Source organism: Stegodyphus dumicola, chromosome 2, assembly GCF_044657685.1.
Source record: "Stegodyphus dumicola isolate Sdum_Otavi_A_Nest chromosome 2, ASM4465768v1".
Lineage (NCBI taxonomy): Eukaryota > Metazoa > Arthropoda > Arachnida > Araneae > Eresidae > Stegodyphus > Stegodyphus dumicola.
The window spans coordinates 114,807,830-115,874,428 of record NC_140769.1 but is presented as its reverse complement, the minus strand read 5'-3'; the positions used below and the strand labels follow the sequence as shown (position 1 = coordinate 115,874,428).

Sequence of the window (1,066,599 nt, the reverse complement as noted above, 5' to 3'; positions counted from 1 at the left end):
GGCCAATGTAAATTATACCACACTGGCAAGGAATCCTATAGATACCCCAGGAATTCATATCCGGAATGGGGTCCTTGAGTATGGAACTCGGAATTTTATTGATGGGAGAATAAACAACCCGAAAGTTAAATTTCTGCAAAATATGTGCAACTTTATAGCTAATTGATGGAAAGAAGGGAATGACAACAGAAATTTTATAATCTCCTAAAACAAGAGTGTGCCTTTTAGTGTGTTGAGATGAGAATTTTTTAACTGCTTGATTAATAATGTTGGTGGAAAGCCCCTGTCAATAGCTATTGCTTTTAAATAATTTAGTTCTTCATCAAGGGCTAGTTTGGAGGAGAAAACTTGAAGAGCACGGAAAACATAGGAATAAAATGAAGCTAACTTTTGTTTAGTCGGATGACATGATTTAAAGTGTGGTGGAAGGCAAACCGATGAAGGTTTACGCTAAACCGTAGTACTGAAGTTGGATGTGTTACGTGTGACCAGAATGTCGAGAAACGGAAGAGAATTGCAAGTCTCAAGTTCAAAACTGAACTGAATAGCAGGATCAATAGAATTCATTGTTGAAAGAACTTTATTTAAATCATCTTTATTACCTTCAAACAGAGTAAAAGTATCGTCTACGTAGCGGAACCATGCCGGGAAGTTTAAAGTTTCAAACAATTTTGATTCATAATAATGCATGTAGATATCAGCCAGGATGGGACTGAGGGGGCTTCCCATGGCTAATCCCTCAGTTTGCTTGTAATATTTATTTTGGAAAACAAAATGGGTTTGTTTCAAACAGAGTTGAGTGAGAGAAATTAGCTCATCAATTTCGATGCAAGAGAAATGAAATTCGCGAAGTCTGGTTTCTAGACATCTTAATGCACCCTCCACTGGGACATTGGGGAATAATGATTTTACATCAAAAGAAACCATGAGTAAATTACTAGGAGAAATGTTTTTAACTTTTTTTACAAACTCTATTGAATTTTTTATGGTGTAAATGTTATTGTCTAATAGAGTTGAAAATCTAGAAACTAAATATTTAGCTAATGGATACGAGGCAGTACCTAAATTTGATACAATAGGATGGAAAGGAATACCACTTTTATGAATTTTGGGAAGAGCATATAATCTGGCACAATTCACAACAGATGGGATAAGTGAATGTTTTAAGTTGCCTGAAATGATTTGCGAAGATTTGATCGCAGTTTTTATTTTTGACAAGTCCCAAGGTGAAGGATCTTTAGGGATCAGATTATATGGTCCTTCATTTAAGAGTTTAGTGACACCATCGATGTAAGTGTTCCTATCCATGACGACTATCTGGCCACCTTTGTCAGCCTATGAAATAATAATATCCGGGTTAGAATGAATTTCACGCAATGTAGCTCTTTCTCTCGCAGTTAGATTTGGTTTCAAAGGTTTATTATTGAATTTCACATTATGAGCGATAAGATGCCTAATCGTTTCTTTCTGTGAATCTGAAACTCAAGTTCAGTAAAGTATCCATTAGCTAAATATTTAGTTTCTAGATTTTCAACTCTATTAGACAATAACATTTACACCATAAAAAATTCAATAGAGTTTGTAAAAAAAGTTAAAAACATTTCTCCTAGTAATTTACTCATGGTTTCTTTTGATGTAAAATCATTATTCCCCAATGTCCCAGTGGAGGGTGCATTAAGATGTCTAGAAACCAGACTTCGCGAATTTCATTTCTCTTGCATCGAAATTGATGAGCTAATTTCTCTCACTCAACTCTGTTTGAAACAAACCCATTTTGTTTTCCAAAATAAATATTACAAGCAAACTGAGGGATTAGCCATGGGAAGCCCCCTCAGTCCCATCCTGGCTGATATCTACATGCATTATTATGAATCAAAATTGTTTGAAACTTTAAACTTCCCGGCATGGTTCCGCTACGTAGACGATACTTTTACTCTGTTTGAAGGTAATAAAGATGATTTAAATAAAGTTCTTTCAACAATGAATTCTATTGATCCTGCTATTCAGTTCAGTTTTGAACTTGAGACTTGCAATTCTCTTCCGTTTCTCGACATTCTGGTCACACGTAACACATCCAACTTCAGTACTACGGTTTACCGTAAACCTTCATCGGTTTGCCTTCCACCACACTTTAAATCATGTCATCCGACTAAACAAAAGTTAGCTTCATTTTATTCCTATGTTTTCCGTGCTCTTCAAGTTTTCTCCTCCAAACTAGCCCTTGATGAAGAACTAAATTATTTAAAAGCAATAGCTATTGACAGGGGCTTTCCACCCAACATTATTAATCAAGCAGTTAAAAAATTCTCATATCAACACACTAAAAGGCAAACTCTTGTTTTAGGAGATTATAAAAATTCTGTTGTCATTCCCTTCTTTCCATCAATTAGCTATAAAGTTGCACATATTTTGCAGAAATTTAAATTTCCGGTTGTTTATTCTCCCATCAATAAAATTCCGAGTTCCATACTCAAGGACCCCATTCCGGATATGAATTCCTGGGGTATTTATAGGATTCCTTGCCAGTGTGGTTTAATTTACATTGGCCAAACTAAGAGAGCCTTAAAATTTTGCGTCAAGGAACATGAGGCATATGTTAGAAAAAAGGAAACACAGAAGTCTTCTGTTGCTCAACATTGTTGGTCCGAAAACCACACTTTCAGTTTTTCTGCTGCCAAAATTATTCAAAAAACATCTTCCATTGGAGAACTGGATTTTCTAGAGGCATTTCACATTCATAAAAATCTTTCTGTTCTAGTTAATGATCCTAATTTCAATCCAAATTTGCCTTCGGCCTTTAAAGAAATTATGTTTTAGTTCTGGTTTCACCAACAGATGGCGCCACTTGCTTATTCTTGTCCAGGCTTTCTTATCTTATCTAATCATTATTTCCTATCTGGTTCATTTGCAGTTTTGCAGCTGAAGATGGTGGTTCGGTAAAACCAGCGAAACTAGTCCTGTGAAAATTTTGTAAATATAACGCTGATTTTTGTTGTTTGACTTCTGAATTAGTATGTCATGTGATATTAATGGACGAATTACGGTTCTTTAATCGGAAAAGGGGGGAAATCGGGAAAAAATCTGGAAATTTTGTATTTAGCTTTATTCTGTGTTGTGTGAAACAGTGTTCATTAATTTTTGGATCCCATGGCCCTAACTAAAGTGAATTCGAAATGGGTATTTAGTGGGATTGAAAGGGGTAGTAATAAGTGTTTTTTTAAGGTTGTGCGAGATAGAAGTAAAGATGTTTTATTAAGTTATTTATTTTACCTGGTACCTTGCTGTGAACAATAAGTATGATTTTAAAGATCCTGAAACAGGCACACATACGCTTTTTATTTAGCAGAGGAAATAAGAAAGTTTATCGGACACGTAATCAAGATTCTGAAGAAGATTAGGTAAGTTAGTATTTTTAATTATTTGAGGATATTATTTTTATGCATTGTTCTAAATGTAAGAAGTAAATAAAATACTATGGTATTATTGGAAAATTGTTATTAGCAATGATTTTTATATTTTAAGTAGACTTTTTGAATTTAATTATATTTTAATTAAATGATAGTTATTTTTGTGAATTGTATGTTTTTAGTAATTTTGTATATGTTAGAGTGAAAGTAAACGTGATGGAAATAATTTAAATATTTGACACTAAGTATTTGTGACCATTTGTAATGTTTGCGGTATGAATTAGTTGGTGACGTTTGTAATATAATAGATAATGTAGAGGTAAAAGTTTTTGGATATTTTATTTATTTTATACGGGGAAATGTTCATATTTGGAAAGGGTATATACTTTTTCGCGATCAGGTAATTTCATATATGTTCTTTTTACCGGGTTTAAAGATTCAGAAAATTGTTATGCATTTTCGGGAAATTTTTCTAATTTATGAGAAAAAAGCAGTGTACATGGATATAGTGAAGCGTGTGTGCAATGCCATTTTTGTGCAATTCTGGGATGTTTTTTTAAGTAAAAATAAGTCGACGTGTACATGGTTTAGTGATATTTTAATTAAATAATAGTTATTTTGTGTTTGTAGGAATTTGGTATACGTTTAAGTTGAAGTAAACGTGCATGGAAATAATTTAAATATTTGACACTAAGTATTTGTAATGTTTGCGGTATGAATTCGTTGGTGACGTTTATAATATAATAGATAATTTAGAGGTAAAAGTTTTTGGATATTTTATTTATTTTATAGGTGGAAATGTTCATATTTGGAAAGGGTATATACGTTTTCGCAATCAGGTAATTTCATATATGTTCTTTTTACCGGGTTTAAAGATTCAGAAAATTGTCATGCATTTTCGTGAAATTTTTCTAATTTATGAGAAAAAAGCAGTGTACATATAGTGCATATAGTGTACATATAGTGTGCACAATGCCATTTTGTGCAATTCTGGGATGTTTTTTTAATTAAAAATAAGTCAACGTGTACATGGTTTAGTGATATTTTAATTAAATGATAGTTATTTTGTAAATTTTATGTTTGTAGGAATTTGGTATACGTTTTAGTTGAAGTAAACATGGATGGAAATAATTTAAATATTTGACACTAAGTATTTGAAATGTTTGCGGTATGAATTCGTTTTCGACGTTATAATATAATAGATAATTTAGAGGTAAAAGTTTTGGGATATTTTATTTATTTTATACGTGGAATATTTGGAAAGGGTATATACTTTTTCGGGATCAGGTAATTTCATATATGTTCTTTTTACCGGGTTTAAAGATTTAAAAAATTGTATTTTCGTGAAATTTTTCTAATTTATGAGAAAAAAAGCAGTGTACATGGATATAGTGAAGAGTGTGCGCAATGCCATTTTTGTGCAATTCTGGGATGTTTTTTTAAGTAAAAATAAGTCGACGTGTACATGGTTTATGTGTATGTGTTATTCTTAAAAACGCGCAAGGAGTTTGCTATTCTGCACTTTTTCCCAATTTTGCAGTTAATATTTGTCATGATTAAGCAGTTTTGTTCCATAAAATTTCTAGCATAAGTGTAATTCGGCTAGTAGATTGTTGGAAAAAGTGTTCAGTAAATAAAAAGAAAAGAAACATGTCTTTACTTCGTGAAGACAAAATGGCGGCAGGGAAAAAAAAATAGAGGGTTGCTGTAGCAGAGTTGGTCGCCAAATTTTCACCAAAAAATCGCCAAGTTACCATAATCTAAAGATCAACCTGTTTTTTTAAGTGAAAATAGGTTGACGTGTACATGGATACCGTGTATGTGCAGTTCTTAAAAACGCGGCAAGCAGTTTGCGATTCTGCACTTTCTCCCAATTTTGCACCTAATCTTAGTCTTGATTAAGCACTTTTGTTCCATAAAAGGGAAGCACTTCCGCAAAGGATCCGTTAAATGTAAACATCGCCAAAAATGGCGATAAAAGTTCAAAGCTGGTAACCTGGTGAATGGTTTGTCGGATGTAGCAACCTGTTTTGCTCTTAGAGAATATTTCTCGTCTGTTCGGGGCTCCGTTTTGCCGCTGGCTAGCAGTGGTGCGTCACTACTGGTTGAGGTGGTGAAAATCGGCGGGTGGTTTGAATATAACACGGCTTTTTAGAATAGTATGCCTGTGTTCTTACGTAATTTTTAAGTCTTTAAACACGCAGAACCACAGAGCTCCTAAAATATTATGATTAACGTGGGCCGCAATAATGTATGTTTTAAATAATTAAGTTTTTATTTTTATTACTGTTATTTTTACTTAAAATAATAAGAATTAAATCAGTTTTCATGCTTAAAAATTTGATATATTTTTAATGCATTTTTAAAAATTACTTTTCAGAGGATGCTAGGCGTTTATATACAATAGATGATTAGAATGAAAAAAAAAAAATTATTGGTTCTCTGAGATGACAAAATACTTTTATGTATTCCCAGGGTCATCAAAGTTGGTAAACCACTGCTTTGAGTAATTAATCAAAGTTTGAATGGATCTTGAAAGATAACAAGATGCATAATGTTTATTCTAGTTTTATTTACAATGCAACTTTAAAGGATTTGAATATTATTGAAGATACTTGGCATTGTCAAATTTATAATGAAAAAGACAGTTGTTTCAAAATAAAATATTTTAAGCTATCAGCAAGTAAATTCAAAAAACAACTTTGAAAAATTGCTTGTGTAAAGTGAATGTTTTAAATGCATTATTTAGTAATGAATCCATTAATCTATTAAATGTACAGTAGCACTAATTATTAAACATAATTTTGAGAATATCGACAAGCAAAGCACTTAATGAAAAAAACCCTTTTTACTAAAAATATTAGTATTCTGTATGAATGACAGAGAATATATATAATGAATACCATGGCCAAATACCTATATAAAGAAAAAGAAACAAACAAACAAAACAAAAAAAAAAAAAAAAAAGTAGTATTCTCTACCTTGAAACTTGCAAAAGTAATCCTGCTATGCAACACATAGTTAATTTCTGATTACATGATATTGCAAGCATTTTCTTCAGATTTTTCCTAAAATTGATATTGAATACTGGTAGTTTGATTTGGTTTCATATCATGGTTAAAGGGCTGGTTGCATGGTTGATTTTTCTAGTTTTACTCATATGTAATGCAAATACAAGCCAGTTTCCCTTAGAAAGTTGTTTAAAACGGCATCTTTCTTCAAGTCCATAGCCGGTATTCTTTGCCATATTCGAATAAACTGAACTTTCCTTTAGATTCTACATTGACATGATATATCTGTTGTAAGCAGGACATTGATCTTTCCGCCTCTATCCGTGTAGCAGGAGTGTATTTAAAACATGTCAGAATCATGGAATTCACAACAAAATCGACCATGTTTTAATCTTGAAAACTTTATAAATTTTCTTACGTCATGGGTTTCACTAACAAGATATTCATACTTTTGTTCAAGTTCACAAGCAGTTGAGCAATACAATTGCTGAATACTGGTAGTTTGATCCACGTTTGAGTCTTCAGTATTCAGTATCTTGGGCCATCACACTGTCATGCCTCCTAAAGTTATTACTGCTTGGCATAATAACAGTGTCACTTGACCATGCTACCCACTTTGTCAAAACTAATATATCAGCTGCAGTCTCTCCAAAGACTCGCACTATAACAGAGATTTAAAAATATCTTTCTTAGAATAAAAATAGGTTTGTCAACGTCTGGCAACAATTCATGAATTTTTCACACAAAGCATTTACGACTCATTTCAGATACAACATTTTGAGAAGTGTTTCATCTGCCTTTTTCATACATATGGCTGCATCATTCAGAAGAAAATGATATTGTCATGTTTAATTTTATCAGGGTTTTTCCCACATCTGTTAGAAGGAGAAATAATTTCAATGATATCTTGGAACTGGAATTATCCTAGGGTACGTATTAATTTGTCAACAGCATTGGTTATTTCATAAATTGTAATGAGAATATTGCTTTTTCCATTCTCACTTTGGATAATCTAAATTGCTCTAATGTATATAGCATTGAATTAGGTCCATTTTAAGTAAATTTGCGGAACATCATTTCTTATAAGTTTCCAAACATCTTTTCAGAGGACTTTCTTACAAGATTCAGATAATGAAGATATTGTAATATTTTGTTATTTAACAAATAAATATATATTTATTATTGAAGTGGCAATGCCATAGTTGTATGATGTAACCATTGATCAGCAACATAAGAAATTGTTTAAAATGAGAATTCTGAAGTTTTACCAGCTAGTAGTTGTATGAAAATTTTGCCACTAAAGAATTTTATTCAAATTATCTATCTCCCTAAACTAAAACTAAAATTTATGTTTTATTAAGAAGATCATCTGTTATTTTGTCAATTACTGCAAAATACTTTACAATATATTTAGTAATCATCAGTCTGAATCACAAAAAGAGTGCGACTTTACAGAAGACATTTCTTGTGATCAGACTGACTATTTTGTAGGAAAAGATAAAACAACAAAATGGAAGAAAGAACACTTTCGAATTCAAAGATTCCCATAATATCATAACAAAATTGCCTGGCAATACACATATATCTAAAGATGTGGCTTCACCCATTGATGCATGGAAGCTAATATTGATGATACAATGATTGAAATGATTGTGAGATGCTCTAATATTTATGTAAAAAATAGTATTTCGGGAAATTTTAAAAGAGACACAAACCCTATGAAGAAAGAAGAGTTTCTTGCTTTTTTAGGACTCATACATAGGTGGATTGCACGAATCCTCCCTTGTAAATGTTAGAGAATTATGGGCGACTGATGGAACAAGATTGGATATTTTTTATAAAACAAATGTATATTTTCTTTTCATTCTTCGTGCCTTATGATTCGATAATGTTGGAACATGGGATGACAGAAGAGTGATAAATTAGCTCCAATAAGAGATTTGTTTTTTGTCGAGAATTGTCAGAAATTATATCATGTAGGGGAATACATGACTTGGGATGAAAAGCTAGAACCTTTTCGAGGATGATGCTCTTTCGGCAGTATATGTCTAAGAAACCTGCAAGATATGGTATAAAGATATTTACTGTGGTTGATTTTAGAACCTTCTATACTTTGAACATGGGAAAAATATGCAAGGATAAGATTATCCCACCTGAATTTGTGTCGAATAAGAATAGAGAACAGCATTCAACTCTGTTGGGGTTTCAAAAGGATATAATGCTACTTTCTTATATGGCTGAAAAGAACAAATGTGTTAACCTTTTGTCAACTATGCACAATGATGACCATATTGATGAAATCATGGGAGATTTGAGGAAGTAATTACGTTTTATAACATGACAAAAGGAGCAGTTGATATAGTCGACGAAATGGGTGGCACTTATTCTGTGGCCAGAATATCAAACTGATGGGCATATTATTTTCGCTATTAAATATTGCCGGCATGAGATCAAGGATGTTGCTTTTATCTACTAAAACTCCACCTGAGAAGTTCAGGAATAGAAGGCACTTCTGATTTGGCCTTTGCACTTTTAGATCCTCATTTGAAATCATAACAGAAACAGTAGGAATACAACGGAAGATTCTAAGATTCACAAAGAAAGAAAAGAAAATTATGTTAACAGGAGATGTTACATGTGTACAAGAAAAAAAGACAGGAAATCAAAAACTGTGTGTGAAGTGTAAAAAAAAATATGTCACGAACACTATGAAATAGAAGCTTCATGTATAAACTACAAAATATCTAATTCTTTTTGAGCCTAATTGATTTGAAAATTAATTATATAACTAATTATCCATGTAATAATTCTGCATAATTTGCATTATGCTTGCATTCAAAAATTAAAAAAAAACACAAATTTCTCTTAGAAATCAATGATTCCTAGTCATCTGAAGAAAATGTAAGTACTTTTATTTGTTATTAATTTTAAAATTAACATTATTTTTAAGTTGTTTTATATAATAAATGTTGCAATTAATACAGAATGCATTATTTTACCGAATTGTAATAATATGTTTCATTTGTACGTCATTTAATTACGACGCGTGTTCTCGTGTTAAATAAAACATCGTGCTTCCTCCCGGGTTAACTATACACTGCTAAATGTCATTATCAACCTATTTATTTTACTTCTACATGCTAAATATCTTATAACTTGACTTGTACACCGCTAAAATCATGTCTTCCGTATGATAAATATCTTGCAACTTAACTATACCAAAGAATGTGTAACAATACATATTCTTTGACTATACACCGTTAAAATCATGGCCGATTAGCCGTTCGTGAGCTTGGCGGATAAATACGCATCGGCGGCAACAGATCCGCTGCGGAAGCGCCAACGGATCCTTTGCGGAAGAAAACCCCATAAAAGTTCTAGCATGAGCGTAATTCGGCTAGCAGATTGTTGGAAAAAATTGTTGAGTAAAAAAAAAAAAAAAAAAAAAAAAAAAAAAAAAAAAAAAAAACATGCCTTTACTTTGTGAAAATAAAATGGTGTTCAAACAAAAACTAGCAGGGTTGGTTGCAAATTTTCACCAAAAAATCGCCAAGTTACCATAATCCAAAGATTAACCAAAAAATTCAATTTAATTAAAAAAAATTATTGATAAGAAATGTGTAAGTGATAGGAAATTTTAATATTATCACATTTCTATTTTAAAATAAAAGTAAAAATATATTTACGGCTGCTCCTTGGTGATTTTTCGCTTTACGTGGATACCGAGTTTGTGCGGCTTTTTGTCAAAGAATTGCACAAATTTGGTATTTATGTACACATCGATTTAGTTTCACTTAAAAAAACATCAGAGAATTGCACACTCCCTTGGCTTTGTCCATGTACACATCGATTTATTTTCCCTTAAAAAGTCAAAGGCGGAGTCAACAAAAAATATAAAATCTCAATAAACTACATTTTAAATCATATAATGAAATAACATAAAAAAGGATATTCATCTTAGCACTAAACAAAAGAAATATCCACTTACCTTATTTAGAAATTTCCATGTCTTCAGTCAAATAAAATTCCTTAACAGCATCGAAAAACTTCTTAAAATTATCTGAACTAGAATCTGTATACTGGCGTTGTCGCGTATTTCCAAACCCTACCCCACTTTTCGAATTTTTGACGTCACGGAAATATCGACTAGTTTCACCTGGCAAGATGCCTACCCCACTTTTGACTACTACGGCGCGCTTTCGAAAGAATTGTGCTGCTGAATAGTGTGTTTAGGTGCTAATTGTGAGATTTTCGCAATTTAAATTATTATGAGTGGGAATTTACGCAAAATCTTTAGTGAATAGTTATTGTTTATCGCCGTAGTGTATTTGAGGAAAGAGGAGAATAATTCACTGCTGATGTATACGTTAACAGTATGAAAAATTTGGAAGGTGATACTCGGCAATAAATGTGCTGCATTTCATGGCAAAATTCAGCGACGCCAGTAAAACAAACGAAAGTTTTCGAAAAACTTATCCACATCTGAAGCCACTATACAAAAATTGTATGTGTGCCAATACAGCAATTTAAATTAAAAAAAAAAAAAATGCAGAAAACAGATCAAGGAATAAGAATTGCAGTGACTCTATGTGCTTAAAAACTGCGAAGCATACTGCAGACTTTCGTGCCAAAATCAAGGTTGACAAATAGATTAATACATTTTATTATTTCTTTTAGTGTATATATTTCAAAATTATTAAAATAACTTGAACAGTTGTTTAATTGCTTAATACAGCAATAAAGTTCATTTATAAAGATATACAAGGAACTTCATAATTCATTGCTTTGGTGAACAATTGAAATTTACTAAATTACCTAACTTTATAACATTAAATATCTTCGTAACTGTGGTATTATGCTCTGTTTTATAAAAGTTTAACTACTTTATTCATTTGTTATACATTAAAATATTTTCTCATTTATTTACTAAATGTGTAATCAATCATCAGGATTATTAAATGTATTAAGAATTTCCATACATGCTTGTGCAGTGTGAATGCATGTTTGTGTAATGAACTTTGATTTTCATGAACGAAAAAGAAATACAATCTCCGAATAAGTACTTTTTTGTTTTCCAGTTCCTGTGTTTAGCTGTAAAAGTAAATTCACTTCAAGTATGTGTCTGTGTAATTTTGACGATGTAAATGCTGAAATGTATGTATAGTAAAAACTCAACAAAAAAATATCCAGAAAGCTCTTGAAATTTTGGATAGCTGAGCATATAAAAAGTGAAATATTGTAATAAGTGAATGGAAGAATAAACTACTAGTCTAAAATCATAAAAACAGTTCATCTTATTTGTATCAACTTGATTATCAAAAGCCAGTATTTAATATTATGCACGATTTTGAAAAAAATGTATGCTGCTGATCTTTGGAATATGATAACGGGTGATTTTTACAATGGTTGTTATGTGGATTAAGACTGCAAGTTGAGACTTTAAATATGAACAATAGTAATCTGAAAATTTGAAGTAGTAATTTTATATCCAACAATCTCTGCCAAATAACTTCCATGTTTTAAGTAATTAAAAAATATATTTTTAACCACTTTTATTAATTTTATAAAGTACATTTTATAATTTAAATTTTATTTACTGTCATCTGTTTTTAATGTTTGCCATTATAAATTTCATACTATGTACTTTTTTAAGATTTCATAGTTGCTAATTAAACTTCCTTTACAATTTATTTAGTTATTCTATACATACATTTATATTTTATGTAAGAAAGGGATTTATGTGCAACAGATATACAGTGAAAATCATTTAGCATAAAACTGAGGGGACTGAAATATTTTTTCGTGTTAAAGAATATTGAAAAGAAAGGGGAAAAAAAAAAAAAAAAAAAAGCATATTTTCAACAAAATTAAGCTTATTAGAGTACATTTTATTTACATAGATATGTATATATGCGTGTATTTAATAAAAACCAATGAAACTAAAACATCCACAAGAACTTAATGGAATTTAATACAAAATTTTCAAGTTTTTGAAAAACAAAACATTTATTGAGTTTTGGGAAAATAATGTGATATTTTTCTTTGCATTGTCTTTTTTAGCATCAAATTGTTCAATGTCAAACATTTTGTTATTCATTTCACCATTGGAATGTGCGTCTGAATAACTGTCCATACTTTTTATGATGTTCCTCATTTCGGATGAGGTGGGAACAGGAACTGCATTATTCATTTTATTTTCGTCATCAAAATCTGCATCAATGATAATTTTTTAGCTTTGAACAAACTCCAAAATAACTTTGTCTGCCATAATTGAGGCTGTACACACATTATCATAAATTACTGCAACGAATTCTTCCGATAGTACAGTAGACAGTTCATTAATAAACTTTCTCAAACATTTCATTAAGTGTCAGCTCAGTTTCAATATCCTACTTTTCCATTTCTTTCGGCACCGAAGAATCTGATACTTTTGAGAATTGTGTGTAATGAAAATAATTTTCATTCATCCTTAGGGTCGCTGAATTCTATGCAGTGCAACATATGAGCCAAACTCACTAATTTTTACTCACACTGCCATGTATTCATCACTGAATTCCAAAGCTAACTGATGAGAGATGAGATGTTTGTGTGGCGTTTGTAGACGTGGAAGGCGAAAGTACCGTAGATAAACAAAACTGGCTCGTGTCACAGGCTATTCCGAGGGTATTTCAAAACCAAATTAGCCTCTTTTCTACGAAACATGTGAAACCACCTCTCTTTCATTTCACACGCCGCTTAAATCTCGCCAGTGATGCCAGTGTTTTCTGTATTTTGTTCATTTCCAGAAAGAATATCTTTTCATGTTAAGCGATTTTTGTTTCGTGTTAAGAGAAAGAAATTGCATGAAAATACATAATAGTTTGTTGGGACCGTTGCATTATTTCGTGTTAACCGATATTTCGCCTTAAGCGTATTCCACTGTATACAGATGTGTTTGGACTATGTATATACATTGGACTATGCATATACAAATAATTTTTTAAAAGGAAAATTTATAATCCTTCCAACAATTTTTTTGCATTATGCTGCTAAAAATTGATCAGTAAATATATAAAGAAAGAAATTTAGAACCAATTTTTCAGGAATAAAAATTAAAATTCAAATTAACTTGATAAAATCCTGTTTAGACTAGTAAAATCTTTTTAAATTGGAAGATATTTTTAATGATTTTACTCCCCCCCCCCCCATTTTCCTTTCCTACTGCTGTTTGATAAGAGGTTCTAGTGAAGTTTTGTGTTAAAATTATTTTGAACTTTCAAAGATTTTCCACTGCAGGATTTTAAATTTTTTTCTACATTTTTAAGGGCATGTTTTCTTTCTTTCTTTCTTTTTCGATTCTTTTTAGACTAGAAAAATATTTTTAAATCGGAAGATATTTTCAATGATTTTCCTTCGCTTTGAGGAGGACTAGAATTTTTTGGTGAACTATTAAGATAAAAAATATATTGAGATGGTTCATCAGCTGATTCTGGATACAGAAAAGCAAGGATTTTGTTTTAGAAGGGGAAATGTAATTAAATTCGACATACCTCCTCTTGACGATATTATGTTAAAGTTGGTTGGATTCCTCACCTTTCTTGTTCTTTTATACTACTTTTTGGTTTTTCTTGTGATGGTTTATTTTAACATGTTGACTGCCGTGGAGGTCACCAGTAACCTGCACTCGGCTACAGCACCGTGGGTGCCACTGGCAACGCGACCAATAGTAAAATACATAATTAAAATAAATATTGATACTGATAAATTTTTAAATAGTACCATTGTTACTATAATGGTTTGAAGAATACTAAATCGTAAAAATTTAAATTATAAATCACAAAAATGGTTTACAGATGTTTGGAGGTCCCTGGTGACCCCCAGCATGAAGCACAATTGTATAACATTATTTTCTGTAGATAATATTTCGACATAATATATATCGCATAATAAAAATTTCAAGTTGGCGTCATGCGAATCACGTAAAATGCACGCGGCAGTCAACGTGTTAATTTTTACATTTTAAAGTATTCTTGTTCTAAATTTATAGGATTTTATGAAGATCATTTGAACTTTAATTTTTTAGTCTTTGTGAAAAGTTGTTTCTAAATTTCTTTATATACTATATATAAGAACTACTCTCCTAGAAAAAACTAATTTATATATTTATTTATCCCAAATTTTCATTTTGAAACATTTTAGTACATGCTTTTCCTCAATATTTTAAAGTTGATTTTTTGTTGATCTGAAATATGTAATATGGAAAAATTCTATCAAAAAACATAACTCAGAAACAAAACAGGAGATAAATAGAGATAATAATAATGTGGGATATTTGATTCTCTTCCCCTAATAGTCATTTGAAACATTTTAGCATGCTTTTCCATTCAGCTGAAACAGTAAAAATATAGAAAAATTCCCACAGAAACATTATTCGGCTGAGAAACAAAACAGGCAAAAAAATGGGTTGGCGTCAGGAAACTGATTGGTCTAAAATGGGCCTTCTTTTCAGTCATGACCCTTTTTTATCATAGATTTTTTCCACGACCCCAAAATATTTCTGAAAATTTTGTGAGACCCCATAAGCATTGCAAAAATCTGACACGCGCGAGTGAAACTGTCAATTTTCCCACTTGTATTGTGAGATAGTATTGCAGTTTTAGGTCATTATCTTTAATTTCTCATTTTAAGACATAGAACAATGTGAAAATTTTAATCAAGTAACAGACAAAATGACAGCGTCACGTGCAAAGCAAATAAAATGAACATTTATATTATAAACAGAATGCGTTGAAAGATTTTTGTTTTTCTCTTTGTCTGTATTGTCTTATCTTTATCTATTTTCAGATACATTGTGTAAAAGTATTGGGTAATTGTAAAATTATTATATTAAATTTAAGAAATACCAAAACTACTAAAATTTTTTGCGACCCCCCTGCTGTAGATGGGGGTTGCGATCTACAGTTTAAGAAAGTCTGGTCTAAAATAACGTTACAATATTTGATTTTGTTGGAACATTGGATAACTGAGGCTAGAGCCAGTGCAGTTATGGCAGGTGTGCAAATTTTGGAATTTACAGAAATATCAAGTAGCAAAATTTTTGGAATTTAGGAGTGGAAAAGTTTTTAGAATTTAGGACCCACAGAGATTGAATAGCATAACAAAATGTACCTGCTGAAGCTAGGACTCCAGTGCATGGTTATATTCTTATAAGGAGTGTATGCCTGAATGCAAAGATGCATTTTGAGTGATCATCGCTAGGTCACCAGCCTACACAGCATTGTGTGATACATCCTTCATGTAAATAAGAAATAAAATTGACTGCACTTTAGTTAAATAACCAATTTTATTCCTTGTAAGTATTATGCAAGAGTATTGTAATTGTTGAATAAGAATACAACACTTGCTTTCTGTTCATCTGAAATGGGATATATATTCTAGCAATTATTCCAGCAGAAGTTTGCAAGAACGGATCATTCTGTATTTAGTTAGATAATCAAAATACACAAACTATGAACATAACGTATTTAACCGTAATTCACTTTTCATATTAGACAGCCAATGTTTATAAATTTTCACATAAGTCGTACTTTCCTGTAAATTTGAAAATACTCTATTGTATGCTGTTCTGTTGAAGACAAGCCTGAAATAATTTTTTTTTTTTTTTTTTTTTTTTCAAAATGCAATTGATAACTTGTTTTTTTACAAAATTTTAACCTGGGAGTCATGAACAAATTTGTGGGGTGTCACCAAATTCAAAGAAATTTATTTGACAATAAAAGATATACGGAATTTGAAGAGAATTTTGGATATTTTTTAACATTTGCCAGGAATTTTAAATTAAACATTTCCATATTTTAATTCTGATTTTATTGCTTTCACTTGATTTATGTGTTATGTTTGATGATTTCCAAACAACTCGAATCAAATTTCAAAGCAACTGCATATGCGCAGCTAAGATTTAGTTTTTTCGGCTATCTTAGTAGTGTCTTGCATGCAATTTGTAATTGTAATACGCATCATTTATAAACTATGTTTCTTATTTCTAATCAAATTTGTTGTCAAGTAAGCACATAACGTTTCCTAAGCATTGGAAAATTCAGTAGTGTCTCAAAGGATAATAAACACAATTTTGTTTTCATTGCAATTTTGTTCATGATGGTTAAATGGCCCAAAATCTCTTGTAAGAGAAATGGGATGGATGCACCAACATCAAATTAACTTCGAGAAAAACTATTAATGAAAATGCAAACAAAAATTTAACCATTGGCTCTCTTTCTACTTCTAAAAAAAAATTGAGTAAACATCAAGAGTTTATTTTTTACTGTTTTACATGTTGCATTATCAATGGAAAAAGAATATCATTGTGTGTTAAATGCAGTGAAAACTTGGCAAATGGAAAGCATGAAACCTGCGAAATTAAAAATACATTTAGAAACGGTACTTTTCCCATTTTGCCGCCGCAAAAAATAAAGTCGCCAACAACGGTACTACTGATGCCAAACGGAATATCTTCACTGCCAACGTTTTCCGCCTCATTTTCGAAACAAGTCGCAGCCATTTCTTATCAGATTGTTTCTTTCAATACTGGCATACAACTACATAGAATTTTTACAAGATAATTAAAATTTATGCCCCAAGAACATTCACGGTAATTAAGACAATTAGACTGCAATCACACCACTCACCCGAAGGCAAAATGAAGGGTTAAATTCATCAATTCTAATGAGAATGCAGTAGTGAAGTAAAGCACTGCGGTTTTACATAATTTCTGAAGTATAGTTTTTAAACGATCAAAAAATTTTCAGCGGAGATAATTATTTGCCAAATATGAATATGTTTCCAAAGAGGAAATAAATAATAAGTGATAGAGGCGTGTTTTTGAAATCCAAGATGGCGGCCAAAATTGTTTTCCCTGTCCGAGGGAAATCGGAAAGGGAAAACAACTTTGACCTACCAAACATGGAAAAAACAAGAAAAAACGAACTTACCGAATTTATGGTGCCATCCTGAAGGCTACTGAAGTTATTTGTACGAATTGAAATATTTCTTGCATTTAAACTTGTATTCCAAATTAAGATTTAACTTGAAATTAATGTAGTTAATTACTGAGAGAATTAGATTTTTGTAGCGTAGTTTACGTGAGATGAGATCACGTGGTGTTACATGATTCGAACCGGGAAATCAGGATGTTGAACCATGGAAACATAGTAAATTCTTAATGTCTTTTTACAAATTTATTATCTTTATTTATTGGCTTTTTACAAAATTTTAAAAGATATTAAAATGTTTGTGCCTTCAAAATAAAAAATTCTTAGAACTAACAGTTATTAAAATTTTTTATGTGTATATTGTATGTTGTTGTCAACAAAGTCTGCTTGGCGAGATTTGCGCCAATGAAACTGAAAAGTACCTCAGAAACTAAACATAAAGATTAAATAAATAAATCTGAAGAATTTTTTTAAGGAATGAGCTGAGAGCATGAAAAATTAAAATGTGTTTTTGAAAAAATATACAACAGTTCCTGAGAAGGATTTACAATCTTCGCATAACCTTTCACATTGGATTTTGCCTTATCATTTTAAAATATATTAAAGATTAAATCAAAGCAAATTACTTTGTTAGAGATGTGAATGTTCTGACTGAATTTTCTTTTTATCACTTATTATTTAATTGCAGTATTTAAGTTTCGTATTTAATTGCAAAAAAATTTAACACCTCATACAATTGGAGAATCGCTCATTCTTCCTTCAGCAATTAAAATGACATCATTTATGCATGCAGAAAAATATAGTAACGATTTAAAAACAATAGCATTAAAAAAGATACCATTTCTCACCAAATTTTTGTCATATCAGACACTATAGAATACAAAATCCAGTCTTTACTATAAAACTTGAAACTACCGACATTACTAAAATGTTTCAATTTATCGTTTAGGTGAGATATGTTTTTGAAAACGATACAGTAGAATATATTTTATGTTGTAATATTTGGGAAGGAAAATCAACTGGAGAGAAAATATTTGAAATTATTAACAGACATTTTGAAACAATGTTACCTAGACACACTGTGTCGCAGTTTGTATTAATGTAAGCTTTTAAAACTAAGCCAATTCTTTGGCAAGGAGAATTAAACCCAAAAAAAAACAGAAACATGCTTTTTACAATTTACTAAAGAAAATAATACAGATTTCTTGTTTAAAACAACATATGATAAAATTGACAGAAAGTTTTTTGAAAAATTTCCAAATAAGGAATTAGGTTGGATCTGTGACCCATTTTGCCTTTGGTATTTTCAATTCCAATGTATCTCTAAATGAAAAAGAACAATTAATGAGATACATTCCGGTGACGTCGGAGGTCACGTGATGTAAGGACTGCTAATGTAAACAAACAAGCTTGTGCTGTTGTATCTGTGTTGAAAAATCGGAAACTTTGTTTATTTTTAATTAGTTATGAAATTTGCATTTTAGTTTTAAGTATTATTTCAAACGTTAATTAACTGTTCATTCATTTGGTTAGTATAATTTTTGCCACTCTTATATGTTATTGTTATCTTCATGATACTCTCTTGTTCGCTGCTTTACCATGTTCTGATTGTTAATATTTATTTATGAATTCTTTCCTTGATATGATAATTCATTTATCATTTTCCCATTATAGTTTTAATCTTTTGTTTGATTTCTAAATTCCTGTTTACATTTCCAGTTTTTGAGGGTTGACAATGCCTACTACATGTTGTGCATACGGTTGTTCAAATAACAATATGAGACAGATGTAAAGAAAATAAGATTTCCTTCCATCTGTTTCCTAAGGATAAAAATCTGCGTAAAGAGTGGATAGTAAGAATAAAAAGGGAAAACTTCAATCCAACCCCCCCTACCAGAATTTGCTCTGAACATTTTGAAGAAGAATGTTTCACATACCAGCCATTCACGAACAGGAGGTCATTAAAGGCAGATGCTATGCCAACGAAATTTATTTTTATTTCGACTAAAGGAATTACTCGTAAGCGAACTAGTTATGTATTTGGTGAACCATCACAGGAAAGTTCAAGAGAAAAGAGGTATTTATCTACTAGTTTTATCAGAAATACATAGAGCATTTGTATATAAAAACTAAAGATTGTATTTTTTTTTTTTTTTTTAATTTTCTACACTTTTGGTTTTAGAAAAAGATAAAATCATAATTGGTGTGCTATGAAATTTAATTACTTTCTTCCTGTTTCAATGTTTTTTGCAGCTGATAGTTTTCGAAATGAAAATTGCCTTGATCGCAACTTAATTGCTGTCTATGGCATGATACATATTATTTTGTATTCGACAGGGTTTTTATTGCTTATATGTTAAGGACTTGTTGTTTTATTCTTTTATCATGTTTCTTACTTCAATTCTTACAACTTTGGTAGACACTTCACTGATGAAGCAGTTAGTGAGGTTTCCACCTAATTTTAATACTTATTTCTATAATATGACACTTTCTATGCTTATTTCTTTGGTGTTTCTTACTTCATTTTTTACCACTGCTGATAATACTTATTAATAAATTCATTGAATTTGATTTCTGGGTTGTTATTATTTACTTCACCAGATTCTGATTACTAGCATCACATTGTAAGGTATTATATTAGACGCTAGCCTTAAGTTTATCCTTCCAAATAGCTTACTACATAGAAATTTTAAGCTTCTAAATGCTTCAGTATTGCTGATTTAAAAATAATTTTTATTGTTAGTTCGTCCTCTATTTTGTATGCCTTATGTTTATTTGCATGTAAAAGTTTCACAAAAAAATTGAAAATTTAGTAAAATGTCCCCCAAATTTAATTACTAATCAACCAAGATGTAACATGTAATGAGGTAGGAGAAATATGTGGAAAGATTTCAATGAGATGTTTCAGTTGATTAGTGATTCAGTCTTGGGAACCGCTTTAATAAAGAATTCTATATATTACAAAAGTATTTAAATAGTTCAACAAAAGAATGCCAAATAAATGAGAGAACTTTTCCTTTATATATCTGCCATGCAAATTTTGGTATGTGTGTGTGCGAAATGGTATATGTGTACACACATACCTCATTTTTCTGTTATTCACACATACACATCAAAATGCATGGCAAGTGCATAATGGAAAAGTACCTAAATCAGTTACATTGATACCTTTCTAGCTAAGAGAATGCATTTTTTTTATTAAGTTGTTGTACTGTAATCAGAATAGATATTTTAGATATGTCTTTTCATAATAAAATGTTATTTATACTTGTAGTCAGATATTTTAAATTTATCAGTTATTTTGGTACTTTAGCTAGATGCAAGTGATAAATTAGATGTTTGCAACGTGTAGCATGGTGTAGTGTCACCAAAATGGGGGAAGGGGATTGTTATTCATAACATATATACTTTATACCCAGTTGAGTACCTGTATTTTATACATATATTTATTCCCAAATTATTAAAAGCACTGTTTGCTTTTATTATTTCTTTTTTTCATTATTATCTTTATTTTTCAAATTATTAAAAGGACACTTATGCATTTATTTTGGTCTTGGAGCTTGTCGTCTACAATATATTTTTTTATAATATTGAATATAACCCATCCTTAGTTACATATATACCGTCTTGAAATTTTCATGTATAATATCTAGAAATTGTAAATATATTAAAAAAATAGCAATAATATGACTATGGATGTTGTTTGCCTGTCTATCACAACATTAAAAAAAGAAAATGAAAAAAAAAAAAAAAAAAAAGCATATTGCTTGACTAATTGCTGATTAGGAAAATTCCTATTCACCAATTCCATAACCACAGAATAGTTATGGTGGAAATCAACCATAACTATTCTGTGGTGTAGGAGCTGCAATTCATGCTTTAAATTTTGGACATTACTATTGAAGAAAAGTATTTATTTTAATATTAGAACTTTTGTTTTATTTATACTGTCAAACTATTTATTACAGTACATATTTTCTTTTCTTTTCAGAGCAAATATTCCTGTTTGCATAAGGAAGACAGTATCATCACAAACTGACGAGTCTTTTTTGTTAATTTTAAACGAATTTTGTCAAATGAGAGACCAATTGGATGCTGCACAAAATGATGTTTTATTGAATGTGTTTTCTTCAGCTAATGAGAGGATAAAAGTAAACATGAAATGCGTAACAGGTTTCTCTCATGAGACGTTTATGACAATATTCAACTTTTTTAATTTATCGGAAGATTTGTTAAAGAAAGACAGAATGCCACCTATTGATCAATTTTTCATGTTTCTAGTGAAAATTCGAACTGGAACCACAAATGAATTCCTAGGAATAATTTTTAAGATAGCTTCTTCTACAGTTTCAAAGATTTTCAATTGTGTAATGAGAATTGTTTCTAACTAAGCTTAAATGTGTGAATATATACCAAAAAAGGCCCAAGTTAAAGAGTTCCATGCCTCTGCAATTCTTACATCAATATCCAAATTGCCGAGTAATCATTGATTGCACAGAGCTCGAAATACAGAGGCCATGCAATCCTACAGAACAGCAACTAACTTTCAGCTACTACAAAAATGCCAATACGCTGAAAGCACTAGTTGGCATCTCTCCTTCTGGAGCAGTCACCTTTATTTCAGATTTGTGGTGTGGTGCAATATCAGATAAAGCTCTCTTTTTAAAAAGTCAGTTACTTGATTTGCTCGAGGAAGGAGATTTAGTATTAGCTGATAAAGGATTTACAATTAATTCAGAATTATCTAAGAAAGGGTGTCATTTAAAAATACCGCACTTTTTGAAAGGAAACATTCAGTTCACTCTTGAACAAAGAAGTGAAAATAAAGCTATTTCCAATAAAAGAGTGCATATTGAACGGGCAATAGGAAGAATAAAAATATTCCGCTATTTTGAGGGAGCTATTCCATATAATAGCCTACATAATTTAAATGAGGTGTTTTTTATTGTTGCATTTTTAACGAATTTTAATAAACCTCTGATAAATGTTTTACCATTAAATTCTGAAAAAAAAAATAGTTAGATGGTTAATGTATTCCCAAATATGTGTACATATATTTTACTTCATACCATTTGTTAATGGAAATTTTTTTTTTTTTTATAAATCTGTGTACTTTTTAAAATCTTATATAAAATGATTAATTTTAAAAAGTAGTTTCATATTCTTTTGTTATACAGTCAAAAGTCGTTAATCTGGACTCGTCGGGACTTCGGCGATTCCGGATTATCGATTTTTCCGGATTATAGATCATCAGTTTAAATCTCGTTAGATGGCATGCAGAAATTCTAAAATTAAAAATATGAAACCGTAATTTATGAAATAAAGAACAATTATGATCTAAAGGGTATTAAAATTTGCAAAAAGAAAAAGCTTAATATTTATTTGTTTACTTTATTAAACATTTCTTTCAATGTAAGTTGTTTAAGTTTTGCTTCGTTTCATGTGATAATACTTTCTCTTTAATTCTATTAAACAGACATAATTTCTTGTTCAGTTACAAAGTTCCGCTGTTCAAGTCCTATAATTGCTGTGTCCAGAACACCGACTAATTTGTCAATCGAAATTTTTTCATTTTCAATAATCTCTGTCACTTTTCTTCGCTATCGGAAGCGAATTATAATGACGAGGAACTTGTTTTAAATCATATCAAAGACGGAGCAGACTGCACCAGGCGGTATCTAGCGCCGCCCCTAGATAAAGCCTTAATAGAGTAAACAAATAAATATTAATCTTTTTTTTTTTTTTTGTAAATTTTGATACCCTTTTGTTTAACTACGAGGGCTATCCAGAAAGTAGATTACGTTTTGGAATAAAAAAATAAACAAAGTATAGGAAACAAATTTTATTATATACAGATGAAAGCCACACTCAAATACTACTTTTCTACATAGTCACCATACAAATTAAGGCATTTATCGTAGCGATGTACGAGCTTGGAAATTCCTTCGTCGAAAAATTCGGCCGCCTGCGCCTTCAACCACTTCGTTACCTCTTCTTGCAGCTGTGCGTCGTCATCAAAACGCTGCATAGCCAGCCACTTCTTCATTGCTGGGAATAGGTGGAAGTCGCTCGGTGCCAGGTCGGGACTGTACGGCGGATGAGGAAACAACTCCCACTTAAAAGATTCAAGAACTTTACGAGTGACATTTGCCGTGTGGGGCCGGGCGTTGTCGTGAATCAACAAGATCTTAGAGCTCAACATTCCTCTGCGCTTGTTTTGAATTGCTCTTCTGAGTTTTTGGAGAGTTTGGCAATACCTTTGAGAGTTTATTGTAGTGCCTCTTTCCAGGAAGTCCACCAAAATTACACCTTTTCTGTCCCAAAAAACAGTCGCCATCATCTTCCTTGCCGACATTGTTTGCATGCATTTCTTGGGTTTTTAGGGAGAACTTGTGTGCCCCCACTGCATTGATTGCAATTTCGTTTCACAATTCACATGTTTCGTCACCAGTAACGATGCGATCGAGTAAAGAGTCACCATCCTTATGGTAAGCGTCCAAAAAGTTCAATGCTGCAGCCATTCGCTGATTTTTGTGGTCCTCTGTCAAGAGTTTTGGAATCCATCTTGCACAAAACTTGTGGTAACCAAGCTTTTCGCTGATGATTTCGTGCAACAAACTTCGCGAAATTTGTGGAAAACTCAAAGAAAGTTCCGTTATTGTGAAATTTCGATTTTCACGGACTTTAGCATCGACTTTTTCGAGAAGTTCGGCGGTCACTATGCTGGGTCTCCCACTTCGATCTTCGTCGTGAACATTGTTTCGGCCATTTTGAAATCTTATGACCCACTGACGCACTCCACCTTCAGTGATAATGTTGTCCCCATACACTTCACGAAGCTGCCGATAGATTTCTATCGGTTTACAGTTTTTTGCAGTCAGAAACCTTATTACTGAGCGCACCTCGCAGCTCGCGGGATTTTCAATTAACGCAGACATTTCAAACCGTCACAGTATCTGAACGGAGCACAGCACGAACCTCTCACTAGCACGGCTAGATGCAGACTGAGCTGCGCAACGCTCTGACCCCAAGATGGCCGCGCTAGCCCCGCCCCTAGCGGACACAGACGGAAACGTAATCTACTTCCTGGATGGCCCTCGTATAATTGTTCTTTATTTCATAAATTACGAATTCATATTTTTAATTGTATAATTTCTGCATGCCATCTCGCCAGATTTAAATTGATGATCTGATATCCGGAAAAATCCCAAATCCAGAATCGCCAAGGTCCCGACGAGTCCAGATTTCGGACTTTGTACTGTATTGGCCATTGTGTTACAGCTTGTAATTTGATTTATTTTAAACTCTTTCATATAGAAAACAATATCAGTCTGTGCACCTTATAGATCCATTTTAACTGAATTATTTTATTAGTAAGATTTGTTAAGTATCACATCAGATTTTAAGAAATGGTCGAATTCCTTTTTCCAATGATTTAAATCAAAGAGCTAAAGTTGTAAGAAATTTAGCTAGTTTTCAGTCACATCAAACATGCTAAGGAAATATTGATTTCATACTGATCCCAATACATAATTATACCTTAAATGAGTTAAGTCCACCAAAGGCTTGATGAAAGAATGATCAATTATCGATGATTATTTAAAGCAATTACAGCCTTAACGTAAAATGGTATGCAGGTCCCCGAGAACAAATTCTCTATTATCCACTATACTGTGGGGGTATCACTGTTACCAACAGCTCATTGTTGCCTGCTTTTATACATAAAGGCAAGTTACATATTTATATAATTCTTTTTACAGCTAGAACATGTCAATAATAGTATATTGCTCACAATGTATATATGAGATTTCAGATATACTGCCAAGATAAAATTTAACATCTTAAACAGAATTTAATGTAATGATTAAAATAAAAATTTTTAAGTTGTTGTTTCAAATTATTCCAAAATACAGGATCAAAATGTATAATCTGTGTATGAATATAATTTGGATATTTGTAATAAAAAGTAAACTGGCATTCTGTTAAATTACTTATCGCTAATTGCCCTTGAATCTGATAAAAGTATGCATGAATTGTTTTAAGCTTCCAAATTCCATCTACATTGTATAAACAAAAATTTGGTCTTTTGGCAAGCTGATTCAGCTCAACATTTTCAGGATTGTAACAGCATTTTATTTCGACAAGCCGAACATTTTCTTTGTTGAAAAGTAAGCCATCAGGTGATGCACACAAAAATGGAATACGTGGGTTGGTAACAACCCCAACTTTTCTCAAAATATAAGATTCATTTTGGCTCCTGATAAAATTTCTAATAACACTTTCATGTCTGGAACCAAATGAGACTGCTGGCAATTTGCTGAGGTCTTTTTCATGATTTCTGTATATATTTGCTGCCAGTGTATCAAAGTCCGCCATCCTGTGAGCAATACTATGAAAGGCAGAAGCTGTTAGTCTTATCTGACGGTGGTTCTTCCACAAATTGCTCTCACTCTGTTCTGTAGTTTTAAGCTCTATCTCCCATGCTTCTTCTAGGCTACATTTTATGTTTTGATGAAAGTAAAGCACCTCTTCTATATTTAAGAAGTTGGGCATTTCAATATTTATCCTGGTACATACCAATGCAGGTAGGGGAATTGTTCCGACTTGAAATAGATGGTCTGTACATTCCAGTACAGAGAATATTGGGAAATTACAGTTTTCTCCAAAAAGTGCTGAAAAGTTAACAGAATTCGTGGTTGAATAATTGGAAGTATGTGGCTTAAATATATCTGAACTCTTTTTTGGTGATAAGAGTTTTGGCCTTGGTTGATGCCATTTTTGTAGCTGTTCAGTTGGGGCTTCATATAATTTTTTTGACTATAATCAACCAATGCATAAAGCAATGCAAAAACATGCTTGCAACTTGCAGGATTAGATCCACCAGGGCACTCACAAATAGCAGTCTGAATCTATAATAAAAAATATGAACATTAATGAAATTCTGGGACCAACTATGCAAGGTTGTTACAATTTATTCAGTGGGTTTCAAAGTCCAATAATTTTTAAGTTATAAATCACACACATTCATATATGTAAACTTAAATATGTTAAATATTTAAGTTTACATATAGAGGCATTCTTGTGTTCATCTCATGCAGCCAATAAGTGACCATTTATGAAAATGTTGAAGTATTTTGTGTTTTGGAAATATACAACATTTATATTTTTGTTACTATGCAAAATTATTTCAAAGCACCACAATGCAACTGTATATTCCAAAAAGCCACCAGAATATTAGATGGTATTTAAGAATAATACTTGCCTATGTAAAGGCAACAATTTTAGATGGCCAAGCATTTATAAAGAAACAGTATCGAAAAGTTACAATACATGTTGGAAAGATTGGGATACTCATTTCTATGTACATCATAAAACCAGAACAACACACATCGAACATTTATAGTTTTATCAGTAAAATATGAAATATTTCTACTTGATTTCAAATAGTATTAATTAAATTAATAGTTTTTTTTAATAATTATAATTTTTAAAATTATTTTCAGTACTTTTTTGCAATCTTATGAATCATTTGCAATAATAATTCTGTATACTGCAAGAGGAAATACATAAAATAATGCTCATGTATGTTGTTCTACAATAATAATGTAATTACTATTATAATTTTAAGTCACAATTTTATCAGCCTGACAAGCACAAGATGGTTTTCAAAAATGTTAGACTAAAATGTCTGGAACATTATAAATACAGTTGCCCTGAAATTACGTCACGGTAGTGATACTAATATGATACACAGTTCAAAATTAATACTTAATTCTGTACCCCTTGAAATTTAATTGTTCATAACTGATTCTAAATCTATAGATAGCATGAACTTCAGATTAACATTTATTTTTTATATTACAGTAAAAATGTCAAAAAGAAAATTGTATTGATTTGCACAACTGAGTTCGCTGTAATTCTAGCTGTGAAATTAATAATTTTTTTATCATAGATATTTCTTTATTTTATAGTAGAAAGCGATAAAAAATACTACATTTATGCGTATTGATTAAAACTAGATTCTAACAGCCACATTATTAAAACACAACGTAACGAAATTAATAAAAATTCAGTGGTATAATATGTTCTCTATGGCACTCAATTAATAAGAGAAAATTAGCTTGGTGTTTATGTTTTTGCAAATAAGCAGATCTTGCGTGAATTCAACTATTTCAATAATTTAGAACAACTATGCATAAACTATTAACAAATATTTACATGATTATGTTTGCATTTTAAAGTTTGGAAAACATTATTCAAGGTCTCGAGAATATTTTTCAACTATTGATATACACTTAATATTCCTAGGAAAGTAAAACATGAATATTGGTAGGTATTATGCATAAAAGAAAATTTATGAATCTTACCTCATTTTCTGCAGAAATTTGCACAGACGTTTTATAATTAACTGTTTTCTTCATTTCTGCCTGAACACAGCTTACTATAAATACCCTACTATCGGACATTACTTGAAAACAAATGTTATTCACATGCTTTTCCTTGAAAAAGAGAAGGCCCTTTTTATTGACATTAAGAAAAGAGAAATCACTTCCAAGAGTACTTTTTAATTTTTCACAATAGCTGTAAATTTCTAAATTAGAAAAATCAATTAATTTTAGTGGTACATCTGCTATAGACTCCATCGTAAACAGCGCACGTGCGGAGATTGTTGTCACTAGATCACGGGACCACTTTTTTCCTCTTCTTCTCTTGCGGAATGTATCTCATTGATATTTTAAGTGACGCAATACTGTGTGTTAAGTCTCTAAATTGCCAAAAATTTTAGTTGATTGGAAATTAATATGCCGATTTAAAAGGAATGAAAGTAAATTATTACGTTTCTTACATAAAATTGTACAGTAAACCTTTAGCTTATATTTAAAACTTCTAAAATGCTTATTTTACATTTATCTGTTATTTAAGCATCGAAAGTGGATTTCTCACTGAAATAGAAATAATTTTGCTATTGAATTAAAATGGAAAACTTTTTTATTGAAATATTTTTTCTCCGTGACATTAGTTGCATCTACTACAAAATAAAGATTACAGAATGGTTTTTAAAACATATTGAATTCGTTGTCATATTGATCTATGAAGCACTACATTAGTGAGTTTTTATTACATTATTGACAAGTATAGTTTTTAAACGATCAAAAAATTTTCAGCGGAGATAATTATTTGCCAAATATGAATATGTTTCCAAAGAGGAAATAAATAATAAGTGATAGAGGCGCGTTTTTGAAATCCAAGATGGCGGCCAAAATTGTTTTCCCTGTCCGAGGGAAATCGGAAAGGGAAAACAACTCTGACCTACCAAACATGGAAAAAACAAGAAAAAACGAACTTACCGAATTTATGATGCCATCCTGAAGGGTACTCATCGCTGTTCCTTCAGATATCTATCAGGATACCTGCAAATAATAAGAAAAACAAAATATATTTTTTTGCTGAGCACAAGTTTAAGAAATATTAAATGAAATTGTTTAAATTACATCAAATACAACTGCTTAGCAGAACTGCAAATTATAAAGTATATATATATAATATTTTTTTGCTGGGCAAAAGTTTAAGAAATAATAAACGAAATTGCTTAAATTACATTAAATACAACTGCTTAATATTTTCAAATATGCGATTATAAAAAAAATATATAATATTTTTTTGCTGGGCAAAAGTTTAAGAAATAATAAACGAAATTGCTTAAATTACATTAAATACAACTACTTAATGTTTTCAAATATACGATTTGCAGAAATCAGCTTTACAAAATAGTTTCATGCTTTAAAACTAAAAGAAATATCTATCATAAAATCACATGCTTTAAAACTAAAAGAAATATCTATCATAAAATCAATCAAGAAACCTACTCTTTTATAAATACATAAACTATTTTTATAAATCTAGAAATACTTAAAAACGCTTAAAACATACAGTAAAAGCAAAAAAAAATTCTCAGTATCGTAAGTAAGGGATAAGTTAAGTAATCGTTTTAAACTGAGGTTTGCAGATATATGCGACGACAAACGCTGAGAGTTTACGGAAGTTAGCGGGTCTCACGTGACCGATGGCAACACTAAGAGGTTACCGTAATTTGCGCCAAAATTGAAAAATGAAGCCAAATGTAATTTTTCGAAGTAAGCAATACACGTTTTCGCCATTTTGCTTGCACGTGCTGTTGTGGGGGAAGCAAGGTACGTAGTATTAGCGCTGATATTTTGTGTTTTAATTATCTTATTTTAGTTATGTGTTTGTCTAAGCAATCTGAAAAGATGAAAATACTCATAATCGGGGATTCTATGATTAAACATTTACAAGAATATTTGTCTGCGAATTTACCTGATTACGAAGTTGATTTTCGTTGCTTTTCAGGAGCTAGGATTGAAAGGTTGACACGTGAGATTGCCTTTATGAACAACCATTTTCATTTAGTTTTTGTCCACGTTGGTACCAATAATTCAAATGACGATTTAGATGAAATTCATCGTAAATATGGTTGTCTATATAAGGGAATTGAACGATTAAACCCGAAGGTCATTCTGTTTTCAGGTGTTCTCCCACGATGCCCGGATTTATATCGAGATTGTAACACGTATCACCTACAAGAACTTAATAGGAAGATACTAAACATAAATTCAAGATTTCTCGCAACATACGAAGGTAAAGATGGGTTTTTCTTTTGCAGCTCTTTTGACTATTCTTGGAGTACTTGTTTATCCAGAGACGGTTTACACCTAAATCGGAGAGGTAATCAGCAGCTGGGGAAAATTTTTGTAAAAGATATCAGGATAAGTTTGACTGTTGCAGAGGTAAGCGCACCATTTTGTTCTACATCCCTTAGCAGTTTCCCAGCATTAACCAGTATTCCTTCTGTTCTGAGTACTCATTTGGGTAGTAATGTTGGTGCTTCTGTTTCCAAACCACTCTTTTCAGATGTTGTGAAACGTTCTTTAGTTTCCAGTGTTCGGGTTTGTAATTCTAGAAATTTTTTGTCCCCTGTTTCTTCTTCTAAACCGCTTTATTCAGATGTTTTAAAGCATGATTGTTTTACTAACTCTGTTTTGAATACTAATCCCAGTATTCCGAGTTTATCAGATTTTCCACTTCTTGAATATTCACTTGGCACTAGTGTAAATTTTTTGGATCCACCTCCTAAGCCACTTTACTCAGATGTTTTAAAACATGGATTTTCTAGTATGATTTTGGATAGCAGTTCCAGTGTTTTGGATGTATTGGATTTTCCAACTCTCGAATGTACTGTCCACACTACATCAGGTGTTTTAAATTCTACTGGATCTCAACGTCCTGATACTGCAGCTATTTCTGAACTTCCTGGAAATTCAGTGTCTAATTCTCAACCTGCAGGCTCTTCGGATTCCAATTCATCATCATCTCATCTTGGTATCAGTTTCAATTCTTGTACTTCCATGGCGAATTTTCCAGTTTTTAAGGGTTCATTTGTTTGCTCTGATTCAGATTTGCAGAAGGCTACTATATCTGTATCTAAATTTTCTTTTATGTCGTTAGTCACTTCTCAGCCTACTGGCTTTTGAGGCTCTGTTTCATCTACTCAGCTTGTCACCAATTCCAATACTTGCCCATCAGTTGTTGGTTCTTGTGCAAATTTTAATTCTTACCATCCATATTTTCATTTTAACAAGTTTTCTATTCTTAAAAATTATTCAGAATGTTCTAACATTAAGTTTGGGGATGCAAATGATTCTAATCAGGGTGAAAGTAATGTACAGAAATCTGAAAATGGGTATGTTGAAGAAAACTGCAAAGTTATTACTTCTGTTAACCCAAATATAAAGACTGTAATTTGTCCATGTTATAAGAAAGATTTGTAAAGAAACTTTATCAAGACACAAACGTAACTGTAAAATTTTAAATAAGGATAATTTATGTACTACCATAAAGAATGATGAAATAGAAAATAAATATCCAAGAACGTGCGAGGTATGCATGAAGTCATATGCTTCAAGACAGTCATTTTTTAATCATAAAAAAAAGGTGTAAATCTGTGTCTTCTGAAATTGATTCAAAATCATATATTTGTGACAACTGTGAAATAGACTGTATAACCCACAGTAACCTTTTTCATCATAAGAAATTTTGCTGTTCTAAAAATAATTTAAATATTCGTAAACCGTGTGTTTTTCCTGATTGCAAGGCATCCTTCCAGTTTATTAGTGATCATAATAAACATTTGGCTGAATTTCACAATTCTGAGATGGATGTGAAGGAGCTTACATTTTCATCAATGGTGGAGTTTCAGCTGTGGTTAGAATGTCATTCTAAGGAAACATTCAGTTCTTTTAAGAAGTGTTCTGGAAGTAAACATAAAGTTAATAAAGCATACCATTATTATTGTTGTCACTTCACTGTAACACAAAAAAAAAAAAAAAAAAAACCAGTGTCAATTTCAAGTAGAAAAAATCTTAGTTTCTTTACCATTAGGCTTCAGATGTCCATCCAGAATTTTAGTTTCTGAGGAACAAGATCTTGCGACAGCTATTTTTTATTCAGGTCACAATCATGAGCTGTCGTTTGAAAATACCAAATTTCAACAGCTTAGTCAGAATTGTTGTGATCAAATCAAAACTTATGCTCAGTTAGGTGTTTCTACCGATCAAATTCAAGAATTTATCCGAGATGGAAGTGGATCACATGATAATAGAGAGAGCTTAAGTATTAAAGATAATTTTGTAACATGTAGGACTATAAATTACTATGTAAAGCGTGTAATGATTTCTTCTCTTAGTGATGATTCACTTTCTGTTGCTGCCATAGTTGAGAAACTTAGGAATCGTATGACCCTATTCTTATTTACAAACCTCAAGGAAAACCAACATTGTATGGTCCGAAAGGCCTTCACACACTGTCTTTTGCACTAGGATTGCAGACAAAGGAGCAAAAAGAAATGATGATTGAAGGTTGTAGCAGGATTTTATGTATAGATTCTACTCACAAAACAAATCAGTATGGTTTTTATTTGCTGAATTTAATTGTCCCAGATGAATTTGGTAGTGGTTACCCCGTAGCACATTTTATTTCAAATCAGTTGGATCAGGATACGATGTACAATTTATTTCTTTGTATCAAATGTGTAATACCTGAGCTTAATATTAATTGTTAATGACAGATGATGATAAAACTACACATCCTGCATTTGAAAAACCATTTGGTCCAGGTATTAAACATATACTATGTAAATGGCATGTACATCGTGCATGGCAACGTAGTTTATTTCGAATGGTTTCAAGTCAAAAACTTAGGGATGAAATTTATTTTAATTTAGTTATATTGCTTGAAGAAACTAATTCTTTATTTATTTCTATGATGGATAATTTCCTTCAAAAGTTTCGAGCTGTTGCACCATTGTTCGTAAATTATTTTGAGGAGTATTATTATCTGTGGTCAATGGCATGCAGAAACTTCCCTCATGCATTCATAGATACTAACATGTATTGCGAGTCATTTCACAATAAATTGAAAACTATACTTAAAACGTAAATTTAACAGACGCCTCGATAATTTAATTAATGTGCTTTTAAAAATTGAAGAAGATATTTACATGACTTATAAGTATAAAGTTGAAATTAACTGTAAAGAGAGCATCTACCCGCCAACTTATAATAAATGACATGAATCTGGAATGAAAATACCTGATAGTGATGTAACAGAAACACATCCTTGTTTGTGGTCTATAAAATTACAGACACGTAAAAATATTCAATATACAGTTAAGCGGTTGCATGAACTATGTTCAGAAACAGATCATTGTTATTCAAAGTGTATTAACCTCTCCTGTCTAAATCTGTGTCATCATTTATATAATTGTAATTGTCCAGACTTCAGCACACTATGTAAACACGTACATAAAATACACTCAATTACATGCAGGCAACCAAGTCCTTCTGTAATTGCAACAGATATCTTTAAAGAAGAAAACTCCTCCCCTCTAGAATTGATTAAAAAATCTAATGCTATTTCAGATACTGTTGTGTGTAACACTGAACCTAAAATTAACACTTGTAAGACTTTAATGTCTGAATTATTAGTTATGTTGCTGCATCCGACAATCCAAAAGATATTAATACCTAGTATAACAAAGAATTTAAAAGATATAGTTTCTAATTGTAGAGGTACAATAAAATCAAACCATTTGAAAGATTTTTTTGATAAAATGCCATTTACTCAGGTTGCTCCAAATTTAAAATTATCACGTCAAAAGGTATAAAACGTAAAATTCTATATTATCCCGATACTTATAATAAAAAAAAAATGTCAAGGAAGGTTTGTTAGGGTTATCAAATAATATTAATTTGAATGATCATAAATTATCACAGGATACCACAATTAAGGTTAAGGGTAGCAATTTACTTAAATATAATTCTGTTACCTCTGAGCTTGTATCTGATATTTCAAAATGTGTTCTGTGAGCTGTGGAAACACTTCTAACATTTCTCGATATAAAATCTCTTGATCCTTATATTTCAAATGAAGAAATTTTAGCCCTGAAGACTGTAAATAATAATTTTTAGCTTGGCTGGCTTAGTGACAATATTATTGATGCTTTTTTTTTTTTTTTTTTTTTTTTTTTTTTTTTTTTTTTTTTTTTTTTTTTTACTATTCTTCATAATACTTCTTCCATAGCTGCCAAATGTTACCATACACCATTTTTTCAGTCAGGTAATAAAACTCAAAATGTATGGAAAAAAGCTGATTTTGCATCTGTTGATTTCTTTTTTATTCCAGCTCTTATCAATAATAATCATTGGGTTTTACTTGTTGCAAAGATTAGAGATAGAATGTTTCAGTTTTATGATCCACTTGGTTTTAATGCTGTTCAAAATTCTGTGTATTCATTAATTCATTTGTGGCAAAGTATCCTTAATAATGTTTTAGATATATGTGATAATTGGTATTGTTCGTTTCCCAATCACGCTATTCAGAATGATGGCATGAGTTGTGGAGTATTCATTTGTTATTATGCCTATCAGATTAGCAGAAATTTAGATGTTAAACAGGCTTTCAATTCATATAAATTTAGGAAGTTTATTTTTACACAATTAGGTGGAGAGATTGTGAAAATATAGATGTTAAATATATAATTCATTTGTTTTAAATATTATTTAATTTTTGTTTTCTGACCTATTGATATAGCATTAAACTCACGTAGATAGTATTTTATCTTGTGTTTCCTGTGCCCTAAGCTTTTTTATATATTTTACTGTCGTAACTTGTAAATTCAAAGACTGCATTTAGTATGAATTTTCTTTTTTCTTGCTTTAAACCTTGAATTGAGTGTTTGTAAAATTTAATTCCGAAATGTATTTCCCATATTAAATTGGTCTTGTCTTGTTATTTTTAGTAACACTTGATGGTACTTAGCTTCAAAATTGGCTGTTTAAAGCCTTGTAACATAGTTTTTATATAGGCCTTAAATTATCATTTTTCTTTCAACTAGCTGATATAATTTTTTTGAATGTTCAGAATTGACGTTACCAAAAGAGCAGCTATGTAAAAATGTTAGTTTAGGGGAACCAGCATGGTAACGAGCTTGCACAGTACCTCTTGGGTGGCATGAAAACCTGTGTATTTTTATATTGTCTCAATGGATTTGAAAAAAAAAAAAAAAAATTTAAGTATTCTTTATAGTTAATGCTTAAGTTAGATTTTCACAAAGTGTTATGTGTTAAAATACTGTTTTTATGCTTTTCTAGTACTATAACCTTTTAACAGTGACAGGAGGATAAAAGCACCAAAAATTAACCCACTGTGGTTATTGCCTATGCGCAAAAGTAAATTCTTCTAGCTGTTGCCTATGATCTAAAGTGATACTTCGGTTCCTTTGCAAAGTAGTATAAATACAAAGTAAAATCCAATTGTAATTCAAAAAGTAAAAACTCAAAATATATGAAATACTAATTAAGAAAATTAGAAAATGGTGAAAGCTTAACTTGATTCAAAGTTAAAAGTTTATATGTATGTAGAATAAAGTTTAAGCTATCTCAAAACATATTAGAAAAAATACTACAAAAAATGTTAAAAAACAAAAACTACTACTAAGCAGCGGTAAATGGGAAAATGCAAGGCGACGCTGCTTAGCTGTAGTTTTTTTGGGAGGGTAGTATTTTTTCTAATGTGTTTTGAGATAGCTTAAACTTTATTCTACATATTAACTTTTAAGTTTAAATCAAGTTAAGCTTTCTAATTTTCTTAACTATTATTTCATATATTTTATGTTTTTACTTTTTGAATTACAATTGAATCTTTACTTTGTGTTTATACTACTTAGCAAAGGAACCAAAGTATCACTTTAGCTCATAGGCAATAGCTAGAAGAATTTACTTTTTTAATTTTATTTATATAAATATATTTAATGTACATGTAAAAATTCTTTTTCATACATTCTTAATGTTAAATTTTCATTTTTGTCTTATGAGAATATGTTTTTGTACACTTGTTTTTACAAAGTTTGCATTGTTTTTAAATAATCAAAGGCAGAAGTGTCATAAAGCAATTTTTTCAGGTAAGAAAATAAAACTTGCTCTTATAAGAATTATATATTCCGATTTGAAGATTGCATTTCAAGTTTGATAGAATGACCAGTTTCTGTTTTTTTATGAGCAATTTGAATAATTTTACTAAACAGCTTTTTAAATCTTGATTTTTACTGGAGAAAAAGACGAAACTCTTTCGCATCTATTAATTATAAAAGTCAACTAATTTCTGGTCAGGACAATAATTACTTGGTTTGTTGATTGCACTTCACTTTTAATTCCATTTTAAATATGTTAATGAGTAAATTCATTCCTTTTAATAGAATTCTATTTTTATTTTTCAAAGAAGAAAATGTATTCAATAATCCCCCTGAGAAAATTCGTAATATCTCAATTTAATTTTTATTATTACTAATATTGGGAGAGTCAGCGGTGGTCCTAAACTGACTGAGTAGTCTTAATTTTTCACTTGTCAGATATACTTTCTTTACTCATTAGCAGATGTTATTTCGTTGACATTTTTAAATTAAGACAAGTTGTTAATCAAATCTATTATTTATAGCTATATATCAGAAGTGCATATACTAGTTTCAATTTTTTTTTTTTTTTTTTTTTTTTTTTTTTTTTTTTTAATGAACCATTTAAACTCAACAGGTAATCGAATATATGTTTATCAGTAGCTATCTGTAGAGTGAAACAGTAACTGCCAGCAGTGTGAAGCTAAAACACAACTTTTAAATGTTTTAATTTTAATAAAATACAATAAGGTATTCGTATTTGCATAGAGTTGGGGATTATCATCAAGATAAAAAATTTGGCAATTAGGGCATTAATGTTTTAGAGCTTAGGATAAAAATGCAGATTTAAAATAGTTAATTTTCATGGTGTTCCAAATGGAGGAAATGTAGATTGTATTTATAAAACTACCTTTTAATACATTTTTTAATTGCCACAAGAAGGCATGCAGCTTCTCTTAAAAGATCACAAGATAAACTATTTCGTATTTCAAAATTTCACAAAGGACATTATATGACCTCTAATGCAAAAGGATATTGTCTGATTTTGACTTAGCAAGAAAGGAAGGTAAGAAAACAGTTATAAAGCAATTCAAGAAAGGGCCAGCTTACCAAAAATTTTAGTTCAAGGAATTCGACTTTCAAAAAGGATGACTCTTAGTTTGTAATAAGTACTATTTTCACAATAAAAACTTCTTAATATTCAGTTAATTGATTAAAAAAAAGCATACGACTGCTGTCACAAACATCCTGAGGGTAGTTGACCCTATCAGTTTTACCTGTGGCTAAGTGAATAAAACAGCTCTAAACTTTTATCACTTAACAAAGGTTTGAATGCTGGCAAAGAGGCTAGTTTCACACTGCTTTTATAGCTTTGCTCATACTGTGTATGTAAATATGAGCCAGTCTTTATGAAGTCCTCCATGCTGTGACGAATTCAGAAGGCAAGAGGTAGTGTAAATAAATTTATTGGGGTTCTTTCTAGGCTATATGCAAAAATAAATAAACTCACTGTAGGGTGAGGGGGGGAGAACTATAACAACCAGTATTGTGAATAAAGTTTCCATTTAGCACTGATTGTAGATAAAAGCTCCTGTTTCAAAATAATTCAAGACGAGGCTGTTTAGAATTAATCGTCTCTCCAAGTCAGTGGTTCCCGGACTGAGTTGGATGCTGTCTGGTAAGGTAACGTGAGCCCGGCTACCTCACTGTAAACTCTTGGCAGAGATACTAATGTCACTCTACGCAGAGCGAAATAAAATTTGCGCATGGCCAAGCTGGAAAAACCAAGATAATGTTTCTCTCTTCACTTATTGTAACTCACTCTCACTCCTTCTCTAAAACTGTATTCCGTGATTTTGTTCCATTTGTCCTGGGCATGTTGAAAAAATATTGAGGATCCTCATTTGTTCGTAATTTTAAAAGTGCCTCTTGACTGGCAAGAGAACCTTGATTAAAAACCGGATATAATGAAGACAGCCTGGGGACTCAAACCAGGTGGTCTGAGACAACGCACCTATAAACTGATGAAAGGGAACAGAACAATGTCTCCCTTCGGACAACTATAAGAGGAACAAAAACTTGAGTTTGTTTTGTGGCTGCTGGTCACTTTCTTTCTGAGAATTCGTTAAGAAATGCTTTGTCCATGGGAACTTTCAAAGCCGCCATTCTTTTTCTCAGAATGTTGTGGTGGTCGATACAATAGCTTAAGCCGTTACAATGCCCTGTTCTGTTAATCAGTTAAACATTAACTTTTGCAAAGTTCGAACATAGATAGAATTTTTTTTAACAGATCAGTGCATATTTTGCTGATTGGAGATTTTCCTCTCTGGGAGCTATAGAAAAAGTTATTTTTTTAATCAAAATCCTCAATGTCTTGGAGTCAGTCTTCATCTTATTTTGAAAAATTCCATAAGTGGACGAATGTATATTGGATCAGTTTTTAAGCTAATAAATCAGTTCATGTATACATAGGGTATGAAGAAATATGCTCTGTGTAAGTAAACTGAAAGCATTTTCCCAAATAACTTTAAAATAAGAATCACAAACGCTTCTTGAAGTGTTACATAGCAATAGGTAATAAAGAAGAAATATTAAGAATTATTTCCTTCAAGATTGAGCCAACTTGAATAAAATGTAAAATTATTTACTTCCAGGCATTCTTCCTTTCAAAATAAATCTGAGCATGTAACTTAAGTGAAGATTGAAATATAAAAAAATTCAGTACATGAATGAAATAAAATTTGTATATTCAGTAAGCATCAGGGATGTAATTTTTAAGCTTTCTCTTTTATATAGGCAACAAAAAAAAATCTATCCCTAACTAAAGAAATATGTGAAAATAATTAAATTTCAATGAAATGGTAAAATTTGGTTTAACTGCAGTAATTAAGTTTGTATGATTTTATTGCTATTTTATTTGCACATTTACTAAAAATTTGTATATTCAGTAAGCGTCAGGGATGCAATTTTTAAGATTTCTCTTTTATCTATCCCTAACTAAAGGAATATGTGAAAATGATGATAAAATTTCAATGAAATGGTAAAAATCGGTTTAACTGCAGTAATTAAGTTTATGATTTTATTGCTATTTCATTAGCACATTTACTACTATAATAATACATATTTTGACTCTCGTATATATTACACAGTAAGAGATGGACTATGAAATGCTTGGGATATGCAAATTCTTGATAAATAAAATTTCCAGATAATAATATATAAAATGCAATTGGCAAAAAGTCCTGTTAATGGAGAAAGAAATTTCAGGTCTAATACTATAAAAACTGTCTTCTTATTTGTTATCAGCTTCTAATCAAAAGCCTACAATTAATTATGTAACATTTAAAAAAAACTTCACACATAAATTTGTATGTATTTGCTATGCTTTTGGCATATGAAATTAAAATATCTTCTTATTAAATGTCATCGTGAAAATTAAAGGAGATGTTGCCAAATTTGCACCATTCATTCCAGTGGGAGCTTAAAGAAAATGGCCAATTTTTATTTAATATCATGATTCAAGTTAAGGATATAGCATATCAAAAACTTAAATTTTGTATGATAATTTTGCACTTTATATCACCATTGTTCATTCATTTTTTCCCAGTTTAATGTCATAAATTATAATTAATCCGATGCTAAAGTCTTTCATTAAATTTTGCTTGTTTTCACCTTTTTCAAAACTTAATTATTTTGTTTTTTATATGTTGAAGAATCTTCCATTTTTGTAGTCAAGTTCTGGCAGATTTTCAGTCAGTAGATGGATAATTAATCAAAATAGATACAATATTATTCCTGTCACACTAAAAGATGTTTAAAATTGTTACCTATAGCCTATTCAACTTGAGGACCAATTTAATGAAAAATCTGTTAGTAAAACAGGTGAAAACAATTTCTGATAGAACACCTGTGTTCAAGTGCACTTCCAAATTCCACTCTATGCAGTGACCTTGGTCCTTTTTGCTCACCACAAGAAATCTATGTTCCCCTCTAGTACAGTCAAAAGTCGTTAATCCGGACTCGTCGGGACTTCGGCGATTCCGGATTATAGATCATCAGTTTAAATCTCGTAAGATGGCATGAAGAAATTCTAAAATTAAAAATATGAAATCATAATTTATGAAATAAAGAACAATTATGATCTAAAGGATATCAAAATTTACAAAAAAAAAAAAAAAAAAAGCTTAATATTTATTTGTTTACTTTATTAAACATTTCTTTCAATGTAAGTTGTTTAAGTTGCTTCGTTTTATGTGATAATACTTTCCCTTTAATTCTATAAACAGACATAATTTCTTGTTCAGTTACAAAGTTCCGCTGTTCAAGTCCTGTTAATTGCTGTGCCGAGAATACCGACTAACTTGTCAATCGAAATTTTTTCGTTTTCACTAACCTCTCTGTCACGTTCTTCATGTCTTTATCCATTTTTTGCAGCAATTCCACTTTTTGTCTGTTGGACATCAAAACATACTTTCGTTTTGTAGATCCTTTGGAAGTTCCAGCATCGGAAATTCTATTTGACATAATTGAAAGTTCAAGTTTACTTTTATAAAATTGATCTTACAGTCTGCAAAAAATAATAAGCGGGATCCAATTCGAAGATTAAGGAACAACACAATCATTAACATTAACTGAAATAGATAATTAGATAATTTTAGCTTACACCATCCGTTATACATTAAACGCGCAGGCGAAAACATATTCTGCACTAGCGCACGAGCATATGCGCAGTAGTCAAGGTCTTACGCGCACGCGTGAAATGCCTGTGCACATGTGCCAACGCGGCGCGTGCGCAGAAAGTTTTTAGCTTTGAGGTCCGGATTATGGGTGTCCGAATTAACGACTTTTGACTGTAGTAACAAAGGACTTCTAATGGGAACTGAACTATGTAACTTCCCACAACTGGTGAGAAGAATCAGAGCTAACAATAAGGACTATTATAGTTACTGTTAGCCTTGGGTGAGGCCTATTCTCTGGAGGAATTCTTAGAACAGTATGATGGATATAACAGTGGGGAAGAGGGAATGTAAGAAAGGTGTGTAAATGTAAATCTGTTCACAATTTAGAAGTTATCAGCAGGGTTTCTGGAGGCCTGTCCGTGCTTTATATGTCACTTAAATTTTCTGAAATTAAAAATTTTCCAGTTGATAGTCCAGCTTTTACTGTATTTTAACATTTAAATGTTATGGATATATAATACTGCTGTATTTAATAATTATTTAAGTAAATTATATTCATAAGTGTGTCACTGGCTGCTATCCACATAGGTATTTGTTGCACGGGCAAGTATCACAATGGGATTTGTCCAGTGGTCTTTTATCCGGGAACCTATTTTAACTTGTTCTGGAATTTTCAAATATATTTTAGGAAATGACTGAAAAGAATTAAGCATAATTTCCTGCTTTTTATATGAAAACCAGATTTCTATTTTTCGGTAACTTATTGGGAATTTCTTCTTGTATGACTGGTTTCATAAAGGCTGATTACATACAAAATATACAGATGATTGATGAATTAGATATTAATGAAATTTTTAATGTAACAGGATATTTAATCTTGATTGTGCTGTTATTAAGGATTTAAATTTTGTGTAACATTAAAAGTGAAATTATAAATTTAAGTTTTATTGTCTTTATGTAACATATTTTTTTATGCTTTAAAACACTTTTTTGTTGAAATAATTTTTTTTCTAGTTGCTTGGTAGCTGAATGATCTCTTATATGGATGGATGCCATGCCAGTATAAGAAGAGATTAAGTCCCAATGGCAATTGTTTTTGTGATTGACTGTGCAATATGTTTGTAAAGCTTTCAGAAAATAATTGCTTTTAGGACATATAAAAATATGTTCCCCATATAGAATTTAAAGAACATCTGGTAACATTTGAATTCTTGTTTATTGTTAAAAAAGCAGATGGTATATTTCACAGAAGATGGATGATATGTTTCACTTGTTTTTATTCCAGATTTCTGTTATTTTCAAATATTGCAACTATAAATATTCCTCAGATTTAAGAAATGTGGCCAGCACATCTCTAACCATTTTGAGACGTGGAAGTGACAGAATAATAACGAGCTTTAAGTGAACTATCAGTATCTAGTTGATCATTTATAAATGAAATCTAATTAATTTGTTAACTTTATGGCTCAGTCTTAATTATAAACACTAGTTATTTTTTAGTATTCATTCCTCCCATCAAATATAAAAAAAAAATAATAATAATAATGATACATGAAGTCATCCTGTGGTCATATATGGTTTCGGATTCACAAATCAATCATATATTTCATAATCATATATTTTTTTAAATCTTTAGAATTCTCAATATAGTGTCAACTATGTCAGTCCATTTCTTTGTGTAGTTGCTAAATTGTATCCTTAAAAATAACACATAACAGTAACATTTGGTGGAAGCATTTTTATTGGAAAAATGAAATAAATATGAAATTATGGACTAAGGCTAATACATTTAATTGCTTCATAATAAATTTATTCTCATAGCTTTTAGCACAATTCCAAAATACATTTAATGCTTATAAATATAATATGTTGTTCTCAATCACGTACCTATTTTAAATACCAAATTTCAGAAGTTTCTCTTGTCTTTTTACAAAAGTTTGTTCCAAGTGTTAAAAGTATCACTTCCAGTGTATTAATATTAAGAAAAATCTAGTTGTTCCCATTGATATAAAAGTCTTAAATGCCAAAACTGGAAAGTAAGAAGATGCAGATTTGATATAGTATGGAGAAAAACTGTAAAATTAAAAAAGATATGAATGGGTGCATTAAATACAAAGTAGTGGTTTTTGCTTATTATTAAAGCAAAAAGCATTACTTTGTATTTAATGCACCCATTCATATCTTTTTTTTTTAATTTATATCTTTTTTTATACTAAGTTCCAATACAGCTTGCAAAAGAATTTTTTTCCATTAAAAGAAAAAAAAGATAAGACCGGATTTTAACCATATTTAGGCATAAAACTCTTGAAGCAGTTCTAATTGAAAAGTTAACCCTTTAACTGTCAAGTTATTTTGATGATTTGGGTACACAAATTGTCAAATTTTTTTATTGGAAAAACCAAATGCATCCGAAATAAACATCTCCCGATATATATTCGGGTATGACAATACGATGCACTCAAAAAAAAAAAAAAAAAAATTACCCTGAGAAATACTCGGGCATGACATTTTCGAACACCAGTGAATCTCGGGCATGAAAGTTAAAAGGTTAAATATAATGGGAAAAGAAACTTTATTTAAAAAATTCCATAATTTAGAGCTTAATCTTACTAAGCATGCTACCTATAAATATTTATATTCATTATTTGTAAAGAAATTATAAGTAATTTTATGATCATTATATGTACTATTCTTCTGTATCTAAAATTCAATTTTTTTTTTAATTTTATTTTTCTGTAGAAATCAGAATTCAGAAACCTAAATATATATGATTTATGGATTCTAATTTTCTCTATGATTATTTTTGATTTAAAATATTTGCATCAATAATGTTTTAGTAAATTTTGATATTTCTGCTTTAATAAAAGGAAAATTTCTAATAAAATATGCATATAATTTATAAGACTTTTATTTATTCAATTTTATATAGAGAGATATTTTAAGCTAATCTAATTAAATGGATTACAATTAATGATTTAATTAAAAATTAATAAATGGGTAATAAAAATATGCTTTATTGGAAGTTCCAGCAAGCGTTATTGTTGATGAAAAAGTTTTCACACACAAACAGACATCATTCTAAAAACAGCTGAAACATGTTGTTGAGTTCCCTAATTCGCGCTTTTTCGTGGAAAACATCCTTTAGAACAGCGAAAAAAAGGTTGTAAAGCCCTTTAGAAAGGCACGATCTAAATCACTTTTCTGCCCTCCTTTATTACTGTTCCCTAATGAGAAGAGTCATTATAGGGGCCCACCAGCGGCCGAGCGCTAACGCCGCTGAACACTAGTAGTTCGGTCCGAGGTTCTAATCCCGCGAACGGGCTGGCTGCATGGGCGTTTTCGTGGTTTTCCCCATGTATACGAGCTAGTTTCCCATAAAAAGTCCTCCATGAAGGCATCCCTCCCTTAAGGCAGATAGCCCTCGAGTGCTTTGCCGTAATCTAATAAACCAAACCATTATAGTGGTTATTTGTGCCCTCCCCATGAAAGTAGTAAAATTTACAGAATGAAAAACATTCTAAAATTTCGTAACATCAGTTTGACATCTGAAGAGATATGTAGCTAGCCACTGCTCAGAAAAATGAAATGTAAGTGAAATATAAACGCATAAGCATAGGGCCCGTACGCACTTGGGGCTATAGGGCGTATGCACTTGAGGTTACGCATGTGTTCCTCAGCGGACACATGCGTTAGAACACATGCGTTAAGACGGCCTTGGCATAACTACACTGAAGTGCAAAATTAAGAAAATTTGCAAATTATGTCTATTTTTACAAAAAGTATTGAACCAAAGATACTAATTATGGCTCTGAATTATGATGAAACATGTCGAATATAAAGCGTACGCATATCTGCGGAGGGTATCTAGGCCGCACGAAGGGTTTTCGGCGATTTGTGTACTTGTACTTCTTCACAACATTTGCTGTGTTTCTCGCAAGAGTGGGGGTAAATTTTATGACGCATCAGGTAAAATTAGTAGCCAAAAATGTATAGATGATGGAATAAGGGGGGGGATTATCAGTAGATTGGAGATAGGACAGTCAAAAGCGCAGATGGCTGCAATGTAAAGTCCAGTGTCATTTGCAATTTCCGGAAGTAGTTTCAGTACAATGGATCTATATCGTTCCTATTTTATATGCACTTCCGAGAAGTACACAATGGATCTATATCAAGAAGACCTGGACAAGGTCCACAAACATTTAAAACGATGAAAGAATCATAATTTAGCACATTCAGGGTGGCGACACAGGACCGCTACAGCTGTTACGTGAGATGTGTGCCGTCAATGTAACTCGAGGTTTACGGTCTACAGTTGCCTCAAAGCTTCGTGAGATAGGGCTGTATGCCAGGAAAATCTCTGGTTGCGTTCTGCTCACTGCAGCACGGAAGAGAGCATGTTTAGCATAGTATAGATGACACGTGCCTTGAGCCAGATTTCAGCGGAGCAGCGTGCTTTTTCACAGGTGAGCCGCGATTCATCCTGGGGCACTGATTCTTAGCGTATCTTTATCTGGAGAGAGTATGCAACAAAATACCACCCCCTCTTCATCAGAAAAAAGATCATTATGGTTGTGGAAGTGTAATGGTTTGAACAGGCATTATGTTGAATAGCCACACACCCTGCATGTGTTTGACAAATGCTTCCAGACTATTACAAGGTACAGAGAGACCTTAGAGCTCTCTTTTCGACTTTCCAGGAGCGCAGTTGGTGGTGGGTTCCTGTTAATAAACGATAACGGTCGTCTATAAAGGGCTCAGCTAGTCAACCATTACTTGTAAAGTAAAGTAAGTATATTTGTCAACATAGACTGGCCAGCTAGATGTCCTCACCTTAATCCTATAAAACATGTCTTCGACGACGCTTTTGGTAGTCCAGTTTAATCTCGCCATTTCCCCCTCCAAGAACTAAAGCGAAGTTGAAAACTGCCTTGCTGTAGAAGTGGGATCGCCTGACACAAGGATTCCTTAACTGCCTCATGTCCAGTATGGCGTCACCTTGCGCGACCTGTCTGGCTGTGAGAGGGACACATAGCCCATATTACACTTATTTTTAGTTCGATATCACAACGTGGATTTTCGACATCCTTGCATCGTGAACTTTATTGACAATCGCGCGTATATGATATGATTTTTGAATAGTACATCTCTTTCTCTGTTATAAATGTATATTCATAGCAAATTTCGTTAAAATCTGCTCATTAGTTTTCAGAAGTTCATTGCTAGTTGCCTAAAATATGGATACTTTTGTGGAGGAACCCACCAGCGAAAGAGTGGTAAGATCGCTGAACACTGGTAGGTCAACCGGGGTTAAAATTCAGGCGAACATGAAAGGTTTCATGGCTTTCCTCATATAAAACGTGAATGTGTGCCTGCTTTCCTTAGGAAGTCTTCTACGATGGCATCTCTTCCCACACAGATAGTTCTCGAATTTCTTTAATTAATTAATTTAACTTTTAAGTTCGTCGAAGACTTCGAGAGAAAGCGGCTTATAAATCACGTTAGACACGAGGGAAAAGCAACAAGCTGCAATTTCGAGTTTTGACTTCCCAGCAGCTACACTGACTACCAATAAGTATTTGGACACCTGTGATAGAAAAGAAAAAATAATTTTATTCAAAATCAATAATTGGTAGAGCCTCCACGAGAGGTAATTACAGCGTGGACCCTCCAGGGCATACTTTTCACAAGTCATTGTATGACAGCTAGTGGTATATTCTTCCACTCGGCTTGGAGAAGACATAGAAGTTTCTTCGCCAATTTTGCACGGGTATTGCACCCCTGAATTCGGCGATGCAACTCGTCCCAGAGGTTTTCGATAGGGTTCAGGTCTGGACTCTTGGCAGGCCAGTCCATTCGATGAACTCCATTGGCACTATACCAAGCCTTGGTTAACGTCGAAACATGACAACTGGCATTGTCGTCCTGAAAGTAACAGGGGTCCAACCCGTAAAACTGCCACAACGTAGGAAGCACATTATCATCCAAAATAGTGCAGTAGGCATCGGAGTTGAGCTTACCATGAATGGGGACCAAGGGTCCCAGCCCATACCAGGAGAAACACCCCCAGACCATAATTCCACCTCCGCCGAACTTGACTGTTGGCACAATGCATTCTGGCAGGAGACGTTCTCCAGGTATACGCCAGACCCTGCCATCCGAACGGTAAAGGGTGAACCTTGATTCGTCACTCCAAAGAACCCGTTTCCACTGATCTACGGTCCAATTTCGATGTGCTTTGCACCACATTAACCGAACAGCGCAGTTGGACTTTGTGATCAAAGGCTCACGGGCAGCATCACGACCATTAAAACCAAGCAAATGTGCTTCCTTACGGATGGTATTCATTGAAACAATACTCCCGGATGCCTGTAGAAACTCCTCGCGGATGAGGGACATTGGTTGGGTGTGGTTCTTCCGAATTTCTCTGGACAGCACTCGTCGGTCTCTATCTTCCAGTTTCGTTGGTCTGCCGACTCGGGGCACATTCCGACAATCATTGCACACCTTGCACTTCTTAATCACATAGGCCACTGTCGATGTACTTCAGATCATTAGATATGTCCCTTAAGGATCGGCCACATTTGTGATACCCGATAATTATACCTTTCTCGAAATCAGAGAGCTCCGAACTGCGAGGCATCTTGCACGCGACTAAAGCCGATGCTGTTTCCTACACGATATATACCTGCGGAGTCCGTGACGTACCTTAGGACCGCAGATATCATCATTTGCATAGGTGTCCAAATACTTATTGGTAGTCAGTGTATAACCACTAGATTATGCATATGAATCAACATGAAAATGTCAAGCTTATTTTTCCAGCGTAGAGTTGTCATCCCATTTGTGAAACGCACTGTTCGTTTCTTCTCTATTCAGATATTTTTTCCCTTATATTATTTTGGATATGCTTCCTATACAGAATAATAGTTCAATATGCATTTGTTTTATTTTCATTTAATAAATTTTAAAAAAAGTTTGGGGGATGAAAAGAAATTACCCATCAATAATTTATGGCCTTTGTTTTTAAGTGCCACTCCTTTCTTTCACGACATTATAAGATACCAACAAAATGCTTCGTAACTTGCCCAGAAATATTATCAGTAAATTTGCCAGCATACCTAACGCCTGTTTCACACTAAATTACTTTCCTGATCTCTGTTATCAAGCAAAGACCTTTCTTCTCCCCAAACCTGACGGATATCGACCTATCAGTCTGTTATCCAGCCTAGGAAAAATTTAGGAACGAATTATATTTACAAGAATCGAGCCATATTTTCATCTTTTACCTAACGATCAATAAGGCTTCAGAAAAAATCTTAGCATGACTTGCCAACTCGTGAGAATTGTTGAATTCGCCGGATCTGCATTTCACAATAAGTGTTGCGCTCCTTATGCTGGACGTGGCAAAAGCATTTGACCGCCTCTGCCATGAGAGGCTCATCTTCAAGCTTATCAAACTAGGACTTCCTAGAGAACTTATTCTTCTGATCTTCTCCTTTTTGCAAAACTGAACATTCTTCGTTGCACAAGGAAATGAAAAATCAACTCCAAGACCTATAAGATCCAGTATCCCGCAAGGCAGTATCCTTAGTTCTGAGCTTTACCGCCGAATTTCGTGTTTTTTTAGGGATGCATGCCGCTCCAAATCTCCAAGAGTAACGATGATTTTCGCCAGCTAAACGCTTTTACTTACTGCTCAACAACGGCCTGTATCCCCTCAAAGCACACATATTCCATTACAAAATCTCTTTATTTCATCCCCTCTATCTGCCTTTCATTTTTGGCTGATATTTTTTAATCACTTTGTATATGTGTATGTTTGTATAAGATAAAAATTCTATTTTTATTTCAGGCTCTTTAATTTTTAATATGGAAATTCTTCCTTTTTGAATTGCGTTATATACCAGGCTCTGTTTTATTTGAAATAAAATTTAAGAAGTAAACATTATTTGCCGATAGCTTTGAGGGAACGCTTTGATGATTCAAAATGTCTTATTGCAACATAATCTCTCTCCAAAAATTCAAAATATTTTAAAACGCGGCAAACTCTTCCAAGCCCGCATCTGTTAACATAATTAGTACCTAATTTACCTGCTGAAATCTACATGTGTGTGCAAATTAAATGCCCATCACTTGAAACTGTACGTTGCTAAAAACGAAGGATCAAATATTTCGAATCATAAATTCGTCACAATCAAGAATAACGCCATAATAAAAAAATAAAAAAACTGAATGATTTTTTTTTAAAAAGTACAAATTTGGTAAATTACTTTAGAAGTTCCAAAAACTCTTGATTTGGAATATTATTTTTCGTCCTATCTAACGGTACAAAAATCGAAATTCTGCACTGTTTAAAACATGGATATGAGAGAAAATACATTACCCAACATTGGAAAATGCAGCACCAAGCAGGACAGGCCTAAAAATTACGCAAATTTCAGGGTAGACGCACCTCACCGAATTATGCGAATGATGTGAGATGTGCAGCTCTCCAACGCACGTTGAAAAAGATTTAAAGGAAGGAACCTGCAGAATGTTCAACTTTAGTGCCGTTATTTCTGCTAGGGAAATCATCGTACAAAATCTGTTCTTATCTTAGAGGACGCGTCTAATAGCAGAGAATGCCAGGCCGTCAACGGTGGCAGTTACAGCAGAATTTAAGAGGGGCATGGTGATCGGACTGAGAAAGGCAGGTTGGTCCATACGGCAAATCTCAGCTGACACACACCTTGATGCGTCCACAGTACCAGCTGTGGCAACGATGGTTGGAACAAGGAAATGTGCCAAGTTCGACGGGTGCCGGTGCAGCCAGAATGACGTCAGCACGTATGGACCGACGCATTCGACGACAGGAGGTGGTGCACTCGCAAGTCACTTCTACCTCCATTCTGCAGCATGTTCAAGACAACCTGCATGCTCCAATATCGACCAGAGCTATTTGCCGTCGATTGGTGGCTAGTGGCCTGCATTCGTGTCGTCCGCTAAGAAACTGCAATTGACCCCACATCATACACTCCAACGTCTGCAATGGTGCCGTGCTCGAGCGATGTGGACGACGGAATGGCACAAAGGTCGTGTTCTCAGGATGAGACAAGCTTCTGTTTCTCCAATGATAGTCTCCGCGTACGAGTGTGGCGTCGATGTGGAGACAGGTTCAATCCCGGCAGCAATTGTAGAACGCTCCACTGCGCGACATCATGGTTTGGTGGCCAACTGCTTACGATTCCAGGTCACCTCTAGTTCGTATTCAAAGCACTATGACGGCCCAATGATACGTGGATTATGTGCTGCGGCTGCTGACACTTCTGTACCTTCAGGGAGTGGCCAATGCCCTCTATCAGCAGTACAACGCCCGACCACACACTGCTCGCATGAGCCAACGTATTCTGGAAGGTATCTTTTTGTTAGTCAAATTGCGCTTTGCGACGCTGCCAACGGGCTCACAGGCCACAGAACAACCCTCTTTTCGGCCTGTGTTATTGAAGTAAATCCACTTTTCATCACAAGTGACGATCCGGTCCAGAATTTTGTCCTTGCGTTGATATTCGAGCAGATTAGTTCAGGCCCGAACACGTATATCCTTATCTTTTTTAGACAGTTCATGTGGCACCCAGCGATTGAACTTATACGGCAAGTTTATGCGACGTATAGCGCGGCTAATGGATATGGGACTAACGTCTAACTCCTTAGCAAGCTCTCGATGAGTTCTATACTGATTTTCTTCTACAAGTTCTCGCAAGCGGGCCTCATCAACGTCAGTAGGCCTGCCAGAGCGCTCTGCTTTTGAGTTTAGTGGTCAGCACGCTGGGCGCGTATTCCATAGGTCCGTGGTTCGATTACCGGCGAAGGTGTTGCTCATTTTTAACTTCTCCTGCTCCCAAAACATACCTAATATCTCTACAGTGGCGCCCGAACTAAAAGGGTGGTTGATGATGATTCTCCACACCCAGGATTAAGCGATTGGGTCCCCTAAAACCCCAGACGCCCTTTAAAAGAGAGAGTATATAAAGAATTTCTCCTGCCTTCGTAGTGTAGTGGTCAGCACACTCGGCGAGTATTCTAGAGGTCTGTGGTTCGATTCCCGGCCAAGGTGTTTGCTAATTTTTCCCTTGTTCTGCTTCCAAAAAATACCTAATATCTCTACGAGTGTTCTAAAACAAATCTCTTTTTTTCAAATGCCAAAAATCATTTGACAAAATATGATTAAACACGCCAGCGTATTGTGTTTGCGAAGACGTTATTTGCGGTGGCGGGAAAGTTTCGTTAAAACCCAATATTGATGTATGTTATTGATTCCCCTTAAAAAGTCGGGATCTGTCCATGGAATCAGCAATAATTCTTCTGCTTTACTCTACTATTTAGTTTTTATTTACACTGCTGTACCTTTATTTATAATCTGGTAGCTTATATTCAAATCTAAAAATGCTTTCTTAATTGTCAATTATTACCACAATGGTCCACTTTTGCATTCTAAATTTCATTTCGAATTTCCCAGGAGAAAATTTCCTTTATTTTGCTTTGTTATTCTCCCTCCTTTCAGCATGCCTTCGTGATGTAACGGTTAGCACACTCGTTTCGTATTCGAAAGGATGAGGTTCGAGTCCTGACGACGAGGGTATTTCTCATTTTCCATATCCTCTTGCTCGAAAATAAATTAATGACTCTACAGTGGCCCCGACCTAAAAGATGGTGGATGATGATTCTTCGATCAGGATTTGGCGATTGGGTTCCCTAAGGTATTTTCCCCCCTCCTTTCTGCATGCTTTCGAGGTGTAATGGTAGTACACTCGGTGCGTATTCGAGAGGTCTAGGTTCGAGTCCCGGCGAATGCATTGCTAATTTTTCACATCTCCCATATCAAAGAAATCCTGACAATCTACAACTGAATTGAATTATTTATATAAATATAAAAAAGAGGGATTGTCATTGATTAGAATGAACACATAAAATTATTTCTGAAAACATTTTTTAGAAATTTGATATTTAGCTTTAAATATAAGTAACCTAATCTGAAGAGAAGGTGAAAATGTAATAAATTGATAAAAGAACTAATTTTGTAGGGGGGGGGAATTCTCGTAGTAGAAATGAAAGAAGTAATATACGTTTTAATTTTACAACAACAACAAACAAACAAAAAAAAAAAAAAAACTGAGATATGTAAATTTAACGAGTTATCTTTTGACTTTTTTGATTTGATTTTCTAATCAGTGAAAAATTAACATTAATAAAATTTAAGCTATCCAAATGAAGGAGCTTATAATTTAGCATTTAAATACCTAAATGATATACAAATAAAAATTTCATCACAACTTTCTAGCTTTAAAAAACAGTTATTTGAACAGTAAGACTGCTTTAAATCTTTTGAAGATAATTCTCTAAATACAGCCTAGTTCAATCATAATGAAATTTGAAGCTGAAATAAGGCTAATATTCCCAGTTACTGTTGCTGATGGTAAGAGAAGCTTCTATAATCTTAAAATAAGAAAAAATTATAAAAACATCTTCATCTATCCTCTGTATAGAATATGAATTAAGCTATCAAATTCCTTCTGGAAAAAATATTGATGATTTTGTTTTATAAAGGTAAGGAGAATTAAATTATATACAGTCAAAAGTCTTTAATCCGGACTCGTCGGGACTTCGGCGATTCCGAATTATCGATTTTTCCAGATTATAGATCATCAGTTTAAATCTGGTAAGATGGCATGCAGAAGTTATAAAATTAAAAATATGAAACCGTAATTTATGAAATAAAGAACAATTATGATCTAAAGGATATCAAAATTGACAAAAAAAAAAAAAAAAAAAAGAAAAGAAAAGAAAAGAAAAGAAAAGAAAAGAAAAAAAAAGCTTAATATTTATTTTTTTTTTTTTTTTATTAAACATTTCTTTCAATGTAAGTTGTTTAAGTTGCTTTGTTTTATGTGATAATACTTTCTCTTTAATTCTATAAACAGACATAATTTCTTCTTCAGTTACAAAGTTCCGCTGTTCAAGTCCTATAATTGCTGTGTCGAGAATACCGACTAATTTGTCAATCGAAATTTTTCCGTTTTCAATAACCTCTGTGTCACTTTCTTCACTATCGGAAGCGAATTATAATGAGGAGGAATTTGATTTAAATCATATCAAAGACGGAGTACATGGAGATAAAATACTGCATTTAGTAAGGAATTATAAGACAAATAAAATAAAAACATCTGCCCTGAAGATAAGGATAGTGCTGACAGATCAACTTCCAATTCATTGCGCGCCGTGTCGTTTCCCTTCCCCCGCAGAGCAGCGTGAAATTGATAAACATATTTCGGAATGATTAGATAATCAAAGGATATGCCTTTATCCATTTTTTGCAGCAATTCCACTTTTGGTTTAATGGACTTCGAAACATACTTTCGCTTTGTAGATCCTTTACATATTAGTAAATATATATCGGAAATTCTATTTGACATAATCGAAAGTTCAAGCTTACTTTTATAAAATTGCTGTAACAGTCTGCAAAAAATAATAAGCCGGATCCAATTCGAAGATTAAGGAACAACGCAATCTGCAACATTACCTGAATTAGATAATTTCAGCTTAGCTTATACCGTCCGTTATACATTAAACGCGCTTGCGTAAACGTATTATGCGCATGCGCACACGCATATTCGCAGCCGTAAAGGTCTTACGCGCATGCGTCAAAGCGACGCATGCGCAGAAATTTTGTAGATTTGAGGTCCGGATTATAGATCATTCCGGATTATGGGTCTCCGAATTAACGACTTTTGACTGTATATAAAATTACATAATTAGTACAGCATTTTTTACATTGCTAACTATTCTGTTTCTTTGATATTTGCTATTTTTTAAACATTTCTCAGTTTATAAATATAGATCATTAATTGTAACGTAATTTTTCTGAATATATAAAGCTATGATTGAACATATTATAAGTGTTAGAATGTTGTGATTTGAAATATTTATCTTCAATGAATATGAAAGCGTATAAATATCATTAATTTCAATAAACATAGGGGTATGCCTCTGCTTAAGGCAAAAAAATATCTATGTAATGCTCTACTTAGTTAGAGTCAGCATTGCAATATATGTTTTAAAAATTCCTCAGTGTAACCTCAAAAATATGTATTGATATTTATAATTATAAAAACACATAATTTCTAGACCTTTCACCAGAAAACGTTGAGGCATTATTTCCAATTCAATCAGTTCTTATGATTCAGAGAACGTAAAGAGATAATATAAAAATCAGCTCTGTGCTTCAAATCCTTAATGCATTATTTATGGAACTCCTAAATGTATTCTTTTCATGTGGTATCTATTGTCATGACTTTGAGCACACATGTTTGGGACAAGAATATTTGCATCTGATAAATGTTTGTTAATATAAATATTCAGTTTAAATTGAATTTTCAGAATATATTTTCATATGTGAAATTTTCAGAAATTTTTATACATGGAACCTACCTTCATCCACATTAAGAAACCTTATAATGTATTTTGCTTACATCATTTAATGACTATTATCTAAAAATATGTCGCATTACTTAGCATTCTTGACTGCATAACTTTTCTTCTGTTTTATCTTCTCAGAAATAAAATAAATCATTATATTTTAATGCTTTTCTGCATAAATTATTTTCGTTTATTTAGTCCCAGAAATAAAATAAACCAACTTACTTTAATGTTTTTTTCTGAAATAATTTAAAGTAGTCTTTTAGATATTTTCAGTAACAATTTGGATATAAAAGTTCAGCTGAACTTTGGGAAGTGGCCATTACATGTTTTGCTATGCTTTTGTACACTAAAGCCTACATTTAATAATTTTATTGCATCGAATCTACTGTCTCTTATTTTAGATTACAAGTGAATCATTTCTTATGGGATTCACGATTAGGCCTTTTCAACACTAGATTTTTTTTCCACTTGTTGTAATCTCAACTATTTCTAAATGTTAGGTTAGGTTATTTAACTATGGCAAAGCCTTGAGGGCTATCTGCCTAAGGGGAGGGATGCCTTTGTGGAGGACTTTCTAAGGGAAACTGGCTCGTATACACGTTACACATGGGTAAAACCACGAAAACGGCCATGCAGCCAACCCATTTGCGGGATTCGAACCTTGGACCGAACTACCAGTGTTCAGCGACTTTACCGCTCGGCCGCTGGTGGGCCCCTATTTCTAAATAATGTCATCTGGTGTGACCGCACAGATTCTAGTGCCAGCTCTCATGAGGTTTCAGGTGGTTTATAGACGTCTTTTATTTCCTTTCAGAGGCAGATGTAAATGCTCCAAGTCCTTATATGCATCATAAGAGAGTGATTTTTTATTATTGCTAAAACAGAAGCAAAATGCATGGTCTTTTTCTTCACTATGATTAATTAATTATGATCTCAATTGTTCAAGTTCCTGATGCAATGATTTGGTGAATATTTTCTAAAATAAAATAATTATCCCCTTTCTCTAGCAGATCTTTCAGTTCTTTGGCATCACTTACAGAAGGATTCTATCTTATCACATCAATTTTGAAGTACATTACTCAGTTTCTTTTATGAAGAGAAAAATGCTAAAGTAATGCAATTATTGCTCTCATTATTACTAATGTCAAAATTACTAGGATAACACATCCTGATTTTGGTGGGACAGTCCTGCTTTTTGGAGGACTATCCCGTGCCCCACAGATTTTTAAAAATGTCCCGCTTTTTTAGAAAACATCTGCATTTCTTATTTTAAATGTACTGTTAAAATATATTACCTATTATTTATTAATTAATATAGTAAATATAAAGAAATAAAAAATACGTAAATAAAAAAACACATAAAATGTATGCAGAGTACACTAAAATAGGCGATGTAACGAGTTAGATTTACTCGGTGGTGTTCGATCATTGTCGTTACGTCTCGTCAAGGAATATCTATTGTTAATGGAGGAACAGCTAGCATTAGCTCAAGGGCTATTTGCTTTCCACACTATAAACCACAATCAAAGTTTCAGATCAATTGATTGTACATCGTAAATGATCAAAACACTGTACGACAAAAAATTTGCAGAAGCAACGACAAAAACTGAAGCAATTATTTGTAATGTTTTTTCACTATATTCGTTTTCACAATTGCAGAAACAATTAGATTTTAAATGCACATTTATATCCATATATTATGATGCTTCCAACCACAAAAATTTTAAATTATTTTCCACAATTGTTAAACTTTTTGATCTAGAAACAGAAATTAAAATTAGAATATTAGATTTTATTTCACTGCCGGGTGAAACTTCAGAAATAATTTTTGATTCAATAAGTACTATTTTAAAAAATAATAATTTGAACTATAAAATCATTGCCTATTGTGAGGATAACACTAATGCAAATTTTGGTGGAAAAGCTAGAAGAAGCATCAATAACGTTTTTACGAACTTAACGAACATTTGAACCACAAAATTATTAGAGTAGCTTGTTGGAAAGAAGGAACGGAAGACCCTCAGATGTATCCCCAGGGGTGTTCTCTATCAAAATTTGGATGGCTGCAGCATTAACGCAGTGGAATTATACCTGTATTACCAACAGTTTAATTTGCATATTCCACCATGAAATGATGCTTGGTACTGAATTTGGAAAGAAATGAAGGACAGAAGATATGCTTCTAGTTCCATATAATTTGATATTAGTCTAACACTGACATACAGTGTGTTCATTTTAAAGCAGGTAAGAAACAAAATCATTATTTCAGTCTTGTATCTCTATTATTACAGTTGTTTTAAAGGGAGAATCAAGTAATAGAAAATAAAATAAAAAATAGAAATGCAAAACTCAAATAATGATTTTTTTAAATGATCTGTCTTATAATAAATGCACTGTGTTATGAATAACACAACATATTGCATTACACTTTACTCATATCTCATCACAAGCAACTTCAGTCCTGTCTTCCCTAGGATACTATGTTCAGCTGTTTCTTTGTAATATACATGTCAACAACCTTATATTTATGTTAGAAGATAGGGATGTAAATGTATTGATGTATGCTGAAAATTTGGTGACATGGTCTTCCATCCTCAAAAAAGGTACACAGAAATAGTTAATTAAATGATGTCATGAAGACTTGAGTACTTGGTGCCAATTAAATAACATGCATAGAAACAGAAAAGCCTGCCTGTATAACTTTTGTATTGTGTCACAAGCCTTTTTACTTGGAGTTTTATATAATAATATCCATGTGCCTCAATACTAAACTTTTAACTAAATGGGAATTGTCTTAAATAGAAATTTGTCTTGGAATTAATGGATTGGAGGAATTATCATTGAAATAATTCTTTCTAAACTTTTAATTACATGGTAATTGTCTTAAATAGGAATTGGTCTTGGAATTAATGGGTGGAGGAACTAATGTTAAAGATTAATAATTTTTTCAATGTAATTAAACAACAGGAGTAAGGTGGGGATATGCGACTTCCACTTTATTTACAACTTACAAACCTACTTACTGTTATGAAATATTCCAGCACTCAATTAATAACTGCCTTTGAGGATTTGAAGAACAAATTGGAACAAATGCAAAATCAGATTCTTCACCTTGACTGGCATTGAAAAAAACAACCCTAAGAGTTACTTTTATACTGAACTGGACAACTGTGCATGTCTCATGAGATACAAATTTCCAACTCAAGTTTCAACAACATTCTTAGACTTTCATAGATGTCTCAGATAAACTTTGAGCCACAAAGCTTAAAATTCAGCAGGGTTTTGTTTAATTTACATTGAGGGAAAAACTCAAGGATTTTGATGATTTACTAAACTGGTGCCCTAGTGAAGATACAATAGTTGTGTTTTGATTAGCAGTGGAATATCATTGCTGGGCTGTTCACATGAGTTCACAAGACTGGAATTTTTAATAGTCTTGATTATCTCTGCCATTCTGGCTTTATGGATAGTGATCACTTCCTTCTTTGTCCTGCTCTAACAAAGAATTCTCTACTTAAACATAATTGGGAAGCTCGAAATAACATGAGACTTTTTTCACACTATTTTAAACTTTAGTAATTTAAATTTAGCATTTTAAACTTTAGTAATTTAAATTCTGGCTTGGCTATTGAATTCTAATTTTATGCTTATATGCTATATTTTAATATTGTTTTATCACCTAAGGACAAATTTTCAAAGGTTTTTCTTTTTAAGTATATAGTTTACGAAATTTAACTCATAATATCCTAAAATATGATTTCAACTAACAAGGAATAAATAACATTTTTATGACTTGAGTATCAAGTATAATAACTGAAATTCAAATATTTCTTATTCGTAACATATTTTACTTGTATTCACTATCAAACATGCCAAACTTGAATAACACTGAATCTTGAAGGATCTTAATATCCAGTACTGTAAGCCTGAATACAGTTGATACTGTAAGCAGCTTCTGTTTTATTACTTGATAAATACAAAGTTCTAAGATTGAAAACGAGGAAAAAAAAAAAAAAAAAAGATTAAAAACCTAGGAATTGAAATACCACAACATATAAGGGAGAGTTAAATAAGCACGTAACTAAAAAAATAAGAAAACTGTAGCATGTTTTTCTTTAGTACTACTACTTTAATACATTTTATTACCTGTTACAAGTTTGATTGTTATGGCATTTGGATTTACAAAGTAGATCAGCTGATTTGCACAAACAGATGTTCGTAGTGCACTTTTTTTAACAGCTGCATTTTCTAAGTCCTTGTACCCCAACTAAAGAATTTTTTTTTTTTTTTTTTTTTTTTTTTTTTTTTTTTTACTATTTCACATACACTTACTTCTTCTATACCAACTTCTTCAATGTTCAAAAAATTTTTCTTTACAAAAAATAAACTGATTTCCTGTTTACAACGATTTTAATTTACAGAACTTACTATCAAAAACATAAAAACTCATCATCTTAAATATCTCTAATAACGGCTATTATTGATTTTGGATCCATTTTTGATCTATCAATATCAGGTACTTTTATTTTAACATTTTTCCAAAAGTAGGTTTTGGAAAGTTTTTAGTAGACACAGTCTTCATCTTCTTTGCCTGCTTCTGAAGTCCTTCCTTAACTGTCTCTCGAAACACTTTAACATTTTGAGTTTTCTTGATAATTGCACCCGTTGTGTCAGAGCATATATCTGGTTCTTTCATTTCAATTCAAACTTTAGTATCTGCTTCCATTGTTATGTCTGATTATTTTTCATATGCATTATTATTATCTTGCAATTCTAAATCAACTGTTGATTCGAGATTAGTTTTCCCATTTTCTGTATTAATCACACATTCATTAGTAATACATACTTATAACTTTTTTCTAAATCCTGTTCAGTGGTCATGTTACTAATCAAATTATGTGGCAAAACTGAGTTAGCAAGTCCTAGCTTCATAAGACAACTTTGCAGGACATCAGGATAGCTTCATTAAGATGAACATTTGAATCCTTCCTGATATGCTTTGTTTTTTATTTTTGAACAAATTTTAATCCTTCTGACCAATTTCCTATCTTATTTCTTTCCAACATGTTCTCAACATCTTGGTTCACCCGTTCGACAGAACTTTGTGACTGACTGTGTCTCGGTTTTCAGTGAGCTATTTTTATATCACTCCACATTTCACATAAACTGTTTATGATTTGATTTGGTTGCAAAATTTCCTCCTATTATCAGAGTGAAGAATGCTCAGGGATCCAAAAGCTATGAAAATATCCAGAAAGTGATATGCTACTTCAACAATTCTTTTACTGTGTAAACATCGGAGTAGGACAAATTGTGTAAGATGATCTTGATGCACTCAAATGAATTTCATATCATGATCAGTATTGGACTGCATATCTATTAGGTTGACTTGGCATCGAGAATTCATTTCACTATGCACAACTGATTTAATTACAATCCCATCTTTCACAGTTTTTTTTTTCTTCTGACATGGTTTGCATAGTCTTAAATATGTGAAAATAGGTTCTACTGTTACATTCTTGTACTTACGATTCAGTTCTTTAATCATGCAAGTTCTTTCACCATGGCCAATTGCAATATGAGTGCTGTGTTGAAGACTTCATCAGTTGTAACATAATATAGGATTTTTGCAAATAGTGATATTATAAGTTTGTCCTTTCCTCCAATTAGAATACGACAGCATTTCAACCTTCTGTAATGAACTGTTTGTTTCTCCATCACATATTTCTCACTTGCTAAATAAAAGCAGTTATCAGGCTTATTTTTTACAAATTCAGACAAAATGTCATAATCTTTTTCCGCATATCATCACTCATTTCCCATCAGCAAAATAAAAAAAGCAAAGTATGTAAAAATGGAAAGAAACTTCAGGGAAAGTGCAGAATCACCCCTGTTTAGCGCATTTCTCAAAATCGCCAACTTGAAAATAACAAGTCTAAGAATTGCACAAACTCAGTGTCCATGTACACAACAACCTATTTTTGCTTAAAATAACATCAGAGAATTACACAAACTCGGCACTAAGCACTCCCTTGACTTTGTCCATGTGAACATCAATAAGTGGGCGATTCTGCACTTGCGCCCAAACTTTTTCTTTTTTAGATCGTAGTTGCTTACACTTGTTTAAATTATGTCCAAGTTAGACTGCGAATGGTGCAAATAAGGAGAGGCAGGAACAGAAAAGTGTCATGACGGAATTTGTGTGTGGAGGCTTATTCAAGGTTGATTTAAATCCCTCGTTTCAGGATTTTACCAGAAGGCATTGGTAACTCCTCGGTTTTACCTCAAAGGCTGAAGTGGAATCATATTAAAGCATACTTCGAGCTTTTAACAAGCTACTTTGGTAAAAGCTAGGTTTTACTGGTAAAACCTAGGATTTACCAGACTTTAGGATCTTACAGTAACATATCTCCATTCATACTGCGTATAATATTTTACTCATAAAATGTATACGATTCTCTTATATTCTTATATATATTGATTCAAATAATGAATAAAACTTAAATGCAATAATGAAAAACATGTGCAAATGATTTTTTAAAAAGTACGTAGCTTTTTCATAATATTTATTAAATTATAAAATGAACAAATATAATTTTTTCACAATTTTTATTTATTAAATTATAAAATGAACAAATATCATTATTTCACAATTCACAAAATTACACATATATACAATAGTTAATATATATTATTAGTAATCTTCCTTTTACTTACTGTTTATTCCTAACCTACTTTGTTTTTTTCTTTATTACAGATACTTTAATAATCCCATTAAAATATTCTCGTGCTTTCATGAAAAGCAGTATTCAGCAGAATTACTAGATTTTATTTTAAATTAGATTTTATTTTAAATGATGTTATGATCATGTTATCAAAAACAGCAGTAATATTAAAGAATATGAAGATTTAAAAATTATTAGAACACTGCTCGTATTTTGTTATACTTTTAACTCGGAAAAAAAAATCTTCCGGATTCTACAATTCTGAGGTTTCAGTTACATGCTCCATTACATAACGCATTTGTAATCTAAGTTTGTTTTATTTGGTTATTAATGCAGTTATATGTAATCATGTCGAAACATTTATCAATACGTAATGGATGTAGTTACCAAATAATTTTTTGCCATCGGTGTTTGTTTACATCATGATATTAAGGATTTTCTATAAACTAAACTTCTCGAAATTCACATAAAAAAGTGCAAAACAGCCAATTATAGTAACCCAGACAAATAGTTTGTGACGTATTGTTGCCACCAGTCACGTGAGACCCGCTAACTTCCGTAAACCGTCAGCATTTGTAGTCGCATAATTGTAACGGACTTTTTTAAACTACGAATTTACTTTATTCTCGTTAGCATCCTCTGACAATATATGAAATTTAAGTTAATTTATATCATAATATATATAAATAATAATATTAAATTGTATTAATAACAAATTAGCACTTTGTACACGAGACATTTCCGCGCGCGATCGATTTGGCGCCCAAAGTTACGGTTACTAGTTACGGTTGCAGTGAACGATGAACTCGGATCGTTAAGTTAATAATTTTGGCAAAATTTATTAAGAAGTTCTGCAAGTTCTTGTAAATAGAATTATTGAAATTAGAACTGCTATTTATTGCCAATAAACAAATATAAAATTGTTATATAGTATAATTTTTCTTATATTTCTACTCTTATATTTATTCACAATCTACATTTGATTATATTTAAGGTCTTGTTTTTACAGTTCAGAATGTATAATTAATAATACTGCTTTCTAATTTGATTAAAATAAAATACAGTAAATAATTTCAAACAGAATGGTATAGATTATTTCGCTGCAAACAATTATACTAAATATTTATGTACATTTGAGAATTTAGCGCCGAGCAGTTATTAATCATCCATGATGCTCTTCTGTCTGCCTATTTACAATTCTAAATTACATTTTTGGAAAGAAAAATTAAATTCGAGATTAAAAAAAAATTTTTTTTAATAAAAATGTAACTTTTTTAAAAGCTTCATTTATTAGCTAGAATGGTTCCAGTTCACTTATCTGTATTATCACAATGAATCAAATATTATTACTGGCTTATCAAACATTAATAACAGTATAAATAGAGTTTTGGCCCGATTGAATAAACGTAAGAAGACCAGCTAAGAAAACTTGTAGCCGCATAATAGGGTTTTAAAAACGATGTTTGAAATTTCAGCTAATTTTCTGTAATGCATCCCCGTCATTAACTCCACATGGATTGCCAAATATTTACAAAGGCACCTTCAATTTCGCAGCTTAATAGTAGCTACTTTTGCAGTTATTCCAGCAAGCCCTACATCAGAAACAACAGCCATTTAATGCACATTGGTCTCAAGTATCTTTCCAGTGCAGGATTTACGTATAAGCTACACATATAAGCTACTATTATATATAGCTTAGGGCACCCACTTTCTTCGCCCCCCTAAAATTAAAATATAGTATAACAGACTTATAAAGGGCCCCATATTTCAAACAGCCTAGAGCCTTATCAAGTCTAAATCTAGCTCTGTGTCTTCCTCAGAAAGAAATTCGTGCTAAATAATTCATGTGAATATGGGAGCTTCGACAGAGGTTCATCATGCCCCAACCCATTGCTTTACAAAATTTCACTTAATACTCACATGCATGAATGACGTAATGGGCTGGAGCCACTCGGGTTGGAATCATAAACAGTGGCTCAGAGTCATGGGATTATCTTCAGAAATCATGTGAAATCTCGCCTACAAAAATCTTACTCTCCCATCTTGGGTAGTAGTAGGTATAGGCTCAGTAAACAGTCATCCACTTACATATTAATAATGGCGAAGCGATGTCAAGCAACATGGGACTGAGTAGCAGTGAGATCATCTGAATCCACAGTCTGCGCTGAGATCTAGAAGACCTCTTTATAAGAAAGGAGGAAAATTGAACTTACATAAGTGCATCCTTATGTAAGTTCAATTTTTGTTTTCATTACTGACTAATTAATTAAGCAAAGGATCAAATAAATCTTCGGCACCTTTATGCAAATTCACTTTACTGGACTTTATCATCTATAAATACAGCTTCGAAATTCTAGATCACAAGGGCTCTGTTAAAAGAATCAAGCAAGCCAACTAGATATCTAGTTTGCCTTGAATCAAAATGGTTTGATAAGGAGTACATCATAACAGGGCCGTTCCTAGGCCATTAGATACCCGAGTACATTCGAGATTGCCGCCCCCAAATTTAAAACAAAATGCTCAATGATTAATAAAATTTATATTTCATACTCACTAAGTACTTACATATGACACATTGTATAACAAGTACTGACATATGACAAGTATTTACAATGAATTTGAAATATTTAGGTATCGCGGAAGTCCGGCCGCCCCTGATTTTCGAAGCCCGCTTACTTTTACGCTCTCCACCCTCACTAGGAACGGCCCTGCATCATAAAGATACTTGCACACCTGTGCAAATCGTTGTTGTTTGATAATCCTTTTACCTAAAGAAATCTTGTTAGAAATGCGCCTACTTGAAGACGAGCGTCCCTGATGAGTATCATTTTCTAACTTCAGAAAAGCACTCTTCATAAAAGTGCATACTTATGTAAGTTCAATTTTTGTTTTCATTACTGACTAGCAGTGGAGTAGCTAGGGTGGGGCAAGGGAGGACATCTATCCCCGGGCGCAGAATTCAGGGGGCGCGAAATTGATGTTACGAAATTTTAGAATGAAATTTTTTCCGTTCTTGACACAGAGAAAGGGGCGCAAAATCTTCAGTTGTCCCCGGGCGCCGAAAACCCTAGCTACGCCTCTGCTGACTAATTAATTAAGCGAAGGATCAAATAAATCTTCGGCACCTTTATGCAAATTCACTTCACTGGACTTTGTATAAATGTATCCTTTGAGAAATGTGTGACGAGTGTTTCCGTAGAAAAATCTTGTTTTTCACAAAAGTGCCGAAAATTAATTCCATTCCCTGCATCATTAATTAATTAATCTGCAATGCAAATGAAAACCCCATTCGCATAAAGAGACCTGCCTTAAATTGTCCGTATCCTTACAGAGGTTGCATTTTTCAAAATTACAGATTGATTTTTGTAAGGTTCACATGCCTTTATGCCAAGGCACCCTTACAAAGAATTTTATTTTTCGAACAGCGATCGATCTTTATAAAGGTGTATTCACCATTATATCTGGGTGCCATTATGAAGGTGTCTCTAAGAACCACCGCAAAAAAATACAATACATCGCAGATTATCATCGCAATAACTGGGCACATTGCAGATAAAATTAAAGAAAGGCAAGGTGAGCTGCATAATATCCATTGATTCTAGATACTCCTGTTGGAGCCACAATTGCATATATGTCTATGCATTTTAATTTTGGTATAAGCATATATACAGCTTCCATAACATGCGACCCATCCTCCTATATAACAGTTGTTTCGGTTGATCTTTGCCATTTGACATTCTATATTCTTACCCTGAAGAGACCATGTTCATTGAAATAGGTTCTGATGCAAATGTGCAAACATTAATATTATGATACACACGTGGTTGGGCACCTTTTGCCATATATTCTTACAGTGGCTCCTCCATTGCCGTCAGCTGTTTGATACACGAAGTGAATGTCTGCAAACTCTGAATTCGTAAAACGGTATATACTCTGTGGTTGGAATCAGAAAGCTCTCCAAGTGCCTACCAGGAGCACTGGTACAAAATACAGATTTATCTGTTTTTCCATTTCTGGCCTTGTTGCCCCATATAAATACGGTTTATTTCGTTTGATTTTTATTAAAGATGAGTCAGCCTGTATATATAACAGAAAGATGAATTGTATTTTGCCGATGCATATGAGAGGTTACCTTTAAAGTGGGGGAACTTAACAAAGCAAGGTTATTCGTAATTATGTCATAACGAAAAAAAATTGTTTTTAATATTATATAATCCTAACTAATATTATAAATGCGAATGCGAGTTTGTTTGTGCGTTTGTTTATTACCCTTTTACTTTTTAATTACTTAACCGATCGCCATGAAATTTTCAAGAAAGATTAGAAAAGGTTTTAGGCTATATAATGTAACTTATCAGTTGAAACTTAAACTATACAATAAGTTTTATAGTTAAAATGATTGCCGTTGTATAAACATTAAATGTTAAACGATATAAAAGTTTGTCTGCGCGCACAGGTGCTTGGCTTAAACCACGCAAACATTTTATAGACAATAAATATTTAATAAACATTTTATTTATAACCTTTTCTAATATACAGGGGCATAGCTAGAGTTTCCAGCGCCTGGGGACAACTGAAGCATTTGCGCCCCATTCTATGTGCCAAAAATGGAAAACACTTCATTCAAAAATTTCGTAGCATCAATAAGGCGCCCCTTGGATGCTGGGCCCAAAAACAGATAGCCTCACCCAATCTACGCCACTGCTAATATATCAAAAATATTTCTTGAAAATTTCATGATGATCCGTTAAGTAATTAAGGCGTGAAAGCGTAACATTTATTAATTTTTACTTGTTTAATTTTATTATTTGAAATCCTTCAGTATTTACGGGTTTCGGCTCATCTTTCACAAAAATTTTTCAGTCATTAAGAAAATATACGTAGCAGTTTTACTAGATTTCATGGCGATACACTCCACGTAAATACAAAATATCCGCGGTCTATAGGTATAGAAGAAGGGCAATATTTACTGAAATTTTACGCAGAGTGTATTTTTAAAATTCACGCGAAGTTGAAACTTATTTAAGGACATTAACGCGAGTGAAGCCGTGGGTGAAAGCTAGTAAAACTATAAAACATGACGCCACATTAAATTAATTTACTGGAAAACAAGGGCCCACCAGCGGCCGAGCGGTAACGTCGCTGAACACTGGTAGTTCGGTCCGAGGTTCGAATCCCGCGAACGGGCTGGCTGCATGGGTGTTTTCGTGGTTTTCCCCATGTGTAACGTGTATACGAGCCAGTTTCCCTTAAAAAGTCCTCCACGAAGGCATTCCTCCCTTAATGCAGATAGCCCTCGAGTGCTTTGCCGTAATTTAATAAGCCAAACCAAGTCTGAGAAAAACTAATCATTATTAATAGGAAGAGTTATAGGTATTTTTTCCTCTTTAAAGCGGTCTGTAATGGTATAATCGGAAGCCCGCCCGCCTAGAAATCATGAGGTTAGGAGTTCGAAACTCGGCGAGGGCAACGTATATTTTTCCTGCCTATTGGCGGCTGAAGTATAATATGTCACTATCAGGATTTAGCAACTGATCCTTACCTTCCTTGTCGCCCTTGAAGTGGGGGAGAATGCAAGGAATTTTCTCCTTTATTACCGCAATGGAAAATTTGGCTAGGGTATTGCACCTTTTTCATATTCTGGCTAGGCAGAAGAGTACCAGGTGGAGCAGAACAGCCAGGCCACTGATTAAGAGGAGAGGCCTCCGAAGAACCTTAAGTTTTTAAGTATATATTAAAAAAAACGAAGCTAATATGTGATCTGTATTGGGAGAATCAATCCCTAACTCATAATTGGCACTAAAGATATTTTTCGGACGGTGTATGTTTCAGTTGCTCCATGCTAGAGAAGCTTTTCGAAGTTGAAGTGGATTAAAAGCTATCTTCGATCAACAATGTGCCAAGATTTAATGGCTTGTCAGTCTTTTTGCATTGAAAATATGGTAGCTAAACATGTTAATTAATTTTTGACAAAACTATAAACAAACTTTCGTAAGTCAAAATTCACTAAAAACAAAATTTTAGCTTTTTTATTTTTAGAAAAGTTAACAATATTTTTTAAATCATCAAAAATAGCTGATTAATAAGCATTTTTAAATATAAATTTGTTTTCTAAATGTAATTTTCCCCCTTAATCTTAAGACTTGCTTTTCAAATCAATTCAAATATTTAATTTTAATTAAATAAATGTTAATTTTATATTTGTGTTGACATTTTGTATGGTGATCATTCCAATATAGAGTGACCAAGTGAGATTTCCATCCTGAGCATCGATAATTAAGTCTGGCACTGCAGATAGAATTTTGCATATTTGCCCTATTTCTTACTTTGACAAATGTAATGATTTTACAAAATTACATGTTTTATTTGTACAACTTTTCCATCCTTAGATCAGTCAATATACTAAGCATAAAACCTATTTCAAACATTCTGCGTGTGTGTATTTATGTTTTACTTAAGCTAATAGAAAATATTTAATAATGGAAATTTCCTTCATCCAGAGTCAGTTTACAATCCATAAAAGATAATAAGATTAATACCAGTAATAATGTATAAATAATGTAAATAATGAGTAAAATGCATAATATATTTTAATAAATGAAGCTGGAAATTGCAGATGTGTGAATCTTGAAATAAATACTGATAACCAAAAAAACAGAATAGAAATTTGTGCTTATTTTAAAAGTGAATGATACAAGCAAAGTTAAAATAAAAATAAACATTATCAATGAAGAGTAACATTACTTATACTACATTAAGGGGCATCAAATGTGTATATGTAAATGTGTGCATTAGTGGTATTTATGACTTTACACTCATGGGGGGAGGGAATCAGAATTTTTTTAATAGGTAAAGAAGCTAATGGGATAAATGAAACTAAGGGAATTATTGATATGTTGTCCTCTATTAAAGACATATGTGTTATTTTGTTCCATTGGCTAATTCATTTTCACATTGGACTTGTAATTGAATTTTAAATTAAGAATGAATCTGTGTGCTTTTTCAGGGAAGGGAAGTTATGCTTTATAAAATTATAAGTATGCAATATTTACAATTAAACAGAAAATGAGAGGTGTATGAAAAAATTACAAGAAAAAAAGGGAATTTTAAATTTTTTGACAGGATGAAATTTAAAATGCTTATCAGTCATGGTTAATAAAACTTAGCTGAATATTAAATATATGTATCAAATTTATTGAGAATAAAAATTGAAGCTAACAGAATGATAATAATAAATTAAAAAATTTATTTACATGCATACAATTTTATGCTAAATATACAGAAAATTTTCATACGAGAATACAAGAATAAAGAATTGTTTTATTAAAGAGTCTTGAAATAACTGTAGCTTTTTCTTTCACTTTTAAATTCAATAACTCTTAAAATTATAGTGATTAGTGCTGTAGAAGTAACGAGAAATTGTGTACCCGTATGTATTCGTTACTCGGTGAACCAGTACTCGTTACTTTCGGTAAAATCGATCGGTATCCGTATACTGAGCCTATTTTATCGGTCTACGGCCCTAAAAAGGGCTTTGAAACGTCGCATTGCATTGAATCACGTGAGCTATTCTAGTTTTCCGTCGCCTTTTTTTGGGTAGAAATAATTCACTTTATTTTGGCTATTATTTTTTGGTGCACTGGATATGATTCATTATTAAATTTTCTATTGCTGTCAGGGCTTAGTTTCTAAAGTCAGAAGGGCCTACGGAAGGCCGTCAGGAAAACAGAAAAAAATAAAATAAAAAATAAATAAAGAAAGGAAATAAATATTACAATAATAACATTAATTAGTAATTAAAATAACAAAAAAATTACTTATTAAAAAACTTAATAATTAAAATAACAAAAAATAGTGATTAAAATAATGAATAATTAAAGTAACATAATAATTAGCAACTGAAATATAAAATACTTATAAGTACAATTTAATAAAAATGTAAAAACAAATAAAAATTAAAATAATTTTTAAATTTATGATGACTAATTAAATAATAAAGTAAAATACCAGATCTTGTCTTATTGGCTTACTATCGTTTCGTCCTTTCTCATCTAATCCCCAGCTAGAAAAAGTGTTATTTCGCTCGCTGCCTTCCCCCACCAATTCCCTCTTTCCCGTTTCATCCGCTGTTTGAAAAATAGGTGTTTACTTTACGATAAGGCGAGCGTCTGTTTACTTCAATTAAAATGTTTTAGAAGAGATGACTGTTTCTACTTCGACTTAGCTTTTGATTTTTTAATATTATTTAATATTTTATGCAGACAAATTATGTTGAGCAGAATAATGAATTTCAGACGTGTTCAAAAGGTGTGTATCTGAATATAATAACATTTTTGTTGTATAGTATCCATTTTTTTAATTTCGCACATTTCTAAAGCAACAGAAGTACGTTATCACTATTTTGGCACACACATCAAAAACATGTATAATTAAGATTAATGTTACATTCCTTATTAAAAGTAATGGGTCCTTATTAAATGCAACCATTCATGCTTTTAGAGGATTTTACATGTGGTGGTCTTAAAAAGATGATGTTCACTACCAATGTTTGTTTATGTTCCCAAAAATAGAGATCTCTTAAAAGGTGACCTCTTAGAGATGTCGTAAATAGATGATTTGCTATAATTATTTTCCGATAGATAATGGAATTAATGTAATTTAATGTCAATAACTCGAGGAAGCAAGTTTAAATACGGTGCAACAAAAATACAGAAGTATTTTAAATGACGAAAATATTCATATTTTGTCAATGTCAAATTTAAAAAAGAATTAGTTTTGGGCAAATTATGAAATTTAACTTTTAATGTCGTCTTCTGGTTTCTATATTTATATTTGGAAAACCTTTATACTCGTTATGAAAAAGAAAAATACAAGAAGTTTGAGTCCCGTAGGACAAAGATTGACCAGGAAATTTAGTTTCAAAATTTGCAATGTTTGATGCCATTTGTAACTTGCCTTTGGGTATCGCTTAATTGAGTTAGAATAATTCGAGGAAATAAGTTTAAATGAAGTGCAGAAAAAATAAGCATAATTTAAATAGTCGTAGAAGGAAGTCATGCGGAATCCATATCAAATTTTCACTTTTTCATAATGACCATAAAACTTTCCCAAATACAAATACTGAAAGTATTGGTTCGATCTCATTTATTTTCATTGGTTCTCATCTATTTGGGATTTGTATTGAGTTCGATCTCAGGCAAACGGGTTGGCTTCATAAGCGTTTCGTGGTTTTTTTTTTTTTCCCCGTACCAGCTTACAAGCCAGCTTACCACGTACCATACGAGCCAGCTTTCCTAAGAAAGTGCTCTACGAAGGCATTTTTCTTTTTAGGCACATAGCCCCAGTGTGTTTTGTCATAATCAACTAAACCAAATCATTTAAAAAATATATCAGTTGATCACTGCTCAGTGTACATCTGTTGTTTGCTTATATAAACACTTTGTAAAGACGTTTCCACTATTTTGCTAATAATTCTGGAAGGCTCATAGAGTCCGAAATTATGTTACACTAACATCCGAAATTATGTTACACTAGCTAACAGAGAACTTAAGTCTGCTTAATACAACAAAAATCTGCTTGACTTGCTTTCGTGTCTTTGGGAAACGTAAGTATATGCAGAAATAAATATTAAAATCTATCATGTATATTTGTAAGGATGTAAAGCATACTGTTTTGGTTCACGATAATGATAAATATGCATCATGTTACGACAGTTTTAAAAGATCACAAATAACTATACATATGCTAGACTTCTAACAAAATTTCTGTTACAATATGAATATGCATTTATTATTATATGAGTCGTAAAACGGCCCACCAGCGGCCGAGCGGTAAAGTCGCTGAACACTGTTAGTTCGGTCAATATTAGAAATCAAAAGCTAAGTGAGATTAAAGTAGGAAGAGTCACATCGTCTAACCCATTTTAATTCAAGTAAACAGGTGCTTACTTTATCGTGAACACCCGTTTTTCAAACAGCGAATGAAAAGAAAAAAAGAGCCCACCAAAGCTCGAGCGGTAAAGTCGCTGAGCACTAATAGCTCGGTCCGGGGTTCAATTCCCGGCTAACGGCTAGCTGCACGGGCGTTTTCATTGTTATTCCCGTGTGTAACTTGCATATGAGTCAGTTCCCTTTAAAAAGTCCTACACGAAGGCCTCCCTCCCCGTAGGCAATAGCCGTAGTGTGCTTTGCTGTAACCGAATAAACCGAAACCGGAAAAAAAAAAAAAAAAAAAAAAAAGGAATTGGTGATGGAAGGCAGCTACGAAACGTCGTTTTAGAAGAATGGGCTACATAACCAAATTTCTATCTGTACTCTGGTAAACAGTATATTATTTGCTCATCAAAAGCCTAAATTTAGCTTATGTTCGGCTTAGTTCTTAAATTGCAATTTTAGCCACAGCCCCCAAACAAGACGATGTTTGGTATTTTATTTCATTACTCAGTTATTCATTAATTAAATTTTCATTTGTCTTTAAATTTTTATTGAATTATAATAATAATCATTTAATATTCTAGTTGCTAATTATTTTATTATTGTAATAGTTATTTTATTTTTATTTATTTATTTATTTATTTATTTATTCATCTTGGTAGTATTACCGATTGCAATAAAAAGGGAGATGCACATCTAGATGTTATCACGGACCCATATACAAAATTTCAACGTTCTATAACTAACCGTTTTTGAGTTATGCAAAATGCATATATACGTACTTACACATCACGAAAAAAATCCCTTTCAAGTATCAACTTAAAGTCATAATCATTAGTCATAAGTATCAGCTTAGAGTAAATGGGATTACATTTAACAATAAGTTTTTTTGAAAAAAAAAAAAAAGAGAGAGAGAGAGAGAGAGAGAGTCTTTCATTGTGTTCGTACGTACAGGCGTCAGCCCAAAAAATAATTCACATGGATTCCGTAATCGTCAAAAACGGATATTTCCGTTAAAATATCATACCCAAAAGTTTTCTCGATTACAATAATTACTACCATTTTATTTGATACAAGGAAGTAAAGAACCTATATTAACCTACATATTCTTATATAAACAATACCTAAGTGCAGTATATAAATATTTCAAATCAATAAAATCTGACTATGGCATGCTCAAGGGAAAAAAAAAAAAAAAAAAAAAAAAAAAAAAAGATGAATGATCTAAATTTTCAAATTACAAACATAAATAGCAATAGTAAAAAGCAAATACAAAGTAACGCTTCACGCTATCAAAATTGCTCTTTTTCTTAAATATCAACAACTAAATAGTATTTCAACTAAAACACATAATGTAAACAAGAGTTTGCCCGATGCCCAAAAAAATTCAAAATTATCTATGAAAAATATGAGCGCATTGTGACGCAACCGTATCATTCGTATTCGAACAGCAACCGCATCATTCGTATTCGCATAGAAACCGCATCATTCGTACTCGAACAAACCGCATCGTACGACAGATGCGAGTAACGAAATGAATTTGTGAGTACCGAATCGGTACTTCGAGTCAACCGATGTACCCGTTACTCAGTAACGAATACATGCGGTTTGCTCCAGCTCTAATAGTGATATTTATAAAAGCATAATAAAAATAATTTGATTAAACATTCCTTTTACATATTAGGCCAACTAATATTACATATTACAGCTCATGAAATGTTTCTGGTATGGAAAAAAGGATCCTTCTAAAAAATTTTCTTTACATATATATAACTATAAATGTATCAGTTCATTTTTTCTATAATTATGTTTTATGAAAATATTCTTAAACTATTGAAAAGAATGAAATTTCCTTCATTTTCAAATGATTATGAGATATATTTTAATGTAATGCTGATAAAGAAGATATTTTTAACATTAAAACAGAAAAATCTAAAATAGCTAAAACATAGACACCTTGGATAAAAATTTGCGAGGAAAAATTATAAATATTAATGAAAATAAAATTTTCATAGCACATAATTTTAGCATTTTAGTAAAAAATTATAAAAATTTCACCATTATACTTTACATACAGCCACTTTACTGAGATATTTATTTCAATATTAAATATATAAATTTCATGTTTCATTTCCTATTTATCTATTTCACTATCTTCTAATTTGACAAATTTTGTCTCAAATCTGAGATAATGCATTAATTCTAGATTCAGCAGCAATTACTTTCACAAAACATATATGAAATTAACAAGATGCTATTAATTTTGCACGAAGGCTTTCCATATAAAATTAACTTCTCAGATTTTCTACATTTATATAGTTCTATATAAAAAGAGCATCTATTTTGGAACATAATGACCAATATGAAGTAATAATACATAAGTTATAATTTTAATAGTCACAGCATACTGAGATATTACATTTGGCTCATTGTAGAACCATAGCCTGCATACCCAGCAATGCAATCATTACCATAGTCTTCATATCCAATGATACAATCATTTTGCTTATCATATGATAAGCTTGCTTTAAATTGATTTCATTAAAGGGTACAATAGAATACCTGCCATAGCTTTTCAGTTTATTGCCATATAACTTTATCGCACTAAGCACAGCAACTGAAAAATTGGTCACAAGATTTGTGGCTTAATTGTCTGATTTTCCGAGATTTAGGTATTAAGTTTTTATTTTGACTGACATTCCTCTTTGGAATGTCACTGGGTTTGCTTGATGCAGCCACTTTCCCTGAAGATGGTTAGCTTGGCTGTTCACAGCTTTAACGAAGCTTGCCGCAGGGTGGTGAATTCTACTGCATAACTAAGCAAATAGCTCCTTCACATTTACAAGTCTGCTGCTTCTGCACACCTAATCAGCTGGAAGGGATAAAAATTATAAACATAAATAATTACAAAATCGATTCACAATAAATTTTATATTTTAGTTAATTTATTTATTGAATAAAATAAATGTGAAAGTAAATAAAAAGCAGCACTGAATTAAAATATTAGTAATACTCATAGTGTAACAACGCTGATACTGCAAATGCTAAATTAAACGAGTATTGGGACTTTAAAGCATTAGAAATGAGTGAGTGTTGCATACAAAGGTTAGCATTTTGGATGCATAAATTCATGTCACACATAGAGAAAATTATGAAAACTTCCATGCAGCCAGTCTATTTGGCAGGATACACAAGTAATAAACATGTTTAATAATGAAACATAATAAAAATATTAATAATTAATGAGGGAAAATTTATAGTTTTGTTCTTTTTATTTAAGTTAATATTTCTATTGTGAAAACTATCTGACTTAATACACTATTCACTTTCTCTTTGCCAGTACTAAACATTAATTCTGAATTATAATAAATTTTCTAACTGCTCTGTTATTCATTAACAATAGTAATGGCTTGAGTTAATTTCTTCTGCATTTATTTCATTTATAACCTCCCAAAGTTTTCAACTACATTTTATCCTATAGTTCTAATCTGAGGTAATGTGCTGCAAATATCAAGTGTTAAACTGTCATAATAATAATACTATAGACAACTGAAGTTAACAAGCACATATTGTAAAGCTTCAATCATATGCAGAAGTGATTTATATGCAAGTATATCTTTATCATTTGGCCAATTTGAATTCAACAAAATAATCTAATTTTCATAACTTTCTCAATTTTTATTGTCTGCAGATAATCAAAACCATTTTTAAAGAGGGACTACTGCACATTATTGTTAAGAAATATATCACATTGACATTCTTCAGCCTTATTACTTTTTAACTTTAACAAATTAATATTTAAGTACTAAAAATTAAATATAACACAGTTATAGCTCTGAAGCTATGTGACAGATGCAACGAGCAAAAGCTCTGAAGTCAGATTCCAATCAGTCTGGGTCGTATTTATTTTGCATATAAAACAATGCATGTGAATTCGAGTTAAATAGAACCAATGACTAAAAAGCACTTGTTTTAAAAAATACATAATAAAAATGTATTTTTCATATTACATATCAATACAAAATAGCATATTAAAATAAAGTTGTAGCTGCCCGGATGGGATAGTGATTAGGGAAGCCTGAGTACAATACTGAGGGACCCGGGTTCGAATAATGAACAAGGCATGGATGTAAATTATCTGTCCCTTCATAGGAGGCAAAGGTGGCCTGCCTATTAGGTGCCTCCATAATAGATCACCATATCTGATTTTAGGAGTGGCCAATGCCGGCATAGGCAAGCATCCACCATTGGAAACAAAAAGTACATGTGCAAGAAATGAAGTTATTCTGATGCTAATGGTTTCATAAAATTAATTATTCTTTTCTGATAACTCGATTCATAATTATAATGTGGGGAAAAAAGAAGAAATATAGAATATCAAATCCCATTTACTTTCCTGAACCAAAGTATGAAAGTAACAGCACAGTGTATAAAAATGTTGAACAACTGCATCGTTTGTTAACACAGTTATAACTGAAGTACTGTTTTGAAGAAGGGTATGGAGTTTTAGGGCAATTAGCATATACTTTGATGCTTCTTATTTCATTAAAGCTAATTCTTATATATAGGCATAGTAATGTTTTGCTCATCAGCATTTTATGAATTATTGACAATTTCAAAACAACAAGTATAAATATGCAAAATAAAATAAGGAGCTGTACGACTTAAAGCTCATATAAATTGGAATACCTTATGTTGGAGCATTGCTGAACTCATACTTAAAACAGAATAAAATGATAAATGAAAATCAAAACACTACTATATATGCACTGTATGTTACTTCCTTATTAAAGCAGACAGTCTGGATATATTTAAAAGTTACAAGTTACAAATTTGGTGATTCAATCAGCTTATTTTGTTATGGTGTCTTTATTAAACAATAATCAAATGTCACCTATGGATATTCTAATATATTTTAAGAACATTAGGCTTAAATAAAAAGTTAAACTTTACCTTTCTGGATTTTGGAAAGCCTAACAGATTTCAGTTCACAAAAGTCCCATTTATTGCTATTACAGGCCACACATCGAGCAAAAGCTTACATTGAAGGGCAGTTCAACCTGAAAAAAGAAATTAAATCACCATTTAAAATTTCATGATCAGGGTAACAATACAAAGGTTTAGCACTTGGCTTATAAATAATCCTGCTCTTTCAGAAAAATTTAATTGCCATGGCAATAGATTTAGGTTGGTAACTTATTTCTGTAAAAAAATGTTATGCCCTTTCCAGGAAAAACATGAGCACACATATTTACCATATAACATACTCCTCGAAGTATAACACAATGGCTTCAAATCACATTAATTAGTTTGATTTCATTTCTACTTTAACCAGGTTGCCTTCATGGCCATATGACATACAATATATTCTTTAAAATAAAGACTAATGTAACAGATTCAAATAACAAATTTAAAAGTTTTGCCCCATAAGTGAAAACATAACTTTGTGAAATAAATCTTGCATCCAATTTAAGGCCATGAGAACTGATGTTTGACAAATACTAAAGAAGGTTTATTTATATTTTTGATGCATTAGACATGAACCTGATTTAATCAAAAAAACTTTAATATGGGGGATAGGTTGGAATAGCTTTAACTTCTTTGATAAGCTGAAGCATGTTTAGAACAAAATGCTTTAATGACAGGTAAATTTCCATCATTTGCAAATCATTATATTATTAGAAAATATATTTTAATGAAATACTAACAACTATGACATTTTATGCATAAAAAGAGTAAAAATTAAGCCAGTTATCATTTGGCTTTGTGGTGTCATCGAAGCTTTGCTTCTTCTCCCAGCATAAATTCTTTGGTGGTACACTACTATACTGTCAACAATATTATTTTCATATTAGTTCCACAACAGTAAATTAGCATGTTCCAGTTCAGAGTTTGAATGCATCTGAAATGTTTTGTGCACAGTTTGAATTTAAGAAAAATCTCTTTCCTTCAGACTTATATTTTCAGCTTAATATTCTAATGATTTACTTTTTTTGAAATCATATACTACAGCTATATCCTTTGACTTTGAAGGGAAGATTAATAATTTTTATCTTCTTATATCCTACCCATATATCTTTCTTTCTGAGTAGCTATGTGCAGAGTTAAAAAATGTATAGATATATAAAAATAATAAGGATAGCTTAATTATTTTTATTGAGAAAAATTAAATGGGCATAGCTATATATGTAAGAATACATAATTAAATTAGTCCAAATCATATTTAATGCATCTCCATATTTATTTTAATATTTTCATTTAATATGTATTTAAATGCACTAATCATTTTATCATTAGAATTCTAGTAAAAGTAAGAAAAAAGCTATAATAAATTAAATGCTGTTGTTGTTGGTTTCATTTTAACTTTGCCCAGTTTGTCTTCATGGCAATAGCAATATTTATAACATATATAATACTTAAAAAAGGAACTTTTTGTTATGTTAATAATAATAATTTGCTTCAAAAAACTTTATTTTCTTTTACCGTAATGTTCGAAAAATAAACCCCATAAACGTTTTGCGAAAATATGAAATAATAATGATACTCCCAAAACCCCATAAACGTTTTGCGAAAATATAAAAAACTTTATTTTCTCTTACCGTAATGTTCGAAAAGTAAACAGAAAATTTCCCTTTTCCTCCTTCAGGAAAATTCCCTGTGTGGGTTGCAACAATTACCAGGGTTACCATATTCTGGCGCACGTACGCTCACTTCCGATGTAAACAAATCCGCAATTTCGCCAAGTGCCGGTTATGGAAACATCCCCTAGCAATTGTGCATGTAATGACAGTAAAAAATAGTGAAAATTTATATATGTCTGTATTGTTACCTAAGTAGTAATAATGCATGATTATAAAATAAATATTAGAATCTACTGAAGTAATAATTACATATGTTAGAACACAAGAAAAGAATCTGAATTTTTATTTATTTTAGTGACCCGTATTATTATTATTTTTTAAATTATGTTCACAGAGTTCTTTTTTAAGTTTCCCCCAAACAGCAGAGATGCGTGACCTAAATTCTGTACTGAACAACACAAAATTATGTTCAAAGAAAAATTAATAAATTCTGCATTGCCTACGATTGCTAGTTAAAAAAAAATCATGTTTTCCATTTCTCCACATCGAAAAATTATACTGGGGGGGGAGACACCACTTCATTTGGCATTTGATGTTTTATATCAATAAAAATCCCATGGTTTTAACCATTGATTCTAATTTTAATCCTTCTTCATTGTTAGCTTTTAAGGAAATTTGCTTCTTATTTGCATTTTAGTCTCTTTCTGTCAATAGTGGTATTAAGGATTTGGTTTTTATCATTTAACCATACTCTCCAGTTTCTTTCTGTTGCTTCTCTTTCCTTACACCCAGTGTGCATGCTGTGCTGAATGCATTATTTCAGATTCAAAATGTGTAGACAGAAAACTGTACCAGGATGACAAAAGTGGTAATTTAACAACATTGGCATCAGTTATCTCCTCCCTAAGACAACCACTTCCGTAGAAATATTTTTATAGCAGCTGTGTCTGGCTGTCTTGGTTGGTGGTTCACTGTATTTCGTGATTTAAAATTTATTAGCTCGTTATAATACTGATGCAATTTAAAGTTTTTTCTTAGTTAGTTCAAACATCCCATGTTATGGATCAAAAAGTAGTATCTTATGATTATTAGTCATATTATTAAAAATTTCAAAATGGCTTTTGGAAATTTTCTTCCTTACGCAATGATTTGCAGTTTGGCAAAAAATCTTTCACAAGTTGGTCTTACTATGGGCAAGTATTGAATTTTGTTTCCGAAACGATAACCAGTAATTTTGTTTAGAGTTAAACATCATTTCTATGGTATATGTAAATCTTTTTAGTTTTTAATATATTTCAAAAGTTCCTTTTCTTATGCCATAAGGCATGTGTAAAATAAGCTTATTTCCTTGTATTATTATTATTAAACCATTCAGAAGAAGCCTTTCTGATAATTAATCACTGAAACTTACGCCGTACCTTTCTGTTAATTAGAAAATAATTTTGGATAATAAAATAAATGTATTAGAAAAGTATTATATTATTAAAATATTTTTAAAAATATATTAAATTAATGTATTAGAAATCTCTGTAATTTAAAGCAAGCTTTCGTTTTTCAACTACATGTCCATTTCCGATACCCAAAGGCTAATTCCATCATAATAACTTATCTTTTACGCGGTCATTATTCAGTGAAACCTTTCTATTTGAAAATTCTGTGATTCAGATATTCAAATTAAATACATTAGGCAATTTGTGTTTATTATCTACATTTGTTTCAATAATAATGTTTTTGTTGGCATTAATTTCTCCAAGTAATTTAAACATGAGGTTGTTTAAGGCCATTTTTTATCTATTCATTTATTGAAATATTTACATTTATAACTTCTTATATATTAATATTTACATTTATTACTTCCCCCATTAGATAATCTAAGAATTTTATATACTTATAATTTATGGTATAGGCTTGTATATATGCAATATGAATTTTTTTTTTTTAATTTTCCAGAAGAAAAAAATTCTTATCTTCTACTTGTTATCTCGTTATCGGATTGTTTTATAAGGTATTTCTCCTGCCTTCGTAGCATGCCTCGGCACATATTCGGGAGGTCCATGGTTCTAGTCGCGGAGAGGGCATTGCTCGTTTTTCACGTCTCTCAGCTTCCAAAAAAATCCTAATGTCTCTACAATGTCTTCTTCAAAATAAACAAATAATCTGATGGAATGAAAATATTTTGGTCATTAAAACTTTTTAATCACTGCTGTTTACATCTACATTTCTTTTTTCACATAATTTGAAGTTTTCAAGTAGTTTGAAGGTTTTCAAACTAAGTTTCAGAGAAATTTTAGATATCATGCAACTCCTCTGGGGCATCTTCAAGTTAAAATCAAAATTTAAAACTATTTTTAATATCACTGGACATGCAATAGAATAAAAATATTTCTTTAAGTTTTTGTTACAAAAAATATTAAGCAGATCTGTTTTTATGATTAACATTATAATGAAATAATGATTTTCTTTTCACTTTCTGCATAAAATGCACAAATTTTGTATTTCAATTCTTTTTTAACATTTATTTTTTTGAGGATGGAAATGCTTCTCTCTAAAAAATTACAATTTTAGAGTTTTTTCTGAATTTACAGATTTGAAGACAGTTGGATAGAAAAGCCACAATTTTTTAAATGGAGGAATAAATACAGCCCTGGCTTTTGTTATGTTTTATGCATTTAATAAATTTCCGCCCGACTGTTTATTAATTCTACGTAACACAATTAATCGATACTTGTTTCTAATATAGAATTTTAGCATCAATTCTACATAATAACATGAGTAATCTTTTTTTAATTGAATTTTATCAATATAACAAAATACTTTGGCACTATGAACTGAGAATTTTTTCCTTGACTTTTATCTTTCAATACTTTAGGAACTGGTCATTGATTTACATCTATAATAAAAGAAATAAATGCTTGTATGAGTTTCAACATATTGTTAAAAATGCAATAAACTTCAGCTCCTTTGTTGCATAAATAATGTTAAACTCCCTGTTAAGTATTTTTTTAGCATCTTCTATGTAACAGTATAGACTCCGTGATTATTCCTTAAAATTGGAAGTATCAGAAATAGATGTAAATTTGTATTGTCTTCTGCATTAACTTACAAAAATAAAAGTGTGAATATCTGAATGGAATTATATAGAAAGAGCTACAGGATGCTATGTTGTCATGATGGTCATTCCACTATACAGGAAATATCAAATCAAACAATAAGTGCAGGAAAAGATTCAGTAAGAGTATATACTCTCTTCTGAAACAATACATTTGGCTGTAGTTGTTCCATATGATATTCCTATACAACATCCCAAAATCTTGGTAAATAACTTTCTAAACCAAGATTACAGTGTAAAAAAAGTAGTGGAAAAATGTTATAGTCATGTAACTGGGCTACCATACATAAAAATTAAGCAGTGTTACAAGTGTTTTTATCTTAACTGCCTGTTACAACCAAATAACAAGCTATGAAAAAGAACATGTAGTGTCAGTACAGCTGGATGATCCCTTTTACAGAGTTGCTAATTTGAAAAGAAGTTAACCTGTAAAACTACCCTTCATACTGGTTTGCTTTAGATTCATTTGGTAACAAATATGCCATTAAAGTCTGCACCAATCAATCAATAAACCTTGTTACAAGCAAGTTTTTGTTTGCAGGATGCTGTTCACAATTGGCTTTCTTTTGGTGGTATAGCAACAGCGAAGGGAGAAAGATTCTGGGTAATTTAAATTCAACTAACATAGCAAATTCCATTTTTCTGTAACTTTATAATTTGATACAGCTTTATTTTTCAGAATTTTATTCACACCACTATTTCATCCATTGCAGACAAATTCCACAAGTGCATATTTTAAAATTAATTTCACATTTAAAAAAGTATGATTTGTTACAAAAATAAAAATGAGTTATAAAAATCATTGTAACTTGGATAAATACACACACACACACACACACACACAAAAAAAAAAAAAAAAAAAAAAAAAAAAAACATACAAAAATGGTGATGCTGCTTATTAAAAACTGAAGAATTGTTATATGCACATACACATGGTTGACACAGTTTGGTGCATCCTGTGAAATTTGTTATGGTAATATGGTAGCAAAAAAATTTTTTTGTTATTTTGTATTAAAAATTAAGGTTTTGACGGCTATGCTACGTTACACAAAACAAGGTAACTACAGTAAGAGCTATGTACCTTAGGTAAAGGATGCCTTTGAGAAGGTATTTCTATGAGAAATTGACTTGTATTCACATAATACATACGGAAAAACAGGAAAATCAGCTATCCCATTCACCAGTATTTGTACCTGGATCAAACATCCAATGTTCAGCTATCTTATCTGCTAGCCTACTGGTACCAGTCAAAATAGACAGTAATGTAATATTATACAAGCTAAGTAGCATTGACTTATACATCACTAAAGAAATAAATACACTTCAGAAAACCTGTTTTAATTATAAGATTATTTTGAAAAACGTTGCTCATTATAAAACTAAAGAATGGATTTTCTTTACACACTGACTGTTAAATTATTATATTTCAAATCAACAGACTGCATTTATACAATAAGACAGGATGAAAAATACAGTAGTCATTGAGGCAATTGTTGAGTTTCTGAAGAAACAATAAAAATTTTCAAATCTATCATAGTATACCCTGTTTAATGTTTAATATAGTATGGAAGGTCTTGTAAAGCATCAGCTATTTAAAAAAAAAAAAAAAAAAAAAAAGCATGCGATAGCTGTCAATGAAACCAAATAAAAATCAAACAAGAGTTCTATTACACGTTATGCAACAAAATTAATGAATATGAACGTCTATAAACATTTTTTCCTTTTTTTAACTTGGACCAGATCTGGAAACATCAACCAGATCTTAGGCAATAAAATTAATAAAAATTTATGTTGATAAATACTTAAGAACAAAATGGCCAAACTTTCAACTAGATACCAAATAAAGTGTTTGCGTTCTAGAGGATTTTATTTACTTCACATACATACATTATCTTTACATTTACTTTCATAACTCATATGATATATAACATACTTCGTAACATACTCTTATCATCGAATGGTTATGATTTTCTATAATAATAAGCAAATTTTTTTAACAGTTTCTACTTCGTGTCTGCAAAGTATTCCTTTAAATTGCAAGGTTTCGCGATATTAATTTTTCTTCTGACAAAGTTTATACACGAATCCAAACATTAAAACCTTCGTAATCGATAAACAACGGCCATTTCATTATCGGTGGCAAAAAGCTGCCTATCGATAGTAAAAGGACAGTTTGGGCCATCCGAAAAAGCGGCGACCTATTTCCAAACCCTACCCCACCACGGAGTATAATGAAGGAGGTGAAACTGCCTAGTAGAAAAACGGTCCTAAAATGTCGCGTTCACTAGATGGCGCTGTTGTTCCATCTTAGTAGTTCCAAATGTAAACATTCATCGAGTAGCCACGCGGCAAAGCTTACTACCGAATGAAAAATGTTTATGTTTTTAATGTCATGGATTGCGTTATAATATTCTTCTCACTAATGATTGTATTTTATTCCTCAAATTATAAAATTAATTTACAGCTTTCATGCTGTAAGGCTTGTAGTACTTTTTATGAATGATTAATTTAATGATTATTTTTCAGTCCCTCCCCCTCAAAAAAAATAATCATATTACTAGTAATAATACTTGTTGTATATATGTTAAATTTAATTAGAATAGTTTCTTCGCGTCTCTCGTTTTGTAAAATGCTTAGATACACAGCTTGATATAAACTGTGGCGAAATTTTAATGAAGTTTATAGAATTTTTTGCTTCAGTCAGTAAGTTTTCTGTACTATCATAATAAGTTATTCTTTTTTATGAATCAGTTAATTTTTTATGTCAGTTTTGATTTTGATATTTTTATCGTTTTCTGTTAAAAATTTCCATATCTTTGTTATTTGAGAAGTATGTTTCAAATTGATTTCAAAAGATTTTAAAATAGAATTCGGATTTGAATTCAGTTAAGTATTCTGAACGCTTGGTTATGCTGAACTATATTATTCATAATTAAATATAAAGAGTAAAAAATATTGACTAATTCAATCTATCTTTAATTTTGTCCTGCTTGAACTAACTTCTAACCAATAAATGCAGTATTTTAACTAAAAATATAATGCTGATCTTTTTTATTTTAAAAGTACATGTCACTTTTCTTTCCAAAGGAGGAAAATTCCATCCCATTCAATAGCCTAAAAGATGAATTTCTTATGTTCAGAAAAATTTTATCACAGTTATAATGTTATGATATTTTCTCGCTGTTAAGTTTCAGATTGATACATGTAGCTTTTTTGAAAAAAATGCTTTGCATGTGTTATGTTTTACTGCCCCTATTTTTTATTTTCATTTTTTGAACTGATCATTTACTAATAGAGTCTAATTACATTTGTTGCAAAACTACCAGTTTAATATCAGAATACCTAATGCATGCTTGCTGCGGTATTTAAAAAATATCATTAACTGTATAAAACTAAAGTCTGTTTTCTCTTGCAGTAATTATTTACTTTTTTTATTCTCAATTTAATATCTCTTTTTCAATGATTAATGACTCGCAGTGAAAGAAACAAGTTCAATTAAATAACAAAAATTTAATAAAAATGTAACAGTAATTATATAAATAATCCCGAAACAATCTTAGCAGTATTGTTTTATATTGTTACACACAAGGGTGAGCTATAGGAAGTGTGTGTAGTGTTAAGAGAATACTTCAGTAGTACAGTGGCTTACACAAAGTAGGATCATGGTATTTGCCATGTCATGGTGAGCTGTCCAATAAAAGGAAAAGAAGAGTCCTGGATACATTTTCAAAGATCGTTTATTTATCGATTCTCGTCAGACTTTGCTCCATATTGATTGCATGAAGTCCGCCACAGTGGAATGCCTCCTGGCACGTAAAAAATTTGTATTTCTCTGCACTGAGTGTAGTTTCACAGCCTTCGTTAACAACATTCAACATTTCTCATATGGTAAGTGGAGACAAAAAGTCAAACATACTTCAGAAAGAAAAGTATAAGGGCTGTCTCTCAAATTCGGAAAATAACGGCAGCTGTCATCTCCAGTACTAATACCATAATGTAGTAGGGCTTATTCCGCTAACTGCAAAAGAGGGCGAAGAAATGCCAACTACAACATATTTGAAACAAGAAGAGTACACGCAGCAGAAATCCAGAGGGAAGCGAAAAAACAATGAATAGACTAAGAGATTCACTAATTCCCACTATTTATAAGCTAGCACAGTTACACATTTCAACCAATGAAAATATCAAGGATCAAGAAATTTTAATTTATGGAGCACTTAGCACGAAGCCTTTATCTCCACATCATCAAAGATAAAAACTTGGAAAGCCAAAACAAAAAGCTTTAAACGAATAAAGTCTTCACATGAGAAAAAAGGTAAAAACACTTAAGAAGGACTTTTTAATTAAATTTTGCATCAATACATTAAGGACCAGAATGAATTTAGAAAGGGCACTCGTATCATAATTTAGAATATTGAAATAAAAAAAAAGGAATTCTTGATAAAATTAAAAGTACAGACATTGCAGAAGATAAGAAACAAAATGAAAATATTCCACAGCGAGAACAACCAATCATAATATTTCTTTCACTTTGCAAACAAACTGAACTGAAATTAGTTGTCTGATGACATAGCTTGGTCATGTTATAACAAACCTGTTGGCAAAAATATTGTCACCACATGAAATCCCTTATCTGGTTCTAGATGGCTGTAATAATTCCAAGGACATAAATTTAATGTGACCTCATCAGATATTCACCCCTTTTTGAGGGAAGGAGAAAAAATTAATTACGTGCATAATAAAAATTTCGGTATCATGGTGCCAGCCTCATATAAAATCATGACAATCACTATGGAGCTAACAGTCTGAAATACATATTACATAGATTACATTTTAAATAAAAAGATTTTTTCATTTAGGTATCACCAAAACCATGCCATCTACACAAAAACAAAATTTTTAACATTAAAACATAGAACCACTTATTTAAATATTCCATAATTCAATACAAGCAACTTTTTATGCAAAATACATATAAGTGCATGATATAAATATGGTACATAAAATTTTCGAATATACCATATTGCAAGTACACAGTACAGAATTGTAAATGAAGTATTTCTATGATAAAGCAAAATGCAATTTTTGTACATCCCCAGTTACACTTAATTAGATAAATCACATACAGGATGAAAAAACAATACAAACCATTATAATCACATCATACCAGAAAATTTTGAAATCAAACACTTATGCACTTATATATTAGGCACAATGTCATTGAATCTCGAAATGATTTTAAGGGTGATCAAGCCTTAAACTCTAATGATTATGCTCACACAATCAAGAAATCAACAAAAGACACATAAAATTAAATTTCGAACAATTTAACATATTGCATAACTTGTAATAATGTTCTATGATAGTAAAAGAAATGAGTGGAAAAAAAAAAGAATTAAGTGTACTGAAGTGTGGGAGAATCTTTTAGGAGCCAAACGAAGGCAACTGATGTGAATTCTATAAATGGCTGAGAAAAAATCATTGTCAAGTGCACAAATAACATAATTTACATCATTTACTTTAGAAGAAAAAGTTTTCGAAAACCTATGCTGGAATGTAACCTTAGATTTCACATACACTCTATCATTAACATTGAATGATCTTAATATGGCATTTTTCAAGTATTCAGTTCTATTTGCTTTATTCCAACATCTCATAGGCATGCTCATAACTTAGTTTTAGTTGTGTTAAAAGATCACACAAATAATATGATTTTTCCACCTGAATGGCCTTGGATCAGGATTAAACATATTAAAAAGTAATGATAATTTTCTTCTAAAATGCAGAATATTAGGAGAATAACCAGTTGAAAGATGAACAGTACCATTATAAATATTTTGATGTATAAGTAATGCATTTTCAAATGGAATACCTTTTTCATGAAGTATAAGCAAAGAGCTCTTGATGCAGGTATTAACATGTTCATTATACTCAGGTCTCTGAGGAATACAGTGAGATAATTTAATATCCAAGCATTTGGTAATCGATTCAAAGACCAGTGAAGGATATTGTGTGTAAATCAAGATCATTTCTGGTCTTCCAGGTACATATATTGTAATAAATGTGCTGTAATAGTTTCAGCAGTGAGATTTTTGAGAGGTCATAAAACAAGATGTTTAGAAAAATGATCTAGAATAATGAGATCATGTCCACAATTTCGTACAGGACAACCAATATACACGGAAAAAAGTCATTTGGATATTTAGGTATTCTGATAGCTTTAAATGGAGCCTGTTTAGGAGTGAAAGATTTGTATTTGTTACGTAAATGATACGGGAGAACAAAATTCTTTGTGTCATTATACATACCCTTCTAAAAGAATCTTTCAATAAGATTTCATACGTTTTCTGAACTCCAACATGGGATATATGAGAAATTTCTCATTTTCACAGGATTTCAGTGCTAGTGGGACAACAACTAATTCAGCATTAGGCTCTAGTGTAGAATTGGGTGCCCCTCCGATTGGCGATATTTTTTTAAAAAGTTTGGTGATGTAACCTCACTTCTGGTTACCACGATAGTTTTAACTTTGTTTTAGCTCCCCGATTTTATTTAAATGAAAATAGATTGATGTGTACATGGACATATTTAAAGCAGTGTGCCTTGCCTAGGTTGTGCAATTCTAGGATTTTTTTTAAGTAAAAACAGATGGGATTTTTAAGTAAAACATGGACACAGATCTTGTGCAATTCTTTGACTTCTTATTTTGATTTTGTGTAGCGGCCATCGTGAAATTGTGCCTTCCTGGCGCCGATCTTGGCGTCAAAAAAGAATCGCCAATAAACAAGGGGCACACAATTGTACACTTTTACCCAGCATTATTTCATTTATTCAAAACAAACATAAGAAGCTTATTGAATCATTTATGAAGAAATTATGTACTTTTGCTGAATTAAGCAAGGCAGGATTTTTCAAAATGTTGGTAATTTCTGAAGTACATGGATCAGAAATTTGCTGAGCAAGATTGCTGATTCACCTGGATCTAAAGTGAATTTGTGTTTCAAACAAGCATTGCAATCTAATGATATAGTATAACAATTAGCATTTGCATAACATTAGCCATACTAATTAAAGGTACATAAAAATTATTAAATTCAGGTATTGCATCTTTAGTACATATTAACACATCATGTTTGGATAAAAACAAACAAAACAGCAAGACAAACAATATACACTGGCTGAAAAATTAAAATTGGACCAGTTAGGACCCAATTATTTAGACATGGGAATAAAATACCATTATTAAATCAAAACAATGAGAAAGCAAGAAATATTATCTATAAAATAATATACAATTAATATCATTGCTTATAAGGTATTACACACACTGACCAATGAATTAGAAATGCAAGATCAATATTTTATTGGATCACAGTGCATATTACCCTAGGAAGAAATTGACAGATGCATATTACCCTACGAGGAGAAAATTTTTGATTGAGAACATGTTTTTGATTGAAAAATAATCCTTCTAAGATACTACAGACTAGTATCATCTCTGACAATTTCCTTAATTTAAAAAAAAAAAAAAAAAAAAATCCATCTATTCATAGCTCAAAAATTCAGAAAAGATAACGTAGAAATCTGAAAAAAATAACAATAAATAAGTGAAGAATAAATTACACATGAAAAAAAAAAGCAATGAATGTGTAGCACAATAGTACCAAGTGCAGTTTGACGTACAATACTGAAATTATAAAAATGTCAAAACAAAACTAACCTTTACAGTCATATCTTTATCAATTATAACCCTTTTTTCATACATGTAATTAGTTGCCCATCGAGCACATACAATGAATTCAACTACAGAATTTACAGTCCACAAACAATGCGGTTTGGAACTTCTGCAGACTTTCAGTCAACAGTGGAAATGTAAAATTCTTTTTAGTAGCGGCAACATTATCTGCAACCAATGGAGCATTCTTTTCATAGGCACATTTCTTGCAGCAGGTGTTTTACTTTTACGTAACGGTTTGGATAAATATAAAGGCAGATTTGGAAAGATTGAGGGTATTGCTCCTTCTTGGAGTCTAGGGCGGCCCATTTCCAACTTGAATATTGTCCCATCGAACAATTTCATCTCGTAAAATTGTTTTATATCACTTTCTGCAAAATGATGCTCGCATACAACATACTTCTCTGAAAGTATTTGGTCGGCCCGAGGAATTGCATGTGTCCATTTGTCTAGCAGCACAGGATCCTGTAAAATATATTTCAACAAGTATGTATAAATATCAGAATTCAGTTACATACAAAATTAAAATACTCATGTTGTATGCAATTTTTTTAACGTGACTTTGATGCAAATTTAATATTTAATGATTAAAATTTAATTTGAAAATAGTAATGGCAAATTAAAATTTAATTGCATCACTAACGCTTGAATAGTTTTACACATTCAAATTTAAAATCCTTGTGCATAATGGTTCTCACTGTGCAGTGTATCAAGATTTAAATCTTAATTTTTAACAGCCATTTAATTATGTGGCATGATTTTATAATATTCATAACTTATTTAATATGCTGAATTTATCTCATGGAAAATCAATTTTTCATTACACTTATCTGCTGTTATGTTTTCACTCAACCATGCAAGTGAAGTTAATTTTAAGCAGCATAGTGTTAATTTCCATTTATTATAAAAACCTACTTCAAACGGAAAAGAAGGGGAAATGAGTTAATCTTCTTTTCTGTAAATGAAATAAAGAGGCAAATATTCCATCATTCTTGCATAATTCCAGAAATTTATTTAACTTTAAAAATCTCAGGATTGCCTGCTTTCATGCACGAAATGCAAATGCACATAAGTTATGTGAAATATTTAACTAATTTCCAATTTAAAGTTCTGTGAAATATTTAACTAATTTCCAGTCTATTACTTTTTAAATACCCTCTTATTTACTAGCAATCCAGACGTTCTGTAAAGTTATATAAATTCGTCTGACTGTGATATAAATGTTGCTCACCTTTGGAGCTCTAAATATACTTGGATTCTTGATTTCCAAGCTTTTATTCTTCTGCCTAACAGATGTATAACCACTGTTGTATCCGGGGACGAAGCAGGTTGCATTACAAGAATTACTCATACTGGAAATTAATATCAAATCAATATTTTCTGTATTGCTGCCTATGGCAAATCCTACGAAAAGTAGAACAGCTAACGATTGCAGCGCCCTCTATAAATAATGCGACAAAAGTGGACCATTTTTGGAAAAAGTTGTCCCTCTTTGTTTATACTCCGTGACCCCACTTTTCGAGTTTTTGACGTCATGGACAAATCGACTAGTTTCGCCTGGATGGTAATTCTTGAGCATGCTCTGAAGGGCGAGATGTAACATAAACAGAACTTTGGCTTGCGCTTGTAAACGATATTAAGTATATTGTCTGAAAGTGTATTCGTTAATGTAATTGCATAATTTTACTGTTTCTGTAATAAGAAAACTTCATTCAGATAAAATTTATTTTAATATTATTATTATCTGGTTGTAGGATTATACGAAATGCTGAATACTCTAGGTACTATCGTAATCTTCGCATAACCTTTCACGTTGGATTTTGCCTTATCATTTTAAAATATATTGTATTATAAAGATTAAATCAAAGCAAATTACTTTGTTAGAGATGGGGAATGACTGAATTTTCTTATTATTATTTATTTCCTCTTTGAAAACACATTCATATTTGACAAATAATTATCTCCGCTTTAAATTTTTTGATTGTTTAAAAACTATATTTGTCAATAATGTAATAAAAACTCACTAATCTAGTGCTTCATAGATCAATATGACAACGAATTCAAAATGTTTTAAAAACAATTCTTTAATCTTTATTTTGTAGTAGATGCAACTAATGTCACAGAGAAAAAAATATTTCAATAAAAAGGTTCTCCATGTTAATTCAATAGCAAAATTATTTCTATTTCAGTGAGAAATCCACTTTCAATGCTTATATAACAGAAAAATGTAACATAAGTATTTTAGAAGTTTTAAATAGAAGCTAAAGGTTTACTGTACAATTTTATGTAAGAAGTGTAATAATTTACTTTCATTAATTTTAAATCGGCATATTAGTTTCCAATCAACTAAAATTTTTGGCAAGTTAAAGACTTAACACACAGTATTCCATCACTTAAAATATCAATTAATTGTTCTTTTTCATTTAGAGATACATTGGAATTGAAAACACCAAAGGCAAAATGGGTCACAGATCCAACCTAATTCCTTATTTGGAAATTTTTCAAAAAACTTTCTGTCAATTTTATCATATGTGGTTTTAAAAACAAGAAATCTGTATTATTTTCTTTAGTAAATTGTAAAAAGCATGTTTCTGTTTTTTTTTTTTTTTTTTTTGTTCAATTCTCCTTGCCAAAGTATTGTCTTAGTTTTAAAAGCTTACATTAGTACAAACTGCGACACAGTGTGTCTAGGTAACATTGTTTCAAAATGTCTGTTAATAATTTCAAATATTTTCTCTCCAGTTGATTTTCCTTCCCAAATATTACAACATAAAATATATTCTACTGTATCGTTTTCAAAAACATATCTCACCTAAACGATAAATTGAAACATTTTAGTAATGTCGGTAGTTTCAAGTTTTATAGTAAAGACTGGATTTTGTATTCTATAGTGTCTGATATGACAAAAATTTGGTGAGAAATGGTATCTTTTTTAATGCTATTGTTTTTAAATCGTTACTATATTTTTCTGCATGCATAAATGATGTCATTTTAATTGCTGAAGGAAGAATGAGCGATTCTCCAATTGTATGAGGTGTTAAATTTTTTTGCAATTAAATACGAAACTTAAATACTGCAATTAAATAATAAGTGATAAAAAGAAAATTCAGTCAGAACATTCACATCTCTAACAAAGTAATTTGCTTTGATTTAATCTTTAATATATTTTAAAATGATAAGGCAAAATCCAATGTGAAAGGTTATGCGAAGATTGTAAATCCTTCTCAGGAACTGTTGTATATTTTTTCAAAAACACATTTTAATTTTTCATGCTCTCAGCTCATTCCTTAAAAAAATTCTTCAGATTTATTTATTTAATCTTTATGTTTAGTTTCTGAGGTACTTTTCAGTTTCATTGGCGCAAATCTCGCCAAGCAGACTTTGTTGACAACAACATACAATATACACATAAAAAATTTTAATAACTGTTAGTTCTAAGAATTTTTTATTTTGAAGGCACAAACATTTTAATATCTTTTAAAATTTTGTAAAAAGCCAATAAATAAAGATAATAAATTTGTAAAAAGACATTAAGAATTTACTATGTTTCCATGGTTCAACATCCTGATTTCCCGGTTCGAATCATGTAACACCACGTGATCTCATCTCACGTAAACTAAGCTACAAAAATCTAATTCTCTCAGTAATTATCTACATTAATTTCAAGTTAAATCTTAATTTGGAATACAAGTTTATATGCAAGAATTATTTCAATTCGTACAAATAGCTTACTCAGAAATTATGTAAAACTGCAGTGCTTTACTTTGCTACTGCATTCTCATTATAATTGATGAATTTAACCCTTGATTTTGCCTTTTCTATATTTTTGCCTTCGGGTGAGTGGTGTGATTGCAGTCTAATTGTCTTAATTACCATGAATGGTCTTGGGGCATAAATTTTAATTATCTTGTAAAAATTCTATGTAGTTGTATGCCAGTATTGAAAGAAACAATAAATAAGAAATGGCTGCGACTTCTTTCGAAAATGAGGCGTAAAACGTTGGCAGCGAAGATATTCCGTTTGGCATCAGTAGTACCGTTGTTGGCGACTTTACTGTTTGTGGCGGCAAAACGGGAAAAGTACCGTTTCTAAATGTATTTTTAATTTCGCGGGTTTCATGCTTTCCATGTGCCAAGTTTTCACTGCATTTAACACACAATGGATATTCTTTTTCCATTGATAATGCAACATGTAAAACAGTATAAAATAAACTCTTCTTGATATTTACTCAATTTTTTTTTTTTTTTTAGAAGTAGAAATAGAGCCAATGGTTACATTTTTGTTTGCATTTTCATTAATAGTTTTTCTCTAAGTTTATTTGATGTTGGTGCATCCATCCCATTTCTCTTACAAGAGATTTTGGGCCATTTAACCATCATGAACAAAATTGCAACGAAAACAATTGTGTTTATTATCCTTTAAGACACTACTGAATTTTCCAATGCTTAGGAAATATTATGCGCTTACTTGACAAAAAATTTGATTAGAAATAAGAAACATAGTTTATAAATGAAGTGTATTACAATTACAAATTGCATGCAAGACATTACTAAGATAGACAAAAAAACTAAATCTTAGCTGCGCGTATGCAGTTGCTTTGAAATTTGATTCGAACTGTTTGAAATCATCAAACATAACACATAAATCAAGTGAAAAGCAATAAAATCAGAATTAAAATATGGAAATGTTTAATTTAAAATTCCTGGCAAATGTTAAAAAACATCCAAAGTTCTCTTCAAATTCCGTATATCTTTTATTGTCAAATAAATTTCTTTGAATTTGGTGACCCCCCACAAATTTGTTCATAACTCCCAGGTTAAAATTTTGTAAAAAAACAAATTATCAATTGCATTTTGAAAAAAAAAAAAAAAAAAAAAAAAAAAAAAGATTTCTTGAACAGAACAGCATACAATAGAGTATTTTCAAATTTACGGGAAAGTACGACTTATGTGAAAATTGATAAACATTGGCTGTCTAATGTGAAAAGTGAATTACGGTTTAATATGTTATGTTCATAGCTTGTGTATTTGGATTATCTAACTAAATAAGAATGATTTGTTCTTGCAAACTTCTGCTGGAATAACTGCTAGAATATCTATCCATTTCAGATGAACAGAAAGCAAGTGTTGTATTCTTATTCAACAATTACAATACTCTTGCATAATACTTACAAGGAATGAGTTAGGTTATTTAACTAAAGTGCTGTCAATTTTATTTCTTATTTACATGAAGGATGTATCACACAATGCTGTGTAGGCTGGTGATCTAGCGATGATGACTCAAAATGCATCTTTGCATTCAGGCATACACTCTTTATAAGAATATAACCACGCACTGGAGTCCTAGCTTCAGCAGATACATTTTGTTGTGCTATGCAATCTCTGTGGGTCCTAAATTCTAAAAACTTTTCCACTCCTAAATTCCAAAAATTTTGCTACTTGATATTTCTGTAAATTCCAAAATTTGCACACCTGCCATAACTGCACTGGGTGTGGCCTCAGTTATCCAATGTTCCAACAAAATCAAATATTGTAACGTTATTTTAGACCAGACTTTCTTAAACTGTAGATCGCAACCCCCATCTACAGTAGGGGGTCGCAAAAAATTTCAGTAGTTTTGGTATTTCTTAAACTTAATAGAATCATTTTACAATTATCCAATATTTTTACACAATGTATCTGAAAATAGATAAAGATAAGACCATACAGACAAAGAGAAAAACAAAAATGTTTCAACGCATTCTGTTTATAATATAAACGTTCACTTTACTTGCTTTGCACGTGACACTGTCATTTCGTCTGTTAATAAATTAAAATTTTCACATTGTTCTACGTCTTAAAATGAGAAATTAAAGATGTGACCTAAAACTGCAATACTGTCTTACAATACAGGTGAAAAAATTGACAGTTTCACTCGCACGTGTGTCAGATTTTCGCAATGCTTATGGGGTCCCACAAAATTTTCATAAATATTTTGGAGTTGTGAAAAAAAAAATCTATGATAAAAAAGGCTCAAGACTGAAAAAATGTTTAAGAAGCTCTGTTTTAGACCAATCAGTTTCGTGACGCCAACCCAATTTTTTGCCTGTTTTGTTTCTCAGCCGAATTATGTTTCTATGGGAATTTTTCTATATTTTTACTGTTTCAGCTGAATGGAAAAACACGCTAAAATGTTTCAAATGACTAGGGGGAGAAGAAGGGGAAGAGACCCAAATACCCCACATTATTATTATCTCTATTTATCTCCTGTTTTGATTCTGAGTTATGTTTTTTGATAGAATTTTTCCATTACATATTTCAGTTCAACAAAAAATCAACTTTTAAAACATTGAGGAAAAGCATGTACTAAAATGTTTCAAAATGAAAATGTGGGATAAATAAATTTATAAATTAGTTTTTTCTAGGAGTGTAGGAGTTCTTATATATAGTATATAAAGAAATTTGGAACCAACTTTTCACCAAGACTTAAAAATTGAAGTTCAAATGATCTTCATAAAATCTTATAAATGTAGAACAAGAATACTTTAAAATGTAAAAATTAACATGCTGACAGCCGCGCGCATTTTACGTGATTTGCCCATGACGGCAACTTGAAATTTTTATTATGCGATATATATTATGTCGAAATATTATCTACAGAAAATAATGTTATATAATTGTGCTTCATGCTGGGGGTCACCAGGGACCTCCAGACATCTGTAGACAATTTTTGTGATTTATAATTTAAATTTTTACGATTTATTATTCTTCAAACCATTATAGTAACAATGGTACTATTTAAAAATTTATCAGTATCAATATTTATTCTAGTTATGTATTTTACTATTGGTCGCGTTGCCAGTGGCACCCACGGCGCTGTAGCCAAGTCAAGTGCAGGTCCCCGGTGACCCCCATGGCAGTCAACATGTTAAAATAAACCATCACAAGAAAAACCAAAAAATTAGTATAAAAGAACAAGAAAGGTGGGGAATCCAACCAACTTTAACATAATATCATCAAGAGGAGGTATGTCGAATTTAATTACATTTGACCTTCTAAAACAAAATCCTTGCTTCTCTGTATTCAGAATCAGCTGATGAACCATTTCAATATATTTTTTTTATCTTAATAGTTCACAAAAAAAAGAAAAAAAAAAAAAAAAAAAAAGAAAACATGCCCTTAAAAATGTTAAAAAATTAAAATCCTGCAGTGGAAAATCTTTGGAAGTTCAAAATAATTTTAACACAAAACTTCACTAGAACCTCTTATCAAACAGCAGTAGCAAAGGAAAATGGGGGGGGGGAGTAAAATCATTAAAAATATCTTCCAATTTAAAAAGATTTTACTAGTCTAAACAGGATTTTATCAAGTTAATTTGAATTTCAATTTTTATTCCTGAAAAATTGGTTCTAAATTTCTTTCTTTATATATTTACTGATCAATTTTTAGCAGCATAATGCAGAAAAATTTTTGGAAGGATTATAAATTTTCCTTTTAAAACATTATTTGTATATACATAGTCCAAACACATCTGTATATAGTGGAATACGTTTAACGCGAAATATCGGTGAACACCAAATAATGCAACGGTCCCGACAAACTACTATGTATTTTCATGCATTTTGTTTCTCTTAACACGAAACAAAAATCGCTTACCACGAAAAGATATCTTTTTTGGAAATGAACAAAATACAGAAAACACTGGTATCGCTGGCGAGATTTAAACGGGATGTGAAATGAAAGGGAGGTGGTTTCACATGTTTCGTAGAAAAGAGGCTAATTTGGTTTAGAAATACCCTCAGAAAAGCCTGTGATACGAGCCAGTTTTGTTTATCTACGGTACTTTCGCCTTCCACGCCACACAAACATCTCATCAGTTAGCTTTGGAATTCAGTGATGAGTATATGGCAGTGTCAGTAAAAATTAGTGAGTTTGGCTCATATGTTGCACTGTATAGAATTCAGCGACTCCAAGCATGAATGAAAATTATTTTCATTACACACGATTCTCAAAAGTATCAGATTCTTCGGCGCCAAAAGAAATGGAGAAGTAGGATATTGAAACTGAGCTGACACTTAATGAGTGAGTGAGTGAGTGAGTGAGAGATTATGGCGCAAAAACCAAAGATGATTATAGTGCGCCAAACACGTGATGGGGTGAGTACAATTGATGAAATTAAAATACAATAAATAAAAACAAGTAGATAAATGTATCAAATCCAGAGGATGAAGTCATATAAGAACAAGTTAAAACCACACATTTAAAATTCAAGATACAATCTTTAAAACAAATTACATTAGGTGATAAAAGCCAGTTTCTTTCAAATAATAAAATAAATTACAATTGACCTCTCTTCCGATTAAACGGTCGAGAGGTAAGTCACAGCTATTAAAATATTTCTGGCGAAGACTATTAAAACATGGACACTCAATTAAAATATGACGAACAGATAAACAAACATTACAATTAAAACACACAGGCTCATTTTCAGCTTTGAGAAGATAGTTATGTGTGACTCTAGTGTGACCAATTCTGAGGCGAGTCAAAAGAACTTCCTCCTTACGATTTTTGGTTGATTCCCAATGCTCAATTCTAGGTTTTACATGTCTTAACTTGTTTTGAAGCTGAACATCCCAAATTTGCTGCCATTTTTTCCGGACCTTTCCCTTGATGACATTGCAGATATCTCTAAAAGGGATAAGGCGACTGGACAGTTCAACAGCAGATTTGGCTGCGATATCTGCAAGCTCATTTCCCTTTATTCCAGCATGTCCAGGAACCCAGCAGTACAGGACTTCATATCCGCGAATCGTTAAATTTATATGAATTTTCAGGACATCCACTACCACAGGATTCTCAGTGTTGGGAAAAGCTTCCAAACATTTAAGAGCACTATACGAGTCTGTATAAACAATGAACTTCTTGTGGCAGAGCTTCGAGATGTACAAAAGAGCATAATATATTGCAGTTAGTTCAGATGTTAGGACTGAGCAAGCATGGTGTAGGCATCTGCCCTCAATGTAATCTTCAAATACAAAAGCCATCCCGACATGATCATTTGACTTTGATCCATCTGTGTATATCGGATAATAACTGCTATATTTGTGCCTGTGCTCAGCAAAGAGTTGTCTATAAACGATCTCGTTAGTGCTCGCCTTCACGTGATGTTTGAAAACATCAAGGAGCTGAATCCGTGAAGTTTCCCAAGGTGGAATTTTAAAATCCTGTACTGCTTGGGGGTGCATATCAGAGAGGGAAAGTTTCTCAATGACAGGGCGAACTCTTAAAGGAAAAGTAGGAACAGAGGATGGACGTGTTTCAAATAGTGAGTTACACTCATTATCAAGTAAGCACAGCTTATTGGGATGTTCAGGTTGGGATAAAATATTAAAATATTGTAAAAGGGACAATTGCTCACGCAGATAAAGTGATGGTTCGTTAGAGTCAACATATAGGCTCTGTACAGGAGAAGTCCTGAAAGCTCCTGAACAAATCCGCAAACCTTGATGGTGAACAGGATCCAGTTTTAACAAAACAGATGAGCGAGCGGATCCATAAACAACTGAGCCATAGTCCAGTCTAGAGCGGATAAGCGCTCTGTAAATGCGGATAAGCATGGAGCGGATAAGCATGGATAAGCATGCTAGAGCGGATAAGCATGGAGCAACGCTCTGCACCCCAGGAGGTGTTCGCCAACACTTTTAAAATATTTAGTGTTTTTAGACACTTCTTTCTCAGGTTTAAAACATGAGAAAGGAAAGTCAATTTCTGGTCGAACGTCACTCCTAAAAATTTTACTTCGGGCGCAACTGGAATAATTGCACCATTCAAATATAACTCAGGTTCAGGATGGAGACCTCGCTTCCTACAAAAGTGCACGCACACAGTTTTCTGTTTCGAAAATGTAAATCCCTGTTTGTTTGACCATTCTTGGATCTTATTCAGAGCCATCTGCAATTGCCTCTCTATGTATCTCATGTCTGCTCCTCGACAGCTAATCTGTAAATCATCTACATATAGTGATCCCAAGATGGTAGGAGGAAGTTCTTTTAATACAGAATTTATTTTCAAATTGAACAGCGTTACACTAAGCACACAGCCTTGGGGTACACCCTCTTCCTGTTGAAAAACATCCGAAAAAACAGAGCCAATCCTTACTTGAAAAGTTCTACTCTTCAAGAAATTCTGAATGAAAATTGGTAGGTTGCCGCGCAAGCCACTCTCGTGAAGATCCCGAAGTATACCGTATCTCCATGCCTTATCATAAGCTTTCTCAATGTCGAAGAATACCGAGACAAGGTGGCTTCTTCTTACAAATGCTTTCCGAATGGAAGTCTCTAGGAGGAGCATGTTATCCACGGTTGTTCTCCCCTTTCGAAAACCACTTTGATAAGGCGATATAATATTATTCTTTTCCAAGAAGTAGACTAGGCGGCTGTTTACCATCTTTTCAAACAGTTTACAAACACAGCTGGTAAGGGCAATTGGCTGATAGTTCGAGGGATTCCTCGGGTCTTTCCCTGGCTTTGCAATAGGAATGACAACAGCTCTCCTCCATGCACTGGGAAATGTACGCTCCTTCCACACTCTATTGTAAAGTGTGAGAAGGGCACTCAGTGACTTACAGGACAGATGTTTTAGCATTTCATAATACACGCCATCCATACCCGGACAAGACCTATGTGTCTGCAACAAAGCTCTCTTTAATTCAACCATAGTAAAGTCTCTATTGTACGGCTCAAAGTTGGAAGAGTTGAAAGCGATGGGATTTTTCTCAGAGTGTTGCTTGATAGAAAGAAATACAGGTGAGTAATTTCGGCTGGAAGAAACGGCAGCAAATGTCTCACCAATTGTATTTGCAATTTCTTCTATGGAGCTAATCACTCGGCCATCTTTTTCCAGAAAGGAAAGTGAGTGGTCTTTATACATTCCGCATGCTTTTCGAACTCTTTCCCAAACCCGCTTACTAGGCGTAGAGGATGTTATTGAGGACACATATGAAATCCAGGAATCCCTCTGGCTCTGCCTTCTTACTTTCCGTGAATTTGCTTTGGCTCTTTTAAAAGCTATGAGGTTTCGCAGAGTAGGATATCTACGAAAAATACCCCATGCTTTTTTCTGTTTTTTCAGTGCTTCATGACAGTCGCGATTCCACCACGGTTTCGAATATTTTAGTGTTTTTCCTGATGTTCTAGGAATCGAAAGCATAGCTGCCTGAATAATAGTATTAGTAACAGCTTCAACAGTGTCATCGATACGCACACCTTCTACCATTTCCTCCGTCAGCTCTGCAACGGAAGAGAAGAGTTCCCAGTCTGCCCTGTCCAGGATAAAACGAGGGACTCTCGACACGGGGTTTGCTCCTCTTCGTGCAAGAGACACAAAAATAGGATAATGATCGCTGTTGTACAGGTCATTTCCGACACTAAAAGTGCAAAATGGCAACAGAGATGGTGAACAGATGGCAAGATCGAGAGCGTGGAATGTCCTTGAAGGCTCATGGAAGTACGTATCTTGCCCATTATTTAGGAGACAAAGGCTGTGATCTTCGATCATCTGCTCAATTTGTCTTCCTCGGCAATTTGTATCTTTACTTCCCCAGAGTGGACTATGGCCGTTAAAATCTCCTATTATGATAAAAGGTTCAGGCAGCTGCTCTATTAGATTATTTAAATCTTGCTGATAAATGTGCTCATTTGGAGGCAAATACAAAGAAACAAATGAAACAACAATATCAAAATTTATTTGAGTAGCGACAACTTGGAGGGATGTCGTCAAAGGAAGTACATTTGAGGGATAGTCCAGTGAGGTGAGGAGACCTACACCTCCGCTGGCACGCTCACCTGTAAGGTTATCCTTCCTGACGAGAGAAAACCTCCGAAGTTTTGCATGTTGATCTGGTTTCAGATTTGTCTCTTGTATTGCGAAGCACACAGGATGATAAGCATTTATAATAGATTTGATGTCAAGCAAGTTTCGGTGGAAACCGCGACAGTTCCATGAGACGAGGGGGGCATTATGATTGGTGTTTGTTTTTCCTGTGTTCCTTTTTACTTTTGCGCGGAAGTAGATGCTCGGGAACTTCCATTCCCTCCTCCACCTCCATACCGTCTGAATCTAGAGATTCAGAATTCATGTCATCTACAGATCGGCTTCTATTTTTGGATACTATTTTTGGAGGCACAGTTTTTGGTTTGCTCAAGATTGTTATTTCTTTATTTTGTATTGTATGTGTTGGATTTTCTTTTTTCTTGCTTTCAGGCTGCTGGGTTTTATTTGTCGGAGTCTGTGTAGTTATGGAAGTTTGGGTGGCTATAGTGCGGGTTGATTTCACGGCATTTGCATATGATTTGTTTGATTGAGGCCGTGTGCTTTGAACTTGTCTCCTGGCTTCGGCATATGAAATATTCCTAGAAACTTTTATGGTCTGAACTTCCTTTTCAGATTTCCATTTTGGACAAGAGCGAGAAAATGCTGGGTGATCACCCTTACAGTTAACACACAATGGCGCAGCGGTGCACTTATCACTATCGTGGCCAACCAACGAGCATCTGGCGCACGTAAGGGTGCCACGACAGGATGTCTTAGAGTGACCAAATCGCTGGCATTGGAAGCATCGCATTGGGTTGGGAATATATGGTCTTACGGGACAGTTAAGATACCCAGCCTTTATATTCTTCGGCAGATCAGGCGATTTGAAGGTCAGGATCACGTGTTTCGTGTCAATCAACTGACCTTCCTTTCGCATCTTGATCCGCCTAGCACCACAGACATTTTGGTCAGCTAACTCGGAGACGAACTCTTCTTCTGAAACACACAGAAGGTCGATCTCCGAGATCACGCCTCTACAGGTATTAAGTGTTTTGTGTGCTGACACTGTTATAGCTACTTGTCCAAGTTTGGTTTGACATAAAAGTGAAGCAGACTGGGTGGCCGAAATGGTATCAATGAGCAAGTCTCCAGAACGGAGACGCTTTATGTTCCTTGGCTCACCTACACAGGAATGAATGTATTTGCTGACCAGGAAAGGAGACATCTTTTGCAATTCTCCAGAGGCACTGGAAACAACAACAAAGCGCGGACAATCAGCAGATTCTTTGGCATTTACAACGGTACGGATCTTCTTTGTACTGGATTTGTCAATAACTTCAATATCTTTGGTATTTTCATCGGTCCGGATCTTTTTGTTAATGGATTTGTCAACGATTTCTATATTTTGGTTGGTATCATTTGAGTCAGGTTTTTTAAGAATGAAAAGTGAAGCCATGTTTGTAAGAGAAAAGATTCGGGTCCGACGGCCCCGCCCACCACGGAGCCCAACAAGGGAACACAGATTCCTGTGTTAGGGCTAGCCGGACCTATACGCAAACTGAAGCCCCACAGTCGGCTTTCCCGAAAGCAGGTACTCCCGAGAGCTTGACCCCAAGCCACTGACACAAGGACTAGTGACCAGCCGATTGACACCCGTGAGGACGACTAAGGTGCCTCCCGTTTAGCTGAAGCAGAGGCCAAAGCAGTGTGTTGGGGACAGTACCTCGCCCCTCAACTACCAGGACCCTCCTTTCCAGCGACACGGGTCTCCACGCACGGCAAACACGTGGGCAGTTTTCTCGCCACTCAACTAGAAACAAGGTCTGTTCCAGCCTCTCGTGACGAGCCCCAAACTCCGCAGAGAGAAACCACAAGGGAGAAGGGAAGGGAAAAAGTTCCAGCCAAGAGGAGAGGAGACGGAAAAGAGGATAGATCACTGGGGCTCCAGGATCGTGACACCCGTCTCACCAAGAAGATGATCCCCTGAAGGGCTAGGGTACCTCGGGATTGCCACACCCGTACTCACAAAAGTGAGCCCCCTGAGGGGCTGACACTTAATGAAATGTTTGAGAAAGTTTCTGTATTAATGAACTGTCTTACTGTACTATCGGAAGAATTCGTTACAGTAGTTGGGAAGACTCAGATAACCAGCACTTGGCGCAATTTTTTCCGCCATCTTGAATCGGCGAAAATCGCCAAATCCTCGGAAGGATTTTTTTGACGCCAAGAGGGAAATGACGTGAAAAGAGGCTTTACAAAATTTCTCTCTTGAGCCCGATATAGGGGAGAAATCCGTGCTAGGCGAAAATGCTAAAAAAGATAATGCAAAGAAAAATATCAGATTATTTTCCCAAAACTCAAAAAATGTTTTGTTTTTCAAAAACTTGAAAATTTTGTATTGAATTCCATTAAGTTCTTGTGGATGTTTTTGTTTCATTGGTTTTTATTAAATACATGCATATATACATATCTATGTAAATAAAATGTACTATAATAAGCTTATATTTGTTGAATATATATATATATATATATATATAATTTTTTTTTTCTTTTCAATATTCAATAACACGAAAAAATATTTCAGTCCCCTCAGTTTTGTGTTAAATGATTTTCACTGAATATCTGTTGCACATAAATCCCTTTCTTACATAAAATAACTATGAAATCTTAAAAAAAGTACATAGTATGAAATTTATAATGGCAAACATTAAAAATAGATTAAAGTAAATAAAATTTAAATTATAAAATGTACTTTATAAAATTAATAAAAGTGGTTAAAAATATATTTTTTAATTACTTAAAACATGGAAGTTATTTGGCAGAGATTGTTGGATATAAAATTACTACTTCAAATTTTCAGATTACTATTGTTCATATTTAAAGTCTCAACTTGCAGTCTTAATCCACATAACAACCATTGTAAAAATCACCCGTTATCATATTCCAAAGATCAGCAGCATACATTTTTTTCAAAATCGTGCATAATATTAAATACTGGCTTTTGATAATCAAGTTGATACAAATAAGATGAACTGTTTTTATGATTTTAGACTAGTAGTTTATTCTTCCATTCACTTATTACAATATTTCACTTTTTATATGCTCAGCTATCCAAAATTTCAAGAGCTTTCTGGATATTTTTTTGTTGAGTTTTTACTATACATACATTTCAGCATTTACATCGTCAAAATTACACAGACACATACTTGAAGTGAATTTACTTTTACAGCTAAACACAGGAACTGGAAAACAAAAAAGTACTTATTCGGAGATTGTATTTCTTTTTCGTTCATGAAAATCAAAGTTCATTACACAAACATGCATTCACACTGCACAAGCATGTATGGAAATTCTTAATACATTTAATAATCCTGATGATTGATTACACATTTAGTAAATAAATGAGAAAATATTTTAATGTATAACAAATGAATAAAGTAGTTAAACTTTTATAAAACAGAGCATAATACCACAGTTACGAAGATATTTAATGTTATAAAGTTAGGTAATTTAGTAAATTTCAGTTGTTCACCAAAGCAATGAATTATGAAGTTCCTTGTATATCTTTATAAATGAACTTTATTGCTGTATTAAGCAATTAAACAACTGTTCAAGTTATTTTAATAATTTTGAAATATATACACTAAAAGAAATAATAAAATGTATTAATCTATTTGTCAACCTTGATTTTGGCACGAAAGTCTGCAGTATGCTTCGCAGTTTTTAAGCACATAGAGTCACTGCAATTCTTATTCCTTGATCTGTTTTCTGCATTTTTTTTTTTTTTTTAAAATTTAAATTGCTGTATTGGCACACATACAATTTTTGTATAGTGGCTTCAGATGTGGATAAGTTTTTCGAAAACTTTCGTTTGTTTTACTGGCGTCGCTGAATTTTGCCATGAAATGCAGCACATTTATTGCCGAGTATCACCTTCCAAATTTTTCATACTGTTAACGTATACATCAGCAGTGAATTATTCTCCTCTTTCCTCAAATACACTACGGCGATAAACAATAACTATTCACTAAAGATTTTGCGTAAATTCCCACTCATAATAATTTAAATTGCGAAAATCTCACAATTAGCACACAAACACACTATTCAGCACCACAATTCTTTCGAAAGCGCGCCGTAGATCACGATCCCAAAAGTTGCCTTCTCTCCGTAGACGCTAGTGTAAAAAGTGGGGTACGCCGTCTTGCTAGGTGAAAATAGTCGATATTTCCGTGACGTCAAAAATTCGAAAAGTGGGGTAGGGTTTCGAAATACGCTATCGGGAAGCAGTTTAAAAAACCATGACCATCTTTTAACCATAGCGACAAGCACCAAGAGTGAGCTAAATAACGGCTTATAAAATAATAATAATAATTAAAAGCATATATTTTTCAGGAACCATTACGAAATTTCAGGTACCAGTTGCGAAAGTACAGATTACAAAATTAACAACAGTAAGCAGCGTTAAAAATGTGTAAACAGTATTAGAAATCTGCCAATTCGGAGACGTCATTGTTCACAGAGGCTTAGGTGTAAAGGGGAAGGAAGACGGTGGTCTTCTAAACGGGTCCTAAAGACGAAACTCTTTCATGTCTCCTTTTTCTCCCCTTGCTAACCGCAGCTGTGCGAAGGAGCGTTGCATGTGAACGGGGCTCCGGCTTGACGTGATACTCACCACTCGGCTTGACGTGACATGGCTCACCACTCGGCTTGACGTGACATGGCTCACCACTCGGCTTGACGTGACATGGCTCACCACTCGGCTTGACGTGGATGCTTACCTCTCGTTCCTAAACCCCAACCGCCCCCGCGTTAACAATGCGTAAGGGCATTGACCGGAAGAACCCTGTTCTTTAAGTCTTTAAGAAGAGTCTTCTAACGTTTCTTTAACAAGGGACAACTTATCTCCGCAGCCGCACGCGACTGCACTTAATTTCTCAATAGCTTCTTAAAAGCTTCTTTTCCACCCGCTAAACGGGTTGCTTTCGACCCCTCTAAGGGGGCCTTTTAACGTCGCACTAAATAGTAACCAAAAATTTTCTTCTCCTCCATCAGCTGTATCACACTGAACTGCTACTAGAACCCGCCCAAAGGGTTTCGCCCCCAGCCCTTTTTGCCTAACTCTCCGGATTGCTTTGTCCTAATGATTTTATTTTGCTGTTGATATCAAGAATTAAGGAAATGTATTGCACCTTTTTATTCTTTTCAAAACGTTTTGAATGTTGACTCCTCTCTCAAAATTTATTCCTGGTCCTTTATAAACACGAAATTTAATTTAAAGACTTTCTAAGAGTTTTCCTCTTTTTTTTTTTCCCCTCATGCGGAAGGCATTATCTGAAAAGCTTTTATTTTTATAATTAGGCTTCAAAATTTTCCCTTATTAGATGAACCCCTCTTTTGATGTAATTATTTTATCTCCGATGATGTGGAGTTAAAGGCTTAGCCTAGCGCACTCCGTAAATTAACTTCCTTGATCCTTGATCGGAAGCCTGCCGCTTAAAGCCGTGCTACTAGAATCTCGTTTCTCGGAATTGTCCCGGGTAAGCGCGCGCTTCCATAGAAGTGATAGGGCCATTAAGACACAGGACAAATTAACTTGATTACGTAATACCGTAAATGTTTTATAAAAATCCCCAGGTTTTTAAAACATTGTTTGGAAGAAAGATCAGAAGATATGGGAACCTATTCAAATAAAGGCATTGGAAGGGGCACCCTCACTGGAAAAAACGCTAGACAGAAATTTATGATGTAGGCGGTCTCTGTTGCTCGGTACAACAGCTGCATTGAAATGCGGAATGGTCCCTGCACCGTTATTTCTGAAGCACATTCAATTGGCTGAAAAGCAGTAGAGTAAACTATATTCGTTGACAACCTCTTTCATTTGTTTTACTTGCACTTATTTCAGCACATTTCTCTCGAGATATATAACCAGTGGCGGACTGGCCAGAGAAATCGGCCCTGGCAAGAAAAAATATGCGGACCCTAAGGCCCCATATGAAATGTCATTATACATATAAGTTATCATTGTCATCATCATCATCATAAATTATAATTTTATAAAGTAAAAATATACCTTTGCTATAAAATTCTGTCGGTCTTGAGCTGCTGTCGGTCGTGCAAAATAGAAAAGCCGACAAATATGAAAAGAACGATGATGATGATGCGCTTGGTTGTTGCTGCGGTAATGGTTGTATATTGGTTGCTATATTGGTTGTGTACATTGTCAACAGAGTTGTGGAGTCGGTGTTGGATTCCAAATGAAATGTAATTTGTATTTTATACTTACTTTCCTTTAATTTTTTTATTTAATGTCGTTTGGTCACTAATAATTATTGTTAGCTGAGTTTCTTAGAAGTGGCAACAAAGCAATTTATAGAATTTGCAAAATATATGTTTATGTAATTAGGTTCCATTTCTAACTTCAATTCTTGGTAAACGGCGTTCGCCAAAGTCCTCAACTCCTTCCTCCAAGATTGCTAAAGATTGCTAAACACGTAGTTAGGTTAGGCTTATTAAAGAAGAATGACATGTTATTTACATGAGTGATGTTTTACTTAATAAATGAATACTTTAGAATATTTTTTGTAGTCCGTGATACGCTGGTAGCGTAATAGTTTATTTTTACGCGAAAGCGAACATTTTATTGTTACCCTCGGCGGGGCACAAGGAGACGCTAGTTTAGAATTCTAAGGTATAAAATGGAAGGTAAAGAAGCTATTAAACTTGAGAGGACGATTAATAGAGCTGCTTTTACAAAATCCTTCAACGTTTTAGAAGAAATTTTAAAGAAACGTAAGATAGATTCTTCTGAATTACAGTCGGAGCTTAATGTTTTTGTTTCAAAAGTTCAAAGTATGGAAGATACGGACGTACGTTTTCTTAGCACACTGTTCGAAAACGAAATTGAAGCAGAATTAGATGCTATTGAAGATTATCGTGACAAGGCCGTCAGGAATCGAAACTAAAGTGAGAGGTATTCTGCAGAATCTACAAAATGTAAGTGCTTCAAGTTTAAAAACGTTCATTGAAACTTCCAAAGCTTAAATTACGAAAATTTGATGGTAGAATTAAAGAATGGTTTTTTTTTAGTCAATTTGAAAAAATTGACAAAGATATTACGATTTCTGATAGTGATAAATTTCAATATTTATTACAAGCGACTGTTGAGGGTTCGCGTGCAAGGGAGGTTATTGAAAGTTTCCCCCCTACATCTGCTAATTATCCCAAGGCCATAGAATGTTTGTAGGCTCGACTTGGTCGAAATGACTTACAAGTGGAAGTTGATGTGAGAGGTTTGTTAAAATTGGTCCTGAGAAACGCAAATTCTAGTCATTTCTGTAATGACATGTACATTATATGATAATTTAACCCTTGGCGTCACTACAGATAAAAGTGCTGCACTTCTTCATCTTTTAGTTGAATCTTGCTTGCCTGAGGATTTTTTAAGAGCCTATCAAAGAAGAGCAAATGATGACCGTTGTCCAGACCCAAAATGTAGATTGGACAGTTTATTATTTTTTTTTTTTAATTCAGAAGTAGAATCCGAAGAACGCATAAGTTTAGCTATGGCTGGTTTTGGTTTGAAGAATGAAGTGACCCGTGGAATTAAATCTAATATCAAAACTGTTTACGAACGAACGACCGTCAACTGCAGCAAGTTTGTTGGGTGCTGATTCTTCTACTAAGAAGTGCGTGTTTAGCAGCAGAAAGCATGATTCATTTAATTATTGAAATTGGTCCTGAGAAATGCAAATTCTAGTCATTTCTCTAATGACTTATGTGCATTATATGATAATTTATATATTATAATTTATAAATTAATTTATTTTTATCTATAGGCGTCACTATAAATAAAAGTGCTGCACTTCTTTACCTTTTAGTTGAATCTTGCTTGCCTGAGGATTTTTAAGAGCCGATCAAAGAAGAGCAAATGCTGACCGTGGTACAGACCCAAAATGTAGATTGGACAGTTTATTAAAACTTTAAGGCTAAAAAAATGCCATTTTCAGAAAAGCAAAAACTTTTAAAAGGGTATTGCTTTTGCTATTTAAAGGCTGGTCACTGTGCAAATAAATGCAGGAGTTCTATTAAATGTGCAATTTGCCATAAAAATCATAGCGTAATTATGTATTTAGAATTGCTTAAAAATAAAACAAACGTTAAGAAGCCTATGTTAAATAGTAATGAAAAATAAACTAGCAAGGAAGAAAGTTCTGTGAATCTTTCTAGTGTTAGCAACACACCACAAGTATTTTGCAAATCCTGAAAGTAAAATTAATTGGAAATAATTGTACACTTGATCTTAAAAATCGTATTTAAGGAAGGATTTAATTTAAGTAGCTAGTTATCTGATATATATGTAGATCATATGAGCAGGAATGTGATATATTAAATATATGAAGTCGGATCGAAAAGTAATTGCCCTGCGTTTTCGCAATAAACGCACATTACTCGACTTTTAATGCTAATTTAGCAATCAATATAACGGAACCAAATTAGCAATCAGATTCCATACAAATATTAACACATCTTAATCCCGCTTTTTCCCATATATTTTCCTTTTCTCCCTAGCGCCTATCCCTCACATGATATTTACTTCCGTTGGCATAATGAAATGTCGTCCATATCCTTAAAGGAGCTATGGCGAAATGGCCCTGATAAAATAAAAATCCACTTCGCCGGGTTTAAAATACTAAGGTGTTTATTTTTACGCAATGAATACGAACAGACACATCTTTATTACCATTTTTAAACTTTTCTTTGATAGGTGTATATTGAACCTTTTGACCGTTTTGTTTTATTTTATAAATTTGCTTGTCTCCTACATTATTCCCCATGAAAGGGAGTTTATCTGAACTCTTGTTTAGTTCGAAAGGAAAGAGGCGTTGAACTGGCCTAAGTACAACTGCAGAGGATATTTTTAGTTTCACAAGACGTGTGATATTTTCTTTCCCTGGGAACAATTCAAGTACTCGACCCAACATCCAGTCGATTCGTTTCTTGTTATTATTTCCGATGAGAACAATGTTATTTACTTTAATTATTCCTCTTTTGCCCTTTGCAATATTTCGGAGAAAGGCCTAGATATTCCTTCTTTAAACGATTTTTAAGTCCTTCTCTAACTCGTAAATATTTCCATCTTTCTATAATGCTCATAGAATTAATTTCATCTAAATCATACATATTACTGCCAATTAAGTTTTGTAGGAACACAGAAGGTTTTAACGGTGACAAGTCATCACCTTCCTCCGAAAGTCAAAGGTCTGTTGTTCATTAGGCTTTCACATTCGCACAGGAGGGTTAGAAATTCTTCATATCCTAAACAAGCGTGTCTCAAATTTTTTCGGAGGAGATCCTTTAAAATCCTTAATAACCGCTCGCAAAATCCTCCCACCATGACGCTGTGGGAGGACTGAATTTCCATTTTATTGTCATTAATTCACACTTCCTTTCGATATCAGCCTAATCCAATTGATTCATAGCTTTATCTAAACCTACAAAATTTGAACTATTGTCCGAGTATATGACTTCAACTCGACCTCTTCGTGAAATAAAACGTCTAAATGCATCTATAAAGACGTTTGTGCTCAAAGAAGTGATTAATTCAAGATGACAGCTCTAAAAACTACGCACGTGAAAATTACTATCCAAGCCTTTAAATTCCCTTTTAAGAAAACTGGGCCGGCGAGATCGATTCCTGTCACTTGAAAAGTTTTGAGCATTTTTGTCCTGTCTTCAGGTAAAGGAGGAAGAGGTACTTCTAAGGCCTTAACAGCATATCTCTGGCATGAGACCCGTCTTTTTACCACAGAACGTACAGTTTTCCTACCTCTGATAATCCAAACTCTTTCTCTCAAAATCATTAGAAGTGTTTGAATTCTAACATGTTTATGCTCTAAGTTTAATTGCTCGATCATTCTTTCTACAATTACACTTTTGGAAGGTATGTTATTGATTTCTTTCATATCAAAATCAGGATCATTTGAAGGCCAAGTTTCTGGAGGTTTCTTCAGAAATTCAGGTCCTGTCCACCATTGGGATTTTAGGAGTTGCAATGGATAGCATCCTCTTGACAATAAATCAGCAGGGTTTAAGATCCCTGGTATGTTTCCAACATTTTTCTTTGCCGTATTCTTGAATCTCTTTAACTCGGTTTTCTACAAAAACAGACCAATCATTTCGATTCTTTAGCCATGCTAAAACCACTGAAGAGTCTGTCCAAGACGATTGGGCTTTTACTTTCACTTTCAACTCTTTTCCATAAAAGTATTCCACGTTTTCTATTCAGAACCGTGCGGGCTGTCCAAGGTGCAACATGCTTTTTTTCTTTCTACCTCATCTGGACCCAGGACCACCCTTCTAGAAAGAGCTTCTGTGAACACAAGCTTTTTTCCCTTTTTTTAACGTCTCACAAAATAGAAATCATTCCTCCGTTTAGGGGAAAATGCTTCCCATTTGAAAAGCTAGGGCCCCTCGTTTGGATTTCATCAGCAACAGTTTATCAGGTTCTATCGAAATTGGATTATCCATCCATGGATCAGAATTTCCCATCCGTGTTTTGGATGGATTAAGATTTCAACATAGTTTAAGAAAAATCCTTCAATCCTTTTTGAAAGGAGATATCATGATATTGAAAAACATTTTCCCATGACGGAATCTATCTATCCCACACCTTCTTCTAAAGTGAAGTTAGAGATTTTTCAAACCGGGTTTTCAATTTTCACCTCAAACCATATCGTTGACGACGTGTGAGACACAAACCGTGACATAAATTTCAGTTTCCATGACAGCTAACACTCTTGAGGTTTAAACACATGTATGAAAGAATTTATTTTTGATTCATTTCAGCAATTGAGTGGGCTGGGAAAAAAAGGCTCTTTCCATGACAGCTAACACGCTTGAGCTTTAAAAATGTATGAAAGAATTTATTTTTAATCCATTTCAGCGATTGAGTGGGCTGGGGAGAAAAAGGCTCTTTCCATGACAGCTAACACGCTTGAGCTTTAAAAATGTAGGAACGAATTTATTTTTAATCCATTTCAGCGATTGAGTGGGCTAGGAAAAATTTTCTTAGAGCTCAGGAAAAAAAAGGCTCTTTCCATGACACCTAACACTCTTGAGGTTTAAAAATGTATGAAAGAATTTATTTTTAATCCATTTCAGCGATTGAGTGGGCTGGGGGAAAAAAGGCTCTTTCTATGACAGCTAACACGCTTGAGCTTTAAAAATGTATGAACGAATTTATTTTTAATCCATTTCAGCGATTGAGTGGGCTGGGGAAATTTTCTTAGAGCTCAGGGAATGTGTCTCCAGGTTGAATGCACAGCACACACAGATGCGAAGTCGAAACTCGAGTGGCTTAAGTAAATATACGAAATTTCGGTCATCGAGTTGACTAGGAAAATTCTCAGAGCTCTGAAAATAATTCTGAGTTCAAGCATGGGACATTAGAATAGAAACATATCACAATCATCACGCCATCCTTGTTTTCGAAACCCAAAAGAATTCCTCATGAAAGAACATCTTTTCTTCCTGGTTGTGGGATGGGGTAGAGATGTTGCATCTTGAACAACCCACACTGATCTGAACAGAAACGTGAAATGTTTTTATAGATATATAAGAAATGAACTGAAAGTGAAAGTAAAAATGAAATTGTATTGGCTGGAAATATTTCTTGGCTGTTGAATGGGAAAAATATTTCCAGAGCTGAAAAAAAAAACCTCTTTTTCTTTTTTTTTCTATTAAAATTGATGTCTTCACTTTGTTTACTTTGGAATGGAGAAACCCAAACACCATGACTCATCCTTTCCAAAACATGGAATTCCAAGAATGAGTCATGGTCTATTTTTAGAAACGGTGAGACATTTCCAGACAAAAGGGGGGTAGAGTTAATTTTTATCATGTCTAGAAGACATGATAAAAATTAACAAAAAGTTTTTTTTTTTTTTTTTTTTTACATCTTATAATTTTTTCTGAGCTTCGAAAATTTTTTCCCAGTCGACAGCTAAGAGAAAATTTTCCAGCCAAGACGATTTGGTTTTTACTTTCACTTTCAACTCTTTTCTATAAAAGCATTCCACGTTTTCTGTTCAGAACCGTGCGGGCTCTCCATGGTGCAACATGCTTTTTCTCTCTCTACCTGTTTTGCACAGGCACTACACTATAATTCAATAAACTCAGGAACAATGGACTGTATTATATCTCACTTTAATTCTCATTAATTTACATAGTTCATGGCCACTCGAAGCCACGAATTCTCTCACACGCTCTTAGCTCACAATCTCATGTCACAAACTCCAAGAGCTCAAGACGCATGCGCCGACGCTAGTAATGAAATGCGCGCGCTGGCGCAACATACCGCCCGCCTTGACATGATGTAATCATTCAAAATTAAATCTTACAGTAAAAAATTACACAGAGTGACAATACGAAATACAGGTAAATAATTGTAAACATCAAATAACATCAACAAAATCAAACTACTATAATAAGAAAATACAATAATTAATTACTAACATACTTTTTGTTTAACTCGCCATAGGTAAAAGACAAATTTTATTAATTGATCGCTTAAAAATACCTCCTTTCGTTTTCACTGAAACTACTCTAACCTTATTGTCTTTACCTAAGAATATCTCTACGATTCTGCCAAGAGGCCAGTTACATACAGGAACATTATCAGTCTTTAAAATTACCATAGTTCCAACCTTGACATTGTCTTTTTCAAAGAACCATTTAGTTCTTCCTTGCATTGCACTCAAATAGTTATTTCTCCAATACTTCCAAATTGTTTGTACTATTTTAGTCAATTTTTGCCAGCTCTTTAATCTATTATCGTTAACGTTTAAAATATTAGGTTCTGCAATAGCCGTGATAGGTCTGCCTATCAGGAAGTGGCCTGGTGTCAAGATATCAAAATCCTCTGGTTCGGATGATAAAGGTTGCAAGGGCCTAGAATTCAAAATGCCTTCAATTTGAGCAATTACTGTAAGAAACTCCTCATAGGTTAGTTTCAAATTGCCTACTACGCGTTTCAAATGAAACTTAACAGATTTGACACCTGCCTCCCAAAGACCTCCATGATTGGGAGCTCTAGGGGGAATGAACGACCAATCAATACTCTCACTCGATAAATAATTACCTAATTCATCATCTGGTTTGCTGACTAGCCTATTCAATTTCTTTAATTCTGCGTTACTACCAACAAAATTGGTTGCGTTATCTGAAAATATGCGTGCACACTTGCCTCTCCTGCCGAAAAAACGCTTTAAAGTTGCAATAAATGCTTGACTAGACAGGTCTGTTACGAACTCAAGATGACAAGCTTTGGTAACAAAACAAACGAAAATGTACACATACACTTTGTTAAGGCGACCTTTTCTCTGATGTGGGTATTTTATAAAATAAGGACCAAAAAAATCAACTCCAACACAATTGAATGGAAAATTCGGGCTGACTCTTTCTTGAGGGAGTTGACCCATAAGTTGTTGACAGGGCACTGGTTTTGCTTTGAAACATACGACACACTCATGTACTATTTTTCTACAAGTGTTACGCCCGTTTAAGGGCCAAAACCTTTGTCTAACAATAGAGAGTAAGCCTTGTGGACCAATATGCATGTATTTCTTATGAAACATCACAATAATTAGATTAGTCAACTTATGATTCTTTGGTAAGATTATAGGAAATTTTCTATCAAAATTCAACTTACAATTAGCTAATCTGCCTCCAACTCTTAAAATTCCATATTGATCTAAAAATGGAAAAACACTTCTTACCTTGCTATCTGGAGGTACCTTACCCTCCTTTTCAAGGCTTGAGATTTCTTTTTTAAATTCACTATCTTGAATTAGCTTAATCAGTTTAAGTTCAGCTAATTTTAATTCTGAGCTCTGAAGAGGACCTGAAACCTTGTCCTTTCCCTTGCAGTTGTTTACAAACCTAAAAATAAAACTTAAAACACGAATAATTTTAGTGTAATTGTTACTTAAATTTAAGAAATCCTCAATGAAAGGGTTAGTTTTCACATTAAGAAAAATATTAGAGTCACTAAGGATTTTAAGTTCGTCTGGAAAGTCCTTCACAATGACTTCCACCGGAATCTCTCTATTTGGGTAGCCGTCGTATCTCAGGAACAGAGGGCCTTTCCACCACATATCATTTTGTAGAAGTTTACTGGGATCCAAGCCTCGGGATATAAGGTCACTCGCATTCTCCTTTGATGACACATGACGCCCTTGATGACCATTAGTCAACTCTTGAATTGTTGCCACTCGATTTGCAACAAATGTCTTCAACTGGTAAGGTTCCTTTTGTATCCATGAAAGCACTATCATGGAGTCATTCCACAGATACACTTTGTTCACAGGAATCTCTAATGCAGATATTACTCTAACCATCAACCTTGCAAGTAGGACTGCCGCACAAAGCTCCAGTCTCGGAATAGTAACTCGTTTAATAGGCGAGACTCTGGATTTACTCGTCACTAGCCTTGTCTTCACTTTTCCATCTCTCGAACGGCACTTGCAATATATGGTTGCTCCGTATGCTACCTCAGAGGCATCTGCAAATCCATGAAGTTCCACATAGTTTACTTCTGCAATAAGAATAAACCTTTCAATTTCTATTTTACTTAAAACTTCCAGTTCAGTAGATAACTTCTTCCATTCATCAGCTTCCTTTTTTGGTAGTGGTTCATCCCAATTCAGCTTTAACAACCACAACCGTTGGAGGAATATTTTGGCTTTACTTATGATTGGCCCTAGTAAACCAATCGGGTCAAACAATCTTGCAATTGTGGACAATATTTGTAGTTTGGTAACAACTATGTCATTATCGAGTTTCACTCTAAAACAGAAACAGTCTCTTCTAGACCTCCAAGACACTCCAAGTGTTGTAGATTCTGCTTCATTAGGAAAGGAATAGGAGTGATCTTCTTCCGCAAGTTCAGCATGATTACTGCACCACTTGTGCAGTGTCATTCCTGCACTCTTCAGTATTGCAGTTAACTGAGATTTAAGTTCCTTAGCTGTACTCAAAGATTCCGCTCCACTAAGCACATCATCCATATAAAAGTTTTTAAGTAAGACTGGCGCAGCTAATGGAAATTTTGGACCTTCATCAATCGACAATTGTTTAAGAGTTCTCATAGCTAAGTATGGCGCACTAACTGTACCGTAAGTCCCAGTATTAAGCTCGTAGATTTTCACAGGTGCATCATTTTCTTTTTTCCACAGGATTCGCTGCAAGCATCTCTGTTCAGGGTTAATTTTAATCATTCTATACATTCTTCTAATATCCGCCGTAAATGCGAATGGGTACTTTCTAAATCTAAGCATGATTGAAAAGAGATCATCTTGAATAACCCCTCCATTACGTTGTAAAGAATTTAGCGAAATTCCATTTGATGTTAAACACGATGCATTAAACACTGTTCTCAATTTAGTTGTTGTTTTTTGAGGTCGGTATATCCCATGATGTGGCATATAGTACACTACGTTAGGCTCATTTTTCTCTTTAACCTCAGTCATATGCCCAAGCTCTTCATACTCCTTTAAACAATCCTGATACAGACTCAAATATTCAGGGTCTTTAACTAATCTTTTCCATAGGGAATTTAATCTCTCAAGGGCAAAATCTTTTGAATTCCCTAAGCAAATAGGATCTTCCTTTAGTGGCATTGTTACAATGTATCTCCCTTCTTCATCCCGCTTATGAGTTTGCACATAATGTTCTTCACATATTGCTGTTTCTTTATTTTTTGGAATGGCTGTTTCCACATTCTCTATTTCCCAAAATTTTCTCATTGTTTGTTCTAGGTCATTAGATGTTTTCATTAACCCACAATGTACGCGGCTCTGTTCTTCTGATGTAACGCTTCCGGACACTATAAACCCGAACACGCTGTTTTGTAAAATAAGACTCGAGTTTTCATATCGAATTTGTTCAGATTTTAATATCTCAAAGAAAACCTCAGCTCCTAAAAGCATCTCTATACGTTCTGGAACATTAAAATTCTCATCAGCTAATTTTATGTTACAAAAATCCTGCATTTTAATATCAATTTTCCTTGAAGGAATCAAATCTTGCGTGATTTTTGGTACTACTAATAAGTCTAAATGTCTCATGTAACTTTTATCTTTATTGCTAATGCATGCCGAAACTCTTTTCCGAATTGTAAACAAGGAATCATTTAATCCGGAAATCGCAATGTTTACCTTCTCATAATCAAAGTTGAATTTATTCGCACAGTCTCTGCTTATAAACGATGAAGTACTGCCGCCATCAAGTAATGTTTTGACTGGATGTAGCTTATTCATACTATCACTAATAAAGCAAATAGCCGTGCTCAGAAGAACACTTTTTTTGCATCTGTTTACACTAGTCGCTGTAAGTAGAGTATTACGGCTGTTAGGCAGAAAGTCTGGCGCTAGGGGGGAAAAGCACACTGGAACTACTCGCTGTTTCGTTTTTATTTTTTTCCTTCTCTTTCGATGATTTATTTTCTACTGGAAAATGCAATGTCATGTGGTGTCTTTTCCCACAAACGGAACACGAAAACTTTGATCTGCAGTTTTTGACGGAATGGTTCAATGCTAGGCAATTAAAGCATAATTTATGACTTTTGATGATTTCAACCCGATCATTCACCGGTTGTTTCAAGAAATTTGGGCATTTTGCCAAAAAATGATTTTCCTCACAAAGAACACACTTTAATCCTTTTACATCGGCAAGGAATACCTTTGAAACATTTTTCGACGTTTTGTAATTGCTGCGAGATTTTTTAAAACTGTCCACACTTGCGGCAAGGGACTTTCCGCGAGATGTGAAAAATAAATCTGCTTCCTTAGCCATTAGTTGAGGCGAAAACCAACTTTCAGCTTGCCTTACAGAAATATGGGCTGACGTTTCTCGATCTAATGTCTCAAACAATTTGTCTGATATTACTAACTGCTTCAGAGTTTCAAAATCAGACACTTTCCTCAATTTTAAGTAATATTCGAAATTTGTGGTTAATCGCGATACGAACTGCACATGGGACTCATTTAGGCGTTGAGCCTTTTTAAAATTTTCCAAAACAATTTGGGTGTAGGTTCGAATTCTTTTAGAATAATAGCTTTTACTTTTTCATAGTCACTTAGCTCCTCATCTCTAATATACACGATAATGTTCGAAGCCCGTTCCCCTAACAAGTTTAACAATATTTCCGCTTTAGGCACATTTTTTGTCGCGAAAGCTCTTTCTAAAGACGAGAAAAAATAACTCCAGTTTTCAGGTTTACTCGGAACCTTCAATGTTAGTGTTCTTATACTTTTAATAAGAGAATCTAAGGAATCGGAACTTTCTCCTTTAGTTTCATTTTGATCGTTATTAACACTTTTGGTTTCAGCTCGCAATCGAGCAATTTCCAGTTTTGTTTTACATCTCTCTAATTTAATTTGTTCTAACTGTAATACTTTAGCTTCTTCAGATTTACGATGCTCTACTATGGAATTACCCAACTCTATTACCGAATTTGGATCGGATTTAAAAGCTTCACTACTTTTAATCGCTAAATTTAAATCTGTAACAGTTATCTTTTCACTTAATTCTATATTCAGTTCTAAAGCCAATAGCTTTAAATCCTCTTTAAGTGCACCTTTTATCAACATTGTACTCTTAATGAAATAACACAAGATAATAAGTAATTCTTCTCAATTACTTAAACACAGTATATAAATTTTCTCAAAACTCTTACACAGGATCTCAAAATAACAAAAATGGCACTTTATTCTTAAATCGAAACTGCTGACTTACTTGTTACTTCTAAATAACTCATAATCCATAGATCTCTGGCCCATGACGGACCACGATGTTTTGCACAGGCACTACACTATAATTCAATAAACTCAGGAACAATGGACTGTATTATATCTCACTTTAATTCTCATTAATTTACATAGTTCATGGCCACTCGAAGCCACGAATTCTCTCACACGCTCTTAGCTCACAATCTCATGTCACAAACTCCAAGAGCTCAAGACGCATGCGCCGACGCTAGTAATGAAATGCGCGCGCAGGCGCAACACTACCTCATCTGCACCTAGGATGTTTTTCCTTTCTCAAGAAGTGGAATTCTTTGGGAATACCTTACAATTTCACGAGCTAGCTGTTTCTTATATTTCGAGGAGATTTCAGCTATTGAGTGCGCTGGGGAAAAAAAGGCCCTTTCCATGACAGCTAACACGCTTGAGCTTTGAAAATGTAGGAACGAATTTATTTTTAATCCATTTCAGCGGTTGAGTGGGCTGGGAAACATTTTCTTAGAGCTCAGGGAATGTGTCTCCAGGTTGAATGCACAGCACACACGGATGAAAAGTCGAAACTCGAGTGGCTTAAATAAATATACGAAATTTCCAAGGTGCAGCATGCTTTTTCTTTCCCTCTACCTCCTCTAGACCTAGGATGTTTTTTCTTTCTCAAGAAGTGGAATTCTTTGGGAATACCTTACAATTTCACGAGCTAGCTGTTTCTTATATTTCGAGGAGATTTGAATGGAATTGTTTATAGATGTCACCTATTGCAGATGGGGAAAAAGTCCATACTGGATCGCTGGAGACATCTCACCCAGATAGGTCACGTTATATATTTTCCTACACCTAAATAAATTGGATGTGAGCCATCCTTTTGTTTTCTCATCCAACAAAGATAGACACTGGAGACCCTTTTGGGTTTTCACTCTTCGCGAACCGAGACTGGCCGCAGTGACCCTTTGCGGTTTCTCTGAGCGCAAACCTGGATCGCGTGAGCAGCCATTTTGTTTCCCATCCCACCCAGATAGGTCATGTTGTATTTTGTTTCATGCACCTAGCCAATTTTGGACATGAGCCATCCTTTTGTTTTTTTTTCCATCGAACCAAGATGGACTCTGGAGACCCTTTTGTTTCTCAACATAAAAGTATCAAGTTGTATTTTTTTCCCCTACACCTAGCCAAATTTGACATGAGCCTTCCTTTTTTTTTTTTTTTTTTTGAGACAATTTTGCTTCTCAATGGAAAAGTAAATTCTCTTAATGGGTGCCGGTGTTCGAATACTTTTGTGACCGACTGTAGATTTACCAAGAGCAACTAAAGTTTCTTTTCCAGCAGCCTTGATGCTACAGGGACTATCAAACTTCATAAAGTCAATAAAGTATGTGAAACAATTCATGATATGTCTTGTAGCTCCACTATCAATCCAAAAAGATGTTTGATAAGTCTTAACCTCTTCGTCAATGGTCATTAGTATTACACTGCCTGTATTTCCTTCATTGGTTTTCGTTAACCTATTCTTGGGTGGTCTTCCATCAGCAATCCACTGTTTACAATCTTTTACCCAGTGTTCTTTCTTTTTGCAATAATTGAAAATATCTTCTTTTCTTGGTTTTCTTCTGAATTTGTCTTTTTTATATTGCTTTTGTTTTTCAGATTTTGACGTTACTAAAGCCACTTGTTCATTTGTATTGCCTTTCTCATGACTTTTAAATTCTCTTTCATGAGAGAAAAGCTGTGCTGTTAACTCATCAACTGTTCTTTTATCTTCACCCAAGAGTAACCAACTTGACTTAAACAAACGGTATTGTCCTGGTAAGACATCTAAAATCTTGCAATTGAGTAGCATGTCAGGTAACTTATTTTCAATTTTCTTTTCTTGAATTCAACTCATTCCATAAGTTTTTTAATTTGGAAAGATGAGCTGCCATCACCTCATTGGTGCTACTTTGGTAGACGGTTGCACGGATTTTGGCGACTTGCCTTTTGGCGAGTAATACAATTTATGGTAAACCCATTGCTGGATAAGTTATTTATGGTAACCGATACTTTGTTGTCATTTTATTTAAAAAATAATGCGTTTTATTATGCATAACTTCCGTATTTTAAATATTATTTATGGCTTCTAAATATTAAAAATCAAGTTGCTACTTTGGTAGACGGTTGCACGGATTTTTGGCGATTTACGTTGGCCGAATTGTTGACGCGATTTTTACAAACGTCAGCCATCTTGAAAAACGCTGTTTTTACGCATAGTAAAGTATTCGAAACTTAAAAAATAAATAAATAAATATCGTTAAAAGTAATGGATTAATTTTTTGTTGAAAATGTCGTTTTTTAAGATGGCAAGCAAGTGTAAATAAATACATTTACTATGAGTATAAAATACTAAAGTAAGGTTATTATTACTTTCATATAGCAAAGAAGAGAATAAAAACACCGCTATAAAAACATTGTGCCAACGTTTAATTAGATTAAAATATTATTAAAATTGAATATCGAATTAAAAACCATCATACCAACATTTAAAAGAATTAGAATATTATTAAATTCAGATACTTTAAAATACGCTATATAGAATATAATTAACACTAAAACATATGGACAATAATTATCTCAGAAATTTCTGAAAATAGTGTATTAATTTTTTAACAAAAATTGAAGTATACAATTATAAAATAAAAGAAAAATATGTACTTACATTTTTTTGAGTATTTAACCTGTTGTTTATTGATAAGTACCACAATAAAAAATCAGAATCATAATTTAGATAACATCTTTGAAGGAATTCGAATATATAAATTAAATTTTAAAACGGTGCGGAAATGCACAAATTGTCAGTAACCAATCAGGGAGCTGATTACAGCTCGTTAATGCACAAATAGTCTATAACCAATCAGAGAGCTTATTACATCACGGCTAGAATTAAAATTATTTAAAAATTCATACATAATAAAATTATTTTTAAAAAAATGCAAAATTAAATTGTATTTTAATATTTAAGAGCCATAAATAATGTTTAAAACACTAGATTAAATTTATACATATTAAAATGAATTATTTTTAAAGTAAGGTGACGTCATTGATTACATTATCCACAACATAAAATTTCATAAAATATGATAAACAATAAAATTTTTATTTCAAATAAAAATGCCAAATTAAATTGATTTTTAATATTTAAAAGCCATAAATAATATTTTAAACACGGAATTTATGCACAATAAAACGCACTATTTTTTAAATAAAATGACAAAAAAGTATCGGTTACCATAAATAACTTATCCAGCAATGGGTTTAGCATAAGTTGTATTACTCGCCAAAATCCGTGCAACCGTCTACCAAAGTAGCACCAAGATCAATTTAATTTTACATTTTTATTTGAAATAAAAATTTTGTTGTTTATAATATTTTATATAATTTTATGTTGTGGATGATGTAATCAATGACGTCACCTTACTTAAAAAGTAATTGGTTTTATTAATATCTATAAATTTAATCTAATGTTTTAAACATTATTTATGGCTGTTAAATATTAAAATAAAATTTAATTTTGCATTTGTTTTAAAAATGATTTTATTATTAATGATTATTTAAATAATTTTAATTCTATGCGTGATGTAATCAGCTCGCTGATTGGTTACTGAATATTTGTGCATTACCGCGCCATTTTAAAATTTTATTATTCATCTTTTCGAATTCCTCGGATTTCAAATGGAATGGATATCTCCGTTTCGAAGACGAATGTTGTTATTGGTAATTACCAAGAATTGTTGGTATTGGAATAAAAAAATTGCCCTTTGAGACTTTATTTTGGCCAACCTGTCTTTCCTAATCAAAGATTTATTTATAAATTGTTAATAGCGTCAGAGGAAATTTTGGAGGAAACCTCGCTAATTGCTTCTTCAATGAAGTGCGAGGTATTTGGATAACAGATGAAAATGGTTAAAAGATCCGATTCAATTATGATTTCGATTTTTTTCGTGGTACTTATCAATAAACAAGAGGTTAAATTACTCAAAAAAATGTAAGTATATATTTTTCTTTTCTTTTATAATTGTATATTTCAATTTTTGTTAAAAAAATTAATACACTATTTTCAAAAATTGCTGAGATAATTATTGTCACATATGTTTTAATGTTAATTATATTTTATATAACGTATTTTAAAGCATTTGAATTTAATAATATTCTAATTCTTTTAAATGTTGGTAGGATGGTTTTTAATTCGATATTCAATTTCAGTAATATTTTAATATAATTAAACGTTGGCACAATGTTTTTATAGCGGTGTTTTTATTCTCTTTTTTGCTATATGAAAGTAATAATAGCCTTACTTTAGTACTTTATACTCACAGTAAATGTATTTATTTACTTTTGCCTGCCATCTTAAAAAACGACATTTTCAACAAAAAATTAATCCATTACTTTTAACGATATTTATTTTTTTTTTTAAGTTTCAAATATTTTACTATGCGTAAAAACAGCGGTTTTCAAGATGGCTGACGATTGTAAAAATTGCGCCAACGTAAATCGCCAAAAATCCGTGCAACCGTCTACCAAAGTAGCACCTTATCATTTTCATTCCACTTGAATTGAAAAAATTGCATGCATATATTATACAATTGATTTTCTGATGATGCTTTAAATAACTTATGTAATTCCAACCACACTTCTCTAGCAGTCTGAAATCTCATAACTTTTTGCAGAGTTTCTTCCGTTATGGAATTCGTTAATACCATCATAGTACTAGTGTTTGCATTTTGAAACTTCTTAACAGCTTCATTATATATCTCTTGTTGAGCAATCGGAGCATCTACAGGAAGAATTTCTGGTTTCACTATAGCTCCTTCTACAATTTCTAAAGCACCAGGATGATAATTTAAAACAAATTTTATCCTGTATTTCCATATAAGCCAATGGCTTTTACCTGATAAAGGCTTTACTTGGATCTTAGATAATTGCATACTTTGATTTCTAAACAACTTTCGATTGCTATAACGAAAACAAAACACTTACTTGATTGGGCTTAACGCGTTCCGTTTCTTCGAGAAAACATCAATTCAAAACATTTAACGCAATATGGGAGCTTGCTTGACCCAATTGACCTTTTTTAGGTGACAATGTTCACCTAAAAAAGGATTTCTTAAAAAATACATAACCTAAAAAGATATTTCTAAAAATAGAGAGAAAACAAATAGCAGAGCAAAAATACGATGCTTTTTATTGGAATTACAAACTAGATCTATTTTTTTGAACGACAGTATCGCGAAGCACGATCTCCTGATGACGACAACACTCACTGTTGCCAGAACTTATCTAAACTATATATTATATTATTATTATTTTTATTAATATACTTTAATAATTACCATACAGGAATTTTGCATCTACTCCTGACCAAAGAACGTCTATGTTCATTCTACAATATATTTTTTTGATCAAACACCGTTCCACATAGTAAATGAAAAGAAGTGAAATGAGAGAACACTTCTCTTTAAATGTGTGTTTATGTTGATTTATTTATGGATAAACCTAATACACAGTTAATTACATAGAAATTTTTCAGAAAAATTATTCCTTTTAGTATACGATTTTTGAGGAAAACATGAGTATTTTTACGCTTAAGGAGCTTAAGAGGCTGATTCATCCTCATCATTTGCTGAATTTTGTGTTAGCAGTTTCATATTTATTTGCAAAATTAGTCCGACCGTTTTGTTCGTATTTATTTCCGAAATCTGGCTGTGAATTAGAATTTGTAAGTATGTGTATTAGTTTAAAGACGTAATTTTCTGTAATTAATTTCATTATCCATTTAAATTTTATATTTCATAATTATTGTATCATTTTAAACCTGCTTTTTAAAATTACAGTTAATAATCCTTACAGTGCTGTTTTGGCAATTTTTTTTTTTTTGTAGTTTAAAGCGTAAAGAATGCAGCATCAATATTTTTAGATATTAATTTGCTTGATTCGTGCGTTAAATAGCATTGATAAACCTTGACCTCTTTATACTGTTATTCCTTCTGCTGTTAACAGACATATTAAATACTGCTGGTTTCATTCGTAAAGGTTACATATCGAGTACAAGTTGGCGATTTTTGCAATATTTTTTTTTTATAAATCGCCAGTCTAACCGTGCTTATTATAAGTTGGCAAACATTATCAACTGTTCAATTCGATTTATAAAACATACATAAGTTGACCTTTTAGCATAATTAAGATTACCAGAATAAAGTCATGTAACAATGAAAGCGCAAAATTTTCAGTGGCGCACATTAATTTTTGGACACTTGTATTTTTGAAATTTATTTGCATAGACCTTGTACTAAATATTGAAATATATACCTCAGATTTATTTTTTTATCACATTAAAGGATTGCTTTTAGTGAAATGAATATCATTAAAATATTCCTTATATTAAAATAAATTGTTCAAAAAGTAGGGGAAAGTCCAGAATCACCCACTGCTTGGCACATTTTTAAGAATTGCACTAAGTCTGTATCCATGTGCACATCAACCAATGTTCACTTAAAAAAAATCCCAGATTTGCACAAAAATATCATTGCGAACTCCCTTGACTTTATCCATGTACACATTGACTTATTTTCACTTAAAAAGGTCAAAGAAAATTGACAGAACTCTAATTCTTCTTACTCTTGTAAAAAGCACCAAACAAATAAGTGGGCGATTCTGCACTTCACCTCAAAAAGTATAATCAGTAACTTCATTGCATAATAGCTTGGACACTTCATTTTTTGAATGTTATAACCAGGGCTGTGGATTCAGTAGGGAAAATGACTGACTCCTGGAATTTTAATGACTCTGACTCCCTCATATATATAGATGTAAACTTATACACATGTGTTACAGCTTATTTTTTTAATATAAAAGAAGTAATGGATACTACAGAAAAAAAAAAAAAAAAAAAAAAATTTGATTGCATAGCACATTATTTATATAAATTAGCATGGTTAATCTTTGGATTATGGTAACTTGGCAATTTTTTGGCGAAAATTTGCGACCAACCCTGCAACAGCAACCTGCTAGTTTTTGTTTGGACGCCATTTTGTTTTCACGAAGTAAAAGGCATTTTTTTTTTTTTTACTCAACATTTTTTCCCAACAATCTGATAGCCAAATTACGCGGTTGATCTTTACATTATGGTAACTTGGCGATTTTTTGTCGAAAATTTGGCAACCAACTCTCCTACAGCAACCCTCTATTTTTTTTCCCCGCCGGCATTTTGTCTTCATGAAGTAAAGACATGTTTCTTTTCTTTTTATCTACTGAACACTTCTTCCAACAATCTACTAGCCGAATTACACTTATGCTAGAAATTTTATCAAACAAAACTGCTTAATCATGACAAATATTCAGTGCAAAATTGGGAAAAAGTGCACAATACCATACTCCTTACGCGTTTTTCAAAATAACACATACACATAAACCATGTACACGCCGACTTATTTTTACTTAAAAAAACGGTTGATCTTTACATTATGGTAACTTGGCATTTTTTTGGCGAAAATTTGGCGACCAACTCTCCTACAGCAAACCTCTATTTTTTTTTCCTGCCGCCATTTTGTCTTCACGAAGTAAAGACATGTTTCTCTTCTTTTTATCTACTGAACACTTCTTCTAACAATCTACTAGCCGAATTACACTTATGCTAGAAATTTTATCTAACAAAACTGCTTAATCATGACAAATATTCACTGCAAAATTGGGAAAAAGTGCATAATACCATACTCCTTAGGCGTTTTTCAAAATAACACATACACATAAACTGACTTATTTTTACTTAAAAAAAATCCCAGAATTGCACAAAAATGGCATTGCGCACACTCTTCACTATATCCATGTACACTGCTTTTTTCTCATAAATTAGAAAAATTTCACGAAAATACATGACAATTTTCTCAATCTTTAAACCCGGTAAAAAGAACATATATGAAATTACCTGATCGCGAAAAAGTATTTACCCTTTCCAAATATGAGCATTTCCACATATAAAATAAATAAAATATCCTAAAACTTTTACCTCTAAATCATCTATTACGTTATACACGTCACCAACGAATTCATACCGCAAACATTACAAATACTTAGTGTCAAATATTTAAATTATTTCCATGCACGTTTATTTCAACTTAAACGTATACCAAATTCCTACAAGCATAAAATTCACAAAATAACTAGCATTTAATTAAAATATCACTAAACCATGTACACGTCGACTTATTTTTACTTAAAAAAACATCCCAGAATTGCACAAAAATGGCATTGCGCACACTCTTCACTATATCCATGTACACTGCTTTTTTCTCATAAATTAGAAAAATTTCATGAAAATACATGACAATTTTCTCAATCTTTAAACCCGGTAAAAAGAACATATATGAAATTCCCTGATCACGAAAAAGTATTTACCCTTTACAAATATGAACATTTCCACATATAAAATAAATAAAATATCCAAAAACTTTTACCTCTAAATCATCTATTACATTATACACGTCACCAACGAATTCATACCGCAAGCATTACAAATACTTAGTATCAAATATTTAAATTATTTCCATGCACGTTTATTTCAACTAAAACGTATACCAAATTCCTACAAACATAAAATTCACAAACTAACTATCATTTCATTAAAATATAATTAAATTCAAAAACACTACTTAAAATATAAATGAGCACATACATTAAATTAATAAAAATTACCTTACAATCCTAATTACTTTAAACTAAATCATTGCTAATAACAATTTTCCCAATAATACCAAATTCCTTTCCACCTTACATTTAGAACAGTGCATAAAAATAATATCCTCAAATAATTAAAAATACTAACTTACCTAATCTTCTTCAGAATCTTGATTACGTGGCGGATACACTTTTCTAATTCATTCAATAAAATTATTGAAAGATTTTTTCTGCGAATTTTTCCTCCATACTTCCGCCGCTAAATAAAAAGCAAACTTCTCTTTATCACAATGCCTAAATACCCATTTCAAATTCACTTTAGTTAGGGCCATGGGATCCAAAAATTAAACAACACTGTTTCACACAACACAGAATAAAGCTAAATACAAAATTTCCAGATTTTTTCCCAATTTCCGCCCTTTTCCGATTAAAGAACCGTAATTTGTCCATTAATATCACATGACATATCCCATGATCTCTCATTTCCCTCACGCAAAATAATGCGTAATCGGAACTGAGTACTGCTCACATTATTACCAAAGTCCCAGGTAGTAACCTTTATCGCCTCCAAAATGTCGCCAAACTAACAGTTACCATATTGTAGAGATCAACCAATTACGCTTATGCTAGAACTTTTATGGAACAAAAGTACTCAATCATGATGAAGATTAGGTGCGAAATTGGGACAAAGTGCAGAATCGCCCACTGCTTGCCGCGTTTTTACGAATTGCACATACACGGTATCATCCATGTACATGTCGACCTATTTTCACTTAAAAAAACATCCCAGAATTGCACAAAAATGGCATTGCGCACACTTTTGACTATATCCATGTACACTACTAAAGTCCTAGCTAGTAATCTTTATCGCCTTACCAAAATGTTGCCAAACTACCTGTTACCATATTCCAAAGATTAGCCATTAGCATTTATTATGAAATGGAAAAACTGGCATTAGTTATTTAAGTAAACAATATAGCTTAATAAGTTATACTGTTTACTTAAATAACTAATGCCAGTTATTAATTTACTAAGAAACGGTATAGTTTCAGCAAGATTTTCTTTGTTGGAGGGCCATAGATCAGTTTGATAAACTTTAGAGCTGAGAAGAGTCTTTCCACATTAACTTGAGTAAGAGGAAGATCTGTTACTGTTAGGGCTACTTCTTTTAATTTTTCAGGATAGATTTTTATAAGTTCTAAAAGAGGTGTATTGCAAGCACAATCATACTTCTCTATTTCTTCAAAGGCCGTGTAGAAATCTTGTTTGTATTTTTTTCATTTTTATACCTAAAGACTCTTTTTTTTTTTCATTCGCTTTGCATTAGCTTTTTCAATATTATCTAAAAATATTTCTCAAAATCTAATTCATCAATGGAAAAAGATGATAGAGACTCAGTTGCAATGTCTGCAGTTTGACTGCCCTGATTCGAATTCTCCAATCATTCTGAGAATAATTTCATTCTTAATGAAAGTTCATAGCTGGCTTTCTTTGCCTTTTTAATTTGTTCCCCATCCAAGAAAATTTGGTGTTTCGTGTCTACATATATTGAACCCAGCAAGATCTCATTGTCTAGCAAACTAGTTTCTCTTTTCTTCATTGAAGAAATGATTCCTTCTGCAATAAACCCTCCATTTCAGAAAGAACAAACTTCACATTCTTCCATTCTCGCCTCCTGTCAATTCTTCAGATTGCAGCTTTTTTGTGGCTATATACGGTGTAGAGTTTCCAATTCTGCAAGATCATTCCAGAGTTTTTCTGTTAGTGAAACATTAGGGTTATTTACATTTCCTAAAAAAGTTCTTAATTCTAAAAACCTCTTTATCATCAAATATGTACTTCCTTATCGCATTGCTTGATCAGTAATTTCTCCTTTTCCTGCTGGCTTCCTAAGAATGGCATCAATTTTGGGAGTTCTTGCTGCTATTGATGCTTACCAGTGAGATTCGTAACTAAATGAATAAGTTTAATCACTAATGGCAAATATCACATCCATCCTCCTTCCTTATATTTATTTATTAATAGGTCAATAAAATAGAAAATAACTATTTATTAATGTATATAGTCCATAAATAAAAATAATAACTCAGCTTGTCATTAATTTTTTCAATTCATTTTAATTTCATTTCAAATTCAAACTGTCCAACGAAAATTGGAGTCGGAGTTGATCTGTTAGACTCCAGCTTCGACTCCTTTTACCCCCAAATCTGCTCGACTCCACAAAACTGGTGATAACGAACAGTCGTAATTTTTTGTTTTAAGTGAAAATACATCATAAGAATTATCATCTACATTTTGACAAGTTTACTTATTTGGCTATATATATTAATAGTTCAGTATATAAAGTAAGCATTCCAAGGTGCTGCAAATTAATAGCAGTCCTATTAGAAATTTGATAGCTCATCTTAATAATGGTAAAAGTATTTGAAATATCAAATAAATAAATAAATAAAATAAACAAGACACAAAAATGTATATTTAAAAGTGTTCATTAAATATAGAGGAACTATTTGTGGGTGCCCCTTGGCGATTTTTGGTGGTGCATGGACACTGAGTTTGTGCAATTCTTGGACTTGTTATTTTGGCTTTGTGTAGCAGCAATTTTTGCGCCGAAAATTTCTGCTACTGAAATCCAAATCAACAAATCCAAGAATTGCACAAACTTGGTATCCATGTATACATCGACCTATTTTCACTTAATAAAACATCAGAGAGTTGCACAAACTAGGCATTGCGCACTCCTTTGACTTTGCACATGTAAATCAAACAATAAAATAACATAAAAAAGGGAAATTCGTCTTAGTCATATATTTATATGACACTATCCACAAAATTGATACTATGATTCACAAATAAATGTTCACACCTTCTTTTCCTAAATCCTTGTAGAATTTCCAGCCATCTGAAAAAATAGTTGTACCAGGCATGCAACTGAAATTTTGCCACTATGTCTTTCATTGCAACATAAACCATTTTGAAATGTCCACCTAACGAACCAACTAGCAAATAAAACCACTACAGAAAAATCAAGTTTCAGTGTCAAAAGGGTTGCCATACAAACAACATCACCCCCAAAACCATTGCAGAATGCGCAATCGCGCCAAAAACCAGCACAGAACACATATCGTTACATTTGGCGAACTGAGGGCATATATAAGAGTAGTACCTATCATTTATATATTTATACAATGCATATATTTTTAAAACAACATGACTTTCACAACAATTTAATGGACGCTATACATTTCACGCCATTCAGAACAAATAGAGTGAAATGCTTAGTGCCGGCCCAGTGTAAACAGTAGTTGAATTGTAATATCTAACAATCAAATCATGGCTATTAACATGGCGGACAGAACTTGCTTACATATTGGAGGTTTTATCCAGATCGAGTAGCTAAAGAGATTAGCCATATGGTTAACTTGAGATTAGTCATATGGTTAACTTAAACTCTGAACGAGTCCATTTTCGAGTCAAAAATGAAATCACCCTCTTGTGGGACATGTGCCCCACCTTGGGAAACATTGGATAGAGGCATAATGGTTTGGGGATGCTTTGTGCCTTTGGAATAAGAAATCTAGTGTTTATCAAAAATGGTATGGATTATGTATAAATATTCTTAATGAAAACCAAAAACCATCATCAAGAAAACCTGGAATGTAAAATACCTTTAAGTTCTGTCAGGATATTGATCCTAGACGTACAGTCCTAATTGTTTGCATGTAACTATCCTAAGTTATCAAAACTTCTCCATGCTCTCCAGTCTTATACCCTATGAAATATGTATAAAGTGAGCTGGAGAATCAAACTTACTTCTCCGAAAGCTCTATTTATTATTACTAAAAGCAACTCTTACATAGGAATGAAACATTCTTAAACAAAAAAATTATTTAAATTCATGCTGAAGCACATGAAAAATGTAATTTTGGTAAAAATATATGTACTGGTGCCCCTTGGTGATAATTTGTGATTTTTGGCAGTACATGGACACCGAGTTTGTGCAATTCTTTGACTGGCTGTTTTGGCTTTGAGTAGCGGCAATTTTTTAAAAAATCTCCGCTACACAAATCCAAAATAACAAGTCAAAGAATTGCACAAACTTGGTATCTATGTACACATACACCTATTTTCACTTTAAAAAAAATCAGAGAATTGCAAAAACCAAGCATTACCTACTCCCTTTGTCCGTGTACACATTGATCTATATTCACTTAAAAAGTCAAAGGAGCAGCCAACGAAAAATATATAATCTCAATAAACTTCATTTTAAATCAAACAATGAAATAACATAAAAAGGAAATTCATCTTAGCACTACATAAGGGAAATATCCACTTACCTGATTTTTCAATTTACGTATCTTCAGTTATACAAAATTCCTTACCAGCATCCAAAAACTTCCTAAAATTCTCTGAACTAGAATCTGTATACTGGCATTTCCACATAAATTCACAAAAATAAGAGCAAAAAATATCCTCCAACGTTTGACCATATGTATTTCCTTTTTACAAACAGGACGGTTATGCTTTTTTCCCTTTCGTTCCAAATCGTACAGAAACTTCAAATTAATCTTACAACATCCAGCCATTTTACCATGTAAACCACAAAATAATATACTTCTTATCCAAAATCTAACACACACTTTCCAAATCTTTTCCCATCATTCAAATTGAGCGGAATCACGCAACCAATTACGTCATAATAGGGTTTCCATAACATTCAGCTACTCAGGTTACCATAAATGAAACAACAACTCGGCGATAATCCAAGGTATAATCCAAGGGACATCCTTAAATCTACTCTAACCATAATTTTAGATAAAGGATATCAAATGAAACATTGAATGTCGCATTATTTTCACATTTATTAAATATAAATTTATTCAAAGTATTTGAATACTTATGCAAACTCATTTTTGAACCATTTTTAATGTGTTTTTTTTTTTTATTTCACTAAAATCCATATAAAGTTTTTTTTTTTTTTTTTATTATAATGTTTTAAAATAGATAATATATGCAGATGGAAAATAAAGTAATTTTGGTAATATTTAGCAACTGATATTCGGAAGTAAAATTGAAAACAAATGTGAGCCTGCACCTGATACTTCATTTTACCATTTCATTGATTATTAATTTCAGGAGTGCCGACAAACCATCATTGGTGTATTGTGTTTTTATAACTCACTTTCCTATGTCTTTCTTTTATCGTATAAACAATTTCACTGAAGGAGATGTAAAAATTTGCATAATTTTCAATTATTACACTTATTTATTATTATTATTATTTTAAAGTTTTTACATTCAGATTTGTTTCATTTGATATATTTTTACCTGTTTGGGACATAATTAATTTTTCTTTAAATTAACTCTTTCAATAATAATCTTTGTAAAATGCTTGTGAAAGTAAATGAAGATACAGTCAAAAGTCGTTAATTCGGAGACCCATAATCTGGAATGATCTATAATCTGGACCTAAAAGCTTCAAACTTTCTGCGCATACGTCGCTTTGACGCTGAGAACATGCTTGTGCGCGTGCGCGAAATACGTTTACGAGTGCGCGTTTAATGTATAACGAACGGTAAAAGCTAAGCTAAAATTATTTAATTATCTATTTCAGTTAATGTTGCAGATTGCGTTGTTCCTTAATCTTCGAATTGGATCCGGCTTATTATTTTTTGCAGACTGTTAGAGCAATTTTATAAAAGTAAGCTTGAACTTTCGATTATGTCAAATAGAATTTCTGATATATATTTATTAATATGTAAATGATCTACAAAGCGAAAGTATGTTTTGAAGTTCATTAAACAGAAAGTGGAATTGCTACAAAAAATGGATAAAGGCATATCCTTTGTTTATCTAAACTTTGTTTATCTTTAACGCCACGGCGCCGCGCAATGAATTGGAAGTTGATCTGTCAGCACTATCCTTATCTTCAGGGCAGATGTTTTTATTTTATTTGGCTTATAATTCCTTATTAAATGTAGTATTTCATCTCGATGTACCCCATCTTTGATATGATTTAAATCAAATTCCTCATCATTATAATTCGCTTCCGATAGCGAAGAAAGTGACAGAGGTTATTGAAAACGAAAAAATTTCAGTTGACAAATTATTCGGTATTCTCGGCACAGCAATTATAGGACTTGAACAGCGGAACTTTGTAACTGAACAAGAAATTATGTCTGTTTAAAGAATTAAAGAGAATGTATTATCACATAAAAAACGAAGCAACTTAAACAACTTACATTGAAAGAAATGTTTAATAAAGTAAACAAATAAATATTAAGCTTTTTTTTTTTGTAAATTTTGATACCCTTTAGATCATTATTGTTCTTTATTTCATAAATTACGGTTTCATATTTTTAATTTTATAATTTCTGCATGCCATCTTACCAGATTTAAACTGATGATCTATAATCCGGAATTGCCGAAGTCCCGACGAGTCCGGATTAACGACTTTTGACTGTATTAAATATGCGCATTAGAAAGGGCAGCTCTTTTCAGTGCATATACTCATGTATTTTTCTGTTGAAAATTTATTTAAATGTTTTAAAAATAAATAATGTGATAAGCCTTTTTAATGTATTTCTAGTTTTCTGATGTATAGATATCATAGAATATTATATGTTGTGATTTTAAATAAATCAGAAACAAATTTTAATTTAAATTCTAAAGGAAAATATTTGGAGAATATATATACGAGGGTTGGGGCAAAAGTCATGGCAACTATTTTTTTCTTGTAGATGTGTGAACAGATCACAAAACGTATATGTGTCGTTTGGAAGTTCTGCAGGCATAGTGTGTATGTAGAACAACAGATGGCTCTGTGGTAGCGAGGGCTCTGAAATTAATCAGTTGGTGAGTGCCGTGCGAGATGGAAGTAACCCGTGTTGAGCAGGGTGCTTATATCAAAATAGCCGTTCTCCGAGGGAGAAATGTCGTGGAAGGTCACAGGGAATTTGTAGAAGCCCTTGGGAAGAATGCCCTACCATATCGTACAGTAGCACGGTGGGTAGGAAAGTTCCAGCAAGGACATGTGTCAACCAGTAATGAGCAAGCAATGTTTGGGACGACCAGTGGGTGTGCGGACCAACTTGGAACTTGCCATCATTGAGCACCTCATGGTTGAAGACAGACGATGGACATTACTGAAGTTAGAAAGGGCAAGGGGCATCAAGAAACGCACCATTCACAGGATATTGCATAATGAGCTAGTGTCAGAATCCTTCCCCGGTCAAATTGATGGTGATTGTCGCGTATGACGTCAGGGATGTCATTGTTTGCTAGTTTCTTCCTCATGGCAGAACAGTGACCGCACAGTACTACAGGGATTTTCTGGTGCGACAGATACGACATGGTGTTTGGGATTATGGTGATTTCCTGTTGAGTTTTTACCACCAATCCTTGAATTCCATATCACAGATTATGTTCTTACTGCATTAATATAAATATTAACAAGACATAGTGCACAATAAAAATTAAGCTTTATTTAGGAACTTCGCGCACACTGCCCGACAGCCTGCCTGTTTCGCTCTGCTCGCTACTCGTAAGAAGCTTCTCCTCTAGGGTTGCCACACTTATCGGAGGGCGCAAGGCGCGCTCCTTATCGCCATCACCACACAGTTTCCCCCCAGTTCCTTTAATGGCTATTCAAAGGAACGACATAGGTTATGAAATTATCTCAGAGGATCCGTACTGTCGGGTATTTTTAACATGATTACAAAATTAGAATATAAAATTAGAAAAGATCAAAATGCAATTCAATATATAACAAGGTATTGACACATATAATAAACATGAAATAACAAGAAATATGTTAAGATATGAATTTTAAAAAAATGTTTTAAATTGTTATGTAAGAAGCAAGTTTCTTAGGGAAGTGAACATGTCTTCCCGATCTGGTGACAGTTTGTGTCTTAGAGGGTTCGTTTGCAGATTTATTCTGCTGAACTGTCTTTAAGTCTTTATTTGTTTTCAGTTCAGGCAAATTAGAGTCCGAAAGCAAATAGGCTGGTTTCACACGGTCTATAGACACAGTAGATTTCAGACCGTTAATATCAATTGTGAAAGTTTTGTCCGTTCTAGAAAGGACTATGCGGACCCGTATATGGTTGGCACAGAGGTGGCTTTACTCGATCGACACGTAAGTATACATGCGTACACGACTTTAAGGTAGCACTTACGTAACATTTTTCTTGGCAATGTGCAGATGTTGCTATTGGATTCAATTTTTGCATTCTATGCCGAAGATTCGTGATAAATTGTGTGTCATACGGAGATATCATAGATGACGTTATCATATCACTAGGCAGCTTGAGAGTTGTGCCATACACCAGTTCAGCACAAGATGACTGTAGATCTTCCTTTACGGCTGTACGAATACCAAGCATAACAACTGGTAGTATTTCAGTCCAGTTATTGGTTTCGTGAGCCTTGAGAGAAGATTTTAAATGTCGATGAAATCGTTCAACAATGCCGTTGGACATTGGATGATAAGCTGTTGTTGTGATTCTGTTCGTACCCAAAATGCGCGTGAATTCTGCAAAAAGTGCGGATCTCATTTGAGAACCTTGGTCTGTTGTTATGGTCGATGGGCAGCCAAAACGAGATATCCAACAGTGGAAGATGGCTCTGCAAATGGTTTCCGTTTTCATATCCGGGATGGGAATGGCTTCAGGCCATCTGGAGAATCTATCTATTAGAGTCAAAAGGTACACGTTGCCTTCTGATGGAGGTAACGGTCCGACGATATCCATATGGATTTCTGAAAAACGTGCATCAGGAAGAGAGAATGTGCCCAGTGGTGCTTTAGTATGCCTAATAATTTTCGATTTTTGGCAAGATTCACAGGATTTCACCCAATTTTTTATATGACGTTTCATATCGGGCCATACGTAACAAGAACAAATAAGCTTCGTAGTAGCTGCAATTACTGGATGTGACAGATTATGCAGATGATTAAAGGAATAAAAGGAAATTAAAATTAAAGGAAGGTCTGCGAAAGGAATTCGGAACAAATGGACGAGGAATGTCTGTTGATATGTCACAAAGAATATTACCATCAGAATATTGGCACGGTTTAAATTCCAGTTTCAAAGATGATGTGTTGTTTTTGAGAATGTCTTGTACCTCCGGATCATGCTGTTGAGCTTCCGGAAATTTTTTAAAATCCAAAAATGGAGATTTTGTTATGGAATCAATTTCGATTCTTGAAAGAGCGTCAGCAACGACGTTTTTTGAACCTTGCACATGCCTAATATCAGTAGAGTACTGAGAAATAAAATCTAAATGGCGCAATTGTCGAGGTGAACATTTATGAGGGTTCTGTTTAAAAGCGTATATTAACGGTTTTTGATCCGTATAAATTATAAAATTTCTGCCCTCTAACATGTGTCGGAATTTCTTAATTGCAGAATAAATTGAAAATAATTCCCTATCGTACGCGGACCATTTCTGTTGACTTTTATTGAGTTTCATAGAGAAAAATGCTATAGGTTCCCATGTTTGTTGAGACAACTGCATAAGTGTGCCGCCTATTGCGACGTCTGAGGCATCTACCCAGATGCTTAGCTGGGCTCCGGGAATAGGGTGTCTCAAAAGGGTAGCCTGAGCAATGGCATTTTTGGCAGCAATAAAGGCTTGTTCAGCATTCTCGTTCCAATTTAATTGTGGGGATGAATCCTGAACACGAGAACGAGGTTTCTTTTTATTAATATAGCCTTCTAACAATTTTATTAAAGGAGAAAGAATATGTGCTGCTTTAGGTATGAAACATCTATAAAAGTTAAACATGCCTAAAAATCGGCGAAGCTGAGTGAGAGTGGTAGGTTGAGGAAATTCTAAAATACATTTGACTTTGTCAGGAAGAGGTTCAATTCCGTTTTCACTAAGGTGAAAACCTAAGAAATCAATAGACGTTTGACCAAAGGTGCATTTTGAAACATTTATGCAAAGTCCATATTCCTGAAGTTTGGAAAATAAAGCTTTCAAATGCCTGCAATGTTCCTCAGAATCTTTAGAGGCTATGAGCAAGTCATCGACAAAAGCGTAAACACCTTCTAAATCCCGCGTGACTTCATCTATAAAACGTTGAAAAGTCGCGGATGCATTGTATAAGCCGAATTGCATACGGGTACTTTCGAATAAACTGAATGGTGTGCATATGGCGGTTTTGTGGATGTCGGCTGGGTTAATTGGTATTTGATGGTATGCCTTAATCAGGTCGACATGACTAAAAATTTTAGTACCGTGCAATGCAGCAGTAAAATCAGCTAAGCATGGAATAGGATATTTGTCTTTTATTGTTTGAGCATTCAGTGCTCGATAATCTCCTACAGGTCTCCATTCCAGACTTCCCTTTTTTGGAACCATGGGAAGTGGGGATGCATAATTGCTGCTCGAAGGTCTCAAATGCCCCAATTGCATGATAGTTTGAAATTCTTGTTTTGCTATTTTTAAGCGATCTGGAGCTAACCGACGAGGTTTTGCAACCACAGGTGGACCTTTAGTTATGATATAATGAACGGTGTTATGTTTAACAGGTTGGTTAGGATCTGGTAATCTAGTAACTGAAGGAAATTCTTTTAAAATTTTGTGATATGGTGTTTCACTAAATACAGTTTTTACTGAATAAATGCTTGCATTTTTCACGCAACCGACGGTTTTAAAATGCGTTTTTAAATCTTTGAGACATTTGTTTCTGAGATCAGGCACCAATTCAAAGAAATGGAGAAAATCTGCTCCAAGAATGGGTGTACTAACATTTGCTATAAGAAAAGTCCATGTAAACTGTCGTCTTAATTTGAAATCCAAAGAAAGTGTTTTTTGACCATAAACATGAATAGTAGAAGAATTAGCAGCGAAAAGTGTTTGTTGGGACGAATTCCGTTTTTAAGAATTATTTGCTGGAAGTAAGGACACGTCAGAGCCGGTATCGACCAAGAATGAAAGGTTTGTTCTACGGTCACAAACGAACAGGCGACGTGAAACTTGAGGCAAAGAATAAGTCGCCTCTATTCTTTGCTGGTTTCGTTTCCCTGCCATGAACAAGGTTTTGTACATTTGTCATCTCTATACTTTTTCCCAAAACGTCTATGATACCAGCAAACAGAATAATCTCTCCTTTTGGAATTGCTTCTTTCCTTATTGCGATCTCCGCGATTTGGCGAGCGACCACGAGAAAGAGAAATGCGATCAATACGTTTGTTTAATTTTTCTATTTGTTTAAATAATTTATGCTCAAGAGATTGATCGACTGTGCGAGAAACGGCACAAGTCCCTGGGGTTGGATTTACTTCTAAAATTCTGTCGGCAATTTCTGCAGCTTTATCTACAGTTAAATTGGAAACCGGTGCCAAAATAGACTGAACAGTCGAAGGCAAACGTTGAAGGAATAATTCTAACATTAAGTTATCAGGAACATTTAAAGATTCTGCTCGATGTTTCATATTTATAAGCAAATCGGAAGGTTTTTGAGAGCCTAATTCTTCTCCAGATAATAATTGGCGAATTTCTTGCTGAGAAGATTCTCCCGAATGATTTATTAACTCAGTTTTAAGCTTTGCATATGGATCAGTAGGGTCTGGTTTCATAAGTAAATCCCATACTATTGATGCAATATCTGGAGGAAGATGAGCAACTGCATAATTATATTTAGTAATGGATTCTGTGATAGGTTTGGGGGTGGCAAGAGCAAAGGTACTTTCACACATAATAAACCATAAAGATGGGTCTGATCGGTTATAAACCGGAATTTGGACGGCATGAACATCAGACATTGTGCAAGGTTTTTAAGCCGAAATAAAAGCAAAAATTTAACTAAAGAAAATGAAATTAAATGATAAGTAGAAAACAGAATTATAAAATGATCTATAATTATTACTCATCTGTGATTCGGAGGATGAAAACCGATGTAATCCATTACTTCTGGTTTGGAGATCTTGAGTGATGGCTTGTAGTCAAAACCGAAAGTGCTTGAGAACTGTTCATACGATTTAACACAGTCCGGGTTACCATTATGGCGATTTCCTGTTATGTTTTTACCACCAATCCTCGAATTCCATATCACAGATTATGTTCTTACTGCATTAATATAAATATTAACAAGACATAGTGCACAATAAAAATTAAGCTTTATTTAGGAACTTCGCGCACACTGCCCGACAGCCTGCCTGTTTCGCTCTGCTCGCTACTCGTAAGAAGCTTCTCCTCTAGGGTTGCCACACTTATCGGAGGGCGCAAGGCGCGCTCCTTATCGCCATCACCACAGGATAAACCTCCGGATCTTGTGGACAGTGCAATAATTCTGCACGACAATGCAAGACCACATACAGCAGAGTGTGTACAGCAGCTACTCTGACGTTGGGGATGGGAAGAATTGGAGCCCCCACCATACTGTCCTGACCTTTCACCCTGTGACTTTGATCTCATTCCGAAGATTAAGGAACCAATACTTGGTAGGCAGTTTACAACACGAGAGGACATTGCTAATGCTGTGCACCAACAGATGACCCGATTCACACATGGTGCGGCAATGCTAATGTTGTGCGCCAACAGATGACCCGATTCACACATGGTGCGGCAATGCTAATGTTGTGCGCCAACAGATGACCCGATTCACACATGGTGCGGCAAGTGCTGAGGCTGATGGTATTCAGCGCCTCCCACATCCTTGGCAGCATGTGGTGACAGTAGCAGGGAACTACATTGAAGTTCTTTAGGCCCAGGTTTGTCATGTCAACTTTATGTGTATTGTGTTATCATTCTTTTGCACGGTGAAGGCTATATTGCCCTGTATACTACCGTAATAAATTCGTGTGTTACGATATTTCAGTGCTATTCATTGTCCACACATGTAGTTAAGACCTTGTCCTTTCGTCTGTATATGTCACATTTTTCAACCGGACTGGTATCTTCAAGAAAAAAAATAGTTGCCATGACTTTTGCCCCAACCTACATATATACATATTCATGGAGATTAATCTTAAATTAATTGGCTGATACAGTTTAAATGCCAAAATAAAGAAATAAAATAATAATATAGAAATAAATAAGAAACAGTTTATCCATGAAAGCTCCAGGTTTGCTAAGTTCTTAATACAGTTTTAGTCTGAATTACTGCATTTATTTGTATAGTCTGATAAAGCTTTTTTCACTTGGTAAAATAAATTTTTCTTGGCAAACTACCACAAGATCTTAATTTTGATGTTACATAACTTTGATTCTTAATAAGTCAGTTTAGGTTTTTTGTAAAGAAGGGTGTAAGTTAACAGCTATTTTCATGTTTTTCTCTTGCACTTTGAAAATATAATCAGAATTTGGGACCTTTCTTCTCTAGTAAGCTGGTAGAGTATTTTCAAATGACTGATTATACTGGTGTGCTTACTCAAAACATGGAAGGATAGTGGCTTTTAACAAAATCGCACAATGAAAAACACCATGAAGCAGTGTGGTACCTCTTAGGCTTATATATTAAAATAAATTTATATGTGGCCAAGTTCACCAAGAAAGTGACTATTTTGTCTCTATTGTAAACTTCATTAGGGGTTTTTGCTTACAGACTGATTGGTAGTACTTTTAAGAAATTTGTCAAATAATCTCAAAGCTTGAGCACATATTTATTGGAATTCCTTATAAGCTGCATCCGTAACATGTATCTTTTACTTATCTATTTAAATAAAGAATGTCCTGTTATTATCTGACTGAATAAAGAATTATCTGTTTCTACAAAACTTCTACCATATGGTTGGCACAATTATGCCATGATCTTCACAAACTTTATGGCTTATGGGAAAATACATAAATACCAGCTTGTTCTTTAAGCCAAAATTTTATAAAACATTCAAAATGTTGAAGATAATTCAAAATACTTCTCTGAGCTAATGTTTTACTGGCAATAGAAGACAAAAGAGTAAAGATGAATTATCAAATTAGAGTATGGCAACATTAAATGTGACAAACAAAGACATGGCAAATTGATACTTTTTTTGTTGACATAACTTTTAATAATTTTCCTTTTCATTTTTAGAAAGAAACAGAAATATTAATATTTTTAGCTGTCATTGTTTTATTGCGAACAAAAAAGCGAGGTAAGTTGATTTCACATGAAATAAAATATTTTTTATATATTTTTTAAACATTTGAAAACTGTGATATTTAGAATGTTATAAAATAACTTCATTGTTTTTAATATAATAGCACAATTTTTTTCCCTTAAAATACCTTCAAAGATTACTTCCTTCTCCAATTAATTTTGTTTTTAGGAATTTATAGTTAGGATTGTATTTGAATTATAAAATTGAAATGTAAAATAGCAGTATATATTTTATTTCTTTTTATTCTATCTGCAAAATTTTGTATAATTTATATGCGCACACCTTTGCATATATATTTAAGATATAACAAAATATGATAGCTTTTTCAAAAAAATAATTGGAGACCTCAAAATTAACATTCTAAATTTGGCGATCTGCCCCTAAATTCATCTCTCTTCATAGGTTCCAGATTTTTCTGTCTTACGTAACATTTTAATGCAGATGGCTCTTGTCCAATCAAATTAATCGTAAACCAAAACTCTGAACTGAAACTTTTCCGACTCCCATCCTTCTTCCTCTGAAGTTCTATCATACTCTCCCCTTTTCCGCGTAAGCTCTCGTGCCGGCAAGATGCTTTTTATGTATGCTGCTGCCGCTTACTTGCTTAAAACGATGTCGTACTTCAAAATGCAACTTACTGTATTCAAATATAATTAGGAAACATCTTGTATGAAAAAGGATGATTTGATATGCATAAAAAAATAAAAATTGTGATTTTTCAAGATACGTTGTGCTAAATTGCATCATAATGCTGTCCACTCTGCCACCTTCAAGCCACTGCGGTCTTCTCGGCCATCTATGCAGTATCGTAAGCTATTAAATTTCCAGTGCCTTTCATCTACGCATTTTTTAAATCATTACATATATATGTAAAATATAAAAAATATGATAGCTTTGCTTTGTGCAAACAGGCAACCTCTAATTAACTTTGCACAATTTCAGGATCTTATCCCTAGACCAGTACTTTCGAGAACATTCTGGCATGTTACATAAACGCTGCTATAAATGAAGAGTTCGCACCATTTTTCGTCAGATTGCTTTTCTCTGCTGTGCCGCTGTAAAACCGTTTTGCTGCCGCTCTTCCCGTCTGTCTTTGTTTGAATAGTATGATGCAGTAAATTTAAAGTTAATCGCATTTAGTCTAAATTACTATTGCATATGAATCTTGGAAAATCTAAAAGAATAATGATCTGCCATTTTAAGTGAATAAAGCTATGGAGTTTTAAAATCTAATTCTTCTGTGTCTTCAATTTGGATGTCTTCCCATCATGCAATGACCACACATGGAATCTGATGTGACCAGATTACTAAGCTTAATCATTTTTCAATACCGATCTTCTGCAAATATTACATATACAGTCAAAAGTCGTTAATCCGGACTCGTCGGGACTTCGGCGATTCCATATTATCGATTTTTCCGGATTATAGATCATCAGTTAAAATCTCGTAAGATGGCATGCGGAAATTCTAAAATTAAAAATATGAAACCATAATTTATGAAATAAAGAACAATTATGATCTAAAGGGTATCAAAATTTACAAAAAAAAAGCTTAATATTTATTTGTTTACTTTATTAAACATTTCTTTCAATGTAAGTTGTTTAAGTTGCTTCGTTTTATGTGATAATACTTTCTCTTTAATTCTATAAACAGACATAATTTCTTGTTCAGTTATAAAGTTCTGCTGTTCAAGTCCCGTAATTGCTGTACCGAGAATGCTGACTAACTTGTTAATCGAAATTTTTTCGTTTTCACTAACCTCTCTGTCACCTTCTTCATGTCTTTATCCATTTTTTGCAGCAATTCCACTTTTTGTTTGATGGACATCGAAGCATACTTTCGCTTTGTAGATCCTTTGGGAGCTCCAGCATCGGAAATTCTATTTGACATAATCAAAAGTTCAAGTTTACTTTTATAAAATTGCTCTTACAGTCTGAAAAAAAATAATAAACCGGATCCAGTTCGAAGATTAAGGAACAACGCAATCATCAACATTAACTGAAATTGATAATTAGATAATTTTAGCATATACCGTTCATTATACATTAAACGTGCACGCGAAAATGTATTCTGCACTTGCGCACACGCATATGCGCAGTCGTAAAGGTCTTACATGCATGCGTAAACGCCTATGCGCATGTGTCAACGCGGTGCATGCGCAGAAAGTTTTTAGCTTTGAGGTCCGGATTATAGATCTTTCCGGATTATGGGTGTCCGAATTAACAACTTTTGACTGTATATAATTATAAAATTTACAAAGAAATACAAGGAGAAAAACCTTAAAGTCAAGGAATTTATTTAAAAAGAACTTAAAATAAAGTCGTTACTTACCCCGATGATAGTTGAAAACCGTCGCCAAATCATTGATTTTGAACTCTGGCGGTTTCATTGAGCCACGTGTTATTTATCGTGAATTCTGAATTGCTGTGGTTTTATTGAGTCAAGTGTTATTTAAAGTGAATTTAAAATTGTGGTTGTTTCGTTGAGCCAGGTGTTATTTATCGTGAATTTTGAATTGCTTATCTTATTATGTTAATTAATATTTTCTGTTCCATGTTTGTTATTTTCAATTTAACAAGGAGTTTTTGTTTCAAGAAAGAGGTATTTTGCCTCGTAATTGAACCTGAAAAATGGTCACAAAATGAAACTCTACATCAGAGGTTCTCAAACTTTTTGTCCCTAAGAGCACAGTCTAGAATATCAGTTGGATGGCAGACACATGTTACTTTTTCAAGGTGAATTTATAGTTGGGTAGAGTTAATAACACATGCACATAAAAAAAGAGATTGGTCGCATTTCGCTTTGTGCTGGTATCTGTTTTGGACACTATTTCTATTTCATTAAAAATGAGAAAACTTCCACAAAATATTTTTTGAAAACTTATGAGAGAATAGTTGAAATCTATGAAAACTTGTTCATTCTGCTTAAAAACAATGAAGGGAGGATTTTACCCCAGCAGTGGATATTTGGCAGGATATGCTGTGAAGCTTGTAAATGTTTATAGTTCATGTAGTGAATAGAGAAGCAATCACACTGATGGCAAAAACAGTCGAATATGTAGAGGAAGGATCCATAATTTATTGAGACTGTTGGTGTGCTGAACTGAGGATCTTGAAAAAGCAGGTTATTATCATATGAAATGGATCCGACTTCAGGTGTACACACATCAAATATTGAGAGATTTTGGGGTTCTGTGAAGTGGCAAAACCAAAAAACAAAGATTCATTGCTCACCATTATCTTCAATCCTAGCAGAATTTATGTGGATAAAGATATTAGGATGGCTAAATACATTTGATAACATATTAAAAGCAATCTCTGAAATATGGCCACCCCGAACTTAACTTCTTCACCAAGAGGGACCTAAACTTCCATAAGTAGTAGACTTCCATAAAATCTTGTGCAAATGCTGCCAAGATTAAAAATTTCATTTTAATAAAGAATATATAAAATATTAGATTATCTCCTTGAAAATGTGAAGAAAAATTTAGATAGTAAAGGTGTACTATTGGGGAAATCAGAAACTGTAATTTGTAATTAATTAGAATAGAATTTGGAATTTAATAAATGCTAAATAAAGAGGCCTGGTGGCGCAGTGGCTAGCGCAAGGTCGACTCAGCCTTTCATCCCTTGGGTCGATAAAATGAGTACCAAGTGTGCTTGGGGACTAAACACTGGGGGTCCTGCGACAATCTGACCACTTGTTTAGGGCATATGCTTACGCACTCCAGGGCCCACGGTCAAGAAAGCAGATTTCGGGGCACTGCAGGCCTTGGCCCATGAGGGCTGTTTGTGCCACTGAGTTTAGTTTTTTTGTTTAAATGCTAAATAAATTAAAAATATATATGATCCAGATTTCTGAATAATTAATTCTATTCAGAAATGCAAAAAAGATGAAACACGATTATTATGAATTGGTGACTTGTATAGAGGGATTAAAATAAAATACATTTTGAGTGTACTGTAACATCATTGCTGGATTAATGAAAAGTTATAAAAGTTTTATGAAAAATTATAAAAGCTTATAAAAAGTTTTGTATTTTTTGCAACAAAAGAATTGATATTCAAAGAGCATGTATAATGTAACTTCATATGCGATATAAAATTTTGTAACCAAGCAAGTTGTTCCAAAAAATCTTCAAGGATTAAAGATATCTGCCAAGGTATTGGTATGTTTATTTTATCTAACAATGTTACAGTACTAATTATGCAAATCCTGATGATTTAAATATAACAGTTAGCAAAAAAATCTTTGCTGCTTCCAATCCCGTAAGCCCCCTCTAGCCAGATCTGTTAAGTCATCAAGTACATGTCAAACTATGCATGATAAGAGATAATAATTAAATGCACACAGAACAAAATTTCTTGTGACAAATTTAAATGTAGGATAATTCTCAATTTCACGCAATAAGTGAAAAAAGACATAATATGCCGATACAGGTGAAAATGACATGATATGCTAAATTTATGAAATTAAATTTGGTAGCGAATATAGCTGTCTAGTGTTTTAATATTTGCGTGATGTTAAAATCATTATGTGCATTTTAAAGCATAACGTGTTCTTTGAGATAATATTTTTGTTTACTTTATAATTTAATGAATAAATGTGGGAAATAGTTAAATAATAAAAAAAAAATATGAGTGCATATTTAGAATTCTAAATTACACATCAGATATTCATGTGAACTGTTTATTTTTACTTTTATATCTTTATAATGTCTATATTATCTCTTCCTTTATCTATGATATGAAGGTTTTTTTAGCCAGCCTTTAAGTTTTTTTTATATTCAGAAACATGTCATTTTTAAACATTGAAATTTCATGTTCTGAATTATTACTTTCTGATTTCTCCACACCCCTATGAAAAAGCCACAAATTCATTGGCAACTTTGGAGAGCATTTGTGAACTCTGCCAACTAATTTTGTTGCTGAGCTAATGTCCGAAAGGCCAAATCCATTTTCAAAATGGCAGTGCACTAAGAATTGTCTAAAAGAGCAGTCGTTTAGTAAAATTTAAAAAGCAAGAAACATTGGTAATAAAACCCTCCCCCTCCCTTTTTTAAAAAACTCCATCTGTAATTTTTTTGTGTTGTTCTGCACATATACATAGCAGTCTGTTCTCATAAGAGGGGATCGAGAGTGCACAAATTCAGCACCATGCATAAGCTTGCTATTGCGCATTGGCTAATAATAAATAAAGTGAACAACTGTTGTAAACAACTCATAGCTATTTTCAGACCAGCTTTTTACCTGCATTTTAAAACTTTGTTTGCAATTTTACATGTTGCATTTTTCATTTTTCAGTCATTTAAGAAGTAGAACTACAGAGAATGCAAATTTCCGCTTTCTTCATTATTGGGCAAACCATATTTCTGTAAATATACATTGCTTTCTTTACATCAGCCAGAAGCTTCACAGTCCCATTATGATTTGTTATAAGAAAAACTGATGTATTGAATGAAAAAAAAAAAAAAAAAAACTGCCGGAAGGGGGGGGGTACTTCTGAATTTCAAAACTGCAGGTCCTTGAATAGATGTGTGCTACACACTTAGCTGGGTTACCACACGAACACTTTTTGGCAACATTGTTGGTTGCCACATAACTAATTGGGGACATAATGCATTACTTCAAAAATAATTATTTGCAACTTTTTGATAGGACCTTAGTATTTTCCCCATTTTTTACCCTACTCTTATATTGTGAAGGATTTATATTTTGCATAAAACTGTCATATTGAGAAGTTATGAAATTAATTTTTATATCATTTCAGGAGCAGTCCAAATGATTCCTTACCTATCAGCCTTTTGCATGTATGCAAAACTGGCAAACATAGCTCTCTTTTTCTATGCTGATCCTCGTCTCGGAGTTATTTATTTAGTTTTATGCCTCAGTAAGATTATTCTCAAATTAAAATGAGTTTTAAAGATTAATATATTTTGATAAAATATGATTTGTTTCTCTTACAAATGTATGTTTACTATAAATATATTTCAAACTTTCACATCAGTAGAAGAATATCATAATTTTTTACTTGATCTCACAAAGACCTTCTAATGGTGTGTCAATGTTGCAATTGTTATTTTCTTTTGCAAAATAATGCTAAAATTTATTTACCATTTGTATACATGTAAAAAATAAACAAAGTAAATATTTTATATATTTTTATTTTCATATTCTATGTGTATATATATATGAATATATAAAACTATGCAACCTTTACATCTCGATGAATGTTATATTTATTAAACTTCATATTCTAATGTATATATGTTATGCTATTATAATTTTACATGTAAAATAAAAATAAGAGCGTGTATAGATGTATATGTAAGATACAAAATAAGTAAATCAATTTTAACTTATTTCATATTATTTATTATTAACGTATTTGCCATATTCCTTAGAATATCAGATTCTTACATTTTAAATTTGGGTATTTTCCCTTTCCATCCTAAAAATAGTAACAGCATGTAATAAATTATTCTAAACTGCATTATTTTTAAATTAATCTCTATTACATGATTCTTGCATGATGGCAGTGATACTGGTACTTGCATAAATGCTTCAACAAATAAGATTTCAATTTGGGAACCATAATTTTTGTTAACCAGTCAAAATTAAATGTGAACCAAAACCAAACCTTTCTGAACAGTGTTTCATCTTAGACATATCACATTCTCTTTTTCACTTTGCTGCTGCCAAATTGCTACCAACAGCTTCTATCTCAAATATATATCAAACTTCTATGGGATACCAATGTAATAGGGGGACCGTAAAGTAATATTGTTTTCTTACATTAAATTCAAACGAATAAATTTGTAACAAGTTTTTATTTTTAATCAATAGTATAATCATCCTCGTTATCAGCAACCTTTTGCCATCTAGTATGCTGATTTCAATCCCAGACCGATAAAAATCAATTGGTTTTTTGAGTAAAATATCTTGAGATGACATTTTAGACATCATCCAAATTTTCAAATTTTTTGTCGCTAATAAAATGTTGTAGGGATCAGAATAAATGGAAATCCAAGGGTGCAATATCGGGCGAATATGGTGGGTGAGGCAGTACCTCCCACCCCCAATTCATTATATTTTTGCAGTGTTCATCTTGCATAGTGCGGTCTTACATTGTTGTGTTGCAGAATGACACCTTTTCTGTTGACAATCGCCAGATATTTTTCAATTAAAAATTGGTTCACTAGATCCAATTGTTCATGATAAAGGTCTACATTAACAGTTTTTCCAAGTTTCAGCAATTCAAAATGAACAATTCCGCGAATACTCCGTCAAACACCCAGAAGCGCCTTTTCGGGATGTAACCCTTTGTAACCCCTATTAAAACTGCCTTTTGAGTTTTGGATTATCTGGCTTTGGATTATATAGGACTTATTTTTTTGTCTCCACTTAGCAAACGATCAAAAAACGGTTCTGTATGCTGCCATTGAAGCAATACGTTGCATAAGATGGATAGGTTGGCTTTGTTCTTTTCGGACAGATTATGGGGGACTGAAACACCTGCTTTGCTTATTTTTCCATTCTACTTTAAATGTTCTTGGATGGTCAACCAAGGTTGGTTAAGAGTGTTTGACATGGATTTGCTTTCACTTCTGCCCTTAGCATGTTGTTGTCGACATGTGCAGAAACAACATTACATTCCAGTCCCCCTATTAGTTGTGCCACCATATCTGCATTGGCTAAAAAGTGTCTGCCAGTGAAAACGAAGAAATGTTAATGTCAGTCATGACTTCAACTGCTTCTTTATATTGTCAATATATGCATTCAATGTCTGAACTATTATAATTTGGAGATTGAAAAACCACACATATGTGTGTACTTAGAAGTTGATGTTGCAATGGAGAACATGATTTGAGGAGTGACAGAATTTGGTGCATTAAGCCTCCAGCTGGCAAGGCAGTCTTATATATATATGTATGTGTGTGTATGTTTGTAAGATAAAAAAAATATGTTAAATCAGCTTTATAATATTATTTGGAATGGCCTTTTAACTCTTCTTTCTTAATTAGGTTATTTTCTCTTTATTCTAAAAAAATAATAACATTTCTGGACTGCATCATTTCTAGATAAATCTATGTTACATGGCTTGCGTAACACTGATGACGTAGCTAATTTGGAACTTAAAATTTTCCGAGAACTGAAACCTTTCTGACCTAAAGCAAAACCTTCCTCTTGGTGATCTTCCATATTGGATAAATGCACACTTTTAGCTTCACCCTTAGTGCTGCTTGGATGCTATTTGATTATGCTCTCTTCCTATCGCAACAGTCAGTATAAAAAATGTAAATGTTATGGAAATAGGCACGTTTAGAGTCCCTCTTCCTCTTCAATATGCCATTTACGTGCTTCGGCATCAGTATTTCATTTTCCACGTTTCAGTATTCCTACATCAGTACTTCTAAATTTATTTTTATTGCATATAAGACTTAGAATATATTTTATAATAGCTTAAATATGTGGATCTTGAAATATGTCCAAGAAATTAAAGCATAATTTTAAAAGATAAAGATACCAAGTATAAAACACAAGGGGTGGGCATTTTTGTATTTTAATAATAACAAAAAAAAGTTCTTCATTCTTATGATAATTTAGAGTATTGGAATCAAGCTCCTTGCCACTTGGAGAGTATATGTGGATCTTCAAATATGTCCAAGAAATTAAATCAGAATTAAAGAATTTAAAAGATAAAGATGCATTTTTGTATTTTAATCAAAATATACCTTATTCTTATGGTTATTTGGGAGAATTTTGGATTATCGGAGTCAAACCCATTCCCAACTGGAGGGTTAAAGCTGTTGTCAGTCATGCCAATTTAAAATTTTTTTTTATTCTTGAGGAGCACATTCTGAACTGAAATTACATTGTGCAGTGGTCACAATCTATGTGTCTAATTTTGATCATATATGTGCCTCTTTTACATCTTTATAACAGTGTCGATGGATTAAAGGGAATGAAGCAGTAAAGAGTAAGCAGGTTGACAAGAGGGAAGTGAGAGAGAAAATGTGACGTGTCCAAGATGAAAGCTTAGTTCTGAGTGATTTAATATTGGTTAAGCTTCACCCATGTTGGTTAATCTTAATTCTTGATTTGCAAGTTTGAAATTATTTTTCTGAAGTGTAGTGGAAGTGCCTGTAACATTAGCATTATGCAAGAGTCATATGAGATGTACCAATTTTGAAATAATACAGTTTGGTGTGATTTATTATAAGCAGTCACTTTTTCATAAGAGAGAAAGTAAACAGTAACTTAAAATAGAGAGTTAAGGTAATATTGGAAATTAAATTCAGAGTTTTGATTTATGTAGTTTTTATTGTACATATTCTTCTCCTTGAAAGAGAAAGTCATAATGACAGAAAAGTATTTCCAGAGAAGAAATATTTGAGCAGTAAGAAAAATATTAATCATGAAATTTTAAATTTATGAATAATTAATATATTAAATTTATGAATGACAATAATGATTTTAAATAATGTAGAAAATAAATTGTTAATATTACATATTTCTAACTAAATGCGATTTTTTTTTTGTCCTGTTAAAATTTCAGTATTTCAGCACACTTAAAAAAGTTTTTGATTTTGCGAAGTAAAATAATTAGTAAGATTCTTCAGGGAAGGCCTCTTAAACTTTTGTCGCAGAATGCCGAATATAAACTTTTGCATGTCAACTTATTTCAGTACATTATAACAAATTATAAAAATGTAAAGCATTCTAAGCTTTGTATTTATAGTTTACCTTTTTAGCATTATAAATGCAATACCAAGTCTGAATTTTGCGTGTCCAATATCTGGAATGGTATAATTTCTGAACTTGTGGAACAGAAAAAAAAAAAAAAAAAAAAAAAAAAAAAAAAATCTGAAAGGTTTAAGATTTTAAATTACGTCCAAAGGGGCATTTTTTAAATATTTTGTGAATTACCTTTATTTATTAAATATCATGCTCTTCACACTTAAACCATAAATTCAATTCAAGAGCAATATTGTAAAGTAATTTTAAAATGAGCATATCATTAGAATTTCTGATACACAGTCTCGCACGCTGGAGTTAAAAATCTTTTTTCTGTACAACATTGCCATTGCTCCCTTCGAAATCCTTGAGTTTGTTAATCAGAAATATATTTACTAAATATGAAATCGATAATAAAACAAATTCCAAATTTTAAATTTGGCCTTCCAGGTACCCATATTTGCAGGAAGATTACGTTATTCAAAATTTGATGACACCAGGTACCGTCGTTTTATCACAATGTGAGAAACATACATACATTTATGCAGATTCTTTATTATTTAATTTCTTTAAATATAATACAATTTGATAATATTTGGTGGCAACAATTTGAAAAGTGAAACAGCACTTGTAGTGAATCAACGCAAAATGCTGAAACGAAATTAATAGCCTTTCTGGGCAAATTGTCCCTTTGGACTAAAAAAAATTTTTTTTTCTTCAAAAAGTTTAGAAATAGAGACTATAATATTCAAGGAAAAGCAGTTATGCTGTAAAGACCATTCAAGAGTTCTAGATATATTGTAATATAAAATTTAATATGTGCAGCATTGCAATATCATGAAAAAATGTATCTGTAGGTATTTTTTAAAATACTTGGCATTATGTATAACAAGCTACCAGATTTCATGATGATAAGAACTACGAATCTGAAGATTTTCAGTGCAGTTTTTATGATGCTTGTCTAAATAAAAACCACAGTTTCAAAAGCAGTTTTTTATTGTGTTTTGAAAGACATATCCCCGTGCAATAATTATAACATGCATAATCTCCTGTGCATATTATATTATGCCCACTAGCAGCAGAGCGGTAAAGTCACTGAACACTGGTAGTTTCAACCTGACTTTGATTTCATGTGAACGGGCAGGCTGCATGGGTATTTTCATGGTTTTCTCCATGTGTAACATCTATACGAGCCAGTTTCTCTTAGAATGTACTCCATGGAGGCAACCCTCTCCTTAGGCAGATAGCCCTTGCATGCTTTGCCATAATTAAACAAACCAAACTAATCTATGCATATTATATTTATTAACTATAATATGTTATATCTATAAACTATAATGTGTTACTAACTGTAAACCATAATATGTTAATAACTATAGCTATAATATGTTATTTCATCAGTTAATAACTATAATATGCATAGCTTTTACCAAAGATTTCGAATTAGTTATCCCCTTTGAAGTGCTTGTATTTTCATAAGAATCATTTTTTGAGTATCATCTTTTCTGTAATGATATTTGAAAGATGTTATATTACCCTGGCATAAAGGCCAAATGATAGAAATTGTTATTTTCATGAAGAAACACAAATTTAATATTTTTCAGAAGAAAATCAGAAGGGTGTACACAATTATTTAATACAATGGAACCTTAAAATACAAGTAATTCATTCCAGCATTGGGCTCATATAGTGAATTTCTCGTATCTAGAAACAAACTTCTCCATTGAAAATAATGGAAATCCAATTAATCCGTTCCGCACTCCCAAAAATATCAACATAAAAATCATTTAAAAAAAAAAAAAAAAAAAAAAATAAATAAATAAAAATAACACTGGTAAATAATATAACCATAGTTTACATATATGATAGCTTCCAACACGACCTTTTAACTGCTTCTCGTTAATCCACACCAACAACAGCTTCTCAAGATCTTCTAGGAGTTTTGGATGGTGCTTGGAATAAACAGTAACTCCTTTGGCTACATCGTTTCTTAATTTCTTCCTGCTTCTTCAGAATAGTGCAAATCGTTGATGTCGAAAGGTCATAAGGCTTCCCCAATTTCGTCACACTTACGCCACTCTTGTTTATCTATGACTTCCTTCTTAATTTCAACAGACATGCCTTTCTTCTCTTTTTTTTTTTTTTTTTTCCAGCACTGAGGCAACAATCTTCTTGGGAGAGACATCACAAAATAATTATTTTCATGTTAAATGTAAAAAAAAAATTGACTCACAAGCGTACAAACACGTAGATCAAAGAACATTGAGTGATCTGGTGAGGGGATTCCCCGAGTTGAGCAGAATCGGAAATAGCTCCATGCATACCAACAGCTTTTCTCATTGCTCATTACTCAAGTCAATGCTCGCATTTAGAGAAAATTTTTTTTGCTCATACTTTCATCGTATATAGAGGTGCTTATATCTCGAGGTTCCAATGTAATTAAGCTTTCTTTTTCGTTTTTTCCCCTTTTCCTTTCTTTCGCATTTTTTGTTGTTGTTGTCATTTCATTTTAAAGAAAAATCAGCAAAAATACTGCTTGCTATCCACATGTTCTTGTTAAGATAAGTTAGAGGTACATCCTTGATTCTTGTTCAACATTAAAGTTTTCTGCTTTTTCCATAAACAGTGGTGTCTTTTTAATAGTCACATTCATATGTTAGTACCAAAGTAAATTGTTCCATCAGTTTCTTAAAAACCTTAACTGCTGTTTCACTTTTAAACATTAATGTATGTTCTGGCATTGGTCTGTAAAACAGGTCACTTTTGCCTGTATTTTACATTCCAGAAGCTTTTATTTCTTTAACAGCCCAGGAAAAATATCTTTTATCCGGTTATCAGCGACATGGTGAAAATGTTGCTTAATAACTATGAGTTTATTGATATCTCTGTTGTGTGCAATAAATAACTGCAAATAGCACAAAGAGAATGTAGATATTAACAAATTCCTCCTTAGATCATGAGAAATATCATCACTTCTCAAAATCACTCAAAATCATCACAGTAAACCCTGAATCACAATTCACCTAAACACCCTTTGAACTGTTAAATCTCACAGTTGATTAGCAACTACTCGTCATGGCATTTGAAGCCATGCTGTCTCTTTTTTCCTCAACATACAGTTTCCAAAGAGCAGTGTTATTTCTCTAGTTCTGCTGTATCAACCATCCATTAGTTGGTAGAAATTTCTTCCATTTTACTGAATTCCAAAACTTTTGTGGTCAAAAGAGCTGTAGAAATAAGAACATATTTTAATCTCATAGCTTGAAACTATTCTAGAAGAGCACTTTCAACATCTCTCCATTTTGCACCCCTTTTGCACTTCCTTGATACATTTGCATATTTTTACTAACTCTTTTTCAGTTATAGGTCTTGATTTAAAGAAAGTGCAGTGCTGTTTGGTAAATTCTTGCTTTAAATGCAGCTTCTTGTTGGTTGGACTTACCCAGAATATCATAGCCTTTTAACAATTTATCCTTTTCTTGCAGGCTTAAATATTTTTGTTTAAGTATTTTCAACATATTGCAAGTTATGCACACAGCAAATTAAAGAATGGTTCTTCTAGTGATATGTTAAAATTCAAAATTCATATATTTGACCAGAAAGATTGTACCTTTAAGTTGATCTCTCACTTTATGGTTACAGGCATAAGCAATGCTTTCTTTACTTCTAGTTCAGCTTACAGCAAATACTTGTTTTTCCATTCCAAGGGAAGCAATGTACATTAATGTAAGGAAACATTTCATGAAGTGTTCTGAGAACTTCCTACAATCTTTATATGTGTATCCCAACAAGAAGATTTTTGAGTGTGGTTGGATGCAGAAGTTGAACCTTAACACTTTGTCAGCTGGCATTCAAGAAGGAAAACTGGATTTCCTTTAATACTGAGGAATGTTGGCTCATTTACAATGCCTTTGTTAACCTTAAGGTAAGGAAATTCTGTCACTCTCAGCTTCAGTTTGGACACAGAACTTTCCAAACATTGTTTTACAAGGACCACAAAGCATAAAACTAACACCTTTTGAGAGACAGAATCAGTTGATCTACATGAACTTAATTTTAGTTAAACCCATTTTAATTATTTGCTTTACGACTAAGCAGGCCATGGCCCTCATTAAGCTGAAAGGGGGTCCCCTTTCAGCTTAATGAATTCTAGTCCCGAAGAATTCGTCTTTTGCCAGTTTTAGTTTTATAAGCAAAATGAGTTTAATAAACAATGTTTTTCTTTTAGCGTACATTTATTTTAGTTCCTGAAAACTTGAATGTAATAAGCATCTGATTTGTTAACAAGTGAGCTTAATAAGTGGTGCGTACTGTAGCTATATATCAATCATGTGTCACCTTACTTATGCTTTGTCTCAGAATCGTTGTTCTTGTACAGTTGTACATATAACTGAAAATTATGTTACATAAGGAGAATGAACATAAATACATCTAAATCCTGTATAAAAGTTTTTTACTCCTATACAGGATGACAAATGAAGTACAAACAATTTGACTGTCATAAGAAATTCTGCTGTTGATTACATTTGAACAAGAGCTAATTTGTTTTTCTTTCATTAAAATTTGTATTACAGGGAAAACCATTTATATCATTCATCTAATTATTTTTATATTGCATATGTTTTGCAGTTCATCTTCTTTTATTTCCGGAACCTACTTATGAAGGACCAGAAAATGTTGTTTATTTCACTGGACCTAGCCTAGAAGTAATCAAAAAGTTTATTTCTTACTCGTTAAGTTATAATTTTTTTTTTTTTAAATATGTTGCGTTTCTGTAGAGCTAAAAAGTATGTATCCCATATTTTCTTTTGGAGACGCACATAATTGTTTTATAATTCGTATGGTTTTTCATATGCACTGTGTTTTTAAAATAGTAAGGGCTCAGCACTGCTGAATAATTAAAATCAGAGTGAGCAACTCAGCATCTTTTAAACAAACTGGGAAATTGATCTGAAAACTGTATGCACATGATATGGTATTAAGAATATTCTGAATTTGCAATAGGCAGTTAAGCCTAGATATGACTCAAAGAACAAAATAAGCTATATCTAGACAGCAGCATATGCCTTCAGCATAGTAGTATAGAATCTATAATATAGAACGAAGTATAATACAAGAAGATAATTTTCATGTCATTGGTTTATGATTTATAACTGAAGAAATGCATTTTAAGAGAGTGTATGTTTAAAGACAGTGTATTTACCCTTTAATTGGCAAATGCTGAGAAGTTTTAGAATGGAAAGACTTGAGTGAACTTATTAAGTAAACCTTTTAAGCAAGTAGTAGATACTGTGTTTTACCAAAAATAAGACTCAGTCCTATATTAATTTTTGTTGCAAAAGGCATGCTAGGGCTTATTTTTAGGGGCTGTCTAGTTTGCATACACAATAATTAAATTTGCTCATGTTCAAGAAACACTTTTACTCAGGTTCAAGAAATACATTTATTGAAATTCAAGAAACATTCAAAAATACACAAAATTTTTTATTCTAATATAGCCATATCATCTTCTGAAACATTGACATAAAGCTCCAAATCATAAATTCTAGCCTGAATTTTTTTACAAGAGCATTGGCCCTAGCCTTTCATGTTGAGCAGTAGAACACTCCTGAAATTGGCTCTTCTTGTCTATGTAATCCTGCTTATAGGACACTGACAACTCAGCTGTACATTATTTTATCCCATGCATTCTTCACCAAAGTAATGACTACTTATATAGCTTAGGCTTCACTAAGTTTCCTTGTTGATTTCTCTCTATTCTGTTTTCAATGTAGTCATTGATTTCCATGTGAAAATAGTCTTCAAATGGCTTGTTTATCGCAATATCAAGAGTTCAGAGACATTCAGTCATTCCTGTGGGAATCATTATTTAATCAATTTTTCTTTCTGCAAAAAAGTTCTTCATGCTTTTTAGCGCAGTGAGTGCTGGCAGAATCCCACACTAGCATACCTTATTGGCCATCTCGCAAAAACAAATGGTCAAGATAGATTGATGCACTTCGTTATTGCTCCTTGTATGCACCATGTTTTTTTCAGTCTCAAGAGCATAAATGCTTTGTAAGGTCTTGTTTTATGTTTTTAAAAGTTATTTTTATTTTAGAAACAGCTTTCCTTTACTTCCTTAGTTTCCTAACTACCGTATTTGACGGCATATAAGATGCACCCTTATTTAGAAGACCACACACAAGGAAAAAAAGTTTCAATAGTCTGCGCGAGAGCACGGTACCCCAATAACTTAAAATGTGGTTTCTTTTAGTTCTCACGTTTCGTAAAAGCCAAATAAACAATCATTGAATGCAATTACCTATCATATTTTTATTAAGGAAAATTAACAAACGGCAAGCTATTTTGAACATGATATGTAAATTTAAATAATGAATAAATGAATGAATGGCAAGCAATCAAACATAATACAAAATAAAGCAGAAACAATAAAAAACACAGATTCAAGGAAAACCTTGCCTATCATGAAATTAGACTTAAATCACTTTCAAAACCATAAAAATTCTTTTCACTATCATCATCATCGAAAACGAGAATATCGTCATCACTACTGTTTCCGTCATCGCTAGTATCACCTTCTTTGAATAATGTGTCATCTTCTGTCATAAAAACCTGTGGTTTTTATGGTTATTGATTTAGATCCTTTAATACTCACAGTCTTGTTGGATGGTACATCAAATGTGAGTGGAATTTCATCCATATTTCCTATTTGAAAGAGCTTAAAAGAAGTTTTCTTGTGTGCATTTATAACAAACCTGTGGAATGCTAGTTTTTTCCTTCATAATCTGCTGGCATTTTCTGTGCAATAGTTGTTTTTGTGTGCATTGATAAGCCTTGCCTTTTCATGAACCTGTAGCACCAGCCCTCAGACCCTGAAAAGTTCTGATTCCCATGTTTTTCTGCAAATTCTTTGGCCTCATTGATTATCATTTTAGTTGAAACACTTATCCCAGATTTCCTCTTATCTATCACCTACATTTTTATGGCATTTTCAAGTTCAGGCCAAGATGGAGCTGGACATGGAAGTTTGTTTTTTAGCAGTCTTCAGTTGATCTTTCTGCAGTCGCCAAGTACGTATCGTTTTTTCGGTAGGTGGTGGGTCGAAATGCCTTGCTGCTGCTCTGTTTCCATGCGCTTTGGCATAGTTTAACACTCCTAGTTTATACTGAATTGTATAGCTTAATCTCTTGTTTCCTGTAGTCATATTTTGCAGGGTATTTTTTTAAAACAAATAGTTTTAAGCACCGATACCGACACGTTTATACAGAGTAGCACCGATACCGACACGTGTGTCGGCTGAGTCAAAGAAAGTCTATGTAAAGAAGGAAAGGTTCCATAGACATAATGTGACCGTCGAACCTGTTCAAACTTCGACATCAGCTTCAAGCTTTGGCGCTTTTTGGCGACAGATATTTCACGCATGCGCAAAATAATTATGGCAGATGTAGAAAAAGTTATGTGTGTCTAGACCTTTATCCTGGGTAAAAATAGCATTCAGTATTGAAAGTTAACCTGTGTCCTTCATGTATAAGACGCAGGTAGCTAACTTTTTTTAGACCAAATTTAGGAAAAAAAGTGTGTCTTATATGCCATCAAATACGGTATGCTTTCCTGCCAGAATGAGTTTTTAGTTTTCCGCTGTATGCAGCAGTGTAGGGTAAGAAACTACTATTTAAGCTGAGATCTGAGCTACTTTAGTTAAAGTGTGTTCTGCTTTTTTGACCACGTTGTTGTTATGAGTTAAAGCTTGCTGGTGTATGGTCATGTTTATTACATGCCAGTTAGTCTATGCTGGTGATTGTAGCTAAGTGTCAACTATGCATTTAAACAACTCTGTGCAGTTTAGGCTGATTATTCTGCTTAGCTTTAGTTTTACATTTTATATTAAGTTCAAGCCATAAGTGTTGACTTCCTGTATGCCCTAGTGAGGCCATCTATTTGAGTTAAAATAAAAAGATATTGTAACCCTTCTTCTGAGTTATTACTTACACAGCAAGAACTTAGTGAATTGTTGCTTCATCTTCTACCAGGCTCTAGAGTTCAAATAACTTTAATTTAGCTAAATCACTACAACTTGAAGCACAACTGATTTCCTCTTTCTTGTCCATAGAGATGATTAGAGGGGCTTTCTTTCCATTGAGGCAAACTGTAATGTCCATAGAGATGATTAGAGGGGCTTTCTTTCCATTGAGGCAAACTGCAAAAATATATGTAATGTATGCACATTTGTAACCAGTGGAGGGAATGTATATCACAGAGGCACTCCTCTAGTTCATATCACTGAGGGAGGCCATCTTCCCAGTGGTGGGATGCTTTGAATTCTTCTGGCAAGATATCTACCTGTGATGCCATTGCTAGGGTAAATGCTTGAATATCAGCCCTTCGAATGGCCAAACACTTTACTCTTATGTCAGCAATTTATTCACAGATGATGTGTTCCAAATCAGGAAGTAATGGTTGCCCACATGATCCACACTTATGCGTCTTGACATTTCTCACATCAACATGTTGACTGAAGTTATTGTATGATCGCTATTTTTGGACCATTCGTAGATCCAACATATTCTCTTTGCAGAAAGCTATAGGATTTTTATACCTGGAGTCTTCCACAGATCCCTTCTTATAGTCCAGGGAATAGCTTTCTTTTTGAGCTCATTTTATCTAAGCATAAAAATTTATTATCCTTTAAATCAGGGTTTCTTAAACTTTTTCCAATCACAACCCCCTTTTATCATTGAGAAATTTTTGCTACCCCCAGGACCCCATAATATTTACAAAAATTTTGTGGGACCCCTTAAGCACAAATCTGACACATGTGTGAGTGAAACTGTCAATTTTTTCACTTGTACTGTAATATACTATCACAGTTTTAGGTCATTAACTTTAATTTCTAATTTTAAAACATAGAACAATGTGAAAATTTTAAATAAGTAACAGACGAAATGACAGCGTAACGTGCAAAGCAAGGAAAATGAACATTTATATTATAAAAGGAATGCGTCGAAACATTTTCGTTTTTTTCTTTCTCTGTATTGTCTTATCTTTATCTATTTTCAGATACATTGTGTAAAAAAATTTGGTAATTGTAAAATTCTTATAATAAAATTTTTTGGCTGTGAGTCGCTTAACTGTGGGTCGCAACCCACAGTTTAAGAAACCCTGCTTTAAATTAATTATTAAATTAAGTACTAGACATCTGTTTCTAACATGACGTATTCAATACTGAATCTTCCAGTTTAGCACAATAATGTCTGCTTGTTTGAAATGTTGTACCTATGCTTAACCATTTGGCAATAAGGGGCTCATCTGGCTGATGATCTTAACTAAGGCTTATATTAGGAAAGTATTTATTTTATATTATAGGCCTGACAAATCATGATAGGGCTTATTTTTTCATTAGGTCTTATTTTCATGGAAGCATATATAATGCATTTGCATGTTCTTAGAAACTTATTTTAATTTGTTTACAGAAGTAGAGAACTTGTAAGTAATTTTACTCATAATATGAAATGTCTTAAATATGCAATTTTATATATATATTGCATTTTTAGTATCTGATACTCAAGAAATGTATTGGACAATATCATCACTGTGTTTAGCTCCATGGTCAAGAAAGAACCTATCACAGAACTGTACATGCGTGTGATCTTTTGATAACCAGTGAAATTAAAATGGCAGCTGCTGGTTGCTTTATGTAACTTGGTGTTGAGAGAGAGAGAGCTATATCAGAAAAAAATTTTCGCTATAGTTTTTGTTTAAAATTTATACAACTTTGTCAAGTTTAAAATTCTTGAATTAACTGGAAAACAATATAATACAATGCAAATTGTGCAAGTCAGTGTTTCTTAAACCATTTGACTTTAAGACCTGCAGGCATTCTTTAAAGATGCAGGTCTTCTTTAACCCTTTGATGCAGTGTCTTGGACTTTGAAACTTACTGAGGTGGTAGGGGGGGGAGAAACTTACCTTTTTCCGTGTTTATTTCCAATAAATGATGAAATTTGCGAATTAAAAAAAAATGTATGTAAGAATTGCATTATATGTAAATTTTTTACATTATTTCACAAAGTAAATTATCAGAAAAAATTAAAAAATTAACATTTATGTAACTTTTCTATAGCAGTGAAAATATAAGTACCTACATAATAAGGACATTCGGATAAATGGATTAAAAAAAAAACTCAGTAAAGTAAGGAAAAAAAACAAAACCACAGTTTTTTTTTTTTTTTTTTTTTTTTTTTTTTTTTTTATTTCAAAGAACAACTTTTTTTTGTGACACTGTTTAAAGCATGTTTTGTCTTTTTGGTACATGCTATTGCTATTTTTTTATTGTTTATGATAGAAATCATGATGTGCGATGAATAACTTTTGAAATATAAAGTTGTTTATATTAATAAAAGGAAGTTATTTTGTCTCATTGAAAACGAATTTTAAAAGGTATCCGATTTGAAATACTAAGACCTAAAACATGTATGACTATGCAGTCATTTTGTGTTATTTAGAGGTAAAAGATCAGTAATCAATTGGTTTTCACTCAAAAATTTCGTAAAGAAGAGGAGAAAAAAATTCAAAAATTGGCGGTTTCAAGATGTGACCACCGCGCATCAAAGGGTTAAGAATCTTGGATAACCCATGTTCTTTGAGGAGTAATACCAGATTAGAGATTAAATCATCAGCCTTCCATTTCAAATTATATTCTGCTCTCAGGGATTCACTCTCTGTGAATATGAGTATGTAAACTGGCTTAGCTATCTTTTCTTCCATCTCTTTCTTTCTTAGATTTTTTTTCCTTCTTCTTTCCTTCCAATATGATCTCTTTTTAGAGATGATGAGTTTCTAAAAAATACTGTTCATGTTGTCTTTCATATATATTCAGGGTTCGTACGGTCCTTAAGAGTCCTTAATTTTTTTGGAATCGATTTTTGGTCCTTAAAAGTCCTTAATTTTGGCCAAAATCTGTAGAAGGTCCTTAAATTTAATCATCTGAAATTTCTGTCTGTTTTTACGGCTGCCATTTTGAATGTGAATTAGCATTTTAGAGGAATATTTTTGGCGATTCACTGACGTATATGGTTATCTTTTGAATGGGATCATGGGTATTAATTTGTTTCTATTTCTAATATAAATGATGGGATACTCGAGTTTCTAAGCAAGAAGTGAAACATAAGCATTTTGAAATTCATTGTTTGTAATAAAGAGCTCTTAAACAATTTTTGCTTTTGGGGATGTGAATTCTTTTATTAAATGGTTCTAAATTTGGCGACTTATCAACATTTTGGCAATTTTAAGATCATTTTCTGTAGAAAATTTTTAATTCCGAAATCTGAGAATTTTTCGACGATTTTTTTAAAACATCATAACTTTGATAAATTTTATGTGTAATATATTGAAATTATATTTAAAAAATAACATTAAAATAAAACATTTTTATTTTCGCTGTAATATTATAAAGTTTCATTTTGGCAACTTATTATACAATATTTTGTATCTGAAAAATAAACAAGGTATAATGCTATAAAGCATAATTTACGAAACAAATCTTAGCAAAAACAAAATTAACTATGTAATTAATTAAAAATATTTTGTTTTTAATTTTTTCATAGTAAGCATATTTCCCATGTAATTGTCTCAGAATATTCAAAATTCTCAGAATATGCATCAGTTTTCTCTATAAAATTAATTTTGCACTTTTCCCTCTTTTTTTTTTTTTTTTTTTTTTCCAAAATATATCTGGCTTTTTGCTGTTACAGAATTGGTTGGGATAATTTTTCTGTAGTATTTTTGACATTGCAGCTTGGAAAATTTAGAAAGATTTGAAGGCAAGATTTATAGACCTACGATTCTAGAAGATTCGATAAATATGTGACAAAATGAAAAATGTCTCCATGGTATCAACGCGTAATGGATGTATTTTACAGAAAGTTTCCAATGAATTTCTTACTTTTTGGAGAACGTCTGAAAGAACAATGAAGACATAATATTTGAATGTTTTACTCCTGATACTAGAATCTTTTTCTTAACATGTTTATCTTCCCTTTATTTTCTCTACTTTTCACTAGACACAAGCATGGAAAATATCAAAAATGCTTCTAATCTTATTAATTGGGCAGGCTTTATAGAAAGGGTTTTTTTTTATTAATAAAGAAATTGAAAACTTACAATTTAAAAGATCCATCTAATATGTCTTAATGCATAATACACAGAGCTGGCACTAAGCATTTTCCCATCTGATGCAATCTCTGTGGATGATTCTGCTTCCAATGCCTGTCTAAATTCTAAAAGTTTTGCCATTTCTAGATTTTGTTGTTTGGTGTGTCACTAAATTCTAAAAATTCTGCCACACCAGCTCTGTAACTGGCCTTTACAATATATATTTCATATTTCTTCTGAAATCCACATTACTAAAAAAATTAAATTAGTCACTTTTTCTATACATTCTAAATGCATTTAGTGTTTTTTAGAAAAACAGAATCAGAAATCCTCAATTAAATCCAAAAATTCTGAAATGAAAAGGAAATATGCTGAAGAAAGAAACTGAATACATAAAGAAAATTATTCTTCAAAGATATGTGTAGTTATTATTATGTAAATTACACAATTGTTTATGTTTTCAGCCTTTAGTATAATTTCCCATTTCTGTTTCCTCATATGATAGAATTACTGAGCCAGATTAAATGAAAATTAAGTTTTATAATCTTTGACCACTAGTCCACATTTTTAGTTTGAATTTGACTGTTCTTGTTTAATTACATCACCGTGAGATGTAATTGAAGCATCAGAACATGCCTTTATGTTTGTTCTTTTTAAATAAGAGGCTTATTTAAACCTTTGTCTGATATTGTAGTTACTTTCAGACATAGTGATAATTTGCTTCACGTCTATCGGGGGTTTTGGACTATTTAACTTTTACCAGATCAAATAAACCCTCATAAGTACATTGTGGAGAGGTTGACAAGTTAGGAGATAAAGCACGCAGAAACTAGCGAGAGCATTGGTTTGCATATTCAGACAAATCTCTAATTGTTAGAAAAGATGCTTAAATAGAGAAGTAAATCGATATGAACTAGACAAAATGTCTGGGAAGGCTTCAAATTAAAATGATGGATAAATATTTTGTTGGGTGTTTTTGTTACAAAACATAAATGTTTTGTAGCTTTCAATGCGTAATTATTCTAATATCCTTTAAGAATCAGTGTCGTAAATTACATGCATTTTATTAGATTTTGATTTTAATAGGCCTTTTTTAACAAATACTGTTAAAAAAACTTAATAGTGGCCATGTAAATCCATAATGACTAAGGTTAACTATTTACCTAATTTAATTATTTATAACTAACTGCTTACATCTGTGCATATTAAAGCGAGTTATTGCCTTTCATTAATACTCACTGTGATCACAAGATAAAACACAAAAATGTAGAAATTCAAGTATAACTTATTCTTTGCATCTAGTGAAACTTAAAATAATGCAAAACAACTTAAGACCCCTGGTGCTCTAATGGCTTATTGGAACCTGAAAGTATATTAACTGGGTTACAACCCCTGGAACTCTGCACAAAGCTATGACACTATCTGCATCAAACAGAGCCTGACTAACTTTCAACACTTGCCAACCGTACCTACATCAGGCCTTTCAGGTTTGTTCTAATCAGCAGGTCTCTCTCTAGACAAGCAGCAGCGGTGATAACATTCAATCTTTTGTTATGAATGATGCTGATTATGATCTTGCTTCTCATTTTAACCTATGCCATTTGACATAAAATCTACTTGCTATTTACTAAACCTCTAGACCAGCGGTTCTCAACCTTTTGACTAACGTGTACCATCTAAACAAAAAATGAAAACCTTTAGTACCACTATTACAAAGTACTGCTACCACTTACTGTTTTGAAATAAATAGCTCAAAATACTTTGCTTGTTTGTGTACCACCTATTTTTTTCTTTCGTACCACCGGTTGAGAACCTCTCCTCTGGACTGACCAAGTATGTGACAAAATGAGACATAAAAAAATCAACATAAAGCTAACTATTAGTAAAACGTAAATGTCACACATCTTCTTTCAAATATGTCAAACCCATTATAAATGTAAAATATTTAATGCTACTTGGTAAACTGCATGGAGTTTTATTTTATTCTTAAACTTATTAATAATTATGTTCATTAATACTACTTAGGGATCTATTTTATTTTTAGGATGATATTACAAAAGTGAAATTCAGGCATAGAATAATATTTTTAATTAAATTTATTCAGTTCCCATTTGCTCATAGGTCCTTAATTTTTTTCATTCAAAGTCCTTAATTTCCGTGTGCAGAAATCTGTACAAACCCTGATATTCTCTAGTCACATGTTTCCTATGCATAGAGATGAGTATCCTAGGTATAAAACGTCCTAGGATATGGGCAGTTGATAGGTGAGGTACTCTTTCCAATGTGCTGTGCAAAAGTGAAGTTTTTCCAGTTCCTGAAAGTATCGACAGTTAGTTTTTTGTTCTTTTCATCAAAGGCTTGGAGATAAGTAACTGAAATTTCTGCAAACAGGAATACCACAGTTTAAAGGCTCATAAATATTCTGGTATAGGAATCTGAGTCCACTTGCTGGAATCCATGGTAGATAGGATTGATGGGGCCTGAATTTTTGCCTTTTGAAATATTGGATGCTTTTATCTCTTCTACAAAAGTAAAAATTTTTGTACGTTGGTGAACATCACTAAATGTGAAATCACATTTGGTCTTGCAGATCTAATTAAATTGCTAAATATTAAAAGTTTTGTTTAATATTACATGGTTATAATTTCTTGCACATGTAATATATATGCTATCAAAGTATATGCAAAGCCAACTTAAAAAAGAAATTTCAATATGCCTTTGATTTTAATGTTATAATAAAGAAATTTACCTCCCTCCCAAAAGGAATAAACAGCCATATCTTATTTTTTTAAGAACCTTATTTTATGGATGTGCAGTTTCATAATTCATAATCATAAAGCAGACTTTTTCTGCATGTGTTCTGTCATTCTGATTTTTGTGAGCAATTAATAAATGTAGAATCGGTACTTACTGTCTAGGAATATGATGTTTGTAAACTTACTTCTTAGGTGGCTGTCTAGGGCTAATAAACTAGTCCGATTTATGTAAAACTTGAATATTTAATGAAACATGAATAGTTGCTACAAACTACAAAGTAACTACTTACGTAGAAGGAAATAGGTGAGATTATTTACAAATGAAGAGAAGGAATCGTCTTATATATTCAAACATCTTTCAGTCACGTCATCGTCTTAATGGTGGAATCGTCTGACTTCCATCATCGGGAAAGTAAAAGTTTTATTCTCACAGCTTGTCGCGTCATCCGATTATAATGAACGATGCCATCCCACAACTGCTCGTCCATCCTGATGGAATGCGGCCTCGCATTCTCGTAGCACCACCATCTACATCTAACGATCTGAAAAAAAAAAGAAAAAAAAAAAGATTTTTTTAGTTACTATTGAGGGAAAAGTCGTCTTAAATGGTTTATTTCAGCCATCTTCCCTTATCATCTTAACATCCTCAGAAATATCGGCGTTAGCTCTTCTTAAATGCTCTAAATGCTTAAATGCTCATGCTTAAATGCTATGAGAAGTTAGACCGCTTCAGAAGGAGAAAGACACGTTTCATTAAGCTCCTGTACTTGGATTATTTTAACGCGTTTTTTTTATCATCGGCGAATAAATTTGATATCAAAAGTTTCGTCTTTAAGAGATCTTTTAAATGATATAGTCTTCTCGGATGTAGGTCCATCAATTGGCGAGATATGGATTAATTAGTGATTTTCATATCACGATTTTGTATGTCCTTTGTGCTCAAGCATTTCGACCTCCCAACATGAAGCCCTGCATCGTTTCGCTTCAACTTGCACTGTCGAACACTTAATTTACGACTTGACCGTAAGCAGTATTCCCCCTGCAAACCCCAGTAAAGCACTATTCTATTTCTCCTCAAATCGTCTCTTTCATTCAAAGCACAGTTCAAAGGGAACTGTGCTTTTGTTTTACCAAGCATCTGTCAGAAGGAACTCATCCCAGAATAACAGGACCAAGTCTAATCACCTAGACGGTGTGAGGGGATCACAAGTTTAAAAATTTGAAAGGAATCGGACGAGTGGTTCATTTTCTACACCATTTGTCGGATTTTTTTTTTTTTTTTTTTTTTTAACTTAGTCGTCGAGGCGATTACAGCATTAGTGATCTGCAAATTTGCATACCTCAACACTGTGTGTGAATAATCCAGCAGTGACAAACAGGTCATTTAGTTACTTAGTGTGTGCTATTTAATCACTAGTAGCAGAGTGTGCGATAGTTATTCAGGTACCAATTAATCATCAGCAGTGTGAATGGTAATTTTTAATAGTGTCAAGTTTCCTTTTTCAGTTAATGAAAGTGTTCAATTTGTGCATAGTGTCTCTGCATTTTGCTTTTGCAAAGTGTGCATTACGTGTTTTTGTGCTTGTGGATCTCAACCTAATTGGATTACTAAAGGCACAGATGAAACACATATAAAAACTGGCTGCCAAGGTAGGATACTTCCGAATTAACTTAATTGGTTTAACTCCTGAAATATTTATTGTTTTATAAGTACGCATTAACAATACAGTGCTCAGTAATAATTCTCTGTTAATCTCACTGGAATATAGTGAACTAATTAAGCGTATTGCACTCATGTGTCAGCACTATCTTGGCACTAAAACTTGTTAGTGTAGTTTTACTTGCATTCGTAACTGCAACTAACTTTTATTTTATTTACCATAATTGTGTAAATTCCTTATTATAGCGCACTAAAATTTGATTGCAATTGTAGTATATAGTGCTTTTGCTTGTGTAACGCAGTATTTTCTGTCAGCATATAATTTATAACTAGTAGTAACTTTATTATGTCAACTTTATTAAGTAACTTTATTAAGTTAGTAACTTTATTATGTCAAAATTAATTTCTTATGTAGTTAAGTATTATGTAGCTAGTAATTTTATTATGTTATAAATTATGTTAGTAATTTTATTATGTTATAAATTATGTTAGTAATTTTATTTTGTCAAAAGTGATTTATTTTATCTGCAATACGTGCTATTTCAGAAATAGCCTTGTTTTCTTGTGTTAATTCAGTAACAGCATTGTGTTAATTCAGTAAAAGGATTGTATTCCTGTGTTAATTACAATTCAAGCAATATTTTATTCCACCAGTTTTTCTTCTACCTGCTAAGTGTTTTCATTATTTCAGCAAAAGTTTTATGTCTTTTTGCTAATTGCACTTCAAGCAATGTACTAATTAGGCGTATTGCACTCATGTGTCAGCACTCTCTTGGCACTAAAACTTGTTAGTGTAGCTTTACTTGCATTCGTAATTGCAATTGACTTTTATTTTATTTACCATAATTGTGTAATTTCCTTATTATAGCGCACTAGTATTTGATTGTAATTGTAGTTTTACTCTTCTATTGCGACTTTTACACCATATGCTCAGTTTTTTATAGTTTTTTTTTTGACTGTATTACATTCACTTGTTTTAGTATTGTTTTTGTAATACGAGTACTAGGCATATAGCAGTGTTAATGTACTTATTGGTGCGTATCTTTAGTGTTTCTGCGTATTCTACTTGTGCTTATCATTAGCATTGAATTTATGTTTTTAACTTACACTTCTTAAAGACTTTACACTGCATTATACTTTATTCTCTTTGTAAGCACAACATTGTTTATCTTCTGCATACGAATCTTTTGGCATTTAGTACTAGTCTCTGATGGCAACCAGAGATGATTCACTCAATTTGGTGTATAAATTAGATCAGCCAGCAGTCATTAGCCAAGAGGCACAGACTTCAGAGGATTCTGTACAGACGCCAACTGTGAAGGTAAATTCCTTAATAGACAATTTTTTAAGACACCTAGAAAAGCACCGAGGTAGATGTAAACTTACCTCAGCAGTAATTTCTGTCCTGGCAGATTACTTAGCTGATATAAGGATTGTTTTGAACGATCAAGAGGTAAGAATTGCAGAACTTTATGGTGAATTAAAGGCATTTAAGGATAAATTTCCAACTTGTGTTCCGTACTGCTCAGCTTCTGACACTGTTCAGCCCATCTCCTCTGTTCAACAAGACACTGTTCTCAGAACAGAGGAAGAAGTGAACCACGAACAGATAGTGGAAGAAGCTTTCCAAACGGTTGTTAACAAACGCGCCCGCAAAAAGCAACAAGCTCCCGTTCAGATTCCTCTCTCGGAACACGTACTACTAATTAAAGACAAAGACGATAAGAGGACTCCAGACAGCATTAAAGAGCTTTTAAAACCTGTTATCAATCCAATTAAGCTAGGTGTCCACGTAGTACAGGTAAGATCCACACAATCTCGTGAACTCTTGGTAAGGTGCAGGGAGAAGGCACATCTAGCAAGACTAAGAGGCGCCATCACTGCGAATTCTCAAGTAAGCAATCTGCAAGTTTGAGAGCCAAGAGTTCCAAGACGCTCCGTTATTGTGTTCGCTACTCCAGAAGACACAACTAAAGAAGATCTTACGACAGCGTTTCGTGAAGCACTCGGGCGCTACTCAAACGAAGGTATACACCCAGCACGCTCCTTCAAGAGTAAACTGGGTCTCACGAATTGGATCGTAGAGTTTGATGTTCACATTATAGATAAAGTCCTTTCACTCAGAAGTGTCTATCTTGGCCTAAGTTCCTGTGCTGTAAAGGAATATCATCGCATTACGCATTGTTTCAAGTGTCAAGGCTTTGGACACCTAGCCAGGTATTGTAGTGAAGAAATAGTGTGCAGCACTTGTGGGGGCGCCCACCGCCACACAGATTGCAGTGGTGATTTAACAATCTGTGTCAACTGTCAAAGGGCAAACGCTACTCAGCAATTGAATTTAGATACAAAACACACAGCAAGTGACACGCAATGTCCCATCTACAAGCAGCATATGGAGCGTCTGATACGTCGCGCTCAGGCGAACAATTAACTTCTCTATTTGCTAATGACTTGCAAGGTATGATATTCGCCCAATGCAATCTGCAAAGGGTGCGAGCAGCTACATTAAATTTTGCTGATCTATTGGTAAGATTTAAGGCCACAGTCTCATTTATACAGGAGTTTTATACTAGTGGTGAATACATACCTGGTCTGCCAAGCACAGCTAAAATCTACTTGTCAACTTTAAAACTTGCAGGTTTGATTTATCATGGTCCATTGTCACCAGTTCTAATCCGACAAACCGGACATACAGTTACAATCCTTTTAGAACTACACACTTCCTCGCTAGCCCTCACGAGCGTCTATATGCCTCCCAGTGGTTCTATGGATGATCTTCTGCAGGAACTGAATCCTGATTTTCTTGCCAGATATCCGTTTCACATTATAGCAGGGGATTTTAATGCCTCGAGTTCTCTTTGGGGAGCACGGGGAGAAAATGAGAGAGGCCGGAAGGTTCTAGACTTTATCTCGGAAAATCGGCTAGTTGTGATCAACTCTGAGGAGACCCCTCCCACTTTCTTTACCACTAGGGTGGAGGGTTGGCCTGATCTGACTTTAGCTTCATCCCCACTAGCACATCTTATCAGCAATTGGAGAGTCAGTGATACGCCGACGTTCAGTGATCACAGGCTGATTCTCTTTGAACTGCAATTGCCGAGCATATATTACACACAGTATCGCTTAAAGATGAAATATGGCAGACATTCCAAGTTCATGCAACAGTGCAAGCTGATTTTGCCCCAGTACCTCAAAGGACTAGACAACTGTACATCTGGTAACGATTTGGACAGGATCTACGATAAATTAATACATGATCTAATGGCAGTTGCTCGGATGTCATACAAAAGGAAGAGATTGAAAATATCTTGACTCTTTATCCTGGTGGAATGGCAAACTTACGGAGCAGAGGAGTAGAGTTAGGGCTTTACGCAGCAGAGCGCAGGCAGAAATAGACCCTGCTGCCAGGCAAAGTAGAATGCAACTTTACAGAATGGAACACGCCAGTTACAAAAAACTAATCATTAATAGCAAACTGGAAGCATGGCAAAACCATTGAAGCAGAGTCATAGAGCATTATGGCAAGGTACAGAAAGTAGCCTGTGCGAAAGTATTTCGTCCACTACAGTTAGCAGCTTCGCAACTTCGCACTACTAGCGAAGAAATTTTGGGCAAAATACTTGAAGCTATCTTTCGCAATGACACACAGGAGACAGACTCAGCATGACAGGCGGACATCAGAGAACACTATGATAACTGTAATTGGACTACCACTGAAAGTGACTCGAAGCTGCCAGCGCCAACAGAATTGCACAGAATAGTCAAGGCTCTAGTCAATAACAAGGCACCGGGCCCAGACGGCCTTGACAACATCTTAATCAAGGTTGTGCATCAAGCATGCCCAAAGCTCTTGGTTAAATTATGCGGCACATGTTGGAGACTGGGTCATTTCCCAACAACTATGAAAATAGCCGACATAGTTCTCTTTCTGAAGGTCGGGAGGGGCCCCGATGATCCAAGATCCTACAGGCCTGTCAGTCTGCTACCAGCCATTAGTAAAGTAGTTGAACGAGTAATACTGAGCAGACTCAATCATTTCTTAAGCAAAAGAAATATAATACACCAAGCTCAGTTTGGTTTTAAACAGGGTACTTCAACAGAGCATGCTCTGACCAGTCTGTTGGACACAATCAAGGATAACCGAAATAACGATCTGCACACAGCAGTCGTGTCAGTCGACATCCAAGGGGCATTCGATTCACTCTGGTGGCCAGATGTGATCGAATGTCTAGACCAAATTCAGTGCCCGATTGAAATCCTCAGGATTATTCTCAGCTATTTGTCTGATCGGCAAATACAGATAACAATGCCAAATGGCCAACTTCAATGACGACTGGTGCGTAGCTGTCCCCAGGGTTCATGCCTGGGCCCAGTCTTATGGAACCTGGTTGCCAACACGATATTTGATCTTTACAGTGGTGATGAGACTGTCAAAGTCCAGGCATTTGCTGACGACTTTCTGCTTTTGGTCACTGAAAGACACAGACTGCAGGAGAATGTACAGCGAGCACTGAACCTCTTTGCACAATGGGCAGCCGATCACAAACTGGAAATTTCAGCGTCCAAAACTAACATTTTACTCATAGGGCGTAAAAGTCCACTGAGGTGGAATCCAACTATAAGATTATTAGGTCATCCAGTTAGGACAGTTTCCCAGTTGAAATATCTAGGTGTCATCATAGACAACTGCCTCAACTGGATTCCACATTTGCATCATATACACCAGAAAGTAGTATCTCTTACCAATAACATGAGACGAACTACTGGCATGTATTGGGGCATTAGACCAGACATGTTGAAGATCTGGTATCGTACAATAACAGCGAGGGTGATTTTCTACGGGTCTTCAGCATGGGGTATTCATCTCAATGGAAACCTGAGAAGGAAACTCAATTCTATTCAGCGTCTCCAACTCCTCATGATTACTAAAGCTTATAGGACCACTTCGACAGATTCATTGCAGGTGCTCGCTGGGTTACCACCATTGGATCTTGTCGTGGAGAGGGAGGCTGGACAAGCACGGATCCTACGCATAAAGATTTTATTTTGTGGGATACCAATTACCGCGCTCGTGATTACGAGGATCATTCCCCTCGTTCTCTAGGACATCCGGCGGACATAAATTATGATGACAAAGTCACCATAGAGCCCTTAATTCCGGTTAGGCACGAAATTTGTCTTTATACGGATGGTTCCAAAACGGAGCTTGGCACAGGTAGCGGCTTCTGCGTCATGCGAGGCAATACTATCTGCTACACTTGGTCACAGAGGCTGTCAGATTACAATAGTGTATTTCAGGTGGAACTTGTAGCAATAAAGGCAGCACTAGATTATATTAAGCAAAATCTAACAGGACCAGTCAGAATACTGAGTGATTCAGCATCGAGCCTACTGGCCATTAAAGAACTCAACAGCAAAGCGGATTCTGTACACATTATTAGGGATGCTCTACTTCAGATTCCCGAGTCCCAACGACCGTACTTGAGCTGGGTTCCAGCGCATGTAGGCATTGTTGGAAACGAAGAGGCCGATAGGCTTGCTAAGCTAGCAGCTAACGACTTGAATATGCCTGTAACACCCCTAAAAGCACCAGTTTCCTATTTAAAAAAGATTACCGAACTTAAAATGTTAGAAATTTGGCAACAGAGATGGAACAACTCCACCACAGGCCGCAGAACCTTTCGTTTCTTCCCCAAAGTTGGTTTGAATCTGGTCACTAGTAGTGCTCATCTTACACATTTCTTTACTGGACACGGACCATTTCCAAGCTATTTACGGCGCTTCAGATTAGCTACTTCAGACAGTTGTAGATGTGGAACACTAGGTGATCCGGATCACTTTGCTTTCGAATGCTCTCTCACGATACTATTTCATTTAAAAAAACCCTCTGAAGCACACTGGTCCGGGTGGTAAGACACCCTCAAGAGAAGTAAGCTCGCATTTAATCAGATTCATCGAGTAATGGACATTTGTGCTCGTGAATTCTGTTGAACAGAAGCGGTGTCAACAGCAGCTACAGCAGGCAATTCTATACCAACAACTTTCATAATTCTTACCTTACAAATTTGGTATCTTATTATATACGATAATATTCAACTACTGAAATTAGGACAATTTCAGAGACTAATGACATGCCATTGTACCTATATTACGTATATGCATGACAGCCATGTTTAGTGCAGTACATGAATAACTTTGCTGGAACATGTTGTTATCCATTATTAATCTTTAAATTTTATTGTGTTTACTTAATTTTTGTATTGTATTCTGTGTATTTCAATTTACATATTGTCTTAGTGTATTGACCTGTTAAGTAGTAAGTGCGTTGTGTTATGTTTTCAAATTAAGTTTGCGGTATAATAGTAAATACATATATAGAGCTCTCGGCTAGTACCATGAAACATTGTGTGCATATGTTTTGTAACAGTTTCTAGTATTGTGCAAAATGCAACAGTTTATAATAAATATTCGTGGCCGCAGAACCAACTTTCTGATAAGCACATTGTATATTGATTGTTATTTTGTAGTATTCGCCATTTTATTTCAGTGTATGTACAGTATTCCGTTAAGTTTCTTGTATAATTTTTTCTATTAATGTGGAGTATAATAGTTTAGGGTCGTATAATGATAAGTAAGTGTGATGTATAATAGTAGTATTGAACCAGACTTTCTTGGTTGTAGAACTTTGTAAATATGTATTGAAATATTTTGCTGGATTTAATGTTTTGAAATGACTCGTATTCTAACTCTGCTACAATATATTATATTCCTAATTTCACTGTGTGTTTCCAAAGGTTATTGTCTAGTGTTCTTTAGTTTTAGCATTACAGTACAGCATCATGTACAGAATTGTCTACTTTTCTGATACGAGCAGTGTATATGTTGTGTTTTATTTGTAGTATCAGCTTTACTATGTCAGTGTGTACTTTTCTGATACGAGCAGTGTATATAGTGTGTTTTATTTGTAGTATCAGTTTTACTATGTTAGTGTGTTTTTCAGTATTATAGTAATATATTGCATAATATGTTGTAATGTGCTGTATTATAGTAAGTGTATAATAGTAAGTCGGTGTGATGTATAACTGCAGGCTTGAAATTCCAATGTTAGTCTTAAATTTTACTGTTTTTGTTTTATCTTTACCAGTTTTGTATCAATGCAGCTTTGTACTTCTAAGTATTTTATTTATTTATTTTTGTAATCTATACTATCAGGAATGTCATATGTATTCAAGGTAGTCCTTTGTATTCTTTATCTAGATGTGACTCTGTACTCTTTCTTTTTTTTTTTTTTTTAATTTAGACTTAATAAATGTCTGCAGAGCGGACATCATACTGCAAGGGCTTGTTCCCGGTTAGTAGTCCTCCTTAGCAGTGTAAAAAAAAAAAATAATAATAATAAAAAGTCTATCTGAATGCATACATTTCACAAACACATCTTCCTTTCATGTTGTCTGGAATAATTCGTCTGGATTCGTCTTCGTATTTATGTCTTCTTAAACATCATCTGGATACGTCTTCTGAATGCGTCTTCTTAGATACCGTCTGGATATGTCTTCTGAATGCATCTTAGATATCTTCAAGATCAGTCATTCGTATGCGTCTTCTAAAAATCATCTTCTTTAAGCCGTCTTTCTTCATACATTTTATCCTTAGATATCATCTTCAGTCTTCTTAAATTAGTTCACGTCTTTAAAATAATAGTCCGTTAGTCAAATCGGGAGAAATTTGTCACCTTGGGAAAAAGTCTATAATCAGGAATCATCAAAATTGGTATTTCATTATCAAAGATTTTCTATTTTTTGCCTGGGTCGTCTGAATCTGCATTTCCACTTCTTTTTTCTCACCTTCTTTAGTTTCTTTTGTTCCGTCTTTGCTTTCTGTATTAGTGTTGTTTTCATCAGACTTTTTAACTGACTTCTGCTTTTCAATCTTCTTTTCTTCTTCGGTGGTCTCTGTAGTTTCCTTGTCTCCAGTGGTTTCTTTTGCTTGTCTGTTATCAGGTATGTTACTGAAGTTTTTTTTAGTAGAATTAACAATTAATTCATCATAAACTCTAACATGAGACTCTTCTTTAGGAACATGCTTCTTTTGAGAATCTCATTCTTCAGTGGCGTTTCTCCTCATTGGCTTCGAAGCTAATTGTATTGTGCTTGAGTTTCCTTTTTGCACTAATTCAAATTTATCTTTAATAGCATCATTTTAACTTATATCAGAATCTGTATTACTCGGAACGTTGTCAGAATTCACAATCAGGAAATCATTGCCACTTGCTTTGATTGTGGATGAGGTATCCAGTTTGATCACATTCTGTACTGTAACAGGAACTATACTAACGGGATCCGTTTCTGGTTTTGGAAGTAAAACACCATAATTAACAACTTTTCCGAATCCTTCTTCAGAACCATTTCCATTGCAATAAGCATTTTTTTTGCTCTTCAGAATCATTCTCAGATTTCTTGTTTTCTGCGATAAAACAAATATTTGATCTAAATGAAGAACCATCAATTTCGAATTCACCTTCAAATCTCTCTATAGGTTTGTTGCCAAATTCCGTTAACTGTAGCTCTGCTGACTCAAGTTCAGGAGAACCTATCTTCTTATGTATATCTTCTCGGATTAACGTTACCTGACTACCAGTATCTATTAAAGCATCAATCTGCAAATTACCCAAATTAACAGTTTTATGCATTTCTTTCTGACAAGTCTGAGTTATTGGAGTAACAGCTTTGGCATCTTGGATATTTTTAGATGATGTTTTCGAACAATCTACGGCTTTGTGTCCAAACAAATTGCATATAAAACACTTAAATCCTTTACTCTTATTATTACAGAAATTCGATTTATGGCCTAAACTTCCACAATTATAACACCTTGGCTCTTTAATCTTACTAGGTACAATGCGTGTTTTATTTTGTGTGTTAGTACTTGAATAACTCTTATTTTTCGTATCTGGAATGCAAATTTTCTCATAAATTTTTAATTTCTCTTTGAATTCAGAAATAGTTTTACACCCGTACAAAACAATTTTGTTACTACTCTGATCTGGTATCCCATTGATTACGTAATCAAGAATTGATGAATCATCAACAGAACCGCGACTGGCTATTTCACGCATGGCAATTAAATATTCGGAAAGTGATTCACCAGGTTTTAAGTGTCGTTTCTGTAACAAATTATGAAGTTGTGCACTGTTTATTTTAGAACCAAATTCAGATAAAAGATTTTCTTTTAATTATACCCTTCAAAGACCTAATAAATACTTTAGCAGAACCAGTAAGCAATTTTTTGGGAAACACGATTTTCTGTAATTCTGATAACTTAAATAATTTAAAAGATTCTTCTAAATCACCAATGAAGGATTCAACTGGATATGTATCAGTGCCATTAAATTCAGAAACAGTTTCTAAGATATCACGAAAATGTAGGGAAATATTGCTAGGCATTATAATGTTTTCATCCACTGATTTATTTATGGGAGGTGATTCTGATCGAAAGGAATTACCATCATCATTTTTATCAAAATCATAAACACTTTCGTTTTCAGATAACTGATCATTGTCATCACTTTCGGATTTTAAAAGCTTAAAATCACAAAGACTATTCAATATTAAATCACAGTTTTTATCAGGATTTGAATCATAATTAAGATGTAACAAATTATACACAGAAATAAAATCATTTGCAGTAAGAGTTTTAAGTAATTTTTGTTTTGTTTCTTCAATATTAAAATCAGATGGAAAACCACAAAAGTTACACAATCTAGCTCTATTTTTTCGATCACCTAAACTTCCAAACACAATTTGATGTAAAAGTTTAATTGACTTAGTAGGCCCAGTCTTTAAAGAATTGGAAATTCTAGGAATAGAATTTAAGGTAGTCATCTTAATTCACAATATCATAGAACACTATTCTTAGAAGTAACAATGTGGAAATAATCAAAACAAAACTTACTTCTCTTCTTTTGTAATATTCATCATGCTTCTTCCTAGGCTCATCGTGGCCTGAGCACCCAAATCTGTAGAATCGGTACTTACTGTCTAGGAATATGATGTTTGTAAACTTACTTCTTAGGTGGCTGTCTAGGGGCTAATAAACTAGTCCGATTAATGTAAAACTTGAATATTTAATGAAACATGAATAGTTGCTACAAACTACAAAGTAATTACATACGTAGAAGGAAATAGGTGAGATTATTTACAAATGAAGAGAAGGAATCGTCTTATATATTCAAACATCTTTCAGTCGCATCATCGTCTTAATGGCGGAATCATCTGACTTCCATCATCGGGAAAGTAAAAGTTTTATTCTCACAGCTTGTTGCGTCATCCGATTATAATGAACGATGCCATCCCACATAAATAGTATCTTTTTGTGCATGTTTGGCAATGGTGATTGCAGCTCAAAATTGTGAAATATTTTGTCTTTATTGTATGCAATTTTCTGAAATATTACAAAAATGTTTTAATTCAAGCAAAAATGTATCTATAGATGAAAATTCTTGAGCTGACTTTTCCATTAACTGAGATTATTTTCTTCTTTCAAGGAGGAATTAAAGAGAGATACAAGGGTTACTTGGCTTATAACATTTTATACAGTGTGGAATTCTAATTGTGTGAATTTCGCACCAGTCTTTGCTGAAATGTCTGTTAAGTAAGTATTTTGTTTAATTTTTCTTCTTTTTAAAGTGTTTTGACATATTTACTGTATAATTAATCATATTATTCAAATTGTCATTTTAGATATGGACTTGATAATCTTAAATTTGGGAAACTAGATGTTACTAGGTATCCCGAAGCAGCTGAAAAGTAAGTACTTTCAATTTAATCATTATGTAGTTTAAATATACATTTTTACGTAAGACAATGGCTCTCAACCTTGACGTGTTCCATCTAAACAAAAATTGAAAAACTTTAGTACCACCACTACACTTTACAATAATTATTTTTCAATTTCTCAATAGAAATATTTAAAAATATATATTTTGCCATTTGCACAATCTATTGACTATTTGTATTAAATATGCACACATAAGAAATATTTGATTAAAAATTAGTTATCATTTTAATTATAAAAATTTAAATTATAGTACTTTAATTCTAAAATATAATGCAAAATTTCGGCATGTTTAAGAAAGATCAGTTTCTTTATGGCTGATCTTATTTCACTTTGTTTTAGCCATAAATTAGGATCCGCTTTTAATTTTGTTTTGTACTTATTTTTCAAATATAAAAGCCAAAAGTTAAGAAATGTGTTGTTTTTGAAATATTCAGTTAGAGTTTGATCACTGAAAATTTCTGTCAATTTCTCTTTTTCTTTACGAGATAAAATTTCGGGTATATTTGAACAAAATGGATTTCTAATCCAATTTTCTTTTTTCATAGTCCTTGGGAAAATACATGTTATCAATGAAAAAAAAAAAGATTTTTATTTTATTTTATTTTCCAAATTATTTTCATTTAGAAAGCTTTCAAAAAATGATAAAAAGCTTAAAATATTATTATCCAATTCTTTGATTATTAGATCGAGTCTTTTTATCATTGCATTTATTTTACCGCTGATGGTAAACAAATTAAGATTTTGTCCTTTTAATCCTAAATTTAATTCATTTAACTTTCCATAAATATCAGCTGACTATGCTAAACATACAAACCATAATTCACTAAATAAATGTTTTAAAATTCAAATTTTGAATCACAGAGCAAAATTTGAATTTCTGTTTGAAGTTCAAAAAGACTATTTATAACTTTTCCTGTGGATAAGCACCTTACTTCGGAATGTAACAAAAGCTCTGTTCACTGCCCATCTCATGGCTTAAAATCTTAAATGTTCAGGAATTTAAATCTCGGCTTTTAATAAAATTGATGATTTTTCAGGTTTTCATGAATTGTTTTGGCTACTTAAACCTCAAGATGAATGGCGCAGTGAGTAAATTTAGTTTCAAGTATGAATTTCTGTATTTGAGAATTAACACTGCAGTATTTTCCTGTTAAAGCCCGAGATGTGCCACAGCATATGGCAATGCACTTATTCCAGGAATATCATTCTCAGACATAAAATTGTCAATTACCTTGAAAATTTTGCAGTCTTTTATCATGAAGATTCACTAAATAAATACTCTTGGGCAGTTTGTTTATCTTCTTCAAAGTGTACATAAACCCTGACAATTGAACAAAGCTCGTTATATTATTAGTATTTTTCACCCAATTACAATGCGAAATACTTCCTGTGTTTTATTTGTGTCTTTTATGGAATTTGTTGACTTACTGCATCATTTGATAATGGAATATTATTATGTTCATTAGCTCTTTTTTTTTTTTTTTTTTTTTTTTTTTTTTTTGTCGAATAATGTTAAAGCTATATCTTTAGCTGCTGGTAATATAAGGTTTTGTCCAATTGTGTGAGACTGCCCACTTGGCAATTCTTAGGCTTACTAGGCAACTAGCTTTCAATCAAAGCTTTTTCACTTGAAGCTTTGATTGGAAAACTAGTTGTTTACTAATTTTGTTACTTTAAGCTTTTTTCACCTGAAGTAACAAAATTTTTCATTACTTGTTTACTATTTTTGAACTTCAATAATTTTCACTTAAAATATTCTCCAGATTTATTCTTTAAACTGGCATGCTTAAATTTTAAATGTCTTTTAAGGAACGATGGTTTCATATTTTGATTAAATAACAATTCACTGCAAACAATACGTTGAGGTTGGGAGTCATTTCATCTCCATTCCACGTAAACCCAAATGATAAATAACTTTCATTATATTTTCTGTAAACAATTTTTCATTTCTTTTCAATAATTTTAGTGTTAGTAGATTGTCCTGGATCCATCACCTGTGAATCATTTTTCTGCTTGGTCAGTCCTAGCCATTTTTCCAATTTCAAAATCTAGGTTAGTTTTAATATTTTGTTACTAATATTTAAATGCACAATATATTAAGAGTTCTTCAAAAAAAAAAATTCTTAAATTGTGTAGAAAAGTAAGGCATGCAAGGCAACAAGAAGACAAAATACCTGCTGTTAGAGATAGCAAACAAATGTAAAAAAGTGATTCTAATTGAAAATAGAGCAATATGAGCTCGAAAATGATGGCGACCTAAAGTTGTAGACATGCTAATAAATTGATCAACTCTAAAAGAATTATTGAGATAGTATTATCTTTTTATAGGAACTTATTTTTATTTACTATTAAATACAACAACCATTTCTATTACTATTTTTAAAAACATCATTTATGACAAATTTTATTATGTGTTTGGGTAAAAGAATATTGTAAAAATACAAACAGATTATTTTGCTAAATTCTGTGAATGGTTTTTGACCTTGAACAAAGCTCAGATCACATATAAATATACGAGTGTTAGAGGGAAAACTTAAACAGGACGTTGAGGTATTTCATATTTGAATTTAATAGTTAAAAATATTTTGTTTCTTTCCATACTTCTGTACTTCCTCTCCAGGAAGCCAGGAACATGCAATCCTTGTTAAGAGGGCAACGTTACAAATTTTGTACGTAGGTAATTTTAGTTGAATCATACGTAAAATTTTATTTTCCTGTGTAATGCAATCGGAGACAATTTTTAAGAGAAAGCTATGCCAGAAAATTAAGAATTACAGGGACAAGTGCATTTAAAATAGAGAAAATGTGTATCTCGGTAATTTGTGAGATACCGCCAAGCTGACAACAGTTTTGCTGACTTGGCAATCACTGTGTTGACATTTTGGTGTAATTCCTGTATCACCATAATAAGTACTGTAACTGAAAAAAATATAATTGACCACTATGTAAGCTGTAACTGTAATTCGACCCCTGTATTGCTTTCCAGTAATTTTGAGAAGCAGAAAGAATTAGAAATACATTCAGCGGCTGGTTGAAAGCTATTTAAGGTCAGAGAGAAAGTATCTACTTTCAATTGCTTAGTTATTGTTGTTGCGAGTTGTAATTTTGTGTGAATTGAGATAAATCGGAATTTGCTTTCTCTTTAGATGTGCTTTGCATTGCATTGTGTTTAATGTTCTTAGTAGTTTGAAGTGTAACTGCTGATTATACTGTGTGATATTGTGAACATTTGTACAAATATTTCTGTGGGTTCTGAAATATTATGTTTGATAAAAATAAATTTTTATTAACCTATTTTCGGACTTTTGCTTTTGGTTTATTACGAATCCATATGCTTGCAACAATATAAACACTAATAAAAATGTAACAAATGACTGAAAGTTTTTATTCTGGTGATTAATAAAATACAAGGAAATAATACAGTATAAAGTCCGTAATCTGGATGTCCATTATCCAGAATGATCTATAATCCGGACCTCAAAGCCACAAACTTACACATGCGCGTAAAGCGCTTACACATGCACGCTTCCACTACGTATGCGTGTAAAGCCAGTAAAGCATTTACACATGCGTGCTTCCAATAGTGAAGAAAGTGACAGAGAGGTTATTGAAAACGAAAAAATTTCGATTGACAAGTTAGTCGGTATTCTCGACACAGCAATTACAGGACTTGAACAGTGGAACTTTGTAACTGAACAAGAAATTATGTCTGTTTATAGAATTAAAGAGAAAGTATTAGCACAAAATGAAGCAAATTAACCAACTTACATTGAAAGAAATTAAGACACAATAACACGCCGAATAAATAGTAATTCAGAAGTCAAACAACAAAACTCAGTGTTATGTCTACAAAATTTTCACAGGACTAGTTTCGATGGTTTTACCAAACCAACATCCTCAGCTACAAAACCGCAAATGAACAAGATAGGAAATAATGATTAGATAAGATAAGAAAGCCTGGACAAGAATAAGCAAGTGGCGCCATCTGTTGGTGAAACCAGAACTAAGGCTGAATTATAATTTCTTTAAAGGCTGAAGGCAAATTTGGATTGGAATTAGGATCGTTAACTAGAACAGAAAGATTTTTATGAATGTGAAATGCCTCTAGAAAATCCAGTTCTGCAATGGAAGATGTTTTTTGAATTATTTTGGCAGCAGAAAAATTGAAAAAGTGATTTTCGGACCAACAATGTTGAGCAACAGAAGACTTCAGTGTTTCCTTTTTTCTCCTTGACGTATGTTCCTTGACGCAAAATTTTAAGGCTCTCTTACTTTGGCCAATGTAAATTAAACCACACTGGCAAGGAATCCTATAAATACCCCAGGAATTCATATCCAGAATGGGGTCCTTGAGTATGGAACTCGGAATTTTATTGATGGGAGAATAAACAAACCCGAAAGTTAAATTTCTGCAAAATATGTGCAACTTTATAGCTTACTGATGGAAAGAAGGGAATGACAACAGAATTTTTATAATCTCCTAAAACAAGAGTGTGCCTTTTAGTGTGTTGAGATGAGAATTTTTTAACTGCTTGATTAATAATGTTGTTTGAAAAGCCCCTGTCAATAGCTATTGCTTTTAAATAATTTAGTTCTTCATCAAGGGCTAGTTTGGAGGAGCAAACTTGAAGAGCACGGAAAACATAGGAATAAAATGAAGCTAACTTTTGTTTAGTCAGATGACATGATTTAAAGTGTGGTGGAAGGCAAACCGATGAAGGTTTACAGTAAACCGTAGTACTGAAGTTGGATGTGTTACGTGTGACCAGAATGTCGAGAAACGGAAGATAATTGCAAGTCTCAAGCTCAAAAGTGAACTGAATAGCAGGATCAATAAAATTCATTGTTGAAAGAACTTTATTTAAATCATCTTTATTACCTTCAAACAGGGTAAAAGTATCGTCTACGTAGCGGAACCATGCTGGGAAGTTTAAAGCTTCAAACATTTTTGATTCATAATAATGCATGTAGATATCAGCCAGGATAGGACTGAGGGGGCTTCCCATAACTAATCCCTCAGTTTGCTTGTAATATTTATTTTGGAAAACAAAATGTGTTTGTTTCAAACAGAGTTGAGTGAGAGAAATCAGCTCATCAATTTCAATGCAAGAGAAATGAAATTCGCGAAGTCTGGTTTCTAGACATCTTAATGCACTCTCCACTGGGACATTGGTGAATAATGATTTTACATCAAAAGAAACCATAAGTAAATTACTAGGAGAAATGTTTTTAACCTTTTTTATAAACTCTATTGAATTTTTTATGGTGTAAATGTTATTGTCTAATAGAGTTGAAAATCTAGAAACTTAATATTTAGCTAATGGATATAAGGCAGTACCTAAATTTGAAACAATAGTGCGGAAAGGAATACCACTTTTATGAATTTTGGGAAGAGCACAATCCGCAACAGACGGGATAAGCGAATGTTTTAAGTTGCTTGAAATGATTTGCGAAGATTTGATCGCAGTTTTATTTTTGGCAAGTCCGAAGGTGAAGGATCTTTAGGGATCGGATTATATGGTCCTTCGTTTAAGAGTTTAATGAGACCATCGATGTAAGTGTTCTTATCCATGACGACTATCTGGCCACCTTTGTCGGCCTTTGAAATGATAATATCCGGGTTAGAATGAATTTCGATCATTGTAGCTCTTTCTCTCGCAGTTAAATTTGGTTTCAAAGGTTCATTATTGAATTTCACATTATGAGCGATAAGATGCCTAATCATTTCTTTCTGTGAATCTGAAACTTTACTGAACTTAAAAGCTTTTTCGATAGGAGCCAAAATCTTTGGAATTGAGGTTTGACAGGTTTGTGAGAAGTTAAAATTATATTTTAGAATTCTCTCTTGTTCTTCTGAAAGACTAACATTAGAAATATTAACTATTGGCTTGATGTTTACAATGGGAAGATTTTTTGAACTACTTGAACTGGAAGACTGTAAAAGAAGTTTTTCGAATCTAACTGCAAGGGTGTTTTTATGACGGTTAACTGCATTCTCCATTCTAGACCAAGACTTTTGTTCAAGGGCAGTGAATTTTGGATATGATTTAGCGAGCTCCAAATGAAGCATATAGAGTTCATGTTCAATTTTGGACAATTGTTGACGTGTATCTCTTATGACAGACCGAAGTAAGGCAAGCTTGCAATTTAACAGAATTCTTGAAACGCGACTCGAAGTCTCCATTGGAGAACTGGATTTTCTCGAGACATTTCACATTCAAGAAAATCTTTCTGTTCTAGTTACTGATCCTAATTCCAATCCATGTTTGCCTTTAAAGAAATTATGTTTTAGTTCTGGTTTCACCAACAGATGGTGCCACTTGCTTATTCTTGTCCAGGCTTTCTTATCTTATCTAATCATTATTTCCTATCTTGTTCATTTGCGGTTTTGCAGCTGAGGATGGTGGTTCTGTAAAACCATCGAAACTAGTCCTGTGAAAATTTTGTAGACATAACGCTGATTTTTGTTGTTTGACTTCTGAATTAGTATTTATTCGGCGTATAATTGTGTCTTAATTATAGAAGCCCCAAACAGGCTTATTTTTTACACGTGGTGTGGCCGCCATTTTGTGATTGCATGAGTTTCGGTAAGTACTATTTTTCAATTTTCAAGTTATGTTTATGTTTTGTATATTTGTATATTGTGCTTTGCTTGTCTGATTTCATGCATTTTGCTTACAAACGTTTTGTTTTCTATTCATTTCAGTGAGGGACTTTTCTGCTGTTTTGTGTGTGCTTTATTATTACTTAGTTAATTTAGTTTGATTTTCTGCATTGTTTATCATGCCTTCATCCGTTAATCGTTTCACTAAATTAAGCCTGAAATGGCAAAAATTCCTGAATCATCTTGACTTTTTACTTAAATGTAAATGTAAAAAATTGATCCCAATAATATTCAAATCAAATCTAATCAAAAACCTTCAAGTCGCGTTTCAAGAATTCTGTTAAATTGCAAGTTCCAAAATTGAACATGAACTCTATAAGCCTCATTTGGAACTCACTAAATCATATCCAAAATTCACTGCCCTTGAACAAAAGTCTTGGTCTAGAATGGAGAATGCAGTTAACTGTCATAAAAACACCCTTGCAGTTAAATTCGAAAAACTTCTTTTACAGTCTTCCAGTTCAAGTAGTTCAAAAAATCTTCCCATTGTAAACATCAAGCCAATAGTTAATATTTCTAATGTTAGTCTTTTAAAAGAACAAGAGAGAATTCTAAAATATAATTTTAACTTCTCACAAACCTGTCAAACCTCAATTCCAAAGATTTTGGCTCCTATCGAAAAAGCTTTCAAGTTCAGTAAAGTTTCAGATTCACAGAAAGAAATGATTAGGCATCTTATCGCTCATAATGTGAAATTCAATAATGAACATTTGAAACCAAATTTAACTGCGAGAGAAAGAGCTACAATGATCGAAATTCATTCTAACCCGGATATTATCATTTCAAAGGCCGACAAAGGTGGCCAGATAGTCGTCATGGATAAGAACACTTACATCGATGGTGTCACTAAACTCTTAAACGAAGGACCATATAATCCGATCCCTAAAGATCCTTCACCTTCGGACTTGTCAAAAATAAAAACTGCGATCAAATCTTCGCAAATCATTTCAAGCAACTTAAAACATTCGCTTATCCCGTCTGTTGCGGATTGTGCTCTTCCCAAAATTCATAAAAGTGGTATTCCTTTCCGCACTATTGTTTCAAATTTAGGTACTGCCTTATATCCATTAGCTAAATATTAAGTTTCTAGATTTTCAACTCTATTAGACAATAACATTTACACCATAAAAAATTCAATAGAGTTTATAAAAAAGGTTAAAAACATTTTTCCTAGTAATTTACTTATGGTTTCTTTTGATGTAAAATCATTATTCACCAATGTCCCAGTGGAGAGTGCATTAAGATGTCTAGAAACCAGACTTCGCGAATTTCATTTCTCTTGCATTGAAATTGATGAGCTGATTTCTCTCACTCAACTCTGTTTGAAACAAACACATTTTGTTTTCCAAAATAAATATTACAAGCAAACTGAGGGATTAGTTATGGGAAGCCCCCTCAGTCCTATCCTGGCTGATATCTACATGCATTATTATGAATCAAAAATGTTTGAAGCTTTAAACTTCCCAGCATGGTTCCGCTACGTAGACGATACTTTTACCCTGTTTGAAGGTAATAAAGATGATTTAAATAAAGTTCTTTCAACAATGAATTTTATTGATCCTGCTATTCAGTTCACTTTTGAGCTTGAGACTTGCAATTATCTTCCGTTTCTCGACATTCTGGTCACACGTAACACATCCAACTTCAGTACTACGGTTTACTGTAAACCTTCATCGGTTTGCCTTCCACCACACTTTAAATCATGTCATCCGACTAAACAAAAGTTAGCTTCATTTTATTCCTATGTTTTCCGTGCTCTTCAAGTTTGCTCCTCCAAACTAGCCCTTGATGAAGAACTAAATTATTTAAAAGCAATAGCTATTGACAGGGGCTTTTCAAACAACATTATTAATCAAGCAGTTAAAAAATTCTCATCTCAACACACTAAAAGGCACACTCTTGTTTTAGGAGATTATAAAAATTCTGTTGTCATTCCCTTCTTTCCATCAGTAAGCTATAAAGTTGCACATATTTTGCAGAAATTTAACTTTCGGGTTTGTTTATTCTCCCATCAATAAAATTCCGAGTTCCATACTCAAGGACCCCATTCTGGATATGAATTCCTGGGGTATTTATAGGATTCCTTGCCAGTGTGGTTTAATTTACATTGGCCAAAGTAAGAGAGCCTTAAAATTTTGCGTCAAGGAACATACGTCAAGGAGAAAAAAGGAAACACTGAAGTCTTCTGTTGCTCAACATTGTTGGTCCGAAAATCACTTTTTCAATTTTTCTGCTGCCAAAATAATTCAAAAAACATCTTCCATTGCAGAACTGGATTTTCTAGAGGCATTTCACATTCATAAAAATCTTTCTGTTCTAGTTAACGATCCTAATTCCAATCCAAATTTGCCTTCAGCCTTTAAAGAAATTATAATTCAGCCTTAGTTCTGGTTTCACCAACAGATGGCGCCACTTGCTTATTCTTGTCCAGGCTTTCTTATCTTATCTAATCATTATTTCCTATCTTGTTCATTTGCGGTTTTGTAGCTGAGGATGTTGGTTGGTAAAACCATCGAAACTAGTCCTGTGAAAATTTTGTAAACATAATGCAGATTTTTGTTGTTTGACTTGTTTGAATTAGTATTGAAAGAAATGTTTAGTAACGTAAACAAATAAATATTAAGCTTTTTTTTTTTTTTTTTTTTTTTTTTTTTTTTTTTTTTTTTTTTTTTTGGTTAATTTTGATACTCTTTAGATCATAATTGCTTTTTATTTCATAAATTACAGTTTCCTAATTTTAATTTTATAATTTCTGCATGCCATCTCACCAGATTTAAATTGATGATCTGTAATCCGGAAAAACTCCTAATCCAGAATCCGCGAAGTGCCGACGAGTCCGGATTAAAGACTTTGTATTGTATTATGTCAACTTTTCGTCTTAAGACTGTAAAGAGAAGAACCTTGATATTTAACAATATTAAACTGAATCATCTTATTTATTGCACTCAGGAATAAAGGGTAATATGAAATTATATTGTCCTCCACGGGACACTTGTTGTGTAGTGCCTAATGTCAAAGCACATAATAAATTAAAACAAAATAATAAATTGTTTCAAAAATAATTTTTTGCTATGGATTTTGTTTGAAATCTGTGTAACTTTACTAAGTTTAAAATAACATTCTCGAATTAATTAGAATACATTAAAATATAATCCAAATTGTATTTTCTAAACTTTTAAACTTTGCGACTACAGTGCATCTGAATACAACTTGCGACCCACGTGCATATAATTATGTTGAGAAAAAAGATGATTCCCAGAAGAGGACAGCGTAGTTAAAAGAATAATAGATAAACATATAACTATTAATTAAAAATTTAATTTTTTCAATTTATTCATATTAAATTAAGTGTTAAATATATACAACTGTATGATGAGAAAAAGAATACTTAAAAGGTTTTTGTGATTCACACCTTGGAAACTATTAGTTTAGGCTGTTTAAAAGTTACTTATGTTGAAAAACTAAATGAAATTAAAATATGTTAATGCAATATTTTCTTTTTAGCTCTTGGAATATATTATACATAATGCTGAAAATGAAAATGCAACATATATATTTGAGTTTATATTTAGGTTCCATGTCAGTACTTCTGCATTTACTAAACAACTGCCTACTGTAATCTTGTTCAGAAATGGAAAAGAAGTAAATCGTAGGCCTACTGTTGATGCAAAATATCAACTTATAAAATTTTTCTTCTCTGAGGTAATTTTTTAAAAATTTTATTTGTGATTATACTCATATTTATATATAAATTGCTGAGTGCAATCCTTATGTCAAACTCACAGAGCTTTGCCACTTCAGTTATCATCATAACAATAACTACAACACATCTTTGTTTTTCCTACCTGAGTCATGATTGAAATATCCTCTACTTCACTAACGAGAAGCAACCAGCATATTTATCAGTTTGAGTTGCTTTTTATATTTTAATTCTTCTTACCTAATGCATTTTATCTTCTTACCTAATGCATATTTTATTAGAAATATACTAAAAAAAATTGCTTTATACTTCGATACTATGATTCACAGTATGATATTAGCACAACTTACTTTTTAAAACTGCAATTATTAGATATATTTTATTTTATCTGAAAAGAAAAGTAATTCTTTTCAGAAAATGACTTAAAATATCTTAAGTTTGTTTGTAAGTTTGATTCCAACTACAGATGGAGTATAAAATTTACTGAATACAGTTTGTGTTTCCTAAAATTATCATGGTGTGCTGATAAAATAGCAGTTAAAGATGGTATATTGGTATATTTTAATTGTTTACATGACTTTGCCAAGACAGATTTTTCAGAGCAAATTGTTTTTAAAATAAGTTAGTCAAAATTTCAGATTACTTTCAAATTCTTTGAAACATTAGTTTTTAGTTGCTTAAGATGGCAATATATTTTTCTTGACAGTTTTGCCATTGTATGTTTTGAATTTAAATTACAGCTTTTAGCATGAAAAACACAGAGTTTTAAAAATCAGTTGTGCATTTATTTCATTTTAAAATACAAATGTAGATATTTATAATAGATTTGTAAACAGTCATCATCACTGTACTTGCAGCTATGGGGAAGGGCGGGAAAAACTTTTATTTATTTATTTGAAAATTTAAGAATGTGTGTTTAACTTCTTAAATTTGTGGTTTTAACATGCATTGTTTGGACTTTGGTGATATAATTTATTGTTTCTGTAAGTCTTATCACTGATATTGGGTTACTTTATGTTTAGTGCTTTTCTTTGAACTGTCCCTAAATGCACTTAAAAAAATAACACCTGGTTATTACCTTTATTTTTCATACCTTTATTTTATACCTTTATTTTTCATAAACATTTTAAGTCCTTTATTTAGTTGCAAAACCTTAGTTTTAAAATGCCGCATTTATTCTGTTTTGCATGCACTTGGCTAATTTTTGACGTTTTTCAACAGGAATAAACTGCCATATATCTTGCACAATTCTCCATAGTTTCTTAAGATTTCAGATAAATAGATTCATATATATATTGATAAAAGTTGGAAGTTTAAAATTGGAAGACCTTCTTCATTGGGCAAAATGGGCTCAATGCAGATGTTGCAAATATAAATAACATTATTGTTTTGATCATGCTTTGTGACTTTTTAAACTTTATGTATTATTTTTTTAATTATTGTTGAATAATAAAACACATAATTTTGAAGACCCTATCTAAATTTTTGAAACTGTTGAAAACAATTTTAGTGACTGCTTTTGTTCATTATAATTATATTCTGAGAATTTCTAGTTAAACAGTGTTCAAGTGGCTAAAGCTGATAAACAGTAATTTATATTGTTTGATTTCTACATTAATTTATCGTGAATTCTATTCTTCACAGCTCAAACCCCCATTTGCAGTGTAAATAATAGCTAATTTAATATTAGAATGTTCTCCATAAAAGCATATCTTTTCTTAGCAACACATCGTAAAATACTTCCCTTAGTTAAAAACAAACCTGACCTTATTCATTATTATGCAAAACAGCATGGATTTAAAAAAAAAAAAATAAAAAAAGAATGAAATTGCTATTAGAACATGTCTAGTCATATTTGGCATATATAAATAAATTTTGCATAAATTCTTAAACATTCTCTACTATATTTTTCGAGTAATTTCAGTGGAAATCATCATGGCTGTGGCATTTGCACAAATTGGAAGGGAAAGGGAATAACTATTTGCATTCATTTCTGAAATTAAATTGTTGTATGATTTGCAAGCACACATACATATGCTTATATTAACTCCACAAATTTAACAGCATTTTAATTTTAATTTCAAGGAAAATGTTACGGCTGCTTTTAACCTGAACAATCTATATGAAGAATGCAAGGCCAATCCTATTAAGAAGCAGAAAAAAGAAGTGGAAACACATGTAAAAGAGGATTAGACATCTGTGGCATTACAGAATTGCACAATTATAGTTATTTGTTACCAAAGATATGCAATTCTTGTATGCATTCTTTTTCATGGATGTTATTTTATGTTTTAGAATTGTTCAGCTAGAAATTTTTTACTGCTATAAGAGTTCTTAGAATTATTCTCCTCTTTTTAAAATTTAAAATATACATAAGAAAATTATGTACATTCTGATTGTAAGTTGAAATCTCTTACATGAACTCTTATTTTCTTTCTTCATGTGCTAAATTCTAAAAATATATTAATAGTATTGTCAAAATGTACAATAAAAAAGAAAAGTAATTTGCAAGAAATTATTGTCTGTAAACATGTTTTGCTGATGCAGAATGTTACTGAAAGTATATTTCAATGCTTTAGCAGTGAATTAAATAATTTCTCCTTATGTTCATTATTAAAACTTTTCTGGAAATACTGTGGCATTTTTTAAAAGGATTCTTAATATTTATTTTGATATATATTTATTTATAATAAAAATATTTTTCCTGATAATTTAAAAGAAATTCTAAGCATGTCGCATTGCTGTAATATGTGTATATTATTTGATTGATGAAATCAAAAAAGTGGAAAACTATAGCATTTCAAGTGGTAAAAATATTTAATTAATTTCAGAGCATATTGAATTTTGTATAATTTTTATTGTGCATAAAATGGATAATAAATAGTTAAAAAATTATCTTATTAAGGGGGAAGTATTGTTTCTAGTGAGAATACTAATTGGTAATTAAAACTGTAATCATAAATACTGTGTTATTGGCTGTTTTAACGTATCAAATATATATATTTTGATAAATGTGATATATTTTCCATTTATTAGAATGATATTATTTTATATTTATTCAGAAATACATAAATTATTGAGAGGTAAAATCTTGGTTTTCTACATTGACCCTTCCTCCCCCTTAAATATCGTGTGTGTTATTTATTTCATTTAAGAAATAGCATTTAGCAACATTCTAACAATAGCTGTTTTTAAAATCTGATAGCTGTTTGTACTGTAAGAATATTAATTTCATTTGATTGCATAACTTACATTTTTTAAAAATTTCTAACTTAAAAAATTCTGAAATTCTGTAATTTGTAAGTTGATTACAAAAAAAAGGAGATACTAGCAGCATTTAGAAAATTTTTAAGCTAAAGAAATTTTAGAAATGCCATTTACAGAGGCTGTTCATACATTTTTTAGACGATGTATATTGTATTCACAAAACTAAATTACATAAAATTCTTGTGTTTTAAATATTCTATTTGACATCCCTTATTCTGATGTATCTTTCGACACTGCAATTTCCAGGATAATAATGCCTTTTTCTTTCCAGAGAGTCCTGTTAGGGTTTTGGGACAACGTTTCAATAATGCAGTTTTTAAAAGTCCGAATGCACAAAAATCCATAGGTAACACATCGGCAGATTTAGTAGGGATATCAGTGAAGGGTATGGCCATGATACCAGTTTTTTGTTCCATTTCTTTTAGGAAATTTACTGTGGATTTTGATGTGCAACTGTTAGCTTTGTCCTGATGGAGTCTCACAGATTGATGGCACTGTGGGTAAAGCGATGGTATTTCATTCAGAAACATCGGCGATAAAATATGTTCCTGATAGTATTTGGAGTTAATCTTGACATTTTTTTGCGCTCTCTTTATTTTTAACTTACCATTATATCAAAAACCAGCAACAATCATGAATCCCTTAGAAAAACTTTCTTTCGATTCTTTGAACCATGTACTTAAATTTTTTTCTCCCCTTTTATGATAATAAATGGCTTTTTTTTTTTTTTTTTTTTGTTACAATCATTAACTACACCCATGCTTCATCTATTGTGACAATTGTTTTCCATTTTTCTTTGGATAAGTGTTTCTCATATAGAATTCTGCAGCGTGTCCTGCATTGAGCGATATGCTTTGGAAGAAGATGCACATTGCATTTTTTCACTTTCTTAAGATTTAAATCAACGTTTATCATTTTGTTTACAGTGGACACCAAGCATTTTAATGATTTTGCAACTGTCCGTTGACTAGGGGGATTTTCTTTTAACATTAAACAACGTACCTTTGCAATAGTCGAAGATGTCCGTTTTTTCCTTGGATACTTATTTGGAATTATTTTCTCACTTGAGGCTCCAATTTGACGTTTTTTCTTTTCTTGTTGATGATATTACCTATCGACGCTTTAGATATCACAAAACCATGACTCTCACATCGTTTTTGGATAACAAAGTATGCATATTTCTCTTTGGAAAGAGCATAAATGTAGCCTTCGAGCCACTGCTTTGTTAAATTCGCCATTTTGAATAATAAAAACAAAACTTTCAAGCCACAAACAATAATTTTGACTTTTAAAAACATAGTACAATTGCAGTTACTTCTTTTGAAGCAAATGATTTTTTATTACCGCTTACCAAAATCGTCTAAAAAATGTGCGAATAGCCTCTGTAAAAAACTGAAAAGTTTCTGTTATCTCTGTTGCCTTATGGCATATTATTTAGAATATTCTAGAACAGTAGTCGGCAAACTCACTAGTCAGAAGAGCTAAAGATCTTGTATAAGATTAAGATTTCCCTTATGAATTTTCCATAGACGAAATAAATCATGCAAAAAAGTGACACAGGCACTTTCATTTATGCCATAAGATTTGTCAGCCATTATTGATAAAGCTTAAACAAATCCATTTAAGATCTTCAGTTTGCTGAATGGTTATACTTGAAGACATTTTGACTGTTTTGTCTTTTGCTTGTTTAAAGGACAGTGGTAACTATATTTGTTTTTTCAAGAATTTCTGCATTGTTCTTAAAATCCCAGAATAGCTCTTCAGAAGCATTTATAAAACAACTTTTAATATTTCACCATCTATATATGATTTGCCTCACTCAGCAGTCTCTTGACTAACAATAAAGCTTGCAGTATTATCATTGTTGGAAGATTGCACCTAATAATTAAATACAGAACTTGATTTTTCTTAACTGTTTTGAAGTTCCTCAACTGCTTTCTTCTTTAAGTCACCTGTGGGTCATATACTGCTGAATGATGCATGTTTAAAGCGTCTTTCCAAATTTGATTTCTCTCCAATTTTTCTTGACATATAAGACAGGTTAGAATGACATTTGAGTTTTGTATAAACACGAACAAATCAGTCCATTCACGGTTTCCATCATCCATCATAAATTCATGATTTTCATCTTCCCCCCCCCTTTTGGCTTTTTCTTTGCAGCCATATCAAATTGGTGAGACCTAAAAACATGCTTCATTTTATAACAATAAAGGCAGCAACATATAGTTATATCAAATGATAAATTTATGCATAAAATACCTGTGAGGTCTGCACAGGGATATAGCTAGAGTTTCCAGCACCCGGCGACAGCTGAAGAATTTGCGACCCTTTCTGTGTGCCAAGAATAGGAAACACTTCATTAAAAAATTTCGTAGCATCAATTTGGTGCCCCTTGGAAGCTGTGCCTGGGGATAGATGTCTGCCCTTTGCCCCACCCTAGCTACGCCACTGGATCTGCAGCTGGTTGAAATCTATAAGCAACTTAATATGTGGAGTAGGTACTGTCATTACTCTTGAAACATTTCAGAAACCCTTTTAACCTGTGAGACTTTTCAGCATATCAAGCACTACAGAGAAGCTGTGACTGATGACTGAAAATTAGCATGCACCTTTTTTACCCAAATGGGAAATTCTATCATTTTGATAGAACAATAGGTGTAGAGCTCTATTGACATTTATTATTATTAAATATATCAGATTAAGTTTGGATAAGTTTGGTTCTTTTCCTTCCCCCCCCTTATACACACATGCAAGAAATTAAAAATTATGTAAAAAATGGTAATTTTTAAAATACTGTATTTTTTAATTATAGAAAAGGTATAATTTAGAGGAAGAAATCTGTGCCAAAAAAATTCAGTAATTTAAACAGTTTCTTATAAAGAGCTGTAGTGAACAAAATTTCTTGTAAAAATTGCATCATAAATGTAAATGCATTAAATGTAAAATTTCTGGGTTTCTGAAATGTTTCAAGAGTTGTACATGCATATGCTTAAGAAATAAAAGTAATAGCTATATTAATTATGATTAATCATTAAAGCAGCTCTCATAAAAATACAGAGTTAGTCTAAAAGAAATAGATTACCTATTTAAAATGAAAAGTCTTTATTTTAAGCAGGTAGCATTTAGTATAATTAAAAAAAAAGTTTATAACTTCCTTCTTTTGGGGGGGTGTTATGTTAGCATCATGTGAATGCTGCTGTAGCTGTTATTTGAATAATGTGGCTGCTAATCTGATCAAAACATTTTATGTGCTTCAGTATGCAAAAACAAATGTAATGTTATAGCATTGTTTTAGTACATGATATGAATGAAAATCTGCCTTGTTGGATTGGTCATTTAACAGACTAATACATGGCTGTGGCATGTTGACCATCAACAAGTTCAGACTTAAGACCATGTGATTACTTGTTATGGAGATGCATCAAAGCCTGCATTTCTTGTTCCATCCTTTCATACGAGTTTGGGCAATTTTAAGCCATGCATCAGAACATCTGCTATGTTTTTAACATGTACTAGGTCATATTTGAGAAGAACATGACTGTTGCATTGATATCTACCATGTTGCAAAAGAATCACACATAGAACATTTGTTACCTAGCCTTATAAACTGTAAGTTATGTTCTTCTAACTGTATAAGTATTTCAGCCATGCCATTAATATTCTTATTTCTGTAAAATTTTGAAAGTATTTATTTCTTTTAGGTTAACCTTGTATTTTCAAATTAATTGTAATTTAATAATTTCAGCAGACTTTAAAATATATCATAAAGACTTTTATATATGTTTTCTATTTCAAGAAAAGTGAACTACTCCCTTCTTAGACATAATTTCTACCATGTTGCGAAAGGATCACACATAGAACATTTGTTACCTAAGAACATTAAACTAAAACAAAGATTCTTATAAATATTAAAAACTTACAAGAAATCTAATTCACCTATTTAATACATTTTTTGAACTCCATTGATAAACTATCAAGTCTTTATGTTTTATACCTCACTGGAAACGTTGCCACCAATGGGCTGCTATCAATAGTTGCATCATTCAAGATGGCAGGCGAATAGGCCACCTTTAATGAAGTTATCTTTCAGTAAACTGAAACACCTGCCGTCTGGTTCTCATATGCAATTAAGCAATGTTGCCTGCTGTCTGGTTTCAATCTCTTTTCACCTGCAGGGAGATATATTGGTAATCAATCACCTTTGTTTTCTTTGGCTGACCAGTATCAACCTTTCTTACAGCTCTACATGTCGTTTGGAAGGCTTTCCAAGGCTTTTATCAACTCCGAACCCTTGGGCGACAGACATCAAACGACACACTTCCCTGAAACTTGCTAGTCATTCTGCAATCTGTTATCATACTGATGTTTTCTTGTAGCCATACTGCACATACAATCTTACTCTAATTTTCAGAAGAATGCCTGAAATATGTCTTCCTTCTTCTTTTTAAGTTGTTTTGCACTACACATGCTGACTGGTTGCTTTTTGTGTGCCTTCTGATGTCATGGTGCTGATATTTGCATATGCATCGTTCTACTGAGTTGGCTTTTCATTATATTGATTAAAAATAAAACCCTTTTTGACAATATCATGGTTGAAAAATGAATTTGTTGCTTAAGTTCAGTTCACTAATGTAGTTTCAGCTTATTGCTATAGTGTCCATTCATGACTTGATGTGACTCATGAATTATAAGAATTTATTTTATAACCAATGATTTGTTATACTGGTTTTTAATATTAGAATGAGAGGAAAATATTTTTACATGTGCTACCAAAAATGCTACTAATAATTCAGGATTGAAAATTCGAAGACCATCGATCTAGATATTGTGTAATATAACCTGAACAGACAAAGCTTTTTACTAAACAAATTTCAGGGATAAAGAAATAATGATTGAAAAGATGAATGTGGATTTAATTTGATACTTGATTTAAAACTGAACTGTAATTAAAGTATTGCATTTTTGATTAGGTTGTGTAGAGGAAGATCGAAGGATATTGGAAGGAGAAGGAGGAAGATTGAATTTTAATTAATTGCAGGGACACAAAAATTATCAGCTTAGCAGAAGACTTCATGAAATGCATTCTACTAAAAACTCATTTGTCTTCATTTTATATATAAGGAAAATACCAAGTAGCAAATTACTGTGAATGAAATATGCAAATTTTTCCAAAGTGAGGATTTTAATTATATTTTTGCTTTAAATTCAGACAGATAAAAATTCTTAGCGTCCTTATTCATTGCTAAGAGTTGTAAACAAAATCATTTCATTCATCTAGTAAAAGGAATTTTTTTCAACAAATGACAGAATTGCAATATTAAAAAAAGTTACACTGTACTAATCAAATGGTTAATTTCTTCGCTCAAGAAGTATCTAAAATACCCATTCCCAAAATGTTACTCTTCACTAATCATGACTGACATTAAAAAGAGAGAAGATGTGAATAAAAAATATCTTGTTATTACATAAAATAAGGCATTATTTTATGTATGTGGAAGTTAAATTTATGAAACTAGTGATGCAATTACACTTATTTAAATGTCATAAGGAGTTAATCAGCTTTTTTCTTATAGTTGCTTATGATCTAAATGTGTATAATATGTAAATAAATGTCTAATTATGATTAATTAAGATTTAAACTGTTATATTAAAATATTTAAAGATATGAAACTAAAACTAAATGAGTAACTTTAATTGTTTATATATTGTCATCATTACATTTCAACATTTACACTTCTAAATGAATGTTATAGCTAACATCAAAATAATTTTGTAGCAAAATTTTGTAGCTTAATAATTTCAATTTTGATCTCCGTGGTTTATGACCAAGAATTAGAATCAATATCATTGATTCATTTTTGGATCGCTCTTGCTTTAGAAGTTTATTTTTATTGGATTTCTTTAGGTGTCCAAAATATAATACACATTAAGAAAGAAAAGAAACTGTACAAGATGCTTTAAAATTTATGAATTGAAATTCATTTAAAATAATTTACTAATAATTGTACATAAATTAGTGATTTGAAAATAGAGGTAAAGATTAGAAATTAAAGAGACAAGGATAGAGAAAAGCTCCCTTTTTCCCCCTTCAATGTGGCATGCATTTGGGTGAGTGGTTGAACTGGGGAAAAGATATTCCTCTGCAGGTGACAAGGGGTAAAAATTGGATGAAAAGACTACCAGTGCATCAGTTTCTTTGATCTCCATGATCTTGAATTATTTCACTGTTGAGGCATGTGTTGCTGATTATTGTTATGCCGATTTAAAACATCAGAATGTGTGCTTTGTGTCCTTTCTGCTACTTAAGCATCTTTTATTGTTCATATTCCTTTAAATTTATTGGTGGATATAAGCATGAATCATTTTTCATTTGCTACCTTCAAAGCAATTTTGACAATAGATATTTTCTGATGTGTTGTGGTGGTGAGTTGTGGCAGCAATAAAGGAGCATGGCTTGGCCCTGCATTGTTGCTGATAAATATGGCAACCCTGAAGAGAAGTTTGTAAGAAGTACAGAGAACAAACAGAATCCAGCTTATCAAGTAGTAAGCATTTTGAAGTCTTGAAATAAATATATTTTTTTAACTGTGCATTATGCCTAATTGAAGTTCTTGATGAATGCTGTATATTCAGTGTACTGTGACAACAATCATGTATGGATTTCTTCTGGCACAAATTACGAGCATAATCTAAAGAAGTTTCATCGAGTCCGATCAAGATCTTGTGCCCAGACTGACAGATGCTACGGAAAATGTGCATAAAATGGTTGGGATATTTTCTGATGTATGCCAGTGCATCCACTGCTACTGTGAATTTTGTACTACTCTTGGTGACCACACTTTTGACTACCTATTGTAAAATGCTGAATCATTAAAATGTTTGTTTCTTTTGACTTCTGTTTTTCTTATCTGTTGTTCATACTTTCCTTAAACGTGACAACAGTTATATGTGATATTTCCATTATACACACATTCTGTTATAAAATCTGCTTACATCAGTTCCCTCTATTTGCCTTTATGTTTTTACTATTTTTTTTCACAGCTACGAACTGAATAATGTTATGTTTCTTTTTTCCTTTACAAAGACCCACTAGTGGTTCTTTAACTGCTAAAACCTTAGCAATACATTTCGTAAAATTTGAGTTCATCTTATTAAACCCATAAACTTAGATTTTGTTTAACATACGATAAATAATTTTCTTCTCAAAAAGATTAACAGGGTATTTTCGCTTAAACTCTGCATAATTATAGAGGATCTTGCAGAAAATATCATTCCAAATACCTAATTAGAATTATTTAGAAATAAGTGAGAAAATAATCAAGCTTAAAATTTTGAGTAGCATTTATATTAAATTCCTTCACTTGTTCAAAATATGATAGCCTTGATAGCAATGCATAACACATCAAATGAAAAATCTAGTTTGAATGCAGCTGATGATAGCACTGCTTTTCGTGGGTATAATTAATTAATTCTTTGAATGCCATTCCTATTTTGGAGGGGGGAGGAAATATGTACATCTATTTTGAAAATTTTACGAGCGTAATAGAAAGATGTATTTTTCAAAATTTTTATTAAAAAATATTTTGTTGTAACATAGCATTTTTCCAAAAATTTATTTATAAGTAATAAATGATATTTGCATAAAAGTTCTGGACAAATTATTTAAAAAAAAAAGGACACATTATTAATATTCATAATAATCTCTACCTACTGGGAAGTCAGATGGATCGACATTTCCACTGCATTTTTATGTTTCCCAAGCATACGTTAAAAGTTTAAAATACATTAAATTTTCATTCACTGTCCCCATATTTTAGATTTGAACATTAATGTAAAATTTAATCTATCAAACAAATGCGTGAAAAAGTGCAATAAGTTAACAACAAATAAATTATGCCTCTCCCTTCGTTTTTAATGCAATTTTTGCATAAAATAAATATTTGTGTTGTTCCCTTACAAATATTTCTCATGAATAAATTTTCATTTTTTCAAAATAACAATAAAAAGATTAATGTCGTGCATAAAAAACGAGATAACTGCCTGTTGGATTTGAAGGTAGGAATTTTTGTCAAAGGTTATGCATGTTCAGCAACAATAATATAACTACAGCAAATGCAGAAAATTAAATATGAATGTTACTTAAAAATTTTGCTTCCCCTAAATTCTGCTGCCGTTGCGGCCGCACCAGCTCTGGAAGCACAGGTTTAAATAACAATTTATTTTCAATTCAAACAGCACTAAATGTAATCTTTTGATCAATCAGTATCATTTACAAAATCTATTTTGTTGCACGTGGAAACAAATTTCTATCAAATTTCTCCTCCTCAGCACTTTGCAGCAGAGTTAGCCGAAGTCTGCAATAATGGCCCAGCGCTATGTCAGCATAAAAGGTCGCCATGATTTCTGGTACTCAATTACTAATATTGTGAAAAGAAAGTGTTCCCGAGTAATTTCTCAAGCTGCAGTGTGTCGATAGTCATTCAGTAACGAAAGCAAAATATTAAATAATGATTCGTCAGATCAGCAGCAGTGCCAAAGTGAAAATAAGAATTGGGACTCTGGAAGTTTTATTATGAGAAAGAAAGAAAAAAAATTGAAAAAAAAAAGGAGGTTGCCGGTGACCTGGATTTTATATCATTCCGGATTTTGGACTTTATACTATACACAATTTTGATTAAATAAATTAAAACTGCAGAAAATAGAAACTTTTTGTAGCTTTGATAAGTCAATAGGAATTAAAAGTTCACATTTTAAATTAAGCTTTAAATAATAATGCTTACCACGATTAGAAAAGTTTTATATTGTAACATTTGGAAATAAAAGATTATAAACATATTAAAAAAGAAACAAATTTGATTTATTACTTCTTTACTAAATAAACTATATTTATTACTTATTTGTATGATTTGGAATAAAAAGTGTTCATATGTTTTTTAATTGATACTTGATGATAGTATGAAAATTAACAAATTAGTTATATAGAAGACTTATCCAAAAATATGTACTTTATTTAACAAATGATATAATATTTTATACAAAATCTACAGTTTTATATGATCTGATATCAGGATACAATTACTGGTTTCAAAGTTCTTACCCATGCATGATACAAAATCACAATACTATTTAAACACAAGACGTTAAATATTATTGGCAGAAGAAAAAGGAAACATACCTAAATGTTGATAATTATTTAAAATATATAAACAATAGTATGCAACAATATAAATTGTAAACATTTCAATAACCTTGATGTTATTTACATAATCTTGCACCGGGATCATTAATAAATAAATTGTAAACATTTCAATAACCTTGATATTATTTACATAATAAACTGGGATCATTAATAAATATATATGGATTGTACACCAGGACTACTTGTTAAGATTAATTTAATAAAATAATAGATAAAGATTCCATTATCAATAATTGGAAACACTGAAAATATGACAATTTTTACATATTCAAAATAAGTAAACTACTATTTACATTATGTAGAAAAATAATGAATAAAAAGCAGTTCAAGACCTAACTGCATGCTAAAAGCAGCAACAAGTAGTGATAATGCTGAAAAATGAATTTTTAAATAATACGTTTAAACTTCATACCATATTCAGTTTGAAACAATCATGCGCAAAACCCAAACACCAGAAACATAGTGGCAAACCACAAGAAAAGGGAGCAAAACATTCCAATAACAAAACAAATAAAAAATTGACATCCTTTGCTATATCATCATCAGGGAATTGGTGCACTGAATGAAATAAATAAATCAAGGTAATTGTAACATTCATTGAAAGGAAATGAAGTCATGTTTCAATAGATTTTAATTATTGGGCAGATACATTTTTGGCTTAATTACTACACACTTTGAATATATTTTTTTCTAAACATTAGAACAAATACAGATTTTTAAGAACTAATTTTTCTTTTTCTTTTATATTTTTTAATTTATTATTTTTCATATGTTGGATTGCTTCTGTTTTACATGTTTTTGAACTTGGCCAGCTTAAACTGAAAATTATTATTATTACTATTAGGTTTTTAACCTTTCTACTTGTTTATAATTTTGATGCTATTATTTCTAAAATGCGTTTAACCTGGACTGAGGGGTTTCAAAATTTAAATATGTTTTTGCATATGTTGAATTGCTTATACTTGCAGGATTTTTATTTTATTTATTTGGAGGGGAAGGGTAACTTGGTCGGCTCAAAATAAAAATCGAGTACTACTATTCGGTTTTGAGGGCCGTAAAAAATCGCCAAACTATTGTTGATGCCACTTCTGCCAAAAATAATTGCAGCAACCCTAATGCAAGAAAGGAAGTATAATAGTAAATAACTATCTAAGATTGATGTTTTATTTTAGATGAAAAGTTAATTTCATATAATACTTTTTATTATTATAATTTATATAAAAAAGGCTAAACATGACTGAATGGAAGCATAAGAGTAAATAACTATTTCAAATCATTATTATAATTTATATAAAAATTGCTAAACTAAAATTGCCAACTGAATGTATGTCTGCATCGCTATTTCGCTACCGAGTTATCGCTAAAGCATAATTTCATCTTGTTGGTTGTTCAAACATCATTTTCTATAATGAATGATGCTTTTTCTTTGAAAAAATTCTTGGTAAAGTGCAGAATCGCCCACTTATTTGTTTGCCGCTTTTTACAAGGGTAAAAACAATTGGATGTTTGTCAATTTTCTTTTTAAGAGAAAATAGGTCAATGTGTACATAGATAAAGTCAAGGGTGTACGCAGTGCCATTTTTGTGCAATTCTGGGATTGTTTTTTTGAAGTGAAAATAGGTCTATGTGTACATGGATACCGAGTATGTGCAGTTCTTAAAAACGCGTCAAGCAGTGTGTGATTCTGCACTTTACCCAAAATTCTATTGCAGACTTTTCGTCTTGGGCAATTCCCAAATTGTTAAATCCATAGGATTTCAAAAAAGGACTTAAAATTGAAATACTAGTTAAAAATTAAACTAGTATTTCAATGGCATCTTAAGAAATATAGAACTATATAAACTTATGCAATCTGAAATCAGCGTGTATGCTAGATTTGGCGTGCTGTTAAATGGGCGCATTTGCTAGATTTGCCACTTTTGCGCATATATTTTCGTTGCAATTATTTACGGTCCTCAAAATGGAATAGTACCAAAAATCGTAATTTTAAACATTAAAAAAACTTGTGATGTTTCTGATCCTAGAATTTCATAATTGTTTGCACTGTTTACTTCAGCCTGTAAAAGTTGGAATGATAAAGACACAGATTACCTTGATTGTGCTTGTGCTTCTGGGGTTATTTTGGTTTTAAATTTTAATGTATGTCTTAATTGGTTCAGAAACAGGCTGATTTATTTACTTTTTTCATTGCATCAACCCCCTGATGATGCGCCAAAGGGTGTAAATTTCTTATTTCACTTTTGGTTTTTGGTATGTTTTGCCCCTTTTTCTTACGATTTGCCACTGTGCTTCTGATGTTTGGATTTTGCATGTGACTGTTCCGAATTAAACGTGGGATGAATTTTAAAATTTATTTTGCATGTAGAAAATTTATATACCTAATACAGAAATACAATACTTGCCAGCATTTCATAATAACAATCATAATAAGAAGAAAGGGGGGACCACCTAAAAAAGGCTTTTTACATGCAGCATGGACCATTTATGAGGACTGATGGAATCGTTAATAACAACAGATTAAAACTCTTAATTTTTTAACAGTTTGACTGCTACACGGCGCAAAAGCGCTGCATTCATTTGTCTTGAAAACCACGACGCAGTTAGTTATTTTAGAATGCACTCGTGTTACAAAGTACGCATGAAGTCAGACTATATTCACACCCATGGGGAGTAACAAAGACACACTGAAACTTGCAGCGCACTAGCGCTGCATCTCGGTTTTTGAGACAAATGAACGCAGCGTCGCGTAGCAGTCAAACGGTTAATACATGTTTATTGGACCTCAACCAAAGTTAATTTAACAATTTTCAGTAATTAGCATTTCTAATAATGAAGATACTTCTGTACAGCTTTTGAAGTATTTATTTCATAGACAAGAAAAATTCCTTTGCATCAAATATATATCAGAAACAAATGTTATGATATTCACTAATAACATACATAAATATTGAAAACAAAAAAGAAACATGCCAAGTGAAATATAAAATTAGTAACACAACAACCTTGAGTTTGGCGTAGATTTATGTCGAGATCTCAATCAATTTTGAGGGTAAACAGGTACAGGTCTGTCAGGTTCCTGTTGAAGAAGGGCCTGTACCTGTTTGCTCTCAAAATCAATTGAGATCTTGACATAAATCTGCACCATACTCAAGGTTGTTGCATTACTAATTTTATATTTAAACATTATTTAAAGAAGAATTAAGTTGATTAGACAGTACTAAAATACATAGCTTAAATATTCAAAACGTTATAATTGACAGTTTAACAAACTTTTAATTTTTGTACAGTACACAGCTGATCAATTCTTCACATGAATAATTAACTATTAATGTACATATAATAACTAAAAAATTTAAGTCATTTATATAATGAAATGTATTATATTAAATATTATTATCTTTAACATTATAAGTAGAGTACATAAAGAAAACTAATGAGCTTCCTGTTATAGGATTACTTAAAACAACTGAATCTGCAGGGACAAAAATTCATGAAAGCATAAAAAAGACTAGCAACCATCTCTAAAAATTACCAATATATCTGAGAACATAAACAAACATTAGTATTCCTACAGTATTACTTTAAATTAAGCAGCACTTCTTATTCAAATTTTTATTATGTAAAATTAAGCTGTGGCTTAAATTTCAAAGCTATTTTCCTACAGCAGCTTAAATTTGAAGTAATACGATAATTATAATATTCCTATCTCTAAAGACCACTCCCTAAATGACTGAGATCATCAAATATATCTATCTATTTAGAACCACTAAAGAATATCTTAGTTATGTTATGAGCTTAAAATATTTGCAAATTAAGAAATACATCTTCACAATACAAATTAAGAAATACATAAAAAATAATTTTTCTGTAGTTTTGAAACATGAATTTTATCCTTGTGTATGATGTAGCCTTTTGCAAAATAGCATGGATATTTTTTTTTTTTTTAAATCGCGATCTGCACAGTTTACCAAAGTTTTCTCAACTGCATTTTGTTTCAGCAAATGATAACCTCTTTTATTAAACAGAAATAGCAACATGTTTATAATTGCTTGAACTGAAATATATATTTTTTTAATAGTAAGGTTAAATTTATTTCAACGGGTAACAATATGTCATTAGTTCACTTAAATATGAAATTTAGTACATGGATTTAATTATTTTTATTCATTAAGTTTGTTGTTGTTTTTGTAAGTTTTTTATATTTGTTTCAATCTTTAAATTACTTATTTTGGCATTGCTATTTTACTAAATTTATGTAATTATTTTAAATGAGTAAAAAGAAAGAATCCTATGAGAAGTTAAGAGGATTTATTGAGATACTACTAAAAAATACTCACCTGAAACAAACCTAAGACATTGCCATAAACTAAACATTTAACTTCAAGTAGTAATTGTTATTTAAAAAGAGAGAGAAATGAAACTGCAGTGGCGTAACTAGGGGGGGGGGCAAGGGGGTGTATGATGCCCCGGGCGCCACTCGAGAGGCACCAAATGGTCTCCAAACAAGATTTTCATCATATCACTGTGTTTTTTTTGGGGGGGGGGAAGGTATTTTGTGCCGAGCGCCAGTTATGTTCGCTACTCAACTGTGAAACTATGTCACTAAAATGAATGTTTAAGCAAATGTGGATCTAAAAATTGTAACATTTATGACTCTAAAAAATCGTAAATTATCATCCACATAATTAAAATGGATTTGAAAAGATCAAATACCACTAACAGAAGCCAGATTAAAAGCTCGTAGACACACAGAAAACCATAGCTGGCACTTTCTGTAATAAAAAATTTTCTTCGGTTCAAACTTATACCAGATGAATTTCTTGGGATTCAAGTAATGTATTTATTCAGAATTTAATTATTTTTCATACTGAAACTAACTTTACTCAATTTTAATCTGTTTGAGCTTTATCTAAATATTTTATGACAGAGTTCAAAATGCTCTAATAACAGGCAAGGAGAAGCAAACAAAGAAGGTTGTATCTTAACAAAGGGTGAGCAATTGCATACTTGTTTATGTATTGAAATGATTAAAGGAAATGTAAATTCTCAAAAATGCGAGAAGATCTTGGAAAAACATTTCTTTCTATAGTTTAACATATCGTTTACTCAAGCAGAAGCAATTTTTTAATAAGACAATACTGAAGATCCTGAAAAATTATTTCACTTCTAAACAGCTTCAAGCAGAAACAGTCCTGATATCAGCCCATCAAAAGAATATATAATATTTTCGAAAATGAAATCCATGAAAATTTAATAACAAAGATGGATAAACTAATTCAAAGAACCCACAGAACATGAAATTATGATAAAAATCTACAGCACCACTGCAAAACCTTGTGGATGTCACTGCATACCCGAATGCATTTTACAATTAAGCTTAGTATGCAAAAACAACATAATTCCTATAAAATCTGCTTTTGGGGCGGGGGGGGAGGTTGATATTTGGATTCTTGCATGTACTATTACTTAAGCGTAATTTTTTATAATATAAACAGAAAATCAACACATTTAAAATTAAAATACAAATTTAAAAAAGTCCAATGTTAGTAGTAATGATTATATTGATAATTTAAAAGTATTTCTACAAAATTGTGAAGAAGTAAACTATGTAAGTTAAATATGATGAGAGAGGCTATTATATCTCATTGCCATTCTTTTATATAAAATTTTAAGTTGATTGCATGGTGTTCATTTCTATGAATGTGACCCATTTCTTTGAATGTGTGTTATAACTACTGTGTTTTATATATGCAGAATAAAATTTCATTACGACAAAATTAACACTCGAGATACTCTATTCAATTAAGTTTCATGCCCTTCTGACATTATTTCTGTGCATTTAAAATTCAATAAGATGTTCCCCTTTACCATATCAAACAAGATATGGTGAGATACCATAACATTTTGCGGTACTTTTCCGTTTCGCTGGTGCAAATCTCGGCAAGCAGACTTTATTGCCAACGACATACAGTATGCACATAACAAATGTTAGTTCTACGAATTTTTTATTTTGAAGGCATAAACACTTTAATATCATTTAAAATTTTGTAAAAAGACAATAAATTTTTAAAAAAGACATTAATTTAAGAATTTACGATGCTTTCATGCTTCAACATCCTGATTCACTGGTTCACATCACGTGACCCAAATGATCTCATCTCCTGATTCACTGGTTCACATCACGTGACCCAAATGATCTCATCTCGCATAAACAACGCTACAAAAATCTAATTCTTTCAGTAATTATATACATTAATTAAAAGTTAACTCTTAATTTGGAACACAAGTTTAAATCCAAGGATTATTTCAATTCGTACGAATAACTTACTCAGAAATTATGTAAAATGGCAGTGCTTTACTTTGCTAGCGCATTCTCATTAGAATTCATGAATTTAACCCTTGACTTTGCCTTTTCTATATTTTTGCCTTCGAGTAATTGCATCCTAATTGACTTAATTTCCACGAATTGCCTTAGGGCATAAAATTGAACTATCTGGTAAAACTCCTATGTAATTATATGGCTGTGTTGAAAGAAACAATCAGTCTGATAAGAAATGGCTGCAACCTGCTTTGAAAATGAGGCATAAAAAATTATTCCGTTTGGTTTTGGTTGTACCATTATTGGCAACTTTATCGCCTGCGCCGGCAAAGCGGAAAAGTACCCATTTTGCTTCCATGTCACGTCTGATATGGCAGACCCATGGTGGGAAACTGCATATCATACATGATACATTGGAAATGAATAGGTTAAAAGCCAAAGAATGTCACACCAAATATTGAAATATATTAATACTGCTTAAAATATAATTCAATATATGCTTTTTATATGTTATTCCGATTAAGAGTAATATATACTTTAGCAAACAAATCTTTCAGAAATCCATAATAATATGCACAAAGACTATATAATAAATTTGTTTGTAACATAAATTTTAAATTATTCATTACATTCCTGAAAAGTTTATTTTAATTTTTACATTTTCTGTTTCTGCAGAGTTATTACAATAGACTAGATTTAATAACAAAGATGGATAGTTGCAGCAATAATAAAAGATTACAATTTCAATTATAATGATAACAAAACTGATGAGAGAGACTTTTGTTAATGCTCAACAACCACTAAATTGTTGACCTTAAAATGTACATGATACTAAAAAGAAAAACAAATGATAATAATGATGCTATGTGTCAATGTTTAGTGGGAAAAGATGATTGCTTGATTAACATTTCATTATCACAGACTATTTAAAACATATTAACACGTCTAAGCTGAAAGTAGTATGGTACATTAAAAATCCTGAATGACAGGAGTAATTTTTTATAAGCTCTAAATTCTCTTAATCATGTTAAAACAATTAGGTCATAATTTAAGAACTATTAGGACAATTGATTTACTAATGAAATTAGAACCGTTTTAGGAACTAAATGATGCATTATTTTTAAAAAAAGAATAATGTATTCTCTTTATGCATAAGATCTATTTTCTTTATTTTAAAATTGCTGTCATTTACTATATTTGAAATTATATAATATTTCACTTCCTGAGACTTTTTGGCTCTATTATTCTTTATTATCAATTTAAAATTTTATTAATCTAACATAATTAATAAATTGATATATCACATTTCTATATTATTATTTTTCTTTAGCAGACTCAAGAGTTTTCAACAGAATAAACTCATTATGCAACTGCTACCACTAACAGATATCTTTTCAAAGATGGTTAATTTCCACGGAGGACTGATATTGTCAGCAATCACAGGTGGTTGTCTTATAGAAGTTTAATTGTACATGTATATATGCACATCAACAAAAATATATTTTATATATTCTAAAAATCTTTTACTTTTTGATTATCCAAACATTTAAAGAAACTTACTTTTCCTTTTGATTAGAAGCTAAAGTGGCCAATGTTTTTTGCGACTTCGTTTTGTAAATACAGGGGAAAAAAAAGAGAGGAAAAGGGGGGGAAGGTATGTCACGGGACAAGAGGGTTATGAATATTTTGATATAGTTTTGAATATTTCAAATTAGAAAAACCATCATATTTAAATAAAAAAATACCAGAAAAAATAAAAATAAAGAAAACACACAAAATCAAATAATTTCTTTTCAAGTTTTTCATTAAAACAAGAAGCATATAAGAATTTATAAGGTACTTTCTCCTTCCTTTCCACACGCCTAAATGGTGTAACTGGAAGCACAGTCTTTGCATATTCGGGAGGTCTGGAATCCCATTGAGGGCATTGCACATTTTTCATGTTTCCTCCTTCAAAATAACCTAATGGTGGTGCCCAAACGTGGTGGACAATAATTGGACACTACCAGAATTTGGTGATTGGGTCCCCTCATGCCCAGTCGGCCTTTAAAAAGGGAAGTATCTACGTTAATTTCTCCTTCCTTTTCGCATGCGTTCGTGGTGCAATTGAAAGCACACGTGACACATATTTGGAAGGTTTGGAGTTCGAAACCCAGCAAGGGCACTGCATATTTTTCATTTCTCCAGCATAAAAAAAACCTAATGGCTCTAAAAGTTTCATTGTTTAAAACTTGAGAATGTTTATGTCTGTCCCTCCCCCCCAAAAAAATTATACATAATCTTGATCAAATTATATATTTTCTGCACAGTTAGACAATTTTGTTATTTTAAAAATGTCAAATAATTTCCTCCTAATACTAAACAGAAAATACGTTTTCAATGTTCATGATCAGAATCTTCATAGGCAGGGTTTAAAGTACCGTCAATGATTTCATCATAAGTCATTTACTAATGTTCTTTGAATTCATCCAAATTCGTCACTGAATCCATAATGTTAACAAACTTTTATCACATAATATGTTTCAATGTTCATCATGGCAGAGGCTGGATTGAAAACGATGTCAATAATTTCATCAGAAATAATTTGATAGTGGTTTTTTAGTTTAAATTTCCCATCCAATCCATAATGTTGGCTTCTTGAAATACTAGTCCAATTTTTGTTTTTCCTCCCTTTGTCAGAAAGAAGCTACTTTAGCTCTTATTAGACTTATCCAAATTCAGAAAATTCACTTCTATCCTATTTGTCTTAGTAGAAAGTAAATATGCCTATGAGTTGTGCCACCCATTTATCAATGTGGACATGAAAACAAAATTCTAGGTTTCTGAAAGCAAATAAATGCAGTTTCTAGTCTCTTCACATACAGTCAGAAAGCTTAAGGGGTAAATTAGCATACTTTCCCATCAAAAGTTTAGATTTATACTTCCATTTAAAGTTTTGTTTTACCACAGTCTGAATAAAAATTGTTACATTAGAAGGATAAGATGGTTAAATAAGGCAAATAAATAATAGGAAATAAGACCCCTTAAAACATAGCTGGGAATTCATTTTGTTGAATCACCTGCACATAAAGCTTGCAGCATTTATTTCTCTCAGGTATAAAAAAAAAATATATATATATTTTACGTTCGCTGATTAAAAATAGTAAACACTCCCCCCCTTTTCCTTAAAAAAAAAAAAAAAAAAAAAAAAAAAAACTAATTCACTTAATTGCAAATTTCAGTTTACATTTGAAAGGATCAGAAAATTACAAATTGGCCAAATTTTGACCTTCTAATGTACAATTTTTAAACAACAGACCTTTATCAAGACTTAAAAATTCCTCTGTAAGTATAAGTAAACTTTCTTCAACAAAATCTTTGTCCCTTAATTCTTTCAAAGTTAGTTTGTTATGAAAAAATAGCCAGTTATACAACTTTTTAATAATAAACCATGAGAGTGATAAGAAGATAAAAATTATCAACAATACCTGTGGTCTTCTCGCCGCTTCAATTTCGAGGAAATACCACAAAATAATTTATTATATCAATTAACAGCTTAGAAAACTGTTTATAATTACAAATATATTTAATGTTTTCTTTAAACAAAAACTGTAAAATATTAAACTAAATCTGTTACAACTGATTTATTTGTATAGATTCAGCTACATTTACAAAGCATGAAATAATACTGCAAACACTCAATTTTTTAAATACAGTATCACTTTTTAACATCAAAAAGTAAAATTTTGTTTAATAGCATACTGACCTCTTTACATCACTTTTCTCTCAAACGAAAATGCCACATAAATTTCATTAATTCTTTTGAGATTTAACATCGAACAAATACTCTATCTCATTAGAAAAATAGCTTATTTAAGAAAAATAGTTATACAGTCAAAAGTCGTTAATTCGGACACCCATAATCCAGAATGATCTATAATCCGGACCTCAAAGCTACAAACTTTCTGCGCATGCGTCGCGTTTACGCATGCGCACAGGCGTTTACGAGAGCGCATAAGACCCTTACAGCTGCGAATATTTTGTGCGCATGCGCGTTTAATGTGTAATGGAGTTATACGCTAAGCTAAAGTTATCTAATTCAGTTAATGTTGCAGATTGCATTGTTCCTTAATCTTCGAATTGGATCCGGCTTATTATTTTTTGCAGAGTGTTAGAGCAATTTTATAAAAGTAAGCTAGAACTTTCGATTATGTCAAATAGAATTTCCGATATATATTTACTACAAAGCGAAAGTATGTTTTGAAATCCGAAATCTGTTTATCAATTTCACGCTGCTCTGCGGCAGAGGGGGGGGCAGAAACGTCATTATTAGATTATGATAGATTAGAAAGATTATGTCAAATAGAATTTCCGATATATATTTACTAATATGTAATTTGTATCTACAAAGCGAAAGTATGTTTTGAAATCCGAAATCTGTTTATCAATTTCATGCTGGGGATTGGAAGTTGATCTGTCAGCACTATCCTTATCTTCAGAGCAGATGTTTTTATTTTATTTGGTTTATAATTCCGTACTGAGTGTAGTATTTCATCTCGATATACTCTGTCTTTGATATGATTTAAATCAAGTTCCTCGTCATTATAATTCGCTTCTGATAGTGAAGAAAGTGACCCAGAGGTTATTGAAAACGAAAACATTTCGATTGACAAATTAGTCGGTATTCTCAACACAGCAATTATAGGACTTGAACAGCGGAACTTTGTAACTAAACAAGAAATTATGTCTGTTTAATAGAATTAAAGAGAAAGTATTATCACATGAAACGAAGCAACTTACATTGAAGGAAATGTTTAATAAAGTAAACAAATAAATAGTAAGCTTTTTCTTTTTGTAAATTTTGATACCCTTTAGATCATAATTGGGTTTCATATTTTTAATTTTGTAATTTCTGCGTGCCATCTTACCAGATTTAAACTGATGATCTATAATCCGGAAAAATCGATAATCCGGAATCGCCGAAGTCCTGACGAGTCCGGATTAACGACTTAATCCGGACTCGTCAGGACTATTAAATTGACTGTATTACAAAATTTTTTCTCTGAAGAAAATGTAGTTAGCAATTCTTAAAAGAGATATTTTTATAGTAATTAAACCTTATATCATTACTAAAAAAGCTATAAATTTATTCTAAAATGCTTTTCTAGTCTTCGGAGAGCTTTTTTGCTCAAGTTGCTTAATGTATCCAACTTGCTTGAATTATTTTCACTTTGCAGGTAAAATGCAGAATGTGAATCTGCATGTGTAGCAAAAAGGCTATAATTGGGTGACCTACATTGGAAAAAAAAAAGAGGAAAATTGCACAATCTCTTATTGAAAATACTTGTAACAAATATTAAAACTTAAATAATACTTAAAACTAATATTGAAACAAAGACTCAATTATTTCTTCTTTAATGTTTAATTTTTTTAGTGTTATACCACTTCCTTGAATCTTTCAACTAAATTACTAATAAGGAGGATTTCAAAATAATCGTTCAATGTTTTTCCTGCTAATTAGTTTTTAGTTACTATATGAAAATAACAAGTGTATGTGGCAGATTTTTTACTAATTGCATATGGTTTATAGAATTATGTTAATGTTTGAAATTCATGTGATATCATGAATTTTGAGAATAAATGAATTAAAGGAAAAACACAAAACTTAATTATGTACATGTAAATACTGGAAATACATTAGATGCATTAGATGTACAGTGAGTAGCTCCCAATCTAGATGACCGACTGAGAAAATGAACTTGCGTTTTTCATATATTGAAAACATGAATTGGAGTACATACTATAAAAGCCTGACTATCAGGCATTCAACTAGGGTCAATAATATAGAAGCGTAATGTCACAACAGAACCAAAAGATCTTTGTCTTAAGTTTTATGTAAACCAGATTCATTCTTGATACGCCAGTTTAGTTTTTGTAAAGAAAATATACTTTGACTGTTATTTATTTGCTTCTCCCCGCAGTCTGGAAAATGGTTATAATTTAGGATCTTCCTTCTATGGAACAACATAAAGTATTTTCGAAGTTACAGGATTCTGGCATCAAGAAAAATGTGTTTAAATGGAAATACTATACAACTTTATTTGAAAATGAATAAACAACAGCAATACAACGTGAAAAATGACTATATGTGATGCAAGTTTCTTATATGCTATATCTGTGACTTGAATTTTATGATTCTAATTAAATAGAGAAGGATATTTTTTCTTTAAGCTTCTACTGAAATGTAATGATGGAACAGAACTCTAGAGTGAAAACAAAGAAAATCACATACTTACAGAAGACAAATTGATTGAAGATAGGAGTCTGATAGAAAATCTTTTTGAATAACCTGAATGGATTCATTGGAATGTTTTCCTAAAAGTCCTCCATATGGGTAAGATGGATATTCTATAAACAAGAAAACAATAATTATAACAAAAACGGTAAATTAGTAAATTGAGATTTAAACAACATATAGATGTGAAAATTCAAGCTTATTAAAGCTAGAAATGTTAGAGGGGGGAAGCAACATATATATGTGTGTGATAAAAATTTTAGTGTATGATGCAGAAAATCATGATAGAGCTTGATGGCTTTACACAGTGAAACATTTCTGATGCAGTTATACCCAGTTGATATATCCTTATTTTGGGCTCAGCTTTATGGATATAAACATGAACATTCAGTGGTTCCCAAACTGTGCATCCTAGTGCCCTGGAGAGCCGCGTCCTCTTCACCGGGGCCTTGCAAAATACTGTAAAAGCTTCATAATGAATTGAGCCAAGATACGTGGCCTAACTAAACAGAAAACAAAGTAAGAAGCAAAAATATCTATATTTTTTATGAGGTTTGTTTTTACTTAACCTTGTATAAAAGTAAGGTCAACGGTGCAGAATATCCTTTTCATGTGGGCAGTAGAGGCTAATTTTTTGTGTATTCTGGAAATTTCTGGAAGTTTTGGGAAAACTCATTTTTAAAGCCCTAGGAGGATTTTTCCTGAAACTTCCAGAAGCTATGCAGCACCATATAAATATCATATCAACAGCCAGTAGTTAGTTGTTAATCAGCTCTAAAAATTTGCAGTTCAAAGAGAGTTAGCTGAATTGCATCACAGAGTTTACTTTGTTAGTGATTTGGGGAATTTTTGACATTTCTTCAAGAGAAATTGTTAAATATCCATATTATCCTTGAAGTATTTGCAGATATTCTTTTACAATAACTTGCCAATTTTTCTAATTAATCAGAGTGACAATAGAAAATGTGTGCTAGCTTTAAATTTTGAGATGATACAGTTCAGAAAAAATATTATTAACTATTTTCTGGATAGAAAGGAAAATAATGAAAGACTGGGGGCTATTAAAACTAGAGTTTGAATTATTTCTTCTCTCATACACAAGCATGCATACACACAGTTAAACAAGTTTAATAAATTACACACAATTGATGTTTTGCAACCAAATACACCAGAAACAAAGCAACACTCTTGTAAAAGTATGCGGGTAATTTTAATCTGACTTTTTTCATCTTTCCTAATTTTTATTTTTCTCAATATATATATGCAATTTTTGCAATTTTTTTATCATTTACAGTTTATTAATCACATCGTAATTCACTTGATGCATTAAACTTGCAGTTTTTTTTTTTTTTTTTTTTTAAATCATCAAGTTATAAATATTGTGCTTGATCCAAAAGCTTTTTTGTCACACCATTCCCATTTGCAAACTTAAGATTTTAAAATATTTTTTGTGATTTGTAAAGTTTTATAAAATCAAAAAATCTAGTGCAATATTTATTTCTAAGGACTAAATGTGATTCCCACTTGGATTTGGATCCTTCTATCCTGTGGAGGAAGGGGGACACATTTTTGAATGGTAATCTGAATGTAATAATTATCATTAATTCTGGCCTACCCATTAACAATTGTACTACAGATTGAATTCCTGGTGATGCAATATATTCATTATAGGCACATTTTTGTGATTTTTACCATATGTATTAATCCGCTTCTTTCACAAAATCCTTCATAGCTAAATATAGTGAAATATCGAACTCCTAAATGTCTACATTAGGTAAAGTTTACAATTGGGTGCCCCTTGATATTTTTGGCATTTTTTTGACACCAAGAAGTAATGTTCCCAAGATGGCTATCGCCCAAAACAACATGAAAAACATAAGTTGCAAAACTAACAAAAGTACTCATTGCATTTGTTCTTCGCGACATCTCATTGTCAGTATTGGATGACTGCAGCACATACCATTTCTTTATGCAATTAATATAATCCCAGAACGGATCCTTCTCTTCCTGATCACAGTACTGGTGATGATCCTTACACTTGAACAAATGCATGTCTTTCGTAAAATTGGAACATTCCTACTGAGAACCAATTAAAACTTCAATCATACACAATCAATAATACCTTTCTCACCCTTTTGCTCTAAATCATAGAGGGAAAAAAAAACAAATATTTATACTGCCAGACACATTTTTTTGCTGTGATGATCAAACAATGATTAATTAGAAACAGCCAGCTAATGAAAACCAACAGTCAATAAATGGCAGTTACAATTCCAACAATTCAAAATACATGAAAATTCAAAATATGTGATTTGTAGAACATGATACATGCACTACAAATCACGTAATCCTCGATCACTAAACTAAGAGTCCAATCAGATAAAACTTAAAAAAAAAAAAAAAAAAAAAAAAAAAAAACGCCACATAACAAATAAATGGTTGCCATAACATTGAGGAAATAGACTTGATTGTAGGTTACCAGAACACCGGTATCAGCATTGATAATTGGCACTCATTTATGGGGCACCCTTTTCTACACTAGAGTCCTACATTATTTAATTACAATGACATATTACATAAGCCAGTTTTAGATCAAGAGAGTTACAGGCTTGATATTAAAAAAAATAGTTTACCTTTTAGAACCTTCAGTGAATGATTGTAGAGCAACGTAAGAAACAGAGGCTCTGTTTCATAAAAATTTTCACCAATATTTTTCTCTGCACTGGTTTCTAAATCTCGAAGTATCGTGAAACCACAATTCCACTAAAATAAAGGATCAAAAATCAATTTCAATTCTTGATATGGATAATAATCAAAATTACAGGAGCTGGGTAATGAAACTGAAATATTTGCAACTGCAGTATAATACTTTATTGCAGGCCTTGTTATGGAAGTCAATATTATTGCTATTTATTTTAGAAAAGATAAATATAACTGTTATCCAATTGTTAAAGATATTTTCAACTGTTACTCTTGCAAAGCTGTTCACTTTAAAATGGACAAAGAGGAAAACATTTCATGACTTCTCAAATAATATACACAGGCTAAATAGTGTTGAAATCAGGGGATTGTTCAGAGAGTGGGAAAAGTTTAAGCTCATTTCATATTCTTCAAATCATTCTGTCACCAATTTTGCAATGCAGGCTGGTGCATTGTCATCTTGATACAGAGCATGTTCCTTGGGATACAAACAAATGGACAGACTTTGCTCAAAAATCGTCCAAACATGTAACCATTACGAACAATAATTTCTAATCACAAAAACTTCCATGCCACTGCATTCCAAACCATAATTAGTTTACCAATGGCATCAGAGAGTCTCATCATGTGCATCTAAAGACATTCACATATACACCCTTTAAAAACTCGAAAAGATGGTGATCATGGATTAATTGCTGAAGAATGTAAATTTTTCATTATAAACTGTCCACGTATCACATTTCTGACTGGCACTTCTTTATAGCCAATATATAATATGAGTGCTGGCTATCAGTTACTTTGCTATGGCTCTCTGACCATGAATATTAGCTCTATGAGGATCCTGATAAGCAACTTTATTAGTAATAGGTAAATTTGAAAGTATGTTAAGTTCTGCTATCCTTTGAGTAATCTTTTATCTTTTTGAGTAATTTTTACACACTAACATTCTTTTGGGGTAACTTCTTATCATACCTGTTGTCTTGGCAACAGATAAACCAACCAAAAAATACTAACAGTTTGTTCATTTTTTAACTCCTGCTATCTCCCATTTATTTTTAATAATTATCATTGTTTGAAGTTAGTTTGTCTGATATGACGAAGAATTCAAATATAAAATTTGCTGTTGTTGACAAAATTTGAAATCATTCAGAGTTCCCAACTAGAAGTACACACATTCACTTTGGGGGTATTATTTTGCAGACTCACTTTGGAGCCAAGCGTTTCAGTTTCATTGTCCAACTCCTGAACATCTGCTCATATGATTGACATGCTGTGAAAGTGAAGAAAAGAAGAATTTATGTTATTTTTACAATTTATATACATAAAATCTAATCACTTAATTATTAAGAGAAAATGTTATTAAGGAAGTAAAAATTTTCAGAAAAGTTCTGAAACTATTTACACTACTGTAAAGTGATTAAAAAATCCTTAAAACAACATATCTGACATAAAACAATCTGACATAAAAAAAAAAAAAGAAAGAAAGAAAGAAAGAAAGAAAGAAAGAAAAAAGAAAAGAAAAAAGAGGGGAATTTTTACAATAGAAAAAGGGGTCGTAAACGGCAACTCCTAGATGGAACTTTTTACAAGTGAGTCAGTTGAACTTGTATTGCATGCAGGATCATTCGAGGTGTGAACATTTCCGATATAGGATAAAAAACTACAATGATACAGAGATAGCAGAGATGCACTTCATTTATGGGGAAGCAAAAGGAAACAGCAGCATAGCACAGCTTTTATATTGACTATGCCTTTCAAACCTACAGCTGCTCCCTCATCACAAGTCTGGGTGTTTGCTCCAATTATGCACAACAAGGACATCTGAAATAAATAGATGTTGCAGTTGAGACTGAAAAACATGTACACTTGTTACAGAAGAAGTGATCATACGTAACCCAAGTACATGAATAATTTTTTGTAATCTGGGCATGTTGCAATTCTGAATGCTTCACATATGCACAATTTGTCTTTAAACCTTTACCGTGTTCAACATGTCCCATTACTTGGAGCAAGAGTCTTGCCCTGCAATTTGCAGTTTGATTTTTGCATAAAGCTGCAATTCAGGCTGATTTTCCACCCTGGGTTTGTTTGATGAATGAAGCCATATTTTCAAAGGATGATGTTGTGAATGTACACACAAATGGCACATGTGAATATATGAAAACCCATGTGCAACAGGGCTATATGGTGTTTAATAAAGATTTACTATAACTGTTTGGGCAGAAATTATAGACTGTTTGCTAAGCCCATATCTTCTCTCAGGACTCTAGGGAAGAACATATCAGATACGTTTTGGGGATATTCCACAGAGTTAATCCATGACATCCTGGCAGGCATTCACCATAGTATGTGGTTTTAGCACAGCAAGAAGTATGCCAATTCCAGTCAAATTGAGCAGTATTATCACAATGCGACCTATTCAGCGAAGTGAATAGAGGTGGTCCGGACATGGGACCTCCACAATTCCCTTGACATGGGACTTGCTCCTTTTCTGATTATTTCATGTCGCGTTATATGAAGAATCTCATACACATAACCCGTTACATCTGAAAGAAACATCACTGCAAAAGTCACTGAAGCAACTGCATGGATCAGGTAAGATAACTGGCATCTTCAAAAATGTAAATGTCCATGCATCAATGTTGGAAAGCATTTATTGATACAGATGGCAAATTCTTTAAATATAGATTTTAAGTACTAAAAAGGTTTGTTTTTGATATTGTAAGTGTGACACCGCACACTACTTGTCACTGTGTTTGAACATACATACTTGTATTATATGTATGTAGTTACGCTAATGTAAACTTATATTCCATTAAATCTATGTTGCACACTTTATCTAATATCTTTTTCTTTTAATTAATTCACTAGAAAACAGCACCTTCTTGATAAATCTTGACACCTTTATGGCTCCATCTTTTCTTGTAAAAGTGAGTTATTTTTGTATGCCTGATCTATCCTTAAAGTTTGTTTAATGAATATTGAATAATCCAGAAATATGCCAAAAATCAGAGCTATTTAAATATTTTCTTTTTCTTTAAAAAATTATTGACACTAAATATACTTTGGATTCATCAAGATCTTGAAAATAGCAAAGTACTAATAATTACAATATATGACAAGCAGCAAAGTTAGTTTTATAAAACTTATTTTTAAAAAAATTGACGTAAGCCATTTTTGCTGAGCACTTTTATACCACTAAAGTTATATTAAAATTTTTTTCATATATATATATTCCTACACATAATTCTAAAGATGAGTATGATCTTACTGATTTCAAATTTTTAACGACATTATGTTAGTGACAGCAATATTCATACAAAATCCATCACATATACATTAATTATTGTTGCATGAAACAAGGCATATCACCCTAGGTATCTCAAATTTTGCACAACCTCCTAAGTGTAAACATAAAAATATCTTAGTTGAAATTTGTAAACTTTTGATTAACATACTTGCCAACTTCATAAGAATAAAAATCAAAAGATTTTTGAAAAACTAAATTAAACAATTACATAAAGAAGGAAATTACGTACCATAAAAAACAGAAAATTAGACAAATGAAACTAATTGTTACACATTCACTGTATCATTTTTTTCTTTAATATTTTGCTAAAATATAGTTAGGAAACTCCACTTTATATCATTTACTATGTTATTCAAATTTCAGAATCACTTTATTTAATAGTCCCCAAAATCAAAGGTAAACAAAAAGAAATAAAAAATGTTATATCTAAAGTTTAAAAATTAATTCAAATAGCAACTTGAATGTGCGCTAAGAACTCTTGCAACAAGTATAATTTTTGGTACTTTAACAATTATTTCAAATTTGTGGATAAGGTTATGAGATTAGCTGTGTTTTCATAAAAATTATGAAAAATTCTTGTATTGTATTAAAGGTCAAAACCTTCCATTCTCAAGCAAAACAAAAATATAATTTCATGAAACAGCTCAAATAAAAAACATGTGTAAATTCCAAGTAATATAACTTTGGTATAAAAGACATGTATTTTATAATCTTACCAAATAATTCAAAACTTTTTCATCATAACTCTTGTTTAGAAGTAAAAGAAGAGTGCTGCCACCACATCTTTGGACATAAAGAACAGTTTTTTGCAATTCATTGTTTTCTATATCATCACATTTTTTTTCATTGTCTGGTGAAGCAAAAGATAAATATTTTTTTGCTTTATGTGATACTGCATCTAATAGATCATAATTTTCACAAGAATATTTTCTTTCTTCATGAGCTCCATTACTGTGCTTTGTTCTATAACGAGGAAAATTTTCACTTTTGGATCTACATCTTAAAACTTGTAATCTACAATTTTTAGTTTTATTTTCTTTTTGTGAAGCATCACATGTGGTATTTGAATGTTTCAAAAACAACTTCATTGTCTGCTGAAATGTAGGTACCTGACTCACCAGAGGTGATAAATGCAATTCTGAATCCCATTGCTTTAAAGTGAAAGAATTAGCTGTGAGAGATGTATAATAGCCAAGGCACAAAGGACAGCTAAATTCCAAATCACAATAACTAATTATATTCAAATGTTTCACTTTAGATTTAGACACAAAGCTCTTTGCACAAATAGATGCATGACGGTAACAAAGTACGCTGGCAGGAGAAGCTGAAAAAAAGTTATAAAATGAGAAATATTTTTATAAATTCATTAATCAAATGCATAAAATGTATATTTTGTTTAAAATGAATATTTGCCCAATAAGGGGAAAAAGTGTACTATAATATAATATATAATTTATTTTTATAATTTAATGTCTTAAAGCATCTCAGAACGAAAAAATAGCTAGTACATATGAGGTTTTACCAATTAGAATTGATAATTCTATTATCAACTAATTTATTTCTATAAAATATTGATATTTTTAATCATTAGCTTCTTGAATATTTTTAAATCATATAAATGGATGATAATGCTTTTATTCCTCATAAAAGGATTCATTTGGAGAGACTCATCAATGACAGAAATATTTAAGAAATTTGTCATTAGACATCGTACACAAACTAAAATTTAAAACACATTTTTATTTTTAGATTTTTCTGGGTACCTGTTGGTTATCAACAACCAGACCTTCAGTCAAAAACCACCAAAATGGTGATAAAATGCCATATTTGGCTACCTTTATCTCCAAAGCATGCATTTGATAACAGCCAACTCATGCATTCTATGCATATGGAAATTCGCTAAGAATTAACAGAACAGTACCTATGATTTGTAAAGTTAGCTAACAAACATTTCAGTAATTTGCGAAGTCATTAATGTATGGGTAACTTTTCCTGGGAGTGTGGATGATAAAAAAATATCGAAATTTTTTCCCATTACATTCTCATATGAATAATTTACACGAGTTTTAAGTTAAATTTGAGATTCTTTCCCCCCCACGCTCACTAATTTTCATGCTTAAAAATTAACCCTTGCTTTAAGCATACTCATTTTCATGCTTAAAGCAAGGATGCATCCTCACAAGTTACAAATTGTATGTTTTTTCTCCTATTGAATGAAACAAATGAGAATGATTTCTGAATAAACATTTCCCCTTCCCCAAGATTCTGCAGCCATGATAAGCAGTGGAAATATATATAACATAAAAGTGGAAATTCTCTGGAACCTTTTCCTTAAACGAAAAAGGATCAAAGTATAAACTTTTTTTAATAGTGAAGTCTTCCTCTTTATCCTCACATTCAGATTAGCTTTTGGAATTTCAATATGACTGGTGTTTTCAGTCATCTGAAAAATTAAGTTATCAGAATTACCTTTGAATAGTATAGGGATAAAGGAATAATTGCTTCAAAATACAAATGATCGATTTACAAGTGTGATAGAAAATTTGCAGAGCATAAAGAATTATCATCATAGAGTTTCAGATTTGTTTAGCTCCTACTTAGGTGAATTTGAACTGCACAGGAAATACAGAAACAATATGGGATCCTTTACTACTGTGTTTTCACAGTGCATTAGAATTACACACAAACCACAATCTGAAAATTAGGAAGCAAACTACATGCAAGTCTTAATTTATATTTATTTCATTTTTTTAATTTCACTGAACTGTTGCTCCATGATGCTATTAACCACTCGCGCTAAAATGTTGAGATGCTTTTGTCTCAAACCGCGCACAAAAATGAAAATAACGTGGTGCACACGTCGCCTAACAACGAGATTGTTTATTTCTCGAGTTACAGCTCTGGATTGCACTCGCAGACCCGGAGCGGCATAAATGGGACACTTTACCACTTGTTATATTGTTATATTGTACAAACAGCACCACAACCGTGAAATTTAGTCGTAGCACAAGTGGTTAACACTCAGCACATACAGCAGTTTATTACCTGGGCATTACACCCTTTACATGAAACAATCTCTGAGAGATAGTCAACACAGGCACAGCTCTCACAGTTTAGCATTCGAGAAGCTCAATGCATCCTCCATGCTTGACAAAATTGACAATAAGACATCCCGCAATGTGGGCCACCACTCCGGTTGCATGGATCAGCTGTAACAAAGAAATACCTTGCGACTCGTGCACCACTCTAGTCACAAAAAAAAAAAAAAAAAAAAAAAAAAAAGGATAGAAAACAGTATTTGTATTTTTGTATTATAAATACAGTTGGCATAAGGTGGCGAACCAACCGAGAACTGGGCAAAACCAAACCCACGAAGACTGCCACAACCATCCATGGTGTTATTAATGAGCAACCATTTTAAAAATTATCTTGATTAAAATTCATATTAATTATTTTTAATAATTTTAAAAGTTATTAAAAATAATTTTTATTTTACGCTTGGCACAACAGTTGTTGTGTACATACTGGTGACCATCTGTTTCTTGTTCAAGCTAAAAGTGCTAATTCCTATTTCATGCAAAGAACAATTATGATAGACAAGTACTTTTTTTGTTTTCAAAATTTAAATATAATAACAGTAAATCTCTCATTTCAATCAATAAAAGTGAATTTTCAATGAAGTAGAATAAATCATTTCAGTCAATATTAGGAATGATATAGTCCCTCTGCTAATATGAATACATGAATTTATGCAATTTGCAACGCTTCTTTGTTAAAGAGGTCTCTGAATAAGCCTTTGGTGATATTTGAAATATTCATGTTACACACTGGGCAATTAAGTTTGTTAGTTTCTGCATTTAAGCTAATTATTAAAATTAATGACTGCAATCATAAAAAATCATAAAATTAAAATAGTCATAAAATTCAATCAAAAAATGCAAATCATAAAAAATTTAAAAGAATATTTTCTTTACATTTCAGTGTTTTAAAATACACAAAGGATAAGTAATAAATCTCGAAATTTTTATTAAAATTTAGAAAGAGAAAAAAAAAATAACTTTCAACTAATTTTTGCTATGCATTGAAAATTTAAACAAATTATTAACATTATTTAAAATTTGGTTAAAAAAAAAAAACTAAATAACACAATTTGAATGCTATTTGGGGGGGTGAAGTAACTTGTAAATTCATTGCCATTTTTATACTCAAATTAAAAAAACAACAAAAGAATAATAATATCAAAATTAATATATATGTATATAATTGTTCTTAGTCTACTAAAAAAGTTTTAAACTAACTATACATAAAAAATAAACAATCCATTCATCTTTTTCATTAGTAATTAATGCAAAATATATATACAGTACAAAGCTTGAGATCTGGAATTGTCAGGACTACGATTCTAGATTTCGGAAATTTCCTGATTTCAAATCATCAGTTTAAACTTAGCAATATGAAAAGTAGATATGGCAACATTGGGGCTTCATCTGTTGCTTAGGTTGAACAGAAGAATGCTATCCACACACACAGAGCAGGCACCAGAGCAGGTCCAAACAGTGTGACTCCATCAGATGGATAGCAAACATTTTAGAATTTAGAGGAGCACCAAGCAGCAAAAATTAGGGATGAGAAAAGTTTTAGAATTTAGGAGAGATACTAGGAAGTAGAATTTAGGGAGGTACAGAGCACCAGAATTTTGGAATACAAAGATTGCACCAGGCAGCAAAGAGTGTAGTGTTGGCTCTGCCTGTCTTCCCCACCACACACAACCACTTAAATGCTGAAAGTGTGATCTTGGGTAATGTCAATACTATGCCAATTAACACGTTATTGTCCAGGGTGTGACAATCTAGTCAGCAGGTGTTTGAAAGTGAAATGCAGGAATTGTAATTAGTCTGGAGAAAAATTGTATTTACAGCACTCACTTATTTTTTTGGCTGGTGGTTTGGAAGTGATCATTCTGGATCATGGACATCCAGATTTCGAACTTTGTACTGTAATATAAACTACACTAGAAATATAATCATAATAATAAAGACTAGAAAAATATTACACCTCCTTAAGAATTGCATATACAAAGGAGAACTACTAGTAGAATACACATGGGAGATTAAAAATATAACTTTGTATTAAATTTTATGAAAGTATGCAATATTGCACAACACTTTTTAAATGATTAGATAAAAATTATTTTTTAACTTATGTTATGATTTTTAAGAAAATATGAACTTATATATCACAATATCATGAGATAAAGACAAAATCATGGTATAAACTTCTTACACTTGTATTATGACTTCTCAACAAATATGAATTTAAACTTATTTTTTACATTTTTTTATTAATTTTAATTTCTGTTATCTGTGCATACTTACAGCAATATTACTTAAAATATAACTTTTTATCAAGCCTAAAATTTTTGTTAACAATTAAATTTATATTAACATGCAAATATTTATGCAAATACACTTTTAGCACAAAGGGGCAATTTGCCCAGAAGGGCTATTAATTTCATTTTGGCATTTTGCATTGTCCACTATAAAACAGTATTTCACTTTTCAAATTGCTACCCTCAAATATTAGAGCCCTGCATTATAGTTAAAGAAATTAAATAATGAAGAATCTGCAGGAACGTATGTATGCTTCTCGCATTGTGAAAAAATAACAGTACCTAGTTACATCAAATTTTGAATAACACAGTCCTCCACTCAAATATGGGTATCTGGAAACCCAAATCTGGAATTTATTTTATTATCTATTTCGTATTTTGTAAAACTTTAATAAATTTTTAATTAAAAAACTTAACAATTTCAAAGCAAGCAATGGCAACATTGTGCGGAGGGAGGGATTTTGTTTTATCTACATTACGCGAGTCTGTGTATCGGAAATTCTAAAGATATATTCATTTTAAAATTATTTTGTGATATTGTTATTGAACTGAACTTCATGGTTTAAGTGCGAAGAACATATTTAATAAATAAAGATAACACACAAAATGTTTATAAAAAAAAAAAAAAAAAACCACCTCTCCTTTGTGTGCAATATAAAATCAAAAAGCAGATTTTTTTTAATTATTATTTTACTAAACATTTATTTAGAAAATACCTAAATATTACTCACCTATAATGACACAGTTAGTTTTATTTTTCACTGCAGATCTACTAATTATTTCTAATTTAGTTTGGAAATTATTTTTTTCATTAAAGTGTTTGATAGCACAATGATTTGATAGCAATTTAAAGCAGCTGTGATTTTTGCTGACAATTAAATCTCTTTTAAATAATCCTGAGTGTAATGCACAGCATGAAAAACTTGATGATTTTCTTCTACTAGATAATTTTTCATATGGTTTTGATCCACTGCTCAACTTTCTAAAGTGTGAAATTTCATATTTATTTCCTCGGGTATTTTGACTGCAGTTACCAGAATCTACATCACCTTCAGAACCAGAGCTAATACTGTTATCATGTGAAGCTGTAGATGGCGATGACTTCAAACTGGTTTTATTAGCACTTTTCACTCGTACAGGACTTCCTGCATATAGATGATTATATTTCAAAATACTTCCAACTGCCTTTTTTGTCAAATATATATATTTCAATTCAACATCTGGAGGGAGACTGCATAATTTATTTCCAACATTGCTAACTGGTGACTGGAAAAGATAAAAATTATACATGTGTTTTATAAAAATCATAATTAATCAGTAGTTTGAAAATAAACATCAGTTCTACCTTATGTTTCTCAACTATTTTAACATCAATGAGCAATTTTTAATCACTTCTTTGATAGCTAACTTTTAACAACTATATCCTAAAATGGAATTCATCACATTTACATATTTACAAATGCTTGATTTTTTAGACTTAAGCAGTCTTTTCTCCCAGTTACTGGGTTACAGAATTAAAACGATAAAATGCAGATGATGTGTTTAAATGCTCTATGTCAATGAATTGTCCACTGTCACAAAGGAAATGGACGATTCCTAAGTCAAATGTAGATTTATTATTAGCTTTTTTTAATCTGTTACAGTTATATTTAATGGTTCTTAACAAAAAAAAAAAAAAAAAAAATGAAAAACTATATATTCTACCATTAATGCATGCTTTAGTCCAAAGCCCTGTTTGTTCAGTACAATCCCTCTAGCCATTTGTGGTGAATCCTGAGACATGAAATATAGCTACTGGGATACAGGGCACTTTCATTTTAATTAGTTTTGAATCTACAAAATAGACAAATGTTCCTTTTACACAAAACTCTTTTATTTTTACATCTTTTAGATGCTTTCAACACATCACTTTCTGTCTGTTGTTTTCTGTTATTCACAACAACACTTATTTCTAAAGAGGATTTAAATTTCGGTGCCTGAATATACAAGAAAGGCATTGAACTGCTTTTTGTTCTTCAACATTGACATATGGATGACTTACCTGATACTTTCTTAACTTTATATATCTTATACCAAAGAATTACAATCCAGTCAAGTTCGCTAGGATAATGGAAAGCTAAAACAAGTGAGGTCAATAAAGAGATTCATAATTGCTGAAACCAATACAGTCACACTATGTGAAAAAAATCTTTTTAAACTTATAAACGAAATTTTTAAAAAATACAGGTAATACATTAATGTATCTATCTATCTACAGATATAAAATATGAAAGAGAACTACTAACTTGAATTTAGAAATAGTCCTTTTAATTCTTCATTTTAATTTGGCTGCATCTCCTCCCCCCCTTTTTTTTAATTACTAGTTATACAAATCTAGAGTGTGTTCATCTGAAAACTAATCTGCATTGCATCATTATGTTAGAGTAGCAATGCAAATATTTTTTATTCAATCACAGTCCAAAATTTAAACAAGGGAAACCAACTCTATAGATACCCGTGTGCACACTCCCTTTTCCTGGCTTCCTCTCACTGTGCAAGCACGTGCTGCTCATTTTGCCACTTTTAGACTATGTATGTCAAAGAAAAAGAACAGCTAGACTATGTATTAATTACAGGAAGCTTAACCATATTACGAAAACAGACTTCGACATGTACCTAGAACAGATGCAGTACTAAACCAATTAATAAATGCAAAAGTTTTCTCTACATTAAATCTAGTATTAGCACTTACACCAAGTTTTGGTCTTTATGAAATCAATAGATTACATTTTGGTTGGAAAAATTCCAAAATTCCCCTGCTGTTTTTCAAAAGCTCTTAGACAAGTTTCAACAGTAGTAGCAGTAGTATATAGTAAATTTACTGGCATATACAAAACAGGAAGGTTATGATGCACCATATATATGGTAAAGCTGCATCATCTTGCATAATAATGCTAGAAATTCTAAAACTAAAATAAAGTAACGCAGAATAGATGTATGTTATGAAATGATGAAAATACAAGAATGTTAAGCAAAAATGGAACCAAAGTAAAAACACAAGATCAACCAAGATGGTATGCAAATGAAAAGTGGTGCAAGACATGATGGGGGAATACATGAAATTAACAAGATAAAAAATTGTAAAAACAGGTAAAATCAGCACACAGGGAAAAATTTAATAGGTATAAAGGAACTTATAAAAACATTTCAAACTGAGTAATGTAATAAAGTCCAATTTCTTTTAAATATTGAAATATGTTGAAGTCTTGCCCGATTATAACGTCAAGACTTACCCAAAAACCATTAAAATACTTCATGTAAAACTCATTAAAACAAGAACATTCAATTAAATATGCTATACTAACAGAACAACATTGCAGTTTGAGCAGATAGGTTCACTTTCAGCTTTCAAAATATAATTGTGAGCAAGATGAGAGTGACTACTTTTTAAGCGAGTTAAAAGAAGTCCTCCCTTCGGTTTCTAGTTCCCTTTCACTATTCCCTCCATTCATCTCATTCACTCACTCATTTGACACCTATTAATTTTTTATAAACCTGAACATCCCATAACAGATCATTTGTTTACAGTTTTGCTTGATATGAACATTATTGTTTACAGTTTTGCTTGATGAACATGCTGATATCTTTAAGAGGAATGAGCTGACTGGAAAATTCCACTGCAGACTTTGCTTGATACCCGCTAACTCATTTCCCTTCATTCCAACGTGTCCGGGAACCCAGCAATGAAGAACTTGACAACCTCGGGTGATTGCATTTTAGAATGTCAACAAATACAGGATTCTGAATATAGGAGAAAGCCTCTAGAATTTTAAGTGCACTCTTTTGTAATTTTTTTTATCAAATAGATTAAAAACATCAAGAAGCTGGATTTGTGTCTTTTTCCAAGATAGAATTTCAAAATGTTCTAGAGTTTGGAGATTTATGTCATGTAAGTCATCCTTATCAATTAGTAAGTAGAATCTTCTGGGAAAGGAAGCCACAAACGATGGTCATGCTTCAAATAAACAATCAAACATGTCATGACACAAAGCGATCTTATTCGGATAATCCAGTTCTGCTAATATATTGAAATAATAATGGATCAACAACTACTGCAGAAATGGTTCAAGACAGTCCACATAGGGAAAGGTAGCCTAATTTGGACCGTAGCGTTATTTGAACCGCTATGATACAGAAAGACTGATGATATTTGCGAGATTTGAGATAGGCATTTTGTTATACGTAGATGTAGAAGAGGTTAATGCAGTTATGTTTACAAAGAAACGCCTCATGGTTACATTGAGATAAGTGTTATTCGTTTGGCTAAGAAGAAAATCTGTTATTTCGACATAAGTGTGAAAGCAGTTAATTTGTCTAAACGTAAGTAATTATGTCTTATTATACCATCACAAAACTTGCTTATTTATCTACAATTTGCAATTATAATTTTGCAAGGTTATGTTAGTTTGATGTTTCGGTACAATATCAAGCATTAAATATTCAAGTTTCCCAAGTTGGACCAAAAACAGTTGCTGAAATTGAACCGGTCCAATTTCGGCAACGATATTTCTTTCATGGATAAATTATAATTAACCCTAGAATGCTACCCTTCGAAAAACTTACAGGAATGCCAACCATTCGTCTCTGAGACGAAGTATGCGTAGCATGCTTAAAACTTATTTTAAAAGCTAATTGCAGAAATATTGCAGGACCCTTGTTTCACCTTCTAGTAGTGATCATAATGAAGATAGAAGTGATAATGAAAAAAAAAAACGATTTAGGACAGTTCTTGAAAAAATATCACCGCGAGCAAAGAAAAATCCAAATCCAACTGGCCCTTCATCTTCTTGCAGTACACCAAAAGCTTAGAAAGCAGTGGAAATAACAAGCAGCCCTTACAAATCGCGGTTATACCAAAACTAAAAAAAATCAGTTCACCAAAGTTTAACAAAATGCAGAAACATAACAAAGAAACTGGTGATTCATGGTTTTGTATATTATGTGAAGAAACCAAGGAAGAAGAAATGATACTATGCATGAAATACAAGTATCATATAAGCTTGGATACATACTCAGTGTGCTGGAGTTAGTGCTGCAATTAAAAGGTTCTTCTGTTATAATTGCCGTTAAGAAAACTCATGGTCCAATTTAGGAAACTAGCGGTCCAAATAAGGAAACCGGTTTCCTAAATTGAACCGATGACATGATTTTTTTAAATTCATTTTTCACTGTTATAAATAATTTTTAAAATTTAATAAATGGTTCTATTTTGAAGGTACACTTAGTGAGTATATTTTCTAATACTTAATTTTTATTGGCACTTCTTCCGTCCTTCTATATAGTGAAAAATACAAAATGGTCCAAATTAGGCTACTCTTCCCTACAGAGGTTCAACAGATGTTCTAAATGTTCCAAAACATATTTGCAGAGCCTGATGGTGAATATGATAAAGTTTGAATGGCACAGAAGACCTTATCAAGCCATAAACCATAGAACCATATTCCAATTAACAGCTGATCAGAGCCCTACTGCAATGATCCACCCCCCAGAATGTATTGGACAGGATTTTTAGCTCTATTTAATCCAAAATATCCCTGTCATGTATTTGTAGGTGCATGTAAAGAAGCTGTTCGTGCAGTTTCAAAATAAGAGCACTCAGATGGTAATCTAAACTCTATAGCTTTCCATTCTTGAAAATTAAGATCTTACGAACAAAATTATGCAATTACTGAATTGGAATTGTTAGCAATTATAGATGCAAAGATAAATTTTATAATTATTTGCATAGAAATCCTTTTACTGTGATCATGCTATTTTATTTTGTCTAAAGAATATAAAATATCTTACAGGTAATTATTTTGATGGTCTTTAAAATTATCCATGTATGATTTTGATATAAAATATAAAAAACGGTTCTACTAATGTTGAAGCTGATATGTTAACTATGAATCCTATTTGTCAGCATTTGTGTGTTCAAACTAATTTATTATCAGTAAAAGAATTTGAAGATCCTCAAAATTTTGATAATGTTTGTAATCCCATGTTTAAGAAAATTAATTGTGTGTTAACTAAAGAAATAAGGGCTGTATAAAATTGTAATACAAACACTACTTCATACTAAATTATCGTATATATCTAAATATAAGATGATTCCTGAATACGCCAAAAAGTGTTTTTTTCTTTAAAAATTTACCCAATATAAGCTGAAATGGAAGGAAAAAAAAAAAAAAAAACCATGTTACGTTCAAATATGAAGCCATGAGGGCAAAAATGTTGTAAAGCAGGCAAAAATAAGTGGAATATTTTGCAATCAAATTGTGCAGTGTAAAACACCAGATGCCAATGATGATAGTTTTTAACTCTGATAACCCTATTCTGGCAAATTTTTTCCATTCATTTGTTGTCTTGTATACAATCTGTGGTATCTATGCCAGAGCCACAGCTAGGGTTTCCAGTGCACAGGGACAACTGAAGATTCTGTGCCCCCATGTACCAAGAATTGAAAACATTCTATTTGAAAACTTCGTAACATCAATTTGGCACTCCCTGGATGCTGTGCCCAGGGACAGATGCCCCCTTTGCCCCACTCTAGCTATGCCACTCATCTATACTAATCTTATTTCCTGTACCATTTTATTTTGTCTGAAAGATAAGCGGAAAGAGAAACCCTCATATGCCAAATTTCAATCTATAAGTGATAGAAAAGCAAAAGAGAAACACATCAAAGTATATATACAATTAGCAAAGCAACAACTGCATATTTGGTGAAGATTTAGTCAAAAACTCTTATTGATCAAGTTCTTAACTAAATCTATACCAAACACAAGGCTGTTGATTTGCCAATTTTATGTAGGTGATAGAGTTTGCTGAAAATTCTAACAACAGTATGAAATCAAGTTCAAGTGTGGAAAAACCATTGGCCCACATTAGATTTTTTGTTTTAGTGACAATGCAATAAACCAGCATTATAAACAATTTTGAAAATAAAACAACTCATTTTCATAAAACGAAAAACTCATGCCATTTAAAATTAATTTTGTTCATAAAGTTAGGAAATAAAAAGTACAATATTTGGTAATTTATCGCTTGCTCTCAGCTAATGGAAAAGTGCCTAAAAGTTTTTGCAAGATTAACAGATTCATATGTAAGCCAAGCCATGTAATTTAGCTTTGGGAAAAGTTTAAAAATTCTTGGCTTATACATGGAAATACATGGTACTTGAAAAAGCTCATACTGAATTTAGACATACTGGTATATGTTCAATGCTAAAGTTGTTATCTTCTATTATCAGGCAGGTATAGTACAAGATATCAGAAATTATTGTAAATATTGTAAAATATGTCAATTTAATAAGAAAACTAGACAAACGAAATTTGGTTTAATGCAAGCACTACCATCTGCAAGTGAACCTTTTGAATTGTTATCTATTGATACAGTTGGTGGTTTAAATTATTATAATGTTATTAAAAAGTATATTCACATTATCATACTTGCCAAACTATGACACTCAATAACCAGCAGATTTTTTAAATAATAAAAATATGTAAAAAGAAAAAATATTTTTAATAATGAATTAAACTTAAATGGTAACTTATTAATATCTGAAAGTTCAGTTATTATTTCTTAAATGCAACTAGTGCAAAATTTTTACATGTAAAAAAAAGGGGGCAATTTTATTACTTGTACCTTCTAATAATAGAAAAATCAGTTTCCCTAATAATTAAATACTTTAACCAGATCACTAATCGTTGGTTGCAAAACATGAATTAATGTAACTCCACACTGTGGAATTATGTTAAAAAATCAAATGATGGCAAAATGGAATGCACAAAAAAGCAAAAAGCTTAAGGTCTAAACACAAAAACATAAATATATCCTCTTCACAAGATAAAGTTGCAATAATTAGAAAATGCATACCTTGTCAAGTTTTTTTCTTTTTTTTAATTTTTATTTTGAGAGAGCTTTATGCTTATAGTTTGTGGTATTATTTTCAGAATTGCAAATTAAATTGCTTGCAGGTGCAGAAACTAATGAATTTTTCTCATGCCTATATTTAACAATGGAAGCAATAACTACATCTCCATTTACTTAATGTATTAAATAACTTTCAACAGAGGCTTTTACCTTAGTTCCAGAAGTATTTACTTGTTCCTTAAGAAATGTGTGAAGTGGTCAACGATTCCACCTAAACATTTCTCTAAAGATAACCAGCATATACAGGGTTCGTACGCATTTCTGCACATGGAAATTAAGTACTTTTTAGGACTTTTAAGGACCATTAGTATAAAAAATTAAGGACCTATGAGCAAATCGGAACTGAATAAATTCAATTAAAAATATTATTCTATGCCTAAATTTCACTTTTGTAACACCATCCTAAAAATAAAATAGTCTCACTAGATGCAAAGAATAAGTTATACTTGAATTTCTACATTTTTGTGTTTTATCTTGTGACCACAGTGAGTATTAATGAAAGGCAATAACTCGCTTTAATATGTAGAGATAATTTTTAAGGTTAAGTAGTTAGTTATAGATAATTAAATTAGGTAATTAAATAACCTTAGTCATTATAGATTTACATGGCCACTATTAAATTTTATTTTTTAAGAATATTTGTTAAAAAAAAGCATTATTAAAATTCAAAATCTAATAAAATTTCGCAGCTTAAAATACACGTAATTTATGACATTGATTCTTAAACAATATTAGGATAATTACACATTAAAAGCTACAAAACATTTATGTTTTGTAACAACAACACTCAACAAAATATTTATCCATCATTTTAATTTGAAGCCTATAAGGTTTTTCTCCCACCTTCTTGGCGAACCTTTGTAGTGTAGTGGTTTGCACACTGGGCCGGTATTCCAGAGGTCCGCTGTTCGATTCTCGGCGAAGGCATTTTTAATAATTTATCTTTCCTGCTTTCAAAAATACCTAATGTCTCTACACACCTTTGCAAACATTTTGACTAGTTTATATCGATTTCCTTCTCTTTAAGCATCTTTTCTAACAATTACAGATTTGTCTCAATATGCAAACCAATGCTCTTGCTAGTTTCTGTGTCCTTTATCTTCTAACTTGTGACTTGTGACTTCTAACTTGTGAAGCATATTATCGCTATGTCTGAAATTAACTACAATATCAGACAAAGGTTTAAATAACAAGAACAATCAAATTCAAAACTAATAATGTGGATTAGTGGTTCAAAGATTATAAATTTAATTTTAATTTAATCTGACTCAATAACTATATCATATGAGGAAATAGAAATGGGAAACTATAGTAAAGGCTGAAATCATAAACAACTGCGTAATTTACATAATAATAACTGCACATATCTTTGAAAAATAATTTTCTTTATGTATTCAGTTATTCTTATTCAGTTTCCTTTTTCAAAACGTTTCCTTTTCATTTTAGAAATTTTAGATTTAATTAAGGATTTCTGTTATTCTAAAAAACACTAAATGCATTTAGAATGTACAGAAAAAAGCGGCTAATTTTATATTTTTTTAGTAATATGAACATTCAGAATAAATATGAAATATATATACCAAAGGCGGGTTACAGAGCTGATGTGTCAGAATTTCTAGAATGTAGTGACAGACCGAACAAAAGCTAAAAATGTCAAAACTTTTAGAATTTAGAGCAGACATTGAAAGTAGGATTTAGGATCCAGAAAGATTGCATCAGGTAGAAAAATGACTAGTAATTTACTATGTGTATAATGCATTAAGAAATATTAGATGAAACTCTTAAAATTGTAAGTTTTCAATTTCTTTATTAATAAAAAAACCCTTTCTATAATGCCTGCCCATGTGATAAGATTAGAAGCATTTTTGATATTTTTAATGCTTGTGTAGTGAGCAAAAATAAAGGTAATGTAAAAGTAGAGAAAATAAAGGGAAGATAAACATGTTAAGATTCTAGTATCAGAAGTAAAATATTATGTTTTCATTGTTCTTCCAGACGTTCTCCAAAAAGTAAGAAATTCATTGAAAACTTTCTGTAAAATACATCCATTACGTGTGTATAGGGTGTTGATACTATGGAGACATTTTTCATTTTGTCACATATTTCTCGAATCTTCTAGAATCGTGGGTCTATAAATCTTGCCTCTTTCTAATCTAATCTTTCTAAATCTTTCTAAGCTTTCCAAGCTGCAATGTCTAAAATCCAAAAGAAAAATTATCCCTACCATTCCTGTAACAGCAAAAAGAAGAAAAATTTTGGAAAAAAAAAAAGGAGGGAAAAAGTATAAAATTAATTTTATATTGAAAACTGATGCCCATTTTGATAATTTTGAATAATCTGAGACAATTACATGGGAAAAATTCTTACTATGAAAAAAATTAAAAACAAGACATTTTTAATTAATTACATAGCTAATTTTGCTTTTGCTAAGAGCTGTTTCGTAAATTGTGCTTTATAGCATTATACCTTGTTTGTTTTTCAGATTCAAAATGAAACTTTATAATATGACAGCAAAAAATTAAAATGTTTTATTTGAATGTTCTTTTTTAAATATAATTTCAATATATTACCCGCTATTTAAATGAAATTAATCAATGTTACGATGTTTCAAAAGAAGTCGTCGAAAAATTCTCAGATCTCAGAATTGAAAATTTCTATAGAAACTAATCTTAAAATCGCCAAAATGTTGAAAAGTCACCAAATTTAGAACCATTTGATAAAAGAATTCACATCCTCAAAAGCGAAAAGTTGTTTAAAAGCTCTTTATTAGAAAAAAATGAATTTTGAAATGTTTATGTTTCACTTCTTAGAGACTCGAGTAACCCATCATTTATATTAGAAATAGAAACAAATTATAACTCATAAACCCATTCAAAAGATTTACCATATATACGGCAGTGAATCGCCAAAAATATTCCTTCAAAATGCTAATTTACACTCAAAATGGCAGTCGTAAAAACACACAGAAATTTCAGATGATTAAAATTAAGGACCTTCTGCTGACTTTGGCCAAAATTAAGGACTTTTAAGGACCAAAAATAGATTCCAAAAAAATTTAAGGACTTTTAAAGACTCTTAAATACCGTACGAACCCTGATATACATACATTTATGATTTTTCCTTATTTTATGCAGCTGTTATAATTGTTTGAATTTTCCCTTCTTTTTAGCAATCTTTCCATGATAATAATGAATATCAACAACGTGTTCAACCACACTTATTGGCAAAAAAGCTGACCCCTTTTCACTGCTAAATGCAAGAGGTGACAGGTGCATTTCATAATTTGCAAATAAGAATTTTCTTTTTTTCAATCTTCAAGCCTAAAATTTCTGGTATGACACTAAGTCTCAAGCAATTACCCTTAAAAATTGCCCTTTCTTTTAAAGTTTCAATAATTAGCTCTGCTATTATTAATACCAAAGAATGTCTATGTTCTATACATATTCTTTGATTAAAGCCTCTCAAATCTGTTTTAAAGTGAGGACATAAACTACACTCAATTTCTGAAGACTTTGAATTTAAAAAAAAAGAAACAACAATTGGATACAGTTTTCCATCGCTATTATTGCTTCTATCTGTACAGAGGTAAAATGGAACTGTTTTAATGCAATCAATAACCACAGATTTATTTTTCATACCAATTTCTTAAACCCATTTCTTCTACAATTGCAGCTGTTTCTGTCCTTGCACATGAGTATTTCTTAGAAAATTTACTGCCGGGAATCATGCTACGAAAAAAGCTGCAGCATGATCCGATGCTTTCAGTGGCAGGTTGTGCTGTGGTAAAAAGGCAAAAAACAGGAGTTATACGTTAATAACTTTTCAGTCCTTTGTTTCCCCAGAAAACAATTTCCCCCCCAATACAACTCATACTTGTGTACGCACATGTTTAAGAACATCAGTTCTTCCACCGTGCGAAATTGAAAAACAACACACATTGCAATATTACGTTTCTTTGATGAAATAGTAGCAGGAAAGTCATCCGTGTACGATTTTTGCAAAGTACATGAATATTTTACACTTTTTGTAGACGTAACTAAAAGACAAAAGATCGCAGTTTCTTAACCTGCTTCTGGGAAGCACGTGAAACTTTCGCTGCTCAATGGTGAGACAAATGAATATCCCAGATGATCCGTTGCAGTGCTTGATTCTCATTAAAGAACTAGAACACGGCATTTTCGCATGCATGTTTCGGATTCTCATACACAAAGCAGAAACGTGTCATATCTCAGTGATAAAACAGCTTCCTGTTTTTTTTTTTTTTTTTTTTTAATGCATCTAAAGAAAAACAAGTGCTTTCAGATGCTTAAAATCACGTTTTTGGAGGCAAATAACAAAGTATTAGGCCAAACTACATAAAAATCATGAGAAATTTTAAGAATAAGAGAAAGTTGGGAGAAATATATTAAAAATCAGGTTGGTGGTAATATGGTCAGAAATCAGGAGAGTTGGCAACTCTGCATTATTATAGTGCTATTCACATTATTACATGCTACTCATTATATATAGGCATTTGCTTCTAAAAGTGTACCTAATGATACTTACATACATTGTTTAAGACAAATTTTGCAGATTAAGATCCCAAGGAAAATTTTAAGTTATAGAAATGCTGCCTTTATTTCCTCAAAATTTAAGCATTTCTTGAAAAACCATAAGGTTATACAATTATTAACTGTGCCAATTAAAAAAGCAAAAATCTGTTAATATAATTTATGACAGCACACAATAAAATGCAATATGAATAATGAACATGATTTAAAAAACACATTATTCCATAATAGTAATTGCTTAATGAATCAAATACTTCCTAAAATTAATATAAATCATAAGTGAAATAATAATTAAAAAATAAAATTATTAAATTGTTATTTCAAAATTGAGAGAAAAGACATGCATGCAAAATATGGAATAAAAAATCTTTGAGAATTTAATATTGAACACCAGTAAATTATAAAGAAATGAACTTCTAACTAGATTTCCATGAATCTTTTAAGCATCTGAAATATTTATATATCCAGAAAAGTTTGCTTGTATTATTTAAAAAAGACAGAGAGAGACTTAAATCTGAAAACATTACAGTTTTCAACTAGATAATGTTTTTGAATATAAGCCTGTTCTTATAAAATGTCTAATTAATATAACATGACATCTAATTAATAACAGGAAACAAAAACATTAAACACTATCAAAAAATTAGCTGGAACTCCATACATAATTTAATTATAAAAAACTCAAATTTTATATCTATTTCAGATGATTTAAAAAAATATTTAAAAATTATTGCTCTAAAATATTTTATATATATACTTACTGATGCATTAAAATTAGACATCAAAGACAAGAAACTTGTGTGTTGAGGAGTTAGTTGAGAAGCTAAGACTCTAAAATTATAGACATTTGTTAAATACAAACATTATCAATAAAATTATATAATTCAAATACACTCATCAGAAAAGGTTTTGTATTACTCAGATGTAGAAGACAATGATGCACACCAATTAAAACTTAATGAAGACCCATAATAAAGAACTGAACTACTAATCTACATATTAGTAGCAATTCTCTGCACAACAGTACATATTTAAATTTAGTTTAAAACATCAGAAAGCTTATGTTAGCATTAGCTGATAAACAACATAGCTTGATTTTATAATGGTAAATATACAGACACACGGAATTATTTCATTTTTTCTATGATAAATGCAATTTCATCTTCTGGTTGGATCAATTAAATTGCATCAGTAAAGCCTTTACCACTGTGCATAAATGACTGGATGAAGACATGGTGATATCTTACAGGCATGAAACTAACCTCTGAGAAATGGAAATATGATTACCTAGTCCCATGGAAGTCATTCCCAAACAAAAATATACCCAGATAACATTACTTTCGGCTTGATGGCCCATATAAATCTAAAGAAGCATACATTGGAAATAAAAAATTATTTGAGAATACTGAAACTATTCTGATAACTCAGACCATTAAAACTGACTTCATGAACACAGACTGGAACTTATAAGGACCATGGCCTGTGTTTGAGACTGTAATCTATGCTGTGGAGATTTTAATAAATCAGCACTTGAACCCACAATGACTTTGGTGTAAAACCATTATGGAATGAAATCTCATAAACAGGGTTTGTACACATTTCTGCACATGGAAATTAAGTACTTTTAAGGACTTTTAAGGACCATTAATGAAAAAAATTAAGGACCTATGAGCAAATGCTAACTGAATAAATTCAATTAAAAATATTATCTATGATTGAATTTTACTTTTGTAATACCATCCTAAAAATAAAATAGATCCATTATGACTAAACATGAATTAATTAACATAATAATTAAAAAGATTGAGAATGAAATATACTTTAATTAATTTATAAAGTAGCATTAAATATTTTACACTTATAATATTTGGACATATTTGAAAGAAGATAAGTGGCATTTACGTTTTACTAACATTTAGCATTATGTTGATTTTTTTTTTTTTTTTTTTTTATGTCTCATTTTGTCACATACTTGGTCATTCTAGAGAGGTTTAGTAAATAGCAGGTAGATTTTATGTCAAACGGCATAGGTTAAAATGAGAAGATCATAATCAGCATGATTCATAACAAAAGACAATGTTGTCACCGCTGCTGCTTGTTTGGAGAAAGACCTGCTCATTATAACAAACCTGAAAGGCCTGATGCAGGCATGTTTGGCAAGTATTGAAAGTTAGTCAGGCTCTGTTTGATGCAGTTAGTGTCGTAGGTTCGTGTAGAGTTTCAGAGGTTGTAACCCAGTTAATATACCATAAGGTTCCAATAATCCATTAAAGCACCAGAAGGGATAAGTTATTTTGTATTATTTTAAGTCTCACTAGATGCAAAGAATAAGTTTTACTTGAATTTTTACATTTTTGTATTCTATCTTGTGACCACAGTGAGTATTAATGAAAGGCAATAACTCGCTTTAATATGTAGAGATAATTTTTAAGGGTAAGCAGTTAGTTATAAATAATTAGGTAGTTTGATAACCTTAGCCATTATGGATTTACATGGCTGCTATTAAATTTTATTTTTTGACAAGTTTTGTTAAAAAAGCCCTATTAAAATCAAAATCTAATGAAATTTCACAGTTTAAAATACATGAAATTTATGGCATTGATTCTTAAACAATATTAGGATAATTACACATTAAGAGCTACAAAACATTACAAAACATTTATGTTTTGTAACAACAACACTCAACAAAATATTTATCCATCATTTTAATTTGAAGCCTTCCCAAACATTTTGACTAGTTTATATCGATTTCTTTGTCGTTAAGCATTTTTTCTAACAATTAGGTTATCTCCTAACTTGTCAACCTCTCCATAATGTACCTATGAGGGTTTACTTTATCTGGTAAAAGTTAAATAGTCCAAAACCTCTGATAGACATGAAACAAATTATCGCTATGTCTAAAAGTAACTACAAAGTCACATAAAGGTTTACATAAACCTCTTATTTAAAAAGAACTTAGAACATAAAGGCATGTTCTGATGCTTCAATTACTTCTCACAGTGATGTAATTAAACAAGAACAGTCAAATTCAAACTAAAAATGTGGATTAGTGGTCAAAGATTGTACAATTTAATTTAAATTTAATCTGACTCAGTAACTCTATCATATGAGGAAATAGACATGGGAAATTAGAGTAAATGCTGAAATCATAAACAATTGGGTGATTTACATAATACATAATAATATCTTTGAAGAATAATTTTCTTTATGTATTCAGTTTCTTTCTTCAACACGTTTCCTTTTCATTTTAGAATTTTTGGATTTAATTAAGGATTTCTGTTATTCTAAAAAAACACTAAATGCATTTAGAATGTATAGAAAAAGCAGCTAATCTTATTTCTTTAGTAATATGAACATTTATAAGAAATATGAAATATATATGTAAAGGCCGGTTACAGATCTGATGTGGAAGAATTTTTAGAATTTAGTGACACACCGAACAACAAAATATAGGAATGGCAAAACTTTTAGAATTTAGAGCAGGCATTGGAAGCAAAATTTAGAAAGGCACTAGGTAGCAGAACTTAGGACCCACAGAGATTGCATCAGGTGGGAAAATGCTTAGTGCCAACTATGTGTATGATGCATTAAGACAGATTATGATTAAATTAGATGAATATTTAATTTGTAAGTTTTCAATTTCTTTATTAATAAAAAAATTCCTTTCTATAATGCCTGACCATGTGATAAGATTAGAAGCATTTTTGATATTTTCCATACTTGAGTGTAGTGAAAAGTAGAGAAAATAAAGGGAAGATAAACATGTTAAAAGATTCTAGTATCAGAAGTAAAACATTCAAATGTTATGTTTTCATTGTTCTTCCAGATGTTCTCCAAAAAGTTAGAAATTCATTGCAAACTTTCTGTAAAATACATCCATTACATGTTGATACCATGGAGATATTTTTCATTTTGTCGAATCTTCTAAAATCGCGGGCCTATAAAACTTGCCTTCAAATCCTTCTAAACCTTCCAAGCTGCAATGTCTAAAATCCTAAAGAAAAATTATCCCTACCAATTCTGTAACAGCAAAAAAACAAAAATATTTTTTTGGGAAAAAAAAAAAAAAAAAAAAAATGGGGGAAGGGGGAAAAATGTAAAATTAATTTTATAGAGAAAACTGATGCATATTCTGAGACAATTACACGAGAAAAACTCTTATGAAAAAATAAAAAGAAGACATTTTTAATTATTTACATAGCTAATTTTGCTTTTACTAAGAGCTGTTTTGTAAACTGTGCTTTAGAGCATTATACCTTGTTTACTTTTCAAATTTAAAATATTGTATAATAAGTTGCCCAAATGAAACTTTATTATATGACAGCAAAAAATAAAAATGTTTTATTTTAATGTTATTTTTGAAATATAATTTCAATATATTACCATTATTTTAATGAAATTTATCAATGTTACGATGTTTTAAAAAAAATCGTCGAAAAATTCTCAGATCTCAGAATTAATTTTCTATAGAAACTGATCTTAAAATCGCCAAAATGTTGATAAGTCCCCAAATTTAGAACCGTTTCATAAAACAATTCAAATTCCCAAAAGCGAAAAGTTGTTTAAGAGCTCTTTATTAGAAAAAATGAATTTTGAAATGCTTATGTTTCACTTCTTGCTTAGAAACTGGAGTATCCATCATTTATATTAGAAATAGAAACAAATTATAATCCATGAACCCATTCAAAAGATAACCTTATATGTCAGTGAATCTCCAAAAATATTCCTCCAAAATGCTAATTCACACTCAAAATGGCAGTCGTAAAAACAGACAGAAATTTCAAATGATTAAAATTAAGGACCTTCTGCTGAGTTTGGCCAAAATTAAGGACTTTTAAGGACCACAAATCGATTCAAAAAAATCTAAGGACTTTTAAGGACTCTTAAGGACCATACAAACCCTGATAAAGCATGGGCAATAAATGATTAGTAAAATGTTTTATTCTAATGTAAAAACATTTCTTCCTGAGGCATGATCATCGTCAACATGTTAAAGTACAGTCAATGTTAATCAAATGCAGGAATATTCAGTCTTAGCCACAGAGGAAAGAATAAAAGATGATGCCTTTTCCTTCCATGGCTGTAGCAGTACTTTTGAACTTTTGATAGTTGAAGAGGTTGTGGTACTTTTCTTTACATCCAGTGCTCATTACTTAGATGGCTTCTTCGGAATTTAAAAATTGGACAATATACAGATATAAAAACCTTTCTATCTACATGTGAAATAGATGAATAATTATTTTATATGACTGTTAACCTTTAACTGAAAAATGCAGGAGCACACTGGAAGAAAGTTGAACAAAAAATGAATACAAGAAAACCAAAAATGAAACATAATGGAGTGAAAAATGATATTACTAATGCAAACTGACTTTTGTTATAGGAATCATTTGCTAAATTTAAGCAATTTTCAAAGATAATGAAGGGAAAAAAGCACAAAATGCATTCACATAATTGAATAAATTTTAAAACCGTTTTTGAAATATACACATGTAATGAAAATAGGAAAATGAAATGGAAATTACTGAACACTAACTAAATGACCAGATGGAAGCATTTTAAAAAGAATTCAAACCTGCTCCACAGCAAGGGGCAATTTAAAGCTACCAAATAAACCAAGTATAGTAGCACAAATATGATCCTTATTTATTCATTCTAAATTTTACTTTCATCATTTTTTTAAATCATTGGAATTTTTAATAAATGAATACTTGTCAGTCTTACCAGTGAACAAAGCACCAAAGAAAAAAATGTCACCAGATTTTGGCACCATACACACAAATAAATAAATAAGTGCAAAAGAATTTAGTTCAATTTATTTTTAAAAATACAAATTCTTATTTAAAAAAACAGTTATAATTTATATTTGAGATAGTCATAATTAGAAATAGCAGCTTACTGATGTCAGGAATGTGATTTCTGAAGCAAAGCCTTTTTTTTTTTTTTTTTTTTTTTTTTTTTTTTTTTTTTTGGCAGTTTTTCACATTACATCTCCATATTGCTTCTGTGATGATATATAACTTTAATCATGCTTATTTCCAAAAATTCAGATAGAGGGTAAAATATTCCTTTCTTAGAAATATGCAGTAGCTTCATTTTCACTTGATGGTAAATTGAAAATTGTCATCATTTTCAATCCAAAAGAAAAAGATTTTTGCAAATGAAAGGAAATGTTTCAGTTCTTATTATTTGGTTTTGGGCTTTCTATATTGCTTGGGGCAAATGCAGCTAACCTTAATGATTAATTACTGGTTGCCAGTAAAATCAAGAAGTACAGTACAAAGCCCAAAATTTAGATGTGTGATGCCTGGAATGATTTAATATCCAAACCCCTGGATCACCAGGAAAATGTTTTTCTCCCCACAAATTCAAATCATGAAAAATATAATAGTCAAGAAAAATCAGATATACCATAAAAGCAATTTTCTCTAGATTGAGATTTCTATATCAACTGCTGGTTAGGGAATCACACCATGGCTAACATTAACCACATTGACCGACATTAGCCACAACCATACTTTTGACCCTTGAGTGGTTGTCGGGGGAGGGGAGGAGAAGTTAGCATTTTTCTGTGACCTAAACAGCCAGTCAGTAAAGTGGTTAGTGATGTTGATTGCTGTACCAATAGATCCTGTTTCAAATCCTGATAGTAGGTAAAGAGGGGTGGAAGACCTTGAGACTGCCTCCAGGGTGTCAAAACTGGAGAAGAAACTAGACACTTAACTAGGTTCAGCAATATCTCAATAAGCTGTGGTACTACAGAGATGCTTACCTAGCTTCTACCTGTATCTGTGAACAATAAATGAAGCCCCAAGACAAATTTATCTGAAGTGGGATATTGCTTATACTGGTTTCCTTTTGTTAGCAGTGGGGGAGAGAGAAATTAGATGCCAAGGAATATAAGTTACGCTAAGACACCAAATTGCATTATTCTCTAACTTTCTAATTTGATTCAGCTTATTTTTTACATGTTATTACTACAACTATCTTATCAAAATTTTTGATTACACTAAAAAGAGTTTTTACATCTGGAGCTATAGTATGAACTGCAAAACAAAATCATGTTTTGATGTCAATCAATTAGAGATTGGAATTGCAGCAAAGAATGGATATATGCACATCTATCTAAAAATAAAAGTGTAAAAGGAAACATGGAAGGCCAACATTATATGTACTAAAATCAGAAAACAGGAAACACTGGAAGGTCAACATTATACATACTAAAATCAAAAAACAAACTTTTTGATTTTTTCGTATTTTGACATCCTATTCACAATAAATAACAGAAAAATCATTCACTACACTAAAAGTCATTATCATAGCAAAGTGATGATTAAATGGGTGACACAGACAGTGCCATAGCGAGGGTATGGCATTGACAGGTCCAATGTTAATGGCTCAAGGCAAAATATTTATTAAGGAAATGGACTTTAAAAAACAGAGTGAACATATTTGACAGGTTGGTAATCAAATTTTAAAATTGCCATGGTGTAAAGCATTTAAAAATGTCTGGCAAAAAAAGCAACAGCTGATATTGTAGTAGTTAACAATTTACAGATGAATTCATTGAACTCATTAATAATGAAAAGTTACTTGACAAAAACATTTATTATGCTAATGAAACTGGTGTTTTCTGGCAATATGTGCCCTGAAATATCTTGGTAGTCTTTGCAGAAAAGGTGCAAACTGGTGTCAAAAATTCCAAAATGAGACAGATGATTTTGACAAAATGTAAAAATGTTTGGAAAATGTAAAAATGTAAACTTTCCATTATTGGCATGGAATGCAACCCACTCGCTTCACAGAACTGTTTACTCCTGCAAGCATTACCCCGCACAGATATTGTTCCCCTTATTACTTGTTAATTCAGTATACCACTGTTCGAAAACCTGGTGAAAATCTTCGAAAGAATGATTTCAGAAACTAACAGCATCACACACGCATCTTTCAGGTTTCTTCATACAGGTGCGCATTATATCCCGGAAAAAAAAAAAAATTAAAATGTAGTTTGAAATTTCAGGTGTGCATTATACAGAGGCTGTTCACACATTTTTTTGACGATTTTGGTAAGCAGTAATAAAAAATCATTTGCTACAAAAGAAGTAATTGCAATTGTACTATGTTTTTAAAAGTCAAAATTATCATCTGTGGCTTGAAAGTTTTGTTTTTATTCAAAATAGCGAATTTAACAAAGCAGTGGCTCGAAGGCTACATTTACGCTCTTTCCGAAGAGAAATATGCATAGTTCGTTATCCAAACCCCTGGATGGAAACAAAACGATGGGAGAGTCATGGTTTTGTGATATCTATAGCATCGATAGGTAATATCATCAACAAGAAAAGAAAAAAACGTCAAATTGGAGCCTCAAGTGGGACAAAAATTCCAAATAAGTATCCAAGGAAAAAATTGACATCTTCGACTATTGCAAAGGTACGTTGTTTAATATTAAAAGAAAATCCCCCTAGTCAACGGACAGTTGCAAAATCATTAAAATGCTCGGTGTCCACTGTAAATAAAATGATAAACGTTGATTTAAATCTTAAGAAAGCGAAAAAATGCAATGTGCATCGTCTTCTTCCAAAGCATATCGCTCAACGCAGGACACGCTGCAGGATTCTATATGAGAAACACTTATCCGGGAAAAAAAAAAATGGAAAACAATTGTCACAATAGATGAAGCACGGGTGTATTTAAATGATTGTAACAAAAAAAGAGCCATTTATTATCATAAAAGGGGAGAAAAAAATTTAAGTACATGGTTCAAAGAATCGAAAGAAAGTTTTTCTAAGGGATTCATGATTGTTGCTGGTTTTTGATATAATGGTAAGTTAAAAATAAAGAGAGTGCAAAAAAATGTCAAGATTAACTCCAAATACTATCAGGAACATATTTTATTGCCAACTTTTCTGAATGAAATACCATCGCTTTACCCACAGTGCCATCAATCTGTGAGACTCCATCAGGACAAAACTAGCAGTCACACATCAAAATCCACTGTAAATTTCCTAAAAGAAATGGAACAAAAAACTGGTATCATGGCCATACCCTTCACTGATATCCCTACTAAATCTGCCGATGTGTCACCTATGGATTTTTGTGCTTTCGGACTTTTAAAAACTGCATTATCCAAAAGTTGTCCCAAAACCCTAACAGGACTCCGGAAAGTTGTTCGGGAGGAATGGGATAGAATACCTCTTCTGCCATTTAAAAAGGCATTATTATCCTGGAAATTGCGGTGTTGAAAGATAGTTTCAGAATAAGGGATGTTAAATAGAACATTTAAAACACAAGAATTTTATGTAATTTAGTTTTGTGAATACAATATACATCGTCTAAAAAAATGTGTGAACAGCCTCTGCACACTGTTTTGCCTCATACGACAGAATATAAATCTTCCAATTTCAATTACTTCTAATAAAACCAATGATAAATGAAGGATAATAAAAGAAACTAGAAGAAGCTTGGTTATTTATTGTATTTGCTACATGAAAAGAAGATAATTTTATATTATAGCAACTTTTGCCACTGCTAAACATTTCTATTGCAGAAGACAGCATGTTTTATTTATTATATTTTTGGAATACCCATTGAAATGGTGTGAAGTGTTGCATACATATATGATGCCCAATTTTGAAATCTACAAATAATAATATGAAGTTAAGTAAAACAGCAGCATATAAAATCAAGTCAAGTAAAACAGCATATAAAATGAAGCTAAGTAAAACAGCAGATGATAAAATGGAAAAGATAAAAATTTACTCTTGTGAGAGGAAAAAAAGAATTTTTAAACTTTTGATTACTATAATTTATATATTTAAGAAATAGTTTTTTATATATTATTAATAAATATTTATTAGGCATTATTGATAAAAATGGAGAAAAAGAAATTTCATATGAATAATCCTCAGTAAAAGTTCATATGAAACTTTAAAGTTCAAAATAGGCATTGCAATTTATTGAAGATTGTGACTAAGTGTGCAAACTACATTTGGCATTATTATTGCTTATAACAAGTATGCCAAATTTCAAAATGCTCCAATACATAAACTCATGTATGTCATGAAGAATTCTGAATAAAAATTTGATGAAAATTTGAATTTGAAAAAATTTGAATAAAAATGAATTTTTTCACAAGTATGCCTAGAAATATGCCTACTTTAAGATGATGGTAAAAATTTTACAGGTTATAATTCAAAACGTCTTTCAAAAAATTTATAAAAATTATTTAAAAATACAATTTTAAAATAAATCAGAGAAAATACAAGAATTTTATTCGAATTAAACCTAAATTTTGAATAATGAAAGGAAAAATTAAGTAAATTTATTTAAAAGTCGATATCATTAAATATACATAAAATTCAGTTAACATTGCAGGGGTAAAATTTTGACTGCTAATTAAAAAAAAAAAAAAAAAAAAAAAAAAATGCTGCTGTGATTTTTACAAATTTTGGCACAATTTGAGGCATAAAATCAAAATATGAAAAAAATTGGCATATCATTTCAGAAAAGTCCAATTTAGTGTCAAAATATGTTAGACTAATGCTTTACATAAATTTAACATAGTATATATAACCAAAGTCGTGCTTTCAAGACATGAAAATTCCAAGTTTAATTCTATCAATCTGCTGAATGAAATGGGAGATACAGAACTGTCCTCCCCCCTTTTTTTATTTGGTCTGCATCCATCATTCAGCCAATGGATATCAGAGTACAGCATTAATTAAAAATACAGTAACCTTTATAAAATTTTGCAAAATTTTCTGAACAGAGGCAAGACCTTGAAGAAATTATATTTTAACATAAAATTTATTATGTGGAGCATTACAAGGTAATGGAGGAAAATGGATGCAAGTATTTTTAAAAAATGCTAGACATAACTTATGATATGGCTTTCATGGTGATGATGATGATGATGACAGCCATGAATTTGAAAATTTTGGGATATCACAAGCAAAAGGTGAAATTTTCAAAAAAACAGGCAGCCCTCCACTTTTGCACAATGTTGGTTCCTGAAAACATGTGCAAATGTTGAATATTCGAAAGTAGAGGGGTGTAAAAAAAATTAAACATTAAGAAATTATATTTTAAAATATTTATTTATCAATATACATAACTCAGTTAACAAGGCGTGTTCAAGCATTTTCAGCTGTTTTCCTTAAAACTTGTCAAGAGTTAGCTGAATATCACCTTCTTTTTTCTTTTCTTGATAACATGCTGTGTCTTCCTCAGTCACCCTACATACTTAAGATATACGTTCTCCAGTGGAATCACATTCTTCCTTAATCATCAAATTTTTTCAAAGATGCATGATGGCTTCATTCATAATTTTGAATGTCAAAGTATATAGGATTTCATCAGTTTCTTCTTCTTCACTTTCACTACATAGTTCATTTAACTCTTGTTGCTCAATTATGTATTTATTTGACAGAGATACTGAGTAAGATTCAATCAACTCATTAACATCTTCGCTGTTGACGTCCAAGTTTAGTTCAATCATTAGACTAACTATTTCATCTGGGATAGTTTTCAAGTTTCTTCAGATTTCATAAAATCACTCAGCATTTTTAAAATTTTATTTTAAAATAACTGGAAGAAATTATTTATCTTTCCCTTTCAATGCTCTGGGAGCTCTGCTTGATAAACTAACATTGGCTGCAGTTTTAAATTATAATTTTTATAATATATACAAAAGTCCTTAAAAATTTCAATTTTTAAAAATGTGCAATATAGCAGAATGTGTAAAAGTCAAAAGCGACCTGTAATATAATTTGTGAAGAAACATGGAGATGAGAATGATAAAACAAAAATTTTCCATTGCGATAACAATCCCCAATCAGTTAATGAATATAAAAATCCCTAATATGATAGCAAATCCAAAAAATATCACTACTGATAGTGAAGAAAGTGAAAAAGAGGTTGTTGGGAATGGAAAGATTTTAACTGACAATTAGTGGAAATTCTCAATATGGGAATTACAGAACCCGAACAATGAAACTTTGTAACTGAACAACAAATTATATCTGCATATAAAATTAACGTACTAGCACAAAAAGTGAAATAGTTTAAATAATTTACATTGAAAGAATGTTAATAAAATGAAAAAAATATTTTATTTTTATTTAATTATTTTGTAAATTTTGATTTCCTTAAGGTCATAAATGCTTTATTACTTTACAAACAACTATTTTATATATTTTTTAATTTTAAAATTGCTACATGCCATTTTATTAAATTCAAACAGATCAACCAGAAATTTCTGAAATTTAGAATCATCAAAAGTCCCAACAATTCTGGATCCAGACTTAAAACCATATCCCCAGATGTGTCTACAGGTATAGAGATAAATGTGTGTCCTTGCATATGCAGTAAAATGAATTACATGTGTGCAATTTATGCCTATCAAAGGTAATGACTTTAAATCATGATAGACTAGCTCTTATAATACTTTTAATCACAATTTTATATATTCAGAAAATGACACTAATTTTAAAATGAAGTTGAAAAATTACTTTTTTGTAAATAGCAAACGATACTCAAATAGTATAAATATTAATATTATTAATGTAAAAAGAATTGCATTAATATTCAAACATTTTCTTATGATTTACTTTTTACTGCTTTTGTAATCTTGTTTATTATTTTCAAAAATGATTTGATTCCTAGCATTTTGTTTGAGAGATCTGACAAATTTTTCATACTAGCATTTGTTCAGAACATCTATTATAACTTTCATTTCTATTAGGAAATAATATCTTTCTGGAAAATTAATTCTTTATCACTTAAATTTCGGCAATCTGATTTATTAATGCCCCCCAATTTTTCTTTAAATTATACTGATTTAATCATACCTAAAGCTAAATTTTCACATTTTTTTAACATTTTTAGAAATACTTCTCTCCTAAAGAAAGGGATATCTTCATGAAAAATTTCTGATAGGGACTGGCTCATATTTATATTACTCGTGTGAAAAATATGAAAACAGTCAAGTAGCTGGCCTATTCACTGAAATTCCAAACACTGGTGCTAATCACTCTAATAAGGGTATAACTTTGGTAACAATAACAGAACTTGATTGCTTCATTTTCATTTACCTTTTCTGCTTTTTAGAGCTATATTAAATAGAGATAACATACATAAAAATTTTTAATTGATTTGCTTCAAAGTGCTACTATTTGAAGCTGCAACAATTATTCATTGCATGCTTTATATACATTATACTAAATGTTTAGTAATAATAACAAAATGAAAATTATAAAAAATGCAAGATGCTGATTTATGTGTCTCACATTAAATACAGTACAAAGTCTGTAATCTGGACTCGTCGGGACTTCGGCGATTGCGGATTATAGATCATCAATTTAAATCTGGTAAGATGGCATGCAGAAATTATACAATTAAAAATATGAAACCACAATTTATGAAATAAAGAGCAATTATGATGTAAAGGGTATCAAAATTTACAAACTTACTTAATATTTATTTGTTTACTTTATTAAACATTTCTTTCAATGTAAGTTGTTTAAGTTGCTTCGTTTTTTGTGCTAAACGAGCATGTGTAAAGCAAAAAAAAAAAAAAAAGTTTGTGGCTTAGAGGTTCGGATTATAGATCATTCCGGATAATGGATGTCTGGATTACAGACTTTGTACTGTAATAATAAATTATTATAACTAATAATTAAATGAGTTTTCAATTTAATTTGGTAGACTGATTAAGAGAAAATAGGTGAAGGGATTCTGTTTAAAGAGAACCTTCATAGGGATAGCTTCTTTAAAGGAAACTTTGTGTTCATGTTATATATAGGGAAAAATGTGAAAGAACCCTTAACCCCACCTAGCAGCATTCACTGAGTTTATCTATTTGGCCATTAATAGTCAAATAAATCTTTGATTACAATTATTTTAAGACCCTTAGTTATTACCAGCATTTTTTAAACCCTAGTGAAAGTTTTAATAAAAATGCTAATTAAAAACATTTTTATTACAATTACTTTAATAAAATAAGGTCTATTATTACAAATTTTAGGAACACTTTTTTCCAATTATACAGAGACAAAAAGTGTTCTATATTGGTTCTATGGTATTCTCTAAGAAAGCTTTGTAAACGAAAATTAATTTCAGCACTCTAGTTTTAACAATAAATTTTAATGTTAGAAAATAATGAAACTGCATTCCTTTTAAGAAGCAATTAATATTATTAATATTTTTTTTAATTTAGCTGGATTGTTTACAATACAAAATTCATTTTAAACTCTTTCAGAGAATTAATTGAAACCATTAATAAACAAGTATATATTAAAGAAATCTGAGTACATTCATGTTTAAGTAATTTTGCTACTTGTTATGCTGTGCCAACTGTAAACTGAAAAGTGTCATCTTATCCAAAAAGATGGTTAATGGAAATCAGATTATCAACCATGATTGCCTGATTTCTATTAACTGCCTTTCATACAGATAAAGAATGAAAGAACTATCAAGAATATAATGCTTTGAAATTATCATAAGTAGTTTTAACAAAATTTTGTTGCTTTAAATATGATGCATTTTGCATACATGCATCTTATGTTTCAAAATTGACAATTAACAGACACAATTTCTTTTCTAAAATGAATTTCTAAGTTTTTGTAAGTAACATGGTGCTCCTTCTAGTTATTCACTTGAAAGAAGCATCTCATTTGAATCCCTCTTGTCCTGGCTTTGACTGAACCAATAAATCTTTTATAGATGATGTGGTCTCTTTTTTTCATAATGTTATCAGCACTTTAATGTTTCACAACATGTATTTCTGAGAACATAACTTTTTCTGATGACTGTATTTCAACATTAATATACAGAATAAGATTTTACAAAAAGAATCGAGAATAAACATCAACAAACTACAAAAAGTACAATACATATTGAAATTTCTATTAAAAATTATGATTAGAGTTTACTTCAAGGTACCCCTTGTATTATCGCGAAGTTGTTGTTTCATTATGGTAGCCTGAGTAATTGAATGCTATGGAAAACCTACTATGACATAATCAGCTACATGATTTTGGGAAATTTTGAATCATGGGATGTTTTGTAAGTGCTTTACTGGTGTGTGTTGGTTTTGTTTTATTGTTTAGATGGTAGAATGGCGGAATGTACTAAGATTAATTTGAAGTTTCTGTACGATTCGGAACAAAAGGGGAAAAGAGCATTAATTGACTGGTGTGTAAATGAAGGTTTACTTAGTAGCCATTATAAGTGCCCTGTATGTCGGAAGAAAATGCGTCTGGTTTAATGTAAAGACTGTTCAGATGGATTTCAATGGGTTTGTAGGAAGAAAGGTTCAGATGGTCACTATGTGAAGTGTAATTTATGTGGCAACACTGATATATGGATTCGAGTTCAGATAATTTTAGGAAGTTTTTGGATGCTGTTAAGGAATTTTGTGTGCCACAGACTGAAGACGAAAAAATTTCTAAAAAACGTTAAGTCAATATTTGCTTTGTGTAGCGTTTAAATGTATAGGAGGTTTTTCCTTTTTTATGCTATTTTATTGTTTGGTTAAAATGTAATTTGTTGAGATTATGTATTTTTTGTTTGCCTCTAATGTAGAATTGCGAGCTCCTTTGACTTTTTAAGTGAAAATATATCGATGTGTACATGGACAAAGTCAAGGGAGTGTGGAATGCTATTTTTGTGCAATTCTGGGATTTTTTTTAAGTGAAAATGGGTCGATGTGTACATGGATACCGAGTTTGTGCAATTGTTTGTCTTGTTATTTTGGCTTTGTGTAACGGCGACTTTTGGCTCAAAAATCGCCGCTCCATAAGCCAAAATAACAAGTCAAAGAATTGCACAAACTCGGTATCCATGCACCACCAAAAATCGCCAAGTTTTGCCAAGGGGTACCCTAAAATATACTTTTACAAAAATTATCTACTGTATACTAAACTAAATATTTATTTCCTTAGATGACAGATAAATTTTCTATTTTGCATTTTATCAATATACATAACTAACTAATCAATTTTCAGAAAATTTTAAATGAAAATTTAATTAAGTGTGATGTATATCATAAGTTAACAAGGGAATTTTAATGTAAGAAAAAGGGTTTGCTAAAATTTGCCTCAACATATAAACAGAAAGGTAGATATCACTTTTGCTGTAGATACAAAAGTCCTTTATATGATTTAGCTTTATGCATGCACTTTTAACAGAGTTTAAAAATTAACTCCAGTCTAAAAGAAGGAAAAGAAAGGTTATTTCTTACCTACTGTTCAAGAAAACAGCTCCTGCAATTACTGAAGAACTCATCTGGCACATGTGCAACAACTGGTTGGCTTTTCCAGCAACTGGAGTACTCTGTCACAAAAATAATACATGCAAAATCAGAAAAATTAAGAAATTAATATTTCATTAAAATGAATACAGCATAATAGAATGCTGCATGGAAACTGAAAACTCATAAAAGAACACAGGGTAGTCACTCAAACAGGAGAATGAAATTCCCCGACTTTTCCAGGTGTGTGTTAAAAAAATTCCAGTCAATCCGCATAATGCTTGTTGGCTGTGCTGGAAGGTAAATTATTTGTGGTACCACTTGAATACACAAAAATTTGTCAATTACATATGACAAAATTGCTTTCCCTAAGCATTACTATTATAACTATAATAGCAGTTGTTTTCGCCACTGAAGATTGAGATTAGAATCTGCCCAATCTGGATTAAAAAATATCTTTCTTGGAGATATTTTGCAGCTAAATGAAACAAAGAAATATAATGATATTTTATGATAAATTCAGGTATTTTACATTTATTTAGCAGCCTGCATAAGCAAAAAATATGTGCATTAAATTTCGTGATGGTATGTCATCATACTTCTATAATTAGTTGCAGAAGTATGCCAGAGAAAATTGCCTGGAATTTGAAAATATTATTAACTAAAAATAATAATAATAATAATAAACTGAAATTTTTCAGATTTTAAATTACGTCCAAAGGGGCGTTTTTTTAACGTTTTGAGTGTTACCTTTATTTATTAAATATCATGTTCTTTGCACTTAAACCATAAAATTCAGTTCAAGAGCAATATCGCAAAATAATGTTAAATTAAGCATATCTTTAGAATTTCCGATATACACAGTCTCGCGAGCTGGAGATAAAAGTATTTTTTTTCTATATAACGTTGCCATTTCTCGCTTTTAAAGCATTGAGTTTGTAAATCAAAAATTCGTTAAAGTTTTACAAAATATAAAATCTATAATAAAACAAATTCCAAATTTGGGATTTCAGATGCCCATATTCGCAGTAGGATTTCGTCATTCAAAATTCGATGGCTCTATGTACCATTGTTTTATCACAATGCGAGAAATAGACAATCATTTATGCAGATTTTTCATTATTTAATTTCTTCAAATATAATGCAGGACTCTAACATTTTGTGGCAACAGTTTGAAAAGTGAACCGACGTTTATGAGTCCGACGCAAAATGCCAAAACGAAAGCAATAGTCCTTCGGGACTGAAATCCCTTTGGACTAATAATAAATAAATCTATAGGAGAGAAGCAACATTAAATAATACGAATAACATTAAAACAAAGTTAATTACTTAAAAATTTAATTACAATAACCAACGATATTTTTGCGAATATAGTTAGGTTATATTAAATGGTTAGCCTAGATGATCGATTACTATTTTTTTATTTTACTGCAAAATGATAAATAAGGCATTTGTTAAAAAGAAAAAAGTTTTAACAGATTTTGTGGTAAAATTCTAGTATGTGGCACATCCTTGGCACAATTTTGAAAATTATCTCCAACACCAAAATCGCCTATTTACAGCTCATCATAAATGTTCGGTTTACTGCTCATTATAATGTTGTCAAATTCTGTGCATACTGTACACTGGCAATGAACCGACTTTGTTTTATACGAGAATGGAAAGGTAGTTTCTTTTGTTCAACATGCACTATATATACACATGCGAATCTCTCAATTCTCGAGGTTACCAAAGTTGTTGAAAACTTGCTTTGCCTTTCTATAAGACAATCTGACAGGAGTTACGAAAACTGGCTCTACACCAGCTGTCTGAATGACGCTCATGCGATACATAATTCATCAAGAAAAGTGATTGCTTCCAACATTGGTGTAAAAATCGCTTTTTGGGGAGAATAACGTATGAATTTCCCTGATTTTTCCAGATTTTAACTAAAATATTTAAATTCCCTGATGTTTTCTGGCTTTTCAGGTTTTCCAGGTAGTGTAGCAACCCTGACATCATGTAAAAACTATGAAAATTTATTATATACAAAATTTCACATAAAAAATAAAGATTAATTTATGTATTTTAGGCAAAACAAAGAGAAAGCTATTCAGCCTAAACCTCATCTAAATTTGACAGTCACCATTCCAGGATATAAAATCTGAGAGTCTTGTATCCCTCTTTCCTTACCATCAGTCAATCCACAGACAAATATAAATTTACAAAATTTTTTAACATAAAACAGTTTACTTTTGTAGTAAAACAGAAGTGAATCAAACATGAAGTAAATGAAGATCATAAAATGTAATCAATTTTTAATAGTACATTAATAGTTTTAATATTTATCTTTAAATAATTCTCCAGAAATATCACTGCATAAGAAAGAAATGTTTCAAAGTTAAACCATAAATAATGGAATTTGTGAAACATTTATATAGATTGAATAAGAAGTAAAGGAAATTACAGTAGTACTTCCTGTAAGGAACACATCTATTTAATTCTCTGAGCAATGCATGTTTTTGGATCTGTCATGAAGACCTGTGTTTAAACAACATTGATAAACTAAATTTGTACAATGACTTATTTTAGTCTCTATTTTCATAAACTTATATTCATTAAGATGACGTTTACATTATCAAAGAAAATACGAAAGGAAAATATCTTAAATTATAAGCTAATATATATCGAGTGACAAAAACTCATATGATTGAATCAAGCCAGTCATGCCGCTCAGAGGGTTAAGGACAATTCTGTTAATAGTTGTCCCTTTGAATAGGGAACTTAATATATTTAGCTCTTATTAAGGGCACTCTATTTAAAGGGCACTGAAAAAGGTTTCAAAAATAAGATAGAGGTAGAGAAATAAATATAAATAGAAATGTTAGTAATCTTTTCTGAAGGTTTGTACTCAGTGAAAGGCATAAAATGTATATTTAATCCCTCTCTTTTGAAAACAGCTTTTCAGTACAGAAAAGGAGAACAACATATTGCGAAAAAGCAAGTTATAATGCAATCAAAAAGATATTTCACATTCCCAGAATTTAAAATCCAGTTATTCTTGATACAGTTCTCAGCAGTGGGCAGAAAACTATGCTAACAAGTTAAGGCAATCCAAGACAGGGACTAATGGCAAAGAAAAGTAGTGAGATGACTGGACCATCTGCCGAGGAACAATGCGGCTAAAGGACAAATGCCAAGGGACAAATCTTACAATGCGGCTAGAACGAAAACTTCTATTATTCTTAGTTCTTGCTAGAACTGAGAAGGAAAAGAAGTGTAATTTTCTACTTGTGTGTTATTTAGATAAATATAAGCAAAGGCATAACATTACTGTCAAGACTATTTGTGATGAAGGAAAATTAATAGATTTATAATATGCAACAGATTGGATAAAACAGCTAAATGAAATTTGTGAAAGATATGAGGCTATAAATATCTGCAATACAGATGAAAACTGATTATTTTATCGAATTTTGCCTAATAAAACTCTATGTTTCACAGGAAAAAGTGCTTTGGTGATAAAAGCTCCAAGGACCATGTCACTGTGCTGCTTTGTTGTGACATGAATGAAAAGTTTGAGCAATTATTTGTAAATTGAAAGGCGAAAAAAACCAAGATGCTTCAAACAAAGAAACCCCAAAACTTTTATCTAATTCCATTGGCAGTCCATTAGCATAATAATACAAAGTCACGGAAGACACAAAGCATATTATCAGAAAGGTTGATTGCTATTGACGAACTTCTAGAAAAAATAAATAGGTTCTGCTGTTTCTTGACAATTCACCTACCCACCCACCAAACACAAAACTGAAATCAGTGAAATTAGCATTTTTTCCCCAGCAAATGCAACATCTGTATTACAGTCTTTGGACCAAGGCATAATTTTAGAAGCTTACATTACAGATCACTGTTTGTATGGCATGTTCTTTGACAAGCTGGTTGCTCAGCTAGTAAAATATGTCAATATATTGGCTGCCATTCAATGGATAACAAAGGCTGTTAAATCTACATCACAAAGTTGTGTTCAGCATTATTTTAAGCAAGCAGGCTTAGAAATTCCAGTTTCAAGTACTAAATGGAAATACTAGCGATGAAAATGAATTGTTTGAACTTTTCAAAATTAGCAGCAGTGCTCAAATGCAAGAATATTTAGAAATCAATAAAAGCTTGTTGACTGAAAACACCAATAATGACAGAAATCTTTTATTTCAACTTTAGTTCATGACGTAAGCATTAACAAAGAAAGCTTTAAAAGCAGTGCAAGACAAAGAAAATTCAGAAAAAAGTGTGACATAAAAAATTATACAGATGCCTTAAAATACATCTTCCAATTAAAAAAAATTCATAACTGTTGATGACAGTGAATAACTCAAGATTATCAGCCATTAATTATCAATGATTAATAATTTTAATTTTAAAAAATGCTTGCAATGAATGTACAGACTTTCAAAACAAACCTATGTAATGCATTATTTGCAAAACATTTCTGTAAGTCCATTGTTCATCTCATTCATTTTTGCTATAATTAAACTTTTTTAACTAAGATTTTTCATTAACTTCAAATTCAAATAAATACCCGTGACTATGTTATTTATTTATATATCATTTATATAAAGCTTGGCACATTTATTTAAAGATAAGGAATTCAAAGATTATTCCAATAAAGATAATTTATTTAAAGCTGAATTTCTAATCAAATTATATAATTACATTAATTTAGTATGTACCCTCTGAAGACGGAACACCTCTATTTAAGGAACAAAACTGTCTGGTCCAATGTCCCTTTTAGGGAGGTACTACTGTGCATGAAATTTTGGTCACCCATCATAATAATTAACAGTATTCTAAATCTTTGAAGGCAAAGAAATAAATTTTCTAGTTGACATTAACACTTTTTTTTCAGTTTAAAAACTCAAAAAAAGATATCTTGACTTTTTGTATCTAAGCTTTTTTTGTTCATTATTATATTTGAGAATAAAAACACAATTTTATTCTTAATTTTAATCGAAGTTTAGAATTAGAAGAACTGTATTCAACTACAAAAATCCTGTTAGACACTGAAAAGTTATTTCTTTTTTAAGTTTAAAAATATTATGAGTATGGTTTATATGGATTAAAAAAAAGTTATAACTTGGTAGAATTGCACAAGAATTGATAGTACTTGGTAGAATTGCACAAGAAGATGCAAGCACAAACTGGTGTTCATGTCCATGCCTTTCTAAATAGACAATTTCAATGTAATAGTGATAAGAGGGAAAAATAGCATGAATGGCAAAATGGTACATAATGTATTGGAACTCAAAATTATCTAAAGTACAAGTAGTAGTATAACTTTTATTGGTGAAATAAGTCAATTTTACAAAGATTCATTGCAAAATTGTGGTATTATGTACAATATAGCACAGGCAAATTCAGGACGGGGCTATGGGACTGTAGCTCCCTTAGTTAACCAAAATTCTTGATTATTTAAAATTACTACACCTGCTTGTTCTTAATTTTCTTTTAAAAATAAATAAATAACATTTTTTTAAACTTTGACTTTTTTTAAGTGGTAACATTACTTTTTGGCTTGACAGGCTGAAAATTTTTCCTGCTTTTGTAGGCATTCTACTTGTAGCATTGGCACAGTCAAAAATATTTTATTGCCAGTTATTTCAACGTGTTAAATTAATTATAAAAAAATATTGCAGTGTCCTTTATGATTCACTCCAGTAACATTTAGAGACTTTTTCTATATAATGTAACAGTAACATTTAGAGACTTTTTCTATATTCTTCTTTTATATTTTCATGATAATATAAAATTTTTAGGACCTCAGCTTCTCCCCCAGACCAAAATGCTGGATTTATCACTGCAATGCAGCAAACATAGTGTCACAAAAATGATGGCAGTGGTTCAAATATTCAAAAATGTCTGCACAAGATTTGCCTGAGCTGATCAACAAAGGTTATTAATACAAATCACAGTAGACATTTCCATGCAGATTGATGAAATGATTTTTAGTAATTGCATTTACATTATTCAGTGGGAATGTAAGCCATAGCAATAGATATACTTTAATTCAACAGCTTCATTTTTATCTGGAATATAAAAACTTCAGATAGAACAAACTTAAAATTGCACTATCAGCAGAGAAATCCATACTTCTGTCTTTTTCTAGTGTAAATACAGTGCAAAACTAGAAACTAGAAAAAGTTTCTTGTTATTTGCAAGATTTATGCAAAAGGATATAATAATTAATGTCTACTCTTATTGCTAAAGAGAAAGGTTTTTCTACAAAGACATAACAATCAAGAGAAACATGAAAAAGGCAAAGCCATTGTTCTCATTTGCAACAATGAAGCAGCACACTTAATAAAAGCTTAGCTTAAAGTTTTAGAGTTTGTCAATAATTAATAGGTTTAAACAGCAAGTAGATTTCTATCATTGAGGAATCAAACATTAAAAAAAAAAAAAAAAAAAAAAAAAAAAAAGCATTTAGACTGCCATTAACACAGACTGGACTGTGTGTTATATTGAAAAACAGCACATGATGTTTCAACCTAAAACAATCAAAAGCAACTTTCTTTTTATTATTAAACTATCATTTAGAATATTTTTCATAAATTAATTGTATTCCGTATATCAATAATAGGTTGTATAAAAAGTTCAAAATTACTTAAATAGACAGATATTTAAAACCAGATAAAATGGATTACGTTGGATTAGGTTTTATAAAATTGCTTTACACATTTTAAGGAATCTTACAAGAATCCTTGTCTTCAGTGAGCAAAAGCAAACTAGACTGTTTTTCCAAAAATACATCACTTAAGCTAATAAAGAATGTAGACGGAAAGGCATGTAAAGGGGAGAGGAGATAAAAGAAAGAAGCGGGAAGGAGTATTGAGCGTTTTAGTTTTGAAAAAGAATGATAATTCTTCAAAAATTATAAAAAGAACATAGAAGTCATAAACTTGCTTTTTCCTCAAAATTATGCTCATCAAGTTTGCATAACATATGAAATTAATTAGAAACAATAAAATTATTAAAATACAACTAATAAAATTACAACTTGATGAAACTTATTTTGAAAATGGTTTGAAATCAATGGGCACGAGGTTTGAAAAATAACATTTATATAGGAAAGATGAAATGAAATCCAACTTACTTTTTGGACAGTTGCCAATGGCAGAGCATTCATTGATAGCTTCAGTGCATTGTCAAAGCACTGAGAGAAGGTGATATAGCGAGACCAAGCTAATTCTAATCTTGCCAGGAATTCATTTCTGTTGTTTCTACATTCCTAAACAATTCATATGGCTACAATGTCAGTTATATATTAAAAATGAGGCATATTTCAATTTTATATTAGCATTAATTTTACAGAAATGATCTATAAACCTTTTGAAAGAATCAGACACAGATTGCTCTTTCTAAAGCGACAAAATTATTCTAGAAAATACATTAATTTTACTAATTTAGCAAAAATTAATACCAATTCAAGTTGAAATTTACCTACATTTAAAGTACAAGTTCACAGGCCACTCTTCAGTAACACATTACAAAGTCCAAAATCTGGACTCGTGGATTTTTCCGGATATTAGATCATCAGTTTAAATCCAGTAAGAAATGTAGAAATTATAAAATTAAAATCTAATTTTTGTAAATTTTAATCTAATAGTATCAAAATTTACGAAAAAAAAAACCTTATATTTATTACAATGTAAGTTGTTTAAGTTGCTTCGTTTTTTGTGCTAATACTTTTTCTTTAATTATGTAGACAGGCATAATCTCTTGTTCAGTTATATTGTTCAAGTCCTGTAACTAACGTTTCGAGAATTCTGACTAACTTGTCAATTGAAATTTTCTCATCTTCAGTAACTTCTCTGTCACTTTTTTCCCTATCGGTAGCGGTATTTTCTGGATCTAGAACCATACTACAGATTTTGCCATTCATTAATTGACTGATGAATGAAAAACTATACTTTATATCATCTTCATTTATTACTGCTTCTCCACATTTCTTTACAAAATCCGTTAATTGGAAAATTTCACCTTTGTTTTGCGATATTCGAAAACCTTTAAAATTAGCGGCTATCATCATCAAATTTAGCTATCCTTCACTATACATATTTGGCTATGCATCATGAGCTTGGTGACTAACGAGAAGTTGTTCCTATAAATTTTCTCTTGCTTCTATCGCACACTGAGACAATTAAGCCTCAATTGTATTAGTTTAGTTTTTATTAGTCTATTTCTTGCACATGCTTAAGACTTATCAGAGTTCTGAATAAATTCCCACATATACCCCCCCCTTATTGAGAGCCAGTGCCAATTTCTGTGAGCCCTAAATTCAGCGACTTGGTATGGCCACATGAGCCCTGGTGCAGGTTCTGGGTTTATGTGAATAATAAATCAGTTATTCTTAATTCAAATAGTCCTAAATGGGTCTATGAGTCTTTGAGTCTCATCAACAAAATCTAATTTTGGCATATGGAAAGAAATTTTGGGTAAATTTTTCCTCGTCAACACACTTTAGCACATTTAACTTAAATCTGTAATCATCGCCAAGCATAATGTCAGCATAAAAGGTTACCATACTCCTTTATTATTCAATTACTAACATAAAAAAATTGTTTAGGCATTGCTACATGAGTCAATACTCAAGCTGCCATGTTTTGAAAAACATACAGTGATGAAAGGAAAGTATAATAAATAATGATTCCCCAGGTTGGCATCAGATAATTGATATATCTATGTGGAATGTTTCGGTTTGAGATATGTGCCAAGCAGGTACCCAGGAACGGAGCCAAATTACCGATCATACAAATTTATGCTAAAATGATTGTTTCTTCAAAAACAAGGTATTTTATTTAGTGTCGAAGTGGGTTAATCTTTGGATTATCGTAACTTGGCGGTTTTTTGGCGAAAATTTGGCAACCAACCCTGCTAGTTTTTGTTTGGACGCCATTTTGTTTTTATGAAGTAAATGCTTTTTTTTTTTTAACTCAACATTTTTTTCCAACAATCTGCTAGTCGAATTATACTTATGCTAGAACTTTTATGGAACAAAAATGCTTAATCATGACAAAGATTAGGTGCGAAATTGGGAGAAAGTGCAGAATCGCAAACTGCTTGCTGCGTTTTTAAGAATTGCACATACACGGTATCCATGTACACACTGACCTATTTTCACCTAAAAAAAACATCCCAGAATTGCACAAAAATGGCATTGCACATACTCTTGACTTTATCCATGTACACTGCTAAAGTCCTAGCTAGTAACCTTTATCGCCAAACTACCTATTATCATATTCCAAAGATTACCTCGAAGTGAAATTAAGAATCCGTACTCTCCAGATGTTTTGTTATGTGCAGGGGTTAATCAAATGTGCATGCGTAAAGCCTACGAGAAAAATGTTGGTGGTTTTGTTTACGGATTTTAGATCATTCCGGATAATGGATGTTTGGATTTCAGACTTTGTACTGTATAACTGATAAACATTACAAAAATTTTGTGCTAAAATAATTACTTTACCATAATGTACTAAAAATCTTATCGTAGGTAATGACTCAAAATTTTATTTTTCACAATGGATCTTCACAAAATTAAACTTAAACTGCATATTGCTCAGAAGCTTATTAATATTACAAACTACAAAAAATGCAAATGTTAGAAAACTTAAGATTATTAATATTAAATAAAAATGACTACTACAGTTTTTAGTACAATTTGACACAAATGTTTATAAGTTTAACTTTTTTTTTAATTAGCACAACTGAGATTGTGAACAAAAAATCATAAAACAAAAATATACATATGAGGGATAACTTTCGGATGTATTATTTATTATAAGAGGTTATGCAGGGCATGTTAAAAAAAGTAAACAAACCTTAAGAATGTTATTTATACTTCCATGATAGAAACAAAATATACCACATAAAAATGAAAGCTGCTTCTTAAGAACACTAGCATGAACATCATTACTTCCACCAAGAACCTATTAAGAAAAAAAAAAAAAAAGCTACAATATGATGATTTCAATATCCAACATAAGTATGATAAATGTGTGTGTGTGTGATTATGGCAAAGCCTCGAGGGCTATCTGCCTAAGGGGAGGGATGCCTTCGTGGAGGACTTTCTAAGGGAAACTGGCTCGTATACACGTTACACATGGGGAAAACCACGAAAACGCCCATGCCGCCAGCCCGTTCGCGGGATTCGAACCTCGGACCGAACTACCAGTGTTCAGCGACTTTACCGCTCGGCCGCTGGTGGGCCGTATGATAAATGAGAAAGTAAGTAAAGATATTTAATTACAAATAAGTTATTACTTTTTTCAGGCTCAATATTTAAAGCTATGACTCAACAGAATTCAAGTCTAATCCTCTCTTCATGTAAATACAGCATCGAATAATTACTATTTTGTTAAGGGTTTGTCAGACATGTGCCATTTTTGAAACAACCAACTGTTTAACCCCTTAACTGCCGCGGAAAACGCACAAGATTCATTCCCCAGTGCCACGGTTTTTCACATATCCGCGCGTAGTTATGCGATTTATTAGAGGGAAAATAAGAGCAAGTTTTACTTTCTAAAAATTGTTTACTTTCACAAAATAAACAGTAAAAGAAAAAAAATGAATGCACAAAATTTAATATTTTGAGTAAAAATATAATAAAAAGATGTAAGTATAATAAAAAGGATGTTTTTATAATAAAAAAGGTCCCTATAATGGGGTTTCGATCAATTCATTTTTAGACCAGTAAAGTGTAATATCATGTTTCAGTGTTATATACCTTGTGAAATCAGTATGCCTATAAAAACATATATTTCTTCTGAATTGGTTGAATGCCACGATATTGTTCGTGATTTTTCGTTTGCAAGGTGTTGTTGGTTCATATACTCGTCTACAAAACGGTTAGTTTCAGTAGCAATATAAAGCACGAGCAGTTCATCAAAAAATAATTCAAGAAAGATAAATGGGTTTGAAACATCCGTTATATCTTTCTTTATTCCTGGAACCTACTACAAAAAGTAAATGAAAACGAAGGACACAGAATAAAAAAAAAAAAATACGTTTTACTCAAACAACACTAGCCAATACCACGCAGTCATCACTTTCAGCACTGTAGACACATCCCTCTCTCCAATTTCTCCCCACACTTCTCTGAAATAATATCCTCCTTCACATACTTCGTCAAGGTCATTCTGGTGTTGCATTCCAAAGGTTTGCGAATAATTTTACGGGTAGCACCGCAAAGCAACTGATAGTATTTTGGAAGGGCGTATATATACGCCCGGGGCAGTTAACGCATCGGCTGAGCAAGGCGTATATATACGCCCGCGGCAGTTAAGGGGTTAAACTCCTTCCTCCCAACAGGTACCATCTTTTTCAATGATACAACAATAAGCATCGAAGTTTCCTCCATTAGTTATCATCCAAAACTTAATCAATGTTACAGCTCACACTTTTTTTTTTTTTTTTTCATAATAGTTTCAAAGTATCCCTGGATATATAGTCTCAGAGTTTCTTGTTTTACACATCTAACAGAGAAAGGAAAAGTCACACTAAAGAACTGGAGGCTCCAAAATATTTCTCTGGGTCCTATGAGCTTCACACCTTTAAAAAAAGATTCTGCACATTCTGAATTAATATGGTTCAAATATTGATGATTTTAAAAGATATATGTCTACAGTATGCATTAATCTCCATAAACATTTCAAAGTTGTTTCATCAACCCAGTGTGATGCCACATGAAATCTGAAAAATGACAATACCACAAAAGCACGGTTTTTTTTATTAATTTACAGCATAATGGAAAATGCCTCTAAAATGATGCCTATATGAAAACAATAATGCAAATGTAATAGCACCACAGTCTTCTTTACTTCATATTGTCTATGTATTATTAATCAATTTAGAAATAAAATTTACCTTGAATTTTAAATCCCAATCAATAACAGTGTGTGTGTGATTATGGCAAAGCCTCGAGGGCTATCTGCCTAAGAGGAGGGATGCCTTCGTGGAGAACTTTCTAAGGGAAACTGGCTCGTATACACGTTACACATGGGGAAAACCACGAAAACGCCCATGCAGCCAGCCCGTTCGCGGGATTCGAACCTCGGACCGAACTACCAGTGTTCAGCGACTTTACCGCTCGGCCGCTGGTGGGCTCCCAATCAATAACAGACAGACATGTATGTTCATTAATGCACTAAGGCAACAATTTCAAATGATCTTTGCAACAATTGCCGAATTTTCCATTGAAAAAAAAAAAAAAACTCCTACAGTCTGCTGAATTTTTAAACAACTACATTCCAGATTTTAATTGATCTGGAAGTTGATGAATTCAAAGCATTGTTAGCCTTTTTCATACTGAAGTAGGAAAACACAGTTTTTATTATGAATTTTTGCTATTATATACATCTTAGTAAATAAATTATCTATTAATTGTTATTTGCTTTTCAAAACAAATTTGCCCAATCCCTACATTAAATATGCAAAACAGCAGATAATATCAACCATAATAAATAATGCAATAACCATGCAACATACATAAAATAGTGCAATTTAATTGATAAATTATGCACAAAAAGATAGTATCACCTTTTAATAAAATACTATTAAATTACACTGCATTCTGTATCGTACATTTAAAGCATACTTTCTAACAAAGATTCTGATATTTCAGCTTAGCCTCAAGCAATGATACAGCAGCCCTCCCCCTAAAAAAAAAAACAGCACAAGTAGAGTATATTACAGTGTTTTTTCAAGAATTGTGCTAATTATGAATAAACTAGTGCAACAACACAATCATAATATGCAGCTATTGTCTGATGTAATCTTAGTGATTCTTGAAAAGCCATATTTTGTTTTCATGAACAAAGTTATTTATTAACTGCTATTGCTGCATTTTTTCTTTATTTTGGAAAAACTGATTAAAATCTGGGAAGCTGCTTTTTAAAAGCAGATTATTTTCAAAGTTATAGGATCCTACCAAAAAACAAAATTGTGTATTAATGGACCCAGTATGATCGGCTGAATATGGCCAGCAAACAGTAGTGGACTGGAACACTTACCTGTAAGAAGTTTGTACTCGCAGTGTTCTAGACAGAGCTTCCAGTAAAATTAAGAGCCCTAATAGAATAGTAAAAAACTGATGAAAGTCTTTTTTCAAAGCACAAAAATAAAGTGGGTCACATCTTGATTGTTTACAACATAAACAGGCATCGGTTCCTTCAGAATTCTCAAGGAATGATTGAAACAACTTTGGTGGTGTCTTTGTTTGATGGTAGCCAATTGTCACAGTTGTGGGATTAGTACATAAGCACCCATTTTTCATTATAACACTGTATACATACAGAAACAGTTTTTTTTTTTTTTTTAATTTTGCATTCAAACCAGCAATGATAGTTTAAGCTGCTATGAGAAAATAATATGAACATGTAAGAGTTGCTGCATTTCATCCCATTCTTGATCAGTTTTATATCTGAATTAGACTGTGGATGTGGCAGTCCCCAGGCATGAAGCTAACTTGTGTCACTTTCAATCTTTGAATGTTGCCATCTATTAGCACTTATGAGAAGTGTGGTGAAGGAGTCCTGACTGTGAATGTAGTGTGCCAGTTCTTGATCTCCTAGGCAAGATAAACAACAAAGCAATAACTTGTTCAATAATGCCTCCACTTGACATTATAAAAGCCATAACGTCATGGTCATGTGAACAAATTTTAGTGATCTGCATTGAGTCTGTCTTTGAAGTTTCTCAATTTCATGAAGCTGACCGATCAATGATTCTGAAGTTCCTGTGATATCGTCTTTGACTATAACAAATCAGAGGACATACAACACAACCAAAACACTCAAAAGGCATGAAAAATTTAGTCTTCAAAAATGTTTCAGACACATCAAGTACACCACTCTAAAACTCTCAACTAGAAAGACCCTTGATGCTAGCAAGATCCTTACATAATGAGGACAATTAGTGTACTTGCCTTCTAAATATTTACTTTAATATTTAACATTGATTATCAATTGTTATTTTTGTTAACATGTTTACTGCAAATCACAAGCTGGTGCATCATGTGGCATTATCATTGAAGAACCAGTCATGTGCTGGGGTATTGGCATGCAGCAATGGTTAGAAACTAATCCTAGATTTATGTGGATTAAAGAAAAATTTCATTTTATGCAAAGATTATACATGAATAATATTCTTAAATATATAATTTGCAATAATATCATTGTTATTACCCTGTAATAAATTCATCTTCAATATATATATATATATATTTGTTTGTAACACAGTTTCATCCAAAAATAAAGCATATTGTTACATATTTTGATTAATTTTCAAATCCCACACACCAGTGCATAATGTGGCATTGAAGAAATAATTTCATCATTAATGCCAACCATCCACTGGCACAGTCATAAAATTCTTTGATTAAAGGCTTAGCAATCAGTGCGATACATATATCATCTTTTATTACCTATTTTAAATCGTATTTCTTATAAGTTGACATTTGGGTACAATCTACTTCTATGTTAGGGCAATAACTATCAATACAAACTCACATGACCGGCAGCGAAAGAATGTGTAGAGCTTCTCATAGATTTATAATAAATGTGTTTTAGTTATACATGCAGTAAATAAGCAAAAATGCACCCGACACCATTCTCTCTAAGGCTATTGTCAAACCAGTGCTATACTCTATGAATGTTTATTTATTTATTTTTATTTAAAAGGAAAAAAAGAATATGTTTATTTATTTATTTTTATTTAAAAGGAAAAAAGAATATGTTTATTTATTTATTTTTATTTAAAAGGAAAAAAGAATATGTTTATTTATTTACTTTTATTTAAAAGGAAAAAAAGAATGGAACTACTCTGATATGCGCCCTCAAGTCGCCAAATATTTTTGGCGAGAAACTTCACGCTGCCATATTACTATCTAAATTTTTTGTCTACATTTTGAACTTTTAGCCTAAAATGTCTCCAAAAACGCGGTTTTCGCACATGCAAAAACTACGTTTTGAACACACAATTTAGCTAAAAATCCGAAACAAAAACAAAAAATTTAGATAGCAAAAACGTAAAGTTTCTAACCAAAAATATTTGACAAGACTCCATGTACACAGCGACATGTTTTAACTTAAAAAAACATGTACGAATTGCACAATGTAGGCAACGAAGAGTCTACAAACTACGCACACCTCGCTTTAATAAATTAACATAACAACAATAAATTTCAAAGAATACCATGTACACAGCATCCTGTTTAAACTTTAAAAAAATTCTACGAATTGCACAATTTAGGCAAGGAAGGAATCTACGATCTACGCACTCCTCGCTTTAATAAAATAACATAACAACAATAAATTTCAAATAATACCATGTACACAGCGTTCTGTTTCAACTTTAAAAAACATCTACGAATTATACAGTCTAGACACTAAACAACAAAATAAACTAAAATAAATTTCAAACAATTTAAAAAAACAACAATAACGACAGAAATTCATACTAAAGAACAAATGAACATAACATTCTACAAAATAAGAACAAGGATAAAATAAAATGCACTTACCATGAATTAATGCGTTTTCGAATAGCAGAAATATAAATTTCATACCGCCTTTAACATGCCGCCACGTAATTACTATCGTATTTACATCACAACCAGACACACTATCCAGAAAATTTATACTATAGTTCACAAATAAATAAAATTACAAATCCCTACTTCTATCATGCACTGCCATTAAAAATAATCTCCCAGACCCTCTTTCCACACTTCCAAATACCCACTACCCCTCAACCCTCAACAGGATAGCCACAATCATATTTCCTTTTGCCAAACTTCAATTCAACAACTACCATTTTATCTTTCCCTCCCATCTTCTCAGACACAGAGGCGAAGCAACGAGCTCCAGCGAAAGATTTTTCAACGTCAACAGGGTTGCCATAGAACACGCAATCGCACCAAAAACCAGCGCAGAACACATATCACCACATTTGGTGAAATTAGGGCGTATATTAGAGTTGTACCAAAAGAATAATTACAGATAGCAGAAATCCCCAAATACTGAATTAACAGACATGAAGACATGATTCTATCAAATATAATTACAAAAATTTGATTGCATTTACTGTCATAAAGAACCCATTAATGGGAGTGCATTTTTTGCAAATGCATGATAATAAGCATATGTAAGTCAAATACATCTTGTTAAACACGATATTTAGTGTATATGAATTAAAACTAGGAGGAAAATAGTGATATTAAGCACATGTAGTTAAATTTATAGTATATGTTTATGCAAAAGCTATTGGTTAGGTTAGAAGGGAAAAACATGATATTTAGCATAAAGTTAGCAGAAATGAACTGTATGAAAATCAAATGTAACTAAATAATAGTTACTGCATATGAATTAAAGCTAGGAGAAAAGTATGATACTAAGCATATATAAATGGAAATTAACACATTAAATGCAATACTTAGAATACATAAATTAAAATTAGCAATACTTAAATTGATTTCTAATAAATTATTTCATTTACAAATGAAGTTAAAAAAACACTTATAAATAGAAATACTTTATTTTCTTTTTATTAGACATGCATGGCTCTGAGATGGGCTTCCCTTCCCCCGTCACAAATGAAACTGTGCCAGATATACAATCTACAAGAAAACAGTACTTAATCGCATTTGAAATTTCTGTGAATTGATTTTGGTTGTTAATTTCACGCCAAAAAAGTATTCTACAATTTGCTGGGTTTTTCTTTGTGAAGACCAATTTTTGGCAACTTCACTTTTAAAAAAATGGTGTAAAAATCAAACAGAATAACAAGAAGAATAAATTATGCATGCAAACAGTTCAAAGATTAAAATAATAATTCTCCTAATACAGTCAAAAGTCGTAAATTCGAACACCCATAATCCTGAATGATCTATAATCCGGACCTCAAAGCTACAAACTTTCTGCGCATGCGTTTGCAAATATGCATGGGAGCGTGCGCAAAATACATTTACGAATGCGCGTTTAATGTATAACGGACGGTATAAGCTAAACTAAAATTATCTAATTCAGTTAATGTTGCAGATTGCGTTGTTCCTTAATCTTCGAATTGGATTCGGCTTATTATTTTTTGCAGACTGTTAGAGCAATTTTATAAAAGTAATCTTGAACTTTCGATTATGTCAAATAGAATTTCTGATATATATTTACTAATATGAAAAGGATCTACAAAGCGAAAGTATGTTTCGAAGTCCATTAAACAAAAAGTGGAATTGCTGCAAAAAATGGATAAAGGCATATCCTTTGTTTATCTAAACTTTGTCGCAATGAATTGGAAGTTGATCTGTCAGCACTATCCTTATCTTCAGGGCAGATGTTTTTATTTTATTTGGCTTATAATTCCTTACTAAATGTAGTATTTCATCTCGATGTACTCCGTCTTTGATATGATTTAAATCAAATTCCTCGTCATTATAATTCTCTTCCGATAGCGAAGAAAATGACAGAGGTTATTGAAAACGAAAAAATTTCGATTGACAAATTAGTCGGTATTCTCGACACAGCAATTATAGGACTTGAACAGCGGAACTTTGTAAATAAACAAGAAATTATGTTTGTTTATAGAATTAAAGAGAATGTATTATCACATAAAAAACGAAGCAACTTAAACAACTTACATTGAAAGAAATGTTTAATAAAGTTAAAGTAAACAAATAAATATTAAACTTTTTTTTTTTTTTTTGTAAATTTTGATACCCTTTAGATCATAATTGTTCTTTATTTCATAAATTACAGTTTCATATTTTTAACTTTATAATTTCTGCGTGCCATCTTACCAGATTTAAACTGATGATCTATAATGCGGAAAAATCGATAATCCGGAATCGCAGAAGTCCCGACGAGTCCGGATTAACGACTTTTGACTGTACTACAGCATGCAAACTGGAAATAACAATGAATGAAGGCAGGGAGAACACAAGAGGAATGGTTACTTATGAAGAACCCATTGTGGGATTATTAGATTTAAACTGTTATCGCCATTTTTGGCAGTGTTTACATTTACCGATTCTCTGCAATAGATTTTCTAAGCTGAATCCTAGCAGAGCCCACACCCTTGGCGCACCCACTTACATGGCAGGTATCGAGGTGTACATGGACAAAGTCAAGGGAGTGTGCAGTGCCAAGTTTGTGCAATTCCGGAATGTTTTTTAAGTGAAAATAGGTTGACATGCACATGGATACCGAGTTTCTGCAATTCTTTGACTTGTTATTTTTAAGTTGGCAATTTTGAGAAACGCGCAAAACAGTGGGTGATTCTGCGCTTTCCCTGTTTGTCACCAAGGATGTGGGCTCTCATAGGATTTTACTGGTTTTCTATTTTCTCTCTCTCAACATTATATCAAAGTTACTTTAATAGCTAATCAAAACAATTGTCATGTGTACACAGTGTATATACATGGCTTTCTTATTTCTTTCATTCCCTTTAATGGCTAATGGTCTTGCATTACTGTTGTCAGTTCCATATAATTAAAGCTGGATGACAAGTTTACATAAAACGGACTTTGAATTTTTATTCTAAACATAATGACAACTTAAAATTTTAACTTTTACAAAATCTGGTCAATTTATTTCCTTCATTAAAAAAAAAAATTGCTCACTAGTTACTAAAGAAAATATTGGCTCAGGTGCAGAATCATGCACTTGTATGGCAGATATCGATGGGTACATGGACAAAGTCAAGAGAATGCGCAATGCCAAGTTTGTGCAATTCTGTGATTTTCCTTTAAGTGAAAATAGGTCAATGTGTAGATGGATACCGAGTTTGTGCAATTCTTTGATTTGTTATTTTCAAGTGAGCGATTCTGCACTTTCCTCAAAATATTTTTAACAAAATCAAAACATAAGAAACATTTAAATTAATTTACTACTTACTAGCAAATATTTTCCACACCAATGAAATACAAACTTTCCTTGATCTAAAGCTATAACTGATGGACTAGAAAATGTACTTTTTACAAATTTAGCCACTCCAGCAAGCTGACAGCATAATGAATGACGCTGGGTCTCAGAAGCCTGAAACAATACAAACTTTCATGAAATTTATCATGAACAATTCTAATAAATGATGTTTTCATAATAATATATATTGAGAGTGGAGGAGAATTAATTATGAAGGCCAAATTTATTAGAAATGATATAAACCACAAATAACAAGCTTTGTTTTTATTTATTCTTTCAGTACAACTGCCTAGATTTTACTTGAAATATTTGCTACAACTTAATATTCCAACGTTCCTAAAACAATTTGTTGTACAATTTTTTATTTTCTGAGACCACTACCAAACAAAATTTGCATAACTACAGTATAAGAGATAGAAATTTAATTAATTTCTGGCATCTTTCTTTTCTTCACTACAATGAATTTCGCTTCATGTTTGAAATGAAGCATTTTACAGATAATAAAAAATAATCATTACTCTTCCTCAGTTCAATACACAAAAAATTGAGTTTAACACTTTTAAATGCATAAATGCTCATAAACTGTTATCTATTGTGTAGAAAGTATTTCCTTAACGTAAGAATTTATTTCGATAAATTATACCACAACAGTTACAAGGTTTGTAAGTAAATGTGATCTCCGCAGAATGTTTTACCTGAATTGGAAAAAAATAAATTATGGCATCTTTAGGATCATCTTCATCTGCTTTACAGTATGTAGTGTCGTATATAAAAAATATATGCATTACGTTTCTATGCGTGAATATACTTTTATTAATAATTATGAAGCAAATGAAAAATCTCAAAAAGTAAATTATTCTTGATGCATGTTCGCACCGAAACTGAACACTCCACAGTAAAAAGCAGTGACAGAGCGAAAGTATTACGATACTACACTTTGCAACTCAAACTGAAATCTACGATATTGAACTACATCCAACTCAATGTATAAGGAATATGCTGATTCATTGCATTTGGATTTTACAACACAATTTATGGCTTGTACACATGACATTCAAGCTAAGGTCTCAAATAAATACAGCACACATGTAACAAAATTACGTCATAAAGTTGTTAAAGCGATTAGTTTTTACGCCCCTTGCTTAGAAATATTTTTCAAAACCAATAGTTTCGTAAAAAAATAGTTTGAAGAAAAAATTTTCTCTTCAGTCTTAAGGAACTTTCTTCAAATATAATCTAATAAAATTAAATAACAACGGTGTAATTAAATTTTATATTCAGATAGCAAATATACAAAATCAGATGTTTTTACTTCAAGAAGAAGAGGTGCACAAATCACATCAATAAATGGAGAAAAGGTAAGACTACTGTATACCAAAGAATATGTATAGACGTTCTTTGTATATACTAAAGATTTTATATACAAGGAATTTATTTTAACCTCCTTGGCTATTCTAAGCACCAAGCTGAATCATCCGCCATTAGGGACCCCCAAGCGGGAATATTAATGGCGGTTGCATAGTTAGCGGTGCAACAATTTCTTGCGCTTTTTTAGGTAAAATGGGCGGATGTGCAGCTAGTGATTGCTCAAATCATTCACGGAAAGGTCATGTATTGGTAAAATTTCCTAAAAATCAAGAAAGAAGAAAAATTTGGGTAACTAATTGCCGAAGAATTAATTGGGAACCTGGTTCAGGCGCTCAACTTTGCCTAGTAAGTATTTACTCCTTCATTTAGAGTGTATATCTTCTCAAATGTTTATAATGTGCGCGTAAGGTGAACTTCTTAGTTTAATCCTAGTATCCGGTGCACAAGGGATTTGGCGACTTTATGATGAGCAGTAAATGGGACATATACGATGAGTAGTTAAACGGGTCATTTTGGTTGTTGGCGATAATTTTCAAAATCGCCCCAAGACTTCACCGTATACAGTCAAAAGTCGTTAATTCTGACGCCCATACTCCGGAATGATCAATAATCCGGATCTCTAAGCTACAAACTTGCTCGTAAGACCTTTATGGCTGCAAATTTGCGTGTGTGCGTGCGCAAAATACATTTACGAATGCGCGTTTAATGTATAAAGGACAGTTTAAGCTAAGCTAAAATTATCTAATTCAGTTAATGTTGCAGATTGCATTGTTCCTTAATCTTCGAATTGGATTCAGCTTATTATTTTTTGCAAACTGTTAGAGCAATTTTATAAAAGTAATCTTGAACTTTTGATTATATCAAATAGAATTTCTGATATATATTCACTAATATGTAAAGGATCTACAAAGTGAAAGTATGTTTCGAAGTCCATTAAACAAAAAGTGGAATTGCTGCAAAAAATGGATAAAGGCATATCCTTTGTTTATCTTTAACGCCACACTATGAATTGGAAGTTGATCTGTCAGCACTATCCTTATCTTCAGGGCAGATGTTTTTATTTTATTTGGCTTATAATTCCTTACTAAATGTAGTATTTCATCTCGATGTACTCCGTTTTTGATATGATTTAAATCAAATTCCTCGTCATTATAATTCGCTTCTGATAGTGAAGAAAGTAACAGAGATTATTGAAAACGAAAAAATTTCGATTGACAAATTAGTCGGTATTCTCGACACAGCAATTATAGGACTTGAACAACGGAACTTTGGAAATGAACAAGAAATTATGTCTTTTTAGAGAATTAAAGATAATGTATTATCACATAAAAACGAAGCAACTTAAACAACTTACATTGAAAGAAGTGTTTAATAAAGTAAACAAATAAATATTAAATTTTTTTTTTTTTTTTTTTTTTTTTTTGTAAATTTTGATACCCTTTAGATCATAATTGTTCTTTATTTCATAAATTACGTTTTCATATTTTTAATTTAATAATTTCTGCATGCCATCTTACCAGATTTAAACTGATGATGGATAATCCAGAATCGCCGAAGTCCCGATTAACGACTTTTGACTGTACTAGGATTTTACCGAAATTCTTATGTACAATAACCAGGGGCGTAGCTAGAGGAGGGCATCTGTCCCCGGGCGCAGAATCCAAGGGGCGCCAAACTGATGTTACAACATTTAAGAATTAAATGTTTTCCATCCTTGGCAAGCAGTAGGAGGTGCGAAATCATCAGTTGTCCCTGGGCGCTGAAAACCCTAGCTACGACTCTGACAATAACCTAAGTGCCAGCTAATTTCTTTCGTAATAGCTATCATTAAATTGGTGTAGGGTTAATGTACCCCTCGCCAAACATCGCCAATGGGAATGTTTTGAATATGGAAAAGAAACTTCGCTTCTAATACGTAAATTTTATTTTCCTGTGCTAATTGTGGAATTTATAGTAATGTAATGTAAAAGTCACTAGCATATCGAAATTTATTAAAACTAAGTGATAATTTGGGGATAATAATGGTTAATATTCTACATTAAAATCTGAATGTTTGCCAAAGATTGTTTGCTTTTTCATCTGGCCAAGCTAACTTTATTGACGACAACATACAGTATACACATAAAAAATGTTGACAAATGTTAGTCCAAGGATTTTTTTTTTTTTTTTATTTTGAAGGCATAAACATTTTAATGTCGTTTAAAATTTTGTAAAAAGCCAATGGTACTATTCCGTTTTGAGCACTGCAAAAAAAATTGCAGTGAAAATGTATGCACAAAAAGCCAAATCTAGCAAACGTGCCCATTAACAGCGTACCAAATCTAGCGTACATGCTGATTTCAGATTGCTTAAGTTTATATAGTTCTATATTTCTTAAGACACCATTGAAATATTAGTTGAATTTTTAAATCCTTTTTTAGATATCCTATGGATTTGACAATTTGGGAATTGCCCAACCGAAATTGAATGAAATTTGTCTTTGATCAAAGGGGCACCCAATTTAACACTTACAACCAAAAATTTAGATAAGTAAAATCGTGAAGCACAATTTCAAGATGGCCAATGTACAAAACCAAAATAACAAATCAAAGAATTACACAAACTCAGTGTCCATGTACTGTCTAACCACACTAGCAAGAGCAGTTTGGCTGAGAACCAAGATGGGTCAGTTTAATTGAAGGAGTGTGGGGGAAAAGCGTGGGTATTTTTCCCTCTCGGAGGTCATAGCGGTTGTAACAGCTTTAATATCTATATTAATCTCTCCTTTTGAAATAGATGAATAATAAATAATGTACAGGTTACTGTCGATATTGAAACGCAGGCTCGAGAGCCGCATGCATTTTCTCGCACGAAGCATTTAATTATTTTTTTTAATAAGTTTTCATACTTACCTTTTCTTCTCTTGTTTGTATGTTGCCATGTTTTTTAGTATAAAAGAAAAGCTCCATTATTGGAGTTTACTTCAAATTCTTAAAGAAGTATCACAGTCATAATTATTTTGGAGGCAACCGGCCGAGATCAAATAATCATGCATATTTTATTAAGTTCATCACTGAGCATAATATGTGATGTCGGATTATTACTTCTTGTTAATATTGAATTGCCTTATGTTATTAGTTCATCACTGAACTATCTGTTTCTAAAATTAGTGATACCAGATTATTACTTTATGTTAATATTTCTGTTGCGCAGCACTCAAAAGATAGAGCGTGAAATGGAAGAACCTTTTAAATCTAACCAGGTTACTGCACTCACTCCTACATCACTGATAGATATGCTCATTTCCGCCCCCAAACGGAATGGTTACATAAATCTGGAATACGTGGTCGGACAGTACACATCAATCAATTTTTTCTCAAAAAAAAAAAAAAAAAAAAAATTGGAGAATTGCTCAAACTCAGCACTACGCACTTTTTTGACTTTGTCCATGTACACATCAATCTATTTTCACTTAAAAAAAATCAGGAGAAGGATCACGTCATATAATGTTAAAACAAAGTTACTCATCACCAAAATTGAACAAAATTTGTAGTCAATCAAAGCTCAATAAACTGCATTTTGAATCGCATAATGCAATAACATAAAAAAGGAAGTACATATTATCGCAAAAACATACTACAAAAAGGAAAATATCGACTTAGCATATTTAGAAATTTTTGTGTCTTCAGTCTGTGGCACACAAAATTCCTTGTCTCCAGTTTCCAGATCCTTAAATGTCACTGCTTAATTTACTGAGAAGTGAACAAAGCCATTATCAAAAAGACCGTACGACTTCCAGCAGTTGGATATGTTCGTCGTTCCTGGTAAACTATTCCGTTAAATTACATCCAACAAAGTTTGTTTTCTTCTGTCCTCAACTACTTAAAAGAAACCTCCTGCTCTCTCATTCTATACCACCAAATTTCTATACCATCCAGTTTATCACCAGCAGCCATTTTACGATGCAAAACACAAAATATGCAACATACTTCCTAAATGACATCCATTGCAGAAATAAGCCCTTAAATATTTTTCCATTAGTCCAATTCACCGCAATCTTGTCATAGTAGGGTTTCCATAACATTCAGTAACTCAGGTCACCATAAATGAAACAACAATTTGGCAATAAATAAAACAACAACTTGGCAATAATCCAAGGGGCACCCTGAAATACAGACAAACCAAAACGAGTAAGGACAGACATATCACAGGTATAATATATTTTCATATATTACAAAAACTTGGTGGAATTCATGTCTTCTTACTGATGAGTTGGATACACATCTTGACTTTTTACACGTATATATAATCCAATATGCTTTCATTAACACTAGAATGGCGGGAAAATCTTACCTACTGGAATGGCGGTGAGGGGTCATTTTAACCCTTCGATGAAAGTACTGAAATAACAACGGTAAAACAATTTTAAATGCCATACATTAGTACAATTATGTACTTTATACGTATTTCATAATTTATATTTAATATCACATGATAGTTTATTGACTTTTTAAAATACTGTAAATGTATCGATCAATTGGATCATACTATAATTACTCAAATAACTCATTAATTTGATATAAGAATTGATTTGAAATAAATGGTTTAACAAATTAAAACTAATGTTAACTAAAATAAAACACAATTTATATAATAACATTTTTATATGTGCTTACTCGGATGATGATTTACTGTCTAAATACAGAAAGGAGAAATGTTCTCTGATGTTTCGGTTATATCATTATTTGTGTAGCTGAATGGAATATGTAAAGCATTTTGTTTCAATTCTATTTAATGTTTAAAATATTAGAGATTACACATAAGTATTAAGAATTAATGCAGTTGATACAAAAGTAATTTTTAATAATTCTTTCAGTCCATTTTTCGCACACAACTTTGGAATAAAACGCACTATATTCTTGAGATTTGTTTTCGTTGCATCTCTGTACTTGACACTTTTTTCTCTTTATATACATTTTCTTTTTTTTTTTTTTTTTTTTTTTCTGAAGACTGGGGGGGATCTTTGGGAGTTTTGAAGCCATATGATCAAGAATATTCACACCATACTTTGTTGCGTTATAAAATACTATTGAATTGGGCAACTTCTTGAGACTGTCTTCAGTTTTTACAGTAGAATGTAATGAGCTCAGTAGAAAAACCCTTTTGTTTCTTTTGCCTTGATAGATGGTAACTGTGATATTACCATGTTCCAATATTGTCGATGAATAAAGATTACTACGTATATTTTCAAATATATAGGAATTTCTCTTCTGTTCTTTTTCGTTGTGCTGACCATAGTTGTATTTTTTGATTTTAGCATTTCTGCTAATTTAATGCTAGTAAAATAGTTATCCGGGGTAATATTCCTCCCTTTGTTTAGATGTGGCTCCGTTAATTTTATGACATTTTCAGGCAAACGTAATTGATGCTTCGCTGTTTCATCTTTTCCTAGATAAGGAAATCCATTCAAGAAGTATCAATGTCGACAGATAACCAAAATTTTATTCCAAATTTGTCAGGTTTCTTAGGCATATATTTTGTAAATCTACACCTAGCTTTAGATGGGAATAATTGTTCATCAACTGTAATATTTTGTCATGGCCAGTAGCATGTTTTGCAGTTTGTTCCACGTATCTGATGCAAGAGCAAATTTATCAGTCTGTAATTGAGTAGATCTTGTTGTCTTTTCATCGAACCTTAAAAATCGTTTTATTTCTTTGAATCTATCTCTTGATATAATTTCTTTCCAATATAGTATTCCCCAAGCTTCGGACCACAAGGAATATAAATCTAAGCCCTTTGCTCCTATTACTCCTCGAATATACAATATAGCGACAAAAGCATCTAACTCAGCCAGAGATAACTTCCAGTCTTTATTTTCAAGTTGACGATGAGCTTCGGAGTCTGTATGTACATTTCTTTATATGCAGCAAGATATCATCATCAACAAAATGCTTGAAAGCACTAGACACATTGTCCTCAGCAACACAACTCTTTGCAAAAGATGTTGGTCCTGCTGTTTCTTTTAGATTATTACAAGTAGGAACAGCAGCAGTCACAGACTGAATTTTTGGAATTTATTTCATTCCATATGGCGTTATCAGGAGCTGTAAAAACAGTTTTGCAAATAACCTGATCTGTTTTTGCCCATTTATTTCTGCTCAGTTTATGGTGATTCCTATCATATTGTTACCGCCAATCTTCGCATTCCATATCACAGATTATGTTCTTACTGCATTAATATAAATATTAACAAGACATTGGGCACAATAAAAATTAAGCTTTATTTCAGAACTTCGCACACACTCCCCGACAGCCAACCTGTTTCGCTCTGCTCGCTACTCGCAAGAAACTTCTCCTCTAGGGTTGCCACACTTATCGGAGGGCGCAAGGCGCGCTCCTTATCGCCATCACCACAAGTTCTTCGTTTACTTCACTGTCCTCGAATTCGCTAATAGTTTGTGTTTGTGTCTTCAGTTTCTACAGAAAAATTATCAATTTCACCTCTATCAGACTCATTTTCAAAATAGCTCCTGCAACAATTTCATGATTTCTTCATCCATAAGACCTCTTTTCCGCTTAAGACATATTTTGTAAAAGTTGAAAAAAGTAGAAAAATATCAGTTTATCAGAAAATGATAGGGAATATATTTTAGCATATGATTCTCACAGCGTAAAGGAAAGATGATAAAGAACTTGACTTCAGAATTCATATGTACTAAAATATTGATTTGAAATTACCAAGAAAACATCTGTCCTAACTGCTATCACCTGCAATAAGTAAACTGAACTAACAAATGGGAAAATACATCTGTAAAATAAACTGTTTCTGAAAATAAATTTAAGCATGAAAAATCCTGCATCTACCTTCCTTGCAGTATTTTCTACAAATGAATAGATAATTACAAACAAAGGAACAACAACTTATGTAGACATTACAAAGTAGTGAGACCACCCAGATTTTTATTGCTCTGGGAGATAGTATGAATGCAATTGAAAAATCTTTATCAGTGAATGTTTTTCGTGAGTTATTTGACAGTGCCTTAAACAGAAAGAGAGGATAAAAGTAAAGGGTTCAAAATGACCCCCTCCGCCATTCTAGGAATACACGCTAATATTTCAAAAACTAACAAACCTAGAATGCTGAAATTTTTTTTACAAATATTTGTTATCTATTTAGGAAAAGTCAAAAAATTCCAAACAATTTCTTCCAATAAATCAAAAGTAATCAACGGTCAAAATGACCCCTACTAGTTCTGTTCTAACATTAGAACCCTGTTCTAGTGTTAAGTGGCTAGCGCATCGTATAGCAACACCACAGATCCGGGGTATGATCCCTGGGTTGGGCAAGGTTGACTCAGCCTTTCATCCCTTGAAAGGTTCAATAAAATGAGTACCAAGTTCACTTGGGGAATGGTTCAATAAAATGAGTACCAAGTTCACCAGAGGCTCTGTGACAAGCTGACTACTTGCCCAGGGCATATGCTGATGCACTCTTGGGGGCTAAACACCGGAGGCTCTGTTACAAGCTGACTGCTTGCCCAGGGTATATGCTGATGCATCTGGGGCTCAAGGTCAAGAAAACAGATTTCGGGGCACTGCAAGACAGGCCCGCTAGGACTGTTGCGCTACTGAGTTTAGTTTTAATGTATACTTGCATTAAAACTATGCCAATCATACAAAGCATGTGAACCAAAATGCCATGACTTAGCTATATCAGACATCTTTCTACAATTCAAAATTTCAACCTTTGCAATAAAAATTTCCTTTAAAGTACACTTACTGCAGGAAAACCAGGATCCAAACCTCAAACCTCGTTCAGAACCACATTCTTTACCCTCAATAATCTATCTGCAAATCCATCAGAAACGCAATTTTAAAATTAATTAATATTCGAAATTAGAAAATTGTAAGCAAAAAACTATTTGATGTGTACTCGTGATATTTATTTACGTGGAATTTGATTTAACCCATATCAAAGACGGAGTACATTGAGATGAAATACTACATTTAGTAAGGAATTATAAGCCGAATAAAATAAAAACATCTGCCCTGAAGATAAGAATAGTGCTGACAGATCAACTTCCAGTTCATTGCGTGCAAGCGTCGTCCCCCCCCCCTGCAGAGCAGCGTGAAATTGATAAACATATTTCGGAATGATTAGAGAATCAAAGGATATGCCTTTAACCATTTTTTGCAGCAATTTCACTTTTTGTTTGATGAACATCAAAACTTGCTTTCGCTTTGTAGATCCTTTGGTACCTCCAGAATCGGAAATTCTTTTTGACATAATCGAAAGTTCAAGCTTACTTTTATAAAATTGCTCTAACAGTCTGCAAAAAATAATAAGCCGGATCCAATTAGAAGATTAAGGAACAACGCAATCTGCGACATTGACTGAAATAGATAATTAGATAATTTTAGCTTAGCTTATACCGTCCGTTATACATTAAACGCGCATGCGTAAATGCATAATTCACATGCGTAAAGGTATTATGCGCATGCATAAAAGTAACACATTATGCGTTGACGCATGTGCAGAAAGTTTGTAGCTTTGAGGTCCGGATTATAGATCATTCCGGATTAAAGACTTTTGACTGTATTCTTGAACTAAATCTAGCTTGAATACACTCTAAAACACTGATATGGCTGATATCTCTCCACAACTTCCTTCATGAAACTATACGCCATTATTCAACACGTAACCAAAAAGCCACCAAGACAAAATAAAACCACATTCCCCACAGAAGTTTCCATGTAAAAAGGGTTACCATACAAACAAAATCTCAACTAAACCATTCAACACAAAATATTGCCACATTTGGTGACCACATATATCCCGGGCTATATATGACATCTTATCCCTTGGTATTATTCAATTTGGCAATAGAGTGAAAATTTACAAATGAATGTAGAACATTCTGATAAGCACATTAAATTTGTGAAAACTGTGTGTGTATTTTTCGTAAAATAATTGCAGTTTTTAATGCATGCATAACAATCAAATAAATCTGCCTGTAATGATGAATTTCAAAGGCCAAGTCAAAATCATTTCATGAATTCAGTGCATCAAAAGAATTTAATCTCATCAAATTAAATCCTCATTACACTGATAAACAGTTATTGCCGATCTGTGTTATAAAACAGATTTTTATGTATGATAAATAATATTTTCTGAAGCGTAATTTTGTGTTGTTATCCCTAAATAAGAAACTGCCTACATATTCAGAAGGCTTAATGACTTTAATTGGATATATGCCAATGTAATTTAAAAAATTGTTGTTTAAACTGGTCTTTGATGCTTTTTAAAATGCACATTGGCCCAGTGCTCTCAAATTAGGGTTATGCAAACAAATCTGAGGTATAACTGAAAGAAACATAGACAAAAAGGAAAATGTCCAAAATGTCTGCCTTTTTGTGTATGCGTGTGTGTTGAAAAAATATAAATTCTACCTCCCACAAAGGCAAATTCAGGAGACATCTTCAAATACAGTACAAAGTCGAAGATCCGAATTTGTGGGGACTTCAGCAATTCCGGGATTGGGATTTTTCCAGATATTAGATCATCTGTTTAAAACTAGTAAGATGGCATGTAAAAATTGTAAAATTAAAAATATGAAGTTGTGATTTATGAAATGATGAAGCATTTATGATTTAAAGGGTAACAAAATTTACAAAACAAATGCCTAATATTTTTTTTTTTTCTTTATTAAACATTTGTTTCAATGGAAGTTGTTTAAATTGCTTTTTTGTGCTAATATTTTCTCTTTAATTCTGTAGACAGACATAATTTCTTATTCAGTTACAAAGCTCCATTGTTCAAGCTCTGCAATTGCTGTGTCGAGAATTCCGACTAACTTGTCAATTGAAATCTTTTCGTTTTCAGTAACCTCTCTGTCGCTTTCTTCTATTTTCTGGATCTAGAACCATACTACAAATTTTGATGTCCGTTAGTTGATGATGACTGGGGGATTGTCATCGCAATGAAATACTTCTGTTATATCATCTTTATTTGTTACCGCTTCTCCACATTTCTTTCCAAAATCCATTAACTGTAAAATTTCACCTTTGTTTTGCGATATCCGAAAACCTTAACATTCGCAACTGACTATTATATTCATCATTCTCACCATGAAATATGGTAGCTGCCCATAAATTATGCCAAGCATTTTTTAAAGTATCTGGAGACACATCCTCCCATGATTTTGTAATGCTCCACAAAGCAGATTTTATGCTAAAATATTTTTTAAATTTTTGAGTAGTCTTGCCATTATTTAAGAAATTTAACATGGATTTTTAAAATTATACTTTATATTTTTAGATTTTTTTTTCTTCCTTTATGTTACGTACCTTCGTTGTGGGGTTTGTGCAGATTTGGAGTGAATAATGACAACAGCACTTGATGAAGTATCAAAACATACTTTATTGGCCAGTATTATTCCAAACAGCTCCAAAATCACGTTTATAGTCGTCTTGGTGATGAAGGACAATCTGTTTACTAAATTTTCCATTACATGTTGCGAGAAAAGACAAGTTTCATCAGCGTTGTAAATTTGTTTTGGAAATAACTTTTAACTGTTAGCTTGAGCCATTAGCATTTGACCCGTCAATGGCATGCCTGCACTGCGATGCTGTCTGATCCATTCAGTGATCGCTTTGTCATGCAGTCATCACATGTCACATCTTTACTTTTAGCATAATGAATAATTTTTAGAAAAAAATATTCGTTATGCTATCTTTTAGCATAGCGAATAATTTTTAATTAATAAAGTGCCTTCCTAAGTTCTAAATTTTGGATCCCAGTGCTTTTCCTTCATTCTCAAAATTTTTTCATCCCCTAATTTTGTAGCTCGGTGTATCTTTAAATTCCAAAAATTTTTGTCTTCCCTAAACTCTGCCGTCAGTTCTGTGATTATTTGAAAAACAAATCAGTTATTCTTAATTCAAATAGCACTAAGTGTAATCTTATCTTTTGACCTATATGAGTATCATTAACAAAATGTATTTTTAGCATGTGGAAATAAATTGTTCCTTGTTAACATTTCTTAGTACATTTAACTTAAACCTGTAATCATCACCAAACATAATATCAACATAAAAGGTTACCATACTGTTTGTTATTAAGTTTTTAATATAAAAAAAAAAAAAAAAAATTTTTTGGCATCGCTGCACGAGTTATTACTCAAGTTGTCATAAATAATGTTTCACCACGTTGGTGTCAGGAATATAAAATACAGTACAAAGTCCATAATCTGGACTCATCGGGACTTCGGCGATTCCGGATTAGGAGTTTTTCCGGATTATAGACCATCAATTTAAATCTGATAAGATGTCATGCAGAAATCATCAAATTAAAAATATGAAATCGTAATTTATAAAATAAAGAACAATTATGATCTAAAAGGTATCAAAATTTACAAAAAAAAGATTAATATTTATTTGTTTATTTTATTAAACATTTCTTTCAATGTAAGTTGTTTAAGATGATTCCACAAAAAATTCAAATTTTAAATAAGTTCCTTTTTCTTGTGTCAGATATAGTGGACTTTCCAATGCCATACTTCTCGCATAATTTTGAGATCGATAGGCCTTTATCCATTTTTTGCAGCAATTTCACTTTTTGTGTAATGGACATTGAAACATGTTTTTGCTTTGTAGATCCTTTGGCAGCTCCAGAATTGGAAACTCTTTTTGACATAATCAAAAGTTCAAGCTTAATTTTTATAAAATTGTTCTAACAGTCTGCAAAAAATAATAAGCCAGATCCAATTAGAAGATTAAGGAACAGTGCAATCTGCAACAGTAACTGAAATGCCTTAGATAATTTTAGCCTAGCTTATACCATCCGTTATGCATTAAATGTGCATGCGTAAACGCATTATGCACATGTGTAAATGCATATGCGCATGCGCATAAAGTTTGTAGCTTTGAGGTCCGGATTATGGACGTCTGGATTACAGAGTTTGTACTGTATTAGCAGGTGTAAAATCAACAGTGTTTCTGTGCAGAGTTTTGGTTTGAGATGTATGCAAAGCAGTTATGCAGCTACGGAGCCAAATTATCGATCACACAAATTTATGCTGAATTACTGTTTCTTCAATAACGAGGTATTTATTTAATGCCGAAATGAAGTTAAGAATTGGGACTCTCCAGTTGTTTTATTATGGGGGGAATTCAAAAGTGCATGTGTAAAGCATAAAAAAAAAAAGTTGGTAGTAGTTTGTGGTTCAGATTTTAGATCATTCCGGATATTCGACGTCCGAATCTCGGACTTTGTATTGTATTATCTGATGAACAATTTGTAGTATGTTTTGAATGATTTGAGAATTAAAAATTAATTAGAGCAATAAACATTACTACAATTGTAACAGGAACCATGGTCTGGCCTAATTATAAATTTATTTATTAACCCAGTAACTTCAAAAATTTGAGGTGAAGTCACCTCAAGTTTTTTTATCTATACTGATAAGAGTACTGCAGCAAGAAAGAGTAGTACTTGCTACAGTAGCTGTAAGAGTATTGTAGCAAGAAATATTAAATTTGACTGTAGTTTTTTTTTTTTTTTTTTTTTTTTTTTTTTTTTTTTTTTTTAATGTTATAGTCTAAAAATTAAATTAAGACTACTTAATTTAATTTTTAGAGGATGTTCTAAAGGTCTCTTTAAATTATAGGCAAAAATTAAATATTGGACAATTAAATTGGGCCCAAGCTGATGAGATGCTGCATCTGATATGACAGACATGGTTTGTTTATTGTTTCAGTTTTTCAGAATACTATGCCCTGTTTAATTACCTGCATATTTATTGATTACTTATACTTACTTGCTGCCTTTGGCACAACCTTACTGTGTGGTTTGTTTTTTGTACTTTTATTTACATTGTATACTTTTTTTATTGCTTTATGTCTTTACAGGATCATTTTGAGGAATCTCAATTTGAATCACTATGCAAAGATAGGAGAAAACTTAGAAAAACTGCAATACCAACACTCTTTAACATGCCATATCCACCACCATCTGTAACTAACAAGAGGATAAGAGAAATAAGATGTCCTAAGCCAAATACCCAATTAGGAAGAAACCAAATGGTAAGAGATTTAATGTTCTTTGAAAGGGGGGTGAAAAAATCATTTGTTATTACCAATATATTAATTCATTCAACCATTGTTTAAATACTTAACCATTGTTAAAATACTATAAACTTTTACTCTACTGTTTAACTATTTCCCCATTTGACACTATTGAAAGTTTTTATTCATATCTTATTTATTTTACTCTGCTAACTAAACTAAAACATCTAAAGCATAAGTTATTTTGTGTATGTTTTACAAAATATACTTGAAATTTTTATTCAAGTGAAAACATCTATATACTATTCGAGAACTAATAAATGATTTGAAAAGTTTATATGCATGGAATCCCGTGCATCTATAAAATCAATCTTTAAAAACAGCAGATATCCAGCCAGTGCCTGCGATAAATGAGCCAAACCTGGCAGCACTTTCCCTTTCTCTCCACCTTGGAGCCTCAAGAAATGATACTGCCAACTTTTAAAAATGTTTTGCTTGTTTCTGTGCTCTACATTAGTAAAGCACATTAATGGATGGGAACCAATGCTGTCTAACTTTCCAGATTGATTTGTTTGCTTTTACTGTAAATTGGTTTGTTTTCACTGTATATTACAAGCATCCATGCTTCTCCGGAATTCAAAGCCAAGCTCAAAGAGCAGCAGCGTTACTGACCAATACTCTGATCAGGAAGGCTGTATAATAAAAATGTAATTAATTTGAAATACTTATAAAATATGAAAGTGCTCTTTTCAGTGTTTAAGTTTCTAGTATAACTTTTAAAATTTGCTCTTTTCTGCTTTAATATTTAATGCATGTGCTGTCCCCCCCAATTTCGTTTACTTTTATTTTTATCTTAAATTTACCTGAAGTCTACCAAAGGTGATTTCTTCAATTTTAAAATGAAATAAAATGTAATTAAATTCATTTAAATTTTGCTTCTAAAAATTATAACTGATATTTATTGGAAGTGAAAAAATTATAAGGCTATCTTCTAATTTTGTGTACAGTAACATCTGACTTATATGATGCTGAAGTTAGGGGCTCCTTATTTTCTAATCATATTTCTGTTTCCCACCACCAATCACTTAAGTAATTCTGAATGCATTTATCAGGCCAATCCCAATATTTACATTGTGTTAGTTTGGCAATGGTGGTGTTGTTGCCATTTCGTCCCTATTTAGTGTGCATTGCTGTGGTTGCTTGCTTTCATGTAACCTAAATATTCTCAACAGATATTTGATTGTTCAACCTGGACTATGTCATTTATTTATTCACAAATAGTTTAAATTTTAACAGTTATGAGTTATCATCTGCTTGCTAAGCATTTATTTATTTCAATATAAGCACAAATATAATTTTAATATAAGCTTTGCGTAAATACAAACTTCTATTTAGAATTTGAGAGGGACAACAATATTTAATTTCAGTTTATTATTGTTATAAAAAGAATATTTTTTAAAATTTTTTATAAGAAGGCGAGATTTCCTCAACTTGCTAGTTAGAATTATATGTTACAAATGAAAACGGCCTTATTTGAGAATCTTGTTTGTGCAATGTTTCTTTATTAAAGAAATTCATTATTAAAGCCTTGTGGAACCTGAGGCTCGAAGGTACATAGTTTAGCAGGTTCTCCCAGCACTTTAAAGGATGCAAAAGAAAATCAAATCAATAAAAAGATGAGTGTTGCAGAAAATTTTATTCAAGAATTTCAAGATGTTTTCTCTGGCACGTCCTCTGGCATAGGTCTAAACAATTTGGCACAGCATATAATTGATATAGAGGATCATCGATCAATCAAACAACATCCAAGATGTCTACCAATTGTTAAACATGAAGAGGTGAGAAAACTTCTAAAGAATATGCAAAAAATTGATGTTATCCAACTCTTTGGGCTTCTGCCATCATCCTGGTCAGAATGAAGGGTGTTTCAACTGGATTTTGCATTGACTGTTGCCAGCTGAATGCTATCATGAAGGAATACAGCTACCCTTTTCCTAGAATTGATGGCATTCTGAACACTCTTTCTGGAAGTAAGTGGTTTTTGACAAATTACTTAAAGAGTAGATATTGGCAGGTGGAGATACATCCTGATGACCGAGAAGATGGCATATACTACTAGGCCAGAAAGCATATTTCCAAACCCTATCCCTTTTTTTTTTTTGAATTTTTGATGTCACAAAAAATCGACTTAGTTCACTTGCAGAATTCTTGTGCATGCGCTAAGCGAGGGCCAGAAGTTTGCATTGGAGATAGTAGGGATTCTGAAATGAGACAAAAAGATAACGCTCTCACAAAAAATATAACACATTATGTCCTCACAAATCAGCTAGCAGTATGATAAAAATTGATAAATTAAGAATGTTTGCATATTCAAATGAGCTGTGGCAACCTGGAGTATAAAAAATTACTTAGTGATTAAATATTGTATTCGAATTCTGAAAAGATGCTCGTTAAGTTAAACAAAACTTAGTAAATTAGTGTATTCAGTGTAGTCTGAAAGTGTATTCTTTTATATAATTGTGTACTTTGACCTGTTTCTATAACCAGAAAACATCACTCAGATGAAATGCATTTTGATATTACTATCCGCATATAGGATTACACGACATTCTGAACACTGTAGGTACTATCATAGGATGCCTTTTACATTGGAGTTTGCTGTATAATTGTAAAATATATCATAGTATAAAAATTCAATCAAAGCAACTTTGCTAAAATAACTCTCTAAAAGATCTGAATGCTCTAATTGAATTTCCTTTTTCATTACGGCCCACCAGCGGCCGAGCGGTAAAGTCACTGAACACTGGTAGTTCGGTCCGAGGTTTGAATCCCATGAATCGAATGGGCTGGCTGCATGGGCGTTTTCGTGGTTTTCCCCATGTGTAACGTGTATACGAGCCAGTTTTCCTTAGAAAGTCCTCCACGAAGGCATCCCTTCCCTTAGGCAGATAGCCCTAGTGTGCTTTGCCATAATTAAATACCCCACACCTTTTCATTACATACTATTTATTTCATAGTTTTGAAAACACAGACATACTTGAAAAAAAATTATTTTTGCTGAAAATTTTTTTGTTGTTTAAAAACTATTATTTTTCAATAACAGAATGAAAATTGACTAACTTTGTGCTTCACAAATCAATATGAATACTAAATTCAAAATGTTGTAAAAATAGTTTAATATTTAGTTTGTAATAGATGTAGCTTATGACATGGAGAAAATGCATTCAAATAAAAATTCTGCAGGTTAATTCAATAGCTAAATTATTTCTATTTCCACTTTCAGTACTGAAATAACAGGTAATTGTAAACATTTTGAAGCTTTACAATATCAGCTAAAGGTTTACTATAAAATTTTTATAGGAGAAGAAATAATTTGCTTTTATTTTCAGAAATCAAAGGAAAAATTATTGCTGCTGAAGATTTTGCAAAATATTCTTTCATTAAAGTAGGCAAACATTGTTATAACAATAATGAAAATATTATCCTGTCTGTTTACTCAGCTTTGTGATTTTCTGCATGTATATTAAATTTATTCCATATTTTCTCAATAATGAACTTTTGAAAGTTCATGAAATGTCATTGCAGTTCTGAACTGAATTTCGTAATTATGTAACATACTCATAATCTTACTAAATTTTTCACACAGAATTTTCTTCATGCACTTTCCCCCGCCTTATCCTTGAAGTGGTGTCAATTTTATTTGCTGCTTCTTCTGAACAAACAGTGCAGGTAGCCTACAGGATATGTCTAATTCACCAACTGATGTACAAGTGCCACCTATCTAAACATGTGCAAACACCATCTATTTATGCACATACACATATGTGAAAGAGTACAGGAGAGCAAGGGTCAATATTATCACATATGTGCGTATCAATGCGACATCATGTATGACCATTGAGTGGATTTATAAGAATTTATTATGTTCAAATACTCTACATAATGCTAATTGGGAGAGGAATGAAACTACTCAAATGTGCCTACGCTTGTGATGTATGGTGTTAAGTTATTGACAACATTTTATAACTAATTAGAAAACAAGTTTATTTAAAGCTTCTATTAAAAATGGGATGCATTTGACAGTTTTATTAAATCAGGAAAGGGAAACTGTCACATTCAAAATGGTAGTTATAGTCATTTTAGTTAAATTAGATATTTTTATAGTTATAATTTATGATGCATACTTCCTCCTTTCAGTTTGTTTATACAGCAGAAACTAATACAGTCAAAAGTTGTTAATTCGGACACCCATAATCCGGAATGATCTATAATCTGGACCTCAAAGCTACAAACTTTCTGCGCATGCGTCGCGTTCACGCATGCGCACAGGCGTTTAAGAGTGCGCGTAAGACCTTTACGGCTGCGAATATGTTTGTGCGCATGCTCGTTTAATGTGTAACGGAGGTATAAGCTAAGCTAAAATTATCCAATTCAGTTAATGTTGCAGATTGCATTGTTCCTTAATCTTCGAATTGGATCCGGCTTATTACTTTTTGCAGACTGTTAGAGCAATTTCATAAAAGTAAGCTTGAACTTTCGATTATGTAAATAGAATTTCCGTATATATTTACTAATATGTAATTTGTATCTACAAAGGCGAAAGTATGTTTTGAAATCCGAAATCTGTTTATCAATTTCACGCGGCGGATTGGAAGTTGGTCTGTCAGCATTATCCTTATCTTCAGGGCAGATGTTTTTATTTTATTTGGCTTATAATTCCTTACTAAGTGTAGTATTTCATCTCGATGTACTCTGTCTTTGATATGATTTAAATCAAGTTCCTCGTCATTATACAGTCAAAAGTCGTTAATTCGGACACCCATAATCCGGAATGATCTATAATCCGGACCTCAAAGCTAAAAACTTTCTGCGCATGCGCCGCGTTGACACATGCGCATAGGCGTTTACGCGTGCGCGTAAGACCTTTTAAGTCTGCGCATATGCGTGTGCGCAAGTGCAGAATACGTTTTCGCGTGCGCGTTTTATGTATAACGGACGGTATAAGCTAAAATTATCTAATGATCTATTTCAGTTAATGTTGATGATTGCGTTCCTTAATTTTCAAATTGGATCCGGCTTATTAATTTTTTGCAGACTGTAAGAGCAATACTATAAAAGTAAACTTGAACTTTCGATTATGTCAAAAAGAATTTCCGATTCTGGAGCTCCCAAAGGATCGTACAAAACGAAAGTATGTTTCGATGTCCATCAAACAAAAAGTGGAATTGCTGCAAAAAATGGAAGTCACATGAAGAATGTGACATGTGAGGTTAGTGAAAACGAAAAAATTTCGAAAGTATTATCACATAAAACGAAGCAACTTAAATAACTTACATTGAAAGAAATGTTTATTAAAGTAAACAAATAAATATTAAGCTTTTTTTTTTTTTTTTGTAGATTTTGATACTCTTTAGATCATAATTGTTCTTTATTTCATAAATTACGGTTTCATATTTTTAATTTTAGAATTTCTGCATGCCATCTTAGGAGATTTAAACTGATGATCTATAATCTGGAAAAATTGATAATCCGGAATCGCCGAAGTTCCGATGAGTCCGGATTAACGACTTTTGACTGTAATTCGCTTCCGATAGTGAAGAAAGTGACCCAGAGGTTATTAAAAACGAAAACATTTCGATTGACAAATTAGTCGGTATTCTCAACACAGCAATTATAGGACTTGAACAGCGGAACTTTGTAACTAAACAAGAAATTATGTCTGTTTAATAGAATTAAAGAGAAAATATTATCACATGAAACAAAGCAACTTACATTGAAAGAAATGTTTAATAAAGTAAACAAATAAATATTAAACTTTTTTTTTTTTTTTTTGTAAATTTTGATACTCTTTAGATCATAATTGTTCTTTATTTCATAAATTACAGTTTCATATTTTTAACTTTATAATTTCTGCGTGCCATCTTACCAGATTTAAACTGATGATCTATAATGCGGAAAAATCGATAATCCGGAATCGCCGAAGTCCCGACAAGTCCGGATTAACGACTTTTGACTGTAATAGACTTTATATGCAAAGGAATTATATTAAGTTAAAATTATACAAAATCTAACTCTCCAATAATTTTAATTAAATTATTTATTTACATCTCTTCTGTGCATCATAGCACAGCAGTCTCAGATTTTATCCAAAAAATTCGAAGCGTGCTTGAACGTGTGGACAAAACATGGTCATTCAATTTCTAAATTAAACCACTTCCACTCATTCTTATTTGTAAAGCCCAGGATCCCATATCACCCATATCATTTGCAGAGAGTCCAAGCCTCGCAAGAGACACATTACCCTCTTCGAGTTAATTTCTGTCATTTGTTCTTGCAGCAGTGTGCGGTGCAGGTAATTTTCCATCGGATGTGCTATTCACGGACGAGGTAACTTTCTCACAGGACGGTATCTTCAGTAGCCACAACATGCACGTGTTGGCAACTCATAATACACACGGCATATTATTATTTTATATTCTTTATCTTACTTCTAACTAATTAATCAAGGTAAAACAAAACTGCTTACCTTGTTCCAATGGGTTCGGCCAGGGCCACTGGATGCATTCTTCTCGGGGACTCTATCTGTAAAATCTTGAGAGGGATAATCCATAAATGATAAAATTTCTTAACACAAATATATTTAATGAAGACGTTAACGGTTACATAAATTTTACATAATGAAAGGTTTAAATGTTCGCATGACGCAGCGTGCGATTTCTCTGTCCCGAGTTCTCGTGATCTATAGCGAGAGTTCATAGTTCGAGATGATGTCACTCAGCCATCGGATCTCAGCAAGAGTTGAGTTGCAACATCCTCCCGCCCGGAAGGACAATTGCCGTAATTGTCCTTATTACATTCCAGCTCCACCGGATATAGTAATTGCACTGGTCTTTTAATCGTATGTCCATTGGGCAAGCAGACAGCACAGGCTCTCACCTTGCCATCTCTCCCAGGAAAGACTTCCATTATGATGCCCATCTTCCACATTAGCCGTGGAATTTTATCTTCATGCACTAATACAATAGTTCCTTTCTTCAAACAGGTTCCTGTTTTCGCCAGTTTGGAATGATGAGCAGATTTTAAATTCATCAAATAATCCTGCCTCCATTTTCGCCAGATTCTTTCTACCAGTATCTGTTGATGTCTAAATCGACGTGTAAGACTCTCCTTTGTTGAAGTTAATTTAGAGCTTCCTTGTGGCAATGATAGTAATCGTCTTCCTATTAAGAAGTGACCAGGGGTCAAAGATTCTGGCTCTCCTAGATCCGAGTATGTAAATGTCACAGGTCTGGAGTTCAATATAGCTTCCACTTCTGTTATGACTGTCTCTAATTCCCTGAATGTCAAGGATGATTTTCCTAAGATTCTCTTCAGAAGAGCTTTAAGAGACTGAACCATACGCTCCCAAAAGCCTCCCCACCATGCCGCCCTCTCAACTATAAATTTCCATTTGATTCCTTGCTTAGAGAACTCGTCTTGAACTTTGCTTTTCATCACCTCGTTCAATAGCTCTAATTCTTTTTTCGCTCTTCTAAAGGTTTTGGCGTTATCGGTATACACTATTCGGCACAAACCTCTTCTCGCGATGAACCGTCTAAATGTAAGCAAAAATTTTTCTGTGGAAAGGTCAGCCGTAAGTTCTAAATGCACGGCTCTGGTTACAGCACAGGTAAACAGTAAAACATATGTCTTAGATAATTCTTTTCCACTTTTCACGTACAGTGGACCCGCGTAATCTATCCCGGAGTTTTCAAACGGAAAGGCTTCTGGGCATCTGTCTGGTGGGAGAGGTGCCATATCTTGCATGACATTGCAGTTGTGCAGAACACTTTTAATTTTTCGACGAGCCTTCAGCAACCAAAATTTATCTCTTATCTGATTTAAAGTATCTGCTATTCCTCCGTGCCCTACCACCTGATGACTGTGAAGAATAATTAGATCAGTCAAGTGATCTTTGTCGGGCAACACGATTGGATGTGCTTGTTTGTAATCCAAATTTGAATTTTCTAATCGTCCACCAACACGAATTACACCACTTTCGTCTACAAAGGGATTGAGGGACCTTAGTTTTGATTCTGAACTTAATTCATCGTTGTTCTTCAATGCCCGTATTTCATTTGTAAAATTTCGCTCCTGAACACATTTGATCCAATAAGTTTCTGCCATTTCCAATTCGGTAACCTGCAAACATCCTGATAATTTCGAGGTATTTTTAATATTGTTGATGAACCTTAAGCACCACGCAGTAATTCGGTAAATTCTGTGTAAATTGCTGTAATTTTGGGTTTTAAATAAATCTTCGGAAGGTTCAGTAACACACGAATTTACGAAAACTTCCTTTGATGTTTTTCTTAGTTCCTTGTTGGAATCTTCAATGTTCTTTGTGGAACATAAATTCGGTTTTGGCCAGTGTTCCATTTCTTCTTTCAACCACGTGGGCCCTTCCCACCATATGCTATTCTGCTTCAGATGTTTGACATTTTCACCTCTAGTTAGTAAATCAGCTGGATTATGTTCACCAGGCGTGTATCTCCAGTTCAAGACATCTGAATTCTTCTGTATTTCCTTCACTCTGTTCTGAACGAATGGCTTCCACCTTTTCACATCACTTCTAATCCAGTGTAACGTTATACTAGAATCAGTCCACATATATACAATTAAGATCTTCTGCTTCAGATGTTTGACATTTTCACCTCTAGTTAGTAAATCAGCTGGATTATGTTCACCAGGCGTATATCTCCAGTTCAAGACATCTGAATTCTTCTGTATTTCCTTCACTCTGTTCTGAACGAATGGCTTCCACCTTTTCACATCACTTCTAATCCAGTGTAACGTTATACTAGAATCAGTCCACATATATACAATTAAATCAATGTCCCGAAGTTTCTTTTGAATGTAATTTGACAAGCGCGAGCCTATCAAACCACCCATCAATTCCAATCTGGGAAGTGATAATTTTTTCAAAGGTGCTACTCGTGATTTTGATGTAATGAATCTTGTATGAATGACTCCATTTTTCGAATAACGAAAAAACAGAACAGCCCCATAGGCCTTCTGACTCTCATCTGTGAAACAGTGTAACTGTAAACCATCCTTTATATCCCTTTTCCCAGCACCTGCAAACTGATGTCTTGGTATTTCCAAACTAGAAATATGAGCTAATTCATCACACCAGCTTTGCCAATTCTTTCTGAGATTTTCTGGTATTTCAGTGTCCCATGCTATCTTTTGTTCCCATAAATCTTGTAATAAAATCCTAGCTCGAATGGTGTATGGATTTAAAAACCCCAGTGGATCAAAGAAACGTCCTACAAATCTCAAGATTTCCCTTTTAGTTGGTATGTTATCTATCCTTTTGGCATCTTTTACCAACTCTTCAATTTCTATCAAAAATGTATCATTTGACTTAGTCCATATGTATCCCAATACTTTAGAACAAGTCGAATCGTGTGAAAAATCTTCATTCCATACCCTTTGTAAATTCGTTTCATTTGTTTTCCACTTCCGCATGTTAAATCCACCTTCTTTCAGTATGCGTTTAATATGTTCCGATTCCTCGAATGCTTCTGATTCTTCATCTGCTCCAGCGATTAAATCGTCAACATACATATTTTCAGTTAGCATGGAAAATACGTTCGGATACTGTAACTTGTATTTGTCAACATGTACATTAAGAGTTGCTCTGAGAAGAAACGGACTTGATGTTGCTCCAAAAATTACCCTTGTCATACGAAGAGCCTTTATTTTGGTTCCATTTAATTCACCATCGTTGCATAGAAACTTGACTGCGTTTCTGTCTTCATCAGCAAGGGAAATCTGCAAGAATGCCTGTTCGATGTCAGCTGTAAACGCAATTCGATTTTGACGGAACTTAAGGAGCAATTCCAGTATGTCTGGACACATTTTAGGACCTGAATGTAAACAGTCATTTAATGACAAACAATTCTCCGCATGTGACGAAGCGTCAAAAACCACACGGAGTTTTGTAGTTTCCTTGTTTTCTCTTATAACAGCTTGATGCGACATAAAATACGTTTTTGGTCCAATTTCAATGTTAGTCTCTTCGGCGATTCCTTCTTTTAAGTACCTATCAATTACTTCGCGATATCTGTCATAGAACTGTTGATTATTCTGAAATCTACGACTTAAACTCTTAAATCTAATTTTAGCAATCTCCAGATTATCTCCTAGCTCATTTGAATTATGATTCCAAGGAAGGCGCACAATATAACGATTGTTTTCAAACTTCACAGATCTTTTGAAATTATCGAAAACTAAATTATCTTCTAATTCGAGTTCCTTATCCGAATCATAATTTATCCCCATAGAATCGAGCTCCCAGAGATTCTTCAGCAACCTAGACAGTGATTCATTCTGTGTATCTTTATTATTATGAACCACAACCTTCATAGTATTCACATTACTTGGGAAAATTCCGTAAGCCCGTTCTGTTCCACTAATGGTCCAACCCAATTTTGTTTCAACCGCTACTAATTAGACAGTCTGTGAACCTTACCCGTAACTATTTTCCAATAAAAATCTGCTCCTATGAGTAAAGAAATTTTCGGCGGTTTATTCCCTGGTCCCCATTCATCGGAAAGTTGTATGCCCTGTTTTTTAATAAGATTAACTATTTCATTTCTAGGGGAATGAATATGTGATCCATTAATGACAGGAATAATTAAAGCTTCTATTTTGATTTCATATCGATTCTTCGAATTACGCAAAATGAGCCTGGTTTTTTTAACATTCTGCGCTTCAGACATCGTGCAGCTGAAAGAGAATATTTTTATTTTTTCTTCTCCAATAACAGGAAGTTTTAATTTCTTACGGATGTCCTCTCTAATAAATCTCTCGCTGCGATCCTAAATCAAACAACAAGCGAACGCTTTGCTGGCGCCAATTGCCTGTGTTTATAATTTCAGCTCGTGCTGTCAGAAGAAATGAGTTATTTGCTGTTGCGCAATTGGAAACAGAAGAGACTACTGCCCCTTGGACGGGACTCTTGTCTGACGCATTCATTTCGTCAGAATGTATCAATGTATGATGTCGCCGATCACAAATACCACAAGTTAGTTTCGATTTGCACATCCTAGCTAAATGGCATCCTTTGAGGCACCTGAAACAAAATCCACTTCGCCTCAATGCTTCCCTTTTTTCTGGCACAGTTTTTTGACATGATTCTGACGTATGATTTTCAGAACAGAATAAACAGCTATTAGATAGTAATGTGTTTAACGCTGCCGCTGAAGGAATTCTACCCTTATTATAATCCCGATTTCTTTCGCTGTCTCGAAAACGTTCTCCAAACTGCCGCTTATTTTCAAAATGGGATTTCTTTTCAGTGACTTCAGAATCTGTTGGCTTAATTAAAAATCCTGTACATTCTCGACTTTCTATTTCTTTTCTTAGAAAATGGAGCAAATTCGTAATTTTTGTCTGATTATCATCTTCATACTTCCTATTAAATTCTAGTGCTAAATCATTCGGAATCACCTTTATTAATATCGGATATAATAAGGTACTGTACGAATCCGGTAAAATATTACACGATTCTAATCCTCTAATTTGTACTTCACAACGATCATATAATTTTCGAAGTGCTGTCACATCGCCAGACCTTTTAACCGGAGTCAGAGTTAATAAATTGTTCATATGGGTATCTATTATTAGTTCTTTGCGTCCGAAGCGATCTTTTAATATTTTCACAGCCTTCTCGTAATTCTCCGCTGTTAATGTCAACCCTTGTATTGCAGTTTCTGCATCGAAAGTAAGAATTGACTTTAAATAGTTAAATTTATCTACGGCATGTAGACTTTCGTTTTCGTGTACAGCTGTCTCAAATCGTGCCCAAAACCCGGGCCAACTGCACACGTCCTTTCCAGAAAATGTTTCCAGTGCCAATTTGGGGAGTTTAATTTTGTTCTGCGATTCAGTGACATTTCCATATGAAGTAAAATTAGCCCTATGTGGATTAGTATCTAAATATCTTTTCGTGCGTAATTTCCAAATAATAATTTTACTTTTATACTCTTCTCTAGACATTATCTCATCTTCTAAATTTGTTACATTAATTACAGTTTCAATACCATTATCCGCTAAGATTAGTTCTTCTTCTTTACTAAGTAACTGAGCAACCGTTTCTTCAATTACATTTTTATCCCCCTCATTAGCAATTTCTGTTTCTATGTTCTTTATTAGCCTCGTAACTACTGCTCTTATAGCAGATTGTTTCTTTTTTAATTTTTCTAAATCCATGTTTTTGCTTAAGCAAAATCTATTAAATTTCAGTTCTAATTCAACCCAATGGCCCCACGTTGGGCGCCACAATATTATTATTTTATATTCTTTATCTTACTTCTAACTAATTAATCAAGGTAAAACAAAACTGCTTACCTTGTTCCAATGGGTTCGGCCAGGGCCACTGGATGCATTCTTCTCAGGGACTCTATCTGTAAAATCTTGAGAGGGATAGTCCATAAATGATAAACTTTCTTAACACAAATATATTTAATGAAGACGTTAACGGTTACATAAATTTTACATAATGAAGGGTTTAAATGTTCGCACGACGCAGCGTGCGACTTCTCAGTCCCGAGTTCATAGTTCAAGATGACGTCACTCAGCCATCGGATCTCAGCAAGAGTTGAGTTGCAACACGGCACATGTTCACATGCATTCCAAACCCGCTTCTCCATGAATGTGTGGGCAGATATTGTTAACGACTACCTCATAGGCCCATACCTCTTACCTGCATGTACAAATGGCTTATGTTATCATATTTTTCTGCAAGAGCTGCTACCAGAATTGCTGAAGGATGTTCCAGCTGTCGTTCGTGATCGCATGTGGTTCCAGCATGATAGTGCACCAGCCCATAACCACCATACAGGTCCGCAATTACTTGGATGGGGCATTTCCAGGGTGATGGATTGGCCGTGGTGGACCCATTCGATGGCCATCCCGTTCGTCAGATTTATCCAACTTGGATTTTTTTTTTATGGGGCCATCTGAAGAGCATCATTTACAAGACTCCCATTGACTCACTGGAGAACCTCGTTGCACGACTATCCATTGCGGCTGCAAGCATGCGCGAAATGCCCGTCGTTTTTCAAAATGTTCATCAATCCCTTCTGCGACGTTACCAAGCATGTATTATTACTGGTGATCGCAATTTTGAACATTTATTGTGAATACTGTATTGCTACAAAGAAGCACTTTGCGTTGATTTTGTACATAAACATATTTTCCTCTCGTGTCGCTTTTTTTTTTTTTTTTTTCGTTCCTGCCTTAACCCTTCACTTTAGACCCTACATTCCTATAAAAAAATACATGTTTTAGTACGTTCTACCACCCCTCCAAGTTTGTCTCATGACCTATGAAACACCCTGTATATATGACTTTTTTATTTCTAGAAGGAAGAAAATATTAATGAGAAGTACATGTATTTTTTCCTATTAATTTAGCAATTACAGTAAAAGCCCAACTACCCAGCATTCAACTAACTAAAATATTAAAAAAATTGTAATGAAAAATTAAACAAATGACACTTACGCAGCCATCATAAGGCACAAACAGGGCTATGACATAGAATGAAAATTTTTGTCTTTCACACTTGGAGAAAATTATCAAAATTTAGGATCTTCCGTAAACGGGACAGCATGCTGTAAGGTATTTTTCTAAATTACAGGTTCCAACCACCTAGAAAAATGTGCGTAATTTTTTTTATAAAACATGCATAATTCATAGCTTGTATCTCTTATTTAACTAGCTTAAATAAACAGCTAATAGATGATTCAAATTTCTGTCAGAATGACTGGCACAAGTTTGATGGGATCTTTGTTAGTTTTAATGATCAGTATGATTTTATAATCGGATAAGATGTGTTGTTCCCATATGTTTAAATAGGGTTATGAACAATTGTTGGCTTTTATGTGTGAAATGCATATTTGGTAAATCTTCATTTTACAGTAATTTGGTGACTAACCCATTTCTTCCGAGCCATCTTCTCTTTTTGAAATCTGTATGTTGCTTTGCAAGAAAAATCCAGTCTTTAGAAAGAGTGGGATCATCTCTGACTGCAATGCAGGAATTATGTTATGTAAAAGTGTAAGGGCCACCTGTTGTTTACCTTAAGTAAATACTTATCTAGATCTTATCCTTTACTACTTATCTAGAAAATCAACACCTTCCTGGAGTCATGATGAGACTGTGACTCTAGCCAACACCGCAGGCCTTGCCACTGCCGGCAGCATCACTGGCACTCTAAGCCTCCAGTGCAGTGGCATAGCTAGGGTAGGGCAAAGGGGGACATCTGTCCCCAGGCGTAGCATTCAGGGGGCGGCAAATTGATGTTACGAAATTTTAGAATGAAAATTTATCCCTTCTTGGCACACAGAAAGGGGTGCAAAATCTTTAGTTGTCCACGGGCGCTGAAAACCCTAACTACGCCTCTGCTCTGGCGTTGTATTAGCTCACATGAAATTGATTTAAATGGTAGACATACCAAGACATAGTTGTCAGGGGCGTAACTAGAATTTTCAGCACCTGGGGACAACTGAAATTATTTGCGCCCCTTTCTGTGTGCCAAGAATGGAAAAATTTCGTAGCATCAATTTGGCGCCCCCTTGGATGCTGTGCCAGGGACATATGGCCTCCCTTACCCCATTCTAGCTACATCACTGTTAATTATAAAATTATACAACTGCATGTTTCGTGACGTTATCTATCATAATGGGTACAGGCAGAATGGTATATGAACAATGTCTGTACGTGCTGTGGGTAAAGTTGTCAAGAAGCTTTTGAAACATTGCCCTCCATTCCTCTCTTAGTGCAAAATTCAGCTGCAGAAGCATTGCTGGCAGTTGGTCACTTGGTGCCAAGCATCTCCTGAGAAGATTTTACATGTGTTCTACAGAATTTAGGTTTGGGGCTTTTGCAAGTCAATCCATGCATTGAATATTCTTGCTCTCCAAGAGCTCTGCGACAGCTATTGTATAATGAGTTGTTGGCTTGTCGTGCATGAAAAGCAAGTCCGGATCCATAGCATCTCTAAACAGATGCACGTAAAGCAATGGAACTCAGTACAGTAACAGACACACGCATTGAACTTCCTTGGGGGATGTGAAGGGCAATGACAAAGCAAGATACCTTTGTCCCAAAATGAGAACTCTGGCACCTCCAGAAAGGTCTCTTTCGATGATATTGGACGATGACTACGTGTTTCATTCTTTCTCCAGATGTGTATTTGTCTAGAATCACCTGTCAGATTAAATAGGATCTTATCCATAAACAGCACTCAACTCCATTCCTGATGTGTTGAGTTCTTGTGTTCCTGCTACTTTAGAAACTGGCGTCTGATAAGTAGACATTAACGGCACGCACCGTACTGGTCATCGTGCATATAGACCACGTTTGTTTAGCCTCCCGGCCGCATATAAGCAAAACGTACACTGCTAGGACAATGCCTTAAGTTTGGCCAATGACAATCCAGATAAGGTTCACCATTAACTCCGCCCACATGAGTGATGTCACATTCCTGACGTTTGTTTACATTCTGCTATTCGGCGTTAGGAAATGCGTTCTTTGAATGAAAAACATTTTTACTTCGCAACGTAAATTTGTTCTAGTGATACTATTTTTGAAATTTTCCTTTAAAGTATTATTTCCTTACTGTTCCAGAAGGAATATAAATTTATGTCTCAAACATTACAAAATTTCTCACTAAAAATTTCTCATGAGGGTGTATACACACGCATGCTCACATACATATATTTTCAATATATAATTAATCATATGTGAATTATATCTATCAATATGTGTTTTTTTTATGCATATAAATATGAGTGAGAGTGTGTGCATGCGTGTATTCATTTTTCAGAATGTCAGATTTCTAGCAAATAATCTACAAAGCTTTTTTCTCTTAATTTTTCCCATCTTCACATTCAGTTTTTTTAAATAATTAAGATGAATATATTCATATTCAATATTTCTGCACAACTTGATTTATCACTTAAAAATGCATTTATTTAATTTTGGATAAAGTGGGATGTTAATTCCAGTAGTATATGGTTTTTAATAGTAGAATAATTTCTCTAAAGAAGCTTTTGTTTGTTTTTATTTTTTATTTCCTTTATAAGAAAATTATGTAATAATATTAGAAATAATTAATCTGTTACTCCTTACACACAGAAAATTTTCATTCAATAGCTTTATAAATTTATTTTAAGCAGTATTTTAATTTAATAAAGAACTAGTGTTGATAAGTGAATTTCCATTGCTTTCTTTATATATTTAGTTTAGAATTGGGTTTTCAGTGCATGTAATTATTCTCCTTCATGGCTCTCGAGCCCTCCAGCGGCCGAGCGGTAAAGTCGCTTAAAATTGGTAGTTCGGTCCGAGGTTCGAAGCCCGTGAATGGGCTAGCTGCATGAGTGTTTTCGTGGTTTTCTCCATGTGTAACATGTATACGAGCCAGTTTCCCTTAGAAAGTCATCCACGAAGGCATCCCTCCCCTTAGGCAGATAGCCCTCGAGGCTTTGCCGTAATTAAATAACCTAACCTAACCTTCATGGCCCTCCCTACACAGCCCAACAGCGCCTGAGTGGTAAAGTGACTGGAATGCTGATAGTTCGCTCTGAGTTTGATTTCAGTTTGACAGGCTGGCTGCATGAGCACTTACCTGGTTTTCCACATGCGTAACGTGGATATGAGAGTTTTTCCCTTAGAAAATCCTCCACAAAGACATACCTCCCACATAGACCTTGTATGCTTTCCATAATCAAACAAACCAAACCAACCCTCCAAGCAAAACAGCTCCTCAAAAGAAATTCTTCATATCTGTCAAGCAAATGACATTCGTTAATGTAACAAACTGTAATCATACATACTAAATCAAACTCGGAAGTTGTTATTATTTATGCTTACAGAAACAAAGTACAGATTTTGTTGATTAATTTGCGTTTTTAGAAATAGTTGAATAAATTTCTGACCTTTAATAAATACAGTGAACTCTCTCTAAGATGACCACCAGCAGTTCTACATGATTTTAATTTTGTGTAAAGCTTGTCATTTCAAAAAGAAGATGTTCAGTACCAGAATTTGTGTATTGAGGAGAAGTAGTCAGTTTCAGAAGTGATCACAAAGAAAAAGTTTACTGTGTTAAAATGATAATCTGTTCCTAACTTTTTTGCAGGGTTTGATTTGGTTTATGTGATTTATAGCAATTTATAGCTCGAGGACTATCTGCCTAAGCAGAGGGATGCCTTCATGGAGGACTTTCTAAGGGAAACTGGCTTGTATACACATTACGCATGGGAAAACCATGAAAACGTACATGCAGCCAGCCTGTTCGAGGGATTCGAACCTCAGACCGAACTACCAGTGTTCAGCGAATTAACCGCTTGACGCTGGTGGGCTTTATCTAAATAGTCCATGTTAAGATTTAATCTAGAAAATGAATAATGTTGAAGCTGAAATTAAAATTATATAAATTTGAATATGTAATGTTAATCTCAAATTTCGTTTCCTGTGATGTGATTTTTTTTTAATGTAAAGATCAGGCTCTGGTATATTGATATATATATATAAACTTTAAATATACATAATATGAAGCCTTATATCTGAGTATAATACTGAAAAATGTTCGACATATGAGAAAATAAATATATGTTTTCTTCACATGTTATGGAATATTCATCCTTGACTTAAGGGAACATCAAGTCACACAGTTTTAAATTTAAAGTTTACAGAAAAATGTATAATAGTCACAAGTTTGACAAAAGATCCTTTGCTCAAATGATAAAAGGCTTTGGGGAACATAGATGCTAATTAGCAATGTGTGCTAAATACGAGGCAATTGGCATCCACAAAAATGCAGCGTATTAATTTTAATACTGTTTTAGATTCTTACATATTATCCCTTTGACCGGCCAAGAGCATGAGTTAGTGCCCTTGGTTTAGTGATTTTTTTGCCCTCGGTTTGGTTTGGTTTATTTAATGATGCAAAGCACTCGAGTGCTATCTGCTTAACAGGAGGGATGCTTTTATGGAAGACTTTCAAAGGGAAACTGGCTCTTAAACACATTACACTTGAGGAAAACCATGAAAGCCCCCATGCAGCCAGCGCATTCGGCAAAATTGGAACCCTGGGTATTCAGCGACTTTACCACTCAGGTGCTGGTGGTCTGGCCCTCGGTCCTATTAAACTAAAATTCATCTATATTTATGAACAGCCTATCAAAAAAATGCACACACTTTAATAATAAAAGAAAATTCGGTTAATCTTCGGATTATGGTAACTTGGCGATTTTGGGGCAAAAATTTAGCGACAAACCCTGCTACAGCAACCTGCTGTTTTTTTTTTTTTTTTTTTTTTTTCTCTCAACATTTTGTTTCCACAATCTGCTAGCTGAATTACGCTTATGCTAGAACTTTTATGGAACAAAAGTGCTTAATCATGACGAAGATTATGTGCGAAATTGGGAGAAAGTGCAGAATCGCCCACTGCTTGCCGCGTTTTTAAGAATTGCACATACACGGTATCCATGTACACGTCAACCTATTTTCACTTAAAAAAACATACCAGAATTGCACAAAAATGGCATTGCGCACACTCTTGACTTTATCCATGTACACTGCTAAAGTCCTAGCTAGTAACCTTTATCGCCTTATCAAAATGTCGCCAAACTACCTGTTACCATATTCCAAAGATTAGCCGAAAATTCTTGTGCTTTAGTATTGAACTTAATTATAATTAAATCATACATATCAGAGGCTATGCTAGGTTTAATAATAATATTTATGAATATGTACCTGTATAGTAACTTAGATTGCTCAGTCACAGCGGTAGCCATTAACAGCTAGAGTTATAGCACAATACTGAGCAGTTATTTGAACGATGTTTAGTCGATGTCTCAGGCGACTGCTGAAAATTCTGCCATAATTTTTTGATGAAGGATCTCTAGCCTAACCAATTTCTTGTACTACACAACATCCCTCAGAGTGTGTCCATTTTGGTTCACTGTCATGTGTTACATATATGCGAGAGTACAAACATATTAAGGAAATATTATACTACATATTATAAAGATAATTCAACTTAGAAACCAATATATAGATATCACCTATTAAAGTTTCTATGTATTTTTCTGACAGATCCTGTATGTGAAGTTGTACTTTTCATTAGTCCCACCTATTAATTAACTTAGGGGTTTTACTCTACGGAATATCTATGAAACTGAACTGATAAATTTTCATATTTGTTCATTTGTTTGCTTTTCATATATTTTTTAATAGTTTTATTTTTTATGTTGCTTTACATGACGTCAATTTAAACATAAATTTAAACAGAAAGCAGAGAACAAAAGAAATTCACACTGAAACTAAATTTAAAATTAGTCTGAAGATTACTGATGTAAAATAAATAGTATCTAATTTATCAAAATCACATAAGAGGGCAAATAAATAATTAGCATATTCAGATATTTATTATAAGCAAAAATTTTATATTCTTAACAGTAAAAATGCACATATTACAATGCAATTAATTTATTACTTGCAACCACCTCAGTAGAACTCGTCAAATTTTTAAAATGTGGCAAACTCTAGCAACCATGCTCATAACAATCCTTTAATAGGACAATGTCGCCGTTTTCGTATACATTCTTTGTGTTGTATTTCAAGTTTCAACATTTTTATGAACAAATTGTGATATTTTTTGCCTTAATTTTAAAATATGCTCTTTGGAATTTATCAACAATGGAAAAAAAACTACAGTGGAAACTCAACAGGAATACAAAATTTCTAAAAGAAAGAAAAAGGAAATGCATTTGGTAGATAGCCGATGCTGCTGAAGTTTGTGTGATGCTGAGTCTCTGAAATTATTTAATTTTTTTTTCAAGCAAAAACAAACCGCTTGGGGAAAAGAATATGGAAAAACAATTACAAAAAGATTTGGAGATGAATGTGCTTTATTTCCTTATTCAATAATTAAAATTTATATTTCAAATTCTAAAGTATGTTTTCTTTTCATAATTTGATAATGTTAGCCAACTTATGATAGATACAGTCAAAAGTCGTTAATTCGGACACCCATAATCCGGAATGATCTATAATCCGGACCTTAAAGCTAAAAACTTTCTGCGCATGCGCCGCGTCGGCACTTGCGCACAGGCGTTTCACGCGTGCGCGTAAGACCTTGACTACTGCGCATATGCGTGTGCGCAAGTGCAGAATACGTTTTTGCCTGCGGTATAACGGACGGTGTAAGCTAAAATTATCTAATTATCTATTTCAGTTAATGTTAATGATTGCGTTGTTCCTTAATCTTCGAATTGGATCCCACTTATTATTTTTTGCAGACTGTAAGAGCAATTTTATAAAAGTAAACTTGAACTTTCGATTATGTCAAATAGAATTTCCGATGCTGGAACTTCCAAAGGATCTACAAAACGAAAGTATATTTCCATGTCCAACAAACAAAAAGTGGAATTGCTGCAAAAAATGGATAAAGACATGAAGAATGTGACAGAGAGGTTAGTGAAAACGAAAAAATTTCGATTGACAAGTTAGTCGGTATTCTCGGCACAGCAATTAACGGGACTTGAACAGCGGAACTTTGTTACTGAACAAGAAATTATGTCTTTTTATAGAATTAAAGAGAAAGTATTATCACATAAAATGAAGCAACTTAAACAACTTACATTGAGAGAAATGTTTAATAAAGTAAACAAATAAATATTAAGCTTTTTTTTTTTTTTTTTTCTTTAATTTTGATACCCTTTAGATCATAATTGTTCTTTATTTCATAAATTACGGTTTCATATTTTTAATTTTAGAATTTCTGCATGCCATCTTACGAGATTTAAACTGATGATCTATAATCCGGAAAAATCGATAATCCGGAATCGAAGTCCCGACGAGTCCGGATTAACGACTTTTGACTGTATCAACAATTTGGGTATCTATTTAAGAAAAGTTGTGCAAACCATCAACTTGCACCCAATGAATAATTTTTACCTTTTCATGTGTTAAACCCAAATTGAGCTAAGGTGGCTGTGTTAATATGTAAGTATCATTAATTTTACAGGCAATACACTGTATTCTTTTATATACTGTAATATTTAGTTTGTGCTGAAATTATGTAGTGGCAATTTTACTTAAGAGAGAAATTTTTCAATATTACAAGTTTACATTTTGGTTAATTTTTTATGTGATAAAAAGCAGCATGTTAAAAGTTGGAGTTCTTAAATTTTGTAATAGTACTAAGTATTATATTTTAAATTACTCGATGACTAATCCAAAAATAAATAATTTAATTCTGTATACTCGAAGAAAATCATTTCTGACTGGCATAAAAATCAGAATTATGAAACAGTAGTAGAAAAATCATTAAAAATACTTAGTTTTAAAACTCGAATGCAATAAAAACAGGTTAGCATGAAATGTCTGAGTAAAAGAAAACTTGTGATCATTATGTATATACAGTCATTCTTATGTAAAATAAATGTTACACGATTTCTTAAACCTCTGCTTTTCAAACTCTTATCTATTAATTTGAGAATTTGATTATTTCAGTGTAGTAAATAAATAAGTTTTAATAAATGTATTATAGACATCAGTATGTCATTTTTTGTAACATACTTTGAACATTTTAATTAAACAATTTTTCTTGAATAATGTGTGCATATATTTTACTTATGATGGAGAGAAATTAACGTTTAAAAAAGGAATTATAGACTGAAAGTATTTTGTAAAAGAAGATATAGGAAAAGGAAATTATTGCAATTCATACAACTTGTAAATAAATAAATGTAATAGTTAGTATCATATTGTTCTTATTTATTAAGCATGGATATTAAATTATTGATAATAGAATGGACTTCTAATTGTGAAGCACGTATGCGAACAATAATACTAATTCATAACATTCTGATCATGATTTTAGCACTTAATGTAAAGCATTATTGACAGCTTAGTGGAACTCATATTAAATAGTTACAGTGCAATCTTAAGTCCAATGTATTTATTACAAGATAATGAAATTATAGTCTGGATTTTAATTCAAAACTCTTTTCACATATCTTTAAAAGCCCAATTTTAACCGGTACTTTTCTGTTATCGGGACAGAATTCAGACAAGTAATGTATGTATCCACGAGTGGTTTGGGTTTCATTTTAGTTTAGTATGGCAAAGTACACTAGGTCTATCTGCCTGTGGGAAGGGATGCCTTTGTGGAGGACTTTCTAAACAAAAGTGGCTGGTATACACTTTACAAATGGGGAAAACTACGAAAACGCCCATGAAGCCAAAGAATTTGCCTGGATTCGAATCCAGTGTTCAAAGATTTTACCACTCTGCCACTGGTGGGCCTATGCGCGTGTGTATAAGTGTGTGTGCATACACACACGTAACATGAATACCACCATCCATCCATACAAAATCTGGTTTCGAAAATAGAATAGTACCTTTTAACTGTATATCTTACAGTTTTGATTAATTTTATGTACTGTCATCAATAATACATCTTATTAGATACATCAATGCATCTTATTATCATTAATTTCTTACAAACAATACAATTTCAATTGCCATGAGTTGATGCATGACTCATACATACATAATATATAAGTTGTTTCAATATAAAGATCACAATATAAGTTACATAGCATATTTACAATAATTATTTATTACTCATACATATTGTAGCCTTGGCTACTAATGTTTAAAATTAATTTATGACTAGGAACAGCATGAATTATAAACAAATAGCTTAAGTTATTGCATTTTATTTTCCGGCTGTCGAAATGCGACGCTACGAGCAACGTTTTAAAACCAAAACCTAGCAATCATGAATCAGAACTAGAACTAGTTGCCATTCAGCATAAAGAAATTTAAATATAAATATGAACTACTTATTGCCATTCAGCATAAAAGAAATATAAATATGAATATTAACAAAATATTAAAGTTAATTTTATAAAATAATTAAACACATGAACAAATATATGAAATAAAAAATAATTATTTCTCATGCAATAACTGGGCCACTACACTACTCCCCCACCAGTAACTAAGTTACGTTACGAAGATGGAGAAATAGGTAGTAACTAGTATTGCAGTGTTAACCACTATCAAAATAATTTAGTCAGTCCTTGAATCTAACAGGTAAACGTATAGTTCTGCCTGTGCGAGAATGTTTTTGATTCACATCCGAATTTGAGTCCGGTCTCTGCAAATTAGTGTAGTCAGGGTGTATCAAATGAGAATTTTCCTCAGCTAAAATATATGCTGGTTTCAAGCGATCCAGGGATATATTAACATGTTTTCCTTTTATGCTAATAGTAAAATATTTGTCCTTGCGATCAATAACAGGAAATGGTCCTTCATAAGGAGGTTCCAGAGGTTTTTTTACCCGATCTATTCGCTGAAACACATGAGAACAAGTTTTTAAGTCTTTATGTACAAATATCTGTTCAGATGAATTTTTACGAATTAGTCTCGGTCCAACAACTTCCATCTGTTTCTGGAGTTTATTAGCAAAAGTCTCCGATGCTGTCTGGATACTTGGTTCGCTGAAAAACTCTCCAGGAAGTCTGAGACTGGCCATAAACTACTTGCGCGATAGAATGATTGGTATCTTCTTGAATAGCAGTACGCAAACCCAAAAGTACTGTTGGTAACGTGTCCGTCCAAGATATGTTGTTGTGGGCTTTTAATGCTGTTTTTAATGTTCGATGAAGGCGCTCAACTTTGCCATTACACGAGGGGTGGTAGGCAGTAGTGTGTGGTAAACTGATGCCACAGATTTTGGACAAAGCTCGTAATGTATCGCTTTTAAATTGGGATCCACGATCACTAATGAGTTTACTTGGCGTTCCGAAACGCGCAATCCAGTTGCTATAAAAGGCTCTTGCGACGTTCTCAGCGGAAATATTTTCTAAAGGAATTGCTTCCATCCAATTCGAAAATCTATCTATGCAAGTAAGACAATAAATATTCCCTTTAGATGGTGGAAGTGGTCCTATGAGATCGATATGGATGACAGAAAATCTTCCTGGTGGTACTTCAAACTCACCGAATTTTGTTTTGGTGTGCCGACTGATTTTAGCTTTTTGGCAAGGAATGCAGGTTCTTGTCCACAACTGTACATCTTTTTTTATGTTAGGCCAAATGAATTTTGATGTCATTAATTTCATAGTCGATTTTATTCCTGGATGAGATAAACCATGAATTCGTTGAAAGACGTGTTTTCTGAAAGCCTGAGGAATATATGGCCGAATATGTTTAGTTGATGTATCACACCACAAATATTTCCCCGAAGGTAGAGAACATTGCTTGAAATTCAAGGAAGTAGTGGTTTGCAAACTCTTTAGTTCTTCATCTTGAGTTTGTTCATCAGCTATTTTATCATAATCTATCGATGAAATTTCATTAACTCTAGATAATGTATCCGCCACAATATTATTCTCACCTTTTACATATTTGATATCACTCGAAAACTGGGAGATGTATTGAAGTTGGCGAGCCTGTCTAGGTGTTGCTTTGTCAAGTTTTTGACGAAAGGCGAATATTAAGGGCTTGTGATCTGTATAAATTGTAAATACTCTTCCTTCTAGATAATGCTTAAAGTGTCTAACTGAAAGATATATGCTTAATAGTTCTCTATCATAGGTGCTATATTTTTGCTGAGTATCACTTAATTTTTTAGAAAAAAATGCTATTGGCTTCCACGAGGAGTTTTCATATTGTTGCAACACTGAGCCAATCGCCGTATCTGAAGCATCTGTAAATAACGCCAGAGGTAATTCAGAATTGGGAAAAGACAACAGTGCCGTGTTCACCAGGTCATTCTTGCACGTTTCAAACTGTTTTTCAGCTTCTTCAGTCCATTCGATTTTACGTTTGTCCCTCGTTTTAGCTCCTTTGAGATACGCATGTAACAATGCTTGATTCTTCGCTGCATCCTTTATATAACGACGATAAAAGTTAAGTATTCCAAGAAAGGTTCTAAGTTCATGAATTGTTTCTGGTCGTTTGTAGTTAGTAATAGCTTGAACTCTTTCTGGCAAAGGACGGGAACCCTTAGGTGTAATTAGGTAGCCTAGAAACTCGATTTTGGAAACAGCAAAGACAGATTTTGAAACATTAATTCTTAACCCAAATGTATGTAATCTTTCGAAAACTAATTTAAGGTGATTTTCGTGTTCTTCATGGGTACTGGATGCAATGAGTATATCGTCTAAGTAGGGAAAAACGAATTCTAATCCTCTAAAGACTTCGTGAATAAATCTTTGGAACGTTGCAGGAGCATTTTTTAAACCGAAACTCATTACATTAAATTCGTATAAACCGAAAGGAGTGATGATAGCCGTTTTACATTTGTCTTCTTCTGCAATGGGAATTTGAAATTAAGTTTTGAATAAATCAATTTTAGAAAAAATATTTGTACCTCTTAAAATATGATGAAAATCTTCAATGCGAGGAATTGGGTATCGATCAGGTATCGTCTGCGCATTCAATCGTCGGTAGTCTCCGCAAGGACGATATGAACCATCCTTTTTCGTAACAAGGTGCAAGGGGCTTGACCACTGGGAGTTTGATGGACGAATTATTCCATTGTCAAGCATAAATTTAAATTCCTCTTTAGCTATAGCTAAGCGTTTTGGAGCGAGCTGTCGTGCCTTTGAATAAATGGGTTGACCATCAGTCGTAATAAAATGTGTAACATCATGTTTAATTTGTGTAGGAAAAAGGTTAGGTTTAGAAATTTCGGGATATTTCGACAGTAAATCGAAAATTTTTATGGATTTATTTAATGTGGTTATTGAGTAATCACTGGAAATAGCAGCGACATCACACTGGACACAAAGCTGTGTTACGCCATCAATTAATTTTTTCTTATTTATATCGATAAGCAATTTATATTTGTGAAGAAAGTCAGCTCCTAAAATACCTTTTGTGACATCAGCAATTATGAATGGAAACTGAAAATCACAACGTAATCTCAAATCAAGAGTTAGCATTTTTATGCCATAAGTGGAAATATCTGTGCCATTAGCTGCATACAGTTTATATTCAGTTTTACATTTATTCTGTGAAGTAGCAAGAATTATGCTTACGTCAACTCCGCTATCAATAAGAAAGTGCAAATTTGATCTTCGGTCACGAACGAATAAGCGAAATTTGCGACAATCCTTCATATTTTCTGCAGCAGCGTTTGCCGCTGAACCTACTGCAGATTCGAGTTTTCCTGGTTTTTGAAATCGTTTTTTACCCAAGCACACGGAGGCTTGCATTTCTCTGGAATGCATTTTGCTCCAAAACGAAAGTGATAAAAACAAAATTTGCCAGTAGGGTCATATCGTTTACGAGATCGGCTTCGAGATCGTGAACGTGAATTACGTAAATCCGAGTGCCTGCGTCTTGAGCGAATGGTGATTTGATCAATTTTTTGTTCAAGAAAGGTAATTCTTTGCAACAAATCATTTGCGGGAACGGAAGGAGCATTAGCACTAAATACTTCTCGTTTCCACTATATCACTAATTTTATCTGCCATAGACGCTAACTTGGTTACATCTTCATCACTAACTAATAATATATTTTTTATGGAGTCAGGTAGCTTCTCCAGCCATAAAATTTTAATTAGATTTTCAGACACATCTGTAGTAGCAACTGATCTCAACTTCTGCAAAAGTTGGCTTGGTTTCATGTCTCCAAGTTCGATACCAGTAATCAAACGTTTAATTCGTACATTTTCACTTTCTTTGAATAAATGTAATAACCTAATTTTAGCATCCGAATATTTTGTGGCACTATCGTTCGTTACAATGTCCCAAATATTTTCGACGAACTTAGGTTCAAGCTGTGAAACTAAATAATTAAATTTCGTTTCTTCTGAAACGATATTACTAATTTTGAACTGAGCTTCAACTTGAAAAAACCATATTTCCGGTTTATCAGTCCAAAAAGGAGGTATTTTTACACTCACCTTATGAAGCTCCGGTGACTGCATCGTATCTTTCATAGCAGTTTCAGAAGAGTCATTTGTTGACATTTCGAAAATTAATCAGGGTCACCACGATGTTGCCTTGGCTACTAATGTTTAAAATTAATTTATGACTAGGAACAGCATGAATTATAAACAAATAGCTAAGTTATTGCATTTTATTTTCCGGCTGTCGAAATGCGACGCTACGAGCAACGTTTTGAAACCAAAACCTAGCAATCATGAATCAGAACTAGAACTAGTTGCCATTCAGCATAAAGAAATTTAAATGTAAATATGAACTACTTATTGCCATTCAGCATAAAAGAAATATAAATATGAATATTAACAAAATATTAAAGTTAATTTTATAAAATAATTAAACACATGAACAAATATATGAAATAAAAAATAATTATTTCTCATGCAATAACTGGGCCACTACAATATAATGTATAAAATCAGGCAGTAAATTGTAAAAAAATACTTTTAATGAAATTGGAAATAAATGAAAATATAATAATCTGCATGTCATTACAATTTTTAAATGCACAAACTTCACAGTTAAAAATACATATTAATGTAAGAAAATGAATATTAAATGCTTTTTCTCAAAAAAAAAAAATGTCTGTTGAAGACATATTTTATCAAGTCCAACCATCAGTGGAAACCCAGGTAATCAGTCTTTAATATAACAAAATGTAAAATTTGAAATACAACTTTAAGTTTTTTTTTTTTTAATCCATTCAGTTTTGGCTTGTGTAAGTTTCACTGTATTTAACTAGATGTAAAGAACTATAAACACATATTCACACAATTCACTTGAAGGTATGTTTCCAGGAAATAAAAGTATACTTATTGGATTCAATTCAACCTTACACCTTAGAACACGTAATGATACCTCATTGTTAGGCATTTCCAATAGTCTTGAAATAGCATAACTGATAACATATCTTTCTAACTTCAGTTCTTGTTAAATTATGTTCAGCATCATTTAGCATTTGCAGTTTTATAACTAAATTAGATTTCAGTAGGTCTATTACTCTAAGCACTTACAGTTATTCACTATTATTTTCTTAACATTTTAACAAAACAATGAGTTCCTTTCTAAGAATGCATACTGAACAATGAAAATTCCAAATATTGTAGTATATGCTTTACCACAACTATAATGTCAGTTAATAGTGATTTTTTTAAATTGAATTTGATTAATTGAAGCAATTCACTTGAAGGTATGTTTCCTGAAAATAAAAATATACTTATTCAATTCAGCGTTACACCTTAGAACAGGTAATGATACCTCATTGTTAGGCATTTTCGATAATCTTGAAATATCATTACTGGTAACATATCTTACTAAATTCAGTTCTTGCTAAATTTTGTTTAGCATCATTTAGCATTTGCAGTTTTATTGCTAAATTAGATTTCAGTAGGTCTATTACACTAAGCACTTACAATTATTCAGTATTATTTTATTTACATTTCAGAAAAATAATGAATTTCCTTTCTACGATTCCAAATGTGATATATGCTTTACCAGAACCATAATTTGTCAGTAAATAGTGATTTAATCTTCATAGATAAGCATATCCAACAGTCTTGAAATATCAAAGCTGGTAGCATATCTTAAATATATTCAGTTCTTAATAAATAACATGTTCGTCATTTAACTTCAGTAGTTTCACAGCTAAATTACATTTCAATATGTTTATTAGAGTGGACACACTTTTTCATCTTTTATACTCTTTACATTCTAATAATGAAATGAAGTTTATTTCTAAGAAAGCATATTGAATCCTGTAAAGCATATTTATTTCTTAATCAAAGCACAATTAATGTTGTAAATATTCAGATAGATATATATGAAATGTATTTTAAGGATTTCTTGACACACTATGTCAATAGTTACTGGTGGCATTTTGATTCAAAATATTTACTGCACTAATTACTGACACAAAATAGCACTTGGATTCACTAACTTAACATTAATTTTACTTGGTTTAATTCCCGCAGGTACATTTTATATAGTAGATGATTTAAGTCATTGTTACTTAAAAGTTTCTGATTATCAATATGCAGAATAATTTGTCAACCATACTTTACATGTATCTTCCAGCCATCAGTAACATCCATCTGACTAGACCTAATTTTGTATTGGAACAGAAGAATAATCCTTAATATTCCGAAACAAATATTAAATCGTTATATATAGATATATACGCATATATATACACTTTTATTTCGAAAAACTAAATGTACATTCAAAACACGCACTTCGTAACTCCGAACAGTAGAATGTAAACAAACGTCAGAAATATGAGGTCACTCATGTGAGCGGAGTTAATGAGACCCTCATCTGGATTGTTATTGGCCAAATTCAAGCCGTTGTCCTAGCAGTGTACATTTTGCTTATATGCCTCCCGGCCACGATAAAACGTGATATCGGACTTTCAGTAGTCTGTTGCATGTACACTGCGAAAAAAAAAAGTAGATATATTTCTGGGCACACCTGCAAAACAATATTTTTTATTCAAAATTTTCGAAGATACCCGAATTTACATATTGAAGTATTTTCAAATTTGACATCTTGTTTCTGAGTGATAATAACGTTAAATGCGATTTACGCACTTTATTAAAATCATTTGAAAGTATGAACAATGACTTTTTTTTTCCGCTCGTCTGCAATTAAAAAAAAAAAAAAGGAAAGGAAAATAGGTTGCTATAAATTAAGAAGTTCGCCAAGTAAATTATTATTGGAGAAAACTGAAAAAAATACGCAAGATAAATTTTTGAATTTCATAAATTTTGCATTAAATTTTACAAAATTTGATATTTAAGCATAATTTGAGTCATAGAATGGAAATGTGGAAAAAAATTGGCATGTCATTTTAGAAAAAGTTCAATTTTGTGTCAAAATACCTATGTTAGAATGAGGCTATATATAAATCTAATATATATCCTGAGTCGCGCTTTCGAGACATGAGAAACACAATTTGAATTTCGTCAATTGGCCCAGTAGAATGAGAGATATAGAACTGTGCCCCCCTCTTTTTTTTCTTTTTTCCCGCAGTGTACCTTGCTATATCTCCTAATGTACGCCCCATGTCTCTTCTGGCCAATAGGCCAATATAACCGATTGTTCATCGCCATTGTTGTTCATGGATGACCACTGCTGAATGCTCGAACAGTTCTTGCCGTTTAAAATGCTCTCCGGGCTCCTGAAACAAGGCTGTGAACAATTCCGTACTTCTATGCTACATTTTGATCTTCTTCCAACTTCTCAGTGACGCGGTCTCAGGTAAAGTCATCCAGCTGATGTCTCCTAGATTGCCTGTTGGCTATATTAAGCAGTAGTAGCAAATCGACATCACTGAAATCATTCAGCAATAGCTTTTGCCGTATTAGGAGCGTACACCGCACCTTGTGCCCTTTCCGACACTCCTCCCTCTTTAAGTCATGGGCCATATATTTGCGCATGCCCTAGTGTATCAGTTTCAAGTCTATCTCCTGATTTTGGTACATTTTGTTGCCTTGTTCACCTTTAAGTTTTGAACATCAGTGTATAATATAAGCGGTCATGTTTGAGCGCGGAGGTTAGTTATGTTCTGTTTTAGTGTGGTTCAAACACTTAGTTTATTGAGTAATGTGGTAATCTGTGGAGTTCCTTACATGTTAGAAGGGTTTTCCTCATTACTGCGTTTTTCCTGAGTTATTTAAAGTTGGCAGTTTTTCTGCCTGCAAATTAATTCAATAAATTGTTAGTTTCTTCATGCTCATTTGGAAAAATTATTTGAAGAGATCTCTATTGTAGCGATTTGAGAACAGTCAGACTTTTATTTTGGATAGCGTAAATAAAATATTTTTTTTTTTTTTTTTTTTTAACTGAAGGATAGGTGTTAAATTACACAAGTTGAATTTTAAGGTAAGTTCAACTGTTTATCATAACAAAGTAGTTTGCTTAGCAAAATAGTCCGTTTACATAGGAAACGATAATGACTTGAGTTCAAACAAAGTCCAAACAGAGGTAGCGGAGAAAAGGTCCGGCTACGCTTCTTTGAGAGTTTCTTTTTCCGCTCTTGACAGAGCTTAGTAGCGACTCGTGACGAGCCGTAAAATACACAAGAGAGAAAGGGGCTCTCTAAAGCTTACTAGCGACTCGGGAAGAGCCGTAAAATACAAGAGAAAGGCTCTCTCTTCTCTACGCAACGACTGCGTATTCTTCAGACTAATCTCTCTAATTATTTTCACTCACTGTTTTTATGTCCAGGTTTTCTGGGCGTGTCTTGTGCGTCTGCTGCAGTGATTCGCTAAACGTCTTTTTCGGAGCATCTCTCCATTGGGGACCGGGTAGCCGAGCGGTAAAGCGCTAGACTCCCATCCCAGAGATAGCGAGTTCGAATCCCGGCGGTGGAATTTATTTAAATTTCCTAATCCCGGAACAATTCGGCTTCCGACCTAAACACTCCACGGTACACCAGTTACTCCGTGTAGTGGAATTAATTCATGAAGGCTTTCGTAAGCGAGAGAAAACTGGAATTGTCTATCTAGACGTTGCCAAAGCCTTTGACAGGACTTGGCATGACGGGATTATTTACAAGTTCATGCGGCTTGGTTTTTTGGCCCATCTCATTAAAATTATTAACTCGTACTTGACCGGACGCAGTTTCCGCGTGCGAGTTAACCACGAATTCTCCTCTCCCCGCCCAATCTATGCGGGGGTGGCTCAAGGTAGTCTCCTCGCCCCTGCAATCTTTAACCTTTATGTAAATGATATTCCTAAGGCCCCAAATATCGATCTTGCGTTATACGCAGACGATACAGCCATCATTTCACAACACTCCAACACCCTCCAGGTAATCTCACAATTGCAGAGTTACCTTTCGACCTTAGAACTCTGGCTCGGTCTGTATAAAATCAAAATTAATGTCGCAAAATGTGCTGCCACTATGTTCATCCGAAGAAACATCCCAAGTTTACCTAATTTAATGCTCTTCGGTGAACCCATTCCCTGGGTCTCTTCTTACAAATATCTAGGTGTTTTACTAGACTCAAAATTAACTTGGCAGCCTCACATCCGCAAAATCATAGCGGGTGCGACAGTTGTCAAAACCGCCCTACGCCCCCTTTTAGCTAGTCATAGCGACCTGTCAACTGATAACAAAATCTTGCTCTACAAATCAATGATTAGGCCGGTTCTTACGTATGCGTGTCCCGTATGGGGCCCATGTGCACTGACTAACAGAAAACATGTCCAAATTTTTCAATCTAAAATGCTTCGGCAAATTCTAAAAGCTCCGTGGTTTGTACGGAACGAAGAGATTGATAATGACCTCAAAATTATGCCCACTAATCGCTATATACAGCGACTTTCGGAAAAAGTTTTCAAAAATATTCAACGTGTTGCAAATCCTGTGCTTCATATGCTACCCGTATACGATCCTGCTGTTGCTTCTTCCCTGAAAAGACCCAGAGCGGTTCTTAACAGGGAATATTCAGCTCTGCCTTTTAAACGGGCTAGATATGAGCACACTGATAGACACGTGAATAACTACCTCTCGTTCCTTAACCCCCCCCCGCCTCTAAAGTTCTTTAATGCACACGGCATTAACTCGAGGAACCTCCTTTAACGTTTCTTTAATAAGAAACATCACAGTCAAATAGGACTGATTTAAAATACTTTAACCTATCAAATGAAGTAAAATTGGAAAAGATTGTTAAATTATAGCTTCTCTCTTTCTTTAAAAAGGAACTTTCTTAGGCGCTTAACAGCGTCCTTTTTGGCCTTTAAAAACCGCATTGAATAGCGGTCAAAAATGAAACTTCTCCCTCCCAGCTGATCACTGGCAGAACTACTTTTTCGACCTGTAAACAGGTTCCCCCCTCCCTCCCACCTCGAAGAACGCGCATCGGAATTCCCCTGCGTATTCTTCATCTGACGTATGCAAAGAAAATGATTATCAAGGTTCAAGGAAACATCACCTTTTATTTTTCTAGTCAAAATTTTTATAGCTGCCCCTATCTAAATTATTCTGGCCCTTTTTCGGCGCAAAATGAAGACCTTCTGAGTTTTTTGCCTTTTTCTGACTCAGTGTGAAGGCACTTACTCCAAGTCATTCGGCTTATCAAAATTTTACCCAATTTGACAATCCCCTGTTTCGGATGATTTAATTTCCTTTGAAAATGTGGAGGTGAAGGCGTAATTGCCTATGAACTCCGTAAATTGCACTTCCTTGATCCTTGATCTCTCCATTGGTTAACAGGCGCTGATTTGTTCTCAGATACTGTCTTGACAGCCTGAGAAACTGAAATTTTCCGTGGGAAAATTCAGAACGTCTTTTTGGGAGGTCTATCTAAATTATTTCGAGAAACAGGCAGTTGGCGACAGTCTATCGCATACACACAATGGACACTCCACAACCCGTGAGAACTTGTATGAAAGTTTTCTCCTTTCGTAAAAACAATATGCTTTCCGCACTTTGTTGGGGGTCACGTTCGACCTCAAGAATTCGTGTCATCAGGGTGGTCATCTGGCGCCCATTTGAAGTCTCCTTTTCCCAGACTTCGTGGGAGTCCGTGGGAAAATAGCTGACGACGTTACAGCTATAGATTCCTTCCCCCTTCGGAAGAACTTTTCTCGAGTTGAAACGAAGAGGAAAGTTCTCCTCATCATTTCACTAATTTAAAAAATGACACGAAATAAACTGTTCTCTCGATAACACTTTCAAACACACCTTTACAGGAACACAGCTACATTGATTAATAACAGTACTAGTAATGTCACTATTGAAAAGTTCACATATAAGTCAATAAGGCATTAACTTTAGAGGCGAGAATTAATAGTATATTTAAAATCAGAATCACACACACATATATATATACATATACACATCACAAATATTCTTAACAAAGGGACAAAATAACTGATGATATATTCTTATATTACACTTTTACTGTATACAAAATACTTATTCAGATAAGAAACTGACATGATCACCTCTTTACTCTCTATGTTTCGCCCGATTCGAAACGACTCAGCCCATCAGCATTTTTATTCAATTTGCCTGGGCGGTAAACTACCTCAAAGTTATAAGGTTGCAACACTAGAGACCACCTCATTAATCTCGGGTTTGAACTTGCGTTTTTGTTTAGCCACACCAGGGGGTATGATCTGTTTCGATTTTGAACCTTTGCCCATCTAAATAATGATGCAATTTTTTTATGGCAAAAATGATACTCGCGCACTCCTTTTCCGTAGTGCTGTAGTTTTGTTCTGCCTTTGAGAACTTTTTACTTAAATATAAAATCGGGTGCTCCTTGTTGAGATCATCCCGCTGCGAAAGAACGACTCCCATTCTAACATCGGAGGAGTCTGTTTGTACAATGAATTCCTTTGTATAGTCAGGTGCGAATAACACAGGTTTTTCGGTTAATAGCCTTTTTAACTCCCGGAAGGCTAGCTCGCATTCTTCAGTCCAGTCTATAGCTCCTTTCTTAGTTTTCCCCTTCAGTGAGTTTGTGAGGGGTGCAGCTATTATAGAGTACTTGGAATGTAGTGTTCGTAATATCCTGTTAAACCAAGGAACGCTCTGACTTGAGTCTTTGTTGTGGGTTGAGGAAACTGCAGAATCGCTTCTGTTTTCACTTCCGTAGGCGTTCGGAAACCGTTTCCTACCACATGCCCTAAGTATTGTACATGATTTTGTGCAAACTTGCATTTTGACGATTTAATTTTAAGATTTGCGTGCAATATTCGTAGTAGCACTTGGCCTAAGTGCTTTAAATGCTCACTCCAGTCATTTGAAAATATGGCGATGTCATCTAGATAGGGAATTGCGTATGTTTCGCATTCCTGAAGTATTTGTGCCATTAATTTGCTGAAGAAATACGGAGCGTTTTTAAGCCCGAAGGGCATTCTTAGCGGACGATAAGTGCCAAAGGAAGTTACAAACGCGGCAAGACGCTGGGCCTTGAGGCTGAGCGGAATCTGCCAATAACCCTTTGCTAAATCTAATATAGTAATATATTTAGCCGAAGCTACCGTCTCGACCCTTTCTTCAATATTCGGTAACGGGAAAAATTCGGTCCTAATTACTTGATTCAGACGTCTGTAATCAACACAAGGCCGGGGGTCTTTGTTCGGAGCCTCCACCAAAATCATAGGAGAGGTGTAATCCGATTCGCCGATTTCGATTATTTTCATATCCAGCATTCTCCGGATTTCTGACTTTAAAATATCATTTCTCCTAGGTGATGTGCGGTATGGCTTCGATCTCACGGGCTGATTATTGATTAATTCAATGTCGTGAACTACTAAATCGGTTATCCCAGGTTCGTTAGAGAACACTGACATGTATGTATTTAGCAAAGTCTGCAACTGAGCTATCTGTTCAGAACTCAACCTTTCTTCTAGTTTACTCTCCCGAGTTATATCTTCAAAGTCGTACACATTTGGATCAGCAGTGAAGTATGGAATATCAACTTCCGGTTCTAAACCTTTATCATCAACCTCTTGCAATAGTAGATTAATTGTCTCCGGCCGCTGACGGTACGGCTTCAGCATATTAACATGATATATCTGAGAACGCTCTTTTTTTCCCGGTAATTTCACTACGTAATTAGTCTCTGAGAGTTGACTCTCAATAATACCAGGGCCGAACCATTGAACTGATAATCGATTTGCTTTCGAGGGGGCAACGACTAACACACAGTCCCCTTCTTTAAATTGTCTCTTAACTGCTTTCTTATCATACCAGAGTTTATGTTTTCCCTGCAACTCTCCTAACCTTTCAAAAGCTAGATCTTGGCACCTTTTCAGTCTATTTATTAACGAGAGAACATAATCCGTAACAGTGACATTCTCCTCTTGGGGCTCAACCCAGTGTTCATACAATAGTGTTTCTGGGGTCCTTAGGTTCTTACCATGGACTAATTCGGCGGGACTAAATCCCATACTTTCGTGTGTAACCGTACGCAATGCTAGCAGAACAGATGGGAGATGTTTCTCCCACTCCGATCCGGCCTCTAAACACAGCACTCGCAAGAGTCTCTTGATTGTGCGGTGAAGTCTCTCTACGGGGTTCGACTGCGGGTGATAAACAGAGCTGTGAGTCACTTTGATACCAAATTTTGTGAAAAACTCGGTTGTTAGGTTGCTCGTGAAGGAAGTTCCCTGATCACATTGGACCTCTTTGGGATACCCCATTCTGCTAAAAATTTTCATCAACGCGTCCCTTACCGTCACGGAACTGATATCTGCAACGGGGACTGCATCAGGATATTTGGAGGACATACAGATGGCAGTTATGATATATTTATTTCCGTCCGGAATGACTGATAGGGGTCCGCAAGCATCGATATTGATTTTAGAAAAAATCTCAGTTATAATGGGTACTAATTTCATAGGTGCCTTTTTCTTTTCTCCGGGTTTTCCCACCTTTTGACACGGGTCACACGTGCGAACATGCTCTTCTATCTATTTAAAGCAACCTGGCCAACAAAAATACCTTAAAAGTTTATCTTTCGTTTTCGTAACCCCTAAATGTGCTGCAACCGTTCCTTCATGGCACAAAACCTTTACCTTTTCCCGCAGCTTTTCAGGAATGATTAGCTGTTTTCTTTTATTCCCATGGTGATCTTCGGAAATTCGAAAAAACAAACCGTCTTCTCGGACAAACTCCCGTTTTCCAGCGGTCCTCTGTTCTTGTACCTGCCTTCGGAGATCGCTTAAGGTATTGCACTCGTCTTGAGCCTTGATAAAATCTTCGTTTGTCACTCCTAATAGAGTATTCATCGGCTCGTCATTCGACCGGGGGGGTAAGTGGTTTTCTCCTTCTGCGCATCCCGTGCTGACCCTTCTAACGGGGGAAATTTCACCCTCCTCCTCGTCATTCATTCGCCCCGCGGGGCGCTCAACTTCTTTGTTCTCTGGACCTTGGCTAGGGGAATTTTCTTTCCTGCTGCAAGCTTTCGTTTGACTGCGAGTCATAACAGCATTGATTTTATGGGGCTGCATTTTATTCTGTTCTATTAATCGGGCTGTTCGATTTCTCAGCAGATAATATTCTTGATTCAGGTCGGAGCTAATCACTGCGGCTTTAGTAATGATGACTTTCCCAAAGTCCTCTCCCTCTAATTCAATTCGAGCCAAGGGTAAACACAAGGAATGTAAATCTAGCGGCTGCTTAACCCACACTGTCTCTCCTAGAAGCATCTGATGTGTTACTTGGTCCCATCCGATCAGATCGATAGTGGAGCCAGTATCTCGGAGTACAGGCATTTCTCGATTATTTACTCTCGCTATACTCATATAGGGAGCTAGCCATGTATCTGGAGATCCTTAAGTGCCTAGTTTGTTTACAGCTTCAGCGGCCTCTTGTCTTTTTAACCGAGGACACTGAGGTCGGAGATGACTATCTGAATTACATTCATAACATCTAGGTATTCTCCGTTTCTCGAAAACACTTGACTTCCATTTCTCCGCAGTTTTTTCTTTCGAAACATTATCATGGCGACGTACTCGATTTGAAAATTCTCCTTTTTTCCTTTCTTTAATATTTGAATCCTGTTCGGTATTTTTAGTAAAACCTGTTGGTTTTTTTACGGACTTTCGTACTGCTTCATATTCATCTAATTTCTTCACTAGTTCGGCAGAAGATATTATACTCGGCCACTCATCCACGAAGTGTTCGCGAATTTCGCTGTTTACTCGACGTTTAATTTGATCCGTCAACATTAAGTCTTTTAGCGCATCGAAATCTCGTACGTCTACTCCGTTTAACCATTCATCTAGATAGTTTTTTAACTCAAAAGCAAAGTCTTTATATAAACTACCCGCACGACGCTGGTGATGAACAAATTTGACGCGGAACGCCTCTGGGTTCAACTTAAACCGCTGCAAAAGAATTTTCTTTACATAGGAGTAATTATCTAGCTTTTGTTCCGGCTCTCGTAGAATAATAGAAACAATGTCCATTGGCAATAGAGCCATCAAATGTGACACCCAGTCTCCTTCCTCTAACTTCGCTTTGCGAGCCTGACGCTCAAACATCGCTAAGTAAAGCGAAATATCCGATGATTCGGGATTATATCTCTGCATTAAATTTTGCAAATCTCTCATAGATCTCGGAATATTATTTTGAGAATTTTCTCTGCCATTATTGGCGTTTGTCAACCTTAGACGTTCTAATTCAAATTCTCTCTCCCTTTCCCTTTCAAGTTTACGCTCTTCGGCTTCTTCGAGTCTATGTTGTTCGATTCGCGCTTCGATAATCGACTCTAGTGTTGCCTCGACGAATTTTTCGTCATACTGAGGGCTCTGTACAATGACGTTTTTAAGATCTTGTATTTTTGCATTTGGGGGAACTTCTAGACCTAATTCTACAGACAGATTTATGAGGTCTTGCTTTCTACCCTTGCCAAGGTATGACATTTTGCCAGTGACAAAATTTTAAAATGATACAATAAAATAAAACTAAAGGTACCAGTTTGTCTACTCTGAAAGTTTCACACTATCCAGGAATACTACAGTAAAAAAACATAGCAATGCAATTTATGGAATGTATGACATAAAATACGTACCATTAGCAACATAGGAAAAAAAATTAAAGTAAATTAAGCATTTCTTAAATAATCTGTTGCAGCTTAACACATAACCATACTTAATGCAGTATATAAAAAAAATTTGCTAAATATTTATTGGCAAAAGAATATTAGTCACAAAGAGCAATACTTATTGACTCAATTTACAACTGATGCGTGCTTTCTAAAGGTTGAAAATACTATTATAAAATTCTCTACTCATCAAAAACAAATCATTTATGAGTAACCATTTAAACATATAATTTCGATACACAAAAGACAAACTCCATTAAAATGCCTCTTTAAAAAGATAATGCCATATCAACTTACCCATTGCAGACAAAAAAAATAACAGCTCTTCTTTCCTTTCTTTTCTATTTGCACACGCGATTCAATGACCGAAGAATGAAACCAATTGAACAATACTCGACTGGGCGATTCTTCTTTCACTAAACACCAAAAGCACTTTCACTGCACAGAGGGTGGTAACACCAAACGCGAATTCACAACACTTCACTCTTGTCTGGACTTCTTATGTCTTGTCTTTACACCCGAGGGAGAATTTTACTTCACACTCTTTCCCAGGCACTTCCGGAACTAGTCTTTGTAGTAGTTGATTGTTCACGAACGCTTCTCATCGATGATCCCTTTTCAGCTGCTGGTTAAACTCTCCAAACTTTACTGCGAAAGAATTCTTTTCCACTGCTAGAATCGGCTGATTCTGAATGAAGATAAGAACCGGAACGGTTCTCCAAAACGATCACGTCTTTGTCTATTGGGTTTTTACGATCCCACCGCTGCCACCAATTAACATATACCTTCTAGCTGTAGCGATTTGAGAACAGTCAGATTTTTAATTTTGGGTAGCGTAAATAAAATATTTTTTTTTTTTTTACTGAAGGATAGGTGTTAAATTACACAAGTTGAATTTTAAGGTAAGTTCAACTGCTTATCATAACAAAGTAGTTTGCTTAGCAAAATAGTCCGTTTACATAGGAAACGATAATCACTCGAGTTCAAACAAAGTCCAAACAGAGGTAGCGGAGAAAAGGTCCGGCTACGCTTCTTTGAGAGTTTCTTTTTCCACTCTTGACAGAGCTTAGTAGCGACTCGGGAAGTGGCCGGCCTCGCTCGGGACGAGCCGTAAAATACACAAGAGAGAAAGGGGCTCTCTAAAGCTTACTAGCGACTCGGGAAGAGCCGTAAAATACAAGAGAAAGGCTCTCTCTTCTCTACGCAACGACTGCGTATTCTTCAGACTAATCTCTCTAATTATTTTCACTCACTGTTTTTATGTCCAGGTTTTCTGGGCGTGTCTTGTGCGTCTGCTGCAGTGATTCGCTAAACGTCTTTTTCGGAGCATCTCTCCATTGGTTAACAGGCGCTGATTTGTTCTCAGATACTGTCTTGACAGCCTGAGAAACTGAAATTTTCCGTGGGAAAATTCAGAACGTCTTTTTGGGAGGTCTATCTAAATTATTTCGAGAAACAGGCAGTTGGCGACAGTCTATCGCATACACACAATGGACACTCCACAACCCGTGAGAACTTGTATGAAAGTTTTCTCCTTTCTTAAAAACAATATGCTTTCCGCACTTTGTTGGGGGTCACGTTCGACCTCAAGAATTCGTAAGTGTCATCAGGGTGGTCATCTGGCGCCCATTTGAAGTCTCCTTTTCCCAGACTTCGTGGGAGTCCGTGGGAAAATAGCTGACGACGTTACACTATGAACACATAACTCGCTTAATATCTACATTCTGACTTTATATACATTCTTCAAAAATATAAATATTTTTTAAAAATACTAATATTTCTACACAGTTGAAAAAAGAATATTCAGTTACACATGAAATAAACATTATTTGTGACACATATATTCTTTACTCATGTAGCTGAAAAAATAAGACATTTCTCTTTGATATAATTTTATTAGTTTACAAATATATATATATAAAAAACTTTTGATAAAGTCAGACGAGTGCAAATTTTTTTTTTTTTTTTTTTTTTTTTTTTTTTTTTTTTTTCAAATTTAAAAATGACTTAGCATTTTTGAAACAAAACATTTTACATAGCGTTTTTCTTTTGTCTGATAGATTCTATTTCTATTGGTGGACCCGGTAAAACTATGGCATCATAGAATTTACCAAGCAGTTTCACTTGCAGTTTCGTTCCAGGTACTGTGAGGAATGGTGGTACATATGCAAATGCCACAGCATGATTGACAGTATATCCAAAAGCCCCTGATGTGGTAAAACCGACAACCTAATGTAAAAGATAAAAATTTATGGTTTATACAATGTGTTTATTTCATAAAAATAGAAAACAATTAAGAAATCCCTAATAATGGCTTGCAATTAACGAATTTTATTAAATTGGATTTCTATTTGGGTGCAAAAAAATGCAGATCAATGAAAGAAGGAATAATAATTTAAGAGCAATCGCGGTGTCTTTAAATAGCTCTATATTATAAGGTATTTCTCTCGCCTTCTTAGCATGCCTTCGTGGGTAATGATCACCACACTTGGCACGTATTCGAGAGGTCTGAATTTCACGTCTCGGCGATGGCATTGCAAATTTCTTCAGGTTCCTCGCATTGAAAAATTCTAAAACACTCTACACTTTCGGCCGAACTAAAAAAGGTGCTGGATGATGATTCGCCACCACCAGGATTTGGTGACTAGGATCCCCTAATCCCCAGTCACCCTTTAAAAGGGGGAGCATATAAGGTATTTCTCCCACCGACTTAGCATGCCTTCTTGGTGTAATGGTCAGCACACTCAGCGCGTATTCGAGAGGTCTGAGGTTCCAGTCTCGGCGAGGACATTGCTCATTTTTCATGTCTTCTGCTTCGAAATAACCTAATGTCCCTACATTATCAATAACAAAAACTTAAATCTTGGAAAAGCAGCATAATATTCATTACTTTTTTGTCTAGGCATGTAATCAAAAGCAAAACATTTTGTAAAGCTCTTTACAAAATCATTTATTTGCAAGTAAATGTATATGCAGTATAGTTATAAAACAACTTCTTTAGTTTAATTCGAAATGGAATTCAGCATCTGTAATAGAATATACACTGGCTGCTAAAAGTTAAACACACAATGGTAAAATCAACAAAAATGGAAAATTAAGGCTTTTATTAATGCAAGTTGCACAAGAAAGAAGCAAATTCGTTTATAAACGAAAGTAAACAAATATCGCGTGAAAAGATGAAAACAGTATTTAATTTTCGTAAATTATATGATGACGTAACATTTGGGTCATTAAAAATTTATGTTTAAAGCTAAAAACAAAGAAATAAAATTTACACCAATAAGGTTTGCAACCACCCTGGACCTTCACACAAACTTTTCAGTGATTAGCCATGCTTTCAATGAGGTTATAAAAACATTAGGTATTTTTGGAAGCAGGGAAGATGAAAAATAAGCAACGCCTTTGTCAGGAATTGAACCGCGGACCTCTGGAATACATGCCCATCGTGCAGACCACCACACCACGAAGGTATACCAGGTGGGAGAAATACCTTATAAGGTGATCAATCACCGCAGGCTCTAGCAATGCCCATTTTTGCATTAAGGCAGTTTCTTAGGTTGGAGGAGGTACACTGTAAAAAAAATCTGTAACGTTACTAAGAAAACTCATGGAAACTGGGATGCCATGAGTTATTTGAGTAACAGCAACAGGTGTATTCTTTGTAACTTTACAAGAATTTTGCCTGTATGATGTTACAGATCTTTTTCTTGTAATATCACAGCATATGTAGTAGAACATATTTTTCTCATGTAAAATCCCAAACGATATACCTGTAATGGTTACAGATTATTTGCGTGTAATATTACAGAAAATAATTATGTAAAAAGAACATGTTTTTCTCATGTAAAATATCAATAGATATATCTGTAACCGTTACAGATTATTTGCTTGTATTATTATAGCAAGTTATTATGTGAGTAGAAGCTACTTTTCTTACATAAAATTCCAATGGTTGTATCCGTAAAGGTTTCAGATTATTTCCTTCTAATATCCCATTAAGTAATTATGCATGTAGAATATATTTTTCATAGGTGAAATACTAAAGTATATGTCTATAAAAGTTATACATTTTGTCTAAAATGATGATTTTTATAATAAAATATATTGAAATCAATATGTTTTGAGTAATATACATACAGATATATGCAAGTGAATGATAATAGTTTGGCTTTTTAAGTTAGCCAATATGACCTCATAATAGCATTAATTTAAAAGATGTGCTTTCAACAGCATTCAATGTTCTTTTTCAAAAGGAAACATTATTCTGTTTCAGAGTATTTTTGTTTTATGAAGAGAAACTTATGTCTGATATTATTGAGAGGCCTTTCATATTATCATTTTGATTAATTTAAAAGTTCAAATTGATATGCTACTCCTTACATTAAATCATTACTCAGAGTTGCCAACTCTCCCGATTTTCAACCACTCTCCTGCCAACCCGATTTACAATATATTTCTCCCAACTTTTTCTTATTCTTAAAATTTCTCACGATTTTTATGGAACTTGGCTTAATACTTCGTTATATGAAAAAAAAAAAAAAAAAAAAAAAAAGTAGTGATTTTGGACGTCTGAAAGCAATTGAATTTTATCTAGATTATATCTAAAACAAAACCTTACGAATCAGATGAGAATTTCTGCTTTGTGAGTGAGAGCATATACGTATCCAGAAACGTCGTTCTCCAGTTCTCCAATGGGCATCGAGCTCCACTGCATGTCATCTGGCATATATCGGCCAATGAGCAATAAGCAAGCTGAAAGCTGTTACTTCTTTGCCAGCCGAAAGAGACTGGTCACGTGATTTACTGATTGCTCCGATTTGTTTCTCGGAGTGAAAATAGGGAAGATGGGTAGCTGCGGATGAGTTCAGTTGTGCAATACAAAGAGTCTCTTGCTTAAATGCCGACAAGAATAAATAAAAACAAACAACGTATAAAAGGGAGATGCATAAAATGGAAAATTACTGAACAAAAATCAGTTTAAAATTATCACGAGAATAACATACACACACACAGAATAAAAAACACATCTATAATAAACTTTTAGAATTTATTTTAACGATTGTAAGCTAAAATAATTGCTGTAAACATGTCTGAAAAATTAATTACACTAATTATTTACATTAAAAATTAATTATTTGCATTGAAGTCTTTAAAATAGTACAAAATTAAAGAATTTCTTACTTTGGGTTTCATTAAGCAATTATGCAAAAACAATAATAAAAATATTTCATTTGGAAATTTAACCTTCGCTCTCTGTCGAATCGTTCGAAAAACATTCTGAATCGTCATCATTGTCCAAGGAAATAACTAAAGAGTCGCACATTTCTTCAAGTATACTATCTTTTTCCCAGTAAGCGTTTCCCAAGCTTTCTATGTGTGCACAATAGTTCTTCCATTTTTCAATTGTAACATTTTCTATAGCATGTTCAGTAGGCTTTAAGAGTTTTTCATGTTTAAATCTGCCGTTATGTTTTGTGCACGAATAAAATGTTTCATATCTGCCCAAACATACTCTATAGCATTTATGTCACAGTGATATGGTGGCAGTCTCAATGCTGTGAATCAATGTTCTTCTAACATGACATCAAATTTATATGTTTTTTTTCAGTGGCAAATGTTCTTTAACAATGTTCAACAGTTCGATCTTTCGCATATTTGGTGAGTACACAATATTGTTTGAAGTAAGCCAATCCATTATACTCTGCTTATTATGAGATGAATTTGGGGGCTTGTTCAGTTGCACTGAATAGTAGGGAGTATTGTCTATTACAACAATGGAATCCTTTGGTAAATTCGGAATCAATTTTACTGTTACCCATTTCTCAAATATATTCGAATTCATTTGCCGGTGATAATCTCCTGTGCTACAATTAGCTTTATAAATTAAGTTTGTGTTTGGAATAAATCCCATTTCCCCACCTGCGCATAAAATGATGATTGGCCTGATGCTGCTCCCGTCTCCACAGCTCCGAATACTTCCTCCGACTGCCAACATTTTCCAGGCGTCAAATTACTATCGACCCAAGTTTCATCTACGAAAATAAGAGCTCTTTTCTGAATCTGTGAATATTTCTCAAATATCTCGTTCGCGAAAGTACTATATCATTTCGTTCCATGATGACTTTTCTTTTATTTTTACAATTTTTCCAACGGAATCCGATTTCATGAAGTATCTTTCGTAGGGTTTCTTTCTCTCTTGGAAAATTTATTTTTTCCTTTAACTTTATCAGAAATTTTGGAACCGTTGGTACCTTTTTCTCCGTCACATAAAACTCGTGGACAGTTCTCCTTATTACATCGAGATCAAATCCGTCTAAAGCCACATTTTCTATCGTTTTCTTTACATGACGCTTCTTAGGCGAAGGAAAACTGGGAGGATCATTTCGGTTGCCTTCTTTACGAATTCTTCTGATGGTGCTCTCTGATACACCGGTGAAAGCAGAAGCTCGTTTAGTAGCATGTGATAATGGGATGCATACAAAAATCCTTATCTGCTTCATTATCACAAAATGTAACAACATTGTGCAAAATTCCTTTGGTCGAGCTTCAACAGGGTCCGTAGCGGTCCTTACAAGTGCTTATAAGTCCTTATATTTGAAAATAAAATATAAAGGCCCTTATAGATGCTTACTTTTTCTTTAAAGCCCTTATTTTTTTGCTTTTAGTGCTTCTTTTTTTTTTTTTTTTTTTTTTTTTAATCCTTTGTTTTTAATGAACGCGCATTTTTTTTTCTGTACCAAAGCCGAAACTAAATAAACAACTTTTCTTCCTTATATGCAACGTCAGATGGTGAATCATACTCCCGAAAATTGCTTTCCCCCCCTTCCTCTGCATTAACGTAACCTATGGTACGCGCGAGAGTACAGACAGGTGCACGTCGTTCTATTGGCCAAAGAATTGCGAAAGGTGCACGTCGTTTTATTGGCCAAAGAATTGCGAAAACGTAGAAAATTCCTGTACATTCGGTATTCTTTTCCTCCCACTCAAATACTACACACGTTTGAATTTCTATCAACATTTTAATAAATTTGCATTCTCGGTCCGCGTGGTCAGTTCATATTCGTGTTTATTATGATCGTTATGCTTATATTATATGTATGAATATTTATAATAATATAATTGCAGTAACTGCTGAAGTATAGATAAACTTCCAAAAATGGGTGTGTTTTTACACAGATTAGCTTTCTAAGGAATAATTTTCGGAATGCCTTAAATAAAAGGAAAGTACCCCAGATTACTAAGTTATTTAGTTTTTCTTTCTCCGAATACCGGCAGGTGTTGATTCCGATTGCGTAATATCACATATGGAAGAATTAAGCCGCACGTATTGCGCAATAACGTTTGCGGTATTTTGCATTGATAATTAATTTTGATGTTCAGTCTGAGATTTGTTTATGAACACTTAAAAGAGTTTTACTGTGCTTTCTAAGCAGAGTATTTCTCAGTTCCGTTGGTTTTTATATGATGCATATATCGAAATGTCAAAATCATTTATTTAGCCTAAATTTAAATCTAAAGAACGGCTACAATCTCCCTCACTCCTCTTTTTCCAGTTACTATCCGGAAAATTCGGGAATTTCCGAGTATGCTGGTTAGTTAAGCTTTTACTGTTAAAGGATGACTGAATGAAGCAATTTTCCGTCTTCTGATTTTAGAAATGTGCCTCTTTTTTACTTAAATTACTTTGCTTGGGATATATGTTAAGGGAAAACTGTTATGCAATGAAAATTTAGAAAATGTTCAGAATTTTGATTTAAGTTAAATTATTTAAATATTAATATGAGTGGAAAAATAAATTGTATTTATTATTAGGTGCCAAACGAATACAATTAATATGGTTTATTATTATTTATTTTCTATATTTTCAACTGAAATATCATCATTAAAATTTTGTAATATAGTTTAGTTCTGCATAGTTTTTTTCCCTCTCATTGTAAACTAATTCTGTAAATTGAACTGTCATTTAAATTTTTTTTAAAAGTTAATTGTTTTCCATTGTTGAGGTAATGCTCATTCTCTTAATAAATATTGCATTGCTCATATTTTAAATTACAAGTCTAATTTTTCTTTTAAGGTTATGCAGATGTGTATAATGTAATTAGACAGGTGCTTATTTTTTCCTTAAAATGTGCTTGAAAAGTGCTTATTTTTTTAACTAAAATGTGGCTATGAACCCTGTTCAAAAGTGTTTGCCTTTTGAATTCGATGATGCTTTGGAATCCATGAGCAAAAATATCAAACAAAAACACAAAAGTATTCGACAATAATTAATTGTGACTGATACAACGATCTTGAGATGGAAAGAACTAAATTTAAACAAGCGCAAAAGGGAGAAGCTAAGAACACGCTGAGATCACTGAAGGAAATTCCAAGCAAGTGTATTTTTTCGTTACTCCAGACCTTCCTTTCTCCCCCCCTAGCTTGTTCATGGAGGTAGGAAGTAAGATGGAGTCGCCTTAAACAAGTTTCTCCTGTACCCTGCTCTGAAGCACCGGCGAGCCCTACTTGGTGACCAAAACATTGGGTCATTTACCATTGAGTTCTATGGGATTTGACGCGTTCGGATGTAAATATTTTCTAATTACGTCGTAAATATACATATAAATGTATATATTTTCTTTTTCTACAATACTTCAGAGCCCTAAAAGTATGTGAAAACAACATATTTTTAAACAACATTTCACTCTGAACGGAATTAATTGCTATACTTTTCACAGGACAGTTTTCTCAGAATGGTTTAATTTTAATGAAATATTTTCACCAGTTTTCGTTAATTACATTAGAAAAAAAAAAAAATTAAGGTAATTCGATTTTATTCGGTTAAGGTAAAAAAATTAAGATCAAAGTTTATTGTATTATTAATATTAAAATTATGCATTATTTCTTTTCTATTTATAGAGCTTCTTTTTAAAGTATTTTACTTTCTTAAATATGACATGATTTTTTGGCTTCTGAGGCATCTTTTAAATCGAAAAATGTAAGTCAATTTATAATTAATGCTCTATTCGGTTCAGTTTAAATTAGAGAATTATTAGGAATTAGCGAAATACTTTAAATAAGTATTTCGCTAATTCCTAATAATTAAATAGGTATTAAATAGTACTTGACTTTCTCTGAACATTTCTGAAAGGGAATAAAATAAGTTTTTTTTTTTTTTTAAGTATTATTTAAAACTTGTAACTGAGATATTATAAAATGTAAGGGGAATAATTCTTTTAATTATACTTATCAGATTTTTTTTTACCCTTCATTTCAACAATACATATTCCAAAACTCTTTATTACGTTCTTAAGTGCGCATCTCATAGCATTTGCTTTACAATACTTTTTAACAGATTGCTTTCCAATACGAACATTTAATAATTAAATTTCTTCACAGCACTTTCACAATTGTTTATAAGTGAATAAATTCTTCATTTCAAATACATTTATAAATAATTTAATGAATATTTAAGTATTTTGTCAAAGGCAGATAGATGCTTTTTGCAAGCACATGCATAAATACCCATACATATTTCCTATTTTTCATTTCCGGCATGTGCAAATCTTTAATTTCTGTGCATTCACTATATTTTTCGTGTAAAGTAATTTACATTAATTTAGCATACACCCGAAAGTTTTACATAAAAAATATATTTGAATATAATTTGAATGAAAATTATAAGTATTATTTTTAATACCCACTCAAAGGTCAGTTTTTCTTCAAAATTCCTCCACGATGGCATCTCTCTCTTTAGGCAGATAGCCCTTGCATGCATTACTCTATTTAATAAAAACTTAATCTGACCTATGTGCCTAATTACAAATATTTTAACATACATAATTTTATATTTATAAAGCGTGTAAGCCCAAAGTGATTATTTTTCAGATATATAAAATTAAAACGATGGGTTTAAAATGAGCAGCAGTAAAGCCGCTCCTCTAAAAAATTTTAAAAGGTACATGCTACAATAATATATGGATGTGAAAAAAATTTGTTTTATTTAAAATATTTTGACGTTTGGAAAATAAAATAAAAGTAACGAATACTCTATCAAGGGTATCGAAAGACGTATACAATTTTAAATGTGCCGTAAGGTATTTTTCATTCTTTAATTTATTTTTAAATGTACCGTAAGGTATTTTTCTTAAAATGTATATTTTTGTAGTGCAATAGCTTAGAATTTTATAAAACAAATTCATAATCAAAATCGCTGTTGTTAGTTATCGAAAAATAACCAAGATGTGATTTTTGCGTAAATGTCACTAAACTATACAAATTGCTATTATCCATCACACTATGAATGTTTCTTTCATGCGAAAGTGTACCTTTTTCGATTTGTATGAAAGTGCCGTGTGTCGAAATACTATCAGAACCCTGTAAAGCGAGCTTCTGAATGTAAACAAAGAACACCCCATCTGTTGACCCAAGCTTCAAAGCAGTGCTTCACTTCTAGTGCCGGTTGGCCCCTCCCTTCCTTTCCTACCTCCATGGGCTTGTTCGATTTTCTTGGCAGGGAGCCAAACCCAGTCTCTCTCGCTTGGACAAGCAGTAGTTGTATGTTCTGTGTGAGTACACGTGCCTTCGGGAAATAGTTTTAGAAATTATCATCTTTTGTTATGTCTGTGAGAAAGGTGAAATACTCGTGTACGTTTCAAAAATCGTACACAGTTGACTTTCCTTCCATTATTTCCTCAAGGAAATGTAATAAATTTGCGATGTGTACCGTCTGTCGTTGCAATTTTTCGATTTCGCATGGTGGAAGGGCGGATGTTCTCAAACATGTGCGTACACAAAGACAACATGAGTTGTTTTGAAAAAAACGAAAAATTAAATTTTTCTTCGGAAACAAAGAACCGAAAAGTTTTTATTGCAGAATGTCTGTTCTCTGCCTTTTTACTGGAATTCAACCTGCCACTGAATGCATCGGATCACACTGCAGCTTTATTTAGAAAAATGTTTCCCGATAGTGAAATCGCTAAGAAATACTCAAGTGCAAGGACCCAAACAGGTGCAATTGTTAAAGAAATGGGTTTAAAAAATAAATCTTTAGTTATTGATTGCATTAAAACTGCTCCGTCCTGCCTCTTTACGAATGGAAGCACTAATACCGATTCAAAACTGTATCCAATTGTTCTTTTTTTAATCCAGAGTCCTCAGAAATTAAGTGAAGTTTACTTTCTGTCCCCACTTTAGAAGGACATTCGACAGGCTTTAATATAGCACAGCTAATCATTAAAACTTAAAAAGAAAATGCAGTCCCTCTGGATAATTTGCTTAGCACTTGGTGCCGATAATGCACCAGTGGTAATAGGTATGAAGACTGTTGTTGCAGGCATCTTAAGAAAGGAAAATTCAGATTTGCAGATTATGAGGTGCACCTGTCACCTCAATTTAGCAGCTGAAAAAGGGGCAGCTTCTTTACCAATAAATGTGGATAAACACATTGTTGATATTTATTATTATCTTGAAAGGAGTTCTAAAAGGAATGAAAAGTTGAAACAGTTCCAACAGCTGCATAACTAATATCAGTGATGACGTATTAGAAAAACTTTTATTAGCGAAAGCAGGCCTACGTGGCAATTGCTATGAACAAAATTAAACTTTCTTTCTTAACAAAAGCAAAATCTGGCACTGTTCATAACATTTGTACGAAAACTGATTAAAGTGTCTTTTTTTTTTTTTTTTTCCTTAAACGATGCAAGTAATAAAAATGTTTTTTATGTGTAAGTTATTTTTGTGTTGCTTGCATTTAAGAATTAGTAACTATTTAAAGTTAATTCGTTATTAAAAACTATATTTTTATCATTTAAAAAGTCTTTTTAATATTGTGAAAAATCTCCTGATTTCTTAAAAAATTCTCCTGATTTTTGAGTGTCATAGGTTGGCAAATATGCATACTTAAAATAATACCTTTACATAAAATAATGGAAAGGCATCTGGAATTTATATTTCCCATGTAAAATAGCTGAAAACAAAAACAGTATGTTTTATTTGCATGTTTTAGCGTAAATTAATAAGATATGTTCTAGAACTTCCTTTTTAGTAATTTTAGCTAAAATAGAAACATGTTGCTTTAGATTTAACTTATATGAGTAAACGTGTTGCATGTTGATATGATCATATTATTACAGTAAAAGACACTTTGTGAAATATTTCTATGAAGAACTCAGAACAGCTGTTCTTCATGTTTAAAAAATATTATATTCTCTTCTTCTAAAAAATGACATTTTCAGTATATTAAAGAATTCAACATAGCAATGAACTCCTTTTGTTACTACAAGGAATTCAAAATTTTGTTTATACGCTTGAATTCCAATGTCCAACTAATCTTTTTATTCTTATCTGCACTCAGTGTTTGTCAACAGTCTGCTATTGTTTGAAATAATAGATGGTAAATGTATAACTTTTTTACCTTACCTTCAAATAATTTCCTTTGAATTAATAGATAGAAGTCTTTCATTAAAAAACTAATTTCATGCTTTTTGAATAAGCATAAAACTTCACCAACTAACCTTAATTTATACAGCCTTGCTTCCATTAAAATTCTTAATGCAATTATGCCTTTAACAGATTTGTTTAAAAATTAATACTTCAGTTTGGCTTAAAATTTAATGCATTTTAATTTTATCTGTAATTTTTTACAAACATGATATGTAATAAATCTAAGCTTAATATTGACCATTTAGTATAAAGTAACAAAGTATTCCTAGTTTTTATAAATTTAGAGATTTGCATACAAAATTGTGAAATATATATGTGACAACAGAAAACAATCTTTATGTCCTATATATATATTACAACATGTTAATTAAGAAAGTTTATTGAATTTATAATTTTATTGTGAAACATTATGAAGCAAATAATATGCTAATTAAAATACAGAAGTAAAAATAATTTATTACTTAATTCATAAACTTTACATAAAACCTTAAAAAAAGAATTAATTAAAAAATAACACAATATAACATTTCATAAAAATTCGTTTCGACTGCTTGGAAAAAATGAATGGTTTTTCCCCTTCTTTGTAAACCATGTCTCCTAAATAAAGAAAAAAACATTTCTTTTAAAATCATAATCATGCTCTTAAAAAAAGCTTATAAAAATAATGTTAATAGATGTTTTAAACATCTTAATTTGGTTAACTTAAAATAATATTAAAAAATAAATCTTCATATATATGTCTAATAATAAGATCTTCATAATTTTCTTTTATTTGAAAGATATCTGAATTCTGCATTAGTTTGGAAGAGTTTGGGCAATTAAATGCCAAGCTATGAGTGAACTAATGTAGTTTACAAATGCACTGAATTTTATTTCCTGCATTAACTTTCAAAGAAAGTAAAATTTTTTGCATATTTGCATCATTTGGATTCATAGAATATGGCAAAGCATGCAAAGGCTATCAGCCTAAAGGGAAGTATATATTCATGGACGGCTTTGTAAGGAAGCGTAGCTTCTATTGTATTCATGTATATATATATACATTGTTAATGCTAAAATCAATGCTTCATTAAAAATTTATTATTATTCTATTTTTAATACTAACATATAGAACTGTTTTAAATTCCAACTAACAATCATAATTTATTTTTAAGAAAACTTATTTTATGATTTATATAATTATGCTACATGAATAAGAGAAACATTTGTCAAGAAATGTATTAAACTTGTATTAGCAGATTTATGCTATCCTAGTAACAAAACTATCATACTTCAAAACTGTATTAAAACTGGGCAAAATAAAATAAACATAAATATAAATTCTACATTAAAATGTTTAAAAACTTATATGTTTTTAAACATTTTAATGTAGAATAAATGTTTTTAAACATTTTAATGTATTTATACAATATAATAAATTTTGTCATTTATAAAATATTAATGAAATGATATTTTTGGAAATAATGTACAAAATTTTAGTTTTCGTTTATAACTAGTTTAACGAATTTTTAGAACAATAGTTTAGGTCATTTCCATCTTTTTCCTGTTAATATTGGTATATGAAAATATATGAAATAAGTTGCATCTAATTTGCAAAATAAAACACTACGAAAAGTATGATGCGACATATTTTTAATCAATATCATTACTTCATTTTGGAATTATAACCTTATCGTAAGAAATTAAACCCACTGAAAAAATATTATTGAACTAAAGAATAAACGAGATTCTCTCAAGACCGCGTTGTTAAGTTTTTGTAATTTTAATTCATAACACATCTTGTAGATAAACATATCAGACTGAATTATAAACCAAGTATAATTAATCAGGTAATCCTAGAAAAAGAATAAACTAAACCTAGTAAGCAAAAAATATATACATTACATTCAGAATTCTAAATGTTTACATAAACTTTTCTGGCAAAGCCTGCTGGGAAAAAGATGTCAAACGTTCTGTGGTCAGACGATTGCAAACGAACGCTAACATGATTAATTTTGTTTTCAACAACCACATTATTGTTTCAATTAAATACCACACTAGTGATTAAATTTTGGAATAATTAGTTATAAATAACACGGTCAACTTAAGGTGTAATTTATCGGATGCACAATGACAAAATAATAGTATTAGATCTGCATTTGGAATAAATATTTTGTACTCTTTCAACTCATTAGACATTACGAACACTGATATTACTTCATAGCAAAGCTTAAACGTTAAAATACTTACTCAGTACATATAACAGTGCAAAGTGCATAAGAAGAATATGCATAAAATGAACAAAAAATATTTCAAACAGTAATTGTAACTTACTTACCTCCGTTATGCAACCAACAGGCATTCAGCCATGCTTTTTTCTGCAACTAGCTTTCAAACACCTTTCTCTTCATTGGCTGATCTCCAGTCAGTCACGTGATTTTTCCGCGCGGCTTCTGAAACATTATCTGTAATGCTACACGCAATTTATCTGTACTCGCCACAGATCGCTTTCCAACTGTTCACAATACAGGAAATTCTTGTGTAACTTTTTGATTTCTGTAACTTTACAAAACTTTTGCCTGTAAAGAACGACCTTTATTTTTACAGTGTAAATGAGCAAAGATGGGATGCCAAGGGCATCTCAATGGGCTTAAGGCCGGAGAAATATGGCAGGCATCCCATACAAGAAACGCCCTCACTCTCTAGGTACTCAATGTTGGCTCGATGGGAGCGGTCATTATCCATAAGGAGAAAATCAGGGCCAATTGCTAACGCGTACAGTTTCACAGTGGGGTGCAAGACTTCATTCCGATACCGGGCAACCATCAAAAGGGATTTTTAAGGACGTGCAGTTGGGTCCGATATGCCATTGAAATTCCTGCCCACACCACGATGCTGCCACCTCTGAATGCGTGATGTTCGATGATATTCTGGCCCCAGTTTTGTATATCTCCGTTCTGGACCGGATTCTGTATTCTTCAGCCCCTTACAAGCTTATTTTCCGATTCCACGGCAAATCTGGACTCCTTCACGAACAGGACGTTTCGCCATTGAGATACAGTCCAACTGAGATGTTGACGACACACTTAAGTCTTTAACTGTTGAATTGGGCGGTTAGTGAAACCAACACTTACTCGGGCATACAGTCTCTTCATGAAGCTTTCGGGGAACAGCACTGGCTGGTATTACCTAAGCAAGTGACACCAAAACCATGAATGTAGCATCTGTGGAGGTTACTCATCTATTCCACTCGGCTACTGCAGCAATGTACACTGCTCAAAAAAAAAAAAAAAAAAAAAAAAAAAAAAAAAAAAAAAAATTGGGACAGTCCTATATCTCCCGATCTACTGGGCCGATTGACAAAATTCAAATTGCGTTCTTCATGTCTCGAAAGCGCGACTTAGGATATATATTAGATTTATACATAGCACTATTCTAACATAGGTATTTTGACACAAAATCGGACTTTTTCTGAAATAACATACCAATTTTTTTACATATTTCGATTCTACGACTCAAATTACGCCTAAATATGAAATTTTGTAAAATTTGGAGCGAAATTTACGGAGAAATTCACAAATTTATGTTGGCACTTTTTTGTCAGTTTGCGCCAAGCATACTTCATTTGGCATACTTCATTCATTTCATAAACTTCTTAATATATGGCAACCTAGTTTCCTTAGGAAAAAAAGTCGTCACCATCGTTCCTTTTTTCCAAATAATATTCTTTATATTATATTTTTAATTATAACTTATTATTTTAAGTAATTTTTTCTTTTTCGAATTTCATTTTAATTGTTTAAGTTGAACTTTTTTTTTTTTTTTTTTTTTTTGAATAACTGCTTTAAAAATTTCTATTTACCTATTCGAACTGCGTAAATAAAGGTGCAGCGTTTATTTATTTTTTTTTTTTTTTCAAATAGTTTTTTTTATATATATTTTTCGTCATAGCTATTATTTTAAGTCATTTTTAAATTTTTATAGTTTTATTTTAATTGTTTGTGTTGCATTGTCTCTTCAGATAATTGTTTTAAAATTTTCTATTTATTCCTTCGAACTGAGCATTTTAAATAGATTTATTAATATCAATTTTCCAGAATTTGATTTTATTTATTTGAACTGCGTTTTTTTCGGAAGAATACTTTGTAACCCAGACTACGATGCGTTTGAAAACTGCATACTATATTAAAAGAGATAATACAGTAAAGCACAGTTTTACACGCCTTTCAATGTTCCGTTCAGAAAAAATAAATAAGAGAGACGTATAACCGATATTTTAACTTAGGATGACTTGCATACACTGCTTTATACAGTTTTATCATTGTGCCCATTGCTTTACACAATTTTATCCTACATTTGGTTTCTTAAAATGTTATTCATATTTTAGTCAAATATTTTATTTTTGAAATCGCAAGAATCAAATATCATAAGATTGAAAAGTTTTAAATTTAAAAAAATACGAATACTAAATTTTACGAAAAAATTTATTTTTCTTCTCTGTTTCTTTAAGCATTCTGAAAGTATATTGAAAAGTATCCAACTTTTCGAAACATTTTGGTATTTCTGACAATCATTTTAAATAAAGTTATCGCCTTCCATTTCATAAAGGCCCACAAACGGCCGAGCGGTAAAGTTGCTGAACACTGGTAGTTCACTCCGAGGTTCGAACCCCGGTAAACGAGCTGGTTGCATGGGCGTTTTCGTGGATTTTCTCATGTGTACCGCGTATGACAGCTGGTTTCCCTTAGAAAGTTCTTCACGAAGTATTTCGTCAGAGCCTTTATCAGTCTTTAGAGGCTAAACATTTTGAAGCTATGAGATGAAAGGAAAGACTGGTTTCATCAAAACGTTTTGCTTTATTTTATTATGACAAAGCACACTACGGCTATCTGCCTAAGGGGAGGGATGCCTTCCTGGAGGACTTTCTAAGGGAAACTGGCTCGCATACACGTTACACATGGGGAAAACGCCCATGCAGCCAGCCCGTTCGCGGGATTCGAACCTCGGACTGAACTACCAGTGTTCAGTTTACCGCTCGGCCGCTGTTTCATCAGGAAGGGAAAAAAAACATCTTTAAGTGACATCCACATACATCACTAGATAACTCCTGAATCTTCAAATAATTCGACTGAGGAAATCATGGGATTCAACATTTATGATACGATATGATGTTCTATAACGTAATTTACACAACCATATAGTTTAAAACCAGTTGCTCTTCACTTTAATCTGCAATGATATCGTTTTGTCTTTTCTGTTAACACAAGCTCAATTGATGGTATTTGCTGGTGTACTCGTCCAAGTGTTTTCTCTTTGAACACCTAAATTCTTTGAAGTATACTGAAAGTATATTCGAAAGCGTCCAACTTTTTGAACATGTTGGTACGTCTGATAGACAAATTTCCCTGCAAATTTTTGCTTACTTTTCTCCCTAATTTTCTTCTTTCCTTCTACAGTTATTTTCAGTGCTCACACAAGAAAATTAAGATTTTTCGACTGCTAGACTTCCATACATTTTGCATTCTTGTCAATTTTTTAAAATATCAATTATATGAATTGCGTTTCAGCTAAAGACAGCTTTTCATTTTCTAGTCATTTTAGCTATAAATAAAGTTTAAAGTGAAGTCCAAAGGATAAATATTTTAATTAAAAGATTTTTGCTAAATGACAAAGAAATAAAACAGTCCAGCAGGGTTTATTCTGTACCACAGAGTAACCCGATTCTTATATCGGCTGAAACAATGTAAATCATATTAAAGATCATGTTTTTTTATACAATCTATAACGCGAGAGAAAAATTAGCTTCTTAAAACATGCTTTCTAAGAGAATTAATATAAAAATTTATATTTATATATATATATTTTTTTTTTAAAGTTGGGACTTGAACCAAACTGTCAGACTTTTAAAGCTTATTTTACATGGTGGTTATTATTATTCCACTTTGAAATGGTCATAAAAGGAAAACTACCGGACCAAATGTTATCAAACTTGGGAATCGTGTAAAGGAGGTTATGAGAATTTATTTTCGGCGGAAAAAAAAAGAGTTCAAAAACTCACCATCAGGGGAAAAATGGCGCTGTATACAATATTGTTAAATGAAATAAGACACGAAAACATCTGTTTAAAATGTGTTTAATATTTTCCGAAACGTGTTGCAAAGCATGTTCAATGTAGCGTCCAGCATTTTCCGAAAGCAAGTTAAATCATGTTACTGCATTCTCAACAGCAGCTCTTAGCATATCAGGTTTGGTTTTGGTTTGGTTTATTAGATTACGGCAAAGCACTCGAGGGCTATCTGCCTTAAGGGAGGGATGCCTTCGTGGAGGACTTTTTAAGGGAAACTGACTCGTATACACGTTACACATAGCATATCAGGAGGAATATTATCAGTGTATCACATTTTTCATTTCTGCCAAATTGTTTAGATTATCACCATAAACAGTGCTTTTGAGATAACCTCATAGACAAAAGTCACAGAGGTTGAGGTCTGGTGGGAAGAGGGGAAGTGTTGGCCTATAAGACGTTCATTCGTGAAATGTTGCCTAAGTAACTATGCGACACTCTTGAGGTGGTGCCCAGCCCTGCATAAAAATCGTAGTATCTAAAATGCCACGTTACTGCAGTTCATGTATCACGAAACATTTTAATATTGGCTCTAAGTGAGCTGCAATCGCAGTGGTCCAGCTGTCGACTGCTCTTCAGAAAAAAATGGTTCAGTTATAAAACTAGCTGTCATTCAACAGTAAACGGTGTGAAATGACTGTTATGCAATCGAATGCAGTAGGAGAATGCAATGGAACTAGATAGATAACATGAGAGATTTCTTTGGCCCAAATCGATTAAAAGCGTTTTGAATCAGTATCTTCATGTTTTAGTGCCGAATTCAGGCTTAAAAAATTACAAATTAGCGATCTGTAAGAAAACGATTTCCAGATTGTACGCACTTGTGAGAGTGATTTGCGATCTCACATTTTCTAATCGCTAATTCGTGGTTTTCACGGAAGAAATTCTCACTTACAGGGATGGCGCACTCGACGTTTATCGAATTTAACGTCTTTAAATGGTAATTTACCTACTTCAAAGTTCTTTAAGGGTATACAACATATTAAACCCGTTTAACAAAAGGTTAAGTTAGATTCCGACCCATATTTCGTTTAACAATATTGCATACAGCGCCATTTCCCCCCTGGTGGTTAGGTTTCGAACTTCCTTTTTTTCGCGGAAAATAAATTCCCATGACCTCCTTTACACGATTTCCAAGTTTGATAACATTTGGTCCAGTAGTTTTCCTTTTATGACCGTTTCAATGTGGAACTTTAATTATAACCACTCTGTATATTATTAAATTTTAATTTGAAGCTATGCGTTATATGTATACCATGCGTAAAATTTTCGCTTTTATGGAAAAATAAAAAATCGAAGCAAATATACTTAGTATAATGGACCAAAACTGAAAACATTTCCCCTCCCTCCGAAAATAAAATATTGAAATTTCGAACTTGAATTTACTGGGTTATCGAAATATTTAATTTGACTTATCTTCTAAATCCTAGTTCCGACAACAATTCCGTCAAAAATTCCGAATTACTTAAGCTAAAGTAAAAGATTTAGTATATATTCACTGTATGTTAATAAAGTAATCAGAGTGTAATAAAAATAGATTATAGAATTTACGCTGATGTAACTTTTTGTCTGACTGCACAACATGTAATGGAAGAAAAGGCTTGTAGAGATCTGTTTTTGACATGCCTCTAAAAGTAGATGTCATATTAATTTTGTCTCTTCAATGTCAAAAAACTTTCCTTTGAGAGGCAACTTTAGTTTTTGAGAAAGAAAAAAAATCACAAGAAGACAAATTTGAAGAACATGTAGGACGATTGAATATACATACTTATTTTCCGAACACAAGCGGTTCTCCGACTGGTTATTGAATAATGAAAAGATGCATTGTCATGCAATACAAAACATTTGGAATACGTTTTCTGGCTGAATAACGTAAGATTAAAAGTCATCTGCTTAATTCACATCCATTTACAAGTCAACTACTCGGGCAATTGCAGAATCGTTTTGATCCTTAGCTTGTAAGACAAACCTAATATCACTGGATTTAAACACTTCTTTAATCTTCCGAGAACGTTCCTTCTTTAGCTCATATTCCAAGAATATTAAGTGAATACAATTATTGCCAAAGAAATTGAATATTCATTTGCACTACGGCTTGGTAGTTTACTAACGAGTTAACAAAACTTAAATTCTGCTTTTTGTGTCAAAGAATACAACAATATTTTAAATATTTACAAATAAAATATTAAATTGGAGACTTAATTGGAGACTCATCAGTTGCCTAGCATTTGAAAAAGCAAAGATTGTTAAATACTAATTGTTTGCTGCTCAGTCTAACCCAGGCTGCATGGTTGGTTTTCGTAGTTTTTTAGGTTCTCTTTACAAATATTCTCTATGAAAGCATCTTAATCAAATAGCTCCCTAAAAATATTTGCATAGAAAAATGTTCAGACAGAAAGTTTTTTGAAATATTTGCAATTACTTTATAAGAAGGATTTATTAATAACCGTAATAATTACTTATTATATTACTGATGATTAGGATTCAGTTCTTGACAATTACATTCTAAATTAGAATTTTAAGGATATAATGAAAATACGCTACGCACAAAAATACATTTTAGGAAAAAAATGAGTTGATTTTTTATGTTTTAAAACTTCTTAAATTCATTTAGTAAACATCGTATCCTCGTTGTTTATTGAATCCAGAATGTTGGTGTCGTTTATATAATTATTCTTACTTGTCCACAGAATCTGCTGACTTATCCAGCCATTAAGTAGCTGCAGATCATTTCTACATAACCATTGAACTTCCATTAATTCAGTCTCTAGAGAGTTGTATGTTTATATCATAATTTGATTGTTTGACTTCTGAATTAGTATCATAATTTGACTTTTATAAAAAATGATTATTCTAAATATTATGTTTCTATAAAAATATATTGTGCTTTAAAAATATGGATAATAGTATCAGCCGCTCTTTCAGCCACTTCAAAAGCAACAGTTTGTTTAGAAATAAATTATGCAGTTAACGTCATAAAATTCAAATAAATATCAAACGAAAATTTTCAGTTTTAGACAATTCGATTTAAACGAAGTAAAGTAGCAGACGATAAAACGCCGAAGGTAAAAATTTACTCTTACGAAAACTTACTCTTAAATTTTTTAAAAAAAGAAAAGATACGAGAGAAATTTAAAAAAAAAATAGTTAAAAATTTGAATAATATCATCTATAATTTAAAAAAATAGCCTTTCATATAGTATTAATAAATATTTATTACGCATCATTGAGGGAAAAAATGTCATATAATTAATTCTCCGTAAAATTTTACTTGAAGTTTAAGGTTAAAAATAGCTGTGGCAATTTAGTGTAACAAAAATCCATAGACCACATTTGGCGTTATTATCGCTCAAAAAAAAAGGTGCCAAATTTCAAAACGCGAAATTATGTAAATTCGTGTATATCTTAGAAAATTTTGAATAAAAAAGTCTAATTTTTTGCAGATATGCTTAAAAACACACCTACTTTAAGATGATGGTAAAAATTTTATAGGTTATAATTCAAAATTTTTTTCGAAAAATCTATAGAAATTATTTAAAAATAGAAATTTAAAAAATAAAAAGCAAAAAATGGGTAAATTTTATTTGGAATGAACCAAAATTTCGAAATGTGAGAGAAAAAATTAAAAAAGTTTAATAGAAAAAGAGATATTAATAAATATTTGCCAAATTCAATTAACATTGAGGAGCTAAAATTTTGAGAGCTAATATTTTAAAAACTATTCGTACGATTTTTACAAAACTTGGTATTCTGGCATAATTTGAGTCGTAGAATCGAAATATGTAAAAAAATTGGTATGTTATTTCAGAAAAAGGCCGATTTTGTGTCAAAATACCTATGTTAGATTAGTACTATATATAAATCTAATATATATCCTAAGTCGCGCTTTCGAGACATGAAAAACGTAGTTTGAATTTTGTCAATCGGCCCAGTAGAACGGGAGATATAGCACTGTCCCATTTTTTTTTTTTTTTTTTTTTTTTTTTTTTTTTTTTTTTTTTTTGAGCAGTGTACCTATTTTAAGAAGAGCTGGTAAGCCTAGTTCAACAGGGCCTGTCCCCAGACAACTGTTTGACTTATACAGAATTGGTTTCATATTCGAGACATTACTGAATGATCGACGAAAAAAAAAAAAAAAGATTGTCCTGCTTCAATGCGTCCGACTGCAAGCTAGTATTCACTAACTACCATTTGTCTTCTTTTAGCCATAGAAACACAAATATCATAAAAATTATCTTAGGTCATTGAAAAATGCCTTGTATCAAGTTTTAAATGATTTTTCTTAAATCCTTCCGAATGATGGCCTAATTAACATATATTCAGACAATCAATCATGATTGCTGTAACATACGATATTTGCTGCATCCGCAGCGATTTTCAGCTACTCAATTTCAACAACGCTTGCGAAAATTGCTAATTTGCATTGCGTGCTTAACTTTTGGAAACCAGTGCTAAATCAACACAGCAGAAGCATAACGCGCACCTTAAAAAATATTTTAAATGATTCATATTGCTTTTTAGGTGCTACTGCGAGATGCGCTATTTCTGTTTGTGAATGCCCTCATTTGTATTATTCGATACCACATGGTCAATCGGCTGTTCAATAGGGGAAGTAAAGAATTTTCCTAACTACTAGTTTTACAGGACGCGAATATTAGCAGACCGTTGTACGAGAGACTAAGGTAATTTGTGATCTTAGTCGCGTGAAATCGATATATTTTTCACAAACTGACCAATGGATGTATGATCATAATAAGAAATAAGAAGACACTGAAGTGATATCTCGCCTTGCTGTGTTCCGTGTTTATGCTAAATTCACATTCCCAGACCGAAAGAAACGTTGTCATTGTCTAGGCCTCCCTTTGCACATGGGTCTAATCCTCTTAACATGTCTTAGTAAGCTAATGATGAAAAATCCCTTGTATCGCCTCCGAGTAGCCCGACATAACCCCCACATAATAAAGCACGCAGCACGAGTACAAAGTGCAATGCCTTAGTCGACAGACGAGCGAAAGAGGAACCTCTAAAACCGGCTGGCCAACGCTAAAAAACATTCACCAACAGTACAGTTAGAAGACACATCATCGCCATCGCATGCTTCATTCCTTAACATACAGTGATATATGCTAGGATTTAAACTGTATCATTTGAACATCTTAGGTAATTCGATTTATAATTTTTATGAAAAGTAAGAATTCAATTGTTACTATTTTTATGAATTGTAAAGGTATTAAATAAAGTAATGCTTTTCTTTATGTGTTAATTATTATTCATTTTTAAGTTTTGTGAACTGTTATGAATATAATTTGTGCATTTGATCAAGATAAACTGTTCTGTTGTTAAAAAATTTTTGCATAAACTTACAAATTTCTCGGCAGTACAGCAATAAAATAAGGTAAAATATTTACACATTTGAACATGTGGAAAGACATATCCAAAAATTTATATAGGTATATTTCTGTAATTCAGCTTAATTCAAGGCAATTTCTTCGAGATTCATAAATATGAAACACGCATAAACTGAACTCATTAAATTCACATAAATCTGTTTTATTTTATTAATATTTATTTTCTTGTTGTTATAAGATTGTTGGTTCTGAAAAGGATCTATTTAAAACTTTCATTTAAAAAAATAACTATTTTTTTAGATAATTATCTGCTAAATATGTGAGTTTCTGTTTTAGTGTTTTACAACTTAAAGCTGAAGTATTTAAGCATACTAAAATAAAATAACTTTCTTTTCTATCTCTTAAACTTTGTATATGAAATGATTCTTTAATAAATTATGATAATATTGTGAATAAATCAGAAATATCACTTCTTAAAGGAAAAATTGGAAAGTACACCCAACAGGTTGCTAATAAAACCTAAACAAATTATTGAAATGTGCAGAAACATCATTTTTAAAGGCTTTTAATTATACGCATGCATCTGAATTTTGAACTATTTCTTAATAATTTTCTGTACATAGTAAATTATGGATAGCATCTTTATTACTTTAAAACAAAAATTTAACATATTTTTACTGGACAATACATGCACGGAACAGCTTAGAAACACGTACGTTTCACTGCCGAATGCAATGTATTGACAGAACAAACATAGTCGTCGCTTGTTAGGTAGGGATTTCATTCCCCGATAGTGGAGGAAACTGCGAACCCTCCCTCTTTCTATTCTATTCTCTGTATACACTATTCTGGCATATACAGAGAAAATTATTTTATAATCATCTTATCTATATTATGATTATCGGTGAAGAATGAAATTTTTTAAGTGATTGTAATATATAAAAGTCGATTTAAAAATGGAGAGGTAAAAGTCTATAAACGTATTTTGAGAAGTTTTAAAAAGTTTCAGTGAAGGATCTATGAATGATTCGTAGTTTCTCAAAGTAGAAAAATGTTAAAATGAATAGCTACGTGATATGCTAAAATCAGATTTTTGCATTATTAAGTGATAAACTCTTATGTCTAAAGAGGAAATTCCGTGTCTCTATCTACAGAACTTTTAAGGAACATTAATTTCACTACTGTTAACTTTCAAGGAATATAATTCTACTACGATTCCACAATGATATTTCTCCTCTTTCTAATAATAACAATAACAATAATAATCTACAGCTGCATTTTCTGAAAGAAAAAGTGTCAGAAGAGTAAAGAGGTATTAAATCTATTGTTCAATAGGTAACAAATAGTACTGGACTTCTAATTTTTCAGCCCGCAGGAGTTTTGATTTTCCTCTTTCGGTAGTGTTTTTTATTATTTTTTACTATTTCTTCAACGTACCCTAATGCTTTAGTAAAGGAGTAATGCTTGTCTAATGATTTAAAAAGCACTTTCTAAATAGAGAACTAAAAACTACAGGAACTACGAAAAATAGTGGAAAAGTCATCGAGCAAGATTCCGTAGCCAATTGTAAGAAATATCCTTTTTCTTGAAAATTAACGCTCAGATTTTAAGTACAGGAAAAGAATCATCACATTGAATATTTGAGAAGTAAGCATCTTTATTTAAAGCGTTAAGTATTATGCAGATAATTCATTCTAAATATGCAAATGTGTCAGTAACATTTAAAACAAAACGTATCGGAAAATATTCCAAATTTTTTAACAATAGAATTACTTTACTTATACAGTAAAAGTTTGAAAAATTCAGATAAATTATGAATTTAAACTTTGCCCGAATGCAATTTTTTTTAAATGTAAATGATAGTCTAATATTTCCTCCGGAGTACAATGCGATAATGACCATAGAAGTGATAAAAAAGCATTAACTAGAGTAAATCATTTTCTGGTTGTTTTTATTAGTTCTTTCCCCCCCTTTACCTAAATCTAAAACTCAATTTAAGATTCTGTCATCAAAAACTCTCGCCTGCTGTTATTATATTTCCATCCACCCCCAGAAAAAAGTATTTAGTACTTAGTAAAATTGCAACATAACACCCTCCATAAATCTTTGAATTATAAATGAGATTAATCTTTCCATTCTAGAATAAAATGCGTTTATTTTATTTATATATTATTTTTTATAAAAAATTGAAAGAAAACAGATTAAGCTATTTAGCAGAGGTAAACTAACTTACTCTATCACTGCACCAAACAGATTCATTCCCTTCAGGATCGACATTGGATGAATCTACCTTCAGATAGGCCAGTTTGCGATTTAATCCATTCCTTAGTATTTGACGCAAAGAAGATTTGCCAATGAAATCAGCTTCTTTATTTATAGCGATGAAATAATCTAGGCCCGCTTCATAAGGATTTGAATCAATATTCATCTACAAATGCATAAAAACAATTTTATTTTATTTACATTAATATAATTCTCATTAATCACTCTATGGTCACATAATTGTAAATACTGATTTATTTATGCAAATCAGTTACTATAAATTAAACAACTATGTGGAGGAAGTTTAATAATTAACAATAAAGTATTGTAAGAAATATTCTTCTTCATTTACGCGTTCCTTCGTGGTGTAATTGGAATCTCATTAGGCTCAGGAGGTTTTGAGCTCGAATTCCGAGGAGGGCATTGTTAATTTTTCATGTTTTCTGCTCCGAAATAAATCTGTCTACGGGCCTCTAATTTTGTACATCAGGTCCTCGTTTTAGCATTCAAAAAATTAAACACAATAATAAAATCCAACCTAAAAAATAAAAATAAATAAATAAAATTATAGTTATTTCTTTTAAAGTTGAAAAAAACGTATGTGTTGACTCTCTTTGGATACTTTACTGAGGAGATATTTCACACATTAAAACTGAAACGTTTTCTTTTTTTCATTCATTAGAGAAAGGTTTGGTTATATGATTATTGCAAAGCCTCGAGGACTATTTGCCTAAGGGAGGGATGCCTTCATGGATGACTTTCTAAAGGAAACTGGCTCATATACACGTTACACATGGGGAATGCGGGCCAGCTTTTTCGCGGGATTCGAACCTCCGGCCGAAATACCAGTGTTCAGCGACTTTACCGCTTCGCCGCTGGTGAGCCCATTTTAAAGAAAGGATTATTTGGTTTGTTTTATTTAACTATGGCGAAGCACAGGTGGGCTATCTACCTAAGCAGAGGATGTCTTCATGGAAGATTTTCGAAGAAAAACTCGCTGTTATACATGTTTCAATGGGAATTGTAACAAAAAACCACGAAAACACCCATGCAGCCAGCCCATTGGAACCCCAGACCGAGCGATAATGCCTATTTTTCATATGTATGTATTTACGAATTTCTCAAATAAATAATACTAATGATAAATAAACATATCTAAAACATTTGCTCTTCTATCAAGTAATTAAAACACATAATAATTATACCTAATTAATTTAAACTAAAACGTTTTGCAAATAGCAATTAAATTTGCTTGATCTTAAAAAAAAATACATGATTTGCAAGTAAAATTTGAACTGGAATTAAATGTTATTATTTTATGATGTTTTAAAAGGTTTAATATTTTTGCATTAAACAACAAAGCATGAAATTTATTATTAAAAATGGTCATATAAATCTAACCTCTGCGCCCCACATTCGAAATCCTTTTTCAATTCTCAGAGAATTTAGAGCATAAGTACCAAAATCTCCTATACCAAATTCTTCTCCTGCATCAAGTAATGCATCGTATAAGGTAAGTGTATGAGAGGAAGGATGATACAGTTCCCATCCTAATTCACCTGAAAAAAATTTTAAACGCATTTTTAAATTTTTGATTATGTACACAGAGAAAAAGATATAATACAATATGAAAATTTCTTTTTTAAATTTAAAAAAAAAAAAAAAAAAAAAAAAAAAAAAACGTTTTTTAGTGCGTTGAAGCCTGTTGTCGGCAAATTGATCAGGAATATAAAAATTATAAAGAAAAATAAAATAATATCAACAAAGTCTTCAAAGAATAAACGAACAGTAACTACATTTTTATCATGGCCTCTGTTATTTTTTTTTAATCTGTCTCCACAAGGAAAATTGAATGTTTAATTTTCTATGAGTTTTTTTTTCTTTAGCCTTTGAAAAATATTTCGGAAAGAAAGGGTTCAAATGTTCTTTTATCTTTATTACTTTAAAATAAAAATCTGATGTGGACACTACATGACATCCTTGTACAACTTACTAAATTATGCACAATTTTTGCTGCATTTCATTGAAACTCATTCCCTTGAATTTCATTATAGATATATTTCTCATTCAATTAATTCAGTTCTCACTTCGCGGCGAGGCAAAAATACAGAAAAACTCAAAACAACTTCATTAAAAATTGTAAAAAAGAAATACCACAATTAAAAAACAACAACTTTTACAATTAAAATTCAGAGTTTCTACGCAAAAACAAGCAATTCGGCCAGCAGGCAAGAAAGCAGATTTTTTGGTTCGCAAAACTGAAATTACTTTTGGCCCCACTCCCCCGGCAGAAAGACACTGAAGGTGCAGAAACTGATTTTATTCACTATTCTACTAAAGAGTTTCAAATGTAAACAAATGGCGGCTACTGTAGACTTAAACAGCTTTTAAATTGTTGATAAATCTGTAACTATTGCATGCAGATTAACTAAAGGGATTAAAAACCTTAACCGGACAATAAGAATAACATAATTCAATCACTTTTAAAGCAAAATATGCACAATTTACCAACATATAAGAATAAAAATACTAAGCTTACCGAGCCGGGTAACAGAGTGGATGTATACATCCCTTTCTAGTTGCAATCTGCGGCACCAAACTTATATATATATATATATAATATTGTATGATCTTAAATTCACTTAGTGGGAAATCGAGTTATTCTACTACTTGCGCAATTGCTGCAAAGTAAGTTAATAATAAATTATTTATTAAATAATATTGATTATATTATATTATTATATATTATATTAACATTCAAGTTACTTTAAAACATTTTTCGAATTTGAACTTACTAAGTTTGGATTCACGCTTTTAAGATAATTCTACTAAAATAAATCTTAGGAGATAATATATAATCAATATTCTCTCTCTCTCTATATATATATATATAATTACTATATATATATATATAATTACTATACATATATATATGTATAGTAATTATTAATAATTTAAAAGGCCGAAGACTTGCGCTAAAGCTGGCAAGTGATGAATCAGTAATTTATTATTACAAAAGGTTTTTCTACAATAGAAATCTAAAGAACTTGTACTTAAAATACTGACTAAAATTTATTCCAATAATTCATCGCTTTAGTTAAATTTCTGTTCCTTGGAGATGATATATGAAAAACCCTTTTCTAATTAAAAATTATATATACACACACACGTTTGGTGCGGCCGACTGCAACCAGAAAGAGAGGTGCACAACTATACGTTATAGCAGTCCCATATACAAAAATTTCAAGTTCTTATGAAAATTTCAAGTTCATTCAGTCAGTGTTTTACATTTATGACTTGTATAAGTATTTTTCAAAAGGAAATTCCCTTTTACTGTTTTTTTTTAATTTTTTTTTTATTTTATTTTATTTTAAGGCTGCATTCTTGATTCTTTTTCTGAAATTGTTTTATAACTTAATATATCTTATATGTTGAGATTTTATCTGATTTATTTTATAATTCCGCTTGTGAATTTCATTATTGTTATCTATTTATAGGGTTCTAGTCACTTATTTAACTTAACCTGGTACATACTAAAACTATCAAATGACTGATCTCCTCATCTATATAAACAACTGCAAACGTAGGCGGGTTTACGAGCCTCTTTATTTATAATTTTGAACTCGACAAATGCACGACTTGTGCTCATAAAATAAATTTCCGGAGCTTGCGGGATTCCAGATGACGTAAAAGGTGAATTACAATAACTCTGGAGATACACAATCAAAAGTCTATCAAGGTTGACGCGATTTAATCTAACATGGATGGTGAAATGCTAACGCTGTATAAAGTAATTCTGAGAGGTAGGCGAAGAATAGCATAACGGTCAGCATCGCTGCCAAAATCTCTGTTAAGAATAAGTTCACAAAAACAAAGGTAAGCGGACTGTAATATCACTTATTTATTTTACATAACACTTTCAAATAGAAGGAATGCCGTCTAGATGACGACACAACACACTTCACTCTTAGCACTGTAGCAATTAAAATAAATAAATAAATAAATAAAAAATAAAAATAGAATACAAATCTCATAAGTTGAAAGTTCGTTACCATAGCAACCAGAATTGAATCATCAGGTAGCAACGCCATCTATTGTTGTAAAGACACACTAGTAATTCGTTTGGTAACAAAAAATACTAAGCATAGCCCCCGGCCTTGAAGCCTTCTAAGGGTTCAAAAAAGACAAATAGTTAAAGCATACATAATAACATTAACAAAAAAATTAATTGAAAATATGACTAAAATTAGAGTTCAATAATATGAAAAAAGTCAATAGTTCATAGTTCATATTTCATGATTGAGGACAAGACACAATTTAGTAACAGCTCGTTTGAAATCACCAGCGGCTGTATGGATTGTAGCCACTCGAACTTTTTTATCACTACCTGGATGAATTAAGGCAATTCTTCCAATTTTCCATTGGTTTGGTGGCAGTTGTTCGTTTTTGATCAGAACTAAATCCCCGCATTTTAGATTTGGAGACGCACGAAACCACTTAGCATGTTGTTGAAGTGTTGTTAAATATTCTGCACACCATCGTTTCCAAAAATGTTGCACAGTCTGTTGAACTAGAGACCAACGTTTAAGTCGTGAAGATTTCACATCACTCAAGTCAGATTCCGGAATGGCAAGCAAAGGGGCTCCAATCAGTAAATGACCTGGAGTCAATGCACTAAAGTCGTTTGGATCACTAGACATCGCACAAAGAGGACGGGAATTTATACACGCTTCCACTTGTGTAAGCATTCTTAAAAATTCCTTGTAAGTTAGAAGTGTGGATCCTAATATTCGTTTAAGATGAAATTTCATGGATTTCACATTAGATTCCCACAAGCCACCGTAGTGAGGAGATGTCGAAGGATTAAATAACCAAGTTATACCTTCTGAGGTAATGTAGTCACATAATTCACTGCTTTTCTCAATGCGAGCTGCATTTTTATAAATCTCATTCAGTTCCTTACTAGCACCTTTGAAGTCAGTAGCACAGTCACTCGAAATTTTAGATGGTTTGCCTAGTCGGGCGCTAAATCTTTTTAGATCTGCTAAAAACGTTGAAGTTGATAGATCATTGACTAACTCCAAGTGTACAGCTTTTGTTGAGAAACACACAAAAATGGATACGTAACACTTGAAAGTTTTTGTTCTTCTTCCAACTTGGGACTTAATAGAATATGGACCAGCATAATCAACACCGATGACTGCAAAAGTTCTTGATGGTTGAACTCTGGGCGAGGGTAAATCACCCATTGTCTGGGTCACAGTCTTGCCTGGACTTTTACTACAAGGAATATATCTGTGAATAATCTTTCTCACCGCAAGAATCCAAAACTGCATTCGTAAAGTGCTTATTAATAACTCTTGACTAGCATGCAAATAATTGACATGGTAATGAGTTGCGATGAGATTAGTGACATGTCCTTCCTTTAGAAGCAAAATAGGATGTCCCTTAAGCATAGTAAAAAATACATTTACACCTAACAAAATATCTATAGGTTTTCTTTCATAGAACTTAGGATCAGCTAAGATTAGATCGTAAAAATGATTCGCAATTTTAGAAGGAAGCGACACGTTAGGCACATCTGAAGTTATCCTTGGAATCACGAATGCATATGTTCGAAATTTCGAATTTGACTCAAAGTGCGGGGTAAAGATTAATTCTACTTCTCCACTTGTTACAGTGTTGAACGAACCAAGGCACGACACTTCAATTTTTTTGTTAAATCTGCCTAACTTTAGTTTTCTGACACACTCTTCACTTATAAAGCTGGCTTCTCTGCCACAGTCTAGTTTTTTAAGCGACCACCTACTCGAATGACGCCTTCTTCATCAAGGAAGGGAGTTAATTGTATTACTCGGCTGCTAACACCTTTTAATTCTCTCGATGTTTTTAAATAAGAAAGCTCTTGAGGAAAATATGATTCTTGGACATTTTTTATCACTGTTTTTGTAGCTAATCGAAGCTCATCGGTTGTCAGAAAACCTCTCAAACGATTTTCGGAGAAGTTTCGACAGTTGTAAATAAATCTTAGGCATAATGCAACTATACGATGTAATTTTGTCCAAGATGAATACCGTTTAAAAATGTCATAAGATACTGAAATGCAAGTTTTTCTTTCTTCTCTACGAACTCCTTCATAATCTATATCAGCAAGATGTTCACTGTCAGGACATGGTTCGAAATGTTGTGAATATAACCGAGTAGGTCCAATGAACCATCGCTCACACTTCAGAAATTCTGCTGGAAACATTCCTCTTGTACCTGAATCAGCTGGGTTCCGTTTTCCATTGATATTGTTTCACCTTACATTAGGAATTGTGTTCTGTATTTTAGCAACGCGGTTTGCAACAAAGGGAACCCAACGATATGGTTCTGCAGAAATCCAGGACGGTACAACAGTTGAATCTGTCCAGGCCAAAACTTTACGTATAGGAAACTCTAAATGTTCTAACACTGATTTAAACAAATTCACTAACAAAACTGCGGCGCATAACTCTAATCGAGGTAATGATTGCACTTTCAGAGGGGCAACTCTTGTTTTTGACGTTAAGAGTGTTACTTTGATGTCCAAATTACGTGACACTGAACGCAAATAAATTGCTGCACAATAGCCTTTCTCGGAGGCATCACAAAAAGCACAGATATCAATAGAGTTCACGTCAGGAATCAAAACAAATCTCGGTATTTTTAATTGTTGAATAAGATGTAAATCATTTCGGAAAATCTTCCATTTGTTAGCAATCCATCACTAACAGGTTCATCCCACGATAAATGGAGTTTCCACATGTCTTGTATCAAAATTTTGACATAAATAATACAAGGAGCAAGCCAACCCAATGGGTCAAATATTTTCGCTAAATCAGAACGGATATCTCTTTTAGAGTATTTAAACTTTTCAACAGAAATGGATACGGAAAAGTTAAAGTAGTCTTCACGGGAGTTCCAATTAATTCCTAAAACTTTGATTGAGCTATCGGCTTGAATTTACATAGCCTCAGAATCATTTCTCAACTCCTGGGGTATATTCTCTAACACTGACAAGTCATTAAATGACCATTTACGCAGAAGAAATCCTCCACTTTCTAACATTTGCAAGAATTGATTTACTAGATTTTTGCACTCTTTAGTGTTTTAAGCACCTACCAAACAATCATGTACAAAAATGTTTTGAAATACAGCCTTCGAAGCTAAAGGATAGTTATTCTGCTCATTGTAGGCAAGTTGGTATAAAGCACGAGTAGCCAAATATGGAGCCGAGGCAGTGCCGTATGTGACAGTATTAAGTCGAAATTCTTGAATAGGATCACTTGGACTGTCCCGCCAAAATATCCTTTGCAAGTTTCTATCCTCTTCATTAACTAGAATTTGTCTAAACATTTTCATGATATCAGCTGTGACAACTACTGGGTAACATCTGAATTTGACCAAGACTGGAAACAGCTCTTGTTGTATTCTGGGACCTGTCATCAATATGTCGTTAAGAGATAGTCCTGAAGAAGACTTACTAGTAGCATTAAATACCACACGTATTTTACTCGTAGAGCTAGATTCCTTAATTACTGCATGATGTGGCATGTAGTATGCCTGACTTGGGGACTCTGAACTACGGACTGTTTCCATGTGCCCGAGATCCAAGTATTCCTTCATGAAATGTTTATACATATCATATGTATCAGGAGATCTTAAGAGATTTCTCTCTAAAGATTTAAATCTTTGTAAAGCAAGATCTTTAGAATTACCCAACCTTGAAGGGTTATCTTTAAATGGAAGTTTCACTACATAACGACCATTTTGATCACGGAAGTGTGTTGTTTTAAAGAACTCTTCACATTTTTTATCTTCACTTGAAATACGTTTGACTTCAGAAATGGAGTCTAAAGACCAAAATCTTTCAACTAATTCGTTTGTATTCAATTGAATATTATTCACTGTAAAAGTGCTAGTTAGATTCGAATAATCAGTAATAGTGTTCCCGGAAATGATCCAACCCAATTGAGAACAAATTGCAAAGGGTAATGATTCTCCTCACTTTATGATGTCTCCCTTAAGCATAGTAAAAAATACATTTACACCTAACAAAATATCTATAGGTTTTCTTTCATAGAACTTAGGATCAGCTAAGACTAGATCGTCAAAATGATTCGCAATTTTAGAAGGAAGCGACACGTTAGGCACATCTGAAGTTATCCTTGGAATCACGAATACATATGTTCGAAATTTGGAATTTGATTCAAAGTGCGGGGTAAAGATTAATTCCACTTCTCCACTTGTTACAGTGTTGAACGAACCAAGGCACGACACTTCAATTTTTTTTGTTAAATCTACCTTAGTTTTCTGACACACTCTTCACTTATAAAGCTGGCTTCTCTGCCACAGTCTAGTAAAGCCCTGCAAGGGATGGCTTTACCATTGGAATCACTAACTTTAATGAGAGCAGTACACAGTAATACACGTTTTGCTTCACCTTTAGAATAACTAAATTGTCCTGTACATGTTGTGGCATTCGTAACGACTTCATTCTTTGGTAAGAACACTTCTGCTCTGGGGGAGAGTGAGGACGTTTGTTTTGGACATTTTCACTAGGTTTGATATTTCGATCAAAATGAAGAACAGTATGATGAGGTAACTTACACGTCATACATTTATTAAACTACGACAGTTTTTCACTAAATGAGGCTGAGAAGATAAACAATTAAAACAAAGTTTGTGTTTCTTAACAAATTCGATTCTTTTTTGGACACTTAAATTTAAAAACTTAGCACATTTGTGAAGAGAATGATCTTCACTGCACATTATACAGCTGTTTTTACTCGACACTAAAGAAGTTACTTTGGAATTAGAAAATTACCTAAAATCTTTAGATTGGTTTCTACTATTCTGAAGGGTTCTAGCGTGGTCTTTTAGAAACTCGAGTAAATTATCTAAAGTACCTAATTCATATTTTTTCAAAGTTCTTTCCCACCAAAATTTTATGTTTTTATCTAATTTCTCAGTTATCAGATAAACAAAAAGAACATCAGAAAGATCAGAAACTTCTAGCTTAAGAGATCTCAAAGAGCGTACACATTCATTCACTACATCAACACAATGTAAAATAGCTTAAGCTGAATCAGAAACATTTGGCAAATTAAACATTTTACGGATTAATGCATTAGTTAATTCTCTTTTATTAGAATAACGTTCCTGTAAAAGTTGCAACGCTATATCATAATTAGCATCAGAAATAGGAATTGACTCAATAATAGACAGAGCCTTTTTTTTACAAGAAGCCTTTAAATATTGAAACTTCTGACATTTAGAAATATTCGGATTGCTATCTACACTAGCCTTAAAAAGATCATAGAAACTAATCCACTCTTCTATATTTTCCCCTGTAAAGGTAGAAATTTCTAATTTTGTTATTCGAACGTCAGACGAATTTACTTTTGCTACACTACTTGTTTCGATAACAGAGTCACTGGAAAGTTTCTGTAATTTTATTTATAGTTATCCATAATTCGTCTAAAGTTTCTTGTATTGTTTGTTGTTCCGTAATGAATGTAGCGAAGCGGTATCTTAACTTTAAATTAATAAACCTAAGAATACATCAATGCGAGTGGACTGTAAATTAACCTTTATTCGGGAGTTTGAACTTTCGAACACAACACAGCACAAAGTAAAACGACAGAGTTACAATTAGCGGTTTTAAGAATGCAAGAACAAAATGCGAGCTGCGCATACAATCTGCGCATTGCGAAATAATATCTCACAGACAGGCAGAGAGCTCTGGTGGCCGAAACATTCCGCCCGGCGTTGAAACATCGTTTCAAACTAAATAGCTTTTACAAAATGAAATTATCATAACAATATTAAATTATGCAAAAATGTATCATTAAAATATTCACAAGAAAACATAATATGAAATTATGCAATGAAACGAAATTGTTCTCAAAACAGATGCACAGAAGCCTTGATACAATTCAGGAACTTAATTATAGTTAAAGTAAAGTACAATGTTATAATGCTTTAGGAAAAAAAAAAAAACTTAATCATTGATAGGCAAAACACTAAGTTTGTGAATTGGCCTTTTGAAAACTCCATTAGCAGTTTTGATCTTCACGATACGCACAATATTATCTGAGCTAGGAAAAACTTCCAGCCCTCTTCCTAATTTCCATCGTAGGGGGGGGGGGTAAATTGCTTTGCTTTATGATAACTAAATCATTAACATTAAATTAGGTTGCACTTTCAACCATTTTGAACGTCGTTGCAAATTAGAAATGTATTCATTGGACCTTCCTTTCCAAAAGCTTTGAAACATTTTCTCAACAAGCTTCCAACATTGCAATATAGGAATGTTTTGATCGTGTAAACTTTCTTCTGGTAAGGCAGTTAGCGGGGTACCAATTAAAAAATGGCCTGGCGTAAGTGCAGAAAATTCTGATGGATCTTCAGACAGTGGACACAAAGGTCGCGAATTTAAACAAGCTTCAATTTGAGCTAGCAATGTCGTAAATTCTTCATGCGTTAGAAGTTGTTCACCTATGGTTCGCTTGAGATGTAACTTTGTAGATTTGACTGCAGCTTCCCATAATCCTCCAAAATGTGGCGCTGCGGGAGGATTAAATGTCCACTTAATACCTTCAGTAGAGCAATATTTATTAACCAGTTCATTTTCATTCAAGGAATTTATTACTCTTTTCAATTCCTTATCTGCAGCAATAAAATTTGTGCCACAATTGCTATGCACTTCTATTGGTTTTCCTCTTCGAGATACAAAGCGCTTCAAAGCGATTAATAAATGATTCTGATGTAAGAACCTACTAATTCAATATGTATAGCTCTTGTAGTAAAACACACGAATACACAAATGTAGCATTTCATTGGTTTTACTCCTCGACCTTGCCTGGGCTTCACTTGAAATGGCCCGGCGTAGTCAATTCCAACTTTGGAGAAAACCTTTGACGGAACGACTCTAGACGATGGTAAATCAGACATTATCTGAGTAGATGTTTTAGCTCGTACACGATGACATTTCACACATTTCCAAATTTGTTGCCTTACAACTGACCTAGCGTGAATTATCCAATATTGTCTTCTAATTACTGATAGCAATAGCAGGGGGCCAGCATGAAGATGGGATTCATGAAAATGATTCACTATAATCTGTGTTATGTGATGTTTCTTGGGCAACAAAATAGGATATTTTCTGTCCTGCGCGATGTTGGATTGTCTTAATCTTCCTCCGACGCGTATAAGTCCATTCTTATCGATAAAGGGGTTCAAAGAAAGGATGTTACTATTTAAGTTTAACGGTTGATTCTTTTTCAGAAGATTATATTAATTAAAAAACTCATCCATTTGAACTACTCTAACAATTGCATTTCTAGCGTATTGCAATTCTTCGGTTTTAAGGTAACCCTTAATCCTTGTTGCGGTAGATTTAGCTGAATTATTCGCAAACCGAAAACACCATGCGATGATTCTTTTAAGTTTCAAGAATGATGAAACTTCATTAAGGACTGGAATTTGCGAAGCGACTGTTCCAATTGAACAAGAAATATTTTTCTGTTGTTCCCTTAAAGACTCTTCTGAAAATGGTAAGTTGATAGAGAACGGAATATTATTTGAATTAAGCCACTGAGGACCTATCCACCACAAGTCATGAGTAGAAAGCTCTGAAGGCAAAAGACCTCTTGATGCGCAATCAGCTGGATTCTCCTTTCCTTTTATGTGATTCCGATGCGATGAAGGTAAGACTGATTGAATTTCTGAAACGCGGTTGGCTACGAAGGTTTGCCAGCGTGTTGGTTCTGATTGTATCGAGGACAAAACTATCATTGAATCACTCCATGCGTAAATATCGTCAGCATGAATTTGCAATGAATTCTGCACAGCTTGAACCAAATGCACTAATAGAACTGCAGAGCAGAGTTCTAAACGAGGAATAGAGATTACTTTCAGGGGAGCTATGCGAGTTTTTGATGTTAGTAGCTGCACCGAAACTGAAGAATGATTTGAAGACTTTAAATAAATCACTGCGGCGTAAGCTTTCTCAGATGCGTCACAAAAACAATGACGTTCTACATTTGCAAATTTCAGCAATAATACTCTCCTAGGAATATGAATGCATTCAAGATTTGCGATATCTTCACAATAGATTTTCCATCTTTGATTGATTTCATCTGGCAAGGGATCATCCCACGAGATTTGTGAAGCAAGATTTTTACTGCAACTATAAAAGTGGATCAAAGATTTCCGAAATAGAAGATAAAGTTATTCTTTTAGTAGAACACTCTCTGTTTTCGAGATTTCCTAAATGACAAGTAAACTCGTCTTGCGTTGGATACCATTCCAAACCCAATAATTTTATTGATTTAGTATCAACTACTGTACATGAAGAATTTGAGTTCCGAGCACTCAAAGCAGTTTCCAAAATCGAGCGATCATTTGTACACCATTTATGCAAAAGCCATCTTTTTGTAAAAGTTCACTCAGTTGTGAAATTAACTCTACTGCGTCTTCTACTGTGTCTGAACCAAATAGGACATCATCAATATAACAATTGTGTAATATTATTTCAGCTGCCTTTGGGAATTTAGTTCCTTCGTCAATTGTTAGTTGTTTGAGTACGCGAGTAGCCAGGTATGAAGCGGAAGTAGTGCCGTACGTAACTGTGCACAACCTGTAAGTTTTTAATCGGCTTCGATGAATCATCTCTCCAAAATATTTTTTGGAAATCGCGATCTTCATCATGAATTTGAACTTGTAGATACATTTTCAATAAGTCGCTAGTAATGGCTATGGGATAGCATCTAAACGTAAATAAGTCGTCTTGCACCTTGGGGCCATTCATTAGCGTGTCATTAAGCGATATCCCTGATGTAGTTTTGGCACTAGCATTGAAAACGACGCGTAGTTTTGTGGTAAGACTGGATTCTTTTAGCACGTGATGATGAGGTATATAATAATGAAAATTTACTTTATCTAAATTATCATCGGATAATTCTTCCATGTGTCCAAGTGATAAATATTCGGACATGAAGTCTTTATACTGTTGATATACTTCAGGAGTTTTGATTAATTTTTGTTCTAGACTAAGAAAGTTGCGAAAGCTGATGGTCTGGAATTACCTAACTCATTTCTTTTAGGCTTGAATGGCAGTTTTACTGAATAACGACCATTTTCACTACACACGTGATTTTCCACAAAATGATTTTCACACAATCTTTCCTCTTTAGTTAAAGGTTTCGATGTGTGAATTTGTTCCAAATCCCAAAATGATTTAACCAATTCCTCCGTGTTATCGTTTAGCGTGTTGACTGAAACCTGCTTACGGTTTGGGAATTCAAAATGTGTAGTTCCAGCAATTACCCATCCTAATTTAGAACAACATGCAAATGGAAGATTTTTGCCCCTTTTAATTACCTCGCCAATGATTAAAGTAAGGAATACATTAACTGGTTTATCTGATTTATGCGTTTTACTAATTAAAGGTTTACTGTTCTGTAATGTTCTAGCATAATTCTTCAAAAATTCTATCAAGTCATTCAACTTTGGTATTTCGTCTTTTTTTAATTGACGCTCCCACCACAACTTTGTCGAAACGTAAAGTTTTTGCAAAATAATATACAACAACAGAGTATCACTAAAATTAGCTATCCTTTGATCTAATATTTCCAATGAGCAAGTTATTTCGTTTACGTTATCTACTAATGATGCAGATTCCGTTTGTATTTGTGAAACGTTAAGAACTCTTTTAATAAAAACAAATATCTGTTCTCTCTTATTAGAAAACCTCTCTTCTAGTAAATTCCAAGTAATACTGAAATTTTGATCAGCTATGGGAATTGACTGAATAATGCGATAAGCATCATTTTTCAAAGAACTCTTTAAATATTGTAATTTTTGAGCTCCAAATAGATTTGGATTGTTGCGAACACTAGCGTAAATAAATCTTTAAATGTTATCCATTCAGTTAAATTTCCGCTAAATGTGGGTAAAGATAATTTCGGTAACTTTAAACTTTCAGAGATTGATTCAGGTACGACAGGTTTATCGCCATTTGCATTTACGACCTTGTAAATCTTTAACTTACGAATAATTTTTAAGTGAACCTTCTCAATTTTCTCTAAAATCGACTGTTCTTCCTCAACGAAAGTGTCTACTTTATCATCATCACAATTTGTATAAATTTCTCTAAATAGAGATTTAAAATCTTCCTTAAAGATTTTACATTTTTCTAAGATTAATTCAGCTTCAGCATTATCTAAGTTATCATAATCTATTCTCTCGATGAATTTCGTTAACTGTGTTTTCAAAATTCTCTTTCGCTTTTTTTCTATATCTGACATTTTGAAAATATTCTAAATTCTCGATTTTACTAATACTTTAATCACAAAAATAGTAGCAATAACGAAATGTCAAATGCAATTAAAATGCGGTAACTATTTCACTCACATCGTACACTGTATCCATTGCGAAACTCTTGAGAATTCTAAACCGAAATTGCATTATCAACACCATTACGGACACGTAGAATTCTTATTCACAAGCGCGGTTTTTCTTCGAAGCTCCGGCGTAGGACGACCAAATAATGTAGCGAAGCGGTATCTTAACTTTAAATTAATAAACCTAAAAATACATCAATGCGAGTGGACTGTAAATTAACCTTTATTCGGGAGTTTGAACTTTCGAACACAACACAGCACAAAGTAAAACGACAGAGTTACAATTAACGGTTTTAAGAATGCAAGAACAAAATGCGAGCTGCGCATACAATCTGCGCATTGCGAAATAATATCTCACAGACAGGCAGAGAGTCTGGTGGCCAAAACAATGAATGTATCACAATTTTTTCAGGACACAACAAAAATATTTCCTCATAAATAGAACGAAGCTCACTGTTAAAAGCATTTACTTTCATTTCAAACAACTTTACCTCTAAAATTTCTGCTTGCTCTAAATTCGAATTTACCTTGCCTTTAAACGTTGTTATATTGCTTTTTAGAACCTTCTTTTTAGTTAAAACTGCTTTCAAATCAGCCATTATGAATAACAATAAATATTATACTAACAACTCTAGCAAAAGAGGATGAAATATTGGAACGTACTCACCCCAATGTTGAGGTTTCTACGCTACATTATGCCACGGGAATATTCCACAAATCGAAACTGATTTCACCACAGATGCCACACGCATAATCCACAAATCGAATCGAAAGTACACTAAGCTGATTATTAATCCACAAATCGAAAGTGATTTAACTTTGCTAATATTTGAATAAATCACATCATATGCAAAGCTCGCTAACTCTTCTCTGTGGTCGCACGGACCAAGAATGTTAAGAATAAGTTCACAAAAACAAAGGTAAGCGGACTGTAATATCACTTATTTATTTTACATAACACTTTCAAATAGAAGAAATGCCGTCTACGTGACGACACAGCACACTTCACTCTTAGCACTGTAGCAATTATATTAAAAAAAAAAAAAAAAAAAGATAGAATACAAATCTCATTAGTTATGAGTTGAAACTTCGTTACCATAGCAACCAGAATTGAATCACCAGGTAGCAACGCCATCTATTGTTGCAAAGACACACTAGTAATTCGTTTGGTAACAAAAAATACTAAACAATCTCTCATTAACTTTCAAGAACTGTGTTCTTATGTAGCTTTCTTTACATGTAGCTGGTGAGAACTGATGAAAAGTAGAAGTGTAGTATAGTTCAAATAATAAGTTAATGTGTTAATTAACTAGACTTCAAATTTTCATCACATCATTCACCTATCAAAATCAGTATATGACCTTAATTTGTTTAGAAATTTGTGTTAGTTATCATTAATAATTTGTCATCAGCATTATTTGATTGTTTCTATGGGTTTTACGTTAGTTAACATTCAGTTAAATGGAATGACACGATAGCATTTTCGGTTACGCGCCAGAAAATCCAGCAACTAACTTCATCCTTCATTTTCTTTTCCATTTTGCTTTAAGTCTTAAAATATTTTATTGCTATCGTTATCATTATTATTATTATTTATTTTGCGCAATATATCTTAAGCTTTTTAAAAGGTATATTCATATCCATTCTATATTTCTCTTCCCTTTCGCATTTTCTTTCTTAATGCTTCGATTCTTTTTACTTCCATGTATGACATAAAGGAAGTAAAAAGTATTGGAATCGGGATAATTTCGGGTATCGTATTTCAACGCAAATATCCATTTTGACCGCTCTCGATTCCATTTGAACGATGTTTTTGCTTTATATCTGTAGATACGGACAGAATAAAGTACTCTTTTCCCCGAAACAGATCGTGAAATGGATTCAGAAGAGATTTTCTTTCGTCACGTCTGTACGTACGTACGTACGTTTTTGAGTTATGCGAGATGCATTCTCGCATAACTCAAAAACGAGTAGCCTCAAAACGTTGAAATTTTCTAGTCTCGCATAACTCAAAAACGAGTAGCCTCAAAACGTTGAAATTTTCTATATGGAACTGCTATAAGTTGTAAATTTATAAAATATGTGAAAGCTAAATTACGAACCCACTGCACACTAACCAGTGTATGATATCCTTAAAGCTCTTATTGGAATTCCAGCTATTTCTATCGTCTTTGCGCTTAGGAAGGGAAATGCACGATTATCCATGTCTTGCTTTGTAAGTTTTGCCAAAACATTTCTTGACAATGGTCCAACAACACTCAAGCAAGCCATTTCATCAGTAATATTCTGAAATTCCACATTGTTGTTCCATAAGCTTGCGTGCTCTTGCAGCCACCTGTTATAAAGGATGTATACAGATAACACGAAGTACAATAATTTCGAAATTAAAACTGAAAATATTAATGTTATCAGTAGATTTAATAATAATATCTGACAAAAAGTTAAACAAAAATTTCAAACTAATGTACATAATTTAAAAATTTATATGTATCCAGTTCCTGAGTTTACCATTTTACGTCCAAGCTGACTTTGCTGCATGTTATTGTCAAAATATTTGCGGGAAAAAAAGGGGGGTCAGTTCTATATCTCCGTTCTACTGGGCCGATTGACAAAATTCACCTTGCGTTTTTCATATCTGAAAGCACGGCTTAGGACATGTATTAGATTTATATACAGCATTGTTTTAATATAGGTATTTTGACACAAAATCGGACTTTTTCCTGAAATGACATGCTAATATTTTTTCGTATTTCGATTCTACGACTCAAATTAGGCCAAACTGCCAAGTTTTGTAAAAATCGCACGAATGCTTTTTTAAAAATTAGCTCTCAAAATTTTAGATCCTCAATGTTAATTGAATTTGATAAATATATATTAATATATCTTTTTTTATTAAACTTACTTAATTCTTTCTTCCAGAATTCGAAATTTAGGCTTAATCCAAATATAATTTGCATATTTTTTATTATTTATTTTTAAAATTTGTATTTTAAAATATTTTTTATAAATTTTTCGAAAAAATTTTTGTATTATAACCTACAAAATTTTTAACATCATCTTAAAGTAGATGCACTTCTAAGCATATCAGCAAAAAATTAAGAGTTTTTATTCAAAATTTCCTAAGATGTACGTGAATTTATATTTTGGCGCGTTTTGAAATTTGACATATTTAATATAAGCGTTAATAACGAAAATGTGGTTTACGCACTTTGCTAAAATTATTTGAAAGTATGAACGATGGACCTTTTTTTACCTCTCGTGCATCAATGAAAAAAAGGAAAGTAAGTAGATTACTATAAATTAAGAATTCCACCAAGTGAATTATCCTTCGTGCAAACTGAAAAAAGTGCGCCAAGATATATTTTTAAATTTCTACATAAATTTCTCACCAAAAATTACAAAATTTAATATCTAGGCATAATTTGAGTCATAGAATCGAGCTATGGAAAAAATATTATACGTTATTTCAGAAAAAAATCGATTTTATCTCAAAATACCTATGTTAGAATAATACTATAAATAAATCTAATATGTATCTCAAGTCGCGCTTTCGAGACATGAAAAACGCAATTTGAATTTCGTCAATCGGCCCAGTAAAACGGGAGATACAGAACTGTACCTTTTTTAGGGGGCGGGCGCACAGTGTACATTATTATGAATAATAAAATATTATTGTTAAATATAAATTTCGTAATTTTTTCAAAGGGAAAAGAAGTTTGTAGTTGGAAGCAATATTTATAAAGTCAGTTAAAGTTTATTTAAAATCTATGTGTATGTTCAAAAACAGACTCAAAATTATAAATGAAATGCATTGGGTTATGCGAACGCTGTGGAAATTTAAATAGATTTTAGAACTTAAATAAAATTTCAGTTTTTCCCACTTCAGGCTTAAAAAATTTTGCCACTTCAGGCTCTTTCTTTCCTCCTGCAAGTGTTCGCAAAGAGAATATAAAAAGATTGTGCTGTTTCAGCCTTTCCACATGTTATGCAAGAATTCTTTTTAAAAAATAAATAATCACCCCTTCCCCCCAAAAAAAAATTCAAATCAAAGCACATCGTAGCTTAAAACTGCATTGTGTGAGTACCAGACACGGATTTCACTAACTCCCACATAAAATTTTGTCTGCTTCTTGGTTATCGATTGTTTAATAGTGAGAAAACCCTCTCACTATTAAACAATCGATGTATGCTATCTCTGCTTGCTGATTATTAGAAGCTGAAATTCAAAAATAAAAATTCATACATTTTAAATATTCCAAAATAAATTGTGCATTAAACAAGAATACTTTTTGAGGGTGGATGAGAAACACTAAAAATTCAGCTAGACAAAGAGAGCATAACCTATATTGAATACCATATACCAACTCTGACAAAACGGTCATAAGAAATCCATTTCTCTTTATATATGGTTCAACATTGTTCTTCACGATGAAACGACTATTTTTAAAAAATTGGTCAGTAAAACAATAAATCTACTTTGTTAAAAATGTTATAGCAGAAGCACTTGTAATTTTCATGAGTTTTTTAGCATTACATTTTACAATTAGATTCAATGTCAACATAATCCTCGAAAGTTCTCAGTTTTGGCTTTCATTTTAAGGTGTAGAATTCTCAAAATATTTTAGTTGGGATTATTCTTTAGAAATTGATATAGGCATGTCTCTAGGTAACAACACTGAACTGTAATAAAAAAAAATCATAATTACTGTACTATATACGAGTATTACCAATATGTAATATTAATATTGTATTTCAGCATTGACTGAACATAGAGCATCATTTCATATTTGCTTTACAATCATGTGACATTTGATTAGATTTTTAGAATTAGCACCATTTCTGAATGGAAAGGCCGAAATGGGAATCCTCTTACCAGTTCCACGGTAAAGAAATGGACAACTTAAAAAGAAAAAAAAAAAAGTGTTTCATCTGGGACAATTTAAAATGGGACACAACCTTTTTTAGATGAGACAGTTAAAATAAAAATAATTGTAAACTTGATTCAGTTCTGATATAAAATATCCAAAATTTCACAAAATTTCTTGGAGAAGACTAATCCTTGTTTAGTATAACTGAATTTTAGGGTAAAGACTAATTTAAGTAAGAAATTTAGAACTAATGTTTCACAAAGACGAAAGTTTTGAAATTCATAATTAATAAATTTCAAATAATCTTATAAATGCACCAAAGAATTCAATAAATGTACAAACCAAAACTTTTAAACAATCAATACATCAATTTAAAAAAATTCCCTAAAGAAATTAAAATGTAAAAAGAAAACAGAAGTGTAATTCAATCAACTTCAGTGCTACTTCATCAGGGGAATGGAACATTGAAATCTCTCTTCTACAAAAATCCTTGCTTTTCTGTAATCCAGAATTAGCTGATGAACTATTTCAATGTATTTTAATTATAATAGTTCACCCGAAAATTCTGACCCTTTCCCAAAGCAAGGAAAAAAAAATTCAATTGGAACTTGTACTTAAAATAAGGAGAATTTTATTTTGCTTAAAGAATTGAAACCGAGAGTGAATAATTAAAATAACTCAGTGGGAAAAAAAAAAAAAAAAAAAAATCAAAATCAAAATTTTACCTTTAAACATAAATCACATAATCCAAAGTAGTATTTTAAATTTTAGTGAAATTATAAATTTAGGTGAAAAAACTTAATTAAAACTCACAATAAGTAATTAACACTTGAGCACTTTCATGAGACTTCGGTGGAAGCAAGTAATATCGCGACTGTAGTGACTTACAGGTTTGCCATTTTGGCTCCATTGGCGAAACAAAAAAACCTTGGAAAGAAAGTAATCGCTCAAAAGACTAAACTTTGGAACATAAGATGGAATTTTGAAACCAAAAGAAAAAATTTTAAATAATTCAATGAAATTTTTTTAAATTTTGACAAAGAAAAAGATTACAATATTAATAGAGAGAAATTAAAGTAAATTTTGACTCTTTTAAAACAAAAATGGAAATAAAGAACATCACACAGTTAAAAACTTTAATTAAATTTTTAAAAAGTAATTATTCTTTAAAAATATTAAACTTAAAAAAGTGCCTAAAATTGTTTCTGAAGATTTGAGTAGAAAAATCCAGTGTTAGATTTTTTTAGATTGTAAATTAAAATTACAGAAAAACGTTAGAAAAAGGAAGTAAAGGAACTATTGTTAGAAAAGTAGATAATCATGAGTCACGTGATAAGCTTCTCATGACGACTTTGAAAATATATAAGGCCCATGTTTAGTAACAGAATAGTAATTAAAAGTAAAAATAAAAATCTATAAACCCTTTAAAACATCCTTCTCTTTTGCAGCTTTCAGATAAAAATTTCATACTTTTAAAAAGTATTATAGGGTGTAGATTACTCCAGATCTCTTTAAAAGACTAATAATGAATTTTAAAGGAATTTCATTATCTTTTAAAATTTTATTTAGAATTAGAATTTCTTCTTTTTGTGTTTCTATTTCATTGTAAACCTTTTTAATTTTGCTGATTTGGTTAATAATAGTATTTGCAATAACTATTTTAGATGTGTTGGAGTTCCAATTTATAAGTTTATTAGTAAAAAAAAAAAAAAATTAAAATCTTTTCGCTTATCAAAAAGTTTAATTTCCGTTAGTTTATGAATACTTAGATAAACTATTTGTGTTTGGTTTTTATTGGTTTTATTTAGTTTTAGACAATTTGGGCAAATGTTGCTGTTTTCGATGAGATTAAAATTGTTGAAAGCAATAATGTCATCAATATATCTATAAAAGTGTTCAAATTTACTGAAATCGTCAGCAGAAAGGCTCTTTAGGAATTTGTATTCTTTAGAAAATAGAAATAAGTTACAAATATGAGTGGAATATGAACTTCTCATTGGAATTCCGTACTTTTTTTTTTTCCATTAAAAAAATTAATTAAAGGAAAAACAAGCGAGATTTTTAGAAATTGGAGCTGTAACTTTAAGTCATTATAAATTCATTTATTCTTCGAATCTTGATTATTTTCATCTGCATCACAGCGGGAATAACAGCGATATCGGTTTTAAGTCAATCCAATGAGAACTTCGTTTAGCTACTACCAATGTCCTGAAATCCGTAAAACTTTTCATCACTTCGAGATCGGGTTTTTCATAGGCAGCCATCTTGTTGTTAATATATGTATAAATGAAAGCGTTTTTACACAGACCTTTTTCTGGTATGATTTTTATCTGTATTAAATGCCTAGATTGTTCAATTTGTTTTCCTTCCTCGTAGCTTCATAGATAATTCTGAAAGTTACGTAGCGATAGTAAGTCATTCAGCTATTCATCATCAATCGCGAACTTTCTTTTTTTTTTTTTTTTCTTTTGTCTTCCCTTCGCCCAAAAGAAAGAAAGAAAGAAAAAAAAAAAAAAAAACCTGTCTAGAATTCTTTAATGTCATTCTGTCATTCTTCTTTGATATCAGGAACGAAGCTGAAGTAAATTATATCACCATCGAATGATTGCAGTTCTAAGTGATAAGAAAGTTTGTTTGCGATTAAGCCCATCGAACCTGATAAACCGATTCTAGGAACAACCTATTTCATTACGCATAGATCTGATCAATACACAAAGTTACTTGTAATGCATGATACAATAGTAGGTGATCGTATTAGACATTCCTTTTAGTATTAAATTTGCAAATGCAGCCTGTTCAGTGCAGCAGTATTTACCTATTTACCTGTTTGCAATGCAGCAGTATTTACCTGTCATCACCAGCAAAAATTAATCAAAGCACATTTTATTCAATCAAAAGTCTTCAATGATTACGAATGTTTAAACTGGAAGAAGGGCACGCCAATGTAAAATTATAAATTAGGTAAACAGATACTTTTGTTTGGCGTAGGTATTAAACAAAACTATCGATTTCGAAGGCTATCAGACACAGGTCCCAAATAAAGGCCAGTACTGCTCAATCACTAAGTGTCCGTCAATATCTGACCTTGCGAAAATTAAAATAGCTATTAAGTGTTCTTATATATAATCTCAGCACAGTTTTAAAATCGGTCATTCCACCTGTTGCTAATTGTGCTAAATTTTATACTCTTTCCCAAAGTTCACAAAAGCTGAATTTTTTCCCTCTTTATAACGTCTAACATAGGAATAGCATCATACCTTTAGCCAAATATTTACTTTCTAGATTCTCCGCTTTACTTTTTTAACAACACTTAGACTAAATTTTTTTTTTGAAGTTGTCTATCAACTTGAAGATATTTCTTCCCAGCTCTAAGTTATGATTTCTTTTATTGTTAAGTCACTGTTTATTAACGTTCCAGTTGAGAAAGCATTAAAACGCTTTAACACCAGATTTCATTCCATTTCCCACACACTGAAATTAGGGACTTCGTTTTCCAAAATCACCAAATTGAAGGTTTGACCATGGGTAATCTGCTACGTCCAATTCTTGCTCATATTTAAATTGATTATTTTGAGAAAAAATTATTTGAAAAAATATCTTTTCGGCTCTGGATTCGCTACGTAGATGACACAGTCGCATTTTCTGGTTGTAATAGATTAGACTTAACCAAGATTTTATCCATTAGGTATTCGACTGATCCAGCCATCAAGTTCACTTATAAAACTGAATCTAAAAAATCTGGAATTTCCCTTCCTATCCTTGATATTCTAATTATCCGCAAGGAATACGATTTCAGCACTGCTGTTTACCATAAATCTTTTTCTGTTAAATTTTCTTCCCCCATTCTAATTCAAGTTCTTCTAATAAGCCAAAAATGGCCACTCTTTGCTCATGTGTATATCGCGCTCTCAAAGTGTGTTCTTCGGAATCATTGCTTTCTCGTGAACTCAATTATTTGAAATCGCTTGCCACTGACTGAAAAATTTCGTCGATGTTTATTCATAAAGGCATTAAAATTTTTTTTGTCGGGCGATCAAAGAAGATATTCTGCTGCTATAAACAATATTAATAATCTTGTAGTTATTCATTTCATCCTTTTGTTAGTTCAGAGAATGTACGTATTCCCCAGAACTTCAACTTTCAGGTTATTTTCTCGCTTATCAATAAAATTCGTTATTCAATTCTTAAACATTCCATCTGTGATTTTAATTCTTGGCGAATTTATAGTATACCTTATCAGAGTGGTTTGAGATATATCCGGCAAAGTAATGAATTAGCTATTTGGGTTGTGCATACTCTTCTTGCAATTTACGTTATTCCTCAAGATTTTATTTTTAATATTATAATGTATTTTCTTCCTCCTTCCATCATGCCTTCGTAGTGTAACGGTAGCACACTCAGCACGTATTCGAGAGGCTGAGGTTTGAATCCCAAGTTTTCTGCTTAAAAAAAAAAAAAAAAAAAAAAAAAAAAAAAAAAAAAAAAATGGCGATTGGGTCCCCTCCTCCCCAGTCGCCCCTTAAAAGGTGGGGGTATTTTCTCCCTTATTCCAGTATGCTTTCGTGGTGTAAGGATAGAACACTCGGCGCGTATTCAAGACGTTCCAGTTCGAGTCCCGGCGAAGGCATTACACATTCTTCATTTCTCCTGCTTCAAAATAACCTAATAACTCTAAAATAGTTTTGGAGGGGGGCATGTTCAGAACTCCACTAGGACAAACATGTGCCACGGATTTCCACTTTCAAGGAGGCCTCAAAATCTTCCTATAATATTTAAATTATTCAAAATTTTACACATTTTTTTAAATTTGATATTTTGGAAACGTAAAATCAGAAACAGGAGTAAAATGTTAAGTTCCGTATGCTAGCATTTCATGCCCTTCCTTAAAAATCATATACTTACCCCCTGAAATTATTGAAAAATACAAATTTTTTCCTTTAAAATTGTAATTTGTGAAATTATGATTTATAATGAGTGAAATGATATGACTTTTGTAAAATCCGAAAGGAGTTTTTAAAATAATGAAGACATAAGTACCATAAAATGACCCACCAAAAGAAAATGAAATTTTAATTGTTCTTATCTTTCATGTACTTGAATATGGAATTGATAAATAATTTAATTGCATTAATTGAGTTACATCATTGCAATTTAGTTAAGGCTTGTAGTGAAATCAACAAGAATTCCCTCCTCCCATTTTTTAGTTTCTTTAAAAAAAAGAGGGGGAGAGAGAAAGGGGGGAGATTCCAGTTTAAAATGTGTAAGTTTGTATTCTATGCAACACATACTAAACTAAAACTATGAAAACAGAATTCATAAAAAATATTTAATGCATTGTTATGCTTCTAAGGTATTATCTTCCTCTTTACTGCGTGCCTTCGTGGTGTAATTGGAAGCACGTCTGGCTAGCAAATAGGAGGTACAGGGTTTAAATCCTGACGAAGGCATCCCGGATTTTTCATGTTTCTTGGCTTCGAAAATTCTAATAATAACTCTTACAGTAGCGCACAAATTAAAATATAATAGATGATAATTCGTCACCACCAGGTTTGTCGATAGGGTCCACACCTCTCCAGTTGTCATTTTAAGTTGAATGGAATGCAAGATATTTTATTGCGTCCTTAGTGTGTGCTTTCGTGGTGTAACTGCAAAGCAACTCCAACTAGAAGTCCAAGGCCCGGAACAAAGAATTTGAATTGGTTTGAATTCTTCATCTTCCTCAGTTCATCTATTCATCTTCTTGGCTCATCTCGGTTTACTTTCTTCACCTATTCCTCACATTTGGTTCAAATCCTCGCTAGGCCATTGCACATATTTCATGTTTTCCACTTCGACAAACTTAACGACTCTACAGATAGGTTATTTTATGCATAGGATATTTTACACAGTACTTAATGTGAAATATATTTTACATAAAATACAGTTTATATCAATGATACTTAACAATATTGAAATAACTAGAAGGAATGGGATATGCAAAAGCTTTTGGCCAAGCTTCCAGATTTGTAAGTCGGACCCTAGCTGTTCATCGACATTCTGATTTTAATCCGAAAAATGTAGTTTTTTTCACATTTTGATTGTATAACACTTTATTTTGTATATTTTATCTATAGTGATTATGTATTCTCTTTAAAAGCTTGCTAAATGGTCAATAGTTATGGGAAAAAATTAGACAAAGAACTTTTACATAAAGTGAAGGAAGTATAATAAAAATTATAGAAAATTTTTTATGTATTTAAGGAAGGACACGGTATGCCACGGCTAAGCCTGATTATATATCTTTAAGATTAATATAAATAAAAATAAAGAACAGGATAAACCATATATACTAATCCAGGATCTTGAAATATGAGATAGATTGTCTTATATTATAGGAACAATTTTACTATAGTTTTGACAGAGGAGGGAAATACCATGGAAAAGTTTTAGAACAATAAATTTGTTTTTCAGGTAAGAAAAAATGCTAAATAAACTTAAAAAATTAAATAACTGTAAATATAAAAATGTATAGTTATTTTTCAAATAATGACCTAAACTACAAACCTAAGATCATGAATTTCTGAGCCTGAACCTGTGATTAAGAAGAAATGATCTTCAGCCATTCTCGTTACAGTAAGCTCTGCGTATACCTTTCCTTTCGGAGTTAATAGGTGGGATATATTTGTCCTTCCAAGCTGTAAATATGATTTTTTTTATTTAATATGACACATTTTGTATTTGCATTTGTTATATACTTTGATGCAGAGAAATATCATGAATAAAAAATTAAACATAAGACAAATAATAAGAAATGAAAATCTACAATGTATTCCTATGTGAATATTTATTATTTTAAATTCTTGAAGTACTGTAACTGCATAAGGTAAGACTTATATATGTACACTACTGCGCAAAAAAAAGGGGGGCGGCAGTTTTATATCTCTCGTTCTACTGGGCCGATAGACAAAATTCAAACTGCGTTTTTCATATCTCGAAAGCACGACTTAAAATATATATTAGATTTATATATAGCATTGTTCTAACATAGGTATTTTGACACAAAATCGGACTTTTTCTGAAATAACATATTTATTTCAGATTTTATTATTTAATTATTATTAAATAATTAAATTAATTATAAATTTAAAATTATTATTTTCTTTTAGATTATTTTCTTATATTTTGATTAATTTTTTTCCATATTTTGATTTTAATACTCAAATTATGCCTAGATATTAAATTTTGTGAAATTTGGTGTAAAATTTACCGAAAAATTAAAAAAATTATCTTGGCACAATTTTTCCAGTTTTCGCCAACAATAATTCACTTGGCGAACTTCTTAATATGTGGCAACCAATTTTCCTTTCCCTTCCAATACCCCGGAGCGGGGAAAAAGGGGACCTCGTTCTTACCTTTGTACATTGTGCATGAGCGGAAAAAGGCGTGGCCTTCGAGATTAGATGGCCTGGTCAGCTGCAGAATCACGTGATTTGACGTCAAGGAAGGCGTCTGAACTTTCACCCTTCGCACTGCATTGTGTGGACACTGCAAACGAAGACTTCTTATTACGTTGATTGTGTGTTGTATATTTTTATTATTCGTGTCTTTTTTATTGCTAAATTTAAGTAATGTTGTTAAGGATATTTTCGTTTTTAAATTGAGATTACTAGTTAACTTATTTGTTAACAAGAATAACGATCGACGTCTACGTAGAGCTGTCTTCATCATGCCTGCACGATGTTGCGTTCCAGCATGCAAATCCAATTACGATGGCACTAATGAATATGTATCAGTATTCAAATTTCCAAAAGGCACAGTAAAACGGGATTTATGGATCAAAAAAATTCCAAGGAAAAATTTTATTTCAAGTGATCGCAGCGTTGTGTGTGAAAAACATTTCGAAAAGATGATATTTTTCGCTATGATTATTTACCAACAAACGAAGGTACTTTTATTCAGATGTGTAGAGGGCATCCTAAATTAAACAACGATGCTTACCCATGCATTTTTTCTGGTTGTCCAAAACACTTATCTGAAAGTCCAACCCCTCAGAGGATGAGCAGGGAGGAAAAAAGAGCTAAGATGGAGAAGCATATTTTTAATGAATTTTTGAGAAAGGACAAAATAGCATCATTTGAGGATTTTTCTTCTATGTTATTAAATAAATTAAATTTTTCAGATACTTCAAATATTATTTTACACAAATCTGTTGCTGGTATTTATATTTTATTGCTCAGTTTTCATCCATATCCTAAAATTGAGAAACGTATCTTTGTATCGCTTCATATAGATATAGCAGTTTATCTAGAAGATAAAGTTATTCCAGTTGAAAGTAAAGAAGAACCAGTAAAGAAGTTGAACAGCATTCTTTACTGGCCAAACTTACCGAGATATATGTACAAAACATTAACATGTTTGATGTTCATGAAACTTGTTTAATGTGTGGAATTCCCTTTTCTAGCAGATTAAAAAAAATAATGAGCACCGTTTCAAATATTTGTTTAAACAATTATACTAAAGTTCTTCAAAATAACATGCATACAAAAATCGATGAAAGGAAACTTAAAAGTCAAGAATATGTGATGAAAAGATATGAGTATGTAAATGACATTGTTTTATTTTTAAAAAATAGTGTACTAAATATGAAGCAGTTCAAATATATTTTCAATAATGTATCTTTTACATTTAAATTTATTAATCCTTTTGCTGTATCCTTATTATTTGATAATACTTCATAATTTTTCAAAATAAATTATCAATTGCGATTAATTATTGCTTCAGTATACTATTACAACTTGCACAGTATTTGCTAATTAGGCAGAAATGATGGTTTGTTCTATGTATAGTTGTTTTGAGGTTTTCGTTGGCAAATTTATTGATTTTACGCTTTTGTGAAACATTATATGGATGGCTTTTATTTGTAAATATATTATTTATTATGCATCTACATATAACTAATAATGTAAATATTATTAAATGATGTAAATATTCTTATAATTATTGCTATAGATAACATATAAATATGTGAAAATTATTCGTTTTCAGTAATGTTGCAGCAAAATTGTAATTTAATTTACAAAGTTTTGAGATTTAAATTTTTTCTGTGGCTTTTCTGTTCATTTTATTAGATAGTAATTTGAATGAATTAAAAATACATTTGCATAATATTTGGAAGCTCTGAAATATTTATAGTTTTAAGGAAAAATTATTTTTTATGTCTTTTAATTTGCTAAATTATATTTACTTTTGTTAGTGAATTATTTATATTTCTAAATCTTTTCATTCCTTTCACTCCTCTCCTTCTCAAAATATAAAGACATTTTTATGTTAATAAATAACAGCCTTTTTATTTACTTATTTCAAAACTTTCTTTTTTGAGTGTATCCTAACAAATTATTACAATACAGTGTAAAAAAATGCACAAGATAACCTAAAACATGGCATAGAAAATTTCGTGAATATTTCTTAAAAAATAATATTTATTAAGTTATTAATCTTAACTGAAAATGAATATACGACCTTTTATATACGTTTTCAAGTCTCTGGAAAGTTAATTATTATGCATTATTAAAAACAAAACACTCTAAACATCGAATGAAACGCTCGCATTCAAATCTGAAGCAAAGAAAGTCACGGTGGAATCGGACGCCTTTCGTGACGTCACTCGTAGCTAACCAGGCCATGTTATCTCGAAGGCCACGAAAAAGGTCACATCGTTTCTACTTCCGAATAATTTTAGTAATGTGTCTAAACCAATTGAGGAGCCAAAATTTTAAGAGCTAATTTTCTAAAAACTACTCGTGCGACTTTTACAAAACTTGGTAGTTTGATCGAAATATAGGAAAAAAATCGAAATATAGGAAAAAAATGGGTATATTATTTCAAACAAAGTCCGATTTTGTGTCAAAATACCTATATTAGAAGAATGCTATATATAAATCTAATACATATCCTAAGTCGCAATTTCGAAACATGAAAAACGCAAGTTGAATTTCGTCAGTCCGCCCAATAGAACGAGAGATATAGAACTGCCCCCCCTTTTTTTTGCGCAGTGTACATTAGGGGTAGGATTATATATATGTGCGTGTATCTTTTTTTCAGTATAACAATTGAGTTTTCTACTATGCTACATCTCGGGCTTGACATTTGGAACTATTAATGCCAGGTTTCTTAAGACGTTAGAAAGATACACAGGTTATCGCGGCTTTCTCCATCCTGAAAATTCGGATAATGCGACAGCCTTCAAAGCAGCAAATACCGAGCTGTCCTACCTTGAAGAAATATCACTGTTTTTCTCTTGAACATGTTTACGTTCATAGCAAATACGATTACTCTTATTAGTGTGCTTAACACGACCACATATAGGAAGGGAACAAACAGTACTAGGAAGATAAAGCTTGATTACTATATTAACTAATAAACGGAAGTTGCCTTAATTGACAACATGTTCTTAAAGATGAAATTCATACTAACGAAACTTTGATCGCGGAATATTTTCTGATTGGCTTCAAATTAACTGCTGCCCTATTAAGAATTTAATCTATAAAATTACACACACTTAGAAACAACAAGCTGTGAACAAAACTTCTGATCCGGTTCAATTTTCTTTGCACTTTTTTTACATGGCTATAGCGAATTTCCAAACGTATAAAAAAAGGCTACAAAGAATTTTATGAATACCTTCGAATGAAACTTTTTATTGCATTTTTCATATTTTTTCCCAGAATTTTCCCAGGGAATTTTAACAGAAAAATTACTAACCCTTAAAGTTACCAATGTTTTGGTTATTAGGATAGAAAAAACATCGTTATGTTAATGTTCTCTTCATTCCTACATTTTCTTGTTTTCTAAACAAAGGCTATGGGAGCAGGTGTAAAACAAATTCTTGGAAACCAAAGCAGTAGCCAACAATGACTTAAAACGCTCTCGCATTCTCATCTCTGCTTGGAACGAAAATTATTTGAAACCACTTTCGTGTCAGCTTTACCATCGCAAAAAATACGCGCAGTTGTTTCCTCCTTTTCTCAAGAAGTTGAAGATTGTATGCTCGTTTTCACCAATCAGCATCGAATTAAAGAACTGAAATGGGAGCTCTTTGTTGGTAGTCTCTGCATTTGTAATGGTGAACTACTAGTTTCTCTTTCTCCTTTTAACTCGCTAAATGAGTTCCCCTAGTCTCTTCCTCCCCCCGAGATACCAGACCATGGAGGTAGGAAAGGCCCTGCTCCCCCTATGCTCAAACCATGGAGGTAGGAAAGGGAGGAGGGGCCAACCCGCGCTAAAAGTGAAGCACTGCTTTGAAGCTTGGGTCACCAGATGGGGTATTCTTTGTTTACACTCAGAAGCTCGCTTGACAAGATTCTGATAGTATTTCGACACACGACAGTTCCATAGAAATCGAAAAAGGGACACTTTCGCATGAAAGAAACATTCATAGTGTGATAGATAACAGCAATTTGTATAGTTTAGTGACATTTACGCAAAAATCACATCTTGTTAACTAACAACAGCGATTTTGATTATGAATTTCTTTTTTATAAAATTCTAAGCTGTTGCACTACAAAAATATAGATTTTAAGAAAAATGTTATGCTTAAAGAATGAAAAATACCTTACGGTACATTTAAAATTGTATACGTCTTTCGATACCCTTCCTTGATAGAGTATTCGCTGCTTTTATTTTATTTTCAAAACGTCAAAATGTTTTAAATAAAACAAATTTTTTTCACATCCATGTATTATTGTAGCATGTACCTTTAAAATTTTTTTAGAGTTGCGGCTTTACTGCTGCTCATTTTAAACCCATCGTTTTAATTTTATATATCTGAAAAATAATCACTTTGGGCTTACACGCTTTATAAATATAAAATTATGTATGTTAAAATATTTGTAATTAGGCACATGGTCAGATTAAGTTTTTATTAAATAGAGTAACGCATGCAAGGGCTATCTGCCTAAAGAGAGAGATGCCATCGTAGAGGAATTTTGAAGAAAAACTGACCTTTGAGTGGGTATTAAAAGTAATACTTATAATTTTCATTCAAATTATATTCATATATATTTTTTATGTAAAACTTTCGGGTGTATGCTAAATTAGTGTAAATTACTTTACACGAAAAATATTTTTAAAAAAATGCACGAAAAAATGCACAGAAATTAAAGATTTGCACATGCCGGAAATGAAAAATAGGAAATATGTATGGGTATTTATGCATGTGCTTGCAAAAAGCATGTATCTGCCTTTGACAAAATACTTAAATATTCATTAAATTATTTATAAATGTATTTGAAATGAAGAATTTATTCACTTATAAACAACTGTGAAAGTACTGTGAAGAAATCTAATTATTAAATGTATCTAATTTATAATGATTATAAATGTTATCTAAATATATAATAACCTTAATATTGAATTGTAAACATAAATTGAAATCCTGTTGACAAATACGTTATAAAACTATTTAAGCAAGAATTGTTCGTATTGGAAAGCAATCTGTTAAAAGGTATTGTAAAGCAAATGCTATGAGATGCGCACTTAAGAACGTAATAAAGAGTTTTGGAATATGTATTGTTGAAATGAAGGGGGGGGGGAAATCTGATAAGTATAATTAAAAGAATTATTCCCCTTACATTTTATAATAACTCAGTTACAAGTTTTAAATAATACTTAAAAAAAAACTTGTTTTATTCCCTTTCAGAAATGTTCAGAGAAAGTCAAGTACTATTTAATACGTATTTAATTATTAGAAGTATTTCGCTAATTCCTAATAATTCTCTAATTTAAAATGAACCGAATAGAGCATTAATTATAAATTGACTTACATTTTTCGATTTAAAACATGCTTCAGAGGCCAAAAAATCATGTCATATTTAAGAAAGTATTTTAGGAATATTTAGATATTTAAGAAAGTATTTTAGTGAGAATTTATTCAAAATTATGATTGCTATCTTTTCAAAACTGATTCTCGCCCTTGTTATTAGACGCAAAATTCAAAATAAAATTTACAGCCCCACCTATTAATGCTAACGAATGTTTGCATATTTTCCTGCCGAAGGCAGTGACATTATAAAATTGTGTAATCTCTTTTTTATAAAAAATTTAACCTACTTGAGAAATCTATCCTTGGCTGTAAAATTTTAATTCTTTGATGATGTAGGGATAGAGGCATCATGCCTGAGAACCCTGTAACTGCACCTCATTGATTGTTGGTGAGCTAACATTCCTCCGCGGTGATTGGCTGTTTATAAATAGAAAAGAAATAATGCATAATTTTAATATTAATAATACAATAAACTTTGATCTTAATTTTTGTACCTTAACCGAATAAAATCGAATTACCTTAATTTTTTTTTTCTAATGTAATTAACGAAAACTTGTGAAAATATTTCATTCAAATTAAACCATTCTGAGAAAACTGTCCTGTGAAAAGTATAGCATTTAATTCCGTTCAGAATGAAATGTTGTTTAAAAATATGTTGTTTTCACATACTTAGGACTCTGAAGTGTTGTAGAAAAAGAAAATATGTACATTTATATGTATATTTACGACGTAATTACAAAATATTTACATCCGAACACGTCAAATCCCATAGAACTCAATGGTAAATGACCCAATGTTTTGGTCACCAAGTAGGGCTCGCCGGTGCTTCAGAGCAGGGTACAGGAGAAACTTGTTTAAGGCGACTCCATCTTACTTCCTACCTCCATGAACAAGCTAGGGGGGGAGAAAGGAAGGTCTGGAGTAACGAAAAAATACACTTGCTTGGAATTTCCTTCAGTGATCTCAGCGTGTTCTTAGCTTCTCCCTTTTGCGCTTGTTTAAATTTAGTTCTTTCCATCTCAAGATCGTTGTATCAGTCACAATTAATTATTGTCGAATACTTTTGTGTTTTTTGTTTGATATTTTTGCTCATGGATTCCAAAGCATCATCGAATTCAAAAGGCAAACACTTTTGAACAGGGTTCATAGCCACATTTTAGTTAAAAAAATAAGCACTTTTCAAGCACATTTTAAGGAAAAAATAAGCACCTGTCTAATTACATTATACACATCTGCATAACCTTAAAAGAAAAATTAGACTTGTAATTTAAAATATGAGCAATGCAATATTTATTAAGAGAATGAGCATTACCTCAACAATGGAAAACAATTAACTTTTAAAAAAAATTTAAATGACAGTTCAATTTACAGAATTAGTTTACAATGAGAGGGAAAAAAACTATGCAGAACTAAACTATATTACAAAATTTTAATGATGATATTTCAGTTGAAAATATAGAAAATAAATAATAATACTCCATCTTACTTCCTACCTCCATGGCTCAAACCGCTTGCGATGTCATTGACCTGCGAAAGTGGTTCCATTATCATGTTGTTTACAGAACAGATCATCGATCAACGAAATCTCCCCGTTTAATTTATTCAAAATTATGATTGCTATCTTTTCAAAACTGATTCTCGCCCTTGTTATTAGACGCAAAATTCAAAATAAAATTTACAGCCCCACCTATTAATGCTAACGAATGTTTGCATATTTTCCTGCCGAAGGCAGTGACATTATAAAATTGTGTAATCTCTTTTTTATAAAAAATTTAACCTACTTGAGAAATCTATCCTTGGCTGTAAAATTTTAATTCTTTGATGATGTAGGGATAGAGGGCATCATGCCTGAGAACCCTGTAACTGCACCTCATTGATTGTTGGTGAGCTAACATTCCTCCGCGGTGATTGGCTGTTTTATATCATGTGATAACGCAGGAAATTTGCACTAAATTAGTGGTTTCCAATTTTTTTCGATTCTCGGTGCGCTTCCTTAATACATATTTTTGCAAGACACCCTGTGTCAAATCCTAACAAATACACTATGTAAATACGTAATATTTTTTGCACGGTTTCGATGAAAATAAATCAAATTTATTTTATATCACAGAAAATGTAATTGAACCAATTTTCCTAACTGTAATAATTAGTGGAATGCATATGCTTGTTGGTGGCCCCAACATTTTCTCAAATCGTAGAATTAAATAGTCACCCTGATCCTCTTCTATACTGTGTTCGAATGATGCTTAAATTTTATCACAGTAACCGATAACTTAATTCAATTAATTCTATACTGCTAAATTTAATTTTTAACGCATTACCATAAGAGAACTGAATCAGATTTTCTTCTTCTGCAGCAGGAATTCAGATGGAGCAGTGGCATTAAATGGATTTTGAGTGTATGGAAATTTATTGCTATTATCATATTTTTCAAACCAGGTGATAAGCTGTACAGGGAAGACAGGGATATCGGGAAATTTTCCGAGACGCTGGTGGTAATAGCGCCGCTTCGTCATTTATATCGAATGGTTTGAAAACGGATGAAACATTAATCATAATTGTAGAATTCATACAGAAAAAAACAATTAGAAGGAAAAGGGGGGAAGATAAATTAATGGTATACATACTAATAAGCTGTTTCTCCCGCCTACTTAGCATGCCTTCGTGGTGTAGTGATCAGCACGCTCGAAGCGTATTCAAGAGGTCTATGGTTCCAGTCCCGGCGAGAGCACAGCTCATTTTTCAGATCTCCCGCATAAAAAAAGACATAATGTCTCTACAGTTGCACCTGAATTAAAAAAGGTGATGGATGATGACTCTCGACCACCAGGATTTGGCGATTGGGTCCCCTAATCCCCAGTCCCTTTAAACCTGGAAGTATATAAGATATTTCTCCTGCCTTCGTAGCATGCTTTCGTGGTGTAGCGGTCAGCACACTCGACGCATATTCGAGAGGTCCGTGGTTCAAGTTTTGGGCAGGGCATTGCTCATTTTGCATCTCTCCTGCATCTAATCCTTCATATCATAATATAAACCCAGGGAATCTTCTGGACCTCCACCCAATGATTTCACAACGATGCCATGTCATAAAGATGCTAGTACCTTTACGCAAGTCGGTGATATTCGCCAAGACGGAACTCTTCATATTGGAGTCTGAGAATGTAGATGAAGTTTGCATTCTTCGTGATATGAACTGAATTTCGTAAGGATGCCGTTCACCTTTGCGTCTTTTTGTCGGAACAGCCTCGTCTCTTAGCGAACAGTGTCTAGTTTTTAAAGGGTTTCGGTATCTTTATGAAAGTTGATCGCGCCGGTCATACCTGTCCCATCCGCTTTTAGATAGCGCTCTCTTGGCAGACAATATGCGCTTTGGACCAGACCTCAGTGGAGCACTGTTATTTTTACATATGAGTCCAGATTATGCCTGGACACTGATTCTCGTCGTACCTGTATCTGAAGAGCACCTGAAACACGATACTATCCCTCTCTCATCAGCGAAAAGGATCATTACGGTGGTGGAGTTGTAATTGTTTGGGCAGGCATTATGTTGGACGGTCGCAAAGCCCTTCATATATATAACAACAGCTCTCTGACCTCTATGAAGCATAGAAAGGGTATCGTAGAGCCCTGTGTTAGACTTTTAGGGGTACAGTTGGTTCTGGGCTCCTGTAAATGGACAACAACGCTCGTCCATATAGGGTTCAGCTGGTGGAGGATTACCTAGAGAGAATGGTGGAGAATATTTGCATGGATTGATCAGCTAGATATCTCGACATTAATCTATACAGCATGTATGGGACGCTCCTGGAAGAGCAGTTTCATCTCGCCATCTCCTTACGAGAATCATCCCGGAGTTGAAAATTGCATGCTTCTTGAAAATTGCATGATCTACTCCCACAAGGACTCCACGTTAATTTTGTCATCCCTAAATTTACTGTTTAGTGTTTTTCTAAATTCTAAAAATTTTGCCATCCATAAAATTCTGCTTCCCTGTATGGCCGTACTGGTTGCACTGGTTCTAGCGCCGGCCCTGAACCTGAGATGGGCACACACACGATGTTGTTTTAGGCTTTATTTACTAGCGGAAGTACCCAATTCCAATTAAGTTAGATTGAGAGTAATGTATTATTTTACACATGACATCATTTGAAAATTCGTATAATAGCACATTACACATCATAAGGAATGAGTCATTGCAATGCATAAAAATGCCAAACTAACAAAGTAATATTCAACATGTACCACAACTGACAACGTAATCATAGATATATACTCATATGACATATGGAATTGCCATTTGGGTCAGCAAAATAAAAACAAATACATCATTATTTTGAGCAAAATAAATTATTTTGAGCGATATGAAACCCACATAAAAATTTCGATGGAAAAATAAGCTAATGCTCTCTCATTATATCAGAAGCAATGGCATACAGCCATTGTTGCTAATATATCACCGTTGCTACTCAGAAAAATGAAGGCGAAAATTAGCGTTTTAAATTAATATCTCTGGTTTTAGCTGTTTTACTTTTGGAAAAAGTGGACATCGACCTTTTCTAGGACCCAGAAAAGAATTGTGAAAAGTGTGGTGGCGATAGCTATACTAGTGACTAAGTTATTAGAGAATAAACACACAGACTTACTTTTTTATATACATAGATTTAGAGTTAGCAATGAAAACCCTTTTCTTTCACAGACATGTAAATGCAAACTGAATTCTAATTTTCAGAATTACATCGTGTAGTTCCTTATATTCCCTTTTCACTGGTAATGATGTCTAGAAATTACTCATACCTTCTGCTTGGAGTTTCATTTTATGTCTGGTGTCATTAGTGACTTCCATCAGATCTTCTCTTTCATTCAATGACAGATGATTTGTTTCAAAATCGCAACAGAAAAGACAACGAAACAATGATAATTCGTAATATTTTATAGCACTTGGAAAATGAGTTTTAAATTGTAATCTCAGAATTTAAGATGCGAACACACGTCATCGCATAATTCTTTACCAATAATGATGTACTTTTCTACTAAAAAGGATTCTAAAAAGTTGGAAGTTGCGAAAAATTTCTGTCTTAACACAACTAGCTTACAAATCAAATTTCCTTTCAAACCACTTATATTTCTCATGGGCATTGAGAAGATTAAGAAATACCTCGCAGACAGATAATTTTACTCCTTTTTAATTTTTAAGGATTAAATTAACATCAAAGATAATATATAGAGATAATTCTCAATAACCGAATTTCATACCTTCGGAAGTTTATTGGCGAGAATTTTATCCAAGAAAGCATTACAGCCCTTCCCCTTGGCATCAATCTTAGCAAAAGGTGTTAAATCCAACACTCCCACTTTATTCATCACTAGATTACATTCTCTTCCAACAGCATTAAACCAATTCGTCCTTTCAAAACTAGGTTTATATCCTTTGCAATCATTTTCGAGAGCAAACCATGCTGGTTGTTCCCATCCTACAAAGGAAAAAGCAGTATTTTTAAATAAAATAATAATTATTTGATGTTCTTGAACATTATTCTTTGTAACACTTGTTGGTAATACTCTTTTGTTAACAAGCCTTCATTACCTAGTTTAAAATGAGAATACAAAAATGTACTTTCCTCTTAAACCAGCTAATGAAAATTAATTAGCAAAAGAAAAGAAAAATGTTGAATAGAAGTCTTGAAATATTTTTTTGGGAGATTACGTAAAGTTATGTACTTGTCAATACGACTTTGGGTTTCAATCAATTATAGAAACCTGGCTTCTGGCCTAATTTGCCATATCTTTTGTTTGCTGTATTGCCAGAATTATTGTAATCATAAATTTAATTCTCAGAGCACAGCTAGTGTTGAAGTAGCAGTCCGTAAAATGAAATATAATAACAGATGACTACTCTTTATGGAAAGTAAGATGCTTTGAAGATGATACAGCAAATACGTCGGCTACTTACTATCAAAAGAAGCAAATAATCCCTCCAGAAATCATTGCTGTTGTTGTACTTCTTATTGTGAGTAGCATCAGTTGTCTAATATCAGAGCAAAAGCCCACGAAATTCGTCGTGGCAAGGAGGCAAGCTTGCACCTGTCGTTGACAAGAGCCTTGGGCGCCATACAGGTGAGAGTGCGGCTTTGCTTAGTTCCGCCCCCGCCAAATTTTGAAGGAGAACACCCCAGAAGGACGGATCCGAAGGTCTCCAACCCTTCTTACTCTACCACCAGTCTCTCGAGAGAACTTTCGGCTCGCCGCATATTTAGAGCATCTCCATAACGCCCAGAAACTATACACTCACAAACATCCATGCCTTCTCCGGGATTCGAAACCGGTCCTTTCGGTACGGCAGTCAGAATCACTAATCACTAGCCCCTGTTGGGCGGCCCAGAAAATCGTATTTTGTGTTATGCATACATAATACGTTCACAGGGTTTTAGGACTGAACTTTATTACCAGACTATGCTAAAGCTGCAAGATTATGGTAGTGATTCAAATTATTTCTATTAAAATATTATGCATCTGTGGAAAGAAATTGAATACGATTATTCACTGAACTTTGTGCAAGCGATACCTGTCGTTGTGGATTTAATGACTGAACTAAAATATGCAACCCCCTTTTTTTCTTTCCTTTTCTATAAAGAAAATATTGCCCCAAAACTTATTGGATTGAGAGAGGTAACGTTTTGCCCCTGCAGGCTATTTTCTATTCCTTGAAGTAAAGTGTCACTTAAAAGACAGCATTGTAATAGGAATTCAGAAACTGGGGCAGGACCAAAGAGGGTTTAAAAAACTAAGTAGTATGAAGCAATCTGAAAGCTTTACAAAAAGGCAAAGTAGTTGAGTGCAAAAACTGGGTTGGTCTAGCCGGCGCGGGTAACGAGAAAAAAAAAAAAAAAAAAAAAAAAAAAAATTGGTGGCCCTTTCAAGTTACCCGTCGCTCGCCAAAGTGCGAATCCTTATGCAGAATTGCGATGGCACCCTTTTGAAGTTCGATTTCATGAAGAGAACACACCTCCTTTATACAGAATGTCCTTGCATGTTTAATATTAATGAATTAGTAGTACTTACATATTAATGCAGCCACTTTGGCACAATTCGACGATTTTTACTGATGAAAAGGTAAAAATTACTTATCGTTACAAATTGGCGGTTTCAGCGATGTTTTTTAAAAAGGTAAAGATTTCCAAAATATTGATATATAAGGCAACAGACGTTTATCAACATATGGATAAAAAATACTTTAGAAATTTAAAATAAAAATTTTAATTATTAAGCAAGGATTACGTGATACATGAAAAATAAAACACATTCTTCTCCAAATCTTTCTGCAATTTTTTTGAGCTATCCTTCTCCCCAAGGACGCAGCGATCGGTGTCTGCTTGACAAAACAGAGAACTGCAAAGACTCGGCATGACGCATAGCCTGGTAACATCAGCTGTCTACCAAACGTGTCTCCTCGTTGTTCCCATCAGAGGTTTTGCGTCAAATCTGTTTTCCTGCAGAAATTTTACCGCAGTTTCTCCATTGCTAAGAAATTCCCCACGTGCATATTTTAAAATTACGTTTCAGGCAAAAAGGTATTATTATTTGTTTATAAAAACCGTTGGAACTTAAGACACAATAATAACGCATACGAAAATGGCGACAGTACTTGACTGAAGGATTGTTATGAGCATGTTTGCCTGAAGAATGGTTATGCGCATGGTTGCCAGTTTTGGCACATTCTGAAAATTTGGCGACTTCTAGTAAGGTGTTGGCGATAATACATAAGTACCCAATTAACCTAGCCTTAAAAACTAAGGCTTTCTTACACAGATAAATCTTTACTAGTAATGATGTTACCTGATATTTTTTTACTTGATTCCTTTTTTTGAATGCTAACGAAAAAAAATTATGACCAATTCGTAATAATGCCTTATCATATAGTTGCTGGCATCTTTATGCAAGCCAGTCATTGTTAGGAAAGACAAAAACTTTCATAATGGTGCCCGCAGCCTTATATCGATCAGTTTCTTTCTTGTAAAAAACAACCGTTAAAAAGTGCTTCATCTTTACCCGGGGAATTCGATTTGCTTGGTACTCTGATTAGCAAAGCAAATAAAAATTCCTTGTACAGCGGTACTCCGGTATGAAAATACCCGCATCGTATAATGGTTGCTTTTGATTTGCATAAAAGTGCGGGTACATTTATACAGTTCACCCTTATCATGGTTTCTGTCTTTCACTTGACTGGTACCGGCACCTTTAGGATGAGGAACCTTTATAAAAGCATCAAAAAAAAAAATATGATCTCAAATAAAAGCTCCCAGATAGTATTTAAACTTGTCAAACAAGCTTCAGAACCTAAACTTAGATTAAGCTTATTTCAAATAAATGTTACACGCTTCATATTAATATTACTTTTATTTAGTCTTTGCCAGTCCCAGAACGCTGAATGAATACCTTATCTAAAGTATAAATCTGAAAAAAAGTGAAAATTAGTATTACCTGCATGAAAGCCCATTTCAGCTCCTCTTTCTAACATCTTTTTGTAAGCTCCAGAGACACGAGATGTTGGTCTTCCAGCCCATCTTTCTTCCTTAGGATACGTATAACTATTATTCATGCCATATGTTTCCCGCACTTTTGAAAACACGTATTCCCTGCATAAGAATAACTAGTAAGATAAATTCAATACAAATCAATAAACTAGTTTTTGATATCAGATATACTGCCTCATAGTTACTCTACAGAAAATGTTTACACATTTTTAGCATGATTTCGCTATAGAATTTTTTAAAAAAGGCAAATAAATTGGGATTAAAAATTTCTGGCAACAGCTTGTTTGAAACAAGAAATATTATGTGCTATTTTTAAATTTATTCTTATTTCAAAATGTCACACGCAAACAAGCTGTGAATTGAAGGATATGTAATACTGAAATTTTTCCACCAAGTTCGTAATATGTAAATATTAACATATATAATTATTTATCACAGTTAAAAATATGTATAAACAAATAACATACCGAAGATATTAAATATCTATAGATTTTTGTGTTTATAAATTAATTTTGTATACATGTTGTCCTTGAATTCATGGGCCAAACTTTAAGGGTAGGTATGCATGCATTTTTTATACAGTAATGTGGAGAAGGAGATGAAAACTGTGGGCAGAAAAACAGGACATGCTGAGGAAATGAAAAAAAACTCTTTATTTCCATAATATTATAGTAAGTGCTCAAATGTGCCACCAGCAACATTGATACAAGCTTGGTAATGTCTAGCAAGTGACTGGCGTACCCTTTCAAAGATGCCAGGTGTTTCGCGAACAGCTGCAGCAGCGACTGAAAGTTTTGCAATGAAGGTACTGATCAGAGGCGATTGAGTCTCATAGGTGAGTGCCTTGAGACGTCTCCATGAGAAAAAGTCAATACTTGATAAATCTGATGAATGTGCTAGCCAAGTGATTGGTCCACTTCGTTCAATCAAATGGGTTGGAGCCCCATCGTGCTGAAACCACATGGCATTTCAAACAGCAACTGGAACATTATCAAGTAATTACGGTAATACCTCTTCCAGAAAGATTCGATAAGTTGTGGCGTTGAGTCGATGTGGTAAAAAGTATGGGCTAGTAAGAAAAACATTTACAATACCCGCCCACATATTAACAAAGAATTGCTCCTAGAAAGCATGCGAATCATGTGAGTTAAAGGTGGCCCACACATTAGAATTGTGCAAATTAAAAACTCCGTCTAGCGTAAAGGTGGCCTCATCTGTGAAAAGTACATTTGCAGTGAAGCTCGGAGTGAATGTACTCTGCTACAAAAACTGACAGAAATATACGCGCTGAGGATAATCAGCTGCATTCTAAGTGGTAAAAAATCTTCCCTGTGCTAAATTTTCCATATCATGTTTTTGCTTCATCAAGCACAAAATTCTCTATCAGCAAAGAATAGTTTGAAGTGCGTGTTCAAACTCAATACAATGGTTTTGCAGAAAATTTAATAAATTAGAAAATTTAATATTCAAACTCAATACAATGGTTTTGCAGAAAATTTAATAATGCAAACTAAATAAACCTCCATATTCTATATTTTTCTTTCCCAGAATTTATCTTTTTTTTAAGCTACATCACCAAACTTATAATATCGCCTGCTCTAAACATCTTTTACACAAATATTTACAGCGTAACGGCTTATGACACTGCCGTCTACCAGCTACCATACACGCTGATCATTGAATCGACGCTTCCAGGACTTTATCACTGTTAATGATCAGACGTTACAGCACTTACTGTAATATTATGAAGATAAAGAGCATTTCTTACTTTCCACAACATTTCCTGTTTTTCTGCCTATTATTTTTATTTTTGACCCCACACTGCTGTACAAAAAATGCTTCTTCTTTATATGTGTTTTACCGAGCCTTAATGTTTCGCCCATGAAGTGAGGGATATCCTGCAGATGTAAGATGAAATTTATTGTTTAAAAAATAATATTGCGTCTCACCTTGTTGTCCATTTGCCAAATCGATTTGCATCAGTTTCATTTAAATCAAACGGGGGTTCACCATCTACGATCCAATGAGCAAGGTATTTTCCAGCTCCACCAGAATGAATGATACCGTAACTAAGGAGAGGGGCAAAAATTATTATTATAATAAATACATAGTTACAAATATTTTAGTCTCAGCATACAACTTTAAGTTTTGAATTAATTACTGAATTAAAATTATCACTTACACAACAGTTATAACGAATAGAGGAAAAAAAATCGAAAAAACTTATGTTTTCCAGTCTTTTTTCCCTTTCAGAAAAATCCTAAATAAATTATAAAAGATACTTAAATTTTTACATCTTGGATTATGTGCTAGCTTGCTACTAGAAGCTCAGTGTATAAAAATGTCAGAAAAGAATGCGATTCTATCTGATAGAAACAATTTTAAATGGATTAAAAAAAATAAATAAATAAAATGCATTAATGATAAATGAATTCAAAGCTTTCCAATTAAGAATAAAAAATATAATATGTTCCAATTAGTAGCACTATCTTAAGATTGGGTGTCAAATCGCGAAACATCGCTAAATATGATCATCAATCAATACGATTAGTCAACAAATACCATTTTGAAAATTTTTTTAATTTAAATGATTAGTCAACAAATACCATTTTGAAAATTTTTTTAATTTAATTAATTGTTACCAGCCAAACTATTTGGAAAAATATTGAGATACCTTTCTGAAATTAATTTACTAATGGAAGAGTAATTCAGAAGGCAAACAACAAAAATCAGCGTTAATTTACAAAATTTTCACAGGACTAGTTTCGATGGTTTTACCGAACCATCATCTTCAGCTGCAAAACCGCAAATGGACATTTGCGGTTTTGCAGCTGAAGATGATGGTTCGGTAAAACCATCGAAACTAGTCCTGTGAAAATTTTGTAAATTAACGCTGATTTTTGTTGTTTGCCTTCTGAATTAGTATTTATTCGGCGTGTTATTGTGTCTTAATTAATGGAAGAGTACCAATATTACAGATACAACAAGGCTAACTCATTAGAATATGCAATTACTAATGGAGCGTTCTTTGCGCGTAGTTCAGCTCAAAAATAATGGAAATTTCTAATCTTTTCTAAAATACTCATCGAATGACACGCTAGAATCGACAGCATTTATTAAATGCAAGAATAAAGAGAATAATATGCTTTCATGAGATATAAGATTTTTTAGTCCAAAGGGGCTTTGTCCCTGAAAGACTATTATTTTCGTTTTGCGATTTTGCGTTGAATCACTATAAATGTCCGTTTCACTTTTCAAACTGTTGCTACCAAACGTTAGAGTACTGCATTATATTTGAAGAAATTAAATAATGAAAAATCTGGATAAATGTATACATATTTCTCGCATTGTGATAAAACAACGGTACCTAGAGCCATCGAATTTTGAATGACGTAATCCTACTGCGAACATGGACATGCGGAAGCCCAAATCTGAAATTTTGGAATTTGTTTTATTATCGATTTCATATTTTGTAACGAATTTTTGAGAAACAAACTGAACGATTTGAAAGCGAGCAATGGCAACAATCTGCGGGGGGGGGGGGGGTGAAACCTTTTTATCTCCAGCGCGCAGAACTGTGTATCCGAAATTCTAAAGATAGGCTCATTTTAAAATTATTTTGCGACATTGCTATTGAACTGAAATTTATGGTTTAAGTGCGAAGAACATGATATTTAATAAATAAAGGTAACACACAAAACGTTAAAAAAACGCCCCTTTGGACGTAATTTAAAATCTGAAACCTTTCAGATTTTTTTATTTGTTTATGTATTTAATTTGGATTGGAATAGTTAATCAAGATGTAGTCTCATCTTCTTTGGAAGCATAAAGTGCAACGAGACTCACTCTGAAAGCTAAGCGATGTATCGTTGTGTTCAGTACGAACACAGAGAAACATAAGAAGCGTGTAAAGGACCCTTTTATTAAACTCAATGATTTAACAGACGGCACTTCTTGCATTTACAAAACCAGTCATCATTTATGGCGTAATTCAAAAATAATGAATTCAAATTAAGTAAGTTAGCCAAAAGCTATACAGAATAAAAAACGTGCAAGTTGGCTCAATTGTAATACCAGCGTGACAAGCCTAACAGCAAAAATAACGCAACGCCGCAGATCGACTGTTATGTAAGAGATTCAACTAGTAACTTGGCCTTCAGCAGGCGGAACACGCTCTGATTAAACGATCTGAAACGTTCCTTTAAATATTATCTTTTTCTAACTCATTTGAACTAAAATTTGCATTTTGGCAGGAAAAGAGAAAGCGAGAATGACAGTAAAGGTATTGAACATAAAATGACTGTTTAGTTAAAAATAAATAGATCCTTATAGAGAAAATAAATTAATGTGTAAAATAAGACACCTGTTTTTATAAAACTATCCCGGTGTCCAAAAATTAACCAAAGTTCTTAACAAATCAAAGGACTAATGCAAATAGAACATCATAAATGCAGATCAGTTGCTAACTTAAGCCGATGTGTATGCATAAATTAAAATTTTATTTATGAGCTTATAGGGTATTTCTCCCACCTTCTTAGCGTGCCTTCGTGGTATAGTGTTCTGCACGCTGGGCGCGTATTCCAGAGGTCCGTGGTTCGATTCCCGGCGAATGCGTTGCTCTTTTTCACATCTTCTGCTTCCGAAATACCTAATGTCTCTACAGTGGCGCCCGAACTAAAAGGGTGGTGGATGATGATTCTCCACACCCAGAATTTGGCGATTGGTTTCCCTAAACCCCATTTTTCAAGTCTTTTGCTTCCAAAATACTTAATGTCTCTACAAGCTTATCAGATTAGCATATCCCAGCTTTAAAGATGAAATTAGTTGTAGCATATACGTGGCATTTCAAGTCCTTTTGATAATCCATGAAAAGATGCATTGTAATTGATAAGCAGGAGATAATTATCAACATAATGATGACCTCTTAGCAGTAGAATCATTACAATTTCATAGTTTTTAAGGAGAAATCTCCGTTTTCTAGAGGTAGAGTCATGGAATAACAACACTTGCCGGTAGAATTTTCCAAAGTGCTGAATGTGGAGCAATATGAAATGAGCTGAAGAAATGCGAAGAAGTTTCCAAAGTAACGAAGCACCAGATAATTAACCTATCTAAAACTTATAACTCTTTGGTATTGGCATCAATTACATAACATCTCAAAACGATACCTGGGCAAAGGTAACAATCGTTTTCTCACAAAATATTGCCAGCAAGATTCTGGTAACTGGTTTCTACCCTACAAGTTTAGGAGTTATGCTTAAATTTCAGAATAATTTGTGATAAAGGAGAAACTTATTAATTCTTATTTATTGCAAGGTATTTTATTCCTTCATATTATATTGAATTTGAGGCATGTGAAATTTGTAAGTGAAAGAAAGCAAGTCACTAAAATATGATGTACTAATACCAACTTATTAATGATTTAAATTACTGATAAAATATTTTACCTAAATCCGACAGCCATCCACATATTTGGCAAGCCATAATATGGTCCCAACATAGGTAATAAATCTGGTGTATACATTATTGGTCCATTTACAACTGTCTGAATATCAGCATTTCGCAGAAGAGGGACCAAATTCATTGCGACTTCCAAATGATCTGTAAGTCTGTCCAAATCAGGCTGAAATAGTTCTTTACCAAAACCTGTTTTCACAATAGGAAGAGAAAATTAAATAGATCATTTCAATACAATCATTAAAAAAGAAACTAATTTGAAAAGGTTTAAAATGGTAAATTACAATAAAAAATTAACAAAATGCCATTTTTGACATCTATACAAATAACAGACTAAAATATGTAACTGTTATATGATATATTTCGATATTAAATTGAAATTAGAACTCTCTTCTTATGGTAGGAAGCATATTTTCTTAAACTCAGACTACTTTCTCAATAAAGCAGCAGATTATTCACTGAACAGAAGTAAATGTAAAATATAACAATAAAGAAATACGAAAATACACATAAATCTGAAAGCTTTCAGATTTTTATTACCCCCAAAGAGGCGTTTTTTTAACTTTTTTTCTTTTTGTGTTTCTTTATTAAATATTATGTTCTTCGCACTTAAATCATAAAATTCAATTCAACAGCAACATCGCAAAGCAATTTAAAAAAAGCATATCTTTAGAATTTCCGATACACAGTCTCGCTCGCTGGAGGTGATTTCCCCGCCCCGTACAATGTTGTCATTGCACGCTTTGAATTCGTTGAGTTTGTTAATCAAAAATTCGTTAAAACTTTACAAAATATAAAATAGATAATAAAACAAATTCGGGCTTCCAGATGGCCACATTCGAGTGAAAGACTATGTTATGGAAGATTTGATGTCTCTAGATACCATTGTTTATTCACAGTGCGAGAAATATATCTACATTCATGTAGATTCTTCATTATTTAATTTCTTTAAATATAATGCAAGGCTCTAATATTTGGTGGCAACAATTTGAAAAATGAAACGCCGTTTATAGTGAACCAGCACAAAATGCCAAAACGAAATTAGTAGTCCTGGGCAACTACCCTTTTGGGCTAATAAATATTTATAAAATATTAGAGAAACAGTAATTGTGAATGACGTTTTTGGAGATATACATTCAAACTATGAGTTTTAAAATTACGAGAAGGAAATCATTACAAAATTCCGTTTCGTAAATTCGGTGTTACGGATTAAAATCAAAACTCACGTATCCAAGAATACGCGATGCGTCAGTAGTCTTCAGTTCTCACAATGCAGGAAATTTTAAGCTCGAATTTACGATTAAGTAAACGGTTTAAACACAATGCGAGTACACGTCGTAACCCTGTGAGATAAAGTATATGAAATGAGCCCAGCGCTGTTTCTAGTGACAGTCTCAAGCTGAGCACAAATATGCCTGCAAGAATTCGGATCGCTGTTTCATTGCTCCTGTAGGGCTGATGGAAGCAACTCAAAAGGATAGCTGTTTATGGGAAAGGATGCATTCGTGAAGATTCATGAAAACTCCCATATAGTTAAACTGTTCGCCGGGATTCAGACCCGGGTCAAATTACTAGTGTCCAGCGACTTTATTGCTGGGCTGTTGATGGGTTTAGAGCTGATGGAAAAAGCATAGTAGTGAACCCTTTCAAAAACGACCACCGACGCTTCCAGAAAATTTCGATCTTTTGAGGATAACCTTAGAGAGGTGATGTTAAATACCGAAGCTCATTTCTCTGAGAAATACAGGTTAGTTTCAGACGCGATTGTCTGAGGGCGATGGACAGCACATGAAATTTCACCATAGCTTTCGTTCATCTGAGAATCAGGCTAAAATGTCAGAATCCATTATTTTAACATGTGTGACAGGCACGCAGAGAAAGAACATTACAAATATACAGTGCAGAACACGGTGCAATTTAGTTTAATTTTATCTAATGCTAGTAATACCTACCGTGCACAGTTTTTAAATTAAACCTTACATATTTATGTACATTATTCAAGTATTTCCGCTTTACAGTGTTCAGTATAACCCTTGGTTTTTCAATGTAAGCAATTATCGCATTTCTTTGCACATGTTGTTTTGATGTAACAGGTTACACAGCTCAACCAAAGAACATCTATATACATATTCTTTGGCTCAACTGCCAAGTGGAAAAGAATCTGTGGTTAAAATTCCGGCGAAGACTCGGTTCATTTATTCAGCTTCCCGCTCTCAAAAGCCCAAGAATATCTATAATGTAACCGCAGTAAGGTTTGGAACATTTACTGCATGGAGTAGATTACTTAATTTAGCACAGTATTATATTAGGGGTATCTTTTTAAACTCCATCTCGGTTTTAATCTGCAACTCTCCGTTTATTCCACGAATATGAGGGCATAACTGTATATGTCTCGAAATGTAATGGTAGAGATGTTTGTTCAGATGAAAAACTGTAAAATTATATTTATTTTAAAGTAATTTAAATTACTTTCCAATTTAAAACCAAAACGCTTATTATCTTTGCATGATGCGCTGTGAAATTAAAATTTCCAGGAAGGATTTTTTTTTTCTTAATTTGAGCATACATACCTTGTGGTACACCATTTATTGCCCAGTCTTCGATGACATTCATTTTCTCAGGGTACTCATAAGGCCCTACTAAGAGGCCACCACGTTCTGCTCTTAGATAAAATGAGCCTTCCAGATGCCTTAAAACCGGAGGTTCGTTCTAGAAGTGTAAACAAAGGAACAAACATTAAGACTAGAAGCATTTGAATTTTATTAGATATCATTTTAAATATTAACATTGATTCTGTATAAAATATTTTTTTTTGCTATTAATATATTTTTTCAACTAAGAAAACGATAATACAAATTGCAAAATACTAAAATATAATTAGCTTAAATTCGATATTATTTGCCCCGCAGTAATATTTTTTTTTTCGCCCTCTAAACTAGTGACTTGTATTCTGGAAAAAGGCTCACGTGGTAATAAAACCTTAATTTCCTTAATTTCAGAGAAACTACATTTAATTAATATTAAAAAAGGTAATTTGGAGTCTAGAAATAAGACTATTTGCATTAATTCATAATCATATAATTGACTGATGTCAATTTCTTTAACTGATGAATAATTAAAAAATTCTAAGCAGATTTCTTCTACTTAGGTATAAAGCAACATATGTAAGTATTTACAAAATTTGAGTACTACAAGTTTTAGATTTCTAGAAATTTGAGTACTACAAGTACTACAAGCAGCTACCATATAAAATTGGTCTTAAAACCTTTCATCATACTTTGACGTTTTGAGTAGTTTGTGAGATTTCATTTCATGCCAGTAGGCTGAAGTTCATTGATATCCAACGCAGAATGCGTTTCTACAGGTTCTCCATTTCAAGGAGATGTAATTAATGTCTTCACGTATTGAAATGATTTAAAGCTTATAACGGAAAACTTTTAGAAATTTTCATTTCATGTCATTTTCTGATATTTTCTTCATCTGCCGTACGGTAGCCATGTGTTATGTATTAATCGCTATTAGTTTTCAAGCTTAAGTTTTACTTATTATTTCAGTTTTGATCTGTAGTTCAAGTTCTATTTTTTTTTTTTTTTTTTAATTGTTAAATTTGTAAGAAAGGTATGTAACTTCAGTTGTTTCTTCAGATATAGGGCTGACTAGTCGCCACCTTATGTTAAAATGTAAATTATTCATACTATTTTATCCTTAATAAACGTTAGATTGATTTTACCTACTTAACCTTGTAATTATTGTAATTAATTCCTTTACACTGGACCTAAGTCATAGAAAGGGTTTAGCAAACACAACGCAACTTCCTGAAATTTAGAATTGTTTAATTACTTTTATGTTACGCTATGATAACTACTCATCTCCTATGTTATGTGATTGATACAATATTGGTTGAAATGTTTTGTTATGTTACCCATATACATACAGTTACCCACCACATAATCTGGTATAAACATTGATAATAGTAATTACACAGTAATGATGTTCAGTAGTAATTAATGCGTATGAAATTATATTGTGCAATATTGATATAACATATGAAATTACAATGGCTTCCAAAAGTTGAGCAAGCGACACTAAAATCAACAAAAATGAAAACGTAAAGCTTTGATTAACACCAAATCGCATATGAATGTATAAAATATGTTTATGCATGAAGGGAATCAACCATTATGTCCAAAAATTAAAACAATATTTATTTTCATAATTAAATGATGACGTCATATTTGTGTCAATAAGAAATTGAGGTAAACAAACAAATAAAATTTTCATTAATAAGGTTTGTATGACGGACCACCCGAGCCTTAAAAGAAACTTGGTTATACTAAAACGATTGGTTATACTTTCAATGAGGTGATCAATCATGGCAGAAGCTAGAAATGGGTATTCTTCCATTAGGACAGTTTCGAACTTTCTGAAATTGGCTGGAGGAAGTAAATGTGTAGAGACAGCACGCCCGAGAAACCTCAAAGATTCTTCATAGGATTAAGATCGGGAGAATACGGCGCTCACTCCATATACAACAACAATAGTTTACCCTCAATCTTCAGGTACACGTTAGCGAAGTTGGCTCGAAAAAACCGAGCATTATCATCCAAAAAACGGAAATCAGGACCAATTGCTGCAGCGCAAAGCCTCACAGTGGGCAGCACGGCTTTATTCTGATACCGCACAGCCGTCGCAAAGAACCTTCAGCAGATGTGTAGCTGGGTGAAATACTGAAATTTCAGCCTACACCATGCTGCGACCTATTTTCAATGATGTTCTAGACCTGATCCAGTGTATCTCGTTCTTTTCAGACCCTTACACGCCGATCACCTGATTTCAGGACAAATTTGGTCTCGTCCGTAAACAGGACGTTGCGCCGATCTGCGACAGTGCAACTAAGATGTTAGTGACGCCACTTTAATCTTGCCCCTCTGGACTAGGTGGTTAGTGGAACACGAACAGTTGATACTTGGGCGTGCAGTCCCTCCATGTGAAACCTTTGGCACACAGTACTTGGAGATATTGTCTTATCAAATGACACTACTACCAACAACGTAACAGCTGTAAAGGTGGCTCGTCGATTTCGCTTGGCTGCTGTAGAAATATACCAATCTTCAGAAGGGTGGTAACTCTTGGCCAAACGGAACCAACGCTACGGATAACTTTTTGACTTGTTTGGAATTGTTTCCACATTCAAAAAATTACTAAATGATCAATGCCAAAGAAAAGAGAGGTTTCTTTGATTGACTGTCCTCCTTCAACGCGTCCGAAAGCACACCAGCATTCACTATCTGCCATTCGTCATTTTAGCCATAGAAACAAAAATATCACAATAATTTGTCGTATGAAAGTTTTAAACACGTTCGTATCAACATTTAAATAAACCTTCTCAAAACCTTTCAGAATGCTGAAAACTACTCGGACAGTCAGTTGTCTGCAACATACGATAATTACATTCAGCGATTTGCATCTGCTGTGTTTGTCAGTCCGCATATTCAATATAGAAGATTTCTAATTTGCGTTGCTTAACTTTTGAAAGTCAATGTATATTCAGTCCCGTTCGAGGAAGTCAGTGAACTATGTAATTACATTTATTCGGCTGAATCATTTCGAGGGTGCAGCAGATTACATATTTTTTCATCACACACAATGCGTTTTTCCTTGTTCCAATAATATCAGTCAGTCTGAAATTGTTCAGTGCTTTTAGAAACGATTCATCATTTTCCATTTTATTCTATTCTCAAAATCGTGCCGTTTCAACTTACATCTTACCCCTCTTCCTTGTCAGAAACTCCCATTTACAATTTCCCATTTTCCCTTTTATAATTTGCGTAAAAATCACAGATCGAGATAAGGCATATTTCTATCACAATTTTTTTAACATAAATACATGTTTTACTAATATTGCATAAAAGGTGGGTGATAGGAGTAAAAACCCACTTCCACATGATAAGGCTGTTTATGATTGCAGTCATAAAGTATAAAAGTTATTGTCTGAACAAATTTTCCATATAATTGTAAAAGATTATCTTGTATCCACATGGAGCATATCCACATGATTGAATAACGCTCTGACGAAAACAACTTACACAAGCCTTCAAGCAACAACATTTTGAGAGTTTTATTAATTAATCAATCAAATGATATCGGAATTGAAACTAAACCATTCTGAAATAAGACTTCGTCCTGAACACAACGTTACTCAGCCTAACTTTGACTACTCAGCCTCTACTTTGACTACTCAGCCTAACTACTAGATAACTGCTGCTCTGCTCTCTGCCTACTGCAACGATATCATATGTAAGATGAAAAATCTGAAAGAAAACTTCTAACTAAATTTTGCAGTAGCCTCTTAATTCTTCAATTTAATTTAGGTATTTCTCCTTTCTATTCTAATAACAGTAATTGTTTATAATAAAATTTTTCTGGACTGCATCATTTCTAGATTAATCAACGTCATACGAATTTTACATAACACTCTGACGAACACAACTTACATAAACTTTTAGCCAATTTTTAGAGCTTTATTAATTAGCCAATCAAATGATATCAAAATCGAAACTAATCCATATTCCGAATTAAGATTTTGTTTTGAACCTAACACCTCGCTTCTGCTCCTCGGCCGATCCAAATTGCTGCTTCTCTTCTTACCGAAATCTCTAAAAAATATAAATGTTTTAAAACAGGTATGTTTAGAGTGCCATGCTATCTATGACAGCAAATGTTTAGCTGGAATAAGAGGAATATTATTTAAATCTGATATGACTACCTCTTTTTGGATCTAGGAAATTTCAAGTTTCCTTCATTATGGATCGTCTATGTATGCTTCAATATCTATCTGCGGCATTTTCTGTATTATTACATCAAGTCGTACAGGACTTCATAAGTTCGGGTACAGCAATAGAAAATTCATCTGTGCAAAGTTACTAAATTTGACAATCTGTAACTACAAGTGTTATTATTTTCAACTTCATTGCAGTGTGTACATACTTAATCAACCATCTCTTCAAATCTCGATTGTGTATCGGAATTGTTATTTGTTAATTAATGCTATTTGAAAATTTAAATTGAAGAATTAATCACTGTTATATAAAAAATATTTCAATTCAGAAATTCAATTTTTAATAATTCTGTTTAATAAATTAACAAATTTTAAGATTTTTTAATTACCGTATTTGACGGTATATAAGACGCACTTTTTTTCCTAAATTTGGTCCCAAAAAAGTTACCTGCGTCTTATACGTGAAGGACACAGTCTTATATGTGAAGGTAATTGCATTCAATAATTGTTTATTTGGTTTTTACGAAACGTGAGAACTAAAAGAAACCACGCTATTGAAACTTTTTTTCCTTGTGTGTGGCCGTCTAAATAAGGGTGCGTCTTATACGGTATTTCACATAGAAAACGCTACTAAATTTTACTGTAATTAATATTTTTTTTGAAGTATTGTTAATTTTTTTTACTTATAAGAATTTCAGAATTATTTTGAGAATGCGGTAAGGTTATGAAACATGAATGAAATCACTTTTAATATGTGTACACAAAATGGTATGAAAGTTGTTTTTGAGGATTAATATTGCAAATATTAAATGGTAGAATATTGAGTATTGTTAAAATGAGTAAAAATACTTATAATTTATGAAACTGAATACCTGTAATAAATTTTATAGCAGAAGTGAAATTAATAGATAAAAGTAATTTTAAATTATAATAAATGAATGTTATAATTGTAAATAAAGATAGAATATGTTAAGGGAGTAGGTTTCTGTGAATAATTGTTCCTTTCGTTCTCCACGTACAAGATATAGTTGAAGGAATTTTATGTTTGAGTGTAATTTTTTTAATATAGAACTATTATCATTACTATTATTATTTATATATAATGGAATGTTTTAGTGCAGTTCTCAAAGGCCAGTTAGCTTACGTAAGGAACGGAAGCCTTTACAAATAACTGCTGAGCAGCCCTTAACGATCGGTGAATAAAACATCAGTCAATTTAAGTGGATATACCGAATTTCATGGAAACGTTTATTTTGAAGTACTGGGGGTGTCTTCCAATTCTAGGTTAAATAAAGAAATTAGAAAAGACATACTAACAATGAAATCTTAATTCCGCTAAGAATCTTATAATATTTATGATACTAAAATGTATTTTATAAATATGAAGATTAGTGTGTTATAAAATTTTGGTTGATTCATTAGCAATTTAGGAGAGTAACAAAATTAACCTTTAAACGCTGGAAAGTATTTTTTTAAAAAATGATTTTACTTTAATTGTATTATTTTTCAGAGCCTTAAAATTTCATCATTTCATGATGCGTATTTATAAGTACAGCATTCAGCAATGATGAATAAAATTTCGATTAAAAGATGAAATGTGCCTACCCAAACAGCTGCTTGCTTTCTTGATGACTGAATGAACAACAATAATAACTGAGATATTTTATCACTGAGAAGATATGAGATTCTGGATAAAACATTAGTCATTTAATTTTTAATGTAGGCAATTGTAAATTAACCTTGATCTTATAACCGCAGATTAGGAATATTTCAGTTTGTTACTTACCTCTAATGCTTGAACTTCTTTAATAGGTTTCGTAATCACGAATTGATGCTGAACAGGTACAAGAGGTAATTCAAGGCCATTCATTTTACCAATTTCAAGAGCCCAGAATCCTAAAAATGTCAGATTCTATATATTTTTTCTAAAAGACACACAGTTTAATAGTTATAATGATTCATTAGTAACATAAAAATTTCATTTAGAAGTGAAGTTTATGCTTATGGAGTTGAATCTTGATTTTACGAACTGAGACTAAGCATCGTTTTCTTTACACTTACGCCACATACATTTAAAAACAAAATCACAAACTTTTTTAAAAGCTGCATAGCAGCATATGTTTAGAATTCTGGACGCAGTGTTAAATATTGGCATACATTAATATATATATATATATGTATATCAGTTTCAATCTTTTCTCAGTTCATCATATCGATATCCCGTTTTCTTAGTAAGATTGCTAACAATTTTTTTAAAAATTTTTATTATTAATTTTTCATGGGTTAACTTTATTTATTACATATCATGACTTTCGCACATAAAACAGTTCAACAGCAAGGTCACAAAAGTATTTAAAAACAGCATATATTTAGAATTCTCGATAGACTGTTAGAGATGCCACACATATTTTTATATTCGCTTTATTTTTTCTTTAAAAACCAACCGCTCACATCTAATATAATTACCATAAAAAATATATATATAATGATTTTAACGAGTCCAGCAAGTGTAATTTTTAACAAAATATTGAATATTTCTAATTAAACATCTCATGATTTTAATACAATAAAAACCAATCATATTTAAAGTAGGAAAAAAATCTTGAACTGTTTTTAAAGCGCTTTTTTTTAATATAATAACTCAATAACCTTCCAGATTAAATAAGAAAGTGTCATAGATTTTACTGAATGGCAAAACGCTGGCACATTTAAGTCAAAAGTATTTTACTTCTGGCCAAGGCAACACATTGCTAATTCGTCAGAAACTATCAAGGTAAGTGCTCGAGTACATCTAATTCATTAAATAAAATTGAAGCAGTGCTGAGCAAGTTTAGCTACTAGTATGGACATTTTAAAAGCTGAATGAGTTTGATCTGGCTGATATAATAATTTCACCATTTTCTACAGATTAACATTATTTGTTATTAAGTTAGTGAAACATGTAACAAAAGTATATATAAAATTATATCTACGCATAATTTCGAAAATTAAAATTTTGATTTAGAGTTTGATAACTAATACAGTCACCATGTTATACGATAGTTCTTTACAGAAGTTTAGTTGTACTTGTATTATGCATCTGCAACATATGAACCCTTTTTTAAGGCGAATCCTCTTATAATGTGATTTAATATTTCTACATATCATGGTTTCTGCACTTTTAAGCTAAAATATACAAAAGCACCCACCCCAAACAATCTAATTTAATCGTTTTTAAAGCAAACAATGCACAATTTATCAAGATATAACAATAAGAAACACAGCTCATGGAGCCGGGTAAGCGGGTGGGTATATACATATATATACATGTTTAGTGCAGTTGGCTGCAATAAAAAAGGGAAGATCCACGTCTAGATGTTATATCAGTCCCATATATAAAATTTCAACGTTCTACGAATAATTATTTTTGAGTTACGCGAGATACATACTTACGTACATGCAGACTTCAAGGAAAAAAACCCTTTTAAATTCTTTTTATAATCCGTTTTTATTTTGTCCTTCGGTACAGATGTCGTGCAAAAAAAATCGTCGAGAAGGATTCGGGAGAGGTCAGAATGGAAATTTTCGTTAAAATATGACACCCGGAATTTTTCGCGATTAAAATACTTCCTTTACTTCGTAAAAAGAAGTAAAAGGAAGAAGAGAGAGAAGGGGAAAAAAAGAAAGAGAGACTAGATTAATTAAGCTACTCATGGTCGAGATAGCAGTTTCAGATGCTAACAAAAAATGTGCTTATTAATACTCTATTCGAGAGAATATGGACTACATTATGTTTATGTGCAAGTTTTTGGGCATATAAGTAATTTTAAAACGGGAATATAAATATAAAATTTCAATATATATACATAAATAATACGAAAATGTGCCGCGTAACTTGTACTGATCCTATTTATGCATACTTTATACGATATTTCTCACGCCTTCTTAGCATGCCTTCGCGGTGTAATGGTCAGCACGCTCGGCGCGTATTCGAAAGGTCCGAGGTTCGAGTCCCGGCGAGGCATTGCTCATTTTTCACATCATCTGCTCCGAAATAACCTCATGACTCTGCAGTGGCGCCCGAAATAAAAAAAAAAAGTAGTGGATGATGATTCTCCACCACCAAGATTTGGCGATTGGGACCCCTAATCCCAAGTCGCTCTTTAAAAGGGGAAATATTTCTCCCGCCTTCTTAGCATGCCTTCGTGGTGTAATGGTCAACACGCTTGGCTCATATTCAAGAGGTCCGAGGTTCGTATTTTGGCGAGAGCATTGCTCATTTTTCACGTCTCCTGCTTCGAAATAACCTCATGACTCTACAACTTCAAAGCAAAAATATTGGCGTTTTAAGCACTTAGCTATAAAAGACTCGAATAAATCAAAGATCTTTATGTAACTATTAAGTCAAGTAGTATTAATACTACCATGTGTTCTTATTGGAATGTAGCTTTGTTTTTAAGAAGCAATATTGTGATATTTACTAGTAGTTTATCCGTGACTGTTTTTTCATTTGTTATGTTCCGCGTTATTCGGAAATTAAATTACTCAGATAATATTTTCGTCTCGATTTTCGGACGATAAAATTACTTATTATTATTAGAAATGCGCGAGAAAATACGTTATACATAATATATATATATGAATGGACGATTAAAAAAAAACTAAAAAATTACTACTAACTTTAATTTGTATACGCTCCCTTCCTGGAATACGCCCCCTTCTCTGGAATCGAAATGGTGTCATATCTGAAAACTAATCTGAATTATGTCAGCTTATTCTCAAAATTTAAGCAAAGGAATCATGTCTTTAAACATCCCTGTTACCTATTACTACTCGGCAGTTCATTTTTCTTTCCTTCGCTTGCTGCTGGTAACGTGTGTGTTCCCATCGCACTGCTTTGTCCATTGTTCTAAAAATGTAATCCGTTATATTACAGTGTGGAGGGTGCGAAAAGCACCGAGCATGTTTATGCTTATCAATGATGTCCACTAATAAATTAATATGTTGTTTTCGTCAAGTCTGTCTCCTTTATATTATTGTGGGAATTAACGCATTAAAGCCTTTTCAAGTAATTATAGATAGCATTTCATCGTTAAGAGATAGCTTCTAATTTTCAAGTCATCTATTGAATTATCACACCACACACACATATATTATTATTATTATTATTATTATTATTATTATTATTATAAGGGCACAACCCCAATCCTCCTAACCGGCAAACCCGGCCGTATGATCAAAAAATGAGACTGCCCCCCCAAAAAAAAATATAAGAAAAAACATATAAATTCCAAAAACTGAGTCTTAGTGCCGAATTTCAATTCAATCTTTGTTCATATTTATAATCTTCATTATTGTCTCTGCAAAACCTTTTAAATCTGAATAGTTCCTTTTAAAATCTTCCTTAAAATTCTTTCTATATTTTTCTCTTACACTCCGGGTAAGCATATATATATATATATGTGTAAGAAATTAAAGAATATGTAAAAGATTAAATTAGCAGAGAAAATTAATTCCCTTCTGTATTCTAAAAATAGTAACCTCTATTTGCACTGCGTCATTTTGCACTGCGAAATTTTGTCATTTCATTGAGAAAAATATATGTCATATGACTCTTACATAATTCTGATGATGTAAATGAAATTAAAACTCAAACAGCCAAATAGTAATTTTACAGCAATATTAACCATCCAATCAAATTGCAGTGAGAACCAAAACTAAATCAGTCTGAATTAAGATTTCACTCTGAACAAAACGCACTTGCGTTCACAGCTTTGGCCTTAGCCAAAGAATATGTATAGATACATAGACGTTCTTTGGCTTAGCTGGACTGCTGTTTGTCTGCTGCTGCTTTCTTGCTACAAAGTTATAAAAAAATGTAAACTTTTTCGAATAGGCACAATTAATGTGCCAACCTGATTGTGGCCACAACATTTTTTTTACTGAAATAAAAGTTAAATTAAATATACCTTGACTGCCAAATTTCTTATTCCTCGTGGATCGGCGTTTCAGCATTCTATGGCGTCGAAATTCTAGCTGTTCATTGTGGATACAACCACCCGCGTTCTACTACAGAATCTATTACACACATATATATATATAGTAAGTTAGAAATTGTAGTAAGCTCGCCTAAAAGTTACCAGGAGCTGTTGCTTATATATATATATATATATATATATATATATATATATATATAATTATAAGTAAGGTTGTAAGAACAAACGAAAAAAGACCAATTATATATATGAAAGTAGCAAGACAACGTGAATTAGAGAGACCTTAGTGGTCAAGAATTTTGCGCATTGAGCTGCAAATTTTTTTTTTAATTTTATAACTAAGAGGAATGTTTAAAAGCTAATGTTAAAAAATACATTTGACTCTATAGTTCCTTAGCAAAAATGTAAAATCATGTAACAACTACGAACAATACTAAAATAGTAAAAGCTATCTCGTAAAAACTAAATGTAAAAATGACAAATCGAGATGGCTTCAAAATCAAAAAGGATGAGAAAAAATTAAGAAATTTTAACGCACAAAATATTTTAAAAAGAACTCTTGTAAAAATTAAAAACGTTTCAAATACACAGTAAACCCCCTGATGACGATACAACGAAAGATATAGATCACTTTTTCCTTTGTGGAAATCATACTTTTTTCCTTTTTGATATTAAAATGTTTTTCACCTTTAACGCAATTTACCGCTGTGCTTCTGGTATTTTTTTCGTCTTAAAGGCGTATTCTTATGCTTAATGTACAAACTGACGCTCTATGTAAAATTTATTTAAATTCTTATTCAATTGTCAGATCGTACTTTACTAAGATTATAGCAAAGCATGCGAGGGCTATATCTGCCTAAAGGAATGGATGCCTTCATGGAGAACGTTTTTAGGAAAACTGGTTTGTATTCTCACATGAGGAAAAACATAGACACTCCCATGCAGCCAGCCTGTTTCTGCCAGATTTGAAGCCATGTCAAACTCTAATGTTCAGCGGTTTTATCGCTTGTCCGTCCACTTTAAGAAATTCTGAACTGAAATGATGTGCTAAATATTAAGATCTTTGCGCTAATCAGAGTTTTTTTATAAAACAAAAAGCATGGATGAGTTTTAATATTATTATATCTTGCAATTACGCGAATTAAAACCTGAAACAGTATTTACGTAATTTTTCATTAAAATTGCAATTGTTCTGCAAACGAAGATAAAACAGTGAATAACAAAACAAGTTATCAAAATTCTCTAAAGCGATCCTCTTTAAATTGCGAAATGATTATCTAAACCCAATAAATCATTGCAACGGAGTAGACTTTTTGTTTTATGAAAATAAACGCGAATTTTAACATCCTATTCTTTTACGATATCTTTCTTTGAGTACGTATCATGGAATCAGTTCAAAAAGCACTTTCTTGAGATTATTCCCCCTATGACCTTGGTGATATTTATTTTCTTATCATGCTCACATTTAGCAACATCAAGAAGTAAAAGAAGGCCGAACTCGACGATAGAAAGCATAAGGTTAAATATGCGACAAAAGTTTATTTTATTTTAAAGCCTAAGAGGGCTCTAGTCTCGAAATATGACTTTGCGGTGGCTAATCACTCTTCAAATTAATGCTACCAAATATTATCACCCTGTATTATATTTAAAGAAATAAAATAATGAAGAATCTGCATGTGTGTATGCATCTTCCTCGCATTGTGAAGAAACGACGGTATCTAGAGCAATCAAATTTTGAATAACGTAGTCCTCCACCCGAACATGGGCACTCGAAAGTCTAAGTTTTGAATTTCGAATTTTATATTTCATATTTTGTAAGACTTTAATGAATTTTTGATTAACAGACTCGACGATTTGAAAGCAAGCAGAGGCAACACTGTACGGAATAAAACATTTTTATCTCCAGCGCGCGAGATTATATATCGGAAGTTCTAAAGATATGCTGGTTTTAAATATGTTGTGATTTTGCTATTGAATTTAATTTTATGTGGCGCAAGTGCGAAGAACATGGTATTTAATAAATAAAGTTAACATTCAAAACGTTAATAATAAAAAGACAAAAGAAAAATTTTGCAACCCATAATTATGCTGCTATGCTGCTTTTCATATTTATGTAATTTTGTTTTTTAATTCCGTGTACTGTAAATGCAAAAAAAGAATGCTTAATAATAAAGCTAAATGACAGAAAGAAATGGATTAGCAGGAGTAATTCTAAGAGCAGAATGGTATCCTGTATGCTGAGCAGAAGCGCAAGGAACCTTAACAAATCCTTTTTAGGCGATCTTAAAAGTCTATAAACCTTTCAGATTTAATTTTTTAGCCCAAGGGGACGTTACTTCATAAGGGCTATTAGTCTTGATACACAATTTTGCGTCGAATCACTATAAACGGCTGTATCACTTTTCAAATTGTTGCCACCAAATATTATCGCCCTGTATTATATTTAAAGAAATCAAATAATGACGAATCTGCATGAATGTATGTTTCTGGCATTGTAAAAAAAAAAAACGGTATTTGAGTCACCAAATTCTGAAAAACGTAGTCCTCCACCCGCATATGGACGCCTGGAAGACCGAATTTGTTTTATTGTCGATTTCATATTTCGTAAAACTTTAACGAATTTTTGATTAACAAACTCAACGATTTCAAAGCGAGCAACGGCAACACTATATGAGAAAAAACAAAAACAAACAAACAAACAAACAATTTACCTCTATCACGTGAGATTGCCTATCGGAAAATCTAAAGATATGCTGTTTTTAAATATTCTTAGCCCAAAGAGGCGTTAGCCTAAATGCTCTCGAAACGCGTATGTATTTGTAAATGAAGAAAACGCCCCTTTAAACGTAATATAAAATTAAAAACTTTCAAGTATATCTTTTTTTAACTTTTCTTTTTCTTTCTTTCTTTCTTCTTCTTCTTCTTTTTTTTTTTTTTTTTAATCAGTAACGTGCAAATTCATTTAAAAAAAGAAGCAGTAATTTTAGACTGCAAATACTTCTCCTCCCTACATAACGTATGTATACCAAAACTCTTGATGCTACATAATATTCATGTAAATATAATGAGTAAAAATATATAAAATATATTTGCATTTAAAGATGGAGCGTGTTTTCTAATTATCACGTATATAACGGAAGTCCAAAAATTTTCAGCTGTTTCATTTTAAGTCTTCAAGCAAAACGCTTTGCTTCATTAAGAGAAAGTTATTTAAATTTTCTTTTAAGAAAGCGCTAGTATTTCTTAGATTAAATTTTTGTTCTGATTTTTCAATCTGTTATATATTTTTATTCACATCTGCTAATCAGGTAATAATACAAAGTTATTCATAATTTCCTAGAACTTAAAACTCTTGACAAATGAACTAAGCAACCGATACCAAATTTTACTACATTGAAAGATAGACAATCTCAACAAAATTTTCTGCCGATCCGTACAGAAATGACCTGATCTATGCGATAATGCATTACCTCTATGCGAGAGAGAGATCTATGCCATAATGCATTTCGTAATTACCTCTATGCGAGAGAGAGATCTATGCCATAATGCATTTCGTAATGCACATGTGTCGTTAGGTCGACAGCAATCACAGCAGTGTTGAAGCTCGTAAAGATTCTGACCAGGAATGGAGACACAAATATAGTGTCCATGACAAGCCTCCGGAAAGAAAAAAATTACACTCATAGCATTAACGCATCATTTCGTCGAATACATCTTTAGCTAATTTGATTGAGATATTCGTTTTAGTTCGGGCGCCACTGTAGAGACATTAGGAGCTTTTTAAAGCAGGAAAGCTGAAAAATGTGTAACGCTCTCGCCGGAAATCGAACCACGGACCTCTGGGATACGCATCCAGCGTGCTGACCGTTACACTACGAAGGCATTCTAAGAAGGCGGGAGAAATACCTTATAGATTATAAGCCCACTCTCCTGTTTTCCAGAATGAGAAACATTTGTTTCTAAAATTTCGTGCATAAATTTGGCCCCCGGGGAGGCAGGTGTCTTCCTTGCTACGCCATTGTACTGAGTAATAATCTGTTTTGCTGGTCTCTTTTATTGCGGTGCAAGTGAGTCTCAACAAGTTTGTAACTCTTTATTTTTATGACATCCATCAAATTAAAAACATATATATTTATTTATTCAGCATGATCATACTGATTTTCCCCACCTCGTTTGATTTTCACAAATTTATCATAACAAATTATACATTATTATGCTCATTAGTATTTGCATTCAAATTACAAATTTTCTTCATACCTATACCTAATCTCTTTGGAGAAAGCTACAGCACGCCATTGGTCAGTATATTAAAAAAAATTACGTGTCATAATACCAAAACATTTAAAAGGAAGACATCATTTCATTCAGCGAAAGATAAAACAGAATTATTAGAAAATACCTCAGTGCCTAGAACACTCATTTGCTTAACGTATTTGGAAAAAGAAAATAAATAGAACCATGATTATGATTTTGCATATGACTTTTTTCCCCTTCTTAATTTACAAAACAAATGTTAAATATCGTAAAATTTTTACATTTTTCTGAGTTATAGTTCCATTATTATTCACTTTTATCAGAGTTATTTTCCTTTCAATGAACTGTACTCGGTATTAATGATAATGAAATATTGTCAAAGCAGTGAAACCCACCATATACCTGATGCATTGATAATACGTTTAGCACTGATTGTTCCTCGAGATGTTTCCACATACCAGCCACCGTCAGAGCGATTTCTGAGATTGGTCACAGCGCAGTTGGTGTGTATATTTGCTCCATATTTCCTTGCCCCACTTGCATAAGCCATTGTCAAAGAATACGGATCAATGTGACCATCTGCTGGATTATAAAGGCCGCCTAAAATCTAAAAAAAGAGAGGCAAATAAATTTATGTTAAATAGTCTAAATTTTCCTTTTCAATTTTAACAGCCTTTGTTATATAGGATAATTTGCACTGAAATTTATTCACAATTATTAGAAATATCCCTGCTAAATTCACATTAGTGTCTCCAAAATTATTTACATTGTTATGAATGTTGTATAATGTAACATGAAATGTCTGAAGAAATGGGAAGCTTTGTCGGAAAAATGGGATTACAGGGGCACGTATATTTAACACTGAGGTCGCTAAATTGGCGATGTTTTTGGCAACTAATTTCTGTCATCAAATTTGGCGATAAATCATCAGAAGACACCAAACTTGGCGATATTTTGTTCCGGTCCCTCTATAACTGTGAATGGCTTTGTAGCCGAATACCTGTAATTGATCCCTATATGTAACTGTAACTTTATCCGGCCGTTATATGTAACTTTATATGCCAGTAATTTTGAGATGTCAATGGTAGTGGTAATTCCTCGATGGCCGGGTTAAAACTACATAAACCTGGAGACAGCATCAGTTTTCAGTTTTTTAGTTCGCAGTAGACTTCGGAGTATTGAGAGATCTCCGTGCAAGCTTTGCTCTTTAGATGCGCTTTACACTGCATTGTGTTTAATATTCTCAATAGTTTGAGGTGTTAACTATTGATTGTGGTCTGTTATATTGAGAAGAGCTGTACGTGTACTTTATCCAGAATTATAAAGTATTTCTTTTGGGAAAATAAATTCTATTAAACTATCATTGGTTCTGCGCGCGTATGATCCATTACGAATACCTGAATGCTCACATAAACCTTTAAATATTAAACTTTTAGGAATAAGAAAGAATAATTTTTAGTATTAGACATTTATGTAAGAAAACGATGGCATTTAGGTAAAAGTATAAATAAGATCAGAAGCTAGATTTCAGTCTCATTATTTGAAAATAGAAATATTTAATCCGAGTTACAAATGGAAATATATGTTTAATAGATTTACACTCTTTAGATTTCACTAAGATTATTGGTCTCTCTTTTTACCAAATGGCAGATTCACAAACACCACGGTCTTCTCGACAGCAGCTATAATGAAAAAGCAGTTATAACTCTAAAATAAGCTCGAAACTAGATTATAAAAAGAAATTGAGTTATTAACTCAAAGCAGATTGCTCTGTTGTTAAAGAAATTATAATATTTGCAACTGCAAAGTAAATATAAGTTCAGAAGCGGGATCATTTATGCAGACAAATTCCTCCATTCGGTAGTTATTATCTGTTTGGCCACTGCTTATACTGAGTATTCTGAAGTAATGCGTAAAGCATTTCAACTCAGTTGACTGAAGAGGATTTTCTATTCGTATAGAAAGCAAGATATTTTCAATGTGAAAAAGTTGTAAATAGTTTTAGAAAACTCGATACGATGACTTCTGAATGAAAGTAAGGAAAATTGTTATAAAAATAATACATAAATAATTATCATACTTAGTTTTTTTCTATATACTAGAAATTACGTCATATCTTGCTTCTCTCAATTTTTTTACCTAGACTTGATCAATTACGCTATTAAGCGCATTATGCAGAAGTATTAATGAAATTATTTCTACTGTGAAATAAAAATCAAATTTTTCTATACAGGAGGAAAAAAAAAAAAAAAAAAAAAAAGCTTCAATCAATCAAATATTTTCCATTCTATTAATATAGGATTGAAACCACAAAAATCAGCTTTATATTTGCAAATTTTCACACGACTTGTTTCGATGGTTTTACCGAACCATCATCCTTGAGCTGCCCATTAATACTTGTTCGGCGTGTTATTTTTATCTTACTCTTCCATTCTGTTCGATGACCTTTTACATCTTTCTGGTAACTTCATGATTCTACGCACGTAAAACTTCTGGTCTTTATCAGTAAAAAACTCAACGAAGTGCGATTTGAGGTCATCGTTATTGCTGAAATTTTTACCATTTAAGAATATCAATCCAATGGTGCAAGGATGGGGATATCACTTCCCAAGGCCCAGCTCCAATAATTCCGTACGTGTTTGCTTATGTGTGAAGCCTCGCACTGTCGTGATGGGACACAGTTCCTTAGTTATTTGTCAGTTATTGGCCTTTTCTCTTTGATTACTTTCTCCAGTATCATAAGTTGTTGGAAATAAACGCCTGAGTTGATGTGGAAATTGTTGGAAATAAACGTCTGATAACTTGGAATGCAGCTCAAAATACACAACACTTTTCGATTCCCGCCAAATTGACAGCATGGTCTTTTTCTGATGCAATTTAACTTTCGATACGATTTGTGCTGATTCATCATGCTTGGACTATGACCACTTTTTTTCGATTAATCTTACTTGTAGACAATCCATTTTTCATCACCAATGATACGTTTCAGAAAATGGTCGATTGCAGTACATTTGAAATGCGTATTGCAAAATTTAATTAATGCAGAAGCCTAATATCAGGTTTCTTAACGAGTCCAGGATATCTTATGTGATTTTCGATTGTTGTGTGTGATATATTTAACATTTTTGCAAGCTCTCGCATGATGATTCGATTCAATTATGACTTTCGCGCAGTTATACGATGATTCGATTCAATTATGAATTTTTTCATCATCAATTTCAGGAGGTCGACCAGAACGTTGGTCACCTTCAAGTAAAAAATCTCCAGAATGAAATCTTTTAAACCTCTTCTGACACATGCATTCTATTAAGCAATCAAAACCATAAATTTCACACATCTTTTGGTGAGCCTCAGCCGCTTTCTTGCCTTCATGAAAATAAAAAAGTAAAATATAACGAAAATGTTTATTTTTGCACTTCAGGTTAAAAATGACCGTAGACTAACAGTTGTAAACAAAAATATACCGAATTTGTTTCGTTAGCGACCTAAACGTGTCATCTGCCAAATCTCAAAAGAAAAATATATTACAAGATTGACAGAATAACAAAACGAACATAATACTATCTATTTGACAAACCGAAGATTTCTTACCAGCTCAATTTTTTTGGATTACGTTTAAAGATACGGAACGTGATCGATTTTTACAATTAAATTCTTCTAATCTTTTAATGTCATTTATTCTTTAAATCATTAATAGACAAAATGTGGAGCATATAAATTTACTTTTTTAGATGAATCAAAGAAATACGAAAATAGTGACTTTTTTTTATTTTAAAACATGGTATTATGCGACAGTAGAATGCTTTTTGATATATCAAACTGTCATCATATTGCCATCCTTGAAATATGACAACCGGGAGGTTTTAGTGCAGCTAGGTGACAACCATTTCAAAATACTCCGAGTTAATTGAATTTATAATACATGGTCCAGGTTAACTATTTACAATATGATTCTTATCATAAAATATTGGCTACGAATTTTGTGTAAATAATTTTATTGAAATTATATGTAAAATTGTAGCATCTCTTGTATAATGTAACTTGAAAGGCCTCAACAGAGAGAAGTTTCGTTAAAAAAAAATAAGGTTACAGAAGCAAATTCCAGTTAACATTGACGTAAATGGTCACCTCGACAGCCAAGTTGGGGATGGTTTTGGCGACTAATATTTGTCGCTAAAACTTGACGGGAAATCATCAAAAGTCGCCTAACATGGTGATTATTTGGCGACATTTTCGTCCGATCCCTATGTAACTGTACACAACTGTAACAGCGTATGCCTTCCAGCAATTGCGAGAAATTGAAGGTACTGAAGAATTCTCTGCGGTCGGGAAAAAACTGTAAAAGACTTGAGAAAGCACTGCTGAAATTAACCAAAGAAAATAAAATTTAGATTATCCAATTAGATATTAATAATTAAGTTAGTTCAGATAATCTAGTTCTAGTTCAGATATGTTCAGAACTAGTTCTAGTTCAGAATATAATCTAGTTCAGAGCTAAATTCAGAGTTTAGATCACAGCACTAAGAGATAATTGTGCGAGTTTCGCATTTGAGGCCTTTTTTAATTGTTTCTTGTTTAATGTTCTTAGAATTTTGAAGTGGTAACAACTGATTCTACTAAGAACTGTAGAATACTTTAGTGAAAGTTCCAGATATGTAAAGTGTTTCTTTCGGGAAAATAAATTTTATCAAGATATCATTCAATCCATTACCAACCCGTATGTACATAACAATATATTTTAATTTTTAATTTATATTATTAATATCTAATTGGATAATCTAAATTTTATTTTCTTTGGTTAATTTCATTTGTAATTTTCTTTAGCTAATTTCATTTGTAATTTTCTTAATATACAGAGAAATTCCTGTCTGAGTAGAGAAAGAAAACTCTTATTTATCAAAGTGCTTTTAAGTACGATGAAAACAAATTTAATAATCATTGTATCTAGAATGATGTGGATAAACTTAGTAATGAATCATATACTGATGTAAAAATAAATTAAATACAAGTATTAATTAATTAAACGTTGCTTGAATCTTCAGAAAATATTCTGTATATGTCTATAATATAAAAAATTAAAATATTCAGAAAAATTGAAATTTAATAAAAACTGTGCTGAAAATCACTAGGAGTGGGGAGTGGAATTTGCTTATTTTAAATTTAATTTTTCGTGATTAAAATTTAAGTTTCTTTAACCGCTTAATGACCGAATTTATATTAAAAATTATGCCGAAAATTCCTGATTTTTCAATAACATTTTTATTATCTACAGATATAGCTGATTAGATGTAGCTTTGTAAGGTAAAAAACAAGATAGATATTTATTATAGTTCATGACATTACCCAACTTAACTCGGGCTTCTATGAAGCAGCCCCCCCCCAAAAAAAAGTTATACAAACCTGTAGTCAAGCTAATGATAGGTAATAAAAAATCAAGTAAAGTAGGCTTCAGTCTGAAATATGGTGTAACACATAGCGGCACATCACAGTCTGCAACAGCATGATAATCTGGTAATCTGTATCGACTAACAAAACAAATTTGCACGAGAGAAAATTTGATGTAGCATCAGGGTGCCTGGGTCTAAGACTCTACCCTTAATCGAAAAACTGAATTTACAGTTCATTTATAATGCGGCCAGTTCGCCGACTTCAGCTTAGGGTCATGGAGGAACCAATCACAAAAAACGCTTGAACCCCTCCTACAGCTAAGAAAACATGTGCATGGCAGAGTGTCGATTGCCACGCGATATTACGGGCGATGGCATTAAATATCCGTAAAATTTTCATAGCCCGAGTCAACTCGTTCATGGGAAAATCGAAACGGCATCTATTCCAGAGATATCTCGGGCGCGGTCGTTAAGCGGTTAATTCAATAAATCCTATTTATTGCTGGCAAACCTTTTCTTTAGTAATGGCAGAAAATTAAAACCCAAGATCTTCAGCAATCAACCGTGAAACTAAGATATATGATGGAAAACTGGAAGAGTTGGCAACTGTATGTCACGAATGTCAGAAATTCAAAATTTATACTAGAAACTTACACCTTCCATATTTAGTAAAGGAAAATGTTGAAGTATTTCATCAGGAGATATTAACTTCTGTGGAGCTGGATGCCAGCCTTGACGTTGCATTTGATAGCGAAACTCGTTCATTCGCTCCTCTGTTGTAGCCAATCTAATACTGCCAGGTCTGTGAAAACTTAGGAACTGAAAATTTAAAAGAATAATAATTTATTGCATTGCATTTCTCACATTTAATTAGAAATCGATGCATGAAGGAAAACAAATTACAAGATAAAACAAATATTTTATTACAACTAGTAGCATTCATTATATTCTGAGCTTGCTATAATAGTTCAGGGATGACAAAACTGTAGTATCATTGGTAGAATAAAAATTCGAATTGTGTAAAGAAAAGAACATGCAGGTATTAATATTTGATATTTAAGAGATGGTTAAGGGTTGTTAATCAGTGGTGTTCTGTTAATAGTAAAGATCTCGAACACCGTAAAAAAGGCGTTTTTGGTGCTATGCCTTCTAGACAAAAGAATGCATAACGCTGACAAGTCCTTGTTTTTGTTTATTAATTTTTTAAGCACAAGAGGCACTATTAGTGTTAATCCTCTCTCTCTCTCTTTTTTTTTTTTTTTTTTTTTTGTTTGTATAACTTTTCAGATAAAAGGATATTGCTATCAAATTCAGATATTATCGCCATGTATTATTTAAAGAAAAATTTAAAAAATAAAAATTATATAATATAGCGAACATAAAAAAGTGTATCGAAAAGCAAATAAAAGGATGTTGATCGCCATGTATTATTTTTTAAACAAATAATATAGCAAATATAAGAAATTATGGTAAGACTTAGCACTATCGGGAATTCTAAAAATATGCTGTTTTTAAATATTTTGTGATTTTGCAGAATTTTATGTGGTGCGAAGATGGTGATATTTAATAAAAAAAAGTTAAAAAGCCAAAAAGTTGATAATAATGCATGTCCATAACATGCAATTCCATGAAATTCGCAGCATTACATGATTAACATTTTTGAGTTTATTAGCTAATATTTGAGCTGAAGTAAATGCATTATTTTGTAAAATAAAAGTAAACTACTTAAAGAATACTAGTTTTAGAACGCTTATATGCATTCTAAATTTCCTGGTTGGAATTATGGCACTTGATGATTTACCAGAATCTCATATTACAGTCTAGTGTTCCTCCCTTTTATTCTACTGAACTAAGTGCTGAGGAACCTCGTGAACTACCAAGCGAATAATCGCTTAAATCCACGAACAGAAACGTAAACTCAAGAAGTGTTAATTACCCTTTATTTGCTCCAAATAAAGATGTACAAACGGCCCCTTTCTCAGGGCGTACAACAAATCCTTCACTTGGGCTTAACTTAAAATGTATGAAATAAGAAATATGTAATAACTAACTAAAGAGATTTAGCCGAAGCTAACACTAATTCTAGTTGGCCCGTAAGATTAAACTAACCAGCGAAGCTATCAAAAGACACGTAATACGGCCGAATGTAGTTACAGTTAGAGAGACGTAACCAAGGCAAACGCGCGCTATTCAGGACTCCTAATTCTCTCTCTTGGAAGTCAGTGGAACATTGACTTAAATACTTGCTACTTCTCATGTGCATTTAACGCGATTCTGAAAACTCATTCTGGTAAGGAATTGTAAACTAAAGCTAGAAGAGATAAGAAAGTTTATAAACTTAAAAATAACTGTTATAAAATTAGGATATACCTTACAACATCATAAATTTTACTATTGTTTTAAAGACAATTATCGAGGCATTGTAGAGCTATCAATGTTATAGATTTTAGACAGATCAAAATTACAGAATATCCTTTCCAGATATTTTAGAAAACAATACTCAACTTTGTAGAGATATTAGGCTTTCGGAGTCGGGAAACATTACAGATCAGCTGTTCTCTCAGCGGAATTTGAACCAAAGATCTTGCGATTGCTGGTCAAGCGTCCTACTACACATGTTAGAGCACGATAGCACATACGGAGTAAGAAAGTAATTCTTTATAATTTAAATTATGAACAAATTAAATTGCAGCTTGGCATCAAAATTCGATCATTCTTTACATATGTTATGAATTCATTAGCATAAACATAGATTAATAACTACTTACTTGGCCAGTTTCATCTTCTAATTGAGAAAAAAGATTAATACTGTAATAATGAATTTTCTTCATGTTAATACCAGCGTTATAAAGTGCTGTTAATCCTGCCTACAATAGGAAAGAAAAAAAAATAATTGCCAACTATTTAAAATTAAACCTGTATCAAATGAACAAAGGGAGAAAAATGATTATTTTAAACGTACAAAATCATACTGCCTATTCTACATAATATAAGCAAAGTGAGTCATTATATAACATTCGAATTTCCAAAAATGTTTCCCTTTCATAAAGTTTTGATAACATTTTGTTTTGATTAAAAAAAAAAAAAAAAAAAAAAAAGCATTTCTTTTGCACCTTCTCTGAGAAATTCCTACTTGAAAATCAAAAGTTGTATGAAATTGCTTGATTTTAGCTTGAAAATACGTAAAATATAACCAAATAAAAAAAGGTAAATAATTTTAAAAAATATACATATTTTGTATGAAGATTTATATTGCAAATGCAAAATGCTTGTTCAGTCACTAGCAAGAAACATGAAAAATGTGCAAGGCCCTCATCAGGCCTCGAACCTGGTCCTCTCGAATACGCACCGTGTACGCTACCGTTACACCACGAAGGCATGCAAAAGAGAGGAAGAAAATTCCTTATCTACACCATTTTTTAAAGGAAGACTAGGGATTAGGGGACCTAGTCACCAAATTTTGGTGGTAAAGAATCATCATCCACCACCTTTTTTAGTTCAGGCGCCATTGTAGAGTTACTATTAGGCTTTTTGAAGCAGAAGACATGAAAACTGAGCAATGCCCTCGCCAGGACTCGAACTTGGACATGTCGAATACGTGCCGAGTGTGCTATCGTTACACCACGAAGGTATGCAGAAAGGAGGGAGAAAATAAACTTATATGCTTTATGTTCGCATTACTTGTTAGAAGAAGCAGAACATCATACGTTATGAGAACTGACGTTCTGCAGGATATGTTTGCTATGATTTCCTGCATCATTTGTCCTGAATTAATTTAAAATGATTTAATGGTGATAGTTTATTTCGTTTTGCCATTGACAGAACAGCTGGCTGGGTTAAGTGCTCTTCAGCCTGTTGGATCCCATCGACGGAATAAAAATAAATAAATAAATAAAAAATATAAAGAGCTTAGTACTGTTTCCTCCAGGCATTGGCCACGCTAAACGAGTTACATTGAAAGAAGGACCAGAACATGGAAAGAAGGTGCATGGTGGGGATATCTTTTCTGGAGGCCATCGTCCATTTGTGTAAACTTAGCTCTTCACAATAGATGTCGTCAATCAGGGTCTGCTTTTTTTTTTTTTTTTTTTTTTTTTTTTTTTTTTTAAATTTCTTTTTCCTTGCTTTAATATTTGGTTATAGCAAGACCCAATTTTATTCGCTTTTTATTTTAATTTTTAGTTTTTTCCTTCGTTTACAAAGTTTAAACTCTTTAAACTAGAAGGTCCTCCCTAAAAATCTTGTATTTTTAACTAATAGCAATTCTCTATTTATTTTATTTTGTACATTTGCCTAACCAGGCCAGTTTGTATAGTTTTTTCTTACACCATTAATGTGTTTTTCATTTACTTTTACAAGCGGACGCGCCGGGAAATGAAACAGAGAAATTGAGACTAAAGTTTTTATTTAGGTTATTTTATCAGTTATATATTCAAAAAGTTTCGTGTACAGTTTCAATTTTCTGTTTTGACGAAACGCGATATGGAATTAGCTGGATTCGAAAACCATTATGTATTTCCACTGAAGAGTCAATTATGAGATTCGAATTGGGCTAATTTACCATTTACCGCTTTTTCCTTATTTTTGTATTTTTGCTTATTTTTGTATATAACAATTGTATTTTTATTCAAATGTTTAAATATTAACTTCAATCAACATATTACTTCCAATTTGATTTGAGTTTTAAATGCGTTTTTTATTTGTAAGTATTCTAGTGATAATTTCGTTTACTTTGTATTTACACTTTTCATTGCACTTTATTTTAACTTATGTTAAAAACTTTTTCACCGGAACCACAGTATCATAACGACTTTTAAGCGGAAGCATTAAGAATTTTCTTTTTACCTTGTTTTCTAATTTTTGCAGCTCGTTGCGCAAAATTCTTGACCACAAAGGTCTTTTTTAGTTTGTTCTCCTTTCTTAAATTAAGAATATGGTATAGACACAGGTACAGATGTAAAGATGAAATCTGAATAAATACATTGCAAATCATAAAATACATTAAATGAGTGCTGGATTAATCATAATATTAAACACAGTTAAAAACAACCCCCTCCCCCCAAAAAAAGACATTAGGTAAATTAATATATGCACAGCGCGGGCTGCTGACTGCACGGTTTCCAAGGAAAGAAATCACTCAGGCTGTCAGCAATGCTTTTAGCAATGATAGTGCAGTCTTTAATGCGGCTGAGCGTATATTTATTCTTAATTGAGTTCTTAAACCATGCCGGCATATTGATTGCAGCTGGTCTTTTTAAATGTGATTTCGCTGTGTGTAGGCAATCATACAAATAGTTATCTGGGTCATCGGTACTGCCACAAATACATTGGCCGCTGTCTCAGGCCAAATCTGTGAAGATAGGACATATATGGGCCGCCCTGTCAGATATTGTGTGAGGTGCGAAGAGCTGCTATTTAAATTATGGTTTACTTTCGAATGAAAATTATACAGTCTTCTGCCTGTGGTGCTCGACTCCGAGTAGTTTTGCCCTTTTTTTAATTCCCATTTTAGAGTGGTTTTCAGATATGAGTGCGAAGGGACACAATAATGCTACTTACATGGGTTTCGTTAGCTGAGCTTTTCGGAATCACATCTACTGCTTCATTTCCTTTATTCCCCGTATGGGCTAGAACAACCCATTGCAGCTTGAGCCTCAGATTTATAGGAATAGAAATTAAGAGTATTGGTATGTCTCTGACTATGGAATGTCTACTGTAGCCGCCCTGGATGGCCCTCAATGTCAAGCTTGCAGGATAGTCTGCAAGCTTCACATTGAGTCTATTGTGTGTATTACTTTATACCTTCCACTGCTAACAGTAAAAGCAACCGCTTTTTAAATAGTATGTCGAAGACAGAAATATCAAGCTAGCTGAATAAACTTAATTACTTATTGAGGAAGGCAGTTATTTAGAAATCAACACATTTGAGTTTTCCTTAACTTAATTTGTCTGGAATTCTTTAAAAATCAAAATTAGAAAGAACAACATTTTTAGTCTTTCCAATTCAAGTTTGTTTCAGTACTTAGTTCTTAAACAAGATCAAATCGAAATAAATTGGATTGTATGCTGAGTAATTTCGCTTAAAATATCATCGAACGGAGAAAACGTAAGTAGTTTGCTCTGTTGAAGTTAATGCTCTTAATTAATATGCTAATTTTGGGAAACGATCGTTAAATTTAAACCAAATAAAGACATCTGACTTTAAAAAGTTAACCTCTCGAATAAGGATGGCAAAATTGCGAGGTCTTCGCTAAGTGGAGAGCGTTTATTTACTTGCAACCTACTTTGTTCCCCTTTTGTGTGGCGGGAAGAAATTTCGGCTCAAAGTACATGATTTTCTCTTTCGTTTAATCTTCTAACGACTAAAAGGACAGCAAACCCTTCAGATATAAAACTGGATAACGCACAGAATGAAACACGAACACCTTATCAGACCAATCAAAGCTTCAAATACAGCACCACTATGTCTACGAACAATGGTAAATTGACACATTCAGATTAAACTGACTTTGTATTTATTTATTGATAAATTCTGTTTTAGCTGCAAGATCTGACGTTCGGCTGATTTTTATATTTAATTTCTGTAACAAATACAATTGTGTTACAAGTAAAATTTTATTCAGAATAAATAAAACGCAGGCTTACATTTTTTTTTTTTCTCAATTTAAACAAATAATGATCGTATAAAATTCTAGCAAATACATTGCGGCCAACAGAGAGGTAAGAAATAGATCAAGAGATTATTCGCACAATCTTCGCCTCCACACTCTTTTCTTGAGAGTTAACTAAATCCAGTTCTTTACACTTTATTTATGCTATCTTAATATTGTTACGATTGTATATATGTAAATAATTTTAGTATATAAGTGGATAATTTTAGTGAAATTATATATGCAATTATAGAATTATATATGCCTTCCAGTAATATCGAGAAGGTACAAGACATTTCTTGGCGGCGGAGTATTGAGAGATCGTGTGAGCTTCGCCTTTTAGATGCGTTTCGCATTACCTTGTGTTTAACGTCCTTAGTAGTTCGAAATATAACTACTGATTGTGTTGTTGTTGCTTATGCTGACCTACGAAATTCCTCGTGGCAAAGAGCACTAGTTTACGTCTGCCGTTGGCAACAGCCTTGAGCACCATTCAGGTGACAGTGCGATTTAGCTCAGTCCGTCCTCCAATTTTGATGGAGAACATCCCGGGGGGGGGAGACGGGTCCGAGCATGAAGGTAAGAAAGGAAGGAGTGGCCAACCGGCACTAGAAGTAAAGCACTGCTTCCAAGCTTCGGTCACCAAATGGGGTGTTCTTTGTTTACATTCAGAAGCTCGCTTGACAGAGTTTTGATAGTATTTCGACACACGTCAGTTCCATACAAATCGAAAAAGGGACACTTTCGCGTGAAAGAAACATTCATAGTGTGATGGATTTGTATAGTTTAGTGACATTTACGCAAAAATCACATCTTGGTTATTTTTCGATAACTAAAAACAGCGATTTTTATTATGAATTTGTTTTATAAAATTCTAAGCTGTTGAACTACAAAAATATAGATTTTAACAAAAATGTTATGCTTAAAAAATGAAAAATGCCTTACGGTACCTTTAAAATTGTATACGTCTTTCCATACCCTTGATAGAGTATTCGCTACTTTTATTTTATGTTCCAAATGCCAAAATGTTTTAAATAAAACAAATTTTTTTCACATCGATATATTATTGTAACATGTACCTTTTAAAATTTTTTAGAGGAGAGGCTTTACTGCTCCTCATTTTAAACTCATCGTTTTAGTTTTATATATCTGAAAAATAATGACTTTGGGCTTACACGTTTTACTTATTTGGGTTAATTAAAAATAAAATCCTTATTTTATTCCCTTTCAGAAATGTTCAGAGAAAGTTAAGTACTATTTAAAGTATTTCGCTAATTTCTAATAATCTCTAATTTAAAATGAACCGAATAGAGCATTAATTATAAATTGACTTATATTTTTCGATTTAAAAGATGCCTCAGAAGCCAAAAAATCATGTCATATTTAAGAAAGTATTTTAAGAAGAAGCTCTATAAATAGAAAAGAAATAATGCATAATTTTAATATTAATAATATAATAAACTTTGATCTTAATTTTTGTACCTTAACCGAATAAAATCGAATTACCTTAATTTTTTTTTCTAATGTAATTAACGAAAACTTATGAAAATATTTCATTCAAACTAAACCATTCTGAGAAAACTGTTCTGTGAAAAGTATAGCATTTAATTCCTTTCAGAATGAAATGTTTAAAAATATGTTATTTTCATATACTTAGGACTCTGAAGTGTTGTAGAAAAAGAAAATATATACATTTATATGTATATTTGCGACATAATTACAAAATATTTACATCCGAACGCGTCAAATCCCATTGAACTCAATGGTAAATGACCCAATGTTTTGGTCACCACGTAGGGATCGCCAGTGCTTCAGAGCAGGGTACGGGAAAAACCTTTTTAGGGCCACTCTATCTTACTTCCTACCCATGGACCTTATAAGAAATAGACTAACCCAAACGGGTTTTCTCCCTCGTCTGAGGCGTTGCCGGCTGTCACCTTGATCATATCCGGAGGAGTAGGGACGAGTTGCAAAAATTTAACATTGGTTGCCTATTGCAGCGTGTATAATTGTCAAGAAAAAGCTGGTTGTAGCGCCTTATTTCACAAATTAGAATTTCTACATATTTTTATTTTTGAAATTGAGATTGATTTTTAAAAATGTAGCATATTTATCAAGCATAATTAACATTCCAAATAATTATAAAGCTATTGCTTGCTTTCAGGGCTGGATATTTTTTTAGCTTTTCCTATGCTGTAAGGAAATTTGTAACTCCTTTTTTTTAGAAAATAATGTTTTAAATCTGAACTAATAGAAAATTTCAAACAAGCAATTTTCTCTTGCAATTTTTATGCTTTTATTGGTGTAAATAAGTAAAAAATACTAAAATATTTAAAAATGAATTTTTGAAAGTTTTGTTTAAAATTCTAAATTGTGCGGCTTTTTTAAAATTATAGATGAGTATTATAGAACAATTTCTATAAAGGAATTTTATTTCAATTAGATTCCATAATACATCACTTTTGACTCCTTACAAACTTTTATACATTTAATTCTAATATTAAAATTGTATTTAACCGTAATAATTAATTTTGCTTGTATTTTATAGTGATTATTTTTTAAAATTTATTTTTAGTTCTGCATAAGTTTTTTTTTTATTTACTGTTAATTTAATTTATTAGCCCAAAGGGGCGGTAACCTAGAAAGGCTGTTAGTTTCGAAGCGGTATTTTGCGCTGTTTTACTATAAATGTCCATGTCTCCTTGCAAATTGTTGTTACCAAATATTATCGCCCTGTGTTATATCTAAAGGTGTTGGTGTATTTAATTATGGCAAAGCACACTAGGGCTATCTGCCTAAGGGGAGGGATGCCTTCGTGGAGGACTTTCTAAGGGAAACTCGCTCGTATACACGTTACACATGGGGAAAACCACGAAAACACCCATGCAGCCAGCCCGTTCGCGGGATTCGAACATCGGACCGAACTACCAGTGTTCAGCGACTTTACCGCTCGGCCGCTGGTGGGCGTATTATATCTAAAGAAATTAAATAATGAAGAATTTGCATGAATACATGTATGTTTCTCGCACTGTGACAAAAACGACAGTATCTAGAGCTATCAAATTTTTAATAATGTAATCCTCCGCCCGAACATAGGCATCTGGACGGCCGAATTTCGAATTTGTTTTAATCTATTTCATATTTTGTAAAACTTTAACGAAATTATGATTAACAAACTCTACGAGTTCAGAGCGAGCACTGTACGGAAAATAACAGTTTTATCTCCAGTGCGGAAATTCTAAAGATATGCTGTTTTCAAATGTATGTGGTTTACGGGAGAAGAACATGATATTCAATAATTATAGGTAACACAAAAAACTTAAAAAAAAAAGAGTGCTTCTAGATTTTATTTTATCTTTTTTTTCCTTCATTACGCTCAGAAAATTTTATGCTCCGAATTTTATGAATTATTAAAATAACTAATCCCCTTTAATGTTAATAATTTAATGATTATATAATCAAATAAATATGATCGTTTTGTAATGCTATTATAGTTCGGAAAATCACTGCCTCAAAATGTTCATTAAATTAAAAAAAAATATATCAGACCCTGTTTAATTTTACCTTATTTATTTCAAAGCATCGCATACTATCAATCTTATGTAATTTTACTTTATTTTTACGCAAAATTAAGTTGATAAATTTTTTGCTTAGAGTTTTTACTGTTTTACCAAAGTAAAGATGTTTGTACAAGAATTACGCGTGAAAAAAATACGCGAAATGCAGTAAAAAATGCTTTAATGAGATATAATAAATCCTATTTGGAAAAAACTGTGGCTTTTATAATCTCATCATTATACAACGTATCACATTTAATGATTAAAAAGAGTTATGTGATACAAACGCCATAGGTTTCAGTGTTGAAGTAAACCAGATCGTCCGTACTCTTTCTTGCCGACATGTCGGTGACGCGCGCCCCGCCCACTAGGTTAGTCTATCTCTTATAAGGTTCATGTTCCTACCTCCATGGGTCCGAAGGTCTCCCACCCCTCTGCCCTTCCACCAAATCACACGAAAGGACTTTCGGCTAGACGCATATTTAGAATGCCGCCATGCTCCACCGACACTATACATTTACAAACCTCCATACCTTCTCCAGGATTCGAACCTAGGCCTTTCGGCACGGCAGTCAGCGACGCTAACCACTATACCGGTTGGGCGGCACTACCGTTTGTACTTTGTGATACTGAAAAGAGCTTAGGAGTATTTTTGTGTAAAGTTTTCAGAACTGTAAAGTGTTTCTTTTGGTAAAATAAACTTTATCAAGCTATTATCGGTTCTGTGTGCATTCAGTCTATTACGAACCCGAACAATATATTCCCTTAAACAGAAAATTGTTGCCTTTTGTTTCTTGTAATTTCAGCTAATATCGGATCTATGTAAGGTTACCTATTTCTAGCACGGATAAAACAAAATCTTCTTTCCGAAATATTATTTGTGGATTTACTGAAAAACATGAAAACATACGCCCGTTAAATTATAGGGAAGCTAGCATCAATTATTTGCATGTCTCATGAGAAGTCGGTTCTTCTAAGCAAAAGTTTATTGAAATTACTGATGCGAAAAAAATGATATTTCTTTGCGAAAAGCAACTTCAAACAGACTGTAATCAGGAATTTTCAACATATCGATACATACAAAAAGCACACGTAACTAAATTATACGTATGTGTGATTGGGGAGGGGAGAACTCGTTGCTTATTTTGTTCTGATATATACTTTGAACAGACTTAATTATCTGAAATTTTAAATTGTGACTAACTCGGTAAAGAGATCCCCGTCCTAAATCTTCCAGTGAAGTAACACCATGTCGGAAAAAGGTTTAAATAAAGCTATCTATTAGATCTTTGGCTTCACAACTTACATGTCTTATATAATAGAGGGCTCCGCTACTTGTAGGATTAACAGAAACCAAAACGTCAGAGTAAAACTTAGAATATGAAGTCACACGATAATTCTGCCTTTGAGTTTAGGATCAGGCTTTCGACTCATGCGAGAAAACACGGCTAGCAAAGGCTAAGTCGATTCAAATAAATGTAGAAGCTTGGCGAAAATAGTGTTAAGGTGTCCAGCAGTCGAGATGGCAAAAGTTCTCAGTTAAATTTAGCAAGTTTGTCTTATATTCATCATTCATTTACATCCTGGTGGGAGTGGACGAATAGGTTAATAAACATTTAACTTACAGTCGCCCGCTTCAGAATGTAAATAATTCGGGAACAATGGCCATAATGACCTGGTAGAGAATTTTAGAATTCTAAAATTCAAATGGATCTAAAACTTTTACAATGACTTGATAAGATTGTGTTTGGTCTAAAACCGAAATGTTAGTCTTATGACCTTAACAGACACGTAGCGAGTTATCGCTGTGTCTGTAATAGCGCGACAAAATCTTACGAAGTCTTGCTTTTTATTTAAACTTATTAAACTGAATTTTAACAGGGTACGGCTCATAAACACAGTTTATGGCAAAGCAATACCTAAGAACAGTTAAATAAATTTAAAATGTTGATCATTCCTCGAAGACTACACAATTATATATTAAGCTCTAAGCTGGTTCAATAAATTACCGGCGCATCAGATTAACGTATCGGCGACGAGAGATCGCCGATATAGTTACATTTAATTAGAGCTGGTAGAATTTAAAGGTAGGGTACGAACTGCGCCGAATTTGATCAAAGATCCCCGTCCCCCCCACTTATCTAATATACGAACTGCGCGACGTTTCCTGTCCCCTATTTTTTTCCCAAGAAGATTGGGTGCTACAAAAAGTAATTTATCGCCATTAATGGGACATTCTATTGAGACTGCTAGCCTTTATTTTCGTTTATCAACATTGTAAAAGTTGTGCATGCAAAACAAATATTAATTTAAAGTCTGGCGTGTGCTAAAGTAAAAATAAATTTCTTTTACACTCATTTTAAAGTTTTATGATGCTTAAAGGAATGATGAGCCAGATCTTTTTTATTCTCTATAAGAATTAAAAACTTTCCAAGTTGTAGATTTTAGTCGCTGATTGATAGATTAATGAAATACACAAAACTGATACATAATCAACCTATCAAATATCGGATTTGTAGCTCATCTTAAATAAGTTTCTTGTCTAGATAAATATTAACAAATCTTCTTAGATAGCAGAACGGTTTTAACTTTCAAGTTTACCATTTTAGGTAAACAGTTCTAATTTAATTAAAAATAATTCTCTTTATTAAATCTAAAAATTGGACTTCTTAAGTCGTTCTAAACTCATACTAATATTATTGCAATATATTCCGGTATTAAGCTTTCCATTTTTAGTCATTGAAGTTATTTTAAGGTTATTTAACTTTGTTACAAATTCCATATTTTAATACTAGAAACGTTTATATATTTATTCTGTTTTCCACCTGATGTACTTTGGCATACATTTAATTTCTAATACACATTTAATTAATAAATTAATAATTATGAGCATCAGCAGAATTTTCATAATTAACAACAACAAAAAAAAAAAAAAAAAAATCAAACTCCCTTATATTCCTATCCTGAGATTTTCCGTTCCCTTTTAATCCATTCCTTTTTCACATACTGTTGCATTGTACTCAAGTTTTCGTGTATGTAGAATTTATATACTTTGTATTGTATTTATTCCAATTTATACTTAAATGATAATTTTTACAAATTCTTGTATCACAACTCTAGTTAACAGAAGATAACACCTTGGCAAACCTTAATCTTCAGCATGTAGCTTATTTTCTAACCTAGTTTCAGGCTGAATTATTTGTAAAATTAATTACTTGAAATTATTTGTTAACAAAGATGGTCGCTAAATCACGCTAATGATATTTCTAACTGTTGTAATTTATAATACAAAGAGTTCATGTGATTTATAATATAATTCATTTATAATTTTTTCAGCAGTATTGAAATTAATAGCAGATACTGATAATGTTATACATTTAGATTACAGTTATTTAGATTGCCATTGCCTTCTTCACTCATGCTTTTATGCTACATTCCTACTATTTCATAATGGCATACAGGTAAGTTTAACTCATTAATTAAACATGTAAATCTCTATTTCAGCCCACTTTTGTTCTTACTTGTGCTGTATATTCTATTTTCTTTAATATATTGTTCAGCCTAATTTCAAAAGTTCTTATGATCAAACGGAAAAGTCACTAAACATTGGTAGTTCGACCCGAGTTAGTCCCAGTGATCCCCCAGCTCTTTCTTTCTTTCTTTTCTTTTTTTTTTTCTTTTTTTCTTTTTCTTTTTTTCTTTTTTCTTTTTTTTTTTTTTTTGTACTTATTTACTGTGTAAAAATGTAGCGTAAAAATTTGAGTTCATGAAGTAAAAATACTTTTCTAATTTATTCTTTAAAAATATTGCAAAAATTTTCACCTTTACCTTAGCATATCTTTTTACAAATCCCTCTAATAAGAAAAAATAAGGAAAGAAATTAACTCGGTTTCGGTGATTGATACCTCGGTGCAAATTATATGTAACAGTTTTCCAAAAGCATAGAGTTTATATGGATATCAATAAATTAAGGATTATTTCTCCATCTAACTTTCTTAACATGTTTATTCCAGAATTTTCTTTTCACACTGTAGCGCTTAACTTTATGAGTTTTCTATAATCATTCAATTTCTCTAGCCATGGCAACTTTGCATACCTTCTGACAAGTAGTTACATTTTTAACCACTGTATTTTAATTCTTGTTTACTATCAGTACATTATTCACTTGTTTCACAAGTGCAACTTTTATTTTATACGCAAATCTACGTAAAATAGCATTAAAACTTCAGTTATGCGGAGCTCCTGATCGATTGCTTGTTTTAGATTGAATGAAATTAAGCTTAATGTTACTGTTAATTAGCTTGTTATTAATTTAATTACACATTTCTAATTAATTATATGTTCAGATATTTCCAAGTATATTACTCAAACTTTTGCATCCCAATTTTTAATTTTTGGTTAAAAAAATAAGTTTTTATTTATTGAGAGGCCTGATTGATTATATTAATCTGCAGTATTGTTTATCTAATTCATTTCTTCTGGATAAATTTTAGAAAAAACTTCTTAGCATAATTTGAATTTATTTACAATTTATACGTCAGTGTTCCAAATGCATAGTAATGTTGTTATAATCGATTTCATGCTAAGTTTTTTTTTAATTTAACTAAATTTAATTTCTGCAAACATTTACATGATTACTTCAATTAACAAAAAATATTTTTAGCACACTTTAACACACTTTGATATGGAATAATATTTTGCACGCTAGTGAACTCTATTAATTTTCCAGTCTAGTTCAGACATCTTGACTATTATTGATGTAATTTATTAAAAATATAATTTGTATGCTTTATAATTATTTAATTTATGATATTATTATAATAAATGAAAGATGTTTGTAATGCTAACATGTATGCTTACCAATACCTTTCATTTTCTTTGTTAGCTCTCGCATTTATTACTGTTATTCAAGTAATTAGCCTGCTTGTTAGATATTTATTACTTGTTCTTGTGATATGTAATTCTATTTATTTATTTTTATTTTCCTCTTGGCTACAATTGGCTTCGAAAAGTTAAATCGTAACCCTGTAGGCAGCAGGGGGAAGAAATTCTGATTGGCGCAGTTGGACTATAGCTCGACCCGGGGGGGATTTTCATTAGCGCAGTTGGAGTACACCCAATTTAAATACCCATTGCGTCTGTCAAAAACACATAGTACTCTCTTTTAAAAGATCCAAAGCTCTCAGCTTAAATACGCAGCCAAGATGACTTTCTTCGAGAGTTCTCCCTAAAACTTCTGAAATTAACGGCATGCCGCTCATAGAAGTACTTATGTATATTTGCTGTGATTTCATAACCATCTTTATTTCATAGCCTTTCCCCCATTTTATATGTTTCCTTTCAACCATATCTAGAAGATTTAAATTAATTCAATATTTAAAAAACATTAAGCAGGTAAACAGTAGGGGGAAAAGAGTTTAAATTTAATGAGACAGAGCTTAGCTGTTATTATTAATGGCCCGGTGCTGTAATTTCCGTTTCGGCTTAATCAGGGCCGACTTTCATTTTGGCCCTAAAAATCATGAAAAGTGAAGGGGTAGAATTTTATATTTCCCGTTCTAGTCAGCAGATTGACAAAATTCAGCTTGCGTTTTTTATGTCTAAAAAATGGGTAGTAATAATTTCTCCAATATATGAGCTCCCAAAGGCCTGTCCGCTCAACCAATCGAAATGAAATTTCAGATATTGTTATTTGAAGGCATGAACTCGAGATTTTGATCATGTAAAACAACAGGATTCTCACGGTTACGGGTACAATGAAAAATTTCGAAATTTTCAAATGGCAACATTCAGTTTTTTTCCTGAGAAAATTGATCAACGCATTCAAGCACCATAAATGGCGTTGGAAGGACGCACGTATGACGAAAATTGCCAGCGTAAAGCATTTGCAAAGAAGAACATTGTAAACGACCAGTGGCAACACAAGAGAGGAAAAAAAAAAATTATTAAATTACAAGGTTTCAACGTGCCCATCTTCGCAGACGATACTATACTGTATGCGGGAGATTGCTGACAACAATGACGAACGCAACGTTGCAGTACTTCACGTTAAGGCATCTTTCAATTCTGACAAACCTTATGGATTTGATGTGCACACCTTAGATTTCAGATAACCCCAGAACCAGAAGTCCATCGTTGTGTGAGATCGGATGATCGCGGTGGCCACGAAACTGAAAAGTTACGGGAGATGACTCTACTTCCAAAGTGCTGTTGTAGCACTTACCAAACACACGTGATGATGTGTGGAGGAGCACCATCTTGCATCTGCAAAGTGTTTTTTACATTACCCTCAAATTTAAAAACGAAAGAAGTTGACATATCAGAAGATGTAAAATAATCATCTAAATTTGGTCTTTTGTTTTATGATATTTAATTCAAAATAAAAGCTAATTTCTCCTGCGAATCAAGAATTACGAGGAAAATTAGGCATTCATACAGTGATCAGAGACTCAAATTTCACCGAGGTGTTTCATTTTGGCAAAGGACATCATTGCCTTAATTTAATTAACATTATCAATTTAAAACATGTATATCAAATATTTTATTATCCTGAAAGACTGAGTGTTTTAAGACATTGCCTTTAAAGATTAATTAGAAGTGATAGAGCTTGAAGTGTTCCATATATAATTGCATCATCTTTTAGCAGCTTCGTTAGCACGTCACATTTTCTGTTGCATGGCCTATCTTTTATTTTCACGGCAGAATAGAAAAAAAATTTCCTCTAGTTAATCTGATATCCTTTTTAATCTTCGTTTTCTTCCACGTTTTGATCATTCATTCTTCATACGAATATTTTTATCGAAATAGGAAATCTGATAACATTTCAATTATATTTAATCTTGAAAATTATCATAACTAAGTGCTTTTGTCCTAAAATCACTGTATTGTGTCTAAAATTGAATGTCATTGTCACGTTGACACTCGGCCTTGGTTTTTGAGTCATTCTGTCATTTGTTCTATCATTAACTGTAAACATTATTCTGTTATCTTACTCTGTCCTCGCGAAAATTTTGCCATTATCAACTTTAACCAATAAACAGCCGATAAAAATCTGTAAGGAATTTTAACGTTACGGTTTGTTATTTCAAGCTTATAAGTATCGAGCATAAAGATTTTAAAACACGACATAAATCATAAAATTGCACATTCCTATTTTTTTCTGTTTCACATTAATAATTAATTTACTCCATTCCAATTTTTCTTTCCTCCTTTCCTGGGGGACTTATTCTCTTATTCTCATCATACTCTTCATGGCTATGATTATATAAACTCTGTTAACAAATAAGCGATATTTGAAAATTCATGTACAAGCAATTCTACAAATAAAATTCTTAATTTGGTGCTTCTAAATATCTATATTACAACATGAACTCATTATATTGTACACTGTGTCGTGTACTCACATACACATAGTAGGTAGATAGCACCTGTGTACTTCGCAGTAATCGAATAAACCAAGCAAAACCATACCCTTACACACACACACACATGTAAACCCTTGGAGATGATATATGGAGAGTTTTCTTATTATGAATTATTGGTTTATTACTTTGCAGCTTTAGCGCAAGTCTTAGGTTTTTTAATTTACTTTTAATTACTTTTATTTTAAACATATATATGTATCTATAAAATGTACCAGACTTATGTTTCAAAAATATTATATTCTCTCCTTCTAAAAAATGACATTTTCAGTAAATTAAAGAATTCAACATAGCAATGAACTTTATTTTGTTACTACAAGGAATTCAAAATTTTGTTCATAAGCTTGAATTACAACATCCAACTAACCTTTTTATTCTTATCTGCACTCAGTGTTTGACAACAGTCTGCTATTGTTTGAAGTAATAGATGGCAACTGCATAACCTTTTTACCCTACCTTCAAATAATTTCCTTTGAATTAACAGATAGAAGTCTTTCATTACCTAATATCATGCTTTTGAATAAGCATAAAACTTCACCAACTGACCTTAATTTTAAAAGCCTTGCTTCCATTAAAATTCTTGATGCTTAATACAATTATGCCTTTAACAAATTGGTTTCAAAAATTAATACTTCAGTTTAACTTAAAATTTAATGCATTTTAATTTTACCTATAATTTTTTACAAACGTGATATGTAATAAAACTTTAAGCTTAGTAGTTACCATTTAGAAAGTGATAAAGTATTCTTAGTTATTATAAATTTCGCGATTTGCATACAAAATTGTGAAATATACATGTGACAACAGAAAACAAACTTTATGCTCTCTCTCTATATATATATTACAGCATGTTAATTATGAAGTTTATTAAATTCATAATTTTATTGTGAAACATTATGAAGCAAATAATATGCTAATTAAAATACAGAAGTAAAAATAATTTATTACTTAATTCATAAACTTTACATAAAACCTTAAAAAAAGAATTAATTAAAAATAACACAATATAACATTTCATAAAAATTCGTTTCGACTGCTTGGAAAAAATGAATGGTTTTTCCCCTTCTTTGTAAACCATGTCTCCTAAATAAAGAAAAAAACATTTCTTTTAAAATCATAATCATGCTCTTAAAAAGCTTATAAAAATTATTTTAATAGATGTTTTAAACATGTGCTCATATAACACTTTTAATCATATTTCTTTATAATATCTTAAGTAATCAGGAACAGCTTAAATACTTTAAAAAATTGCATTACAGTGAACCGTCTCATTACTACAAGCTACCTCAGTCAATCACTTTTTAAATTTAACCAGCATTCCTCATAAAATAACTAATTAGTAAACATAACTTCTCTAAGATGCCCAATATCATTAAAGATCAAAATCTTTAGGAATCACGCATAGCTAGCTTAGAGAAGGTTCATTGTACAAAAACAGCCAATATGCAAATCTTTTCATAAATGAAGCCACCATAGTTATTAAATATAATATACAGTATACTTATATTCAGAATTCAGAACTTGAATAAATTTCTCGAACTGTTTTAGCATTCGAAAAATATTATATTTATTACCTTAAATTTCTAAAACAATATTACATATTGGTCCAAATGAATCACTGGGACTCGGACAACATTTTCCCCCAAGCTTTCTTTTAGCAACAGGATTCTGAAATTGTTTTAATGATTTAGGTAATGTTTGTCTCTCTTAAGGCGCTCACAAAACAAGTTACCCTAAATTTTTCGTCTGCATAGTGGTCATTTTCATCTTACTAACTGATTTGCTAGTGGATTTTGGGTGCATGGCCTATTATTTATGAAACAATAATAGTGAACAGCTTCAAGAAAATGGGGATATCTAATGCTCTTGATGCTATATTCCCACATATTTTTACTAATTTTATCTTCCGAAAATTGAGAGGGAAAAATTAAACGAATAATTTAATTTCCAAAGGACACAGTCACAGTAGGAATATAACAAATGAAAAGTAATCATGTATAAACTACTACTATCACAATATTATTTCTTTAAAAGAAACCTCTATTTCAATAAGAATACACATAATTGCAACATCTAATAAGTTATCTCATTTCTTTATAATTTGAATTTCTCTCATTCTCATTGTTGTTCTTGCAATTCCTTAAGCCTCAGATCATACATAAATAATTAGAGAAGATGAATATGCAGCTGATATGGCAAAATTGCACAGTGAATGGCAGTTGGTATTTCCTTTCACTATCATAGATCATTTTTTGTATTAGGCTGACATAATATTCAACAGTTAGAAGAGAAAGATTCAACGGGGCCTTTAGTGTACTAAAGTTTGCCTTTGTTAGTATGACGAAAACAATCAGTATGTCGATAAATCCATTTTAAAATCTTGGGATATTCATTTTCTAAATGCATTAAAAGGGGGAAAATTATGCAAATATTTTTTTTAATTTTCAAAATCTGGTTCTAAAGCTGGGTGGGATGGAATATGCAACGCAATACGGTAATTCTGAAGATCATTGCTCGTGGTAGTACAAACGGAGTGGTGATTACATGCTGTAGAAGACGGCACAAATTGCAGTTCCAGATGCATTAAATGCTTTGAGGTCTAGGGAATAGCATTGGGCAATAATAAGAATGAAATTCAAGGTATAGGGAAGTAGGAATGAAGATTATTATTATCAGATACTGAAACGTTAATGTTACTAAACATTCTTATTGGAATGTAGGTTTCTTTTATATAATAATACTATGATAGTTACCAGTAGTTCATTTATGAATATTTTTGATTGGTTATGGTCTTACTGTAATCACATCCTTCAAAATTAAATTATTGCTTAATTTCCCCCTTGATTTTCATACTATAATATTAGTAAAAAGGAGGAAAAAAGTCTGCAAGTAAACATAACTCCTCTCTATATATCATTATGTCGATAAATCCATTTTAAAATCTTGGGATATTCATTTCCTAAATGCATTAAAAGAGGGATAATTATGCAAATATTTTTTTTTTTTAAATTTTCGTGGGCAACTAAGCAAAACAAATGTGACTTTTTCTTCTTTCAAAAATTTGTGTTAATAAATAGGATGAGAATTAAGTTCATTTTAAAGACTTATGACACATGAAATATACACGATCAAAATAAATTAGAAAATTAAGTTCAAATAAATTTTAAGCTAAATTACGTGTTTAAGTTGCAATACTTCAGTTTGATCTATAATCCGGACCTCAAAGCTACAAACTTTCTGCGCATGTGTCGCGTTGAGGCATGCGCGTAAGACCTTTACGGCTGCGAATATGCTTGTGCGCATGCGCATAATACGTTTACACATGTGCGTTTAATGTATAACGGACGGTATAAGCTAAGCTAAAACTATCTAATTCAATTAATGTTACAGATTGCGTTGTTCCTTAATCTTCGAATTAGATCCGGCTTATTATTTTTTGAAGACTGTTAGAGCAATTTTATAAAAGTAAGCTTGAACTTTCAATTATGTCAAATAGAATTTCCGATATATATTTACTAATATGTAAAGGATCTACAAAGCGAAAGTATGTTTCGAAGTCCATTAAACAAAAAGTGGAATTGCTGCAAAATAATGGATAAAGGCATAATCCTTTGTTTATCTAACCATTCAGAAATCTGCTGTTTATCAATTTCGCGCTACTGTGCGGCGGCGGGGGGGAGGAACGCCGGGCGCGCAATGTATTGGATATTCATCTGTCAGCAATCCTTATCTTCAGGGCAGATGTTTTTATTTTATTTGGCTTATAATTCCTTACTAAATGTAGTATTTCATCTCGATGTACTCCGTCTTGTTTATGATTTAAATCAAATTCCTCGTCAATATAATTCGCTTCCGATAGTGAAGAAAGTGATACAGAGGTTATTGAAAACGAAAAAATTTCGATTGACAAATTAGTCGGTATTCTCGACACAGCAATTATAGGACTTCAACAGCGGAACTTTGTAACTGAAGAAGAAATTATGGCTGTTTATAGAATTAAAGAGAAAGTATTATCACATAAAACAAAGCAACTTAAACAACTTACATTGAAAGAAATGTTTAATAAAGTAAACACATAAATATTAAGCTTTTTTTTTTTTTTTTTTTTTTTTTTTGTAAATTTTGATACCCTTTAGATCATAATTGTTCTTTATTTCATAAATTACGGTTTCATATTTTTAATTTTAAAATTTCTGCATGCCATCTTACCAGATTTAAACTGATGATCTGTAATCCGGAAAAATTGATAATCCGGAATCGCCGAAGTCCCGACGAATCCGGATTAAAGACTTTTGACTGTACTAACAAAACCAAACATCATATTCCCATTCTGCACAGTATAAAAATTCTTCTGCAAAACTGCAAAAATTACCAACACTTTGGCTTATTTGATAACTTTCAAATTCACTCCTTTGTTTGCATTTAGAATTTATAACTTTAATTTTCCACAGAAATTTGTTTTTGATTTAAAAAAATTTCACTGGCATAATTTCATTCACTTCAGCATATATTAATAGATGCAGAAGGTTTTTGTACCTTACATAATTTTAAATCTTATGTAACCTAATGTAATTAATAACAAAATCAAAACGTAGATTAGAAACTGCATAAAATTTAATAAATAATTTCTACTAGTGTCACAGGAAATGCTATGAAATTAATCAATAAAATGAGATAAAATATATAGAATTAATATTGCACATGTGTGAAGCTGGAAGTTTTATGTTAAATACTTTTTTTTAATTAAGTATTTTTAAAAATGACCCCTTAGAGCATGGGACCTTTCGTAATTAGAACTTGCAAATCCACTTCGCTAGTCTTTCATAACATTGCTTTTCTTTTATTAACAAGAAATATTGCATTCAGTTATTTAATTTAAGATTTCCAAAAATAATGCTACTGAAAGGCATGAATACTTACTTAAATTTGAAATTAATTTAGTTGACTTAAAATAATATTTAAAAACAATAAATCTTCATATATACATCTAACAATCAGACCTTATTAATTTTCTTTTATTTGAACAATATCTGAATTCTGCATTAGTTTGGACTAGTAAATCATTGGACAATTAAATACCAAGCTATAAGAGAACTAATGTAGTTTACAAATGCACTGAATTTTATTTCCTGCATTAACTTTCAAAGAAAGTAAAATTTTCTGCATATTTGCATCATTTGGATTGATAGAATACGGCAAAGCATGCAAAGGCTATCAGTCTAAAGGGAAGTATATATTCATGGACGGCTTTGTAAGGAAAAGTAACTAGCATTGCCATTTATTCATGTGTGAGTATATATATATATTTACAGTTGTTAATCCTAAAATCAATGCTTCATTAAAAATTTATTATTATTTTATTTTTAATACTAACATATAGATACAGAATTGTGTTAAATTCCAATACACAATCATAATTTATTTTAAAAAAAACTTATTTTATGATTTATATATTATATTACCTGAATAAGAGAAACATTTGTCAAGAAATATATTAAACTTGTATTAGCAGTGATATCCTACTAACAAGACTATCATACTTCAAAACTGTATTAAAATTGGGCAAAATAAAATCAACATAAATTCTACATTAAATGTTTAAAAACTTGTAAGTATGCAATGGCAGTTATATATACAATATAATAAATTTTGTAACATATAAAATATTAATGGAATATTTTTGGAAATAATGTACAAAATTTTGGTTTTCTTTTATAACTAGTTTAACGAATTTTTAGAAAAATATTTTAGGTCATTTCCATCTTTTCCCTGTTGATATTGGTATATTAAAATATATGGAATAATTAAGTTGCATCTAGTTAGTAAACCAAAACATTACGAAAAGTATGATGCGACATATTTTTAATCAATATAATTACTTCATTTTGGAATTATAACATATTCGTAAGAAATTAATACCATTGAAAAAATAATATTATTACACTAAAGAATAAACGAGATTCTCGACCGCATTGTTCAAGTTTTTGTAATTTTACTTCATAACACACTCGTATATAAACATATTAGACTGAATTATAAACCAGGTATAACTAATTAGATAATCCTAGAAAAAGAATAAACTAAACCTAATAAGCAAAAAAATATATACATTACATTCAGAATTCTAAATGTTTATATAAACGTTTCTCGCAAGGCCTGCCGGGAAAAAGATGTCAAACGTTCTTTGGTCAGACGATTGGAAAAGAACGCTAAAATTATTAGTTTTGTTTTCAACAACCACATTACCATTTCAATTATATACCACAAACAGTGATTCAATTTTGGAATAATTAGTTTTAAATAATAATACGGGCAATTTAAGGCGTAATTTATCGGATGCACAATGACAAAATACTACTATTAGATCTGCATTTGGAATAAATATTTTGCACTCTTTCAACTCATTACGAACACTGATATTAATTAATCGCAAAGCTTAAACGTTTAAATACTTACTCACTACATATAACACTGCAAAGTGCATGAGAATAATCTGCATAAAATGAACAAAAAATATTTCAAACGTAATTGTAAACATTTTCTTACTTACCTGCGCTATACAACCAACATGCATTCAGCCATGTTTTTTTCTGCAACTAGCTTTCAAACACTTTTCTTCTGATTGGCTGATTTCCAGTCAGTCACGTGATTCTTCCGCGCGGCTACTGAAACATTATCTGTAATGTTACAGGCAAATTAGCTGTACCAGCCACAGTTTGCTTTCAACCTGTTACCATTACAGGAAATTCTTGTGTAACTTTTTGATTTCTGTAACTTTACAAAACTTTTGCCTGTAAAGAGCGAACTTTTTTTTTACAGTGTAGTCAGAGACATGGCTCAATTGAAATAGTAAGCAAAGGCATTAAAAAGATTTTATCTACTTCGTTTGAAACACACATAAGCAGTCAGAATGAATAAAATTCATTCAGTTTATGAAAAATAAAGCACCTCATTTAGGAATAGATCGTAGGAATCCGTAGGAAGCTATAATTGGCTGTAAATCTAAAGTAGGTTTGAGAACTAGTTGCCAGCTGATACTTTGGCAGAAATTGCAAATGAAGAATATCTTACCGTATTAAGAGTCTAATGATGATCTCAACCGAAGATGAATATCTAGGCGCAGTGAACGATGATGAACTTGGGACTGTGTGATTCAATTGAATAGTTAAAAGCCAGAACTGCTGCAAGTCCTTTCAAAGTCAGAAATAGGGTAACATAAGAAGAAGCGGGAAGGAGAGAGCGGGAGATTGAGAAGGGAGCAACATAATTCTGAAGTAGAAAAGACAATGGTAGATTCGAGTTGCTAGCAGCTCTTACAAAATTACATACACACGCTAGTGACTTAGCTCTCCAGGTGGAAGATCCTCGTGAACGTGGAAAAAACAACAGCTATTATGTTTACGAAGAAGACTAACTTCAAGAAAAACCTAAAGTTCTATGGCACTGATATTTCCTTAACCAAGCAAGTCCCTTATCTTGGGGTGATCCTCAATAAGTCACTTACATGGTCCCCGCACATTACATCTATTTTCCAGAAGTTTCGAGTTCGTAAAGCCAAACTATACCCCTTCATTGCTCGAAACAGTATATTATCTATTCACAACAAGTTACTCATTTACAAGTCCATTCTACGTCCACTTTTGTGTTATGCAAGTCTAGCTTGGGCATATACCAAGAAAACTCATAGGAAAAGATTGCAAGTCTGCCAGAATACTGTTCTACAACAAACTGTAAATGCTGAATGGTATGTAAGGAATAATAGAATACATGAAGAGTTAGGCATGGAGTTACTGCGCACTCATTATTATAACCTAGCCAAAAAATTTCATGAAAGGCAGCAAAATATTGATAATCCCAGTATTAAAATCTGTGATTGCGACAGTTTGGAAAATATGGATAGGCCCAACTTAATGTTGGCCAACTAAATGTATGGCCCAACTAAATGTATGGATCATGTAATATTCAACTCTAATAATTTGACATATGTGTTTATTTATGTATTTATTTTCGTTCCTCTTATCTGCTACAATTCAAATTTTCTGTCTGCATTCTCACTTTTGTGTATGGTACAAATATATGAATATAATTATTTCAAGTTCATGTCTTAATATTTGATGTTTAATAATTGATGTTTTGTGTACTTGAAAATTCTTAATGGATTCAATTTGCCTATGTTTGCACTACCTCATTCTTGTCACAGTCACCAGTTTCTCGACTTTTCTGCTCTCACTAATTTAGTCAACAACTCCATTGATATTAATACGTTAACAATATTCTTATCTGACCTTAACAAAATTATATAAAAAAAAAAAAAAAAAAAAAAAAACCCTATTCGATTTATCTTTCGGTTATTGTATACTAATGAAATGATCAAACTGTTCTACAAGGGATAAAGTCTTGGCTCAGGCACTCTGGTGTTTCAAACACCATTCTACAGAGAGAGAAAAGACCAATGGTGAATAGAGAAAGGAAACCGGTTTCGTTGATGTTGAAATGGAAGATTGTCAAGAAAACAAGCAAGACTCTCCTTTTGCACTCGATGAAGTATCAGAAAATATTCAGGAAGCTCTACACTAGAGCTTACATTGCGCTGCTCCGCTACTTTTTTTGTAGTTTTGTTTAAGTTTTTGGGATAAATCATAATTCTAGTTGGAGCGTACCGGAGCCTTAAATAGGAGGGACTTTTTTTATGTAACTGAACAATTTCATTACAAATCTGATCTCAAAAATGTTATTTTTAGTAATAAGATTATTTTAAAAATCGCTTATTAAATTTTAAGTTTCTTTACATTTTATTAAAATTTAATTTTAAGTACTTTAACCATTGATTATTTCATTATTTTAAAGATTAATTATTTATTTTTTTAATTATTAATGTTTTTATTAATCATTTTATTTATTTATCTCATCTTGTTCCTCATTCCTGACGGTCTTCCTCAGAGCTCTGGCACTTCTGATTTTAAAAATGAAGCCCTGCTTTACACATTGCTAAACTGTCACCAAATAAGCAAGAGGAAAAAATTATACTGCTTTCGAAGTTAAAACTTCCAGCTGATAATTTTGGAGAAACCTTTCGGATAAGATAGGTATAGGTAAGGCTGGTAGCCGAGATTTATAGCTGTTAGAAATGTTAAAGAAAATGAAAAGTTACTCTATACAAAACGTAGTATTTTAAACCAACTTCTACACAAAGAATCATTTTATTATTCGCAGGAAGCTTTTATTCAAGGAAGTTCCAGATATTGAAGAGAATGTGCTCGTAAGCATTCTAATTTAGATGGTCAAGGATTTCAATATTGCGATCGTATTCATTATTGCAATGGTATTCATTTCAGTATTGATATATTCAATTCAATATTGCAATGCTAATTCAAATCGCTGCAAATATAAAATTTAGTGTTGACTTGATGGAAAATGGACTCTAACCAAGATTTTGACGTGAACTGAATTTTGAACTTTTTCTTTAATTTCTGAATTTTTCTTGTTTTATGTTTGTGTAAAGTGACATTATAATCATATAATAATATGACAATAGATGGCAATAGCGATTTTATTTCGAAGATCTGAATAGAGTTAGCAACGCATTAACTGAATTCTAAAGATGTAAGACATTGGCTGTTCAACACCCTTAAGTCCCAATCACATTAAGACCATTCTCACTTACTACAAAGACTTGAACGACAAACAGTAATCGATTATCGCTCAAACTGGGATCACAAGATCCTTCAGAAGCAGAACTTTCGTTTGATTGGTTGTCTCTACCCGGGATGAGACATTTTCGATGAGGTTTGAAAAAAATCCCGCTTAGCCGCAACATTATTTCCGTAGCTAGGCGGGACTTCGCTTCCAGCGGGGCTCTTTTTTTCTAGGAATCTTCCCATTTAAACCAGTGCTACCAGAATCTCGTTTCCCAGAAAAGTCCCGTCTAGCAGGGACTGTAGCCATATGTGATAACCTCTTTAGACTTAGAGATTCAAGGTGTGCTGGCTACGTTTGCAATTTCGTTTTGTACTTACGGCCAGGTATCAAGGAAATGCTGTTGTGGCGGAAATGCAATCCTGCGCTACCGAAGTACAAGGCTACCTTGAAAGGAGCGGAGGAATTAGGCAAAAACATCGATGAATCGAAGTTGTTGTTACACATGGCTTTATTGGAATGATATCAAACCAAACATATAAAACAGCTCATCGCACAAGAACAATGTGTGTGTGTATGTGTGATTATGGCAAAACTTCGAGGGCTATCTGCCTAAGGGGAGGGATGTCTTCGTAGAGGACTTTCTAAGGGAAACTGGCTCGTATACACGTTACACATGGGGAAAACCACGAAAACGCCCACGCACAAGAACAATGATAAATAATAAAAAAGACCAAACATTTAAAGTAAGAATCAGAATAAATGAACAGGGGAACAAAAGTAAAAAGTTTAAAAATTAAACAAGGAAGGGAACATAAGAGATATAGACTTTACAAGGAGTTCATGAAAGCTCTGACATTCCAGTATAGTTTACTTATCTTATAAGGTATTTTTCCCGCCTTCGTGGTGTAATGGTCTGCACGCTCATCGCTATCCCGGTCTGCGGTTCGATTCCCGGCGAAGGCGTTGCTAATTTTTCATCTTGCCTGCTTTCCCCCCCCCAAAAAAAAATCCTAACGTCTCTACAATCTTACCACGTTTCTGAGACTCTTTTATATAGTTCTGGGCATATAAGAAGATGCTCTACATTCATGAGATGCTCTACATTCATGATGCCCGAAGATTTGCCACAGCCTCTTTACGGGATTTTTGACAAAACTTTTTCCATGTGTCTTGAAAAATTAATTAATTAATCGAAGTATACAGCTCCATTTTCTAGCGAGTAGCAGAGGTAGAGCAAGTTCTGAGAAATTTCTGCTGCATGATCGCTTGCCTGGAAAATTTGAGTACTTTCGAGTGTTTTCGGATATGTTCTACGCACCAAAGACGTGCGGTATAAATACAGGAACTAACATTCTCAGAATTACTCCAAATTTACATTTAGCGTACGGTTAGAAAAATATGAATCTTTGAAATGAGGGGTGAAATCTCGGCAATTGTTGTTTGAGAAAGAAAGCGCGGAATAAGAAGTAGCAACTTGTGCTAGTTTCTGCGTGGCTTATTCAGTAGCGAAGCATGAGAAACCATTTCGTGACGGCGAATTAATTAAGAATTCAATGATTGCAACAGCAGAAGAAATGTGTCTGGAAAAAGCTAATTTATTTAAAAACAGCAGTTTGTGAGCAAACACGGTGGCTCGAAGAGTAGATGATATTGCAAAAAATACGTATATTAACTCAATCGTCTGACAAAAATCGACACAGAGTGGCTTCTCTTTGGACCTGGATGAGTTGAAAGACGTTTCAAATATTGGTGTTATTTTCTATTCGAGGAATAGATAAAACTTATAAAGTGTATGAAAAGCTTCTTGACGTTCACATAGTTCACGACACGACAACTGAAGAAAATATTTTTAAAGGACTTGAAAATGCTGTTCGGAAAAAAAATCTTTAGTGGAAAAACTACAATGATGGTTCACACATCTACAAGATAGTGTGAACCATCTTCGGGAAAAACTACCGAAATATCATCCTATCTCGATCCTTAGTGGTGGTAACAAAAACATGAGTGAAAGAAATAAACGTGTCGTTGCCCTCATAGCCAAGGCCATAGAAAATGACGGCCGTGTGGTTCAAAACCATTTATCGCACATTCGCATCATTCATCAGCAGTCCTTGTGCGGAAAATGCCTGGATGTATCTGAATTTTTAAAGCCAGTCATGTCAGCTGTTCATCATATCAGGTCACATGAGCTCAATCATCGTCAATTCCTCCAGTTTACTAAAGAGATTGGAGAAAATGACTTATCATATTACACCGCAGTACGCTGGCTTAGCTGCGAGCTCCCAGCAGTAATCGAAATTTTCTTGAATGAAAGGTTTTACCCTCTGGCTCAGTTATAAAACAATGAGTAGTAGGAAGTTATCATTTTATACATATTTAACTAAACGTATTGATGTTCGTAATTTAAAATTAAATGGAGAAAATCACCTTATGCCTACCTGATATTAAGTCTATTCTTATATCAAGTCCTTTTGGCAAAATACTGTCTTGTTTCAGTCCCAATTGAACAAAGTGTTTCATGCATTTTCATACATACCAAACATTCAGTCAGCAAACTGAGACTCCTTTTGCGGTAGATTTCGTAACTACAGCTTTTGAGCTGTTGTAAACATTAAGATTTTTCAAAATCCTTTAAACGCCGACATAGAAACCTTTGCCCCACAGCTTCGAGAGGAAATGATTGATTTGCAACGTATCGATGTATTTAAAGAAAAACATTTAAACTCATAATTGCTGGAATTTTTAAAAGAGTCTGTGTGAAAAAATATACTTCAAGATGAAATATTAATATATGTATATATATATTTACAGATCCAAATTAACTGATGAGCATTTGAAATCGCTGCTGATAATTTACACTACTAAACTGCATCCGCAGCTGCACACAATTGTCATGGAAAGTTACAGCTACATAAATCTGATTGTAAGTTTCTAGGATAAATCTCATATCATTAATTAAAATTAAGGTGTGCAATTTTATTATGAATGTCAGTTATTGTGTTTCTTAATTGGTCGTTAAATAAAAACATCCTAATACTATATTTTTATTTACTTACACACCGAAAAGGCGAGATGGGACATCCTTTCAACATCTGTGGCGAGCTCCTGGAGTGTTTCCGTGAGTTTCTGTTGACGGGATTTTAATTGAAGCGTGCTGTAGTCTAAACATTTCTCGCCGAAGCGCAACTCCAATGCGCCGGACAGAGCTTTGAAATCTAGCTTTTGGTTTCCGGGATGAGTCTGAAGGTTATCCTCTGCGTCTGCTCTCAAAGAAGCGGCGAGATTGCAGGCCTTAGCTTGGGAATCCCATCTATTCGTACCCCCCACTATAGAAAATTGTGTCTTATATACTTTCCAGGAGGTCTTCCCATCATATGTGGATAACTTTAGTGAAGGATGAACAGGCATGGGTAAAAAATAAACCCATTCGAATTGCTGCCTGCCGTTGGTACGAATTTCTTCAAATTATCAACTTCTTTGACAACTGCAGAAACCCTGTCATCAATTTATTGTTCGATACGTCCTTGGACGACAGGAACTTTGCTTTGAATTTGTTGTTCGCTTCGCTGTTGGACGGCCGAAACTCTTCCTTCGATTCGTTGCTCCACAGCAGACACTCTCTCTTCTATTTGTTCTTTCACAGAAGAAACTCGTTCTTGAATTTCTCAAACTTTATTTTCAACAGCGTCTATTCTGCCTTCTATAGCCTCAAATTTGTGTTCTATTATGCAGGTAATTTCTTTTTTTATTTCCTCTTGACCTGCTTCAATCTTTACTTGAACGGCTTCCACCTCATCTTTGACGGATTCCTGGGAAGCTTCCATCTCTTCTTTAAATACAGCAAAGGCTGCCATAAGCTGTCTTAACTGCTCATCCATCGCTCTCGCGATTGGCATTCAATTCCACTTATGACACCAAAAAGTGTTGCGTGCGTACGGGTTCGTAATAGACTGAATGCACATGTCGGATAAAAAGTTAATAAAATTTATTCTAATCACAAGAAATAAAACAAAATGCTGAATTATTTCCTCAGAGATATTCGTACAATACCACAAATATCACGCAATATAAACAGTAGCTATATTTTAAACCACTAAAACATTAAAAAGAACGCAAACCAAAGCGCAGAAAAAGCTAATCCAATCTCACCGCGAATTCGCTACAATCAGCATATAACAGTTATCCAAACAACAACTGAGATGAGATGTTCTCTCTCTGGCTTTTATAGCTTTTTAAATCGGTCGCACAAAAGAGTTCTAGCAATTTCTGGAAAGCAAAAAGATTAACTATTTAAATGCCAAATTCGTAACAATATATAAACATATAATACAGCTGTATGTGCCTTGAATTAGCATAATTTAAGGCCTCTTTACAAGTTTAAGCTTTTTCGTAGAGATAAAATACAAGCTTAAACTGAAGCTTTAGAGTTGGACATTACTTTAAATGCCTCAACTTATTTCTGTCTTTCCTTCATTATCAAAGGAGAAGACGTTATATTCAGTCGCTAAGAAGCTTAAATAGAACAGCCTCACTATATAAACTTCAAAATAAAAAAATAAGTTAAAAAGTATTCGCGAATCATTTCGAAGGAACTTTTAATAATTAGTTAATTTTCTTAATCTCGGAATAATATAGTAGTCATCATTCCAACAGTTATGTACCAGCATTGATGTCTAATTACGTGTTCGTTAGACATTAAATTAGTCTGTCAGACTGTCAGCCGAAAGTGGCTGATTTGACAAAAATTAGCAGATACCATAATTAAGCAGGTAGATAGGCAGGTATAAGTAATTGGGCCGCCCGAAACTTCATCATAGATCGCACAAGTAGCGCCTCAGCACACCAACTATCTATAGAATTAACCCCACTAAGGGGCTATTAGTACGAATCCTTTCCTTTGAAAGTTGGAGAGGACATTATTTTTAAATTTTTAACTTTTGAACAGTGCATCATCATTATTCACAATACTTCTGATGTGCAATAACACTTGAACTACATCAAGTGTTGTATTGTTTGCCATGCACATAGTATTATTTGACACATTGATACGTTTCACCTTGGTCGCTTATTATACAATTACATTTATTTCGGTTTCAAATTATTTCTTTATTGCATATAATTATTAACTATTTGACAATAATTAGTTACGTCAAACTGCTAAAAACTGAAGCAAATTTTCGCTAATCGTAAATTGCAGTTAAGCATCAGAGTTATCTAAATTTCGATCTCAGTAGCTAAAATCTGCATGACTTTGGATTAGACGAAACTTGCATGATGTAAACGAAAATAATTGTAAATCAACATAATTATTATAACTTAATTATTAACTAATCGTAAGCATCTGAATTAAACTAGACTATTTCATATATAAATAAACATATAGATATTTATTCCTCAAAATAACCAATTGTTATTATATTTAAAAATTTACCGCATGCCATGTTGATCCAGCAGTTAGCTCAGACTTTTCTAGGAGAAGAACATCTTTCTTTCCCAGTTTTGCTAAATGGTAAGCGATGCTTGTTCCAACTGCACCACCTCCGATGATCACTGTATCTGATTCGTTTTGCCATTTATTTCCTTCTGTTGTAGTCGCCTTACTAAAAAGAAAACCACTAATTAAAATAAGTCCTTATCAAATTAAGGTTTGATGCTTTACGACCATCTATTTAAGAGCATCGCTGTTTTTTAACATCACTACTGTACTGCTATTTAAAAAAAAAAAAAAAGTAAATGAATGCAATTCGGCATGTCATTCTAATTTACCTTGTAGCAGCAAGTAGTTTAGCTCTGCTTTTTATTTCCTTGCACGAAGTATTGTAATCGAAGTTGGTTAACAGATTTCAAAGGAAATATCCATTTTTTATTCTGTAAAAATAGTCTTATTGTATCCGGACAACTTATTTTGCTTGAAGTCTGCACGTACGGACAAAATAGAGGACTATTTATTCCAAAATGGGTTGGTTCTAAATGAATTTTTTCGTGACGTCTGTATCTCCATAACTCAAAAATGATTAACCGTAAAAAGTTGAAATTTTGTACACACACACACACACACACATATATATATCCAACCACCCCTTTCTCAGGTTGAAAGTCCGGCTCCGGCGCTTCTAAATTTCCGAAGGGTAGTTAGACTTGTTTAGTTGTGAATTTTATAATACATTAAAGCAAGTGTTCCCAAAGAGGTCGGCACTGACCGCCTGGTGGTCAATGACATTTTAAAGCGGTCAGTGACGATAAGTGTGTCGACTGGGAGTTGATGGTCGAATATGCACTGGCAACTGATCGGCATAATCAAGATCCCATTGATTGCAAAAATTTTGAAAATAAAAGTGATAATTAATTACTTATAATTATGAAAATTAATTACCGATATAAAGCTATAACACGCAGTAAGTAAAAATTACACAAATTAGTAAAATACATGGGAAACATACACTGAAATTTCGAAATCTCTGATCTTGATATTATGATATAAGAGTTGATTGGATTGAAGGAGAATGTTCGTCTTTTTCAAAACACATAGCAAAGTTTTGAAATTTAAAAAAGTTCTTTACAAGAAATATCTGAAATATATTAACGAAGCAGCGCTATTGACCTTTCCTTCTTCTTACCTGGTGGAAGTATATTATTAACCACACACATACACACACACACACACACACACACACACACACACACACAAAAAAAAAAAAAAAAAAATTTTTTTTGAACGAGGTGATTTAAGAGCTAGTTAGGCAGTTTTATGCCAAATATGAAAAAACTTGCATCAGTACAACAAGCGCAGCTATCACATTAATTAAAATCAAACTTTTATGCAATTAGAACCTGTGATTTTGGTTTTGAAAACTTGTTTCTATTACTAAAATTAAAAAAAAAATAATAAAGCATAAATCTAATAAACCATTTGTGAGATTATTATTTGAAATTAACTAGTTATTTATAACGTCAGCCTTCATTATAACTTCTCCTTTCGGTTTCCTCACCAGAATGCAAATTAGTTAGCTAGGATTTAAATTAAGGTTTTTGGACTGCAAAACGGAGCATCTGTCTTGCCTCTCGCGCACACGTTACCTTAGTTTCTGCTAGCTCTAATAAGGCTGTAATTATTTGGTTTTGCGTTATTGCTGCTGACGTATTACGCAGGTATAATTACTGAGCAGGCTTGAGTTTAATTATTGTTGTCACTGATACGATTTAAAATTAAATTTACTGTGTCTTTAAAATCATCACCAGGAGTTGATATTCTCTTCATGTCTGACGGGGTTAATAGTTTTTGAACAACTACAAATCAGTATAATTGTTTCTCAAAATTTCATTCATATTCTTAGTCTAATTATTATCTTGTTTTGTTTGGGAATCTCTGCATCAAACACTAGACCAAAAATAAATATTTTAAGGATAAAAACTTTATTATCACCAAGCTTTTTTTATCTTCATATTATTAAAAAATGTGACCTGTTAAAACACTATCAGAATTCTTTGTTTCAGCGTCGAAGAACAGAAGATGACAGCAAGATAACTTATTCTCTGAATCGAATTATGCACTTCGCAAATAAATAAATTCAGGGTCAAGTAGGAAGTATGTTACGAAGTATTTTCTTATCATTCCAGAAACTTGTTTACGTTATTGAACATTTTCGAAATTCTTAATGTGGTAATGCCACAGTTCATTTAGCAATAAAACATAATCAACGAAATTGCAGAGTGGTCCTATTTCATTTTTTTGGTAGCATAACGGTTGCGAATTACGTCAATGGATGATTTTTATTTTTTTGCTATTTAATTTTTTTCATAAATAAAAGATAAAATTCGTCAAGTTATGCGAAGACACCAGATATTTTATCAGATAAAGTTCATTGCCGAGAGAAGTATATTTCAACATGTTTCAAAAAGCAGTTTGCGAAAGGAGGAATTTGAAATATGGTTGTTGTTACTTCAAGTAGGAGCCGATAGAAATTACAGATAAATAAATGTCGACAGACGGTTTTACTTTTTTAGACAGTTATTTGAATGTTCTTTGTATTATGTAGGAATTTTCAGTGATAACTTTACTAAAATTCCGATAATTTGTTTTCAATGCCAATGAATTTAGATGTCAATTTCGTTCAAAATAAAAATTTTATTAGCATGAATACTATGTACATAGTATGTTTGTAAAGGAAATGTTCTAAAAAATTTTATATTTTTGCCAGTTCTTGTGTTGATATTTTGCTCTGCCCTAGTGAAATCATCATACAAGAAACACTTTGAAAAATAACTGGGCAAAATGTAGATATAAAATGTTTATTACAAATTTAAAATTTGTCTTGTTGAAGAGAAGAATTATTTTAGCAAAACAAAAGCAGTATCTATTAACTTTACGTAGAAAAATGCATCTCTCGGAGAAACAATGACATTTTCTTTATTTTGCATAGAAACACTGTAGAGTAATTAGGTTATTTTGAATCAGAAAATGTGATAAATGTACAATGCCCTCGCCGGGATTCGAACCTGGATTTCTCGAATGCGCGCCGAGTGTGCTACCGTTACACCACGAAGGCATGCAGAAAGGAGGAAGAAAATACCCCTATTAAAGGGGGACTGGGGATTAGGGGACACAATCGCCAAATCCTGGTGGTGAAGAATCATCATCCACCACCTTTTAGTTCGGGCGCCACTGTAGACATTAAGTTAATTTGAACCAGGAGTACATGAGGACTCGAACCTGGACCTCTCGATTAGACGCCGAGTGTGCTACCATTACACCACGAAGGTATGCAGAAAGGAGGGAGAAAATACCTTATAACACGATGTATTTTTTTCACTCAGCTTTGAACCTTGTGAAATATACGAGATCACTGAGTCGTTGAATAACAGTAAGGATGACTTTAATTTGTAACATATAAGCATAGGCGATGTTTCTGGTGAAATGTTTGATGACATTGTCATAAAAATAACACGGCATAAATTTCTGGTAAAGTTTGAAAAAGAAAAGTGCAAGACAAATACTGCATTACGACAATCGAGAAAAAATTCAAAACAATGAAAGGAGTATAGAAGCAAGGCTTTTTTATAGTGATCGAGTGTGAGCCATAATAGTGGGATTACCTTATTCACTTAATGAATCTTTTCGAATTCATTATGGAGTTTACAAAATTAAGAATCTTCATTAAAGATTTAGAAAGCAACATAAATGAAGCAATCTAAATGTAGAGTAGAGAACTGATAAAGACGTGATAAGTGGGAGACTCCAGTGTTTTGCCTCCTTCTCCCTTTTCTTTAGAAGTCTGTCAAGTATATTATTACAAGTACTGTTACATATGCATGAACTACCATACATTGTACATCATGTTTCTGTGTTTCTAGATAAAATGGGTTCTAATTACTTAGTATTGTTTCCAGCTACATAATCTGTACTGAATCTCCCTCTTCCTCGGAGCCCCTAAAAATACCTCATCATATAATATTATTGTTAATCTTACAGCAGTCTTTTTACTGCAGAAGGATATATCAGTGTTTTTTACATTTGTTCGTGGGCAAGCGGGGATATATGGAAACAAGAGAGTTGATTGGTTTGCCAAGAATGCAACTAGAAAAGAAATTAATCCATTAACGACCGCACTATCTTTCACTTGAAGAAAATGAATAAAGACAATTCTTTTACGTGTTAGAGACGTCTAATTAAGAGAAAAAATGTAACAGGAAATATACATATGAAATGTTGCAAAAATACAACAGTCAAAAACGATTACTTTTGGGATCCCTTGAAATCTTTGAAACATTTCCAACAAAGCTAAAAGATGCATATACTATAATATTCAAACGATAACTGTTTGTAGTAAATGTTATGTGCCTTTGAAACATTTCCTATACAAAGGCACATAACATTTATTAAAAACACTTATCGTTTGAATATCATAGTATCTGCATCTTTTAGTTTTGTTTGTTGAATTTTTCTCCATAATGTGATTTGAAGGATCCTTTCTCGTTTCGCTTGATGGTAAACTTTGAAAGAAAGATGGTCGGCCAATACAATCAGCATATGAGTGTATTATTACAAGTACTATCAAATTTGCAGAAATATTTTCCCCTTGTTTCCAGCAATCCAAGTGCAACACTTCTTTGAAAATCTAACAGAGAAATTTTAGACTCTACAACAATCTTTTAAAGTTTCTATGCACTTGATTTAGCTACATAAATAAAATTGTAAAAATAGGTAGCCACCAACCATTTCATGCTTTTTACTTGCGCTCCGTATACACGGCAATAAGATTGTCCAGATGGTCCATGCCATCTGGACAATCTTATTGCCATATATTTTTTTTTTAATTTCCAAGGGATTTAGATTACTTTATGGACACAGATTATTTTCTTTTCTTGTGCACCTCTTGGTCACTGAAAGCGAATAAATTGTATCAAAGTTAGTTTTTATAGCTATGGCGGAATTGTCGTTCCATCGAATTACTCCGACGCCATGTTCTTTATTAAATGCCGTATCATATGCTCCAAGTTCTTTCTTTCTTTCTTTCTTTCTTTCTTTTTTTTTTTTTTTTTTAAATTTTGTTTACAGGTATATTAGGACTTTTTCCTAATCTACACTCAAGAATTGTCCCAGCCGCATTTTCCAGCTCGTTCAATTCCGACAACTTGTTTAACGAAAAAAAGTTGTTGAAATATACGTAATGATTTGAAGAAACTTCCACAACACTTAAAAGATCTGTTACAACATCTCCACCTAGTCAAAGATCAGTGAATGTCTGAAGATTTTCACGATCAGATATATATCAAAACGATATAAGTACTCGATACACAAACACACACAGGAAAAAACACCAAGCGTCGTATTCGAAACGAGAGAGATTTCCTCCATGCATAAATATCCACCAAAATAAGCTCATCTATTTGCTCATCTATAGAGAGGTTTGTGGAAAAAAACTTCACATGGCATGAACTGGCATTTAAAATATTCAAATAGAGACGAACCTAAGCCAGTTTTTTGTTCAGTTTTATCCAATCCTTCATAAAGGGTGGCAGCCAGTGCTTTCTATAAAGGAACGGATAGTTACAACCATGCCTTCTCCGGGTTTCGAGCCCGGGCCCATCGCTAGGGCAGTTAGGGTCACTAACCACTATACCGGCTGGGCGGCATGGGTTGTTTTTGGGGCGGCATGCAAGTTCATATAAATATTCCAAAATAATACTTTAAGAAAATATTCTAAGCTGAGATGATTGAACAATGGAATCATGATTATGTCACTTCTGATAAGAGAGATATTACAAAAAAGTACTTTCCAACTATCTTTGAAAGACTGAAAAATAAGGGCTTATCGCTCAATTTAACGTTTCGCAATTTTTGTCTGGGCATGGAAAGTTTAATGTATATCTCGAACGGTTTAAGATGACGTCTTACATTTTGTGCTATTGTGATTTTGGCGTTCAACAAAGTGTCTTCCACTTATTTTTTTGATTGCAAGTTGCTTAATTACGCAAGAAATTCATTGAAACTAATTGGCCACTAAAATGTCATGGATTTGTTTCTCTGCCTATCTTGCTTTTAATGACTTTGTTGCCTCTTATTTTAAATACTGTAAATGATTTTTTTTTATATTACTTTTTGTTTTATTTTAAAATCATATTCGTTTCATTTATTCGCATTATTTTGATTCATTTATTCTTATTATTTAAAGTTTTCCTTATTTACATTTTGTAAGCCCCGTGTGATACTTTGTTGGGTACTGGGAATTTTTCTTTTAATTAAAAAAAAAAAAAAAAACTAGTATTACTTAGTTGAATTCCCTGTAGAAGTTCAACTGATGATTTAACCTTTTACAGCTCGAGAGAAGGGGGGGGACAAAAAAAAGAGAGAGAGATTAGAAAAATATTACTAACCTTCATTCATTACATTTTTATGAATAATCTGACATCATCAATTTTAGTTAATAACATTTATTTGTAGATATTTAAACTATACCTTATTATGGTATTTTCCTCTAACACAAAGGCCGACCAGCGGCCGAGCGGTAAAGTCGCTGAACACTGGTAGTTCGATCCGAGGTTTGAATCCCGCGAACGGGCTGGCTGCATGGGCGTTTTCGTGGTTTTCCCCATGTGTAACGGGTATACGAGCCAGTTTCCCTTAGAAAGTCCTCCACGAAGGCATCCCTCCCTTAAGCAGATAGCCCTCGAGGCTTTGCCATAATCACACACACCTCTAACACAAAGCGTTTCGCAACTCTGGTGTATCGCATTTGAAATATTAAAATGTATTTCATAGAATTCAGAAAGGTTCTACACAATCTGCTGTTACATAATCATCATGAAGCAATTAAATAATTTTATTTTCAGATGGCTGAATTAAAGCAGCAAGATTTTCGGAACCAGTATTTGTCACTGCTACATTCATTGTTTGTATACTTTTCAAACTTATCAAGTGGCTCTTCTTTGAGAGTAAATTTTCAGATATTTCAGTGTTATATAAAGCAAAACGTGTAATATATATATATAAAAAAAAAAAAAAATTAAAGTCAATTACTACTTAGGTCATCAAAGAACAATTTTAAAGATACAAAAAAAATTTTTAAATAAAAAATTTTTAATATGTCAAAAAACTGTATTAAAATCAAGTGGATGAATAAAAAGTATTTTATTAACGATTGAAAATTAATTAAAAGTAAATAAAAATATTTTTAAAGTCAATTCCTCCTTAGGTCGGCGAAGAAAGATTTTAAAAATACCAAAATAAATAAATAAATAAAAATACAAAAACTTTTTTTTTTAATTTTGAATATGTGAAAAAACTGTGTTAACATCAAGTGTTATCCACTGCAAGTTTAAAAAAATGTATTTTGAATTTGAGTAGAAGAATGAAAAGTATTTTATTAGCGATTGAAAATTTGAACAAGATATAGGGAGAGTGTGAGCTAATAGTAGGAGTTTAAAAAAGGAAGGGATCTATTGATTCGGAGGAATCATTGAGATTAGGTCATTTGAATACGGCAAAACATACGATGGCTATCTGTTTAAGAGGGGGGATGCCTTCGTGAAGGACATTCTAATGGAAACTGACTTGTATTCCCAGGACACACGGAGAAAACGTTCTTACGTATGATTTCTTTGAAAGAAAGGACTAGAGGTGTAGATATTTCAACATCCCCACTAATTTGAAACGATCATTTTTTTAAATTAGTTTCAATAACTTGTTTGCATAAATGAATGTATAACGCTATGGCTAAACGACGAATTCTTAAGTTTTTTGAGCTACCACTGTAAATTTATGAAGTTTTAGCAAGCAAAAGATTAAATACAAAAGAAATAATTGACATAGCGTTCAAAACTGTTAATTCCATTCAAGGAAGTTCCCTCAAACGGCGTCTCTTTTAATTGCAGCTTGATGAAGAATACCCAGAATTATTAACAGACAGATACCAATGTAAAGTGGCTACGTAAAAGTAAACTTCTGCAACAATCTCCTGATTTATTAACATAAGATAAAAATGTTTCTCAAAGGGCAAGATCAAGAATGTGCAAATTTAAATAATGAAATTTGGCTCAGCGATTTAGCATCTCTTACAAATTTCACATCGAAATTCGGTGATTTAAATTAAAAATTGCAAGAAAATAACAAAGAAACAACAAGACAGTAACTGAAATGATAAGTAACATTAATACATAAAAAACAAAATTTATTGTGATGATCACTTACAAAAACAACAAAATCTTTATTATGCGGCTTAAGTGTCTGTTTGTCGCCGATAGTTTATTGGTTGCTTGCGTAACTGTACTAACCAATGGGGTGAAGTTGCCACGGCATTCAAATAGTCCATATACACTGATACCATACATGCAGTTATCATTGTTTTAATTAAATTATCATGGTATTTAAGAACATTTAAATATTTTTAATTCATACAATTTTTGCTTATTATGCATTTAACTGTATTTACATATGAATTACCTAGAAACTTGCAAACGTTGAGAAATTAAAGGAGACGAAACCAACTAACGAGATGTGCGTAGTACATCTCATCAGGTAGGTTTACCTAAACTCCTATGCTAAATATCCTTTCGCGTAAAGAGTTTAAAATTTTACCCGATTTTATTCCGACATTGTATTTTAAACTGAATTTTCAGCTGAACGCAAATTGAGCGTGTCAGGGGGAGCGTGAACATTTGTTTGCATTAGCAATCATCTGTTTTTGAAATGGTTTACAACTGAACGCAAATTGAGCGTGTCGGGGGAACGTGAACATTTGCTTGCATAAGCAATCATCTGTTTATAATTAATTTATAATATCTAGAACACCGGTCATTTCGTATGACCGCCGGGCTTTCTAGTTGCATAGCAGAAATAAAATAAAATTAAAATACATTGCATATATTAAAAAGGTGATTGAAGAGTTTTTAAATACGATTTCATAATTTTGGAAAAGTTATGGTGCAGGATCTTTTTCTTTGAAGAAAAAAGATTTGAATGGAAAATATATTGCAGTAAAAAATAATATTTGAGTGGGAGAGACCGCATTAGAAAATGAAATTATAACTAATACTTCAAACAGATCTAACATTACTTAACTAGAGAACTTTTAGACATGCTTTTGAAAGTACGTCGATTAACTAAATTATCCCAGTATCACCAAATGTAACCAACATATCTACTCTTATTTTGGATCTACGTACTTATATGTGAATCTGCTTTTTCATAAGTTCACGAAGACTTAACATCATTCCCTATTTACTGATTTCCATACTGATGATTCAATATCATTTACCTTTAGATACATACCAAATTATGAACGCTTGGTTGGGAACAAGCAAACGCAGACTTGCCACTAGTAATAAGATAATAAAATAAAATTTAATCTGTATTTTTCTTTGGCTGATTTTTAATTAATAAATATTAACTGATCTTTGGCTGATTTTTAATTTATTAACTGATCTTTGGCTGATTTTTAATTAATAAATATTTTTAATTAAATGACGAGTTGGTTTAATACCCTCTCTTAGTTACGTTTATATACACAAGACACAAGTTCTAATGTGTTAAGTTTGTCAGTATTTTAAAAGGTGTATCGCGACACACTTTCCTCTCTCTCTCTCTCTTTTTTTTAAGTCTCTCTGTGCATATATATATATCCACAGAAATTGGCCACCCTTGGTATATATACATAGACAATGGTTTCTTTTGTAGTATGTTAGAGATTTTTACTTACCTTCTGTAACTTACGTAGTTTCGATAACATTTCCTAATGGTGCTGTGAGTTCTTATTGGTTCTCGTACAGATCCAAATATATTCATTACTGATTTTTGCAGGTACGCCATTTAGATTTCGAAATCAAATAAGTGCCGATTCAAACTAGGGGAGGGAAATAATAAAAATTTAACAACAACAACAACAACAGTAATAATAATAATATATGTTACACACAAATGTGCGTTTTTTAACGTTTTACGTGTTACTTTCATTTATTAAATATCATATATTCTTCGCGTTTAAACCGTAAAATTTAATTCAACAGCAATATCACAAAATAATTTAAAAAGAACATATGTTTAGAATTTCTGAAACATAGTTTCGCGTGCTGGAGACCCCTCCCCCCAAAAAAAAAAAACTTTCATTGCTCGCTTTTAACTCGTTGAATTTGTTAATCAAAAATTCGAAAATTTTACAAAATATGAAACAGATAATAAAACAAATTCCAAATTCGGTTTTTCAGATGCCTATATTTGAGCGGAGGACTATGTTATTCAAAATTTGATGTCTCTAGGTGTCGTTGTTTCTTCACAGTGCGATAAACATAACAAACATTCATGCAGATTCTTTATTATTTATTTTCTTTAAATATAAGGCAAGACTCTAATATTTGGTGGCAACAATTTGAAAAGTGAAACACCTTACAAAGTAGTGTAGTTACCTCCAGAGGTCCATGGTTCGATTCCCGGCGAAGGCGTTTGCTCATTTTTCATCTTTCATGCTTCCAGTTAAAACCTAATGTCTTTACAGCCTTTTATAGTGAACCAACGCAAAATACCAAAACGAAATTAATAGCTTTTCTGGGCTAATGCCCTTTGTGCTAATAAATTTATTATTTCTAAGCTGAAATTGTAGCATTCAAGATTAGGAAATGCTATCACTATGCTAACAACCTTGAAAAGGTCGCTTTAAGCGAAAGCAGAATTACCGATATCTTATCCGATAGTTACACTGATTAATACGAGCGTTTTAGAGGAAACACGAATACTAGCAGATATAGAAATGAGATTAGTGGCGAGATTAAGCCGGTGAACACTAGTTCGGAAGAACTACCATCCAAAATACTTTTAGTCTGACGAACTTGCTGTTGGAATTTAACTGCAATATTTAATTAGACAATTTACAACTACTTAGTGGCTAATTTTACCACTCATTTAGGCAGCGAACAGGTTTAATGAAACACCACTGAATGTGGGCCTCAATTTCCTGTTTGCCCGTATGGCAAGTGAAATAGGAAACGGGGGGGGGGATCTGCTCATTAGATTTTGCTCCTATCGATTTCTTCCTTCTGAAGATGACATGGTGTACGAGCGCTGTAACCGGACGTTGCTGCAATAAATGACTATTTTGAAGGAAATACCTTCAGTTTTAGATTACAGAACTTTTGATACATCATTACATAGCTGTTTATCAAATTATTTGATATTATTTTTTAACTGTGACAAATTTTTCGCACTATCTGATAACGAGCATAGTAAAAATCACCTGAAGAAGAATAATTTAAATGTTATTCTTCAGATGTTAAGTTTTTTAATAAATAAATAACGCATAAAGATATTTTTGATGGCTTTTGTAATGCACGATTCAGTACAAATCACTTAAATCAAACTTCAACAAATTTCCTTTCTGCTGATTATGCATATTTTAAATAATTACAGAATTTACATTTACATGATTAATAATTATTTTAAATAATTAATTATTAATAACTTAAATAATTAATTGTTTGTATCATAATTTACATAAATCACAGTAATTCTCAGAATAGTGAACTGATAAAGGGAAGAAACAGATAATTAAAGATTCAGATATATAAAAAAATTCAATAAAACTGGATTTATTTCAATGCCATGCCCACAACAAAGCCATATTCCCGTCACGAAATTTTTCGTGTTAAATTTGAGAATTTCTGGCTGAAGTTTTACGCGAAATCTGCTAAATCTAATTCCACATATAACTGCATTTTGAATGGTATATTTAATACGCTCAGTTAAAACATGTTGAAGAAGAATTAATGTCGTCTGACAATAAAGCCAGCTGTGCAATTAATAAATAGGTCGTTCTTTCAAAAATACATTCAAAATACGCAAAAATACGTCACAAGTACGCATTTATTTGATTTAGCTGGTCAAACAGAAGTGCAACTGACATCGATTAACTAAGAAATAGGGGGGGGGGAGACTCGCAATAACTCAACTCGTTATTGAGTTGTAAACTTCTTTCAATGTTCAGAGAAGTTTACAGAATCTCTGAGCTCTGCAAAAACATCTAAAAATTTCCAAATTTACATTATGTATGATTACGTTAAGGTATTACCTGTAAAGCTTAAGTTCTTCATAAGATGATTATTTTATAAATACAGTTCGCAGCTGCGACGTTAAAACTCGCAAATAAATGCTATAAAATTATGTTAGTTCACATCTATAAAGATAATTTTAGGATTATAGCACTCAGATCATTTATCTTATCTTATCTTTACTTCCAAAAATGAATACATCTGTCATATTCTGAGAATATCTAGTATGTATTTTTAAATTCTTAGTCGAGTTTTATGTCTCATGCAGATGTACTCAAACGTTCTTGAAAACTTGAAATATATTCTTACTAGTCTGCACAATAGCATTGAATTTATGTATGGGTGTGATAAATAGTTAAGAATGTATTCTAGAGAAAAATGTGAATTTATTGCAGTTGTTGAGACCTATTTCATATTCTACAGGGTAAATTGGAAATATATTTTATATCACAAGAAGTTATTATCAGGCATTAAAAGAGCAAACAATTCTTTGCTTACAGCATACTAAATATTTTAATAAAAAGCGGATGCACACTGAGCTTCGGATTATCTCTGTTGATAATCCAGATTATCAAAAAATAAGGATTAAAAGTAATTTTTCTAAATCAGATAATTTTGACTTTTTTCCTACACTCTAACAGCTACGATTCATTGACAGTTTTCAAAGTTACTAAGCCGCTAATCAGATTATATCAAGAAATGCAGTACTCGTGCATATTTTACACATAAATTAATGTAATAATTGATAACTAGAGATAACTATATAATTTTATAAATTTGTAGCAGAAAAAGCAAAGAAATATCTTAACAGCTTTTCAGCATTACAAATTTGCGAAACCTCTTTAACAAGAATCACTTAGATGATATTATGATATTACATGGTTCGTGATAGCAAATAGAAGTCAAAAGTGAAAGTACTTTTTTTTTACATAATTTAGCATTTTATTGCGGGGGCCGTAGAAATCAAGTATTACGTGTAATAACAGTAGTTATTTAAAATACAGTGTAAATAAAAGAACACAGAAATCTGGAAATTAAAATCAGTTTTCATCAAAATTTTGTATATAATACACCACACATATTCAGTGATGACATATGATCACAAAAATTAGATATAAATTAATAACTTACTTACAAAAATTACGTACGCTTATATACAGTGTGGTCATAAAAAAGCGTCCCAGATATATAAACCTTTCGCGGCGTATCCAGTTGAAATGAAATTTTAGGTGTTATTACTTGGAGAGATATGCGCTGGAGACTGATGATTTAAAACAATAGAACTCTCACTCTTGTAGTTACAGTGAAAAAATTTCGAAATTTTCGAATGGCAGCACCCACTTTTTTCCTGCGCATTGAAAAACCTTACGATGTTGGAACGATTACGTACATTTGCAAAGAACAGCATTGTAAAGGATCAATGGCAACACACGAGGGGCGAGAGAGAGAGAAAAAAAAAAAAAAAAAAACCTTCGCAAACGATAACAGCATTGCATGCGGAAGATTGTTGACAACAAAGTCGAACGTAACGTCGAAGGAAGAATCTGTTATGGCAGCTTTCAATTCTGACAAATCTTGTGGATTTGATGCGACACCTTAGATTTTAGATAACTCCAGAACCAGAAATCCATCGGAGTGAGGTCAGAGGCTCGCTGTGTTGCGATTTAATTGGCATTTTTTTTAAAATTTTCTAAATGAGGCATAAATTATATGATCACAGAATGACATGACCATATATAAGATCTATAAAGAAGTTGAAATATGGTGTAAGAAAGTGTATTTTATTATGCCCTAAAATTGCGCCTGAACCCGGCTTCGGTACTTCTCAGATTAAGATAAATTACAATTCTAGCCGGAGCGCACCGGAGCCCTAAGTAAGGTGAGCTTCGGTACTTCTTTTTATAAAACTGAACCAAAATTTAAAGCGAAAAAATTTAGAATTCCTAACGTTTTAGTTTAACAATAAGCAGACCTTGCAATACTCTATTTTCCTCGAAATACGAACTCGTGAGAATATGAGACGTTCAAGTAAAGTCCCCTCACTCACAAGCGAAAACCTTTCCCTTTAAGAAGGGCAACAACAAGAGTTTGTTTAGGAACGCGTAAATGTCTCGCCATGCCATCGTATCTAGTGTATTGTTATCTATGCTTACAGTTAATTATTCTCGCAGGAAGGAAAATTTGTGTTCTTAAATTTGCGTTAACTGACATCGAGCACAATAAGAGTAAAATATTGAGATAAACTGCTGGGAAAGATCCTATACAGCGTCTTCCCACAGTATCCACTAATGGGAGGGAAGCGTAACCAGCAACTTTACATTCATCCTTAGATTCAGGACTCATTTTATCCCTAATTATATTATATCAGCAGACAGCCGCGGTCAAAGAGAACGTTCTCTCTCACCAAGATTCCCCTCATTTTTTGTTTCCACGCACTCATACCTCATTCTGTTTCGCCGTGGAATTTTCATCAGCTATACTTTAAGTATATTTAATTTTTTTGATGATAAAAGAACTCCCCCTTACGATCAAAGCTTAAATTGCTGCGGTGCTTCTTAGTTTTTGTAACAAAATAAATCATAATTCTAGCCGGGGCACTAAATAAAAAGGCAGCGGCATTTCTTTTATGTAATTGAATAACAATTTCAGTCGAAATTTTATCTAAAAAATTTTATTTTAAGAATAAAATTATATTAAAAATCGCTTATTTTAATTTAGCTCTTTACATTTTATTTAATTTTAATTATTTAATTACTTCAGTCTTACAGTTCAACTTACAATCTTCAATTATTTCAATAAATAAAAATTAATAATATAATAATTATTGATTACATAACAATTTATAAACATTAATTAAATAGCTATTAATTAATTTAATAATTATTAAATATTTAATTTTAAAATTATTAATGAGTTTAACAGTCATTATATTTCTTTATTTACTCTTGTTCCTCTTTGTTGACGGTCTTCCATAGGGCTCCGGCACTTCAAATCTTAGAAATTAAGCCCTGCCATGGGATGATGAAGTTCGATCATAAGGATGGAAGGTTCGAGTTTAGGCAATGTTTAGACAGAGTTTGTGACGTCCTGCCAGACAGCAAACCTACATTGGGCAACTTCGCTTCCTCTTTTTTTTAAATATATATCTTAAGCTTTCGAAAACCAAACCAAATCTGATTTCTACTGCTTCTAGGGAAAACTAGCTTTCAACGCTCACCAAATATTATAATATAGAGATAAAATAATGGAGATAAATATAATTATGACCAATACCAAATGAATCTTTTTTTTTTTTTTCTTATTTCCCCCCAAACCAGTTGGGGGGGGGAACTGCCGTTCACAATACTTGACCTCTGGACTCCAGCAAAATGAGTCACCAAACGCGTGAGGAGAAAATCGAACCCTTTTATCTTCCGAAGAGGGAAACTTCGCTTCCCATCTGTAATTGCCAGTTAAGGAAAGCTGTGCGCCTTATACTTCAAAAAAGAGCAATTTATGTTGCAAACTTTCGGTCCCAAATAACAAATCGGCGAAAACGAAAAATAGCCACCTTTGTACCATTGTGAAAAACTAACCCAGCTTTTCTCCCCCGAAACAGATACCCCCCCCCCAAAAATAACACATATGGCTTTAAAAAGAGATGTTATTTACCTTACAGTTTATCGTTCAATAATACATTTTCATAGTACAAAATTGCATTCATTCGAAGAATTCAGTTTGTATTTTTCTCTGTATAAACGCTAAAAGAAGTACGCTAAAAGAAGATAAGCCTACCTGCCTGTTTTGTAGGGAATCACATGTGAATTCGTAGAGAAAAAACAGCCCACTCGGAAGCATAACCCGCAGAAGCAGCAGATGAAACTTCCCACCCCTGATGACTTCCCGCAACTTGCAAACCCCGATGTTAAAGTGACTGAAACAAGACCGATCTATAGCTCCAGAGCTAAAGGAAGTTTACAGTCGCCACTTGAAGAGATGACCGCTGCAATCAACTGATTGCAAGATTCAAAAATCAGGGGTTTCCTTAGCACAGTTATCGCACATATCGAGAAGATTAGGACAGCCAAAACTACAGCTGAGAAGATGATAGTTGGATCCCAGGCAGCTTTAGCAATGCTAAAAATAGTAGATGAGGATTAAATTTGCAGTTGCTCAGATATGACGCTATGGATTATTTCTGTACTTAGTAGGCTTCATTATCATGGATTAGTATGATCATGGACATGACAATCACTGGTTAATTTGAAAGTGAGATTTCTGAATTTGTTTCTCACATTTGTTCGATTTATGCTTAGGTTATTTTTTGGCATAATTCGTAATCACTTAGCTGTTCTACAAGGGCTAGGGTTCTTTAACCCAGGCATCCTGGTGTTACACCATTTCTCCTCGTGTCTGTTGTTAGATGTTTAAACGAACCCAACATTTTCTCACGATCCCGAACAGGATTGACACCTCCTTTTCAGCTTCCTCCTTATAAAAAGAGGTTGTAAATTTACGACTTGACCGCATGTAGCAGCATTCTTCTTCTCTCTTACCGTGATAAACGAAGAACTAAGATTAATATAACCAGAACTTTCAACTTTTAAAATAAAGTCTCTCCACATTAGTTCAAATAATTTCAATTATGTAAAAAGCAATCCTTAATACACAATTACATGACTGCCTAGGTCTGCCCATCATAAATCTAGACATTTTTATAAATAGTTTCCGAAATAATTAAGACACAATAACACGCCGAACAAATACTAATTCAGAAGTCAAACAACAAAAATCAGCGTTATATTTACAAAATTTTCACAGGACTAGTTTCGATGGTTTTACCGAACCACCATCCTCAGCTGCAAAACAAAAAAAAAAAAAAAAAAAAAAAAAAACTTCGGTCTTATATAGTATTCACCCAGCCGCCGAGATATTTCTAGTACTTTCTGCTTTTATTCCTGGAAGGCATATGACAGCCGAATTACGGTTACAGCTAATATAGGGGTCAATTATATTTATTCAATTACAATACCTATTATGGTGATACAGGGGCCGGGCCAAAATGCCGCCAGGCTTGGCGAGTTCTGGCTATAGCTCGCCAAATTTCGCGACAAAAATAGTCGCTAAAACCGCAGCCAGCTTGGCGGTATTTAGCAAGATAGCCATTTACTCAATGTTAATAGACTGCCCTTTATTCTTACATTTCCGGAAAGCAAATTTTTCATGTTACATTACACACAAAAAATACAATTTCACATACAACGGCACTAAAATCATCTATCTGTATACAAAATTCGTAACAATATAAACCCCCAAAGCACAGAATGTTAATAATAGTAAAAATAATAATGAACCGAAATTTCTGATTTTACCAGAAATTGCTAAGACATTCCGGTGAAAAAAATGTATCTTAAGTAATGCGGAAATCATTGAAAAAACGATTACAAAATAGGATATATTCGTTAAAATTTTATAGATTTTACTTCTAAGAAGTAAAAGCAATTTAGTATTTACGATGCGTTCCATTCATATATATATAACGCTGACGAATGTAGCAAGCTGTTGCGTTTACTAATCTCACTTGTCTGATGTAATCGGAACAAGCCCACAAATTATTATGGTGTCAAGGAGTACTACAAGATTGCGTCTGTCGTTGGCCAGCCTTTAGCTTTGAGCACCATACAGGTGACAATCCAACTATGCTCAGTTCCGCCCTCAGTTTTGAAAGAGAGGACACCGGGGGGGGGCGGATCCGAGGGTTTTCCACCTTCTTCCACTATCACCAATCTCTCGAGAAAGCTTTCTGCTCACCACATATTTTCAGTGCTCCCATGCCGTACAGACACTATACATTTATAAGTACAGTTGAGTCTCGAGATACGAGCACCTCTATATACGAGTAATTCGAGATATGAGGAAAATATGAGCGAAAATTTCGTGTCTGAATACGAGCATTGACTCGAGTAACGAGCAACGAGCCAGGTTGTTGGTATGGGTGACGCGTTTCCCAGGTCCGGCTCGACTCGGGGAATCCCCTCGTCAGATCACTCGATGTTCTTTGATCTACGTGTTTTGTGCGCTTGTGAGTTAATTGTTTTTTACATTTAACTTGAAAATAATTATTTCACGATGCCTCCCAAGAAGATTGTTGCCTCAGATAGTGCTGCAAAGAAAAAAAGGGAAGCCATGGTCGTTGAAATTAAGAAAGAAATCATAGATAAACATAAGTAAGAGTGATGGAATCGGCAAAGACTTACTGCCGTTTTCTCGATATTTACGATCTGCAGTATTCTGAAGAAAAAGGAAGAAATTAAGAAACTTGATGTGACCAAAGGATTTACCGTTATTTCCAAGCACCGTGAAAAACTCTTAGAAGATGACGAGAAGCTGTTGTTGGTGTGGATTAACGAGAAGCAGTTTAAAGACGATTCGATGTCGGAAGCTATCATTTGCGCTAAGGCTAAGAATCTGTACTTAAACTTTCTACGAAAAACACCAGGTACGTCGACTGAACATGAGATGGTAATGAGATTTTTGGAGGTGCGGAATGGATTAACTAGATTTTCATTATTTTCAGTGGAGAAGTTATTTCTAGATACGAGAAATTCGCTATACGAGTTCAATGCTGGAACGAGTTAAACTCGTATCTCGAGGTTCCACTGTATTCGTGCCTTCTCCGGGATTTGAACCCGGGCCTTCTGGTACGGCAGTCAGCTTCGTTTTTGAATTTACCGTATGGGCGGTATATAGCAAGTGTTTGTTAGTAACATCGAAGAATTAACCAGTTTCTTAACGCTGTTTAATTAATTCTTTGAAATTAGAAAATAGAAAAAAGGAGTTAATAATGTTAATTAGTTAGTTGTTATAATAAGTTGATAGTTATAATGTTAAAAAACCAAGCGAACAAAACACAGTTTAAATTACTGAATTATAACATGTTAACAATTTAAGTCAAAATAATTATTACATTTAAGATATGTTAACAAATATTAAATGTCATGTTTATAGACAAATTAACCTAAAATAAAATTATACAAGCACTAAATAAGTAAGCAAGTAAATCAGCGTTGACGTTAAAGCTTTACACAAATTTCCACAATATTGTGATTGTTAACATCACTCGACAGCGATAGACTTGACGAACAAATTTCTTTCACCTCCAACGGTACACCACTCTGAGCATGCGCAGTAAGCGAAGTTCGTTTAACATTGATGAATTTAATGTGCTGTCTGACATTACGCTAATGGGGAAGGCACGGATATTTGTAAGTGTAAAGTGTCTGTGCGGCATGAAGGCACTTCAAAGTATCCGTAAGCCGAAAGTTATTTCGAATGGTTTGGTGGTAGGAAACGAGGCGTGAGAGATAGTCGGATCCGTAACCCGAGTGTTCTGCATCGAAACGGGGGAGTGAAACTGCACAGTTTAGTGCATTAGGATTATGTCTAAGTGACCAATAGTGAAATTTTACTTGTTCCACCTGTACCTATTTGAATGAATTGGAAAACTCTTTTTTTTTTTTTTTTTTTTTTTTTTTTTCCGGTTTTTAGTTTATAGGCATTCCGCTCATGCGGTGAGACGACGGCATTGCTTTAGCACACTAAAAAATAATAATAAATTGGGCTAAAATCGTTATTTGACAATGAATATTCCCTTTCCTTGTGGCTGTGACAGGAAAATGCACAATTCACACACTCTGTCACATTGTGGAAGGGAAGGAGAGGAAAGAAGAATTTCTCTTTGTCCGTGTTTTTATTTCGACTGAATGCGGTACATTGGTCAGCATGCAATGTCCAATTATAATGGGAAATGGACATAGGAAACGGGAAGTAGCAACGCGCAACTCATTTGGTTTTGAATTTCTGACTCGAAAATCGATGATTCAGTGCATAATTACAGATTAAATGCAATTAATAAAAGACTTTCTTCTATGGATGAGTGGAAAAACAATATTCCCCCCCCCCAGTTTTAAATTTATTGTGTGAAAGGAGTCTTCTGGTTGCAAAATATTCGATATTCTCTTATATAAATGATACACGGTACAGTCTAGATTAATATTAATGTTAATCATGAAAGCCATCAGATATGTATGGGGCAGGGTGTTTTTACTACTCTGTATCCAAAACTCATATTCTTGAGTTTTTCAATTTCCATTAAAATACACGTCAAAGGCTCTACGGCATTAAAATTTCTGAGAACATTGTTTCATGTTATTAAGATTTAGTCCTAATCAAATTTTTAGCCCAAAATGGCTATTAGTCTCAAAACGAGCTTTTGTGTTGAATCACTGTAAATGCGTCGTTTCACTTTTCATTCGAGTCTGTTGACATTCAGCAAAATGTAAGATATTTCAAATTGAAGCTGACCATTGTGAATCAACAAACTAAGCTATCTGAAAGCAATAGATGCAGTTCTTAGAGTATTCTTTTTTACTTTTGAATCGGATTGACTTAAATAATACAAATACGTTTAATTCATATCTAATTAGCTAAAAGTATTCAATACTTTCATACAATGACGCTATACATTTATTTATTTTCCATTTTGCAAAACTTTAATTAATAACGTTTGATTAATAAACTCAATTATTTGAAAACAAGCAGTGGCAACACTGTACGGAATTAAACATTTTTATCATGAGTGCATAAGACTTTCTACCGGAAATTCTATAGATATGCTAATATTTTTAATTATTTTGTGATTTTGCTGTTGAATTGAATTTTATGTAAGTGCGAAGAATGTGTTACTTAATAAAGTTTTATAAGCCATCTTACTATAGTTTTCTTATAAAAAAACTGAATGGACTGAGAAAAGGGTGAAAAAATAGAAAAAAAAATATATCCCAACACCGCATAGGAAATTCTAAACGTATGCTACTTTTAAAATTTTTGCGATTTTGCTGTTGAATAGCATATGGCATAATTGTAAAGAAAAATATGCTTAATAATAAAGTTAAACAGATTCCCTCTCCCTCCCCCCGAAAAAAAAAAAGGTTTAAAAAGGTTTAAGTATAATAGCAGACTGGTAAATTGCGAACTCAGCGAGAGTATAAAAAACATTAACAAACTCTTTTGTCGTTAAAATCTGAACCTTTCAGACATTTTTTTAAAGATATATTTATTGCAACTAAAATAAAAATTCCCTGCAGTGAAAAAATTAAGACCAATTGAGCTCATAATAAAAGGACAAACTGGGCAAATGGGTTAAACCGCAGAGTAGGAGTAATTCAGTTCCTGATTGAATGGGCTAGTAGAATCGGTTTTTGAGGTTTTCTCATGAATAATAGAAATAGAACTAGCTTCCCTTAAAATGCCCTCCTTGAAAGCCTGCTTCCCTACGCATAAAGTCGCCGAAGCATATAATTAACTAATCAGCCTTTTAATTTTTAAATATTCTCAGAATAATGAAGTCATTATCAAATTATAACTTCCAACCGTATAAATTTACCGTTCTAGCGTATATAAAAATTTACATAATTAGGGGGGGGAGAATAAAAGCCACTCAGTTTATCGCACATTTTTCATCTCAGATAAAATACGTAATGCTGTTAAGAGCCATAAGAATAAAATTAGCTTATAAAACATGAATGAATGAGAATTTAACTTACATTATATTTAACTAACTACTGACTATTATTAGTTATTAAAAATAATAATTCTGTTAAAAGAACAACGAATACCCTAAAGCACAATTAATATACATTTTAAGCAAAAACAATGATTTCTTCTCATATTATTTACGAACAATTTCAAACATGAACTATTAAATTCACCGCTCTGTATATATAAAGCTTTTGGTTCCAAATCTAAAATAAAATTATTCGGTTCAGTTTTCGTGAAAAAAAATTTCCTAAATTTGGCGTAAAATTTTAAAACTGCTGAAAAAACCGAAACAACAAACAACATGAAAAGAAAATTGCGTTACTCTGAACTCACCTCTTAAAATTACTGATAAGCGATATCAATCTACAGAAAGCAGATTTATCTGCAGCTTTCCAATCATTTATGATTAACTAAGTTTCAATTAATGCTGATTTACTACAGAAACAAATCAATAAGTTTATTTTAAAAAGAAAAAAAAAAACTTTTTCATCTCCTATTCCTTCTTCGCGATTCACTTCTCTGCGAACACACTTCAGTCAGTAGTACCATGTGACTGCGAGTTTGGATTCGTTTATTTCCTTCGGAGGGGTGATAAGTCTTTCCCACATATCATCTTTCCTTTTATATATTTAAATAATAAATATTTCACATTATGAAGTATTATTTCTGATTTCAGAGTTATTAAAAAACTATATTTTTTCACAAAAAGTTGTCTTACTTCAAAGATTCTATATAAATTAAGTAGAAATGGTTCAGGAAATATACGCCCCCTGTTAGATGACAGAATCACGTGAATGGAGAGGTGTGTCTTGAAAGAATAAGACGGGTTTGCCCAAGCCAAGCTTCACAGAGATCTGTCTTGTTCTTGAAACGTTGGGTATTTTCTTCTCCTCAACAAAGAAGATGGCACCTTCAGTAAGTGGTTGTTTCATGTTACATGTTTGTAAAAAAAAAAGACTCATGTGGTTATATTTCTTGAAATTTTTAAAATTTACTTAAAAAAAATACATGGAATTTTCTTAAATACTTCTGAGAAAGTAAAAATTTTGGTATGAAATGAAATATTTCTATGCTACATAGCAAATTCGTAATTTCACATATCATTTTCCTAGAAAATATTAGTCTCAAATTATTAATAACTTAAAAAATGTCCATGAAATTAATTATTTTGAAAAGGCTCATGAATGGAGGGGGTCCATTTGCTATATTGAAAACTTACTAGATTACAGTTCAACTTTGTAAAGAAGAGTTAATTTTTTTAATTAAAAAATGTAAAAAGTGTTTTCTGTAGTATAAGTATTGCACAGTTCCGCACTTCTAAATTCTACGTTTACAAAATTGTTCAATTTCTGAGGCATCGCACAGTATATTTGCCAAGTGCAGGTTATCCGAGTATCCTTAACTTAAGGGATTGGTGGAAAAATTAAAAAAAGAAATAGGTTGAAAGAATTTTTTATAAATTCCACTACTTTAATCTGTAATAAGAACCTTTTAAGTTTTACCCATTAGAATTCCAGTATTTTAACGCGTCAGTTTATATTTATGATTATTTTATTATTTATAAATCTAATAATGGTATAAAAATATAAAAAAATTCTAAATTTAGATTTTGTATTACGCCTAGAGGGGTGTTTTTTATTTACACAAACATACACGTTGCGAGAGCATTTAGGCTTACTCCCCTTTGGGCTAAAAATATTTAAAAACAGCAATTAGAATTTTCGATAGACAGTGTCGCGCTGGAGATAAAGATGTTTTATTCCGTACAGTGTTGCCACTGCTCGCTTTAAAAACGTTGAGTTTCTTAATCAAAAATTCGTTAAAGTTTTAAAAATATGAAATACATAATAAAACATATTCGAAATTAAAGATTCAGGCTTCCAGCTGACCATAGTCGGATAAAGGACTACGTTAGTCAGAATTTGATGGCTCTAAGTACCGTTGTTTTTTTAAAATGCGAAAAACATATATACATTATGCAGATTCTTCATTACTTATAATAGCTACTTTGGGCTAAAAAGTGGTACCATTTACAAAGATTGAATAAAAATTCTTGAATTTAGTTACTGTTAATTACAATTATCGTTATAAGTATATTAGAATCATTAATACTTCCTCCCCTTTTGTAAGTGTCGAATCTTTTTTTTTTGTACTGTTAATACGACAACACATTTAAAGCATTCGAATAAGCTGGTATGGAAAAAGAATCCAAAAGTATAATGAAATGAGGGGGAAAAAAAAAATCTGAAAGGTTTCGGATTTTAAATTACGTCTAAAAAAGACGTAATTTAAACGTAATTATATCAATTTTTTTAACGTTTTGTGTGTACCTTTATTTATTAAATATCACGTTCTTCGCATTTAAACCATAAAATTCAGTTCAAGAGCAATATCGCAAAATAGTTTTAAAATGAGCAAATCTTTAGAATTTCCGATACACAGTTCCGCGCGCTGAAGATAAAAAGAATTCCCCCCCCCGTAAGAGTGTTGCTATTGCTCGCTTTTAAATCGTTGAGTTTGTTACTCAAAAATTCGTTAAGTTTTACAAATTATGAAATCGATAATAAAAGAAATTCCAAATTTCAAATTTAGGCTTTCAGGTTACAATATTCACAATAGGATTACGTCATTAAAAATTGGATGGCTCTAGGTACCGTTGTTTTATTACAATGCGAGAAACATGCATCATTTATGCAGATTCTTCATTATTTAATTTCTTCAAATAATGTAAGACTCTTAACATTTAGTGGCAACAATTTGAAAAGCAATACGCCGTTTATATAGTGATTCGACGCAAAATCGCAAAGACAGGGACAAAGCCCTTTTGGACTAAAAAATGACACCTACTTTAAAAAAAAAAAAAAAAAAAAAGAGAGAGAGAGAGAGACACTAGAAAATGCATCAACTCTGTTATATTTCTCAAGCATCAACGTTTATAAAATGACTAATTATACATTCGAGTATTTCTTTTTATAATATCGAACGGTAAACATTCTCATCGTTATCGACAGGAATTGAAAATACAGACAGAAAATGCAAATTTAATAGAAGATTCATGGAACCAAAAAAACTAAGCATTTAAAAATCTATATGTCATCATAAACTAGCTCTGTATGTAGATTTTTGTATTTTCTTTTAGTTTAAAAAATAACTATTAATTACTCAAAATTTAGTCCTACATTCCCTTCTCCACCTTACACGTATACTAAATCGCTTGTGCAGACGCTTGTTACAAATATTTCCCTCAAGTGAAGTGGCAGCAGTTTCTATTTTGTCAGGATGAGGAAGTCGTGTAGTGAAAACAAAAACACATTCTACGAGATGTTAAAAACTTTCTTCGTCAGACGTTTTTCAGAATAGGGATTAATGAGATTAATTACATACTACTAGGATGATACTTAAAATTGCATATAAATACCATGCATGATATTGTAATAACGCGTGTTGATTGATAGAAACAGATCATTCTGCGCTTGATTGAAGTCGAGAATGGAGACGATGAGTAAGACAGTTTGGAGAAGGGGGGAAGGCGTTTTCAAACCAGTGAGTGTTGAAAATTCCTGACGTACTGAGCCTGAGGTTTTTAACGCAGAATGTGAATTCTTTCAAACAACGAAGTTCTATCTGTGATCAAAAGTTTTTCAAAAGCTGAAATAAAAATAAGGGCTAACTGACGACTGAAGTTTCTGATTTTTTCCATTAAAAAAAAAAAAAAAAAAAATTGTAAAACGTATATACATGCTATGTTTTTTCCATGTGCATACATTAGTTAGCATTTACTTTTCGGTAATTTTTATTATATTTTGCAATTCTTTGATATCATACATTATATTATTTGATTTTTTTTTTTTTTATTGGAAAGATCTTCACTATCAGGTATAAAGTGAATATTTTACTGACTCTGCCACCTGTACAGTAAAGAGAAAACATTATAAGGTATTTTCAGCCTCCTTTCAGCATGCCTTCGTGGTGTAACGTTTAGTACGCTCGGCTCGTATTCAAAAGGTCCAGATTCGAGTCCCGGCTCATTTTTCATGTACTCCAGCTTCAAAATAATCTTATAACTTTACAAAATGATATTCAGAAAGAAACGACGATGGTCTTAGATAAATCGATTAACTCTTCATGATGCTGTTTCACTTTTCATAGTCAGAGTATCTGGTTGTAACCCATGCAACTTCTTTTTATGCAACGGTCAATCAAGGTAATTATACCGTAGTAGACAAGTTATGAACATTTGGATCTGAACAACTGACAATAAGAAATTAATTTTTCTCGTGTTTTTAACTTTAGGTAAACAGCACCAAACAGTTTAGTTTTAGTTAAAAAGCTTAGAGATCTATCCGTTCTTATTTTTAGCACTTGAAGTCTAGAATTTCTTTTACTAGATCAGTGATCTCTAAAAGTAAATTCGTAAAATTGAACATCGTATATCTCTGAATGTCGTATGATATACGTATCTGAATGTCGTATAATATCTCTGAAGTATTTTACTTTGTACTTCTGTCAGTGTCTCTACAACCATTTTTAAAATCTCACAAAGATTAATTTGATAGAGAAATATGTTATGTACATCGAAATCAATGCTACTGCAAATTGTAATTCCTTTCGCTTTAGGCTGAAAAGTAAAGTTTGTAACTATGGTTTATTCAAGGTCAACCATGGAAGAGTTCTAGAGGCTTGCTCCAAACCAAGGCCATTTTGAAGGTCTTGGTAATCTCTCCCTTCTCCAAGTTGAGTTTAAATCCATTCTCCTTGAATTCCTCCCATCTCTGTGTTAGGGGACGGAAACAAAAACTGTACACACACACACACACATGGCGTCCCTCAGCCAAAGAACGTCTCAGCCGCCATAGAAATAGGTAAGGTCTGAGCGGGTCACAACTAGGGGACCTGAAGCAACACCCCTTAGAACTTAACTTATCCATAACTGTATCTAGGGGGGGGGGAGAGCAGCCCGAAGTCTACGTGAAGTAGGGGACCGGTCTATCCACAATTCCCTCCTAAGTTTCCTTTTCCTAGATCTAATTTTCTCAGTGAGCGCATAAAATCGATGCTTCGTATACTGAATTTAACTTAAAGAGAGCATCTTCCAATTACTATATAATTATTTGCATATATTGCAAAATTTCTATTTGTCTTTGAAGTCATAAAGATTTCGGGAAAGGGGAATAATTCTGAAATCAAACCTTTTTCCTTGAAGTATAATAATTTTCTAACAAAAAATATGTGATGCTAGACAAAACAGTTTTATTTTGATTTTTGAAAAGGTGGTATTCTTTCCGCAATTTTTTCCCCCCTTTAGGATGTTTTCTGTTCCATGAGAGATTTCAATAAAATATTTGTTACAAAAAATGGGTAGTGCAGCATTTAAAAATAATTTGTAGTTTTAAATTCATTATAGCAATACGAAAGTACTTAGTTTAACAGTTTCTGAGATTAGTTTTAAAATAAAATATAATTTACAGAGCCTTGCCTACCGATTTTTTTCACTTGAGTCAGAGATGTGAATGTGCGCCCCTATATACAATGCAAAATGTCCGCCTATTTGATGGCCAAATAATAATAATAATAATAAAATAAAATTTTTGAAAAAATTTTAAAAATCCGAAAGGTTTCAGATTTTAAATTACGTCCAAAGGGGCGTTTTTTTTTAAACATTTTGTGTGTTACATTTATTTATTAAATATCATGTTCTTCGCACTTAAACCATAAAATTCAGTTCAACGGCAGTGTCGCAAAATAATTTTAAAATGAGCTTATCTTTAGAATTTCCGATACACAGTTCCGCGCGCTGGCGATAAAAAAATCCCCCCCCCCTCCGTAAGAGAGTTGCCATTGCTCGCTTTTAAATCGTTTAGTTTGTTAATCAAAAATTCGTTAAAGTTTTACAAAATATATGATATCGATAATAAAAGAAATTCCAAGTTTCAAATTTGGGCTTTCGGATACCCATATTCACAGTAGGATTACGTCATTCAAAATTGGATGGCTCTAGATATCGTTGTTTTAATGCAGATTCTTCATTATTTAATTTCTTTAAATATAATATACGGCGATAATATTTGGTGGCAATAATTTGAAAAGTGAAACAACGCTTATCGTGAATCAACGCAAAAATGCCAAAACGAAATTAATAGCCCTTCTGGGCTAAACGCCCTTTGGACTAAAGTGACCGCATTTTCATTAAGACAAAGCGGGACAAATGGAATGAAATGAAAATTGTAATTTAGTTAAGAAAGCAGACCAATAGTTTAAAAAAAAAAAAAAAAAAATATTTTATTGTATGCATTCATTTACTTGTCTATAAATATACAAAAATATATTTATTATTAACTATTGGTTACTATAAAATATTTGTAAAAAACTATAGTTTCTACAAATATTATTTTTTTAATTAATTTAAAATTTTATTAAATAATACGATTTTTCTTTCACGGTTATATCTTTTTCCGAGTGAATACTTTGCAATAGATTCGGATCATTTATTAAAATGTCGTGAAATTTTTCACATGAATTGGTGAAATTATATTTTACGCTCAATACAGATTTTAAAGTTTATTAATGTTCAACTGCGTTTTTTCAATTGTTCATATTTTATTGATACTAGTAAAAACACGTTCTGTTGCTGCATTTGTTCCTGGAAGAGAGAGTTCTTGTTCTACAATTTTCATAAAGAATATTATTCTGTTTAAAATGAAGGAATAACTACGTCCATTTTTTTGTCTGTTTCCACATTTGCAGATAACTAATATTTAATTTTTTCTTCAGTAACGTATCCTTTTACCAAAGACACCTCATCAAAAAGATCATTTTCGCAAAAGTTATTTTTCGGAAAATGGTTACTAATATATTAAAAAGATTTGCCCACGTATTCCCATAAAATCTCCTTTTTTTAATGTCACCCAATGAAAATGTTTAATATTCTTGAATTGAACTGTCTGTTCTTCAAGATAATCCAAGCAGCTATTATAAAAATTTCCGACTTCTTTCAGAAAATCCGGTCGTTTAATGGCACCTTATTCTTCCAACCTAGTGATGTCCTTTCGAATACCTAAAGGAACGTAATCATTATCAATTCTTTCTCGCAATTTTGTTTTTAAATTTAATAAATTTTACTAAATTTCTCTCAATTTTGTTTTGACACTTTCGTAATTGAAATTTTGTCCCATTCAATAATTTTCACAGCATTGTGAAATAATGTAGCATTGGTTGTGGATGAACTGAAGCCAAATTTGTGATGTGTCATTTTCAAAAAAGAGCTGCAATATTCTGGGACATTTATCTTGTGATAAAAAATATGATTTTAATGGTTCGTATATTTTTTAAATATTTTCTACAGCTGGTAAAAGAGCTAGCCATCGTGTTTTGCTGTAACCAATAATTATTTTATATCCGATTTCTGCGCTTTCACAGAAATCCTGCAAACTTCCAAGACGCACATTATATATATAAAAATACGAATAAATTTTTGCAATAATATTTTCAAGATCCACTGAAAGTAATTCAGATGCTGTTTGAATAGTACTGTGTAGAATGTGCGCTTCACAACCTACTCCAATAATGTTTTGGTTCAAATGTTCGTTAAGTTTCGTAAAAAAGTTATTGATGCCTCCTGTACCTTTTCCACCAAAATTTGCGTTAGTGTTATGCTCACAATAGGCAATATTTTATTGTTCAAATTATTCTTTTTTAAAATAATACTTATTGAATCAAAAGCTATTTATGAAGTTTCACCCAGCAATGAAACAAAATCTAATATTCTAATTTTAACTCCTGTTTCTGAATCAAAAAGTCTAACAATTGTGGGAAATAATTTTAAATCTTTGTGGTTGGAAGCATCATAATATATGGACATAAATGTGCATTTAAATCTAATTTATGCGATTGTGAAATTGTAAAAACGAATATAGTGAAAAAACATTACAAATAATTGCTTCGGTTTTTGTCCTTGCACATGCAAATTTTTTGTCGTACAATGTTTTGATCATTTGCGACGTACAATCAATTGATCTGAAACTTTGATTGTGGTTTATGGTGTGGAAAGCAAATAGCCCTTTCAGCTAATGCTAGCTGATCCGCCGTTAACAATACATATTCCTTGACGAGACGTAACGACAATGATCGAACACCACCGAGTAAATCTAACTCGTTACATCGCCTAATTAGTTTACTCTGCATGCATTTTATGTATTTTTTATTTCTTTATATTTATTATAATAATTAATAAATAATAGGTAATATATTTTTACAGTACATTTAAAATAAGAAATGCTGATGTTTTCTAAAAAGCGGGACTTTTTTAAAAATCGGTGAGACAGTTCTCCAAAAAGCGGGATTGTCCCGCCAAAATCGGGACGTGTGGTCACTTTACCTTGGGCTAAAAATTAAGTCTGAAAGCTTTCATATTTTATATTACGTCCAAATTGCCGTTTATTTCTTTTCATTTACAAACACATACACGTTTCAAGAGCATTGGGGCTAACGCCACATTGGGCTTAAAATGTATTAAAATTTTAAATAAATTTAAATTACTTAAAATATATTTTCGTCTCTTCAAAAGAGCTAATGTACTACAGCCAGGTTTTTGTATTTTGCAGCTGCCTGCAGCGCTAACATAACTTTTTTTTTTTTTTTTTTACTAATTTTTCTTGCATTGACAGGTTGGCTTATTAATAGACCAGCAGCTACGCGGCCAGCCTTCGCCTGCCTTTTAAATGTATCGGAAAAATGCTTGAATGGAACACCAAACATTAAATTTAAAAACTGCGCAGAATTTTACTGTGCAGAACAACTTCATCCCCCCCAAAAAAAATTATTCCATATAACAAAATTGCAATGAAATTGGCAATATCCCTCAAAACAAATATTAATTATCCTAATAAATATATTAATCAATTTCCCGTTCCTCTCAACAAACGTCCAGTATCCAAGAGAAGCTCAGAAGCTCTCCACAAACGTTCAGTATCCAAGAGAAACTTTAAATTAAAAAACTGCACAGAATTATCGCCCTCATTTTTCCAAGTGGCAACAGTGCTGATTTTCAACAGTCAACAGTCCAGTATACAATTGAATGAAAAACTGTTGCCAAAACCGTATTTCTAAAACAATGATGCAATAAAAAGGAAAAGATAAAATTTTAAAAAATCTGATTCGAATTTTGAAAACATTGCTTCGAGGTGCACTGGCTCTTGTCTAGATGCACCTATATACCAAATTTCGTACCCCTGGGTCTATTAGCTTACACGCAGCACGAGCGAAAGACACAGACTCTTTCTTTTATTATAATGTGCGTAATTCTTATATTTTTTGTTCGTAATAACATTGCCGAAGCAAGTACTATTTATTTGCTGGAATGTATACTTAATGTCAAGTGTTAAATTTAAAATGTGGTTTTGGCTACAGTTTTTTATTCAATTGTGTACTGGATTGCTGACTGTTGAAAATCAGCACTGTTGCCACTTGGAAAAAAGAGGGCGATCATTCTGTGCAGTTTTTAAATTTAATGTTTCTCTTGGATGCTGGACGTTTGTTGAGAAAAGGCAACGGGAAGTTGGTTAATTTATTTATTAGGATAATTAATATTTGTATTAAGGGATATTGCTTATTTCATTGTAATTTTGTTATATGTAATACATTTAAAAAAAAAAATTGTGTTTTTATTTTATTAGTCCAAAGGGATTTGAATCCCGAAGGACTATTAGTTTCGTTTTGGCATTTTGCGTCGGACGGATAAATGTCGGTTCACTTTTCAAACTGTTGCCATAAAATGTTAGAGTCCTGCATTATATTTGAAGAAATTAAATAATGAAAATCTGCGTAAATGTATGTATATTTCTCACATTGTCATAAAATAACGGTACATAGAGTCATCGAATTTTGAATAACGTAATCCTCCAACGAATATGAGCATGTGGAAGACCAAATTTGAAATTTGAAATTTGTTTTATGATCGATTTCCTATTTTTTAAAACTTTGACGAATTTTTGATTAACAAACTCAAGGATTTCAAAGCGAGCAATGGCAACGTTGTGCAGAAAAAACATTTTTATCTCCAGCGCGTGAGTCTCTGTATCGGAAATTCTAAAGATATGCTCGTTTTAAAACTATTTTGCGATATTGCTGTTGCACTGGATCTTATGGTTTAAGTGCGAGGAACATGATATTTAACAAAGAAAGGTAACACACAAAATGTTAAAAAACGCCCCTTTGGACGTAATTTAAAATCTGAAACATTTCAGATTTATTTATTTATTTATTTATTTATTTATTTATTTGATGAAGTTGTTCTGCAGAGTAAAAATCTGTGCAGTTGTTAAATTTAACGTTTGGAGTTTCCTTCAGATATTTTTCGGGTATATCTAAAAATCAGACGTAGGCTGGCAGCGTAGCTGCTAGTCTCTATATATAATAAAAGAAAGAGTTTGTGTGCCTTTCGTTCGTGCTGCGCATAAGCTAATAGACCCTGGGCTACGAAATTTGATATATAAGTGCATCTAGACAAGAGCCAGTGCAACTCGAAGTGATTTTTTTTTTCAAAATACGAATCAGATTTTTTAAATTTTAACTTTTCGATTTTATCGCATCATTTTGAATCGTTTCATTACAGCAGTAATTTCATACGTTTCTAATTTGTAATGTATGTGTTTTTATTATTTTTTCTCTATATATTAAAATAAATTCACTTCTTTTAAAATAAAATTATATGCCATGCAGTTTAAAAAGTGAGACAAGAACTATAAAATTATTGTCAAAGATATTTGAGAACAAATTAAATAGTTTTTCTTGAAAATCAGCTGAAAAAGCAATGTTAATGAGTTTCAAATATACACAGGGTAGGGAATGAAAAGATTTACTGAAGTCTTGCACTATAAAGTTGTTAAGGAGGGAAACGCAAACCGCCGCTTTTATTTCCCTTACCTTCAATTAACATTATTACAGTATACGTATGAAATTTTATAGTCGATGAAAAAAAACTCATTCTTCAACATATTGTCAGACAAATAACATTCAAAATACTATTTGAATATCATGAATACTCACAAATATGAGATTTATGAACGCTAGCGCCAGCAACACACGTGCACATGGTAAGGAACAGAAAACAGTGGAAATCTTTACCGCTCTCTGACCTGATCTCCGTCGAAGGTCGCTAACCGTACCATCTTTTCGTTTTCGCGCTCAGGCTATAGTGACCTTCATTTTTTTTTAGGTGAATGCGCTCAGAAAAGAATTATGACTTCGCGGCAACGCTGCCGAAGTTACTGCAATCTCTTCCCCGCTCTGGAGGACTTTCACAAGAAAATTTTAAGCCTTTGGAAGATGTTGTATATATATAATTAACTTAATATTTTTTGCTCAGACAGAGACATATTCAAGAAAATACTCAAGATAGAAAATAAAACCCACTAGGATAGGTACACCGAGGAAAAAAAAGGGGGGGGGACATTTATCTTCCGTTCTACTGGGCCGATTGCACGAAATTCAAGTTGCGTTTTTTATGTTTTGAATTTATATATAGCGATTGATCTAACGTACGTATTTTGACACAAAATCGAACTTTTTCTGAAATGACCTTTCCATTTTTCCCCCTCTTTCAGTTTTGCATCTCAAATTATGCCTAATCATCCAATTTTGTAAAATTCGGTGGCAAATTTATGGAATAATTCGAAGATATAATTTGGCTCACAGTTTTCTCTTGGCGGAACTTCTCAGTTTATGTTAAGCTTTTCACTTTCTGTTTCATTTTGCAGGCGCGGAAAAAAAACATAGCTTTGTCTTTCTTCGAAATACTTTTATTTTTAGTAGCAGCTAAGCTAAAGTGACCACACGTGCCGATTTTGGCTCTCGCGTCCCGCCGATTTTCAAAAATGTCCTGCTTTTTAGAAAACATCTGCATTTCTTATTTTAAATGTACTGTAAAAATATATTACCTATTATTAATTAATTATTATAGTGAATATAAAGAAATAATAATAAAAAAAAAACCACATAAAATGTATGCAGAGTAAACTAAATTAGGCGATGAACGAGTTAGATTTACTCGGTGGTGTTCTATCATTGTAGTTACGTCTCGTCAAGGAATAGTTTGTTAATCAAGAATTCGTGAGTTTTACAAAATATGAAATAGATAATAAAACAAATTCCAAATTAGGGCTTCCAGATGCCAATACTCGGGTGGAGGCTTACGTTATTCAAAATTTGATGCTCTAGGTACCGTTGTTTTATCACAATGCGGGAAACATGCATACATTTATGCAAATTCTTCATTTTTTAGTTTCTTTAACTATAAACAGGGCGATAATATTTGGTGGCTACAATTTGAAAAGTGATACAGCCTTTTAAAGTTTCCAACGCAAAATGCCAAAACGAAATTAACAGCCTTTCTGGGCTAACGCCGTTTGAGCTAAAAACAGAAACTTAGGAAGAAACTTTAATAATCATGCATTGAAATTCACATAAAAATAGCTCACTTATAATTGTAGATATCAATATAAGCAAGTGATGTGAAAATAGAGGTAACAGTTAAGAGGTTAAAGAAATAAGGAAGATAGAGGAAGGTAACAGTTAAGAGGTTAAAGAAATAAGGAAGATAGAGGAAGGTAACAGTTAAGAGGTTAAAGAAATAAGGAAAATAGAGGAAAAGCTCCCGTCTGGAAAGCGCATGAGCGCCGAGCGCAGATTTTGCTGAACGCTGGTAGTTCCACATGAGCTCGATTTCAAGGCCAACGGGCTGCATGGGCATTACTGTAGTTTTCCCCATATGCAATGTAATTATGAGCCAGTTCCTTATGAAGATCCTATACGAAGGCATCTCTCCTCTTAGACAGATAGCTCTAGAGTGCTTTTCCATAATCAAATAAACCAAACTCATCTTGCTTCCCCAATTAGGCACATGATACCGAGATTAAGAAAACATTGGGAGAAATGGTGAAAAGATACTTCTCCACAAGTGACAGGGAGGGGGGAGGAAAATTTGGCGAAACGCAATTTTGCACGAAAGGACGATTTCCTTTCATACTTTGTTATTGTTTCTAGCGTTCTTTCTATTCTTATAGTGTCGCTTTAACTGTTTTACCATTTTTCATTGGTGTTTGGAAAATGAATGTTTTTTTTTTTTTTTTTTTTTTTTTTTCCCTAGTGTCCTTAGAAATACTGTATTGTACTGCTTTTTCAAGACTTAAATTAACTAATTAAGTCCAGCTAAACTATTTCTTAGTTTTTGATATGAAATTATAATTCCAACCGTAGTCTCAAATAAGACGATTTCCGGTATTTTACTCGTATTTTGTTATTTAATTTTGTCATTCAACATCAATTTAATAATTTATTAAACTTTTGTTTATCTGGTTACATTTTATTGAATTTTAATTTTAATTATTTATTTTTTTAACTATTAATTTTAATTATTTATCATTTTAACTATTAATGTTAATTATTTTATTAATTTTATTAATTATATATTAATTTAGATAATTATATATATCTTATTTATATATTGCCATTGTTTGAAATTAATCAATTTCTTAACTTATTTTAATTCTTCGAACGAATTGAAATGTATTTCGCAGAGAAAGCCGTTTTAATTAACAACGAAACTTTTTATTAGCATTCTAAACATATCAAAAAGGAACATTCCTTGCATTATCACGCTCAAAGCATGTGTAAACAAAAACATCACTGTTGCCACAAAAAAATCTACATTATAATGAACATATTAAATTATTGTGTATTAATTGAGTTCGTGCATGTTCCTTAACATCCTCCCACCTTGCAATTTTAAGAAATTGCAACATATTCTCTACTCAGTTCAGAGATTCAGTCGATGAGGAACTGTTATTTGTCTTCCGACCCTAGTGGTTATGGGTCTGTCTATTGTAGGGAACTCAGTCAGAGGCTGAACTATCCTTGATGTATCAATTTGACTATCCAGAGCTGTTGGTAGTGGGGAGGATCTTCTATGATCTGCATTTTGATCTGGATTTAACGAGATTTGAGGCTGAATATGCTGAGGTAGCTCTGAGGGACGAATCACTTCTAAAGGATACAGGTGTTGGACGGGTCTTATTTTTTCTCCGTCAGCCGCTGTTACTTTTGCCACTCTTACATGACCATCTGCACCTGGAAATACTTGGATAACACGTCCCAATGGCCAGTTGATGCGCCTTTCCGGAGTTCCAATTAACACCATATCACCCACTTGTAAAGTGTCTCCTTTTCGTTTTCTTCTACGGACTAGCATGGCTAGGTACTCATTTCTGAATCTCGAGCGTAAATCATTCCGAAGATATTGTAAATACCGCAAGAGACGATTTAAACTTTTACTGTCTATAGTATCCAGATCCTTTACATCCTTGTGAGGGATTCCTTGTATAAAATATGCAGGTGTCAATGGGTTTAACTCCGCAGTCTCGTCTTCTAAATAAGTTAGGGGTCGTGAATTCATTTTTGCTTCACAGTCGCATAGTATAGTTTTCAGTTCAATGTAACTGACCGTTTTAGAACCCAACATTCGTCTTAAAAGTTCTTTTACCATCCGTAGCAACATCTCCCCAAACCCTCCCCACCAGGCAGCGGTTGGAGGATTAAACTTCCATTTAATCTTCTCAGTTGTTGAGAACTCCATTATTTTTTTTTTTCGATCAAGTTCGTTTAATCTATTATTCGTTCCTACAAAGTCGGTACCATTGTTGGTATATATGATGCTTACTCTACCGCTTCTTGCAAGGAATCTTCTGAGAGCCATTATGAAGGAACCTGCTGATAAGGATTTTGTCAATTCGAAGTGCACAGTACGATAAATCGCATACGTAAAAATCACAATCCATGCTTTTTTACCAAACAATACATACAGTGGGCCAGCCAAATCGATGCCAGTAACCTCAAAAGCTCCGCATATTTTATGCGTTCCTTTGGTAAGGGTGCAAATGGCGGTTGAACAGATTTCCCTTTGAATCTTTTGTAAATAACACACTTTGAACAAATTCTCTTCACAAAACGTCTCACACCGACAATCCAAAAATCATCTCGCAAGTGGCAGATCAAGGTCCCTGTACCTGCATGTTGCAGTCGCCGATGTTTCTGTTCTCTTTTTTAGGTGATGAACTAGTGTATGATTTCCTGGTTCCAGTTTTCGTCACTTAAAATTAGTTTAGTTCTTACTCGAAGAAGTCCAAAGTCATCCTTAAATATAAGCATCCCTTTCAAATTTTTACCATCAGTATTACGAAAGTTTTTGGCCTGGATTAAATATAATAACCTTTTTTCTGCAAAACTCACTTCTTCTTAGGTTAGCTCCTTAGATTTTTCGTTTTTGCTATAACGACTATTATTAAGAAATCTAAAGATCCAAGCTAATACTCTCGTATTCTTATAATAGCTAGAAAATCGAGTAAATGTATCTGTAAAGTTTAAGGTCATACAGAAAACGCTAGAAACCACATTTTTCCTTTTTTTCTGAATTAATTGTACTTTCATCAGTTTCTAGTTCTGACTCTTCAGAGAGAGGCCATTTATCCGGCTCTCGTTTAAGCCAATACAGCTCCTCCAACCATCTGCTCTGTAGCAACATTTTGGCATCACACCCTCTAGAGGTGTGATGATGCAGCCTTCGTGTGTTCCTAACCATTCAAGGAATTCCATCGAATGCATCGAATACAGGTAGCACTTTCGTAGTCAGACTGGAATCCTTGATTACTGCTTGATGAGATAAATAGTGACCAGTATCACTATTATTCGGAGCTATTTCAATTATACCTTTCTCGTGCCAGCCTTTAATAATACCATCATATTCTTTGAAATATCTCATCGTCTGCAGTCTTCGTGTATTGGCGAAAAGTCTTTTTTCCACTTTATCTTATTATCTCCAAGAATCCAATGACTATCCTTCCAAGGAGACTTCATACCTGTTACTTTTTTTACTCGATTATTTTGTTTTCTAGGAAAAATTTCATCGTTTCAGTGTCTAAATTCTCCTTGGTCTTCATTTCTGCCGAATCTTTTTTGCCATTTGCCTCTAAATTCCACAGTTCTCTGATATCCAAATGGCAAAGTCCGAAGATATCAAGCAAGGTATTATGATTTTGCACCGGGCCTTGTAGAGTCCACCCAATTTTTTTTCAATGGCAATAAGGTTTTTGTCTATAGGAATGATATTCGCCATAAACTGTCCGAAATAGTCGGCTCCTATTAACAATCCAATATCTGGTGCATCTCTACCAGAATCACTGATTTTGATTTTATGTCCTCGAAATGAGGAACATATATGTTTGAGTTTCACTCTAGGAATGTATCCGCAAATTTGTTCTTTATCTAAAACCGATAATTCGTATTTGAATTTTTTTTCCATACCTTGTATTTCGATATCAAAAATACCATGGACCTGAGATTCAGTTTCAACTCCACCAAACAGATTGTGGCTCAAAGTCGATCTAATGGGACTAAATCTAGTCTCTTTATTATATCTTTCCGTAAGTAAGATCTTTGTGATCCATTGTCAAAAAGCGTTCTCATAAGTTCTGTTCTTCCATTATGGACATTCTTTACCGTAAGTTATGTGTTTCCTAGTCACACCAAACACAAAAATTAACTTGTTTCTTCTTTGAATCTCCTGCATAAATACAAGCTGCTGTGCCTAGAACCGAGTCAACTTTGTCTAGAGCAGGAAAACTTGTACGTGCTAACTGAAGACGCTTTCCACTTTCAACTTCAATTCTGAGAAAATGCAATAAATTTTCCAAATTTTCAGTGTGTGCAACACTGAGCTGGCGAGATCGCTCCCATGCCTTCAGAATTTCTTGAGGTAGTGTAGACTCAATAAGGGGATACAGCATAGCTGCATAATCTCACTTTTACCCCCAACGTCTCCAAAGCTCTGAGTTGCGTCACTAACTTATCATCTAAGTTGGATACAGTCATATTTCCTTTTTTGCCAGGTTGAGCCAAACCAACTTTAATTATTCGCGAACATAGATTTCTACCAGTAATTCTTCGCGTGCAAATCGAGATTTTAGCTGCTTGATAGCTTCTTTATAATTCGCACCTGAGGGAGGATAACTATCTATGAGCTCTCTCGCTGGGGATCCAACGACATTTGTCTGCAATAGGTATTGAAATTTGTCATCGTCATCTATATTTACATCTTCGTCGATCTTCATAAACTGTCCCAAAAATCCTAACCAATTTCGGGTCTCCTCATTGAATTTTTGAAGCTCCAACTTTGGTAATTTAAAGTTCCTCTTCGTGAAATTTTCTAAAGTTCCAGGTGTAATTACAGGAGTGGAATTCAACATTTTATTTTCTACTTTTGTTTTTAAAATGATATATTTGTCACAATATGTATCATCCGTGTCAAAATCAGCCAAATATTCACTTTCGTTTTCACTTTCCAACAAGAGTTCGGAAATTTGTGATTGAACTTCATCTAATCTGTTGAATTTACTTTCTAATTGCCAGCTCAAAGTTGATTAATCTCCACATCAGGCTTTAGAATTTCAGCATCTAAGGCATTGACAATAACCGTAAACGATTGCCTTAGAGGCTTAACGCTTTCGTAATAAAATGTCCATGGTTTTAAATTCAATACATCTAAGGATATAATCAAATAAATCATAAACTCACTTGATAAAGTCCAGTACGAACTCGATGTTTTGTTTTCTTCAAATAGCCATTCTGTCCTGTCACCGGACGCCAGCTGTTTGAAATTAATCAATTTCTTAACTTATTTTAATAACTTCGGACGAATGGAAATATATTTCGCAGAGAGAACTATTTTAATTAACAGCGAAACTATTTATTTAGCATTCTAAACATATCGAAAAGGAACATTCCTTGCGTTATCACGCTCAAAGCATATCTTTAGCAATCTCGTTTCTAAGCACGAAGAAAAGAGATGAGGAACATATGTAAACCACGGAGTATAATGAAGGAGGTAAAACTGCCTAGCAGAAAAACGGTCCTAAAATGTCGCGTTCACTAGATGGCGCTGTTGTTCCATCTTACAGTTCCAAATGTAAACATTTATTGAGTAGCCAGGCGGCGAAGCTTACTACCGAATAAGAAAATGTTTATGTTTTTAATGTCATGTACTACGTTATTATCAACGTTATATATTCTGCTCACTAATAATTGTATTTTATTCCTCAAATTATAAAATTAATTTACAGCTTTCATGCTGTAAGGCTTGTAGTACTTTTTATGAATGATTAATTTAATGATTATTTTTCAGTCCCTCCCCCTTAGAAAAATAATCATATTACTAGTAATAATACTTGCTGTATATATGTTAAATTTAATTCGCGTCTCTCATTTTGTAAAATTCTTAGATACACAGCTTGATATAAACTAAGGCGAAATTTTAATGAAGCTTATAGAATTTTTTGCTTCAATCAGTAAATGTTCTTTACTATCATAATAAGTTATTCTTTTTTATGAATCAGATGTCAGTTTTGATTTTGATATTTTTATCGTTTTCTGTTAAAAATTTCCATATCTCGGTTATTTGAGAAGTATGTTTCAAATTGATTTCAAAAGATTTTAAAATAGAATTTGAATTTGAATTCAGTTAAGTAGTCTGAACGCTTGGTTATGTTGAACTATATTATTCATAATTAAATATAAAGAGTAAAAAATATTGACTAATTCAATCTATCTTTAATTTTGTCCTGCTTGAACTAACTTCTAACCAATAAATGCAGTATTTTAACTAAAAATATAATGCAGATCTTTTTTATTTTAAAAGTACATGTCCTCTTTTCTTTCCAAAGGAGGAAAATTCTATCCCATTCAAATAGCCTAAAAGATGAGTTTCTTATGTTCAGAAAAATTTTATCACAGTTATAATGTTATAATATTTTCTCGTTGTTAAGTTTCAAATTGGTACATGTAGCTTTTTTGAAAAAAAAAAAAAAATGCTTTGCATGTGTTAAGTTTTACTGGAAAAGATCCTCTATTTTTTATTTTCATTTATTGAACTGATCATTTACTAATAGACTCTAATTACATTTGTTGCAAAACTACCAGTTTAATACCAGAATACCTAATGTATGCTTGCTGCGGTATTTAAAAAATATCATTAACTATATAAAACTAAAGTCTGTTTTCTCTTGCAGTAATTATTTACTTTTTTTATTCTCAATTTAATATCTCTTTTTCAACGATTAAAGACTCGCAGTGAAAGAAACAAGTTCAATTAAATAACAAAAATTTAATAAAAATGTAACAGTAATTATATAATCCCGAAACAATTTTAGCAGTATTGTTTTATATTGTTACACAAGGGTGAGCTATAGGAGGCTAGAGTGATTTCGTTAAGTTTGTGGTCAATTTACAAGCATCCTGTTCTTTCCCACCAGAAGTTGAACAGCAGAAGTCAGAAGTCACCAAATACTGCTAGTTTGGTCCTGGGTTCGAATCCCGCCTACAGGCTGGCTGCATGGTCAGCCATTCAATTATGTGATTAGGTGGCATGATTTTATAATATTCATAACTTATTTAATATGCTGAATTTATCTCATGGAAAATCAATTTTTCAATACATTTATCTGCTGTTATGTTTTCACTTAACCATGCAAGTTAATTTTAAGCAGCACAGTGTTCATTTCCATTTATTATAAAAACCTACTTCAAACGGAAAAAAAAGGGGAAATGAGTTAATCTTCTTTTCTGTAAATGAAATAAAGAGGCAAATATTCCATCATTCTTGAGTAATTCCAGAAATTTATTTAACCTTAAAATCTCAAGATTGCCTGCTTTCATGCACGAAATGCAAATGCACATAAGTTATGTGAAATATTTAACTAATTTCCAATTTAAAGTTCTGTGAAATATTTAACTAATTTCCAATCTATTACTTTTTAAATACTCTCTTATTTACTAGCAATCCAGACGTTCTGTAAAGTTATATAAATTCGTCTGACTGTGATCAGGCATGATATAAATGTTGCTCACCTTTGGAGCTCTAAATATACTTGGATTCTTGATTCCCAAGCTTGTATTCTTCTGCCTAACAGATGTATAACCACTGTTGCATCCAGGGACGAAGCAGGTTGCATTACAAGAATTACTCATGATGGAAATTGATATCAAATCAATATTTTCTGTATTGCTGCCTATGTCAAATCCTACGAAAAGTAGAAAAGCTAACGATTGCAGCGCCCTCTATAAATAATGCGACAAAAGTGGACCATTTTTGAGAAAAGTTGTAATACCAGTTTCCTCTCCTTCTTTATACTCCGTGATGTAAACAAAGCAAGGAGGTTAGGATCAAGGAGGTTAGAATAGAAGGAGGGAAGGTTCAACTCAAACGGTGAAGCTTGGCGGCCATGTTACTGTTATCACTGTGACTTGTGCAAGGAAGTCTGTAATTGTAACTTTTTTTTTTTTTCCTTTTCTTTTTGAAGCATGTGTGCTTATATTGCATATGGATGCACAAATAGATTTTCGAAAAATATTTCTGGGATTACTGTTCACTCGTAAGTATTTTCTTTTTTTTTATGTAATTTCATAAATATGTTAAAAAATGTCACAATGTCATGTTGTTTTCTTTCCAGATGTGACAAAAAAGACTTAATAATAATTGAAACATGTTAAATACAATACATTTTAATGCTTTTGCTTACAGCTGGTATCTTCGTTCCTTAACATACAATGATATATGCTAGGATTATATGCTTGCTGCATAATTTGAACGCTTAGATAATTCGTTTTATAATTTTCACGAAAAGTAAGAAATCAATTGTTACTATTTTTATGAATTGTAAAGGTGTTAAAAAAGCAACGCTTTTCTTTATGTATTAATTATTATTCATTCTTAAGTTTTGTGAACTGTTACGAATATAATTTGTGCATTTGATCAAGATAAACTGTTCTGTTGTTAAAATGTTTTTGCATAAGCTTACAAATTTCTGGGCAGTATAGCGATAAACGTAAGTAAAATATTTACACAATTGAACATGTGAAAAGATATATCCAAAAATTTATATAGGTACATTTCTGTAATTCAGCTTAATTCAAGGTAATTTCTTTGAGATCCATAAATATGAAACGCGCATAAACTGAAATCATTGAATTCACATAAATCTGTTTTATTTTATTAAGATTTATTTTCTTGTTGATATAAGGTTGTTGATTGTGAAAAGAATCTATTTAAAACTTTCATTTTAAAAAAAAAAGCAACATGTTACCATTTTTTTAGATAATTATCTGCTATTAATTTCAGGTAAAAATGATTCTTTAATAAATTATAATAATATTGCGAATAAATCAGAAATATCACTTCTTAAAGAAACAATTGGAAAGTATACCAGAGAAGTTGCTAATAAAACCTAAACAAATTCTTGAAATTATGCAGAAACATAATTTGTAAAGGCTTTAATGTTATGCACATGCATTTAGATTTCGAAATATTTCTTAATGATTTTCTGTACTTAGTAAATTACAGATATCACCTTTATAACTTTAAAACAAAAAACGATACTTTTCCGTTTCGCCGGCGCAAATCTCGCCAAGCAGACTTTATTGGCGACAACATACAGTATACACATAAAAAATATTAAAAAAAATGTTAGTTTTAAGAATTCTTTTTTTGAAGGCATAAACATTTTAATATCGCTTAAAATTTTATAAAAAGCCAATAAATAAAGACAATAAATTTGTAAAAAAAACATTAATTTAAGAATTTACTATGCTTTCATGGTTCACCATCCTGATTCGCCGGTTCATATCACGTGACCCCAAGCGATCTCATCTCACGTAAACTACTCTACAAAATTCTAATGCTCTCAGTAATTATCTACATTAATTTCAAGTTAAATCTTAATTTGGAACACAAGTTTATATGCAAGAAATATTTCAATTCGTACGAATAGCTTACTCAGAAATTATGTAAAACTGCAGTGCTTTACTTCGCTAATGCATTCTCATTAGAATTGAATTTAACCCTTGACTTTACCTTTTCTATATTTTCGGCTTCAGGTAAGCACTGTGATTGCATTCTAATTGACTTAATGACCGAAAATGGCCTTAGACATAAAGCTGAACTATCTGATAAAAATTCTATGCAATTATATGCCAGTATTGAAAAAAAACAATCAATCTGATAAGAAAAAGCTGCGACTTGTTTTGAAAATGAGGCGTAAAAGGTTACCAGCGAGAATATTCCGTTTGGCATCGGTTGTACCATTATTGGCAACTTTATCGCTTGCGCCGGCAAAACGGAAAAGTACCCAAAAAACTAACAATAGCGAAGCATTTCATTATAAATTTAACATATTTTTACTGGAAAATTCATGCATAGAACAGCTTACAAACACGTACGTTTCACTACCGTATTGCAATGTTTTGAAGTAACAAACATGGACGCCGCTTGTTCCGTGGAGTTTCATTCCCCGATAGTGGAGGAAACTGCGAACCCTCCCTCCTTCTATTCTAACCTCCTTGGTTAGGATAGATCTATTCTAACCTCCTTGAAACAAAGCATATGTAAACAAAAACATCTCTATTGCCACAAAAAATCTACATTATATGAACATATTAAATTATTGTGTATTAATTGAGTTCGTGCACGTTCCTTAACAATTATATTATATATATTTTTATGTATATGATTTATATTATATTAATTAATTTTTTATTAATTAATTTTTATTTTATTTTTATTTATTGTTTTTCATTTTTGACGGGCTCCGCTTTTGATTTTTAGAAATTAAGCCTTGAAGCCGGCAGATTAACACCAAGATATATGTATTCTAATATGAACTTGACTGAGGTTTTAGAAAAAGTCATTCTGGGACTTTCTAAAATTATGCTGGTCCCTTCTCTCTTTCTGGCAGTCTAAAATTTGTTTATCGTTTGTTGTGATAGTTTCCACGGCTTTCGTTTGTTATTGAGAGTCTGGTGATTTTGAAGCAATTAAATAAAGTTTCTCTTTTAGACCTTTAGATCTTCTATTGGATAATTCTCCTGGGGTACACTTGGTCAACTTCTCAGGGGTATACATATTTCGGTCATATTTTCACATTTATATTCGGTTCTATAAATATGTTGTTGTCTTTGTTTAGTTCTAGAATCAAACATGTGACTAGTGTCAAAAACCTTAAATGGCTAGGCTTATCGTAATATTTGTTTCTAGAACAGTGAATTTGTGACCACTCCCGCGTGATATTCGAACGCCAAATCGAGGGAACTACTGGAAAAAGTGGCTGACGGAGTTCCGTAATGCCACCCGAAATCACAGTTCAGGTATTCCGAAACTAGATGGCGCCACAATGTTATAGAATAATGAGGGTGCACTTTTAGTTTTTAGAAATTATTTATTTATAATAATAGAATGTATAATATTTCAGAGACCTGCAATACAGCATAGTTCTATTTTCATATCTGTATCCAAAGTATTGCCAATTACAAGTTACTAAATATTAAATGTTAAATGTTGCCATTTACAATTATTAAATATTACATCTTCCGTTCTTTTTCTTTTTTTCATTTTATCAAAAGTTTTTTTTTTTTTAACAGTCTAAAATTAATCCTGGCCGACTTTCTAATCACTCTCCCACTTCTAGTTATTTGCTCATCATCCCTTCTTTCAGAGTTAGCAGTATTTGGTAACTGTTCTTCTAAACTTGAGAATATGTGGAATCATATCCTTTTACATCTGTTTTCTGTACATTAACTCCTTGTTCTGTTCCTCTGATATTCTCTTCAGCAGCTGAACTGTTTTCTGTAATGTCTTTTCTATTTCTTCTCAATACTGATCCACCTGATCTCAGTATATATGATCTAGGCGTCTTATATATTTCTTTCTACAACTGCTGGTTTCCAGCAATTATCTTGATATACCTTAACACAATCTCCTTTATTTAGCGATGGTAATGGTTTGTATGACGATCATAATACGACTTCTGCTTAGTTCTTTCTTCGTTGATTTTTTCTTTTACGTTTTTCACAACTTGAGGTTTAAAGTAATTCTTGGGATTCAGTAGCTCCCTTGAGTAATTCTTGGGATGTAGGAAGAATCGTTTTTGTTCTTCTAAGTCGTTGAGCTGGGTGATCCTACCATCTCATTAGTTGGAGTGTTCCTATGAGCTAACAATGCTAAATAAGAATCAGCATGATCTGCTTGAGCTTTCTTTAACAATTTCTTCGCCGTTTGTACTGAACACTCTGCTAATCCGTTCGACTGTGGATGGTATGGACTGCTTGTTATATGTTTAAATTGGTATTTCTTTGCAAATTCTTCAAATTCTTTACTTTGAAACTGAGGTCCATTATCAGATATCATTATCAACTGTATACCGTATCTTGCAAAATGAGATTTCATGTAACTGATCACTGTCTGACCTTGAGTATCTGGTAGTTTGAAGATTTCAAAAAAGTTGGAATAGTAATCTACAATTAATAAGTATATATCTTTGTTAGCCTTAAGTAAATCTGTTGCAACTTTATACCAAGGTAAATTGGAAACTTCATGTGGTATCATAGGCTCTCTTATGTTTTTATTCTGTTATTCATTACATGTAGGACATTTTGAAATTTTATCTTCTATCTGCTTATTCAGAAGTGGCCAAAACAAAACATCTCTAGCTCTTTTCTTGCATTTTTCTATACCAAAATGACCCTCATGAATTAAATTTAACATCTCTTTTTGCACAGTTAAAGGAACAATTACCCTTCCTCATTTGAAAAATAAGTCATTTTCCATTGTCAACTCATCTCTGTAGTCCCAAAATACTTTGACTTGAGGTTCTACCTAATGTTTCCTTTCTGGCCAACCTCTTAGAATGTATTTCTTTAAGCACTGTAGTGTAGCATCACATTCACTTTCTTTCTTCAGTTCATAAATTTTGTCATCAGGTGCTGAAATCAGTGTACAAATATCTGTATCTTCATCCTTATCTTCTTCTGTATTCAAATATGCTCTACTCAAAGTGTCTGCTATTAATAAGTATGTCTGCCAGGGTATCGTACATCTAGATCATATTTTTGTAAATTTAACAGTATTCTTTGCAATCGCTGTGATGCTTTAAAAAGAGGTTTCTTAGTTATGCTTTCTAGTGGTCGATGATCAGTTTCAACTGTAATATACTTGCCATATATATATTGATGAAATTTAGACATCCAAAAGTAATACCTAAAAGCTCTTTTTCTATCTGAGCATAATTTTTCTGACTTTTCGTGAGAGCTCTGGAAGCATAAGCAATTGGTTGATGTTCTTGTAGTAAAAAAGCACCTAATCCTTTAGAACTTGCATCTACTGAAAGAGTTACATCCTTATTAACATCATAGAATTTTAATACGGGTGCTTTTGCAACCAATTCCTTAAGTGTGTCGAAAGCTTTTTGATGTTTTTCAGTCCAGTGCCAGAGAACATTTTTCTCAAGTAACTGTCTTAATGGTGCAGTAATAGTAGTTAAGTTGGCTAAATAATTAATCATTCGCAAAAATCTTTGTAGAGAAGGCACATTTGTAGGTTCTGGCATTTTAACAATTGCTTCCACTTTAGAAAAATCAGGTTTCAGTCCATTTTCACTTAACTCATGCCCTATATAATTCACACGATTAACTTTTATTTTACATTTAGCCTTATTGAACTTCAAATTATTTTCTCGTGCTCTCTGGAGTATTTTTTTAAGTCGTAGCTCATGTTCCTTTTAATTAGATCCCCATATTAAGATATCATCTGTAATACATTCAACGCCTTCTATTATTTGGCTTAATTTTCTTTGGAAAATTTCTGGAGCTGAACGTATGCCAAAAGGTATTCTTTTAAATTTGTATCTGCCGATAGGTGTATTGAATGTGCACAAATTACTACTTTCTTCATCAAACTGGATTTGCCAAAAAGCACTATTAGCATCTAAAACAGAAAATATTTTTGCATTTGGTATTCTAGTGACAACTCCGTCATTGGTTAACATAGGATAATGTTCTCGTTTTATAGCTTTATTTAAATCTCTAGGATCTAAACATATTCTTATTTTGTTCGGTTTGATAACTGTGACCATTGAATTTACCCATTCAGATGGTTCTCTCACCTTTTTCAATAACATTTAAATTTTCCATTCTTTGTAATTCTTTCTTAACTTTAACTCGTATGGCTATGATATAATATGAGATTTCATGTAACTGATCTTTATGGGTATTTTTCTTGGAAGATGAATTACTTGTGTTGCATCTTGTTTTACCAGGATTTTATATTCTCCATTCAAGCAACCTAAGCCTTCAAATACATCTTTGTGTTCCTCCAGTAAGTCTTCAGTGTAAACAGACATTACTTTTTGAATCAAACCTAGTTGCAAACATGATTTTAATCCTAATATAGAAGATACTTCTTTGTCAATAACTTGGAATTCCACAACATAATTTTTGGTAAAAGCGCAGAATAGGCTGCATCAACAAAGTTCAGTAGGAGGAGCTGTGTGACGTCCATAAATGGGTGGGACTAAGCTTATGACGCCACAATGTAGTCTCGCATTTACACTACGTGTACTTTCTACTATTTTCTCTTAAAAATAACAATAATAAATTGTTTATTATTGTAAATTAATATCAAATTCTTTACTTTTAATTTACATTTATAACATTTAAGCTTAGGCGTTACTGATAATAAGTATAATAAATTGTTTATATTTAAAATTACCATGATACAGTGAGCGAATTCTACCAATTATTAAAACGATAAACAACGTCAGAGTCTCTAATACTTGTAGAGCTTCAATATTTTTCAAAGATTTTTATTAAATTATTATTATTATTTTTATTATTATTATTTTTATTAATTTTTTTTATTTATACAGATAAAATATTTTTTTTAATTTAAATTCATATTGTGGAACATTTAAATTTTATCATTTTTACAAATTACCTTCTTGCTACGTAACGACATAATTCCTTACATACCAATAATTAGACAATTTTCATTATTTCTAAAAATTTTAAACTTTACATTAATAAAAAAAGAAGAATATTTTTTATTGCATATGAACATCATTACACAGATTTCATATCAGTTTCTAAAATTCCTTAATCACGCCATATTCTGTGTAGGCATGCTAGAATTCTACGCATTAATAAATAAAAAAATCTAATTTCTCAGAATGAAAGAAAATAATATAATAAAATAAATACTACAAACTTGGAACACTAAGCAATGCTTCAAAAAACGCACACACACACATATTATCAATGAACTCATATTATCAAGTGCAATTACGATACCAAACACTACGTATTAAAATATGAGGTAAACGTTACGTCAAGAGTTAAAGTTAACAATTTTGCTACTGTTGAGTAGATCGTCGGGCTATCGATATATGTCGTATTGTCGGAAAGCGTTATAAACATATCAAAGCCAAAAAATTAAAAATACAATTTAAATGAAAAATGACGTCTTAAATATAATTCACAATTAAAACAACAATACAAATTTAAAATACACTAACAATATGTTAAACATCGCACATAAATAAAGTTACATTACTGCTCGGCATCACACACAACCTCGTTTTCTCTTCTACACAACGATCAGTATTCGCCCGAAAAACATCAAAGAATTCCACAAACTCGGTGTCCATGTGCTCATCCATCAATTTTCACTTAAAGAAAATCAGAGAATTGCTCAAACTCGGCATTGCGCACCATATTGACTTTGACCATGTGCACATCGATCTATTTTCACTTAAAAAAACCTCCCAGAGTTGCACAAACTCGGCATCGCGCACAACCTCGGCATTGCGCACCACATTGGCTTTGCCCATGTACAAATCGATCTATTTTCACTTAAAAAATCTCAGAATTGCACAACCTCGGCATTACGCACCACATCGGCTTTGCCCATGTACACATCGATCTATTTTCACTTAAAAAAATATCCCAGAATTGTACAAACTCGGCATCGCGCACAGCATTGGCTTTGCCTATGTGCACATCGATCATTTTTAACTTAAAAAACATCCCAGAATTGCACAAACTAGGCATCGCACATAACCTGGGCATTGCGCACCACATTGGCTTGCCCATGTGCACATCGATTTATTTTCACTTAAAAAAACATCCTACAATTGCACAAACTCGGCATGGCGCACAACCCCGGCATTGCGCACCACATTGGCTTTGCCTATGTACACATCGATCTATTTCACAAAAATCCCAGAATTGCACAAACTCGGCTTCGCGCACAGCTTGGCTTTGCCCATGTGCACATCGATCAATTTTCACTTAAAAAAAATCCCAGAATTGCACAAACTCGGCATCGGGCACAACCTCGGCATTGCGCAACACATTGGCTTTACGCATGTGCACATCGATCTATTTTCACTTAATAAAAATCCCAGAATTACACAAACTCGGCATCACGAACAACTTCGGCATTGCGCACCACATTGGCTTTGCCCATGTGCACATCGATCTATTTTCACTTAAAAAAACATCCCAGAATTGCACAAACTCGGCATCGCGCACAACCTCGGCATTGCGCACCACATTGGCTTTGCCCATGTACACATCGATCTATTTTCACTTAAAAAAAAATCTCAGAATTCCACAAACTCGGCATCGCGCACAGCATTGGCTTTGCCCATGTGCACATCGATCAATTTTCACTTAAAAACATCTCAGAGTTGTACAAACTCGGCACTGCGCACCACTCAAAATCGTCTATACGTCTCAAAACCGTCTCTCTACTAGTTTCATATTTGTTCCACAAATTGGGCACTTATACGATATTGCAATCAAACTTTTCTCCATACACCGCTCAATAACGCTCTTTTTGCCTGTTCGTTCCAACTGATTAAAAAAATCCAGATTTAGATACTCATCCATTCTGCAGTAAGCACCGATTTTAACACACTCATCAATAATCAAAACATTCTTTAAGCAAAAGAATTCTTTTCTGTATTTTCAGAAGTTACGGTTATAATTTTTAATTCATGCATTCAATATTTTCAGTCGTTTGCTAATGATCGTTTTCAATCGTTTCTTATCTTAATAATACCTTTGTGAGAGATAATTCGTTGCGTTAAATACTAACACTACCACACAACACACAAAAGTAGATTTATAATTAAAAAAATCTCGCGCGGAACATTATAAACCTACCATTTCAACTCAGTTAAAATATAATTTAAGTTTTCTTTAAATACGAAGCTATAGCATACTTATAACTTGTTTTTAAGAACAGGCGAGTTTGTGCAATTCTGGGATTTTTGTGAAATAGATCGATGTGTACATAGGCAAAGCCAATGTGGTGCGCAATGCCGAGGTTGTGCGCTATGCCGAGTTTGTGCAATTGTAGGATGTTTTTTTAAGTGATAATAAATCGATGTGCACATGGGCAAGCCAATGTGGTGCGCAATGCCCAGGTTATGTGCGATGCCTAGTTTGTGCAATTCTGGGATGTTTTTTTAAGTGAAAAATGATTGTTACGAAGAACACAGAAAATATATAAATCAAATATATTTAAAACAGTTCGTTCAGTTGCGGGCCTGCCTCTACCCGAGGCTGGGTGCATTATGAATAAAGACAAAAAAATTCTTAATAAATCATTCTTTATTTCCATCAAAACAGTATCACTCTTCCGAGCTCAGCTTTCGTTCGTCCACACGTAAAACATTCGAAAAAAAAAACTCAGCACGCAGGCTGACGTCACAAGCAGCAGCGCCTCGCGCCGGTTATTACTTCAGTTCATTTCACAACATCCTCCCCCCCCCTTGAGACTCAGGTTGAGTCTCAAACTCATAACAAACATTATTTAAAAGATCAAGTCTTTTTGGAACTTTTACAAGTCGTCCAGAGGAGGAATATTGTTGCATCACCATTTTATCATAATTGGATACACTGATTCGATGCCAAGGGGGTGCGTCTTTTGATAGATCAATATTCACTCTTTTTATCTTTTTCCTCTCCAATTCTACTTCTTCATGCAAATAAATAATCTCACCAGTGGGCCAGTTTTCAGGGCTTTCTCGTAACCACAAGGGGCCTTCCCACCATCTAGACCGAAGCATTTGCTTCGCAAAACATCCGCGCGACAACAAGTCGGCAATATTTAGTTTCCCTGGGATATGTCTCCATGAATGACCTCGCGTCAACTCTCGAATCTCTTTAACCCTATTTTCGACGAAAACGGACCAATTTCCTTGCTCTGTTATCCAGCAAAGGGCAGTGGTTGAATCAGACCAGAAGGTAACTTTTAAATCGGGCAAACTGAGAGCTTTGATAATAGAATTTGCAAGTCTAGAACCTATACAACAGGCCATTAATTCTAAGCGAGGAATGCTTAAAGATTTCAAAGGCGATACTCTAGACTTCGCCCGTACGAGATTTATTTTTACTTCAGAATTAAATATTGATCGAACAAAGACGCACGCTGCATACGCCCCCTTGCAAGCATCCACAAATACATGTAGTTCAGACGTGTCATTGATAAACAAGTATCGAGGCAAAGTAACATCTTTCAAAACATTAAGTTCTTTAAACCAGTTCAAAAATATATTTACATCATTCGGAGACAATTCATCATCCCATGCAATTTTCACTTTCCACAATTTTTGCAACAACAGTTTTGGAAGCAATGTAGTTGGCGTTATTAAACCAATAGGATCAAAAATTGTCTGCACAATTGCCAAAATTGTCCTCTTTGTGATTTTTGTATCACAGGTCAATGTATCTGTGTCTGTGCAGCACCTCAGCGTATCATTATCCAAATTCCAAATTACCCCCAAAACGGAAGTATCCCCTGAATGTTTGTCAACATTTGTATCAGCCACATTGCTTTCAAAACCGCGCAAGTTAAAACATCCATTTGACATGATTAATTTGGAATGTTCAATAAACATAAACTGTTCATCAATACTAAAAACACTAGATAAACAATTATCCACATAAAATGACGATTTCAATTTTTGAGCAACTTCACTATATTGACGTGGACAGTTTTCTAATAGATGCATTATAGATGCGTTCAACAAGTAGGGGCTCGAAGAAACTCCAAACACAACTCTGCAATGCCTATAAATTAATTTCTCTTCATTGCATGGGAAAAAAAATCTGAGAAAATCTCTATCTTTAGATGCGACGGATAACATTAAAAAAGCCTTTTCAATATCGGCACTAATACCAATCGGATACATTCTAAAACGATCTATAATATCAGGTATTAATTCAATAAGATTTATTCCTTTACACAGACATTCGTTCAAAGAGAGTCTCCCTTTCTCAGATGCAGAAGCGTCAAAAACAGGACGAATTTTCGTGGTTTCACTTCCTAATTTGATTACAGGCCTATGCGGCAAATAATGACATTCATTATTCAATTCGTTTTCTGGTACGCGTTCAATAATATTCAACCTTTCCCATTCTTTGAACACATTTTGATAATCATCGAAAAATTTACTACATCTGAGTTTATAGATCATCTTTTGATACCTTTTCCAGGATAATTCTTTATTATCGGTTAAATGTGTCGTATCACATTTCCACGGAAGTTCTACTTCATATCTTCCATTTGGAAGAATTTTCATTTTGTTCTCAAATTCAGATAAATTAAAACTTTCATTCATTTTAACAGTTTCGTTTGGAGCGCATATTCCTATTTTTTCAAGTTCCCATAACTCATTCAGAGGAATTCTCCTGACATGCATTGAAAATGTTTTCAAAATATTATCCTTTTCACCCGAATTTCGTTTGCCAAATACCGTCCACCCAAGTTTCGTTTCGACAGCCGTTACCCCGGACTGTAATTCAATAGAATTTCCCGTCAATAACTTTCCTATAACATCTGCTCCGATTAAAAGGTTAATTTCAATTTCCTTTCGCAATGGATCCGAAAATTCGATTTCTTTTTCTTTTAATTCATTCAAAATCTCTTTATCCTTAACCTTAGGAATAAAACCGCAAATCTTTTTTTCCGATAATGCCTCAAAACTACATGCGAATGTTCCTTTTAAATTGCTGACCTCGACCGAAAACACTTCATGTTGTTTAGGTTTCGTTTCGTCCCCCCCAAACAGTGCATGTATAACTGTCTCCTCCCGAAGTGGAGATGCTTTAAGCTGACTCATCATATTTTCACTAACGTAGCTACTTTGGCTTCCACTATCAATTATGCAGCGAATAATTTTCTCGCGACCTTGACACCGAATTCGAACGCAAAGCGTTTGCAAAAATACAGTTTCGCTTCTGCTACAGTTAGAAAGAGAACTCTCTTTTGAAACATTTATCTGATCATTATTTTTTAGCTTTTGATTACACATTACATCAAAATGATTACAACTTTTGCAAATAGAACAACTTAACTTACCTTTGAAAGGACAAAATTTACTAATATGACTCGCTCTTTTCAGACAAGAAAAACAAGCACCTTTTTTCAACAACAATTGTTGTTTTTCAGCTAAAGTCATTTTTTTTGCAGAGTAACATTTTTCACTAAAATGTTTCTTTTCACAAAAATTACAGTTCGGAACACTCTTACCTGAATTCTCAAGACTTACTAGAGCTGATGCTGCTACGGGATCATTTTGCTTTACCTGTTCGTGGTTATAATCTTTCTTTCGATGGTTCTGTTGGGAAGCGAAACCAGTTCTTGCGAGGAGAACCCTCTCTTCCCCCTTAACTTCCTGTTTTAAGAAATTCATTAAATATTTCAAAGATCGATTCCCTTTAGTTTCAATGGAGTCGTGATTTCTGCTTCTTTCCCATGCCATCAGTACTTCTTCTGGTAAGCAACTTTCCACTAAGGGGGTCAAAAAATCCCCATATTTTTCTTGGGTTCTTCCCAAACTTTCCAACGCTCGCAATTTTCCTTCTAGTTCATCATACAGGGAGGGTAGATCCGTTTTTGCTCTTCCGGTTACAGCGTTCTTCATCACTAGGCTTAACAAGTCTCTCACATAGATTTGCACAAGTAAATCTTCGCGTCCAAAGCGCTCTTTTAGTTGTTCGATGGCTTTAGGATAATTAGCTGCCGTTGCCGGGAAGCTAAGGACTAGGCGTTCTGCTTTCGATTTGGGTTCCATGGCCTGCAATAAATACTGCATTTTATCTTCATCGGCGATACTTTTGTCATCGTGGATTTTCTGGAACTGACTCCAAAAAGTCAGGTAATCTTTAGCTTCACCACTGAATTTTTTAAGCTCAATTTTAGGCAATTTAAATTTCCTAGATTCGGAATTATTTGAAGGAGAAGAGGCTTGTATTTCCGCATCTATTTGAGCACACTGTTCTAGAAACTTATCTCGATAATTCTCCGCTTCTTGAAAATCATCACTAAATAATTTTTCTCCATCTTCAGTCTGCAGAATTTGCTGCGATATAGCACTCTGGCATACGTCAAGTCTCTGGAATTTATCACAAAGTTGACACTTCAAAATCGAAAGTATTTTCAAATCTCTTACTTCTTTAGTTAATTCACTTTCGGTTTTCCTTGAGGTTTGCGAAAACGCAATTCTAAGTCCTTTTCTTTGAGCCTTTAAAGCGATCAAATCCATCTTCAAAGTATATTCAAAATCGAAATTCAATAACAAAAGTTCAATCGGAAAATTCTAATTCAAAGCACCCGGTCCCACCGAGGGTACCACTATGTTACGAAGAACACAGAAAATATATAAATCAAATATATTTAAAACAGTTCGTTCAGTTGCGGGCCTGCCTCTACCCGAGGCTGGGTGCATTATGAATAAAGACAAAAAAATTCTTAATAAATCATTCTTTATTTCCATCAAAACAGTATCACTCTTCCGAGCTCAGCTTTCGTTCGTCCACACGTAAAACATTCGAAAAAAAAAACTCAGCACGCAGGCTGACGTCACAAGCAGCAGCGCCTCGCGCCGGTTATTACTTCAGTTCATTTCACAACAATGATCGATGTGCACATGGGCAAAGCCAATGCTGTGCGCGATGCCGAGTTTGTACAATTCTGGGATGTTTTTTTAAGTGAAAATAGATCGATGTGTACATGTTTTTAAGAAAGGCGTGTCCAAGCATAAGAGAAGTAAACACAGCATCGACTGATGCAGCCTATTCTGCGATTTAGCCATTATTTTTTCCACATTGGCAGTTAAGTACTATTTTTCCTAAAGTATCCATTTTATTCCCAGAGAATGTAACTAATCTTTTAATTTCAGACTTCTGTATCAGAATATTTAGCAATTTCACTTTGCTTTTAGAAATAACATTGCACATTGCTTCAGTATCCAACTTCAAATTTTACTTTTATTTACATTAACGTCAACAGTGCATTTCTCTTCCTTGTTATTTGAATTAAGGTTTAATGTGCCGACATAAAATTCTAATTCTTCCTCACAGTTATGATTTATTAATTTAATTTTTCTATCTTTTTTGTTTACCCTGACTGCTTCATTTTTTATTATATAGCTTTTACACCGATTCGCGTAGACACAGATGACACAGAAAAGTATTAAAAATCTGAAATTCTAGTCCTCCCCCCCATTCTGATGAACGTGGAGAATGCATTCATCAGCAGTTTGCAATAATGGAAGAAAGATTCAAAGGGAAGTTGTATCCAGTGACACTGACTAATTTCTGTAGAAGCATTGGAAATGATGAGGCACAAGTTAGTTGCAAATGACGAGCTAAAAAGTGCAGATATTTTCAGTCTTTACATATGCATTGTTTTTTTATCCAAGCATGTATTAAAGTTTCGTTATTGTATATTGCATACAAGAAAATTGTTTTAGTAGGAAAAATATTGACTTTTAAATTTTACCATAGGTTCTAAACAAAAGCCAATCATTTCTTAATTTCAGTTATGCCAAATTGTCAAATTATGAGCAAAATATTGCTTATGAGGGTTCAAAAATAACGGGAATTTTGCTGTATTTTCTAATCAACACCCTTTTAGGAAAGAAAATGTATACGGTACAAAGTCCTTAATCCGGATTCGTCGGGACTTCGGCGATTCCGGATTAGGGGTTTTTCCGGATTATAGATCATCAATTTAAATCTGGTAAGATGGCATGCAGAAATTATAAAATTAAAAATATGAAACATAATTTATGAAATAAAGAGCAATTATGATCTAAAGGGTATTAAAATTTACAAAAAAAAAAAGCTTAATATTTATTTTTTACTTTATTAAACATTTCTTTTAATGTAAGTTGTTTAAGTTGCTTCGTTTTTTTTTGTGCTAATACTTTCTCTTTAATTCTATAAACAGACATAATTTCTTCTTCAGTTTCACTGTTCAAGTCCTGTAATTGCTGTGTCAAGAATACTGACTAACTTGTCAATCGAAATTTTTTCGTTTTCAATAACCTCTCTGTCACTTTCTTCACTATCGGAAGCGGTACATCGAAACATGCTTTCGCTTTGTAGATCCTTTGGCAGCTCCAGAATCGGAAACTCTTTTTGACATAATCGAAAGTACAAGCTTACTTTTTATAAAATTGCTCTAACAGTCTGCAAAAAATAATAAGCCGGATCCAATTAAAAGATTAAGGAACAACGCAATCTGCAACATTAACTGAAATAGATAATTAGATAATTTTAGCCTAGCTTATACCGTCCGTTATACACTAAAACTCATGCGTTTATGCTTGCGCAGAAAGTTTGTAGCTTTGAGGTCCGGATTATATATCAATCCGGATTATGGACGTCCGGATTAAAGACTTTGTACTGTATTCAGAAGATGAAATTTAGTAAGAAAAAGCTTGTTTCATCTTTGTCACAAAAAATTAAAATTTGTTGAACAGTGTGATAATACATTATTTTCTTTAAGGGCGATTTCTGTATACTTTTTCATTTCGATTTTAAATTTTCAAATTTATTCTGTAAATGATCTGACTGAGTTCAAGACTGGCTTTATTTTTTGCCTGAGTAAATGATGGGAAGGGAATTGTAATTTATTCAATATTATATTTTTCTCATCATTCAAGATAATTAAGCTATCCATAAATATTTTGCACTACCATTTCATCAATAAGGTAATTAGGATATTAATTTGAAGTGAAAAGTTCCTGTGTCAGTTGTTTGCTGCCTTGAATAAAGAACCTAAATTATATATATGTATATATATATTTTCAGTTGATGAATAGTTAATGAGCTGTATTGCTGTAAAGAAATTTTCTTCTTCAGAATAATAAATTTTGGAACTTATAAATTTTAGGTAAAAAAAGGTCTTTTGGATCGTCTCAAGGAGGGCGTTGTTATAGGTGATGGTGGATTTGTGTTTTCATTAGAAAAACGAGGTTATGTCAAAGCAGGACCTTGGACTCCAGAGGCAGCTGTTGAACACCCAGATGCTGGTAAATATTAAATGTGTATTAATTTACATTTTCACTGAGGAAATAATTTACCATTTATTCTTTTATAACTAAATTCATTTCATAAAATCATTATTGCAAATTTTGAAGTAATTCATTCAAGAGGGTAAAATGATATGATTGCTGCGAGATTAAAAAAATTTTCTAGAATAAGATTTTCATTGAGCAAAAAATGTAAATGTAATTTTTAAATTAATAGTGTACAATTAATTATTTGTTAACATTAGGAGGAATTATGCCAGTTGGTTAATCCTATTTCAGTAACTTTATAACAGCAACAAACAAACAAAATCTGCAAAGGTTCAGATTTTAATGTTTCCCAAAAGATTCACTTTCCCCATGATGTCAGCCTCTTTGGTTAACTCTCTGACTGCTCCGTTTTCTAGTCAAATTGCTTAAAAAATTACATACTTTTTATACATGAAGAGGCGGGGGGAAACCAATTCACAAAGTTTACGCAACTATATGAAATTTAGTGGACGACCTGCCTCATCTATTGACCAAAACTGATTTAAACTCTAAATACTGCACAAAATGCATTACTGAGGCTTAAACATTGAAACAACAGGATATGCTTTTAAATAGGGGAAACAAACTCATGCATGCATATATCACTGAATAAGAAAATTTTGCTACAGTTATGTTGTTTATGGAAATCTTGGGATAAACAGTGAGAGGTTGACATTGTGGCATCTTTTTATTTCAATCAAAAATGATTTGAGGAGCAGTTGAAGTTTGAAACTGATAACACTTTCAGACTAATAATTTTGAAATCGGCAGAAACAGCTATAGAAAGTAGTCCTTGACTTTAAAGGCAAATGTTAGTTAATTTAGATAATTTTACATCATGAGAATAAAGTTCAACGTACCTTTTTTCCCTAAATGATAATTATCTATTGAATAAATAGGTACTTTAATATTTGAGTGCATTTTATAAAATAAATATATACTTTGATGTGTGTGCATTTTATCAGATAAATATATACTTTGATGTGTGTGCATTTTATCATCTGTTGCTTCTGGATAGTTATGCAAATTGAAATACAGCTAATCTTTTGGGTTATAGTTATTACAGTTCTAGTTTTTTTTTTTCTTTTAAGATTTATGAAACCAGTTTACACTGATTTAAAATTTTTCATATCACTTTACATCTCCAATGTATGGATCATCTCTCATTATACAGACCTGGTAAAATTGCCAGTGTGTCTGTTGTGTGACCAAGTTAACATAATTGTTGGTAACTTTTAGGTTTCCTAGGATCGTAATGATAATGCATACTTTTGAGATTTTATTAAGTTACCCAGCAGAGACTAATGGCCCAAAAGTCGAGGTCTAGTGAAAGATTAAAAAAAAAACTGGACCTTTCTTTCAGCATATGTATCTGGAAAATACATTTCTATGATTCAGCATATGGAGGAAAGTAACCATGCCAAATGAAAGGTTAAATTCAGTTGAAATAGCAGCCTGCCATCTAATGTTAGATCATAGACAGATCTTCCGTACAGTGTAGTGTTTGTTTATTGCTTGAAGGGGAAAATGCAACAGCTTAATTAATTTCTAATAGTTTGTCTGTATGTATTTGGCTAATTGAAAAGTAATAAAATTTTGAAAGCATTTATAAAAGAAACGTGATTTGGTCACAAAAAAGTCCACAAGACTCATTTCAGACTGTGAGTATTGCAGGAAGTGTTCTAAAGATTAAACAAATGATAATCTGTCACAGCAGTGTCTGATGAATAAGGTTGTAGGATGAAACTTTGTGTCCTATTTCTTTGATCATCTACTAGGTTATTCATATTGCATGTGGTTTTGTTTGGTTATGCAATAAGATGTGCCTTTTCTATTAATCAGTCTGGGATGCTGATTAAATTATCGTATAACATACTATCACATCTCTTGATGGTCAGCATTCCCTTTTATCACAATAAAAAATGGCAAGTGTGGTGTATTTTATATATGTTGGGTATGTGCTCAGTGATGATTACAAGATGTACACAAACATCGTTTATTCTACATTGCTTATCTACTGTTATATATTACAGTTATGATTAAAGATAATAATAGATACAGTTACAGTTACATATATAACATCTCCCTTTTTTATAAAAAAATAATAATAGTAATAAAATTAAACATATTCTTTTAAATAATAAGGTTTCTTAACAGTCCTACCAGATTGAGTAACGTAGTTATGTCCATTTGAAAAATTTGATGATACTATACCTCTTTCACTATTTGGTGACACAACAATTCTGTTAGGTTTTGAAGGACTTACAGGCACATCTAAATTTGTAGTGCTCCTACTATTTTCATGTATCTCGGGTTCATCTATAACTTCATTCTCATAGTTGTTTTGTATTGCAAACTCTTCCTGATTAGTTCCTTTAAGAAGGTCTCTTCTGTTCCGTTCTACAATTCTTCCATCTGTTCTCATAATCCTATATGAACGTGATCTTTCTGTTTCTTCTATAATTTTTCCTCTTTTATTTAGTTTTTTCCCTTTCTCTTTTATGTAAACATGATCTCCTATTTTCATTGGTTTTAATGGTCTTGCATTTCTATCATAATAGCTTTTTTTGTAAGGTTTGTCTTTTCAGTAAATGTTGTTTATGGTCTTCATATCGTTTAGCTTGGACGAAATTCTCTTATCTAGGCATCAATCCATTTACTTTTCTTCCAAACATCAATTCTGAAGGTGACTTAATTTCATCTGAAATAGGAGAGTTACGATATTCCAGTAATACTAAATATGGATCCTTGTTGTCAACTACAGCTTTTTCTAACATTCGCTTGACAGTTTGAATCTGTCTTTCAACCATTCCATTAGACTGTGGGTAATTTGGACTTGAAGTTCTGGTTTCAAAATTTCATCTTCTTGAAAAATCTTTAAATTTTCTGCAATTATATTGTGGACCATTATCCAAATATACTATTTTCGGAATACCATGTCTTGCAAAAATTGATTTCAATTGCTTTATCACTGCTACACTTGACATATCTTCCAAATGTCCAATTTCAACATATTTGCTAAAATAATCTATTACTATTAGATAATCCCTTCCTTAAAAGTAAAAGAGATGTATTCCTACTACTTCCCATGGACCATTAGGTATTTTAGATATCATTGGTTCTTTTTGTAAACTTAAACTGTTTGACAATTCAGTACCAAATCTTCAATTTCTTTTGACATTCCTGGCCAACATAATATTTCTCTTGCTTTGATCTTGCATTTTACTACTACTAAGTAACCATAATGAATTCTGCTTAACATATCTTTTCGTAAACTTCTTGGTACAACAACACAGGAACTTTTAAACATTAATCCATTTGCTTCTGATAGTTCTTCTCTGAAGTTAAAATATGGTTTTGCCAGTTCTGGAACCATACAGTTTTCATCTGGCCATCCAGTTTTAATTAATTTTCTTAAAACTTGTAGTTCTTCAACTTTTTCTGTTTCCAGTTGAAAAACTTCCATTTTACCATTAGAAATTGGTATACATTCTACAACTAATCCAACATGAGCTTCTATGTCTCCCTCAAAGAAATCAGATCCTTTATCAGTGAATGGTCTTGATAATGCATCCGCTATAAAAAGTTCTTTTCCTGGTTTATATTTTATCTCAAACTGATATGGCTGTAATCTTATACGCATTCTTTGTAGTCTTACAGGGTATTTATTTAATGGCTTTTTGAAAATTGATTCCAGTGGTTTATGGTCACTTTCCACAGTAATATCTTTTCCAAATATATACTGGTGAAATTTCTCACACGCAAATACAAATAGCTAAAGTTTCCTTTTCAATTTGAGCATAATTCTTCTGTGTATCTGTTAATGCTTTAGATGCATATGTTACTGGTAAATTATTCTGAAGTAAGACTGCTCCTAGTCCTTCTTGAGATGCATCTACAGGTAAAACTACTGGCATCTTTATATCATAATACTGTAAAACTGGTTTATTTACTAAGACATCTTTTAGTCTTCTAAATGCTTTTTCATGTGTTGCATTCCAGTTCCAGATAACTTGTTTTTTCAACAAATCTTTTAAACATGATGTCAATTCTGATACATTAGGTATAAATCTAGAAACATATGTAATCATTCCTGGGAAAGTTTCTAATTCTTTCACATTTTTTGGTGGTTTTATATCTAGAATAGCCTTAATTTTGTCTTCATCTGGTTTTAAACATCTTTAGAAAATATGTCCCATATATTTCCTGGTTTTAAACCATCTTTAGAAAATATATGTCCCATATATTTCACTTCATACAGCCCAAATTTACATTTATTTAAATTAAATTTAACATTATTTTCTCTGGCTCTGTCCAACAACTTCTTTAATCTTAAATCATGTTCTTTTTTATCTTTACCCCAAACTAATAAGTCATCTATATATATTTGAACTCCTTCTAAATCACTAAAAATTTCAGAAAAACTTCTGTGGAAAACTTCTGGTGATGAACTCAGTCCATATGGCAACCTCAAAAAACAATATCTACCAAACGGAGTGTTAAATGTTGTAAATTCACAACTTGAATCTGACAGTTTAATTTGCCAAAATGCTTTGTTTGCATCTAAAATACTAAAGACCTTTGCATTTGTCATTTGAGATGAAATTTCTTCAAAGGTTGGTATGTGATAATGTTCTCTCAGTATATTTTGGTTAAGGTGCTGAGGATCTAAACACACTCTTAAATTTCCATCTTTTTTCCTTACTACCACTAATGAATTCACGAATTTTGTTGGTTGGTTAACTTTCTTTATAATACCATCTTTTTCCATTCTTGCTAATTCCTTTTTTAATGGATTTAATAAGCTAAGTGGAATTTTCCTACAGGGTTCTATTTTACCAACAGCTCCTGGTTTTAATTTAATATGATATGTATATCCAGTTAAATTCCCAGTTCCTTTAAACAAATCTTGGTATCCTTTTAAAGATTCTGGTAACTTTTCATTGAAATCAGGATTTACTGTAAAAATCCTTTGTATTAGGTTTAATTATTGCAATGTAGGTAAACCTAAAATAGCTGGAACAGTTTTATCACATGCTACGACTTGAAATTCTACTTCATCCTTGTCCCCTCTCAATGTTTCACATAATAATTTACATTTTCCGACTACATCAATTGCAGTACCATTGTAATTATTCAAAGTGACTTTTGATTTAGTCAAACATTTATCTCTTAAATTTAATTGTTTAAATTTAGGCAATGGTAGCACATTACACTGAGCTCCAGTATCCAACTTAACAAATAAATATTTAGATATGTTTACTTTTAGTTTTTCAAACCATTCTGTTTTATTTTTAGAAAATGGATTTATATCTTCTACTGACCCTAAAATATATTCATTACCATTATTATAACTCATGATCTAAATTATTCTGTACAACATTAACATTTTTATAAGTGCACATTTTAGAAAAGTGATTTTTCTTTTTACAGTACAAGCAAATCTTATTATAAGCAGGACAATTGTATAATTTATGAAAAGTTCCACATTTTCTACATGGTTTTGGATTATTGTACTTATTTCCTTGATAGTTTGAAGAAGATTTAGTACTTTGTTGCTTTTGTTTTACATGATAGTCTTTCTTACAAGGCTGACTTTTTTCCTCTGAAGGTCGAAATTTATTACGTTTGATAGCTTCTATTTTATTTTTTTTAGTTAAAGTTTTCAGCTGAAGTTCTGCTAATTTAGAAGCTTTACACATTTTAATACATTTCTCTAATGTTTACTGATCTTCCCTTAATAATCTATCTTTGAGATTTTTATTTAGAATTCCACTTACTATTCTATCCGTTATTAAACTATCTTTTAATTCTCCAAATCCACAGTTGCTACTTAATTTCTTTAAATCGGTTAAGAAATCATCAAACGATTCACCTACATGTTATGTTCCACAGAAAAATATATGTCTATCAACACTTTCATTTCCTTTCGGTATGCAAAAATTTTGGAAAGGTTCAATTACTTTGTCAACATCCTTCTTATCTTCTTCACTTAAGTTAAAAGTATTAAAATTTTCAAGTGCTTCTTCACCAACAAAGTGCAATAAAATAGCTTCTTTAATTTCAGGTGATTTAGTAATACCACCAGACACTAACATATAAATTTGGAATTTGGTTTCCATTTCTTCCAATTTTCGCTTAAATTACCTTCGAAATTTAGATTACTTGGTGGCTTTATTCCATCCATATTTAATTTAGGACTTTAAATAGTTTACATATAGGTATTTTTAGCCACTTCCAATAAAAATAAACAACGCACTTACCAGGATATAAGTTTGGATTTCACAGTAAACAACTTTCCATCATGTTTTTGTTTAGAATATCTTTACCCAGGCTGCATGGCTCTTCAGGGCTGGCCATGTGTTGTATTTTATATATGTTGGGTATGTCCTTAGTGCTGATTACAAGATGTACACAAACATCGTTTATTCTACATTGCTTATCTACTATTCTATATTACAGTTATGATTAAAGATAATAATAGATACAGTTACATATATAATAGCAAGTAGTTTTATTATATCTCTTAATTAAAGCAATTCTCTTTCATATATGTTGATAGCTGTCATTTTGTTTTTGTGATCATATGTCATCACTGAATATGTGTGGTGTATTATATACAAAATTTATATGAAAACTAATTTTAATTTCCAGATTTCTGTGTTCTTTTATTTACACTGTATTTTAAATAACTACTGTTATTACAGGTAATACTTGATTTTCACGGCCCCTGCAATAAAATGCCAAATTATGTAAAAAAAGTACTTTCACTTTTGACTTCTATTTGCTGAATTTCTCGAATCATGTAATATCATAATAGTGTTTTTTCATTATAAATATGGTAATGAAATACAATTTTTAATTTACCAAGCAGTGAGGAAGATGCCTTATTTTTTTCCCAGGAAAAAGGTATATCACCTAGTAACTGAATTTGCATAAATGGCCACAAAAGGAAACTACATATAAAGGGAATTATGTGGAGGTACAATGTATAAAGAGCATTTGATCTGACAAGTAATTTAGTGTTTTCAGAATACCATTTCTAACAGCACTGCATTTCATCTATTAGGCAGAGGAACTAACATCACATATGGTGTGATAAACAGCTCAACATCTGTTGAAATATCACAGCTGACTGGAACAGTTTTATGAGAGAGGCCTTGTTCTTTAGATTTACTTTAATAACTTAGTTAATTATCTTCGTAGTAAAACTTGTGTGCAAGCATGCTATTTCAGTAACATATAGGTAGGGTAGATAGAAAAAATAGTCAAAGTTTAATAAGGGATAGAAAGTTTAATAAGGGAGTCAAAGTTTAATAAGGGATAGAATAGTAGATAGAAAAAAAAGTACTAGAAAAATAGTCAAAATTAACAAGAGTTTGTTCATGTGGCAGCATACTTCCACAATAGTAGATATTCAGTGGATTATGCCATGAAAGTGGCGAATGCTTTCTTGTTCAGATTCTGCACCGTGAAGCAAGCACACTTATATGAGTGATTGTAGACCATGTAGTGGAAGCATTGACAATATATTCAAATTGTTGGTGAGCCTATAAAAACACATGAGCTTGAAAAGGCCAGTTAGAGCCATTTAATTGTGAACCACACATTTAATTTTGCTGATCCAACAGTGGGTACTCCAAAAATGTGGAGAAATTATGGGGCTCTATTAAATAGTGAAACAAAATATATAGGGGTACAGCTCAACATTGTATAGAGTCGTGTCATTCTGCATTCATATGGTAGAAATCCTTTGGAAAGATAAGTATTTTGATCTATTTTAAAAGTAATAGCAGAGATGTGGCAGCCACAAATTATGCACAAGTAGTTTAAACTTAGAGATAATCTTGGCGCCGTTTTAATAACGGGCCCTGTGAAAATCAAGTACTAGTACTTTATTATTATAATATAACTGAGCTATTAGTTCTTTATATATTGTTTTGCAAGGAGTGGTATCTAATTTATATTTCACTTTTATAACCTGCTAGAGAGTAGAGGCTGAAAAAAAGTTTTAGTTCTAAATTTAAATTATTTTTTTCATCAGTACTGCATTTAGAATTAAAAGCTATAACTCTGCAGAAATCCAGAATCTGGCCATTAAGATTTTTAAATGATTAGTTTTCACTTACTGCCTGTAAATATTTCTTGGGCTTTATTGCTAAAAGTATTTCAGTTTGATGAGGTTATTAAATCAGTTAATAATATTAATTCATTTGATATTATGGTAATCAATAGCAAATACAGAGTAGATCTATTGTTGTGATATACATGACCTTGTAGGTAACCTGTTGCAAAAAATTTTGATTTATATAACCATTTAAATATATCTTTGCATTGCTTTCTTTTCTAGATCTGCTTGTGTATCAGTGTAATGTATTTTGAATGCGCCCATTTTGTTTCATTTAACAGATGATTAATTGTATGAGTAATTTCATTATTTTAAAAATTTCCAAAGTTAGTTATGTTCTGTAAATAAAGCTTTTTTTCCCCACTTGCTGTGTTTCAATTGTAGTGTAGCAAGTGCATCTCAAAAAGCTCATTTAAATTTTATTATAACTATTTCACACTGCATCATTCATTTCATTAAATTATTATGTAAAAGTCAATTAAATTTAAAGCTTTAAAAAAAAACTCTCTATTAATTTTCAAGTTGGAAAGAGAGGGGAAAAAAAAAAAAAAAAAAAAAAAAAAAAAAACCTTTGAAAATCTTAAATTTTAAATTTTTTCCTCTAGTTAAAAGTTTGCATAGAGAATTCTTGCGTGCTGGGTCTGATGTTATGCAAGCATTTACTTTTTACGCAAGTGATGACAAACTTATCAACAGAGGTAATCAAGCTGGAAAATTATTTAGTGTAAGTAAAAAATTTATATTTTCATTACTAAAATATGTTGGTCATTGTTAAAAATTCCAGTCTGATTTTGTTTCCTAAATTACTAACACTTGGATACACTGGTTGATAATCTGAAAAATTTCCTTGTTTGAAATATGCCTTGTGACATATAAAAAGCAAAGAAATCTTTTCAGGACTTATTTAAAGGTTTAAAAATAAATTATTTTGCAGGGTAATGATATAAATGAAGCTGCTTGCAAAATTGCCAGAGAAGTAGCAGATGAAGGTGATGCTTTAGTTGCTGGTGGAATTTCACAGACTCCTTCATATCTGAGTGGTAAGGGGAAGGAAAGCGTTCAAGCAGAATTCAGGAAACAAGTGCAAGTCTTTACTAAGAACAAAGTTGATTTCTTAATTTGTGAGGTAAGTGATTCATGCATTGATACTAAATTTTTTAGATGAATTGATTGGCTACTGACTCTCTTTATGTATCTGCTAATGCACAATTATAAACTTTAGCTTTTTCAGTTTGAAACTGTTGCTGGGAACAGCTTTAGGAATTTAATTTTTTTACTGACAAATTTTACAAGTAATGTCTTCAGCTACAGACAGCTGCAGAAAACTAGATAGGATTTATTTAATTTAGGCAAAGCACATAAAAGCTATTTGCTGAACAAACCCTAAAGCTCTGTTTCTCTTAGTACATTGCGAACGCGTAGCATCATTGGGAGAAATGCAGATGGATCAACATTTACACTACTGCATTGCATTTGCGCTTGTGGACATTCGATTGTCAATTGCATTTATTGCCACCAGATGTCTTTATATTTCATTTAATGGGATTCAGACTCTCAAGATAATTAAATTCGATTTTAAGAGAAATTTTTATTTCTGCTCATGAACTTAATTTTTATTTATGCTTGGGAAAGTAAAGCAGATTAGCAATTTTTAGATGAGTAAGCTTATACAGTCAAAAGTCTTTAATCCGGACTCGGACTTCGGCGATTCCGGATTATCGATTTTTCCGAATTATAGATCATCAGTTTAAATCTGGTAAGATGGCATGCAGAAATTATAAAATTAAAAATATGAAACTGTAATTTATAAAATAATGAGCAATTATGATCTAAAGGGTATCAAAATTTACAAAAAAAGAAGCTTAATATTTATTTATTTACTTTATTAAACATTTCTTTCAACACGTGCATGCGTACCTTACGCATAGCCGAAATTAGAAAATTGCAACCAGAAAACTATTTGATTTGTATTCGTGATATTTATAATGACGAGGAATTTGATTTAAATCATATCAAAGACAGAGTACATCGAGATTAAATACTACATTTAGTAAGGAATTATAAGCCGAATAAAATAAAAACATCTGCCCTGAAGATAACGATAGTGCTGACAGATAAACTTCCAGTTCATTGCGCACCGCGACGTATACCCCCACCCTCCGCGCAGAGCAGCGGGAAATCGATAAACAGATTTCGGAATGGTTAGATAAACAAAGGATATAGCTTTATCCATTTTTTGTAGCAATTCGTTTTTTGTTTGATTGACATCGAAACATACTTTCGTTTTCTAGATCCTTTGGGAGCTCCAGCATCGGAAATTCTATTTGACATAATCGAAAGTTCAAGCTTGCTTTTATAAAATTGGTCTTACAGTCTGCAAAAAATAATAAGCCCGATCCAATTCGAAGATTAAGGAACAACACAATCATCAACATTAACTGAAATAGATAATTTTAGCTTATACCGTCCGTTATACATTAAACGTTCACGCAAAAGACGCATATGCGCAGTCGTAAATGTCTTGCGCACACGCATAAAATGCCTATGAGCATGCGTCAACGCGGTGCATGCACAGAAAGATTTTAGCTTTGAGGTCCGGATTATAGATCATTCCGGATTATGGGTGTCCGAATTAACGACTTTTGACTGTAATGCACATTATGAACATCTCTAATTGCATAGAAACTGAAGTTATTTTTAAAAATTTCTTTGCGTTTCTAGAAGCTTTAATATTAATGAAATAATAAGTAATTAAAACTAAATTGTACTGCTAGTGCAAAAGAAATAAAAAAGTTAAACACATTTTAAAAATAGCTGGTATTTTAAAGCTACAGAGCAACTGTAAAGAAAAGTTCACAATATTTAGACAAAATTTGCTATGCTTGTATAGAACTGAATTTCATGTCAGATTGTATATTTTTAAAATATGCACAAATTTTGAGAGAAAGCAGATGATATATAAAAATTTGAGCATCAATTTCTTCACTATCATGGCTGGATAATTTATTAGAAATTGTGTTTGTTTTAAAATGCACTATGTGCAGTTATATTATATGCATAATCCATAAAATATTATTTTTATTTATAACTTTTAAATTCATATCTCTTTTTACAGAAGTTATGAAGATAAGTACTTTATATATATATATATATATGTCATAATATGAGCAAAACAAGGAAAACGTCGAAACACTGTAGTTGCGTGATTAGACCCATATTGAAGAAGATTTTGATTGCGTAGTATACTAGTAATGCTAACTTGGTAATATCTAAAGAACTTGGCAGTCGATGCAGTTTTAATTCCATTTTTATTTGCAACTGATATTTGTGGCCACAATCACTTGGCACCCTAGTCGTGCCTTTCCACAGAATATTTTCATTTTTGATATTGTTGAGATAGAAAGCAAGCCAGCGCAATAACATCTTAGCACAGTAGAGAGCAAAAGCTGAAGTGTGTAGTTATGAAAGATGGAAGCACGCAAAGAGAAAAGTTTTGGTTTACAATGACAGTTTCAGTTCTTAATTATTACGTCATCGGAGTTGCGCGGGCCATAGAGCGATCTAGAAATGACGCAATGCAGAGAAGTTATTACGATTTTAGAATAGAGAGGAAGAATTAATGTTTTTAGTTATATTATAATTCTGATTCGTATAATTTTATCTTACATATATATATATACACCAGGTAAAAGAAAATATAAATATTTAATTATATAATTCTTATGCTTCAGCCGGAGAGGACTGAATTTTAATGCAAGTGTTATAAGAAATTTTTAAAAAATGTTTTAAAAATCTTTAGGGCATTACTCTTTCATGTTAATTGGTAAAGAAAGGTTAAAGATGAAAATATTCCAAAGTCACCACACATATATGTATATTCACATAAAAGTGAAACGAAAACACACACACACACATATATATATATACTGCAATTATGCTTTAAATTTCTATTATGTTATAACTTTCAAAATAAATTCTTGTGGGGAAAATTTAAATAAATAAATAAGAATATAAATAAAACATTAGATTTAATGCACATAATAGCAGAAATAAATTACAAAACCCAGAGATAGATCAAATTGGAACACACAGCTAAGAAAGTTGCAGACAGGGTAGAAAAAGAGTGAGTGAGTGCACCGCTATGATGGCTTCCGACCATGGACATGAACTAAATGGAATTATATACCATCACGGCGGGGAAGACTCCAGAGTAACAAGGTTGAATATTATAAACTAATAACAGTTTTTACATATTGTTAACTGCAAGGCACTAAGCGTTATTCTGGTTATCTGCTTTAAGTTCTGAACTTTTGAAACATTATAATATTATCCATGGTTGTTTCTGCTTAGGCAGTGTCCTGAGATTTTTCTCTATTTTATCAAGAGCTATTCTGTTTTTGAGTGTGTTAGTCATCCACATTGCCCAGGCACAGTCCGCTGGTTTCTTCAAGTGCCAGGTTTTTGTATGTACACAATGGAAGTAATAATGGTCCATGTCGCCTTCCTCTCCGCATTCGCAGAAAGGAGTATCCCTAAGTCTGAATCTGTTCAGGTATACTGGGAATGGTCCATGACCTGTCAAGAACTGTGTTAGGCTAGCATAGTGGGTCTTTATTTCCATGTTAACTTTTGGCAGTAAGCGAAATGTCCTTCGTCCTACCTCTGCCCATCTACTTTGCCAATTTTGTAGCAGACTTGTCAAAGTTGTTCGCTTAATATGAGATCAAGGAAGTTTAGTTGGTCTTTCTAATATATCCGTGCAGTTGGCTGCCTGCTTGGCCAGTAGGTCAGCGGCTTCATTGCCTTGAATCCCTGTGTGAGCGGGAACCCATTTTAAAGTGGGTCTTTGCGAAATAGGCATTCTCAGAAGTTGTTTTTGAATTCTGTATACCAATGGACTCCGGCTGTTTTGACTTGCGATAGCCGCCAGACTTGATGCCGAATCACTGAGTATGGAGAATTTCTCCTGTTGACATGTGTTCGTATATCTAATTGCAGCACTGATAGCTAGAAGCTCTGCTTGGTATACCGAGTTGTTCGAGCCTAATTTCCTTTTCCATTCGAATGTTACAACTCCATTTTCTAGTCTACAGAAGGCACTGCCCGTGCCGTTCTCAGTTTTGGAGCCATCTGTGAAAAGGTTATTACTGTACCTCTGAATTGGTTGGTCGTTTATACTGATACCGTCAGAGAGATTGAAAGCTGCTGGATGAAAGTTATTGCAGTTGTTTTGCTCCTCGTAGTCCGAGTGGTGATAATTATGACCCCAGAGTGTTGAAGTTTGACCCAGCCTGGTAACCCTTACGATAGCTGCCTCTTCATCCCTTTCTACTATCAAATCTAGGGGAGGAATTCCTGCTAGTTGTTGTAGGGCTAGTGTTGACGTGGTACGGTAGGCCCTGCATACTTGAAGTAACTGCTGTCTCTGAATAGAGAGCAGGGATCTTTTCATATGAGAGGTAAGTTCGCCACCCCAGATTGCTGCTCCATAAGTTATTACTCTTTCTGTAATGGTTCTATGCCAAATTTTTAGTAGCTTAGATGAGATACCCCCTTTATGTGAAGTCATGCGTCTCATGTTGTTGCTTAGGATGCTAATTCGAGTCTTAAGATTCCTGACATGTGGCATCCAAGAAAGTCTGTTGTCGAGTAATAGCCCAAGATATTTCAATTGGGAGAAACATTTTACCAGTATCCCATGGAGTTTAATGCTTGGGTTGTGTCTTAGCTGCCTGCTGCGTCCTATGAGCAAAGCTTTAGTTTTCTCTGCCGAAATCTGAAGCTTATGTGCTCTGGCCCATTGGGAGAACAGATCAAGACAGTATTGAGATCTCATTTCGAGGTTACTCCTTCCTGCCACAACTAGCATAAAATCGTCCGCATAGGCTATGATTCGAGCGTATTCTACGCTCTCAAACTGACGAAATGCCGAGTTTGCCACTATATTCCACAGTGTTGGTCCAAGGCATGACCCCTGTGGGCATCCTCTAAAGACATTTTTGACATAAATGCCGCTGTCTGATGTTACTTGTACACTTCAATCTTGAAGGTACGAGCGAAGGATAGTAATAATGGCTGTTGGGCACGCCATGTTTTGTAGCAAATTTATTACGTCTGGCCACCATAGGGAGTCAAAGGCTCCCTTGATGTCAATGGCTATTGCCAGTGAGTGCAAATTGTTATCCTTGTTCTGTTTGATAGTGGCCATTAAGTCTTTTATGGCATGTTCAGTTGAGTTGCCCATTTGGAATCCATATTGGTTGGGATGCAGGGCGTTGTTCCTTTGCAGGAAGAAGTCCAATCTGTAAAGAATTACTCTTTCCAATACCTTACCGAGCGCTGGCAGTAGACAGACTGGCCTGTAAGATGTAGGTTCTGACGGAGTTTTGCCTGATTTTAGGAATAACGCCACTTCTGCCAACTTCATATTTTTAGGAAAGTACTGATGTTTCCAGCAAGCTGAAATGACCACAAAGAATAGTTTTGGGAATTCCCGGTGTATCTCTCTAATGATGATATTATCAATTCCATCCAGACCTGGAGCTTTTTTGGGTGCCAGAGTATGTATGATGTTATCCACTTCCATTTGCGTAGGAGGGAGTTCGTCTCTTCTGGTAACTTGGCGAAATTTCATACTGTAGGTTTTTCTCGCTTCCTCTTGCTCCTCTAAGAAATCCTCTTCATCATCATCAGGAAAAACTGCATTTATGATCTCACTGATTACTTCGATGTTGGATGAGGCAGTGCTATTGACCATAGGCGAAAGGGTCGTAGGACGAAACACCTTGTTACATGTTATCTTTTGAGTAGGTCCAAAGGCTTTAGTGACATTATTACAGTAAGTTCTCCATGAGATTAACTTGGCCTCTTTAATTTTTCTTTTATATAAAGCTCTGGCTTTATTGTATGTTATCATTTTGAGTTGCCGTAGATATGGATCTACCATGGATTGTGCTTTTCTGCGAAGTGCTCGAACTCTGCTCCTCTCTGTGTTAAGCTCTGGTGACCACCAGGATATCGAGTGTTTTGCCTTTAGTGTTTTGTGGTAGAAAAAGAGTATATGATTTGAACTCACAACCCCTAAAGTCAAGAGGCGCTACCATCAGTTTTATTGCCATGCTACCATCACACCTTCGTAACTTGCAATTTTGACCTATATACACCATCAAGTAAATAATTTTTCTTAAAAACTAAAATTTTTAGCCCTATTTCAGTGTGCTATTGACTAAAAAATTAACAGGAGTTTGTTTTTTCAGCTTCTTACGGCATTTCTTACAAAAACATAATTTTAAAGTGGCGTTTTGATTAAGTTAGAGGGACTGCTAAAAATATGTTCTAAGTGAAAGATGTGCTTACATGTGTTAGCCATAAATGTATATTTATATAGTGAGAAATACAAATTTAACGTATTTTTTATTGCATTAGAATATTTTAAAAGGCTATTAAATGTAATTTATAAATTGCGTTATTAGTTTTTTACCTGTTTCAAAAGAAAAAAATCTTCTAATGCTTTACCTTATTTGTTCTAGCAGTTTGATGTAGTCAGATGTTCATTTTCATTAAAAATAATGTGTATGTGGAACTAGGACTGGGAAATAATTGTCAGGACTAATTTTGCTATTTCATGGACTTGAATTATATTTTTATATTTGATTTTCTTGACAGTTATCACTGCTGTACGTGAACTAGTACTGTAGTTGCAGTTTTGTTTTCTTTAACCAAATTCAGTAGATTGCTGTCTTTTTCAGTATGCAGATTTCTCGTTATAATGTTAATTCAGAAACAAGTATTTTTTAGCAAAACATTCTTTCCTTGATCCAGTGTTCATGACTACTTCTGCCGCCATTATTTTTTGGTGACAGCACCTGATTGCTCCCTTTTTATCACGTGACCCCCAACGCTTCTGCAGCCATACAGATAGAAGTTGAACATGGTTCATCTCTTTGAGGTCCATCATCAGTCAATGCATCACAGATGTCGATCAAAACGAGTTCATTTGCTGATTGGAGAATGTGTTCGCACCGCAGTAATGGAAACACACATTTATTATAAAAAGCATCCTAAGTATGGAACACAAACTTCCTCTTTTCCTAATATTGAGAGACCTGTGAACTTGACATATTTTAGGAGCTCTCATAGTACTAAGACATTACAGTCATAGAAACATCCATGCTTTATCCATGAAGGAAACCTGAATCTAATAATATAAAAATTATTTAGCCTGCTCTTACCATAGTATTGTTCAGGAGGGACCTATTGAAATGAATTTTCTGTATAAAATTTTAATTGTGTGAAAGTAAAGTTATTTTTAAAAACACATTTTTAATGTGTTTCAAGTCAATTAAAGTATTGAATCTTGTAAAAAGGCATATTTTATATTGATAAATTTTTGTTATGTGGACTTTTTAGTTCCTGTCATATCCAAAGTGTCATCCCTGGTGTCCTTGTTGTTTTTCCTTTTTTTTCTACGCTATAGTTACCCATAATTATTTAAACCATTGATTAAGTGTCATTATCATGATGTTTATCACTCAGAAGGATATACATATAATCTTTGAGAAATTGTATTTATTAATAGAAACCATTTCACGTACTACAGTCAAAAGTCGTTAATTCGGACACCCATAATCCGGACCTCAAAGCTACAAACTTTCTGCGCATGCGTCACGTTGATGATGGCTGCTGAGACCTTTACGGCTGCGAATATGCGTGTGTGCATGCACATAATATGTTTACGCATGCGCGTTTAATGTATAACGGACGGTATAAGCTAAGCTAAAATTATCTAATGTTGCAGATTGCATTCTTCCTTAATCTTTGAATTGGATCTGGCTTATTATTTTTTGCAGACTGTTAGAGCAATTTTATAAAAGTAAGCTTGAACTTTCGATTATGTCAAATAGAATTTCCGATATATATTGTTACGAATTTGGTATTTAAAAAGCTAATATTAGTTCAATTATAAATTAATTGGTTTTATTTCTCGCGCAGTGCAGCGCGTGACGTATATTAAAAGAAGAAAGCTAAGCCAGAAAATTAAAAATACAAGAGCGCGTGCATTAAATAAATAAATATCTCTTTTTGATTTCGAGAAAGTACTGGAAAATTCTAGCGCGTGATTTTAAAATGTTATAAAACGTCAATGCGTCACGTTGATGATGGCTGCTGAGACCTTTACGGCTGCGAATATGCGTGTGTGCATGCACATAATATGTTTACGCATGCGCGTTTAATGTATAACGGACGGTATAAGCTAAGCTAAAATTATCTAATGTTGCAGATTGCATTCTTCCTTAATCTTTGAATTGGATCTGGCTTATTATTTTTTGCAGACTGTTAGAGCAATTTTATAAAAGTAAGCTTGAACTTTCGATTATGTCAAATAGAATTTCCGATATATATTGTTACGAATTTGGTATTTAAAAAGCTAATATTAGTTCAATTATAAATTAATTGGTTTTATTTCTCGCGCAGTGCAGCGCGTGACGTATATTAAAAGAAGAAAGCTAAGCCAGAAAATTAAAAATACAAGAGCGCGTGCATTAAATAAATAAATATCTCTTTTTGATTTCGAGAAAGTACTGGAAAATTCTAGCGCGTGATTTTAAAATGTTATAAAAGGAGGAAAACATCTCAGTTTGTAGTAGTTGCTTAGTTTGTTGTTGTTTAGAAAACTACTGTTGTTGATTGTAGCGAATTCACGGATTAGCGTTCTTTAGCTGTTTTGAATTACGTTCTATTGGATATTTGAGTAGTTAAAAGATAACTACTGTGAGATATTGTAATACTGCATGATAATTTGAGAAAATTTAAGCATTTTTGTTGTGATAATAATAAATTTTTGTTCATTTTTCATCGGACTTGGGCATTCATTTCGTAACGAACCCGTACGCACACAACAATTTTTGGTGGCAGCGGTGGGATTTGAATGCCAATAACAAGAGCGATGGAAGAACAATTCAGGCAAATGATGACTGCATTTGCTGCTTTCCAAGAAAAGATGGAAGGAGCCGTCAACTCCGTTAAAGAAGAAATTAAAGGCGAGATGAAATTGGGCCAAGAATCCGTTAAGGAAGAAATGAAGGCCATTCAAACTGGTCAATTAACTTTTAAAGACGAAATAAAAGTTGTTAAGGAATCTGTTAAAGAAGAAATAAAAGCTGTTCAAGTCAAGATTGAAGAAAGTCAATGCGAAATGAAAAGAGAAATTGCCTGCATAATAGAAACCAAATTCGATGCTATGGAAGGCAGAATAGATGTGGTTGAGAATAAAGTGGGACAAATTGAGGAAAATGTTTCTTCTGTTAAAGAAGAAATAGAAGAAAGAGTTTGTTCCGTTCAGAAACAAATCGAACAACAAATTGATGACCGGGTTTGTGCGGTTGCCAAAGAACTGGAAACTTTAAAGAAATTTGTAGCGACGGGTGGGAGTAAGAGTGATGATTTTAAATTCTTACCGATGCCTGCTCGTCCATCTCTGAAGCTATCCACATATGATGGGAAGACATCCTGGCAGGTGTATAAGACCCAGTTTTCTATCGTGGTGGATGCGAATGGATGGGATTCCCAAGCTAAGGCCTGTCATCTTGCCGCTTCTCTGAGAGCAGACGCAGCGGATATCCTGCAGACGCTTCCCGAAAACAAAAGGTTAGATTTTGAAGCTCTGTCCGGCGCCTTGAAGCTGCGCTTTGGCGAGAAATGTTTAAAAGACTACAGCTTCAATTAAAATCCCGTCAACAGAAGCCCACCGAATCACTTCAGGAGCTCGCCACGGATGTTGAAAGGCTGTCACATCACGCCTTTTCGGAGTGCCCGACAGAAACAAGGGAAATCCTGTCCCTGCAATATTTCATCGATGGGATCCGGGATCCCGAAATACAGAAGGCCCTACGAATGGCAGATGTAAAGGATGTAAAAAGCGCTCTGTTGTACGCCGTGAAATTGGTGGCAGCCCAGCAGGCAACTATTAGAGATCGCTACCCAGTCAGAGCTGTGCGAGTCCACGACCCAGGGGACCAATTGATGGCTCGTTTAGATGATTTATCCAGACAAGTCGATGCTTTGATACGTAGTAGCAGTGAGAACAAAGTGGCTGTAAGATGTTGGAGATGTGGTTCTGAAGGTCACCTACGACGGCATTGCAGAACACCCCAGGGCACGGATAATAAAACGGATGAGTTGACAAGACCAGTGAATGCTTTAAGACGGAATAGTGGTAAAACAAAACCGACCCTAAAGTGCTGGAATTGCGGTGTTGAAGGCCACCTACGAAGGAACTGCAGAACTCCCCAGAGCACGGAAAATAAGGCATACGATTTAAACAGACAATTAAATGCCACGAGAAGGAAAAGGACTGACAAGAAACCAAAGTGCTGGAACTGTGGAGCTGAAGGCCACGTACGAAAGAATTGAAGAACACCCCAGGGTACGAAAATTGAGACAATTTCTGAGCAACGACGCAGGAAACAAATTAATGACCATATCAAGGAACGGAGGTTGCCAGATAATGAAAAACCCTGTTTTAAAGCGCTTAAGATCTCTATAGTGAGTGGCAACAATAACGGACTGTCCATCAATGGGAATATCGATGGGGTTCCTTGGAATATGATCATTGACACAGGAGCTAATGTTACCATCATTAGGAAAGATTTAGCTGAACAGTTTAAAGATAAACTTATTTGGACGCCATCCTGTGTTACCCTTCAGACTGTGTCTGGTGACAAGATCGACATAACTGGGAAGTTAAAAGTAAACATCACGTTTGGAAGTGCCGCCTACCATCACACGGCATATGTGGCGGATATCACAGATCCATGCATACTCGGATTGGACTTTTTAAGGAAATACAATTTTTCCTTAGATTTCAAAAACAATAAGCTGCTTTCAGCATCTGATGGCATGACTATCCATCCTCAAAAGGGATCCTCGCCTGGAAATGTCGACGCCTTGTCCGAAAGATCGAGCTCGGGAAGCTGCCGAAATCATACCAGGGTCGAAAAGAAACTCAAGACTACCAGCTATTCTCCATCCCAGAAGCTCTTCGGTCGAGACCTTCGTCTGCCTTGTGACCGCCTGTTTAGTCGCCCTACGGATGCGCCTTCATCGCCTGAGGAACACATCCAAGATGCCCAGGCCCAGTTTGAGGGGATGCACCGTTCTGCACGAAAGCGAGTCAACTTGGCGACGGAGAAAATGAAGACCAGATGCGACACAAGAGCTACTAGACAGAGATCCAACAAAGGAGACAAGGTGTGGTTGTGGAACCCAATTCAACGAAAAGGACTGAGTCCTAAATTACAGTCACCTTCGGATGGTCCATATACAGTGCTGAACACGAATGACGTCGTGGTTCGGATCCGTGAGTCTTCGAACTCTTACGACAGGTTAGCTTATTACTATGGCCATAGTACGTAATGTAAATAATTGTAAATAGTATCAGACCATGGTCCTTTTTTGTTTTCAAATGTGTATTTGATTTGATTTGTATTTAGTATTTGATTTGCATTTAGTATTTGATTTGAATTTGATAGCATTTGATTTGTTTTATGTATTGCATTTATTGTTCATGTTGTTTATTATTGTAATGTAATGCTTATTAATACATTTATGCCACAGTTGTAAATTTAGCTTCCTGTCCAGGGATTGTACTGCCCGGGACATGCAGTCCTTGGGAAGGGGGCAGTGTTACGAATTTGGTATTTAAAAAGCTAATATTAGTTCAATTATAAATTAATTGGTTTTATTTCTCGCGCAGTGCAGCGCGTGACGTATATTAAAAGAAGAAAGCTAAGCCAGAAAATTAAAAATACAAGAGCACGTGCATTAAATAAATAAATATCTCTTTTTGATTTCGAGAAAGTACTGGAAAATTCTAGCGCGTGGTTTTAAAATGTTATAAAAGGAGGAAAACATCTCAGTTTGTAGTAGTTGCTTAGTTTGTTGTTGTTTAGAAAACTACTGTTGTTGATTGTAGCGAATTCGCGGATTAGCGTTCTTTAGCTGTTTTGAATTACGTTCTATTGGATATTTGAGTAGTTAAAAGATAACTACTGTGAGATATTGTAATACTGCATGATAATTTGAGAAAATTTAAGCATTTTTGTTGTGATAATAATAAATTTTTGTTCATTTTTCATTGGACTTGTGCATTCATTTCGTAACGAACCCGTACGCACGCAACAATATTTATTAATATGTAAAGGATCTACAAAGCGAAAGTATGTTTCGAAGTCCATTAAACAAAAAGTGGAATTGCTGCAAAAAATGGATAAAGGCTTCGTTTCTCTAACCATTCCGAAATCTGTTTATCAATTTCACGCTGCTCTGCGGCAGGGGGGGGGACGTCACGGCGCACAATGAATTGGAAGTTGATCTGTAAGCACTATCCTTATCTTCAGAGCAGTTGTTTTTATTAAGTGACACGGAGGTTATTGAAAACGAAAAAATTTCGATTGACAAATTAGTCGGTATTCTCGACACAGCAATTATAGGACTTGAACATCGGAACTTTGTAACTGAACAAGAAATTATGTCTGTTTATAGAATTAAATAGAAAGTATTATCGCATAAAACAAAGCAACTTAAACAACTTACATTGAAAGAAATGTTTAATAAAGTAAACAAATAAATATTAAGCTTTTTTTTTTTTTGTAAATTTTGATACTCTTTAGATCATAATTGTTCTTTATTTCATAAATTACGGTTTCATATTTTTAATTTTGTAATTTCGGCATGCCGTCTTACCAGATTTAAACTGATGATCTATAATCCGGAATCGCCGAAGTCCCGACAAGTCCGGATTAACGACTTTTGACTGTATTATATATTTCATTGAAACCTCATGAAATCCCGCCATTCAGTCTTGGATGCATTGTAGTTCTTCTTAAATTTTATCGAACCGTACTTGGTTTATTTTATTATAACATGTATATTAAAGTGATAAACTGAAATAGTATTTGTACAGTTTTCCATCAACTGTGAATGTTGATGGAGGTCATGTCAAAACTGCAGCAACAATTCTAGTGGAAAGTCTAAAGGAATAGATAAAACTTAATAATCATGAATTGAAACTTTGTGGTTATCTGATAAGGAAATTCATTGAAACTAGTGCCAGAAATTTCGGGAGTCAAGAATCCCTAATGTAATATAATATAGCAACAAAACTGTTATCTTCTTTATGTACTTGATGTATAAATTCACTTAAATATCTAGTTTTAATGAAAGTTTTTCCCTAAAAAAGTTCTTAATTAAGTTGGGGGAGGACATGAAAGCAGTACCTTTAGTGCATGTTTTAATCAACCCCCAAATCTTTGTGGTTTTTGAAAGCCTTCGTCCCAGACACTTGGTGGCTGCGAGTCCAAAGACTGATCAACCTCATTTCGAATCTCTTGTGCCAATTGAAAGATAACACTGCCAAGATGCAGCTGCAGGTGTGAAGAAAGGTAGAAGTCTGAGGGAGCGATGTGGGGGCTGTATGATGGGTGTGGCAAGAGATCCCATTTGAGTCCATGCAGAATACAGCTGGTGAATGCAGACACATGTGCTCTTGTATTATCTTGATGGAATGTTACCTTTTTGCACCAGAACTCGGTTTGATATTTTTCCTTGATAGCAATGTCCCCAGGGACTAGCATCTCGCTTGCACACCTTACTGTCGAGGGTTTTACCTTTTTCCAGATACAGTTTGTGGATAAAATCACAGCAATCCTCCCCCAGATACAAAGCAGGATCTATTTGTTAGTCTAATTGTACTTTGTAATGCTGCCGACAGGCTCAACGAGCGTAGACCAGCTGTCTTTCGGGCTGTGTTGTTGAAGTAAATGCACTTTTAATCAGAAGTGAAGATCCAGTCCAGAATTTTTGTCCTTGCATTGATATCCGAGCAGATTAGAGCAGGCCCTAACACGTCTGTCCTTATTTGCTTGAGTCAGCTCATGTGACACTCAATAATTGAACTTGTACTTCAAGTTTATGCGATGCATAGCTCAACTAATGGACATGGCACTAACGTCTAATTCCTTAGCAAACTCTCAAATGGTTGCATACAGATCTTCTTCCATGAGTTCTCCCAGGAAGACCTCATCAACATCAATAGGCTGGCCGCGCTTTGCTTCTTGAATGTCATAGTCCTTTTTTTGAACTTTCGGTATCAAATGATACAACATTAGTACTTAAAGCTTTACACATGATTTGGTAATAGTCTGTAGCTGACTTTTTGCAATAGAACTGGAAGTAAATGATTGTTCTAATCTGGTAATGTGATAGTTCGATTTCAGACACCTTGTACTTAATGATAATGATATTTTTTTTACAAATTTCACAACACGGCGCCCTGAGGCAAGAAAGTTATTTCACAAAATATGATTAAACACGGCAACGTGAACTATTTGTGCGTAATATTTGTGGTGGCGTGAAACCTTTTTTAAAACCTGCTACAAATCGGAGGGGCATCATGCTGTTCCACAATGTGCTTTAGCATGTTGTTTTGATGAACTCCGCAGTTTTTTTTTCTTGTTTTGAGTACCCAGATCAATATAACAAGTCCCACAACTTTGATAATTCTCTATTATTATTATTATCGATTACTTTTCTGTTGAAGGCAGGACCTAAGTGTTATCCCTATTTGTAAAATATAGGAAAAAGACACAGAAATAGCAGTTAATTTATAATCACTTTATAAAACCATATATGGCTTACTGAAAATCAGTATTACATAAAATTAGAAAATTACTCAAAAGTTCTTTTGAGTGCGTAGTGATGTCATGCTTAACCATCCTTAGCAATAAATTGCATCGTTTGGTGACATTTTGAAAATGGTCAATGGCAAAATACATAAGTATCTTTGAAATAAATAGTAGCTGAAGTAGTGTATTTCCATAGGCCATTCAAAACACTTGTTAAATTGTGAGAACTTTGCAGGAATTATATTTTTCTGAGTCAAAATTACAAACATGTTCACACATACATACATATGTATATTATCTTTCCTTTTATAATTCAGTTTTTTTATTTGTATAAGTCAGTTTTCTAACAAGTAACTAAATTTTATTTTATATAGTATTTTGAGCATATCGAAGAAATGGAATGGGCTATTGAAGTATGTAAAGAGACTGATTTACCAGTTGCAGCGACAATGTGCATTGGTACTGAGGGTGATCTACATAATAAATCTGTTGGAGAATGTGCCGTACGAATGGCGATAGCTGGTAAGTGAATAGTATATGCATTGCTTTTATCTTCATTTATTAAATGTAGGAAGTTTTTATTGATCCATATTTTGCTAATTATAAACAATTAGCCCTTTATTTGGCCAAGTGTTTGCCCCTAAGCAGTAGAGTTTTTCAAAGCCTTGAAAAAGAGATTTTCTTTATCACAATTTCAAAATAAACCTACCCTTTCATTCTTGATAGTGAAAGAGTGGTGGGAAGCCCTTTGACTGCCTCCAGAGTGTTTCCTTTTTTAATTATTAAAAAATAAGGAAATATAAGAACTCAGAAACAAGTTTTAATTGAATGATATAAAGATATGTATAATAAATTTCAAAAGGGGGGAAAATTATCTTGCAGTGTCATATACTTAAATTTTATTATAAAATATCTTTTATTTGATTTTCAATTTCTACTATTATTATTGTATTAGTAAGCTATCTTCATGATTACATATAAGTGAGGAATCAATATTCTTGGTTCTATCTAATAATATTGTTGCGTGCGTTATGAAATGAATGCACAAGTCTGATGAAAAATGAACAAAAATTTATTATTATCACAACAAAAATGCTTAAATTTTCTCAAATTATCATGCAGTATTACAATATCTCACAGTAGTTTTATTTTAACTACTCAAATGTCCAATAGAACGTAATTCAAAACAGCTAAAGAACGCTAATCCGCGAATTCACTACAATCAACAACAGTAGTTTTCTAAACAACAACAAACTAAGCAACTACTACAAACTGAGATGTTTTCCTCCTTTTATAAGATTTTAAAATCACGCGCTAGAATTTTCCAGTACTTTCTCTAAATCAAAAAGAGATATTTATTTATTTAATGCACGCGCTCTTGTATTTTCAATTTTCCGGCTTAGCTTTCTTTTAATATTCGTCACGCGCTGCACTGTGCGAGAAATAAAACCATTTAATTTATAATTGAACTAACATTAGCTTTTTAAATACCAAATTCGTAACACTGCCCCCTTCCCAAGGACTGCACGTCCCGGGCAGTACAATCCCTGGACAGGAAGCTAAACTTATAACTGTGGCTTAAATGCATTAATAAGCATTACATTACAATAATAAACAACATTAACAATAAATGCAATACATAAAACAAATCAAATGCTATCAAATACAAATCAAATACACATTTAAAACAAAATGGACCATGGTCTTATACTATTTACAATTATTTACATTATGTACTATGGCCATAGTAAAGAGCTAACCTGTCGTAATGACCGACTTTGGTTTAGAGTTCGAAGACATACGGAGACGTCATTCAGTCTGTTCCGCACTGTACATGGACCATCCGAAGGTGACTGTAGTTTAGGACTGAGTCCTTTTCGTTGAATCGGGTTCCACAACCTCACCTTGTCTCCTTTGTTGGATCTATGTCCAGTAGCTCTCGTGTTGTATCTGGTCTTCACTTTCTCCGTCGCCAAGTTCACTCGCTTTCGTGCGAAACGGGGCATCACTTCAAAACGAGCCTGGACATCTTGGATGTGTTCCTCAGGCGATGAAGGCGCATCCGTACGGCGATCAAACAGGCGGTCACAAGGCAGACGAAGTTCTCGACCGAAGAGCATCTGGGCTGGGGAAGAGCTGGTAGTCTTGCGTTTCTTTTCGACCCTAGTATGATTTTGGCAGCTTCCCAAGCTGGATCTTTCGGACAAGGCGTCGGCATTTCCAGGCGAGGATCCTTTTTGAGGATGGATAGTCATGCCATCAGATGCTGAAACCAGTTTGTTGTTTTTCAAGTCTAAGGAATAATTGTATTTCCTTAAAAAGTCCAATCCAAGTATGCATGGATCTGTGATATCCGCCACATAGGCCGTGTGATGGTAGGCGGCACTTCCAAACGTGATGCTTATGTTTAACTTCCCAGTTATATCGATCTTATCACCAGACGCAGTCTGAAGGGGTAACACAGGATGGCGTCCAAATAAGTTTATCTTTAAACTGTTCAGCTAAATCTTTCCTAATGATGGTAACATTAGCTCCTGTGTCAATGATCATATTGCAAGGAACTCCATCGATATTCCCATTAATGGACAGTCTGTTACTGTTGCCACTCACTGTATAAATTTTAAGCGCTTTAAAACAAGGTTTTTCATTATCTGGCAACCTCCGTTCCTCGATATGGTCACTAATTTGTTTACTGCGTCGTTGCTGGGAAATGGTCTTATTTTCCGTACCTCGGGGTGTTTTGCAGTTTCTTCGTATGTGGCCTTCAACTCCGCAGTTCCAGCACTTTAGAACTAGTTTCTTTTCATTTCTGTTCCGTCTCAAGCCACTGACTTGTCTGGTAAAATCATCTGCTTTATATTCCGTACCCTGGGGCGTTCTGCAATTCCGTCTTAGGTGACCTTCACTACCACATCTCCAACACCTTAGAGCCACTTTCTTCTCGCTCCTACTCCGTATCAAATCTTCGACTTGTCTGGCTAAATCATCTAAACGAGCCATCAGTTGATCCACTGGCTCATGGACTCGCACAGCTCTAACTGGGTAGCGATCTCTACTAGTTGCTTGCTGGGTTGCCTTGAACTTCATGGCGTACACTAGAGCACTTTTTAAATCTTTTACATCCGCCATTCGTAGAGCTTTCTGTATTTCAGTATCTCGGATGCCGTCGATAAAGTATTGCAAGGACAGGATTTCCCTTGTTTCTGTCGGGCATTCCAAAAAGGCGAGATGGGACAGCCTTTCAACATCTGCGGCGAGCTTCTGAAGTGTTTCGGTAGGCTTCTGTTGATGAGATTTTAATTGGAGCCTACTGTAGTCTTTTAAACACTTCTCCCCAAAGCGCAACTCCAAGGCGCCGGACAGAGCTTCGAAATCTAACCTTTTGTTTTCGGGAAGAGTCTGAAGGATATCCGCTGCATCGGCTCTTAGAGAAGCGGCGAGATGACAGGCCTTAGCTTGAGAATCCCATCCATTCGCATCCGCCACGATAGAAAATTGTGTCTTATACACCTGCCAGGAGGTCTTCCCATCATATATGGATACCTTCAGAGGTGGACGAGCAGGCATTGGTAAGAATTTAAAATCATCACTCCTGCTCCCTGCCGACGCTACGAATTTCTTTAAAGTATCCATTTCTTTGGCAACTGCAGAAACTCTCTCATCAATTTGTTGTTCGATTTGGTGTTGGACGGCACAAACTCTTCCTTCAATTCATTCCTCCACAGCAGAAACTCTCCCTTCTATATGTTCTTTTACAGAAGAAACTCTTTCTTCTATTTCTTCTTTCACCGAAGAAACTCTTTCTTCAATATGTCCAACTTTATTTTCAACTGCGTCAATTCTGCCTTCCATAGCTTCAAATTTATTTTCTATTATGCAAGTAATTTCTCTTTTCATTTCTTCTTGACCAGCTTGAATGGCTTTCATTTCGTCCTTAACGGATTCCTGGCCCAATTTCATTTCTGCTTTAATGGATCTAATCTCTGCTTTAACAGAGTCTTTCATCTCTTCTTTAAATGATGCTTGGCCAGCTTCCATCTTTTCTTGGAATGCAGCAAAAGCACTAATGAGCTGTCTCAATTGTTCTTCCATCGCTCTTGTTATTGGCATTCAAATCCCACTTCTAACACCAAAAATTGTTGCGTGCATACGGGTTCGTTATGAAATGAATGCACAAGTCCGATGAAAAATGAACAAAAATTTATTATTATCACAACAAAAATGCTTAAATTTTCTCAAATTATCATGCAGTATTACAATATCTCACAGTAGTTTTCTTTTAACTACTCAAATGTCCAATAGAACGTAATTCAAAACAGCTAAAGAACGCTAATCCGCGAATTCGCTACAATCAACAACAGTAGTTTTCTAAACAACAACAAACTAAGCAACTACTACAAACTGAGATGTTTTCCTCCTTTTATAAGATTTTAAAATCACGTGCTAGAATTTTCCAGTACTTTCTCGAAATCAAAAAGAGATATTTATTTATTTAATGCACGCGCTCTTGTATTTTCAATTTTCCGGCTTAGCTTTCTTTTAATATTTGTCACGCGCTGCACTGCGCAAGAAATAAAACCATTTAATTTATAATTGAACTAACATTAGCTTTTTAAATACCAAATTCGTAACAATATCTAATCTAACAATATCTTTTAACTAAACTGACTTAAAAATCAAACATCTGAATGTTAGACACATAGTTTGAAAAGATTCTTGTGCATTTCTCATTTAACTATATTCTTAATGCTGCCAACAGCATAAAAAAATCAAAATTTATATAATTATATGATTACACTCATATAAATCAAATATTTTAATAACACATAGTTACAACATACTAAATACATAGTTTTATAGAGTTCTTATAATTTAAATAAGTAACCCCAACATTATTTTTAAGGTTTTTAAAATGTTTTAAAGCAAAAGCTTCGAACATAAAACTTTTATCACAAATGCAAGACATTTTTTATATTAGCTCTACATACATTCACAATGTATAATTACTTAGGTTAGAAATACATTTTCATATAATTACTTAGGTTGGAAATACATTTTCATAAAGATAAATAAGCAGGTATTTTATTTTCTGATGTCATTTTCAGAAACAACATGCATGAATAAATTTACATAAGCTAATTTTTTAAATAATAAACGCATTATTTGAAAGTCTATTGAAGACTATCCAAAATAATTTCTTTAAGCTTGGGGAAACCACAGAACACTCATATTATATCAGAATTTTGATTAAATTCACATAAATCTTATAACTGAACATAACACGTACAATCTGAAAAGAGTCTTGTTGGTTTAAGCAAAAAACCACAGCTTTGTTTTAAATGCTATAAAGGTCTTATAACCAATTTTTACCAGAATTTAAAGCCAGAGTTACAGGATTGCCATTGGCCAGAGGACGTTTTGAACTAGTTAGCTCCGCCCATCAACTAGCCTCCATCGTATCATACATCTCCTTGATCAGTGGAGACTTTGCCTTTCTGAGGTTAGAAGCTCACCATCATTATACCATAATAATTGCAACAGAAAATTGCCGTTATTTCAATGACACTGTTAGCCAAAGTAACTGAAATATGAAGGCTTGACTCTATGCAACGCATGGGAATTTATTTCTTGCATGCGGACTACGCTATGCCAAGAAAGATATGCTCATTCTTACGTTGTTCTACACAGAATGGGGTTTTTACCCAAATGCCTGAGAGAACATGTGCTTAGCACCTGAGTCTTCAATTAAACTGAATGAAATATAAAGAAAAAATCTGAATGAATTCAACGACATGTGGTTATTCATGTTTTTTTTATATTAATTTTATTGCTTAAAATTATTGAATTGCTTTTTGTTTCAGTTATGATGTGTATACTTCCTGTTATAATGTTAACTCCTTACTTTAATTAATTTTGCAGTTTACAGCTCAACTTTAATAATTTCGAAGCAATGTACAATGTACAGTGAATCCTCAAGATACAAGCTTAATTCATTCCAGCATTGAGCTCATGTAGCGAATTTCTTGTATCTAGAAACAAACTTCCACATTGAAAATAATAGAAATCCAGCCTTCCATTTGTGTTTTGAAAACCTTCAATTAATCTCTTTGTATTTTGCTTTTTTGTGAATTTCTTTATTTTATCATTGTTTTCAAATTTAGCATGTTACATGAACTCTTTGAGGTTTAAGGCTTTTCTAAATCCATTCGTAAAGTGTATTTATTGCATATTGTTGTTCTTTAACTGCATTCTTTATAAAACATTTATTATCTGGAATTGTACACTTTTATATACTTATGAGTTTTTATTAAAAGTATATCTACATCATTAAAGGGAGCAACATATTTTAAGGGAGAAGCTAACATAGACAAAGTTGTCATAAATTCCATGACTGGTTTAAATTATTCATGTTCTTTGGGAGTTTAAGGTAAAACATAAATGCAGAAGTTATTTCATTGAATGAAATTATTAATGTATAAATATAAATTTTTAGATATACAGTTTGAACCTGGATATCTCCTGCTTGATAATATAACTTTCTTTATGTGTGCATGATGCAGTTGTGTAATACAACAGCTAAATATGATGTTTTATCAGCTGTAGCTGGTGCTAATAATTTTTTAATGAGGAGTGAGGGAAAAAAGAAGTATAACTTCTGTTCTTGAAACTATAAAAATATAGGCCATATTGAAGGTACATTAGTATCTTCAGTATATAAAACAAGGTGTTATGATATTGCATTGTAGAAAAAAATAGTGGTTTGCAGGTTTTGCTGTTAGAGTTAACCTGAGTTTAAAATTTTAGTTTTTAATACATATATGAATGTGTACATGCAAGAATAATTGAAGGTTATGCTTAAATTTTTATGATTTTTGTTTTCCCTACTTGTCTGTTTAATGAATTTTTGATAAATTTAATAGAAAAATTTTAATGTCTATATGCAAATTTTTATTTATTAAATTAATTTTGTTCTTATTCTCAGAAAAAAGTTTCACTAATCATATTTTTTAATAGGCGCAGATGTTGTGGGACTCAATTGCCATTTTGACCCCTTCAAAATGCTAGAAGCTATTGCTATGATGAAAACAGCTCTGTCTGCTGCTGGGTTAAAGCCTTATTTGATGTCGCAACCCCTTGCTTTTCATACACCTGATGCTGGAAAACAAGGCTTCATTGATTTGCCAGAGTTTCCATTTGGTAACTATTTTTTTCATGCTATATTTAAGGAACAGAATTAAGGGGGGGGGAGTCCTGGTAGTTTGAAAATCCGGATTTCAGACTTGTCTTATTATCAGTTTTCTACTAGAATGCTTTGTGACAATACTTTTGTTTGCTCTTTTTCTTAGTACATTTTGTTAATTGAAAGCAGGAAATTTAAAAATATCAACAATTAATTAAGCATTTCTGTGTATTTGTGTATATATAGAGAGAGAAAGAGAGAACTAAATTTTGCATCTAAAATGAGTTAGAGTATGTGAAGTTTTATATAATATATGTATAATTATTAAAAGAATAGGAAATAGCTGGAGCTTAAATGCAAGTTTACAATATCTTTCCTATGAAGGTCCTAACCATTTTGTATCTTGAAAATAGTCGTACCCAAAGATTGTAAAGTAAATATTACAAATATTGATACTATACTGAAAGCATTACACAATAAAATAAGAAATGAAAATGAAGTATTAATTTCCTCAGTTTAATGCTTCAAACAGAACTTATCAAGGGAAAAGTGTTTGAAGCCCTAAACTAAGTTGATTAATGAGTTCCCAATACATGTGTCATTCCTCTGAGACATTCGAGATTCAGGACCAATATTTTCAAAATAAATTTTCAATTTAGATTGAAATTTCAGTGGCTCTGAAATACTGAGACGTTTTCCCTACATGCATTCACAACCCCTAAGACAGCAAATTTGCAATGCTTAAGAGGAAATGCACACACACACAAACACCCAAAAAAAAAAAAAAAAAAAAAAATACAAATGAAGATTCAAATATACATATCAAGATTCTCATAAAAACCATGAAAATTTTTTTTGGCAAGAACCCCTAAGACATCAAATTTGCAATACTTAAGAAGAAACACACACACAGACAACAAACAAACAAACAAACAAAAAATAAAAACAAAAACAACAAAATACAAATAAAGATTCACATATATATATCAAGATTCAGATAAAAACCGCAAGAACCTGAAATGCGTAAAAAGCATAAAAAGGCCAAACGAACTAATTACATTCATATACAACTAGGGAAAACCCTGATCAAAACAATCAACAAATTAAAGTGGTCAGTATTTAAAACCTAAAAAAGGGGTGGCTTGAATGTGTGCTAAATTAGTTTTTATCTGAATAAAAGAAAGCCAGATAAATTTTAAAACAAAAAGCTGCTGAGAATGTTTAAATTTATATTAAAAGCATATAAAGATGCAAAAGAAGCTGCCAAGAGTTACAAAGAATTAATAAAAAAAACATAAAAATCTCCCGAGACTAAATGAAATCAAATTTAGAAAGTTAAAAATTATTCTTATCAGCATCCTAAAATTCTCTTAAGAAAAATGGCAAGAACAAAAGCAGTTTTTTTAAAAAGAATGAAGTTTCATAAAAGCTAAAGAAATTCCTTTAAAATAAAATAATCAGGTTTAAACTGCAAAGATCAATTTAATTTGCAACTAAAGGCCAAAAAAATAAAAAAAGTAATAGTCTGCTGAATAGGGTTGTTGGAAATTAGATCAAGCTGGGCAGTGATTTTGCCAAATAGGGAAAAAGGTCGCAAAAGAGAAAAAAAGAGACTTGAAGGTCTGAAAGCAAAACGAGTTCCTGTGCTTGATGGGTGTGTTTCCAGTGGTGATAAAAGGAAAGGGACAAGGGGGATGAATGAGTGAAAAGAAGGCTACTGGATGACCATCATGGCATCGTTTTTTTGCTACAAGGTTCTTAGGAGAGTCATCCAAGATGGCGAGGCCTCAAAGTTTTAAAAGCATCCTAGTTCTAAAAGCTGCAAACAACTGGCTCAAAAGTTTCAGGAAAGGAAAAAAGTGGTTAAAGAAGTCTAAATTTTTCATGCAATTGAGTGTTAATGCATCTTACAGAAATTTGAAAATGGATCCTTTTTTTTTTAGTAACAGGAAAAAAGCATTTGCCAGTAATTCCTTGGTGTACATAATTAATAGTACTTTTAAAATTTCTGGCTAGAAAATCAAGATACAAGAGAGAAACTTAATTACATATTCACATTAGATTTCTTGCATTAGTCATCCATAAAATTACCTTCTTTTCAGCTTTGGGTAAAATACATCATATCACCTTATATAAGCTGTCTAAAAGATAAATTTTAATGCCAGCTTTTTTTGAAGGTATTTAAGGTTATATATATATTATTTTTAATATTATTTATATATTATTGTTGTTATATATATATTATTATATATTTAATATTTATATTACTATTTAATATTATATTACTTTATCTAAAAATTTTGTTTTAATACCTTTAAACTTTAAACCTTGATTCATGCTGCCGGACAAAATTAACAACAACAACAACAAAAAAACAAAAACAAAAAAAAAAAAAAAACCCAAAAATCAAATAACATATAAACATTCATAAGAACATTGAAATTCTTATAATCATTAAAACAAATCTATCAATCAATCGTATAGTGGTAGTACAATTTAACGTTTAAGGTTTGCGTTGTGAGTAACCTATATAAAAGGAGAATCAATAACTCCAAATTCAATTAAACTCCATGTTTCTTAAAAGCCTTCCGGCTCAAACAAATGGAGGGACATGACAGACCACAATAAATTATACGCTACATAAATACACAAATGCAATTAAATTTTAAACACACATTTATTAAATTCTTGAATATATTATATAATTAAATAATGGATAACTGATCAGTAATACATATTTTTCTAAGCAAAATAACACATATCTCATTCCAAAATTAATATACTAATATTAATTTGTAAGTTTACTATTTTTGACGTTCAATAGCTCACTAATTAAGCCGGTAAAACAAATCTTTAAACCTTCCTTTACAGACTTTAAATTAATTAGTCATTATTCAAAATATTCTAATCATTTAGTAGTTTACATATATAAAATAAATAATTTCCGTTTAAGTAATTTGAAAAGATAGAGAAGTAGACAAATTTAAAAATCACTCACAGATGGAAGACAGTTTTTCTGGATTGAAGAATCTTTAGTGTCCAATCCACTGGGAAATGAACTAAAGCAATTTTTTTTTTTTTTTTCAAAACACTTTCAGAAGCGTCCATTGATTCAGGAACCGCCGTAAATATGTCCATTAAGTGAGAGACAATTTCCGAAAGAAAAGATCTTTAGTGCCCAGTCTTTTTTCTGTCAAAACACTTTCAGAAGCGTCCTTTGATCTCAGGAACAAGGGAAGCATGATACCTCCTTCTGAAACAAATCTGTATCTCATGACAAATTTCTTCAACTGGAATGTCTCAAACATGACTATTCAAGTTCTCCAAAATACACGATGAAGCGGCGAAACTAAACTTTGGGTAGAGCACCCCTGGCACAAACTTCCTAGTTGCAACCAATCTCTCCTGTCTATGACGAACAATTCTAACTGGAAAGCCTCTAACATGACAATTCAAAGATCACAAAATACACGATGAAACGGTAAAATAAAATTGTGCGTAGAGCACTTTCTCCGTGCGAACAAATTCTCATCAGCAGGAAAGCGGCGAGAAACCTCGCCTCAGACCGAGTCACAAGCCCCCTGCAGGAGGTAAAGCCGCACCAAACTTTTTCTTTTACTGCCTTACATCTTCGCAACTCGGATGTCTCCAAATCCGATGCAATAGCCGGCGCCCGCGAGAGCAAGACCCGCAAGGGCTCAAGCCTCCCACTCCTCTTCTTACTCTTAGCTTGAAAGAATCAGGAAACAGAATCGGAATGATCTCTAGCCTGGTGCAAGCACCCAGGAAATCTCGGTTTCTCCGCCTCTGTGAGTTCATAAGCTTTCTTCCAAAAAAATCATAAAATTAAATCTTACCAATCCCGGAATTTTATGTTATCTAAATTGAGAAATTGAGACACCCATGACGAATCAAACACCAGAAAATCTTACAATGCAATCCGAAAAACATCTGCACTCACAACGTGAGAAAAAAAATAGACCCCCCAACTAACAAGTGAAACTGAGCTTTTACGAGAATCCAATTATCAGCCACCCCCACTGTCTTGAAGTAAGAAAACTGCAAACTTTAAACAAAGCGACAGGAAAACAACTTCCGTTTCACACGCATTAGCAAAAAGGGCGACATTGTTAGTGAAAAGGCCATAAACCAGATGTGTGTCCTCGCAACCGTCTCTCGCCTTTGTTACAATTCCTACTCAAGAACAACAAGTTAAACAACACCTTAAGAGCCTAAGAATACTTTTTTTTTCCAGATTAAAATACACATGAATACAAATAAAAGTATTAGAATAATAATAACTTGAAACACATATTAATAATTGAAATTCTCGACATAACATATTCCCCCACGCACCAGGGAAAAAAAATTTTTTGAGCATTAAAAAAATTTTTTTTTTCAAAACAAAACAAAACAGCATTTCAAAATAGTACCAAGTTAAGTGCCATACACATAATCAACTCAAAACTAGTTGTCACGGAGAGCAGTGATAAAAAAAAATTAAAAATTTACTTACAAAGCATTAAGTTTAACAAATTAAATTCAAAATCTAAATGCAACTCATATAACCAATTAAATAGCAACCAGAGTGAAGTGTCATAAAAAAAATCCATTTGCAAAACAAGTTAATAAAATTACACACACACACACACACAAAAAAAAAAAAAAAAAAAAAAAAAAAAATCACTAGTGAGGGGGGAAAAATACACCTTAACTTTCCAGTCAACCAACAGTGACCAAAAAAAAAAAAAAAATTAAAAGAATTAAACACTGGACTGAACCAGAAGCCGAAACAAACGGAGAACACCCCTAGGAACGGAAAAGAGAAACTTGACCAAAAAAAATTAAGACGAAAGAATCTAGAGCGCATCTAGAAGCATAAGGGAAAAAAAATTTAGATAATCTTACTTGAAAGTTAAACAACACCTTAAGAGCCTAAGAATACTTTTTTTTTCCAGATTAAAATACACATGAATACAAATAAAAATATTAGAATAACTTAAAACACATATTAATAATTGAAATTCTTGACATAACATGTTCCTATTAGAATAATAATAACTTGAAACACATATTAATAATTGAAATTCTCGACATAACATTACACTCATGTCCATAAATTAAGGATAATGCAAAATCAGGCAAAGGAAGAGTTAGAAGCAAAACAAATTTGACTTATTTGTAAAGCTTATTTATTAAACAAAAGGTAAAGAGCAAAAAAAGATGCTATATGTTTGATATTATTAAAAAAAATAGCAATTTTTTGGTATGATTGTTAATATATTGTATGTCTCCCAGACAATGCAATACAGTCCGTATAATGCCTAGGGATGCTGAGTATCAAATTATCAATCTGATCTTGGGGGATATTACACCACTCAAAAAGCAATGCTCTCCAAAGTTCTGGTAGACATGTAGGAGGAGGTTCATGGGGTGCAACTTGTCAGCCAAGCATGTCCCACACGTGCTCTACTGGATTCAAGTCTGGTGAAAATGCTGGCCAGTCCATACGGGTGATATCCTCCAATTGAAGGTATTCGCTTACGATATGTGCACGGTGAGGACGGGCGTTGTCATCCATAAACACAAATTGTGCACCCATGGCGCCCCGAAATAAACGTACATGTTGTTCCAGAATGACGTCCCAATAGATTTGGCTTATCATGGTTCCATTTGAACATGCAGGTCAGTTCTGGAACCCAGAATAATTCCACCCCAAAAGAACACTCCTGCACCACCGTAACGGTGTTGTTCAATGATGTTTCCTTGGTGGTAACGGTACCTGGAGCTCTCCATATGAAAGTCCGGCGAGAATCAGACTGCAAGCTAAACCTGGACTCATTGGAAAACATTACACAAGCCCAATGTTGCGGTGTCCACAATGCATGCTCTCTACTCCAGGCTAATCGCAGGCGACAGTGAGTTAAGGTAAGTGGAACGCATCTGACAGGTCTACAGGCATATAGACCAATCTGCCCTACGCGTCTGTACACGGTCTACCTTGAAATTGTCGTACCAGTGGCTGAAGAGAGCTGACGAGACAGGTCTGAGGCGGTGCTCCGCCTGTTTCTTTTGGCAGTAACTGTCAAATACAGGTTCTCTTTTGGCATTGTAACTCTGGGGCAACCTGTGCAGTAACGTCTACTCACATTACCATGACCTTGGAATCGTTGCCAAAGCCTGGAGATGACACTCTGGGCAATTCCAAGTTCGTCTGATACTTCCAGTTGGGTACGCCCACATTCCAGACGGCCGATAATTCTACCATGTAAAAAATCATCCAAATGCGCCCTTTGTGTCATAACTATTCGGTTATTGCACTGAAATGCTTATAAAGCGCCTGTGTGCAATTTTACTTCTTTGCCTGTATTCCTTATATATCACTCTCTTACACTCTCGTCATTGTGACGTACCATCGGTGTCATCTGGTTACTTCCTGAAATTTGCATATGATTCTTGAAGATGTGAAGATGTGTGTAATGATTTTACAGGTGATATATTTATTTTAGAGTTCGATTTCCGCGTGACTCAATTATCCTTAATTTATGGACATGAGTGTACTTTTTAAGCATTAGCTATTTTTTAACTTTCCTCTTTTGTGCATATATTTTTTATATTATATATAATTATTTTTTAAATATTATATATTATTTTTAAGGTATTTAAGGTTATATAATTACAAAACAATTATTTTGAAAATAAAATTTAAACATGCGTAGTATTTTCGTGCATTTAGTTGCAGAAAAATGATCATAAAGACATTAAGCAAGAAATTTAGAACTAATTTTTCACAAAGACCAAAAATTGAAATTCATAATTAATAAACAAAGAATTTAAAAATTGTTGAAACCAAAATTTTTCAAACAAGAAAAACCCCATTTCCAAAAAATAATGAAATTTAAAGAAAAATGAATTGTTGCATTTATAAAATTATTTAAAATTGATTAATTGTGAATTTCAATTTTTGGTCTTTGTGAAAAATTAGTTCTAAATTTCTTGCTTTATGTCTTTAAGGTTTTATATATAGAGAGAGATAATTAAATTTGGCATTTAAAATGAGTTAAGAGTATGTGAAGTTTTTATAACTTTTTTAATCTTGTCATGAATTTAATTGGCAGTTTAACAATTGCTTTATATTTTATTATTTCCCATTAAAAGCAGTTTATGCGAATTCTATTTTTTCCAGATAAATGTTATCAGTGTGTGGATCAAATAATAAAAGAATTATGTCTTATAAATTAATCCTGATTATTAGCAATTAAATTCATTATAAACATTATATATAAGAATTATTAAAACATTATGTATAAGAATTATATATAATGCATTATATATAAGAATAATTTTCTAATTTTAGGGCAATAAAACTAATTATATACACATTCTCTGGTACTTATTAATTGGGTAGTAATTTTATTTTCACATAAAACTTGCAAATATAGTCATGAAAAATCATGACTATTTTTGCAAGTTTTATGAGATTGATTTCATAAATATCAGATAAATTTGCAAAATTTGCAAACATCAGTTTTTTTTTTTTGTATTATTTTTTAATTTAGATAAATAATTATTTTGAGTTATTATTTAGGTAAATAATTATTTTTACTTGAATTAATATCAAAAACTGTAATGAAACTTAATCTATTAGATCTTTGAAACTTTGTTGTTTCAAAACATTAAGATTTCAGTTTAAATCCGCGTTTAGTAAGATTTGTGGAATATGGAAAAGATTCTTTCCCTAAGCAACATAAATTCATCATATATTACCTGTCAGTACCTAAAAATAGCATCAAGCTATAAGATGTATTCCAAATTAAAATCTTATGTGACAGAATTACAGAAAAATATTGTGTTGTTTTATTTTTTTTTAATTGTAATAAAACTTCAAAGTAACACAAATGTAAAATTTTACGTTGTGTAATTTAAAAGTTGGTAGGTCTGGAAAGATTTATTCTATCGTTTAATACAGTCAAAAGTCATTAATTCGGACACCCATAATCCGGAATGATCTATAATCCGGAGCTCAAAGCTAAAATCTTTCTGCGAATGCGCCGCGTTGACACATGCGCATAGGCGTTTTACGCGTGCGCGCAAGACATTTACGACTGCGCATATGCGTCTGCGACGTTTTCGCGTGCGCGTTTAATGTATAACGGATGGTATAAGCTAAAATTATCTAATTATCTATTTCAGTTAATGTTGATAATTGAGTTGTTCCTTAATCTTCAAATTGGATCCGGCTTATTATTTTTTGCAGATTGTAAGAGCAATTTTATAAACGTAAACTTGAACTTTCGATTATGTCAAATAGAATTTCCGATGCTGGAGCTCCCAAAGGATCTAGAAAACAAAAGTATGCTTCGATGTCCATGAAACAAAAAACGAATTGCTACAAAAAATGGATAAAGGCATATCCTTTGTTTATCTAACCGTTCCGAAATCTGTTTATCAATTTCACCCTGCTCTGCGCGGGGGGGGGGGGGATGTCGCGGCGCGCAATGAACTGGAAGTTGATCTGTCAGCACTATCGTTATCTTCAAAGCAGATCTTTTTATTTTATTCGGCTTATAATTCCTTACTAAATGTAGTATTTAATCTCGATGTACTCCGTCTTTGATATGATTTAAATCAAATTCCTCGTCATTATAAATATCACGAATACAAATCAAATAGTTTTCTGGTTGCAATTTTCTAATTTCGGCTATGCGTAAGGTATGCTTTACGCATGCGCATGTTGAAAGAAATGTTTAATAAAGTAAACAAATAAATATTAAGCTTCTTTTTTTGTAAATGTTGATACCCTTTAGATCATAACTGCTGATTATTTTATAAATTACAGTTTCATATTTTTAATTTTATAATTTCTGCATGCCATCTTACCAAATTTAAACTGATGATCTATAATCCGGAATAGCCGAAGTCCCGACGAGTCCGGATTAAAGACTTTTGACTGTATTATCTTCTTTGCAGTATGTGATTTTGAGTAGTCCACATTCAAGTTATGCACTGTAACAAAATTTCTGCCTCTTTTTTAAAAAAAATCAATTGCTGATAATATTTACATCCATGAATTTTTATCAAAATGCAGACCTAAAATATTTATTATAATTTCCAAATTTTTAAAGAATTTATAAAAAATTGAGAATTCTGAAATGTAAAGAATAAAATTCTCTAAAATTAGATTCAAGATTTTGTCATAAATATCAAGATTTGTTATAACAGGAGCTTAATTGCTAATTTTCGTCTGAAGAGAGATAAAAGCATTCAGAAATACTCAGGAATTACAATGTTCTATTCTTGATATGTCTAAGATTGTCAAAATTTAGAAACCTAGACACCTAGACACTTGATGTAAAATTTCTGTAAAATATATGTTGGAACTTTATTTGCTTAAAAGTATGTTTACATGATTTTCTACATTTTTATACTTTTACTTGTTTAAGATTTAATGCCTATAACTTTTCTTAAAGCATTGGAACCAAGGGTTTGTACAAGATGGGAGATGCAACATTATGCAAGGGAAGCATATGATCTGGGTGTTCGATACATTGGTGGCTGTTGTGGATTTGAATCATATCATATCAGAGCTGTTTCGGAGGAGCTTGCTAAGGAAAGAGGAAAACAACCAGAATCATCCAAGAAGCATGATCCATGGGGTGAAGGTTTAAAGATGCATACAAAACCCTGGGTTCGAGCAAGGTATTGTGAATATAAATTTATTATACAGTGTATTTTCGATTATCTGGGCTAATGCTGAGGTATCAGATCATGGGTAAATGAAAAACACAGATAAACGAAACTATCAATTTTCATGCATATTGCATATGTTTATTTCTTTAAAAAAATGAGTAATTTTACTTTGTTTTTAAGAACATTAAATATTTGTCAAAGTTTGGTGCATGTTTTTCAAAGTGCTATTTCATCACTGTATTCGAATCCCCTTTGATCATTGAAGTCCAATAGAATTTAACAGAAGTTATTGCTATTTAGGACTAACGTTATTGTGAGTATTTTTGCTTGTATTTTTAGTACTGCTGTCTGCCTCTTTTATTCTTGTGACATTTGAAATAATATCTGCATCATTTAGGTATTGAAGTCCAGCTGAGTCAAATATTGCCATTTAACCATTCCTTGATATTTTCCTGACTGATATTTTTAAAAAATTGTAGATTTTCAGTTTTTGTTGTACAACTTCAGTTATTGCATCAACTTCTTCAAAGTAATCATTGAAACCAAACCTAGACACAATTCAGCAGATTCTAGAACATGCTCAGACTTGATCATATTTGTTTTTTACTCATTCTCATGCATAGCTTTTGAGTGCATGTGCATTTGCACTGCCATGCAAGGATAATTTGTAAGCCAATGAATCAAGAGTGCACTGTACTTCTGCATTTTGCTTTTACAACGGTAAAATTTCATATCGTTATACTGGAAGAATTAAGTCTACTGCAGAAATAAATTAACTGCATTTTTCAAAGTCTGACCTTTATCCGTGAACTTTATACCAACTTAGGTCTTCCCATTGTTCTTGAAGTTACTGTTGAATGCAAGTTCCTTAAAGCTTTGCCAAAACTTTATATAACTGCTTTGGATCAGAAATTTTTTACAAAAATATTTGGACAACATTTTATTTATTTAATTTGCAAATGACATCAGTGTATCTCATCAAGTGAAATGGCTAGAAATTCTTTTAAACTTGTTTTATAAATGAGTATCTTGAAGAAAAAAAAAATTTAAACTCTTTCAAAACAATAGCTGCATTCAATTTCTTGAATGATATCTGTGTAAATAGAGTTGTAAAGGATAAATATAATTGCACCTTTGCTTTGTGGTTAATGACCATCATTACTTTTCCAGAGCTGATACCTGTCTGCATACAGATCCTTGCTGCATTTGATATATAGGTGAAAATTGAGCATTAAATACTACAGTAGAAGTCCAGAAATCCGCAAAGCTTGAGACCAGAGGTTGTGCGGATTTTAGGACAGAAAAGATAAATCATAATATTCAGACTAAAAGTGCAAAATAAAAAGGCATATTAGATAGATTTAATTAAATTATTATATACATTATTGCAATAACTTATTATATGCATTAAATTATTATTACATATGTAAATTGATTATATTATTCATTGTATTATATGTACACAGCTTCAAGGCTTGCTGATTTCGCCTTATGCAAAGATTTCCGGTTTCGGATTTCGATGTTAGAATCACTGTTGCTGTAAAATTTCAACAGCTTTTCTTTATTTTTTCCGTATATCATACACAATTGTGTCGCAATTCCATACGATTCTGCTATAAACCGAGGAGTAGCACCTGCCTCCATCTTTTGCAGAATTTGGACTTTTTGCGTTACTGTCAATGCAATGTGTTAACATTTTTCAACGTTGCAAGCAGTAAAACCCTGAGTGCATTTCTTATCTGCAATAGTATTAGAAAGGGCTGAAATTAAAAATATTCTTAATTTATCCACAAAATATCCGGATTAAAAAAAAAAAAAAAAAAGCAGTGCTAAATAATCTCCTGAAATAACAAAGCTCAGAAAATACAACAACATGAATCGTGAACTTGAAAGAACAGTTGAGTCAATCATCTGCTTTTTACCTCGATGCAGATTAGAAGGGAAAAAACTTTTATCATGATGTCAATAATTTGGTATTTCCATTATGACTCATTATTATTCGGTAGGTATTTTTTCTTCAATATTTCATACTCAATGGTGAGGTTTCTGGAACCTATAAACTTAATGTTTATATTTTGAGAGGCAACGCAGATTTCAGGAATTCTTGGATTTTCGTTATTTGACTGTATTTATAAAACTAAAACATTTTTGAAAACTTTTGTAATTCATATTTTTAAATGTTCATAATTGTAAATATATCAAGGGGCCTCTCTCTCACTGTGTATACATTTTTTATTACATTTTATTTCAAGAAGGCAATCTGTATTATTTGTTATAAGTACAAAGAAATTAAAAAAAATCTTGCATGTCATGATTTTTTTTCCTATTGATTTATTATTATTATTATTGTATGAAAGTGTTTATGCATACATGTATGCATTCAGTTGGAAAGAATAATGTTTTATTAACCTTTTCATGATGGTGCACCTTTGTTTAAGATGCCCGTGCGGGACGGAAAGGAATCGAAGGCAGTCACCGTACAGAACGGAGGTTTTGCAACGCTAAGCCTAATTTTATAAAAAAAAATCAGGGGAAAAAAAAAAACCAGTTTCGTTTCTAGCATCGTAATTTTTGTTATTATTTTAGATTATTACTTGAGCTCTTATATATGTTAAAATTAGCCCTTAATAACGTTTTTTTTCTTTATTTTACATGAAAATATACTTAAAAAATTGCTTATCTTGTAAAATAATTTTCGGAAGCGCTATTCAAATTATTCCAAAGTTTTAATTGATAAGATCCATAAATAAAGTTTTAAAATTAATAAAACAACACAATAAAGACTACAGTAAGAAGTAACAAAATTTAAAATGAAGACTGAGTGTGGTAAATTTCGAAGCACGGAGAAGTATCACTTTCTAACTCTTTTGAAAATGAATCATCACTCTCATCTGCGTTAATTAAATGGTTCATTGACCATACGAGGGTATTCTTCCTCTGATAAATAGCGCCTTCCCGCCATAAAAGACTGGAGATGAGGCTTTCCGAAATAAAAAGAGAAGAAACAGAAATATATCTGAAGGCAATGCAAAACGTAACAATACTCCACTGACTAACCCTAAAAGGCCGTACATAGTAAAGGAAAAAATAGAATAAAAAAAGGAATTGGATATAAATCAGACATGCGAATGTTTTCATTAGCATGCAGCGACTTAAAGAGCTCACCTCTGTTTACGCTTTCTCTCCCAAAAGCTGATGAGTAAAATAAGTCAAGCAGAATATATCAAACTCAAGGTCAGAAACCTAAAACTGTGTTCATTTCAAAAGTAATGGACATAGGATGCCATTTAGTGGTCTTCAGAAAAATGTTCCAGCTTAAAATGCGTATATGCATCACCCGTCCTTTGAATGCAATCTCTAGCAATGCATGGATGGGATGCCCCGCTATAAGAGACGTTCTAAGTTGTATATGGGACGCGTGTCCTGGAAGGGTTAATTCGGTTTTGTAGATTAATACTAGTTAAAAATTCATTTTTTTAGCTAAACAGAAATAGTGCCTAATAATTCTGTAAAATATAGCATTAAAAGTATTTACTTGAAGAGCAAAAAATCTAATACGTTTTTTGAAAAAAAAATTAAAATTTGAAGCAATTTTGTAATTTTAGGGCAAGAAAATCTTACTGGGAAAACCTGAATCCATCAACAGGCCGTCCATATTCCAGTGCATTTTCTAAACCAGATAACTGGGGAGTTACTGCAGGATCTGAAGAGTTAAAACAGAAACCTGAATCCACTACTGTTGAAGAATTGCAGAAAGTATTTGCTCATAACTCTAAATGAAAATGAATTTCATGTAGTTTTATACTTTTTTTAAAAAAATTCTTGTTTTCACAAGATGACTATTTCCTGAACACAATGTGTTCCTGTGGTCATAATATGTAATGTTTTGTCAGCTTTTATTAAATGTAATTTTTAATTTTAAACATATCTGGATCAGTCAAAGTGCATTTGTATTTTTTGACTATGAATAAAAATTTTGTCACCATAAAATATAATTTTAGTCCGTTATTTGTATTACATCCATTGTGTGAAAAACAAAAACAAAAACAAAAACAAAAAAAAAATTACTCCAAAGGGGCAATTTGCCCTGAAAAACTATTAATTTTGTTTTGTAAAGGAAGTCATGTGGTGTATACAACAGATTTCTTTTAGAATGGAAGAGAACATGAGTTAAGCTGATGGGTTTAAATTGCAGCAAAAACAAAAATATCCACACCATACTTTGTTGTGTTGTAAAATGCTATTGAATAAAGCAACTTCTTGAGACTGTCTTCAGTTTTTACAGTAGAATGTAATGAGCTCAGTAGAAAAAACTTCTGTTTTTTTTGCCTTGATAGATGGTAAGTGTGATATCATGTTTCACTATTGTTGATGAATAAAGATTACTACGCTTATTTTTCAAAGATATAGGAGTTTCTCTTCTGTTCTTTTTCATTGTGCCGACCATAGTTGTACTTTTTTATTTTAGCATTTCTGCTAATTTAATGCTAGTAAAGTAGTTATCTGTGGTAATATTCCTCCCTTTGTATAGATGTGGCTCTGTTAACTTTATGACAACATTTTCAGACAAACGTAATTGACGCTTCGCTGTTTCATCTTTTCCTAGACAAGGAGATCCATTCAAGAAGTATTTAGTATCAACGTCGACAGATAACCAAAATTTTATTCCAAATTTGTCAGGTTTCTTAGGCATATATTTTGTAAATCTACACCTAGCTTTAGATGGGAATAATTGTTCATCAACTGTAATATTTTGTCATGGCCGGTAGCACGTTTTGCAGTTTGTTCCACATATCTGATGCAAGAGCAAATTTATCAGTCTGTAATTGAGTAGATCTTGTTGTCTTTTCATCGAACCTTAAAAATCGTTTTATTTCTTTGAATCTATCTCTTGATATAGTTTCTTTCCAAAATAGTATTCCCCAAGCTGTCCTTGGATTCACTAATAGTTTGTGTCTGGAATTCATCTTCAGTTTCTACAAAAAAATTATCAATTTCACCTCTGTCAGACTCATTTTCAGATAGCTCCTGCAACAATTTTTAAATTTCTTCACCCGTAAGACCTCTTTTCCGCTTATTAGACATATTTTGTAAAAGCTGAAAAAAGTAGAAAAATATCAGACTATCAGAAAACGATAGGGAATATATTCTCACAGCGTAAAGGGACGTTGCTAATTTTTCATAGGTCATTTGACAATGCCTCGAGCAGAAAGAAGGATAAAAGTAAAGGGGTCAAAATGACCCCCGTTTGTCGTTCTAGGAATACATGCCAATATTTCAAAAACTAACAAACCTAGAATGCTGAAAATTTTTTTACAAATATTATTGATTTAGGAAAAGTAAAAAAATTTCAAACGATTTCTTCCAATAAAACAAAAGTAATCAATGGTCAAAAGTGTTCAGAAGTCAAAATTACCCCTACCGCCGTTCTAGTGTTAAAAAATATATTAAAAATGTTAGTGTGTTTTTCTCTTACATTTATTTTATATGATTTTTTGTTACATGATAACAACTTTGTATCATTATTAAATTTATTATAAATTTAATTAATTTTTTTTAATCATTAAGATCTTGATTTGATCTTGGAATCATTAAGATTAATTGCTGGTGCATGGCTATCGACCCATTGATCAATATTGACCTCCTTTAAAATTCCATCCACCCTCAAAGGGTCAATATATCGACCCAGTTGGGAACTCCTGTGCTAAATAGATGCTGTTTATTTTTCATTGCACTCTGGCACATAAAACAACTTTAGTATTTTAGAAAAGAATAAGAAAAATGAATTATATCACAAAATCATCTAGAAATTGAATGACGAATAAAGAAAAATAAAATGATTAATATTATCACATTTACCAAAAGAAATGAACAATAAATCCAGTTTAAAAGAAGTCTGATGTGTAGCCACATATAACCTGCCAGTTCCATGTTTTGAATAGCAATTAGCATTAAGCAAATTAAAAAAAAATATTTATAAAAATATAGTATCTAAATTGGCAACCAGCAATGATTTGAAATTCCCAGCTTTGCCACTATGTAAAATCAAAATTACATTTTGAATACATATTCTGGTATTGGCATGAAGTGAAGGTTAGAAGCTAGTTGTAAATGTATGTGGTTTGGAATTGAAACAAAGTTTCATTTCATGTAAAGATCATGCACAAATAACATTCTGAAATATATAGTTTGCAATAAAATCATTGTAACTATCTTGTAATAAATTAATTTGTAATATATATATTTTTTGTGATAAAGTTTCATACCAAAATAATGCATATTGTTATTTATTTTGATTCACTTTTAATTGCCATACCCCAGCGTGTAATGTGCAATTGCAGAAGTAATTTTACCTCTAGTGCTGATCATGCGCTGGTGCGTAGTAATAAAATTCTATGCTTAAAGGCTTAGTAATCATTGTGCTTCAAAGAATAAACTTTTATTACCTCTTTTAAATCATTTCTTATAATAAGTCGGCATATGGGAATAATCTATTTCTATGACACAGCATTAACTATCAATACAACTTCACATGACCGGCAGTAAAAGTGTTAAACAAGACTTTGTATTATTTTCCACCATTAAAGGTATTTAAAATTTTCAGTTTTTTAATACATGCAACACAGATACTTTTAAAATTTTTATTTCATTGACACAACAGGTACAGTTTACATGGATAGCAAAGAATATAAAATTATATCATTTTGTTTTTAAAATATTTTAAGGAATGCCAAAGGAACATGAAATGGTTAATGATCAGTGATATTATATACAAGAATGGAATGAGCTCAATCACAGTATTTCATGTCTGTTTAATTCAGTTGAGATATGAAAAACAAAAATAATGAAATACATTATTTATGTGATGGATACAAGAAAAACACTTTTACAACTTCATTGATAATTGTGTTTCATTTGTATATTAATCATAATATTTTGGATCTACTAAGTTATTATAACATTTGTTAAATATGTGCTAATATTCAAAATAAATATTTCACAAATCTGTATTAAATATTGTCTTTGGTCTTAATCACTAGATAAAAACCATAGAATCTATTTAATACAACTTCAAACAGTACCAGCTGTTGACTTCACATTTTGGAGGCTTAAAAATAATTAAGTTATTGTGTGTTCAATTGATAACAAAATGTTTTCTTTACAAAGGACATGCAACACGTTTTTGCTGATTATCAATATCAAAGTACTAATATATTAGATTTTAATACATATGTTCTATTATTAGGTATATTAATTTTTTTACAGAAGTCAAAATAGAGCAATATAATTGCACATGGTGATGAAGACTTGTAATATTTGTCACAAATCAAGGAATATATAATTTTTTAATATAAAAAAATTACATATGAAAATATATTACAATTATTTATTGATATTTATATTCTACAATAGTTTATATATGTGGTTAACATAAACATAACTAAAATCCGTATATGTAGTGCATAATGTACTGAATATTATGCAATGAAGGAAGTGCCTGCTGAGACAACAGACGGCATCAAAGCATTCTGTTGACACACACAAGAAAGATTTGTGGGCGGAGAAGAAAGTTAAACATCATACAATTAAAACAGTTTAGTGTTAAATTATAATTTATATGCAGTACAGGACTTTAGTAAAAAGCAGCATGAAAGAAAAGCTAACTGTTCAATATGTAATTATTTAATTTGTGTGTTTACATTTGAATAATTTTATTTAAGATATAGAATTGTATTCAGAGTTTTAACTAAAATGTTTTAAACCTAATATCAAAATGCTGATGAATATGTTGAACTCAAATACAAAAAAAAAAAAAAAAAAAAAAAAAAATGATTAAATTTAAGTAAAGGATTTTTATAAAGCATTCACACTTGTCTTCCTTTCTGCCTTTAGAACTGACATTTTAAAAGTGCACATTAAAAGGATTTTACAACAATCAACATAAGATTTATATATGTGAAATAACACATAACAAATACAATAAAAAGGAAATCTGTCAATGTACAAAATTGGCACATGTATAAATATGGAACCATATAAGTTCAAAAGGACTAATATGAAATGTGAAACTGTATGAATACTTTTACTTGAAGGAACATATGAAGTAGGAATCAGAAACTTGCTCTGATTTAACTTCACTTTAAGCTCAATAAATATTTTCATTAACCTGAGAGTGAACTGAAAAAATTTATAAAAGAAAAACTTTTATATAATAAAATTCAGTAAACCCTACTTTTTTTTTTTTTTTTTAATATTGTTTGATATGTGCCAACTCTAACACTATTGTGATTTAATTATTTAAAGACAAATCCAGGTTTCCTTTTTTACTCAAAAAAGGGCAACCCATAATTTTTAGAATTCTCATTATTCGTCAAATCACAGTCTGATGTATGATAAGAATGTATGTACAGTAAAGGACTTAAGAATAAAATGTAAGTACACTGGTTTGATTGCCACGTATGAGTAGAAATGGTGGCATATCTTTAGTAAGAGTTTCTAACCATGCCATATATAGTGCTGCTGAACATGTACTTTTCCTAGGCATTGGCAATGTCCTAAAATTATAAAAATACATATTTAACATAAGAATGTTAAATTACATGACAAGCAAACTGTATAATTATTTGATAATGCGATTATAAAATGATGAATTATACTTACATGACTATCAGAACAGAATCCTTAGAATGTTTACGCAACAACTCCGAAAGTCGAATATGACGATTTGTCTAGAAAAAAATAATATTTTGATAACTTGACCACTAAAATAAGTAAATAAATAAATGTTTCATCTTATAATTATGCAACAAATATCATTAAAAAGATCAATTCTAAAACAAACTTTCTGAGTGGCATGACTACTTTTATCTTGTCACAAGGTTCAATGATGCTTAGGATGCATTACCTTGTTATTTAATTTATTTTGTTCTGATACTTTTTAAGATTTAAATAACATCTGAATAAATGCAAAAATATGAAAAAGGAGTAATTACAAAAAGACAAGTAATAAATACCATATGCATACAGTGCACGAAAATGAGTAGATTCAAAGGCCATACTGATTCAAGAATTAAGGAAAATGATTTTACACTATATCATGTTTAAAATAGATATACAGTCAAAAGTCATTAATCCGGACTCGTCGGGACTTCAGCGATTCCGGATTATAGATCATCAGTTTAAATCTGGTAAAATGGCATGCAGAAATTATAAAATTAAAAATATGAAACCGTAATTTATGAAATAAAGAACAATTATGATCTAAAGGGTATCAAAATTAACAAAAAATTAATAATAATAATAAAAAAGAGATTAATATTTATTTGTTTACTTTATTAAACATTTCTTTCAATGTAAGTTGTTTAAGTTGCTTCGTTTTATGTGATAATACTTTCTCTTTAATTCTATAAACAGACATAATTTCTTGTTCAGTTCCAAAGTTCCGCTGTTCAAGTCCTGTAATTGCTGTGTCGAAAATACCAACTAATTTGTCAGTCGAAATTTTTTCGTTTTCAATAACCTCTGTGTCACTTTCTTCACTATTAGAAGCGAATTATAATGACGAGGAATTTGATTTAAATCATATCAAAGACGGAGTACATCGAGATGAAATACTACATTTAGTAAGGAATTATAAACCAAATAAAATAAAAACACCTGGCCTGAAGATAAGGATAGTGCTGACAGATCAACTTCCAATTCATTGCACGCCGCGGCGGCACACGCATATGCGCAGCCGTAAAGGTCTTATGCACATGCGTCAATGCAACGCATGCGCAGAAAGTTTGTAGCTTTGAGGCCTGGATTATAGATCATCTCAGATTATGGGTGCCTGAATTAACGACTTTTAACTATATCAAACACTTAGCCATTTCACTGAAGGTATTATTTAATTATATATGTGTTTGCTCTCGACAACATTTAATGCAATAAATATGATTGAATTTTCAACATACAGCTAATACTATTAAAAATTAATGAATTAATCAAGTAAGTTATTTGAGGTGAAGCTATCAGTTTATTATTTAAAAATAGCACTCAAATATTTTGAAAATTGGCTTACAGATTTATTAGAAAAAATATGAAAATCTAATATCTTCTAATTTGTATTAAGTATTATACAAGTATTCATTATGGAGATGTTTATTGCTTGATTATTTGTGCACATATTAGAATTTTAACCTTATTTTGGGACTCTTCTTACATTGAGCAACGTGACTAACATTGATTTTTATCATGGGAACAATGTAAAACGAATTAAATGCAATTTTTTAAAAATAATAATAACTATTATCACTAAACAGAAGAATTTAACACAGAAATTTGCTGATCCCATTATTATGATTTATATTCAACATGAAAGTCATAGCCATGATCAAAATAACAGTGGTTTTAAACATTTTTAGTTGTGAAAATAAAATTGCATCACTTTTCTGTCGTTTGATAGATAGTAGATAAAATTCCAAAATGAATAATGTTCCAGTATTAATTAATTATACATATACATTTATAGGTACAAAAATATAGCAACAATCAATTTGACAAGAAATTTGAGCCAAGTTTGAAATAAATTATTTTACCTTATCTTTTAAAGCATAAATTTCTGATTCAGTTATGAAGCATTTCCCATCATCTCCATCACTTTGCCATTTTGTGATCAAAGCTTCAAATTCTTTTTTGCTGCAAAAAATAAACAATAGCATGTCACAGAGTAGACCAGAATTTTTGTTTAAAAGGAAATTATAGGTTACATTACACTACTCTACCTGGCTTCTTCAGGTGGTTTCACAATATCAGGAATTACTGTGACATCAGAATAATCAATCCGAAATTTATTCAGTAATGCTGCCATACTAAAAAAAAATTTAAAAATCATATTTTACTAATTGATTACTCTAAGCTAAATATTTTCAGATGAGTTTTTAATATTAATAAAAGGAAGGTGTATTTGCATAAACAATTATGGTTTGGTTTTATTTTATTAGATTACGGCAAAGCACTCGAGGGCTATCTGCCTTGAGAGAGGGATGTCTTTGGGGAGGACTTTCTAAGGGAAACTGGCTTGTATACACATTACACATGGGGAAAACCACGAAAACGCCCATGCAGCCAGCCCGTTTGCGGGATTCGAATCTCGGACCGAACTACCAGTGTTCAGCGATGTTACCGCTTGCCCACTGGTGGGCCCTCATAAACAATTATGTATTTGAAACTCACAATGCTTAATGATTCTCTCTAGACTTAAAAAAAAATTATGCAAAAATACTTCAGAATGCTCTTATTTTTTAAACACAAATGCTGTTTTGGCAAAAGTTTAAGTTTAGCAAGATATTAGAAATCACATTAATTTACATATGAAATATATGTAAATTGCAGAAAAGGTTTTTAAAGTTATTAAAATCACATATTATATAAGCTAATTCTTTTAATACTTTTTAATTAATACTTTAGCAAGGAGTGTTTAATACACTGTTGGTCAACATTTTGGATTTAGTTACATGTTTGAAGAAGGTTAGTATTAATGAAATGGAAGAGTGGGCTTGGGTAGATGTAGATAACTATGTTCCCACCACAATCTCTGAAGATAACAATGAAACAAGAGAACATATACTGCTAATGAAGAGAAGGGGAAGGATGGAGATAACAAATGAGTGGAAAGAATCCGATGAAGGATTGCTGAAAAATACTCATCAATGCCAGTACATGATTTTTATGAAGTTTCATTCACACACAGCAAATTTTTGCAACTACAACAATAATCCTGTGAGCAAGTAGTTTGGTTTGGTTTATTTGATTATAGCAAATCACTCAAGTGCTATACGGGAAAGGAGAGGGATGCCTTCGTGGAGGACTTTCTAAGGGAAACTGGCTCATATACAAGAATACATGGAGAAACAAGTTATACATGGAGAAAACACCCATGCAGCCAACCCATACATAGGATTTGAACTTCAAACTGAACGAGCAGTGTTAATTGACTTTACTACTCAGCTGCTTGTGAGCAAGTAGACATTCAAAGTTATATGCAATCCCACTAAGAAATTCATATCTTTCATGTGAAATATAGTTATTTTAAAATGTTCCTTAATTTTGTTTTTCAATATTATTTATTTAATTGTAGCTGATCGATTAAAAAAAAATGACTAACGGACTTCGCATACTGCAGTTTCTACAGATGGGGGGGGGGACATTTTATTGTTCTTATTCTCCTTCTGTTAAGCATTTCTTTTATTTTCTCAATTCTTTTGATATAAATGAAGTAATACATTACTGAAATCACATGAAATGTGAAATCTGTAGAGAAACTGTGATAAAGGACATAGGTGTACCTAGCCAGTTTTTAACCAGCTTGATTCATATCCACCAATCTGCAATTTCAATTGGCATCAGTTTTAGATAATTGATTTTCATCAGTTTTAGATTTTGATGATTAAAATGCAATCAAATTATATTAACAACTTAATGCAGTAACTAATTGTAATAATGTCTATACTAATAGTAAATTAAAGTTACTATGCAATTCATTATTCTAACTGTTTATTTATTATCAGTTTTCACACTTACCCATCATATAAATTCTTTGATTATATTTAAAATAGATAATAAAATATTCTGAAATAAAGTTTCTGCAATCAATTTTAATTTATGTTGGTTTTTCTTTAAAAAAATGTACAGTTTTAAAACTAAAATGTCAACATATTTGAACTAAACTTCTAAATATTCGTTTTGACAGCTTATAAAAAAAAGTTAAAATACATGTATAGGTATCATCCACTTGGCATGAAAAATTAGCATTTTCTTGAGCAAAATGGCTGTGATTTTGCCATTTATGTGTAACTTTAATTTTTTTTAATTGCATGAATGATTACTTAGGATACAAAAGAACATAATCATAACAAAAACTAATTTTTATTTAATTTTTTAATCAATTCCTGTCTTGCGAAACAATGGATCAAAATAGAATAGGATATTTTGAATTGTTGCATCTATTTTCTATGTATGAATTTCTCCTTAAGGCGCTACACACACACACACACGCACAAAAAAAAAAAAAAAAAAAAAAAAAACCACCTTTGAAAGTGACCACTTAAGACTTCATTGATGAGGGGTATGTTTAAGAAATATTTTTAATTAATGAAAAACTTTGCCATACACTATTTGAATAAAATAACAAAAGATAATAAATAAATAAAATAAAAAAAATTTTTTTTTTTTAATCATTAAACTGTTAAAAATATTCTAAACCAACATTTTCTTTAAGAGTTCCAAAAATTAAAAATCCATTAAATTTTTTTTGATCACGTTAAGGTTTCTTATTAACAAGACATGCCTACTAGAAACTCAAAATTTTGAGAGAAAAATCAAATGGAAGAAAATCTCACCACAAAAAGTGTAAAATTTAAAATTAAGAGAAAAAAAAAAAAAAAAAAACATTTTGACATAGGTTTTGAATACAACTGTATCAGTTTTGAGGGTGATTAGACAGTTCCTTATCTTCAGAAGCTTGGGAAGAGTGACAGGTGCTTATATACAGTAGTGGGTGGATTCTTGAGAACCAAACAATGAATTTTACTGATAGGTGAGAAAATGCCATGAAAGTTGGAACTTCTAGAGAATCCGAATGATTTTATAACTGGGGGGGGGAAGATGAAATAGAATAACAACAAAAATTACAGTTATTTCTAATAGTGTTATGTCTTTATTGATGACAAGAAGAAGGAAAACAAATAAGGCTTTATTTATGACCGTGTACTCAGAAACTCAGTAATAAATGAGCTCATGAAAGAGCAAAGGTTTTGAAATAAATAAACTCTTGAGAGCACAATATGCAGAAAAGTAAAAAGAACCATTCTGCATTTAGTAGGATGGATGATTTAGTATGGAGAGGCGGGCAGACATTTTCACAGTAAACAATAGTGTTGAAATTAAATTCATTGTGAATAATTAAAATGCAAAAGAAAGGCAGATAATTATCAGATTCAATTTTGGAGGTGAAACGGATGGCTGTATCAATTAAATTCATAATGGACAAAATCTTGGTTAAATCTTTTTTATTGCTATCAAAAAATATGAGTGTGCTATCAAGATACTGAAAGATACTGAATGCACAGCCTAAAAGATAAGTTTTTCGAAAAAATTTCACCCGTTTTATTTCCAAACTAAATACTAATAGCAAACTGAAAATATAGCTGTAGCTAATATCTTCAGTCCATTACTCGATGACAAATGCAAGCATTATTTTGAGGTCAAATTAATTGACCTTTTACTATTCCTTACATATACTCTCAAAGCTTATTCAACAGAAACTCGACTTTCTCATGACATTAATTATTTGAAATTAGTGACAATTGATGAAGGATTTTTTTTTCCACAGTCATTAATCAAGCTCTTAATAATTGTTCAGTTTATCTGAAAAGACAATTCACTAATTGAAACACCCATAATAACATTGTCGTTATTCCATTTCATGCTTCCATCAGCTGTAAAATCATTGACATTGAAGTTAAACTTTCAAGTAATTTTTTCAACTATCAATAAAATTTTCTTTTTTTTTAATTTTCAAAGATTCTATCTCTGATTTTAATTATTTATCAAGATAGAATTGTTATACAATGGCCAAACTAAGCAGCATTAAAAGTTTCCATCGAGGAACATGAATCTAATATGCAAAAAGGAGAAATAAACAAATCTTTGATAGCTAGTCATACTTAAAAATATATTCACAATTTTGACTTTGATTTTGCAATCAAATGGAGCTAAATTTCCCTGAAGAGTTTCTCATTATCTCAAAATTTACTTTCTCAAGCTAATGATGCTAGTTCAATCCAGTCCTTCCTAACACTTTCAGAATTTGATAACCTAAGTTTTCCAAATTTCAATACTATTTTTCTTGACAGACGGCACTACATTCATGCTCACATTACTCTTCTCATTACTTTTGTTAAAAAAATCAGTTGCTGCTTCTCCTATTTTAGGAAAAAAAAATTCCTGAAGAAGAGGTACCTGTGTCTGACTGCTCTCAGAATTGATAAGAGTTTTATTCAAAACTTAAACAGCTCTGTAACTTGGGAGATTTCAGTTTAGATTACAGTACAAAGTCTCTTTCAGTCAAATCCGGATGTCCATTATCCGGAATGATCTATAATTCGGACCTCAAAGCCACAAACTTAAGCATGTGCGTAATGCGTTTACGCATGCGCATTTGATGCGCGCGTCTGCTACGCATGCGCATAAAGTCAGTAAAGTGTTTACCCATGAAAAAAAATAACAGAGAATTTATTGAAAACGAAAAAATTTCGATTGACAAGTTAGTCGGTATTCTCGACACAGCAAATTACAGGACTTGAACAGTGGAACTTTGTAACTGAACAAGATATTATGTCTGTTTATAGAATTAAAGAGAAAGTATTAGCACAAAAAAACGAAGCAACATAAACAACTTACATTGATAGAAACGTTTACTAAAGTAAACAAATAAATATTAAGCACTTTTTTTGGTTTTTTTTGTGTAAATTTTGATACCCTTTAGATCATAACTGCTCTTTATTCCATAAATTACGGTTTCATATTTTTAACTGTATTATATCTGCCTGCCATCTTACCAAATTTAAATTGATGATCTATAATGCGGGAAAACCCCTAATCAGGAACCGCCGAAGTCCCGACGAGTCCGGTTTACGGACTTTGTACTGTATTTAATTCTCATTTTGGCTCATTAATGTGACTTAATATGTCTTCTAATGAAATAATTCACTATTAATATGTCTTTGTCCATTTCCATGATTTTTCAATTTTGCATGAATCTAACTGTACAGATATAACCTTCATATTCTACTTTTACAACAAACAATGTCTTTTTGTAATTTCTTGAAGGACTATAGAACTATAGGAGAATCTGCAGGAAACTTTCTGTATCATTCCCTTTTGCCTTAAAATACCAAAATTTTCTTCCTTTTCTTAATTTTTACAAACACTCATTGATTTCTATAATTCTTGAGCTTGTAGATGGGGCAGGGATATTAGTCTCTTTTCTTAAATCTTCAGATGAGATATTTCCTTCAAACTATGCAAAGTTTGCTCTTGATTAATCTTAACAATGGTTCTGCTTTACAAAATTTTAAAAATAATAATTAAAATTTTTTTTGAATGTAACTGTATTGTGTTTATTATCCTAAAAACATGCTAAATAATAAAATCTTAACATAATTTTCATGTGCTGCACACTATAATGTATGCTGAGCTTAAACATTCTTTTGACTAAAATGAAAGGAATAAATCAAATCATGTTTTCATATTGCTTTTTATGATATCTGGTGTTTCTTTTACTAACTAACAGTAATTATCCTAACTAGATAAATAACTACATTAAAAAACTAACCACAATTAATGAATTACATGAAATAATGTTTTGTTATTTTCATTGCAAGGTATATTTTCAATGAGTGATCTGAAATGATTGGATATTATTTGTTGAAGTTATGTAGGATTTCATTATGTAGTTATATGTATATATACGTATATTTCACTGAAAGTACATGATTTTTTTAGTGTATTTTGATACACATATCTACCTACCAATCTCTCTCTCTCTATATATATGTGTGTGTCTAAATAAATTGCCTAAAATTAACATAAATATATATAGATTTTAAACTGAAAATACTGAGTAAAAATATATAACAAATATAAAAAATTCATTATCTTACTTGCGCTGTTCTCTGTCTAATTCATCTTTCTTATTAGCTAAAGCAAATATTCTTAATTTACAGTTGCTCCATTGGGATCTGGTTGATAATATATGAGGAATAAGCATGGTAAGTCCTAAAAGAATTAAAAAAGGAAAAAAGTGTAAAAATTTAATACCTTTATCTTGAGTTGTGCTGCATTTAAGTTAAAAACAGAATATAAAATATATCCCATGAATTGATCTGTTTTCCTATTAACTGATTTGTTCAGAGCATAGTTTTTTTTTTTTTTTTTTTTTTTTTAATGTTAAGTGAAACTTCTTAAAGGAGGAAAAAAGTTAGTACAAATTGCACATAAAATAACACATATATGAGTGGTTTTATATATTTATTGCTTTTTTTCATCTCTTCATTATGTATGTAAACCATTCACATTTACATTTTATCATTGCTGGGAAAAAGTTACTAATTATGGAAAAGCAAAGAAAATTTATTTCAGACAATGTGACTTGTGTACAGGATTTACTAAATAACACAGATTCACATTTACAATTCATGCTTGTTAGGAAAATAACAGAATGTTAAATGAAGGATAAAATGAAAAATACAGTAATGCTATACATACTAAACTACACAGAAAACTTGCATTTAAAGTGGAAGCTTTTGCAAATGACTCATTTGCTACATCATCTAGAATTCAAATGAAATAATTTTCTCCTTATTCATTTCCTTTCACTCAGTTGCTGCAGTGTAAGCTAAAAACAATTTTCACAGACATACTGCCTTCAAAAGCTTCCAAATGAGTGCATTATCTACATTGTTTAGCATATATAACAACAATATTTTATTTATTATGTTAACACTGCATGTGCCATTTAATCTTCAAAAGACAAAATTACCAGCATTCAAAGATTTTATCAGCTTTATCATTACTTAAGTGCTGATCCTTAAAACTTTTAGAATACATAACTATTTTTTACATCTTTTGATTAATTCTTTTTATTGTATTATGAATCCATAGAAGTTTGTTTGCTTTAATGAATAATTAATATACAGGTAAATTCCAACCGGAAACTTGTAATAAGTCAGTATATTAGGTAATGGAATGTGAATTTAAAGCAAATTCTTGAATTTTCAAGCTGTTATAGTTGCACACATCATCATCTTTTAAAGGTCCACCAGTACTGAGTGGATAAATGTGTTCACTGGTAATTCATTTCAGATTTGCATCCAACAAATGAACAGGTTCACTGCATGAGGATTTTATGATTTCCCTGTATCTAATGTAAATGTGAGATTACTTAATCTTAGGAACTTCATGCACACATCTTCCTTAGGCAAGTAACTACTGAGTGTTTAACCATAAAAAAGAGTACTTAATCCATAATTTTAATGCTATTTCATTTTTATATTTTAAATGATTTTTTCCAGTCTACAGAATACTAAAAAAACTCTTTTTTTAAAACTAATCATGACCACAGGTATAAATTTAATAAATTGATATAATAAATAAAGTTAGGATTAAAATTAAACTTTTAAAGATTCACTCTTCATTTCAATCAAATATACTCACAAATGTTAGTTACAAAAATTTATTGCATGTTACATAGTTTAAGATTATCAGTAAAGTACTCATGTAAATTTATTTCAATAATGCTTCTCATAATGAAGATTTTATTTCTTTCTAGCAATATAATTTATTTAAACTTGGGCAATCCCCCATTAGTTTTACACAATTATTTGATATTTTAGTTTAACTCCTAAAGGAAACTGTTATTTCATAGCCTGCTGCTTATTTAGAGAACCCTAGTGAGAGACAATTCCTAATAGAAAGAAAAAGTAAATTATCTAATATAAAAACTTTACACAAAAGATGGATCTATTTCTGTAAAATGATATTTCATAATACACAACAAAGATGATATGAAAATAATTATACCTCCATCATCATACAGCCACCACACATCTATATATCCTTTCTTTTGCTTTCGTTGAAATTGAGTAGCAGAAAGTTTTACTTCATCTGGAATTATTGGTGCTAGAGTTTCTTTAGCTTCAAGACCTGTATTATCAGGACTTTCAATAAATCCAAAGTTTACTTGACCATGTGGATCTGAACTTACATTCCCATTTAGTGAACGAACTGTACAGGGAGAAGATGGTGGAGAGCTTTCTCGTGAACTGTCCAGAGCGCATGATGCAACAGAAACTATAGGTAAAACAATATATATATATATATAAAGGTAAAGTTAAATTAAAATTAAATAATTCTCTAGTGGCATTGCTATAAGGAATGGAATTTGAATTTAACAAACATTCTCTATTCATATAAAACTATTTTAAATTTAAATATTAAATTATGAAAGTTCAATTGTATACAAATAAAAGATCAATTATTGCTGCAAATTAATTTGCAATATCATTCAAATTCAGAAAGCATATGTAAATTAAGTACAAGTATCTAAAAACATGAAAAAATATTTATTAATCCAAAAAATTAATTAATTCGCAGCAATAATTGATCTTTTATTTGTATAGAATTGAATATTCATAATTTAATATTTAAATTAAAATTAGCTAATCTCAATAGAAGTTTTGTCTAAGTAAAATTCCCATACATGTTAAAAACCACTCTGCTTTAATATAACACAGAACGAAACAATTTTTATTATGAAATTTTTTAAGCAATAGATAACATGATGGATCATAAGGATAAAAATAGAAAATTGAAAAATCTACTTCTAATAAAAGTAGAAATAAATAAAGATCTCAGAAATTTGTTTCAGAAAACATATTTGAAATTGTACAATAATATCAAAATATACGTAAGAAAAATTATGAATCTTTAATAAATAAGTATGGACTTCTGAAAAGTAGAACTGCATAAATTTTCAGGTCATTTTTCATTTTACATAAATAGAATAAAAGCATTAAAATTTAATTAATATATATTTAATTAATAAAATTTAATTAATATAAACTTTGACAACTACATGGAACTTTTTCGTTCGATCAAAATGGATTTGCTCTTTAAAACATTTGTATTATTTTTTTCTAAATTCCCAAACCATATTTTTTATTGGCATGCTAGATTTATGCATTGTATGGCATGCTAAGGAGGGAGAATTGATAATTTTCAGGCATAAAATTAAAAGTAATGCTTTAAATTTTACAATAAACTTAGGCAAGTATTTTATTAATGAGCTCTAATACTACATACTTAGAAAAAAAATTAACATATGTTTTTTAAAATTGACACAGTTCTAAGTGTAATTAAGGGAAAAAAAACTGCATTAATATGCTGCAAAGCTGTAATATCTATACATTTTATGTTTTTAATTTTATGCAATAACTAAGAAATAGAAGTAATGAATAATTCACAATCAAATTTCGTTAACATTAAAAAATACTTGCAAGTGTTACCTTCTGATAATTCAGAACAAGATTTATTTCTAAACATTCCATCATTATCTTTTTTAAGTTCTGATGTCATTTTCACACAAATTTTCTTTTCTTTCTTTGATAGTTTTGCAAGTTGTTCTAAGTGCGGAGCATATTTTGAGTAATCCATGCCTTCTGGTAGCCTCAGTATTCCAATAGCCATATGCATATCTAAAGCATCACTGATGATGAAAATAAAAATTCTACATTAACACACTAAAAAAATATACAATTACATGAAATATTTTACTGGAATGAAATAATAATTATTCATTTTATAATGATAATTCTATTACAAATTTGGTCTACACAGAGATAGATTTAATGAAGAATTATGTTACTTTCAATTAAAGCAAAAACTTATTTTTCATTGATGCCTAAAACCATGATTAATGGGCACCAAGAACATGAAAATAAATTTTCGAGATGGCCTGTACTTAAGTAGTTATGAAAATTTATTCACTAATTAGTTAAAACCAAAATTTGATATTAATTCCTCAGAAAATTATGTTGAAGTAAGGTTTAAATGGTAATAATTAAAAGTATCTAAATCATATTTATATATACTAACTAATTTCAATAAATAGTTAGACAGAAATAATTATTTTCATTAAAATGTATAATAATACATTTAAATAAGAATTCATTACTCTAATTTTATTTTTCCAACAAGAAACCCAACTTCTATGATACAAAAATATTGAAGAAAATCCATGGAAGTGGAATTTTAAGGCTGTATATAAATATATAGAAATATATATTCATTCTATATATTACATATAAATAATGCATTCAATATAGTGAACCTTTCTAAGACAGTCACCCATGGTTCTAGACAACTTTGCCTTCTATTGAGATGGTTGTCCTAGAGAAAATGATTGTAAGTAGTGGTGAGATTTAACAGGCTTATGCACGCTGTTATTAAATTTATCTCTCATTTGTGATTTTTTTGTTCTTTTAGTTTACCTGTTTATTTATTTCAAGAAAAGCACATGGCTTGCACATCATAGTCATACTTTAAACAAAATTAAATTTTACATTAAAGCATGAAATAAAAATTAATTATTTTGGGGAGTGCATTGAGATAGCTTTAACAGGAAAACTGTGTAATAAAATTCCTGATAACGTAAAGAAAGCTAATGTTTGTATAGAGAATATGTTAAGAGCATTAAAGAAGCATGAATGAGCTTTCAGCTCAACAAACAGAATTTCTAAAAGATCTTAAATTGGACAACATTTTTCAGATTTAATAACAATGTCCTTAAAATAGATAACTTTAAGAGCACATTATTCTAAATTTTATGTAAAAACTTCAGTGAAAAATTGTTATTTGGCCTCAGAACCTAATAGAAAAGGAGTTCTCAACCAGAAGAGGGAATTTTATAGTTACAGAAGTTTATGTGGTCAGCCTTTTATTTAGCCTATAATAAAGTATTTAGTTTTAATTTACGAATATAAATAACTACTTTTATTCAATTTTGGTACTTATCAACATTTTCTATATATTTTTGGTTTAATTTATAAAACATGTTAAAAAATTTTAAATCTAAATAATATATATATATATTTCAAATTTTGGGAAGGAAGGAGGGGGGATGATCTTCTGGTAATGGTGAAAAGGATGCATGAGACAAAACAGATTGAGAACTGCTATCCTAGAATATCAACTGAGGTGAATGAAGAAGGAAATAATGTGTAGCAGTTTCTGGCATAAATTATACTACATAATTAAATCTGCTCTTATTTTATGTCCCATTTTGGACAAAAAAAGCATGAATACCGTATATACCCGCACATAAGTCGACCTGCTCCACCCCCCTCCCCACTTTGACATAAAAAATTCGTAGGAAATAAGAAACCCGTGTATAAGTCGACCCCCCACTTCCGAAATCGATCGAGAAACTTCGAAATTTTTTTTTTAAGTACTACATTTATTCAAAATCATCTGAGATAAAAAAAGTAAATATACGATAAAAAATACTTTGGTAAATAAACAAAATCAAAATCCTTTAACGTCCGTTTAATGGTCAGATTCGCCAAACATTTCATAGAACTCTTCTGTCGTCATTGGCTCGTCATCATACATATTTTCAGTCTCGAACTCCGTACTGTTACAATCACTACTAGAGCCTTCGTCGTCATTTTCACTTTCAAAAACAGCATCATCTTTCGTGCCGTCTAGTTCGTTGCTAATACAACATTTTTTAAATGATTTTATAATCATTTCAGAGGGTATTTCGTTCCAAGCATCTTTAACCCACTGAGCAATTAATGTAATATTGGGCTTTTTAATGTTGCCTCCCTTTGTAAATGTTGGTCAACTGGAACTAATCCACTCTGCCCAATATTTTCTAACATTTACTTTGAAGGGCTTATTGAGGCAGACATGTAGGGGTTGAATGACAGATGTCAATCCTCCCGGAATTACGGCCACAGTCGTTTTTAGGTGTTTTGTCACTTCTTCAGAAAAGTGTCCACGAAAAGAATCGTATACTAAAAGAGAAGGTTTTTTTGAAAGCTGCTCCCGGTCTTTTATCCCACACATTTTTAAGCCAATCGACTGTTCTGTCAGCATCCATCCATCCCTTTTCATGGGCGCGAACCAGCACACATGATGGAAACACAACGTTTTTCGGTAAAGTTTTTCTTTTAAAAATGATCAATGGACGAAGCTTACTGCCGTCGGCCAAGCACGGAAGAACGACCCTAAAATGGGTTTTTTCATGCCCGGTTCATTTTTATCAAAATGCTTTTTTCACCTTGCAGTCAATTGTTTTATTTTCTGGTAGATCGAAACACATGGGGTTTTCTTCCATATTCCCTATTTGGGAAAGTTCAAAAGAAATCCTTTTTCTTACATCGATAATGTATTTTTGAAACTCCATAACCTTTGTTTCCAAATCAGATGGTAACTTTTGCGCCAGTTTGGTGCGTTGGCGTAAACACAAACCATGGCAATTCATAAATTTAGTGCACCAATATGTTGATGCACGAAACGTGTTTGGAACACCATACTTTTCTTCTTTTGCAAGCTTCATTGCTCGTAAACGTATGCCAGTTCTAGTGACAATGAAATCATTCTGCCAGCACTCTAAAACCCCAAGCATACAAGTCATTTTCGAGTTCTGGAAAATTAGCTTTTCTGGGAGCAGCGTATGACTGACGTTTCTGTTTAACTACCAATAAATCAGCCATATCAACAGAAACAAGAAGGGAAACAAAAACGTACTGACAAGAGCGAGTAAGATTTAACAGTGGGGCACGTGATTCTAGCAAAGAAGCCGTCGAATCTGGACGTTAAACCAAAGAGTTTTCTGCCCCCGAACAACCAATCAGCATTCAGCAGGCAAAAGCTTCGCCAACATATCTAAAACGCAGGATAATTTGGGAAAAATGATCGCATATAGAAACCTTCTAGAATTTATTCCGGAAAAGATTCGCGTACGTAAAATCTATCTGAATTTTCCCTTTTTAAAAGTTAAAAGAAATATTCAAAACTGTTCAGTTATTGCGTGGGCTATTTTTTTAAATTTTGACATGTACACCTGTTAACAAAAGTATTTCCTGAATGAACAATAACTATTATAAAGACTTATACGTACGTAAAAACTATCTGCATTTCTCTTTTCTTGGTGTGTTGGCGAAACTTTTTTATTGCTCGATACTGATCGGTTGTTCGGGGGCCGAAAATTCTTTGGTTTAATCGAAATTTACTCTAGTTAAAGTATGAAACTCTGTGATTAGTTCGTCACATAATTTAAGTCATGAAATTACTTCAAGTAAGTGACTTATTTGATAAGTTGTCCAATTTGAGTGCGGGAAGAAAACAACTGCATTATATAAAGAAATTTTTGAACTTCCGATTCTTTTAATTTTTTATGGCCCCGCGTATAAGTCGAGCCCTCCACTTTGAAGTCTTTTTTTTTTGTCCAAAATATCTCGACTTATACGCGGGTACAGTAATTTTAAGCATTTGTTTATGCATGTAAGGATTATGTTAATTTTATTAACATTTAAATTTTGAGTTAAACTTCCTTTCTTATCGCTTCTTAATTTCACCTTACCACTTCCGACCAGATCGTAGTTTTAGAATCCCGTCTGAATGCTAATGAGGAAGAGCGGTATTTAACCTCGAAGTTCTACTGTCTTAATGAGACAGATACCAGATATTCTGGCTAGTAGCAAGCGTCTGTCTTTTTAGGCTACTCTCTCACTAAGACAGTAACACGTCGTGGTTAAATACCGCTCTTCCTCATTAGCATTCACACGATACTAAAACTACGTTCTGGCTGGAAGTGGTAAGTTGAAATTAAGAAGTGATAGGAAAGGAAGTTTAACTCAAAATTTAACTGTTAATAAAATTAACATAATTTTTACATGCATGAACTTTGTATGTTCTATTTTTGTAAAATCTAAGACATTTAAATCAAAATTTGATATTTTGGTTTCATAAGATAAAATGTTAACATTTTTATAACTTTTATCGCTCACACTAACTTTTTAAAAAATTTCACAGCTCCCCCCTAATTATTAGGTGATGCCGATTACCAGTTTGCATAATGGATTTACTCTGTTCAAAATTATTGGACAGTGTAAATCTGAAGAAAGGATATAAAGAAGGATAGAATTGCAATATATCAATTCAGCAATACCTTTATATTAATAAAATTACAAATTAATTACAAAGATGACGACTGAATAATATATACAGGGTTACTGTTGAAATTCAATTTTCAATTTCTGACTTTCCAAAACCAAAGTGGAGCAATTTCGATGACCATGTGTTATCATGGAATTTTATAACTAGCTACAAAATTAAGCATGAGTAACTGATTTATTTCATGTATTTACTATGAAATAACCAAGAATATTACAAAAATTTATTTCACTCACTGTTTTGAAGCAAAAGAAATATACGTACACTTGTCATCAAAATTAAAAGATAATGAGAGAAAATTTGCTCCCTAAGTTCATGTTCCAACCAATGCCAAAAGCTGTAATTATTTATGTTAATCAAATACAACTGAACACAAAATTGCACTTCAGCACATACGTTAGTGCCAATTCGATGACTGACAATGAGGTACAAAATGGATGCATGTTGAATTTCCAGTCTGTAATGCCATTTAAAGTTAATGTGGTTTCTGAAAATTGTCAGCATTCAGTAGTTATGGCTTAAAGGCATTATTTAAGTGAAGATCAAAAGTGGCAAATAATTGGTAGAAATCGAGGGAGGTCAAACACAAATGGAGATCACCAAGATTTGAATATTCCTCAAATTGACATATCAAGTGGTTGAAACTGCTTTTCAAGCACTGGATCAGTTGATAGAAAGCCTGTTCAAGGGTGATCAAGAGAACAGCTGCATCAGAAGACCCTTTTCCATCGTTGTGGGCTCAAAGAAACCTATAAGTGATTTAGTTTTAGAACTTTAGGCTGTCACAGGAAATCGAATTAGCCAATCTACTGCTGCACAAATGATTTGGGGGAAAATTTTTTCTCTGTCATATTCTGCTTGATAAGTGGAATTATAATGACAGGGGATCATGGTCAGAAAATGTTGTACTCTTTTCTCTTTATTTTCATACCTACACTTCTCTGCTAAAATTTTCTTCTATATTCAAATTCTGTTTTTAATATTCTCTCTATTCTCATTAGTGACACTTTAACTCTTTTGCCTTCTTTTATTGCTTGTATTGGGGGGAAGAAGCAGATCTTTTGTTCTATCACCCCTTGAGCTAGCAGTACATTTTATTTATTTCAGATGAAGCCCAGTTCTGCTATTTCTTATAATTCTCTTCTTTGGTTTTGAATAAAATTGTAATTCTAACCTAAATCCTAAAAAAGATGGGGTCCGGTACTTTATTTTATTATTCAATAATGTATGAGTAATCCAACATTATTTATTAAATTTTTGTTTACCTCTTTATAGTTTACTGAATTTTAATTATTTAATTATTTTCATTATTAATTATTTCTGTAGTTATTTTATTTATTTATTTATTTTTGCTGTTTTTCCTGACAGCCTTTCACAAGGTTGTAGTTCTTCTAATTTTAGATATTAAGCCCTAATATTAATTATGGATGCTATAATAAGTTATGGTTTTGAAATAGAGAAATTTATTATGCTTTCAGAGCAGATATATTTGAAAGTTTTCTTTCATGTGACTTTTATTTCAGAAATGTTAGCCATTTAATTAGATACACCTAAGCAGTAAACTCGAAAAACTGAAAAATTTAATTTCATATTTTAGTGATGAAACAAAAATTAGGAATTAGAAAAAACACAAAAATATGTAAATGAAATATAATAAATAAAAATATTAATTAACAAATTATAATTTCAGAAATTGACCTACTGAATGACATTAAAATATTCTTGGACTTCATCATGAGCACAACTTTCCCAATTGTTTTTATATCCCATTAGTATCATATTGGGTCTCAGTTTTCCCATTCCAGCAACCTATAAATATATTGGATTAAAATGTAATACATATATACTTATTAACAGAAGTTTTCTAGTTAAGTAATGTAAATGATTTATGATATTTTAAAGAATATCATAACATTTTGCCTCAGGTTTGGCACCATTATCATATAATTTAATTTAAAATAGTCATTATAATGTTGCTATAATTTGCAACTAAAAATGTAATAAAATGCAGTATTTAAATTAAATATTCTCAAAATTCATGATTAAATTTCTCATAATTCATAAAAATTCATAATTAAAAAAAAGTAAAAGGTCTTGGCAAAACAGGAAGTTGTTGATCAACAAACCCAACATCTTTAACTGAACTTCTGCATTATAAAAGTATGCTGCTTATTAGTAATAATATTTTATAATGTAGAATCAATTAAACACAACCGCTCCTTCATAATAATATTTTGTAACAAATGTTATAAACCTTTACTACTACAAGTAATAAAAGACACTTCTTAAAAGTCTTATAATATTACACTTATTACAAAATTTCTGATTACTACTTTTATACACCATTCATTACCTTCATCAAAAAGTAAAACTTGATAGTATACTGACAAAATTCTGTATTACCATGTAGACCAGGGATGGCAAACTACAGCAAACCTTTACAGCCTGTGGACCACCTGAAGGATCTATCCAACCCGGTGCAAATTAAAAAAATATTTAAATTGCTATATGTTATATAATACTTTATATTAAATATTACAGAGCTTGTGACAAAATAGAAAGAACATTTCACATGAATGAGTTCAAGTAGAAAAGATCTGTTATCTCATTTCAGTGCCATTTACACTGCACATTTTAAGCTTTGTGCAGTGCCTTTCTCTTGTGGCATTGTCATAGACAAGTATAACAAGACTCATATCGCCTCTTGAAAATTTCTCAGAATACGATATTTATTGATAATCTTCCTAAATGAACAAAGGCACTCTTTTTCTCTGAAGATGACATGGGAAAACTGAATTTCGGCCTTTCAGTGTAAATTATGAAGCAGTGAGGCCAGACCTGCAGCTTATCATCGTAAGTAGTTGTTTCTCAGTGTTCCAAAATCACAGTTTTACAAATCATTATTGAAAGTAAGTTTCCCAAAATTAATATCTCACACCCAGAAAATTAGCACTACGTTTGCTTAATCTTATATATATGATGTTTTCTGTCATGAATGTTAGGAAGAATAGATCTATTTCTAATACGAAGAAATCTATCAGAAATAGACTGACAGATGAGCATTTAGCAACACGTTACAGAATTAGTACATCGCAGTTTGAAAAAGAATTTAAGGAACTTTTAAAAATGCAGTTGCAGTTTTATTAGTCACATTAATATTTGTACTCTCTTTCTTAACTTTTAGAATAAATTACATTGGCCCACAAATTTTTTCTTTTGTTTTTTGGCCTACTAATATAGACTGATGTTAAAGAAGTTTGTCCATCACTAATATAGACTGATGTTGTCTAACAGTTATATTCTTCAGAGGGTTAACTAATTATATATTTTAGAATTAAACATAAGATTAATCTGTTTTTTTATATGTTAATATTACATAAAAATATTTAACTTTTAATACATCTCAGTACTAATGCTTAATTAATATTAACCACACAGTTTAAATAATTAAACTCAAAGTATATTACAAGATACACACCTGAATCAATGAAGATACACCCCGAGAAAAAGATTGGTCTTCCACTGCACTGTAAAAAGCTTTGATACTTCGATACCTCAAGTATTTGTGACCCATTTCTAACATTCCTGTTCTAGTTTTGTGACTCAAATGCTCCTAAAGAAGAAATAGTGTACAGTAAATCATTTATAAAGCAAAGCTTAGAATTCGGAATACATAAAAATATTAATAGAAAGAGTGAAACAATAACACACCTTTGTAATTACATTTCCACAAATTAACAGACTCAATTTCTTTGTAATAGTATAACTAAAATCCACAAGGGCTGGACGATGACTTGGATGCCCAGTCAATACAAGTAATTGAGGCCTAAAAATAAAAATTCTATATATAATTCTGTTTATCAGAAACTAAAATAAATAAAAAACAAATATGGAAATAAAAATATATGAAATTAGCCCAGTTAAGACAATCAAGCACATTAATAGTTAGTACTAAAATTTATATTTCATACTGATATGAAAAAAGTGGAGTGGAAGCCATTTTTGTGAATAGCTTTACAAAAATGGCTGGTGAGTTAATCTTAGACATAAGGAAGCTCAATCTGAAATTTTTGAGACACACACAGGTTTTTAAAGTTATACTTAACAAAATTTTAGAATGTTCAAATTAGTTTCCTCCACGATCAATGCACATCTGTATTCAAATTTTCTAAAAATTAAATGCCTCAAGACATTTATTTAATGGAATCAATGAAAAAAAAAGCATTTATAGCCTCAATTTCATCTTTGAAATGAAAATGACATTCACATAAGTTTTTTTAGATAAAAAAATAGCCAAGAGTCATACATAGGTAGATCACTTGAAACTCAAGTGTTAATCTTGCTGAATGAGAAGATGCTCTGTCATGGTGAAGCAGTCCTCTAACATTCACTTTTTGAAGATACTTAGTTGTGTACCAATTAGCTGTGACTGTATTCTACTTTTTCAGCTTGATGCCTTTGACCACCCTTGTATTTCTGAAGAAACAATATATACAGTACAAAGTGTGAGATCCTGACTCGTTGGGACTTCGGCGATTCCGGATTTGGGAGATTTCCGGATATTAGATCATCAGTTTAAAGTTTGTAAGATGGCATGTAGAAATTATAAAATTAAAAACATGGTTTATGAAATAATGAAGCATTTACAATCTAAAGGGTAACAAAATTTACAAAAAAACCTTAATAATTGTTTGTTTATTTTATTAAATATTTCTTTCAATGTAAGTTGTTTAAGTTGCTTTTTTTGTGCTAATATTTTCTCTTTAATTCTGTAGGCAGATATATTTTATTATTCAGTTACAAAGTTCCTAATTGCTGCGTCAAGAATTCCAACTAACTTGTCAATCAAAATTTTTTCATTTTCGATAACTTCTCTGTCACTTTCTTCACTATCGGTAACAGTATTTTCTGGATCTATTACCACACTACACATTTTGCCATCTTTTAAAAACTTCTGTTATATGATCTTCATTTATTACCACTTCTCCACATTTCTTTAAAAAATCCGTTAACTGGAAAATTTAATCTTCGGTTTGTGATATCCGAAAACCTTCACATTTGTGGCTATCATCTTTATCGTCCTCACCATGAAATATGCTAACTGGCAATAAATTATGCCAAGCAATTCTTAAAGTATCTGGAGACGCATCCTTCCATGATCTTGAATTCTCCACAAAGCAGATTTAACGCTAAAATATAAAAAAAAAACTTTGAATAGTCTTGCTATTATTCAAGAAATTTAACCCTTTAAGGTCGTATGTCCACTCAGCCACCAAAGCCTTTTTATCGTTCCAGTCGTCTGTCTGCTCTCAGCCACCACAGCAAGGAACTATACGAATCGTATACTGTATGCATTCATGTATCAGTTTACACTTTTCCTATACGAACCTCAATGCCTAAAGAACCTATTCCCGAACCAATACAGTGCTCCATCGATTGGAGATAATGCAATCTAATCTAAACAAAAATTGTGACCCAGCACTCGCCATGCAAGACGCAGTGGTGAGTCAGTCGTCTCTTTAACGTAATTAATTGACAACGTTCAACAATACTTTGTAGAATTCCAAAGAATATTTTATAAACTGTATTTAACAGTAATTGGACATTCTCTCTGTTTAAAATACTCCAAAATAATTCCCCAAAATTCAGCTAGAAGAGAGAACAGGACACCTATGCCACATTTTACGTTCGTCCGAAAATTGGTGGCACAACTGGTGATTTTTGTGACAGAGCAGATTCAAAACCAGGAAGACCATTGACCTCTGATAAGGAAGAAAGACTTAATGGAAAACTGCACATATTGCGGCATTGTGAAAATGTAAAAAGTAAATATTGTAGTATATGTTCAAACAGAAAGATTAAGGGTGGAAGGCGCCAAACCAATTACTTTTGCGATATATGCACTTGAAAACCTGGCCTGCATGTTGAAGAGTGTTTTGAAAAGTATCACACGAAGGAGAATTATAAAACATAATTTTTATACAAAAACATATCACTACATTAGTGTATTGAATAAAGATATATCTAAAGTTCACAAAAGAATAACTAAATCTTGTTTATCCACCGTAAACTTGCGTGTTATGTATACCTGCTCTATTGACAGAAATTAATTCCGATCAGTACGATACCCATCTCCAAATTTAATCTAACTGCAAAGGGTTAACATGGATTTTAAAAATTCTACTTCATTATTGCATTTTCAGCATACACACTCTTTCGATATCTATCGACTGAATAATGGACATACAATTTGGAGGAAAGAATAATATAGATACATTGCCTTTCACTAAAATTTTAAGTATGAGCCGAACAGTTGCCTACAATCAGGACAATTTTTGCGTCATAGGTAAACCAATCAAGGCGTACATGTATCACACAGGCTTCAGTGAAACAACCAAATTCTGCCGAGCCTTGGGTATAAAATGATTTTCAAACCAACCATTCATTAACAATTGAGTCATCCATGTACTTTTACTTGCATGATATAAAACGGGAAACTCTTTATCCCTTTAAATGCTCGAGGTCGTTCTTTTTTCCTGATGAATGGACATAAAAACATACTTTCGCTTTGTAGACCCTGTTGCAGCTAAAAAATTAGAAACTCTTTTTGACTTTTAATCGAAAGTTCAAACTTTAATTTTCATAAAATCGCTGTAAAAAACAGCCTGCAAAAAATCCTGTATCAAATCAGAAAGTTAAGGAACAGTGCAATCTACTATATTGACTGGAATCAGTAAAGTATAATTTTAGCCTAGCTTAACAGCATCCACTATACATTATTGATTATGTATCATGAGACTAGTGGCAAAGGACAATCTGTTTACTAAATTTTCCATTACATATTGCCAGAAAAGACAAGTTTCATCAGTGTTGTAAATTTGTTCTGGAGATAACTTTTAGTGAGTTCAATGAATTCATCTGCAAATAGTTCAGCAGCCATTTGTATCATTTCATGATTAGGATGCAGCATTTTTAATAGCCAGTGGTTAATTTTTGTTAGCTTAATAGCAGAATATTAATTTATTAATATCAAATAAAAATTTGCATGCAGTAAGATACCATGAATCCATATTAAAAATTCCTCACTTGGCCTTGATACAGTTAATAATAATATGTGTATCAAGACACAGATTAAATTTTTTAAATTATAATTTGATTACCTAAAACAGAAATCAAAATGTTACTCAGAAAAACATACCAAATATTGTTTTCATCAAATTTCAAATAATTATATTCGGCTCTACTCTTATATGCGCCCTAATTTCACTAAATGTGGCAATATGTGTTCTGCCCTGGTTTTTGGTGTGATTGCGTGTTGTATGGCAACTCTGTTGACGTTGAAAAATCTTATTCTGGAGTGGTTTAATTGCTTGTTGGTTCGTGTTGTACGTGTTTTGAAATGGCTTATGTTGCAATGCTAGACGTGGTGGCAAGATTTCAGTCGCGTAATTTAGATTGTGTGGAAAGTAAATTTAGTATTAAAAGGTACGATGTTGGAGTTATAACGAGTCTTTTGTCCCCGGTGTGTTTATGAGGATTGAAGTGCATTTTTAGAATTTCTGTGGGACTTTTAAAACAGAGTCCGAACTGCGGAGCTGCTATGAGAACTCGGACGAAGAAGGGCATTTCTCATGGTAAAGGTATGTGGCTGTCAGCAGAGTTTAAGATTTATGTTGTGGTTTTCGTGTAGTATGCTAACTTTGGAGCAAGTTTTTATCGTTACTTTAAAAATTTTGAATCTGAGAAAGACATGTGATATAACAAAATTGTGGCACTTTTGTTCAGAAACGTTGTGTGACTGGCAAAATTTTATTCAGGAATGTATTATGGTATGTGCATTTAATTTTACTGTTTTTATTTTGTAAAATGTTATGTTCATTGTTTTTAATATGGATTTCTGTTGTTATTGTTGTTTTTGAATTGTCTGTAATTTAGTTTAGTTTATTTGGTTGATTTGTCGGCAATGCCTAAATTGTGCAATTCGTAGATTTTACTTTGTACATGGTATTCTTTGAAATTTATTGTTGTTATGTTAATTTACTGAAACGAGGTGTGCGTAATTCGTAGATTCCTTCGCTGACTAGAATGTAATTTGTAGATGTTTTTTGAAATTAAAACGTATCGCTGTGTACATGGATTCTTGTCAAATATTTTTCGTTAGAAACTTTGTTTTTGCTATCTAAATTTTCTGTTTTTGTTCCAGGTTTTTAGCTTTACTTGTGTTTTCAAAACGTGGTTTTTGGAGACATTTTAGGCTTAAAATTCGAAATGTAGAAAAAAAAAAAAAAAAAATTAGGTAGTAATATGGCGGCATGGAGTTTCTCGCCAAAAATGTTTGGCAACTGGAGGCGCATATAAGAGTAGTTCCTTGTATCCATTACTGTATTTATAAGATTCTTTTATATATATATAAAACTAATTAAATATCATACAAATTGCTTGGAAAGTTCTATACTAACCTATAATTTTTAACATGATCTGCAACTTCGTTAAGTTTCATGACGGCATTAAGAGCCATTGAATATGTCTGAGCTTGAGTAGAAGATCCCCAGTTAACATCTGGAAAGATACTGCATCAAAAAGGATTCATTCTAAAGTTCAAATGAGATTAAATAATCCACATTAACCATTTAACACCAAAGAAAGTAAAACAGTGAAATTTTGATATATATCTTACCTGGTTTTCTGTGGTATATACAAAGATACAAAAAAGTGACAACTGCAAAGGTTATAAGAGATGTCACCCAGTTGATAATAAACATGACTAGTAGACAAAGGACAGCTCCCAAGAAGCCTAACCACATACTATAATATCTGAAGGCAGGGCGAAAACCTAAAAGACAAACATGATTAAATCATAGTCAGTAGATATAGATATTTCTTGATTACAAAATATGGCATCCAAAAATATGCATGAAAAATAGGTTTGATAGATATATGAAAAAAAAATGCAAGTTTTTAAAAAGCAGGTGTATATATATAAAAATAATATATTTTAAGAGCTGAAAACATTTTGAATGGCTATTTAATATTTTCAAGCAAGTGGGTTGGTGATAGATAGATGCCTCCTTGCACATCCTTAGAATAATGAAGAAACAGAATTTTGCAGCTATTGAGAGTAACTAAATAAATCTACTTCCTATTGGTAATGTTTAACTGATTATTTGTTTTTCTTCCCTCCTTTCAAAGATGAAATTTACAGTTACTTTTGATCCAGTTTTTGTTGCAGTGTGGGATTAATAAATATTGGAAGTTATACAGTCAAAAGTCGTTAATCCGGAATCGGCGATTCCGGATTATAGATTTTTCCGGATTATAGATCATCAGTTTAAATCTGGTAAGATGGCATGCAGAAATTACAAAATTAAAATTATGAAACCATAATTTATGAAATAAAAAACAATTATGATCTAAAAGGTACCAAAATTTACAAAAAGAAAAAGCTTAATATTTGTTTGTTTACTTTATTAAATATTTCTTTCAATGTAAGTTGTTTAAGTTGCTTCATTTCATGTGACAATACTTTCTCTTTAATTCTATTAAACAGACATAATTTCTTGTTTAGTTACAAAGTTCCGCTGTTCAAGTCCTATAATTGCTGTGCCGAGAATACCGACTAATTTGTCAATCGAAATGTTTTTGTTCTCGATAACCTCACTGTCGCTTTATTCACTATCGGAAGCGAATTATAATGACGAGGAACTTGATTTAAATCATATCAAAGACGGAGTACATTGAGATGAAATACTACATTTAGTAAGGAATTATAAGCCAAATAAAATAAAAACATCTGCTCTGAAGATAAGGATAGTGATGACAGATCAACTTCCAATTCATCGCATGCCACAGCGTTTCTCCCCCCCCCTGCCGCAGAGCAGCTTGAAATTGATAAACAGATTTCGGATTTCAAAACATACTTTCGCTTTGTAGATCCTTTACATATTAGTAAATATATATCGGAAATTCTATTTGACATAATCGAAAGTTCAAGCTTACTTTTATAAAATTGCTCTAACAATCTGCAAAAAATAATAAGCCGGATCCAATTCGAAGATTAAGGAACAACGCAATCTGCAACATTAACTGAATTAGATAATTTTAGCTTAGCTTATACCGTCCGTTATACATTAAGCGCGCATGCGTAAACGTATTATGTGCTTGCGCACATGCAAATTCGCAGCCATAAAGGTTTTAAGCGCACGCGTAAACGCCTATGTGCATGCGTCAACACGGCGCATACACAGAAAGTTTGTAGCTTTGAGGTCCGAATTAACGACTTTTGACTGTAGTACTTTTTAATGGTACAGTAATATTATAAAGTTTTGTTTAGTATAATAGCATTATGAAAACTGTGACATTTTATTGCAGCATACTATATTATGTATATACAGGTTTGTAATGGAAATTGATTTTCTAACAACAATTTACAGTTCGGGAACTTTCTACACAAAAGTACTTGTACAGCTCTTCTCAGTATGTTACAACACAATAAAAAATTACCAATTCAAACTAGTAAGAATGTTGAACACAATGTGATGCTAAGAGCCTCAAAAGTGTAAGCTCGCAAGGTGATCTCTTAATATCTGAACTCAATACTCTAAAACTCTCCATACTCTTAGCTAAACTGAAAACTAATGCTCTTGCTGCTTTTATGCAGTTTTCCCCTGTCTGCCAACAAATTTCCAGTACCTCTGATTTCTAAAAATTGCTGGAAGGCAATTACAGTTACGTAGGGCTGGATATGATTAGAGTTATCTAAGGATCAGACCAGTTTACAGGTACACAGGGATCAGATCAAAATGTCACCAAATAGTTGCCAAGCTTAGGGGCTTTTGGTGAAACAAAAATTAGCTGCCAAAACTTTTGCCAGCTTGGCACTATCTTGCCAGATTGGCAACTCTCTCACCAGACTGGCGAGATAGCCATCTAACTCAGGGTTAAATAGAGTTTACACCTGTAAAACTATTTCCAAAGATGCTTCACATTCCGATGTCTTTCATGTTACATTATACAAGAGATAATACAATTTACATATAACTTCACTAAAATTATTCACATGTATAAAAAATTTGTAATAATACATTTCAGTGAACATAATTTCAATTCAGTCTTAAAGATTTGAATCTTGAAACAAGGAGCAAAAACAACAGAAAAGTGTCATGCACACATACACACACTATATAGTATATATATATGTGTGTGTAAGATAGATTGAAAAATATTTAATACAGCATTATTCATCTATTTAATGCACATTATAATGTATTAAAATAAAAAATGAAGAAAAATTTTAAATTAAGCTAAGTTTAGAATACTAAGTTTAAATAAGTTTAGAATTTAATCTGTTCATTTTAACATATTCACAATATATTTATTTGTAAGATAAACTCAAAACAAAATCTAAGTAAGCATGAAAGAAAGCTATTTGAGAATTTCGTAACTGAATGCATAAGATAAAAAATTCAGTAGTAAACTGTTTAACTTATAGCTGGCAACTGATGAGTTAAAAAAAAAATTACAAAAAAACTAAATAGATATAACAATTAATCAGTCCACAACAGATCTAAGTGATTATTTCAGGTATATAGTTTTAATAGTTTAGTAATATAGTTTTAAACACTGGGAACCAGTAATGTTTTATTATAATTTAGTAAAATTTATCAGTTTCCTAATATGCCTTTTTTAGCCTGAGAATCTCCTCCTCCCAAGAAAGTTTAATGAAGTCATGAAATAAAGATTTAACAATTTAATTTTAAATAGAATTAAATAGTTTCCACAATAATCACAATATTGAAATGAGGATAAAATTTTATTTATAAAATACTTGCTCTGTACTGTGTTTCTAAAAAATATGAAATTTTTTGTCAGGCAGAGATTTTACCCAAGACTAATTAGAAATTTCTCAAGTTATTAAGCAACACACACACAAAAAAGAAAACAAAGCATAGGGTAAAAAGATGCAACCAGATAAACATAGACATAGGATAAAAGAATGCAATCAGAACATTACGAGACCATAAATTAGATAAAGTGCAGAATATGATCTGTTTTTGATACTAGGATAAATGAATTAAAATTTTAAAAAATCCTCATCTTCTAATAGCATTATACTATTATTTATTACAATTCATACCTTGTATATTAAAAGCAGTATTCCATTTCAGAGAGGAATGATGAAATATGAAGTTATTCAATTTTTCAAGAATTTATTTATGGCATTTAAAAAAATCTATTAAAACGTATAAGTAAGAATAATAGTTTTTTTCTGCTTCTAAAGGCCCGTCTACACGAAGCGATTTTCTCGGCCGACTTTCTTGTCGAGCAACAACTTTAAGGATCTGCGCATGCGCCAAAAATCGGTCATGTTCTCTGCCGCGATTTCAGAACTGGTGTTCACTGCTCACTAGCGTCCGATAAAATCGGAGTCTCTAGCCAATAAGATTGCTTTGAGTGATGACGTGCTTTTCTCCTCATTTGGAATAATAAACATGGCTGCCTTTCGTTGGAGGGAAACTCAAATTTTTCAACTAATAGATTCTATAGAGAAAATGTTGTGTTGTGGGATACGAGTAATGTAAATTTTAAAAATATAAATTTAAGGGATTCTCTTATTTTGGTAAGCTTTGTCTTCCCATTACTTTATATATTCAAATATTTTCTGTTCGGGATGAAATTTATTTTTACTTCCCCAAGAAAAGTTCCAAAAATTATTAATGATGCCAGGTCATGGGTACTAGATGAAAATATTTAGAAACTACTTGAAACTATGGTCGCACTTATTGAAAAAATTCTGAAAGCAAAATCTCTAGTCGAGAAATTACGGGCCGATTTAAAACAGCGCAGAGACTTATAGACTTCGCCGAAAATGGGAGTTAATCAGCTGACGGAGTACATAGCTTTTCCGAGACTTCCTACACGAGTGATCATAGCCCAGTGGTACGGAGCAGAGCAGGTTTTCTTCGTGCATGGAGATCATGGGTTCGATCCCTTACCTTAATTTTGGGATATCTGCGCCTCCAAGGACTTTTTAACTTTGTTTCTCCATCACTAAATTCGAACTACATAACTTGAAAGTCACATTTTATTCTTTCACTTACGAGTGTGGTGTTTATTGAATTTTAACGCCTTTCTTTTTATTTATCGAATAGCCGTTGGCACGTGTTTTAGATCTACTTATGAAAACTTTAGTAGTTTACAAGCTCAAAAGTCACAAACTCAGTTTTGTGCTAATTGAGTTTTGCGAAAACAAATTACAGCCCAATTTAATACAATATTGCTAAATTTTATTAGCTGATTAACTGATAGTCATATGATCATAGTTTTTAGACTGTATTAATTATTTACTTATGCTGATATTAGTTTTTTAATGTTAATAAATGTTTAATGTTCAATAAATATACTACTTTAACTTAAGACTTTGCACCTTTATGATATTTCTCATTTGAAATTTTTGCACTGAAATTACACTGTTGCTTTTTAATGTAGTAATCTTTATTCTTTATTACTACTTTTTACTCATACTGGTTTGATATTCATGACATTATTGTCTATTTATTCATTAATAAAAGTTTTGATTTAAAGCACAGTAGTTACTTATTTTTTCCTGAAACATGGTTATATTATTATTTCAAGATTTAAGTTAAGTGCACAAATAGGAGTGCCAGAAAATGAAATTAAAAAATAAATAAATAAAATTAAAAAAGGAGTAATTTGTGTACTCAGTACACAAAGGAAAAGCATATATATCTATTTTAAAATTTTGCTGTAAACTAAATTTAGCAAAAAATCAAAATCACGCGGCATCATCCGTAAATACTTTCCGAATTTACCGTGTCTTCAATGCTCAACTGCCGGAGCAGGGTATTACAAAGGCACCATGAATTTTTCCTCGTTTGACCCGATTTCTGATCTAAACGCATTCCCCCCCCATTCTGTAGTTCAAAATTGTAGCTGTATCTATAGCAGCAATTTAAATAAAAATAGTCATCCATTATTTTGATTATTTGATGACACCGTAAGCTTTGTTTACAAATCGTAGACAGTGTGATGCTGTAGAGGGCGGAACTTCCTTTCACAGTGATTGGCTGAGTGAATTCCTGTACTAACGAGAAAATCGTTCCGTGTGGACAGGCGAGCTATCTCAGATATCGTTGGCCAGATAAGTTGGCCGAGAAAATCGCTACATGTAGACGGGCTTTAAAGCTTAGTTACGTTGGAAAACTATAAGAATTGTTTAATTATTTTTTTTAAATTAGATTCTAACTACAATCACCATTATCTAATAATTATCAACAGCTTTTCAAAAGCTTTCTAAAAACGTCAGGTTTGGGGCAATATATAAAAAAAACACATGTTCAGATTTCTTTCACCAATTTCTCTTAAATTGAATTTATAAAATGCCTGCTATAATCTTATGAAATGGATACATATGTTTGTGAATTGTTATAATTTATAAATTATAAGATCGTTAAATTTATGAATTCTCCTGATTTATAAATTATAATAATTCCTAAATTAAAAAGCAATTTTTTGTTAAAATATGCTTGAATGTTTAAGATAAAAACAAATATATTTCACTTACCTGGAGCTTTTACGAATGTGGCATGAAAGCATGACAAGTTGATAAGACAATATGCCGCAAGGAAAAAATTTGAGATCAGTGGAGCAATGTGATTAAGATCGCCTGCAAATGTAATTTTAAATTATTTAAACTTCCGGGCATGAAAAATATTGATAAACTTAATTGTCTATTTGATTCTTTACAACAAAATTTTTATGCATGAATAAAATTATCTTGCTTTAATCTTAAAACCAGTATTCATGTAAAACTATCAGAAAGAAAACCTATCAGAGAACTGAAAAGAAACTAAACATTTCAGGCTAAAAATAACTGTCTATTTAATATATTTTGCTTTAAATGCTCATATTCATATTAAAAGCATCTTGATTTAATTACTATGATATACATTCTATGATAGAAATCTGTTTAATAACTTCCAAACTATTTGCATCTTTAATATCACATGAAAAGCATATTAAATACATTGGGTTCTTTTAAATGTTTTTGGAAATTGCTGCCAGTGACTCTAAAAATGTGAGTTTTGTTATCCAATAAGCAACCAGTGTATTAGTTTGCAAATTAGTTGTGTTACACCAATACTAATTTAATTTTTAGTATTTATTATTGCTTAACATTCAGTACAGGTTTGTTTTAATGTGTTGAAACAAATACATTTTTAAATGCTAATTTTAAACAGTTAGTAAACAGGTAAAGGCTATATTATATTAAAATCAAATTATCATTCAAATAATATCATGTTTTTATATTATGAAACAGATTTGATACAGAATAATTGCACATAGTAATATAGTTTGGCAATTTAAAATAATATGCTAATATTACTTTTTTTGTATGTACCTAAAGGATTTAGCCACACATATTTCAGCAAAAGATAGTTTTGACTTTATAATGCAATTCATAACTTAAAATCTTTAGTATTAAACATCAGATATAAATATGATATAAAAATGATACCTATAGCACAACATCCAAGAGCCACAACAAATGCCAGCAAATAACCTCTTCTAGGTTCGTTATTTTTTCCATAGCCTTTTGCAAAGAAATAAATACCTGGAAATAGTTTATCCTTACACAATGCCTGTAAGAAAAAATATTGAATATGATTTCTAATGAACAAATTATTATCTTAAATTATGTTTAATGTAATTAATGATAATTCCAGAAAGCATAAATATTTTATTTTAAAAATGCATGATTTAATCCTGAAATGCCACAAAGTCATCTCTCCTTATAAGCAGATGGCTCTCCAATTGCTTTGCCTTAATCAATTAACCTAACCCAGTGGTCGGCAAACTTATTAGCCAAAGAGCCAAATATGAACATTACAACAATTGTTTCTGCTTGTTTAGTAAACTTTTATTACACTAAATAAAACTAAATTTAATACTTAATAAATATTTATTAATGCAAACAATGTACTTGCATCTCCTTGGAAAGTTTGAATAAATCAAGTTTGTATTTTGTTGTTTTTAATTTTAGGCATGATTCCAAGTTCTCATCAATACAACACTTCTCAGTTTACTCTTGAAAATGTTCATGCTTGAAAAAGATTGTTCGCATGTATATGATGATGATGATGTCGTGTTTATGACAAAGTGCAATTATATAGCTTCGAAGCTGTCAAAGACAGCTTTTGCAACCTCGGCAGCTCTATCAGTATAAAGTAATGCCGATCTTAAACAGTCTGGCCTGAATTGCTGGGCAGCTGAAGATGTGATGGCAAGACAGTGAGATGTCATCTGGGCAATGAGGACAAATGTTGGTGTAACTACACTGTCCGTCTGCAGAAATCCTCATCCCTTTTAAGTGATTTGTCCTAAGTCTAGTTATGATAGTCGATACGGCTCTATCACAGTTCAATTCCGGGATGGAGTTTCCTTTAACTTGACCGATTAGTCTCTGGCTGGCAACTGCATTGGCATCAATGAGGGTTAGGCAGTTAGATGGTTGAGGAGAATCATGGGATGCCTTTGCAAGCTCATCGGCCTTCTCATTACCAAAAATATTTACATGAGCCGGTATCCATTGTAAGATGCAGGATCTTTGGGCAGCAATGATTTTGTTCGTGAACTCAATGATCTGATGACTGCGTTGATATTTGCCCTTCTGGATCGCTTGCAATGCTGATCTGCAGTCAGAGAAGATGATGATGCCCTTGGAACTCTGGTCTTCTTCAGAGAGATAAATCTCCAGAGCACTTTTGATGGCGACGAGCTTGCATGTATAGTTGGAGGCGATTTTCCCAACAGGAATACTGTGGCATTTCTGCACTCCGTCTGGTCCGATCAAAAAGACTCCCGCTCCTCCTCTGTTCAGATTGGTGTCAGAAGAGCCGTCTGTGTAGGCGATCGTCAGATCTTGAGTTAAGGTCATGAGTTCCTCAATAGTATGGTCACCCTTTTCTTTGATTATTGCGGTGGGATCTTTCTTGGTACAACTCTGTAAGAGATTTAAAAAAATTTTCATTTGGGGGAGAGGGTGCAGAATATTGTAAGGCTCTTTGGATCTTTTGAAAGTCTCATATTTGAGGTTGATATCATTTCTAATATCTTGGCCATGTTCTTCGCATGTATATGTAGAACCGGAAAGGGAAAGAACAGCAAACGCAAGCTTTTTCAGCTGATCGTAAGAGTCAGGAATACTATGCCAAGCGTTGAAAATGATCATGTCTTCCTTCTCCAGGTCATTCAAAGCAGACCACTTGTGTAGTGAACTGTGATCACATTTTTTCTTCTCCAATATTTCCAATTCAACACAAAGACGCTCGAATTTAAAGCGCCATATCTCCTTGTTTTTTAAATCCAGCAATTGTACTTCAAAGCTACCAATGTCAATTTCAAAAGGAGAAAATTTCAACTCTGTTATCGTAGCATTAAGAGGATTTTTGAAAAATGCTTAAGTTGCTCTGCTGTTTTTAAATTCCTGAAACCTGCTGAAAAATGCTTCCCTCATATTTAAAATTATTGTTTTAAAATGGTGTTTATCAATAGAGGAATTATTTTCTTCGCGATGATTCAGTAAGCTCGAAAAGTAAAACAATGTTTCCCTTTCAAAATCCTATGCAAAAGTGGATAATTTGTTTTCAAATGTTATTACTTCTTCTAACATCGAAAAAATTAAGTTTCCTTTCCCTTGTAGTTTATGATTAAGCTGATTTAGATGAGATGTAATGTCTACCATGAAATAAAAGTTTTGAATCCACTGATCGTCTCTTAGTTCTGGATAGTGAACGCCCTTCTCAAGGAGAAATGCTTTAATTTCCGGAAAAAGGGACACAAAACGTTTTTAAAACATTCCCTCTTGATAACCAACGTACCTTGTTATGAAGCAGAATATCAGCGTACTCACTCTCCATTTCAAATAAAAATTCTTTGAATTGGCGATGATTAAGAGCTTCAGCTAAAATGGAGTTCATAATGGCAATCACTAATTCATAACTTTAGAAATTTCTTCCGGAAATGTTTGTGCACAAAGCGCTTCTTGGTGAATGATACAATGGTAAACAAGATCACGTGATTAATTTTTTCTTTCAAAATAGCAACAACCCCTTTTCTTACGCCGGTCATACTTTTGACCACATCCGTTGAAATCGACACAATTTTATTGAGGGGAATATGATGTTTATCCATACACTCAATTACAGCATTGGTGATATCTTCTCCACGCGTCTGACCTTTGCGTGGCAATAAGCCTAAAAGTTCTTTTTTATGGCCTGAATGAGACATAAATGTTACAAAAAGTGAAACTTGAGCTGTATCATTTATGTCACAAGACTCGTCAACTGCTATTGATAAAGCCAAAACCAATTTTAGATCTTCGATATGCTGGATGGTTATATTCGAACACATTTTAAATGTTCTATCTTTAATGGTTTTGCTAGACAATGGTAACTCTTTTATTCTTTTCAGAATATCTTCTTTGTTCTTAAAATCCCGAAATAGCTCTTCAGATGCATTTATAAAAAAAATTTTTATGTATTCGCCATCTGTGTACTGTTTTCCTCTTTTAGTAATCTCTTGGCTACAAACAAAACTTGCCATATTAACATTGCTGGAAGATTGCATCCAGTTATTAAACTCGAGTTGACGACTCTAGACTCTTCCGAAATTCCTCAACTGCTTTCTTCCTTGCATCACCGGTAGGATATTTAGTGCTAAATGATGCGTGCTATTTTGTAAAGCATCTCTCTAAATTTGACTTTTTGTTATGCGCGAATTTCTCCTTACAAATAAGACATATCGGAAGTCCATTCAAGTTTTGAATAAACGCAAAATTCTCAGTCCACTCAACTTGTTTTCATCTTCCGTTTTTCTTTGCCTTTTTTTTTTGGCAGCCATGTTAATTGGGGTGCCTATAAAAATATTCCAAATGCATTTTTTTCTAAAGCCAACAGTACAAAATTATTATCATTATTAAATTGATGAAAATAAAAATTAAAAAAAAAATCTTTTTAAAAAATACAATTTTATTAATATATGTAACTGCACTAAAAAAAAAAATAATTTGTTCCATCATCAGAACAACAAAACTTTTAATATGACCAAAAATGGAAGAAAACTTCCAACATTTGGACAAATAGAATTTATCGAAAAATTGATTACAAATTTTGTACCAGAACCACAAACATACATAGCAGGTGTAATAAAATTGTATAAAAATACCTGTAAGATGTGCAGCTAGATTTAAAAATACAAAAACTTTTTAATAAGACAGGATAACGGCAGACACGGTAGATAAGACAAAACTGTTCACACTGCAACTGCTGCTCTGTGATGCCAATTTGTACTGTCACTACTTTATAAAAAGCATGTACGTGTATGCCGGTAGCTTGTACATGGTTTATGTTTACGTTTACGAAAACTAATAAAATTAAACTCGATGTTCGTTATGTATTTTTACAACAATATAAAATTTTAATTACTTATCTTTTTACTCAAACAAAAAATTATACATGTTCTCGATTTATAGAAGATTTTAATTTATCAAAATAAGATGTAATTTTTTTCTTACCAAGTTTTTTTTTTAAATGAAAATATTATTGCGCCTTCCGTGGATATTTGTACCACAGCCGCACTTAAGGAGCCAAAGAGCCACATGCGGCTCTGGAGCCGCACTTTGCCGACCACTGACTTAACCTAACTTAACCTGAAATGTCAATAGAGTCAATCTTGTTTTATGCAGTGTATGATAGTTCATATTTATATTAGTTTAGAAATTAGCCAGTTCAGTGCATTAATAATTATTTTAATGCTTACTATCTGCAGGAATTTTTCAGAAAAATGGTCAACAATTTTGAAGGCAATTTTTTAATATTGTAAATGTTTGAAGTTTATTGATGTAACCTGGAAGAGAATTTCAACAAACTCTTCAAACACAGTTTAAAAGGAATTTATGCCTGCATTAGTATATACAGTGGAACCTTGATTTACAAACAGACTTTTCACATGTAAAATGTGCTAGATGTTCCAAGATACAAATAAGTAAGCCAGCAACAAATGATACTCCAAAATGCAGAGGTTCTTTTTTGGGGGTGGGGAAAGATAGAAGAAAAGATGTTCCTAGTTATTTGATATGCTTAGTTTGTGCAAAATGAGGTAAAGTGTAAAGGTTGATTGACCCTGATGACTCTATGCAATAGTAAACTGTAGCATAAATATGGGAGTGTGCCCCCCCCATCTGCTAATAGACAATGCTGAAGTCGCTGCTTTGGACTCCATGATCACGCCTATCGAGGACACAGTATTGCGTCCTGTGCAGCAAAAGAGAAGGAGGATTGTGAAGAAGCGAGATGCTGAGGTTATGACAACCTTTTATTCTTTTGCTGAGATTCAAAGATATAAAGAGTGTACACCATGAAGTAGTGGCATGTTTTAAATTCTATCTAAAGAAAAGTACATGTTGCTTTGTTAAACATGTCCACTTCTTCCAAGTGCATCTGCAAATTTCTGTATGAGCCTCTATACATCTTAATCGTCCTACTACTATTTGTAAAATATAAATAAGTATGGGTCCACAAAGCTGGAATTCTTATATTCAAGACATTTAGAAGACACCCACATAAATAACTGCAGTAACAATGCCATGTCCCTTGTCTATCCATGATTTGTTTCTGTCTCTGATTAAGGCTCAGTGATTCTCAAGTAGAGGCGAGCAGTGTTATAGAAAGAGAAAAGAAAAAACAGCAGCTATCTAATAATTTTACAGAATAGGAGTTCCCTTTCAAACACTAACATTTTGCACTTTGCTTTTCTTCACCATTTTCTATTTACGGCATCAACCTTCCATCACAGAGATAAAAAAAAAATGTAGTTCAAATTTCCCTGTTTTTTATACGTTGTTAAATATTGCATATGCATTAGATTTAATGAATTCTATTGGTTTTGCATTATGAACTTACATACAAAGTTTTTTTTAATTATCTTCTTTCAATACATCTTTAATCTTTCTGCTCGTCTCTTGTGTTGTCTTCTTAGTGCATCTTTATTTTTTAGCATTTTATACTTACGAGGGCAATCCCAAAAAAAAAGGTCTCCTATTTTTTGGGGACGTAGAGAAAGTTTTAATACGGTTGTTGGCAACACTGTTGTGAGTGGTGCCTTCTCCGCTACCACATAAACACGCAGGCACTTCGCTCGGATGCTCAGTCTTGGCTTGGCAGCCATTCGAAATGGAGCTCCCGATAAACGTTACCGCCAAGTGCGAAGTGCGCCCAGTTATTCAATTTTTGAACGCAAAAGGCGTTAAACCGGTTGAAATTCACCGCCTATTGACAGAAGTGTATGGACAGTCATGCATGGATGTCAAAAACGTTCGCAAGTGGTGTAGAGAGTTTACAGCCGGTCATACTGAAATTCATGACGAAGGAAGGAGCAGGAGGCCGTCAATTGCCGACAAGACAATCGCGAAAGTTGAGGGAGTTCTTCAACTTTCGTGATTGTTGAGTTCGTATTCATTGCGTTTCACGATTGTTGAGTTCGTAAAATGCGTAAAGATCGGAGGATCATCTGGATGCTCCTGAAGCTCCTCAACGCTTCCTGAAGGGCATGGCGGCAAGCTGGTATGACATGGGCATTGTAAAACTGCCACAGCGCCTACAAAAATGCATCGACCGAAATGGCGATTATGTTGAAAAATAAAGCATTCTGCAATCTTTAAAATGATGTAGCAATTATAGAAAATAAACGGTTCTTTGTATATCTAAAAATCTAGGAGACCTTTTTTTTGGGATTGCCCTCGTATTTTGGTACGTACAAAATTAGTGCATCATTCCCACAACCGCGTGGCGTTGACTTTAACATAGAACTGAAATTTGTTACAAACTAACTAGTATGCCTAACTCTGAGCCTCTACTGTGGCTCAAATACAATTCCAATTTTCACAAATTTTGTCTTATCCAGAATGACCAAGTGGGTATATTTGTGAACTTCAAATTTAGCAAGACAACAATTTTATATGGGTTTCACTCATTGCAATGTCATTAAATGCCTTCTTAAACAACTTAACAGCATCAAGAGAGGAATTACAAGTTAAAAAGAAGTAGACCTGCTAGTTTAGTTGTGATAGTGAATACCATGTAAGATAGTAATACCAGGTAAGTGTATATTTAATGTGCCTTTGTTTGAACAGAATTAGCTATGGATTAGAATGATTGTTTTTTCACCTTGTAAAAACCACCTTAATTCTCTGCCAAGTTATACTAAAGCTGCATGACTGGTTTTTGAGTTAATCAAAGTGGCTCAATACTTTATGCACAGATCTCATGAAATTATGCAAAACTATGTTTTACCAAGTACATATTATATATTACAAAAACTTCAAAATATTTGCATTTAATATTTTCTATTGCACTTTATACTGTTTGCCTTGAAATTATATTACAAAACAGCCATGTTCTTTTTAATAAGTGAATATTTTTAAGGTTTGCTTTAAGAAAATTGAAATAACTCTTACCTATACACATACATAAAAAATACACAGAACATACTATTATTTATTATTTTTAGATGACAGGGAAAATATTATTTATATTGTCCTTAACTGCCCAAGTAATAGAAAACAACATATGAGAATATTACCTGGAATATTTTAGGAGCACTTACAAGACTTGCAAGTGCAGATGAAAGTGTAGCTGCAAATATTCCAGCATATATAATTGGTGAAAAAGCTGATACCATTTCCATCACCTACATTAATGAAAATAGTAATAATTATTATATGAAGATATTACCAAAGTTAAGGTATTGGTTTATTGAATTCATTAACAAATGCATAATATTACATGCATTAATAAATACATAATATTTAATTTTGCATTTGAATATAAACACATTTCCCTAAATTTTTGGCTGATTATTAAATCAACATTTTTTTTTTCTTATAAGACAAAATTCAAATAGTTTATGCATATAACAGTTTAACTTATTGGCCTGATAGTACAGAAAAAAAGAAACTCAATTTAAATATCACTCAGCTTTACTCTAATCTCTATTGCACAACAAAAAATTGACAAAATATTTCAGTTTAAGATTAGCATGTTTCATAAAATGGTTACAATATTGATTCTTCAAAAAGACTGTAAAAGATTACTATAAAACAATGTAATAATTTGATTACTCATGCTCAATACATCCAAATTTCCATCATCCCTTTTATAACTTTTTAACTTTCATAAAAGCTTTTAATTATTCAAATGATAAACATTTTATCTACTTTTCAATTACTCCAAATAATATGATTGCTGATATCAGATATTAAAGTAAATTAAAATACAGCATTTCATGTACTTTATGATCAATGTTTTATATTTTTAAACTTTTATTTATATTATCAGAAAGTTGCCTTATTGTCTTCTGTTTATTTTTTCATCAATTCTCCCCTCCATCAATCAAAGAATGTAGCAAACAGAATATACTTTTGTTAATGAAACTGATTAAGTAGTTTAAATCAATGGCTTCCAAACTTTATTTTATCATGGCTCCCTTAAAAATATTTGATCATATGGTGCCTCCCTTACACAAATATTTGATCATGTGGTGCCTCCCTTACACTTTATACTACAAACACAAAAATTTTTAGTACTAAAAAATTTATTAAGATACACTCTTATTAAGATACACTCACACACACAAGAAAAAATGAATAACAATATTTTATTATTATTGCTTAATGAAATGGATGTGCTGGCCTATCAGCGCAAAGTTTATCAAATTTCGGTGTCATTGATGAGATGGCTACACGAAGATCCTTTGCTACAACCAAACGAGCACGATATTTTGATTTTATTGCAGCTAATGCAGAAAATCCTGTTTCGCATAAAAAAGATGTTGCGAATGGCAGCAATACTTTTAAAGCTTTATTTGACAAAATATTATCTAGCCAAAATTGAATCAGATACACATTCTGAAATTTTTGTTTTAAAGAAGTATCACAAGATAGTTCAATCAAGTTTTCTTTCTCAATACTTGTTAATTCAAATTTGTCATCTTCATCGATAAATGGATTCTGTGTCCATGCATATTTTGTAAAGATCATCAAGATCATCAAAATAATTTGAAAAATGAATTAACAAACCATCCAAGTGTTCAACAAATAGATTTTTGTTTGCTTCTATATTAACTTGGGTGAATAAATTTAAAAGTGGAAACATGTCGAACCTATTTTTTTCCAAATTTGTCTTCCATATCTCCATTTTTTTAATGAATGCTTTCACTTGATCTTTTTGAATCAATAAATGCATTTGTGGCCCTTGCATCGATTTATTCAAAACACTCAATTTTCCAAAAATTTCCGCCAAATAGGTAAGTTTAATAATAAAATTATCATCCCTAAACATATTTGCATCCTCATTATGATTTTCTTCGAGAAAAATTGCAATTTCTTTTTTGAGTTCAAGTACCCTCTGAATCACTTTTGCACGAGATAGCCAGCGCACTTCACAATAATACAAAAGTGAGGTGTAAGCAGTTTCCATATCTTCACACAGCTTTGCAAATAACCTAACTTTTAATGAACTATTTTTTATGTAGTTTACAACTTTCATTATTTTTGTAAAAACGTAGTTACATTCCTCAGTCATATTTTTTGATATGAGAGCATGCAGTGTGTCCAGAGAACATTAGGTGTTTTCCTTTTAATTAGTGCTTGAAGGCCAGTTTTGTGTCCTGACATAGACTGTACAAAGTCTGAACAAAGCCCAATGCAATTATTTCACAATATGCCGTTCTCATCAAAAAAATTGTCGATTATATTAAAAATTTCACTGGATGTGGCTTTGCCAGGAATGGGTTTGCAAAATAATATATCTTCAATTATATTATTCTCTTCAACAAATCAAACATACGCAATTAAATGTGTTTCTTTAGCTACATCTGTTGCTTTATCTACTTGTAAGGTGAATTTTGAAATGTGCACCTGAGAAACTAATTGATCGCAAAGATCGTCAGATATATCATCAATTCTTCTGCCAGCAGTGTTATCAGCAAGCGATATTTGTCGCAACTGTTTTGCATATGTTTCGCCAAACATTGTTTTGACCATATCAATAGCTGCTGGCAAAACTAATGTTTCTCCTATTGTGTGTGGTTTTTTTAAACTTCGCGATTCTGTAAGATACTAAGTACAATGTTAGTAATGCATTTCATGGAATATGAACTTTTTTTTTTGAATGTCTGCTTTTGTTTAGTGAACTCATCCAATTTTCTTTGAAAAAATTCTTGCGACTTGCCAACGTATTGAGAACGCATAGTTTCAATGAGGCATTTAAATTTTCCGGGTCTCATAATATCAGCAGCCAAAACTTTCAAACAAAACAAACACATTGGTTTTCCCACATTATCAGTAATAACACTTGTAAATCCGAACGATAAATAAGACAAATCGTATTTTCTTGTCTTGGGAGTTCTTTCTTCCTGATTCCTACTACTTGTGCCAACATCAGATTTTTCATTATTAGAGGATTTTCTCTTATAACCAGCCAAAAACTTATCCATTTCTCTAAAAATATTAGGCTAATTAATTTATTGTTCTTAAAAAAATTAAATTTAATTAAATTACTTGCTACTATGATCAGTGAGTATAAAATAAGAAACACAATCTAACACCGCTGAGCTAAACTGAAGTCGATACTGTCTCGATTTTTAGAGAGTTACTGGTCAGCCAAGCATTATAGTAGTTAATATGTACCTATATGTTACATATTGTATTAGCTGCATGTGCACCAATCCTGGCTAATATTCGCACCTTCCCTTAGACCAGTCCACACTTTTCTAGAGAGGCGCGCCTCCCAATTTGGAAAACGCTGGTTTAAATCATATGATATCTTGGGCACGTTTCTATGTACTTTTCATGCAGGGGGGGGAATGTCAGAGCTTTTAGTTGATACAAAAGAATTAACCTATTAAATCCAATTTTCATTCATTCATGCCTTATAAAATCTGAAGTTTCACTTTGTTCCTTCTTTCCACTTTCAGTCAACAGCCAGTAACTGCTACCATAAAAAAATGTAGATTATTGAGATTTATGAGTAACTTGATTATTTTTACTTAAAAAAGTTAACTTCTATAGTTATTTTTATTTTTTAACAGAGTCTTTGTTTTCTGTATCTTGGCAAATTTTGCATTTCAGTTTACATGAACAAAAATACAATTCTAATTATTACAAATCAATACAGGATATTATTCCAAACTCCTTACACACAACAAATGTTTCAGATTTTTCATTCAATAAATATTGCATTTATTCATGTACATTTATCTTTTCCGTTCAGTTTTTTAGTGGAAACGTGGAAACTATGCAAAACCAAAATAAATGGAAGAAAATATATTATACAAATTTAACAGTCTTATATAACCCTCAGTTTAATTTAAATTCTGATTTTTAACTACCATATAAATATATTAACAATTCTAATGTATAAACATCAAGTAAATAGATTTACATGATTATTTAATGAATGATGATTATGTTTTCTTATTTATTAATATATTAGCCCCAACTTAAGTTAACCTTCAGAGTCATTATCGCATCAAAACACTTCAGGATTTTTTTTTTTCAGCTTTATATTAGAAAACTACATTCTATGTGTTCAGAATATATGATTAGGCAGTGTTTACTTAGGAATTCATCCCTTTACAAGCAATAAATGCATGGTTAATTTTAGACCTAGCAAAATAACTATTACTTTCCCATTTTGAATAGCAAACAAGCACAAGTGAAAAGAAAATGAATCTTGGTATTATTAATCCCTTTCCAATAATTATTTAAAAAAAAGCTGAAGTTGACACCTTTACAAATGCTTTAAACAAAAAAACAAACTGTCTGGAATCATAGCATGAGGATTAAAATCAAGAAATGTTAAATCTTTTTATTTATCAACTATCATGCAAGGAACGTGAATATTAAAACTAAACAAATTGTTTTATTTTTAAGAAGATATTCATGTGAAACAATCAAGCATATTTTAAGCATGGAAAACTAAAGTTATAAAATAGAAAAAAGTAAATGCTTTGTACCTGATAATCATTGAGAAGACCAAATTCACAATCACTTTTATCTCCAAGTGTGCAGTTCGACAGAAGAAATAATGTTCCATTTTTAACTAATTCAATATTTCCATTTGCATGAAGCAGGACAGTGCTTCCTGCCACTACCACAAATAGAATGTAAGACAATGTGGTAATCAAAATGGCTAGAAGGGTTCCCTTAGGTATAGCAGTTTGTGGATCCTAAAAATTATAGATATGGGATGTTAGATAGTAAACTTGTTACAAACAAGTACAGAGAGACAAATAATTACAGTTAACTGGGAGCAGATTAACCAGTGCCTGTCTGAAAAGAAAAGTGAAGTTTGTTTATTGTGGAGTGACAGAATAATAAATGTGAAACAAAAGTGCTCATGAAAAATACAAAAAGAAAATGCATTAGGCAATAGCAGTGATAGCAGATGATGTCAGAGTATTTGGGAATCATTTTTACCTGCAACAATATGTAATTTAATTGTATGTAATTTGGAATGCACATTATTTCAAATTTTAAGCCCCATTTTCATGCTTTTAAAATGTAAAATTAAGGTGCAGATCAAATTCAAAGTGAATTTTTGACCATCTTATTTCTGGCAATAGCACAATCAGCAGTATGATCAGTCAAGAGTTCATTGGTCATACTTTCAGCAGTATGATCAGTCAGAGTTCATTGGTCATACTTTCAGCAGTATGATCAGTCAGAGTTCATTGGTCATACTTTTATACCAGGAGGCATGACTAGTTAATTCCAGTCATACGACATGTCTGATAACAAGCTCTTTACAAACAGAGTAGAAACCCACTAAGATATATGATTGAATTCAGAAGATCATTGTTTTACTCTTAATTGGTAATATAAAATGGACATCATCTTTTAGTTGGTTAGAACATTACCTCAGTTGGTTTTGTAGTCTTGGACAGAAATAATAGAAAATATTATCAATAAAATCTTTTTAAAATGTTGAATCACTAATCAAAATGGTACTAAAGATGAAGTGCTTTAGTATGATAGGGGAGATGAGAACTAAAATTCTGAAAACAAAGATGTTGAAAGTGTTAGTACATCTGAAGAAAGATTCTCAATAAATTACTTACATTACTATATAATCACCATACTTATATCTGTACTTATTTGAATAAATATGAATATTTCTTAGTTTTCAACATTTATTTAAATATCATTTTCATTTTTTATATTTTTTCAGTCTTCTAATTTTAAAATTCTGCTGTGAATCCAAAGCAATATGGTATAAACATTGTTAAATCAAGAGAGCTCACTGATCTTTAAAAGAAAACTTCATCAAAAAGTTCTTGGGTGGCGGTGGTGGGGGAACAAGAATTTGAATTCAAATGACATTGTTCATATTTTCTTGTAAATAGTGTTTTTTAATGTCATTTATAGCTTAGTTTTTTTTCATTTCCACTTATGTTTATTTTTCCATTTTGATTCCTATAACCAAATGAGCTTATTCTTCAGAATAAACTGCTTGAAAATGGGTGCAAATCATTAATAACATTATTCTGTTATAATTAATGTTAATTTTTCTATTATAATATGTGTAAATCATCTTTTCTGTGATTTTTAACTGCCCTCAGATTAATGCGATTTTGAGTTAACTGTCAATTTTGAATCTACAGATGTCTTTTATTAATGATACTAATGTTAGAAAGGCTTACAAAATTATTAATTACATGCATTATAAATTATACTGATATACATAAATTAAGCCTATATGATATGTTATCAAAAAGTAAGCATATGACGTATCAAATTATCAATCATTTAAATGTTTCATATTGTTGTGTTCTATAGGTTCATGGATTTGGAGTAACTGATAATAACACTTGATGGAGAATCAAAGACACATTTATATAGACATTGAAAAACTCCCATAAACATGCTAAAACAATTAGCAACAGCCTTCAGGCTATAACAGTGAAGATAGCTTTACGGCAAAACACTAAAGTACAGCTCCGGATTCAGTCAACCCCTCTCAAGCTAATCTCTGAACTCAAGACATTCTATTACACTAATTTGCCTACCTACAGGTAGGATATATATATAGCTTGAACCTACTTTTGAGAATATTGCCGAGAAAATGGCTAAGAATGCATTCTAGAATATTCTTGCTCTATCTATGGCATATCGCCATATGAGTGATTTTGCACTAAACATGGCAACTCTAACCCCGCTTTGCGGGGAATCTATATCACAGTAGCTAGGCATTTCATAACAATATTGTTAAGGAATATGTTGTTTTTTCTTATCCTCCTGATCTGAAAAGATCTTTATTAGATCTATAAATTCATCAAGTCCAAGAGGTAGTAAATATTCGTCAATAGCCAAGGTTATACACCACAACAGACAACAGCTCAACTTTCTAGTTTCATCCCAGTTTTAATGGAGAATTCCTCACACGATGGATCTAACAGTTTCCTATCCTTCTTCCTCTACAACCAATCTTGACTTGATAGTTCCATGTTGTCAAAATACTATATGTACATTTACAAACACCCATGCCAACTCTGGGATTTGAACAAGGTTACAGCATCCACCTCCCCTCCTTTTATGGTAGCTGTTAAGGAATGTGCAGTTTTAAAATTAAAAATAAAGGCATTTTCCCATATGAAAAATAACAACCTTGTATCCCATAGAGGAGCATCCGCTCTGAGAACCAGCAATTTGCCAGGCAACGTTTGATAAATTATAAATCTCATACAATAAAAAATGGTAATATTTTGGCAAATGGTCTAACCATACAGATGATGCATTCCCTATTAATGTAACATTACTTGATTAAAAAAAAAGTTAAGATATTTTACAACATAAAAATTATCATTTATGTTACGAAATGATTCATTTAAGACTACGATGATTCATTTCTATCTATCTGTTATATACACTCTTAGACAAAAAAAAAAAAAAAAAAAAAAAAAAAAAAAAAAAAAAAAAAAAACCCGCACCACAACGCACCGAGAAGATATAAAGCAAATTGTCACAAATTGATATGCATACAGGTTTCAATGGAAAATGCAAAATTTTAAACTTTGGCTGCAAATGAATGAACGGTTGTCGCTACAGCACATCTGATCTGCACAATTGGCAGGATATTTAAGAGGAGAAATTACTATTCTAGGTCATAAATTCTTCACGAATTTCATTCCGTATATTCTGTAGACAGTAACTATGCCTCGCATATAGGTACACGAATGATATGCGCAGATGTCAGAATTTAAGAGAGGTAGTGTAGTTGGGCTCAAAGAAGCCGGTTGGTCTTATCGGCGAATAGCTCGACATTTGAGCAGGAGCGATGCCACTGTTAGATGATGTTGGCAGGAATGGGTAAACCATGGCCGCATACAGCGCCAGGAAGGAAATGGTAGGCCTAGAGAAACGACAGAACGTGAAGACCGAGCAATCGTCAGAGCGGCACTCACAGCCCAAGATGCATCGTTATCATCGAATGTATGTGCAACTAGTGCTTCAGTGACCGCAAGGACCATTCATAGACGACTCACAGGTTGAGGTCACAGCACCCCTTGTGACGACTACCATTGACCTCTGTTGCAGTGGTGTCAAGCTCATTCGTACTGGAATGTCACTGATGGAGTAAAATAGTCTTCAGTGATGGGTCCCGCTTTGAACTGAGCCCCGATAACCAGCGAAGGCGAGATGCCCCGGACAGCGGTGTGATACCAACCTGAATGTCTTCTGGCATACAGGCCGAAACCAGGAGTGATGGTCTGGGGTGCCATTTCATTTCATAGTAGGACCCCTTTGGTTGTCATCCATCGCAACCTTACAACACAACAGTACGTCAACGAAGTTCTAAGGCCCATTGTGTGGCGCTTCATGTCACGCCAACCCGGGCTTATATTTCAGCAAGATAATGCCCGCCTCCCCACTGCACATGTTTCTACTGCTTGCCGAACATTACCTTGGCCAGCAAAGTCGCCGGGATCTCTCTCCTACTGAGCATGTTTGGAGCATTATGGGCAGGGCCCTCCAACCAGCTCGGGATGTTGACGATCTAACGCGCCAGTTGGACAGAATTTGGCATATCTGTCAGCCGAATAACTGCTTGCATAAGGGCCAGAGGTGGACAAATGCGTTACTGACTTTTTCACTTTGTGAAGCTCTATCACTTCAATAAATCATCCAATTTTTCTCAAATTGTAATAATTTATTTTTCTGTACATGTACATCACTTCTACGATTTTCCTCCATTCGGATACCTCCTTTTTGCGTCATTTTTTTTGGTCTAAGAGTGTATGGTAAATAGATAGCTTTGATATTACATCCTACAGCTCAAAATGTAATAAAAACAAATTTAGACAGTACTGACCAAATTTAGAAGTACTGAAGTAGGAACACAGAAATGCAGAAATACTGATGGCAAAGCATGTATATGACATATGGAAGAGGAAGAATTCTGATTGTGCAGACTGCTAAAATGTTGAATCCATATTAAACAGCAAACTTGGCAGTTGAGGCAGATTAAATCTTCATTTTTATTTCATTTGAGATACATGGTCACAATTCATTTGCACTCTAATCATGCCTATCCAAGAACATTTACAATTTTGATACTGTTGTAATAGGAAGAGAGCACAGCGAATTAGCGTCATTACAGGAAGATAGGCAGAAGCTAAAGTGTACAATTATTCAGTACAGAAGCCCACTAAGAGAATGTTTTGGTTTTGATTAGAAAGGTTTCAGTTCTTCAGCTATGTCATCAGCGTTACACAAGCCATGCAAGATGGATTGATCTAGAAATGACACAGTTCAGAAAAGTTTTTTATTCTTAGAATACAGAGAGGCAATACCAAAATTAAAAATGAGAAATTAAGATGCTATTATTAAATTAAATTATACTGATTTACATATTTTTTATCTTATATATAATAACATTCAGTATTTAGCTGATCAAATAACAGAGTACTTCAATATATCGCAATAACAAATGATGATATTTTGCTTTACAAAATGTGTTTCTCGCCCAGTAGAAATTATAATAAAAAATTAGCAGTAGGCACTCTTAATGAAAATTATTAACATTCGAATTAAAACTAAACACAGTTTTAAGTTAATACACAAAAACTAATAATTTTAAAAGAAAAAATGCTGCCAATATGACACAACATGTTCACAACACACAGTAGATCGGAAATGGTTGTATGAGAATTGTTTTTTATGTGAAATGCAGCTACAAGGCCAGTTTCCACCAGGAAGTAAAATAGCCTGCAAGTATTTTGTGGTAATTAGATAATCCAATCAAATACAAACTTCAGTGCACAATTCTTGAAGTTTAGCAGCAGAACGCTTCCTACTAGTATATTCTGCTGTATATAAATATAGATTACAAGGTGGTGGCAGGATGCAGTTCTTTAACTATTGATCATCAGTGTAAACAGTTTTCACAAAATTTTGCATATTACTTTCAGAAATTTTCTCAGTATATGCCTAAAATCAATGTTTCTAATCATACATAATACAGAAATACTATTTGGATATTGGTTACTCAATCATGCAAAATTCTGCTGAGAGATTACTTGAAATTTTGAATGTGATATGTAGGTCAGGAAATGGATCGGATAAGAAATCAGCCATCAAACATTCTAAATTCAGCCTTGTTCTTAAAAGATGTTCAAAAAGCAGCATTATTACTAAATGTCTATGAATTTTTAAACAATCAAAATAATGGTTACACAGATTTTGCATTTTTATTTGTTATATCAGTTTTGAGGGTACTTTGCTATGAAGTTAAGAACCCAAAAATTGTTTTCGAGAATGTGGACAGCATTTAGCTCATAATTATTATTGAGATTAACACTGATTTTTGCAACATCTGAAAAATCTTATATACAGTATTTGCATCTATTGACAATCTGGTAGAGCATCTACATCAATAGTATAGTATATCAGAAAAACCAGCACAAGGTGTATTTAAAAGCTGTGCCCATGATCATAAATACACATGAATGATTTGGGAGTGATTGTAAAATAGATTAAAGGCGTATGATCCTTGTAGAGGAGACATTTTTATATTTTAAGCTTTATTTCTAAATGCATTCAAGAAATTAACCACCAGGAAACTGCCAGGATGTGCATATATTTTAAAGAATAGAGGCCAAAGGCAATAAAAGGTTGTTCTGATGCTCTATGTTTTTCCTGATTACCCCTCAAATGAGCAAAACTAACTGTCATCTCACCTATAATGATAATATCAAATGTGTGTGGACAGAACTTGAATTCAAAAATTTTAAGGAAATAAAGCTTTTTAACGCTCTTCTGTTGAAAAATGTAAGGAAATGAGAAAACATATTTTAAATACAATAGTTATCAGAGGATAGATGCTTCAGTTTGGTTTATAATTTAAATTTATTTTTCATAAAATAAAGTTAATTGAATTAATAAATTCTTATCATACACATCATACCAGCTGTATGATTTACACCAGCACAAATTTTAAATGTTTAAAAAAGTTTTTTTTTTTTTTTTTTTACGAGTTAAACATTTTTATGTGAAATAATCTTCTTCACCTGGTGATGCATGGAACAATATAAAATCAACAAGGTTTTAGAAGAAAGTTTAAATTTCATGCTATAAAAATATATTCATGAAATTAATAATGTGACAAAAATATTAGATTCTTTCACTATATAGAAAATCATTATTTTTAACATTTCAATAATTAAAGAATGACATTTTTATTTGATTATGAAAATCATTTGAAAGGACATTAGTATATCATAAAAAAACACTAGGAAATAACATTTTAACCTTTTAATTAAATACATATTAAGGTTTTTCTTTGTTATAGCAATCCCTGAGATTTAATCACCAATCACCCGAGATATCTCAGTAAAATCTGGCTGCATATTCTTATACGTCAGCATATGATTGTATATTAGCACTGACCATTTTTTTATACCTCACCATGTAATCGTGTATTAGCATCATGCTGCACTTTTGCCGTGTATTCTTATATTATTCACTTTTGATGAGGTTTTTTGAATTCACAGTGTTTATTTAAAAATATATACATTGCCTTCTTTTTTTTTTACGTGTGAATATACACCAATACCGATGATGAATATGACATTAACAACCTTTGACTTACTAAGTAATGAAGCAGAGGCCATATCATTTTTCCAAGAAAGAGGTCTTTTACCTGACAAATGAGTATACACAACATAAAATTTTATGTTAACAATAAAACCATTTGGAAGTGCAGCATTCAAAATTACAAAATGAAGAAGGGCCTTTGTGTTAGAAATTGGTTTCAGCGGTTCTAGAATATCGTTCATCATTGCTATTAGAATATCGCATCACTGCTGATTTATCATTTCCAGAATATCGTTCATCACTGCTGATTTACGTATGCTAGAGCAGAGGAGCTGACATCCACAAAATGGTGTAACAAACAGCTTAAATATGTAGGAAAATGCTGCAGTTGACTGGAGCAATTACATGCCATAAAATGATAAGGGTTCTTAAAAATATTCTTCAGAAACGACAAGCGAGTATTATTGTTATTATAATACTTTGTTTATTTTTACATTCATGGTTCACGAACTTGGCGAAATTATAGATGAGATCTTGGTGCAAATCTAAAATCGCCAAAGATGGTTGAAAACTTCTATAACAAAGTACCAATATTAATAAGGCTACTATGCATATCATAAAAATGCATCAAAGCTTTAGCAAAATGAAAAAAAAAAAATTCTAGATTCTTGGTGACTAGAATTAAGAGATTTAAAAGCACTTTTACAAGTATAATTGGACTGCCTAGCTGCAGGGATGAAAATTGAGAAAATTTGTCTTCAAAAACATTAGGCTGAAGTTTACATGCTATGTATGCTATACAGCCTGAAAAATCACCTCATCTTGTCCCTAAAACAGTCAAAAATATATGAAAAAATTGCAATTTTATTAAACAAAAGTTACATATAATAACAGGTAGATAATGAAGGTATAACACTCAAGAGAAAGTTTAAAAAACATTTCATCTTATGTTAATGAACATCCTATTTGTTTACTCCAGTCTATTTGATTAGTAAACTTCCTTTGTACATTCAAAGAAAATTACTGTTAAGGTAAAGTTTATAGATATGTTTTACAGCAGTTTTGCTTCTGGCTTGTTAAGGAATAGTTTTTCAATGTTTCAAAGCAAAAATGCTTTCAGTCACGGAACTCAGATTACTAAGCCATGATTCAAAAAATATTGTATGATCATCCATAAGCCCTCAAAAAGTCAGATATATAACAGCAAAATTTTGAAATATTTGTAAAGGAGATGAAGCTAAAAAGCTTTTCTTCTTCTTCTTCATAAGCTCCACAGCCTGTTACAGGCCAAGGCTGTTTCTCCAAGTTTCCTCCACTTGACCTCATTCGGCACAATAGCCTTCCATCAGTTAACTCCAATTAACCTCAAATCTTGCTCGACATCATCTATCCATCTAGTGGGTGGTCTTGCATTTTGTCTTACTCCCTCGATTCTTGAAAAGGTTATCTTTCTGGTCGGAAATGCATCATCATATCTAAACACGTGGCCTAGCCATCTGATGCGAGATGCCTTTATGATTCTCATAATATCATTTTCACCATATTTCCAATATTTTCCATACAGTTCTTGATTATAGAGAATCCTCCACATATCACTTTGTTATACTGGTCCAAAGATCTTTCTTAGGATTTTTCTTTCAAAAGTGGAAATCAGGTATTTCTCTGCTCTGTTAAGTATCCAACATTCACGTCCGTAAATGACAACAGGCCTTATTAAAGTTTTATATAAATTTACTGAACAATTACATTTAGTTTTTATGCTGATTAGCTTGGATTTAAGTTGTTTTTTAAGGCCATAGTAACATTATTAGTCATAAATATTCTATTCTTTATTTAAATTTTTATATCATTGCAACTTAAGAAGCTTTTGGCCATATGGAATTAAAGGCTGCTGTATTAATGACATTCATTACATTAGCTGAGTATTAATGACATTCATTACAAAAGTATTTTTCTGAAGAGTGTAAAAACCAAATGAATGCAAAAAGAATGAAAACTCTCAAAAACAATATAGATTTTTGCTGTTTTGAAAGCTAAAGCTTTGATTACATGAATATATTTTTATGAAATGAAATTTACCTTTCACTAGTTTTCACATTATCATGTCTTCTAACTATAAAAAAATATTTTTAAATAAACATATTCAAGTGATATAAAAATCTAGTGTTTAAAATTTGCATTTACATTACTTATAAAGGGTAGCATTATTTACATAAGAATTGTATTTATTCATAGTGGAAGATAACTCATTTGTTTGAGTACTAAATTTAAAATCAGAAGATATTGCACTTCATTATAAGTATGGAAAATAAATCTTGCATGATCTTTAACATCAAAACTTATGCTTCATTTCATTTTATGAAATGAAACATTATATAAATAATTAGACTAGAAGAGAAACACGCTAATATGACAATCAAAATCGTAAAAACAACCTTGTATTTAGCGTAGGTATAATGAAACACTCAATCGATTTCGAGGGCAGCTAAAGGTCCCTCCTCATCAGGAGAAAGAAATACCTAGAAAGAAGAAAATAAAGGAGAAGGAGTCACAGAAACATGTGGTCCTTATCAGCACTGCACGTGGTTATAACTAGATTTTGTTGCACTGGCCACCTTACTTTTACTGAGCCAGGCTATCTGATCGAGCATGAAAAATTAGCGAAGTTAAAATAGGGAGCGGGGGCAAATGCACCTTACGCTCAAAATCTGAACTTCAAATAATGGAAAGCAACCACTGAACGGATTTTTATACCCTCTGGTAGTACCAAACGCGAGGAGGTAATGCCATCTATCGGCAAAAATAACTGAATTAAGATAGTAGAATTTTAAAGGCATTAGGAAGGACTGGATTGGACTTCAAATCATTAACTAAACCTGCTAAATCTTTGTGAATGTGAAAAGCCTCAAGAAAATCCATTTCACCTATGGAAGAAGCCTTTTGGATAATTTTTGCAGATCCGAAATAAAAATTATGGTTAAAAGTCCAACTATGATATGCTATTGAAGACTTGTTAATTTCGCCTTTTTTGACATAAGATTCATGTTCCTTGATACGAAACTTCAACGCTCTTTTCTTTGGCCGATATATCTTAAACCACACTGACACGATATACTATAAATTCCCCAAGAATTCAAGACAGAAACGCAATCTTTTAGAATCGAAGGGTGAATTTTATTAATAGGGGAGAAACCGACTTGAAAATTGAATTTCTGGAGAATCCGTGCAATTTTATAGCTAACAGAAGTATAAAATGGAAGCACGACAAGGTCATTAATATTATTTCTAACAGTGGAATGATTCGGTATGTTGACGACACTTTCGCACTTTTTGACGGTTATAAAGAGGATTTATCCGAGATTCTATCTATTATGAATTCAACTGATCTAGCCATCCAATTCACTCTTGAAATTGAATCCAACAATTCCCTCCCCTTCCTCGATATTCTTATAATCCACAATGAAACTGATTTTAGCACCACTGTGTACCATAAACCTTTTGCAATTTGTTTACCATCCCATGCCAAGTCATGCCACCCTGTTAAGCAGAAAATGGCTTCTTTTTACTATTATGTATTCCGCGCGCTTAAAGTTTGTTCCTCTGAATCTTTGCTTACCAATGAACTTAATTTTTTGAGAGCAGTTGCGATTGACCGTGGATTTTATCCCGTGATTATTGATAAAGCCGTTAAAAAATTTTCAGATTCCCATCAAAGAAGACATTCCACTGTTAGAAATAATATTAATGACCTTGTCGTGCTTCCATTTTATCCTTCTGTTAGCTATAAAATTGCACGGATTCTCCAGAAATTCAATTTTCAAGTCGGTTTCTCCCCTATTAATAAAATTCACCCTTCGATTCTAAAAGATTGCATTTCTGTCTTGAATTCTTGGGGAATTTATAGTATATCGTGTCAGTGTGGTTTAAGATATATCGGCCAAACGAAAAGAGCGTTGAAGTTTCGTATCAAGGAACATGAATCTTATGTCAGAAAAGGCGAAATTAACAAGTCTTCAATAGCGTATCATAGTTGGACTTTTAACCATAATTTTTATTTTGGATCTGCAAAAATTATCCAAAAGGCTTCTTCCATAGGTGAATTGGATTTTCTTGAGGCTTTTCACATTCACAAAGATTTAGCAGGTTTAGTTAATGATTTGAAGTCCAATCCAGTCCTTCCTAATGCCTTTAAAATTCTACTATCTTAATTCAGTTATTTTTGCCGATAGATGGCATTACCTCCTCGCGTTTGGTACTACCAGAGGGTATAAAAATCTGTTCAGTGGTTGCTTTCCATTATTTGAAGTTCAGATTTTAAGCGTAAGGTGCATTTGCCCCCGCTCCCTATTTTAACTTCGCTAATTTTTCATGCTCGATCAGATAGCCTGGTTCTGTAAAAGTAGGCGGTCAGTGCAACTCTGATTAAAAATCTAGTTATAACCATGTGCAGTGCTGATAAGGACCACATGTTTCTGTGACTCCTTCTCCTTTATTTTCTTCTTTCTAGGTATTTCTTTCTTCTGATGAGGAGGGACCTTTAGCTGCCCTCGAAATCGATTGAGTGTTTCATTATACCTACGCTAAATACAAGGTTGTTTTTACGATTTTGACAAATAATTACTTTTAAAAAAGCAGCAGCATAAAATGAGAAAAGGACAAATATAAAATTTTAAGCATATAAAAAAGTAAGTCTTCATTTAAAACAATGCATGGATAATTATTTAATATTCTTACCTATGATTATGAAAGTGAATATTAATACAATGTTTAATTATAGAACTCACTTTCAAATCTCCAGAGATGTTTGCTCCAGCAAGAATACCTGTAGCAGCAGGGAAAAATACAGCAAACACAGAGAAGAAACCTTCTTCTTCAGCAAAATGGGGACCCACATTTTCAAGAAATATTGTAACTTGAAAATAAATCAATAATTAAATATTGACCGTTTGGGAACATTGTAAGCATATTATTTGTAAATATGTTAACTTAAAATAAAGCGCATGTTTCATTAATAAAAAAACTTTCTCATGCTTCACATCTTCGAAAAAGTACCTTTCAATATGTTAAAAAAAAAGGAGGGGGGGGATACTTGCTCTCATAAAAAAAAAAAAAATATTGCAGTAAAGCACTTGTATCTTTTTTGGTCTTTATTAGTATAATAAATGAACAACTTCATCAAAAAATTATATTTATATAATGCATAAGCTTGGTTATTAAAGAATGAATATCAACAAAGAGTGAAATGTCAAAAAATGGCATCTGAATACCAATAGGGGGGGAAAGGACAATAAACTTTTATTTGATAAAAATTACACATAAAAAGTGAAACTGGATAATTGTCTAAGCATGTGGTGCACAGAATCTGATGTAGATGCATAGAAGTAAAAACGATAGGAAATACTACGTGCTAAACCTTCAGCAATTGCGAGATTATGAAATTTTTTCTTCCCAGATACAGGAGATATCTGTAAAGATATCTGATGTAAATGTGTAATGCGAGCATGTTTGTTTGTGCCCACTGCAATGAGAGTTGAGCTCGTTAATGACCATCGAAAGGTTAAACAGCATAAAAGTGGATTGGATTATTTGGATACACAAGGGCTATATGCCTCTTCAGAGGCATAAGAAGAAGTAAGGTATATATATATAAAAAGAGAGAGAGAGAGAAACATCATTAAACAGCATAAAAATGGATTGCATTATATGGATATAAAAGGGCTATATGGCTGTTCAGAGACATAAGAAGTAGTGAGATTTAAAAATAAATAACATATGGATGGATGGATATAAGTAGAATTTTATATTCTTATTAATGCAACCACCTTAATAGGAGTAGCATGACTTTAATATCTGCATGGCTACCTAAAGTATTAATGCAACCACCTTAATAGGAGTCATGTGATTCCTATTACGGTGGTTGCATTAATACTTAATATAAAATTCTACAGATGTTATCTTTTTATTGCATTACAAGCTTTAAAGATAAATGGCAATTTTTTTGTTCTTAAACCCAATTTTAAAATATCTGAGGGATCTGCCTGCAACAGAAGAAAGTATGGTAAAATTTTTGTAGGAATACAATATTTTGCCACAGAAGCATAAATGTTGACATTCACATCTGATGATGATATATTTTGGAAAATCTTTCTGTAAATGCAGTGTGAAAAAGCATAATGAACATGTCAGTATTCAAACCCATAAATGGTTTGATAATAGTCACCTGCCTTCCACTGCAGCAGCCAGATGTATGTACTGTTGGAATAAAGAATTAATGAGTGTTAAGTTTTGTTACATGGACTAAGAATGGTTGACAAGACTGTGATAGACTAGAATAGACTGCATTCTTAATAAAAAGGACAAAGAATATAAAATTGACTGGCAGAAAAAATCTAATCGTAAAATAGATGAAAGTCTATTTACAAAGCAAAAACATAATGCAGGGCATGTTTAGTCATCACAATGGATTTTAGGAGGTATCTATTGGGAAACAAAGCAGAAAATAAATGAAAACATTAAGCAGTGAAATATCTAGTCTTTTTTAGTCCAGATATAAAACTGAGAAACTAATAGATGCTGGGTTTATGCATAAAATGGTTCATCATACATATAACTTTCTCGATTCTGGACTGATGTACATATGAAAAACAAAGAATACGATGTTCCAAAAAATGGCATAATAAGAAACACATGAACACAGCACATCACCACCTGGAATCATATTTAGTGGAATTTATATAGCATCAAGACCAAGCTACTAAACAAAACAATTGCTTTGAAATCTGTTCTTAAAGCAATCACTACAAAATTACCATTGGAACAAAAGAAACAAAACAAAACAAAAAAATTATAAGTAGTTTTATTAATTGCTTTTCAAGATAAATACTGAACTAAAACTAAAATATGTACATAATAACAATTATGCACAAAAAATAACCTTTCACAATTTTAAGCAATCATTCTTTTTCTTCTGTAAAAAATTAACAAACTATGCCACAGTTGCATTAACACATAAGCACCAAATTTTAATTCATTAAATAAAAACTTTATTACACTATGTCATTATTATAAAAATTCAAAATAAAAAAACGAATTAATTGTCACAATATAAATGGAAAAAAAAAAAGGAGAGAAAGAGAGATAAAGAAAAGAGGGGGAAAGGCACTTTAGCTTGCTTCATAGAATAACTGAAAAGCCAATTTAAGGATGCACTGAAAGATATCATAACATGAATTAAGGATCTTAATAATTTCAGTTAATTCCAACTTTATTAGCTTCATACTTAGCTATATTTATAATCAATGATATGAAACACCTTTCAAGTGATTTCACTGCATTCACTAATAATTCAGATTGTGATAACAAGCCTTATGCCATGTTAATTGCATTAAAATTATTTAAATGACACCTGTCTAAAAAAAAGTTTTGCTGAAGAGGAATTGAATCTTCATTCATTTTCTAAATTCAACATGTCTTGCACATAGAGTATAAAAATATTTTTTGAACTAGTGTTAAAAATGATCATTATTAAATTAGTAGGCTCATAAAATGAAATTCAGATGAAAAATGAATCAAACAGAAGTCATGAATTATTTCAATCATTTTTTAAATAAAAAGTATTCAAGTCTGAAGCTCAAATTATGCAATGCAAAACATACAAACCTACCATTCCAACCTAAGAAACCTTTTGCCATTTGTTCATCACTTGGTGTTAGAACAGCACCAGCTAAAAAGTCAGCCATTGCTGCTAAAAGTATCAATAACAAGATGATTTGAGCCTGCAAATAACATTATATTAGCATACACTATTTATATATTACAGCTAAATTGGTAATGAAGACACTCAATTTTTTTTTTTTTTTTTTGTAGGTATAAAACATTACCTCAAGTTACAAAATGCAAATGCATTTAAAAGTAAAAAAAAATTGAAAGCTTTCAGATTTTATACTGCACCCAAAGGGGCATTTTGTGTTTCATATTTATTTATTAAATATCATGTTCTTTGCACTCAAATCACATAAAATTCAATTCTACAATAATATCACAAAATATTTAAAAACAGCGTATCTTTAGAATTTCCAATAGACAGTTTCGTGCGCTGGAGATAAAAATACTTTTTTCTGTACAGTGTCGCCATTGCTCGCTTTGAAATCTTTGTTCGTTAATCAAAAATTCATTAAAGTTTTACAAAATATGAAATAGATAATAAAACAAATTCAAAATTCAGGCTTGCAGGTGCCCATGTTCGAGTGGAGGATTATGTTATTCAAAATCTGATGGCTCTAAGTACTGTCGTTTTTTCACAATGGGAGAAACATACCTACATTCATGCGCATTTCCATTATTTAATTTTTTTTAAATAATACAGAGTGATCATATTTGGTGGCAACAATTTGAAAAGTAATTCAGCTTTTTAAGGTGATTCAACACAAAATCTCGTTTTGAGACTAACAGCCCTTCTGAGCTAATGCTTCTTTGGGCTAATAATCCAAACCAGTTTGATCGAACTTTTTCTGAAATACAGATTAACATATGACACCATCTAAAGCCATGGGAAACATTTTGCATAAAGTGTATTTCCTCGTGAACTTCTGCAGCTAAGGGTTTGGTTTTAATGTTTATTGAGACAATTATTATATGTTGTTGAAGTGTCATTTGATGAACCTTTGAGGAGGGGAACTATTGGTTGATTTTAAGCAGAACAAACTATTATGGAAATAGTTGTATTTCAAAGCAATCTTTGTCCTCTGGAAAAGATAAAAAAAAGGAGAGTAATTCTCAAAATAAATTTCTTTTCATGATTTCCTGTAGCAGCACGAACTTGACTGCTAGGCAGCTGAGGCTTTATCCTCCACTGGACTATCACTTTTTTATCATAGCAGATGACACTTTTTTATCATAGCAGATGGCTTAACAAGAAAAATGTTTATGTCCGATCCTTATATTTATTTAGCTTGTGATAATTAGAACTGTATTAGAACTGTAGGACTGTGATAATTAGAACTGTATTTTGTTCATTATAAGAAAAAATAAATCACACCGAGGGGTTACTTCATGACATTTCATTATTTTTAAGTAGGTAAATATAGTTTTTTGAACCAATGCCTAAGACTAAAAAAATTCAAACAAAGTACAGAAAAATTTACACCTGGAAGAGTCTAACTTAAAATATTCTCTGTGAGAGATTAATTAAAAAGCAGAAAGCAATAAAAACTAATATAAATCCAGGAAAAATTACTCAAACATCATATATAAAACTTGCATTAGTAAGAAAGCTAAGGTGGCAAATTACATTTGAATATGAAAATAAAACTTTTTAATTAAAAAAAAAAAAAAACTTTTATATCTTCTCAGTTCAAATGAAACATTTTTATCCTTTAAGCAGATCTTTAGACTGTAATAAAAACTGTACATTAAGAATAATAAATTATATTTACGAATCAGATATTACAGGAATTTTAAAAATGAATTTTTGTAAATGATTTAGGAGGGCCTAAAGCTAATAACATGTCAAATAAAAAAAAAATTAAAAGAGATACATTAAAAAAAAAATTACCTTTGTTTCCCACTCAGTTCCAACTATTGCTATTCCCAGGATGACCACTACTGTTGCACAGCTAATTATACGTATATCATTAATTCCATTGTCCAATAAAGGCATATCATTGTTCTGGATCAAAAATAAAATGCATAAAAATAAAACTTTAAATTTATTTTTCTTAATTTAAAATAATACATGAAAGAAAATAGGATATTTAATGCTACAATTACAAAATGAAACTAAGAGAGCATGATTAATTTCGGAGGAAATTGTTGGACCCATTGAATATTTTAAAATACATTTTCTTCAAAGGACCAAGCATTGGGGGAGGAGGAAATAATTTTGTTATAATAACAGGGATGTAAAGGAAAGAATATAATAAAACTATTTCATATCATATATATGTAATAAAAGCAAAACTTCAGAGAAGTATTGATGTAGGAACACCGAGATATAGAAATATAGATCCATATTGAAGAAGAAGTCAGCAGTCGAGATGGTTTAAATTCCATTTTTATTTAAACTAACATTTGTGGGGACAATTTTCTTGGCACTATAGTCATGCCTATTTCCAGAACATTTACATTTTTTGATACTTTTGCTAGGAACGGAGCCCAGCAAAATTACATAAAAAAAGCACACAGACACAAACTTAAGTGCATAGTTATCTTATAGGGAAGCTCACAAAGAGGAAGCTTTCAGTTTGAGTTAGAAATGTTTCAGTTCTCAGATTTTATGTTCCCAATTACTATGTCATCAGCATTACGCAAGATTCGTGATATATATTAATCTAGAAATGACACAGTACAGAAATGTTATTATTAATTTATTATTTGAAAGATAAGTATTTTATATTTTACATATTTTAGAGTGAAGATCAGAGTTAAAGGGGATTATTAATTTATTATTTGAAAGATGGGCATTTTATATTTTACACACACATATATATATAAAGAAATTTAGATCCAATTTTTCACAAAGACCAAAAATTTAAATTTATAAGTTATAAATTTCAAATAATCCTATAAATGCATAAATAATTTAATAAATGTTAAAACCAAAACACTTCAAACAATCAATACCCCAATTCAAAAAATCAATGAAATTTAAAGAAAAAAAGAACATAGAAGAGGAAACAGTAAAGCAAGGATTTTATGGAAGAGAGATTTCAATTGATTTCAATATTCCTCCTCTTGACGAAGCAGCACTGAATTTGATTGACTTCCTCTTCTATTATGTTCTTTTTTCTAAAAATTTCATTAATTTTTTTTAATTGGGGTATTGATTGTTTGAAGTATTTTGGTTTTAACATTTATTAAATTCATTTTTGAATTTATAGGATTATTTGAAATTTATTTCTTATAAATTTCAATTTTAGGTCTTTGTGAAAAATTGATTCTAAATTTCTTACTTAATGTCTTTATTGATAATTTTTTCAGCAGCTAAATGCGCAAAAATACTAGGCATGATTATATAGTGTATTTAAAAAAATTGTTTTGTAATTATATATAGTATATATATACATAAAATTTGAAAGATTTCAGATTTTATATTTTTGATGGGGGACCCAAAATGGAATTTGAAGTAGCCATTGTATAGCCATTGAAAGTCATCTGACGCAAAATACCGTTAGACAGTGTAATATTTTTCATTGTTAAGCTACGATCAGAATACCAGTAAGATATATAAAGAAACCTTGCACATTGCGATGTTAATGGAACGTTTTGAAATTGTTGAGTTTATTAATGAAACATTTGTTAAAGTTTTACAAAATATGAAATAGACAATAAAACAAATTGCAAATTTTGGCTTCCAGATTCCCATATTTTAGTGGAGGACTACGTTATTCAAAATTTGATGTTTATCAAAGTACCTTTTCTAGATATTCTTTCTGTTTTCACAATGCGAGAAACATACAGACATTTATACATGTTCTTCATTACTTAATTTCTTTAAATAATAATGCATGGCTCTAATGTTTGATGGCAACAATTTGAAAAGTGATTTAGACTTTTATAGTGAACCAATGAAAAATGCCAAAACAAAATTAATAGACCTTCTGGGCAAATTGTCCCTTTGGGCTAAAAAAGAAAAAAAGATGGTAATAGGAATGTGGAGTTTGCTGGCTTATGAAAAAAAAAAAAAGCACTGCATTTCTTCAGAACTATGATGTTTTGCCTAAAGTACTGAATGAAAAAACTTGCATTCCATGAATGTGTACTTAATAAATGATAGAATTTTACGGACCAAAATTTTACGCCAATGCTAAATTTGACCATTTGCTATTTTCTGACCATTTTTTAAGCAAAAACCGATTGTTGTGTACTCAGGAAAGCAACAGCATATGCAGTTCTCTGATGTTTTTTTAAGTGAAAATGGATCTGTGTATATGGGAGAATGACAGTGTGTGCCATGTTAAACTGCGTGCGATGTAGAGTTCCTGTAATTCTCGATTGTTCTGAAGTTGAAACAGATTGCTGTGTACATGGGAGAAACCATAAAAAAGAGAGAGAGAAAAAAAAAAATCTGAAGTGTTTTAAATTGGAAATTTCTTGAGTTTTAAATTTTAACAATTGTGTGTTGTAATTCTTATTATGCTGCCATTTTGAAAATGGTTACTGTTTTTAATATCTTAGTCTGGGGGAGGGAAATTTAGTCATCGGCAAATAGTGAAATAGCAAATAGTGAGGGAGTGTAGATAATCAGACAGTATCAATGAATCTACATGGCTGATCTTAACATTTTTGCAGATAGTGGATACTGTTCAGTGAAATGATGGCTAAATATAAAACACATAAATTTAACTGTACTCATACACATGTATGAGTTGGCTCTTGTATCCTGTATATTCAAATATATTCTGAAACATGTCTATTCTACCAGATGTTGAAACTGGGAGTGCAGCTATTCGAGAGACATGACTCAACTGTAGAGGATTCTAACAACAAATTATTTAGAACCACAGTTAACATGTCAATTAATTTATTGCTTATAAATAGTTATCGTACTTCAATATAATTTTTAATAATTTACAATTTTAATTTTAATATTTAAAGGTTTATATTAATTAAATTACAGAACCAATACTTTATGAATATGCTTTACTTGGCAAATACAAATACACTGTTTGAATGATTTTTCTATATCCGCAAAACAGAATTTTGGAAATATATCATTTAATAAATTTTTTAAATATTTACGTTATACAGAAACATACCCAAAGCAAAACTTTTAATGTCTCAGCAAATCCTACAACATACATTGCAACAGCAACTGCATTTGCCACAGCAAATATGAAACCAATAGAGCCTCCAAATTCAGGTCCAAGACTGCGAGATATCATGTAATATGTTCCACCTATTGTTGAAAGAATAATATTTAACAATTTCTTTTTATGCAACAAGAGATCAGATCACAGAATTTTATTTTTATTATTACTTAACAGGAAAATGAAATATTGAATTTTTGTTTTTGTGTTTCCTAATCTTTCTACCTTTATTTTCATTTTCCCACCATCATTTTCCTTGGTATTCTCAAATAAAAATTTAAACTGAAAACGATTAAATGATTAAAGCATTAATGTTTTATATTTAATACATACAAGTTTCAGCTTTTAATTAAAAGAGAGAGAGACTAAAGTAAAACAAAATTACAATAGATAATTAATAATTAAGACAGAGCAAATCTCAGTTGCTTGACAGAAAAAAATAGAAAAATAATAAACACAAAAGTGTTTGCCACTTCCTTGTATGAAGTAAAGGAAGTACAGTCAAAAGTCGCTAATCCGGACTCGTCGGGACTTCGGCAATTCCGGATTATTGATTTTTCCGGATTATAGATCATCAGTTTAAATCTGGTAAGATGGCATGCAGAAATTATAAAATTAAAAATATGAAACCGTCATTTATGAAATAAAGAACAATTATGATCTAAAGGGTATCAAAATTTACAAAAAAAAAAAAAAAAAAAAAAAAAAAAAAAAAAAATTTATTTGTTTACTTTATTAAACATTTCTTTCAATGTAAGTTGTTTAAGTTGCTTCGTTTTTTATGTGATAATACATTCTCTTTAATTCTATAAACAGACAAAATTTCTTGTTCATTTACAAAGTTCCGCTATTCAAGTCCTATAATTGCTGTGTCGAGAATACCGACCAATTTGTCAATCAAAATTTTTTCGTTTTCAATAACCTCTGTCACTTTCTTCGCTATCTGAAGCGAATTATAATGACGAGGAATTTGATTTAAATCATATCAAAGAGGGAGTACATCAAGATGAAATACTACATTTAGTAAGGAATTATAAGCCAAATAAAATAAAAACATCTGCCCTGAAGATAAGGATAGTACTGACAGATCAACTTCCAATTCATTGCGCGCCGCGGCGTTAAAGATAAAGAAAGGATATGCCTTTATCCATTTTTTGCAGCAATTCCACTTTTTGTTTAATGGACTTCGAAACATACTTTCGCTTTGTAGATCCTTTACATATTAGTAAATATATATCGGACATTTTATTTGACATAATCAAAAGTTCAAGCTTACTTTTATAAAATTGCTCTAACAGTCTGCAAAAAATAATAAACCGGATCCAATTCGAAGATTCAAGAACAACGCAATCTGCAACATTAACTGAATTAGATAATTTTAGCTTAGCTTATACCGTCCATTATACATTAAACGCGCAAGCGTAAACGTATTACGCGCATGCATATTCACAGACGTAAAAGTCTTACGTGCAAGCGTCAAGGTGACGCATGCGCAGAAAGTTTGTAGCTTTGAGGTCTGGATTATAGATCATTCTGGAATATGGGTGTCCGAATTAACGACTTTTGACTGTACTGTAATCGCGACAATTTTTAAGTGTCATATTTCAAAGAAAATATCCATTTTCATGACTATCGAATGCAATTTAACAATGTTTTAGCATGACATCTGCATGTAAGGATAGAATAAAGGACTTTTTCAAAAATGGGTTGCAAAATGGATTTAAGATGGATTCAGAACAAATTCTTTTGTGCCGTCCGTAAATGTTCGTATCTCATATAACTAAAAAACAAGTAGCCTTAAAACATTGAAATTATATATATAGGGCTGATATAACATTTAGTTGTGCTTCTTCCTTTTTGGTTGCAATCAGCTGCACTAAAAGAATATATATATATATATATATATATTCTTTTAGTTATATATATATATATATATCTACTCTGCTACTTGGCTCAGTGAGCTCTCTCTCTCTTTTTTTTTTTTAATGTTGGTAAATTGTGCATTTTTTGCTTTAAAAATGATTGAATTATGTTGTACTTATCTTCCGGTTAAGGTTTTTATACCTTTAGTTAATCTGCATGTGATAGTTGTAGAACTATCAACAACTTAAAAGTTGTTTAAGTGCGACTAAACCTAATATTTTTACCATAGCAGCCACATTTTTTTACATTTCATTTGAAACTTAGCAAAATAGTTTCTGCACTTTCAGTGTCTTTTTGCGGAATGGGACCACAGATAAACTTTCAGTTTAGTGCACCGAAAAATCTGCCTTCTTGCCTGCTGGCCAAATTGCTTGTTTTTGCACAGAAACACTAATTTTAACTGTAAAAAATATTTTTTTAAATTGTCTTAACTGCATTTGGTGTTTTATATTTTTCAGTTTTTAGTATAGATATTTGAAGTTTTTTGTATTTTCGCCTTGTCACGAAGTGAAAACTGAATTAATTGACGGATAAATATATCTCTAATGAAATTCAAGAAATTAGTTTAAATGAAATGTGGGAAAAAATGCATATAATTTAATATTCCATACAAGGAAGTTATGTGGTATACACATCAGATTTTTCATATCGCATTTGCAAAGACCCTACAAATGCATTTCTGCATGCATAAATAGATCTTGTTAATATCTCAGTGTCTTACAGTTACTTCAAATATACTTTGACTCATATATAGATTTTAATTAGGCTGCCTTCTGATTACATAAATTAATTTTAAATGAATAAAAGCATAAAAAAATAAATACACAGACTAACCCCCTTTTACTTCTCCATTTGTGCATATGGCAGACATTGAAAGAGTAGTTAAAACTGTTACAGCAGTAGCTAAAATGATTATAAGACAAGCCAAACCTAGTAACAGAGAAAAATAGCAAATATTAATAAACATATTAAATATAAAAATTCAAGCAAAAAATTCTGTTATAAATACTTAACTGCAGTAATATACTGAATTAAATCAAAAACAAAATAAATTTTATACAATAAGTTTAACACATAATACTGAGAAAATATACTGAACAAAATTCAAATAAATTATATAAATAAAATTACACCTAAAAGAACCTATCTTGAAAATTTTCTGCAGGAGACTTATCTAAAGCATGAATTAACAAAAGCTAATATAAAACCAGGAAAATCACACAAACATTATACATAACTTGCATTGTGAGGAAGCTAAGATGAGAAAGATTACACTTGAAAATGAAAAATAAAAGGGAACAAAAATTTAATCTGAAAGGGCTCAGATTTTAATGGTCACTCAAAAGGGCTCTTTAAAAATTTACTATGGTTTATCAATACATATTATCTATAGATACAGACCAGGTGAAATAGCAAAACATTTTAGGCTAGACTAGATGGAATATATACATTTAGACTAACATGGAAGCCTTATACACTGACAAGCCAAAACATTATGACCATCCCATGCTTTTCAATGAACTTGTGTGGATGACACTGAGGGCACATGATTAAGTGGAAATGTTATTTAACTGCTGCTGGAGAAGGTAATGAACCATTCTTGCACTTGCTTTTGGGAGTGATAGGAAAGGCTGTTGATCTAAGTGAATTTGATAGAAGCCAGATTATAATGGGCTGAAGGCTCGGAACGAGTATCTCAGAAACTGCTTAAATGGTAGGTTGTTCCCAAACTGCCGTTGTTAGTATTTACGCAAAGTAGATATATGATGGTGAAACCAATCATAGATGCCAATGTGTTGAATGTTCATGCAGCAGCAAGGAAAAAGAACATCAGAGACAATCCTGCTTGATACAGCAAAATCGGCACCAGACAGTAGCTCAGCTGACAATGCAATCTAATGCAGGTCCATGTGCAAACATTTCGGAACACACAGATTAGAAAACACTGTTGAATATGGGACTGTGCAGCAGATGTTCAACCTTGTGTGCCTCTGTCGACCAAGCATCATCATCAATTACACCTATAGTGGGCTTGGGAACATCAAGACTGGACTATGGATAAAGACAGTTGCCTGGTCAAATGAATCATGATTTCTCATTCATCACATCGATGGTCATGTCAGGGTACACTGTCTTCCAGGCAAACAATTACTGCTCCTCTGTACAGCAGGTCATACAAAGTCTGGTGACGGCAGTATTATGCTTTAGGGCATGTTCCCATGTGCAGCTCTGAAACCCTTCATTATAGTAGAACAGACCATGAATGCTGCAGACTATCTGAACATAACTGTGGATCAGATGCACCCTTACATGGCGTCTGTCTTCCACATTGCAAATGGAATCTTCCAGCAGGACAATTGGGCATTGTCCCTAAACATGAATTGAAATTAATGTCTTAGCCACCTAACTCACTGGATCTTAATCTGATAGAGCACATTAGGGATGTCATGGAGCAGAAGCTGAGAGGTAAAACAACACCATGCTGGAATATCTCGACTTTGCATTAGTGCTGCTTAGACATTTGGTACAACCTGTTTCCAGTCATCTACCAAGAAATTGTGGCATCCATGCCAAGGCTGGTTGCAGCTGTTTTACAAGCCACAGGTCATCAACATGTTACTGAGTAGGTGGTCATAATGCTTTGGCTCTTCATTGTATATCTTCAGTATATTTGAAAAGTTAAAAAGTACATAATGTTTTAACTAGATATATCATGAGTTAAATGCATTTTTATTTAAATCATTCAGGTTAAGAAGTAAAAAAATAATATTGATAAGAATTTTGAAATTATATGCGAAATTGTAGACTTTTTTGTATAATGTAACATGAAAATCTAAAGAAGCCAAGCTTCGCTGGAAAAGGAAGAATACACAGCAAGTCCATTTGACAACACAGTGAATGGCTATCTTGCTAAATTGGCGAGATATTGGCAAGTTGGCAATGGTTTTGGAACTAAATTTTGTCACCAAAGTTTGCAAGAAATTGCCCAAAGTCACCAAACTTACCACCAAATTTGGTGAGAAATCGGCCAAAGTCACCAAACTTGGAGATATTTTGATCCAATCTCTGTACAACTGTAACGGGTATTGTAGCTGAATAACTGTTATTGATGCTATATGTAGCTGTAACTGTATCTGGCCCTCATATGCCTTCTGGTAATTTCAAGAAGTTGAAGTTACTAGAAATCTCTCAATGGGTGGAAGAAAACTATATAAGGCCAGGAAGAGCATCCTTTTCTGTGTAGCACCTGCTAGTTCAGAGTAGAATTTGGAGTATTAAGGTATTCATGAGAGTTTTTGTCTCTTGAATGCTATTTGCACTGCATGTTATTTAATAATCTTAGCAGTTTGAAGTGTAATTACTAATTACACTCTGTGATACTGTGAAGATCTGCACGGGTGTTATGTAGAAAATTTTAGAACTGTGAAGTGGTTCTTTTGGTAAAATAAATTTTATCAAGTTACCATGAATTCTGTGTGCATTCAATCTATTACGAACCTTTACGAACACAATAATATTCTTACAAACTGCATAAATTGACTTAGTTAATTTTGTAAGAATATTATTAAAATAGCTTAATTTGTTAATCAATAACAGACAAATTAAATTGGAAAGGTAAATATCTGACTTTTTGACAAATTACAACAGACTCGAATGAAAATTAAAACAACAAAAAATGTGTTTCCAAACTAATACCGTTTTAACAATATGTAGCAATCATTATGATATATTCATTCCCCATGAGCTTAATTAAAAAATGATCAGATCATCTGTTGATTAACCAGTTAACTGCGATTGACGAGAATACTCGTCATGGAGAAGAGGCATGATTTTGTGTATTGACGAGTATACTTGTAATGCGTATAAAGCAGTATAAGCAACACGCGTATAAAGCAACGTAATAGAACCATAGGGAAAAAAAAAAAAAAAAAATAACAACAAAGAAACTGGAGCTAATGATTGATTATAATCAAAAAGTGGGTGGAGTGGGAGCGATGGAATTATCATAGCATACTCCACTGCAAGAAAATGCCTGAAAAAGTACTACAAAAAGATATTTCTCCATTTCTTAGGCATTACGTGTCTGAATTCATTCATATTATATAAAAAAATAATGGAACATTATTGCCTATCAACTATTTACTCAAATTTATTTGAGAAGTACCCAATCAAAAGAAATAAATCGACACAAACTCAGCCATTTAGACCTAATATAACCCAATTAGGCGGGAATCATGTTCCAGATTATATACCTGGAACATCGGAAAAAAAAACAACCCTATGCGAAGGTGTTCGCATTGCTACAAACGTAAAATCAGAAAGGAATCGCATTACTAGTGTTCGATTTGCAAAGTCCCATTGTGTATAGTACCCTGTTTCGCTGAATATAACTCCAAGAATTTAAACTCTTACTTGGGTAGAGTAGACTTTAAGGTACCCCTTGTATTATAACAAAGTTGTTGTTTGATTTATCGCCAAATTGTTGTTTCATTTATGGTAGCCTGAGTAGTTTAATGTTATAGAAACCCTATTGTGACATAATCGGGAGCACGATTCTGGGAAATTTTGAATCATGGGATGTTTTGTAAGCGTTTTTGTGGTGTGTGTTAGTTTGATTCTTTAGACGGTAGAATGGCCGAATGTAGTAAGATTAATTTGAAGTTTCTGTACGATTTGGAGCAAAAGAGAAAAAGAGCTTTAATTGACTGGTGTATAAATGAAGGTGTACTTAGTAGCCAATATTAGTGTCCTGTATGTAGGAAGGATATGCGTCTAGACAAACGTAAAAACTGTTTAGATGGATTTGAATGGGTTTGTAGGAAGAAAGGTTCAGATGGTCACTATGTGAAGCGTTCAATCAGAAAGAGTACCTGGTTTGAAAAAAGTCATTTGAGTATGATTGATATTTTGATTTTTACGTGGCTCTGGGTGTACGATGCGAACTCGAAATTATGGTTAGTGAATATTTGCTTTTGGTAGTGCTTAAACGTATAACATGTTTTTCCTTTTTTATGTTATTTTATTGTTTGGTTTAAAATGTATTTATTAAGATTATGTATTTTTTGTTTGCCTATACTGTAGAATTTAGTGCTCCTTTGACTTTTTAAGTCAAAATATATCGATGTGCACATGGACAAAGTAAAGGGAGTGCGCAATGCAAGTTTGTGCAATTCTGGGATTTTTTTAAGTGAAAATAGGTCGACGTGTACATGGATAAAGTCAAAGGAATTGAATTGTTTTACGTTACAATTGAATTGTTTTACGTTAGTGAATGATTAAGTTATCATTAGGTATTCAGAAGGTTAAGAAATCTTCAGACTGATAGAACAATTAAGAAATCTTCCATTCGATGATACTTTGTGGCAGGGGCGTCAAGATTAAATGATGCTACGAAAAATTCCCCTTTCTCCTTCGGTTTAAGTCGGTTACGAAGATTTTTACCTCTCCATTGCCATAATTAACTTTTTTAATTTCGTTAAATGTAGATATTATATATCAGAATTCCATTACTTCTTATGGCAGATGCCATGCATATTAGATCAGTCTGTCAGCGAGAAAGTGAAAATCCAACCCACAAAATTTCTAGTATGTTCAGTATTTTTAGTTTCGTAGCCAATGGGTAATATATATCGTGAATAAAAAAAATCATTTCAAAGACACTGCAGATCATTTCAGAAAGAAAGCATTTTACATTTATGCTAAAATTGTTAAGTAAAGTTTTTACGGAATCAGTAATCACAATTTTAAACGCACTCATAAGAAGGGGGGAAAAACTGAAAGCTTTCAAATTTTATATTACGCCAAAATGGGCGGTTTTTTTTTTTTTTTTTTTTATTAACGTTTTGAGTTTAAATAGCATGTTCTTCGCACTTAAACCACGGTATCTTTAGAATTTCCGGCAGTGTTGCGCGCTAGAGATAAAAATGTTTTTTTTTTTTCCGTACAGTGTTGCCATTGCTCGCTTTGAAATCGTTGAGTTTATTAAGTTCGTTAAAGTTTTACAAAATATGAAATAGATAACAAAACAAGTTCGAAATTCAAAATTTGGGCTTCCAGTTGCTCATGTTCGGGTAGAGAGTTATGTTATTCAAAATCTGATGGCTCTAGGTACCGTCGTTTTTTCAGAATGCAAGAAACATGCATATATTGATGTAGATCTTTCATTATTTAATTACTTTAAATATAATACAGGCAACAGTTTGAAAAGTTGTAAAGACATTAGATAATTTTAGAAGCAGGAAAAATGAAAAATATGCAATGCCTTCGCCAGGAATCGAACCACGGACCTCTGGAATACGTACCCAGGGTGCAGACCAGCACACCACGAAGGCGGGAGAAATACTTTATATACTCCCTCTTTTAAAAGGTGACTGGGGTCTTTAGAAGACCCAATCATCAAATCCTGGGTGAGAAGAATCATCATCCAACACCCTTTTAGTGCGGGCACCACTGTAGAAACATTAGGTATTTTTTGGAAGCTGGCAAGATGAAAAATATGCAACTCCTTTGCTGGGAATCGAACCATGGACCTCTGGAATACGTGCCCAGCGTGCAGACCACCATGCCAAGAAGGCGGGAGAAATACCTTATAATGCAAGTACCAACTATTTGTTTTACATCATTATTCAAATTGTTTTTTATATCTCTAATCTGTACAGATATCATAAAAACATACTAATACAGCCAGCTTTAATAATGACACTATGTCAAAATATCTCATTAGAATAAGAAACAATGCAAAATTAAAGTTATTTTTGGTACTCTTCTGTTATCGGGACAGGATTCAGACATGCATGTATGTATGTATGTGCATATATGTGTGTGTGTGTATACATGAATATATACATCCACATATACCATCATACATATGTAGCGATCTCGAGAACAACTCAAGGCTCGCACATTTAAAAGAGTTCGAATTCTTGAACCTTGCACACAGGAGCTCTTTGCGCTAGTGGTAGAGAATTCAACTCGCATTAAAGAGACCCAGGATTGAATCCTAAGGTCATTACCATCTTCAAGGGCATGCGAAACTCGTGCGCTGCAGCACTTCTTACTGGTGCTAATAGATGACGACATGAGTAAGCAATTACTCACTTTGAAGCCACCGAGGTCTCTCGCACCCCGTGATCACTACACATATATTCCTAAATCTGGTCCTGATAACAGAAGAGTACCTTATCTTTTAATAGGTATTCATTTTCAATAAACAGGAATTATAATTCTTAATTTTAAAATTTAATATTTAAAATACTTATTTTAGAGGAACACAACAAGACTTATAAATTAATATACTAAATATGCTCAAATAAACAAGAAAAGAAAAAATATATTCTCATAAATTTACCAATTCCTGCTTGCCCTACCACCCAGGATAGGCGAAGAAACAACATAACACCCCAAATATTCAACAGACATCTTACCTGAAAAGAAAAAAATTATGAAACAAAAGTTAGTTTTGGAGTATGTAAAACAAATATAACTTAAATTATTTTGCAAGTCTGAAACAGAAACTAATACAGTACAAAGTCTGTAATCCGGACTCATTGGGACTTCGGCAATTCCAGATTAGGGTTTTTTTCTGAATTATAGATCATCAATTTAAATCTGGTAAGATGGCATGCAGAAATTATTCAATTAAAAATATGAAACCGTAATTTATGAAATAAAGAGCAATTATGATCTAAAGGGTATCAAATTTGACAAAAAAAAGCTTAATATTTATTTGTTTACTTTATTAAACAGTTCTTTCAATGCGCGCATGCGTAATGTATGCGCATTCTTTACACGTATGCGTAAAGTTTGTGGCTTTGAGGTCCGGATTACGGACTTTGTACTGTATTGACTTTTTCCCCTCTCTATTTTTAAGATACAGGAAATGATACTGACTTTTATAAAATGCACATAGCTGCAAAATTAGAACCATTTAATTTATTTTATGAATTGTAAGTTTTCTCCATCTTATTCTGCAATGCAGGATTATATTTACGAAAGAGAGGAATCTGCAGTTTTTTACAAAAGAGAAAAATATACAGTAAACAAATACAGTCAAAAGTCGTTAATCCGGACTCGTCGGGACTTCGGCGATTCCGGATTATTGATTTTTCCGGATTATAGATCATCAGTTTAAATCTCTTAAGATGGCATGCAGAAATTCTAAAATTAAAAATATGAAACCGTAATTTATGAAATAAAGAACAATTATGATCTAAAGGGTATCAAAATTTACAAAAAAAAAAGTTTAATATTTATTTGTTTATTTTATTAAACATTTCTTTCAATGTAAGTTGTTTAAGTTGCTTCGTTTTATGTGATAATACTTTCTCTTTAATTCTATAAACAGACATAATTTTTTGTTCAGTTACAAAGTTCCGCTGTTCAAGTCCCGTTAATTGCTGTGCCGAGAATACCGACTAACTTGTCAATCGAAATTTTTTCGTTTTCACTAACTTCTCTGTCACATTCTTCATGTCTTTATCCATTTTTTGCAGCAATTCCACTTTTTGTTAAATGGACATCGAAACATACTTTCGTTTTGTACGATCCTTTGGGAGCTCCAGATTCGGAAATTCTATTTGACATAATCGAAAGTTCAAGTTTACTTTTATAGTATTGCTCTTACAGTCTGCAAAAAATAATAAGCCGGATCCAATTCGAAAATTAAGGAACAACGCAATCATCAACATTAACTGAAATAGATAATTAGATAATTTTAGCTTATACCGTTCGTTATACATAAAACGCGCATGCGAAAACGTATTCTGCACTTGCGCACACGCAAATGCGCAGTCGTAAGAGGTCTTACGCGCACGCGTAAACGCCTATGCGCATGTGTCAATGCGGCACATGCGCAGAAAGTTTTTAGCTTCGAGGTCCGGATTATAGATCATTCCGGATTATGGGTGTCCGAAGTAACGACTTTTGACTGTACTAAATATATAGAAGTCTTATATTTTTCCTTCTTTTTGTATCTTTTATCTACCCCTTCATTAAACTACAGATGCACAAGTTAGCTTATTAAAATAAACCATTTTTATACTTTCTTATTAATTTTCAAAACTTCTTTTCTGAGTGCATATAAAATAATAAGAACAAATTTGCATATTTTATGTATATTTATTAATAATTAGAGCATAATAATAATTTTTTATAATTAAAATTAATGACAGCATCTAAAACTGTCAATAAAGAGATACCATTCTAAACTGGGATTAGACTGTATTATTGGTTTAGACACATAAGAGCTATCTGCCTAAGCTACATTGCAGTTTTGGCAAATTTTTTTTAATGCCAGCTTTTCAAGATAGCTTTTTAACCAGCATATTTTAAGCACTGATGTGCCATAAAGACTCTACAGTCACAAATGTCCACATTTTATCTATGATTTAAACCAAGCTCCAATACAAAGGATTTAGTCACTCTCCACCAGCCATACCACCTGAGGGGTAGCCTCTTCTAAAGTTGAAGATATTTCACAATGAAATAACATTGGGCTTGAAATCAGTACAAAAATTACAGAACATGGGAGGTTAAAATTTGGCTTAGATATAAAGTAATCTGCAGATCAGCATTATGGTTCACTTGCTTAGCAATAATAATAAAATATGTTTATCCAAGAAAGTAAAATTCAGAAAATAATTACTTGCCTGAATTTCTATAACAGATAAATTTTAACACCCCCTTTATTGCATAACAAAAGCACATATATGTCACAGAAGCACAAACAGTTTCGTCATAACCAATTTTATGCATTACTTTTTCTTAAACAAACTTATAAAAATATACAGTCAAAAGTCGTTAATCCGGACTCGTCGGGACTTTGGCGATTCCAGATTATAGATCATCAGTTTAAATATGGTAAAATGGCATGCAGAAATTACAAAATTAAAAATATGAAATCATAATTTATGAAATAAAGAACAATTATGATGTAAAGGGTATCAAAATTTACGAAAAAAAAAAAAGCTTAATATTTATTTCTTTACTTTATTAAACATTTGTTTCAATGTAAGTTGTTTAAGTTGCTTTGTTTTATGCGATAATACTTTCTATTTAATTCTATAAACAGACATAATTTCTTGTTCAGTTACAAAGTTCCGCTGTTCAAGTCCTATAATTGCTGTGTCGAGAATACCGACTAATTTGTCAATCAAAATTTTTTCGTTTTCAATAACCTCTGTGTCACTTTCTTCACTATCGGAAGCGAATTATGATAACGAGGAATTTGATTTAAATCATATCAAAGGAGTACATCGAGATGAAATACTACATTTAGTAAGGAATTATAAGCCAAATAAAATAAAAACATCTGCCCTGAAGATAAGGATAGTGCTGACAGATCAACTTCCAATTCATTGCGCGCCGCCACGGCGTTAAAGATTTATTATCGTTCATGGCAGAGGTAATATGCAGATTCACTTGAGGTGAGGTACTACGAGGGCTGAAGACTGACTAGATCTCTATGCCTGTTGGTCCACGGTGCTCCTTCCCAGATATATTGTTTGTTTCATTTGCCATCATGCTGTAAGCAGAAGCTTTGGTTGATCTTTAGATTATGGTAACTTGGCGATTTTTTGGCGACCAACTCTCCTACAGCAACCCTCTATTTTTTTTTTTTCCCGCCGCCATTTTGTCTTAACGAAGTAAAGACATGTTTCTTTTCTTTTTATCTACTGAACACTTCTTCTAACAATCTACTAGCTGAGTTACACTTATGCTAGAAATTTTATCTAACAAAACTCCTTAATCATGACAAATATTCACTGCAAAATTGGGAAAAAGTGCATAATACCATACTTAGGCGTTTTTCAAAATAACACATACACATAAACCATGTACACGTTGACTTATTTTTACTTAAAAAAACATCCCAGAATTACACAAAAATGGCATTGCACACACTCTTCACTATATCCATATACACTGGTTTTTTCTCATAAATTAGAAAAATTTCACGAAAATACATGACAATTTTCAGAATCTTTAAACCCGGTAAAAAGAACGGTTGATCTTTACATTATGGTAACTTGGCAATTTTTTGGCGACCAACTCTCCTACAGCAACCCTCTATTTTTTTTTCCCCGCCGCCATTTTGTCTTCACGCAGTAAAGACATATTTTTTTTCTTTTTATCTACTGAACACTTCTTCCAACAATCTACTAGCCAAATTACACTTATGCTAGAAATTTTATCTAACAAAACTGCTTAATCATGACAAATATTCACTGCAAAATTGGGAAAAAGTGCACAATACCATACTCCTTACGCGTTTTTCAAAATAACACATACACATAAACCATGTACACGTTGACTTACTTAAAAAAAAATCCCAGAATTACACAAAAATGGCATTGCGCACACTCTTCACTATATCCATGTACACTGCTTTTTTCTCATAAATTAGAAAAATTTCACGAAAATGCATGACAATTTTCTGAATCTTTAAATCCGTTAAAAAGAACATATATGAAATTACCTAATAACGAAAAAGTATATACCCTTTCCAAATATGAACATTTCCACATATAAAATAAATAAAATATCCAAAAACTTTTGCCTCTAAATCATCTATTATATTATAAACGTCACCAACGAATTCATACCGCAAACATTACAAATACTTAGTGTCAAATATTTAAATTATTTCCATGCACGTTCACTTCAACTAAAACGTATACCAAATTCCTACAAACATAAAATTCACAAAATAACTATTATTTAATTAAAATATAATTAAATTCAAAAACACTACTTAAAATATAAATAAGCACATACATTAAATTAATAAAAATTAGCTTACAATCCTAATTACTTTAAACTAAATCATTGCTAATAACAATTTTCCCAATAATACCAAATTACTTTACTTCCACCTTACATTTAGAACAATGCATAAAAATAATATTCTCAAATAATTAAAAATACTAACTTACCTAATCTTCTTTAGAATCTTGCTTACATGGTGGATACACTTTTATTATGGATTCAATAAAATTATTGAACGATTTTTTCTGCGAATTTTTCCTCCACACTTCCTCCGCTAAATAAAAAGCAAAATTCTCTTTATCACATCTAGAATTCACTTTAGACAGCGCCATACAATCCCAAAATTTTTGTACCCTACTTCACACAACACACAATGAAGCTTAATACAAAATAATATACAGCCACAGGTATTTTTCCAAATTCCCCCCTTTTCCGATTAAAGAACCGTAATTCGTCCATTAATATCACATGACATATCTCATGATCTCTCATTTCCCTCACACAAAATAATGCGTAATCGGAACTGAGTACTGCTCACATTATTACCAAAGTCCCAGGTAGTAACCTTTATCGCCTCCAAAATGTCGCGAAACTACCAGTTACCATATTCTAAAGATCAGCCGAAGCTTTTCATGCACCTTGTACTATAGTGTCACCAAAAAATCCACACAAATTGATCAATTTATTTTGGAGTTGAGATGACATACAAGTAGCATTTTTACTACTTTTTCAAAATGTTTTTGCAAACTTTCATCTCTTTCAATTCTTAGACGAATCAGGAGCTGATAATTCCCTTCCTGTTTCATCTTACCCCTTAGAGAGATGTCATAGGTTCCACAAAATATGACTGTGGAAATTATTGACATTATTATGTTTTGATTTTCTTCCATTACTTTTTTGTGCCCAGAAACTAGTCTAACATTTACAATCTCATTTTCTAGAAAATTCTTGGCAACAATTATTGATGCTTTGTGCCACTGATTTGAAAAGTGATTTTTACAAGCTTCATGCATGACATGATAAAGTGTAAATGGCTTAATAATGGAGGAGCCCAAAACACCTCTCACTGATGCAGAATCAGGAGGGATAAGAATACAGAACAAGCATAATGCTCCTTTTGCACTTTTTGAATATGCGAGCCAAGGAGCACAAGTCTTTTAGCCACTCATGTCTAAACTTTCTTCTTGAATGGATGGCATCTGCTGCAAAATCATAATTTTCCTCAGGTGTCCAACAGCATTTTAATATTTCCATCTTTAGATGAGAGACCATTGACAATGAACACCCTACACATCCTCCCAAATCATGGTTGCAACATTCCTCGATGATGGCACGACTACGTTATGTAGATGGAACATGGCTTTACCTAAAATGGTAGGAGAACCACACTATTTTCATTAATTCTTAACTTTCGCTGTCTTTTATTTTCTTCCTCTTCAGTGCTGGTCATTCAACCGACCCCCCACGTGTGTTCCCTCTCTGCATTGTTTTCAATCGCACAGTTGGATTATCAAGGTTCAAGGAAATGTACCTTTTTTATTATTCTTTTCAAAATTATTTGATGCTGATCTCCCCTTCTAAATTATTCTGGGCCTTAATTTTTAAGACCTTTGAGTTTTTACTTTTTTTCTTAGTGCAAAAGCATTTTTAAAGCTTTTTTTCCCCAAATTTTTACCGTATTTGATGAACACCTCTTTTGATGATAATTTAACTCATTGATGATGTAGTAGAGGTAAAGGCTTCATGCCTAAGTACTCTGAAACTTTAAACTTCCTTGATCCATGCGCAAGTGTTTTCCAAACAGATTAAACGAATTATTATACTTTACAACATTTGTTTCTTTAATTATTTAACACTAAGCATTTTGTCAAATTTAAAACACCATAATGACTTGAAACAGGAAAGAGTTTTGCAATAATTTTCTTTCCCTTTGTCATTAACCCAAGAAAGAAATCAGGAACTTGCAAATGTCATCGTCACAAAGCAGCCTCTCGTTAGCCCCAGGGTACTAAAAATTATATTTAGGCTGGACAAAGAGGGAATGCAAGTTTATAGGAAACTTTTGGAATTACAACCAGACATCCATTACTTATTTTTATTGTTTAAGGTCAATGTAAGCAAAAGGGTGTTCTGACAATAGGTGGTCCTATTTGTATAACTGGCTGTGAAAAGATTAAAGTCGTTCAGTGCACCTCCCTGGCTACGCCCATGCTTCTTAAGCATCATTTAGTACAGAAACAGAAAATAAGTTACTATATCCATTAAGTAGTGAAACTGAACTATTTTATTTGTTAAGTATTGAACTGGCTTTCTTTATTTTATTAGTAAAGTAATGTTATGTACATGAATACATTTTTCTACTGATATTTTCCAGATTTGATTTTCTATTGAGTTTTCCCAAAAATTAAGCTTTCATTTCATCATGTCTATGTTTACTGCATTAAATACATGCTGAAATTTTGTCAGTGATGATTTCATTAATTTAAATGTAAATCAAGATATTTAAATTAAAAATTCGTCATAAAATTTTAAACTGTTTCCAAATTATACAAGTGTAAAAATATTTTTTTCTCCTTACTGTATATGTAGAAGAAAGGTACGTCAGGAAACATTTTTTTCACTTAATTTTTTAGGTACTGTTTTGTTATCGGAACCAGATTCAGAAATACATGAACGTGTGTTTGTATGTGTATATGTATACACACACATACATTCTTATTTACATATATGCATGCATATATGTATATTTCTAACCCCTGTCTTGATAACAGCACAGTATCATTTTTTATGTATTACAACTATGCATATAAGCAAGATTTTCAGAAAGGCCTTTTAAGAATGAAAGCATCATCTTATATTCAGGCCAATATGGTAAAGTAGTGATAATCTAGTCAATTGAAAGGTGACTACCACTTTCATTAATGTAAAAGCAAACTTACAAGTACACCTTGAATCCATCCAAATTTCACAGCAGCTTGTTTGTCATTTGAAACTTTAGATAATCTTCGGTCAAAATACTAAAATAATAATAATAAAAAAAAAAAAAAAAAAAAAAAAAATCTAAAAATGAGAATTTAAAACAAATAACATTAGTAAAAATAAATTTTACTTCAAAATAACATTTCTGTACAACACAAATCAGCTGTCTGTTTTAATAAAATATATACACGAATTCACCATTTTAACATTCATGTTACTTTTTATTAGGTTATTTAAAAAATATCAGCAGCGAAATATAATAATTATGGAAGACTTAAAAAATTAATGTAGTTAAAACCTTATGCTAAAACTCAGTTACACAAATTTAAAGTACTAAAATAATATGATTATAAGATTAAAATTAAGCATCAGTAACTGATACTAAATATTTATCAACTGCATGTTAAAGAAACTTATGGCTATCAAAAATTCAAAATTTGCTCATATACTATGAAAACTGCTTAAATACTTTAAGACAAAATACATGATAAAAATTTTAATGTGCTATTTGTAATGAATTATTATGTAAACATATTTTTAATTTTCAAATTATTTAACTAACACTTCAAACTGATGGAAAGCATGCATCACAACCAGTGGGAAAAGCAGAATCGCATGGTGTTATCACACCTGATTTGCAATGAAGACTGAAGATATTTTTATTTTCTATATTTTGATGGATTAAGACTCTCAGAAATATGAACTTCCATACTTTTGTTGATGTATTATTTAGGGATCAAAGCATTTAAACATGCACAATATTTATTGTATATAGCTAGAACAAAATTTTCTGTGCTTGCCCGGAGGTATTCTCCACCAAAATTTGGATACAGCAGGGCAAACTCATACTGTTATCCATAAAAAGCTCAAGACCGAAGTCAATGACAGACACAACCCTTGAATTTTAGCCATGATAAAATTTGTGAGGCTGATCTGGTTATAGATTCACATTAAGGGGATAGAAACAACAGCAACAAAAACTTAATAATGCAAGTTGTTCATACAAAATGAAAGGATTCATGACTCAGCATGATCTTTAATTATTTAACACTAAGCATTTTGTCAAATTTAAAAAGCCATAATGACTTGAATTAGGAAAGAGTTTTGCAACAATTTTCTTTCCCCTTGTCATTAACCTAAGAAAGAGATCTGGAACATGCAAATGTCATCCTCACAAAAAAGCCTCTCGTTAGTCCCAGGGTACTAAAAATTATATTTAGGCCGGGCAGAGAGAGGAAACTTATTCATAGGAAACTCAGAATTACAACCAGACATCCATAACTTACTTATATTGCTTAAGGTGAATGTAAGCAAAAAGATGTCTGAACACTAGGTGGTTGTTATTTAGCTGTGAAAAGATTAAAGTCATTTGGGTAAGAAATTCTACAGAAGACCGGGGAACCTTAACTTTCCAAAGGCAACAGTACAGCAGTTGTACCAGGATAATGACTTTCTTTAATGCCTGCTGTGGTACAGCTGTTGTACCAGCCATCCCCTCCCTATTTTAAAGAATCGCCTATCTGTAGATCTCTGGGTGGTCCATTGTCGCTGCTCAGAATAGCCGCTGGCTCCGCATTGTTTCCCTCTTCTTATCAGTTTGGCTACATTTTGGCAAAAACCGCAGGTTTCATCTCGCGCCAATATACTTGAAAATCAAATAGAAGCCATCTCTTTCTCAAACGTTACAGCACTGTCTCATAATTTTAGTGCTAACTTTTTTAGTACTAACTTTTGCTATGATTAAAATGTCAGACGCTGTTTAAGCTTATTAGACTTAATGCTTTTTAATCATAGCAAATAAGATTAGATTAATATTTTAAATTTAATGCCTTCTAGAAAATAGGTAAAACCGCTTTTATCCTTTAGTTCCTTTCTATACTTATGAATAATAAGATGTTATTTTGACCCTTTTTTTAGAGTACATAAAACCCTGTTAACTCTTTCAAATTGCTTCTATTATGTAGGCAATTTTGTCTGATTTATCAGGAGATAAATAAGAGACAATTCCATGCACAATAATTTTTGTGATTTTCATTCATTCAATGATTGATTTCAATGATTTTCATTCACTGTAAATTAAATAAAACCAATTTATCTTTAGACCCATTTTTAAGATGACATCTGCCAAAAAGTATTTAAATATCATTAAAGCTCACGTAACTTCTAAATTTAATCAAAACAACAGTTCCTTCAAAGAAAATTTTGGCCAGCTTTTATTTACTGAAATTCTTATACTTCTCAAGAAGTAAAGAGAATTCAGCCAAGTTAATAAAAAATTTATCTTAAAAAAAGGAATGTTATTTTGTCTGTAATAAGGTGTATGTCAACTTACTATTAAATGTATGAGAATTGGAATTGGATTACGGAAAAGCATGCAAATGATATCTGCTTAAGGGGATGGATGCTTTCGTGTAAACCTTTTTAAGAGAAAATTGCTCGCATTTACGTTCCTGATGGAAAACTCCACATGTAATCAACCCATTCTCCAGGTTTGATAGGATTAATTTTTTTTGCCTACTAAATTACATCAAAGCACACAGCAATTACCTGTATAAGGGGAGGGATGCCTTCGCGGAGGACTTTCTAAAGGAAGCTGGCTTGTATTTACGTTACACAAAAACCATGAATCTAACCCTTTAGCTGGGATTTAAACCCGAGCAAGCTACAAGTGTTCAGCCACCTTTACTGCTCTACTGAAGGGACCGTGAAAAATTGATAAAGTTTTGAAATAACCAGTTTAATTTACTAACCTATATTTCTCAATCAACAGTACGTAAATTAGGCATAACAGGAGATTATTTGCGAATAAATAAACTGTATTGCACTTTTCTCCACTATTTTATATTACGATGGAATTATTCCATTTCAAAGTTATTTCTCATGAATTAATTTTGCTCAGTTGATGATTTTATATTTTTTCAAAGAGAAAATTTCACATTTTAAATAAAAAAAAAAAAAACATGAGAAGATACTTTATGCAAAATTTGGCGTAAACATTTTGCTTTGAAAATATTCCAGGGTAATCGTTTTCATTATTGGAAGAAATATGAAAAACAGATTTATTACATTGTAAGTGTCAACACCCAGTGTGCCCTTATTCTTGTGAAAACGTGAAAGATTACTCTTTCTAAAATACATTAGAAAATATATTATGTGCAAATAGAATATTCGTTGAAAATGAAACAGACTTCAACCTTTGGATATAACGATGGTTTTTGACGAAATTTCTGCCTATGAAAGGAAATTGCCGTATAATTTTTCATAAACATGTTCTGAAAAATACTTTTGCATGTATAAATCACAGATTTTTTTTTCTGCTAACATAAACAAAAGTTAATTTTATAAAGAAAAATTCTCATTAAAGATATACCTCTTTTGCCTGATAGTCCAATATAATATTTGTTAAAGTTAAGTGATGAAATGCAGCCAATGTACCTCTGATTTTCTTTTTTATATTATAATAACAAAATTATTGAAAAAAGCAGATTTAAAGTTTTCTTACTGTTATGTAAAGCCTTATTATTGCTGTAAGTTCATCTCAAAATCTAACTGTATTGAATCTTATTCTAATCATCCAAGAGTAATAAATATTATTAGTGAATTTATTATCATTATTTCATTAAATTAGTCATTACCATTATTTTGTTAATGAAAATAACTACTTTATTAAGTACTTTATTTATCTACTTTATCAAGTAATTATTAAAAATCACATTCCAACCTGCAGACTTACAAAGGTAGTTCGTACTTATTATATTTTGTAAAATTTTGTTCTTGTTTTTCAAATTTCTAATACGAAAATATGAGAATATAAATGAAGTGAGAAAACAAAATTATAAAATTCACAAATTATTGCCGAGATTGATCAGAAATAGTAAATGAAATATAAACATTGCATACATTTTGTTCAAAATAAACAGTGCACTGGATGCACTTCCAGTGCACTATTTATTTAGAACTTCATTTAAATGAAAGCAAAATAATCATCGAAAAAATTACAAATCTAGCAACCCATCTACTATGGAACAGCGTCTGACAAACATTTAAATTTTCCTGAATCCATGGAGAGGGGACTAACGACTTTTCTCATTAGGAAAATGTCAAAAAGGGAGCAAAAGTGTTTTGGATCGTGCCGTTCTGAAGGCTATATTATGAGAATTTTTAGATTTTAGAAGGTTAAGAATAATACAAAAGAAGATTTAGAAGATTTTAGAAGGTTAAAGAATAATACAAGAGACAACGAAAACATTTTGATAACTTGTCAGTTGAAATAATAATAATAATAAAAAAAAAAAAAAAGAGTTGCATTTGTTTAGGGGGGGGGGTGCAAGTGCACTTCCCTGGCTACGCCCATGCATCTTAAGCATCATTTAGTACAGAAACAAAGAAAAAGTTACTATATCCGTTAAGTATTGAAATTGAACTACTTTATTAAGTAATCAGAAAGATAATTTCTAAAATTAAAATTGTTTTAGAAACATAAGTTTCTAACACTTAAAATCATTACAAAACACTGAAGAATTAAGATACTTTCACTTACCTAAATTTAAAAAAAAAAAAAGCTGTACTCCATAAATCCCTCCCCCCCCCCCAATATTTTAAAAATTATGATCAATATGGCCCGGGTACATCAACATCTGAAACAGAGTCATCATTAGATTCGTGTAAAAATTCTTCTTCAGGCTTTGGATCTTGTAATGTGGGGGGATAAATTCTTGCAATATCAGCAAGAAAACTTTTGAATACATCATTCTGAACGGAGTGGTCATGTCGTTTTCTCCACATAAATTCATACAGATATGAATTGAACATTTCTTCAGTTTGATTAGCAGAGTTTCCAAGAAATCGTTTAACTCCTGCCCACACACCCTCAGTGATATTAGCATGTGGCGGACATACGTACGTCAAACTGTGGCTTACCTCTAAATGTCGAAATCTTTCATCTTCCAGACATTTATAGGCAGTCCAACAGTCAGAAATGATTATGGTTCTAGGCAATACCCATTCACTAATTACATCAAGCAAACAGGCACTCGTTCGATTTGGAACCACTCTAAAAAAACATCTGTGGGTATCTCTTTCAATTCCTCCAAACACCCATCTTCCTTTCACAAGGCTGCCTCTTCCATACTTCATCTTCCCAAATTTACTTTCATTAACTTCAACAATCTTACCCTCTCCTCCAATCTTGCAAGTATCTCTCACCATAACATGAATACATATTTCCCTACAGAAATTATACCAATCAACTACCGTACGATTAGAAACATTCAGGTCTTCGATTGCATATTTCTGAGGGCACCTTCCAAACCACTTTCGCATCACTAACAAAACAGTACACATATCCAAATTACTCACACCAAAACAAGACCCTTTCCTTACACTCCTACATACATCGTGCCTTTCCTCTTTCACACTAGATTGATTCCTACAAAACCATTCAAAACTATCATTTATTATCTTTTTACCTTTTCTTTCTCTCAATTTCATGCTTTTCCCACATTTCGGACATGCATACGATGATCCAATCAAACCCTCTTTCATACACCATTCTAACACAGCTTTCTTTCCTAAAGCAGGCAACATGGCAAAAAATCTTTCAGAATATTCAGCATACTTCAACATGCATTCATTCACATTTTCAATAATACTATTATCACTGGAGGCCATTGTGAATATCTGTAAAAATTTATGTAAAGAAAAATAAATGTACCCGAGGTAATCCACTCCGTTACGCTCAGCCGAAGAACAAAGTGCAGCGAAGCACTTCCGCAGAGAACCCGGTAAATGTAAACATCGCCAACTTTGGCGATAATAGTTCAAACCTGGTAACCTAGCTAATTCATCCTATTCGCTTATGCGAAGGTTGTCGTTGTTCGCATTTGGAGATTTATATTATTTTTCTCTTATTTATTATTATTTTTTTCTGAATTTTTTAACAACGAATAGATAGAAATATTTTCGCGTAATTAAAGAAGTTTTCGTTGAAAGATGCCGGTTCTCGGGTCGTCAGTTCGGGATCAAAGGAAGAAATTATGGCGGGAGGGGTGAATGCTAATTTGTAACATGACTGTTCACGTTATGTTCTTAATTATTAACAGCTGTAAGCACGCAGATCCATGAGGTTTCCAACCCCTATAATAATTTTAAAATGTATAAAGTTCTAGTTTTATTAAAAATGGTACTGAAGAAAATTTGATTATTGTTGAAGGTTATTTGTATTCTGAAATATATTATGAAAAAGGATAGGTATTTGTTTCAACGTAAAATGCTTTAAGCTGTATGCAAGTAACTTGAAAAAAAAAAATACATAAAACTATGTAAAATTGATATATTAAAGGTCATGCATTCATTAATTTATTACATGGGCATGGCTCTTACCGAAATACATCAATCAACAGGAAAAGTACTTAATAGTGAAAAAAGACATTTGTAATAGAAATATTAGTATTCTATATGAATTAGAGAAAATACATATAAGTATATTGTAAACGTAAATATAAGAATACTAATTGTTATTTTTTAAATGAATTTTTACTTCCCGTTATGTTTAATACATTGTTTTCTGTGCTAACTTGAATTTAATAGAAATTTATTTTCGTATATCACGTTTAACCTGTTAGTTTTATATCTACATACTTATATTATCTGTGAGTTTTTACTACCATTGTCTGCTAACTTGAATTTAAATCACTAAAAACCACGTTTACAAAATATCACGCTTATGGCTCGGATCAGCTTGGCGAGTAAAACTGCAACGGCGCCAAAGGGTTCTTTCCCGAAACGCCAACGGGTTCTCTGCGGATGAAAACCCGAGTGCGGTACCGCCCACTTGTTTGTTTGGCGCTTTTTAAAAGTGTAAGCACGATTGTAAATTATATATTGTTATTAGACAAAGTATCTATTGAGAAATGGCAACAGCTAATTTCTGGATTATTATTAATTTCTATTTATAATTTAAAAAATATATTCAGATGTACGATTGAAATGTATATCGGTACGATGCAGTAAGAATATCTGTTATGTTATGTACGTTTACGAATACGTTACGTGGAGGTTAACGAGTTCGATTTATCTCTAAATAAATGTTTGCTTGTCTTTTACAGTCGTTTTATGAGTCATTAATTTAACTACAAAAGGAAGCTAACATAAATCAGAAGTGGGATTATTCTGAAACCTAAGCCTAAAGCTACAAGAATTTGCTACACGTAAATAAGTTGAAAAGAATTTGAATTTCAAGTTAATTTTCAATTTAATGTGCATTGATTGATGTAACATATTTAGAGTTTAATTTTGTTATTTTTTTTTATTATTTTGGAAAGAGAGTTTAATGTTTTTTCATTTCGGTTAATGTTCGGAGAACAGCCTTAACGCCAAAAACGGGAGAAACAGCTTATTATGGTCGACCACGTTATGGTTGCCATCCCATGACGTACTTCCTGTAGGAGGATAACGTGTTACTTTTTCCCTGCTAAGGGATTATCCGTAGCGGCAGATCGGGATATGTATTCGGAAAATATTATTATGTTTGCTGTTTGCTTATCAAGCAAAAAGTATTAAATTAGAAATAGCACATAATTGAATAAAATACAAAATATTGATAATATATGTAAAAATAAGTGTCTTACACCTGTAAATATTTATTTAAGGCTTTATTTTTTGTTTCCATTTGCTTTGTTATGCTTTCCTGTACTCATACTGTGCTTAATAATAATAGCATACATATATATATATATATATATATATATATATATATACATTTGTATTTTAATAAGTACGAAAATGTCTATTTTCGGTAAGGCAAAGAAATGCGATTTAAGAATATTAGCTGAAGAATTGGGAGAAGATATAAATGAGAGTCATAAAACAAGCGATTTGAAAAAGATAGTTTTGGCTAGCAAAGAGTACGACGAAGAATGCGTCAAAGAATGGTTGAATAAATGAAAGAAAAGAAAAAGAAAAAATTGAAGAACGAAAACGTCAAGAAGAAACTGAAGAACGTGTGTAGCATCTGATTTCGAGAGTATCAGTACTCTTACACCCGAGAACCTCTGTGAGCGAGAGTAGAGTAGAATGTAATGTAACTGCGTAAATAGCGCATCGCTGCTGTCTTATGAGGGAGTTAGAAATAAATGTCTGTGCTGTGAACTAGTCTGTTTTGGTTGCGTCATGCACTACACTGAACCCACACTGCTAGACACAACAAGTTGGCGACGAGGATGGGATGAGATGAAAATCGTTTCCGACTTGGCCAACACCGAGTCGGTGTTGACTCGGCGCACTCAGTTACATGCGTAAAGTAGTAGCAAAACAGAAACTTGGATTTAGGGGATTCTGCAAAAGGTAGGAAAGTTATTTGATTTTTATTTTGAAAGGATGGAGAAGTTAATTGAAGAATTAATAAAGCAAAATGAAGCTTTAATGGTCGCGTTGCAAGAGAAATCGGAACATAAACAAGACACAATTTCTGTTTCTTCTGATAAGTTCAATGAAACGGTAGAAAATTTGGATTTGTTCATAGAACGATTTGAGGCTTTTTTGGACATTCAAAATGTTCCAGAGGCAAAACGTGGGAAAGTTCTGATCTCAAGCTTGAATGCGAAATTGTATAATTTGTTGAAAAATTTACTCTGTCCGGATAATCCTTCAGATAAAAATTTTACCGAACTAAAAAAGGTTCTTAAGGATCATTTAAATCCTAAAGCTTTAATAATACCTAGTCGGCACATGTTTATTAATAGAAAACAGCATGAGGGGGAATCAATTAGCAGTTATGCCACTGAATTATGCTCGTTAGCGATTCCTTGTGAATATAAAGAGGATATGCTAAATACAATGTTAAGGGATGTTTTCGTTAGCGGTCTACGAGATCGTAATATCTTAGATCGATTATTTCAGGAAGATGATATCGATTTAGAGAAATCATTATACAGACAGACAGACAAAGTAGACAGATGTCTTTTGTTGCATCCGCTAAGTCTTTCTGCACCGATGGGCGAAAAATCAAGCATAGGTGCGAAGGAAAGGTATATAGAAGGGGGGGGCAATTTCGTATTTCAGAGGAGAGTAAAAAGGAACTTCGTATATTTTATACGAGTTCGAAAGGCCAGGAAGAAAAGATGGGACAAAATAAAGTGAAAAATAAATGGCCCAAAAGTAATGGAGAGGGAAAAAAATATATTTATAATTTTTAAAAAAAAAAGGGCCCATAGAAAGAAAAGGAAAGGAAGTAAGAGAATTTTGTTAAAAAAATAAATAAAAAACCACGATTGTGTCCATGAGTGTAGTCAAAGGAAGTTGTTTTCATTTACATTAAATAGAGTCTTCCGGGTGTGTGTAATGAGTGTGTTTTGTAAAGCTGAATAGATGTAAAGATGGGGAAAAATTAATAATAAAAAATATATATTGGGGGTCCAGTCACATAACAGTCTAGTTTAGAAGCTAACTTTTGCTATAACAGGGAAACTAAAATTTAAAAATTTTTAAATTAAACTTTTATTTTTTAACATGGGAAACAATATGTTAGCCTCTACTTTGAGACACAGTAACAGAAGACACATAAGATCAAGATGCATATACTATCATGCAAAATTATACATTAACCTAAGTAACATCATCAATTGCGGTTTCTAACGTATTCATATACTCAGAAAACACCATCAGATAAAATCATAAATCTAAAACAAGGCGAGAACACATCAGCAAAAATAAATAAGTAAATAAATTACAGAGTTTTTTTTTAAATTTTAATATTAATTAATTTTTTTAAAAAATAAGCATTTTATTTATTTATTAAGTTAATGGTCATAATTTATTATATGTGTACTATTTTATCAATTTGAGGCACACTGTATTAATATACGCTTTTAATTTAAATAGATAGGAAATATAGATTAAAGGAGCAAAAACTACAAATCTATACATTCATTGAGGCTCAAGATCGTGTTTTTTCCCTCTCGAGAAATTCCTCAAAGGGGCTCCAATGGGTAGCGTTAACAGACTACACTACTGATAAGGATAGCGTCCCTACGAGATGGTAACCAAAAAACAAAAACAAAAAAAGGAACCACATGATTTAAAGCAATTATTAAGTATTTAATGCCAGAACATAATAAAATGAGAATAATAATAATGATCATAATAAATAAATGTGAATTTAAAGGTACTTTAGTGACAGATATTTGATTTAGCTTAGAGAAAAGAAGTTCTTCTTATCTCAGTGTTCCGTCTTGGTGTTGTAAAAGATTGCAAGGAAGATAACATCTTCAGGAGAACTTTCGGTTTTGAGAACGAGACAATGTAGAGGATATTCGCGAAAATTTTTCTTAAATAAATGAATATTTTCTGAAAACATCTTTGAAAATTTAACAGCTCTTCCAAGATCCTGCCTCCATCGTACGTGATCACAGCGCCTTTTCCACTGGAAGGTCAGGAGCATGAGAAAAAGTCAGAGAAATCATTAAAGATAGCCTTGGCGATGGAAAAGGCGGTTAAGGTTGCAAATGAGATTATAGGAAATTCCGTAGAACTGAAGGTACTTAAAACCAAGAAAAATGAGTCCAAACCCCGGAAACAAAACTTTGTTCCTAAGAATAATAAAGGTAAAAATGAAACTTAATCGCGTTGCTTAGGAGCAAATCACAATAAAAACAACTGTAGATTTGAAACTTTGTTCCTGAGAATAATAAAGGTAAAAATGAAACTTGTTCGCGTTGCTTAGGAGCAAATCACAATAAAAACAACTGTAGATTTGCAACAAGTGAATGCCGCTTTTGTAAAAAAATTGGACATATCGAAAAAGCGTGTTATTTGTCTAGGAAAAACGACAGGTTAAATAAAAGAAAGTTGAGGCAAATAATGATTATGATTCGAAAAATGAGGTCCCCATTTATGGATTCAACTCCAGAATGCACATGTTAAGAGAGGAAGAGCCAAAAAGATCGCCAATAATGGTTTAAGTTAAAATTGAAAACAAACCATTTAGCATGGAACTTGATACTGGGGGAACAGTTTCGGTAATGTCTATAAATAAATTTAGAAAAATTTCCAATAAAAAGATTCAGCCTACAAATTTAGTTTTTAAAACTTACAGGGGTGATAAGGTGGTACCTTTAGGATATGTTCCTTGTTAAAGTTGAATACCAAGGTCAAAAATTAGTTTTAAATTTATAAATTGTGAAGGAAAATTTGAACACAATCTTCGGCCGAGAATGGCTGTATAAAATCATTCTCGATTGGAACGCCATCAAAGCATTGAAAACTTCTAGTGAATTAAATTTAAAAAAATTGCTTGAGGAGTATAAGGAAATTTTTGACCGTAAATTAGGTGAAATTAACAATCACGAAGTAAAACTAAATTTGAAACCTAATACTCAACCAATATTTTGTAGGTCACGACCGGTACCTCTCGCATTACAAAAGTAGAGTTGAATCAGAAATTGATCGGCTTGAGAAAGTATCATTGAGAGGGTTGAGACTTCAGAATGGGCAACACCAGTTGTGCCAATTGTTAAATCTGATGGTTCCATTAGGCTTTGTGCTGATTATTCTGTGACTCTGAATCCTAATTTGGAAGTGCCACAGCATCCATTACCAAAACTCGAAGAAATAGTTTCATGCGTTAATGGAGGTAAAAATTTCTCGAAACTTGATTTCAGTCATGCTTATCTACAAATGAAAGTGCATCCGGAGAGCCAACGATTATTAACAATAAACACGCAAAAAGGGTTGTATATTTGTAAACGCTTAATGTATGGATTAAATGCTGCCCCAGCTATTTGGCAGCGCTATGTTGAGGGATTATTTCAGGGGATCGAAGGAATTAAAACTTTTATGGATGATGCTCGAGTGACAGGACCGGATGATCAGTCTCATTTAAAAGCATTGGAAATATTTTTCAAAAAATGCAAGGAGCACGGCCTAAAATTAAACTTAACTAAAAGCAAATTTTTTCAAAATGAGATTAAATTTTAGGGCATAAAATTGATGCCGATAAATTGCATAAAACGGATGAAGAGATTTCGGCAATTGCTAATGCCCCTACGCCGAAAGGCGTCCAAGACATCAAAAGCTTTTTGGTATTAGTGAATTTTTTATGCCAAATTTTGCCCTAACCTGGCAACTTTGGCACATTCCTTAAATAATTTAACAAAAAAAGATGTTAAATGGAGTTGGTCAACAAACTGCCAAATCACTTTTGAAAAAATAAGAAAAGCAAATTTGTTCAGACAGAGTTTTAATACATTACGATCCCACATTACCGTTAATGCTAGCTACTGATGCATCTCCGGTAGGTCTTGGGGCAGTGCTCTCTCATGTTTTGTCTGATGGAACAGAAAGGCCTGTAGCATCGCATCGGGGACACTGACTAACACAGAGAAAAAATGCGCCCAAATCGATAAAGAAGCACTGTCAATTGTTTGGGCTGTCAAAAAGTTTTATCTATATCTAAAAGGGAGACGCTTTTCTCTGGTGACAGATCATAAACCTTTAGTGGCTATTTTCAAATAGAAAAGAGGACTTCCTATCCTCACAGCCACCCGACTTTTACATTATGCATTGATATTGCAAGCATATCAGTTTGATATTGTGTATCGAAATACCAAGGAACACGGTAATGCTGACTGCCTGTAGGGCCTGCCTCTTAAGTCCGAAGATTTAAGCATTAAGGATGATGTGGAAATATTCCAGCTCTCCCAAATTGAAACTCTTCCTGTAACAGCTAGGCAGATAGCTCGGGAAACGCAAGCTGATGAAGAATTAAATAGTCTTTATATGAAATTAAATTCTGGAGAAAGTTTGGAAGGTAGGGAAGCAGAGTACACCTTACAAGATGACTGTACAATGAGTGATCAGAGGGTAGTTGTTCCGAAAAAACTGCGAGTTAAAATTCTGGAAGAGTTACACCAAGGACATTTAGGAATTGTGAAAATGAAGGCAATCGCCAGATCCTACGTCTTTTGGAAGGGAATTGATCATGATATTGAAGAAGTTTCTAGGAACTGTGTCGATTGTAATAGGCTCAAATCTGATCCAGTAAGGGCAAGGGTCCATCACTGGGAATATCCAAGTGCGCCTTGGGAACGCATTCACGTAGATTTTGCAGGCTCTATTTTTGAACGAATGTTCTTGATTATCATTGACGCACATTCTAAATGGCTAGAAGTGTATACCTTAAAGACAAGAAATTCCTTTCAGACAACTGAATGTTTGAGAGACTATTATTTTGCAAGATACGGACTGCCTTTAGTAGTAGTGAGTGACAAAGGTCCTCAGTTCACATAGGGGGAATTTGAAACTTTTATAAGGAATAATGGAATTAAACACAAAACGTGTGCTCCATTTAAACCGGCAAGTAACGGGCAAACAGAGCGGTATGCTTACACCGTTAAACAAGCATTACGTGCAATGCAAGGTTATCCAGGAAATATTAAGCAAAAACTGGCCATATTCCTCATGAATTATAGAAAGGCACCGAACATGACAACCTTGTTAAGTCCAGAAATGTTATTCTTAAAAAGAGAAATTAGAACTCGAATTGACTTAGTTGTTCCAAATCTTAAACGAAGAGTGGAAGAACGCATCCGAAGGAATGTTTATGATTTCAAACACAGAAATTTTGAGATCGGAGAAAGGGTTATTTGGGATTATAGATCGGCAAATTCCCGATGGAAAATTAGCAGAGTGACAAATAAGGATGGAGCGCTGCATTATACCATTGACGTTCAAGGAACTTTACTGCGCCGGCACGTCAATCAGATCAGATCGGTAGGGAGCGAGGTTCCGTCTGCACCGGTAATCTATGAACCTCGTATGGCTGCTACTTCAGATGGAAACGTGAAACCACAGGCTCCAGACAAGGCCATTGAACAAAGAAGTGAAGCTATGCAAACTTCAGCCGGAATTGAAACATCGTCAGTTCCAAGGAAAACTGATCCAGTTCTTCCAGTAGATCCTGATAAAGAGTTGCAGCAACCTCAGCCAGGACTTAGACGATCTTCGCGCATCCGCAAAGCTCCTCAGAGATTAAATCTCTAAATAAGTGGGGAGGGATGTAGCATCTGATTTCGAGAGTATCAGTACTCTTATACCCGAGAACATCTGTGAGCGAGAGTAGAGTATAATGTAATGTAATTGCGTAAATAGCGCATCGCTGCTGTCTTATGAGGGAGTTAGAAATAAATGTTTGTGCCGTGAACTAGTCTGTTTTGGTTTCCTCATGTACTTCACTGAACCCACACCGCTAGACGCAACGAAAAGAAGAATATAAGAAACGAAAGTATGAAATGGAATTTGAACTGCAAAAACTACGTATTGAAGCAGAAAATAGATCTACAAATTCTGGCACTAATCAAAATGCTAGTGGTACGCACATGAATCCAAAGTTAGAGTTTCATCGTTTGATGCAAAAATTTAAACCTGACAAGAATGATATCAGTTTATATTTAATCATGTTTGAACGTTTGGATAAACAAGTTGAAATACCAGAAAATACATGGGTTACTCATTTGCTTGGCTTATTGTCGTATGATATTGCTCAGTTAAACGCCAGAGAAATGGATGAAATTGCAGACGATTATAAAGAAGTTAAAAGGATCTTATTAAAACGGTATAAGATGACACCTGAAAAATTTCTTCAAAAATTTTTTACGCACAGTAAGAGTGTAGGAAACACATGGAAGAATTTTAATGAGTTAAGAAATTTTTTTAATCAATGGAAAAGTGGAATTAAAGTAGATACTTTTGAAAAACTGAGCGACCTTAGTATAGCGGATCAGATAAAACGTAAAGTGTATCCAGAAGTAAAAGATCATTTTATTGATGTCTGGTCCAAGTTAATTTCACCAACTGATTTAGTTGAAAAACTAGATGATTATGATACCTTGAAGTCAACTTTCAACAATAAACAATAGCGTAAAGAAGGGACTTTTGACAAACGAAACTTATTTAAAGATGGACCAGTTGCTACAATCAACGAAAAGAAAAAACTCTACGGTATAACACATAATGGAAAAGGTGAATCAAAATGCATCAGCTGTAATAATTTTGGACACATTTCAAGGGACTCTCCACTGCCCAAACCAGTAGTAATATGTTGAAAATGTAATAACACAGGTCATAAAGCTAAAATTGTGTTACTAAAGCTGAAAATAATCATTCAAATGATAAAAATTATTCTGTTGAGCAAGTTGGCGAAAATTCAGAAGAGAGTAATTCATATTTGATGAAAGAAAAACTGAATAATTCTGAAGAAGTACAGGCTTTAATTGATACGGGGAGTTCTTGTTGTCTCTTAAGGACTTCAGTTGCTTAGAAACTTAAAGTGAAACTCGAACGTGCTCTGAATGAATTGTATGGTTTTGGAAATCAAAGGGTGCCTGCAGTGACCTCTATAAGAATGATTAAAGCCGATATTGAAGTTGATAATGTAAAAGGCCAAGGCATAAATATGTTCCTTGTTTCTGATAATGCACAGCCAGTTAGTTGATCTAATGATCGGACGGACATGGCTTGATCTTCCTCACATCGCTTATGTCAGAATAGGAAAAAGATTTCACTTCGGGTATAGGGAAGATGAACTATTTAGTAACCTCTGAATTGATGAAAAAATAAATCGAGTCTGCCTTAAAGCTCTTGAGGCAAATGAATTAGAGAAAATTACGATCAGTCTTGTCAGGTCTCAAACAGATTCTGTAGATAATGGATTAATTCTGATAGAAAATCTTTCCAAAGGTATCGCCTGTTTATTAGAAATTAAAAATGGCGAAACTTGTATAACAGTGATTAATGTTGGCGATAGAAGTGTTAAGGTCCAAAAAGATCAATGCGTTAGGAGAGCAGAAGAAGTTGAACTATGTTTAAATACAGAAATTTCTGAATTGAGCTCGAACTTAGCAAGAACGGAAAATATTAACAACATACGAGTAAAAGTGTAAGGATCTTAAGTTTTACTAACGTTTATTTTATTTTAAATCTTTACTATCACTTCTTATTTTCTACTTCCGGCCAGAATTATAAGCGTTAACGTATTTATGCAAAGTTTGTCTGGCGAACGCCAAGTATTTAAGTTGTGGCTTTTTGCCAAGCGAGAGAGAGGAAGCAGTTAGTCGAAGCAGGCCGCTTACCATAGAAGTTTTACTCAGTTGCTGGTTGCCTTCCAGGCCAGAGGTTTAATCCTCTTGATAATTTTAAACGTATTGTAGTGTTAACAGTTCTCTGTACTACATACGGCTTCCTGTTAATATAAGGCCAATCTTCCACGTTTATTATTTTAAAGTTAAATTAGAGTTTAGTTATATTTTTATATTCTTACATTTAGACCACAAGTAGTGGGTCTTTGTATTCCGAAGTACGGAAATTATTGTAAATAGAGAAAAATAAAGGGTTTTGTATACCCTTCTTGTGTATCCTGTCTACTTCCCACAGTTATTGAACATAGCTTTAGTAAGCTCTCTGTTCCGAGTCAGGTTCTTGCATGTTCCCAAAGAAAGTAAGACGGAACATTGAACCTGATAGTGGCGCCCAACGAAGAAGAATAACCATGGCCGAGTTTCAAGAACCTGTCTTGCCTGCAGAAGCGGCTCAGAATCCAGAAATGCCAGCTGCCGCCCTGGAAGGATTTGGTTACATCGTCCAGACCATGCGCGCTTCGATGAAACCAGAAGCAACATTTAATGGAAACTCACCGGTAACCAGTTTTTTGGAAAAATTGGATGACCACTTCATGCTCTACCCCGTGCACGAATTTCAAAAAGTTACCTTAGCTATCAGCGCTTTGAGGGGCCAAGCGCTTAACTGGTTCAAATGTATAGGCAGAAGTCTCTTGGGTCAAGCAGGAAGTCCCACCTATACTTACGAGAATTTCAAGACTGCCCTAGTAAAAGCTTTCCCTGTTGTAAGGGATCGTGCGAAATTAGAAACGGAACTTTTTAGTATATATCAGCAAAGAATCGAAAATCTCTCAAGCTTTATTTTAAGAAAATTTCACGTCTTCAAACTCTTGTATGGAAACCGTCCGGATCCTGAGATAATTCAAGTGATTTTGCCGAGGTTACTGCCCCAAGTGCAAGACTTTATTGAATTAAGAAATCCGACTACACTGGAAAAGTTATTTGAGCTAGCAATCCAGTTTGAAAGTAGAAGAACGGCGGACATTGAAAGAAGACGCCAATATCAACAGCGAAACCAATTTGGTGCGCCAAGACTACAGCAAACTCAAGCACACGGCTACGGAAGCAAAGCGAATCAGTGGGCAAGGAAACCCGAGCATTCAAAAACAGCCGGCGAACGTCGACAGTTCAATAGCAATCCAGGAAAAAAGTCTCAAGGCCAGTGGAAAAAGAAGGAAAGCACGGAAATGAAAAATAATTTAAACTAAAACGGATTTCTGCTGACGGGAGGGTGCGGAAATCCGAAGGCAAAGAAAACCCCTCTTCCTTCAAGTTAAATACAGTAATGGTGAAAAATTTGACTCTTCCGAAGATTGAAGTGTTGGTGAATAATATCCCAGCCACCGCACTCCTGGATACAGGCGCGCAGTGTTCCTGTGTGGCAGAAGATTTTTTTAGGAAGTATTTTCGGAAATACCGCATATATAATTCGGATAATACGACAGTGTTAGCGGCGCAAGGAGGAAATGTAAGTGTATGGGTAAATTACCGCTGTATGTCCGTATCAAGGACGAACAAGTAAAGGTTATGTTTTTCATAGTAAAGAATCTGCAAGCACATATTGTTTTAGGAATAGATTTTCTTTCAGAGGCACAAGCAACGCTGGATTTTAATGAAGCGTCCCTTAAGCTGACGATGAAACCAGTTCGTGGAGAAAAGGCTGAACCGCCGATGTTAAATCTTGACCACCTGCCTAATGACGAGCAACGAAGAATCCGACAAGTGGTAAGTGAATTTGCTTCGTTATTTAGTGATATTCCAGGATTTACTCAGGTTACTAACCATAGTATTGACACCGGAGATTCAATGTCTGTTCGCCACAAAGCATACCGGTATGATAAGAATAAGGAAAAAATTATAGAATGGCATATCACCGATATGCTACGTAAAATGACCATAACGCCCATCTCAAGTAGTTATGCTAGCCCGGTGGTTTAATGTAAGAAAAATAATGACTATCCTTTGACACATCCAAAAAGGTGGAGATTCGCAATTGACTACCGTAAATTAAACTCCATAACTAAATATCCGGTATATCCGTTACCTATTATTGAAGAAATTCTAAGGAACATAACATCCACCAAATATATGACGACTTTAGACTTAACGACTGGTTATTTTCAAATAGGGGTTAGGCCTGAGGACGTGCCTAAGACTGCTTTTATAACCAAGTCGGGCACTTATGCATTTTTGCGTATGCCGTTTGGCCTTTCAGGGGCACCGGCAACATTTCAGCGATGAATGGACATTGTGTTAAGGCCTGTTCTTGGAAAGTCCACATTTATATATTTAGACGATATCATTATTACTAGTGATAATCTCGACCAACATGTACAGGATTTAAGACAGGTGTTTGCTTTATTAAATGAGGCCGGTCTAAAAGTTAATGTCTAAAAGTGCAAATTTGCAGCCCCTGAATTAAAATATTTAGGTTACAAAATATCTTAGAAAGGAATCGAGACAGACGAATCAAAAATAATCGCTGTACAAAAGTATCCGACTCCGAACACGGCAAAGAAGCTCTCTTCTTTTCTAGGACTTTGTTCATATTATAGGTCCTTTATAAAAGATTTTGCAGCTATTGCTGAGCCATTGTTAAAATTAAAAAGGAAAAAGGCAAGATTCTCGTGGAAGGCCGAAGCCAATAGTGCTTTCGAAAAATTAAAACAAGCATTAACGCAAGCCCCTGTGTTGAAATTTCCTGAAAAGGATGAGAATTTAGAAATTTCAGCGGATGCTTCGGATTATGCGGTAGGAGCGGTACTTTCGCAAAATCAGCAGCATTTTTTAGCCGAACTTTAAATCAAACACAAAGAAACTATTCCGCGACCGAGAGAGAGGCACTTGCAGTTCTGTTAGCAGTGCAAAAGTTCCGAGTCTATTTTGGAAAGGCGCCCATAACAGTGTACTCTGATCATGCGGCGGTAACTAGATTGTACTCAGGGAAAAACTTATCCCCAAGGTTAATAAGATGGGCACTCAAGCTACAAGAATATAATCTGGTAATCAAGCATACCCCCGGAAAGGAAAATATCGTAGCAGATGCCCTATCCAGAAGTAAAATAGATGAAGAAGATAATACCGTAAAGGTGGCAATGCTCCCAGCATGTACAATAAATTCCCGAGAAACTGTAATAACCGAACTGGGTAAGGATCCTGAGTTTGGAAACATTTATGAGTATTTAAAGGATCCTGAAAATTTTAGCCACCAAGATATTGTGGCGATAAGAAATAGGGCGGCCCATTACGAACTAATAGATGGTCTATTATTTTATACAAAAACTACGAATTCCAACAACGAATTTCGACCTGTTATCCCAGCTAGTCTTAGATTAAATATCCTGCAGGAGCTCCATGACAGCCCTTTAGCTTCTCATGCTGGTATTCGAAAAACTATCCAACGCGTACGCGAGGCAGTCTATTTTCCTGAACTGCAAAAGTTAACATGGGCGTGTGTCCAGTCCTGCCCAACATGTCAAGCAGTTAATTATATTAATTTCCGCCCGGCCGGGTTTCTAGATAGTATTAAATCCGAATTTCCAAATGAAATAATTGGCATCGATTTATTGGGCCCTTTCCCAAAAAGTCAGTTAAATAAAAGTCGCTATCTCCTTGTTATGGCTGATCATTTTAGTAAGTGGACCGAAATTGTTCCCTTAAAACGAGCCTCCGCGAAATTAGTTACTGATTCTATTTTAAATAAATATATTTTAAAATACGGGGCGCCCCTAAAATTTGTATCGGATAATGGTCCTCAATTTGTAAGTAATGTATTTGAAGACATGTGCCAAAAACTGGGCATACGTCATTTAAAAATGGTCCCGTATCGGCCGCAATCAAATATAGCGGAACGGGTCAATAGAAATATAGTGAAAATTATCCGTAGTTATGTTAAAAATTTTCATAAAAGCTGGGATAACTATGTCAATGAATTTGCTTTCGCCCTTAGGACCGCAAAACATGATACAACGGGCAAAACTCCTGCTGAGTTATTTTTAGGCAGAAAGATTATAACGCCGTTAGATAAATTATTTTATGTGCAACAAAGAGCCCCAGAATTTAAAATGGGTGATATAGAAAAACTGATTAAAGAAGCAAAAAAGAATACGGAAGTAGCACAGAGAAAACAAAAGCTGTATTACGACTTGAAACTACGGGGAGTAACTTATAAAGTAGGGGATGAAGTATTAAAAATTAAGCATTCACTTTCTTCAGCACCAGAAGATAAAACTACCAAATGTTTTCCACGATTTGAAGGACCATATTTCATAGAAAAAATAACTAAGGCTGTAGTAGTGTTAAAAGCCAGAAATGGTGAAACCTGCTCCGCAAACATTGATCAAATCAAACCCTACTATGATCGTAATAAAATGCAAAATTTCAGAGATCTTTTGCAGGATCCGGCACGGCAGACACCGCAGGCACAAGCTCCAGAGGTGGAACAACGACAAGTACAAGGGCAAGCCATTAAGAGGCTGGAGCAAGTGAAAAGAAAGTTTCCCCGCGGGAAAATTGAAGGTAACAAGAAAAAGAAGCCGTTCCACCGTCCAGAAAAGAGAGCTCACGAACACCCACAGAATGAAGAAGGGAGAAGGACGACGTATGCAAAGAGAGCCAGGAGAAATGACGGCAACTATAACCCGGCTCTAAAACGGAAGATCTACTCATCCGACAGAACTTTCCGCAGCAAAAGTCGTCGAACTGCGGAAGGGCCATCAGCGGCGGAGGAAAAGTTACAAGGAAAATTTGAACGGCCAGCAACGAGGTCCAAGCAGGAACGCGAAAGAAGTTTCCCGGTTCCGCCAAGACCAGCTGCCATCAAACGGCCAAGACCACAGGCAGAGGCGAAAAAGAAGGTATTCAAGGGTGACCGAACTGGAAAAAAAAGAAAGCTTCTAGAGGAAGGCACTGAAGGGCGAGCCCGCACAAGAAGGAGGATAAATCAAACGAAAATCTGCGCTACCTTCCAGGACTGGGCTCAGAAAAGAATGTCCGAATATCACAAAGATAAGTAAAATTTTATGTTACTTCGCAAACTTAAGTTAATCTTTCATTCTTACTGCAAGTGGCAGATTTCAAGAAGTTTTACCTCATGCGAGGTCTACCTTCATCACCAAAAGGGCGAGAAATGAGTTGTTACCGATTTTGGTATTATGTTTTTCAATTACTCGCGCGTAAAACTAAAGTTGATGTATAATAGGAATATGTAAAGACTTAAATATTGTAAAAGTTATTGTATAAATTTTATTTAAAACATTCTGGCAAGAAAGAAGTTTTAGTCTGAAAGACTTTTTGAAATGTAGTATTTCAATGTAGAAAGAATTGGCACTTGCTTTGAAAAGAATAGAAGTTAACAATGTACTACTAATCTATGTTGTCAAATGCGTAAAATTAACGGCATGTTAATATGTTCTTATATACAATGTGAACTGTTATTTCAAATGTTAAGAAATACCGTGATATGGTAAAAGTGAAAGTAATGTTAAAAATTTGTTATTCGTGTGACTGTAAAAAGACCAAATCATGGTGAATATGTGTTAAAGGTTGAATGAATGTAGTTAGGCTCTCTGACGCTACACTTCAGAGTTAGACACTTTCAGAATAGTACCTCAGGGTTTAGAGTTGAAGTTAGGGTGTGTTACGAGGTCTTGGTATGTTGAATTTTTAACACGTTAGTGCTTTGATTGTAGGAGGAAGTGTTGAACACGTAGACATAAACACATTCGTGTTTGGTGTTCTTTTACAACACATGGCAGAGAGCACGGGGAGAGATAATTAAAATAGTCATGAATGAAATAAGAATGTTAAGAGAAATATAATTATACATGTTACTTGCCATTTCATTGTGTAACATTTCATTAAACTAGTTTTCCTTCCAGATGTCTGGAAGGAACCAGATTTGAATAAAAGCTCCTGTTTAGATGCAGTACAGATGAAAAAATTGTGTGTCCTGGGAGCTGCTATTGTAAAAACAAATTTCTTTCTTTTAAATTTCTAGTTTCTAGCGAAAAATATTTGTAAAAGATTGGCCTCGCGTTAGATTCTAGAGCTAAAAGTTTTCAACAAGGTCGTTTTAGACCTCAGTTTCAAACTAATTAACTCTGGCGGGAAGTATGTAAGGATCTTAAATTTTACTAACGTTTATTTTGTTTTAAATCTTTACTATCACTTCTTATTTTCTAGTTCCGGCCAGAATTATAAGCGTTAACGTATTTATGCAAAGTTTGTCTGGCGAACGCCAAGTATTTAAGTTGTGGCTTTTTGCCAAGCGAGAGAGAGGAAGCAGTTAGTCGAAGCAGGCCGCTTACCATAGAAGTTTTACTCAGTTGCTAGTTGCCTTCCAGGCCAGAGGTTTAATCCTCTTGATAATTTTAAACGTATTGTAGTGTTAACAGTTCTCTGTACTACATACGGCTTCCTGTTAATATAAGGCCAATCTTCCACGTTTATTATTTTAAAGTTAAATTAGAGTTTAGTTATATTTTTATATTCTTACGTTTAGACCACAAGTAGTGGTTCTTTGTATTCCGAAGTACGGAAATTATTGTAAATAGAGAAAAATAAAGGGTTTTGTATACCCTTCTTGTGTATCCTGTCTACTTCCCACAGTTATTGAACATAGCTTTAGTAAGCTCTCTGTTCCGAGTCAGGTCCTTGCATGTTCCCGAAGAAAGTAAGACGGAACATTGAACCTGATAAAAGTTCCTATAAAATTAAGCCAAGTTAAAATTTGCACAGATCTCGACGTTGATCGCCAGCAAGAGTTAATGCGTCTTCTGAATGAATGCAGAGATTGCTTTGCACTAAATATTTCAGAACTAGGGTGTACAGATCTCCTAAAAATGGACATTAAGGAAATCGAAGGTTCAAAACCAGTATGTACGAAGCTTTATAGAATAAATGCCTCTGAAAGCGATCAAAGAAATAGTTCACGAATGGAAAGAAAATGGAATTGTAACAGAAACGCGATCCCCATATGCTAGTCCTGTCATATCAGTAAAGAAAAGGACCGGTGAATACAGATTAGTTGTCAGTTACAGGCGTCTCAATAGTCAGACTATAAGGGATAAATTTCCCCTGCCTAAAATAGATGATTTATTAGAACAATTGCATTAGTGTAGTCTGTTTACAACGCTAGATTTAGCACACGGATATTTACAGATTACATTAACTGAAAGTGGAAAATTGGAAACTGCTTTGGTAACACCAGATGAAAAGAGACAATTTGAAAGAATGAGTTTTGGTTTGACTAACGCTCCTGCGGAATTTCAACAATTGATGTATCATGCATTATTCTCATTATGTAATAAAGAAGTGTTGTCTTGTGGTACCTTGACGATATACTTGTTCCAGCAAGGACTTGGGAAGAAAATTTCAGATTCAGAAATTAATTAAAGTATTCGAAGCACAACGTGCAGCTAAGCTAACCCTGAAGTTACCGAAATGTGAATTTGCCAAACAAGAAATAGAATACTTAGACTTTATCATCAATAAAAACGGAATAAAGCCAGGATCAAGAAAAGTTGAAGTAATATCAAGATTCCCTGAACCTAAAAACCTTCATGAAGTTCGGCGATTTCTTGGTTTAACAAAATTTTTTAGAAGGTTTATTTCAAATTATGCCATTAAAGCTGTACCATTGTCTCAACTAACTAAGAAAAATCAAACATTCAGATGGGAAGAAAGTCAGCGGAATTCTTTTACAGGGCTGAAAAATGAACTGACGAATCAACAAATTTTAGCTTTGTACAACCCCAAAGCTCAAACAGAAGTCCATAATGATGTATACTCAGAGGGTATTGCTGGCATGTTACTTCAACTCGGAAGTGACGGCAAATGGCATCTTGTCTACTGTGTGAGTAAAAAGACAACGGAAGCTGAAAAGACTTATCACTCGAGTAAACTTGAGCTAATGGCAACTGTCTGGACTCTAGATAGACTTCGACAATTCTTATTCGGAATTGAATTTACGGTAGTTACCGATTGCCAAGCATTGGTTTACATCAATGCAAAGAAATCTAGAAATCCCCAAATTGCTGGTTGGAGTATCCTTATTCAAGAATATAATTTTGAAATACGCCACAAACCAGGAATTAAAATGTCTCATATCATCATATAAAATGTCATCAGTAGAACTCTTGTTATTAATTCATCAGACACCGTGCATTCTTTGATAGAAGATAATTTAGAAGTTTGTCTGACCTTAAATTTAGACGAACAAATTCTTATGATACAGCATGCAGATGAAAAGTTAAGAGAATTAATAACAATTTTGAAGAAAACCAAAGTGAAAGAACCAAAGAAAAAATCGAAATGTGGAAAATTATATTTTGAAAAGGAATAGACTGTTCCGTATTGTGGAGGATGGAGAAAAGAAGAATTTATTACACGTCGTACCTAAAAGCATGAGAAAAAGCATAGTTGTGAAGTTTCATGACATTTTGCTGTTGATAGGACTGTCTCAAAAATCAAAGAACTGTACTGGTTTCCTACTATGAAGAGATATGTTCGTCGATATATATCAATGTGTTTCGAATGCCTCATCAACCAAGTTCCAGGTGGAAAAAGACAGGGTCTTCTGCATCCTATTTTGCAACAATACACATTGATCATCTTGGACCTTTCATCATAAGTTCTAAAAGAAACAAGGAATTGCTAGTCGTCATTGATAATATGACCAGATTCGTTCGATTGTATGCTGTGAAAAACACATCTTCGAAAAACGTACTAAAATTATTGATGGGTTTCATAGAAGAATTTGGATTACCAGATCGTATAAAATCAAATCGAAGTTCCTGTTTTACTTCAAAGGAATTTCAAAACTTTTGCAAAGAAAAGAGATTTCTTCATACATTAAATTCAACCTCTCACCCACAAGGAAATGTTATGGTCGAGAGATCGAACAGAACAATTTTATCAACGATAGTAACATCAATGAAAAGTAAAGATCAAAAGGATTGGGACAAAAGAATTAAAGAAGTTGAGAGAAACTTGAATAACACAATCAATAAAACTATTGGGAAAACACCACTTGAAATACTTCATGGATATATACCACGATTTAAATATGGAGTTTTGAGATTACCTGCTGATGAAGAAGCAGAAGTTTGGAAGGAACCGGAAAAACTACAAAAAGAAGCTAGAGAAAAGATTGTTAGAGAACAAGAAAAAATGAAAACTTATTATGACAAGAAGAAATCGGGATCTCTTATTTGAACAAGGAGATATAGTAGTAGTTAAAAGAAATTCAAAATCTACACCAGGAGAATAAACCAAAACTCAACCTAAGTATCGTGGTCCAATGGTTGTGACAGAAGTACTTCCGGGCGACACTTATAGAATATCACAAATAGAAGTAGCCTGCGATGGTCACTTTTATGCATCAACTGCTCATGTAAGTCAACTAAAATCTCGGAACAATGCAGAAGCAGATGATGATGATGGCAATGACGACGATGAGGATAATGACGAGGACGATGACGAACTTAAAAGGCCCAAGCGAACAGTGCATAAAACATTGCGCTATAGCGACTTTGTGTAGGACTTATAGAATTTTTTAAAAAATTATATTCCATTTTATTTTTTGTCCTACCTATTATTACATTGTTGCGTGCGTATAGGTTCGTTACGAAATGAATGCACAAGTCCTATGAAAAATGAACAACATTTATATCACAACAAATATGCTTAAATCTCCTCAGATATTCGTGCAATATTACAATATCTCACAGTAGTTACCTTTTAACTACTCAAACGTTCAAGAGAACTTAATTCAAAACAGTTAAAGAATAATAAGATAAGTTTGCTTTCCAGTTGTTGAGCCAAATCTTTTCGGATGATGGTAACGTTGGCTCCTGTATCTACAGTCATATTGCAGGGAACTCCATTAATATGTCCTATTATGAAAAGTCCATTACTGCCGCTTCTCACTGCAGAAATCTGAAGCGCTTTAAACTGGGGCTTTTCATTATCTGGCAACGTCCGCCCCGCGAGATAGCCACTAATTAGTTTCCGTGCTGCTTGCTAGGAGCGGTCTTAATATCCGTGTCCTGGGGTATTCTGCAGTTCCGCCGTATGTGTCCTTCAGCTTCACAGTTTAAAAGGTTGGTTTCTTGTCATTGATATTTCTTCTCAAGGCATTGAGTTGTCTGGTTATATCGTCTAGACGAACAATTACTTGATTCGTTGGCTCCTGGACATAAGCAGCTCTGATTGAGCGGCGGTCTCTACGAGTGGCTTGTTGAGCTGCCTCGAATTTCATGCGTACACTAGAGCGCTTTTTAAATCTTTAACATCTGCCATTCGTAGATCCTTCTTATTAATTATCGTTTTTATACTATTTTTCGAAATTGTTGTCTGTCATATTGGCATGCTTTTCGCTATGGATTTTCGCCAATTGTTTAAATCGTTTCGCTTTGGGATTAATATTTGGATAATTATTTTCGGAGTGACGCTATCTTATACCACTATTCTTCGCAATATTTTTTCTCATCATTAAAATATCCTTTTACTTTCTTTAACTTAACTTCATGCGTCATTCCCCCAAAATTGCATTATCTAACGTTTTCACGACTAGGGGGTCTCTGGACCCCCTGGTTGTCCCATTTTATTTCCTTTACTATTTTTTGTTCTTTATGGTTATCCTGAAGCTACGTCATGTCCATAGCACGATTTAGTCATAGAGGTGGTTCTTTCCTGGATATCCTCCATAGACACAATGTTAAATTACCCCCTGGCTAACCCTTTGAAATCATTTAAAACCTTGAATTTTTTCTTGTCATATTGTTCGTCTCGACAATATGTCTTAATATGACTATCGAAATCTTATCTTTTTTCTGTTTTTTTACCTAAAAACCTCAAAAAACCATTTCTCCGGTTATTTTCTGAATGACATACCTAATTTTCGCTATAACTTGATTTCATGTATTTTCATCGCATTTTTGGCCTGGGGAATGGTTTTTTCTTGTCTGGAGTGATGTTTTGGGGGAGATCTGCCTCTATTGTAATCATAACTTTCTAATCATTGCATTTTTTTTTATATGTACATTACTTATAATGGTTGCCTGCTTAAATACATTCTTTTCAATTGCATTTTAATGTCTATGCCTCCCTACTGAACCCATTTCTGTTTCATTTTCTGCCTTTTTGGGCAGACTTTCTTACGTCTAGTGGGGCAGATTTTCAATTATTAGCATTATGTGCTCCTGTGATGATTTCCTTGGTGGGGCAGACTTTCCACACTGGTTTATACTTTCTACTATTAGACCATTACACTTCTTCAATGGAGCAGACTTTTTTTCTTTCGCTTCTAAGTTAGTGGGCCACATTTTACACTGTTTTTTCTTACTGAATTTCCTTCCCGTTAGCATAAACTGTACTTTTTCTTGCCCCGTATCCTATTTAAACAGAACTTTTTCTCATATCTTTGTACTTAAATTTTTTCTTATCACTTTAATATGGGGCGTACTTTTCCTTATAGTCTTAGAAGCTCATGTTTACAGATAGGAAGGCTTTTAATTCAGTTTTTTACTAATTCTATTGTTTGCCGGCAGCCATTACATAATATTTTATTTCTTTTGGCCCTTTTTTTCCCCGTTTTTTCAGTTTTTTTCGGTCTGCTCTCCTCAAACACTTGTCTTAAGCAATATTATTTATCTCTGACTGACATTTTGGATTCGTCAGTGCGGGACTGACCTTGTGGATCTCTTCGTGATGGACTTTCTGCGAGTCGGTAGAGGAAGCACTGCTCATATACAACTAGTACAGAGTAAAATTAGAATTGCTGCTTGTGGGAAGAAAGAAACAACAATTGCTAGGTTGGAACTTCTTGGTTCTACTATTTCTGCTCTCTTCCCTCGGAGATCCTAAAAGAGTTTCAAACAGACAATATTTATTTCTGGGATGACTCTACAATAGTATTAGTTTGGCTAAAAACAGAAGACTCGTGGGGTGTATTTGTTCATAATCGTGTTATGGAAATTAGGAATCTGACACCTCTTCAAGCATGGAGACACGTTCCCTGATTTTTAAACCCTGCAGATCTGCCCAGTAAGCGTTGTTCAGCGCAGCAGTTATGCAATCCAAAATGGTGGGAAGGTTCCACCTGGTTGTATCTTCCACCTCGTGAATGGCCAGGTACCGAAACAGAAATCTCACTACAGATCCCAAAATTAGATCAGGAAGAACCATAAGAATTCCTCATCGAATGGATTTGTGAAAATTTTTTTTTTAACTTTTGCAAATGTATAGGACATTCACAAACTTTAAAATTATACTTATTCTAAATTTGAATTGCAAAGTTCAGTTTGTAAATTTCACTTTGCAAGGTGGGAGTATGTTAAAGATTGTACAATAATTAATATCGTTATTTAAACTTAACTAATACTTCACCTGTAATTTTCAACTTATGTTTTTGTTACTTTTCTTTTCTGCTGAATGGCAACAATCATTACTGTTTTCAAGTAAAAATAGGCTTTCGCTTTTACGTAATGTTTAGAATGCAGTGTTCTCAGCTTATTTTGAGGTTTTTTACATTAGCAATGCTAATCTAAAGCTGCATTTTAACTGAATAAATAGTTGTTTCATTCATCTGGAGAACTTGTAGCTCATTTGAGTGATTTGAAAAGCATCCGTAACATTTGATTGCAGTTGTTCTTTAAAACTGGTTGTATCTTCCACCTCGTGAATGGCCAGGTACCGAAACAGAACTAGATGTCAATGAAGAAGTACTTAAAGAGAAAAGAAAAGAAATCGTGTCTTCTTTGGTAAATATTCAAGTAAAAGAAATCTAGAGCGATTATTTTTTCACATTGTAGGGCTTATATTTATTTTAACTAACATTTATTTTAAGTTTAAACGATCTTTTCTGTCAAGCCTTACTTTCCCCCGGAACTGCCAATGCCAGAGTATGTAAATTTTAGTAGAACGCGCAAGGATTCAAATTATCAGCGGAAGTATTCTGAGTTAAATAGAAAGGAAACGAGTTCGAGGTGTGCTTACTTCACGAGCGCGGAGGTAATTAGCCCGAAATTGAAGAACCCCGCGTTTCGGCCTGTGTGCTTGCCTTGAAGTATTGTTAATCGTTCAACGTGATCTTCAAGTTTGCTGAATTAGTAGCGGTATTGTAAAACGCGGTGAGGGTAGTTGCTTTTAGAGAGCCTCGTAGTTAGAGTCTTGTCATTAGTTTCTTTTCAGGTTCTTATTTTTATTTTTCCGCCGAGTTGGCGTAGTTTGTGAGCGTCAAGAGCACGCACTTGTAATTTATTACGTTGAATAAAAAGGGACTTAAACCCTTAGCAAGACTCTGTCATTTATCCAGTTTCAACAGTCACCTCTTGGTTGCGTGCAAGTTGGAGGCACGCAACGCTACATTGGCGCCCGAACACTTATCGAACTGAAATGGCCGAAAATCGGATGGAAGCAGCTGGACAACACCAAGAAATGACAAGCCAATTGGAAGGATTCGGATACCTGGTCCAGACTTTGAGAGCGTCAATCAAGCCAAACGTCAATTTCGACGGAAAAAATTCGGTGGCGATATTTCTAGAAGGCCTAGAATATCACTTTCAGCTCTATCCTGTGCCTGAAAGACAAAAAGTTGCCATCGCCACATCCGCACTATAAGGACAGGCCGCGCTATGGTGGGAAAATATAGGCAAATTTTTATTAGGGGAATTTGGAAGCCAGACATATACATTTGAAAATTTCAAAAAATCGTTAGTAAAGGCCTTCCCCATAGTGAAAGATCGCGCACGACTGGAAGCCGAACTATATAGTTTCTATCAACGGGATACAGCAGAATTGACGGACTTTATTCTACGAAAAATCAAGCTAACGGATATGCTGTATGGCAAGAAACCCGATGCGGAGATTATTGAAATAATATTACCAAGATTGTTACCCGCTGTTCAAGACTACTTTGAAATTAGAAACCCAAGCACATTGCAGGAGCTCTTCGAATTGGCGGTGAAGTTTCAAAACCGCAGAATAGCGGAAAAAGCTAGAGGGGCAACGTATTCTCAAAGTACCCGAAGGAAATCTTCAAATGAGGAAACCAGAAATGGAAATCGCTCTTATGGGGGAAAGAGCTATCAAGCTAACTCATCGAACCTCGAAGGTCAAGGCCCAAAAAGAAAATTCGAAAATAAACATCCACGTACCCAGAAGGCACAAATTGAAAGGAAAGCTTTAAACGAGTAGAGGGGCCTGTGAAAGGGAGGGTCCAGACCCCGGAAGTTTTAAAAAAATCCTCAAAAAACATTTAAATACGGTCATCGTAAAAACTCACATCTACCAATTATACAAGTCCTGGTTGGCGATGTACCAGTAGAAGCCCTCATCGATACAGGAGCAGAAGGAAATTTTATGAGCGAAAATTTCTTCAAAAAGAATTTTTATAGGGTACGATTATTTAAAACCAAAAATACGGAAATTATAGCGGCGCAAGGAAAAACATGTCACTGCATCGGGAAATTATCATTAAACATACAGGTAAAAGAGGAAAGCCTCAAAGTATTAATTTTTGTAGTGAAGAATCTGCAAAATCCTCTTATTTTAGGTATGGAGTTTTTAAGGGCCGCGAGGGCCAAATTGAACTTTCAAGACAGTTCCGTGGTGCTGGAGATGGACCAGAGGGTGGTGGAACCTGTGGAGAAACCGCAAGTGGACCTTAGCCATCTGAATGACCATGAAAGGCAAGCTATCCAGCAAGTGGTGAGTAATTTTTCTAACTTGTTTTCAGAAAAGCCGGGTAATTGTCAAATAGTCACGCATAAGATACAATTAACTGCCGAAAAACCTTGTAGGACTAAACCTTACCGCTATGACAAACAAAAAGACGTAATCATCGAAGAACATATTCAGGAGATGTTAAAGAATAAAATAATAACACCCATAAATAGTGAGTACGCGAGTCCAGTCGTACTATGTAGAAAAAATAACAAGTTTCCTCCTTCGGATAAAAGGGCTTGGAGGTTTGCTATCGATTACATAAAACTAAATAGTATTACTAAATTCCCAGTTTACCCTTTGCCGGTTATAGAGGAAATTATTAGACAGATCAAATCGACAAGATACATGTCTACTTTGGACTTAACGTCTGGCTACTATCAAATAGCTATGAGACCAGAAGACATACATAAAACCGCGTTTATAACAAAATCGGGCACTTATGCATTTTTACGCATGCCTTTTGGGTTGTGTGGGGCCCCATCAACATTCCAGAGAGCTATGGACATTGTTCTAAAGCCTGTCCTAGGAAAATCAACTTTAATTTATCTAGATGATATAATTATAACGAGTAGTACGTTGGAACAACACATTAATGACCTCGAACAAGTTTTTAAATTATTAAAAGAGGCCGGTCTTACAATTAACGCCTCAAAATGCAAGTTCGCAACTAAAGAACTTAAATATCTCGGTTATAAAATTTCGCAAAAGGGTATAGAAACGCAAGATTCAAAAATAAAAGCTATTAAGAATTTCCCACCGCCCAACACCGCCAAGAAACTTTCGTCTTTCCTTGGACTATGTTCTTACTATCGATCTTTCATAAAAGATTTCGCTAATATTGTTGAACCACTCTTAGTAATCAAAAGAAAAAAGAGTAAATTTACGTGGACAGCTGAAGCTAACACAGCTTTTGAAAGATTAAAAGAAGCGCTTATTAATGCCCCTGTTTTAAAATTCCCTGAGGGGGACGAAAACCTGGAAATTGCGGCAGATGCATCAGACTATGCGGTGGGTGCGGTTCTTATGCAAAATAGCCATCCTCTGGCATTTTTTAGTAAAACGTTGAATCAGACACAAAGGAATTATACAGCTACAGAAAGAGAAACATTAGCCGTATTAATGGCTGTACACAAATTTCGAGTTTATTTCGGCAAAGCGCCAGTAACAGTCTTTTCGGATCATGCGGCTGTTGGTAGACTTTACTCGGGGAAAAACCTAACGCCCAGGTTAATAAGATGGGCTTTAAAACTCCAAGAATATAATATCAGAATAAAATATAAACCGGGTAAGGAAAACAATGTAGCTGACGCACTTTCTCGTATAAAACTGGACGATGAAGGAAATGAACTTAAATGCGCTGTGTTGACTTCAAAAATTTTAGATTCTAGAGATACGATTATCACTGAACTGAAAGCTGATCCTGAATTTGGAAATATCTATGCATATTTGAAAGACCCCGAAAGCTTTGAGCACACAGATATCGATGCGATAAGATATAGAGCAGAAAACTATGAAATAATAGATAATTTATTCTTTTATACGAAAACAACAAACGAAAATCTTGAGTACAAACCAGTCATCCCAGCCTCGCTTCGATTAAGCATTTTGAAGGAATTACACGACGCGAAAACAGCGGGTCATTTAAGGGTCAGAAAACTATAAAAAGGGTACGCGAGGCGGTATATTTCCCGCAATTATACAAAATAGTAACTGCGTATGTCAGGTCCTGCAATCAATGTCAGTTAACCTTCCTAGTGGCCGAGACCCTCAACTAAAATCTCTTCATCTCAAGTCTTGAAAAGAAACCAGATTCTACTATTTCTTCTGCCCATTCTGTATCCAGATTAAAGCTAAAAGCGGCAGACGTTTCGCTGTCTTTAGTTGCTTTCCCCCCACTCAAATGACCGTTGTTCAGCGGGGCGTATTGACGTGTCCATGTCCTTTTGTCCAGCAGGCTCCCGTTATGGCAAGAAAGATTTAATTGAATGTATACCAGATTTTAGTGGTTATCGCCGTGTTGGCTGCGTAACTAAGCAGATTTTAAACAGCGTACGTACTTTATGAATATATGTTTGAAATTGATATTGCTTTGCGTTTTTAGTTTTTTATTTGGAAAATTATTTACTTTTATTTCTCCGTGTTTTACTAAAATATTTCACAAAATCTGCATAAAAATTGTAGTCATTCCTCACGCAAAAATTTATAGAAAATTACGTTTTGATTCCACCATAACTTTGTACCATTACTCATTTGTATTACGTAGCAAGAAGAAGAATAGAACTAATAATTAGGCCCAGAGAAAAGATACTGTCATCAAAATTTTCTACTCATCGTATTATACAAATAAAAACGTACACAATTTATATACTAAATAAAATGCATTACGTTAGCCTATAGTTTAATAAACAACTAATTTTACTTATTTTATCTTTTAATTACTTCAATTTATATTCTAATCAATAATCTTTTCTGAATGACGTTAACATGAATATTTTCCAACGACATTGACTTGAATTATTACTAACTATTTGAGATGAATTTGAATTTCAAAAATGTTTCTTTACATGGTAACTTTGAACTTTGATCACAACGAATTTATATGATAGAATATTAAATTAAAAATTTTCCTATACCATTCAGTTTTTACAAGTTCTGCATTTTTCTTTTTTTCCCACCAAAATCTTAACTTTAATTCTCAGCTTCCTATTCATCGTTATTATAAATACTTTTTTTAGATAAAAATAAAATATTCTTTGCTACATTAAGACCCTCAATGCCTTTCCCCCGTCGCTGGAGATATTTGCGGAAAGAAAACTGTGTCATGAAGTAGAGTGCAATGATAAAAGATCGTCTAAAGTGAAAAGCCGGCACATAAATGAACTCCTTTCAGATAAACTATATTACTATCTAGATTTTTGAATGATTTTATTTATTAAAAATTCCTTTTCCATATTAAAAGTTTATAATGATGATTTTAAATCATGTACTGAAAAACGATAAATTACTTGAAATTTTTCTAAATTCGTACATACGCACAGAAAACTTCCAAAATATAATTTTTTTCACTTTCTTTTATTAATGCTTTAAGTATTTCTAACTTAAAATGAAAATTAAGGCTAAAACTATCGTGTGAATAAACGTAGAACTGAGAAGAATTTTGCCTAATTTAGTGCACTGAAAAAATCTAAAATTCAGTTTTAAGATGCTGTATTTTCAAAGTTAAAACTGTTTTTAAACATTTCCCTAAAGAAGCGTCTTTTTTTGTTATAAATTCTAGAAACACATTCTTGAACGGAAATATAGTTTCAGAATTAAATTAAAATGCCTTGAAATAAGTGTGTCTTGAATCGTGTTAGATAAAATTATATGACATTAAATAAGAAATATTTTTTTTCTCTGTACAGTGTTAAAGCTGATGCTTTCCCGTTTTTAAAGTTGTCGCTGCTACTCCTAGGCTCCAAGACATCCGTAAATAATTAGAGAAGAGGAATGTGTAGCTGAGTTAGATAAATCATAGAGTGAATGTCAGTTCGGGTTTACTTCGCTGTTATTCGTCTGTTCTTGTATTAGGCATAAATTTCAAGAGTTAGAAGGGAAAGGTTCAGCGTTACCTTCACAGGTAGTTTACAGGTATTTGTTTTTGTCAATAAGATGAAAACAATCACGACGTGGACGAATCCAATTTAAAATTTAGAGGACTGCGTCCTCTGAACGCATTGAGGAAGGGGAAAGTTACAGGAATATTTTTTAATTTACGGCCCAAGGCCCAAGGCGTTTGACTTCCGGAGTACCTTTGCAACTTAATGCAATTACCTCCACAACTTCGATAAGGAATACTGAGTTGAATAAGAAAAAGCATTGGCTAAAGGAAAAATGAACAAACCGTTAAGGGTTTACTATGAAAGAAATGAATAAGGAGTCCACGTAAGGGACTAAGAGAACTAATTAACCCAACAATTATAACAAATTGCTGAGTAACACTAGTTACCTAATAATCTTCCTGTAGTCTTTACCTCTAGCCCACGAAAGCTAAATGTACGAGTTTACAGGGTCCGTACCATTAAGCTATGGTCGGGTTTAATTTACGGAGCCTGCAGCTAAAACGATAGTGGGAAAAATACGTAAGGATATAATACACTATCGATTTCTAGAGAAATCTTGAGCAGGCAAATTGCAGTAAATCTGTTTCGCGTCTGAAGAAGAAGGACTTATGCCAGTTCGCTCTTGAAATTGATAAATGTTTATTTAAAAATCTACGCGAATTTAAAGTTTACTTTTTTACAAATTTTAACTATTATATTGGCATGCTTCTCTTCTTATTAATTTGCTATATTGAAAATTCAAAAATATGATACTTGAAATCATGCTCTGTGTGGAAATTTACACATACATGCATATGTATATATATATAAAATCTTTAATATGCAAGTTTTATCAGAATGCATTGAAAAATAAAAAAATAATTCTTAAATTATCCCAACAGTTCTGATCATATGATACTAAAGTCAAAATCATACAACACTTTTCAAAGGATCCTTGTTCTCATTATTTTTAAACACTTATAATTAAAACACATATACTTTAACGTATATATTTTGAACTTTATGTAAGTTCTTTTATTTAATTTCGTTTCCTTACCCAGGATAGCTATAGCTTAAAATTTCAATTCAACAAGAAAAGCGATTTTTCCACTGTATAGCATGAATGGGAGTTAATTTTCCTTAAAAGGTCCTCCATGAAGGCATCCCTTCCCTTAGGTATGTAGCCTTTGTGTGCATCAAATCCAATCAAGCGAACAATCAAGAATGAAAAAAAAATTTTTGTTTCGTTAAATCACGTGATCTGTGGAGTAGGGGCTCCACTTGTGGTCGAGAAGTAAACAGTTGTATACTGGTAGTTCGATCTAGGTTATTGCTCAGAAGAGCGGGTTGTTATTATATAGACCATTTTGTGGCTTTCTGCTTGTGTAATGTGAATACGACCTAGTTTCGCTGAGCAACTCGTCCTCGAAAATATACCTTCCCTTAGGACAGCCGTCGTGTGCTTTGTCATATCCAAATACCCTGACCTGATAACCCACTAGTTACATTTTAAACCGAGGTGTCCAATGACGTTCTGAAAACTGTAATTAAAAAGATTTTTTAATACGTTTCATTTTGCATCTTTTAATTTCCTACACTTTTGTTCGTTTTGTAATTTGAAGCACTTCCATGTCTTTTTAAATCTAATAATGTGGTTAGAAACACAAAGAAAAATTTGAACCTTATGGACCCACACTGAATTTTCTGTCAGAATAAAAATACGAAATGGGAAAACTCGTATTCGGTGAAATATTGTACTAGCGTTGCAGAAACGACTCTGCAGAAGAAACTGAAATTGGCAAAGCAAATCAGAAATTTATTTCAAAATTTGACTCAGTCAAAAAAGTTCTTAACTGCATAATTCGTAACCTTCAGCTCTTAACTACACATTAGACAAATAATTTAATGGAATTCGATAAATATACCTCAAAAAGGGGGGACTCTCGAACGATGTACTTTTCTAGCTTTCTTTTTGAGTAAGTAAAGAAGAAAACGAGAACTTTACTATGGAAATGATATATATAATGAATGGATATTTAATAATTGAAAATGCTCGATTGATGGAGCGAAAATTGCACACATGGAGTTCATGATTGCCATGAATTTACTTGCAACGCTGAATGAGAATGATTACAAATAAAGTGAAATTCTTGATGTTTCCTGAACATTTTATAATATAACTAACATTGTACAGTTTTATATGCAGAACCTGAAGTACTGTTCTGTTACATAGAATTATTCTTGGTGGCAAGTATTGTATGATTATTTCCACCATACGTAAATTTCATTCTCATTGTGCATAAATTTATATCTGCAATTCTATTCAACATTTAATTTAAAAACTGGAAGAAGTATCTAAAGTATGGTCATCAGAATGTAACAGAATATTATAAATGTAGTTTCATGATAGTAATTTATTTCAAAAACCAAAATCTGCCTTTGGTATTTCGTATTAATTTATCATAGCAACAATCAAAAATGTTTTGAAATGCTTTTAGAAATTTAACGCTTTTGGAATAAGATAGCTCAAATAGTATTTTTTATCCAATTTTATTGTTGACTATACCTATTTCCAAAATTAATTAAAATCTTTATTCATCTACTTTTTAAAATTTTTATGTTTTGAATGCGCACTCATCGTTCAGTGGATAATACTTTTAATGGATGGACAACAAGAGGTCATCCAAAACTCTAAAACGAACGACGTAAAAATTTTAAAATATGCCATTATACGAATGATTGATATTTTATCGTAAATTATTATTCAGTCATTTAAGAAAATAATAATTTTAATATGATTAAATTTGATTGAAATTGAACTAAGGATTTACATCTTCTGTATTACACACTTTTAGACAACAGATAGGAAATACAAAATATCAGAATTTTTCTTTAATGTGTAGGGTTTATATTTATTTTAACTAACATTTATTTTAAGTTTAAACTATCTTTCCTGTCAAGCCTTACTTTCCCCTGGAACTGCCAATGCCAGAATATGTAAATTTGAGTAGAACGCGCAAGGATTCAAATTATCAGCGGAAGTATTATGATTTAAATAGAAGGAAACGAGTTCGGTGAGAGAGATATTCTTACTTATTCTTACGAGCGCGGAGGTAGTTAGCGAGAATTGAAGAACCCCGCGTTGCGGCCTATGTGCTTGGCGGGAAGTTGTGGAAATTGTTCCAGTGAGCTTCAAGTCTGCTGAATTAGCAGCAGTATTGTAAAACACGGTGAGTTAGTTATTTTAGAGAGCCTCGTAGTTAGAATCTTGTCTTTACTTTCTTTTTCAGGTTATTATTTTTATTTGACTGCCTAGTGGGCACAGTCTGTAAGCGTCAAGAGGACGCCATTGTAATTTATTACGTTGAATAAAAAGGGACTTAAACCCTTTATAAGACTCTGTGGTTTATACAAGCTTTCACAGTCACCTCTTGGTTGCGTGCAAGTTAGAGGCGCGCAACGTTATATTGGCGCCCGAACACTTATCGAACTGAAATGGCCGAAAACTGGATGGAAGCCGCTGGACAACACAGTTAGAAGGATTTGGATACCTGGTCCAGACTTTGAGAGCATCAATCAAGCCAAACGTCCATTTCGACGGAAAAAATTCGGTGGCGGTATTTCTAGAAGGTCTAGAAAACCACTTTCAGCTCTACCCTGTTCCTGAAAGACAAAAGGTTGCCATCGCCACATCAGCACTAAGAGGACAGGCCGCGCTATGGTGGAAAAACATAGGCAAATTTTTATTAGGGGAATTTGGAAGCCAGACATATACATTTGAAAATTTCAAAAAATCGTTAGTAAAGGCCTTCCCCATAGTGAAAGATCGCGCACGGCTGGAAGCCGAACTATATAGTTTCTATCAACGGGATACAGCAGAATTGACGGACTTTATTCTACGAAAAATCAAGCTAACGGATATGCTGTATGGCAAGAAACCCGATGCGGAGATTATTGAAATAATATTACCAAGATTGTTACCCGCTGTTCAAGACTACTTTGAAATTAGAAACCCAACCACATTGCAGGAACTTTTCGAATTGGCGGTGAAATTTCAAAATCGCAGAATAGCGGAAAGAGCGAGAGGGGAAACATATTCTCAAAGTACCAGAAGGAAGGAGGAAACCAAAAATGGAAATCGCTCGTATGGGGGAAAGAACTATCAAGCTAACGCATCGAAACTTGAAGGCCAAGGCCCAAAAAGAAAATTTGAAAATAAGCATCCGCGTACCCAGAAGACACAGATTGAAAGGAAAGCTTTAAACGACTAGAGGGGCCTGTGAAAGGGAGGGTCCAGACCCCGGAAGTTTTAAAAAAAACCCTCAAATAGACATTTAAATACAGTCATCGTAAAAAACTCACAGCTACCAATTATACAAGTCCTGGTTGGCGATGTACCAGTAGAAGCCCTCATCGATACAGGGGCAGAAGGAAATTTCATGAGTGAAAAGTTCTTCAAAAAGAATTTTTATAGGATACGACTCTTTAAAACCAGAAATACGGAAATTATAGCGGCGCAAGGAAAAACATGTCACTGCATCGGGAAAGTATCATTAAACGTACAGGTAAAAGAGGAAAATCTCAAAGTATTAATTTTTGTGGTGAAAGACCTCCAACACTCTCTTATTTTAGGTATGGACTTTTTAAGGGCCGCGAGGGCCAAATTAAATTTTTAAGATAGTTCCGTGGTGCTGGAGATGGACCAGAGGGTGGTGGAACCGGTGGAGACACCTGAATTGGACCTTAGCCATTTGAATGACCAGGAAAGTAAAGCAATACAGCAAGTGGTGAGTAATTTTTCTCATTTGTTTTCAGAAAAACCGGGAAACTGTCAGATCGTGACTCACAAGATTCAATTAAATGCCGAAAAACCTTGTAGGACTAAACCGTATCGCTATGATAAACAAAAAGACTTAATCATCGAAGAACATATTCAGGAGATGTTAGAGAATAAAATAATAACGCCCATAAATAGTGAGTACGCGAGTCCAGTCGTACTATGTAGGAAAAAGAACGAGTTTCCTCCTTCGGATAAAAGGGCTTGGAGGTTTGCTATCGATTATAGAAAACTAAATAGCATAACTAAATTTCCAGTTTACCCTTTGCCGGTTATAGACGAGATCATTAGACAGATCAAATCGACGAGATATATGTCTACTTTGGACTTAACGTCTGGCTACTATCAAATAGCTATGAGACCCGAAGATATACATAAAACCGCGTTTATAACAAAATCGGGCACTTATGCATTTTTACGCATGCCTTTTGGGTTGTGTGGGGCCCCATCAACATTCCAGAGAGCTATGGACATTGTTCTAAAGCCTGTGCTAGGACAATCAACTTTAATTTATCTAGATGATATAATTATAACGAGTAGTACGTTGGAACAACACATTAATGACCTCGAACAAGTTTTTAAATTATTAAAAGAGGCCGGTCTTACAATTAACGCCTCAAAATGCAAGTTCGCAACTAAAGAACTTAAATATCTCGGTTATAAAATTTCGCAAAAGGGTATAGAAACGCAAGATTCAAAAATAAAAGCTATTAAGAATTTCCCACCGCCCAACACCGCTAAGAAACTTTCGTCTTTCCTTGGATTATGTTCTTATTATCGATCTTTCATAAAAGATTTCGCTAATATTGTTGAACCACTCTTAGTAATCAAAAGAAAGAGAGGTAAATTTACGTGGACAGCGGAAGCTAACACAGCTTTTGAAAGATTAAAAGAAGCGCTTATTAATGCCCCTGTTTTAAAATTCCCTGAGGGGGACGAAAACCTGGAAATTGCGGCAGATGCATCAGACTATGCGGTGGGTGCGGTTCTTATGCAAAATAACCATCCGCTGGCATTTTTTAGTAAAACATTCAATCAAACACAAAGGAATTATACAGCTACAGAAAGAGAAACATTAGCCGTATTAATGGCTGTACACAAATTTCGAGTTTATTTCGGCAAATCGCCAGTAACAGTCTTTTCGGATCATGCGGCTGTTGGTAGACTTTACTCGGGAAAAAACCTAACGCCCAGATTAATAAGATATGCTTGAAAACTCCAAGAATATAATATCAGAATAAAATATAAACCGGGTAAGGAAAACAATGTAGCTGACGCACTTTCTCGTATAAAACTGGACGATGAAGGTAATGAAATTAAATGCGCTGTGTTGACTTCAAAAATTTTAGATTCTAGAGATACGGTTATTACTGAACTGAAAGCTGATCCTGAATTTGGAAATATCTATGCTTATTTGAAAGACCCCGAAAGCTTTGAGCATGGAGATATCGATGCGATAAGAAATAAAGCAAAAAACTATGAAATAATAGATAATTTATTATTCTATACGAAAACAACAAACGAAAATCTTGAGTATAAGCCAGTCATCCCAGCCTCGCTTCGATTAAGCATTTTGAAGGAGTTGCACGAAAGAAAAAAAAACAGCGGGCCACCTCGGGGTCAGAAAGACTATAAAAAGGGTACGCGAGGCGGTATATTTCCCGCAATTATACAAAATAGTAACGGCGTATGTCAGGTCCTGCAATCAATGTCAGTTAATAAATGATATTAATTACAGCCCGGCCGGGTACTTAAATAGCATTCGCGCTACATTTCCGAATGAAATTTTAGGCATAGATCTCCTTGGTCCCTTCCCCCAGAGCGAGTTAAATAAAAATCGTTTTCTTTTAGTAATAGTAGATCATTTTTTCAAAATGGATAGAAATTGTTCCACTTAAACGCGCGTCAGCCAAAACAGTCGTAGATGCATTCTTACACAGATACATTTTAAAATACGGTGCACCGATAAAAGTCATTAGCAATAACGGAAAACAATTCATTAGTCAAATATTTGAAAACATATGCAATGGACTTGATATACGCCATATCAAAATGGTTCCGTATAGACCACAGGCTAACATAGCAGAAAGAGTTAATAAAAACATTGTAAAAATAATTCGCAGGTACGTTAGCACACATCACAAGCGCTGGGATGGCTACATAAATGAATTAGCTTATGCTTTAAGAACGGCACATCATGATACTACGGGAAAAACTCCAGCAGAATTATTTTTAGGCAGAAAGTTAATTACGCCTTTAGATAAATTATTCTTTGTGCAACAAAGAGAGCAGGAATTTAGACAACAAGACGTGCAAAAGTTGATTGATCAGGCGCTTAAAACCTCGGATACGGCAAGAAATAGACAGAAGTTATATTATGATAGAAAACGCCGTGAAGCAGATTTTAAAGTTGGGGATAAAGTATTGAAACGGAAATTTTCTTTATCAAGTGCCTCAGACAATTTTATGGCAAAGCTAGCTCCAAAGTTTGAAGGCCCCTATGTAATTCAGGAAATCAAAGGAGTAGTCTTATATCTCAAAAACAAGAGAGGGGAAATCTGTAAAGCAAGTCCCGACCAGGTGAAAAAATACTATAATCCGAATGATTTTGAAATCCTTAAAAGTTTCTTGCAGGACTCAAGTCTAAACGAAATAGAAGGGCCAGAGACTGCAACAACTATTCCACCACCCAAGAAACGGAGAACTGAAGAGAGACCTAGCACTTCTACAACCCGGACGTCGGTATCAAAAAGAAAAAATGATTTTCAAACTCCGGCATTTAAGAAAAACAAAAATACAGATGAACCGGGTAAAGAAACCGTGGTAAAGACGAAAACACCACCTACAAAAGATGGCAGGAGAAATTACACATCAAGGAGAACGCGCACACGGCCACAGAGTCAGGTGCCAGCAAGGCCGCTGTTCCGGAAACTGAAACGCCAACAGGAGGCACAAAAATACGACGAACAGAAGAAATTCAAGAAGTACTCCAGACCGGAGGACGTCAAGACCAGCCGTCCCAGGCAGAAACGCAAAGGCCAACAACCAGACGATTACTCCGTCAAGAGGCCAGCATGTAGAGGACGCAAAAGAAAGAGCAACGGGGACAACACTCGGAGATCAATAAGGAGAAGATTGTCATCCATGACACCTCTAACTTGGGATCAATTTTGCCAAAAACGGATGACGGAATTTCAAGCATCGAAAACTCAAAGATAAGTTAAAACCTTCTATAAATATTTTTCTCTTTTGTTCCGAAATGTTATGCATAAGTACGAAGTTCTATGTTTTGACGAAAGTCAATATGTCTCGGTTGAGACTTAGTTTTGTTTTACTTTATTTAGCTCAGGCAAAAGTATTATTTTCTTTAAGTGTAAAAGCTAAAAACAAGCATTTTCTGTTGGTCGAAAGACTAATTCTGTTATGTTATAGCCAAAATTTGGCCGGAGATAAAAATAACTTCGTATTCTTGTACTAATAAGAATTTTAGTTCCAGTGCCGCCAGCTTGGCGAAGAATGAGTAAAGTAAAAATTTATTTTCTCTTATTCATTTTATGGTAAATTGTAAAAAGCATATGTATTAAACTTTTGTAAATGTATGTAAATACTTGCATGTTATGTAAAAGTAGAATTTAGTCTAGAAGCATAAAATTGTAGATGCTAAAAGTGAATGCTTAAAAGCAATGAAGTCAAAATTTAAGTATTAAACTGTAAAGTCATGCTTTAGAGCGAAAGCCTGCATGTTTAAAGATGAATGAGGGGGAAGCTAGAATGAATGTGTTTTGTAGGGTTCTCCACCTACATTTGAATTTTAAGAATATTAAAGTAGCTCATTGAGTTGTAGAATGTCGAGTAAGGTGTGTCTAGTTGGTTGTTGAATTCTAACAAATCATGGGGGTTAGGGGAAGTGTTGTTAGACTAAAACACGAATATTCCCGTTTGACACCACACATGGTGGAGAGCCAGGGTAAAGTTAAATTAATGCTTGAAAAATTGAATGAATGTGAATTAAGCAATAACTAAGGAAAACGAATCGTTTAAAAACAAAAATTTATTGTGTCAAGAAAGTGTAAATTATAATGTATTTAGAAAGATACTGATACTTATTCCTTCCAGATGCTGGAAGGAAAAGAACAAGATTGATTGATGAAGTCAAGGAAAAGTTGCTGTAAGAAGAGAGAGTTATAAGTATCCACAGAAATTTAGTATACAATTTGTTACATAAGAATTTTTTTTTGTGTAAACGAGGTTCTCGAGAGTTAGTTCAGAATTAGAGAAACTTACAACAGGTCGTTTGTAGGACCTGCTTCCAAGTTTTCCAAATTCTGGCAGCGGCAAATGTAGGGTTTATATTTATTTTAACTAACATTTATTTTAAGTTTAAACAATCTTTCCTGTCAAGCCTTACTTTCCCCTGGAACTGCCAATGCCAGAGTATGTAAAATTTAGTAGAACGCGCAAGGATTCAAATTATCAGCGGAAGTATTATGATTTAAATAGAAGGAAACGAGTTCGGTGAGAGAGATATTCTTACTTAACGAGCGCGGAGGTAGTTAGCGAGAATTGAAGAACCCCGCGTTGCGGCCTATGTGCTTGGCGGGAAGTTGTGGAAATTGTTCCAGTGAGCTTCAAGTCTGCTGAATTAGCAGCGGTATTGTAAAACACGGTGAGTTAGTTATTTTAGAGAGCCTCGTAGTTAGAATCTTGTCTTTACTTTCTTTTTCAGGTTATTATTTTTATTTGACTGCCTAGTGGGCACAGTCTGTAAGCGTCAAGAGGACGCCATTGTAATTTATTACGTTGAATAAAAAGGGACTTAAACCCTTTATAAGACTCTGTGGTTTATACAAGCTTTCACAGTCACCTCTTGGTTGCGTGCAAGTTAGATTCGCGCAACGTTATAAATGTTAAAGCTTAGAAAATCCTTCAAAAGGAAAAAAAAGGGGGACCAAAACGTTACAATTATTGCAACCTAATTTAGATGAAGGACAACTTCTCCAGCAGCGCGGGAAATTTTATTACCCTCAGTCACAATGAAACAGACAGAATGGGAAAGAAGAAAAGGCAGGGACAACCTACTGCAGGGTTGTCCCTGCCTTTTCTTCTGTCCCCCCCCGCCCCGCCCCGCCGCGTTCAAGCAATTTTGACTTGGCCCTGTATCCAAAAGGAAAGATGCAGACGATATATATCTTTGATTTTCAGAATCGTGAGAAAGTATCTGTCATTTCATTTGAAGATTTTTTTCAAGCTTTCATTCCTGTTTCAAGTTAGAATTACGTTTCAAGAATAAAACGACAGTTTGTTGCAACAATTTTTAGAAACAAAACAAAAAACTAAAAACAAAACAAACAAAAAAAGGACAGTAAAGATTTTTTAACACTGTATGATAAGTGAAACTCTTACGTTATTCCCTAAATTCTCTCAAAGGTTAATCTAACGAATAATGCTTAACAATTTAAAGAATAATGTCTAAGACTTTTCACTAATATTCCTTTTAGTCCAAAAGGGGCTTTGTCCTTGGAGGCTATTGTTTTCGTTTTGCGATTTTGCGTTGGTTCACTATAAATGTCCGTTTCAATTTTCAAACTGTTACCACCCAATGTTAGAGTCCTGCATTATATTTGAAAAAATTAAATGATGAAAAATCTGCATAAATGTATGTGTATTTCTCGCATTGTGATAAAACATTGGTACATACAGCCATCGAATATTGAACGACGTAATCCTACTGCGGATATGGGTATGTGGAAGCCCAAATTTGAAACTTGGAATTTGTTTCGTGATCGATTTGATATTTTGTAAAACTTTAACGAATTTTTGAGTAGCAAACTAAACGATTTAAAGGTGAGCAATGGCAATGTTGTACAGAAAAAACCTTTTTATCTCCAGCACGCGGAACTGTGTATCGGAAATTCTAAAGATATGCTCAATTTAAAACTACTTTGCGATATTGCTCTTGAACTGAATTTTATTGTTTAAGTGCAAAGAACGTGATATTTAATAAATAAAGGTAACACACAAAATGTTAAAAAAAGTCCCTTTGGACGTAATTTAAAATCTGAAACTTTTCAGATTTTTCTTTTATTCTGCAAATGTAAATAACTTGGATAAATAAATAATAATAAAAAAAAAAATCATTTTGTGTAGTTTCATTTTAGCCCAAAGGGCATTAGCCCAGAAAGGATATTAATTTCGTTTTGGCATTTTGCGTCCATTCACTTTCTGTGTTGATTCACTTTTCTGGAAGCCCTAATTTGGAGTTTGGTTTACTATTTATTTCATATTTTGTCAGACATTAAAGAATTTTTGATTAACAAACTCAACAATTTCAAAGCGAGAAATGACAACATTGTAAGGGATTTAAAAAGAAAATAAAATTACCTTCAGCGCGCGAGACTCTGAATCGGAAATTCTAAAGATCTGTTTATTTTTAAATTATTTTGCGATATTGCTGTTGAATTGAATTTTATGGTTAAGTGCGAAGAGCATGATATTTAATAAATAAAGGTAACGCACAAAACATTAAAAAAACGCCCCTTATTGCATAATTTATTATTTTAATAATATATATTATTAATGAGTATTTAATAATATATATTATTAAATAATTATTCATAAGTATTTAATAATATATATTATTAATAATATATATAATATTTTATAATTTATTATTTAAATATTATTTTATTATTATTACTGTTTTATCAGTAATGTTCACAATTTTGAAATTCTAAGTTCCATAACCGACAAAATAATTCAAGCTTATGACATTTGTTATTCTTCTACAAAATCGCTTATCCTATACGCTTTTTAATTGCAATTCCACACCTGCGTCGTTAGATATCGTTTTCAAGTCCCTAATGAAGGAAGTGCTTTTAATCTTATATAAATCCGTGAATTCCATTATATAATCAACGCATTCATCTTTGATGTATTCCTAGAGAATATATGCATTGATTGCAGATAACTGAAGTGAGTTCTAATTTGTTCATTGTTTTCATGTATATCTGATATGATAAATTATGTTTCTTTTTCCTAGTACATTGATCTCAGTAAGCAGTAGATCGTTTATTTTCATAAAAGGAAAAAAAAAAAAAAAAAAATTTAAATAACTATATTTTCAAACGAGGAAAACTCAAAATTGATTACAATCAAAAGACATAATATTTCAGTAGTTTGTTTTCCTTTACTTCGAGAATAAGAGTTACTGCAGAGCAACTTTCTTCAATGCCTTGCTTAGAATAGAATAGCAGAGTTTGGACACTATGATAGTTAGTTTAATTAATAAGGTATTTTCCCCCTCCTTTACGTAATCCATCGCGGTGTAATTAGAAGCATACTCGACGCGTATTCGATAGCTCCAGGGTTCGAATCCCGGCAAAGGGCAATGTACATTTTTCACGTCTGCACCATCAAAAGCCGTAATGACTCAAAGTCCGTAGAAGAACAGGTTAGCTCACTTGCGTACCAATGATTATGCTATATAAATTTAATAATATTTGTGAAATAAAAAAATTAATTTTACAGTCACGTTCAAATTTACATTAAACTTAAATCAATGCAAAAGTCTATAAGAGCCAATATAGAGCGAGAACTCACTTTCGTTTATTTACGCAAGTGAGGTAACCTACGATTCTTCTTAACTAAGAGAATAAAACTATCTGCCTATGAACAAGGATGCTTTCGTGAAGACTTCTGAAGGCAAAATATCTCGTATTCACGCTACAGAAAAGGAAACCATTAAAACTCCCATGCAGTCCACCCGTTTACTAGGATTTCAACCTAGGTAAAACTACCAGTTCAGCGACATTACCGCTAGGTCGATACTATGAAATTGAAGAATTCTTAAAGCATACGAAAAATTTACTGCATTTTTCTACTTCTTCACAATCAAATTGAAATATTTTCCTCTTTTGATCTTGTTTTTGTTATAAATACGTATTTCTTAATTAAAGATTTGTCCATAACATGTTGAAATGAATGATAATTTGGAATTAATTGTTTCTCTTTAATGCATAGCCAATAGATTGCAATTTTCTTGATCTAATTTAATCCTATCAAAAATTCTGTTCTAGTAACACTTACAAAAGGCACTAGTAGTATGTTTTTTTAAGTCTTGAATAACTTCTGAAACATCCATAAACAGTATTATTGGGTTTGATTGCTTTTTTAATTAACTATAATGAAAGAACATAAACTTTCCCGAGTTTGCAGCGCACCTGATATAGCATACGAGGGCTATTACCCTAAGGCAAAGGACGCATACGAGGAGGATTTTTCAAGGGCAACTAGCTCGTGTTCGCATTGCTCATGAGAAAAATAAAAATACAAAAACGACTAAGTGGCCACCTCATTCTCTGGGATTTTAACGCCTGCTTAACACAATTACAGTACTCTTATTCACTCTGCCAGGGATTGGCCTTTTACTAAGGCTGGGAATTTTAATAATACTAGTATTTAGTATTGCAAAACATTTACAAATGAAATTGATGCTTTCAAGGAAAAGTTTAATTGAATTACGTATTCAATCTATTAATACCGAGAAGAAGATAAAACTGAAAGCATATTGATCAAATATCAGGTCTGTCTTCTAAATTGGGTATTAAAAATCATTCAAGTGATTGTTATAGATTTGTGCATATTGTATGGATTTTTTAAAATTCGCAAACCGAAATTGCGATAACACCATTAATTTCTTTCGACATATTTCATCCTCTGAAAATTCTCTATTCTGAAAATTTCGTTCTCTGTTTGAAAACAAAATAATGATCCTGTTAACAGCTGTACGAAAAGTGAGAAGCTCTTTTTTTTTTTTTTTTTTTTTCTCATTCACTGCTTTATGACAGTGTTTAAGCAACACTTTTTACAATACACTGTAATAAAATATGTATAAAAATTTTTTACGCATACGTATTAAACGACTACCTTTTTATACTATTTAGATAATCACTAGACGTCTGTGCTTGTAGACAGATTTGATTAAGTTAAATGGAAATGCACGGAAAAGCTATTTACCTTGAGGTAGACATCTTTATAGAGAGACTTTGTAGGAAAAATTGCTGGTATTCACGTCACAACTGCAGTTTTAATGAGAAGAAAAAATAAATAAAATCTGAAAACCTTTTTCAGATTTTACATTACGCCCAATTTTAAGGTTTTGTGTGTTACTTTCATTTATTAAATATCATGTTCTTCGCACTTAAACCATAGAATTCAATTCAACAGCAATATCCCAAAATAATTTTAAAATGAGCGTATCATTAGAATTTCCAAAACACAGTCTCGAGCGTTGGAGATAATTCCCTCCCCCCGTACAATATTGTCATTGCTCACTTTGAAATCGTTGAGTTTGTTTATCAAGAATTCCTTCCTGTGTTCCAAAATATGAAATCGATAATAAAACAAATTCCAAATTAGGGCTTCCAGATGACCATATTTGGTGGAAGATTACGTTATTCAAAATCTGATGTCTCTAAGTACCGTTGTTTTATCACAATGCGAGAAACATACATACATTTATTAAGATTCTTCATTATTTAATTTCTTTAAATATAATACAGGGCTGTAATATTTGATGGCAACAGTTTGAAAAGTGAATCAACGCAGAAAGTGAGACGCAAAATGTCAAAACGAAATTAATAGCCCTTCTGGGCTAACGCCCTTTGGAATAATAAAATATTTTTATTCGGATTTAAATTGCTTATTATTTGTAAGATTGCTGTTATGAAAATTAGTCCATTTTCCCAAACATATGCGAAACAATAAGCTATTTAAATATATGTTTATTATACTATAGATTACTGGAGATGAATTCAGCTATCGCCTTTAAAATATGTAGTGAAAGATCCATAAGTAGCTGGTATTGGTATAATAATAACAATAATTTTAATAATAAATGAAGTTAAGGAAAAGTTGTATAGAAAAGAATGATAATATTTATTTTATTACTCGTTTACTTCTATATTTAATAAAAATCACTCTGCTCATTACTGTGCTTACTTAATAAAGTTCAGAACCTCTAACGTATGATAGCATACGTCGAGGCGTTGCAACCATGGCCGGCGCTAGGCATTTTGCCGATCGGCGTAACTTTTGAAGGTTTTAAATTTTGCTTTCCGGTGCATTACTAAATTAAAAAAACATTTTCAGCTTCTAAATGCCTCTGCCTTGTGTATTACCTAAAGTTCAAAATTTTTGCCATCCCTAAATTTTCCTGCTCAGTGTTTTTCTAAATTCTAAAAATTTTCTCGCCTTTTTATTCTACCGCTCCTGCTGTGACGTCAGTCCTGGTTTCAACGAGTATCAGTTTAAAGCTTACGATTATTTAAAATTCTTGTAACATGTTTATTATTCTAGTATTTCCGAAAATAAAGATGTTTCTATGTTTATAACGTTAATATCAGTCTTATGCTGTCAAAAGTCTGTGATTAAAACATCTCTTGTATATTTAAATTTTCAATACTATACCGATATGCTTCTATTAAAATTAATCTTCATTAAATGTTAAGGTACGTTAAATCATTAACATTTTTAAAATTTATTTTAATGATTCTGTTCAACTTATTGTGTTGCGGATATTCGATTCTAATTAAAAAATAGGAACTTTGATTAAATACTCTGGATTTATATATTAGCTTCAAACTGTCAAACCAGATTTTAGTTGAAGAGCGGTTATTATTCAATTATTTTTATTCTCCATTTCAGATATTAGATGAAGAAATAAATTCCATTTTTACTTTCAGTACGTGTTGAAAGTATTTCTGCTGTCTTGGCTAATTCGATAGCAGTATTAAAAATTCGAACAAAACATAGATGTTTGGCGACTCAACAGTTATGTGCAGCAACCCCAAAATAACAAGCTAAATTTCAGAAAAGCGAAACCCTTCCCAGCAGGGAGCCTATTAGTGCAATCACTCCCGTCGAAATTGCTGGGGGAAAGAAATCCTAACGCGAGCGTATATATGCTTGCTGGCTGCTTAGAGCAATATTTTGGTTGGACGTATATATGCTTGCTGGCCGCTTAGAAGAGGATTTTGGTTGCACGTATATATGCTTGCTGGCCGCTTAGAGCACAATTTTGGTTGAACGTATATATACGGCTCGGCCACTTGGAGGGTTAATAAATGATATTAATTACAGCCCGGCCGGGTACTTAAATAGCATTCGCGCTACATTTCCGAATGAAATTTTAGGCATAGATCTTCTTGGTCCCTTCCCCCAGAGCGAGTTAAATAAAAATCGTTTTCTTTTAGTAACAGTAGATCATTTTTCAAAATGGACAGAAATTGTTCCACTTAAACGCGCGTCAGCCAAAACAGTCGCAGATGCATTCTTACACAGATACATTTTAAAATACGGTGCACCGATAAAAGTCATTAGCGATAACGGAAAACAATTCATTAGTCAAATATTTGAAAACATATGCAATGGACTTGGCATACGCCATATCAAAATGGTTCCGTATAGACCACAGACAAACATAGCAGAAAGAATGAATAAAAATATAGTAAAAATAATTCGCAGTTACGTGAGCACACATCACAAGCGCTGGGATGGCTACATAAATGAATTAGCTTATGCTTTAAGAACGGCAATTCACGATACTACGGGAAAAACCCCAGCAGAATTATTTTTAGGCCGAAAGTTAATTACGCGTTTAGATAAATTATTCTTTGTGCAACAAAGAGAGCAAGAGTTTAAACAGAAAGATGTGCAAAAACTTATTGATCAGGCGCTTAAAAGCTCGGATACGGTAAGAAATAAGCAAAAAGCATATTATGATAGAAAACGCTGTGAAGCAGATTTTAAAGTTGGGGATAAAGTATTGAAGCGGAAATTTTCTTTATCAAGTGCCCCAGACAATTTTACGGCAAAGCTAGCTCCAAAATTTGAAGGCCCCTATGTAATTCAGGAAATCAAAGGAGTCGTATTATACCTTAAAAACGAGAGAGGGGAGACCTGTAAAGTAAGTCTCGACCAGGTGGAAAAATACTATAATCCAAATGATTTTGAAATCCTTAAAAGTTTCTTGTAGGACTCAAGTCTAAACGAAGTAGAAGGTCCAGAAATAACAACTGTTCCACCACCCAAGAAGCAGAGAACTGAAGAGAGACCTAGCCCTTCTACAACCCGGACGACGGTACCAAAAAGAAAAAATAAAAACTTTCAAACTCCAGCATTTAAGAAAAAGAAGAAGGCAGATGCACCGCGTAAAGAAACCGTGGTAAAGAGAAAAACACCACCTACAACGGATCGCAGGAGAAATTATACATCAAGGAGAATGCTCCCAGGGCCAGAGAGTCAGGTGCCAGCAAGGCCGCCGTTCCGGAAACTGAAACGGCAACAGGAGGAACAAAAATACCAGGAACAACAGAAGAAATTCAAGAAGGACTCCAGACCGGAGGACGTCAAGACCAGCCGTCCCATGGAAAAACGGAAACGACAACAACCCGACGATTACTCCGCCAAGAGGCCAGCATGCAGAGGACGCAAAAGAAAAACTAATGTGGACGACACTCGGAGGTCAGTAAGGAGAAGATTGACGTCCGTGAAACCTATAACTTGGGAACAATATTTCCAGAAAAGAATGACGGAGTTTCAATCATCGAAAACTCAAAGATAAGTTAAAATCTTCTATAAAATTTTTTTTTCTCTTTTGTTCCGAAATGTTATGCATAAGTACGAAGTTCTGTGTTTTGACGAAAGTCAATATGTCTCGGTTGAGACTTAGTTTTGTTTTACTTTATTTAGCTAAGGCAAAAGTATTATATTCTTTAAGTATAAAAGCTAAGAACAAGCATTTTTTGTTGGTCGAAAGACTAATTCTGTTATGTTAAAGCCAAAATTTGGCCGAAGATAAAAATAACTTCGTATTCTTGTATTAATAAGAATTTTAGTTTCCGTGCCGCGAGCTTGGCGAAGAATGAGTAAAGTAAAAATTTATTTTCTCTTATTCATTTTATGGTAAATTGTAAAAAGCATATGTATTAAACTTTTGTAAATGTATGTAAATACTTGCATGTTATGTAAAAGTAGAATTTAGTCTAGAAGCATAAAATTGTAGATGCTAAAAGTGAATGCTTAAAAGCAATGAAGTCAAAATTTAAGTATTAAACTGTAAAGTCATGCTTTAGAGCGAAAGCCTGCATGTTTAAAGATGAATGAGGGGGAAGCTAGAATGAATGTGTTTTGTAGGGTTCTCCACCTACATTTGAATTTTAAGAATATTAAAGTAGCTCATTGAGTTGTAGAATGTCGAGTAAGGTGTGTCTAGTTGGTTGTTGAATTCTAACAAATCATGGTGGTTAGGGGAAGTGTTGTTAGACTAAAACACGAATATTCCCGTTTGACACCACACATGGTGGAGAGCCAGGGTAAAGTTAAATTAATGCTTGAAAAATTGAATGAATGTGAATTAAGCAATAACTAAGGAAAACGAATCGTTTAAAAACAAAAATTTATTGTGTCAAGAAAGTGTAAATTATAATGTATTTAGAAAGATACTGATACTTATTCCTTCCAGATGCTGGAAGGAAAAGAACAAGATTGATTGATGAAGTCAAGGAAAAGTTGCTGTAAGAAGAGAGAGTTATAAGTATCCACAGAAATTTAGTATACAATTTGTTACATAAGAATTTTTTTTTGTGTAAACGAGGTTCTCGAGAGTTAGTTCAGAATTAGAGAAACTTACAACAGGTCGTTTGTAGGATCTGCTTCCAAGTTTTCCAAATTCTGGCAGCGGCAAATGTAGGGTTTATATTTATTTTAAGTTTAAACAATCTTTCCTGTCAAGCCTTACTTTCCCCTGGAACTGCCAATGCCAGAGTATGTAAAATTTAGTAGAACGCGCAAGGATTCAAATTATCAGCGGAAGTATTCTGAGTTAAAGAGAAAGGAAACGAGTTCGAGGTGTGCTTACTTCACGAGCGCGGAGGTAGTTAGCCCGAAATTGAAGAACCCCGCGTTTCGGCCTGTGTGCTTGTCTTGAAGTATTGTTAATCGTTCAACGTGATCTTCAAGTGTGCTGAATTAGTAGCGGTATTGTAAAACGCGGTGAGACGGGCGGCTAAAACCCTCCGGGAACTGAAGAAATTCATCCAATCAGAATAAGCTACCGCCGGAGACTGTTTTTGGCGACCAATTTTTATGCCAGCAATTGAAGGGTTTGTTTTGGATTTATTTTCCGCTCATATTCCTCTTTTCGTATCTTTTGATTACGTCTTTTTCGCATCAATTTATAATAGTTTTCTAACTTTTATTGCTATAAAAGACAATGTAGTGAATACGGAAAATTCGGTGGATTATCACGTGAAATGTGTAATAAAATTTCTAGCCTGTTACCGCAAAAAAAGGTGTACGGTGTTGTATCGCAAAAGTTTTATGCTAAATTGTACATTTCACTTTATTTTGTGGCACTGAAAATTACAGAAAGAATTTATTTTTTGATCATCAAGAAAAAAATGCACATGAAAAAGGCTTATTAATTTGGCCTGTGCAGAAGATGTGTTGCTTTTTTCTTTCTTAATATATATATACATATATATATAAGTATTTATTAGGTACTCAAATTTAGCCAACAAAGCCACATGCAGAACATATATATATATGTATTAGAAGATTCCTAAATAATAATAAATAATTTGATTGAACTTTTTCTAAAATGCATTACGTTTTTGTGTGATATTTGATTTTTAAGAAATGTAGCATGTTGAATAAATTGATAGTAAAAATCTCAAATGTACTGTATTTTTGAAAAGGTTAATATGAAATTTTATTAAATTGTTTTGTTTATGTAATAAAATCTGGAATTCTTTCCCAATTTCAAAAGAAGGATGTGTGAAGGATTAATGCATGTAACAAATAGATTTTTAGAAAAATTGTCATTAGCATGACATGAGGAGTGTAAAATGGGAAGATCTTTATAATGTAATATAATGCAGTTGATAATCATCTGAAAAAGAGCCCATGAATGGTAAGACTGCTGAACACTGATAGTTAGGTTTATATCCTAACTATATATAGTTTATATACCTTTTGCTTAGCTTATCTGGTCTGATGATCTGTATAAAATGGTAAATGAAAAACAAAGTATTTGTACCCAATATTAAGTCTGATCTGCAAACAAGATTACTGTGGCTGCGGAAACCGACATGCCAGTGAAATATATGTGTCATGTAGATATTACACAAAATACATCAGCTAGAGTACTCTTATCAAGCAGTATGGGGACAGGTACCATATAACCAAATATGTACATATCAAACATTTGTAATTATGTATTTTAAAGTTATAGGCTTCCAATACAATTAGAATTTATATTTCTGTAATACTTATGAGTCTTCTCTGAAACATATTTATTTTGCTTAAATCTACTTCCAAAGTACTTTATTTTGATACAACCCATGGTTTAGAAAAATTAATTTTTCTGACATTCAAGAGCAGATAAAAGTCATACTTAACTGACAAAAACATATAAAATTAAAGTAAGGCAAAAATAGCAGCTTAACATAAAATCTTGTGTCAGTTTTAAGAAATAACTGACGTAGGTCCCTCTTCTTCAATAAAAATGAAAAAAGGTTTTTATTCCTGTCCTTTTGAAGAACAGATATCAGATAACACTCAAAATTAATAAGAATTATACAAATTCTGCATCATTCTAAGCCTTCTTGATTTATTTTAATCTTGAAATTCATGACCTGACAAATTTTGTGACAACTATATATTTTTGAGAACCTGGGACCACAGGTGGATTTGTTCGAACAGCATTCCAAGTTCTTCGATTACATGCTCGAAATGACTCTGCATGAAAAATTTACAAATTAAATTCGTCAAAAGCTTTAGAAAGTGAAATCTAATGCACTCAGTAAATTTGTTTTTTCTGTGTGAGGAAATCAGCTTTTTCATTACCATCAGTTCTACAATGGAAATGAGCCTGCTTGGCAATTAGTCCGAGTTGAAAGTGTTTTGAAATTTCTAAAGATGTCTGCAAATATGGCTTTGATATATATACAAGTGAAATCTATTTAGCCTATTCTTAGTATCAGTAATATTAGGTGTTTTCAACATTAAATGGGGTACAAAAAGTCCATTATGATATCTTTAGTGATGAGATGTACGAAGTTTGCACGCGTCCTTTGCTCAATTTGTCCTTTGTTCTTTTTGTTTGCTTATTACTTATTCCAGGGAAAAACGTCTTGCATGTTGTAACCGTACTTTAACATACGTTAAATTTTACATTAAAACATGAAACATATATAAATTATTTTAGGATTTCCATCGAGATGGTTTTAACATGAAAACTGCATAATGGAATTCCTAATAGTGTAAAGGAAGATATAGTATTTATAAAGACTATTAGTATTAATAGAGGTGAAGCTAAGCAGGCTTTAAGCTTAACGAAAAGTGTTTCCACAATAAGGCCTTCTTTGACTCACATGAAGTTTTAGATTTAAAGACAATGCTAAATGGGGAAACCTTTAGCAAAATAGAAAATTTTTGAAAAATCTCTGCTGGTTCTTAAAACCTTACAAATGATCAACTGATGTGAGAAGAAAAGTGAGGGGCAACTTCTGGCACAAATTGTGCACATCATGAAATTTATTTGCTATTTTATGTAATTTCCATGATATTTCTTATTTAATTTTTTTTCATGCACAGTTACTATTTGTTTTCCGTTTTTGTAAAAATTAAAACATTTAAAAATTAAACATAATTTGGTATTTTGAATTTTATAAAATAAAGTGTGTGCTCTTTGTTAATATTTTAATAGCTCACCACTAGGTATTTTAATCAAAATTTTATCTAGGTTGATAAATTACAATTTAATATATATTGCTCAAAATATCAGATTATGTAGCATAATATGAATATTTTTTAATAAATTTTTAAACTCTGTAAATTTTCTTTTTTAATACTATATTTCAAAATATTTTTTGCGCATGGATCATATGGATAATCACAAAATATAACTTGAAGTTCAAAATTTCAAGTGTTTGTTTTCTATGTATAAGTAAGTTGTTTTTATCAATTTAACACTTCATCAGTCATTTCTTAACATATTAAATATAGCATTGGTCCCAAGGAACCAACCTTAAACTAAGCAAAATAGAATTGTTATTTAACATGTTAGATATTAGAAAAACATAACATTAATGTAAACCATTGTAAAACAATAAATGATTATTACTAATTATTGTAACTAAATGCACACGTATACTCAGATACCACCCATTTGTCTTAAAGCCGTTTTTGACTCTTATACAACACTGGTATAATAAACTGAATGATGTTAATTTATTAAATATGCTTGGAGAATAACAATTATAAACAGAGGCCTTTGTGTGCAGTTATTCTGCTACTAAGAACAATTATTCCAGATGAAAAAAAAAAAGTTCCCCAATCAGTTTCAATATAAAGAATAAATTATGATATATCATGTAATGATAACTTCATCCGAAGATTCTGGAGCAGACTACAGTGAGAAACTTTCTATAAAATGGTCACAAAATTTTCACACTGAGAAAAATTATTACTATCTTCTATAATTAGTATTCATCAGCAGTCGAGTGGATAAGACTAAGAAGCACTAATAGTTTGAACACTGGTGGACAGGCTAGCTGCATGGGATATTTCTCTTGTGCCGCATGAACAGAAGTCATATTCTTTTAAACATATACTTCATGAAAGTCTTCTACCCTTAAGAAGATACTGTTTTCCTGCTTTGCAATAATGAATTAAATAAATTACTACCATTGATACAGAACTTTTTTTAAAAAAGAAAGAAAACACTTATACAATCTCTTACCAATTGAAATATTTTTATGCGTGCTCTAATATGCATAATACAGAATTGTGAAAATTCACCACAATTCCACAATCAGAAATGATAGCAAATTATAGGAACATAGGCAGCAGATGTGTAGACTACAATATACAATTTCTTGCTCTTTACAAAATAAAAATTAGAGGCATCCAATGCTGATAGCTGTTGTTGGAATATTTTATTTGTACAGAAAAAGAAAATGCTTTGGATTTCAAGAAAACTTATACAGAATTTCTGCTAGGGATTAATACATGACATCTGAAATCATAAGCAAGTGGAATTAAAATTGCAGCTTAAAGACTGTGTGATTTCCTAAAATATAATTACAAACCCTGGAGACTAATGAAGGTGATAAATTACTGCATATTATTCAGAAAAGTCTTGGCAATGAAAGAAAATAATGTACATAGTAACACATACGGTGTAATATAAAGTGTAAAATACCCCACAGATTCATCATGAATAAAAATTACTTGATTGTGCTAATGTTCCAAGACTTTAAAAATTACATCTTTATTTTTACATAACACAATGAAATGAAACAGAATTATTTCGATGGAGAATAATGCATAACCAAGTTTCATGTTAATTTTTTCAATTATTTTTTTTCTTTTGGGAGTTACTGGGTTACCTGGGTTATTTTATGAGTTATCCCACATCAGCATTTTAATATACAGATTCTCTGAATAATCATTGTATTTTCTATATTTCAGTAGGAGCTTTTGTTAATGTGATTTTTGCCTACGGAAAAATATACAAAAGAGAAATTTCTAAAAGTTTTAAAAGTAGTTTCAATAAAAAAAAAAAGACACATTCTTAAAATATTTTTCTTTATTGAATTTCACGATGTTTAGAGTACGTGAAATAATATGAACCTAGATATCAACAAGCATTTTCAAATACACAAAGAGCCCAGAAATTTCACAGTAAGTAATTTTTATCAATTATTATTTTCACCCTTTATTTAAAAGTAAAGAAAAGTTATTGGGTATCGAGTTAGCCAACTGAGTGGAATATAAAGTTGTATTTGTTTTCGAAATTGAGATTTACATACTTCACTTATCGCTTCTACAGTAAATTAAATATTAAATCATATCAGGGCAACACAAAATAACCAAAACAAATGAACTACTTCTACCCAAGAAATACGAACAAGTTACCATAACATTAACAGCTGCTTTCTTGTATACCAGTTTTGCACAAAAATTGCGTTTGGCGATCGGAAAATGACGCCAAAAGTTCCTGGCGCAACGGTTGTCTCTGATTGGTTGAATTCCTCCAGTTCCCGGCGGGTTTTAGCCGCCCGTCGCGGTGAGGGTAGTTACTTTTAGAGAGCCTCGTAGTTAGAGTCTTGTCATTAGTTTCTTTTCAGGTTCTTATTTTTATTTTACCGCCGAGTTAGCGTAGTTTGTGAGCGTCAAGAGCACGCACTTGTAATTTATTACGTTGAATAAAAAGGGACTTAAACTCTTAGCAAGACTCTGTCATTTATCCAGTTTCAACAGTCACCTCTTGGTTGCGTGCAAGTTGGAGGCACGCAACGCTACAACATATAATAGTAGAAATATCAGAGTAGTGGGATGGATTCTGCGTTTTATCCAAGTGATTACGCAAATAAGTAAAGCGCCAAAAAAGTAGGAGATTCTGCATTTGATCCTTCTCATCCGTTAAGGAATTGAAAAAAACAATGTTGAAGAAATGTAATTTTAATTACTTTGTGCTACGCTGGTTTAAATGCATTTTATTGAAATCCACGTTTTCAAATATAAAATTTTTAAATCACCCTCTTCAAGCAATAAACCACAACAGATGACAAAAGAAGCATTAAAAGTTCAGGTGTATTAGTACTGAATCGCAGACACTTAAGGACGCAAGGAGGAACGAGGAGGTCTATTCTAAACTCCTTGTAAAAACCAGAGATAAGAAGTTAGTTTCAAAGTTAAAAAACTCTCTTTGAAGTTCTTAAGCCTAAATCAAATCAGTAAGTTTGAAATGCTTTTTATTCGAATAGAATTTATAAAGTTCTTTCTTTCTTAAGACTATACAAAGTAGGCATGTGTAAAACAAGTGCAAAAAGATGCGTGAGGGTTCGGCGTCAGACACTTTGCCTTCTACCCCGATCTCTGTGTTTCCTATATTTTGCCGTCCAATGCCTTTCTAAATTCTAAAAAAATCTCTGCTCTTAAATTCCTCCACTCAGTGTAGCCGCAGGAGTTGCACCGGCAATGGCTTCGGTTTTGGAATGTCTCATAAAACCATAATTATTGTAAATGTTTTCTCAGTGGAAAGGAAATTCTGATTTCTGCGCAATTGAGAATGTCCAAAAGAAAGTATTTAAATTATTGGGGAAAAAAAAGCAAGATATTATTAAAACGAATTTCGAAAATACTTTGGAAGGAATTGAGTGATAACTCGTTACCTAGAACAAGACCATTCACGAGCTACAAATGCATCTGAAGACAGTTTTAAGAAATTAACAGCGGACGGAAATTTGAAAACTACAGCTTATCAGATTACTTGGAATTTTCACGCATCAACAAGGAAGCACAAAATTAAATTGAGATTGCTATGAGGTCAGAGAAGAAATCCCTTTACCATCTTGTCGAAGGAAATTTTTCGAGGAAGCTTTGCTCATGGGAACTTAATTAAATTAAGATGCGCGATACTTTCTCCCTTCTAATTAGTTGGCTTGCCCGAAACACAGCGGGAAATGCTAGTTCCCTTCATTGTCGTAAAACGTTGCCCACTTTTATGAGTGTGGGGCCAGTTTTACCTATGGAGGTAGGAAAGGGAGGAGGGGCCATTCGGCGCTAGAAGTGAAGCACTGCTTTGAAGCTTGGGTCACCAGATGGGGTGTTCTTTGTTTACATTCAGAAACTCGCTTGACAGGATTCTGATAGTATTTTGACAAACGACAGTTCCATAGAAATCGAAAAAGCGACACTTTCGCATGAAAGAAACATTCTTAGTGTGATGGATAATAGCAATTTGTATAGTTTAGTGACATTTACGCAAAAATCACATCTTGGTTATTTTTCGATAACTAACAACAGCGATTTTGATTATGAATTTGTTTTATAAGATTCTAAGCTGTTGCACTACAAAAATATAGATTTTAAGAAAAATGTTATGCTTAAATATGAAAAATACCTTACGGTACATTTAAAATTGTATACGTCTTTCGATACCCTTGATAGAGTATTCGCTACTTTTATTTTATTTTCCAAACGCCAAAATGTTTTAAAAGAAAACAATTTTTTTTTCACATCCATATATTATTGTAACATGTACCTTTTAAAATTTTTTAGAGGAGAGGCTTTACTGCTGCTCATTTTAAACCCATCGTTTTAATTTTATATATCTGAAAAATAATCACTTTGGGCTTACACGTTTTACTTATTTGGGTTAATTAAAAATTAAATTACCATCAAATGCTGCAATCCTCGTCAAAATTAATAAATATACACACAGATATGCCAACAAGTTAGCTTTCACTTGATTTGGAACCACACATTTGTGTAAAATTATGTACAGTTTTACACAAATGTGTGGAACAGAAGAGGGATACATTTGCGAGTTTGGCGGAAGTACTATGTGCGGTCAAGATGATGTGACCATGTGAACCATGTGACCAGCTTATTAAGAATTTGAAAATAGGGTAATTGAAAAATAGGAAATATGTATGGGTGTTTATGCATGTGCTTGTAAAAAGCATGTATCTGCCTTTGACAAAATACTTAAATATTCATTAAATTATTTATAAATGTATTTGAAATGAAGAATTTATTCACTTATAAACAACTGTGAAAGTACTGTGAAGAAATCTAATTATTAAATGTATCTAATTTATAATGATTATAAATGTTATCTAAATATATAATAACCTTAATATTGAATTGTAAACATAAATTGAAATCCTGTTGACAAATACGTTATAAAACTATTTAAGCAAGAATTGTTCGTATTGGAAAGCAATCTGTTAATTGGAAAGCAATCTGTATTGTAAAGCAAATGCTATGAGATGCGCACTTAAGAACGTAATAAAGAGTTTTGGAATATGTATTGTTGAAATGAAGGGAAAAAAAAATCTGATAAGTATAATTAAAAGAATTATTCCCCTTACATTTTATAATAACTCAGTTACAAGTTTTAAATAATACTTAAAAAAAAAAAAAAAACTTATTTTATTCCCTTTCAGAAATGTTCAGAGAAAGTCAAGTATTATTTAAGGTATTTCGCTAATTCCTAATAAATCTCTAATTTAAAATGAACCGAATAGAGCATTAATTATAAATTGACTTACATTCTTCGATTTAAAAGATGCCTCAAAAGCCAAAAAATCATGTCATATTTAAGAAAGTATTTTAAAAAGAAGCTCTATAAATAGAAAAGAAACAATGCATAATTTTAATATTAATAATACAATAAACTTTGATCTTAATTTTTGTACCTTAACCGAATAAAATCGAATTACCTTAATTTTTTTCCCCTAATGTAACTAACGAAAACTTGTGAAACTATTTCATTCAAAGTAAACCATTCTGAGAAAACTGTCCTGTGAAAAGAATAGCATTTAATTCCGTTCAGATGAAATGTTGTTTAAATATATGTTGTTTTCATATACTTAGGACTCTGAAGTGTTGTAGAAAAAGAAAATATATACATTTATATGTATATTTACGACGTAATTACAAAATATTTACATCCGAACGCGTCAAATCCCATTGAACTCAATGGTAAATGATCCAATGTTTTGGTCAACCACGTAGGGATCGCCGGTGCTTCAGAGCAGGGTACGGGAGAAACTTGTTTAGGGCTACTCCATCTTACTTCCTACCTCCATGTTTTTACCCTAAAATCCCGTGATCCTTTCTTACTTCTAACAGATTGACTACACGAAGTAGGAGATATCTAGGTAGTAGGCGATAGTTTGTGTTCTTGTAATAAAAATAGCGACGGGAATTGTTTTTGAAATAGTTGAAGAAATTGGAATTAGAGCCCTACACATTAAAGTGGAGTTTCTACCATGGTTGAACCTAGATTTTGCTAGGAGAATGATGTATGAAGGGATCTCTTCCCTTATGCAGGTAGACCTCATGTGTTTTATTACGTTCAAATAAACTAATATAACGGCATAAAATGTTAATAATTAGTTTTGAAAGTAACTCACAAATATTTTAATAATTATAAATGTTTACTTTGCATATTATTTTATTATTGTTTTGGCAACAGTTTTTAATCTTTAAAATCCAATTTCTTTTTAACAATAGAAGATGAGTTTTTGACTACTGAATTGGTGAATAAAATTACATTTGGTGTTGATATGGTAATCTTTTTATTTTTTGTAGTTCAGTCAAACATTCCTTGGAATAGTAATATTTTGCCTGCATCTTATTACGTTGTACCAACTGTTGTTAGATGAGTGTAGAGTCACTCTCAATAAAAGCGCGCAGATAAAAATGTAGAGGAAATGAGATGATTCTTTGTCAATTGTTCAATACACCATTAATGCGAATCCATTCATCGTTTCAGAAAGTATTTTTCTTTTATCTGATTAAAGTCTCGAAAAAATAGATGAAAACTTAAAATGGATCTTTCCCTGAAGAAATTGCTGAACAGGACAAAATTATTATCTTTAAAATTGGAGTATATTCATGAAATATAGGCAGACTGACCGCAGGCAAAAAATCGGCAAACCATAAAAAGATACTTAATTATTTAATTTCATTTTCATTGCTAATGAAAAGTTTCAGCCAAACATTAAATAAAAAGGTTTATACATCATTCCTTTAAAAAGTTTACAATTAAAAAATAAAGTAAATCTGGACCCGTTCAGGAAATTAGATTTTAAAACACAAACAGAACGGAAGAAAATGAAGCTTGGGGCAGGTGAAACTTCTGGTACTCATATATTTAAATTTACTCATAGAATGCTTGTTTCTGCTTTATTATTCGAATATAAAACCAACTTTTCATGGTTAAGTAGAATACGGAAAATAAATATCGCAAATCAACATATCTGAAAAAATAATGCCCTTTCACAGAAAAAAAAAAAAAAAAAAAAAAAAAAAAAAAATCATTCACAAGTATACTTGTATTGTTAATAAATAAATTTTCCGTTTGAAAGTCTTAACAATAGCACAGAATAAGAGAAAGAAGTATAAATATTCCATGGTCTGAGAAAGCAACAATGTAACGGATTAGTTCTTGTATCCAAGACCGTGACTCTTATGTCTTTCTGTTGTATCCTTTGTTGGGAATGTAGGATTCTAACGGCTACTTTCTGTATCAATAACTGAGATGTATTTAGAATTAGATTTGGTAAGTTTAGGATGATCTAGGCGAGCATTTTTTCAAAGACATCCAAAATTTATTTTCCTTATTTTTATAAGAAAGAAAGTAGGTGTACGTTGAGATGTAGATATGATGATTATGGAGCCCTCTGGGTGTATTAGCAACGAAACATTTATCGATAAATGTGAATGTTTATGACAATGTTGCTTTACGTTCTTGTCTTGTGAAAAGAAGAAGCGTTTGCAAAAACTATCCTTTAAATTAGAAAGGATGTAAGATTGTTCTCTGTAATAAAAGGAAGTTTTTTTTATATGTTTTCTCCCTTTCGTGCAGTAAGGAAAGTATATTATCCTCCCTGAAAAACGTTTCTTTCACACTGAACCGTTTATATTGAGAATAAATTACCCAGACCCTCTGACCCATTCTCAGAGGTGCTGTTCCTCAAAACTAAGGTGGAACTGAGCCAGTTTCGTATTGTTACCTATATGGTACCTAATAAGGCTCTCTCCAACGATAGAAGTAATCTTGCACTCGCTGCCATGAAGAATTTCGTGGATCTGGTCAGATGTTACTGTCGATCGGGAGAGTTAAGTCACAAGGAAAACAGACAACCAACCATAAACTACCGATTATAATTCTGAGGAGGATTTGTATTTTATTAAGCATTTTTAATTTTGTACTTACTGCTGAAAGTTACATTTTTAACATCCATGGTCTTATCCATGGTCTTGGTATCTTAGGCTGCATCGTTCAGAAATAATATTACTAGTAATTATGTATTTATATAACAACCGGTAATACCTCTATTTGACTCCCGATGACGAATTTCAAGGATTTCGCCGTCGGGACTTATAAATTCCATTTTTAGAACAACTGACTATATTCACCTTGACAATTAAACGCTACTATCATAACATTTCAATTTAACACAAATCTCGAAATACAATATTCAATTATTAACCGGATTTTTAATCAGAGTTACACTGGGAGTTACAGTAGGCGGCCAGTGTAACTCTGATTAAAAATCCGGTTATGACCACGTGCAGTGCTGATAAGGACCACGTGTTTCTGAGACTCCTTCCCCTTTATTTTTCTTCTTTCTAGGTATTTCTCCTGATGAAGAGGGACCTTTAGCTGCCCTCGAAATCGATAGAGTGTTTCAATATACTTAAGCTAAATACAAGGTTGTTTTTACGATTTTGATTGATAAAGGTTGTTTACAAGTATTAGATATAAAGAAATTACACATAGTTAGTTAGAAAACTATGTCAGTATGAAAGAAAACTGGGGCTAAACCTCTGATATAACAGAAGTTATATTATCGATTTTAAAATTATGCTGGTATAATGTTTATATGATTCGTCAAAATTTCTTGAGATTGTAATCGGCTAGTTCAGAGAAATCACTCTGCAAACAGGAAATTGACATTTTTATGAAATTTGAATTGAAAACGAAATTACTTTGGGAATCTTGTCAGCACATTACTCTTTTAAAATTAATATGTCATGCGTAACGATGAATTTGTATAAAAGTGTACACAGAAAATTTTTACATAAAATGTTTATTAAATTAAATTAAATTATTACATTAAGTCTACTTAATACAATACAGTTGTGTAAAGAAAAATATGTTTTGACGGCGAAACGTCGCGACGGCGAAACTGCCACGGCGAATAGTGCCATTCCCTTTTGCAGCAAGGCAGTTAACATGTTTTACAGTGCATGCCATTGCCAGAAGAAGCAGAAAAAAAAAAAAAAAAAAAAAAAAAAAAAAAAAAAACAGATGTGCTATAAAGTACCATGATTAGAAGTAAATTCCAGCAAATAGTTGCACTTCCACCCAACGACTAAGTTTAGGCTAGGACAGGGTTTCTTAAACTGTGGGTTGCGACCCCCAAGGGGGTCGTGGGACCTGCAGCGGCGGGACGCCAAAAATTTTAGCAGCTTTGATATTTCTTTAACTTATTATAATAATTTTACAATTATCATATATTTTTACACAATGTGTCTGAAAATAGATAAAGATACAGACAAATTGAAAATACAGACAAATTAAAAAACGATGTAGGATACTCCACTGTGTAATTCTAAGTTACAGTTGGATGTGAAGAATCTTAAGAACTAGTAAGAGAATAATCGTTTGAGTTCGTCAGACAGTAAATAAACTTGGAAAGGGCTAAAAGACCCTTTATTATTCAAATAAGATTTAACAGAACTCCGTCTTGGAGTTGTACAATAAAGCCGACACTCGGGCTTCAACTTAAGAGACTAAGAAATAAACTAAATTCAGCTTAACTAAAAAGATAAAGCCGAAACTATCAAAATTCTAACAGAGTTGGCCTCTTAATGCTAATTGACTGCGAAGCTATCAAAGGCCTAAAGTACGGCCGAGCGTAATAATAGCTTACGAGAGAGTAGCCTAAAAAGGCGGACGCGTGCTAGCTAGAATATCTGGTATCTCTCTCACTAAGACAGTAGAACTTCGCGGTTAAGTACCGCTCTTCCTCATTAGCATTCAGACGTTATTCTAAGGCTTCGTTCTGGCCGGAAGTGGTAAGTTGAAATTAAGAAGCGATAGGAAAGGAAGTTTAACTCAAAATTTAACTGTTAATAAAATTAACATAATCCTTACAACGAAAACGTTTCGACGCATTCTTTTTATAATATAAACGCTCATTTTCCTTGCTATGCACGTGACGCTGTCATTTCGTCTGTTAATTATTTAAAATTTTCACATTGTTCTATGTCTTAAAATTAGAAATTAAAAAGTTAATAACCTAAAACTGCATTAGTATATTACAGTACAAGTGAAAAAATGAACAGTTTCACTCACGCGTGTGTCGGATTTGCGCAATACTTATGGGGGTCCCACAAAATTTTTGTAAATATTATGGGGTTCTGCGGGTCGCGAAAAAATCTCAGTGATAAAAAGCGGTCGCGACTAAAAAAAGGTTTAAGAAACCCTGGGCTAGGATATCCACAAAGCATATAAAAAGACCGTGGATTTTCTTTTATGATTCGTGATGTCCTATCTCATATTCGAACGATTATCGTAGCCCTGCCTTCTCAGTTCTGTAAATCTAGGTTGCTACCTCTCAAACCAAGTATACTTTCATAAAATCCTTGAACTATAGTTTCTGTAACAGGTTTAGAGCTCAAAAATGTTAATTTATTGGGATATCTTCGACATCTAAAAATCGTGTTGTAAACGAAAGTTACTTCATATGGCTCATATTTGGCGGACAATCTAAAAGAAGACTTAAATAACTTTGCTGATTTAGCTCGTTTAAGTACATTTTCGCGAACACAATTTCGTTCTGAATTCGTCGCGATAATAGTGAATGTAAGTTTCTTTAGATGCAATTCGAGATAAATGTACACTCATTGTTAAATCAAATTTTTCAAGTAGCTCAATGAGATCTAAGAAATTCCCATGTGGTGTAAATATTGTTTCTGAAGCTCAAATTGCGTTCAGATAAATTCTGATTAATAAACGTTCTAAAGCTTTACACCAATGCTCTCCTTCTTTTCACATGTGTGACTGAAACTCCTTACCAGTACTAGTCTCTAATCACAGCGACATTCCACAACATTTCTTAAAGCATCCAGACACCACGTGATGTAGTGGACTTTTATGCAACTATAAGTATTCATGACTGTGCTTTCAGTCATTAATTTGTTAGAGCTTCTTAACACTGAGTTACTGGTGACGCCAAAAAGTTACAGATGTGCCAATTTTAGAATTTCCTAACACTGGCTTACTGCTGAAGCAAAAAAGTTCTGCATCAAAAGCAAAACATTTTATTGGTGCTCTTTGAATAAGTCACCTTCTAAGAAAATTTTAACCATCGTCTATTTTCTATATATCGTTGCAACAGAGAAACTACCTTCATTTGCAACTTTTGGAAAACTGTACAAAAAACAAGTACAAGCTTTTTAGTATTCTTTATAAATGGGATGTGGCCTATTCATAATTATGTAATCACTTTTATCTATTGATAATTCGGATGGTTAGTATGCTGGATAATTGTAGTTGGAATTTATTTTGGTCAAGATTTCAAATTTACTTCAACATTTCCAGAATTCCAGGCTGTGAATGTGACATTGTTACCTAAGACCTAAACCTTCAACCGGATTACTGTTGTGATCTTGATGGTTTAATTCATGCATGCAGGTATTATTTTCTTCAGAAAATACAGTATTTTTAGTGGATTTGACCTCACAGGGACTCATTATCTGGATATATATATATATACATAACTGAAGATGCTGAGCCTGCATTGTTCCAATTGTGTACCTTAGAACTAAAAAAATTGATATTATTGGGTATTTCTTGACTGCCTTCTTTTGTTTAAGATGCCTTTCTCTGTCAATAGCATAGACAGATAACTTTTTTGAAGGCATTTCTCAATTTTAAGAGTAGAAAAAATAAAAACTATCTACAGCAAATAAATAAAAACACTACGGTACATCTTTATAAATGGTAGAAAAGGAAAAACACAAGTAAGAAAAACCTCAGAAGCAAGCAAACAAACAAAAAACAAAACAAAACAAAACAAAAAAAAAAAAAAAAAAAAAAAAAACTGATTCTAATTTGACATCAGTTCGGTGCTGCCATCTATATAATTTTCTAAGTAAAAGGAAAAAGAAAAACAATAAATATCGTATAGCTTATAGTGTCAAAAGCTGAATATGTGTGCCACTCAGGATTAAACAGAAAAATATTGAAAACGTTAAAATTGAGAAAACTTTTTATATATTAATTTTTTGGGGGGGGCATATGTTGCCTATACCATTACCCGGCACTAATAGTACTACCATCAACGTTATACTTCCAGCATATAAATTCGGCTATATAAAAATTCAGATATTGCCCAGAAGTGCCACGTTCTTTCTCATTACGTCATTTGGCAAATCTCATCACATTCTTTCACTGTTCTCTCTGTCTGTTCCAGTTCTCAGATCTATGAATTACTATTTACAGTGTAATTTTCGAATTCAGTATTTCTAAATCCTTGGAATTGTATCCCTTCTTAGCAGTTAGAATAAATAATACTTGTCTTCAGCTGCATGCTGTTTAATTACTATCTTTAAAGTAGTTACTTTCCTGTTTGGAACAACTATAAGCAACATTATCACTGTATCTACATATTCCTTCCAAAAAATTTCAGGTGAAACTTTTCCGGCATGATTCTTTTTTTTTTTTTTTTTTTTCCGGGGGGGGGGAAACAAAAAAACCTATTATTTGATACTGTTACAATGTAATTTTATCTCTCAATCTTTTTTTTTTTTTTTTTGACTCCATTTCTTCAATAAATTAGCGCAATTTCTTTAATGTGATTTTCAAGCTTCTTACAGTATTCGTCCTCATATGCAACTGTTTTTTTCATCATAATACGGATGCCAAATTCAGACACCAGCATTAAAGAAAGCATGCAGTTTTAACGAATGTGCATGTTTAAATCAGGTGCCTTTGGGTAAGGCAATATTTTGCTTACAATTCTTCACATCTCATTACCATATAATATAATTTTTAAGAGTTTTATTCGCATTAGACGGCCATTTTTGCACCTTCATTTTTCATGTAGAAGGCATTCAGCATCTTCTTCAGCATTGATAACTGCCATATGTTTTTAATCTTATATATTTTTCTAATCCTTAGAAAACTTCTAAGAGTGAAAAAGGAGGATGGAATATTAAATCAATATCCTAAGAAAGACAAGTAAAGGTTAAAAATCATTATAAACTTGTTGCTAAAAGATAGCTATTGACGAGCCACACCTTTTGATGTCGATACTGCAGCAGATTGGCAACAGTGTTCACTACTTTTTTCTCGTAAGATAGCGTTATGTGAAATCGCAACGAACCTAGTTTTTCTGTAAATAAATTTATGTTTTCATTTCTCTTATGAAGGGTATTTTTTCCTTTCACATAACCTGACTCGGTAGAATTTTATTTAATGAAAGCAATGATATTATAGTTTTGTAACAATGGCAGTGAATTTTGTTAGCTTTATTAAAATCGAAAAGTGTTAGAAATATGATTTGTTAATTCGAAAAAAGATGCAAAGATTTATAAATATTTTAGAGTAATTACAGTATAAATTATATCAGATAGATATTTTATTAAAATCAAAATAAATACGAAAAAGAAAAATAAATCTGAAAGTTTTCAGATTTTTTAAATTACTCACAAAGGGGCTTTTTTTTTAACGTTTTGTGTGTTACCTTTATTTATTAAATATCAGGTCCTTCGCACTTAAACCATGAAATTCAATTAAACAGCAATATCACAAAATATTTAGAAAGAGCATATCTTTAGAATTTCCGTTAGACAGTTTCTCGCGCTGGAGATAAAAATGGTTCTCCCTCGTACAGTGTTGCCATTGCTTTCTTTGAAATCTTTGAGTTTGTTAATCAAAAATTAATTTAGAGTTTTACAAAATATAAAATAGATAATAAAATAAACTCCAAATTCGAGCTTCCAGATGCTCAAATTCGAGTGGAATTCTACGTTATTCAAAATTTGATGTCTCTAAGTTCCGTTGGCTTTTACAATGCGAGAAACATACATACATTCATGCAGATTCTTCATTATTTAATTTCTGTAAATATAATGCAGGGCTTTAATACTTGACAGCAACAATTTGAAAAGCGAAATGCCGGTTTATAGCGGAAGACGCAAAATGTGAAAACGAAATTAATAGCTCTTCTGGGAAAATTACCCCTTTGGGCTAATAAAACTACTAATTGTATATATATATATGTACTACAATGCGCTAATATATAAATAAAATTTAAAAAGTTTCCCTCTGAAGACATGGCAACAAGAATCTGTGAACGCGAGCTTTTGGCAAGAAAAGTTTTCTTATAGCCTAAAAACATTTGGTGGCTTCTCGTGCTTAATGGGAAAGCATTTCTGGTGGTGTTCTTAATTGGAAAGTACTTTTTATTTTATTTATACGGCTGTTTGTGGAAAAATACTTTAAGTATTAACTTTTGAACAGTACAAAACGGTTAATGTTCTCGTAGCCCGTGGTTCTACACCTAAGCTGATTTAAGAAAGACGAATACACATAAGCTCATTTAAGAATATGCAAGAAATTTGCCTTAATTATGGTCATTTTAAAGCTGAAATTCCATTTTTATTTCTTACTTTCCGATTGAAAATGGTTACGAATAACACAGAACATATAATGTTTTAGAATTTCATACAAGCATATTTTGAGAGCACATAAAATTCAAGGCATTGGCTTAAGACTGCAGACTGATATTAGAATTAGATTCATGTATGTGTACTAAACGAGCTAATTACATAAATTGTTTGAATATTTTGCTTTTTAATAATTTAAAAAAAAATAGAGATTTTTGCAAATGGTTATTTTCAACGTTTTACAAATAACTTACGCATGAAGCATTTAAAATTTCTTACATAAAATTATTATATAACTGCAAATAATTTTCGTTTCGTACTTCTACGCGATAGCTCGTAGGCCTTGGAGTGGTACAGTAATATGTGAGTTGATATAAAAAGTATCAATGGTAATTTAAACACAAGTTTGGTTCCCCACCAAAGGGTTGGTTGAAAATGTGATTTCTACAGTTTTCGCATATGTAGCGTGAATAGGAGACTGTGTCAGTTAGATAGCCGTTACAAAGGATCCCTCCTGAAAGCAGATCACTCGTAAACTTTTTTGTAATCAGTTAAGCTATCAACGAATAATTTGGCTTATAGCTCTTCTATTGGTACATTCAGAATTCCTTTTTCTCCAAAAAGAATATTTTTCTATTACATTTCTAAACATCCTTTACCTATCTTAAACCATAAATGACAGCTTTTTCTTAGAATGTTTGTTTACAACTCGGGTGTGAAGCACCTTTTCTTTTTTTTTTTAAACAAACGCTCTTTTCCCGAAAAAGGAGAAGGCACCCGAGTATAATCATCCAATCACTTCAACTTCTGTGTGAGATTCTTTTATTTTTAGCCCAAAGGAGCATTGACTGAGAAAGGTTATTAGTTTCAAAACGGGATTTTGCGTTGAATCATTGTAAAAGGTAAAATCAGTTTTCAAATTGTTGCCATCAAATATTATCGTTCTATATTATTTTAAAAGAAATTGAATAAAGGCGAATGTGCATGAATGTAGGTATGTTTCTCGCATTGTGAAAAAACGACGGTACCTTGAGCCATCAAATTTTGAATAACGTAATACTCAAATTTTGAATACATCAAATTTTGAATAACGTAATACCGAACATGGGTACCTGGAAGCCAGAATTTTGAATTTATAATTTGTTTCATTGTCTGTTTCACATTTTGTGAAACTTTAACGAATTTTTGATGAACCAACTCAACGATTTCAAAGCGAGCAATGGCAACACTGTGCAGAAAATAAAAGCAATTTTTATCTCCAGCCCGCGAAACTGCCTATCAGAAAATCTAAAGAAACGCTTTTTAAAAAATGTTGTCTGATATTGCCGCTGAATTGAATTTTATGTGTTTTAAGCGCAAAGAACATGCTATTTAATAAATAAATGTAACACACAAAACTTTAAAATAATGCCTCTTTGGGCGTAGTATAAAATCTGAAACCTTTCAGATCTTTTTTTATTATCTTTTCGTTCATTTAATAAAAATTTGTCGCAAACGCGTACTTATTATTGATTCTTAATTACAATGCTAACTAGCTTCAAGCAAATATCTTTCAAGACATCATCGTTTTTCAAAAGTAAAACATAATTTTGTGGTATTTTCATATCTGCGAAAGAGCGAGAAGTCTATAGACACGGTTCAAGCATAAAAATAAACCATCCAACATTTAATAATGAAGAAATAGTTCCAGAACTCTATATGAGACGTTCAATCATTCGAGCCAGCGGAAACCGAAAGGGACTACCCCCGGCATCTGTGACACTTCAATATTAATCTTGCGTTTGACCAACGATTTCAGAAGGAAAAATCATTTAGCATCATTCATAAAGCTAGGAAAACGGAACAGTTAGAATATTAAAACAATTCATGCGAACAGCAGTAGCTAATGAATAAATCGAAGTCATCGGTCGAGCGTGACTTCTTATTTTGACCCATGATGTCTTAATTGCGCGCAGTCTCTCATTTGTTATTCCAAGCATGGAGTCGGTGTGGTGACCTTCTAGTTTACTTCCTGAAGTGTAATGATCTAGATTCGCCAGACAGTTGGATTTTCGGGGAAGCCGTTTCAACAGACGTGAACTTGAAGCAGACATCATATCAGCAGATGACTACTCAGATAGGGTAATACATATTCACACATTACTATTTGATTTTATGTAAATCATAAGGCAATCGTTTACTGGTAAACATGGCATACTTCTAGAATGATGATTAAGATCTACAGCATTTAACTTTTTAGCAGATATCACAAGTTGCACATGTGGTGCAAATCTCTATTATTCGTCACTCTTTCGTCGTCGGTTTCTACTACCTATCAGCCATTCAGACAGCCATTTTCAAAGTAAAGTACAGTGATACAGTGAATCCACCAAAAAGAAAAGTAAAATAAACACACAATATTATACTCGTACTTGCATCTTTAGAATAGAAGGCTGAAATTACGCTTTCTAAGTTCACTGAAGGTTTGACCAGCCAAGAGCAGGTAGATACTGTACAGTTATTGCCTCTACGTAAATTTCGAGTGTAGGGTAAAAAATGGACAGCAAAATATTAAACGGAAAAGAGACTTTTAAATGCCTTTACGTAGTACTCCCGGTGAAGAACTTATCCGATAAAGAAAATTTATTGCTTGAATAGACAAGTATATGCATTTATGTCTTTACCGATAACACTCGCCGCCAACTGGGATAGCGGTTTGACTGCCTTACCGAAGGGCCCAGGTTCGAATCCCGGAGAAGACATATATGCTTTTAAACGTATAGTGTGCGGCATGAGGGCATTTTATAGTGTACGGCATGATGGCATTCTCCATGTTGCGGCTACCGTAAATTCTCTCGAGGTGTTGGTGATACGGGAAGATGCGTTGAAGATTCTCAGACCCGTCCCCTCAGGGTGCTGTCCTCAGAATTGGGGGCGGAACTGAGCTGAAGTCGGACTGTCACCTATAGGGTGCGCAAGGCTCATGCCAACAGCAGGCGCATTTCACTTCTGGCCACGGTAAATGTCGTGCGCTTGTTGTTGACTTTGTCAGGCAAGTGAGATTGGTAACAACGATAACATTCAGAAATGTTTCAATTCTGGAAAATCAATCGGATGTTTTCTGCCTAAGGGCATTTCAAAGAGAAACTACCTAAAAATATTCATATTAAACACGGAGAATACCATGAAAAGGACTTTGGACATTGGAACACTGGGACATACGAGCATTGGAAATTGCTCATCCTCCAGAATTTCAATCCGAGTTATGTACTCATATTTCCATTGCACAGGACTCTCAATAACACTAAATTGTTTTATTATATAAAAAGCTTTGCATTCAACTTTCTGTATACAGCTTTGAATTAATATAGTCCATCGGTGATCAGATTGCTTAATACTGGAAGTTCGAGTTCGAATTTCAACGAACGGGCTGGCGACACGCTTGCTTTTATGATTTTTCCCATGTGAACAATAATACGAACTTTTTTTTTCCAGAAAGTCCTCCCGGAAGGCGTCTTTCCGTTAGGCACATAGCCTTCGAGTACTGTGTTCTTACCAATCAAGTTAACCTAGTTATAGCAATAAGTAAAAAAAATGCTACTCTTCATCTAAATCTCCCCCTTTTCCAGCGACCCAGTGTTTAAAATCGCTGAAGGTAGTTTGACCAGGGTTCGAAACCGGAATAAAGGGTAGGCGGCATGCAGCGGCATAGCTGGTGCTTTTACTGCCCATAGCGACATCTGAGTTTGTCATCGCTATTAATACAAAGCAAATAATTAAAAAAATCATTTTAACATATGGAGAAATAAATTAAAAAACTGTATGCATATTTTAAAAGCAAAATTCTCATCCCAACATTTAAAATTATCATTATTATCTTTTTTGTTCTGTTCCGTTCTTGCAATACTAAGCAATTATTTCTTTCCAAATACTATCAATATTTGTCAGTCATAAATTTGTAATGCGAGATGTGTTCGTTTGCACTCACTGCGGTGCGTAACTGGAATACGAGCTGAGCTCGTTGATGACCATAAAAAAGTTAACTTAAATGATGCTTTTAAATAATAACTAATGAATACGATTCATATTCAGAAACTACATTAGCTTTAAACTACATCTGAATTCGCACACGCGTTCTTGGGCAACAAGTTACATATATAATGTGCTAACCTATTCTCAGAAGTCAAATATTCTGTTTAGTTGCCATGTAATGAAAGAGAAAATAAAGCAAACAAAACTCTGGAAGCTGGCAAAAAGTGTTCAGTGTTAAATAAGAGAGAACATTAGATAACGCAATAAAATTTTTAAATATAACAAGAGTTATAGGGGTTAAACATTCTTTATAATGAAAATGCAATTAAGAAGCAAACAGGCGAATCAGAAGAAACGATTTCAGATTTAATTCTATATTATAATACGAAATATACCACATAAGTGCTTATTTTTTTTAAAAAATAAATGATTAAAGGCAATAAATTAGAGTATAGCGTACAGAAAGCTTCTCTAGATAATGCAATTTCGATGGACAGCCCAAAAAGTCTAACTTGCGGGGCAACAAAATTTGTCTTACTATGGCGATCGTGGCGATTTCCAATCCAACGGCATGGTTCCATATCCAGCCAGCCACGTATAGAAGCGCTAGAATGCGCCGGAGCTCCATCATGTTGGAACCATACGTGATGTGACGGAGACAGTCACACTTTTCTTTCGCATTTATCTTGAAAACTATGGGTCGTAAAGATACCGTTCTTTGGGCATTTTTATGTATTCCAAACGAGGAAGCTGGCTGTGCAGAGTTTGTGCTGTCTTGACAAGATATCCTGTACATACATACACTTATGTATTTCTATAGATCTTAAAGCTTCCTAAAAGGGCTTCCGATATTATTAATAGTACCTTAACATTTGCGCTGTTCACCAGTGTCGTATATGCGTCGTGAGGTGAGTTGTAGATATATTTTACGTGGACTTAGTGAGAGTATTTTCTTATAGCATATAGAACGAAAACTTTAGTATAACACCAACAAAACAAATATAGTTTACATAAAGTTAGTAACATAATATTCCCCTGGCGTACAGCGTGTAACTTCTATTATTGTAACATTCTCTTTTTTTTCTATAATCTCGACTCTGTGTCACGTGAGAAAGCGAAAACACGCGCCGTTTGGCTAAAGTGCGCATGCGGAGTGTTCAACAAATCATCACAACCAGGTGTTTCTGAGAAAGAAATCTAGGCAAGACAGGTCTGGCTAACGTGTCAGACCTGTCCTGTGGTTTTCATATTTATTGGACTAATAAACAGGACCACCACGATCAATTCACCTTCGACCAAATGTTAAACTGAAGTGTTGCCGAACGGAAAGAGTAAAATGGGCTGATAAGTCATCAAGAAAAGAAAAATCGTTCATGAAATCTGGCCATACAGTGAATAAATGGAAAGAAAAGTATTGTTTTATTACTCAAATTGCATTACCGAATTACTGACATCACTGTATAGTGCCTCGCTCATTATAATCGGCTGCTCCAAGTGGTAGATGCATATCTGCTAACTCAAAATTACTGAAACCTTTCCTTCAGTTTCTTTTCTTGCTTCCTATGCAGTTTATTTTCGACCGCCGAATTTCTCGTGCGGTTTTACTTTCAATAGTGCGCTTGAAAGTGAAATTTCGCCCCAAGAAATGGAAAGTATCCCCTATATTGTCAGTACGGTGAGTAAAAGGATGAGTAAGAAGACTTACGCTATTTTGAGTAAGAAGAGTTATGCTATTTGTTTTCCTTCATCAGACTGATAGAAGACAGTTGACTGCGAACAGAAAACATGTTTTGCTCAGTCCTTGAATACATTTCAACTGCATAAAATAAATAAGGATTTCCCTTTAAATTTCTTTTTGAAAGGAGACGATATTTTACAGAAAGCAAGTTGAGATAGATTGGTAATCCTTAATAGTAATTAGGGCTGACAGTGATTTTTAATAGTAGTAGAAAAAATTCAGTCCTAAAATTTTTGTAGATGCTTTTTACTAAGTTGTAGCATTTTCTACGGTTTCTGGATTATTTAAAAAGGTATATCCTTCTTAAATTCTTATTGGGAAAAGCGAGAAGAATGTAGAATCATCTGAGCATGTTTTTTCTCAAGTAATGTAGAACTTTCAACCATTAGTTACAATTCATGTATAAGGAGAAATGATCAAAGTGATTCGTTTAAAAATGCACAAATTTCAGAGAGTAGTAATTTACTTAAAGACGATTCGGAATTATACAGTAATATAAGGAGTGGAAAAGCAATCCATGTTAGTTTGTAGAGAATAAAACACATGAAATAAAGAGAGTGATATGAATAATAATAATTTAATTAGGTGCAGGTAGAAGCTATGCCAACACCTTTGTAACAACACAGGCCATGGAGGTACTGCTGAATTTATCGAAGTCTTAAGATTCCGTCCAATTTTCGGGAAAACACTCTGGGAGGGCGGTTCGGGAGTCTCCAATTTCTCTTCCTCTACCATCGACCTCTCAATTGGAATTTCTGGTCGTCGCGCATTTTGAATTCTGCACGGACATATATAAGTGCAAACATCCATGCCTTCTCCGAGATTCGAAGCCCCGGCAGTCAGTGTCACTAATCACTACACCGGCTAGCAAAGCAGTAGCGATATCCAAAGATCACAATACGTAGTTACAGGTGTTTAACTACTCGATATAGTTCGAAGTTACAAATGTACAGGTAGAAGCTAGGCCAGCACCTCCGTAGTACCCACAGTTGATTCATATATTACTGAACCTAGCTAACATTTTCTTAGCTAAGCTTCTGCTTGGTGCTTTCTTGCAAATTTTTAATTAGTACAGTAAAATTTTTCATTTCTTTCACATATTTTGTCTGTAGTATAAAAAGCTGAAATAAATGAGTGAAGTTCTGGAAGGAAAGTCTCAGCCAGCGGCTAAATAACTTTACCCAACTGTTATGAACATACCGAATAATATGATTAGACTAACAAATCTTTGTTTGCGGCATATAATCAAACTACAAAAGGACCAGTGCAATTTTCTATGTCAGAGTCCCCCTGATACACAAAAGGGATGATCCCGGATTCACATTTCCTCGTATAAAAGAAAAATGAAACAAAAATTAAATATAGATAAGGAATCATTTGAATATCAAGTTAATAAGTTTGTGCTGGTGCCCTTAACAATCAGCATAGATTCGATTCGATTAGACGGCAGTTTCGAATATCTATTCTACAAATGCTTTTGTAGTTCGGACGCCACTTCCTGAAACTTTTGAATGAAAATATTTACAAACCTGCGTTCGAAACGCATCAGAGCGGAAAGATACATTCTGGAAGCTTATTATTATCCACAGGGTGTGCAATAAAAATACCGACCGGATCCAACAAGAAGTAAATAAATCGGTCACTGTGCTGGTATGCGCAAATGGAAAGCGAATACTCGTTTGTTTTGCCTGTCAAAAAAGAAGAAATTTGTTCAATACGCGTCTAACGGTATTTTCCAAAGAAAAAATACTCATTTTGAATACATAATCTGGGGCAGATTTGAGAATACCTTTCAGCCAAACAATGTAATTGAAAGCTATAGGAAAAGAATGTTCGTTATTTTTCGTTAAGATACATTTTATTCGCGATTCTAATTAGAAATCTTTACACAGAGAGGAATTAACTAATTGTTAATCTAACTTCATTGAATAAACTTTCGAAGATTTTAGTTTTAAAAAGGGTATAAAGCGAAAAATTAGACAAAATTGTCAAGTCAGAAATGGCAGAATCTGCGTTGAATATATTTCCAGTAATTAAAATTTAATACTTTTGAAAACAGAAGGGGAAGTTCAGATTTTTTTCCCATCAAGATTGAAGCCACAAATATCGTTTCTGTCAGATTTGTTTAATTCAACTTTATGCAGTTACAGAACATGATTTTATCTTGTTATTCGTATCAATAAAATCTCTTACTCATCGTAAGGAATTACATTACGTGAATTAAATATTGAGATAAAAGCTGATGAAACAGTTTGAACCTATTCGTAAGATCAGCAATATTTTCGGCCACTAAAAGCGTTAAAATATTTTAATTGGAAAAAATTTAGCTAAAACTGCTTTTTTTTTATTGTTGTTCTTGGTAGAACTAATAAGAATTAGAAGTTGAAATGAGAGAGTTCAAGAAGCTTACTCCATTTCTCTTTCTCGTGACCAGATTCCAATTTCATAACATCGAAACAAATTCCTTTCATATGCACGCATCAGTGGTTGAACGGATAATGCTGTATTTTAAAACATTCTCTTATCAAAACTATAACTGCATAGGTACTTTCGTGGTCCCACGTATAATGGGAAAATGAACCAGTTTTCCTTAGAAAATCCACCATAAAGGCATCCTTCTCCTTAGACAAATAGCCTTCGTGCTTTGTCCTAACCAACTGCACTTTCTAAATTTAATTCAAGATAATCTACAAAGCAAGTCAAGAACTTCTGATGTTTTGCAATTACTGAAAATTTTGAGATTTAAAAAATGGCATAAAAATTTCTATATTTTTTAACTCGCTCTCAAAGATAACTAAACGCTAAACTATGGTAATGAAAAGAATAACTCTGAAGAACTACAACAGAAGCAAAAACTATGGTAATGAAAGGTGAAATAAAAATATTAATATTCGCGTGGCAGTTAAAAATTAATATAATTCGAGAAATCATGAGTAATCTTTATACATCAGTGCGATTAAACTTTTGGATTACTTTCAGATGGATGTAAATTATATTATTCGGTTTTCCGTTTACGCAATAAGACATTACTTTTATTTCGATTTAATATTTGCTCAAAGAGTGTTTTAAGTAATTATAGTATTAGTAATTTTTAACCATACATGACATTATTATCGCTTAGAGATTATTGATAAAAGTATTGTTGCGTGCGTACGAGTTCATAATGGATTGAATGCACACAAAACCAATGACAGTGATAAAATAATTTATTTACCCAAACAAAATACTTTTCTGGAACTTTCCACAAAAGCACTCGTGCAATTCTTCTGAGTAGGACAGAGCACAATCAGTAGTTACCACTTCAAAATATAAGGTATTTCTATCGCCTTCTTAGCATATCTTCGTAGTGTGGTGGTCTGCACCCTGGACGCGTATTCCAGTGGTCCGTGGTTCGAATCCCGGCGCGTTGCTCTATGCCAGAATAGAAAGCTTCCAACATCCCCCTGTCTTACACCCAGGGGATCTACCCATCCTTCCCTCGTGCAAATCGCCACCATCAGGACAACAAAGAGAGATTTTCTCTGACGGATCAAAAATTTCAGGACGAGTAGGGGCAGCGTTCACGGTTTTTTCGAACAATGAAGAAATTTATCAAGCACAATTCCGTCTAAGCAACCACGCTTCAGTCTTCCAAGCCGAGTCCCTCACACTCAAAGAAGCAGCACTATGGTTAGGTACGCAACCAGCAGCTCACACTTCATTCTTCACAGATAGCATGAGCGTTCTGAATGCGCTGAATTTCTTTCCTCCAAAACATCCGCACACGGCAGCACTTAGGGAGATCCTTTTGACGTTAGGCTCCTCCATCCCTTTAAAGATCAACTGGATAAAAAAAAAAAAAAAAAAAAAAAAAAAAAAAAAAAAAAAAACACATAACGGGCAGAAAGGCAACGAACGAGCGGATGAACTAGCTAAGACCGCAGCTCCCAAACCAAAAATTGACAAGGAAGTTCTGCTTTCCGCAGAAGTTGCAAAAAGGCTCCTCAAGACAACATTCCAAGAGACATGGTCATCACGATGGCAAGAAGAAGAGACAAGAAGATTTACTTACATCTTCCCAATACCTACTCTCAAGAGGCTCAAATGCAACCGACTTCTTCCTCCCAGGCCTGTGCCAACCACGGGGAATTCCCAGCGTATTACAAACGATTCCTCAGACGGGACGTCAACTGTTCTTGCGGTTTTCGCGGGAAAGACGCGAAAGCACTTCATTACCTGCTCTCCTGCCCTCTGACAGAGCACCTTCGACAGCAGTTCTTTCCTTCTGACTACGTCACATATCCTGTGATTGATTAGCGAGTGCTTTACCAAATATGCTATCAAACAGGTTGTTACCTCAGTTGGAGGAAGCGGTTCACGAGTTGCTTCTGCTACGAGACGGTGCTGGACCACTTTAAACACATACGCGGTGCTTGAAACGATAGTCTATATTATCGCTGGATTGGCCATAGTCAAACGATATGCCATTGCATTGTTGGCCTTCGAGATCCTCAGATATAACCTCTTGTGATCTTTTCCTATGGGGTTTTGTTAAAGACAAGGTGTTCGTACCTCCATTTCCTCAAGACTTAACTGAACTGAAGCAGCGGATAACTGAAGTGCTGGAATCATTAACAAAGGATATTTTATCATGAATGTGGCAGGAACTGGAATACTGCATAGATATTTGCCATGTTATTGGGGAGGACACACATTAAACATCTATAGAAACTTGGATAGTTCTACTGTCAATTTGATTTATCAAAATACAGTAATTACAACGTTTACAGGTATGCTTTCTTTTTGCCCTATTCAATATGAAATACCCTGCACATTCAACTTCTAGGCGCTTCCGGTTGAAAAGATTATTTTTGATTTATCTTACCAATGCCATGAATCTTCAAAGTCCGAGCCACAAAAGTCAATTAAAAAATTAATGTACTACATATAAATTTAAAGTTATTGCTCGTTCAGAGAAAATTTATTTGGTTAACAGTAAACAGATAGTAGGTGGAAATACGTGACCATTTGAAGAAAGGGGTCAAATGAATGTCTGCAAGTAATACAGAATACATATAATTCTAAAATTCGTTTTTCAAAGCCCTTAGACAATAAGACAATAAGGATTGAAAATAGTTATTAAGAGAAAGTTTCTCCGAACAAAAATTGTGCCACCCCCGCTCTGACCAGCAAACCGTTTATTGTGAAGTTTGCCCGCGTCAAGATTCTTTTTCTAAGTTGTCAGACTGTGGCAAGATATGCATTTTGACTTCTTTTTTGAAAGATTATTTCAAGTATCGACGAGAAACTGAAGAAAAGAAGATAAAATTATTTTTTAGGCAATATCCTGAGGATAGCTAATCGAGAATGTTTAAAAATGAATTAAAATGTTAAGCAAGAAAACTTAGGTAAAGCACATTTATGAAGAGTCTCATGTAAGAATCTCGATTGAAGTATAGATCTTTACAAGAAAAAAATTTTTGTAAACATTCGAGGGCCATCTGCCTTGAAAACGATGCCTTCACGAAGTGCCTTCTAAACAACGCTAGTTTATATTATTTTCCCTATGGGAATAAATATGAAATCTCACCTTTGTTCCCTTGAAGAGATTAAGTTCGAATGGTTTATTCACTTGATTGGTAGTGGTTTACTTTGCTTAATTATGGCAAAAATCACAAGGGCTATCTACCTAAAGGAAGGGATGTTTTCGTGGAGGACTTTTTTAAAGGATACTGGCTCGTGTCCACGCTATACATAAGGAAACTACTAAAAGATCCATGCAGCTAGGTCTTTCGCCTGTAATCGAACGTATGGTTGAAGGTGGACCCTTTTAAGAAGTGTTTTAAAAAAGAAAATTTGCAGAAGTTCAGATTATGTTTAGCTTCTATAAGGGGCAAATCAGTTATAGATATCCCAGTCTAGTTACATGCTAGAATAGGAGCTCAACTATTCCATTATGAAAAGGAATATGTGAAATGACGAAAGACAATTTTGTAATTCATTTGGCAGAAGCCCCTTAATCGCAAAGTCGAGAGTCTCAAATTTGAATGCTGCTTGAACAACTCTTTAAAATGAAATCAAATTTTAATAATTACAAGCTTAGCCATAAAACTATTTTCCTGCGGAAGTCAAAATTTTAAAACTTCCTAACTGGAAATCTTTTACAAATTATCGATGTGGGGCACGACCTCAGTATTTGTGTATCGGAAAATTTCTTAAATTTTCAGTAGAATAATCAAGTTTCTTACTGAAAACAGGCTGTCAGTAGATTTCGGTAATTTTAAAACTACAAAAAAGTTCTTTTTTTTTTTTTAATGAATAATTTCTTTAAAGAAGTGCTTAAGTGTTAGAGTGTAAAAAATAAAAGATAAAGTAAAGAAAATGAAAAGGTTTAGTAGTAAATGGATTTTTTTTATCTTACATTTATAATAGATTTCAGGAGAAATTCAACGCTTCGTTTAACTTCAAGGTGTTTCTTAAATGTTAGAGTATAATTGACTCACCTTCGAGGCTATTTTTTTCACAGCCTATAAAATTGAGAAATTTTGAACAGCTCTTGGAAAATGGCACTTTAATTGCTAAATTTCCTTTTAAGAAATCTAAATACTTCATAATTCCTGTAAGTTGCATAATATGAGCCATTATTTTTTAATATAGAGTTACATTTCATTTAGAATCGCTTCAGTAAGTCTAAAAGCAAAGATCCTTAGAACCATCAGTAGGCTAGAACACATTCTACATTACGAAGAAGTTTACACCCAGTTTGGCAGTGCACTGAATAATTAATAAAATAAAGAGTATCTCCTGTAATATAATAGTAAAACGAAAGTTGTCCAAACTAGTATTACATCAGTTTGAATAATGTTTAAAAAAGGAAAGTAAAAAATTATAGTTATATCTTTTAAAACGCGTTTGGAAATTCAAAATTATTCTTTCAGATCAGTAAATTCAATCTATGGATCGATTTGTAAGTACAATACTTTCTGTTATATATTTATACGCACAACAACAACAACAACAACAACAAAAGGTTTTTTAGGCTGTTGAAGTTAACATTTAAAATGTCAGAATATGGGTTCAAATGCTCTAATATAAGATGTTTTTCCAGTATGCTTAAAATAGATTAACATTTCAGTGAAATAGGAATCTGAATCTCAAAAATTTAGATTCGGAAAATTGAATCTAAAATGTATTGTACAAAGCAAATGAATTGCGAAAGCTATATTTCGAAGAATATTTGAACTATTATTAATATTTTCTAAGAAAAAAATATTACGAGATATAGGATAAGTAACAAGCGATAGCCGTTACAACGCAAAATTAAAAAAATTCTATTTGAAATTTCGTAAGTATACTATTATGTATTACAAAATATTGAAAAACAATTGAATTGTTTTACGTTAGTGAATGATTAAGTTATCATTAGGTATTCAGAAGGTTAAGAAATCTTCAGACTGATAGAACAATTAACAATTAAGAAATCTTCCATTCGATGATACTTTGTGGCAGATGCGTCAAGATTAAATGATGCTACGAAAAATTCCCCTTTCTCCTTCGGTTTAAGCCGGTTATGAAGATTTTTACCTCTCCATTGCCATAATTAAATTTTTAATTTCGTTAAATGTACATATCATATAACAGAATTGCATTACTTCTTATGGCAGATGCCATGCATATTAGATCAGTCTGTCAGCGAGAAAGTGAAAATCCAACCCACAAAATTTCTAGTATGTTCAGTATTTTTAGTTTCATAGCCATTGGGTAATATATATCGTGAATAAAAAAAATCATTTCAAAGACACTGCAGATCATTTCAGAAAGAAAGCATTTTACATTTATGCTAAAATTGCTAAGTAAAGTTTTTACGGAATCAGTAATCACAATTTTAAACGCACTCATAAGAAGGGGGGAAAAACTGAAAGCTTTCAAATTTTATATTACGCCAAAATGGGCGTTTTTTTTTAACGTTTTGAGTTTAAATATCATGTTCTTCGCACTTAAACCACGGTATCTTTAGAATTTCCGGCAGTGTCGCGCGCTGGAGATAAAAATGTTTTTTTTTTTTTTTTTTTTTCCGTACAGTGTTGCCATTGCTCGCTTTGAAATCGTCGAGTTTATTAAGTTCGTTAAAGTTTTACAAAATATGAAATAGATAACAAAACAAGTTCGAAATTCAAAATTTGGTCTTCCAGTTGCTCATGTTCGGGTAGAGAGTTATGTTATTCAAAATCTGATGGCTCTAGGTACCGTCGTTTTTTCACAATGCAAGAAACATGCATATATTGATGTAGATCTTTCATTATTTAATTACTTTAAATATAATACAGGCAACAGTTTGAAAAGTTGTAGAGACATTAGGTAATTTTAGAAGCAGGAAAGATGAAAAATGAGCAACGCCTTCTCCGGGAATCGTACCACGGACGTCTGGAATATGCGCCCAGCGTACAGACCACCACATCACGAAGGCATGCCAAGAAGGCAGGAGAAATACCTTATATACTCTCCCTTTTAAAGGGCGACTGGTTTTTTTTAGCGGACCCAATCGCCAAATCCTGAGTGTGGAGAATCATCATCCACCACCTTTTTAGTTCGGGCACCACTGTAGATACATTAGATAATTTTGGAAGCAGGAAAAATGAAAAATGAGCAACGCCTTTACCGGGAATCGAACCACGGACCTTTGGAATACGTGACCATCACACCACGAAGGCATGCCGGGAGAAATACCTTATAAAGTGATTCAGCGTTTTTAGTGATTCAAAGGAAAATTCCGTTTAGAGATTAATAGCTCTTTTAGGATAACATTCCTTTGAGCTTAAAAAAGATTTCAAAGGGCTCAGATTTTAACGGCCGCCCAAAAGGGTTTGTTAAGTTTTTTTTTTTTTTTTTCGTTCTTGCTGAGCTCGTAGTCTACCAGTCTGCTGTTGCACTTACTCCTGCTAACCTATTTCTTTTTGACTTTTTAACGTTTTTATTAAGCACCTTTTCTTCGCACTTACGCCATATACAATTCAATAGTAAAATTATAAAATTTTTAAAAGTAACACGTGTTTAGAATTCCGTATGAGGTGTTAAGTGTTGGTATATATTTTTCAATTTTTTTCAAAGATGGAGTGAAATTTTTTTTTTTTTTTTTTTTTCGATTTTATTATTAACGTTTTGTGTGTTAACTTTATTAATTAAATATCATGCTCTTCGCATTTACGCCACATAAAATTCAGTTGAATAGCAAACTCCCAAAATAATTTAAAACAGTATATTGTTGCGAAAATGCCCAGCTACGGTAAGACAGCTTCCCCGCAAAGCAGGTTTAGGGTTGTCAAACTTAGCGCGGAATCGCCCATTTGGAGACGAAATTGGGGATATGACATAAGAGCGAGAGCATTCTAGAACGAATTCTTGCCAGAGTTCCCGAGAATGCTCCCGAAGGCAGATCAAAGTTATATATACCCTGCCTATACGCGGAGTAGAGTATATATGTTGATTTCAGTGTTTTGAGTTCAGAGATTAACTTGAGAGCGATCGACCGAGTCGGGAGCTGTACTTAATGTTTTGCCGTGAAGCTGTCTACATCGTTGTAACTTGAAGGCTGTGCTCCTGATTGTTTCACAGTATTTATCGTAGTTTTTCGACGATTGTAAACGTGCCTTTTTTTCAAATACCTTCATTCCAAATACACGAACCCATAAAATGCAATAATATCTTTAGAATTTCCAATGTACAGTCTTGCACGCTGGAGATGCAGCTGCAACAATAGAGAGCAGTTGCAACACTTGCAGCACTTGCAGCGAGCAGTTGCAACACTGTAGGGATTTTTTAATCCCTACAGAGTTGCAACTGCTCACTTTTAAATCGTTGAGTTTGCTAAAATTCCTTAAGGTTTTAAAAAATATGAAATAGAAAATTCGGGCTTTCAGATGCACGTGTTCGGTGGAAGGGCTACGTTATTTAGAATTTGAGGTATTATCGTTTTTTCATAGTGCGATAAACATACATACATTCATGCAGTTTCTTCATTATTTAATTTCTTTAAAAGTAATACAGGGCGATAATATTTCGTAGCAACAATTTGAAAAGTCATTCAGACATTTAAAATGATATACTGATAAATCCGGTGTCGCAAGTAATAGCCCGTTCGGGCTAACCATGTTGTGAGCTAGAAACTAAAACATTCTGCGCAAAACTGCTTAATACATGAAGCATTTTTCATTAATTACAAATTCTGCAAATTTCCCTATGTTCGAGTTACCAGTTGAAGATATTATTAAATAAATATATCTTAAGTTATATCAATACATTAGATGTGCTAATATAATTTAAAATAGATTTAATGTAATAAAATACATTTTATACAATACATAAAATACAGACTAGATAGATTAGCGAGAAATACGCTAAAATTTAAATTTCAGAAGATCAATTATTGCTTTTAAATCTCTTAAATTGTTTAGCAAAAGAATTTCAAATTCAGAGAAGAATTAAAGATCTCTTGGGATATCAAATGGCAACGCTTTGTAAAGTGGAAATTTTCCAGGTGGTGTGGTAGTTAATTTAATGATTTTGTGTTCCATTCAGTAGTAAATTTGACAAGTCACGTGTATGACAAATACGCGACAGTGCAACATTATGCAATATAACAGTTCACATTTTAGGGAGTACGCCCTAAAAATGTTTCTACGTTTCCGACATCAAAGAGAGGCTCATCAAATGGTCAGTTAATCGAATTTCTTCGTACAGTGCTTACACAATAAGAAACCGAAGCAATGGTTTGAAAAATACATCTCTTCATTCATGTTTTATTAAGAACGAAACAGTTCAGAGCCTTGGTACATAACATATGCCATTAGAAATATCTGCTGTCACACAGCAATTGTAGCAAACGTTTTTAAAATTTCAGTTGCAGATATTACAAATTAAATACTTTTTCCAGATTACCTTGTAGAGTCATTAGGTATTTTTTTGAAAGCAGACAAAATGAAAAATAGCAAACGCCTTCGCCGGGAATCGAACCACGGACCTCTGGAATACCGGCCCAGCGTGCTGAACCACTACACCACGAAGGCACGCTAGGGAAGTGGGAGCAATACCTTATATACTCCCCCTTTTTTAAAGGGCGACTAGGGTTTTAGGGGACCTAGTTGCCAAATCCTGGGTGCGGAGAATCATCATCCACAACCCTTTTAGTTCGGGTGCCACTGTAGAGACATTAGGAATTTTTGGAAGCCAGAGAGATGAAAAATAGCAAACGCCTTCGCCGGGTATCGAACCACGGACCTCTGGAATACCGGCCCAGCGTGCTGACCACGAAGGCACGCTAGGGAAGTGGGAGAAATGTACCTTATAACCTCAGCTTAATATATTATTGGAATATAAGAAAGAATTAAGGATTCAAGAGCTCCCCTTATAGCTTTGCAAACGCTCAAATTGTTAAGCAATTATTTCTAAAAATATTTCTTGCTTAAAAATCTATTAAGCCTAGAAAGCATAAATTAAAGATTTTACGTCTTGCTGAGTGGTAACATATTGGACTATTTTCGAAGATATGTGGAAAATTAAAGATCACAAGTTTCATGTAATAGCAACAGATGCCTGCTAACGTGCATTATAAACACATGATAGCGTAACGTAACATGTCAAAGTTTTTTTTAAGGTTTTCTAAAGCGAGAAAAATGTAGCAGATCTTTCAAAAGAGTGACAGAAAATCGTAGTCTGAATATAGTAGTCTTTGCTGTGCACGATGCTTTAATTCCGTGCGTAACGTGCAAGAGATGTCACTTTTATCACATGTCTGCCGTTTTTAAATGTTCTGGAAACACCAATACGCAACATCGATGATGGGTATTTCATTTCACTTTTTTTCTGGAAATCGCATTCGGCCAGTTTTTGACCTATATGACGCGCTCGAGTGACGGCACGATATCGTCAGTTTCTCTTCTTTTGCTCTACACTATTTTCACAACCACGCAAACAGGACATCGTGCACAATGGAATAGAATAACATTTCGAGATATCTGGGTTTTCGATTTGAAAAGTAATCTATCCATTACTTCTCTAAATATACCATTATTCATACAACTGCATATATGAGAATCAAAATCCTTGATTCGCATATGCAAACTGACTTTACCGCTCCATTGGCTGATATTTTTGTTAATGTCTATGCATTAAAACGCCAAAGAAAGACGCATAGTACGAGCGACAGATACGTAAAATGTTTAATAACTTAATGTGTTTACTGCTTCGAATATTTTCAGCTTGAAAATTAATTATTCAGATCTGAATTTTGATGCTATTTAATAATCTGAACACGTACATTAAGTCTTGTTGACATTAAAAACTTTTAGCCGGTAGAAAATATAATTCAATGTCTATTTGAGAAAATTGATATAACTTCTATAAAATTATTGCAACTTTGTGTAGGGTCCCTCCCTTTTATCTAAGTGTTGAGGAACCTAGTGAACTACTAAGCGAATAATCGCTTAAGTCAAAAAACAGAAACGTAAACTCAAGAAGGGTTACCCTTTATTGCTCAGAATAAAGATTTACAGATGGCCCCTTTCTCAGGCGTACATAAAGACTCCACTTGGGTTTAAACTTAAAAATGAAAGGAATAAGAACTTATCTAATGACTAACCAAAGAGATTTTAGACGAAGCAAACGCAATTTCTAAACTAGTTGGCCTGTAGTATTAAACAAGCTAGCGAAGCTATCAGGGGCACGTAATACGGCCGAGCGTAGTAACAGCTTTGGAAGACGTAGCCAAAAGGCAAACGCGGGCTATTTAGGAATCTCAATTCTCTCTCTCTCAAGGTCAGTGGACTTCGACTTAATACTCTGTACTACTCATTTGCATTTAACGCGATTCTAAAAACTCATTCTGGTAAGGAATTGTAAGCTGAAGCTATATGAGAAAGGAAAGTTGTATAAACTTAAAATAACTGTTATGAAATTAGAATATACCTTACATTTGGAACCAAAAATTTAATCTCATAAAAAATAAACTCACTTTAAATTAAAGGAAAAAAATATGATTAAATGGATTTTAAAGGCAGTTTTGTTTATTATGTTACTGACAACGTGTATTCACTTTATATGCATGGAAGCATATTTAACATGAAAATTCTGAGAGAATGAATGTGAATAATTATATGCTCATGGGTTAGCAGGCAATTTTAGGAATAAAAATACTTTATCTAACAGAATTCTCCTTCCTTCTCTTGTAGGAAGATCATGTCAGTCGGTTAAGAAAGCGATTTTTGTGTATATTTTACGTATATCTAATCGGCATGTCTATCTTTTATGTTTTCCATATACGTTACAGTAACTCGCACTGTGAAAAAATAACGGTACCTAGAGACATCAGATTTTAGAAAAGGTAGTCTTCCACTCGAATATGAGAATCTGGAAGCTCAAATCTGAAATATGGGATATCTTTTATTACGTATTTCATATTTTGTAAAACTTTAATGAATTTTTTATTACCAAACTCAACGATTTCAAAGCGAGCAATAGCAACACTGTACGGAAAAAAATCATTTTCATCTCCAGTGCCTGAGACTATGTGTCGGAAATTCTAAAGATATGCTCTTTTTAAATATTTTGTGACAATTTTGTTGAACAGAAATTTTTGGTTTAAGTGAGAAAAACATGATATTTAATTAAAAGACCGCCCATTTGGGCGTAATATAAAATCTGAAAGCTTTCAAGATTTTTTTTAATTGTTTTTTAAATAAAATCGCTTTTCTTCCGAAATGGATAACAATTTGGTGTAATACTATTTTCTTATAACTTTCGTGACTTTCTTCATTATTGTTATTATATTTTTGAACAAATGGAAGCAGCATACAATATTTTTGCGGTTTCGCTAAGAAACGATTATGAATATCTAAATTAGAATTGCACAAAATTAAAAAGAATTCAATTACACTGTAACTTATTTTGACGACCACCTTCTTAAAATAGCCATCCATGGATGGGACTAGTATATTTTTGAGAACGTAAGCATTGGTACTGAGCATCATCATCCTAAGATGATCTCTTCCATACAAGACCCAAATCTTCTCGAATCATTAGTGCTTGTCTTAGAGAGGTTTCAATATATTTTATTAAAGATAATTCAGTATGTTTTTTATATAATATACTTAAATATATATGGAAAGAAATGTTTTTATTTACTTGATAAAACACATGTTACTTTGCTTGCTTTTCTGCATTTTATGTAAGTTGGCGTGATTACTTATTCTCTATGCTCGTACAGATTAGTTGATTAGTCTTCTACATATAAAATAAGTATACTTTAATACTGAGATGTTCTCATTATTTATTAACCTTTGTACGATACTTTTTTCCCTACTCGACTGTCACAGTAAGAGGTCTGTCATCGTCAGTAATTTCTTTATCGATTTTTATGCGGAAGAAATATGTACGAAAAATAGAACATTAATAGATTTTAGAAGCACCATGCATACACAGTTTCTTCTTTAGAAACTCCTCTCCAAGAACATCAAGCCTGTCTTGCGTGCTAACACATCATCCATTCACTAACGCAAATATCCATGTAAGTATATGCAAATGTTCTATTTTGATTAGCTGTATTCTATTTTGAGGTACGATTTCTAAGGAAGTAAATACAACAGTATAAATTCTTACGTTACAGATACTGCTGTAACATACTGCATCGAGGCTGCAGTATCTTAGATTAACTGAAGTATTAGTATTTTGTTTGTTACAGAAAAATCTGCTTTATATTTTATGACTAGATACCACATTAAAATTCTTCGCGCATAAGTTTCCATATAACTTCGAAATCATGAACTGAAAGGTGAGATTTATTGATAACTTCATTTCAATAGTCAAAACGCTTAAGCATTGTTATATTACTTAACGTACACGAACTTAATCATTGTTATATTAAATTAATAACTTTCAGTTACTAGTTTAATATAACAATAAGTCAGTAACTGAGTGGACGAGACCTCGAAATGACTAGTACTGTGAAAAACTGTTTCTTTTTATTTTGTTTGTTTAATTTCTTTTATATATTGTTTTAGATTTATTATAATATTTGAATAGAACATGTGGCAACGATTAAATATTTCTTCAGATGATATAAATTTTGTGCATTTTAAATTATAAACGGAATTAAATGCAACGCTGTTAAGTGAACCTAGCGCCAGAGTGCCGCTATGGTAAACAAATATATTGAATTTTAAAGAGCGCATTTATTCTATTGTGGTTTATGCGCTATTGACGAAGTTATTTTAATTCAATCCAATAAGTTTAAATGAAATGCAAGAAAAAATGCGTATAATTTAATGTTCCTACACGGAAGTCATGTGGTGTACACATACAATTATTGTTTCAAAGAATGAAGTTAATATTAAATACTTTAGGCTTGAAGGTTTTAATTATTTTCTTCTTGTGGATAGTATTATTTGCAATAGTTTTAATCAAACTTGAAATTATAATATAGTATAACCGCTAGTAACTAAAACAACAAGGATATTTACAACAGTGGTTTTAATTTCTTGGAAAAAAAATCTGATGTGTACACCATGACTTCCTTGTACGGAATATTAAATTATGCGCATTTTTTCTTGCATTTCATTTAAACTTATTGGATTGAATTAAATCTACTTCGCCGACAGCGCATAAACCACAATAGAATAAATGCATTCTTTAAAATTCACTCTAGTATTTGTTTACCATAGCGACACTCTGGCGCTAGATTCACTTAACAGTATTATATTTCGTTCATATTATAACTCATAATGAACAAAATTTATATAATTTAAAGAACATAATTATCTAATCGTTGCCACATGTTCTATTCAAATACTATAATAAAGTTAGAACGATGTATAAAAAAAAAACTAAGCAAACAAAACAAAAAAAGAAACAGTTTTTCACAGATGATTGAGTATTTCTCATTTGATTAATCAGTTCTCACTTCGCGAGAAGGCAAAAATACATAAAAACTCAAAATATCTATATTAAAAATTACGAAGTAAATCTCAAACACTTATTTCCTCGAAAAAATTCCAGAAAGGATTAAGCATGATTTAATTGGCAATAATAAATGAAGGCGTTATGTTTGTTGTTGCGAAGCTAAGTTTCTCTAGATTGGCAACAAATCTACTAGTGTGCTGTTTCAAATGTAAACAATCAATGGCCACCATAAAAAAAAAAAGGCTTAGTGGCACTTAAACAACTTTAAAATTGTTGATAATTCTAAAAATATTGCATACAGATTTACTAAAGGCATAAAAACTTTAACCGGAAGATAAAAACAACATAATTCAATCATTTTTAAAGAAAAAAATGTACAATTTACAAACATATAAGAGTAAAGAAACTGAGATCACTGAGCCGGGTAACAGAGTGGATATATATATAAATATATTTATATACATTTAGTGCTGGCCGATTGCAACCAAAATACGAGGTGCCCATTTACATGTCATAGCAGTCCTATATACAAAATTTGAACGTTCTGAGGCTACTCGTTTTTGAGTTATGCGAGATACGTACGTACGTACATACGTTCGTACAGACGCCACGAAAAATTCTCTTCAGAATTAATTTTAAAGCAGTTTTATAATTTTTTTGGAGGAAACGAGTCTTTTATTCTGTCCTTACGTACAGATATTACGCAAAAACATCGTTAAATTGCATTCGATAGCGGTCAAAATGGATATTATCGTTGAAATATGCTGCCTGAAATTTTTCGCGATTACAATACTTCCTTTTTACTTCGTACAAGGAAGTAAAAATATACAATACAGGTATCTCATTTTCTTCCTTTCTCACACATATGATATTATAAGTAAATACCATGCTGATAAGATTCAGTGGATGATGCTTGTGGAAAAATTTTAAAAAATCTCTTTTAGCTTCAAAGAAATAATTCAAACACCTTTTATGATTTACCTGTTTAATTATTTAATATAGCTTCCGCCAATGTCCCCACATTTCTTCAGAAAATCGATTTAATATTCTTAAAATTCAAGATCGACATAATGCTGTTCATTGTAACCTCGAGAATCAATATGAGTCATTGCTTACGATTAGTATTTGAATCGATCCAAAACATAGTTTCTGCATTAGCCATAGTAAATGATAACCTAAGTAAGTAAGCAGAAGTTTCAGAAAATCTGAAGCACTTCGTAAATAGCAGCTCAATTTGGGAAATACAAAATCTCAACATTGGAAACGAAAGTGGAAATCATTAAAAGTATTATGATATAGTTAATAATAAATTAGAAACAGAAACTGAGTATCGGATAAAAACACTTCCAATTCTGGATTCATCAAATAAAGAAAAAGTTTATAGAGGATGGACACATATTCAGAATAGTAACTCACGAAGTTTCAGAGCAAGCGTTATTGTTTCAGACAAAAGTTAGAAACCTGCCGATAAGTGGACTTCTTTTGGAAAATTAAGCAAATAAATTTCTACAATTTATGAATATTATTTATGAATACGATTGCCAAGACAGCGAAGTCTAGTTTATACCTTTAAATCTCTGCAATATATTGCCTAAAACTATGCGTGAAAGTGCTGTTTCAGACAGAAATCCTTGATTTTATATTCAGTAAAATGTTATCCAAATTAATTTTTGGTTATTCCTTCAAAGGATATGTTTAATTCAAACGAAATGGACTTGCTTTAATAATCTTTTTCCAATATGCCTCTTATTTTTGAAGGTGGAATATGTCAAAGAAAAACTGCGATGACAGTTGCCAGTATAGTTACACGTAACTGAGAAGCATAAATTGCTAGCTATGGTTAAGGCTCGAAATCCACAATGCTTTAAAAGAAAACTATCATTCTCGATTGTGTACTAAGTCTTAGAAGCATGTAAAATCTGCATCATTTGGTTAATTAGCGGGATAGCCATTTTTGCCGCCCAAACATAAACATTCTGCGACTAATAAATGTAGTCCGCCAAGTCACAGTAAATTATTCGAACTGAAGGATATTTGTGTCAATCAGCTAATGCCTCCACTAAATTTCAATCAATAGATTATGACACAATTAAAAAATTGAAATCATAAAATCGTAAGAGAGTCTTGGAATTTAATTTCGATGGATTATAATGAAAGTCAACGTAAATGGTATAAATGACGGGTAATGAATGATTTGTATGCTGCGCGGGATGCGCCAGCTTGTAACAACCAGTTGTTTCCTGATTCATTCATTTATAAAAGGTATACGGATATGGAGAGTGAAAACCCAGTCATTGTGCATGAAATAAGTCTGCAATAAATTGAAAAACTGTTTAAAATGTCTAAACTTAATAGAGATAAACAGGCAACAACTTAATCATTGATGTTTACTTTTCGTTAGCTATTTGCAAATGCGATATAAGTAAAAAAATATTTATTTTTTGCTTGGTTTATTTGATTATGGTAAACCACACTAGGGCTATCTGCCTAAGGGAAGGGATACCTTCGTTGAGGACTGTTTAAGGGAAACTGGCTTGTATACGCGATTTTTACACACTTACCGCTCGGCCGCTGGTGAGCGTCATTTTTATTTTGATTTCTTTTAAAAACTGATTATCAGTTTTTTAGTCTAAAGGGATTTGCCCCTGAAGGACTATTGTTTTCGTTTTGCGATTTTGCGTTGGATCACTATAAACGGCGAATCACTTTTCAATTCAAACTGTTGCCACCAAATGTTAGAATCCTGCATTATATTTGAAGAAATTAAATACTGAAAAATCTGCATAAATGTATGTGTATGTCTCGCATTGTGATAAAACAACGGTACATAGAGCCATCGAATTTTGAATGACGCAATCCTCCTATGAATATGGGCATGTGGAAGACCAAATTTGAAATTTGGAATTTGTTTTATTATCGATTTCATATTTTGTAAAACTTTAACGAATGTTTGAGTAACAAACTCAACGATTTAAAACTGAGCAATGACAACACGCTACAAAGGGTAAAAAAAACCTTTTTATCTCCATCGCGCGGAACTGTGTGTCGGAAATTCTAAAGATAGGCTCATTTTAAAATTGTTTTGCGACTTTGCTATTGAACTGAATTTTATGGTTTTAATACAAAGAACATGATATTTAATAAATAAAGGTAACGCACAAAACGTTAAAAAACGTCCCGTTTGGACGTTGGACGTAATTTAAAATCTGAAACCCTTCAGATTTATTTATTTATTTTTCAATAGAATATTTTACTCCTATTTTAAATTTGACTTTCCAGAATACTTAAAATAATTCCAAAACCGAATAATTTGTTTTGTTAGCCCCTATGTACTCGTACTATAGTTGGTTTCTATCAGAAGCTGCAAAAACTTAGCAGACGAACGTTAAAGAACTTCCTATTACTCGCATGGTTAACAGCAGAGATAATACGATTAATTATGCAGCACAATATCTATTACGATCAAATTTAAGGAAATGCTGCTTCGAATTTTAGCAGAAAGTTATCAAAGAACTAGTTTTTTTTTATATTTGTTGAAATCTGGAATTGGGGTGGCCTTCAAATTTTCATGATTTAATTTACTTGAAGTTCGAGGTCTCCTATACATTGCTTAACGATATTTATTTATTTATTTATTTTTTGCAATAACATGCTACTTCAAGGATATAAAAACGAATGAGTGATTTAATAACTATTCCATTTATTTGCGATCAAGAGTAAAAAAGATGTAACCTTGAAGATTTTTATAAATTAAGCAACATTTCCTGATACGTGAGAATTTTTATTATTAGTCGAAAAATGGAAAAACAAAAAGTATTGCATATTATGTAATAAAAGTTTATTGTTATTAAGATCTGAAAATTTTTAAATCCCGAATCTTTAACTGAGTATACATTAAGTTCAACGATTACTATCTTTAAAACTAGAACTAAGTTCAATTCAACAATGAATGACTTCAACAACAATAAAATAGATTTGCATTTTTAAATTCCTACCATGGTAAAGAAATTCTTTTGTAGACATTTACTCAAACATTTTGGGAATTCAGAAGAAAAGCAATATATACAAACAGTTTTATTTATTTATTTTTTATATTTCTATTCAGGTTTTTTTCCTTTCTGCGCACAATGAATTTACTTTAAATTTATGAATCCATTAATTGTAAAGCATTCTTTTAATATTTTTTCCATTAGGCGTCAACAATAATCTAAAAATTTGCAATCCAGTCGAATCTTATTACAAAAGCTGAAATATTAAGGACATTTCTCTTTAAACTCGAGGTCTTGAAGATCATTGAAGAGGTCATCTATATGTATTATAACAGAACAAAATAATATATAAATATGAAAATTGGTTCAGAATTATATGCTTTTTTGATTAAAATTTTCATTTCATCTCTTTAATTTGCTATAGCATGCAACATAAAATAATAGTCTCAAAGCAATTATTACAATTACAGCTAATACACAATTGCATTATTTCAATGTAAATATAAATTACGAGATGTCTATTTATTAAATGCGCGTGCTCCTGCATTTTATTTTCACTTTATCGGCATAGCTTTCTCTTAAAACTCGTCCAGCGATGCTTTACATGGGGAAATAAAACAAGTTGAATTACAATTCTACTAGAAATACCAATTAAATACAAAATCCGTATTTGAAAGATGTGGATACTGGCTTTAGTTTCTTAACATCAATTTTAGACATGTACTTCCAACTGCATAATTTTCTAAAGGAAGATGCAGACTTTTTTAACAATTTGAATATTCTATATAAGAAATTTGTTTTATGGGAAATTTCAGTTTTTATATATTCTCACCGAAAAGCACAATTTCCATAGCATTTATCACGCTTTAATAATTTACATATAAAAATTTCCATGTCTTTACTTGCAAAATAAAAAGAGATATCCGTAGCTAATAGATTTATGCAGCCATTTGGGGCGAATTTAACGTCGAATGATGTTGCACCTGAAACGGAACCATTTATCAAGTTCTGTTTTGTACTTACTCTCCAAATTAAGTAGAAAAATCCTACAATTCGAATAGTAGGGAAGTACTAAATTATTATCTAACTCAGTGAATTCAGGTTTTAATACCTCCCTTTTTCCATGTGGAATTCTATTGATTCAACTCACTAAAACATACTAGTAGTTTTCAGAATTGAATTTTATATTTATGGAATCATCCTAAGTACAGTATTGAAAATGTTTTTATGCTCTTCTGGTACATTAAGGAACCTTGTAATTATAGGCAACTATCTAACGTATGTATTTAAGGAAGTAAAGTTTGTGGTTTCATTTTCATTTACATATTGACTTAATTCCCGTCTTTTACTTCGTTATGCTAAACTTGCAAAATCAACTCATTTCACTTTATTGTATCACTGTCACACTTTCACCTTCACACTGTCAGGCAATAACGGTGAAGACAGCTTCACTGCAAAGCACCAGAGTACAGCTCTCGACTCTGCTCAGTTGTTCTCGGAACTCCACGTACTCTCGAGACTCTCCAGGCTACAACTCGCAACGCACTCGACGACACACAGAGCACAACTCCCGACTCTTCGGTTCAGTCGTTCCCGGGGCTCAACACGCTCTCTCGACGATGCACTAACCGCAATACACTACGAGACTCTATCAGTGCACTCGACGACCCACTCGGCACTCGCTGCCCGGCAGTCAACTCGATCGACTCCGTACGGACTGACTCGCTAGACGAGACACCAACTATCTCGCACTAACTCTCCGCGTACCAGCAGGGTTTATATAGCTTGCGGTTTGTGTTCGAGAAAATTCTGGGCTAAACCGGTAAGAATTCGTTCCAGAAGGTTCTCCATCCGTCCATGGCATATCGCCAATTTTGTTGCCAAATGGGCGATTTTTCGCCCAATGTGGCAACTCTGCGATTCCATGCCATTTTATGGCAACCCTAAAACTGCTTTGCGGGGAAGCTATCTTAGCGCCCCTCGATATTTCGTAACAATATTGAAAAACGTAAAATTCCGGTTTCAAAGCGCGGCATATATTTTTATATCATATTTTTTTTTTTTTATTTGATTTTGGCAAAGTATGCGAAGGCAATCTAGCTAAGGGAAGAAATACCTTCGTAGAGGACTTCCAAACTACGCAAACGCTCATGCAGCTAGCGCGTTCGCCGTGAATCAAACCCTAGTCGAACTACCAGTGTTTAGAAAATTTAACTGCTCGCCCGCTGATTTTGTTTGCAATTTCCGTTTCGTGTCATTGCTTTTGTGACATGATTTTCTCGCTCTGATGACAGAATGTTGATTTTTGAGTTGGATATTTTACTATTAGATAAAATAATTATTGTAAATAGAAGGACAGGTAAAATTTTACGTAAAAAAAATCACGTTTTGTAGTTTCAGTTTAATGTGTACTTAATTTTGATGCTGTTTTCGGTGAGACTATCATTGTGTAGGAGAAATTAAAATACTATATTAAAGACGCCTTTAGTGTCGTAATATTCAGCTGTTGGCGTTACATGAAAGATTTTTGTACTTTTAAATATTTTTAAGATATAGTTATTAGGCTGACGTTAAAATTTTAAGTTATCTTTGAAAAGGTTTTTTCACTATGTCAAGCCTGCAAGTTGATTATAGATGAATTTTATTTAACTTGCAACCAAGGAATCATTTGCGTTAAAAATTAATGTCTAATAGAGTACATGTTGATAATTCAACGACATTTTTATTATCATTATTGAAAGGTCATTACGCAATTAGAAACAGTTATAATTCTTTTTCCTTCAATGTATGATATCTTAATATTTTACTGTATTTTTAAAAGTTTCTGCTTAATTGAAACAGGTGGCATCAAGCACATGAGAACTAACAAAAGCAGCTTATCTAGGTGAACTGCTTTAAAGCAGTCACTGAAGTAGTAATTGAAGGAAAGTCGTAGCTTATTACTGATATCTTTGAACAATAGAAATCAGCTCCCCAACTGAGGAAATCCGAGATTTAACACCTCCTGTAGGGTAAGGGGCACTAGAAACAAACAGTTCCCTGATAAGAAAAGATTGTAGGAATATCCCAAAAATGACATTTAATGATCCATGCCAACAGATATAAGAGGATAATAATTCGATGTTTTTTTGATTGTGTCTGTAAATGGGGTCTAGAGAGATAAAAAAATTTCTTTATCTTCAATTTCCAACAACATGGAGAATAATAAACAGTAGCTGAGGGGAAATAAAATAACTCCAGGGTACTTGACTTCTTTGGATAGGGTACGCATTTAAACTGATAACAAATCTCAAGACGCATTCCATGCTGGCTGTAAACAGCATCTGGAATTTTCGGACATTTGTTAAAAACAAAAAATGAGATAGAAAAACGAAAATTTACGATAATTTATCTCTCATAATAGATTTGTTGACCGTTTAGCGATCTTAACCACTAATAGGTACGGAGAAAAACAGGGCAGGGGAAAAAGTTTTGAAAAAAATTTATCTTCCTCCCCCTTTAAAGAAGTATAATTTAAGATTTAGGAGACGTTAGATGATCTTACAGAGAAACTGAATTATTCTTTGAAAACTTTAGAAAATTAATGTGCACCTTTGAAACGGAATAATTTTACAATTGCTTAATTTCATTTTATATACTTTTATTCTTTCTGTTTCACATGAAACATTTTATGGACTGTAGTAGCAACTTGGACTGCATGTGACTCATTTCGGGCAAGTATCTAAAGACCCGGGCATATACAGAGCTCAGCCATTGCGACAAGAAATGTCTCCTGCAAATCATGGAATTTTAAGTGCAATGCTGGCGATATATCTCGTTCCTTCTCGTAATCTTGTAATTGCGGATTTGTTGTTGATATAATTTAAAGGGCTAAATCACTGATAGAATTTTATTAGAATTTTAAGATCTACTCGCAAGTTATGTAAATAGTATAAGTTTTTATAACGATGTTGCAACACATCTAGAGCTACGAAAAAGTGAAATGAGAAGAGGAAAATGATTACTAATTCAGAAGTCAAACAACAAGGAAAATGATTGTAATTAAAAATTAAGGTAATCTGAAGCCCTAATTAAGGTAATCTGAAGCCCTAGACACAGCATGTTTTCAGGACGCCCATCCCCAACAATGTTTTATGAAGGAAAAAAAAAAAGGTTTTTGAACAATTAAAGATGAATTTAAGTTCCTAGGCTCAGACCCTATTCACCTAGGCGGTAGATAATCAGACACTGAGTGTAAAATTATTTTGTGATAATTATGGTTAACTCATACTTTTCTCTTATACAGGGAGCTTTAATAGTATTGATTTCCTTAGTTTTAAAACTAAACTGTAAGATAGTGTTCGATAAAAATTAAATTATTTACACTTATCCTATAACATATTTTTTTCCTCTTTTCTTCGTGATGTAACGGTAGCACACTCGGCGCATATTCGAGAGGTCCAGCTTCGAGTCCCGCCGAAGGCATTGCACATTTTTCACGTCTTTGCTTTAAAAAAATTTCCTATTTATCCTACAGTGGCGCCCAAACTAAAAAGGTGCTAACAATAATTCATCATCTCCAGGATTTGGCGATTTGGTACCCTAATTTGGCGATTTGGTCCCCTTTAAAAGAGGGGAATATATAAGGTATTTTCTCCCTCCTTGCCGCATACCTTTGCGGTGTAACGGTAGAACACTCGACGCATACTCGAAAGGCCCAGGTTCGAGTCCCGGAAGGGACATTGCACATTTCTCACGTCTCCTGCTTACCAAAGAAACAAAAAAAAAAAAAAACAAAAAACAAAAAAAAAAAAAAAAAAAAAAAAAATCGTAATGACCCTGCAATCCAACTACGAATATGACTAGCGTCTACGGAGAGAAGGCAACTTTTGGGATCGTGATCTGATCCTCCTGTGCGCATCTCAATTTGCGCATATGCTGCCGTGCACTTCGTGAAATTTTGTTTATTTACGTGAAGTACTTTGTGGTTTTGAAATTTGCGTCATGTGTTGAGAATGGATGAAATTGTATTACATCTGTATTTGATCTACAGTGAAATACAGTTCAATTAATAAATCGGTGTTTGTTAAAAAAATTAATTTATGCTTGGAGATAAAAAAATAAAATTTTTGCTAATGAAAGTTATTAAGTAGTGCACTTTTCATTAAAAAAGTTTATTTCTTTTTATACATTAAACATTAAATTAATTATATACATTAAATAATAATGAAATATTAATGATTGTTGTTAATTAAGCATGCCTATCTTCTGTAAATTATTGCTAAAACATGTGCAAATAATGAGGAAATATACGTTATGCTAGTTTATTTCTTAGCAGGTAATCACAGGACCATGATGGAGAGTGTCTATTATTTGTTCCTGAAATTTCTTTATTGCTTATACTAAGCTTATGCGTTAAAGTGTATTAAAGAGCTTATTTACGACACATATGAGCACATTCTGTTGCATCAGCTATGTGATAAGTTGGTGTTACATCTGGCATTTCAACTATGAATTAAACTATTGACATTTCATCATCTGTACAAGAGCAATGAAGTGCACTGTTTTTCCATATATCCTGACTGTACTGTATTTTAATTATATCATTAAGTCGTGCATGTGAGACAAATGCATTAAATTGTTATTACAATAGTGTGAAAACAAGAAAATTAAAGTCAATTTCTTTGAAAAAACTGTTACTTTTTGGAAAAAATAAATACTTTAGACATTCATATTCATCATGTTATTCTCAATATATTTACAATGTCAAGCTAATAATACCTAAGTATTATTTGTGATAATTTATCATTTTAAAAGAGGTATATTATATGTCAAGGACAAGGTTGACAAAGAAAGTATAAGAATTCTTTCTGTAACTAAACATGATTCACTACTCAGTACTAAAATAAAGAGGTTTATCAATCCATGAATAACGTGTTTTTATGTACATCATCTTACTGGATGGTTGCTGCCAATGAATCGACTGTCTGTGTAACAGCTGGAGAACAAGGTGCTCAGAATTATCATTGATGCTCTGTGTTTTGTCTTAAAAAACATACATCAACCTGGATTTTAAAATGAAATTAATAGACATGAAGCTTAAATAGAAGTATCTAATTTTAAAATAACTGTAAGAGCCATAGCTGCAATTTACTTAATAATTCAGATATTCGTGATTTTATCATTGAGGAGCCTTTCAATGGCTAAGGATTATGTAACATAACAGTATAGTAGTAGACTACAGTTAGTAAATTTGCAACATTTTTATTGCTAGTTCATAGTTGAGATATTAGTAAAGACCATTTCAGGTTGAATGTTAGCTATAACATTCTACCTGAACTGCCTACAGTACTTCGATCTTGCATGTATTTTCACTTACTGTCTCCAGAGGCAGTATTTTTTGTTTTTACATCCAGAGCTCTTTGATAGTGTTTTTTCCACACATGACAGTTCAACACAAATCGAAAACGGGGGACACTTCTACATAAAAGAAACATTCAATTGTTGGATGGATGATAGTACTTTGTACAGTTTGGTGGCATTTATGTAAAAATTATGTGTTGGTTATTTTTCAATAACTTGCAACAGTGATTTTGATTATAAATTTGTTTTAGGAAATTCTAAGCTACTGGATAACAAAAATATAGATTTTAGCAAAATGTTCATGTTATGCGTAAAAAATGAAAAATACCTTAAGATACATTTAAAATGTCAAAATTTCGGAAAAATATAACACTCTTTAAACCTCAGTTTCCTTACATCTAAATAGTATTAAGTGTGAAAATTTGTATAATTTATATATTTTTAATTACTTGTATAATGTATGCACTTGTGAATTCAGATCAATTAGTTGTTTTAACTGTTTTAAAAAATGAAGCAATATTATGCAGAGTAAGGAAATCAAGATTGTGATCCGATGACAATGAGATTAATGTTTAAATGTGAAATGGAAAGTTGTTATTTATTATATTATCAGAGAATTATTAAACTGGGCATAATCGCCAAGGAAGGTATTGAATGAATGCTACGTGAAAATATGTTTACTAAAAAATTTGAGTTTCATAATGAATGTATCCAAACACATGTTTTGAGTCAAAAGTTTGAAACTTGATGGCTGAGTGTAAATATAAAATTATGGATGTTTAAATACTTTGTAATTAGGCACATAGGTCAGGTTAATCTTTTTAAATAAGGTAAGGAATGCAAGAGCTATATGCCTAAAGGAAAATATGCCTTCATGGAGGAATTTCAAGGCAAAACTGACGTTTGAGTGCATATTAAAAAATAATACATCTAATTTTCATTCAATTTATACATATTTCATATGTAAAAAATTCTGATATATGCTACATTACTGTTAATTACTTTACTTGAAAAACATAGTAAATACACAGAAATTTAAGATTTGCACATTTCGAAAAATATTAAATATATGAGTATACATTATCCTTGTAAAAAGCATAAAATACATAAATATTTATTAAATTATTATAAATGTATTTGGAAATGAAGGATTTATTCTTTCATAAACCCCTGTTAACATTATTGTGAAGAAATCTAGTTATTAAATATATCTAAATTTATAATGATTATAAATATTATTTAAATATATAATAACCTTAACATTTAATTGTAAACATAAATTGAAATTTTTTAGCAGGAATTTTTTATTTGCTATTTCAGCAACAATTATTCATACTGGAAAGCAATCTGTTAAAAAGTGCTGTAAAGCACAGTCTACAAGATGTGTACTTAATTTTATCTATCAAATGCCTGGCTATTGACCATTAAAGTGCAGAGCACATGTCCAGATGAGCAGTGTCCATGACTTGTCCAGAAACACACAAAGTACATAAAAGTGAGGTAGACAGATGTGTACTTAAGGAATTAGTAAAAAATAATTTTTAGAATATGCATTGTTGAAATTAAGGATATAAAAAAATATAATACAGTTAAAAGTCTTTAATCCGGACTCGTCGGGACTTCAGTGATTCCGGATTAGGGGTTTTTCCAGATTATAGATCATAAATTTAAATCTGGTAAGATGGCATGCAGAAATTAGACAATTAAAAATATGAAACCATAATTTCTGTGTTGACGCATGCGCAGAAAGTTTGTAGCTTTGAGGTCCGGATTATAGATCATTCCGGATTATGGACGTCCAGATTAAAGACTTTTGACTGTAAGTATCAAAAGAATTCTTTCCTTACATTTTGTAATAAATCAGTTACAAGTTTTAAACAATATTAAAAATAAACTTTTTTAATCCATTTCAAAAATACTCATAGAAAGTTAAGTACATGGAAATCAGTAGCAATATTTAACGTATTTTACTATGGAAATAACAGCTGCTCTAATTTGAAATTAATCGAACTGAGCATTAATTATAAAGTAACTCTGATTTTTAAAGGATGCCTCAGAAGCTAAAAAATCATTCTGCATTTGAGAAGGTATTTCAGGAAGAAGCTCTGTAAATAGGAAAAAAATAATGCATAATTTTGATTTTAGTATTATAATAAACTTTGATCTTAATTTTTGTAATCATTAACCAAATAAAATCAAATTAACTTAAAATTTCTTTGTAATGTAATTAACAAGAACTTGTGAAAATATTTCATTCAAATTAAACTTTTCTGGGAAAGTATAGCATTTAATTCCGCTCAGAATAAAACATTGTTTTAAAATATTTTCTTTTTACATACTTATGACTTTAAAGTATTACGGAAAAAGAAAATATATATATATTTATATGTATATTTACGATGTAATTACAAAATGTGTACCGCCGATTATGTTAAAACCTATTGATCTTAATGGATAGTCACTGAATAGTTTGGTTTCCACGAGAGGTGCACTACTGCTTCAGGGCAGTACACGAGGAAAACCAGTTACGACCTCTCCTCTTATTTCTACCTCCATTATTTAAATTGAGGATTTTGGATCTTTAGAGAGTGTTTCTGGCATCTGTGTTGGATGGTCAGATTCTTCCAGCTCTAGTATAATTAAAAGTATCAGCTTTGTGTTCTCATGCCACTGATACTTTAATCTGATGTGCCAGTAAATTAGTGGCTAGCTTAATAATTAACTATGTAGTCTTAGACTACTGATCAACATTTTTCATTTATTTGATTGTTCGCATTTATTTGCATCGCCACTAGCCGTGGTTATGCTTTAAGTTCAGGCCATGCTCTGTTTTGTTAAAAGTTCAGTTTAAATAAAAAGGTTGTTTTAAAATCTTTCATAAAGCTTTGTCATAATATCTCAAGTGATAATTATATTAGGGTTATAAGACTAAAATTCCATTATTAGACCAAGAATAACCTTATAACTTAATGGAAGTTTAAGATATTCATAATGACTAAATGTGTAAGTTTATTAAAAAGTTAATAGAGACAGAGCTTAAATTGCACCGGAGCCTGGCTCCGGTACTTCTTAGTTTTTGGAATAAATCATAAATATAGCCTAAATAAGAAGGCTCCGGCACTTCTTTTATGCAACTGAACAAAAATTTGATCTCAAACATTTAATTTTTTGCAGTAAAACTGTATTACAAATCGCTTATTAAATTTTAATTTATCTCTTTACATTTTACTTAATTTTAATTACTTTAATAATTTATTTAATTAAATAACAATCATTAATTAAAAATAATTGATACTTATTAATATTAATTAAATAATAATGAATTAATTTGGTATTAATTAACTATTTAATTTTTAAATTATTAATTATTGTAACAGTCATTTTATTTATTTATTTACTTTTCTTCCCCTTTGCTGACAGTTTAGCATAGGGTTCTGGCACTTCTAAGTTTAGAAATTAAGTCCTGAATAAGGATATTTATTAATTATAGGAACTTGATAAGTAACCTTCACCAGAAATTTAATAGCCAGTTGATTGTGTTGTTGCCAAAGTAATTTTGTCATGATTTGAACATGGTTATCTTCCACTGTCGGGGCCGTTCCTAGCGCGGTGCAGCTGTAAAATTATGCAACAGCTGAACACTCGCGATACTATGACTAAATATTTTTAATTCATTGTACTTGTCACATGTAAATACTTTTTATACAATTTGTCACATATAAGTACTTAGTGAGTATGAAATAAAAATTCAACTAATCATTAAGAATTTTTTTTTTAAATTTGGGCACTGTATTCTTAGGAAAGTACACAGGCAGCCAATGGCCTAGGGACGGCCCTGTCCACTGGTGTAAATCTGTGGTGTTAGTCCAGCTGACAAGTATTTCATATTTCTGGTGTATAACTCTCAAGCTACATTCTGCAGTAGAATTGCTTAAAAGTAAGAATGAAACAGGGATAACACATATGTCATTCATTTGCTGCACAAAGTCTAACTCAAGATATTTGAAGTTAAAGCTCAGTTATATTCACTGCATTGCAACATGTTGAGAGAAAGGCAATTTTTATCCTTACCGTCCTACACCAGGGATGGCCAACACACGGCTTTTACTTTTTATGCAGCAACTACAGAAAAGTATATCATTTTTAATAAAATTCCCAGCAAGTCTGTAAATTACTTCCAGAGAACAGGCTCTAAACAATAATGATATTGCTAATATGAGCTCTAAACAATCATGCATACTGCTTTATTTCAAGCCTTTCACATTAACTATTACAAACTTTGATTTAACCCCTTAACTGCCGCGGGCGTATATATACGCCTTGCTCAGCCGATGCGTTAACTGCCCCAGGCGTATATATACGTCCTTCCAAACTGCTATCATTTGTTTCGCGCTGCTACACCTAAAATTATTCGCAAAGTTAACGCATCGGCTGAGCAAGGCGTATATATACGCCCACGGCAGTTAAGGGGTTAATATTGAAGCAAATAGACATAGAAGATATGCAAATTCTAGTGATCTGTTTGCTCTAATGCGTACCAATGATGGTGATATGTTACTTAGGGTTATCATGTTTTAGGTTTGAAAATGCTAGACTGTAGGAATCTGCAGGAAACGGGAAAACGAACACTTGCCCCATCCTCCAGAATTGAGTAAAAAATATATTTTTGCATCAATATAATATTGTATATTTCATAATCTGCTATAAAATCTTCAAAATGTGTGCGTGTGATTATGGCAAAGCCTCGAGGGCTATCTGCCTAAGAGGAGGGATGCCTTCGTGGAGGACTTTCTACGGAAAACTGGCTCCTATACACGTTACACATGGGGAAAACCACGAAAACGCCCATGCAGCCAGCCCATTCACGGGATTCGAACTTCAGACCAAACTACTAGTGTTCAGCGACTTTATCGCTCGCTCGGCCGCTGGTGGGCCCAAAAATCTTCAAATTAAGTAGTTAAATAACAATGTGTTGATTTGATTGTTGGAACTGGAATATGGCAAAGATCATGTGGGGGAGGAAATACCTTCATGGAAGACTTTTTAATCAAAACTAGTTTGTTGGTTTGGTTTATTTTATTATGGCAAAGCACTTGATAGCCATCTGCCTAAGGGGAGGGATGCCTTTGTGGAGGACATTCTAAGGGAAACTGGCTCGTATACACATTACACATGGGGAAAAACATGGAAATGCCCATGCAGACAGCCCGTTTGAGGGACTTGAACCTCGGACCAAACTACCAGCGCTCAGTGACTTTACCGTTCGGCCGCTGGTGAGCCAAAACTAGCTTGTATTCATATTCATAAATACTTCAGGTGTTAACTGACATACTTTATCTTTCAGATGTGCAAAGAAAACAGACAAAACTTCCTGCTCACTTCTGTTTGTAATAATAAATGCACAGGGAAAGCCGTGAAGCAAAGCATCAAGTAAAAGCAGTGTGATTAATTCAATTCTGTAACCGTTCAACCTATGTGTACCATTTATACATATATAGTCTGATCCCAACTTTTGAAGAAAGTGCCTCTGGGAGTCATTCATTTTCATTAATGTGAAATCATCATTTTAAAATTCAGGATAACTTTCTAAAATTCTATTTTAAGGCTTATAAAATAAAATAGAGTTGTTATCCTCACTAGTAATTTCATTAACCCCAGGCATTTCATTAACATTTATACAATCATTTTTATGCCTTACAGCATTTGATTGTGGATTATAAGAATTTTCGGTACACTTCTGTTACTGGGACCAGATTCAGAAATGTATACATTCATATGTACACATATATATGCATACATGAACACATCCATCCATGCATACATTTCTGATTCTAGTTCTGATAACGGAAGAGTACCGAATTTTCAATATTCCATAAATCATTCTTTGTCAAAAGATGCAGTATCATATACAGAATCTTGAATTTTATCTAAAATTTCATCAAAAGATACTTTTCCAGCAATTTAAGTTACATAAATTAACATTAGAATGGTATAACTGCCGTTCTAATTTTGTAAGAGACAGATGCCCTATACCCTTTCTATGACTTACAATGGGTTTTTCTATATAAGCAGTACATTTTCCATTATTAAACTGGCTTACTGGGCAATAAGCATTAATTTTGTTACTCCCTTGTATTTTTAAATGTCCCATGCCTTGCACTTTAGATATAAAATAATGTCCTGAATGATGGCATACAAAATAAATATCTTTTACATGTAATGGGTCATGTTTCTTTGTAAGTTAAAAAAATTTAGATTATGTTTCCATTTCAAAATTCTCCTTTCACAACATGAAATCATTAAACACAGAGAAATCTCTCTCTTCTTTTTCAATGACTATTTCATGTTCCATTTGCAAATGTAATGAAAAGTTTTCCTTTGGAAAACCTTCATTACATAATGTGCATTTATATAATTTTTTAATGATGAACACTCAAGGGCAGTAAATGCACTATCTGATTGTGAAAATAATAAATTTTTATTATTGTTGAACTGACGACTATATAAACTGCATTTAAATTGGAAAACTTTATTTTTACTTGCTTTAATAATTAATTTAGTAATGTTGTTTGTTGTGATATATGCAATTTCATGCAGTGACATTTTAGATTGCTGTTACTTGAGAAACATTTTTTTGGAATCAGGGCAGCTAAAACTTTTTTGAAGTTATACTGGATTTTGAAGCAAAAGTATATGAAATCGAATTACCATTGACGACTTTATAAAATGCATGATCTGAATTGGAATTAAATATTTCAGCAGTAGAAATATGCTTTTTATTGGAATGTATGTTCTTCAAATGATGCTATAAATTGCTGGCATTTGAAAAACACTTTTTGCAAATAGAACAGTTGTAAGATTTTGAAATTACAGTTTTCTGAAAGATGTTACCAATCGTAATCAAAGCGGAAATGTGAATTTCAGATCTATTGTCTTGAATGATCATTGAATCACCACCCAGCTCATTTAAATTGGTGCTATATATTCTAATATTCTGAAGCAGAATCCTCACAATATTCCTAAGTATTTGGCCGTGAGAAGGGTCTTTTATTGAGAGATTCTTCAGTTCATTATAAATATGTGAAAGCAAAATTCACATACTAACGAAGCATAAAACGCACGAAGTTATGCAAAATGTAAACAGACACATTTTTGACGTATCTGTTAACGTCACATGATGCGCGAACTGAGATGCGCGTAAGACGGGAGGATCAAATTCATGATCCCAAAAGTTGCCTTCTCTCCGTAGACGCTTGTCGAATATGTAATTAATGCTATTTCAAGCTCTTATAATTGTTTTAGAAAAGAAATAAAATAAGCACTCAATCAGGGCAAGACTCACTAAGGAGATGACTCAAGATAAGAAAAGTGGGTAAAAAAGGAGAAATTTCTAAATATAAAGAGTTAAGTTATGTCAAAACGTAACTGAAATTTAATTTTACGCTTACAATATTATGCGCTATTTGTTGTAACTGGAAACTCAAATTTTCAAGTTCGAAATAGGGTTCACTATTAATTTTAATAAGTATTTCAATGAGAATGTTCTCAAGCAACTTTATGATAACAGTAGCCTGAATATAGATAAATCAAGTATAACTGATACAGTTCGGATAATGAGGAAAACGAAAGTAATTCAATCGTCTTTATGTAACTCTGAATTTCCGTGAATGTTTTTAATCTAAATTTGTGATATAAAACAAAATAATTGTACTTGTTGTCTACTAAAAATAGGTTTATAGTACAGCTTGTAAAAACAATCTAATCTCTACATATTGTATTATAAAAGAAAGAGTTTGTCTGCGTGTGTTGTGTGTGTCTTTCGTTCCTGCTGCAATCATTTCGTAGCCCTGGGTCTATTAGCTTTACTCTTATATGTTTGCGATTTACAAACATATAAGAGTAAAGCTAATTGACCCAGGGCTACGAAATTTGGTACATAGGTGCATCTAGACAAGAGCCAGTGCACCTCGAAGCGATTTTTTCAAAATTCGAATCAGATATTTTTGTATTTTATCTTTTTTAATGAAATGCATCATTTTGAATAGTTTCATTCTTTTAGAAATGTGGTTTTCGCAACAGTTTTTCATTCAATGCTTTGTATACTGGACTGCTGACTGTTCGAAATATGAGATAAAATATTTATTGCTTATTTTACTGTTTTTAAGATACTAAAAAGTTTAGCATGATTTTTTTTTCTGATGCGCATACGTCTCGAGAGGCACAACAGAAAGAATTTCCTTTTTTCCCCTCTCTCTTTATTAGCTAATGGCAAAGACGTTTGTATATTTTGAATTATGTTATCCACAAAGCACAGTTTTGATTGGTTATTGCTTTCTGATGAAATTTTCATTCTTTTAGAAATGTGGTTTCGGCAACATTTTTTCATTCATTGCTTTGTAGACTGGACTGCTGACTCTTTTCTCTTGAAAATATGAGATTTATTTCTTATTTCATTGTAATTTTTTATATTATATTTTAATTATATATTATTTTAATATAAAAAACTTTTGCATGATTTTTTTTAGGAAACAAAGTTCTTAACTTCCTTTATACCATTTGAATTCTTAAGGTTTTGCAATGTGAAGTTGGTTAATTTATTTATTAGGATAATTAATATTTATGTTAAGGGATATTGCTTATTTCATTGTAATTTTTTTATACATAATACATTTTTATTGAAATTTCTGTTTTTTCTTTTTGTTGTAGTTTGTTTTTTGGATAAAGTTGTTCTGTAGAGTAAAATTCAGTGCAGTTTTTAAATTTAATGTTTGGTGTTCCCTTTATGCATTTTTCTAGTACATTTAAAAGCCAAACGAAATCGATAAATGAATTGTTTCAATTTACAGCTAGTTCATATTTTACGCAGTCGAAAATAAGTAAAAGGAAATTGAAGATGAAATAAATTTAATAAAATAAGATATATTCCGTATTCTTTACAATTGGTGGAGTCTTTTAGACCTTTTCACCATGTGATTTATCGATGTCTATTTCAAAGTCATAATACAAAGTACAAGGAAAATACAGTTCTATAGACAGACGAGAAAGAATCACTTTCACGCAAAATGCGTGCAATTTCGATCGTTATCGCTATATTTATTCAGTTGTGGGTCAGACACAATGACATTTTCAGTATTTTAAATAATACTTTTTCCGAGTTCAGTAAAATTCATTGTAGTAGGTGGCATTGAAAAGATCCAGGATGATCAACCAACAAAAGGCAAGATTTAGAATACAGCTATTGCTTTAGTCCAACCTTGATAAGACTACATTTAAAGTCGCCCTTTTTTCTTCATTCTTTATATGCAAAATACTAACTTTTATTTAAATAAGAGTGCTATTGCATTGCCATTTTAGACACGCCTTCTCCAATCATATGCCGAATTGGGTGTCAGATAGTCCAAACATGTCGGGGCTAGACTTTTATTTTCTTTTTTGACGAGTGTTCTCAGAGCGGCTTCAAAATGTCACGAAATGCTTTTATATCGCGTTTTCTTTTATTTTAAATTTGTCCTCATTTCTGGATAATATGGGAGAAGCGAAAAAACTTTCGTCTGCTGCATTCGGTTGCGAATCAAGGTTACATAACTGCTTCGCCAAAGGTTTCTTTTAATCGATGATTAATTTAAGCAAATATAAACAAAGACTTATTGATATAATCAAGAGGATAATAAACATATGGAAATTAAAAAAAAAACTTTCGTTGGCGGTTTAGTTCATCATTTATCATGGTAAATGCTATATGAGTAATTTTAGAAACAAAATAGTTTTAGGTTTTTCCGAAAACATTAGATTTGAAGCGCATTTAATGTTTTATCTACTTATACATTTTCATTTCAAGAATCTCATTGGGCCAGATCTCCTCCTGCACCCCCAAAAAAAGAGCATTTATAGAAATTTTTCCACTCAAGAACTAAATAATGGATTCTAGAATAAGATTTACCTTGACAAAATGCTAAATTAATTTAGAATTCAAGCAACAAAAATCAGCGTTATATTTTCAAATTTTCTCAGTAAAATTTTCACACTGTGAAAATTTGGAAATGTAACGCTGATTTTTGCTGCTTGGATTCTAAATTAATACTTGTTCGGCGTGTTATTTTATCTTAAAATGCTAAATATTGTTACGAAATGTATAGGTACGGTAAGATAGCTTCCCCGCAAAGCAGGTTTAGGGTTGCCACATTTGGCGAAAAATCGCCCATTTGGCGACAAAATCGGCGATTTGCCATGGACGGATGGAGAACCTTCTGGAATGAATTCTTACCGGTTTAGCCCAGAATGTTCTCGAACACAAGTCAAAAACTATATAAACCCCGCTGGTCAGCGAAGAGTTAGTGTGCGAGATAGTTACTCTCGAGTTAGTCAGTCCGTGTGGAATCGATCGAGTTGACAGCCCGGCAGCGAGTGTAGAGTGGGTCGTCGTGTGCATCGAAGAGTCTCTTAGTGTATCGCTGTTAGTGAATCGTCGAGAGAGTGTGTTAAGCTCCGGGAACGACTGAATCGAAGAGTCGGGAGCTGTGCTCTGTGTGTCGTCGAGTGCATCGCGAGTTGTAGCGTGGAGAGTCTCTAGAGTACGGGAAGTTCCGAGAACGACTGAGCAGAGTCGGGAGCTGTACTCTGGTGCCTTGCAGTGAAGCTGTCTTCAACGTTATTGCCTGACAGTGTGAAGGCTGTGTCGCTGATTGTTCCAGCGTGCTTATAGTAGATCTTCGATGACTGTAAAAAGTAACTTTGGAGCTGTGCTGATTAATTTTGGCTAAATAAAGTGTGTTTCGATACTCAAGTGTCGTCGTTATTCACTCCAAATCTACAAACCCTGTACGAACGTGAAGGAAGAAAATAACGTAACAACTGGTGTCAGGAAAAAACGTAACATTATCAACTGAGCAGATTGACTACATCAGATTCCCAAACTCTTTTTCCATGGACCACCTTATATTTTAAAATATACAGCATACAACATAATCGTATTACAAACAATTACATACAAATAACTTAAAAACAACAATTAAACTAAGAATAAGGACAAAAAGTTTTGGAAAAAAATATTTATTAGATTTATATTTTATTAATTTTTGGTATTATTATTTTTGATTTTACAAACATAAATACAGAAACAGAATTGAAATTTTTCAGAAACAAAATCACAGATACTGATCATACAAAAGTTTTATTTTAATTGATGTGCTATGGCTATGCTTGGTGTACTGAAGAGTTTCTTAAATATATGGCATAAATTTGCTTTATTTAATTCTCAAATCATCTCGTTCAAAAATATTTAACTTTTTTCTTGTTTTCTTAGTAAATAATGATTTTACTAAAACCTGCTTCCACTAGGTTAAAAAGAGAGGAAAGCCAATAATGCTGGCTAGGTAACAACTTTTATTTTAGAATATATCTCTCGTTTTTTTTTTTTTTTTTTTTTTTAAATTTTACTACACGGAAGGGAGGGATGCCTTCGTGAAGGACTTTCTAAGGGGAACTGGCTAGTAAACACGATACGCATAGAGAAAACCACGAAAAACGCTCATGCAGCCAGCCCTCTCGCGGGATACGAATCTCGAACCGAACTACCAGTATTCAGCGATTTTTACCGCTCGGCCGGTGGTGAGCTTATATCTCTCGGATCACTCTAAAACTTAGCGTACTCATGTATTTTGAGTAAGACTTGTGCTTGAACAAGTTGAAGCAAGACCTATATTCTGTAAACAACCACTCTGTCACTTTCTTCACTTTCGGTAGCGATATTTTCTCGATTTAGAACCGTACTACAGATTTCGCCGCCCATTAGTTGATTGATGATTGAGACACTATCATAACAATGAAAAATATACTGTAGCATCTTTATTTTTTAAGATTTCACCACATTTCTTCACTAGTTCCAACCACTGGAAAAATTCTCTTTTTGTTTGTGATATTTAAAAACCTGCAAATTAGTGGCTGTCATCATGAAGCTTAGCATCCTCTAAAGAGTATTGATGATTTGTTTTTCTTGAGATTGGTGACCCAAGACATGTTTTTTCTTCTAAATTTTGTTTTGCCTTTATCCAACGCTAAGCCTGAATTATGCTAGTTTAGTTATTAGTTATACTTTGTTGTGGAGGCTGTACTGTGTGATTGCATGGGTTAATTTAAAAGCTTAAACGATAATTCTAGAATGTCAATTCACAGTAATAAAAGAAAACGTTAGGGTTTCTTCATCGAAGCGAACTCTTTTTTTTCTTTACATTTCTTCTTGTTCCCAATCTAGATAAATTAAATTTCGGAACTATAAAGATGATATTATGTGTAGATGGAGCTGCAACAATTTATTTACGTTAATTTCCAGCACATGTTTAAGGCTTGTCCGAGTCCCGAAGAAATAAATTTCCACATATGCTGAAGGCTTATTCCAGAGCCATTGGTAGATATTTTGCTACCTGGGGCAGTGTCTGTAGATTCTAAATTCTGTTGTGAAACAGGAACCTAAATTCTAAATATTTTGCACCGCTAAATTTTACATCTCAATTCCTTTTCTAAATTCTAAAGGTCTTGCTATTCCTTAATTTTGTTGCTTGGTACTTCTCTAAATTCTAAAAAAATTGCCTCCATTAAATTCTACCGGCCGGTGCGGCCGTACCAGCTCTGACATTCTTCTCTTAAAGTATACAGAGATCTGTTTTTGCTTAAAATACATGAGAGAATTGCGAAGACCTCGGCAAACGTCGGCAACAGCGGCTATCTAAGAAATGCATTTCCGCGTTGTTCTCCTTAGAAAACTTTCATCAAAACTCTATATTCCTGAAAACATTTCACCGCAGTTTCTTTTACCGCTGGAAAATCTCACAGGCTCATATTTTAAAACTAAGTTTAAGGCAAAAATTATCATGATTTGTTAATAAAAGCCGTTGGAACTTGGAATGCAACAAAAAAGAACGCATACTGAAATGGCGGCGTTGCTTGACTGAATGATCGTTATGAACATTGTTGTCGGAAGAATGACAATGCTTATGGCTGCTAGAATTTGGCACATTCTGAAAATTTGGTGTCTTCTACTAAGGTGGTTGGTTTAATACGTAAGTGTCATCATTTTTTTTTTTTTTTTTTACATATTGTAAGGAAATTTCTGTTAAATTTCTCCTTGTAAATACATTCAATACTTCTTAACGGAGCTAGCTCAAGTCTATAATTTAGTCAAGCGTAATATCAACATAAAAGGTTACCACGCCCTTAACAGTATTCAGTTACTGATATTTAAAAGAAAATATTTAAGCATCGCTGCAAGAATCATTTCTCAAGCTGCCGTTTGTTGATATTAATGCAGTGTTGAAAGTAAAAATTAATAAATAAAGATTCGGCAGGTTGGCGTCAGGGATATGTTTAGATGTAAGTTTCGGTTTGAGATGTATGCCAAGCAAAAAGGCAGCTACAGAGCCAAATTATTGATCACATAGGTTTATGCTAATAAATGATTGTTTCTCTAATATGGAGGCATTTTATTTTCTGACGAAGTGAAAATAAGAATCGAGAAGCTCCACATGTGTTATTATACTCGTATTATGAAAAAATATGAAATGCTCATGCGTAAATTTTCTATAAAAGTTTTCTGGGGATTCAGAAATTTGGTTTTAGATCACTTTAGATATTGGATGCCGGATTTAAGACTTCTCACTGTATTTTCATTTCCATTAAAACGGACATGAATAACACACCAGAAAAACTATAAATGGGGATAATTAATTTACAGTGCGATGTAAATCTTATTCAAAGAGTTCAAGATTTTAATTATTCGAGTTTATACTATTTTCATTTCCATTAAAAACGGATGTGAATAAAGTATAAAAAAATCTATGAAATGGAATTAATTACTTTACAATGTGATATAAATCTATTCAAAGATTTGAGATACAGATTGTATTGACTTTTATTCGTACCTGTCAAAAAATAAATAAGCTCAGTTACATATTTTTATACTAAGAACAATAGCTTTGTTTAGAAATACATTTATATTCGAACAGGTTTTTTTTTTTTTTTTTTTTTTTTTTTTTTTTCCACAGCTGAAATTTAATAAGAAGAGGACCCGATTGACCAATGAAACCCGCGATCAGGATAATTAGATAACGTCTAGTAATTTTTCGCCAAGGCTGCTAATGTTATATAAATCGAAACGCCATCAAGTGTCAAGATATGGTAAGAAATAAATAATTTCATGATTATTTACTTACAAATTTATGTATTTTTATTTATGCATCGAAGAAAATTTGGCATTTACATATTTTCCTGTCGACCATGACACTATAGCCGAGCAGAGCGATTTAGCGCCAGTAGTGGATAATGCAATCTAGCAACATACTCGTTATATCTGCGCTTTCATTTGATGTAACCTCCACTGATGCTTGATAAGTTAAGTTTTGTTTTGATGAATAAAGACATATTAACTCTTAGTGCTGCCTTTTTTGTTATATTTTTTTTGGGGGGGGGAGATAAAAATTTGGTACCAGCTTTTTAAAGAATAGCAAGCAATGGATTATTAATTTCCCGAAATCCTACCATGTAAAGATATGAGATCCTACCATATAAAATGTATACTAATGAACATAATATGGTAAGCTGAATATGACCGACAAAATAGGAATAGATTATAACAATTATTTGCAGGAAGTTTGCACTTATAGTTTTCTAAACAAAACTTTTGGTAAAATCGGAAGGCCTAAGTCTTTTTATGAAGCGAAAAAATGAAGAGACTTTAGTGAAAAGAATTCTTCAGAAACAACTGGCGCAACTTTGGTGAAATCGCGGCCAACTTTCGTAGCCGATGGGATAATACAAAAGTATTGTTGCCTTCTACGGGTTCGCGGATTTGAAGTGATTGATGACAACGCTTGACGAAGAATCAAAATACAATTTATTAACCAGTATTATTCAGGTCAGTTCTAAAAACACGTTAACAGTCGTCGAAAAGACTACGTTAAACACACTGAAACAATGAGCAACACAGCCTTTAGCTGTAACGGTGAAGGCTATAACAGCTTCACGGCAAAGCTTTAAACTACAGCTCCCGACTCGGTCGATCGCTCTTGGATCTCAAGACACTACTACTGAACTCTAGATACTCTCCAAGATAAAACTCAACGTACACTTCACGGCAAAATTAACGATACACTGCTACACAGCGTACAGGTCGGATTTATAATAGCTTTTGACCTACCTTCGAGAACATTCTAAACCGGTAAGAATTCATTTTAGAATGTTCTCGCTCCGACTGTGGCATATCGCCAATTTTGTCGCCAACGCCAAATCTGGCAATCTCACCTTTCTATGCCATTTTCTGGCAACCCTGAATGCGCTTTGCGGGGAAGCTAGCTTACCGCACATGGGCATTTCATATTGAAAAATTTAATAAAAAATATCAATATTATTTATAATATCGAAAAATTTAATAAATAAGAAAAAGAGGTTAGGTTGTTAACATTTTTTCTCAAGTTTATCCCGTTTGGTAAATGTTCTCGGGAAACTAGGAAATTTTCTATAATTTGTTTATTTTTAATTTAAAATAAAATAAATTATTTAATCATTAATTAATTAATCATTAATAATCTTAGAATTATTTAACAGAAATATCAGTCTAAAAATTCTATATTTAACTGCCAGGATATTTAAGCTACAAAGTATGACCAACAAAAGTGTCTTGCAGGTACCAAACTTTAAATTTCAAACAGCAAATACACATAAATTGCAATTTGTTTTCACTTCGAGATCATTATTATTGTTTATGTATCATCATTATTGTTACTGTATATTTTGATAAACATTTCGTGCGCGTAATTTATTCTTCTTTTTAAAATAAAATTTTTGATTTTGTTTTAAAGACCTTAAGCTGATTTTAGATCATGCATTCAACCTGCATGGAGTTTCGCCAGTTTCCACGAAGGCTACTCTTCTTTTAGGCAGATAGATTAGATTCTTTTTGCGCTTTGCAATACTAAAAAACGGGATCTATAATTTGACATAAATTGCCCGAACAATTGAATTTGGAATGTAACGGGAAACGTGAAACAGCTTTTAAAATTGAACTACTAAATCTTTTCAGGGATTTGATGACCAAGTGGGATGAGTTCACATTTTTGACAATTTTTCTCTAATCTGACATAAGCATATGCTATTAAAATGTAAAAGATTCGTTACTTTTAGATAGAATTGCAGATTGCTGTGATATTCTAGATCTCAATATGTTAACAAATGAATAGATTATTGTTAAGAAATTAGACTGTATATGTATTGCAGACTATAGCACGCTTCTCAAAAAGTAACAAAATATGTATAAACAAAGAGACGATTCCTGAAAACCTTTCTTGAAACAAAGATGGATAAATTATTTCATTCAACACACAAAGAGTATACCGGCTTGCAAGTTAATCTTTAGTTACGACTTATGTATATGGTTTATGAGCTTTAGTCTTATGGAGAAGATTGCTGAAAATCGGCCATACTACTACCATAGATATACATAATGACAGTACTAATAAGAAAAGAGTTTTCGTTCAAATGCTATATTTCGGATAAAAATCAAGTATTTTTCATCTTGTTTTCGAGAAATGAGAGCGGATTGCAAACAATCGAATATTTCAACTTGCACACGAAATTATTATTTGTGGTGCAGAAAGCCTTTGTTCCATCTTCATATTTCTGTTTTTATAGCCTTTTGAATGGAAAATATACGTTGAATGCAATGGAAAAAAAGAAGGTGTACAAGCCTAGTGAAGTGGAATAGCAAAATGCTCATTCAGATAAAGAAGCTCATTTGCAAGGAATGTAGAATTTCCGAGTTTCGAATGGAAAAATTGAAGTTTGCTAGATAAATTTCTGAACCAGAGACATAAAACAAGTTTTCTAAGACTCTAGAATTCGTAACGTGCAACCACCCGAAGGTAAAATATTATTTGAAAGTCTCAGTGAAAAGATTAAACAACACATTTTCGCTTGCTAAAATTTTTCTCAACTCTCTTTCACGGTATTCTGCCATTTATGGGTTTATATTGCGCATATTCAAATATATCGCCATTTTTTAGAACAGTAAGCGTGTGCAAGTAATGTATGATGTAAACAAAATCTTGGTTTATTTAAATACATAAATATATAACTGTCAAAGAAACATTCTTGTCTTTAATTTTTTGGACGATTTCCAAGTCTCGAGAGCATAAGAATCCAAACAATGCACTTTTCGCTATTTTATATGATCAAACAGAGATTGGTAATGTCTTTTCCTTAATTGAGTAATATGATTTAAATTCCGAATTAATGAGGCATCGAAACAGAGTAAATTTTTTTAAATCTTTAAAAATAGTACAAAACTCATTTTTTCCCTTTTGATGCTTTTGAATGATTGCATTTTTTGCAAATATTCTCCAATTTTCGTACCCGCAAGCTAAAAAGGAACTTCAAAAAAGACGTTACTTTCTAAATCCTTTTCTCTCGCAAATAATTACCCAAAACATATTTTAATAAATAACTACTAATATATATTCCTTTCTAACAGTTTGTAACAATCGTTGCTTTAAAAATTTTACATATTATACTTTGAAACGATCCCAATTATGCAAATTATACATCCTCATCATTTGCTCTAATTTACTGGTAGCTGAGAATAATCTTCAGTAGTTCAAAGTAAATGGCCAGAGGATTAATTTCTTTAAGGTACTTTTTTCCCTTAATGGCGCTCTCGGCCGACTTCCGCTTGGCCACTACTAAGGCCAAAAGGGGTGGCCATTTTCTAGGCACTCCTGAGTAGAATGCTGCATCACCGGAGTACCTACGTACAATGACCTTACCTCAACCGAAAAATAAATTATTCCGAATATATCAACATAAATACAAAATTAAAAGTATTAAGGTTGAAGCAAAAGTCCATAAAAGTACAGAAAATTTCACAAGTCCATAAGGTAATCGAGCACAGTAGGTAAAATTATCGAGCTGGAGACACGTAATGAACATGAGCAAAATACGAGCAAAGTCAGTTACGAAAATATAGGGTACGTAATATATCATTTTAACATAATAAACACAAAATAACAACATAAACTGGTAGCCCACAGTATGGAGGCACATAATAGGCCTTTGCCTCCTATGAAGAGACGGACAGGTACAGCCATGCCTTGTCCCGAATTCTAATCCGTGGCCTTTGGTATCGCAGTCAGCTCCCCTAACCACTATACGTCTGGGGGGCTTCTTTGAGATATTTAATTTTATTATTTTACCATTTGCTTAAACATGCTTTACAGATAGTCCTGTGACGACCTGTGATGCATCACGGGTCATGGTTTGAAATGCAGTTTGGTAATATTGGTTTCTTCTTCCATTCTTGATTTTATATTGGTGATTGTGGGTCTTTCTTGGTGTCTTGGTTTCAAGCTGGTGAGAAAAAGACCTAATTTTATATTGGTGAAAAAGAGACACTTATTTTATAGAGATCATCTTTCGAATTTTGAAATTTGATGCTTTCTTGGACTCGCCGATGTTGTGCAATAGGATAGCACACTGCATACGAGAGAGGATATTGACAGACGTATGCAAAGGTTCTGGTTTTCTACAGAAAAGTGTACACGGTGTTTTCAAGATACTACTGAACAACTAAATATCTTTTGAACTGTTATGTGTGAAGCCTTAAAAAATAAATAAAAGATTGGTCAACTATGACAATTCTTTAGTAATGCAGTACATTTTATTAAGGATATACAGAGTTGAAATGTTTCACCGCGCCTCTAATTTATGTTAGAAAGTTGTTTAAAACGAGCAAATAGCCTTAGATTTGCGTGTATTTTTCATGAAACTCTACCGATTTCAAATACGAAAACAGGTTTTTACTAAGGTCTCTTGTCCTCGGAAGAAAAAATAGTTTTTCGAAGGCGCAAGGAACAGCAGCCAAATTTATATGGACATTAGCGGACGGAACAAGCCGCAATTGTCAAGAAAAATAGTAATCAAATGTTAAAAACAAATATATTAAAATTCTGATGAAAACTATGTCATTAAATAAAGAAAGTAATATTTGAGAATGTAAAAGGATTTCGGGGCGTTTTTTTTAACGTTTTATGTGTTACCTTTATTTATTAAATATCATATTCTTCGCACTTAAACCATAAAATTAAATTCAGCAGCAATATCACAAAATATTTAAAAGAGCATATCTCTAGAATTTCCGATACACAGTCTTTCGCGCTGGAAATGTTTTTTTCTCTGTACATTGTTGCTATTGCTCTCTTTAAAACCGTCGAGTTTGTTAATCAAAAATTCGTTAAAGGTTTGCAAAATATGAAATAGATAATAAAACAAATTCCAAATTTGTTCCACCAGGTGCCCATATTTGAGTGGACGACTGCGTTATTTCAAATTTGATGTCTCTAGGTGCCGTTGTTTTATCACAATGCGAGAAACATACATACATTAATGCATATTCTTCATTATTTAATTTCTTTAAATAATAGGGCAATAATATTTGATGGCAACAATTAGAAATGTGAAACGCCGTTTATAATGAAAAGCTACAAAATGCCGAAACGAAATTAATAGCGCTTCTGGGCTAACGCTCTTTGGGCTAATAACATATTTTTGCATTTAGTAATATTTACCAGGTATTAATTAAGTATGAGTATATTTCTTTCGACAAAATAAAATTTGTGTGAAAACATCAACTAAACATATGTAGAGAAGATATTAATTTAAGGATATTACCTTATAATTATTTAGACAAAAAGTTATTAAATGTTTTGAAACATAAAATAAAAATGTGGAAATCAACAAATTTTTACTTTATTCTAATAAAAATACAGAAATTTTGGAAAAATTTGAATTTTCTTGAAACGTTTTAAGACTCACAACAGCAAGTGTATAATTGCTTGTGGAAATGATCAAATGACATAGAAAACCACGAGAGAATAAATTTCTTTACACTTAAGAATTCTAAAAAAGGAGGCCTAGAGCATGAACTCCAAATCGTTTTGTGGGAAAGAAGAATAAAGAAAATAATGCATAATTTGAAAATAGTTCGATCTATTGAATATTTAGCCATCATAAAAGAAATCAGGTTTAGCAGAAGAAGGTTAACATAAATTTTTAATATATTTTACGGATGAAAATATTCAATTAAATTTAATAAAAATATCAAATTTTCGAAATTTGAGTAATCGAAGTTCTGCTGTAGGTTTCAGAAAATTCCAGTATAAAAAAAAGTGTAACATATGCAGCTAAAATTAAGCCTTTTAAATAAAAACGCTGGTACATAACGCTAATTAACTTTTCTAATAAAATGTCTGGTACATGAATTCAATAACAATTGCTAGTATGATTTAAAGCAGGGGTAGTCAACCTTTTTTGCAACTACCGCACACTTTGTAGGTAGTAAAATATCTTTACCATCCACCGGTCTCGCTGTAACTTAATTTAGCTTAAATTCAATGGTTTTTTTTTTTTTTTTTTTTTTTTTTTTTTTTTTTGTGTGTGTGTGTGTGTGTGTGTGCGTGGGTGGGTGGGTGTGAAGGCTTAGTAAAAATATATATAGTTAAATTTAACCACTTATTTACATTTTGCTTTACGAGAGACAGAAAATTTATATCCCGCGTAGCTAGCCGGGACACCGATTCTAGCGAAACTGTTTCGGCCTTCAGTGGTAGGAAATGAGAAATTTGTTCTTCGGAAAAAGTTCTACCCTTACGGTTTTTTAAGACGTGACAATCCCATTATGCGCACTAGAGTCACCTAAAAGAGGTGGCCAATAAATTATAAATGTATGGAAACAGGAGAGAGTTGCAAGTGGGAGGACGAACTTTATCATCGGATGGACAAAAGCCTCTTTCACCCACCATTAAAGCTTAAATCGTCCACCAGCGGGCGCTAAGGACCAGGTTGACTATCCTTGGTTTAGAGAATAACTTCTTACGTGTCTTTTCATATCGATCGCCTTAATCTACAGTTATGATGTAAATTTTTTCTTTCATGATGGTAAGTAATAATTTTAACGCAAACAAGCAACAAAGATAGACGAAACTTCAATTTTTGTTTCCATTTCTGAATTTCGTGATTGATGTTTTTTAGCCTAATTACCAACAGGCTTAATGCACAGTTCATTTAACACTTTCATTTAACACTATAAGGTTAAATGAAAGGAAGGAGAGTTTTCCAATGGCACATTCATTCCTGAGCATATTATTGAAATTGCTTTCCTTCCTTCACATAGTTATTTGGCCATTCCAAAATTATACAAAAAGAATCTGTCGAATCTCGATTTTTCAAATGCAGTTCTAAACTTCTAATGTAGTTTACCGAGTTTCTGCGACTTTTCTGAAATCAGTTAGAATTTCTTGGCCATTTTATGTTTAGCCTTTTAATGCACTGAACCGAGCTATATCGGGTACATCGAAGTAAATCATTTCCATGCACCTGACTAATTATTAGTCCAAAGGGGCAATTTGCCCAAAAAACTATTAATTTCGCGTTGGTTCACTATAAATGTCGGTTCACTTTTCAAATTGTTGCCACCAAATATTATCGCCTAGTGTTATATTTAATGAAATTAAATAATGAAGAATCTCCATAAATGTATGCATGTTTCTCGGATTGGGATAAAACAACGGTACCTACAGCCACCAGGTTTTGAATAACGTAATCGTCTACCAAGCGTGATCAACTGGAAGCCCAAATTTGGAATTTGGAATTTGTTTTATTATCGATTTCATATTTTGTCAGACATTAAAGAATTTTTGATTAACAAAACCAACAATTTCAAAGCGAGCAATGGCAACACTGTACGAAGAAATAAAAAAAAATTTATCTCCAGCGCTCGAGACTGTGTTTTGGAAATTCTAAAAGCTTTGCTCATTTTAAATTTATTTTGCGACATTGCTGTTGAACTGAATTTTGTGGTTTAAGTGCAAAGAACATGGTATTTAATAAATAAAGGTATGACACACAAAACGTTAAACAAATGTTCCATTGGGCGTAATGTAAAATCAGAAAGCTTTCAGTTTTTTTTTTTCTTTTAGATATGAATACGGCAGAATATATCGGCTACAGGCTTGAGTTAAAATAAAGAACAAAATAAAAGAAAAGAAAGGAAAAAAATCTGAAAGCATTCAGATTTTAACGATTTGTTAAGTTTTTATAATCTGACATTGTAAGGAGACGATTTATTAAGGCTTTTTATGCTTTCGCTGAGCATCGATATTACCAATCTGCTATTGAACTCCCTCCTGCTAATACATTTTTTTTGTCATTTTAGTTTTTACTATAAGCATCGGTTTCTTCGCATTTACGCCGCATTAAATTCAAGAGCAATTTAGAATTCCCAACAGAGTACTAGAGTTTGCGATGCACTTTTTTTTAAATTCGCTGTATTATTTCTTTGAAAACCAGCCGCTCGAGTTGCTAGGAGCTTAAAAGAGTTTGATCTTTTAAATTTCGTAAAATAAAAATTATCAAAAATTAATTGATTAGTTAATTTTTAATTGCTTCATTAATTAAAAATTATATTATTTTTCTCAAAATACAATACCGCTGTTGCCTACACAGCACCTTTGGTCTAAAGGGATTACAGGTAAGCTCGAACTTTACGGTGGTTACTTAGTTACTTTTCATCGAGCTTTCATTTTCTTTTTATTCCAGTTTTTGTAAATTCTTCAAATTTTTTAAAAATTATTTTTATTAGTCCAAAGGGGCAATTTGCCCAGAAGAACTATTAATTTCGTTTTGGCATTTTGCGCTGCTTCACTATAAACATCGGTTCACTTTTCAGATTGTTGCCACCAAATATTAGAGCCCTGTATCATATTTAAAGAAAATTAATAATGAAGAATCTGCATGAATGTGTGTATGTTTCTCGCATTGGGTACCTAGAGCAATCCAATTTTGAATAACGTACGTTTTCACCCGAATATGGGCATCTGAAAGCCCAAATTTGGAATCTGGAATTTGTTTTATTATCGATTTCATATTTTGTAACACTTTAACGAATTTTTGATTAACAGACTTAGCGATTTCAAAGCGAACAATGTCAACATTGTACGAAAAAAAAAAAAAAAAAAAAAAAAAAAAAAAAACTTTTTATCTCCAGCGCGCGAGACTGTGTATCGGAAATTCTTAAGATATATTCATTTAAAAAAATCATCTTGCGATATTGCTGTTGAACTGAATTTTATGGTTAAGTGCAAAGAACATGATGTTTAATAGATAAAAGTAACACACAAAACGTTAAAAAAATGCCCCTTTGGGCCTTAAGCTTTTATATTTTTATATTTTATTTATGTATTTACGCCTATTTATGCAACGTTCAGTCGTTTTATTTGAAATTAATAAAACAAGTTTTAGGGCATAAATCCACAGATTTGAGGCTACATATTTTACGTGTTATTGGTCATATGCATAGTGAATTCCAAATTCGACTGCAATAGTTTTTATTTTTCCTATTATTATTTTTTTTTCCAATACGTTCTGTGTCTTTTGACATTAGTCCTCTTTGTGAAAAACAGGTGGATTTTTAGTTTGTCACAAACCAGTGGACATCTATTAATATACGATTAATGAAAATGTTTTTCTTCAATAATAATGAAATAATTGCATAGCTAAAGAAGATACTATGTCAGAAAACAGAAATAGTAAAAGTATTTTTCAAATTTATTATATTTTCTGAAGTTACCTGTATTTCTTATTTTTAATGAAAGATTAGGAAGCAAATCGACTCAGAAAGTTAAAAAAAAAAAAAATCACTGTTCCACAAAAAAAAAAAAAAAAAAAAAAAAAAAAAAAAAAAAAAAAAAATCTACCTCAGGAAGTTTAGAAAATATTTCAAAAATTGTTATTTTCTAATATAAAATACATAAAAAAACGCAGAACGCATTATATATTTCTCGCACACTACAGCATTAAGTTACATTAAGGTAGCCGAAACCTAGGTAAATTTTGAAATGATTTTTCAAGACAGCTAACTTATTAAACAAAGTGTATGGCAAGTAGATCATGTCTTCATTGTAAATCACCACATTTTTCAGAGAAAACATTTTATATGACTTTCTCCCTTATTTAATTCAAAACTAAAAATAATTTTCTTTCCTTTCGGCCACATTAGACATGTTACGGTTGACCGCATGAACAATCACCAAAGATTAAAAAAATATGCTTCTAATTTTTTTCCTTTCCTTCCCCACCTTTTTTTTTGTTTGTTTTTCAAACTGGAAAACCATCATATAATAAATCACAGAAAACGATAACAGGCATTTTAAAATTTTCCTTGCTTTAAGTGAAAATTTCTCAAATATCTCCAGCCAGAAAATGGAACTCGTTTCCTGTAGTAAGAGTCATTTTGAATTTAGGTCATAAAGGCTGGCCTTCGTGAATGAACAAAATTTCCAAATGGAAATGACAAATGGTCGAGAAGTGATCGAGAAGATAAATTTGATAGCTACACTACTGACAAAACGGGGAAAAAAAAAAAAAAATTCTGAATGTTTTCAAATTTTAAATTACGTCCAAAGGGACTTTTTTTTAACGTTTTGTGTGTTACCTTTATTTATTAAATATCATGTTCTTTGCACTTAAACCATAAAATTCAGTTCAACAGCAATGTCGCAAAATAATTTTAAAATGAGCGTATCTTTAGAATTTCCGATACACAGTTCCGAGCGCTGAATATAAAATATTTTTCCACTGCCCGGTAGAGTGTCGCCATTATTCGCTTCTAAATCGTTGAGTTTGTTGCTAAAAATTTCGTTTAAGTTTTCAAAATATGAAATCGATCGTAAAACAAATTCTAAATTTCAAATTTGGGCTTTCATATGCTCATATTCGCAGTAGGATTACGTCATTCAAAACTGGATTGCTCTAGGTACCGTTGTTTTATCACACTGCGAGAAACATACATACATTTATGCAAGTTCTTCATTATTTAATTTCTTCAAATATAACACAAGGCGATAGCGTTTGGTGGCAACGATTTGAAAAGTGATACGTCGTTTATAGAGTTCCGACGCAAAACCACAAAATGAAAACCATAGTCCTTCAGGGACAAAGCCCCTTTGGACTAAATAAAAAATTCAATTCAATAAAAAAGTATTGTATGCTTAAAAAGAATCCGTAATGCATATCGTCTAGCATAAGTGATTTAAATAATGTTTAACACGCAGTAAAATTAACTACACAGCCCTCTACGCGTTTTTTAATATGTTTCATTTGTCTTACATGATTTGGAATAATGAGAAAACGTAGGAGAAGGAAGCAACTGACATCTCATAGGAAGAATATTTCTATTACGCTATAAGAGTTCAAAATTTCTAAGATTTCTGAACAAGTTTATCATGCGCATTGTAACTTTGCTACGATAATTCACTTAATCAACGAAACATTTATTATTTGAAAACAGTAGAAAGAAACGGTAGCCTTACTTGCTCAAAAGAAAATTTAAGCGTTTGGTCCGTTCGCAATTCCGCATTTTTTTCATCCGCAGCGTTGAACGAAACATTGGAAAAATGGATGTGTCAGCCATTAATTAAAAGGATACGTTTATAAATTTATGCTATTAAATTTAAAGCACCAGTTCACTCAAGTAACACTAAAAGATCGGCAGAGGAATTTTCGTCCTTTTCTACCGATCTGAGATATCTAGAAGCATCAGAACTAAAGCAAAATCAAAATCAAAATATTTGTTAGCACGTCGATCTGATAGTTACGCAAACAGAAATTAATAGAAACATAACGTCCACCAGAACGCAGGGAAAATAACAGCTTCCTAATAAACTTTCAAATTAACTCTTATTTTTATTTTAAAGCAATTTGCATTCTGATGGAAGTTGGCAAAGGCAGAAATACATGTATATAGAACTGCCCAAATAATATGATAATTGTTTAGTTAACATAAAACCTTACATGCTGAAGCTGGACACACTAAACATTACCAACAGGAAGCATCTACCTAGATATCAAACGGGAAAATTAATAGGCTTAAATATCGGAAAGAAAACGTAGAGAAGGCTATTTATAGGGAAAAGAAAATTGGAGTGGAGGGAAGACTACGAATTAAACATGCGTAATTCTGAATCCACATTTTGCAGGCACCCAGTTTTTCTTTTTTCGAATTCATTCAAAAATGAAGAATTGTATATGGTATGCGGATGTGTAAATACTACAATTCTGGTGGTAGGAAGTTCCGAATGAAATAGTGAACATCAAACTATGTCAAAAAAGTTTTTCTTTGAGAGGCTATTTTAATAGTTTTGAAGGAAAAAGTATCATAAGAGAACAAATCTGGAGAATAATTGAGATGGTTCAGGAAGCATATCTGATTTCGAGCTAGGACGTATTCGTTTGCGTACTGAAGATGCGTTGTAGAGCAGTATAATAGCATTTGGAACAACGGTTTTCGACTGAATTATGTAAAATAAAGCATTAAAATTGTCTGATAGTTGATGACAGTTGAAAATCATCTGCTGGGCCAGGTAATGAACTTTCAAAAATGCGATGTAGTATCGATCTTTAGAGGAGTTTCTGGAAAAAGTTATTCTTGTGATTTAATTGCTCTATGCACCATGCGAATTTTATTTGTTTGCAACGTATAGCTCTTTTTACACAGCACATCTGCAATCTGCAACCAAAACGTTTGAACTGCTATCTGACATGTTTCGAACCCTAAATGATATAACTATTTTTTTCCAGCACTACTTCATGTTTAGATAATAGGAAGAGCAGATTACAAAACCTTCTTTTTCTAACGTCTGCTTTGTCAACAGCTTACAACTTTGAAAAGATATGATAAATGTGAAAGCTAATGTAATTTTTTTCTAGTAATGAAAGAGAACTTTCTTTAAAATGTTAATAATAATCCTTCCAAGTGTTTTGCCATGAGTGGTTAATACTAAATTAATTTCTGTGAATTCGTTTGCGGATACAAGTACATTTTATCATTATAGCTCCAACTTATCACTTATAATTTTTCAAATCTTGGGAAAAAAAATGGTATAATTATGTTCTAACCTATTACTGTATAGTGGAACCTCGGATCATGAACGCCTCTCGCCTCTCGTCATGAACAAATCGGTTCACCAGCAAATTATCTGAACAAAAAATATCTCAAATGACGAATGGTGTCTCGAGTTATGAAGATCCAAGTCGGAAACAAATAATATTAAATAATGTCTGGAGGTAACTTGATAACACTCAGAGATACTAATACACATAATTAACACTCAGATATATCTAGAAACATCATTTTAATATTTTCCGTTGTTGATAGGAAATGACATACAGAAACATGAATTCGGTCTGGAAAAAAGTATGCCAAGATTATTTTGGAGGTAGATACTTTGAAAGCTTTTACATTTAGTATTTTGTTTTCAATCTGTAATGTTGTATTTCCAGGCAAAATCATAGGCTTGGAAATTAACAATAAAGACATGGAAGAGTTACTAGAGGACTATAAAAATGAGTTAAACAAGAAAGAACTGAAACACTTTTAGAAGCAGCAACGAAAGGCTTATGCGGAGGAAGAGTCTTCGGACGAAGACGAGCTATGAAAAGACGAATATAGTTCTTTGAGCTGAGAAATTTGTGAAAAATAGGGTAAAGTAAAAAGTTTCATGTGATGATCATAATATCACCCTGATATGTAATGATCTCGCATGGTAGTATTTTACTGCAAGCATATTCAGTGACAGTGTTCTGCTTCGCTTCGAAAACATTTAGAAGAGTAGATAACAACAAATCACACTGCACCACAAAGTTTGAATGAAATGAACGCTCAGTGAGTTTCAAGTAGAGCCGAATGGCCTTGACAAATAAAGGAAAGATAAAAGAAGATGCCTCAGAAAGACAGTTACTTGATGTCTTTATGGAAGGAGACTTCTCATTCAAACAATAACGTATTAGCCTTACATATTCTTCATAACTTTCTATTTATACGGTTCGCTCTCTTTCCTACAACACGGTTTAATTAAATTAAACTTTCTATTTTATTTGTTTGAGTTTACTTTTTTTGTCTTAAATATAATGATTTCCATTGTTTTTGTGTTATGAACTCCTGAGCAAGGTACTGTTGTAAATTTTAAATAGGCGATAATTTGCGGTTCAGAAATGGGTTTATCTACTTTACATTAGTTCTTACGCGTAAAACAATTTCGGTTTATGAACACTTCGAATGATGAACGGCCTCCAGAAACGAATTAAATTCGTGATATGAAGTTTTCTCGGTTTGCTATTTTATGTGTTTAGGTGCACATTTTTTATGTAAAAATTATATACAGCCTTTATATATTTTAATTCTAGGTCTTTGTTTTTCTAAGTTGGAAGAGTATTAAGGACTTTAAAATCTCAAATTTCCATTTAATCAAATACGCAAATTATTTATTGTTATGAGTACTGGAAAAATTTGTTTATTGACTACGTTTTTCAGCATCTTTAATCACAATAAAATCAGTTCTGAATTTCTTTGAGTGTGTGAAAGGTCTTTAACCTTTGCAAAGAGAGAAACGAATTTAGTTTAAAAAAAAAAAAAGTGCTGTTTCGAAACAATGAGCGCATGAATCATATCAAATAGCTTATCCCAGATCACATTACAGTCTACGCAATCGATGAGCTCGAAGGAAATAAATGCATCCTGCTAACTCTTCTCGGGTACACAATAACAGCTAAAAAATATAAGTAGCTGAAACCAGTCGCGAAAAAAAGTCGGTTGAAATAAAAGAATTGAAGTTGTTGTTTTCCTTTCATATATGAATTTTATTCATAGCTTCTATGAAAGCAGAGCAATATCAAGTTGAAACTATTATATAATTAATTAATCATTCTAAGTGTCACAAGGCGGAAAAGCACACATAAAATCAACGTTATAAGGCCATCTGCATAGAAGAGTTCTCCAATGTGAAAAAAATTATAAGGAAAAAAATCTTAAAGGTTTCAGATTTTAAATTACGTCCAAAGGAGCGTTTTTTTAACGTTTTGTGTGTTACCTTTATTTATTAAATATCATGTTCTTTGCAGTTAAACCATAAAATTGAGTTCAGTAGCAATGTCGCAAAATAATTTTAAAATGAGCCTATCTTTAGAATTTCCGATACACAGTCTCACGCGTTGGAGATAAAAAGGTTCCCCCCCCCCCGCCGTAGAGTGTTGCCATTGCTCGCTTTTAAATCGTTGAGTTTGTTGCTAAAAAATTCGTTAAAGTTTTACAAAATATGAAATCGATAATAAAACAAATCCAAATTTGAAATTTGGGCTTTCAGATGCCCATATTCGCAGCAGGATTACGTCATTCAAAACTGGATGGTTCTATGTACCGTTGTTTTATCACAATGCGAGAAACATACATACATTTATGCATATTTTTCATTACTTAATTTTTTCAAATATAATGCAGGAGTCTAACATTTGGTGGCAACAGTTTGAAAAGTGAAACGGACATTTATAGTGATTCAACGCAAAACCGCAAAACGAAAACAATAGTCCTTCAAGCCCCTTTGGACTAAAAAAAAAAAAAAAAAAAAAAAAAAGGACTAATTCATTAAGTATATTGGATAATATTGATAATTTATTAATATCGGGTAATTTTAATAATCAATATTAACATAAATCAATTCAGCAATTCTAAACTGCTTAAAAATAACTGATCTGTACTCCAGTTAACAGAAAGAAGACAGCAGGGAAAATATATTTGTAAGGTTTTATATATCAATTAACTCATTATGATATTATTTATACTTATATTATCACTTTTACTTCTGTCGTCTTCCTCCACGATGCGAAGTAGTTAATGAATATATAAGAGCAGGATTCTTGAAATTAGAGAGAGAGAAGCAACCCTGACCTTCGTGTTATTTCTCGTCCAGCATTATATAGAACGGCTTCAGCTTTTTGCTGTCCATGTGTCTCCTAGTTCATAGGAATTTGCCTTGTGAGTTTTAAGCGATTCGTTACCTTTAAATGTTTACTTAAATATATTAGCTTGAAACTCCGCGCTTAGAGGTAATGATTTTGTACCTCCGAACCGGTATAGTGGTTAGCGTCGCTGACTGCCGTACGAAAGGTCCCGGATTCAAATCCCGGATGTTTGCAAATGTATAGTGTAGGTGCGGCACGGCGGCATTTATAATATGCGGCGAGCAGAAAGACAGGACTATAAGTCGCCTGACAATCTCTGCAGAAACTGAATTTAGTTTATTAACTTGAATAATACCTATTTAGTAAAATTGCTTTTAGAAGCAGTAGAATAATGAGAAATATAAATGACTATTTATTAGATAAAGTTTTTAGGGTTAAAGGTGTCAACCACCACATTTTAATGAGGTTGTTTTGAAGCTCACGCAAACCGAAGCTCTAGTCAAAACCTAAGATAATAGACGGCTAAGTGCTTTAGTTTCTGATGATCGAAAAAAGAACGTTTTGTTGCTAAGCGAGCTATTCTGAGGCCTCCTTATATTGTTTGCCATTAAGCTTGCTATTGCGTAAGAAAAGTATTTATAGTTCGGCTCTGAGACGAAAACGTTTGAGTCACAGTTTCAGATAATTCCATTCTTCAAATGCAGTGAGAGATAACGTTTTAGTGGTAACATAACCATAGTGGTTTTCTGATTTGGCACTATTTAGCTCATTTTTTGTTTAGAAATTATGACTTGAAGTTGATGATAAAGTTATAATAAATAGTAAATATAACAGTTGTAATCAAACGAATCGTTTGGCGAAAAGTATGGTCACCAAGTAATATCTGCTTTTCACATTTCTAACTTGGTAGTCCCCACTTAAAAACTGAACGGCTCGAAAGTCACATTCCAGTTTACCGCAGTCGAACTGTAGCAGAACTGTTTGTATTTTACAATTACATTATAATGAAAAAGCGAAATAATTTTATGTAATTTTGATATATAAAACATGCAGAAATCAGTACCTTGATTATCTACAATAGCAGTATAGTAAACAAGGGATAGGCAGCTGAGCTATCAGCTTTTATTACGTACTCCATGGAAAAGTAATTCATTCTTGTTATTTCTTGTTATTACATTAACATTCGTTTCGACTACGTAAATTACAAAACGCTGATACACAGATTAGTATGTGAGATAAAAAAATCACATTTTAGTACTGCAAACATAGTTTATATAATACATTTTCTAAACATTATGAACATAAGAATAGAGTAGAGAGAAAAATACAATTATAGGGACTTAGTGTGCCATTCCGCTTACTGTGGGCTATTATCCTGCAGCTGCACGCGACTAGACAAGGAGTCGAGTAGATGGTGTTATAGATATTGCAGTATACGCAGCTTCAGTTCTAAGAAACAGATCAACTTTGCACTGGCTGGCAGATATTGTGATGCCAGGTTTTTTGTAACAACTGACCAGTCCTTTACAGTTGGTGAGAGGTCTATAAAAACGACGGTCAATATAGAAACTGAACATACTATGTATTGAAAAGATGTAGAATGCGTATACAGTGTTGTCTTGATGGAAGTTAGACTTCGATGATATGGCACAGCCACACGCGGAACAAGTGTGAACGAGATGTGTAGCTAGTGGCAACATATACCATCAGCCCAAGTGCTGGGATGGATTCATGATGCAGAAGGTAAGCTTATTATACTTATTATACCTACTGCAGAAACTACGTAGTCAAACTTAGTAAATTAAAAACCCAGTAGGGATCTATTCAAAGAGTCAAAGACATTGAGAAAGATCTTGAGATTCCAGGTAATATAGAAGCACTCTTGACAACCAGAAACCCTTTGGAGGTGATTAATGTCGAAGTAAGGCCTAGTGAAAACCATTTTCATAGAAAGAGAGATATTGCACCAAGTGTTTCGAAATGTCTCTCTTTGGAGACAATTGCGGCCAGATATCCACTTACTCGGTGTCTGCACATTTTTACTGATGGTTCTCAGTTTGTAACTACGTTGCCATTTTAACATTGGGGCTGGTTGTGTCTTCGGATCTTTTTTCATTTTACGCCCTTGCAGGATACATTGATACCTCCCTTGATGGTGAAGTAGTAGCCATATGTATAATCCTAAAGCAATTATTAGCTATCCATTACAAGTTTGCAAAGGCAGTCATTTTTTGATTCTTCCGCAGCCATTCAATAAATCAGCTCTGTTCAACTCCGATTAACACCTGAAGTTTTGTAATGTCAAGAATTCCTGAGAACTCGCCCTTTAAATATGAAACAAATCGTTCTCCTGCTGATGCCAGGCTACTGTGGTCTTTGGAGCAATGAACAAACGGTCTTCCTTACAAAAGTAAGGTGCCGGCTTTCTATAACAACCTAATACAGCCTTTTCTTATTGGAAGATTAAACTGTTTTTTTAAAAAAACTATTTACGTCTTACGAGATCTTCAGACTCGTTCGGCCTTAAAAAGTTGGAGGAGGTTAAGTCCTTCTCTTATTTCTTATAGTCCAAGACGTAATGCAGTTACGGCTTTTCGTCTGTCTACAGAACATAATTGCCTTGCCGCCCATCCACACCGCATAGGCATTTTAACCGATCCTATTTGCCCACTTTGTGATTCTGGACAAGAAATGGACAGAGACCACCTGCTCTGGTGTGGGGCTATTTGTGGTCTTTCAGAAGAGTCGAGGTACTGGAAGTCAAGAAACTCATTAGGCAATGACTTCGGTCTTTTTGCTCTGAGTTCTATTGTTTGTAGCTTAGTTTATAAGATTTTAGTTCTTTGTAACTTTTTGACTAGCCATAGGAAATAAAAAAGAAGTATTACTCTCGGTGCCTTCAAACCAGGAAGAATGCCATTGATGTGGTAAGCAAAAGCGAGATTCGTCAGAAAACGACGCCATGCCACTCATTATCCATGTGAATCGTTAATTATATAGCACAGAAGGCCCTGATTCTTTTGCTGTAGAGTCAAGGGAAGCCGAAGCAGTATTGCCTTGCTGACAATTCGTGGCGTTACAGAAGTGATCACTTGGTACGCGCGGATAGTTGATGCTGTGAAACACATATACAGTTTCCCAATCTGGAATACGTGATATGGCTGAACCATGTCTAACAAAGATGCGTATAAGATGTCTGTAACCTGGGGTATTGTTCAGTGAGGGCCATTGAGATTTTGCATATCGCTCTTGTGGTCCTACTAAAATTCTTATAAGAGTCATTGGATCCCAACGAATGCGAGAAGCAAGTGCGCTATACAATCATATGATTTCTATCTAAAAAAAAAAACAGTGAATAAACGTGATATTTTTCCGAATGAAAAATCGACATTTCAGTCTGCCTTTCTACACCGCACTGAAAAGTCACTGCTGTTATCTATAATGTGCGCATACTGTATAATGCTAATATTTATATATTGCTCTATAGTTCAAGCAAACTTAAGTTTACAGGGGTATTATTTGATCAGCACACAATTAAAGTGTAATTTTAAACTACATTCTTATAATATCCGGAACCGTGATATATGGACCAGGCAATATAACTAGGAATTTTGTATTTCATTAAGAAATTAGATTATTATCGATTAGGATTATTATCGAATGTTCTTTGCATAAAGGAAAGAAAATGCAGAAGTCTGAAAGCGAGTTTTTCTTCAAGACAAACTTCCACATCACTTTTTATGGGGATAATACTAGCTATACTTTCCAAGGCCGATAATCTTTCGCGCTTTGCTATAATTCATCTGTTTTCTACGTATACATAAGATTATCATCAGTCTATTTTTGACAAGTAGTTTCTCTAATATGCGCTACCATTAATAACTAATATAACTAATATTAGACAACATTTATTATCAGTTCTATATGTAACATCTCTTATCATTCTACGGTTTATCACAACAAAATGGTATTTGGATTTTCCTCTTTGTTTTAGTAAATGCTAAACTGATATATAATAATCTGATAGAAGTTAAGTGTTTATGAAAGTTTTTTTTCTTAAATCAAATCCAAACTAGTATAATTTATACACAGTATTCAAAATATTTAACATTATTTCAAATTAATATACATCCATACCTATAATGAGTGTATTAATTCGATATGCCATCACATGGAAAACGTATTACATGGAGTCTTAAGTCTAAGTTTCACTAGAATGTTGATGTAAATGTCAGTTTCCTAAATTGCTTCCTCTGTATTGGATCAGTATCATTGGAATCAAAGGTTTCTTATTCCTCAGCTTACATACGGCCTGCTAGGTCACCAGCCATTTGCGGTTTCCTTTGAAAGTACGTTAAAGATGTTGCGTTCGTGCCAGATTTGTCCATAAAGACGCCGTGATCTCAAACTGCATATTGTTACAGCTGTGGAGATAGTAAGAGGAATGTTTTGGAACGAATACGACATGAATCTGATTATCGTCTTGGGGGGGGGATGCTGCACATAGTATATAAAGGAAATAATATTTAACTTTTTTAAATGAAATTTGGGCAGTTTTCCTTTCCTTCCCCATATTATTTAACAAATTTTGCTTTTAAATTAAAAAAAAAAAAAAAAAAAATTAGGGCATTTAAAACTCGGTTAATCATTTTGAATGGTTATGCGTGTTATTTTTATTTTCTTTGAAGAAGTTGGAATATTTGAAAGAATATATAGTTATTGCTTAATTCCTGTGCTGAACACACACTCACTTAATAATGTTAAAATTAACAAAGCAACATTTTAAAATACAGAAACAACATCACAATTTACGCATTAGTATTGTTACTAAATGCCCAGCCGCGATAAGATAGCCACCCCGCAAAGCTGGGTTAGGGTCGGGCAGGGTTACCAGATTTGGCGCGAAATCGTCCATTTGGTGACAAAATAGGCAATATGCTATAGGCGGAGCGAGAACATTCTAGAAAGCATTCTTAGCGGTTTACCTCGGAAATGTTCTCAAAGGAAGGTTAAAGCTATATATATATACCCTGCGTGTATGTGAAGAGCGAAGACTTGAGTTTAGAGATTAGCTTGAGAGCGATCGACCGCGTCAGGAGCTGCTATGCCGTGAAGCTGTCTTCACCGTTATAGCCTGAAGGCTGTGTCGTTGGTTGTTTCAGCCTGTTTATTGTAGTTTTTCGATGACTGTAAGCGTGTCTTTGGAATTCTTCTGCGTAATACTGGCGAATAAATTGCGTTTTGATTCTTCATCAAGTGTTATCATCAATTACTCCAAATCCACGAACCCGTAGAAACACAATAGAAATCAAAATAACTCGTTTTTCTCACGCCGAAGTAATTAAAAAAGCTCAGGTTTATGTAGAAATCACAAGTTTAAACATTATGATTTTATCCAGTCTCCAGTTAATTTCTAACAAATTAATTTTAATGCAGCACTGAAAATTGAAGCAAAGAAAAAATGTACTTGAGTTCTGTGCATTATTTGCAAATACAAACTTTTATTTTTCGATAAATGGTGACTTTGATTTACTTTTATTCATTTTCCAAAGGGAAAAAATATTGCTTTTGCGAAATATGTAGGACGAACTTTTTAATCAAGCTTGAAGACCTTCTTTTTTGTAAATCAAATTTAACTGACAGTTGTTTTAAATTATATTTACAATACAATTAAAATGGCTGCTGAAAGCCTGTATACTAACTTGCTCTTTACAGAAATTAAAAACCGGTATTTATTCTCTACCTAACTTGGAAAAAACTATTTTTAACGCTCCAATTCCTTTCACGCAGAAAAGCATGAAAATATAGTATTAGATTTGGTATTTTTATTTCCTTTTAGGAAAAAAGAAATTTTATTATAAAGAAGATTTTTTTGGTTATTCCTTTTTTGAAATATTTTCTTTGCTCAAAAGGAAAAGAATGCTTTCAAAAAAATAAATCTTTAACAAATGCGACTATAATAATCTAACCAATACAGCCTTCCTCAAAAAAGCAGTTAGCAGTACTTAAAATGAAAAGTAAAGTTTAGCGGAAAAGGGTTGTTAAATATTGATTAAAATTAAAACTGAAACTGCAGTACTCAGGTCGGAAACTATTTTCATATAACCGAAAATTGTTGTAACGAAAGATAAAATGTTAAAATTCGATAACTGTACAAATTTGTTTCATTCATTTGAAGCTGAAACTTTCTTTAGCCTCACACATTAAAAGTATCTTGTAATGAAATTATCAAATTATCCCTCAGTATTAATTTAAAGTTCAGTATTTATACGACGGCCATACGCCTGATTATGCGCTTTGAATCTTTTGCTTGAGTTAAAGCAGAGTTCTCAAGCTACATGTGGACCGAAAGCATGGAGCTAAATTTTTTCTTTGCCAAAATGAAAGACTTTTGTTTTAAACAAAACAAATTTTTAACAGAATTTAAACCTTTATTTGGTATATTTATGTAAAACATAAAATAGGTAATAAAATTATTAAACTTAATTGGGATCAACTGGCCAACAGACCTTTAAATCCATAAATTTTAATTAAACACATCCCCGATACGCTTTGCAGTATTTTGCATCACTCTTAAGTCTGTTACATTACTAAAACATTCTTTTATAGTATGCGGCGTTGATGCAAAGAAAAAATTCTTTCTTTCTTTATATGTTGTATAGAGAAACAAGTCTTTTCATTTGGTTTCACTGTAGTGATTAAATAAAAAGTAATTTCATTGTTTTATTTTAGTTGCAATAGAAAAAAGTTTTTGGTTAAAAAGGGATAATTTGATTGCTTCATTTTTTAATGTTGTACATTACAATTTATTACAGGAATACTACATGAAGGTGTTTAACTTAAATGCAGCTAAATTTATATTACTTTTTTAATTATAAATTAAAATTTCTTGCTTTTACACACTGAAATTTCATTTCGAAGGAATGGTCGGACTTTGATTTATTTACTCAGATAATTACAGATCATTGTATATATTTATATATATGTTTAGCTGAATAATATTTGTTGAAATAAAAATAAATAAAAGAACTCGAGGGAAAAATAAAACTTTTTTCTAATTCGTCATATTCTCTGTTGCATTACGATAAATGCGAATTTGACTTAACAGGAAGGGAAAAAAAGGGGGGGGGGAATTCAAGTAAAAGCGTTTTTTCGAATATCCAATTGCCATTTAGCCCAGAATTTTGGAGTTCCTCTGAATTTGATATTACAAATGCAACATTTCTTGACAAAGTCATAAAACTGTACGGTTATTGATTTAAATACGAAATAAGAATGTTCACCATTAACAATAAACTTGACATCTTCATTTAATTGGTTATTTGACAGCCAAATCGCCTTTACAGGATGAACTGCTTCATTCTTTGACAAACAGATAACAACTTACGTTTATTCATTTTTTAAGTTATAATTTTACGATCATTTATTGAAAGTAATGTATTAATTTCTCTGAGAATATTGAAATGAATCTGCAGTGTTTTATAAATAACGTAATTAAAAAAACTTTAAAGATTTTATATTTTATATTACGCCCAAAGCTGCGGTTTTTAAACATTTTATGTGTTACCTTTATTTATTAAATATTGTGTTCTTCGCTAAACCATATAATTCAGTTCAAGAGCAATATCGCAAAATAATTTTTAAATGAGCCTATCTTTAGAATATCCAATACAGTGTCCCGCGCGCTGGAGATAAAAATGTTTTTTTCTGTACAATGTTGCCATTGCTCTCTTTGAAATCCTTGAGTTTTGTAATCAAAAATTCGTTAAAGTTTTACAAAATATGAAATCGATAATAAACAAAATTGCAAATTTGGGCTTTTTAGATGCCCATATTCGAGTGGAGGACTACGCTATTCAGAATTTTATGCCTTACGTACTGTTGTTCTTTAACAATGCGAGAAATATACATACACTCATGCAGATTCTTCATTATTTAATTTCTTTAAATATAATACAGGGCTCTAATATTCGGTGGGAAAAATTTTAAAAGTGAAATAACGTTAAATGTCAAAACGAAATTAATAGCTCTTCTGAGCAAATTGCCCCTTTAGGCTAAAACAAAACTGAAAATATCAAATACCATTCATAATACTGCTTATTTGCACCGGAAAATTTCGCATCGAAATATCGAAGAAAATATATTCACATAAGAAAAAGTTTATTTTTATTATTTCTAAGATTGAAAGCAGATGTCTGCTAATAAAGGCAAATGACTTAAGGCAAAGTCGTCTTAACCAGAAAAACATAAATTTTTACAGTGGGTTTTCTTTGGAATTGTTGTCAAGGTTTTCGTGGTTGATGTGTTTAAATTTATAGGTTCTTTAAGCATTTATCAGGGCCTCGACTGGAGAATAAATGTCGCCAATTTAATAATGCATAAGGATTTTCAATTTCTAAATTGATTAAAAATGAAAAAATAGAACATGGAGGTTAAGGTTTCTAAATTTTGTATTTGCCCTAGGTTAAGGTTAAAAAGGGCTATTACTGATGGCTTGCACAATTATTCACTTTTACGAGCTCCTGACCCACTTGCTTAAGGAAATAAGATTTAATACTGTTTACCAGAAACATAAAGTTGTTATGAAACATATTATTTTACATACGAGATTCTTTGCTCTTCCCGCTCAAGAGAATAAATATCTTCTACTCATTGTAGTATAAATAAGAATGCCGTATTTAGGTGAAGCGCGTAGATATTTATATTATTATTTTACCTATCATTTAATACTTCTTGCTCTTGTACACTGAAATGTTATTTCCCAGAGATAGTCGGTCATTAATTATTAAGTTAGGTCAAAATTAAGTAATGGTATTTTAATACTATTTTATCAAAATATTACATTAAATACTACTTTATCAGCCGATTCTTGCTTTTAGTGATTTCTATCGAATTATCAAAATCATTGAAGAAGCAAAGTAAATACATGAGGTTTGAATATGAGCATTTGAATGTGACTGGTGTTTTTTTCGTTGGCAAGTAAAACTATATATTTTATTAAAAAAAAAGATTATTCAAAAGATAAATTACTCTTCACCTGTTTTTTTTTTAGGGAAAAATAATAGTACAAAAAATGGTACGTTTCCAAGTTTACTTCTTTGTTTTAATCAGGGCTAAGCAAATAAGGGTTATCTGCTTACGGGGCAGACTGCCTTCATGGAAGATTTTCTAAGGTAAACTGATTGCTTTCACATTGAACACGGAGAGAATCACGATAACACCCAAGTGCGTTTTCAAGAAAATGGCGAAACAGTAAAAGAAATGGGAAAGAAATTGCCCCATTATCGTTAAGACATTTCTGTAAATTTTCTATTTCATAAATACTAATTTGTCGTGTATAACTCATCAGAATCTTCATACAACACCAAAAATAGAATAAAATCTGAGATTCGAAAGCATAAATACAGAACATGCTGCTCTGTTTTGAACCCATTATTTTGCTTCAGTCATTTATGGTATTGCTATCATTTATGGTATTATTGGTATTGTTATCATTTATGGTATCATTTATGGTATTACTGAATGTGATCACTTTATTTCTCACGAATGTACTCCTGTTTGATTGTTCTAGTATTCCCAATCATTTAGAGCAACTTTCAGCACGCTTTTCATTAACTCTGTTTACAGTTTCCATGAATTTTAAGTGTTTACAAGTATTTCATTTAAAGCTGTGAGCAATTAGGTATTTATCGGAGAAAGAAATCTAATAATTACTGATGTAATGCCATCGCCGGAATTCGAACTTCTGTGTTGCTTCCAATAACGCCATGAAGGCACGGGGTGTCCGCAGAAAAAGTAGTGGAAAAAACATCGCGGACGAAAACAACGCAAAGCGAAAACATCTTGGTACAAAAGATCATGGGAGAAAAGAAAGAAAAGAGAAAACATCGCAGTTCTAAAAGTACATCGTGGTACAAAATATCGTCATTGAAAATAAAGCGGTTAAAAAACTTCGCAGTTTAAAAACATCGTCATCAAAAATGTAAAACATAAAGCACTTGCAAATCATTGCATGACGATAACATGGCAGGCATGCCTTTTTCAAGCTTTTAAAGTTGCAGATGCATATTCGCATAATAATTTGTGAGCATAAAAAAGAAAGAGGGATAAATTTACTTCTATATTTTTGAATTAATTAAAAAATGTTTTCTGAAAACTTCAGAAGGAAACTTAAGCATTCAGAAACTGAAGATAAGTAGAAAAATAATGCTACTTATAGCGGTTAACATAATTTCATAATTAATTAAATAAATTTAATAGAGGTAATCACATGCAATTATTCATCTTCCTTTTCTAATCTTTTTCAGACTATGTTTTGCATGAAAAACTACCAATAAAACTTTATAAAAAGATTGACTAATTAATAGCTTTTATTAATTAACTACCTAAGTTTAAAATTCTGTTAAGTTCTATAGGTTGCATGAATTTTCTACTCATTTTCAATTTTTAAATGCTTCTTACGTCAGCAAAAAATTAGTTAGTTCCAAATTATGAAGTATAAAACTAAAAAACTTCTATTTCCTTCTTGCACTTGCAAATTATTATGTTATTATGCAAATAGGCATTTACAACTTTTAAAGCTTGAGCAACGCATGTCTGCGACGTTATCGTCATGCGATGATTTTCAGATACTTTTTTTTACTACGATATTTTTGACAACGATGTTTTTAAAGTGCGAAGTTTCTGAACCGCTTTATTTTCGACGACGACATTTTGTACTCCGATGTTTCAGAGCTGCGAAGTTTTCTCTTTGTTTTATTTTTTCCACGGTGTTTTGTATTACGACGTTTTCGCCTTCCATTGTTTTCTCCGCAATGCTTTTGTCTGTGATGTGTTTTCCGTGATGTTTTCGGCTGCAAACAGGCAGGTAAGAAAGGAGAAAACTCTTTACATTCTCCCCCTCTTAAAAGGTGATTGAGAAGGAGAGAACCCAGTTGCCAAATCCAAATGTTGACGAGTTATCATCTACCGTATTTTAGTTCGAATGGTACTTATGACCGATTAGGAGCGGAAAATATAAAAAATCAGTAATGCACTCGCCGATATTCGAACTCCGATTCTCTAGTGTTAGTCAAATGTGCTTCCAATTACACTACGAATGCACGCGATAAGAAAGCCGAAAATTCCCTACAATCTTACTACTTCCCTACTACTTAGAAAACTATCAAAATGTAAAGAAAGAAATATGTTTTAAAGTTGAAAGTAAAATTTTTCAAGCTATTTCGTTTAATCTTATTTAACATGAAAAGAAGTAATAATAAAATTTAATACTTAAGATAATGTTTTTCCTTTCTTTAACTAATCTTAAGAATGTATTAGTTTAATTACGTAGGAAACTGGTTAAAAATAGTGATCTTTTATATTTCATTAAATATCGAGTTGAAATGACTATTTTCAGATTGAGTACTATTAAAAACTTCATTTACTCTAGCACAATTAACGAAATTATCTATATTTTCCATATAAAATATTTATATTATTATTAATTCTTATTTTCCACTCAATTAATTTAGTACGCATGTTTCAGGAAGTTAAATTTGTTCTTGAATAAATTAGTTTATATTTGTCATTTTATTCTATGATTCTATTCTACTCTATTTATTCTATGAAGAAAAGCACACCCTAAAAGTGGTTAATTTTGCTAAAACAGAATGTTAACAATAAAAATGATTTTTCTCGTTCGTTATATTAAAGATAAAGTTAAATGACTACCAGATTTCAGTTTATACGACTTCAATGAAGTCATTTGTTCTGAATCATTAATTAAACTTGAAATCGAGCTAAAAATGTTCAATTTTTTTAATGCATTTAGGCATTACCGCGAACTGAGGACAGAGCTAAAATTATAATCTGAGTATATTGTTGGGCTATATGAAGCATGTTCATTTATCTTAGTGATACTAAGCGTATTCTTCAGAAATCTGGTGTTTCGATGATAACGAAACACGTACAAAATCACATTTCATAAAATTCACTATGAGACTTAATGTGTACACGAAACAGGGTTTCGATTAATGAACAAATGTTTTACTAGTTCTGTTTAGTTAAATCTAAATCGCATAAAAATTTAGGAAATACATTTTAAAAACAAAATTGCTTTGTAGAATTGGGTAAGAGATAGGCGTTTCTAACTTGCAGAAATTTCTATAGAAGAAATAAATCTAAATAACTTTCTTATTTCTTTCTATTCTATCCTTTAGTATGTCTCAAGACTTTAAGGTTCCGTGAATAAGCAAACTTAAGATACGAAAATAGAGGAACTCCCACACTCATTAATTCTTATAAACTCGTAAACATACACGTTACTCAAGACTTGAAGGTTCAGGTTTGAGAAAGCTTTAAATGTTCAAACAAAGAGACGCCCGTAATTTAGCCCTGACTTACTTGTAAACATATAAGCTCATAAAATATGGGGATTTGAGTTGCTTTATTCAAAAACCTGATGTGTACACCACATGACTTCCTTGTACGGAACATTAAATCATACGCATTTTTTTTCTTGCACTTCATTTAAACATACTGCACTGAATTAAATCTACTTCGTCGATAGCACATAAACCACAATAGAATAAATGGACTCTTTAAAATTCACTATATTTTTTTATCATAGAAACACTCTGGCGCTAGGTTCATTTAACAGCGTTACATTTCATTCATTTTATAATTCACAATGCACAAAATTTATAACAGCTGAAGAACTATCTAATCATTGATACATGTTCTATTCAAATACTAAATATTTCTTTTATACTTTGTTTTCAAATAAATCTAAAACAAAGTATAAAATAAATTAAACAAACAAACAAACAACACCAACAACAAACAAACAAAAACAAAAACAAAAAACAGAACAAAAAAAAAAAAAAAAGACGATTTAGTATTTCTCTTTCAGTTAATTCAGTTCTCACTTAGCGACAAGGCAAAAATACATAAACATTCAAAATATCTATATTAAAAATTACGAAGTAAATCTTAAACGCTTATTTCCTCGAATAAATTCCAGAATGGATTAAGCATGATTTAATTCGCAATAATAAATGAAGGAGTTATCTTTGTTGTTGCGAAGCTTAGTTTTTCTAGATTGGCAACAAATCCACTATTCTGCTAAGTTTCAAATGCAAACAAACATGGTTGACATGCAATCAAAACGTAGGCTTAGCCGGACTTAAAAAACTTTTCTATTGTTGATAATTCCACAATTATTGCATGCAGGTTAACTAAAGACATAAAAATCTTAACCAGAATAACACAATTCAACCATTTTTAAAGAAAAAAATGCGCAATTTACAAACATATAAGAATAAAGAAACTGAGCTCACTGAGCCGAGTAACAGAGTGGATACACACACACACATATATATATATATGTATATATATTTATATACTTTTTAGTGCAGCCAATTGCAACCAAAAGACGAGGTGCATATCTACATGTTATAGCAGTCCTACAAACAAAAATTTCAACGTTCTGAGGCTACTCGTTTTTGAGTTACGCTAGATACGTACGCACGTACGCACTGACGCCAAGAAAAATTCTGTTCAGAATTCATTTTAAGTCATTTTTATAATTTTTTTGGGGAAAAAGAGTCCTTTATTCTGTCCTTACTTGCAGATGTCAAGCAAAAACATCGTTAAATTGCATTCGATAGCCGTCAAAATGGATATTTTCGTTGAAATATGATACCTGAAATTTTTCGCGATTACAATACTTCCTTTTTACTTCGTACAATGAAGTAAAAATGCATAGAATTCAAAGGAATACGCACACATGCGCATCCCACATTAAACCATGTGCACACACATACACGCGCGCGCACTCGTGTATATTTGACATGAGTCCATGTCATGTGAAAAACAAAGTCAGTTCTGTCTTTGATCTAATATACGAGATATTTGATATCGTATATTTAAAATCAGAGATGAGAAACGATGTTAGTTTATTTAGAAGTTGATAATGGATCTGAAAAACTGCTTATTATCCTTTCCATTGTCACAAGATTGCCATGCAGATATCCAGTATATTATTGGCACTGTGTAAAACTCAGGTATTACAGGTAACACGCTCACCAATACGGAGAATTGCACGACGGAACAGAAACAACGTGCATATGAAATGCAATACCTTATTAATGTGGGAGCGCTTTCTTTTCTCCGTCAATAGATGGACTTGTCACCGCATCCTTGTAGTGTGGAAAACGCCTCTTGCCGAGACAGGAAAGAGTATCGCGGCAGAAAGACGCTGAGGCTCTAGAGAAGCGTTAAGGTTTAGGTGTTACGAGCAGGTAGCTCGAGTAATGTTTCAGTTTTGGCTGCAATTTAATAGTGCGAGTAGGTGCAATACTTCTTGTAAACGCACCAACGTATGTAAACTTTTAATGTACATTTCTTCAATTAACTATAATTGTATTCGCAGTCAAAATATAAGTGCGTGTATCTACGATCCTGCCGCCCACCCAGTATAGTGGTTAGCGTCGCTGATTGCTGTGCCGAAGGGCTCGGGTTGGAATCCTGGAGAAGGCATGGATGTTTGTAAATGTATAATGTCGGTGCGGCATGGCCACACTCTTAAATATGCGGCGAGCCGAAAGTCCTCCCGTGTGGTTTGGTAGAAGGGAAGAGGGGTGAGAGACCCTTGGACTCGTTCCCCGGGGGGGTGCTCTCCATCAAAATTGGGGGCGTAATTGAGCAAAATCGCACTGTCACCTGAATGGTGTTCAAGGCTGTTGCCAACGGCAGGCTAGCGCTCCTTGCCACGAGGTATTTCGTGTGCTTGGGCTACCCACATCAGACAAGTGAGCATAAGCAACAACATCTACGATCCTGGAGCTCTTACTTTCTGAGCTAAAGAAAACACCATATTAATACACTGCAGACTTCCTGGTAAATATCAATACTGCAACTATTTTTCTTAGAAACGGCCAATTTAATTTTGTACAGTCACCAGAAAAAGTTTTATGTGTTTCTATTGCAAAACAGTGACTGTTTCATTTCATGATGGTGGAGAAGATTAAAAACTCTGTACTCCTCGTACAGCTCTTTGAGTTGCTTTAGACCGGTATTAACATTTTACTAGCCAAGTTTGCTCGAATTCGACAAGTACTAGATCTTTAGCGCATAGCGACTTCACCAAATACTGATTTTTGACATTTAATATTTTTACCTTGCTGCTCAGTGAATTTAATCATTTCTTTGTATCGTTACAGTTCGTACATAGAATAAGTTTCATTCATTTCTGATAGTTCCCTCATAGTTCTGCGATTTTCACAAATAGGGATATATAACTGAAAATGAATTCTAAATAAGATAATTTAATTATGTTTATGATTCGGTTGGTTGTGTTTGTTAGTTGTTATTTGATTGATTGCCTACTTCTCGAAACATATGAATAACTTGAAATTTTTAATTATGACCACTCAAGAACATTCATGATTTGGACTCGGACTACACTGTAAAAAAAAACCTCGAAGTTTACAGACAAAAGTCTTGTATAGTTACAGAAATGCGAACAATTACGAAGGAAATACCTGTAACGAACACAGAACCAAACGAAACTGTAAACTCTACAGGAGTTTTTCAAGAAGTTTTGCTTGGATTTTGTCCGTAGCGTGTGATCACGTGGCTTAAAATGGCTGAGAGAGAAGAACCAATCAGGAAGAAGGTGGAGAAACAGCGTCTTAGCGGGAGAGTTCAACGATAGTCGCCATGTTAGCCATTATTTTTGCTATGGTCGAGGTAAGTTCGAAATAGTGTTTGACGTGTATTTTACTAATTTTATGTAATGTATTTGTTATGTTCTTCACACTATCTATAATTAAATTCTTTTAATGTTTAGCTTATAATTCTAATGCTCCTAAATAAACCTGTGTTGAATTATTGTTACAGTTCAAATCACAGAGCTTGTGTTCCATTTAGTAAAATAACAACTTTTATTCGTTACATCTGCAGGTGTCTGCAGTTAAACTGCTCATATTTATAAACAGAAACAAATTTGTTAATATGTTAGTTTAAAAACAAATAAGCTTAATATTAATGTTCTATCTATAGTCTAATAATTTCTCATGTTAAATATTTATGTATCTTTTAAAACATATCGCGTTAGAATATTCATATTTTTCATTTTGTTGACAGATGTAACATTATTATTCCATACATGTTATCATTAATCCCAGCGTGAACTGCTTTAGAATATTTTTCAGAGCATTATTACACTATGTATGTTATTATTAATCTCAACGAAAAAGAAAAAATAAATGTAATATATTTAAAAAATTCGATAAAATAATTTAACATACATTAAAAATGGAATATCATTTCATTAATACATGCGATAAGTTCGCCTTAAAAGATTATATAGTCGGATAGCAATTACATATTTGTAAAAGTATTCAATGTATATTATTTTTTGTGTTAAAGATAGTTTTAATCCAGGACAGTCTTTACCAACTTAATAAGCATCTATTAAGTTACATTATAACCAGCATTTATAAAGGCAATCGAAATGCCGTGATTTTGACATATTTTTAACTATGATGTAACATACTAGGAACATTAAAGAAAAAAAATTCTATTTTTTCCTTTATGCTTGTTGAAAAGTAAAATATTAATAAAATGGTACAACATTCATTCTAGTACTTACAATGTAAATTTACATATAAATTTACAATAAATTTTGGTGCAAAGTTCATTATAAAATGCATTTGCTAATATTTAATAGTTATAGCATTCAATATCAAATCATGGAAATATTAGTAATGATACGTCAGTTGCATATATTAATTTCAATACTCAGCTCAATGCCAAATTTCTTCTATATCTAAGATAACATGTATTTTTTGAAAATAATTATTTTGTGTCATCTTTTCATTTAAAAATCTCTTTCAGATATATTTTAATGTGAATTATTTTCAAAATTATCCTCATTAGAATGAATGTTGTTCTCTTTATTATGTTTGAAACTGCCGTTACGCTAAAAAATATATTCAGAAAACTATTTATTGCTGAAAGTTTAAAATAAGTACTACTGCTCCTTTTTGACAAAGAGTATCCATTTGAATTGCAGTTGGTTTTAATTAATCGTTGGTTGTATTTTTAAGAACTACTTGATAAAATTCAACAAATTAGTTCAATCTATGAGTTCATCTGAAAAACCTAAAATTTTTTTTCCAATTCTGTCATGTGTATATATTTCAAGAATGAAAAAGAATTACAAATTCACTATCCAACAATACTGAGTAATATGTTGTTGATATAGCCAAACTTAAAATGACCCATTTTAAAACCAGATTAAATAAATCATCGCGTATTTTCGGTCATCGAATTTCTTTGGCGTTTAAAGTGTCATAGATTTAGTAAATCCAAGGGTCAAGGTAAGCTCAAATATTTTTTTTCATAGTTCTTATTTGCTAAGTTATAAATTTTGCTGATGCAAAAGTTATGTAACTTATGCAAACATATGCTTAGAGTATTTGAACTAGTGTTGAAAAATCACTGGAATTTAAAATGTAATTGACAGTATGCCTTAAAGCTTGTTTTGGTAAAAGCATATTTATGGGTGCCCCTTGGCAAAATTTGGCGATTTTTGGCAGTACATGGATACCGAGTTTGTGCAATTCTTTGACCATGTTATTTTGGCTTGTGTAGCGACGATTTGTGTGCCAAAAACCGCCGCTACACGAAGACAGATTGCACATACTCGGTATCCATGTACACATCGACCTATTTTCACTTAAAAAAAAATCTGTGAATTGTACAAACTTGGCATCGCGCACTCCCTTGACTTTATCCATGTACACATCGACCTATTTTCACTTAAGAAAACATCAGAGAATTGCACAAACTTGCGCTCCCTTGATAATACAGGGAGCACCCTTCAATATACTCTAACTGCTGTTTTTCATAAATTAAAACATTTTAGGCATTTAAGATATCTTCCTGTAAGTTACAACTAAATGAATGACTCTTAAGCATAAAAATTTCAAATTTTTATGCTTAAGAGTAGAAGGAGTTATACACTTTTTAAATAACAGTGTCAGAAAAATATACTTTTTAAAATATGTAAACCATTGTTTGAAGTATAGAAAAACCTTCCTTAGCAACTATACCTCTTTAAGTGATTATGTCAAGTATTCTGGTGATACAAACATTGATATTAATTATCACTGAGAATCATGCTTTGTGAAGTAACCACCTCCATTAAATATCAAAATTGTACAAAATTATGGAAAAGTTATAGAGTGGTTTTACTGTATACTTAAAGTATATCATATCACTGTTAGATATTGATGATGTAAAAGATATTATCTAATCATAAATTTTTAAGATCATTCTATATTCATCATGTATTATAGACACAGTATCAGGGGATTCTGTTCAATTTTTCAGTTAGAATTTGGGACGAAGTTGTGAAGTCATACCTACATTAAATGCTTGAATTGATTATTTGAAATATGACAAAGAAAGAGAGGGCCATCTGTCCAAGGAAAGGAATATTTTAAGGAAAACTTCATGTTACACAAACATTTACACAGGCAGCCCATTCTCTAGGATTTAAATCTAGAGCCAAATGCTAGTGTTCAGCTTACTGTCTGGCTGCCTGTAGGCAATAAATGTTTTAGTAGAAGGAATACTTGAAAAATTAAATTTAGGACTAACTAATTCTTCAATTTTGTATTCAATGAGAAGAATGTAATTTATTAATAAAGTTTTAAATCTGGGAAAATACCTGTACAACTGTCCGATTAATTAATCTATTATTTCAATTAATGGTCAGAAGCAGAAGAGATTAAAAAGCATTTATGCCTAAAAGAATTATATGTTGTAATTAAAATGAATAATGCAATTAAGCATGAAAATAATTTTGGATAACTTGTGATAACTGAATTTAAGTTCATTGTTGAGTTACATAAGTAATTTTTTTTAGAATTTGAAAAAATATTTAGAATTGTTTATTGAAACAATTTCATTAAAATATTTTTTTACTGTAATCATATCCAATTGCAGTCTCTTTAGATTACACTGTTGGGTATAAGGAGAATGATTTGGTTTAGTTTACTTAAGTATGGCAAAACACACTAGGACTAACTGCCTAAGTGGAGAAATGCTTTTGTAAAGGACTTTCGAAGGGAAACTGACTTATATACATGTTACACATGGAGAAAACCATGAAAATACCCATACAACCAGCCCATTCGCGGGATTTGAACCTCGGACCGAACTACCAGTGTTCGGCGGGGGAATTCTAGAACATTGCTAATTTATTGCCAAAAAACCATTAAGTCTAATACACAAGTTTTTTTTCCAGCTATTTCGTGATGCATATGTAACTTTGAGATGTCTTAAAATTCAATAAAGGAAAGTAATGCAGATGTAAGAAAAACATAAAATTTGAGCTTCTTTTTAACATTGGAAATATTTTGAAAGAAAATGTTGTATATCTTTTAGAAAATCTAAGGTATTTTTCCTTAAAAAAAAAAAAAAAAAACTTAATATTTAAAGTTACATAACTTCCCTTTCCCCACAAATAAATAAATGCAGCATATTTTGTTACAAGCAGTAGCTGTAGACATTTCACATAAAACATATGTTCTACATGTGTAATTATTTATAGTAATATTACAATCAAAATATTTAATATTTAGGAATACATCATTTTTGTATTTTGTATAAGACAAATATGTTCTATATGCATAATTATTTGGAAGAACTTTTAAGTAAATTATCTGCAACTTTTACATATATATCCTTTAAAATTTCACATGAAAATACATGTTCTTACATAATCACTTGCAATAACCTTACAAGCAGAACACTAGTAATCTAGAAATATTCCCTTTAGTAATTCACATTCAAAAATTACGATCTACTTACACTATTATTTCCTGTAATCTTTACAGATGTTTACATTGGTAAATCACATATGAAAAACATGTTATACTTACACGATAATTTCCTGTAACATTACAGATAAAAGATCTGTAACCTTTACAGGCATATGCTTCGGTAATCAACATACAAAAACTTTGTTATGCCTACAGAATAACTTCCTGTAACATTACATGTCAAACATCTGTAACCATTACAGGTATAATCTCTGTAAAGTTACTAAGAAAATTCCTGTTTTGAATACTCAAATAATTCATGGCATCCCAGTTTCCACGACTTTTCTTAGTAACTTTACAGATTTTTTTTTACAGTGTACATGAACCATTTGATAGCGAAGAAACCTCTGTAAAACATACGAATCGAGATCCATTACTATGAAAAGCAGATTTTGCTATTCTTCCATATTGCTGAAAGTAATAAAATGCGTTGCTTTAAATGTGTCACCTGCTACATAAGATTTTTATGATGATATTTGTAAATCTGAAAGGTTAAAAAATACTGCGAATTATTCTATACAGCACTTGCAGATACATAAATAAAATCATTTTAGTTATTTCTTAGTGATACTGATAAACAAATCGCTAGTTTAAAAAAGGAAACAACGGATGGAAATTGAAAAATTGTTTTTGACATTTAGAAACATGAGGTCAAATCTTTGAAAATTTTTCGAAACTCTATCTCCCATTCCGTTACATTATCTCGCATATATCATTCACACAAGTGATTCCTATTGAAAGGAAGGTAGATGTTTGTAAAATACAATTGCGCTTTTAAAACATCTAACATTTAACAATAACGCCGGGTAAAGGAAATTGCGGTTTACTAATATGAATGCCTTCTATGACTTTATGAATACCTTCTATGTCATGTTACTAGTTTCCAGAAGTGTTTCGTCAGTCAGTCTCGAAGAAAAATCGAAATTTTTGGAATTCGCTTACTTAGAATTTCATCGTGTATGATCGTGACATTTCTCTTGTATAACTTTGTTTCACGCACACACGGAATCGAAAACAGAATGATGCCGTTTCATCTGTCCTTTCATTGCTTTCTAAAGACGTGCTATTGGCAGATGATCATAATGAGCAAACAAGGTAACTATCTTGGAAGTCACGCTAATATTCTATTTTCTGGAGCGGTCTGCTCTCAGAACGACCGCAGAAAGATACAAAAGTGTTTTCTAATTCTTTAACATGAAATAAATGAAAATGCAAAATATGAAATGAAGTTCTCCTCGCAATCTTTCAGAATTTTTTTAACTTTTTAATTAATAGTAATAATAAATTTAGTCATTGAACTAATATTTTACTTAAATATCAAATGTAAAAATTAAAAGTAGAGTATTTTAAAACTCAGCTACATTTAAAAAGACCTTGTAAGAATTATGTTAATTTTATTTATTTAAGTTAAATTTTGAGTTAAACTTCCTTTCCTATCGATTCTTAATTTCAACTTATCACTTCCGTCCAGAACGTAGTTTTAGCATCACGTCTGAATGTTAATGAGGAAGAGCGGTATTTAACCGCGAAGTTCTACAGTCTTAGTGAGAGATTCTACAGTCTTAGTGAGAGAGATACTAGATATTCTGGCTGCACGCGTCCGCCTTTTTAGGCTACTCTCTCGTAAGCTATTATTACGCTCGGCTGTACTTTAGGCCCTTGATAACTTCGCAGTCAATTAGCGTTAAGGGGCCAACTCTGTAAGAATTTTAATAGCTTCGGCTATATCTCTTTAGTTAAGATTAGTTTAATTCTTAGTTTCCTAAGTTGAAGCCCAAGTGTAGGCTTTATTGTACAACTCCAAGACGGAGTTCTATTAAATCTTGATTGGAATAATAAAGGGTTATTTTACCCTTCTATCTTGTTGTTTCCTGCCACACGATTATTCGCTTACTAGTTCTTAAGATTCTTCACTTTTAACTTTAACTTAGAATTACACAGTGGAGAATCCTACAATTGGCGCCCGAAAAGTTTTCAACGGACCACGTCGTTAGAGTTCGGGAAGTTTACGTTGACCCCTCCGACATTTCAGGTCCCTCAGACGGCTGCTAATCCAATGGAAGGATTTGGATTCATCGTGGAAACGATGCGTGCTGCGATGAAGCCAGCCGCAACATTTGGCGGCAAAGGCTCAATTATGACCTTCCTGGAACAACTGGACCTGCATTTTACTTTATACCCAGTAAACCAGCTGCAGAAAGTCACCATCGCTACAACAAACCTAAGAGGTCAAGCTCTTAGCTGGTATAGAGGCATTCGAAAGTGGGGACCCAGGTTCAGAATCGTACAGCTTGGAAAACTTCAAGTCTGCATTATCAAAAGCATTTCCAGTTGTGAAAGATCGTGCGAAGCTAGAATCCGAATTATTTATTAAATATCAAAGCAATTTCGATGAGTTGACGGAGTTTATTCTAAGAATAATCCAAATTTTCAATTTATTATACGGGAAGAACCCCGATAGTGAACTTGTCGGAGGTAATTCTACCGCGTCCCCCTACTACCGTCAGCTCAAGAGTTCCTCGAAGTCCGTAACCCGTAAACATTAGAAGATCTACTTCAGCTGGTGAAGTTTCAAAGCAGAAGGAACTCGGGGAAAGCGCGTGCAAACCATTTTGGCCAACATTCAAGGTTTACTCCTCAAAAGAAACCGCAAGTTCAGCAAAATACGTATAGGCAGACGGGAAAAGGTGAAAAGTCCGATGACAAAAGAGCGGATAAATCTAAGGGTGGCGAATGCAAAAAACAGCGAAAGGAGCGGGGCGGGGAGCCAGAATTTAAACGAGAAGGGAGAACGGTCAACCGAATGAGAAGAAAAGTCCCTCAGAAATACGTCTAAATACAGCAGTAGTGCAAAATCTAGCCATGCCCGGAGACACATATTCTTGTAAATAACATACCAAACACTGCCCTCCTGGACACCGGGGCTCAGTGTTCATTTCTTTCAGAAAATTTCTTTAAAAAACATTTTTGTCGTTATAGAATATTTAAAAGTACAGGACAAAATGTAATTGCCGCTCTAGGCAAACAGTGTGTATGTTTGGGGAAAACCGCACTGGATGTACAAATAAAAAACGAGGTGTTAAAAGTTAACTTTTTAGTCGTAAAAAATTTATTCACATCTGTAATATTAGGGGTCGATTTCTTACGCGCAGCTGGGCGAATCTTAATTTCCAGAATTCTACGTTTCCCTGGAAGAAAAGGAAGGGTCTATGCAGGAAATGGGCTTAGACCACCTGAAGCTTGAAGAGAAGGAAAAGATTGAAAATTTGGTAAGAAAATTTAATTCTTTGTTTAATGATAAGCCTGGCTTCTGCCAAGTAGTGAATATTGCTATTGATACAGGCAAGAGCCCTCCAGTCCGGTTGAAACCTTACCAATATGATAAAGCCAAGGAACAGATTCTGGAACATCCCATAAATAATGTTATAAAATCCTATAAATGTTAGAAAATAAAATCATTGTGCCAAGCACTAGTCCATACGCAAGTCCGGTGGTCCTTTGCAGGAAGAAAGATGGGCTACCGCCCGAGCACCCGGATGCGTATAGGTTTGCAGTTAATTATCGCAAACTTAACAGTATAGCGAATTATCCTACATATCCTTTACCAACAAATTCCAATAAATGAGGATAAATTCTCAGGTACGAAGGCTACAAAGGCTTGCTTTTTTCAGCGGGTAAACATGCACACAAGTCAGTTTCCTCTGGAAAGGTCACCACAAATAATTAGTCAACCAAACAAGCAATCTCCCTCTTTATATATTACCCAACAAAGGAATAATGTTTTATGTTTCAATGGTTTTAAACAGTTATCATACAGCAGTGATGCGTAACCCTTTATAAGTGTGATTCCATTTAAATTAGTATTTTATTCTGGACACCTCCTCTTACCAGGTAAATAAGGCTAGGGTTTCAAAATGATAATTATGTAGAGGCATTAAAATTTTTTGAAAGCATGAAAAATGAAAAATTAGCAACGCCTAACTACTGACCTCTGGAATACGCGCCCAGCGTGCAGATCACCACAGCACGAAGACACGCTAAGAAGGCGGGAAAAATACCTTATAATTAAATACACATTTTATTATAATCCATCATTATCATCCATTTTTTTCTTAAATATTATTTACAATTACTAAAATTATAATTTTAATTACTTGACCTTACGCTAGGATGTTCCTTCTAAAAAGTAAAAATCACTTGTTTTTTTGTATGTGTTACTGTGAAACACCGAAATCTGGAGAATGTCGACTTTCATCGGTGAATGTCAACATTCACATAGTCTCTTGGTGTATGTCCGAAATATTTTCCAAATACTCTTATTTCTGACTTACACCGGTCAATGTCGACATTCACCGTGTACTAATGGTGAATGTTGAACATATAACAATATTATATTTTCTTCTCCGTAATTCAGTCGCGAATAAACGCACTTGAAACTTAAATAAGAACTTAAGAACATGAGAACTTAAAACACACAATACATTCAAAATGAGAAAGGAAAATAATAGAAGTTAAAAACTTACTTAATTATACAGTACGTTCTAAATGAGAAAATAAAATAACAGTAATAAAAATCTTACTAAATTATGTGATTCAAATCTTATTTATTGCAACAACTAAAACTATTATGGCACTTTATGACCTCTCTTTTCGACTTTCACCAGAGCATATCTGTGATTGTCGACATACACCGGTGAGGGTCCGAATGTACAAGAATGTAGTGAAATTTTCGGTCTTTCACCGACGTATTTGGTGAATGTTGATATTCTCCGGTGAAAGTTGACATTCTCCAATTTCGGTCTTTCACGGTAACATATGCACCATTTTCGACAAAAATACTACTTTTAAATATATTTGATATTAAATAAACATCATTTCCCTTTTGAATTTCTCTCTTAAACCTTTTTAGTTTCATTTAAATTATATGCAGGAAACCAATACGTATCCGTAATTACAAAAGGATGCTGGATTTCACTGTGATTATTGGTAGTTTTTAAATTCCGTACAAAAGTTTCATTAATTATAATTTTATTACAGTGTATGAATTGGCTGAGAAGTAAGATAGTTTCTGTATACTTCCGGTATATTCCGGAGAAAAATACTGATACACATCGATGAAAATTATATTTTGGCTATCGCTTGTTCAAATATACGATGACTGCAGTGCTTCGGAATCCATTATGAAACTTCACCTAACTAGGGCGGTGTGCAAAAATGAACCAGGAATGATAAAAAAAGAAAACAAACAAAATCTTTCCATACTTGATATGAAAGTAACTTTCCAGACTTTGCTGATACGATCGGATGCCTTCGCCTTGTTGCGACAGGTATGTTACAAGGGTATTAGGAATGCTTTCTTTTGTATTTTCCCCTGCTCTATACATTTATAAGGTGTTAGTTTATTGAAGAGCTACCTTATTGTTTCAACATTTTAAAAATATCTGATAATTCGTTAATTTCCATGCAAATTAGCTTAAAGTATAAATAAGTGTCTAGGTTTAAAATTTATCAAACAGGGTTTGGTAGTGTAAGTTGCCGTTACATTCTTTAGATTAGAGATTTCCAGCCCTTTTCTTGCCTCTCCTTTTTAAAAACTGTTTTCCATCGACTCCCTTACCTTTTTCCTTTAAAATGTTACATACAAATTAATAATAATACAAGTAATTGCACATAAATAATTTATGAACAACAATTAGACTAAGAACACGAATAAAAGTTTTGAAAAAAAATGGCTCGTTTGATTTATGTACGAGTATTATTGGCATTATTGTTTTAATTCTGAACAAGTTTTCAGATGCAGAATCCCAGATTTTAATTGCAATTAAAATTAAATCATACGGCAGTGATGATGATTAATTTAATTGCAATTTAATTAATTTTCGATTTTAATTATTGTAATTCAACGCTTAATGGACTGATGCAATGGATTTAATACTTGGCATAAAATTACTTACTTTACTTAAATTTAATATCACCGCTTTAAAAAATTTCAAACTATTTCTTGGTTTCAATAGTAAATTATTGACTTGATAAAAGTTTGCTTCCACTAGGTACGAAGATGGTAAAATCAATAATGTCCGTACGGTAACAAGGCTTATTTTGGGATATTTCTCTTAGATGCTTTATATATTCCAAAGCGCACATATCGCTGAAGTTCAAACTTGAATAATTGCATAATTCTTTGGCGACATGATTAGTACCTTTGGTTCAATAACATATAATGTGCAAATTCTCTTAATTTTGCACACGAGTGTAGAATTAGTTAACTCATGTAGGCTATCATGAAGCATTAAAAAAAAATAAATAGGCCTTTTAATTAGTAAACAATTAGTTAGGAAGTGTTAAACATTATACTCAAAATTATTATTAAATTTTAAGATTTTTGACAAAATGCGTAATTTAACTATGATTTTAAATCCAGTCTACACCACATTTTCCCCTGAATTTTAAAATTTTTATTTTTACTATTGAATTACCTCAGCTTATAGCGTGCAATTTAGCTTTTGATTTGTTGAATGTAATTTCCTTTCATTTTATTTAAGTTTTATATATATATATATATATGCATATATGAGTTTATTACAAATTATTCATCCGGTTCTGAAGCCCTATAGTTTCCAACTTATGGCTCACACGCATTTTTGAGGGGGAAAATACCTTAAACTTTCAGACAAGCTTTCTTGTGACTCACTGGGTATTAAGAAAGTGCTTTGTGTTTTAGAATGTGAAAAATGTTTATCCACTGTTACCGTAGAAAGGTTGTTTCGAAGTCTGTTCAATATAGATCCATGAATTTATCACATACTTTTGCAATAGTGTGGCAATTCAGGAATATTCGCAGTAGCCGCAGACTTCGTATTTCGTCACCAACCATTTGACAGATTTTGCGACGGCGATTGCAACTGACAGCAAACCGTTTGCTGATGCTGTAATATCAAGAGCGAGATGGCTATATCAAGTGATAATGCGAATTTTGTAATCTCACGTAAGGAGCACTGCGGGATGACGATTTTGGTGCCCGTCTATTATTTAGTTACAAAGCGACGCTTTATTTATGGGGAACATTAATCTCTCACAATATCGGGATATGAGGCATGAGAAATGATTGCACTCTCTTTAAACAGCAATGCGATTTACCAAAGTTAAATGTTTTTGCTGCATTTCACAGACATAAACTTACGGGTTTTATCCTCTTTCGAGAACACTGTGATAAGTATGTGTTGCAGTTGCTATTTCGTTAAATATGATTCGTTGAAATATGATGAAGAAAATTTCACGTCTTAGGTGAATGAAGAACTCCCACATCGTTGTACTGGTCGACATGGGTAGAGAACTTAACATTGTTCCGATGGCCATTAAGGTCTGCTAACCACAAGCATACAGCTCGTTTTCTTTATTGAAGGCAATGACAATGTTCATGCGCTTTTGACTCTAGCAGCGCTGAAGTGCTCCAAACCACATTTCATCTGCTTTGAATTCTCTGGAAATACAGCGTTTTTAAAGCCTTCGTAACATTTCTCTTGCGTAATTGTAGCGTTATTTTAAATTCTCCTTAACGTTTTATTCAGATCGATTAATCATTATACAGCGTTTTGATAGACAGAATTTGTTCAAGTTTAGTTACTATTAATAGTAGGTGATGGGTTTAATATAGAATTAGATAGGATAAGTTTCTTTTGTAAATTGTTTTAATGGCTATAAACGTTAACATTATTTTTAAGAGATAAATGTGTTGTTTTAAAACCTTTTTTTCTTAGAAGCTATTTAATGTTATAATTTCAATGACATTATTTTTTAAATTTCTATACGGAATGGATCAGTTACATCTCCTGGCAGTTTGACAGGCGGTAAGGAACATTCATGCTTTAATTAATCAACGAGATTACGCAATCTGAAACGCTAACGAAACGCACAAAACGGAATGACTGGATTATGGATGCTTCTGATGTCAAAATAAAAATGATAAAAGTATTCAAACTAAAAGTAGGTGTAAAAACTAAACAAAAAACTAAAAATATAATAAATACTCATGCAGTTCACTAATTCCATCAGCAGGATTCGATATAAATCAATGAGTCTTCTTCGAATTTTCCCGTTTGGGTAGTGATATTTTATTATCAAACAGATGTTTGCTGTTTGAGTTTGAACTATCACGAAAAACTATGTTGATGCAAATTTGGATTTAACCTTGTAATTTTACCTTGAACATAAACTGTGTACTTTGCTAGCATGCAACACTTTTTATTCTTGTTCACTCATTGTACACAAAAACGATGGCTTTTTCGAAGGAAAACTTTTATATTCCGTTTTTCAAAACAGTGTTTACATAAACATTTGAATGAATTTCGTGACATATAAAAACAACAGCTGTTCACATCCAGAGTTATTTCCAAAGCGGCCGTTGTAATCAATTTCAAGTCCCATTTACTTCTAATCAAATACAAAATGTAAGTTATTAGACGTCAGAGAGAAGAAAACTGTTTATTCTGTAAAATAAGATATTTTTATTACAGTGCTGACCCGAAAGCAAGATAATGTTTCCCACTTAAAATGCTTCTTTTACATTAAAGACAATTTATTACTTATATCGCATTTTTGGAACTGAAAGGAAATGTATTTACTTTGTTTCGTCTCTTTAGTTGCTATTTCATTACTTAATTATTTTCTAATGTAATGTATACTAAGCTATGATATGTGTGTCTCTCTTATATGTAAAACTTTTTTCTTTACAAAATTCATGCTTGTCATTATATCTAAAGAACTACGCATATGAAAATCAAGACTATATCACCAATTTGATAAGTTTTAGAAATAACTATTATATATAACTATTATTATATGAAACTTCTGTTAGAAACTACTTTATTCAAGTAGTTTCTAACAGAAGTTTCATATAATAATTCTACAAGCTAATTTTTTATTGAATTTCTGTAACTTTTGTTCTAATTAAAATCTTGAAAAAATATCTATCTGCATGCTTTTAGTAGATTTCCGTTAGACTAATTAAATTACTTAGTATACGTAACATTGTGTAATGCTGCCAAGTACATATTAATCAGAGATTTGACTAAGATTTCCATTATAATAGTTATTGAACTGTCCTATCCTGGTCACTGAAAATCTAAAGGTCACCAGGGGCCAATGGGCACTGACGCTCAATGATAATCATGAGTTTTTTTTATCACCAGTGTCTTTCGGCTACGTTCAACAGCGTCCTTCGAATTAATTTAATCTTAACATTTTATTTAAATTTAGTGCATTTTCCCAAAACTGTGAGCTTAAATATTGCTAATTGACTATAAAACGTTGGTGGCGACCAGTGCATAAACCTTTATGGGCAGCGGTAACTTTCAATTTAATTTTTAACCTAAAGGGCGTCAGCCTAGAATTTATTAATTTCGATTTTGCATTTTATGTAAGGTGGACATTTGCATTTTATGTAACGTGGACAGTAGGACAATAGCCACTAACGTTTAGCGGAAATGCAGTAGTCTAGGAATGCAGGCATGTCATACTTTACGGGATGATTTTTAACACACAAAATAAGAAATACAGCATGTATTGCCAGAAATTTTTTTGTCACATTTTTAGCTCTAATTAACGGAAGTGATAAAGATTTCGTTCGAATTAATGAAATATTTTTAACATTAATTCCAATATAATATTTTGGAGTCCTTTGGATTAGTTCGAATTAACCGAAGGTCCGAATTAACCGAATTCGAATTAATAAGCGTTCACTGTATAAAAAATCATAATGACTTTAAAGCTAAGCACATAACAGTCCCAGATTAGCGTTAGTTTAATACAAAATTTTTCTGCTTTTTGAAAGAATCTGAGACAAATTTCTTTTCCAGAAAAGACTTATTCTTAAGGAAACAAATTAACTGGCAAGAAATAAAATCCGTAGAATTTAGATATACATCTAATACAGAATTTAACTCTTGAAAAATAAAGGTTACGTCATAGAGTTTCAAAATGCATGTCGCTTTACTAAAAAATTAACACTAAAATAATAATAATAATAACATACTTTGCCAAATTTTTAAATAATGCCTTTTATTTAATTCTTGATTGAATTTTTATTTGAATTCTTGATTGAAAATAGGATTTTGATTAATCAAATAAACGCTTGGGAGTAATATGCCCCAGAAATGAAATTGCCTGCAGCTCCTAATAGTATGTACCAGAAATGAATATGGGTCTGTCTACTGAAATAGCATAAGCAAAATAGCAGCGCTGTGTTTGAACTCAGAACCTGTATTACTTCTAACACTTTTCGACATTATTTTCATCCTATTGCTGGAATTTTTAGATTTTTTTTTAAAGAAAAGTTCAGAAAGTTAATTTAATTTTTAATGTCATTAACCTCAAAGTTCTGAGTAATTTATCTTTATATTCTATTGAATCTGAGATTGACCAGAATGCAATCTAGGAAGATTTCTGCATCTACACTGTGTTTTTCAGTAAGATTTCGGCTTAATATAATGAAAGAAATGAAATTTATTATCGCTCATTGCATGGAAAAGGTAAGCAGGTTCTCTAAATCTCGACGCAAAAAGTAATTTAAAAGCTATAAGAAAGGCATTAAGTACCAGGGTCAGAAAAATTGCTTATTTCGTGCTAAAATAAGATATTTGGTGATATAAATGGTTACCACAAAATGAAAACATTATTTGATTTTTATTGTATTTTCGTAGATTTTTAAAATGGATTTCAGTTAAAAAAAAAAAAAAAAAACCTAATAACCATTTATATTGACTATCAGTGATAACTTAAAAAATAATCCTTATGTTCTCAATTTAATCTTATTTTCCCAGTTGTTTTCTAGGAATATTCTCAATGCACTTATTTGAGATGCATTTTATTTCTGCACTAAGTGTTTAAAATTTCGATATGTAATTGTCCTTGAAAATTACGTGGAAAAAAAAAGTGAAACGCTACCGGAAATGATTAGAAACTTTTCAATCTATCCATTGAAAATAGACTAATGACTTTATTAGAGGGAACAAACTATGACTAGATATTTTTAAATTAAATTACTGTAATTTTAAAACACATATAAATAATCTTAACTTGAGAATGAGTTCATTTGAAGTGCGTTCGTTTCTGAAAGTCGGAGAAAAATTGCCTACCTTAAGGATGCTAAGTTTTACTAACGTTTATTTTATTTTAAAACTGTACTATCACTTCTTATTTTCTACTTCCGGCAAGAAATAAATGCTTTAACTTGTTTATGCAAATTGTCTTGCTAACGCCCAAGTACTTAAGTTGTGTCTTTTTGCCAAGAGATAGAGAGAAGGAGTAATAGGAAGTAAGCCGCTTGCCACTGTAGTTTTACGAGTTTTTCACTCTGTTGCTGGTTGCCTTTAAGGCCAGAGGTTTAGCCCTCTTGTTACTTGCAAACGTATTGTAGTTTAAGCAACTCGGCGTACTACATACGTACCGTTCTTTAAATAGAGGCCAATCTTAGTGCTAGGCATTTGTATACTAATTCAAAGTTAGTTTTAGTTAGTAGTTTTTATATTCTTACGTTCAGACCACAAGTGGTTGGTCTCTGTATTCCGAAGTTTCGGAAATACTTGTAAAGTATTGAAAATAAAGGGCTTCGTATACCCTTCCTGCTTGTGTTGCCTACTTCACACCTTCCTGAACATAGCTTGAGTAAGCTCCCTGTTCCTATTGAGAACCATTCATGTTTCCAAAGCAAATCAAGAGAAACACAAGTCCTGACAACCTCAACGGATAAATATATGCATTAAATTCCATTTAAAGGCTACATTTAAACAGATTTCAGGCTAACCGAACTTAGTGGCCGAATGGGTAGAACCGATGAATACTGGTAAATTAAATCTTATTTAGATCCCTGCGAACGGGTTGATACACATATGCTTTAGTGGTTTCTGTCGTGTACAACGTGAATAACAGCCAATATCCGTTTGAAAATTTTTCACAAAGTTGTTTATCTTCTTAGGTAAACAGCCAAATTGTCTTTGCCATAATTACAAACGATCCAGTTTATTTCAGACTAACAGAAAACGTAAACTGTAAAGCTGACAAATCAAGTGTTGAGATTCCTGAAAAAGCGTATTTAAAAGTAGGTTTATTTGATTATGGCAAAGCACTGGAATGTTATCTGCCTAAGGAAAGGGATGCCTTCGTGAAGGTCCTTCGAAGGGAAACACATCACAAATGAGGAAAAACTTTAAAACGCCCATACAGCCAGTCTGGTCGCAGGATTTGAATCCCAGACCGAACTACAAGTGTTCAGCGATTTTATCGCTCGACCACTGATCTTAAGGAGACGGCTACGATGACAGGTTTCAGTGTATTTTTATTTCATACGTACGCTTTACATTAACAGAAAATATTTTAATGTAGCGCTCTAGATGTAACAACAGTTTCGTTGTTTCAGGTCGTCTTTCATTAAACACAGTAATATATCAACGGTGATATCATGAAATAGTGGCATTAGGTAATCCGCTCGTAAAAATTTTGAGGAAGAAACTCAAAAGAAGAAAACATATTTACTTTAAAAACGTAAATTTGTTACATTAAGAACATTTATTGAACAATCATATGTTTATTTCTGCTTTTATCTGATATGGATTTCAAAAAAAAAAAAAAAAAAAAAAAAAAGTAACACACACTACTATGTAATCGAACAGGGAAAGTTGAGCATCACTGGAATACGAGCTAAATTTTTCCTAAACAATAAAAGTTTTTTTAGGAAAAAAAGAACATTTCGGATGCAGTTATAATTATTTTGGCTACATTAGCTAGACTGTTTGATTTTGATTCGGAACAAAATAACTGCTTTTGATCAATTTAAACTATTAACATCGTATTTTGTAAATATTTTGATGTTTGTAAAAATAATACACTCTATAACATAAAAAGCCACGCACCAAGAAGGAGTTTCCGAATAGAATGAAACTGCGTGTGGCCATACTTTGTGACAGAATATGCAGATAATTGACTTTTGACGGGCAAAGATCGACTAGGTGGAGCTCCAGCTCATTGCAGCGGGGCATCTGGATGCTGCTGGGGAAAAAAAACAAAAAAACAAAAACAAAAAAAAAAAAAAAAACAGACGATATTAAAATGCTAAGGCATTATTTCCACCGAATGTGGTTCCGTCGTCCCACGTCAAATGTACCAATGCCTGGCAGACGGATTCGCGAAGAGTATGAGCAGATGTCACTATTTGAGAAAGGACGTGCAATCTAACTAAACGAAGGTCGCAGAATCGCTAGATATTTGGGTGTGGTCAGATCGCAGAATCGCTAGATATTTGGGTCGGAGCGATGCTAACATTCGACGATATTGGCAGGAATGGATGAATCATGGCCGTAGAGAATGTCAAATAGGTAGTGATCAACGAAAACGACGACAGAGTGATCACTGCATCGACGCTCACTACATCCCTATCAGCGATCCGACGTATAACCGGGACACCAATGACTGCAATGACCATTAATTAGGAAGCGACTCAGCGAACAGGGACTTAGGTCTCGGAGCCGACTGCGTCTCACCCGTTGCATATCTCACCACCTCACCGCTGCATGTATGGCAAGCAATCTTGCAAGAGAATATCCGTTAGTTCTACTAGTTTGTGTCCAACCATCTAATAATTTGGATGAGGGCCAGGGGTATATTGATTTTTTTTTTTTTTTTTTTTTTGCTTCTGTATTTCCTGAATAAATATTTATTCCATATTATATTATGAATATATATTATTTATACTTATATAGTGTTATATATTGTCAATATATAATATTTATACTTATATATTATTAATATATATTATATTATTCTATACTATGTATAAAATAAATTATGAATTATAATATCAGAATATGAAGCATATTTCTATTTGATTTTAATTAGAAACCGTAAGAAGAAGAGATTAAAGATATGAAAAAGGGTTTCGAAAGGCTATATGTTTTTCGATTCTTTCGAAGCATAAAACAACTTCGGCGAAAGAGCAGATAATTAAATTTCACTTGTTAGTTAAGTATGAGAAATGGAGTTGTCAGCTATGGCTAATATTTTAACTGTGGATCCTCTCTTACCTGATTTATTAATACATTCGTATATACATATATTCATACATATATGCACTGAATCTTAAGTTGAATAGGCCCCTCATCTTAAGGCATCAGATTATGTTTACTATTTTTATAAAATTAACTTATTATTTAGGGTCATCTTGAAGAGCGGGAACTCTCGTGAGTGCAACTTTAGAAACCTGACAAATGGTGCCAAATGACTACTGAGATGAATGAAGCGTAGTGAGGTCTAAGATTATTGCTTTATACAAAAATATGATGTGGTATCATAACAGTTTATCATTAACAACATGAAGCAATGGCTCTATTCTACCACATTACTTTTATTCAAAGATATTAGCTGTATCTTTGTATGAGCTATAAAGAACATTCCAATAGAAAATATTAGTCTCTGGATGTATTTGGTGGACAGCCCTTGACTACTATGCTCCCAGAATGTGCTGATTGATCGCCAGCAGCTTTTCCTCGGGTCTTTACTTTCGGAAGGGCTGATTTGCTCTGAACAGATAACGGAGGGAACCATTTTCTTTCAAACATCGGCCCAGAAACATTTACCTGATTTTTCAAACTACCTGCTTGTCTCCAAGGATTCCGAGTTTAAGGGCTCTTGATTCCCTGTAGGAAGACTTCGAGCGATCCATACCAGATCCATAAATTCAGGATTAGCTATATGGTGAACACAGGAACAATTTAGTTTCCAGTTCACTCAATAAAATTCAGCCTCCGATGGAAATTGTATTAAAAGCGGAAGGATCCGCTATTAAAAACACTTTATCTATTTTTTGCTCATTCTGTACATAATTGTACCAGCAGTTTACTTTAGAACTGTGCTGCTACTAAATTGTCTGTATACATATTAGCATAAACTTTAAACATCAGGCAAGCTGTCCCTGGAATAATTATTTGAATCTTTTCTTTTTAAAAAGAAATGGTTTCCAATGGAATTTCAAATTTGGGAAGTCTTCTATGACTTTGTCCGTCTAAAGAGATACCCGGTTTTACATGAGTGAATGAAAAGAGTAATGGAATTAACAATTGTTATAGTAGATTATATTAATTATTTATTCGGAAAATGTATGAAAACGGCTTTAAAAAAGGATTTTGTTTTACAAATTTAATAATAATACTAATATAACTAATTTATACTAACTAATTTACAGTTAAAAAATTGCTTTTTTTTCCTAAACCTTCAAGAGAAATAACTCACACTTCTGAGATCATCAACCTTATGGGTAGCAACTTAAGATCGAAATGGATATATTTTTTCAAAGCTATCTTAGTTAAGTTATTCTGCTCGTTTTAATGTCCCAACTAGCTTGTAATTTGTTAAAATATTTAAGGAGTAATTTTTATTGAAGTATGTGAAATACTTTGCTTTAAAAATTAAATTGCAACAGAATCTTGTTTATCTGAAGTAAGAGTGGAGCCACTTCAGATAACTCATGGAAATTATTTATACACTTCTGGTTTTCCGATAAAAAATACCTTCTTGAGCAAAACGTTAGGTGTTATAATGATTTTACAAACATTAAATCTACATTTTTTCAAATAGTGAGCCCCCTTGTAAAGTTTGCTACGTAGTGACAATTTTTGTTGAGCAGTGAGCAAACAGTCAAGTATAGGATGGCTTCTTATTTCCCTTGTTTGTGCATATACAGGGATCACTTGCTTGTTTCAATTTACTTATGAAAACGGAGCGATGAAGACCGTTAGTTATAAACTAGAAACTGTTGGTAATAGGATGATTATATTTTTCCTTTGATTAATCGTGCCTCCGGCTGAAGCGTTGCTGAGATATGTTTTAATTTTATTTGAAATTTATATAAGTATATAAAAATTTATTATGACTACAATGCTAAAATTTTCAAGTGAATTAATGAACCAGTAGACTACTTACACTGATTTAAAAACAGTCGCAACTCATTATACTCGCGTATCCCTTGGCCGATCTTTTTTTTTTCCTCTTGCCAATAGTAACAAAACGACACAAAGCGGTTTTTATCGAGCTTGAATAACGGATAAAACCCGTTTCACCACTTGTCATAACGTTAATTTGATTTTAAAATTTTCCACTTGAAGCATAGCTTGTGCTCCCCATTATTAAGGGGTATCAGCAACCCCTATGCCGACAATGTTAAACTGGCCATTTTCGATGTACATTTTCTCAAAATCTGCTGTAGATACACGCTTGAAATTTTTTATGTAATTAAAGTATACCTATCTGATTATACTGAAATGAGCTTTTGAAACATTTTGAATTTTAGAGTAATTTCGAGAATATTTTGTTAGGCATAGTAAAATTTAGCACTTTTCTCACACAAAAAAATAAAAAATTTTTTTTTCTAAGTTAATCACAAAAAGCTCATTTTAGTAAATATTAGGAAACTTAATAAATCAGCGATCAAAATTTTAGATAACTGTGAGCAGTAGTTCCTGAGAAAAGGTACATCGAGTATAAAAAAATCACGTTTGGAGAAAAACGAGTTTTTATGTCAAAATCCTCATTGATCAAAGCAGTCGATGACGAATTAAAACTATACTTTTTACAGTTCTAATTTTAATAGAGATTAAAGAATGGTATTTTTAGAAAGTTAAAAGTGTAGAGAATTTGAAAATGCAAAATCAGAAATCACAATTTTTTGAAGATTTGGGGGTTCCCTTAATGTTTTTTTTTATAATATACCCCTAAATGCCCTGGTTTGTGCTCTTGGGGATAAGAGTATCTCACGGTGAAAATCCCTCGTTTAGAGAGCCTAGAGAGACATTTACGAAGTTTGGCAGTTTCACCACCACAGGAAACGGATTTTCAGAGGATATCTTCATTCACTGTTTCCTAGGATTGCCACCTAAATGCTAAGTGCTGCGTCTATTACAGAAATTCAGACATAATAGATAATATAAGCTTATAACTAAAGTATTTTAAAAAAAAATTAATGCACTTGTAGAGTTATACTGGAATATGCTAGTAAAATTTTTAAATTAGACCCCTACCGCACCAAAAGAAAAGAAAAAAATCTGGAAGATTTCAATTTTAAACCCCGGTTGTCCAGAAAAGTTTGTTAAAGTTTCTTGTGCTCAGCTCGCAGTCTACCAGTCTGCTCTTGCAAGTCACGCCTGTTAATCCTTTTTCTTTTCTTTTCTTCCTCTTTTTAGCTTTATATTAAATATCGTTTTCTTCGCACTTATGCCACAAACAGTTAAACAATAAAATCACAAAGTTTTTAAAAGCTGCATATGTTACAATGTTTTTCTGAGTCTTTCCTCAGTTCATCATAACAACATTCAGTTTTCTTAGTTAAGCTGATTAACAAAAGATTTTTTGTGTCCTTTTATTATCAACTTTAAATCTGTTAATTTTATTTATTAAACATCACGTTCTTCTCACTTACGCCACATAAAATTGAATTCAACATCAAAATCACAAACTAGTTAAAAAGGGCATATCTATACAATTCCAGATAAAGTGTTAGAGGTTGTCATACATATTTTTATATTCGCTACATTATCCTTAAAATGAAGTATATGATGATTTTAGTAAGACCAGCAAATGTAATTTCATAAACGTATTGAATATTTCTAATTTGACATCTCAAGATTTTTTTATTTAAATCAATAACATGAAAAGGTAGAAAACGTAGTCTTGGGAACTGTGTTTATTGCTGTTAAATTCATTGTTTTATTACTCAGTAAATTTTCAGATTAAATTCGGAAGTATCTTAACCCTTACTGAATGGGAACACTCTGGCGGGTGGAAGATAAAAGTATTTCATTTCCGGCAGCGGCAACACATTGCTTTCTTAGATCCGAGTTTGTTAATTGAAACTGAAAGAATATTTTACACTTATAGGATGGCAACAGTCTCGTGTGCTGCAGATAAAAACGCTTTATTTTAAACAGTTTTGCCCCTGCTCGCTTTCAAATCGTTGAAATTGTTAATCAAAAATTCATTAACGTTTTACAAAATATGAAATCAATAATAAAGCATATTCGAAATTCAAAATTCGGGCTTCTAGTTCACATGTCCTTGTGGAAGATTACGTTATTTAAAAGCGTATGGCTCTAGGTACCATCCTTTGTTCACCATGACAGAACACAAATACATATATATAATGTAGATTTTTCATTATTTAATGAAAGGCTAAAATATTTGATGACAACAATTTGAAAAATGATATGCCGTTTACAGTGAACCGACACAAAATCTCATTTCGAGACTAATAGCCCCTTTTAGGCATTTATTTTTTTTTAAGGTAAAAAAACAAAACAAAACTTAGATTTGCATAGATTTTGAATAAAACTCTAATGAACTCGAGGGCGATCTGGCATGGGGCTTTTATCTTCACTAATGAAATTATTTGAAAAAGTGGTGTTTTGATTTCCATTTTAATTTGATTATTGCTCCTCTTACCTTTGCATTATTTTTCTTGAAGAAAAGAAATCTATGTCAGATTGGTCTCGGATTCGATAGAGTTTTATCTAAAATCAATGCTAATCTGAGGCTGCTTTTAAATTTTTGTAACTTTTATTTCTCTTACTGGTATTACTGGCATACAATTATAGTTACCAGTACATTTCTTCCACGCAGATGATCTCATCTCGAATTTCGCGCAAAGAAGGCAGTTTTGAAATCCGTCGATTATAACGTGTAGAAAACAGTTATTTAACTACCCAAATTAGATTCTAACAGCAGTTTCAGTTTCTAAAACACAATGAACGCAGTTTTTCCACGAAAATAGGCAATTTCTATTTCAATCGATAGCAGAGACTTTGCCGCATAATCCACGCGGTCAGTCATGCGGGATATTGCGGGAGATGGTAGATTCCCTCCGTCCTTCTTCCCTATTAAAATGACACAACATGCGAATTTGTCACGGTTGCTTTCTTTTTCATCCCCCTCCCCGCATTTCACTACCTCGTCAAAGCAGAAGAAATGGTCTCCTAGGTAGCAGCGTTTTTCTAGATTTGAATAAGGTACATGCATTGTGTAATATTCAGAAAGTGGGTCTATTTATTTATTTTTTGGTATTCATGAATATAACTCACTAGAATATGACCTTCACTATTTGTTTTATTTCACGAGTTTTACAAAATAACTATTTATAGAGACATGCAAAAATGTTGGAGATTTACCGTTTTATTAAAGCAATTTTAATAGTATTTGGATACCATTATGAAAATAGATTTTTTTCAACAGAGCATTGGAATAATAACGAGTTGTTCAAGATGCCTGAAAAAGACATTTTACCTTGCAGAGACATTGGGTTATTTTTTAAGCTGAGAGAGGAAAAATAAGCCGGGACTCAACCCACGGACCTCTAGAATACGCGCCGAGTGTGCTGACTAATACACGACGAAGGCATGCTATGAAGGCGGGAGAAATACCTTTTATACTCCCCCTTTTAAAGGGCGACTAGGTATTATGGAACTTAATCGCCAAATCCTAGCGGTGGAGAATCATCATCCACCACCTTTTTTAGTTCGAGCGCCACTGTGGCGTTCCACTCTTTACCCAATAACTTAATCGCCAAATCCTGGTGGTGGAAAATCATCACCCACCACCTCTTTTAGTTCGAGTGCCACTGTGGCGTTCACTCGGCTTCAGTCGGCTGCTGGTTGCCTTTAAGGCCAGAGGTTTAGCCCTCTTGATATTTGAAAACGTATTTTAGTTTCAGCAGCTCGGCGTACTACATACATCCCCTTTTAAATAAAAGCCAATCTTAGTGCTAGGCATTTGTATACTAATTCAAAGTTAGTTTTTAGTTAGAGTTTTAGTTAGTAGTTTTATATTCTTACCTTCAGACCACAAGTCGTTGGTCTCTGTATCCCGAAGTTCGGGAGTACTTGTAAAAGTATAGAAAATTAAGAGTTTCGTATACCTTTCCTGCTTGTGTCGTCTGTTACACACAAATCTTGAACATAGCTTGAGTAAGCTCCCTGTTCCTAATCAGGACACATCATGTTTCCAAAGTAAATCAAGAGAAACACAAGTCCTGGCAATGTATGAGTGAAAGAATCTCCCCGCCCCCTCGGGAGTTCAGCGCAAGTAAACACAGGGAGATATATAAGGTGGTTTCCTGAGAAGAGGGAACAACTTTTTTATTTGGAGCTATGGGCCAAGGAGGTTAGAATAGAAGGAGGGAGGGTTCAACTTAAACGGTGAAGCTTGACGGCCATGTTACTGTTATCGCTGTGACTTGCGCAAGGAAGTCTGTAATTGTAACATTTTTTTTCCTTTTCTTTTTGAAGCTCGTCAGCTTATATTGCATATGGATGCACAAATAGATTTTCGAAAAATATTCCTGGGATTACTGTTCATTCGTAAGTATTGATTTTCTTTTTTTTTTTTTTTTTTTTTTTTATGTAATTTTATAAGTATGTTAAAAAATATCACAATGTCATGTTGGTTTCTTTCCAGATGTGACAAAAATGACTTAATAATAATCGAAACATGTTAAATACATTTTAATGTTTTTGTTTACAGCTGGTATCTTCGTTCCTTAACATACAATGATATATGCTAGGATTTAAACTGTATAATTTGAACGTTTAGATAATTCGTTTTATAATTTTCATGAAAAGTAAGAAATCAATTGTTACCATTTTTATGAATTGTGAAGGTGTTAAATAAAGCAACGCTTTTCTTTATGTATTAATTACTATTCATTCTTAAGTTTTGTGAACTGTTACGGATATAATTTGCGCATTTGATCAAGATAAACTGTTCTGTTGTTAAAATGTTTTTGCATAAGCTTACAAATTTCTGGGCAGTATAGCGATAAATGTAAGTAAAATATTTACACAATTGAACATGTGAAAAGATATATTCAAAAATTTATATAGGTATATTTCTGTAATTCAGCTTAATTCAAGGTAATTTCTTTGAGATTCATAAATATGAAACTCGCATAAACTGAAATCATTGAATTCACATAAATCTGTTTTATTTTATTAATATTTATTTTCTTGTTGATATAAGTTGATTATTGGTTGTGAAAAGAATCGATTTAAAACATTCATTAAAAAAAAAAAAAAAAAAAAAAAAAAAAAAAGCAACATGTTACCATTTTTTTAGATAATTATCTGTTATTAATTTCAGGTAAAAATGATTCTTTAATAAATTATAATAATATTGCGAATAAATCAGAAATATCACTTCTTAAAGAAACAATTGGAAAGTATAATACCCGAGAAGTTGCTAATAAAACCTAAGCAAATTCTTGAAATTATGCAGAATCATAATTTTTAAAGGCTTTAATGTTATGCACATGCATTTAGATTTCGAAATATTTCTTAATGATTTTCTGTACTAAGTAAATTACAGATATCATCTTTATATCTTTAAAACAAAAAACTAACAATAGCGAAGCATTTCATTATAAATTTAACATATTTTTATTGGAAAATGCATGCATAGAACAGCTTACAAACACGTACGTTTCACTGCCGTATTGCAATGTTTTGAAGTAACAAACATGGACGCTGCTTGTTCCGTGGAGTTTCATTCGACGATAGTGGAGGAAACTGCGAACCCTCCCTCCTTCTATTCTAACCTCCTTGCTATGGGCATGTTAGCCTGCTAGAACGATCATTCCTCGTGTATAATGCGTTACAGCATTTTTCCTGTAATAAAATTCTGAAATTACGGGACTTGGATTGTTGTCAAGATTAAGTTTTAAGATGTTAAGGTTTTCATCTTATTAAAATTCATATTATTGTTAAAACTTGAGTTTGAAGTTCATTTCAACCCTGTGTCACAGCCCAGGGTTCGCGTAGCGGTTTCGGTCAGTACACCACACATGGGAAAAACTACGAAAACGCGCATGCAGCCATCAACTTAGGCACGTCATAGGTCATTACTTACATGATGTTGCCATTCCGCATTAGCAATCGTGTGAACAGATCATTAAACAACTGCTAGATCTTTCCAGTTCAATTATCGATAAACAAATGGGTTAAAGGTTTTTTCTTTGGTGGTTTTTCCAAAATATAATGTGTACACCAGACAAGTTGCCTTAGGTATGTTTTCACGAGCCGCATGTCTTAAGGGAGATACTTCTCGAGGTTTTTTTTTTTCGCAGTAAATTATGTATATTTCTTTATTTTGTTGAGATATAATGCAAAGATTAAAAAAATGGTTAAAATTCAAACTTCACATAGGAAGAATGTACGAACTTAGCTTCACTAATTTCATCAAAATTTCTCCCACTTTTAGACAGTTTAAAAAAAGTAATGCATTTGCAAATTTTTTATAACCTCTATAAATTGAATCTAAAACTAAAGTTTGTATATCATTTGAATTTACGTAGTTGTAAAATGTATAGCAGCATAAAAGATAATTATAGGCGCTGAAAACGAAATTTTCAAGAATCAAATGATAAAATGTGTAATTCTTTTCTTTGAGCCATACTGATCTTTATTTTAGGTTTCAAGAAATGGATTTATAAAAAATGTTTTTAAACGAATAACGTGAAAAACTAAGTCAGCTTTCTTATATGCTAATACTTAAGGAAGGCAATATCGAAATTAATCTTTAATATTTTTGTTCTCTTACTGCCAACATTGCGATGTATTACAGAAAAAGCGCATATTTTTTTATTTAAATAAACAAAAAGTATGTTTTTTTATTCTTAAGAAATGAGAAATAACTACACAAGAACGAAACTTACTCTTTTTAAAACGTTTTGCACATCGTGAAATGTTTAACATCAATGAGCTTAGTGCTAGAACATTTTATGTTTTCAAATGCTTTCATGAAAAACATTCTTTTATAAATTGGCAACACATTTGTAAACAAGTGTCACACAAGTCATGCGGTCGACTTCTCTGCTGACAGCTCAATAACTCAGCTTCCAAAGCTCTAGTTATTATTACTTAATTACTTCACCACCCTGATAATCGAATAATCTAATGAAATCGTTACGTATATGATATTTTAAATTGTTCTAGAGAGTACTTAATAATCATTAATTTTTATGTAAAATAATGTAAAAATCATTTGAATTTAACTCTGTGCCATACATAAAGTACACAAGTTGCTGTTGACAGCCCTTCTGATCTGAATCAGATAAGAACACATTATGGTCAAGAGAAAGAAGCCAATAGTCAAGAACTTAGGCACGTCATAGGTGACAGTGCAGCTTTCGTACAACTCCAAACCATTTTTGATTTAAAACATTGCGGCGAAGATATTATAAAAAACTTGTACCCCCTATTCCTCTTAACTCCTTGAGAGAATTTTCAGCTCGAAGAAGATTAGGGTTTCCCATGCGTCAAAGACGCTGTAGAATTACAAGCATCCATGCTTTCTCCCCGATTCGGACCAAATCCCATTACTATGGCATTCAGCTCAGCTTATCAGGTTCAATGTTCCGTCTTACTTTCTTTGGGAACATGCAAGGACCTGACTCGGAACAGAGAGCTTACTAAAGCTATGTTCAATAACTGTGGGAAGTAGACAGGATACACAAGAAGGGTATACAAAACCCTTTATTTTTCTCTATTTACAATAACTTCCGTACTTCGGAATACAAAGACCCACTACTTGTGGTCTAAACGTAAAAATATAAAAATAAAACTAAACTCTAATTTGACTTTAAAATAATAAACGTGGAAGATTGGCCTTATATTTACAGGAAGCCGTATGTAGTACAGAGAACTGTGAACACTACAATACGTTTAAAATTATCAAAACCTCTGGCCTGGAAGGCAACCAGCAACTGAGTAAAACTTCTAAGGTAAGCGGCCTGCTTCGACTAACTGCTTCCTCTCTCTCGCTTGGCAAAAAGCCACAACTTAAATACTTGGCGCTCGCCAGACAAACTTTGCATAAATACGTTAACGCTTATAATTCTGCCCGGAAGTAGAAAATAAGAAGTGATAGTAAAGATTTAAAATAAAATAAACGTTAGTAAAACTTAAGATCCTTACAAGCTAACCAGCATACCGACATTTAACGCACTCAGCGAGGTGATAAGGGACATAGCGATGCGATCACCACATCGACCATATCGACCTTGCTATTATTTCGCTATGTGTCGATCACCATATCGACCAAAGGGTACCTAACGCACATAGCGAGCATATGGTAAAGTTATATGATCTATATAAATCAAAGTTCGTAATTCAAGCAATTGTTTAAAAAAGCGACAAAATCATTTTGCTGTTTTAGCATTAAGCCATTATCACGGCTAGTTATGAATATCAGAGCCCCTAGGAAAAGTCGTTGAAACATGCATCATAATCATTCTTCAACTTGATAGAAAATTTAATATTTAGACATCCTTTTTAATGACAACACCTCAAAAGAAATAATTTGTTTAAATGAAAAACGCATGCTTAGATCTTTCCGAAGAATATGAAGAAAGAATACTTTGTTTAAAAGAAAGTATCAATGCCGATGGAACGTAAGTTTTACAATACTGTTTTCTTCTTTAAAAACATATTTTGAATGTCAGTTAATCCAGATTGATTTTGTTTGAAAAGCCTTCTATTTATCTTTAAACATATCTACTTAAATCCTCATTCAACATAACATCAACAGTAGTTTGTTTTTTAAAGAATTCTTTTGTTTACCATTAAAGTTCTGTTTTTATTACAGTCATTATAATTTATCTTTAGCAAACGATTTGATTTATGATTGATAATGGAAGGAAAGAACAAGCTGATTTTGCGAGAATCAAAACTCACAAGCCTTGAATACTTAACCGTTTCCACAATCATTTGAAATGAATAAAATTTTTATAGCGAGATTTCATGAGTTCTGATTTCCCAGCATGATGCTGATAAAAAAAGTGCTGAAAATCGACGCAGCTCTAAAATCTTGCTCAAATTATTGTTGAAGAAAGCTGAAAAATATTGTGCTACTCCAATGCAGTCATTAAACGATATTTAAAAATTTTCAAATTTGTGTACTTTATTCTTGTTGACCATATACATGCAGAGACATTAGGGTATTTTGAAAGCAGGAGTTATGAAAAATGAGCAATGCCCTCACTGGAACTCGAACCACGGACCTTTCGAATACGCGCCGAACGTGCTGACCACTACACCACGAAGGCATGCTAAGAAGGTGGGAGAAATATCCTATATACTCCCCCTTTTAAAGGGCGACTGGGAAGTAGGGGACCCAATCGCCAAATCTTGGTGGTGGAAAGTTATTATCCACCACATGTTTTTAGCTCGGGCGCCACTGTAGAGTCATTAGGTTGTTTTGAAAGTAGGAGTCATGAAAAATGAGCAATGCCCTCGCCGAAACTCGAACCACGGACCTCTCGAATACGCACTGAGCGTGCTGACCGCTACACCACGAAGGCATGCTGAGAAGGCAGGAAAAACACCTTATAAGCATTAAATATTCTACTATGTGAGTGTTTATTATAAGTTTATATTACTTTCGATATCAAGAAACAAAGATTAATCATCAAAATAATAATTCGTAATATATTTGTCTAGTATATTTTTAATTATCTAACATACTTTGATTTCATTGCATTCAGTTTAATACGTTATAAGAACTTTTTCCTAAAAATTTCCCACCTAAATGTTGTTTTAAGTATATGCAAATATTTGAAGCCTTTAAGATTGTATTTTCGTATTTCTGAATTGCTATAGCGCTTTGTTTTGTTTCATTTATTTATTATTTCTAAGCTTAAAATTTTTGGGTTTATTATGCGTTTAATTTAATTTGGGACCACATATCTTACACTTAAGTGTTTATTTGTTGCACTAAGTTGTAGATCTATTTATTCTGAGCACAACACTATTTGAATTGTAAAAGTAGCTCAAGTATAAAGGGACGAGTAGGCAATTTTGTTCTTACCTAGCCTTAACGGCCAAGTCGGTAGCGTTTAGATTTTTCGCCAATTTGGCTACTTTCTAGAAGATTAGAGAAAATACATTTTAAATCCCGATGACCATTGATTATACTAGATGTATTCAGAGCCCATGCTTCAAGGCATAAATACGAATCAGAGAACTAGGGAGTTAATTTGCAAATCAGCTGTGTCATTTAGCGGTTACCTGAGTTTATGGTTTACCCTGAGAGTTATTTGAGGAACTTTATGATTTATTTCTTATGTTAAGGAGGAATTGCTTAATATGAGTTATCCTGGAGTTATTTCCAGCTACTTATTGTTCTGCGTGCGTTATTTATAGCGCTTATTTTCATATAAGGTTCTTAATTTCTTTTCTGTTTACCTAGACTTCTTATTTGAAGGAACGTTAATGCTCCCGTAGCTAGCAACAATATGACAAAAATTAATTTTCTTACAGAAACTAAAGGTTTTTTTATTTTCAAGCAGAAGTGTATTGTCCTATAAACGTAAGTCATAGTGAATTCCACGCATACTCTTAATGCGCACGAACTTTTGGACTGACCCCAAAATTTAATACGTTTAGTTGAAGGAGAAATCTATTATGTATATAACTGAGCAAACAAGAAATTACTATTTCACGTTTGTCGAAAAAAGCGTGTTATGTACATTCTTTTAAAAAGTATTTTATAATTTTAAACGTAGTATCTTTTTTGAAAAATAAAATTTGAAGAAGAAAAAACACTCGGTGAATTTTATCATGGGAAATAAACACTTGACGTACAGACAAAGGCGGAGCTTTGGAATATCCGGATTCGCTGAAATCTAAATGCATGAAGTACTAGAATGCATGTTTAAATTGCACCGCATTCGGAACTATGATTCTTGTAATTTAAAATAATTCTACTTAAATATTAATTTACGTGGCATTCAAATAATTCTGTTAAATTTTGGTCCTTTCAAAAATTACGATTAAAATGGTTTTGCCCTGAATTCTGAAACAATAAATGAAAATGTCAAAAAAAAAAAAAAAAAAAAAAAAGTAAACCATTCAGCTATGTGAAATGTCTCCATCCAAATCCCGCGATTAATATTTCCTCAGAGGATAATCTTGCGTAGTTTAAAAAAGGGTCATCCTGACATAGTATACGTAAATGCTACTTTGCTGTGGGTGAAACAAATGACATGTGTTATATGTTTTAAATCCCAAGACGTTGATACTTGGAAGCACTTGATCGGTTTATATTTGGATCTAAATTACAATGGCAATATATTACTTAGGTTTAGTACGTCAGCGAACATAATGGTATCGTTTTAGAAACAGGTCAATTATTTTGAGATAAAGAAACTTTAGAAAGCTTAGTCATCCAAATAAACAGGAAAAACAAGAGAATATTGTTATATACGTTAACAGTTTAAAATGTGATGCCATTCTAAGTAGAAGTGTTCGGTTACAGGTCAGGTTAGATTCGTAGAAAATGAGACTAAATTTTGAGTGTTTAAGGTAACAAAGAGCATTTGAAAATGAATACGATTTACAGAAGTTATAAAGTTTTGTGTCTTAAGAATGTATAGACTTGATAAGTTTCAGTATACAATAAAAATCACATGGTTAAGATTATGCGAAAAAAATTTAGAAAAAGAACTAATGTAACATAATTTTTTAAATTAATTTTTTTAAATTCTAACTTTGGAGAACACAAAAACAGTACTCAAGTATTGATTTTTGCCTTTTCTTAAAAGCGGTGTAAAAATTGAAATGTAAAGAAAATTTAACAAATTTCTGAATATGGGTATTAAAATCCAAGATATAGTTTCAGAAATTCTGCTAGCGAAAGCTTCTGTCTTTTTCCTGCTGCAACTGACAGCTCAGTTGAATTTGTATCTTTATGATATAGTATTAGTATTCGAATGATACAGAATTCGAATACACCGAATTCAGCCAATAACCCTTTCAGTCCAAATTTATTTGTTTGTTTCAACTGAATTTTTTTTATGTATCCTTGGTAATTATCACAAATGACATTGACAGAAATTGACAGTCTGTAAATAAGCCTCTATAAGAAGATGCGCTCGACAATTTTATAGTGGGGATATTAGAAATGATGCTTATTACCAGTAGGACAGCAACTATGTAGTAAATTGATGCGTGTAATTCCCTCTAAGCTTCTTTAAACATCTACTGAGACTTATATAACCCACTGGGACTGAAAATGATATAAAAATTACCCAGGCTCCTTATTTTCGTTTCTAACTTGTAAAATCTTCTGCTTAAGTATTCTACTGCAGAACTCCATTTATTTGATCTAAGGCACGGTTTTGGTTTGGTTTTTTTAATTATGGTAAAGCACTCGAGGGCTATCTGCTTAAGAGGAGGAATGATTTCATGGAGGACTTTCTAAGGCTAGTAAACATGTTACATATAAAGAAAACCACGAAAACGCCCATGCAGCTAGCCTGTTCGTCATTATTCGACCCCCGGACCGAACTCCCAGTGTTCAGCGAGGCTCTAAGGCACGAATGGGTTAATTTAGCTTCATTGATTAAGATAGAAAGGGCGTTTTGTCTAAGGGTAGGGATTTCCTGGTGGAAGACATTTTAAGAGAAATTGGTTCCTATTCTTTACATGGGAACTTCAGTAACGTTATACATGAGCAAAAAGATGAAATTTCTGTAAGCCTGTTCACTGGGATTTAAAGCAAGTGGAACCCCGTTTGTATGAGTGTATGTAGATATGTAGCTTATGCACAACCTGACAAAATTACTGTATCTCAAATTCGAATTTGTTTGTACGTGAAAAATGATGTCGAGGGTCTTCCAGAGGTTGAGAAGACAGCAGACACTGAATCCAATTTAGTTATTAACCTAATTTTATAACTCCGATTAAAACTGAAATTATGGCTCTTTATGAATTACTGTTTGTCATTTAAAGCATATGACAATAAAGCAAACATCACAGGAAGATCCATTATTATTCATGCCGAGCACTGACCTAGAAAACTGTAAACGGTAGACAGAAAGCAAACCTGTCACTTTGCTTATAACGACTCATTGGAGGAAGTAGCAAGCTGGAATAACGAGTACCAGGAATGATTGCAAGTGTGTTTAAAGGAATGGAACGAAAACCCTCTCGGAACTGCGGTTTTCTGAAGAAAAATAGGTGGCCTTCCATCCTAACACCGTTGCTGTAATTAAGTGCTAATTTCGCTTTCAGTTTGATTGAAAGAAAAATCGTAAACAGGTCTTCGCCATCAAAACGAAACTTTGAATTCTTCCGTTACTAAGGCGGATTCATGATATAATAAACCGTAAATTAACTTTGTTAAATAATAGAAACAGGAATCATCTCACAATTTTTATTAGGTTTGGTAATGCGTTTTCACGTTGTTAAGGAATGGAATTTTGAAAGCATTTTACACATTTGTATGTGCTTTCTTTGGTGTATTTCACTTTTATGTAATATTAAATAAATACAGATCTATTTCCCACTTAGGAATTTTCATCTAGAGCAGGAGTATTAAACTGGTGGCCTGCAGAGAGTATATTTTTGTGGCCCGCGATGCTCTGTAATAAAATGAAAATAGAGAAATATATCCCTCCCCCCCCCCCCCCCCAAAAGCACTTACGGGAGATTGCGGCTGTCGGTTCATTCCAAGAAAATGTACAAAAATGTATAAACTGTTAACTGTTAATGTAAAAATGTTAACTCAAAATTTATCGCAGTCTTTCTTTTTAGTTCAAAGGAACGTTAGACCAGGAGGGTTATTTGTATCGAAAGGATATTTTGTGTCCAATCACTATAAACAGATGTATCACTTTTCAAATTGTTGCTACCAAACATTATCGACCTTATTATATTTAAAGAAATTAAATAATGAAGAATCTGCATAAATGCTTGTATATTTCTCGTACTGTAAAAGAACAACGAAACCTACAGCTATCAAATTTTGAATAACGTAGTCCTCCACCCAAATATGAGCACCTGGAAACCTCAATCTTGAATTTGAATTTGTTTTATTACCTATTTCGTATTTTTTATGCTTTAACGACATTTTGATTAAGAAGCTACACGATTTAAAAGCGAACGTTACAACTCACTGCGCGGAATAATTTTCTTTTTAATCTCTATCATGCGAAACTGTCTTTTGGAAATTCTAAAGATATGTTGTTTTTAAATATTTTCAGCCCAAATGTCCCTAGGGACAGAAATGTAAAATCTGAAAGCTTTCAGATTTTTTGTTCGTAAATATTATTATCTTAAATCAATGCTATCGAGATGTAATTGCTCTTCAGCTTCTTGACTGAAAGATATGAAATTTATCTTCTTTCGGACTTGAGAAATCCATATAAAATCCAGAGTGGTTATAAATGACTACACAGCGGATTTCAGTGATAAAAAGTAAATAATTTAACGAATATATCCAATATTAAGTTTTTCTGTGTTTTATTAAGCGCTTATAATTTAATATACGATGCAATGATCTAGCGAAGACTTGCATTTTAACTCAAATTTAACAGTAACATTAAAAGCCTCATCCCATGGTTTGCTAAAATTATAAGCGCTTGAATGCCAGCCACTTTTGGTTTGGTTTATTTGATTGATTTTATTATTATTATTTGTTTTATGGGTTACTCAATTATGGCAAACCACACGAGGGCTATATGCCTAAAGGGAGGGATAGCTTTTGTGGAGGACTTTCTAAGGGAAACTGGCTCGTATGTTACACATGGGGAAAACCACGAAAACGCCCATGCAGCCAGCCCGTTCGCGAGATCCGAACCTCTGACCGAACTACCAGTGTTCAGCGTCTTTACCGCTCGGCCACTGGTGGGCCTATTTTTTTTTATAACAGAATGATTATTATAACTATTTGTCTTATGTTTGTCTTGCATATTATTTGTCTCTGTAACAAATGTTTAACAACAAATATAGTAAAATAGATTTGTTTGATAACAAGGGTAATATAGTAAAAGGGATCTGTATAACATCACGATTTAGAGCAGCTTTCAGTTCTCACAAATCTTGTGTATTTGATTAACACGCTTTTCATTCCAGATAACTCCAGAACCAGAAGTTCATCGAGTGAGATCGGGGGATCGCAGTGGCTACGAAACTGAAAAGTTAAGAGAGATTTGGATTCTGGTTCTGTGGTTATCTGAGATGTAAGATACATCAAATCCGTAAGATTTTTCAGAATTGAAAAACGACACCAAAATGTAAAGTTATATAGATCATACGGTTATACAGATATTACGTTCGTCATTGTTTTGAACAATCTCGCGCATGCGATGAGTTATCGTCTGCGAAAGTGGGCGGGTTGAAAACTTGTAACTCCAATAAAAATTTTTCCCTCTCTTCTTTTGTGTTGTCATTAGTCCTTTAAATATTCTTCTTAGCAAATGTTCTGCGCTGGCAATTTTCTTCACAGGTGTATCGTTCCAATGCCATTTACGGTTTTTCAATGCGCAGGAAAAAAATGAGTTTCACAATTCGAAACTTTTTCACTGTAACCGTAATAGTGAGAGCTCTATTGTTTTAAATCATCACATTCTTCAGCGCATACTGAAATTTTATGCCGATTGGTTGAACGGATAGCCCGCTAGATGTTCATATACCGGGAAATTTTTTTATGACTATTCTGCATTTAATCTCTTCTGGTTTAAAGAAAGTGCCGCCCAGACGGTATAAGTACCGAAAGGCTCGGGTTCGAAACCCGGAGAAGGTATGGATGTAAATTCTCTGTCCCTTCATAGGAGGTAAAGATGTCCCACCTATTAGGTGCCTCCATAATAAAGAGACCACCACATCTGGCCTTAAGGAGTGGCCAATGCCGGCATATCCAAGCGCCCGCCATTGGAAAAAAAAAAAAAGGTTTAAAGATAGTGGCAGTGTTTTTTGTTTAATTCAGAAGTTTAATTCACTATCTGCCTAAGCAAATGGATGACTTCAATGAAGAAGATTTTCTAAGGAAAACTACCCCGTATTTACGTTAAACAGGCGAGGAAGTATGAAAAACCCTATCAGCCATTGTTTTCCAGGATTTAACCAAATTAACCATTTTGTTACTGTATGGTGCTGCTATGTTACGTTGGAACCACGTGGTTATCCCTTTTACCCGCAATTTAAAGAATGCTGAAACTGCAGAAATTAAAGGAATCTCTTAGTTAATTTAGAATTCCATTAAAGGAATTCTAAATTAACTAAGAGAGACCGCCAACAATTATTAAAAACGTTTTCGATCATCCAATAAGTGAAGCTTTTTATTTTGCTTGTTTCATTCACAGCTCAACATGTTTGAATCTTAAATTAAAAAAACAAGAAAAACTAGACATCCTAGTCCTTGAAGTCAAGTCTGTATTACAAGAGACAAAATACAATGTGATCGAAAGGAAAAAAACTGACCAGTTTTATTGCAATGGTGGGGGAGGGGGAGTCCAATTTTATTGCAATGGTGAAAAAAAAAATCTTTACTATCTTAAAGCTTGATTCCAGAAGCAGCATCAAACTGGAAACTTTGGAAAAACTGACCAACGATTTCTTTAATCTTGCTGTGAAATATAATGAGAAATGGTCATGATCATTCCAAAAATGTAATCTATTCGACTCGATGAATCCTAACCAACTTCCTGAATAGGGAGAGGTAGAACGTACTGTTCATATTGGCAAGTTAGGCAAGTTAAGTCATCTAATAAAAATACGCGAATACGTATTTGCCCTCCGGCCCACAATGCAAATGTGAAGAGAATATTTTTTTCAAATTTCATCTCAATTCGGCTGAAAAAAATAGGTTGTCAGTGAAGGCAACTGAATCAATCTTGATTTTCCATTATAATTTTAAATGACTTGCATCCAATTTTATAATTACGCGAAAAAGGAAAAATGATAAAATTAAGAAAGTAAAACCCAATTTAAAGTACTATTGGGTTAAAAATCATTAGCTTGCATCATTTTTTATTATTCCACGTGTTCATTTTATTAGATAACTTTATTGATTTTGTATAGGCATTAGGTTATTTTGATGTTGGAGAAGTGAAAATTGAGCAATGTCCTCGCCAGGATTCGAGTCTCCTGCACCTCTCGAATAAGCGCCGAGTGTGCTAATCGTTACACCACGAAGGTGTGCTGAGAAGAGGGAGAAAATGCGACTGGGAATTGCAGGACACTGGTGGTGATTAATCATCATTCCCCACCTTTTTTTTTAGTTCGGGCGCCAGTGTAGAATCACTAGATTATTTTGATGCTGAAGACATAAAAATTAAGCAATGTCCTCGCCTAGACACGAATCTGGACCTCTCGAATACGCGCCGAGTGTGCTAACCGTTACACCACAAAGGCATGCTGGAAGGAGGGAGAAAGTACCTTATATATTTTTGATCAGTGCAAAATAAACTATTACCTACTCACATTTTTCACGCTTTGTTTATTTAGCACTTAAACGTCCCGTACCAATGCTTGAAAATTAAGGCAATCCTATTCGTACAGCACAGAGAATGGAAGATACATTTTAATGCTCAAAGTTGACAATCACAGTTTTTTTTTAAGTGAATTTCTTACTTTTCATATTTCGTAGCTAACTTCTCACCCCCTCCTAGTTATTCACTTGAGATAAATACCTCACTTATTTCACCCATATCGAAGCTCTGAATGTAAGAGCTAATAATTTGAAAGAAATTTCAAGAATACAAAATAAACATTTTTAATATATAAAGAAATGATGAAATTCCAGTAAAAGAATAAATAAACAGTTGATAACCGGAAAACAAAGAAAATTTAAGTCAAGCATTGCAAAATAAATTCCATAACGCAAAGAAGCAATAGAACAGAGGAAAGGAGTTTTCACGCAAAACAGAGTGCGAAAATAATGAGTTCACTAGACATGACATTGAGCAATGCGTCTGCACATTAAAAGAGAATTCGAAATTTTCTTAGAAAAGTAAACTTCTATTAAATAACCCTTGATGAGTTAAAGGGAAAATTCTGCGAGTATCATTACTGCGTTATCTGAATTAAACGCAAGATTTTCTTAATGATGCACAAAAGCCATGGAACAAAGAATGATTAAAAACACTACACGAAAAAAACAAATAAAAATAAAAAGAGAAGGGAAAAGAAATCTGAAACTATTCAGATTTTAACGTTGCACCAGAGAATTTAAGATTTTCTATGATCTCTTTGAGTATCGCAGGTTATCAATATGCTTTTTGACTCGTTCTTGCTAACACATTTTTTTTCTGTCTTTTTAGCTTTATAATTAAGAACGCTTTCTCTGTCCTTACACCACAAAAAAACTGAAGATCATAATCACAAAATATTTAAACACAGCATATCTTTAGAATTCCCAATGGGGTGTTAGAAGTTGACCTACAAACTTTTATATTCACTATATTATTTCTTTGGAAACTAGCCACTCGCACCTAATATAGTTATCATAAAAAAGGATTGGATTGGATTGAACTATTTAATTATGGCAAAACACATAGGGCTATCTGCCTAAAGGGAGGGATGCTTTCGTGGAGGACTTTCTAAGGGAAACTGGCTCGTACACATGTTACACATGGGGAAAACCACGAAAACGCCCATGCAGCCAGCCCGTTCACGGGATTCGAACCTCGGACCGAACTACTAGTGTGTTCAGTGTCTTCACCGCTCGGCCGCTGGTGGGCTTATCATAAAAAAGGGGGAAAATAATATGTACTCGTGCTAAGGAGTTCATACAGTCACCGAAAAAGCTACGAGAAACAATCAGCAACTCAGCGTTCAGGCTATAACGGTGAAGGCAGTTTCAAGGCAAAGCACTAAATTACAGCTCCCGACTCGGTCGTTCGCTCTTAAGCTAATCTCTGAACTCAAGATACTCTTTTCTCCTCGTTCGAGAATAGTCCCTAGGAAACCGCTAAGAATGCGTTTTAGAATATTCTCTTTCCGTTCATGGCATATCGACAATTTTGTCACCAAATATCGCCAAATGTAGAAATCCTGCCTTTTTCAGCCAGTTTCTGGCAAACCTAGCCAGGCTTTGCGGGGAAGCTATCTCACCGCAGCTGGGCATTTCACAACAATATTTCTAATTAGACATGGCATGATTTAAATGCATTTTCATTAAAACAGTCAGACTAAAAATAGACAAAATATTTTTACGACTATGTTTATTACTTTTCATTCACTTGGTTTGATAGTGAGTAACAAACAGAAAGAAAGATTAAGTTTGAAAGTTAAATATCTGATGCATAATAAATAGGCAGCACGCTGGTGAGCGGAAATCATAATTATTCTCTTTGAGGCAGCGGCAACACAAGCAAATCATGTTCAAATAACCAATCATTTCACAATCAAATCACTTTAAAATTGAAAGATAAATATCTTACATTTTGCCGAATGGCTAGTCGGGCGAGTTGGAGATAAAAAGGTCTTAACACGAACAGTATTGCCACTTTTAGCTTTCAGTTTTCTGAGCTTGGGAACAAAATTCGTTAAATTTGTACCAAATATGAAACAAATTTAAGAAAAAAATCGAAATTCAAAATTAGAGCTTCGATGTGTCTATGTTTGGGTAGAGAACTACGTGTATTAAAAATTCGGTGGCTCTAGGTGCCATCAGTTTTCCAGAAACGAGGAACAGACATAATACGTACATACAGTTTTTTCATCATTTATTCTTATAAATAATACATGGCGATATCATCTGGTGCCAAGAGTTTGAAAAGTGATTCGAACGAAAAGTAAGTTTCGAGAATTATAGGATTTCTGATGTTAAAAAGAAGAAAGGACTGTTTGCTTTAGCAAGGTTTTGCTGTGAAGCAGATAGACAAGGATAATCGGGCTTTCAAAAATTGTTGTTGTTGTTGCTAATGCTCACTTGTCTGACCTATAAGTCAGCCCACAAAATTCCTCGTGGCAAGAAGCGCAAGTTTACGCTTGTCATTGGCAACAGCCTTGAGCACCTTACAGGTGACAGTGCGATTTAGCTGAGTTTCGCCCCCTATTTTGATGGGACGGGTCCAAGGTTCTCCCAGACCTCTTTCCCTCTCATCAACCTCTCGAGAGGACTTTCAGCTCGCCGCATATTTAGAGTGCTCTCATGCCGTACGGACACTATACATTTACAAACATCCATGCCTTCTCCGAGATTGAAATCCGTGCCCTTCGGTACGGCAATTAGCGACGTTAACCACTATACCGGTCGGGCGGCAGCTTTTAAAAATAAAAGGAGGTACTGTATTAGCTCTCATATAAAGCGATGTCTTTCTCCAGAAAGTAGTCTTTCGAAACTTGCGCGTGTTACATACGTAGCCTAACATTAAAAATATGGACGCATATAAGCATAATGCATACAGCTGTTTTCCTTTTACCTTTCTAGTTAAAAATGAGTTTGTTTACTTAGATTTACCTCAAATTTTAAAATTCAAACCATTCGATACGTTTCGTATAAAACACCTTAACACCTTTATCATATTAAACACATTATGCGAAAGTATTTCGCATGTGAACGTTTTATTTTTCTCCTATCAGCCACCAGTAGCCGAATGGATAGGCCAATAATGGTCACAGATTCGATCTGTATTCGACTTGAGTTGAAATCTCGATTAACAGTCAGGCCGCATAGATGTTTTTGGGTTTTCTACGCATTCAACTTGAATGCGAACTAGTTTCCGTTAAACAATTCTCTATAAAGGCATTACCTCCCTTAGGTTCTTTGCTATAATCAAATAATCCAATCAAATTTAATTTTTTGCAGAAACTTAAAAATGCAGAATTGTCTCACATGCGAGGTTACATTCTCAGTTGATTCTAGAAAGAGAGGTGCTTCAGTTTGTAGAGACATTAGATTTTTATTTTGGAAGCAGAAGAGATGAAAAATGAGCAACGCCCTCGCCGGAAATCGAACCACGGACCTCAGGAATACGCGCCTAGCGTGCAGACCACCACACCACGAAGGTAGGAGAAATACCTTATGAGTTACGAATAAACTTTTTTCCCATGAGTAACGTGAATACGAGCTTTTTCCTTATTCCTTCCCAAATACCAGTCCAGTCTAAGATACAAAGTATTTCTCCTGTAAAGAAATCCAAGATGATACAAAGTATTTCTCCTGTAAAGAAATCCAAGATGATACAAAGTATTTCTCCTGTAAAGAAATCCAAGATGATACAAAGTATTTCTCCTAGAATCCAATCCTGGAATCCGTCCTATCCAAGATACAATGTATTTCTCCTGGAATTTCTTGATGCATTCCTATTTTGCCTAAAATATAACTGAACGCAGAATATATATATATATATATATGTAGGAACCTAGTGAACTAGTTAACGAATAATCGCTTAGTAGTTCACTAGGTATCCTCCGCTAGGTGTTCACTAGGCGTGAATAAGTCCAGAAACAGAAACTCAAGAAGGGTTAATTACACTTTATTGCTCAAACTAAAGGTGTGCAGACGGTCCCTTTCTCAGGACGTACAGCAAAGCCTCCACTTGGGCATGAACTCAAAAATATAAAAAATCAGAACTTAACTAATAACTAACTAAAGAGATTTAATTAAATATATATATTAAATTAGCTAGCAAAGCTATCAAGGCCACCTAATACGGCCGAGCTTAGTAACAGCTCAGATTAGACGTAGCCAAAAGGCAAACGCGTGCTATTCAAGAAATCGAAGTTTGTCTACCAAATTTAATGGAACTTCGACTTAAATACTACTTCTTCTCATTTGCATTTAATGCGATTCTAGAAACTCATTCTGGTCAGGAATTGTAAGCTGAAATTAGGAGAGATAGGAAAGGAGCTTTAACTTAAAAATAACTGTTATAAACTTAGCATAAACCTTATGAGTGTTATTTATCTGTTTTACATTTAAACAATGTGATATATAGCATACGACTTTTAAGCAATTATCGAAGCAACTGCAGGAATTATACGCGTTCTCCTCTTCTGTGTTTACCAATTTTATCACTTGAAAATCGAGAAGGGATAATTACACAATATAACATCTTTGAGAGTAGATGTTAAGTAAGAATCTCTTTCTTTACTTAGTGGATTAAAAGCTATACGTAAAGAGATGCATTAAAACTAATGTATTATATATTTCAGTGAATTTAGTTGTAGATATTATTATTTTTCTATTACTTTTACTTCCGCATTTTAATTTACTACATATCCCTTCTCCTACGTGTACAAACGAAATTTCTTGTTTAGTTATGCAAGTTACATATCGAATTTTTAGCTATTATCAGCAAATTTTAGAAAACGAGGAACCCATTTTCGAAATTAAAAAAATAAGTTAAAAATTGTGTAAATAATTAATAAAAATTTTCCAAATCATGCCTTAAAAGAACTAAGAGGGGTGTTAAATACATGAGTATATACGATAAGTTTCGAATTTTCGAATTTTATGCATACTTTTTTCGTCTCGGAGGGCCTCAAGATTGATACCCTTCTACAAAGAAAAGCAAACGGGTTATGAAATAAATTTTATGTTAAATAAAATGGATTATTTAACATAAAATGAAAATCATGTTAAAAAAAAACTTTCGATTGACGTCGATTTTTAGAAAATTATTTTCGAAGAATTCTTTCCTATGTCAAACACGGAAAGAATTTTCCTATTTCGATTTTAAGAAACGTCACGTACTTTGATTAAGCAAATGCGAATAAAAGCAGTTGAGCTATGTGTAGTGGGAAGAAGCACGATGCTTATCAAATGAAACGAACTTTTTTTTTTTTTTTTTTTGATATCTATAGAATTTCTTCTCAACTAGTAATTGAATTTGTTTCAGACAGTTCAGTTCTGAAAAACGTTCAGAATTTCACTATAACTTTGGTTTAATCCGCCAAAGAAGTGTTATGTATTAAACGTTATATAATTTTTTTAAGCTTAAGTTGTTTTGCTTATTTCAGTTTTGATTTGTAATTGAAGTACTATTTTTTTTTTATTGTTGTTTAAAGTGGGTTGTAAGTTTAAATTGTAACTTTTGTAAACTTTAAGTTTTGGTTAGGTTGCTTTTAAAAGTTCTGAGTTGAAGTTGTTTAATTTTAATTTGAGTTTAGGGACTTAGATTTTTGTTTTTGTTCTAGTTGTTTTGACCCTTAAGGTTGTTTAACTTTTAACTTTAATTTTTTTAATTTTAAAACTTTGTTGTTGCACCTTTGTGTGTTAATTTTTTTCCTTAACTTTGAGTAATTTAATTGGTATCCCTCTTTCTTTTAACGTTAAACGAATACATACTTTCTGACTGGCGGTAGAAGAAAAATAATTTGATTCTATTTGTATTTCTTTTGGATAAATTGTGTTTAGTCTCAATTGGTGGCTGAGGAAACAATTATTACAGTGCTGACATTTTTATTATGTATTATAATCTGTAATTAGTAGCTTCATTTTTTTTTAATTTACCAAAGTCATTTTGTATTAACTTAGTTCAGAGATTTTCACCCCTTGCCCTCTTTCCTTCAGCGGAAATTCTTATCAGCAGTTGTACTGCACCCCAAAATTCCTTTCTGCTAAGCGTTCCACCATGTGTGGGGGGCGAAAGGCTTGATCGTTTTACCATCTGGGTTTCACGAAAAAGGGACCCTGTTTTGCTGGACCAGACTAGCAGGGTGATGTTCTACAGCATACTTATGGTGAGGGAGAATATACGTTGAGACAGAAGATCTGCATTATCGACTGGGACCCTGGAGCGAGGCTAGTTTCTTCCCCCTTGTTTCCGCCTGCAGTTGTGATGACACATTGGTGTGGCCTTGGAAGTTGAACGATGGAATGGATGGAATGGCGAGAAACGGCTCCTTTTGGTAGTCGGGAAACCTTTTCCCGTGAAGATCCAGAGTGTGGGTTGCCTTTTTTGGCTTCCTGCTAGTCACCATCTACGCCAAGTTTTCAAAAAACGCGCCAGCTACTAAAACGGCTGCGCAGTGTTTTCGAGAGGCTTTTTTCGGGAGACGGGGACAGTGACGAGGACTACAGAAGAGAGACGGAAAAAAAAAAAAGAAATTTCACGAGTACTTATAAGATGTCAACTTGGACGAGCAGCTCGGAGGTGAGCCTCATCTTAGACGTAGCCACGTAAATTAACCAACACCGAAGAGAGGCTGCAACACCTATATTTCTAAAATCCTAAAATTTACGCTGTCATGATGGCCTGTGGAGGGAAGACCTGTGTCCTGCTGGTTGGAAGCAGTAATAGGAGGGAAGCCTGGCCTCCGAAACAATAGCTTGGTTGAGTCTCGTCGATCTAACCCCTTTTGTTTTCTCATTTCAGATACTATCCCAAGTTTTTTTTGTGGAGAAGTAATGTTCGATAACAAAACTCAAATGTAATGATGGATCCCAAATATGTCAAAGAAGGGTATGTCATCCTTTTCTGTTGTTTCAAATTAGTTCATTAATTGAACCAGCCACCACGTTTAATTGTAATGTTTAGTGAGGTCATGACTCTCTTTTTATGTTTTGTATTCATAATATGTTCCTACCTTAAATAAACGTAAGTTGATTTTATTATCATGTTTGTATTATTGTAATTATCTTTTACACTGGACCTTAAACATAGAATGGGTTTTGTTTAACACAACGCAACATCTTGGAATTTAAAATTGTTTACTTATCTTGCTTTTATGTTTAGTATGACTGCTCACAATACTTAGTATGTTATTGTTACAATATTGATTGATATGTTCAGTTAAGTGTCTTGTACACACAGTTACCTACCGCATAACACAGAATGAATTTTTGCTCTAGATGTTTCACAGATATGGTGTTCATTGTAATTATTAAGTATGAATTTATGTTGTATATATAACAGAAGAGTTCAGAAATTGCTCCTTGACTGATGAGTTGTGAGTCAGTATTCAGTACGTCAATATTTGAAAATCCTTTTTTTAAGACTATCTTAAGTACTTAACCTAATAAGCGGTGCCCGCTCAAAGATAAAACAGAAAACACATCATCGAGAATCAGAAACACTAATAGGCGACGACTTTACTCCCAGTTATCATAAGCAAGAAGTGTCGGATAAATATGTCCCTGCCATAGAATGGTATTCCTTAACAGAAAACGGTATGCCATGCTCACGATATGAGACAGACAAGTTCTTAACCGTTTTTGATCATTCATTCTGATCTAAATCAAAATTGTGTTTCACTTTTATGTTAATTATTCTGTATATATGAAGTAAAATACTAATTTAATAAAAATATCATTTCTGCTTCAAGAAACATTCTTAAACTATGAGGAACATGCATATTATCATATTTGCTTGTAATTATACAAAAATATGTATCATGGTAGTGTATGGTTGATTACGCTGTAGATTCATTGCTCAAATTGTAGATTTTCAACTTACTATATAAGATTTGAGCAAGAATACGTAGGAAAAAAAAACACACAGGCTTTCCAAATTGAAGAATAAATATGTAGAGACATTAGGTAATTTTGAAAAGCGGGAGAGATGAAAAATGAGAAATTGCCTTCGCCGGGAATCGAACTACGGGCCTCTGGTATACCGGTCCAGCGTGCAGAATCACTACACTACGAAGGCACGCTAGGAAGGCGGGAGAAATACCTTATAAATATAAAAGTGTTAATGCACAAAGATTGATAAAAATTTTCTAAATGTAATATTTTTGATTAATATATGCTAGAGAAAATACAAAAAAATATTGATGAGCAAGCATTTGCGCACAGAATGCAAATAAGGCCAACGTGAATAAATCATAATATAAACTTAACGTAGCTCACATTCTTGGCTGAGCAATAAAACCGTAAGTTTCGAAGCAGTTAAATATTATTGGAATTCTCAACTCATTAAAATGAAAACTAGAAGTAGGGAATAATCGGTAGATTCGAAAGATTGGTTATACACACTTATATTTCCAGAGAGCTGAATATTCCCCAAAGCATGATCTTAAGAGTTAGGAGCAGCGGTTTAGGTGTGAGAACTATTAGTCGTCTTGTTGATTAAGGACATCCGGAAATAACTGCAGCATTTGAAAGCCGTTATTTGGCATGAAAGAACTGTTACATGACTTCTGAACAATTGACATGGGATATCTCGGCAGCCTTTGGTATTTGAATAATCCTTAGACAACCGTAGGGGTAGGGAAGAGGAAACTCATCTACATATTTCTGTGTGTTTAGACAGAACTCCTACCATACATATGAATCTCAATGCATCTATTTCTCATGACTCCTGCTCAAACATTTAAGCCACCGTCAAAGAAATAGTATTTTGTTATGGGCATGTGATTGAAGACTCCGTGTTCCATGCTGTCTTCATATGAACGATGGCGCAGAATCAGTATATAAGGCGAACCTGGAATCAACAGTACTCCTTCCAAGCAATCTTTGCTTCTTTGATCATAAAGATGGTACTATCTTAAATGCTCTGCAAGATGTAGAAGCAGAAGGATTACTGAAAGGCCTCCAAACCATAGCGGTTGCATAACGTTTCCTTTGTGCAAGAATGATATACATCCGTCTTCAGATTCTATAATTACCTTTGCACGACTTTGACCAACAAGCCAACTAACTGTTTCCATATCTGAAAGGTGGATCCACTCTTAAGGTTATGCTTTGAACGGGACTATTCCATTTTTGGAGTCGTTCAACTGTTTCTTTCTCTCCTCCAATCTACCGAACTCATACTACTTCTAGCCTTCATCTAAATATCTTTCATACATGATTTACAACATAACTTTCAGGCTTACAGCTAATATGTTTAACCAAGACACGTGTGTGACATCGAAATATTTACTTCACGATTTGCTCGAGTTCGCCTTATTTGCATATACTATGTGCTATTTCTGAGTTCATCTGCTTGCAATTACCATATTAACTGAGAGTTCTGTGAGTATCAGTCAGTACATATCTTTTGCAATCATCTTTCAGTTTTGAATGTGAGTGTAAAACGGAAGGGATATTACAAGACTGTGGTTGAATTTTACCATACAAATGTCGAAATATTAGGCTTTGGCCATTGTTGAGGCGAGAAGCGGTGATCATTTTATTATGGAAGCAACTAATAGGGGCCACCGTTATCTTCTATGAAGCGACAGACAATTTATATGCATGCCTTCTCCGGGCTTCGAGCCCCGTACCTTCGGCACGCCAGTCAGAGTCACTAAGCACTTTCCATTCTGTGCAGCTTAAAGTAGCATGTAATCTCTGCATTTTTAATGTAATTCGGACCTTTTATTTTCTTTAACGTAAGCTTTATGTATTTTTTAAATATATAGCATGAGTTATACCTCAAATACTCAAGATATACAACTTGATTTAGCTGAAATTTTCCAGTGACATAGCTGTCTGTATGATATTACATAAAAACAAATAGTAGCGCAGGTGCATTTCATTGAGTAACATTTTTATTCGTAATAAGAATGAGACTAAGTTGTTATTTAATATGTCATTAAATTTTAAGGTTATATTTTCTTCCTCACTTTCGCATGCCTTCGTGGTGTTAACGGTAGCAGACTCGGCAAATATTCGAGAGGTTCCGGTTGGAGTGCCGGCGAGGGCATTGCTCATTTTTTACTTCTCTTGCTTCAAAATGACCTAATAACTCTACAAAATATAAATAAAATCTTTCTTAAAAATCATAAATGTCGTAAAAAATAAAATTATCAATTCCCAACTTACTCTTTTGCAATCGGTTGACTTACGCTAGCACTTTATTCCTACTTTATATTTTAATTCTTTTCTAAAAAAAGTATTTATTTAGTAAAGATCTGTTAAATGTTTATTTCTGAAATTCAGGAATCTTATTATCAAAACATTTAACAGACTTACAAGTAATCTCTTATTTAGTCTTTTGGACACTTTTGTATACAAGCGATAACAGAAAAAGAAAACAACAGAAGACTGAAAACATTTCGTAATTTTTCCGTATCTTTAAAGTTTCTTAACTATTACCTACGCAGCTAACAGTGTGACACAATAGGATAGCGGAAGAGAACTGGACACGGTAAGGATTTTAATCAATGTGTCAATAGCCGTTCGTAGGAATGAGATAAATTTCAAGGAAGTGAACAGATTCTTCGTGAGAAATTTCATCACTGTTTTGTTACGTTCATGAATCTAGACCGTAGTCCCGATCACGTGTTAAGAGACAGACATAGACCCTTGTATGCAAGAATGACGTAAAAAATGGCACTACTACAATACTGCTGTCAGGTGTTTATTCACCATGCAGTGCGTTTTTCGTGATTTAGGGATGTGTGAGCTCTACTTTATGGAGCTTAGAGTAGTTGTCGTTCCGTTGCTTTGTATTCGCATTATTGTTAAGCGTCTTACAGAAGATGAAATGCAAGATGCGGATTACAGGTGATTGCTGCCATGACAGTTCTGCCTTGCATAATGAAACTCGAGCTAGTTCGAAAAGAATGGTGTAAGTCAGATATATTAAAACTGTCGCGTTATTATTTCTTTATTATCAACCTCAATGTAGATTACCACAATGAAATAAAAGAGCAAAGACTTTTTATAAGTTAAGGTTTGTAGTTAAATCAATTACGATTAACATATCACGAAAACCACAAATCTGTAAAATCATTATTTAGAGAAAAGTGCTTTGAAGACACGTACTTTTTTACATCCTTGTACGAAGTAAAAAGGAAGTATTGTAATCGCGAAAAGTTTCAGGCAACATATTTCAACGAAAATATCCATTTTGACCGCTATCGAATGCAATTTAATGATGTTTTTGCGTGATATGTGTACGTAAGGACAGAATAAAAGACTCTTTTCCTCCAAAAAAATTATAAAACTGCTTTAAAATTAATTCTGAAGAGAACTTTTCGTGGCGTCTGTACGAACGTATGTACGTACGTGCGTACGTACGTATCTCGCATAACTCAAAAACGAGTAGCCTCAGAACGTTGAAATTTTGTATATAGGACTGCTATAACATGTAGATGTGCACCTCGTATTTTGGTTGCAATCGGCCGCACCAAACGTATATAAATATATTTACATATATATATCCACTCTGTTACCCGGCTCAGTGATCTCAGTTTCTTTACTCTTATATGTTTGTAAATTGTACATTTTTTGCTTTAAAAATGATTGAATTATGTTGTTTTTATCTTCCGGTTAAGGTTTTTATGCCTTTCGTAAATCTGGAAGCAATATTTGTACAATTATCAACAATTTAAAAGCTGTTTAAGTGCGGTTAAGTTTTAAATAACATGGCGGGCATATTTGTTTACATTTGAAACAGCAGAATTGTAGATTTGTTGCCAATCTAGAGAGACTAAGCTTCGCAACACAAAAATAACGCCTTCATTTATTATTGCGAATTAAATCATGCTTAATCCTTTCTGGAATTTTTTCGAGGAAATAAGTGTTTAAGATTTACTTCGTAATATTTAATGCAGATATTTTGAGTTTTTATGTATTTTTGCCTTGTCGCGAAGGGAGAACTGAATTAATTGAATGAGAAATACTAAATCATCTGTGAAAAACTGGTTCTTTTCTGTTTTGTTTGCTTAATTTCTTTCATACATCGTTTGAGCTTTATTATAGTATTTGAATAGAACATGTGGCAACGATAATTCTTCAAATGATATAAATTTTGTGCATCCAGAGTGTCGTTATAGTAAACAAATATAGTGAATTTTAAAGAGTGCATTTATTCTATTGTGGTTTATGCGCTGTCGAAAAAGTAGATTTAATTCAGTCCAATCAATTTAAATGAAATTCAAGGGAAAAAAAAAAGCGTATAATTTAATATTCCGTACAAGGAAGTCATGTGGTGTACACATCGGATTTTTTTGAGCAAGCTTTGGAAAGAAATGAAATAAAATTCGAATTTTTATTTTGACATTTCCTTTCTGTGCATTTTAGAATATATTACTCTTCTGTTTATTTAAGAAATAACTTAGGTAGTTCATCTGGATAAAAGAACAAAAATTCCAAATTCATGTCTTTGACGTAGTTCCGAGGATGGAATTCTGAATTATTTTATTATGCTAACTTATAATATGAAGAAATCTCGAGATTTCTGGATAAATTATATTTAACACTAGAAATATTAATATAAAACAATTTTATTTAAAATAAACGATATGTTGCGGAATATGTTTTTCTTTGTTTAGATAATTATAAACTGTAACTATGATTTTTAATGCTATTATATGATTTACTAGATTTGCAGATTTGAGTTTTAAACAAGTCAATTACATATAATTATAAATTAAAAAAAAGGAGTGTGGTGTAATATAAATTCTGCTTCATTAACATTCATACACATGTAATCATAATCAAGACCCCCTAAGACAATCTTTGAAAGTCAGGATATACTTTCACGAACTCTTGATACTTACTTTTGTAAAAAGTTAATGATTGAGTTTTTCTCACAGTTACAGAATGGCACTAAAACTGGGTCCTGTGCTTTAGATCATGTAAATGCAGTCATATAAATAGAGCCGGGCTATGATTTACGTGTTAATGCTGATTATAAAGCCATTACAATAAAGAGGAACCTGTTTATAGTTACTAATTCAGAAGTCAAACAACACAAATCAACGTTATATTTACAAAATTTTCACAGGACTAGTTTCGATGTTTTTACCGAACCACCATCCTCAGCTGCGAAACCGCAAATGAACAAGATAGGAAATAATGATTAGATAAGAAAGCCTGGACAAGAATAAGCAAGTGGCGCCATCTGTTGGTGAAACCAGAACTAAAACATAATTTCTTCAAAGACCGAAGGCAAATTTGAATTGGAATTAGGACCGTTAACTAGAACAGAAAGATTTATATGAATGTGAAATGCCTCTATAAAATCCAGTTCTCCAATGGAAGATGTTTTTTGAATAATTTTGGCAGCAGGAAAATTGAAATTGTGATTTTCGGACCAACAATGTTGAGCAACAGAAGACTTCTGTGTTTCCTTTTTTCTAACATATGCCTCAAGTTCCTTGACGCGAAATTTTAAAGCTCTCTTAGTTTGGCCTGTTTATAGTTATTTTAAATCCGAACTCCAGATATAACATAGTGCGGATTACTTTTGCTGTAAATTTAAATCTCAAGAAAATATCACATTAATTCTGTGTAATCTGACCACCCGTCTTTGTCATGTGGACAATAGTGTGCAATAGATGTATTCATCAATTGCAAGTTTCTAAAATACAATTTTCCGCATCATCATAGATTTTTCGGGTTCTATGAGTACCACACTATTCAAAAAATTCTACACAAACACTTCCTTCGAAGATCAGCACAAGCAACTGATTGCCATGTATCTCAAAAATTACTATGCAGTTTTATACAACAGAACAAAAAATTCAGCATTCTAACATACTACAGCATCTTAAATTACTGTTATATCTTCAAATGAAGCCCTGACCTAGGGCCATTTGCACCCCACAATTTCATTAAAAACAAAACTTGATTCTGTTGATCAGAATTTTTCTTTTCTTTATTTATTGCCATTTCAGTTCATTTAGATAGCTTACCATTGTCTTTTTCTGTCAAATTTTCCTTTCGGATTGTTACGTTGCTTTGGCCTCGATTTTCCTTCACCTCCAGACTATCGTTTTGGGGAAATTACCTTTACTTGACGCTGCACATACCCGTCGCGTACATAATATTATGGCATAAACTGACAAGGTATAATCAAATTGCTAACCGCTAAGGCTACAAAATATGGCATCTTTTCGTTCGTTCGTAAGTATAATACTGCCTGATACGATAATTAAATGTCGTTTGTTATAGTATTCCGTGTATTTAAAAAGAGATTACATTTGTTATCTATCACTTCCTCAAATTAAGCTTCTCGAAATTCAATGATTTTGTCATGAAATTAATTTCAGAAATTCTTTGTTAGACAGTGCATTATATATGTAGAAATAAATAAATGAGAAGTTTATTTAATATTTTAAGCGAAATGATTAGGAAAAGAGACATTTTTAATTATTTGAAAAAAAAAAAAAACAGTAGTACTGAAGAATTATGAAAACAATTTATCTGTAATCTGTAAAATAGCTTAATTAACTAAAATTGCTTGTTATTAAAGCTAACAGCTGACTTTAAGAAGCTAACTTTAATGGCCGGTGAGTTAGCATCTCCGTTAATGCTTACTATGAAACACAAGATTAAACTCGGTGTCAAATTTAATACAGAATTTTAGTATCCCTGCTTGTGATAATAAACTAAAAAGGAGTAACAAAACTGTAAATGATACAATTTCTGGTCGGTTATCACAACAGCGACAGGCTATAAGCTACAGTTATGCCATGATTCTATTGGTTTGGCAAGAAAGTCATTTCAGTTTGCATAAACGGATAGCGCTATGTTTGTATTATTACTCTCCTGTCAATCGTATAATGCAACCCAACCGGTATAGTGGTTAGCGTCGCTGACTGTTGTTCTGAGTTCGAATCCCTGAGAAGGCATAGATGTTTGTAAATGTATAGTGTCAGTGCGACGTGGCGGCAGTCTAAATATGCGACGAGCTGAAAGTCCTCTCGTGTGGTTTGTTGGAAGTGGAGAGAGGTGGGAGAACCTCGGACCTGTCCCCCCCCCCCCGATGTGCTATCCATCAAAATTAGGGGGGGGCAGAACTGAGCAAAATCGCACTGTAAATTGAATAGTGATCAAGGTTGTTGCCAACGGCAGGCGTATTCTAGCGCTCCTTGCCACGAGAAATTTCGTGAGCTTGGGCTCACAAGGCCAGACATGCGAGTATAAGCAACAACAGCAACAATCGTATAATATATTTTCTTTTGAGATTTGGCAGCTGACACTTTTAGGTTGTTCTAGTTCCCCAGGTGGTCGACGTAGAGAACTCTGCGAAGCTATTTGCTAGGATCTGTACCTAGGTAGTCTTGGCCACGAGGGCATATACTAATTATGAACTTAGTGGTTCTAAAGGCCCCGCAAAGATCACTTGTTGATCGCTAGTAGGTCCTGGAGCTCAAGGCTCTAGCAGCCCGGGTAGGGGTCCCAGACAAAACAAGTTACATAGAAAAGAAATTACCCTAAAGCTGACTGTTAGTAAAACATAATGCCACACACTAACACTAAGGAGGAAAATTTAGGGAACTAATGAGTAATGCTGCGTCAGATGATACTCTGAATAAGCGTTAGCCAAAATCGTCATGATGAACGTTTTAGGTAACGAAAACGACAAAATGTTTCAGAGAATAAATTAGTTAGCCTCTGAAAAAACTTCGAGAGATAGGATGTACCAAGTAAGATTAATTCTCTGGAATCCTTTCTTAATCGTTTTCTAGAGCTTAATAATTGTAAAAGACTACAACTGAGAAAGTTTCCATCGGGATTTATGCACAATGAAACCATATTACACAGGAAAACGGAATCCCCAAAATGCTAGCCGGCATTGTTTAGATTTTAAAAAGGAATATATTGAAAGCAAAATATCGAAGAAAATTCCACTAAAATTACATTCTATGTAATTATTACTAGTTTTAAATAATATTAAATTAATAGTCTTTACACGCAAAATAACGGAACTTAAGCCAAAAAATTAGCTCAATACACGAAAACAAAACACGAAAACAATACACGAAAACATTGGTAAATGTATTTGAATAAAAACTAAGGTGGATTTTATTGTTCAGTGTAATTAGCAAAACAAAAATGAAAGGATTTATAGAAACTGTTTTACTTTTAGTCCCATATGACCAACAATATTACAATAGCTATTTCTTAGAGACAACAAGAAATAACAGAATAAAACAGCAGTTATGTTTTATGTCTAATTTTTGAAGATTTTTGATATTTGCAAACCTCTATCTGCCAGAATTTTTCAGATTCTTTACATTCTCTAAATGTTTTCCCACTTTATGAGTCTTATTTTACCCATGTTCAAGAAATAGATTTGTCATAAAAGAGTGTTGATGAGACTTCAGATATAGAGGTGAATTAGAAATGGCAACACGTTTAGTCGAATCTTGTGTTGAGAGTATTATGAATATTACCGTTGAACAATTTGTAGCGTCATTGGGCTATTTCGAAGCAGGAGACATGAGAAATGAACAATACTCTCGTCGGTACTCGAACCACGGACCTCTCGAATACGCGTCGAGCGTGCTGACCACTACACCATGAAGGCATGCTAAGAAGGCGGTAGAAATACCTTATATACTCCCCCTTTTAAAAGGCGACTCGGTTTTTAGGGGGTCCAATCGCCAAATCCTGGTGGTGAAGAATCATAGTTCACCACCTTTTAGTTCGGGCGCCACTGTAGAGACATTAGGTTATTTCGAGGCAGGATATGTGAAAAATGAGGAATGCCCTCGCCGGGATTCGAACGACGAATCTTTCGAATACGTGACGAGCGTGCTGACCACTACACCACAAAGGCATGCTAAGAAGGCTGGAGAAATGCCTGGTAAGTTAAGCTTTCAAACTGAAGCCATTTCATAATTGCTAACTGTTTCGAATATTTCTGTTACTTAATGATGCTGTTCTATTCGTATTACTTCGTTCTCCTTTCAAGAAACTTTCTTTTCTAGATCTTCTCATCGAAAGAAGCCGTTTCTTCCACTTCACCGTAGTTAATGATAACACATAATTGCAATAATGCTGCATTAAAATCATGTCTATATTGTCTCACGGTTATTATGGACAGTAATTAGTTATTAGCCATATTACTGCTCAGAATGATCTGGACAATGATCGGTAATAGCACCGACGATTGCGAACGGAAATGGCCATGTTGCTATTGCAACATGTTGCTGCACATTCAGCTCCTTCTTGGCAATTATATTATAGAGAATTATTGAAATTCCTCTTGTGTGCCGTCGTCATTTTAAGTGTTTAATACATTCAGGTAGCCATTAAAAGAAGATTCGTAAACCACATTCCGGCAAGGGCACAGCGGATTTAATCCATTTACTGACTTCGAAAAAACTGTATAGTCTTTACAATATGAACCTGATGTCGTTCTTACTCGAAATAATAAAAAATGAAATTTCAGATTTAATACAATGTTCAGCATTTCCTTCTACAGTTTACAGTTACCCACGTGTAGTCCATTTCTGACTTAACCTGGAGATAAATGTTATGTATGACAGTTTTCGTTACTTTCGATAACCTTGGAGTTAAAGAGTATTGTGTTTCTTGTCGATTTTAGAGCGTAAATAAAACAATAAAATGAATGCTCCACTTTGGTACCTATTTACTATTGTAGTGTGATATAGATCAGTTTTAGTAACAATGTGAGCACGTATCACTTCCGCTAAGGTATATTTTTGCCAAGAAATCATCGCGAACCGGAAATTATCTGTTGAAATGCTAATTTTTCCAGTTTCGTTCAGCACGCAAAAAACTCAGTCAATTAGCTTAACTGTTATCTGTGTTTTGTGATAAAATTTGTATAATCATAAGAAATGATTTGGCAGTTCGGATTGGGTAAATCTGTTAAATGGTTAAATAAAGCCGTAGCTTAAAAAATCAAATAAAATTATAATTAATAAAGCATTATTTCAATTAAATAGCTTTGGTTTGAAGGATTATTTCGTTTGTCAAAGAGCTTTAGGCAATTTTACCTGTTTAAAGCCTTAAAGTAGTTTTGGAAGAAAATGAGATGTTTTGTGAGAAATGAGGCGTGACACTGAAGAATGAACCACTTTTGGGTCTCACTTTATTGTAAACATATTATGAACGATGTAAATATTAGTTTGACACATTGCTAGTAATGATCAAGGCTATATTTTTAATTCCATTACTAGATTTTTAATTCCTTGTGCGAAGTAAAGGAAGTATTGCAATCGTGAAAAATTTCGGAACGTCATATTTCAACGAAAATATCCATTTTGACCGCTCTCGAATCCTCTGAACGACGTTTTCGCGTGACATCTCTATGTACGGACAGAATAAAGGTCTCTTTTTTTTCCAAAACGGATTAAAAAGTGGATTTAAAAAGAATTCAGAAGAGATTTTATTTCGTGACATCTGGACGTACGTACGTACGTATGTATGTATCTCGCATTACTCAAAAACGAGTATCCTCAGAATTTTAATTTTGTATATGAAACTGCTATGACATGTAGTTGTGCACCTCCCTTTTTGACACTCGACCGCACCAAAAGTATATATATATATATATGATTGAATTATGCTACTCTTTACTCTTATCCTTTGGTTAAGGTTTTTGTACCTTTAGTTAATCTGTATGCAATAGTTATTGAAAATCTCGGTACATTTGCGATTCAACTTTTCGGTTTAATACGAATTTTAGGGCCTTAAATAAAAACTTAATAGATCCTTTTTTTGGCTTTTGATCTCAATAGAAGCAGGAGAAAGAAACACGTTTTCGAAACATATTAATCGACATTTATGAAGTTTTAATTCATTTTCCAGAGTTTCAGTAGAAGGAGATTAATTTTTATTTCTATGCTTTTATTATCCTGTATTTTGTTTCCCTTCTGCATTTTAATTTTTATTTTTAGAGTTTGTATTGCTATGAATTCTTATTTTAATTTTGATAGGTATGGATATTGTGTTAAACCTCTTATACACGACTGTTAATATTAATATTGTTGAGGAATAACCTTGCATTAACTCCAATTTACTAAGCCCGTTGGTTTACATTTGAAACTTCCTAGTGGGACCAAAAAATAAACTTTCAGTTTTGTGCACCGAAAAGTTTGCCTTCTTGCCCGTTGGCCGAATTGCTTGTTTATGCGCAGAAATTGTATTTTCAATTGTAAATTTTTTTAATTGTAGTTAGTATTTTGTGTTTTTAGGTATATTTCAATTTTTAATAAAGATGTATTGAGTTTTTTTTTTTTTTTTTTTTTTTTTTTTGCTTTGCCGCGAAGTGAGAAGTGAATTAATTGAATAAGAAATCTAATTCTAATGAAACTCGAGGAAATAAGTTGAAGTGAAATGCAGCAAAGAATGTGTATAATTTAATAGGCCGTACAAGGAAGTCATGTGGTGTCCAGATCAGATTTTTTTATCTGTTTTACAACATTGAGTTTCCATGAAACGAAGGAATATTAAAAATAATTCATAAATATTTAGCATTTAAAAATTAATTAAAATGTAAATATCTGACACTTTAATTGGGAAATCTTTCACTTTCAGTGTAACGTAGCTTCAATTTCGAGAAAAGAAAAATAGCATTATGTTGTTTGTATGCATTGTATTATAAAATAAATTATTTAAAATATTTAGACTTTTGCTTCGTTTTACGTTTTTGTAGTTATTAATTACTGTTTTATTTTGTAAGTAGTTATTTGTATTTTAAGTTATTTGGAAAAGTGTTTTCTGATAATATGCATGCATTGCTAAGTAATTTCTTACATTCATTTTACAAAATCTACTGCAGATTTTATTATAACTCACATACACTGACTGAAATCTTTTTTCTATAGTAGCACTTTAGAAGAATGTGTTCATTCTACAGTGAGAATTTTTTTTTAAAATCTGAATACGGGAAAGAACACAAGATTTACTTGTCTAAGGGAAGGAGTGAAGAGCTTCCATTCCCTTATGGAAACCTTTCTAAAGTAAATTGGCTCATGTGTACATTACAGATACAGAAAACCGTAAAAACGTTTATACAATCAGGCCTCTTCATCGTGGAACAAACTCAGTCGTACAACCTGTGCCCAACCGTCTTATCCCTCAATCATTTAGAGGAGACGGAGCTAGAAATTACAGCGTTAAATTAGTATATTGAAATCCCATTTGCCTGTGCAATTTTACTGCGTGCAGGTTTTAAACATAAAATGAAATTTAAATACTCATAATGTATTTCAAGTTTTCCGGTTACTTTCAGTTTATCTTGTAGAATATTACGATCCATATAAATTTTACGTTATATATTTATTTATTCAAAATTACTTGTCAGATTCCTACAAAACTGTTTCTAAATTAATAAAAAATTAAATTATATTGAAATACTGAGTGTTATTTTTCTTTTCTTCTGAAGTGTCCGGTGCTTGTTTATTATACTAAAATCTGAATATTCAGACATACAAGGCCAACCAACCGCCGAGCGGTACAGTCGCTGAATATTAGTAGTTTCAACTTGGGTTCAATTCCATGCGAATGCCTGGCTGCATGGGCGTTTTCGTGGTTTTACCTATGTGGTAACGTATATATGAGTGAGTTTCCTTTAGAAAGTTCTCCTCTAAGGTATCCCTTCCCTTAAGCAGCTAACCCTCGCCTGCTTTGCCGTAATTCAATAAACAAATTAAACACCTACAAAATTCCATAAACTAACATTTTCAGAATTGTTTAATATATCAAAAAATAATATGAACTGAACGAAATTTTATTGCGAGCTGAAAATATCAGCTGAATTTTATTTTGACCATCATCTTCTATTCTTCTCCCCCTCCCATATATTAAACGGAACGTATGAACTCAAAATTGTAGAAAACTGCAGCTCGAATCGGCAACTGAGATTTAACTTAACATTCGTTTCAAATGGATGACTTAAAACTTTAGTTTTTTTTTAATCACAAATTTCTGCAGAAGACGTAAAAATCGTGACGCTGGAACAAATGGAAGTTGAAACTTACACCTCAGTGTACCAAGGTTAACATACAAAATGCCACATTTAAGCGGCAATGTACACAAACACGGTATTTAATTTCTGTTGTGGATTTACTCATCTAAATAAAATAATAAAAAATAACAAGGTTTAAATAGTTTTCGATCATTTACCTTTTCAAATGTTGCTTACGTTTAATTGCGCCTGTGGTTTAACAGTTCGGCATGAATCACTATTTTCAATGAAACACGTGCAATGAGATGTCCGCCTACAATAATAAACATTCTGATGGGACCAACCACTACACGTACCTTTCTCACTTCGTGATTATTGGATCCTAGCAGAATTGCAAATATTTAACGCAATAATGGCGTGTTCATTTCTTTTAATCAATTTTTATGTCGCTAACTGTGGTACTATGTTAACATTCCTTGTATTTACTTTAATTTATTCATATATCTTTTCTGTGAGTAATTAAATGATTCATGCTAAGACTTTTTTCCTCAATAAATTCTAGTTGTGTATAAAATGCTTTAGAAAAATGATGAAAAAATTTGAAGGAGTATGTTTGAAAACGTTTGAATAGTTGTTTAAATATGACTAAACCACTATATTAAACTCTTGAACAATTGCCCACAGACCCATGGTTTAGGTTTAAAGAACGAATTAAGTAAAGTAGACTTCCAGTATATAATAAGTTGGCTCAAGTGGTAATATTAAGTAAAAATATACAAAGCGCAAATTTTACTTTAAATTTTAATGCACTGTATAGGAAAACCCGTTAATGAGAAATTATTTTCATAGGCGAAATAGTCGAATAAAAAAATTCTTCTTCATGAGACCGAAACTACCCAAGATATCCTTAATTAAACACTAACGGGGTTACAAACAAATGACATGCGGATGTTCAAGAAAGATGTGCGCGTTAAGCTTTCTGACTGTTAAGCCAAATAAAAGTTAATTTAGAAGTATTTTCCTCATTCACAGAAATGCAATTGGATTAATGAAAGAATTCGTCTAGTGTTTTATTAGAGATCTAAAGTGAGAATGGATTTGACATCGTACGACAAGTTGGAATGTATAGAATTTTCAACTAGTAAAACGTGTACACAGACAACATATAAAGGCAACACATTTGTAAAAGTAAACCATTCGTAAAGTAATTCAAACGATTTAACATAGTAAAGGACAAGGAGTACATTGTATTGTTACGTTCTACGAGTTCGTGGATTTGGAGTGATTGATGACAACACTTCATAAAGAATCAAAACACAATTTATTCGTGAATATTACACAGGAGAGTTCCAAAGACACGTTTTCAGCCGTCGAAAAACTACGATAAACATGCTGAAACAATCAGCAACACAGCCTTCAGGCTACAACGGTAAAGACAGCTTCACGGCACTAAAGTACAGCTTCCGACTCGGTCGATCGCTCTCAGGTTAACCTCTGAACTCAAGATACTCTCCGTACTCTAAAGATACACTGCCACTCCGCGTACAAGCAATGTATTTATAGAAATGCCTTCGAGAACATTCTGGGGAAAACCGGGAAGAATTCGTTTTAGAAAATTCTCATTCCGTCTATGGTATAACGTCGATTTTCTCCCTAAATGGGCGATTTTGCGCCAAATCTGGCAACCCAGCCTTTCCATGCTAGTTGCTGGAAACCCTAAATCTGCTTTGCGGGGAAGCTATCGTACCGTAGCTGGACATTTCGCAACAATATATTTGAAACAGATATTGCAAAGATCACCCACAATCGGATGTCTGAAACAATGGTTTCTGAGCAGATTTCTGAAGCAAACCTATCAGTTCCTCAAGAATTGCCTTCTGTCCAACTGTTGAGGAATTAGCTAAAACTCTATTAGTATTCAGAACAGTTTATAGGCCACCCAGACAGTATATTGGTTAGGGAGCCTACTGAGGTACCGAAGAGCCTGGGTTCGAATCCCGGAGAAAGCACGGATGTTTGTAAATGTATAGTGTCTTTGCGGCTTGGGGGCACTCTAAGTGGTAGATTCAGCATCAGCTTTCTGAAAAACAACGGCTTGTGAAAACCAGTACTGGCTTTTCTTTCTCGTTCCAGAAATAAACAATTTTAGGGCGAATTATAGTAGAGGAGGAGAGATGGGTATTCTACCTTAATGTCAAACGTCAAAGGACTACGTCGCGTAGAACTGTTTCATCCACTTAAGAAAAGACTACACCCCAAAATGGTTTTGTTAAATGCATGGTGGTACATGAAGATAACAATCCACTGAGAAATTCTTCTAAATGTAACTAAACCATTAATATTGGCATGTATTGCTAATACCTGGGCCATGCAAGGAAGTCATGTGGTGTCCACATGAGATTTATATATATTTATTTTATACACAATTCAAGATTTCTAAGAAAATTCACATTAAGGGAGAGGTGACAAAATCAAATCTATGTGTTTCGTAATGAATGTTTCCGAATTGGTTAAATATTATCCCTTATTTAATATGCTGTTGAATACTTTATGGGCGCTGAAAATGTATATTATATTAAGCTTATTTTCGTGGCTTTTTATATTTTGAGCAAAAGAAAAAGATATTATGTTTTAAGTTTCAAAAGAAAAATCTTTGGATACTATATATGAAATTTCCTATTTTAGAACCCTCCTCATACAAGAGACAATTTTCAGTAATTTGTGTACCTTGTTTTAAGAAACAATGCAATTGGAAGTTTTTGTGAAGGACCAAATGGAACATGTAATGTTTAAAGAAATAAAACAAATAAATAAAATGTAGTTACTTTTTTCCCAGTATTGCGCAAGTATTTTATAACATACGTAGTTTTCTTGAACATAAAATCTGCTTTATTATGGATTTTAAGAAATTCAAGTTTTACATACTATTCCTTTGAATTTTCAACACTCAAATCTTACCGAAAGAGCTATAATGTCATGTGCATACATCTACGAAATGCAAATCTGTCACGAGCTGAAATTTTACGCAAAAAATATACTCATTGGATATACTAAAGAGTGAAATAAAAGTCACTAGTATACATAAAGGCGAAATAATATATTTCAAATTAAATTGAATAAATTGGAAGATTTTTAATTGTAATTGTAGTCACTAATACAAATAAATGTTACAAATTTTATGCACAAATTAATAATGAGTTCTTTATATGTAAATTTTTATTCAGTTATTATAAATATTTTTTTAAATGGGTCAGACTTGATTGTATAGAAAATTATCATGGCATCTACGTTTAAGGCTATTCTATTTAGAATACTGTTATGTGCGTATAGGTTTCATAATGGATTGAATACATACAGAATCGATCACACACTTTATAGTTTTGGAAACACTTTATAGTTTTAGAGCAAAAGTACTCGTATAGCTTTTATCAATACAACACAGCGCAACCACTTCAAACTACTAAGAACTTTTAAAACAAGGCAATGCAAAGCGCATCTAAAGAGTGAAACTCGTATAGAGATTTTTCAATACTTCGAAGTCTACTCCGAACTAAAAAAACATAGAACTACTGCTACCTCTGGTCTTACACAGTCCCCCCCCCGACTTCTCGAAATTACTAGAAGGCATTTAAGGATAAAGTTATATATACGGAACGGGTACTGTTACGGTTACAGTTACATATAGGGATCAATTATTCAATTGCAGTATCAGGTTACAGTTATAGAAGGACCGAACCAAAATGTTGCCAAACGGACGCCAGGTTTGGTAACTTTTGGTGATTTATCGCCAAATTTTGCATCAAAAATTAGTCGCCAAAGCCATTGTCATTTGGCAAGTTAGCCTCTATGTTAGTTAGACTTTTCCCTGTGATCTGGTAGATTCAGAAGAGTATTCAAACCGTTCCAACATACGGTAGAATGGCCGAATGCTGAAAGCAGAATATTAGAAATACAAAAACACATCACAGTAAAAACAGTTGCTCCCCCCTGTACAGCAGATCAGACACAGGCTGATGGTATTATGCTTTTGGGGACGTTCTCATGGGCGGATCTGGGACCCTTAGTTGTTGCTCTGGGACGCTTAGACTACGAAAGCTGCGGGCTATCTCAACACAACTGCGAATCAATTGCACCCTACATGTCATCTGTCTTCCCAACTGGAAATGAAATCTTCCAGCAGGACAACGCCCAGTGTCACAAAGCTCGAACTCTGTTGGAGCGGTTCGAGGATCATAAAGATGAATTTCAGTTAATGTCCTGACCACATAACTCACCGGAACCCGATAGAGCACATTTGGGATGTCATAGAGGGGCAGCTCAGGGCTCAAGTACCACTATGTGGGAATATCTCGACTTTGAATGAACGTTGTTTAGTACAACCTGTCTCCGGTCGTCTATCAAGAACTTCTGACATCCATGCCGAGGCGAGTTTCCGCGCAACGTGTTATTGAATTGGTGGTTATAATGTTTTGGCTCTTCAATGTATATGTTACTGTGAAAGACCGAAATTGGAGAATGTCGACTTTCACCGGAGAATGTCAACATTCGCCAAATACGTCGGTGAAAGATCGAATATTGCATTACATTCTTTTACATTCGGACCCTCACCGGTGTATGTCGACAATCACAGATATGCTCTGGTGTAGGTCGAAAAGAGAGGAGTGTATGTACACGCTATCATTGCAAAAGGAAGTGTTCTACAAATAAATGCAGTGGTAAAAGCAAGGGCCTCTTGTGCAATTCAAAGTGTCATAATAGTTTAAGTTGGTGCAATAAATAAGATTTGAATCATATAATTTAGTAAGTTTTTAGCTTCTATTATTTTCCTTTCTCATTTTGATTGTACTGTGTGTTTTAAGTTCTTATGTTCTTATTTTAAGTCTCAAGTGCGTTTTCTCGCGAATGAATTACGGAGAAGAAAATATAATATTCTTATATGTTCAACATTTACCATTAGTAAATGGTGAATGTCGACATTTACCGGTCTAAGTCAGGAGTAAGAGTATTTGGAAAATGTTTTGGACATACACCAAGCGACTAGGTGAATATTGACATTCACCGGTGAAAGTCGACATTCTCCAGATTTCGGTGTTTCACCGAACATATTTCATGCGATAAGTTTGATTAAGTAAACAAATGATTTCAGTATGTTAAGCATTAAAACAATGAATCTCGAAATCTCTGCCCAGTATGTGGCGAATATATTCGTAGACGAGTTATGTTTATCAAAATTTATTTTGTGCTATAAAAACTCCCCCAAAAGAGTGTAAAGTCTCCAAAATAGGAAGCGTTAAAAATTTCAATATTTTAAAAAAAGTTCTGAATTTATGTTTTTTTGTGAGAAAATTTATTAGAGGCCACCACTGTTGTTTATATTAATGATTTTCTTAGAAACCTACGAGATACTATTAAAAATTTCATTTTTCAAATTTTTTAAATTCATTTAACCCAGTTCTCAACCGGAAAGGCATTCTGCTTAAAGAGTTGGGAGGGAATTTTGCGATCTCGGAGAGGAGGAATAGAATCAGGGAAAACTATCAATATCCTCTTCAAAAGTTATCAAGTGCTGGAATTAAGACATATCAAATTAATATATATTCAAAATTCTCTCAGCTTAGGATTCCATTAGTACAAAATATGAAATTAATATGTAATTCTGTTAGTATAGAGTAAGTAATTAAGTATGTAATTTTAATCATACTAATTCTATTCTCATAGTTTATTTTTTTACGTAGAAATTCATCATCTTTTTTTTTTTTTTTTTTTTTTTTTTTTTTTTTTTTTACAGTTATTGAGGGAATTATAGTCGAACTATATTTCTACAGGACACAGAACAGAGCTTATGGCAGAAATGCAGCAGAAAGTGTTGCTAAAGTCAGGGGTACCAAAAATGCATGAAAAACGTTAAATTTAGACATCGTAGACAGAAACACTGAGGCATTTCTGTTTAAGTTTTAATAACGAAATGTTATTTTAATTTACTTCTTTCCTTTTATGCCTCTTTTTTCCACGAGGTGAGTTCATTCTAGAATTTATGTACATTTGAGAGGCAAGCAGGTTTACTATAGATTTTAGAATTTTACGAATGTGAGTTTGAGAGTTTGGCCTACGTTCCACTGAACTGCCGATTGAAGAAAACAGTCTGGTGGCGAGGCTAATGCTGATCTTCCTGAAAATACTTCAGAGTGAGGTTATACACTGTTAAGTGTATGTTTGAAGTTCTGTCGCGATTAGGAATCCTGTAGTCTCTAGTCAAATGAGGTTTAATTTATTGCTTTCATATTATTTGTGAGTGAAAGAAAGCTTTGAGTTTCAAACCAGGTTGACTGGTAAATTTTGTTTGTATAGTTTAAGTAAACTTTAAGTAAGCTATCACACGTAGTGAGGTAGAATAAACATGTTGTTGTTGTTACCAATCTTACTTGTCTGCCAATGGTCAGTACAATCCCACGACATTCATTGTGGCAAGCAGACAAACGCGGCTGTCGTTGGCATGAGCCTTGACCACCATATACGTGACATCCTGACGTTAGCTCATTTCCGTGCCCAGTTTTGAGACAGAGCACCCCAGGGGGGACGCGTCTGAGAGTATTCCACCCATCTTCCCCTAACACCAACCTCTCAAGAGAACTTTCAGCTCATCGCTCATTTAGAGTGCCCCCATGCCGCATACACACTATACAATTACAAACATCCATGCCTTCTCAAGGATTCGAACCCGGGCAATTCGGCAGTCAGAATCACTAACTAATGTCCCGGTTGAGGGACATGGGTCTGTTTTTTTATGGTTAGATATTCTGGTGGTGAAAATAAGCCTCACAGAACAGATATAACATCATATTGGCATCTAAGTTATTTTGAACCCGTAACAGGTGGTACAACATTTCCTCAACTATATTTATGAAATGTACTCAGTATAATTTGTTCATTAATTAATATGAATATACATATATATTATAGATATAATAAAGTTAACATGTATATGTGCTTTCATAGCATACTAAAATAAAATTTTTTAGTTTTACTTAATATTTCGAACTCATCACTTAAAGAAATTGATAAAAAAAAAAGTATATCTTGAGAAGGGGCAGAATGATATGCTAACACTAACTTAAGGAGAAGGAAGAGGCAGCAATAAAGGTTGAGAAATATTAATTGCATCTTAAATCTTATCTTATATATATGCAGCTTAAGTGTTTGTCACCGATAGTTTATTGGTTGCTTGCGTAACTGTAAATTGTTTTAGTCCCCGTGAGGTGCAGTGCGTGACGAATATTATGAGAAAGCTAAGCCGGAAAAATTAAAAATACAAGAGCACGTGCATTTAACATTTAATAAATAAATTTAACATCTATATATTAAAGACTTCGGAAATACGCAACCGGCAAAAACCGGCAAAACCGAAAAAACAAATAAAGTAAAATAAATAAATATCTTTATTCTAGGCGGCTTAAGTGTCTGTTTGTCGCCGATACTTTATTGGTTGCCTGCGTAACTGTACTAGCCAATGGGGTGAAGGGCCATGGCACAGGGTTGCCGTTTCAACTGAGAAGTAGACAATTTCCTGTAAAACTTGCCTTTGCTATGACCACCAATAAGTCTCAGGGCCAAGCGATTAAGCATGTTGGCATTTTTTTACCTGAGCCTGCATTTGGACACGATCAACTTGATGTTGCCTGTTCAAGAATTCGTGAAAGAACGGACGTAAAATTAAAAATAATGGATGGTCCTCTGAAAGGCGAGCTTAAAAATGATGGAAAGATCTACACAAGAAATATTGTGTACAAAGAGATCTTTGACATGTGAATTAACATTTTATTATTTAAATCACCTTAATTTATTGAGCTAGCGGTGGCTCTTAAGAAATGTACCGCCAGCGGTTTCCTTCATTGCACTCTACTTTAAGCAATTAAGCAAGGGGAAGGAGGAAACCCCGCGGGCAGTAAGCAAAGGGGCGTCCTCGTCGCCTGCACTGGGTAATTCAGTTTGAATTAGCAGACACGTTTGCACAAATCATTTTAATTACAATTTATAATATCTAGAACAGCGGTCATTTCGTATGACCGCTTTCTTTCTAGTTATTAATAACCGTTGTACTTTTTTTCATCTTCTATATAACTTAATAGTTTAAGTGAAACAAATATAAAAAGTAAATATCTAGCCATTTTTTCCGATAATAATATTATTCCTTTGTATGATTGAAATGAAAATGTTTCAGAGTTACCAAAATATTGAAGTTTATTTTGAAATCTGAAATATAAAATGTTTCAGAAGTATCAGTTAAAAATAATTTAAATTAGGATAAGTAATGTAAAACTTCTGCATATAGCCTTAAAGAACTGAGCATTTGCTCTTAGAACTTCGATACATCTTCCTCCCCCTTATCTGATAATTTTACACAGCGTGTGGTCGAAAACCACGTCAAAATGTAACTGAAATTTCAAAAAGATTTTCCGTTTTTTTTTTTGCCTCATATCGCTTGATATATGACGTAACAGCTCTGATGTAACAACGAAAAACAAAGCAATACTTCACTTCAGATCAAAATTGACACTTATAAACTAGTGCGTTTTGTGTTTTCTGCGGTGCTTTGTATGTTATCAGAAGCCCCCTCAAAGCATAATCGATGTAAAGAATGCTTGGCTACCTGCAGCGGGAGACTTTGCAAGATGGGAACAATATAACGATAAGACAGAGAAACTCAATGAAATGCTTGTCACCCAAGATTTTAGATATGGTTGACGATAAAGAAGCCCTTGGTTTGCTTGACAGCTAAACGTGACGGCATTCTGTTCCTCGTCTCCTGGAATGTCGGTTGAGAAATGATATTATGCAAAGAAGTGTTGACGTTGTTGAGGTGTTTCGACATCGGCTAAGACTCATATTGTGAATAAGAACAATAATGTCATGGTTTTCTTATCTTAAGCTATTCAGCTGCTCTGATTTCCTTTCTTTTATTTGTAATTCTGCACTTTTGTTTTTTCAAGAATTCTCAAATCATTTCTTTCAAGACTCCAACTGCGAAATTCCAGATTTATTCCTAAAAACTCTTATTTTTCTCAATCTTTAATCCGAAATTTTTCTTACGACCTTCAGACAAAATATATAAATTGAAAACTAGACTTTCATAAATTTGTTTGGTATTTATTAATAATGTTTGGTTAGTGAACATTCACAAGAGATATTGAAAAGTTTTCAAGCAAGAAAAACTCTTCATTGGCAATGTAATGTTTTTAAATGATTTATTCAACTAATGCAAAATGCTAATTAAATAATTAAAGACATAGTGTGCAATTAACTATCGGTTATTAATACGTGCATTAAATACACATAATTGCATCATGAAAAGTAAAACATGCAGTAGAAAGTTAAATTTACAAAATTTCTTCCGAATTTCAAAGAAATCACTTGGAATTAAGCTAAATAAAAACCAGTTGCGTAAAAATAAGACAAGCACATTTTACCCTAAATGTAATGATGCGAAGTCTAAAATGAAATATAAAAATATTTTCTTCTCAGAAAATCTTACTATAAATAAATAATAATAATAATAATAATAATAATCTGAAAGGTTTCAGATTTTAAATTACGTCCAAAGGGGCGTGTGTTACCTTTATTTATTAAATATAATGTTCTTCGCACTTAAACTATAAAATTAAGTTCAACAGCAATGTCGCAAAATAATTTTAAATTGAGCATATCTTTAGAATTTCCGATACACAGTCTCACGCGTTGGAGATTTTTTTTTTTTTTCTGTACAACGTTACCATTACTCGCTTTTAAACTGTTGAGTTCGTTAAAGTTTTACAAAATATGAAATCGATAATAAAACAAATTCTAAATTTCAAATTTGGGATTTCAGATGCCCATGTTCGCAGTAGGATTACGTCATTCAAAATTGAATGCGAATGTATACCCCTGTATGTATATCTAATATAGATGACCTTATTTATCCAAGTCACACCATTATAATCTTCATTATATGTTTCTAAGTATGCGTGTTCATTCAATCATGTTTATGTATTAATTTAATTACCCCAATTAGTATAACGTCTGGATGTCTTAATGCATAATGAATCTCCAACATGCATTTAATGTATGCATATTTATTTATCCCTATGTCAGTATTTCTTTACTCATCTATGCATATGTAATGTTAGTGTAATCCAAGTTATAGGTGATTTTATATATACAAGACAAATCACTATGATCATAATATTTTGCGACGAGTCCTGCATTCTCTACTATGTGCTAATGTATCCTGAACCGCATAATGTTATATATTTACCCTGTATTATATTAAGTAGCTACTGCATATGTATGTAATGTATATAATCAGTGTTATATTATGCGTATCTCAATATACAGTGTTCACATTTTTATGCATATTTTAAACGTACTTCAAGGTATATTTTAAGCAAGTCATATATTGTCAAAGTATTATTCAATGTAACAATATGTGTAACTGTAATTTGTGTGGGTAATTATAATTGTTATCAAGGTCACCGTAGGAAATCTTGTACTATATATCTTGAACGACGTATAAGACACTGTATTTATAAATATAATCAATGCATACTAAATGGGCGAGTCGCCAGTGTGCCTCTCTTGACATCTGGGGCTGTTCTAGTTAATGGTGGACGTGGTGCTGTACTGATTAACCAGTATGGTAGAGGCACAGTGCCCACGTTCCCCGTCACTTGTACTGTACTTGCTGCTTCTATATTCTGCAGACGATTACTTAAATTTAAAAGCAGTATTCTTGTTCTGTATTTAAAAGCAGATTCTCCGAAACATTAATGTCAGAACTCTATGAATACAGCATAAGAAATTCCCATTCAATAGTCTTCGTTTTGTCCCATATTACACTTTCACATAAATTAGAGCATTAATATAGAGAGATAATACGCTTTTCAGTTTAATAGTGCTATATGTTTATAGCTGTATCCCCATTATGGGATAATGTTTTGTACTGATAATGTGATCAGTCGAACAGAGAAATAATAATAATTTCTGAACTAACAACAACAAACAGTGCATCAATGTGGACATCTTTTACTTTGTAGCATATCAGAAAAGAAGAAATATATGTGCAGTTTTCATTAGCTTCAAAATATGCAATTTGATGCAAACGATATACTACAAAGTATAACCCATCGAACGCGCCATTTGTTATCGTTACTTCAGATATGCTACTTTGAAGCTTTACAGTTTTTTACTTTGTAAGATATCGGAATAAAAAATATACGTGCAATTTTCATTCACGTCCAAATATGTATCTGATGCAAAGATATACTACAAAGTAAAAATCATCCATATGATGCGCCATTCGTTATCGTTAATTCAGAATCTGCATTTATACTAATGATTCAAAACAAACAAAAAGTGGAAATATTTTTTGTTAACAAGGTTCAATTTTTTTTAACATTCATAATTGTGTGTAAACAGTGTAATTTATATTTTACCTCATTGTTTTGAAATATGGACTAATGAAAAATACAAAAATGTATTTTATTATAAGCTAAATTTTAGTTTTATTAAATGCATGAGCTTTCATTATTTTTTTTCGCCTTGTGCGACGATGTACAAGTGTACATCTTTCATTATTTAAACCTAGCAAATGCCTAAATGGTTATAATTTTCAGTGTACTGGTAAAACCTCTTAGTAGATGAGGCCAGAAATGAAGATACGATCCAAGATCCAAGAAAGGTTCAATTTCAACAATTGGGTTATTGGAAACCTCATTTAGTTTTAATATAATAAAATATATTAATTCTTTAAGCTTACGGGAAATTCAACATTATGAAATATAGCTTGGGATGTTGTTTAACGAAAACATAAATTTATGCTTTTAAACTTTCCATAAATGTTACCAGTTTGAAATCCGAAAAATTAAGATTAATCATTCTTCTGAAAAACCGTTTTTCGATCATTCCTCTGAAAACTCTTTCTGGGAAAATAAATAAATAAATGCTTTTGTATTCCTACATAAGCAATTGTGTATATGGAAAGACATAAAAATCTACAATAGCCTAAAAGCTGATTGTAGATTAAATCCCATACTGAAAAGAATCCTGATTGTATTATACAGAGTGTTTAAATACGATTGTATGATTAAATAACTCTGGAAAACAGCTGAGGAAACAAATCAAATAAAGCATGCTTTCATATTATGACAATTATTTGGCCCGTAATACCTTTTTATAAAAGTAAATGAAACTGAACTTTTACCGGACCCCACAAAACAAAATTATGAAAAAGAAAGATGTACCAGTCCGCATTTTATACTCGATTTTCTCAAAAACCCTTGTTCATTACATCAAAAATACCTTAGATATCATTAAGTAAATATTTTGGGTACCATATGGAAATATTTTTCAAGAAGGTTAAGTAATTACTTTTACGAATGCAAATTTCAGACAGAAAAAGTTTACATATAACAAATTTAAATATTCACTTTAAATGTCTTTGACAAAATGTTAATACTAGAAATGTTTAAATAATACAATACGCTTTTCATATGGCTTCTGAAAGCGATGTATTTCGCCATTTGTTGTGGAGACGTTAGGTATTGTTTGAAAGCATGAGAGTTGAAAAATGAGCAGTGACCTCGTCGGGACTCGAGCCACGGACATCTCGAATACGCGTCGAGTTTGCTGATCACTACACTACAAACGCATTCTAAGAAGACGGGAGAAATATACATACTCCCCCCTTGTAAAGAGCGACTAGAGATTTAGGGGACCCAATCGCTAAATCCTGGGTGTGAAGAATCATCATGCTCCGCAATTTTAGTTCAGGCGCCATTGTAGAGACATTATGTATTTTTTGAAAGCAGGAGAGTTGAAAAAGGAGAAATGCCCTCGCCGGGACTCGAACCACGGACCTCTCGAATACGTGTCGAGTGTGCTAACCACTACACTTCGAAGGCATGCTAAGAAAGCGGGAGAAATACCTTATAAGGTTTTCAATAAGAAAAGGTATTAAAATTTCATTGAGGGCAATATTGCAGGCTTCATAAAATTTTTATTATCTTTAATAGGATAAGGAACTACTTATTAATCGGAACTTTCTCTGTAGATGGATCATACAAATTTAAATTGTGCATATAGGGTGTCCCAAAATAACGTTTACACTCTTTAACGTTAACAGCATGAATACCAATAATAGTCCATTTTACACAATGCTCCACCTTCAGCGATGTAGATGAGCCTAGCTCATATTATATCTTATCCGTGGCCCTGTGGTTCCTCAAGCTTCAGCCGTTGTTACTCTTTTGTTGCTGTATCATCTATTCTTCATACCACATGCAGTTCATTCTTAAGATTCTTACGTTTAAAAATTAATTTCCAATAATTATATAATCCAATAATTTATAATCTCCGTCGTCAAACATATGAAGTATGTTGTTTTCAAAACAGCTTAAAAACACGTTTCAAAACAGTGCGGATGGGATGTGTGAAATGTAAGTTTATTATAATAAATACGTTTACTAAACATTTATTCTTGTCCCTATGCTGTCATTGAAAGATTTAAAAAAATGATAGAAGCTAACAAATTAGCATAATTGAGATTCCAACCCATGCTCAGAGAAGTGGATTGCGAGTGATAAAATTGTCAAGTAATTTCATAAATATCACACGTCACTACGATGGAGTATCAAAGTATATCCTACAGCATGTCTGCACTTCGCATATATTCTATGTTTTCCGATTACCCTTGTTGTTGTTGCTGTCTTAACCATGTATTCCTTGGAAGAATGTTTGCTAGAGTCTCAAGGAGGTTTGCCTTCTATTTTCACCTCAGTTTGGGGGGACAGCACCCCGAAGGATTGTCCGAGGGTCTCTCACCCCTCTCCCCTTCCACCAAGCCACACGAGCGGACTTTCTGCTCCCCATACATTTAGAATGTCCTCATGCAGCAAAGACACTATACATATACAAATATCCATATCATCTCCGGGATTCGAAGCTGGGCCCTTCGGTAGCGCTATAGGCTACTCTAACCACTGTACCGTCTGGACGGCTCCGATTACCCTTTAAAATTTATTTACATTGATTGCTTGAAATGAAATGTGCCTTTTAGTGTACATGGAACTAAAAACAGCAGAATGCCTAAATATGCTCATACATACTGAACGTAGACTTTGCAAATTGGGCAACAAAATATATCGGATCTGATGATTCTTGGCATTTACTCTGGCATCAACATTTAAAAAAAAAAAAAAAAAAAAAAAAAAGAGTAAACATTACTTTGAGACACTAGCTTTTTACTGAAAGATGTCAAAATATCACAATATTGTGACCAAAATAAATTTAGTCTTGAAACATAACTTATGATTGATTTCTTAAAACGGAATCATAGATTCTACAATAAATTATTCGAGAAATATTTAGTCATACCGTCTGTTTGAGGCCTACGAGCGGCTGAGCGGTAAAGTCGCTGAATACTGGTAGTTCGGTCTGAGGTTTGAATTTCGCGAATGGGCTGGCTGCATGGACGTTTTCGTGGTTTTCATTAAGTGTAATGTGTATACAAGCCAATTTCCCTTAGAAAGTTCTTTAAAAAGGCATCCCTCTCCTTAAGCAGCTAGCCATCGAGGCTTTGCCGAAATCACATAAAGCCAAAACCAATCTCTTTGAAACAGCAGTGTTGTTAAACAGCATAGAGTAATAATTTCACTACTGAATAAAGAATGAAAGTATTATTACTCTATATTAATAATATATACTAGAAGTATTATAGAAAAGTACATACGAGGTATTAATTTTGATTGACTAACGGCGAAAACGACCATTGGCAATACTGGAGAATAATGGAGAACATGGAAAATGGAAAATTTAACATTAGTCATGGATAACGGTCATGACAGTAAATTTGCTAACCGAAAGCTACCGCAATGTTGTTATTACAACTAAATAAATTAGAACTTAATATTAAAATGCCATTTCAAATAAAAATTCCAAAAAGAGTGTTCTACGTTTTATGTTTCAGCAAGGTATATTGGCTTCATCAGAAGCATTTTCTATATTTATACCTTCAAATTGAGTTACTATAAAATCTAATAAAAATTTTAAATTAAAGGAATATGAATAAGTAATCAAGCGAAACAATCCATGTGTTTCGAGAAATTAAGGTATTACGAGTACATCCCCCCCTACAAAAGAAAAAAAAATTCTTTAAATTTAAGAGACTGTACGTGTTATTAGTCTTATCTTGCATGTTTTACTCATCGATAAAGTACCTTAAGTATGCATTTCCCTGTTTCGAAATGTCATTTGGGCAAAATATTGTATAAACATCTGCTGGCCTTCAGATCGTGCATCCACTGAAAGCGATCGCTTTGAATTTATTCCCAGTTTCAAACTCACGTTTCATCTAAACCAACTGAAATTATTTGGAGACATGAAAGTTATTGATGTGCTTGAAACGTTATTAACTGAAATATATTTTTTGGGTCTTATTATGTTAATTATATTCTTACACATTTTTTAAAAACTTTTTTCCTAGGCTTCACTAAGATTAAAAAGAGGCAACATGGAAAAAATACCTTTCTCTAAAAATTATTAAAAAAAATAATGATCTAAAGATACAGTGTTTGCAAAATTTATACGATAATATTTGTTGATACTTATCCATGCTAAAAAATTCATAATCTATCTTAGCAATTTATTTGCAATTAAAATTTGCAATAATACAACACTTGTAAAAACGAAGGCACATGGAAACATTGTTGATCACTCATTTAAAGTTCCTCGTCTCCATTAACTTAAGTATGAGATAGAGTAATACAAATTTAAATATTTGATGTTTTTGTCACTTCTATGTTTAGTCAAAATTACCGTCACCTGTTTTAAAAATACTTGTGAAAATTAAAAACATACTTTATTTTCCCAAAAGGCACAAGTAGAATGTGAGTGGAACACCAGTATTTAACCATTGGGGGGGGGGGTCATATAAGTATAGTCCTGTCTCGCTAAGCCGGACGCTTTGATAGATAAGCACATTCGTCAGGAATAGCACAGCCAATCGGTTATTCAGTCTTCTCATCACCGAGAACGTTTCCCAGAGTGCACCATATGGAATAACAGAATTACAATTGCGAAAAAAGGAAGTTTTTTCTCAGTTTTGATGGAGAACACAATGAAAGACGGATTCGAAGGTGTTGTATCCCTCTTCCCTACCCCAGCCGCTCGAGATGATTTGGATCGTCAATATTTTAAGTGCACTCATACCGAAAAGAAACTAGGTACTTATCCAAGCCTTCTGCGAGATTTAAATCTGGATTTGAGGGTATGATAGCCGGCTCCTCTGTCACCATAGCAACACCATGGAAATTATTATTATAGATTTCTTGGATCTTAGGTGATAAAGCTAGCAAATTCCATAGTATAATTTTCTTACATTAATGCTGGGTTATCTCGTAAATTAAAATTTTTGTATTTCTTCACCATTACATTTATATTCACATTCGAACTTGGTTTCCTACTTTTTACATTATCTATGAGATGTTGTTATTCTTTTTTTCTAGTACTTTTAAGAAATATTTCAATTGCACTTTTTTAAATTTTGAAACAATATGCACAAATAAATTTATTAGCCCAAAGGGGCGTTAACCCGGAAGGGCTAATAGCCTCGAAACGGCATTTTGCGTCGAATCACTGAAAGCGTTGAATCACTTTTCAGATTGTTGCCACCAAATATTATCGCCTTGTATTGTAGTTAAAAGAATGAAATAATGAAGAATCTGCATGAATGTATGTTTGTTTTTCGCACTGTGAAAAACAAGGGTACCTAGAGCCAACAAATTGTGAATAACGAAGTCGTCCACCGAACATGGGTATATCTGAAAGACCGAATTTTGAATTTTTTTTATTATCTACTTCATATTTGCAAAACCTTAAATGATTTTTTGATTAAAAACTCAACGATTTCAAAACTGGCAATGGCCATTCTGTACGGAATAAAACATTTTTATATCTAGCACGCGAGACTGTCTGTCGAAAATTCTAAAAGATATCCTTTTTTTAAATCTAATTCAATCTCCTATTTTTTCATTATTTTGTCTTTTGTTGTAAGAAAATTTGCCTTTCCTGCATCAGACATTGTCTTATGTATTTCTTCTTATACATATATATTTCTTTTCTTAGACAAAATCAAAAATTTAGGAAGCGTAGATCAGCAATATTTTGCAAGGTAGATTTCCGGGATTTATAAATATGGTTAGAATAGCGATCTTACAATATTGCACTGCACTTATTTTTTGCTTCACCGTTTTGTATTCTCACTTCTGAGAGTTATTTCAGTACGTATCATTCATTCAGAAACTTATTCAGACAGTTTATTCAAAACCCCAAGAGCGTGTTTAGTCGCTGTCTTAGCGTTATGCAACAGCAGTCATAGATGTTTTACTTTTTTACTGTGAAGTTTCGGATATTTAACTAACTAATGGTAAACTTACCGTTACATTTCATAAAACAAATCACTACTCTTTTATCGTTTGTTATATACTCTCATTCTAATGTTAAAAAGTTAATGTTATAATGTTATATGATAAATATAAAACGGGTTATTTTTTCTTAGTGTCATATTTAAAAAAATCTGATGTGGACACCACATGACTTCCTTGTACGACCTATAAAATTGTACACATTTTCGCTGCATTTCATTTAAACTTTTTTATTTCCTCGAATTTCATTATAGATATACTTCTTGTTCAATTAATTCAGTTCTCATTTCGCGGAAAGGCAAAAATAGATAAAAATTCAAAACATCTTCATTAAAAATTGAAAAATATAGAAAAGCATAAAACACAAAATACAGTTAAAACATTTAAAAATTTTCTTTTACAATTAAAATTAGATTTTCTACGCAAAAAAATCACTTCGGCAAGCGGGCAAGAAATCAGATTTTTCGGTGCACAAAAGTGAACGTTTTCTTTTGGTTCTACTCGCAAAAAACACTGAAGATGCAGAAACTGACTTAATTCACTATTCTCCTAAGTTTCAAATATAAACAAATATGGCTGCTCTATTAGGCCTAGTAGCACTTAAACAACTTTTAAATTGTTGATAATTCTATAACTATTGCATGCAGATTAATTAAAGGCATGTAAACCTTAACCGGAACATAAGAACAATAATTCAATTAATTTAAAAAAAATCACAATTTACGAACATGTAAGAATGACTAAGCTCACCGAGGCGAGTAACAGAGGGGGGGGTGTATATATTTATGTACTTTGGGGTGCGGCCGATTTGAACCAAAAAGGGAGATCCACATTTACATGTTATAGCAATCTTACATGCAAAATTTCAACTTTCTGAGGCTACTCGTTTTTACGTACATACAGACATCACCAAAAAAAATCTTTTCTGAATTCATTTTATAATACTTTTTGGGGAAAAGAGACCTTTATTTTATCCTTACGTACATTTGTCAAGCAAAAGCATAGCTAAATTGCATTCGATACCGGTCAAAATGGATATTTTCGTTGAAATATGATATCCGAAATATTTCGTGATTACAATACTTGCTTTACTTTGCACAAGGATGTAAAAACATTGTGCTTAAATGTGTATACAAACGCACTGAGTTACAGACATTGTATGCACTAAAATAGAAGAACTACATTGTTAGCTCTTATGTAATAGGTGTATTTTATTTTGAAGCTGATCCTGCTATATATTACTAGAATACAAATCTTGAACAACAGTTAGTAATATTAAGGGAAATTTTAACTTGCTAAACTCTTAAACGAAGTCTATCAAATGTTTGCTTAATATTATATTTCATAAAACTGTATTTAAAGTTATATAAAAAAGCATTGAGTTATTGGAAGGGTTTGTATTATATTAACGCATTCTTCGGTGCATTAATTGAATATTTTTCTAACTGAAAATATTCTTTTTAGGTTGAGCTTGTTTGTAACTCAAACCCCAAATCTTACTTTGGGAACTTATCGTGCCTGGACGGTATAGTGGTTAACAAAGGCTAAATTTCTTCTCTTCAGCTATTTTCAATCACAATTATGATAGAATTATGAAGCTAGCACTCGAGTGTTTTGCCTAAATAAAATAATCCATTCGAAACGATCAGGAACTCGCATCATAATTTCCAAAAAAGAGTTTCGAGTTCCAAAGTTCGATGAAGTAGCAAATTATGCGGGTAAATAATTAAAACGTTAGTATGAGGTAAATAATTCAAACAGCTTCCTTTATGAGTGTATTTGAAAACCGAATAGTCTTAACATCCATACCAACTTTGCACGCGCTAATAAGGATAAAAAGGACATTAGACTTACCATACTGTAGTCTGACTAATACTGGAAAAGCTGTTGTTTAAGTAGTAATAGCTGAATCGCGTTCGAAGGGATTTATTCGCGCACTTTCGATAAATCGATTCTATAGTCAAAGCTTAACTTTGCAATAATTTCGCTCTAGAAGCTAATCGTTATTGTTCATCTCAAAGTTTATTTTCCAAGCTGATGTTAATCATCGATAATGTTTCTAGGTACGCCCCTAGAATATGGGATTTTAGCACAAGAATAAAGCTGTTTTTTGCCTCCAAAAGCCACCTGCCTGCTTCAACCAACTGTTCGAGAGATGATCAATAAATTAAAGTCTATTAAGCCAGGCATTTTTGTTTTCAGAACACTGAACGATTTTTGGGTGGACACTCTTCTACTATAGCAGTTGGAAAGGATTTGAATTCTTCACATGCAATTCGAATTCTACAGTTAATACAGGTTCCGATCCCATCTTTAAATAGATAAAACTGTTAAGCTGTAGAGATATTAGGTATTTTTTGAAAGCAGGCAAGATGAAAAATTAGCAAACGTCTTCGCCGGGAATCGAACCACGGACCTCTGGAATATCGGCCCAGCGTGCAGAACCACTACATCCCGAAGGAAGGCGGGAGAAATACCTTATAAAGCAAAGAGAATTAAATTTGAAAATCGATGCATACCATGTTATAGAATCTCAGAATTTCTATGATTAAGCACAAGGCTCAGTGGCTTTCCAAAATTTCAAAATCTCTCTTGTATTTTCTTGAAAAAATTGAAAAGTTTGGCATTAAGCTAGTAGAGTGTCAAAATTAAGGATTAAATCTAAATAAAACTGAGTTAAAAACCTTTGAAGTCGTAGATTCGGGCGAATATTGATTCACCAACCAGAAATGGAATAAAATATTCTGCCTCCTAGGAGCTTTTAAGAAGATAAAGCAATATTAATCTTTCAAGATTTCAAAGTTTTATCTAGCTTCTAAAGACTCAACACTAAAGAACTAGAACGAGGACTATGTTTCCTACATATGTGTTAGTTAAACTTTGTATTACGTTTACCGTTCATAAATTTAAATTCGGTTCATAGTAAAGGTCCCCTTCTTTTTTCAAGCGAAACTGAATCGTCCGGTGCGATCTTATTGATTTAAATATTAAGTCTATATAAAAATTTGTCTTCATATGTTTCGTCTTGAGATTTGTTGTTAGTATGAAAAAGATTTGCTTAAAGGTACTGCTATATTCAGTTTTCACATTTTAGTGGAAATTTAGTTTTAAGTGGAAACTTTTTCCTGAAAGATCTTTGCTCTAAGCCTTTTATCAATATCAAAAGCAATCATAAGCTTATTTAGAAATAAATTACGTTTAACTTTCAGATAAAAATATATTTATTTCCGTTGCAGTATTTCTTTCTGATTCCCAAAATCAGCACTTTTTCTTAAATTATTAAATTTGCTTCATTATCTTCGCTTATATAACAGCAAATCGAGGAATAAACTAAATGGCATTATTTTACAGAATGATATTTCATATTATACTCTTCTGGCCTCTGTTAAATTGCCTCTGGCCTTGTCAAAATTAAACAACACACACTTCATATTATAAACTGTATATATCAGTTTTCTAGCTGTGTATATAATAAGAAAAGTGAAAATTCTTTTGAAAATTATTACTACAGAACAAAAGATAGAAAAGAAAGTAAAACTGTCTCTCACTAATGATTTTTCTAAGGAAACAGATTTCAAGTAACTGTGGTTAAATTCGCTAACCACAACAACTAGTTACTTGGCAGCTGCTTTCTTAGATGCAAGGTCATTCTTGCATTTTTCTGTTTTAAAGAAATCTGTATAAAGCATTATGCACTTCGAAAGCAAAGATACGGTTATTTATTAACCTGTTTCTCTGGTTGATCTTATCGTGTTATAACGAAAGAAATATTAGCTTAATTATCTGTTTGATATTTTGTTGTACAAAAGAAATATGGAAAGCTAATTTGTGAACCGAAGTCGTTTGTAATGATGTTTTGGATTTTTCCGAAGCGCCTATTTACTTTTGGTCTTTCACAACACGATTTTCAGTTAATGCCTACTTGAAATTCATAATTAATCAGGTTTTATTCCCAAAGCTGAAAATTTTCACTTGACCTTTTCAGAACTTAAGCAACTTTTTATGACTTTTAGGAAGAAATCCTAAAATTGAATTCTTGCACATATTTAAAGTAAGCTTAAGTTTTCAAAACTTAAACTGCGTAGATGAAAGAGAATCTTCTGCAACAACAGTTCAGTAATGACGATAGTTCATTTCAATCCAAAAGTTATCGGACCTTGATGATCGGCAGATTCTCTAGGCTTTCAGCCTACGTTTCTTTTCATTTTTAAACATTGTAAGATCTAACCTTCTTAGCTATCATAAAGTGATCTTACGAGGAAACCTGGCGATTTCTCGTACAGGCGTAGATAATACCAGCACGAAGAAGGGGAAAACAAACCCTTTATTATTCGTCAAACTCTTAACACAAATGCACATACTTCGTGCTCACATAACATCAACAACTTGCGGTGGTAACTTCAGAATAGTGTAACAATAAATTCAAAGATAAGTAGTAGTGCTGGACTAACAATTTTGTTTAAAGCTAACTATGCTGACTCAACAACGCCATGCCTGGGTATGAGTCCATCCGAAGACTTTCCGAGTTCTCTTAAAGCAGTCATGGATACATGCGGAGTATAACTTGTGGAGGTATCCTATCGGAAAAAAATTAATTTCCGGAAACCTAAGAAACTATTGAATCAAAATTGTTCTGACCATGTGTGTGTAGCGATCTGCATTAACATTTGTGGCGTTTCCTCTAATCTCTTGGAAAAATTATGATGCAGTAATGTCGGGCGATGAAAATGCACACCGTACCGTAACTTTCTGGTTATGTAATGGCTTTTTACGCAACTTACCATTGTTCTCCATCGACTCAGTCAACATTCTTATAAAACGCTTTTACGCAGAAGCAGGCTATCCAACGGACAACTGCTCAATATTTAACAAATGGCGTTAAAAGTCAAATAATAATCCAAAGCCACCACGCCTCTTCGTTGAGTCGAAAATAAACTATTGGACTTTTAAAATTTCCAGCTTCACTGGCGGACCTTGTATAAACAGGAATTTTTAAAATAAATTTTATTTATTGAATTCAATAAACGACTTACACGCTGTAATTTACCTAGTCACCTACCACTACGGTACACTTGTTCTAGATTTCAAGAAGTTTCTTAATTCGAGAAGAATAAAATTGACTGCTTGTTGATTATTCTTGCGCAGCATCAGCAACCCTGCTCATTAGAATTAATTTCTTCCCTCCTAAAGATTCTTAATTTATGATAACTTTTAAGTAATGTTTTAATGTTTTTATATTATCCAACCTTATTTTAAGTTTCTTAGCGATTTCTCTGATGGTGATTCTCCGATCAATGTGATTAAATCAACGGCAGTCGAATTCAGTTCAGGTTCTCGACCGAGAGCTTGTGCTTCATTTTCAACTTTCACCTAGCCTACTTTAAAAGATTTGCATTAATCACGTATTTTAGACTGAGACAAATACTCAGCTCCTAATTGATGTTTATGTTTCGAGTAAACCTGAGATGGAATGACACTTTCGTTAGTAAAATTCACTGGTAGATTGCCTGAACAACACTGTTGTGAAGCTTTGTACTTCAACATGTTGAATACAACTAACAGGGTTCATAGAAAAAGATATTAGTACTATTTTGACAAGTCTAAATATATCCGTGTTTGCCCAATGAATCATGATTACCTCGAGCTGTTTACAAAAACGGAGCCTGAGGATACTTTATTTTTGAACATTCTTCGTATGTTTTCTGTTGCTTTTGCTAAATCATTCATTTTATAATTCATTTTCAAAATCCTTCATTTTACGGTGATGTAGTCTTTCTTATAATTATTATACTAATTATGGCTTTTAATTGCATGATTAACTATGATATTAGCCACTAAAGACCTCAGGGTTAAAAGGAAAATTTTCATGATAAAAGGCTTGGCTATTTTTTTCTATTGGCCTGTCATGCCTTGTTCTAGATTTTAGGCGCACACCAGTGGCAAAGTGAATAAGCCGCCCAACCGGTATAGTGGTTAGCGTCGCTGACTGCCACACCAAAGGACCCGGGTTCGAATCCCGGAGAAGGCATGGATGTTTGTAAATGTATAGTGTCGGTGCGGAATGGCGGCACTCCAAATATGCGGCTAGCCAAAAGTCCCTTCGTGTGGAACGTAATCAGTACACCCTTGCAACGAGGAATTTCGTGAGCCTGGGCTGACTACGTCAGACAAGTGAGCAACAACACCAACGACAGAGTGAATAAGAACACTGTTAGTTCGATTCAGGTTCAAATTGCGGCAAACGCAACTGCTGACTGCGTGGGCATATTCCTGATCCCCCCCCCTCCATGTGTAACAGTCGCTGAACACTGGTAATTTGGCTGATAGTTTGGCCTGAGTCGATTCCAGACAAATGGGCTGGCTGGATGGGCTTTACAATAGCTGTCTCCATGTGCAACATGAAAACGTCTTTCGCGAAGGCATCCCATCTTTGTAATCCCATCATCATCCAATTAAAGTAAAGTAAAAAGAAACTGATTTTTAAATTATTATTGACTCAGTCATTCATTTAAAAGTCTAAATGTCCCACAAATTATAAGCAAATAACTAGGCGTTTTTTTAAAGCTAGTTTTCACATAAGCAGTTTTGAAGTCAACCTAGCTTTTCCGATTGTTTAAAATCCTCTGGATTGGGTTTTTACGGTAGAAATTTAAATATTAGTTAGTCACAGTTTAAATCTCTATTAAACAGTTTAGATCTCATTAGTCTGATCACTTTGCTAGAATTATAATTATACTCAAATGCAATCGTATTTTTCTCCGTGGCATTTTATTTCATCTTTCATTTTTATACTCTTGGTAAAAGTCGAGTGGTAAAAATAGAAAGAGGGGGACTGAAAAATAGGAAAGCAAACGGGAAACAGCAAATTTTTAGCAAATTTAAAAATACTCTTAACTATTATCATTTATCAGTAGAAATGTTATGAACGCTCATTCTTTAAAGCACTGTTTAGTGCTGTGTTCAGATATCGTCATTACTGATTTGGACGGCAAGTATAGCAACTAGGACCATTAATTCGATAGAATGCAGTGGCATTTGGTTACTATATAATATAAAACTTTAATCAATGAATTTTCTACAACTATAAATATAAACTACAACAGCAAATCAATAAATGCTAATGTAATGGTACTTATCACTAAATGTTACTATCGATAGTTTAATACGTAGGAAAGAATACACTATCACCTTCAGTTTACAATATGGTTACTTCTTACTGAAAATTCTCATTCTTTCTATTGTTGATAAATTTCTAATTATCAGTGGAGCAAATTATCCACATTTAGTATCTGCTTTCGTAACAGCAATATAAGATTAAAAACTCTCGTTTTCATTACACACATTTTGCATCTTCAGAGCAAACTGAGATAATATAAAAAAAATCTGATATGGACACCACATAACTTCCTTGTGCTGCCTATTAAATTATGCACATTTTTTGCTGCATTTTATTTAAACTTATTTTCACGAATTTCGTTAGAGATATATATCTCATTCAATTCAGTTCTCACTTCGCGGCAAAGAAAAAGTGCATAAAAGCTCAAAAATCTTCGTTAAAAATTGTATTATACAGAAAAACATACAACATCAAATAGAGTTTAAAAACTTTTAAAAAAGCAATATTTACAATTAAAATTAGTTTCAATTAATTGAAATTAGGTAGAAAAATGGGTTTTTCGGTGCACAAAGCTTTTTCTCCATTCGGCAAAAAGACACCGAATTTGGTGCAACAACTGACTTAATTCAAAGTTTCAAATGTATACAAATGGCAGCGTCATTTGGTTCAGTGGAACTTATACAACTTTTAAATTGCTGATTATTCCAAACTATTGCATGCAGATTAACTAAAGGAATGAAAACCTTAACTAGAACGTAAGAATTACAATATAATTTAATCACTTCCAAAGCAAAAAATCCACAATTTACCAACATATAAGAATAAAAATGCTTGGATCACAATGCCAGGTAACAGAGTGAGTATAAATATACATAGATTTATATATATTTGGTGCAGCCGATTGTAACCAAAAATAGAAGTGCACATGTGCATGTTATAGTACTCCCATATACAAAATTTCGATGTTCTGAAGATACTCGTTTTTCAGTTATGCGAGATATATACATACGTAAGTACGTACAGACGTCACGAAAAAAATCTCTTCTGAATCCATTTTAAAACCATTTCAGGTTTCGTTTTAGGAAAAAGAGTCCTTTATTCTGTCCATATGCACAGAATAAAATGTATCCATATGCACAGATAAAGTGTATCCATATGCACAGATAATTAATTATCCATATACACAGATATAACACAAAAACATCGTTTAGATGGAACCGAGAGTGATCAAATTCGATATTTTCGCTGAAATACGACACCCAAAATTTTTCGCGATTACCATACTTTCTTAACTTTGTACAAGGAAGTAAAAAAAATCTAATACTTCGCCGACAGCGCTTAAACCACAATAGAATAAATGCATTCTTTAAAATTCACTCTAGTATTTGCTTACCATAGCGACACTCTGGCGCTAGATTAACTTAACAGTATTAATAATTATATTACAGTTAACTTATATAATAATTATATAACGGAAACTAAGTTAACTGTTATATAATCCAATAATTATATAACAGTTAACTTATATATGTTGTTCGTATTAAAACTCAGAATGCACAAAATTTATATCATTTAAAGAATAGAATTATTTAATCGGTGCCACATGTTCTATTCAAATACTATAATAAAGCTAGAATGATGTATAAAAGAAATTAAGCAAACAAAACAAAAAAGAAACAGTTTTTCACAGACGATTGAGTATTTCTCATTTAATTAATTCAGTTCTCACTTCGCGAGAAGGCAAAAATACATAAAAACTCAAAATATCTATATTAAAAATTACGAAGTAAATCTTAAACACTTATTTCCTCGAAAAAATTCCAGAAAGAATTAAGCATGATTTAATTGGCAATAATAAATGAATGCGTTTTCTTTGTTGTTGCGAAGCTAAGTTTCTCAAGATTGGCAACAAATCCACTAGTCTCCTGTTTCAAATGTAAACATCAATGGCCGCCATTAAAAAAAGGCTTAGCGGCACTTAGACAACTTTAAAATTGTTGATAATTCTAAAAATATTGCATACAGATTTACTAAAGACATAAAAACCTTAACCGGAAGATAAAAACAACATGATACAATCATTTTTAAAGCAAAAAATGTACAATTTACAAACATATAAGAGTAAAGAAACTGAGATCACTAAGCCGGGTAACAGAGTGGATATATATACAAATATATTTATATACATTTGGTGCGGCCGATTGCAACCAAAATACGAGGTGCACATCTACATGTTATAGCAGTCCTATATAAAAAATTTCAACGTCCTGAGGCTACTCGTTTTTGAAGTACCGAGATACGTACGAACGCACGTACGTATATACGTTCGTACAGACGCCACGAAAAATTCTCTTCAGAATTAATTTTAAAGCAGTTTTATAATTTTTTTGAAGGAAAGGAGTATTTTATTTTCTTACGTACAGATATCACGCAAGAACATCGTTAAATTGCATTCGATAGCTGTCAAAATGGATATTTTCGTTGAAATATGCTGCGTGAAACTTTTCGCGATTACAATACTTCCTTTTTACTTCGTACAAGGGAGTAAAAATGGCCCTGAAAGTTTCGGATGCGAAAATGTCTAAAGCACGTATAGATTGCAAGAGTTTTATCAGTGCCACATTTTTTTCTGCTCATTGAATACTGAACACGAAGCATAATTGTGCAAGATGTAAAAATACTTGAATAATTTCAGATTTATATTTTTACTTTTGCAGAAACTTAAAAATTTTATTCAATTGCAAGTATTTATTAAAAAATGAATACGAAAAAAAAAGTCTTTGAAATTTCCGGATGTGAAAATTTCTAAAGTACCTATAGATTGCAAGAAATGTATCAGTGCCACTTTTTTATGCTAACTATGTATTAAACATGAAGCGTAATTGTGCAAGATATAATAACGTTTAAACAATTTCAGACCTAGATGTTTATTTTGCTTATTTTTGCAATAATTTAAATATTTTATTCAGTTGCGCATCTTTGTTAAAAGATAAATTAAGTAATCTTTCAGCTACAGTAAAATCTGTTTAAAATATTCAGACTAAAGTGTAGAAGTAAATTTAAGTATTTCCTTTTCAGTAACAACTAGTCCTAAACTCTTTTGACTATAAATGATCTCCGAGTATCTTTCCTCCAAGAAAGGACCGTATAAAAATGTGGCTAAAGGGAAATGAAGCTAACAGTAGTTATGTAGCTAACAATAATGAAAGAAATTGTAGGTAATGAAGAGTAGGTAAGGTAAAAGCGAAGAAAGAGTAGAAATGAAGCTAACAGTAGTTATGAGCACACTATATCAGTGTAAAAGTTATATTTCTTTTTTTCTGTGACTGCGGAAGCCCTTTGTTCTCGTTGTGCTCGAGACATGATATCTTACGTTCCTGAATTTTTCATTGTTGAAGTGGTAAGGTGTTCTTTGTTTCTTGTGGCCCACTTGTCATGATATTGGCCGTAAAAATTACTGTTATTCTTCTTGACGATATTTTTGAAAATACCGCATCTAGCCTAAATTATCATCAGGATGTAAGCAAGAATGAACCAATAACCTGCCGTGCAATATGATTTATGGATAAACAACCATCTTATCATCTCACGCTGACTGCTATCTATTGGCAGAGAGAATTTTGTTCCCATTTAGCAAAATATTTGAGGAAATCAGCGAATATAATCTCGATAATGCTTAAACGATCGCTGGAAATATTCGGTTTAGTGGAATAATTCCTGAATATTTTCCAGAAAGTAATGCATTTACTTTTTTTCACGATATATTCAGACAAGTATTAAATTAAGTAAATATATTATCTGGGAAGCATTAGATATTAAACAATTATAATTCTCCTTCGCATTTCGACTATTTCCTTGAATTCGATGAAGCAATAATCAAAATACTAATTTACAGCTTAATTCATACTTACTTATTCCATTCGCCGGTTGGTTTTTATGCTGAGTAGTAAATTCATTTTCAGTGTAGTTTTACTTCATTTGTTTGTACAGTCTAATGCTATGCAGCTTTACAAAAATTTACATTTTATAGAAATCTTTGTTAAACATTTCACTTTTTTTTCCGATGTTTTGTTTTCCGAAAATGAATTAAAGAAAATTCTTTACGAGTTTGATGAACTTTTCATTTAAGGAATTTTAAGCTTTGTCAAAATTTAAAATTTATATGTGGGAATTTGCGTCTAAATGCATGCCGTTTTATATAATACAAAGGGTTCCAAAAATGTGGCTGCAATCTCCATTTTTTTTAAAATTGTCCGATACACGTACATGCAATCATAAAATTAGACACAATAAGGTACAGAGTTTTTTGAAAACAATCTTCATCGGAGATGTTAAGTTTTTTAAATATACTTGTAAAATTTATTTTTTGCGTATTACCGGTGCAGGGAAAAAAGTCTAATCAAAATTTTCATTATACTTAAAGACAAAATAGTACACAATTTTTATGTGAAAATTCTTGGAGATAATATTAAAATTAATAGACACCTTGGATCAGATATATAGTTAATAAGGAAATTTTATTTCAAGTAATATAAAACCACTAATAGTAAAAACCAGTATCATTTGTTTCATAGCCTTTTCTTAAATCTAACGGAAATTTCTTATACGCTAGAAAATGATCTAAGTCAGTCATACCAATTTTGCATGTTAAAGTATGAATACTTCATATTTAATTCATTAAACTTAATGAGTGTCTTATTAATTGAGCAAGAAAAGAGAACATAGAGAAAAAATTTCTTTTTTACATAAGAATTTTTAAACTTTATAACTTTCTACTTTTCTACCCGAAATACTAGAGGTGTATTCATGAAATTTTCTTGTTGTAAGAAACTAACTGGAAGTACATGCTTAGAATCAACACCAGGAAATCCGAATTAAAAGTAAAAAAAATCCAGTACAAATGGAAAAAACAAAGTCTTGCACTTGTTTATGCCTCATCGTGAAGTATTTCGCTTTCAGCTTATGCAGTACTCGTCTTCTTCATTTAGCATAAACACAATAAAAGAATAAAACTTAGAAAATGAGATTTACGATTCTGCTTTTGACATGCTGTCGATAGTATTTATACTGTCGACTGCTTCAAGAAATGATGTACAGTAATTTGCTTAGAACGGAAACTGGAATTTCTAATACGGAAAAAGAAAAAGTGGGTCTCATTGGATATTTACCGGCTCAGGTATTTGAAATTTTCTCTCTCATTCCTTAAAGGCTTCCATTACACATATCATAAACAAACATCAATCTGGACATTGTCAGTGTAGCAATATTTGCCGGAAGGCAGATTCGGAACCATGCTTACTAGACTACTACCACGCAAATGAGAGCAAACTGCTGTTTGACGCCATTGTTTTAACTTATGATGCTCGGGAATGAGAATCTATCTTCAAAACGTCAGTAATGGGAACATAGGTTTACTGCTTATGCACTGAAAAATATTTGGAAAACGGGAAAATGGTAAATAAGCAGTTGTTTTGCACTAGAGATGAAACATTCGAAAAATCGAGTTCCTCCAATCCTCCAGCGTTTCTCGTCTTTCGAATCTTGACTTAAAACAAAAAAGTTTAATGTTTTAATTCAAAACTTTGGAAAGATTTCTATTGAGTCCATTTGAAGCGTTTTCAAAGAAAACGAACGCACGTTGATATTACAGTTTCAATAAATTCGGCTCACCAGCACTGAGTACTGGAGGCCTTGGATGCCACACTCTTAATTTTGTAAAGAGAATTTGGCATTTCATATTTAATGTTTATCAAATTCTTGAAGTAATCCTCTCTTTCTGCATTTGATTTAAAAAAATTCTGGAAAGGAAAGGAAAGTAAAATAACTAAACTGTTATTTAAAAACGTTTCGTCGAATTAGTTTGAAAAAAATCGATCTTAGTAGTAATCAATCTTAGTATTGTAGGGTATAATTAAGCACTTCATTTACTCATTTGTATCTTCTTAAATTTAGGTACGTACTTTAAATACTATTCTTAGTCCAAAGGGGCTTTGTCCCTGGGGATAAACACAAATAATCTAGAGAAGTTAAATGAAAATGTTTGTATTTTTCTACTTAAAATAACCTTAGTAATAATAAAAAATTAATTTTATTCAAATTTCGTTTTAAGTAATTGCTACAGTTTGTTCACTACAATGGACAGCATGCATATACGTACGTGCACACAATTATCTTCCCAACGATTTATGGTAATTGCATTTGAAATCATTTCCTGCCTTGTTTGCAGTGATTATTACCATCTTCTAAATGGTAAATCTACAACTGACATGCACATACACATCCCCCAAAATACCTTCATTTCGTCGATTGTGATTGAATTCATTTTGCTACGATTTTGTAACCTGTACCTATTGGATTCAAATGTTCTAGAAATTCCTTGCCAAACACAAAAATTTCCAGTGGTGTTTTGGCTTGATAAGCAGTCCATTTTGGGTTTCAATTCACTCTTTTCGGTAGATCTTTATCTACCCACTCTATAATTTTCTCAAACTGACATTTAAAATAAAATGTCTAAAATTACTAATTATGAATAAAAAATGGCAGTATAAGAAAATGTAAGCAATATCATATAATGTTTGCTATGAGAAATTGGAAACAGAACTCGGAAACAGAAGTAGTAGCCATTTTCTAAATAGCAATGCTTTACTTAGTGATGCTATGATCGACAGTTGAAAGTTCTAATAATATAGAATGAATAAACACAGGAATGGAATCTGTCAAAGCATTTACAGAAGAATAAACAAATTTAAACTTTTGTCTACTAGAGTGGACGTGATGCAACAAAGGGTTAAATAATTTGATAATTAACTATCCTTTTAATGCCTATTTCACTATTTGCTAATAAAAAACAAAACCTCATAACTGAAACTTTCACTATATTAACAGAGACTGTTAACAAATATTTGATTGTTGTGTGAATATAATTTAGTTTCTGTGTTTGTTTGGATTAAATACTGAAATGAATATTTAACCCGTTTGAACTGAGCTGAATTTGTTGAAACTTTTCATACATATCTACTCGCAATGGCAACGCATTAGTTCACAGAAAAGCTTTCAAAATTCTTAATAAAAGATTCTTTTTATATATTATTTAAGATTTCTCACATATCTTTGATTAACTATCAAACTAATTGTCACAAAATCGTTTTGCTTTGTTCAATTTTTTTGCAATTTTTAACCCAGAAAGGCTAATAGTCTCGAAACGCCATTTTGCGTCGAATAATTAAAAGCGTTGAATCACTTTCCAAATTGCTGCCATCAAATATTATAGCCTGTATTAGATTTAAAGCAATTAAATAATGAAGAATCTGCATGTGCGTGTGTATGTTTCTCGCAATGTGAAGAAACAACGGTACCTAGAGCCATCAAATTTTAAATAACGTAGTCTCGCACCCTAAGATGGGCACCTGGAAGCCCGAATTTTGAATATGTTTGATTATTTATTTCATATTTTTTTAAAATTTTAACGAATTTTGATTAAAACAAATTAAACGATTTCAAAGCAAGCATTGGCAACACTGTAAAACATCTTTATCTATATGCGTTTTTAAAATTTTTAGTCCAAAGATGAATTAACCCAAATGATTTTGAAACGGCTCTGTATGTGTATGTAAATGAAAATCTAAAATCTGAAAGCTCTCAAGTTTTTTAATTATATATGTATATATATATATATATATTTAATTTTTAACGTGATTGGTAATATTGAGGAAATTTTAAACGACATTTTTTTTTTCATATTAGAGACCCATGATTTTAAGTGATGAGCACAACGGATATCTAAACCAAACACTTGAAATGAACTGAATAGAAATTTACACCATCAGACAGATTGGAAGACATTGCAAAAATTATGATGTTACTCGTACTTCGTTGTGCGCTAATTAGAAGAATCAATTCCCAACGTTGAGGCACTGATTTTCTTTATTACTCTTCAGTGTTCTTTAATTAAAAAACTATAAAATAAAAATACATGTAAAAAACGTTTTAACTTATTAGCGAAAATTCAGAATTCAAAATATGTAGCCAATAAAACTTATCAAAACGGTTTTATGTTTAATGATGAGGTAACAAATTACATCTCTAAATTATAAAATATTTTTAATTTATATTTAAGCATTTTTAATTACAGCAAGGTTTTAAATGAGAAGAGTTAAATATATTTCTGTTTATGTATCATAAATATGCTAATTTCAGATAAAAAAAAAAAAAAAAAAAACTGTGAACAGATGGGAAAACAGTGAAAAATGTTAAAGTATGCAATGGATGCTCATTTGAAATTGAATAATTAGTAAGTAATTGAATGAGCTTTATATTTCTTAATGATATCAAATGAAAATATTCAGTGTATTTTAATAAATGCGGCACTTTTTCTCTACTACACTAACAATATATTTAACAAAAGCGCTCTATTTAAATTTTCTTGAAACCTTTCACATTCATCGAATGAGCTGAATACGAACGACGAAGTTTGGCTTTATTACCCACTATAATAGAGTTTATTCATTTAAAAAGTGAACTGACACAGTGAACTCTTCTTCAGAAGCAATAACATTCTAACAAGCGCACTAGCACCAAAAAGAAAATGTATTTGAAGCATAATTAGTTTTTTCCACAAATTTTCCCATTTTGTAAAGGCAAGTTTTGATCATTTTCCTGTAAACTGTTAAAGAATGAATAAAAGGAGCTCTATAGCGTTTAAAAATAACGTTTATAAAAATACAACTTATTAAAAAATATTCGAGGAATGTACGGTTAATGCAGCTATTGAATATATTTATTGAAAGAGACAGAAAAAGATTTATTGACTGTAGCTGAATGATGTTGCTCAATTTACGTGATAAATGCTTATTCAAAAAATGTCTGTTTTAACAAGCAACAAAAATCAACGTTCCCCATTTCGTATTCATGAGCTGTGAGGGAGGAAGATGTAGAATTATAAAAAGAAGTAAAGTTCTTTTATAACCTCTATTATTCTTAGAAAATAATAGTGGTATTTGAAAGATATAGTTATTGTGATAAACAGTAGTTTGTGAAATAAACTAGTTTTTTGAAAAAAATTATAAAACTGGATTTTCTTCAGTTTTATAACTATTACTTGGATTGATGTTGAAGAAGCGGATTAGTTTAGTTCAGTTGATCAGACTTCAGAATTTCATCGTCTGGTAGACGTGGTGTTATGAATAACGCTAACTTTTTTTAGCATTTCATGTGTCTCTCCATCTCAAAAGTGAAGTTCATTTTCTGATTTTCTGTGTCAAATTACATGATATTAAGAAATGAGATTAATTCTTATACATATATATATATATGTGTGTGTGTGTGTGTATATTAGTTATTAATGTCAATTATCCTCTAGGAAATTAAAAGTAAAAATTATGGGAATAGGAAATTATTAAAATTCGGAATTATCAAAACTTAATTCTGAATGAAACTGAGATTAAACTATGAAATTAAAATTTAGCGAAAAGTAATACGATGTACTTGAATTAAATAAATGAATGAAAATAATAATTACTTGAATGAAACTTGTACTTGAATGAAATATGTACTTGAATGAAAATAATAATTAGGAATATGATCGCATTTCATCTCTTGCTTATATTTGAATGAAATTCAATTTTAAAAGGGTAGAAATAAGATAACAAATATTATATTTTTAAATTAATTCATTCTCAGATATACGAAAGAAATTCTCCGACGCGAACTGACAAAAAAGAATATCAAGAAAAAACCCCAACCGCCGCGTTAAAAAAATACCAATTGTTAAAAAACTAAGTGAGTAAGGGATTTACACCAAAAATATATAAAAATTGATAAATTAAAAACTACTAAAAAGTACTTAATTATTTAAAAATTATAATACAGTTTTACAAATTTCTTAATGTTTAATCCGGCAAGGTTTTTTTTTTAAGTTGACAAATCGCGTCGGGGAATTTTTTTCAGATATTTGAGAAGTAATTAATTAAAAATATACTTATTAGCATATTTTGTCGCATTTTGAACTGAATTTCACTCAAATGCACGAAAGAGAAGAAACGCGAGCATTCCCCCCCCAAAAAAAAAAGTATTAATTCCCCTTGAAAAGTCGGCCTTTTTCCATGTAATCAACAATAATTAATTTATTTTTTGGTTTTATCTTTTTAAATTATTATTTTTAATTCAATTATTTTTTATTTTTATCTTTTATAATTATTATTTTAATTCAAATACATTTAATTACTTTACTTACTAAGTTTTAATTTCCATAGTTTAATCACAAGGAGTTAACTTTTAATAAGTTTCCTACTCCCATACTTTTTACTCTTCATGTCATAGAACATAATCGACATTAATAATCAAAATTTATATTTATAAACTCAGCTGCGATATCGTTGGATACTGTCTTTGAAAGTCCATTTTTAACGTTTTATTCAATGAATTAACTAAATATATATATATATATGTTATATGATCATATATCTATTTACATGACGTTGAGCACAAATGAAATTCACTGTGATACAAACGGAGTAAAATATCATAGAATGTATGTTTAACTAAGATCAGAAATTTCATTCCAGATGCTTTCTGTTAAAACTACGCTTTTGTTCATGCATAAAATGAGTGTTTTTGCTTTATTTTAAAACAACAACTCACAGTTTCCAGGTAAAATCCGCAATATATTTACTTCTAGTTTTTGATTATATCTCGCTAAATCTCATATTCAACAAAAGAAAAAATTCAAAATAATAAATTTAGAGATAGGGGAGGGGGAAAATTCACGAAAAAACAAAAAACAACTAAAAAAAAAAAAAAAAAATTTCTGATAGAAACGAAAGAGGAATTCGGTTCCATTAAGCAAACCGAAAGTAGATATAATCCAAGTAACTGATGGTAATCTATAAATCTACATTTTGATAAAAAAAAAAAAAAAAAGAACTAGATTTTATTGGAATGAACTGAATTCAGTCCTGGTTGTCCATTTAAATATGCCCTTCAGATCATTTTGGTTATATTTCTCTTTACGCTGTCAGTAAATTCCCGTATTCTTCTCTCAAGAATAATATTGTCTTTATGCTGTATTCGCTTAAAAAAACTGTTGACTTTCATGCTTCTAAATTTCACAGTTCACAAACTGTTTTACTGTTTTTAATAATTAACAAGCATTAATTCGTATAGTTACACGCATGATGGTAATATTCTCCCATTTAATAAGCATATGATTCCCGCAAGCAAGACATGACAGTTACGCAGATCTAGTTTTTGGACAGGTGAGATAAATTAAAAAGGATATTTTGGATACGAGCATCAACGCACTGTAGGATGTAACGTGAAGAAACTGATGTGCTTTCGCATCTGGTGTAGTATTGGAAGTACTTGATAGCAGTTTTGAAAGTACCTTCTTTAAACTGTGCGTTACAGAATCCTACTAATTCAAAACTAATCTTACTTTGCTTGCCTTTCTTCCTAATTTAAATTCCTGAAACTCAGCTATTTTTTCAAAATTTTGGAAACTAGTTAGTTAATTTTTGTCATGTTGTAAAATTCGCTATAAATTTGTAATCAATATTCCGTATCAAGAATTTTTCTATGAACTTATTTTTTCTTTGCTTTCTGACAATACTTTCAACATTATTGCCGAAATTCCTTTCAAAAGAAGAGAGAACATTTGTTTCTTAATTCCAATTTGATTAATATAATTTTACTTAAAACAGTTTCTTCCTTCTCTTCTTGACTTGTTAAAATTTTTTGACCGAAAGCGTTGACGTTTTCATAAAGTCAACGCTTTCGTCTCAATCAATGATAAATATTGTATATTAAATTGTACACTTTGCATCGGAATTTTTCCATCTGTTGCAATTTTATGGGTAATGAAAAGTAATTTAAGAAAATTAGAGGATTTTCCCAAAACATTTACTGATTGCGATGAAATAATATAATGCACATTATCATGCATTTCTAATTAAGGTTTCCATTATTTTTTGGAAAAAATTATAAAAATTTCTAAAAAACTTGTAAAAAATGTATAGTTTTTTTTTTTCATAAAATTTATATTGACATTTAACTGGTAGAGTATATTTTGTTCTAGTAACAGAGCTGGAAAAAATACGAAAATGTTTGTTTTTTGGGCAGAAATACGTATTTAAGTTCTCATAGCTATAACTGTTTTAGCATTCTTTTTTTAATAACGAAACAATATTTAAGTACAGTCGTTATTTCAACAGATTCTTTACTTCTACGTTGCCAAGAGCGCAAAGCAAATAAGATTAAAAAATGTTAAACATGATGTTCAGGTCTTCCGTTATACATATTATAAACTATTAAACAAATAAAAATATCTAACTTTTTTCTATAAAATGCTAATAAGTATAATTTATGCAAAAATAAATTACTAATATCAATTTAATTATATACCGTGAATATAATTTTTCACTTGCTTAAAAAAAATTTGAGAAACTATTCCTACCTGTTCCACGGGGGAAGTTATGTTGCCATTATGCAGTTCGTCGAGGGTCGGTCTGGGGAAGTGCGCGTGCAAAGAATGTACGTTTCTGTAGTGATCCAGCCGCGGCAAGGCCTCCTGTGTGTAATGTCGCAAACTTCGAACATTATGAGAATCATAAATGCTAGAATTCACGGACTTATCATTCGTATCAATAACACAAGTATTTAAATTTTGCTTCTCGACTTGCTGCTCGTCTGCTTTCGGACTTTCCTGAGAAAAAATCCGGCACTCACCGCAACTTTCTACGGGCTCCACATGAAAGCGCGATGACGTTTTCTGCATTTCTGTTGTCATTCTCCAGGGTAAACGAAGGTGAAAAATTTTTTTTCACTTTCCTCCTTATTTTTTCAATCTGAAATTAGATCAAGAAAAAAAAAATAATAATATCTTTAAATCGCCGCAACGACCGCTGAGCTAATCACGTCTGAAAGCAGACGAAGTTTAGCCATGTCGTTTATACTGCCTGGAGCACTATTTTATTCCGCTGGCAGCGACCTCTGGTGATAAACTCAGCCGCGCTCTCGCTTATCGTCTCTGAACAATTTTTACCTGGCTCGAAAGGAAAGCTTCGTAGATAAGCCGAACTGCAGGCTAAAAGCGTGACATTTCTTTCCCACTCCCCCAACTTTTCGTGTGCTTCTTATGAATTATTTACTTACTCTAAAATCATCTAACTATAAAGAGAAATATATTGCTATTGGTTTAACTTAGTTATATTTAACATTCTTATTACTTCACTGTTATTATTTATTAGCATGTTAGATAAAAAAAAATCATCATTTCTCTCATTTTGAGGGAAGGAGAGGGAATATTCGCATTAGGAAACAGCCACATTAGGCTCACATATATTCTTCGTCTGATGGATTTTTTTGAATTGTTCTTCATGGAGTAATTTACAAAGTAATTTGATTTTTGATTTATCTGAGTTGTTCCGTGGTTCTAATTGTTACCTGAAACCTGAAGAACGATTACTTTATATTTACGAACCTAAGCTGATCCATTTATAATCGACACGTAAGATTTTGCTACAATAATTCAGTCAAACTTACAACTCACATATAAGATAAGACGAATTTAAATTTGAACTGTAAATCCAGCTATATATATATATCCCGCAAAGTGAGAATCGTCAAATTTAACGAGCCGTATCAGACGATCTGAAGGTAACAGTCAATTCATCTTCAACTTCCATTCGAAAAATGGAGATGACAGCTTGGAATGAAAGGGTAATTTTGACGCAAATAGTTTCTCTTTCTGAATTATCCTGACTATTGGCAACACAGTAGAGAATTGATCCTCAGATGTGTTAACCATTCTCAATGAATGCTCTTCTGTTACGAATAAAATACGTTTCTTCATTTCTGCTATATAACGAAAAATATGCATAAAAAGACTGCGTATTCTACTAGTTTTAAAATAAATTATCACGTTTACTAAACATTGTAATGGACGAATTAGTTTGGTTTATTAGATTACTGCAAAGCATACGGGAACTATTTGTTACGAGCATACGAGAACTAAACAGGCTCGTATTCGTGTTACAAATGAAACTAAAATCTTATGCAGCCAAATTCTTCCGTTGAGATACATCGAACTACCGCTGTCCAGCGTTCTCATCCCTTCTTCTGCTGTTGAGCAGTATACACGGAACTGAAGATGATATTATCTACGAGGAGGTAGGGAATTATGTTAATGGTGAAACGAACGATGATGACGATGATGAACGATGATGGCTTGCTTTAAATAAAGACTTCGGAGAATTGCTAGAGTATTGTAGTCTGGTTACCGATGTTAAGAAATTTGATTAATGTAGAATCAGGATAGCATTAAATAAAAACAATTGTTTCTTAATTATTCACCTCTTATATTCCTTTTGAGATCAAATAACTTATCAATTCTTATGAACTCGCACTCGAAAGCTGACCTCCAATTTCAGTTGTAAAAGGTTTGCTAAGCGTTCTTGGCTTATACACGGAAATATATCGTTATTTAAATAATTTTTTTTATAAGTGTTGCCAGTTAGGAACGCAAACTATCAAATACGAAATTTATTCTATACATTACATAAAATCCTATTTAGTATGAGACATAAATTAATTCTAAAAAAACTTGGTCATTCGTTTAGTTAAACTTTGTTCCATCCAGATCTGCATTTTCTTCAGATAGGGACATTTAGCCTTTCAGATGATTTCAGCTCATTTCACCGTTTTCCCTCGTTTTAAAAAGTCATAATATTATTAAAATTTAATTAACATTGATATTTATTGAAAATATTATTTAAATATATTTACACTAGTTGAGCGGAAATCGACGAATTTTTAATATTATAATATTGTATAGAGTGATTATGAAAAATTTCTCCGATATAAGAATTGCTAGCGGCCTATTCGCTCAACCAATCGAAATGAAATTTCAAATTTTGTTATTTGAAATTATGTACTCGAGATGGTTACGATTTAAAACAATAGCGATCTACTGGTTACGGTTACAGTGAAAAGAGTTTGAAATTTTTTAATGGAAACTCCCACTTTTTTCCTTCTCAAATTCATCACCGCGTATAAAAGCCATAAATGGCATTGGAACGATACACGCATGAGGAAAATTATCGGCGTAAAACATTTGCAAAGAAGAGCATTCTAAAGGATCAATGTACAACACAAAAGAGCAAAGGGGGGGGGACGTTTATTGGGTTTTACATGTTTTAAACGTGTCCACCTTCGCGGACGGTAACGAACTATTATGCTGGAGATTGTTAACAATAATGATGAAGGTAACATTCCAGGAGGAATTTGTATAACATCACGTTTTATGACATCTTTCAATTCTGACAAATCTTGCTGATTTAATATGTGAACCTCATATTTCAGATGACACCAGAATAATAGTAAATCGAAGTGAGAAAGGAGGATCTTTTGGCCACGAAACTGCTAAGGGATCGGAGGTAACTATCTCCAAAATGCTGTTGCAGCACTTGCCGAATACGTGTAAGGACGAGTGGAGGAGCCTCTACAATGTGATTAATGATATTTCGCTGCTGAAATTATGTAATTATGTAATTCTGAAACATTGTTGTGGGTTATTCTGAAACAGTGTTGTGTACTTCCGAACACTTGTTATAGAGCGCGTTTTCATACCTCTTGAAGTGCGGAAATGCTTTCTTCGAAGAAGTACGGACAGAGAACGAATGTAATTACTATGCCTCACTGTACAGTCATTTTAGCTTCAAGTAAAGGCGCTGCATCACCTGGTAAACGCTTCTACTGTCTATCCCTGTGAATTATTCAAAGTAGTCAATGCACTTCTTCTCTGTTTTGTTACTAATACTCTTCTTTGCACATATTTTACGCCGTCAATTTGTGTCATACATAATAGTTTCAACACCGTTTATGGCTTTTTAATGCACTGATAAATTTCCTCAGAAAAAAAGTGGGTAATACGAAAATGTCTAATTTTTCCACCGCAACCGTAACCCTTAAAGTTATATTGCTTTAAATCATAACAATCTCTAGTACATACCTTTAAGTAACAATATCTGAAATTTCATTTCGATTGGTTGAGCTAACAGGCCGCTAGGGGTTCATATATCGGGAAATTTTGTAATGACCCCACCGTATTTAAACCCCGAAGCGTGCTACTGAAAATTCATGCACAGGCGATCTCGGCTTATTCGACAGATTAAAGACCAGCATAATCAGAATGAAAGCACAGTCCTTTTTAGCTTGGAAATATATTTTGATTCTCGTTAGATGTCAATAGCGTAACATATATGACGAAGGCTAAAAATCAGTTAAGGTTTTAAAGCTTTTTTATTTCAGTGGATTTATGAGGTATTATTACAACATATAATGTGCAGGGATATTTAAAATAATACGTTTTTTTAAATTACAATATATACATTTTTAATTTTTTAATTTAGTCCAAGTTTTGAATTTTATAATGTTGAATAAACCGCATATTTGAGCTAAATCTCGGAGCGATCATTTTTATGATGACCTGTTAATAATCATCATTTTTCATTCGAAGAGAATCCAAACATTAGATTTTACGATATTCATGGAAGATGGAACATAAAACTCCTGCTGCTTTGCTTAGTCTTCACTTTTTGCAATTTTTGCGATAATGGTTACTCATACACCTTCATTTCTTATATGAGTAACCATCTAGACTCCTAAACCTTAGTATTTTTTTTTAAATATATTTTACCCAAAGCCCTGTAAGAGACAATAACCAATGACATAGATCAAGTGATCCTTACAAAATGGAATTTTATGCTGCATATAACAACTCGACTGGTCTTCAGGTAATATTCATCTATACTATTAAAATCTGTGTGCCTCTGTCTGTTTGTGTGTTTGTAACATCATCTCCTCGGGAACGGCTGGGTGTAGAGCTTAGCGGAAGGTACCGTTGGATTGAGAATGCCCGTGGCTCGCCGGATTGACCATCGGCATCTTCGTGCGACTTTAATTAGCCGAGATATTAATTAAAAACTGATTTTCTCCCTACATTTCCCTACGTTTTGCACTTTCTTTCACGGGTTTCCCCTATTTTAGGGATTTGGCCGAGTGCCAAATTCGTTTTTCTCGAATATCTGCGGAACGGCTCCGAGTTGCGATTCGAAACGCATATCCTCGTATTCGAAAAAAATCAACGAATCCATCGATACCGGTCCCATCTTCGTACGACAATAATCGGCGGAGTTATTAATTAAAAACTGCGAAAACGTTATTTCATTTTTCGGAGTGGCAACCGTCTCGGAATTAGCTGAGATAAAATTGCTTTTTCGAAAGCGCCGGGGGGATGACAATTGCTTCCGCTCGAGATTTGTGCTGGCGAAAGGTCACGTGTCAATTTCTTTTTTCTTAAATATCTATGGAACGGCGCTGAGTTGGAATTCGAGGCAGGTGTCTGCGGATTCCAAAAAATTCTACGAATCCAATGATACCATTCTCATCTTCGTAGGACGTTAATCAGCTGAGATATTAATTAAAAACTGTGAAAACGCTAATTTTCGGGCTCATTTTTCCGATTGCAACAGTTTGTTGAATCGCCGCAGATACAAATCAAGGTTATATTCTAAAGTTGAATAAAGCACGCGATTGCATGTTACCTAACTGTATTTTAAAAATATTTCGTTAATGTAGGCATTTTAAATAAACAGCTGCTTTTCACAATTTTTTTTTAATTTCAGGTTAGGATGATTGTCACGTTAATTCTTTTATTGATATTGAATAAAAGTTATTATATTACATTAAATTTAAATGATGACGTTCTTGAAGTTGTACAACTTTAATCAGCTGGGATATTAATTAAAAAATCTGAAAAAGCTATTTTTTAAAAATATGTTGTTATTTTTTTAATAATAAATTTGATTTTTTGGAATAATATATTTTTTTATGTTATTAGATACGTGCACTTAATTTAGATATTATCTTTTAATGCAAATGATATTTTAAATAAGTTCGCACCAATAAAAATTAAATTCACACTTTTTTTTTTTTTTTTTTTTTTTAGATTAAAGATTTTTCTTTGCTCCTTTGAGATGGTATACGGTAACTTTCGAATCCCGGTGAGCAGGCAGGCTACACTCATGTTTTTTGTGATTTTACGCATATCTGTTGTGTCTGCAGTGTCTTCTGGATGCATAAATGAATAAAGCTGAACTCTGGTAGTTCGGTCCTAATTTCGAATCCCGGCGAACGGGCTGGGTCCATGGGTGTTTGCGTGATTTTACGCATGTGCCTCGTGTACGCAGCATCTTCTGGATGCATAAGTGAATAAAGCGGCCGAAATTCGCTCAAAACCTCTGATTACTGGTAGTTCGGTCCTACTTTCGAATCCAAGCGACCGTGTTGGCTCAATGTGTGTTTTCGGGATTTTTCGCATGTGTAACGTGTATGCGGTATCTTCTGCATGCATACTTGAATAAAGCGGGAGCAGCCCGCGCAAAACTTCTGAACACTGGTAGTTCGGTCCAACTTTCGAATTCCGGGGTACTGTACATAAAATTTGGTCGCATACGTGAATACAGCGCGCGGATACCGGGTAAAACCGCTGAACACTGGTAGTTCGGTCAAACATTCGAATCTCTGCGAGCGGGCTGGCTGCATGGGTGTTTTCCTGATTTTCCGCATGTGTATAGTGTATAAAGTGATTTCTGGATGCATATGTGATAAAAGTGGGCGCAGCCTGCTCAAAACCTCTTAACGCTGGTAGTTCGATCCAACTTTCGGTGTCAGCGAACGAGCTGGCTCCCCAGGTGTTTTCTTGCTTTAACTCATGTGTATCGTTTATGCAGTATCCTCTCCATGCTTATGTGTATAAAGCGGGCGCAGCCCGCTCCACAAAATCGCTGAACACTGGTATTTCGGTCCTACTTTCGAATTCCGGGGTACTGTATATAAAATTTGGATGCATACGTGAATACAGCGCGCGGATACCGGGTAAAACCGCTGAACACTGGTAGTTCGCTCAAACTTTCGAATCTCGGCGAGCGGGCTGGCTGCATGGGTGTTTTCGTGATTGTTCGCATGTGTATCGTTTATAAAGTATCTCATGGATGCATACGTGAATAAAGCGGGCACAGAATACTGGTAATGCGGTTCTGGTAATGCGGTAATTTCGAATCCCGACGAACTGGCTGGCTCCATGGGTGTTTTCGTGATTTTACGCATGTGTATAGTGTATGCAGTATCTTCTGGGTGTATATGTGAATAAAGCGGGCAGAGCCCGCGCAAAGCCACATAACACTGGTAATTCGGTCCAACTTTCGAATACCGGCGAACAGGCAGGCTTCATGTTTGTTTTCGTGATTTTACGCATGTGTATCGTTTATGCACCATCTTCAGCATGCATACGTGAATAAAGCGGGCACAGCACGCGCAAAATCGCTGAAAAATTGTATTTCGGTCCAACTTTCGAATCGGCAGCGGGCTGGCTGGAGGGGTGTTTTCGTGATTTTACGCATGTGTACGGTGTACGCAGTATCTTTTGCATGCACACGTGAACACTGTTTTGGGCGGGCTCCCGCCCAAAAGCGCTGAACACTGGTATTTCGGTCCAAATTTCGAATACACGCGAAAGAGCTGGAAGCATGGGTGTTTTCGTGATTTTCCGCATATGTATAGTGTATGCGGTAACTTCTGGATGCATAGGTGAAAAAAGCGGGGGAAGCCCGCGGAATGCCGCTAAAAAATGGTAGTTCGGTTCAACTTTTCAATACCGGCCAAATTTAACATAGGATATCTTTTAAAAAAGAACAATGATAAGCGGGCTTCAGCCCGCTCAGCTGGCGGGCTTGCCCGCTAGTCTATACTATTAAAATCTGTGTGCCTCTGTCTGTTTGTTTGTGTGTTTGTAACATCATCTTCTCAAGAACGGCCGGGTGCAGAGCTTAGTGGAAGGTACCGTTGGATTCAGAATTCCCGTGGCTCGCCGTATTGACCATCGGCATCTTCGTGCGACTTTAATTAGCCGAGATATTAATTAAAAACTGATTTTCTCCCTACATTTCCCTACGTTTTGCACTTTTTGGTCGGGTTTTCCCTGTTTTAAGGATTTGGCCGAGTGCCAAATTCGTTTTTCTCGAATAACTACGGAACGGCGCCGAGTTAGAATTCGAAACGCATATCACCGGATTCCAAAAAAATCAACGAATCTATCGATACCGGTCCCATCTTCGTACGACAATGATTGGCGAAGTTATTAATTAAAAACTGCGAAAACGTTATTTCATTTTTCGGAGTGGCAACTGTCTCGGAATTAGGTGAGATAAAATTGCTTTTTCGAAAGCGAGGGGGGGGGGACAATTGCTTCCGCTCGAGATTTGTGCCGGCGAAAGGTCACGTGTCAATTTCTTTTTTCTGAAATATCTATGGAACGGCGCTGAGTTGGAATTCCAGACAGGTATCTCCGGATTCTAAAAAATTCTGCGAATCCATTGATACCATTGTCATCTTCGTACGACTTTAATCAGCCGAGATATTAATTAAAAACTGTGAAAACGCTAATTTTTACTCTCATTTTTCTTGAACGGCCGGAGATAAAAATCAAGGTTAATATTCTGAAGTTGAATAAAGCACGCGATTGCATGTTAACTCACTGTATTTTGAAAATATTTCGATTATGTCAGTATTTTAAATAAACAGCTACTTTTTCTATTTTATTAATTTCAGGTTAAGATAATTGACACGATATGTTATTGCCATGTTAATTCTTTATTGATATTGAGTAAGAGTTGTTATATTACATTAAATTAAAATGATGACGTTCTTGGAGTTCTATAACTTTCAACAGCTGAGATATTAATTAAAAAATCTGAAAGCGCTATTTTTTTAAATATGTTATTATGCTTTGGAATAATTAATTTTTCCGAATGATATATTTTTTCATGGTTTTAGGTACGTCCACTTAATTTACGTGTCGTGTTATATATTTCTGTTATGTTTTTTTTTTTCAATATTTAAAATTTACTTTTGATTTGTTTCTTTTTTAGATTAAATATTTTCTTTACAGATTTTTAAAAGAGAAACTGAAATTACTATTTAAAATACTAATTTAATTTTTGAATAAAATTATTTTTCGTTCAGGGTTTTAAGTTGAATATGTGTGTTCCTTGGAGATGGTATATGGAAACTTTTATTATTAGAAATAATTACGAATTATTAATTGCATTAATATAATATTGTGTGTGATTATGTTGAAGCTATAAAAAGTAAAGGAATTTTAATAATGAATATACTGTTTTAATAAACAAACCCGAAAATTTTCGCGATTACACTTTCTACAACAGCCCATTAGCGGCTGAGAGGTAAAGTCACTGAACAATGGTAGTTCCGTTCGGGGTTTTAAATTGAACATATTTTCCTTGGAGATGGTATATGGAAACTTTTTTTTATTATAAATAATTATGAATTATTAATTGCATTAATATATATATTGATACAATTTTTTGAGTGATTATATTGAAGTTTATAAAAAATATAGGAATTTTAATAACGAATCTACTGTTTCAATAATAAATGCGATAATTTTCGCGATTACACTTTATACAACGGCACATTCGCGGCTGAGCGGTAAATTCACTAAACACTGGTAGTTCGGTCAAACTTTCGAATCAGGGTGAACAAGCGCGCTGCATAGGTGTTTTCGTTATTTTCTGCATGTGTAACGCGTATGCAGTATCTTGTGCATGCACACGTGTATAAAGCGCGCTCAGCCTGCGCAAAACCACCGAACACTGGTAGTTCGGTCCTACTTTCGAATCCCGGCAAACGGGCTGGGTCCGTGGGTGTCTGCGGGATTTTACGCGTATGCATAATTGAATAAAGCGGTCGAACTTCGCGCAAATCCGCTGAACATTGGTAGTTCGGTTCAACTTTCGAATCTCGGTTAACGGGCTAGCTGCATGGGTGTTTTCGTGATATTCCGCATGTGTATAGTATATGCAGTATTTTCTGGATGCATATGCGAGTAAAGCGGGCGCAGTCCGCGCAGAACCGCTGAGCACTGGTTAAGAATATGAGTTATTAATTAAAGTTAAGAATAAAAATATTAAAGTTAAGAATATGAGTTATTAATTAAAAACTGCGAAAACGTTATTTCATTTTTCGGATTGGCAACTGTCTCGGAATTAGGTGAGATAAAATTGCTTTTTCGAAAGCGAGGGGGTTCGGTCCTACTTTCGAATCGCGGAAAACGGGCTGGGTCCATGGGTGTTTGCGCGATTTTACGCATGTGTACCGTGTATGCAGTATCTTCTGGATGAATAGGTGAATAAAGCGGATGAATCCCGCGAAAAAATGTTGAATGCTGGTAATTCGGTCCAACTTACGAATCCCGGCTAGCGGGTTGGCTGATTGCGTGTTTTCGTGATTTTAGGCATGTGTATCGTATACGGAGTATCTGCTGGATGAATACGTGAATAAAGCAGGCGTAACCCGGTCAAAACCGTTGAACGCTGGTAGTTCGGTCCAACTTTGAATCCCGGCCAACACACTGACTCTATGTGTGTTTCAGTGATTTTCCGCATGTGTAACGTGTATGCATTATCTTCTGGATGCGCACGGGAATAAAGCAGGGGGAACAAGCGCAAAACCCCTGAACACTGGTAGTTCGGTCCAACTTTCGAATCCACGCGACCGTGTGGGCTCAATGTGTTTTTTCGTGATTTTCCGCATGTGTAACGTGTATGCAGTATCTTCTGCATGCATACTTGAATAAAGCGGGAGCAGCCCGCGCAAAACTTCTGAACACTGGTAGTTCGGTCCAACTTTCGAATTCCGGGGAACTGTACATAAAATTTGGATGCATACGTGAATACAGCGCGCCGATACCGGGTAAAACCGCTGAACACTGGTAGTTCGGTCAAACTTTCGTATCACGGCGAGCGGGCAGGCTGCATGGGCGTTTTCGTGATTTTCCGCATGTGTATAGTGTAAAAAGTGTTTTCTGAATGCACATGTGATAAAAGCGGGCGCAGCCTGCTCAAAACCTCTTAACGCTGGTAGTTGGATCCAACTTTCGGTCCCGGCGAACTGGCTGGCTCCCCGGGTGTTTTCTTGCTTTAACGCATGTGTATCGTTTATGCAGTATCTTCTCCATGCATATGTGAATAAAGCGGGCGCAGCCCGCACAAAGCCGCTGAACACTGGTATTTCGGTCCAACTTTCGAATTCCGGGGTACAGTATACAAAATTTGGATGCATACGTGAATACAGCGTGCGGATACCGGGTAAAACCGCTGAACACTGGTAGTTCGGTCAAACTTTCGAATCTCGGCGAGCGGGCTGGCTGCATGGGTGTTTTCGTGATTTTCCGCATGTGTATAGTGTATAAAGTGTTTTCTGGATGCATATGTGATAAAAGCAGGCGCAGCCTGCTCAAAACCTCTTAACGCTGGTAGTTCGATCCAACTTTCGGTCCCGGCGAACGAGCTGGCTCCCTGGGTGTTTTCTTGCTTTAACGCATGTGTATCGTTTATGCAGTATCTTCTCCATGCATATGTGAACAAAGCGGGCGCAGCCCGCGCATAGCCACTGTACACTTGTAGTTCGGTCCAACTTTCGCATAACGGCGAAATTACGATGGCAACTTTTATACACACGAACAATGATAAGCGGGCTTCAGCCCGCTCAGCTGGCGGGCTGCCCGCTAGTTAATGATATTAACATTATTCAATAATTATTGCAGATGGTTTGTTGCAAACGTAGTGCTATCTGTGAACATAACATTACACGATAATATTCCTTATAAATTCCTGTAAATTTAGATATTGCTGTGATAATTAGCTTACCATGTATTAAAAACTCATTGAAATATAAATTTATAAAAAAAGTTATTGATTTTTATCAAAAAAAAATCTGAAAGGTTTCAGATTTTAATTTGCGTCCAAAGGGGCTTTTTTATAATATTTTGTCTGTTACCTTTATTTATTAAATATCACGTTCTTCGCACTTAAAATTCAGTTCAAGAGCAATATCGCAAAATAGTTTTAAATTGAGCGTATCTTTAGAATTTCCAATCCAGAGTCTCGCGCGTTGGAGATAAACCTGTTTTTTCTGTACAATGTTGCCATTGCTCGCTTTGAAATCCTTGAGTTTGTTAATCAAAATTCGTTAAAGGTTTACAAAATATGAAATCGATAACAAAACAAATTCCAAATTTCAAATTTGGGCTTCCACATGCCCATATTCGCAGTAGGATTACGTCATTCAAAATTCGATGGTTCTATGTACCGCTGTTTTATCACAATGCAAGAAATATGCATACATTTATGCAGATTCTTCATTATTTAATTTCTTCAAATATAATACGGGGCGATAATATTGGGTGGCAACAGTTTGAAAAGTGAAACGGACATTCAGAGTGATTCGACGCAAAATCGCAAAACGAAAACAATAGTCCCTCAGGGACAAAGCCTCTTTGGACTAATTATAGGGTAAAAAATAATTTAATTAAATGAATTTAAAAGATTTCATCAAATTTCCCTTTCTGTCTAGATTTTCTGCAGAAATTCAACAGCATATTTTGAATCACTGTCTTAAGACTTATTCCAGATACTTGACACTCATGTGCATATATTGTAAGTTTACGGGAAAATAGTGCATTGTCAGACGAATTAAAATTTCGTAACATATTCTAGAAATTAGATTTTGTAATGAGATAGATGTGTAGAATAATATAATCTATTTCGATGCATATGACTATTGTATGCGTTTGGTTCTTTATGGTCGTGATTCATTTGCTTTCATGAAGAACGGATTTTCTGGATAATACATTCATCATTAGAAAATTGCAATGTAATATAATAACTGCTGGAAATAGTTAGTAACCAATTCTGAGGAATTTTACTAAATTAATGAGACAAGATTTATTAGAAAAGATGAGTCATGTCATTGCAATCAAATTGACGATAAACAACACCAAACTAATGACTTAAGTAAGATACTGCAGAAAAGTTAGCAATTATTTTATAATACAAATCTGCTTACTCAATACAACATTTACAACCGATATACATTACTTAACTAATGAGTTATTAATATGAGAAACTTGTTGAAATTGGGGAAAATATAATCTTAGACAAAGTGGTATTCACGGAAAAGAAGTTTTCAATAAAAACTGAAATGCTAGTTTTATCAGAAACCGTTAAGTTTTCTATAAAAAGGCCAAGCCCAATTTTAAAATTTTGAACTGGCGTGTTTCCTTTCCACAAGCAAAAAATAGCAGGGTATGAAAGCAAAATATTGCGTCTTTTTATTGTACGTTTGTAATTTATTTTCTTCCTTCTTACTGAGTGCCACCGTACTGTAATATGATAGCACCTCCTACTAGTAGTCGGATTCTCTGGATTTCGGATTTCTTGGCAAAAACATCGTACATTTTTCAAGTCTCCTCCGAAATAAAGTGCCAAATAGTCTCTATATCGTGAGACAAATTATGTACCACTATGTATTGTCTCATTATATTTCACTATAGTCAGGCAGATATATATGTATATTTTCCTCACTATATATATTTCGTTCTAGTCAGCCTATTGAGGAAATTGAACTAAGCGTTTTTCATGTCTCAAAAGCATGACTTTGGAATTATTAGAATTATTAGAATATTTGTGTATAATATTGTTGTAAAATATTGTTATGAATTTTGTACTTAGATAGGTAATTTCAGTAGAATTATAATTAAAATTGTTGTATTTTTCTATGTAATGCAACGCGAGACAAATTTTAAGAGAAAGTTATGACGGAAAATTAAGAATACAGGCGGAAGTGCATTTAACATTGAGTAAATGGGTATCTCGGTAATTTGGCGAGAAATCGTCAAAAATCGCCAAATCACTGTAATACGTATTGTAACTAAAAAATGTAATTGACCCTTATGTTAGCTGTAACCCTAATTCCACCCTCGTATTGCTTTCCAATTTCTGGTACTTCCCAAGCAGAAAGTATCAGAAATATCTCGGCGGCCGTTTGAAAACTATAAAAGCCCGGAGAGAAGGCATCTGCTCTCAGTTGCTTAGTTATTGTTGTTTAGTTCCGCTGAACTGAAATATCCGACTTAGCTTTCTCTTGATATGCGCTTTGCATTGCGTTATGTTTAATGTTCTTAGTAGTTCGAAATATAGCTATATCGTGTTACTGTGAGCACTTGTACGAATATTTCTGTGAAAAATTCTAGCATTCTGAAATATTTCTTTTGATAAAAATAAATTTCATTAACCTATTATCGGACTTAAGCATTCAATCTATTACGAGCCTGTAAACACGCAACAATACGAATTTTGATAGAAAATCGGCCTTTTTTTCTGAAATAACATGATCATTTTCCCATAACCTGATTCTGAGCCTCAAATTATGCATAAATACAAAGTTCTTTCTAAGAATTGAAGAAGCTATTTCGGAGACATTCACATTTAAATGTTGGTATGAATTTTCAACCTAAATTTCTAAAGAACTTTTTCAATGAATTACTGAGTACTGAAACGCCATTTAAGCATGCTCCTTAAATCCACAGTCCATCTGAATTAGCACAATATCAGAATATTGTTTATCTCTTGCAGTCTAAATACCTGGGTAGATTCATATATTTCTGGCCTAATATACTGCGAAAAATAACGGATAAAATTTTAAGAACTTATTTTGCAATATGATCTCTTTGTACTTCGATACACTTTCTAACTGATTTAATGAGTAATTTTGTGCCCTTGGAAATGCAACCTCAAAGTTTGCCCTCAAAGTGTTCTATAACTGTTATTTTCATAGTTAAATTATTATAAACCTCTAAGAAGGTCAGATTTCCATTTGAAGAATATAAAATAACTTGGGTATAAATCTGAGCTCCAACGGGAGTGGTCAAGCTCCTTAAACCCGCATTCTCTTTTAACGTATTAACACTTTGTTATTTTCGAACTGCTGAAAGAACTCGGGCTACCAATCTTGAAAAGACTTTGCTCGTGTGAAGGACTCACAAAGAATGCTCAAAAAGAGCTGTTTTATTTTGATCGAACATGCTTCTGTCTTCTTCACTTTCAATTTCCGATCAATCAGCATTTTCTGCTGGACACAAGCAATGTTTTCTGACGTAAATGGCTCAAATAATTGAATTTCAAGAGAATCATCGTCTATGAATTCTCGGCTCATGACGAAGTGTTTTACCCATCCTTTCACTGTAGTAAAGGAGAGACACTAATCAGCATACATGTGATTTAAGTAGTGTTTTTTTGGGGGGTTAAGAGCTTCTTTAATCGAAAGCTTAATCACAGAACAGTACTCGGTTTTAAACATTTCAAAATAAACTATAGATCCTTATTTTAAAACAGGCAGTTCAGGGTCAATTTTAATCCACTTACTTTGTCTCATAACCACAGCACTAACAGTTGCGGTAGATGGTTGGGCCCCCTAATTTCTTTTTTACTTCCTTGTGCGAAGTAAAGAAAGTATTACTAATCGCGAAGAATTTCCGGTATCATATTTCAACGAAAATATCCATTTGGATAACTCTCGAATTCATTTGAGCAATTTTTTGCATGATATCTGTACATACGGACAGAATAAAGGATAATTTTTTTCAAAACGGATTGTAAAATGAATTCAGAAAGGATTCTTTCGTGACGTTTGTACGCATGTATGTGCGTATGTATGTATCTAGCATAACTCAAAAACGATTAGCTGTAAGAACGCTGAAATTTTGTGTTTTGTGTGAAACTGTTTTAACATGCAGTTTTGAAACTTATTATTTTATTAAAAAACGAAAACTATAGGGTCTATAGTTTTCGTTTTCGTTGCAAACGGATGCACCAAACGTATATATATATTGCCACTCTGTTACATAGCTCGGTGAACATAGTTTTTTTATATTTATATTGGTAAATGGTGCATTTTTCCTTTAAAAGGGATTGATTCTGTTGTTTTTATGTTCCGGTTAACGTTTTTGAGCTTTTACTTAGTCTGCATGCAATAGTTGTAGAATTATCAACAAGTTTAAGTGGTGATAAGCTTAAAGAGGTCGCCATTTGTTTATATTTGAAACTCTTAATAGAATAGTGAATTAAGTCAGGTAGTGCACCAACTTCAGTTTTGTTTTCCCCAGTGAAGCCAAAAGTTAATTTTTAGTTTTTTACGCCGAAACGTTTGTCTTCCTGTCCATTGACGGAATCATTTGTTTACCCGCAGAAATTCTTTATTTTAATTGCAAAAACTATTTATTTAATTCCTTTTAACTGTGTTTTGTGTTTGATGTTTTCTGTATTTTACAATGTTTAAGGAAAATGCTTTAAGGTTTTATGTATTTTTGCCTTGTAAATGAAAAATATATCTTTGATGAAATTAGAGGAAATAAGCTTAAATGAAGTGCAGCAGAAAATGCATATGATTTAACAGACCGTACAAGGAATTCGTGAGCTGTCCACATCAAATTTCTTCACTTCATTTCAAGAATAGCGCATTAATGAAAGCTGATTTGAACTCTAGTTTAAGAAAATGGGGAAAATAAGTACCGTGCATTGATGACAACGGGCGTTATGATCGTAAATGGAGGAGGGTAAAAAGATCTTGAAGTTCCTAATTTAAAGAAACAGATTATAGTACATCACATCGCTTAGTAAACAATAAAAAAATACAGGCGATTTTCCTAGCAAAACCTTTTACTTTATTCATTTAGTATTGCTACTACATGTCTGCAGCAGGATTTTATTATAGAACAATATATTTCTAACAATTTTTATACGTAAGGCCGAAAAGGTTTCGATCTATTTATATATGCACTTATTGTAAAGCCAATTGGAAAACGAAAAATTCAACAAAGAACGTATTACATCTTGAAAGGCATGTCTTATTTTCAGCTAATTAGTAAAACCAAGTACCGGCAATTCATTGGAAAGGACTATACGAATATAAAAATAACCTTTGGAAAATGTTGGCACTTTGCGAAACATAATATCTTTAATTATATACCACTCGTTCTCGCACATGGTGGATTTTCAGTGCTACCATTTGAAAGGACAAAAAATGTTTAATTTAGCTTTTAAAATTATTCAATGTGTTATTTATTAAAAAATGAGTAATTTAAAAGCAATAAAATCTCTTCTTAATAATTTAAATATTTAATTTTTCTTAATAATTCATCTAATTGATATAAATTAAAATTTATTTAATTTCTAATATATCCAACTGATAATTTTTATGATCATTTTCAGCTTTTTTTTTTTTAAATATATTTCCAACACCGTATGCTACGCAAATAATAAGTACGATTTTTGTATTTTAATTATCTTAAGATTTTAAATTTTCTTTATATATTTTGAATTTATATATTTTAAATTTCTTTATATTATATTTCTTTATATATTTTGAATTTTTTTAATGATAAACTTTCTAAAAATTTTTGAGTGTAATCTTTAGATTTCTGTTTTATTTCGTTTACTTTTCATTTTATTAAATAAACAATAAAGTTCAGTTTCAACTACAATAAAACAATGAAATTAATTTTTACTCAAGTAGGCTCCAAAACTAAGCACATAAATTTTCCACTTGATTTTCTATACTTATTTAAAAGAAAATAAATATGTTTTATTCGAGTAAAACAAAATGCCTAACTCATTTACATTCAGTTAAAATTCTTTGATTAATTCGATTGACTTTGAATTTTCAATTATATAAAACTAGGCGAAACATCAGCTAAATGTGGTGTAGACTTTGAATAATACTTTAGCGATTTGGAGGATGATCATAAGCAGGTCCGTCATTTTGAGGAACAATAAAAGTTTTTGAAAACTTATAGGAGTGTACAGATCGTTGTTACGGACCAGCACACAATAAACTGATGGAGTCACGAAATTGATAAGTGAAGGCCCACATCTTCTCAAATCCTTTAAAGATCTTTGAGCTTCTGATTCGTGACAGTTAAAAAAGTTATTATGTCTTTTTATATACAAGGTAACCAAAAATGTTCTTGCCCTTTTGAACAATCAGAAAGAACAATTTCCGTTTCGGACAATCATTGTTTTATAAAACAAATAATAATCAGCGGTAATCCTCAAAGGAACCACCATCTGCATCCAGTGCCTTTTGCCAACGAGTGGCTAATTGTGCAATGACATCGCGAGAAAACTCAGGTCTTGGACGCAAAGACGTCCGTGAGGGCTTTTCGAGGTCTGGCCGTTTGTTGAAGGATTTTTCACGAAGATGGTTGTCCAAGGAATGGAAAAGCTGATAGTCTGTTGGCGCTAGGTCTAAGGAGTATGGTGGATGGGGTAGTCTAGTCGCTGGATGGTGTCCCTGGCCTCCCGAGCCACATGCGTACAACTTTACGATTGACCGATGCTGGCTCTTTATGCATCAGTGCTGATGCTCACGTTTCATCTGCTGCGAGTACAAGACAACCGTGACTGTTTGGCCCACTGGCAGGAGCTCCTAGTGCACCACTTGGCGACTAGTCCACCAGGTACAGAGCATGATCTTGCGTGGGTGTAGAGAAGGTCTCGCAGTGTGAGGCATAGGCTGCCGTGGTGACAACCAATATCTGGAAAGCCTGGGTGTGTCATGTTGGACCCACTTTTCATCGCTGGTGAGCATTCGATCAAATATGGATGCATTGAAGTGTCGAGTAAGCAATTACAAACAGGCAGCGACACGCTGTTGCTTGTTTGCATCGAACAGTGAGTGGGGTAGTCACTTGCTCAGCTTGTATGCCTTTCCTATGCGGTGAAAATGGAGTCTGATCGTTTCATCAGATACCTGGAAGTACGCACCAAACTCACCACATGTTTGGCTACTCTATGGCTGCTTTAGGGGCCTCATCGTACAGCGCTTGTGGCCGACAGCTGCATGGTGCATCACTAAGAAGCATATTCCCTAACCTGAAGTTCTGGAGCTATTGCCTAGCGGTTCGTTTGTTAACGGCATCATCCAAAGGCCTTGGAAATTCGGCGACTTGATTCTGCTGCTCACAGGCCCACTTTAAAATCACACAGCAAACAACTCCGAACGATCCCATTTGACGCGTCCATTTCAATCAGCATCTATATGAGTTATATTTGAAGTACCGATTCAAAGCGCTTTGGTCAATGTTCGTACTCCACTTCATCGCGAGGTTTGGCGACTATTTTTATGTTAGGATTCGCTCTTCCGATATAATATCAGAAACGTGAAGAACGTTTTTGGTTATCTTGTATTTCCCAACTCAATTTTAAAAAAAAATCTCTCACTCTACATATTAATAATTGCGCTAGATTTGCTACATTTTATATTCTTCCCAAATGGACACGCAACACTCTTTCACGTGACTGGAATTCTTTTTCGCCTTATAGTTTCTAATTTCGGAATAAAAACATATCCTTTAATCAAATTATTTAGTTCTATATTTTCCATGTTTCTCAAATCCTTTAAAGATCTTTCAGAATTTGTAAAAAAACTCTCACTCTTCATATTAATAATAAATAATAATTAAATAATCTTCATATTAATAATAAATTTTATGGTCTTCCGAACTGGACGCACATCACTCTTTCCCACAAGTATAATTCTTTTAACATTATGGTTTTTAATTTCGGAATAAAAACATATCCTTTAATCAAATATTTAGTTTTTCTATATTTCCCATGCTTCTCAAATCCTTTAAAGACCTTTCAAATTCTGCCTCGTGAAAGTTAAAACAGTTATTACGTCTTTCTATATATTTCCCAACTCAATTCACAAAAATCTCTCTCTCCACATATTAATAACTGTGCTAGATTTGCTATATTCTGTGTTCTTCCCAACTGGGCACACATCATTCTTTCACACAACTAGAAATTTGTTTCGACTTATTGTTTCTAATTTCTGAATAAAAACACATCCTTCAGTCAAATATTTAATTTCTAGATTTTCCCCATTACTTACTAATAATATTTATACTAAAATATTTTTCAATCTTTCGATAAACTAACAGAAGCTTTTCCACTACGTTCAATTATGTTTTTCCCTTTTCTGTATGTTAAATTGTTATTTATTAACATTCTATTTGAGGTAGATAAAAATGTATTGAAACCAGATGCTGACGGAAAACGTTTTTTTTTCTCCTTGAGAAAAAGAGTTGTGTCTAATCGCCTTGCAAATCCACAAAATTTAATTCAAAACTACCGAAAAACCGAAGCTGAATTTTGGACTAATTTTTAAGTTTCAATTTGGCATGTTTCTCTTCTATTTTAATACAGAATAGTCTGTATCAGTATGTAAGCTTACAAATTGTAAAATAATAATGAAACATTCTTTTGCATTTTAAAATAACTTTTTTTTAATAAAAAAAGAAAGAGAATAAGAAATCTAAATAACCAAAATTCTGAATGATAGGAATTATAGTAGATAATGGTAATTCTATTTCTACTATGTTATTATGCGCGTACGGTTTTGTAATGGATTGAATGAATGCAGAACCGATGATAGTTTGATGAAATTAATATTTTTTTATAAGAAACTATTCTGGAACTTTTCACAAAAGTACTCATACAACTCTTCGCAAAACTATAGAGCACAAGAAGTAGTTATCATTTCAAACTACTAACAACGTTAAGCACAAGACAATATAAAATGCCTCATTGCGTAAGCTCGCACAGTGCTAAACTCTGAACTCAACAAACTGAAAACCGTATTCTGTAAAACTGTACATTGCAGTGTTTTGTTCTTACTCTACTGCCTAAGCAGTACCTCCTAGAGTAATTACATAGGCTGAGAGGGAATAGTGAGTGAAATGTATCCCTTGAAAACTAAAACTGATGCTCTCTCTCCGATCTTACATAGTTCTTCCCCCGGTCGCGAAGAAATGTCCAGTATCTTTGATTTCTCGAAACTGTTGAAAGCATACAACTCTTTACAGGCGATACAGTTATAGTATTGCTAGGAGAAAACATAGGCCCGGATAGAGTTGCAGCCATATGGAAATGGAATTAGTTACAATTACACAAAGATCGGACTAAAATGTACCTTATGGTCGCCAAATTTGATGACTTTTGGCGACTTCTTGCCAAATTTGGTAACAAAAATTGGTCGCCGAAATCATAGCTAGCTTAACCCTATCTCGTCAAGTTGACGAAACAGCCATTTACCTCTATGTTAAATTGGACTTACCTCTGTAACCTTATTTTTGCAGCAATGCTTTGCATTTCTGAGGCCTTTCATGTTACATTATACAAGAGATGCTACAATTAATATATAATTTTACAACATTATTTACATATACACAAAATTTGTAATTATATATATATATAACATTAATAATTAGAGAGATTATCCTTCCCCCCCCCGGAAGAAGCAGTGTTAAAACTAACTAAACAGATTATACCACCGGGAAAAGTAAAGTAATAACTATTATAATTCGAAAACTATCGCAAGAATGAATGTTATCGATAGTTTAAAATTCATTTTAGGAATTTTGAAATTAATTTAATCACTACTGATATCACGGAAAGAGGCTGAGTTTTCAAAAGGTCTTTCTCGATATAATTACCAACAATTAAGCATGTGGGAGTCGTGTTTCGTTTTCTATTCCTATTTGAGTAAAAATTCGATTTATTAGAATCTAAACTAATATTTTAATTCAATAAAGTTGGTTCAAGTCAAGTTTATTCTCAAGAAAGTGAGGAAAAATAACTCGACACAATTTCGACTCCAAAGAAAAATAAATACCGTAAATATTATAAAGAACACACTATTGTTGGTTAAAGACCCTAATACAATGAAAGAATATGTAAATAATCAGACATACTAAAAAACTGAAAATATATATCTAAATAATATATTTACAAAATGTTTTACAATAAAATGAAAAGTATTATTAATTGTTTAATAATTAAACTTTAGTCCTATGAAACAGAAAATTACAAAATGGGACGAAAATACAAATAATTACTTACAAATATTTAGCTAAATCCTAAAAAATAGCTGCCTGTTCATTTAGCCATTTTGCTTACATAATGTTTTGTAAAGATGGTGGCTTACTCTGTAAAGTTTGCAGCAACTTTTAAGAGTTGCAATATATAATGGTGAGCAAAAATTCCACTTGGCAGAATTTTGCATTTGTGGATGCTAATTTGGTGAGAAAATTCTAAAAACGATATATTGTTGATTGGTTTGCAGACCAAGAACAGTTAAGTGCTAAACTGAGGGGTTGAATTTGGCGAAAAAAATGTTCTCTAAAGAATCACGAAGAGTGAAATTGAAAATGGTAGAAACTCCGGTTCGTATTCCTACCATTTTCAGAAGAAGCAAGATTAAAATCAAACTTCACAAGCCGTAGTTTTGTTCTTTTAATATACCTATTCTTATAAATTGGTTTTAACTTAATACTAAATCTGTTACGTCCTTTAACGCAATTTTTTTGTGTTTATCCTGAAGCTACCTTCGATCTTTCCCTTCACCCATATTCAACATAAATATTTTTAAGTAATCCCATTTAAATTGTTACTCAACTGGTTTATAAGAAAACGTTTAACTCAGTGTATTATAAGTTAAGGTATAGGAAACAAAATGTTTTAAATTCACTTTTATGGTATTAAGGAATGCAATTATTTTTCAGAGAAATATGATACATTTACTACTTCTAAAAAAAAATAAAAACCTTTTCATCGCTCCTGTCACCTGTTATGTAACTATTTCATTTTGCATAAAAAAATAAGACCAACAAAAATAAACACAAAAATAGCTAAAACACAGCAAATTTCTTTTATTGCGCAATGTGTTAAAAACCGCCTACTAGTGACACTTACGTGTGATGATGGCTTTCCACCTCATCGAGATAGGACAGTGAAATCCTTCAAGGAAGTAAGTAACTAATCACATATTCTTCTGTATTTCTAAGAAAGAATGAAGCCGGTTGCAATAGTTAAGTCGAAAGATAAGTTTCGTTGAAGAGGAGCTCAGTCATTGGTTTCTTGTCTGTCTTGACAATGGAGGATATTTGCTTTGTGCTATATTTTCCATAAATGCAGGTAAGCGGATAGTTTAAGAGGCAATAGAAAGAATTTGGATCTTGATTAATAGAAAACAAATTTGTATCTAGATATTATAACGTCTAGCAACATTGAGGTTTCATTATATACCATTGTAAAAAACTTATAAGCCTCAATAATCTTCCTTTTTACTTCCTTGTACAAAGTAAAGGAAGATTACAAAGTAAAGGAAGATTCCTTGTACAAAGTAAAGGAAGATTGTAATCAGGAAAAATTTCGGGTATGAAACTTTAAACAAAAATATCCATTTTGACAGCTGAAGAATTATATTAGACGATTGTTTTGCGTGATATCTGTTTGTACGAACAGGATAAAGGACTATTTTTTTCCAAGAAAGGATTGTAAAATGGATTTAAAATGGACTCAGAAGGGATTTTTTTCTTGACGTCTGTACGTATATTTGTAGGCATGTGTGTATCCATATCCTTAGAACCATTTACTTTATCATAAAAAACATTTTTCACTCATTCATTTCATTAATGCTATTTCTTAATACATTCCACATTTTGCAAATTGAAATGTTTCCGTTTCAAGATGAGATTAAACTACATTATTTCTTAAACTTTAATCTCAAATTTTTGTTATTCTGTTTTATGACTTTCTTAAGAATCTAAAGCAGTTTGAAGCACAATATGTCCTTTGCGTATGTTTTTATGTTCGAGAGAAAGTCGGTTATTTCATCACAGGTTCTAACTTCCAAATTTCTTTTCTTATCAGTTGCATCAGCTTTGTTGAATCTTTTCAGTTTTATTTATTAAGAAAGTCTTTTGTGTTTCTTATCATATTCATATTTCAGCTTCCTTAGATATATATATAAAGTGTTGCTACATCCAGTAGTATTCTAAATACCCTTATCACTCAATTTGTTTGATCAAGATAATTTTATAATAGTGAGATTTCTTTGCTTTTATGAATCACTAATACAGTTCGGTGATAACGGTCATCAGGTATTATGAGTCATCGGGTTCTTAAATAATTTCCCATCTTCAAGTCAATATTTTGTAAGATATAATTACTATTTATGCCTTTTGTATAATACGAATGGAGTTTAAATTCTTGAGAAATTCTTACATGTTTTTTGAAAAAGGAGAGAAATGGAGAGATATAAGTCATTTTGTCAAAGAAGGTCTTGGGTTTTTTTTCTGCTTGTTTGTTTATACTTATGGACAGAACGGTAATTATGAGCCATAAAGTTAGTCAAGAAAATGCTTTCACCAGGTCACATATTTTCCAGTGAGCCATCAAATTTTCATTGGAATGCAGACATCAGAAAATACACATAAGTAATGTCTGATAAGCAGACTTATCCAGCACACATTTTAAACTAGTCTTAGTGTATACAGAATTTGGCTATTACTGATGTAATTGATTGCTATTACCAGAAAGTGTGTTTATCTGTTACTTGAAGTGCCAGAGTGGAGATGAAATTGATTAACTTGATAGCAATCACCTTTCTATTATCTTCCATAACTAACAATAAAGTTTAAAACGAAAAGAGTGTCAAATACAAAACAACACGAAGATACAAAACAACACGAAGAAGCAAACGTCACTTGAAAGGAAACGTCACTTTCGCCAATCTGAGAGATAACTGGTTCTTGTTTGGCTTTCAGCCCGTTTACCAAGCGAAGATGGTAACCCGATTTCTCAGAACTGTTTCTTCAAACGTTTTGTTCCGGCAACAAATATCGTATGTGATAACGCTTTAGCCCTTTCGCCGTCCTCTCCTGTCCGCAAAAATCCCCCCCCCCAGGGCCCGTCTGTTTTTCGTAGCGTGTAATGTTGTTTTATCTGTACATCATATCTTTCCATAAATGACTTTCGTAGTGGATGAATGTCAATGAATATTAAGTAAAATTATAAGGAAATAAAGCATAATGGAAAAATAATAATATCTCTGCTTATTTCTAACAACAGGATAATTTGATAACATCTGATCCAGGCGGTCCAATCCTCTCATTTTGTTGTTGTAATGTTTTACAATTATTGTTTTTTTTACAGTTCTTTTCCATGTTCCAACATCAGTCATCGAGTTATTATGGACTGTACTCATCAATCGTATATCCTTCTTGTCTTTCCAATTCACAACCTCATTTTTTCTCTTTTTCAGCTGAGTAGACGTTGGAGCCCTCTCTCACTGTCTTGTATCTTATGTAAAATGGCGCGAATATTCATAAAACACGGGGCAAATTCAATTAGAAATAGAATGCCTGATTAGTGCTACCCTCTAGGAGGTATTACAACAAACAGAAATAAAAACAGAAACAAGTAAACATTTAGAAAGCGTTTTAAACGTTTAAAAGTTTTAAAATGTAGAAGAACGCTTGAGGCGCGTTACGGCCGCCCTGCGGAAGTTTCGCTTGGATGCGCTAGACGCGTTACGGACGACGAAGAGGTTAATCACCAGAAATACTACAGCGACTTCTATTTAATAATATTCCCGCACCCATACATCTTACTTGGGTAAAAGCACACACCAAGAGAAAAGCTAGAAGGAAATGGAACACCAGGTATGTTCGCAAAGGGAAGCAGCCTGCAATACAAACGCAGAGGAGCTTAACATTCTCTCACTATCATCACACCTGAAATTCGCACTACTGTGCAAGACGATACAAATGGAATCGGACCAAAGGGACACAGGAAGACGAACAATATGGTTTCACACCGAAAGTTTCATCAACACGGTAAATTAGCATTTCTCAGCTAGCTAGTTATATTACTTGTCATGGTCCGTTTTCAAAGTGCTTACATCATTTTAATATCTCGGATACATATCTGCGTCTGCAGAAACGATAACTTCCGTGACTTCTTCCACTGCCCTTAACGGCATCAAATCATCTGCGTCTTCGAACCGATAATTTTGATGTATATAAGGTGTTTCTAATAACCAACAGAACGGAAATTAATAAAATCGGCAGAATAATGAAACTCATAACGCCAATGGGACAAGATATCAGTTAACAGCATTAATCAAATCGGGGATACTCATTTCGTCTTAGCAAGCGAACAATAAATATAACTAAGTTAATTTGTGTACGTGTAATTTTAATTTTCACTTTAGTTTATTAACTTTAATTTAATTAGTATCACGTTATGTATTATGCTATATATTAGAGTACGCGCTTTACTTCTGGAAGACTAAAATGTTCGTTATGTACTGAACAAAAGTCATCTGTAACATATTATTATGTATTCTCATTCCTTTGTCTGGCAATTTCAAAATTATTTTTGTTACAGTAAACGGTACTCTTCTGTTATTGGGACTGGATTCAGAAATATATGTATGTGCGTATACGTGTGAGTGTATATACGCAAGTACATACATACGTACATGAACACACACATCCATACGTACATGCATGCATACATAAATTTTTGATTCCGGCCACCAATAACATAATCCCATCAGTAAGCTCCTGATGGGAGGGTAAGTACAATTGCTGCTAATCTCGTAACCGTCACGACTGCCAGCTCTCTGTCACCTGTGTTTTGAATACGAAGCTTGATGTTAAAGTTTAAACACTAGTGAGTGCAATGATGATTAAAATGCTGCGATTAATTTGTAAAGTTTAGCGGGTTCACTTCTGTGTGAAAACTGGGATAGTAGTAACAGCACAAGAGAATGGTTAAAAGTACCTTTTATTAACTCTTTAAAATTTACAATGCGTCAACTCGAAGCTAACTAACTACGCTTCTGCTTGGGCGGTAACTGAAAATCAGATAACGAAACTCAAAGTTTGAAGATATGAATTAAGTAAATAACTAGTTTTCAAATGTAATTTATCAATTATATTGGCAAAATAAACTTCAAGATTCAAAAGTTCTAATCATATACAGTTAGTCAATAAAGTCTGCGTACATCAAGAAAAGTAATATCAAATCCAAATTTTAAGGTGCGAAAAGGGTAGTTTATTAAAGTTTTATTTTTTTAAATATTTAGTTTCAATAATGGACTTTGAAATTATTTAACTGTAATATTTTCATATCTAATAATTTATGCACACTAATTTTTAAAAGATAAGTGGCCAGAAATCAAAGCCAATAAAGTTTGCGTACAACGCGAAGGAGGAGGGGGATTTCTTATCTAACTTTTAAACTTCAAACTTGAGAATGCAAAGAAGGTTACACTTTCAAGGTCATTGACTTCCGAAGCAAATTTCACTTTGATTGGAAGTTGTTATTTCTATTTTCTTTGACGAAAATGACAACCAATAAAGAAATTCCTTTTGCTACGAGACAACTAATTATCAAATTGAGAGATGAAGGTAAAACTCTTCGTTATATTGGTAAAACCATTGGAAAACCATTTTATAGTGTGCAGAGAGTTATTCAAACCTATCTTGACACTGGTAGTCTTGCTGTAAAACCAAGATGTGGGAGACCGAAGAAGCTAACGCAGAGAGAAGAAAGAAAAATTCTTTTACGAATTAAACAAAATCCTAAACTTTCTTCTGCAAGCATTGCAAAAGACATTTTTTTTAACTAGCAACAAGGAAATTTCTCCTGAAACTGTACAAAAAGTGCTGCAAAAGGGCGATTATCATGGACCAAACTTAGGTCTAAGCCATACATTTCCGAGACAAATAGAAAGAAAAGAATTGCTTTTGCCAAAACATATTTAAACTCTTCGCAGGACTTCTGGAACAATGTAATTTGATCAGATGAAAGTAAATTTACAATGTTTAAGTTAATGGCCATCCTATTGTATGGAGAAAACAAGGAACAGAACTGAATCTGAGAAATTTAAATCCAACTGTCAAACATGGAGCTGGCGGTGTGATGGTATGGTGCTGTATGTCGTCGAAAGGAGTTGGAAATGTTCACATTATTGATAAAGTCATGGATAAGTATGTTTATCTGGATATTCTGAAGAAAAATCTACGAGACAGTTCCCTAATACCTTTATTTTCAAACAAGGCAACGACCCGAAACATACAGCTAAAATTGTGAAGGAATATCTCCTCTATCACACTCCAAGACAGTTGCTTAATCCTCCACAGTCACTAGATCTCAGTTCAATCGAACATTTGTGGGCAAAATTGGAGAAACGAATTCGAAAACACAATATTACGTCGCGAAATGAGCTAATTAGTAAATTGCAGAAAGAATGGACGAAATTTACGTCGGATGACACTGAAAAACTAGTTCAGTCAATGCCCAGACGTCTGCAAGCTGTTTTGAAGAATAAAGGATATCCTACAAAGTATTGAAGTAATGTAAAAAATTTATATTTTGCTTTTTTTTTTAAAGTGTACGCAGACTTAATGGAGGGAAATTCTGACTTTTTTTGACAAAATATATTTTTGAAAAAATGTAAAAAGTATTACACTGATATTATTTACTTTTTATTTAAGCTTACAGTTTTAGCTAATAGAGGAAAAAACATGCAATGATTAAAATACATTTTTCTATGCTTTAAGTGTTTTTTTAATTTAAAATTTAGTCTGTATGCAGACTTTTGCGGCTAACTGTATTTTTTTTCCCGTGTTGTGCCGTGATTTTTACTGAAAGGGGCTAGGTACTAAGAAAAATCGTAAATTTCTCTATGACGGCCGAAGCAGTGGCTTTTGTCTTAGAGAGGTCCATTTCAGCTTTAATATTTACTAAGGTTCACAGAAAAAAATGGTCACTTTCAGAAGTGGTAATCTTAAAGAATTGGTTATCCCGACAGAAAGGGCGTCTTAACCATTATAGTAGTGTCTTTCAAGCCGAAGTGCTCGCCATTACAGCATGTAGTCGTCTTAAGCACCAGCAAAATAATGATCTATACAGACAAAAGTAGATCTAAACTACAGGGCTCAGCGAGATCCCGTTTCTTAACCCCCCTTCGAAACTAGTGGCAGCAATTAAACGCTAAGCCACGTAAACTAGCAATAAGCAAACCTTTAAACAGCAGAGGTGGTAGCTGTAGCCTAACTCTCCTCTTTCCTACCAAAACTCGGGTTTTTAAACTCTTTCTGCAAAGTAGAATTTGCATTCCTTCACGCGCGCTACCAAATTTAAATATTTTGGCACTGACAATTAGGAGAATGAAGGCTTATAGGAAAGCCTAGCAACTTAAATGAAATTGGTTATTTAAAATAAATATAAATCTCTACAAATTTATGAAAACTGGATAAAGAAGGAAAGTTCAAAATTATCTTACCGTAATAAATGAATATTTATAATCTGATGACATAAAAATTTAAAATATTTTATCTTATAAAGGTACAATGCAAGCAAAATAGATTGCTGCTTATTTTGCATAACATTGCTCATTTTGAAATTTATGTAATATTCCAATTAGGTGTAGAGGGTATAATGTTTCATGTTTGAACAAATGAGAACATATTCTGCCAATTTACAATGATTAAAATAATTCATACGGTTTGCACCATTTGGTACCTGATAATTTAATCTACACCTTAGAACTTCAGCTTCATCAGTTTTGTAGCTTCCGATTATTTTAATATAAAAGAGACTACAAATAGTAGCTTTTCAGTTTCTAAGGTTTTTGTATTAATATCATTCTCATAATAGATGTAGTCAAAACTCTATAACCCCCCACACGAAAAAACCTTTTTAAATGAAAGCGTACTTGGAATAGTTTATGGTTTTTTCTCGTGTCATAAGGAATTTTCCTTTTTGAACTATATGATAGTGGAATGGAAGTGAAAATCTCTTTAGCACTGTGGGGGAGAATGCAACACACCAGAGGAGATTATATGACTGTCTTTTTCACACAGTTTAAAACATGTTTTTGTTGAATAAATTTTTCTACTGTTTCTTTTGAAGGAATTTCAGTGCAAGGAAAAAACATATGAGGTTTGAAGGGGAAAACCTCTATAGATTTCAGTACTGAAATGAAATTGTGTAATAAAACAACTTAAAAATACAAAATTGATGTCTTCTGAGAATGAAAATAAGCTCCTGAAACTTTTATATTGAAAGATACATGTTTGTAATAGATTCCCTGAATGAAAGGAAAAGAAATGTAACTTAGAAACTTAAGAGAAACAAATTATGTTTGTTTAAATAAAACATAATTATGTTTAATAAATAAAATATAATTATGTTTAATTAATTTTTAAAAATTAGCAAAGTAACAATCTTGTGTTTGGCGTAGATTTTAGTCATGACCCTATCGATTTCGAGGGCAAACAGGCTCTATTCTGTTCGATAGAGTTTTGGCTGTATCGAATCGAGAGTTTTGTCCCTGTCTGCCCTCGAAATCGATAGAACCTTGACCAAAATCTGCGCTTATCACAAAGCTGTTGCTTTGATAATTTTATGTTTAAATTTCACTTAGCCTATTACATCTTCATGTGAAATCAAATTCTCAGTGCAATTACAAATACCTTTAAGTAATGCACTTCCAAAATGTGTGCTTTCATCATTCATCTAATCCAAATGAACACTTGAAATAGCTGCTAAAACTCCTTGCAGGGCAATGAGGCTTCAATGGATGTTGCCCTTATAAATTGCACGGAAAAATATCTTTGTATTTGCAACACACTCAATTTTTTACCAAAAGAATGAATGTGGATATCGTATTTTTTGATAGAAGTGACAACATTCTGTTGAATAAATGGAAAAAAGAAACAAAAACAGTAGGAATTTGTGTTAAAAATTTAACATCAGAAATCATTTTGGCAGTTACTTGGCATAATGGGAATTCTCGTGAGTTAAACTCATGTTTACATTACAGTTTTTCTTAGAAGTCCTCCACGAAGATATCTCTCCTTTTAGGCACACAGTCCTTGCTTGCTTTAATCAACTACCGACATTTCAACTGCAGTCCCTTCTTTGTCCATTTTTTTTTTTGCTATATTTTAGCAACTGAGAATGAAGGCACTCGAAACCATGGAAAGCATTTCTGATGAATCTATTTCCTAACATCATTTTCTGTTGTTTCATTTGAATTTATTTTATTTGATGGGACACTTTTAGTTGTTATCCTGAATATTTCTTGCAACTGTACTTGAGAATTTACATTGCACATTGGCTTGTTCGACATCAACAGTAATAAATCAATACTCGGAATAGATCACGGAAAGAGGCATAACCGAAATAAAATAATAGGAGGAAAACAATTGGAGTAAAAATCATAAAAATCGTCGAACACTTCAAGAATTTAGATATTATTATGGATGACAGACTCAGCTGGCATCAGCGCATTACTCATATGAAGCAAAGACTGCACATACTCTCAAATTCTCTGTTCAGAACAACAGTAGCGTGAAATGGATGTATCCTCGCAGATGCTAAAGATTTGACATTATACATTTGCAGAAAAAATGGCATTGCATTAGATCGATTTATTGAGAATCATTCGAGGTACCACACGTCCCTCATTAGTGCTCTGAATGTTCTGACTGGGATAACCCCCGCTCCATTTCGTGGTACAAAGAGAACGTGCAGTGGTTTGGACATGAAGATGGAAACACAGCACAACTGTACGGAACTGTCACTGCTAACACAGAGATTACGAGTCAAGTGTCGCATTAACGTCCTGCCACCCGATGGAACTGAGCCTAAACCACTAGCTATACCTGAAATTTTTGCTTTGTTTACATATGGCTCTAAAGTTAAACAGTACAGACAGAATTTTATGAAGTGCTAGGGGAAAATGTAACCTAGACATTATCACCAAGGTGTAATTATCACCTAGACATCATCACCAAGGTTGTTTTCTTGGTGGTAACGGGTACCTGGAGTTCTCCATATGAAAGTCCGGCGAGAATCAGACTGCAAGATAAAACCTGGGCTCGTCGAAAAACATCACACAAGCCTACTGTTGCGGTGTCCACAGTGCATGTTCTCTACTCCAGGCTAACCGCAGGCGACAATGAGTTGCAGTAAGTGGAACGCATATGACAAGTCTATGAGCATATAGACCAATCTGCCCTAAGCGTCTGTACACGGTCTGCCTTAAAATTGTCGTACCAGTGGCTGAAGAGAGCTGACGAGACAGGTCTGAGGCTGTGCTCCGCCTGTTTCTTTTGGCAGTAACTGCCAAATACCGGTCCTCATTCGGCGTTGTAAAACTGGGCCGACCTGTGCTGTAACGTCTACTGACATTACCATCATCTTGGAATCGTTGCCAAAGACTGGAGATGACACTCTAGGCAATTCCAAGTTCGTCTGATACTTCCAGTTGGGTACGCCCACATTCCAGACGGCCGATAACTCTACCACGTAAAAAATCATCCAAATGCGTCCTTTGTGTCATAACTATTCGGTTATTACACTGAAATGCTTATAAAGCGCCTGCGAACAATTTTACTTCTTTGCCTGTATTCCATATATATTACTCTCTGACACTCTCGTCATTGTGACTTACCATCGGTGTCATCTGATTACTTCCTGAAATTCGCATATGATTCTTGAAGATGTGTGTAGTGATTTTACAGGTGATATATTTATTTTAGAGTTCGATTTCCACGTGACTCCGAATTATCCTTAATTTATGGACATGAGTGTACTTCTCTCCGCTTCGTATCGTAATATTCTTCTGTTTCTGCCTTGCGCTATCTGGACATACAACTGCTTCATCTATTAGTTTCTGGACATCTTTCATTCGGAATTCTAAGGCTCTCTTCTGAAAAAAAAAATAAAAAAAAAATAAATAAAAAAATGTCCAGCGGTGTAATTAACTTTCGGCTTAAGAATAACTCAATTGGGCTTTTCCCCGTAGTGTCATGCTCCGCTGTTCGTAATGCATAAGCTAACTCATTGACCCCGCTATCCCAGCGCTTGTGATAATTTTTCACATAACAGCGTATTAGTTTCACTATGTTCTTGTTTACCCGTTCTGATATGTTGGCCTGCGGCCGATAAGATACCATTTTTAGGTGGCGTATGCCAAGTCCTGTACATCGTCCTTCTAATATATGGGGCACAAACTGTTTGCTGTTGTCAGAAATTAATTTTAACGCACATATTTATTTAAAAAAGAACCTGTTGCTACTTTTGACGAGGATCTTCTCAGGAGGACTGTTGCATGCCGTTTAGAAAACCGATCTACTATAACAAGTAAATAACGATTTTTATGTATTTCGCTGCGAAGAAAGGTGCCCGACAAGTGGATCCCGACCAATTCGTTAGGAAATTTTGGTTTTATATTTTTAAGTACCCGGCCGAGTTATCGTTAACATCCTTATTTAGCTAGCAAGTATGGCAGTTACGAACTTTTGTAACTGCGCAAAATATACCGCCTCACGAACTCGTTTTACAATTTTCCTGATTCCCAGGTGGCCAGATGGATTCAGACGGAACTTTTTCGTGACGTCCGTAGGTACGTTACGCATGTATGTATGTATGTATGCAAGTATCTCGCATAACTGAGAAACGATTAGGCGTAGAACATTGATTTTTTTTATCTAGGACTGCTACAACTTCTTTTTGTGCATCTTATTTTTCATTGCAGTCGGCGTGCCATATATATATATATATATATATATATATATAAACTGTCTTCCAAAAGTTAAGGAGCAGCATGTTTTTCAAAGCTCACCATTACAAAAATGTCAGTAACATTTAAATACACAATTCATATGCATGATAATAACGAAGTTAAAGAAAATGCGTGCAAAACGATAGAAATGAATACTTATGTAGCTAAAATGGAGCTAAAATGCAAAAATTGTTTGTTCTACTATTGCTGATTTTCAATTGTTACTAGTAGTTTCGTTGACAGCCCGAGGATTCTGTGTCTAGAAAACATGTTCCAGGCAGACCAAGACTTACAACATCTGCGGAGACCGTTATTTAGCTCTTTTGGACCGAAGAAGGAGCAACATTACTGTGCGTCAGCTTTAGGGAGATCACTTAGTAGCAACAAGAACAAAAATCTCAGCTACTACAGTGCGCAGACGTCCGTACAATACAGGTCTCCTTCACCCGACGACACAGAAGTGCCCGTAACCTCTGTGTAGGGCGTCTGTTTTCTGGTGTTTGAGTCCAGGCTCATATTGGAGAGTGATTCAGGTCATCCGCTGATATGGAGGGAACAACGCAACTGATACAACCAATCCGACATTGTGGAAAGACAGAGTTACAGAGGTGGTGGAATAATGGTTTGGGTTGAGATCTCTCTCCTCTCGGCGGTCACACTGACCTGCATGTGTTCCATGGAGGAAGGTTGACCGGTGTGTGAGATATCGAAACGAGATTCTTAATCAGTATGTCCGCTCGTTTGCCACAGCTATTGCTCCTGTATTTCTTCTGATAGGCGACAATGCCCGACCGCACCGAGCTCGGGTTGCTGAAGAATACATTCAGGGTCACGATATGGAGCGGATGGAACGGCCAATTCAATCCCGAGACCCGAATCTGGTAGAACATTTTTGGCACTACCTCGGGAGACAGGATGCTGCTTTAAGTCTCCTCCAAGACCGTCAGATGAGCTCACTGCTAAAGGAAAGGAATCTCTCCCTCAACATGAAAAAGAGGATATATGTGATAAAAATACGGCCTATTCTCACGTACGCATCTCCGGCTTGGGTAAACTTTAAAGCAAACGAGCTTAGTAAACTTCAAGTGCTAGAAAATAAGGTGCCAAGAATTATCACAAAAGCTCCTTACTATAGCAGGAACAAGACCCTTATTCTGACCTTCCTCTCATCACTTGCACACTGAATTGGAAATAATTTTCTGAACATTTCAAGGAGTTATACTTCATACTTTAACAAATTTTTCATCCCAAAATGGAAACTTTTCTGTTTTACTGCAAACTTCTCTTCACGAAAGGTCGCGTGAAAACGCTGACCATTGAGAAGATAGGAAGCATTTTCTATCCTAATGCTCCCTTGGTGTTTATATTGTGCTATACTCTTATCCCACTTATGGACTCAGTTTTTTCTCCATTCTGACAGGACAATGTTTTCGTGAGAAAAACGAGCGGTTATATTGTAAATATGTACATATTTTAACGATGAAATGTAATTGTTTGAATTTTGTGTACTGCATCTCAAGGAATTGCAGCTTATTGGCCGAGCAGCACTGGCCCATATCATGTTGCAAATACTCTAGCATCATCACTCTGAAATTTTGATGTATGTACTGTGCATATTTTTATTTTTACTAATTATTGCTTATTTAATTTGTGAAATTATAAAAATTATAAATAAATTATTTCATAAATTCATTTGAAGTAATTGGCTGTTCCCCACAAGTCACCCGATTCGACGCTGCTAGTCACGTGATTACTGAAGTTCTTCCGTGCAACCCCAGCTCGATGGCAATCGTTTCAGCAGATCCAGCACAGTAGTAAGGAGCTTCTTTTTCTCTCTCTTCTTTACTGTCAAGGTCTAATTCTATGAGAGAACCTTCCCTTCAGGAACATTCGCTGTGAGGCCCTATGTGGGATTATATTAGGAACTGGCAAAAGCAGGATAAAATTTCCTTGCTGAAAACCAGTATAGCCACAAAGTTCCACCTCAGGTTGTAGAGACATTAGGATTTTTTGGAAGCCAGAGAGATGAAAAATTAGCAACCGCCTTCGCCGGGAATCGAGCCATGGACCTCTGGAATACTGCCCAGCGTGTAGAACCACTACACCACAAAGGACGATAGGAAAGTGGGAGAAATACCTTATAAGGTGAACTTGAACAAGAATTTTGTCATGTCGTTGCTTCCAGTTTCACTGATCAACTATTTAACTGAACTTAATTCACAGCATAAAACGTCGCTACCGCCAATGCATTGCAGCTAGGGGGCACACATTCCTTGTTAGAATCAATTTTTGTAATATTATCACCACATTTTTCCTCAAAAAAATGCGATGTACTCTTGGCAGAGAAATCTGTCATGCAGCTTTCTATTGTAATGCAAAGTACATGCTGTAAAAGAGTTAATAAGTACTCTTTTACAAATGCTCTTTTAAGTACTCTTTTACTTACTTTTTAAGTACTCTTTTACAAATGCTGTAAAAGAATGCAGCTTTCTATTGTAATTCATATTTGTGTTGAACTTTAGAAATATTCTATGTCACATTCTTTAAAGAAGTATATGATGAACGGTGTATTCATTAAAGAACTGTGTCATTTAACTTTCTTGTTTCTAATGTTGCTTCATTCTCAAATTTAGACACTAAAACATGCTGTTCCTTAACTTTTGGAAAGCAGTGTAGATATATATACCAACCTCTTACCCGCCCTTAATTTTCGAATCGTTGGTCGTAATCATATATTTCCAATTACAGGAATATTTTAAATGAGGAAAATACTCATGTTTTGCCAATGTAAAGTTTTAAAAAGATTAATTTTAGGCAAAAAACTAAATCTAACTTTTAGTGTTCTCTCCCTGTTCCTATACTTACATTTGGAAGAGTTTTATACTGGCTATGTAAAACAGAGCCATAAGAAGTTTGACTTTCGTACGACAAAAATTGCCAAACGACATTGTCCGGTAGGACAAAATTTACTTTTAAAATTTGCAATTTTTGATGTTATTTTCAACTTGCCTGGAGAGACCGTTTAATTCGAGTAATTCGAGGAAGTAAGTTTAAATGAAGTGGAGCAAAAAATATGCATAATTTTATAAGCTGTACAAGGAAGTCACACGGCTTCCACATCAAATTTATTTTAAATTAAAAAATAAAAATTAATTTTTTGAAAATTACTACCTGTTTTTCATTGAGTATTCCTGGCATTACAATAAACTTTGCTATTGCTTGTATAATATGGGGAAGAAACATTTTACAGCCTTACATAACACAGCTCCAATTACGCTGTAAGTATAAACCATTTAAGATGTTATACAGCTTCTTTCCAGCTTAGAATGATTTTATATTGATAACGTTTTAGAACGCTTTTTAAGTTACTTCATTAAACTTTTAGCCCGCAAAAAATGTAACAGGGAACTTAAGCATATGGTGTTTTCCATATAAAACATTGATATTTTTTAAACTGTTCTTTATATTTATTTTGCATTAAATGTCCCATATGAGCAATAAAAGTGTATGTTTTCAAAGCGTATAACTTTGTTTGCAATGAGAACCTTATAAGGACAGAAATTTTATCGAATTGTTAACTTGGATATAAACTTGGCTATTAAACATGGCAGTTGAATTTTTCTTTTCATTACTGCTATTTTTCTTTTTCAAGCATTTTCCCCTTGTAAACATGAAACTGAGAAAATTTTATTACTGTACCATAAAATGCAAATGCTCCTGTGGTAACGCAGGTTGTAATCATCAACGGTATCGGCCTTGTCATGTTTATTGATGATTATAAATCTCTCATACTGCATAGAACAGGAACTAAATTTATTATTTTTCTTACCGACAATAAAGTACTTCAGCATATTTAAGAGCTGATTATTCTCAGTCATCAAAATTTCATTTCAGTTCCTATAAAACTCATGAATATTCTGGCATTATAATATGAAGCAGCTCCAATTACTCTGGGTTGAAAATATTCTTCACGAAAGCAATAAATATTATGCTCATAAAACTGGGAAATGTTTGTATCTCTAATACGATTGTAACATATTCTCAAATCCATTATAATTATTATGCTTACTACGAACATTCGGTCTACATATGTGTAAACGCAACGTATTAATTTTTATTTAAAATGTATTTTCCCGATTGGCAACAACAGTTTTTTTTTTTTTTTCCAGAACGATAATAATTTGAACTGTAATGGTTTTGAGCAGTAATGTTGACGGTAATGTTTCTGACTAAAGCAAGTATTTAACAATTAATGTTTGACGGAATGTGCTTTTAAGGTGCTACTTTGATAGACGGTTGCACGGATTTTTGGCGATTTACGTTGGCCCGAATTGTTGGCGCGATTTTTACAAACGTTAGCCATCTTGAAAAACGCTGTTTTTACGCATAGTAAAGTATTCGAAACTTAAAAAAATAAATAAATAAATATCGTTAAAAGTAATGGATTAATTTTTTATTGAAAATGTCATTTTTTAAGATGGCAGGCAAGTGTAAATAAATACATTTACTTTGAGTATAAAATACTAAAGTAAGGTTATTATTATTTTCATATAGCAAAGAAGAGAATAAAAACACCGCTATAAAAACATTGGGCCAACGTTTAATTAGATTAAAATATTACTGAAATTGAATATCGAATTAAAAACCGTCATACCAACATTTAAAAGAATTAGAATATTATTAAATTCAAATACTTTAAAATACGTTATATAGAATATAATTAACATTAAAACATATGGACAATAATTATCTCAGCAATTTCTGAAAATAGTGTATTAATTTTTTTAACAAAAATTGAAGTATACAATTATAAAATAAAAGAAAATATGTACTTACATTTTTTTGAGTGTTTAACCTGTTGTTTATTGATAAGTCCCACAATAAAAAATCAGAATCATAATTTAGATAATATCTTTGAAGACATCTTTGAAGGAATTCGAAGATATAAATTAAATTTTAAAACGGCGCGGAAATGCACAAATTGTCAGTAACCAATCAGGGAGCTGATTACAGCTCGTTAATGCACAAATATTCTATAACCAATCAGAGAGCTTATTACATCACGGCTAGAATTAAAATTATTTAAAAATTCATACATAATAAAATCATTTTTTAAAAAAATGCAAAATTAAATTGCATTTTAATATTTAAGAGCCATAAATAATGTTTAAAACATTAGATTAAATTTATACATATTAAAACGAATTACTTTTAAAGTAAGGTGACGTCATTGATTACATCATTCACAACATAAAATTTCATAAAATATGATAAACAATAAAATTTTTATTTCAAATAAAAATGCAAAATTAAATTGATTTTTAATATTTAAAAGCCATAAATAATATTTTAAACACGGAATTTATGCACAATAAAACGCACTATTTTTTAAATAAAATGACAACAAAGTATCGGTTACCATAAATAACTTATCCAGCAATGGGTTTACCATAAGTTGTATTACTCGCCAAAGGAAAATCGCCAAAATCCGTGCAACCGTCTACCAAAGTAGCACCGCTTTTAATAAAGGAACTAATTAATTGCTAACATTTCAGAAATGAGATAAACTAGAATTATTATCTAGATTTAACAACGTATTGCCTTAACGTACGCTAAGCCTAAACTGAATGCGAAAGCTCGCCAAAATAGAAAGTTGAAAGGTAAGTGAATTTATAAACTGTTTATGTTATGTTTAAGTATTAAACGGAAAGAACTTAAGTATAATTATTGTATTATTATTTGAAAATTGAAGATGGCTTATTTGGCAAGAGGCAAGAAATGTGACTTAAAAGAACTTGGTTTGGAACTTGATGTAGATGTCCCTTCTGATATTAAAATTGTAGGCTTAAGAGATATGATTTTGAATAGTAAGAATTATAATGAAGACTTCACTAAACAAATACTAGATAGAATTATAAATGATCGTTTAGACAGGGAAAAGTTAGAAATTTTAGAAAAAGATAAGCGAAGAACATTTGAACTTGAAAAATTGAAAATAGAAGCGGAAATCAGAAGTAGTAATGTAAATGATTCTGTTCCTTCTAATGTTAGTAGAAGTAATATTTGTGATATGAGTAAATTAATGCATAAGTATGATTTGAATGAAGGTGATATAAGTTTTTATTTAGTTTTATTTGAGAGACAGGCACGACGTATTGGGTTAAAAGAACAAAACTGGGTTTCTCAGCTGTTGGGTCTATTGCCTTATGAAATAACTCAATTAATTGCCCGTGAATCAGAAGAAAAAGCTAACGACTATAAGCACGTTAAACAACTGCTACTGAGAAAATTTAAGTTAAGCCCTGAACAGTTTCGGCAAAAGTTCGTTGATCATAATAAAACGTTGCGTAATACGTGGAAGGACTTCACGTTTGAATTAAAAAAATTATTTTGAAGAGTGGCTTGCTGGATTAAATGTAACAGATTTTGACTCTTTAAAACAGCTTATTATTACTGATCAATTAAAAAAAGGGTCCCCGCTGCTATCCGAGACCATTTCATTGATGATTGGTCTAAATTCATTAATCCTGAAGAGTTGGCTGAAAAACTAGATGAATATGAAAATATTCGGGCAGGGATAAAAGTACTTTAAGTAGAAAATAAAACTTTTAGGCATAATTCTAAGCCCAAATCTGGTTCTAAAATTTATGAAGGATCCTATAATCAGTATTTAAGACAAAGAAATGTTAACGATTCCATGAAGACATATGGTAATTTCAAAGTGGGTTTTAAAAACAGTTTTGATAATAAATACAATCTGAGAGATAAATTTTATAAAACAAACGAAGGAAAAGGGAATATAATTCTGGCATCCGCATTGAAAAGGGTGAGCCGAAATGCTTCAATTGTGATGATTATGGACATATAGAGACGGATTGTCCTCAACCTAAAAAAGAAATTATTTGCAGGAAATGTAATGAAAAGGGTCATATTTTTAAAGGTGTACATCTAAGAATCCAGACTTGAAAAATGTTAAAAATAATTTATCCGTGGACCAGAATTCAGGTGTTTCACCAGCTGTATATTTAAAGTATGCTCGCATCAATAATGGAGAAGAAATTACTGCAATCATAGATACGGGTTCTAGTTCGTGTTTATTGAAACAGTCTGCGGCTAAGAGACTGAATCTTATTATAAAACCTGATGTGGAGGAATTGTTTGGCTTTGGGAACCAGAATAAAACAGCCGCTAGAACATTGGGAAAAGTAACTGTTAACTTAGAGATTGATAATGTGGAAGGAAAGGATATTACAGTTCTCATTGTAGGAGATGAAACGCAACAGTTAGTTGGTCGAACATGGATTGATTTACCACATATTGCATACGCCAAGATAGGTAATACCTTGCACATACGCTATGCTAATGACTGTCCATTTTCACAGATGCAAAATGATGGCAACACTCCGCGAATTGAACTGAAGGCTTCCCAAGAAACTCAAATCGAAAGTAATACGGTTAGTTTCGTGAAAGTTAAAATTGATGAAATAAATAACGGTTATGTTTTAATAAGGTGGATCGGAAGATGAGTTGGGCTCATTATTGGAAGTAATACAGGGAGAAACAGTGATACCAGTCACTAACTACAGCGATTGAAAACTAATTTTGAAAGAGAATCAATGTATCGGTAGAGCGGAAGTGGCAGAATTAGTTGAACCAAGTTCAGATCAGAAAACTGAAAATTCAAGTCAAAAGGAAATAGTGATAATAAATGAAATTAAGAAGTTTAAGAGACCGATTACTTTAGAAGAAATTAAAGTTAATAATATTACGCCAGAGAGAAAACAGGAATTTTTACATTTGATAAATGAGTATCGAGATTGTTTTGCATTAAATATGGAGGAATTAGGGTGTACAAACTTAACAAAAATGGATATTAAAGAAATTGAAGGGAGTAAGCCTATTTGCATGAAGTCGTATAAAACCAATGCCGAAGAGCGTGCTTCTATAAAGAAGATAATAAATGAATGGAAGAAATATGGAATTGTTACTGAAACAAGATCACCGTATGCTAGTCCAGTTTTACTCGTAAAGAAAAAAAAAACAGGTGAATTACGATTAGTGATAGATTATAGAAAGTTGAATTCGCAAACTGTTAAAGATAAATTTCCACTCCCTAGGATAGATGATCTTCTTGAATGTCTTAGTGAGTGTAAAGTTTTCACTACATTGGACTTAGCTCATGGATATTTGCAGATTCCTTTAACTGAAGAAGCGAAACTGAAAACAGCTTTCATCACTCCGGATGATACTGGTCAATTTGAACGTGTGATCTTTGGATTAGCTAATACACCTGCAGAATTTCAGAGACTTATGAATCAAGTTTTAGGTCCATTGCTTAATAAAGAAGTATTGTGCTATTTGGACGACATATTAATTCCGGCTAAATCTTGGGAAGAAATGATGGAAAAACTTAGGAAAGTGTTTGATAGATTGAGAGAAGCAATGCTGACATTGAAACTGACAAAATGCGAATTTGGAAAAGATGAAGTTGAGTATTTGGGATTTCTAATAAAATCAAATGGTATGCAACCTGGACCAAGAAAAGTACGAGCCATATTAAACTTTCCTAAACCAACCAATGAACATGAAGTTAAACAATTTTTAGGTCTTACAAGTTTCTTTAGAAGGTTTGTACCGAAATACGCAGAGAAAGCTGAGCCGCTAACGAGACTGACGAGGAAGGATGAAACACTTCGTTGGAACGAAGATCAGCAAGAAGCATTCAGTACTTTAAAGGATCATTTAACTAATGAACCAATACTAGTATTATATAATTCCGAAGCAGAGACTGAAGTGCACACAGACGCGAGCAACAAAGGGCTGGCAGGAATGCTGTTGCAAAAAGGTGAAGATAGAAAGTGGCATTTAGTTTATTGTGTAAGTAAAGGAACAACAGAAACAGAAAAGAATTATCATTCAAGCAAATTAGAATTAATGGCTATAGTTTGGACTTTGACACGACTTCGACAATTTTTAATTGGAATCCGGTTTACGGTAATTACAGACTGCCAAGCTTTAGTTTATTTAAACGCGAAGAAAACTTCAAATCCTCAGATAGCAAGGTGGAGTAATCTGATCCAGGAATACAATCTGTAAATAAAGCACAGACAAGGGAAAAAATGAGTCACATAGATGCATTGAGCCGATCGCCAGTTGATCAACCAGAAGAAACTTTAGACTCTATAATTGAAAACAACTTGGAAGTTTGTTTAACGCTAACGATAGATGAACAAATTCTTATGATTCAGCATTCAGATCCAAAATTATGCAAATTAATAGACATTTTAAAGAAAAAGATAAATGATAGAACGAGTGCAGAGAAATATGTAACTGAAAATTACGTTTTGAAGAATAATCGATTGTTTCGTAAAGTAAAAGATCAGGAAAAAAATAAATTGTTATATGTCATACCTAAATCGATGAGAAAAGAGATTGTAGTAAAATTTCACGATCTTTCGGGACATTTTTCAGCAGACAGAACTGTTGCCAAAATCAAGGAATCATACTGGTTTAAAGGAATGAAACGATATGTTATGCGTCACATTTCGATGTGTTTCGAATGCCTAGTAAATAAAATGCCTAGTGGTAAGAAACAAGGAGTAATGCATCCAATTAGACCTGGTAGAAGACCTTTTGCAATTATACATATAGATCATTTAGGACCATTCGCAAAAAGTTCAAGAGGAAATACAGAATTATTTGTAATAATTGATAATTTTACGAGATTTACACGCTTATATCCTATGAAAAGTACTACAACCTAGTATGTGTTAGTTGCATTGAAGAGTTTTGTAGATGATTTTGGGTTACCAGAAAAAATTATCAGCGATAGAGGAACATGTTTCACAGCGAAGGAATTTCGAGAGTACTGTCAAAATATTGGAATCAGTTATACACTCAATTCAACTCAACATCCAATTTTGGCTACGATTAAAACGAGTATGGAAAATCCGAATCAGAGAGACTGGGACAAAAAGATTAAGGAATGCGAAAGAAATATAAACAATATGATAAATAAGACTACAAATAAAACTCCTTTCGAAATGCTTCACGGTTATTCACCAAAATTTAACGACGGATTGATGAGGATGATTACAGATGAAGACGCAAATGAATGGGAGAATCCAGTAATCTTACAGAATGAAGCTAGAAAAAGAATTGAAGATATGCAGATGAAAATGAAATCAAATTATGACAAGAAGAAAAGAAATTCTTTAACATTCGAACGAGGAGAAATAGTAGTTATGAGAAGAATACCTAAATCAACTGGAGAATCAACCAAAACACAACAAAAGTATCGAGGACCTATGGTAGTTACAGAAGTTTTACCAAGTGATACCTATAGAGTGACTCAATTAGAAGAGAAGGTGAAAGGACATTTCTTTAGTACGACAGCTCATGTGAGCCAATTAAAGTCATGGCAGTGTCAAGCTTAATCAGAAGAAGACGATGATGATGGTGATGACATTAGTGTTACTGGGGATAACGATAACAACACGCCGCATATTACTAAAACTAGGACACGGAAAAAGAATAGAAAACGACGGTGAATCTATATGGCAGCTAAAGACTTTCGAACTATAAACATTAATATTACAGATTAAATTTTTTTAAATATAAGTTCTTAATGTTCCGAAGTCGTAACTAAGTCAGGATGCCCGAATGTAAACGCAACGTATTAATTTTTATTTAAAATGTATTTTCCCGATTGGCAACAACAGTCTTTTTCCAGAACGATAATAATTTGAACTGTAATGGTTTTGAGCAGTAATGTTGACGGTAATGTTTCTGACTAAAGCAAGTATTTAACAATTAATGTTTGACGGAATGTGTTTTTAATAAAGGAACTAATTAATTGCTAACATATGTAACAGAAGGAACCTTAAACGTTTTTAATTACTGCCAAATGAAGGGGTCTGGGTTCAAGAGCTAAAAGCTTTCGCATTATCTTTGATACAAGAAAAGAATTTTACTTTCTCATAATTCCTGTAAAATTGATTAATTTATAAATGAGTACAAGTTGTTTTACTTGTAGTTATTTATGAATTAATGAATAAGTACAGTTTCTGTACAAGTTGTTAATATTGTGCAAGTAAAATTAATCCAAACAATTAATAACTTCAACAGTGGTGATTCAGAACTCCAGTTCTTCTGTAAGAATTAACCAGTTCTCACACAGGGCGAATGCTACGTGTTTCTTAAAAAGTATTCACGTCTTACTCACAGTGAGTACTTTGGTTTTACTCATATTTAATCACATTTAGTTACTTTTTGGGAAACACCTTAAAATAACTTATTATAAAGGTGCCTTTATTTTTACATAAATCAGCCATTTCAAGAGAACCTGGCAAAGGCATTAAAAAAGGTGACCTAGCATTAATGGCCTGCACTCTTATGCAAATTAGTTTCTTCCTTGAAAATCACAATTTCATAAAGGTGAAGGGAGCCTTTATTTTGAGGAATCTGTATAAGTGCATAAGGCACTATAAGTGCATAAAGCAATATAATATTAAATATCTCATTTACTTTTCAAAACTCTGCATGCATAGAAGTGACCAGGTAGAGAGTTACCAACAATTATTTGAAGATTGCATATTTTTTATGGTAGAAAGGGATCTATGTAAGGGTGTCAACAATGGCCGACCTGTGTAAAGGTACCAGACATTTTATGTCAGGACACCGTAATGTAGCGATCTCATGCCTCTCTGCCTTTGTGATTGCAATGTCCTAAAAGACGCTAAGTAGGAATAATCGATACTTAAAATTTGCCCAGCCTAACAAACCTTTCCATCCAAGAAATGGACGACGTTTCTTGCCATACGTTTTTTGTTTTATATAAAAATACATCACAAGAGTTATCGTCTGCATTTGGAAATTATGACTTTCCTTATCAAAATATATCAATAGCTCCATATCTGAACATTACAAGACACTACAAATTAAAGACAAATTTTGCTAGGAATTTAACAATTCATCATTTTAAAAATGGTAAAATATTAGAAATATCCAAAGAAATCCTTGATGTGCAACTGTTTTGTGACGCCGTAAAACAATGCAAACGAAACCATTAAGAGGAGTTATTAGGAACGTGGATACAATAGGCGGCCGGCAAGATGAAAATTCTTTGTCAAAAAGAAAAAAAAAATTGTCCTGGCTTTCGCAGAATCCACCGTAAGCAAAAATTTATCATATTGAAACAATGTTATACAGTGTGGTTATAATTAAAGTGACCCTATTCAAACCCCTGTAGAACCCGTTCAGTCTATCGGATTTTGATGAAACTTGGTATATACGATATACGGACCACGAAAAAAATGATTTCTGCAATAAAAAAAAATATTTCATATTTTGACCATCAGATGACAATTTTCGAAAATTCTTTATGCAAATTAATCAAATCTATAAAGAGACTTACAGTGCGAGCCAGAAAATCATTTTGAATAATTTTGTCACTGTTAATCATGCCCTCACAGAAGAAAGATTGAACTTTACATGTAATAATGATCTTTACTTAATATGTTTCACAAACAATAATCAATCAACAAATGGACTGTATTCCTTCACTTTTATTTCATTACACTAATTATAAATAAGATGTCAGCGATGCGAAATAATTGATACAAAATAAGCAAGCCATTCTACATGGCTGTCACAAACACAATTCTATCAATCAATTATCTTGTTTCCACACATAAAGTTCAAAACTAAAGGAAGAAAAACAAAAAGAAATTTACGCTGTTTGCAACGATAAAATGAAGCAAACGATACTCTCATAAACATCCTGGCCCTCGTTGAAATCCCAGGGGATTTCAACAGTTGGAGCATTTTGAAACTTCTTAGTCTGTAATAAAAGATAAACATAAGAAAAATAATACAAAATATTATATGCGAAGCAGTTCATAGTTTTTAGTCTGAATAGGAAGAGGACACAATTTCACGACTGGTCGTTTTAGGACACCATGACCAGTTTTAGTACTAACAGCTCTGACTCTATGATCTGAGCCCGGATGAACAGCAATTATTCTCCCTAACCTCCATTTAAGAGGCGGAAGATTGTCTTCTTTGATGAGGACTAAGTCATTGACTTCTAAATTGTTTTGACTTTTTTGCCATTTAGGTCTTTGCTGAAGCTGAGACAGGTATTCTCAACTCCATCTTTTCCAGAAGTGCTGAAAAATAAACTGTCTCACATGCCATCTGTCAAGGTGATTAAAGGAACTATAATTTAGGTCTGGTTCAGGTATGGCACAGTTAAAGAAGTTCCTATTAGGAAATGACCAGGTGTTAATGCAGTTAAATTATTTGGATCAGCCGATGTTGGACACAATGGCCTAGAGTTGAGACAAGCCTCAACCTGCGCTATCAAGGTCTGAAATTCCGGATAGGTCAGCACAGTATCGCCAACAGTCCTTTTTAGATGTAATTTCATTGACTTTACTGCCGATTCCCATAGTCCACCAAAATGGGGAGATGATGGCGGGTTGAATATCCATTTTGTTTCCTCTAAAGACAAAAATTTGTGAATTTCTTGATTTTGCTTACATTGCAAAAAACATTTTCTGATTTCTTTGTCTGCACCTTTAAAGTTAGTACCGCAGTCACTATAAATCTCAAATGGTTTCCCTCTTCTTGCAATAAATCGTTTCAATGCACTTAAAAATGCCTTTGTTGACAAATCTTCTACCACTTCAAGATGTAGTGCCTTGATTACAAAACACACAAATAAGCATACGTAATATTTAAATGATTTTTGTCCACGTCCTGCACGATGTTTAATCATGAACGGTCCAGAAAAATCTATTCCAGTTCGATGAAATGGTCGCGATTGTGTTACTCTAGATTCCGGTAGATCAGCCGTTATTTGGCTTGCAGTTTTAGCTCTAATTTTGCAACACGTGATACAAGATCTTACTACTTTTCGGATAGCAGATCTAGCAGCTATGATCCAAAATTGCTGTATAATTAAAGATAGAAGTTCTGGTGCTGCATGCAGATATTTGACATGAAAGTGTCTAATTATGATTTCTGTCAGATTGTGTTTTGAAGGTAATAAAATTGGATGTTTTTCATTTTCTGATAGTTGCGCATTTTTCAATCTTCCTCCTATACGTAACACTTTGTTATCATCTAAAGTTGGACACAAGCTAAGGAGGTTGCTGTTTGTAGGTAAGTCCTTTCCCAACTCCAAACATTGAATTTCTTTAAAAAAGTGAAATCGCTGTATTATTCGGACAATACAGAAAGTTGCAGCTCGAATTTCATTACTAGATAAAAAAGACTTATTTTTTTCTAGATATGCTACTTTAGAATTCGATATGAATCTTAATATCCAAGCAAATATGCGTGGTAACTTTGGAAATGAAGATATATTTGATATAATAGCAAGTTCCTGTACAGGTTCAGAAACTACAAATGAGACTGTTTTACGTGCATCTGGTAATGCCTCTTTATCTATAAGAATATTTTTAGACAAGTCAATCTCACTGCACTTTAACCAAGAAGGACCATTCCACCACAAATGATGAGATAATAGTTCTGCAGGAAATAACCCACGTGAAGCACAATCAGCTGGATTTTCTTTTCCATCAACATAACTCCAGTTCTCAGGTGGTAAGATGCATTGTATTTCAGGAACTCTATTGGATACGAGTACTTGCCATTTTTTAGGATCTGACCTTGGCCATGACAACACGATTTGTGAATCACTCCAAGCTTGCACTAAATCAAAATTTATAACTAATACAGCTTTTACAGACTGAATCAAGCGTGCCAATAACACTGCTGCACATAATTCCAGTCTTGGAATCGTAATAGATTTTAATGGTGCTACACGAGTTTTAGCTGTTACACGTTTAGCATTAATGTCAGAGTTATTACAAGTTTTGATATAAATAACTGCTGCATAACCCCTTTCAGACGCATCACAAAATCCGTAAAGTTCACATCAAAAATAATCAGGTAGCAGAATTTTCCTAAGTATATTTATAGAATTCAAAAGTTTAACTTTTCTACATAGATTTCTCCAATTTCGATCAATCTCCTCTGTTACAGGATCATCCCATGATAATTGTAATTTCCACAATTGCTGAAGGATCGAGCGAGAATTACAAACGGAGCTATCCACCCCAATGGATCCAATAGCTTTGCTACCGAATGACAAAATAGTCCTTTTAGTCGGAACACTTTGATACTCTATTACACTGACATTACATTTGAATTCATCATTGTCCGGATGCCATTCCAATCCCAGAACTTTCAATGTTTTGTCTTCTATTACACGATGAATATTGTCACTATCTGTATTTGTTAAGCCAGAGGGTTTTAACAATGACGGTTCACTTGTCGACCATTTGTGAAGCTCAAAGCCACTCCTTTTTAGCAGTTGTTGCAATTCGTCTATCAATGCAATACCTTCCGAACTCTCTTTTACACCAGTTAACATATCATCAACATAAAAATCTCTTAAAACTATATTCTTTGCCTTTGGAAAGTTCAATCCTTCATCAATCGCTAACTGACTCAAAACTCTGGTTGCAAGATATGGAGCCCCTGCAGTTCCATATGTAACTGTTTTTCCCAAACGACAAACTTGTATTTGTTTATACGGGCTATCTCTCCATAATATTCTCTGAAAATCTCTATCTTTTTCATGAACCTTTATCTGTCTGTACATCATTTTAATATCAGCGGTTATTGCAATGTTATGAAGTCTAAATCTTAGTAAAATACAAATTAATCCATCTTGTATTTTTGGGCCTATCATTAGCGTATCATTTAAAGAAACATCTGTGGTTGTTTTAGCACTCGCATCGAAAACAACTCTCAATTTTGTTGTTAAGCTAGAGTCCTTCAACACGAAGTGATGTGGGATATAATAGTGTTTATTCTCTAATTCATAATCTGTGTCTGGCACTAATTCTACGCGTTCTAGTGAAAAGTACTCTTTCATAAACTGAATATACTGGTTGTAAATTTCTTTCATAGATAACAGCCTCTTCTCCAAGTATTGAAATATTCTGTCCGCCATTTCACGTGAGTCACCTATAATATCTCTATTATGTTGAAATGGTAATGCAACTGAATAACGACCTGATGCGTCTCTAAAATGCGAATTTTTAAAATGTTCTTCACAAAGTTTTTCTTCATTTGTTAAAGGTTATACATTTGGAAACTTTTCTAACTCCCAGAAAGAATTTACTAACTCATCTGTGTTTGTATTCAAATGATTTACATATACTGGCTCAAAATTTGTAGATTCAAAATTTGTAGTACCCGAAATTATCCATCCGAACCTCGAATTTAGAGCAAATGGTAGATCAGGACCACGTTTGACAATTTATCCCGTCATTAAATGCAGAAATACATTTACTCCAAATAAAATGTCAACTGGTTGTGACTTGTAAAGTAATGGATCAGCTAATTGTACTTATAGTATTAAATTCTCCTAGACATGATACAGAAATGGAATTATCTTTCACTCGTAATCCTAAGTTCTTCACACAATCCCTTGAAGTAAATGATCTCTGAGATCCAGTGTCACATAAACATCTACACTTCACAAATTGTTGTTCAGAATTTTGAACTTTTATTAAAGCAGTACACAATAAAAGGTGACTGGTTTGACTACTTTTTGCATTCGAATCATAATGAGAGGCACAAACTGTGGCTGAAACATCCTTAGGACTCGTTAATTCATCTCTTTTAGGGATAGATTGCGTAGGCGGAGATATACTGTTTAACTGAGTTTTTTTCTTTGAATTTCATTACATTTTAACTGACGTTCCCACCATAATTTTGTGCAAGGGTCTAATTTTTGCAAAATTAAATAAGTCATTAAAGTGTCACCAAAATTATCAATGGTTTGATTTAATACTTCTAAAGAACGAATTACTTCATTAATATTGTCAACTAAATTTAAAATAGCAAATGCTGATTCATTTTGAATAGTTGGTAAGCTTAGAAAACGTTTAATATATGCAAAAATTTGTTCTCTCTTATTTGAATATCTTTCGTCTAACAGATTCCATGCTATTTCAAAATTACAATCCGAAATTTGAATGGTTTGAATAATGCCATATGCTTCACCTTTCAACGAAGCCTTCAAATACTGCAATTTTTGAGCATTAGATAAATTTGTATTATTTCTTACACAAGCACTGAAAAGATCTTTAAAAACTATCCATTCTGTAATATTACCATCAAAAGTCGGTAATGTTAACTTGGGTAATTTAATATTGTCAAGAACCTGTTCTGAAATTGCACTATTAGAATTATTTTTACTATTTTGATTTTTTAATATTTTTTCACCTTTAAATTTCCACAAATAAATTTTATCTGTGTACTCCTGAACATTATCTATTTCGTTTTCTAATTCTTTAGTATCTGTAATTAAACTTTCGATTTCAGAATCAAGCTTCCTTAACTCAGTTTCTTTTTGTGTCAATAATTCGACACATTCCTCTAGTACTATTAAATTAATTTCATCTACAGTTAAAATAGTTTCGATTTTCTTTACATAATTAGTAACACTCCTGCGTAACACAGTTCTTTATGTTTTAAAAGTTATAAGTTCATTCATAATTGATCAATTCAAAAACAGAAATTATTCTTAAATCACTTAACACTATTATTAAAACGAAATCGAAACACTTTTCTATTCTGTATTACAACATTGTTCTTAAAATCAGTTATAAACAAATTTTTAGTAGAATATAAATGTTCAAAATCCACTTACCTCACAAAGTGGAGTAATTTTTCACCAACCATATGCATATTTGCGTTGTTACAATGCGCTTAGAACAGTCACTATCTTCACTAGCACTCCGGCTAGACTTTTGATTAGAATAACTGAAGAATTATTGCAATTTTCGAAAATTCTTTATGCAAATTAGTGAAATCTATAAAGAGACTTACAGAGCGAGCCAGAAAATCCTTTTGAATAATTTTCTCACTGTTAATCATGCCCTCACTGAAGAAAGATTGAACTATACATGGGAAACTGTTTTATCAAAACTGCAGCAATAGCTTAGCTGCACTGCGTGAATATCGTCCTTTAAAGGTTCTGCGAAAATGGCCTATGCCGAAGAATGGTTTAAAGAAGATGATTATGAAACTTGAAGAGATTGGAGACTCGGGTGTGTTGCCAAGAAGAGGGCGGAAACTGGTTGCAAAGGAAACTGTGGAAGAAGTCGCTACTGATACGGTTGAAAGAGTCTCCAGTTCCCGCTATTCTTCAGCAAGTGCTCGATCGGTATCATGTGGTGATTCCTTGATCGACAGTACGGAAAATTATGTTCTCCATTTTAAAATGGTATCCGTATAGGATTCACATGGTGCAAATGCTGTAATATGAATATCACCAAACATGCTCTGAATTTGCTTGCCGATTTGTGGAGAATATGGATGTTGATGACGCGTAGCCTTGGAAAATTCTAAAGTCCAATGAGGCACACTTTTCCTTAGATGGAGCTGTGAATAACCAAAATTGCCGCATATGGGGTGTTTCACATCCTAAGGTCTTGCACCAACAACCACTGCATTCTGATTACTTGATTGCATGGTGTGGATTTACTGATGATTTTAAACTCGAACTGTTTTTTGTTCGAAACTTTCACTCATAAGGTCCTAAAACGTGCTCTGTCACGAGTGCACGGTGCAGTGAATTCCTTCGATAGGAAGTCATTCCTACTTTATAGGAACGGCAGTGTTTGGAGACCACTGTCTTCATGCAAAATGGAGCAACTCCCCACATTATCTTCACGATCATCTAAAAAACAGTGCTTATGAAAGAGGAATTAGAACTTTGCCTGAGTTTAAAGCCAACATTACACACCCCATGTTACTGAAATCTTCGCTGTACCATTGAAGCTATAATGCGCTGTCGACAAGTAATTTATGTCAATGGAGCACTTGAGAACATTCTATAACTGAATAAATTTTAATGATTCTGACAGATTTTTTGTCCTTATTTAGTCTTCACAATTCTTCTGGTGGTAAAAATGTGAACTATTTTATTTATTGCAGAAATCGTTTATCCATGGTCCATATAAAATATATACCAAGTGTCGTAATACTCAATAAGTAGAACGGGTTCTAGAGGGGCTGAATAGGGTCACTTTAATTATAACCACCCTGCATTTGCAGATGTGTCAAAATTTAATACATTTGGGTGCGATGAAAGAATTGCTGTGTTGTGAAAGCCGAATGAGGAATTGAATCGAAAATGCTACTGCCTACTGCTGAGGTTTGGAGATATTTCGCTTCTTCTCGGACGGAAAATTTAGTTTTTATAGGAAACGATGTCTATCTGCATATGTATAAATATTCTTAAATAAAACCTGAAAGCATTTTCAAGAAACTTGGAATGCAAAATACATCCAAACTTTATCAGGATCAGGATTCCAAATATATCGCGCTAAATGTCCGCTTGTGGTTATTATACAAATTATCCTGAAGTTATGAGCATTTATCCATATTCTGCTGACTTAAATCCTATACAACAAGTATGGAGTCGGAGAGAGAAAATAAGGAAACATGACATTTCTTCTAAGCTCTATTAAAAGCAATTCAGACGGAGGAATACAACATTTCGTTGAATTCATTGGTGAGAAAGCGAATGAAATGTGTAATTTTAGGCAAAAGATATCCAATAAAATACTGAATGTTCCGTTATTTTCAAGTCATTGTGAAATATATACTGTTTGTTCAAAGTCTTCGAATACTTACGTGAGTTCAGTTTTAGAACTTTCATAATATATATTTCGTACCAAAAATGTTTTCAGTAACGTTCTTCATAAATGATGAAAAAAATTTAGGGACGAAAACATTTTCCCACATTTCACCTGAAATACCACACAAAACCTGGGCAGTTTGTTGTCATACAATGTTACTGTGGCGCTGGTATTACTGAGATGAGTTTACCCTGTGGGGTCCTGCATCGCTACACCAGCAGGAAGAATAAAAGTTCACATCCAGCTGCCTAGTTTATTCCCCCCCTCAACACAGCAGTGATTTTTATTGGTCTTTCTTGAATAACGTTGTTTTTCTTTGTTGTTTATTAGGTGAAATGAGTACATATCACTGCTTATACAAAGGTATGAGATGAAAAATCGTGGATAGGCTTGAGGCAAGGCAGTCTCACACTCAGGTTGCAGGAGAAACGGATGTAACACTTAGTTTAAAAACAGTCGGACACTATTTTGAAGACCAGGACAAGGTCGTTCGAAATCCACAACAACTAATGACGATCGGTAATTCATACTTTCAGCAAAGCGCCAGAGGACTTCTATAACCACACAACTGTCTCGTAACCTCGCAACTGCCACAGGACCATTAGTTTCAAGGAAGACATTTGCCGAAAGGCTCCATGAGACAGTGCTCTATGCCAGAAAGACTATGTGCGACTTTTCAGGTGTGCTGCTTGCTCTGAGGTGATTTTTATGGCCGACAATGCAGACCACATAGGGCCCACATAGTTGATGAGTATCTGGAAGGCAAAAATATTCATCATATGGATTTGCTAGCCAAATCTCCTGACCTCAATCCTATCGAACATGCTTGGGATGTTCTTGGGAGGGCTATTGCAATACGCCAACCCTCACCCAGACACATTCAGGAGTCAAAAACTCTTGTTGTGAAGAAGTGGCCGCAACTTCCACAGGCACTCTTGGACTCTAGTGTTAACAGCATGGTTATTCATTATGCATGCTGTCTGCCAGTCAGAGGCGACCACACACCATATTAGCTACATTTTCATTGCCATCTTTCAACCTCAAATTTGGACCACATTGGAGTCTTGGACATAAATCATGTTAATGAATGGCATTTTCATTGTTGTTTTGTACTCATTATTGCAATGCAATAAACTGTATCCATGCCTAATTTCATTTATTTCTATCCATTATTTCTCAAGATATTTGGGAAAAAGTGTTTCTTCTCTTAATTTTGGCCACCAGTATCTATGTGAAAGAATAATAAATTCGTTTCTCTAATGTTTAGTAAATTATATTTGAAAATAAATTTGGAAAACACCAACTGTCCTAAAACAAATGTGAGCCACAGTAAATTTTTGAGGACATTTTTTTTTCCATAATGCATGTAAGACGCATAATTTTCAAAATAATATTTTATAAAATGATGTATCGTATGTTTGGAGTATCTCTGTATTTCAGAGTTCAAAACAAAAACTGATGCATTTGCTAAACAATGGGAAAAACAGAAATACTTAATATTTAGTTAAAAAAGTTAAATGTTACAGTTACGTATCATTTATTAAGGTAAATCAGGAAAGTTTACTTGAAATTTTGGGAAACAAATCAAGTTCTACATTAAAAGACTCTATATCTGGGTTTGATGCTTTTAAATTTTACAGTTATTTAAAATTTTATAAAACCACTGATCATTTTTAAGGAAAGTTTTATGTAACTGCAACTGGAAAAATTTAAAGGCATCAAACTAAATTGTAGTCTTTATATAGATAAAGAATGTAATAGGGATATATGGAAAAAATTTTCCATCTGGTTTTAGATTGGATTGGATGGGTTACGGTGAAGCACACGAGTGCTGTCTGTCTAGGGAAAAGGATGCTTTACAGATGACTTTCTTACGGAAACTGCCTAGTATCTTTGTTACATATGGAAAACTCATTATGCACTCAGCCTGGTTACTGAAATTTGAACTCTGGTTGAACCACCACTTCTCAGCCTTCCACCGCTCGAGCGCTGATGGGCTAGTCTGGACCGTATGAGATCTGTTTCTCATTTCTCTGTGGCGAGAGTTTTTGATTAGACGATCACTGTTACCGCAAAAGTTTCCAAATTTGCACTGTCTGAAGAAAACATATTAGACAATGAAACTGGGAAGGCAGATCGACGCAAACCGAAGAGTGAATAAAATTTCTGCTCAGCTACATTGCAGGTGATTTTATGTTAATTAACCAGCTTTTATAATTCGAGCCCTTACTACAGCTTTTACTTTCCGTATTCCTCAAAGTATCCAGCATTTAAATTAAGATTTAGGGATTTTGAGGCAGAGCGAATTTTTAGCATCGCATGCACACTATGTTTATTAGTTTCCTTCCAGCTCTGATAGTTGCAATTATTCAGCCTTACGTTTAATCGCTGTCCACACTTAAATGCTGACGCTTTGATAGAAAAATGAGCCGGCTTTTAATCATTTACCATTGTTCTACGTTTAACGTAAATTTGACTATTATAGTTAGTTGCATCACGACAAGTTGTGGCTTATATTGTAGGAGAAGAGCGTGCCTTTGTGTTGTAAATTCTGTTTAAATAAAACGGTTTTCTTTTAACCTTCTCATAATATTGTCGTTTTTTCAACCATAGCAATAATTCACTTCACATCTGTTAGGACTACTGCACTAATTAGCATTACTAGATCAAATGAAACCTTGAACATTAACCGCGCGAATGATATTAGATCATAACCAGTAATGAGTTTTATGGAACTTGTAGGGGCTCACAAAAGCACTTTATGAAATTTGTATAGCTAATACAGTTAAAACAATTAAAAAATAATTTTTACGATTAAAATTAGAGTTTCTACACAAAAACATGAAATTTGGCCAGCCGGCAAGAAGGCAGGGTTTTTCGATCACAAAATTGAAAGTTTACTTTTGGTCCCACTCGGCAAAACGACTGACTTAATTCACTATTCAACTGAGTTTCCAATGTAAACAAACGGAGGTTCGTTGGGTTTAACTCGCCATTTTTAAATTGTTTATAATTCTGCATCTGTTGCATGCAGATTAATTAAAGGCACAAAAACCTTAACCTAACATAAAAACTACATAATTCAATTACTTTTAAAGCAAAAATTGCACAATTGATCAACATTAAGAATTTAAAAGTGAGCTCACGAGAAGCCGACTAACAGACTGGGTGTTTATATATATATATGTGTGTGTGTGTGTGTGTGTATTTATATAGGATTGGTACAGCCGATTGCAATAAAAACGGGAGTTGCACAACTACACATTATAGTAGTCCCATGCACAAAATTTCAACGTTGTGCGGCTACTCATTCTTGAGTTATGCGAGAATATATACGTACGTACAGACGTCAAGGGAAAAAATCTCTTCTGAATCCATTTTAAATCCATTCTACAATCCGTTTTCTAAAAACAGTCCATTATTCATATTATTCCATACGTGCAGATGCCACGCAAAAACTTCGATCAAAAGGTTTCGAAACTTTTGAATAAAAAACGCAAGTCTTATTTTTTTATTATTTTTTATTTTTTTATTTATTTATTTATTTATTTTTTTGCTTGTTAAAATACTTACGTTAGTCTTTCTCTGCTTAAGAATCAGGGTCTCATTTGGTTTCTTTTAAGTTCGATCAGACCCTTTTAGGTACTTTAAAATTTAAGTAGGTGCCTGAAAATGATTATCGGCGCCAGCAAGAAAATATTTCTTACAAATTTATTATTAAGTAATCAGATGTTTAACGTCATTTTAACTGAAACATATTTCAGGTTTAATGACAATCTCCTTAATTGGGAAATCTTGAAGAGAAATTAATCCTTATGCAAAATCTTTTCTGGAAAGTCATCGCTTGGCCTTAGGAACAACCTCGTAGAAGATGTATTGAAGAGAAAGTTGTTGAAAATAAGTCGAGGTAGTTTCTGACATAAATTATGCCATAATGTTATTCTACCTATTAATAATGTAAATTTTTGCAATTTAAATTTTTTTAAATTTTATTTTTATTTTTAAATGCTTCCTTGCTGATGAAAAATTATTGGCATCTTCGATTTTTTTAACTACAACATTTACTTGGAATTTGATATTTCGTTTTTAAAAGATATATTAGTACTAGCATTTAGTTTTCCTAACTCACCATTGCTTATATAAGGCTTAGATCTAATTACCGCCTGCACCTAAGATTTGTAGACTTCGATAATTACATCTCAATGTCGGTGATTTCGATAGTCGTCTAAGTTTATTGAAGTAACTCTGGCATTTCTTGAGACAGAATGGTTAGAACACAGTATTTTAATATAACTTTAGATAGGGTAAAATTGCGTACGTCGTACCACCGCTTAAGTCGTACATTTTAAATATTAGGTGTAATATCACGCCAACTGTACGCCCTCCGGGCAAAATGAGTTACCCCCTAATCAACTATATTGTTTCACGGTATATTCGTCTCCCTCTTATATTTGTTAGGAAGACTTCGAAAAAAATATGATTCATTGCCTAAAATGCAAAGCATGGGTACACAATTTATGAGATGGAATTCACAAAAAATGTTTTAAATATCCTTGTGATCATTATTGTAATTGATTGTATAAACAAATTAATTGAGTAAAAGAAATTTGTATTATAATTGTCCAATTTTAAACATATTTTAACTTAAGCTATAGATGAAAAACTCAGAATACTGGTTGTCTATGTCGTATTAAGTTCGTGTTTATAAATTTTATTAATTTTATCCAAGAGTATGTAGGTAGTAGTACAAGTAGATAGTATGGATAGCAACGACAATAAAAGACATTATTACCACTTGCGCAACCTTCTCCTAAGAAAACTTGCGCAACCTTCTCCTAAGCAAATCATGGAATATAATGTCAGGTGATCTTAATGGTGATTTTTAGTCTATCAAGACACTGGCAATAGCTAGATATATTGATATTGTGTCTAGTTTTTTCATAGACTTTTGTCAAGTATTTTATGTGTCCGCCAGACTTAAATCAAGAAATTCCAGAGTTAAGACAGCTTGTTTCTAATATCACTGAAACTATCCAAGTAGATTTGTTGCCATTCGAAAGGCAAAAATCTAGATGCGCGACAGGCTGTTCACTCAAAAACAACTTATTAACCGTTATGATGCAATTAAAACTGAATATTCACCTGTTTGTTGATATATTTTTGCCTCTTTTTATCACAAACAGTAACTTTTCTCATAATGGGCAAAGAACTTTCGCTTTTTTGAAGTACTTTCATTCTTCTGCATAGTTCTCATATTTTCATGGATGCGCATTAGTTTATTTCACTTTTTTCTGTATCTTTCAAACCAGGAAACAAAATTTGAAGGAACAAATCTATTTGTTTTTCTAAGGCTCATTATGTGATAGCCTAAATCATTATCCTGATGGCATCAATCTGTGACTGTTATTCTTATTTCCCATCTATGAATACGGTACAATCAGCGAGCAGGAAGGGAAGATAACTCCTACAATAATACAACCAGAAAAACAGCCATAAAAAACGAAAAGATTAAATATGCAATACAATTTAGGAAATTCGAAAGTAAAAGCACTCGAAAATGTCACTGGACAGGCAACTTTCAACAACAAAAGTATAGCCGAAATTTCTGTGAATACTCAGTTCCTCTCTTTCAAACCTAGTTAATCAGTGCTCTAATAGATGAACACAAACAGTTCGAATCCAGTTCAAATTTCATCAAATGGACTAGCTGCTTAAATAAATTTGTGGTTCTTCACAAGTGTAAGATGAATAGGAACCAATTTCTTTTAGAAAGTCATCTACGAAGAATCCTTGCTTTTGGGCAGAAAGCTGTCGCGGGTTTTGCCTTAATTGGCTAAACGGACATTCACTAAAACCTGTGAACCAATTCAAAAAAGATTAATTTCCATATTCATTGTTGCACAGCAAACACTTCTTATTTAGGGTAGAAGCGGAGAAAGATTTCCAGAAATTTTCCCAAAATCAGTCTCATTGTCTTCCAGATGCTGTAATGCGAAGATTCTAGCAATTATTATAGAGAGATAAATTATATATTATTTTGCCAAAATGGTCCCAAGATAACCAGATTGCAAATCCCATGAATCTACGCGTCTCACAGATATACTTTGTATGTAAGTGTTTGTGGCTGTGTACAAAAGGTACCTATTTTTACGCAAATTACATGTTCATGAAAATATTGTTACGAATTTTGTACATATGTAAATCATTTTAGTCAAATTGTATGTAAAACTGCAGTATCTTTTGTGTAATATGACATGAAATGCCTCAAGAGATGAAGCTCTGCCGGAAAAATAAGATTATAGGGGAAAGTCTATTTAACATTGAGGTAAATGGCTATCTGACTAAATTGGCAGATAGCCATCGCCGGATTAGCGATATAAGCTAGACGTCGCCAGTCTTGCCGACCATTTGCTACCTTTTAGTCTGGTCCCTGTACAACCGTAACTGGTACTGTAATTGATCCCTACATGTAACTGTAAAGTCCAGCTATGATACGCTATTAACAAGTCTTCAATAGCGTATCATAGCTGGACTTTTAACCATAATTTTGATTTTGGGTCTGCAAAAATCATCCAAAAGGCTTCTTCCATAGGCGAATTGGATTTTCTTGAGGCTTTTCACATTCACAAAGATTTAGAAAGTTTAGTTAATGATTTGAAGTCCAATCCAGTCCTTCCTAAGGCCTTTAAAATTCTACTGTCTTAATTCAATTATTTTTGCCGATAGATGGCGTTACCTCCTCGCACTTGGTACTACCAGAGGGTATAAAAATCCGTTCAGTGATTGCTTTCCATTATTTGAAGTTCAGATTTTGAGCGTAATGTGCATTTGCCCCTCGCTCCCTATTTTAACTTCGCTAATATTTCTTTATACTTGATCAGACAGCCTGGCTCAGTAAAAGTAGGCGGCCAGTGCAACTCTGATTAAAAATCTAGTTATAACCACGTGCAGTGCTGATAAGCACCACGTGTTTCTGTGATTCCTATTTTCTTCTTTCTATGTATTTCTTTCTCCTGATGAGGAGGGACCTTTAGCTGCCCTCGAAATCGATTGAGTGTTTCATTATACCTACGCTAAATATAAGGTTGTTTTTTTACGATTTTGATTGTCACATTAGCGTGTTTCTCTTCTATTCTAGTCTAAAGCCATATTTACTAAGAAAACTGAATAACGATATGAGAAACTGAGAGAACACTGAAGAAAATACAGTAATGTATGCCAACACTGCGTTGGTAATTCTAATATATAATGCTATATAGCTTTAAAAATTTTGTGATTTTATTATTGATCCGTATGTAAGTACGAAGAAAACGATGCTTAATAATAAAACTTAAAAACAGCAGAAGGCAGTGCAAAGACTGATAGAAGGGTTAAGGCCCTTGGAATACTGTTGGGTTTGAACACAGGAGAATTGGCTGGCTACATGGTTGACTTTCGTGGTTTTTCCCACATGTAACATGAACACCGGTTAGTTTCTTTACAAAATCCTCCATAAAGATATCCGTTCCCTTAGGAAGATAATCCTCGTGTGCTTCGCCGTAATCAAATATCCTAACTTTGTAAAATCTCAGAGTTTCGGAAGTGACGTTATTTGCTGTCACTGAATGACGTCATATTGAATGGCAATGTTATGTATGCTCTAGTAAACGTGACAGAACGATAGGGCAGGATTTCAACCTGACTTGAGCACTAGTATTATGCCGAAGTCCTAAGTCATGCCTTTTCAATGCCTTGCGTTGGTAAACAATATTACGTGTTTCGCTTTTAAATCGCATCACATCTATTTTGTACGACTCGTGTTTATTACATACAAACTCAACTCCTACGTTTATATTATTTGTAAATATTTCATTGGCAAAGTAGACAGATACCTTAATTTTATTAACTGAGTTCTAGTTTTTCATACATCAGCGCATATCAGTTACATTGAGTATAATTTATTAACTGGAAGTATATATACTGTATCACCATATGGTAACGTTTTGATGCCCCACATAGTTATTCCTGTTCCATCTTATTAAGAGCGAAGGAAACTAGTACCAAACAGAAAAAAAGAACAAGACTACTTCTGTTATATCACAATTTCTAGTTTCACGAAATTTCCCGAACATAGATATAAGATTTTGCATGATCAAACTAAATTTCATAGCTACATCTAATTAACGGATATTAAACTCGTTTCTTAGGTTTCCTATGGTTCTGTATTCGCCCTTCTAATATGATTTCAAATCGGATTAGAAGTAAACTTCTAATCCGATTTAATCCGAAACTTCTAATCCGACTTCTGCTTAAAACTTTACTATAGTCAGAAAAGAAATTTCTTTGAAAAAATTACTGGTTTGTTGGACACACAGAGATACAAAGCAACAGCTAGGATCATAAATCCTGCTGGTCTTGTCTTTTAATGCAAAGTTTCAGAATATTAGTAATAAATTTTATTATTTATATGGAATGTGACATTAAAGATTTTTGGCATTTGGTCAGTTTTCAATGGAAATCTAAAACAAGACTAAAGCTCAAAAGCATGAGATGTAGATCTTTGGGATGTAAATCACAATTAAAGTTCCAGAGATGATGTTTCAAGTTATTAACGGCAATGCAATGTGAGAGTGATTTCTGATCATAAATGCCTCATTTGGCAATTTTTATAATATATTTTAATTCAAATACAGTATAACCTGTAATTTCTCCACTCCAAACCTCAGTCGCTTTTTGAAAGGGGGAGTATATAAGGTATTTCTTTCGCCTTCTTAGCATGCCTTCGTAATGTAGTGGTCAGCACGCTGGGCGCGTATTCCAGCGATCCGTGGTTCGATTTCCGGCGAAGGCGTTGCTTATTATTCATCTCTCCTGCTTAGAAATGACATAATGTCTCTACGACTTAAAATATGGCGGTTCCTGAGCCTTTAAAGCTTAAAACCTCAAAAAGAGTTAATCATTAAACACTTAAAAAAAAACTGATGTAAAACTTTAAAAAAAATTAAGAAAACAAATGATTCTGTACCAGCTCATTACAGTTTAACACTTTTCACTGAACCTTTTATATACATAACTGGAAATAATTATAAATATTATATCTTTTAAATGCAATGTATTTTAATTTGTATCAATGAGAAGTATTGGTATTGTCAAAAGCAGTTAAATAAAGATTTAATTTATTGAAAAGTGTGTTTATTAGTTCGAATCAATAACAGATTAAATTTGAGAGATGAATTAAAGAAAGTACATTTTCACAAATGTAGCTAACTTAAAGATCGCTTGCTTTGATTGATAGCAATACTTTAAGAATCCATTATGTGAGAGAGTACATGAAATATAAAAGTTTTATGTTTAGCGTATTGACAATATAAGGTATTTTTTTCCTTTCTTTCTGCTTGCCTTCGTGGTTTAATGGTAGCACACTCGGCCCTTATTTCAGAGGTCCAAGTTCGAGTCCCGGCGAGAGCACTGCACATTTTTCACGTCTCCTTCAAAATTAACCTCTACAGTGGCGCACGAACTAAACGGTGGTGGATGGTGATTCTTCACCATCAAGATTTGGCGCCTAATCCCTAGTCGCTCTTTAAAAGTGGGAGTATACAGGGTATTTTCTCCCTCCTTTCTGCATGCTTTCGAGGTATAACGGTATCACAATCGGGGCGTATTCGAAAGGTCCTGGTTCGAGTCCTAGGGAGGGCAGTGCACATTTTTCATATCTCCTGCTTCAAAAAATCCTAATGCCACTACAGGAAAACTTCCCAAGAAATGCTGTAGATTTGTTCTGTTGTTTTGAGCTTTTAGTGTCAAAGGCATTTTCAAGCTTATGATTTCATTTTGCCAGGTCAAGGTTTTATGCGTCAAGTGAAATAATACAACTCTTTAATGATATTAAAGAAGACTACTTCAGATGAGCTGTTTATAATTCAGCATTGCATTCCGTTTGTAAATCAAAGAGGTATTTATTTTCAAACAATAGGCATTTTATTTTGTCATTAAATTATACTTTTTCTACAAAAATAAACAAGAAAAAATGCAGCATTCGTGATTTTTTTTTTTTTTTTTTTTTTTTATTTACGATTTTTAAAATCTGTAGTTGACATACTTATTGTTGCATTCTTTTTTAAACAATTAATAACTGTTAAGTTATCTTAAATTGGTAACAAAATCATTTTTGTTTAAGTAAAATTGTTAAAATTATAGTCACAAATATATTCTTTCGACTATGCATAAAAACTGTGTGTATTTTATTATGGCAAAGCACACTACGGCTACCTGCCTAAGGGAAGGGATGCCTTCGGGGAGAACTTTCTAAGGGAAACTGTCTCATATACACGTTACACATGGGGAAAACCACGGAAACACCCATGCAGCCAGCCCGTTCGCGGGATTTTAACCTCGGACCGAACTACCAGTGTTCAGCGACTTTACCGCTCAGCTGCTGGTGGGCGCATAAAAACTGATGCAGGCTCAATAAAAGCAGACTGAATCTAGAATAACGGAGGAGAAAGAAGTATAGTTAATATCCATGAAAATTCAAGAATAATACTTATGATTTATTAAGTGTTAAAGATTCAAGATTTAACTTTTGTTATTAGATTAAAAACAATCAGGTTTCAAAGAACTTCGCTTTCCACATCGTATCTCCTTTTCAGCAATTTCTGGCAATATTCGCTGCCTAACTTACTAGGTTTTAACAAGTTCGGATAACCGACCGTTCGGATTATTGAGGGCTTATTCTGTATATAAGTTCCTGTCACACAAATAGTACTCATATTATGTTCAGGTAAGAATAAAAGTTTTCGTATCTTTACAATACCTGGAATATCTTATATTTAGGTTTATTTCTTCTCTTCAACTTGTCACTCAAGCAAAATCGGAATGGGGTTGAGATTCTGCACCTGTGCTAATCCATTGATCTCGATTTCCTTTTTATCTGACAGAGTAAATAAGATTTTGTATACTTGCATTCGGTTATCGATCAACTCTTAAATGTCATTCAGGACATTTTGTATTCAATCTTTCATAACTCTAAGAATACTTTTAATAGTATTTTCGAAAATTTCATGTCGTTTCTTATCTTTTATTTCAAAAGATCTAAATAGGTTGCTCAGAAAAGGCGCTACAGGCTTTATTTCTTTAAATATTCGCTTTAGGCGGGTACTTTCAATTTATAAACGTTCTTAAAATAAGACAGACAACTTTACGAAAAGGATTTCAAGCATACAAATAAGAGCATTCTGCAACTATAAAAATCCCCGCAAAACTGTACTGTCAAAAAATTAATTTTAATTAATTTACTTTTGATAATATATGAATTAAACTTTCTAAGTGAACCTACTGCTGCTGGAGAAAAAAGGAAAGTAAATATCTTAACATCTGGTGATAGAAATAAAAATAAATATTAAAAGGATATGTATCTGTAAAAAGGTAAATTCAGTTCATTTAAATCCAAATTTATTACATCAGTATCTTGAAAGAAAAATGAAATAAAACGTCTTTACTACCTTGGCATTAAAATCAAAACATGTATAATTTACAATAATACAGAGGCTGTTTGCACATTTTTAGACGATTTTGGTAAGCAGTAATAAAAATTCGTTTGCTGCAAAAGAAGTAATTGCAGCAATTGTACTATGTTTTTAAAAGTCAAAATTATCGCTTGTGGCTTGAAAGTTTTGTTTTTATTCAAAATGGTGAATTTAACAAAGCAGTGGTTTGAAGGCTACATTTACGCTCTTTCCGAAGAGAAATATGCATACTCCGTTATCCAAAAACGATGTGAGAGTCATGGTTTTGTGATATCTAAAGCGTCGATAGGTAATATCATCAACAAGAAAGGAAAAAAACGTCAAATTGGAGCCTCAAGTGGGACAAAAATTCCAAACAAGTATCCAAGGAAAAAACGCACATCTTCGACTATTGCAAAGGTACGTTGTTTAATGTTAAAAGAAAAACCCTTTAGTCAAAGGACAGTTGCAAAATCATTAAAATGCTCGGTGTCCACTGTAAACAAAATGATAAACGTTGATTTAAATCTTAAGAAAGCGAAAAACGCAACGTGCATCGTCTTCTTCCAAAGCATATCGCTCAACGCAGGACACGCTGCAGAATTCTATATGAGAAACACTTATCCAAAGAAAAATGGAAAACAATTGTCACAATAGATGACGCATGAGTGTATTTAAATGATTGTAACAAAAAGGAGCCATTTATTATCATAAAAGGGGAGAAAAAAATACAAGTACATGGTTCAAAGAATCGAAAGAAAGTTTTTCTAAGGGATTCAAGATTGTTGCTGGTTTTTCTTATAATGGCAAGTTAAAAATAAAGAGAGTGCAAAAAAATGTCAAGATTAACTCCAAATACTATCATGAATATATATTATCGCCAATATTTTTGAATGAAATACCATCGCTTTACCCACAGTGCCATCAATCTGTGAGACTCCATCAGGACAAAGCTAGCAGTCACACATCAAAATCCACTGTAAATTTCTTAAAAGAAATGGAACAAAAAACTGGTATCAAGGCCATACCCTTCACTGATGTCCCTACTAAATCTCCCGATGTGTCACCTATGGATTTTTGTGCTTTCGGACTTTTAAAAACTGCATTATCCAAACGTTGTCCCGAAACCCTAACAGGACTCTGGAAAGCTGTTCGGGAGGAATGGGAAAGAATACCTCTTCTGCCATTTCAAAAGACATTATTGTCCTGGAAATTGCGGTGTCGAAAGATATTTCAGAATAAGGGATGTCAAATAGAACATTTAAAACACAAGAATTTTATGTAATTTAGTTTTGTGAATACAATATACATCGTCTAAAAAAATGTGTGAACAGCCTCTGTAAGTAATTACATTTTATCAGTATCATATATGTTGTTGCAATTTTATCTTGTTTCCGAACTCTAAAAATTTGCTATCTATTTCTTCGAAAACACACAAATCACAAAACATATCAAACAATAATATCTTTCCACTAACAGCAAATAGCTCAGTGCAATATAACCATTAAACCCATTCCTTAAAAAGCATTAATACACTGTATAACAAGACAGTATAGAAGAATTGTCAACATCAAAATTATCAGCCATTCACAAATTTTCCAGTAGTAAGTATCAAAATCGGATATAGAATACCAGGTATCAAAATCTAAAAAAATATCCCAGGCTCATTATTAATTCCATCGGCACCCATAACTACAGGGTATTTATAAAAATATGACCCTATTCAGACCCCTGTAGAACCTGTTCTGCTTATCGGATTTTGATGAAACTTCGTATATGCGTTATATGGACTATAGGGGAAAGATTTCTGCAGTTAATACTTCAAAAATTGACCATTAGATGGTAATTTTCAAAATTTCTTTATGCAAATTAGTCAAACCTATAAAGAGACTTCCAATCAGAGCCAGAAAATCAGTCTGCTTGCGTTAATCATGCCCTTATAGAAGAAAGATCGAGCTTTACTAGTAAAACTGTTTTATCAGAACGGCAACAATAGCTTAGCTGCAGTGCGTCAATATCGTCGTTTAAAGGGATTGCGAAAAGGGCCTATGTCGAAGAATGGTTTGAAGAAGATGATTTTGAAATTTTAAGAGACTGGAGATCTGAGTGTACTGCCAAGAAAAGAGCGAAAACCGATTGCGAATAAAATTGTCGAAGAAGTCGCTAATGCTGTGGTTGAAAGAGCCTACAGTTCCCGCTATTCGTCAGTAAGGTGCTCGATCAGTGTCAGGTGAGCTGGCGATTCCTTGGTCAACAGTACGAAAAATTCTGCGATCCATTTTAAAATGGTATCCGTATAAGATCCACATGGTGCAAATGCTGCAATATGAATACCACCAAAAAATGCGCTGAATTTGCTTGCCGATTTGTGGCGAATATGGATGTTGATGACGCGTGGCCTTGGCAAATTCTATAGTCAGATGACGCGCATTTTTCCTTAGATGGAGCTGTGAATAATCAGAATTGCCACATAAGGGGTGCCTCACTTCCTAATGCCGTGCACCAACAACAACTGCATTCTGATTACGTGACTGCATGGTGTGGATTTACTGCTAATTTTAACTCCGGAATTTTTTTCTTTGAAACTCTCACTCCTCAAGGTCCTCAAGCTTGCTCTTTCGCGAGTGCACGGTACAGTGAACTCCTTCAACAGCAAGTCATTCCTGCTTCTTAGAAACGGCAATGTTTGCAGACCACTCCCTTCATGCAAGATGGAGCAAATCCCCACACTGGGCGCCACGTCAAAGAACTGCTTCGTACTAATTTTGGCGAGAATTGTGTAATATGCAGAGCTTCTCCGGATGCCTTGTCTCCTCATTTACACGAGTTAAATCCCTATGATTTTTACTTGTAGGGATTCCTAAAAGACGTGTTTATGGAGGAAGAATTAGGACTTTACCTGAGTTGAAAGCCAGCATTACACACCATCTTGCTGAAATCTCTCGAAAGTTACTTCGCGCTACCATTGCACATGCTTCAATACGCTTTCAATACGTAATTGATGTCAGTGGAGCGCACATTGAGCCTATTCTGTAACAATAAATTTTGTTGATTCTGTCAGATTTTTTGTCCTTCTTTAGGTGCCACGATTCCCCCTGGTGGTCAAACTTTGAACTATTTTCTTATTACATAAATCTTTTCCCCATACCAAATTTCCTCAAAATTCAATTAGTAGAACAGGTTCTAGAGGCGTTTCAATAGGGTCACTTTAATTATAACCACCCTGCACATTTCAAAAATAACTTCAACGTTCATAATTAATTTATTCTGCAATCAAACTGCAAGATATTAATTACCTCATGTTGTTCGTATGGTCCATGTTTGTGTATGAAAGCTCCTTAGTTCTTTTGTAGACTCGTGTTTGTATACCATCCAGATAAAATAATCTGAAGTAACATGATAATCTACAAATAAAATAAACATACACTAATTTACATTTTAACACTGCTATTAATTCTCGATTATTAGGAAAATTTTAATATCTGGCTAGACTATCTGATTATCTCTTAGAAGATAAATAACACATTTCAAATTGTTAATATTCGTCTTCTGATATAAAAGGCAATAATCTTCTTGGGTTGGAGAAGGTTTACCAAGGCCATAAAAAATCGGTTTCAGAAATCACGGGTCTCGACTATCTTGTTATGATCTTTCTTGAGACTCTGTACCTGTTTTCCTTTGAAATCGGTAGAGTTCTTGACAAAATCTACGCCAAACACAAGGTTGTTTCCTTACTAATTTTATAAAGATGTCTGTTTCTTAGTTTAATTCATAGAAATCTATAATTTTATTCAGATCTTGATGAAATTTTGGGCACTTGACCTTCAAAACAAGATAAAAGTCATTTTATACATAATATTTCGAAAACGCCTCCCGTGGATTTCACACTCAGGGCTTTTATATTAGACATTGTGCTCACAACACTCGTCTTAGGAACACATGAGCCATCTTACGTTCAATTCGCCTTTTTTTACTTTCCGCTATCAGAGGAAATCATACGTGCTAAGCAAGGAATTTATATTTTTTACGAAAAATAAATATTAATATTTCTGCATAGTTTCAATCTTGAAATCCCGTCATCCATCTTAAGTTCATGTAGCTGTTGTTGCCTTTACACTATCAGCTATTACTAAAACTGTCAAATATAGCAGTATTTCTTTACTCGTTAAAACATTACAGAACTTTTCAGAACATTATAACCTTTAAAGCAAAATTTCAATGCTTTATGTATCAGTTTTTCACAAATATTTTCAAACGGCGAAGAAATCCGCCAAAGTAGAACAGCTCATTTCCGACAAAAGACATACTTGATAGCAAAACAAAATCAGTTCTTTAAATAATCGATCAGCGGACATATTTTAATTGATAATTAACATAGATATCGGCAACTGTATCAAATTTTTGCCCTGGTTCAATAATGGATAGAGAGCAAACTGTGAATTATCCGATTTTTTTAAATAGTTAGTTTAAAGCATTACCAGTTGACTTATGGTACATGGCTGGTGTCCCCATACTTTTACCTGTACCTGTGTCTGTGAATATCCGACATAAATTTTAAATGCCCTTGATTCCCCAGGAATAGCGACACACAAATTCACTTTTAAAAAGGATTCCCTGTTATATTATTACGTAACATTGATCCGCCTTACCTGTACAACAGAATAAGGCCCACCGTGGAGAACCTTTTGAAGAAAGAAATAGAGGCCACTATCGTCATGGTGAATGTCGCAAGTGAAGACGTCCAAGTTCTCACTTTCCGTTGATATCCAGTGATTCAAATATGCCCTTTAATTTCAAGCGTTTGCAATTTCCCACCATATTTGCATTCGCTATGAATATCAACAAGGCAAAGGGGCAATGACTGTGTAAAACGTATTAGCTAGGTAACGCCATGTTTATGGCATGGCCAGTTATGTACTTTACTTACTCAAGAGTCAGCATGGTGGACAGTTTGTGCGTTTATGCGTTTATGCTCTGGGTGGGTATACGAAAAACATTGTGCATCTTCAAGGTTTGCTGTAAAAGGTGCAATAAACCGAAGGTTTCTTTCTATCTAAATTAAACCTACAATTGTATTCGAGCTTGATAAAATTTATAACAACTCTCCTTGAAAGGAACTCACATAAAGAGTAAAAAATCACTCTACCTGAGATGTTAAAAAAAATTGACAGGAGGCTATATTTTACATTTGTTCCAAACTGCTGCTGTGCTTAGATGCGGAGAACTAGTTCCTACGATTTTTAAATATTGTGCATACAGCTGTTCAATTTTTTATTTGATTTATTATTTTTATTTTCCTGCTTGTTTTTTTGCTCTGTATTCACAACGCATCTTTATTTTTCGGTATTTTATATTTATTTTTGTACAAACAAAATCAGTTCGTCACTGCCACAGTTTCTCGCCCTCTATTTCAATGCAGAACTTTTTTTTTATCTAAATGTGGGAATTTGCCTATTCAACAATGACGGCGCCTAAGGCCAGAAGTGGTGGCCATTTTATTGTGGAGATACCTAATATGCGGTCAGCGTTGCCTATAATGAAGGGACGGACAGTTACAACTATGTCTTCTCCGGGATTCGAAACCGAGCCTTTTGGTAATCGCAGTCGGCTTTCCTAACCAATATGCCGTCTGGGTGGCATCCAATACAGAAATGAACGGTGTTACACTCTAACTAGTGTGCGCGCACTTGGTGGCATCATCAAAGTATTGTGTATTTTTAGCCTAACGTGGAGACTCTACTGTGGTTCAATCACAATTCCAGTTTTTAAAATTGTTTTTGTGTTTTGTAATGCACTACTATAACTATCAAATAAGACATAAACGAAACTATGGCTGTTGGGGTTATTGAGATATAAGCGTTCTGCTAAGACATGTTTTGCGTCTTAAAAGTTTTTTGTCCCTGAGACTGTCATTGAGGTCACTACGTTAAAACTATCTGCATTCTCCCCAAATGAAATTTCTTCAGTATGTATACAGCTCGAGGAACGTTGGGTGCCTTAGATAATATCTTATAAAGACATAATGAACAGATTACTGAAGAGAATTCAGGGCGTTAGACTTAAAAAAAAAATCAGTAAAAAAGTCAGTTAGTTTCTAGTGCACGACAACGTGACGTCACACGACAATGGAAACCTAACAGAGAAAACGTTTCACATTTTCAGCCCCCTTCTTCCCTCCTTATTCACCAGATTTGTCACTTGCAGACTACTTTCTCTTCTATAATATGAAATCTCACATCAAAAGTCATTATTTTAATAACATTGAAGAGATTCAGAAAACCGCAACAGCGGACTTAAAGATTATTCGAAGAGACAAATTTTAGAAAAGAATCAAGCAGCTGTATGAAAGTGTCAAACTTTTACAGACCAGTGAAGGCGAATCTTTTGAGCTAAACGTGTCAAAATTCAGGAAAATCCTAGCTTAAATCTGGTGCCGTGTGACATATCGAATTATCCATCTGTCATCCGTGTCAACGGTCTGCCAAGAATGCACTCGAAAGCACCTGAGGTAAGCGCTGCTGCACATGTTGGCAATGACGATTGCGTTGCAAGAGGTAAATATTTTTGTGTTATACAACGTTTTGTCTCTGCCGACGCTTATGGGAATGTGTGATGCGTTTCACCCAGAATAGGTTCGTGTTTCATTTATGACAAGCGTGACATAAGTTCTCCATCATTGTTATAGACTTGCAAGAATTGTCTACTGAAGGTTAAGAAGTAAGAATGTTGCATTCAATCTCCTTTTTTTTTTCTCTCAGTTCTAAAACTAAGTAGACGCACTGCGTAAATTGGAAAATGTTCAAGGCATTTTATTTGACCCTAAAGTGATTCCTTGGTATACGCTCTTATCCGTTTCAGATACTTGTATATATATATATATCAGATAGTACGTATACTAAACGAACTTTCTCAATACATAATTAAGGAAAAATAATGAATTCGTTCTTACAAAATTAAAAGAAAATAATTAATCCGTTCTTATAAAATTATTCTATAGTTATTATTATAACGCTGTTTAATACTGAAATGCAAATGCAGGGGGTGAAATATAAACTATATATAAATGAAAAATTTACCATATTTATTTATTTTTATTCTGTCTTTTTGTTGAGTCACAGAATCCACTCCCCTTCGCAGTGTTTTCGATTTAACAGCATCTTTGTATTTTAAAATCGTATTATAATCTCTCTCTGAGCATACAGTATGCAATAGTCAAGTCCATATATATGCACGCCATCTCCGTGCTTTCCAACAGTACCTTTATTCACCTCCGTGATGATCCTAACATTTTTTTTTCTTTTTTGCTGGACTCTTCTGATTAGCTTTCTTAAAACTCATTGTTAACGGATTTACAAAACAATTACGCAAAATAATACAAAAATCACTTTAAAATTCAGAGTTATAGCGCGGATTGTTTACTGAATAGCAACGACAAGCGTGCTAATGCTCATGCGCACATCGTTAGCAGCTCATGCAGCATCGTCTTGAAAGAATCAATTAAGAATGTAGAGTCATTAGGTTGTTTCGAAGCACGGATGAGATGGGCATTATTTCACTTCCAAATAATTACACAGCAAAGAGATAGAGGCATTTAAAATGTCTATCCTTGATTTAACCCCTTCGGATTGGTAGAAATTTGAAGGAAAGCTACGAACCTGCAGACGAAAATCTGCGAAAATTCCACTAGTGATCAAGCATGCGAACACAGGAAGACAGCTGCAAAGTGTTGCTTTTGCAATATCCCGAAACCGACAGAATAGGATGTATAAAGTATCGCCATCGACCGCAATATTTTCAGCCATGGCGAAAGTAATATATAGCATATGTGTGTACGGCAGTGAACATTGATGAGTACTGTGACTGATATATACTGATATATACAGCAATGGTTGTTTGAGAATTGTGATACACAGCACGAGGACTTTTGACTGCTAACAAGCACTGTTTTGTTATAATATAATAAGTATGCTGTAAGATTCGTCAAATAACTTTAATCCTCTAGTTTCAGAACAAATATTATTTATGTGGGTGCCGCAAAAGTATCCAATAGATGACATGGTTCAAAAATGCATTGAGAAGCGCTTTGGTGGGAGTTGTTTTCACTGTCACGGTAACCGTTGCCCGGAAATATTGGACAACACGGAACAAAGAACGAAGTTTTAGCTTTCTCGGAACATATAGTGAAACGGCCAGCACATGTACTACATCAAATTCCAGGACACGCATAAAATGGGACTCGCAATTCGCCACTGAAATTTAAAGATTTTCCCCAAATAAACATCATCCCATCTTTAAATCAGGCAACTCTCTTTCACAATTTCAAATACTTCTTTCTCGGAAGTACACATTACTGTATGCAATATATGCTAATTACAAATGCACCCTGTGCGAGTAAATTTGTTTATGTATTTTTGTATTGTTTTTAAACTTCTTGCATTAAGACGAAATAGCTGTTGTTTTCTAACATTTTTAAAGCAATGTAATAAAATTAGAGAAGTTGATAATAATGAACTGACATTCAAATGGGCATGGAAAAACTGATTTAATTTATTCATTGTTTATTATTTTTAAGTTTATTATAGAATCAGATAGGCAATAGGTTTAAATTTTGTATGATGAAATTCGGCTTTTTTTTCCCTGGTGACGGAGTGAAGGATATCATGAAAGAAGATTTGAATTATGACCAAAAGGTTACTACATATAGTGTTTTGTGTTTGCTTGGTGCAGTATTTTCAAGTTATAATCTACAATGCATTATACATCTGGAATCATTTGTAACCTAGGGTTTTAGTGCAGAGGCGAACACTGCGTTCAAAAAATTAAAACACTCATTAATCAATGCCCAGAACTCAAATTTCCCGAAGGAACCAAAATTTAAAAATCGTTGTAGGCATCTCTGATTTCGTAGTCGGCGCCGTCCTTTCGCAAAATGGGCAGCCAATTGCCTACTTCAGTAAAACTTTGAATCACACTCAACGAAATTATACCGCGATGGAAAGAGAAACTCTCGCCGTCTTATTAGCAATGCAGAAATTTCGAGTTTACTTTGGAAGCGCCTCGGTGATAGTCTATTCAGACCATGCGGCAGTTTGTCGCTGGTTGTTCCGGAAAAAAATCTTTCACCCCGGCATATTCGCTGGACGTTAAAGCTGCAGGAGTACAATCTGATAATTAATCTCACGCCGCTGAAGGAAAATGTGGTCGCCGATGCCCTGTCAGGAATTACGATTGATGAAGAGGGAAATATTGTCAGATGTACGATGTCAACCTCGAAAATAATTGAATCCCGTGAAATAATCATTTCAGAATCAAAGACGGGCCCTGAATTCAAAGACATTTACGCATATCCCGAAACTCCCATCATTTCGAGCATGTGGCAATCAGAAATAGATCTGCCCACTATGAAATCATTGATAAATTGCTATTTTTGATAATAATAACTAACGACAATCAAGAAAACAGGCCAGTGATCACAGCGAGTCTACGATTAAATATTCTAGAACAGCTACTTACTTCACCTATATCGAGCCACCTCAGGATTAGGAAAACATTTCAAAGTGTCCACGAAGCAGTTAGGTTACAAAGTCGTGACAGCGTATGTCAGGTCATGCCATATGTGCCAATTAATTAACGATGTTAATGATAGCCCTCCCGGGTACTTAAATAATATACTAAAAACTATTTTTCCCAATGAGTTGGCGGGCATCGATTTCCTCGGGACTTACCCTAGAACCAGGCTAAATAAGAACAGATAACTTTTAACTATCGTTGATCACTTTCAAAATGGGTGGAAATAATTCCCCTTAAACTAGCATCAGCAAAAATAGTGTCAAATAAATATATCTTAAAGCACGGGGTCCCTTTAAAAGTAATATCTGGTAAAGGGAAATTTGTCAGTTATTTGAAAATATTTGCACAGGATTTGGCATACGCTATCTGAAAATGGAACCATATAGGTCGCAATCAAATATAGCAGAACATGTAAACGAAATATTGTTAAATTATTCAGGGTTAGGCTAAGAATTATCATGGCCGTTGGAATAGATGTGTCAATGAATTACCTTTTCCACTGAGAACGGCGACAGTACGCAAAAGACCCCCGCAGAACTCTTTTTAGGAAGGAAAATTTTAATTCCCTTAGATAAATGCTTTTTTGTGCAACAGAGGCAAGAGGATTTAAGTTAAAGGACATTCAGAAAATAATAGATGAAGCGATAAGAAACTCGGATTCAGCCAGACAGAAAGAGAAAATTTACTACGATAAGAATAGACGCCAGGTGGAATATCCTGTAGGTAAAAAAAAGTACTGAAAGTTAAACATTCTTTATCTTCTGCGCCAGAGAGTAAAGTGGCCAAATTTGAGCCTAGGTTCGAAGGGCCATTTGTGACCGAAAGAGTAAAGTTTTCAACATTATATTTAAAAGACGTTAATGGTCAAAAAACGGTGGCTAATGTTGATCAAGTTAAATCATATTACAGCAGAATTAATTTTGAACTTTTAAAAGATTTTTTACAGGAACCTGGAAGCGAACCAAGAGGTGCTAACGTTGAAACCTCGCAGTCTATTGCCCCAGCAGAGAAAAGGAAACTTTTATCGAATGGAAGGCCAGTAAAACGATTTCCGCTGCAACGACCACCTGAGAAAAGGAAAGTTTCATCGAATGGAAGGCCAGCAAAGCAAGTTCCGCCGGAGTCACGGAAAAAGAAGTCACCAACCACGACGGAAAAGAGAACTGTTCCATCAGAGTGTTCCGAACTCAACCATGAAAACTTCATCAGACGTTCGCAGTTACCCATCGACAACCGCCCCAACAGAGACCAGGAAAAATTCAGAGTGAAAAAGTCTGAGGGGCAAAAGGTCAGCGGATTTTCTATCCACGTCACTCCCGAAGGTAAGGAAGGCCAAAAGGAAGCTAAAGGACTCAGAGGCAAGGAGGTCGGCACAGGAAATCAAGCGGAGAGCCGAGTACTAAAATCCTCAACCGGAAAGAAAGACAGCTCGATTCGTCAACAGAGGACTGAAGAAGAAGGAATCCCTGCCAGAAAAATGGAGGCCGCCCTAGGAGGAAAGTCCGACTTCAAAGCCTGAATTGCCCAAGTTAGAAAGAATTTATCCATAAAAAAGGAGAACAGAAAGCAAAAAAGATAAGTGAATTTTTTTTCTCATTTTGAATTGGAGTTCAGTTTACATCATTTTGTTCAAAGCTGCTTTTTCTCCAGCAAGAACAATTGTTAGATGCTGCTAAAAGCAAGATCATTTTTAGCTCGCAAGTTCGCAAGAAAGAGTATTGTGAATATCTTTTAGTCTGAAAGACTTGGATTTACGAGTCAAATACTTGCAAACTAGAAGTTAAAATTAAATATTTCGGAAAAGGATTATAAATTATGTACAACAATTGCTTACGTTTTGAATGAATATCAAAATGTTAAATGTAAAAGTGCTTTCAAGTTCAAACTTTTTTTTACATGAAATATATGAAAGAAATCAATGATCTTTATTTAATAGATGAATGTCTAAAGCTAGGCTTTTCAGAAGTTAGATGAAAGTTAAAACACTTTCGTGCATGTAGTACACTAGGTGTAGTGTTGATATTACGGTGTTATTTTAGGTCTAGAGTGTCTAGAATTTTATTTTTACTTTTAGAATGTTGTTTAGATGGTAGTCTTTCAAAATAACATTTAAGCGCTCGATTCTTAACAGAACAAACTTCTGGAGAGCTTTGGGGGAATGAGTTAAAAGTATGAGTGAATGAAATCTGATTGAGGCCAAAATAAATGTAATAAAATATAAATTGTTTAGGAAAGTAGAAAATTTTTCTTTACTAATACTTCTCCCTTCCAGATATAATGGAAGAACGAGATAAATTGTCGCTGTTCAACTTAGTCAAGATGATGTATGTAGTTCCAGTCGCAAGAGAGAAAATTTGTAAAATTAATTTTCTTTATCTTAGTTTTAGCTTAGGTTTAGGTGACTTTGTAAAGTTCGCCCTAAATTATCATTAGTGTAATTTAGTTGTAGAAATCTAAACTTTGAAAATGTTAGAAAGTAAAATTTAGTGAAAATTTTTCTAGAATTTAAAACTCTCAACTAGGTCGTTGTGAGACCTTTTCGTTCCAGTACTTAAATTCTGGTGGGGGAAAATATAAGGTATATTTTAATTTTAGAACAGTTATTTTAATTTCAGTGTACTTTCCTATCGATTCTTGTTTCCACTTGCAACTTCCTACCAGAATGCGATTTTAGAATCGATTTGTATGCAAATGAGTTAGACGTAGTACTTAAGGAAGGTTCACTTACTTCGTGAGAGAGAGAGCTCGGAATCCTGAGCAGTTCGTGTTTGCCTTTGGGCTAAATCTTTCTTGAAGCTGTTACGCTTGTTCCAACTAAAATTCCCTAAAGGGATAAACTGATGTTGGCTTTTCCCGCGGCGGGGGGAAAATACAGTTAGAACAGAACGGAACGATGATATGGTAAGATGCATAGACCCGGCACTGTGCCGCGTATGATATTTCATATTTGTTTCAATCATGTTTGTTATTCTTTTTAATAAATAATCAAAAGACAACTACTGTGAATTAAATGACTGAACACTTCAAAACGAAAACACCACACGATATATTACCTGCCTTTTGATATTCGCCGGCTAGTTTAGATTCAGGGCCAACTACGTTAGATGATTGTGTTAGCTATGGCTAAGTCTCTTAGTTAGTTCTAATTTAGTTCTTATTTCTTATTTTGTGTTCAAGCCCGAGTGGAGGCTTTGTTATAAGCCCGAGAGAGGAGCTAACTGTTCATTTTATTGTGAGTGAAATAAAGGTTAGTTAATACTTCTTCAATGTACGTCTTTATTTGTTTGATTTCAGCGACAAGTCGCTAACAAGTTTACTAGGTTCCTCAACTTTCATTTGACTACAAAAAGACTGAGAAACTCTACAAGATGTTTAATAATTTCTTATTTCGTCTACTTTATTTTCAAAGAAATGTATCTTTTTCACAGTTTCAAATAGAACTATGTGGTAGTTTTAAACGAAACGACAGCTGCATGTATCAATGATCTTTATTTTCTGTGCAATAATTAAGATAAAATGGAAATTATTTTGGATTTAAAAGTCATTTCAGGAAGACTGTAAGTCTGGGGTTCTCATGTTACGCGTACCACTGGTGGTACGCAAGAGAAAAATAGGTGGTACGCAAAGAAGTATTTTTAAGTATTTTTAAGTATTAAATTCAAAAATTAAAACCCCAACATTCTGATTGAGGTTTTTCTCTAACACTCGTAAATTGATGCGATCTGAGCTTTGTTCAAGAGTGGTGGTGGTAGTAATACTTTGTAGTGGTGGTACTAAAGGTTTTCAATTTTTGTTTAGATGGTATGCGTTAGTCAAAAAGTTGAGAACCGCTGCTGTAAGTCATTTCAGGAAGACTGTAACAGTGCAATCTAGAAATTAGTTTAGGAAAGTTACTTCATTAATTACCACTTTACAAAAACGATAAACTTCTAATAATTTAAATTCCATCCCCGTCAAAGGAGCTATTATAATCCGTAATCACTGACCTTTTTCACAAAGCACAGACGCAGGGGAAATAAAGAGCTAAGCACATTACAGTTACTTTGGCGTGAGGGGGGCTTCAGGTAAAGAAGCCATTCCGGAACAACGCTATTTCCGATAAAAACAAATATTTAACTTTCAATTCATTTTTCTTTACGTTAGAGACACCGTAACCCAGTTTTATTGCATTCCACCTGCAATCAAGTACTCGTCCATCAAATCAATCTCATTCATATCTAAAAAGCCGGACGTGCATTATTAGCTTTCTGATCGTATCAAATGAGATCAAATCACATCTTGACCTGTGAATGTAACTTTCAGTCTCTCCTTCTCTTTCCGTTATTTTTTCGCAGAATAGTACATGAAATAATTCTATGGTATAATTTTGTAAATAAAAGCGGGGGGGGGGAGCCAAATTTTCTAGAATGTGAATCCTAAAAGATTCTCGATTTCTTCATATAAAAATCTGATACGGACACCACATGGCTTCCTAGAATGGCTTATTAAATTATACGCATTTTTCTGCTGCATTTCATTTAAACTTACTTCCTCGAATTTCATTAGAGATATATTTCTCATTCAATTAATTCATTTCTCCCTTCGCGGCAGGGCAAAAATCCATAAAACCTTAAAATATCTTCATTAAAAACTAAAAAAATAGAGAAAAACCTAAAATACCAAATTTAATTTTAAAAAAATTTAAAAATAAAAATTTTTACAATTAAAGTTAGAGTTTCTACGCAAAAACAAGCAATTCGGCCAGCAGGAAAGAAGGCAAATTGTTCAGTGCACAAAAATGAAAATTTACGTTTGCTCCCACTCTACCAAAAACACTGAAGGTGCAGAAACTAAGTTAATTCACAATTCTCCTAAGTTTCAAATATAAACAAACAAAAAATAACGTGACTGTTAAGCTTAGCCACACATGAACAACTTTTAAATTATTGATGATTTTACAACTATTGAATGAAGGTTAATTAAATGCATAAAAACCTTAACCAGAACATAAGAACAACATAATTCAATCATTTTCAAAGCAAAAAATGCACAAGTTACCAACATATAAGAATAAAAAAAATTGAGCTCACCGAGCCGAGTATACATACCTACGTACATACAGACGTCACGAAAAAATTCTCTTTTGAATCCATTTTAAATCCCTCTTACAATTCGTTTAGGAAAAAAAAAATCTTTATTCTGTCCTCAGGTACAGATGTCGTGCAAAAATATCGCTAAATTTCATTCGATAGCGGTAAAAATGGCTATTTTCGTTGAAATATGCTACGCGAAATTTTTCTCGATTACAATACTTCCTTTACTTCGTACAAGGAAGTCAAAATTACACGACGAAGAAAAAATACCTGTAATTCACTTATTTACTTAAGTCTTAATAAATATTTCAAATCTGGTTTTAATTAAGACGAATTTATAAGTACAGCTATTCAAAATGCATCTGATATTTGTTAAGAATATGCAAATGAAATTGGATACATGACGTATGTAACCATAACTCTCGATGTAACTTCACAAAATATGTTTTAGTAAAAAGAACAGAACTTTTAACTAGCATCTATTTCAATAAAAACGTTTATCTAGCAAGTACAAAGGAGGAAGATTACTAATTCAAGACTTACCGTAAGTATGCGCTATACATTTAACGCTAAATTCTCTCCAGAAAACTAAGAATATAGATCTGAGGACCGATACAAGATGATATTGGTAATTCAGATCTATTAAAATTGCGATAATCGCATTTTTCTTCTAATAAAGGTTACTGTTAAATGCCGAAAAAACTAAGTTTGTTAAAATGTTTGATTTTTGAGTTAAAATGTTTAATGGCTTTTCAGATTTTGATCTAAGAGATTCTAATTATGACACAAGTGCGAGAAGCGAGTTCTGAGTGCATTCCATAATAAGAAAAACAATATGTAAGTATTGTTACATGCGTAAGGTTTCGTAATGGATTGAATGCATACAGAACCGATGTAGCTTGATAGAATGTATTTTCCTAAAAGAAACACTTTACAATTCCGAAACTCTCCACAAACGTACTCGTACAGCTCTTCTCAGTACAACAGAGCACAATCAGTAGTTACCACTTGAAACTACTAAGAACGCTAAACACAAAGATATGCATCTAAACAGCTAAGTTCCCATGGAGATCTTTCAGTATTCTGAAGTATGCTCTGAACTGTCCGGAATTATATAGTTCACCCGGCCGCCCAGAAATCTCTAGTACTTTCCACTTCTCGAAATTACTGGAAGGCATACACAGTTAAAGTTGAATATAAGGATATGGTTAAAGTTACGTATTATATTTATTTAATTACAGTACCATTACAATTACACGGGGACCGGTCTAAAATGTCGCCAAATTTGGTGACAAAATCATCGCCAACTTAGTGACATCTCGCCAATTTAGCAAATTATCCATTTACCTAAATGTTAAATACACTTGTCTCTGTAATTTTATGTAGTAAACAGAAACTTCAGCTAATATAAAAAATTAAATAATATTTTAAAGTAAGAGTTATCAATGTTAACTGTATTCACATTTGAACAAAACGAAAGTAAGAGCCTAAAATTAAACCTCTAGTATAATTAAAATATAAAATTCAAAGAATATTTTAATTTGTTTCCAACTAATATTTTAAAGTATTCTTGGTTCGAACATATAATGGACTTTCCATTAATGCTAAATGCAACATTCGCAACCTTTCTTCAAACATCAGCCAACAATTAAACTTTGTATGTTGCAATTACTGTAAGACTAAGTTTCGCAGTTACTATATTCAAGTGTTAACAGCTTTTAAAATTTCGACTCTTTATATATGCATGAAAAATTGTAATTATTAAAGCAAAAATTTTATAATTTCTACGTATAAGGCTTAAATTTATTGTCACTTAGTAACTGTGGTTTTTGAGGAATTATTTTTTCCTTTAGAATTACTTATATTGAAAAACTTTAGTAAAATTTTTCAGGTTCAAAAATTCTAAATTTAGAAAATAAAGTTTCACTTACCCTTTTTACTTCTAACGGTTCAAATTCGGGGATGAATTTAATAGGTAGGAAATCATCAAGTAGTACATGAAGACTACAATTTTTGTAGAAAACCCTTTTGTTTTTTATAATTCTTACGACGGACACGAAAACAAAATAGCTACATAACACTGCATTCCAACACAAAATCACAGACGATACTAAAAGGATTACAGCCAACGTACGATGTCTGGTTTTTTTTTTTTTTTTTTTTTTTTTTTTTAACTGAACTACCGTTGCCAATTGTTAATAAACATAAATGTCTATTCTTTTTGTTTGTGGTTTTTTGGAGGCCATTTTCGACAATTTGATGTTATGTTATATTTGATATTATATGATATTACCTGTAGCATTTGTTTCATATTAAGTATTTAATCAAACTGCTGTATGTAATTTAATTATAAATAAGTTTAATAATTACAAATATTCACTGTATTTTAATATTTTTCTTTTATTGCATCTCGTCCTGAAAAATATTGATACTTAGATTCATCTTAAAAAAAGTTACCAATTTTATGAAACTGTTTTTTTATCAGGTAAAATCTCAAGCAGAGAAGCTCAAAAATACTGAGTTTTAGGGCTCAGACACACGATATTGTGTCAGCCAAGTTCGGAACAAGACGGTAATGAAAATGGCGAGACACGGCCATGTGTATCTTACACGAACAATTTCGAACTAATAATTAAGATACAATAACACGCCAAACAAATATTAATTTCGACTTCTTATTACAAAAAAACTATTAGACCTATAAACCTGTAATTTTGTATGACTAATAGAGTTCCCTTGAGCATATAGTATCCCAAATTCCATTAATCTACTTCTTATAGTTATGGGATTATCTAAGGTCTGAAAAGTGTCATTTTTATCACTCACTGACTGACTCACTCATCACAAACCTATACCACTTCTAAATGACTTGGATCCTGGAAATTAGGCAGGTAGATCGTTAGGCATATACAAAGGAAAAATCTAAAACTTGAAAAAAACTACATTATCATCGAGGTTAAACCAAATAATACTCATGAGGAATGTCCACACTTTAATAATTAAGAAATTGCTAATAAAAAGAAATTAGTGCAGAGAGAAAAGATTTTCGGTATAGTCGGTGTCACCGACAACAGAGTTGAAATCTGACGCATGGCAAGTTTCATAGCGGTTCTTTTAATGATACTTATAGGAAAGTACAACGTTCTTCAATTCATTTAAAAAATAGTTTATTACTTTCATTGATATCGGATTTCTAACTTGGAAAGTTCGGAGAAAATTTTTTAACGTAATTTATCGACCATTAAAACTTTCCAAGTTAGAAAGCTATCAAAGAAAGTAATAAATTGCTTTTTAAATGAATTGAAAAATGTTGTACATTCCTACAGCTATGAATAAAGGAACTTTTATGGGACTTGCCATCCGTTAGATCTCAACTGTTTTGTCTGTAACGCCGACTACACCGAACATCGTTTCTCCCGAACTTGGCCTTTTTTTCACATTTTAGTGTGGTTATGATAATATTTCCATGTTTTTGTTTTAAGATAGCTAGAAGAGAATGCGTAAAATGCTTTATCAATAATGCTACCGGAAAAGCTTATAAGGTTTTATTTATTTTTACTAATAATGAATTTAATTTGTGAGCCTTTTCTGTTTTCTCTAATTCACTTCGCGTTTCCTCGCCGTTAATATGTTAGGGTGAACGAAAGTATTTAAACTGTTGTAGCGAGAAGTTTAGTCAGGCAGCGTGATTTCGCTATTACGAGCGCACGTCGCTAGTTTCTTCCAGCTGATAAACTTAAATATCGACTGCGAATTCTTGCCGCCGAGTTATTATCCTGCCAATGTAAGTTCTCAGCCAACTTGTTAGATTAAACTGAATTGTGTATTCTTGTACAACTCTTATATTTAAATTTAGTATCACGTATCTTTTACGTTTGTAGAGACATTGGGTTATTTCGAAAAAAGAGAGATTAAAAATGAGCAACGCCTTCGCCGGGATTCGAACCCCGGGTTCTCGAATACCCACCAAGTGTGCTGACCGCTACACTACGAAGGCATGCTAAGAAGGCTGGAGAAATACCTTTAAAGCGGGAGTATCTAAGATCACTTCTACTGTTCCGTTTTCCCCTTAGAATGCAAATTGAGTTCGAGTATATTCAAAGCTGAGGTTTTGAGAATGTAAGACAGAGTGTGTTTGTTCTATCCCTCGTGACCACATTCCTAGGTTTCTGTTGCTTTAGATAAGAGTTGTTGTCTTCGACCTTGCATTATTACTCCCAATAGTTGAAATCTACGCGGGTGAAGTTCTGAGCCAACTTCGCGTTAAATTTCTCTGTGTAGCCTTTGGCTATTAATTTATTTAAATTTAAACTTTACATTTGACCTACTGCTTCTAAGTTTTCCGCCATAAATGCTACCGGAGTTACATCTTATTTAGTTTTACATAAAGGTTTTTTTACCTTTCCTAAGTTTCAGTTGTTACTTAGCGACAATTCACTGTTAGTCTATCTACAGATTGGTCACAGTTCCCAACAATGATGGACTTTCAGCTTTACAATATATAAATGTCAAGACTACTCTTATTATTCAGTTTATCATCATTTTATTTAATTAAAAATAATAATTAAAAAAATTAAAAATAAATATCGAAATTCATGTAGTTTTTGTGCAAGTATATACACATATATGTATACCTATAATGGCACATATAATGATAGATGAATGCTTCTAATAGCACGTTTTTTTTAAATAAATAAATTCTCTCTCAAGACAAGAGTATAAGATACCGGGTTCTATATTTTTAAAAGTAAGACTTTTTATAGGTCTTAGTAAAATAAAATTTCCGGTTAGCGAATTAAAGGCAACTATGTTCGAAAGTGCAAGCAAATTCCTGAACATGTCTTGGCATCCGATTTATATCACTAAAATTCTTAATAAATATAAGTGATTAATGATAGTTACAGTGGGAATAGTTAAAATAGTGTAATGACTGACATGGAATAGAACATAAAAAAAGTTTATGCAAAAGGCATAGATAAAAAGTTGGTGAAATTAATTTAAAAATATGAAAGGCATTTGACCTTAACATAGACGTTTAATTACTTCTACTTTCACTTCTGCAATCACATTTGTTTTTGTTACAGGTTCATATGTAGTTGCTGATGGCTTTCATTTTGATGTCACAAAGATAAATACAAATTCACAGAAACGAATGAAAAATGTTAGTGGAAAAATGGCGCTGTGCTAGTGAGACCGTATAAATAATGAGACTACAGATAGCATCAAAATGCTGTGCCATTGAATCATATAATAGCGAATATGTTTATTTACAAGCCAAGTGAAAACTAATTGCAGAGTTAGTAATTTAATGTTAATTTTAAAATAATGCTTACCAGGCACCTTGGCAGCTCTTTCATAAGTATAAATACCGTGAGTTAGATCGTCTGTAATCAGGAAACTCTCTGCGTTCTACATATCGTACTACGCTACTTCTTGTTGCCTTAATACTTCCAACAATATCTTAAATAGTTAAAAAAATTAATTTCATAGATTCAAATTCAAAATTCACAGAGGTATTCGAAAATAAATTTACTAACTTAAAAAATTTTTACCTTATCTCGTTAATGAATTAAGAGTAAGGAATCTGAGATTTTAAAATCATGCAGCGGCTACATTAGAGAAGTTCTCGTTCTTACGATTAATAATATCATAACAGCATATATCTTCAAATTTGAAAAAACTATTTACTCCTTTATTTTTATTCTTATTCTGAGTATATGTCTACTTTTACGCCTTTCATAATTCATTTACATCTCTTCGTTGCCCTGCGTTGGGAACATGCTTTCGAACTGTCGTCGACAGAATTCGGTCGGCAGAATGTCGCTAACTTATGACTATTTTAATACTTATGTTTTATATAATCATGTTATAGGATTTTTATTAAATGTTTATATATGGATATTTAATTATTATGTTTTTACAGTTTGGTTTGATAAACTGAAAGTAATTGAATGTATTAAAGTTATTTCAAAACGAAACTTCTCATTCATCTTCGGCGCCATTTGGTTATCAGAGAGTAAACATTATACGTAAAAATGCGAATTTTATACGTAAATATGTGAAATTTCTTTCTTAAATTGTTAAAGTAGGTAAAGGAATATTTTACAATTGTAACTCTCAGTTCATGGTGACCATATAAAATAAGTTAGCTTTTTAATAGCAAGAAACTCTTCACAACAACATTGAGACATTTTTGCATAAAATTATGCGGCATGAATAATAGCATATATTGGGTTAAGTAGCGGAGATTAATTAATATTCAAAGAAATAAAGCCCGTAACTATCCTTTTTGAATGCTCTGTGTATGAGTATATAAATCCATCCATCTATACATACATATGTATATATATACACATAATGCATAAATGCACACACATACACATACATTACATATATGTTAATTGATCAATTAATTCTATTCCACCCAAAATGTAATATTGTATATGATGTAACAATGATTATGTTATATAACAATGTGATGTAACCAAGATTGCATTACGTAACAATATGATGTAACAATGATTTGTATAGCAATTAAACATTAAATATATAATGCGATCCTTTAAAACAATTAATATGTGGCGTTAAAATCTCTACTCAGAAATAGCACTTGAATTAAGATGCATCAATCTAATTTGTCATCAATGAATAATTATAAAAGCTTAAAACTGAGACCGAAATATAAATAAAAGCCATTAATATAATTTATATCGCATTAAAGTAAGAAATATATTCCTTTATATGAGACAGAACATGACGAAAAATAGCTTCCGCGAGCAACATGACGAATTGCTTGATGATATTTCTATCTAATCTCGAGAAATTGTTATTTATGGGCAATTAAATAATGGCGGAGATATTCGTTTTATTTCCTGATTGCGGCATTTTTTAACCTGTGAAGTTAAATTTTTGAAGCTTTAAATCAATTCCTTATCCTCATACTCTTTAAGGAAGGGTTTCTTTTATCAGAAGAGAAGATGAAATTGTTGCAAGGAACTTATCACCGACTCGTTTGAGTAGGAACCAGCAAGAGTTGCTTTCTAAAGAGCCTTGAATCACTTAAAAAGTGATGAAACAAGAGCTTAAACATCTACATGAATTTATAATGTTCAATCCTAGGTTTTCTTTTTATAATTATATTTTACCTTAAATTGTGTTATTATCTCTACAAGCTTGAAGCGGTAAATGCTGAAAGAAACAAATTCATAATAAACAATAAATAAAGTTTTTATCTGTTACTAAGGCTTGTATTTGCAAAGCAAAAGACAGTTATAGTTAAAAGTACTTTTCGTCTGTAGTCACGAAATTCTTTTACAGCTTAAGTTATTATAAACACAACTAAAGGACACATGTTATTTATTAATTAATTGTAAACTAAAGGACACATGTTATTTATTAATTATTCAAACTGTCTTACTGACAGGCATTTGCTGATTACAGTTTCGCCAGAAGATGTGATCTACCATTTTATCACTAGCAGCTTCTCCTCCAGCAGGCTAAACCAATGCAGGTAATGACACCAAATCTCCAAGGAAAAAAAGACACTGCAAATATCCATGCCTTATTCAAGATTATAATACGAATCTAACACAATAATAGACAAACTTAATCATTCATAAATGAAGGCTCATAAGCTTTTGCTTTTGAATCTCGATCTCTAATAAACCTTTAGTTTATGACCTGTTTAAAGTTGAAACTGTTGTTACTGTTGAAACTGTGGACTTTTTCCCCACTAGAATGATCTTTATGGATATCTATATTCTGCCATTCGCACCAAGGCGTTGGTTTACGGAGTACCTTTGCTTAATGAAGCAATAACCTCCACATCATCGTTAAGAGAAAGTGAATTAAATCAGAGTAAGCATTAGCTAAATAATACGAAAGAGAACCATTATGAGTTTAATGAGAGAGAGAATGGAGGACGTTTGCACTATCCCTTTACCAAACGATTAATCAGTATAGCACCACGTCCACCACTATCTATAGCATTCCTTCAAAATACGTAATGCCACCTGAAACGTGTTCAACGTGCACGACAGGACATACAAATTAACATGTTACAGAGTTACAGATTAATATAAAAGATACATTACTGGTACATTACTGATGCAAATGTGACTGATGCAGAACAGATACAAGGCTGATATATTACTGATACTGATATTAATATTGATTAATACTGCTACAGTACTAATTCATTGATACAACACTGATTATGAATACTGATTATATGGGAATGATTTTGCACAAGTCGGTAAATAAATCCACGAAATAATACGTTACAGAGACTCAAAATATTGCGAATTAAAATATCACAGATCAATGTTTTACTGTTACATTACTTGCACATTACTGATGAAATATTACTGATACACTACTCATACAGGGCTGATATAATACTGATACAATACTTTTACTGATGTAAGACTGTTATATTGCTCATGCAATATGCATATACAATACTTTACTAATATTAATACTCATACAATATTTTACTGATATTAATACTCATACAATACTTTACTGGTATTAATACTCATACAATACTGATTAATACTGATTAATTGTAAATGCGAATGATTTTGTACAAGTCGGTAAATAAAACCACTGAATAACACGTTACAAAGACTTAAGCTAATGCGAATTAACACAACACATATGCATTATCGACACATTACTGTTACATTACTGATGCAAATATGATTGATACACTACGGAAACAGGACTGATATACTGATACTTATACAATACATTACTCATGTACGACTGTTACATTACTGATACAAATATGCATATACAATATTTAACTGTTACAATACTGACACAATACTTTACTGGTATTAATACTGACACAATACTGATTAATACTGGTACTATACTTTGCTGATGTAAGACTATTATATTACTTATACAAATTTGCATATAATCCATACGGAGCAAACGTTTATGGCAGCAGGAGAATTTACGCTGTCTGACATAAGCCCATGCCCAGCGCAGACAGTTTGTCCATTAAATTGACAATCTCTGTAATCAGATATCTCTGCTTTATGATAAATTTGCAGAAGGCCTGCCTGTTGATACTTGGCAGCTGAATATGAAGATCAGTTGTCAAGTGGTCAGGTAATGCTCTGGGGACCCAATATCTCCGCAGCAGCAGAACTCAGTATGGCTGAGTCCGTGTTTTGAGAAATATTGCGGAAATGGATAATGGCCAGTGATAAATCGAACGAGCTGAGGGTTGTAAATGATACGGTCAGTGTCCACATACGCTATGTGATACTGCGTGCGTCGACCGGTTGAGCCCTGGTCCCATTCCTCTTGCCATCGTCCAATGGCCTTCAATCTCAGGCATTTCTTTAGATAAGAAATAGGCCATGGGATATTGACTTCAGTATCTGCATTGCCTGAAGCTGCCTCTTTGGCTAGACTGTCTGCAGTTTCGTTTCCGTAATGCCCAGCATGAGCTTTGATCCGCTCAAGCTGATGGGGGAAGTGCTGTCTTAGATCACGCTGAATGTTTTGGATGATGGGAGATGGATGGTCAGGATTACCCAAAGCATACAACGACGATAGATTGCTTGTTTTTATAACAGCTTTTTTAATACTGTAAAATATTAGGTAGCGCAAGGCTTTTGCAATAGCAATCGCTTCATCTTGGAAGACTGAATTTTTGAGAGCGCAGTCGACCTTTCCATTGATGTGTAACTACACTCATGTCTATAAATTAAGTATAATTCGGAGTCACGCGGAAATCGAACTCTAAAAAAATATATCACATGTAAAATCACTACACACATCTTCAAGAATCATATGCAAATTTCAGGAAGTAACCAGATGACACCGGTTGGTACGTCACAATGACGAGAGTGTAAGAGAGTGATATATAAGGAATACAGGCAAAGAAGTAAAATTGTTCGCAGGCGCTTTATAAGCATTTCAGTGCAATAACCGAATAGTTATGACACAAAGGACGCATTTGGATGATTTTTTACGTGGTAAAATTATCGGCCGTCTGGAATGTGGGCGTACCCAACTGGAAGTATCAGACGAACTTGGAATTGCCCAGAGTGTCATCTCCAGTCTTTTGCAACGATTCGAAGATGATGGTAATGTCAGTAGACGTTACAGCACAGGTCGCCGCAGTTTTACAACGCCGAATGAGGACCGGTATTTGGCAGTTACTGCCAAAAGAAACAGGCGGAGCACAGCCTCAGACCTGTCTCGTCAGCTCTCTTCAGCTACTGGTACGAAAATTTCAAGGCAGACCGTGTACAGACGCTTAGGGCAGATTGGTCTATATGCTCGTAGACTTGTCATATGCGTTCCACTTACTGCAACTCATTGTCGCTTGCGGTTAGCCTGGAGTAGAGAGCATGCACTGCGGACACCGCAACAGTAGGCTTGTGTGATGTTTTCCGATGAGTCCAGGTTTTATCTTGCAGTCTGATTCTCGCTGGACTTTCATATGGAGAGCTCCAGGTACCCGTTACCACCAAGAAAACATCATTGAACGACACCGTTAGGGTGGTACAGGATTGCTCGTTTGGGGTGGAATTATTCTGGGTTCCAGAACTGACCTGCATGTTCAAATTGGAACCATGACAAGCCAAATCTATCGGCACGTCATTCTGGAACAACATGTACGTTTGTTTCGGGGTGCCATGGGCGCACAATTTGTGTTTATGGATGACAAAACCCGTCCTCACCGTGCAAACATCGTAAGCGAATGCCTTCAGTCGGAGGATATCACCCGTATGGACTGGCCAGCATTCTCACCGGACTTGAATCCAGTAGAGCACGTGTGGTACATGCTTGGCCAATGAGTTGCAGCCCGTCAACCTCCTCTTACATGTCTACCGGAACTTCGGAGAGCATTGCTTTTTGAGTGGTGTAATATCCCCCAAGATCAGATCGATAATTTGATACTCAGCATGCCTAGGCGTTGTACGGACTTTATTGCATCATCTGGGAGACATACAATGTATTAACAATCATACCAACCATGTAATATTGGTTTTTTGTAAATAGGTTTTTTTTTTTTTTTTTTTTTTTGTAATTTGCCCCAGGGAGAAAAAATCGCTAATTTTTTAAATAATATCAAACATATAGCATCTTTTTTTGCTCTTTACCTTTTGTTTAATAAATAAGCTTTACAAATAAGTCAAATTTGTTTTGCTTCTAACTCTTCCTTTGCCTGATTTTGCATTATCCTTAATTTATAGATATGAGTGTAGATCCCGCAAAACAGCAAAAGCGCTGCCCAACGAAAAATATTTAACTTATATTAAGTTCCTTAGAACTTTAGTCTCAGTATACTTGCTTATTTTTTCTTTATTGTTACGAGCTTTTCTTTTTTTTTTTTTTTTTTTTTCTTTTTTTTTTTTTTCTACTTTCAAAATTTGATTGATTTATATACATTTTTATATAAGCACAATAATATATGCGAATTATTAAGAAATAATTATTATTAAAGCCTAAAAAATAATTCAATAAGAAAATTTCATTTTCTTATGTAGCAGTTGTACAAAATTTGACTATGTTGATTGTGATGTGTTCTTTATTAAGGCTCTGTGCTCGTAATTTTATAAAGTATTTCTCCCCTCTTCTTAGGGGCCCTTCGTGGTGTAGTGGTCAACACGCGCGACGCTTATTCGAGAGGCCCGTGGTTCGAGTTCCGGCGAGGGCATCGTTCATTTTTCATGTCTCATGCTTCCAAATAACCTAATGTCTCTACAAGTGGCGCCCAAACTAAAAAGGGGATGGATAATGATTCTCCATACCCAGGATTTGGCGATTGGATCCCCTAAAAACCCTAGTCGCCCTTGAAAAGGGGGTGTATCTAGGCTATTTCTCCCGCCTTCTTAGAATGCCTTCGTGGTGTTGTGGTCTACACGCTGGGCGCGTATTGCGGAGGTCCGTGGTTCGATTCCCGGTCAAGGTATTGCTAATTTTTCCTCTCTCCTGCTTCCAATAAACCTAATGTTTCTACAGTTTTAAGCTTATGCTTTTCGCTAACTTATTTTATACTAAATCTTTACGTTTCTACAGAATATGTTACTAAGAGATACATTTAGTCTGCAGAAAAATAGAATAGAAAAAATAGTATTTTGGGGGCCATCTAGCTCAAAAAAATATAACTCTGTTAGACCTTTGAATCTCAGTTCCATATGATGATCTAAACATCTCCAATACAGTCGATAATTTCATTATAGAGACCCATATATCTGAGATTATCCGTATTGTCTTCTCAACGTCGCTTCTTAATAGGTTCAACAAACTAAAAATTATTTTTAGTTTTAGTTTTTAGTTAAAAATTGTCTCTTTACTTTTCTTTGGACAATACTTACGTCTAATGATTTAATCTCATGAAAACTGAAAAGTATATTTGTCAGTGAAAAATTGCGACTGAAAAATCTTCAGAAAAAATTATAAATCAAAATCCTTCAATGAAGACATGTACCCTTTAGTAGTTATGAACGTTTCGGGTTTCTTATTTATCTGGATCTTCAGCGACGCTCTCAAGAAATCTAATGAGTTTCATTTATTTTCATATACCGTGTTAACATTTCTAGCGTTATAATTACATTTTATATTCGCAACAACTGGAAAGCGTTTTTTGACTTTTGTTGCATTAACAGCATTTGAGGGCTTTGTAGAATGAGGAAGAAATTGTGAAAGACCATTAAAATGTCTTAAAAATAATTTACATTGATGGAACGAGGTTAAGTCTGTGTGGATAAAAATGAATGAAAATGGCATTCAGGAACTTTTTTTTTTTTTTCCACAACTGATTACAAGCCATTTAAATGACTGGAAAACTCGCTGCTCCGTAATATCCTTGAGCTGCAAATTGTTTTTCACACTACAAGTCTAGAAGCATTTTCAACACATGTTCAACCATTTGCGGAGCGATCGCTGCTGACACCTATGAAGCCAAGAAATCTTTCATGAACAGCACCATCTTTCACAAATCGAAAAACAATAGAAAAGCTGAAACAGGTTTGCAATGTCAGTAGTTTTATTTAACATTATTGTTACAAATAGTCTCCTTTATTCCTTTCTTTATTTCATCTAACATTAACATATCCAATACTGCCTATAGTACCATTTTGAATTTTGTTCCATAGTTAGAAGTTGATTTAAATACAGTGGAGTTTTTAAATGAATTTCTAATTTTTTATCATATTTTGAGTATTTGAAAGACTTAACATAGTTTCTCTGCTTACATGAAACTTTGAGTTTATTGTTGACTTTAACTGAAGTTCTCATCTTGCCATGAAGCAACGTACATCAATTTAATCGCTTAATAATTTTTCTATTTGAATCAGTTCCAACATTTTGATTTAAAACATACATTTTCTGCTGCTTGCTTATTTGATAGTCAATCTCTGTTCTTCCAAATGCTTTCAATTTTATTATTGCAAATAAATGGGAATGGTATTTTTCATGGCGAATCACGGCTTTATGAAAATTGTTATAATCACAAATACTCCTGCTATTCCACACTCCTTTATTTGTCTCAAACAGAAAGCAAGGCAAACAAAATAATCTATTTCTCTGTTTATATGCAGTTAAACATTTTGAATCTGAATAACATTCTAAGTCAAAACGACAAGTATAATGTTTTATATTTTTACTCACAGAAATATCTGCGCTAGGCCTTGAATAAACATTCTTGCTTTTCTTCTTTTCCTAAAAGTTCTAAATTATTGCTTTGCCCAAAAGATAAAGCAGATAAACGATCGAAAACCCGTCATTGTGAAGCCAATAGTTGATTATTGTGATGTAATTCTATCTCGTTGGTTGTTTGCTTACGATCCGTAATGATATCTTCTAAGCAAACACGTTTTTTTAGCCAATACTCTCTCCATAGTTTAAAGATAGAATCAAAATGGTAATACATTTCACTTAAAACTCTTTCACAGCTCACTAAACTGCTTCCGTAAATCCGAATTAAGATACTGCACTAAAATATTAAAGCCACTAGTAAAATTCAGAAAAAAATTACAATTTCTTACGTTGGCACGCCAATAGTTAACAATGCTAATGGAGTTGAATATTAGCTGGACTTTTTAACCAACAGATTCGAAGTAACCGAGCTCTTTGGAACAACTCGGTAAACAAATGGAAGAAATGCTGCTAGCAGGTGAAAACAGGAAAACACGATTTCACCTGTTTCCAAATAGTCACCTGCTGTTTATGAATACAGCCAAGCAACCCAATCTCGTTAAGTATGAATGAGCAGCCGATTACATATAAATATAAAGAATAATCAAAGGAAATTTACTTTCATTTTAATAGTTCTGGATGTTAAACAAAATTTTGTTGGAAGTATTATTACCATCTAAAAATACCATCTAAAGTTTTGAGGAGCTAGACTAGCCAAGCTCCTCAAACCTTTAATTAAACTTAAAATTTTAAGAACTAACGCCACTTTTTTTATTTTTTAGATCAAATTTGACATTTCTTTCATTTATTAGTCCAAGGAAGGAATTTTCCCAGAAGGATTATTAATATTGGCATTTTGCGTCGATTCACAAAACAACGTCGATAACAAACTCAAGATTTTCAAAGCGAGCAATGCCAACGTGGTAAAGAACAAACATTTTTATGTCCAGCGCGAGAGACTGTGTATCGGAAATTCTAAAGATATGCTCATTTTAAAATTATTTTGCGATGTTGCTCTTAAACTGAATTTTATGGTTTAAGTGCGAAGGACTTGGTATTTAATAAATAAAGAATAATAATAAATAAAAAATAATAATAATAATAAATAAAACACACAAAATGTTAAATTTAATAAATAAAACACACAAAATGTTAAAAAAAACGCCCCTTTGGGCGTAATTTAAAATCTGAAACCTTTCAGATTTTTTATTTTGTTATAATGTTAGATTACTTTTATGTTATTTTACATGTTTTTGGACTCGGCCCAGTCAAAGTGAAAATTATTATATCGAAGTACTTTTCTAATTCCAGAATTTATAATAGTAATTTTTAGATCAGATTCAGGTACTTCGCTCACATTCTCTTCAGAACATTAAAAAGCATAATATTTTTTTTATCCGGTAATTTCGCCACATATTTAACTATTAATTTTGCTTATCTGCATTATGTAAAAATCTTGTGATTCTTAAAATTATATTTTTTTCACTACTTAATTATAATTATATTATATTTTTTATACTTAATTATATTTTTTTAATCTTTCATTACCTTACCAGTTCTGCAACTGTTGAGTTATTTTAGAGCTGATTGCACTATTTTTTTATTAATTTATCATTTTAATTGAATTATTTTAGGAATAAAAATGATAGTGGGTCGAAAATGCGTTAAAATTGCCAACATTTTATAATTGTTTTTTTAAAATGTTTAATTTAATATATTTTATTTCATATACTCCAAGAAATTTAAATCAATGAGAAAACACAAAATTTCTAAATATTAAAAATTTTCTTTTAAAGCAGGATATTGTAACTTAGATTATTAATTTCTTTTCATAAGACTGCACTAATCTACTGTGTGGATTTCTATTACTACCTATAAAATACACTTTTGCATTTGTGCTCCAAAATATGACAGTTGTGTTATAGCGTCTTTACTGTGTTACATTAACTGAAAGTCCATCAGACCCTATTAGGTTGCCAAGCGAGTTATCGCTGCGTCTCGAAATGTCTCGTGAAGGTTTTAAATAACTCTTTTTCATTTAAGCCTGAATTTAAACACAAGTAAAAAAAGTTTGCAATCAAAACCCCGCCGCGTGCGGATATTAAAACAACATAAAGCTAGATAAGATAAGAAAGCCTGGACAAGAATAAGCAAGTGGCGCCATCTGTTGGCGAAACCAGAACTAAAACATAATTTCTCAAAAAGCCGAAGGCAAATTTGGATTGGAATTAGGATCGTTAACTAGAACAGAAAGATTTTTATGAATGTGAAATGCATCTAGAAAATCCAGTTCTCCAATGGAAGATGTTTTTTGAATAATTTTGGCAGCAGAAAAATTGAAAGTGTGATTTTCGGACCAACAATGTTGAGCAACAGAAGACCTCTGTGTTTCCTTTTTTCTAACATATGCCTCATGTTCTTTGACGCGAAATTTTAAGGCTCTCTTAGTTTGGCCAATGTAAATTAAACCACACTGGCAAGGAATCCTATAAATACCCCAGGAATTCATATCCGGAATGGGGTCCTTGAGTATAGAAGTTGGAATTTTATTGATGGGAGAAAAAACAACCCGAAAGTTAAATTTCTGCAAAATATGTGCAACTTTATAGCTAATTGATGGAAAGAAGGGAATGACAACAGAATTTTTATAATCTCCTAAAATAAGAGTGTGGCTTTTAGTGTGTTGAGATGAGAATTTTTTAACTGCTTGATTAATAATGTTGGGTGAAAAGCCCCTGTCAATAGCTATTGCTTTTAAATAATTTAGTTCTTCATCAAGGGCTAGTTTGGAGGAGCAAACTTGAAGAGCACGGAAAACATAGGAATAAAATGAAGCTAACTTTTGTTTAGTCGGATGACATGATTTAAAGTGTGGTGGAAGGCAAACCGATGAAGGTTTACGGTAAACTGTAGTACTGAAGTTGGATGTGTTACGTGTGACCAGAATGTCGAGAAACGGAAGAGAATTGCAAGTCTCAAAAGTGAACTGAATAGCAGGATCAATAGAATTCATTGTTGAAAGAACTTTATTTAAATCATCTTTATTACCTTCAAACAGGGTAAAAGTATCGTCTACGTAGCGGAACCATGCCGGGAAGTTTAAAGTTTCAAACAATTTTGATTCATAATAATGCATGTAGATATCAGCCAGGATGGGACTGAGGGGACTTCCCATGGCTAATCCCTCAGTTTGCTTGTAATATTTATTTTGGAAAACAAAATGTGTTTGTTTCAAACAGAGTTGAGTGAGAGAAATTAGCTCATCAATTTCGATGCAAGAGAAATGAAATTCGCGAAGTCTGGTTTCTAGACATCTTAATGCACCCTCCACTGGGACATTGGTGAATAATGATTTTACATCAAAAGAAACCATGAGTAAATTACTAGGAGAAATGGTTTTAACCTTTTTTACAAACTCTATTGAATTTTTTATGGTGTAAATGTTATTGTCTAATAGAGTGGAAAATCTAGAAACTAAATATTTAGCTAAAGGATACGAGGCAGTACCTAAATTTGATACAATAGGGCGGAAAGGAATACCACTTTTATGAATTTTGGGAAGAGCATATAATCTGGCACAATTCGCAACAGATGGGATAAGCGAATGTTTTAAGTTGCTTGAAATGATTTGCGAAGATTTGATCGCAGTTTTTATTTTGGATAAGTCCGAAGGTGAAGGATCTTTAGGGATCGGATTATATGGTCCTTCGTTTAAGAGTTTAGTGACACCATCGATGTAAGTGTTCTTATCCATGACGACTATCTGGCCACCTTTGTCGGCCTTTGAAATGATAATATCCGGGTTAGAATGAATTTCGCGCATTGTAGCTCTTTCTCTCGCAGTTAGATTTGGTTTCAAAGGTTTATTATTGAATTTCACATTATGAGTGATAAGATGCCTAATCATTTCTTTCCGTGAATTTGAAACTTTACTGAACTTGAAAGCTTTTTCGCTAGGAGCCAAAATCTTTGGAATCGAGGGTTTACAGGTTTGTGAGAAGTTAAAATTATATTTTAGAATTCTCTCTTGTTCTTCTGAAAGACTAACATTAGAAATATTAACCTAACTATTAACCTAACTAATATTCTAAATGTAACATAAAGCTACATTTAGAATTTAAAAAGATCGTAAATGAAGACCACACAAATTTGCCCTAACTATCTGGCTCAAAATCTCAATGCCACGTTTTAACTTCAACTATGTTCATCACAGCTGATGTGACAGTTTAGTATGCATCTCTTGGAAAAGCCCGATTCCTGTACTTCCTGTGCTCCAAATCAGTCTGATGACTCCTTATGTTTAATGGCTGTATGTCAATGGCATTCTACAAACGATAGTACTATCTATGTTGTTAAGCTATCCAGATGCCATTAGCAATCGCTCATGGCTCAGCATTATATCGCTTGATTTTCTCAGAAGTTTCTGTTAAGACCCTTTCATGTCTATCCAGATCACACATCTATAACCGAAAAGAACACATCTGCGACATATTGCATAGATAGCTGTAGCTTTCTCAAAATAAGAATACCACGGTATCAGCTGACCACTTTGCAAAACGTTTAGTGGAAATACATAAACAAATTTATTGACTGTATGTTTGTATGTTATACTGAATATTGGAGTCTGCAGATGAAAGGGAAGATTCCTTAAAACAGCATGACTGTGTTTATGATTTTCGAATTTTACAATTTGCTTACCGTGCTAACGCATTATATCACATATAGTTATAATAATATTTAAAGGCAATAATTCCGTGGGGATACGTGAATGATCCTTCTGAAGTGACGAGAAAGGAATGCAGTGCTGCCATCTAGTTTATGTTTATAAAGTCTTCAGTAATTTGCCTCTTACTTCAGTACATTAACGAATGAATAATATATTTTCAGCTACTTTTCTTAAATACATTTTAATTCTGTTTTAATAACAAAATTAAAAACAAGAAATTAATTGTCTTTCTAAACGATATTATTCCATTACGACGCACTTTAAGGAATCACAAAATCGCAGGTTATCCTGAAATTGATATCCACTGAAAAATAAGTTAATGCTTTTTGCAGATTGGGAGAGAATTTACTTAAACTGAATGAGTCAAAATGACCCCATATTTAATTAAAACGGTTAAAATTTTGTAGAACAGTGATCTCCAACTGAAATTGCATGGGGGGGGAGGCAAATGTACGATCTGAAAGTAGCTGAAAGGCAAGAATTGAAAAGAGAGAGAGAAAAGAAAAAGAAAAAAAAATTAAAGAAAGGGGGGGGGAAAGAGAATTGAAAAAAAAAAAAAAAAAAATCCGAAAGATTTCGTATTTTAAATTACTTCCAAAGGGGCGTTTTATTAAAGTTTGTGTGTTACCTTTATTTATTAAATATCATGTTCTTCGCACTTAAACCATAAAATTCAGTTCAATAGCAATATCGCAAAATAATTTTAAAATGAGCATAACTTTAGAATTCCCGATATGCAGTCTCGCACGCTGGAGACAAAAAAGTTTTTTCTTTACAACGTTGCCATTACTCTCTTTGAAATCCTTGAGTTTGTTAATCAAAAATTCGTTAAAGTTTTACAAAATGTGAAATTGTTAATAAAACAAATTCCAAACCTCAAATTTGGTCTTCCACATGCCCATATTCTTCGGAGGATACGTTATTCAAAATTAGATGTCTCTAAATACCGTTGTTTTATCACAATGAGAGGAACATACATACATTTAGCAGATTCTTTATTATTTAATTTCTCAAAATATAATACAGTGCGATAATAATTGGTGGCAACAAATTGGAAAGTGAAACAATGCTTGTAGTGAATCAACGCCAAATACCAAAACGAAATTTATAGTCCTTCTGGGCAAATTTTCCCTTTGGACTAAAAAAAAATTTTTTTTTAACAAAATAAAATTTGTTACTTGAATAAAAAAATACGCAAAATACGCATATTAAAACGACACAAAGAAAAAAAATTGAAATTTATACTTATTTTCTGCACGAAATCTAAATGTTTTTATTAGCAAAAAAGGCCTGCTAATCGCAGCATTGACAGTTATACATTAAAATTTTCAGATTGACATTTAGTCATATATTTTAAATATATTGAAGTAAACAACAGTTTATTTTTAACTTAAATTAAGAAGCATTGCATGAAAACTTTCAAAGAGGGGCCAAGCTTGAGAATAAATAATGACAACCTATTCTCATTCTTTTATTCATTACATTTTTCCATGATGCATACAGAAGAATTACGTATTTGTATGTAAATAATTATATACTTCTTTGTTTCTTATTACATTTCGACTAATGCCTAATGATGCATACAGAAAAAGTACACGTTTGTATATAAATAATAAAAACTTCTTCGTTTCTTATTATACCTTTCAGCTACTACACCTCATGACGGTTCGATTTTCATAAAGTTTTTAATTTTGAAGGAAAATTACTAGAAGGTATTTTCATCACAAATTGTAAATACTCAACGGCAGTCTGGGTTCGTTGTCTCGAAAGCGCGACTTAGGATATATTGTTGCGTGCGTACGGGTTCGTTATGAAATGAATGCACAAGTCCGATGAAAAAAAAATGAACAAAAATTTATTATTATCACAACAAAAATGCTTAAATTTTCTCAAATTATCACGCAGTATTACAATATCTCACAGTATTTTTCTTTTAACTACTCAAATGTCCAATAGAACGTAATTCAAAACAGCTAAAGAACGCTAATCCACGAATTCGCTACAATCAACAACAGTAGTTTTTTTTTAAACAACAACAAACTAAGCAACTACTACAAACTGAGATGTTTTCCTCCTTTTATAAGATTTTAAAATAACGCGCTAGAATTTTCCAGTACTTTCTCGAAATCAAAAAGAGATATTTATTTATTTAATGCACGCGCTCTTGTATTTTCAATTTTCCGGCTTAGCTTTCTTTTAATATTCGTCACGCGCTGCACTGCGCGAGAAATAAAACCAATTAATTTATAATTGAACTAATATTAGCTTTTTAAATACCAAATTCGTAACACTGCCCCCTTCCCAAGGACTGCACGTCCCGGGCAGTACAATCCCTGGACAGGAAGCTAAATTTACAACTGTGGCATAAATGCAGCTGAGGCATAAACATTACATTACAATATCAAACAATATAAACAATAAATGCAATAACTAACTTGAACAAATCAAATGCTATCAAATACTAAATACAAAACAAATACTAAATACAAATCAAATACTAAATACAAATCAAATACTAAATTCAAATCAAATACTAAATACAAATCAAATCAAATACACATTTATAAACAAAAAGGACCATGGTCTTATACTATTTACAATTATTTACATTATGTACTATGGCCATAGTAATGTGCTAACCTGTCGTAATGAACGACTTTAGGTTTAGAGTTCAAAGACTTACGAATCCGAACCACGACGTCATTCAGCCTGTTTAGGACTGTGTACGGGCCATCCCAAGGTGACTGTAATTTCGGACAAAGTCCTTTCCGTCGAGTCGGATTCCACAACCACACCTTGTCTCCTTCGTGGAATTGATGTTCAGTAGCTCTTGTGTCGTATCGGGTCTTCATCTTCTCCGTCGCCAAGTTGACTCGCTCTCGTGCAAAGTTGTGCATCACTTCAAACCGGGCCTGGAGATCTTGAATATATTCCTCAGACGATGAAGGAGCATCCGGAGGGCGGCCAAACAATAGATCACAAGGCAGACGAAGATCACGACCGAAGAGCATTTGTGATAGAGAATAGCCGGTAGTCTCGTGGACAGCACTGCGGTAAGCCAGTAAAAAGAGTGGTAATTTCTTGTTCCAGTCCTGTTGGTTTCTGGAAACCACTAATGAGAGGTTATTAAGGATGGTTCGATTGAACCTCTCTACCATGCCGTCCGACTGGGGATGCAATGGCGTCGTTTGAGTTTTGTCAATGCCGAGTAGTTTGCATAGTTCTTTGATTACTGCCGAGGTAAAATTCCTTCCCTGATCGGAATGTAACTGAAGAGGCACTCCGAACCTGGAAATCCAGTGCTGTATCATTACCTCAGCTACTGTGACAGCCTCTTGATCAGGAACAGGGTACGCTTCAGGCCACTTGGTGAAGTAATCAATGACAACGAGTATGTATTTGTTGCCATCAGCAGTTCGTGGCAGAGGTCCTAAGATGTCAAAGGCGATACGTTCAAAAGGCTCCCCTACGTTGTAACGTTGCAGCTTGCCTCGGCTGCGTCTCTTCGGTCCTTTCCGACCTGCACAGGCATCGCAGGATCGGCACCACTTTTGCACGTCATCCTTTGCATTATTCCAGTAAAAGCGCTCACGAACTCTCTGTAAGGTCTTCATTATTCCAAAGTGACCTCCCGTAGGGCTGTTATGTAGTTCTTTAAGGACATCAGGAATGCGGGATCTTCGAAGTATCAGCTGCCATCGGAACGTCTTCCCATCATCCGATTCAAATTTCCGGTATAAGACGCCGTTTCGAATGTGAAGTGAATCCCAGAGTGCCCAATACTGTTTAGTTGTAGGACTACAGATAGAAATGTCCTGCCAGGTAGGTTTTCTGGTTGATGACTCCATTAAATCAATTATCGGTTTAATGTCGCGGTCTTCCAGCTGGTCTTTCCTGACTTCATCATCACTCCACGGTTCTCGATCAGCCGATGTTGATGTTGTAATTTGTCTTGCGACCGGAGTCAGCAGCTCGTATTTCGCTTCCACCCTGGAACAATATCGGCAGCTTTCTTGGCAAGATCTTCTAGACTGGGCGTCGGCGTTTCCGTGTGATGATCCCTTACGATGACGGATAGTGATGTCATATTCTTGGAGTCTCTGTATCCACCTGGCTATTTGACCCTCAGGATTCTTGAAATTTAAAAGCCAGGTCAATGATGCATGATCGGTGCGGAGCAGGAATTTTCTGCCATATAGATAGTGATGGAACTGTTCTACGGCTTTGACTATGGCGAGCAACTCTTTCCTGGTGACACAATAATTCCTCTCCGGTTTAGACAGGCACTTGCTCCAGTAGGCCACTACACGTTCTTGGCCGTCTATTTCTTGGGACAAAACAGCACCGACACTTTCATTGCTCGCGTCGGTGTCAAGAATAAATGGTGGGTCGAGCTGAGGATACTTCAGGATTGGAGCAGATGTTAAAGCCTCCTTTAAGTTGTTAAATGCATCCTCGCATTCTTTTGTCCACAAGAATCTTTGCTTGCTCTCTGTCAGCTTGTGAAGGGGTCTTGCGATGGAAGAAAAGTCCTTCACGAATCTCCTATAGTAGGTGCAAAGCCCTAGGAAGCTTCTCAGCTGATGGACATTTTCGGGACGTTTCCAGGATTTAACCGCTGATACCTTTTCAGGATCCGTGCGCACACCTTCTGCAGAGATGACATGTCCCAGGTAAGTAACTTCCTTTCGGAACAATTTGCATTTAGCGGGACTCAGCTTCAGATTGGCTTCTTTCAGTTTCTGAAGCACCTTCCTAAGATTTTCTAAATGTTCTTCAAAACTCTTTCCGACGATGATGATGTCGTCCAGGTATATCAGGCAGGCTTCGTAGGAAAGACCTTTCAAAACAGTCTCCATAAGACGTTCGAATGTTGCCGGCGCATTACACAGTCCAAACGGCATCACCTTGAATTGCCAAAGCCCTTGTCCCGTAGTAAATGCCGTCTTTTCTCGGTCTTCAGGCTGTATTTCTACCTGCCAATACCCATTCTTTAAATCAAGTGTTGAGAACCACTTGCTTCCAGAAAGAGTGTCTAGAATGTCGTCAATTCTAGGAAGAGGGTAACTGTCTTTCTTCGTAACCTCATTCAACCGGCGATAGTCAACGCAAAATCTTGTTGAGCCGTCTTTCGTTCGGACGAGAACGATGGGAGATTCCCATGGACTCGCTGAAGGCTCGATGACATCGCCTTCTTCCATATCTTTTAACAGTGTTCGCACCTCTTCCTGTTTAGCAAACGGTAGACGTCTTGGATGTTGCTTGATCGGGGGATGATCGCCGGTATCTATTCTATGTTGTGTCAAACTAGTTCGACCCACGTCAGAAGACGAGCAGGAGAAAACAACTTGAAGATCTTTGATGACGCGATCGGCAGCATTCTTCTCTTCATCGTTCAATTGCGCATTCTGCAATAACTCCGATGTAATGCTCTCTGATGAGGACACGGATTCTTGGATATTGCTCTTTCTTTCAACGCTGGTTACTGGAGTACATGCTGCAACCACGTCGCCTTTCTTAATAACTCTCGCCTTCTCAGTTACATTGGCAACTCTCACCGGGATAACCATTCTCGATAGGTCGACGAGTGTTGAGGCTACTAGTACTCCTTTCGGGCTATTACAGTTATTGGGATATTCTATGATGCCGTAGCGGAAATCTCTGTTTTCGGCTATAGATCCAGGGAGTAAAATTTCTGTTCTTGCCGGTATTGTGATATTGTCTTGTGCTATGATTCTGTGGACAGATTTAACTTCTTCATTATTAATTCCAAATAACGTTATGTCCTCAGACGCAGAATGCAATTCGTTATTTTTAAAGTCCAAGGAAAAATTGTATTTCCTTAGAAAGTCCAATCCGAGTATGCAAGAATCAGTGATCTCTGCTACATATGCCGTGTGATGGTAAGCGGCACTTCCAAACGTGATGTTAACATTTACTTTCCCATTGATGTCGATCTTCTCACCGGACACAGTCTGTAGGGCAACGCAGGGCGGCGTCCAGATAAGTTTGCTTTCCAGTTGTTGAGCCAAATCTTTTCGGATGATGGTAACGTTGGCTCCTGTGTCTATCGTCATATTGCAGGGGACTCCGTTAATATGTCCTATTATGAAAAGTCCATTACTGCCGCCTCTCACTGCAGAAATCTGAAGCGCTTTAAACTGGGGCTTTTCATTATCTGGCAACCTCCGCCCCGCGAGATGGCCACTAATTAGTTTCCCTGCTGCTTGTTAGAAGCGGTCTTAACATCCGTACCCTGGGGTATTCTGCAGTTTCGTCGTATGTGTCCTTCAGCACCGCAGTTCCAGCACTTAACGGTCGGTTTCTTCTCACCAATATTCCGTCTCAAGGCGTTCAGTTGTCTAGTTAAATCGTCTAGACGAGCGGTGACTTGATCCCCTGGCTCCTGGACTTGAGCAGCTCTGACTGGGTGGCGGTCTCGACGAGTGGCTTGCTGGGCTGCCTCGAATTTCATGGCGTACACTAGAGCGCTTTTTAAATCTTTTACATCCGCCATTCGTAGAGCTTTTTGTATTTCAGTATCCCGGATGCCATCGATGAAATATTGCAGGGACAGGATTTCCCTTGTTTCTGTCGGGCACTCCGAAAAGGCGTGATGTGACAGCCTTCCGTGGCGAGCTCCTGAAGTGATTCAGTGGGCTTCTGTTGACGGGATTTTAATTGAAGCCTGCTGTAGTCTTTTAAACATTTCTCGCCAAAGCGCCGGACAGAGCTTCGAAATCTAACCTTTTGTTTTCGGGAAGAGTCTGAAGGATATCCGCTGCGTCGGCTCTTAAAGAAGCGGCGAGATGACAGGCCTTAGCTTGGGAATCCCATCCATTCGCATCCGCAACGATAGAAAACTGGGTCTTGTACACTTGCCAGGATGTCTTCCCATCATATGTGGATAGCTTCAGAAATGGACGAGCAGGCATCGGTAAGAATTTAAAATCATCATTCTTGCTCCCTGCCGTCGCTACGAATTTCTTTAACGTTTCCATTTCTTTGGCAACTGCAGAAACTCTCTCATCAATTTGTTGTTCGACTTGGTGTTGGACGGCACAAACTCTTCCTTCAATTCGTTCCTCCACAGCCGAAACTCTCCCTTCTATATGTTCTTTTACAGAAGAAACTTTTTTTTCTATTTCTTCTTTCACCGAAGAAACTCTTTCTTCAATTTGATCTTTTACGAAAGAAACTTTTTCTTCAATTTGTCCAACTTTATTTTCAACTGTGTCAATTCTGCCTTCCATAGCTTCAAATTTATTTTCTATTATGCAGGTAATTTCTCTTTTCATTTCTTCTTGACATCCTTCAATCTTTTCTTGACCAGCTTGAACGGCTTTCATTTCGTCCTTAACGGATTCCTGGCCCAATTTCATTTCTTCCTTAACGGATTCCTGGCCCAATTTCATTTCTTCCTTTACGGATTTGACGGCCCCTTCCATCTTTTCTTGGAAAGCAGCAAATGCAGTCATCATTTGCCTGAATTGTTCTTCCATCGCTTTTGTTATTGGCATTCAAATCCCACTTCTGACACCAAAAATTGTTGCGTGCGTACGGGTTCGTTATGAAATGAATGCACAAGTCCGATGAAAAAAAAATGAACAAATATTTATTATTATCACAACAAAAATGCTTAAATTTTCTCAAATTATCACGCAGTATTACAATACCTCACAGTATTTTTCTTTTAACTACTCAAATGTCCAATAGAACGTAATTCAAAACAGCTAAAGAACGCTAATCCACGAATTCGCTACAATCAACAACAGTAGTTTTTTTTTAAACAACAACAAACTAAGCAACTACTACAAACTGAGATGTTTTCCTCCTTTTATAAGATTTTAAAATCACGCGCTAGAATTTTCCAGTACTTTCTCGAAATCAAAAAGAGATATTTATTTATTTAATGCACGCGCTCTTGTATTTTCAATTTTCCGGCTTAGCTTTCTTTTAATATTCGTCACGCGCTGCACTGCGCGAGAAATAAAACCAATTAATTTATAATTGAACTAATATTAGCTTTTTAAATACCAAATTCGTAACAATATATTAGATTTATATATAGCACCATTCTAACATAGGTATTTTGACACAAAATCGGACTTTTTCTGAAATAACATACCAATTTTTTTACACATTTCGATTCTACAACTCATTCTACAACTCAAATTACGCCTAAATATGAAATTTTGTAAAATTTGGAGCGAAATTTACGGAGAAATTCACAAATTTATGTTGGCATTTTGTTTTCAGTCTGCGCGAAGAATAGTTCACTTGGCGAACTTCTTAATATATGGCAACCTAGTTTCCTTTCCCGTGAGAGGAAAAAAAGTCACCATCGTTCCTTTTTTCCAAATAATATTCTTTATATTATATTTTTAATTATAACTGTTATTATTTTAAGTAATTTTTTTCTTTTTCGAATTTAATTTTAATTGTTTAAGTTGCATGGTTTTTTTTTTCGAATAACTGTTTTAAAAATTTCTATTTACCTATTCGAACTGCGTAAATAAAGGTGCAGCTTTTATTTTTTTTTTTTCAAATAGTTTTCTTTATATATATTTTGGTCATAGTTATTATTTTAGGTAATTTTTAAATTTTTATACTTTTATTTTAATTGTTTGTGTTGCATTGTCTCTTCAGATAATTGTTTTAAAATTTTCTATTTATTCCTTCGAACTGAGCATTTTAAATATATTTATTAATATAAATTTTCCAGAATTTGATTTTATTTATTTGAATTGAGTTTCTTTTCGAAGAATACTTTGCAACCCAGACTATGATGCATTTGAAAACTGCATATATTAAAAGAGAAATTACAGCAAAGCACAAATAACACACCTTTCAATGTTCCGTTCAGTAAAGATATATATAAATAAGAGAGATGTATAACCGACATTTTAACTTAGGATGACTTGCATACACTGCTTTAAACAGTTTTATCATTGTGCGCATTGCTTTACACAATTTTATCCTACATTTGGTTTCTTGAAACGTTATTCATATTTTAGTCAAATATTTTTTTTTTTTTTTTTTTTTGAAATCCCAAGAATTAAATATCATAAGATTAAAGGATACTTTTCCGTTTTGCCGGCGCAAACGATAAAGTCGCCAATAATGGCACAACTGATGCCAAATGGAATATCTTCGCTGGTAACCTTTTATGCTTCATTTTCAAAACAAGTCGCAGCCATTTCTTATCAGATTGATTGTTCTTTTCAATACTGGCATACAATTACATAGAATGTTTACCTAGATAATTAAATTTTACGCCCTAAGACCATTCGCAGTCATTAAGTCAATTGAGATGCAATCGCAACGCTCACCGGAAGGCGAAAATATAGAAAGGCAAAATCAAGAGTTAAATTCATCAATTCTAATGAAAATTCACTAGCGAAGTAAAGCACTGAGGTTTTACATAATTTCTGAGTAAGCTATTCGTACGAACTGAAATAATTCTTGCATTTAAAGTATTATTCCAAATTAAAATTTAACTTGAAATTAATGTAGATAATTACTGAGAGAATTAGATTTTTGTAGCGTAGTTTACGTGAGATGAGATCACGCGATACGAACCGGCGAATCAGGATGTTGAACTATGAAAGCATAGTAAATTTTAAATAAATGTCTTTTTACAAATTTATTGTCTTTATTTACTGGCCTTTTACAAAATTTTAAGGGGACTCATACACCTTAAAACCCATAAGATCTTCGAATATGTGAATGTTGCAAGAATTGGGATAACTTATTTATTTTATAAGCAATTACTTCCAACCTTTTATGGCCGACTACATAATAAATTTGCTTTCTGAAATAGTAATCAGAAAATTTGTGTTGCCACAAATATTTTTATAATTTAATCCGCTTTGTGACAAAAGTTTTCGTCACGTTTCCACTTTGTGCACACAGTTTAAAACATTATGTTACATAATTTAATTCCATTTTTAATATATAGCTTATATAACATTTGGAAACTACCGTGAACCAAAAATTCTAAGAATTTCATGTTAAATTTTTATTTTATTTGGAGTTGAGTTTATAAAATGTATTTTATTGAAAAAAAATTGTAATGTTTTCGTGCATAAAATTTTTTACTCTTAAAATATTCATCAGATTTTGGGTTCAGTTAGAACATAGTGCCCGTATAAAGAATTCCATCCAATTTCAAGTATGTGCCACTAACCATATTAAAATGTTTATGCCTTAAATAAAAAATTCTTAGAACTAACATTTGTTAGCGTTTTTTATGTGTATACTGTATGTTGTCGCCAACAATGTCTGCTTGGCTAGATTTGCGCCGGCGAAACGGAAAAGAACCGATTAAAGGTTTTAAATTTAAAAAAAATACTAAATTTTACGCAAAATTTTTTTTTCTTCTCTTTTTCTTCAGGCATTCAACCTTATTCTTGCTCTTTTTCTTTAGGCATTCTGCAAGTATATCAAAAAGCATCCAACTTTTCGAAATATCTTGGTATTTCTGACAATCATTTTAAATAAAGTTATCGCCTTCCATTTCATAAAGGCCCACAAACAGCCGAGCGGTAAAGTCGCTGAACACTGGTAGTTCACTCCGGGATTCGAATCCCAGTAAACGGGCTGGTTGCATGGGCGTTTTCGTGGATTTTCTCATGTGTACCGTGTATGCCAGCTGGTTTCCCTTAGAAAGTTCTTCACGAAGTATTTGGTCAGAGACTTTATCAGTCTTTAGAGGCTAAACATTTTGAAGGTATGAGATGAAAGAAAAGACTGGTTTCCTCAAGAGGTTTTGGTTTATTTAATTATGACAAAGCACACTAGGGCTATCTGCCTAAGGAGAGGGATGCCTTCACGGAGGACTTTCTAAGGGAAAACTAGCTCGCATACACGTTACACAGGGGGAAAACCTGGAAACCTCGGACCTCGGACCGAACTACCAGTGTTCAACGACTTTACCACTCGGCCGCTGTTTCATCAGGAGGAGAGAAAAACATCTTGAGGTGACATCCACATACATCACTGGATAAACTCCTGAATCTTCAAATAATTCGACTGAGAAAATCATGGGATTCTTCATTTATGATACGATATGATGTTCTATAACGTAATTTAAATTTATACAACCATATACACTGGTGTGCAAAAATTAAGGACGAAGTCGAAAAATTAGCATATCAGCTGAACGAAGAGGCAGAGCGGACAGAAAGACCAGTCAGAAGATGAACAAAAGTCGTACAGAAGTAAGGTGATGTACGGTATCACATGCGCAGATATGCAGGTAGACGTAATGGGGGAGTGTCTGAGTAGTATAAAGCATGTTTGCGGTGTAAGATCAGTATTTCTGGCAAAGAGATTGCACGCCGTATAGCAGTTAAAATCACACCAAGTTGCTGCCTCAGCGAGAAATGGCGAATAATCAATCTGTTAGACGACATTTGGATGCTTTTACCCGAGGTTGAATAATTGGGAAGTTGGAGGAAGGCCGCAGTGTGACAAGTGTGGCTGCAGACTTCGGAATTTCTCACAGCATCGTTTCACGAATTTGGAGACAATTTCAAACTACAGAAACAGCTATCCGGGGGTTTAGTAGTGGTCGTCCACGAGGAACCACACCCGCAGATGACCGGTATATTGCCTTACAGGCCAGAAGAAACAAGCGGCAGACAGCGGGAGAAATCGCTAGACACACGACACAGGCGACTGGACGACCGATATCGCGTTTTACCGTGGCCAGAAGACTGCGCGGTGGTGGTCTGTTTGCACGACGCCCTGTACGGTGTGTATCTCTAACGCCTGCCCATCGGAGAAGGCGTTCTCTGTAGTGCCGGGAACACCGGAATTGGAGAGACAATGAATGGGGACGAGTACTCTTTACAGATGAGAGCAGATTCAGTCTGAGTAGCGATTCTCATCGCATACTCATCTGGAGAGAGCGGGGAAGCCGCAATCATCCCTCGAACATCATTGAAAGGGACAGGTATGGAGGTGGCGGTGTTCTCGTTTGGGGAGGCATCATGCTTGGTAGTCGTACAGACCTTCACATCTTCGACGCAGGTTCAGTCAACGGGACCCGTTATTGTAACGAGATTCTTCTTCCATATGTGCGTCTTTTTAGAGGCGCTATGGGTCCGCAGTTCCTTTTCATGGACGACAATGCACCATGTCATCGCACAGTAGCTGCCGAACAGCTCTTAGAGAGTGAGGATATTGAACGTATGGATTGGACGGCACGATCTCCGGATCTCAATCCCATCGAGCATGTATGGGATTTTCTAGGCAGACGCTTGGCAGCTCGTACCTTACCACCAGTAACGATTCCGGAGCTTCGATTGGCGCTGCAAGACGAATGGGCAGCAATGCCTCAACAACTCATTGACACCCTCATTCTCAGCATGGGCAGACGCTGTGAAACCTGCCTAGCAGTCAGGGGAGATCATATCCCCTATTAAAGACCGGATGTTTCTTGCTGGACACCCATCACAGGGATGTTTCGGCCTTCAGTCGCATTGCGCTCCAGGCTGCTTTTTCAATAAAGCTTCTTTTTATCCCTCTGATTTCTCTTTTAGTAAGTGTTGCTTACATTACTCGTGTCCTTACGTATTGGGGATCTTACGGTATTAAATGTGTTGATTTGGAAAGCTTTTGTACAAAGTTATATTGAAAAAACCGTCTCGTCCTTAATTTTTGCATACCAGTGTAGTCTAAAACCAGTCTCTCTTCACTTAAATCTGCAATGATATCGTTTTTGTCTTTTCTGTTAACACAACCTCAATTGATGGTATTTGCTGGTGTACACGTCTAAGTGTTTTCTCTTTGAATACTAAATTCTTTGAAGTATCCTGAAAGTATATTCAAAAGCGTCCAACTTTTTGAAAGATCTTGGTATGTCTGACATCCAAATTTTCCTGCAAATTTTTGCTTACTTTTCTCCCTAATTTTCTTCTTTCCTTCTACAGTTATTTTCAGTGTTCACGCAAGAAAATTAAGATTTTTCGATTGCTAGACTTCCATAAATTTTGCATTCTTGTCAATTTTTTAAAATATCAGTTACATGAATTGCGTTTCAGCTGAAGACAGCTTTTCATTTTCTAGTCATTTTAACTTTCTTTCTTTCTTTCCACCGACAGCGAGGCAGCCGGTCCACTGGGTAGTTAGCATATCGGCCAGGTAGCCCCGCTGACGGAAATAACTTGAACAAAAGACACACTTATAAATACATATTGTGCTCAAGACGACTGCTGGGGGCAGTGCAAACAAATGCTGGACGAAGACGATAGTGCATGATGGAAGAAGGGTGCATTGCGGGCGTGAAGAACAATTCGAGTTACATATTTACAGAGAAATGGATAGGTGGTTACAAATACTCAAAGTAATAAGAAGTAAAACAATGCATAAAATAAAAAAAAGGCAAAACAGTGTAAACAATACATAAAATAAGGAAAAATACATAGTTCAAGGTTCATAATTCAAGGTTTACAGTTCAAGAAGATAAATACATACAGGGAATAAGAAAAGCCGAATAAGCTAACTTAAGATAAAATTAGTTCGCTACAGGTACAGAGCATACAGGGGCTGTGCTGGTGACGAGGATGGTGGCTGAGAATTACTCCAGCCTGTCTGAGATTATGCGTGCAATGTTTATGCAATCGCATATGCGTTTCAATGCATTGCGATTTTTTGAAGTAGCTTCGGCCCATGCATGGATGTGGTTTGCTACTGGTTGCCCAAGATGATATTTAGCGGTCTCTCTGCAAGCGAACAGATAGTGGTCCGGATCTCCTACCATCCCGCATGAGCAATGCTCGTTTTCGCGTCGTCTGAAGCGATGCAGGTAAGTCATGAAGGGACCATGTCCTGTTAGATACTGAGTGAAGTGAGACGAGCCAGATTTTAGAAGCCGACAGACTTTTGGAAAAAATCTGTAAACTCTTCTGCCGGTGGTTTCTGTCTCCCACAGATGTTGCCACTCTCGAGCTCAGCTTTTAAGAACGAACCCGGGAGAAGCACGTCAAGTGTGCGAACGTGGGGGTCAGTTGCTGCTCTTTTGGCTATTGCATCTGCAATTTCATTACCCAGTATTCCAGTGTGGGCAGGTACCCACTGGAGTTCAGGCCTATAGTATTTAGGTGTTCTTAGTAAGAGTTTTTGTATGGCTCTGACGAGTGGATTTTTACTACATTTGCCTTGGATTGCCTGGAGGCTAGAGGCTGAGTCTGAATATATACTGGAATAGTTATTTCCCAGTGCGTAGACAAGTGCAGCTTATAATGCAATCAGTTCAGCCTGAAAAACTGAGTTGTGGTGCTTAAGCTTTCTTTCCCAGGTCTTCTGGTTCCCAAGTAGAACACAGTATCCGCTACCGGTGCCACATTCTCCTTTGGAACCATCGGTGTAGATTGCGCGGCGTTCAACCACGTTGGTGACCTGCAGTTAATCGAGATATTGAATTCGGCCGGGTGGCAAGGTGGCTCGGGAATGCTTTGCTCATAGTCAGTATAAACATAAGTCCTATCCCATAAACTTATTGTCTCTTTGAGTCGGAGCACTCGCACTATTGCACTCTCGCGATGAGCTAAGAGATGCAGAGGCGGTAGTCCTGAAATCACGTTTAGAGCATTAGTGGGCGAGGTTTTATATCCTCGGGTAATGCTCAGGAGGAATGGTCTTTGTGCTGAGCGTAGCAGATTCTCCATTTTAGTAGTGATCGTTATGCCCCACATGGAGGCTCCATATAGTGCAATACGTTCAGCAACTACAGAGTACCACGTCTTAAGCATCCTCGAAGAAACTCCCCATGTTGGTGCTGCTGTTCTGAGCATGAAATGAAATATCCTGTGAAGTCGTGCCTTGACCTCCTTTAAATGTGGCATCCAAGTCAATGTGTCGTCAATTATAACTCCAAGGTACCTCAAGTTTCTGACTATTTTAATATTTTTCCCATGAAGGTTGATGCACGGGGTTCTTCGATGGCGCTTACCTGGACAGATAAGCATACCTTGGGTTTTTGAGTTGGCAATAGTTAACTTATGGTCATTAGCCCATTTGGCCATCTTGTCCATTGCTTGTTGTGCCCTAGTCTCATATGCGTTGCGGCTGTGCCCTTTGGTTACCAACAAAAAGTCATCGGCATAAGCCAGTATTTCCGTGTGAGGATCTGTGTTAAAGAGAGTCAGCGCTGTGTCCGCTACAAGATTCCAGAGCAGTGGACCCAGACAGGATCCTTGAGGACAGCCTCTATTGATGGAACGTGAGTGCACTCCTGCGTCCGTAGTGGCTTGTAAGCGGCGATCACTTAGGTAGCTGTAAATAAGGTCAAAGAGAATCTTAGGGCTACCCATGTTCTGTAATCTCTTCAGTACATCGGGCCACCACAACGAGTCGAAAGCGCCCTGTATATCCACAGAGATAATGAGACTATGTTGGTTATTTATTCTGTTATTTGCTATTAATTTTCGTAGGTGCTGCAGAGCGTGATCCACCGATCTGCCAGGAATGAAGCCGTATTGTTTGTCATTTATGCTTTGTCCAGACAGGATATAGTGTTTAAGTCTTTGAAGGACGACTCTTTCTAGTACTTTACCCAAGGCAGGAAGAAGGCAAATAGGCCGGTAAGACGTTGGTACATTAGGGTCTTTTTTCGCTTTGAGGAAGAGCACCACCTCACCAAGTTTCGTGCCGGCTGGGAAATATCTGTTGCGCCAACACGCAGTGATGTAGGCATGCAGTAACTCCGGATGCATACTGTTAATGGCTTGCAGAATGCCATTATCTATCCCATCAGGACCTGGTGCTTTATTGGTGTTTAACGCTTTAACAATGTCGCTTATTTCTTTGGCGTTAGGCAGTGGTTCAAAATCTGTTTTCTTGGTATTGTAATATTGCTCAACGCTGGCTCTGATATTTCTTTGTGCGGGATTATCTGTGTCTGCGTTATCAAGTCTAAAGATATTGTCCAGAATGTGCGCAACTACTTCTGTGCTAGTTGCTGCTCCGTGGCTTATTGTGGCAGTAAGATTAGTAGGTGTAAACATCTTGTCATGTGCAATACGGAAGACAGTTCCGAACTTATTCACAGTGTTGGTACAGTACTCTTTCCAGGATGAAAACTTCGCTTTTGCAATCTGTCTTTTGTAAGCAGCTCTGTGCTTTCGAAAAATTAGCGAGTGTGTCTCTCTTTCTAAGGGATCCTTGCATGCTTGCATTTTGCGCCTTAGGGCACGGACTTTGCTGCGTTCAGCAGTCAGCGTGGTGCTCCACCAAGGAGTGCATTTCGGGGCTGCGTAATGTTTCCTTTTCAAGACTTTTTCGCACACTGAGAGCAGTGTTTGCATAAGATCTTCATGCATGGCGTCGATGTCTTTACTACTGTTGCAATTATTACATTGTGCCACGAGACTTTCAATATGGGTTGAAAGTGCATCTTTAAATTCGTTCAGGTTTATGTACTTCGTTTTCCATCTGTTCTTTGTTATAAATTGGTGCTCCGAATCTATTCTGAACTCAATGTAGCGATGGTCACTGAACGAGGGAGTTTCGCTAACCTTCCAATTGTGAATATTATTAAGAATACCAGTAGTGGCTAAAGTGATGTAGGGTTTATATTTATTTTAACTAACATTTATTTTAAGTTTAAACTATCTTTCCTGTCAAGCCTTACTTTCCCCTGGAACTGCCAATGCCAGAATATGTAAATTTGAGTAGAACGCGCAAGCATTCAAATTATCAGCGGAAGTAGTATGATTTAAATAGAAGGAAACGAGTTCGGTGAGAGTTATTCTTACTTAGCGAGCGCGGAGGTAGAAATCGAGAATTGAAGAACCCCGCGTTGCGGCCTATGTGCTTGGCGGGAAGTAGTTGCAATTGTTCCAGTGAGCTTCAAGTCTGCTGAATTAGCTGCGGTATTTGTAAAACGCGGTGAGTTAGTTATTTTAGAGAGCCTCGTAGTTAGAATATTGTCTTTACTTTCTTTTCAGGTTCTTATTTTTATTTGACTGCCTAGTGGGCACAGTCTGTAAGCGTCGAGAGGACGCCATTGTAATTTATTACGTTGAATAAAAAGGGACTTAAACCCTTTATAAGACTCTGTGGTTTATACAAGCTTTCACAGTCACCTCTTGGTTGCGTGCTAGTTAGAGGCGCGCAACGTTATATTGGCGCCCGAACACTTATCGAACTGAAATGGCCGAAAACTGGATGGAAGCCGCTGGGCAACAACAAGAAATGACAACGCAGTTAGAAGGATTTGGATACCTGGTCCAGACTTTGAGAGCATCAATCAAGCCAAACGTCTATTTCGACGGAAAAAATTCGGTGTCCGTATTTTTAGAAGGTATAGAAAACCACTTTCAGCTCTATCCTGTGCCTGAAAGACAAAAAGTTGCTATTGCCACATCAGCACTAAGAGGACAGGCCGCGCTATGGTGGAAAAATATAGCAAATTTCTTCTAGGTGAATTTGGAAGCCCGACGTATACATTTGAAAATTTCAAAAAATCGTTAGTAAAGGCCTTCCCCATAGTGAAAGATCTCGCACGGCTGGAAGCCGAGCTATATAGTTTCTATCAACGGGATACAGCACAATTGACGGACTTTATTTTACGAAAAATCAAGCTAACGGATATGCTGTATGGCAAGAAACCCGATGCGGAGATTATTGAAATAATATTACCAAGATTGTTACCCGCTGTTCAAGACTACTTTGAAATTAGAAACCCAACCACATTGCAGGAACTTTTCGAATTGGCGGTGAAATTTCAAAATCGCAGAATATCGGAAAGAGCGAGAGGGGAAACATATTCTCAAAGTACCAGAAGGAAGGAGGAAACCAGAAATGGAAATCGCTCATATGGGGGAAAGAACTATCAAGCTAACGCATCGAAACTCGAAGGTCAAGGCCCAAAAAGAAAATTTGAAAATAAGCATCCGCGTACCCAGAAGACACAGATTGAAAGGAAAGCTTTAAACGACTAGAGGGGCCTGTGAAAGGGAGGGTCCAGACCCCGGAAGTTTTAGAAAAACCCTCAAATAGACATCTAAATACAGTCATCGTAAAAAACTCACAGCTACCAATTATACAAGTCCTGGTTGGCGATGTACCAGTAGAAGCCCTCATCGATACAGGGGCAGAAGGAAATTTCATGAGTGAAAAGTTCTTCAAAAAGAAGTTTTTTAGGATACGACTCTTTAAAACCAGAAATACGGAAATTATAGCGGCGCAAGGAAAAACATGTCACTGCATCGGGAAAGTATCATTAAACTTACAGATAAAAGAGGAAAATCTCAAAGTATTAATTTTTGTGGTGAAAGACCTCCAACACTCTCTTATTTTAGGTATGGACTTTTTAAGGGCCGCGAGGGCCAAATTAAATTTTCAAGATAGTTCCGTGGTGCTGGAGATGGACCAGAGGGTGGTGGAACCTGCGGAGACACCTGAATTGGACCTTAGCCATCTGAATGACCAGGAAAGTAAAGCAATACAGCAAGTGGTGAGTAATTTTTCTCATTTGTTTTCAGAAAAACCGGGAAACTGTCAGATCGTGACTCACAAGATTCAATTAAATGCCGAAAAACCTTGTAGGACTAAACCGTATCGCTATGATAAACAAAAAGACTTAATCATCGAAGAACATATTCAGGAGATGTTAAAGAATAAAATAATAACGCCCATAAATAGTGAATACGCGAGTCCAGTCGTACTATGTAGGAAAAAGAACGAGTTTCCTCCTTCGGATAAAAGGGCTTGGAGGTTTGCTATCGATTATAGAAAACTAAATAGCATAACTAAATTTCCAGTTTACCCTTTGCCGGTTATAGACGAGATCATTAAACAGATCAAATCGACGAGATATATGTCTAGTTTGGACTTAAAGTCTGGCTACTATCAAATAGCTATGAGACCGGAAGATATACATAAAACCGCGTTTATAACAAAATCGGGCACTTATGCATTTTTACGCATGCCTTTTGGGTTGTGTGGGGCCCCATCAACATTCCAGAGAGCTATGGACATTGTTCTAAAGCCTGTCCTAGGAAAATCAACTTTAATTTATCTAGATGATATAATTATAACGAGTAGTACGTTGGAACAACACATTAATGACCTCGAACAAGTTTTTAAATTATTAAAAGAGGCCGGTCTTACAATTAACGCCTCAAAATGCAAGTTCGCAACTAAAGAACTTAAATATCTCGGTTATAAAATTTCGCAAAAGGGTATAGAAACGCAAGATTCAAAAATAAAAGCTATTAAGAATTTCCCACCGCCCAACACCGCCAAGAAACTTTCGTCTTTCCTTGGACTATGTTCTTACTATCGATCTTTCATAAAAGATTTCGCTAATATTGTTGAACCACTCTTAGTAATCAAAAGAAAAAAGAGTAAATTTACGTGGACAGCTGAAGCTAACACAGCTTTTGAAAGATTAAAAGAAGCGCTTATTAATGCCCCTGTTTTAAAATTCCCTGAGGGGGACGAAAACCTGGAAATTGCGGCAGATGCATCAGACTATGCGGTGGGTGCGGTTCTTATGCAAAATAACCATCCGCTGGCATTTTTTGGTAAAACATTGAATCAAACACAAACGAATTATACAGCAACAGAAAGAGAAACATTAGCCGTATTAATGGCTGTACACAAATTTCGAGTTTATTTCGGCAAATCGCCAGTAACAGTCTTTTCGGATCATGCGGCTGTTGGTAGACTTTACTCGGGAAAAAACCTAACGCCCAGGTTAATAAGATGGGCTTTAAAACTCCAAGAATATAATATCACAATAAAATATAAACCGGGTAAGGAAAACAATGTAGCTGACGCACTTTCTCGTATAAAACTGGACGATGAAGGTAATGAAATTAAATGCGCTGTGTTGACTTCAAAGATTTTAGATTCTAGAGATACGGTTATTACTGAACTGAAAGCTGATCCTGAATTTGGAAATATCTATGCTTATTTGAAAGACCCCGAAAGCTTTGAGCATACAGATATCGATGCGATAAGAAATAGAGCAAAAAACTATGAAATAATAGATAATTTATTATTCTATACGAAAACAACAAACGAAAATCTTGAGTATAAGCCAGTCATCCCAGCCTCGCTTCGATTAAGCATTTTGAAGGAGTTGCACGAAAAAAAAAAACAGCGGGCCACCTCGGGGTCAGAAAGACTATAAAAAGGGTACGCGAGGCGGTATATTTCCCGCAATTATACAAAATAGTAACGGCGTATGTCAGGTCCTGCAATCAATGTCAGTTAATAAATGATATTAATTACAGCCCGGCCGGGTACTTAAATAGCATTCGCGCTACATTTCCGAATGAAATTTTAGGCATAGATCTCCTTGGTCCCTGTCCCCAGAGCGAGTTAAATAAAAATCGTTTTCTTTTAGTAATAGTAGATCATTTTTCAAAATGGATAGAAATTGTTCCACTTAAACGCGCGTCAGCCAAAACAGTCGCAGATGCATTCTTACACAGATACATTTTAAAATACGGTGCACCGATAAAAGTCATTAGCGATAACGGAAAACAATTCATTAGTCAAATATTTGAAAACATATGCAATGGACTTGATATACGCCATATCAAAATGGTTCCGTATAGACCACAGGCTAACATAGCAGAAAGAGTTAATAAAAACATTGTAAAAATAATTCGCAGTTACGTTAGCACACATCACAAGCGCTGGGATGGCTACATAAATGAATTAGCTTATGCTTTAAGAACGGCACATCATGATACTACGGGAAAAACTCCAGCAGAATTATTTTTAGGCAGAAAGTTAATTACGCCTTTAGATAAATTATTCTTTGTGCAACAAAGAGAGCAGGAGTTTAAACAAAAGGACGTGCAAAAGCTAATTGATCAGGCGCTTAAAACCTCGGATACGGCAAGAAATAGACAGAAGTTATATTATGATAGAAAACGCCGTGAAGCAGATTTTAAAGTTGGGGATAAAGTATTGAAACGGAAATTTTCTTTATCAAGTGCCCCAGACAATTTTATGGCAAAGCTAGCTCCAAAGTGTGAAGGCCCCTATGTAATTCAGGAAATCAAAGGAGTAGTCTTATATCTTAAAAACGAGAGAGGGGAAATCTGTCAAGCAAGTCCCGACCAGGTGAAAAAATACTATAATCCAAATGATTTTGAAATCCTTAAAAGTTTCTTGCAGGACTCAAGTCTAAAGGAAATAGAAGGGCCAGAGACTGCAACAACTATTCCACCACCCAAGAAACGGAGAACTGAAGAGAGACCTAGCACTTCTACAACCCGGACGTCGGTATCAAAAAGAAAAAAGGATTTTCAAACTCCGGCGTTTAAGAAAAACAAAAATACAGATCAACCGGGTAAAGAAACCGTGGTAAAGACGAAAACACCACCTACAAAAGATGGCAGGAGAAATTACACATCAAGGAGAACGCGCACACGGCCACAGAGTCAGGTGCCAGCAAGGCCGCCGTTCCGGAAACTGAAACGCCAACAGGAGGCACAGAAGTACGACGAACAGAAGAAATTCAAGGACTCCAGACCGGAGGACGTCAAGACCAGCCGTCCCAGGCAGAAACGCAAAGGCCAACAACCAGACGATTACTCCGTCAAGAGGCCAGCATGTAGAGGACGCAAAAGAAAGAGCAACGGGGACGACACTCGGAGATCAATAAGGAGAAGATTGACATCCATGACACCTCTAATTTGGGATCAATTTTGTCAAAAACGGATGACGGAGTTTCAAGCATCGAAAACTCAAAGATAAGTTAAAACCTTCTATAAATTTTTTTTTCTCTTTTGTTCCGAAATGTTATGCATAAGTACGAAGTTCTATGTTTTGACGAAAGTCAATATGTCTCGGTTGAGACTTAGTTTTGTTTTACTTTATTTAGCTAAGGCAAAAGTATTATTTTCTTTAAGTGTAAAAGCTAAAAACAAGCATTTTCTGTTGGTCGAAAGACTAATTCTGTTATGTTAAAGCCAAAATTTGGCCGAAGATAAAAATAACTTCGTATTCTTGTATTAATAAGAATTTTAGTTTCAGTGCCGCCAGCTTGGCGAAGAATGAGTAAAGTAAAAATTTATTTTCTCTTATTCATTTTATGGTAAATTGTAAAAAGCATATGTATTAAACTTTTGTAAATGTATGTAAATACTTGCATGTTATGTAAAAGTAGAATTTAGTCTAGAAGCATAAAATTGTAGATGCTAAAAGTGAATGCTTAAAAGCAATGAAGTCAAAATTTAAGTACTAAACTGTAAAGTCATGCTTTAGAGCGAAAGGCCTGCATGTTTAAAGATGAATGAGGGGGAAGTTAGAATGAATGTGTTTTGTAGGGTTCTCCACCTACATTTGAATTTTTAAGACTATTAAAGTAGCTCATTGAGTTGTAGAATGTCGAGTAAGGTGTGTCTATTTGGTTGTTGAATTCTAACAAATCATGGTGGTTAGGGGAAGTGTTGTAAGACTAAAACACGAATATTCCCGTTTGACACCACACATGGTGGAGAGCCAGGGTAAAGTTAAATTAATGCTTGAAAAATTGAATGAATGTGAAGTAAGCAATAACTAAGAAAAACGAATCGTTAAAAACAAAAATTTATTGTGTCAAGAAAGTGTAAATTATAATGTATGTAGAAAGATACTGATACTTATTCCTTCCAGATGCTGGAAGGAAAGACCAAGATTGATTGATGAAGTCCAGGAAAAGTTGCTGTAAGAAGAAAGCTTTGTAACGACTAACAGAATTTTAATATATAATTGTTACATAAGATTTTTTTGTGTAAACGAGGCTTTCGCCAGTTAGTTCAGAATTAGATAAACTTACAACAGGTCGTTTGTAGGACCTGCTTCCAAGTTTTCCAAATTCTGGCAGCGGCAAATGTAGGGTTTATATTTATTTTAACTAACATTTATTTTAAGTTTAAACTATCTTTCCTGTCAAGCCTTACTTTCCCCTGGAACTGCCAATGCCAGAATATGTAAATTTGAGTAGAACGCGCAAGCATTCAAATTATCAGCGGAAGTAGTATGATTTAAATAGAAGGAAACGAGTTCGGTGAGAGTTATTCTTACTTAGCGAGCGCGGAGGTAGAAATCGAGAATTGAAGAACCCCGCGTTGCGGCCTATGTGCTTGGCGGGAAGTAGTTGCAATTGTTCCAGTGAGCTTCAAGTCTGCTGAATTAGCTGCGGTATTTGTAAAACGCGGTGAGTTAGTTATTTTAGAGAGCCTCGTAGTTAGAATATTGTCTTTACTTTCTTTTCAGGTTCTTATTTTTATTTGACTGCCTAGTGGGCACAGTCTGTAAGCGTCGAGAGGACGCCATTGTAATTTATTACGTTGAATAAAAAGGGACTTAAACCCTTTATAAGACTCTGTGGTTTATACAAGCTTTCACAGTCACCTCTTGGTTGCGTGCTAGTTAGAGGCGCGCAACGTTATAGTGATATCAGGCCACCCCTGAGCCCTGGTAGTCCAGTATGTAGGAGGGCTGTCGGTGGGGTTGACGACTGCAAGGTTATGAGAAGTGATGAAGTCAAGGACAGGGCAAGCACGCCTGTTTTCCTCTGGCGCACCCCATAGAGGGCTAGCAGCGTTAAAGTCCCCAGCGATTATCTTATTCCTAGTCGGAATCATCATGACTTGTTCCAGCTCCTGGAGTGCAGTGACAATGTCGTGCGAAGGAGGAAAATACACGCTGGTGATGGCAATCTGACCATAAGGCCCTTCCAGTTGTACAGTAACTGTGTAATCTCCTTTATGCATTAGCAGGGGCGTGAGTGGACCATTGTAGGCGATGGCTGCTTGATTGCCTACTGAATGGTAAGTTTTGAAGTTGCTGAATCCTGTGATCCTGTTGTTAATGGAATGAAACTCTTGTAGTGCGGCTAGATCTACATTGTTTTCTAGAATAACCTGGGCTGCATGGACAGTTGCGGCTTGGCTGCGTTGCAAGTTGCTTTGAAGAACTGCAAAACCATGTACTATTCTTGGATATGCAATAGCCTGCTGTTCATCTACCACTGCACCGTTGATTTCATTCTGGACAGCTCTGCCTTGTAGGCTTGACATTGTCTTGCACTAGACGGGTGTGTGGTATCGAAGCTAGTGCCTTTGGATTTATTGTGAGTTACGCAATTGACGCAGTGTGGAGTCTTTGCTTTGCAGTTATCCTGGCTATGAGCTTGTCCACAGTTTACACAGGCCAACGCTGCTTTACAAGAATGACTCAAGTGTCCCAGCCGCTGACAATTAAAACACCTTGCAACTTGAAAGTATTTTCTGAAAGCACAAGAGCTGAGTCCTATAAGAATTCTTCTAAGGTCCTTAATATCCTCGTACAGATTCTGCTGTAGGTCGACGATCCAGGTGAGGCCGATAGTTGTGCGAATAGGATTTCTTGGATGTATTTGTTCTTCACTTGCTGAGGGCACCAGGCTCGCAAAAGCTTCACGTATGTCGTCTGCTGTTGCGGATGTGGGGGTACCAAAGACGATTATTGTGGACTTTCTGAAAGAGGGCTCTCTGAGCGTGACTGCTGCTGAGAGTGAGGGCTTTTCCTCAGTCGCTTTCCTGAGTGTTTCTATATTTTATCTGTGGCTGCACCTAATTAAAAGTTCGTTGGAGCGTGTGGGCCGCACTTCTTCAACAGTAATGCCCAGTTCCCTGGCGCTAAGTTCAGTAGTCAGTTGTGTTCTGACTTGTTCTGGAGTTCTATCTGTTTCTTTTGCTTTTAATAGGAGGACGTGGTCTGATAACTGTTTGTTAAGTTGCGCAGTTCGTGCTTTTCTTTTTCTCTTTTTGACTTCGGTAAATGGGGTTTCTTCTATTTCCGTCTGTTCTGGAAGGTCTTCTGGTGTGGCCGGAACTGTTAAAGAACGATTATTATTCGCGCTGAGTTGCTGTTGCAGCAGCTGAATTTTTCCTTGCAGACTTGCACAGTACACTTCTTGTTCTGCAAAAGTATTGCGGATAGAGGTAATTAATGAACCAAGCAGTTTTTTCTCGCTCACGCTGAATTTGCTGCTGTCTCTTGTTTGCATTAAAAATGAATGTAGCTGGTCGCTAAGATGATTGATGGTCTCGATTCTGGAAGCTGGTGAGTTGATAGTAGTGGTACGCGTCTCAGCTGGAGGGGAAGCGTTCACATTAATCATAGCACCATCTGAGTTTGCTTGGGATTTTGGAGTTTGCGAGCTCATTCTAGTGACTAGAAATTATCTTGCATAAACAATACAAGTAGGTATAACTCAGCACTAGGATGGTAATTGCGTAGAATTATATGCACCGTCGCACTGAGAAATCCTCTCAGTAGGGTACAGAGCCTCGACCGCCAGCCCCTTTAAATAAGCATATACAGGTAATCTAAGAATTAAACAGTTGGAAGTAACTTAACTGAACACACTAAATACTATTAAAAAAATTGCATAATAATTATGAGCTAATAGCTCAGAGCAAAACATAGGGGAAATGCACAGCGTTAATAAATTATTAAACAGCTACATATAAGATAACCCAATACCAAAAAAATATCAAAACAAAGAATTAATTCAATTATACGAAGTACAATGAAATGAGAGAAAACTACGGAGAACTGAGATACACAATTTACACTCAACACGTACTCAACTCGTGTTATTTACACGAGTATGTTAAAATTATGATGGGCAACATATGCTAGGAATATTCAAATAATACAGAAATTAAAATTATAATATCCGATAGGCACAATGTTTGAGAATTGAAATGTTTAAATTATGATGGTTTCAGCGTATACTAGGCATATTCAAATAACACTGAAATTAAAATTACGATGACCGATAAGAACAAAATTTGAGAATTAATATGTTTAAATTATGATAAGTGCAACATATACTAGGAATATTCAAAGAATACAATAATTAAAATTATAATATTCGATAAGCACAATGTTTGAGAATTAAAATGACTATGTAATGTAGAATAATAAAGGTACAATAATACAAGACGGACGAGACCACTGAACGTACGTTGCGGAGTTATTGCAAAATTTGCGACACTGTAGATTTTAGCAGAGAGATAGTAAATTGTCGCATGCAAGATGAAAACTCAAAAATGCTCCAATGCAATAAACAATTTTAAAATCCTACCTTATGATAATATACATCTATTCTTCTCTTCATAAGAATCCACAGATAAAACACGCAGATACAAATGTTAACACTGAAAACACAGACACTAATGTAATTACCCGAATTGACTGGGTATTATCTAGTAGCGGAACACGGGATGGCCTAAATTCACTTTATAACGCTGTACACACAGATGTAGTCACTAAATTAACTGAAGTTTATTAGTTGTATGTATAGATCGGCTTGCAAAATTCAAACTAGAACACTCTTCCCGCACAGATGTAAACGTAAATTTAGAAGCGTTGAAAAATAATTGCTTGTCATTGAAAAATTTGCTTAAATCACTAAAACCAATTAACTTACTATTTCGTCAAATTTGAATTTTGAGTTGGTGGCGTCCTTCGCTGTGTAAAAAGTTCGAACGAAACTGTATAAAAAGCTAGACTTGGAGTTTTCGAACTAACAGTCCGAATTTCTTCAATTTTAGAAACTTTGGTTCCACTCGATATGCTGTTTATGGGAAACTTAGCTTGGAGGCGCTAAAGTAATTAGCAGCGGAGATATGACTTTGAAAATAAACACACACTTCCATTTGTTATCTCTCCTTATTGCAGCTCCATAAGTTCCCTTTGCAGGGGGGAGGCGGGGAAGGTTGCACTGCTGCTCTGCGAAGGTCAAAGTTCACGGGTGGTAGCTCGGACCTATCGAACGGCAGTGCCGCTGCTAGGGAAGTTGTAGCTCCTTGCTTTACACAATGCACGTAAATGGAGATACTTTAATATTCCTTAATAATTTTCATAAGCGTCACACGGTCAAAATCGTTAATCAACATGCACTATATATAGAGCATGCTCTTTGCGATGATACTATTTTTGACTATTGTCACACACTATATCTGCATATACACGGCTTTAAGGCGGAGCGATAAAAAACGCTTGCTACTTCTCCCGACTCCTCGGCGGACTAGTCATTTTAACTATAAATAAAGTTTAAAGCGAATTCCAGAGGATAAATATTTTAATTTAAAGATTTTTGCTAAATGACAAAGAAATAAAACAGTCCAGCAGGGTTTATTCTGTACCACCGAGTAACCCGATTCTTATATCGGCTGAAACAATCTAAATAATATTAAAGATCACGTTTTTTTTTACAATCTATAACGCGAGAGAAAAATTAGCTTCTTAAAACATTCTTTCTAAGAGGATTAATGTAAAAGATTATATTTATATATATATATATTTTAAAGGTGGGACTTGAACCAAATTGTCAAACTTTTAAAGTTTAATTTACATGGTAGTTATAATTAAAGTTTCAATTTGAAATGGTCATAAAAGGAAAACTACCGGACCAAATGTTATCAAACTTGGGAATCGTGTAAAGGAGGTTATGGAAATTTATTTTCCGCGGGAAAAAAAAAAAAGAGTTTAAAAACTCACCACCAGTGGAAAAATGGCGCTGTATACAATATTGTTAAATGAAATAAGTCATGAAAACATCTGTTTAAAATGTGCTTAATAGTTTCCGAAACGTGTTACAAAGCATGTTCAATGTAGCGTCCAGCATTTTCCGAAAGCAAGTTAAATCCTGTTACTGCATTCTCAACAGCAGCTCTTAGCATATCAGGAGGAATGTTACGGACATTTCAGTGTATCACATTTTTCATTTCTGCCAAATTGTTTAGATTATCACCATAAACAGTGCTTTTGAGATAACCCCATAGACAAAAGTCACAGAGGTTGAGGTCTGGTGGGAAGAGGGGAAGTGTCGGCTTATATAAGACGTTCATTCGTGAAATGTTACCTAAGTAACTGTGCGACACACGTGAAGTGGGGCCCAGCCCTGCATAAAAATCGTAGTATCTAAAATGCCACTTTACTGCAGTTCATGTATCACGAAACATTTTAACATTGATTCTAAGTGAGCTGCAATCACAGTGGTCCAGCTGTCCACTCCTCTTCAGAGAAAAATGGTTCAGTTATAAAACTAGCTGTCATTCAACACTAAACGGTGTGGAATGACTACTATGCAATCGAATGCAGTAGGAGAATGCAATGGAACTAGATAGATAACATGAGAGATTTCTTTGGCCCAAATCGATTAAAAGCGTTTTGAATCAGTATCTTCATGTTTTAGGGCCGAACTCAGCCTTCAAAAATTACAAATTAGCGATCTGTAAGAAAACGATTTCCAGTGTGCGAGTTTGCGATCTCACATTTTCTAATAGCTAATTCGTGGTTTTCACGGACGAATTTCTCACTTACACGGATGGCGCACTCGACTTTTGGCGAATTTAACGCCTTTAAATGGTAATTTGCTTACTTCAAAGTTTCTTAAGGGTATACAACATATTAAACCCGTGTCACAAAAGTTTAAGTTAGATTTCGTCCCATATTTCGTTTAACAATATTGCATACAGCGCCATTTCCCCCCTGGTGGTGAGGTTTCGAACTTCCTTGTTTTCGCGGAAAATAAATTACCTTTACACGATTACCAAATTTGATAACATTTGATCCAGTAGTTTTCTTTTTATGATCGTTTCAATGTGGAACTTTAATTTTAACCATTCTGTTATATTATTAAATTTTAATTTGAAGCTATGCGTTTTATGTATATAATGAATCGAAGCAAATATACTTAAAATAATGGACCAAAACTGAAAAAAATTCCCCTCCCTTCGAAAATAAAATATTGAAACTTCGACCTTGAATTTATTGGATTATCGAAATATTTAATTTGACTTATCTTCTAAGTCCTAGTTCCGACAACAATTCCGTCAAAAATTCCGAATTACTTAAGCTGAAGTAAAAGATTTAGTATATATTCACTGTATGTTAATAAATTAATCAGAATGTAATAAAAATAGATTATAGAATTTACGCTGATGCAACTTTTTGTCTGACTGCACAACATGTAATGGAAGAGAAGACTTGTAGAGATCTGTTTTTGACATGTCTCTAAAAGTAGATGTCATACTCCTTTTGTCTCTTCAATGTCAAAAAACTTTCCTCTGAGAGGGAGCTTTAGTTTTTGGGAAAGAAAAAAAATCACAGGAAGACAAATTTGAAGAACAAGCAGAACGATTGAGTACATATACTTATTTTCGGAACACAAGCGGTTCTCCGACTGGTGATTGAATAATGAAAAGATGCATTGTCATGCAATACAAAACATTTGAAATATTCTGACTGAAAACGTAAGATTAAAAGTCATCTGCTTAATTCACAGCCATTTACAAGTCAACTGTTCGGGCAATTGTAGAATCGTATTGATCCTGAGCTTGTAAGACAAACCTAATATCACTGGATTTAAACACTTCTTTAATCTTCCGAGAACGTTCCTTCTTTAGCTCATATTCCAAGAATATTAAGTGAATACAATTATTGCAAAAGAAATTTAATATTCATTTGCACTACGGCTTGGTAGTTTACTAACGAGTTAACAAAACTTAAATTCTGCTTTTTGTGTATAAGAATACAACAATACTTTAAATATTTACAAATAAAATATTAAATTGGAGATTTAATTGGAGCCTCACCAGTTGCCTAGCATTTGAAGATTGTTAAATACTAATTGTTTGTTGCGAAGTCTAACGCAGGCTGCATAGTTGATTTTCGTAGTTTTCTAGGTTCTCTTTACAAAGGTTCTCTATGAAAGCATCTTAATCAAATAGCTCCCATGTTCTTTCTATGTTCAAATAACCAACTAACCTAGTTTAAGCGCGATTTCCAAGTGAAGTTAGGCTCACCAGCGGCCGAGCGGTAAAGTCGCTGAACACTGCTAGTTCGATCTGAGGTTCGAATCCCGCGAACGGGCTGGCTGCATGGAGGTTTTCGTGGTTTTCCCCATGTGTAACGTGTATTCGAGCCAGTTTTCCTTAGAAAGTCCTCCATGAAGGCATCTTTTTCCCTAGGCAGATAGCCCTAGTGTGCTTTGCAATAATTAAATACACACACACACACACACCAAGTGAAGTTACTAGCAGAAAGCCGAATACTCATTAAAAATCATGTAACTTGCCAATCGGGAGTAACATGAAAGATACGGCGCCAATAATTGAATTGCTGTTACGGTACGCTGTTTTTAAACTTAGATGGTCATTCCTTAATTAAATAGCCCACCAGAGGCCGAGCGGTAAAGACGCTGAACACTGGTAGGTCGGTCTGAGGTTCGAATCCCGCGAACGGGCTGGCTGCATGGGCGTTTTCCTGGTTTTCCCCCGTGTGTAACGTGTAAACGAGCCAGTTTCCCTTAGAAAGTCCTCCACGAAGGAATCCCTCCCTTTAGGCAGATAACCCTCGTGTGCTTTGCCATAATTAAATAATTCTATCCAATCCAATCCTTAATTAAATATAATTGATTTCTAACTTCTACTAGAGCTGATGGTAAGAATTGAAGTATAAATAAATAATATCGTGTGCAATCTTCATTCATATAAAATTAAAAATATTTGCATAGAAAAATATTTTCATTCAGACAAAAAGTATTTTGAAATAGTTGCAATTACTTTATAAGAAGGATTTATTAATAACCGTAATAATTACTTATTATATTACTGATGATTAGGATTCAGTTCTTGACAATTACATTCTAAATTAGAATTTTAAGGATATAATGAAAATACACTACGCACAAAAATACATTTTAGGATAAAAAATTAGTTGATTTTTTATGTTTTAAAACTTCTTAAATTGATTTAAAATCATCGTATCCTCGTCGTTAATTGAATCCAGAATGTTGGGTGTCGTTTATATAATTATTCTTACTTGTCTACAGAACCTGCTGACTTATCCAGCCATTAAGTAGCTGCAGATCATTTCTACATAACCATTGAACTTCCATTAATTCAGTCTCTAGAGGGTTGTATGTTTATATCATAATTTGACTTTTCTGGCTGTCATAATAATGCTAAGTAATTTCCAGGAAATGTATTTGTGGCCCGCATAAAATTGCTTAGGACGGCGACGGTGTCAAACTAAAATTGCATGCAGGCCGAATGCACGATATGGTAGCAGCTGGTGGCTAAATTACCTTTTTAGTCCAAAGGGACTTGAGTCCCGAAGGACTATTAGTTTCGTTTTGGCATTTTGCGTCGGACTCATAAATGTCGGTTCACTTTTCAAACTGTTGCCATAAAATGTTAGAGTCCTGCATTATATTTGAAGAAATTAAATAATGAAAATCTGCGTAAATGTATGTATATTTCTCACATTGTCATAAAATAACGGTACATAGAGTCATCGAATTTTGAATAACGTAATCCTCCAACGAATATGAGCATGTGGAAGACCAAATTTGAAATTTGAAATTTGTTTTATGATCGATTTCCTATTTTTTAAAACTTTGACGAATTTTTGATTAACAAACTCAAGGATTTCAAAGCGAGCAATAGCAACGTTGTGCAGAAAAAACATTTTTATCACCAGCGCGTGAGTCTCTGTATCGGAAATTCTAAAGATATGCTCGTTTTAAAACTATTTTGCGATATTGCTGTTGCACTGGATCTTATGGTTTAAGTGCGAGGAACATGATATTTAATAAAGAAAGGTAACACACAAAATGTTAAAAAACGCCCCTTTGGACGTAATTTAAAATCTGAAACATTTCAGTTTTTTTTTTTTTTTTTTTTTTTTTCTTTTCTTTTCCAAAACGTTGAGAATGTTTTTTTGTAAAACAAGATTTTTCAACAAAACTAAATTTAAAATTTTGCTTCACTAAATGTATATCAAAACATAGCGTAAACAGTACTTAAATGAAGCTAAAAGATCCCAATTTATATTATTATGAATTATATATATGTGATGTATCAGCTTTAGTCGTAGCTTAAATAATCGGACGATAAGTTTAAAAAGCAGGATCCATTTATTATTATTCAGGAGAAATAGCAGTTACAAAAATCAGATATCCGGAGTAAATAAAAAGAATTACTAATAACTTTTTGTATGTAGTTTACTGCATCGTGACATTTAAGAAAAAAGCTCCGATATTCCTTTTGCGAGTCCTTTTATAGCCTCTGGAAAGGCGGAGCTTCCAAGAAATGACGTCAGCCTCGTCAGCCAATCCATTTCGCTTTAAATATTTCGAGAACATTCTATAACTGTACATGTAGAAAAGGGGAAAAACAACTTGACTATAGGGCTGTGGATTTAATTCCACATACTTTCAAATAAGAGAACGTCGCCATTAAAAATGAAAAGAACATACAGTTAAAATTTTAAGTGTACTCTTGACTATGGAATTTTATTATTACAAATATATATATATATATATACATATATATATATATCAAGCAAGGTAGTTATTAAAATACTGAATGACCAATTTGGTCTAGAAAACATTTTGCGCAATATGCTGCAAAATAAGTAACTTAGAAATTGTAGTAAGCTCGCCTCAAAGTTACCAGGAGCTGTTGCTCCAAAAAGTTCAACACGTTTTAAAAAAATTAATACATATGAAAATCAAACCATGTACCAGGTAAAACATTAAAAAACAAAATCAGATAAAAAAAGCAAAATCAGATAAAAAAGAAAGCGGAAAATGGTAAATTAGCTGAACTCGACTTCCAAACTGGCTTTTCAAAGGAAATTTTTTTGGTTTGAACGTCGAATCAAACTAACCCCATTACGCGTTTCGCCGAAACAGACAATTGAATCTTTTTCGCTACAAAATTTTTTAATTTAGACAAAGTGTCTTGGAAAATTTAATAGTCTCAATTCTCTGTTCCAATTTCCCGACGCGTCCGCACATAATGACACATTAAGGTGTTAAAATATGTAAAAACTATCCCGAATATATATAATATATAACAAAATACGATAATTGCTTTAAAAAATAATTGGTGACCTCAAAATTAACATTTCTAAATTTGGTGTTGTAAGGTTTATCCTAAGTTTTTAACAGTGTGATAAGGTCGCATAAATCTACGACGAATGATTTCAAATTGCAAATTCAGAGTGCTATATACGTGATGAAATCACGGGACTAAATATAGTTATTTAATTGTTATTAAAATAATATTAAGTTGTAAAAAATAGTTGTTATTAAAATAATATTAAATTGCTGGCAATGTTAAAAACGCAGGCGCGCACGATTGAGATATAGAATTTGATTTTTGTGAAAAGATAGGTTTCTCTCTTCTGAATTGTATGTAGCCATTTTTTTAGCATTCAATAAATTTTTTATGCTGTGTTTTGTTTTCAACCTGATGTCACAACCCAGGGTTTGCATAGCGGTTTCGGCCACTACACCACAGCAGTAAATATTAAAAGTTGGTGGCAGCTTTTAGGGATTGTTCCTGAAAGTAAATTTAGGAACGGACTTTTTCGCCTGTGAACTTGAGTTTTATGTGAACAGTCAAGACTTTCTTCTCCTCAAGAACGATCTAATTTTGCGTGCAAGGACAGTTCGTGTGGTGAAGTCTTTTCAGTGACAAGAGACAGTGTGTCAGAAGGGAACGCCGGAGGAAGCGTGATCTAGTGCCGCAAAATAGTGAAATTTCCCGGAAGAATATCCAAGTAGTGCCAGGAGAGTCAATCGAAGGCGTCTTCAAAATTGGTAAGTACCATTTTTGTGATTTTTTAGAAGTTATGCCAGTTATTCAAGACTTGGTTTATTTTGGATATAGTTCTGTTTTTGAGGATCAAAAGTTTTCTGGTGGTTGTTGAAAGTTAAGCTTGTGGTTACTGTTGCTAATTGAAATTAAATTGTTTGTTCTATTGTTTTAGTAACTGTTTAAATTGTATGAAATATTGTAACGGTATGCTTTAGAAAAATTTAGTTTTTAAATCAGTCCAGAGTTAGAAGACAATATTTATATAGTTGATATAGAGCAGGAAAAGGTTGCCTCTTAATTGGCATTTTTTTTTATTTACGCTTTGTATGTAGGCATAGGTATTATCATTAAGTGTTGTAAGGCAATTTGTGTTCAGAATTGCTAGGGAATTATTCAGTTTTGGAGAGATAACCTGTTGTTGTTTTTGTGTTATTGTATTTCGGGGTAGGTTATTTTTCTTTAATTTTCCATAATGGGTGAGTTTATGAGGAAATTTACTAAAGCTCTGCTATTGGAGTTAGCGGAGGAGTTTGAAACAAATGTGTCTCAGGCAAATAGAGTAAGAGAAAATTAGGCAGGCTATTCTAAATGCCGAGGACTATGAAGAAGAAGCTGCGAAAGCATACGCGGCAAGAATTTGGGCTGCGGCTGAGCAGAGGAAAGCAGAAGAAATAGCCGAACAAGAGAGAGCAGAACGGGAACGTGAACAAGAGAGAGCAGAGCGGGAACGTGAACAAAAGAGAGCGGAACGGGAGCGGGAGCGAGTTTTTGAATTGGAAAGGTTAAAACTGATGAATGTGGTTCAGACTAATAGCCTAGCTCCCACGGTTTCGAACGTTGAACAATCTAGAGAAAAAAAGGTTAATTTGAAAGATCTAGTACCGCGTTTTGAACCGAGTAATATAGATATTTCATTATTATTTATGCTATTTGAGAAACAAGCTCAAAAAGAGAACGTTAATTCCTTTATTACCTTACGATGTAGCCCAGTTAATAGTGAAAGAACCAGCGGATAAAGGGGATGATTATCAGCATGTTAAGAAATTACTCATGCAGAGATTCAAGCTTAGTTCTTGGGCACTAAAAACAAAATTTGAAGAACATTCTAGAAAAAACGGAATCTTATGGGTGGATTTAGTGTATGAATTGAGAGTGTATTTAGAGAATTGGTTGGATTCAGTAGAAGTTCAAGATTTTGAAAGTCTTAAGGAACTTATGCTCACTGAGCAAATTAAGCGGCGAGTCCCTCTAGAAATAAGAGAGCACTATTTAGACAATTGGGAAGAATTTAAAACAGCTTCCATTTTAGCAGAGAAATGCGACAAGTATGAGGCTTTGCGAAGAGAAACAAGGAAGTTTGAACAGAGAGCGGGGTTAAAGAAACCATTTGAGAAAGATAGAGAGCGGTATATAAATTCTAACTGTAGTTATAATCAGAAAAGAAGTTGTCATCAAAGAATTAAATCAGAGGAGCATAGAAAAGTGGAGGCTCCTAAAAAAAAGCAAGTTTTCAATGAAGCAGGTTTCGAGAAGCAGCGGAAAATAAGGTGTTACCAATGTGGAAAGGACGGACACATCCGACCTAACTGTCCATCGCTGGAAAAGAATAAGGCTAATCTGATGAATAATCTAGGAACGGAGAGTTTAGGAAAATGTTTTGAGCCGTATTTCAAGAAAACAGTGATTAATGGGATAGAGAGAGAATATCTGAGAGATACTGGAGCTGGTATAGATCTGTGTAATAGTACTTGGATTAATACTAGTGACTTATTAGGGAAAACTGTATGGGTGAAACAGCCTTTGGACACAGAATGTAAATGTTTACCTTTGGCGAAAGTCACCATTGAAGGTGATTTTGGTGTGGTCACCACAAAGGCAGCGGTTACTCCGGTAGAGTTAGATAAAGAGTACCATTTGCTAGGGAATAAAACTGCACAGTTGATTGAAGAAATTAGGGAACGGCCGGTTCTCTTGAATGCTGTGAAGACTCGTAGTCAGGCGCATGCGCGGAGGAGTTTAGAGAGCGCGAGTGCAAAAGACTTAGATTCCAGATCGGAAGAAAAGAAAGAGATAGAAAGTGAAAGGGCCGTCAATAATGAGCAAAGAAGTTAACCAGTAATACGGAGGAGAACAATTATATTATTAAATTAGAGATTAATTAACAATTATATTAATAAATACAATTATTAAAATTCCAGACATCAGTTTAGAGGAAAGGGCTATCCTTGCGGATGTTTCGCCAGCAGAATTCTCGGAAGCACAAGTAACAGAAACTCATGATAATGTTCAACACCAAACAAAATTTATTATATCGCATAATGAAGGAACACAAGATCTGCAGAATTCGATATTCGAAAAACCCACTTCTATCAAGACGTTTTCTTCTAAGAAATTGCTTCCAAATAACCTTGCTGTAAAAATGATGTTCAATTATAATGCTGAATCAAATGCATATGCTATATGGCGTGCAATGTATAAGGAGACATTACCAGCCATTGGCGAGTTTTCTTTGGATGAACTGACAAATCATAAAGTCAGGAAAAAGAAATTGGGACCTCATCCAAATATAGTTGTAAATGTTGAAGAGTGTCCTATCTCAGTGATTGATTATTCGAGATCAGATCTACGGACAGCAGGAACTTTAGCATATGAAGTATATGGAGGAGCCAATCCTTTTTGTTCTGTAAACTGTTGTTTGAAAAATGATTTTTGTAGCGTTTTGGAATTATATTGTTGTAGATTTAAATTTGTTTGCATAGTGTGTTTCATTTTCAAAATGGTTAGAATCAAATGTTTAAGAATTAGCATTTTGTAAACTGAAAAGGTACTTTATGTAGATTCAAAATTTAAATCTTTTTGTTGTATTTTTGCATTTATGTTATCTAGAAATAAGTGCAGGGTAATGTAACTGGCTTCTCTATTATCACTTAAATGGTTACCACTTGTGTTTTGAAAGCAGCAAAAAGTATTTAGAATTTTTCTTCCATAGTCAAGAAAAATTCCTTTATGAGGGGTGGAGTTGTGATAAGGTCGCATAAATCTACGACGAATGATTTCAAATTGCAAATTCAGAGTGCAGTATACGTGATGAAATCACGGGACTAAATATAATTATTTAATTGTTATTAAAATAATATTAAGTTGTAAAAAATAGTTGTTATTAAAATAATATTAAATTGCTGGCAATGTTAAAAACGTAGGCTCGAGAGCCACGTATGGCTCTCGCACGATTGAGATATAGAATTTGATTTTTGAGAAAAGATAGGTTTCTCTCTTCTGAATTGTATGTAGCCATTTTTTTAGCATTCAATAAATTTTTTTATGCTGTGTTTTGTTTTCAACCTGATGTCACAACCCAGGGTTTGCATAGCGGTTTCGGCCACTACACCACAACAGTTAATTTTAACTTCAGCTTACAAATTTCCTGCCAGAATGCGTTTTCAGAATCGCGGTTAAATGCAAATGAAGGAAGAGCAATATTTAAAGTCGAAGTTTCACTGACTTCGTTAGAGAGCCAGAGATTCTGACTAGCGCGCATTCGCCTTTTCGCTATACACTCTCTTAAGCTATTTCTACTCTCGGCCGCATTTCAGGCCCTTGATACCTTCGCCGTTTAGTTAGCGTTTAAGGGGCCAACTCCTGTAGAATTTTGATAACTTTGGCTATATATTTTTAGTTAAGCTTAGTTAAGTTTTATTTCTTAGTATTCTTGAGTTCAAGCCCAAGTAGAGGCTTTTCTGTACGTCCTGAGAGAGGACCGACTGTGAACTTTATTTTGAGAAATAAAGAGTAATCAACCCTTCTTAAGTTTCTGTCTCCCGAACTAAAGCGATTATTCGCTTACTAGTTCTCAAGGTTCCACACATTTAGCTGTAAATTCTAGGTTGGAATGTTACAATGCTTTCCCTCTAAATACAGCTGTTCTCCCAAATTCGAGATTTTCCTATCGTTATGTAACACTTGTTGAAAAGGGTAACTAAAACTAAAACTATCTAATTATAAATTAGCTGTTCTTGTATATCAATCTTGGTATTAATACTCTTCGCTTCGCTTCTGTAAAACGCCTACTTCATTCTTTTAAAAAACCAATGTGTATAAGAAATTATAATAATTGTTATGATTAAAGAGTATATTGTCTACGAGGAATTATTCTAGTGTCCTGGGAATCTGGAAATAAAGATCATGGTTGGCTGAACTTCGTTTACTATCAACTTCTTCCTCTCGCCCTACCACTCAGCCATCGCGACTGTGCTTCGAAATCATCACACACAAACACACACACACACACACACACACGCACACACCATCACACACACACACACACACACACACACACACATATATATATATATATATATATATAATTTAATTATAAATTATTTTGATTAATTGATTATATTATCTCCTAAGTTTAATTATAGTAGGATTATCTTAAAAGAGTGAATCCATACTTGTAAGTTATATTTTGAAAGATGTTTTGAAGTAACTTGACAGTAAAATGTTAAAAATGTTTTAACGGGGGCTGGAATTAAATCATGAATAACAAACATTTTTAACGTTAAATTTCAACATTAAACATGAAATTTTTATGAAATGTTACATTAGGGCATAAAAATTAGGATATTAGGACATTAGGCCTCCGGAAGAGAGCATAACCGGAAAAGTAAATTTACATGGGTAAGCCCGTTGATCGGATCCCTATAAGAAACTATAACTGTTTCTGTCCATTTATATCGAACTCTAATTGCACATGCTCTCCAGTGATTTCGAGAAATCGAAAGTACTGGATATTTCTATGCCGCCAGGGGAAAACTATGTAAGAATTGAGAGGACATCGATTCTCATTTTTTATTTCACAAATAGTTTATTGAGAGGTCTCCGTAAGCGCTTCGTTTTTAGATGCGCTTTGTACTGCATTGTATTTACTGCAACCAGTAGTTTGAAGTAGTAACTACTGGTCGCGCTCTGTCCTACTAAGAAACGAGTACTTTTGGTGAAAGGTTACAGGTGTGTAAAGTGTTTCTTTAGTGAAAATAAATTTTATCGAACTATCATTGGTTCTGTGTGCGTTCAATTCATTACGAACCCTTACGGAAGTAACAATATTTATTTGAAATGTTTCTAATATGTTGAACAAACGACTATGTATAAAAACTTGTTACGTTTATGATCACGAATTCACGATTCTATTTTTCACGAGTTGGGAGAGCATCAATTTAATCAATAATATACTAGTATAATCAAGAGCCAATATACCATTTTCACGTAAAGACTCAGCTTGAAAATAAGAACTTCCAGTTGAAACACAGAAATATTTAATGAAGAGCTTATGTACATTATTTACATTATTCAAAACACAAAATTTGCATATAATATAAATTTCCCCATCATAGGGCCAAGATTAGGTTATCAAGAACAATTATTATAATTGTTGATTACCGCTATGCGGCCAAGAACAGATCATTTCAAGCGTCGCACTCAAGCTAAACTAAAAGAGTTATTACATTCTTTCTCTGCCGCCAGTCACGTGACCTAGTCGGCGACAGACGATAAAAAATAAAAGAAAAACTGAATCCATCGGAGGGAAAAAGAAATAATTTCAACAAACTCCCCCCCCCCCCCGATGAACTATAGGTTCATCACAAATTTAACTAACCATTACGATATTACTATAACAATAAGCAACAAATAAAAATTACTTACATATACAAGGTCACATTATATCAATAATTTCTTAATACCAAGAAAATGTTTTCTGAAACTATAGAAAAAACAAGACATTTAAATAACATTTCTCAAGATCACCACAAATCATTAAACCAAGGAAAATAATAAAATGAATAAATGAAAACATTATAACAAAAAAATTATCAGTTTATCAGTCATTCAGTCTATTTTTTGACCAGTCACTGATTATTGCAATTACTGATATCATCAATTTCTAAATTGTACAATAGCTGCACTGGACGTTTGATTACCGAATTAGCAGTTTTCACTTCACACGATCTGATCATTCCATCTCTACCAATAAAGGTTTTGGTTATTCTTCCTAATTTCCACCAGCTTCTAGGTAAGGTTTCATCATGAACAAGTACTATATAATTTATGTTGAATGCAGATGGTTTCTTCTGACCGGTATAATGAGCAGATCTCAAGCACAGGAGATATTCTTTTTTCCATCTGTTCCAAAAGTGATTTATTAGATTTTCTCGTCTACGGAAACGTTTTAACATTACTTCTCTGGAACCTGGTAAATTCAAGTCATTCCTCCTTACAGCTGGCAAACTCCTTACAGCTGTCGTTTACCAATCAACAGGTGGGCTGGAGTAAGTGCGGAGGGCTCTTCAAGAAAAGACGTATGTTAATGGTCGCGAATTTATCATCGCTTCTATTTCAAGCAAAAGCGTTTCTAATTCACTTTGAGTCAAAGATGATTTCCCAATGTTCTTTCTTAAACTAGTTTTTATGCGAACTAAACGTTCATAAAAACCGCCCCACCAGGCAGCACGTTCCACAATGTATTTCCATGCGATTCCATGCGAAGCATAAAATTTTTTAACTTCAGGGTGGTTAATCACTTTCCACATTTGCTTTAATTCAAGTTCGGCTCTTTTAAATGTTCTAGCATTGTCCGAGTACACAGTGGAACACAGACCTCTTCGGGATACGAACCTGCGGAACGCAAGTAAAAATTCTTCAGTGCTCATGCCTTTTACAAGCTCCAGATGAACAGCTCTTGTGGTGGCGCAAGTAAACAATAAAATGTAGTATTTGTTGTCATTTTCTTTTACATACAAGGGACCTGCAAAATCGAGTCCACAAATTGCGAAAGGTGGAGATTCATTAACTCTATAAGCTGGAAGAGGTGCAGTGACTTGTTTTCCAGGACGTACATTATATTTTTTTCATATTATGCATTTACTCAGGATTGATTTGACATATTGTTTTCCTCTTAAGAGCCAGAATTTTTCACGTATATGCACTAGAGTATGAGATACTCCCGCATGATAAACCTTTTCATGAGCGTCTCGTACTACTAATTCACTTAATTTATGTTTTGAAGGGATTACTATTGGATGTTTGTTGTTAAATAGTAGGTTTGACTTTTGTAACCGACCTCGTACCAAAAGTAGACCTTCCTCTGATAATATGGGATTTAATTCAAACAATTTTGAATCCTTTGGAATATGCTTGTTTTCTCTTAGGGACTCTATATAACTTCAGGGAAACTATCTTCTTGAGCTTGTTTTAACCAAAGGTTTTAGATTTACTGATTTCTTCCGCTGAAATTTCCACAAAATTTCTACTTTCCCTTTTTACCTTTAAATTTGATATAAAGCTGAAAATCCAAGCAGTCACACGATAAAATTTTTTCAAGGAAGTAAATTTTATCAAATTCATGAGTGGAGTTTTTTCAGTTTTGTCTGTTTTGATCAAACACGCTAGGATAGCTTCCGATTTTCGAGATTCTTCTAATACATCATGTAATTTTGACGTTGATAGTTTGGGTTTCGGCCATTGACTTTCAGGTAACGAAAGAAATGCAGGTCCATGCCACCATTTCGAAGAATTTATCAGTTCTTTTGCAGAACAAGCTTTTGTTATTAGATCTGCAGGGTTGAGTTTTCCTTCGCAATGTCTCCATGAACAAGGATCTGAAATTTCATGTATTTCTGAAATTCTATTAGCAATGAAAGGTTTCCATCTTTAGCTGTACTTTTAATCCAATGTAGAACTATTTCCGAATCTGACCATAAAATGACATTTGAAATATGTAGAATATTTTTCAGGTAGTTGGCAACCCTAGCACCCACCAGTGCTCACATCAATTCAAGGCGGGAAAGCGTTAATTTCTTTAATGGTGTAACACGTGATTTTGCCAAAACAAATGTAGTTTCAAATTTATCTTCATCAGTTCTGTATCTCAAGTATGCGACTGAGCCATACGCATTCGGATTAGCGTCACTAAAAATGTGTAACTGAACAGTGTCCCTGTCTAAATTTGGTACATGAAAATAATATATGGGAATTTTCAACATTTTAAGTTCTTTTATTTCAGAGAGCCATATTTTCCAGTCATTTTCAAGTTCTCCAGAAAAGACCTCATCCCAAGGTACCCTTTGAAGCCATAGCTGTTGCAATAAACATTTAATTCGAATTACAAAGGGTGCGATAAATCCAGATGGGTCAAAAATTTTGGCTGCTATTTTTAATACATTACGTTTGGTAGAGTCAGTGTTTATAGAGGACACTAAGGGTGTTAATTCTAGTCCTAAGACATCTTCATCATTATTCCATATTAAACTTAGTACCTTTAAGGATGTACATGGAGTGTTACTATTGAGAGAGATTAACTTTTCCTCAAGCCATTTCTGCTTAAGCTCTAGGGAATTGGTTTCGAATTTTCTTAGATTTAGACCTCCTTCAGCAAGAATTTTAACATTCATTTGATAGATTAAGCGCTTCTTCAACAGTTGTCGCTCCAGAAAATAGGTCATCCACGTAAAGATTTGAGTTAAGCATTTCAAAAGTCTTAAAGTTAGAATTCTTGTACTTATCAATGTGATGTTTTATTGTGCAGGCAAGGATGAAAGGACTACAAGTTACACCAAAGGTTGCTCTTGTCATTTTGTAAGAAATTACACTCTCTTTTCTATCAAGGTTTTAAAATAAAGAAATCTCAGATAATCTCTGTCTTCTTCTGCGATTGATATTTGAAGGAATGCCTTTTCGATATCTACCGAAAAGGCGATCCTATTTTCACGGAATTTCAAAATAACGTCCAAAACATTTGGATTTATATTTGGCCCTGGGTGAAGACAGTCATTGAGAGAAAGAGCATTATTTGATTTTGAAGAAGCACCGTAAACGATGCGTACCTTTGTTGTTGTTTTGTCGTCTCTAATTACAGGATGGTGAGGCATTAATAAGAATTAAGTGTCGAGCTGTTTTCAGGGCATACTTCTACAATTCCAAAATGTTCTTGTTCCCTGAGAATATTGTTGTATTCTTCAAATAACATTTCATTACACTTAAATTTATTTTCTAGACTAGCAAATCTTCTTTTAGCCACTTCAAGATTGTTTCTCAATAAATCGCGAGATTTGCTCCATAGTAACTTTGCCTCATAACGACCATTTTTAAATTTCAAATTATTTTGAAAGTCATTTATGATTTCTAAATCACTAGAATTCTTTTCGTTATTCTCAACAATATCCATGACTTCTAAATCCCAAAATTTCTTCAGTTCATTATTTTCACTCTCAACTGATACACTACAACAATTTATTCTTCTATCTTTTGATTCTATCTGCCCTTGAATAGTATGTCCGAAAATAGTTTCTGCAATGTATAAATGCTTTCCAATTTTTCCTACAATACCTAATTGAATTTGCCATAAAAAGTCTGACCCTAGTAAAATAGTTATTTCCCGTTCATACCCTGTATCAGCAGGATTAAATCCTTTCATTTCCAAGCGTTGAATCAAACCTTTGTCTGGAATTTTGACTGTAGCGTCAGTTATTTTTTCAACTACCAAGGCTTCAATATTTATGGAATTGTTTGTTTGCGAAACATTTTGTAATTCAAGAGAAACTACGTCAAATGATGATTCTTGTGGTTTTCGTCCGCCAAATGAATATACTAATAAATTTTCTTTTCTAATAGGCTTTAAATTCATTTTTCTTACTAAATTTCTTTTTATAAAGCATTTTTCTGAACCACTATCACACAAAACCCTTGCATGTATTCTGTTTTCACTACCAGAGACACATACAATACAAGTTTGGAGTAATGTAGAAATAGTTTTATTTTTCTGTTCAGAAACGCAAGATACTAAGGTTGTGGATTTATCTGTCTTAATATTTTCAGGACTTTCATGTTTTTCTGATTTATTACAGAACAGCTCATTGTGAAATTTATTACCACATTTCGAACATGGGGTTAATTTATTTTTACAGTTAGAAGACAGGTGTGATTTTAAGAACACTTGTAACACCGTCCTACCTTCTTTAACTTAAAACGTTTCTCTTGGTCTGTATACCTTTTACAACCCAAGCTTGTATGATCTGAAGAGTCACAAAATACACAAAATATTTTTATAGAAGTGTTCAAGGCAGCAGCCGAAGGAACACTTTTCTTAGAAGAAAAGTTCTGATTATATTTTTGTTTGGAATTTAAATAAGTGTACGTGTCGTGTATTTTATTACTAGAAATATTATTTACTAATAATGTGGCCTCACGGGCACGTAAATCTTCTCTTATAAATTCCAAAAGGTCATTGACCTTGTACTCATTTTCTGTATTATTTTTCTTATGAAATTCTAGAACCATGTTTTCTGGTAACAATTTTAACAGTATAGGCGAAAGTAGATGCCCGTATGAACCTGTCGTTACCCCCATTGACTTGAGATTTCTGATGTGTATTTCACATTTATCATATAGATTTCTAAGTCCCTTTATATTATTTGATGATTTTACTGGCTCTAAGTTCAAAATTTCATTTATATGAGTTTATGATTGTATCCCGCCTACCATATCTTTCGTTTAACAATTTTAGGCATTCGTCATAATTTTCATCAGTAAGATCAAACCCTGATACGACATTATATGCAGTACCTGTCAAAAGAGATTTCAATGTATTGAAATTTACTTATTTTTGAAAAAGAATCATTGTTATCCACAGCATTCTTGAAACAGTTAATAAATTCTAAATAAGTGCTGGGATCTCCAGAGAACTTTTCAATATTTAATTTCGGCAACTTAACTGCCGCAACAAATTTATTTTCGATTACAGGAGTTACAGGTACATTTTGAACTACGTTAACTTCAGTATCTGCTTTACATTTTCTTAACCTATTCTTAATTTTAGATTTCATACTCAAAACTTTATGAGAGTATTCTTCAACCGATTTTAATTCTTTTTCATATTCAGCTCTATCTTCAATCAATTTATCTATCTTTTTATCAATTTCATTTAAAGAATTTTCTTTTTCTGACAAAATATCCTGACACTCTAACAAAGAATCTGTGTCAGTTCGTTCAATCGCTGCTACCAGCAAATCTTCTGCTTTATTTATTTGTTTAGTGATAGCAGATCTGATAGCAGCTCTTTTCGACTTTAATTTATCTATATTTTCCATATTTCAAGTAATGGAATATAACCTTATAAAATTCAACAAATAATTGTAATAAAAATCAAATAATTCTAATTGAAATACAGTATTTCAATATTTCAAGCACTTCCTTTAAAAACAATATATTTATAGTCCACAAATTTCCTTCGATTAAGACCAATTATTTTTTCAAGCATCAATGAAGTATTATTCTTTTAAGTAATATTTCAATAAATCAACATAAATATTCAATACTTTTATTTAACTCAATCATTATTTTTCAAGGTTGAATACTTCAAGAATGAAAGAAAATGGCTTACCTGATATTTTCAGGTATCCTTCCATTATTCCAGCATAGAACTATATTCAGTTATATTCAGTTTCGATTTCGTAGTATCTAAAGGTCCGGGAATTTCGGCACCAAAAACATGTGTAAAACTTGTTACGTTTATGATCACGAATTCACGATTCTATTTTTCACGAGTTGGGAGAGCATCAATTTATTCAAGAATATACTAGTATAATCAAGAGCCAATATACCATTTTCACGTAAAGACTCAGCTTGGAAATAAGAATTTCCAGTTGAAACACAGAAATATTTAATGAAGAGCTTATGTACATTATTTACATTATTCAAAACACAAAATTTGCATATAATATAAATTTCCCCATCATAGGGCCAAGATTAGGTTATCAAGAACAATTATTATAATTGTTGATTACCGCTATGCGGCCATGAACAGATCATTTCAAGCGTCGCACTCAAGCTAAACTAAAAGAGTTATTACATTCTTTCTCTGACGGGCGGCTAAAACCCAGCGGGAACTGGAGAAATTCAACCAATCAGAGACAACCGTTGCGCCAGGAACTTTCGAAAACAAATACAACTTTTTATTCCACTCAATTTGCTAACTCGATACCCAATAACTTTTCTTTACTTTTAAATAAAGGGTAAAAATAATAATTGATAAAAATTACTTACTGTGAAATTTCTGGGCTCTTTGTGTATTTGAAAATGCTTGGTGATATCTAGGTTCATATTATTTCATGTACTCTAAACATCATGAAATTCAACAAAGAAAAATATTTTAAGAATGTGTCTTTTTTTTTTTTTTTTTTTTTTTTTTTTTTTTTTATTTAAACTACTTTTAAAACTTTTAGAAATTTCTCTTTTGTATATTTTTCCGTAGGCAAAAATCACATTAACAAAAGCTCCTACTGAAATATAGAAAATACAATGATTATTCAGAGAATCTGTATATTAAAATGCTGATGTGGAATAACTCATAAAATAACCCAAGTAAGCCAGTGACCAATAATCAGGTAACCCAGTAACTCCCAAAAGAAAAAAAATAATTGAAAAAATTAACATGAAACTTGTTTATGCATTATTCTCCATCGAAATAATTCTGTTTCATTTCATTGTGTTATGTAAAAATAAAGATGTAAGTTTTAAAGTCTTGGAACATTAGCACAATCAAGTAATTTTTATTCATGATGAATCTGTGGGGTATTTTACACTTTATATTACACTGTATGTGTTACTATGTACATTATTTTCTTTCATTGCCAAGACTTTTTTCTGAATAATATGCAGTAATTTATCACCTTCATTAGTCTCCAGGGTTTGTAATTATATTTTAGGAAATCACACAGTCTTTAAGCTGCAATTTTAATTCCACTTGCTTATGATTTCAGATGTCATGTATTAATCACTAGCAGAAATTCTGTATAAGTTTTCTTGAAATCCAAAGCATTTTCTTTTTCTGTCCAAATAAAATATTCCAACAACAGCTATCACCATTGGATGCCTCTAATTTTTATTTTGTAAAGAGCAACAAATTGTATATTGTAGTCTACACATCTGCTGCCTATGTTCCTATAATTTGCTATCATTTCTGATTGTGGAATTGTGGTGAATTTTCACAATTCTGTATTACACATATTAGAGCACGCATAAAAATATTTCAATTGGTAAGAGATTGTATAAGTGTTTTCTTTCTTTTTTAAAAAAAGTTCTGTATTAATGGTAGTAATTTATTTAATTCATTATTGCAAAGCAGGAAAACAGTATCTTCTTAAGGGTAGAAGACTTTCATGAAGTATATGTTTAAAAGAATATGACTTCTGTTCATGCGGCACAAGAGAAATATCCCATGCAGCTAGCCTGTCCACCAGTGTTCAAACTATTAGTGCTTCTTAGTCTTATCCACTCGACTGTTGATGAATACTAATTATGGAAGATAGTAATAATTTTTCTCAGTGTGAAAATTTTGTGACCATTTTATAGAAAGTTTCTCACTGTAGTCTGCTCCAGAATCTTCGGATGAAGTTATCACTACATGATATATCATAATTTATTCTTTATATTGAAACTGATTGGGGAACTTCATTTTTTTTTTTTTCATCTGGAATAATTGTTTCTAGTAGCAGAATAACTGCACACAAAGGACTTTGTTTATAATTGTTATTCTCCAAGCAGATTTAATAAATTAACATCATTCAGTTTATTATACCAGTGTTGTATAAGAGTCAAAAACGGCTTTAAGACAAATGGGTGGTATCTGAATATAAGTGTGCATTTAGTTACAATAATTAGTAATAATCATTTATTGTTTTACAATGGTTTACATTAATGTTATGTCTTCCTAATATCTAACATGTTAAATAACAATTCTGTTTTGCTTGGTTTAAGGTTGGTTCCTAGGGACCAATGCTATATTTAATATGTTAAGAAATGACTGATGAAGTGTTAAATTGATAAAAACAACTTACTTATACATAGGAAACAAACACTTGAAATTTTGAACTTCAAGTTATATTTTGTGATTATCCATATGATCCATGCGCAAAAAATATTTTAAAATATAGTATTAAAAAAGAAAATTTACAGAGTTTAAAAATTTATTAAAAAATATTCATATTATGCTACATAATCTGATATTTTGAGCGATATATATTAAATTGTAATTTATCAACCTAGATAAAATTTTGATTAAAATATCTGAGCTATTAAAATATTAAATATTGTGAGCTATTAAAATATTAACAAAGAGCACACACTTTATTTTATAAAATTCAAAATACCAAATTATGTTTAATTTTTAAATGTTTTAATTTTTACAAAAACGGAAAACAAATAGTAACTGTGCATGAAAAAAAATTAAATAAGAAATATCATGGAAATTACATAAAATAGCAAATAAATTTCATGATGTGCACAATTTGTGCCAGAAGTTGCCCCTCACTTTTCTTCTCACATCAGTTGATCATTTCTAAGGTTTTTAAGAACCAGCAGAGATTTTTCAAAAAGTTTCTATTCTGCTAAAGGTTTCCCCATTTAGCATTGTTTTTAAATCTAAAACTTCATGTGAGTCAAAGAAGGTCTTATTGTGGAAACACTTTTCGTTAAGCTTAAAGCCTGCTTAGCTTCACCTCTATTAATACTAATAGTCTTCATAATAACTATACCTTCCTTTACACTATTAGGAATTCCATTATGCAGTTTTCATGTTAAAACCATCTCGATGGAAATCCTAAAATAATTTATTTATATTTCATGTTTTAATGTAAAATTTAACGTATGTTAAAGTACGGTTACAACATGCAAGACGTTTTTCCCTGGAATAAGTAATAAGCAAACAAAAAGAACAAAGGACAAATTGATCAAAGGACGCGTGCAAACTTCGTACATCTCATCACTAAAGATATCATAATGGACTTTTTGTACCCCATTTAATGTTGAAAACACCTAATATTACTGATACTAAGAATAGGCTAAATAGATTTCACTTGTATATATATCAAAGCTACATTTGCAGACATCTTTAGAAATTTCAAGACACTTTCAACTCAGACTAATTGCCAAGCAGGCTCATTTCCATTGTAGAACTGATGGTAATGAAAAAGCTGATTTCCTCACACAGAAAAAACAAATTTACTGAGTGCATTAGATTTCGCTTTCTAAAGCTTTTGATGAATTTAATTTGTAAATTTTTCATGCAGAGTCATTTCGAGCATGTAATCGAAGAACTTGGAATGTTGTTCGAACAAATCCACCTGTGGTCCCAGGTTCTCAAAAATATATAGTTGTCACAAAATTTGTCAGGTCATGAATTTCAAGATTAAAATAAATCAAGAAGGCTTAGAATGATGCAGAATTTATATAATTCTTATTAATTTTTAGTGTTATATCTGTTCTTCAAAAGGCCAGGAATAAAAACCTTTTTTCATTTTTACTGAAGAAGAGGGACCTACGTCCGTTATTTCTTAAAACTGACACAAGATTTTATGTTAAGCTGCTATTTTTGCCTTACTTTAATTTTATATGTTTTTGTCAGTTAAGTATGACATACTTTTATCTGCTCTTGAATGTCAGAAACATTAATTTTTCTAAACCATGGGTTGTATCAAAATAAAGTACTTTGTAAGTAGATTTAAGCAAAATAAGTATGTTTCAGAGAAGACTCATAAGTATTACAGAAATATAAATTCTAATTGTATTGGAAGCCTATAACTTTAAAATACATAATTACAAATGTTTGATATGTACATATTTGGTTATATGGTACCTGTCCCCATACTGCTTGATAAGAGTACTCTAGCTGATGTATTTTGTGTAATATCTACACGACACATATATTTCACTGGCATGTCGCTTTCCGCAGCCACAGTAATCTTGTTTGCAGATCATACTTAATATTGGGTACAAATACTTTTTTTTTTCATTTACCATTTTATACAGATCATCAGACCAGATAAGCTAAGCAAAAGGTGTCCAAATATATAGTTAGGATATAAACCTAACTATCAGTGTTCAGCAGTCTTACCATTCATGGGCTCTTTTTCAGATGATTATCAACTGCATTATATTACATTATAAAGATCTTCCCATTTTACACTTCTCATGTTATGCTAATGACAATTTTTCTAAAAATCTATTTATTACATGCATTAATCCTTCACACATTCTTCTTTTGAAATTGGGAAAGAATTCCAGATTTTATTAGATAAACAAAACACTTTAATAAAATTTCATATTAACCTTTTCAAAAATACAGTACATTTGAGATTTTTACTATCAATTTATTCAACGTGCTACATTTCTTAAAAATCAAATATCACACAAAAACGTAATGCATTTTAGAAAAAGTTCAATCAAATTGTTTATTATTATTTAGGTGTGGTGTGGTGTATTTAATTATGGCAAAGCACACTAGGGCTATCTGCCTAAGGGGAGGGATGCCTTTCGTGGAGGACTTTCTAAGGGAAACTGGCTCGTATACACGTTACACAAGGGGAAAACCACGAAAACACCCATGCAGCCAGCCCGTTCGCGGGATTCGAACCTCGGACCGAACTACCAGTGTTCAGCGACTTTACCGATCGGCCGCTGGTGGGCCTTTATTATTATTTAGGAATCTTCTAATATATATATATATATATATGTTCTGCATGTGGCTTTGTTGGCTAAATTTAAGTACTTAATAAATACTTATATATATATATATAAATGTCTTTCTTTATATATATATATATATATATATATATATAAAGAAAGAAAAAAGCAACACATCTTCTGCACAGGCCAAATTAATAAGCCTTTTTCATGTGCATTTTTTTTTCTTGATGATCAAAAAATAAATTCTTTCTGTAATTTTCAGTGCCACAAAATAAAGTGAAATGTCCAATTTAGCATAAAACTTTTGCGATACAGCACCGTACACCTTTTTTTGCGGGAACAGGCTAGAAATTTTATTACACATTTCACGTGATATAATCCACCGAATTTTCCGTATTCACTACATTGTCTTTTATAGCAATAAAAGTTAGAAAACTATTATAAATTGATGCGAAAAGACGTAATCAAAAGAGGAATATGAGCGGAAAATAAATCCAAAACAAACCCTTCAATTGCTGGCATAAAAATTGGTCGCCAAAAACAGTCTCCGGCGGTAGCTTATTCTGATTGGTTGAATTTCTTCAGTTCCCGGCGGGTTTTAGCCGCCCGTCTTTCTCTGCCGCCAGTCACGTGACCTAGTCGGCGACAGACGATAAAAAATAAAAGAAAAACTGAATCCATCGGAGGGAAAAAGAAATAATTTCAACAGACTAAATGATTTACTCAATAAACAAATTACAAAATCTCTTTAAAGTGGGATAAAATTAAAAATAATGGCAACCTATTTTGTTCTTTTTATTTATAACATTTTGTTTTGACGAATGCAGAAAAAAGTACACTGATTTGTTTGTAAATAATTTTAAACTCTTTTATACATCTCATGGCGTTATGATTTGGATAAAATTTCTAACCTAACTAAAAACTATTTACATCACGAAATGCAGATGCTCACTTGTGAATTTTTTTTTTTTTTTTTTTTTTCTAAAGATTTGCTAATTTTTTAACTGGGGGGACTGTGTTAGTTTGGTACATTTATATTTACCATATTGGCAACACCAAGTTCTCTCTCAGCGTGCGAGCTATGGATGCTGTTGTCATGTTGTGCACGTGTTCTTAAGTTTCAATAAAAAATGTGAAAAGATACGTTTCTTATTTTTCGACTTGCTTCTTCATATGATATCGGTTTATTTAACATGGTAGCAGTTCTCGTGGTTTGTGAATATGAATGAAGAATTTAGTAATAATTTGTTTTAAAAGTTACCGGTACTAGCGCAAAAATGTCATGTAAAGAAGCAGTGATATCGGGATGCCTATTTCCAAACCCTACCCCATTTTTCGAATTTATGACGTCACGGAAATATCGACTAGTTTCACCTGGCAAAACGGCGTACCCCACTTTTGACTACTACGGCAAAGAATCTGTAAGAGTACGGCGCGCTTTCGAAAGAATTGTGGTGCCGAAGAGAGTGTTTAGGTGGTAATTGTGAGGTTTTCGAAATTTAAATTATTATGAGTGGAAATTTACGCAAAATCTTTAGTGAATGGTTATTGTTTATCGCCGTAGTATATCTGAGGAAAGAGGAGAATAATTCACTGCTAATGTATACATTAACAGTATGAAAAATTTGGAAGGTGATACTCGGCAATAAATGTGATGCATTCATCGCAAAATTCAGCGACGCCAGTAAAACAAACGAGAGTGTTCGAAAAATTTATCCACATCTGAAGTCACTATAAAAAAATTGTATGTGTGCCAACACAGATATTTTAATAATAATAATAATAAACACTTGCAGAAAACTTCAAATCAAGGAATAAGAATTGCAGTGTCTCTGTGTGCTTAAAAACTACGAAGCATTCTGCAGACTTTTATGCCAAAATCAAGATTGACAAATATATTCATAAATTTTAATGTTTCTTTTAGTGTATATATTTCAAAAGTATTAAAATAACTTGGACAGTTGTTTAATTGTTTAAAACAGCAATAAAGTTCATTTATAAAGATATACAAGGAACTTCATAATTATCAAAATATTTCATTTCTTTGGTGAAAAACTGAAATTTACTAAATTAACTAACTTTTATAACATTAAATTTGTTCATAACTGTAGTATTATGCTCTGTTTTAAAAAAGCTTAAATACTTTATTCGTTATACTTTAAAATAGTTTCTGATTTATTTACTAAATGTGTAATCAATTATCAGGATTACTAAATGTGTTAAGAATTTCCATACATGCTTGTGCAGTGTGATTGCATGTTTGTGTAATGAACTTTGATTTTCATGAATGAAAAAGAAATACAATCTCCGAATAAGTACTTTTTCATTTTCCAGTTCCTGTGTTTAGCTGTAAAAGTAAATTCACTTCAAGTTTGTGTCTATGCAATTTTGACGATGTAAATACTGAAATGATTGTACAGTAAAAACTCAACTAAAAAAATATCCGGAAAGCTCTTGAAAGTTTGGATAGTCAAGCATATAAAAAATGAAATACTGTAATAAGTGAATGGAAGAATAAACTACTAGTCTGAACTCATAAAAACAGTTCATTTTATTTGTATCAACTTGACTATTTAATATTATGCACGATTTTGAAAAAAATGTATGCTGCTGATCTTTGGAATATGATAACGGGTGATTTTTACAATGGTTGTTATGTGGATTAAGACGCGTATTTCCAAACCCTACCCCACTTTTCGAATTTTTGACGTCATGGACAAATCGACTAGTTTCGCCTGGATGGTAATTCTTGAGCATGCGCTGAAGGGCGAGAAGTAACATAAACAGAACTTTGGCTTGCACTTGTAAACAGTATTAATTATATTGTCTGAAAGTGCATTCGTTTATGTAATTGCATAATTTGACTGTTTCTGTATAAGAAAACTTCATTCAGATAAAATTTATTTTAATGTTATTATTATCTAGTAATAGGATTATACGAAATGCTGATTACTGTTGGTACTATCATAATCTTCGCATAACCTTTCACATTGTATTTTGCGCGTTATCATTGTAAAATATATTGTATTATAAAGATTAAATTACTTTGTTAGAAATGTGAATGTTCTAATTTAATTTTCTTTTTATCACTTATTATTTATTTTCGCTTTGAAAACACATTCATATTTGACAAATAATTATCTCCTCTGAACATTTTTTGATTGTTTAAAAACTATATTTGTCAATAATGTAATAAAAACTCACTAATCTAGTGCTTCATAGATCAATATGACAACGAATTCGAAATGTTTTAAAAACAGTTCTTTAATCTTTAGTTTGTAGTAGATGCAACTAATGTCACAGAGAAAAAATATTTCAATAAAAAAGTTCTCCATGTTAATTCAATAGCACAATTATTTCTATTTCAGTGAGAAATCCACTTTCAGTGCTTATAAAATAGAAAAATGTAACATAAGCATTTTAGAAGTTTTAAATATAAGCTAAAGGTTTGTTGTACAATTTTATGTAAGAAACGTAATAATTTACTTTCATTCCTTTTAAATCGGCATATTTGTTTCCAATAGATAACTGAAATTTTTGGCAAGTTAGAGAGTTAACTTGAACACACAGTATGCCGTCACTTAAAATATCAATTAATTGTTCTTTTTCATTTAGAGATACATTGGAATTGAAAATACCAAAGGCAAAATGGGTCACAGATCCAACCTAATTCCTTATTTGGAAATTTTTCAAAAAAATTTCTGTCAGTTTTATCATATGTTGTTTTAAACAAGAAATCTGTATTATTTTCTTTAGTAAATTCTGAAAAACATGTTTCTGTTGTTTTTGTTCAATTCTCCTTGCCAAAGTATTAGCTTAGTTTTAAAAGCTTCAATATTGGTGCTCATTATTAAAATGCTTAGGTTTTTAGAAAATGTCTACTATGTAACTGAGTTTCCTAATTAATCATTAATGAACTTGCTGACGTATGTTTCTTTTCTTCCGAAAATATGTAAACTGTATTTCTCAAATCGAAAATATGTCTCGCTATTTTTCTGTGTGAAAGCCAACTGACTTTGGTAATAATGTCTCATATACAGAACTTATCTAATTACATTGCATTAAAAGGAGACAGCTGTTTAGGATTTGTCCTTTTAATGTAATTAATTGCAGTAATAACCCTGCAATATCATGTGCAATTCTTCATCAGTTTGCAACAAGAGCTTTTCTATGTGTCATACAGTGATGGAATATTATATGGGGAGCAATTTTCATTATTAACCCTCTTAGTCCTTTATAATTACCTGTTAATGCTGCAGCATCATTGGTACAAACTGCGACACAGAGAGTCTAGGTAAGATTATTTGTTTCAAAATGTCTGTCAATAATTTCAAATATTTTCTCTCCAGTTGCTTTTCCTTTCCAAATATTACAACATAAAAAATATTCTACTGTGTCGTCTTCAAAAACGTATCTCAGATAAACGATGAATTGAGACATTCTTGTAATGTCGGTAGCTTCATCAAGTTTTTATAGTAAAGACTGGATTTTGTATTCTATAGTGTCTGATATTACAGAAATTTGGTGAGAAACGGTATCTTTTTTTAATGCTATTGTTTTTAAATCATTACTATATTTTTCTGCATGCATAAATGATGTTATTTTAATTGCTGAAGGAAGAATGAGCAATTCTCCAATTGTATGAGGTTTTAAATTTTTTGCAATTAAATATGAAACTTTTAAGATGCCTGTAAATCTTCTCAGGAACTGTTGTATATTTTTTCAAAAATACATTTTAATTTTTCATGCTCTTAGCTCATTCCTTAAAAAAATTCTTCAGATTTATTTACTTAATCTTTATGTTTAGTTTCTGAGGTACTTTCCGTTTCACTGCCGCAAATCTCGCCAAGCAGACTTTGTTGTCCACAACATACAATATACACATAAAAAATTTTAACAAACGTTAGTTATAAGAATTTTTTTATTTTGAAGGCATAAACATTTTAATACCTTTTAAATTTTGTAAAAAAGCCAATAAATAAAGACAATAAATTTGTGAAAAGACATTAAGAATTTACTATGTTTTCATGTTTCAACATCCTGATTTGTCGGTTCGCATCACGTGATTTCATCTCACGTAAACTACGCTACAAAAATCTAATTCTCTCAGTAATTATCTACATTAATGACAAGTTAAATCTTAATTTGGAGTGCAAGTTTAAATGCAAGACTTATTTCAATTTGTACAAATAGTTTATTCAGAAATTATGTAAAACTACAGTGCTTTACTTCGCTAGTCCATTCTCATTAGAATTGATGAATTTGACCCGTGATTTTGTCTTTTCTATATTTTCGCCTTCGGATGAGCGGTGTGATTGCATTCTAATTGACTTAATTACCATGAATGGTCTTAGAGCATAAAATTTAACTATCTTGTACAAATTCTATGTAATTGTATGCCAGTACAGTCAATCTGATAAGTAATGGCTGCGACTTGTTTTGAGAATGAGGCATAAAAGGTTGCCAGTGAAGGTATTCTGTTTGGCATCAGTTGTACCATTGTTGGCAACTTTATCGTTTGCACCGGCAAAACGGAAAAGTACCGTTTCTAAATGTGTTTTTAATTTCGCAGGTTCCATACTTTCCACGTGCCAAGTTTTCACTGCATTTACCACACAATGGATATTCATTTTCCATTAATAATGCAACATGTAAAATGGTATAAAATAAACTCTTCTTGATATTTACTCAAGTTTTTTAGAAGTAGAAAGAGAGCCATTGGATTCATTATTGTTTGCATTTTCATTAATAGTTTTTCTCTAAGTTTATTTGATGTTGGTCCATCCATCCCATTTCTCTTGTGAACATTGGGTATCTATTTTGGGCCATTTAACCATCATGAACAAAATTGCAGCTAAAACAAAATTGTTTTTATTATCCTTTGAGACACTACTGAATTTTCCAATACTTAGGAAATGTTATGTGCTTACTTGACAACAAATTTGATTAGAATTAAGAAACATAGTTTATAAATGATGCATATTACATTTACATGCAAGACACTACTAACATAGTCGAAAAAACTACATCTTAGCTACGCGTATGCAATTGCATTGAAATGCGATTCAACCTGTTTGGAAATCATCAAGCATAACACACAAATCAAGTGGAAAGCAATAAATTCAAAATTAAAATATGGAAATGTTAAAAAAACATCCAAAGTTCTCTTCACATTCCGTATACCTTTTATTGTCAAATAAATATCTTTGGATTTGGTGACCCCCCCCCACAAATTTGTCCATGACTCCCAGGTTTAAATTTTGTAAAAAAACAATACAAGTTATCAATTGCATTTTGAAAAAAAAAATTGATTTCGGGCTTGTCTTCAACTGAACAGCATGCAATAGAGTATTTTCAAAATTACGGAAAAGTACGACTTATGTGAAAATTGATAAACATTGGCTGTCCAATATGAAAAATGAATTACGGTTTAATATGTTATGTTCATAGGTTGTGTATTTGTTTATCTAACTGAATACAGAATGATCCGTTTCTTCAAATTTCTGCTGGAATAACTGCTAGAGAAAATCTATCCCATTTCAGATGAACAGAAAGCGTTTTATTCTTATTCAAAAATTACAGTAATTTTATTCCGTATTTACATGAATTAGGTTAGTGCAATCAATTTTATTCCGTATTTACATGAATCGCGTATCGCACAATGCTGTGTAGGCTGGTGACCTAGCGATGATGACTCAAAATGCATCTCTGCATTCAGGCATACACTCCTTACAAGAATATAACCATGCACTGGAGTCCAGCCTTCAGCAGGTACATTTTTTTTTTTTTTTTTTTTTTTTTTTTTTTTTTTTTTTGTGCTATGCCATCTCTGTGGGTCCTAAATTCTAAAAACTTTTCCACTCCTAAATTCCAAAAATTTTGCTACTTGATATTTCTGTAAATTCCAAAATTTTGCACACCTGCCATAACCGCACTGGCTGTGGCCTCAGTTAAAATTCTAGCAAAATCAAATATTGTAACGTTATTTCAGACAACTTTCTTAAACTGTAGATCGCAACCCCCATCTACAGCAGGGAGTCGCAAAAAATTTTATTAGTTTTGATATTTCTTAAACTTAATATAATAATTTTACAATTACCCAATATTTTTACACACTGTATCTGAAAATAGATGAAGATAAGACAATACAGACAAAGAGAAAAACAAAAATGTTTCAACGCATTCTTTTTATAATATAAATGTTCATTTTACTTGCTTTGCACATGACGCTGTCATTTCATCTGTTACTTAATTAAAATTTTCACATTGTTTTACGTCTTAAAATGAGAAATTAAAGATAATGACCTAAAGCTGCCATATTATCTTACAGTACAAGTGAAAAAATTGACAGTTTCACTCACATGCGTGTCGGATTTTCACAATGTTTATGGGGTCCACACGAAATTTTCGTAAATATTTTGGGGTCGTGAAAAAAATCTATGATAAAAAAAGGTCACGACTGAAAAAAAGTTTAAGAAGCTCTGTTTTAAACCAATCAGTTTCCTTACACGAACCCCCCCTTTTTTTTTTTTTTTTTTTTTTTTTTTTTTGCCTGTTTTGTTTCTCAGCCGAATTATGTTTTTGTGGGAATTTTTCTATATTTTTACTGTTTCAGCTGAATGGAAAAACACGCTAAAATGTTTCAAATGACTATTAGGGGAAGAGGATCAAATACCCCCCATTATTATCTCTATTTATCTCCTGTTTCAATTCTGAGTTGAATTATGTTTTTTGATAGAATTTTTCCATATTACATATTTCAGTTCAACAAAAAATCAACTTTTAAAATATTGAGGAAAAGCATGTACTAAAATGTTTCAAAATGAAAGTGTGGGATAAATAAATACAGTACAAAGTCTTTAATCCGGGCGTCCATAATCTGGAATGATCTATAATCCGGACCTCAAAGCTACAAACTTTCTGCACATGCGTAGCGTTTACGCATGTGTGCGTTTAATGTATAACAGACGGTATAAGCTAGGCTAAAATTATCTAATTATCTATTTCAGTTAAAGTTGCAGATTGCGTTGTTCCTTAATCTTCTAATTGAATCAGACATATTATTTTTTGCAGGCTGTTAGAGCAATTTTATAAAAAGTAAGCTTGAACTTTCGATTATGTCAAAAAGACTTTCCGATTCTGGAGGGATCTACAAAGCGAAAGCATGTTTCGATGTCCATCAAACAAACAGTGGAATTGCTGCAAAAAATGGATAAAGGCATGAAGAAAGTTAGAGAGGTTAGTGAAAACAAAAAAATTTCGATTGACAAGTTAGTCAGTATTCTCGGCACAGCAATTACGGGACTCGAACAGCGGAACTTTGTAACTGAACAAGATATTATGTCTGTTTATAGAATTAAAGAGAAAGTATTAGCACATAAAACGAAGCAACTTAAACAACTTACATTGAAAGAAATGTTTAATGAAGTAAATAAATAAATATTAAGCTTTTTTTTGTTGTAAATTTTGATAACCTTTAGATCATAATTGCTCTTTATTTCATAAATTACTGTTTCATATTTTTAATTTTATAATTTCTGCATGCCATCTTATCAGATTTAAATTGATGATCTGTAATCCGGAATCGCCGAAGTCCCGACGAGTCCGAATTAAAGACTTTGTACTGTATATAAATTACTTTTTTCTAGGAGTATAGGAGTTCTTATATATATATAAAGAAATTTAGAACCAACTTTTCACAAAGACTTAAAAAATTGAAGTTCAAATGATCTTCATAAAATCCTAAAAATGAAGAATAAGAATACTTTAAAATGTAAAAATTAACACGTTGACTGCAGCGCGCATTTTACGTGATTTGCCCATGACACCAACTTGAAATTTTTATTATGTGATATATATTATGTTGAAATATTATCTGCAGAACATTATGTTATATATAATCGTGCTTAATGCATTTTTCATGCTGGTTGTCACCGGAGACCCCCAAACATCTGTAGACCATTTTTGCGATTTATAATTTAAATTTTTACAATTTATTATTCTTCAAATTATTATAGTAACAATGGTACTATTTAAAATTTATCAGTATCGATATGTATTTTACTATTGGTCGCATCACCCACGGCGCTGTAGCCAAGTTGAGTGCTGGTCACCGGTGGCCCCCACAGCAGTCAACGTGTTAAAATACACCATCACAAGAAAAACCAAAAAATAGTATAAAAGAACAAGAAAGGCGAGGAATCCAACCAACTTCAACATAATATCGTCAAGACAAGGTATGTCAAATTTACCGTATTTGACGGCATATAAGACACACCCTTATTTAGAAGGCCACACACATGTAGATGTAGAAAAAGTTATGTGTGTCTAGACTTTTATCCGGGCTAAAAATAGCATTCAGTATTGAAAGTTAACCTGTGTCCTTCACATATAAGACACAGGTAACTATTTTTAAACCTAATTTAGGAAAAAAAGTGTGTCTTATATGCCGTCAAATACGGTAATTACATTTTCCCTGGTAAAACAAAATCCTTGCTTTTCTGTATCCAGAATCAGTTGATAAACCGTTTCAATATATTTTTTTATCTTAATAGTTCACCCGAAAATTCTAGTCCTCAAAGCGAAGGAAAATCATTAAAAATATCTTCCAATTTAAAAATATTTTTCTAATCTAAAAAGAATCTTAAAAAAAAAAATGGAAACATGCCTTTAAAAATGTAGAAAAAATTAAAATCCTGCAATAGAAAATCTTTGAAAGTTCAAAATAATCTTAACTCAAAACTTTACTAAAACCTCTTATCAAACAGCAGTAGCAAAGAAAAATGGGGGGGGGGCGAGTAAAATCATTAAAATTATCTTACAATTTAAAAAGATTTTACTAGTCTAAATATTTGATATTCGACATTTACAGGATTTTATCAAGTTAATTTGAATTTGAATTTTTATTCTTTCTGAAAAATTGGTTCTAAATTTCTTTCTTTATATATTTACTGATCAATTTTTAACAGCATAATGCACGAAAAATTTTGGAAGGATTATAAATTTTCCTTTTAAAAAATTATTTGTATATATATAGTCCAAACGCATCTGTATATGGTGGAATACGTTTAACGCGAAATATCGGTATAAGGCGAAATATAATATGAAATAATGTAACGGTCCTGACAAACTACTATGTATTTTCATGCATTTTGTTTCTCTTAACACGAAAAGATATCCTTTCTGGAAATGAACAAAATACAGAAAACACTGGCACCGCAGGTGAGATTTAAGCGGGATGTGAAATAAAAGAGAGGTGGTTTCATATATTTCGTAGAAAAGAGGCTAATTTGGTTTTGAAATACCCTCGGAATAGCCTGCGACACGAGGCAGCTTTGTTTATCTACGCTACTTTCGCCTTCCACCTCTACAAACGCCACACAAAAATCTCATCTCTCATCAGTTAGCTTTGGAATTCGGTGACGAGTACATGGTAGTGCGAGTAAAAATTAGTGAGTTTGGCTCATATGTTGCACTGCATGGAATTCAGCAACTCCAAGGATGAATGGAAATTATTTTCATTACACACAATTCTCAAAAGTATCAGATTCTTTGGCGGCAAAAAAAATAGAGAAGTAGGATAGTGAAACTGAGCTGACACTTAATAAAATGCTTGAGAAAGTTTCTGTATTAATGAACTGTTGTACTGTACTATCCGAAGAATTCGTTGCAGTAATTTATGATAACGTGTGTACAGCCCCAATTATGGCGGACAAAGTTATTTTGGAGTTTGTTCAAAGCTAAAAAAATATCATTGATGCAGATTCTGATGACGAAAATAAAATGAATAATGCAGTTCCTGTTCCCACGTCATCCGAAATGAAGAACATCATAAAAAGTATGGACAGTTATTCAGACGTACATTCCAATGGTGATATGAATAACAAAATGTTTGACATTGAACAATTTGATGCTAAAAAAAGACAATGCAAAGAAAAATATCAGATTATTTTCCCAAAACTCAATAAATTTTTTGTTTTTCAAAAAACTTGAAAATTTTGTATTAAATTCTATCAAGTTCTTGTGGATGTTTTTGTTTCATTGATTTTTATTAAATACATGCATATACACATATCTATGTAAATAAAATGTACTCTAATGAGCTTAATTTTGTTGACCATATATATATGTGGTCAACAAATATGGTCAACAACATATTTTCGTGTTAATATTCTTTAACACGAAAAAATATTTCAGTCCCCTCAGTTTTGTGTTAAATGATTTTCACTGTATATCTATTGCACATAAATCCCTTTCTTACATAAAATATAAATGTATGTATAAAATACCTAAATAAATTGTAAAGGAAGTTTAATTAGCAACTATGAAATCTTAAAAAAGTAGTATAAAATTTATAATGGCAAACATTAAAATAGATGAAAGTAAATAAAATTTAAATTATAGAATGTACTTTATAAAATTAATAACAAGTGGTTAAAAATATATATTTTAATTGCTTAAAATATGGAAGTTATTAGGCAGAGATTGTTGGATATAAAGTTACTACTACAAATTTTCGGATTACTATTCATATTTAAAGTCTCAACTTGCAGTCTTAATCCACATAACAACCATTGTAAAAATCACCCGTTATCATATTCCAAAGATCAGCAGCATACATTTTTTTTCAAAATCGTGCATAATATTAAATAGTCAAGTTGATACAAATAAAATGAACTGTTTTTATGAGTTCAGACTAGTAGTTTATTCTTCCATTCACTTATTACAGTATTTCATTTTTTATATGCTTGACTATCCAAACTTTCAAGAGCTTTCCAGATATTTTTTTAAGTTGAGTTTTTACTGTACAATCATTTCAGTATTTACATCGTCAAAATTGCATAGACACAAACTTGAAGTGAATTTACTTTTACAGCTAAACACAGGAACTGGAAAACGAAAAAGTACTTATTCGGAGATTGTATTTCTTTTTCATTCATGAAAATCAAAGTTCATTACACAAACATGCAATCACACTGCACAAGCATGTATGGAAATTCTTAACACATTTAGTAATCCTGATAATTGATTACACATTTAGTAAATAAATCAGAAACTATTTTAAAGTATAACGAATAAAGTATTTAAGCTTTTTTAAAACAGAGCATAATACTACAGTTATGAACAAATTTAATGTTATAAAAGTTAGTTAATTTAGTAAATTTCAGTTTTTCACCAAAGAAATGAAATATTTTGATAATTATGAAGTTCCTTGTATATCTTTATAAATGAACTTTATTGCTGTTTTAAACAATTAAACAACTGTCCAAGTTATTTTAATACTTTTGAAATATATACACTAAAAGAAACATTAAAATTTATGAATATATTTGTCAATCTTGATTTTGGCATAAAAGTCTGCAGAATGCTTCGTAGTTTTTAAGCACACAGAGACACTGCAATTCTTATTCCTTGATTTGAAGTTTTCTGCAAGTGTTTATTATTATTATTATTAAAATATCTGTGTTGGCACACATACAATTTTTTTATAGTGACTTCAGATGTGGATAAATTTTTCGAACACTCTCGTTTGTTTTACTGGCGTCGCTGAATTTTGCGATGAATGCATCACATTTATTGCCGAGTATCACCTTCCAAATTTTTCATACTGTTAATGTATACATTAGCAGTGAATTATTCTCCTCTTTCCTCAGATATACTACGGCGATAAACAATAACCATTCACTAAAGATTTTGCGTAAATTTCCACTCATAATAATTTAAATTTCGAAAACCTCACAATTACCACCTAAACACTCTCTTCGGCACCACAATTCTTTCGAAAGCGCGCCGTACTCTTACAGATTCTTTGCCGTAGTAGTCAAAAGTGGGGTACGCCGTTTTGCCAGGTGAAACTAGTCGATATTTCCGTGACGTCATAAATTCGAAAAGTGGGGTAAGGTTTGGAAATACGCGTCCATGACGTCAAAAATTTGAAAAGTGGGGTAGGGTTTGGAAATACGCTATCGGGATACCGCTATTTGATGGTTCGGACTATTTTAATTGGAAAGTGTATATGATGAAATTTCTTCAATTTAAAAAGTGTAAAGATGTGGTTCAGCGAAAAGTCAGTGAAAACGATGACGTGGAAAAATGGGAAGAAAAGGATATCCAAGCTACAAATTACATTTACGGTGTCATAACAAACAAGCAATTGAATATATTCACGAGGGTGAGACTGCGTTTGATATAATTACGAAATTTGATGCAATGTGTTTAAAAACTTCAACATCTCTACAAATTGTTTGTCGAAATAACTTAGAATGTGTGAAATTGAAAAATTATCCTGAAGTAAATATATTTTTCGATGATTTTGAGAAGTATGTGAACGAACTGAAACATGCCGGCGCCACTGTGACGGAACAAGAAAAATTGAACTATATGCTAAGAGCATTACCTTCAAATTACAGTCACGCATGGACCTTATAAGAAATAGACTAACCCAAACGGGTTTTCTCCCTCGTCTGAGGTGTTGCCGGCTGTCACCTTGATCACATCCGGAGGAGTAGGGACGACTTGTAGAAATTTGACATTGGTTGCCTATTGCAGCATGTATAATTGTCAAGAAAAAGCTGGTTGTAGCGCCTCATTTCACAAATTAGAATTTCTACATATTTTTATTTTTGAAATTGAGATTGATTTTTAAAAATTTAGCATATTTATCAAGCATAATTAACGTTCCAAATAATTATAAAGCTACTGCAGGCTTTCAGGGCGGATATTTTTTTAGCTTTTCCTATGCTGTAAGGAAATTTGTAACTACTTCTTTTAGAAAAATAATATTTTAAATCTCAACTAATAGAAAATTTCAAACAAGCAATTTTCTCTTGCAATTTTTATGCTTTTTATTGGTGTAAATAAGTACTAAAATATTTAAAAACGAATTTTTGAAAGTTTTGTATAAAACTCTAAATTGCGCTGCTTTTTAAAAATTATAGATGAGTATTATAGCTCAATTTCTATAAAGGAATTTTATTTTAATTATATTTCATAATACATCATAATGATAAATACTTTTGACTGCTTAAATATTTTTATACATTTAATTATAATTTTAAAATTGTGTTTAACCGTAATAATTAATTTTGCTTGTATTTTATAGTGATTATTTTTTAAATTTATTTTTAGTTCTGCATAGGATTTTTTTATTTACTGTTAATTTAATGTATTAACCCAAAGCGGCGGTAGCCTAGAAAGGCTGTTAGTTTCGAAAAGGCATTTTGCGCTGTTTTACTATAAGTGACCGCGTCTCCTTGCAAATTGTTGTTACTAAATATTATCGCCCTGTATTATATGTAAAGATATTAAATAATGAAGAATCTGCATGAATACATGTATGTTTCTTGCACAGTGACAAAAACGACGGTATGTAGAGTCATCAAATTTTGAATAATGTAATCCTCCATCCGAACATGGGCATCTGGACGGCCGAATTTCGAATTTGTTTTAATCTATTTCATATTTTGTAAACCTTTAACGAATTTTTGATTAACAAACTCAACGAGTTCAGAGCGGGTACTGTACGGAGAATAACAGTTTTATCTCCAGTGCGGAAATTCTAAAGATATGCTGTTTTCAAATGTATGTGGTTTACGGGCGAAGAACATGATATTCAATAAATATAGGTAACACACAAAACTTTAAAAAAAGGCTCCTTTTGGGCGTAATATAAAATGAGTGCTTCTAGATTTTATTTTATCTTTTTTTCTCCCGTCATTCCGCTCAGAAAATTTTATGCTCCGAATTTTATGAATTATTAAAATAACTAATCCACTTAAATGTTAATAATTTAATGATCATATAATCAAATAAATATGATCGTTTTGTAATGTTATTATAGTTTGGAAAATCACTGCCGGAAAATGCTCATTAAATTTAAAAAAAAAAATATCAGATCTTGTTTAATTTTACCTTATTTATTTCAAAGCATCGCGTTCTATCAATCTTATTTAATTTTACTTTATTTTTACGCAAAATTAAGTTCATAAATTTTGTGCTTAGAGTTTTTACCGTTTTACCAAAGTAAAGATGTTTGTACAAGAATTATGCGCGAAAAAAATGCGCGAAATGCAGTAAAATGTGCTTTAATGAGATATATTAAACCCTATTTAGAAAAAACTGTGGCTTTCATAATCTCATCATTATACAACGTATCGCATTTAATAATTAAATAGAGTTATGTGATACAAACGCCATAGGTTTCAGTGTTAAAGTAAACCAGATCGTCCCTACTCTTTCTTGCCGACATGTCGGTGACGCGCACCCCGCCCACTGGGTTAGTCTATCTCTTATAAGGTCCATGCAGTCACATTGGTGACTTAATAGATGTATTACCAGAGAAGGACAGAACAGTCGATTACCTAAAGAGCAAAATCAAATCAAAATTACTTGAAGAGAAAAATGATTATGAAGATTGTGCACCAGCAGAAAAATCAAATGTGTTCAAAATTGAAACAAGCCTGGACACATTAAAAAGAATTGTTGGCATGTCTATCAAAGGAACTATCGTGGTAATGGCTCCACTTATTATCGTGGTCGAAGTTCTTCACACAATCAAGGACGTAGTCGTGCTTTTAGTGGACATCGTGAACGTTTAACATACTCTAACCAGAGAATTGCAGAATGGATAGTATCTGAATCTGGATTTTTTTTATCGGTTGGAGCGAAGAAAAAAAGCGTTATTGAGTGGTGTATGGAGAAAGGTTTGATTGCAATATCGTATAAGTGCCCAATTTATGGAACAAATATGAAACTAGTAGAGTGAAAAAACCGTATAGACGGTTTTGAGTGGATGTGCAGAGTTACTGGAGGCGAATGTAGGCATCGAATTTCAAGGTCTGTTGGAAAGAACTCCTGGTTTGCGAAGAGTAAATTGAGCATGTGTGATGTTTTGCGAGTTACTTATATGTGGTTGGGTAAGTGCGGGAACGATTTTATACGAACGGAATTACGTATTGCTAAAAATACGATGACAGATTGGAAAAGTTTTTGTAGGGAAGTATGCATAGAGTTATGTTTGAAGAAGAATGTGATGTTGGGTGGGAAAGGTGTCATTGTCAAAATCGACGAAAACAAGTATGGCAAGCAAAAGTATCATAGAGGGAAAAGACTCGAAGGAAGATGGGTTTTTCGTTTGGTTGAGAGAGGGACAGATAAATGCGTCTTTAGAATTGTTGAAAACAGAGGTGCCGAAACATTGCTAGAAATCATTAAAGAGAATGTTCTACCAGAATCGATTGTTATATCGGATTGTTGGAAAGCATACGACTGTCTCGAGTTCGAAGGGTATGCGCACCTGAAAGTCAATCATAGCTTGCAATTTAAAGATCCAGAAACAGGTGCGCATACCAATAGTATTGAGGGAACTTGGGCGGCTATCAAAAGAAGTTTCCGTGGCTCTAGTAAGGCAAAAGGACAGTTTGATTCCTATCTTGCGGAATATACTTGGAGAAGGAAACACAAGAAATCCGACGCCAGCCAACTGATGCACATATTTCTCAGGGAGATCACAGCCGTATATTCTGCAAAAGGAGAGGACTGAAGGTAAGTTTCATTTATTATTATGGACTTAAGTAAAATATTGGGTGCTTTTCTAATATGGCAGTTTGGATGTTCGGTAGTTGCTTTATTCTGGCAGCTTTATTTTGGTTTTGTATCATTTTCTGGACACATTTTTTTGCAACTCGAATCAATGGAGTTGGTTCCGCGCGAGTTTCTGCAATTTTCTGATTTCTTTAAGGGAACGCAGATTTCTGAGTATATAAGCAATGGATAATTTATTCAATGTCTGATTTTTTTAAGTAAAATAGATCGATGTGCACATGGACAAAGCCAATGTGGTGCACAATGCCGAGGTTGTGCGCGATGCCGAGTTTGTGCAGTTCTAGGATGTTCTTTTAAGTGAAAATAGATCGATGTGCACATGGGCTAACGAATGTGGTGCGCAATGCCGAGGTTGTACGCGATGCCGAGTTTGTGCAATTCTGGGATTTTTTTTAAGTGAAAATAGATCGATGTGCACATGGGCAAAGCCAATGTGGGGTGCAATGCCGAGTTGTGCAATTCTGGGAATTTTTTTAAGTGAAAATAGGTCGTTGTGCACATGGGCAAAGCCAATGTGGTGCGCAATGCCGAGTTTGTGCAATTCTGGGATTTTTTAAGTGAAAATAGATCGATGTGCACATGAGCAAAGCCAATGTGGTGCACAATGCCGAGGTTGTGCGCGATGCCGAGTTTGTTCAACTCTGGGATTTTTTTTAAGTGAAAATAGATCGATGTGCACATGGGCAAAGCGAATGTGGTGCGCAATGCCGAGTTTGTGCAATTCTGGGATTTTTTAAGTGAAAATAAATCGATGTGCACATGAGCAAAGCCAATGTGGTGCGTACTGCCGAGGTTGTGCGCGATGCCGAGTTTGTGCAACTCTGGGATTTTTTTAAGTGAAAATAGATCGATGTGCACATGGGCAAAGTCAATGTGGTGCACAATACCGAGGTTGTGCAATTCTGGGATGTTCTTTTAAGTGAAAATAGATCGATGTGCACATAGGCAAAGCCAATGTGGTGTGCAATGCCAAGTTTGTGCAACTCTGGGATGTTTCTTTAAATGAAAATAGATAAATGAGCACATGGACACCGAGTTTGTGGAATTCTTTGATGTTTTTCGAGCGAATACTGATCGTTGTGTAAAAGGCAAAATGAGGTTGTGTGTGATACCGCGCAGTAATGTAACTTTATTTATGTGCAATGTTTAACATATCGTTTGTGGTTTTTTTTTTTTTTTTTTTTTTTTTTTTTTTTTTTTTTTTTTTGATATGTTTGTAACGCTTTCCGACTTACGATATATATCGATAGCCCGACGATCTACTCAACAGTAGCAAAACTGTAAACTTTAATCCTTTAAGTAACGTTTTACCTCATATTTTTATAGGTAGTGTTTGGTATCGTAATTCCACTTGATAATATGAGCTCATTGATAATATGTGTGTGTGTGCGTATGTGAAGTATTGCTTAGTGTTCCAAGTTTGTAGTATTTATTTTATTATATTATTTTCTTTCATTCTGAGAAATTAGATTTTTTTTTATTTATTAATGCGTAGAATTCTTGTATGCCTACACAGAATATGGCGTGATTTAGGAATTTTAGAAACTGATATGAAAGCTGTGTAATGATGTTCATATGCAATAAAAAATATTCTTTTTTTATTATTAATACAAAGTTTAAAATTCTTAGAAAATAATGAAAATTGTCTAATAATTGGTATTTAAAGAATTATGTCGTTACGTAGCAAGAAGGTAATTTGTAAAAATGATAAAATTGAAATGTTCCACAATATGAATTTAAATTAAAAATTTTTTTATTTGTATAAATGCTTTAATAAAAATCTCTGAAAATATTGAAGCTCTACAAGTATTAGAGACTGCGAAGTTGTTTAGCGCTTTAATAATTGGTAGAATTCGCTCACTGTATCATGGTAATTTTAAATATAAACAATTTATTATACTTATTATCAGTAACGCCTAAGCTTAAATGTTATAAATGTTAATTAAAAGTAAAGAATTTGATATTAATTTACAATAATAAACAATTTATTATTATTGTTTTTAAGGGAAAATAGAAAGTAGGCGTAGTGTAAATGCGAGACTTACATCGTGACATCACATGCTTAGTCCCACCCATTTATGGACGTCACACAGCTCCTCCTACTGAACTTTGTTGATGCAGCCTATTCTGCGCTTTTACCGAATAAATAGTCATCAAGGCAATAGTTTTCACACCACTGTTATCGAAAGTAACATGACAAGTTCCAGTGCAAATTCTGTTACGAATAAAAATGAAATCAATTGGTTACTGGATAGCGTATGCCCAGACCACATTATAAACAGTGATGAATATTTCAAAGAGCAAGTCACTTTGAAGGATCCTATTTAAGTGAAAGTCGGTAACGGAAGGATTTTGAAAACTACAAAGGTTGGCAATATGATAGTTTCTTTTCCTGTATATAACTCTGAATCTATCGTAACATTGAAGAATGTATTTTATGTAAAAGAAATGAAAGCAAATTTATTAAGTTATTCGAAGATTACTGATAATCATAAAATAGTTTCAAAAGAAAAGTTCTCTAAAATATATGATGCCAATGGTTCATTAGTAGCAATAGCAAAGAAAGACGAAAGATTATATAAAGTAAAGAGTTATGTTAAAAATAGTAAAATATTTGCAAATTTGACCAACAGTAAGTTAACGTTAAAAGAAAAATTGCACCGTTCATTTGGACATGTAAATTTTAAATATCTGGATATTATGTGCAAAGATCAGCTATTGGAAGGAATCCCTAAAGAAATAGAAACCAAATATATGAATTGTGCCATATGTATTGAAAATAAAATGCACAATTCACCATTCAAGAATAATAGAAGAAAAGCAGAAGATATTCTGGAGGTTATACATACAGACGTAAATGGACCTCACAGAACAAGTGAATGTAATGGTGAGAAATACTTTGTGAGTTTTATTGATGATTATAGCAAGTTGGCAAAATCTTACTGTATCATATCTAAGGATCAAGTCTCTGATTGCTTAATTGAATATGTAAATGAAATTAAAAATTTAACAGGGAAGATGATCAAAGAACTAAGATGTGATAATGGTAGTGAATATATGAATAGCAAGATATACAAATTTGCAAGAGAAAAAGGTTTCAAGATAAAGTCATGCCCACCATATGTACATGAATTAAATGGTACTGCTGAGCGTTACAACAGAACTATAATGGATATAGCAAGATGTCTTTTAGCCGAAGCAAAAGTTGGCAGTCGTTACTGGCCTGAAGTAATTAAAGCTGCTGCTTATTTGAAAAACAGGACTGTTCTATTAAACTTAATATGTTTCACAAACTATAATCAATCAACAAATGGACTGTATTCCTACACTTTTATTAAATTACACTTGTCAGCGATGCAAAATAATTGATACAAAATAAGCGAGCCATTCTACATGGCTGTCACAAACACAATTCTATCAATCAATTATCTTGTTGCCACACATAAAGTTCAAAACTAAAGGAAGAAAAGCAAAAGGAATTTACGCTGTTTGCAACAATAAAATGAAGCAAACGATACTCACATAAACATCCTGGCCCTCGTTGAAATCCCAGGGGATTTCAACAGTTGGAGCATTTTGAAACTTCTTAGTCTGTAATAAAGATAAACATAAGAAAAATAATACAAAATATTATATGCGAAGCAGTTCATAGTTTTTTAGTCTGAATAGGAAGAGGACACAATTTCACGACTGGTCGTTTTATGACACCATGACCAGTTTTAATACTAGCAACTCTGACTCTTTGATCTGAGCCCGGATGAACAGCAATTATTCTCCCTAACCTCCATTTAAGAGGCGGAAGGTTGTCTTCTTTGATGAGGACTAAGTCATTGACTTCTAAATTGTTTTGACTTTTTTGCCATTTAGGTCTTTGTTGAAGCTGAGACAGGTATTCTCGACTCCATCGTTTCCAGAAGTGCTGAAAAATAAACTGTCTCACATGCCATCTGTCAATGTGATTGAAGGAACTATAATTTAGGTCTGGTTCAGGTATGGCAGTTAAAGACGTTCCTATTAGGAAATGACCAGGTGTTAATGCAGTTAAATCATTTGGATCAGCCGATGTTGGACACAATGGCCTAGAGTTGAGACAAGTCTCAACCTGCGCTATCAAGGTCTGAAATTCCGGATAGGTCAGCACAGTATCACCAACAGTCCTTTTTAGATGTAATTTCATTGACTTTACTGCCGATTCCCATAGTCCACCAAAATGGGGACGTGATGGCGGGTTGAATATCCATTTTATTTCCTCTAAAGACAAAAATTTGTGAATTTCTTGATTTTGCTTACATTGCAAAAAACATTTTCTGATTTCTTTGTCTGCATCTTTAAAGTTAGTACCGCAGTCACTATAAATCTCAAATGGTTTCCCTCTTCTTGCAATAAATCGTTTCAATGCACTTAAAAATGCCTTTGTTGACAAATCTTCTACCACTTCAAGATGTAGTGCCTTGATTACAAAACACACAAATAAGCATACGTAATATTTAAATGATTTTTGTCCACGTCCTGCACGATGTTTAATCATGAACGGTCCAGAAAAATCTATTCCAGTTCGACGAAATGGTCGCGATTGCGTTACTCTAGATTCCGGTAGATCAGCCATTATTTGACTTGCAGTTTTAGCTTTAGTTAGTTTGCAACACGTGATACAAGATTTTACTACTTTTCGGATAGCAGATCTAGCAGCTATGATCCAAAATTGCTGTCTAATTAAAGATAGAAGAAGTTCCGGTGCTGCATGCAGATATTTGACATGAAAGTGTCTAATTATGATTTCTGTCAGATTGTGTTTTGAAGGTAATAAGATTGGATGTTTTTCATTTTCTGATAGTTGCGCATTTTTCAGTCTTCCTCCTACACGTAACACTTTGTTGTCATCTAAAATTGGACACAAGCTAAGGAGGTTGCTGTTTGTAGGTAAGTCCTTTCCCAACTCCAAACATTGAATTTCTTTAAAAAAGTGAAATCGCTGTATTATTCGGACAATACAGAAAGTTGCAGCTCGAATTTCATTACTATATAAAAAAGACGTATTTCTTTCTAGATATGCTACTTTAGAATTCGATATGAATCTTAATATCCAAGCAAATATGCGTTGTAACTTTGGAAATGAAGATATATTTGATATAATAGCAAGTTCCTGTACAGGTTCAGAAACTACAAATGAGACTGTTTTACGTGTATCTGGTAATGCCTCTTCATCTATAAGAATATTTTTAGACAAGGCAATCTCACTGCACTTTAACCAAGAAGGACCATTCCACCACAATTGCTGAGATAATAGTTCTGCAGGAAATAATCCACGTGAAGCACAATCAGCTGGATTTTCCTTTCCATCAACATGACTCCAGTTCTCAGGTGGTAAGATGGATTGTATTTCAGAAACTCTGTTGCATACGAATACTTGCCATTTTTTAGGATCTGACCTTAGCCATGACAACACGATTTGTGAATCACTCCAAGCTTGCACTAAATCAAAATTTATAACTAATGCAGCTTTTACAGACTGAATTAAGCGTGCCAATAACACTGCTGCACATAATTCCAGTCTTGGAATCGTAATAGATTTTAATGGTGCTACACGAGTTTTAGCTGTTACGAGTTTAACATTAATGTCAGAGTTATTGCAAGTTTTGATATAAATAACTGCTGCATAACCTCTTTCAGACGCATCACAAAATCCGTGAAGTTCACATCGAAAATAATCAGGTAGCAGAATTTTCCTAGGTATATTTATAGAATTCAAAAGTTTAACTTCTCTACATAGATTTCTCCAATTTCGATCAATCTCTTCTGTTACAGGATCATCCCATGATAACTGTAATTTCCACAATTGCTGAAGGATCATTTTAGCGAGAATTACAAACGGAACTATCCACCCCAATGGATCGAATAGTTTTGCTACGAATGACAAAATAATTCTTTTAGTCGGAACACTTTGATACTCTATTACACCGACATTACATATCATTGTCCGGATGCCATTCCAATCCCAGAACTTTCAATGGTTTGTCTTCTATTACACGATGAATATTGTCACTATCTGTGTTTGTTAAGCCAGAGGTTTTTAACAATGACGGTTCACTTGTCGACCATTTGTGAAGCTCAAAGCCACCACTTTTTAGCAGATGTTGCAATTCGTCTATCAATGCAATACCTTCCGAACTATCTTTTACACCAGTTAACATATCATCAACATAAAAATCTCTTAAAACTATATTCTTTGACTTTGGAAAGTTCAATCCTTCATCAATCGCTAACTGACTCAACACTTTGGTTGCAAGATATGGAGCAGCTGCAGTTCCATATGTAACTGTTTTCAAACGACAAACTTGTATTTGCTTATATGGGCTATCTCTCCATAATATTCTCTGAAAATCTCTATCTTTTTCATGAACCTTTATCTGTCTGTACATCATTTCAATATCAGCGGTTATTGCAATGTTATAAAGTCTAAATCTTAGTAAAATACAAATTAAGTCATCTTGTATTTTTGGGCCTATCATTAGTGTATCATTTAAAGAAACACCTGTGGTTGTTTTAGCGCTCGCATCGAAAACAACTCTCAATTTTGTTGTTAAGCTAGAGTCCTTCAACACAAAGTGATGTGGGATATAATAGTGTTTATTCTCTAATTCATAATCTGTGTCTGGCACTAATTCTACGTGTTCTAGTGAAAAGTACTCTTTCATAAACTGAATATACTGGGTGTAAATTTCTTTCATAGATAACAGCCTCTTCTCCAAGTATTGAAATCTTCTGTACGCTACTTCACGGGAGTCACCTAGAATATCTCTATTATGTTTGAATGGTAATGCAACTGAATAACGACCTGATGTGTCTCTAAAATGCGAGTTTTTAAAATGTTCTTCACAAAGTTTTTCTTCATTTGTTAAAGGTTGTACATTTGGAAACGTTTCTAACTCCCAGAAAGAATTTACTAACTCATCTGTGTTTGTATTCAAATGATTTACATATACTGGCTCAAAATTTGTAGATTCAAAATTTGTAGCACCCGAAATTATCCATCCGAACCTCGAATTTAGAGCAAATGGTAGATCAGGACCACGTTTGACAATTTCTCCCGTCATTAAATGCAGAAATACATTTACTCCAAATAAAATGTCAACTGGTTGTGACTTGTAAAATAATGGATCAGCTAATTGTAAATCACTGAAGTTATCAAAGATGATTGATGGCAAAGATACATAGGGAATGTTATCTGTCACCTTGTCCAGTACAAACGCTGATGTTGATACACGAATATCACTTTTAAAATGAGAAGTGAATACTAAATCGACTTCCCCATTACTTATAGTATTAAATTCTCCTAGACATGATACAGAAATGGAATTATCTTTCACTCGTAATCCGAATTTCTTCACACAATCCCTTGAAATAAATGATCTCTGAGATCCAGTGTCACATAAACATCTACACTTCACAAATTGTTGCTTAGAATTTTGAACTTTTATTAAAGCAGTACACAATAAAATGTGACTGGTTTGATTATCTTTTGCATTCGAATCATAATGAGAGGCACAAACTGTGGCTGAAACGTCCTTAGGACTCGTTAATTCATCTCTTTTAGGGATAGATTGCGTAGGCGGAGATATACTGTTTAATTGAGTTTTATTCTTTGAATTATTTACAATGTGCAAAATACTGTGATGCTTCTTAAAGCAATGTTGACATGTATTTAAACTCTTGCATTTTTTGAGCAAGTGCATATTAGATAAACAATTAAAACAGTAACGATTAGATTTTACAAAATCTATCCTTTGCTGAACCGATAAATTTAGAAATTTCGAACATTTGACTAAACTATGATCTTCTTTACAATAACCACAACCCAAAGTAGCAACCAGAACATTATTCTTATTTTGAAACACAGATTTAGGTACCTTATTACTTGTTGATTTGCTATTTTGAAGTGTTCTTGCATAGTTTTTTAGGAATTCAATTAAAGTCGTAAGTTTTGGAATTTCATTAGATTTTAACTGACGTTCCCACCATAATTTTGTAGCAGGGTCTAATTTTTGCAAAATTAAATAAGTCATTAAAGTGTCACCAAAATTATCAATGGTTTGATTCAATACTTCTAAAGAACGAATTATTTCATTAATATTGTCAACTAAATTTAAAATAGCAAATGCTGATTCATTTTGAATAGTTGGTAAACTTAAAAAACGTTTAATATATGCAAAAATTTGTTCTCTCTTATTTGAATATCTTTCGTCTAACAGATTCCATGCTATTTCAAAATTACAATCCGAAATTTGAATGGTTTGAATAATGCGATATGCTTCACCTTTCAACGAAGCCTTCAAATACTGCAATTTTTTAGCATTAGATAAATTTGTATTATTTCTTACACAAGCACTGAAAAGATCTTTAAAAGCTATCCATTCTGTAATATTACCACCAAAAGTCGGTAATGTTAACTTGGGTAATTTAATATTGTCAAGAACCTGTTCTGAAATTACACTATTAGAATTACTTTTATTATTTTGATTTTTTAATATTTTTTCACCTTTAAATTTCCACAAATAAATTTTATCTGTGTACTCCTGAACATTATCTATTTCGTTTTCTAATTCTTTCGTATCTGTAATTAAACTTTCGATTTCAGAATCAAGCTTCCTTAACTCAGTTTCTTTTTGTTTCAATAATTCGACACATTCCTCTAGTTCTATTAAATTAATTTCATCTGCAGTTAAAATAGTTTCAATTTTCTTTACATAATTAGTAACACTCCTGCGTAAGACCGCTCTTTTTGTTTTAAAAGTTATAAGTTCACTCATAATTGATCAATTCAAAAACAGAAATTGTTCTTAAATCACTTAACACTATTATTAAAATGAAATCGAATTCTATGTTGTATTACAACATTGTTCTTAAAATTTAACAACAAATTAAACGAATTTTTGTTCAAAATCCACTTACCTCACAAAGTGGATAATTTTCACAAACCATATGCAAATTGCGTTGTTAGAATACACTTAGAACAGTCACTATCTTCACTAGATCTCCGGCTAGACTTTTGACCAACAATATATTTTCTATTAAACTTAATATGTTTCACAAACTATAATCAATCAACAAATGGACTGTATTCCTACACTTTTACTAAATTACACTTGTCAGCGATGCAAAATAATTGATACAAAATAAGCGAGCCATTCTACATGGCTGTCACAAACACAATTCTATCAATCAATTATCTTGTTGCCACACATAAAGTTCAAAACTAAAGGAAGAAAAGCAAAAGGAATTTACGCTGTTTGCAACAATAAAATGAAGCAAACGATACTCACATAAACAAGGACATTAACAAATATTGTTGTAAAGAAGACACCATATGAAATATTTTTCAATAGGAAACTATCTGCTTGCTAATGAATTGAAATTATATGGAAGTAGAGTATATGTAAGAATACCAAAAGAAAAGAGAAAAGTGGGATAAAAAGGCTGAATTTGGAATTTTACTTGGATATACAGAAGTTGGATATAGAGTTTTGATGAATAACAGAATAATAGTTGCCAGGAATGGTGACATTATTGAAGAAGACATAATGTGTGTAGGTTGTGATGATGAAGATAAGAATGATGATACAAATAAGAATGAACCTCAAGAAGTGTCATGTGAATCGAGTAATGATAACTCCAAGGACAGTGTGATAAATGAAGATGAAACAAAAATTGGAATGAGACCAAGAAGGCAAATCAAACCACCAGTTCGATTTCATGAAGAATTCGGGTGCTACTGTGTTAGTGCAAATTTTTGTGATGCTACAGTTCCAGGAAACTTTGAGGAGGCGACAACATGCAGTGAGGCTGGACATTGGAAAGAGGCAATGGACGTGAAATGAACAGTCTTGTTAAAAATAACACTTGGACACTAGTGACTAAACCAGAGGATAAAGCAATTCTTGATGTGAAGTGGGTATTTAAAAGAAAACCAGTAATGTTTTTAAAGCTAGATTAGTGGTTCGAGGTTTCCAGTAAAAAGATAGTATTGAGGATACTTACTCCCCTGTCATTAAGATGCAAACCTTAAAATTGTTACTTTCATATTCTTGTCAGTATAATTTAAATATTCATCAAATGGATGTTGAGACTGCATTTTTAAATGGTTATATTGTGTCTGATTTTTATGTTAAACAATCACAAGGCTATAATGATGATTCGAATAGAGTGTATAAATTAAAGAAAGCACTATATGGGTTGAAAGAAAGCCCTCGTGCTTGGTATGAGTGTTTTAACGAGTATATTGAGAGTCTAGGATTTCGTAGAAGTAAATATGATTATTGTCTTTATGTAAAATCTGAAAATGATGTATTTGTATATATTCTTTTATTTGTTGATGATTTGTTGATATGTTGCAAAGATACTCAGGTAATTAATGATATTAAGGAACAACTACATAATAAATTTAAAATGAAGGATTTAAATAAAGTAAAAAGCTACATTGGAATTGATATTGAATATGATAATGAGAAAAGTAATATCTTAACACTGTGTCAGGAAAATTATATTGAATTAGCTAAACTGTATGGTATTGAAAATTCAAAGCTTTATGATACACCAATGGAGATTAATCTTAAACTAAGCCAATCTAATTTAAATCAAAATGTCAAATATAGAAATCTAATAGGAGCACTCTTGTATATTAGTCATGGTACTAGACCAGACATATCTTTCAGCGTAAATTATTTAAGTAGATTTCAAAATTGTTATGATGAGACACATTGCAAATATGTTTTGAGAGTTTTAAAGTATTTGTACTTAACAAAACATCTAAAATTAACTTATAGTAAAAATCTTAAAACTGATATTGTGAATTGTTATGTTGATGCTGATTGGGCAGGTGATATCGTTGACAGAAAGTCAACTACTGGATTTGTTTATGAATTATTTGGTAATCCAATTTACTAGAAATAAAAAAAGCAAAATTGTGTGACAAAATCTTCCACTTTTGCCGAATATATTGCTCTATCTGAGGCTGTGACAGAAATTATTTTCTTAAAAAATGTTGTGAATGATGTTTTTGCTGATATAACTCACTCCATTAAAATTTATGAAAATAATTCAGGAGCTTTGGCCATTGCTAATTATGGGAACTTCACTAAAATTTCAAAACACATAGAAGTTCAATATCATTATGTTCACGAAAATGTTCAAAATGGAGTAATTGAAATTGTAAAGATTGATTCAGAATCAAATATTGCAGATATCTTTACTAAGTGTTTAGGAAAGATTAAATTTATGAAATTCAGAGAAGGTTTGAAATTGAAATAAATTTTGTATACTGTTTATTTAAATATTTTTGCTTGAAATGAAATAGATTTTGGTAATGTCCTTATGTAAACTAAATTGTGTTTAACTTTGATTTTAACATTTAAGTTAATGAAAGAAACTTTTGTTTAATATTTTTTTTTATTTTTTTTTTATTATTTTATTTATTTAGTAATGTCCTTATGTAAACTAAATTGTGTTTAACTTTGATTTTAACATTTAAGTTAATGAAAGAAACTTTTTTTAATATTTTTTTTTATTTTATTTTTTAATAATTAATTTGTGTTAAGTGTTGAATGTTATTGTTTATATCTATGCTTAATTGTAAATGGTAAAGATGAAAAGGTTGCTTATATCTATGTTTGTTTCTAATTAGTAAATATAAATGTAAGGAGGCGTGTTAGTTTGGTACATTTATATTTATCATATTGGCAACACCAAGTTCTCTCTCTGCGTGCGAGCTATGGATGCTGTTGTAATACCACGAAATGTAAAATTGTCCAATTCCGTCGCTACAGAAGAAATGTCACTACGAACACGGATATCAAGATAGAGAATGATGTGATTCCAGTTTGCTCGTCCGCAAAGTACTTGGGAGTTACCCTAGATGATAGGCTCACCTTCAAAGAGCACGTAACCAACCAAGTAAATAAAGCAAACGGAGTTTTCATGTCGCTTTATATAGGTAGGAAATCGAAATTGAGCTTAAAAGCTAAGCGCATGATATATCTCACTATGATTAGGCCAGTTATGCTCTACGCCGCCCCAGCGTGGGCAATTGCCAATAAGACTGATAGGAGAAAACTAGAAGTCCTTCAAAACAAAATTTTGAGAGCCATCACTAACGCGCCATGGTTTGTACGAAATAGCATCATTCATGCAGACTTGAAAATAAAGCCCATTCCTGAACAAATCCTCATGGAGGCGCACAACTTCTTCGAAAAAATGGATAATTCTCCAGTGCACACGCTAAGAGGACTCATTAATTATGACCCTACGGTGGACAGCGTGGTGAACAGACCTCGGTCAATTCACCATAATGCGCGGTGGTGATATAAATATGTAAATAGTGTACATATGAAGTTGTGTTTTGTGTTCTATCTAACCTTATTTAACCAAGTACTGTGTTACTGCCAAAATTGGCTATTTGCCTGGAAGCAGGCTAGAGACTCAGAATTAATTAATATGTTTTAAGGACTGTGTATTGTGTGATCTCACCACGCCCACTGCTGTGGTTCTACTCCTGATTACCTGCTGGACTGCGCACCCTATCTCAGTAACCTTACGCTACTATCCTGACCGAATGCATCATGCATGGACTTGAATGCTGGATGATTTTGTTTTCCAAGCACTAATTTCCCAATTTTCGTATATTCAACTTGACTTCGCTATGGAATGATTGCACCTTGTTCTTGAACAGGTCAAAACTCAAAGTAGTTGTATACCTGCGGTGAATTAGAAATAAATAAATAAGATGCTGTTGTAATGTTGTGCACGTGTTGTTAAGTTTCAATAAAAAATGTGAAAAGATACGTTTCTTATTTTTCGACTTGCTTCTTCATATGATATCGATTTATTTAACAGACTGTTGATAAATAAATATACTCGCAGACAAGGCGGTTATTCTCATTGCAAAAATTCGTAACTGAAAGTGTTTATCTTTTGACAAATGTGCAAAATAGTCAATCAAATCCATATCTCCAAATCTTTGAATAAGATCTATATAACAGTGTTAATTGCTTAGCTCCAATTGAAGACATGGTACTGTTCCAACTGGCGATCTACTGAATTTTGTTAGTTTTATAATAGATGGCGCCTCCTCTATTTCAGACTATTGTTTGTAACAGCAGTGTTGCTTTTACATGCAATTTTTCCCTTCAATTTGCGAAGAGCTTTTAAAATGCTGTCTTCGAATGTTTTTTTATCAATTTACTGTTAAATAAATTTCATGTTTACATTACTTTGCTAAGAGCTTTTAAAATGCTGTCTTCGAATCTTTGTTATCAATCTCCTTTCAAATAAATTTCAGTAAAAGTTTACAATTGGGTGCCCTTTGTTTTTTTGGCTATTCTTTTTTGACGCCAAGATCGGCGCAATTTCAAAATGGCTACTTCACAAAACCAAAATAAGAAGTCAAAGAATTGCACAAATTCGGTGTCCATGTACATATAGATCTACTTTCACTTTAAACAATTTCAGAGAATTGCACAAACTAGGCATTGCGCACTGCCTTAACTTTGTCCATGTACACATCGATCTATTTTCCCTTAAAAAATCAGGAAACTGAAACAAAATTAAAACTGTCATGGTAATTGGAGATCGGGTTTCATCACCAGATTTGACAACATTTGTCTCTAATTGAAGAAGCACCCAATTCTACACTAGAGTCTAAATTTCACGTTTACATTACAAACAGTTGAAATAAGAAGCAAATGAAATAACTGTCATCTTAAGCAGCAACAGTGTTTAATTTATCTCTCTTAAATTCATTATCTCTCTTCTCTCAACAATCTGCTTATAATAGATTTTAAGACAACAAAATACAGAAGTACAAAATCGAGCATATTTTATCTTACTTCTAACCTGTTTCATTCACTACATGCGCGAAATTCTTGATATAATCCATAACATTTAGAGCCTTACTTCCAGTTATATTAATACCATCGTAATACCGAGTAATCCATTGAAGTACTTAAACCAGCTAATGTAATTAAAAAAAAAAAAAAAAATCCTTAGCTTTCACTTTGAATGTGCAATAAAAGTGGCTGAGGGAAAAGTGTGTAAAAAGAACAATTTTAGTGTCGCCACCTATCGATCCGTAAAGTAACAATTTAGTTACTTTTATAACACGGTTAAGTAAGGTAGATCGCCTATTGGGATAATGACGAAGATTTTTCTTTGTTGTCACTCACAATCGTTTTTAACAGCAAATGAAAATAATGTTAAATTGAACACCAAATCATAAAATCATTAACCATTCTTCAAATTCTTGTAATACGGATGTTAATTAATTTACGGAAAATGTTTTCTTGGGCCTCATAAAGCTTGAGTACTACAATATGATATACTTATAGTATACTGAATTCATTTTTAGAAAAAAGAGAATTTTAAAAAATCATAATTGTTACTTTTCTTGTATTCAGTCTAAACAAAAATTTTGTCTAATTTTCGATTTGAAAGTGTATATTTCTCTCATTATCTCTGTAGTTTATTTGTATGAAAAGCATGAAGGCTGTCTCTCTTACAAGAGGAATACTCTCGTGGAGAGCTTTCAAAAGGAAACTGGTTTATATTTATGTTAGACTTGAGGCAAACCAGGAAACCACCCCTTCAGCCAGCCATTTGGACGAGATTTTAGCCCATGCTAAATTGCAGTGTTCAGCAGTATTATATATTCGGTCATTAATATGCGGATTAACGCCAAGTGTGGCTTTATTAATATTCTTATTGGATTATTTAAACAAAATGCTTTAATTCCAAATTAAAATCACATTTGTGATAAAAAAAATAAGTGTAAATAAAGAGAATATTGACCATGATAACAAAAGAAAAATTGCTCTAGTTTTACAAGATTCAAACGGGGATTAAAGGAGCTATTATTATGATCACACAATTAGCTTTATTAGTATTTGCTCTGACACCAGATGGCAGCACAATCAATCTGACGGTTTAGTCTGGGTTATTAAGCGATGTAACATTTTTAAATGTGAAAAATGTGAAGTGAACAATGAACTTTTCCGAAGAATTTTAATTTGTTAGGAAGCGAATTCAAAGTTTAGAATTTTGTTTAAAAATTAAATTATTAAAACCGAATCGCTAGTTTCGTTTTAAAATTATTAAAATCTAATCACGAACTTCAAAATATTTATTTTGATAATTTATGTAAATGCTTTTATTAATGGTCATGAGCTATAGTATCATTCATAACCGCATCATTTGCGAAGTAAATTGCTATCCAAAGGGTTGGAAAATCAGATCCTAAACAACAGCATGAATCAGCTTATAACAAGGGGAGAATATTCATTATGTACCAGTGAATTTAACAAAATTTATTATTATTATCTGTCAGTACGCTATTATAAATATTTCTGGATACCCTTGAGCCGATTTCTGTTTTGAGGTTTATATTATATTACATATTTAATTTGAGGTTGACTATTTCTGAACTGTCTTCAGTGTGCTCTGTCTCTAGGACTAAGTACCTTCTCTAGAAATCTGAACCACATCTGAAACAAAAGTAAGATGCGTTTAAAGGACATAATTAAACAGATATTAAACATTTTTAAACTACACAGCACAAAATACTTAGCCGTTTATAAGTTAATGATATTACAGAAAGATTTTTTAGTGTTTTCAGTTGCTTGATAGTGAGAGAACAAATGCTTAAACTAAAGATGAATTTAATTTATTGTGTTATTAGTACCTATTTTAGAACACGAAAAAATCTCGCTGTTATGTTGGCAAAGGTTTAGAGCTTTTTACATACGTAAGATCTAGAAGAAATCATTTAAATTATTAAATCATTTAAATCATTAATCATTTAAATCAGGAGATGAAAGTACCTGCAAATTTTTTTAAATAATGAAATTTTAAATCGAATAATAAGTTGTAAAAATTTCTTCAAAAAACAAAACTTACTTAGAAATTTTGATCAGTTTGCTGATATTACAAACACGTAAAATTACTTAAATTAGTAATATTTGTTAAACTAGTCTTGCACTGGATTCTAAGGTTTTGACTGAGAGACAGGAACGATAATTAAATTACATTCATCTTTGAAAATGCAGATTCGCACAGGTAGGTAAAGCTGGGGGGGGGAAGGGTTAAATGAAATGCAACCGTTTAACTTCCTTGGATACTAAGTAGAGGAAGTATTGCAATCGCTAAAAATTCGGGTATTATGTTTCAGGGAAAATATTTGTTTAAACCGCTCTTGTATCTATTTGAAGGATGTTTTTGCGTGACACCTGCACGTACGGATACAATAAAGGACTCTTTTTTCTCCCAAAAATGGATTCTAAAATAGATTTCAAATTGATTCAGAAGAGAATTTTTGGTGACGTCTAAACGTACGTGCCTACGTACGTATGTATGTATCTCGCAGAACTCAAAAACGAGTAGCCTTATAGCCTCAGAACGTTGACATTTTGTATATGGGACTGCTACATCTAGCTGTGCACATCCCCTTTTTCGTTGCTATCGGACGCCCCAAGCGCATATAAATATGTATACTCGGCTGTATGAGCTCAGTGTTTCACTCTAATAAATTGTGCATTTTTTGCTTTAAAAATGGTAGAGTTATCTTATTCTTATAAGGTTTTTATGACTTTTAGTTAATCTGCAAACAATAATTGTAGAATTATCAACAATTTAAAAGATTAAGAGGCGCTTACGAGGCGATGCTATTAGGGGTGCTTCATTTGTTTACATTTGAAACTTAGTGCAACAGTGAATTAAGTCAGTTGATGCACCAACTTCAGTGTCTTTTTGCCCAGTGTGACCAAAGACCGCTGGCCGAAGGTTTTTTTTTTTTTTTTTTTTTTTTTTTTTTTTGTGTAGAATCTCTAATTTTGATTGTAATTAGCTGTTATTAACTGTATTTGATGTTTAAGGTTTTTCTGTATTTTACAATTTTTAATAAAGATGTTTTGAGTTTTTATGTATTTTACAATTTTTAATAACGATGTTTTGAGTTTTTACGTATTTTTGCCTTGCTACGAAGTGAGAACTGAAATGATTAAATTAAGAATATGTCTCTAATGAAATTCGGATAAATAAGTTTAAATGAAGTGCAGTAAAAAAAATGCGTATAATTTAATAGGCCCTACAAGGAAGTCATCTAGACTTCACGTCAGATTTTTTAAATTAGGATACTTAATGTCGTCCATTAAATTCCAAAGCTTGTTTTAGGTTCTGAGCTAAGTGTTTTTAAAATTATGCCATTCTGAAGGAGAAAAAATTGTTTTTCCTCAAGAGATAAAGAAAACATATTATTTGTATTTTTAGTTATTTCTTTGAAATCAGCACTGCCAAGTGGGTAACAGATGAAAGTAATAATTGGTTCCTATCTAATTTATTGTATTTCTCACATTTTGGCGAGAATTTTCCGGACCGCGATGGCGGTGAAAATATGAGGTGTGGGATGCGAGTCAGAGGATCTGCGCAATGTACCGAGAAATGTCATGAGTTTAAGAGTATTTTGTTTTCTAAAATCAACTTTTCGGTATTGCTTTATGTAAGCGAATTATATTTTGTGGATAAAATTCGAAATGAAATCTACTGAGCAAATTGGAAAGTTTTTCCATAAGTCGTGTTCAATTTCCTGCCCTGTGTTTAAAATTGGGACATTGAAGTGATTATGGTGCAAAATCATGGTACAAGTCCTTTATCAGTAAAAGGAAGTTATCGAGCGATTTTTTGATTCAGTGCAGTGTTGTCTATAGACATTAGTATAAAAAATCCTGCATGATTTCAGATGTTCATATAGTCTTTATATCCCATCAAGTGTTCAGCAGTTTCTAGAGTGAATATTGCATTTCGAAGTCAATGTTATTACTTCATCATCTACCAGTGATTTGTAGGGGAAGTGAGAGAATTATCGGGTGTAACATATCCACTTTTCATCTCCCCATCATAATGTTTCACGAGAACGACTTTATATCATGTGTATTACATAGATTCTAATACTTCATCACAATGCTCATCCTTCTTTTTGTGGCTAAATTCATATCGTACTTTTTTCCTACCTTCTGAATCTTTCATAGAATTCAAACGGTTGAAAATGTTTCCAGTTGCCCAGAAAATTCTTCTTGCACGCGAATCTATATTAAACAGTGCTTAACATTCTTCACGCGAAACATTCTGCATGGCGCCATTAGTTTCGGGACCGCTAACATCGAAATCGCCAATATCAAATCATCGACATTAACTCGCGTATACTTTCTGATGCAGTATTTTTCAGAAGATTAAAACAGATAGATGCATTATAACGCACATTTTTTTACCATCCTAGAAGGCATTAGTTAACCGACACTGACAGCTAGTTTGAAACCACAAGATGAGGCTCGACTCTCACCTCTCACTTGACTGTATTCGACTTTTCTTCCGCTCCTCTTGGTGCGTGTAATTTCGGTCTGACCTTGAGCAACGTTCTCAGTTAAGATACTACTCAATGACCGACAGCTTCTGTTCTCAACTAATGTGCGTAATACGTTTCTGGCCTTTTTTCACAGGGATACATTTATTTCGACGAATTTCGCAATAATGAGTATGCAATAAAACCACACTATAAACTCTAGTCTTGCCTTTACTGCCTACAGTTACCGACATCAAAGCATTTTTATTGTTGGGCCATTTTTCTGTAATTTTTTTTGCTGTGAACATAGTCCTCACAGCCGCAAAAAGACATGGATTATTTGGTTAGAAAATTAGCAGTTTATAACTCATAAAAAAGCGCTTAAACCTGACCTGTACACCCAATAATATGCGTCTAAATTAAACGAGAATCCATGAGACACAGTTTCATGAGATACAGACTAAGCTAAAATATGTGCCTTGTGGAAGAAGTTAGGTAAAAGCATGATAGATATTTTTAGTAATAAATGCAAACTGTAGTAGGCAGGTGGAGGGGGGAAGAGTTACTCCTTAAAGTGTTGAAGTTATACAACCTCATACGCAATTTTTCAGTTCCAGAAATCCTTTCTTGAAATACCTTTGCACCTTAGTCGTGTACAGTGCCTTTATCTTTGTGCTTTATCTTTAGAACTTCCGATAGACAGTCTCGCGCTGGAGATAATTTTTTGTTTGTTTGTTTGGTTTGTATAGTGCGGCCGGTTCGCTTTGATCATCGAATTTGTTAATCAAAAATTCGCTAAAGTTAAAAAAAAAAATATGAAATAAACAATAAAAAATTCTAAATTGCAAATTCGAGATTTTAGATGTTCGTATTCGGGTGGAGGACTACGTTATTCAAAATTTGATGGCTCTGGTGCACAGTGCGAGAAACATGCATATATTCATGCAGATTCTTCATTATTTAATTTCTTTAAATATAATACAAGGTAATAATATTTGGTGGCAACAATTTAAAAAGTGATACGACGTTAACAGTGAATCGACGCAAAATGTCGGTGCGGGACTAATAAGCCTTTGGGGACTAACATTCCTTAGGGCTAATAAATATATTGCGTTCTCC

The 1,066,599-nt window shown here is 32.9% G+C and overlaps 8 protein-coding genes and 2 long non-coding RNA genes across 24 annotated transcripts; 5 read left to right on the top strand and 5 right to left on the bottom strand.

The window, feature by feature from the left end:
- Positions 1–14,981: 14,981 nt before the first annotated feature.
- On the top strand, positions 14,982–22,535 carry LOC146998554 (uncharacterized). Its single transcript, XM_085811059.1, has 2 exons — positions 14,982–19,462; positions 21,377–22,535. The coding sequence occupies exons 1-2, from the start codon at positions 19,362–19,364 to the stop codon at positions 21,774–21,776; spliced, it is 501 nt and encodes a 166-aa protein (XP_085667185.1). The 5' UTR covers positions 14,982–19,361; the 3' UTR covers positions 21,777–22,535.
- A 49,494-nt stretch (positions 22,536–72,029) lies between these two features.
- On the top strand, positions 72,030–79,484 carry LOC146998553 (uncharacterized). Its single transcript, XR_015039531.1, has 2 exons — positions 72,030–72,424; positions 79,231–79,484. It is a non-coding gene; the product is annotated as an uncharacterized LOC146998553 (long non-coding RNA).
- Positions 79,485–84,108: 4,624 nt separating this feature from the next.
- LOC146998552 (uncharacterized) lies at positions 84,109–89,734 on the bottom strand. 2 transcript variants are annotated; one of them, XR_015039530.1, is made up of 3 exons: positions 89,356–89,734; positions 88,110–88,589; positions 84,109–87,973 (listed from the first exon to the last, which is right to left on the bottom strand). XR_015039530.1 is itself a non-coding variant. In XM_085811058.1 (2 exons), the coding sequence occupies exons 1-2, from the start codon at positions 89,473–89,475 to the stop codon at positions 88,248–88,250; spliced, it is 462 nt and encodes a 153-aa protein (XP_085667184.1). In that variant the 5' UTR covers positions 89,476–89,734; the 3' UTR covers positions 84,109–88,247. The 2 variants fall into 2 exon arrangements, 1 of the variants encoding a protein (XP_085667184.1); XM_085811058.1 differs by having other exon boundaries at positions 84,109–88,589.
- A 33,438-nt stretch (positions 89,735–123,172) lies between these two features.
- On the top strand, positions 123,173–198,166 carry LOC118196502 (thioredoxin-related transmembrane protein 2 homolog). Of its 2 annotated transcripts, none has more exons than XR_015039528.1 (8): positions 123,173–123,457; positions 140,435–140,495; positions 146,271–146,390; positions 154,868–154,944; positions 177,351–177,457; positions 177,547–177,612; positions 179,610–179,695; positions 187,880–188,013. XR_015039528.1 is itself a non-coding variant. In XM_035367966.2 (8 exons), the coding sequence occupies exons 1-8, from the start codon at positions 123,308–123,310 to the stop codon at positions 190,198–190,200; spliced, it is 819 nt and encodes a 272-aa protein (XP_035223857.1). In that variant the 5' UTR covers positions 123,180–123,307; the 3' UTR covers positions 190,201–198,166. The 2 variants fall into 2 exon arrangements, 1 of the variants encoding a protein (XP_035223857.1); XM_035367966.2 differs by lacking the exon at positions 179,610–179,695 and adding an exon at positions 190,093–198,166 and having other exon boundaries at positions 123,180–123,457; positions 187,880–188,009.
- A 2,095-nt stretch (positions 198,167–200,261) lies between these two features.
- Positions 200,262–273,437, bottom strand: HPS4 (Hermansky-Pudlak syndrome 4 protein). Its single transcript, XM_035367961.2, has 11 exons — positions 272,857–273,437; positions 272,135–272,275; positions 263,072–263,179; positions 260,347–260,481; positions 253,209–253,300; positions 237,730–237,799; positions 225,197–225,731; positions 219,793–220,400; positions 215,700–215,829; positions 213,068–213,179; positions 200,262–212,063 (listed from the first exon to the last, which is right to left on the bottom strand). Exons 1-11 carry the CDS (start codon positions 272,944–272,946, stop codon positions 211,910–211,912), a joined length of 2,175 nt encoding a protein of 724 aa, XP_035223852.1. The 5' UTR covers positions 272,947–273,437; the 3' UTR covers positions 200,262–211,909.
- Positions 273,438–273,513: 76 nt separating this feature from the next.
- LOC118196501 (THAP domain-containing protein 2-like) lies at positions 273,514–449,892 on the top strand. Of its 6 annotated transcripts, none has more exons than XM_035367963.2 (3): positions 273,514–273,874; positions 286,421–286,594; positions 290,223–300,134. In XM_035367963.2, the coding sequence occupies exons 1-3, from the start codon at positions 273,722–273,724 to the stop codon at positions 290,307–290,309; spliced, it is 414 nt and encodes a 137-aa protein (XP_035223854.1). In that variant the 5' UTR covers positions 273,514–273,721; the 3' UTR covers positions 290,310–300,134. The 6 variants fall into 6 exon arrangements, with proteins under 6 accessions (XP_035223854.1, XP_085667180.1, XP_085667181.1 ...); XM_085811054.1 differs by lacking the exon at positions 290,223–300,134 and adding an exon at positions 306,350–307,371 and having other exon boundaries at positions 273,516–273,874; XM_085811055.1 differs by lacking the exon at positions 290,223–300,134 and adding an exon at positions 307,411–308,401 and having other exon boundaries at positions 273,517–273,874.
- On the bottom strand, positions 327,046–474,999 carry LOC118188531 (dimethylglycine dehydrogenase, mitochondrial-like). 6 transcript variants are annotated; one of them, XM_085811052.1, is made up of 17 exons: positions 474,881–474,999; positions 462,246–462,389; positions 452,483–452,651; positions 422,553–422,651; positions 420,439–420,603; positions 414,800–415,004; positions 405,955–406,064; positions 399,961–400,099; positions 397,381–397,579; positions 393,883–394,002; positions 391,881–392,035; positions 388,656–388,873; positions 377,147–377,277; positions 367,853–368,070; positions 352,708–352,865; positions 351,278–351,472; positions 327,046–327,399 (listed from the first exon to the last, which is right to left on the bottom strand). In XM_085811052.1, the coding sequence occupies exons 2-17, from the start codon at positions 462,353–462,355 to the stop codon at positions 327,202–327,204; spliced, it is 2,589 nt and encodes an 862-aa protein (XP_085667178.1). In that variant the 5' UTR covers positions 462,356–462,389; positions 474,881–474,999; the 3' UTR covers positions 327,046–327,201. The 6 variants fall into 6 exon arrangements, with proteins under 6 accessions (XP_085667178.1, XP_085667173.1, XP_085667177.1 ...); XM_085811047.1 differs by lacking the exon at positions 474,881–474,999 and adding an exon at positions 474,496–474,688; XM_085811051.1 differs by lacking the exon at positions 474,881–474,999 and adding an exon at positions 468,358–468,468.
- On the bottom strand, positions 438,336–445,748 carry LOC146998551 (uncharacterized). The gene is made up of 2 exons (XR_015039529.1): positions 443,963–445,748; positions 438,336–438,495 (listed from the first exon to the last, which is right to left on the bottom strand). It is a non-coding gene; the product is annotated as an uncharacterized LOC146998551 (long non-coding RNA).
- Positions 474,943–555,119, top strand: LOC118188532 (betaine--homocysteine S-methyltransferase 1-like). Its single transcript, XM_035358985.2, has 8 exons — positions 474,943–475,077; positions 510,278–510,416; positions 519,177–519,295; positions 519,506–519,697; positions 534,629–534,776; positions 541,269–541,451; positions 550,905–551,133; positions 554,730–555,119. Exons 1-8 carry the CDS (start codon positions 475,066–475,068, stop codon positions 554,902–554,904), a joined length of 1,197 nt encoding a protein of 398 aa, XP_035214876.2. The 5' UTR covers positions 474,943–475,065; the 3' UTR covers positions 554,905–555,119.
- Positions 555,120–557,751: 2,632 nt separating this feature from the next.
- LOC118188530 (solute carrier family 12 member 2-like) lies at positions 557,752–883,625 on the bottom strand. 3 transcript variants are annotated; one of them, XM_085811044.1, is made up of 24 exons: positions 883,156–883,625; positions 639,510–639,587; positions 632,153–632,228; positions 625,639–625,734; positions 622,831–622,970; positions 619,629–619,742; positions 617,739–617,850; positions 614,860–614,987; positions 602,998–603,210; positions 598,564–598,671; positions 591,443–591,566; positions 590,489–590,590; positions 584,585–584,740; positions 584,367–584,466; positions 579,619–579,733; positions 579,386–579,520; positions 577,610–577,716; positions 571,233–571,432; positions 569,749–570,018; positions 567,831–567,945; positions 561,891–561,977; positions 561,705–561,804; positions 559,786–559,853; positions 557,752–559,679 (listed from the first exon to the last, which is right to left on the bottom strand). In XM_085811044.1, exons 1-24 carry the CDS (start codon positions 883,486–883,488, stop codon positions 559,544–559,546), a joined length of 3,213 nt encoding a protein of 1,070 aa, XP_085667170.1. In that variant the 5' UTR covers positions 883,489–883,625; the 3' UTR covers positions 557,752–559,543. The 3 variants fall into 3 exon arrangements, with proteins under 3 accessions (XP_085667170.1, XP_085667171.1, XP_085667172.1); XM_085811045.1 differs by lacking the exon at positions 883,156–883,625 and adding an exon at positions 644,470–645,311; XM_085811046.1 differs by lacking the exon at positions 883,156–883,625 and adding an exon at positions 644,090–644,140.
- Positions 883,626–1,066,599: the final 182,974 nt, after the last annotated feature.

Bases quoted from the DNA above. Each gene is read 5' to 3' on its own strand.
- HPS4 (XM_035367961.2), bottom strand. From the start codon at position 272,946: ATGCATATATTTTTTATATACGACACTACATACTGTAAAGCAGATGAA. The intron at 225,732-237,729 runs GTAAGTATATAT...TATCTTTTCCAG, and splicing joins TGTCTAATTTTAATGCATCA to TCACCAGTTAGCAATGTTGG. The intron at 213,180-215,699 runs GTAAACTATTTT...TCTTGTTTATAG, and splicing joins TTCACTGAAGGTTCTAAAAG to AATATCCATCTTACCCATAT.
- LOC118188531 (XM_085811052.1), bottom strand. From the start codon at position 462,355: ATGGCGTACCTGCAAAAATCAGTAATGAATATATTTGGATCTGTACGA. The intron at 397,580-399,960 runs GTATGTATGCTC...TTGTGAAAACAG, and splicing joins AATAAATGGTGTACCACAAG to GTTTTGGTAAAGAACTATTT. The intron at 388,874-391,880 runs GTAATACTAATT...TTTCCTTTGTAG, and splicing joins TGAAATGGGCTTTCATGCAG to GATGGGAACAACCAGCATGG.
- LOC118196501 (XM_035367963.2), top strand. From the start codon at position 273,722: ATGGGCGGATGTGCAGCTAGTGATTGCTCAAATCATTCACGGAAAGGT. The intron at 273,875-286,420 runs GTAAGTATTTAC...ATGTCTTTACAG, and splicing joins CAGGCGCTCAACTTTGCCTA to GATCATTTTGAGGAATCTCA. The intron at 286,595-290,222 runs GTAAGAGATTTA...TTTTTCACACAG, and splicing joins AATTAGGAAGAAACCAAATG to AATTTTCTTCATGCACTTTC.
- LOC118188530 (XM_085811045.1), bottom strand. From the start codon at position 645,219: ATGGCCTCCAGTGATAATAGTATTATTGAAAATGTGAATGAATGCATG. The intron at 625,735-632,152 runs GTAAATTTATGA...CTCTGTTACTAG, and splicing joins GGTAGGGCAAGCAGGAATTG to GTTTGGCTTGTCTTATAATC. The intron at 590,591-591,442 runs GTATCATTTTTA...TTACATTTGCAG, and splicing joins TCTTGGATGTTGTGCTATAG to GCGATCTTAATCACATTGCT.
- LOC146998554 (XM_085811059.1), top strand. From the start codon at position 19,362: ATGCCAACGAAATTTATTTTTATTTCGACTAAAGGAATTACTCGTAAG. The intron at 19,463-21,376 runs GTATTTATCTAC...TTTTCTTTTCAG, and splicing joins GAAAGTTCAAGAGAAAAGAG to AGCAAATATTCCTGTTTGCA.
- LOC146998552 (XM_085811058.1), bottom strand. From the start codon at position 89,475: ATGAGTAATTCTTGTAATGCAACCTGCTTCGTCCCCGGATACAACAGT. The intron at 88,590-89,355 runs GTGAGCAACATT...TATATTTTACAG, and splicing joins GTATATTTAGAGCTCCAAAG to GATCCTGTGCTGCTAGACAA.
- LOC118196502 (XM_035367966.2), top strand. From the start codon at position 123,308: ATGAGTATTTTTACGCTTAAGGAGCTTAAGAGGCTGATTCATCCTCAT. The intron at 154,945-177,350 runs GTAATCAAAAAG...TCTTCTTTCAAG, and splicing joins TCACTGGACCTAGCCTAGAA to GAGGAATTAAAGAGAGATAC. The intron at 177,613-187,879 runs GTAAGTACTTTC...GTTTATATTTAG, and splicing joins TATCCCGAAGCAGCTGAAAA to GTTCCATGTCAGTACTTCTG.
- LOC118188532 (XM_035358985.2), top strand. The intron at 510,417-519,176 runs GTAAATATTAAA...TTTTTCCTCTAG, and splicing joins TGTTGAACACCCAGATGCTG to TTAAAAGTTTGCATAGAGAA. The intron at 551,134-554,729 runs GTATTGTGAATA...TTGTAATTTTAG, and splicing joins AAACCCTGGGTTCGAGCAAG to GGCAAGAAAATCTTACTGGG.